This window comes from Pelodiscus sinensis, chromosome 1 (assembly GCF_049634645.1).
Source record: "Pelodiscus sinensis isolate JC-2024 chromosome 1, ASM4963464v1, whole genome shotgun sequence".
In the NCBI taxonomy this organism is placed as follows: Eukaryota; Metazoa; Chordata; order Testudines; family Trionychidae; genus Pelodiscus; species Pelodiscus sinensis.
Window position 1 is genome coordinate 11,430,809 of NC_134711.1, and position 879,708 is coordinate 12,310,516.

General features: G+C 42.1%; 2 protein-coding genes and 1 long non-coding RNA gene across 20 annotated transcripts; all 3 read left to right on the plus strand.

The window, feature by feature from the left end:
• Positions 1 to 9,230: 9,230 nt before the first annotated feature.
• On the plus strand, positions 9,231 to 155,681 carry LOC142826496 (uncharacterized). Its single transcript, XR_012900668.1, has 3 exons — positions 9,231 to 9,296; positions 47,702 to 47,766; positions 154,984 to 155,681. It is a non-coding gene; the product is annotated as an uncharacterized LOC142826496 (long non-coding RNA).
• A 144,496-nt stretch (positions 155,682 to 300,177) lies between these two features.
• Positions 300,178 to 301,251, plus strand: PNMA1 (PNMA family member 1). Its single transcript, XM_006130661.2, has one exon. It carries the CDS (start codon positions 300,178 to 300,180, stop codon positions 301,249 to 301,251), a length of 1,074 nt encoding a protein of 357 aa, XP_006130723.2.
• A 17,261-nt stretch (positions 301,252 to 318,512) lies between these two features.
• On the plus strand, positions 318,513 to 810,439 carry CELF2 (CUGBP Elav-like family member 2). 18 transcript variants are annotated; one of them, XM_025188438.2, is made up of 17 exons: positions 318,513 to 318,741; positions 418,763 to 418,798; positions 648,820 to 649,016; positions 692,538 to 692,620; positions 724,823 to 724,871; positions 732,125 to 732,259; positions 743,512 to 743,541; positions 745,378 to 745,457; positions 749,692 to 749,850; positions 751,434 to 751,497; positions 763,774 to 763,908; positions 765,822 to 765,953; positions 791,042 to 791,161; positions 796,712 to 796,909; positions 800,094 to 800,237; positions 804,745 to 804,916; positions 806,222 to 810,439. In XM_025188438.2, exons 3-16 carry the CDS (start codon positions 648,839 to 648,841, stop codon positions 804,870 to 804,872), a joined length of 1,635 nt encoding a protein of 544 aa, XP_025044223.1. In that variant the 5' UTR covers positions 318,513 to 318,741; positions 418,763 to 418,798; positions 648,820 to 648,838; the 3' UTR covers positions 804,873 to 804,916; positions 806,222 to 810,439. The 18 variants fall into 18 exon arrangements, with proteins under 18 accessions (XP_025044223.1, XP_075764662.1, XP_025044227.1 ...); XM_075908547.1 differs by lacking the exon at positions 318,513 to 318,741 and adding an exon at positions 318,777 to 319,000; XM_075908455.1 differs by lacking the exons at positions 318,513 to 318,741; positions 418,763 to 418,798 and adding an exon at positions 475,538 to 479,151.
• The last annotated feature ends 69,269 nt before the right edge of the window (positions 810,440 to 879,708 follow it).

The window sequence follows — 879,708 nt, forward strand, 5'->3', positions numbered from 1 at the left end:
CAGTCACAATATTTGTACAGCTGTATCATAGTTTGTAATTCCAAATGGTGGCAATTATTTAATAATGCCAGTTTACCAAATGTACTTCCAGGATACCCGGGCTGTCTCTGGCACTCGCCACTTTGCATCTTGTGTACTTCTCAGAGATGCAGGATCTTTACCTGTTTGACCCAAGTGTGCATGTCCAAAACCAGACACCTGGTCACCCCAGTCACTATTCACATGATCAATTCTATTAATCGTAAAAAGTGAGTCTCTGACCTCTGGTGATCTCACACAGTGGCCACTTGCTTTGGTGTTAGCTCTTTTCTCTTATGAGTTCTTCATTTGTATTCTATAAGGCTTCTTTGTTCTTGGAAGAGTTATTTAATTCCAGAAGTAGTCACAATGTAAATGCTTGCTACTACAGTATAACAGGATACATATAAGTGAAAACAGTGCAAGTAACATCTCATTAGCTTTCATAAAGTTTAAGCAATAACTATATTTTTATATATTTAACACTCACTTTGATTGGCCTAGTGCTTCAGCATGAGCTGGCACATGATTTGCCAGCGTCATAGTGTGCCTCAAATTTTACTCATTCTCTTAAGCACCTCACACACCTTGTATTTTATTTAAACTTTAAAAAATGTCTATCCTAAAAGGGTGGTTAACTGATCATGGTTTTCCTGTTCTAGATCTTTTCTTGACTATCACTGCAAGTTCTGACAGACTCCTTATTGTGTGTGTCTTCTGAACTATACATTTATAAAACAGGGCAAATTGAAAGGAGGGAATTGTCTTTCAAAATTACCAGGTTTCACATTCAGCAACCTTGTCTGTATATCATAGAAGCTGAAATAGAACAGATATGAAATCTCTTTGCAACTGCAGAATACCATTTGCATTGATATCAAATAAAAATACTCACGAGGGACTGTATAAAAATCGTTTGGCCATATAACACACATGTCATTACTATTAAATTTAAATTTATCTGATGAAATTTAGAAAGGAACTAATGGGAGTTAGGTACCCAAATAAATGGGTATCAGGTGTCCCATTTCTATTCATCCAGTTGAAAATTTCCCATATAAATCTTTATGGAATTCTTAACCCTCGTGATAAAAAATAAGAAAGAGAACTTACAGGTCTCCTCCTAAACCGTAAGAGCTAGGGCCACCAAATTTGGTATGTCGCTTCCTCTTATCATAACTTCAAGCAAGGTGAGGGTTGGGTTGTGCAAGGAAAATGGGATGTGCCTTGAATGGGATTGCTTCTCATAAAGCCATATAGAAAAAGTGTCATTGGGCAAGTGAAGGGGGCTGGCTGGGAGCATCTCCGCTCTGCAATCTGGGGCTGCTCCAGCCCCGAGCCTCCCACCCCCAGGTGCCTTTTCAGGAAGGTGGAGGGGGCTGCAGCTCACCCCCCCCCCCACACACACACACACACTCCCTGAATCCTATAGGAACATTGCTGGCTTTGTCAGGGAGCAAGAAGAAAGTGCACAGTTTGCTCCATTCCTCAATCTGACCTGGGAACACAAGGAGGCAGATCAACCTGGACCCGTCCCATCCTCCCCAGATGCATCTTCTGGAGCTGTAGCAACCATGGAGAAGAGCTTCTCATCTAGCCCTGAGCCGCTGCAGTGAGAGAAGGCTGGGGTAGTCCTCTCTCCCCAAAGTGTAATTGATCATTGATGAGGATATGCAGTGATTCGTGGGATTTACAACTTTAATTACGACAACTTTTTAAAATTACTTTCGTTGCTTTAGGGTTGTTGTTTTTTTTTCCTGTTTTGAACCTGTTTGGACAGCTACTACTGTCCTAACGAGACTGTGCAGAAAATCAATAATCTGAAAAGTTCAATGCAGTGTAATATGACTTATTACTTTATTACTAAAGATGTAATCTTACCAGGTTTTTTTCTTGTTACTGCAATCCCACTTAATGTTTTGTAGTCCTGAGATCATGTACCTTTTCTTACAAAGTCATTTATGTGAAGTATAGAATGATTCCAAGAGGTAACATGATCTCAAATCTTTATTTTTCCAAAGGTAACTTGAAAGTCAGAAAGATGTTTTGTGTTCCTAAAGGCAGAAAATTCTCTCTCCCCTCCCGCAATCCTATAAATAAAATTCTCAAGATCTCAAATCCAGAGTGAAATGAACAAGAATCCACACAATAGTTTTGAAGTGTAGAAAACTGATAATGGAAGCTGAAGACACCAGGAAAAATCCTTGGATGGCAGAGCTATGGAAAGAAAAGATTGTTTTAAAGTATAGTGGGCACAAAAGAAGTCCTATGGAGGGCATAAGCCCATTGCTAGGGGAAAATGGTACAATTGTTAACACAGAAAAAAGCTCATGTGCTCAGTAAATAGCTCTGTGTTCTGTATTTAGAAAGAAGCAGGATAACATACCCCTATAAGGATGACAAAACATATATAGCCCATTAGAAAGTCAGGAAGATTTTAAACATCTGCTAAGGATGAATATTTTTAGATCACCACATCCAGATAACTTGTGCCCAGATTTCTAAAAGAGTTGCCTGAGGAGATATCTGGCTTGCTGGTGATAGATTTTTATAAATCTTGGAATACTGGAAAAATTCCAAGACTGGAAGAATACAAATGTGCTCAGAAGGTAAACTAGATGGCCCAAATAACAATAGGGCAATTAGCCTTATACTAATCATGGGCGAAATAATGGAAAAGCTGATGAAAGATTTAATTGGTAATTGAAAAATAGAAACATAATTAATGCCATGGTTTTATAGAAAATAGGTCTTGTCAAACTCAAAGAACAAAGATCAGGTTGATGCAGAAATGTAGGTCTACAAGGAACTTCAAGAGGTCATCTAGTCTAACCCTCAACATGGAGGCAGGACTGATCATACTTCAACAATCCCTAACAGGTGTTTGTCTAACCTGTTTTTAAAGCATTCAGTGATGGAGATTCCACATATTCCCTTGAAAGTCTTTTCTAGAATGTATAGTTAGAAAGCTTTTCCCATTGTTTAACCCAGGGGTGAGCAAACATCAGCCCACAGGAGGATCCGGTCTGCCAGGGTTAACCCCTGGGGGGACTCTCATACCACCATATTGACCTGCACCTCCACAGGTAGGGGGGAATCACAGCTCCCATTGGCTGTGAATCACCATTCCTGGCTAAAGGGAACTGCAATGGCCTGTATCTGGGGCTATGTCTAGACTGCAAGCCTCTTTCGAAAGAGGCTCTTTCGAAAGAGCCTCTTTCGAAAGAGAGCGTCTAGACTGCATGCGGAACTTTCGAAAGAGCAAGCCGCTTTTTCAAAAGAAAGCACCCAGTGAGTCTGGATGCTCTCTTTCGAAGAAGCTCTATTTACATTCAAGAACGCCTTCTTTCGAAAGAAGCACTTTTGAAAGAAGGCATTCTTCCTCGTGAAATGAGGTTTACCGCCGTCGAAAGAAAAGCCGCGTTCTTTCGATTTAATTTCGAAAGAACGCGGCCGCAGTCTAGACGCAGGTGAAGTTTTTTCAGAAAAAGGCTACTTTTCCCAAAAAACCCCCTGAGTCTGGACACAGCCTGTAAGGGTGAAGGTAACTATAGCAGCAGCGGCCCACCAAGGGCTAACCCTGGTGAACCACCCACCATTTTATTACCCACTTCTGCTCTAACCTAACTCTTTCTTACTGAGGACTAGGCCAATTACTTGTCCTAATTTCAATGGACATGAAGAACAGTCATTCACCCTCCTTTTCATAGCAGGACATATTTGAAGAATATCAGGTCCCCCTCAGTCCCTTCCCCCTTCCCCATGCCTTGGACTAAACATGACCCTTTATCTTTTCCTCATAGGGATAATTTTTTTTTTAATTCTAATAATTTTTGTTGCTCTTCTTTGGACTCTCTTCAGTTTGTCCTCATCTTTCTTACAGTGTGGCACCTAGAATTGGATACACTACATCAGTCTTACCAGTGCTGGGTAGAGCAGGACAAATAACTCAGAATTATAGCACCTGCATCACATTGTTTGCTCATATGAAATTTATGATCCACCGTAGCCCCCAGGCCCTTTCCAGTAGTTGTATTGCCTAGACATTTATTGCCCATTTTCTAGTGGTGCAAATGATTTTTCTTTCTTAAGTGTGGTATTTTGCATTTGTGTTACAGCTCATCTTGTTCAGTTTAGACCAGCGTTTCTCAAAGGAAAAATGTGTCCATGGATCTCTCAGGGTCCCACAGGTTCTTTTGGGAGCCTACAGGGCCCATTGAGAAACTCCTCTCCTTCCCTCAACTCCTCTTCCTCCTCCCCAGTGCCTTCTTCACAGAATTCCCAGGTGTGCAGAAGGTGCTGGGTGGGAGGGAGAGGAGCAGGGACCTTGTCTCCCATGCCACTCCTAAGATGAAAAGTCCAGTTCTTTTTAATCTCTCTTCATATGGAACCTGTTCCAAACCCCTAATCATTTTTGTTGCCCTTTTCTGAACCTTTTCCAATGCCTATATATCCTTTTTGAGATGAGGCAACCCCAACTCTATGCAGTATTCAAGATGTGGGCATACCATGGTTTTATATAGGGGCAATAACATTTTCTGTCTTAGTCTCTATCCCTACTTCCTGGGCTGATCATTGCACCACCCCACACAGGACTACTTGTTTTTAAAGGTTGTTTTTAAAGTTACAGACTAACACATCTACCTCTCTGAGAGAATTATATTTAGCTATCAATCAGCAAACTCCTTTTTACTGGAACCTAGCAAAACAACTGTACTATTTAAAACACCTTTTACAGCTACTTCAATTAAATGGTAGATTTGATATTCAAAAACAAAGGCAGCTTATCATTGTCTGTACAGACATTTTCCAAAACTCATGGAGGTAGATTTTTTGTACTCTTCCTAAGTAATTTTAAGAACAATGATAACTTGATCCAGGAACTTTTTAATTATAACATGTAATTGAAACGCTTACACTTCAATTAAAAACAAAGCAGCCTAAAACCATCCGGTGTTAGGAGCTTGTAAAACGGGTATAAATTACTGCCATTTTGATGAGTTGAAAGATTTCAGCCTAGATCAATTATAAATAAGTCATCTGAAAATGAATACAAGTGAAATTAAACTGATATCAGTTTTCTTTTTGTGATCTCAAAATGCATGCATAAATGGCATGAAAATGTTAATTGACCTTAACCTTTCCTGTGATAAGTCTCTTCAGTAATAAAATACTTTGCACTTATATAGCATCACTCCTCATACCTGAGGAGCTCAACGAGCTTTAAAAATTAATTAAGTCTCAACACTTCCTTTGACCTAGGAACATCCCATATTAAATAGATAGTTAAACTGAGATGAAGAGGGTATGCCCAATGGTTTCATACATGGGTATCCAATATTAGTAATAAGAATGTGTATTTCAGCCACTTATTTGGATGTGTTTCTCTCCCGCAGCAGACACTGAGGCTACGTCTAGACTGCATGCCTTTTTCAACAAAGGCTTTGTCGACAGATACTGTTGACAAAGCCTCTGTTGAAAAAGAGCATCTAGACTATAACCAGTTCTGTCCAAAAAGCAAGCCACTTTTTTGAAAGAGAGTGTAGATGTTCTCGTTCGAAAAAGCACAGTTTGCATGCAATAGCTCCTTTTTTCGAAAAAGTGCTATCGAAAAAAGGCGTTATTCCTCGTAAAATGAGGTTTACTGCCATCAACAAAACTGTCGCATTCTGTCAACTTACTGTCGACAGAACGTGGCAATAGTGTAGACGCAGGTATAGTTTTGTCGACAAAAGGCAACTTTAGTCGACAAAATCCTGTAGTCTTGACACACCTGAGAAACTATGAATCTTGTTGATTTTAGGGATGAAAATAGAGTTTTAGGAATAGGACCCTTTGACTGTGACCTCTTCAGGGCAAGGATTGACACTTTGTCAGTGGAAGTGACATACATCTGTGGAACAAAAATCTTGTATTATGGAGGGACATTTAACAGCTAGAATTAACGTACACCTGTCATGTTTTGCAGCTAGATTCATAGGATTCCTTACTACTATTTTCTCTAGATGCAAGATACAGAACCTCTAACCATTATCTTGTAACCCTCTTGGGTGCCTATTGCTGTACAGCCAAACATGAGGGCTGTGTCTATATTGGCATGATTTTGCACAAAAGCACCCGCTTTTGCGCAAAAACATGCTGCCTGTCTACACTGGCGGGGAGTTCTTTCGCAAGAACACTGACATTCTAATGTGTGAAATCAGTGCTTTTTGCGCAAGAACTATGATGCTCCCGCTCAGGAATAAGCCCTCTTGCACAAGAGGCCAGTGTGGACAGGCCACATGAATTTCTTGCACAAGAAAGCCCGATGGCTAAAATGGCCATCGGAGCTTTCTTGTGCAAGAGAGGTCTACACTGGCACAGATGCTTTTGCACAAAAGCACATCTCTTGCACAAAAGCACGTCAGTGTAGACGCTTTCTTGTGCAAATACTTTAATGCAAAACTCTTGTGTTAAAAATATTTGCGCAAAATCTTGCCAATGTAGATGTAGCCGAGGCGTTCCTATCCTGAGGAGCATTAGGCTAGAAGCTTGGAGTTGGAAGGTACTCAGCACCGTCTGCCAGCCTTAAAATCTGCTGTGTGTGTAGCTAAGTACATTGAAGGGAAGTGGCACTATCCTTCTGAAGAGTCTATCCAGGGGAGGCAGTGCTGAGACAGTTGAAGAAGGCTGTTACAGACTGCGGAGAACAGGACTGGGCCAGAATACAATGACGAAGTAACACCAAACCCAAGAATTCAGAAGTCAAAAGTCAGACTGAAAAACAAACCTTTCCCCGACCCCCAAAAATCAGGAGATCAGACTGCAACAGAGTCGGGCACACCGTCATGGCATCTCCTGCTGGTCACTAAGGATACATCTACACAGCAAAATTAATTCTAAATAACTTGCATTTTTTTGAAGTAACTTAGTCCATGTCTACATAGCAGGCAGGTTTTTTTGAAATGCAGTAGTGTCAAAATACTGTCAAGCTGGAGGACTTCTTACTCCGCCTCCTGTAACCCTCAAGCTGCGTCTAGACTAGCAAGATTTTGCGCAAAAACTTGCCAGCTGTCTACACTGGCCGCTTGATTTTGTGCAAGAGCACTGACGTTTTACTGTCCGAAATCAGTGCTTCTTGTGCAAATGCGTTGACATTCCCGTTCGGGCAAAAGCCCTTTTCCGGAAATGCTTTTGAGCAAAAGGGCCAGTGTAGACAGGCAGCTAAGACGTTTTGCGCAAATGCAGGCTAAACAGAAAAAAGCCCTATGGATGCTTGCAGACTCCGTAGCCGCAGTCAGCTCCCTGGAGTTCCTGTAACCTGAGCCCCCTTAAAGCAGATGCAGGAGACTCTCTCAGATCTCTGGACAGAGGTCTGCCACGTGGCCCCTGCCGTCCAGCAGATACCCCTCAGCAGGATGGCAGCTCCAGGGGGGGAAGAGGGGGATCAGCCACCTGCACCCCCAGCACAGGAGGCCTCCAGGGGCCAAAAACGATGAGCCCCACCCTGGTCTTCGGGGGAGCTGGACACCCTGCTGGACTTGTGGCAGGAGGAGGAGGCCTCCCAAGACACCCAGTCCCGGCACCACAACGCTGAGATCTTTGCCCGCATGGCCCAGGCGCTTGCCCACCAGGGCCATCCAGCCCGGACCCTCGAGCAAGTCCGGGCGAAAGTAAAGGAGCTGCTCCTGGGCTACGTGTGGGCCAGCAGGCAGGAGCCGACACCTGCCCCCATTACCACCGGCTCCACGCCATCCTCGGCCAGCCAGCACTGCAAGCACCGGACAATCCCATTGACAGCAGCATGCGCCCCCCCCCCCCCCCCATCACCAGGACCACCGAGATGGGGGAAGGAGACAGCAGCAGTGCATCGGAGGACGAGGCCAGCACTGCCGCCCTGCAGGCCCCCTCCGGCAGCCCCGACGTCTCCCACGCATACTCGGAAGCCAGGGAAGGATCCACCGGTGAGTGTTGCACTTTGCACTCACAAGGGCGGGGAGCCAGGCGCCCGGAGGGGGGAAGAGGAGAGCACATCACTCAGGACACATGAGCTGCACAGGCTGTGTAGCATTAGGCGGTATGCAGTATGTGCAACCATGTGGCCGCAGCAGGCAGAGCCAGGGTACGCCTGTGACCGTGCTGCTCACAGGCATCTAACAGGACCGGGGGGAAGGATGGATGCCAGCTGGAACCAGCCAGGGTCCCAGGCACCTCCGCAAGGGTGCAGCACGCAGAACGGCACACTGTCCCATGCCTGGCTGTGAGGCACAGCCAGCTGCTCCTGGGAAAACCACAGCATCACAGCCCTATTACTTTTCAGGAAGAACAACGTTGCGCAAGAAGGTTTTTCTTGTGCAAGAAGGGGCAGTGTAGATGCTCCTTCTTGCACAAGAGCCTCTTCTAAAAAAAAAAAAAAAAGTGGTTCATTAGGTATGCAAATGAGGCTCAGTAATATTCCACACTTAGCCTCATTTGCATATTACTTGCACAAGCGGCCAGGAGTGTAGACATAGCCTAGGGTCCTACCCTGCCAGGGATCCCCAGATCCCCTATACCCACCTTCCATCAGGCATCATATAGACCCTACCTCAGGGGCAAACTTGGCTTATTGTCATTGGCAAAGGGGTGAACCCACTGCCTTCTGCTTCCCTGCCTGTCTCTCTGCAGCCCTAGTATCCTCAGGCCTTGTCTCAGGTCCTGCAGAGGGCTCACGCTGGAGCTCCTCAGCCCTGCCTGCCTTTCTCCATGACTACTCTATCTCAGGAATCCTCTGTCCCTTCCCTGGCAGCCAGGCCTCTCCTGCTCCACAGCTGAAGCAAGAATTTGCTTTTTTCCTCCTCTCCAGGAGCCCCTATTTATACAGCCCCAATGGGCCCTAATCATCTGCAGCCCCACCTGTGGCTGCTTACCACTCAGCCTCCCTAGACTAGTTTTAATCCTTGTACGGCCAGTGCAGGGCAGGCAGTCTCTCACACAGCCCAAAAAGACTGAAATATTTAAAAGGAAGATTATATTATGGGGTTTTATGGCTTTGTTGGTTTTTTTAAATTCCCCCTGCCCATCCTGTGTGTGATGTCACAATTAGTGTTGCCCGCTCATTCAGGGGTGAGTGATTTTTGAGTCCCCTGCAGGAGCTCTCATTCCCACAGCTGTCTCTGCCCTGCCCAGCAATTAGTTCTGCCCCTTTGGCCCAAACTCCAAACCAATCCAATTTCCCTCAGCCCCCGCCTTGTCAGTTCTGCACCACCAGCCTCATCTTTGCAGATTCTAGGATTCTTCACCTCCTCTCCCAAGCCTAGGTAAGATGCATTTATTTCCCTTTTCAGGTAGGGGAGGCAACTCCAGAGCCTTTTCAGCTGTCTCTGCCCCTTCTCAGGTTGGATACGACAGGGAGGGAAGCTGAAGGCAGAGAGGAGCTGTCCCAGTATTCACAGGAGGGGAAGACAGAGCAGAGCCACTGGGCTTTTTGCTCCCTTCTCGTTTCCCTCCTGTGAGAGTTGTGGATTGTTGAAATGAAGGAAAAAGAGAGCTTTGCGAGCTTCCTTCATTGGCTCTGAGGGGTTGCCTTCTGCCCTACCTCTTGCAAGAGAGCAGCCAGCCAATCAGAGGCAGGGCTGAAATTCATTAGAAGGCTGGAACTTCTGTTATCATCAAATGGGCTCACAGAAAAGTTATGAGTTAGTCACATTGAGGTTTTTTGGCGACAAATCTACAGAGACAAATAAATGTTTGTTCACAGATTTATGGTGGAAGGCATGAAAGGGCCATTAGATCACCTAGTCTGACCTCCTGTATCTTTCAGGCCACAAAATGTCACCCAGTCACCCTCATGTTTCTTGTGTTTTCTTTAGGCTGAGATACAAAAATCATCCAGGGTTGTTTGCATTCAAAAATTGTTACAAAAATTGGTTGGCATTCAAGATGCATGGCACTTTGCAAATCTGGGCTCTAAATTAGACTTATATAGTCAGGAGTGCCAATAAACAAAGGAAGATTAGGACGAATAAGAGCAAGATAAATGATAATGACAAGAGATCACGAGATGTGAGGGCCTGATCCAACCTCCACTGAAATCAGTGAAAAGATGTCTTGTGATTTCATTTGAGGTGAATCAGACCTGGCTGTTGGTGAGTGCCCCCTTTTCAATTTTATTTTAAACAAGTTAACATTTAAATGGGCCAAGGTCACTGATAGGAGTAGCTCTTCAAAGATGAAAATGAATGTCATTTGTTAAAATGACAAAAGAAAATTTCATAATGCACATCTTGTGTTCCTGTCACTGTCAAGTCCTTGAACTGGAGTATTCCTGGCTGAACATCACCAGCTGCAGTGATTGAACTCAATTCTGGCTCCAGCTTACATCTTTATAGCCGCAGGGTCCTACCGTACACAATGGAGATTTGGCACTACAAAAGATGATATGAAGTTTTAATGCCAACCTTTTGTTTAAAAAAATTTATTTCTATGGGGCACCTAAGCAGCAGATGCTTCTGCTAGGTGTCTCCAGGTACAAAGACATGATGAATACATTTTACATTTATTCAATCATACAGCTGACATATTTTATAAAATGGCACCCTGAGCATTTCTTTATGAGTTTGGCGGTCGTCCCTGAAATAGCTTAGAAGAACAAAAAAATCAGAGCCGAATCACATACTGTCTTCTCTCTCTAGATTAATTTACCTTTCCACATTTCAGAGCTAAGGCTGGAATTTAGCTAGGCTGGCAAATTGTGAAGCAAAACTAGTGCATATTCAGGTCTTCTAATAAAGACATCTCTAAGTTAGTCAACTCCTCATAGAGATCAAAGTCAAATGTACATACTGCACAAGTATGTCTTGGTATGACTAAAAGGTCATGCATTACTGCAGACATCCATGTACAGTATGTAATGCACAGGGTAGCTTTTGACATATTTTGACCTGTATCACAAAGTTCAGAATTAAAGACTATGTGGAGAGGCAAAAGTCACAACCTGTAACAAATCATCTCTGTTATTGGAGTGTCCTTAGATCAGTAAAACGTTTTAACTCTTTAAGCACTACAATTAATATGAAATATCTTGATTCACTTGCAGAGCAACAGAAGTTGAAGCAGAATATAAGTGGTTATAATTACAGAATGGAAGGGGGGAGATTTCTTGTAGTCTTAGTTTCTAGACAGCCAGAAATGCCATGAGAAAAGGTTCTGACCGAGTACCCAGCTCAAACATAGGCACAGAATTATAACCTGGCTTCCAGATTTTTAGTGTGGCCAAGTCCATATCGTGCTCGCATTGTCTCTCTGAAGCATGCCTTAGTGCTGCAGTCATGTAAAGCTTTCTACTGTTCCATCAAATGCTTGAGTTCATGCAGTACAAAGGGTTCCACTTAGCTGCAACTACCTGCTTCAGTTGATTTTGTTCAGTGTTATGCCCTCAGACCTTTGGTTTTCATTTTGTTTTAATTTCATAGTCCCCTTGACAAAAACCACAATGTTTTCTTTTTGCTGTAACCCTAATATATTTTTAGGAATCGTGATGATAGTAGTTAAATCACAGTCTGCATGTGCATCCGTCATTGCTTGAGAATTATGTTGGCCTGGTAATCAGACAAGAGAAACAATAAAAGGACTCTGGGGGATAAACTACAAACCAGTCCTGAGTTAGTTTATATACACACTTAATTTAAACCGTATGGGAAGGATCAAGTCCTATTTCAAAGTTGGGCAATAATTTTTAATGGGGGGGCCACTCCAAGATTTTGGAAAGTAGTCGAGGGCTGCACTCTTCCATGATTTTAACGGAGGAGGTGTGGGGTCTGAAATGGAGGTTGGGTGTAGAAGGGAGCTTGGGGTAAGGAATTGGGGTACAGGAGGGAAAATGGAGTCAGGAAGGGAGTTTGGGTGAAGGAGGTGGTTGTGACCTAGGTCAGGGGACTGGAGTGAAGGGGTTTCGGATGTGACCTAGGGTAGGATGGGATTTTGATCTGGGACAGGAGATTGGGGTGCCAGATCAGGGAGGGGGTATGGGTGTAGAGGGGCAAAGAAGGTTTGGGTAGGTTGAGTGGGGAGGCAGGGGGTTGGGGCAGGGAGGGACTGGTGTGCCAGGAGACTGTGGCCAGAAGACTAACCAGCCAGTATGCAAACCAGCCTACCTGCATGCAGAGCTTTAAATGTTTCCCAGCCAGCCTGCCTGCTTGCCTGCCCATGTGCTTCAGTAAATAACTGAGCAGAGGAAAGGGGGTGTGGCTCTTCTTGGCTGCCTCTTTTTCCAACAATCAGCTCCCGTTGGCTGGTTTCTGGCCAACAACCGGCCAATGGGATTGTCCTGGGGTTAGGGTAGCTCCTGAAACTCCTCTCCCTCACTCCAGTTTTGAAACAGAAAAGAAGCCTGGCAGCCACGTTTCTGCGCGGCGTACGGAGCTGCAGGGCAAGCAGGGTGCATGCCCAGGACTCCCTGCTGCCTTTGCAGGCCGGATCCGGTGGCTTGGTGGGCCGTATCTGGCCTGCGGGGCATATTTTGCCCAGGCCTGGTGTAGACAAAGCCTCACTACTCCCCCTCGGGTCAGTGGCAGTTTTACCATTCACTTGAGTGGGAACTGTCAGGTAAATCTGGGGGCATGATTATCACTCCCTCTGGGATACCTGGTTCTGGCCACTGTTGGCAGACAGGCTCCTGGGCTAGATGGACCTTTGGTCTGACCCAGTACGGCCGTTCTTATATTCTAAGGGTCTAAAGAAAAGGCCCTACTAATATAACTCAGGGGCTATGTTGAGATCACGCGTGGTAAACAAAGAAACGTAAGTGTGGAGATCAGTGAACTTAATTGCTGAAAAAAATAATAAGGAAATGGACTATTGCACGCCTCACTGCCTTTTTGCACCCTTACAGACATTTTTGGGGAAAAATAGGGAAGAATAGACTGGCTGTGTCTAGACTGGCCACTTTTTCTGGAAAAGCAGCTGCTTTTCCGGAAAAACTTACCAGCTGTCTACACTGGCTGCTTGAATTTCCGCAAAAGCACTGACGAGCTCATGTAAGATTGTCAGCGCTTTTGCGGAAATACTATGCTGCTCCTGTTCGGGCAAAAGTCTTTTTCCGAAAAACTTTTGTGCAAAAGGGCCAGTGTAGACAGGAGAGATTTGTTTTCCGCAAAAAAGCCCTGATCGCGAAAATGGTGATCGGGGCTTTTTTGCGGAAAAGTGCATCTAGACTGGCCACAGATGCTTTTCCACAAAAAGTGCTTTTGCGGAAAAGCGTCCTGCCAATCTAGACGCGCTTTTCCGAAAATCCTTTTAACGGAAAAGTTTTACGTTAAAAGCATTTCCAGATAATCATGCCAGTCTAGATGTAGCCACTGAGTCTATTACAGCAAGTGTTGTCATGGCTAACAACTCCCCCTCCCCCAACAATTTTTTATGAGATGCCAGACCTCCTTTTTCCTAATTCAAATGCTCTGACTACACTAGGCCAGAGCAAGGGATGGAGAGGCCATTTCCATCCCTGCCAGCTGTATCTGATACACAGCCAGTAATGAAATAGGCTACACCTGTTGTTACTGGTGTCCAAATTAGATACTATCTCCTCTCCCCACCCCCTAAAAGAATAGTTATTTCCAGTTTTAGTACCATGTAAGGGGGAGACTTGAATGAAAGGGTTTTCTCCTTCTGAACCTCTCTCTCTAACAAAAGGGAAGGGGTACAAGAAATGGTGTTATAATGAAAACCTTCACCTTGGGTTTGCCAGGCTATCAGGGCCATCCTTAAGGTTTATGTGGCCTTATGCAGTACAGGTTGGATCTCCCTGAGCCGTCCCAAACCAGGGAGTTTGCTGGACCACAGGACATCAGTGGCCCCTCTCCTGAGACTCAGTACCCTGCCACTGACCCCACTAATGCTGGCCTGGCACAGGCTCCACGCCCTTCTGCTTTCTAGCTGCTGCCCGTGTTTCCCATTGGGTTCCTGGCCAGGACTGTATGGCTGCTGCCAGGCCCGCTGCTGTAGAAGGTTCTCTGGAATTTCTCCAACAGGGCCACCTAGCCACCCTGGCTCTGCTACTGCAGGGTGTTTCCCTGTGTTCCCAGCTGGGGCCACCACCACTGCCAACTCGGCTGATGCCAGAGGTTCCCTGGCTAGGGCAACCCAGCTACCCCGGCCCCACTGCTGCTGAGTGCTGAGCGGTTCCTAGCCAGGGCCGCACAGCTGCTACTGGCACTCCTGCTGGGGTTGGAACCAGCCCAGCTGCTCCTGGGTATTTCCCGGGGTTCCCTGGATGATTCCTCACTGCAATCAGCTCCTCTGCAACTGGGGGTTCCCCAGTCGGGGCCAGGGCTCTTCAGTTGCCTGGCTCTGCTGATGCTAGGGTTGTCCCGGCTGGGGCTCCCTGGCCACCGCCTGGCCCAGCTGACCCTTGGAAATACACAGCTGGGGCAGGGGCTATCTGGCTACTGCCTGGCCCTGCTGATGCCTGGCTGGGACCGGGGCTCCCCAGTTGCTGCCTGGCCTGGCTATTGGCCCTCCCAGGACTCTCTAGCCCCTGTGTTCTCTTGGCTGAATTCCACTCCCACCTCCGGGGCTCTTTGGTCCAGCAACATCCATGGCCATGCTGGACCATGGATATTGCCTGACCAGAGTCCCGGATTTTGGAGGTTCTACCTGTCCTATTAAACCGGTGCCCCTATGTCCGATGGGAGCTGTGGGGGAGGAGGATGAAATTTTAGAGATGTGAATTTTATAATCTTCAGCAACACACTGATGCCATATTTTTAAAGCAAATTTTAAACTAAGGTCCTGTTGACTGAGACAGTAAATTCAGAAAATGACAGTCTACAGCCGGTCCCCGAGTTGCGAACGGTTGACTTACGGTTGACTTACAAAGCTGTCGTAAATGGCGGACCCCGAGTTATGAATGCAATCCGCGCTTATGAACAGCGCGGTCGCATGTGACTCAATGGGGTCCAACTTACGAACGAACCAAGTTACGACCAATTGCTTGGTCCCTAGCCGGTTTGTAAGTCGGAGAGAGGCTGTATACCTGGGATTGGCATATGCCTCTTAAATAACTTCATTACCACCTGAATGGTTCTTTCAGAGGCACAGTGGTCTTCTAATAGGTCTGGCAGGCTTTTTCACTTTGATGTTAACTAGAACCTCTCCAAAGGAAGCAGAGCCACAGAACAGGCAGTGAGTGAACATTAAGACCCAGTGGTGCCCACATTTTTGAGTTCCCTATGCATAAGAACAGGCATAATGGGTCAGACCAACAGTCCATCCAGCCCAGTATCCTGTCTTCCAACAGTGGCCAATACCAGATGCCCCAGGGGGAGGGAACACCACAGTTAATCCTCATGTGATCCCTCCCCTGTCACCCACCTCCAGAGAAACGGAGGTTAGGGACACCATTCCTACCCATCCTGGCTAATAACCATTGATGGACCTAATCTCTATGAATCTATCTAGCTCTTTTTTGAACTCTGTTAAAGTCCTAGTCTTCACCACATCCTCTGGCAAGGAGTTCCACAGGTTGACTGTGTGCTGAGTGCAGAAAAACTTCCTTGTGTTTTTTTAAACCTACTGCGTATTAATTTCATTTGGTGACCCCTAGTTCTAATATTGTGGGAATAAGTAAATAACTTTTCCTTATTCACTTTTTCCACACCAGTCTGCACCACAACTGCATATTCTGTATATTGGTAAGGTTGGTATGACAGAGGCTGAAGTGTCTCGCTCTCAAACCCCAAACCTTGATTCCAGGTCTCTCATGTTAGATAGTGCCTGGTTCTGTTAACACCTTTGGCCAATATATTTCATCCACATTAATACAAGAGCACTTTTGGAAATTGCCTGTAAATGTTCAGTACAGACTCAATTCCAGGGCACATCAGAGTTCTTCAAATTCTCTTAGTGTGATTTGTTGGTAGAGTGTTTGCTTTTATCGTTTTCTGTTCTGATATTGACTGTTCTCACTTCTTATTAATGGCTTCCTCTTAGCTTTAGTGCTAAACCTGGACTAAAAAACTGTGTGAAGAAGGAGAGGTCAGTAAGTGTTACTACATCTTTTGCCATCTTTACATTTTTGGAGCTCTGGGAGGGAGCACTAGCCATGTCTGAAATGCCAAGGCTGTAGATTAATGCTCTGTATGCCCTGGTCTACACTAGGGCTTTATTTTGAAATAATACCCTTAGGTTGAATTAATAAGCAGAGCGTCCACACTACCCAGCGCATTATTTCAAAATAACGGGTCACTCATTTTGAAAGCTGTACTCCTGCTTTTCTTGAGGAATAACGCTAATTTTGAAATGGTTATTTCAAAATAGCTGTAGTGTGGACTCTCCTGTGCTGCGATTTCAGAAAAAAACTACTTCCCAGAGTAATTTGAACTAATTACTCCCCAGTGCTTCCTGGGGCTCTAAGTTTGCACCTCCACATTAACAGAGCCTGCCTCAGACTGATTTTGAGGCTTCCCAGTAATGTGGACACACTATTTTGGTTTTGTTATTTCAGGAGTAATTAAATTGATTTTAGTTATTTCGAAATAGTTTTCTTGTGCAGACATGCCCCATATGCCATAAATTACCTAATATGGAACATTCTGAGCTCATAGTGAAATAGTGAGATTTGCCTAGAAAGTATTCATAGTAAGTCTTAGGATTTAGATCCAGTTTTAGCTCTTCCTTAGAAGTGCTTTAAATACAGTAGTATAAAGACCACTAAAATGACTATACCTTTGTGAGTAAAGAATTAAGGGGAACTGTAAAGTAGGTTGCTTGAGTGCAGCACAATGAGGTGACATGATAATATCCTACAGACTTTCCATTGATATTTATGGAATGAAAGCACATTTCCACTTATTTTGGCTTAAATTATCAGTTGATGTAAACTGGCAAGTGTTCAAAAAGTCTAAAAGTCAGGCGAATTTTAGGAGCCTAACCTAGCATCTTTAGGCTAAAATTAAACAATTGTGGCCTTCCTTGATTGCCCTTGCACCCATTTAGCATATTTTTTCCACCGAAAAAAGACGCAATAGTGATGGAGACAGATTCAAGCGCAGAGCAGATCACAACTTGCAGCAACTTTCTTTCTTCCCTCCTGGGCTGGATTTGAACAGGCGGACATAAGGTGAATGCCTCTATCACAAGAGCCATCCAGTCTGAAGTGTAGACACTGCTCATGTATCACTCTTAGCCTCATCAGACCTCTATGTCGATGAGTTCCTGGCACCTACTTTGCTTATTCCTTATGGAGTATTACCAACCTGAAAGATTATGTTTTCTGCAGGCTCTCAGAATCCCTCTCGAATCCAGATGTTCGGCATTGTTTTCAACACACTTGTACTTTGTTCCACTTTTAGTAGCAGCATGATGTCAGTCACATTTAAATCAGATGAAAACCTGAATTTTTCATATTAATTAAAGTTCAATGGATTCCTTATAAAGAATAGATGAAAGGAGCAGCAGTGACAAGGGACTCATGTAGGCTGGATTTTCTGCAGATTAGCTAAAGCTGGTATGAACTTTCTCCCTGGGTTTCTGGAATGTTTCCTGATTTTTTTGAATAGATTGACAAACAAGGTTTTGCATAATACTGTAGGAGCAATTAGCTTAGCATTTCCACAAGGTAAAGAGGAGACAAGATAGAAAAGATATCGAGCTTTCTCTTAGTTCTTTGTCCATACAGGGACCTAATCTATCCCCCAGGAAATGCCACTAACGACGCTGGAGTTCCACCAGGAATGAATTTGACCCCAACGTTATGTACGGTGTTGCACTAAAAATGCACCACCTGCTATAAGCTGCAATAGGATCCTTTTCAAAAGTATTGTATTATGTACAAATCCTAATAACTTAGGAAATACATTATTTCGAAATAACGCGTCTACACACAAAATGCATTTCGAAATAGCACTTTGCTGTTTTGAAATAACGCGTCCACACTGAGTGGATGCTGAATCGCATTTAAGGCAGGCTGGAACCAGGTCCGGCAGGGCATCAGGTCAGGAGTTACTTTGTGTGGCTGCTGCCTGAGGCTATCTGAGGCCTGTGCTTAAAGGGACCCTCCCTGGATAGCCGGTTCTCAGCTTTCCTTGCTTGCTTACCTACATCGATGAGGGACAGCAAATCATTTTGTCTCTGTGTGCTCTGGTTGCCCTCACTCGGGACATCACAGCACTTTGCAACATGGAGCCAGAGCTGCCCCTGGGCACTCTGGTGCTTCTCTTGGATGTGTTGCTGTGAGCCTGGCTGCACTTTCTGCAGACTGCCATCCGGGAGGTCCATCAGGGGGCGGTCAGGATCCAGGAGGCCCTGCACGAGAGCTTCCAACCTCAGGAGCACTAAGAGCCTCCCTGGTCTGCCCCATTGGGGCTTGTGCCTCATTCCTCCCTCACATCCTTCCACTTACCCCTCTCTAACCCCCCTTCCTGATGTCAAATAAAAGACACGTATTTTCATGAACACAAACTCTCTTTATTTAATAAAACTGGGGAGGGGAGGATGAAACTGGTGAGACTGGGGAATGGAGGCGGGAGAGGGGAAGAGAGAGTCTGGGAGAGGGGAGGGGGAAACCTGGGAGGAGAGAGCTGGAAGGGGGGAGCTTGGAGAAGAAGGGGGGGGAAGCTCAGGGCTCAGGGTTGGGAGTCTTGCCGAACCAACTTGATATTCATGCTAACCTGCTCCTGGGTTCGCATGTGGCCTTTGGTGGCCAGGCTGGCAGCTATCCTGCCATAGATGGCCACGTTCCTCCATCTAGTGCAGAGATCATGGACATTGGGGGCATCCCAACCTGAATAAGGTCCATGGTCTCCACCCTGGACCAGGAAGGCGCCCGCCTTCTCCTGGCCCTGGCAGGCTCCTGGGAGCTGGCAGACTGCTCCTGGGGAGTGGTGGCTTGCTGGCTCCTGTTTTGGGGCCACTGGGTCAGTGGCAGTGACTGCTGGCTCTGGGCTGGCAGGCTTGGAGCTGGCACAGGCACTGTGGCCAGAGTCTACCCCTTTAAGGGCTCCAGGGAGGAGGGGAGGGAGTGGAGTGTTCTTGTTGAGGCTGGAGTGGCCACCAGGGCACCCCGGGAAGGTTAAAGGCCCCCTGTTTTGGAATAAGTGTCCACACAGCACTTATTTCAAATTAGCTATTCCGAGTTTGGTGTTATTCCTCGTAGAATGAGATTTCAAATGAATTTCGAAATAGCGGTTTGTCTGAATAGATGCTAGGAAAGTTATTTCGAAATAACTTTGCCGTGTAGACATACCCTGATATATTAGCTACTAGAAGACTTACACAGCATTGCTTGGGTCCTTCAGGGCACAGAACTGGGGTCAGGGAACTGCAGAAGTCAGAGCAGGAGTATGGGGTGGGGGTCAGGGCAGGGTGTTGGAAGAGGTGGGAGGGGCTCAGAGCAGAGGACAGGGACATCCAGCAGCTGCATCCTTTGTCCAGACCAGGACACTAGGAGCTACACAGCCTTCCACTGACTGCTCCCCAGAGCTGTCCCGGGACAGTGGGGGCAATGTGGCCTGACTGGAATGGCCCAGGGCAGTGGAGGCCGCACAGCCCACCCAGCATGTGCTGCGGGCCAATGGCTGCTCCTCAAGGCTTGGAAGCTTGTTGCCCCCCTCCCACCCACCACGGTCTTTCTGGGGTATAACTCTTCTAGCCATCATACCCCCCCCTTTCACATTCCACGCACATCCTATTGTCCTGGCACAACCAAACCCTGAGCTTGCTGTAAGTTATGATAAGAGGAAACCGCATCCCAAATTCGGTGACCCTAGCTCTGAACAATGTAGTAGGAGTTCTTGAACAAACAGGCAGATGGACACACAGACACACAAACTCTCTCAAATATACAGTCAATGGATTCAAATTTGAAAAGCAAACAGAGGGAAATATAAGGTGACCATTAAGTCCTCCCCACCTTGGAGTGCTAAATGATATCATAGCCAGTGGGGCAAATCCTGCCACCCCTTCTTACCCTCTATGTCCAGGGAGAACTACCAATGAAGCAGAACTGCTATGGTTCTAAAGTGTATGACAGTGTTTCTCAACCTTTTTTTTTATAAAATGCCCCCTTTAAAAAAATTATAAGTACTCCCAATATCTACAGTTTTCAGACACACATTTTTTTTTTTCTTCCATTGCAACACATTTGTTTAAACAACTTAATTGTAGCTGGGTGGGTGATGAAATTTTTGGGTGTAAAACATACAAAAATAATAAAGTGCTGTAAAACTTAAAACAAAAATTCAGTTTTCTCCAAATTTCAGTTGTGTTGACAAACCCTCCAGACTTCTCTTGAGTACTCCTGAGGGTTCTCGTACCACTGGTTGAGAAACACTGGTGTAAGGGATTGGTAGGACAGGGGAAAACCTCTTCACATGGCACATATCTCCAGGATGTTTCAGCAACAATACAGGTGTCCCCCGTATATTTTGTACATGTAAGAGGACTGTTAGCCCCTTAGTTAACCTCAGTGGGAGTTTTTGGTTGGCCAGCTTCCAGTACCAAAAGGGAAAGGGTCCGTGAGAAATCAGGATCCTGAGACTGACAGACCCCAGGGACAATGGGAAGAGGCCAACACTCCAGGTCAGCCTGATTGATAGGTTGGGCAGGCCAATGAGGGAATTAGGAGACCAGATCCCATTGTCCGTGTTAGCTGGGATTTTCTGGGTCTGGGTCAAAGGGGGAGAAAGCTAAGAAGAGTAATAAGGGATCCAGGCTGTACTGAGGAGCAGACCTGCAGTGACAGAGCCGGAGGACCATACAGCCCACAGAGCGTAGACCCGGTGCTTAAAAGCAGACCTGCAGCAACAGAGCCAGACACACACAGCCCATGGAGTGCAAGCTGTGCTGAGGAGCAGACCTGCAGTGACCACAGCCAAAGGGGTCAGAGAAGCAATGCAAGCAGCTAGAGGCTGGTAAAGCAGCATAGTCTAGAGCTGGATGTGATGAGCAACTGGAACCAGGAAAGGGGGGAAAAGAGGCTCTGGACAGGGAGACACCACCAGCCAAGAGGCATTACAGGCCAGACTTGGAGAGGGATTGTAACTCCAACTGGGAGGGGGGTCCTGCCACTTAGAGCCTGAAGTCGTGTGGTCACTGCCAGAGCAAGTATGTCCAACCTGCAGCCCCATGCAGCACAACCAGGGCCTGAGAGCCTTGGGACCTATAAGGAACAGATTGTGAACTGTCCTTACACTCTGCAAACTGTTGTTTGTGATGTCCTCGTGCTACAGAGTGGGACTACGTGTTCTTTTCTAACCTTTTTCATGTTTTCCTTATTCTTTTCTTTCTAATCAGTTGCTGTTTAATGAATTGTATTTGATTTGAACTATATGTAATGATCAGTGGATCAAGAAAGCATCCAGTGTGATGAGAGCATCCTGGAGTGGGGACACCCTAGACCTTGCCCTAAGTAACTACAAGGTCAGGGATTAAGCCCCAGAAAACCTGGGCCCCGCCTTGTTGGGATTTTGAGGACTCTGCTACGCAGGAGAGTGGAAGGGGAGTCCTCAGGGTCAGGGAGGCCTTTGAGTAAAAGAAGTGGGAACAGGGACTCAGATCCTTTCACTGGTCCATTTCCATGGAGTAGTATAGAAGCCAGGGAAGTTCCCCACAATAGCGGGCCCTTTCCCCTGCCAGATTTGGCTAGCAGGGAGGAAGCAATAAGGCCATGGGCACAGACTGTACATTTTCCTTTGCTCCAAGTGTGGGGAGAAAGGAAAGGGGAAGTTTCCTTATTCACCATTTCAGCACCCCATACCCTGTGCCCTAAGCTCTGTTATTTTAAGTGGCGATGGGAAGTTAAGTTTTAGCTCTACTTTATGTTGGGTATGTTTTCTCTTCCAATCCTTTAACTCTTCAATAGGAAGTGTTATTCACAACTCTAGAAATAGGGCAAAAAAAGTGTTTGCAGAGCAGGCATCTAAAAATGGAAAATGTTGTAAGCGTTTTCACCTACTTAAAAGCATGATAAATAGGGAGGATCATGAGACCTCTTGAGAGCAACCCTCATTTTACTGTAGCGTATGTCAAGCAGACACATGCTGTTAACTCATCGTATAGTAAAAATCCTGTTCACCCAGCTAATCAGTCTCAGAAATTTGAGTTGTTTAAAAAGAAATAAATATTAGTAAGAACAAAGAAAAAAAGTAATGCTTTCCTAGCCTCTTTCACCCAAGGATCTCAAGATATTTTACAAATCCTAATTAAAATGACTGAGTTAGTAAGTATCCCGATCTCCATTTTGGATTGAGGAAACTGAGGCACAGAGAGGTTAAGTGACTTGCTCAAGGTTGCACTTTAAATTAGTATCAGGTTTTGGAATAGAAATGTTATCTCATGATTTGCAGTGCCATACCTTCGCCACAAGCCAATGTTGTCTCCTGGTCCCAAACCCATTGAAGTCAATAAGAATCTTTCCATTCTCTTTGGACTGGGCTGAGGGTCTTCACACTGCACCATTAAAAATGATAAAATGTCTCAGAGGGGTAGCCATGTTAGTCTGTAACTTCCAAAACAAGGAGCAGTGTGATGGCACCTTAGGGCATGTCTACAGTGGGGGGTTATTTCGAAAGAACAAGGCAAGCATCGACACAGCATGCCCGTTATTTCAAAATAACAGGCTAGTTCTTTCGAAATAATCACCCCTGCTTGTGATGAGGAACAACATTTATTTCGAAATCGTTATTTCAAAATAGTGTTCATGTGGAGGCTCAGCTGCTGATATTTCAAAACAACTAGCCTCCAGAGGCCTCTCACAGCTGCCCTTGTGGCTGCTTTGGCCATACCCCTGACAACTCTAATGTTCCCCTGCTCCTTCAGTCTTTGAAGCTGCAGGCAAAAGGGAAAGGCCTTGTGGCATCACCCGAGTCCTGCCAGTCCTGTGCCACACTGCAGCCTTCAGAGGAACCATGGGGGAGACCAATACTCCCTGTGAGCCCCCCGTGGTTGCCAGCATACCTGCAGCCACTTCAGAAGCCCCTGGCCAGGGACAAAAGAGGGCAACAGCCTAGACTGGTCCTGGAAGGGAGGGGTGATCCTGAAAGGGAGGAGTGGGAGAGGAAAGAAACACAGGGGCAATGCAGAAGCCCCTTGTGGGAAGGCCCAGGGGAGAGTCTCATAGGTAGCCTTGGCTGAAACTCTCCCTTCAGGCCTCCTGGATAAGCACAGCCTCCTTATGGGCTTGCTGAATGACAGAGGTGCCTGGCTGCTCAAATGCCCTGCTCAGCCTTTGCCCCCCCTCCCCCATCCTGGCAGGAAAGTCTCCCCCTTGTTCTTGCGTGTATTGTGGAGCACACAGTAAGCCACCACCACCTGGGGGTCGTTCTGGTTGCTGAGGTCCAGGCAGGTGAAGACACTCTGGAACCTCCCCTTGGCTACCAGGCATAGGAAAATGAAGCGGCGATTTAAATAATCACTGCTTCATTTAAATTTAAATGGCTGCCGTGCTGAGCCGATCAGCTGTTTGTCGGCTCAGCGCGGTAGTCTGGACGCGCGGGCATCGACATCAAAGGCATTTGTCAACCACACAGGTAAACCTCATCCCAGGAGGCATACCTGGGTGGTCGACAAATGCCTTTGATGTCGACACCCGCGCATCCAGACTACCATGCTGAGCCGACAAACAGCTGATCGGCTCAGTGCGGCAGCCAAGTAAATTTAAATGAAGCGGCGATTATTTAAATCACCGCTTCATTTTCCTATGCCTGGTAGCCTAATCTACATACCTCTGGCGACAGAGGCATGTAGTCTAGACGTACCCAGATGAGTGAAAATTATAGAATTCAGGGTATATATATATATATATATATATATATATATATATATAGCAATATAACAGCAAAAACAGTTACCTGTCAATTGTAGGACCAGTGTTAATGATGCAATTGAGTCAGGCTGGATGTGTCTCTATCATAGCTTTTGATGTGGGAATGCAAATGTCAAAGGCAGGGAAATTGCCTTTGTAGTGTATTAACCAGTTATTGTCTTTATTCAAGCCCAAGCTGATAGTGTTGCATTTGTAAAGGAATTCCAGTCCAGCTATCTCCCTCTGCAATTGGGGGGATAAAATTCATTTGTAGAAGAGTGGCTATTTTCAAATTCATTATTGATGTGAGCTTTTTCCATTGACTCAAAGAAGAGGAAGAGAGTAAATAAATTACTGAATGGGTGCAAAAAAACAAATGCTTCCATAGCTGAAGTTCTGCAACAGGACATTGTAAATAGCTATCAATTCTAAGGAAAGCATGAATTTACCAGATTGCTATAAAACAGCTACATTAATTGGCTGTATCAATAAATAAAAACTTGACACTTGTGCTAAATGGTGTCTTTTAAAGGGGATTGCTTTCAAAATTTGGTAAGAAGTTGGGTTCTGTTGATTTTCCAATCAGAAAAAAAAATGTTTGGCCCCTGATACACTAGGGCTATGTCTACACTGGCAGGTTCTTGCGCCAGAAATATGCAAATGAGGCTAAGTGTAGAATATTGCTGAGCCTCATTTGCATATCTAATGAGGCGCCATTTTTGCGGAAGAGGCTCTTGCGCCAGAAGGAGCATCTACACTGCCCCTTCTTGCGCAAGAAAAACCCTCTTGCACAATGCCGTTATTCCTGAATATAATCAGCATAGCAGCATTGCACAAGAGGGTTTTTCCTGCCTTCTGGCGCAAGAGCCTCTTCCGCAAAAATGGCGGCTCATTAGATATGCAAATGAGGCTCAGCGATATTCCACGCTTAGCCTCACTTGCACATTTCTGGCGCAAGAACCTGCCAGTGTAGACATAGCCTAGGTTTGCCAATGTGACATGCTAAGAAAACTGTCAGGCTTTTTTATTAAAAACAGAATTGTGGGATTTTATTCTTCATTGTATGTAACACCTACTATGGCGATTAGAAATAAATCTTTCCATTGTTACCTACATGGAAAAATCTTCTAAAAGACCTTAAACAAAGGGCAATGTAAAAATCGAAATAGAGGGTTACTGGGAGGTATGTAGCAAGTGTTAGGGTTGCCAGATGGTTTCAATAAAAATACCAGACACACTTGACATTACATCACAATCTACATTACACCTTATTTAGATAATACCGGACATTCATATTTTCTCATTTATATTTTCTCAATTTGTTTCCCGAACAGAAAGCTCAAATACTGGACTGTCTGGTTCAAAACTAGACACCTGGCAACCCTAGCAAGTGTCACATGGATTTGTATCAAATCAGGTTTTTTTACTATCTTAATTTTGGTCTAAATAAAAGGAGTAAATAGGACACCAATGAAATTCACAAATTATACTAAATTGGGAAGAGTTATGAACAATAGAGAAAAAATACAAGAAGACCTGGGCAGAAAAGGATCTTGGTCATAAAGTAATTATATTCAACTTGGAAAATTACAAGCTAACCAAGCTACAGAAAAATAATTAATACTTAGTGTGGGGGGGGGGGAATTAAAATGCATTGATACTAATGTGAAAGTAAACAGCAAACTAAACATGAGTGTTTAGTGTGAAGTATCTGCAAAATAGGCTTAACCAGGTTGGGGGTGCTTACAAAATGCAGATGCATCAGGACACAGGACAAGAGAGGTAGTAACTTCTCCCTGTGTAATCACACCTGGCATATTGTGTCTAAAGTTAGACATCTCATTACTTTAAAAAAAAAATGACAAGCCACAGGAGTGAAGAGAAAAGTAGCACAAATAGTCAAGGGCTGGAGGATTTGACTTAGGAGGACAAAGTTTAAAGAGCTACATTTATTCGGTGGGTGGGCAGTCAGTATGAATAGATCAGTCTATAAATATTTGCAGTTTGCTGCCAAGGCAGGAATTGTCTTGTGGTGGCACAAGAAGTAATGAAGAGTAATTAAAAGGAGCAAAATTATGATCTAAGGGTACGTCTAAACTACATGGCTCCGTCGACAGAGCCATGTAGATTTGTTGTTTTGGCAAAGTCAAATGAAACCGCGATTTAAATGATCGTGGCATCATTTAAATTTACATGGCTGCCGCGCTGAGCCGACAAACAGCTGATCAGCTGTTTGTCGGCTCAGCGCGGCAGCCATGTAAATTTAAATGAAGCCACAATCATTTAAATCGCGGTTTCATTTGACTTTGCCTATGTGTCTAATCTACATGCCTCTGCCGACAGAGGCATGTAGTCTAGACACAGCCTAAGAGTCCAAGAAATAGTCACCCAAGACGAGAGCTGAAAGCCTCATTTCTTAAGAAATTGAAAAATAGACAGGACAAAACTTTTGTAAGTGTACAGTGCTGAACCTTAGGTTGATAGGGAAATGAACTAGGTGACCTAATACTTCTTTCTTGCTTGCATTTTCTGCAATTCCATACTCACTTTATCCTTTTGAGTTAGCAAGATGTTGTTTGCTGGACTGAGTGTTTCAAACTGGGTCACGGTCACTTGAAGAGGTTGAATTTTCATTGCTCTTGTCATCATTAAGAGTCTCAGATTTTTAAGGTCAGAAAAGACCATTGTGATTATATCGTCTGACCCGGAGTATTAGCTTTTACCACAATAGCTAGAGTAGTAATTTCAAAGCCCTGATAAGAGTGTTTATATTGTGCATTTCTTCCTCGGGTTGACCCCCCACTAGCATCAGTCTAGTGCAATAAATAGGAGATTGACTAAGTATGTCCTGGAGACTAGGCCTGATGCTTTTTAGTTAAGTGTGATTATATTGGTGCCAGTTTGACCCAGGTTGTCTAGGTTCTATTCCTGGCCCGATCATTTGACCTGCTGTGTGATCCTGAGCAAGTTATAATGTTGTCTGTTCCTTGCTTTCATACTAATAAAATGGAAATAACAATGCATTCCTTCCTAAAGCTCCATAAAGAGATGGAAAATGCTACATATTTTGTAGTATCAGGGGGTATGTCTACACTAGCCACCCTAGTTCTAACTAGGGGGGCTAATGTAGTCATTTGAACTTGCAAATGAAGCCCGGGATTAAAATATCCTGGGCTTTATTTGCATGTTCCCGGGCGCCGCCATTTTTAAATGCCCGGTAGTTCGAACTCCGTGCCCGCGGCTACACGCGGCACGGGCTAGGTAGTTCGAACTAAAGCCCATAATTCGGACTACCGTTACTCCTCCTGCAATGAGAAGTAACGGTAGTTCCCAGAGGACAATCCTCCACTACTTCCTACCGCTCCCGGTACACTGCTCTGTTCTCAGGGTTTTTCTCTATGTGTCAGTCCCCACCCCTCCCGGACGGGATGTCGCTGTGGCTGCGGCTGAGGCTGCAGCTGCTCTGGAGCGCAGGCCTGAGCTCCTTCCCCTTTAGTGGTCCACCCAGACTGAGTGGCTCCCTGGGCTTTATATCTGGTCTCCCTTGCGAGCATGCCCACCAGAGCCGTGGGGGCGGGGCCCTTTCAGCCAGCTGGGCCATGGCAACTCCTTGCTGTTTAGTGCGGGGTAGGTATACCCGGTCACAGTGCTCATACCGCCTCAGCCTCCTCTTGTGCAGCTTCTCTCTGACGGCACAGGCACCAGCAGTCTGATAGGCACTCGGCTGAATGCTTTTTCTGAATTGAGGAAAGTCATCCATGCATAGTGTTCATGTCCAGGTGCTTCTCCACCAACTCCACTGGTGAACATGCTGTCTGTCATTCATTTTCCATTTCTAAACCCAAATCACCACTCCCAACTGGGCTCCACTATTGGACAAATGTGACTTGGCTTCTCTCACAGGTTTATGCTGGGGGACAGTAACGTAATTTCTCAGGAACTTTCAACAGTCATGCGTGCTAACTTAGTGCGTGTGTATATGACTTTTCCCCTGTCTCTTCAGGATTTTCTTCTCTTTTTGAACTGTGAACAGCACTTGCATAAGTCAGCATATACCATCTTCTCTCAAGGCTTTGATTGTTTCCACCATGTCTTCATCTGAACCTGCTGGCTTTCCAAGGGTCATCTTTAGCTGTGCAGCCTTAGGCTACATCTACACTACATGCTTCTTGTGCAAGAAGCCTTTTGCGCAAGAGTTTTTGCACAAAAACTTCTTGCGCAAGAGCATGTCCACACCTCAAAGCGCATCGCAAAAGTGATGTGCTTTTGTGCAAGAGAGCATCCATACTGCATGGATGCTCTTTTGCAAGAAAGCTCTGATGGCCATTCACAGAATGGCCATCAGAGCACCTGTACTTTTTTCCATAGGAAAATTGACATTGAGTGTCCACACTTGCCTTCTTGTGCAATAGCTGTAGTGCTAAAAGCAGTTATGCCTCGGAAAAGGAAGTTTACGTACGGCGGAAAAAGCCCTCTGTTCTGCCATTTAACTGCCCATTTAATTGCTCAAGAGCTCATTTGAGGTGTGGATGCTCCACAGATTTTTGCGCAAAAAAACCTTGTAATATAGACGTAGCCTGAATGTCTGCCTCTAACAGGTCATCAACAACCATGATTACCAGTTCACTTGAGGGTACAGTGGAATACACAGCATTTTCTTCACTAAGTAGCCCCTCAGAATATTCTCACCCTAGGCTTGTGTCCTGTTACAAGTAGTTGGTCCTCTACAAACTTTTGAATGTTCACTCCATCTTCCCTCCTTTTTGCTTCTTGTTCATGCAATTACATATTTTCTTTTGAGCAAGTCAAGAGCAATTGTTCAACTCATTACACAGCTCATCTAAAATTATATTTCTTACCTTTCTGACTGCTGGCTTTGCCTGTTCACTTGGTCTGTAGGCAGCAGCAACTTCTTCCAGAGTTATTTTCCATCTTCTTTTTGGCTCTTACTTTCTACTGCTTTCTTCGCCTCTTTGTTCCACTACCATTTTTCATGAGATTTTTGTCTACCCATCTTAGTGTATCCACAGAGTTTTTCAGCTTCTCGTATCAATGTGTCTGAAATCACACAAGTTGGAGCAACAGAAGAAAGAGTGGTATTTCTTTGCTCAAACTTTGCAGCTGTCTCCATGAACTAGTCTGCTTCTGTGCTATGCAGCCTTCATATCCTGATGCATTTTTCATTGCAGGAAAGCTCACACCAACTCCATTCATCAGTCACAACCATTGTCAGGCCCACCATCTTATTGATATATTTGTTTCCAAAAGCACTTCGTCACGGACTGAGAGATTTTATTTTTAATTACATATTTTCTGATCCAGAAGCTATTCAGTAGGTGGATCCAAGATTAGGTTTAAATTATATGTCTTTTTGCAGCTGGCATATTTAGCATCTATCATTTTATGGAGAGTGCTTTGCTTTTTTTTATGTACACTACTTAACAGTGATTAATGATTTTCATTGTTAGGACCAAAACTTTAATTAAATCTACCCTACGTGTTGTAATAACCAATAATGGTCTAAAGTGAATTATCTAAAATCAATTGAATTGAAGGAATATAGTGAAAAATCACTTCCTAGTTCATTAAATATGATATGAGCAATATACAATATCTAATTAATTTATACCAAAACCAAATGAGTTACTGTAGAGCTAAAGTTCCTCTGTAGCTGAAACTGTACACACTTAAGACTCTTGCCTTTTTTACTTCATGGCAAGTGGTTTTCTAACCTTTATAGCAAATCCAGGAGTCTTTTTTTCTAACAACATAGGAAAGGGTCACCATGGGTCATTTGAAAGTTGCAATAGTAAACCTGAGTGTTGACAGCATGCAGTTTGACACATCTGTCTTCAGGATGTCTTGCTGGCTAACAAAGTGGGAATACAATTTGTGTGGGAGTTCACATGAAACTTTAGAAGGATCAAGAAAAGCATAAGTAGCTAGATATAGAAGATAGACTCTGTCCCATGTTCTGGCCCCAGTGTGTGACTCGAGCTGGGGTTGAAATGGCACGGACCGCCCGCCCCCCCCTGCTCACAAACCCTGAGCTTGTAGTGCATATCAATGTAGGGAATCTGGACTGTACCACAGTCCATAATTTAGAGCATCTGGGAGCTGCTCTAATTTATACCAAGGGCTACTATGGTCCCTGGTGAATCTAGGGGTATGTCTCCACTGTATCAGCTATAGTGACAGAAGGGGCTTGTTCAATTGATGTAGGTAATCCACCTCTGAGAGGCAAGAGCTAGGTAAGCAGAAGATTCCCCCCCCCCCCCTCCTCCCCACACACACACCTGCCTCACTGTGTCTCCCATGGAGATTAGGTCATCTTAACTCTGTGGCACAGGGCACAGAACTTTTCTAAGCTCTGAGCTACACAGCAAGGTTGATCTAAGGTTTAGGTATGAAACAGGCCCCAGAATCTGGAATAACCCATGAACCTTTAGGCTACGTCTACACTGGCATGATTTTCCGGAAATGCTTAAAACGGAAAAGTTTTCCATTATAAGCATTTTCGGAAAAAGCGCGTCTACATTGGCAGGATGCTTTTCCGGAAAAGCACTTTTTGCAGAAAAGTATCCATGCCAATCTAGACACTCTTTTCCGCAAAAAAGCCCCGATCGACATTTTTGCAATCGGGGCTTTTTTGCAGAAAAGAAATCTCTGCTGTCTACACTGGCCCTTTTCCGGAACAGTTTTCCGGAAAAGGACTTTTGCCCGAACAGGAGCAGCATAGTTTTTGCGGAAAAGCACTGATGATTTTACAGTAGATCGTCAGTGCTTTTCCGGAAATTCAAGGGGCCAGTGTAGACAGCTGGCAAGTTATTCCGGAAAAGCGGCTGATTTTCCAGAATAAGTGGCCAGTGTAGACACAGCCTTAATGTTTCATAGAATCATAAGATTGGAAGAAGAGGTCAGCCCCCTGCTCAAAGCAAGACCAATCCCAACTAAATTATCCTAGCTAGGTCTTTGTCAAGCCAGGATTTAGGGATGGGGATTCCGCCACCTCCCTACGTAACCCCTTGCAATGCCCCACCACCCTCTTACTGAGATAGCTTTTTCTTAACATCCTCATACTGTCATTTGTCAGCACTGAGAACAGCCTCGCTCCATCTTCTTCCTTCAGGTATTTGAAGGCTGCTATCAAATCTGTCTCCCTCTTCTCTTCAGTAGACTAAATAAGCCCAAATCCCTGAACCTCTCCTCATAAGTCATGTGCTCCAGCCCCCTAATCATTTTTGTTGCCCTCCACTGGACTCTCTCCAGCACATCCACACTGATGTTTTTGTTCAACAGTATTGGAACGAATGGTCTTTGAGGTCTAGAGCAACATAGCAGCACATGCTTCAGTGAGTATCAGTGTTTGTGTTAAAAATGATGTGATCCTACACACTGAAGAAGATTGGATATTCTAATTGTCTGAGGATATTCTGCATCCTGGGAAGAGGGAGACACACCCAAACAGACCATATTATATACATGAGTTACTGATGGGCTCAGTGACTAATTGTACAGCTGAACTGGACTCACCCAGTTACTCTGATTCCTTTCATGATTATGAATAAATTTGCATTACAATAGTGCCCAGAAGCTCCCAGTCATACCCCTGAACCTCACTGTGCTAGATGCTGTACGAGCTCATAATAAAAAGACAGTCCTTCCCGCAGAGAGCTTGCAATGCTTTATATCAGTCATTTTCAAACTACCGGTAACAACCCACTACTGGGTCGTGGAATGTTAGGCACTGAGTCTCCTTGTTGTAGGGTGATCAGGTGACCAGTGGGGGGGTTCTAGGGCAGGCTTCCTGCCTGGTCTCACTCCATGGACTGCATTGTGTGCAAGAAGCAGTCGGCAGCAGGTCTGGCTCCTAAGCAGTGGGGCCATGGGGCCCTGCATGATGCTCCTGCCACATTAGCTGATTTCCCAATGAATGGAAACTGGGGGCGGTGCCTATGGGAGAGAGCAGCGTGGCCTTTGCCTAGGAGCCACACTTGCTGCTGGCTACTTCCAGGTCAAAGCGTGGTCCATGGTGCCAGGAGAGATAGGAAGACTGCCTTAGCACCCTCCACTGCACCATAGACCAGAACCCACTGGAGGTAAGACTGTGCTCCAATTCCCTGCCTCAGCCCTGAGCCCCCCCCCCCCCAACCTAGAGCCCCCTCCTTCACCCTAAACCCTTTATTCCTGGTCCCAGACATAATTATGCTGAGTCACAGGCATCAACAATTTTCTTCAACTGTGTCATGAAAAAAAAAGTCTGAAAATCACTGCTTTATATTTATATAAGTATTTCTATTGGTTTAGTATTATTCTTTGATCCTCCAATAAAGCTTCCAAAAGAAAATGCAGGTTTATCTGAGGGTTTGCTAAATACGGAATCATCAATTTGTCTCTACATCCAGGTTTTCCTTCTCTGATAACTTTAAGGTTTGGGAGCAACATTTATTTTTGTTCAGGTCCTGTCTACAATTGGTGCCTTTTGCATTTCTGTTCCCTCCAGGGTGTGTCGAGTGCTGTCACAATATCGAGCTATTACAGAAATCAAATTTCAGGACCTGTGCTGCACTGCCAGGGTACCATTTTGTCTGTCGTCCTATCATATGTGTCAGGTTGTATTGGGCACATTCAGGGAGGCTGCCAAAGTGTTTGAGAGTGCAGTTGGCAGAAGAAGAAACAGCTGGTCCCATCAAAGCGATCACATTCCTGGGCATTAAATTAGATTGAGAGTATGAAATGATGCTTGCCTGGGGATAAGCGTCACCATCCTACAGGGTTTGTGGCTCCGCTATCTCTGCTTAGGAAGGTATGTTAAAGTAGTTGCAGTTGTTCGCTAACGAGGCACTTGAACTTTGGAAGTACAGTCACCTCATGCAGGCAAGGTAGGCTTTAGCAAACGGGCTTTCTCCCTGTCAGAAGTTCCAGAGGCATCATATTGTAACACAAAGTAATTAGCCACTTAACTTTTGCCACTGGGTACCATTTTAGGGATTCTTGGTACATCGCTTGGCTAGCAGACAAAGTTGGTGCTAATGCAAGGATGAATTATTTATGAGTGTGTCATGTGAACATACATTTGAATGTATTTGTGAGCTACACGGTGAACTGGCAGCTGGCTGGATATACTTGGGAGGAGATAGATCACAGAGAATGAATACAGCAATTGTCTATGTCATTTCTTATTCTTAAAATGGGAAAAATACACAGTAAATATTGATTTGTACGTGGGGACCACTATAGCTGTTTCTTACTATTGTGGTAATAACTATGGGTATGTCTACACTACCACACTAGTTTGAACTAGGGTGGTTAATGTAGGCAACCGAAGTTGCAAATGAAGCCCAGGATTTGAATTTCTCGGGCTTCATTTGCATCTTGCAGGGCGCCATCATTTTTAAATCCCCACTAGTTCGGACTCCGTGCCCACGGCTACACGCGGCACGGACTAGGTAGTTCGGATTAGGCTTCCTATTCCGAACTACCGGTACACCTCGTTCAAATCCTGGGCTTCATTTGCAACTTCGGTTGCCTACATTAACCACCCTAGTTCGAACTAGGGTGGTAGTGTAGACATACCCTTGGTTGTGATGACAATAGAAGTTTTCTTTTTTTTCTTTCAATTTAAGACAATAAATAGATACACACAGGTTCTGTCTATCACTTCATCCAAGCACTTCATAAGCCTCAAATCATACACTTAGGTAAGAGAAAGAATGGCTCATATAACAGAGGTGGAAGCTGAGGCACACGATAATGCAGTGAGATGACAATTGCATTCTAGGCTCCTGAGTGCCGGACCAGTACTCCAACCAGTAGGTGAGAAATTCCCACTTGCCATCTATTGGAATGCACTTTAATAGTGAGATTCCTTTTCACCTCCTCCCATAGAAGCATAGAAACCTAGGGCTGGAAGAGACCGCAGGAGGTCATTGAGGTCCTGCCCAAAGCAGGACCAACCACAACCAAATCATTCCAGCCAAGGCTTTGTCAAGACGGGACTTAAAAACCTCTAGGGATGGAGATTCCACTATCTCCCTTCCAGTACTTCACCACTCTCCTAGTGAAATAGTTTTTCTTAATATCCAACCTAGACCTCCCCCACAGTAACTTGAGACCATTGTTCCTTGTTCTGCCATCTATCACAACTGAGAACAGCCTCTCTCCATCCTCTCTGGAACCTACCTTCAGGAATTTGAAGGCTGCTATCAAATGCCCCCTCACTCTTCTCTTCTGCAAACGGAATGAGCCCAAATCCCTGAGCCTCTCCTCATAGGTCATGTGCTTCAGCCCCCTAATCATTTAGCTTGCCCTCTGCTGGACCCTCTCCAACACATCCACATCCTTTCTATACTGAGGGGCCTAGAACTGGATGCAATACTCCAGAGGTGGCCTCACCATTGACGAATACAGGGGAATAATCACTTCTCTAGATCTGCTGGAAAAGCTCCTCCTATTGCACCCTAATATTCCATTCACCTTCTTGGCTACAAGGACACACTGTTGACTCATATCCAGCTTTTCATCCACTGTAATCCCCAGGTCCTTTTCTGCTGAACTACTGCTTAGCCATTCAGTCCCCAGACTGTAACAATGCTTGGGATTCTTCTGTCCCAAGAGCAGGACTCTACACTTGTCCTTGTTGAACCTTATCAGATTTCTTTGGCCCAATTCTCCAATTTGTCTAGGTCACTCTGGACCCTTTCCCTACCTTCCAACATATCTACCTCTCCCCCTAGCTTAGTGTCATCCACAAACTTGCTGAGGGTGCAATCCAGCCCTTCATCCAGGCCATTAATAAAGATGTTCAACAAAACTGACCCTAGAACCGATCCTTGGGGCACTTTGCTTGAAACCAACTGCCAGCCAGATATCGAGCCACTGATCACTCCCACTCCCATTTGTGTTGGAATGGACAACCCATCCTTTCTTCTGGGAGCACATACTCCTGCGGCCACATTAGGGAGCTGCTAAGTGCATTTTTAAGTTATCTTTGGATGTGATTTAGCATCTGGAAACAAAGGGAAAAGTCATTACCAAGTGACCAACCAGTTCTCTGCAGACCATTAGCAAGTATTTCATTGAACTTTAGCTGCACTATCCCAACTCTTGAAAAATATTGTGTGATAAATTGAAATTGCCTCCTTTACTTTCACTTTGTGTTCCCATTGCATAGACAAGGAGCCTGCATCATGGGCATTTCCTCTGTTTTAGGACTCCTTTTTGGAATTCAAGTAAACCTTTTTCAGTCAGGAGCATTTGAAAGGTTAATATGCAAAACTGGATTAATTTATCAAAGCACCAAATCCTGTAGAGACTTTTTTTAATGCCAGATCCTTTTGACTGTAAAAAGAGCAAGATGTATCAAGGGAACAGTCACATATGCATGGAAAATTAATTCAACCACAGGAAAGGCAATGGAGAAGTCTATATATTTTAGAAATGTGCGTCTGTCTGTCTGTTCATCTATGAGTCCATTTGTTCAAGAACATCTCCTAAACGATAAGAGCCACCATCACAAAATTTGGTAGGCAGTTTCCTCGTCTCCTAACTTAAAACAAGGTCAGGATTTGGTTGTGCCAGGTCAATGGGATGTGCCTGGAATGTGATTGTTTCTTATGACATGGAAATGGAGGGGTTTGGTATGAGGTATAATTACGCTATGGAATGACCACACAGTGGCCGCAAGCACCCACTTGAGAAGCTGCTGGCCAGATGTGCCCAACACCTTGGCATGCCCCAGGGAACAGCTGTTGGCAACTGCAGAGCCCCTGCCCTGCCCCTGGGATGGGCTAGGCAGCACCTGCATGCCCCCCTGACACCTGGGATAGTGCCTGGGAAGCACCAATGAGAGGCCTATGCAGTCCATCCCATCCCTGGGCCAAGAAGAAGTTGGGAGCCAGAGTGCACTACTTCCACCACCAGCAGACACTATGAAGAAGCCAGCAAGCCAGGGTACACAGCCCCACCCCGACCCCGGGCTAGACTTGGCCAATGCTGAGTAAATCTTCTAGTACTAAGATATGTAACTGTTAGTTATTAGACTATTCAGTCTACAGAGATATTTAAAAAAGCTGTACATTAGAAAAGCATAGCCCTTTAAATGAAATTGTAATTAGCTGTTTTTTTCTACTGAAAAATAAATGCAAATGGTCATTAAAAATAGAGGTATCATTAGAAATTTACCAGCTTTCCTTTCACACCATCAAACCATTTCCCTAAGATTGGTGGGTTCTCCCCTCCTCACCACCTTCCCCACAGAGAGATATACAGGGCAGCTCTTCAGATGGAGAATTTCTGTGACAATGTAACACTTGCAAAATAATGCACTGTTTTCAGCAACTCTATGGAGATGCATAAAAAGTATTAAGTTTACTGCAGGTGCCATGCAAAAACTCCCTTTAAAAGAGCTTTTAATTACTGTATTTCATTGTTTAGAAGCCATCCTCAATTGCCTTTTCCATGTGAGCTCCAGGGGGAAGCAATTAAATGTATGAGAAAGCCACCTTCAATTTAAAGCTGCAGGAGGAAGCAATTAAGAATAATAGAATCTGTGGCTTCTAAACAGAGATATACGGTATATGAAGTTTCTGGAGACTGTATACTACTCAGACCTAGTTAAAGTAGATTGTAAATTTCAAGCGGAAAGTCATAACCAGTTGCACAGCCTATGTTTATTCCTGAATGCCTTAAGAGCAAAGAGGCTGATCCTGAAGGGGCCTCCTTACATTTCTTTGTCTATGTAAGGAGACGTTAGATCAGGTTTAAATTACATGCCAGAGTGGTACCAAGTGTGCTTTGTAGAAACAAGGGTCTGGCCCAGATTTTTGGTGGTGTTGCAGCATATGCTAAGTTTACCAACATTGATTTTGCTTAACTGGATCTGAGTGAATATTTAAAATGACCCCGTTCTTCCCCCCCTCCCCGCCTCAGCCCCAAACAGTACTAAAGGGTTGCATTATATGTGGCACAGAAATAGATGTTGACATGCCTTTTAGCCATTTTAGAAATGCCTTGACTACTTCTTCCAGCAGCTCGTACATAGTAAGACTGTGGCATGTGCATCAGCAGAAAACAGCAATAAAGTGAAATACCCTTTCCTTACAATCAGGGCCTGATCCTAGAAGGTGCTTATACCTCCTAGCAAAATTCTCATCAACTTTAATGGGGCCAGTACATGCTAGATTCAACCAAGGATTATTAATTAACCTGGATGCACCTTTTTCTGGGACACTTTCCGTTGTATTTCATGACGGAGCAAAGTCCACTAATTAATGCCACCACAACGTATTACTGTTTCATTACAGCTGGTTGTATACCTGCAAAGAAGATAAAGCCTTTTCTTTAGTACCTGACTTAATTGATACCTACAGGTCAAATTCTATATCCCTTAATCAAGCTTAGATACCACAGATGCTCTGAGGTACTAATAATGATGTGCATCAATATTAGAACAACATTTGGCCTCACCTTCTGATATTGGATAACAGAGAGAAATAATCAATATTTCCTCTTCATAGACTATAACATTAGTAGCCTTTTTATATTTATACTCTGGACTTTACCTGTATTTAATACCATGACTAAAATGGTTCCTCTAGTGCTGGATTTTCATTTTAGGGCTTTTCATTTTAGTCAAATAATTTTGGGGATCTAATAGCTCTTCATGACTGTATCTCCTTGCTTTGTCAGGTTTCTTTAAGTGTTTTCTGTTTAGTAGGGTTAAAGGGACAGACCCGTATTAAAGCCCTCCTGCAATGTCCCATATTTTCTTTAAAATGGACAAATTGTCCCATATTTTCTGTCCCTGCCCCCCAATACTATCAGGTTCTGCTGCTGGCCAGATCGCTGCCCTCCCACTGGCGGAGCAGGGTTGGGATGCAGTAGCCAACAGTAGGGGTGGGTGCGCAAGGAGCGAAGTTGCAGCCCATGCAGCCAGCTGCATCTCCTGCTGGTTGCATTGTATGCCAGTTATCAGATGCAGAGCCCTGCACCCTGTCTTGTTTGCAGGTGGCACTGGCCATGCGCTGTGACCTGACTTGAGAGCATAAGCAAGTGCCAGGCAGCAGCCAGTTCTATGTCACCTCTGCTGCACACGCATTAGCCCTCTACATAGAATCATAGAATAATAGGACTGGAAGGGACCTCGAGAGGTCATCGAGTCCAGCCCCCCGCCCTCAAGGCAGGACCAAGCTCCGTCTACACCATCCCTGACAGATGTCTATCTAACCTGTTCTTAAATATCTCCAGAGAGGGAGATTCCACCACCTCCCTTGGCAATTTATTCCAATATTTGACCACCCTGACAGTTAGGAATTTTTTCCTAATGTCCAATCTAAACCTCCCTTGCTGCACTTAAAGCCCATTACTCCTTGTCCTGTCCTCAGAAACCAAGAGGAACAAATTTTCTCCTTCCTCCTTGTGACACCCTTTTAGATATTTGAAAACCGCTATCATGTCCCCCCTTAATCTTCTTTTTTCCAAACTAAACAAGCCCAGTTCATGAAGCCTGGCTTCATAGGTCATGTTCTCTAAACCTTTAATCATTCTTGTTGCTCTTCTCTGTACCCTTTCCAATTTCTCCACATCTTTCTTGAAATGTGGTGCCCAGAACTGGACACAGTACTCCAGCTGAGGCCTAACTAGTGCAGAGTAGAGCGGCAGAATGACTTCACGAGTTTTGCTTACAACACACCTGTTGATACAACCTAGAATCATATTTGCTTTTTTTGCAACAGCATCACACTGTTGACTCATATTCAACTTGTGGTCCACTATGACCCCTAGATCCCTTTCCGCCATGCTCCTTCCTAGACAGTCGCTTCCCATCTTGTATGTATGGAACTGATTGTTCCTTCCTAAGTGGAGCACTTTGCATTTCTCTTTATTAAACCTCATCCTGTTTACCTCTGACCATTTCTCTAACTTGCTAAGGTCATTTTGAATTATGTCCCTATCCTCCAAAGAAGTTGCAACCCCACCCAGTTTGGTATCATCTGCAAACTTAATAAGCGTACTCTCTATCCCAATATCTACATCATTGATGAAGATATTGAACAGTACGGGTCCCAAAACAGACCCTTGCGGAACTCCACTTGTTATCCCTTTCCAGCAGGATTTAGCACCGTTAACAACAACTCTCTGACTACAGTTATCCAGCCAATTATGCACCCACCTTATCGTGGCCCTATCTAAGTTATATTTGCCTAGTTTATCAATAAGAATATCATGCGAGACCGTATCAAATGCCTTACTAAAGTCTAGGTATATGACATCCACCGCTTCTCCCTTATCCACAAGGCTCGTTATCCTATCAAAGAAAGCTATCAGATTAGTTTGGCATGACTTGTTCTTCACAAACCCATGCTAGCTATTCCCTATCACTTTATTACCTTCCAAGTGTTTGCATATGATTTCCTTAATTACCTGCTCCATTATCTTCCCTGGGACAGACGTTAAACTGATCGGTCTGTAGTTTCCTGGGTTGTTCTTATTCCCCTTTTTATAGATGGGCACAATATTTGCCCTTTTCCAGTCTTCTGGAATCTCCCCTGTCTGCCATGATTTTTCAAAGATCATAGCTAAAGGCCCAGATACCTCCTCTATCAGCTCCTTGAGTATCCTGGGATACATTTCATCAGGACCTGGTGACTTGCTGACATCTAACTTTCCTAAGTGATTTTTAACTTGTTCTTTGTGTATCCTATCTTCTAAACTCACCCTCTCTCTGCTTGTATTCACTACGTTAGGCACACCTCCAGACTTCTCGGTGAAGACCGAAACAAAGAAGTCATTGAGCATCTCTGCCATTTCCAAGTTTCCTGTTACTGCTTCTCCCTCCTCACTAAGCAGTGGGCCTATCCTTTCCTTGGTCTTCCTCTTGCTTTTAATGTATTTACATGCTCCCTCTCACTGTTCTCTCCCTGCTGTGCCCTTTTACCTCTCCCCCTAAGTCATGCTGTCCTCCAGCTCCCCACCAGCAGGGTGCAAGTGACAACAACCAGCCCCTGGTTAGAGAGAGCTCAGTTTACCAGCAGCTGGGCTGGCACGTTTCTTCCTTCTTTCACTGCTTCTGGGTGGGCTGGCATCTCGGAAAAGCCCAATATCCTTTGGCCTTGGGCACTGGCCAGGAGGAACTGAGCCCCACGTGTGTCAAAACCCCACAGAGTGCTGGCATGGGGAAGCCTCTCTGCCCCTCAGCTAAGCTCTGGAGTGGCAGAGGTGGTGGGAAAGATTTCCAGCCCATTCATGCTGAAACCTGCAGATGCCACAGCAGTTCCCCCCCTCCGAGCAGGGTCTTACCCTCTTTACCCCTCCCCCAACCCATCGCACCCTGGTTCCTGCCCCCGAAGGGTCCTGTTGCTCCATCCTATAGCCACCCTCCCATATACAGCCACCTCTCTGGCTGGGTTCTCTGAAGCCCCTGCGGTAGGGTTCCCTGGGGACTGGTGCCCAATACATCCTCAGGACATATCCCCTTCCTGTCCATGCTGTAGCTGGGTTGGACAGAAGAAAGTTGGGTTTTGTCGGTGGCCAGCAGCAGCCTGGAGGTGTTAGCTTCTTTTCAACACTGCAAGGGAAGGAAAAGACAAGCCGCTTCTAGGTGCAGGGTAGGAGTAGCGGGGGTGGGAAGGGGGGATGAGCTCTGCAAAGACACAGGCCGTCCCTTCTGTTCCACACAATTCTGAAAGGTGGCTGCTGGACATGTTCTGGTGTGAACCCTGGCAAAAAATTGTGTGTGGGGGGTGGGGATGGGGTAGGGGACAATGTGTGATCCTTCATGCTCCCCTCACCTGTTGCCTTGGGGTGGCACCAGGTACTGAGAGAGGTGGCTCTGTTCTGAGGGCCCAGCCAGTCATGGAGGGCAGAGAGCAGTAGGCAAGGAGCAGAGGGCCTGTCACCCTTCATGTGACAGAGGCATACAGGAGCGTGTGAATGTCACCTCTCAGCATGTGCGTGTGTTGGCCCTCCATGTATGAACCCTAAAGCCTTACAAATAAGAAGGTAAATAAAAATAATTCAGCTACGCAGTATTTCTTTTTAACAGGGACTCCGTCAATTTGATGTTAGTTGTAATGTTTGTATTACAATTGATTACCATTGAACAAATACGAATGAGTAACTTTTCCAGATGTCCTGTATTCAGCACAGGGAAATGTGGTCACCCTATATTTACTGTTCTACATTTTTAATTGTAGAGAAGACATCATTCAATTATTTCTTTTTAAAAAGTTTGAATGCCTTTCCAAAGATCACCTGTTTTTAATAAACTTAATATTTTAAATATATTCAAGGATCATATCGAGCAATATGATTATATACTGATATGTAATTAATACTTTTTAAATTCTTTTAAATTCAACTATTATTTCACTGTATGATCCTTGAAACATGTACATTTCATCTCTGTGAGTGTGTGTATACACACATGCACATAGTACAGATATCAAGCAAACACATATCTCATGCTATCAAAACATCAAGAGTAACAGTATTTATCATTTATCATGCCTCTCCTAGAGAATGAGCAGTGTAAAAACAAGGTCTTGTGAATAAGAGAGGGTATGTCTACACTACCCTCCTAGTTCGAACTAGGAGGGTAATGTAGGCATACCGCACTTGCAAATGAAGCCCGGGATTTGAATTTCCCGGGCTTCATTTGCATAAGCGGGGAGCCGCCATTTTTAAAACCACGCTGGTTTGAACCCCGTGCAGCGCGGCTACATGGGGCACGAACTAGGTAGTTCGAACTAGGCTTCCTTGTTCGAACTACCGTTACTCCTCATTCCACGAGGATATTGAATGTAACCCTGCAACCTTTACTCATGTGACTAGTCTCATTGAACCAATTGAACTAGTCACCGAGTAAGTGTTGCAACATTGGTTACAAAGAAACAATATAATCCATATGGTTACTGTAGTGCTTCTGAAACTCTATTTAGAACTCAATGGCTTATGTCCTATTCAGTATGTCTGTGTCCCTTCTTGTTTAAATAGCAAACTTGGAATATAATGGAGATTACTTTAATTTTAATTAAGTTATATTTAACTTTTTATTATATGGTTACACACATAAGTAGGGTAATCACTGAACACAAATTTGACATATTTACTGTAGCATGATCCAAGCAATTAGTATTAAAGTATGAAGGAAAAGCATCATTTCACTCTTTTAATTTGACTTTATAATTAGATAGGAACTAGATTCCAGTGATATATAGTTGTATTTTATGGGAGGAGGTTGGAAGTATGATTTTAGCTGTGCAAAACTGTTATTAATAATGACAATATATAAGGTATAGTTGTTGCATTTTTTAACTTCATATCAAATATTTCACATTTCTGTGAAGTGTTATTCTTCTTGGAGTGATATCCCTGTGGATGCTCCACTCTGAGTGCTGGTGCAGCCTTGTGCCAGCGACCATAGATTTTTCTAGCAGCGCCCTGCCACACTGCTCATGCGCCACAGCGCCTCCTCATGCCGTTGGTGTCTGTTAGGCATGCGCGCGGTGCAACTCCTCAGTTCCTTCTCTACCATCCTTGGCAGCAGATGGTGCTCATCTTACTTGCCCTTTCCTCATTGGAAACAACAAGAAAATCCATTAAATCTCCTCAGTTTTTCTTCACTTCTGAGTTTTTGAGCTCTACCCATCCGTTTTCTCATTTTAAAAAAAACCCAAAGCACCCTTTTTCCCCATTTGAAAAAAAACCAACAGTTCTTCATTTTTTTGGTCAATGTGTCTGGTTCCCCAAGCTTTAAGCACTGTGACTTGTACAGAGAGGCCATGCCTACTTCAGGTGGCCATGCGTCCTGCATCAAGTGCCTCGGGGAGGTGCATATGTTGGAGAAATGCTTGTCCTGCTCCAACTTGACAGAGAGAGCTCACTGAGATTGCACTAATGGACTGAAGATTTACCTATATGAAAAGTCTCTTCAACCTTCACGGGACAACACACCATCCCACACCAAAGACGTGGACAAACCAAGAGGTATGGACAAAGGTCGTCCCTCTACTCGTCTGATAAGGCAAAGGTCAAAACCTGGATTTCTCCAGCAAAATCACTGCCTTCGGCACCGAGCACATCCAGGATGTACATAGGTGACAAGCCCAGCATCTCAGGCACGGCACTGCCTAACCACTCATCGCCACACAAGAAAGCTCATTCTGAGCCCAAACAGAAGTTGGTGACACCGACCCATGTCACCGGCTTCCATTACTCCGACAAAACATCATAAGTTGGTGCAGAAGATGGCACTGGAGACGGTGCTGGATACAGCACCCAAGAGACCCCCCCCCCCACTGAGATGCCTCCACCTCAGGCATCGACTCTGACTCCGCCCTTGGCACCATCCATGTCACACCTTGGATCGGCATCATTGCATAACTGTACTCAGAGGGTCTGTGCTTCCTTAGCACCACCCCCACCAGCATTAAGGTGTGCTCGATATGTTCACCCAGGTCGCCATCTCTTAGTGAGGCAGTCAGCAGTCAACATGTCAGCCCCACTCAGTGACTCCCACTATGGGATCGCTGCTCCATAAAACCATCTCATGATCCACTACCACCTCACTGGTACTCTCACCATTGACCTTATCCACCACCTCCTTACCCAGGTCAGTGGTACTCCTGGGATACTTGGTGCTTCCATAGGAGCCACCGCACATCCTTTTATACTGGCCAAGAGACCACCACATTTTCCTCAGCCTACATCTAGGAATATGGCACCAAATTCTCCAGCACAATCAGCAGAGGAGCACTCTCTCTCTCTGAAGGACAGGAGAGATCCCCGTCTCATCGCCTGATGAGGCCATCATCCCGACCACCCTACCCCCGACAAATGACACCAAACAATTTCAAGAATTGTTTAAGAGGGGGGCCCTTGCACAAGAACACGATCTGCAGGAGGTGCAGAAAAAGCAGTGAAGACTCTTGCGTTCCTTACAGCCTCCCACCTCTTCCTGGATTTCATGCCCGATGGGCAAGGCTATTATGGATTCTGCCAATAGCATCTGGCAGACCGCAGCATCAATCACATCTACAAACAAAAGGGCTGACCATAAATATTTTTTCCCAGCCAAAGATACAGATTCTCATATCCACCATCGAATTCCTTGGTGGTGAATGCTGTCCTACATAGAATCATAGAACTGGAAGGGATCTCAAGAGGTCATCGAGTCCAGTCTACTGGCCTCCTGGCATGACCAAGCACCATCTAGAGTCTAGACCATCCCTGATAGATGTCTATCTAACCTGCTCTTAAATATCTCCGGAGATGGAGATTCCACAACTTCGCTAAGCAATTTATTCCAGTGTTTAACCACCCTGACAGTTAGGAAGTTTTTCCTAATGTCTAACCTAAACCTCCTTTGCTGTAGTTTAAGCCCATTGCTTCTTGTCCTATCCTCAGATCTCCCTTTTGATAAAAAATCAATCTTTTTTCAGCCAAAATGAACAAAGTCCTACACTCCATGAAGGACTCCCAAACTACATTACGAATCTTAAGCATGTATATGCCGCCTAACAAGAGGCTCAGGTACAACTATAATCCCAGACATAGAGGGCTGCATCTAGACTGGCAAGTTTTTCTGCAAAAGCAGCCACTTTTGCGGAAAAACTTGACAGCTGTCTACACTGGCCGCTTGAATTTGCACAAGAACACTGACGATCTAATGTAAGATTGTCAGTGTTCTTGCGCAAATACTGTACTGCTCCCGTTCGGGAAAAGGCCCTCTTGTGCAAAACTGTTTTGCGCAAAAAAGCCCCCATGGTGAAAATGGCGATCAGGGCTTTCTTGCGCAAAACTGTGTCTAGATTGGCACGGACGCTTTTCCGCAAAAAGTGCTTTTGCGCAAAAGTGTCCGTGCCAATCTAGATGCTCTTTTCCGCAAATGCTTTTAATGGAAAAATGTTTCCGTTAAAAGCATTTGCAGAAAATCATGCCAGTCTAGACGCAGCCAGAGGTGTGTATAGACAACATCTCGATATGACTTCAGGCAGAAACATAGGCCACAGAAATGCAGAACTCGGTGTCACCAGCAATCCACAACTACCCAAACTTCATTATCCGTACAGCAAATTTGAAGGTTTAGTCGAGAGCCAGAGAGAAATCTCTAAAGTGGTGATACCATCATCTACCCACCTTCAGTTTACCCACTGTCTATGGTCCTTCATACATCAATGGATGCAGATCACATCAGACTGATGGGTACTAGAGGTCGTCAAAGTGGGCTACTCCATCCCTTTCATTTCCCTGCTTCCTACCCCTCTTCAGGGACCCCTCTTCAGGGACCCCTCTCATAAGGTTTTGCTCCAATAGGAGGTCCAACACCTCCTACAATTAGGAGTGATAGAGCCAATGTCAGCAGCTTTCCAGGGAAGAGTCTTCTACTTGAAGTATTTCCTAACACAGAAGAAAAATGGCAGATGGAGGCCCATTTTAGACCTAAGAAAACTCAACAAGTATGTAACAACCACAAAATTCAAGAAGGTGATGCTAGCAACAATTATATCTGCATTGGACCATGGGGATTGGCTCTTGGCTCTTGAACTCCAGAATGTGTATTTCCACAACATGATCCATCCAGCGCACAGACTATTTTTATGCTTTATAGTCAGCAAACAACACTATCAATACCATGTCCATGAAGGTTGCCTTTTTAGTGGCCATAACTTCTAGCAGGAGAGTTGGTGAGTTAGCAGCACTAATGGCTGACCTTTCATACACTATATTCACCAAGAACAGAGTAACCCTTTCACCCCAGTCTAAATATCTCCCAAAAGTCCCATCCCCTTTCCACATTAATGAACCCATACACTTATGTGCATTCTATACGAAGCTGCTCGCCAGTCCTTCACAGGCGATGCGACACTCCTTGGACATCCAAAGGGCACTGGCCTTCTACTTTGATCAGATAAAACCCTGGAGAAAAGTAACAAGACTTTCCCTGTCATTCACAGACCATTCTAAGGGCCACGCCATCTCATCTCAGAGGATATCCAAATGAATTTCCTCTTGCATCCAGATATGTTACACTATGCATAACAAGCAACCACCAGACACCACCACTGTTCATTCCACAAAAGCCATTGCCTCTACGACAGCCTTCCTCAAAAGCATGCTGTGAGAGGACATTTGCAAGGCAGCCACGTGGTCATCCAACCACACCTTCATCAAACAGTATGCTCTCGGTGATTGCTCCATCCATGGTGGTTGGACAAGCTGTACTATCCTAAGTATTAGGGCAGGGCTCTCAACCCTCCTCCACAATGTGGAAACTGCTCTGTTGTCATTCAGAGTGCAGCACCCACAGGGATATCACTTGATTTTTAAAAAAGTTACTCACCCTGTGAAGTAATAGGGGTTCTTCGAGATGTATGTCCCCCATGGGTGCTCCACTACCTTCTCTCCTTCCCCTACTTTGGAGCTTTTTTGGTGGCTTACAACCAGGGTAGAGATGGAACGGAGGGGTTGAACTATGCACGCACCTAAAGGACATCAATGGCACGAGGAGACACTGTGGTGCAAGTGCAACGCTGGAGGGCACAGCTAGAAAAATCTCTGGACACTGGCACAAGAATGCACCAGCACCCAGGCTATGTCTACACTAGGATTTTTTGCAGAAGAGGCAATGCAAATGAAGCGCTCATTAGTATTTCCTCTTACTTCATTTGCATAATCTCTTCCAATTCATTTTGCACAGGAGGTTTTTGCCTCTATTTTACAGGTATAAGGATCTCGTGCAAAAAAGGGGGTTTTGCGCAAAATGGACCTGTCCACATTGCTTGTTTTTGCACAAAAACCTCTTGCACAAAACGGATCAGAAGATATGATGCAAATGAAGCATGAGAAAATGCTAATGAGTGCTTAATTTGCATTGCCTCTCCTACAAAAAGTACGTAGTGTAGACAAAGCCCCAGAGTGGAGCATCCATGGGGAAACACATCTCGTAGAACCCCCGTTGTTTCACAGGTTGAATAACTCTCTTTTCTTGTTTTTGAACACTCATTAACATAGAGATCTTGATAGGTTAACTTTATGCAGCCAGTTCAATAAATATTAGGTTTTTATCCACATATATTTGTCCATTGTACATATGCATTATAACAATTTATTTCTAAACCCTCAATTTGTTATTTTCCTTTATTACACATGAGAATTTTAAGAACATCTAAAATTATTAGAAAACACAACATTGGGAACATTTCTTTGTGCCAAAGAGGAGTTCTTACTGTTGAAAATTTTATATACATTCATTATTCTTGTCTACTTTCCTTCCAAAAGGCTTGTTGTGAAAGATTATAGATAGAAAATGCTTACACACATGTGCATATACATACTCTCTTATACTATTTATTTGTATATACACGCCCACGTACTTATACTCTGTGTATGTGCATATGTGTATCGGCATACAATACTCTATTAAAATCAATCAGGTCATATACATTTTTAAATTGATAGGGAAAAATAAACTGATTGACCAACAGTTTCTGTAGCATGCTATGTTATATCAGTTAGAATGAAATTACCAGTAAATGTCATGCAAAGAACCATATTCAGCCCTCCCTCCACCAGCAAACAACAACAAACAACCTTTTCAACTCCTGATTTTTAGTCATCAGGAGTGGAGAGAGACTCAGACAGCAGACAGCATGGTCCCAGCATGCTTTTTGCCTTTTTTTTTGTTTGCACATTAGCTGTCAGTTGCAGCCCTGCAGGTAGTAGAACCCAGTGGGAAGAGGGGCGGGACAGAAACGATGCAGCCTGAACTGACAGCAAATTTAAATTACTGAGCCTTCTCTATTTTTTTCTCCTATTTTATTATTATTATTTTTTCTACTCTGCGACAAACTGAAAAGATTCTAGCACACGTTAATTTAACAACCCTGCTTCTTCTTCTATTATTTTCCTCCCTTCTGCTTCCAGGATAATTAAAAGAGAAACCTGTAAAAGCAACATTCCTTCAAGCGAGTTGGTGCTGCACCGTGCTGGTGAGACAAATTTATTTTTTCCCCCATTCCCTTGTCTTTTCTTTTCCTTTTTTGGAGCTGAAAGCTTTTGTATATCTAAGGCAGTCATAAGTGAGGTCCCCCTGCTGTGGAGGGTTAGAATGTAATGAAAAGGTGTAATTGCTTGATATCTGACCTTATCGTATTATTTAAAATGGATAATAACAGTATTCGTGCCTGTCCTCGTGAAGCTTTTTCTCTGCTGGGCAAATAGTCAATTCACAGAAGCAGGGCTGTGACTGTCGCACTATGACAATGGGGACTAGATTGTTTTTCAGTTACGATTCCACACTCCTGTCAGAAATAATACTTGAGTTATTTGGGGGGGGGAGGAGGGTTAATAGCCTGAAACATTGATATTAAGGGAGGGATTAATAAGTGTTGTGTGTCCGTCTGTCTGTTCAGCACTTTACAAGGCAGACAGGAAGTTCAACAGTGAAACTTTCAAAAAATATATATGTATATATTCACCAGTGTGCTCTTACGGGGGTCAGAATATATGGGGTAGGTGTTAAATGCTATAGAAAGTTCTTTCCTGGTATTAGCTTGGTCATCTGTTAGGTGAGGGGAGGAGAAAAGTCCAGCTGTCGTTTCTTAGCAGGAGTTGATTTCAGGGAAGCTAAAAACTTTTGCACAGAATGGCTAGGTTGCTTTTGTTAAAGAATGAGTTTGATTCTGTAGAAAGTTTCAGAATGTGTCAGTTATAGTTATTAGATCTGAATTGTGTACATTCACATTTTCCTGCTTTTGAATGTCTTTCTGACCTTATCAGTCATTGCATTTAAGTGTTCCAAAAAAAAAAAAAAAAAAAAAGTCAGCTCCATTGCTTGTCATATGAGATTTTTCTCTATTACATTAAGGGCCTGATCCTGCCCAGGGCTGAGTTCCTGCAACCCCTGCTAAAGTCAATAAGGAAGCTGAGTTTGTGGGCTATCTTGCAGAAGGCTGCTTAACACAGCCTCACAGAAGTTTGGGGGGACTTGGGACAAAAACTGAAACTGAGGCCCCCTTCCAAAAAATCTACCCTGAGGAGAAGGCCAAGGAGGGATTAGAGCAGACCTGGACAAAATACAGCCTGTGGGCCAGATCCAATCTGCCAAGCCATCGTACCCCACCTGTGGATGCAGCAGGGAGCCCCAGGCAATCTCCCTGCTTGCCTCGCCCCATCTGCATGCCACTCAGAAAAGCAGCTGCCGGGCCATTTCTCTTTCAAAACTGTGAGGCCAGTGGGGGATGGGGAGAGGAGGGAAGGAAGGCTACAGGCACTGCCCCTGGCCCCAGCACAATCCTATTGGTCAGTTTCTGGTCTGAAATTGGCCAATGAAACTGCCTGTTTACATAACAGGCAGCCACGAAACACCACTCCCTGTCCCCTCTGGCTTGAAGTTATTCACACACACACATGACCCTGCAGTCTGTGCTGGGGTATGATAGGCAGGCAGGTTGCCTGAGAATTGTGCTGGGCTGCTGGCTGGGAGTCACCCAGGTAAGTCTCCTGGCCAGAGCCTGCCTTTGGTGCCCCAGCTCCTCTGTTCCCCACCCCTCTGCTCCCCACTCCCACCTCCCTACTCCACATACCCAAACTCTCTACCTCCCTCCTATACCCATATTCTCTCCCAGATCTGGCACCCCAATCCCCTGCCCTAGGTCACAACCCAAACCCCTGTATCCCAGTCCAGCACCCTAGATCACAACCACCTCTTTCACCCCAGAGTCCCTCCCAGACCCCACACTCCCTCCTGTACCCCAAAGCTCCCTTCTGCACCCACTGTCTATCCCAAATCCTGCACTTCCTCCATTAATATCATGGAAGAGTTAGCAAATTCCTGGATTGAATTAGAGAATGTGCCTGTACTCTTGCCACATACTGCAGGCCAGGGGCTGGAGTTGGGATTATTTTCACACTCCACTAGGGTTGCCAACTTTCTAATTACACAAAACAAAACACTCTTGCCCTGCCCCCTCTCTGAGGCCCCGCCTCCCACTCACTCCATCCCCCTTCCTCTGCCGCTCATTCTCCCCTACCCTCAAATGCTTTCACTCAGCTTGAATAGTGCACTGGAGTGCAGGAGAGGGTGAAGGGTCCAACTCAGGGTGCAGGCTCTGGGCTGGGGCTGAGGGGTTCAGACTGCAGGGAGAACTCAGCACTGGGGCAAGAAGTCGGGATGCAGGAGGTGGTGTTGGATGTGAGCTCCAGACGATGTTTACCTCAGGCACTCCCGGAAGCTGTCAGCACATTTGTTTCCTAGACACAGAGACAGCCAGAGAGATATGTATGCTGTCCTTGCCTGCAGGCACCTCCCCTACAGCTCCCATTGGCCATGTTTCCTAGCCAATGGGAGCTTTGAAGTTGGTGCTCAGGCCAGGGGCATGTCAGCAGCTTCCTAGGAACCACATGGAGCCAGGGCAGACAGGGAGCCTGCCTTAACTCCACTAAGCTGCTGACCGGATTTTTTGCAGCCCAGTCAGCAATGCTGACCAGAACTTCCAGGATGCCTTTTCAACTGGCCATTTCAGTAAAAAACCTGACTTCTGGCAACCTTAAACTTCAGGTCTTGTGCCCTGGTGCATGGGGTCGCAACAACACTCAGATTTATGGCCGTGTTGCCATTCACTCAAATTTTGTCCTAACTGAGGGGAAGCTGGGCCAGGATTTAATGGCTGTGCAAACCAGTGCCCCGGTTGCAATGCCAATTGGTTTGAGTAACCTCTCACTGGGGACTCAAGGCAAACAGCTCCTCTCCCCCAAAGTGCCTTACTGCTTATCCCTGCTTTCCTTCCCAAAGTTGATCGATTTTTTAAAAAAATTCCAAGTAATATGATTAATAATGATGATATGTATTAGCTGTTTATGCCCTTGGGGCTTGATCCTGCAAACTCTTATTCACATGAGTAACTTCACTGAAGTCAGTGGGGCAAACTGCATGAATGAGGATTGATCACATGACTAAACATTTACCAAACTGAGCTTGGTGACCTTGAAGAATTTTTTCTTATGTGTATATGGGCTGAGAGATTCAAAGGAGTAAAAGGGGGTTAGCATCCCAGATCCCATTGAACTTCAATGAGATTTAAGCCCCTAACTTTGTTGGGCACCTTTGAAAACCGCAACCTTAATCAATAAAGTATTGGAGCCATCTATTTGCTTTGAAATGTATCAGCACCGTAGTAATACATCAGAGTTTCACAATGTATTTTGCCAAGTCTGCATTATAATCTAAGGAGCTGGAGACCATGTGATAAAAGAAGCTAGGTAGTGACCAGAGAAGTCAAGAACAAAGTATCTTTATCTGGAAAGAGAAGGAGAAGGAGGTGATAGTGGCTATGCCATGTACTAATTGATATTACAGTACTTTGTGTTCTCAGGAAGTTAACTGGTACAGGGGAGAGGTTAAAAGTGTGTTGGTTGGTGTTAGTGAATCTAAGACAGACACTGTGATACTGTGCTTATTTTAATCACAGTTCTCAACTTGCTTCTAGTAGAATATTTCATTGTAGGATGCTTACACTGCTCATGCACAGAGCTGAGGTATTTTTATGACATTAGGTTGCTGTAGCTCTCATGTCTCATTTCTGCATCTAATAGTCCTTCCCCCCAAGAGTGCTAAGGTCCGCAAAAGGCCCAGGTTGGATCCTAATCCTAAATTCCCATCCATTAGGGGAGAAAACTGTTTAATTCAATATTCCTTTTTGGTATCCATCAAATGTAAATTGCCAGTTAGAATTATGTCTGATATAACATGAGTAACTTGTTGTCTGTTGTCAGTTAACTACATAGCTATAGGCCTAGATTCTGTTTGGGAGGGGAGAGGGGTCAGTCTCACAGCCAATAATACCACTGTAAATTGCAGCATGGATTTGTAAATTGCACCAGCTTTAGTAAATTGTAAAAGGAAGTTCTACACCACTATTCCCCAGGCCCATTCAGCACAGGAACAGAACACTGCAGAGTTTGGGCCATCAGCTCCAAAAATTCAGAAATCAGAAGTTGCCACTTAGGAATTCGAACACGGTGATTCAGAACACTGTACTTTTAAAACAAGGTTCTTTATGAAACCATGAACTTTCTCTTTAAATATGGTCATATAAAAAAAACAAATTTTATAACACTGGAAATTATTGTAATATTTCCCTGTACAAACTCATACCATTTTAGGAAGTATCTAGTTAAATTAAAATTGATCTCTCTAAAAATATTTTTTGCAGATTTCTAGGTTTTAAAGCCAAAAAATACAAAAACAATGTGCTATTAAAAAGCAATTGGTGAGGCTACAATTGTTAACAAGATTCTTGAAGAAAAAGAGGACTGTTATATGTGAAGATAGAGGAATGCAATATATAATTATAGGTTTCACTGTACAGCTCGGTCATCCATACTGGTAATCAGTCCATAATCCTACTAATTTAGATGCCTTGAAGTATGCTACTTTCCCCTCATTAAGAAAATAGAAAGGCCTGCTCACAGTGATATTATCCAACAGGCTAATTGTCAATTTTCTTACCAGAAATTCAAGCTCCCAGTGAAATCAGTTGACGTTAGAGGTGCTCCCGAAATTTAGAATCAGGACTAATGTAGCCAAATCCAAAACTCACCCTGAACTAAACTGATGTGGGATTCTGTTTGCCCAGTTTTGCAGCTCTCTTTGGCTGCGTCTAGACTGGCATGATTTTGTGGAAATACTTTTAAGTTTTTCCATTAAAAGTATTTCCGCAAAAGAGTGTTTAGATTGGCAAGGATGCTTTAGCTATTGGGCTTTCTTGAGCAAAAAATTCAGGTGCCTGTCTACACTGGCCCTCTTGAGCAAGTATTCTTGTGCAAGAGGGTTTATCCCTGAGTGGGAGCTGGAAAGTATTTGTGCAAGAAGCACTGATTTTGTACATTACAAAGTCAGTGCTCTTGCTCAAATTCAAGCAGCCAGTGTAGACAACTGGCAAGTCTTTGCGCAGAAGCGGCTGCTTTTGCACAAAATCTTGCCAGTATAGACACACCCTTTGGCTACGTCTACACTGGCCCCTTCTCCGGAAGAGGCATGCTAATTTAGAACTTTGGAATAGGGAAATCCGCGGGGGATTTAAATATCCCCCGCGGGATTTAAATAAACATGGCCGCCGCTTTTTTTTCCGGCTTGGGGAAAAGCCGGAAAAAAGCGTCTAGACTGGCGCGATCCTCTGGAATAAAGCCCTTTTCCGGAGGATCTCTTATTCCTACTTGCAAGTAGGCCATGTTTATTTAAATCCCCCGCGGATTTCCCTATTCCAAAGTTCTAAATTAGCATGCCTCTTCCGGAGAAGGGGCCAGTGTAGACGTAGCCCCTAAGTATACCAGTCTCCCATGACTTCGCTTAGGCCCTGGTCTGTCAAAACACTTAAGACCATGTGTCAGGACTATGTACAGGCTTAAGCGCTTTGTTGGTTTGGAAACATAACTGTATCTCTAGTGTGCCTGGCCTGCTGATAGCAGAGAGTTTTGTTCCATTCTGATGACTTTGTGAAGACCTGTCTCAATCATTGTATGCTTATGTAACCCACACAGCTGCTGGATGTGGTGCACTGTCCCATCTAGTGGCACTGAGGCCCCTTACCAAGAGGATATTGAGTCTGCTCTGCAGCCCTAACTAATAGCCGGCTGGCTTGTAACTCATGGGGTCAAGGCTCGTGCAATATGTTCTGGAGGTTCCAGGTGTGGTTCTGCCTGTCAGCGTTTCACTTGGGCTTGGCACCATTGAGGATCTGCCTCCAACCTGGTGCATATTTGTGGGAGTACATTGCCTTTGGTCCCATTTTGCTATTCCTTTTTTTCCCTAATGGTAGTGGCAATCCAAAACCCAAGAGGAGTCTCTAAAGAAGATCCTAGTCCTCACAGTGCTAGAAAGAGGGGGATGTAACACATCCTGCATGCTCACTCTTCCCCATAGCCTTCCAAGTGTCTACTCTCTCCCCCTACACAGACCATGATCTGTGAAGCATTCTTTGGTAGGGGCCAGCACCAGAGTTCTGTGGGTAACCCTCACCAGCTTGGCTCTCAGTTCCTATCTAGGACTATGTTTACACTGCTTCCCTCTTGCGGAAGAGGAAATGCAATTGGGGCGCTCATTAGCATATGTTTCACTCGCATTTGCATATCCTCTTCCGATCCTTTTTGCGGAAGAGGGTTTTGCATAAAAAAATGCAGTGTAGACAGGGCCATTTTGCGGAAAAAAACTCTTTCGAGCAAGAATCTTTATCCCTCAAAAATGAGGTTTACAGGATCAGAAGAGGATATGCAAATGAGAGCATGACATATGCTAATGAGCGCTCCATTTTCATTTCCTCTTCCACAAAAGGGAAGCAGTGTATACGTAGCTTAAGTTCTCTATAGTAACTCCTATCATCCCTCCATTGGACTATTTGCTACTGATAATGAAAGGTCAATTAGTTACCAAGATTATGTTATCTCATCAAACCATCCCCTTCATAAACCCGTCTAGCTTAATTTTGAAGCCAGATAGGTCTTTTGCCCCCACTACTTCTCTTGGAAGGCTGTTCCAGAACTTCACTCCTCTAATGGTTAGAAACCTTTGTCTAATTTCAAGTCTAAACTTCCTACTAGCCATCTTATATCCATTTGTTATTGTGTCCACATTGCTATTAAGCTTAAATAATTCCTCTCCCTCCCTGGTATTTATCCCTTTAATATATTTAAAGAGAGCAATTGTGTCTCCCCTCAGCCTTCTTTTGGTTAAGGTAAACAAGCCAAGCTCCTTGAGTCTCCTTTCATAAGACAGGTTTTCCATTCCTCGGATCATCCTAGTGGCCCTTCTTTGTACCTGTTCCAGTTTGAATTCATCCTTCTTAAACATGGGAGACCAGAACTGCACACAGTATTCCAAATGGGGTCTCACCAATGCTTTGTATAACGGCACTTACACCTCCTTATCCCTACTGGGGATACCTCGCCTAATGCATCCCAAGACCGTATTAGCCTTTTTCACAGTTGCAAAGGGCACCCAAAAATTTGGGCACCACTGGATCTTAATGACCCCCCATTGGCTCTTCCTCTCCCTGTTCTGTGATTCTGCTTCCTTTGGAGGAGAAGAGCTGGTTCACTAAAAAGTAAAAAAGCCTGCCAGACCTATTAGCAGAACACTGTGCTCATGAAAGAGCCATTCAAGTGGCAATGAAGCCATTTACGAGGCATGTGCCAACCCCAGGTCTATAGTGTCGGTTTCTGAATTTACTGTCCTAGTCAACAGGGCTTTAGCTTAAATATTTTGTGCAGGGCTCCAAAAATTCTAACGTTGGCCCTGAGTAGAGGGTCAACCAGACGCCTCAGATTCAATTTTTGCTGGTGCTGATTCACCCAAGAGGGCATTAATAGACCTTGTTCATACTAGAAAGTTGACTAGGGTAGTTGTAGTGGTGTCACTTACTTGGCAAAACCTTTCTAGTACCGATGTAGGTGAATTGGTAAAATTGTACTTATGCCGGTTCAGGGAACTAGCCTAATCTATATTGGTGAAAGTGCAGTAATACACATTAATGTTTACATAGCTATGTTAGTAAAAGATTCACATCCCTTCCCAATGTAACTATAGCAGTATACCTTGAAGTGTAGACAAGATGTTTTGCATAGAGAAAAGAAGAGTTCATGTACAGAGATCCCCTCCGTTTGCAGGAGGTGCTGCCTTTTTAAGTAAGCTATGGTAGAGAAAAAAAAAGTGAACAAATAGAAGTTTTCCAGAGAACTCTACTCTGATATTTTACAAAGACATAGATGGCAAAGTAAGTGTGGTGGTGATGTTTTTGTGTCATCCAAACAATTTTTTTTTCAGTCACTACAGAAGAATCATAGCTTGTGTAAAACAAGCATTTATTTCCATCTCACAGTTGGGTTTTTTTTGTGGGGGGGGGGGGAGGGTTTTTTTTTTTTTTAAGTTCAGAACCCTTCACTATGCATCCTTGCTCTTGCAGAGAAAAACATTCCAGACTTTAAGATCCGGTGACGTTTCCAATAAGTGTATTTTAATTTTATCTCTTCCATCACACTACTGTACTAATTGGCAGCACTCATTCCCAGCAAAGTCCTGCGTGACATTTTTTAGGCAGAGAGATTACAAAAACACACTGCTTCACTGGCAGATTCACGTTGCCACAAAATTGTATTTGTTAATGTAGCTGTGAAAATACATTGCACCTGCCATCTCTTAGCTCAGGGATTTTACATATGGCTAAGAAGAATTGAAGAATGCCTGCAAAATGGGGTTTGTCTGTATCAGCTTAGCTTTCGCGGGAAGAATGCTCTATAAAATTCTTACCCGTAATTGGACACAGCTGACAGCCTGACTTAACTAGTGCTCACGAGTGAATGAACAATGAAAATACTCTGCCTCTTCTCACCCCAGAAGAATGGCCATTCCAGATCAGATGCCAGATGTTAATGCTATTGTGAAAAGCTTTATTGTAACCACAGGTAAGACAAATGTAAAGCATTTAGGGACATTTGCTAGTCTGCAGATTTTAAAAAAAAATAATGCATGGTATTGTAAAGAAACACATATTTTCTATATGCTGCATGCAACACACGACTGTCAAATGTGGGCTATTCTATATATGTATATTCATGCAATAAAAGTGCTTGCCTGTTGTACTTTTATTCCTGAAATTGCACTGGATTTTGCTGGGTGAGGCTTCTGTTGAAGTTCAATGGAAAAACTCAACTGGCTTCAGTGGTATTAGGACTGGGCCAACTGTCCAAAATTTAGGAACCTAATCAAGCTATCATAGCTTAGAGACAGTGACAAAGTAACTTTTCCTCCCTCTGATTTCAGTCCTGGCTCAGGGCTGATCCAGATCAATAGGAACAATTCATTTAATTTCAATGGGCTGTGGTGTCATTCCAGTAAAAAGCAGCAATAATTGCACAGGCTGTGATCCAGCAAAGGAGAACTAGATGGCAGAATAGTCATATGCTTAACAATATAGCATGTGAAAGGGAGTACACACATGCTTAAAGTTAAGCAAGCATGTAAGTATTTTGCTGGTTCACGGCCATAGCTTCTCATGCCATGTACTCTGTTTTGCAAAATAAGTGCTGGAATTCAGAGGTGGCCCACAATTAATCCCTGCGCAGTCATAAATTTTGCTGAATTTTGGACCTATGTCCCGGTTTTGTGGCTGCCTTGTCATTCCTTAAGCACCAGTTTCAGCAAAACACTCATATCCTTGCTTAAAACTTTAATTAAAACTTTAATTTTAACATTCAAGGAATAACTGACAGTATGAAAAATTAAGCATGTCCTTTTTCGTGGCTGGGAATGTGTGCTGCCAAAAAACAAGGAGGATTTGAAACACAAACTCACACACACCATTTGGGGAAGAGAGGACACACACATACTCCAGCTGTGTCTACATTGACAAGATTTTGCGCAAAAGCAGTCGCTTTTGTGCAAAATCTTGCCACTTGTCTACACTTGCCACGAGTACTTGCGCAAGAATTCTGACGTTGTAATGTATAAAATCAGTGCTTCTTGTGCAAATACTCTGATGCTCCTGCTCAGGGATAAGTCCTCTTGAGCAACTGTTCTTGCGCAACAGGCCAGTGTAGACAGGCAACGTTAATTTCTTGCACAAGAAGGCGTCTACACTGGCATGGATGCTTTTGTGCAAAAGCACATGCCAGTTTAGACGCTCTCTTGCGCAAATACTTTAACTCAAAAACTCTTGCCTTAAACGTATTTGCGCAAAATCTTGCCAATGTAGACGTAGCCACACATTTTGGGGAAGAAAGGACCTGGTCCCATACTTCTATGACCAGACCCACTTCTGGTTAGAATGTCATTTTAAAATATCAATGGAATGTTACCAATGCAAATAGGGAAATAGTTCCTTTTGTAATCAAAAGTACGTAATCGCATTCCTAGTCAGCAGAACAGACAGTGCAGCCTTAATTTTAAAAAAATCACTGAAACTTAAGCATGTGGTTATGTGCCTGGCTGAGCTGGGGCTGCGCTCTATCTTCTGAACTACCCTGCTATCATGAAACTTACCCTTGTGATGTGATGGTTGTGGCAGTTTTGCCAGTTCCATCACACTGCTCCTGGTATTTCCCCAACTTTCATGTTGTCAAAAGTTAACTGAAATGATGAATGAGGGAGCGAGAGAAAGCCCATGTGTGTGGTTCTGATCAGAGTAGGTGCCTGATTGTAATGATGCCTAGGCATGGAGCCAAATCCTAGAACTGCCCCACAAGCTCATGCTTTGCAACAGTAGCAATAATGTATGTAACTATTCTGGTCGGCAGAAGCTGAATGAACTGCACACCATGAGGTTTATTGCTGCCAGGAGTATGTATAAGCTGCATTAGAGCTGTGCACTGTGTCTATTGCTGGATCAGGGAACGTAGCTCACAAATAAGCAGCCCACACTGCCCCAAGCCCCATATCCAGTTCCAGATTGCCCTGCTGGAGCTCCTACAATGGAGGGGCTATGAAACGGCCTCTCCATGAATTTCTGAAGGGAGCCAAAATAGAGGTGGCCAAGTTCCACCTCAACAGGCCTCCAGCTGGCCACAATTTTTCTGACAGGAACTTTTGTGTGGTGCCTGGAAGAATTTGGCCTGTGGTGCCAGATGCATCATTCATGTGACACCATCAGAGCCCCTGCTAGGGCAGTGGGGTGCAAACAAAGGCTAGCCCCCTAAGAGATCAGTGGAGATCTCTATTCACAAATGAATAAAAACACAGGCACACAATGTATTAAACCAAGCAGTAAATGGGCTAGAAATAAATTCATACTCCATGTCCAACAGCAATTCATCAAAAAGTAGGTAGCTGGGAATGTCTTCTTAGTGTGCATTTCTGCTTGGTTACATGAGGACATGATCCAAATCTCATTCAAATCAATGGAAGCCTAGGCTAAAGTACCAACCCCACTTCACTGCAGGTTGGGCTGGGGCCGTAGGGCTGTCCAGATCTTCAGAATAATATTTCCAATTGCTATTATTTCAGTGATTCACCCAGATTTAATTAGTGTCCTAGAGCGATCCAGGCATTATCTGAAATTCCCAACTATATAGACCAGTGGCCCTAATAAATCTGTCAGAAATATTTTGAGATCACTCTCCCTCTTTCTTTGGATGGCATCATTTCTGCTGGCTTCTGGGGAATTAAATTATAAAACATCTTCCCCTGGGAAGTCATAGCAACCCCATTGCTTAAAATGTTTATTCAGGCAAATATTCAGTATTCTTCATCTCCTTCATTGGCAGTGTGATGGACGAGGTAAGGTAATAGGTCTCTCTCATACATAAAGATCAGCTAAACATCATCCAAAAGTTGAACCAAACTTTCCCAGAGATCTGATTTTAAAAAAATATTTTAAATGTTAGGATAAATAGCTTTCATTCTGTGTTTCCTGGGTTTGGCTGGGCACAACAGTGAAAATGAAGAGGCCGGTCTTGCTTTATATCCAACCGGGTTCAAACCCAAAGTACTAAAACCCTCATAAGTCTCCACTAAAAACCCTTGTAAGTCTCTTGCTAGAGTTCTGGGTTTATAGTCTCATAGGAAGTAAAGATATGGAAAAAATCTGCGAGGTTAGCTGCTGTAGTCCATCATTCACCTTACAATAACAATCTTGCTAATGGTACCTAATGACTTATTTGGACTACATTTGTGTTTCTAAATGTGTTTTTCATAATACAAGAATAGCATATTTAAAACTGATTAAAGCAAATAATTTTTACACAATGCATTCATGGGAGTTCAGGAGAATTAAAAAAAAGTTTAATTTTCTTCTCATTTTTAGTCAAACATGGTCTACATGCAGAAGACTGGGAGCTAGGAATGCGAATAGATCTCATACTAAATCTGTTATGTACTGGGACAAGACACTCTTTTTAACCGCAGTTTTTCTCTCTGTAAAATGGGAATGATGATGCCTACTTATGTAGGGAGTGTGAGACATAATTAATATTTGGAAAGGGTTTTGAAGATGAAAAGCAGTATTTAATCACCACATACTGTTAATATTATGTCCTTAGCAATTATGAATCAACCTCAATAATTACACTCTTCAGATAACTGTGGACAGTTACTGTGTCCATGATCCTTCAAGCTGTTCTGGGTTGGCAAACCCCAGTAGGTTTCACATGGGTGCCTAGCTGCTCTCACACAGAGCAGCTTGCAGGATCACTGCTATCACTTTTATTAAATTTCAAAGAGAATTTGGAATAAACATCCTGAAGTGCTTAGGTGAGCTCTTAACCATTACCTGCACCCCATACCAGTCCAAGCACACATGGAAGTGTAAAAAATGAGAGGGGGTATAATTAGACATTTATGAGAGCAAAGATAGTGGATTATATTTTCAAAAGCAAAATGTCCCAAGTTGTGTATGCCTGACCTATACACACAGAAACACCAATGTATGTGCATAAATCTGCCCTTTTTTCAAGAGTAAATCTTCAGATGCACGAGTACTTTGGGTTTGGAGAGCACTCATGAGTCTGTGCTTACACCAAAAAATGATGTTAACATGAGACTTTTGAAAACTCAGCCCAATGTGCTTTAAAAAAGTTAGTTCTACCCTTTTGACATGTGGATTCAGGCTTTTTTTTTTTTTTAAATGTGGGTCTTCGCATTTCATTACTTGCAGCATCCCTCAAAATGATTATTAACTAGCCAATAGATCTGCTTATCTGCAGTAATAGTGGCTCAGGTCTCATTGCATATGCAGAAGCTCCAATTTAGGGGAAAGTTATTTCTGGTAATGTAGTAGTTAGAATCATGAATGCACATTGACTGCTTTATTTTTGGTTTTCCTGTGTGAATATTGCAGTTCACAGTCCCATGTTATTTTAGCAAATGACCTACCAATAAATGACGCATTGATTAAAATAGGGGACTGACAGTGACTTCTTCCATACCCCTCTTCCCTTCTGTCTTTTGGCCCTTCCTCCTTCACTCCTCTGAAGTTAACGTTTCCTCTCAGCACTGTTTCCTAGACTAATTCTTTCATGAAAGTCTCTTCTGCCAGCTGAATTCTTTGTTTTTCCCTCCTCAGGGACAAATCTACTGCTAGTGTAAAAAAATAAAACTTCACTGAAGTCAGGGGACTGGATCCTATTTACACCTGTCGAGAATTTTTCTTTATAATTCCATATTTTATCACTGTAAAATACTCTTCCTTTCCTATGAAGGATAGGTTTGTCACGAGAACTGGGTGGGAAATTATTTCCCCTTTTTGTGACAGTTTTTGAGATGTCAAAACCTTTCTTGTTCTGCATTGTGATGAAACAAAGATTTGCCAAAATATTTTATGACAAAGAGATATGCCCTCCCACAAGAGATGGCAGCCTAGTAAATAGGGTATTCCTCTAGGTACATGGGACACCCATTTTAAAATCATTGCTCTACATGATTTAGAGAAAGACTTTAATCCAAGGTCTTCCACATCCCTATTAAGTGTCCTAATCACCAGATAGAAAGTCAGACTCTGACTCAATCAACATATAATTATTATACAAAATGGAACAGCTGCAACAGGCAAGACTGAGAGAGATGCATCTAAGAACATCCTGTAGTTTGGTTCTCAAGGCTCTTACCTAATCAGGTAAAACAGGGAATTGAAACTGGGTCTCCTTTCTCCCCCGGTGAATGCCCTAATCACCATATTATTGGCTTTTCTAGAGGGAATGGCTCTCCCTAAGAAAATATTCAGAACTGAGCCTTTCTTAATGAAAAGTTTCCGTTTCAACAAATTATTTCTGATGGAAAACAATTATTCCATCTAAAAATTCTCACAACTCGCCTTGGCACACAAGCCAACTAGAGTTGAAAAAGGAGTAGAAACACTCATTATTGGACAATCTTTCATTGGCAGGGTGGCACATTAAAGTACATAGCAGGAATCCATCTTCAGCTTCTGTGATCAAGTACATGCATAAATTAGAGCCATTTTGATTGTGACCTCTTCAACTTCTCTCAGTACAGACTTCTTCAGCATCCCATATGGCATGGATTACTTTTTCCAGGTTTCTCTTTGGAGAAGGAATCTGCTGATGCATCAGAGATTAAATGAGTTACTCATGATGAGCTGTGCTTCATAGCTCTGTCTAGCACTGAAAATTATGCATTTTACACTATCTTGTAAAATAACCATTTATCTAAGTAAGCATATTGATTCCTTTCAGCTTCATATGAACACTGTACTGGGCTGTGAATCTTAATTTAGCAAGCTGTTGACAGACAGGAAAGAAAAAGAGACGACTAATAACGATGGAGAAGAATAAGTTACTTAAATGTCAATCGGGGGAGTCTAAAAAATGAGTTCCAAGTAACAGACCGATTTGTTCTCCAGTGTCCAGTCTGAGATACAGACTTGGTAATTTTACAACCTTTTCTCCACTTGAAATGCAGTTTTCAGCCTGTAAGGCAAACAGCATGGTGATGTGCTATTCTAGTATCAACCCCACTGTTGCACAGGTTTAAAAATATATTTAGGGAAGGTGTGATGACCAGTCATTAGGACCAGGTGAGGAACTGGGGGTCAGCATTTATAGATCATATTCTTACTCTTCCCACTTGCTCTAGGAACGTGGGCAGGACATCTTGCCTTGATGTCGCTGACTTTGTCCATCTGTAATATGAGGATGATATGGACGGGCCATATTCTTTGCCGATGTAACTTTAATGTGGTCACCATAATTCTCAGCCCCTAGATTAGTGGTTCTCAAACTTTTTGGCCCATGGCCCCCTCTGCTCAACACAAACCTTTTCATGGACTACCAGCCAACCATCCATGATGACAAAATGGGTGAAGGATGTAGGTGCAGGATGTGGTGGAGGTGCGGGGTTTGGGAGGGAGGTTGGGTGCAGGAACAGGCTATAGATGAGGGTCTGGCCAGGATTCTGACCCATGGGAGCAGCAAGGAAAGCCTTCATGTGAGCAGTTTCCTGCACTGCCATTTCCCCAAATGGGGAAAAGGGGAGTGGCACCATGTGGAGCCGTTGCCTCCCCCTAAGAGCTGGATCTGGCCTCTGAGGTTCAGGGCTCCTCCCTCCCCACAACAGGAAGACAAACTCACAAGGGGGGGAGCATGCAGGGCTGGAGTCCCTGATGGGCTCCCCCACTGCAGAGGAGAGAGGGATGAGCCCTGAGCCTATGGCCCACCTGCAAGACAGTCTCAGTCTTCTAGTGGTCTGTGGCCCACACTTTGAGAATCACTGCCCTATATCCTTCCACAAAGTTGAACCAGGAAATAATCAGGCTCACTTATTTTACCCAGCTTACAGGAGTTGGAGAGTCATAAAGAAGAGTTTGATTGTCCCTGGCTGTGGACAACGTTCAGGGATGAAGGCAAAAGGAGCTTTCCCCATCCCATCCCTCCCTCAGCCCCTTTGATGCATCTCAGAGGGGAAAAAAAAGAACTGCTTCCGGTGAGAACTAGAGGTGGAAGTCGTCTCTCAAAAGGTGACAGGAGATGGGTAATTCCATGCCCCTACCCACCTCTCAACTGTTCAGTGCAAACTGCATGCATTAAAAAACAATAGAGCCATTCTATATGCCCTGAGCCAACATATAGCCCCTCTGCAATCTACTCTATCTAAGCACTGACCCCCCCCCCCAAGATTCATTTGTCCTAGTATCTATGACACAGGAGTCTTTTCAGACCTACAATGAAGGCCCTAATTCAAAGAAACCAATTGTTTCGCTCTTAGTATTTAAAATGACTAATCTCAAACAGGCAATTTAAAAGGACAGTGTCAGAGCAAAGGATTATTATCTTATATATTCCTGCCACCCCAAAGGTTTACTCTTCAAAAAAAGAAGGAAATGTCATTGTTCTACACTCAGGGTAACATAATTCACCATGGAGCAAAACATTGTAACTTGATACACATCTGGGCAGTGATTGAAATAATAACAGGCTCTTTAATTACTCAATGACAGTGGAGAAATAACATATTATATCCACATTTATAACAAATTAATCCATCATGATTAAAGATCTTGCAATGAATACCAAATGAATTAAAACATGATTGGCCTTTATAAGTATAAGCCTTTAAAATTATGCAGTATTCCATGAGCACTAAGAGTTCCCCAGAAGAAAGTTGCATTCAGAAAATCTGTCTGTTGTAGAAAAGAGATTCCAACTTTATTTAACAGTTTGTACAGAAGAGACTTCTTCTTTCTGACTTGATTTTAAAAAGTTAGCTTTCTAACGCAACAAGGGAAAAATATCCCTAATTACACAAAAATACAATATGTACGGGGGGAGATTACCATGATATAACTTTTTTTTATGAAAGACATCTGTCATTTTCAATTGTTGTAAGCGCATGTTGTTGAGTAAGTAAATGTAATTAAATGGATTTCTCATTTGCAATGAAAAAGGGCTTTTACAGCATGACAGGAATATATCCCTTGGGTGGAGTTTGTTTAGTATGTCTTCTTTGACTGAACTATCAAATTTTCTAGACTTAAAATATTCAAAATTAAATTGTGTCCACACTTTTGCTATATGCCATTTTCATACCCAATTGTATTCTGGAGTGGTGGTGGTTTATTGTTCATAGAATGGTTAAGCACGGAGTCTCCAGCTGACATCAGGACACAGAATACTGGGTGCTACACAGACTATAATCAGAAAGGACCGTTGACCCAGTGAGTTTACAATCTAAATAGACAAAGGGACAGAAGATGGAAGGGAAAACAGAGGCATAGAGAGATGAAATACATTTCCTAAGGACACACAAGTCAGTGGCCTCTCTCTTGACTCCTAGTCTAGTGCTGTATCCATTAGATCACACTATCCTCTGAATTTGAGCCTACATTTAGTCAACTCTGATTTAGTTCCCACTGATTTCTGTGGTTCAGGATCAATACTTCTATGCTCAGGACTCAATCCTGCAGCTATTGCGAGTGACTGTAAAACTTTCACTGTAGTTAGTGCACAGAAGGCATTATTAGTACTAGTTATGTATGCTTGGTGCTGTACAAAATGCAAAATATAGCCAGTGCCTACTTCAAAGAGTTTGCAATATCTTATGAGCTTGGTGGAACCTTATTGTGGGTTGAGCTAAAACCATCAGCTAAGACATAAAGGCTGTGTCTAGACTGGCAAGTTTTTCCGCAAAAGCAGCTGCTTTTGCAGTAAAACTTGCCAGCTGTTTACACTGGCCGCTTGAATTTCCGCAAGAACACTGACGATCTCATGTAAGATTGTCAGTGTTCTTGCGGAAATGCTATGCTGCTCCCATTCAGGCAAAAGCCCTCTTGCACAAAAGCATTTATGCAAGAGGGCCAGTGTAGACAACGCAGCATTGTTTTGCGCAAAGAAGCCCCGATCACGAAAATGGCGATCGGGGCTTTCTTGTGCAAAACAATACCGCGTCTAGATTGGCATGGATGCTTTTCCACAAAAAGTACTTTTGCGGAAAAGTGTCCGTACCAATCTAGACACTTTTCCACAAATGCTTTTAATGGAAAAACTTTTCCGTTAAAAGCATTTGTGGAAAATCATGCCAGTCTAGACGTAGCCAAAGAGTTTATGAAACACACCCAGGAGCTTTTGACTGAGTGTTGTTCAATGGGGTACATCTAAACTATGCTTTATTTTCAAAAGAGGATACGAAAATTCAGTGGGAATTTGCATATCTTCTTCCAAACTTACTTTTGAAAATGGGTCTTTTGAAAGTGAAAGTAGTAAGGATGTGGGTTTTTACGGACCACCCCCCCTTTTCAAAAAACCGCTCTTCCTTAAAAAATGAGGTTCACACAGTTTTTCGAAAAAGGGTTGTTGTTTTTAAAATAAAAAAATGTCGAGATTACTTTCACTTTCAAAAGACCTGCTTTCGAAAGTGAGATCAGAAGAAGATATGCAATTCCTATGGAATTTGCATATCCTCTTTTGAAAATAAAGCATAGTCTAGACAAAAGGGTATATGTTGGTGGGAAGGCAGAACATAAAAACAGAAACAAAGACAATGTAATGGAGCAGCTGCAAGCCTGGTGTCTGACTGTGGAAGGAACCTGGGGTGACGTTTTTGGGTTAGCTTTGCAGGCTGAAAAGACTGCTCTAAGTGCTGTGTCCAAAAAGATGTTATCTCCTGCTTTTGATTCCTTCCGTGGTCAGAGACCCAGGACTGTTCACAGTCTTTGTTAAAAAACAAAAACAAAAAACAAACAAAAAAAACCCCTACATCTAAGAAAATACCTTACTCCATCAATTTCTGCTTCCAGTTGGAACATCCCCAGGCCTCCAAAATTTGATTAGCTACTTAGTCCAAAAGGGGTAACAATATAAACAAGAAGAACAGAGTTCTAAGACCAAGCCTTTTATTTGTAAACGGCTACTTGCTAAAACATGGGTCCTAAAAACATGAAAGTATTTATATATTATATATAACTACCTTAATTCTAATGCTTGAAAGGTTGGATTCTGATCTTAGTTATATAGAATACTAGCAGGTGAGACCAGCCATTGACTGGGCAAAGTCATTTTGCCTAGATTACACTTACAGAAAAGTTCAAGAAATTAAACAGAATTTTTTATTAACATGCTTGCAAAAGGGAAGTAAAAGTACAGTTTTAAATTTGTAGCATTTCAACTTCAAACATTATTCCTTTTCTTGAATAATTACCATACATACTAAATTTGAATCAGAAACTCGTAAAGCTTCCATTATTCTTTCCATAACTAATTTGAATTATTTTGTGATTTGTAACAGTAAAAATTTTCTTTGCGCTAAAATGACAGTTGAATAGGTGACTCAATTTTTATTTTGTAAGCAAATATTTTTTATGAACTCATAATAGTCATGACTTTTCCCCCATTAAAATAAAAAAAAATTATTTAAAACTTTCACTCAACATATTCCAGTATAAAAAGTAGCGCATTCAGCTAATTTAAGTGGTAGGATTTTTTTATGCAAAATTTGGTATCTGTAGGTAATCGTGAAGTATGACTTTATTTCTGGTATCCCAGAAAAACTCTGCAGTCTAGATGTACCCTTAGAATAAGGCACCAAAGAAATCCCCACCCCGCCCAGCTTCCAGTACTGTATCTCTGGATTATGCCATCCAGTTTATTAATTGGTTCACCACGTCATCGATGGAAAGTTATCATACACCAGCTTTTGTAAAAACTGATCTCTTTAGACAAACCCAGTGGTGAAGGTGAACAGCAAAAGTGTATTGACGATGTGTGATGTTAAGTGTTAGGCAAAAAGTCAGAGTAGTTACCAAAAGAAAAGATAAACACTCAGTCTAAACTTTGATGCCTAGGGGCACATCTACACAGCAGGGCTAAAGCCGAAATAAGCTACACAACTCAAGCTACTTCAATTGTGTAGCTTAAGTCAAAATAGCTTTTTTGACTTTAGGCACTGTCTACACTGCAGGAAGTCTGAGAAAGATCACTCTTCTTCCGACTTCCCTTACTCTTCGTAAAATGAGGATTACAGGAGTTGAAGTAAGAAGTCCTCCTGCTCGACACTATGTTGACATTATGCTGAAATAACTGTTTCCTGTGTGGACGCGAACTATGTTATTTCAGAATAACATCTGCTATGTAGATGTACCCTAGTAGACTGGGCAACCTCTAGATCAAGCAGTTTTTCTTACCCCACTGGATATTGCAACCCAAAGTAAATGGATTTCTTTTTTGAAATCTGGGCCAGTCTCCTATGTTGGAGTCTTCAGAGCATCCTTGTTGCTGGCAGCATGGTGGGGAAGGAGAAAGCCAAAGCATGGACCCTGTGTTTGGTTTTTATACCCAGAGATCCATGGCTTAGGGAGGACAAGTCCAGGCATGTCTGGGGCATTGCTGTTTCTCCAGATCAAGTTGAGCAATCCCCCTGTCATGTCCTCCTGCAAGGGAAGTCATGGCATTGGAGCTCTCTTGCTGGACAATGGCTGTTGACAGCCCTTCCGGGTGGTTGTTACTCTCCTGGTGGTTGTTTCTAATAAGTTGATATCTGGATGATTCCCCAACTTACAAAATGCTTTAATGACAGCCTTCCAATACATTCACATAATTATGCACTGATTATATACATATAGGCTGCGTCTAGACTGGCATGATTTTGCGGAAATACTTTTAACTGAAAAGTTTTTCTGTTGAAAGTATTTCTGCAAAAGCGCATCTAGATTGGCACGGATGCTTTTGCGCAAAAAGTGCTTGTGCGCAAAAGCATCCATGATCAGTCTAGACGCGATTTTGCGCAAGAAAGCCCCGATCGCCATTTTAGCCATCGGGGCTTTTTTGCGCAAAACAGTTCTTCCCTGTCTACAGTGGCCCTCTTGCACAAGTATTCTTGCACAAGAAGGCTTTTTCCCGAGCGGGAGCGTGAAAGTATTTGCACAAAAGCACTGATTTTGTACCTTACAAAGTCAGTGCTCTTGCGCAAATTCAAGCTGCCAGTGTACACAGCTGACAAATTTTTGCGCAAAAGCAGCCACTTTTGCGCAAAATCTTGCCAGTCTAGATGCACCCCTCCAGATAGAAAAATGACTTTCATAGAATCATAGAGCTGGAAGAGACCTCAGGATGTCATCAAGTCCAGACCCCTGTCCAAGGCAGGACCCATCCCATCAGATCATACCTTTCACCGATATTTGAGAAGGAATGCTTTATATGTAAGATCATGAGGATGCAAAAATGAGGACTATGAGGATTACAGGACACTGCCCCAAGGTATAGAGTATCATAGTTAGATTATCTGCAATTGTTCTTCCTATCTAGCTTGCTAGATTAAGGTTTTCTTCCCTACTCTGCACCATAATAGGCATTTGGTGGTAAGTATATGCTTCCTATCTCCAGGATCATGTAGACTTCTAGTAAGGAGCAAGAGGTGAAGACTTGTTGGAGATACGAAGGAATGTTCACTGTTAGGGCCATCACCAACATTGTGAGACACGTGGGTTCAAGTCACTGTCCCCCCACAGATTTCCTGTGTGACCTTAGGCAAGATCTCTAAGACATTGAGATCACAACGTGTCATGGAATCATAGAACACTAGAACTGGAAGGGACCTCGAAAGATCATCGAGTCCAGTCCCCTGCCCTCACAGCAGGACCAAGCACAATCTAAACCATCCCTGATAGATGTCTGTCTAACCTGCTCCTAAATATCTCCATTGATGGAGATTCCACAACCTCCCGAGGCAACTTATTCCAGTGTTTAACCACCCTGACAGGTAGGAAGTTTTTCCTAATGTCCAACCTAAATCTTCCTTGCTGCAGTTTAAGCCCATTGCTTCTTGTCCTATCCTCAGAGGCCAAGGAGAGCAATTTGTCTCCCTCCTCCGTGTGACACCCTTTTAGATTCCTGAAAACCGCTATCATGTCCCCTCTCTGTCTTCTCCTTTCCAAACTAAACAAGCCCAATTCTTTCAGTCTTTCTTCATAGTTTATGTTCTCTAGACCTTTCCTCATTCTTGTTTCTCTTCTCTGGACCTTCTCAAATTTCTCCATATCTTTCTTGAAACGTGGTACACAGAATTGGATACAATACTCCAAATGAGGCCTAATCAGTGCACAATAGAGTGGAAGAATGACTTCTCGTGTCTTGTGTCCATACACCACAAAAGCGTTGTAAAGATAAATACATTATAATGTGGGGGGAGTCACAGAAGACCTTATAATATATTGATGGGGGAATTCATGAAAAACTGTGAGGAGGGAGCAAAACACATATCAAGAAGAATAAAACAGAGAAATCCAAGAAGAGATAGTAAAATCTATGGTAGGACATGGTGTAGTTGTCCCATCTGCCAATCCATAGGAACGAGGTCACTAGATTAAAAAAAAAGAGGCTGGCCTTTTATAAAAGGAATTTTATCTAAGGAAAGGCTGCAGGTTCAAGCTCTGAATCTGAAGAGCTATTGAGAGAATATAAAAAAATCTTGCAATTAATGGAGACATTTCTCCCACTAGCACAAGTAGGTTGCTGCCTTCTAAATTAAAAACAGTTCTGCCTTAGGAAGAACTGCCAAAGAATTTGTACATTAGAAGTCTCTGGAGATGTAGCTCTTGCACATTGCCTTCACTGGGGAGGAGTACATGCTTATCCTTCAGGAAGTGTCATCTGCCAATTATGACAGCTACATATTTGTATTCACTTATTAATTCACTGCTTACAACTGTGGCTAGTTAACACTACAATTGCCTGGAAAAATTCTTGGTCAATGGGTCTGTATTATAAGTAACATTTTCAATAACAGCTTTTTTCTCTTTGTCTCATTTTTATTTTGCACCCAGCTGATTTGTGCGTGAGAATTTTAATACTGCACCAAATGGCTATTATTCTAACTTCTGTGCACACACAGAAATACCTATTTAGCATAAATTAAGGTTCTGTACTCCTGCTTCAGGTGACAGCAGCACCGGCTGGGCCAAACATTGAGTCACGCGAATGTTCTCCAAAATTGTACCTGGCTTTTCTACAGGGATGCAAATGTCGTCCTATGTGGTATACAAAGTATCGTTGATGTTCCTAGAAAGGGCACTATACTTAGAATTCCCAACTATCTGAATGCACACACGCAAAACCCTTTACCCCACTCTCTGCTTTGCCCTTTCCCTCAAGGCATGCAATTGCCCCCACCTCTTCTCTTGCTCACTTCACACCCCCTCCTTCCATCCCTCGCTCTCTCCCACCCTCACTCACTTTCCCCGGGCAGGGGCAGAGAGTTGGAGTGTGAGAGGGGATATAGGCTCTGGGGGGCTACTTAGGTGTGGGATAGGGTGAGGGGTGCAGGCTCCGGGAGGTAATTTGGGTGTGGACGCTAGGAGGGTTGGTAATCCTAACTGTACTGGTACTCTAGAGACCTCAATTTAATGCCTGATTCTCCCTCAGATGTCCTGTGCAAACCAGGGCAAATCACTTAATCTGCATAATGTTTCAGTTCCATTTCTGTAAAATGGGGCCAATTCTTCCTTCTTTCCCAGGGCTATTGGAAATATAAACTTCTTTAATGGCTGTGAAAGGGGTATTAATCCTCATTAAGGGTGCATCTACAGAGCACCCTAAACTCAAAATAAGTTACGCAATTTGCGCTACGCAAATTGAGTAACTTATTTCAAATCTATTTTGAAATTTTTGAAACTTGGTGCATCTACACAGTGCCAAAATTCAAAATAATGCGCTATTTCGAGCCATTCCTTATCCCTCATTCAATGAGGTTTACCAGGATGGTGAAACAGTTCACCCTTTATTTCAAAAAATATTTTGAAAGAATGGGCAGTTTGTGTAGCCTTCTGGTATCCCAAAATAGCCGTGCAGCGTAGACGTACCTTAAATGTGCCCTGTAGTTACGCTACAGAAGAGATGATTCTGATCCCAAGTAAGGTTATTAGCTCCAGAGGATACAGGTCTTGGTTTCAATCTCTGGGAATGTCCAAAATAATGGGGGTAGTTCTGGTGTTATTTTATCAAATTTCTTGTAAAACAGCAATCTTGGTGAAGTGTGTTTTATATGAGCACAGTATAAAGGGTGTGTCTGTCTCTCTCAGTTGAGACAAAAATGAGACCAAATGCCAGCTTGCTAAAGATCCTCTGACCTGTTATAATCCAGTAAAGGATCTGCATTTTAAACAGACTGACAAATTAATTCCTTTTTTATTGTTAGCAGCTCAACTTTTGACTAGCCTTGCAGTGGGAAAGCTTTTTACATCAAATATGTACACAAAAGCAGAGGTATAGGAGGATAGGATAGGTATTTAGAAATTTAGAAAGAGGATACGTATTTAGAAATTTGGTTACCCTCGCTAGCATATTCAGAGGAGTAGGAAAATTCCCAGGCCAACAAACCAGATTTTTTAACCAAATTCTTTTAATATTAAATGGATCCTGAGCAAGTAATGTACGATGATTAACATTTTATTATACCTTTGAGTTAATAGAAAGTAGGAGAGAGAGAGAGCATGCCTACAGAAAGTTTTAAATGACATCTGAAATAAAGAAATAAGCAACCACATTTTTATTTCAGTTAGGTTATGTTAACTTTGGAGTAACACAAATGCGTTTACCAATGTGGTCGGTGAGATTGAAATTAAGGCTAAAGTATTAAAATTGGTGGTCTTTCAGAAAGGGGAAGGGCAAGAGCAGATAGCAGCAATCAAGAAGCAGAGTTAGTGATGGAGAAACACCTTAAGGGGAGTACAGTTCGGAAACCCCAGACAACACATTGCTTGTTGTGCAAATTCAGTAAGGAAAGGTTTACGAGGAGAAAAGAAGGCTACAAGAACAGATCATATTAATCTTTTGCCTCAAACTTTGGTCATTATTCTCCAAAGATTAAATTTCATTGGTCATGCTGATTTTGCCATCATTTTCCTGAGACCACTAGTTATTTCACATTAAAGGGACTCTTTCCCTTGCTTCCACTTGTCTCTGCTTCTGTACTAGAATGGATCAGACACACCATATCCCTAGTCAAATAGCTTAGTTTTTAGCAACCTAGCAAGTCAGTCAAACTTTATCTCGCCTTGGCCTCTTGGGGTATGTCTACACAGCAAAGTTATTTCGGGATACAAGAGGTATCCCAAAATAGCTACCTTGCATCTTTTGGATGCATCTGCTATTTCGAAATACAGCGGATGCACTATTTCTCCATCCCTGTAAACTTCATTCTACGAGGAATAAGGGATGGCTCGAAATAGCACTTTATTTCGAATTTTGGCATTGTGTAGACAGCACCAAATGACAAAATAGGCTATTTCAAAATAGACTTGAAATAAACTACGCAATTTGCATAGCACTAATTGTGTATTACTCGATTTTCGGGTACTGTGTAGATGCACCCTTAGTGGACGTGTCCATTCTCGACTAAAGAGAATTAACTGACATAGGATCATGAGCTTTCACAAAACTCATAGTTTTGTTCATCTTCAACGTGCCACATGACTGCTCATTGTTTAAAAAATACACTGAAAGGATAAGGGTTTGAATTGAGTTCTCTCGCTCTCGCACTCAAAAAAACGGGGGGGGGGAACTCATTATTAGAACTTAAACTACAAACTGAACAACATATCATAGAAGATTAGGGCTAGAAGAGACATCAGGAGGTCATCTAGTCCAACTGTCCCCCCCCCCCCCCCCACCACCACCACCAAACCATTCTAGCTTGGGCTTTGTCAAACCTGGTATTAAAAACTTCTAAGGGTGGAGATTCCACCACCTCTCCAGGCAACCCATGCCAGTGCAAGTAAAGAAGTGATGCAAATACTGCATAAGGCTTAAGCTCATGTTCTGTCCAAACATCGTGGCAACATATCAGACTAATATACTAAGCCATTAAATTTCAGTTCATTTCCTTGCTTTGGTTGATTGCACATATTCAGGATATTGTAGTTTTATGTTATTCAGTTATTTTTAAAGAGAACAGACTCTAAGCAGAGAGAGCTCAGACTCAAGCTATGTCTACACTGCAGGTTTTTTTGCAGAAGAGGATATGCAAATGGCATGCTAATTTGCATATCTTCCGATTCTTTTTGCATGTAGACAGGGCCATTTGTCGTAAAAAACCCTTTTTCTCAAGACCCTAATCCTTGATTTTTGAGGAATAAGGGATCTTACAAGAAAGGGTTTTTTTCCGACAAATGGCCCCCTCTACACAGGGCTTTTTAGTGGCAAAACCTCTTCTGCAAAAAGAATCGGAAGAAGATATGAGCACTTTGCATATACTCTCCCACAAAAAAACCGCAGTGTAGACATAGCCTCAGTGAAATCATTTTTCTTCACTGGGCAGAAGTAGTAGCACTGTCACAACAGCAAAATCATATTAGAGAGAATAAATATATTGATCACTTGCTTACTGGAACTAGCATGAGTGGAGTATATTTCACCTAGTCTCTGCAGACTGCACGAGCTCCCAATTTGCTTTTGAATGTAATTCAAAGTGCTAGTTTTGATTCATAAAGCCATATAATGGTTTGAGTACTTAAAGTGCTTCTCTTCCTATGTCCTGCCAAAGCAATCAACCTTCTTCTAAGGTGCTCTGCTGGATGATGAGGGGCGGCAGGCTACAGAATGTGGCCTGACACTTCATCATTTAGTGCACAAGGCAAGGCTTGTCTATTGATTCAGAGTTTCGCCTCAGGGGTGAGTGTGAGCTGGGTGGAAACCATAACTAGAAAAGTTCATGTCCTGACATTTACCAATTTGTTTGGAATCATGGCTGTGTGCCCTCTGCATGTGCTCAGGAGTTTGTACCATTGCTGTGGGTTTTTTTCCTACATAAAATAAATCTAACAGAACCTTTCACTTTTTCAGTTGCTAGACCAGGTTCAGCTCAGAGTAGCAGTGACCAGTTGTTACTTCAGGGGTCTAGTGGTCTTCAGGGGCCTAGGTGAAATGAGTGGATGCACTGAGTTAAGTTCTTGGCACAAACCACCTTTTCAGTTGGCACAAACTGGTAGTCCAAGTGGAAGGGCCATCGTTTGATGAAGCAAGATGACTCTTAAGCATCAGAGTACAGTAGACTTCCGATAATCCGGAACCCATGGGACCTAAGTGGTGCCAGATTATCAGATATAGAATCATAGAACCATAGAACTGGAAGAGACCTCAGAAGGTCATCAAGTCCAACCCCCTGCTCTAGGCAGGACCAATTCCAACTAAATCAACCCTGCCAGGGCTTTGTCAAGCCGAGACTTAAACACCTCTAGGGATGGAGACTCCACTATTTCCCTAGGACTATCAGGAGATACTATAAGATGGTTATATATATATATATATATATACTGTATACATTATATACTGTATATAAAGTGTTCTTAACCCTTTTTATTGTACATACTGTATACAGTAGACTGTAGTATTTTATTTTTTAAGCCTTTTTTACCCTTTTTGCTCAGTTCAGCTGCTGCTGCTGTTACCTTGTGACTCATTTTTTGCTGAAGTTCACTCACTAGGCTCTTGCCATTTTGATGCCGGACTATCAGGAGTGCCGGACTATTGGATGCCGGACTATTGGAGTTTTACTGTAGTAATATATTGGCAAGGCACTGTGGGGAATCTTTCAATGCGTCTGTCAATGTTGTTCCTGTTTGTGTGGGGGGGAGGAGGAGAAAGCATTCAGATGCTTTCTGTGCTTTCAGTGCTGCCTCAGATACACATACACTTCTAAATAAAGCTAGTGGGTCAGAGCTGAATGTTTGACTAAGTGACATACACTGGATGTTTCATTATCTTGCTTTGCCTTTGAGAGCTTGTTCATTATAGCTCTGGTTTCCCTGCAGAGCCCATGGGGCCATGAAATGTGAGCAGCTGTGGGCCGGTTAGGTGTGTGTTTAGACTTCTTCTAAAAGTACTAATTGCTCTGGCTTGCAAGGGACAGACAATACTGGTCTCCACAAGAGTCCCTACGCAAGTCTGCTCACGCTACTGAGTCCAGACCAGAGCATATTTAGATGTATTTGATAGAATGGTTTTTCATTGGAAAACGTGGATGGGTGGAAACAAACATTTGATGATAAAGGGTCAATTATGGCAACATTTTTATTGGGAGGGTTTCTCAGATCCGGGATGGAATTTCTGGTCAAAATCAGAGAGGAGAGAAAAAACACATTAAAATAGTCCAGTGGTTAAGAGGCACTCATCAGGGATGAGGGAAAGCAAGATAAGGTTCACTTAGGAATCAGGAAGATCTGGGACATAAACCTATATTACTCCTAGTGCTGGGGTGGATCTCTCTGGTTTTTTTGGGAAAAGTTTCAAAAGGTCTTGGGTTCATCCTACTGGGGAATGGAAAGTATTTTGAGTTCTCAAACATTTTCACAAGATGGAAAAAGCATTTCCCACCCTACTCTTGTCCTCACCTATAAAAGTCCCCCTGCTTCCTCACCCACAGGGTTCCAGTAATGAGCTTCTCTTACTTGAGGCTGCTCGCTGAGTTTATTTAGTTTTGTGTTTGGACCAGAGATGATTTTGTGCAAGGGTTAGAGATCAGGAATAAAAATATATTTGTGTTTGGAAAACAACCAGGAGTGGCATATAGAGTTAGTTTGCAGATTACTGTCACTTTGGCTATCCAGCTCTTATCTCTTACACTGTATTCTTTCAGTACTTGCTTGTCCCACACAGTCAGAACACAGAGCTGCTGTGTTATCAATTCCATAAAGCCCTCTCCTCCTCCTTGTTCTGCAAAAGCAGATAAATGGAAAATAGGTGGTGTATCCAGCATGTTAACTGAATGAACAAATGCTCGTAAAGTCCACATCTTTCGCTCTTGCTTCTATCTTGCCTTTAATGCCAAACAGCAACTGCTGATAACTAGGAGATTAAAAACACTATCAGATTACCATTTTCATGTAATAAATGGTCATGAACCCCACATTAAAAGAGTATCTCACTTGGCATTAAACATCCTTCACTCACCTAGGAAGCCTTTCAGCTTGAACCTGGTCTGCTCATTGCATATTAAATCTGTGAACCCTGATTTCATTGTGAAGAAATTGTTCATGAGGACAGCAGGGAAGTAAATAGATGACTGCATTTGAAAGGAAAATCAAGCAAAAAGATTAACATGATGGTCTATATTTTTTTCCATTTTTTGCAACTTTATTTGCAGAAATTTGTATAGACATTATTTGTAAGTGGTGTTAGAAATTTTTTATTTACCAAAACCTGGTGTTACTTAGTGAAACCTGGGTTTGTTTTTTATTTTGTTTTGTTTGCTAAATGAAATAAAAATAACATTATCTGAATAAAAAAAAAGTGGGTGGTAGACACCACAGAAAAATCTTATTTTGGATTCATTTTGAAGGCGAAAAAATGTAAAAATCTTTCACAAAACTGTTTTTAAACAGCTCTAGTAGTAACCAGAAAATGAATGTTGGATGCATAATGGATGATGCTTCCTCGTTGATTAATGTGAAATACTAAGAGAAATAGGTAAGAGAGTGAAGTCCAGGACCTCTTTGGTGGAATTCTCTGAACTGTTTTCAATTCCATGCATAGGGCAAGTTAGACAGGCAAAACTGGAAGGTCTCAATTTGTGGATCAGAAAATGGTACAGGGAGGAGAGAGTTAGATATATTAGGAACTGGGAAAACTTTTCTGAAAGGGGGAACCTATACAGAAAGAATGGGAAACCAAAATGGAACCAGGCTGCTGGCACTTAAAATTAAAAAATATATATCTAGAGCCAGTTTTTAAACTATGGACTGCGGGAAAGCAACTAGTTTTGGAGGAGCACATGGTGTAGACAGAGATGCTCTTTAGAGGAGGATCTATTAATGGAGATTCTCTATGTCCTAATAAGGAGGAAATGAAGGAAAATGTTAAAATTCAGGTAGGATCAGATAAGAACCCATCAAAAGAAAAAGAGTCTCATTCAATCACATCAGGTAATGGCAGACAGCTAAACAGTGATAAGTTCTTCAAGAGCTAATATACCATTGCTAGAAAACTAAATAATAAGTTGGGTAAATTTGAGTGCCTCGTATTAAATGATAATATGGATGTAGTAGGCATCATACAAACTTGCTTCAGTGGGACACTGATAGCAGGGTGAAAAATATATTGGAAAGACAGAAGAGCTTGTGCTGGTGGGGGAGAGGCACTATATGTGAAAGAAAGCATAGATTCAAATGAAGTAAAAATCTTAAATGAGCCAAACTGTGCCAAAGAATTTCTATAGTTAGTAATTCCATGTTCCAATAATAAAAATATAGCCGTGAGGATCTATTACTAAGCACCTGAACAGCATGGTGATAGTGATTGTGAAATGCCCAGGGAGATTTCAGAGCTATTACAATGAAAAAAAAAATAGGGGATTTCAACAGTCCCAATATTGACTGGGTACATGTTGCCTCAGGATGGGATGAAGAGATCAAGTTTCTTGACATCTTTAATGACTACTTTGTGGAGCTAGTTCTAGAAACACTGGCACTGGCTTCTGCTGCTAGCTGGGGATGCGTGACCCCCCACCGGGCTGCACCATATGACTGACCTCAACTCCACCTCATCCCCCAAGCTTCTATCCCCACCTCACCTCTTTCTGCCCCTCCCCCAAGTGTACCACACCTTCATTCTCTCCTCTCCATCCGGGAGCCTCTGAACACTGCAAAACAGCTGTTTCATGGCATGCTAGAGGAGCTGGGATGGAAGGGGAGGAGTAGATCAGCAGGGCTACTGGTGGGCAACAAATGCTGGGGGAGAAGAGGGGTAGATGGGGAGATTTGGCTATCAATGGGTGCTGAATACCCTCTCATTTTCCCCCATGGATTCTCCAGCCCTGAAGCACCCATGGAGTCAGTGCCTTTGCATGGAATCCACAAGTGAAGAGGCCATTCTTGATTTAGTCCTAAGTGAGGAACACAGGATCTGAACAAAGAGATCAATATAGCTGGACTGCTTGGTAATAATAATAATAAATAAACAATATAATTCTATTCAACATCCCTATGGTAGAGAAAATACCACAGCAGTCCAATAGTGTAGCATTTAATTTCGGGAAAAGGAACTACACAAAAATGAGGAAGGTCGTTAAACAGAAATTAACAGGGACAGTACCCAAAGAAAAATCTCTGCAAGCTGCATGGAAACTGTTCAAGACAGCATAATAGAGGCTCAGATTAAATACATATACCCCAAATTTAAAAAACATACCAGAAGAGCCCAAAAGGGCCAAAGTACCTAAACAACAATGTAAAAGAAGCAGTGAGAGGACTGGATTTAAATAATGATGAATGGATCTAATTACCATGTTGCCAGTCAAGAATGAGATCTTGGACTCATGGTGGATAATTCTCTGCAAACATATGCGCAGTGTGCAATGGCAGTCAAAAAAATTGAACAGAATGTTGGGAATCATTAAGAAAGGGATAGATAATAAGATAAGAAAGTATCATAATTTCCTTTCTATATCCATGGTACGCCCACATCTTGAATACTGCGTGTAGATGTGATTGTCCCATTTTAGATTTGGAAAAGGATCAAAAAAGGGCAAACAATATAAATATAAACAGTGGTATAGAACAACTTCCATATATGAGAGATTGACAGGATGGAGACTTTTCACCTAGGGGAAAAAAAAGATGACTCAGGGTGTGTCTAGACTACAGAGTTTTGTCGACAAAAGCGGACTTTTGTCGACAAAACTATACCTGCGTCTACACTACCGCTGAGTTCTGTCGACATAACGTCGACAGAACTCAGCAGTTTTGTCGACGCTGGTAAACCTCATTTTACGAGGCATAACGCCTTCTGTCGACAGAGTTCTGTCGACAGAAGGTGTTATTGCATGTAGGATTGTGTCTAGACTACAGGGTTTTGGCGACAAAGCAGCTTGCTTTGTCGACAGAACTGAATGTAGTCTAGACGCTCTTTGTCGACAGAAGCTTTGTCGACAGTATCTGTCGACAAAACTTCTGTCGACAAAACCCTGTAGTCTAGACGTACCCTAAGTGGGGAATGACTGAGATTTATGAAATCATGACTGGAGTGAAGAAAGTAAAATAGGAAGGGCTAATTGACCTTCTCATAGCAAAACAATTAGGGTCTTCAAATGAAATTAATAGGCAGCAGATTTAAAACAAAACCAAGTATTTCTTCACACAACAAACAGTCAACCTGCATCAGAAGGGTAATAATGTTAGTCTGAATCTGTAAAAACAACAAGGAGTCCCTTGGTTCCTTAACAACTAAAAGATTTATTTAGGCATAAACTTTTGTGGGCTAAAACCTACTTCATAAAATTTCAACCTGTGGAACTCATTGCCTGAGTATGATATGAAGGCCAAGACTATAAACAACTAAATAAATTCATGGAAGAACAAGTCCATCAAAGCTGATTGGCTGGGTAGGCAGGGATGGTGTCCCTAGTCTCTGTTTGCCAGAAACAGAATAAACAACAAGGGATCACTTGATAATTATCTGTTTTGTTCTTTCCCTCTGGGGAATCTGACACTGGACACTATACTTTATGTTCTTATGTTCTTACACTGTGGAGGTCTCAGTCCGGTTTCTAGAGCACAAGGGTTCACGTTGCAAAACCATCCCCAAAACAGGCACTAATTTGCACTATTCTGGACCCAAAGGGAAAAGGTTGAATAGTTATAGAGGAAGAACAGTCAGCTTCACTCTAAAGATGGTCTCTCTAGCCTCAGAGTCAAGACACAGTCATGAGGAAGCTTGTGATGTCACTGTTGTGCCTGTCCTAGCAGTAAGCAAAGGGTTTGAAGAGTTGATATTTTTGATAGGAACACTAAAATCATGCAACATAATAAAAAATATTTGCAAGTTGAATAAATGCAACTTTTATTTTGCAGATACACTGCTTTTTTTAATAGCATGTCCATGTTAAAATAGGACTTAATGAGTTTTTCAATAGCTTCTATCCCAGAAACAGTTTTATATTCATCCAGTGCTCTGTTGCTTTTATTCTTCAATAGCTTTCTGGGAGATAATATTTTAGTCTACTTTAAGTACACTTTACAAGAGGCTGGCTGGCACAGTCCCAACTAGCTACCTGACTGCTGGTGCCTGTTAGTTTTGATTTTCAATCCTGAGCTTCTTTTTTTTAAATGTTTGTGAGAATCTATACAAAGGAAACGGAATCTAACTCCTGCTACCCCTCTTTTCCCTCCCACCCCTCCACACGCATACACACACTACTGAAAAGACAGTCTACTTCATTACTCGAGTGTACTATATTCAAACTAGATCCTTGGTCTTTCCCTATAACTAGCCTTTCAAGAGAGTTTTCCTAAGAGCATAAGAACTGGGTGAGATCAAAGGTCCATCTAGCCCAGTATCCTGTCTTCTGATAATGGTCATTGCCAGGTGCCTCATAGGGAATGAACAGAACAAATAATCGTCAAGTGATCCAAACCCTGTCACCCATCCTCAGCTTCTGTCAAATAGAAGCTAGAGACATTATCCTTGTCCATCCTGGCTACTAACCATTGATGGACCTATCCTCCATGAAACTCTTATGTAAATTTCAAACCTTTGACATTTAATCAGCCATCTTTTCAAACCCAAAGGTTCATCCTGTGGCCTGTGCGAGTTTTGGGAGAAAAAGATATCTCCATTGGAGAAAATATTGCCTCTTCCTTGGGTGGGACTTTCATTTGGAATCCTTTGTCTCTTTATGTTCCTTCAGCCCTCTGTTTCCTTCATACATAAATGACAAATAGTTGAGTTTGTCCTCTAGGAAAGTGAAAGCTAATCAGGACTAGTAAAAAAAGATATCCATATACTTTGCTGATCAGCATTTGCAAGCAATACAATACAAGCAAATAGAAGCTAAATAATTGCAGATTAACTGTTGGTGACAAACCTGCATGTGGAACAAAGCATAATTTTGCTCTTCTGTTAGCATCAGCATACAGGTTGTAGATTTGTTCTTTTGTTTGGTTTTAAAATGTAATGCCTATAAGGGCATGTCCACACAGCAGGGCTAAAGCCGAAATAAGCTATACAACTTGAGCTACCTCAATTGCGTAGCTAAAGTCGAAATAGCATATTTCAGCTTTTGGCACTGTCTACACAGCAGGAAGTCCGAGAAAGGGCACTCTTCCCTCTACTTCCCTTACTCCTCGTACAATGAGGGTTACAGGAGTCAGAGTAAGAAGTCCTCCAGCTCGACATTATGTTGACATTATGTTGAAATAACTGATTGCTGTGTGGACTTCAGAATAACACCATTTATTCCAGAATAATGCTGCTGTGTAGACACAGAACTGAGGGTATGTCTACACTACCACCCTAGTTCGAACTAGGGTGGTTAATGTAGGCAACCGAAGTTGCAAATGAAGCCCAGGATTTGAATTTCCCGGGCTTCATTTGCATCTTGCCGGGCGCCGCCATTTTTAAATCCCAGCTAGTTCGGACTCGGTGCCCGCGGCTACACGCAGCACGGACTAGGTAGTTCGGATTAGGCTTCCCGTGCCACGAAGTGTACCGGTAGTTCGGAATAGGAAGCCTAATCCGAACTACCTAGTCCGTGCCGCGTGTAGCCGCGGGCATGGAGTCTGAACTAGCCGGGATTTAAAAATGGCGGCGCCCGGCAAGATGCAAATGAAGCCCGGGAAATTCAAATTCCGGGCTTCATTTGCAACTTTGGTTGCCTACATTAACCACCCTAGTTCGAACTAGGGTGATAGTGTAGACATACCCTGACTGTGCTTCTTGGGTTATACCTTGCAATCCTTACTCACACTGTTTGACATGTCTGAACATGGAATTTGATACTATACCATTTGAAATCAATGGGAATGTTTCCACTGACTTTAATCAGAGCAGGATTGTCACTGCAAATAGTCCCATGTGAGTCTGGATCGCATAATCTAGCAGCCCCTTAGAAATTACCCCTCTATATTTTTATTACATATACATATTTATAGTAATTAACCCCTAGTATGTTGTATTACATGAATTGATGTTAACTGTATAACAATGATCTCTCATTTGTACTGTACCTTTAGTGTAACTGATTCCAAGGTACTTAGTAAACCTAGCTGATAGTACAAACAATACAGAGATTCATTGGATTGAATTCTCCAGGGGTGTGTCTAGACTACATGGCTCTGTCGACAGAGTCATGTAAAGTAGTTTACTCGACATAGTAAATGAAGCAGGGATTTAAATAATCCCCGCTTCATTAAAATAAAAATGGCCACCATGCTGTGCCGACAATCAGCTGATCCGGCACAGCGCGGCAGTCTAGACATGGTGCAGTCAACAAGGGAAGCCTTTGTCGACTGCTCCTGTAAGCCTCGTGAAACAAAGTTTACAGTAGCAGTCGACAAAGGCTTCCCTTGTCAACTGATCCGCATCTAGACTGCCGCTCCGTGCCGGATCAGCTGATTGTCGGCACAGAGAGGCGGCCATTTTTATTTTAATGAAGCGGGGATTATTTAAATCACCGCTTCATTGACTATGTCGAGTAAACTACTTTACATGGCTCCGTCGATGGAGCCATGTAGTCCAGACATACCCAGATGAGCAACAACTGCAGCCAAACAAGATCACAGCATTTGCTGTTTCCTAGTTTAATAAAAAATATAAAGGCTTCGGGCATACAGTTAATTATGATCCCACCCAGTGGGGTTGCCTTCTTAGTTTTGGTGTGAAAGGATATTTGGAAAGGAATAGATATTATAGGACAAAATATTATTGTGACACAAGAACCGAGATGAACAGACAGAATGCTCATTGGGCAGGAAGACTAAACAATACAAAGAATTTTCAGCATCAGATATCAGTTTCTAATTCCTTCTCAAGTATTTCATAAGGTTTTAAAGCTACATGACTTCTATTAACTTTAATAGGAATAATGCAGTTAAATATCTTCATTTGCTCTGAAAGTTGCTTATTAAAAAGTGACCAAAAATTAACTTTAGATATTCTATGCTGGAAGATCTTGCACAGAGATATGGTGAGTTCTGTCCACAGAGATTGTAGCCTGATCCTCACAATATTCCCTTAAACCCTTTTTATATGTTACTAGAAGACTTATGAGTCTATGAGTCTTATCCGGCGATGCTCGGGTCCTTAAATCTTTTTTTTTTAATAATAAAAGTAAAATGTATGTGCTTAATTTAAATCATTTCTCTGGAGTAGTGCTGAGGATGAGGGGTTCAGCACTCAGGGTGCCTGGGAGAGAGGACTGCTCCAGCCCTCTGTCTCTGCAGCAGCTTGAGGCCAGGTGAGAAGCACCTCCCCATGATTTAAAGAAGAGATTTCTGTAGGACCATCAACAACACTTCCAGTTGGGGAGAAATTGTCCTGCCATGGAGATTGAGTTGGGATCCGATAGTCAAGATGGGGATTGTCATAGTGATGCATCATAGCTGAAGCTCACCAATGGGAAAGATGGTCTTTCTTGGCAGCTGTGAAGGTGCTGATAGGGTAAGGCAGTTGTTGTTTTTGTTGGGGTTGGAAGGCTCTCTGATGGTGGGGGGAAAAAAACCTCATTTTAGTCTCTGACACCATTCATCCCCCAGACAAACTCCTAAAGGTTTAACCAATGCAAACACATCTCTACTACCAATAAAAACCATGCCAAAACTGCACTACTTGGGAGCACAGTGTATTTCAACCCATAAGGAAGCTGCAATGCTGCATGATTTTTATTTGTGAATATTCAGGCACCGCACACAGTAATAGAATCTAAATTCCTCACATCAGTGGCCAATGTAGAATCTGGCTCCATATTTGTAAGTGGTGTACATGATGAGAGGTCCAAGTAAAGACCTAGGAAGGGAAGTCATTTGCAGTGCACAACAACTCATTTTATTGGTCCTACAAAATTCAGGAAATATGTGACAGGCCATCTACTGTGGCACATTATCTGTTAACCTTTTAGATATAGACAGACACTGAGCACTCCTATAATAGTGCACAAGTAGCTGTCCTCCACACCTATCTTCCTTTCTCTCTGTCTCTGTCTCTGTCTCCCCCAGGTCACTCTGTTTAAGAAAAATAGCACAGAAGGAAGTTTTAAACTGCCTTTCTACACCTACCATCCTTTTACAAGTTAAAAAAGGAGGCCAAGTAGTGTCAACATTTCCACCTCCTGCAGTCTGTGATAGCCCTAATTTGGTTAATGAAGAATCAAGGGAGTGGAGAGGGGGAAGGAGAAAGAAGCGGGAGAGAAAAAAGGTCTAGAAATTGCAGAGGGGAAACTTTTATGCATCTGTGTGGTGAGGTGAGGGTTTGTTTGTTTGTTTTTTACCTTTCCAAGCCAGATTGTCCATGACTAGTTGCAGTAGGTCCATGCAATAATGGCTGTCACTTACTGTACAAATACTTGTTACATCTTGTCATTAAACACAGTCTAAGGAAAGTCCCTTTTCAGCTAGGTGACTGAACATGGTGAGTGAGTGCTTATTTTTCAATTCACAGTTATGGTGAGAAGCATGAAATGTTTTGATTCTTCATTTAAAATGTTCTCCCCAAGAGGTTTCAAGGTCCTTGCCATGGAGATAAACATTTTTTAAAAGAAAATCTATCTTTGCTGCTTGCAAACCTTGGCAGTCAAATCCAGCAGAACATACTGCTATGCATAGTCATGTTCCTTTGTTGCAGGTAAAAATATAGCCTTAAAGAAACATATATGAAATGCTAACTCCAGGGAGACTAGAAACAAACATCAGTCTAAAGACTAGATACATATTAATTGGAAATCAGAGAAGGAAAAAAAGTTAAAACAATGCAACTGAGTAGTAATCCTTTGAAAGCTTTCCACCCTTGACTGCATTTAAAATACATTTTCCCATCATAAGAAACTGTTCAATGAAGTGAGTTGTATCTCATGTACTTTCTGGGTTTCTTTGTGCAGTCTGTGAATTGAAAGAGAATAAACAGCTGTATAAATTTCTTCCATCAATCACCCAATCCTGCTGTGACAACATTTTAGTTATCAGTTTGGTTGTTAAAAAACATGCTCCTGGATTTCCTGTTCATGCAAATTTTGTGACATGCAATAAAATATTCTGCTAATCAAGTGTCAAAAGGGAAACTAATCAGAGATAACAGAGAGGAGAAAAAGGGTTTTAAAAGTTGATGACCAACATTTTTTAAAATGTAAGCTTAAAGTGAGGCAACTAAATCCAAATGTAGGCACCTAAATATGGCACTTTTGCCTATTTTCACTGCTACATGGGGATCTGAGTTCAGGTCCAGTGTTTGGCTCTAGACATACATGATGCTAGTGTGCATTAAAAGCTAGAGGACCCGATCCAAAGCACACTGGGTATGTCTACACTAGCCCCCTCGTTCGAACTAATGAGGCTAATGTAGGCATTTGAAGTTGCAAATCAAGCCTGGGATTTAAATATCCCATGCTTGATTTGCACCTTCCCGGCCGGTCGCCATTTTTGAAATTTACAAGTCCAGACTAACTGCCCGTGTCTGCAAGGACGTTTAACAGGTAGTTCGATTTAGGGGCTTTAATTCGAAATACCGGGTCCCTGCCGCGTGTAGACGCGGGCAGTTAGTCCAGACTTGTAAATTTCAAAAATTGCAACCGGCCAGGAAGATGCAAATCAAGCGTGGGATATTTAAATCCCGGGCTTGATTTGCAACTTCAAATGCCTACATTAGCCTCCCTAGTTCAAACTAGGGGGCTAGTGTAGAAATACCCATTGATGTTAGTTGAAGTCTTACCATTCACTTCAGAAGACTTTGAGTCAAGCAAAGTAAGTCAAATTTCCAAAAAGACTTGGGCATTTAGGATCATGAGGACTCATCTACATGGTGTGTGGAAACTCAGGAAAGCCAGTTTATAGCATCCTAGCTTGCTGCACACTAACTCTCTGGGAAAACCCTGCTACCACACACTGATAGTTCTGTAATGCACTTCACTATACTGCTGTTTAAAACAGGAGTGTGTCAAAATTCACATGGCAACTGAGTGCGCAGCCAGGGCTGTGTAGACTCACACCTGGGTTTGCTGCTCACTCTCACTAAGGGTATGTCTACACAGCAAAGTTATTTTGAAATAACAGCCGTTATTTCAAAATAACTTTACTAGCGTCTACTCAGACAAACTGCTATTTCAAAATTAATTAATTAAAAGAGCACTTATTTCGAATTTGGTAACTTCATTCCACAAGGAATAATGCCAAATTTGAAATAGCTATTTTGAAATAAGTGCTGTGTAGACACACATATCAAAATAGAGGGTCTCCAGCCTTCCCAGGGTGCTCTGGTGGCCACTCCAGCCTCAACCAAGAACACTGCTCTCCCTCCCCTCTCCCCGGAACCCTTAAAGGGGTAGACTCTGGCCACAGTGCCTGTACCAGCTCCAATCCTGCCAGACCAGAGCCAGCAATCACTACACCTGACCTAGTGGCCCCAAAACATAAGCCAGAAAGCCACTGGCAGCCAGCCCTCCACCGCTCCCCAGGAGCAGTCTGCCAGCTCCCAGGAGCCTGCCACGGCCCATTGAAGGCAGGTTCCTTCCTGGTCCAGGGTGGAGATCATGGACCTTATTCAAGTTTGGGGGTGATGCCCCCAACATCCATGATCTCCGCACTAGATGGAGGAATGCAGCCGTCTATGGCAGGATAGCTGCCAGCCTGGCCACCAAAGACCACATGCGAATCCAGGAGCAGGTTTGCATGAAAATCAAGTTGGTCCGATGAGACCCCTGACCCTGAGCCCTGAGCTTCCCCTCCCCCTTCTTCTCCTTGCTTCCCCATTCCAGTTCCCTTCTCCCTGGTTTCCCCCTCCCCTCTTCCACCCTTTCTCTTGCCCTCTCCCACCTCCTTTCCCCAGTTTCACCAGAGTTTCATCCCCTCCCCCCCAGTTTTGTTAAATAAAGAGAGTTTGTGTTTATGAAAATATGTGTATTTTATTTGACATCAGGAAGGGGGGTTAGAAAGGGGTAAGTGGAAGGATGTGAGGGAGGAATGAGGCACAAACCTCCAATGGGGCAGACCAGGGAGGCTCTTAGTGCTCCTGAGGGTGGAAGCTCTTCTGCAGGGTCTCCTGGATACTGACAGCACCCCGATGGACTTCCCGGATGGCAGCTATTTTGAAATAACGCTGTAGTGTAGATATACTCTCACTGATTGTGTAGACAAGCCCTAAGAATCAATGAAAGTCAACTGAGAACACAGACTTCTAAATGTACATGTCACTTTTGATTTTGGGATGTAAGCCCCTCAATCACTTAGGTCTGTCTGAAAATTTCCCCATCAGTGTTTAGCCCTTTTCTTGTCAGAAGAGGTTAAAATATTTGTCATTAAAGTCTTGGGTCTCTGGTCTTAACTATGCAAGAGGAACTGACCCTGCTTAGTAACATTTGTTGCCCTTCACACAATTTTAGAACACTTTGAATCCAAACATAATAGTGCATGAAATGATTGACGGGAATCTAAATACCTTTTGGAGTCAATGAAACTGCAGGAGGACTAAATATCACTTGTGTCTCAGTTGTTTTAAAGCCACTGTGGACACAGACCTGTTGAAATGGTTCAATTAGCCCTTTCACTACTGTCCCACCGTATGTTTGTTGACCTTACAAAATCTCCTGGAATGATCTTCTTCTGAGAGCTGGACCAGTAATTGTAGGATTGGTGCCCATGATATGTTGCAGCTGAAATGGTTTAGGGCCACACTAGCACGGATGAAGGATGAGCTGTGTGGCAAGAATGACATTCAGTTAGTTCACATTCACCAGCACAGTTCTTTAGTGTTGGCAAGGCCTCAGCCTCCTTAGATTCCTTTGGACGAATTCAAAAAACACCACCGATAGGCTGGAGGGACAACATATCCATATGGATAGATGGCAGGTTTAAAACAAACAAAAGGAAGCATTTCTTCACACAGTCAACCTGTGGAACTCCTTCCCAGACGATGTCGTGAAGTCCAAGACTATTACAGAATTCACAAAAGAGCTAGATAAAGAGCTGTACAAAACTAGACAATGGCCAAAATTAAGACAGGGGTCTGATTTCTCACTTGTCCTGAGTCACACTGGTGTAAAACTGCAGAATCAGATCTCATGGTGTCAAATTCGGCCAGATTTGGCCATTATTCTTTGGTCCACTAGTCTGTTTGCAGCTAGTCAGGCCTTGACCACAGTCAAGTGTTTTTCCATTGATGTAACATGCTGTAGCTATACTTAAACTCACTTGAGAAAACATAGTAATAGCAGAAAATAAATGGGGCCTAAATGACACAGCCTAATTAGCAGTCCAGTAGGTAAGCTACAAGTCTCTAGCCATTGCAGATCTGGAAAATCACAGCAGCAACTTGCAGATACTACGTTTCCATTAAAGTAGCAACAACTGTATTGAAAGTGACAGACTTAATAGGCAGCTTCCAGAATCTGCATGAAACCCAATTGTAGAAAAACCTCCGTGCAGCTGCTTCTATTTGTGTCCCCAAACCAAACATCCCAGTTCAGATGATTTCAGCATGCATCTATGTTACTGGAGGCATCACTCCACTTTTATTCGCTTCTCCACCCCTATTACTTGTACTCCTACCCAAAGTAACTAAAAATAAATACACGTACATCACTGTTTGCTGTGTCATCAAGGAGGTAAGGAGATTTGCTGGGGATATAGTTCAAAGCAAGACTATTGTTCCTATTAAGGCATCTCTAAAAGAGATTGGGTTTTACAGAAGGGGAGGGAAGGGAAAATACCTGATCTAAGCAAAGGTGTGATGTTTTCAAGGAAAGGATGTTTTTGTCCTGCTGAACAAATGTCACAAGGCAAAATGCCAAAGCTAGATTAACACCTTGGAGTATTTTTAATGGGCTCATCCCTTTGGCATCTAGAGATGAGCTGTGGTTCTCTGCTGTGCAAATGTGGATCGTCTATAGAAGCCACTCCTCTAATACTGCAGTTTCAGCTCCAGTGTGTTCAGTCAATGCTGCAGTCTTAGCACCCGTATTCAGTCCACCATATTAACTGCCAGTTCCACACCCCACCTATTTTCCATCACACTTCCATCTCTGAGCATTGGTGTGACTTGCCTCTCTACTACTGTTCATGGTCAACCTTCACTGTTTCATACCATCCCTTCAACTATTGGTCTGAGCTACTTAAAAACCCCTGTACCTCCTAATGCCTTTTTCCTCCTACCCCAACAGATGTACAGAGGGCTCTTGCCCATATATGCGAGGGTGAGATCTTTCGTGCCTTTTGCCCTCATCTACATCCATGGAAACGCTGCATAGAGAGAAGTATGAGGCTTGTCTTTTCCACACCAGGTTCCTTTATCAGGCTACATCTACACTGCAGGGTTTTTGCACAAAAACTACCATTTTTACGCAAAAACCCACAGAGCATCCACACCTCAAGCACGTTTTTGTGAAAGTAAATTTACAGTGAATTGACAGAACAGAGGGCTTTTTGCAGTACAGGCAGTCCCTGGGTTACGTACAAGATAGGGACTGTAGGTTTGTTCTTAAGTTGAATCTGTATGTAAGTCGGAACTGGCGTCCAGATTCAGCCGCTGCTGAAACTGACCGCCAGTTCTGACTTACATACAGATTCAACTTAAGAACTCCAAGTCAGCTGCTGCTGAAACTGATCAGCCGCTGACTCCAGGAAGCCCGGGGCAGAGCAACTGTGCCTCAGGCTTCCTGTAGTCAGCGCTGGTCAGTTTCAGCAGCGGCTGACTTGGGGACGCCTGGGGCAGAGCAGCTGGGTTGCTCCAGTAGCGCGGCTCCTTGGCGCTACTGGAGCAACCCAGCAGCACCCCAGCTGCTCTGCCCCAGGTGTCCTGATTCAGCCGCTGCTGAAACTGACCAGCAGCGGCTGAATCAGGACGCCTGGGGCAGAGGGCTGGGGTTCTGCTGCGGGACCAACCGGCAGCGCCCCAGCTGCTCTGCCCCAGGGTCCACAACAAAAGCCTGGTCTGCTGGGGGGGGCACACTAGCTGCGCCTCCTCCCCCCAGCAGACCAGGGACACGGGGAGCAAAGCCGCAGCGGCGGGGTGCCTCGCCTCTGAGGCTTTGCTCTGGTGCGGGACCCGCTTTGCTCGCGGTGTCTCTGATCTGCTGGAGACGGTCCCCAGCAGACCAGGGGCACCGCGAGCAAACCCGCAGCCGTGGCGGGGTCCCGCGCTTCTGAGGCTTTGTTCTGGCACAGCCTCAGAAGCGGGGGAACACGCCGTTGCTGCGGGTTTGCTCGCGGTGTTCCTGGTCTGCTGGAGACGGTCTCCAGCAGACCAGGGACACCGCGAGCAAACCCGCTGGGGCTGCTGCTTTGCTCCCAATGCCCCTGGTCTGCTGGAGATGGTCCCCAGCAGACCAGGGGCACCGGGAGCAGCTTTTCTCACCCCGGAGGTCAAGGTGGCTGACCGCTGCCTGTGAGCTCCGGGGCGAGAAAGCCCCGTTCGTAAGTGCGGATCCGACATAAGTTGGATCCACGTAAGTCGGGGACTGCCTGTATAGGTATTCCTCTTTCTGCGAGGAATAACTCCTTTTCACGCAAGAGTTCTTGCGCAAAAAAGTGTGTGTGGACAGGAAACAGGGTATTTTTGTGCAAAAACAGCCTGTTGAAAGAAGTACAGGTGCCCTGGTGGCCAGTCTGTTAATGTCAATCAGAGCTTTCTTGCTAGAGAGTGTCCATGCAGTCTAGATGCGCTCTTGCACAAGAAGTTTTTGCAGGAGATCTCTTCCGCAAAAGGCTTCTTGCTCAAGAAGCCTGGAGTGTAGACATAGCCCCAAATGAACTCACTTTCCACTGGTGCTTGTTACTATAATGTCTGTGCACCTCACAACATCAAGGCATGTAGCCACACAGTGCCATGCTAAGGTGTGGGGCAAGGGCTGTCATTTTGCTGTGTAGTTGTACTTTGGCTTTGGGAGCTGAAAATCAGCCTGATTTCCAGAGATACTGGTCACTCCCGCTCTTTGGGAGCTACCCAGGACTATTGTCTCTGAAAATCAAGATGAAGGTGTTTCAAGCTAGTAAGACTGTGGATGGAGAGGGCAAAGAGGGCAGTTGCCTTGGGGCTCAGCAATTCAACGGGGTCCTAGATGTGGCCACTGCGACTGTGGCAGCATCAGCGACCAAAGCCCTGGGCCCTTAGAGCTCCATGCTGTAGCGCTTTGTGCAGCTCTCAGGGCTGGAAGGGAAGAGGGGGGGGCATGCCACACTCTGGGTAGCATGAAGAGCTGGCTAATTCCAGCCCCACCTCTTGTGCCTGAGACCCCACCCCTTCTGAGAGCACGGAGACACCATCCCTGCACATCTTGCCCAAGGGCCAGTGGAAACTGTTGGTGCCTCTGTAAGCTGGGCACCCAAAATGTTGGCCTGGACTGCAAGTCATGTGTATAATCTGTGGAAGAGCCATGTCTCCTGAATCCCAGCGCATGGTTTGACCACAGATCTTCCATCCTTTTTTCAGGGCTTGGAAACCATTTTGCCTATAGTCATTTGGAATAGTTTAGACCTAAGATGCATTGCACAGAGGATGGTATATTTTTCTCCCACTTGCAGGCCTGGCTTGTCTGAGCACTAATGAGAGTTACACACATGCATCACAAGGCAATACATATCTAAATTTACCAGTGTGAAGGGCCGGCTTCTATACATCTGTATGGTTCGCTTTTAATTCACAGGGGAAAATAATCTTATGAATCAGCTGCTAGGCATTTTATAAACTTAAACAGCCTCCTGACTGATTTATGCCACCTAGAGTACTTGCAATAAGATGTGGGGAAATGACTTCCAACAGACAATTTCTCCCAGTCTATCCTTCCTTATTAACACAATTAACTCCCACACAAACTGTGGGAACACTCTTATTAATCCTGGGCAAACGAGAAAAATAATGTGAACTAATCCTAACCAGCCTCTAATTCTAGCAAAACCCTAAGATACACTAGCACCCATTTAAAATCAACCCTAGAGCTATTCATTCCTAATGATTCAAAACCTGACAGGTTTATTCATATACTTCCCCATGCACACTCATCCCCTGAGGGCTTTGGAACATTTGCTTCCTAGATCCTCAGGGAATTTATGCAAATACCAAGAGTTTTGGGAGTGGAATGACAAGGACAAGGTAGCTCAAGAATGAGGGACTGTGATGTGAGGGGAAGGTTATGTAACACCTGCCTGCATTACGTAATGTGAGGGTAATTAAGGACCGGAACTGTTTACCTAGGTTTAGGGTGGATTGTCTATATCAGATGATTTTTAAATCATATTGGATGGGGTTTTTTTTTTTTTCAAAAGATCTGCCCGGGAATTATTTTGGGGAAGTTCTATGGTGTGTAATATATAGGAGGTCAAGTTAGATGATTACAGTGGTTCATTCCATCCTTGAAATATATTCATCTAAGAATGAAGTCTAACTGAATCTACCCAGTGTTATCAGTCCTTCCACTTTCATGAAAATAAATTCACTCAAGATCCATTTTGCAGTAAGGGTATGTATGCCAGTCCTACCAATTAGCAAAATAAAATGTCCTCTGATATGTTGATGTATACTGTACACTGCATGGCCAATCAAGAAATCTAAAGCAGATCCCATCATCCTAGATCTGCTTTAGTTTTACTTACAATAAATACATGCTACAATCAATAGAAACCTGTGTGCGAGCAGAGAATAAACACATGGAGACACAGGAAAGTTTGAGGCAGTCTGACAGAAAGGTAAATCTAGCTATGGCTTGTTTAGTGCTCACTTACTCAAAACTCCGCTCTACGGCTTCTCAGCGTTGATTTTTATCGTTTGACAACTGTTGGCATTTATCTCATGAATCCTTCTAATAGGGACTCATCAAATAATTTATCTCCATTATGTACAGAGAGCCATGTTATCTCTATAGAGAGACGTCTTGCACATGCTCTAGCTTGATCGCTTGTTTCAGAAGGAGGTAGTATGCTTTCGGACACTATCTAGCAATCTGAAATACTTGTATGGCCCCATTTACTCTAGCACCTAAGCATCTCACTTTTAAAAATATATTTATTCTTTTAACACTTCGGTGGGGTAGGAAAGTGCTATCACCCCATTATAGCAGAGAAAGCCAGAAAGATTGAGGGACAGATATGTGAAGATATTTAGGCACCTTACAATGCAGATGGGTGCTATTTGGGATTTTTTTAGAAGTCTTGAGATACCTATGTCCCAATTAGAGTTAAGCATCTAGGTGCTTTTGAAAAGCTCTCTAGGCAGCTATTTTCATCTTTAGGCATCTAAATACCTTTTAACATCTCGTCATAAATGTGCTGCCCATACAGGAAACCTGTAACAAAGTAGAGAATTGCACCTGGCTAAGACTAGGCCAAAGACACAGGCTAGTACCCATCCCTGCTAGCAACTAACATGTCTATTTTTGTACCTGTCTTTCTAATCCTTCTCTTTACTCAATCCTGAAATCTTTCCATTGACTTTAATCAAAGTTCAATCAAAGCCACAATTGCTTCTCTTTGATTAGGGGTACAGGAATAGAGGCACAACACTGGTACGATAATATAGTCCAGTCCCAGAGAGTCCACAACTCCTACAACAGTCTCTCATTAAGCAAGACATCTAATCAAACGAGATTGTTCTGGGAGATTTGACCTCTTGGTACCTGATTGTGCAGCCTTTGCTCACATTAGAAAGCAGTCAGTGTGAATGAGTGGTGGACAATATAATGCCTGCATCATAACAGTACATTATCTTGAGAAATATGAGTCAGCTTAAGATTTTCAAAACATTCAAAATATTGATAGGAAAAAGAATCCAGGGACTTTTTCCCTTCCCATGCCCTCTATATTTGCCTGGAAATTTTAGAATTTTTTTAAATGATCAGGGGATTGCAAAAAATGTGTATGTTTATTTTGATTAACACTATCTATAGCTCACCCTCTGTATTTCTGTATCCACTATTTAGAATATCCATTTCCTAATCTTTAACAGGCACACATTACCAGATTGAAGGCATCTTCTTCTGTTATACACTAATTCAGGTACTTAAGCGTATGCTTAGCTTTGGCTTGAATGGGACTTAATGCATGTTTAAGAATATAACAAAAGAATGTCCATACTGGGTCAGACCAAAGCTCCATCTATCCTAGTATCCTTTCTTCCAATAGTGGCCAATGCCAGGTGTCCCAGATGGAATGAACAGAACAGTTAATTGTCAAGTGATCCCTTCCCTGTCACCCATTCCCAGACTCTGACAAATAGAGGCTAGGAACACCATTTCTACCCATCTTGGCTACTAAGCACTGAAGGACCTATCCTCCATGGATGTATCTAGTTCTTTTTTGAACCCTGTTAAAGTCCTGGCCTTCAGAACATCCTCTGGCAAGGAGTTCCACAGGCTGACTGTGCTCTGCATGAAGAAATAATGTTTGAAGGTAAGCATATGCATAAGTGCTTTTCTTCACTGGGACCCTCATCCTACCACAATTTTCCTATGTGCTTAACTTTAACCATGTGTGTGGTCCCACTGAAACCAGCAAAACTGCTGCTGTGCTTAATGTTAAGCACCTGTGAGCCTAGGTAGGACTGGAGCCTCAGGGAAAGAGGATGATGGTGGCAGTAAAGTCTGACTATTATTTCTTATGTTAACTATATCACCAAAGGGGCAGAATGGGGGCACACAAAGATCAGTAATTATTCCTTTATCCTGTTGTTGACCTCAAATTTTTTTTTTTACAAAAATAAAGACCTTGTCTTTAGAATTTATCTTGGCTTTTTCCCTGTTGCATTCACCCAGGGCAGTTATCATATCATAGTCAGAAAAGATAATTGAATGAAGAATTGATTTTTATTGCCTGTAATAAAAAGCAGCTCTTATTACTTTTACAAATTACTCATAATTACAATTGTCTGGAGAATGTCTTATCAACCTGAGTAGGACAGAAATAAGCTGCATGCACAATAGCACTTCTGTGTCTGTGATTTAAAACTTGTATTCTCATTAATGGCAATGTAAATTAGCATTATGGCAAATTCAGTTCATATCACTTTACTGGACAGATTCTAATACTGTTGAGGAATAGTCTTAAGCAGACATGCAATTTATTTCTGAACAGCCACATTTCTGTTAGAGTGTGTGGATTGGGGCTGACTTAATAATTATTAAGAAAAAAAATGAGAAAGAAAAGACATTCTGGACACTGAATTGTACAAGCTACCGTTCATAAAACATAGAATACTAGGACTGGAAGGGACCTCGAGAGGTCCTCGAGTCCAATCCCCTGCCCTCATGGCAGGACCAAATACTGTCTAGAACCATCCCTGATAGACATTTATCTAACCTACTCTTAAATATCTCCACAGATGGGGATTCCACAACCTCCCTGGGCAATTTATTCCAGTATCTGACTACCCTGACAGTTAGGAACTTTTTCCTAATGTCCAACCTAAACCTCCCTTGCTGCAGTTTAAGCCCATTGCTTCTTGTTCTATCATCAGAGGCCAAGATGAACAAGTTTTCTCCCTCCTCCTTATGACACCCTTTTAGATACCTGAAAACGGCTATCATGTCCCCTCAACATTTCAATTGAATCACGATCTTTTAGAGCCTAAGTGGCACAAACTTCAATGTGTTCTAACCAAGTGGTACATACTGAGTATGGTAGATGTTAAAAGCTATTCTAAGCCATAAGATTGTACCTATTAGTTTGGCAAATATAGATTGAATGTCCTTTTCTAATCTCTTGTCTCATATTTCATGGAAGAAAAACAGAAGGTAAAACTGTACATGCAGGATATGAATGCTTCTCTTGTTTATGATTCAAACTGGACAATTCAGAAGATAACCAGTTTGGCGGTTGTTGGCTTTATTGTTTTGGAGTTTTTTAGTAAAATTCTTAAACTTGTCTTTTAAAAGACAGAGAAACAAACAAACAAAATCTTAATTGCAAGTCTTTACCCTTTCTCCTTAAAGTAAAAATAATTGTTAACAATATCCAAAACAGTCTGTCTTCCATCTTACAGAATCATACTTGGCAAAAAAAAAAAAAAAAAAAAAGACTCCATCTTCATAGGCAGCAGGTTTAAAACAAATACAAGGACGTTCTTCTTCACACAGCACATAGTCAATCTGTGGAACTCCTTGCCTGAGGAGACTGTGAAGGTCAAGACTATAACAGGGTTGAAAAGAGAGCTAGATAAATTCATGAAGGATAGGTCCATCAATGGCTACTAGCCCCAATGGTCAGTGATGATATTCCTAGTCTCTGTTTATCAAGAAGTTAGGAGGGATCACTTGTTGATTACCTGTTCTGTTCATTTTCTCTGGGGAACCTTAGATTGGCCATTGTCAGAAGACAGAATACTGGACTAGATGGACCTTTGGTTTGACCAGTATGGCCATTCTTATGTTCTCACGTTAAACCTCTTAATTTAGATACTCTTAATTTGGATACTTGCCAACGTGCTCTCAAATTTCTGTTTTCTCACGGTATGTCTACATACAGTCATAGGTGTGACAGCAGCAAGCAAACTGCAGTAACCACAGCTTTGATCTAGCTAGCTCTAAAACCAGTAGCCATGAAGTCATAGCACCATGGTGTAGACTCTTGAAAAAGAATCCCACCTGCTTCCCATGCTATCATGCTTCATTGCGCTTGTTATTCAAGCTCCCTGATTTCACTCTTGGCAAACCTTCAAAGGAATGAGAGACTGAAATAGACGTAAAGGGGATTACCTATGGCTTTGGTTGTCACCAAGAAGGGAACAGATGGAGAACTTTCCTGCTTTCAGGCCCAGAGGGAATTGTAGTTATTAACAATATATTCAAGGTATAATTAACAAGTGCACATCTCATAGCAGTATTTTACTCTGCCCTTGGTTCAGGAAAGCACCCAAGCAAATGCATAAATCCATTCCTATAACATGGTATCCTGAATAAAGAGGTTTTCTAGACTGAGGACATTGGCTAATAGTCTTGCTGACTTCAGTGGGACTAGCTGCAGAATACAAAGAAAGCAGAAATGGCATTCAAATTTTCTAGATCTTATACCTACAACTCTCTATCAGTGTAATGCAAAGTGGGCATGGCACTCTAACAAAGTTCACCATTCACAACAGTGCTAGCCCTTTACTAACAGTGCTAGCCCTTTGCACTAACAATGTGCAAAATTCAGGGCTTTTTGCCCCAGTTTCTCCATCTGAACGTAGATTTAACAGAACTGGTTGAGCTATCAAGGGCTGTGCAAATTATCCTTTAAATTTACTAATCACAAAATGTATTTTCCTCCCTTACCAGGAAGGTGAAAACACTTGCCATTCTTTTCTTCCTTTTAAAGAGAATTACTTGTCCCCAGGAGAACAGACAAATAGAAAGTTGCAACTGCACACTATTCTTGACAATATTGCTATATTACCTGGAAGCATAATTGGATCATAAATGTTACACACTCCAAATTGCTCATATTCTTGCTTTCCTCCTTCTGGGAGTCACATTTCAGGAAAGATGAGGACAAACTGGAGGAAGTACAGAGAAGAGCCATAAAAATGACTAAACGTCTAGAAAACATGGCCTGGAAATATTGAAAAACCTGGGTTCATATAGTCTGGAGAAGACAAGAGTAAGGGGGAACTGTTTTCAGGCACATAAAAGGGTTGTTACAAGGAAGAAGAAGATAAATTGTTCCCATTAAACTCTGAATATAAGACAAGAATCAATGGGCTTAAATTGTAGCATGTCCAGTTTAGGTTGGACATAGAAAAAACTTGCTAACTGTCAGGGTAGTTAAGAATTGGAATAAATTGCCTAGGGAGGTTGTAGAATCTCCATCATGGGGGATGTTTCAAAGCAGGGTAGACAAACACCTGTCAGGGATAGTGTATCAAAATAATACTTAGTCCTTCTATGAGTGTAGGGTATTGAACTGGTTTTGGGATTCTATTTATGATTCTTCCTTCCTCATAAAAGGGAAACCTCTTAATAAGAAGACCTTACCTATTATCTGCAGCAGTATTTCTAACAGAGCATCTTGGGAATATATTTGATGGTCATTTGAAGTAGTGTTTTAATTAAACTCTTCCCTATGCATCTGCTTAACACAATGTAAGTGAGACAGAGATCCTCATTCTATGGAGGCTGATTGACAGGAAGGAACAGATTGACTTGGCATGTTAGTGGTACTCATTAATCTTCTTCAAGTACATACTGAGAAAACATGGAGTTCTCTCAACAAGTTGTTACAGAAATAGTGCTTCTATTTGAAGAGTTGGAGGCCTAATGGTACAAGTGCAAGTCACAAACAAAGAGTGATATGCTTTCCCATGATAAAGGTGGGTTTTTTTAATGTAATTATGTGTAAAATGTAATACTAAGAACAATGTAGTATTACAGCTCAAATATAGAGGCTTAAACTATCAAAGTCATTCTTGGGTTTCCTTTGTTGGGTTTTGAGCCATAACTTAACATTGACTACAGGTTGAACCTCTCTAGTCTGGCACCCACAGGATCTGACCGGTGGTGAACCAGAGTTTGCTGAACCACGGGAGGTCAATACTGCAGTGAGTGGGTTTATTTCACTGCCTCAAATAAATGAAACAGTGCTTGCAATGCTACTTAATAATGTATGACTGTACTGATACACCCTATTCAAGCCTACACCTTGCTCAGGCTTATGAGGTCTCTTCATAATGCAGTGTTAGTGCTGTTACACAATTTTACTGTATTGGCACAAGGAAACAAGTAGATAAAACATAAAAAAACATGCTTACACTTAGCAGCATTACCAGTACTTCCACTGCTTACCAGGATCTTAGAAGACATGTAGACTTTGTCTACACTGCAGGGTTTTTGTGCAAGAAACTTTTTGCGGAAGAGATCTTCTGCAAAACCTTCTTGTGCAAAAGCGGGTCCACACCTCAAAAGCACATCACAAAAGCAATGTGCTTTTGTGCAAGAGAGCATTCACACTGCATGGACGCTCTTGCGCAAGAAAGCTCTGATGGCCATTCACAGAATGGCCATCAGAGCACCTGTGATTTTTCTGATAGGCTCTTTTGCACAAGAAACCACTGTGGAGAATCCAAACATGCCTTTTTACGCAAGAGCTGTAGTGCAAAAAGGAGTTATTCCTCATAGGGAGAGGAATAACTCTACTGGCAAAAGCCCTCTGTCCTGTTGATTTACTTGGTTTTTTTTTTTTTTTGGCAGGGGGGAGGAGTTGCGCAAAACCACACTTGTGGTGTGGACACTCTACCTGGTTTTTGCGCAAAAACCTTGTAGTGTAGACATAGCCTTAGGGGTGAATTCGAGCTAAACAGCAGTACAGAAAAGCTAAGACTGGTGGATGTAAACAAAATTCATGGGACCGCAGAAATTTGACCACACCCATGATAAGTGGACAGCTGGCTAACTAAAATCAAGGCGGACCACAGATGTTGCTGGACCAGAGAGTCTAGAAAGATTCAACCTGTATAACCATGTGCAGCTAATTAAAAAGAAAAAAATTCTTACTGTGGCTCCATAACCTTCTGATATAGATGAAAGCTGAATGATAAATATACCTTAGATACAGTGGGTAGTATAGTGGAAAGGGGAACACCTGGATTTCTCTCTGGAGAAGAAGATATGATAGAGATTGTCTCATTGAACTGAGGGCTTCTCTATAAACATCACTTTTATTGTGGAACTGTGTGTCCACACGAGAATGTTAAAGCAACAAAGCTATACATCTGACCTTTTTCTTTGTAGGATTTCATTGGATTTTTTTCAGACTGCTGAAAAGCTGAATTAGCAAGTACTAATATTTAACTACTGTCTACAGATGTTGACAACTTCTCACAGTCTGCTCTTACAATGATTGTTGTGCTTTATTAACAACCCTATTTGTACCATCTGAAGAATGACTTTAATGAATGGAGAATGGAGAAATTTACTCACGTCACCCTACTGTGTATATAAATATGGCTCCATTGTCATGCACCTCTAAACTGGAAGACAATAACCAGTGCCCAGCTAAAGCTTGAATATGCAAAATGCCCAATTCCTACTAGTTTCAAAAGGACAATTAACACCTTACAGGATTATCTCCATACTGAAAAATGGGTGAGGGGCCAAGACACTAGGGACAAACCCCCATCATTTACAGAATGATTCAAGAAATCATTAGTGTCCAGGCAGGACAGTTTTTAAAGGTCTCAGTCACATGCTGTAAATGGCTTCATACTTTGTATATACTTCATCAGGACAAGAGGTGAAGCTGATCTAGATGGAATTTGAAAATATAGCTGCAGAGAGCATGTGTCATTCATAGTCTTTGCTAATTCTTCTTAGGATACTGTGAGAGTATAAAGAGGTCTGAGTTTAAATGCAAATCAGACCCTAACCCTTTCAAACCTTGTGCTTATACCCCTTAGCCTTTTGATGCATTTCCCATTTATAAAATGAAAAACACCTCCCACTGATGCTGGAAATAGTACTAGTAAATTACACCTTTTCTTTTTAAAGAAAATCATTGAATTAGGTCAGTGTCTCCTCTAAACACAATGTTTTGTAAACAGAAGTTTCCATTCATTATGAAAGGCATTTCTATTCACATTTATTGGGTCCACAGATACTTCTACTGCAAAGCAGTGTCAATCAAACATTTACATACTATAAATCTTACTGTGCACGCATACTCACAGAGAAATTGATCCACAATGCAACATAGTCAAGCATCCATTATACATGCTGGAGCAAAATTGGACATTGTTAATGGAAATTTCATGGTGACAGAAGTACTCCAATATGAATTCTTAATAACATTTGGTTATCAGATATGCTGTGGGGTGTCAGATTGTATCCTGAGAAACACTATTTATAAACATTATTTATAGTAACAGCAACAAAAATGAAACTATAGATTGATCCTCTTCAGTCCAGCACCCTCTGGTCTAGCAACATCCATTGTCTGGATAGCCACTTTACTTATCATGGCTGTGTCCAAGTCTTCCACAGGCCCATAAAGGACATTTACAGCCACCAGTCCTGGATCTCAGTGTTCTGTGCTGTTATTTAGCTCTAATTTACGCCTAAATGTCTTCTAAGGGCCCCGTAAGCAGTGGAAGTGCTGGTAATGCTGCTAGACAATATTGACCTCCCGTGGTTCACCAAATTCTCTGGTTCGTCACCGGTCAGGTCCTGAGGGTACTGGACTAGAGAGGTTTAACCTGGACTGTATATAATTATAGAGAAGGTTAGGGTGATGTTAGGTCACACTTCCTTTCTTCTGCACCTTTAATTTCAGCAATTCTTCAGATCTTTTCAATTTCAAAGGACAATACACATTTAAACTAATACACACTCCTCCATGCTAGATACATATCATTCCCCCCATTTTACAACTAAGGAAAGGGATGTAGGGAGAAAGAATCCCTTATATTTTCAGATATGTCTCCTGATTTTTCAGTACTTCTACTTTGGGTACTCAGTTGAGATACCATGAGATGATGTTGCTTTCTACTCCAGCTGAAGTCAACAGGAGCTGCAGGTATTCAGCAGCTCAGGAACTCAAGTCCATGGCAATTCTAATGGGCATCCAGAAACTGTCTCACCCAAATTTGATGGCCACTTTTGAACTTAAGAACATAAGAACGGCCACTTTGGATCAGACCAAATGTCTATCTAGCCCAGAATGCTGACTCCGACAAAGGCCAAAGCCAGGTACCCCAGAGGGAATGAACAGAACAAATAATCATAAAGTGATTCATTCCCTGTTGCCCATTCCCAGCTTCTTAACAAACTGAGATTAGGGACATCATCCTTTACCCTTCCTTTCCAATAGGCCTTGATGGACCTGTCCTTTATGAATTTATCTAGCTCTTTTTTGAATGCTGTTATAGCCTTGGTCTTCACACCATCCTCTGGCGAGGAGTTCCACAGGTTAATTGTATGCTACATGAAGAAAAACTTTCATTTGTTTGCTTTAAACCTGCTACCTATTAATTTCATTTGGTGACTACAAATTCTTGTGCTGCTGGAAGGAATAAATAACTTTTCTTTATTGAGTTTCTCCACAAGATGTAGGACATGATGACTCACTCAAAGTCATTCAGTATCAGTGGCATGAACATTAGAGTTCAGGAGTTCCTGGAGCTCAGCAGTCTAAGATTGGGATGTTTCTCTGTTCCACAGCAGCTTCCAGGTCAACCCTGTTTTATGTTCTATGTTATATGCCCCCCGCCCCCCCCAAAAAAATTGTACGTCAGGTGCATCCTGCTCATTTATTATTCTACACATACTGGAGCATCTCGCCCTGGTGTTGTGCCATTAAGATACCAGAACTGGCGTACAGACTTCTCAATCACAAAAGGATGTCATTTAATTTGATTGTGGAATGGCAACCATAACGCACCCAGAATAAATAACAATGCTTCTATTTGGATATAAAATAATGTTCAGTCATGCAGGGAGGAAATGCATACAACAAGTGTTGGTCAACAGTCTTGACTTTACATTAAAACTAGGAATTTGAGAGCTGCCTGGCTTTTTAAAGTCTCCTGAAAGGCGCTTATCTCAAACTCACAGCATCATGCGGGAGCATCTCCTATGCTGAAATCTCTCAGAGTCCAATGTTAGGATAAATTAGTGTCTCAGGGTACGGCTACACTGCGGGGGGGGCGGGGATGTTTTGAAAGGAGGGATGCAAACCACACTCTCTTTTGAATATCTTCTTCTGATTCCTTTCCCAGAAAAGATTTTTCCGATATTTGGCCCATCTACATGGGGCCAACTGTTGGGAAAAAACCCTCTTTTGATAGCCCCTGTGAACCTCATTTTACGAGGAATAAGGGGGTTTTCAAAATAGGGGTTTTTTTCTGACATTTGGCGCCATGTAGATGGGCCAAAATATCAGAAAAACTCTTCCTAGAAAAGAATCGGAAGAAGATATGCAAATGAGAGCGTGATTTGTATACCTCCTTTCGGAAAAAAAAAAACCCCGTAGTGTAGCCGTACCATCAGCTTGTGACTCAGTTTAACAAATTTCATTACAGAGATATCAGGTACACCATTTCTTCACATGCCCATCCCTACCCTACAAACATACCAAGAACACACAATAGATCTCACATTCCAGGTTATTTTATAGATTTCTGTAACATTCTATGTCGTTTTTCTTCTTTAGCTTAAGCCATCTTCTGAAAGCTCCAGGTGAGCTAAATGGATGGTTACTCTTTTAGGTCAGCTTGGCCACATACTTAAGGAAAACATCCAGTTCCTGCTTTTAACAACCTCAGGCAGCAACCAGCTTCACGCTGGGAAGTTTGTTCTGTTGTGAGGAATGATCTGATCTTTTTATCAAAAGTTTTCTTTTCTTTTTTTTCTTTTCTTTTTTTTAAATGTGAAGTTTTACTCTACTTCTCTCTTTTTACCTGATCATCATACTCTCCACCACATTAACCGACAAATAGGATAACTTTTCCACTGGGGGATCAGGCTCCCACGGGTGGGTTAACAAGCTGCTGCAACAAATGGATGACCTTTCCAGAGCCATTTTCAGTGTCCCCATGCCCGTCTCGTCTTTGATTTCTGGGAGACTCTTTGCACAGGTCTCTTTTGCTCACCACTCTTTTCTGAAGACTAGAATATGGAAGAGAAAAGAATACTGCCCACAGAAAAGGGTCTGAAAGAAAAGATAAGATAGGTTCACTCCAGGAGAGACAAACTCTTACAGTACAAAGAATGAAATAAAGACTATGTGCAGTCACTCTTATCAGGAAGGTCTGCTATTGCAGATTATACCCTAGCACTATCAAAGCATTCAAGAGAGTGGTAGGTGCATGGGGCCCAATAGTACCATTAAAATTCTCCCTAAAATGACTAAACTCTCTGTCTTCCTTCTATACTATACAAAGGGTCAGATTTCAGGGGCACTAGAACTAGGGGTTTCTATTAAATAGAACAGATGTGGACAATAAACAGCCAGCAGGCCAGACACAGTTTGCCAACGTTACCCCTTTGTGGGCAACTGGACACTTTCTTTACCTGCTAATCCACAGGTACAGCCGCTCATAGCTCCTGTTGGCCATGGTTTGTTGTTCGTAGCTGTGACGTAGTGGGGGTACCTGGCTGGTTTCTATGCTGCTGGCTCTGGGGTAACCCCCCCCCCCGGCTGCCATGGGTACCACGACCCAGCAAAACAGGATAAGTCACTATGCAAACCAGTACGGCCAGACACCCCCCATGGAGAGGAACAAAGGAAGGTGGAATGCTGCCCTGGCTGGGGGGCAGGGCTGGAAGAGGGTTAGTTGGTTGCTGGCTGGAAGCATGGAGGAGACAGCCTAGGGAAAGGGGCTGGAGTTTAGGGGCCCAGTCTCCCCCATCTCAAGGGGGCCTGAGGCATCCTAGCCCAGCTCTGTGACCAGATTACATCTGTGCTGTGCTGTATCCTGGAGACGCAATAAACTTCCTCTATTCCACCGGCTGGTGCAGTCTGTTTGTGCCATTTCGGGGTGCAGGAGACGGGGGACCCCCAACGCGCCGTCACAGTAGCCAATGGGAGCTGCAGCTAATATAAAGTTTTGTCCAATGACTTTCAGCGCCCCTACCATAAAAATTGCTCCAGTGCTCCTGTAGGATTTTCAAAAGCACCAGAGGGTATGTCTACATGACATTTTGGAGTGAGCCTTCCCACCCAGTGTGACAGGCTTGGGCTAGAAAGGCTTGCACCAACACTCTAAAATAGTTGTATAGACAGTGCTTTGACATTGCAGCTGCTACCGGTGGGTTTAGAAATCTCCATACCACCCAGGTTTATACCCCTCAATTCAACTGTCCCTTCATGTGCACAGCTGCATAAATCTCGTTGCATCTGACTCTATCCTGGTGCCAAACTTTTACTTAGCTCTGTGGAGGTGATTGAACTGGAGTTCCCCAGCTATATAAAGCCTTGATCCTGAGAGTACTTCTACGATAGGATTAACCTGACACACTGAATTCATCGGGAGTACTCACAGTGGAAGCAGTGAACATGTTTGCAGGCTTGGAACCTATAAAAGTTAGCTCTGGCAAGGCATTGCCTGCCAAGGCACCACCTTCCTTTTGTTCAGAGTTAACTTCAGTGGAATTCCATGATGGACTAAAGGGTCTAGGACTAGGACTTTAGTTTGCAGCAGTTAAGTGACTCATTTAGTATCTTGGCTAAGTTTTCTTATGCTACTGTGAGTGTATAAAGGGTTCTGAGTTTAAATGAGAATTGGGCCCTGACCTTTTCAAAGCTGGGGTTTAGATCCCTTAGCTCTCTGAGGTGTTTCCCATTTATAAAATGAAAAACACCTCCCATTGGGGCTGGAAAATCACATTTTTGTAAAGAAAATCACTGAATTGGGTCAATGTCTCCTTTATACGTAGTGCTTTTCTATGCACTATGTCTAGTGTCTAGTTTCTATTTCCTATGGCGGTCTTTCATAAACCATGTGCATCTTCTAGGTACGAAGACCATAGTAGCTGAGGATCTCACAGTCATTAGTGGAATTTAAAACACCCCAGCAAGAATTGTTAACCTTATTTTGAGAAATGGAAACTGAGGCCCAGAGTAGAATAAGCATCTTGCCTGTGGTCACAATGGGAATTTGTAGCTCAGCCAAGAGTTGAATCCAAGTCATGCTAATGTAGGCATTTGAACTTGCAAATGAAGCCTGGGATTTAAATATCTCGGGCTTCATTTGCATGTTCCCAGATGGGCGCCATTTTTAAATCCCCTTAGTTCAAACTGACTGCCCACGGCTACACACGGCAGTAAGAAGTTAATCCGAACTAAGTGCTTAGTTTGGATTAACTGTTACACCTCATTGCAGGAGGAGTAACAGTTAATCTGAACCAAGGATTTAGTTCAGATTAACTTCTGACTGCCGCATGTAGCCGCGGGCAGTCAGGTCGAACTAAAGGGATTTAAAAATGGCGCCCATCCGGGAACATGCAAATATTTAAATCCCGGGCTTCACTTGCAAGTTCGAATGCCTACATTAGCCACCCTAGTTCAAACTAGGAGGCTAGTGTAGACATACCCTTAGAATCCTTGATCTGCACCTTAGACCTTTGTCCAGCCATCTTTCCTACCCTCTGTATGCACCTCAAGGCCTACATAGGCACATTCAAATAAATAAAAGGTTTGTGTTAATGCAATTGCACATGTGCACACAAGTTCTACAGCAGTGGTGGGCAACCCACAGCCCGCAGGGCACATACAGCCCATTGAGGTTCTGTGTGTGCATTTCATTTACCATTGTCCACATGCGAGGTTGCCAAATTCCACATCGTTTTTTCCCTACCACTAAAGTGACACGCACAATACACACGTGCACACAACTGCCTGCACACAACATTCACTGTAAGAGCGGTGGGCTCCCTCTGCATCGAGTCAAAGTGCTGCTATGGTTCAATCAGTGCACCCCACAAATTCTAGGTAGACAAGTGCAGTTAGCAAAACTGCTTTGTCCCAAGAAGCCATCTTGGTTACAACAATTTTGTGGCCCACTGAGATGACAAAGGGCCATCCAGGTGGCCCACTCACTAGCCTTGGTTTCCCAACACTGCTCTACCTTCATGTGTGGAAGAAAGCTGTAAGCCAATTTTCAGTATAGAAGCCAAATAAGTACCAGGTGTCTAGAACAGGAGCAACAAAAGGAGCCTTTAAATGATGAGCATATTGCTCTATGACCATCTCAATGGTTAAAGAGTTAAGAAAAATGGGAATAAGTCAGCAGAGGAGATGTATATTTTTGGCTGCAATCCAAGAAAGTAACAGCAAAGGAGAGCTTGGAGAACATGCTTTGTGCTTGAAAACCCTCAGGAAAAAGGATGACACTGATAACAATCAATGAAGGGAATATGACAGGCACTTTAAAAACTTATTCATATCTAAGACACCTAGTTCTGCTAATCCAGTCAAAATAGCTTCAAAAGTGCTGGGACTGCATATCCAATAGCAGTTATCTGAGAAGCTGCCACTGGATACCGATACCATTCTTAAAGCTTGCTGTCTACTGGGTGTTACACTACCTCACAAAGTGCAGGGTAATGCTCCAGTTATTGCCAAATAATTTCTGTATTGCTAATTATATGGAGCATCTCAAATAAATTATTCATAAACTGTTTACGCTTTTTTAAAACAAATGCTTGTAATCTAGCTCCTGTTCATTGTATTCGGCACTCTTTCCATTCATGCTTCTATTTTGGAGAATTGAATTGAATTGTTGTTGGTAGCACTGGTGTGTGTGTGTGTGTGTGTGCGTGCGTGCGTACGTGCGTGCACTTTTAAAGCCTGGGCATCCGGTTAGATGCTTCCGGTAATTGCTGATTCTGACTCTGCTGAAAGTAGACCAGGCAATAAAACTAGTCACGGTTAACTGAAGCAAATGTTGTCTGTGCCAAAGTCATGGATCATGTATGGTCAATAATCCAACACATACTGACAATTAATTTGCTCCCTAGTCAGGAACAAGGCAAATGAAACTAAAATTGATAGATCTGGTGTAAGCAAATGTTTGTCATTACTATGACTATTATTCTGTTTCTTTTGCCCCACTGGGAGATTTGAAGATTATTCAAAGATTGTAAAGAACTTTGAAGACGATGATGAAGCTTCTGAACCCTGGTGCTATTGAAGTTACTCTGATTTTACATCATTGTGAATGCATTTGGTAGATGATACTGAACTGTTCAGCACTATTCTAACTCCTAATGTCCATGTCAATCAATCTACCAAAGTAATGTAGATGTATATGAAGAGACAGCTTGTACCGGTGGGTAGGACACAGACTTTGAATCAGGACACAGGCCTGAATTCTATTCCTGTTTCTGTCACTGGCCAGCTTTGTGGCTGTGGGCAAGTCATCATGCCTCAGTTTCTCTTCCTACATTTGTCTGTCTTGTCTATTTAGATTGTAAATTCCTTGGAACAGAAGCAGTTTTTTGCTGTATGTTAGCTGGGAGGGATAGCTCAGTGGTTTGAGTATTGGCCTGCTTAAACCCAGGGTTATGAGTTCAATCCTTAAGAAAGCCATTTAGGGATTTGGGACAAAATCAGCAATGGTACTTAGTCCTGCTGTGAAGGCAGGGGACTGGACTTGATGACCTTTCAAAGTCCTTTCCAGGTCTAGGAGATAGGCATCTCTGTACATTTCTAATAATGGCTAGTACAGTAGAACACAAATCTCAGCTGGTACTCTAGTACATACTGACTATGAATTTTATAATGATGGAAGCTAATTCCATTTCATTAAAAAAAAAAAACATTTAGATGTTGGGCCCATTATGTCCTTGGTTTAACACCATTGATTTCATTGGATTTGCATCATGAATTATTTTGTCCCATAGGGAGAAATCCTGGCCAGTTGAATTCAATGGGAGTTTTGCCATTATTGTTTTGAGGACCGTGATTTCACTCATAATATAATACTAAATTAAGAAAAGGAAGGAGGGAACACTATCTCTGATAAGCTAATTGCAAATTAGAGATGGTAAATAACTGTAAGGTCATAGTATATTTCTTTGCATTATTCCTTTTGGCACATTTACTAGTACATTGTCCTTTCTTATTGTGCTTATCCAACCATGGTGCTTCTACCACTTTGTTGACCATGTTCAGAGTTTAGCAGCCTTAATTATTAGGAAATGTTTTCCTGAAAGCAACTTCCTATCTCTTTGGCACTTCAGTTTACAGACATATCTATTGTACAAAAATTAAGGCAGTTTTCATTGTATAGCATTTACTCTGAAAACACAGATTCTCATCTCTGCATTATTTTTGAATGGGGATGGTTGTTCTTTTCCTCTTTACCACATGGACGGGTATAGCTAATAACGTGTAAAAATATCTCTTTCCTTCACTTTGTGAAATTGTAAAGATACGCGTGGCACTTAACTTCAAAGATCTGTAATTTTCATTTATATTTTTAATACCATTCATTTAAAGTTTCACATCTGCAGATCTGAAGAGGAGGATGTGAAATATAAAGTACACAGCCTCTGTAGGAAAACAAAAGAAGAGTGGGTGGTTTTAGATAAAGAAATTGCCTTGTATCTCTGACACTGATTATTTTGTTTGGTTGTACAAGGCTTGAAAAGAAAGTCCATTTGGGAGAGTCAACTAGTCCCTGAAATTGCCAGCTACAATGGGAAACTAGTGAGACCTTGGTAGAAAAATTATTCAGCTACATTAACATAGAAACAAGTGTGCAGTGTTCGGCAGGAAATTCTATATTAGTGAATGGATGTGAAAGGACAAGACATTTGTCAGACAAATCTAATGGATACCTTTTGAATTGAAAAGACAACATTGCATCCCTTTCTCTGTCCCTTGTTTGCACTGAGGCATCAATGACAAAAATGAACTGTTTGGGGAGGGGGGGGGGGTATTATTGGAAGAATGCCTTGTTTATTACCAGATGCTCCTTCATTCAGCATTACTCCGGTTAAAACGACATCCTGGACACTATCACACATTACACATATATTCCACACTGGGCACCAATCCATAAGGAATCCACAATCAAAAACAACAGTCACCTTCTGAGCTGGACATCTGCAGAATTAGAGATGGAAATTGGGCTCTTCTCCAGAAACACAGGCACCTGTCGGATCAGGAGGTTTATTTGTACAGTCATATCTCCTCAACTGAGAGTGCTTTGCTTCCAGCTCTTACACACATTTTGAAATCTGCATTATTCTGGGTAATTTACAGGCATTTCACCAAAAGAAAGAAGTTTTTTTGGTGAAATTTTCCCTATTGCACACCTTGCAAGTACGCAAATTGTCTGGTGGGTCAATGAAATCCAGATGGGGAGCACCTTTTATTTTATACAATACGGCATTTGCACATATATATAAACATTTTTCTGATTTGCTATTTGCTTCAGTTCAGCTAATTGCAATGCTAACAAGGACTAGGGAGCCCTTTAAAGAACTAGCATTTCAGCTTACATTTCTGTTGCAATATTTGCTGTGCATTCCAGTTGAAATAACAAAGCTTTTCCACATCATCCTGTAATTTCTTTCTTCCTCCGTAAAGAAGAAAGGTTGAAATACCATACTTTTATATATCACATTAAAATAATATTTATTGCTGTCATCACTAAGTACTTTACTATTATTAATTCCCAGTATGGGCCTATGTGGTAAGTTAATATTAATATACCCAGTTTACAGATAATTAAATGGAAGCATAGAGAGGCTATGTGATTTAGTCGATCTTCAAGTGGTTCATTAGGCCGCCACAAGAAGAGAACATGATAGTGTTGTCTTCCAGTACCATCTTTCCTACAATGGGAACATACAACATTTCCTCACATTTAAGACTCACATAAACTCAATTATTATTGCCATTTTTCATATTGTTCTACATACAGTTATGAGGGCAAGAAGTGAGACCTGCTCCCCCCATACCTGCCATACACACACACACACACACACACACACACACACACCCTGCTCTGGTCTCTTTACTTCAAAAGTAAAAGGTTGCAGCAGCCCAAACAGATGTCAGAAGTCCCCTATCCAACCTTGTCAGGATTCTGCCAGTACAGGAACTATAGAGGACGGACATAAAACTGCCTCAGTAGGACCCCCTCAAAAGTCCTAGTGTAGAAGGCATGTAGGGTTTGGGTCTGGGAGTGAGAGAGGTGTGTCAAGAGTGGGGCCACAGAATGCAACACTGTAGACATTCTGGGGAGCACTGTGCATCATGGAGCCATCGGCCCCTCAGGAGTGTGTAAGTAATGCCAGGGGCTTCTCAAGTCCAGGAAGCAACCCTGGCTCAGAAGGGCACATAAGTGGTTTAAACCAGGCCCACTGACATGGGCAGGGATAAAACAGGCAACTGTCTCAAGGCTCAGTGATTCAAAAGGATTTGGTGCTTCAGGCTGCTGCGGCCGCTACTGCATCAATGGCTGGAGACCTGGGCCCTTTAAATCGCTGCATTCCAGAGTCCCAGTTGACACACTGCACAGCACTGAGGGGCAGACATAGTACAGGCAGTGCTGAGAGCTGGCTTCCTTCAGCTTCGTCCCGCCCACCCGTAGCCTCACCCCTCCCATCCAGGGCCCCACCCTTTCTGGGAGAATGGGAACCACCCCGCCCCATGCACACACCTTGTCCAGGGGCCTGGCAAGGCTATTGGCTCCACTGATTAAAGCTATTTCTGCCCCGTTGCTTGCCTGGATTACAATTTCTCTGTTGGGCCTCACCCAAAGTCCTTGCCCCACACAGAACTTCAGTTGTTAAAACCTTGGTTAAAATGAGCCAGAAAACATGAGTGTGATCACATGGATCCTTGCCTGTCCCTTTGGAACCATTTGTTACTGTAATACTTTAGAAATGCAATAGTTGCAGTCCAAAGGCAGTGGAGAATAAGCACCATGGGTACGTTTTTTGAAAAGGTTCTCAAAGCCTCCCCCTGGGAAATGTGTATGCTACTTGGAAATGTAAAATCTATTGACGGGCAAAGATTCTGTAAAGGAATCAAAATTTGTACCCCTTCCCACAGGCAGATGTTTACATGGTTGACACTGAACTGTATCCTTCAAATATGTTGTGCTTTGCATACTCCATTCTAAGCCCACTGTGCCAGAAACACCATGGGAATAGAATTCCTTCTTGTTGTCTTGAGCAAAGGAGATATCATAGGCATTGTGATATCCATTCTCTGTCACTGTTGCAGTATGGCAGAATGCTATGAGAGAAATGAAGATGGAAACAGAGTTTAGAGAGAGACACAAGAAGAAAAGTGAAAATGATATAGAGGACTAAATCCCCAAAAATAGAAGACTGCTAGCTAGGAGATTATAAGAAGCAAATAGACACAAATGAACAAATGTGAGAAAATCAGAAAGCAAAAAGCCGAAGGAAGTTAATATGCTGGAAATACACAAAAGGAAAGAGCAGAATGAAATTAAGCATAAATGCAAGAAGGATGGGACGCTTAAAATAGAGACATCTGGGACAAACCTAAGAAAGAATAACAGAGACAGAAACTTACAAAAGAAGAGACAATAAAATAGTAAAGAGAAAAAAAAAACAGAAATACAATAATAATTGCAGTCAATCACTCCCATGAAGTGCCCATCAATAGGAAGGAAGGAAGGGAAGGAGGGGAGAGGGAGAAGGAAAAAACTGGAATTGGGGGGGAGAAAAAGAGGCAGTGGGTAGATAAATTTCAAAAGGAAAGCCAGGCCAGCATGTAACAAGAAAAACTGAAAAACAAAAACAAATGGTCTGGTAGCACTTCATAGACTAACAAAACATGTAGATGGTATCAGGAGCTTTCATGGGCATGAAAGCTCCTGATACCATCTACATGCTTTGTTAGTCTATGAAGTGCTACCAGACCGTTTATTGTTTTTTTCTGTACAGACTAACTCAGCTATCCCCTGAAACTTCTGAAAATCAACAAATAGTTTATTAGCACCTAAAGACTAAATAGTTAAAAGAGGCAGATAAGAAGCATTAGTATGCAAAGTAAAGGAAGAGTATTAACAGTAGATTCTACACAGACATAAAGAACCATTGGCACCTTCATTGTTTGGTTTGTTGATAATGTCCCAGCCATCCAATAGCACAATTTAAACCATATGCATGAGAATTAAACTTGTGAATGAAGTGGAGTTCCAAACCTTCTCTGTGTATTTGGCTTGTGGAATTGGTCTGTACCAAAACAGCAACTTGGAGATCCCTTAATGAGTGTCCAGGGAGGTTAAAGTGTTCATCAACAGGTTTCTGTATGCTCCCTTTTAGGATATCTGATTTCTGTCCATTCATTCTTTCCAGTAGGGACTATCCAGTTTGTCCAATATACATTGCAGAGGGGCATTGCTGGCATTTGATGGCATAGATCACATTACTGGATGTGCAGTTAAATGAGCCTCTGATTTGGTGACAGGTGTGGCTGGGTCCTGTGATTAATTTACTTGTATAGATATGTGGGCATAGTTGGCATAGAGGCTGATTGCAGGGCTGGGTTCCTAGATGCTTATGATGTAGCCATGTAATGTGGTTACCGGAAAGAATTTGTTTCAGGTTGAAGGGTTGTCTGTAAGCAAGAACAGGCCTTTCCCCCAAGGCCTCTTAGTTTGGCAGTTGTTAGTATGTAACTCATGTGCTAAACTTTTTTCACATGATTACAGTGGGATTTTGAATATAATAAAGAATATGCTGAATCAGGACCTGTTGGCACTAGATTAATTTCAGTTAACGTTAATTTTGCAGGCAATGTCAATTTCCTCATATTCAAGGTCTTTGTGTGGGCATTTGGAGTGGTCTTGTGTATTGCAGAGCTCTGCTCAACTGCAATCCCTTTCTCTGTCAGTTGGTCTCTTTGCCACCCTGTTTGTCTACTCAGCAACATTATTTCAAAATAAGTAATGCTATTCCAAAATAACTTAGCCTGCGTCTACACAGCAAGCAGTTATTTTGAAATACTGTCATGCTGGAGGACTTCTTACTCCAACTCCTGTAACTCTCATTGTATGAGGAGTAAGGGAAGTCGGAGGAAGAGTGCTCTATTTCAAAATAAGTTCTGTGTAAACGCTCCCAATTTTGAAATAAGCTACACAATTGACATAGCTCAATTTGAGTAGCTTATTTCGAGTTAAGCGCTGCTGTGTAGATGCACCGTAAGAGAACAAGCATCTGAAACAAATTTGCAAGAGAAAAGTCACATAGGAAAAGCACCATAGATTCAAAATTTGCAAGGATGCCAGGTTGAGTTGAGAGTGGGATTGAAAACTTGCAGCAAAACCAGTTCATGCAAATACAGTATTATCTCTGTCCAGTTTATATGCTAATTAATTACAATAATAAAGATAATAGCAAGCACCCCTTTTTGTGTTCTGTGTTCTTGCTTACTAGCAGGTCAATATTTAAATCCCTTTTGTTTGATGGCTTCGTTGAGCACTCCATTTGGCATGTCATCTGCATCACTGCCTCGTTACATAATTACTAATGTGACCGGAGGCATGATTAGAATATGACTGGGTAAAATGCACATAAAAAAATGAACAGAGGAGGAATCTTAATATAGAGCTGAAGATACAGATCACAGCTCATCATTGTCCTGCACTTTTTGCAGTTACTTACATCTGTGCAAAATGAGTGTGAAAAACTACCAAATAAAAGTATGTAAATGACAACACACAGCGCTGGTTCAGAGCAAAGGCATTTATCAGTCCAAAGAAATGAGGCACAAGCTAACCAAGCATTCCCCAAAGCTACAAAGTTACATTTTGTGCATTCTCATATTTTAATTGATACATGAATGTAGATTTAAGGACCAAATATGATTTGATTTAAATGTCACAACTCACTGTCTCCAGTAGGGAAATGCAACACCAGAAAGTTCACAGTGCTGTGTGAGGCTCCAATCTTGGTAAAGCTAATAGTGCCTCAAGAAGGTGCATTATTACCGTAGCAAGTCACTTCATCAGAGTGTTGCTATGGTAACCACTGCTTGAGCCAGATCCATGCATGTGTCCAAGGAGCCACTGCTAAACCCCAGGTCCACCTCAGACTCTTCCCCTCTCTCCCCACCTCTCTCCCACACACACCCCGGTTTCCAGGGCCAGCTGCTGCTGCTTCACTATACATAAAATAAACTTTAAATAGCTGTTAAATTAAACATTGGACAGGGGTGGAAATAACTGTATTGGGATTTGTGCCTCACCTGCCAGAAAGTCTCATGCTACCATGGGTCCAAAGTGTGGCTGGATAAGTAGCAACAAATCATTCCAGGAAACAACCACTGAATTTTAACGGCTCTACTTTCCTTCCCTTGGTCCTCTCATCTCTGCCTTGAAACCTGGCTACTGTATCATTTGCACAATGATAGTGACAGAAAATTGCACCTCTAGTATGACTACTATTCCTCTTGCATGCCTGTACTGACCAAAGGCATGTCTACACTAGGGAGAAGATCGACACTCTGGAGGTTGATCTTCTAGCATTCGATTTAGCGGGTCTAAAATAGACCTGCTAAATTGAATTCTGAGGACAGCCCCCGCCAGTGTCCGGCACTCCTCCTTCTTTGAGGAATAAGGGAAGCCAACGGGAGTGTGTGTTCTTGTTGGCCTCCCGCTTTGTGGATGCTGCCACAGCTTGGTTTAAGGTAAGCCGACAAAATGTGTAGCTGGAGTTGCATATCTTACATCGACCTACCTAATCTAGTGTAGATCTAGGCCAAGTGAACTTGTACACCAATTGCTTTGCAGAATGAGGGTCAACTGAAACACGTGCTTTGCCAAATCAGGGCCTGAGAAATTAAGTGACCTTTCCAAAATCTTTGAGAAAGTCCATGGAGGAACTGGACTCAAAGCATAACTCTCCTAAGTCACAGGCCAAGCGTCTTAACTACAAAACTATCATTCATCTTTTCCTTCTTGCTGTGGAATGCTGATAGGCCCAAGTTTCTCCAGATGTACTTGCACCTGGCTGCATGGCAGACTGCTAAGCCTTGATCTTAGCAGCTTTTCCTAAATCTGGTGCTGTGCTATTATTCTGTTGACTGTCGTTGTATAATATTCCTCTTGTTCAGTATTTAATTTTAACTCGCTTTTTAGATCTGAATAAATCCTTCCCCCCAAATCTCTCTGCTGGTTTTTGCCACAAACTGTGTGGTAAAAGGTTTCTTAATAGATATGTTAGTTTTATAAGTCCAGGAAAACTATGCCATTGGCCGTGTCCAGACTCAGGGGTTTTTTCGGGAAAAGTAGCCTTTTCCCGAAAAAAATTCCCCTGCGTCCAGACTCAAGCCGCGTTCTTTCGAAATTATTTCGAAAGAACGCGGCTTTTCTTTCGATGGCGGTAAACCTCATTTCACGAGGAAGAACGCCTTCCTTCGAAAGTTCCTCTTTCGAAGGAAGGCGTTCTTCAATGTAAAGAGGCCGTCTTCGAAAGAGAGCATCCAGACTCGCTGGGTGCTCTCTTTCGAAAAAGCGGGTTTCTCTTTCGAAAGATCCGCCTGCAGTCTAGACGCGATCTTTCGAAAGATGCTCTTTCGAAAGATGCTTTCGAAAGAGCCTCTTTCAAAAGAAGCCTGCAGTCTAGACATAGCCATTCTGTTTCCACCAAGCACTGAACTTGCATTTTCTCTTTGTACTTCCATTATAGTAAAGGGGTTTTTGTTATTATTATTTTATGAAGAGGATTCTTAGAGTTCATTATAAGCTACTAACAGAATCATTTAAATATGGCACAGTAAAAACTGCAGAACAAATCATAGATGCTTTTCAGTGTATAGTAATGTACATGCAATTATTGCATTATGAATTAGAGGCAATTAAGATTAAAATCTTTCTTGCTGAGTTGTACTAGTTTATCTGTGATCAGCCAATAGATACAACTCCTAAAACTACAGAGTGAAAGCACTTCTGAGAAACATTTGGATAATCTGAGCACCAGTGACATCAGGAACCAGCACCAAGCCAGGTAGTATTTCTAGGTCTGGAGAACTGAGGCAAATATATATCCTTCGATCTTTGTGACCTGATTCTCTCATTTGGAACAGGAAAAAGACAGCAGGGGAAGAAGGTGTCTTTAAGCTACCTGTGAAATGTATTCTGGTCTAGAGCCATAAGGAGGCTTCCCTGGTCCCTGGTGTGTGTTACAGTGCCCCCAAGGCTGTTCTAACCTACTTTGCTCCTGGTGGGCCCTGAGATGCAGATAATAGCTGTAGTTTAGTATACGCTTCCAAACCACTTCCTGAAGCTAAGGTAGGGAGCCAGTGATGCAGCAGCTGAGGAAGATCCCTGAAAAGAGGTTGTTCTTGGGTGCTTTCTCTGTCCATTGCAAGGCCTCTTTATGTTGCTAAAGAGGCATCTAAAACCCTTAGGGTATGTCTAGAAAGCAGTCTGGACACTCTCTCTCGAAAAAGCAGATCACTTTTTTGATGCACTTTTGCATTGTGGACGCTCCCTTTCGGAAGAAGTTTTTTCAGAAGATCTCTTCTGAAAAAAGCTTTTTCTGAAAGAAGCCTGTAGTTTAGACGTAGCCACACAGTATATCTACACTGTGGGCTAAAGTTGACTTAGTGATGCAACTTCAGGCACATCAATTGCATAGCTGAAGTGGAAATAGCTTAACTCAGCTTTTGGCACTGTCTACACAGCAGGAAGTTGAAGGAAGAGCACTTTCCCTTGACTTTCCTTACTCCTTGTGAAAGGAGGGTTATCATGAGTCGGAGTAAGAAATCCTCCAGTTCACTATTATTTCAAAATAAAGGCTTATAGTCTAGATGCGCATTTTTTTATTTTGGAATAACGTCAGTTATGCTGAAATAATGCTGCAGTGTAGACATACCCTTAGTGGCCTGAGAATCAGAATAAATGCAGAGAAGAATGACTCCAAACACAGAAGCAGTGGCAATTTTGCTGATCTTGAAGCCCCTGCAATGTCACCAGACCAGGGGAGCTGACAGTCTCTGAGGGCCCCCCAGATGAGGTGGGAATGGGCAGCACCATGCTCCAGGAAGGGGTGGGACCAAGGGTGGAAGAGATGGGGCTCAAAGCACACAACACCAACCCCTAGGCATCTCTCAGCTCTGCCTGGAGCATGTCCTTAAAGTTCACAAGTCTCGGGGTATGTCTACACTACAAAGTTAGTTCAAACTAACGAACGTTAGTTCCAACTAAGTTTCATAGGTGTTACACTAGCGCTCCATTAGTTCGAATTTAATTCGAACTAACGGAGTGCTTAGTTCAAACTAGGAAAACCTCATTTTACGAGGATTAAGCCTAGTTCGAACTAGCTAGTTCAAATTAAGGGGTGTGTAGCCCCTTAATTCGAACTAGTGGGAGGCTAGCCCTCCCCAGGTTTCCCTGGTGGCCACTCTGGCCAACACCAGGGAAACTCTTCTGCCCCCCTCCCGAACCCGGATCCCTTAAAGGGGCACGGGGTGGCTACGGTGCCCGTGCCAGGTGCAAGCCTGCCAGCACCCGGTCAGCAGACCCTGCACCTGGCATGGATCGATCCACCCACCCGATGCCCTCCAGCCCTCCCCCTCTTTCCCAGACCAGGCTGGCGGCTCCTGGGAGCTTGCCCGGGACCGCAAGAGGCGGGCACCCACCTGGGCTAGTGCAGACATCGTGGACCTCGTCCACGATCTCCGCACTAGGCACAGGAAAGTGGCCGGCTAGGGCAGGAGAGCTGCCAGCCTGGCCACCCAGGAACAGGTGTGCAAGAGAATCAAGGGGGTCCAGTGAGACCCCCGACCCTGAGACCTGAGCTTACAATGGCCGTCCTGGGTCAGACCAAAGGTCCATCTAGCCCAGTAGCCTGTCTGCCGACAGCGGCCAACCCTAAGGACCCTGGAGAGGATGGACCGAAGACAGTGACCAAGCTATTTGTCTCGTGCCATCCCTCTCCAGCCTTCCACAAACCTTGGGCAGGGACACCACTCCTACCCCCTGGCTAATACCACTCCATGGACCCAGCCTCCATGACTTGATCTCACTTCCCTTTAAACTCTATTCTAGTTCTAGCCTTCACAGCCTCCTGCAGCAAGGAGTTCCACAGGTTGACTCTTTGGCTGTGTCCAGACTCAGGGGTTTTTTCGAAAAAACTTCCCTTGCGTCCAGACTCAAGCCGCGTTCTTTCGAAATTAATTCGAAAGAACGCGGCTTTTCTTTCGATGGCGGTAAACCTCATTTCACGTTGTTCAATGTAAATAGGGCTTCTTCAAAAGAGAGCATCCAGACTCACTGGATGCTTTCTTTCGAAAAAGCAAGCCGCTTTTTTGAAATTTCTCCGTGCAGTCTAGACGCTCTCTTTCGAAAGAAGCTTTCGAAAGAGCCTCTTTCGAAAGAAGCCTGCAGTCTAGACATAGCCTTTGCTTTGTGAAGAACAACTTTCTGTTACTATTTTGAAGCCTGCTACCCATTCCTTTCCTTTGGTGTCCTCTAGTCCTTCTTTATGGGAACCAATGAAGAACTTTTCTGTATGCACCCTCTCCACCACACTCATGCTTTTAGAGACCTCTATCCTGTCTGCCCTCCGTCTCCTCTTTTCTAAGCTGAAAAGTCCCAGTCTCTTTAGCCTCTCTTCATATGGGACCTGATCTCAACCCCTGATCATTTTAGTTGCCCTCCCCTCTCCCAGCCTCTCTCTTCCCCTCTCCAACCTCCTTTTCCCAGTCTCCCCAAATTTTGTTCAATAAAGACAGATTCCATTTTGGGAGATACGTTATCTTTATTTTGTACATCAAGAAGAGGAGCTAGGGAAGGGTAAGTGGAAGAAGGTGAGGGAGGAATGGGGCACGAGCCCCCGATGGGGAGGACTGGGCTGGCTCTGCGGGCTTCTGGGGGTGGTAGCTCTCCTGCAGCCCCCCAATTGCCCCCTCTCCCCAGATGGCAGCCTGCGGCAAGTGCAGCCGGGCTGATGGCCGAGTGGTGTGTTGTGACCAGTGTGGGTAGTCCGGGCAATCCAAGCCAGGACTCCTTTGCAAGCGGGGCACCCCTGAGAACTGTCTGTCCGGGGTGGGGGTCGGGACCCTTTAAGCACAGCCCTCGGCTAGCCTGAGACAGCATCTCCACGCTCTAAGTCCTCCTCTGATGCCCTGCCGGCACTGCTTCCGGCCATCCTTAAGCCCGGTTCAGGGTCCACTTAATGTGGACATGCTAATTCAAATTAGCAAAATGCTAATTCGAACTAGTTTTTTAGTCTGGATCCGTTAGTTCGAATTAACTTAGTTCGAATTAACTAATTCGAACTAAGTTAGTTCGAATTAACGTTGTAGTGTAGACGTACCCTCTGAGAACAGATCTCTTTTGATATATAATTAATGTGTGTTTGAATCTAAATTCACTTGTAAATACCACAATTCAAATACAGGCAGTCCCCGGGTTATGTACAAGATAGAGACTGTAGGTTTGTTCTTAAGTTGAATTTGGATGTAAGTCGTAACTGGTACATATTGTAGGGGAAACTCTAGCCAAACCTTTCTCCAGAGTTCAGTTTTATTCTCCCACACCTCACTTCCCTCAGTCCTTTATTCTCAAGCTGAGGTGTCTGCTGAGAAAAGCCGCTCCGCGTCTCCCTGGTCTGCTGGGGGGGGAGGGTGCTAGCTTTGCGTCTCCGTGGTGTGCTGGGGGGAAGCAGCTAGTGCGAAGTTGCCTCACCCCGTTTGTAAGTAGGGATCCGATGTAAGTCAGGTCCATGTAACCCGGGGACTGCCTGTACTACATTTGTGCAAAGTGGAGAAAAATTGGGTCTCTCTGGGAGTACATAATGAGATAGTATAGGCCTTCAGTCATTCAAGTCCATTCAAAGTCAAAAGTCCTTACTGTCTGTTGGAACATTTGGTAACATATGGGAAACAAGTTTTGGAGTCCAGTTCCCAATAAATAGGAACACTATATCATAACAACCAATGCTGCTGCTACAACTGCTCTTGGTGACAGTCTCAACTCTGAAGAATTGACATGACACATTGTCTCCCAGAAAGGCCATGTCTCTGGATCATGGTTGAATCATATGAATGGAGCAGTATGACAAATTCTGCACTTCCCCTTGCCTCGCTCCATATGTCGAATGGAGTGATGTTATTTCACACTACACAAGCTTAAAGTGCAGCCATTTTTTGATCAAGAAAGTGACATGAAAATTAAAAGAACCCCATATTTTCTGGCTACAGAGTGAATTTACATATAGCTTTTTCTTTCTTTCTTTCTTTCTTTCTTTCTTTCTTTCTTTCTTTCTTTCTTTCTTTCTAAGGGTACATCTACAGTGCACACTTATTATGAAATAAACTATTCTGGAATAGTTATTCCGAAATAGCTTATTTCAAAATAGCACGTCTACACTGCAGGGAAGCCTCAAAATTAGTCCAGTGCAGGCTTCCCTAATGTAGATATGCTATCTCGATTTAGAGCCCTGGAGGCACTGGGGAGGAATAACTTAGGGTGTGTCTAGACTACAAGGTTTATTTAGAAAAAATTAGCCTTTTTTCAAAAAAACTTCCCCTGCATCTAGATTGCTGCCATGTTCTTTTGAAAGTAAATCAAAAGAACACGGCAGTTTTTTCAACTGTGGAAAACCTCGTTTTACATGGAAGAACGCCTTTTTTCGAAAATGCTCTTTCGAAAAAAGGCTCTACGTAATGCAAACTATGCTTTTTCAAAAGAGAGCATTGCTTTTTCGAAAGTACTGGTTGTAGTCTAGATGCTCTTTTTCGAAAGAGGCTTTTTCAAAAGTATCATTCAAAAAGCCTCTTTCGAAAGAGGCTTTCAGTCTAGACATAGTCTTAGAGTGGCCCCTCATGAGGGCTATTTATAAAAAGCAGCAGTGGAGCATCTACATATGCCTTATTTCAAAATAACTATTTTGGAATAGTAATTATTCCTCATAGAGTGTGTCTAGACTACAGTGTTCTTTCAAAAAAATTGCCTTTTTTAAAAAAAAAACTTCCCCATACATCTAGACTGCTGCTGTGTTCTTTCGAAAGTAAATTGAAAGGACGCAGCAGTTTTTTCAACTGCAGAAAACCACGTTTTACAAGGAAGAATGCCTTTTTTTGAAAGTGTTCTTTCGAAAAAAGGCGCTATGTAATGCAAACTGTACTTTTTGAAAGAGAGCATCCAGACTGCCTTGCTGCTCTCTTTCAAAAAAGTGGCTTGCTTTTTTGAAAATACTGGTTGTAGTCTCGATGCTCTTTTTCGAAAGAGTCTTTTTCGAAAGTATCCTTTGAAAAAGCCTCTTTCAAAAGAGGCTGTCAGTCTAGATGCAGCCATAGAATGAGGTTTACAGATTTCAAAATAAGCCATCCATTATTTCAAAATTATTTCAAAATAACGGAATGGATGTGTAGACACATTGTTATTACGAAATAACACTAGTTATCTCGAAATAACAGTGCAGTGTAAATACACCCTATGTCTGCTCCATCTTTTTAAACATAATGACCATAGGTATAATATAAGCACAAAAGTAGAAAAGCTGAGATTGCATCTATTAGAACTGGAATGCAAAGTCAACATGAGTTGCGAGGGCTGTGTTGGGTTTTTTACACACATTTTTGGAACACATCTACACATCTACAGAAAAAAGCATTGTTCCCTTGTTAGCATATTACATGCAAAGGGTGCTGCTGTCTTGCTAAAAGACTAAAGTGTAAGTGGTATGAATTTCAGTAAACTGATGTATTAGTGCTGCACTATATATTTTGCTAGAGAATGCTGTTTTACATTAACTTTTCATAGCTCTCAAATGCTCAGTGTGTGTGTGTTATTGTATATTTAATAAGGATAACTTATACAACAAATAAGGGTAACTGCTAGTTATTTTTGCATCTTTCATGGTAAATGGCTGATAAAATTCAAAGAATAAATTGAATACGTAATGCTTATATATATTATAAACTATATGCCTATATTATACTGATGCCCAATATATATATATATATGTTAGAGATTTGTGCATCTATGAGTCCATCTGTCTGTGTGTTTGTCCAAGAGTCCATTTGTTCAAGAACGTCTCCTAAATGGTAAGAGCTGGGACCACCGAATTTGGTATACAAAAGTCAGGGTTTGGTTGTGCCAAAAAACAAGAAGTGCCAGGAATAGGACTGTTTTCCATAACATGGAAAGGGAGGGACACAGAGAGGAGGGACATGATACTGGGAGTAGCCACTGGGGACTACAGGAGAGCAAGCCCACAGGGGAGAATTATACTGTAGAGAGGCCACTGGGGGTAGTCACACCACCAAGAGAATGGCCAGCAGGGCTCAAGCGCCGCCATCTTGCCTACCTCCTAACTGGATAAGTAGCCCCACTACCCCATATCCTTTCCCTCCCAGCTCTTGGTTACAGTGCCACAGAGAGGGGAGAAAAAAGGCCCCTGCTGCCTGAGGTGGGGGGAGGTTGGGAAGAAACAGAAGGTCCCTGGTAGCTGCGGGGCCTGGGAGAAGACAAAAGGCCCCTGGAAGCCAGGGAGCCTAGACAGAGACAGAAGGCCCCTGGTGACTGTGCAGGGAATGGGAGAGAAAGCCCTGCCAGATGGGACCCCCTCCCTGAGGTCATATATATAACCTTTATGAAATATTGCATCATTCATAGATCTATATCTATATCTACATCTATCTCTCTGTCTATCTAGAATGCAGTATTTGCATCATCTCAGCAGAACTCATATTAACAAACTGCATATCCAAATATATACTTTGTATAAAGGACAATACTAAAGTTCCTATTTGGATTAATATATGCAGTTTGTTAATATGAGTTCTGCTGAAGTGATGCAAATATTGCATCATTCATATACATATAAATGTATGAATACTTCATATTGTCTGTTATCTTCATAAATATTAATTAGACAATATAATTATTTCCTTAAATTTTGCTATTAGCATTTAGTAGAAAAACAGCTCCTGAAAGCAATACATTTTTAAATCTTCTCCATTGTAAGTTTCATAGATTGCTGGTGTCTCAACCACTGCTGTGTTTTCAGTTAATCCTTTTCTGAAAAAACGGCATGTTTTGGTCTTATTTCATTTCTCTGGAGAAAGCTCATCACCTTATAACAGGGAAAGCAGCCTTCCATTCTTAAGCGTTTTCCGCCATACATCTCAGAAATCTTATTTTGAAATGTCTTGGGGTCATTTTAATTGTGGTAGCTCATTCTATAGCGTGATGGCCCCACAGAGTGCATGTTTTATCAGATCATTTCTTCGAGCTCTGACTAGAGTTCTTGAAGAGTGTTTGTAGTCTGAGAAGTGACTATAAAAGGACATTGTGGGTTCCCTTATATAGTCTCCCAATAGATTCCACATCACATTTTCTCAGTCTACAAGTGAAACAAAAAGGTTTGTTTTCTTTTCTCCCACTGTTGGCCATGTAAACTCATCCTGGGATCTGAAAATCAAGCTAGGTTCTTTCTGCCTTTTGTCCCTTCACCAGTAATAAATAGAGTGACCACACGGTCTGTTTTGGCTAGTACGGCCCCTGTTCTAAGCCCTGGCCACCCTGGCTTTTCTTTTTCAAAAGGAGGCATTTGTCTCTTTTACGTTTGCTGATTTGATCAGTTGGCAAGAGCAAATGGGACAAAGGCCTGCCTTTGTAAAAGAAGTGGGGTGCGCTTTTAAGGAATGTGTGTGGGGGGGAGGTGAGCAGAGAAGCCAGGCCCCCATGGGGGGGGGGAGGAAGAAGGGCAGAGTGAAGGGGGAGACCATTCCAGCGCAAGGAGGGGGCAGAAAGGTTCCAGTGACAACCAACAGTTTCCTGAGGGGGCTGCCACAGGGTTCTGGCCACATGCAGCGGGGGGGGGGGGGTGGGGGGGGGGAAGGAGAAGGCTTGGGTGAGCATTTGGGGGGATGTCCATTTTTCTTTGGGAAATACGGTAACCCTAGAAATAAAGATTCTAGAACTTTTACACATTGCTAATGATGCCAAGATGAGAATAGAATTGCAGCTTGTTCTCACCCATTGGCTTTGCAAGCTTAATCATCTGAGTCTTTTTTCCTCCTGTCAGCACTGAAGCAAAAAGGCCAAGAAGAGATCTATGCAATGAGAAGAGATCATATTACAAAGTGATACATTATAACATGTCAACACTGTAAATAGGTGGTTGTTTATGTATGAAGAGCAGATTGTTTTGGAACAGAGGGTTTAATTATTTTTTTTTAATCTCATGGCAGGAAGAATCAATCTGAAATTCTACTGAGGGCACTGATCCTGAAAGTGATTCTGTAAGAGGCCATTACACCAGAGTCCCATTGGCTTAGAAGATAGGGGCCTTCATTTATGAGTTATGATTGAAAGATAAATAAAAATAACATGTGTCATAAAGACCGTATATTGTTGGGCTTTCAAATCTTAACTGTGGTATTTTTTAAACCATTCTTAGTTTCTGGAGAGCCCATATATTTTTTGTGGACTAGGCTAATGTATGACTTGTTCCTCCAGGCTATCCCAAGTTGCAATCCAGAATGAGGCTAATTGTATTATAGGAGACATTTTGCCAGTCCTAGTTTCAGGTAGATGTTTCTGCATCAGCAGACTCATTTCCATCCTTCTTGCTTCTCAGTCAAGCAGTTGTTTTGAGGTATTACATTGACCATATTGAAGTGTACCTTACTGTCATTAGTTCATATTACCTCTGTCATCCTGTAGAAGAGAGTTCTTTTGTTAGATTTTAAACTGTCAGACAGAATGTAAAAATTAATACATCACATTATTCTTATGAAGTGAAATCACAGCTAAATAAAATTATCAAAAAATAATCAGGGACTAGAGATATGGCGGTGTGTGACAAACCCTTTAATCTTCTTGATTTTGATCGCACTAGTGTATTTTGTGGTAGATTATTCCAAAATGCTCTCTGCTCTTATAAAATGTCAGGATTGTGTGTGCGTGCTGTTGTTAGCTATACAGTCTGTGCAAAAGCTAATCAGAGGTGGTCTTTCAAAAAAGAGGTGGTCTTAATGATGCACTTCACCATTCAGATTATATACACATGAGTATAATATATGTGTGTATATGGTGTGCACAGATATGTTCAAGTTACTTTTTAAAAATATTAAATAGCCTCCTGTGGCAAAAAGTAGGTTAATCAAAATTACACTGTCAAGTGCAGAGTACAGACCTTCTTATAAAAGAAAATTAAGTAGAACTGGTAATTATAACTAGCGTACAACCTTTGCATGTAGTCAATAAGACAGTCAATTTGCTTAAAATAATGAGGCACTCTGGCATGAACAATCTGTTCATACTTTGTTCCCAAGAGCCTCTAGTGGGAATCACAGTCCTAGCTGACATTTGATACTTTCTGTCAATTTATCAACTCTGTGTCAGCCTCACTTATAAAATGGTGCTGGGAGGTTGTTTAGGGAGAGATATGAAACTGGAAATGTAGAGACTGTTTGCAGTGCAGCATGTGCTTATTAAATGTAGATAAATGACTCACTGTTCCATCTGCATTAGTCAAAAATTGTATTAGGATTGGATCATTTATGTGGATAACAAGAATTTTGGGTGGGATGTTAAATCTCATGATTCAGGGTTTAAGACAAACTAACTATTAATGATTAGGCTAAAACTTAATGTGTGGGTAAATGGTCACACATCTACCCATTGCAGAATTCTTTTACCTTCCTTTGAAACGTCTAATAGTGGTGATTTGATTGTCAGAGACAGGATACCAAATAGATGGACCTCAAGTCTGATGCAGCTTGGTGAACCCTATTGTCAACAAATTCCGAGAAATCAAAGCAAGCCCAAACATTGTGGATTCGCTCTGATTACCTTTGCTCCAACACGATATGTGGAAATATATACAGACAACTAAAATAATTGTGTGGGGGGGTCTCTCGTGGCCTGTGGTTCCCCTTTATTGGACCACTTTGCCCCATTCTGCACACAAACCAAGACCAAGTTCCACATGGACAGACCCTCACAACTTCAGATGACTGGTGATCTGGATGGGGACAACAGGTCTTCTGAAAGTGTTCTACAAAAGAGATATCTGTACACATATAGGTACGTCTACACTGCACCACTATTTTGGGATACCAGAGTTATCCTGAAATTGCTACCCAGTGTCTACACAAGTCACCGGTTATTTCAAAATATTTTTTGAAATAACGGGCATGCTATTTCAGCATCCTGGTAAAACTTGTTGCATAAGAGATAAGGGATGATGTGAAATAGCACATTATTTCAAAATTTGGCGCTGTGTACAGGAGCCAAATTTCAAAATAAGCTATTTCAAAATAGTTTTGAAATAAGATAAGCAATTTGTGTAGCGCAAATTGTGTATCTTATTTCAAGTTTAGGGTGCTGTATAGATGCACCCATACATAGTTAGCTAATGGTTAGTGGATCTAAGTTTGCCGGTTGAACACTTGAACAGGTTGCAGCACCAATGAGTTAATGGCTGAGCAGAGATAACATGAGGGTATTACTCTCATGGACAGTACAGGCTTATAGTCAGCTTATCATTTCAACAAAAGAAACTGATTATGCACCACTCTTGTGCTTCAAGTGAAGTCTTCCAAACACTTCAGCCTAGACACACACTGGATTAGATAAAATAATAAGCAAGTTTATTAATAACAGAAAGATAGATTTTTAAGTGATTACAAATGATAAGTCATAAAAGTCAGGTCTGGTTATAAAAGAAATAAAAAGATAAAAACACAAGCTAATTCTTAAACTTTAGGATTTATCGCAAGTATCTTTCTCTCACAAGTTTTAATAGTTCACAAGCTCAATTTCCTTTCTGTCAGAGACCCTTTCTGCAGTCCGGAGTCTTCAGGTGTTTGTTGATAACATAAGCAGAGAGACAGGAAGAGGAGAGGTGAAGTCAAGTGTTATTCCTTCTGCTTTATAACTCAATTTCCTGTGAGACATCCTTGCTGAGTTATGGTAATACACAGCCTATTGTGGACATGATGTTTGAAATACTCCTGTGATGCAATATAACATTTTTTGTTTGCACTTTCCTGCTGCTAAAGAATGGCTGCTTAAACCAGTGATCATACTTTAAAATATGGCTGGAATGCCAGTGAGTCTTTGCCTCTGAAAAACTGCTTTGAACCCCCATGTCTGAACCTGGGAACAACGATACATAGTAGAATCCTATAACTTCACACACAATACCGATACAATGAGAAGTCCTGTGGCACCTATAGACGAACAGATTTATTGGAGCATAAGCTTTCATGGGCAAAGACCCACTTCATCAGAGGCATGTAATACTGATACACACCTTTTACCATGAAAATAATGCTCCAAAAATTATTACTTTTCAAATTATAGCTCACAAAGCATATTTTGCACAAAATATATCATAACCTTATACACGTGGTGAACATGGCATCCAGGGTGTCATAACCAGTGTTCCCTCTAAGCTGCATGGCAGCACAGCTTCACAGGTGATTAATCAGCCCAGAGTTTTAGGGCTCCCTACATGGAGCTAACTGATGGAGCGGGAGACACTGGTCACAACCTAATGACAGAAAAAAGAGATGGAGGGTAGAGACATTTGCAGTATAGCATCAAGATCACATATGGTATTAATACAAGGACAATTCTACATCCTCAACTGTTGTTTCCCAAGAACAACAGCATTCAATCAAAGACCCAAACAAGTCACATCGCTTTACTTTAGATAAAAATCTTGACTAGGAAAGGAGTTTACCTCTTAGGTAACAGCCCTGATTTGGCAAAGAGAATGTTGTAAAATCTAGTAACACAGAAATCTCCTGGGAGTAAAGAACAATGGATGGAAGAGATATGAACTGGGAGAGCAGCAAGAGGTGCAAATATGGTATAGTTCACTGAAATTAGAGTTTTCTTTATAGGAAGAGAAATGGTACAAGAGTGCACCACATCTGTCTATGGGTGTATCTAGACTACAGGGTTTTGTCGACAAAAGTGGCCTTTTGTCGACAAAACTATACCTGCATCTACACTGCTGCTGAGTTCTGTTGACATAACGTCGACAAAACTCAGCAGTTTTGTCGACGGCTGTAAACCTCATTCTATAAGGAATAATGCCTTTTGTTGACAGAGTTCTGTCTACAGAAGGCGTTATTGCATCTATACTGTCCTTTGCATCTACACTATCATGTCGACAAAGTGGCTTGCTTTGTCGACAGAACTGGATGTAATTTAGATGCTCTTTGTCGACAGAAGCTTTGCTGACAGTATCTGTCAACAAAACTTCTGTTGACAAAAGCCTGTAGTCTAGACGTACCCTAAATGTTAACATTAGTTCATGGAAAACATGCTAGTAGATGGTGATCAAGAATAAGCAACATTGTTCATAGGTTTTATAGTCTTAATACCACCTGACTAGTAGTAGGAATAATACCATACTTGGTACCACGTGATATTTTTATTTAAAAAATGAATATAAAATTAACATGCATTCATTAAGAGGATTAAGAATTGGCTATCTGCTCAGTCTCAGAATGTAACTGCAAATTGGGAATCATTATTGAGTGGGTATGTTTCAAGTGGGCTCTTGCAGGAACTATTTCTTTGCCCTACACCATTGAACATTTTTATTCATGATTTAAAAAAAAACCCTACAAAATCATCACTCACAAAGTTTGCAGATGAAACAAAAATTAGTGGAGTGGTAAAGAAGAATGAGGTTGGAACATTGTTTCAGAATGAGCTGGAGGGTTTGGCAAACTTAGGGCAAGCAAACAATATTCATTTAAATATGGCTAAATGTTCATGTATAGAGCTAGGAAGAAAGAATGTAGGCCAGACTTACGGGATGGGGAACAGAGTTCTGTGAAGCATCGTTGGTGAAAAAGATTAGGGGATCATTCAGGATAATACTCTGAATGTCAGCTCCCAGTGCAATGCTGTGGCCAAAAGAGTTAATAAGATCCTAAAATGTATAAACAAGAATATTAAATATGAGTAGAGAAGTTATTTCACCCCTGTATTTGGCACTGGTGTGATCGCTACTGGCAAATTGTGTCCAGTTCTGGTGTCCACAGTTCCAGAAGGATCTTGACAAATTGGAGACGGCTCAGTGAAGAGCCATAAAAATAATTAAAGGATTAGAAACATGCCCTGTAGTGATACACTCGAGGAGGTCAATCTATTTATTTTCACAAAGAGAAGGCTAAGGGGTGACTTATTACAGTCTGTTAGTATCCACATGGGAAACAAACATTAAATCTAGCAGACAAAGGTATAACATGATCCAATGGCTGGATGTTGAAACCAGACAAATTCAGACTGCAAATAAGGTGTAAATTTTTAGCAGGAAGAGTAACTTACCATTAGAACAACTCAGGAAGGATCATAATGACATGGTAGATTCTCCATTACTGATCATTTTTAAATCAAGATAGGATTTCTCTCAAGAAAGGCTTTAGGAATTATTTTGGGGAAAATTCTATGGCCCGTGATATGCAGGAAGCCTAGATAATCTGTCCTAAATTGTTGCCCTATATGTGAATTCCATTGTGCAGCAGTTTACATAAAGCCCTACACAATTGTTTGCCTGCATAGAGCTCAATATAACTTCTGGACACCAGTAAGCTAACAAGCGCTTCACTCCCATTGCTTCAGTACATGGTGCACTGCTAATATTTTAACAAGGAGCTCTCTGATTTTATTTTATTTATTTATTTATTTATTTATTTATTTATTGTAACAGGATTGTTTGTCCTGTCAGAGGAAATGGATGAGAGAATTCTCTTGGCTTCTGTGACACAGGGCTCAGCACTTAGCAACATCCTTAGGCCCCAATTCTACTATGCAGGGGAGCTGGCAGCCACTCCAGGCCCCTGGACAAGGTGGGGAGGCCCAGATCTGCACTCCTGGAAGGAACAGGGCCCCAGGTGGAAGAGGTGGGGCTGGGCATCCAGCCCTTAGCTCTTCCCAGAGCACATCACACTGCCTTCCAGCCCTTACAGCTGCCCAGAGTATAGCACTCTAGTGGCAATTTAAAGGGCCTGGGGCTTTGGATGCTGCCTCTGCTGCAGAAGTGGTAACAGTGGCCAGGAGCCCTGGGCCTTTAAGTATCGCTGGGATCCAGGGCAGTTTTCCCATTTATCCCCTTTGCTCCCCCTTTCCCCAGCTGCGGGACTGTGTGTTCTATGTAGGGTTGCCAGGTGTCCAGTATTACACCAGACAGTCCAGTATTTGTGCTCTTTCTCCAGTAAAAAAATTCAGAGAATACTGGACATGTGCAATGTCCGGTATTCTCTGATTTTTCTGGCTGCGCACCGGACAGAAGCCTGGCGTGGGCGGGGGAGCGGCTGGAAGGCAGGGCCACAATTGGCACTAGGAGCCTGTGATTGCGCAGAAGCCTGGCGGGGGTGGGAGGAGTGGCTGGGAGTACCATTACCACCCTCGCCAGGCTTCTGTGCAATCACAGGCTCCCAGTGCTGATGGTGGCCCCGCCTCCCAGCCTGGGAGTCCCAGCTGGGAGACGGGGTTGCAATCGCCGCTCTGGGTGCCCCAGAATGGGGGGGCTTATTATCCCACGTTCCTTTTTTTTTTTTTTGCTCGACCGAAAAATACCATGTGTCCAGTATTTTTTGGGAGACCCTAGTTCTATGAAGACAGATATCTGCAACTACTGAAAACATCTTTGAGTTCAATGGCATTTTGTCTGTCTGCAGGGGTCCCCCAGCATGGAGCTCACTGCAGAACTGGCACCATAAGACTTGTCTCCCTTTCCACAGATGTCGGTCCTTTGTTCTTAAGAGATATCGCAAGCCCAGCACAGTGGGCACCTGGTGCAAATTCAAATGGGAAGGTGGTGGGAAATGAAGAACTTTTAAGGTGGATCCTCCCCCATGGAAAGCTTGAAGTGGCTGACTCTTGGGGAAATCTGGCCCATTCTGGAGGCACATGTTTGTTCTACAGAAGGATTTTTCTGAGCTCCTGTGGTAAAAGTCAGGACCAGCAGGACAGCAAAATCATCCTGTTGCACCCTTCAGTTTGGCTGAAAAAAATTAACAAGGTGTTCCTGAGAACTCCCTTCTGCTCAGCATTGCTGGTCTATTGAGTATCAATAGCTAAGGGACAAGTCTAGCTTCACAACAGTTTGTTTTAAAGGAAGAAAAAAAGAGCATGATTAAAGGATAGAGACTTTAATTATTCTCTAATGTAAATCAGCTCTGAATAAAACTTCATCTCTATTAATTTGTTTTGCAAGAACCCCTGACTCACTTTCCAAATAAGGAAAAGTTTAAGTAGGTTGCCTCCATTTTCAAAATACCCCCCAGTAAAAAGAAAGCCATACCCTTCAATAAATAAGTTCTAAGTTTTATTATTTTCAGCCAGGAAGTCGCCACCATTATATTGGCAAGAATGACCTAATTCTGAGGGGACTACTTAGCAGCCTGGTAAGAATTACTTCAAACTTGGGCAATGTTAGAAGTCATGATTTCACTCTGGCTGACCTTTAAAAATGGCAATTTTGAACAACCAAAGACATTTTTTTAATTCAAATTAAACTAGAATTGACATATGAATGGCCATACTAGGTCAGATTAAAGGCCCATTTAGCTACAGTAGCCAGTGCCAGAGGGAATGAATAGAACAGGTAATCATCAAGTGATTCACCCCTTCACCATTCGTGCCCATCCTGGCTAATAGTCATTGATGGACCTAACCTCCATGAATTTATCTAGTTCTTTTTTGAACCATCTTAAAGTCCTGGCCTTCACAACATCCTGGCAAATTGTGAATAAGGGAGCTTGATTTTTCAAACATGATGCACTTTGACTTTTGTGACGCACCAGACTGCATGCATCACATGGCAAGAGCAAATCTCTGGTGATTTCTGCTCTGATCACCTGCTTCGGTATAAACCACAAACCCCTTAAACTTAAAGAGCCCTTTTATGGCCTTTCAAGGAATAGGTTGGGATTAGGGAGTGACTCAAGCAGTCCTGAGAGACACTCTCTCTGTATTCCCATAAGGGAGGGTTTAAGCTAAACTCTTCCACTCTATTTGCTGGCATAACACTACAAACACAGCCTAAATTCTTTCCAAAATAGATTATGAATTACAGACTGTTTTTCCACTGAATATCCACACATATCTACTCATTTCTATCTTAAACTGAGACAGTCTCTAGGTAAGGAAGGAAAAAAAGATAGGAATGTTTATCCCATGAAACTGACATAATAAGGGAAATTTCCACAGTAATATATAACCACATCCTCATGCATGTTATTGAACCCAGCCCCAAGAACATTCCTCATCAGTGTTACAGAGCTCAGAGCATGGCTTTCAATTTGCATTATGGATTTGCTGGTATTTGTGTGTTTGTATATGTGTGGGTATGAGTGTAGCCTAAATTATACAAAGTGACTAGTGATTTTGGGTGTTTTGTTCTTGGAAGCTTTACATGAGACTTCTTTGAAATGGGCTATATTTTCAAAAAGTGCTAAGCATGCATCCACTGATAAACAGCCCCTATAAAACTTTTTAAGTTGAGAATCTGATATTTAAAAGACTCCAAATCACTGTACAATTCAGTCCACATTATATTTATATGTATTTCCCCTGCCATGATGCATACACTGTGACTTATCTAAAATTAAGGTTAAAATGCTAATTTTCCTCTTTTGCAGAAAATAACTAATTATGTAATCCCACCATGCCCAATTTTCCCCAGTAAAGGTTTTCTCATTGTCAACACGTGTTTCATTCAACCTGCTCAAATTAGGAGGGGCCTTTTTGCATCTTACCAGGGAACTTCCAGGTTTCTGCTACTGTGTAGTTGGTAGGGAAATGTTTCAGGTTCCTTCAGGGCTTAAAAACCCCAATGGCCTTTTAAAGCTATGTGCTTAGACATTTTTTTAATATATTTTCCTAGAAGATTTACCCGGCACTGCTCAGCTCCATAACTCAATTATTTTTTGTTTTTTGTTTGTTTTGTTTTTGTTTGTTTGTTTGTTTTTGTTGGGTTTTTCTTTTTTTTTTCTTTTTTTTTCTTTTTTTTAATAAAAAGAAAATGCATATGTTTCATTTAAATCACTGCTCCGTGGTGGGGCTGGGAATGAGCAATTAGTATGCAGGCTGCCCCGGGGAGAGAGGACCACTCCAGCCTTCTCTCACCGTAGCAGCTTGAGGCCAGGTCAGAAGCGGCTCTCCATGGCTGCTGCAGGTGCAGTGGGCACAGCCAGGGAAGGGGGGCATGTTCCCCAGCTGTAGCAGGTGCTGCCTAGTGCACACTTCATCTACAAGAGCTACAAACTGCACAGCACTTGGTATCCTATGGGTTGCCTCTGGTACACTGACTGCTACCACACCCTTTTGGCACTGGTTTACAAAATGTTCACTAAGGACACATGCATGCTGCAGTCAGAGATGTGATTGCAATACATGTAGACATATTCACACTCACCTTAATCAAGGAGGTGCACCTTATTCAAAGAGCAATAGCAGTGAAGCAACAGCAGCACAGGCTAGCCACCTGAATAAATGGATAGGGTCACAAATGGGCTTGTGTGGCCGGCACTGAAATCTGTCCTGTGACAACTTTACGACTCTTGGTAGTGGTGTTAGCTAGGTCAAAGCTGGCTCAGGTACATCTGCCTGTGCTGCAGTCCCCACTCCAATTGCAGTGTAGACATAGGGGCGGAAAAACTTGCCAGCTGTCTACACTGGCCTCTTGAATTTCCGCAAGAACACTGACGATCTCATGTAAGATCATCAGTGTTTATGTGGAAATACTATGCTGCTCCCGCACAGTACTGTTTTCCACAAAAAAGCCCCAATAGTGAAAATGGTGATCAGATCTTTTTTGCGGAAAACCACATCTAGATTGGCCAAGGACGCTTTTCCACAAAAAGTGCTTTTGAGGAAAAGCGTCCTGCCAATCTAGATGCGCTTTTCCGAAAATGCTTTTAACGGAAAACTTTTCCATTAAAAGTATTTCCGGAAAATCATGCCAGTGTAGACGTAGCCAGGGTGTGTCTAGACTATAGGGATTTTTTTTAAATGTGGCCTTTTTCCGAAAAATTGTTACCTGTGTCTAGACTGCCGCTGCATTCTGTCAACAGTAAATTGAAAGAACATAGCAGTTTTGTCGAATATGGAAAACCTCGTTTTACAAGGATGAACGCCTTTTTTCGAAAGTGCAATAGGGAAGGAGGCTGGACTGGAGGGGTGGGATATGGGAAGCAGCCATGCTGCCGGGGAAAGGGTGCAGCTGGGAGCTGAGAAGCCTAGCATGTGGCTCATCTGGCGGGGGAGGGCGTGCAGCTCAGCTAGGCTGCGTGGAGGGGAGTCGCGGGGGAGGGAAGGGGAAGAGAGTGGGAAGCTGGCATGTGATTGAGCTGGATTGCTTGGGGGAGCAGAGCAGGAGGTGGGGCTGACAGCGGGAGGCCAGAAATGACCATCCCCGGCCTAAAAAAATCCCTCACGCAAGACCAGTCAGGTCCCGAGGATGCTGGACAAGGGAGGTCCAATTTGTAGTTTATCATCTCAAAAAAAATTAAGTTTACAGGATCTTGCGCAAAAGGGGATTTTTTCCGAAAAATGGCCTCATCTACACTGTGGTTTTTTTCGCAAAAACCTCTTCCACAAAAAGGATCAGAAGAGAATATGCAAATGAGAGTGCGAGATTTGCAAATGAGTGCTTCATTTGCATTTCCTCTTCCGCAAAAATCGAACAGTCTAGACGTAGCCTTACATAGCTGCCATGCTGCTCAGCAACTCAAAATGGCAAAGAAGAAGGAACCCCCATCCTCCTATTGTACCACGCAGGCTTCTACCACTGATGCTAAAGGAGAATCTTTGTTTGCATTGTTGGGTTATAAAGCATACACTTTATTAGTCCGAATACATTTGTCACATATGCAATAATTAGTGCATGGCAGTATGATCGGAGATTCTATTTAACTAGATGCATGATAACAGCATATGGCCAGATGAATAGGGATTAATGTGTGGATAGTAGCTCTCGTCCTTTCCCTGTGCTGCAGTAGGTGCACATTGTGTGTGGTTTATTTTAATGATTCAGCCCCAAGGAGATTTTTTATTATTATTATTTTTGTAAAAATATCTTGCCTAACCGTTCCTATGACAGTCTCCTGATGGAGCACTATTAGTCCCAGGAATGAAAGGCATTTCAAATAAAAAATAATATTTCTCAAGTACCTATTTGAACTAATGTTCCAAGCCCAGATAGTCCTAATGATATGTAGCAGATCTAAAATATTTCCCTTTGAGTTTGATATGCTGCCTGAATATTTAGTGTATTTGAAATGCTAAAGTATCCAGTGATTGATTTCTTGAAACTGTAGTCAGCATACATAAAACATGAGCATGTTTATTGTATGTTGTCTTGATATCGCCTCTGGAAATATTTTATAGATTTATGTCAGTCATCACTAGTTCAGAGGTGTTTTCCCATTTACCATATTTCTTCAGGGACCCAGCAGTAAGCAGTATGGAAGGTCTTTGACTTGTATTGGACAGCTGTAATGATCAAGACTGAAACATGGAACAAAGCTGCAGTCGCAAAATGCTTATTAACATGGAGATGGGTGGGTAGTGAAAGTGACTCATTGTAATGCTGCTGGCAGTGCATTTGTTTTGGTGTCTTGTTTTTATTTTGTCATCTGATAAATGTCCATATCCGTTACTGAGAGTTAAAAGCTCATTAGTTAAAATTTAGTGTTATGTCTGGAGTCAGGTCAGGCTGCTGAAACTGATGTTTCGTGGATGCTATTTATATCCATAAAATGTTCTCCCAATAGGAAACATAGAAAGGAAATATTGTTTGTATAACTGTGGAAATAGTCTGAGAGTGGTTATCCTGTTTATCTGATTATAATGTATGCAGAGTATATTTTCTCACATTTTGGTAAGAAGTGAGGGAAGAGAGGTTATGGTGGCAAGTCATAAACTCCTAAACCTTTTGTATAGAAACTTCATGTTCTGTCTTTTTTTAAAAACATGCTGTTAAATCTCTAGCTATTTTTTCTTTGCTGAGTATGCTGGGTATGACAAAACCTATGTATAGCTAAATAATTAATCACTTATATTAACTTAGGGTACTTCTATACTACAGTGGAAGATTGAAGCTGCCACTGTCAATCTTCCAGGGTTCGAATTAGCAGTCTAGTTAATTCGAAGTGAGAAGGGCACTCCAGTCAATGCCAGTAACCCTGCTTTCACGAGGAGTAATGGAAGTCAAAGGAAGAGCGTTCTTCCTTCGACTTCCTGCAGTGTAGACAGTGCCAAAAGCCGAGTTAAGCCACTTCAAATTCAGCTACGCAATTAACATAGCAGAAATTGCGTATCTTAATTTGACTTTGTCCCATAGTGTAGACATGCCTTTACAGTGCTATCCCTGTGTCTGATGGAAGAAAACACTCATCTTCTGTGTCATATAGTTTTAAATCTTAGTAGTACGTGTTTGATTCCGCAGTGGACTTTAAATGTTAACAGCACTAGTTACATTGCAATTATGGAATTCCAAAAGAGCTGGTCAGATTTATTCTTTTTGTACACATGTAGCCATTCAAAGGAGGGGAAAAATTGCCATCTGCATCTTATCCTTGGAACATATCATGATCTTGACTTTAGAACACAACCAACAAAAATCTGGCAGTATATGGTTATACCCTGAGAGCCAGGGAAGACCTATTATCCCCATTTTAGAGATGGAGAAATAGAGCACAGAGAGACTTTGGGTGTGTCTACACAGCACCCTAAACTCGAAATAAGATACACAATTTGCACTACAGAATCTTATTTCGATTGTATTTCGAAATACAGGCAGTCCCTGGGTTACATGGATCCGACTTACATCGGATCCCTACTTACAAACGGGGTGAGGCAACCGCGCACTAGCTGCTTCCCCCCAGCAGACCAGGGAGACACGAAGCTAGCGTCCCCCCCCAGCAGACCAGGGAAACGCGAAGCGGCTTTTCTTAGCAGACACCTCAGCTTGAGAATGAAGGACTGAGGGAAGTGAGGTGTGGGAGAATAAAACTGAGCTCTGGAGAAATGTTTGGCTAGAGTTTCCCCTACAATATGTACCAGTTCCGACTTACATACAAATTCAGCTTAAGAACAAACCTACAGTCCCTATCTTGTATGTAACCCGGGGACTGCCTGTAGCTAATTTCAAAATTTGTCATGTCTACACAGCACCAAATTTTGAAATAATGTGCTATTTCAGACATCCCTTAACTCTCATGGAATGAAGGTTACAGGGATGCCGAAATAGCACACCGTTATTTTGAAAAATGTTTTGAAATAATGGGAATGTTTAAAAGATGCGTTGTCTAGACATACTCTAAGTGAGTTGGCTAAGGTCAGACAAGAAAGCTGGTGCTGGAACCCAGGTCTTCTGAATTGCAAGCTGTTGCCCAAACCATAAAATCATCCATTCTGTAATAATTATGTATGCATTCCTATACATAATAGCAAGTATAAGGGTCAGTCCATACAAGGCAACGTGGTCTGCAACTGCAGTTGTCTTCCAGGGACAAGGTGAGACGCTGTGTGATGTATGCTGGTTGCACTCATGCACTGCATGGTATAGAGTGAAAGCTAATTTGTGTTGATAGAGCTCTGTGTTGATAACTTGAATCTCATGGATGAAGGAAGAGTTCTTTTCCCCCTTTTTGTTATCAAGGATCTCCCTTACCTTTGCTATTAAATAGCCCACTGGCTATTTCCCAAAATCTCTGCAGAAACTCTACACAGCTAGCAAGGTATATGAGTCTGGGACTAGTGGGACATGAAAACATTAGAATAGATTCAAGTTGCATACTGAACCTTGGCTGTTGAAGACCAGGAATCCCTAAGTCTCTACACAAACTACCCAGCTATTATAGGCCTATTACTTTCTATCTGTAGGGCTTGCAAGGTATATGAGCCTGGGACTGGTGGGACATGAGAAGTGGTTCAAGGCCATTGCAACCCTGATCAAGGGGTCTCAGTCTTCTTTGAACCAGTGCTGCTGTGCATGACAGTTCTATGCTCACTTATTAAAGCCACTAGCCTTATCAGGATTCAGTAAATCTCTTTGCGGGCACCTCCCTGTAAACTTGGCTTCTACCGTGGTGTGACAATGTACTTTTTTGCCTTGTCCCTGAACTCTTGACTATTATAGCCGAATTTGAAACAGCTTTAGCTGCAAATCCTTTTAAACAGAGGGAGATGCGAGAGAGCTTAGTCTGTGATGCACAGCATTACTGACACCTTAAAGCAGCACATGTGATGTTTTAAAAGCAATCTGGAATCCAAATAGACACTGGCTTAAAATCCATTCTGCAGCCATGTTAGCTGTACTGAAAAAGCCAAAATGGCTTTGAGTAGCTTCAAAATGTGAAAAAAAATGGTTAAGAGGACAATGAATTGAAGGTAAAATTCTTTCCATATATTGTGAAAACCCAGTAAAAAGGATTTTCTTTCAAGCAACTCCTTCAATGAGTAAAGGAGATAGTCAATGATGGGTTATAAAAGTAATCTATATCTTTACCTCTCTGAGGCTGAGTATCACATATCCCCTTTCACACATGACCTTCAGAGGATGTGGCACTGTTGTTATAGCCCCCTGGAGGGCTGGCCTTACCATGAGGCAAACTGAGGCAGCTGCCTCGGGTGCCAGACTGGAGGGGAGGGAGAGCGCCACTATGACTCAGAGTATAGAAAATTGCATCTACTGCTGGTGCATATGTTTTCTCTCTGCTCTAGATGCACAGAGATAGTGGAGTGCCATGAGAGGAGTAGAACAGGAAAAGGAATAATTGAGACCTTTCAAAGTTTTGGCCCAAGTGAGAGGGCATGGGGGCGTCATTTGAGTTCCCTGCCTCAGGTGCCAAAATGTTGTGGGCCAGCCTTGGCCCCCAGTTTACTAGGCTGGCTGTTTAGCTACAGTTTAAAGCTCTGAAGGGTTTGTCCTGAAACCCTAAAGCTCTGAAAGTTCAGTCCTTGACATCAGCCAATCTGGAAGCCATCATCCCTTCACTCTAAAAACCAGTCAAGTTTTCTGCAGCTCCATATGTGATATTTCCTAGATGGAGCAATGCTATGGAATCCCCCATCAGTGCCAACCAGTAGAAGCAGATGTCCGTATTTGAACACCAGATACGCACAGTGTGAAGACTCCATCATGGGAGGGACATTGAGATAAGTGAAAGAAATTGGGTAATTGGTAGGCTGGAGAGAGAAGCGTGCTGGCAAACTGGTTTGAGGGAGGCTATCTGGGGAGTATCTGGGATAATCCAGTGAAGTGTTAGGATGTGATAGACTGCCTGAAACAGCAGGGACTTGTGGGGAGACTCCACTGGTGGTGGCAGGGGTCAGTTGATGAGCAAGAGTTAGAGGTTGGGGTTTATCTGAGGGACTAAGGAGTGCCTGGTATTGGTGAGTCAAACAAATAAGTGGCCCTTTAAACTCATACAATACAGTGAGAAATGATGTATCCACTTGAAAGAATGTGTAGGAAAGAATGAATTTACCCAAAATCCAATTTGCTCAGGACTGGTTTAGCATGTACTGCACATTTTTTTTTCTTTGAGGCCAATCAGAAGGGATCTCCTAAAAGCATAGTTTATGCAGAAAAGACTTAGTATTTGCATTTTCTTCTGCATAAATAATGCAATATTATGAAAAGGAATAGAAAAAGATTATCCTCTTTTGAGCTCCAGTACTGGGATGAAGGTTGAAAAATATATTATTGTAGTTTGCAACATTAACTTGGAAAAAGAATTTGAATATCAATAAGCTGAGAGATTTTTAAATGGATATTTACATATAATATCACTGTGTGTTTACAGTTAATATCATATTGGATTTAATTTTATTAAATTCAAGAAAGCAATTGGGTGAAGAATAAACACTGTGTGATAGTATCTCATTGATATGCTGCATCAATATGATAATCATATTGCTGATATGAACTCATAAGAAAAGCTTCTGACATTTCAACTAGGCTTCTTAATTTAGTATTTACAATGAATGTATGAAACTATATACTGTAATCTTATTGTTTAATTATAAAGAGTAAACTTTGATTTTTTTCTTATTACTTTTACTCTGCTTTCAGATGATTTTCAAACTACCAAAATGTCATGAAGACATTTCTTTAAGGTTTTTTTTATTAAGAAATATACAATGAACATATACAACAAAAGACTAAAGGAAATCCACACTAAAACCAACATATGACCTATGTGTGTGTGTGTGTGTCCCCAATGCCACAAACTCATTCCGTTCTTCAAGGGGACATCCCAGAATCTTTCAAATGTATTAAATGAAGTAGTTTGGGCATATTCTGAGCTAGAAACATTTAGGAAACATAGACATAGCATTGGATTAAGAGACAGGAGAACTGGCTTTTATTTGTTCCCTTCTGTACTATTCTAGGCAAGTCATTTCCCTTCTCTATCTGTTTCCCTTTGTTTCAGCTGTAAAGAAGAGAGAAAAAATTATGTTTATACAGCAGCTAGCATGATGGGGCTCTGATATGAGTTGGTATCTCTCAATGCTACTATAATGCAAATGATAAATGGCCCCCTGATTCTATATGACATAGTGCTCTGCCAGAGGAGATAAAAGAGAACTCACAAAGGCCTTGTCTATACTACCACAGACCATTGACCTAAGATATGCAACTTCAGCTACATGAATAAAGTAGCTGAAGATGATGTACGTAGGTTTGCTTATTGTGGTATCTTCACCGTGTTGTCGACAGTTGATATTCTCCTGTTGATGCTACTTACTCTTCTCATTTTGATGGAGTATCAGAATCAATGGGAAAATGCTCAGTGGTCGATTTATCGTGTCTCTACTAGACATGATAAATCAACCCCCTGCTGGATTGATCACTGTCCATATTGAAGACATGCCCTGAGATAACACTATACACCCTCTGGATCATTCTCTAGAGGGAAGAATCACAATCAAGTACATCGCAACTGCACTCTTATAAACAAAGACACAACGACAAAATGTCTTTCACAAGTGTATTTAATGATGCAAGGCCTCTTCATGAAATATGTTTCACTGCTGTGTTAAAATAACTTACTGCACTGAAAAGGACTCTGTAAAAAGTTATAATAGTCCAATACCTCTAAAGCAGATATATCATTAAAGTCACTACAACATTCCAGGCACTGCCACAAGTAATTTTGTGAGGTAGGATTGATTGAGTCTCTATTCAAGAATAAAAAACAAGCCATGTGCCAAGAATGTTGACAAGGAGCGATATGAATCCAGTCTTATCTCAGTGTTATTGCTCTTGCCAGTCACTATCTTACTATTAAGATAAAGCAAGTTACCCTGCTGTGTAAGCCACTGATTGAAGGCTGGATAATGATTTCTGGATTTTTCACTACAAGTGCAATATTGGACAGAGTCTGGGAGAAGATGGATTGGTAAATTGGAATTTACGTTTTAGGATATGCAGCTAAAAAGTAATTTTATACATTTATATATTGGTACATATATACATCTCTCTCTTTTTCGTCAGCTTAAGCAAATCATATCTACTCTTTGTAAGTACATACACCTAAACATACTATATATGTTTATTATAGACGTGCTTTGCATTCGAGAAATAAAAAGATGCTACTTCAGATCTGAGGAGTTCTATTGTATATAAGTCTCTCTCCGCACCCAGCAGAGGATTTTGTTGCATGTTTATCAGCAATGGGCAACCTTGGCTATTGAATGGACTGCATAAGTGGCCCTCCTTCATCTTAGTGGGCTGCAGGGATTGTCATAACTAAAATGGTCTCCTGGGATAGGGTAGTTTTGCTAATTGCACTTCTGTTCCTAGAGTTTGTGGGATGTGCCAATTGAACAATAGCAGAGCATTGAGATTGGATGCAGAGGGAGCGCATGGCTCTCACCTCACTTCATGTGCCCTTCCTTTTTTGGGGGGATAACTTTAGTAAATACTGTCAGGAAAAAAAGTAGGCAGATGGAGACCAGCAGAATCTGGCAACCCTGTGAGTGGGCAACAATAAATAAAATGTCTGGGCCATGTGCAACTCCCAGGACGCAGCTTGCCCACCATTGATCTACATTGTATATTCATACACGCAATTTGCATATGCAAAATACATACATAGTGGGCTTGAATCTGAACCCTTTACATCCAAGTAAAGACTTCTATTGATTTCAACAGCTTTTGGGTCAGATCTAGTATGCGTAACACATTCATATGGTATTATATATTTTTGTTCAGAGGGGCAACTTTTAATTCATTTGCTTTGCCTGTGACTCCTAAATGGGTGATATCTGCTTACAAGCATACAACCTTCATTATCTGCATACCTTGCAAGTTACTATGGAATTACCTTCCAATCCATCCCAGTAGGGAGGGAAATATCATTGTGTTTTATATGTCTGTGTAGTGCATAGCACTGGGAGCATGTTTGAGCTACTAGCTGGTAATACAAATAAATAACAATGCTGATTTTACAGATGAGGTTCTGAGGCACTGAGTGATTAAGTGACTTTCCCAAGGTCATGTAAGATGTTTCTGGCAGAGCCAGAACCTGCAATCAGATCGCTGGAGTCCCAGTGTGTAGTGCAGGTGTGGCTAACCTGTTACAGATGAAGAGCCAAAATAGTGGTGGATAGAGTGCAAAGAGCGAAGAGAAAAAAGTTGTTGAGCAAAAAAAATAAAAATAAAAGCCCTGGCTGACATTTGGTAGAGCAAAAAAAAGAAAAAAAAAAAGCCCTGGCCACAGCCCTTTTAAGAGTGGATCAGGCATTTCTCTTTGAAGGTGGCCATTTTGAAATCTGCACCGGCATCCCGTACAGAGAGAAACATGTTGCCCCTTTCAGAGCTGCGAATGCAGGTGCGGGAGCCACAATTTTTTCTTTGAAGAGCCGCATGCGGCTCGCAAGCCGTGGGTTGGCCACCCCTGATGTAGTGCCTTAATCACGACATTATTTTTCCTGAAAAATGATTAACAATCAAAGGAGCCCTCAAAAAAATGGGGAGGAAGAAGGAGATTATACAGGTACAACCCAGTGGTCAGTGTGTTTTTCATGTCTTCATCTGGTCCCATGCTTCAGAGGATGTGAATCTGTTACAGCTCCTAACTGCACCATCTGACTCTCTCCCTCCAGCGATAGAGACTCATAGCTTTGAGACTCACAGCTATAGAGACTTTAGCTGTGCAGAGCCCTGATTCAGGGCTTGCTGTGTCAGCCAAGATGGTTGCTGTCATTCATGCCTTTGACCAGGGGTGCAAACGTGGCATTTTCTCTAGATAAGCCCTAGGTGTGAAATTTTGCACACTGCTGTGTGCCCAAAGAGGTATTAAGAACCACATAAGCAATTGGTGATAAGTAACAGTAGTGCATATGGCTTTGGGTAGTCTTTCTGCACTGGGATGAATTCCAGTCTAAGTAAATATACTGGAGAGGCACTTCTAATGAGAAAAATTATACAACTCACAAGCCCCTAAAAAAGAAATGTTTATCATTTTTGTGTGTCCCCAAATGTGGGAGGTGTGGAGGGATGTTCAGGGGATGCAGTGGGGCCTGGGCCAGCCCTCACAGGTGCAGAAGAGCCTTGGCCAGCCCCCACAGGGAGCAGGGAGGGTGTGTAACCCAGCCCTGCTAGCATGGGAGCCCCAGCTCCCATCATGGCCCCCCATCCAAGACCCAGAGCCACTCCCAGCTGCAGCCTCAGCCTCCAAGCCCACCTACAAAGAGATGGGTGGGGGCAAGGGAGACATTTCCCTTGGGCCCAGCAATTCAAAAGAGCCCAGGGATCTCTGACACCGTTGCGGCTACTGTGACAGCAGCCAGAGCCACTGGACCTTTACATTGCTGCTAGAGCGCCGAATGGTGAGCTCTCGGCGGCACTGAGGGCTGCATGAGGAGGGGACTGGATATGAGCAGCCTGGAATCCACAGATCCGCTGTGCTCTGAAATCTGGTCCTACCCCCAGAGCCCTGCTGAGGGGACAGGGTAGGGAGGAGGGGATGAGCATACAAGTGTGCTCTTAGAGCCTGGTGCTTCTTAGCTAGGGGTGGGGACAGTAAACTAATGTAGAAATTTACTGCTCAGGGAGTTCTCTAGTTGCTACTTAAGGCATGACACTTGGGGTATGTTCAAAAGAAGCTATGCAAATGCGGTGGTAATTTGCATATCTCCTTCGGATCGCTTTTTCAAACAAGGTTTGTTTTTTCCCCGAAAAAAGCAAGCAGTTTAAACGTGGTTCTTTCTAAAAAAAAACCACGGGGTTAGTCTCCGGTGGGCCGCCACCACTATGTTTGCCTGTACCTCCACAGGTATCGGAGGATGGCAGCTCCAGTTGGCCGCAAATCACTGTTTGTGGCCCATGGGAGTGGCGGGAAGCATCACAGACTGGGATACTGCTTCCCACCACTCACATTAGCCATGAATGGCGATTCAGGGCCCATGAGAGCTGTGGTCCTCCAATACCTGTGGCAGGGTCTGACCTCAGCATTCGATTCGGATGCTAGAAGATTGACTTCGAGAGGGTCGATCTTCTTCATAGTGTAGACCTGCCGCCCTCAATGCCCTATAGCAGGATTTAAGAAACAGTGCCTGGAATGGGGGGAAGAGGGGTTTATTGGACTCAGACCCAGAAGTGAGCTCAATTCCCAATGGTAACAAAAGCTTGTCCAAGAGCAGGAATTCCAGAGGAGATGCAGGGTTATGGGATAAAGTGATGACATCTGAGCTTAGGTGAGAGTCAGCTGACTATTGACCTTCTCTACACTTTCAGATTCACTCTATCATCTTGTTCTCACCTCCATTTAAAAGCAGCTGTTAACTCGCTTTGAGTGTGTATTACAGTGGAATCATGAGATTTGGTTGGCTTTGCATTTGGTACAAATCTGAGCTGGGCAGATTAGAAGTGTTAAGTTTGTGCACCTCGGGCCAATTTCTGATTTTCCACTGAAATTCTGCAGGATTTGTCCTTTCACATGGTTTTTGACTCATATCCAAGTGAAATACAATGGTTTTCATTGTTTTGCATAAACATTTTGGTTACAGTTGATTGAATGCTTTTAACAAAAATTATTTCATTCAAAGATTCTCCCCCCCCCCCCCCAGTAGAAAAATTATCAGGAAAAATGGGGCTTTTTCCACAAAAAAATTCTGTTTCTTTCAGAAAATTGAAAAACAAATAAATTAGCTGGGGGGGGGGGTATTAAAATTACATTATTGGTAAATTCACCCCCTCTATTTTTCTTGTTTTCTACTTTTTCAGTGGTAAAATGGAAAGTAGAAATAAAAAATGAAGAAAGAGCAGGTGGAAAGAAAGAAGGGTAAAAAAAAACAATTAGGAAAATCTGAACAAAATCCATAATTGTACAAATGGGCATTTCCATTAAAACGTTCAGAAATTTTTGACTAAACAACAAAATGTTCTTTTTCTGAAGTTGTAGTTTTAAAATAACTTTGACATTCTTTTTAAACAATCTTTAATTTAAGGGGTTTTTTTGAACATGTAACTCAATCCAGAGTTTTGATTCTGCTACTAATTTTTTTTAAATTTCAGACTGCTCTTAATTCTTATTTTTTCCATAATTTGGGGATTTCAAACCTGAACAGATTAAAACAAAGGAAAAATCTACATAGAAAGCATTATCTAACTATAAATGTGTGAGGAACTGAAGAACCAAATCTGGGTCCAATATTTAGCTTATCATTAACTGTTTACATCATGCATATTTGTTACATATTATGCACTTTGTTAAGCAAATAATCCATCAATGGTCACAGCTAGGTTAAATATGGATATAATTATTCATTGTCTTGCTAAAGAGAGAGGCTTACATACTGTCTCCTATATAATTTCTTTAATGTGCACTGTATTACATGACTTAATAGGACTTTTCCACATCTAGTTTCTGACTGTGTGATTCATTTGAACTCTTGGCAAATATTTTCCAATAGTAATGTAGCTGACAGTTGAACAAAGAAGTGGAAAGGAATTGTTCATGGTGGTCAAAGCCTTTGATTCAAAGGTACTAAATGGAATCATGCAATGTAAATAATGACTGAAAAACTGGGTTGGGTATCAGGCAAATTCCTAAAACCGAGGTCTATTAAATTGTAGACTAGCTTTTCCTGAACACATTGCATGGACAATTATATTAGACCTGATAAAACACTAGAATATGTGCTATAGGGAACATTCCCAAATGGTCAGGGTCTAAAGTCACAAAAATGTAGAGCTCGAAGAAAGTTACAGATGTCACCAAAACCAGCCCTCTGTGCTAAAGCTAGACCAATGAAATACATCTAGGCTATGTCTACACTGGCGGGTTATTGCGCAAGTACAGCCATTCTTGCACAAGAATCCGCAGAGTGTCTACACTGCCCACCCGCTCTTGCGCAAGTAAATTTACAGTATGGCGTGATAAGAGAGGGCTCCTTGCGCAAGAGTTACGCTCTTTTTTATCAGGTGTAAGCCCTCTTGTGCAGGAGCTCTTGCGCAAGAGGGCAGTGTGGATGCTCGGCAGGGATTTCTTGCGCAAGAGAGCCCTATGGCTAAAATGGCCATCAGAGCTTTCTTGCACAAGAGAGCATCCATACTGCCATGGGAGCTCTTGCGCAAAAGCACAGCACGCACATGGCAGTGTGGACGTTTTCTTGCACAAGACTTCTTGCACAAGAACCCTTGCGCAAGATGTTCTTGCACAAGAAGCCGCCAGTGTAGATATAGCCCTAGAGTAGACAATCCCTGACAGGTATTTGCAAAATTATGAACTATATTAATGGATTAGCTAAACTAGAAGAAGTCCTTGTTCACCTCTAATTTCTAGGAATCTCTTCTCAATCCCTTTTTTTAACTCTCAGAAAATATTTTCCAATAATAATTTAGCTGACAATTGAATAAAGAAGGAGAGAGGTTTTGTTCAGGGCGGTCAAGGGTATTCAAAAGGAATCCTACAATGTAAATGATGCACATGTGCTCCTGGAATGTATGAAACTCTAGCATGATGCCTAGAAGTGATCCCTCAGGTTTAGACCTGAGTTGCATTGACATAGCATAATGAGGCAACTACTCCCTGTGCTCCCTGTTATGACTGGGAGCCAGAGTTTTGATTCTGACACTACATTTTTTGGTTTCAGACTGCTCTTGATTCTTGTTTAGTCTATCCCTAGGATTTTATTTTATCACCTCATGGAACTCATAGGGTCCCAAACACATAAAGAATTTCTAAGGGTTTTAATTTTTTCAACATGGGCATTGATAAATAAAAGCAGCATAAGTCAAATTATCAGTCCTGCATCTATCTAGACTAAGAGATTTGGTCACCAAGCCTTGAATTTCTGGCAACCAGCCTGAAATTAGCTTTAGGGTAGCAGTCCAGTGCTAAATCAGAGCCAAAAAGGGAATATATTGTAAGGTTTGAAATAAGAAATAGCTAACAGAGCTATTTTTGTTAGTCTTGTGCTACAATATTCGTTTTTTAACTGAGAACAGAAAGCCTCCTGTCTTGTTTGATCATTATAAGGCAACCTCTAGATTTATTTCATTAATTGATTGCACTAAAGGATGGGATATGTTTATACAATGTAAATCTTCTTCAGTTTCTAATGAGTCCTTATCTGATTTCAGTTGAATCAATGTGTTGTTTTAAATTGCACTGTGACAAATTAGATATTTTTGCGTGAAATTAAAAAAATTGAGATTAAGACAGTTTTCAGCTTCTGTTTATGGGTTTAAAATTTGCATAAGGCCTAGTGTACCATTTGCTCATATTGCATGCATTAATGCCTTTCTTCTGATGATCTCAGATCTCATAAATATGAGGTAAACCCCTTGTAAAGTGGAAGCAATTGTTATCTTAATTTTATACTTGAGTAAATTGAAGCCTGGAGATTAATTCGAAGTCAGACTTACTGGACAAGATTTCTAGCTGACTTTCTATATGACCCTCATTCCCATAGTATGCAACTGTCTCTCAAACATTAATACATTTAATATATGCACACACCCCTGTGAGATAGGGAAGTTGTTTCCATTTAATAGATAGAAAACCAAGGTGCCAAGAAATTAATTAATTTTCCTACGGTCAGACTCGAAGTCTGTGGTAGAACCAGGATGTAAAACAAGGTCTTCCAAGTTCTGGTTCAGTGACTTAAAAAGAGAAACGTCCTTCTCTAGAAAGAAACCCCCATTTTCTGACTTCTGTTCCCTGTTTTAGCCGCTAGGAATATTGTTATTTGGTATTTATCAGTTAGCTCTGAGGACACTCTCAATAACTGAGTACAAGAGACAGAATATATAGCCTGTAATGCTTTTTCAGAGAATCCAGAACTGTATGTCACCCTGTTACCTCCCCTGCCTTACCAAAAGTGGAATTTATTGATGCTAAAAGTGTTCCTTGCTTCTCCAGTCTGTTGAGCCAGGCAAACAACTCCTTAGGGGTCCGTCTACACAATGGCGCTAATTTGGATTACTTCCGGTATCCCAAAATCGCTATTCCACATCTTTGAAACAAGCTCGTTATTTTAAAATATAATGGATCCGCTATTCCAACATTCCTGTAAACCTCGTTCTACAAGGGTTAAGGGACGTTTCAGAATAGAAGTCTATATTGAAATTTGGAGCTGTGTAGACAAGTGGCAAATTATGAAATAAACTATTTTAAACTTAACTTGAAATAAGCTACACAATTTGTGTAGCTCTAATTACATAGCTTATTTCGAGCTAAGGGTGCAGTGTAGTCACACTCTAGGACTATATCTGTGCTAACTTTCATGCAGGCTAATCATTGACGTATTTCCATTCTCTGACTCTCTAGAAGTGTCTCCTTGCAGCATCCAGTCCTTGAGGATACGTCTACACAGCAGAGCTAAAGCTGAAATAAGCTACTCAACTTGAGCTACGTTAATTGCGTAGCTTATTTAGAAATAGCTTGTTTCAACTTTTGGCACTATCTACGCAGCAGGAAGTCCAAGAAAAAGCACTCTTCCTCCGACTTCCCTTACTCCTCATAAAATGAGGGTTACAGAGTCGGAGTAAGATGTCCTCCAGCTCAACATTATTTTGACATTAAGTCAAAATAACTGCTTGAAGTTTAGGTGTGGGCTATGTTATTTTAGAATAACATTAGTTATTCCTAAATAACACTAATGTGTAGACGTACCCTAACACTGATCATTCACAGAAATTATCAAGTCTGTTGTCTCCAAAAGGACAGTATCTATAACAACCTATTGGTTCAGCTAAATAGTCACATCTTACTTTATTAGTAAACTTATTCTTGGTTTATTATAAATTCATGTCATCTCAGTGCCATTATATTAAAGAACAGAAATTTGAAAAGCTTAAAAAACAACAAATAGTCTAGTAGCACCTTAAAGACTAACAAAACATGTAGATGGTATCATGAGCTGTCGTGGACACAACCCACTTCTTCAGATGACAAGAGTGTTGGAAGCCCAGATCCAAGAAGGTAATTCCATATGATAATAATAATAATAATAATAATAAATACATAAATAACAACAGTAAGCATATATTATCTACCACCTGACCAGCACAGTGACACTGACTGTGATATACTCAGGGAGATTAGAGAGGCTATTAAAATTTTAAAAATAATGAATTTCAACTATCCCCATATCGACAGGGTACATCTCACCTCAGAATGGGGTGTAGAGATAACATTTCTGACACCTTAAATGACTGCTTCCTGGAGCAGTTAATCCTGGAACCCACAAGAGGAGAGGTGGTTTTTTATTTAGTCCTAAAATCACCCCAACTTTGTAAGCCTAAGCACTGGGGAGGATGACTGTTGTATAAATAGTGAGGAAGAAAAGATGGTTTGGGAGGAGAGGTGATTTACAACATACAAATATTTTATGCTGATGCTGATTTTTTGCTCCTGTAGATATTTCCCAAACGTGCAATAATTTATAATGAAAATATTGTTCCTGAAATGATCCAAAATACAATGGTGATGCTTAGTTTTATCTGTCCAAGTTGATTTTCATTTATGTAGCACACTCATGTGCCTGTACCAAATTGTAAAAAAAGTGTTGGTTGTTTTATTGGTTAACAATATAATTTCAGGCACAAAATGATTTGACCTTGATGAACAATAAAACTTGGAGCACTGGGATTTCATCACTCAACATAGGCCATTCATAGAACAAGGTTATGTTACAGTTCCCACATACACATGGATGAATTTGTATTGAGTAATATATGGACTAAATGAGATAAAACCAGACCAAAGGCTGTAAATCTTAAAGCAGTTAGCTGCATTTAGATTCATGTGATTAACAATCTCATGCAAGTAAGGAAGCTTGCTAACTGTCACAGAGAAAAACCCAATTACACATAAACAGATCTTGAATTCTCCCTCTGGGCTTGTTTCTCTTAGCTATAGATTTTCATTCTTACCTCTGATTTTTTTTTTCAAATGTAATATTTAATACATCTAAAGGTTGCTGTTTTATTGAGTTCAGACAGTGTTATCCCTTGGGTAGCATTCTTTGATTGAACACGATACATTTTAAATTGAATATATTGACAGCCTATTATAACATGCTTGGTCTATAAATTAAGTTGCAGATTTTTATATGTATGTTGAACATGGATTGTAATTACCTGTTTATATTTTTATTTTAATATTTTAACCAGTTTTCAAATGTGAGCACCAAGACCTGGACTACAAACAGATTTTGGTTATTCCTAAAGGAAATTTGTGCAGGAAAGTAGATGACGTAGAAGATTAATAAGAGTATAAATGGGATTATTAACCTCCTATTTTACTGGCTAGAATTCATGTGGGCAGATTTTTAAAGAGCATTACCAACCACTTGTTTTCCTTTTTGGATTGTAGAAGGCAAGTTAGTTCCCTACCAGTTCATACTAGATAACTGTCCACATCTCAAAATCCACCTTTATCTGTGTAGCCTCAGCAGACAGATCTTGAATTAAATTAGTGTGAATCTGAACCATTTAGCTTGTAGAGACAGTCCTTCTGAACAAGCTTGAGGTATGCTAGGTGGGAGTTCGGGGGTGGGGGACAGGAAGAAAGACAGATTGTTCTGCTGCTGCCTATGGTTAAAAACAAGTAGTGGTTAAAAATCCCCCACTAATAGCCATTTAGAACATTTCCTGAGTGCTGAATTCACTTTGTTTTTAAGTATTTTATATTAATAAAAGTAAATTGTAGCTGAATTCTGTAGAAAGGTTAGAAATCCATTACTTACTTGGCATTAACTTTCTTTTCATGCATGCTTCATTATAATCTACTGGTTAGTAATTAAAAACATTATCTGTGGCCAAACTACGCCCATGTGCCCTGAGGTTCCTCTTTTTTTTCCCACAGGGAATTTTAAGCTACCGGTCACATGGGCCTCAATCTTCTAAAGTAGCTGGGAGAGACAAAGAGTGGATATGAGGTTGGGATTGGATCTAGAGTTGTGTGAGAAGGAAGGGCAGAGGGTTATCTTCCACAAAAAGAGATTTCTGAATGCTCTTATTGTTGACTTTCCCGCCTTCTTTCTTCACAGCTCACAGACTTGAGCTCTTCCCTGGTCTTGATTTCTTGTACATTCACCCTAAGAAGATGCTGCTCCTCTCTAACTACCTGTCAGTTGTAATGATTTTAACCCTTACCATTGCATGAACTTCAGATTCCCACCCCAAATGTATATCTGCCACCAGCTTTCCCACAGCACCTCCCGGATTCTCTCTCCTCCATGCTCCAACCTCAAAAGGTGAACACTTCTCACTGCACTCTTCCTGCGCAAATGTGGGTTGAGCCTTGACTAGAGCGGGTAGAAAAAATTCTGTCAAAGCTGTTTTTCAATGGAAAATTGGGTTTGAGTTAAATGAAATGCTTTGCAAACGTTTAAAGGTAATTGAAAAATCAAACATCCAAAAACTAAAAAAGTTTTGGGTTTCAGCCGAAAGCAAACAAAACAAAAATTGATTGGGAAATGCCACAGTGGTGTCTCTTAGGAAGTGTATTTCAGCTCCTTTATGCCCCCATTCTCTTCCCAGTCCAACTACATATTTTTGATCCCTCACAGGCATGGATACCTATAATTTATCTTGGAGTATGTCTACACTACAGAGTTTTTTTCTGAAAAACAGACATTTTTCTGAAAAACCTTCACTTACATCCACACCACAATCGTGTTCTTTCAAAAAAAATCAAAAGAACAGAGGGGTTTTTCCAACAATGGTAAACCTCTTTCTATGAGGAAGAAGCCTTTTTCTGAAAGAGCTCTTTTGGAAAAAGGCATGTGTGGACGGGAGAGAGGGAGTTCTTTCAGAAGAAAAGGAAAGAGGAAAAAGCACAGATGCCCTGGTGGTCACTCCATCCTTAGTAATCACAGCTTAAATGCAAGATAGCTGATCGCTTTTTCGATGCACTTTGGCAGTGTAGATGCGCTCTTTTGGAAGACGTTTTTTCAGAAGATCTCTTCCGGAAAAGCTTCTTCCAAAAGAAGCCTGCAGTCTAGACATAGCGTTGGTTGCTCAACAAGAGGGGAAGTTCATTGTTCATCATGGGAACAGTAGTCCAGCCAGTGCACCTGCCCATACTGCACATGTCTGGTTTTTCCTGTTTTTTTACCGGACGGAGCCTGCAAATACCGGATTGTCCAGGTGAATACCAGACACCTGGCAATCCTAACCCACTCTGAAACTCAGCCCCACCTTAGCATAGAGCTTCATCTCATACCCTGAACCTTTCTGCCTTGGAACCCCCTATTATTCTCCAAAATCCTCATTCTACCCCATTCCAGAGCCTGTACACCCAGATGGAGCCCTCTGCTCCCTCCCCCCCACACCATCCTGGCACCACCCCATAACCCTCATTCTAGTCAAAGGATATAATTATGTTGGGTCATGGGAATCAACAATTTTCTTCAAGTGGGTCATAAGGAAAAAAGTTTGAAAACCACTGATGTAGTGATGAAAATTGATAAAAAAATGTGACATGCTTAGATTAGAACAGCCAAAATATTGTAATTCTTACAAACTAATTGGAGTGCTTAAATTATTCCCATTACACAAATCTAAAGTGATGGCTGCATAGACTATAACTTAAATAATAGGTGGACGAGTTTTGGACAAGTATGTAATTTTATTTCAGATTAAATTAAAAGGGTTGAAAGCCCTTTCATTCTAAAAAAAGTGACTGATTACTGCTAACAAAAGAAACATGTACATTGTAACAGAGAGATTAAAATGAGACAGTAGAGGAACTCCATCTATTTAGCTTGTCAAAGAAAAAGTTAACTGATGGTCTATGCAGGGAGAAGATTTTCTCAGATTAAAGGGCTCTTTATTCTTGGAGACAAAGGCCTAAAAAGATTCAGTGATGTCAACAACATTCAAACTGAAAATATAATGCCATTTTTAAAAAGTTTTAATTGTATTTGTTTTAAGAATAAGAGTAATTCACTGTAGGACCAGATTACCAAAGGAAGAGTTGAATTCTTAGTCATTTTACATCAAAAGTGAGTGTGCTACAAGATATAACTTTGCTAAATCGCAAGTAGCTGGGTTGGATGCAGAAATCATTGAATGAAATATGGCTATGTCACAAAGGAGGTCAAACTAAATCATAATGATTGTTTCTGATCTTAAATTCAAGGACTATGAATTTGGTTGCATCATCAAGATGTGGATATAAAGTTAAGTAATTGTAGAATCTTTTGACCCACTTCCTGCTTTTGCCCTAATAACACCTGATAGTTTGTTGTACCATTCTTCCTGCAAGCTCTACAGGACTGGGACTGAGCCTTTATTCTTCTGGTGACGGGTCTGTTTAAAGTGCATAAACAAGCTACTGAGTTGTACCTAGTCCCACAATTAACTTAACAGTATATACATCTATATTAAATGCTTACAGGGCTGTGGCATGATGGAAAAGCATATGCTGCCAAATAAGGTACATTACATCTGGTGTGTGTCTGCATTAGTCCATAATTTGCCCAAATGGTTCATGGATCTAAATGGAGCTATTCTTTGAACAAAGCAGGTTTTATTTTGCCCTGTCTAATAAGAGCATGGTACTGTGCAGTGCAAGAGAAATGTTTTGGATTATCCAGGGGGCTTCTGAGGAGGATTTAGGAGGTCACATAAAGCGGATGTGGGAGAGCTCTGGATGGAAGAAGGAGGGAGAATTAGAGAATGTGTGAATTGCAGCTCTGCAGTCTTAAGGTATGTCTGCTCAGCAAAAAAAAAAAAAAAAAAAAAAAAATCCCCCCAAAACCTCAATGGCAGCACATCTCAGGGCTCTGGTTTACTGATTTGGCTCACATAACTTGTGCTAAGGGGCTAACAAGAGCCGTAGAGATGCTTGGCCTGAAGTCTTTCATGGGTTGGTTTTGGTTTTGATTTGCCTATATAGACATGCTTTTTCATAGGGAAGGATTGTCTTTCCTTCAGGCACTCAGGTGTTTTCTCCCTGCAGGAGAAATGAAACACGAGACTCAGATTTTCAAAGGAACCGATTCATAAGCACCCGATTCCCAAAGACCATCCATGAGAGTTGGAGCCCTGAACTCCCTTGAGCCCCTTCGAAAATCTCAGTCATAAGGCCCAAATAAATCCCTCTTCAGGATATCTTCAACCTTGGTAAGCAATGTGACAGCAGCTTTGCTTCCTCTTCAGCAGAGAGGACTGTCCATCATAGCCTTTCAACTGGAGCATACAAGAGGTAACCTATTGGAAGCTGTGGAAAATTATGGTGAAATGAGGTAGATCTCAGCAAAAGAACTGACAGACTTTGCTTGTCCTTGGCTCTCAAATGAGACATCTCCCAGCAAACTTTAACACAGGCTTATGAAAGGAGAAATGAAGCTTGTGATGCATAAACTAAGCAGAAACACATGAAAAGAGCATGAAAGCTAAAAGAAATGTGGCTATACCTGTTTTTGAAGAGATCTCTCTTGGGAAGTAGGAGATTATGCAGAAAATATAAATACACTTCCATTACCAGTGGAAGATAAGTTATGGTTCTCACAGCAATTGTATCTTGGTTTTTCTTTGTATATGTAGTATTCTTTATTAAGGTATTGGCTGTAAAGTGTATGCCTTAATGTACTGCAGAATGTGCAATGTGCGCAGAATTGGTTTTGGTCTACTTTGAATGTCCTGAATTTTGTGCATTAAAACTTTCAGACATAATCCCACATGTAAATAGTGGCTCGGGGGGGGCGGGGGAGGGGAAGATGAAGGGGGTTGTTGAACTGGAGTTTGTTGCTTCTAAAGAGGAAAAAAAGTGTATGTATAATTATAAATGTCAGATATTCATGACAGAACCTGGGTATGATTCTTTTGAAGTCACTGGAAGTTTAATCTAAATAAGAAAGGCAGGAGTGATTTCTTGAAGCAGGCTCGTGGAGAACAGTAATCAAAATGAATTTATTTTTAACATCTGACATCTGGGGATTTTCCCATACTTTGGTCAAAGGGTGTGATGGGCGCTTGTGCTAGTATATCTGAGCTAGTTTTGCTCTAGCTAGTTTCGGTACTGGAGGAAATGGCAGGACTGCGTTCCAGCTTCAGTAATTACCCCAGGGTTCTAAGAGGGCTTGTGTGGCCCTTGCAGAAGCCTATTCCACTGCAGTTCACTACTGCACAGCCTGAGCGAGTTAGATTAAAGCTAACCCTGTTATGGCTACATGAGCTTCAGTCACACCCAGTGTTATCTTGATAACCTGTCAGGTTACATATGAATAGTTTATAGTGCCAGCAAGTTGAGTCCTCAGTCCTAGACTTCTATTTCAACACTACAGCATGAGAACCTTCACTGCAGACATCATATGGGGTGTCCTGCTCCTTCAATGATGATAACCATCCGGTTGTGTGTGTATGCTCCTTTGTGTGTGGTATTGGCTTGCACAAATAGCCACCACAGCAGACTCCGAGAGAGCTTCCACAAACTCAGATAAGGCTTGAACACGCCCAGCCAAGTTTATTGTCAAAATACAATAATAGTTGCCAGTAGACTCTACCGAACCGTTGTACCCCCTGACAATGGATCAGCTCAGTCAATGCCTGCTACAGGTACTACACAATTTAAACTTGTATCATGGTGCATGTATATGTGCCTAAATTGTCATAATTCCAGTGACATCATATGCTCAACACTAGGTAGGTGTGATTCTCCCAACTCTAGTTATATTTCCAGAGAAGGAAAATCTTCAGATAGGGTTGGTCTTTGTTTATTACTACAAGGAGGTCTGTCATTTATAAGAGGCAAGAGTCCTGATTCCTAAACTCAACACATTGAGTTTGTGGTATTGTTACGCTTTGTGATGACCATATCATCCAATATGTTTATGTTAGGCATAGTATTAATATTGACAAGTAATGTTGACTGAATGTATTATACTCTCTCCACAATTCTGTCCACCCATGTTAAACATCCTAATACCTTGCATTAGCTGAAATAAGCTTTGTCTTAAGTGGCTAGGAAAACTGTCAGGATGAGGACATCTGAGTGTTTTACCATAGCAACAAGTAGAGAATTACTCTCGGGCTAATATTATAATGTTTTAAAGGAGAAGGAGAAGATATATCAATGCTTTACCCTGGTACAAACCTAGAAGGTGCTTCCCTGACCCTTAATACTTAGGATTAATGTTTAGAACAAAGAGATAAGAGGTACACCATGGTATCAGAAAAACAAGGTAGAAAGTCAGATAAACTACACAGTACCTTTTACTTGTAGACAAATAAGGCATAAAAATATGTTTTTTGCAGTGTAACTTAGGAAGCACACCTTCTGTATCAGGAAGGTATCTGTGTCAGTAGCCTTCCAAGTGGTTAAATTCACCGCTAGATGAGTTCCTTGCACTGTTACTTTATGTCTAATGCTTTTAATCACTTTTTGAATTATTCCTTGTCAATTATCAGTATCACTGATTACAATATGGGAGGGAGAACTATTATTTTTATGGACCTCCATCCATGATCAAAAAGACAGTTTCAAAATGTGACTGCATATGGTTTGCTGTGATACAGACCTAATAATTGGCTTTTCAACCTGCAATAAATATTCCCCTCCCTGGGCTCTTCTGATTTCTCTGTAATTATGACTAGGAAGACACAGGTTTAACTCTGTATTACAGATATTTATTTTAAATACCTTCTGCTGCATATATTAACATTTCTCAATGTACTCTTTTAAACAGCTTTGAGTTCTGCAATAAAACCAGATTCACAGTTTAGCTATGTTAATAGCCCTGTGTGGCAGCAGAATGGATCAGTTTGCAGGAAGGAGAGGTGAATCAGTCAACTGCAACATAATTGTGTGTGTTTACACTATAGAGAAATGTATATAGAGAAAACACAATGGAAACACATGACTCACATAAATAACACTTATGCTGAATAAATTGTGGAGGGAAGAGTTGTAGAATGGAAGATTTAATACGCTCACTACACATGTTCCTAAAGCATACATTGATGCATTAACTAGGTCTCTCCCTTAGCCTTTGCGGTTTTTGGAAACAATGGAATAGCAACATTTATTCTGAGAGATATCCTTCTGTAATTTGCTGGTGGGAAACTTCACCCTTGTGTACCACTCAAAATAGAGGCTTAAGTGAGTGAATCTTACCATTGATGAGTACTATAAAAATTGATTTTGAGTCTCTGCAATGCAAGGCAGACATCAGGTAGGGATCTTTACAAGAGCTTTTGCTGCGACACGTGAAATATTATTACACCACTTGCAAGGGTAACACCCACTGCCATTTGCTTTTAATTGATGGCAGTTTAAATACTAAATGGGAGGACATATCAACTGATATATGCACAGACATGAATAGCCAGCTCTTCTTCAGTATCAAAAGGCCCTCAAAAGTTCATACCTCAGTGCACCTGTGACATTTTGGCTATATGATTTACGCTTGCCCTTGTAATAGCAATGCTGTGGATTCCTGACAAAAGAGCTTTGTACAAATAGAACATAAACTTTATGGTTGAGATTTTCAAAGCCAACTAGGGGACTCTGCTATATAACTTATCAACTTCGTTCGGTGTTGTGTGGCTTAAACCTCCAGTCAGCTATGAACATCTCAACCCCATCGCTCTTTGTTCTTCCCGGTGAAATGTGAGAATTTTCATCTTTTGCTACTCTGTGAAGGACAGGGTCAGACATCTTTCCCTGGGAGCAGTCCAACACTTCATCTTGTATTTGCCATCTGTGAGAATTTGGTTATTTTTGCAATTATCTGTAGTTTTGTCATTACAAACCGGAATGGTGAATTTTTCAGTTTGCAGTAGCATCCTCTTGCAGCTTGACCTAAAACGGTATCACCTGCCTTGATTTGCTGCCAGCATCTCTTTCAGTTTGAATCAGCAACTTCCATTTTGGTGTCCTAAGCCAGAAGATGCTATTTAATTAGGTTGGCGTACTGCTCTCACCACCATAGTATCTGAGTGCCTTGCAGCAAGGCATAAAAGAACATGACTATCACATGTGGTTTGTTCTCTCTCTAATCCTCTCACCAAGGGAGGATTTATATGTGCTGTGTACTATTTGGTTTTTATATGGATTTGAGGAGTTTAAAGGTATATTCTGATGTATGAAAAGACTATTGTCAATAATAAAGCAGCCACAGATGGAGGAAAAGATTAGCTTATAGTTAGATGTATTACAAAAGAGTCACAAATCAGCCTGTTTTCCTCAAATATTAGTACTGTATTTGCAATCAGTTCTCTGGATGCTTATTAAATACTAAAGCAGCTGGATAACTTTCATTAACTACTTCTATCATGTTCAAGAGTCCAGATGAATCCTACACAAACCAGTTGTAATTTGCACTCACTAAATTGGATCTAGATCCACCTGTTTTCTGACAGAAGCATAGAAATAGCAAGGACTTTGGGAAAAAGACTCCTATTTGGTCAGGTGTTTCCTTGTTGGCTGACTACCATCGTGCACAGAGAGGGGATGTAATAACAATATTTTGGAGTTCCTTATACCTTGTCATCGGAGGACCTCAAAGTGCTGTCCAAGTATTAATTAAAGCCTCACGACATCTATGTACTCATGAATAGCAACTTTCAGGTTTTTCAGCTCTTCTTCTGATCATGATGGCTCACAAATCCTCCGTAGCACTGATTACAAAGGGAGACTGCAGATTCCTCCATCCTCAAGACCCAAGCTATTTCCTACTCCTCGCCCAGAAATCAGAGTTGTGGTTCCAGATAATAGTTTTGAGCCCCAATTCAAAGTGGGTAAAATTTGCTAATGCACCCAGGAGTATGTCTGGAATAAAGAATCTGCTGCCCAGCTACAGCTGACCCAAGTCAGTTGACTTGGGCTCACAGAGCTAAACATTGTGGTGTAGACATTCAAGTCCAGGCTGGAATCCAGGCTCTGGGATCCTCCTCTCTTGCAGGATACCAGTGTTCAAGCTCCAGCCTAAGCCCAAACAGGTGTTTAACTGTAGTGTAAACATACCCTTAAGTGACTTAGGTGCCTAAGTCACTTAGGTGGTCAAATCACTTAGACATTTCAGAAAATGTTTCTTGTCTCACACAACATAATCTATATTGATCAGTTTTAGAAAAACATGGCATAAAATGAACTCAGGGTAGTACTGCAGAAAGCAATGCAGTTGCTTAGCTTAGCCATAAAATGCTGAATATTTACCCAGAACTGCTGTCCTAAGCAATCTAAAATCATGAGTCGAGCTTCAGAACATTTTTTTTCTAATGGTGATTTTATTTGGCTCCTGAGTTCATGTGTTCAGGCTTTCTCCACAATTCTGAAGACAAAGAAAATTCCATTTGTAAATAAAAGCTGAGTTTATCACGTCTCCAGGAAGAGACACTAAATCACACTAAATATTGTGAGACTCACTAAATAGTTGAGACTGGGCAGCTCTGTTTTCCTTATATTGGCTTCTCTTTAGCTCTGAGCAGGACATCTTTTGATGCAAATAATATTCATGATGTGTCAGTTGAAGAAGATCTGCCAGTCCCTGTCCCAAGCGTATGTGTGTAAGCCACTGAGCATGAGTTACAGATTCCCCTGTGCCTCATCCCAGAAGTTGTGCATCTGTTACAGCCCTATGCAGCAAGCCTTAGCTTAAATGGAAGCAGTTCATGCTTTTAGCTTCAGCAATCCTGAGTTCAGTCTCTGGTATGACAGCCATCGCATGTGGATACTAGTAAATATACTCCCAGTCATTTCCTCCAAGTGTTTCCTTCCTCTCAGATATCCTCTGTGTGGTACTTTAGAGAAATTCTCTGTGCAGTTTGGAAGAGAATTGGTCTCTGAGGGACATGTTGTACTCTCAATCCATGTGTTTCACAGGAAGCGTGTATGAAACAAGAACCATCTACAACTCTTAGCTGGCAAACTTACGACTCAGGGCAGATCGAGTAACAAAATAGAGTTCAAACGTGGCTTTATCTGACACAGTTATAAAACAGGAAACACCATGTTTAATTTATAATTGTCACAAATACGCTAAAAAAAAATTGTCCATGAGAAAATATTGCTTTTTTTTGTGTATTTGTATGTGATTGGCAGGAAGTAATGAAACTCTCACTAGGAACCAGAACACAATACCTAAATGTCTGGATTTATTTTTAATGGCTAATATCATTGTCATACTATGGCATACAGTGTTTTTAATTATCATAGAGAGGATGGATTCCAAACTGAGTTAAATACAGGCTGCTAAGAACATTTTAAATGTAGAGTTTTCTTAGCCTGGTCTTGAGATTGAACGTGGTTTTCTGTTCCAGTTTATAAACGTACTGGCATTTGTTTGTTCTCTTGTCTCCCAGCAGGATTTTTTTTTAAAATGCGTATACACACGTTATATTAGACAAGACAAAGACAAAGAAAAGCACCTTGCACTTGGGGCAGAGAGTGGTGATGTTTATGATAGTCTTTAGTTCCCATGGGAGTTCATTGCACAGTCTTCAGGAGGCATCTAAGAAAGCTCGATATCCTTTGTATTATACATAGCCCTGATGTTTCAGGACATCCACTGCATCTATGGAAGCCCTGATCTTTCACATTGTACATTCTGTGCGAATTTTCACCTCCCAGTTGACATTTTACAGAAAAAACATCAGCACCCCCTGGTTCTCTTTATAAATCAGTCCCTAGATGAACTTGACCACCATCACTACCCTGTGGCAGGCCTGACGGTGGACCTGAGGCTTAGTAATGCCCTGGATATAGTCCTGCAGCTCTTTGTGGTCCGTGCCTTTTGGTGCCAACCTTCCAAACATCTGAGACACCTCTGCTGAGATCACTGGAAGTATCCTCCAAACGCTCCACAAACATTTCTGGTCAAAAGGGGTCCTGAACCATTTCTTCCAAGTATAATAGGAGAATCTCCTATCTATCTGGAAAGATCACATCATAATTCAGAGCTGGGAGCTAAATCTGTGTCTCTTGGGGGTGAGGGGGTGTACACTGCAGGGTGTAACTCGAAACAAGCTACACAAATTGAGCTACGTCAATTATGTATCTTATTTCAAAATAGCTTATTTTGAAATAGGGAGAGTCTGCACAACACTTGTTTTGAAATAGAGCACTCTTCCTCCCACTTCCCTTATTCCTCCTACTATGATGATTACGGGACTCGGAGTAAGAAGTCCTCCAGCTTGACAGTATTTTGACATTATTTTAAAATAACTGCCTGCTGTGTAGACACAGAGTAAGCTATTTCGAAATAGTGTTGCAGTGTAGATGTACCGTTGAGTTCCATTACAATGGGTTAGGTACAAAATCATCCTTTCTTCACATTCTTGTCTCAGTGTGTAAGAAGAACTAATACTTCTCTTACTGATTCACCACATGGGTTCCAGAATATATATAGTTAGAAACAATGTATACCACATGTTCAGTCTATAATCCAATGTATAGATTTCTTTCAACACGGCAGCATATTCAGTCTATGATCATAATTTAAAAGGCAGCACTTGTCTGTATCATGACTGTGTTCTCCTTTCAGTGCTTTGTTTCTGAGGAAAAATTAGATAGGGTGTCATTGAAGTTAATGGCCATCAGGATATTACATCAGTCTTACGTTGGTCCGGTCTTTTATCCTTCTGAGACAGATCATTTGAGTTCTGTGCCAGTCGCTGTGTGGATGAGACCTGAAAACAGTTAAGACCTCTATGTGCTGCTTTTCACTATTACTATATGACTTCAAGGCCCCATTATAGGTAAGCAGTGTGGCCTACTGGACAGAGCGCTGGATTGGGACTCAAGAGACCTGTGAACTATTTGTGCTGGCCGACTGTGTGTAAGTCTTATTCTCTCCCTGTGCCTCATTGTTCCCATCTATAAAATGGGAATAATATTACTGAACTCTTTTTAAAGCACTTTAAATTCTATAGATGAAAATCATTATATAATAGCTGTGTTTAATTATTATTAGTAGTAGTAGTAGTATAGTGCTGGGAACTGTACATACACATGTAAGAGACAGTGGCCATTCTGACAGTTTATAATCTAAATAGTCAAATCAGAGAGATTGTGGGAGAAAGGAAATGTTTCCCATGTTTTGGTAAGGACACGAGGCATAGATTAAGTGAGGGGCTCAAAGCCACACAGGGAGTCTAAGAAATCGAGCTGGCTCCCCTGGAAAATTCTGGTGCACGATGACACCCAGGCAGGTGGCATGTAGAAGGACTGGGGAAATTGTTGCCTGGAAAAGGAGGTTTCAGAAAGCTGCTGGGTAAGGGGAAGGGACAAGTTTGGATTGTGGAATTTGTGCCTCTAGTTGTATATAAAAACATGGTGCTGGTGCACTGACAAAGGGGCCTGATGCAGACTTTGGGTGTAACATCACTGCTTCCTGGACTGAGGGGAAAGGCCAGCAGCCTGCTAATTTGAAATACTTACTGGCATTTGAGATTTGAATGCTGTATAAATTGATGCTGCAGTAGGCATTCTGGGCAGCACATACAAAATACAATGTGTTTTCCTTTAGGTTCCTAGCAAATAAAAATGGAATAGTAACAATTAAATATTAAAAATTTTTTTTAAAAGGGAGGGAGGTTAAAGCCTGTTAACACATTGTTGCAATTTTGGCTTCCTTTTACAAAATCATGTCTAGCTTCTACTAGCTCCATGATAAATAGAAGTTGTACTGCATGACACTTGTGAACAATGGGTGAAATGGATATTAGAAAAATCTCATTTATCTTCAGCCTTATTTCTCAATAGAGGGCCTTGTCACCATGACTATTATGTGACTAGCCTTAGAAAGGCCATCTCATTAGTTTTCCTTATCAAGATAGCAAGGTCTCTTTTAACAGGATAGCACATACATTGTAGATTCAATTAGAAAATGGCATTTTTATTTATTTATTTTTTGGGCTGTTACTTCTTCCTTGAGAAAAGTCTCTGGCTGTTTGGCTGCTTAAATGCATAAATTGTTTCCATAGTTGGTATTTCTGTCATTGTGTTGAAATTAACACTCCCATCAGAAATAAGATATCTATGGGCTACAGATGCTGATAATGGTGTTTTATGTGCAGATTGCTAGTATTTACCATGTGCATTTCTTTATTAAACAAAAAACATCAAAGGCAGTATGGTGACTGAATTCTGAATGTATTTTTCCCTTTGTTTCCTCCACTCACAAACATATCCTCCAATCCTCTGACAACTGCTTTGAAAATTTTCCTCTGTTGCCACTAAGGCAACAATGTGAATGTCAACAAATCAGTAACAATTTAGATTATGTCAAATGGAATTCAACTTCCTAGACTCCTTTCAAAAATCTTAATGACAGCTCGATAAAGTTGGACAATGCCATCTCCAGTGAGTTTCTCTAAATTTAGCTGGGGGAGGGGGGCTTTACAAGAAAGAAAGGGTTTAGAAGATTTCTCCGATAGATAAGTCTGGGGAGGACTAATACTATTCATGTAGATCTAATAACACTGAATTGTCATATCAGCCTCATCTAGTTTTTTATACATAATTAAGAAACATTTCAGAGATTGTGAGAGAAAAGATCAATGATTACAAAATCTATATTGCTAGTTTCTCTGTATGGAATCAGAGTGTAGTAGTGATTAGCTGTCATAAAACACTGCTAGGTTTTGATAAAAATCAAATGAATGGATACTGCGAGACACCTTAGCAGAGAAGGGTCTCAGTGGTAATAGGTGGACAGTGAAGTGAATCTAATAACACTATTAACTTTTCCTGTAAATCATTGTGACTTAATTCATTGTGATTTAAATGAAGATAAAATATTAAATGCAAAAAATTACATTAAGGTTATGAATGTAAAGGCATATAAATCAGGAAATGTAAACACTTCTGCTCCCGCAGTAGCAAGCTCTTTAATTTCAATGACAAATTTGAGTGACAAATGTTATACCTAACCATGAAAAATGTATTTCAACTGTGTCTTTTTCAAGCTTGTTAATTTACGATTTGGAATGTAAGAAAATGCAGTTCACAGCATGGGATTTTCCTGAATGTTCCTGCATGCACTGCCACAACCCTACTGAGATCAGGACTGAGTCCCATTGTCTGCTTAAAATGTATGTCGACATAAGTGTGGCTCTCGGTGAAATGAAACATCCACACCCCTGAGCAACATGCCATGTTAACCTGCGGTGTAGGATGATGGCACAGTGCTTCCATTGACCTAGCAGTCATTGCTCAGGCAGGCTACGTCTACACTGGCCCCTTTTCCGGAAGGGGCATGTAAATTTCACCAGTCGTCGTAGGGAAATCCGCGGGGGATTTAAATATCCCCCGCGGCATTTAAATAAAAATGTCCGCCGCTTTTTTCCGGCTTTTAAAAAAGCCGGAAAAGAGCGTCTAGACTGGCCCCGATCCTCCGGAAAAAGCGCCCTTTTCCGGAGGCTCTTATTCCTAAGTAGGAATAAGAGCCTCCGGAAAAGGGCACTTTTTCCGGAGGATCGGGGCCAGTCTAGACGCTCTTTTCCGGCTTTTTTAAAAGCCGGAAAAAAGCGGCGGACATTTTTATTTAAATGCCGCGGGGGATATTTAAATCCCCCGCGGATTTCCCTAAGACGACTGGTGAAATTTACATGCCCCTTCCGGAAAAGGGGCCAGTGTAGACGTAGCCGCAGTGTTTGAAAAGCATCTTCTGTTGCTGTGGTCTGTGTCTCCAGTACAAGGTTATGCCAGCATCACAACAGCTTTGTCACTATAGTGTAGACACTTTCCTGCAGGCAAGACTAGCCCATGCGGGTTGTCGACAGCTGGGATTGAACCTGGGTGCTCTGCGTCCAAAAGCATGAGCTAAAAGGTTCATCCCAGTTAGCCCATGCTGTAACAGTCTAATATGCCTCTGTGGCCAATCCACCACTAGAGGAAGACAGTGCCTTACTGAATAGTTTTCATAGATACAGACTGATCCTTTGGTGTCAGGACTGAGGTAGAGAGAAGGACTCACTCCTCTACTCTCAGAGCTTATCCTGCTGGCGCCTAACCATTTTGGGGATGATGGAGGAAGGAACAGTCCGTGGTGTCACAGTGTCACCTAAAGGGAGCATGAGGCTTGCTTATATGCACTTCTTTTCTCTGAACCTACTATAAGAAGGGTAGGGGCTTAGCTTGATAGCTTTGATAAAGTACGGTTTGGTGGTTACAGCCACATCACAAGAAGCTAGAGAGACACCCGCATGCTCATTCAGTATAGGTCAATGAAAACTCACCAGGTGTATGGCCTTTAATATTGACCCAATCTCAGTCAAGATTGACTCAATCAAACCTAAAGGGGAAAGGTTATGATTTCCTTGGGATAGATACTATGCAGAGTGCCTGGTCCATTATTAATATTTATTATTTTTACTATAATAGCCCCTAGAAGGCTCCATCGATACTGGGTCCCTACTGTGCCAAGCATTCTACTGTTAAATTAGAAGATGTTCCTGCCTGTCATTAAGCATTTTTTTGATCTATAACTTCAGAGGGGTAGCCAAGTTAGTCTGTAACAGGAAAAACTTAAAAAACAACAAATAGTCTAGTAGCACCTTAAAGACTAACAAAACATGTAGATGGTATCATGAGCTTTCATGGGCGCAACTCACTTCTTCAGATGACTGAAATATTAGAAGTCCAGATCCAAGAATAAACAAGGGAAGTGGGGGGGCGGGGGGGAGGAAAACAGCAGGGGGAAAGGAGAAAAAAATTAAAAGGAGAGACAGTAAGTAGATGATTCAGATAGTTACAACAGGCTGATAAGAACAATTAGCACCTCCATTGTTTGGTTGATAGGTTAAGTCATAGGATGTGGAAGGTAGTGTGCGAGCTAGCCAATGTCCTTTTTCATACTATTTGCATAAGAATTAAACTTGTAAATGAAGTTAAGTTCCAACCCTTCTCTGTGTATTTGGCTTGTGGAATTGGCCTGGGAAAAAAATGGTGACTTGGAGATCCATTACTGAGGGTCCAGGCAGATTAAAGTGTTCTCCAACAGCTTTTGTGTTTTGCCTTTTCGAATATTTGATTTGTGACCATTAATTCTTTCCCATAGAGACTGTCCAGTTTGGCCAGTACACAAGGCAGTGGGGCATTGTTGGCATAGATCACATTAGTGGATGTGCAGTTAAATGAGTCTCTGATTTGGTGGCTGATGTGGTTGGGTCCAGTGATGAAATCGCTTGCGTAGAAGTGTGGGCAGAGTTGGCACTGGGGCTGATGGCCAGAGTCAATCCAACAGCCACTGCAGTCAGGGCTGTGTGACTCAATGGCCAGAATTAGGGGGCTGCGACCATGGTCAGGGGAGGTGGTAATGGACAGGGTAGGAGAACACAGGCCCTCCCTGCTCTACCAGGTTCCAGCCCAGGGCTCTGTCAGAGGTGAATGTCATCACCACTCAGCCAGTGAGGATCCTACCACAACACTCTAATTTTCCTCAGGTGGTAGGATTCCACTCAACTGTCTCCCTGGTCCGCTTCCTACTGCATGTCCTGAAGCTGGGGGTTCAATGCTCCTCGATGCAGATAGCTGACTGGGATTCTGGTTCCAGTCCAGTCTGGACCTCAGGGACTCTGTCTCCTACAGGCAAAGGCTAAAGTGACTCCTGGACTGGAGCCTCCACCAATCCTTCATTCTCCTCAGCGGTCAGCTTAGAATGACCTGGGATGCTCCCTTTTATACGGAAGCAGCAGTTGGAGCATACCCAGTATGTCTGATGGCTGGGACATCCACTGTCCATAATGTGAGATCAGCCCCATCTCATCCAACGTGGGATCACCCTGTCACACCTCTTTATGGCATAAGATCAGTGGCAGCCCATCAATACAGGCGAACTAGGAAGTTGCCTAGGGTGCCAAGATAAATGGCCATTGAGGGCTTTGGAGGCAGGCGTGCCGAACGTGTGCCGATTGCATGTTTCACCTAGGGTGCCAGTTGCCGGCAGCTTGTCTAGGGCTGCTTCAGCATAAGATAGCTAGAGGAATAGATGCCACTGCCCAAGGCACTCAGCCACATGGCAAAGCCAGAGTAGGGCTTAGCCATGGGGTCTGTACAAATTTAGGGTACTGTTTTAGGCAAGCTTTGTGTGTGCCTGTGTTAAAGCAGCCAGAAACCCGGCACACTGGAGAGAGGCAGTGTAGTCTGTTTGAGAAGGAGCAGAGAGAGAGAGAGAGCTCTTTGGGGCTGGAGGGGCAGGCTTAGAAATTGTGAGCAAAGAAACTGCCAACTGTTGTTATATGGTGTTCAGGGAAATGGGAAATAAACAAGACCAAAGAACATACCTGACTCAAAGTCAATTGATCCTTCAATGGAAACAACCCCACAAAGGACTCAAATACTGGCTAAAGCGTCAGCAGTACAAACTGCTGAGAGATAGCCCTTCAGAGCTGGAATTTATAACAACTCTACAGGACCAACAAAGAATGGGGAGAAAAGATACAGAGAAGTAAAGTAAATTGCCCACAGACAATGCAACAGGTCAAACAAGGTATCCTGACTTCCAGGCCAAAAGACCTCACTTCTCCTGTCCTCTGAGCACAACCATTTCCTTCTTTTTTTCTCCCAATCTAAAGGGAAAATACATCATTTTTAAAAAATTCCTTCTTTTAACTTCCTTCACCATGCACTATTACATATACTGGTCACCTCTGTGGCTCATTGTCATCCTCACACAGAAAAAAAATCCTTGGCCATATAAATACCATTGTTACATAACAAATCTTTATCTATTTACTTTTCCGAACATTAGATCGATCCGTTATGAACTCTGGTCTTCCTACAATCATAACTATTATTGTTTCCTATTCATTGCAACTGCTGAAATATCAGGGGTACTGCTGATGGAAAGACCATGACCTTACTTATTACACCCCCAGTGCACCCTTGAGAACCCTGTAATTGAAACATTACATGTTGACTCACCTTTTTTCTCATGATGCATTGCTACTTCTCAAGGCTAGAGTTTTCAGTCGTGGGTTTTCATAGCTGTAGCACTGAAAATGATTTCAAATCTATTCTTCTCTGAAATAGGCTGCTCTCCCTCAAGAAGCTCTCAACCTTTCCCGGATATGTTTTTACTCCCCTGAAATGGAGGCTCTTGAAACCAACTTTTTTTTTTTTAACTCTGGTTCATTCTTTTACAAACAAACACCGGTGTGTTAACTGGAAGGGTTTAAATCATTTCTGCCAAACAGTTCAGAGTCAGCTTAGGGGAATATGTGAAGTACGTAGCTAATAGGAATGAGTGCTTTTCTTAAAGGAGGTATCTTATATGTGAGACAATCCTGAATTTTATGCGGCACCACAATGCTCTCTGATTTCACAGACAGACCCTCAGCATGACCACAAAAGAGAAAGCTATTTGTCCTTCCCTGCTTGTATTTCCTATCAACTGGGAGAAAGAAGAGGGGAAACACATTTCTGGCACCAGAAACATACTGGGCCAGATTCTCTGTTTAGATCTGGCCACTTGCTCCTCTTAGGTAAATCACTGAGCTACAGAAGGCCATAAGAAATTCATTTGATGTAGGATAACTGCATGTTGGGCCAAGCATGCCTAAGCTACAGAATTCCCGTGTAACTAAGGGTGGAGGAGGAGCCATTTGTTAAAGCTCAGCTTTACTACACCTATCCTCCACTGGTGTACAGCTCTTTAAAGAACCTAAACCAATAAGTTAGAACTACCCAGCAACCATTTTCAGTGGGGCTGGAGGTAGATTTCTGAGTCCACGAAGCTAGAAGACATGCCCTGGTATTCCTCATTTCTTCTGGTACACAAGAGAACCCACCCAAGTGTATTTAATTATTTCAGTTTGAATACTCCTACTTTGCTCTCTGGCTGCCTCAGTACAATTAAACCCAACCCCTTTTCCATACAAAATGTAGACTCAAAACCCCAATGAATAAATAAATAAATAAATAAACAAAAAAATAAACAATCACCAGGCTCTCCATTCTAATATGGAGGTAGATGATGCAAGACCTGCTGGAATGCCCTCTGATTCCATACCTCAGTAAAACCAGACGTACCTATTCAGGATGGATGCTTCTCTAGTTTATAGGAAATCACGTTGTTCCCTCTATGCTGAGGTGTAATTTAATTTTAATTATAACTAAAAAACACCCACGCCATGTTCTGGTGATCATCTGAAGCCTTTTCAAGCCCCAACACCTTAAATTAGCAAATGACTCGGAAGCACGTTCCAGTGATGGACGTCACCTCCTGCAGTAGTTACAGCAGGGAGTATGTTACTGGATGTTACAGCTACAGAAGGAGCTGTCTATTACAGAGAAAACAGAGCTAAAATAGTCTCAAATTAAGTGTAAGGAATTGAGCATCTCACCTGAGAACTTACCATGGGGTTGCATAGGACAGTGATTTTCCATTTTTTTTTCTCATGATCCAGTTGAAGAAAATTGTTGATGCCTCTGACCCAGCATAATTTGACTGGAGTGTGGGCTCCGGGGTGGGGCTGAGGGTCAGAGATTTGGGATGTAGGAGGGGGCTCTGGCTTTGGGGGGGGTGTGTGTCAAGGCTGGGGCAGGAAGGGCTAACTTTGAGCTGCTCCCACTCAGTGGTGCAACGGGGGTGCTAAGGCAGCTTCCTGCCTCTCCTGGAACCACTGACCATTCTGCACCCCAGAAGCAACCAGCAGCAGGTTCCTAGCCAATGGGAGTGCGGAGTTAGTGCTCAGTGCAAGGATAGTGCACGGAGCCCTGTGCTTTCTCTTTCCCCCCTCCCACTACCTAGGAGACAGGCCTGTTGTGCAGTCTGAAGTGCCAAGACTGGTAGGTAGCCTGTCATATCACCTCCACTGTTCATCTGATTCCCCTGCAGCAACGAGACCCAGTGTTTGACATTCCATGACCCAGTTCTGGGTCACAACCCATAGTTTGAAAACCACTGAGGCATAGGAGAATTGAAGCATTGGTAATTGAGCTTGTGGTTCATTCAGTTTCTGGTGTGGATTTGCACTGGGTCCTGCAGCTGCAATGCTTTCTGGCTATTTATCCCAGAGTTCCAATTTTGTTAACTATTTCTGGAAGTCTACAAGTGTTGCCTAAAAGATATAAAGCACTGGATTGGTTCTCAGGGGACCTGAGTTCCAGTCTCGGCTTAGTTACTAGCCTGTTGAGTGACTTGGGATAAATCAAGAGACTTCTCTGTGCCGCAGTATTCTGATCTGTAAAATGGGAATAATGAAGTTATCTTCTTGGTAAAGCACTTTGAAGTGTATTGATGAAAATTTCTATATCCAAGCTAGATATTATGCAAGCTGCTTGGGAAAAAAAGGTTAAATTCCCATAGTGCTCTAGGAAAATTCCATAATTCTTGGGGAGAGAGATCACTTGTCAGTCCCTTGATCCCATACCATAACCTAGTTATCTCCTCAAAATGGCATGCAACTACAGACCATTGCATTCCTATTCTAAATGCTTTAAATGATGAATATTCTCTTTTACAACAACAAATTGTATGGATATTAGGTTTGGCTTTAGTTCCTAGAGAAATTTCACACAAAAATGTTATTAAAATGTGTTCATTTATATCAGTCTACCTTGAGAGCTTGACCATGAATGGCTTTTGTTTTCCACGTTCTTCTTAACCTGCATTATTCTGTGGTATAAATTCATATGGGAAAATAGAGATGTATTAAAGAAATCATGCTCAGTATACAAATAATTTTTCATGATTTGCATAATAAAAAGCAGTATTCCAATAATGCTCTTTTCAGTTAAATATTTCTTCTCTAAAAGAAATGCTGCCTCAAATCAGAAACTTCTAGCATATGAAAGACATTTTCATTGTATACTGCACCAGTTGCTTTCTGTACCAGTTCTGTAAAAAAAGTTTAAAGGATTTTTGTTAGTCTAGATGCAATTTCATATGTGAATTGTAGGCTTACAAAATATGTCATAGGAATAAAGAAACCCAAATATTCTATTCAGGAGACACAAAAGAAATATAGCAAATATGTAGCACTAGCTGTAAAGATTCGCTATGTTAATACAGTATAGTTCTTTGCCCCATCTCTTGGCTAGTACACATATAAAAATTTAGGCATCTGCCACTGTTTTCAAGTTAATGGTTCTGGAATCATTGCTCAAGCAGTACACATTCATGTTTCTAAATATCTCAAGTTCAAGTTTCATAGCTGACCTGCCTGGGATGGTATTACACAAACACTTTTCATACATTAGTAATTTTTCCATTACTAAAGTTGTGTTTACTTTGGTGTGTGATGATAAATTCCTTCCCGATCCTGGAATATGTTGGACCAAGTATTTTCCCCATCTCCTCCTTGCCTCTTGAGAAAAAGCTCTCTGAATTTTGTCATACTTCCTCTTAGCCAGAAGAAAAGAATGACGAAACTCTGAGGGTAATCAAGCAATGTGTTTTGAAAAAATGAAAACGCTGAATTTTCCTTTTCAAAAGTATTTCTGGTGGGGTTTTTTTGTTTTGGGTTGGTGGTTTTGTTTGTTTGTTTTTTTACTATTTCAAAATCACTTTGAAAGAGTAAAAAAGAATGGAACATTTGTATTAATGCTGAGAAAAAAACTTCGGTTGCGTTACGTGCATAGATATGAAACTGTGGGAATTTCTTGAACGCCTTCAAACTTTATAAGCTCCCAGAGAGGACTTGCACAAGTTCTTCTAACAAGAGTTCCTATAGAACTTTTATGTCCCATGAAACAAATACTTAAAATCAGAGATTGTGTCTCCATGATTACTCTGGTTTCTATTCTTCCTATCTGACTAAAAATCCATTGCACCGAACATTTGTCCCACATAATCCACTTATAATACAATATTTTAGGTTTATTTTTAAATTTTGGGATAGAAAATAGAGGAAACTTCTGCATGGGAAGGATTGGAAGAGGAGGAGCAGGAAAAAGAGAAGGAGCCCCTCTCTACTCAGCATCCAACTCTTTTGTTCAGCATACATTTACAGAAAGCATTTGGTTTACAGATATATATTAGGATCTAAATTTTCACCTGTAATTAGGTACCTCAATTTCTGGCTGTCCAGCTGGAGACATCTGCAATGGCTTTGATTTTCAGAGGGTGGGTGCTCAGCCTTTCTGAAATTCAGATCTCCAAGGTATCTCCGATAGAGTAGCCTAAAACTGACACACACACCCAATCACCTGTTCCTTGTGAAAACTGATAGAAATGTAGCTGTGTTAGTCTGGGGTAGCTGAAGCAAAATGCAGGACAATGTAGCACTTTAAAGACTAACAAGATGGTTTATTAGATGATGAGCTTGTGAAAACTGAGGCCTGTCTTTTCCATGAGAACAAGTGCATGACCATTGTTATGCTTTTGTGGAAGATCTAAGCTATTGACAATTTAATTTTCAACTTGTGGGAGTCACAGGAAGTTCTCGGGGAAGGAAGATAGGTATCAGCTCCAGCACTGACTTCTACACTCTATAGCTGTGGTGGTGGGAAATGTCACAAACAGACTCCAGATAGTTCAATATGCTTCACACATCATCTGAATAACATAGATCACTGAGAAGATAATGCCCTGGTGTCCTGCCACTAACTCCTTATTCACTCTTGGACATAATTCAGGAGTCTCAAACTCATGGCCTGTGGGCCATTTATGGCCTGGGCAGTTCCACAATCCGGCCCACTAGTGGCTGCTGTCACATGAGGCCCTGCAGCCCTGAGAGGGAGAAGTGTCTGTATCCCTCCCCCAAGCCCAGTCCCTGCCCCCTCCCTTTCTCTTCTTGCCCTTGCTCCACACTCTCCTTTTCTCAAGCCCCCACCCCTGAGAGGTGTGGCCTCAGTGATCACCAGGTGGCCTGGGGTGCGGTGGCAGCAGGGCTCAAGCCCTCCTGCACTCACCCTGGTGATGGGAGATCCAGTGAAGTAGAGCGACTGGGCTGGCCTGAGAGATAGCAGTGGAGTGGAGCCCATGGAATAACCTGAGTATGAAGGACTGTGTTGTCCATAGGATGGTTAGGGTGGTCACTCTTGGGGCTCACAAGGACAGAGCAGCCACCCCAAACTATCCCCATTGCACTGCCAATGGAGGTGGGGGGGGGCAGGAGGTTTTAAATCATCCAGGGATGGCAGGCAGGGCTGGGGGACATAGGGGGAGAGGGAGCATACAGACCCCTCCTCCCACCCCACACCCTGCCAAAATGGGGTGCACACTGGCTCACTAAGAGGATTTGAGGACCATCACTGGTCCTAATGTGAACTGAATTTGAGACCCCGATCTAATTTTAGAAGAACTATCTCGTCTCTGCAATCTGGGGACTGAACTTTGTCTCTCTCTGCAATGACTTCTTTCTAAAATGATGGCATTAATTGCACAAAGAATGATATGCAATTAGAAGATTGAGTTTTTTCTGATATGAGCACACAGCTGTGGTACTCACCTGGAGTTCACAGCATGGTGAGGCATCACACCATCACCTTCTCTTAGATGAGAAAGTCTTGTCTGTGCTGTCAGCTTCCTGAAACTACCAGACAAAGGCAACATAAGCTCTGCCTTCCTGTCCTCCACAGATCTTTCTCTATATATACCATGGGTTCCCAAACTGGGGGGCATGGAGAAATTCCAGGGGGGGCTTGAGGCAACCAATCCCTCCTCCCCCATCACCCATCTAAGTTTTGCTACTAAGTTTTTCGGCCCCGGTCAGTTTCCTCCTTTTTTTTTTCTTTTTGCTCAACAAGTTTTGCTGCTATTGAGGGGGAAGGGAGGCACATGAGTGTTTCTCAGAAATCAGAAAGGGGGCATGATGCCGAAAAGTTTGGGAACCGCTGCTTTATACAGACAAGAATAGGCCTACACCACTGAGAGTCCTCTGAACATTCCCTGCAGTGTCCTGTCCCTCCTGCATTGAATACTCAGGGTATGTCTACACTACCACCCTCCTTCGAACTAGGATGGTAATGTAGGCAACCGGAGTTGCAAATGAAGCCCGGGATTTGAATTTCCCGGGCTTCATTTGCATAAAGCCGGGTGCCGCCATTTTTAAATGTCCGCTAGTGCGGACTCCGTGCCGCGCGGCTACACGCGGCACGGACTAGGTAGTTCGGACTAGGCTTCCTAGTCCGAACTACCGTTACTCCTCATTTCACAAGGAGTAACGGTAGTTCGGACTAGGAAGCCTAGTCCGAACTACCTAGTCCGTGCCGCGTGTAGCCGCGTGGCACGGAGTCTACACTAGCGGACATTTAAAAATGGCGGCGCCCGGCTTTATGCAAATGAAGCCCGGGAAATTCAAATCCCGGGCTTCATTTGCAACTCCGGTTGCCTACATTACCACCCTAGTTCGAACTAGGGTGGTAGTGTAGACATACCCTCAGAGAATTATCAGGCCTAAGCATGCCCCTGATGAGTGGTACACCACAGCTTATCTGTTATTTCTTAGAAATCAGCTCTGGTAATCATGCAGTGCTTAGATATATTGGTAGTGAAAACTAGAATATGTTTATTATCAAAGGGCACAGATTCAAGTGATCATGAATAAGATCTTTGGAAAAAAATGACTGCATATAAAACAAAATCATAACACACATTCTAGAGACTAAACTCAACCAGCAAATTATCCTCCAGTCTAAAGAAGCTTATCTCACACAATGTTCCCTCCTTAACTTTCAGACAAGTCTGGTTGATACCCTATTTCACTGTCTGTTTATTTTCTGGGGGAAGGATGCCAGAGTGTCCTTTTTGTCCCCCAAACATACCAGAACAAACCTTTCATGTGCAAGTCAAATAGGTTCCCCCCAGCTTTTTACTTCTTCCTGTTAATTTTCTTTCTTTAACATTTTCACAGTCCTTCATTAGCTTTCTGTTCAGAATGGTGAATGGAGGTACACTGTGAACCATACAATATTCAACGCGCATGGAAACAGATATGCACACTGTCACTCCATTTCTGACCTGTCTGTGCTCATCCTCAAAGGAAACTTACACAATTCCAAAAGACGGTCCTGGGAATTTACATTCATAACTTTGCTGGACACTGACAGTCATAGTTTTTTGTTGACAATGACTTTAAAGTTTATCACAAAAATCTGTAACCCACTAATCTCTGCGGGTTTTGTCCTATGCCTGCATAGATGTTAATCGTTCAGCTTGAGCAGTCTTGTGGAATGTGATAAATACTTGCACTAAACGATATGCTCTACCTTGTATTTAGTTGTGACTCTCCGAGTCTCTTTTTCATACTCAGAGAAGAGCTCTGTAGCTTGAAAACAGGTGTCTTTCACCTACAGAAACTGGTCCAATAAAAGGTAATATTTCGTCTATGTCAGCGGTTCCCAACCGCCAGTCCGTGGACCAGCAGTGGGCCATGAACTGCTGTTTGCCAGGTCACACAGCATGTTGTCAGGCCCCGCCATGCTGTCTTGTCCCCTCCAGCTGGAGAAGTGCGTGGTGAGTGGTGCAATAGGCGGGTGCTCTGGGGGTCTGTACTAGGCCTGTGGGTGCGTGCAGGCACGAGCAGCACGGGGCACAGGGAATTGTGGGGTTGGGAGGGTGGGGTGTCTCATGCCTCGCAGCCTTGAGGAAGGTGCCACCTGACTGTGGCACAGGCCACTCCAGGAGATCCGGAGCAGCAACGCTATCCAGCCATAGAGCACATGCATGGAACAGAACGTCTGCCAGTCTTTGCTTCTTAGGGGCCCTTCTAGGCCCCTAAGCTGAGGTGTCTCCATGGCTCGTGGCTCCAGCTCATGGAGGGAGCCGTAAGGCAAGAGGGAGAGGTGATGGCGGCAGCGCTTCTGCCTGCACCAGCCCCATCAGCAATCCTAGTGAGCTCGGGCAGCTGTGGCAACGAGCTGATCTTCTGCTTCCCCTTCCAGTGAGGCTTGGAGCACCGGGCTACCCAGGCTGGGAAGTGACAGCGCAGGGCCATGTGCCAGGTGCCATGGTTTTCTCTAAGCTGCACACTTGTGCGCACAAAGGAAATTTCTACCCTGCCCATGACCTAAGCAGAGCTGTGCAGCAGCGTGGCAGGAGTCATACTTGGGCTGCTGGGGCTGGAGAAACTGCACGGCTGGCAGGTGGGCAGGTGGGCTGGTGGCTGCTCTGGCTGGCCAGGGCCGGAAGAAACGCATGGCTGGCTGCTTGGCGGGCGAGTGGGCGGCTGTTCCAGCTGGCTGGGGCCAGAGGAACTGTGTGCCTGGCAGGCAGGGGTAAGGCGGGGGTACTACTCTGGCAGTCCAGGACTGAAGGAACTGCATGGCTGGCAGCGGGTGGCTACGCTGGGCTGGAGGAACCGCATGGCGGGTGGTGTCAAAATAACACGTGACAGCTTAAAATAAATTGCCATAATGAATATGTGAATATGCAAATTCATCATTTACTGTAATGAATATGGAAATGTGTCTGCCGGTTCACCAAAAGTTTTTTAATGAGTTTGCCAGGCTGCAGTATAAAAAAGATTGGGAACCACTGATCTAGCTTGTCTCTCTAATATCTTGAAACCAACGCAGATGATTGCAACACTCCAAAAAATATGTAAAACAGACAGCTAGATAAATATTTCTTGCCTAAAAGAAAGAGAACCTGGTTTTCACTTTTCCCAATGACAAATCCCTATGCACAAACCTTAAGAACATACTATTGTGTGGTTACACATAACGCCTTACACAACATGGTCCTGATGACCAACGTGACAGCAACTTTCATTTGAGACCTCACGTGCCAGTCTTTGTTGATCTGGAATGTACATACCAGATCCAAGGGACCCCTGGAACTGCTGTTCATGACCTTTGTGCCACTGGCCAGTTGGTAGGAAGAGGTCTTTGGGTCACAGGTACAACAATGCGACACAGACATTGTAGTTATTCAGTGTACATGAATGGTAACTTGGTGACATGAAGATAATGTGTTCTGGCAATTCTAACAAACATCAGTGGTTGGAATCAGTGAACAAAAAAGGTGGTTTAAATCTGCATAAGCAGTTTTCCACAATGAACTATTCAAATAGCTCCAGTCTAGACCGTGTTTGTTTGAATCTCTTCCCTTGCTGTACGTGCTTGTGTTCTTATCTATGTGCAGCAATGACAGCGTGGAGGCAGCTACCATGCCTGCATGGGAGATGGGGGAAGAGGCAGGATGGTTTGGATGGAAGAGTGTATTTGTAGCTCAGGGGGAAAGCCGGGTTAGAGTTGAGGCTCAATGTTTTGCCATGTTCACTAATGATCTAGAATTTAAAATCAATGCAAATGATCACGGTGCCAGAGAGGCTTTGACAAAATTGCAGGGATTGAAATTCGGAAGCCAGCTATGCCAGAGGCTGACGCTTAAGCAGATTGCAAGATTGCAGTGGTCAAGCCATTGAATTGAAGAAAGTGGTGCGGGGAGTGTGGGAGTAAGAGATATAAATGTACTGAGTTAATCTAGCCTCGCTCCTGCCCACTGCCATCATTAGAGTCCTACTTTGCCACTGAATAGTCTCAGTTAGGGTTTTTAGAATTTGACAAATGAAGGCAATTTGAGGATTTTGTACATGGGGATACATTGCAGGACTGACTGTGTGACTTAAAAGCCTTTTTTCCCCCTGCAAATCAAATATTACCTGGGAAAATAACAATACTAGCAAATGAAACCAGTCAGGTGCCACTCAGGACTGCAGTCCGGCTCTAATCATGCTGCTTTTTGGGACTGTAAAGCTTTTTAATCATGCAGGGCTGCAAGCATTGGAGTTACAATTCATGGAAATCTACAGGTATTATTTTGACTCCTGGAACAGTCCCTATGAGTACAATGGGAATCCTACTGACAAGAGTGATGTCACAGTATTTTTTTCTTAAATGGAATATAATAACTGCTAATTCCAAATCCCAGGCCTACATTCCTATATGGTGCATTTAATGAGAAGTATGTTTCATTTATTGCGTGTTTGTATCGTCTGTACTTCTGCAGTCTGTCTCTATAGTCCCCCGGGGTTGAACATTAAAATGCTAATAGAGACTGACTCTGTGCAAAAACTCCAAGCATACTTTGAATGAATGGCACCATCAGAGCAATAGTTCAGGTTCCCTATCAAGACCCTGGGTGAACTCTTGCACCAAGGCTGGTTTCATTGAGGTATCCTGGTCACGTTTCATTCTGTAATGGACATAGGACAGCTATTAACTGCCGGGGGATAGGATGCAGTGTCTTTTCTTAGATGATGTCATAATTGTGTGAAATGGGACACTATTTATTTGTACTACAGTAGCACCTGGAGGCCTCAACCAAGATAGGGGTGGTGCTAGACCTAAATACAGCAAGAAAGATTTCTGTCCTTGAGCTGCTTACCATGTAAGTAGAGACCAGAAAGGAGCCTAGAGATAAAGTGACCCATTCAAGGTCCAATAGCAGATGGGTGTGAGCATCTGGAACAGACCTTTGCAGCTCAGTGTACCACACACGGTTGGTTAGTGGTACAGTGGTATGGCCATTTCTGGTGTTCCAGGGTAACATGAGCAAAATCCACGAACAGAATTGTGTGTGTTTCAACAAACATGTATAAGAAACCATCAAATGTAGTGCAATTTATTTTATTTTCCTAAGTTTGAAAACAGTTTGCCAGGGCTGCCTGGTATCAAGTTTCCAATGAGAGTGATCTGAAATGGCATGTTGTACACAATCTTAGAACTCCAAAATGTAGAAAGAGTAAGAAACCTCAGTCTACAACGGTACCTACTGGTCACTGCTGTAAGTCAAATTCACTACAGTATAATGACCATGTCAGCTTGATTTTATGGGTTACGTTTCCCATGTATCTAAGCCTTCTGAATATTCCTCCAGCAGCAATATTCTTCTTATTGACAAATCTTTTAAAAACCTTATGCAAGCATTGGTTTATGCAAATCAGATTTTCAAAGGTGCCATGTGAGAGCGTATTAGATCCAAATCCACCAGAATGCCAGGGATAAGTGCATGTTACAGAGTCATGGAGAGATCGGGGGGAGGCGAAAGAAGATGAGGGTGTGAAAGAAGATTGGGGAGAAGCAGCCGTTCTAGAGTCCTGATTCAATATCCTACAGCACCATTTTCCAGCTAAATTTATTTCTGAACACCATAAGTTTTCAGTGCAGCTTAGCTTGGCTTTCTAAATCCAAGGACTGTCAGCTAGATATTTGAAGAGCTATCTATTTTTTTTCAGACATTTAAATTAATCTATTCATGGATATGCATGGCTTGTAAACCTACTTCTACACACTGATCTTAATGAGATTTTGCTCTCCAGACCTCTGGTTATGGGCAAAACAATACAATCCTGTGACTCCGTGTATATGTCTTGAATATGAAATGTATGTATGCTTTTCTAAGCTGCCCCTCACCATGGTATCTAGTTGTTAATATATATTATAAATAAATAAATAAATAAATAAATAGGTTTTAAATGAATAATACAGCCATAGTAATCTAGCTAAAACCTTGCAGAACTCAAGCATTTGAAATTGCACATGAGCACAGAATAAGCTGCTGCAGCTTGTGTCTAACAAATGGAGCTTTTAACAAAATATCTGCATGATGTTAACATTGAGTATAGCATGTACATGCTATTTACAGTGCAATTAGAACCATTTACATCAGAATGCAGTACAGTGCAGTAGAATTCATTTTTCTTGAAAGGTAGATTACTATTGAAATTGTTAATTAACTGAATGTAATTAACTAAGCAAAGTATAAAGGAGTGTATCACCATAACCCAAGTTGCTTAACCTTTAAGTGCCCTGATTTATTAGAGTTATGGAATTGCTTTAAATACAGTCTGAAAATCCAATCTGATTCAACTCAGCTGTAGGCTGTGGAGTATGAGAATCATATTGTACTGAAGAAGATGGAAACCCACACCAACCTCGATTAGCTGACATAAAGGTCTTGTCTGCATGCTGAAATTGGCCAGCATAGTTATAGCAGAATAAGTTATAACTATTCAGATATAACTCCCTCCTGTAGGTATTCTATTCTAAAATAAAGTGATTTTAACTTAATGCAAAATAAAGTCACTTTTATTCATGAGCAATGTCCATACGATGGTGTTTATTTTTACTATTATTATTATTTATTTCCTTCCCACACCAATATTGGGGGACAAGGCAAAAGTTTTTCTCTTCTATTTCTCTTGGTCACTTGCTGCTGCTTCTAGCCGCTCTCTGGTGTTGAGATCAACTGTTCTGCCTTACCAACGAAGGGTTCTTTTTAAGATTTCTCTTGGGCTCTCTCGTTTCCTCACCCCAGTTGGTTTCCACTTGATGACTACATGTGGGAATTAGTGTGTTGGCATCTGAAGTACATGCCCCAGATACAACTAGTTCTTCCTTCTGTTTTCAGTGGAGACATTTTGTTGATTGGTGATTTCTCTGATCCTTTCATTAGTGATGACCAGGATCTTCTGTAGGCACTAATGAAACCTATGCTGAAGGCTCACACGCTGAGTTACAGATTGGACTTGTTTCCTCATGGGAGATTCGCCACCCAAGGAAAGAGAGGAATTTTTTCAGTAGTACTAGAAAGATTGGTAAGTTTGCAGGACAGTTGATAAAGAGGATTTTAGAGAGCTGTAATGTCTAAGGGTGCTTGTAGTGTTTAAAAAAAAGATTCCAGCCTAGGTCTCTAATATGAATCTATCAAAAATGGAGAGTCACCAAAAGACGGTGTTTTGTTTCTTGTGTGTGTATTATATGCTGATGCCTAAGAACTCCAGTTTGTGCAGATGAATAACAAAGGAGAAGGCTCTTGCCCCAGAAGTTCATAATCTAGCTGGTAGACAGGATGCAACAAATGTATGACACAGACAAATGGGAAGGTGGGATAACAAAATGATCAGCCACTTAAGAAAGAAAATCTTTGCTGATCACTTGTCTAACAAATATGAGAGGTCATGTAAACAGCATCCTCTCCTCTAGAATTCCTTCTTGTGCCTGGATGAAGTGCTGCAGGAGACTTCACTTGCTGCATGCACACACACACACTAATAGCTACTTGCCCTACAAAGGCCAGTCCCAGCCAGCATCTTCACCCAACTCCATCTCTGGGTCTTTTGTGGTTTGGTCCTCCAGCCATGTCACAGAGCAGTTCCCTCCCCATCCAGAGTAATGACAGGTCCAACTGAAAGTTCACAAGCAGTGTCCAGTTCTTCAGCCTCTTTCGGGCCCCTACAGAGATTCTTTTGAGCTATGTTTTCCCCAGCAGCAGCATCCCACTGCTTCCATTTGTGTGGGACTCCAGCAATTACATCCGAGCCTCTCCCTGCTCCTTTTAGGCCCTATCTCAGGGCTCCACCAGATTCAGTCTCCTCTGATTTCTGTGAGTGGCTCAGCCTAAGTTTCTCAAGCTCTTCTCAGAAAGAAACACCCCGTTCCTCTATCCAGGGTCTTCTTCCTGCTACTGAGTTCCCAGCTCTATTTAAATAGTGCTGCCCCTTCACTACCAGAGCTAGGGGCAGCTTTTCTAATTAAATCCCATTATACTCAATTGGGGTTTCAGTTTAGCCCCTATGTGGCCAGCCCATCAGTGAGACAAGAGGGGACTCTGGCAAGTCATAGGCAAGGCTGTGTCCAGCTTTCCGCGAAGGGCCACCCAACCTGTGACAGGTGATGATCTATAGCAGCGGTTTTCAAACGTTTTTTCTCATGACCCAGTTGACAAAATTGTTGATGCCTGTGACACAACATAATTTGACTAGAGTGTGGGCTCCGGGGTGGAGCCAAGGACTAGAGCTTTGTGGTGCAGGAGGGAGCTCCAGCTTTGAGGAGGTGGGGTCAGGGCTGGAGCAGAAGGGGCTTACCTTGTGCAGATCCTGGTCAGTGGTGCAGGGGAGTGCTAAGGCAGCTTCCTGTCTCTCCTGGTACTAGCAGCCCATGCTGTGCCCCAGAAGCAGCCAGCAGTAGGTTCACAGCCAATGAGAGTATAGAGTTAGTGCTCAAGGCAGGGCCTGTTGGTGGTGGCTTCTAGGATGCAGCACAGTCTTCAGTGCCAGGAAGGGGAGGTTGCTGCCTTAACACCCCCACTGGCCACCTGATCCCCCTGCAGCAGTGAACCCAGTGCCCGACATTCCATGACCCAGTACTACGTCGTGACCCATAGTTTGAAAAGCACTGATCTATAGGCAGCACAGCAGAAGTAGGTTCTATCTCACATCTTGATAGCCCATGTGAAATAAGTTGGGTGTTTTAATTCTTAACAGTCAGATGTCTGTCACCTGAAACATTTCATACATGGACAAATGGGTGGACTAGTTTGGCCTTTTGTCCCAACTTGAATGGCAGTGGTAAACGAGAAGCATAGGGACATAGCATGAACTTGAATTTGTTACAAATTGGCCCATAAACATCAAAAAGGAATGATATACTTAACCCTTATTATAGATTCAGCTGATTCCAAAAATATTTTATAAGCTTTTCAGAAATATTGCTCAATGCACTCTGCTAAAGAGAATTTGGAACCATTTTAAAAATAATCCTTCTAAATATGGAAGATAACTTGGCATATTCAGTGTTTTTGTAGAGGCTCAGAGAAAGTTTTCGAAGAAGCTTTAGAAAAGCAACTATTTTTTTCATTTTCAATCTCCTTTGTACTTCCTGATTTTGGTTACATATGGAAGTGTTGGAAATAATAACTATACACAATTCTCAAGCTATTATTGTCCTAACAAGAAACCAGGAGTACTAGAAATCCAACAAGAAAACTTGTTAGAGTTTCATCCCATTCTTTATAACTTGAAATTTGAATAGTTTGACCTTAGCTCAGATGAAAAACCAAACCTTTGGGAAGTTCTTCATATTTTACTTCTGCGTCTTTGGAAGTTCCCCCTTATTAACGCCTTGTAAGGCAGTCTGTAAGGCCACAGATTTGAATGGGAATTGAAGCAGAACTCTTCTCAAACCTTCTCTGGTGGTATATAAATGGGATAGTGTGGGAAAGCTTGTATTACCATTGATTCTGTAGCATGTGTTGCCACAGAGGCAGACCCAGCCCAAGTTACGGGCTGACCAGGCTACCGCCCAGGGCACCCCATTGTAGGGGGCACTGCATGGGGCTGCCGGACTGGGCGGAGGCGGGGCCACGCATGCGTCGCACTTCCGGGGGCAGTGCCGTGCTTCTGGGGCCTAGGGTGCACAAATGGCTCAGGCTGGTCATGTACAGAGGAGAATATCAAAGACACATCTCTATACTGCATGTAAGACAAGAAGAGAAAAGGAAATGTGTAATCCACTATAAATATATGTGTGGGTTGTAGTTGTTGTTATTTGAGAACAGTGACCATAGGAGCCCAAAGGTCTTTCCCTTTTCTCTTATTTGAATATTGTTGAAGTCCTACATCACAGAAGTTAGCCTACCAACTGTTGGCTCATTAGTAGCTGGACACCATTTTTGATTGGGGATCATGCCCTTTCCTATCTATGTGCTGACTAGCTAAGAAAGAAAATAGAATAAGTCCTATGTATCTTTTCATGCTAATGGTGGTCCTTTCAAATTTTGTTTCTATAACTTTAGGCTTGAAATGTTCATGCACCTAGGTAATCAAGTTGTATTCAGAAACACAGGCCTGAATAATGTCTTTCAATTCTCTTAAGTCTCAGTCAAGGAAAGACCTTAAACACATGTATAACTTTTACCATGTGTGTAGTCCTTTAGAAGTCAATGGTACCTCTGAGGATAGGACAAGAAGCAATGGGCTTAAGAACATAAGAACATAAGAATGGACATACTGGGTCAGACCAAAGATCCATCTAGCCCAGTATCCTGTCTGCCAACAGTGGCCAGTGCCAGGTGCCCCAGAAGGGGTGGACTGAAGACAATGATCAAGCGATTTGTCTCCTGCCATCCATCTCCAGCCTCTGACAAACAGAGGCAAGGGACACCATTCCTACCCCCTGGCTAATAGCCTTTTATGGACCTAACCTCCATGAATTTATCTAGCTCCTTTCTATACTCTGTTATAGTCCTAACCTTCACAGCCTCCTCTGGCAAGTAGCTCCACAGGTTGACCGTACACTGTGGGTGTGTCTAAACTACATGGCTCTGTCGATGGAGCCATGTAGATTAGGCTGATCAGCAAAGGGAAATGAAGCCACGATTTAAATAATCGCGGCTTCATTTAAATTTAAATGGGTGCCGCGCTGAGCCGACAAACAGCTGATCAGCTGTCGTCTCAGCGCACTAGTCTGGACGCTCCCGCGCCGACCTGAAAGCCCTTTATCGACCTCCCCGTTATGCCTCGTAGGATGGGGTTTACCTCCGTCGATGGAGCCATGTAGTCTAGACGTACCCTGTGTGAAAAATAACTTTCTTTTATTAGTTTTAAATCTACTACCCATTAATTTCATTTAGTGTCCTCTAGTTCTCATATTATGGAAACAAATAAATAACTTTTCTTTATTCACCCTCATAATTTTATAGACCTCTATCATATCCCCCCTCAGTCTCCTCTTCTCTAAACTGAAAAGTCCCGGTCTCTTTAGCCTCTCCTCATATGGGACCCGTTCCAAACCCCTGATCATTTGAGTTGCCCTTTTCTGAACCTTTTCATATGCCAAAATATCTTTAACTGCAGCAAGGGAGGTTTAGGTTGGACATTAGGGAAAACTTCCTAACTGTCAGGGTGGTTAAACACTGGAATAAGTTGCCTAGGGAGGCTGTGGAATCTCCATCACTGAAGATATTTAAGAGCAGGCTAGACAGATATCTATCAGGGATGATCTAGAAGGTGCTTGGTCTTGCCATGAGGGCAGGTGACTGGACTTGATGATCTCTCGAGGTCCCTTCCAGTTCTAGTGTTCTATGATTCTATCTATGTGCCTCCCTACAGGCCCAGCCCCCGACTGATTTTTCTGTGGGTCAGTGGCCCCTGACTCACAATAGGTTTCACACCTCTGATATAAATTAACAAAATGTCTCTCTTAGGGAAGGAACATTATTATCTTTAATTTCTGCTCACAATTTTGTTAGGCCTATAGATTTAAAGAGCTAACAGTTTTAGCCAATTGAACAGGTAAGAATTAAACTTTTTCTGGGATTTAAGATTCATTGTTTTCATAAGTCATCTATTTTTCTATTCATAATATAGATCTAAATTATCTTATTTTGCTTTCAATTTCTATATTTGTTATTCATCTTATGCACTCTCATTGTTTCTATGGTATTTTATTGTTTTCTTTTTGGCATTTGTTTATTTCTTTCATATTTTGTTATTGCTTTTTCTTGTGCTTTCATTTCTAGATATTTTCCATATTTTAGTTATTAAATTTTCACTAAAAAATAAGATTGTCAACAACATACCACTAAGTTATATTGGTCAATACAAAGAAACACAGCAGGCTCATGTATTTTTAACTACTAGGAAGCAGGAAAAGGTATGAGCTAGAGAAATTACATGATATACATTTAAAACAAAGTTTCCAATGATTGGACAAATTCTCTGTATTAAATATTTGTTTCTGCAAACATACATGAAATCTCAGTACACCCAGATATATCCTTAAAAGAAATTTTAAAAAATACAGAACATAGCTTTTCTGTGATCCTATGAACTTTATCAGTGTAATTGCTGGATAGCTGAAATGAAATCCCCATCCTCTAATGCATTGTAAAGCTGCAGTTAGATTATATTTATTGTTGCTATAACAAAGCTTCATTAAAATGTACAGGGGTTCAAAGCCCAGAAGATAAATTACAGCTAATATCAATAGTTTACTTGATCACAATTTGGTAAATACATAAATCTTTTTCTCCTTTCCTTAGATATTCAGCTGTTTGCAACTGAATAACAAGGACTAGGTAAGCTATGATGATAAATGATTCATTCCACTATCATATTCTATTTATAGTTATTTCATTCATTAGGGTTTTTAATTTGTTTTGGTTTTGTTGGTTTTCACGCTTGTTTGTATTTCTTTTTTTTTAATTCATTACAGTTCAGATTTCTTTCTTGTCAATATTTTAATTCAATTACTTTTCTCAATAAACAAGCATTCTTTCTATCTATGTGTAATGAACTACAAGCTGAAGTGATTTTTGATTAGACAAGCTAATTTTGAAAGGACAGAAGGAAACAAGCAGTGAGCTGGATAACAATAATTATGGAAGATACCTTGTTAGACGACACATGGAAGAGATTGAGAACATGTGGTAGAGGAGATACTTAATGCTAAGATATATAAATAGGATTTGTCTTATTTATTTATTATTTATATACCACAGTTTAAAAAAATAGCTTACTTGAAACAATCTAGCTACTATATAGCTGTCCTTTGTCAACATGTGTTCTTATTGCTGCTTGTCTCCTCTTCATCCTTTTTTAAATTAAACCCCAGACCTCTTTGCAGGATGGTGGCTTTAATTGTAAATGTGTTAGAGTTGCAACTGTCTTCTTATCTTCCATTTCTACAGAATCCTCACTCTGAGGCCCTTATCTTGTTTGTGACCGCTGGGTACAATCCCAACACAAATAATAACAATAAACAGTTTTGTTAGGAAATCTGCAAAAGAGAAACAATTATGCAGCATGTTGTTTAGACAAAACCTAAATAAGCCCCAACTTTGGCAAAGCAATTAAGTGCATGCTCAACTTCAAGAATGCAAAGTGGCCCCAACGAATTCAAAGAGATTGCTCTTCTGCATAGAGTTAAGACTGTGCTTATGCACCTTGCTGAATCGGGACATTAAGTATAATCAATCTGATAGAATCTTCATCATTTAGCACCCAGGAACCGCCCTTGTGTAAGTTCTATTTATACGTGCACATGTACTAATGTCCCATAGACCATCATGTGCCAACAGTGCCCCTCTGCCATGTACGTCAGACAAACTGGACAGTCTCTATGTAAAAGAATACATGGACACAAATCAGAGATTAAGAATGGCAACATACAACTAGTAGTAGGGGAGCACTTTAACCTCCCTAGATACTTGGTTTTGGACTTGCAAGTTGCCATTCTCAGGCAAAAAAAAAAAAAAATCAAAAGCAGACTGCAAGGAGAAACTGCTGAGCTGGAATTCATATGCAAATTTGACACCCTGAACCAAGGTTTAAATAGTCATGTGGAATGGTTCTCGCCTTACAATAGCCAATTTCCCAAATGGGTTTTATCCAGGAAAGCTCATGATCCTACATATTTGTTAGTCTCTTGGGCTACGTCTATACTGCAGTGCTTTTTCAGGATACCGGAGATATCTCAAAATACCTATTCCGTGTCTTTTGAGCGCGCCCCTTATTTTGAAAATAACACAGCAGCATTATATCGGAATAACGTTAGTTATTCCGAAATATCATAGTGCATGTCTACACTACGAGCCTTTATTTCGAAATAATGTCGAGCTGGAGGACTTCTTACTCTGACTCAGAGTAACCCTCATTTCAAGAGGAGTAAGGGAAGTTGAAGGAAAAATGTTCTTCCTTTGACTTCCTGCTGTGTAGACAGCACCAAAAGCCAAGTTATGCAATTGACATAGCTGAAGTTAGGTAGCTTAATTCAGCTTTAGCCCTTTAGCCCTGCTATGTAGACATACCCTATGGCTACGTCTAGACTGCAAGCCTCTTTCGAAAAAGAGCATCTAGACTGCAATCTCTTCTTTCGAAAAAGTGAGCAGTCTGGATGCTCTCTTTTGAAAAAGCCCTGTTTGCATTCAAGAACACCTTTTTTCAAAAGAGCACTTTCGAAAAAAGGTGTTCTTCCTCGTGAAATGAGGAGTACTGCCGTCGAAAGAAAAGCCACGTTCTTTCGATTTAATTTCGAAAGAAAGCGGCTGTCGTCTAGACGCAGGTGAAGTTTTTTCGAAAAAAGGTTACTTTTTTCGAAAAAACCCTGCAGTCTAGACACAGCCTATGATGCCACAGAACTACTCATTTTTTCAAAGTTACAGACTAACACAGCCACGCCTCTGAGACTTCTCACCACTGTTGGAGATGAGCCATGTCCACTCTGATTTAATTTGTTCTGATGTCACAGTCCCATTTCAATATCACCTTTTTGTCTTTTTTCTTTCTTTTCTCTCCAGCATCTGAGGAAGTGAATTGTAGCTCATGAAAGCTTATGCCCTATTACCCTAATACATTTGTTAGTCTTTAAAGTGTCACCAGATTCCTGGTTGATTCTAGGTATTATTGTTATTTGTTGTTTGTCTCCATGACATATATGACAAACTTGGACACATAGGAGCAAAAAGAGAAAGCCATCAATATACGGCTGAAAAATATCAAAATGACAATCTCCTTTATTTTGCAATAAAATTTTTGTTTGGGACATTAACAAATACTCCAAAATAACTGCAAAGTCTTTCCCAGGGTCTGCCACTTCTGGATCTTCTGACAGGAGACAACTGCTTTCCTCTTTTGCTTTGTTTCCTTGTCTGCTACAAGAGAAGTAGCAGACTGTAACCAGTTACACAAGCTACAGAACTCCCCCAACCAATCCCCAGAAATCATGGAGTCCAGGACTTCCGTGCCTAATAGCTTTATGAAAATAGCAAGCATCCTAATATTTTTGCCTACACAGTTGATCAGGTCCCTCAAAAGTTTCAAGTTTCCCATTTGGAAATGCCTTGACTTCTTTCATTGCAGTCTCCCCTCTTTGTTTTGCACACCACCTCCCACAGTGAGAAATTCCCTATTGACAAACGTTAGCATGGATATTTCTTTTAAAAAGCATCAGTGTTTATGGCCTATGGCTTTTTTTGACAGTCATGTTTAAATATATCTTAACACCCGGTCTTGCAGTCACATCTACAAGCAGAGAGTTCTGACCCTCTCTGGAACCTCATTGACTTCAAAGGCCGTATGCAAAGGCATAGTGTCTTTTCAGCAGACTTCATTTCAGGATCAGGACCTTAATTATGAATTGTGAATATTATCACAGGAAAGGGGAAACCAAGGACACTTCTTTCAAAACCCATTGCCTCTAAATGACTGACTGAATATTCAATAACTCTATAGTCATGGGATAAATCTATTTCCCTCCCTTTCTCCATTTTTCTTAGTTTGCTTTGTTTCCTAAATATATCAGATATATTTACCCATCTCTGTAGCGTCAAGATATTTGAGTGGCTCTTTCCCCCTGTACTGAGAAATTCACAAGAATATCACTGGAGTGATATAGCTGTGATATATGCTTAAGAAGAAATAAAGTGATTTAAGGGAGGGACATGATGAGTTACAATGAAGTCCATATCTTGACAAGGTTATAACTCCCTATTGGTTTGCACCTCAACTGGAGTCAGGTGAAAATGAAGGGAAAAGCCTTCTCAGAAGCTTCTTGCCACTGACATATAACAAATATAAAATAGAAAACATTGACTAGTAAGATTCTGTATCTAATTGCAGGAATAGGCTTGGTAATTTTTTTCACACGGATAGGGTTTTTTTTTTTTTAGTTAATCCTGCAGAACTGAACTGCAAGTGATAGGGTTTGATTCTCCTGTCTCAAATTGTATACTAGACTTATAGGCTGTGTATTCACTGGCAAGGTTTTTCCGGAAAATCATATGATTTTCCGGGAAAACTTGCCAGCTGTCTACACTGGCCGCTTGAATTTCCGGAAAAGCACAGACAATCTAATGTAAAATCAATTCTTTTCCGGAAAAACTATGCTGCTCCCGTTCGGGCAAAAGTATTTTTCCAAAAGACTTTTGCCCGAAAGGGCCAGTGTAGACAGCACGGTAGTGTTTTCTGCAAAAAAGCCCCGATTGCGAAAATGGAGATCGGGGCTTTTTTGCGGAAAACCGCGCCTAGATTGGCCATGGACGCTTTTCCGTAAAAAGTGCTTTTGCAGAAAAGCATCCTGCCAATCTAGACGTGCTTTTCCGAAAATGCTTTGAACGGAAAACTTTTCCGTTAAAAGCATTTTCGGAAATGTATGCCAGTGTTGACGTAGCCATATAGTTGATTTCTCATCCTAATGAAAACAATCTAGTAAAAACTTGAATTTCAGCTAACTGCTCGCACCAAAGTTACAACAATACCAATGTCTAGAGGAAAACAGAATGTAGGACAAAAGTTAAGCAAAATTAAATGAATCTGTTTAACCTTGGTTGTACAAGATTTACAATTGCATAACACTAACCACTGTTGCTTATGCTGAAAGCCAAAAAGTTAAGCAATTAGTGAATGAGTCAAACCAGTTCACATGTGGTTAAATTGCCTGGTGTTCAGGATCTCCATTATGTTGGGAGCAGGGAGGAATTTTACATGAGACCAGTACCATTGCCTGTTTTAATGTATTTCCTTTTGTTAAAGCTTTTGCAGATTTTCTTTATCCTTTCCGAGAAAATGATATATACCACTTCATAGGTAATCGTGAAGATATTCTGCATTCAGACAGTAGAGAAATGCTTTCTGAAACTATTAAGAGGTCGACATGTAATATCATCCTCTAATGATAGATTGTATCAACATATTGTATATCAAACAGCAGAATTTACTGCTGTGAAAGCCTCTGCTATAACACTATGTTAGCTACTGAAGTTAATCACTGAAGAAGGCAGGAGTAGTTGCAGTTGCAGCTTAATCAGGAACTGCTCCACTGTGGAGAGCTAACTAGGGTCACACTTCTCCCCAGCACCCCAGACACTCAGAATTATGCAGAGGCTGTCAGGGGCACTAGGTCCCCATCAGCATCTCCCCTCCCCTTCTTGCATTTGGCCTTGGGGAAAGAAATTACAAGGAGGAGACAGACAAAGATGATAGGGCAGCTGCAGAAATAGCTTAAGAAGGAACTGATAGACTCTGATGTTGGAGTATTTGCTACTGTTTTGACTGGGCATTTTGTCCTTGTGCTGATTGATCACTGGCTTCTGCATTCTCCCATATCAAGTTTCAGTCTCTTCACCTCAGCCTCATCTGATGCCTGCCCAACGTTCCCTTCTCTTTTCTCTCCTAGCTAGTTCTTTCTCTTAGGTGTACCCTCTCCTTTACTTTGTTGTTCTGTCTAGCATCTCCCCTCCCAACTTAACCCTGATCTCCCAAGAATAAATCATGAAACGAATGGGATGTTTTCTCTCATCCGATTGTTTGCTCTTGTCCATTTATATTGCAAGCTTTCTAAGGCTGAGAAGATCTAGTGCTCTGTTTTTTTGGTGCCTTGACCAGCAGGGCTCCAATGTTGGCTGGTGCCCAGGTAATAATGTCACAGACATGATGGATGGTAAAACTTAATGGATGAATTGCATGTGTAGATATGATACAAAGTATAATAAGGCCTCAGTATACTATACAGACAAGGACTTCTCAGCTAAAGAGATTGCTCAGTGATCCTCTCTGGTTCAGGATCACATGGACCACCTCTGTTTTTCTTGTTCATGTTCTCTTTCAATGACAATACACCATTTCCTTGTCACTCAGGCAATAACCAGGGTTAATTTCTGACCCTCGAGCCTCTCTTTCCCCATCTATCCAAGCCAGGTCAATAGCCATACTCCTTCAGCCGCCTTCTGTGTTTTTACAGCCAACACTGCCATCCAGGCCGTAATCATCTCAATTTCTGTAACCTACTTTTCTCTATATAGGGCTTATCTAGACTATGCAAAAGTGTCAAAAGAGATATGCAAATTCCTGTGGAATTTGCATATCTTCTTTCAGTTTCACTTTTGAAAGTGGACTTTTCGAAAGTGAAAGTAGTTTGGACATGGCTTTTTTGCAGAAGTCCCCCTTTTTTGAAAAGCCATGTAAACCTCATTTTTTAAAAAAAAGGGGGGAGGGTTCGCCAAAAAAGCCATATCCAAACTACTTTCACTTTTGAAAGCTCTGCTTTCAAAGCGACGAGGAGTCCTGTGGCACCTTATAGACTAACTGAAGTGTAGGAGCATAAGCTTTCATGGGCAAAGACCCACTTCGTTAGATGCATGTAGTGGAAATTTCCAGAGGCAGGAAATTTCCACTACATGCATCTGACGAAGTGGGTCTTTGCCCACGAAAGCTTATGCTCCTACACTTCAGTTAGTCTATAAAGTGCCACAGGACTCCTCGTCGCTTTTGCAGATTCAGACTAACACGGCTACCCCTCTGCTGCTTTCAAAGGTGAGATTGAAAGAAGAGATGCAAATTCCTGTGGAATTTGCACAGCCACTTTCGACACTTTAGCGTAGTCTAGATAAGCCCATGTTCCGTGACATCCACATCCCCTCCCTCCAATCCACACAAGATGCTGCCATGAAGAGCATTGGTTTAGCTGCATACTTATTTGTTTTCTCCTTCCCCTGTACCACTCTAGGAGTGGAGAATCTCACAAACCTAAGGAATTTATCCTCACAACGTCCTGTAAGACTGGAAAACGTAGCCCTATTTTACAGATGGAGTCCTGAAAGAGGCTGTGACTTATATACATCAAGTTAGTACAGGTTGAACCTCTCTAGTTCAGCACTCTCTGGTCCATCAGCATCCATGATCCAGAACCATTTTAATTAGCCAGGTGTCTACTTATCATGGGTGCGACCAAGTTTCCTGGAGTCCTATAAAGTTTGTTTACAGCCAACAGTCCTGGCTCGCAGTGTTCTGTGCTGTTATTTAGCTCTAATTTACCCCTAAATTTCTTCTAAGAGCCAGTAAGCAGTGGAAGTGTTGGTAATGCTGCTAGACAGTATTCCAAGACTTCAAGCTTCTTGATTGTGTTCAACCTACATCACTCTCCTTTTCCCTCTTTATCAGCCCATATTACTTCGTACATCACTTCTAATCTCATACCATTTCCCCCTGCAGCTTTTTTCAAATCCAAAGGCAGATCCTGAGTTGCTTCACAAGGTCTTCTAAGAGCCAGTAAGCAGTGGAAGGCATTTGGGTCTTTAGGCACTGCACTCTCTGAATATTAATCCCTCCCTAAAGCCCCATTCCTACCATGTGGTTGCAATGGAAAAGAATTGAGTGAGTGCCTTCCCATTGAGTGAATTCCCTTTAAGTAGCCAGGGAACCTTATACAGTTTGGACCTCCCTGCTTATGGATGAGGGTTTTTGCTGGACTAGGGGAGGTCATTTCTGGCCCCCCTGCTGCTGTCCCCACCCCCCCTGCCCTGCTGCCCCACTGGCTCCCCCAGGCAGCCCAGCTGGGTTGTGTGCCAGGCTTCCCACCTTCCTTCCCCCTCCTCCCAAGCAGCCCATCTGGGTCAGCTCTTCCTGGCTTCTCCCTCACTCAGCCCAACTGCATGCCAGACTTCCCAGCTCTCAGACTTCCACATAGGGCTTCTTGTCTCCCCTTTCTCTCCCCAGCAGCATGGCAGCTTCCTGGTTTCTGGCCCTCTGTGCCCCACTCTCCCCGCCCCCTCATGCCGGGCTCCCACACACACCCCTGCATCAGGGCACCTACCAATCCCCCTGCATCATGCTGGGCTCCTCTCTCTTCACCCCCCACAGCACTCCAGGACTCTCTGATCCTAGAACATCCATGGTCCTGCTGGACCACAGATGTTGCCAGACCAGAGAGTTCCCGTTTATAGAGGTGCATCTGTAGTAGCTCTGGCTATCTTCTATCTTCTGGAACTCACTAGCACCCATCTGCATAGATATGCTGCTCAGGTGTGTATGTTGGAACCATGCTTATGCAGCTCTTTTATATTACATAAGCAGTTAAAGAGCCGGAGGAGAGGGGGATGGAGGACAGAATAGCCAGGTTCCTGGGCAAAGGGGGCAGCTCCATGCTCATGGAGGGGTGGAGCCTTGGGTGGAAGGGGCAAGGCTGGAGAACCCAACCCTTAGCACAGCCTAGACCACACTGCGTGGGACTCTGGAAGCGATTTACAGAGCCCAGGGCACTGGCTGCTACTGCAGTAGTGTTGCCCACTGATCACTGTGTATCTTGGAATACTATCTTGGAACATTATCTGTTCTTTCAGCAAATTTAGTACGGGTGAAAGGTGCCACTTACCGGCAGTCTTCTTTCTTTATCTTAAGCATATTACTACATGAGCAAACACTATTGAAGATTCCACATATCCATCCCCAAGTATGTTTCAACATTACGGCTAAAAGGATGTTCTGCTACTTCTGTCTGTCCTATCAATTCATGTTGCAAAGGGGCTGATATTATTGTCAGACACTATGTTTTTCTGATATGTTTTTATGGTGCTTAATTCAATGGTTTCAATTTCTAGACCACATTGCAATTAATAATAATAATAAAAATCAAGGACAAATTCTCTAGGTGTGTGAGGGTACTTTAGTTTCCAAGCCTATTCATTTGAAGGCCTCACTGCTGATGCTAATGCAAAGAGATTTATTAATTGATAAAATTATGCTGTAGATTACCCAACCACCCAGAATGAGTAAGCAGTATAAGTGTTTGGATTGTCACTGGAGGATCTGGCATATGAAAAATGTGCACATTTGTAAAATTCAGGCTTTTACCAGTTCAGAGGCTTAATTGCAATATTTCAGCTAGTGCCCTGTATTATATGGCTAACCTGATTTATAATTTAGATGAAAATCAGGTTAATTTTTCTCATTTCTCATATATAGTTCTGAAGTTTAGTTAATGTTCTCAGTAGCATAATTTATTTTTCTCTCTAATTTCCTCTGTTCATGGAGGGAGAACTGTGATCTCATGAAACTGACATAAAATTATCAAACAACATTGAACAACCTAATGAAAACCTTAAGCAAAAGTCACTGTAAATTAGTTATTTACTATACTCACAACACAAGCCTTTGTAAACCTGATATTGTTCTTATGTAAACTCATGAATGGAGACTTTCTCAAATAAATTACTTAATAACATCAGAGAGTCATTGGCTGTGTAAATATATCCCAGGGGCACATGCTAAGATTCCTGAATTTAAATGTTCAATAGAACTTCATATTTGTCACCTTTACTAACGAGTTTTTCCTTATGAAATCATTATTAGCATGAAAAAGTTAAATTTTGTATCTAACTTCTTGAATTAATGCTGTTTAAAGACCCTGAGGGTTTGAAAGTTCTTTTACTGGAATGCATCATTTACATAATTTTCATAGCCTGAGCACTTTGATGCTCTCAACTATGACTGCGTATTGTCATTTTTTTATGCTTCAAGGCAGCAGCTTTTATTTTTCCCCACACAAAACAATTAACAGAAAATAACAGGTAATAAACCTACTTTATTTTTCAAAATTATATTAACAGTGAAGGGCCATATTTCATGGCTCTATGGCAAGACTGTGTGCTAAATAGTAAGACAGCCGATGAGGCTCTTGTAAATGTTACACTATGAAAATATTTGATTAGAAAGGGGAAACAGTTGAGTTAAATGAGATCAGTGAGCACGCCATCATTTTCAATATGAAACATTTGCAAGCGTGCAGCAGCATGGCCAGATTTTTAAACAGACTAGGTGGTATTTCCCCAGATAATATATGGCCCTAGGCCATCCCACTTAACAACTGGATTAGTTACCTGACAGGTTTTTGCCTACCTGTCCTTGGTGATATAGCTTCCCTGTATGACTGCTCAGTTCCCCAATACATTCTGGAATTTTCTAGCTCTCCCATGCCATGTGTGCACTACGTGGAAGATCGACGCTGCCACGTTCGATCTTCCTGGGTTCAATTTAGCAGGTCTAGGGAAGACCCGCTAACTCGAACTGAGTGGGCACCATTGTCAGCTGGAACTTCTGCTCCTCATAAGGAGTAAAAGAAGCCGATGGGATCGTTTGCTCCCTTTGACCTCCCACTATGCAGATAGTGATTTAAGATATGTTGACTCCAGCTACATAATTAACGTAGCTGGAATTGTGTATCTTAAGGCGACCTTCCCCTTTAGTGTAGATGTGTCCTCAGTCCACAAGTTTCCTGTTTTAACCAAAAACTTTCCCGACTTTGACCCATTGCTGGTTATTATGTATTATTTATATTATGGTAGGACGTAGAGGACCCAAATGAGATGTGGTAGGCACTGTAGAAACATATCGTGAGACACAAGTCTTTGTCTTGAAGGGCTTATAATATGTTAATGCTAGCGCTAGGATTAGAACCCTGGATTCCTGGTTTACAGGTCAGTTTCCTAAATATTAGACCTTACTGCCCACTAATTTAATTGAAATAAATGTTACAAACATTTAGGGACAGTTTAGGGGAGAGGGGGGTAAAAAAGACCTGTTTATGTAATCTATTGTGTGATAGATTGGTAAAACTCAAAATATATGCTACAATTAACACACTTTTAAAGGCCTGCATGGGAATAATTTATCCTCTCCTATCACACCTTTTTCCTGTCCGTTGCTTCCACCTTGAACCAAAGACAAGTTAAGAGAAATAATGCAGTGCTGTAAACATAGATTTTTAAAGCCAACTTACTGTATCTCAAATTTCCCTCAGTCTTTTCAAGCTCCCACAAATGTAGGGCATGCAGGACTTTTATGAATCTAAAGCCACAGAGTTTCTGGATACTGGGCAAGATGGACCCCTGATCAGACCCAGTATGGCCATTCTTATGTTCTTAGATGACTGGACTGAACAGCAGGTCTTCCCATTCTAATTTTTACATCTAACCTATCCTTGATATCGGTGATTTGGGGCCATCCCTTTCAGCACAGTGACAAATGCTAAAAAGACAAGAGAATTTAATCGAAACAGAATTTGCTGTTAAAAATTAAATCCTACTTCTGCAAGTTTTATAAAGCATGGATTATTAACTAACACAGATTGCTATAAATGCCTTACGTGGGTTATCATGGGATTGGTGGGTTACTCATGGTGTGCATGTCAAAAAAGAGGGTCAGACATTCAAGTCCCCTCCCTGTGCTTTATGATCTCGGCTTATGAATATAATACCTCGAGGATGCTTTGGACAAAATACCTCATGTAACCTATTAATTTTAATGTTACAATCTGCTGGATCTTCATATCTTGTTTTTGGTGCATGTATTGTTCTTGTATATAAAATTAGAAATATGCAGTATGAGATTGTTTATGGTTTTAAATGTGCTAATGAGAGCCATCAATGATGCTCCTGAAGCCTTAACGGCTGGATGATTAACTTAATGACTTGTAAACAGCCTTGCTTGTCCTTTAAATCTAAGCAATGGTAGGTCGTAGGAAGACATGTGACCATACCACCTTGTACTGGGAAACCAGTTTGACCAGGTAATTTTCCATGGAAGGGGGGATGTAGAACAAAAGATTCCTGCCCAAGAAAAAGTCTATTTAAGCAAAGGAAAGCTATCAGTCCATTTGTGTTTAGCTGGTGGGTGCACACTCAAAAGGAGGGCAAGGAACCCAGGTCAAGGAAAAAAGAGTCTTTGACCTGAAGATAATGGCTAAGACAAGAACAGCTCTTTAGGTAAGAAACAGTTTGCAACAAGTTTTAGGGTATTAGAACTAGCTATGCATTTTCTTTTCATTTTAACTTTGTAACTTACTTCGATCTGTTTTCACTTACAATCACTTAAATCCTACTGTTTGTACTTAATAAAAACACTTTTGATTACTATCAAGCCCAGTGTAAATAATTGTTGCCTTGGGGTGGACAACCAATGTGCATATCCTCCTTTCATTGATAAAAGGAGCCTACCTGAATGAACTTTCATTGGGTAAAATTTTTACCCAGAGAAAGACGGATTTATTTGGAGTTTTGATCACTTTTCAGAGTTGGTTTCCTGGCTGTTGTTCCCTAGAACTGCATTCTCCCAGAGGGTAAGTGGTTCAGTGTCTGCATTGCTCCTTGGGGGAGGGTGTTACCCCAGCTCTGTGCCTTGTCTAGGGGAGACCAAAGAATCTGCACAGCAGGACAGGACAGTGGGGGGGGGGGGGGGTGAATATGCAGGAAAATGCTAGGTGTCCAGTTTTAGTCTCTGAGAAATCTATACTTAATAATTCTGACTTCTGCAGTCCATATGCCATACAATGGTATGTCATACAAATTTTCCACTGCTACCTCTTGACACACTCTTACCATTGTAACTTTCATTCTGTGGGATGTATTTTTTCCACTGACTCTTGAGTGGTTGGAAGATCTTTGGGTTTATTATCCTCAAAATGTTTGTTGTGTTGTTTTATGTGTGATAAATGCAGGCTTTGTACAGTGTTGGTGTTTTATATGGTATATTTCAATTTAGATAATGGGTGCCCACTTTATAGGGTGTGATTATATTTACTTTATTGCAGTAAGGTGACGTTAAAGGTGACTTGATCATTGTCAAAAAGTATCTATAGAGGGAAGAATTTCTGATTGTAGGTAGCTCTTTAAACTAGCAGAAAAAAAGCACAATGATATCCAATAGTCAAAAGCGGATGCTAGATGAATTCAGATTGGAAAATATGGCATACTTTTTTATTAACAGTGAAAGTAATTAACCATTAGAATAATGTGCTTAGTGATGTCACGGATTCTTCATTCCTTGCCATCTCTAAGTAAGACTGGATATCTTTCTAAAAGGTACAATGTTGCTCAAGCAGAAGTTGTGGTCTTGGTGCAGAGCTTCTTGGATAAATTTCTTTGGCCAGTGTAATGCTAAATTATCTCAATGGTTTCTTCTGGTCTTGAAATCTTTGAATCTACAAATGCATTCTATTGTTCTCTGACTAGCCAGGTTGATGCTAGGTTGATAGCATCACTTGGACATAACTCAACATTTCTGCCAAATGGTACTTGAAAATAGGCTAATATCAGTCACTATAATAGAAGCAGCACTTATGTACCAAGTACCTACAGTCAAGTGAACATATCCTGCATCTTTTTAAAAAAAAAATATTTTTAGAAATTACAGAACATTTATCATAACTATATGTATTATATGAAAAGTATCAGAGGGTTAGTTGTGTTAGTTTGTATCTGCAAAAACAACAAGGATTCCTGTGACACCGTAAAGGCTAACATTTATTTGGGCATAAGCTTTCATTGGCAAAGACCCACTTTTTTGGAGGCACTAAAAAAGTGGGTCTTTGCCCAAAAAAATGTACCCCCTAACAAAACTGCTAGTCTTTAAGGTATCACAGGACTCCTTGTTGTTTTTACTTGTAATATGGTGACAACTGCATGTTGTTTGGAAGGCCCATAAATGTCTATAGTGCTTGCTGATATATAAGATACGGTGAGGAGATTTTTCAAGGCACTAATGACGGTTGGGCACCTAACTGCCAATCAAAATCTCTGAGAGTGAGGTGCCTACCAGTTATTTCTGATTTTGAAAGTGTTTCTCTGTATTCCCCATACTGCCTTATAAAGCTCATAACTATAAAGGTCAAGATATAAGTGATGACAGAAGAGTACAAAGTCAAAGGGAAAGGGGGATAGCTTCTTTGGTTACTAAAGCTTGTCTTTTGAAGGTCAAGTAGTGTGTTTAGGAGGGGATGCCAAGCCTTTCAAGAAAGAAATGTATTTTTAAAGAGGGAGTTGGAATAGGAGAAGGTGGAGATCTGGCAATCTGGGTCAGGAATGGGGTTCCAAGCATAGGAGACTGTATGGAAAAAGTCTTAGAGTCAAGAGAGAAAGAAAAACACAAAGGGATTAGAGGATGAAATCAATCAATCAGTAAAAAAAGACTAAATCCGTTATTATTCATTGGTTCTTGCCAGAAAGGATTTAGGCACAGCCAGAAAGGGATTAGGACAGACAATCTAGCCCTCATACAGACAGTCTCAATATCAAATTCCCATGACTTTTCATTATTGGAAGAATTCCAGATCAATTCTCAGTTTAAACTGATTCGTTCCTTTTCACAATGATGCCACACACCATGCTGCACATTTTGCCTTCTCCCTTGTTGCAGAATAGATGGATTTACATGTGTGGGCGAGAGGAGCCTTAGGCCCCGCTATACTGAGTGGCATCCAGACCACAGCATTAACACTGGAGAATTTTACCATTAGGAAGACACTGTGCATCTGGCTAGTGTCACTAGTGTCAATTCTAGTGTAATTACAAGGTTCCCAACTATTTATGCCTCTGAAGTGTATTAGTAGTGGGTGGATTTGTATAATAACCCAATTCAAAGAATCAGAATATGTTGGCTCCAAATCACTGGCTAGATATGCTAATGTAGAATCATAATTCACCACCTGCCTAGGATTTGATTTTATTAAGGCAATGTAACAATGTTTGGAACGGGTCCCATATGAGGAGAGGCTAAAGAGACTGGGACTTTTCAGTTTAGAAAAGAGGAGACTAAGGGGGGATATGATAGAGGTCTATAAAATCATAAGTGGTGTGGAGAGGGCTGATAAAGAAAAGTTATTTATTAGTTCCCATAATAGAAAAACTAGAGGACACCAAATGAAATTAATGGGTAGCAGGTTTAAAACTAATAAAAGGAAGTTCTTCTTCACGCAGCGTGTTGTCAACCTGTGGAACTCCTTGCCAGAGGAGGCAGTGAAGGCTAGGACTATAATAGAGTTTAAAGAGAAGCTGGATAAATTCATGGAGGTTAGGTCCATAAAAGGCTATTAGCCAGGGGATAAAATGGTGTCCTTGGCCTCTGTTTGTCAGAGGCTAGAGAGGGATGGCAGGAGACAAATCGCTTGATCATTGTCTTCGCTCAACCCTCTCTGGGGTACCTGGTGCTGGCCACTGTCGGTAGACAGGATACTGGGCTAGATGGACCTTTGGTCTGACCCAGTATGGCCGTTCTTATGTTCTTATGTTATGTTCTAACAAACTCCATCCTGTAGCTTTTTCCCATGTTTGTATGTTTCTAGAGTTCATCTCTTTGGAGTTCTGAGCTGCACAATCTAGAGAGGGCAATCCTACATCTTCTCATCCAGGCTGGTATTCCACTGTGATACCTGCCACAGTGAGTTGGCATTTCCCAGCAAAGTTCAAACACCTGCTAACGCATCCAGTCAGTTGAAGAAACCAGCCACCTACATCTGATGAAGTGGGTTTTACCCATGAAAGCTCATGATATAACATTTTGTTACGTCTCTAAGATGCCACAAAACTGCTCCTTCTTTTTAAAGATACAGACTAACAGGGCTACCCCTCTGAGACCTCCAGCCACTTTCAGTTAGTATTACATAGTTCTTAAATGGTTGAAATCTACAAAATTGGACTATTTGCATAAGAGAGCCACCATTTTGAGGAGAACTCTGATGGGAAAGACCATGCATGTGAGATTGTGGCCCTATCTAAACCATAACCTAAAAATGGGCCCTTTTTAGTTGTGGATCAGATGAATAACCCAAACCCTATGCTTCAGAGGGGTAGCTGAGTTAGCCTATAACTGGAAAAACTTAAAAAACAACAAATAGTCCAGCAGCACCTTAAAGACTAACTGTGACAGACCGGGCCAGACCTGGGCATCGCTGAGGGCATCAGCTTAGGGCGAGTTGCTAACAACCAGGGGTACTTACAGCCCTCGAATGGAGACCTTTCCAAATAGGCCACAAATCAGTCACACAGAGCACTTCAGCTGCCAATCTGGCCAGCAGGAAGCCTCATAGCAAAACCCCCTCAGACATCCCAGATTTCCCTGAGCCATAATCAGACCTGGACGTTACACATAGGTGAGAGGTTATAAGTCCCAATCTCACCAACTCCAGACAGATCTTCCTGGTCCCAAAGAACCAGCCACATTACCAGGTCAATTTATATTTTAGATCTTATCCACAAGAGCACGCTGAGCCAATCTTTTATAATCTAAAATCTAAAGATATATTAATAACAGAAAGGAAAGGTTGAGAGTGAGATCGTTAAAGAGAATACCTTGCATACATCAGTCACCAAGTTCTTGATGCAGGCTCTTAGCAGAGATGTTACTGGTAGCTTAAAAGTCTCTGAAACAAAAAACAGGACTGTGTAGCACTTTAAAGACTAACAAGATGGTTTAATATGTGATGAGCTTTCGTGGGCCAGACCCACTTCCTCAGATCAAATAGTGGAAGAAAATTGTCACAACCATATATACCAAAGGATACAATTAAAAAAAAGTGAACACTTATGAAAAGGACAAACCAAATTTCAGAACAGAAGGCGGATGAAGGGGGAGGGGAAGGGAGGGAGGTAAATGTCTGTGAGCTAATGATATTAGAGGTGATAATTGGGGAAGCTATCTTTGTAATGGGTAAGATAATTAGCGTCTTTATTCAAATTTGCATGTAGAGTGTCGAATTTAAGCATGAATGACAGTTCAGAGGATTCTCTTTGAAGTGCAGTCTTAAAAGGTCTTTGAAGCAGGATGCAGGTAATCAAGTCGTTGAGACAATGTCCTTTCTGGTTGAAGTGGCAAGAAACTGTTTTTTCTTTGGGTACGTCTACACTACAACGTTAATTCGAACTAACTTAGTTCGAATTAGTTAATTCGAACTAAGCTAATTCGAACTAACAGATCCAGACTAAAAAACTAGTTCGAATTAGCGTTTTGCTAATTCGAACTAGCATGTCCACATTAAGTGGACCCTGAACCACGCTTAAGGATGGCCGGAAGCAGTGCCGGCAGGGCATCAGAGGACTACTTAGAGCGTGGAGATGCTGTCTCAGGCTAGCCGAGGGCTGTGCTTAAAGGGTCCCGACCCCCACCCCGGACAGACAATTCTCAGGGGTGTCCTGCTTGCAAAGCAGTCCTGGCTTGGATTGCCCGGAGTACCCACACTGGGCACATCACAGCACTCGGCCATCAGACCAGCTGCACTTGCCGTAGGCTGCCATCTGGGGAGAGGGGGCAATTGGGGGGCTGCAGGAGAGCTTCCACCCCCAGAAGCCCACAGAGCCAGCCCAGTCCTCCCCATCGGGGGCGCATACCCCATTCCTCCCTCACCTCCTTCCACTTACCCTTCCCTAGCCCCTCTTCTTGATGTACAAAATAAAGGACAATTGTGTTCAAAAATGGAATCTGTCTTTATTGAACAAAACGGAGAGACTGGAGAAAGGAGGTGGGAGAGGGGAAGAGAGAGGATGGGAGAGGGGAGGGCAACTAAAATGATCAGGGGTTGGGAACAGGTCCCATATGAAGAGAGGCTAAAGAGACTGGGACTTTTCAGCTTAGAAAAGAGGAGACAGAGGGGGGACAGGATAGAGGTCTCTAAAAGCAGGAGTTGGGTGGAGAGGGTGCATACAGAAAAGTTCTTCATTAGTTCCCATAAAGAAGGACTAGAGGACACCAAAGGAAAGGAATGGGTAGCAGGCTTCAAACTAGTAACAGAAAGTTCTTCTTCACAAAGCAAAGAGTCAACCTGTGGAACTCCTTGCTGCAGGAGGCTGTGAAGGCTACAACTAGAACAGAGTTTAAAGGGAAGTGAGATCAAGTCATGGAGGTTGGGTCCATGGAGTGCTATTAGCCAGGGGGTAGGAGTGGTGTCCCTGCCCAAGGTTTGTGTAAGGCTGGAGAGGGATGGCACGAGACAAATGGCTTGGTCACTGTCTTCGGTCCATCCCCTCCAGGGTCCCTAGGGTTGGCCGCTGTCAGCAGACAGGCTACTGGGCTAGATGGACCTTTGGTCTGACCCAGGACAGCCATTGTAAGCTCAGGGCTCAGGGTCGGGGGTCTCAGTGGACCACCTTGATTTTCATGCACACCTGCTCCTGGGTGGCCAGGCTGGCAGCTCTCCTGCGCTAGACGGCCACTTTCCTGTGCCTAGTGCGGAGATGGTGGACGAGGTCCACGATGTCCGCACTAGCCCAGGCAGGTGCCCGCCTCTTGCGGTCCCAGGCAAGCTCCCGGGAGCCGCCAGCCTGGTCCCGAGAAGAGGGGGAGGGCTGGGGGACATCAGGTGGGTGGCTCGATCCATGCCAGGTGCAGGGTCTGCTGGCTGGGTGCTGGCAGGCTTGCACCTGGCACGGGCACCGTAGCCAGCCCGTGCCCCTTTAAGGGGTCCGGGGCCGGGAGGGGGGCAGACGAGTTTCCCTGGTGTTGGCCAGAGTGGCCACCAGGGAAACCTGGGGAGGGCTAGCCTCCCAATAGTTCGAATTAAGGGGCTACACACCCCTTAATTCGAACTAGCTAGTTAGAACTAGGCTTAATCCTCGTAAAATGAGGTTTTCCTAGTTCGAACTAAGCGCTCTGTTAGTTCGAATTAAATTCGAACTGGCGGAGCGCTAGTGTAGCGCCTATTAAAGTTCATTCGAACTAACGTCCGTTAATTCGAACTAACTTTGTAGTGTAGACATACCCTTTGTGATCCTGTCTGATATCTGTTTTGTGGGCATTGATCCTTTGGCGAAGTGTCTGAGATGGCCCACGAAAGCTCATCACCTATTAAACCATCTTGTTAGTCTTTAAAGTGCTACACAGTCCTGTTTTTTGTTTCAGCTGCACCAGACTAACACGGCTACATTTCTACCACTATTAAAAGTCTCTGATATTCGTACTGTATCAGCACCACTCAGCAAATCCTTCCCAGCTCTGCGTCCCTAGCAAGGATACATCTGGAATCAGGAGCAGGATTGCAGACCAGATGTAGATGCCCCCATGGCACTTTTATATTCCTGGTGCCTGGAGCTGGTCACATGATCAAACTGGAGGGGCTCGTCTACACTGGCCCCTTTTCCGGAAGGGGCATGTAAATTTCACCAGTCATCGTAGGGAAATCCGCGGGGGATTTAAATATCCCCCGCGGCATTTAAATAAAAATGTCCGCCGCTTTTTTCCGGCTTTTAAAAAAGCCGGAAAAGAGCGTCTACACTGGCCCCGATCCTCTGGAAAAAGTGCCCTTATTCCTTCAAAGTAGGAATAAGACCCTCCGGAAAAGGGCACTTTTTCCGGAGGATCGGGGCCAGTGTAGACGCTCTTTTCTGGCTTTTTTAAAAGCCGGAAAAAAGCGGCGGACATTTTTATTTAAATGCCGCGGGGGATATTTAAATCCCCCGCGGATTTCCCTACGACGACTGGTGAAATTTACATGCCCCTTCCGGAAAAGGGGCCAGTGTAGACGTAGCCGAGCTGGTGACATGATCAAGTGACCTGTCTGTGTTTCACATGCAAGTAGCCATTATACACTGACTGTTCTGCAGGCTTCCAGATGCTTTCCTCAGGTGTGTATTGGCCACCCTGAGAGCCATTGTCCATGAAGCAGTGCTAGTTAGCACAGCCATTCACTGAACAATCCTTCCTCACAATAGGCAGTCCATACCCATTGCTCCCTCTCAGACAGAGAATATTTACAATACAAGAACAGCACCCATATTCATAACTTCACCTACAAATATCATACAAGTACATGAGTACCCTATGTAGAATCAGCAGAGCATAGGCTTTCATTTGACACCTCACATGGTCCACTTTGTAAAGAATTTGGGGCAAGCACCACCAGTGGGTGCAACAGTGATCTGTCTGCTCACTTTAAAATCCAATAACGTTACACTAACAAAACATGTAGATGGACAGAGGCCAGTCCAAGGATTCTAAGACAACTCCCCCAGGAATTTTGGAAAGGTTTTGATTTGAATTTCTGATTTGGGCCCACTTCTGACTCTAGTTATCAAAAGAATGCATGTGAGCTACAAATCTGGATGATATAAAAATGTAATTGAGCTTGAAATATCAGCAGTGAGTGAGACAGTTAATTTTGCTGTTAAATGTTGTGCAGTGCTAATTGCTAAACATAAATTTAACAATTAGTTTGGAAAATGTAAAAGTTTAATTCGTAATGGGATCTGAGACACAGGATACATTTTGTGTTAATCGTTCTTTTTTTAAAAGCCTTACAGTGGGTTAGAAAAAGAAAGCTGAGATACAGTGGGAATACTCGTTTCCAATAGAGAAATCTGACCAAGAATTGAATGCATGCCTAATTATCTTCAGCCAAATTTGACACATGTACCTTCTGAATTAGATTGAGCTATGGCTGCAGAACACACTTTCTAACGAGTTACCTATGGATTGACTCTTTTGCTTTCCACAGTTTGCCAATATTAATGAACTAATATTGACATTTTTCACTTAATTGTTTATTTAATTGTGACAGTAATTGACATTGCCATTGCATGAGAGTTGGTTGGGCTTGGGTTCTATCTATTTCCAGTCTGTTTAAAGAGGAGTGTCTGCACCCTGGTATTGAGATTAAAAGGAGACTGCAATATCTTTAGCCAAGCTGCATAACTTCAGTAGTGGACATGAAGACATTTTGAGCTACACAGATCTTACAAGATGATAAAACATTGCCCAATAGTTTCACACCTGCCTGTTTAAAGTTAGACACCTAAATTAGAGCTCGACTTTTCCCCTAGACAATTTTTTAAAAATGAATATTTTGTTTCCGAAAAACCCTTTTCTCGAAATAACTGGAAAACTATATTTGAGGTTTTCTCTCAAAATAAAGCTGATACACTTGGCATTTTATTTTGCAATAACACAATTTCAAAATGGTGCCTGGACGCGATTATGGTAATGAAGCACGGGATATTTAAATCCTGTACTTCATTAGCAATTTTGGTAGACTACATTTGCATCCCTATCTTGAGATAGGGAGCAAGTGTAGATGTACCCTCAGTCCTTTCCCTAGCAAACCCTTGGATTTGGCTGTTTCCTCTATGGGAAGGAGCCCAGTCCCTCACTCCGGAGCAGTTATCCTGGAGAGGACTGATTACCCCAAGTCCACCCTTACCAGAGTGGGAAGTGCTAAGTCTGGCTAGATGAAGGATGTGCCTTGTCACAGAAAACAATTTCCACAAAAATATTTCAACCTGCCCTAACTGGAAACCATAATTAAGCCTCCATTTATCAAGAAATGTACTGAAAATGGGTGCCCAACCTGAGACCCCACCTGCCCTTTCAGACAATGTGTTTTCATGCTGGATACTCACCATGGAAGTTCCCCAAATCTCAAGTCACTAGTGAAAATATAAGGTGTCAATATCAACTCAGCTGCCTGGCTTTGGACAGCCAAGTGTGAAAAATTCTGACCTTTGACAGGTTTCAAGGTATGAAAGAGAATCCTGTGTCTCAGGAGAGTTGTACATTTGCAAGAAATACAAACAAACTGAAAATTGTGACTGCTCAGATCTACAGAAGGAAAAATGTTCTTGTTGGCATTTCAGTACAGCCTAAGTTTCTCATTTGTGTCATGTCTTCTGTTTTTTTCATCTCCCTTCATGATGTGAAAACCAGTGGTCAGTAATCCGGAGTATTTTGAGTTTTGCAGTTCTATATCAATGTATCTGACACTGCAGAATCCTTAAGCGAGTACAGGATAAATCTTGGTTTGTGTAGAATTATAATCATGGAAACATCAAGCCTTTTTGAAGGGCTAGATCTTCAGCTGGTGTAAACTGGCATAGTTCCCTTAAAGTCAATCAGGAAATACAAATTTGTGATGGTGGAGAATCTGGGTCCAATGTCTGAGTGTAGGCAAACTCCATGTTCTGATACCCCACTCATCTTTGTGGATTCTGACTCAATGAGTGGTCTGTGGCTGTAGAATAAAATAGCATATGAAAATCAAGATCTGCCAGACAAAGCTGAGAGGAAGATGTTGCCCATGAAGTCGCAGCACAAATCCAAAAGATCAAGAAAATACTTTAGGAGGAAAGAATGCTCAGCTATTTCAACTGCTCTTTAATCAGCGTAAGACAGTTGTATTGTGTTCAGTACACTGCACCAGTATGAGGGGAAACAGTTACTAGAAATAATTTTAATATATGAAATAGAACCACATCATTTTGAAATGCTTTGAACGGACATTGCCTTCTGATGCCTCATCCTTTGCATTCTCTTCGCTAGTAAAAATGCCTTGATTTTTCTGGCTGCTCAGAAAGCATTATAAAGAGTCTTCAGAGCGTCCCTCATCCATATTGGCCTAGGTATAAATGGGTGATTCATTACCATAGAGAGTCACTGCCGGATATCTTCTCATTACTTTTTCCTCTGTTTCCATGATGTATTTTATATGCAGTCCAGTGATCCTCCAAGGGATTGCAGCCACACTATTGTGGAACGCCCAAGCAACACTAATGACAACCACTTCGAGCCTTCTGGGCAGTAGTCTGTTTGGAAATGTGCATTGTATGTCCACAGTGACAGTGATCAGAAATGGTTTTGAAATTTAAGAATGCAATTAATGAATTGAACCTTTTGTTATAACGACAAAACCTAGTGTGCAGTGACTCATCTAGGTCAACAGATTTCCCCCTCTATGTTGCAGGTTTGCACTCTCTTTTCTTAACAAAAAGAAAGAGAGAGAGCTCGAATTATGTCTATTGCAGGCACAGAAGGGGTTGAATATATAATGTGTATTTTAATGGAAGACTGTGTATGATTGCTTTGATAACCACAGAGCCAAATTGAATACAGCAGACTTTTTTATGCTTTTGTTGTAACACTAGCAATATGTTCTAGTTCTTTTAACCCAAAATGAAACAAATGAAATGATCCTGAAAGCAATATGAGTTATATTTGACCTGGTAATCAGAAAAATGGAAAAGATTATATTTGTATTTATTTCCACAAATACTGTAAATATAATTAGATAGGGATTTTAATGCTCTCTTCATAAAGCACTAAAGGTGCAATAAATTAGTAAGTTACTGCTTCCCATAAAATCAAATTGCAAAAGTAATGCATTTCAGTCAATATATATTAACTTGCTTGGGGTTTACACAGTAAGACAAGCCTGTAAATTATGATAAGTGTTTGTCTCTTATTACATGAGTTTCAGAAAGTTTTTAAGTTGTGTCTGTGAAGAGGAGATTAAGACTGCTCTTTCCAAGGGGTCTACTCTTTGGAATGTAGGGATCCTTAACATCACAAAAACAAAACAGATGGATGAGCAAGCAAATGTTTAACAACTAGACTATGTCTACACTGCAGGCTTCTTGCACAAGAACTGTTTTGCGCAAGGGTTCTTACACAAAAGGTCTTGTACAAGAGTGCATCCACACTTCCATTTGCTTTTGCACAAGAGATGTGCTTTTGTGCAAGAGCGTCCATGGCAGTATGGACGCGCTCTTACACAAGAAAGCTGATGAGCATTTTAGCCCATAGGGGTTTCTTGCACGAGAAAGCCCTGTTACCCATCCACACTGCCTTCTTGCACAAGAGGGCTTATTTCTCATGGAGAGAGGAGTAACTCTTGTGCAAGAAAACCTCTGTTCCAACGCCTTACTGTAAATGTACTTGTGCAAGAATGCGCGTGCAGAGTAGACACTCCACAAGTTTTTGCACAAGAATGGCAATTCTTGAGCAAGAAGCCTGCAGTGTAGACGTAGCCCTAGAGTTAGATGGATTGTTGCAAGGCAATATGGGTATCAAGGAACCTAGAGTGCAAAATACTAAAGTCAAGAAGTGAGATGATTGAGGCCATAGGCCTACCTGTTGGGGTAGAGAGGAAGGGCTAAAAGAACATCCAAGATCTGGCTATGACCTGGACAAGTGGGAAGGCGAAGACAAAGGACTTGTCCACATGGAAACTCAGTTGTGTGGCATACCAGAGTGCAACTGTGCAGTGCTCTAACCTGCTCCACACCAAGTCATTGTGTGCAAATATGTCCTGCTGAAGTATGTCAAAGTGCACTTGAAGTGCACAACCGCTGGGTCAACACCACCACTTGGAATGCCTCACGCCACAGCACTGGACATTTAAACATCAGCGTGAGCACTAAGTGACAGTGTAGACAAGCTCGAACATGACGGCCAGCTTATAAGTCATTAACAATTCTTAAATGTAAAAAAATAGCCTGAAATAGTAGGAAAAAAATTCACTTTCCTGAGAGAGAAAGAGAGAGAGAGAGAGAGAGAGAGATCATTATGTATATAACTCACATACACTTTCTGCAAACCACTTATGTTTGGGTTGTCTACCAAAGAATCCAAAGCCCAGTCCAGATCTTTCAGTCAATCCTGGGGATGATGGTGTGATAAAACTAGAATGGAATCCTGGCCTGCCTACCTAGTGGGATGGGCAAAGGGAGCAACTGCTCCATGGTCCGGTGAGTCTAAAGGACCCAGCTGCCATTACTGTGGCAACAGTAGCAGCCAGAACCACAGGGAAGAGGTGGGGTGGTGTGCCACACTCCAGGCAGCACTGAGGGCTGGCTGCACTTGGTCCTGCCCCCTCTGCCCAAGGCTCCAATCCTTCCACGAATGAGGAGTAAGCCTCTACCACCTCCGGCCTGGAACTAGGAAAAGGTTAAAATTATATCCCTTTATATTAGTGTCCAATATAATGGTTATCTTGCTATATATTTTAGAAATGTGCATCTGCCTGTCTGTCCATCAGATTATGAATCCATTTATTCAAGAACTCCTCCTAAACAGTAAGAGCTAGGACCGCCAAATTTGGCAGGCAGCTTCCTCTTATTATAACTTCAAGGTAAGGAGTTAGTTGTGCCAGGACAATGGGATAGGCCTGGAATTCAATTGTTTCTCATAAAATGGAAAGGGGGGGGGGGGTCTGATACAAGGGAGTTATACTGCAGAATGGCCACAGGGGACAGCAAGAGGCCAGAGATGGGGACCAGTATGGCTATAACCGCATTGGCCAGGAGGGTCAGGGGTGGAGAAAGGGGCAGAGATCTACTATATATTTCAGAGAGTTTGTCTGTTTATGTGTTTGTCAGTGTGTCTGCCTATTCCCCAGCCAGGGGACATGCACCCCTTCCACGGCTATACCTGTTGCAGCTGCAACACCCATGGACAGGTGCTTCTCACTTGGCCCCAAACTATTGTGGTGAGAGAGGGCTGGGATTTTCCTCTCTCCCTGAGGCAACCTGCATCCTGAGCCCCTCATCCCTGCCCCCACACCAGAACAATGATTTAAATGAAAAAAAAACCACCCCAAAACTTATTTGAATTAAGGACCTGACCAACAGTGGGTAGATCTTCTAGTACTAAATAAAACCTTAGTTATATTAATAAAAGCATACTCATTTTTTAAAATCTAAGCTCCTTTTCACTGTTTATTTTATATTATCACTCAATGTTTCTTGGACAATAAAGTTTAACTAGACAGTATCATTCCCTTATTCTTATGCAGAAGCGTAAATCTTTCCCCTGTGTTTGTAGAACTTCCGGGGAATACTTAATTCTCTCAAGAGACTGTTTATGACCACTCTTATTTGCACAAAACATTTGTGTTCCTATTATGTTTTCTAAATCTCAAAACTGAAATTTGGAATATGTACATCCAAACGATGTCCCTTCAGAATACATCTGTGTTGCTAATCAATGCAAGTGAAATGCATTTTATAATGAAGTGGATAAATCCAGAATTTCTAACAGGTGAGGATAAATCATGTTTGCCTGTGAATAACAGTTTTTATCAGTGACTCAGTGGGATCATAATGTATTCTTTCAATCTGCTCCAAAGGTAGTAGCAGGAAAGCTATTTTATAGATTTCTTGGTAATCTGAGCTGATGTTATACCTGTTACAGGACATTTCCAATAAAATAGAAACACAGCAGGATAAAAAAGATACAAATGGTGTTTTTATACCAGTCAATAAAAGCATGACTCTGTAGTAATAGAAAATTTGTTCATGAATTGTGAAGTATCAGCAGCTCAGTTGGTAAGATATTAAAATAATTCATGTCCTACCTTTGTAACTGTTCTTACCATTGTGTTAGCGCGTGCCTTTAATTTTCTGTCTTATTTTCATTGTCAACTGGGAAAAAAACAAGTCAAGTACTTACAGACACAGTATAATCAAAGTAGCATATTAGACTGACTTCTTTATAAGCTACTTTATAAGTCAATAGTTATGACAAAGGAGGAAAAGTCCAGCACATTTATACATGCCAATTTACTTCTAATGATTGTGTTTCATATTATGGAAATGATATAGTAGTGACACAACTTGCCTTTTCCCAGAGCCTCAGGCTATTTGTAACAAAGCTAAAGCACATTTTTTTAACCCCCTAAGAAATCCTAGACTGCAATTATGCTATCTGAACTCAGTGGATAGACACTTGTCCGGATTCAGAAACAGTGCTGATTTCTGTGGAACTTCATGCAGGTGCATGGGTCTCCTGGTATAGATCACATGGCGGGATTGAGGCTGTAATTTGTACATCCTGGCTAAGCAACTTATGTCAATTCTGATTCTGATCTCAGTAACCCCAATGTAAATCTGAAGTAAGAAAAGACTGTATTGATGTTTTAATGGTTCATGATTTGGCCCTTGCATTGTAAATCTCTCTTGTGAAGCTCTTGAGGTTCATTTCAAATGATGTGCTGAAAAAATTAAGAACAGAATCCAAAGAGCTACAGAGAGAACAACACAGGAATTGTCATACTGCAGGTGTTATCCCCCTAGAAACTGGAAATGATTGGTAATTCCTCCCCCCTCGCCCCCCCAAAAAAATTTTTTTTACCAAGTTTGTTAGTTCTGATTCTTCCGGAGATGAGTCTTTTGCTCTTCCCCCCTCAATTTTGCATGTTTCTCACATATGCAGGTAGGTTGCCATATTTTCTGTTTCATCAAATGTAAGCAAGTAACCCTTTTTCCTGGAGAGGGGATTTTGTTTTATACAAACATGGTGTTATTAAAAAAAACATATTCTGCTAAGCACATTCAAACCATAAGAGATTTTTCTTTCAACCTTTCATGAAAAAAATATATTAGTAGTATAAATTTTACATTTTTGATCTCATTTCCTCTCTCCTACAGCTCTTGGACAAAGAAAATGGGAGCTGCATTATCTCTTAAAGATGAAACAGTTTCTAATGTTGATAGTCCAGATTCCCTCAGTAATATTCTTGGTGGATATGTTAATAAATAATTAACTAAATGCCCTATTTTGAGACTCTTAGTTCATGATGATGCATCTTTCTTACATGTTTTATTAGATTTCAGTCTTTATTAGAAAGGGTTATTGGAAAAATTTAGGCTCTCTTACATCGGTTTATTTAATACTGAGTTATGTAATAAACAGGAAGACGTATTACATTTCTGCCTGTTTATCATCTTATGGTGCAGCTGTTCATAATTTTACAATGGTTCACAAGTACAGGAAAAGCAGCTAAATTTCCATGAGGCTATCCAGGGTAGGCATGTTGGCTGCTGCTACACTAGCTGAAGCACTTGTCAAAATGATTTCAGGGCAGTTTACTGTTAAATGGGGGAAAAGTCAAGAAGATTTGAGAAGATTACACTTAATGTTTGAACAACAGTGTCCAGCTGAACCATTGTCATACAGCTGTTTTAAGACTGCTTATGCAGGCTTTTCTTAGTCTACATTATCCAGAGCTTTCAGCGCTAGGAAGCAATAGGGAAGACTGAAGATATATTGACTCTCATTAGCCACTTTAGTCATTTCTAATGTCTGCTGAATCACTGTAGCTTTTTTTTTTTTTTCATTTCTCTTCTGTGTCCCAAATGTCAGTGGGAAGGAAGAATGACTCATACTAAATGGACTCTCCTTCCTCTGACTGGATGTTTCTTCCTGGTTTGGTTCTTGTTTTTTTATTGCTCCATAGGTCATCTTATATAATGGAGTAGCCTTGGGTAAATTTTTCAAAAAGGCTCAAGTGATTTAGAAGCCCTGGTTTCCGTTTTCAAAAGTGTCTTGGAAACAGAGTCTAAACTGAAAAAAAGAAAGAGCTAGATGAGTCTCTGTGACCAAATCATTGTTGAAAATGGGAGTAAGGCTCCTAAATTGCATAAGCACTTCTGAATATTTTACCCTTTTTGCCTAGGTCTGAAAATTTACTTTTAGGCAGGGTTAGGATATTTTGAGATTTTGTTTAAAATATTATATGTTTAAAATAATATTTAGCATGAAATAAGTATGTTAGAACTCTTAACACTGGGCGGTGGGCTTCATACTTTCAGTCTAACCATTTTCTTTTTTTCAGATTATGTGTGGCAATTATTCTTAAACTCCTCGATAGTAAGTTACAGTCTCGTCACTACAGTGAATTACAAAAAGATGCAATAATTCCATTGGAGATGTAGCTTTATATTTAAAAAATACAATCATGACTTTTTAATACTTTTAGCAGAGCAATGGAAATGCAGAAAATGCAACCAAATGGGACTGCCATGTAAGGTCAGGGCTGTTGCACATCAACAGGGAGGGAGAATTTTCTTTGTCAGAATCAGTCTTTGTTGAAGACAGATCCATATAGTTAGAATTCTGTACGAATCAAATTTTTGAAATTCACCATAAAATGCTCTAGTCTAATGGTTAGGACACTGGCTTTAGATGTGTCAAATTTAGGTTCAGTTAGAACGAAATTTAAACCGAAGTTACCCACATCTCAGCAGAATGCCATGACCACTAGGTTATGGCTTATTTTATAGCTGTTTTCTTTCTCCATTCCCATTTCACAACAAAATTCAAAAAATTCAAAAGGTTTGAGGCTACTACAGTGGTATGGTAAGTGAAGGCTACTTGGGACACTAAAGTTCTTCTGTATCTGGCTAGAGTTAACATCAGTTCGTTGGTTGCTTAACTCTCAATTGCTTTGCTTTCTGCACCATTTGCTTTTCTAAGTGCTAACAGTAAAAAATATCCGTTACCATTATTCATGGACATTGTATTGCAGAACATTGGATTTATTTATCTGTATACATATAGATATTTGTCTATTATTATATATGTGTGTTTGAGTATAATTCTAAAACCTACATGACAATGATGCCTTAAACACTTTATTTACAATATGCAGGATGAGAATGGGGTATTTATTTATGGAATCACTTCATCAGCCTCAAGAATACCCCTGAGTAAATGTGGCAGCTCTTCAACAGTGCACAGCAAAGTTACATAACCATTTAGGACAGAAAGTAAAGACAAACTCTACCTCAGTAGTGGAAATCTAATTATCCTTTCGGAATCGGGCCAAGACACTAGGCTTTTGTGATCTGTGTGGTATTTTCACAATAAGTGAAATGAGTTCTTAAGAGCTACAATTGGTCACAAATTCTGCTCCACTTTCCATACTAAAGAAAGCTCCAGCAGCATCGTGTCCCACTATAACAGGGCCCTCTCAAATTTATGGCCAGGAATAATGTGACCCAGACCATGAAATCTGGTCTCCCCCCATGAAATCTAGTCTTTTGTGTACTTTTACCCTATACTAACAGATTTCATGGGAGATACCAGCACTTCTCAAAATGGGGGTCTTGACCCAAAACAGGGTTATGTGGGGGGACACAAAGGTTATTGTAGGGGGGTCATGGTATTGCCGCCCTTCTGTGCTGCCTTCAGAGCTGAGTTTCTAGAGAGTGGCTGCTGTTAACAGGCCACCTAGCTCAGAAGGCAGCAGCACAGAAGTAAGAGTAGCAATATCATATCATGCCACCCTTACCTCTTCATTTGCTGCCTTCAGAGTTAGGTCAGGACTCCTATAGTTACAACACCATGAAATTACAGAATTAAATATCTGAAGTCATGGAAATGATTATTTTTTAAATTCCCTGACCATAAAATTGACCAAAATGGAGCATGAATTTGGTAGGGTCCTAATTATAACAAAGACATGATATCAGTACTAACTGAGAAGGAAACATGAAGTCTACTGAATCTATCAATACTATTTCCTGCAGCTGTCTGTCTTTGCCTTAGAGGTCTTTCATGAAAGTATTCACCAGGCAAGATCCTGCTAAATCTGTGACATCTCATGTGGTGTGGCAGCAGATGGTAGGATAATGTTGAGTACAAAGGAAAAGGGAGATTAGAACTTAAAAATCTTAATTGTGAATTGCAAGTAGATCCTACCAGCACAGAATATTAATTCCTAGTATTGATTTTTTCCCCCAAAGGATATTTTGGCTACTGTACCAGCGTCATTCATTAGATAGTCACTGTGGCTGATTTGGAGTTATTGGCTTGTTTTTGATCTGTCTCCTCCTTACAGGGCATATTTAGCATGGGTACCAAATGCCTTTGTACTTTTTGCTGCAATGACAGTTTGAGGTTCATTTCACAAGGAGACAATAGCAATATTTTCTAAGTTTAATGCATTGTTCCACATCAGATTATCTTATTTAATTGAACATGTGGTGAAAATTATGCTCTGGATTTTGTTTGCTGCAGTTACTTTTCTCTTGCAATATACATCAGGATGTGAACTGTTCTAACTTCTCCCAAATTATCAAGTGATTGTTAAAATCAAAAGTTCCTATTACAAGAATATTTTATAGTTTGGATAACAGTTGTCCTATTGCGGTTCTAAATACTAAATCTGTTGCAAATACTTATATGGATTCTGTAACATGCTAATTAATATACTGTACATAGAGTCCCTAATATCAGCCATAGTATTTGTGCCTGATGCAAATGTGAGGGGAGAGCTTGTTTTCTAGATAAATCTATCTATATACCCATTTAGCCAGGTTCTTAAGTATATGCCTAACTTGAAGCATATGAATATTTCAATGGATATCAAATATCCAGCTTTTACACAATCCTCTTGTCCTGAATAATTTGGTTTACTTATATAAGATTCAGGATTATTTAAAGATAGTCCCTGTCTAATTTGTTTAGCCAGCAAAATTATGACAGATCTTAAAATCTTTGGTTATGATGCTGTCATATTCCTCCTTCATTGTTGGGAGTATACATTTTCAAGATAATGGATAGAGTATTGATAGAAATTCCATGTGTGAATAATAAAAGAAGAGCAGAAGAAATACATTATTGACCAACTAACCAGAATGGTGATGGTTATTATGAAATGCTTGGGGAGATTAGAGAGGCTGTAAATAGAGCCCTACACAGATACAAAATTGGTATCTGCATCTGCAGAAATGATCTGTGGATATCCATAAGTTTGCAGAATTCTAGTTACAAAATTTCTATCTGGATCTGTATCACCAAAACGAGCCATGGATATTTGCATCCATATGTACAGATGTGGATACCAATTAATATAAAGCAGATATACAGCAGGGCTCTCTATAAAAACAGAAAACTAAATTATAATAGGGGATTTCAACTATCATCATATTGAATGGCTGCATGCCATCTCAGAATGTGATGCAGAAATCATCTCTAAACACCATGGCTACGTCTACACTGGCCCCTTTTCCGAAAGGGGCATGTTAATTTCACAGGTCGTAATAGGGAAATCCGCGGGGGATTTAAATATCCCCGCGGCATTTAAATAAAAATGTCCGCCGCTTTTTTCCGGCTTTTAGAAAAGCCGGAAAAGAGCGTCTACACTGGCCCCGATCCTCCGGAAAAAAGCCCTTTTCCGGAGGATCTCTTATTCTTACTTCAAAGTTTTCTGTCTTCAAAGTAAGAATAAGAGATCCTATTGATAATGTGTTGGACAGGTTTAAGCTGGGAGCTGTAGGTGATGACAAGTGGTGTTCTATTGTTGGACAAACGTCGCAGACACTTCGCCAAAGAATCAATGCCCACAAAACAGACATTAGACAGGATCACAAAGAAAAAACAGTTGCTTGCCATTTCAACCAGAAAGGGCACTGTCTCAATGACCTACTCACCTGCATCCTAATTCAGAAGACATTCAAATCTGCACTTGAAAGAGAATCCTCTGAACTGGCATTCATGCTAAAATTCGACACTCTCCGTGGGGGGCTGAACAAAGACTCCAGCTATCTTACCCATTACAAAGATAGCTTCTCCAATTATCACCTCTAATACTATTAACTCACAGACATCTACCCTTCCCCACCTCTAATATCATTAACTCACGGGCATTCACCTTCCTTCTCTCCCCCCCCCCCCCGCATCCTCCTTCTGTTCTGAAATGTGATTTGTCCTTTTCATATGTGTTCATTTTTTTTAATTGTATCCTTTGGTATATATGGCTGTGACTATTTTCTTCCACTATTTGATCTGAGGAAGTGGGTCTGGCCCACGAAAGCTCATCATCTAATAAACTATCTTGTTAGTCTCTAAAGTGCTACATAGTCCTGTATTTTGTTTCAAAATAACAGTGTGAGTGTCTACACATTCCATTATTTCAAAATAATTTTGAAATAACGGATGGCTTATTCTGAAATCTGTAAACCTCATTCTTCGAGGAATAACACCTATTCCAAAATAGCCATTTTGAAATAAGGTGTGTGTAGTTGCTCCACTCCTGCTATTTTGAAATAGCCCCTCACCTGGGCCACCCTAAGTTATTCCTCCCCAGTGCCTCTGGGGCTCTACATCGAGGTAGCACATCTACATTAGGGAAGCCTGCCTCGGACTCATTTTGAGGCTTCCCTGGAGGGTAGATGTGCTATTTCAAAATAAATTATTTCTGGAATATCTTATTTCAAAATAAGCATGCAGGGTAGACATACCCTGGGTGATCAAGGTGCCAAAGAGGAAAGCAAGGAAGACAGGGCCACTGCTGATACATTAAATGAATTCTTTCCCTCAATTTTCATAGCAGAGGAAGAAAGTAAGAGAGATACCCACACCTGAGCTATTCTTCTTAGGTGACCAAGCCAGTTTGAGGTGTCAATAGAGGTGGATTTGGAACGAATTGATAAATTAAATAGTGATAAGGCACCAGGACTGGGTGGAATATTGCCAAGAGTTGTGAAGAAAACTCAAATATGAAATTACAAAATATTAACAGTTGTATGTAATCTATCACTTAGACCAGGCCTACACTAGAGCGGGAAGTTGAATCGACATATACAGGTCCGGCTACATTAATTTCTTAGCTGGAGTCAACGTACCTTGATTTGAGTTTCCCTGACTTCTCCACAGTGGGAAGCTGATGGGAGAAAATGCAGGTGCAGGAGTACTGGCTACCAATGGGGATACCCTCTGAGTTCAATTCAGTGGGTCTTTACTAGCCCTGCTAAATTGAACTCTGGAAGATTGATCTTGACAGCGTTGATCTTCCACAGAATGAAGACATGGTCTTAGAGCAGCTTATGTACCAGATGCCCAGAGGATAGCTAATGAAATGCAGATTTTTAAAAAAGCTCCAAGGGCAATTCTGGCAAACAGAGGCCAGTAACTTCAAGTACTAGCCTAATTGGTAGAAACTATAGTAAGGAACAGAATTATCAGACACATAGATGAATACAATGTATTGGGGAAGAGTCAACATGCTTTTTGTAGGACATCATTCCTCACCAAGCTAGTGAAATTGTGTGAAGTGGTCAATAAACATGAGCAAGGATGATTTAGTGGATATACTTTACTTGGACTTTCAGAAATCCTTTGGTCAGGTCTCTCACCAAAAGGTCTTATGCAAACGAAACAATCTTGGGATATGAAGAAAAGTCCTCACACAGCTGAGTAATTAAAAGACAGGAAACAAAGGGAAGCAATAAATAGTCAGTATTCACAATGGAGAGAGATAAATAGCAGTGTCACCCCAGGATCTGTACTGGGACCAGTGCTGTTTTATATATTTATAAGTGATATGGTATTCAATGAGCTGGCAAAATTTGCAGTCAACAGAAAATTAATCGAGATAATTAAATCCAAAGCAGACTACAAAAAGTGACAAAGGAACCTCACAAAACTGAGTGACTGGATAGCAAAATGGCAGATGAAATTAAAAATTGATAAATGCTAAATCATGTGCATTGGACAGCATAATCCCAGCTATAAACACAAAATGATGGGGTCTAAATTAGCTGTTACTACTCATGGAAGAGATATCAGAGTGATTGTGAACAGCTTCCTGTAAATTTCTGGTCAGTATGCAGCAGCAGTCAAAAAAAGCTAACAATGTTAGGAACTCTTAGGAAAGGGATAGATAAAAAGACAATAAATATCCTAATGCCCTATATAAATCTATTGTATGCCCACAACTTCAATACAGTGTACAGAATTGATCACCCAGTCTCAAATAACGTGTATACACATATATTAGAATTGGAAGAGGTACATAGAACGGCAAGAAAAATGATTAAGGAAATGGAACAGTGTCCATATAAAGAGAGATTAAAAAGACTGGAACCATTCATCTTAGAACATAAGAACATAACATAAGAACATAAAAACGGCCGTACTGGGTCAGACCAAAGGTCCATCTAGCCCAGTATCCTGTCTGCCGACTGGCTAGCACCAGGTGCCCCAGAGAGGGTGGACCGAAGACAATGATCAAGCGATTTGTCTCCTGACATCCCTCTCCATCCTCTGACAAATAGAGGCCAAGGACACCATTTTATCCCCTGGCTAACAGCCTTTTATCTTGAAAAAGAGATGACTAAGGGCAGGATATAACAGAAGTCTATACAGTCATGAATTGTGTGGAGAAGGTGAACAGAGAAGTGCTTTTTAGCCCTTCACATAGCACAAGGACAAAGGGTTACCTAACAAAATTATTAGTCCACAGATTTTGAATAAACAGATTTTAAATAAGCACAATTCATAGGCAACCTGTGGCACTCATTTCCAGGTCTTCATTATGAAGGTCAAAACTTTACCAGGGATCAAAAAGAATTAACTAAGGTCATGGAGGATAAGTCCATTGCTGGCTATTAGCTAAGATGGCCAGTGATATAACCCCGTGGTCTCGGTGTCCAAAGCTTCTGACACCCAGAAGCAGGAACTGGATGACAGGGACTGGATCACTTCATGATTACTTGTTCTTCATTCCCCTCTGAGGACTCTGGCATTGGCCACTGTTGTAGGACAGGATTAAAGACTGAATGAATTATTGGTCTGACCCGAATGGCCGATTTTATGTTCTTATGCTATCAACTTAAAAATCACATTGTTCTCAAAAGTTTTCCACACGCTGCTATTCCATGTAGCACCAAAGATTCTGTAACTGAAAGACTAAAATATTTTCTTTGAGCATTTGACAACATTTGTCCTTTGTCTTCTTCACTGCTTCCCCTTCTAGTCACTGGCTACGTCTAGACTGGCATGATTTTCCGGAAATGCTTTTAATGGAAAAGTTTTCCGTTAAAAGCATTTTCGGAAAAGCGCGTCTAGATTGGCCACGGACGCTTTTCCGCAAAAAAGCCCCGATCGCCATTTTCGCGATCGGGGCTTTTTTGCAGAAAACAAATCTCAACTGTCTACACTGGCCCTTTTGTGCAAAACTTTTGCGCAAAAGGACTTTTGCCCAAATGGGAGCAGCAAAATATTTCCGTAAAAAGCACTGATTTCTTACAGTAGGAAGTCAGTGTTTTTGCAGAAATTCAAGCGGCCAGTGTAGATAGCTGGCAAGTTTTTCCAGAAAAGCGGCTGATTTTCCAGAAAAACTGGCCAGTCTAGACACAGCCATTCTGTTTCATCTTTTGTTTATGTGGGTATTTCACAAGGTCATGAGTGAGACAAATATTTTTTAAACAGGACAGCGTGATACCATAGTGAAATTATTTATCTCATGATCTGAACCTGAAACTACTTTATCTTATGTTTTGAAAATTAGCTATATTTTAAACAAGCTCTTTATCATACTTATATTATTTAACGGTTTGGTTATGGTGATTGACATAATTTGTTTTGCTTGATATTAGACACAGTGGTGGTCATTTTAACTACATCAAAGTGGATTGATATCTGGATTATTGAATGACATCAGGCAGCATTATTCCCTATAAAACAAGCGTGTGTAGAAAAGAAATAGCATCTGGTCATTGACACTTTAGCAACCAAATTGTTATCATAGCAAATGTTTGTTAGCATTTCTCCACAAGATGTATTTAGAAATGTAGAATCTGAGCTTGCATGATCAGAGACAGAGACAGCCATCTTTTAATTCTTAAACCACGGATAGATATTTCTGCATTTATATCTTTTCATCCTAATGGACTCAGAAGTGCTTGTACTGAAATGCAGCCACCGAAGGGTGGAGTGCAACAACCATCTGATGTAAAATACACAGCATATTTGTTATGCTTTCTGGCCTGAAAATGACAGCTATATTTTAAACTTTGTGGACAAAGAAGCCAAAAGATTTTTTATAATTGCCCGAGGTGCTTAAATCATAATTGAACTGTGCTCAGAAAACTTTCAAAAAACATTTTGGTCTGAAAAATTATAATCTAACTTTCCAAGAGAAACTGTTTGTTTCTGTGTTTGTATCATCCTTTGAAGATAGTAAACAGCTAGTTCTATTAAAGTATTATCATTAGTTATCTAACTTGTTCTTATATTACTTTTTTATAGATTCTATTCTTTTTGCATCTATTTCTTTAGATTTATTAAGGACTGATACCAGACTTTAAGCATTTCAGAAATTTTAAATTATTGTGCATAAAATAGAAATGCCAAAATCAAGCTATCCTAGCCAAGCCATGACTCAGTAATGTCTATTCTCCATGAAAATCAAACCCATAAAAGTTCCATAAAATTCATACCAGCTTTTTGGAGCCTAATCCTTAAAGGCTGTTTCGACCCTCGTTCCAAATGCTCTGAGTTTAGTAACAGAGAAGGTTATGGGACTGATTTTTGTTGATGAGAGAGACAAGCTTTCAAGATCCAGAGATTTCTTCTTTAGATCTGGGAAAGATACTTAGGGCTTGTCTACAATGGCAAGTTACTACACTGAAAGTTTCTTGTTCAGGGCTGTACAATGCTGCAAGTGTAGATAATGGATCATGGATGAAAGTTGGAGGCATGTAGGTAAGCATAGCAGTCAGTAGGTTTCTGGGGAGTGTTTATGGAACCATCATTTGTTTGCACTGTAGCATCCAAGAAGTAGATCTTTTCTGTGGATTGGTCCAGGCTGAGATTGATGGTAGGGTGGAAATTGTTGAATTCTTCAAGGGTCTCCCTCTGTGGATCCAGATAACATGTCATCAATGCAGCAAAAGTAGAGGAGAGATGCTAGGGGATGGGAGCTAAGGAAGCATTGTTCTATGTCAGCCATAAAAATGTCAGCGTACTGTGGGGCCATGCTAATTCCCATAACTGTGCCACTGACTTGAAGGTATCCCCAAACTGAATCATCCCCGAAACTGAAATGGTCATATACCTCAATTCCAGAAAAATGTTGACAAGCAGGATACTTTTGAGAAGACCATCAAAGATGGTTAGACGACTCAGTTGGTGGGGGGTAAGGACTGATTTAGGTGGATGAGGAAAATGAAAACTGAAATATGAATAACTTGACTGAATGATATCTAAGATATGTGGCACAATTGGTTTTTTTTGTCCAGGATCTAAAGCCACTAAAGCAATTTTCCTTACTGGTTCAGAGGCAGGGCTACTCAACACACGGCCTGTGGGCCGCATGCGGCCCGTGGCCATTTGTTTGCAGCCTGCGGTGAGATTTGGGTTTATGGTGAGGTTTGGGTTGATATGTGTTTTAGTAGTTAAATCCCTGGATAGTCATTGCTCATTAAAAGTGCTGTCATATGGGTAGAAATTGGGTAAATATTGTGCTTTATTAATACCAGCAGAACTGACTTAACTGGGGCCTGTGTGTTGTGTAGTCTTGCCTTAATCTTTGTATTTATGTCTGTCAGTGTGAAAGAAGCTATTTGCATATATTTGTGTGTGTATTTGCATATATTTGCATGTATATTGCATGCATATGCAACTACACTTAAGTTGCAGCCCTCGGCATGTGCTATGAGTATCATTGTGGCCCTCGGGGCTTCCAAAGTTGAGTAGCCCTATTCAAAGGCATCCATTGCAAAGCTGAATGTTCACACAGGCTTTCTCACTGATCCTCTGCAGTTGAACATATTTTTTGTCATATGGTGACATCCCATTCATTTGTAAAAGATGTTAAATTATTGATGCACATTCCTATAGTATACCCAGAATGTTCTTTTCCATTAAGTAAATGTAACACAGGTGTAAAGTGATTATGTGATTGCCTCAAGGGACAGCCAAAACATTTGGATAACTGCAGATTCGTATCAGCTAATTTTAGTTGCTATATTAATTTTGCATTCAAGCAACAAATGAATTAAAGATAACTAAAATCTGGATTCCCTTGTTGCTTTCCATTTCTACAACACCTTCTATCAGATATTTTCAGTACACGTTGCAAACTTTACCTGAACCACACACCTCCCATGGGAGGAAGGCAGGTGTGGCCACAATTTTTAGAAGGGGTAACCGAGACAAAAAATAGAGGTTGCTTGTCCAACATGTTTCACTCATTACGAAAGAGAATGCAGGTCACCAGACTCCCAGGTCTGTGCCTGAAACATAATTTCACCCTACCTCCTTGACACCAACCTTAAAAAATAGGGTAAAATAGATAGTCACGTGTCTAAAGTCCTTGATCTAGTACTAGTAAAGTAGCTAAGTTTAATAAAGAAGCAAATATGAGACCAGATGCTCCCCTTCACTGTGTGTAGTAAAGGAGGAAAACAAAAAAAAATGAAAAAGGGACAGGGTGGTCCCACAACTAGTAGATACAGTGAGCTCTGGCAGGCCTGGGACATGTGCCTCATCTTCCCCAAAATCCTCCCCACGAATGCCACTTGGTAGGGGCTCTGTGGGTTTAAGGAAACATGCAGAGCTAGCGAGAAACCACTTTGTGCAGCACGATTCTCTCCAAAATTTGACAGCAATCCATGTGGGAGTTAAAAGGCTGCTCGTAATAGCATTAACTCCCACTCAGTGAGGGGGAGTACTTCACAGCCATATGGGAGGGAGTAAATGACAGCATAGCAGCTGTGAGTGAGACATGCTGATGGAGGGAAGGGGAAAGAGAATAAGCTGACAGGCCAACTGGATTTGCCTGCAGATCAGTACTTCATGATAGTGCATTCTGCCTCTCCACAACCCTCTCTCTCTCCACAGGGGAGAATGCAGCAGGAGCTAAAGAAGCCTCAGGAGGTACCTTTCCTCCAACCTTAGGGGTTTGTTCAGGTCTTGCATGTATATTGTCTTTCAGGCCTCTCTGATACTAACACGTTCATCTGAATACTAGCTTCGTAAAAACTGACACTGTGAGGAAATCTTCATGCAATGATACAGAAACATGATTTTTTCAATCTGAGGACTGTTCAAGTGACCTTTGTGAAGAGTTTAGCTTCAGTCCTGAGTAAAATATCGACGTCACAAAAACCTAACCACCTCAGTCTTTAGGCCCTGTATACTCTAGCACTTACGTCAGCAAAATTTGTCACCCGGGAGCAGTGTTCCCTGTAAGGTGTGCGCTTGTGCGGCCTACTCAAGAGAGATTCAGATGCTGTCCTGCTGATTAGCAGAGTGCCCACAGCTAAGTTTTTGTTTCTCCTGGTGGTGCACATTTGTACCTGCCTTAGTGCACATACAACATTTATTCTGCACCTTGGTGGAAAAAATCTGCACAAGGATGGAAAAATTTGGAGGGAATTTGGAGCATTTAGGCTGGCAAAACGTATGTTGTCCTGGGATTGGTTTTCATACCCTTGAGCAACGTTGCTTAAGGGTATGAAAACCACTCCCAAAACAACATAAGTTTTTCCAGCCTAAATGCTCAGGTGCATAACGCTGCGTGGGCAGGCTATGCTCTCCCATCGACATAGCTACTGCAGCTCACTGAGCTGGTTTTATTATGAAGACGGTAGAGCTCTCTCCTGTCATTGTACCCCAGCTACATGAATGCTTTGACAGTAACACAGTCGTGTTGTACCAATACATATATTACATTGTACAGCTGTGCTGCTGTAAACTGGCCTTAGCAACTTCTCCATTAGAGCCATGGATTCAATGGGCAAGGAGAGTGAGTTGGTTTTGGACCACACATGGGTTCTCACAAATATTCTGGTGGCCTTGGAGTGCAGCCACCAACTCTTGCCAGTAGCTCCTCTGACAGATTTTCCTAAAATACTTATTTAACTGTAGGAAAAACAAATAAATATGCACAGATAAATGTCCACAACATAATTTATTTATGTATTTTTTTTGCAGACTCAGTAATAAAAATAATGTACAGGTGTTGCTATTCTTTACTGGACATAGGCAGAATAGAGCCACAAATAAGTTGCTTTGTACTCTTGGCATAGACATGGGAACTAGGAATATTGGGCAGGTGGACATTCAGAATTCCCAGGCTCCCGACCTCGCACTGTGAATTCTGGTACCGGTTCTGCACCGAAGGTCCCAGGTGCCAGGCCTGTGTACCAGGGGCTCTGCTGTTGGTTCTAGGCCCAGGGTCGTGGCTGTCAGCCCTATGTGCCGGGGCGGGGTGGACTCTGCTATGATTCTGGGTGCTCGGCTGCCAGCCGTATAACCCAGGTCCTGGCTGCTGCCCCACATGCCAGGGTTTTGCTACTGGCCTCAGCTTGGGGGGACAGGACAGGGCAAGAGGAGGATGTCAGCACCTCTGCTCTTAAAAATGTTCCTGCACCACTGTTTTTTGGTTGATTTTTGTAGACTTGCTGGTGACTAAATCTGTGACTGTGAAAAGTGACATTTGTATATTTGTTGATATTGCTTTTCACTGCAGACTTACTTATCCCCGGCAAATTGGGGGAATAAATTAAATCCTGAATGGGAAGGTTGAAGAGAATGAAGGAGGGCTAGGGATGATGGGGGACTGGATGGGGGGTGGAAGGGCTGGAGCCTGGGGTCCTTATGAACGGCTTGGGGCTAGAGGAGGCACCAGGGGCCAGGGTGGTTGCAGGGCAGGGGAGAGCTTAGGGCCAGAGAAGGAAGCCCTGCAGCTGGGGGACAGAGCCTGACACTGCATGGACACTCACCACCTTAGGGCTGAAGCCTAAAACTCAAGCCCCACCACTCTTAGGTGGAGAACTCACATTTGTCACCTGCTTGTATGGGGTTTGTGGCTCCTGAAGGAAGCAGGGACTGCTTTGCTGGTGGCTCTTCACACACATATGGCTGTCACCATGCAGGAGCCTATGCCCTTCTCTTCCCCCCCCCCCCCCCCCCGCAAAAAAAAAAACCCTGGTCTTTGCATTTGAGAAACAATGCACTAGAAGCACTGAAGTGGGGCTGAGGTATATTGCTGTGGCATTGTGTGGAGATTTGCATTGCCCTTAGGACAAAATTTAGTCTTCTATGGAGATGAGGAAAGACATATTGCTCTGGAGATAGGTTATGCCATAACTGCCTATTGCAAGTTTTCCTTCTCCATCTCTGCACTGTCTAATGCTAGCTACTGTTGAAGGCAAAAAAGTGCACCGTATGGATCACTGGAGTGATCTGGGATAGTCTATTTCTATGGCCTTGTCTACCCTGACTGGCACTGTCAATCTACTTCAGCTGCACAAATAGCACAAGTTGACATATTCACGGCAGCATCTTGCATGTGGTAAGGTCAGATAGGGCTGCTCTCCCATCAAAGCCAGGCACTCTTATCATCTTGGTGGATTACCGGCATTGAGGGGAGAGCACTCAAAGTTTGATTTATCGTGTCTAAGCAGACATGATAAATCAACGGCCAATGGACCGATTACTGCAGCATTGATGCACCGTGCAGTATAGAGAAGGCCTGTATACCCGTACTAAGCTAGAGAATTTTAGGAGTATCAGAGTAGCACCCTGCCTAAGTATTACATTCACTCACAGTGCATCTCTGTAATGAGCATCTCTGCTTCTTTCCACGTAGAAATGCAGTAAGCTTGAGTTTTAGTTGGAAGATTTGAGGCAGGCTTAGGCCTGTCCCAAAAGCTGACAAATTTTAAAATATTAATGATAAGCTTGCTTGTCCTTAATATAATTTATCCATGTTATAACCAGCACCAAAATGTCACTTGAAAGTTAACAGCAATTTATACGCAGACATCAAATATTTAGTAGCTGTTTAGGAAAATAATAATTGGGAAAAAATCAAAGCTGCTATTTGCACTCTTTGATTAATGTTTGCTAGCTGAAGTATTGGGAATAAAAAGGACCTCAGCAATTTTCTTTATCCTTATAAACACATGGGGCCAGATCCTGGTTGCTGTTAAGGCTGCCTAATGAGCTGTAAGAGGATTCACCCAAAGTGGAGGGAGAAGAAGAAGGGGTATGTGTGGCTAAAATGTTGCTGCTTTCTGGCCATTTGCAGTAAGAAATAGCCCCTGGGCTATCTGTTGCTGCCAGCTGAAGTTAAGAGCAGCCTTGAGGCTGTTCTACTTTTCACCAGGGGATGAAAGCTGGCTCGGTGCCCTCACCAAGCACGGATCCAACACAGCTCAGGATCTGACCTATAGTCTTTTCTAAAATCTAGCCTTTCAACTTTAGTGTTTTATATAATGGTCTTTTGTTAAGGGCCTGCCATTTGGTGCCCATCATTTTCCCCACCACTGCCACACACATGGAGGGCCAGATACTCAGCTGTACATCAGAATGTAGTTCCATTGCAACACAGTTGATGCCAGAACACCAGGGTGATGTTGAAATTCTGTTTGTGCTCACTAACGACTAGTTGCAAAACTGCAGGTGCACACATCGGGCTCAATCTTGCAAGGTTTTGAATGCCTACAGGTCACTTGGAAGCCTGTTACTGCAGTATAATTGCCCTTCCTAATTTCATCCTGGGGCATTGATTCAACGTGGACCTCGAAAAAAGTGACATCTACTTAAAAACCTACATCAGTTCTTTGAATGCTTGAGTTTCCTGTGGAGATTTGCTCTATAAGGATGGTGCAGGCCCAAACTAACTGAGCTGATAAGATTTTTTACGATTTGAGGTCAAGGTGAGTGTGGCTATGGACTTCATCAATCCAGGCTGATTTTAATTGAATTGGGAAAAAAATGGAGTGAAAAAAATCCATTTGTTTCAAATTTTCACACATTTTGAATACAAATTTTTGTTTGACATCTTTTACTGGGAAAAATAGACTTCTTTTTGCTTCGTGGGGTTTTGTTTGGTTGTTTTTTTACAAGCTACAGTTATCGCCTATTTTTAGCTCCCTCAAACTGCTCTGGCAGTGTGAAGAGACAACTGGGTTGCTAAGAAATCTATGTATATAGTGCTGTGAGATGAAAAGTGCCATGTGGTTGTCCATCCTTAGTCCTCCTTCCCTCATGAGACCAGAAGCATTAGAAATGAACATGGAGCTGGACACGTCTTGGAACCCAAATTGCATCATACGGGTGAAGGCCTGATGACTGGTATAGAAAGTTCCCTCTAAGCTACGCAGCAATGTAACCCCGCAGCTGCTTAATGACCTCAACCAGCCAGGGGCTCAGGACTCGCCCATGGAGCTGCCTGGCTGGGGGAGGGGCACTACTCCTTCAGTGACAGCAGCAGCATCCTGCTGAGGACAGAGTGCCGGCTAGGAGAGACTTGCCGCTCTGTTCTCAGCAGAAAGCTGCTGTTATCACTGAGGGAGAAGAGCTCCTCCCCAGCCAGGCAGCTCTGTGCACGGAGCCCAGAATCCCGGCTGGGCAGGGCTCATTACACAGCTGTAGGGCTGCGCTGCCATGCAGATTAAAGGGAACCTTGCTGGTGAAGAGAACCTTAAAGACTTTATAGCCTTATCATTGATGTGATTCTGTTTCTATGGGCTCCCAAGCTGACCCACAACATTTTGGCAGCTGAGGCGGGGCGCTCAAATGACACCCCCTCTCTAGAGCAGAGAGAATACATATGCAGCAGCAGGAGACACAATTTTCTACACTCTGGGGCTATGTCTACACTCGCGGCTTCTTGCGCGAGTAATATGCAAATGAGGCTAAGTGTGGAGTATCGCCGAGCCTCCTTTGCATACCTAATGAGCCACCATTTTTTTCAGAAGAGGCTCTTGTGCAAGAAGGAGTGTCTACACTGCCCCTTATTGCACAAGAAAAACCCTCTTGCGCAATGCTGTTACACCTATTACTTTTCAGGAAGAACGGCATTGCGCAAGAGGGTTTTTCTTGCGTAAAAAGGGGCAGTGTAGACGCTCCTTCTTGCGCAAGAGCCTCTTCTGAAAAAAATGGTGGCTCATTAGGTATGCAAATGAAGCTCGGAGGTATTCCACGCTTAGCCTCATTTGCATTTTATTCGTGCAAGAAGCCGCGAGTGTAGACATATGCTGGGTCCTAGTGGCTCCACCCCCACCCCCATTCTGGCAGGCTGCCTCAGTTCGCCCTGTGGGCTCCCATACAATTTTCTCTTTAGCTGTGATAAACCCCATGTGGCAGGATCAGGGAGACCAACAGACTTGCAGGGCCCCTGGGCCAGGTGGGGGTGCTGGTCTGCACTCCCAGAAGGGGTGGGACCTCAGGCTGAAGGGGCAAGGATGAGGCAGCCAGCCCTTAGTGCCACCCAGAATTCATCACACCATGCCCTCCTCCCGAGCCCCTCAGGGCCACCCATAGAATCACACATGCTCTGCGCTCCAGCATCGATTTAAAGGACTCCAGTCACTGCCTGTCGGAGGACCTAAGCAGGACACAAATAAGCCAGTAGGTAAGCCATCATAGTACATTTCCATGAAAAAAAACCCCTCATATTTTTGCTCCTTTATAACGTATCTTGATTCTGTAACACTCTGTTCAACTTGTGATGCTTGAAAAGGGGGCAGGAAATGAAGTCCCTTTTTGTGGTGCGGAGGGATCATCTCCTGGGAAATCATCCGAGATTATTCGCCTTTTGGTGCAATCTAGTCCATTCCAAAGGAAAAAAAAAATTTGCTCTTCAGAAACATTTCTATGCACCCCAGGGATTAGTCATTTCAGGCATGAATGATTTACCCTGTATCCAAAGCGGGGGTGGACTCCATCAGAGGCAGAGAAATCACACCCACTGTTTTCAAACTGGCAGTGAAATTTTTAACAAGGGGTTCACAAGAGCCCCCTGGAGCACTGCCTCCTGTGATTCCTTTGAAGAATTATGCTGGAGACTTGGGGCCGTATTCTTCAAAGGGCAATGCATAGATACCCTGTTTGTACAATTTTAGCAAATAAACAGCAATCCCTTTAAGTAATTCTTTTACTTCCTCTAGAAATTATGTTCTCTGAAATAGTTTAAGCAAAAGGTTCCGTGAACTGTTTCTAAAGTTAGCAACTTAGCACACCAGTGCTTTCTAAATAGCCTATTATATTGTCTTCTGAACATTGATAGAACCAATAACCATACCTCAGCAATGGTTCATATTGCAGAGTCGCATGCATGTGCAGTATAAGATTAAAAGCTCTGACAGATGTGCACTCATATTTCTTCTTGTAAATAGAAAAAAATGGCAGAGCTACAGTAGTCGTGCCTTTGTCATTTTCTGTGATTGCAGCTGCCAATCTGCCTGATAAATTTGTACAAGATTAAGTCTGATTAAAATCTTATAGTTACTAATAACACTATCGATGATTAGAACTGATTGCATAATAACAGCTACTACTTTTTGGTTTCTGTACTTTTACAAGTAGTCACTGAAAATAGGCCTACTTTAGTAAGCTTCACTTTAGTTCCTATTTAGCTGAATTTAAAATTATCTTTGGCTTTTCTACTGAATTGGTGCTGTCTGTGGTTTACAGGATGGCTGACAGACTTTGCTGGGCACTGGGCAAGATGGGTCAGGGCCAGTTTTGGGTCCCCAGGAGTGGCAGGGCCTTAAGGGCTAGGGGTAGGGCTAGAGGCTAGCCTCCCCCATCCAGATCTTCTCTACCACTCAGTGTGCACCACCTGGGACTCCAGCAACAATTTAAAGGGCCCAGGGCTCCATCTCCTAGGGTATGGCTACACTACAGAGTTTTGTTGGAAAAACAGCTGTTTTTCTGACAAAACTTGAGGAACATCCCCACTGAAATTGCATTCTTCTGCAAGAAAATCAAAAGAACAGAAAGGTTTTTCCGGCATTGGTAATCCTCATTCTATGAGGAAAAAGTCTTTTTGCAAAAGAGCTCTTTCACAAAAAGGCATCTGTGGACAAGGAAGCAGGAGTTCTTTCAGAAGAAGAGGAAAGAGGAAAAAGCACAGGTACCCTGGTGGCCATTCCATCCATAGCAATCACAGTTTACATGTGAGAGAGCGTCCATTCAGTTGGAACGCTCTCTTTCAAAAAAGCAGATCGCTTTTTCGATGCACTTTTGCAGTGTGGACGCTCTCTTTCGGAAGACGTTTTTCAGAAGATCTCTTCCAAAAAAGCTTCTTCCGAAAGAAGCTTGCAGTCTAGATGTAGCCCTGGTGTTTCCACTGTAGAGGCTGTGACAGGGAACCCTGAGTCCTTTTAAATTATTGAGCCATGGGTATTTGACCTCTTTCTCCCCTTCCCTCCCATCAGCAAGCCTGGTGGGTTACACATTTTGGAAGGATTTTTGGTGGGGGAAGAAGAGGAAATTTTATTTTATTGGAGTTGGAGACTGGGGGAAACTGTGGAAATAAATTCTCGTAGCCATATACAAACCATTAGTAGGGACTGAACCTGGAACCTTTGACATCAAAAGGATAAGTTACTACTACATAAGCTAATTATGAAGTAAGTGTGCATACTTAAACCAGAAAATTGTGGAAGTCTTTTTTCTGATCTTCGGTTTAGTGAAAACTTGGCTGGGACCAAATGTGATTGATTCCCTGTAAGCAGTTATTGAAATATCATTGAAAATCAATGGGACTTGGGATTCTAAGTACCTACATCACGTTTGAAAATGGAACTTAGGCTTTTTTGTCATTATTGCCCTTGGTCACTATCAACACTTTCGATAATGGTGAAATGTAGAGAAAATGAAAGATTCTATACTCATGGCTATCCCTTTGAGCTTTTCAAACACCAGTCTATTATTTAAGTGGGGAAGGCAAAGAGGAATGGGAGCAAATTTATAAAAGTATAGCAATATCTTTTCAGGTCTTCACCGTAAAAATGTAGAGTTATACATCCAAACTTTGGGATCTTTGCACTGTAAATGGATATTTATACATTCTAAGGTCAGAAGAGAGCATTGTGATCATCTAGGCTATGGTGACACATTCCTGCTTTATCTCAAAAAGTCAGGCTCTTGTGCAAAACTCGTGTTAGCGTCATCACTGGAAATCCACAATTTGCTTTGAAACTGCAGAGCTTCAGTTCAAAAATAAAACCACTTTCCTGAGTCTTTTTGCTCTTTGTACTGATGCTTCTTCACTGATTTTCCAGTGAAGACACTTGATTGCTTTTACCAGTCTGATTGCTCTCCGGAGCTTTCCCACAATGCAGCACTAGAGTGGCCACTCTTTGAAACTCAGGAGTCCTGCCTGCAGGTATGCGCCGTTCCCCTTTTGTGCCATTCCAACAGCCAGTGCTGTCACTGCTCCAGGGCACAAAAGAAATCATTATTGTGCAATGCTCTTGCTGCCTCCTACAATGTGAGCAGAGGCAGGCAGACAGAATATGATGTGCAGAGTATGTCTACACAGCAAAGTTATTTCGAAATAAAAGTCCATTATTTCGAAATAACTTTACTAGCGTCTACACAGCCAAACCGCTATTTCAAAATTAATTCAAAATAGCAGAGCGCTTATTTTGAATTGGGTAACTTCATTCCATGAGTAATAATGCCAAATTTGAAATAGCTATTTCGAAATAAGTGCTGTGTAGACACTTATATCGAAATAGGGGGCCTCCAGCCTTCCCAGGGTGCCCTGTTGGCCACTCCAGCCTCAACCAAGAACACTTCTCTCCCTCCCACCTCCCTGGAGCCCTTAAAGGGATTGACTCTGGCCACAGTGCCAGTGCCAGCTCCAAGCCTGCCAGCCCAGAGCCAGCAGTCACTGCCCCGACCCAGTGGCCCCAAAACGTGAGCCAGTAGGCCACTGGCAGCCAGCCCTCTACCACTCCCCAGGAGCAGTCTGCCAGCTCCCAGGAGCCTGCCAGGGCCCAGAAAAGGCTGGTTCCTTCCTGGTCCAGGGTGGAGATCATGGACTTTATTCAGGTTTGGGGGGGATGCCCCCAAAGTCCATGATCTCTGCACTAGATGGAGGAACATGGACATCTATGGCAGGATAGCTGCCAGCCTGGCCACCAAAGGCTACATGCGAACCCAGGAGCAGGTTTGCATGAAAATCAAGTTGTTCTGGTGAGACCCCCCAAACCTGGGACCTGAGCTTCCCCTCCCCCTTCTTCCCCTTGCTTCCCCCTTCCAGCTCCCTCCTCCCAGATTTCCCCCTCCCTTCTCCCACCCTCTCTTCTCCCCTCTCTCGCATCCTTTCCCCAGTCTCACCTGAGTTTCATCCTCCCTCCCCCAGGTTTGTTAAATAAAAAGAGTTTGTGTTCATGAAAATACGTGTATTTTATTTGACATCAGGAAGGGGGGTTAGGGAGGGGTAAGTGGAAGGACGTGAGGGAGGAATGAGGCACATGCCCCTAGTGGGACAGACCAGGGAGACTCTTAGTGCTCCTCAGGGTTGAAGCTCTCCCGCAGGGCCTCCTAGATACTGGCAGCCCCCCCGATGGACCTCCCAGATGGCAGCCTGCAGAAAGTGCAGCCAGGCTCACAGCAACGCATCCACGAGAAGCACTAGAGTGCCCAGGGGCAGCTCTGGCTCCATGTTGCAGAGTGCTGTGGTGTCCCGAGTGAGGGCAACCAGAGCATGCGGAGACAAAATGCTTTGTTGTCCCTCATCGAGGCAGGCAAGCAAGCAGGGAAAGCTGAGAACTGGCTGTCTGGGGGGGTCCCTTTAAGCACAGGCCTCAGATAGCCACAGGCAGCAGCCACACAAAGTAACTCCTGACCTGATGCCCTGCCAGACCTAGTTCCAGCTGGCCTTAAAAGCAATTCAGTGTCCACTCAGAGTGGATGCGCTATTTCAAAATAGCAAAATGCTTTTTCAAAATGCATTTTGGGTGTAGACACTTTATTTCAAAATAACTTATTTCAAATGAACTATTTCAAAATAAGATATTTTGAAATAATGCTGTAGTGTAGACATATCTCAGGGAGAAAGTTGGGGACTGAAGTCAGGGTCCGCCCCCCCCCCCCCCCCCGCCTTGTCTCAGGATTAGTTGCTCCTGGTGGTCATTACATAGACATCTCTCCTCCCCTCCTCCCCCCACCACCACAATAATGATTTATTTGTGTCCCAGAGCAGTGCAGTAGGATAGCAACAATAGAATAATCCTCTCATTGGAGATGCAAATTCTGCTAATGGAAATGGGTGCCTGGGAAAAACAATATGAACACACACAATTGCTTTTCTTTTAGAACTTATCTATCACTGATAAAACAACCAAGGGAAAAACTCTGCATGTGTACAGAACCCTAGTCCAGGGGTCGGCAACCTTTCAGAAGTGGTGTGCCAAGATTTAACTAATTCACTTCTATTTATGGATTTGTGTGCCAGGGGGCAGGAAGGGGCGGAACGGGGCAGGCTGGGTATGGTGACCATATTTTCTGAACCAGATGAAGCTAGGGAGAATGGTTTAATTTAAATTATTAAACAGATTAAGCATTTTAACTTTCTCATGTTAGTTTATCAAACTTCGTTTTGAATAAAGTAAACTGTTAATTTCTGTCCAACACAAAAGGTTTCAATGTTTTCTTTATTTATGGCAGAGGTGGGAACCTTTTTTGGGCCAGGGGCCACTGACCCACAGAAAAATCAGGTGGGGAACCACACAAGAGACGCAAAAAAGGTTGTCCCTCCTCCAGAAAACCCAATCCCTCACTGATGTGGTCCCCAATTGAGACACCTCACTCCTTTGGTGCTCCTGTCCCACAGGGTGAGGGGAAGAGACAGAAAGGACTGAGGTTCAGGGTTTTCCATAGGCCAGATTTACTTTTCTGGAGTTCTGGAGTTAGTGGATTTTATGGACCCTCTAAGGCTCTGGGGTGGGGACAAAAATGAGGGGTTTGGTGTGCAGGAGAAGGGGGTAAGGATGGGGTGCAGTGTGGGGGGTAAGGATGGGGTGCAGGATTTGGGTGGGAGGAGTGATGCGGGGGGGGAAAGGGTGCGAGGTCTGGGTGGATGGTAGAGTGCAGAAGCCAGCTTGGAGTAGGGTGTCTGGCTAGGGGGAGGGAGCAGGAGCAAGGGAGGGTGCAGGAGCAGGTTAAGGGTAGGGTGTCTGGCCAGGAGAGAGGGTCCAGGAGGGGGCTTAGGACAGGGAGTCTGTCCAGGAGGGACTGTGCAGGAGCAAGAGAGAGTGTCAGAGCAAGCTGGGGGTGCAGGGTGTTGGCAGGGGTAAGGGAGTGAGAGAGATTAGGATGTGGGGTCTGGGCATGAGGCGGGATGCTTACCTGGCTTCATGCCCCGCTGTAGCGGGGAACGCTTCATGCATCACTGTGCTGCCATTCCCACGGGGTGAAAAGGCAAAGGGAGCTCAGACCCGCCTCCTCCACACAGTGGGGATTCCGGCGAAAGGGGGAAGGGTGAGGAAACCCCGACCTTCCCCACCAGACCCAGCTCACTGCTGCTCGCTCAGCAGGGTGGGGAGGGGTAGGGGAAGAGAGAACGGAAATGCACAGAGCACACCTGCCAAGCCCAAGCTCACCCCACCCTGCTGGGCTCTGGGCTGAAGCGGCAACTCCAAGGCATGGCGGTCCGGGAGCAGCTCTGCTGGGTTTTGCCTTGGACCTGCCCAGCCCCCCTTCCACTACCTGGCAGCAGCAGTGGTCGCTGAGGTACCAAAAAGCAGCCTGGAAGAGGAGGCGGTGTGGTAGGAACAGGGGCCCCACGCACCAGAGGCAGTCCCATGGAGGAAGGGGTCCACATGGCATGCAGTGGTGGGGAGTGGCTGGAAAATGCATGCCACAGGAAGTTGGCCCGGCTGCCTGCCGGCAAAAGTCCAATGGAGCTGCCTATGCACTCTGTGGGGGAGGGGAAGGAGGCTGCTGCACCGTGTGAGGAGCAAAGGCAATTAAAATTGGCACGGTCCCATATGGTCGGCGTACAGATCCGGTGGGGAGGCCTGCGTGCCAGTGAAAATCGGCTCAAATGCCACTTATGGCACGCACGCCATAGGTTGCCAACCCCTGCCTTAGTCTGATCTCCTGCATAGCACAAGCCATAAAACTTCCCCCAACTAATCTCTAGAGCAGAACTTTTAGAAGAACATCCCATCTGGCTTTAAAAATGGTCAGAGATGGAGAAATCACTACAACCCTTGGTTAATGGTTAATTATTCTTGTGATGCACTAGGGAATCCGGGGGACACGTTAGGATATTTTGACTACCAGTATTGTTAAATGGCAATGAGTTGTGCCAGATAGGCCATGTAAGATATTTGACAAAATGTTATAATTTTCCAAATATGGTAGTCTCATTTCTGTGTTTGTATCTTGGGTTATGAATATGTAAGTATGTCTAAGAATATAAGAACAGCTACAGTATTCTCTGTTCTAACAGTGGCCAATGCCAGGTGCCCTGGAGGGAATGGATAGAAACAGGGAATCATCAAGTGATCCATATTCCGTCACCCATTCCCAGCTTTTGCCATACAGAGGCTATGGGCACCATTCAGAGTCAACCTGGCTAATAGCCATTGGTGGACCTAACTTCCATGAATTCCTCTAGTTCTTTTTGAAACCTGTTAAAATCCTGGCAAGGAGTTCCACAGGTAGACAGTGTGTGGTATGGAAAAAATACTTCCTTTTGTTTGTTTTAAATCTGCTACCTATTCATTTCATTTGAGGACCAAATGATTTGCATAGCTTTAAATTCTCGCCATTTATATCTTTCTCTACTAGACAGACAAGCTCATTAACAAATATTTGTTTCCCATGTAGAGATTTATAGACTGTGACTGGGCCACCCCTGGACTTTCTTTTTGTTCAGCTAAGTAGATTGAGCTCTTTGAGGCTATCACTATAAGGCATGTTTTCTAATCCTTTCATCGTTTTCATGGCTCTTCTCTGAACCCTCTCCAATTTATGTGAAAAATCAAACATGAAAATTTATACCCTGCCGGCACAGAGATTACTTTAATCAACAGCTCCAGAAAAGGAGGAGAATCATATGAGGGGTTTTCTTCAGATGTCCTGCTTATGCTAGTGCAAATCATGCATGGATATTATTAAGCATCTTGAATTTTTTTATTGGTTCTGAGAATAAAGTTGGGATCTCAAAATAACACATTGCATACCATGGCCACAGCCAGGCAGCAGCAGCCCCAATCACACTACCAACGCTGCCTGGGCTGCCATGACCCTAGCCAGTCTTCCCCTTCCGGGGCCCTACCCAATGCTGGGCAGCAGACAGCCCCGATCGTACTCTGCTGCCACCTAGTCTGCCCTGGCCCTGATGCTGTCTGAGATGCTGACCTACCATGGATGTTGCCGGAATAGAGAGTCCCAGTTTAGGAAGGTGCAACCTGCATATCGTTTTTAGACTGGGCAATTAGAACTGCAAACAGTATTCAAGTGTGGGAATACCAGGGATTTATACAGTAGCAGTCTGATATTTGCTGCCTTATTATCTATTTCTTTTCTAATGGTTCTGAATTTAAAGGATAGGTTACAAAACACAATTAATAGTTCCACATTTTCCCATTTGAGTTCTTTCAGAACTCTTGGGTGAATGTCACCTGCTCCCGGTGACTTGTTACTTTTACATTTATCAGTTTGTTCCAAAACCTCCTCTAATGACACCTCAATGTAGGACAATTCCTCAGATTTGTCACCTAAAAAGAATGGCTCCAGTTTGGGAATCTCCCCAAAATCCTCAGCCGTTAAGACTGAAGCAAAGAATTCATTTAGCTTCTCTGCAATGACTTTATCATCTTTGAGTGCTCCTTTAGCATGTTAATGGAATGGATGCTAGCCTTTAAGTTGCTGACCTGTCCTCTCAGCCCAGGAACGGCTATTTCAATAGATGCAGAATAGCTATTTTGGGATACTTCTGCTATTCTGAAATAGCTACGCAGTGTAGACATACTCTGAGTGATCCATGAGAGGACCCTCCCTCTTATCCCATGACTCCTTACATTGCTTAAATACCATATATTAAATACAAATTACCATGTACAGTAAAACGTGTTATCCGGCACGCTCAGGGATTAGGGCGTTCCAGTTATCTAAAAATTCTTGTTATCTGAGGGTCCCATCAACCTAAGAAAAAACAATGGACAATAATAGTAAAACTCAAGTTTTTAATAGTGGTAGTTTTGTAGTATGAGGCAGTTGGTCTCACGTTTCTATTTTGAGTTAAAGAAGATTAGTACTTCTTAAATAAAAAATTGTTAAGCCAATCATGGTAAACCAAGCCAGGCCTGTGTGCCTGAAGATGTGGCAGTATTGTGGCTGGGGGCAATGCCGGTTAACAAAGTTTTCTGGTTAACAGAGTGCCGGATAACCAAGGTTTCACTGCATTTAGTTAAAGTATAGTAAAAACACACTTTTTTTCTCTAATATGGCCATACTGAAAGTGACTTTTCTCTCTGTCAGACAATTTATTTTGATGTTCATTCTGGTCTGAAAGCTTCTTTTTTTTCTTTTCTTTTCTTTTTTTTCAAAGGAGAAGTATCATGAACTAAGTGTTTATGCTTTGGTTATAGCATTTTTAAATGTGTTGGTTTTAGAAATGATAGGTACAGCTTGTATATTGCTGAATTTCAGGTCTCAAGGGAAAAAAATGTCTTTCTCCATTGTCAAGAGACCTTCTACTTAATTCTTTTCAAAAAGAAAACAAAAAGAGGAAAAACCTTTGTGTGGAAAAACTTAGTAGTTTTGAAAAGGCATTAGTAACAACTTGTACATTTTCAAGAAGTAGAGCTAGAGCAATATGCACATTCATACTAATATATGTGAATGCAAGATATAATCATTTGGGCTATATTTATAAAGTGTCCCAAAGACTAATTCAGTCAAGCTCATTTAACAGTAAATTCAAGTCCATTCAAAGGCAAATTCATTTACCCATGGTTTGCAATAAACGTCAAGTTTTTCACTTTGAAACCACTCACGTTCACAAAATCTTCATTCATCTCCACACAATCCCTGGAAGAAAGAGGATTTTTATTATCTCAATTTGGATGGAGAAAGAAAATCAGAAATCAGCTGACTTTACCTAAGACCATAGTTCTCGCTGTCACTTTGACACTTTGTCAGTTTGATAAGAATGGACGTCTTGGCTTGTTGTCCTGGGTCCAGGCCATTAGAACAGATGGAGAAAACCAAACAAAACAAAGTCTGTGCTCAAACCAGAGATATAGTAAATATCTGGTGAGTTTCCACCTGAGTCTTGGTCCTCTGCTCGGACCACTAGACCGGGGTTCTCGTTGGATATTGACAGCAAATGGTTCCTAATTCAATGTCAGTTGAAAATCAGTGACTTTCGTCTTCTTTCAACACTTACTCTTGCACGTAGCACAGTTGTGCATGGAGCCCTGAATGGATAAATAAATCTGTACCCGCATCTGCATGTATATCCACAAAAACGAGCCATGGATATCCAGTGGGGATATCCACGGCTCTAATTCCATACATTATGTGTTTAGCTGCACTATCTAGTTCAATGCTTTTGGCCACAGGATTTCTTTGTGCATTTATGACCTGGATAGGAACTGCACCCTTATCTCCTGAGACCTATTTCAAGCCTTAACCCTAAATCCATTAAACCCCCACTCACTGAGCTAAAATTAATATGAGTCAGTCAACACATCAGTGATAGGACCGTGTCATACATGGACTGTAAAGTACCCAGCTAATTTTGGGAACTGAAAAAAAATAGTTTTTATTCTTCAGCTGCTTCATGAGTCATATGAGAACAGATCTGCTTCCAGACGATTGCAAATAACAGGAACAAAGTAATAAGGCATCTTGTTATTACTGTCTGTGAATTGATGCTTCTCAACTATAGCCTTTTTATGTGTAACGGCTAGTAACTTCTCCATTTAGAGACATATCAAATGTGTCTCTTCTAAAGAGACTTAACATATAGTATGTAATAGAGACAATGTACTGTAATATGTAGAGTGTATAAGTATTTTGATAGCCACATAGATTTACTCAGAGCTTAAAGCTAAACAGCTAGCTGGTTTCCATATTTATGAGAACCGAAGCAGTTAAATGATTCAACCTCCTAATGTGGTTTATATTTGAGTTCTTGGGGGGTGGAGGAGAAGTTATTGCCATAACAAGGTCTACCGCTAAACTGAACATATGTTGCTCATAATGTCACTTTCTAAATCAATGAAATTATCATTATAGAACATGTCGACAAATTAGACATGTAAAGTGCAGGCTGTATGTGGGAGAGATGTAATTTGGCTCTATAAAAAGAAATTAAACAATAAAATATCAATGACAGATGTAGTCAGCTAAAGGTTTTGAGGTTTAAATACCAATTTGTGGAAAAAAAATTATGCAGATCCAATCAGGGTACTAGTTAAAAATACCAGCCTTCATGCAACAAGATGATAAAGTATTTGGACCAGATGTTCAGAGACCTTAGCTGAGCCCTTTATTTAACTGGCAAGCACACGGGCAAGTTCTTAAATTTGTAAAATCCAGGTAACAAAGGTTAGCTCAGATGGAAGTAATAAAACAATCAAATATCAAGAGTAATTCATGTCTGTGAACTATAGATGTTTTATAGTTTTGAAACATATTTTCCTGCACACCTGCATTAGTTTTCAAGAAAGTGGCTTTTTTAAAAAAGAAACTTACATTGGGAAAAAATATTAATCTTGTTTGCTGAAATGGGTCTAACAGTTGAATTCATTTAGAATATGGTAGACACTGTTCCCACAAGTTACCATATTGTACAGCTCCGAGGTGTCAGCTAATATTTGATTAGATCTGCATGTCAGGATTATGAATTATATTCTAGCCTTGCCATTGCTTTGTGACTGGTTGAATTCTTTAGGACAAAATTTTCAAATGGTCACTGGTCCAACGAGGATGGTGGTGTTGTTAAACCTTCGTTTGGTATTTATAAGGTATCAATTCAGTTTCTAGCTTTTCCACATACTCTGTGGGGGCACTCGTTTAACCTCTTGGTGCCTCAATTTCCCTTCTGTAAAATGAGGATAATAATACATTCTTTATGTCAGTTCAGAGCAGAAACTGAGTCTTCTTCTATACCCATGTACCAGTTAACACACAGAGCCCTAATCTGGGTTAGCTCCTCGTGGTATTCTCATAAAGAATCTATTTCAGGGTACAAATGGCAGATTCTCAAGCATGGACTTTTCAGAATGTTGGCTGAGAGCATGCAAAGGTGCTTACACTCCAAAGGACAGACACCTGAAAATGGGGGCTGGGTTATGGAGGTGGCCTCTCACAAGGACATGCACCCAGTTTATTGTCCAACTTAGTTGTTCACAAGTTACGTCTGGTTTGCTCAGGTGATATAGGTGGTCTCCTAGCACCCTCCATTCACCACTGGAAGTATACTGTTGCATACATTGCTTGTTTGCCAGCCTCCAAATCCACCTCACTATGGATCTCCTTTTCATTCAATAAATTTGGCTTCCTTGCAAGACCTACTCCCCTTCCCAAGCTATTTAGACCACTACTTCCACAACCATCGGCAACAATACAGTGCAGCCTGCCCCAGTTTTATAGAGGTAGTTTTGTACGCATGAAGTCAGTCTGTACAGGTTAATTTCTATTTTCTAATATTTTGGTGACTGCAGTGTTTTCCATGCAGTGCCAAGTAGCCAGGTTTATTGGCTTTCAAAACTGGCTGCATAGAGAAAGGCATGCTTCTCAATAACATGTGTCGAATCTGCCAGCTCCACTGAGTAAATGAGGGAGCTGCAGGCAATTTAAAGTCTTGGCTGTCCAGTATAAGTGCCTGGCTTTTAGGGGAAGAGCAGCCTGGTTTACTCAAGGGTGATAAGTGACTGTTTTCATTTTGTATCATACACTCATAGCAAATCTTACAATACTATCTATTCTAGCACAGACACATACATGCCTTATACCTGCTCCACACATTGTCCTGTTCCTCTTCTTCCTTCTCCCCAGGCCCCAGAACTGAATGGAGACGCAGTTTGATGTCATGGTTCTCCTCTGTAATATTTTTTATGTTGCCTGTTGTCACTGGGATATGGCCCAGACACAAGATACTAACAATCCGTTGCTGCCCTAAGGGAAGCAACAGTGGAAGGCGAGACCCTTTCTGCCCTTGCTGCCCTAGTTGGCTCCCTCATTAGCGTCAATGCACAGGTAAGGTTTTGAAATGAGAGAGACCATGTCGGCGTTAAAATGGATGCACAGAGCAGGCTCTGTTGCTTGGTACTATGAGTATGCCTCAGGCCCCGTTGTCCTGTCATGTACACTGCTCCTCAGAAGGAGGTCCTAATGGCACTGCGATGGAGGGCAGAGTCCCATGTCCATGCAAAACTTTTGTCCAGGATCCAATTTTCTTCCAGTCTGATGTTGCCAGGATGATAAAACATGTTGCGAGCTGCTCCTCTAATTTAGTCCCGCGTTTCCTGTCCTTGCATACCAGGGGCAGAATGCTGGCAAGTGGGAGCTGTTTGAAAAGTTTCAGCCCAGCCTGTCCCCAGGTATCCACAGCCCAGGCCAATGGGAACTGTGAGGGTGGTGATAGGAGGCACAGGCAGCTCATGGAGATACACTGTCCCCAGGGTGCACAAAGCTCTGGGAGCAGCATGGGGGCACAGCAGGGAGGCAGCCTGCCTGAGCCCCGTTGCCACGTAGGCCAGACCCTGCGCCTCTCACCCCCTCCTACACCCCACCCCTGCCCCAGCCCAGAGCCCCCATCTGCACCAAACCCCCTCCCATAGCCTGAAGCCCTCTCCTGTACCCCGGCACTGTACCAACCCAGCACTCCCTCCAGTACCCAAATGCCCTCCCCACAGCCTAGAGTCCATACCCCTCACCCACCACCCCTTGAACACCAATACCTTGTACCAGGCTGGCACCCCTTCCTGCACCAAGCCAATTTTAAACAGGCAATGGGTCTTATGCTGTGTCTTGGTGACAACAAAATGTAACGTCACAGTGTATTGTTAAATAATTATAGAAATGTAGCCGTGTTAGTCTGGTGTATCCTTTGGTATATATGGTTGTGACAATTTTTTTCCACTATTTGATCTGAGGAAGTGGGTCTGGCCCACGAAAACTCATAGATTCATAGATGAATCATAGAATACTAGGACTGGAAGGGACCTCGAGAGGCCAAGATGAACAAGTTTTCTCCCTCCTCCTTATGACACCCTTTTAGATACCTGAAAACTGCTATCATGTCTCCCCTCAATCTTCTCTTTTCCAAACTAAACAAACTCAATTCTTTCAGCCTTCCTTCATAGGTCATGTTCTCTAGACCTTTAATCATTCTTCTTGATCTTCTCTGGACCCTCTCCAATTTCTCCACATCCTTCTTGAAATGCAGTGCCAAGAACTGGACACAATACTCCAACTGAGGCCTAACCTAATAAACCATCTTGTTAGTCTTTAAAGTGCTACATAGTCCTGTTTTTTGTATTGTTAAAGAATACCTGGGGCAGGGCGAGGAAACTGAATTGGTGCAGTTTATTCCATCACCTATTTTGTTTATTTAAATCAGAATTTGTGTGTCCTCTGTTATATACCTGTTGTCTGTGTGGGTATGTCTACACTACCCCGCTAGTTCGAACTAGCGGGGTAATGTATGCATACCGCACTTGCTAATGAAGCCCGGGATTTGAATTTCCCGGGCTTCATTAGCATAAGCGGGGAGCCGCCATTTTTAAATCCCCGCTGCTTCGAACCCCGTGTAGCCCGGCTACACGGGGCTCGAACTAGGTAGTTCGGACTAGGTTCCTATTCCGAACTACCGTTACTACTCGTGAAACGAGGTGTACCGGTAGTTCGGAATAGGCACCCTAGTCCGAACTACCTAGTTCGAGCCCCGTGTAGCCGCGCTATACGGGGTTCGAAGCAGCGGGGATTTAAAAATGGCGGCTCCCCGCTTATGCTAATGAAGCCCGGGAAATTCAAATCCCGGGCTTCATTAGCAAGTGCGGTATGCATACATTACCCCGCTAGTTCGAACTAGCGGGGTAGTGTAGACATACCCTGTGTGTGTGTGTGTGTGTGTGTGTGTGTGTGTGTGTGTGTGTGTGTGTGTGTAAAAGTAGCTTTACATGTGCTGTGGCTCTCGAAATGTTTTGGTCAAATACAATAACAAAACAAAAAGGGTCTTCTTTTTTCAGAATTTGCCATCACTGGAGAGAGAAGGTAATCTGATATTTCTTTATGATAATTAATAACGTATCTTTAAAGAAAACTACCATATTGACATATCTCTGTAAATGTTGTCTTCTCCTTTGTCATGTAAATAAGAAGTTTTCCCCTTTCTCCACAGGGAAATAATAGGTCTTTTAAAACAAACTCATTTTCCATGCCTTTTTATATGTCTTGTGAATTCAACATCTTTTGCATCTTTTCTGTTTATATTTATAAATGTCACACTCCTTTTCAAGCAGAAAAAGTGAAAATCTGATCATGGCCTTTTTTTTTAATCTGTGCCTTTTCTTCGGTCTTTCATTCCCATGAAACCAGAATGTTGAGTCTATAATTTCCTGTTATGTGTTGACTATCTGAAGTCTTCATCTTTCTTGAGATATCTTAATATGTAAGTGCTTGAAATGGGAATGATTATGGACAGAAGATTCTGATTCTTAATAGAGCAAATCCAAGAACATGTAAACCCATAGGAAACAGAGCTCCAATTTCTGGACCCATGCTTGCAGAGGCTTATAGATTTGCTTAACTTTTTAGGCTCTCTGAGGGTATGTCTACACTACCACCCTTGTTCAAACTAGGGTGGTAATGTAGGCAACCGGCTTTATGCAAATGAAGCCCGGGATTTGAATTTCCCGGGCTTCATTTGCATAAAGCCGGGCGCCGTCATTTTTAAATGTCCGCTAGTGCGGACTCCGTGCCACACGGCTACACGCGGCACGGACTAGGTAGTTCGGACTAGGAAGCCTAGTCCGAACTACCGTTACTCCTCGTTTCACGTTTCACGAGGAGTAACGGTAGTTCGGACTAGGAAGCCTAGTCCGAACTACCTAGTCTGTGCCACGTGTAGCCGCGCAGCACGGAGTCCGCACTAGCGGACATTTAAAAATGGCGGCGCCCGGCTTTATGCAAATGACGCCCGGGAAATTCAAATCCCGGGCTTCATTTGCAACTCCGGTTGCCTACATTACCACCCTAGTTCGAACTAGGGTGGTAGTGTAGACATACCCTAAGTAGTTCTGTCAACTTCAATATTATTGAAGCCTGTGTAATGTACTTAATATGTCATGTGGCCTTCTTGATTAATAAAGGAGATATGTCACAGGTGGCTGACTCTTCTAGAGGCTCATTATCATTTATGATGAATCAGCTAGGTGAGACTGATCAGTTAGGGTTCAGGTGATGATAAAAGCCAGCAAGTGGCTCAATCATGGTGAAGAGGTAAAGGGAACAGGCACTGGAGCAGGTGGTGTCTCTGAGGCACATGACCTGGAGACAGATCTGCAGGAAGGGCGACAACTAATGCATTTGAGAAATGAAATCCGAGGGCCTGAGAAAAAGGGGCAGAATCATTTTCTGAGTACAGTCTCACTCCTTCCTGGGCAGAGAGGATAGAATCATAGAATCATAGATGAATCATAGAATACTAGGACTGGAAGGGACCTCGAGAGGGCAAGATGAACAAGTTTTCTCCCTCCTCCTTATGACACCCTTTTAGATACCTGAAAACTGCTATCATGTCTCCCCTCAATCTTCTCTTTTCCAAACTAAACAAACCCAATTTTTTCAGCCTTCCTTCATAGGTCATGTTCTCTAGACATTTAATCATTCTTCTTGATCTTCTCTGGACCCTCTCCAATTTCTCCACATCCTTCTTGAAATGCAGTGCCAAGAACTGGACACAATACTCCAACTGAGGCCTAACCAGCGCAGAGTAGAGTGGAAGAATAACTTCTTGTGACTTGCTCACAACACACCTGTTAAGATGTCAGCAACTTAAAGGCTAACATCCATTCCATTGAGATGCTAAAGGAGCACTCAACGATGATAAAGTCATTGCAGAGAAGATTAATGAATTCTTTGCTTCAGTTTTTACAACTGAGGATATTGGGGAGATTCCCAAATCTGAGCCATTCTTTTTAGGTGACAAATCTGAGGAATTGTCCCAGATTGAGGTGTCATTGGAGGAGGTTTTGGAATAAATTGATAAACTTAACAGTAACAAGTCACCAGGAGCAGATGGCATTCACCCAAGAGTTCTGAAAGAACTCAAATGAGAAACTGCGGAACTATTAACTGTGGTTTGTAACCTATCCTTTAAATCAGCTTCCGTACATAATGACTGGAAGTTAGCTAATGTGATGCCAATATTTAAAAAGAGCTGTAGAGGTGATCCTGGCAATTACAGACCGGTAAGTCTAACATCAATACCGGGCAAATTAGCTGAAACTTTAGAAAAGAATAAAATTGTCAAAAACATTGATGAACATAATTTGTTGGGGGAAAGTCAACATGGTTTCTGTAAAGGAAAATCATGCCTTATTAATCTGCTAGAGTTCTTTGAGAGGGTCAACAAACATGTGGACAAGGGGAAGCCAGTGGATATAGTATACTTAGATTTCCAGAAAGCCTTTGACAAGGTCTCTCACCAAAGGCTCTTAAGTAAAGTAAGTTATCATGGGATGAGATGAAAGTTCCTTTCATGGATTGATAACTGGTTAAAAGACAGGAAACAAAGGATAGGAATAAATGGTCAGCTTTCAGAATGCAGAGAGGTAAATAATGGGGTCCCCCAAGGATCCATAGTGGGACCAATTGTATTCAACTTATTTATAAATGATCTAAAGAAAGGAGTAAACAGTGAGGTAGCAAAATTTTCAGATGATACCAAACTGCACAAGATAGTTAAGACCAAAGCAGACTGTGAAGAACTTCAAAAATATCTCACCAAACTAAGTCATTGGACAACAAAATGGCAAATGAAATTTAATATTGATAAATGCAAAGTAATGCACAATATGATGGGGACTAACTTTGCTACAACTACTCAAGAGAGAAATCGTGGAGTCATCATATATATAGTAGTGTTACAGACTCGCCTCTGGGGGAGCGCTCTTGCCTCCCACCATGGCACTCGGCTGAGTGCTTCGCCGCTCAGCTGGGCCGTGGCAGGGGAGCAAGCGGCGGCAAGCAGCTGTTTGGGGTCCATGCTCCCCATGCAGCACTCAGCTGAGCACCACGGCGGGAGGGCAAAGAAGGGTGGGGCAGTAACGTACATGGCCAGGGGGTGAGGCGCAGCCGTGTACGTCACCGCCCTGCCCCCTTCTCCTCCCCTCCTGCCGTGGCACTTGGCTGAGTGCTGTGCGCTCAGCCGGGCCAACCCCGGGGGAGCCCAAATGGCCACTTGAGCTGCTTGCTCCCCCACCATGGCCCAGCTGAGCGACACAGCACTCAGACAAGTGCCACGGCAGGAGGGGATGGAGGGCGGGACGGTGACTTACATGGCCCCACCCCTTGGCCATGTACGTCACTGGGGTAGGGTGTAAAAAAACCCTATTATTCCTATTGCAGGAGGAATAACAGGTAGTTCAAAATAGGGCTTTATTTCAAATGCCTGTTTCACTGCCGCATGTAGACGCGGGCAGTTATTCCGGGCTTGTCAATTTTAAAAAATGGAGCCCGGTCGGGAAGGTGCAAATCAAGCATGGGATATTTAAATCCTGGGCTTGATTTGCAATTTCGCATGCCTACATTTGCAGCCCTTTTTCGAATTAGGCTGCAAGTGTAGACATACCCTGAGTGGACCCTGAACCGAAGTTAAGGCTAGCTGGAACCAGTGCCAGCAGGGCATCAGGATAGGACTTAGTGTGTGGGGCTGCTTCTTGAGGCTAACTGAGCTCCGTGCTTAAAGGGACCCTACCCCCACCCCGGACAGACAGTTCTCAGGGTTCCCCTCTTGCTTGTCTACCTCGATGAGGGACAGCAAAGCAGTCCTGTCTTGGAGTGCCCTGAGTGCCTGCACTTGGGACACCACAGCACTCAGCCACATGGAGCCAGAGCTGTCCCTGGGCATGCTGGTGCATCTCATGGGGTCATTGCCATCAGCCCAGCTGCAATTGCTGCAGGCTGCCATCCGGGGGGTCCATTGGGGGCTGTCAGGATTCAGGAGTCCCTGCGGGACGCGTCCACCCTGAGGAGCCCTCAGAGCCTCCCTGGTTCTCCCCACTGGGGTCTCGTGCCCCATTACTCCCTCATGTCCTTCCTCTTACCCCTCCCTAACCCCCATTCCTGATGTCAAATAAAAGATACATATGTTCAAAAATAGAAACTGGATTTATTGAACAAAATGGGGGGTGGGGAGGATGAACCTCTATGGAGACTGGGAAAAGGAGGTGGAAGAGGGAAAGAGAGAGTGGGAGAAAGGAGGGGGAAACCTGGGAGGAAGGATCTGGAAAGGGGAAGCAATGGGAAGAAGGGGGAGGGGAAGCTCAGGGCTCAGGGTTGGGGGTCTCGCCGGACCAACTTGATTTTCATGCAAACCTGCTCCTGGGTTCGCACATGGCCTTTGGTAGCCAGGCTGGCAACTATTCTGCCATAGATGGCCGCATTCCTCCATCTAGTGTGGAGATCATGGACATTGGGGGCCTCCCTCCCAAACCTGAATAAGGTCCATGATCTCCATCATGGACCAGGAAGGCACCCACCTTCTCCAGCCCTGGCAGGTTCCTGGGAGCTGGCAGACTGCTCCTGGAGAGCGGTGGAGGGCTGGCTACCAGTGGCTTGCTGGCTCATGTTTTGGGGGCACTGGGTCAGGGGCCCTTGTGGACACTGCTGGCTCTGGGGTAGCAGGTTTGGAGCTGGCACAGGAACTGTGCCAGGGTCTACCCCTTTAATGGCTCCAGGGCTGGGGGAGAGGAGAGTAAGTTTTCATGGTTGTTCCCAGAGTGGCCACCAGGGCTCCCTGGGAAGGGCTAGAGGCCCCCTATTTCGAATTAAGTGTCTACACAGCACTTAAGTCGAAATAGCTATTTCAAATTTGGCATTACTCCTCATAGAATGAGGTTTACCAAATTTGAATTAAGCTCGCCGCTATTTCGAATTAATTTCAAAATAGTGGTTTGCATGTATAGACGCTATTAAAGTTAGTTCGAAATAACAGAGAGCTTTACAGGGAAGCCTCAAAATTAATCTGAGGCAGTCTCCCTTAATGTGGATGTGCTACCTTGACTTAGAGCCCCAGGAAACACTGGGGAGTAATTACTTTGAATGACTCTGGGAAGTAGTTATTTTGAAATAGCAGTAATGAATAACTATTTCAATATATGCGTTATTCCTCGTGGAAAGCAGGAGTTATTATTTAGAAATAACCAGCCCCTTATTTCAAAATTATGGACTTAGAAGTGTGGACGCTCTGCTTGTTCTTTCAAAATAAGGGGAGTTATTTTGAAATAACTCCCTTGTGTAGACCAGAGCTTACAGACTAACAAATATGTATATAGTATTACAAGCTTTTGTGGACAAAACCCACTTTCTCAGAAGAGAGTGGAGAAAAAAGGGGAAACCTCCCAATTTATAACAGAAAAAGAAGGGAAAGGGGAAAATAACAGAACACCACAAGTCATCACCTATAGCTCTCAACTTAAACTCCTCCAGTGTATCATTAACAATATTAACAATCTACAACCTACTCAGGAAAACGATACCTTAATCTCACAGGTTTTGTGAGACAAGCCAAACCTTGCCAACAGACATGAACCTCCTAACATGAAGCAAATTCTTTATAGCATCCACACATCACACCTCAAACATAGTCACCCAGGAACCTACCCCTGCAATAAACCCTGTTGCCAACTCTACCCATACATCTATACAAGCAACTGCATCATGGGATCTAACCACATAAGCTACAACATCAGAGGTTCATACAGCTGCACATCCTCTAATGTGATATATGTCATCAAGTGCCAGCAATGCTTCTCTGCCATGTATACTGGCCAAACTGAACAGTCTCTGTGACAAAGGTAGAATGGACACAAATCACACATCAGAAATAGTAATACACAAAAACCTGTGGAAGCACATTTTAACCTATCCAGGACCTCATTAATGGATTTAAAAGTAGCCACCCACATACAAAGGAATTTAAAAAACCAACTACACAGAGAAACTGCAGAACTGGCCTTCATATGCAAATTTGCCACTATCTTTCATGGCTTGAACAAAGATCTGAACTGGATGGGCCACTATATTTAACACCCAAATGACACCAAAAGCTAAGTATGGAACACTTCCAACCCACTCATTTAGCCTTATTAGCAATGGCACTATAATTAACAATTATTTTTTCCCTCTTCCCATTTTTTTTAATGTAGCTTTCATCAGCCCTGTCTTTTAGAAGTGGGGAACTAAAGCACAGAGAGGCTAAGTGACTTGCCTGAGGTCATCAAAAAGCCTGTGGCAGAGAAGAGACTTGAACTCAGGGCTTTGGCTTCCTCCGGAAGCACTGAACCAGCCTTGCCTTTTACTCATTGTTTGCCAGATCCTCATAGTTAGATGTCTGGACCTAAATTGGGACCTAAAATACTTGCTGAATTGGGACCTAAAACACTTGCTTTCCACCACTTTTATCTTAGTTCCTTTTCTTTATGTTCTTGACATTCTAGATATCTCATAAACAGAAGAGGTCTTAAATATCATAGATTGTTCCCTGAGCAATATTCTGCTTTGAAATGTTCAGTCCAATTATAAATGGCTAAAGTTATTGATCTCCCACCATTTTCATGGTGCACCTGTTCTAGATTCCATCACTTCTAGTGTAACACTCAGAAAAACTTGCTTTTGTTTTATTTCATCCTATGACTCTCACAGCCACTTGTGATACCTAAAAATGTTATTTTCACTTCTACCATGCTGTGATGCTTTATATAGATCATTTAACTTGTTCTTATACATATTCTTGTCTGACCTTTTGCTCGGCTGAGAGATGAATGGAAACATATTGCAAAAGAGATTTTTGTACATGTTTTACAACCAAGCCTGTGAGTTAATTCCATAAACCTCCCGCCCTTACTCTCTTTTACTGTTTCCTGTTTTAATTGTCTTAACATGGATAGCCACAGCAAAGCATTAATCCTATCAGATGTACCTTTTAAATCTGTGAAATCTTTGTCCAGATCAAATCAGAAATCTTTTTGTATCCTGCCTATGCAATCCAGAAGGATTGTATCACGTAGTAAAAGCTTTTTATTGTTTAAAGATGGGTTGAAAAGAAAAAAAATAATCCTAAAACCTATTACTTTAAAATAATGTATTTGATGTTATGATTTTCAAAACCCTCTAGGAGATTTACCTATACAGCTTTGATAAATTCCTGTAATCTCAGTTTGCAAATATATATAATAAAAATCAGTTTCTCCTTTATTTATCTGCTAAGAGCTTCTCCTCCACCACCATCACCATTCTCCTTCTCACCTTCAAGATATCACAAATACTTAAAATTAAGATAGGGTTGCCTATCTTAATTCTGAACAGGCAGGGAAAAATTGGTTGAGCAAAAAAAAAAAAAAAGTCACTGCACCTTTAAATTACCATGCTCCTCGCTCCCCCCCGCCCTCGCAGACGCTGCTGGCCATCCATCCGAGGAAAACAGAAAATACCAGATATTTTACATATCCACTATTCTCTGGGTTTTTTTACCGGACGGAAGGCCAAGATACCGAACTGTCCAGGTGAAAATCGGACACCCTAAATTAAGATGGGGCCTGGATCTGTACTTCCCACTTTCTCCCTGAACTGCTGGGAAAATTTGGATCAAGATCTGAACTTTGTAAAACTAGATCCCCTCTCTATTTTAATGGCTGGGAAAGTTGGCTTGGATTAAAGAGATTGGATGCCTTATCTGAATTTAAAAAGGTTGTCACACTACCTTTCACATGGTATAATGTGCAAAGCAATAGCCATTTCCACAAACTGATTTTATAGTAGAGAAGTCAGATGGAGATTTTGTTTGGTCTGGATTTACTGAAGAGGAAACTAAAATGGGAAGCAGAAAGTAAAGAGGAAGTGTAAGGCAGACATGCGGAAACAAACCCGGGACCCCTGGAGCTTAGAACATGAGTCTCTACCACATGAGCTAAAAACCAGCTGACTCATAGCTAAGGCTGTTGAGCAGACTTATTATTCTGTCTGTAGGGGAAAGTCTACACGAGGAAATGATTTTGAAATAACTAAATTCAAAATAATAGCTCCTGAAATAGCAAAATCGAAATAGCATACCCTCACCACAGGGGAGCCTCAAAATTAGTCCAAGGCAGGCTCTGTTATTGTGGATGCACTACCTAAACCTAGAGCCCTAGAAAGCACTGGGGAGTAATTACTTTGAATTACTCTGGGGAGTAGTTATTTTGAAATAGCAGCAGTGGGGCATCCACATTAATGTGATTTCGAAATAACTATTTTGAAATAAGTATTATTCCTCTAGGAAACCATGAGTACAGATTTCAAAATAACCAACCCATTATTTCGAAATAACAGGCTAGGTAGCCTGGACACTCCACTTATTATTTCAAAACTAGCCAATTAGCCCATCATAAGATGGGATTTTCAGGTCTTCTCTCCTGAGCTCTCTCACTCCGTGTCTCTCTCTCTCTCTTTCTCTCTCCTCCTACTGCCTCCCCACTCCCTCTCAGCTCTCCTCTGCCTCCTGCCTCTCTCTCCGACTCTTTCTTTCTCTTCTCCCCCTCCTGCCTCTCACTCTCCCTTTCTCTTCTCCTCCTCCTCCTGCTTCTCTCTCCCCTCCATCTCTCCCTGCTCCCCTTCCCCTTGCCCTTCCCTCCCGCCATGGCGCTTGGCTGAGTGCTGCCTGCTCAGCCAGGCTGCCGCGAGGGAGGGGGGAGGGGCAGTGAGGTACACAGCCAGGGGGCAGGGCTATGTATGTCACCACCCTGCCCACCCTTCCCCTCCCGCCACAGGGGAGCCCAAACGGGCCCTGGCGGGGGAGAGGAAGTGGGGGCAGTGACGTACATGGCCCCGCCCCCCGGCCATGTACATCACCGCCCCACCTCTACTCCCCCGCGGCGGCCCGGCTGAGCGTGCAACACTCAGCCCAGCCACCATGGAGGGAGGGGAAGGAGGGCGGGGTGCTGATATACACGGTAAGGGGTGGGGCCATGTATGTCACCGCCCCCCTTCCCCTCCCACCGTGGCGCTGAGGGGAGCGCCCCTCAGCTGGGACCCAGCAGGGGAGCAAACGGCCACTTACCGCTGCTGCTGAGTGGTGCAGATCGCCACAGCGGAAGGGGAAGGGGGGCGGGGCACTGACGTACACAGCCAGGGGGTATGGCCGTGTATGTCAGCGTTACAGACACACAGACACTGGGCTGCTATATATATGATAAGGGTAGTTATTTTGAAATAACTCCCTAATGTAGATCAGGGCTAAATGGTCTCAGTGCCACTACACTACATCCAGCATGGGTATGGGTTACAGGAGGATTGTGATGTGGATAATATATTGGACTAGGTCGTGCAATCTCAGGCTATAGACATGCAGTTTCCCCACTTTTAAAAAGAGGTTCATAATATGTATTTTTCCCAAATTATATCTGATTTGTCTGGCTGATCATAAGCTCTTTGAGGCAAGTGTGAGATCTGACACAATGGAGCCCTAATCTTAACTGGGCTCCAGGGTTGCATTAACGAATACTAAAATGCAATCTCAAAGGTTATGTCTATACTGCATGTTTATTTAGAAATAACTCGTTATATTGAAATAACAGAATGTGTGTCTACACAACAAGCCTGTTATTTCAAAATAATGGGCTTCTTATTCCAACATCTGTAACCCTTATTTCACGAGGACTAAGGGAAGTCAAAGAAAGAGTGTTCTTTCTTTGACTTCCTGCTGTGTAGACAGCGCCAAAAGCCAAGTTAAGCTTCTTTGACTTCAACTACCTAATTAATGTAGCTGAAGTTGTGTATCTTAATTCAACTTTTGCACTGCAGTGTAGACGTGCCTAGAGTGTGGTTCAAGGCAGGACATACAATCTATTACTGTCAGTATTTGTAATGTAATGGATGCCCAAAACTATTTCTGTCCCAATTTAAGGGCACATCTAAACTACATTCCTCTGTTGAAAGAGGAATGTAAATGAGGCAAATCGAAAGTGCAAACAAAGCGAGGCTTTAAATATCCTGCACTTCATTTGCATATTTGCGTCCAAGCGCTTTTTCTAGCACAGTCTAGACGAGGTTCTTTTGAAAAAAAAAAAAAAAAACCTTTTTCGAAAGAACTCATACTCCTCATTTATTCAGGAGTACAGATTCTTTCGAAAAAGTTTTTTTTAAAGAACCGCGTCCAGACTGAGCTTTCACTTTCAAAAAACCCTTTTTTGAAAAACCGCTCAGACGCAAATATGCAAATGAAGTGCGGGATATTTAAATCCGTGCTTCACATGCACTTTCAATTTGCCTCATTTACATTCCTCTTTTGATGGAGGAATGTAGTCTAGACATAGACTAAATGGCTACATCTAGACTGGCATGATTTTCCACAAATGCTTTTAATTGAAAAGTTTTTCCGTTAAAAGCATTTGCGGAAAAGAGCGTCTAGATTGGCACGGATGCTTTTGCACAAAAGCAATTTTTGCGGAAAAGTGTCTGTGCCAATCTAGACACAGTTTTGCGCAAGAAAGCCCTGATCGCCATTTTCGCCATCGGGGCTTTTTTGCGCAAAACAGTCCTGAGCTGTCTACACTGGCCCTTTTGCTCAAATACATTTGCGCAAGAGGGCTTTTTCCTGAACGGGAGCATCATAGTATTTGCAGAAGAACACTGACAATCTTACATCAGATCTTTAGCGTTCTTGCTCAAATTCAAGCGGCCAGTGTAGATAGCTGGCAAGTTTTTCCGCAAAAGCAGCTGCTTTTGCAGAAAAACTTGCCAGTCTAGACGCAGCCAATATGTATAGATCCCAGTTGTAGCATGAGGAGAGGAAATGTCAGTAATAAGAAAACAAGGCTGTACAAATTCTAAACATGCAAACCTTTTTTCAGTACTGGCACCATTTTTCTTTCATTCTTGGTCTGTCCCCAATCGGCTGATTGTGCAAGAATGTGTGCACTTCCCAGAATTCCCTTCATTCCCACTGAAGACAAAGGCACTCAACACTTTCTAAGGTCAGACAAAACAACATTTGAATAACATGTAGACACTGCTAAAAATCGTAAATATGGCCACTGAATGGCAGAATTTGCTCATATAAATATTAATGTTGTTTTTAGGTATTTTTACTGTTGCATTTTGCTTTCACTCATTTACAGGGCGATTTTCAGTACCACCCTTTGTACCCTTTAATTATTGTTGCCCTATAATAATTGCTGTTCCCAAAACATATATTAGAGTAAGAGCTTGGTTTTGTGCAGTAAAACAAATTCAATTTTATGGAACTGAAAGGCAAAATGGTAACGGTAGTTTTAGTTCCACTGCTTGTCTGTTCATCACAGTCATGTTGCAGTTCCTGTGATAAAGTAAAAGAGCATGACATTGTCACCTGCCTGTCTCGTCATCCATCATTAGGCTGGAAAGTGTCACATCCCCTGATTGATGTAGTTGGATGCCATTCAAAGTAGGTTGCTATGAGTGTAGATAGTGAAGTCCTACAGTTGCAAAATTCATTTTTGTTTCAATTCAGACTCCAGGTCAAAAAACTACCACATCCTTTTGTTAAAGACTACAAGCTGACCTGGAAGCCCAGGGCACTGACACACATCACTTCTTAAAATAATTGTTGGAACTTCAGATGTATTTTTTGCCATGTCTAAGAAGCCTTCAAGATTCTCTCTGCTCAGTATAGAATGTTTAGGGGGTTCTGACAAATACAGCTGTTGTTGTTGCAGGCATCACCTGACAAAGAATATTTGAGAGGTGAGCATTTAGTTATGCTGGCATTTTGCTGTATATGCCCAAGGCTTGATACAAGGCTCCCTGAAGTCAGGAGGAGTCCTTCAGAATGTACCAGTTTTTGGCTATGTCTAGACTGCAGATTTTTTCCAGGATGCCAGAGGTATCCTGGAAAAACTCTGCCATGTCCAAGGAACACATCTGCTTTTCCAAAAAGTATTTTGGAAAAGCAGACACTTTTTTTTGGCATCCCTGTAACTCTCATTTTATGAGGAAGAAGGGATGTTCTGAAAAAGGGGGGGGGTTTCTAACATTTGGCCCAGTGTAGACAGGCCAAATGTCGGAAAAACCTCTTCCGAAAAAAAACTCGGAAAAAGATACGCAAATTGTGATTCACAATTTGCCTATATTTTTTTGACAGAACTGTGTAGTCTAGACACACCCTTTATTTTATTTTTAAATAGAGCCACACAGACGCCCCACTTCAATTTTGTGATAGAAGGTATTAAGTTGTATAATGCCTCAGGGTTGGGTAGGTTGAAAGGCAGTCCTACTCAGTGGTTGGAGTTTACATAAGCAGTACAGTTACCAGGAGACCCAATCCAAGGGGAAGGTGGGTCAGGTGAGACAGCAAGGCAGGGTCATGTAGGTCCAAGCAGCAACTAGCAGGTAATGATTTGTTGTTCAGACAAGCTGGAAGTTTATATACAGTCACCAGCTAATCAGAGCCAGGACTATGTGGCCAATCAAGAAGTGTGTCACAGAACCCTGGAAGTTGGCCCACACAAGTCTGAGTTTCCTAGTAATATGCAGTGTCTATGTGGTGTGCTAGCTTGAGATGCTGCCTAAAAGCCTCCCAGCTAAGGGTTTGAGATTAGCACCTTGATGGGCTGGTATTATGAAACCAATATAAGCCATTAGTCACTCTTCATTTCCCAGAAAACAATGCAATGCAGAGCTGATCTTACTTAACAGCAAAATCAATTTGTTAGTTGTGACTGTTTACATGTTCATTATAGCTGAAGTTCAGAGGGGTCTAAATTTGTGGACGTAGGGAGAGAATAATTTCAATTATTTTACATTATCATTGTTTTCATTTGTACTATTTCTGTTATGATCTTGATCAGTAACAAAATGTTTCAAAGTTCTCACAATCAATTGGAATCTCTAATATGAACTATAGTAGTTTGTTAAATAAAAAGGAAAACCATATAGCATTGTGGGTAATGCTATGCTAATTGCCATGAAGGCAAGCTCAACAGTGCTGATGTCTCAGCAATACCAATCAGTGTCCTTCCAGCGATTTGCACGACATTATTCACAACTTGTGATTTTACTTTTACATTTTAATTTGCTCTGTAGAGCAATCATATTCCACTACTTTTTTTAGAGCAAATTCTGTTAGCGATTCATTTGATTTCATAGCACAAGGTGAAATCAAAGTGACAAGTATTAACCAATATCCAGATAAAGGCTAGTTAGTATTTCTTTTTATATTGAAGCTGTCCCTTATTGATATTTTTACCAATTGTATTTGTATTGTATTTTCATTACACCTACAGATTTTGATGTGGTAACACAACTAAAACAACACATGGAAAAATTCATAAAATTATATATGAAGTATTGTTGTAGAGAGAAGTAATAAGTTAAGGGTCTTAGGATTTGATTCTGGATGTACTTACAGCAGTCATTTTAAGTTTATAGTCCTATGAAATCCAATTGTCGCTAACAGTGTGCATGATTGGGCACTGTTTAATGATGGAATAATTCTTTTCAAGCAGTTGCTTCTGTCTTTTTTTAAATCAATATAAATGTAGTAGCAAATGTTTGCCATTAGATTAAAATAAATTAGAATCCACTATGAGAAAAGAAATACCTTCAGTTGTAAATATTGCATTTTAAAACCAGTCTCAGTGCTGACTAAACCAATGTTAAGCAAATAAATATATTCAAAGATATATTTAATGTCATAATACTATTGCTCTGCCTAATTTGAAAATCATCACAGTGCAATAAACAGAACCCTCCTCCCCAAAGAAGCCCAGATAAAATGAAATAAGATAGGGTTGAACTGCATATATACGAGTAATAACCAAGATATACTCAACTATTAATCTCATATCAATGAAGGAGATCAAGTTCCATGTTAAATATAAAAAGCATAATAAATGTGTAACTAAATAACAGAAGGTCTTTCACCCTATAGCACTATGCAGTATTGACAACCCCAGATGTTCAAAATTCATGAATCAGGTACCCCAAAAATTGAGAGTTAAAAAAAAAAATAATTGTGGTTTCTTCTTATTTGCCTTCTAGTTTCTGAGCCTGTAGGATGTGCTCCAGTCACATTTTTAATCTCTGCACCACAACTCTAAGGACTTGTAACTTCTTTTTTGTAATTGAAAGAAGAGATTCTCATAAATTCACAGGACTTCAGCAGCCTGGAGCTTTAAGAAAACACCACCTAACCAGAGACTCTCAATAAAATCACAAGAGTTAGTAACACGGCTATCTATACAACCTGGGATGGCCAGACTTAATTTAAAAAAAGTCAGTTGGGTTAGGCAATGATTCATTAAAATATTTAAACATGTGCTTAACTTTAAGCACATGCTTAAGTCCCGTTTCCTTGAGTCATGCTTAAGTTCTTTGGTGAATCCAGCCCTTAACTTCTTCCTGGTTCTTACATTGTCTGACAATCCATAAACATTAGGTTCTGGCTCTTTGGAACAGTTGTATATACTTGAGAGAATACTCTCATAACTGAGGATTGCAATGCATGGTCAGTACTAAATATGCGAGACAACATTTGTATGCAGTGTAGCAGTCTGATCAGTAGAGGCAAGGAGAGATTACATTGCCCACTGCTTGGTTTAATTGGTGTTAAGTAGATCTATTATGTCTGTGTGCCCCATAGACAAGCTGTTTATTTTGATTAATGTATACAATGCTGTGAGTGAGAGTTTGTTTTGTTCTGTGTTTTATTTTTGTGGGGAATTTAATGAAATAAATTAACAAGAGGAAAGTGTTGTGTTAAACTAAATTTTCCACAGTGACTAGTTCATTTTGGGTGGCCCAAGATGGGGAACCCAATTTTAGCCTCCTAAAGGAGTCTGCTTTCAGAGTAGGTCCCAATCCACATGTTCTGGAAATCAGGCACTTTTCAAGCTGTCTCCAGTTGAGCCCCCACCTGCGACATCCCAAATGACCAGTTGCCAGTGTTCCTTCTAACTTTTTGCATCCATGTGTATAATACATTTTGTTAGGTGCACCGGGGCAGATATGCACCACCACTAGAAACACATGCTGCTGGAAGTGGATGGTTATGGATGCTCTGCTAATCAGCTGGATGGTATTTGACTCACTCTTGGGAAGCTGCCCAAACACCACTGCCAGTTGCTTTTGAAAACTGAGGTTATGATGTTATTGTTCCTAAATCTAGCCTATGACAATGCCCAGAATCTCAGTGATTGGGCTTTGAGGGGATGCAAGACTGAGAAGGGTCACAATGATTTTTTTAAAGAAGGCCTTTCAAAATAAGATACAAGAAAGTGAACTTCTGTCTCGTCATAAATAGACATTATTTAAACTGGGATGGAGAGTTATTGAACTGGGAAGAGCTAGGAAACCGATTTTTATGGTTCACTCTTTCTTTGTACTTCCCTGTCTGTCTGTTGCCATTTGTCTTATACTTAGATCGGAAGCTTTCTGGGAGCAGGGACTATCTCAGTTCTGTTTGGAAGCAGCTAGCATTGTGAGATCCCACTCCACAACTAGGACTCCTAGGAGTTAGAGTAATATAAACAATTCATAATAATAAATTTCAGTCTGAAACAAAAGGTCGGAGCATTAGCTGGAGATCAGAGGAGAAAGCAGATGTATAAAGAACTACAATCAAGTCAGTGGATTGTGATCTAGTCTGCTTCACAGAGCACTCATTTTACTGTAGTATGAGGTCTGAGTGAATTGCAGAGTTAAAGAAAGTACCTCCATCAAGAGCAACTGCCCTTTCTCTGTATCCAAAAAGATAACAGTCTGAGTCTACTGTATATTGAACCTGTAACTTGTGGTGGTCAGTGATCACTGATGGCTTCCAGCACTTTCAGGAGCTGTGTTTGCTTTGTTTTCTGTCCTGTTCCAAATGGCTATGAACAAGAAGAACTTTGCTGTGCTCTGCCCCGAGTATTGGTCTGAGAAATTCAGCCCTTAAAGACACAGTCCTTCAGACCACATGCCTAACTACGTATGCCTATAAGGATGTACAAAAAATCTCAGAGGTGTAGCTGTGTGTTAGTCTGTAACTTCAAAAACACCACAATCCTATGGCACCTTAGCCTATGTCTGGACAGCAGGGCTATTTTGGGATACTGGAAGCATCCTGAAATAGCATTTCTACATCTTTAAAAGTACCCATTATTTTGAAATATATTTTGAAACAATGGGTGCACTATTCCGGTGTCCTTGTAACCCGCGTTCCATGAGGGTTAATGGACTTTGTTGGAATAGCACTTTATTTCGAAATTTGATGCTGTATAGAGACAGCACCAAATTTTGAAATAAGCTATTTTGAAATGACCTCAAAATAAGTTATGCAATTTGCTTAGTGCAAATTGCGTAGCTTATGTTGAGGTAAGGGTTCTGTGTAAATGCACCCTTAGGGTATATCTACACTACAATGTTAGTTCGAACTAACGGACGTTAGTTCGAACTAACATTCATAGGCACTACACTAGCACTCCGCTAGTTCGAATTTGAATCGAACTAGCGGAGCGCTTAGTTCAAACTAGGAAAACCTCATTTTACGAGGATTAAGCCTAGTTCGAACTTACTAGTTCGAATTAAGGGGTGTGTAGCCCCTTAATTCGAACTAGTGGGAGGCTAGCCCTCCCCAGGTTTCCCTGGTGGCCACTCTGGCCAACACCAGGGAAACTTTACTGCCCCCCTCCCGGCCCCGGACCCCTTAAAGGGGCACGGGCTGGCTACGGTGCCCGTGCCAGATGCAAGCCTGCTAGCACCCAGCCAGCAGACCCTGCACCTGGCACGGCACAGAGCCACCCACCCGATGCCCCTCAGCCCTCCCCCTCTTCCCGGGACCAGGCTGGCGGCTCCCGGGAGCTTGCCCGGGACCGCAAGAGGCGGGCACCTTCCTGGGCTAGTGCGGACATCGTGGACCTCGTCCACGATCTCCGCACTAGGCTCAGGAAAGTGGCCGGCTAGGGCAGGAGAGCTGCCAGCCTGGCCACCCAGGAGCAGGTGTGCATGATAATCAAGGGGGTCCACTGAGACCCCCGACCCTGAGCTCTGAGCTTACAATGGCCGTCCTGGGTCAGACCAAAGGTCCATCTAGCCCAGTAGCCTGTCTGCCGACAGTAGCCGACCCTAGGGACCCTGGAGGGGATGGACCGAAGACAGTGACCAAGCCATTAGTCTCGTGCCATCCCTCTCCAGTCTTCCACAAACTTTGGGCAGGGACACCACTCCTACCCCCTGGCTAAGACTACTCCATGGACCCAACCTCCATGACTTGATCTCACTTCCCTTTAAACTCTGTTCTAGTTGTAGCCTTCACAGCCTCCTGCAGCAAGGAGTTCCACAGGTTAACTATTTGCTTTGGGAAGAACAACAACTTTCTCTTACTAGTTTGAAGCCTGCTACCCATTCCTTTCCTTTGGTGTCCTCTAGTCCTTCTTTATGGGAACTCATGAAGAACTTTTCTGAATGCACCCTCTCCACCCAACCCCTGCTTTTAGAGACCTCTATCCTGTCCCCGCTCCATCTCCTCTTTTCTAAGCTGAACAGTCCCAGTCTCTGTAGCCTTTCTTCATCTGGGACCTGTTCCCAACCCCTGATCATGTTAGTTGCCCTCCCCTCTCCCAGCCTCTCTCTTCCCCTCTCCCACCTCCTTTTCCCAGTCTCCCACAGTTTTGTTCAATAAAGACAGAGTCAATGTTGGAAGAAACGTTACCTTTATTTTGTACATCAGGAAGGGGGGCTAGGGAGGGGTAAGTGGAAGGAGGTGAGGGTGGAATGGGGTACGAGCCCCCGATGGGGAGGACTGGGCTGGCTCTGCAGGCTTCTGGGAGTGGAAGCTCTCCTGCAGCCCCCCAATTGCCCTCTCTCCCCAGATGGCAGCCTGCGGCAAGTGCAGCCAGTCTGATGGCCGAGTGGTGTGATGTGCCCAGTGTGGGCACTCCGGGCACTCCAAGCCAGGACTGGTTTTCAAGCAGGGCACCCCTGAGAACTGTCTGTCGGGTCTGTGGGGGTCGGGTCCCTTTAAGCGCAGCCCTCGGCTAGCCTGAGACAGCATCTCCACGCTCTAAGTCCTCCTCTGATGCCCTGCCGGCACTGCTTCCGGCCATCCTTAAGCCCTGTTCAGGGTCCACTCAATGTGGACATGCTAGTTCGAATTAGCAAAACGCTAATTCGAACTAGTTTTTAGTTCTAGACGCGTTAGTTCGAATTAGCTTAGTTCGAATTAACTTATTCGAACTAAGTTAGTTCGAACTAACTCTGTAGTGTAGACATACCCTTAGAGACTAACCAAAATATATACAATCATGAGCTTTCATGGGTAAAACCCACTTCATCAGATGAATTGGAGTGGAAATAACAGAAACCAAGATATACATATACATATACATATACATATACATATACATATACATATATAATAGCAGAGGAAGTATCTGTCAATTGTAGGATCCATGTTAATGAGACCAATTAAGTGGTTTGGATGTGTCCCATAGATAACTTTTGATGTGGAAATGTAGATGTTAATGGCAAGAGAAATTGACTTTGTAACATGTAATATAACCAGTTAATGTCTGTGTTTAGACCCAAGATAAGGGTGTCAATCTGTAGATAAATTCCAGTACGGCAGACTCTCTCTCTAATTGGTTAGTGAAACGAATGGCTACTTTTAAATCCATGACTGAGTGATCACACAGGTTAAAAAGTTCCCCTACAGGTTTATGTGAATTTATATCTTAGTTCCTGTGCTGATACATAGGGAGTGTCATCTAAGAAGGAGAGAACATATACAGGGCTTTATAGAACCAAACCAACTTTTTTAAATGTGCAGTGGGTCTGTCTGTTATAGGATGTGTAGCTGGGGGCTTTTATCAAAGGCCATGAGAACAGGAGCTGAGTGATCTTGGAAAATTGGGGAGAGGAAAGCGGGGACTAATTTAAAGTTGCAATAACCGCCTGTGCAAGCACTCCACTTTTCTCAGTGCTTCTCCCAACTAACACTGAACCTCTGAACCTTTCAAGGTTAACATGTCAGTGCTCATAACGTAATTAAGAGATAATGTCAATGAAATGGAACATTGTCCCAGGACAGCCGTTTCCCACTGCTAAGTAAACGCTGAGCCAAAGCCAAGATATTTATTTGCAAAGTGGGAGATATTTATCCTATAAACATGTTCTGTTCCAGTGATTTTATTTCTATTACACCAAATTACTAATGAGGTGGACACCGTCTGATGCATATGGATAAACTCATATCACTTTCTCTATGTCCTACTATTAATGATCTGGATTCGGATTGGATTAGAGAACAGATTAGTTCAGCCTTTTGGTCAATCTGAAAAACCACTGGATTCACACCATTGTGTTTTCTAAAATGTGCCCTACTTGAGTGGCTCACAAACTTTAACAGACGGAGAGCTACATTATCAGGAAATGGAGCTACAGAGCTATCGCATAATTGCCTTGTAAGTCTGACAGCCGCAACTTGGAACTGCATTGAGATGTGAAAACAACCCAGGCTGAGATTTTGAAAGCCACTGGGGAGACTGAACAGGTGTCCCCTTCAGCTCCTGGAACCCTTGGATGATAAAACCTCACTGTGAATTAAGCAGCAAGCAGAGTCTACCAGAGTTCTTCTACAAAGTGTTTATATTACTTATACTCAAGGCAAACCACAACATGCCAGCAGTCATAGAGAGCCCCCTTGCTGATCCTTAACTCAACCTTTTAGACTGCTTGCTTTCTTGTCAAGACTACCTGGTTGGTGACCCTTCCAAACCAAAAATACCTAAGTCCCTTTGGGTACGTCTAGACTGCAAGCTTCTTTTGAAAGAGAACATCCACACCTCAAACCCAGATCGAAAAAGCAATCTGCTTTTTCGAAAGAGAGCATCCAGACTACATGGACGCTTTCTCGAAAGATTGCTATTCACAGAATGGCCACCAGGGCACCTATGCTTTTTTCAATTGCCTCTTTTTTCGAAAAATGTCCCTGTTCTGCATCCACACACTCTTTTTTTCAAAAGAGCTCTTTCAAAAAAGGTGTTCCTCCTCGTAATTTGAGGTTTACTAATGTCAAAAAACCCTGCATTCTTTTGATTTAATTTCGAAAGAACATGATTGCAGTGTGGATGCAGGTGAAGTTTTTTTCAAAAAAACAATGTAGTCTAGACATATCCTTTTAGTCCAACTACCCTGACTTCCCAGGATGTTGAAAATGACCAGGGTGCTAGTTTCCAAAGGGATCAATGTATTGCTACTAACAGTGTGATGAGTAGAATCACAAAGATCCCCTTGAGACCGTCACTGATGTGCTGATCATAGTAGGGATGTAAGTGAATAGTCGACTAGTCGGCCACCTGATAAGCATAGGCATATCAGGTAGTTGAGTCAAGTACTCTCATTCCCCCCCCCCCCCCCCGCCTTTCTGCCTCTTCATCAGTTGAGTCAATTACTCTAATTTCCCCTCACACGTTGCTGCCGCTGTATCAAAGGCAGCAAGGGGAGGGGGAAGCAAGAGCCGGAGCTGGGAGAAGCCAGCTTTCCCCAGCACCATTTCCGTGGTTCCACCTGCTCCCCTTTGCTGCTGCCTCTGTCAAAAGCAGCAGCAGAGGGGCGGGGAGTCATGGGTGGCTGCCATTAAGCAGCCCTTATCCGTGACAGCCCAGCTCAGTCCTAGCTCCTACTACATTTAAACTGCAGACACGGATCTTTCTACATCTAAACAGAAGAGCCGCAGCAGGGGTAGCCAGACTGAGCACCTTCCTTTATCAACTAATAGGCTGTGTCTAGACTACATGGCTCCATCGACGGAGCCATGTAGATGAGGGTTATAGGCAAAGGGAAATGAAGCGGCGATTTAAATAATCACCGCTTCATTTAAATTTACATGGCTGCTGGGCTGAGCTGACAAACAGCTGATCAGCTGTTTGTCGGCTCAGCGCGCTAGTCTGGATGCTCCCCTGCCAACATCAAAGCCCTTTGTCAGCAGCCCCGTTATTCCTCGTGGGATGAGGTTTACCGGGGCTGCCGACAAAGGGCTTTGATGTCGGCAGGGGAGCATCCAGACTAGCGCGCTGAGACAACAAACAGCTGATCAGCTGTTTGTCGGCTCAGCGCGGCAGCCATGTAAATTTAAGTAAAGCGGTGATTATTTAAATTGCCGCTTTATTTCCCTTTGCCCAATAAACAAATCTAAATGGCTCTGTCGACAGAGCCATGTAGTGTAGACGTACCCATAGTGTAGTCGATAGAATTTTTATCGACTACATGATCAGCCAGTTACCCACCTCCTAACATCCTTAGATCATACCACTGAGCCTGCCTACCTGCCCTTTCGAGTGCCCACCACTCTCTTGCTGAGCCAGAAGCTCTGGACTCTTCCAGCAAAGGCACAGAGTTGGGATAAGAGTAGAGTGACACAGACACCAAGAACAGCTCAGCTCTGGGAGAACTCAGTTACAGGGACATGATAGGACCCAGCAACACCGCCCCTAAAAGGAACCAAACCTCCAGATACCTCTATCTTACTCTGTGTAAAACTTGTATGCAAAGTAAGCTCATAGACTTTATTCTCTTTATCAATGAAAAAAGAGACATGCACAGCTATTCTACACCACCCCCCGACACACACACAGACACCTCCAATAACAATTGTTTACACTAGGGCTACGTCTACACTGGCATGATTTTCCACAAATGCTTTTAACGGAAAAGTTTTCCAATAAAAGCATTTTTGGAAAAGCGCATCTAGATTGGCACGGATGCTTTTCCGCAAAAGCACTTTTTGCAGAAAAGCATCCATGCCAATCTAGATGCAGGTTTGCGCAAAAAAGCCCCGATTGCCATTTTAGCCATCGGGGCTTTTTTGCGCAAAACAGTACTGTGCTGTCTACACTGGCCCTCTTGCGCAAATAAGGGCTGTTTACACTGGCCGCTTGAATTTCCGCAAGAACACTGATGATCTCATGTAAGATCGTCAGTGTTCTTGCGGAAATACTGTGCTGCTCCTGTTCGGGCAAAAGCCCTCTTGCACAAATTATTGCACACCTCTTCCAGAGACTTAGATGCACAATTCTCTTTTAATTTCATTGAGAGTTATATATCTAACCCTCCCTCACAGGCAATTTTGAAAATTTTAGCCCCCAGTTCCTGACTAAAGTTTCAGTCTCAAATCTGTGCAAATGCGGTTTGATTTCATTGTACATCTACTTTAAAAATAATTTCAAACATGACAATAAAGAATCATAAAGTTAGAAGTCACAAATAGTCAAGAAAAAATAGTCTTTATCCTTGGGAAAACTCCTTAAATTATCCCAGATGAAGTGAATAAGTTCTTGGAAATAAATTGAACATCCAACAAAAGAACTGCATGTCTTACAGTTACCAAACAAATCACAGTTCATTCCATGGCAAAACAAGTGACTATTAACAGTTGTGCAGCCCATTGGAAGCTGACACAACCAATTTAAAACATATAGACTGAGAGGGAATGCTTATATATTGCAAGTTTCCTAGTTACAGATGTTTTTTTTACTAGCTGAACTGAGAGTCGATGCTGTCATTTGCAGCAATCTTCTTCCCTAATTTACTTCATCACTGGGGCTTTCTTGTGCCTTAGTCCTGGAAACTAGATGGGATTCCCTAATGACATTAATCATATTCCTACATTGGCCATAGAGAACTGTGCAGAACAGTGCTTTTTCTGTATATATACAGATCACTTTTTCCCTCCTAACTCCCCTGTTAGGCCAGGGAGCTCAATCCACCTTATTAGAATCAGATAGGCTCTTATCCCTTGTCTATTCTAACCCTCACTGCCAATCTACCTCAGCAACGCAAATACTGGAGCTGAAGTTGACATCTCACTGCGGCGTCTTACTTGTGGTAAGGGCAATGGGGGCTGCTCTCCCATCCACACCAGCTCATTGGAGTGTCATTAGAGGAGGTTTTGGAACAAGTAGATAAACTTAACAGTAACAAGTCACCAGGAGCAGATGGCATTCATCCAAAAGTTCTGAAAGAACTCAGATGAGAAATTGCGGAACTATTAACTGAGGTTTGTAACCTATCCTTTAAATCGGCTTCCATACCTAATGATTGGAAGACGGCTAATGTGATGCCAATATTTAAAAAGGGCTCTACAGGCTCATCTAGACTACATTCCTCTGTTGAAAGAGGAATGTAAATGAGCCTGATTGGAAGTGCAAATGAAGCACAAATTTAAATATCCCACACTTCATTTGCATATTCGAATCCGATGGCTGTTTCGAAAAAGGGTTTTTCAAAAGTGAAACCGCAATCTAGACACAGTTATTCTTTAAAAAAAACACCCTTTTTCGAAAGAACCCAATACTCTTCAGGAGTACGGGTTCTTTAAAAAAGTTTTTTTTTTTTTCAAAAGAACCCCATCTAGACTGCAGTTTCACTTTAGAAAAACCCTTTTTTGAAACAGCAATTGGACGTGAATATGCAAATGAAGCATGGGATATTTAAATCTGCTCTTTATTTGCCCTTTCGATCAGGCTCATTTACATTCCTCTTTCAACAGAGGAAAGTAGTCTATAGACTAGCTCTAGATGTGATCGTGTCAATTACAGACCAGTAAGTCTAATGTCAGCACGGGGCAAATTAGTTGAAACTATAGTAAACAATAAAACTGTCAGACACATAGATGAATATAATTTGTTGGGGGAAAGTCAACATGGTTTCCGTAAAGGGAAATCATGCCTTACTAATCTGCTAGAGTTCTTTGAGGGGGGTCAACTAACAAACAGACAAGGGGGATACAGTGGAAATAGTCTACTTAGATTTCCAGAAAGCCTTTGACAAGGTCCGTCACCAAAGGCTCTTAAGTAAAGTAAGTTATCACGGGATAAGAGGGAAGGTTCTTTCATGGTTTGATAACTGGTTAAAAGACAGGAAACAAAGGGTAGGAATAAATTGTAAGTTTTCCGAGTGGAGAGAGGTAAGTAGTGGGGGTCCCCAAGGGTCTGTCCTGGGACCAATCGTATTCAACTTATTTAAAATGATCTAGAGAAAGGGGTAAACAGCAAGGTGGCAACATTTTCAGATGATACCAAACTGCACAAGATAGTTAAGACCAAAGCAGAGTATGAAGAACTTCAAAAAGATCTCACCAAACTAGGTCATTGGGCAACAAAATGGCAAATTAAATTTAATGTTGATAAATGTAAAATAATGCACATTGGAAAAAATAATCCCAACTAAACATACAATATGATGGGGCTAATTTAGCTACAACTACTCAAGAAAGAGATCTTGGAGTCATTGTGCATAGTTCTCTGAAAACATCCACTCAGTGTGCAGCAGCAGTCAAAAAAGTAAATTTAACGTTAGGAATCATTAAAAAAGGGATATAGAATAAGACAGGAAATAGCTTAGGGTATGTCTACACTACAGCATTATTTTGAAATATCTTATTTCAAAATAGTTATTTCAAAATAGCTTATTTTGAAATAATGCGTCTAGACACCAAATGCATTTTGAAATAGCGTTTTGCTATTTTGAAATAGCGCATCCACACTTATAGGATGCTGAATCGCATTTAAGGCCGTCCAGAACCAGTTCTGGCAGTGCATCATGTCAGGCATTACCTTGTGTGGCTGCTGCTTGACGCTATCTGAGACCTGTGCTTAAATGGACCCCCCGAACAGCCGGTTCTATGGTTTCCCTGCTTGTTTGCCTACCTCACTGAGGTACAGCAAAGCATTGTTTTCTCTGCATGTACTGGTTGCCCTCATTCAGGACACCACAGCACTCTGCAGCATGGAGCCGGAGCCGCCCCTGGGCACTCTGTTGCTTCTCCTGGACATTTTGCTGCAAGCCTGGCAGCATGTTCTGCAGGCAGTAAGAGTCTCCCTGGTGTGCCCCACTGGAGGCTTGTTCTTCATTCCTCCCTCATGACCTTACACTTACCATCCCTAACCCCCCTTCCTAGGAGGGAGGAGGGAGCTGGCAGGGGGAGGAAAGAGGAGGACGGGGGAGGAGAAGCTTAGGGCCCAGGTTTGGGGGTCTTACCAGCCCAACTGTCTCCCAGCACTGCGGGTGAGGGGGCCTTGGCATACCTGGGTGTGGGGAGGGTGAGGAGAAAGAAGCGGGAGGGGGAAAAGGAGTGGGAGGAGGAGCGGAATCTGGGGAGGCAGCAGGGGCTGGAGCAGCAGGAGGCAGCAAGTTCTGCCCCAGAGTCAATGACCAACTGGGGGGCACAGACCATCCTGCCCCCCAGGATGCAGTCCACGGCATCAAAATAGGGGCAGGGGTCTGGGTCTGCCCCTGGTTGGGAGCTGCCCCCTGTGACCCTGGCATACACCTGCCGCAGCTCCTTTATTTTCATGCAAACCTGCTCCTGGGTTCACATGTGGCCTTTGGTGGCCAGGCTGGCAGCCATCTGTCTGTAGACAGTTGCATTCCTCCATTTAGTGTGGAGATCATGGATGTTGGAGGCATCCCCCCAAATTTGAATTAGGTCCCTGATCTCCACATTGGACCAGGAAGGTTCCTGCCTTTACTGGCCCCTGGCAGGCTCCTGAGAGCTGGCAAGCTGGTCCTGGGGAGAGGTGGAGGGCTGGCTGGCACTCGCTGCCTGCCTCATGCTAGGGCTACTGGGTCAGGTGCAGTGACTGCTGACTCTGGGCTGGCAGGCTTGAAGCTGACACAGGCACTGTGGCCAGAGTCTACCTCTTTAAGGGCTCCGGGGAGTGGGGGAGAGAGAGGAGATTTCTTGGTTGTGCCCAAAGTGGTCACCAGGGCACCCTGGGAAGTGCTGGAGGCCCCCTATTTCGAAATAAGCATCTACTCAGCAATTTCAAAATTGGCGCTATTCCTTGTGGAATGAGGTTTACTAATTTTGAAATAAGCCCTCCGCTATTTTGATTTAATTTTGAAATAGCGGTTTGGCTGTGTAGACGCTGGTAAAGTGATTTCGAAATAACGGTTGTTATTTTGAAATAACTTTCCTGTGTAGACATATCCTTTATGCTTCTATATAAAACCATGGTACGCTGACATTTTGAATACTGTGTACAGATGTGGTTGCCTCCTCTCAAAAAGATATATTGGCTTTGGAAAAAGTTCAGAAAAAGGCAACAAAAATTATTAGGGATTTGGAGCGTGTCCCATATGAAAAGAGAATAAAAAGACTTTTACTTTTCAGATTAGAAAAGAGGAGACTAAGGGTGGATATGATAGAGGTCTATAAAATCATGACTGGTGTGGAAAAAGTGAAAAAGGAAAAGTTATTTACTTATTCCCACAATATAAGAACTAGGGGTCACCAAATGAAATTAATAGGCGGCAGGTTTAAAACAAACAAAATAAAGTTTTTATTCACTCAGCACACAGTCCACATGTGGAACTCCTTGCCAGAGGATGTGGTGAAGGCTAGGACTTTAACAGAGTTAAAGAAAGAACTAGATAAATTCATGGAGGTTAGGTCTATCAATGGCTATTTGCCAGGATTGGTAGGAATGGTGTCCCTAACCTCTGTTTCTCTGGAGGTGGGTTACTATGGAAGAATCATGCAAGGATTATCTGTTGTGTTCCCTCCCTCTGGGGCATCTGGTATTGGCCACTGTTGGCAGACAGGATACTGGGCGGGATGGACTGTTGGTCCGATCCAGTATGGTTGTTCTTATATTCCTATGTTCTTATGTTCTAATCTTCTCGGCCTGATGGACAACCGATGTTGACAAGAGAGTGCTCTGAGATTAATTTATTGCATTAAGCAGATGCAAAACATCGACAGTTGGTGGGTCTATCACTGCATTGTCCTGGCGTAGTGGACACAAGTCCTTAGTTCAGAGCATGAAGCACAAAGCCACCTAGATGGCCCTTATAACGTATTTTGTTACATTTTCTTTCTTTTTGTTATAACTCCCTCAGTGTTGCACTCAGCTGTGTAAAGGCTAAAAAAAAGTAAAGGAAACTCCAGAAGCAACACTAAATATCAATAAACGGGGAAAGCCTCTAGCCATACATCATTTGGGGGCTTTGTTTTTCAACATTCATCTACAAAGGACAGGCATTCCCTCTTGGTATTCCGTAAGCCCCACCATTCACAAACCCCACGGCCTTCTCTGTTTCTTAGATTACATCCACACCTTCTGCTCTTTCAACTATAGCTGGGTTCATTTTAAGATATTTCTGGAGAAGATGCCATCGGGATCTAATAATCACAGCTTGTTGAGAGGATAGTGAAGGTCTTTTGGGCTCCTAGGCATTACTTTGCAAGGGGGCACTGCAAAACCTAAACCTAACTGAATTCCATCAATTTAGCTGTTAATGTGAAAATACGGATCATTTCTCCCTCTTCATTTTCAAATAAATTCAATATTACCATGTCTCCTGAGAAAAGGATCACTGGATACACAGGACCCTAATGTTAGAGTTTCTCTTCAGCATCTTCCAAAACCTTTATTAATGTAATGTTGGCTTCTTTGTTAATCCCCATATACCAGTAACAAGTATTGGGAAGTGTTGATTTTCTCACATTTGTTGTCATGCTTGGAGACTAGGAGATGTGAAATGTTACAATATTATCTCCTGATGTTGTTTTAAAAAAAGATTTCTTATGGAGGTTTTTCTGATATATAATATATAAAGGAGAAAGTTTGTAAGTTTTTGCTCTAATAACTTGGACACTATAAGAGCTACTGCAACCAAACTTCGCATGGGATAACCTTTCATCCAGGAGAAGGTTTCAAGGTACTTTTGGACCTGGTGGGGCCTGAGCTCAAGCTGTAAAAATAAAAAACGAACCCGCTGCACTGCACTGCAAGGGCCGTTCCGCCCACCCTAGGTCCCGTGCCCACCTCCTGCGGCCCCCAGCACCATCTGGGACTCGCCCCCTACTGCCCACAAGGTTACATAAGCGACCCTCTTCCCTACCCCCACCCCCACCCCCGGCGCCAGCACGCAGTGCCCCGACCCCCACGCACACAATGGATCGGGCACCCGTCCTGCCCCCCATGGCACCTGTAGCCCTGGGCACAAGTGGAGGTGTCCCTCTCGCGTGTAAGGGGTTGTACCCTCCCTCCGGGGATTACGTGGACCTCTACTTTAATCCCTATAGAAATCAGTGCAACTTTTCTATCATTCAAAAAAAGATAATGGACTACTGTTTTTCTACATTTTGTTCCTTCAGTTTCCCGAGCAACGCTGGGTAACTCCAGCTAGTTATGAAATATTTTCAGGAAGTTGCTATGATTTGGGAGGTCTTCTTACCAATATTTCCAATCAGTATAGTCTTATCATCTGTAAGACTGTTGAGAATACCAACTGATAAACACAAAAATCAATTACAGATTTATGTCGGGCATATTCTGAGTTTTTTAACTGATTTCATTCATCAGTTTTCTGCAACCAGTCTAGATGCACTAGGGAAATTCCATAGGATAAATTTCTGTAAACTGACATTTGCCCTGGAACAGCTATTTTTGATTTCAAAAGGGATTACGTACACCAATGCAAATCTCACATTGAAATTTTTCAAACTAAGAATATTTTTGTTGAAAATGGCCTTTTTTTCTAGACTGGCAGTTTTCATGAAAAAATGCTCATTTATGTAAATTGTTATGAATCTGGAAAAATGGAAATTTAAATTGTTTTTCTCTGTTTTTAAATGTGGTTATTTTCTTCTTTATTTGTGGCAATAAGAGAAAAAAGAAAAGAGAAGGGGAAAGGAAAGCACAAAATGAAAAATTTCAGAAATGAGTATTTTGACTAAAAATATTTGTGGCAAAACTTCTGTATAAACTAGCCAATTAGCTTGTCATAAAACGGGATTTTCAGGTCTCTCCTCCACGTCGGTCTTCTCTCCTGAGCCTCCGGTCTCTCGCTCCATCTCTCTCTCTCTCTCTCCTTCTCCTACTGCCTCCCTCCGTCTCTCTCTCAGCTCTCCACCGCCTCCTGCCTCTCTCTCTGTCTCTCTCTTTCTCTTCTCCTCTCCCTCCTGCCTCTCACTCGTGGGACTGCGGAGCCCAAATGGCCATTTGGGCACTGCACTCCCTGTTCTGCATGAGGGGTGTGGAGCCCAAACGGTCGCTTGTGCCACTTGCTCCCACGCGGCAGCCTGGCTGAGCAGCGCAGAAGTCAGCCAAGCACCATGGCGGGAGGTGAAGGGAGGCGGGACGGTGACGTTCATGGCCAGGGGTCAGGGTCTGGAGCTGCTGTCATGCTGCACATCACCGCCCCACCCTGCCCCCTTTTGCCTCCCGCCGTGGCGCTCGGCTGACTTCTGCGCCACTCAGCTGGGCCGCTGCAGGGGAGCAAGCGGCCGTTTGGGCCCCGCCCTCCCCATGCAGCACGGACCACCCAGAGGGAACAGCCAGCATTTCAGCAGCAGCGCCACCCAGAGGGAACAGCCAGCATTTCAGGCAACAGCGTCACCTAGAGGGAACAGCCAGCATTTCAGCGTTACAGACTCTCAGACTCTGGGCTACTAAATATATGATGAGAAGTTGTTTTTCTAAACAAAAAATTACTTGGAATTTTAACCATCTTTAGCCAGCTTTGCTTGACAACGCTAGTGGTTACATCTGTGCAGATATATCAATAGCTAGCCAGCAATGGCAGAAGTCAGGGCAAATTCCCAAGGTAGACATGGTCGGAAGAGAATGTTTATGAATATGCAAGCATGAATACCAACATTTTAATATACCCACTATTCCAGATAAAAATTCAATTCACAACAGCAGTGGAAGATTTGAGACATTAAGTCTGCTGCAGTCTATCGTGAAAGCTTAATTTGTATTTTCTATGTTTATTTATAGGTAAGATTTTATTATGAACAGGATGTTCATCTGATCAAATGCAATGATGTAATTAAATTGCTGCTTGTTGAGACAGGTTGTATACCGCTTATTAAAAGTAAATATAAATAAATGTTTGGAGATTTGTGTATTCTGAAGCAGTTCGTGCTATTGGGTGGAAACATTCTGGCAGATAAAATGTTTTAACCCTTAGCGTGCTGCAGAGAAATATATTAACCCTCCTCAATTGTGAATTAACATAGAGAAAGCTGACATAATTTCTTTGGATTTTCAAAGAAATTACAAGAAGTCCCTCACAAAAGGCTAGTAAAAAAGTCCCTCACAAATGGCTCGTAAAGAAACAAGGTAATCATGGGTGAGTGGTAAAAAACTGTTAGGCTATATCTACATAGCAGTCTTATTCTGGAATAACTGACGTTATTCCAAAATAACATAGTCTGCATCTACACTATAAGCAGTTATTTCGATATAATATCAAAATAATGTTGAGCTGGAGGACTTCTAACTTTGACTTCCGTAACCCTTATTTTAAGAGGAGTAAGGGAAGGCAGAGGAAGAGTGCTCTTTCTCGGACTTCCTGTAGCTAGCACCAAAAGCTGAAATAAACTATTTCGGCTTAAGCTACGCAATTGACATAGCTCAAGTTGTGCAGTTTATTTCGGCTTTAGCCCTGCTGTGTAGACATGGGTACGCAGCAGAAATCAAAGAGGGGGAGTAGACTTTTCAATAGCGCTAAATGGTTACAGTGAGGCTCCCAAAGGTTCTGTTTTAAGAGCTGTATAGTTTTATATATTTGTTAATGATATGGACAAATAGGTAAACATTTGCTGATGACATAGAATTATTTAGTTTACTTGAAACTAAAACGATTTCTATGAGGAACCTAGCAAAGTTGAATGGGCAGGATAATGGCAGATGATAGCTGAGGTTGGCACAGGGATGGTGTAGTACACATTCAGAAAAAAAATAGACTGAACTCCTCATTCACATCACTAGTTCTAAACCAACTACAACAACTCTGGAAAACAGCCAGTCGTCATTGTGCACAACTTGATGAAAATATCTGCTTAATAGGGTTAAAAATATATTATACCTGGTTAGGTATACATGTATATAGCATTGTTGTATGGCAGTGGCATGGCTATTCACAATCTGTGGATTTTCTTTCTGAACTCTGACACTTTGGAATAAACTGGAGCAGAACTAATATATCTGCACTGTGTATCTGAGTCTGTAGAGATCTAACATTCTGTTTATTGATAGGCAATGAACTCTGTGACTGACGAGTGGGTTTTTTTCCTATTTCAGAAAAAATAATGATTGAACTACCTCTATTTGAGGAAAAAAGCAAACAAACCAAATAACTCTGTATTAGGCTCAAATTCACCTTGGGCCCTTTATCTACTTTTTTCATCCAGTTTTCTCCTGCCTTTTTTCCCTTCTCTGGCCTGCAAGGATTTGTCAGCATCACCGCCCTTCAGCAACATTTGCTGTACATAGTAGGGCAGCAAAATATTAGCAAGTTTAATGACATGCTCCTTCTCCCTCCTAGAGCAGCATTCATCATCATTATTTAAGAAAATCCCTCATCTCCCGTAGACAGGCTCAAACAGATTATTACATCCACATCTTATCAGGAAAGTGGTAACATCTACCTAGAGGTTATCATGAGTCAACATACATTTTACTACTGTTTCATAGAGAATTAATGTATTGAACCGCCGTGTTAGTTAATTATCTGGATCATTGACCTTGACACCTTAATGGAAAATATTGTTCACCCGTTGCATTGCAGTTCATGCAGAATTAGTGTTGCATTCAGGATGCTATAATTAAGGTTTATATGCTACATAAACTGTTAGGAACATGGAAAGGCCATTCAAACCAATTTGCTAGGCCATTCTTAGTCTAGGTTACTCCCACCTTTCTGCTCTTTTCCCAAATGCATCTTTTCTTTCTTTTTTCAGGCATGACTCTATGCATCTTGAACTCATTTACTGGACACATTTTGTTTCAATTACTTTCCTTAGAACTATGCTTCATATATTTATTATCCTTTTCATAATGCAGTTCTGAAGTCTCTATGTACTTATAATTTCTAAATGAGCATCTATTTTGGAGCCTGTTTTGAATCTTGTTACGCTCCCCTTATAGTCTACTTTTCAATTCTTTTCTTAACTTTGAAAACTTCTGGTAGGTCTCCTGCCATCTCCAAGTTCTTTCTGCGAAAAACAGCCAGATTCCCAGAATGTTGCCTCATATCTTAGTCTTGGAATTAGCTCCATTGTCTTACCTCATATTGTGTCCAGGATATACAAGTTTTGTATAATTATTCAAGGCAAATAAAGAACTTCAAAAGATTTGGAGATTCGGTTAGAAAAAAAAGCACCCAAATTGTGTTTGTGTGTCAGAATCTTACGTTCCTTGCCAAAACCTGCTTAATGTACAATAATGGGCTAGAAATGCCATCAAGCAGTGCTTTTTTTGTGCCGGTATGCACCAGTACAGTGTACTGTCACCTTTTTTTTTTGGAGCACTCACCGTTTTCCCTCAGCATAGCTCCCAGCCGGCTCTGGGGTCAAGTGGCAATTACTCTCCAGAGCCTTTTTTTTTTTTTTTTTGCTAGACAAATTATTTTTGAAACCATAGTACTAGCAGCTTTTCTTTTATTAATAAAGCACTGACATCAAGTCAGCTCTTCCTTACCCACAGGTGGGAAATATAATTAGAAATGTCTTTGATCATTGTTTCAATTCCTCTGCTTCTGCTTTATGGTGGAACCAGGAACTGAGCATAATGGACATGTCTACACTACAGAATTAGGTCAATTTTATTTCATTCGGCTTTGAATATCCGATTTAACAAATGTGATTTTGCATGTCCCTACTAGGTGGCTGTGATCAATGGAACACATCTTTTCTTCCTGGGGTTCTGCCAACTCAAGGAGTGATGCACTGTGGATAGCTTTCCCACAGTCCGTGCAGCAGATTGGAAATCTGAGCTAAGGTCCCAATGCCTCATAGGATGAAAACATTGTTGCGGGTGGTTATGGTTACATGTCCTCAGCCTCCCATGTCTGTGGCTTAGAACCAGCCTTGTCCTGTGGTATACTTATCTAAACTCCTTTATTTTCATATGGAATTGCAGTGTGTTCCTGAGATAGCCTTTATCCACCTTATCCACCTGCCCTTTTGCCAGTTTGGAGACTTACATTCAAGCTTGATGATGAGGTGGGGGGCAAAGGAGGCAGTTGCCCCAAGGCCCAGTGATTCATATGGATCCATGGCTCCCCGCTGCCATCGCCGTTACTATGGCTAGTGGGGCCGACAGCCACTGCAGGCCCAGAGACAAGGTAGGAAGCAGAATCTTTTTCCTGTTTGGGCCCCTATCCCCCACCAGTAGCAACTTTAGTACAGCCTTTTTTAGACACTCAGGCTGTGTCTAGACTGGCAAGTTTTTCCGCAAAATCATCTGCTTTTGCGGAAAAACTTGCCAGCTGTCTACACTGGCCGCTTGAATTTCCAGAAAACCACTGACGATCTCATGTAAGATTGTCAGTGCTTTTCCGGAAATACTATGCTGCTCCTCTTCGGGCAAAAGTCTTTTTCCAAAAGACTTTTGAGCAAAAGGGCCAGTGTAGACAGCACAGTACTGTTTTCCGCAAAAAAGCCCTGATCGCGAAAATGGCGATTGGAGCTTTTTTGCGGAAAACTGCGTCTAGATTGGCCACGGATGCTTTTCCGCAAAAAGTGCTTTTGCGGAAAAGCATCCTGCCAATCTAGACGTGCTTTTCCGAAAATGCTTTTAACGGAAAACTTTTCCGTTAAAAGCATTTTAGGAAAATCATGACAGTGTAGACATAGCCTCAGAGTTAGGCACAGTCTGTGGAGGTGGTTTACAGTCAAATTAAGCCATGCATTTAGAAAACCCTTTTTTGTCTACATATTTTTAGCTCTTGGGGCTTTTTATCTGTAGCCATAGCAATGTTTCAAAAACAATGAGCAAAAAGAAAAAAGACAAAATACTATAAGATTAAATTACTAACAAGTCAAAGTCAATGTGTAATATCATGACTGGTAAACATAAAGCCCATAAAGCAAATACAGTAAATCTATTTACATATTTTAGTAGATTAGATATATAATACAGGTGGATGACTGTCCTATGCAATGTCTTATTTGCTACACTTAATTAATCACATCTTACAAACTACAATGAATTGTGCTCCTGTATTAATTACATTTTAAGTGATTTCTTAAGCTTTGGACTATTTAAATTTCTAAGTCTATCACAGAGACAGTGAATTAGAATTTCACACAGTGATTGCTATGTGAAAGAATTGAAATAGTAAGCAAAAGTGCTCCATTTTCAGTAGTCTTTCAGCCATTTATTTCTATTAGTATCAAAGTGGGAATTATGCAAAATGTAAACATTCTAAAAAAGGCAAAAGCAAGATGGCTAGTAGATTAACTTGAATAGAAAAGATTATAACATTTCTTAGGATACATACGTTAAACTTCCAAATTAGCTTTGAAACAAATCATCCTTCATATAAAATAAAATTACTGAAGTATCCTAAAGAAAGAGCATTCAATACTATAAGAATATGTATTAGATGGATACTGTAGGATATATTCTGGGTTGTTACTTTACATTACTGTACTTTTTAATAAAGGATGGTATTATAGACCTTGGCATGCTAAAAGAACATTAAGGAAACTCTCAGATACAAAAGTAATTCAGAATAAACCATGACATTTTGGTATAAAACATTGCCTTAATTTATCTCAAGAAGTTAGGCATAGCTATTGCCTCATGATGGTGGTTTATAGACACAATGTTAAATTTACTATGAATTATTGTGCTGTTTCTTGGACCCACAAGTGAACTTTACAACATTTTAAGATTTTCTTGTGCAAATAGCTAACGTAATAAGTTAAAATAGTTTTATTTACAAGGCTGTAGAAACTCAACAGTGCTCTCCAAGCTAGAAAGTGCTAAAAAGAGTTAATTATTAGTAATAGTGTTCTTGAAAATCCTATACTACATGTTGTAAACACCTTCAAGGTAACTATTTCCCTTACAGTTCTTCAGAAAAACAAAGTTGCTTTTCAAGTACATCTCATACACTCATGTGAATGTTTTGGGACTATTTACAATCAATTATATTGATCCAATAGATTAATTCAATTTTATTTAGCCCTTAAGGTTTCCTTTGCTGAGTCCCCTACCTCAAATATAGCACATTACATTAAATGCTAGGTTCTTAGCAGTGAGTGTTTATTAAGCATAAGAAAAGGTTCATTATAATAAAGCTAGTTAACATTTTTCTATCAAAGTTTATTATATAAAAATGGTTATTTTATTAAAATAGATTTTTTTGTCCGTTTTCTGTTAGATTTTTTTATTTTTCGTTAAAAACAGCCATGATAAAATGTTTGGTTTTATTGAAAATGTTTGTATGTCCTGCTTTATTTACATATAGCCTTTCTCCACTCAACCCTGAAGTGCACTACAAAGGAAATCGGTGTGGTTATTCCCATTTTACAGTGGGGAAACTGAGGCATGGAGGTGCAATTACGTGCCTATGGCCATTCCTCAAGCCAGTGGTGGAGCCAAAAAAAGAGGTTACATCCTCCAAGTTTCAGTCCATGTTCCATCAGTTACCCACTGTTACACAGACATCCGGTGATTCTTGGACTTCCTGTACAGGACTTCATATTTGCAGAGGACTCCAGCCCAAAACCCTGGATCCAAACATCCTGAAATCTGTTCTATGAATTTGACATTCTTTGCAGGCTAGGCTCAACAAACTCTTTCATGCATGAGACATATTACTCAAGTGTATAAATATCTGCTGGCCGAGTCCCTCATATCCTAGTTGCAAAATATCCCTCCTGCTTTCTTTCTCAAGATTTTGAGTTTTAGGATGCAGATATCCACATTTTATGGTTCTACTTTTCATTGTTTTTCTATTTTGGCTCAGCAGCAAGGCTGTGTCCAGACTCAGGGTTTTTTTCGAAAAAACCTCACCTGCATCCAGACTCAAGCCGCGTTCTTTCGAAATTAAATCGAAAGAACGCGGCTTTTCTTTCGATGGCGGTAAACCTCATTTCACGGGGAAGAACGTCTTCTTTCGAAAGTTCCTCTTTCGAAAGAAGGCGTTCTTCAATGTAAATAGGGCTTCTTCGAAAGAGAGCATCCAGACTCACTGGATGCTTTCTTTCGAAAAAGCAAGCCGCTTTTTCGAAAGTTCAACGTGCAGTCTAGACGCTCTCTTTCGAAAGAGGCTTGCAGTCTAGACATAGCCCATGGGAAGAGAAGGAAGCAGGTGCCAGAAGCAGGGTAGAAGAGTGGGACTCCTTCAAAACAGGAAAAATTATTCTCAAGCATTGGGAGAAAAAGATAGAGGCTGTTATATGGAACTGGTGCCCGTGGTAGGGATGTAAATCCATTTCAAACTGTACTTCAGCTGCTTTCTCTGAACACATTTTTTGTTTGTTTGTGTTTGTTTCTGTTTTTGTTTGTTTGTTTGCATAATTTGAGAAATTAACCGTTTGTGTTGCATTAAGGATATAGATCTCAAGTAGTCACTGTGGTTTGCATGGCCCTTTTCTCCCAGGGACTGTATTCAGTTACGTCACAATGCTGGACAGTTGTGTTCCAAGCACATCATCAAACTGCTCTATCATTCTTATAGTCCTGAAGCACAGATTCTTTGCCCATCCTGCACTGACACAGCTGCTGAACTCACTGCTATGGCTGGTCTGATTTGGGGAGCACATTCTGTTTGACACTTCCTTTGCAAACCTCAAGAGGCCCTCATGATCAAGACACAGAATCCTTAATAAATAAAGAGGCTGTAACCTAAACAGTGAAAAAGAAGGGAATGAGAGAGAGCTAGGATCCAGGAGACGTACTGTCTGACTTCAGGGGTTTTGAGAGCAGATAGTTGAATCCCACTGTGTCCAAATTCACTAATGACAACTGCTCTTCCTTGCTTATCAAGGGACCTGAACAAAATGGTCAGTCTTTAAAGAAGAGGACTGTCAGGAGATCTACTCTGCTTTTTCTCCAAGAGCTTGGAAGTTTTTAAACTAAGGGTTGAGGGAAAGCGGACGGGTGTGGATGAGCACATGGATCGGACAGAGACATCTCTTGGGGAGGGTCTATTAATAGAGATTATCTATGTTCTAGTAAGGAGGAGAGGATGGAAGATGATAAAATATGGGTAAGATCAGTTAAGAAACAGTCAAATGAAAAAGAATGTGATTCCATTCAAACACATCAGGAAATGGCAAACATCTAAATAGTGACAAATTTTTAAAGTGCTTATACACAAATGCTAGAAGTCTAAATAATAAGATGGGAGAACTACTTGTAATATGCGTGCATCATATTAACGGAGGACATTGATATAATAGGCATCACAGAGACTTGATGGAATGAGGACAAAGGGACACAGTCATACCAGGGTACAAAATATATTGGAAGGACAGAACAGGTCATGCTGGTGCGAGAGTGGCACTATATGTGAAAGAAAATGAAGTAAAAATTTTAAATCACCAAAATGTTCTATAGAATCTCTGTGGATAGTAATTCCATGCTCAAATACAGGGGTAACCAACCCATTCTGGGCAAAGAGTCAAGATATCAGTGGATCCAGTGCGAAGAGTTGGGGCAAAGTTGTCAAGCAAAAAGAAAAAAAAAGAACTGCCTCTTTTGCTCCTTTAAAAGGAACCCCCGGTCGCATTTGGTCGAGGAAAAAAAAAGCTCTGCCCCTTTAAGAAAATGCATTTAAACACGTTTAGAGGCTTTTTGGCCACATAAGGATCCCGCCAGCCGACGCCATCTTTAATTCTACACCTTTGATGGCTGCACTGGATAGCTCTCCTGCCCAGGTCAGCACAGAGAGATGGGAGGAGGGGGCCATTTTTGGGGGTGGGGAGGAGGCTTATGAGCCACAGAGGGAGGGGGCTTCATGACGGGGGGGGGGGGAGGGGGTTGGCCACAGCTGCTCTAATAATAAGAATATAGCAGTAGGGTTATTTTACCAACCATCTGACCGGGACAGTGATAGGCTATGTTTACACTGCATGGGTTTTCCAGGATACCAAGGAATGCATTTGCTCTTCTGCTTTTTTGGGGGGGAAGAGAAAACGCTCTTTTGGGCATCCCTGTATTCCTCATTTCACGAGGAATAAGGGCTCCTCCAAAAGAGGAGGCTTTTCCGCAATTTGGCCCTGTCTAGATGGAAAAGCTTCTTCCAGAAGTGCAATTTGCGTAGCTTTTTCTGATAAAAATCCGATAGTGTAGACCTAGCCATAGGGACGTTCGATGAGGCGTACAGATAGTTCGGAATGGCTTGCTAGTTCGAACTATCTAGCCCGTGCCACGTGTAGCCGCGCGGCACGGGGTTCGAACAAGCCAGCATTTAAAAATGGCGCCGGCCGGCTTATGCAAATGAAGCCCGGGAAATTCAAATCCCGGGCTTCATTTGCACGTTCGGTATGCATACATTACCCCGCTAGTGCGAACTAGCGGGGTAGTGTAGACATACCCTAAGGGGTTAAACTCAGGCAGCTAGCAAAGGTGTTGGCCAGGGGCCAGGAGAACCAATCTAGACAGAGTGTTGAAATTTGAATTGCCTCTTTTTTTTTATGTGAGAAAAGTTAAACCAGGAGTGGAGGGACACAGAATGACACAGAATGTTTTAAACCCAGGCAGGACTACCATGCCTCCAAGGAATTTGGGGCATGGAAGTGGACTGAGAAAAGAGAAGACTGGAAGTAAGTAAAAGGGCTAAGTGAATCTAATTGTGTTCAGGGTATTTTTTCTTTATTTTGTGGTTTGGTTTGAACTGCTCTTTGTGAATCTATGCCTCCTCTCCCAATTTACCATCTAGTATTGTGCCCAGAGATTTTTCTCTGTGTTTTAATTTGTTTTCCTTAGTTGATCTGTAACATCTTGCAATCAAGTATGCTTTATCAAGTTTATCTTTTGTAATAAAAATCACTTTTTAAAGGTGATGATTTGATTCTTGTGTACTGGAAGGTGTCCTGGAAGGACTGTCTATTGGTGTGTATCTGCATGCCTCAGACTGAGAGGTCAGCTCTAGAGATAGTACCTTGTTTTCCTCTTTTCTTTTTTCAAGCTCTTTTAGGGCAAAAGAGCTTGGGGTACCTCTAGGGGTAGGTTCAAATGTTCACCCCTGGTTTTTTAGGGATAAAAATCACTTGATGGTGGTTGTGATCCCCCCCAAATCTGTGTATGGTGATTCTGGGGGGAAGGTTTATGTAACCAGCAGACTGTAGAAGCAAGGTTTTTAAGCTCTCTTATGGACCCTCACCTTCTGCACTCAGAGTGCCGGATTGGGGAACAACCCTGACAGGGAGATTTCAACTATACCCATATTGACTGGGTACACATCACTGCAAAACAGGATGCAGAGATGATGTTTCTTTACACTTGAAATGACTGCTTCTTGAAGCAGCTGGTTCTGGAACCAACAAGAGAAGAGGTCATTCTTGATTTAGTCCGAAGTGGAGCACAGGATCTGGTCCAAGAGGTAAATATAACTGGACCACTTGGAAATAGTGACCATAATGTAATAAAATTTAACATTCTTGTGGTGGAAAAAAGTGGCACCGTGGCTTAACAACCAAGTAAAAGAAAGAGGGAGAGATTAAAAAACATCATTTAAAAAGTGGAAGTTAAATACTAGTGAGGAAAATAGAAAGGAGCATAAACTCTGCCAAATTTAAATGTAAAAATATAACAAAGAAAGCCCTAAAGGAGTTGGAAGAACAGCTAGCCAAAAACTCAAAAAGAATTTTTTTTAAGTACATCAGAAGCAGGAAGCCTGTTAAACAACCAGTGGGGCCACTGGACGATGGAGATGCTAAAGGAGCACTCAAAGACGATAAGGTCATTACAGAGAAACTAAAAACTTCAGTCTTTATGGCTGAGGATGTTAGGGGGATTCCCAAACCTGAGCCATTCTTTTTGGGTGACAAATCTGAGGAATTGTCCCAGACTGAGGTGTCATTAGAGGAGGTTTTGGAACAAACTGATAAAATTAACTGTAACAAGTCACCAGGACTATTAACTGTAGTTTGTAACCTATCCTTTAAATCAGCTTCTGTACTTAATGACTGGAAGATAGTTAATGTGGTGCCAATATTTAAAAAGAGCTGAAGAGGTGATCCTGGCAATTACAGTCTGGTAACTCTAACATCAGTACTGAGCATATTAGTGGAAACCACAGTAAAGAATAGAATTGCCAGACACACAGATTAACATAATTTGTTGGGGACAAGTCAACATTCCCTGTTAAGGGAAATCATGTTTTACTATTCTACTAGACTTCTCCAAGGGGGTCAAGAAGTATGAGGACAAGGAAGATCCAGTGAATATAGTGTACTTAGATTTCAAGAAAGCCTTTGACAAGGTCCCTCACCAAAGGCTCTTAAGTAAAGTTAGTTGTTATGGGATAAGAGGGAAGGTCCTCTCATGGATTGATAACTGGTTAAAAGACAGGAAACAAAGGGTAGGAATAAATGGTCAGCTTTCAGAATGCAGAGAGGTAACTAGTGGGGTCCCACAAGGATCCATAGTGGGACCAATCCTACTCAACATATTGATAAATGATCTAGATAAAGGGGTAAACAGTGAGGTGGCAAAATTTGCAGAAGATGTTAAACTGCTCAAGATAGTTAAGAGCAAAGCAGGCTGTGAAGAGCTTCAAAAGAATCTCATAAAACTAGCTGATTGGGTAACAAAAATGGCAAATGAATTTAAATGCAAAGTAAGGCACATTGGAAAACGTAATCCCAATTATCCATATAAAATAATGGGAACTAAATTAGCTATTACCACTCAAGAGAGAGATCTTTGAAACATTGCAGATAGTTCTCTGAAAACATCCACTCAATGTGCAGAAGTGGTCAAAAAGAAAACAGAATGTTAGGAATCATTAAAAAAGGATAGAGAACACGGTATGTCCACATCTTGAATTTTGCATACAGATGTAGTCACCTCATCTCAAAAAAGATATATTGGCATTGGAAAAGATTCAGAAAAGAGCAACATAAATGATTAGGGGGTTTGGAACTGGTGCCATGTGAAGAGAGATTATAAAGACTGGGACTTTTCAGCTTAACAAAGAGAAGACTAAGAAGGGGGATATGATAGAGGTCTATAAAATCATGACTGGTGTGGAAAAAGTGAATAAGGAAAAGTTATTTACTTGTTCCCATAGGCTATGTCTACACTGCTGGCTTTTGCCAACAGAGAGTATGCTAATAAAACGCTCATTAGCATTTGTTGCAAGATCTTTATTCCTCGAAAAAGGAGGTATACAGATCTTGTGCAAAAGGAAGTTTTTGCACAAAACGAATCCATCTACACTGTTTGTTTTTGCACAAAAACCTCTTGTGCAAAAAGCCTCAGGCAGAGAATATACTAATGACAGCACAACAAATGCTAATGAGCACTTCATTAGCATACTTTCTGTCAGCAAAAGCCAGCAGTGTAGACATAGCCATAAGGTAAGAACTAGGGGGCACCAAATGAAATTAATAGGTGGCAGGTTTTAAACAAACAAAAAGAAGTTTTTCTTCATGCAATGCATAGTCAACCTGAGGAACTCCTTGTAAGAGGATGTTGTGAAGACTAGGACTTTAAGAGGGTTCAAAAAAGAACTCGATAAATTCAAAGAGGTTAGGTCCATCAATGGCTATTAGCAGGGATGGGTAAGCATGATATCCCTAGCCTCTGTTTTCCACAGGCTGGAAATGGATGTTAGGAGAAGGATTGCTTGTTGATTACCTGTTCTGTTGACTACCTCTGGGGCACCTGGCATTGGCCACTGTCGAAAAACAGGATACTGGGCTAGATGAACCTTGGGTCTGACCCAATCTGGCCATTCTTGTGTAATATTTTCTCTGAAAGTCCAGGTTTTCTGTTTACTCTGTGAAAACAGCTTAGATGGGCTGGTTTCTGTCAGAATTCGGACCACTGGCTCCTAGGCATAGGTGGCATATGGTAGCACCTGGGGGAGTGCACTGCCCACCCCATCCTCTGTCAAAATTTTAGTTGCTAAATGGGGTGCCTTTTCATGCCCCTTTTCTGTTCCCCTGCATGGTCCTCTCTGCACTCCCTCCCCCATAGGCACTGCTCTTAGCACCCTGTTTTCGGTGGTTTTGCACTTCTTGGTTCTGTCCTAGAAGATGGAGGTGCTGGAGAAAGCAACCTGCAGCATGCCTAAATTATTATTTATTAATTGTGTTATGGTAGTATCAAAAAGCTCCAACTGAGGTTAGTATCCCCTTATGCCAGGTGTTATGCCAGCATAGGAAGAGTCAGGCAAATGAGGAAATGAGGCAGAAAATGTTTAGGTGACCCACCCAAGGTCACACATAGAGTCTGTGGCAGAGCTTCATATTTTCTAAGATGCCATCTTGTGTCTTAGCCACAAAGTCATCCTTCCTCTCTTAAGAGCTGTTTTCTACACTGTTTGACTGAAAGCCATGCATATTGCTTTCAGCCTTATCCTTTATTCTTTCTAATTACTATATCTTTATTAAGTTTCCTTTAAATGATGTTAAATGTCAGGGTAAAGAATGCCTGAAAGGGTGTCAAGAAAAATACCAGTGCTTTTCTGAAAGCTTACTGTAAAATAAATAAATAAAGCAGTATTAAGAAAAATTACCAGAGGTGTCATAAAAAGTTAGCTTTAGGCCAGAGAAATGTTGCTTTTCATTTTTGTACAGTACATAAGAATATTTTGTGGCCTAACAGTGCATGAATAATGTTTTATTAAAATGTATATCTTTATAGCTTTATTTTATCAGGTTCTTCAAGGCTCGGAATAAAAAAGGTTTAACAAGTTTGACACATGCTGATTTAGCATTTATACCACAAACTGAATCGGCTGCTTTGTGAGGGAAAAATAGGCCAGCTTTCAAAATACGAACACTGTGAAGTATTCAAAGTGAAACAAAACAAAAGGGAGAGTAAGAAGAACAAAAAAACAAGCCATTATCATTCCAAAATGTTGCGTGTGTTTCCAGAAAAGGGCTTTGGACTGACTTGGAGCATTGATTGCATTAACTTTTGCAACTGCTATTGTCTTAAGTGCTGTGATTGAAAATGTGCATGCAGGGCCTGATCCAAAGACCAGTGGAATAAAAAGAATTTCCCCCTTGTCTTTAGTGGTCACTCAATAAGCCCTCGCTGGGCAACTTTATTACCCACAGCAGTACATTTTTTTAAAAAGCAAACAAAATCCCTGAAAAGCAACAACAGATAAAGGAGCCTTATATTGTGGTCACACACAAGGTCAGGGCCAGAGTTAGAAGTAGATTCCTGATCCTCTACTCAGCACTCTATCCAGTGTTTCTCAAAAACCAGTTCATGGACCAGCGCCAGTCCCCGAGATCTTCCCAACACGGTTTAGGAAGGCAGCAAGTTTGCCTCTGATATCAAAAAGACTATGAAACTCTGCCTTAACCCACAGCTTTTGTTGCCTTTGGCCCACCAAACAGACTCTGACACACATACTAACAAAGGCCAGGAGTTCCATAAGGGGCTGCTTTTTTATGGATTCTTAGTTTTCTCCTTCATTGCAGCAGATGTGACATGTGAGTAAAGTCTCACAGGTAATTTGGAGCCTTTAATGATGAGTAGCAGTAGTTTTGACTTGATGAAAACCTATGTCACAAAGTCATTTGTGGTCTAATGGATAGAGTAATGGAAGAGGAGGCAGGAGGGACCACAAGCTGAATATGAGTCAGCAGTGTGATGCTGTTGCAAAAAAAGCAAACATGATTCTGGGATGCATTAACAGGTGTGTTGTGAGCAAGACACGAGAAGTCATTCTTCCGCTCTACTCCGTGCTGGTTAGGCCTCCATTGGAGTCTTGTGTTCAGTTCTGGGCATCGCATTTCAAGAAAGATGTGGAGAAATTGGAGAGGGTCCAGAGAAGAGCAACAAGAATGATTAAAGGTTTAGAGAACATGACCTATGAAGGAAGGCTGAAAGAATTGGGTTTGTTTAGTTTAGAAAAGAGATATGATAGCAGTATTCAGGTATCTAAAAGAGTGTCATAAGGAGAAGGGCGAAAACTTGTTCATCTTGGCTGCTGATAATAGAACAAGAAGCAATGGGCTTAAACTGCAGCAAAGGAGGTTTAGGTTGGACATTAGGAAAAAGTTCCTAACTGTCAGGGTAGTCAAACACTGGAATAAATTGCCTAGGGAGGTTGTGGAATCCCCATCTCTGGAGATATTTAAGAGTAGGTTAGATAAATGTCTATCAGGGATGGTCTAGACAGTATTTGGTCCTGCCATGAGGGCAGGGGACTGGACTCGATGACCTCTCGAGGTCCCTTCCAGTCCTAGTATTCTATGATTCTATTCCTTGACCAGCCACTGATCTACTCTTTCACCTTGGGCACGTCCTTAGCCTTTGTTTCTTCTCCTGCTTTCTTTGTCTTCACTGTGTTCATGAAGCATGCACAGGGTACCTGTGACCCTAGAACTCTGGGAGCCTTGGTCATGGACCAAGATCCCACTGTGCTAGAGACTGTACTAACAGTAAACTGTATTCACATGTATAATAAAACTGCAGTGATATACTCCGAATTCTGCCCTTTTCATGGGGAAACTCTGGGAGTTGATATGTCTAATCATGTCCTCCAGTGTATTAAACCAGTGTTTCTCAGACAGTACCCTCAGGAGTACTCAAGAAAAGTCTGGGGGGTACATTAACACAATTGAAAATTGGAGAAAACTGAATTTTTGTTTTAAGTTTTACAGTGTTTTATTATTTTTGTACTTTTTACACTGAAAAATTTCATCGCCTGCCCGGCTACGATTAAGTTGTTTAAAGAAATGTGTTGCAATGGTAGAAAAAAAATTTTGTGTGTCTGAAAACTGTAGGTACTGGGGGTACTTATAATTTTTTTTAAAGGGATACTTTATAAAAAAAAAGGTTGAGAAACACTGTATTAAACAACTTAGAAGAGTTTTTAACATAGAGGCTATGTCCACATTATGGTTTTCTGCTGGAAGAGGCAATGTAAATGAATCACTGATTAGTATTTTGTCATGCTACATTTGTGTAATCTCCTCCGATGCCTTTTGCACAAGAGGTTCTTGCTCAAAAACAGGCAGTGTGGACGTGTCCATTTTGTGCAAAAACCCCTTTTTGCACAAGATCCTTAACCCTCTCCCTGAGTATCTACCTCCACACTGCCTGTTTTTGTGCAAAAGCCTCTTGCGCAAAAGGCAGCGGAGAGAGTATGCAAATGAAGTGTGACGAAATGCTAATCAGCGCTTTATTTGCATTGCCTCTTCTGGCAGAAAACTGTAGTGTAGACAAAGCCATACAGTAAATCCTCAAAGTTGTGACCACCTCAGGAATGGAGGTTGTTTATATCTCTGTTATGTTTGCAAATATGAGCCAAACATTATGGTTGTTCTTTCAGAAGTTTACAACTGAATAGTGATTTAATAGAGTTTTGAAACTTTACTGTACATAAGAAAAGTCCTGCTTTTAACCATCTTAATTTAAATGAAGTGAGCACAGAAGCCATTTCCTTACCTTATCACATTTTTCTTAACTTTCCCTTTCTTGTTTTAGTAGTTTGTGTTTAACACTGTACTGTAATTTTATTTATTTATTTAATCTCTCTGCTGCTGTCTAAGTGTGTACTTCCCGTTTCATATGAGGCATGTGGTCGACCGGTCAGTTTATAACTTCTACTATAAGTGTCTTTTCTGCTCAGATTATGTGTGTGTAAATGGGCTACTTACTTAAACATCATTAGAGGTTAAGAGTCAGTTCATCTCTTTATAATGACACATTAGACCAGTGGTTCCCAAGCTCTTTTATATTGCGGACTGGCAAACTCATTCAAAAACTTTTGGTGGACTGGCATTGAAGCATTTCCATATTCATTATGGTAATTAATGTATTTGTATATTTGCATATTCATTATGGTGAGTCATTTTAATCGGTCACATGTTATTTTACATTGCATCTGTACGCACACAATACATGTCATTGTGTGGATGGGAAGATCAAAATCATACATTGTTAAACAGATGGCATGGTTTGCAGAATAGTCCTGGTTTTCACTAATTTTTGGAGAGAGGCAAAGGGGTACAGCAGGCAGGGCGGGAGAAGGGGGCCTGTGGCCAAGAGGAAAAAGGGAGGGAAAGAAAAGAAAAGGGGGACCAAGCCAAGGTGAGGCTGGGCTGAAAGTGGCAGGGTGCTGACTCCAGCTCAGAGGGCTTCTCCCGCTTTGTCCCCTCACCACCCCAGAGCACCTCCACCCCTGGAGCAGCCCCACTTGGCCATGTGGGCTGGTTGTCCCAGAAGCAACCGGGCTGCATGGCTGCTGCAGAGCTGGAACCGGAGCCATGGCAAGGCTGATCCTAGTAGGGACAGCCTCGCCACGGCACACAGCTGGGGGTATGTCCTGGCAGAGTGCCATGGCCTGCCAGGCAGGGGTTCACAGCCCGACACCAGTCGAAGGACCTGTAGTTGGAACTGCTGCATGACACTACTTCTGAGCCACATCTTTCTGGAATATTTACTTGAGTTTTCTCACTGACACCAGGAAGCAGTGTGTGTGTGTGTTTGTCTAAGCAGATACATGTTACCACCTGAAAAAATATCATTAGCCAAACACAAGGTGAAGCCAATAGTTATTAATGGGAGTATTTTTACATGAACCTGTACCCGTGCTCTAAGAATGAATATGTGTCCTCACCTGAACCAATCCTAAACAATCCTTGTCTGTATGTTAAAATCCTAAAGTACTTCGCCCTTGCCACCTCCATTTTGAGCTTTTAAGCTTCACCTACTGTAAAGCTTCGCTCTTCCTATATCTCTGCCAAGATGGAGACAGGAGGAACTTGCCTGTAATATGACCAATGTTGGGACCTCTATTTCTTGATGCTTTAAACAGAAGTGACCCCATTTGCATCATGATGTCTCAAGATGCAGGTGGAAGGTTTGGTCGCTGATACATGAAGTCTGTAATTTTATGTTGTGTCAAGAATGGAACATGAGAATGGCCATATTGGGTCAGACCAAAGGTCCATCTAGCCCAGTATCCTATCTTCTGACAGCGGGCAATGCCAGATGCCCCAGAGGGAGTGAGTAGAAACATAAAGATAATCATCAATAGAGATGTAGCCGTGTTAGTCTGGTCTAGCTGAAACAAAAGACAGGACTGATCTGACAATTTGAACCAGAGGGGCTGTGTCTAGACTGCATCCCTATTCTGTAAAAGGGATGCAAATTAGACACATCGCAATTGCAAATGAAGCGGGGATTTAAATCCCCCCCACTTCATTTGCATAAACATGGCTGCCGCTTTTTTCCGGCTCAGAGCTTTGCCGGAAAAAAGCGCCAGTGTAGACAGGGATCTTTCGGAAAATAAAGCCTTTTCCGAAAGATCCCTTAAAAAGGAAAGATCCCTTATTCCTTTTTTTAAGAGGAATAAGGGATCTTTCGGAAAAGGCTTTATTTTCCGAAAGATTCCCATCTACACTGGCGCTTTTTTCCGACAAACCTCCGAGCAGGAAAAAAGCGGCAGCCATGTTTATGCAAATGAAGCGGGGGGATTTAAATCCCCGCTTCATTTGCAATTGCGATGTGTCTAATTTGCATCCCTTTTACAGAAAAGGGATGCAGTCTAGACACAGCCAGGGAGTTTCTGAGATCTCTGTTCTCCTTACTTTAAGATGCCTGAACTCCATGATACTCTGATGCTGATAGCATTTCAATCATCCCATAAGTAAATAAAATATTTTGGATTTAGATTGACCTTTCTTTGCCAAAACTTTTTTTCAAACTTGAACAGATGCGCAAAGTACTTTTAGGAATCACGTCACCTTCCAGCTGTTTAAGTGGACGCAGTCACCCAACACCTCAATTCAGGAGCAGGAAGCAATGTCTAGAAGAAGGAATGTCACATCCAATTGAAGCTTCCATAGTATAATTTCTTTTAAAACCTAAAACTGCACAAGCAGCTCAATAGAGTGGGGTCACATGAAGCATACAGCATGTTTTTGATGAAACCAATGCTCCTTAAGTAAAAGATCTACCAGGAACAAAAGACTATGGGAAGTGCATGCCAGAAATTCTGTAATTTACTTTTCAGTTTTGTGAAAGCATTCTTTGTTCTGTAGAAAAGTGACTGCTTTGTAGTTTTTGCCAATAGTTTTTATCTTAACTCTTTCATCTACCGTCTTTCCTTAGCAGCCTACATTGGCAAAATAATAAAATACAAAGCAAGGTGAGAGAGTAGTGTTCTGGGGGTAGCTGGTGTGGCAATGTTTACTGAAACTGTAGCCATTTTGTCTATTTTCAAATTATCTCTATAGTGTGGAACAGATTCACAGGCTATTGAAGATACCACAACGCTATACAATACTGCCAAAATGTATCCACCTATTTCTTTTAATTGCCAGATGATTGAAAAGTGGATTTGAAAAAATGCTGAATATCGCCCAGAAATGATTTAGAGAAGAAGATAAGTTTGGGGGAAGAATCTGAAAGTTGGCCAAATTTTTACCTTTGCTCTAAGAGTCTAAATAAGGAGATAACATTCCTGAGGCCCTATTTTCCGGCTGGGTTTTGACAAGCAGGACTCATCTGATAAATAAGAAATATATCTGGAAAATAGCTAGTACAAATTCTACTAGCCCTGCAGATCTGAAGTTCTGAACATTAAGGCTACCAGATTTTTCAGTTCCTTCCACAAATGTCAATATTTTACTTTAATTTAGATCATCTCCATTATTTTACTCAGGTACCACATGCACTTTGTAACACCAGGGCTCCATGACCTCTGCAGCACAAAAGGCCAATTACCCAGTAACAATCCTTAAATTCCAGATCAAGGACTCCTAAATTATGCCTCGGTTTTAATTCATTTTGTTGAGAACCTTCTTTCCCATTTTCTACCACACACACAGTATGGCCCATTGTTGATAATGTTCTTGACATAAAGTTCCTTGATGTTTTTTTCAACAATTATATTTGAGAATGGATTTTTTTTTTCCCCTCATAGGCTTTGTGTGGCCTGGTTTCTTTCGCTATGGCTACGTTTACACTACGAGTTTTCTCGGTAAAAAAATATGCAAATTAGGGACCAATGTTGCAGGAAAAGGGGGATTTGCGCAAAAAAAAGTCCACACTGCTTGTTTTTGCGCGAAAACCCCATTGCAAAAATGGATTGGCAGAAAATATGCAAATGAGATTGTAACATGTAAATGAGTCCCTCATTTGCATATTTTTTGCTGAGAAAACTCTTAGTGTAGACGTAGCCTATGTGTGTGAGCAATAGAGGAACTTACATCCAGTGTCTGATTCACCACCTCAGCTCCCTAAGGGTCAATGGCTGCACTGTTTTCTGCCTCTGTCTCCCCCCAACCCTCAGGTGAGTTTAAACAGAGAGGCTACGTCTACACTGGCAGCTTCTTGCGGAAGAACAGCCGTTCTTCTGCAAAAACTTGCCGGCTGTCTACACTACACGAGCGTTCTTCCAGAAGTAAATTTACAGTATAGCATTGTAAAACAGGGCTTCTTCCAGAAGATCTATTCCTCTCCCCATGAGGTATAAGCCCTCTTGCACAAGAGCTCTTCCAGAAAAGGGCAGTGTAGACAGGCAACATGAATTTCTTGCGCAAGGAGCCCTTATGGTTAAAATGGCCATCAGAGCTTTCTTGCGCAAGAAAGAGTCTACACTGCCATGGATGCTCTTGTGCAAAAGCACATCTATTGTGCAAAAGCACATGGCAGTGTAGACGCTCTCTTGTGGAAGACTTTTTGCACAAGAACTCTTCCACAAAAGAGTTCTTGCGCAAGAAGCTGCCAGTGTAGACGTAGCCTCTAGAGAGTTGGGGATTGAACTCTTCATAGTACAGTTAGTCTGGGTGATCTACACCCCGCTCAGAGCATCTGGGTTAGTGTGGCCCAGGTGCTGACAGCCAATCTGTAAATTCATACCTACATTACTGTATCCTCACTACTGCTGTATTTCCTCATGGTTCTTTGTGCTACAGTAAGCCAAACAGATGGTGATTCTTTCCAGGGAACACCTCTCTACTTCTGGCACCTGGGAAGAATTCTGGGGCAGATGGGAGGACTATCAGCACTCTATACATCTACACTGGCAGCTTCTTGTGCAAGAACTCATTTGCGGAAGAGTCCCTGTGCAAAAACTCTTCCACAAGAGAGCGTCTACACTGGCATGTGCTTTTGTACAAGAGATGTGCTTTTGCGCAAGAGCATCCATGTCAATGTAGATGCTCTCGTGCAAGAAAGCTCTGATGGCCATTTTAACCATAGGGGTTTCTTGCTCAAGAAAGTCACGTTGCCTGTCTACACTGGCCTCTTGCGCACGAACAGTTGTGCAAAAGGGCTAATGCCAGAGTAGACTGGCAGCAAGTTTTTGTGAAAGAGCAGCTGCATTTGTGCAAGATTGCGCCAGTGTAGACACAGCCTATGGGTTTAGCCAGTGTCTTCACTACAAAGGGAAGAACAATGAGAAGTCCTGTGGCACCTTATAGACTAAAGGGTATGTCTACACTACAAAGTTAATTCGAACTAACAGCCGTTAATTCGAATTAACTTTCATAGGCACTACACAGGCAAACCATTAGTTTGAACTTAATTCAAACTAGCGGAGTGCTTAATTCGAACTAGGTAAACCTCATTCTACGAGGATTAACGCCTAGTTCGAATTAAGTAGTTCGAATTAAGGGCTGTGTAGCCACTTAATTCGAACTAGTGGGAGGCTAGCCCTTCCCAGCTTGCCCTGGTGGCCACTCTGGGCACAACCAGGAAAACTCGTCTACCCCCCTCCCAGCCCCGGCACCCTTAAAGGGGCACGGTCTGGCTACGGTGCCCGGGCCAGGTGCAAGCCTGCCAGCACCCAGCCAGCAGACACTGCACCTGGCACAACACGAGCCAGCCATCCGCTGCCACCCAGCCCTCCGCCTCTTCCCGGGACCAGGCTGGCGGCTCCCAGGAGCCTGCCCGGGGCCACAAGAGGCGGATGCCTGCCTGGACTAGTGCAGAGATCGTGGACCTCATCCAAGTTTGGGGGGAGGCCTCCAACGTCCACGACTTCCGCACTAGGCACAGGAAAGCAGCTGTCTAGGGCAGGATAGCTGCCAGCCTGGCCACCAAAGGCCACATGCAAACCCAGGAACAGGTTTGCATGAAAATCAAGGTAGTCCAGTGAGACCCCCGACCCTGAGCCCTGAGCTTAGAACATAAGAACATAAGAATGGCTGTACTGGGTCATACCAAAGGTCCATCTAGCCCAGTAGCCTGTCTGCCGACAGCGGCCAACACTAGGTACCCTGGAGGGGATGGACCGAAGACAATGACCAAGCCATTTGTCTTGTGCCATCCATCTCCAGCCTTCCACAAACTGAGGCCAGAGACACCATTTCTACCTCTCTGGCTTATACCACTCCATGGACCCCACCTCCACGACTTTATCAACTTCTCTTTAAACTATGTTATAGTTCTAGCCTTCACAGCCTCCTGCAGCAAGGAGTTCTACAGGCTGACTATTTGCTTTGTGAAGAAGAACTTTCTGGTATTAGTTTGAAGCCTGCTACCCATTCATTTCATTTGGTGTCCTCTAGTCCCTCTATTATGGGAACTAATGAACTTTTCTTTATGCACCCTCTCCACACCACTCATGCTTTTATAGACCTCTATCATATCCCCCCTCAGTCTCTTCTTTTCTAAGCTGAAAAGTTCCAGTCTCTTTAGCCTCTCTTCATATGGGACCTGTTCCAAACCCCTGATCATTTTAGTTGCCCTTTTCTGAACCCTTTCCAAGGCCAAAATACCTTTTCTGGGGTGAGGAGATCACATCTGTACACAGTTCTGAAGATATGGCGTACCATAGTTTGATACTTCCCCTCCTCCTTCTTCCCCTGGCTTCCCCCTTCCAGCTCCCTTCTCCCAGGTTTCCCTCTCCCCTCTTCCACCCTCTCTCTTCCTCTCTCCCACCTCCTTTTCCCAGTCTCCCCAGAGGTTAATCCCCCCTCCCAGTTTTGTTAAATAAAAAGAGTTTCTATTTTTGAACACACCTGTCCTTTATTTTTTACATCAGGAAGGGAGGCTAGGGAGGGGTAAGTGGAAGGAGGTGAGGGAGGAATGAGGCACGAGCCCCCGATGGGGAGGACTGGGGTGGCTCTGCGGGCTCCTCGGGGTTGAAACTCTCCTGCAGCCCCCCCAATTGACCCCCCCGGATGGCAGCCTGCGGCAAGTGCAGCCAGGCTGATGGCCAAGTGTTGTGATGTGCCGAGTGCAGGCATTCAGGGCACTCCAAGCCAAGACTGCTTTGCTGTCCCTCATCGAGGTAGACAAGCAAGCGGGGAACCCTGAGAACTGTCTGTCTGGGGTGGAGGTCGGGTCCCTTTAAGCATAGCCCTCGGCTAGCCTGGGACAGCAGCTCCACGCTCTAAGTCCTAACCTGATACCCTGCCGGCACTGCTTCCGGCCAACCTTAACTTTGGTTCAGGGTCCACTCAATGTGGACATGCTAGTTCGAATTAGCAAAATGCTAATCTGAATTAGTTTTTAGGTCTAGATGCACTAGTTCGAATTAGCTTAGTTCGAATTAACTAATTTGAATTAAGTTAGTTCGAATTAGTGCTGTAGTGTCGACATACCCTAAGGCTGTGTCTAGACTGCATCCCTTTTCCGTAAAAGGGATGCAAATTAGACACATCGCAATTGCAAATGAAGCGGGGATTTAAATCCCCCCCGCTTCATTTGCATAAACATGGCTGCCGCTTTTTTCCGGCTCGGGGCTTTGCCGGAAAAAAGCGCCAGTCTAGACAGGGATCTTTCGGAAAATAAAGCCTTTTCCGAAAGATCCCTTATTCCTTTTTTTAAGAGGAATAAGGGATCTTTCGGAAAAGGCTTTATTTTCCGAAAGATCCCCATCTAGACTGGCGCTTTCTTCCAGCAAAGCCCCGAGCCGGAAAAAAGCGGCAGCCATGTTTATGCAAATGAAGCGGGGGGGATTTAAATCCCCGCTTCATTTGCAATTGCGATGTGTCTAATTTGCATCCCTTTTACGGTAAAGGGATGCAGTCTAGACACAGCCTAACAGATTTATTGGAGCATAAGCTTTCGTGGGCAAAGATGCATCTAACGAAGTGGGTCTCATTGTTCTTGCAGATTCAGACTAATACAGATTCTGATACTACAAAGGGAGCAGATTACAAGCCTGGGTGAAAGTGGAATGTGGGTACCAGCTCACACCCAGCTGGGCCAATTAGCTTGGGTGGAAAGCACCACTAAAGAGTGAATTGTTTTCTGTGTAGATGGGAGTGGGGTTAGGTACACTATGTCTACACTGCCTCTTTTTTGCAGAAGAGGCAATGCAAATGAAGTGCTCATTAGCAACTTTTCATGCTTCATGTGCATATTCTCTTCCGATGCTTTTTGCAGAAGAGGATTTTGCGCAAGAACAATCGTGTAGATGGGTCCGTTTTGTGCAAAAAAAAACCCCTTTTGCACAATATCTTTATGCCTCAAAAAAGGAAGTATACAGATCTTCCTCACAAGGGGGAGTGTTGTGAAAAATGGACCCATCTACGCTGCTTGTTTTTGCGCAAAAACCTCTTGTGCAAAAAGCCTTGGGCAGAGAATATGCAAATGAAGCGTGTCTTTCCCTCTTTCCCCCAAAAGGATGACATTTTCTTTAAAAACTCTACATCTGAGGCAGCGGCAGGTAAGGGCTGGCTCCCAGTGGTTATCACTGTCCACTCGCTATCTTCCATTGCTATTGTCTGAGGGCCCAAAACACACCAATTGCACCTTCTCCTCTCTTGCTGACTTCACTGTAGGCCCATGGTGTACTTGTACTGAGGCTCTTCTGCTGAAAGCACTTGTGTATTGAGGGGAACCTGGTGCCATATTGCTGAAGAGCTGAAATCTACTGTGAGCTGAAATCACTGTTGCTGAGCTACTAGCAAAGCAGATTGTGGGATGGCTAGCAGAGCAGTTTATGGGGCCAACTGGTGGATGCAGGCTAGCAGCTGGTGGAGATGACCGACGGGTGGCTGGTGGAGCAGCTGCAGGACCTACCAGCTGGTGGCCGGGGAGCATGGATCTAGGCGGGCTGGCAGAGCAGACACTGCTCCGTGGAGCAGCTGGAGTGGCTCACAGGACAGCAGTTGGAGTGTGGGGCAGTGATTTGCACCAACGGCGGCAGCAGAAACCCACGGAGAGGTGGAGCCGCCGGTGGACCGCGTAAGGTGTATCAGCCCCTGCCCCGTTCATTGCACCCAGGTTGGGATGGTAAAACCCTGCCAGGTGAACTTTTGAACCCTGGGGCGGCACTGACCCGGGGCAGAGACTTTTGGGGTGTTGGACTTTGGGACTTTAGGTGATTTTGGGTTGCTGGACTCGAGAGACTTTTGGGGTGTTGAACTTTTGGGGACCTTGGGTGATTTGTGGCTGGGGGGTGGGTCTTTGCTCATGTCTGGTTTATGAATCTGAGTTGTGTTGTTTTCCCACTTCAATGCTGATGTCAGTTACCTTGTGTTATTAAAGATTTGCTGCTATACCAAGGCTCTGTGCTTGCGAGAGGGGAAGAATTGCCTCTTTGAGGCACCCAGGGGTGTGTGTAAGATTTCCCAGGTCACTGAGTGGGGGCTCGAGCTGGCGTTGTATTATGTTGTTGGGAGGAGACCCCTAGATATTGAACCCGGCCCTTGCTGCAATTATGTTGTCCTGACATAAGGGTTACATTTTTGGGGGCTCATCCGGGATTATCTGGGTCAGTACCCCTCGCAAGCAGGTTGTGGGCATTCCGTTAAATTGGGAAAACCCAAAATTATTGTTGTTGGTGTTTTAATCCGTTAGATTCGGGAAAATTTACAGTTTGCATAATGGCCTTACACTTGGTAGAGGATTTGTGCAAGGGGATGACTCTTAATCCTGAGAACTGTCTTCTGGTGCCGGGGGTGCCGGAGACGTTTGATGAGGGCTCGACAGAACCTATGTTAAGGACATTCACTGAGTACCTGAGTAAGTGCAAAATGTGTGGGCGCGTGTTTGTGAGGGAGCAGGGGACTTTTGCTGTATTATGTGAGCTGCAATTGGCTGTGGACCCTCTGCAGGTCACAGACACAATAGCAGGGGAAGATAGTGAGTGGACAGTGTTAACCACTGGGAGCCAGCCCTTACCTGCCCCTGCCTCAGATATAGAGTTTTTAAAGAAAATGTTGGCCTTTTGGGGGAAAGAGGGAAAGACTTTGGCTGATATGCCAGGTCTTCTAGGCCTTGACCCAGCAGTCCCAATCCGGGTGGCTACTCCATCACCTGATGACTGGGTGAAGGCTCTGGGGCAGGCATTAGAGAAGGTTGCGCCACCCCACCCTGAGTCTGGACCCTATCTCAAACTGAGGTTGTTTTCTGGGGGTCCCACCCCAATACCTGGGGAGGAGGCATTTGAACCTTGGCTGGAACACACCACTGAGATGCTGCAGGAGTGGGCGGTGCCTGATGCTGAAAAGAGAAGGCCACTAATAGAGTGCCTCGTGGGACCAGCCCTAGATGTGATTCGTACCCTGAAGCTCAGTAACCCTGGGGTCAAGGTGAAGGGCTGTCTAGAGGCCCTTGATCATGCCTTTAGGAGAACCGAGGGTTCAGAGGATGTTTATTGCAAGTTCCTCAGTGCCAAGCAACAAAAGGGGGAGAAAGTTTCTGCCTATATCCAGAGATTGGAGAAATTGTTACAAAGAGCCATCATGAGGGGAGCAGTAACAGTAGAGCAAATGGACCAGACTAGATTGACTCAGATTGTGAGAGGAATTCAATATCAGAACCTGATTCTTCTCCACCTTCGATTAAGGGAACGGCAAGACAATCCACCGAGTTACTCTCGGCTGATAAAAGAGGTCCGAGAGGAAGAGGAGAGGCAAGCAGCTGGAGAGGTTGGGATGTGCAGCCACACCGGGTGACAGGCACAACACCCATACAAATGCCCACAGTACTGATGGTGAATTCTCAAGAGGAACTTACCCAACGATTGCAGGCCCTGACGCAGAAAGTGGCCAAACTAGAGAATACCTTTGATTCAGCCAATACCTCAAGGTACAAGGCACCTTCTGCTACCACAGTCCAGAAGACTACATGTAGAGACTCTGCCCCACCCAGGCAACAAGGGAGAGGACAATCCTTCTTCTGCTACCGGTGTGGCCAGGGTGGGCACATCGCTGCAAGGTGTCACAATGCAGAGAATCCCACGCTAGTTTATCAAAAGCTGAAGACCATTTGGGGACAGTCAGGAAATGGCCCCAGGGCCTGGGAAGGGAGCCGCCCAGACCTGCAGGGTGTGGAGGCTCCCCTGGAAAGAGCCATGCAGCCCGAATCCCACCTGGATTGATAGGACCTTGGGTGGAGGTCACTGTAAAGATTGAAGGGACAGAATGTAGAGCCGTGCTTGACACGGGATCCCAAGTGACTATCATCATATTCCAGTCTTTTTACCGACAGGTGCTTAGGCATCTGCCTATACAGCCCCTTAAAGGGCTTGGCCTGTGTGGCCTCAGCATGGATGAATACCCCTATCAGGGATATATCATAGTACACCTGGAATTCCCAGAAGAGATCACTGGGGTAAGACAGGAGGTGGATACTGCTGCTTTAATATGCCCTGACCCTAAAGGGGCCTCTGAGGTGTCTGTGCTAATAGGGACCAACTGCAGCCTTTTCAAGGTCCTTGCAGATTACCGCCGACAGCGAGCAGGGAACCAGTATCTGAGCACCCCGGTGATACACACCCATTGTGCCGCAGCCTATAGAAAAATTGAGGACACACGAAAAGTGAGGCCTGACTTGCCAGTGGCCATTGAGGTACGCGAGCCCGGTCCCCTTAGTAGTACTTGCGCTGACAGAAAAAGAAGTGATTATCATGAGTACCTGCCTGAGAGGCAGTAAGGGAACATTGGCAGTGGTAGAGCAGCCGACCAAGGGAGGGCTCCCTGAAGGAGTACTGGTCCTCAGTGGTGTCATAAGCCTGCCTTCTGAAACCCAGGAAGAGGTAACTATACTGACTGCTGATGAAACGAGCCGTGATGTGTTTGTAAGACCAGGACAGAAGATTGCAGACATGTTTGAGCCTGAAACCATTTTGAGACCCCAGTGTGAAGCTCTGCCGTTGGATCCTGCAAAGTTTGACTTCAGGGACTCACCGTTGCCTGAGGAGTGGAAGGATTGCCTGAGGAAGAAGCTTGGCAAGAGATCCAAGGTATTCTCACTGCATGAGTAGGACGTGCCATGAGTGCCAAGGGTATGGAACACCACATCAAGCTTCAAGATCCCTGACCCTCAGGGAGAGGTCTAGGAGGATCACACTCTCAGAGATGGAAGATGTACACCATCATCTTTAAGAGCTGATCACAAATGGTATCATTACAGAGTCCCAAAGCCCCTATGCCTCACCTGTTGTGGTGGATTGTAAGAAGAGTGGGAAAATCCGGATGTGTATTGACTACCGCACCCTAAACGGGCACACTACAGTTGATCAATACACCATGCCTCGAGTACAAGATGCCTTGGACTATCTGTTGGGTAGCCAGTGGTTCTCTGTATTGGATCTTCGGAGTGGATACTACCAGATCCATCTGTGAGAAGAAGATAAGGAGAAGACAGCCTTTATCTGTCCATTAGGGTTCTACCAGTTCGAACGCATGCCCCAAAGGATTTCTGGGGCCCCTGTCACATTTTAATGTCTTATGGAGAAAGTAGTGGGAGACATGAACCTACTGCAAGTGTAAGTTTACTTGGATGACCTGATTGTGTTTGGAAGAACCTTGGAGGAGCATGAGGAAAGACTTCTTAAAGTACTTGATAGGTTGGAGGCATATGGTTTGAAGCTTTCAATTGACAAATGCCAATTCTGCCGAACCTCAGTGAAGTATGTGGGTCACATCATGTCCCAAGAGGGTGTGAGTACTGATCCCGATAAAATAGAAGCTCTCACTACCTGGCCGCATCCACGAAACTACAGAGAACTCAAGACCTTCCTTGGATTCAGTGGCTACTACCGCAGATTTGTGAAGGACTATGCTATGATTGTAAAACCTCTAAATGATCTTACCAGGGGACACCAGTCCAGCAAGAACAAATCTAAGACCAAGAATAAGAAGAGACCGCCAAAGCCTCCTGTGCAGAGACACTATGGCCCTTTCGAACTGCTTGGGCCACAGTGGGATGAGAGTTGTGAAAGGGCTTTTCGGGAAATCATTACTCACCTAACTCAGGCTCCAGTCCTAGTCTTTGCTGATCCAAGCTGACCATTTATCCTACATACTGATGGCAGTTTGGAGGGTCTGGGGGCTGTGCTGTACCAGGAAGTGGAAGGCCAATGTAAACCTGTAGCCTTTGCCAGCCGAGGACTGTCTGACAGTGAATCTCACTATCCCATCCACAAGCTGGAGTTCTTGGCCTTGAAGTGGGCCATCACTGAGAATTTTCGGAACTACTTGTATGGTGCTCAGTTCCAGGTATGGATGGACAACAACCCTCTGACTTATGTGTTAACAAGAGCTAAGCTGGATGCTACAGGGCAGCGATGGGTGGCCGCCTTGGCTAGCTACGAGTTCAGCATTCAGTACCGACCAGGGAGAAGCAATGTAGATGCGGATGCATTGTCCAGGCATCCGCAGGCACCCAAAGTTATTGTGATACCCCCGGATGGGGTGAGAGCTATCTGCAGTGTGAGTTGCCAAGAGCCAGAGGCCCCTGAGAGCCTTCACGGGTGTGTTGCAGAAGCTTTGGGCCTGCCCCCTGAATGCGTGTCCTCTGCTTTAGTGAACTACATTGCCCTGAACCAATCTCCCTTGCCCATGCTCAGTGCGGCTGATTGGCAAGAAGCCCAGCTGCGAGATGCCGACATTTGTGATACGCTACTTGCCAAAGGGGATGGGCAAAGCCCAGTGGCGGTTGTCACACCTAACCCAGAGGGTAAACTACTATTGAGAGAATGGACCAAACTAAAACTGATTCGGGAGGTGCTGCACCGAATAACCACTGACCCTTTACAAAAGCAACGGACACAACTTGTGCTACCGAAAGAGTACAGAGCCCTGGCCATGAGTGCCCTGCATGACGACTTTGGACATTTAGGGATGGAGAGGACCCTGGAACTTGTTCATAGTAGGTTCTATTGGCCCCGGATGGCTGCAGATGTTCGCAGAAAATGTGAGACTTGTGCTCAATGTGTTCAAAGGAAAACACTGCCCACGAGAGCTGCATATCTCAAGAACATCACCAGCAACAAACCTTTGGAACTGGTATGCATTGATTTCTTGTCTTTAGAAGTAGACAAGAGGAACATTGGGAACATCCTAGTAGTGACAGACCATTTTACGCAGTATGCACAGGCATACCCCACACGTGATCAGAGGGCCACCACCGTTGCTCGAATACTGTGGGAAAAATATTTCTCAGTTTATGGATTACACTCAGATCAGGGTATGGATTACACTCAGAGCCTGGATACACTCAGATCAGGGGCGGGACTTTGAGAGTCTCCTTTTAAAAGCGGTACTGAGCATAGCAGGAATTAAAAAGTCTAGGATGATGCCCTATCACCCACAAGGGGATCCCCAGCCAGAGAGGTTCAATCGAACCCTATTAGATACGTTGGGGACTTTGCGACCAGAGCAGAAGGCAAGTGGGAGCCAATATGTCGCATTTCTGGTGCATGCCTACAATGCGACGAGGAATGATGCTACGGAAGCCACACCATATTTTTTTATGTTTGGGCGAGAACCAAGATTAACCATAAATCTGTGCTTTGGTGTATCAGAGGATGGAGATAGTTATGAAACTCATCAGCAATATGTATCCCAACTAAGAGAGAAGCTGCAGGTTGCATATCGCTTAGCTACAGCTGCGGCTCAGAAGAACGCAGACCACAATAAACATCGCTATGATGGCAGGGTATGTTCGCCAGTCCGGGGACAGAGTCCTGCTGCAAAATTTGGGTATTGCTGGCAAACACAAGATAGCTGACAGATGGAAGGCAATGCCCTACTTGGTGATAGAACAGCTGGGAGATCTGCCGGTCTACAAGATCAAACCTGAGGAAGGGTCCAGGGCAGACAAAGACAGTACACAGGAACCTTTTGCTCCCTGTGGGGGAATTGGTAAGCACCCCTTATGAGATTAGCCATGACAGGGCAAACGGGCAGACCAAAGGTGCTAGACTGAAGCCACCCTCCGCCATGGACAGCCATCCCCCTGCAGTTAACCTACCCCTATGCAGCACACCCGAGAGTGAGTCTGAGGAGGAAGATGCAAGCATGGTGTATCCTGGAAGGGAGACAAGATCTCAGGCTCGATCAACTGAACCAAACAAGAGCTCCCCCTCTGCCACTCTAAACCCCATGGCGGAAGTATTTAGGCCCATTTCTCACATCCCTGTGCCGCTGGTGGGACCCCCGTGTGATGACACACACAGGTTATTGGACAGTGGAGACATACAGGGGGAGGATGTCCAGGGCACGCTTGACCCTCCACTGTTAGAACTAGAAATGCACGGGCCTATGCCAATAGCCGAGGGACACGCGGAGGAAACCTCACCATCCATCGCTCAAGAGGATGTTTCCCCCACCACGGGAACAGAGATTCTCAATAGACGAGACAGGGTAATAAGACCAGTAAAACGGTTAACTTATGATGCACCTGGGGTGACTAGTGAGGAGCCCATACATTTAGCACACAGGCTTGTACAAGCTAAAGTGGGCTTCCTGAGGCCCTTTGGGGGGAACCAGTGAGTGGGTATAGTAGGGAGTGTGATTTGTCGGGACGACAAATTCTTGGCAGGGGGGAGGATGTAAGCAGGGTCAGGATAAGCCCTACCCTGACATCTGGGGGTGAACAGTGGCAAGTGATGCAAAAAGACTTCAGGGGCTGATTCATTTGCATAGGCATGCCCGCCCTGCCTGGTATGTGCTCTCGGCGCCCAAATAGTCACTTTGGCCGCTGTGGGATCTCAAGTTTCTCTGGGTATGTCTACACTACCCCCCTAGTTCGAACTGGGGGGGGGGGGGTAATGTAGTCATACGGAGTTGCAAATGAAGCCCGGGATTTGAATTTCCCGGGCTTCATTTGCATAAAGCTGGGCGCCGCCATTTTTAAATGTCCGCTAGTGCGGACTAGCTAGTTCGGATTAGGCTTCCTAATCCGAACTAGCTGTACGCCTTGTGGAACTCACGCGGAGTAACGGTAGTTCAGATTAGGAAGCCTAGTCCGAACTACCTAGTCCGTGCCGCGTGTAGCCACGCGGCACGGAGTCCGCACTAGCGGACATTTAAAAATGGCAGCACCCGGCTTTATGCTAATGAAGCCCGGGAAATTCAAATCCCGGGCTTCATTTGCAACTCCGGTTGCCTACATTACCACCCTAGTTCGAACTAGGGTGGTAGTGTAGACATACCCTGACTGACGGGTGGCCAGTGGAGCAGTTGCGGAACCTACCAGCTGGTGGGCGGGGAGCATGGACAGAGACGGGCTGGCAGAGCAGACACTGCTCCATGGAGTGGAGCGGCTCACAGGACAGCAGTTGGAGTGTGGCGGAGTGATTTGCGCCAACGGCGGCAGCAGAAACCTACGGACAGGTGGAGCCGCCGGTGGACCGCGTAAGGTGTATCAACCCTTGCCCCGTCCATTGCACCCAGGTTGGGATGGTAAAACTCTGCCAGGTGAAAATTTGAACCCTGGGGCGGCACTGACCCGGTAAGAGACTTTTGGGGTGTTGGACTTTGGGACTTTGGGTGATTTTTAGGTTGCTGGACTCGGGAGACTTTTGGGGTGTTGGACTTTTGGGGACCTTGGGTGATTTGTGGCTGGGGGGTAGATCTTTGCTCATGTCTGGTTTATGAATCTGAGTTGTGTTGTTTTCCCACTTCAATGCTGATGTCAGTTACCTTGTGTTATTAAAGATTTGCTGCTATACCAAGGCTCTGTGCTTGCGAGAGGGGAAGAATTGCCTCTTTGAGGCACTCAGGGGTGTGTGTAAGATTTCCCAGGTCACTGAGTGGGGGCTCGAGCCGGCGTTGTATTATGTTGTTGGGAGGAGACCCCTAGATATTGAACCCGGCCCTTGCTGCAATTAAGTTGTCCTGGCAGAAGGGTTACAATAATAAAATGTACTTAATTAGAAAATACTGGATATTTATACGTCCGGTATTTTCGCAATTTTTTTTCCTGGACAGAAAGCTCAAATACTAGTCTGTCCTGTTCAAAACCGGACACCTGCCAACCCTATTGTCATTCAGCACCTGCAATGGATGTAGATGCATATTCTAAGTAGCTGACATTTAAAAACGCCACTAGGAGTTGGCTGTCTAAGTGTTTTTGGAAATCTCCCCTAAAATATTATGCTATTCATCCATCACATAATTTAATGTATCTATCTTGAGAGCTCAGATTTATATTTTAATAGCTCAAATGATGGGAGTTTTCTTAGTGTAACCCACACACCTTCTGGGGGTGGTGTATTGTCCCAGCTAGTGGCACCAAGACCACTTACAGAGAGAAAAATTAGTTTGCTCTACAACTTTAAGTAACAGCCTCGTGGCTTTTAGCTCATGTAATAGAGGCTCATACCCAGAGGCCCTAGGTTCAAATTCCACCCACAGATGACCATGGTCTATCAATGTTATAGTAGCACATGAATGCAGCAGGGTGGTTTGAAAAAATGACCTTCACACCAAGGGGATGGTTAAGGTCATTATCTAATTTTTTTATTTCCTGGGTAACATAATGGAGGATGCCTCAACAATGAGCTTTTCATAAAACCCTCTGGGCATATAGTCTGTGATCTGACACAAAACGGATGGAAATGAAAAGTCAGGACATTATGCAGCTCTGGCATCTCTTTCCAAAGTGGCAGTGGAGGGGTTAACTTCTGCTATGTTTTTGAGTGTTCTAAAATTGACCCCTGACTCCCTTGGATGAAATGAAAAGAAACAGATTGTAGGATGTGATCAACCCTTGGCTGAAAATGTCTGGCAAATACAAGGAGCCTTTATTTTCTTTCTTGCATTCTTTCTTTTGAATTGGGAAGAGGGAACCCTTTTATTGGAAACCTCTGAAGTGCCTTCTCTCTGCCAAAGCCAGAAAATGAAACCACTTTCCTCTTGGCAAATAACATGGAATTTAAATATTTGGTACATAGACTGTACCAGGTGAGCTGTGAATAGTTAAGGGTCATGTTGGTGACTGTCTTTTCAGAGACACTACAGAGGTTTCTCTGAGGATAAAGTATGCTGTAAAAGTCACTCTCTGCTAGGTGAATAGGCTTTAAACCACATCTTTGTTCATAAGCCTTTTATTGTGCCAGTTGTCATCATGAGCAAAACCCGAAAGTACTTGAAATTCCATTAAAATCATATTCACATATAAAAATGCTATCTCCATGAAAGTTTGTCTCTGTAGACTATGTTAAAGTGAAAAGTCAATATGTATGAGACACATTTATGTAATTTAAGATTAATGGTTAACTGTTAAAGTGCAGGTCTCACACAATTATGTCGGCTGCTGAGCTAAGAAATGAAACACTTAACTCCAGAGTTGTTGGTTGAAGTCAGCTTCCAAGTTGTTTTGTGTGATAAATGATATTCTGAAATTCAGTGCATCTGTAGGAATATGGGTGATAGCTAATTGTCTTAGTGGTGCTCAGCCACAGTAAATAATCGCACCCTGAAAGCAGAAACTCTTTAGAATTTACTGAATTCTTGTATTAAGACAATGCTGGTTTTTTTTCAAAATTCTTCTGCATTCGTACATGTCCCCTGTGCCTTTCTTAAGAAGCTTACAGCTTCCAGTTGTGAAAGAAAATTGTGTATTTATCTGAGAGAGCCTGGAATTGTTTTTAAGATTCTGAATGTTTTGGATTTGCTCAGACAGATATTAGCACTGGTGTGTTTTGATTGCAAGAGAATGATTAAACTGGTCAGCATTTTATCACTCAAGGGGGCCAAGAACAAGTGCCTGAGTTCCCAAGTTTAAGCAGAGTCTTGCAAACAATAAACTATGTGTCTAGTAAAAAGGGAGGGAAAATGCATTTTCAATTAGTCATGGCATTGCTTAAAGGAAGAGGCATTAGGCACTGTGGGGAGAAAGGGGTTGGTAAGGTGGGAGGGGAGGGAAAGCAGGAGATAGTCAAAAGAAGAGTCATTATCAGAGCACAACAGGCAGTAGCTGAGTTTAAGGCCATTTTTGAATAGAGATAAACTTTTGTTGGCTCTTTGGCAGAGAAGGGGTTTAATGGTAAAAGCACACCAGTGTTTTCCCCAAATAACTTAATGTTTCTATGTGCACATAGGGACTTGCTTATGGGGCCGAGGGGGGCACTAGAAGGCCATGCACTTTTCACTGTGATCTCCCAACTGCCGTTTTATAAGCTGATTATTGGTCAACTTGGCTTAAAAAAAATGAGGACTTTCCCATACTCCCTCAAATCTTTTGGATGAGATGCCACCCCTGCAAAAGATTTAAATAGCTGAACTACATTTGCTCTACTTTCCTCTCTCTGACACAGTTAAATCCTCAGTTCAGTAAGCTCCTGATGTACAAGCCTCAAAAAAAATCACATGGTGACATGAAAACAGCCTTATATATGCTCAGTGGCTATCATGATTTATTAAAAAAATGTTTAACACTGTGTCCTGTACATGACCTGCAAGTGCTTGTAGCTAGCTGATCTAGGGCTTTTTTTGACTACTCACAGCGTAGCCAGCTGTCTAAACCAAAGAGGGTTGTTTTGCTTAAAGGAGTTTTGTGTGTGTGTATGTGTTCTTTTGAGAGGTGTTTTTTTTAAAGATCTTCTAACATTGAGGAAAATCTTGGATGAAGTATATGGTATGAATGGAAAAGTGTGAATCTCTAATTGTTGGCACATTCAGTACACATTACAACAAGACAGACCTGAATTATATGATAAGTAGGCTGGAATTCTTTAATGGGTAGAGGAAACTTTCAGCTCCATTGCCTCCTGGCTAACTGTAGTAAATGTATGTAGTAATACTTTACAGATGTCTTCATCCCTTCCTTGGCAAACAAGCTAAAGTTCTTCCTATTAAAAAAAAGGCAGCTTTGAGGAGTAAAGTCAGAAACCGCAACAGCAAAACAATTTGGCTAAAAGGGGCAACGGTGAAAGCATGAAAAGCAAGTAATTTTACCAAGTGTTTTTTGGTTTGCTTTGGTTTGCATTCCCTCCAGGGCTAATTGTGTTACCTAAACTACATGAGTCTGTTTTGGAAAATCCCTTTTCTATTGCAAGTTTCTCTGTTGCTAAACTTAACCTTCTATATTTTATTTTTAGAAATCTTATACAGGCAGTCCCCGGGTTACATGGATCCGACTTACATCGGATCCCTACTTACAAACGGGGTGAGGCAACCCTGCACTAGCTGCTTCCCCCCAGCAGACCAGGAAGACGCGAAGCTAGCGTCCCCCCCCCAGGAGACCAGGGAGACGCGAAGCTAGCGCCCCCCCCCCCATAGACTAGGGAGACGCGGAGCGGCTTTTCTCAGCAGACACCTCAACTTGAGAATAAAGGACTGAGGGAAGTGAGGTGTGGGAGAATAAAACTGAACTCTGGAGAAATGTTTGGCTAGAGTTTCCCCTACAATATGTACCAGTTCCGACTTACATCCAAATTCAACTTAAGAACAAACCTACAGTCTCTATCTTGTACGTAACCCGGGGACTGCCTGTAGTTGCTTTATTCAGTGCTATGGAGAAAATGGAAAAATGTCAGCCAGATCAGGAGAAAGAAGCAATTGGTTTTATTTGACAAGGGAAGAGGGGGGGAAAGTTTAGGCAAAAAAATAATAAAAATGTAAATAATTCTAATGGGGGAGAACAATCTATCTTTGTAAGTGGATCCTTTTGATAGAGAACCGCTGGAGAAGAGTAGTGGTATGCTCTCAGAAGAAGAGCAAAAAAAGTGCCAAAATGAATACATGTAATTTAAGTGGGCCAAGAACAAGTGAAAAATCACTGACAAGGAGCAAGATTTTGAATTGCCATCACTGAAGCTCTGTAGACCCCTGGAATCAGCTGAGTCCAGGTTTGAGTGCTATGCTGGTTTTAACGCTGTCCTCCAGTGAAACTTTAGGCAATTCATTTAACAGTCCTGGGCCTCAGTTTTGTCATCTGTAAAAATGGGGACCAGAGATACTTACCCTACTCTCTGTATAGCTCTTTGAGGAAATATGCTTGTGGTTTGGATCAGGCCCATCTCTATTATGAATTTTTCAAGTAACAAAAAGTGTTACATCCTTAAAACAGAACATAAAAAGAAAAAGAAGAACAGTTCTCACCCCTCCCTGCCTATACTGTGGCCATGCTGGCTATTTTCAGCATGCAAAGACTGGTGATATTGCAAGAGGCTAAAATCAGAGGAAGCTTGACACCACGGCACACTTAATTTTCTTTTTCAGGTGTTAAAACATAGCATCAGTTTTGCACTTTTAATCTTGGCAATTAACATGAGTTCAGCAGTGAGAGACTTAATCATAGAACCATAGAATCATAGAACCATAGAGCTAGAAGAGACCTCAGAAGGCCATCAAGTTCAGCCCCCTACCCAAGGCAGGACCAATCCCAATTAAATCAACCCAGCCAGGGCTGTGTCAAGCCAAGACTTAAACACCTCTAGGGATGGAGACTCCATTACTTCCCTAGGTAACCCATTCCAGTGCTTCACCACCCTCCTAGTGAAATAGTATTTCCTAATGTCCAACTTGGACCTCTCCCACTGCAACTTGAGACCATTGCTCCTTGTTCTGCCATCCCTCACTACTGTGAACAGCCTTTCTCCATCCTCTTTGGAACCTCCCTTCAGGAAGTTGAAGGCTGCTATCAAATCCCCCCTCACTCTTCTCTGCTGCAGACTAAATAGACCCAACTCCCTCAGCTTTTCTCCGTAGGTCATATGCTCCAGCCCCCTAATCATTTTGGTCACCCTCCGCTGAACCCTCTCCAATGCATCCACATCCTTCCTGTAATTGGGGGCCCAAAACAGGACACAATACTCCAGATGTGGCCTCACCAGAGCCGAATAAAGAGGAATAATCACACCTCTGGATCTACTGGCAATGCTCCTCTTAATGCACCCTAATATGCCATTAGCCACCTTGGCTACAAGGGCACACTGTTGACTCATATCCAGCTTCTCATCCACTGTAATCCCCAGGTCCGTTTCTGCAGAACTGATATTTAGCCATTTGGTCCCCAGCCTGTAACAATGCTTGGGATTCTTCTGTCCCAAGTGCAGGACTCTACACTTGTCCTTGCTGAACCTCATCAGATTTCTTGTGGCCCAATCCTCCAATTTGTCTAAGTCACTCTGGACTCTATCCTTGCCCTCCAGTGTATCTCTCTCTCCCCCTAGCTTAGTATCATCTGCAAACTTGCTGAAGGTGCAATCCAACCCCTCACCCAGATCATTAATAAAGATGTTGAACGAAACCAGTCCCAGAACCGAACCTTGGGACACTCCACTAGAAACCGACCACCATCCTGATATGACATTGATCACTACCCGCTGGGCTCGACCTTCCAGCCAGCTTTCTATCCATCTTACCATCCATTTATCCAATCCACATTCCCTTAACTTGCGGGCAAGAATATTGTGGGAATATTGTGGTACATCACATCCACTGACTTTCCCATATCCACAGAGACAGTTATCTCATCATAGAAGCTAATCAGATTGGTCAGGCACGACTTGCCCTTCATGAATCCATGCTGACTATTTCTGATCACGTTCCCCTCTTCCAAGTGCTTCAAAATGATTCCTTGAGGATCCCCTCCATGATTTTTCGAGGAACTGAGGTAAGACTGACCGGCCTATAGTTCCCTGGATCGTCCTACTTCCCTTTCTTAAAGATGGGCACTACATTTGCCTTTTTCCAATCATCCGGGATCTCTCCTGACCTCCATGACTTTTCAAAGATAATGGCCAAAGGCTCCTCAATGACATTTGCCAACTCCTTCAGTACCCTAGGATGTATTAAGGCCGGACCCATGGATTTATGTACATTTAGCTTTTTTAAATAGTTCCTAACCTGTTCTTTTACCAGCAAGGGCTGTCCACCTTCGTCCCATATTGCGTCACTTAGCGCATTAGTCTGGGAGCTGACCTTGTCTGTGAAGACAGAGGCAAAGAAAGCATTAAGTACTTCAGCTTTCCCCACATCATCTGTCACTAGGTTACCACCCTCATCCAGTAGGGGCCCCACACCCTCTCTGATCACCTTCTTCCTAACATGCCTGTAGAAACCTTTCTTGTTATCCTTCACATCCCTTGCGAGTTGCAATTCCAATTGCGCTTTCACCTTCCTAATAAATCCCCTGCATTCTCGAGCTATATATTTATATCCCTCCCTCGTCATCTGTCCAAGTTTCCAATTTTGTGGGGGGTAAGATATAAACTTGGTTTTAAAATAAGTGACATGGCTGGAAGGTAGTGAAGAAGAGAGAGAAAGAAAGAAAGAGAGAGAGAGAGAGAGAGAGAGAGAGAGAGAGAGAGAGAGAAGGACAAATATTCTCTGCCTGTATTTTAAGACAGCACACCCACTGAACTTTTCTCTTCCGTCAGGGGTTCCTATTCCTGCAGCAAAAAGAAAAGCTGGTTTGTGGAAACTGTTCACTTGTTCCCCCCATTTAAACATAAAGGCTGTGTCTAGATTGGCAAGTTTTTCTACAAAATCATCTGCTTTTGCAGAAAAACTTGCCAGCTGTCTACACTGGCCGCTTGAATTTCCGCAAAAGCACTGACGATCTCATGTAAGATTGTCAGTGCTTTTGCGGAAATACTATGCTGCTCCCGTTCGGGCAAAAGTCTTTTTCTGAAAAACTTTTGCGCAAAAGGGCCAGTGTAGACAGGAGAGATTTGTTTTCTGCAAAAAAGCCCCGATCACAAAAATGGCGATCGCGGCTTTTTTGCGGAAAAGCGCGTCTAGATTGGCCACGGACGCTTTTCCTCAAAAAATGCTTGTGCGGAAAAGCGTCCTGCCAATCTAGACACGCTTTTCCACAAATGCTTTTAACGGAAAACTTTTTTCCATTAAAAGCATTTCCGGAAAATCATGCCAGTGTAGACGTAGCCAAACGTTTTCTCATTACCATAACCAGAAAGAAAGCAACACATGGCAGCTGATCTGAGATCAGCTGCCCTTCATTGGGAATGTATTTACATTGCTCCCAGCATTGTGATAGCCAAGCTCTTCACATTCTGTAATGTGGTTGTCATAATACCCCTGCTGTCATCAGAAGCGGGAGACAAAAGGGGCAATTGCCCCAGCACCCTTCGATTCAAAAGGGCCTGGGGCTGCTGCCTGCCTCCATTCTCACTGCAGCTAGTGGGCCTGGAGACCCAGGACATTTAGGCTATGTCTACACTGGTGGCTTCTTGCACAAGAACACGTCCACACTGTCATGTGAGAGCTGTGCTTTTGTGCAAGAGCGCCCATGGCAGTGTGGACGCTCTCTTGTGCTAGAAAGCTCTGATGGCCATTTTAGCCATAGGGCTTTCTTGCACAAGAAACCCCTGCTGAGCATCCACACGGCCCTCTTGAGCAAGAGCTCCTGCCCAAAAACGCAAATGTAGTGCCCATCTTTAAGAAAGGGAAGAAAGACGATCCAGGGAACTATAAGCATCAAGTGCTCCTGCGCAAGAGGGCTTACACCTGTTAAAAAAGAGAGTAGCTCTTGCGCAAGAAGCCCTCTCTTACCACACCGTACTGTAAATCTTCTTCTGCAAGAGAGGATGGGCAGTGTGGATGCTCTGCAGATTCTTGCGCAAGAATAGCGTTCTTGCGCAAGAACCCCCCAGTGTAGACATAGCCTTAGGGTATGTCTATACATCAAAGTTACTTCAGGATACCAGAGGTATCCTGAAATAGCTACCCCATGTCTTTTGAACATGTCCACTATTCCGAAATATAGTGGATGCGCTATTTCGCCATCCCTGTAAATCTCATTATACGAGGAGTAAGGGATGGCTTGAAATAGCACTTTATTTTGAAATGTGGTGCTGTGTAGACAATGTCAAATTTCAAAATAGCCTATTTTGAAATAAGCTATGCAATTTGCATAACGCAAATTGTGTATCTTATTTTGAGTTTATGGTGCTGTGTAGACACACCCTTAGGGTACATCTACACTGCCACACTATTTCGAAATAACTAGCGCTATTTCGAAATAACTTAGTCCATGTCTACACAGCAGGCAGTTATTTCGAAATAGTGTCAAAATTCTGCCAAGCGGGAAGACTTCTTACTCTGAATCCTGTAACCCTCATTGTATGAGGAATAAAGGAAGCTGGAGGAAGATGCTCGATTTTGAAATGAGTGCTGTGTAGATTCGCCCTATTTCGATATAAGATACGCAATTGACATAGCTTATTTCAAGTTAAGCCCTGCTGTGTAGACGTACCCTTAAACTGCCGCCAGAGCCCAGGCAGGTTGCTCCTAGCGATGGAAAGGGCTGGCTGAAGAGGAAAGGGGAAGGAAGTGTGGCCTGGTCTGGACAGCACTGAAGGCAGCTGCCCCCAACCTTGCCCCTTCCACCAAAGACCCCGCCCCTTTGTGGAACACAGAGTCTCCCATACACCCACCTTGCCGAGGGGCCCGGTAGTTCTGTTGGCTCCCCTGTATGGATGGAGAACTGAGGCAGAAAGAGACAAAGCGACACAAGGGCATGCAGCAGTGTTCTCCGTAAGCTGTGCCCTTGGGTGTTCACCCAAGATTCAAATGCTGCCCAGATTATTAGCAAAACGCCCACACCTTGCATCTTGTGTTTCTGTTGGTGGTGCACATCTTCCTATGTCTTGGTGCATGCCACAAAATTTATTCTGCACATGGATAGAAACAATTAGAGGGAACAATGGTATATAGGTGTTTTATAATAGAGCACGGTACTGAATCAGAGTCTTCTAAGTCCCAAGGTAGAGCACTAACTGCTGGACCATGATTCTCACTACTAGTTTCCCTTCAGATCACAGTGTGATGTCATAAGAACATAAGATTGGTTATACTGGGTCAAACCAATGCCCATCCTCTGACAGTGGCCAGTAGCAAATATTTCAAATTGAATGAATAGAACAGAACAAGCATTGAGATCTATCCCATATCATCTTGTCCCCACTTCTGGAAATCAGAAATTTGGGGACACCCAGAACATGGGTTTGCTTCCCTGACCATCTTGGGAAACAGTCATTGACAGACCTATCCTTTATGAACTTATCTAATTGTTCTTTACTCTGGTTATACTTTTGACCTTCAAAACATCCCAGAGATTAGTTGTACAGGTCAACTGTACATTTTGTGTAGTAGTGCTTCCTTTTATTTTAAATTTGCTACCCATTAATTTCGTTGGGTGACCCTTCGTTCTTGTGTTACGTGAAGGAATAAATAACATTTCCTTATTCCCCATGCATGAATTTAGAGACCTCTATCATATCTCCCGTTACTTGCCTCTTTTCAAAGCTGGACAGTCCAAGTCTTTTGAATATCTCCTCATATGGAAGCTGGGTTTTTTTCCCCCTCAATTCTAATACATAATGGGGAGACCAGAATTATGTGCACTATTCAATGTGTGGGCCTACTATGGCTGTATATTGTGGCATCATGATATTTTGAGTCGTATTGATCCCTTTCTTTTCTTAGTGATTTCTACTACTCTGCTTTTTTGACTGCACAGCACAAATGTTCTCAGAGAGCTGTCCTCGCTAACTACAAAATCTTTCTTGAGTGGTAACAACTAATTTAGACTCCATCTTTCTGTATGCATAGCTGATACTATGTTTTCCAATGTGAACTGCTTTGCTTTTATCAACACTGAATTCCACCTCCCATTTTGTTACTCAGTCTCTCTATTTTGTGAGACCTCTTTGTAACTCTTCATAGGCAGCTTTGGATTTAACTACCGTCAGGGGAATTTTGTACTGGCTGCAGACTTTGCCCCTTCGTCCACATCATTTATGAATGCTGAACAGCACTCATTCTGGTACAGATCACTGGGGGACCTTGCTATATAAAACTTTTGACTGTGAAAACTGACCGTTTATTCCTACCCTTCCAAAAAACTATTACTGGTCCATGAGAAGACCCTCCCTTTTCTCCCATGACTGCCAACTTTGCTTAAGAGCCTTTGGTGAGGGATCTTGTCCAAGTCTTGTGTATTCCAAGTATGTTATATCTTGTATCACTCTTTTCCACATGTTGGTTGACTCCCTCAAAGAATTCTAATAGACTGGTAAGGCATGATTTCCCTTTACAAAAGCTTCATTGACTCTTCTCCCACATATCACGTTCATGTGTGTCTCTGGTCATTCTGTTCTTTACTAGATAGTCAACAAGTTCTTAAGAAGAGCGAAGAATAATTCTAAGGAAGGATGATCCAGAGTTCAGAATACTAGCTTGGGACCTGGGAGACTCAGATGCAACTTCCTGCTCTGTTACAGACTTCCTGTGTGAAATTGGACAGTCTGTTCCCTTCCAAAGGTTTGCTCCGAAGATGCCTATTTGCAGCAGAATTTTAGTAAGGCGGTGATTTCCCAGTAAATTCTTCTGTCCAGTACATTAGTGGAGAGGGAGAGAAAAAGACACTCATTTTCATAAGGCCTTTTTTTAGGGGACATTAAAAGGAGAATTTTTTTAAAAGGCACATGTAAGTGCAATGGAATCAATGCGAACAATTTTAACCAAAAGTACAAAGGAAGCAACTCCTTAGGTTTTTAAAATTACTACACACTGGCCCAGAGCACTGTAGTTACATATTACAAACTCTAGCGATCTTAGAAGTTACTGTACTGGTGATGGTTTGGGGGGTGTTTGCTTTTGTTTTTTTAAGAACCAACCAAAAGAAGAAATGGATTTGAAGGAATTAAACAGACACCTTTTCCCCTTTCAAGCTTCTGAGGGGATACATCTGACTTTGCTTTCTGTTCTACAAAAACAGCAGCCTTGCCAAAAATCAGTCTGCTTTGAATTGTAGCTTAAGTTAACAAAGCTGTTGGAGGTTTTAAAAAAAAATGAAGCCAAATTTGTAAAGGTTCTCAACAGCTTGAAGGGGGGAGGGAAAGTTACTTTTGAAAAGTCCCTGCTTTATAGTGTCAGAAAATCTAAACCACAAAAAATAAGGGGGAAAGAGGAGACCCTAAACAACCTTCAGAAAAGAATATGAAAGCAAACCTCAGAGGCAGAGGAAATACCCAGAAGGAGAAGACTGCAGCTTGCAGTAATCTGTAAATGATTGCTGGCAAAGTCTAGAGGCTTCAAGCTTGATCTGTGTTTGTTCCAAAAGAAAGCCAAGGAGGACGGTGTTAATAAAGAGAGATTTAACTGAGAGCAGTGCTTGGAATAAAGTGGGCTACAAAAAGGTCAAATTTGATCAGTTGGAGCAGATTACAAGGGCTTTAAAAGGTAGTGGTGGAGAAATGAAACTGGGACCGTGAAGCAATATAGCACAAGATTGATTTTGGGGGTGGAGAGAAGCCGGGACAAGTGCTTATCAAGAAGTAGGAAGAGCTGTACTGGGGCTGTTTTCATTCCCACGCTGAGTAGAGTACTCTGCTGCTTTTTGTGGTTAGCCTTCTCTGCAGTGTTTTTATTAGTATTATTTAAATACTATGGTTTCTATAATATCTGAACTGGATCCATTGAAAGGTTGGAAAGTTTTAAGGTAGGCCTATGTTTTCTTCCTTTTGGTGAAGTGGTTCACCCCCAAATTAACTGGAACTTGAGTTATAATTGAAATGTGAGTCTTGGGCTTAAGTAACAGAGGAGTTTTTGGTAATTAGATCCCTTTAAGATACAGAAACCCTTTAAGCAGATGTTTAGAGAGACTCCAGGGAGCATTTAAAATATACTTCTTCTTGTTACAGTGCAGTAAGGAAGTACTGATCATTTTTTTAAAAATGGAGATTGCTCTGTAAATTAAATTTAATAGTAAGTGGAACACCAGTTGATACTGCAAGAGAATTAACTCTTTGCTTACACTGTGTTGCTTGCTAGGGGAACATTTAGGAAACTTCTAAATAGTAAGAGAGGGTAAGAGTGGATCAGTAAAATATGAATATTGTTTTAAGGAAAAGTAACAGAAATGTGCTGTTGTTCCATATTTTGGTTTGCTGCTTTTTTAGGTAGTCAGTTACTTCTCCGATGCATACATTTGAAATTTGCTAGAGAGTTTTGCTTTATCCCTGACATGTATTTTAAAATAATAGTGCAAGACAAAGGGAAAGTTAAGTGTTAAAAGTGACTAAAATTGTTTCTGATTCTTCTCTTTATTACCCAGTGCTAATGTTGCAATATTACCCAGTGCTAATGTTGCAAAAATGTATTTGAAAGATCTGAGGTACTAACAGATTTGGCTTGCTGGTATTTTAACTGCATGTCTTTTCTGTTAAGAGAATTAAATTCCAAAAGTTGGAAGGTGGTTTTACTTACCTATAAGAAAACAGTTGGAGAAATCACACTAAATTAAATTTGACTGACATGTTTTTTTCTTACTTTTATACACTATCCCAATGCACAGAGGTAGTACATAAGATGTTGGATGTGTGCCACTTGTAAAAAGAGTACAGCACAGATACGTTTGACAGTTTGTGTATATTTTACCTTCTTGGCATATACATTTTTAAAGTGCTTAGATATGTCTAGTGATCTTTTTCAAATTGCAGAAGATGACATTCAAAACATGAGAAACTGTGGTTGGTTTTGTTTTTTGTTTTTTCCCCCTGGATCTTTTCTCTCATATTTGCAAAGTGTTGTGCTTTATCAAAAATGAAATGTTTCTTTGATCATCTTTAGGTCTAGGGCTATATATGGGGCATAGCTGAATTTAGAGCAAGCTTTCTTTTCTTACAGCAGGGATTGCCAGCATTTGGAAAGCTTCACCTTATTTTTCAACTTAGTAAAATGCCACAGTTCCTTTAAAAAAAAAAAAATCAGTGTACCTATGTGCTTGCTTATGGCAGTAGTAATACTGGATATATGGTGTGACTAAAAAAAGAGTGTGTTAGGCTGTAGCATAAAGATGTTATTGGTATGGCATTTGGAAGGGGGCCATGTTACTTGCAATGGGATTCAACAATGATTAATTTATGTATGACATCCTAAATGAGTGCCAGTAAAAAATGTTTAGCCATAACACCATGGCATCTGTATGTGACACATATGTTATAGGAAATTTTCAGGGAGTAAATTTTACTGGGGTGACATTCATATTCCTGTGCCAGGAAAGCCTGAGTGTATTGAGTTTGTAGTGAACTGGGCCATGAGACAATAGACTTCTGCACAGACAGAATGGACTGAAGCTTGCCTGAGGAGAGTGGAAGAAACATTTCTGTGGCCAGCTGTAGGGGGTTTTTTTGTTTGTTTTTTTTAAAGTGGTGACTGTTTTGAAGCTGTCCAGTCTTTTGGGAAGAATGCTGCTGGCCCGGAGCCAATGGATTGGTGGACAGAGGTTAGGTGAGAGAGTGAAAGGTGCATGGTAATTTTTGTAATATGGATGTGCAATCCCTCACAAGGTGCAGCCGGTATTTTAGATTATAATACATGTGTAACTCACACACCTTGTGGGTGTACTGTTTTATCCTATGTAGTGGCACAAAGACTACCTCCAGGCTGTGTCTAGACTTCATCCCTCTTTCGACAGAGGGATGTAAATTAGACACTTTGAAATTGCAAATGAAGCGGGGATTTAAATATCCCATGCTTCATTTGCATAATTGCATAATGGTGCTCTTTTTGAAAAAGCGGTTTAGACGCGGTTCTTTCAAAAACGGCAGGCTTTTTCGAAAGATCCTGTATTCCCTTTTTTTGAGGTTTGCAGGATCTTTCGAAAAAAGCCTACCCTTTTCAAAAGAACTGCATCTAGACCGCGGTTTCACTTTCAAAATGGTGCTTTTTCGAAAGAGCGCTATTACGCAATCATGCAAATGAAGTGCAGGATATTTAAATCCCTGCTTCATTTGCAATTTCAAAGTGTCTAATTTACATCCCTCTGTCAAAAGAGGGATATAGTCTAGACACAGCCACAGAGAGAATAACGAGTCTACTCTACGGCCTGAGCTACCAGGCAGCTAATTGTTAGTTCAGGCAATAGATGCTCCAGGGGTCTCAGGTTCAATTCCAGACCAGGCACGGTCTATTGGTATGTTACACTTGTGTATGCTAAAATATTTTCCAAACACATCTAAAGATGACCTAAATAGATAACTTAATATGCTGCAACCTTTAATCAGAGGGATCAAACCATTACATGTTTTTTTTTCTTGGTCATAGTTAAGTAAATTAAACATATTATATCCCCCTCCCTCCCTTCCCTTCCCTGTTAAGCTTTCAGCCTCTTATCTTCCTCCTACAAATTTCCAACTTAAATGTTGTGGGGCGGGCACTGAAGTTTAAGTCTCTCCTTCCAAATAGCTGAGAAGCTTACTAGGTGGCACTTCTTGTCGTTGTGGTACCAAAGGACGTGAGTCTGATAAAAATTTGAATGTAGTGGCTTCTGAGGCCAGTTTATGAGCAAAAGTAGCATGCAGGAAAACTCAGGTATGGAAGAAGCAGACGTATGGGATAAAGAGGTCAGTGTGGTTGAGTAAAGAGGATGGTAAAGACAATATAGGACATAAGAAATGGAAAGAGTGGCGTATGGCCTTCAAGGATTTTCTACAAGCCTGTAACTTTACAAGGTGGATTCAAAAGAGCTAGTAGAGAGATGCAAAGAGGTATCTCTCTTTATACATATGTAGACACTGCAAGTCTTCCCTTCTGCAAGGACCAATGGAACTTGGATCCACCTTTGGTCATTCTCTTTGCTATGGAGAAGAGGTGTGTTAATGTATTAGATTATTTGAGGAGAAGACAAACCAGTTTGTGCTTTTCTCACAAGCCAGCAGTCTTAGTTAAACCCTGTGGAGAGCCAGCTGCCTTAAATTCTGCAGGATATTAGTTCAAATTAAGAATATACTTGTTTGGGGGAGTCAAGACAAGGTTTTAATGTGTTTTTGTAAATTTTTTCATTCTTTCCTGCAGAGCTGCACTTTTTTTTTTTTCTAAAGCAGCCAAATGCTACCCCTCCCAATTAAATCAGTTGGGAGGAACTACTTTTCCAAAGGGCCTTTCCCTTCTCACGTTGTCCAAATCTCATTGTAAACGAAAATGTACATTTTGCTAGTGAGAGACCAGCAGGAAGCATAATTCTAGTCTGGTTTTGGTTATTTCTGAGTGCAACACCAACCATACAATATTTCTACCCCCCCCCTCCGCCCCCCCAAGGTTGATTGCCCATGTATTAAGATAGGTCTCCATACTGCCTGGTGTTCTGCTTATAGTATGGGGGGAGGGGAAGGGTTGGATTGTGGCATGTTCAGTTGCCAATTTCAATTGCTGGTAAGAAAAATTAAATCCAGGAAAATTCCTTACCATTTACTGAAACAGCACAAATGTTTGCGTGATGCATCCTCTCCATAATAATCTGCCAGAATGTGACCTTCTACATGAATGTGCAATAAACAGAAATACCTTTGATTAATGGGGGAATGGATCTTAGTTATTCTTAGTGATTATTTTACTTCTGCCACTGTCTCTCAGTGGTACTAATGTATATGGAAGATAGTATCTAGTAGCCTTTGCCAATATGTAGAAAGACTTTCAATACTACATGTTCACTGAACATGTTACAGCTTCTGGAAAATAATTTTACAGGCTATATTTTATTTTGAGGCTTTTCGGAACCTCTTCCAACCCCCTTGAAAGGAAGCCTAATTGTGAAACACAACCCTGGATTCCATCATTGCTCTGTAATACAGATAATGCAACTTGGACATTAATAGAGAATCCAATTTCCCTTGTAACGGCCACAATATGTTTGTTTGGAGAAAAATAAATGTGAGAAGAAGGTGTGTACATTTCATGTTGACTAAAAACACATTCAGGAAATTGTTTTCCAGTTAACACATTCAAAAATACAGATCATGTAATACTCTCAAGTCAAGGGAGGCCTGTGCAGGCCCAAGTTTGTTATAAACATGTTAGCTGCTGAGAGGAAGTTAGAATTTATGCACTAGCATTTTCTTGGATTTCATTTTTTAAAAAGTAGGGTTAGCAAAATACAGTTAGGCCTCTTAGTTCATGCATGTGATTTCAATTAAAAATAGATAGTATATGCATCGAGGGTATACATTAAGTTCCTTCCTAAATGTGATTGTGTTTCCTTTGTATATTTCACATACCTGACCTGTTTCTCCAAATGTGCCCTAATTGTGCAGGGGAAAATACTGAGAGGGTAGTTTGAATTAGTCTGCAATTCTGGCTCACCCAATGGGGAATTGCTTTACTTATATTTCCTGTAATCCTCCTGTTTAGTACAACTGCATTTAACGTTTTGCAATCGCCGTTATAGTTTTGACACATGCTTTATCAGCTGCAGGGTAACCCAAGTTCCTTCTTTATTGCACAGACATGTTATCTGGCTAGCTATTATTCCCTGGTTCTATATGTGTGTATTTGAATTATTCCTTCCTATATTGATTTCTCAACACTTGCATTTATTGTTCCTGATTTCCTAAACACCAGCCCGCTTTTCCTCTTGATAGGATTAAAATGCAATATTGAATCCAATCCTTACTTTATCATCCAAGAACTCAATTAGCATACCTGAAATCTCTCCTAATCATTGATTCTGTAATTCCCTGGTCAGGGGTTTACATCTCCTTTGCTTCACCTGATCCATAGAAGATGTGAGACTTTTACCAACCCCAACTAGAGTACAGGACTCCTAAACTTCATCTCTCTAGATGCTGAAGAAGAAAGAGCATTGAATGGTGCAAGAGCAAGCCCTAAAGTTAATAGGTGTTTTGCCATTGATTTCAGTGGGAGTAGGATTAGACCCTTACTGGCTAGGTGCAGCTGATTTTATCTATTTAAATAGAGAATAATCCATTTAACCCATTTATATTTAATGGTCAGTTATCAAGACTGGATCTGTAATATGGGAAACTGAATATTCTGAGCATGAATATTCTGAGCATGAAGTCTATCTAAAGCTATTGCGGCCTCTGGGGCTCCTAAAAATATCCCAAGTATTGAGTATTTAAAAAAATATTTCTATGCACAGTATAAACCCACAGCACCCTACAAATTATTAATTCCTTCCAGCCTCTGTTTCAAACTACCCCAGTTGCACACGTCGAGGCAATCATTATGCACTGAATTTGCCAGGAACAAAATGTTTCCTATGAATTCTACTTACTATAACATTTATGTGCTGTTTCCTTGGCTGACACAATTCATCTTTTGAGTGGGAAAACCAAATGAATGGATTCCAGGGTTCTTATGCCTCTTCCGTACAGCATGATCACCCCAGTACATTGGGTCACAGAATGAGTGAGGGTGGGAGTGGACTGAGAAGTCCCCTTTTTTTTTTTTTTTATAGAACATTAGTAACACGTCACCACCTGGCCTGCTTTTGACAGCCAATGGAGGACCGCATGCTCATGACTTAATGTCATCAGCTTTGAGATCTGCAAGATTCCCCACTCCCACCCATCTATGTCACTGTTAAGTTGGTACATTGGTGTACATGGTTTTGTATGAAACTCTGAATTGGATCTTGAATTGTTGTGGTTTTGGTTATATATTTGAAGGAAGAAAAGGGTTTTAAAATATACTAAAACTTAAGGTAGAGGAAAAGTTGTGTTAGTTTCATTGAGTTCTCAGTCTTGCAAGCCCTAAAGGGAAACAATTTCTCTAAGTGAAGAACAGTCAGGTGGAAGTGTAACCCACACACCTAGGCTATGTCTACATGTGCGGCTTCTTGCACGAGAAATATGTAAATGAGGCTAAACATGGAATATCGCCTAGCCTCATTTGCATACCTAATGAGCTGCCATTTTTGCAGAAGAGGCTCTTGCGCCGGAAGGAGCTGTCTACACTGCACCTTCTTGCGCAAGAAAAACCCTCTTGCACAATCCTGCTACGCTGATTATTTTCAGGAATAACGGCATTGCCCAAGAGGACTTTTCTTGCACAAGAAGGGGCAGTATAGACAGCTCCTTCTGGCACAAGAGCCTCTTCTGCAAAAATGGTGGCTCATTAGGTATGCAAATGAGGCTCAGCCATATTCCATGCTTAGCCTCATTTGCATATTTCTCACGCAAGAAGCCGTGTGTGTAGACATAGCCCTAGTGTGGTTACTGAGCAATGCAAGTGGTACCTAGAGTACAGCAACAGTTAAGACCAAGAGGCCTCTACACCATGGGCTGGGAGCCAGCTGGCTTTTAGCTTAGAGGATAAAGGCTCCTAGGTTCAAATCCGCCTGGTTGTGGTTACAGAAGGTCCTTATCTAGTTTGCAGCTAATGCACAAGGATTCAGTGATCTATCTGCACATACATTTATAACTTGCACAAATGAGGAAATGTATATGGTATGCCAATATTCCACTTGGCTGGGATTTATATCGTAAAAGCAGGATGAATCCTGGATCAATTCAAATCTGGAGGTGTGTCTATACTGGGAAGTTATTTCAAAATAACTCTTCTCTCGAAATAACAAGGTGAGCATCCATGCTACCAAACCTGTTATTTTGAAATAACTCCTGCTTGTAAAGAAGAATAAGCTTATTTTGAAATAATTCCTGAAATAACTATTTCAAAATAAACTGGTAGTGTAGACATAGCCTGAGTGATTACATTCTACAGCCTATACCCCAATTCCCTAGTATATTTCAGTAGGATGACACCAACATCCTTTCCAATCTCAGACTCCTGTCCTTTACTGCTATAGGTAAGCAAATCATTACTGCATTTCACCCATTGGTGGTTGCTTGCCACTGTTGGATTAACAAAGTTTGTATTCCAGTTGGTAGTACTTTTAGGAAAAGTGCTACTTTTCCGTTAATTTTACTGCACACTTAGAGATTTGGTTTTTTTCTAGGGAACACTAAAATTGGAGATATTAGGCATATTTGCTAATCATACCTATTTACTGGCTAAAAAGCGGTCTTAGTTCTCGATCCCAGTCTGGCAAGCTTTGAATCCTGGCCAATATCCAAGGCAGCTAGTTGAGCATATATATTGAATGTGTGTATCTGTTATATTATACATATTCTTTCCAGCAGTAGGTGCTCTTCATTATTAGAGGCCTACCATCCCCTGGGCTTCTATATAGCACCACTGAACGATTCTGGCAACTATAGTCAGAACTCATCTGGACCCTCCAATTGATCTTAAAAGGGTTCATATGGACCTGAGTCATGTCAGAGGCCAAGGAGGAATTTGGGCAGGAAAGGAAAGACAGAAAAGGCCACGAGGCTTGCACTGTTGGAAGGGGTGTGCATTGAATATGGATCGCATAGCTTTCAGGCACATGTGACTCCCATTGAAGTCCAGGGGGATTTTTCATGTGAAAGCAATGGTCATCTTAGATACACAGCTGGTGTAAATGGGCAGATCTCCACGCTGACTTGGCACATCACCTGAGAATTATTATTATTATTTTTTGTAAGAACTGTTTATCTTGCTCTTGAATACAGGAAGTTTCTGTCTCTCAGGGTGGGGAAAATGATAGCCAAAGCATGTATATAAACTACTTCAAGCCTGTTGATATCTAGTCTTATGCTGCATCTCATCTGCAATCTGGACTCCAAACTCTCCTGGGGATAAGGCTACATGAAGCTTTAATTCATTAGTTTAATAGTGGCTTTATATTTAAAAACAAGGGTAAAAATAGATGAACCTGCCTTTTGCTTGTGCTCCCTGGTTCATCATTCTGGTAGACTCCATAAAATCAGCATAATCCACAGGCTATCCCAGGCTTTTTAGGTAAGGATGGTAACTACTATACACAGATTGTGTACAACTTCAGCTATTGAGAAGCAGAGTTTGAAGTCTTTAGCATGGTATTTTCAGTGTGTGAAATGCTTTTAAAGTGTTTTGCATGAGTTTGGGTGGTGATCTGTCATTAATTTGTAGCCACTATTTTCCCTCTTTCCTTCCCCCCCCCCCCAAAATAGCACATCAGTTTAACCTATATTAACTGCATTTCCCCCCCCCCCCCCACAGATTTGGGAGGGAAGTTACTTCTGATCCCACAGTTGAACAGCATGAGTTGAAACTACATATGTAGGCACAGAGCTGCTCTGTTAGTCATCTTAATCCATACAACCTCTTGTTAATGGGAGTTTAAACTAGGGGTGTCAAAACGTGGGTAATTGTGTAAAACGTGTAACCACTGAAACTCAGCAGTTACATGCACCCGCGGCCTGCTCCCTGGGAGTCAGTGCTTACTGCTCTCAGGGAGCTGGCTACTACCGTGCACTACAGAGACAGTGGCGTGGGGTAGCAGCCAGCTCCCCGGGACAGTGTAGAAGCCTGCATGTTGTAGATTTACATGGTTATCTCTAGTTTAGACTGTGTGAGTGGTTAAAACAAGCGAGAATTTAGAAGGTTGTTGCACTGCCTTAGAACAGTGGTTAACCTGATACTTAGATAAAGATCTATAGGAGTTTTCTTTAATACATTTTGATCTGAAGATTTATTGTACAGTATTCAAGATTGTAACCCCCCACTCCCAACCCCCCCCCCCCCCCAGGATGCTTACCTTTATTTCCAACCAGTTATACATACCCACCCCATCCCCCAGAGTATTCTGAGCAGCAGTCATCCTGCCTAGTGATAGCAATCAAAATGCTTCTAGGTAACAAATGTTTTGAAAGCAAGGGATTTAATTATTTCATTTCCAAGCCTTTTACAACAATAGGTGTGGGGGTTATTCTCCCACCCACCCTTGTCTGTGTATTGTATAGATGTAGAAGCGATTCTGGCAAATGCACAGCAACACAATAGTTATTATTTTATAGCACTGAAAAGTGTGGTAGGCATTTTACAATACAAGCAAAGAAATGAGCCCGGTGTGGTAGAGTTTACAATGTGATTTTTGATGTGATGTTTACTGCCCCCTCTCAATCACAGTGGGCAAGACCAGGATGAGGAAGGAAGCAAGTTACAGCCATAAAAACGTATAGTAACTTAGTGTAGATTCATGCACATCATAGTGGTAATATTACTTTGGAATTGTATTGTAATTACTGTTCGAATCTTTACTTGCAGGCATTATGGAAGAAATGAGTCTCTGAAGGAGAGACTTGAGTTCACTGACAGTTAACCAGTGAAGTGCACGAGTACGGTGATACTGAACAAACAAAATTTTCTACTGTACTGAGAAATCTAACAAGAATATACTGAGTATTCAGACTAATCCTATTTGCAGTAATTCACTGCCCTTGTTTTCCTGTTAAACTCTGCAGGTGACTACATACTACAAGATTGGGTCTAGTGTATTTGAGATTCAGGTGATGGCTTAAGTTAAGCAGATACTTTGAAAATGCAGAGCATCACAATAGGAAAGATTAAGCTTCGTTGATTAAAATGAACCATGTACATAATCAGTCTGTGACCTGGACGTGAGATAATATTGCAGTTTGGGTTTCAGCATCATAAAGCGCATGAAAAACTGGAGTAAAGAAAGGACTAGTTCTCCATATTTTGTTTTTATCTGTTCCTACATTCCGTAGCCAGTCAGACCACACAGGATGCTTGCACATATCTACCCGGTACACTGAAAGTAGGAAGAGGAAGTAAGCTAGTTCAGCAGCAAGGAGTTTGTGTGTGGTGTAGGGGGTGGGGTATTTTTTTTTCAAAGATTCTCGAGGGGCTGGGAGCTTAGTCTGTTAAATTTGACTGAAATGTGCCTTTAAGAGAGGAAGTTCTATGGTTAAAACTCACTGCCTAGTAAATCCAACAAATGTAAGAATTGTTGTACTGAAACAGACCAAGTTTCCATATATGGGGGTGTGGCATCCTCTCTCCGGGATAGGCCAATTCTGAATGCCTTCAGGAAGATAATAGAGAGATACTTCTAACAGAGAGTTTCCAAAGAGAGTTGGCTGATGATTAGATGCATGGAAAGACTTCCATATGAGGAGGCAGTGAAAGATTAGGACTGTTTAGTTTAAAGGGAAGCAGGCATGAAGTAATGGACATCATGCTGTTCACACTGGGTAATATGCAAGGGCAAGGAGATATGCAACAGATTAAAACTGTTCAAGAAAATACTGTTTATACTCACACAGGACAATTAGTCTCTGGAATACTGTGGCAGTAGATATTACTGATGCTAAGGATTTTAAAAATAGGGATAATGACAACATCCACAGTTGCGCTAGACCAGTGGTCTCCAGCCTTTTTCACCACAAGTTCACTTTTCAATTTAAGTGCAATGTAAGATCTACCTCAAATCCAAATACCCTTGCTCCATTTCCTTCCTGCCCCTTTTTTGAGGCCCTGTCCCTGCTCCCCCACCCCTTTCCTGAGGCCTCACTCTGCCCACTCCATGCCCCTTCCTCCCTGAACCTTGCTCACTTTCATCAGGCTGGGGCTCTGGTCTTGGGCCAAAGGGTTTGGAGTATGGAAGGGGCTCGGGGCTTAGCCCAGGGTGGGAGATTGGGGTTTAGGAGGGGGTTCAGCGTGCAAGCTCTGGGAAGGAATTTGGGTGCAGGGGGACTCATGTCTGGACAGGAGGTTGGGTGTAGGAAGAGGTTCAGGACTGGGAGAGGGGTTCAGGAGGCAGGCTCTGGCTGGGCACTGTTTGACTGAAAACTCCACTACCTAGAAGCTAAGGTAGGCTTACTCCTGCCCTGGCCATGCACTACACCTGAAAGCAGCTGGCATTTACAGGAATGGCTCCATGGCACCATGTGCTGCCCTTCATCTACAGGCACTGAGCCCATAGCTTCTACTGGCCACAGCTCCCCGTTATTGATGAATAGGAGCTGCAGGAGTGGTGTGTACAGTCAAGGAAAGCATGTGGAGACCCCCTGCTCTGCCTCTCTCTCAGGGGCTGCAGAGACATGCCAGCTGCTTCCAGGAGCAGCAATTACCACTGGGATAATGACGCCAACAATGACAAGCTGGGTATTCTAGAACTCACTATAGGCAGTCCCCGACTTACGCGGATCCGACATATGTCGGTTCCGCACTTACGAACGGGGCTTTCTCGCCCCGGAGCTCGCAGGCAGCGGTCCGTCACCTCGACCTCCGGGGCGAGAAAAGCTGCTCCCGGTGCCCCTGGTCTGCTGGAGACAGTCCCCAGGAAACCAGGGGCACCGGGAGCAAAGCCGCAGCCGCGGCGGGTTCCCGCGCTTCTGAGGCTTTGCTCTGCCAGAGCAAAGCCTCAGAAGCGCGGGAACCCGCTGCGGCTGCACCTTTGCTCGTGGTGCCCCTGGTCTGCTAGGGACCGTCTCCAGCAGACCAGGGGCACCGGGAGCAAAGCCTCAGAAGCGCGGGAACCCGCTGTGGCTGCGGCTTTGCCAGAGGCTGCAGCTTTGCTCCCTGTGTCCCTGGTCTGCTGGGGGGGGGGCGCAGCTAGTGTGCCCCCCCCCCCCCAGCAGACCAGGCTTTTGTTGTGGACCCTGGGGCAGAGCAGCTGGGGCGCTTCCGGTTGGTCCCGCAGCGCCGCTCTGGGCACTACTGGACCAACCCGGCAGCACCCCAGCTCTGCCCCAGGCATCCTGACTCAGCCGCTGATCAGTTTCAGCAGCAGCTGACTTGGGGACTTGGGGTTCTTAAGTTGAATCTGTATGTAAGTCAGAACTGGCGGTCAGTTTCAGCAGCGGCTGAATCTGGACGCCAGTTCCGACTTACATACAGATTCAACTTAAGAACAAACCTACAGTCCCTATCTTGTACGTAACCCGGGGACTGCCTGTACTCAAAGAATTACATTTAAGCATAAGAGAGAAATGAAAATTATGAAATGCACAGACCAGCGAAAAAGAACTCCCTTTGCAAGCAGTGATAGTAATGACCCCTCCCCCCATGTATGTGTTGGGTCGGGAGATGAGAATGAAGGATAGTGTGTGTTTGTGAGAATGACAGAGATTTGCAGTGCCAAGTCCCCTCCATCCCCTTCTCTTTGTGTGGAGATAGGGTACAGAAGTGAGGGCAGGGCAGACACCCTGACATCCGTGTGCCCCCCCCCCACACACACACACACTTCCTCCCACATACAGCACTGCACAGCAAGCAGGAGGCTCCCAAGAGGCAGCTCCAAGGCAGAGGGCAGGAGCAGCATGACAGTGAGGTGTAGGAGCAACTGAAGTGCCAGCGCTTGATAGGTTCCAGGCCAAACTAGTCAGGGTCACCTGTCAGAAGCTCCAAGATCTACCAGTAAATCCCAATCTACTGGTTGATGACCACTGTGCTAGACAGTGATATAAACTCTCATGGCTTTAACCAGCCACTAACATTTTAAGGTCAGGAAGAAATTTGCCCTCTTTGGTAGATTGCCCATAGCTTGTTCATTGGATAGCACTTTCCTTGCACTTGTTATATACTGGAATATCAGATTAACTCAAGTATTGATCTGGTTATATATGGCAATTCCTAAATTTCTATGACTGGGCTAAAACCATATAAACTTCACCTAACTGTACATAATACGAGGGGCGATTTCTGCTTGACACCAGCTGGTAATCAGTTTGTTTCGAAGAGAGAGAGAGCACTGGCAACATTTGCTTTACCTACTGTTACTGAAAAGGACATGCCTAGTAAATAATATCTCAAGAAATCCTGTGGCACTGAGTTCCGCAGATTAATTTTAAATTGCATTAAAACATCATTCTTTGTAGCCATTTTAACTTTAATTTTCTTCAAACTATGAGTGCTCTCAGGTAAATTGTTTTTAACATTTGGGAATTTGTTTCTTGTTGTGGGGGATAGTAAAAAATTTAATTAAATCTACATAGAAGAAAATATTACTGCTGCACTTTATGACAATACTGTATAAATCTCAGTCTTTCAAATTAGTTAGCTTGGCAAAGTCTGGTAGAATAATGTAGCATTAGTTATATTTCAGCTCCAAGGCTGTTCATTTTTAACCTTGATGTGTGGCAACTAGCCATAGCAACAGCTTGCACATGGCTGATATATTACAACAAACTTCTTCATAAACAGAATTCTTATTTTGTTTCTGGGAGTTTGATCTCTGATGCAATGCTGGCCATATTTAAATTCACAGCATAGCCCTGCAGTTGTTTATTGGAGCTTTCAAAATCTCACAACCATTTCTATGGTTGCAGCACAAACTTTCCCAAACCAAAAAACCCAACTTTTCCCCTTGGGTGTATGCTGAAAATATGTCACAGATTGCAAAGTGTGCACAGATTACCTTGAAATGTCTGCTGTTGCCTTGGCCCAGTTTTGGTTCCTGTTTAGTCTAGTATGAGGCAATCTTTGAAAGACCCCATACATCCTGGAAAGATTTGTAAGTTACTTTTTGACTTGATTCTTCTCTCCTTCCTACCCCCACATAAAGCAACCAAACTGATTTCGCTCAGATTTATAGATAGCCTAAACACATACCTCCATCCTTCAGTGAATTTGGATAGTTGGGATCAAAGCCTGGACCACAGCTTTGTAACTAGCTCCCATTTCTATGCTGAAGGGAATAAAACCCCTACCTCTGAATACCCTGAACTTTGAAGAAAGTCTACTAGGTCTAGATCTGGAATTTCCATCTCCTCTCTACAAAAATGAGTAGTCCTGTGGCATCTTGTAGACTAACAAATATATAGTATCATGAGCTTTCATGAGGCTCATGATTCTATATATACTTCATCTCTAAGGTGCCAGAGGAATTTTTTTTCGGTTGGTTGGTTGGTTGGTTTTGTGTGTATGTTTGTTTTTAATGTTGGGAGAACTTCAGTTGAATTTTTTTTCTACACTTCCTACTTCTAGCTGAAAAGGGAAGAACCAAGTATATTGCAGTGTTGGCAAATCTCATGATTTTAGTTTTATGAGATTTGATGTTATGGTTACAGCCCCAGATCGTGGAGACAAGTGAATATGTTGGAATCTTTCTTTCTTGTTTAGTAACTTTCTAGGCATTAGTAATAGAGATGTAGCTGTGTTAGTCTTCTCTTGCTGAAACAAAAGACAGGACTATGCAGCCATCCTGTTAGAATAGGACTATGCAGCACTTTAAGACTGTCTTTGGTTTCTAGTCATTGTAAGTGCAGAGACAAGCTCAGACATGTAACTCATGAAAACCATGGAGGCCTCAAATTAGCAGGCAAATACAATGAATCCACAATATATTTTTCAAATAAATCTCAGGATTTTTACTGACTCGTGATTTTTGTACATTAGAGTTTGTTCTGGATACTTAATGTAGCAGTTACGTTAAGCCAGAAATAAGAAATAACACAATTTTGCAAGAGGTCATTTGGATTGGACTACCTAAACTGAATCTCAGAAACTTCTGATTTACACTCCTTCAGTTGTGATATTTTTTTTCCACTCTACATGATCATCACTTGTGATCCAAACTAACTAACCTTTCTTAAATCTGAATGGAAGCATCTGACCTTAAGTTTCATGGTGAAGAATTTTGAAGTACATATGGCAGACATGAATCAGTTGCTGCCTAACTTTGGCAAAAGATGTCGGAGATACTTAGGCTGGGCTGACTGATGAACTGCAAATGTGCTTAGGAAAGAGTGAAGGTCATTTAAAAAATTGACTTGTGCTGGCCAAAAATATACAAACATAGTTAAAAGAAAATGCATTCAAAGATATGTTGGTTTGGAATAGCTCTTTGGTGAACAATTGACTATCCAGTATTCTTATACTCAATCCTCATGAGCATAGTGAGACATTCTGTGCTTTTGTTTGTCCAAAAAGAATCTAAACCCAGCCAAAGCTTGTGTAATCACAGAATTCTGGGTGGAATCCTTTCTGTTTAGTTTTGTTTGTCCTGGAAACTGTTATGAAAAAAAATGGGGAAGGGTGGATGTACCCAGCTTAGCAATGGGCGTCCCAGGCTAGTGAGCCAGCCGCATAAGTGGCCTTCAATCTCTGTGAAGCATTGTCTTGGTTATGACAATCCTGTCTTGCAGGATGGGGTAGCTTTGCTTAACTGCACTTGTGTACCTAACATTGTACTGATTGAATCATAGCAGTACTTTGGTTGGATGCAGAGGGAGCGCACAGCTCTGAGCCAGTGTTGAATTCAATCAGCACACACCTCATTTCGCATGCCCTTGTTTTACATGTGTGTTGCTTTAAGTAATATCTTTAGGAAAAAGGACTACATGCATGTACAACAGCAAACAAAATGTCTTGCAAGCGACACATAGAACCCTGGTCGGCCGCACGTTGCTTATCACTGTCCTAGCTTATAAGTTATGTAAACTGTTGGAATTCTTAAAATGTGGCAGGGGTTCAACAGGTTATCTGGTGGAGGGAAAGTTTTAATCCATAATGCGGACAAATATAAATAAATAGACTAGTGCCTATCCTTTTATACTTTGAAGAAATATAAAGAGTAACATAGCACTTTTTTTTTATTTTAACTGAGCATTCATGTATTTTACCAGAATCAACGTACATATTTATATGCAAAACAATACTTTTTTTTTCTGGACACTTCAAATCAGGCATCTCTGCAGCAAAGCGCTTTTGGGGAAGAGGAAATAAATGTATCTAAAATTTATGAAATCTTCAAACAATCTGAATCATAAACCTATTTAGGAAGCACTTTTTATTACTCTACTTTAATCAGTGCCGTCTGTGATACTTTAATAGCATTTCAGGCATTCCAAAATATCACTTTAGCTTTCAAAATGCCAAAATCTCATGTAACAATTATATTTCCTGAAAACCAGTGCCAAAATAAACCAGGAAGATGCACTGTGGGAGAAGTTCTATCTGTTTCTTTTCAACGATTCTGTTAATACTAGCCAATTAGCCCATCATAAGACAGGATTTTCAGATCTCTCCTCCACGTCGGTCTTCTCTCCTGAGCCTCCGAACTCCCGCTCCGTCTCTCTCTTCCTCCTACTGCCTCTCTCTCTCTCTCAGCTCTCCTCTGCCTCCTGCATCTCTCTCTGTCTCTCTCTTTCACTTCTCCCCCTCCTGCCTCTCACTCGGGGGACCACGGAGCCCAAATGGCCATTTGGCTCCGCACTCCCCGTGCTGCATGGGGGGTACGGAGCCCAAATGGCCGCTTGCGCCGCTTGCTCCCATGTAGTGGCCTGGCTGAGCGGTGCAGAAGTCAGCCGAGCACCACGGCGGGAGGCAAAGGGGGACAGAACGGTGACGTTCACTGCCAGGGGGCAGGGCCTGGAGCTGCTATCACGCTGCATGTCACCGCCCCGCCCCTCTTCGTCTACCACCGTGACACTCGGCTGACTTCTGCGCTGCTCCGCCAAGTCGCCGCGAAAGAGCAAGCAGCGCAAGCGGCTGTTTGGGCCCCGCACTCCCCATGCAGCACAGGCCACCCAGAGGGAACAGCCAGCATTTCAGGCAACAGTGCTGCCCGGAGGGAACAGCCAGCATTTCAGGCAACAGTGCCGCCCGGAGGGAACAGCCAGCATTTCGGCATTACAGACTCTCAGACACGGGGCTACTATCTATATGATTCCAGAAGGTATTTTATTTTTCTTGCTTTGAAAGTTATTGTATTACATGTAATCTACGCAGGACATACTAATGTCTGTTCAGAAGTGCACAACCTATATTTCATAAAAGTTCTGCTTCAATGTAGCAGATGTGCTTGTACCTATCCAGAGGTGGACTTGTTTAGGCAACATGATATAGCACCTTTCAAAGCACAATACAAGTATTGGCTATTATATACAATAGATGAAAGGAAAAAAACCTGCAGACTCTAATTCAGGGGTGAGCAATAATTTAAAAAAAAAAAAAAAAAATTCTGAGGTGGCCCCAAGCCACCCAAGAAGGGTGGAACCTTGGGCAGAAGGGGCAGAGCCAAGAGACTTCTTGTGCTTCCCCCCCACCCTCTGATTGGCCTGGGGTGGGAGCGCATAAGAAGTCTTCCTCCTCCCTCTGTCACCCCCTAGAGAGAAACATCATCTGTTTTAAAACAGCTGGTGGTTCCCTCTAGGTGCCTAGCGGAAGGAGACCTCGCGTGTTCTCCCTTCCCCCAGGCCAATCAGTGTGTCTCTCTAGCAGCCATGTGCTCTTGCGGGGGTGAGGAGACTTCGCAAGCTCTCCCACTCCCAGACTCTGATTGGCCTGGGTGTGGGGGAGCGGCAGTGCAGCCGCAAGCCAGGTCCACCCTGCAGAGAGCCCTTTGCCCACCCCTGCTCTAATTCCACCTGATCTTATAGAAGAAGCTAAACCGTATTTATAGTCGGTTGTATGGCTGTGAGCAGAAGTGTAATCAAAACTATTATACGGTAGTGGTTGTGGATGTCAGTTCAGTGCCAATCTCTTGTCCAAAAGAACAAAATAGAACATGTAACATTAAATTAATTGTTAATCTGTGAAGAGTGGCCAGGGTTCATCATTTCCCTTTGATATCTCTTTACTTAGGTCCTTGACGATATTAAATGTATACCATGCAAACAAATTCATTTAATCAATCTTAAACTTTCTCTCCTGCACCTTCTCCAAACTACCAAATCTTAAAATGGGTTCTTGGCAGCAGTGGAAAGATGGAAGAAGTGGGTGATCTCAATGAGTTTCTGCTCTATCCCTATTTTTAGCCAATAGGCTTCAGTCAGTATCTTCCACTGCTTGTGTGTGTGACTTCAGTCTTCCTTTTCAGTTCAATACTGCTGCTTATTTCTGTATTATTTGAAGCCCAAATCCACAAAGGGGCTAGGTGTCTTGGCTCTCTATACCAGTGTTTCTCAATCAGTGGTGTGAATACCCTCAGGGGTACTCAGTAGAAGTCCAGGGGGTACGTCAACACACCTGACATTTGGAGAAAACTGAATTTTTGTTTTAAGTTTTACAGCACTTTATTATTTTTGTACTTTTTATGCCCCAAAATTTTATCGCGCACCCAGCTGCAATTAAGTTGTTTAAACAAATGTGTTGCAATGGTAGAACATTTTTTTTATCTGTCTAAAAACTGTAGGTACTGGGGGTACTTATGTATTTTTTAAAAAGGGGTTACTTATAATTTTTTTTGAAAAAGGGGTACTTTATAAAAAAGGTTAAGAAACACTGCTCTATACGATGAATGGGGGATGAGAGGCACTTCAAAATACCAGCCACAAAAGCCACCAGTCATTAGGGCTGAGAGAGTGAATAGGACACCTAAATGGGAGGTGGACAACCCTAGGTCCATTCACCCTGTGCCCTTCCCCCCGCAACTCAAATCACTTTAATTAATATGGAGTATGATGGGTTAGGGTGTGTGTATGTGGGGGTGCAGGAGTATTATAATGCTGTGGTCAGATGGGGGCTGGGTCCCAATTAGGCACTTGTGGGTCAGGCTTCATTTTTAAATAAAGCGGGATGTGGCCATGGCAGCAGCGAGTCTTTCACGGTCAAGATGGTGGCTGTGTCTGCTTTTGTGCCCCTGTGCTGCTCTCAGGCTTTCTGTACCAGGCATGGCTGCCCGCTGCTCCGATGGCCGGATTCTAGTCAATGGAGCAGCAGGAAAAGCTTCCAGGAAGTGCTTTTGTCACTGCTTTGTCCTCCAGCAGGGGAAGGAGAGTTCACGTGCGGAGCTGTTTGTGGCTCCAGCTTCTTCCCCACTCATGCAGTGAGGCTCATGGTTTCTCCAACCCTCCCTTGCAGGAAGCTGGCACTGGCTCCAGTCTTGCGAGGGGCGCGAGGCTGGATCGCCAACACAGGTTCCCCTTAGCAAGTGGGTAGCTGAGCCTGAGCTTCAAGCCATATCTGGCTCCCAAGTGAGCCATAGGTTGCTGACCCCTGGACTAGATGATCAATTCACATGCTAATGGACTCAATCAAGATATGGACTGGTGGGGACTCTACCACTGAAGGTGCTAACAGCTTTCTGAGCGGTATCCTTCCTATCTGTTTAGGTATAAGTATTCTCCAGATACTTAATGATGCCTTGTTTTCCCCCTTCCCCCTTTCTTTTTCCTTTCTCTTCCTCTCTCCTATTTATTTCCGGTTTTCATATCCCCTACTCATAACTCCAGTCATCTGAAGAAGTGGGCTGTGCTCACGAAAGCTCATGATACCATCTACATGTTTTGTTAGTCTATAAAGTGCTACCAGACCAGTTGTTGTTGTTGTTGTTGTTGTTTTTAAACTTTAAAGTTTGAGAGTGGATGACCAACCATGGTCACTGAGAAGTTAATCTTGTTAGCCAGCGGTCCAGCTTGGCTAATGTTGCCTCTTATGGATATTGCTCGTCAGCATATTGCACAATAATGTGTGAATATCATCGTTTTTATTTTTGACTCTTTCTTTTCATCATCTTATGGATTATTTTTAGTGTTGCCTACACTATTGTGGTCCTTTTCTCAACATCTGTACTTTGACAGAAAAATTATTTCGCAGAGCCTCTCCCATCCCAACTCTGCGGTCCCCAACTGCCTGAGTCTTGAAATATTTCATTCCAGTGCAAAAATGCATCACTTCACATTGGTTGGTGTTAGCCCCAACTGATGATGATCAATTCATTGTGGACTTCTTAAAACCAGCTGTGATTGCATGCCCCCTAGGTGTTCCTTATGCCCTTAACAAAACTGCCCACTAGAAATTTCCATGCCATCTCATAGAGCTGTAAAAGGCCATACAAAACAATATGTCCTGCAACTGCATTTCTGCGTTTGTTAAAATGATGCAATGGATGTTCCTTGTGGGATGATTAAAATGCTCATTTTTGGTTCCTTTTTCTGTGCAATTTGATTCTGTTTAAGAGCTACCAAATTGGTGATAACTACAGGTCATGACAGGCATTGTGAGACTACTTGCCAGTGGCTATACTCATACCTTCCCACTTTTACCAGGGTTGATGCAGGTGTTCTAATCATGGGCCCAAAGCAGAAATTGTCAATTAGCTTGAGCCTTGTGGTTGTCTTTTGAGTAAATGTTCTTCAGCAGGTAAATTTTAGTGCCTCGCTTCTATTTTCCCTGGGTTTCTCTGTACACTAAAATGAAGTACCTTTCTGAGGAAAAAAAATCTATCCAAGTGTATACCAGATAAAGCAGCTACTCTTGTGAGCTCAAGAAAGAAATAAGAGTGCTTGATGAATGCCTTGAGGCCAAAACAATGATTCTCTTGCTGGTTTCTCTTGGAATAAAATTGTAAGAAGGAAAATCTAAGTTATTTCAATTTAAACAATACCGAGGATTGTGATAGAAGAGACAGACTAGCCTCTTTTATCGGGTCTGCATTTGATCAAATTCTTTTTGAACAATTTCATCACAAGTGGAACAGCGAGACGTGAGATCCTTTACGTCGTTAAAGTTGAAAGTTTATTGGTAAATGGAGCAGTGTAGAGGCGTAGTTCTGTTTCTATCCTTTCATGCAGTGTTAGTGTGAGTGCTGATTTACATTAACATGTTGGGTATGTGGCATTTAAAGGGAAATGGCATGGCTAAATTTCTGTCCATATTCTGGAAACCAGGACCAATGGCATACTACTGAGAGGACAGCTAGAAGAGCAGTTAATGACTCAAAAAGGCCATGGTGATCTAGACAGTACTGGCCCTGCCATGAGGTCAGTGGACTGGACTTGATGACCTCTCAAGGTCCCTTCCAGTTCTGGTGTTCTAATTAGATGAAATTAGAGACTGACCACCTTTTCCACTATCAATGATATAACATGAACAGCCCTTCTGTTCTCAAACCACTACCTCTCGCAGAGCTTGGAAACTGAAAAGGGAGAAGTGTTGGAGACTCCCCTGAAATCCACTAGGGCTTTTGCTATTATTGCTATTGGGTTGTGGGTTTTGTTTGTTTGAGGTTTTTTTTAAAACCACGAAAGGCCTTTGACTAGCTTGGTGATGGGAGGCTATACAAAACTCTACAGTAGAGGGAACATGCCCATCTCACCCACTGCATTGTGGGCACAGCTGCCACTTGTTTCTCAGTTCCAACCCTCTGCCCAACATGCTGGCACTTAATATTTTCAACTACGTTGTTATTGCTGTGAAAACAAAGAGGCTATGGAGGTCTGCTTTGTGTCACTGGCATTCCTAATGGGCTGCTAGGAAATGGTAAGCTAATGATGAGAGCTCCATGAAATACTTGGCTGTAGGCTTTATAAATAATAGCACGGACCCTAAATTCAATCAAGGATTTGATTGGGTCTGGATTTTAGCATTTTGAATTCTACCAAGAAGGGGGAGGCTGATTCTGATTCTTTGTCCTTCCACAGTTGTGAAATGCTACAGGAAGAAATGTGTAACAGAAGTTCAGTTCTTGTTCACGCTGGACTGAGGTCTACATAGAAGTTCAGTATCCACAAAACACATTCAGTTTGGGAGGAAGTTCGGTATTTATCTTGAATATTTGTATTCATGTTACGCATGTACAATAGAGCTATCATTGTGCTTGGCATAATGCATATGCCTATTAAGGTACTTCCCTTCCCCTAATGAGTTTACGGTCGAAATACATAAGATGTTGTTGTGGAAAGGGAAATATTCCTATTTTGCAGATGGGATAGTAAAGCACAAAGAGACACTTTCCCAAGCTTATGCAGGAAATCTGAGGCAGTGCTGGACAAGCCCCTTAAGGCTTTCCTTTCTCTTCAAATTCTAAATTTCTCCAAGCCCTGGGCCGTTTTCTTGCTGTCTACCCTAAGATTTTAAACTTGGGGTAAAGAAAAAAGGATCTTTTGGTTTACTCTCTGAAAGCTGTGTTTTAATATTTAATAGTCTGTTTCCTAGTCATGACTTTCTACCCTTCTATTTATTGTTATCTGGTAATATCGCTCTTTTGTATACCCCCGGTATCACAAAATGTCATTTCTTAACCAGCCAGAAACTCACATGCCCTGTGTTAGAGATGGACTTTCGCAGTGGTGGGAAGTTTGGGATTGACAAAAACACTACACAGACTCCCAAAGGCAATCCAGCCTAATCTCCTCCTCCTGTTCAACTCTGGGCCTAACTCATTGTCCATCTGCAAGGCTTGTCCAAGATATTCCATCTCGAAATTCCTTCGACTACTCGATTAGCTGATTAATCAAAATGTAACATCCCTATGCCTGATACTCACAGCAATTGTCTCCAATCATGAAGATTCTGGTCTGTTCAAATGAATTAACTAAATTCCTACGAGTAGCATTTTATAGTATTGTCATTTTTAGGCTACTCCAAACATCTTAATTCTCTCAGAATAATCTGATTTTTTCCCCTTTCATCTTTTCATTAGTTCTTTCATCAAAAGGGTATGAATTGAAAACAACAGCAAAATATGCACTGTCTTAAAATGGTTTGTAGTAAAGTGTTTTGTTTGAAAACATCCCAATTTTTTGAGTTGTGCTTTTAAAGGTGCTTGGGTTTCACAGTCATGAAATGGCACACTTATTTTTGTGTTGTTTTGCCTTGTCTCTGCTTTACTTTAAATGGAACCTCGGAGCACTTGTTAATAGGCAGTATTGAAAGCAATGCATATGGATCCTGATGTCAAGCCATATTTTACTGAAGTAAGATTCCTTTTTAATCTGATGACAGGCTCTTCTCTACTGAAATAAAATGAGAATTTGCTTCTAGCGCCAAGCTACATGTTGTTGAAACAAGATTAGAGCAATGTCGAGCCCAGATATTACTTTTGTAGGTTAAGGTGGTAGAATCATTGTGTGCCTTAAAGTATAATTTTATGGAAATTTTGAGTACTTTAAACTAAATATTCCCAACAGTTTATCTTAAAGATGTCGGAGCACTTTAAACACTTCAGTGCTGTACTGCTTTTGTTTTTTACATTGTGGTGTGTTTTTGTTTTGTCTTTTTTTAAGGAGAGGCTTGGGGTTTGGTCTGTTTTTGTACCCTAGAGGTATACAGGTCTATCAGATATCTGAGAATTTGAATTTTCTGCCATAGGCTGTGCATATCTGTTCAAATTTAAACCATTTTTGAGCAAATTTCCGTTCCTCATTCTGTATAAAATTGCTTTTTTAAACAAGTACATTTTAGATAAAAAGCTTTTCTTATTTGATCTTTTCAACTACCTGTTTATTGCTGTGAAAACAATGAGGCTATGAAGGTCTGCTTTTCGAGAAAAGTGTTCAAGGTAAATCTACTTGTGTGTCAAATGTCTGTACTTTATTTACTAGCTACCATACAGGTCAGAAAATTAGTACCAGAAAATGAGCAAAATTGAGGATTATTTTGGGGTATAATATTACTACATTGTGCCTGAGAGGGTATGTGCAAAGGGGGGGGAGGGGATTTGACTAAATGGAAGTTGGCTCTATTTTATTGGGCTTAAAAAGTCTTTGGTCTTTCTCCAGAGGAAGCAAGGTCTGAATTAAGATTACATTTGGGATTAGCAAAGGAATTTAAAACTGCTACAAACCACAAGTTTAACTGGGTTTTTTTTTTTTGGTGTGTATTTCATATTGGAGAGAAATCCGTTTTTAAATGATGGTTGGGGCAATATAGGATGACTGCTTACAGTGAAATACAGCACTGCGACATTTACTTTACACTCAAACTGTGATTTCAGCAATGGTAGCATGTCATTGTCTTTGTACTGCTGTCTCTTGAGGCACTCTGGAAAGTGGCACTTGGAAAATGGCACCATACTTCCGTTTCTTCTGTTACCGTGACTCTGCCACAAAATGTACTTTGATTTACAAGGAAAGTACCATTTTGTTGTTGCTACTTTCACAAAATTCCTTCTTTCTCATGCATCATTGGTACTGAATCCTTTTCTCTGCTGCCCAGTAGTGCAGACTGTGGGAGCATGTGCATACCAGTGTGCACCAAGCCCTGTGCTTTGTTTCCCCGGTGTGGATGCTGTGGGGGGAAACTTAAAGTTCCTCGTTCACATTCATGTCCCTTGTCACAGTGTGTTACATGAATGTGAATCAGGAACTTTTAGTTTGCTCCCGCAGTGTCCGCTTGAGTACACATAGTTCAGTACTCTGGTGTGGACTGCTGTTCACACTCCTGTAGTCTGACCTTCAAAGCAGTGTAGACATACCCAAAGCTTCTACATTGTGTTGCAGCCGTTCCCTTTGTTCATGGGAAACACTCTATCAGGGTCATAACATGGGGTGGGGTGTTTTTGTGTTTTATTTTTGAATTAAAAATATAATCCCGAGGCCAAAATTATTGCCTCAGGATTTTATGGACATAAGTGGTGGCTTTCTCTCCAAGTCACACCATGCTGCGTGTGATTTGGATGCTCTTATTGGCTACCCGTATACAGAACATGCCCATGCGCAGGTCACATTTATTTTATCCTTGGGAAGTATGTGGTGTGCATTAAAGGTTTCTTGGGCCCCTGCTGCCATTCAACATGTCAGTTTGGCAGCCTTGTTTATCTGGGAACTCAGTGGCTTCCTTTCCTGCCCTGTTCAGATGCTCTGTTTTGGCATGTGTCACCATGTGTGATCAGGTGTAAAGAGGCAGATGGCACCAAAGCGACATGGCTGTCACATAGGATGGACTTCCAGCAGTGGAGATGGTGTTTCCCGCAGCCTGATACAGGCTGCTCTTATAGAACCCACTGACATGTCCTAGTGACACAGTCTTATCAGATAGAAAGGGGTGTTACATCTTGTCATCAACTGAGCAACACCCTGTGGGTTGAGCTCAGGGTTCCAAGTGTGTTGAACACGAAACTGCTGTTTTTGTCCCATGCTGCTTTCTGTGGTCATGTATGGTCAAGCCAGGGGATGTGTCATTGCTAAACCAGCTTCTGGTTGTTGGATTAGTTCTTAAAAATTATATAAAGTCACTTGAGATTCATTTTGCTTGAGAATGGATCAGGTTTTGGAGTGGGGGTGGAGGGAAGTCTCTCTTTATGACATTTCAGCAGAAAATCACCTTGGTGGAGTAGACTCCTGCAGTAGTTCAGTGGAATGGCTGGATTTTAGCTGTATAGCCTGGTGTATAGACTTGTATTTTTAGGAATAATTTCTGTGCAAGAGAAGGCTTTTGATAGAACTATGCCCTGTCCCCTATAGTCAAGGGAGAGGCACACTGGTACAGTCAGAAATTTGCCATGTTGCCTTTGATGTACCAGACTGTAGAGCTGTTGTCCTGTAATCTTTATTTACCTTGAAAATCCAGAGGGAAGCACAGTCAAAAAGGGTTAGTTTAATGATAACTATTTTTGATCCCATACACCAAAATGAGTGGTCCAAGGTAAGCAGGTACTTTTGCTGTTTTTCAGTGGTCTTACAAAGATCATGGAGTGAGATTCTTTTATTTAAAAAAAAAAGGAACGCAACAGAGAAAAGGAACACAGTTTTTAGAGAAGAGTTTAATTTTTTGTTAGGTTTGTCTGTCCAATTTCAGATTGTCCCTGGCTACTGTTGCACATGAAATTCTCTTTGGGATTCTTTGAATCATTAAACGTAAGAGCTTAAGTATAGGGATCCAGAGAACTATTGTTCAAAAACCCCTGGTCAAACAGGGCACTGTGATTAAAAATTGAATCCAAGGACACAGTGCAAAATTCCGGCTATAATTGCAGTTTTGCTGGGTCAAAGTGTTTGTTGAGACAAAGGACAAATGAAAAATATTAACTTCGCTCCACATTTTTTTTTCATGATATTTTGGCATTTCTGGTCTCATGTGAAAGCATAAGATGAAAACTAACTTCTTTACCTGACCAAAAAGATATGGTTCACATGCTCAGGAATGAGTTTTGTACTCTTACCCAAGCTGATATTCTCCCTTCTCTAGTTATAGCTCCAAACTGAAGCTTTCTAATTCTAAGGTTTTTCCTATCACAATGGCTTACCAGAAGCTATTTATCTCTCTCTCTCTCTCTACATTTTTATATTACCTTAAATACAACAACAATACATGTATATGCTATAGAGATGATGCAGTATGTCTTCACAAAGCAGTAAAAGAGAAGCTAACTACAATTTTATGTGATCTTCATATTCTTCCTTTTAAAAATTGATTGATAGGATCAATTTGTTGCAATAAAGATAATATTAATTTTAATTGGTATCAAGTTTTTTTAATGTCATTCTACCAAGAATGACGTGACAAATAAAGGAAGCCATTTCTTATTACAACAATCTACAAAATAGTCTAGTCAAGAAGTTCCATGCTCCCAAGTTTCTTTATAGAGAGAGATGCTTTAAACATGGTGATGATTAATTTCATGTACCCATTGTGTTAGAATGTTGCCATTATGGTGTAGTAGAATGGAGGCAAAATTCCTAATTCTCCATGTTGATCTTTCTTTCAGACCCTACCATCAGAAATTGGAATTCATACTGTTCTCTGCACCCTGCATTGGGTAGAAGGAGGGGAACTTTGTCACCCATCTTCATTCATTTAATGAAGAGGTGAAGTTGCATGGATGCTGTAGTAAGATGAGGGCCTGAAACACAAGCCCTTGCAGCACAAGTCTGGTTTGAGGCCTAAAATGGACAACACTTAGCTAATATAAAGCAAAGCTAAACTGTGAGCAAGAGGTAGGCCCCTGCTCACAGAACTTGGCATGAACAGGGCTGAGAGTGCAGAATGCTAACTGCCAATAGGCCCAGGTGTAGAACAGTAATTGGTACTAAAAGCACATTCCAAAAGGATGGTACCACCAGCTCGTTAAAAAAAGACCTTGGTACCCAGATTCCCCACAGATACTGACCCAGGTTCAGGAAAGGGTCTAAAATGACAGCATGATAGAGAGGTTCTAATCGAGCCACGAGGTAAAGGTTAATGGGTGGTATCTCAGTAGCATCAAAGGGTGATAACCTGACACATCAGGACTGATGTGTAACTTGTTTATACCTGTATATAAAGTGGTGTCTTGGAGGGGCAGTCTTTGTCCAGCTGAGGGGGCCGTGTGGCCTCCCATTGACTGAGCTGTACCCATTGTTACAGGTACATCTGTGTAGTGATTTGGTAGAGTCTACTGACAACTATTACTGTATTTCACTTACCAATAAACCTGTCCGGGTGCTTTCAATCCCTATCTGATTCATGGTCTTTGGGGGGCTCTCTAAGAGTCTGCTGTGTTGACTAATTGCACAAGTCAACATGGCCCACATGATTTGAGTGCTCATGCATGCAGCCTTCTGGCTATCATAATTGATGGCACAAAAAACCTGTCAGGATACCAAGACAGTAAATGCTGACCTACTACAGATGCTTTAATAGAAAGCCAGCTGTCCTTTCTTGTGAAGGTTAAGGCACTAGACCGAGACTTGGGTATCCTGTTTCCCAGTCATCCCACAGGAAGTCTGTGGCAGAAGTCTTCTTTGGATAACTCTTTAGGCCTCTGTCTCATCTGTAAAATTGGGATAATTCTCTGCTTCATAGGAAATTTGAGGATGAAATTCATTTATTTCTGGGAGGCGCTCAGCTCTCTTCACCAGGTGCGATACTGCTGCCTAGATTAGTCAGCTTCCTGCCGGTGGGTGTAGCTTTCTGGTTTCACCATATTCAATCAAATTGCAATGTATTCTGCCAGAAGCACCTCTCTCTCCAGGCTCCTTTGTGCGTGACCTTGGGCATACCAGTAGTATTGAATTTTAACTAAATTTTCACTAAAATTACTTGAACGTCGAAGGGCATATAGGGGAAACCATTCCTGGATTGAAGTACTAGTATATTATTGCATTTAAATGGTATCATCTGAGTGACTAACATAATTATCTTTTACATATGAAAACAAAAGTTCATAGTCCCAAAAATGCATTCCTTGAAGACTGCTCAATACACAAGGGCTGCATTGGTAGGTTCTGTTTTCTACAAAAAAAAGTTAGCTTTCCCATATTTTTTTTAATGTATTTTCTGTGAGCCTCTCTTTTTGCTTCAGGATCACCAAAGGAGAATGCTGATGGAGGAAATATGAATGGAGAGTCCCATTTTTGTACTAGGTGGTGGTTGTTAAAGCCCCAATCAGAGCTAAATCTTGTTGTGCAAGGAACTGCCAACACAGAGTAAAATACAGTCAATGTTCCAAAGAGCTTTCAGTGTAGTTGACGAGATGCAATAAGTGAGGATTTGAGAATCAATAACAAGGATTGGTGTTCACACAGGATAGTTGTGAACATTGATGGGAATATTTGAGTCTTTTTAAAAATAAACTGTAAGACCTAGATGAAGAAATAAGGTGAATATCAGAGATGCATACTGACCGTTAACCTGGACCTTCTCAGTTGATAGTTTCCCATTGGCGTAACAGTAGAAATGAATGCTGAGGGATCTGTGGTAGAGCAGGTTAGTAACTTTGTTGACTAGTTTGGGGGATGATATTCCATTCATACTTGTGAAGGAGCCATTCAGCAAAGCACAGCTGTGCTTGCTCTATCCTTGTCTGAGAGAAGAGCCTGCAATGCAGTGATGTAAGAAGGGATGGGCTAAGTGACTGCAAAACGAATGAGGGGAGAGAGTTTTCCATAAGGCAAAATTTGGGGGAGGCTTTAAAATTCAACTACAAAACCCCTGCTATTTATAATGTAATATTAGTCTCCCTGCAGGAGAAACTTTTTGCTCTTGTTTTAAAAATTCATATGATCATTTTTAGAAGAAGATTGAAAATGATTGTACTTCTACAGAGTATTCATATTGATAGATGCTTAAAAAAACACCCTCTTTCACAAACATTATTTCATAATAGGGATTAGTGCCTGTGTGTCTTTGAGGGAGAGATTCCTAAATCAGGATAACAGGGGTAGACACCAAATGAATTGGAACACATGTGGAGTCTCATCCTTTTTTCTCTAAGCTTCCTGTCTCTGCTGGGTCCTAGACAGATGGTTAATGTTACTTTCATGTATTTATGGAGAGACATAGTAGTGACTCTACCAAGTTATAAAAAGAGTGCAATAATGATAGAGCACTATCATATACAGGAAGAAAGCTGATGTGGAATCTGAATTACCCTGACATTATCGAGCCTTGAAACTGAAATATTTGTGTGTGCTTCATAGATCTGATCACTCCAAGATCTCTATCCTACACACACACACTCTCACTTACTGAAATCCATTTTAATAGGACCCTGACACCATGGAGCAATGTACAGTGAAAATATAAAGGACATTTTGTTTTCTTAATCCATTTTCCATGTGTTCACTCAAGATGCAAAATATACAGTTAAATAAATCCAATTTGCATGAGATTTTTCATGCGTGCAGCTCTTGCTGTGAACTAGAGAAAGTTTCCTTTGCAATCAGAGAAAATATGAGCCCTGCCAGTGGCTAGTTTAACACCTGTAAGCCCATCTGGCTGTTAACCAAATGCCGTGTAGGCTAGTAGATAAGTAGTTCTTATTATTTCAAAGATACCAAGTTTGACTCTGCTGGCTATGCATTTTCTTTTATCTTCTGTGTCCAATCCATTACTATGTTTTCAACACTCAATTCTCTTCAAATCCCCAAATATTTTAAATTGAGAGTGAAATTCACCTCTATCCAAAGGTCCTTGCCTGCATAGTATGATTAAAATGAATGTTTTGGAAAATAAGATACTTATATGAAAAATGATGTATCCATTCTTTACATTGGAAATGCAAAGCATCTGATGCAGTTTAGTTTTCATGCAGTGTTTCACAAATGCATACCATATATACTCGTTCATAAGCCGAGTGTTTTGGGGGAAAAAAATACCTCTGTGAAGAGCGGGGGTCGACTTATGAACGGCTTCCAAAAAAGCAGAGTTGTAGCGGGGGATCTGGTATGAGCTGAGGCAGAGCAGTACTGGCCGCACAAGGTCCCAGACTGCTGTGGCTCTGCTTTTTAAGTGTAGTAAGAGCCTAGCAGCTCTTTTTATATTTAAAAAGCAGAGCTGCAGCTGTCTGGGACCTTATCTTCCAGCCTCTCCCCCACCCCCCAATCTTACAGAGAGAAATTGATAAAAAGTCACTGACCCGTTTAAAAGATGACTCCAGTGTACAGCAGTCTGGGACCTTATAAATGAGCCAGTGACTTTTTATCAGTTTTTTTTTTTCTCGTAAGTTTGGGTGGGAGGGGTCGGCTTATAAAGGAACAAGTTTATGTTCGAGTATATATGGGAGTTCTTTTGTATAAAGCACTTTGAATTTGTTAGGCTAACTTTTATTAGATTAGTCATGTTCCATAGTTCATTTGGTTTTAGTGCAATCTTTGACTGTCCCAAGCATTCCCTCAAAACGACTGTAAAGTTTCTGCTTCCTGCTTGAAAGATCAAATTAGAAGTGTTATTTATGGACGGTTCCAAAAATATTCTGCCAAGAAGCAGAGACCAATGGTAGAAAACTTCCAGTTGAGTGGTTTAAAGTTTGGCAAAATTATACAAACTATTAGGAACAAGACCAATAATGGGAAGAGTTGGGGAAACCTTAATAATAAGGAATGAACTTAAACAAAAAAATGGTCTGGTAGCACTTTATAAACTGACAAAACATGTAGATGGTATCATGAGCTTTCGTGGGCACAGCCCACTTCTTCAGAAGACTGGAGTTTTTCATCTGAAGTAGACTGTGTCCATGACAGCTCATGATACCAACATGTTTTGTTAGTCTATAAAGTGCAACCAGACCATTTTTTTTGTTTGTTTATCCTCTACAGGCTAACTCGGCTACCTCCTGAAGCAATAAGGAATGAGCTAGTTAGTTAGTTTTTGTTTTCTGGAAGTGCCTGTGGGCATCCATTAGGAACAGTGACTAGTAAATATAAGAGAACATGTTCTAACCCTAACCTGAATGCTTCCGCAGCCCCTATATTGGGGGGAGGGTGAGAATCAGAGATGAAGAATTTGTATGAGCCCATCTCCTTTCATTTAAAAAGAAAACAAATCTCTCGGGGGGGGGGCAGGATTCACTTTTAAGGGATGGAGGGCCTACGACAGTGACGAGCAACCAAGGGTAGTGAATGGGCTGCATGAATGGCTCACCTTCACCTCAGTGGGCCGCAAGATTGTTGTAACGAAGACAGTCTCCCGGGACAGGGTTGTTTTGGTAACTACACTTGTGTGCCTAGAATTTGTGTGGACTGAAATGGTAGCAGCACTTTCGATGCAGAGCGAGCACATGGCGCGCTCAGTTCATATGTGGTACAGTCAGCACATACCTTGATTTACATGCATGTCACTTAAGTAACACTGGTAGGGAAAATGCCTGCCTAGATGAACACCAGCGGAATCTGGCAACCCTGTGTTCAGGTGGTAACAAAACTGGCACTCCAATAGGGTTACCAGGTAGGTTTAGAAAAAATACCGGACACACTTGATGGGGGGTGGGGAGAGCGTGGCTGGCCGCAGGAGATGGGCAGGGCTGGTGGGCAGAGGGTCAGGGCAGCGCAGCTGGCCTGGAGAGATGGGGGAGGGGTGTGGGGCAGTGCGGCTGGCCAGGGGAGATCGGGAGGAGAACCGGCCGGCAGGAAGCAGGGGTGGTTGGGAAGGGGTCGGGGGCAGCAGAGCTGGTCGGGAAGTGTCGGGGGAAGTGGGGGGGCAGAACTGACCCAGGTATGTGCAGATCCTGGGGCGTTGTCAGTCCCGCACACGGTTCTGAGGAGCCCGAGTGAGTCCGGCTGCGGCTCCACCATGCGCTCAGGAGCAGGGGCAGGGCTTCTCCTCCTCCCCAACACGTCAGATGCAGCCAGGGCTCCCTGCGCTGATTGTGCCCTGCCTCCCAGCCACTCCCCCAGCCCTGCCAGGCTTCCGTCCAGCGCCCAGCCAGAAATCCAGGAAATACCAGACATTGCACGTGTCTGGTATTTTCTGGATTTTTTTTTTTACCGGAGACAGGGCCCAAAAACCAGACTGCCTGGTAGAATACCGGACACCTGGCAACCCTACACCCCAATGGGCTGCCTGTGGCCATCTGGCCACAGGCTGCCCACCCTGGCCTGGAGTCAACCAGCACTTTCAGTTATCGGCCCCAGCTAGGAAAGGGTCAGGTGATCCCTGTAAAGTGAGCACTCAGTGAAGGGAGCTAGGGGAGGGAAACTGACTCCTGCAGTAGACCCTGAAGCTAGGGTGAGTGAGAGAGGAAAAGGGGAAAAGCTTCTAGGAGCTACAGCTGGACTGGGCCAAGAAACTGTTTTATATTTGATGCTTTGCCTAAATTGTACATTCGTAGAATAAAACTCTGGCTAGAAAAACTCACTAGGTATGACCGTGATTGCTTCATGGGCTGGGGAGACAGGCCAGAAGCCGACATGTGGTGGAAAATATAGGCATGTGATCAGCCCCTGGAACTGAGGGGAAACTGAGGCAGTGGCTAGCCCGAAACCAGACTGAGTCAGGTAGCCATGCTACACTCCATGAATTTGTAATCCATGGGATTCTCAGTCGAGTCTCACTCCTTTTCTAAAGCTAGTAGGGTAAGAAAGCTGTAGTATTTGATCTTTAACTCAGCACATGATTTTTTTTAAAGCAAAATTCCACCAACATACGTGCAGTATCTATACAAGCACCAAAAGGTCTGCTCTGTCAGGGCTCGAGTACAGGTACCGATTACTCTTCTGAGCTTTTGCGACAAGCCAGCTCCCACTGAAATCTGTCCACTGGTGCCTCACAGCACCTCTCAGGATGAACCCCTATCGGCTCACGGTAAATGGGACGCAGTTGGCTCTCTGGTCATCCCAGTTCAAAGTTCTCCCTTTAATAGGCAACTAGATTGAGCCAGACTTTTTTTTTTCTTGCATCTGCCTCTATTCTACCTCAGTGTTTCTCAACCTTTTTTTATAAAGTGCCCCTTTTTAATAAAAAAAAAAATAATTATAAGTACCCCCAGTACTTACAGTTTTAAGACACACACAATTTTTTTCAACCATTGCAACACATTTGTTTAAACAACTTAATCGTAGCCACGCGGGCGATGAAATTTTTGAGTGTAAAAAGTACAGAAATAATAAAGTGCTGTAAAACTTAAAACAAAAGTTCAGTTTTCTCCAAATTTCAGTTGTGTTGACATACCCCCCCAAACTTCTCTCAAGTACCCCTAAGGGTACTCGTACCACTGGTTGAGAAACACTGTTCTAGCTAATATCTCCCTGGTCCCCGTTAAATGGCTTGCAAAAGCATCTGCTGAATCTTTAGCATTGCTGAGATCCGTGGGACTACGTGAGGTGCCTAAAATTAAGCAGGGGTTTAAGGGCTTTCTGCATTAGGACTTATCTAGCTGATAACTTTTTTTTTTTTCTAGGTTAGCCTTTTTAATACATGAAATGTGTTCCAGGGGTGGGGAGTTGTTTTATGCAACAGTTTCTTTTCTTTTCCATGCTGAAAAGGGGAGTGCAAGGTCTCTCTTTCTGAGCAATACATTATCCGTCCCTTGCCAATAATAATTTTCTGTGACTAGCAACAAGGAAACCTAATGCTCAAAAGTGTAAGCTCTCTGCATGCTCTCTCCTGGCAACAAGGAAACATTATTACCTTAAAGCTAAGAAAATGAACTGGGAGAACTTTGTCTAACAACCATTTCTCTTCTTGATTGAAATAAATGAGCCCAAAGATTTAGCCCCATGTTCATGCTTCAGAGAACAGACTTCTCCATTGATTTGCCTCAGTGAGCATAATTTTTTATTTTGATGTGCAATTAGGGCAAATTGAACTTATTTTTTGTCTGACTTTAACTTCTATACAATGTCCCTTAATTAAGAATGCTATGAAGGGGTGGCAGGTGACTTGATATGTAAAGCTGGGACTGCTGTGATCAGAACTTGAGCCACAGTTCGCACCAATTGCCTGCACTTGCTGGACTATATGGTAGGGAAATTAAAGGTGGGGAAGCCAAAAACATGCTGGTTCAGACCGGAGGTAGTCTATGCCAACCAAATTCAGGTCAGCCTTCATTACAGACAAGGCAGAGGGCTGTATTAATCACAATGCTGTGCTTGCCAGATGGTGGTCACATACTGTTGGGGGCACATGTAATTAGTGGAGTCTAAATCCAGCGGCTGGACTCATTGCATTCTTCCTGCATGTTAATGTTGCTCAGATTGTTAGCAGCAACCCCAGCCCTAAATGAATGGAAAGGAAGCTAACTGCTTGTCAAGTCAGCAAGTGCTGTGCTAATCATGTTCGTGGGGCAGTCTCCTCCTCTGATCACAGGGCTGGGAATCAGAAATAGACATTAACGCCCTCTGTGGCTTTGCTTAACTTCCATGGGACAGTTCTGCAAGGGTGTCAATATTTTCATCTTCAAAACACTTTGCAAATCCTCAGTGTTCCTTTGTGTCCTCTGGAAAGGCCACTATCCAGGGGCTGCTGTTACAATTTTTATAGTGGGGGTGGGAGAAGAAGCTGAGAGCCATTGAACCAAACTGTAAACCCTGTATTTAACAGAATCCACTTTAGGGCAAGCAGTATAACCTGCACACCTTCTGGGTGTGGTGTACTGCCCCATCTGATGGCACTGAGACCACTTACAGAGAGAGTAAGCATGACCTATGGCCTTAGCTACCAGCCAACATTTAGCTCATATGTCATTTAGCTCATATGGTAAAGGTCCAGGCATTAAGCTTCGACGGTCCCAGCAGCATCACTAATTCCAGCATTTACTCCACTGTCTTTGTCTTCCATGCAAAATCACCCATGGAGATGCATTAGTTTGTCCGGTGGAAGGGGGAAGAGAGAGGATAAAGATACATACAGTAAAACTATTGTGTGAAAAAAATGTCTTTTGCACAAACCATGTTCCAAAATATTCTTCATCATTATCATCAACAACCATGGGCTCAATGCCTGTTGGTGTCCGATGCCTCCCTCACTATTTCCTCCCATCTTTGCCTGTCCGGTACAGAATGGCTCAGTTTCTGTAGAGTAGCTCTGCACCGACCTACTATCATCTACCCATTCTCTGTGGGGTCTGCCTCTCCTATTCAGACCATCCATTATGCTGAATATCAGGGTCTTAAATTTTCGCTCGTCGTTCATTCTGCAGATATGCCCGAATAGCTGTAACTTCTGTTGTAGAACCTACTGCAGTAGGTTCTATTTTGGCTGTATCTTCCTATATAATTCCTTGTTGGTGACTTTCTCATCCATCCTATTCTCAGGATTTTTCTATAACAACTCCTCTCAAATGCCAATATCCTTCTCTTCGAATCTTTTGTTATCACCCATGTTTCACAACATGCTGCTAAATACACACGTTTTCAAGACGCTCAACTTTGCAAAGGGTTAAATAGTCAAAGCAGAGGGGAGTAAAAACAATCCTGAAATACGAAGTTAAAAGGTGTTTTCAGCTGCATTCTGAAGCCAGATGGAAATGTAACATGACGGCCCTTTCCCCTGGCAAAAGTATCTGCAGAGGGGAGATCTCTTGCATCAGTAGGTGGAAACTTGTGTGCAACAGCAAAGAGGAGACCTATGCTGTGTGAATGGGCATGGTGTAGTAATCTGGGCAATGACAGAGGGGTTTCAGAAGAAAGGAGGGCAATGCTTCAATCAATCCTAAAACTAGTTGGAGAACAAAATGTGTTTTCACTGAAGACAGTGATGCACTTCTCTGAGTGGCTGAGGAAGCAAGTCACCACATATACCCCATGTTGGGGCATGTGGGTGGGGAGAGGACGTAGAGGGGAGAATGTGAATGTGATATATCTTTTTTTTTTTTTTTTTTTTTTTTTTTTTTTTTTTAATATAACCTGGTTGCCTCAGCCCATAGTTTCTCAGTTAGATGTTATGCAGTAGCTGCTCCCAAATTGCGGTAAAGTGCAGCAACCTGTTATTGCCCTGTAAATAATTGAATAACCTCTTCCAGGCAACATGGTCAAGATGCAGATTTAATTTACTGACAGGCCAGAAGTAAAGATGGCTGCATCGATTCGGTTCACTGTCTTTGGTAGGAGATACAGTGTATTGGTAGGTAAATAGTTTACTGAATCTGCCAGATTTCCTGCAGAGAATAAGCGTACCCTCTGGTCTGTTACATGTGCTTATATGAAACAGTTCCCCTTCAGTTCTCAAGCAGCAGGGAGTAATATATTTTTCCAATACTTTTGTGGGAAGATATAATGAATCATGTTTATTGTAGCAGAAACTTATAAGGGTTTTTTGTTGGTGGTATTGAAGGCTGATTGTCTTTGGTTTCTGTTTCCTGTGAAATGGTAAGACCTAATATAAAAGTGATCCGGAAAGCTTTTTATATGTCAAGGTCTGAGATTAGGACCCCAAGTTGTTCCTGCCACAGATATTACTTCACTAGCACCAGCACTAACTTTTGTTTTCAGTGGTTGGTTATTAAATGTTTAAGATTGGGAAACTGAGCTTTGGGCATTCCAAATTGAAATGCACCACATTAATGCAGAGGACTCGCTCATTCTGTATCACGAGGCGTGATAAATATCACAACCAAAATGTGTGAAGTTGCTTGTGATTTTGAGTGCCCAGCTTGATACTACTTATCAGGTCCTGACTTGCAAAAGTACTGAGCCCTCGCCTACTGACAACCAGGCTCTGTTAAAGTGTCTAGTTTTTGGACAACTGAAAATCGAGGGACTCAAAAGCAGAACGGTTTGGAATTCCCTGGTCTGGCACTGTCAGGACCTGACCAGTCCTGAAAAATGGAGTTTGCTGGACCAGGGGAGGTCAATTCCTACCACCAGCCCCCCCACAGCCTGGCTCCGCCCTTCAGCCAATCCTCCCCAACCCTTCCCCCACCTCTGGCTCATCTCGGCTCCTGATCCTCGCAGAGCTGCCTCCCCCCGCTCCTGCTACTGGTCTGGCCATCCCTCTGACCTTGGAATGGCTCCCTGCCACTGGTCATCTACCAGCGCTCCCTGGTCCAGTAACGTCCATGGACCAGCGGTTGTTCTGGACCACAGCGTCCCAATTTAGAAAGGTTTCACCTACAGTGTTGTCCTGTAATTGAGTAGTGTATTAGGTTACACTTAAAGGAATGATAAGTAGAGAACATGTGGCCACTTCAACATTGTGCTTAGAAACCAGGGGTGAAACCTTTAGTCTAGTGAAGTCAGTGGCCAAACGCCCCTTGACCCCGAAAGGCCTAAGATTTTTTTCACCCATAATTTTTGGAATATTCTGACTCTTCCGTCTCTGAATTCTGATGTTACGTTACATTTATTTATTTATTTATTTATGCTTTTATGGTCTAGTTCAAGTGGTTGTGATGTTTTGCTTGAGTAAGGACTAATGGACTGAGGGGTTTTTCTATTCTCCTGAGGACTTTTTAAAGAAAAAAATGGGGGAGTGGGGAGAGAAAGAAAGAAAGGAAAAATTGGAGCTAATATAGGGCCCTTTACAGAGGGAGACCTTCAGAAAGGCATCTTTATTTGAAGTCTGCTAAACTGTTTTTCTGAAATAATTTGCAAAACCTGAGTTCATTTTTGTTGTGCCTGTTAACGTTAACCTACTGGAGCTCTAGCCCCTGAATCATGTTGACTACTCAAACTGTCAACTGCTGCCTTTTAATAAAAGGCAGTGATATAATAGAGCCATAGAAACTCTATTTAACTATCTGTCTTTTCAAACCAATAAAAGGCCCTAATCACCTATAATCATTAGATTCTTTTGCTCTTCTCATGGTCATAGGAAAATTTAAATCCCCAGATTCCTGGCCGTATTCCAGAACGGGAAATTATTTTCTTTAGCTAAATTCCCTTTGCACTTTTTGATTGAGTACAGTACTTTTCTACACTTCCTGCTGTAAATTATTTTATGTAGTGTCACTGTGGTCTGTTAAACAGCTATGAAGTTCCTCTCCAGAGAAAGACGCACTTCAGTGGTGCTATGTGCCTAAATAGCTATAAAGTTTAAAAAAAAAAAAAACCCTTTCAGATCAGGAGTCACTATATAAATTCATGGTTTTCTTTGTATTTTCCAGCCTTTGAAGGGTTTTAGATAAAATTTAATGTACAGTCCCATGGTTCAAGTTAGGCAGGGTTGATGACTTTTTTGCTGTGTTTTTGAGGTGATAAATGTATTCTACAGAATCTTAAATTGGGGGAGGGGGGGGAGACGGGTATTTTCCTTTAAAAAGTTTCTAGTCCACAGAGAAGAGAAAAGACACGGATGCAAAAATATCTGCAGACAGTCAGAATCAATAGTTCAGAGAGGTGTTATCTGCTTCTTTCTTCTTCCTGGGGTGTTAACTCTAATGCCCAGTAGTGATGTTAGATAGCAGGTAATAGAACAGTTGACTAACTGCATGAATTCTTAGTGGTTAGTCGATTTTTCTATAGTTCCCGGTGGTGGGGCTGGCAGCCAGTGCACTCTGGCCCCACTCCCGCGGAGTCCCCTGCCACCTCATGCTGCTGCCTCTGATACAGTATCAGAGGCAGCAGTGTGGGGTGCCAGGTGGGAGCCGGTTCATGAGGGGAACCAGTTTAAAAACCAGCTCCCATCATGGACCAGCTGCCTGCCATCCTGAGCTGATACAGAGGCAGCAGTATGGGGTGGTAGCAGTCACTGTCCACAAGGGGTCCAAGCTCCCCGTGGACAGAGGATGTTGGCCTGGAGAGAGGGAAGCGGTTGAAGGAAGCTGCTGCGAAGCAGCCTCTGTCCCCAGCAGCCTCTGCATCACAGCAGGCTCCCCTGCCCATCCTTCCATGCTGCTGCCTCTAATAGAGGTAGCCGCACGAAGAGGGGGTAGTCAGCTCCTGCTCCCCTCTCCTTGCTGCCTTTGTTACAGAGGCACCAAGGGGAGGAGAGAAATGCGAGTAGTCAACTAGATTAACCGATAAGTCCAGGCTTATCGGTTAATCATTTAGTCAACTACTCATTGACATCCCTAATGCCCAGTGATTGATTATTTAACTGACATTAACTATTTCACTGATGATCACATTTAGGAAAGGAGAGGGAGAATCACAGATCTGCTCATTCTTCTGTGAGTGGTTTCTCATGTTGCTGTAGTAAAAGGATGGAATGTGGGAGTCTATAATCTCTTCTTGTTCTCAGTTGGGCCCATCAGGGAGATTCTAGTCCAGAGGCCCCTTGGTGAGCCACTCCTACTTTTAGCTGTGCCTCTGCAGGTGCTGGTGATCGCAGCTCCCATTGGCTGCAGATTGCCATTCTCAGCCAATGGGAGCGGTGGGAAGCAGTGTGGCTGTGACACCACTTCCTGAAGCTCCCATTTGCCAGAAACTGCAATCTGTGGCCAACGGGAGCTGCGATGGCCCATACTTGCGAAGACACAAACACATTTAAAGGTGGGAGCCCACCAGGAGTTAACCCTGGTGGACTGGATGTAGCCCACAGGCCAGTATTTGCCTACCCTTGCCCTAATCTCAGAAACCAGTGAGAGGTTCCAGTTTTTCCTCCAACTCACCCCCTCCCTCCATGCCCTGTGTAGCAGGGGCCAAGTCTACTCTTGGGCTGGATGTGGGGCCAAAAGGATTATTTTTATAGTAGCTGCTGCTCTTCTATCTGCTAGAGACTGCAGACTCACAAAACTATTACTGCCTCAATTACACATGAAGAAGTTTTTCAAGTTTGTTTCCAAATATGAGGACTAGAAGCTTTATTGAAAGCTTAGATTCTGGTGTAATTACATGATTCCTGGAGCTGGGGACCGAGTCCTGTGCCTCTGTCTTGCCTGAATGTCCAAAAGCTGTATTCATATCCCACTAAAGGAGAGTCTAGCCTGCATGGTTCCCCTTCAGGCTTAATTTGAAGATCTCCATGCAAATGTGGTGGTTTTATTTTTGTCTCTGCAGAAGGTGGAGCTTATCTAGTGGGTGGAGCCTATGGGAGTACAGCTACTTCTGTTTTTTCAGATGATCCTTGGACAAGTCATGTGGGTTTTGTGGTTTTGTTATACAAATACAGTACAAGGGTTATTTTTGTGTTCTGAGGTTATGCTTTGCTCAACTTTCTGAGTGTTTTGTCACTTATGCAGCCAAGAAAAATCCCAAGATTTTACTGCTTTTCATATACATTTGTTTTCAAAGATATTTTCTCCCACAAATAGACATACCCAAGCAGATGCACATACATATTAGTAAGCACACATATTCATATTCAGTATTGATGGAAGAGTGCTGTGCTGCTTAATAGTTTGTCGCTTAAGTTTCAAGCTTACATAATCTATGGCTGCTGTAGGGCAAAGGTATAAAACTTTCATGAGAAATATAAAATATACAAAATGTTGTTGTTAATATTTAATACAATTTTTCAGCAGTCAATGAGCAAAATCAATGTTTATTAATTAAGTTGCTCTGTTGTAATAGCAGCCTTCACTTTTTCAGGGAAGAGGAGTGCATGTTTCGCAACAGAATTTAGCCAGCTCTTTTTAAAAACAATTATGGTACATATTGCAATTGTATTAGTCATGCTTATACTAATTGGTTGCCTTGTGCTTCAGCAAGTAAACAGGGCTATTTCACTGACATCTTTTATTTAAACATGTTTCTTGACAAGAAAGCTGGGTTTTGTCCAAGGTGTTTAAGTGAGATAAATTGCAGTTCATACTGGTTACGGTTGGAACATCAGTGCTCCCAAATAGCTGGTCTATTATATCCAGAGGCACTGAAGACAAGAATGTTCAACAATAACTAGCAATTCAAAGAAATAATGGGTAACTTGATGTATCTTTTTCCTTCCCGCCCCCATATCGGCCTAATACATCAAGGGACTTAAGCCGGTGCTGAAATTTAATGGGGCTACTTATATTCCTTGTTGAATTGGGGCTTATGAGACCAATCACAGACTCACAAGTAAGGAGTCCTATTGATATCAAGGGAAACACTCCTAATTAAAGTTATTCATGGGCATAACTCTTTGCATGGTCGGGCCGTTTACCAGTCATAATTTCAGTCAACTGTTACAACTCAAGTCAAGTCTGTTTACCAAGTTGGATCACTTTGATCAAGATAGCATGAAAACTGTTAGTCTAGATGTCTGTGTGAGAAGACTCTCTGACCAACAATGATTAAGAGCAGACAGCTGCAAATAGTAATATGGCCATAACAGGCCATCTTTTGATTAAATAGATGTCCAACATTATTTCTGTGACTAAATTAGCTTGTTAACTAATCTTGAGGTCGTTTAATCTTCCATTTTCCTATGGCATGTGTCGCTTAAATTAAACTAAATAGGTTCATGTTTGAAATGTGTGTATCAAGAAAAGATTATTTTGGTGTAATGTGAATTTACTGTAAGGCACTAAAACCTTGCTGATCAGTCTTATGAATTTAGCAAAATCTTTAATGAGAACACGGGCATGAGAACTAAGGGTGTAGAGGGGTTCTGATCTTGCAGCTGGGCTGCTGGCCTCAGCTCCCTTACTCCTGTCCATGTCCCACTCCCCTCCCAGAGACACAGCCCTGTTCCTGGCACCTCAGCTCTGGGATTCAAACCACTTGCAAAATTGAGTAGATTTCTCTGGAATTTTGTTTTGGAATAAAACTGGGTTAAAATTCTACCAATGCTGACATTTTCTGAATGAAAAATTTAGATTTTTTTTTATTTTGCAATGACTTTGTTTCAAAACTTTTTATTTTGTGCTGATTATGCATTATAACCCAAAATGAAGGAATTTTCCATCAAAACAAAATGTTTCACATCCCCCTCCAAAAACAAATTTTAGGATGTTTGTGGGGAGGGCGGGGGGAAGAGTAGTAAGTTTCCTTTGAAGAGAATTTGAAGTCTTCGGCTTTTCGTTTTAATTCAGAACAAAGCTACATTTTGAAATCTGTTCTGAAATAGAATGTCTATCGTCCTCAAAACTTTTCCAGTAATGTTCTTGGAAGGCACCAGGAATGTAACCAGCTTGCTAGACAGACACATGGGCTAGTCTCTATGTGCTGGGCTGCACCAGTACAGCAATAACTTGTGCTGTTGGCGCACTTCATGAAGATGCTATTTACACAACAGGAAGCTTCTCCCGTTGGCCCAGGGATTGCAGGTCCCAAAGAGGGGGTAGCTATGTTGATGAGATAAGCCCTGCCATCTACTTAGCACTGTCTACAACAGAAGTTCAGTGGGTATAGCTGCATCACTTAGGGTATGTCTAGACTACAGGGTTTTGTTGACAGAAGTTTTGTCGACAGATACTGTCGACAAAGCTTCTGTCGACAAAGAGCGTCTAGACTACATCCAGTTCTGTCGACAAAGCAAACCACTTTGTCGACATAACAGTGTGGACACAAAGGATAGTGTAGATGCAATAATGCCTTCTATCGACAGAACTCTGTCAACAAAAGGTGTTATTCCTCGTAGAATGAGGTTTACATACGTCGACAAAACTGCTGAGTTTTGTCTACATTATGTCGACATAACTCAAAGGCAGTGTGGACGCAGGTATAGTTTTGTCGACAAAAGTCCACTTTTGTCGACAAAACCCTGTAGTCTAGACACACCCTTAGGGGTGTGGACAATTCACAGGCCTGAGTGATTGTAGTTTTGCAGACATAAGTGGTAAAGCAAAATATAGGAGCACATTGAGTACTAAAGCAGCATGAAATGTTTGTCATTAATTATTTTTTGTCTTTATTTTTAAGATCTAAAAGGAAATTCCTGTTTAAAACATAGTTTGGGCCAAAAATGACTGAGATTACCAAGGATTTTAGTTGTATTAACTTTTTTCTATAACTGCACCATATTACTTTTCTACAGCACTTCTAGGGGTTTATTGAAATCTATCAACCTTATTGCTAATATTTCACAGACAGTTCTTCATTTCAGCAATATTGAATTCAATTTGAGAAATGTGATATTCCTTCTGAAATTTTAAATTCCCAGCAGATGTATAATTCAATTAAGTCCAGAAGATTAAAAAAAAGCTGAAATCATTCTCTCTACATACACTCTTTCTGCTCGGTTCCAAAATAATGAAAAAGTACAGCTGTTCGGTTTTGGTTCATCTATCACTTTGTACAATTTTATGGGTTTTATGTGTAATCACATTTGCAGAGAGAAATTTTATACAGTCTGCTCTATTTTTTCACAGTTATTATCTTTCCACATTAAAAACAGATTGTAAAAATTGATACACACATACAGTCTTTGGTTCCACCCTTTAAGAAAAGTAAAGTGCAGTCATTAATCATTAGCTTTTCTTTTATGCACTATAACTGTTACATTTGATTTCACTGGGACAGGCCTTTTTTTCTCATCACTCTTTCTCCTTATTGTTTTGTATAGATTGGAAAGAAACTTGCAATTGTTGTATATACTAAAGTGAGGTTTGTAGACATTAAAGACATACAGATTGTAAGTTTTTGAGCCAGCTGTCTCCAGTAAAAATATCTTAAACTCTCCAAGGTGAGGAGGTTCAATTCAGGCAAATATTCCCATGGCCAGACTCCTTCTCTAGCTCTTCCGGTCTAGAAATCAGACTGGAAATGTTTAGAAAGATGACATTCCCTGCAAGTCTTGATTCTGTCCATCATAAATATCAAGAATAGCCCTTCTGAAAGGGAAGGGCAATGTGTTTAGTGGTTAAAGAAGTAATCCCTTTTGGACATGCTACAGACTTGGTGTGGTCCTGGAGAAGTCACTTAATGCCTTGTGCTCCAATTTGCCCATCTGTGTACTAGGGATGTAAAAAAATGGGTTAAAAACTTAACCATTAAAAATTCCTAGCAGTTGCATGGTTATACGCACTGAGGACTGTGCTTTATACTGCACAGTGTACATAAAGCTTATATATAAGCATTATACTGCAGAGCCTGCAGCGCAGAATGACAACCAGCTCCCTGGGGGAGGGAGCCACAGTGTAACCGAAACAGAAATCGATACGCTGATGCGTATCAATTAACCATTTAAACAGTTGCACTTTTACATCCCTACTGTATAGTGGCTGTAACATATACCTGCTTTTGAGGATATTTGTGGTGGTTGTGTGAACATGTATTATGGATTTTTAAAAACACACACACAGATCACCGCTATTTTGATGAACATTCCTGGAATTCAATTTTTTAGTCCCTCCAGCACTAAAAAAGGCAATCTTCTGTAGCCAGGGACTTCAAATCATATCCCCTGTGGAACAGCATAGAGGAGGACCTGTAATGCACACTGGCCAGTAGATTACAGTTAATGGGGTACTACTGTGTTAATGGATTCTGAATACTTTCTCACAAAAGGAACTGGACATTTTCTCCTTCAGCTCTGAATTTCAAAAGTGTAATGATGTTGGGGGGGGGGGGGCGGAAGTTTGGGGGGAGGGGTGTTTGGTTGTTTGAAACATTAGATTCAGAATAAACAACAAAGGCTAGTTTTTTGGGTTTTTTTATGTTTTTCCTGGCTGGTTGGAAAGAGTTTTTTGCAAATGCTAACTTACCGGCTTATCAGAGGTATATTGCTAAACTAATCTCAGCTCCATCTAATTAACTGACTGCTTTTGCTGCTCTTGGGGAGAGGAGTCCTGCCCTGCCAGGAAATGAACAGTTGACTTGCTGACCTATATCTTGACCCCCCCCCCTTAGACAAGGTTGAGCTGGGAGTTCCCTGTATTGATCATACTTTTCAGAGTTACTGAGTGGCTTCATATTTAGGAAACAGGTGTAAAATATCATCAGCTGGGTTCTTCCATCTGCAGACAAAACGAGGAAATGCAGACACACCAAAATGGGCACAGGGAAGCTTAGTGCTCCCAGTTCCATTTTGATTTACCTGAAATTTTAATTTTCAATTGATTAAATCAGCAATGTGCATGGACAGAGGGAAGTTTGGGTAAGACAGACTATGCTGCAAAGCACCAGGTACCATTGCAACAATTCTGTGCAATAGATTGCTACTTGTCTGGCCAATTACCCATCTGCCCTATATCCTAGAATACTAGAACTGAAAGGGACCTCGAGAGGTCAAGGCCAGTCCCCTGCCCTTATGCCAGAACCAAGCACCATCTAGACGATCGCTGACAGTGTCTGTCCAACCTGCTCTGAAATATCTCCAGTGTTGGAGATTCCACAACCTCCCCAGGCAATTTATTCTAGTATTTAATCATCCTGACAGTTAGGAAGTTTTTCCTAATGTCCAACATAAACTTCCCTTGCTGAAAATTAAGCCCATTGCTTCTTGTCCTGTGGTTGATTCTGTAAGTTCAAATCTTTCCTGTACCTATGAATGGAATTTCAAGAAATAAAAGCCAATTCATCCACATTTAGGGTTGCCAGGTGTCTGGTATTCTACTGGACAGTCTGTTGTTTGCATTCTCTGTCCGGTTAAAAAAAAATCAGAAAATACTAGACATGTGCAATGTCCGGTATTTTCTGAATTTTTTTTCCTGCTATGCACCGGACGGAAGCCTGGCGTGCGGCTCCCAGCCGTTCCCCTCACCCCCGCCAGGCTTCTGCGCAATCACAGGCTCCCAGCCTGGGAGTCCCAGCTGGGAGGCGGGGCCACGATCGCCACTCTGGGTGCGTCAGAAGCCTAGCGGGGTCAGGGGGAGTGGCTGGGAAGTGGGCACAATTGGTGCTGGGAGTTCTCTACAATCATTTCAGCTGCAGGATAAAAAGGAGTTTTTCTAAATTCTTCTATAGCCTTAGCTTTAAAGGAATAGAAAACAATGAAAACAGCATGCACATTTGCACAATTACTTCTAAGCCTCTTTACATAGAGATGGTGTAGGATGAAGATTGTTTATAATAAAGTTAAGTATTAAACATAGCGTGTGTGTTCGAGGCAGTGGTTTTTTGTTGGGTTTTTTTGCTTGACAGTTTTAGCCCAAGTTTTCGGTATTTTTTGGGAGATCATTTGGCAGCCCTATCCACAATACTGACAGGGCAGTGGAAGAACAACAACCTTATCCTTATTAAATGGCGTTTCTTTCTCCTCCTCCAGTCTTGGTTCTGCCACAGCTTTGCAATGGCATTTCTGTGTGTCTTGCTTCCCTCCTTGGCTCAACAGGGCTGATACCTTTACAAATCACTTGGAGATCCTGCATCAATAAACACAGTTATTCTCTGCCTCTTTGCTCACCCCTTTGCTTTGCAATCCAAGGGGCAAGACGTTTCTCTTGTTAATGAAGTTGTCGGTGAATTATGAGTGACAGCCATCCCTTTGCAGACTGTCCACATTGTGGCTGCCTGCATGCCCCATGTCTGGCAGATTGCAGTGAAAAAGTGCTCTTGACTTCCAAAGCTGCCATTCCCACTTAGCAGAGCAGCCTTTCTCTGTACTTCCAGACTAGCCTGCATGCTTCATTTATATTCTGCAGAAACTTGAACACAGCAAGAGGAAAAACGTATAAAGAAGGGTCATAAATACCACCTTGCATGCAGCATTCTATGTACCTGGACAGTCCAGAGGGTTTCATTAAATGCGATTGCACTTTACAGCTGTCGGCTGGTGCCAGATGAAATCTCTCAATTACTTTTACCCCCAACTTCTTATGGTGTGTAAAAGCTCTTTGAACCTTTGTGAAATCCTGGCTGACAAGACACTTTATGATGCCGAACTGGGATATCTGTTGCCATGGGGGTGTGTAGAGAGCTGGCCTGCAGGGTTTTGACAGCTGGGGTGGAAGAATCTGCTGCTTTTCTGCTTTCCAAGAGATTCTTCCCATCCTTGCTTGCATGTCCCTCCTCCATGTCTCCTTCTCCCATCCTAAGCATAAGGGGGCTCAGCTGCCTTTGTTAAATTAGGCCAAAGCTGAACAAGGTACTGGAGCAGATAAATAGCATTGCTTTATCATTGGACTACAATGCAATAGAGCATTCTGGATCACACACGATGCTAGCAGACATATATGCCAACTCCATGGGTGCTCTGGAAATGGAGCACCCATGGAAAAAATATTGGATGTTCTGCACCCAATAGCCACTGCTGTTTGGCAGTGCTCCAACTATCAGCTATTTGGTGGCTCAAAGGAATGGGGGGGAAGGGACAGAGAGATGTGAGCCGGGGGGGGGGGAGGAGCCTTTGGAGATGGAGCGCAGAGTGAAGAGGATTGAGTATGGGTGGGGCTTTGGGGGCAAGAAGAGGTGGGGTGAGGGTAGGGCCTTAAGGGAAGGGGCAGAGTGAGTGTGGGGATGGAGAACCCCTGGGGAAAACTAGAATTCAGAGGTTGCAAACCCATTGCATAGAGGGGACAACCAGACGAGATTCATTCAGGCTATGATTGTCACCTGGCCAATATTAAAACAGCTTGGCCAGTGAACTAATTTATGGATTTACTAGTTGCCAGAAAAATAACTGAGTTTGCTGGGCGACTGGGTGGTGGTGGTTGTGTTCTAAAGATTTTCACTGTTATCGCAATACACTGGGATAGCTAATGTTAAAAGCTTGTGTGTCCACCTAAAGATACTACAATGCTGCCTTTTTCAAAATAAGAAATTGCTGGAAATATCAAAATCAAATGGTAGATATAAAGTCAAGAAACACTCAATGGATTTTCTTTCTGTATCAAGTTCCAAAACATTCACACTGAAGTGTGTGGTTCCAATAGAAAACCAGTGCAGTTTGGGAGAAAAAATCTCAGTGAAGATGGACCTAAACAAAGCAACGAGGAGAAATGTGACCAAAGTAAAGAAATGATGTAATCAATCTTACCTAGAGAAATAACACATATAGGTATTCTAAATCTCTGTAGAAGGGGAAAGGGGCGAAGAAGGGTTAGGAATGCACCGTTGGGTGGGAGGAGTGCTGGCTTTTTAAAAAAAATGTTTTATTTTTATTATTTTATTTTTTCAAAGGTGGTGACCCTAATTCAGACCCAGAACAGATAAGTTAGCCCTGGTTGGTTCTTGTGAAACCTGGATGCCTATATAGGGGACAATATAAGCATGGGTAAAAACATGCCAACAATCTATTTTCAAAGTTGTTGGTCTTTTATTTTTTTTCTTTCTTTTTTCTTTTTCTCTCTCTCTCCATTCAGATAGCATGTGTGAATTTTGCATGGCTAGCCCATTGCATAGAGTTTAAAAAATTCTGCCACTTCTTTTGTTGACCAATGAATGGGCCGTTGCTTAGTGGTGTGATCTGTATATGATCAGGAATGTCTGTCTTCTATTGGATCTTATTTCACTAAAGTTTACTTGGACTTAAATAAAAATCTCTATCCACCCCTGAAAGGCTTCCGTTCTTTGTAAAATCTTCAGAAGTGAAGTACTGAAAGGCTTTTCAAACCTGCTATTAAATTTGTCTGGATTACAAGTCAGGTGAGTGGAGCCAATAAATGAAGTTGAATTTCTTACTTACACTCCAATGTGTGTCTCTGTTTCATTTCTGTGACCATGTTCCATGGTCAACATATACCACCTTTTTTCAGCTATTGCTTCCACAGGAAGCTGTGTAAGGCCCTAAAGTAATTTTGCTGTAAAAGTTTTTGACAGGCTCACGAGTTTATCAGACTCTCCTCTGCCTCGTATAAAAGAGGCAATGACTGGCTCTTATATGGTTTCCAACAGCTGTTTTAAAGAAAGGTTGGAATGAGCTTGAAGGTTGCACCACTGAAATCTGGGACTCTCTGGTCCGGTAACATCCAGGGCCTGGCAAGGACCATGGATGTTGCTGATCATAAAGCCCTGGCAACTGGGAATGGGGCATGCTGGGAGTCCAGTGGTTGGTGGGCTGGTTGCAGCAGGGCCAATGATGATGGGGGGAGGTGGGAGGAGGCTGATGGTGGCCAAGAATCTGAGGCCAGGCCGGTGGCATGAGGGCTACTGGCAGCCGGGGAGTCCCCAGCTGATCTGGCAACAGAGGGTCTAGCATCAGCCCGGAAGCCCAAGACAGGCTGGCAGCTGGGGGGCCAGGAAGCTGCAACTGGGAGCCTCTACTGGGTGGGAAGGTACAACCCCAGCGGCAGGAGGGACCAGTGGCCGGGAATCCTGCTAGACAGAGGTGGAACCTGTTGAATGGCAGCCAAAACGGGCCACTGGCAGACGGGAGCTTTGACGTTATCGAGTCCATCAAAATTCCTAGTCTGGGACCACTCCATTCCTGAGGGTGCCAGAGCAGGGAGGTCCAACATGCATCAGCAGCTGGCTCATGACTAAACATGAGTGCTATTTCTCTGGGAATACGTAAGTTGCGACATAAGAACATAAGACGGACATCCCTCCTGCAGTTTCTCATGTTTCAATCATGCTTTGATGGTGCCAGATTTATGCACAAACTATGTATGTTTCAGTTTAGCACCTCCGATTATGAGGGCCTCTAAATACAAAATAATTACTAGTTTTCATTGCATCCTCACTTATGTAATGCTATATATTGTTAAATATAAACTATATTATTTCTATTTTCATTGTCCTTTTGTTAGAGTAATACAGAGTGTTGGTAAGGCTGTGGGGCCACTCAAACTTTAGGGCACCTTATCCACTGTGCCAGTGGAGGGACCCCCCCCTTCCTTCAGGGCCCCCCTTATCTGTCCTATGTCCCAATGGTGCTAGGGTGGCACTTGAACCCTTGACCTCTGGCTCCAAAGGTGGGTACCTTATCCACTGCACCAGTGCAGGAGCTCCCTCACCTTCCAGAGCAGGGGTGGGCAAAAGCCTGTCAGTTGGCTGGATCTAGCCAATGTAGCTCTTTGAGCCAGCCCTCACAAGCTGTTCCCGGCCCCGCCCCCTAACGTGTTGCCTTGGAGTCAGGAATGTGGTGATCCCTTTCAATTAAAGGGCTCACGTCTTCCCCACAGCTGCCAGGTAATGGCAGCCATGGGGAAGGTGCGAATCCTTTAAATAGCCATTGAAAGGGCTCATGCAACCCTTGCTCCCAAGCCACGCGCTAGAGGTGCAGGAACTGTGAGCCCTTTCAACAGCGTCTATTTCAAGGACTCACACCTTCCCTGCAGCTGTCAGGCAATGGTAGCCATGGGGAAGGCGCAAGCCCTTTAAATAGAGGCAGTTGAGAGGTCTCTCATGTCCCGGCTCCCAGGTAACATGCTAGCAGTGAGGCCAGGAGCAGCAGTCCTTTAAAGAACAGGAGCTGAAAGGGCTTGCACCTCTGGCTCCCCATTAACATGAAACCTGGGAGTGCAGGAGAGGCATGAGTCATTTCAACTCCTGCTATTTAAAGGCACCACCCCTTCCAGGCAGCCTGCAACCACTTCAAAAATTGCCCACCCCTAGTTTAGGGCCTCAGCATGTCTTTATCGGGCCCTGTGTTTTGGGTATAGAGAAACGGTAACCTAGAACGCTGCAGTTTGCAATGGCACTGCCCTTGTGTCTAAAAATGTAAATTCTCTATTGTATGTATCCAGAGACAATGGGCAGGGTGGGGTGGTGGTGTTTTACATGTTGTCCTTTTCCCTTTGTTGTGTATCTAGATGCACTTTAGGCCTTCCATTAATTTCTTGTTTACGTTGCCGGAGAGAAACAATACTGATGTGGTCAGCCTTTTGAGGTAACTAAATGAAAGCAATTAGTTCTTTGCGTGCACAGCTATGCACTTGCTCCTCATGGAAAATAAACATGCCGCTTTCCATAATGCTGCTGAACAGTAGAGGAAAGACCCAGTGAACCTGGCTCTCATCTGCCAGATTTCCTGTAGTACTGTTCTTTTATTTTATTTAGGGGCATACTCTGTTGCAGAACGACCTCAGAGAAAGGAAATTGCAGCCCGGTTGAGATTGGTGGTGTGCGAATTCTGAAGCATGTTGCGTCTTGTGCAAATTTCCTTTTTGAGGGCTAATTTTATTTTATTTTATTTTTATTTTTTTTAAGGAGCAGCTGATAGTTTACACCCTGCAACAGGGCTATTTAGCACGTGGCCCGTGGGCCGCATGTGGCCGATGGCCCATTTGTTTGTGGCCTGCAGGTAGCAAAACAAAAAAGTAGTCAACATAATGGTCTTCTGTTCATATATGTTTTAGTAATTAAATTCCTGGACTGTCATTGCTCATTGAAAGTGCTGTTGTAACCCACACACCTAGTGTGGTTCACTGACCAATGCAGTGGCACCTAGACCACAGCAACAGCTAAGATCAAGAGACCTCTACAACATGGACTGGGAGGCAGTTGGCTTTTAGCTCAGAGGGTAGAGACACCTATATTCTGCTTCAGAGGTACTCGGTTCAAATCCACCTGGTGGTGGTTATACTGTCATATGGGTGGAAAGTGGGTAAATATTGCATTTTAATAATATCAGCAGAACTGACTTAAATGGGGCCAGTGTGATGTGAAGTCTTGCCTTAATCTTTGTATTCATGCTTGTCCGTGTGAAAAGTTATTTGCATATATATTTGCATATATATGCAACCACACTTAAGTTGCAGCCATCGGCTTGTGCTGTGAGTATCATTGTGGCCCTGGGGGCTTCCAAAGTTGAGAATCCCTGCCCTAAAGTATCAACAACTAGCTGCTGGAAGTGGTTGGCCCCTTCTGCTGCATACCATCAATTTTAGCAGCCCTCTTCCAACCTTCCAAGAACTTGCTGTTTCCAGCATGGTGCTTGATGTGAGACGTATGTGATGTCAGAAGCAAATGTGGTCAAGTCCTAGGGAAACCCAGATTTCTGCTAAGCTGAAAGTCAGCTGCAGTAGCACAGCAGAGAAAATGCTATTTCCCACCCAGCTGCTGCCACGGAGGACATTGGAGGGTGGAGTGGAGGAAAATAGGGGGAATATCAGCACCTATTGGATGAATACAGCAGGCTGTCCATTAAGGATGTTAAATTGCGGTTAATTGACTAGTTGAGTAGTCAATGGAATTTTGATCGGCTGCTTTGAAGAACAGCCGTTCTTGTGGAAAAACTTGCAGGGCGTCTACACTGCACGCGCATTCTTGCGCAAGTAAATTTACAGTACAGCATCGGAAAATGCGTTCTTCTGGAAGAGTTATTCCTCTCCCCACGAGGAATAAGCCCTCTTGCGCAAGAGCTCTTCCAGAAGAAGGCAGTGTAGACGGGCAACATGAATTTCTTGTGCAAGAAACCCCTATGGCTAAAATAGTCATCAGAGCTTTCTTGCACAAGAGAGTGTCCACACTGCCACAGACGCCCTTGCGCAAAAGCATATCTCTTGCTCAAAAGCACATGGCAGTGTGGACGCGCTCTTGTGGAAGATCTTTTGCACAAGAACTTTTGCACAAGAACTGTTTTGTGAAAGAAGCCTGCAGTGTAGACGTAGCCCCTGGAATTAACACCGGAATTAACTGCCTACAGAGGTAGTGGAATCTCCATCACTGGAGATCTTTAAGGGTAGATATAGATAAGCACCTGTCAGGGATGCTCTAGATCGGGGTCGGCAACAGATTAAGCATTTTAACTTTCTCATGTTAGTTTATCAAACTTTATTTTAAATAAAGTAAAATATTAATTTCTGTGCTCCATAAAAGGTTTTTAATGTTTTCTTTCTTTCTTGTAGGGGTGGGGAACCTTTTTTGGGTCAGGGGCCACTGATCCACAGAAAGATGAGTTGGGTACCACGCAAGTGAGAAGCAAAAAAACTCCTCCCAAAACCCCCAACCCTCACTGATGTGGCCCCCCAACTGAGACACCTCACTCCTCTGGCGCTCCAGCCTCATGGGATGAGAGAAGGAACAGGGAGGACTGAGGTTCAGCATTTTCCATAGGCCAGATTTACTTCTCTGGGGTTCTGGAGTTAGTGGATTTTATGGCCCCCTTAAGCTCTGGGGTAGGGCCAAAAATGGGGGTTCAGTGTATGACAGAGGACTGCCAATGACTGGCATAGGGATGGGGTGCAGAAGGGGGAGAGGTTGCATGGTCTGTGTGGGAGTTAGGGTGCAGAAGCAGGCTGTGGGAGTAGGGTGTCTGGCCAGGTGGAGGGAGCAGGAGTGAGGGAGGGTGCAGTGTGTGGCCAGGAGGGAGGATGCAGGAGCAAGGAAGGGTGTCAGTAAGCTGGTGGTGTGGGACCTTGGTGGGGGGAGGGGAGTAAGTGAGGCGGATTGGTGTATGGGGGTCTGGGCACGAGGGGGACATTTACCTGGCTTCACACCCTTTTACAGCAACTGCCACGGCCACACAGTCCCAGGCCGGCCCTGGAGGCTAGAAGCACCGTGGCCACACAGTCCCGGGCTGGCCCCAGAGGTCAGAGGCACTGCTGCCACGGCTGCAGCCATGCGGTCCCAGGTAGGCCCCAGAGGCTGGATGCTCCGTGGCCGTGTGGTGCCGGGCCCGTCCCCGAGTCCGTTGGTGCTGCTGAGGAGCCTCACCACCAGCGCTGCCTCCTCCCACCGCAGCCTAACCTGCTGCTGGGGAAGAGGGAGGGCTCCAGTGGCAGCTTGGACTCCCTGCTGTGTGGGGGGAGTAGGGGCAGGACTGAGCTCCCACCAGGCATGCCACTGAAAAGTGGCTCGCATGCCACAGGTGACTGACCCCTGCTCTAGATGGTGCTTGGTCCTGCCATAAGTGCAGGAGAGTGGATTTGATGTCCCCTCAACGTTCCTTCTAGTTCTGTGATTCTCCTCTTTGGCTGCAACAATTTCTTAAAAGTTCTTCAAGCAGCATTCTGAGTAAACTCTGTACTTCTGATAAATAGAAATGAGTCAACAGATATAAGATAGGATAAGGGGGCACATTGTAAGAGGAAAATTACGCCCTGGTAATTTTTATCATGTTCTCCTGTAGCACATTCCTCCTTTCTCCTGGTCTGAGGATGCCTGTTGATAGATGGTTTTCTTATCTCACTCTTTCTTTATTGCTTTCTCAGTTGTACCTGATTGATAGAAAGTGGGTAGGCTGGTACTTACATACGATACCATCCCTGACTGATAACTCTTTTGCCTCCTCCTTTTCTAACCGGAGGTGGAATCGCTAGGCTGGCTGTCTGTTACTGATTTTTAATAACACAAAAGGGAAAGAGAAGACTATGACACCAAGAATTACCTGAAGGCATTTTTTACCTTACACAAATGTCTAACTTCCACTACATCTCTGATCCCACAAAGATTTTAAGTACAGACGCTCAGTATGTACCTGTACCTAGTTCCAGTCCCTTTCAAAGTTAGCACTTACATTAAAGGTTCTGGGGCCTGGGTTCAGTTCAGCTAAAGATCCAAAAAGGTTTAGTTTGAAGTTCTGATTAAAAATGCAAACTTTTTTTTTAACTTCTCTCCCCCCCCCTGAAAAAAATCTGCTTCCTAAAGCCTAGCATTAATTTGGGATTTAGATATAGAAATTTATTAAACTGAGCTCAGGGATCACAAGCTCCTTGGGACCGCATCTTTCTTCTATCTTTTTAAATCCCCATGCAAATCTATGTTTCTATAGAACAAGCCAGGACGAGAAAGGGGGTGAAGGAGAAATACTTCTCACACCAGGAAAAAAATGTCCCTTCTGGGCAGAGTTGAAGTACTTGCATTGCTTCTATCTTAGTACTTCATTTGGAACTAGAGAGAGGACTGTCTGACTTTTGAGTTTCATGCTGTTGAAAAAGTAGCTGGACTGGCAACTCTAATGTCCAAACACCCCAACATATTTGTATTTCTTCTTCTTCTGCCAACTTGGGATGCAAAATGTTACCTGATAAGCATGTGTCTTATTAGCATGCTTACTGAGAGAACTAGTTAACCGGAGGGGGTAGGGTAGCGTCCCCATCTGCAGCACAGTGCAGTGGGTTCGGCTCGGCTTGGCAAGCGTAGCCCTCTGCCACAGGATCATAGTTAACCAGTTAAACACTTTGGTTTTTAATTCATTAACTTTTTAACAGGGATTTTACATCCCTACTACCAATTTTTTGGTAAAAGTAAAGTAAAGTTTTGGTTGCTTCCAGAATTGTGAAGGCACCCAATATGCCAATCAGCCTCTAAACAGTTCTGATAGTTGTCCCTGTGCATCCTTTTCTTTTCATCCTCTTTACTACATACATATGCTTGATGGCACACAAAGTGCAGCTGTGTTTAATAGAACAATTTTGCCATTGATTTTTACTAGCACTTTTCATAGTTAAAAAAAATGCAACAGCTACATCTTACGTGATGATGTTGTGTAAGCAATTTAGAACCCATCAGTGCATATGATTATTACAGTGCAGTACTTTGCAAAGTCCATTTGAATTTCATAAAGGGCTCAAACTATTGATTTTTTTGCCAGCACTTTGTGCATTGAGAATAGTAAACAGTGATAGCATGTGGACAATTTGTATGTTGTTAGAATATTTTGATGGCTGGTATGTGTAATAGTACAATACTCATGTCAGTTGTACTGCCTGCAAGCCTAGAGAAGAAAGCCAAGAAATAAAAGAAGTGAAGAGTTAAGTCTAACTCAAAACTGTATTCAGAAGTACAAATAATTCAGCCCTGATAGTCTGAAAGCTTGCAAATAGCATCTCCCAGTGCATTGTATGATTATAACTTTCACATTTAGTTTAATATCTGTTTACAATTAAATACATTGATCAGACATGAGAATAGCATCTGTAACATTCATATCTAACATTCTCTAGATACAAATTAAATGGCCTGCATTAATCTTTTTTTGAATTTTACTTGGAAACAGATGTTTAAAGCATGGTGTCAGTTTTGCATTTTATTAATAATTACTAGAGGGCTGCAACCCCTGCTCATGACACTCGCCAACCCCCCATCTGTCCACCATAGCCAGATCATGGCCTTTCCTCCTACCTGTGCCACAACAGCAGGGGAGCTGCCCCCAGCCCTTCCTATGGCCAGATGAGAGCTGGACCATGGTGCCTGCCCCCAAGATCGGGACCAGGGACAGGACACTGTGGCCAGATAGGGGCTGAGCCCCAATTGGGCAGTGTGTCTGGTCAGGATGGGAGGGGTTGGGGTAGGGTGCCTGGACAGAGGGGAGAGGTCAGGAGCAAGCTGGGGGCAGGGTGTCTGCCCAGGAGGGAGGGGCAGGAGCAGTCTGAGAGCAAGGTGTCTGGCCGAGTAGAGGGGGCAGGAGTACGCTTGAGGGCAAGGTGTCTGGCCAGGACAGGAGGGGTCAGGGCAGGGTGCCTGGCCAGAGGGGAGAGGTCAGCAGCAGGCTCAAGGCAGGGTGCCTGGATGGGGGAGGGGTGTCTGCCCAGGAGGAAGGGGGCAGGAGCAGGCTGGGGAGAGAGGGTAGGAGTGGGCTTGAGGACAGGTCAGCCCAGGAGAGGAGGGAGCCAGTCCCCTGGGGAGCACGTGTGGATTGCTAGAACCAGGCAGCAACTGTACCTGGGCAGGCGAAGTGGGGGAAGGGTGGCAGCTGCTGTGGTGGTGGCGGCGTCCTTCTCCATGGGGATCTCCATCCCCAGACTGCAGCAGGTGGCTTTGTGAGACAGGGCTGGCCCCTTCTAGGGGCAACGAATACAGGGGCGCCTCAGGCCACAGAGACTCCTCGCTTGAGAGAGAACTTTCCCTTTCAGCCCCCACCAGCTGGCACTATGGTCTCTGCCCCACCTGTGGGGGCTGCTTGTTATGCTGGCTCTCCAACACAGCCAGGGCTAACAGAGAGCAGCGCTCCAAGCAGCACGCAAGGGCAAAAGACAAGAGTCTCAGTGCATATAGCCAGGTTGGCCAGGGAGCTCTCGCAGGGGCCCAATTTAACTTCAGAGGCAAACTTTGTAGCAACCTCCCCCTCCCCCCGCCCTCAGGATAGCAAATCCTCCCACCCCTGCCACAGAAAGCCAAAGCTCCTGATACTGCCCTGAGCATGGGGGACGGGAGAGACGTAGAAGCTGAAGGAGGAGGAAGGGGCGGTGGGACGCAGAGTGCTACATGACCTAACTGCCATCCCACAGGGGAAGGAGAGTGGGGTGGGGAGAGAGGGAAAGAGAGAGAGAGAGAGAATTGTCAGATTGTTTACTTTCTCTTTTTGAACTTGAAGGCATGCATAAAAAGGAAAGAGTTGTATGGTTAAGCCATTCATTAAAAAGGTGAAAGGACCAATTAAAATACATAGATTAAAAACAGTAAAGAGAATTTCTGTCCTCCTATACACTTTGTGAGGGGACAAAAAAAATTTCCACTCTTGGTACAGAATTGAATAATTAAGTGTGTTATGGGGGATTTACAACTTTAGAAGAAATCAGCATTAACTACTCTGAGAGATAATCTGTTTGGTGCTGAAGTTCTTATGGTCTTTTAACTGCTTATTAGTCATAGCAATGCAGCATTAACTGTGGTTCTCAGACCTGTAAGAACAAAGATTGGCACAAACAGTACAAATTGCTGAAACATGCTTAGTTCTGTAAGTGCATATTTTACTTTGTATCCACTCAACTCAACCACTGTTCTCCATTCATGACAAGAATAGAGGACAGTGCCCAAGAAGACACATGGAAAGGATACTAGTACAAAATCAGCAATGTATCTGGATTGGTTGCAGCTACTTCAGAGTAAGAGTTCCTAACCACAAAAAAATTATATATATATATATATATGTTCAACGTACAACTTTTTCCTTTGGTTTTCTTTATCCTTTTTACATCAAATGGTTAGCCGTGTCCATTAAAAATACAGGCTCTTTTTGTGGAAGACTATGGGCCATGTCTCTCTCTAAGCAGAACTGCCATTGATTTTAGAGAATCCAGTTTAAAAACAGATGGCACACTATGGCCTGGCTGAGTCTGCAGGGAATAAAACTGAACTTTTGCTCAGCAAATCCTTTTGAAAGTGGGGTAAATTCTTCTGGCTTTTGCTGATCTGGGTCAGATTGCCAAGAGTTGGGACTGTTTTGCACCTCTTTGTGGGATAATTTCTTACTCTGTAGTGTCAGCAATGCTTTTGCGCATGCCCGTCATGAAAATCATGATTCCTCCATCATCTTCCTAAGCATTCACCCTATTAAGAGGGGCCCTATAGCATTTAAACTTAGAGATTAAACCTTCCTTAGAGTTTAAATGCATGGTATACTGACTTGGTAGCACAGAGGTTCACAATAGTAAATTGCCAAGTGCCTTAGGGCTGCACCTATTTTGCATATGCATTTCCATACATTTACATTAACGTTGAGACTATTTCTATATCCATCCCAACCTTGTGGTGGCATTTACAACAACACATTTTGCATTTATGAATACATGCAGTTTAGCATATGATATTTTTTTTTCTTCTTTCCTTTCTCGGTTTCCTTACTACGGCCTGAATTCAGCTAAGCGATTAAGCCCTGGATACCTTTAAACACACGAGCAATTTCTTTGACTTCAGCTCGACTAGCCAAATGCTTAAGAGCTTTGCTGGATTGGAGCCTAAATCCAACAAGTCTGATCGTAATTTTCCAACAAAGGTGAATTCAAGAGATCTGTTCCAGGTGCTCTTCTTCCCCAATGACCCTGAATCTAGTATTGCTTCCATTTTCCTCTCATAGGCACGTGTTGTTTTTACAGTTGTTTCCATTAAGGTGTTATACCCTTTTGCCACCTTAATCTGCTTTTCTCTCACACACACTATTATTACAATAGAATACCTCGCAGTCTTTACAGTATTGATCTTTACAGTATCCCTGTGAGGCAAGAAAATCCTGTTATCCCTGTTTTTCATAGAATGAGGAAGTGGTGCATAGAGAGAAACTAAATGACTCTACCCAAAATCACACAGAAAGTCTGTGGCAGAGGAGGTACATGGGACTCCTGAGTCCCAGGTGAGTGCCCAAATCCACTAACCCCATCCTTTCTCATAAGGTTATCTACCTGCTACTCAAGAATTTTTACAGTAGCATCTGAGTTCTGGCTTTGGTTCTCTGCACCTTGAATCTTTTTGGCATTTTTTTAGTTTTTCCACTCTTTGTAAAGCTGAGTATTTGGCATGCTCTTTTGACTATTACAGAGAAGATTTTTGCATGAGCATGCCACTGAAATCTAATCTGCCTTTTTCATTGTACATCTAATAGCTGTATTGTTTAGGAGCATGTGGAAAAGTTCTGCTTATTTTTGCACCCATTGGCATATAGCGAGTTGAAATGTTGCAATTGCTTGGATTTATATTCGATAGAAAGAGTAGGGGAAGGGGCTACAGTTGTATGTCCCATGTATGATATATACACAACAGTTCTAGCCTAGCTGGGTTTTGGGGAAGGCAGGAGTTATCTTCTCCCCAATACATAGCCTAGGTTTGTCTTTACCTGGAACATGAGTTTTCAGCCTGGGGACTGAGACCAGAGAAAAATGTGGGAATGATGGTCTATGGATAGAGCACTAGGGCAAAGAGGATACATTCATGTGAGATGTTCAGCTACTGTTGTAAAGAGAATTGTATAGGAAGATAAAGAGATACAGCACACTCTCTTTATAGCTCATAGCTGTAGCTAAGGTGGTGTCTACATGACAAAGAAAAGTCGGAAAAAGATACGTAAATTGTGAACCGCCAACTTACATGGGGGCCAAAAGTCAGGAAAAAACCCTCTTTCAGAACGTCCCTTCTTCCTCCTAAAATGAGGCTTACAGGGATGCCAAAAAACCGCATCTGCGTTTCTGAATTTTTTTTTTCCAAAATTCTTTCCCCCCCCCCCACCCAGAAAAGCTCTGTAGTCTAGTCGTACCCTGAGGTCCTCAAACCATTTCCTGTTGTAATGCCATATCAAGGTTGAGACAGCATAGCACTGACCTAGAACATTTTAAATGGTTAATAAACCTTAACTTGAACCTTAGGTTTTCCCATGTCCTTTTTCTCAGGAAACTTTTTTGAGCATTGTAAGCTGAAAAAATAACTGGAGATAATTGCAGCACCAAAAACTCCATGGAGCTTTGCTCCAAGGGTGGAGTTTTGAGAGAGCAGGAGGTTGCAGCAGCTGTGCACACCAGGATACGACTTGCTTTTCTTCCCGTTCCCCAGACTGTCGGGGAGCGAGGGGAAAGTACTTGCATTCTGTGCGTGCCTCTCACTCCTGGCTGATGAAGGGAGGGGGCAGAGGTGTAAATCACGGAATGCAAGTACTTCCCCCTCGCTTCCTGAGAGTCCAGGGAAATGGGAAGAAAAGCAAGCCACGTCCCGGTATGCATGGCTGCTGTCCCCCACCCCCGAAACTCCGCCCTTGCATTGTTCATCTTTTTATTGCCAAACACACGTTCTAGCTGTTCACTTGTCCATAGGTGCTTAGGCCTCAGCAGTTCCAAATTAATGATCAACAGTACCCCAAAGAGTCACCATAGTGGGAATTCATTCTTTCATTTCTTGTAGTACTATACATTCAGATTTTAAAGAGCAAGACAGGAAATATTTAGTGATAGTCTCACAGCAAAATGACTAAGTATTAGTATTTCATCAGCTGCAATTGACTAATAACATTAACATCTTAGTATAACTTAGATTGATTTAATTATTAGCCATACTCAGAGCTTCAGACCCTAACAAATTCGGTCCATATTTGTCAATTTCATGATCATAGGAATTTAACAGTCATAAATGTCTTGCTTTCAGTTATTTAAATCTGACATTTTATGGTTTGTCATTGTAGGGGCCCTGCTGATTTAAAAAGGAGTTGTGGGTCACAAAATTATTGCAGTGGGGGTTGTGGTGCTGCATACTTCCTGGCTGCTGGCAGTGGCCCTGCCTTCAGACCTGGGCAGTGAGCGAAAGGTGGCTACTGTTGATTGGGAGCATGGTATGGTATTGCCTCCCTTACTTCTGCTCTGCTGCCTTCAGAGCTGGAGCCTTGGTCAGCAGCTGCCACTTTCCGGCCACCCACGTCTGAAGGCAGCACAGACATAAGAGTGGTCTTCCATAATTAACCTTGTGGCCCCCATGCAACTCCCTTTTTGGGTCAGAACTCCCCAATTTGAGAAACACTGGTCTCCCCCCATGAAATCTATATAATACACAGATTTTGGTGCATAGCTGTTTACATAATTAATTGATAAGCCTGGGCTCATCAGTTAATCGAAAAGGTTACACATTTTTCCCCTAACCTTGCTGCCTCTGTATCAGAGGCAGCAAGGGGGAGGGAGAAGCAGGAACTCAGGGAGGTACCGGTACACATAGGAAGAAACTTTCAAGGCAGCTCCCCACGAGCATGGGCTCCTGGCTGCCCCCACTCACATGTAAACATGTAACTGCTGAAGTGTTTTAGTGGTTACGTGTTTACACAAATACACATTAGATACCATCCCTTGTATAAACATAGTGTAAAAGCACACAAAAGACCAGTTATCTGGTCAAGAAATCTGACCACACATATGCTACGTGCCTGAGATAGCTATGCACTTGGGTAAATCGTTCCATGGAGTAGACTGGACCTGCCTTGATCCTATTCATCATGTGTTTCTCCTTACTTAGTATTTTTTTTTGTGACTTGGTGAGGGAAAGTAGTGGAAATCAAGTGGTACTCAGCACAATGCTTTGGGTGTACATGTAATTTCTAGTGCTTGTTGTGTTTGTTGATAGCGGCAGTTCAATAACATATTCAGTAGATGATGAAATTGGACAGTAGAGTAGACCATAACTAGAGATAGTTTTCCAGTTTATAAACCGAGAGATTGTAGTCCAGTTCATAAACAAAGTAAAAATACAGCAGATGGTAAGAGCGTGATTTATTGGTGTATATCTCTTTAGTTTCTAATCACAGTATAAAATTCTCCATGTACTTTCTGTAAGATAACTGGGGAAATGATGATGCAAGATGTAAAATTTAAAATCCAACCCTATAAAATGTTCATGTGTGTAGATTCAACAGAGCAGAAACTAATCCAAAGGGATTTTCAGTCAGAAATCCCTGGATTTGCTTTCTTGTTGTTCACTACACTTGGCAGTAATTCCATGAGATGGGACTGTTTGTAGGTGTTAATCTACACATAATGAAGTTTCGGAGAAATGTCATCCTGTTCTTGGAGTTCAGTGCGTATCTATATGATGTTACACAATAACCCAGGAAAGTAGGAAAAGATATTCAGTACACAATGGCTGTGTCTAGACTGGAAAGTTTTTCAGAAAAATCATTTGCTTGCGGAAAAACTTGCCAGCTGTCTATACTGGCCGCTTGAATTTCTGCAAGAACACTGACGATCTCCTGTAAAATTGTCAGTGTTCTTGCAGAAATACTGTGCTGCTCCCATTCGGGCAAAAGCCCTCTTGCGCAAATTATTTTGTGCTGTTTTGTGCAAAAAAGCCCCGATGGCTAAAATGACGATCGGGGCTTTTTTGCGCAAAACTGCGTCTAGATTGGCACGGACGCTTTTCCGCAAAAAGTGCTTTTGCGGAAAAGCGTCCGTGCCAATCTAGATAATCTTTTCTGAAAATGCTTTTATCGGAAAACTTTTCCATTAAAAGCATTTCCGGAAAATCATGCCAGTGTAGATGTAGCCAATGTATGTGTGTTTAAGTTTTTTTATATGGTGATAACAAATTACTAAAGATTATAATGTATATTAAGCAGATCTGGTGGGAAATTTTTAGATGAAACAGCATTTTGTTTGAAAGTGCCAATTAGTCAAAAATTTAACTTTTTGTGGAACTGTATAATTCCCAACAAAAAAGGTTTCTTGGGCCCAGCATGGAATTTCTGGTCATTGAGAGAGACACTCCAGAATAGCCAATAATAGTCAAGTGGCTTGGGCATTCATCAGGGAAGTGGGAGACCAAGCCTCTAGTTCTTGCACCGCTTGACTCAGAGGGACTATCCCATCTAGGGTTACCACCTTTGAAATGAAAAAACTCAGGGCCCCCCATGAATAGTTCTCTGTATGATTTGTGCTTGGGGGAGTTTCTGGTGCTGCCTCATTGATTAGCAGAGCACACCCAGCTGGCAGCACGTATTTCTACAAGTGGTGCACAGCTGCACTGGTATTGGTGCACATAACAAAATTTATTCTGCATGTGGATGGAAAATATTAGAGGGCACATTGCCCGTACGACAAGCCTGCCACAACCCCACCCCTTCAACAGCCATGTATAGTATCTATAGAGGAAAGATTGATAACATCATCAATAACCCACAGGCATTTGTTTTCTCAGCACATTTTGCCAGGCAATTCTTGGCATTTGTTTTGTTTAGCCAGTTATCTTTGAATGTGCAGTTTCTGCTGCAATCTTCTTTATTGGGGCAGGGGAGGGGAGTGGCATACAAAGATCACTTGCACTCTCTCTCTGATCTTCCTTTATAACTCTGTCACATGTGTATCCTCACTCTTGTGTGACTCAACCCTCCCCCCCCCACACACACACACAAGCACGGTGGGCTGGCAGCAGTTGTTGTCTACCATTTTCATGAGTTATTGTTTAAATGGTGTAAGTCAGAACACTGTGGCACCTTTATCTGGGCACAGAAACGTTTTTATTAGGTAGCCCAGTGTATTGTGCAAATCTTTAGCCTCATAGTCACCAGAGCTGGGGACAAGCCCAAGTGAGGTTCAGAAGTCAAAGGCTTGGCTCAGGGCCAGGACTGGGAACTGATGGCTGCAAGTGAGGTGTAAGGGTAGGAACTGGAGGAGAAGCAAGGACCAAGCATGAGGCAAGAAAAAGGAGGGAACCGAAACAAAAATCAGGTTGAGCCAGGAGTGGAGCAGGAATTGCGGAACAGGATCAGGGGCATGAGGCAGGCTCTGCTACAGGCCCAACAAGAACTAACCTTGTTGCTCAGACAAACTTCCCTTGCCGCCTTGTGTCTTTGCTTCAGCCAGACTGTTTAATTGGTGGAGCCAAGCAATCTTCCAATCAAGGTTTCAACGGGTGGTGTCCTGTCTGAAGCATTGGAGAAATATAGCTATCATTAAACAGAGTAGCGAAGGGGATCCAGAGAATTAAAAACCAGTCAGCCTACTACTGAAAGTGGATAGAAACTGGAACAAATTATTAAGCAGTCAGTTTGTATGCACCTTAAGGATAGTGCATTTGTAAGGTTAACTAAAGTAACTGCCAACATTACTTCGTCAAAACAAATCATGCCCGACCGACCTAATTTCCTTCTTTGTCAGGGTTACTGGCTGAAAGGGGCAAGATGTAGACATGCTATCTCGTGATTTTTAGTAAGGCTTTTTTATACAGTCCCACATGGCATTCATATAAATGTACTAGGTTAAATGTGATTGAAATTAAATTACTATAGCTGCAAAACTGTGTGGAAAACCATACTCAAAAAGTAGCTAGCAATGGTTTGCTGTCAGACTTGTGGTACATATTTAGAGGAGTCCCACAAGGCCAACTGCTAATCAGTATTTTTGTTAATGACTTGGATAATGAAGTGGAAAGTAAACTTGCTCATTTGTGGATGACACCAGACTGGGAGAGGGTTGCAAGCACTTTGGAGGACAAGACTAGATTGCGAAACAACTATGACAAATTGGAGAATTAGTCTGAATTCAGCAAGAGGAAATTCAGTAAAAACAAGTGCAAAGACCTACATGTAGGAAGAAAGCATTGAATGCACAGCTGCAAAATTGGGAATAACTGTCTAGATCAGTGGTTCCCAATCTTTTTGATACTGGGGACCAGTAAACCTATTCACAAGCTTTTGGAGGATGGGTAACCTTTATTTGCATATTCATTAAGCAAAGGATGAATATGCAAATACATTGTTTCTGATCCTCTCAAAGCCCCCAGTGCCAACCTTAGCAAAGCTTTTGATACAGTCTCCCACAGTATTCTTGCCAGCAAGTTAAGGAGGTTTGGATTGGATAAATGGACTGTAAAATGGATAGAAAGCTGGCTAGACTGTCAGGCCCAGGGTTTCCCAAACTTTATATAGCTGGAACCCGGTTTTTTTCAGTACCTTTTTTGCGGCCCAAAAATATAAACACATATAAACTGGGTTGAGACAGGAGGTGCGGGCTCTGGGGTGTGAATGAGGGATTTAGGTGTAGGAAAGAGTGAGAGGTGCAAGCTCTGGGAGGGAATTTGGATGCAGGAGGATGTGGAGAAGGAGATTCTGGTTCAGGGAGGGGGCTCCAGGCTCGGGAGTGCTGGGCTCAGGTGGAGGGTTGGGGTGCTGAGCAAGCCACAGGTTTGTGGATGTGAGGGTGCAGGAGTTTGGGTTGGGGGTGTGAGGGGCTCAGGGCAGAGAGGTTGGGGAGTATGATGGGCTCAGGACACAGATTTGCAGTGGGTGGATGGTGCAAAAGTGTTGTGGCAGAAGACTGAGGATGTGGGGGTGCAGGAGTTTGGGGATGTGAAAGGCTCAGGACAGGGGGTTCCAGTGTATGATAGGCTCAGATTTGGAGTCAGGTTGGGGAGTACAGGAGTGTTATGATGCTGTAGCCAGATAACGACTTGGCCCCAACTGGGGGCTTGTTGGTCAGGCTTCATTTTTAAATAAAATATTGTCAAACACAAAAGGTTTCAGCATTGTCTTTATTTATGAGAAGGGTGGGTAACCTGTTTTTGAGTCAGGGATCACTGGCCCACAGAAAAGTTAGTTGGGGCCACACAAATGAGATACAAAAATACAACCCCTCAAACCTCACTAATGTGGCCACAACTGTGCTTGTGGGTGCTGGGACAGGGTTCTGGGGCAGAGTGCCAGTGGGTGCTGGGGCAGGGGACAGGGTGCTTGTGGGTGCTGGGGCAGAGTACTGGGTGCGAGGGAGGGGACAGGGACCAACACCTGCGGATCCTGCAACTACACGCCAAGGCCCAGGAAGTGCGCAGGCTGCTCCCCCATCCCCCAAAGAGTGGTGCGGTACCTGAAATGCTGGTCCGTCGCATGCCTGATGCCTTCCTGCACGGGGTGTGGGGGAGCCCCAACCGCTGGGGCAGTGTGCGCCTTGCTCCTCCGCTCCCCACGGCAGTGCGTGCTGCCCGAGCAGCTGGAGCCGGCACAGTCCCGGATCCCCACCCCCTCATCAGCACATGATGGACAGGCGTTTTAGGTACCGCACCAGCTGTTGGAGCAGGAGGAAGAGCAGCCCATGCAATTCTGGGACCTGGCGCGCAGCTGCAGAACTGCCCCCTGACTCTGCAGGAAGCCCGCGCTACCTCCGTGGTCCCTGGAGGTAGCATCAGCGCAGCTGCCCCCCCCCCTCTCCCCGGTGCCCCAATCCCGTCTGCTTTATCGGCGGTGCTGGCTCCCATTCTGCGTCGGTGCACCCGGCCTTCTCCCTGTGTCCTAGCACCCGCCGGATCTAGCCCCGCTGCCTGGAAGCATGCCCGGCAGAGACGCTGTAGGCAGCGGGCTCTCTCCCAAGAATCGTGCATGCACATTTTTCTGAGGACCAGTTTTTTTTTTTCTTTTTTTTTCTAAGGACCGGTACTGAGCCACAGACCACACTTTGGGAAACGCTGGTCTAGATGGTAACACTGCTGGAAAGAATGTGGTGGTTACAGTAGATCAGAGGCTGAATGACACAACAATATGATGCAGATGTGAAAAGGGTCACTATTATTGTCGAGTGTATTATCAGGAGCGTCTTATGTAAAAGATGGGGAGGTCCTGCTCTACTCAGCGCTGGTGAGACCACATACGAAGTACTGTGTCCAGTTCTGGATGCCACATCTGAGAAAAGATGTGAACGAATTGGAGAGAGTAGAGAGCACAGCAACAAAAATAATTACGAGTTATAAAGTCTGACCTATGAGCAAACGTTTTTTAAAAACCAGGTGTGTTCAGTCTTGAGAAAAGAAGTCCTCAAGTATGTCATAAGAAGGACTGTGATCAATTGTTTTCCATATCCACTACAGGCAGGAAAAAGAAGTAATAGGATTTAGTCTCTGGCATTGGAGACTTTAGGTAAGATTTTAGAAAAACAACTTTCTAAATATAGGGATAGTGAAGCCCTAGAATAGAATTCTAAAGGGGATTGTGGAATCTCTGCCATCTGAGGTTTTTAAGATTACTCCATTATCCAAATCACTAACAAATACTTGTCAGGGATGATTTAGGGTAGGGCTACTCAACACATGGCCTGCAGGCCACACGTGGCCTACTGTGAGGTTTGGGTTTATGCGGGGCTCAACACGCGGCCCACGGATGGGATCCTTTGAACGTGGCCTCCACTGGGAACATGCTCCACAATGGTGAGGCATCTCCCAGGTGGGGTGAGCACTGAAAGACACAAGCGGACCGGGTGGCTGGAACAGATGGGTACAGAGTGTCGGCGTTTCTAGCCTCCAGGGAGGAGGTGCTGGGGCACTGTGGGAAGTGCTGGCTGCTTAGCCTTGTGCGCAAAGCCTGGCTCACACTGGACATGTTTGGGTCCGGCACCGCAATTTAAGGCTTAATCTTTGTAGTCATGCCCATCAGTGTGAAAGAAGCTATTTGCATATATATTTGCATATATATGCAACCACATTTAAGTTGCGGCCGTCGGCATGTGCTGTGTGTATCATTGTGGTCCCTGGGGCTTCCAAAGTTGAGTAGCTCTGATTTAGGGTATGCTTTGTCCTGCTTTGGTCTGTGGGGGGATGTGGACTAGATGATCTTCTTGCAGACATGTCCAGCCTATGATTCTATGAAGTGAACCCGGGACTATAATTGTAAACAGAACTTTAGGTGACAGTATGGAAGTGAGGGAAGATGGGAATAATCTGAGTTAAGGGTGGACTTTTTGGGGATAAGGGAGGCCAGAGCAGGATTGTATTTAGAGGAGGAGTAATAGAATCACTAATATTGGGGTGTGGGTGGAAAGGAAGTGTAGGTCAGTGGGGCTTGTAGAGGGAGAACAGGTGAGAAACTTTAGTAACCACCACAGAGGGGAGAGTTCAGAACATGCTAGACTGGGATAAGAGCTATCCTGGAAGGATGTCAGTCTTTTTTTTTTAAAGAAAGGGTGTTAAGATCTTGGGCAGGGACCACATGCAGGAAGATACGTCCACTCCTAAAAGAACTGAAGGAGGGAGTTCTATAGATCCGGTCAGAAGCTAGAATTTGGTTTTGAAGTGCCTGTGACCTTTAACACGTGGTTGGGATCTCTCTGATTTTATATCACATGTGAAATGTGGCACCTCCAGCAGCACCACATCCCCTTGCATCGTTCCAGGGCATTGGTTCAAAGGACTCAAAAGCAATAATGATGCTTCCTTGAATCCCCAACTAACACTTCCTGGGGCATCTTGGGTTTCCTTGGTGGTTTCTCTCCAAATACTGACCAACTCTGACCCTGTTTAGCTTATGAGATCTGACGAGATTATAGCCTGAGGTAGTATGGTTGTTGTATAGAACTCCGTAGATGCAAGGGAAAAGACAGAATGGGGTCAAACTGATGAGATTTCGGTTGACGTATATTTCCTGAGATTAAAAGGTCAGGTTTTAATGAACCACATGTGTTTTTATTTTCCTATATTCTTCTCCAGAACTTTACAGTTCCTAATCTGGTCCACAAAGTGTAAAGAACGTGGCTCCCTCTGAACATAAGGGCATCAAAATGATAGCAGGCAGAATGGACATTTGGTGCACCTTTTTCTCCAGATCCCCTTTGATTTTCCAGCCTTCATCCCCGCCCCAGTGTTTTCACCCACAGCCCTTCAAATTAGCAACACCTTAAAATGCCATTGCAGCAGGGTACAACTGCTCTGATCTCACTCCAGTGCCCGGGCATGAACTGTAGGACTGCTGAAAGCTGGTGCCTCCAACTAGTCACAAAGGCCCCTCGTCCTTGTATAAAGTCCTAGAGGTGAAGAGACTAATTTAACTTGGGGGTAACCCTCCCGTATAGATGTGCTGCACTGGTGTATTCTAGTGTGCTAGGTAAAATGTCCTGCTGAAGCAGCATGACGGTGCCGGCTCTACGTATCAGACTGACGGACCCAATATCCCTAGGGGTGAAGGAACCAAATCCCCAGCCCTGTTCTCACCAGGCAAATGTAATCTCCCGACCACTGCAAAGAGCTGAGACTGAAAAGAGTTGAGACCTAGCCTACCAATAATTTTTCTCTTACTTGCCACCACTTCCCTCCTCCCTCTGCTCCCCACTTCTTTCCTCCACACCCTTTTCTCCTCAGGCTGCCACTGCTCACGATCACTGCCCTCCTCCTGCACAGAATTTGAACAAGTAAAAAAAAAAAATTGCCCCAGCATTAGCCACTGCTTACCTGTGGGAAAGCTCTGAAGGGCTCCTCTGGCCCGGGGGAAGGAGATCCATTTCTCCTGCCCATTTATTGTTCTGCCCAGTGCCACTTAGCAAGCCAGCACAGGTTACCTGCTGCCACAAATGACCCAGCCCCCCCCTGCAGGACATACTGAAAAACCGCGTAAGGCTGGCTGGCCTACCTGCGTCTTTGACTAGACCTTTGAAAAGTGATGATGGGGGAGGCCAGGTGGAGCACTGCTCTCACTACCCCTGCCTCTTCTGGCAAATTGCTCCAGCATCACACAATGGGGAGGAGTTGTCATCCCATAAAGTCCCAGACTGAAGTTCTCCTGCAATCCAGGAGCAGGGATAATGCAGAAAGATTTTGGAATTGTAAAAAACACTTTGCAGAATTGTACTTCTCAGCACTTTCCATCTGATGACATCAAAACGCCTCCCTAAAACCAATGAATTTACCCAAACTCCTGAGAGGCAGCCAAGTATTATTATTATTATTATTCCTTTTTTGGATGGAGAAACTGAGGCACAGGATAATTAAACTCCTTATCCACTGTTGTTGGTTTTTTAAATCAGTGGAAAAACTCCCCTTGAGACCAGGTCTTAAATGATGGGTCCAATGTCACACTGGCAGTCTGAGACAGGAAGACCCCTCATCTTCACGTTTCTAGCAGAGGGGAGCACAGACCACTGGCTGCATTGAGGTGGGGAGATCACCTGAAACCCCAGCCTGCCTCAGTACAGGAACTCGGCAGTGAGGCTGCACCTGACCCTGACACACTGTGAGGGCTGGCCATGCCCCTCTGTGCCAGGCGTACCAGGTGTGGCTGGACAGGCTCAGCCCAACATGATCCAAGTGTGGAGGTGGTTACTGTGGGGGATCCAGGTGTGGGGCAGTCTGGGTGGGAGCAGCTCAGTGGGAGATCTAGATGCACAAGGGCTGGTTGTGGGGTTCTGGTGTAGGGGCAGTGGGACTCTGGTTGAGCTCAGTGGGGGAGTCAAGGGGACTGGGGGTTTGGGGTGGGGTCCAGGTGCTGAGGTAGTGAGATTTCATAGGATAGGGGGTCCAGGTGCAACTTACTGGGGCTCAGGAGGCTGGGGAGCTTGTTGGATGAGCCTGGTTTAGGGGAGCAGGGCTTGAAAGAATGAGAATTAGATGGACCTACTTAACCAGGGAGCCCCAGCTGCTGCTGAGGGGACACTGCATGCCCGACTCCTGCTCGCCACCCCCTCCCCATTTCCTCATTTCCCCTTTGCTTCTCCATCCCCCTCTCCTCATTCCCCATTTCTTCCCCACCGCCTCTTCCCTCCCCCCCATTTGTCCCCTTTCAACTCCACTACAGGGCACAGAAAACAAGGAAGCATGTGGGAAGAGGACAAGAAGGGGAGGGGATTGGGCACCTATCTCTGCAGGGCTCGTTGGGCTAGGCAACCCCCCCCCCCCCACACACACACACACCACTCCACACACTAGTGAGGGGGAAGGGAACTATGGGGAGTGCATGTGGGGAGAGGGCAAGAGGAGAAGAGTTCCCAGCAGCAGGCTCAGGAGCAACTAGGCTGGGAAAGTGAAACCAAACCCACCCCCACTCAACATACTAGCAAAGGGTGCCAACCAAGCATGGAGGGTACAAAGGAGGAGAAGGGGGGGCAGCAAGGAGGAAGCCCACTTTGCCCACCCTTAGCCAAGGAGCAGGGAGTGGGGGCTGGATGGGGAGAGGAGCCAAGCAGGGCCGGGGCAGAGCAGAAGAAACTGGCAGAGCAGTACTAGCAATGTCCTGGAGCTGGTGAGATGAATGGAATTGCAGACCAATTCAAGCCCTTTCGCCTGTCCCATGCAGGTTCAGGGGCAGGCTGCTGAGGAAGCTCCCTGCTTCTCCGTCTTCTCTGCCACCCTGGAACCTGCCTGAATCGCACTAACCATCCCACAGCAACCCTACGTGCAAGTTGGAGACTGGGAGGGGAGGAGTGGGTAGGGTTGCCAGATACTTTCACAAAAAATCCCGAATATGGCAGGAAAAAAAAGTGGTTGAGCAACCCCACAGGGACCCAAAGTTGTTGAGCAAAAAAGAAAAAAAGGTACTGTGACTTTAAATATCTCCTCACTCCCCTCGGAGCAGGGGCCAGAAATAAAGGACTGTCCGGGCAAAAACTGGACACCAGGCAACTTTAGGAGCGGGGCCAGGGCAGCACAGCTCCGGCTTTTGGTAGGCTGTGCCTTATATACCAGGTGCCCATGTGACTATTCAATAATTATTCTTCAGTGACTAAAATGATTATTCATTACCATTGTTTGAAAATGCAAAACATTAGTCTCTAACCCCCTATGTGGCTGGCTGCCTATGTAGTTTCACTCACAACCCCTACTTTTTCACATGTACAGTTGGGACATACATCATGAAAACACCGCACTCAAGATGTGAATCATCAGCTAACTTAAATGTACACACTGTAGAATCTTGTTGGAAGGCTTGATTTCAACATCAGTTATTTTGATTATGTATGGAACTGAAAAAGATTATCGACAATGCTATGGCATATTCATACTCTTATATGACAATGCAGTAGCTTTCCACAGTCTAGCTTGCTTTGATCTGAACAATCAGCACATCTGGAGCATTTAAACAATGACTTCCCCATTTGGACAAGGAAGCAGATCTTCATCAGAAAGAGAGAAAGAGAATTCTGCCAAGTATTTTTAATGACTAAGCAGGTCAGCCAGATCATAATTGTCTTTAATTTGCACTTCCAGAAGCTGTAACATTTACCTGAAGCTGAGCCGCACTCAGGAAGAGTTTGTGAAATACTTCCTTAACTTTGAAAACATTTAAGATACGGCCTCAGATCTGACATTTACAACAGAATGTCCTACTGATAGACCAAATACCTCAGCATGAATAGGATATGCCTTGTTTTTTCTACAGAGCTGAATGATCACTGTGAGTGCCGAACACTAAAACTGAATTCTATAGCACTGCAGTTTTTCTTTTATTTTTTTTAGCTTCCTTCAAGAACATTTTCAGAATGTTCTGTCTTTTTGAACACCAGTGCCATATTGAATTCTTACTGTTCTCTCTCTGAAGTCGTTAGAGACCATGGAGAATTTGGTAACTGAGCTTATCTACGTGTTTGTGTAGTTGGGTTATTGTTTAATATTTTTCCTCCCCTTGTCCAATATTTCCTCTCATATCTTCAACATTTCTTTTCCCCATAAGAGATGAGTGAACTATGTAGCCTTTGGTGAAAGTTTGTGCATCTGCTGCAGCATCATTGGTTTCCAGGTGTCCTGCAAGCAACTTATTTTTGTTCTGTAGTATCTTGTAAAATGCTCTTCCCTTTTTGGGTAAGGTGGTGGGCTTTTTTTTTTTTTTTTTTTTTTAAACAGGAAATACCCTGAGGCTTTAATTTCCTTCAGCTATTTCACTTGCTGTTTAGATTTTAGTTCTTTCTTTTATGTGCCTTTTCTTTACTTGTTCTTTTGTGGAGAACAGCTTCCCTTCAGTATTTTTATTCTGTGGGAGGCAACTGTGGGAGGTTACAGCTGACGTGTGCTTCAGAATTTTGTAGCTTTTGTTCAAAAAATGTACCATTCCATCTGTCTCTTCTTTTATATAACTAGCTTAGCGGTATGTCTCTGTAATGGAAGGGGGGGGAGGGAGGTCTTATAGTTCTGGAGCATAGTTATGACCTGCGTGCCTTAATTCCAGAGGGGCCCTGCAGAAGCAGCTGCTTCCACAGAAAAAATTCTTGGGTTCCAAAGGGTGACTGTCTGAGGGTATGTCTACACTACCCCGCTAGTTCGAACTAGGAGGGTAATGTAGGCATACCGCACTTGCAAATGTCTAGATTTGAATTTCCGGGCTTCATTTGCATAAGCGGGGAGCCGCCATTTTTAAATCCCTGCTGGTTCGAACCCCATGCAGCGCGGCTACACGGGGCTCGAACTAGGTAGTTCGGACTAGGGTGCCTATTCCGAACTACCGGTACACCTCATTTCACGAGGAGTAACGGTAGTTCGGAATAGGAACCTAGTCCGAACTACCTAGTTCGAGCCCCGTGTAGCCGCGCTGCACGGGGTTCGAACCAGCGGGGATTTAAAAATGGCGGCTCCCCGCTTATGCAAATGAAGCCCGGAAATTCAAATCTAGACATTTGCAAGTGCGGTATGCCTACATTACCCTCCTAGTTCGAACTAGGAGGGTAGTGTAGACATACCCTGAGTGCCTTGTCAGGGAGAAGCTGATGAAGGACACTCAAGTCTAATGTAGAGTAGTAAAGGCTGAAGATGTGAATCCCTGCTGGAAGCTCTGTGATGTTGAGAGCTGAGGAGATTGGCTGGCGATCCCTTTAAAGCCATGGAAGGGGAACCGAGTTGGTCTGTAACTGGAAAAACTAAACAAAAATGACTAGTCTTGCAGCACCTTAGAGACTAACCAAACATGTAGATGGTATCATGAGCTTTCGTGGGTGTGGGTTGTGCCCATGAAAGCTTATGATACCATCTACATGTTTGGTTAGTCTCTAAGGTGCTACAAGACTAGTCCTTGTTTTTTAAGTTTTTCCTTTAAAGCCAGTCCATCTACTGCTGTAGCACCTGAGAGAAGGCAGGTACTCCTGGAGAGCACAAGATGGCCTCTTTTGCCAGCCACCAGGATTAGCAGGTAGACTTGAGGGTTGGTGAAAGCAACAACACGGCTGAGGGGAAAACTAAGGAAAATAACCGGGCTTCCAAGGACAGAGTTGGGGGCATAAGTACAAGTTGAAACTCTCTAGTTGGGCAAACTCTGGACCGTCAATATCTATGGTCCAGCATGATGTTAGCCAGCCAGGTGTCCACTTATCATAGGTGTGGCCACGTTTCTAGGGTTGCCAGATGGTTCCAACAAAAATACCAGACATACTTAACATTACATTACAATCTGCATTACATCTTATTTAGAAAATACCGGACATTTATATTTTCTCAATTTGTTTCCCGAACAGAAAGCTCAAATATTGGACTGTCTGGTTCAAAACCAGACACCTGGCAACCCTACAGATTTCCCACAGTCCCATAAAGTTTGTTTACAACCACAAGTTCTAGCTCTCCGTGTTCTGTGTTATTTAATTCTAATTTACCCCTCAATGTCTTCCAAGAGCCCAGTAAGCAGCGGAAGTGTAGATAATGCTACTAGACAACATTGACCTCCCATGGTTCAGCAAATTCTCTGGTTCAGCACTGATAAGGTCCCAAGGGAGCTGGACTAGAGAGGTTTAACCTATAGCAGGTAGCCTGCGTTAGAATGGATATTTAAAGTAAGTGGTTGGGAAAGGGACACTTAGACCACTTACACTGAGAGATAAGAACAAAGGAAGAACCAGCTGGCTTTTAGCTTAAGTGGTAAAGGCTTCTACACTAAGGCTATGTCTAGACTACATGCCTCTGGCGACAGAGGCATGTAGATGAGGCTACCCGGCATAGGAAAATGAAGCGGCGATTTAAATAATCGCCGCTTCATTTAAATTTACATGGCTGCCGCGCTGAGCTGATCAGCTGTTTGTCGGCTCAGCGCGGTAGTCTGGACGCGCGGGTGTCGACATCAAAGGCATTTGTCGACCACCCAGGTATGCCTCCTGGAATGAGGTTTACCTGGGTGGTCGACAAATGCCTTTGATGTCGACACCCGCGCGTCCAGACTACCTCGCTGAGCCGACAAACAGCTGATCGGCTCAGCGCGGCAGCCATGTAAATTTAAATGAAGCGGCGATTATTTAAATTGCCGCTTCATTTTCCTATGCCTGGTTGCCTCATCTATATGCCTTTGTCACCAGAGGCATGTAGTCTAGACGTAGCCTGAGGTCCCAGGTTGAAGTCCGCAGGGTGGAGGTTACAAGTTCACTAGGTTTAAGTGCCATGACATGGGACTGTGAACCACACCTAGGTGTGTAGGTTACAAACTGTTTCTCCCACTACAAAGTTTTCGTTGGGGGCCCATCTGAACATTGATATTCTCCCCCCACACACACAATACCAGATCTCTCCAAAGTCTCTCTGAACGGGACAATACATAATGTGTTGCAATACTGTGACATTTGCAAAGCAAGTATTCTTAACATCATTGTTACCAAGACCTTTTCCTCCTTCCTTGTGACACATGTCAATGTCCACCATGTGCAACAGAATCTAGCTTATTCTTTTCCTGCCATTGGAAAGTATATTTCTCTTTTTTGTAAATGTTGAAATGTTACGCAGTGTGTCATGTGTTTAGTTTTAAATAGAACTAAAACATTTTGCTCAATATAGATGTTTTGATTGAGTTCCAGCATCTGGAGTGTATTTAATTTTAAAATGGTCACACAAAAAACTCTGACATTGAATTTACTAAAATTAGAATTTCAACTGCAATTCAGTCTCCATTTTGTTACTTTTCAAATGGAATGAGGGTGCTTGACATGAAACTATAAACAAATGCCCACGCTTTTAATGAACTAAGCAGGATCTGTTACCAAAACCGCTTTAATATCAGCCTTTGGCTCAGGGCTCAAGGTTTTCAATCTAGAGTTTAAACGCACCTTATCTTTGCTGATGTTTTGATCTGAGGTTTGGTTCCAGGCAGCATCCAAATGTCTGAGTCTAGTTACCTCTTGTTTACTGTAATGAACATTTCTGTTGATTTGCAGTGATTCTGGTACAAGCTAAAGTCCCATGACATTTATGACTCCACTTCACATCAGATGAGTGAATCTTATTTTTGTTTGTGTGAGGTTTTTTCCTCCCTTGCCTCTTCACTCTGGGTACGTCTAAACAGTGGAGCTATTACGGGATACCGGAAGTATCCCGAAATAGCTATTCCACATCTATTGAAGCAGCCCGTTATTTCAAAATAGATTTTGGAATAATGGGCAGCTTCTTCTGATGTCCCGGTAAACCTCGTTCCACGAGGCTTAAGGGACATTTCGGAATAGTGTGTTATTTCAAAATTTGGCGCTGTGTAGACAGTGCCAAGTTACAAAATTAGCTATTTCGAAATACACTCAAAATAATCTATGCAATTTGTGTAGCACAAATTGCGCAGCCTATTTCGAGCTAAGACTGCTGTGTAGATGCACCATCTTCCTGTTCCACTTACTATGATATGTCATGTGATGTACCTTGTGTAGCTGTGATTTTTCTGTGTAGCTATTACTCCTGAGGGCATTCTGTAGGACACATCAGATGGGGTGCTGAGTGTGGAGGGAGGGAGGCTGGGCACATAGGAGAGCAGCTCTCTCTATAGGAATTCCTCCCCCTGCAGCTGAGGTGTGATGGTTGCAGGTTGAGGAATTTGTAGAGCTTTTTGCAACTGGGGGAGAAATCTGGGGGTGGATCTGACCCAGCTTTGGATGCCACATGGGGGGAACTTTATCCTCCCCAGCCCAGCTGGGACCAGCAGCTGAGCACTGTGCAAGATAGGAGCCACCAGCCAGGTTTTCCCCACTCCTGCCACCTGCCCCACAGTGATTTACTTCTGTCAGCTACCCTGGGCACCTGGCACATGCTGTGGGGGAGGGTTGCATGACTACTCTTGTAACTTCCCTTTGCTTCCCCACCAGAAAAGTTCTTTTTCTGCTGGGAAACAAAGAAATCAGCAGAGGACATAAGTTTTGCACATGTGCATTGGTGCAGCATTCCCTTAGCAGTAAACTATGAGCTGACTTCTGTGTATTGCATCTGTAAAAAGTGACCAATATCGCAATATATCTGAGAGAGAGGAATTAAATATGGAGGATCTAAGAATGAAAGAAATCCCCTGCTTTTCTTTCTTATGAGTATAAAAGACTTTCTAAAATTTTTTTGGTAAACTTAGCCAAAGTTCTGGCTTTGTAGGCATTGTGTCAAATTTAGGTACAAAGCCCAAAAAATTGTTGGGGTCCTTATATTTGTAAAGAGAACCTCTGCAGATGTAGCAGTTTATTGCACATAAAAGAGGAGACTGAGGGGGGATATGATAGAGGTCTATAAAATCATGAGTGGTGTGGAGAGGGCCGATAAAGAAAAGTTATTTATTAGTTCCCTAAATAGAAGAACTAGAGGACACCAAATTAAATTAATGGGTAGCAGGTTTAAAACTAATAAAAGGAAGTTCTTCACACAGTGTGTAGTCAACCTGTGGAACTCCTTGCCAGAGGAGGCTGTGAAGGCTAGAACTATAATAGATTTTAAAGAGAAGCTAGATAATTTCATGGAGGTTAGGTCCATAAAAGGCTATTAGCCAGGGGATAAAATGGTGTCCTTGGCCTCTGTTTGTCAGAGGCTGGAGAGAGAAGGCAGGAGACAAATCGCTTGATCATTAGATAGACATCTGTCAGGGATGGTGTAGACGGAGCTTGGTCCTGCCTTGAGGGCGGGGGGCTGGACTCGATGACCTCTCGAGGTCCCTTCCAGTCCTATTATTCTATGATTCTATGATTGTCTTCGGTCCACCCTCTCTGGGACACCTGGTGCTGACCACTGTCGGCAGACAGGATACTGGGCTAGAAGGACCTTAAATTTATCTAACTCCATGGGAGAATGAGCTGTCTCCAGCAAGTCAAGTCTGCTTCATTTGCACCTAGCTAAAATAACCATTGTCTATATTTCTATCACATAACACTTTAAAAACTTAAAAATCAATGAATTGTCTTGCAGCACCTTAAAGATTAACAAAACATATAGATGGTATCATGAGCGTTTGTGGGCACAACCCACATGATTGCAAGATATTTTTTTCCACTGGCCTCTATCATAATTAATAATTCTGTGGAAAGGAGTTAAATTTAGTGCTTGGGAATGTTGTCAAGCATAGGACAAAGTGGATTTTTATTTGGTTGATCTTATGTAAGGGTTTGCCTGATGTGGGAGTTTAAAGACATTTGTTCCATTTCACAAAGCAGTAAGTGGATGATTTGCTTTCATAGTGTCTTCCAGTATTACAGCAACACTTATAGTGCCCCAACCAAGATTGGTCCCTTTTACTTGTTCTACAAACCCGTGAAAAAAGTTGGGTGTGAAAACAGAAGCACACACAGCTGAAGTGATTTTTCCAAGTTCTCACAGCAGGTTAGCAGCAAGGCTGGGTACAAAACCCAAATGTCCTGATTCCCAATCCATTAGCCCAGGCTTTCTAAGTATCCAACGTGTTCCATCTGTGGAAGATGTACGGAACTGGAAAGGCATATCAATATGACCCAATACTTGTAATTTGGTATCTGTATTTACGTAATGACACACATTCGCTTTTGTAGTATTAGGAAATGATACATTTCTCACCTGGAGAATTTCACGTGACATATCTTCATGTAGAAGTAACTGTGGTATACATTAAATTTAATTGCTGTTCCTCTGTGGCTTAAAATTGAGGTCAGCTTCAAAAACGTGGGTGACTTTTTATTAAATTTAATTACTTTCCCCTGCAGCTTTATATGGTTACTAATCGGAGCAGCTTCTAAACAAAGATTTATTTGCTATCCTTTAATGAATGGGAAGTGATGGGAAAGTAGTCTATAAAATACAGACACAACATACCTTTTAGGCCACCCTTAATTTATTGATGATGATAAAAAAGCAAGCTGACTGTATCATCCAAGTACAGTGTTTCAAATGTTACTTTTTTTTTAAAAAAAAAGTATTTTTTTCAAGATGAATTTGGCCTTGAAGCATTTAAGCAATGAAACCTTCAATTTGTTCAAGTTCCTTTACAGATTTATGGGGTGAAACCAGGTTAATGATAAATTTTTATAGTGTGTTCTATTGACTATAGATGGCAGATCTGACAGTTAAAATGAAAATTGTTCCAGAAGCAACTTGAGTCAAACTAATTACTGGAGATGTTACAGGGATGTATAATTATATTCACCTTTTAAAAAAGAAAGGGGGGAAATTATTACAAATGTGCTTTTTAAAGAACAAGTGGAGAAATAAAAGCTGTAATTGTTCTTAATTATAGCGAACAGTAATTGCACACAATTGCAATATGCAGCATGTCAGGCGTAGATTAAGAAATCCTGGCGTGCGTGCGTGTGTGTGTGTACACGTGTGTGTGTGTGTGTGCGCACATAAGCAACTTCAAGAGAAGAGAGGGAGTGTTATGAATGCTGTTACGTATAATTTAGCTCTTTTACTTTTGATTCCATCCTTATTGATTTAATTTTGGTTTTGTGGTTATTGTAGGGAGGTAATTATGAATGGGGAGGTTCTGATGCAGTGAGTTATCCTCTTCAGTTAAGTCAAGATTATCACATTCCAAAGGAAACTGTCACAGTTGTTAGATGAAGAACCATTTCTCGGTCTTCATGGGCCAGATGCAGAAAAGAGCCTAACCCCATGGATTTAAGCCTGCTGAGGTGCTTTCGGTTTGGCTTACTTGGTACCGATTTGCATCTTTTCAGTGCTTAAGTACCTAGAAAAGGATGACGCAAGTCACTAAGGGTACGTCTAAACTACAGGCATAACGGGGCGGTCGACAAAGGCTTCCGTTGTCGACTGCGGCCCATCCAGACTACTATGCTGTGCCGCTAAACAGCTGATTGGCACAGCGCAGCAGCCATTTTGATGTAAATGAAGTGGTCGTTATTTAAATCGCCGCTTCATTTCCCTTTTTCGAGTACACTAATCTACATGGCTCCGTTGACGGAGCCATGTAGTCTAGACATACTTTTTCTGAAACTCAGAGTATTCTGTGGCCAAAAATCCATTCACTTGGGTATCTCAAGTTACGCGGTGGTTTCTATATCATTCATGTAAATCTGAGTGCCCTGATTTTTTAAGAGTAGGTGCAGCTCCTGGTAATTTCAATGAGACTCAGAGTGTCTTAAAAATCACAATTCTGTTATTGGGAGCCTAAAAATAGTCAGCCACCTGGACTAAGAAACCAGATTTTGAAAGTACTGGCATTTTAATTTTATTTATAGACTTACTCATTCCTAATGTCAGGCTAGAGGGGCATGTACTTATGTCTACTATTATTCATCAATGTACACGTGTCTTTGTCCATTCTTGTACGTCTTTGAGTACTTCACATGGACTCTGCCAACTCATCTCCCTGTGCCAAGGCTGCTTCTAATATTTAAAAGCTTTCAGCTGCCTCATACTCTTTCTCTTTTGAAAAGACAACCTGACAAAAAAATGAGATCTGCCTTCCTTCTAAATTGTTTGTACAGAATTTGGCAATATTCAATCTTGAACTGCAGCAGGTTTAAGATTAGGGTTGCCAACTCTTCTGGTTTTTCTGGGAGACTCCTGGCATCAGGCTCTGTCTCCCAGAGGCAACTGAAGCTAAGCCAGGAGATTTTAGGTCACTAAATCTCCAGTAGGGTTAAGGCAGTTTTCCTGCCCGCCGTGGACCAGTGCTGCACCCAGAAGTGGCAAGAGCAGTTCCTGAAGGAGATGGAAGATCTCCACATTCTGCCTATGTCCAAAGAGCCAACTCTACCGCTCCCATTGGCTGCAAATTGTGGCCAATGGGAACTGTGGAGGCAGTGCATGTAGCGGAGGCAGTGCATGGTGGCAGGGAACATGCTGGCCAGTTTTGGGAGCAGCACAGGGCCAAGAAAGGCAAAGAGCCTGCCTTTACCCCCCTGCACTGCCAACCACGAACTACCCAAAGTATGTGCAGTGCACCCAGAGCCCTTGTTCCAGTCTCCTGACTCAGCCCTGAATTCCCTCCCAGAACCTACAACCTGTCTTGCACCTAGATCCTGGAGCCTCCTCCAGCATCCAAACTCTGCCAGAGCTTGCACACTGTACACCTCCTGCACCCCAACTCCCTGCCCCAGGCTCAGCCTGAGCTGTCTTCTATACTCCAAACCCCTTGGCCCCACCTCAGAGCCCAAACCTTCTCTCACACCCCAGTCCCATGACCCAGCCTGGTGAGAGTGAGGGAGAACAAGCAATGGAGGGAGGAGGGAATGGAGTGAGTAAGTCGCAGCTTCGGAGAAGGGGCAGAGCAAGGATAAGGCCTTGGGGAAGGAGCAGGGCAGAATAACAGTTGGCAACCCTAGATCTAATAGATCACTATTATAAGTTTAGTTTTGAAAGAATCACATTTCATTTAGTTTTGCACGTACAAAGGGAAATTATAGTCTCAGATCCAAGAAATTGTCAGTCTAAATCGCACTGCATTGTAGTTTGTGGACAACAAACGTGATCTGTGGCAAATGTCAGTTCTTGAAGAGCTAGAGATACATTTGGGAGATAATCATTCATTCACTTTGCAGAAATATTGCATGTTCTTAAGAAAATCAGTGAAGACAAGAGTAGCAGGATGATGCACAAGGAGTTGGAAAGGGGGTTCCACGTTTAAGACGTGATGCACAAGATAGCTGGAGCAGAAGTGGGTGAATGAGGGTGGTTCGGTGAACAAGCAGGTAAAGAAGGAACTTAGCAAAGCTGAAGGTGTGATTGGAGCTATTTTTGGAGACTTCTGCTCCAGCTATCTTGTATAAAATTTTTGAACTTATAGCAGAAGAATTCATTAAAGAAGAATTAGTAAAGGGAGAATTGAGGGAGAGCAGTCATGACAACTGGTGTACTCAGAACAAAGGAGCTTATTTCATATGGCTGCACTATAGCATTAACATATCTCTTACGGGGTTCCAAATGAGCCAATTTGAGTAATATTTCTTGTCAGCAGGAGTTTTTTTAATGCTTCTTTGTTAAACAAAAAATATATAAAGGCTAAAACCCCAATGGCGTCCAATTTGGATACAATTTTATCATTCTAACATTAAGTATAGCTGGATGGATTGACCCTGCTCTGTACATCTAGAAGGATAATACTAGTTAGTGGAAGCTACTTAATGTGGAATTAACTGTGTATACATTTGTGTGTGTGTGTGTGTGTCCGCAAAAAGCTGCTAATATGATTCTAAATGCAAAACATGTTCACCAGTCCTCTTTGTTAATACATAGCATTGCTTGTGTTCACCAATAAAATATTATTTCTTTGCTACTTCTGTAATTACATTTAATAATCAGCTCTCACAGTCCAATAGTATGAAACATAGGAGTCTTTTCAACAAAGTATGATAAATAGCTGTTTGCAGAACTGTTGTACTTGAGGAAGCTTTATAGCTCGCTTTGTGAGATTTGTCAATTTCCTACTGCAGCTTCAAAAAGCTCCTAAGCTTTGCTGTGTGGCTTCACTTTTTCCTCACTCCCCCTTCTGTGTATGAATGTAGCTGGGTAAATGAAGCTTAATGTGCCATTTCCAAGTACTATGACACTCCTCCAGGGCTGGTTACATTTACCATTGCTAAAGTCTAAATAAGTGAGTTTTAATGAGCAGAAATGCTTGCTAATAGCTGATTCAGGTACTTACTAGTCCATGTTATTTAACTGGGGTAGAATTACAGACCATAAATGGTCTGATGATTAATAGAGGTACCCACTATGTATTGCAGTCTAATAGTTCTTTAATGGCACAACTATCTTAAGAACATGCTATTGTTTGGAGGCCCATGTGGGAGAAAAGATCTAGCTCAGATGTATGTCTTGATGGCATTTACGAAAATCCATAATACCATTAATAAATGTGCAAGGGAAAGAGGTACTTTGGTGTCCCCAAGAGGCCTGGTCAGCAGACTTGCTCTTTATTTAGAGCTGAAGAAGAACTCCATGTAGCTCGAAAGCTTGTCTCACCAGAAGAAATTAGTCTAATAAAAGATATTACCTCACCCACCTTAGCTACAGCAACACTGCGGAAACACTACTTGTTTTCATTTTTTGCAAAGAGGCAGGCTGACCTAATAGGCCAGATCTTAGCCACTTTCTTTCCCATTCTTGCTTAACTTTTGTGCAGTGCCAGAGCTATTAGTGAGGGCAGAATTTGACCAGATTGCTTAAATGGCTCTGGTTAGGAGGGCAAAAAACTCAGAAGCAGTTGTAAGATAGAACAAAGAAATCACAATAGCTGACAAAGGTAACAAAGAATTAAGTGTGGTGTGTGTGAAGTATGGGAGAATCAGGTAATTCAATCCATCCAGAGGAATAGACTTCACAATACTTACACAAATCATGCAAGGGCTCTCATGAAATTGCAGCTGACAAAAGAGATTTCCATTGGCTAGTTTCTTTAAGGGTCCCCTCTCTTCTGCTTAGCTCCTGCTGTTGCCTCCCCCCTCCCAGTGCTCCCAGGCACTTTAGATGAAGGTGGGACTTCTGCAGTATCCAACAACTGCAGATGTTGGACCACCCACTCCCTTCCACAGCAGGACAGAAGTGCTCATCTCCCATTGCTGTCCTGGACCCAATGACATCAGCCACCAAATCAAAGGCTCTTTTAACTCCACATCCACTAATGTGATCTATGCCGGCAATGCCACACTGCAATGTATATTGGCCAAACTGGACAATCTCTACAAGAAAGAATTAATGGACACAAATCAGATATTTGAAAAGGCAACACACAGAAACCTGTTGGAGAACATTTGAATCTTCCTGGACACTCATTAATGGATCTTCAAGTCACCATTTTGTTTCAGACCAATTCCACAAGCCAAATACACAGAGAAGGATTGGAACTTAACTTCATACACAAGTTTAATTCTTATGCTAATGGTCTAAACAAGGATAATATATGACTCTCACACTATCTTCCACCTTCTAATAACTCAACCAACCAATGGAGGTGCTAATGGTTCTTAACAGACTCCTGTAACTACTTGAACTATCTACTCACCATCTACATGTTTTGTTGGTCCTTAGAGTGCTGCTAGACTGATTGTTACTGATTGTTGTTGTTTAAGTTTTATCTACTCACTGTCTTTTTCTTCCTCATCCTGCCCCTTCCCTTACTTTTCCTTATATCTGGACTCATTATACTCCGGTCATCTGAAGAAGTGGATTTTGCTCACAAAAGCTCATGATACCAACTACATGTTTTGTTAGTCTTGAAAGTGCTACTAGACTATTTGTTGTTTTTAAAGTTTTTCTTATTATTTGGTTGGATATTAGGAAAAACTTCCTAAACTGTCAGGATGGGTAAACACTGGAATAAATTGCCTAGGGAGGTTGTGGAATCTCCATCACTGGAGATACTTAAGAGCAGGTTAGACAGACCCCTCTCAGGGATGATCTAGACAGTGCTTGGTCCTATCATGAGAGCAGGGGACTGGACTCAATGACCTCTTGAGGTCCCATCCAGTTCTATGATTCTGTAATCTTCATGTCTCTCTCAAACTCTTTTGTCTTTGCTCCAGACACAACGCAGTGAGTCCATGAGAACTGCATTTCTCATGTGATTTCAGTTACTTCCTGGTTTTTGCTGTGCCCAAACTGAAGTGAGACTGGCTGCTTTCAGAATACAAAGCAGGAAGTAGCAAAAATCTTGAGCCTATTATTTTATGATTGGCAGCTCAGTTTTAAAGAATGGTGAAGATTGCATATTCAGTCGGAGCCCCCTCCCAAAGTGTACCCCAAAATCTAACTAATATAAGCACTCCTAGTGTATTTCTCATATTGGTACCCCATCTAGATCCAAACTTCCCTAATTTAAAGTGTGTTCCAAGAATCAAAATTTGTTCATGTGCCCACATATACTTTCCATAAAATTCCAAACAGCTTTTGAACTTTTAGGGTTTTAAACAAATCTCTAAATTGTTACAGTTTGTCTGTCGCTAATTTTAATGTAATCATTTCAGTCCATTGATATTTCTTCAGATCAGAGGAAAAATAAATCTTCTTCAAACTTGGCACTGAGGGAAGTCAAGGGTTACTATTCTAAAATTACAGCACTTTAATAAACACTCAAAGCCCCCTCAATGATGCCAAGTCAGCGTGGGTTAGTGAAAATGCCCAGTCACATGAAATCCCCAATGTTTTATTCAGTTACAGTCTGTACGACCTTGCAACACCCATTGATTTAACCCTAACCTAAATTAAAAGAAAAAGGGAAACAAATTCATGATTAAACTGAAATGTGCACCACATTCTGCAAATATTATCCAATAAAATGTAAAGCTTTTATAAAACCCGACTGCAGATTACACATTTGAGAACGAATATTTACAATCTGATAAAAGCCTGTCTTCAGTATCAGAAGATGTATTTGGTACACAGTGTGATGGGGTGTGGTCAGAGAAGTCTCCTTGGGGGTGCCTTCCGGAATACTGATACAGCCAGTGCCACTCACCTTCCTGCTCTCTGGGGCTTCTCACTGCCTGATCCTGCTGGGCCAACTCCACTGGTCTCCTGCAGCCAAAGCCCCAGGCTGAGATCCCTCACACCAAAAAGCAGTACAGACACCAAACCTCTTCAGGTCCAAGGCGAGTGCAGTTTTGAACCCAGCTTCCTGGGTAGAGTTGCCAGGTAGGTATTGACCCGGACAGTCTGGTATTTTTGCCTCCTGTCCGGTTAAAAAAAAAAAATCAGAAGATACCAGACACCTAAAATGTCCGGTATTTTCTGATTATTTTTTTTCCCAGCCAAGAGGCGAAAATACCGGACACCTGGCAACCCTAGTGCCAGAGCCCAGCCCCCAGCCTCCCCCCCGTCCCCGGACTCCATGCTAACCTGGTTCCTCAGGGAAGCTAAGTTCTGTCTTGAAGAAGAACACAAAATGGCCGTCGGCAAAAAGCCTAAAACCAAGGGGAAGCCATGCCTTCCCTGGGTCTTAGTGCTCAACCACGCCCCCTGTTCATGTCCCTATTCTAACTCTGCACTCATGCTGAAAGGGGCCATGCTGTTTTATTATTTAATATTTTTTTTAGTCTTTCCCCTCCCCTCCCCCAACAACTTTGGTCTCCCTGGTGAGGGTTTTTTTTTGGGGGGGGGGGGAGGCGGTGTTAGGTATTTTTGGTTCAACCATCTGGCAACACTATTCCTGGGATACCACTCCCCAAATGGGATCAATCTCCAACAAAGAAATTATTTAGGTAAGCTCCCTTTAGCAATGAAAGGAGGAATGTACACACGGTTGCCCCTCCAGGTCACAATTATTTGTGCTTGGTTTGATAGAAAATAAAAGTGATTTTTATTAAGTACAAGCAGTAAGATTTAAGTTGCAATAAGTGAGAACAGGCAGAGCAAAGTAGATTGCAAATCAAAAGAAACAAAAACACTTGGCTAATTCTACACTGCAAACTCAGTAAAAACTTTTTCAAACTCACCCTAAAATCTCTTTTCCAGCTGTTCCTCCAATCCAGGGCAGTCTCCTCACTCTGGGGTCTTCAGTTCCTTCCTTCAGGTACAGCCCAGCCAAAGGACTCCTACTTTCCTATTCTTTTTAAAGAATTCCCTTGTTGTATGCGAGTCACCTGGCCGCTCCCTACCAACCAGTGCTAAACCTTAAGGACAGAAGGCTATTTGCATATGACTGCCCAGGCACTTGATGGTTTTCTATTTACACATTTAAAAAACCTAAAGTATTCCCTACTCCATATGTCTAATGTTACACACAAGAGTGATACCGACACCCAAATAAGATAAACGGAACCAAAGGATTATGACATGAATATAAGAACGGCCGTACTGGGTCAGACCAAAGGTCCATCTGGCCCAGTAGCCTGTCTGCCTACAGTGGCCAGCACCAGGTGCCCCAGAGAGGGTGGACCAAAGACAATGATCAAGCGACTTGTCTCCTGCCATCCTTCTCTAGCCTCTGACAAACAGAGGCCAGGGACACCATTTCTATGCCCTGGCTAATAGCCTTTTATGGACCTAACCTCCATGAAATTGTCTAGCTTCTCTTTAAACTCTGTTATAGTCCTAGCCTTCACAGCTTCCTCTGGCAAGGAGTTCCACAGGTTGACTACACGCTGTGTGAAGAACTTTCTTTTAATAGTTTTAAACCTACTACCCATTAATTTCATTTGGTGTCCTCTAGTTCTTCTATTATGGGAACTAATAAATAACTTTTCTTTATCCACCCTCTCCACACCAGTCATGATTTTATATACCTCTATCATATCCCCCCTCAGTCTCCTCTTTCCTAAACTGAAAAGTCCCATTCACTTTAACCTCTCTTCATATGGGACCCGTTCCAAAGCCCTAATCATTTTATTTGCCCTTTTCTGAACCCTTTCCAAAGCCAAAATATCTTTTTTTGAGGTGAGGGGACCACATCTGTACACAGTATTCAAGATGTGGGCGTACCATAGTTTTATACAGGGGCAGTAAGATATTCTGTGTCTTATTTTCTATCCCTTTCTTAATCATTCCTAGCATCCTATTTGCCTTTTTGACTGTCGCTGCACGCTGTGTGGAAGTTCTCAGAGAACTGTCCACGATAACGCCAAGATCTCATTCCTGATTTGTTGCAGCCAAATTAGCCCCCATCATACTGTACGTATAGTTGGGGTTATTTTTCCCAATGTGCATTACTTTACACTTATCCACATTCAATTTCATTTGCCGTTTTGTTGCCCAATCACTCATTAGGTGAGATCTTTTTGGAGTCCCTCACAGTCTGCTTCTGTCTTGACTATCCTAAACAGTTTGGTATCATCCGCAAACTTTACCACCTCACTGCTTACCCCTTTCTCCAGATCATTTATGAATAAGTTGAAAAGGATTGGTCCCAGGACTGACCTTTGGGGGACACCACTAGTTACCCCTCTCCATTCTGAAAATTTACCACTTATTCCTACCCTTTGTTTCCTGTCTTTTGAAGACTGATGGATTACATGAAATATTGTCCTCAAAGTACCTTTGAGTTATGTACATTCATGTCCATAAGTCCATTTCAGAAAGCATGGTGTGTGTGTGGGGGGGGGAGGATCCATCACATAGTCCTTAACAATCAGAGATGGAAAAGACCATAATAGGCCATACTCCATCCAGCTGTGTAGATATGCTTACTGCTTGCAGTACTACTAGGGTTAGTGTTTGGTCTATTTAATATATAGCAGTGACTGGATGTCATGTTCAGTGTCAATATTGACATGTCAAGAGCCAAATTCTGCCTTCAGTTATACAGCTGCACATCTAAGGCACAATCTGATCCCAAACTATTATTAAGATCTAGGGCATAGTTCTCGACCCTCCTGTTGCCACATACACCTGTGCAACCTGATTTACTAGCATTTTACCTCCACTTTGCCCAAGTGTGAATGGCAGCACAGGGTGCAAGGGTATTGCAGATGGAAAGAAGAAATTATTTTATGCAGGGAGGGTCAGACCCTCAGTCTTTCTACAAAGGCATATGTCCTTAGCACGACCACTACAGGTTGAACCTCTCTCTGGCATCCTGAGTGGAGTCAAATAGGGATGTAAAATCCTGTTTCATTGGTTAACCAGTTAATCAATTAAAAGGAGAGTCTGGATGGCGGGTGGGGGCTGCTCCAGCCTAGCTGGAATGCCCCCTCCCCCATGCTGTCACAGCTGAGGCCAGGAACAGAGCCCATCCCTCATTCTGCTGCACCAGCTGGGTGCCCATGAAGTGCTGCAGCCTCCCTCCCCCAACCCGCATCCCTAGTTCCTACACCTATGGTGCAACCATTTAAAACTTAGTAACATAGATGAGTCAGAAATACTGGCATAGCAAAGTTATAATAATGGAAACAACTGCCTTTGAAAGTCACTGTGGGACAAACGAGAAGCATGTCTGTACGTGTCCTCTGTATTATCACAGTCAACTTGTTTTGGAAAGCGTCAGCCTGTACAGAAATAGAGTGTCCATGTGAACTTGCTACATCACTTCCTAAAATGTGTGTTTTAAATTGCGCTTGAACGGCAAGTTCAACAGCAGAAGGTGCAAATAATGCAGTTGTAAACATTAAAAGTGGCCTTAATGACATTCTATTTTTATTTTTTAATCATTTTGACAGATAATTGGTTTACTTTTCGTCAAATTTTTAGATTTTTATTCCTTTTTAAAATGTTGCAGTTGCATGAAATTATGGGGTTTATGCATTTTTTTTTTCAATTTATCTTGTGAAATTTTCACAGTTCCCCAATTTATGGGAGTGTCGACAATTATTTAAGGACAATACATGTTGAGATCCAAAAAGTTAAATTGCTATCACCCATTCAAATACAAATTGTCTACATCACATTTCAAAATGTGAAAAGTAAATGTTCTTAGAACAAGTCACAATTATTTTTACTTACCTTAATTCAAAAGCCTAAATCATAGGATTTTGGCTAATTCTCAAGCAATATTTTTAAATTCTTATTATCAATGAAAATATGTTTTTGTCTGTTGGTGTATGGTGAAATTAATGTGTACCGGCATTTACCAATTAAAAATCTAATCCTTCCATGCCTAATTATGATATGCATTAGATGGTTATATTTTGCTTGACTCTCTCATAACTAAGTGTATGTGCATGCACACATGCATGTATGTGCTCAATAATCAGGACAAATAGTGGTACTGTTTAATATTTACACTGTGGAAATCCTTGATTTTTGGAGGGTAGGTCCATCAGTGGCTATTAGTATACTCCAGTTAGGGGTGTAACATCTAGACCTCTGATTGCCAGAAGCCAGCAAGGGAAGATGGATAAATTCATCCAAAATTAACCTATTCTGTACACTACCCCTGGTGTCAGCTGCTGTCAGAGACTGAATACTGAGGTAGAGGGATCGAACCCAATATGGCCATTGTTATATTACTGATCAATATTAAAAAAAAGTTTTGAAGAATCTTTTGTTAACTTTTTCAATATAAAACAGCTTGCCACCATTTTTATTTTTGCCAATATCAGCATGCTTATTCTAGGGCTTCATCCGGAAGCACGGGCATTGTAAAAGTATATAAAAGTGGATGCATAAAAGACAAAATAGCCCTCGATAGAAATCTAAATCAGTGCGATCACAATACAAAAGTTTTTCTTTCAAAATTTAGAAGGACAAAACTCAAACTACATTCTTTATAATGATAGCTTGCTTATATTAATGATCCCCACCACCCGCCAAACCAAGGAAGTATTCATCTTAAGATCAGTAAGAGCTCCCATCTCAAAATGGAGTTTCAGTAAGTACTATTCACTCCTTTAAGTCAATAGTGAACCAATTGCCACTGCAGCACTGGATATGTGGAATCACAAGAGAGTGCCTCTGAGGGCGCCATTTTTCAGCTACGATGTAAAATGAATGGCCCGACCATTTGTGGTTGTGCAAGATCCTTTGGGAGATCTTCCACAAGAGTGGAAGCATGAACTCCAATGTCCTGGTTACATTCCAGTGTAGATAGTTCCATTCTTCTAGCCTTAAATACCTCCTGCAGTTTTAATTGGATGATTCTTCATTTCCTATTGTAAATTATTGTACAATTTTGCTTTCTGCTGTCAGTTACTGTCTTTCATCCTTTAGGTCATGCATTTTGGTAGCGGGTGAATGAGTTCATATAGATATGCGGAGTCTGGAAAGTTTGTTACACATCTGGTTCAAAACCAGCTGAAGACAGTAGGATCAGCCCCACAGTTATAAAATAATTTTGACATCCCAACGGGAAGTTGTAAATCTAAATTTATTATGAACATCATTATACACAATCTGAGAGGATGCTTTCTTCTGCGTGTTACATCATGCCTATGACAGATATTCCCAGAGAAATATATAAAGATTCAAATGGTCGAATTGGCTGATTTCTTTCTTTTAGATTGTACTTCCGTTTTATTTCTTTTATGTCTTTTCTTTCCATTTATTAAGTGGCTTCTTTATGATGGTATGAGTGCTTGTACAATCTATAGAAATCTATAGGACCTGACAATGAAAAAGCTGTGAATAGTCATGTCATGATCATGAGAGATGGCCAGCAGCCTGGGGAGTAAGGGGTTAACTATACCTAACTCAGGTAGAGTTAGCCAATACGAATGTAGGTAGGAATTTCAAACTGGGACAAAGGAATTTTTGTCTTTTCCCTCTCCCTTTTCCCTGGGCAGTTTCTCTCCAGCTATTGAAGGGGACAGGATGTCTCCCTCTAAGAAAATACTCTTCACAGTCTGTAAGTAGAATAAAGTTTAGATAAATTAGTTAAGTTTTATTGTTTTATGGTTTGGGAAATGGGATCTGATGTCTGTGCTTTTAAAAATGGGTTTTGCTCCCCTTTGTAACTGGCCTATGGTAAATTTCTCCTCCATGAGTATATTATTTTGTTACTGTTCCATCTAGTCATTATGCTTGCAACAGGAATATTGTGGTGATAATAAAAGTTCTTTCTCTTTCACTTTTATTAACCTGGTATTGGTTAATGGTTGTGTCCTGGTTTATACTTTAGGGATGAGATTTCCCAAGTGATCTTTCCCCTGATTTTTGTATCAATACTTGGGTGGCGGCAGCAGAGATTTTATTCCCAAAATCTAGGTTAAGATTTTGGGGGGAAGTTTTATACCAAAGCCTGGTAGATAAGGTTTTGGGGTACTTTTGCTGGCCCCCACTTCTGCATTTATCATGCCAGAGTGGGGAAGGAGCCATGACAAGTCATCAAAATGAAAACGCCTGCTCCTCTATAAATTGCTTCATCCCTGTAATATGACCTGATAATTAACAAATTTCAGCCTTGGTCAACCAGCAAGTCAAGTGAATACAGACAGTCCCCGAGTTGCGAATGGTCGACTTACAACCATTCACAGTTATGACCAAAGCGGTTGTAAATGGCGGACCCCAAGTTACGAAGGCGATCCACGCTTACGAACAGCGCGGTTGCGTGTAATTCAGTGGGGTCGGACTTACGAACGAGCCAAGTTACGATCAATTGCTTGGTCCATAACCAGTTCATAAGTCGAGAAGAGGCTGTACTGTAGTCAAGGAGTGAGAATGAAAAACACCCTCTCTGACCCTCCTGTTTAAGCCAGGGCCTGTTAGCTCAGGTACCCTCAGCTTATTTTATCTCCTGCACTATCACATGGTTGTCTTTGGCTATGCAATGACTGATCCATAGAAGATGGAAAAGCTCTTGTGTTTGAGCCTTTTAATGAGCCTCTTAATTATATGATTAATGAAAAAAGCAAAGAGCCAGATCCACAGCTGGAGTGAGTCGACAGTGCTCCATTGACTTCTAGTGCGACACTGATTTATGTGAATTGAGGAACTGGCACTAAAGAGTTTAATAGGGTGAGAGAGAATGTATCTAATTTTTTTAATATAGAAGAGAACACACGTGGGCAAATGAGAGGTGCAGGAGATCACTAGGAAATTTAAAGTGATAACCCAACAGTCTGTGTGTGTGTGTGTGTGTGTGTGTGTGTGTGTGTGTGTGTGTGTGTGTGTGTGTGTGTTGTCCCCCCGTTATAGCTATGTATCATTGTGTTCAAATCCAGTGTGATAACATATGTGTTTAAAATACACACAGGTCCTACTAGAGACAGGCTCTAATAGTTTTCTAAATCCCAGTCATACTGTGGCTCCAAATAGGGATGTTAAATTGTGTTTAATCAGCTAATCGAGTAGTCGATGGAATTTCCATCAACTACTCGATTAGTCAATAAGAGGGGAAACTGCAGAGCCACAGTGGGGTTAGCTCCCAATCCTGGGAGCTATCCCCACTGCAGCTCTGCCTTTTCAATGTTGTGGCTCTTAATACATTTAAAAGGCAGAGGCATAGCGGGTGATTGGAGGAGAGCCGGGAATCAGCTGACAGCTCTTAATACATTTAAAAAGCAGAGGCACGGCGTCTGGGACCGGATGTGAGTTGGAAATCAGCTGATTGCTGGCTAGCACCTGGTCTCCCCCCCCACACACACACACACAAATGGCTCTGCTTCTCTTACCTCTTCCCCCCTACCCCGTGGAGATGACAGGTTGAACCTCCCAAGTCTGGGACTCTCTGGTCTGGCAATATCTATGGTCCAGGAAGGCCACGGATGTTGCTGGACTAAAGAGCTGCAGGAGCCAACAAGGACAATGCTGGGTCTGTGGAGTCCTAGCTGGGCCAGCAGCAGCTAGGCAGTGGAACCCCAGTGTCAGCTGGGCCAGGAGGCATCGGGGAGCTCCACCCGGGCCAGGGAATCCTCGGTGTCAGTGGAGTCAGGTGGCGGAGAGCCCCTGGCAGCAGGACTGGTGCCAGCTGGGGGAACCCCATTCCCCGTGGCAGCACAGCTCTGACTGGGGAACCCCGGCGGTGGGGCCAGGCAGCAGCCAGTGAGTCCTGGCTGCAGCAGGGGAATCCCCAGTTGCTGCAGGGCTGGTGAACCCTAGGAAACTCCCGGTGGCAGTGGAGCCAGTACAGAGCAACGGGTCCAGAAACAGCTGGGCAGCTCCAGCCGGGATCCCCCAGAAGCAGCGGGGCTGGCAGCAGCTAGGTAACCCTGGCTGGGGAACCCCTGGGAACTGTGAGTGCAGCCAGATGGCAGCAGTGCAGGAAGCCTCATCAGGGCCAACTTTAGCAGGGCAGCAGCAGGGTGTGGAGCCCTAGGAAGAGGAACAGGGCAGCAGGGCAGCCAGCAGGAGAAACATTAACCTCCCCTGGTCCAACAAATTTCCTGGTTCAGGGTGGCTCAGGTCCTGAGGGTGCCAGACCAGAGATGTCCAACCCGTAGTGTCAACGCACCATTTTGGAAACACAAGGAGCATTTTTAAGCATGGTTCTAACTAGAATGGCTTGAAATCAACCCCTGAGAAATCTCCTAATGTGAATGTAAGGGGCTTCTAAGGTAATATGCAGAACTCAGTGTGTCTCTTTCCTGCACCACCGCTTACCTCTTGGCAAAAACAGAGGCCAGAATTCTGTCCTTTCAGGACTTTCATGATAAAAAATAGCAGCATGCAGAGTTAAAACCTCTGAGCTGTGAGATGCAACCCCCTGAATGTAGGTGGTAGTAGCAGCTGCCAGTCAGCCTCAGTCAACCATATAATTTCTTAGTGAACAAAACAAATAAAAATGCAACACTTTTCAAATAGTATTGGGAATAGATTTGAACAGCTTTCTTAGGCAACAAGCATTCTGGTGCTTTTTCCATGGATTTTCCCTGTGTGTACAGTTCAGAGTGACGTTTTGACAAAATGGTTACACTTGTGTTCTTGGTGTGTGAACAGGCAAACGCGGGTGAACATGAATGCGTACACACATCCACTGCTCTAATTTCACAGGAATGGTTTTTCCGTCCCTCTCTAGTAAAGTAAGTGTGTGTGTGTGTGTGTGTGTGTGTGTGTGTGTGTGTGTGTGTGTGTGTGTGTGTGTGAGCGAGAGAGCGTGTCCACCCTCTGGATTTTCCAGAGCCTCGAAGAATGGTAGCTTCTCATTTCCCTCCAAACACTCCCAGATTTCTTCAGTCTGAAGAGCCTCGCTGCTAGGAACAGTTTCAGTCCACTGTGCCAGTATCTGACTGGGTTGTTTTTTTTCTCGGTTTTCCAGTAAGATTTGGGATTCTGCTGTCTATTTCCAAAGCGATTCAGGTATTGGGATTCAGCCTTCTTGGCTGACCTATCTCTTTGATCTTGGGTTGGTAAAATCATGCTCTGGTTTACATCCTTTCCACACACCATGATTTCATGCTCTGGTTTACACCCTTTCCATCCACCATGATTTCTGTGAGGTGGTATGCGGTGTTAATCAGCCCTGTGTCTTTTACACTAGATTTTCAAGATCCTTCTGAACTTTTGCCAGGATCTTACAACTTACAGTTATGTCGTGTTTTTCCCTTGAGTGTATTTTCTTGCTCTTGTTGGTGTATCCAAGACTGACTTATTTTTTTAATAAACTTTTATTTTTGCTGCGGAAGTAATAAGCACAAATGATGATTTACTGTAGCTGTCACTTGGGGTTAGTAGGAATATGAAAATGAGTTGTATAAATCTATGTTCTGTTGCTTGAAACATTGCAGTGTGTGTTTCTATTTGTTTTAGAAATAAACCCTCTTCAGGTATTGCTAGATAAGTGACCTGTACCATAAAGAGTGGTTCTTTACTGCCCAAGGAATTTACTTGTAGACTAGTATTGGTGGTATTCCCAATACTCCATGATATTTACTGTGGTAAATTTTAAGAACTGCAGACAGTAAATATTCAGTTTTATTGGCACTTAGTGCAAGGATTTATTTTTAACAGAGAAAACCCAGATTTATTTTGTAGGAATGTCATGTGTTGCTTACTAATCTACAGGGTCATTCTTGCTAGGTTTAAATTTTTTTTTATAGAGCTAAATTATTTTCTTATCCAAATTTGCTCTGCATGGCGAAATCGTGAAGATTGCTAGGAAATCATGTCTGATTTTTTTTTTTAATAAAATGGTTTTTTTTGGAAAGATGTGCTTTGAAATCATGATCAAATCCAAAATTTCTCTTGTTAAAATAAAAGCTTTATATTCCAAAATGTGAAATTGACAAGACAGTGAAACCTATGAAAAGTTTATGCTTCAGAAGTATGTAAGTTGATTGTTTCAAATTCTGTTAACATCAAGATTTTTTTTTAACTGTAATTTTTCTGATTTCAAAGATGGCTTTTATAGGTGTAACTTCTTGTAATGTATGTAGTGGACTATGTAGGAAAAAAATGGAAATTTTTTTAAAAATATATTTTTATGGGTTACTTTCAAAACTCTGCGTTCCAGCATTACACTTCTTTTTAATGATCATTCCTTTGCCTTGTCTCATCTCAAAAAGAGCATAAACTTTGCTCTTTAAAGTACAAGTATGTGGTCGGAATATAGGGGCACGTGTTACGATGGGGATTGTAGAATTCTGGTTTTGATCATACCATCTCCTCTTGTGATTAAAAACTAGGCAGTCCCTTTGGGAAAAGGAATCGCTACCTCCTCTCTCACCCCAGGGGCTTTCTAAAAGGTTCTTCTTCAGAAGGGGAAAGGTTTGGGATTACATTGTATTAGAAAATGCTCTGGTTAGCATGGAAACCTTAAATGACCCTGTTAATATGGTACAGAAAGCTTAATGCATTCATGACTTTGAAGTGTGTAAACTGTGGGTTAAACTTGGGAAATTTAATCTCTTGAAACCAATGCTCAGTAGATCCTAATGGAAATAAAACGTCTAAGAACTATAGCTACACACATACTCTCTCTCCACAGAATCAAACCCAATTATGTGCTGCCCCAGTTTAATTCCCTTTATGTCTTCTCTTCTCTGTATTCTCCTTCCCATCCTTTTACATCCTACCAGGTCACTAGTGCTATTACACTTTTAATAATAGGTGTTTGAAAGAAAGATTAGCTAAATACTTAGCTGGTTGATACCGCTGGGGTTGAATTTAATGGCAATATACCCCTAACTAGGTTTTTTAGAATGGACATATTGCATCCATCTGGCTTGCAAGTGTGTGGTAGGCATGGATGCTGACTTCCCCTCTTAGCTGCTGCTCCCACTCCTCTTCTTCTTCCAAGATCCTAACCCTGTCCTTCCTTTTCCACCCCTGCCCCTCCCGACTCAAGTCCTATTGCAACACTTTTCAGCAAGCCCTCACCCCCATGCATACCCCATCTGTGCTCCTCTCCTCCCCTCCTGGAACATCCTAGATGCTGCAAATCAGCTGTTTGTGGCACTCTGGAAGTTCTGGGAGGGCAGGGGAGGAGCTGATCAGCTGAGCCACAAGCAGGTGAGAGATAGGGGGCAGGGAGGCAGAGCGGGAGCTGGGGTGCTGAGCATGCACTAATTTTCCCCTGTGGGTGCTCCAGCCCCAGTGCACTTACATATTGGCACCGTTGGAGACAGGGTGGAGAGTGTAAGATACCCATACGCCCCTGCATAGCAATTGAATGCAGCCCCTGTATTTCCTGGCGCAAAACACTCCAAAGAGGACAGTGAAGTCTGGGGAGGTGCCAAGATTCTACTCCTGTGTACCAGCTGACTGGATTGGTTAAGCTGTAACCGTGGCAGGCAGAATTAAACCCGAGACCTCCGGAGCTTCGTGCATGAGCCTGTATTGCAGTGTTGTACAACCTGCAGCCCGAGAGCTGCATGCAGCTTATTGGGGCTCCACCTGTGGTCCATGGACCCCCTGGTTTGCCCCATCCTCCCACACACTTCTAATGCACTGGGCATCAGACCCCCACATTTCTCCCAGCATTTTCGGAAGAGCCACCAATCAACTGATTTGTGCTCGATCCCTGCTCTTCCTCCTCCCTCCCAGAGCTGGAATGCCACATCAGCTGTTCTTCCCGGCGCTGAAATGCTGTGGAGGGGAAGGAGCAGGGACAGGGCACAAATCAGATGATTCATGCACCCCAAAAGTTCTGGGGGGGAGGGAATGAGCAGGTAAGTGTGGGGCTATAGTACCCCAATGCATAAGAGGTGTGGGGGGAAGGAGCAGACAGGGAGCCACGGGGCTGCAGGTGGAACCCCAGTGGGCCATGGACTGCTGCGGCCTATGGAAGTGAAGGAGGGCTACTCATACGGCCCACCCACTATTCATGGTTAGCCATCCCTGCTCTACCAGTGTACGGCAGACTCGTTATTCTCTCTGTAAGTGGTCTCAGTGCAGCTGGATAGAACAGTACACCACACCCAGAAGGAGTGTGGATTGCACACACAGTTGGGAGGGAAAGGTGTAGCAACACACATGGGGCATCTCTAAGCATAGGTGAGCTTCTCTGAGCCAGAACTCTACCTAAACCTCCCAGAAGTCTTTCTGGCTCCTCACGGTCCCCACCTTGCCAATTCAGAGCACAACTGGGCATAGAAAAGGAGATGAAATTCAGGGTACGTCTAGACAGCAGGGCTAAAGTTGAATTAAGGTACACAACTTCAGCTACGCTATTGAAGAGCTGAAGTCAAAATAGCTTAATTCAGCTTTTAGTGCTCTCTATACAACAGGAGGTCAAAAGAAGAGCACTCTTCCTTCGACTTTCCTAACTCTTTTGAAGTGAGGGTTACCATGAGTTGGAGTAAGAAGTCCTCCAGCTCGACATTATTTTGATATAAAGGTTTGGAGAGTATTCCAAAATAACATTGCTGTGTAGACATGCCCTCAGTGTCCACAAGAGCATGTTAAAAGGAACAATTTTAACTTTATTTTTCTTTAAAGAACCACTGTAATTTCTTAATTAGCAGTATAATATATTGGTATCTTTGTGGACTGCGCAAGGAAACCAACCACTCAATACGCAGGATTATCCAAAGACATTACATTGTATTATGAAAAGAATGAAAAAAAAATCTTTACCATATTGTAATGCCATTAGCTTGCTTTCGTTCTGAATATTCTGTACGCCACTGGTCACCCCATCTGAGAAAGTATATAGCAAAAAACAATAGTCCTCACAGGAGACAAATGAAAATGTATTAAAGGCAAGTAAAATCTTTTTATATGAAGAGATTGAACAGATTAGGGCTACCTAAACTGTGGCAGAAAAAATGAGGTGACTTGATAAAGAAATGTGTGTATTTGTTTATATAGATATATACAATATCAATAAGACATAAAATAGCATAGAGAAGGCAGACCAAATGTAACCATTGTCATCACACAAGAGCCAAGATGACAGCCAATGAATAAGCAACAAATTTAAAACTGATAAAGCTTTTTGTTCAAAGCATAATTAACGTGACCTTTGATACCACAAGGTGTTACTGAGGCAAAGATTTTAACAGGCTTCTAAAAGCCTGATAGATACACATTTACTGATATACATTTATGTTAAGAATACAACAGCTGAGGAAGACAGGGTAGAAATCTATGACCTCTTCCATCATACTTTATGATGGCAGAGGTTCCTACAATTTTTTTTCCCCCTGTGTGGCCTGCCTTTTAAGGCCGAGGAATGCTTGTGAGCCATCTGCCCTCTCATTTGTGATAGCACAACGTGCCTCTGACAGTTACATCAATGCCGCACATGGAAAACCACTGTTAGGAAAGCATGTAATGTCTTTCAGTGTAATGTGAGGAAAGCGTAGGCTGTCTTGCAATGCAATTTAGCAGCTGGAAATGAGGCGACAGCACGGTGTGACCAGTGGCTTTTTTGCAGATCCCAAGTGTTCACATAGTTTGAGAACCTCTGCTTTGGAATATCAGCTGAAGTGACCAAGAAAACTATTGTTGTTGTTCTCCAATGTGGAGGTTTACATGATGGTTTTAAACATCCAGCAGTTAATGTCTTAGAATGCAAGGTGCTAAACTAAGTGGACCTTAGGTGTGGTCTAGTATAACAATCCCTGAGTTCTTTGGTTTTAGGATTTTACACTGGGACTAGGAGGAAAAAACCCTAGTTAAAAATCCCAAATGTTGGTTAATTGTTTCAAGCTATTTTGTGGTGTTGGCTACTAGAACGAGCCCCAGCCAGATGGATTTAGTAGGTGGAGAGCCCATGGAATACTATAGTGATACATTTTATATATACACCATTTGTGTGGAGGCGATAGCCATTGGATGAATTGTGATAAAACATCCTCCTTAGCCCACCCTCCCTGCCTTCTTCTCACCCATCCATATCCCCTGAAATGTATTACCAACCCAAGAACAGCTTCAGGCAGATAGATGTAATTTTAAAGAGTTATCCATCAATAAAATGCGGCTTTGTTTCCCAAATATGGTACTTTCCACTTAAAAATTACCACTGCCCAAGGCCTAGGGGAGGAAGATTTGCTCCTGAATCAGTGGCACTTCTGTAAAATCCCAGTATCACAGATTTCACATCCAGTAAGTGGAGGCAGGGACAGAAAATGGGAGCTTTTTGCCATTGCAAAAGAGCTTGGTGCTAGTCCTGGAGGAAGCTGTAGGGTTGGAAATTTAAATAGCAATATAATCGTATGGGTAGGAAAAGTAAACCTGGATAATGTAACTGTCAGAAACTCATGCAAAAATCACGGTGATGCGTTTCCTGGTTTTAGTTGCTTGTGTTTATTATCGCTTGGACTGCCATTCCACATATGGGATATGTGTGAACAAAATATAAGGGTGTGTGTGTGTGGTGGGGGCGATATATACATTTAATGCATACATGTATGCATACTCATACACGCACTCATACACACTCACACACACACTTCCAACTAGTGTAAATGTTTTTTGCCTTTAAAATTTTTTAACCTGTAAACACTAACCACCCTTCTGTATATCTCTTACAGAGAGACTGCCACTGAGTTAGCTGGAACATTACCAAGGTAAGCAAGCTGTTCTAAACTCAATCTGTATATGAGTGTCTGGTAGCTGCTGAAAGAAGCACAGCCTCATGAGCCACATTATATCATTCTTTCATGTAGAAACCTGCCATGCGGTGGGGAGACAACACAGTTATATGGAGAAACCAGCATTTTTTGATTTGTTTGCCATTCCCAGTAAAATGGTTGTAAAGTGCCATGGTCCCCAAGAACTAATCATTGTAAATCCACATGTTTAAATTGCTTTGAGGCTCAGCTTAGTTGACTACCACCTGAAGAAAAGCATCCCAGATGTGGTTTCCTGGCACACTCAAACTACATATGCTGTAGGTCGTTTCGAGGTTGCCTTCTTTTTTAACAGCGAGGGAAAAGTCGGTTGTGAAAATCCAAATATGCTTTCATTGGGAAAGCGGGAGAACCACATAGCTCTGATCTGTTTCGTGTGAGCAAGCTCATAATGAAATAAGAAGCACATGTGAGCGCTAAGCTTTCAAAGAATGGCTAAAGAGAGACTTCCTCCTTGTACTCAGAGGAGACAAATATAAGACTGTAATTCTGGAGATGAAAATTATTCAGACAACTGAAAACATTGGGTGTGGCATCCTGAATTCCTATTAAGTGACAGATTTCATTTTTAATGTCAAGGAGCAATGCATATGTTCCCTTTTCCATCTCATTTCACCGCAGCTTCTTTATTATTGTGTGGGTTTAGTTATTTTTAAGTGAATATTATGTTATAGTTTGACACGTATTCACAATGAAAGTGTGCAAAATGCAAACCATGAAATCTTCATTGGAATTATAATTTTATAACAATAGCTATTTCTCACTCTGACAGGCAGACTTTTTAACTAACTTTTTTGGAGGGTCACGTGAGATGCAATTGTTCATTCATACAAAACCACATCTTTTTATGGTGAAGGCCATGGGTTGATTTAATTCCAACATACTTAATTCCAATAACACCAAATAATTTTCCTCCAATGCTGAATTGGTTTTTGTCAGGTTTTTTTTTAGTTGTTTTCCAGAAATGTTTGCAGGTACAACCTAATTGAATACTGCTAGGTCATTCAGCTATTATTCTCTTTTTAGGTTTCCTGTCCTTTTATTATCTTCAAATGTGCAGTGAAATATCTTGGTGCGATTTTAACAAAGCATCTGAAATTCTGTTTATTCTCTTGCTAATGATCTGTGGTACATGACACTTAGAGATTTTTATTCTTTGTAGTCATAAAAGGATGCTCACAGTTCTGCATCTGGGAGAAATGAAAATAGAGATTCAAATTGTAGCTTACTAGTTAATCCTTGCTTGAAGACATTGATATTTACTATTTTTCATAATCATTTAGTTGTGTCATTTTCACTAGCATAAGAGTGTTTCCAATCTGATTGCACTGTCGATCATTAATTTAACCTTGGCTTGGTATTAGTTGACAATATATACTAAAAATATTAAATCTTTGTACAGCAGAAGTGAATCTATCCTGGTAGTTTTAAATGCTTTGAAGTTAAAATGAGAAATCTGCACTAGGAGCTTGAGTAAGCATCCCGTTTCTTTCTCACTGCTAATGGAAACCTAACTGTGTTTGAATTCTTGCCATAGCTGAAATTAAAGTCTGGTGGTAATATGTCACAAGTAGAAATTAGATTATATGAGCAATGTGCATGAGGCATTGTAATTGTATTATAAATATTAAAGCCAATGATCTTGTCTGGATGAAAACAAATGTTTACAGCTGTGTGAACGTTAGCATTCTTCTACTAGTCTTCACGCTTTTCTTTGGTATGACTGATCATTGCTTTTCTTCCAGGAGTACACTTTTTCTGATTTACTCTGTATTCGAAATATTCTTTGTTCAAACTTTAAATGGATAGTAATGATATTAATGATTCATAAATTGAGAAACTCAATCCAAGAATATTTTGTCTTCTAACAATGCTGATTTTTGTTCCCAAATTGCTTCATTTCAATAGGCACAATTTTAAGTTTGGGGACTTTCATATTTTCAAAGTAAAACTGTTGTTTTGTAGCTACCATGCTATCCACACATTTGCCTAATGAGACAAAAACAAACAGAAAAGACTAATCCACTATGGTTCAGAATATTAAATCTAGTCTATGTAACCAAACATGACTTTTCTCTATTTACAAATGGTCATAGATATATATGTAGTATAAATTGCTCAGATCTTTTCCTTCACTAGTAATCTTGCCCAAAAGAATCTCTTCATTAATTCTTCAGAGGATATAGGTGTGTATGTGCCTGCACTTGCGCATATTCACTGTGTATATGCACTTGTCTGCTCATCTTGAAGGATGGAAGCATTTTCAGGGTTAATGGTGCCTCCAAGGGTTTTCTGGCTTTGTCAACATAATAAAAAAAAATATTTCTTTCCAAATTTGTACACAGATTAATTGGATTATAAAAGAAATGCCGGTGCTCCAATTTCCCAGACAGCAGTTTATACATTAGGAAGCATGTTTTCTTTCTCTCCTCCTAATTAAGAGACTCCAAAGTGTGTGTTTAAGAAGTAAGGGTAAGACAATAATCCTTTTAAAACAAGGTGTGTGGTTTTTTTTAATGTTGGTATGAGTTATCTCATGCTGTTAAACATTTTCTAAATAATCATTTTAAATAGGAAGATTTTTTTTTTCTGATTTGCTTAGCCAAAAGATTCACCACCAGATTTCATCAATGCTTAGGGTAAAAATGGGGTGGTGGAATGAAAAACAGCATTTTATAAACTTCCTTTAATGGATAATTTTGTATTTGTAGAAAGATATAAATTAGAAACAAATACATGACAGGTTGAACTGCTAGAACTTGATAGCTAGGTTTTAAACCCTGTGTCTTTTTCTCAACTGGCTTATTTCTGTTTATGTTTAGATTATACAAAATCAAGAGAGAATTGATTTTCAACTTAAAATGTAAAAGATACAACTTCATTATTATATATGTATGAGCCTACAGTTTTTTGTTTTTCAAATAAAGGCATTCTGTGTATAACAGCACATCAAAGAAAAGATCTTCATAAGGAAAACTCCATAATATTGTTAGGTTGTTCGTTGCATGACCTATTTAGAGTACTCAGATTCTTCTTGTTGTAGACTACATAATTAAATTTTAAATGGAACATGATAAAGAAATTATACTGGTGATCTCCAGGGATTCGAATACCCTATTTGGCTCTTTACAAGAGTGTAGCAAAGGCATATTTTAAAATTTAATAAAGGTCTGGCCTCATTTTTTTGTTTCAGGTTTTCTATAGCTGCTGTGCCAATCTTGTTTCAAAGCTATATTAGCTACATGTTTCCTGAAATAACAGATAAAAATATAGTTCTTAAAAGCATATTTAGTGTGACTTAGGAAATCCATTTATTTGAGCACGATAGTGTATAGCTGATCAATCAAACTAGGCTCATAAAACCTGCATTTCCTGAATTTATAACTGTAGAGAATTGGGATTCATCTTGTTTTGGTCACATTTTGTGTTGTCCTTGGAGCTTATCAAGCAAAAGGGACAGAATATTATTTTGGAGCAAGAGGCATTTTTGCAATGTAGACTGCCTATTCTCAGAGCATAAATTGCACTCCATGAGGGGGTCAAAGAGACAAGTCAGCACAACCACAGAACAAAGAAGAATATTTGGCTTCCTCATCCCAGGAGCCATTCCAATCTCTAGGGTAAATAAAATATATTTTTGAACCTTCAATTTTTTTTATCTTTAAAGGAGAATAACCAGTTAAAAAATTATTTTCGTATTAATAACATCATACATTATTACCTCTAAAAGAAAATTTAAGATCTAGTTTACTTAATATATTTTGTGCTTTTGGCTTAAGTTTACATTTCATTTTTTTTTGGTACTTGAGAGAATGACATGACCCCGTCACTTCCTGTACTAACCCAAGGCTGTTATTTGCATTTCCAAAACTCCAAGGAAATGTGTAAAATGCCTGTGTAAATAAAAGTAATAATGGCACTGAGAGTTTTCACCAATATGTGATCAAATTCAGGGAAAAATTTTAATTATACTCTGCTATTAATTGGCCTCTTCAAAAAAAAAGTAAAGGAAAAGGTGAAGAATAGGGCAAACAAAAATCTACATTAAAATATAGTAGATGTTCTAATACAAAGCACCAAAAGAAGACAGGGACACATTAAAATACAGATTGATGATCTGTATTTTGAGTTCTGTGACTATTTGTATGTTTAAACAATATATAAGGTATCCGTTAAGTTGGAGGTTTACAATACATTATTATTTGAATTTTTTGGCATGCACGTGAATAAAGAATAATTTACTCCTTCCCATAACACAAGGGGGTCACCAAGTGAAATTAATAGGCAGTAGGTTTAAAACAAACAAAAGGAAGCACTTGTTCATGCTATGCACAGTAAGCCTGTGGAACTCCTTGCCAGAAGATGTTATGAAGGCCAAGACTATACCAAGGTTCAAAAAAGAACTAGATGAATTCATGTAGGCAAGGTCCATCAATGGCTAAAAGCCAAGATTGGCAGAGATGATGTCCTTAGCCTCTGTTTGTCAGAAGCTGGGAATGAGTGACATGAGAGGGATCACTTGATGATTACTTGTTCTGCTTACTTTCAGTGGGGAACCTGGAATTGGCCACTGTTGGAAGACAGGATACTGAGCTAGAGGCACCTTTGGCCTGACCCAGTATGGCCAGTCTTATGTTCTTGTTTGGGATTTGTGTGCATACTTTCCAAAAGTAATCAAGTCCCATTTTCAAAAGAGACTTTTTGGCACCAAAGTCTCACTCAAAACCAATGGGGCATAGGCTACTTAGCGCCTAACTCTCTTTGACAGTAGCATGAAGGCTCTGAAGTATGTTCAGCTGAAGTAGGCTTTTGAAAAAAATTTCCCAACTTCACTATTATTGAAATATAATACAGTTAAGCTTTTATCTAAAGGGAAAAATAAAAATTGACATCCCACCATATGACAGGCAAAGTGAAATCTCTTGATTGCTAACTGACAGGCATTTTTATGATACCATTGTGTTATGGAATGATCTGTCTTCCAAAGAGCGAAGTATACAAGAATTTGAAACATTACTGCCTTGACAGATGAAGTCCAAGCAACGGCTTATAAATTCTGAGTGAATTATAAAATCTGTGTGGCTATTTCAAATTAGTTAATAAAACATCCATGAAGATTTTAATGAAAACATCATCATAAGAAAAGAACATTTGTAATATTAGCAGCAGAGATTTGATTAAAGGGCTACTTGAGATTCATATTGCTTCTCTTCCATTAATCCACACAAACCATACATCTTCACTGTGTGTCACTCCAACTGAATCACCATCCTCTCCCTTTAAATGTTTCCACTGATTGTTAAACAGCATCAAGTTCAAACTTCTCATTAAATTCAAGAACGTCCATAACTCTGAACTTCTTTGCCACTCGTGTCTGTTATCAAGGCACCCTGCGTTTTGTCAGTGGTGTCAGTATTGAACAGCCATTGTCCGCTTCTTCCGTATATGCATTCCTTCACTCTGTCTTTACCTAGGAAACCTTCTTCAGAAGTCCTCCCACAAGTTATTGGGCTCAACAAAATAATTACTGATAGAATTGTATAGCCTGTATAATGCAGGAGCTCGGACTAGAGAATCCTGTTGCCTTTAAAATCCATTAACTAGTCACAGTTTCCTTTTCCTCCTGCATATCCCTTCTCAAGATGCACTTCTATTCTGCTATCTTGAAGGAATAGGTCAACTAATGACCTCCAGGTTGAGTGGCATTGGGAACAGCAGATAGTGATGATGATTTTTTTTTTCAAATTATTTGGATCCTTTTATATGTGCCCATATTAGAATCATAGAATTCTAGGGCTGGAAGAGACCTCAGGAGTCATCGAGTCCAGCCCCCTGCCCAAAGCAGGACCAATCCCAACTAAATCAACCCAGCCAAGGCTTTGTCAAGCCAGGACTTAAAAACCTCTAGGGATGGGGATTCCACCACATACCTAGATAACCCATTCCAGTGCTTCACCACCCTCCTACTGAAATAGTTTTTCCTAATATCTAACCTAGCCCTCCCCCACTGTAACTTGAGACCGTTTGTCATAATCTGAGTGCTGACCAGCAGTTAATTCCTGTATCTAGTCAAGATGGCAGTCAGCCAATAACAACGCAGGTAGAAAATTCAAACTGGAAAAGAGGGGGTTTTTTTCCTCTCTCTTCTTTGTTTTAAGATCAGAGCAGTTTCTCCCAGGTATTGAGGGAGATGGGAGACGCTTCTCTCTCCAAGAACGGCCTTCTTAAAATGTGTAAATAGGGAAAAGTTTAGATAGTCGTTCAGGGCTTATTCTTTTCCTTGTTTGGGGGTTTGGAAATCATGTCTGAGCTTGCTAAGTGTTTTTTTTCTTTTGTAACTAAGTGCCCCACCTCCATCCCCCGCCTACCAGGATCCCACAGTACTCTCCCTGGCCTTCAAATTCTTTAATTGGCATACCCTGTTTCCCAGTTCAAGTGTAGTAATTCTTTCCTATGGCAGAACTGTTAAGTTGATTTATTTGAAGCGTACTGTTTTGAACAAATCATATCAAAGTTATCAGTTAATTTTCTGAAAATGTATTCACTAAAGCACAGGCAATCCTAACAAGTGAGTGGAATATTTGTTTCTTCTGGTACATATTGAAACAATTTTATGACCATTAAAAGCTCGCTTTTTTCAGATGACGTTAGTCATTAAACACATTGATTATGTGGTCTATCAAATTCACCATTTGCTTAATGAAAACAGGCAGTTTTCCATGGAAGAAAAAATAGTATTGTTCATAATTCCTAATTGTGTATTAACTGATTAATTTCTGAAGAGCTATTTCTAAAGAAAGGAAAGATTTGCAAATTTAAAAAAATAATTTTTAAAGGCAGGAAAGTGAGTTATTATCCAGGTAAACTTTCTAGAAATAATTCAAAAGTGCCCAAATCACTGAAAGCCAGATTTTTAAAAGTATTTAGGAGCCTAAACTTGCAAATAGGCTCTTTGGGTGATCTTGAAAATCCCACTAACACCTAACTCCCCTAAATACATTTTAGAATCTGGCATTTAGCTTCTCAAACCAGTTGAAAATTTTACCTTCCACTTTCAAAAGCGTTGACCAAAAACCTCTAATTTTAGTGAGAGAGAGAATTATTCTATCAAATTACCCATCATTTGAGTCAACAACTACTTTTACCACCTCCCAATGACAATCAGAACCCTTGAATGAATTGGGCTTCACATCATCTCCAAAAGTCTGGTAGGTTTTTACTTCCATTTTACATATAGGGAACCAGAGGCACATTCATGTATTTTATTCATCTATCCTAGTCTCCTGGAATCTTTTTTTTAAACTTGCGTTTAAAATTATAGCAATCCAAAAATGTCCAGTGCTTTCTGTGGCATAAAAGAAAAGAACCGAGCTGATTCACATCATTCACATGATTCATGTCCAGATGATGATGATTTTATTTGTATAGTGCCTAAAGAGTGCAAAGTGCTTTCTAGAACACATTAAGTACATGGGTTCCCCTCTCCCCCGAGAGTCTTTATAGCCTAATTTTAAGGAAGGGGCACAATGAATGCAAATGCTAAAAATAAGGGAGAGGCACAAGACAAGGTGGTGTTTGAGGGTTAAAATAATGGGTGATTACTTAGGTTCATTACAGCCCTGCCAATGCTCCAGGGCTCAGCAATTCTAAAGCTACTGCCACTGCTACTGCACTAAATGCTGGGGAGATGCTGTGGCATGTTCAGGACAGCACTGAGGCTGGCTGCCCCTGGCCCAACCCTTTCTGCCTGAGGCCCTACCCCTTCTGAGAGTGTAGAGCCAGCTCCATCTCCACCTTGCTAAGGGGCCCGACATGGCTGTCAGCTCCACTGGGTCCTTATCAACACTTCTTAATGATACCACTTTTGCTTTTCTTACTACTTAAATATGCATTGTCACACTGAATGAGTCACTTCCACCCTGATGTGTTCAGCTCATTTACACAGGTACCCTCTTTCTTTTGTTGTCCTTATATATACCCATATCTCTGGAAACTCTGCTCCAATTCATCTGATGAAGTGGGTTTTACCTATGAACCCTTATGCCCTAATAAATCTGTTTTGTCTTTTAAGGTGCCACAGACTCCTCAATATTGTTACCAACTGATGGCTTTTTGACAACTTATTTGAAATGAGTTGGTGTCATCAATCCATTTTTTTTACACTCACATCCCTTAACAGTGGTCAGTCTAGACCAGGTAAAGCATGTTGATGGGACAAGGTGAAGAAACTGGCTTCTTGTGTAGCAGATAACATGAGACTTCAATTTTGCCCCTTTTCTCAGCAGTGCTTTTGCTTGTTTTTAATGTACACAAATCAATTTTATTTATAAAGTCTAATAATTAGAGAAGCGATGTAACAATTATTTTAATTCCAAAAGATCTTGCTATGAATTATGTACAAGTCTTTAAGAATTCTATATAAAATATTTAAAAGATCAAAAATGTAATACTTCTCCCCAGCATTCAAGGTTAATAGTTTATATTTCATCTACATTATATTAAAAACATTTTTATTGGAAACTATAAATGTAAAACGTTTTTAGGAGACAATGATCATAATGGCTCTGAATGCAGTAGATAACACCATGCACAAAGTTTACAAGCAAAAGTTAGTGATTTTTTTCTATGTTTAAGTTTTTGGGTGCCAGTCTGAGATGCCTCCTTAGGGTCAATGGGAATGTGCCCATTAATAAAGGTTGCCAGGACTGGGTCCTTATGGACCACCACATGAGTAAGGTAAAAAAGAAAATAAATCCAGAATTGGTTAAAACACACACAGTTTATGCCAGATCCTCAGCTGGTGGTGTAGCACAGGTGACTGTAATGGAGCCATGTCACTTTACACCTTTGGAAGGTCTGGCCCATTTTCCTGACCATCTCCAGTGAGTCCCCATAAGTTTTGCAAGATGTGGCGTACATTGTGTTCCCACCATAGCAACATGAAAAAATTGTGATTAGGTTACTTGGCCTACCTTGGAATACATTTTTCATCCAGACATTGGAATCTTTACAAAATTCGTGTAGCTTCCTGTTGGGAATATTTATCTGTCAGCAAATGCGTTAAGTTGTTTTGATCAGGTCTGAGCTACATTTGTTTTAGTTTATTCTAAAGCTCATGGGAGTATGCTGAGGACGAGGCAAGAGACCTGAAAAGGAAGGGCTCCGCTCTCATGTGAGAACAAAGACTTTGCCATCCAACTTTACGCTGGCCTCCTCTCAACATTCACTTCTTGAGACTGAGAGAAAATATAGTCTGAACTTTTAGATCTCAAACCGTAAAACACTGACATGCTTAATTGACGTCTGTTACTGCTCTTGCCAGTAAAATTAAGCCTGTGCAAAAATGCTTGGAGCATAGTGACTTAATTAGTAGTCAGAACTTTCTTGCAATGAACATCTCTCTCTAGTTTGGTATAGAAAAGCAATATAAACGTATCAAAATGAAACGTTGGGCTACATTTGATTTGACAGTGTTTTTTCAAAGATTCTGTCTGGGATTTTTTTAAATGTCTTAACTCAAATTAGGTTCCGAAGTCTGTGATTTAAGAACCTCAAAAGAGGGTTTGATTTTTTTCAGACCTGTTGAGCACTTCTGAAAATCAGCTTCAGTGCAAGTCAGTGGTCATTACAGGTGCTCAGCTCTTTTGAAAACCAGGCCATTAAGATAAGTGACTGCTGGGGAGACTTTCAGACACACAAAATGTGAGTTTCGTATCCAACTGCCATTTGCACTTTTGAAAATCCGTCGGCAGGTTTGGATCCAGGAGACCATCTTCAGGCATTCATTTTTTAAATGTGCATAAAACGCTGAGTTGAGTTTAATTTCAGAGTCACATGATAGGACTGAACAAAAGTTTTTGCTGCTAGGAAATTTTATTTAACAGAAATGAAATATTATTCATGTCATAAATAATTGAGTCCCCAGATGTTTTCATCTGTATCAATGACTCTAGACAATGACTCTAGATAAAGTATGACAGCATGAATTGATTAGTGCTGGTTTTTTGTTTTGTTTTGGTTTGGAACCTCTAAAGTGGCTGTGGCTTTTTAACTGGCTACTAGGAACTGACATTACAGGCTGTGCATTTTCATTTTCATGCAAAATAAAGTAAAATATTACAGAAATAGCATTTCTTCTACCTGCTTCCACACAAGCTTAAACAAACAGAGATGTCCTCCATGTAGCAATTGAATCTGGAAAGGCACTCACAAGAAAAAGATATTGCTATTTAACACCGAATAACCAGAATGTAATAATAAAAATAATTGCTTTAGCAAAAGGCCATCTGTTGACTTCCTTGGGTTTTATGTCCAAAATATTGATTTACAAAAAAACAGCAGAGAAGGGAAGTTTCTGAACCTTTGAATTCTGTGATGAAATACAGGGGAATACATTTTTATTAGATTTAAGAAAAAGTAAAACAATACACGCTCACGTATGTCCGAAGCTGCTGCTAATCATGGTCCTTGCCACTAGGGAGTGAAGTAGTTAAAAAATTAGTTGTATGGCAACTAATGTACTGTGACTACGCCATATATGCTTGTGTTGCTAAATCACACAGAATAACTTCTCTAATAATAGAGTAGTGATCACACCTTCCATCACAAGGATCCCACAGCTTGGTACAAACTGTAGCCAGCCTCGGGGTGGATGGTACATCCTGCAAGTGGAGCACCGCATGCTGCCCTGAATTGCAGAAGTGGCAGGGAAATGTGGGTTTGTGCTTCCATCAAAGAAACTTCATGTGTGATTGTCATCTTCCTGGTTGTATAAAGACAAAACGAGCAATGAATGAGGCACTTTGATAATTAAGCTCTCCCGTTCAGATTGATTTTCTGAGGCACTTGGAATTCTCCCTTTTTGGTGCTCTCCTTTAGAGCTCTCTGTTATGAATCAAGTCAGCATTATACGTGAAATCAGTGTTGCTATGTCTACACTATGGCTTTTGCGGGAAGAGGCAATGCAAATGAAGCGCTGATTAGTATTTTGTGCTTCATTTGCATAATCTATTCTGAACCTTTTTTGGCACAAAAAAAGCAGTGTGGCCGTGGCTGTTTTGCTCAAAAACCCCTTGCAAAAAAACAGCTCGAATAGATCATGCAAATGAAACATGACAAAATGCTAGTCAGTGCTTCATTTGCGTTGCCTCTTTCGGCAAAAGCTGTAGTGTAGACAAAGCCTGTGAGTGAAAGGTCTCTAAGATTTCTAGTTGGCATTTTAAGAGTTAGCTCATCTTCATTAATCAAGTTAAGGCATAATGAAGTTCTTATTTAAATGTTTCCTTGTTGATATTTTTCCTCGGTTATAATATAGAAACCATATGAGGAAGCTCAACAGCTCTATGGTTAGAACAAAAAGCAAATGTGCCCCCTGAAAGGATAATATTCATGCAAAAGTAGGAGAGGAAATTCTGTCATAAAGAGACCTTTAGTCAAACAGTATCTGTTTTCTCAAAAATGGAGAAGCTGAGAAGATTGCTGTTTAAAGCTGGCTTTGGTTAGCTTGAAATTAACCATAAACTGTGCTCATGTTTTTATTATCTGAACCTTATAGAACCATCACAAGTGTGTGATGATTTGTCTGCAAAGGGAGTGAGGGTGACAGATGGCAGAGTTTCAGTGGGAGATGAGGGGAAACGTACTTTGGGGACTGCAGTAGGTTAAGTAGTATACACTGAAACCGCTTCCAGTGGTCCTAAACAGCTATCAGAAGCAGAGAAAAAGACTTGGCATCTCCTGTATGTCATTGCTAAGCCTTGCGAATGATTGACATGCTTTTGTGGCTCTATCAGTTAATTTAGCACAAATGGAAAGTAATTTCATATCACGAACCTGTTGCGTGATGCCAGGAACATTGCTGCCCTCCTTGACATCTGTCTAGTTGAAAAATCAGAACTTGGGCAGATGTTGAGAATATGGCAGTGAAATCTGGATGTCTACTTGGATACGTGTGTTATAATTTGGCTATTAAATACATTACATTTTATTAATTATGGTGTATTGACGAATTTTCAGGGGATTAGTAACAGCTGTTTCACTATACGAAGTATGTGGAAGGAGCTGTAGATGTACACAGGAACATACAGCATGAGAAGGGTTGACAAGAGTGGTCTATGTAATGTAGCCTTCTATTTTCTGTGATGTGCAGTACCAGATACCTCAGAAGATGGGGCATGAAACCCTGCACTTATGGAATATCCTGTGTACCTGTACAGGGAAAATGTGGAAAGACTGGGAGGTACTGTCAAAGCTAACTCTGACCAAGTGAGAAAACACCACTTAAGCAACCAACGGTCTTGTCCCCAGAATTTAATTTACTGACATAGATGAGAGAGAAAGAGTATACTATTTAATTCACTATGGACATCTCCATTCAGATTTACGGCATCTGGCAATCTGACGCTGCAGTGGTGAACTCTGTACAGTATGTTTCAGGCACGTAATACAGTACAGCGATTTTTTTTTTCATAGTAGGTTAACATGGGATGGATCTTTGTTTTCAGATATGCATGGTCGTACTAAAGGTGATTTCACTCTTTTCTAGAAAAACTGGACAAAGAGCCCACTCATATAGAATCATAGAACACTAGAACTGGAAAGGACTTCGAGAGGTCATCAAGTCCAGTCCCCTGCCCTCACAGTAGGACCACGCTCCATGTATATCATCCCCGAGAGATGTCTGTCCAACCTTCTTTTAAATATCTCCAGTGATTAAGATTCCACAACCTCCCAAGGCAATTTATTCCAGTGTTTAACCACCCTGACAGTTAGGAAGTTTTTCCTAATGTCCAACCTAAACCTCCCTTGCTGCAATTTAAGCCCATTGCTTCTTGTCCTATTATCAGAGGCCCAGAACAATTATTTTCCCTCCTCCTTGTATTGCCCTTTTAGATACTTGAAAACTGCTACCATGACCCCTTTCAGTCGTCTTTTTTTTTAAAACTAAACAAGCCCAATTCTTTCTGTCTTCCCTCACAAGTCATGCTTTATATACGTCTAATCATGTTTGTTGCTCTTCTCTGGACCTTCTCCGCTTTCTCCACATCTTTCTTGAAATATGGTGCCCAGAACTGGACACAGTACTCCAACTGAGGCCTGAGTAGAGCAGAAGAATTACTTCTTATGTCTTACATTAACTGGAGTGTTGTGAGCATACCAGAATCATGTTTCCATTTTTCGCAACAGTATCAGAAAGACAGCCTTGCTAATGAAGATTGGAGGGTCCGTATTGTTATAAGAGTACAGTTTTCCACTTAGCTATTTGTATTCCTAAATTCTCCCAAAAAAACCACAGCAACAACAAATCATTGAGAGACATTGTTCCCTTGTTTATCAGCTATTCAGTACACATTTTGGGATCCTGAAATTTGATAACTTAGATATGATTTTTATAATGAAAAACCCCTGAGGGAATCATGCAAAAGTACTGTAGAAAGCTATTTGATTTATTATGCTCTATTCCCAGGGAGTGTATTAACATTTTCTTTTTTTAACAGAAAACAATATTAAAAATAAAATAATGTGTGTGTGCAAATTCATGGGTTTGGAGGATGTTTGAAGTTTGATTGAAAACTACACACGCATTAACATGGTCTCCTATAATGTGTCACATTAAGGCCTGATCATATTCTATTCCACTAGTGCCTGATCTGAGAGAATGTCCAATACCTCCTCCTCCTCTTTTGAACTACCTACATGGGGAAAGGGGAATTCAACAGCTATAATTTGCAGGAGGTCCTGATAAAAAAAAGAGTTGTTATTAAAGGGGCCCATGCTTGAAGTTTATGCCATCACACATGTAGGAATTCAACTGTGATTGGGATATGTAAATTTATTGTAGAATCTATCCAGAGGATAAAGTGCAATTGAAAGTGTGAAATACTCACAAAGCGAATGCACCAATTCGAAGTATATAAGAAGAAAATAAGCACTCTGATCTATTCAAATAGAACCTCCCAAGGTAAAACTTGTAATTGCTTTAAACTTCTTCTAAAAACCTACAGCTCTGCTCTCATCTCATCCTACACACACTGATGTGCCTTATGTTCTTCACTCTCTTTTCACAGAATGTCTTTCAATATTCTTCTCCCACTCCAAACCTTGCTCCTTCTTTCACTGTCTCTTCTTGGAACAGCCTTTCACTACCCGCCCACAGCCCTCCTTGAGTCCCACTTCTTACTTCGAAATCTTTAATGCTGATATCGACCACCTAAGACCCTGGAGATGAGGATACCTGAAATTTGGCTCTAAATTCAGAAAAAACACTCAACTAGGTGAAACTCAAGAATGCTATGCATAAGCTGAGATGCATTTTATAATATAGATATCCGGTGCGAGAGTACTCCAAGGAGGCTTGAACACGTCTGCATCTCCAACCTCCTTTGTAGGCCCCCTTTATCTGGTTAAAATATTTTTTTAAACTTAAAAGCTTAATTAATACACATCTTTCAAATGCATATGCCAGCTCGGCTTTGCAGTTGTCAAAAAAGTTACATTTTTAGATCATAACAGATTATCACATTAATCTTTTGTAACTGATGAAAGGAAAGTACTGCAATAAGATGTTCAAATCAGGCCAACAACTACAAATGCTTGGTTATGGGAGGGTGACTTACTGTATAGTAGCCTCCGCATTTAAACTCCACTCCGTACTTATCCATTAAATAACCTGATTCTAGCCATACTATCTAACCTGGTTTCCTAGCTGCTGATGGCGTGTCACAGTGATAGCAGCTATTCCAAAAAAGAGGGTGAAGAAGGGTAAGAGAGATGCTTAACATATTTGTAATAAAGCTTCAGAAGGGCTGCCGAGTTAGTCTGTAACAAGAAAAACGTTAAAAAAATAGACTAGTAGCACCTTAAAGATTAACAAAACATGTAGATGGTATCATGAGCTTTCGTGGGCATAGCCCACTTCTTCAGATGCCCACGAAAGCTCATGATACCATCTACATATTTTGTTAGTCTTTAAGGTGCGACTAGTCTATTTGTTAAGTTTTTTTAATATATTTGTAATAAGTTTGTTAAACTGTGTATTTGATTTGCAGGTAATATGTCAAAATTGATATATTGCTGGTTTGTTAAAGGATGGATAAGCAGAGAACATGGCACACCAGTGTGTTTTTGTACTTAGTGATGGGAAATACAGAATTTCCTTAGAGGTTGTTTATTTTTTCACAGAATTTATCTTTAAAGACTGAACTGGATTGTTACCTTGCACAAATTGAAACGGCTTCCAATAAAGAAAAACTACTTAGATTAACAATATGATTCGGTAAAACTATAGCATTGTGACAGTCACTCAAGACATAAAGGCCACAGTAATGGATTTTAACTGATGGGCGTTTCAGATGTAATGATGAAGATTCATACAAATGTGGGAAAGATTTAATTTTTACATAAGAAGGAAGAACAACCATAAATGAAGCCCATATAGTTATTTCTTTCTCAGTGGTGGATGTGCCCTTGTTACTATTGATAGGCAATTATGAGAATGTATGTAGAGGCTGATATAGCTGCTTACAGCATTCTAATTCTTCAGTGTGAATGAGGTATGTTTTGCCACTTAATTTATTCCTACATATGTATCTTTAGCGCTCATCTGTGTACTATGTGTTAAGTTTATCCACTTGGATATGTACAGAAGTTGCTATTAAGTCTGCTCATGGAATATTTTTCTCCTAAGAGAAATTTAAATCACAATGAAAACAAAATTGTTTTCATCAAAGGTTTTATAAACAGGAATTTTCAACTTCCCTGGGAAAAAAAATGTTTACCAGAAAACTTGAGTTCAAATACATTTAGTTTCCTCATGTGTTGTAGTTTGCAGACCTTTAGTCCCCATTCTGTTATATAGCTCAAGCCCTCTGGCCAGAATGCATCTTCCATGATGCACTAATATCACCCTTCCTACTGAGCCACTGCGAAGCATTATGGGAGTTGCGGTCTGCCTGCAGTCCCCCAAAGAGGAATGAAGGCACGAGACGCTTCAATTACTACTTCTGTAAGGTGTTTCCAATTGGAAAATGTGCTGTATTTAACCAATACACAAAGCTGTTTTTTACTTTCAGGCAGTGGGGCTGACAGACCTGACGAGCACCTGGGTAAGGCAGGGGTGGGCCTGGATCCGCACCCCCAGGAAAGGGTGGTGCCTCAAATGGGAAGGCCTGAGATGGGGTAGCAAGCCCTCAGTGTTGCCCGGACTCATAGTGCAGCATACCCCCTCTCTGGCCAGCCTTCAGAGCCGCTCGGAACACACTTCAAGCATTCTGGTGGCAATTTAAGGAGCCTGGCTGTCACCATTTCTGTAGTGGTGGTGGTGGTGGCTAGGAGTCCTAGGCCCTTTTGAATTTCTGGGCCCCAGGCAAGTGCCCCATTGACTCCCTCTGGGGAAGCTGCAGGATCTCACAGTCACTATGTAGTGACTATTGTATGAGTTGAAAGAAGAGCTATTATGCTGGTTGTATGAACAGTCAGAATGAAGAAGGTGCTTTCTTAAGGATAAATGTGTCATATCCTCTTCAGCACTTAATAAAATACCTACCTCTTCTATAACTGTTTACATCACTAGAGCCCAAACAGTTTTGTTACCCCCATTTGACAGATGGAAAAATTGTGGCACGGATTTTTTTTTTTAAATGATTCAGCAGGCTAGTAGGTCTCCTGGTTCTGGAGTCCCTGTTCAGTGTTCTGTCCAGTAGGCAGAAATGCCACCTAGACACCAATGAATGGCTATATCTTTGCTTAACTTTGTAGAATTTAGGCAAATCCCGTTTAGTTGCTTTGGAAATGAACATTCTAAATATTCCAACTAATAATTAGTTTCTTGATACGTAATAGGAACCGCTTATGGTATGCGGAGGGACAGCCGGAAAGCACATTAAATATTGCACCTTGCAGAACGTGCTCAATTAAAGATCCATAAAATGTAAATAGGAATAAAATTAGGTTGGTGCATCTATTTGGCTCTTGGTTTTGTTTTGGGGTTAAAGTTAACATTACCATTTGCAGAAAGTCCCAAAATGTAATGTTTGGTTTTTACCATGTGTGTACACTTGAAGAAGCGAAATAGTTTTTGTTTGAGTGGAGCCTCTTTCCATCCAATCCACTCATGAAGAGGAATAGAAGGCATTGGAAGCCTACGTCTGTATCTGCTTCAGCTGGTTTCTGGTCTTTTCTCTGATGTAGGATGTGCCTAGACCAAACTTGAGAGTGGAGAGTTGATGGATGTGACTTTATATCCTTGAGCCGCTCACTGCCTCATTTAACAAGACTTTACAGGACTACAGAGTAATTATAAAACAATAATAGTAATCCATCTAAAAAATAGATGAACTGGACAGAAAGCCAGGATGGTCAGCTGAATTGAATTTATGAGCTACTGGACAGAGAACAACTACTCCTTTTGTTTAGTCTTTATTTTTTTAATCTCCTTCCACATGGCTCAACAGCTGCTCCCATGAGTGAATCCAATTTGCTACAATTCAGTGGGAAGAAAGTTTTATGCTTGCCGAAGCCCAGGGAACAGTGGCTTTTTTTTTTCTATCTGGCCCAAGAGTGACAACCCCCTCCACTGCACATCCACAGATTCACCCAGAGTGACATTCACGCCAGTGCATAGAGTTCATACCTAGCTCTAACCATTATTTAAGCCCCATTAAATTGGTGCATAGGACTTTGTGTAGGCCCCTCTGCATGGGTTGCCAGATGGTTTCAACAAAAATACCGAACACACTTGACATTACAATCTACATGACATCTTATTTAGAAAATCCTGGACATTTATATTTTCTCATTTTTATTTTCTCAATTTGTTTCCTGAACAGAAAGCTCAAATACTGGACTGTCTGGTTCAAAACTGGACACTTGGCAACCCTACTGCATTGCAGTGAACTTCACTGTCAGTGAGTTCCATTGTACATATTGCCACAACCCCATTTGGTCTATGCTACCGTGCGACAATCCAGCTTGGATTTGTGGAAGGTCTGTGATGGACTTGTGGAAAGTCAGCGTTGATCTCATTTGGGCACTGCCATAAAACTTTTGTTGGTGTAGATTAGGAATCTGTACAGTCGCACCTGTGTGAAACCGGTAGAAGTGAACTCTGCATCCAAGTGAGAATGAATCCAAAATTACTCTCTCAGGCTAGATGGATACTCAGTGCCTAACAGAAGAGAATAGAGCTATATGCTCTCCGAAATGGCTTTCCAAAATGCTTGTTCGAAAGGTTTTTTTCCTTCACTTAAAAGGGGAGGAAAAAATCTGCTAAATTTCCATTCATGTAAATCACTTGCAAAATATAAAAACAAAATGCTCTGAATAAGACAAGAAGCTCAGCAACTACTAACTGAGTGTATGCTCTAACAGGCTCAAACACCTTCAATTCGGTATCTTTTCATAGATTATGATTTCTGATTTATTGCTTATGGATGTAGCTTGGACAAACTGGAGAAGATTGTAAAAACTGCAGGAAGATTTCTGAATTTACATTTAAGGTGTAACATCTTTATTTTATTTTTTTTTCTAATGAGAGGGCCTTACACTCAGATCTTAGTGAAGGACCTTTTCACAGGGTATTTAAGTAAATAATTTGACTTACCAAGGTGACATTAACGAGTGCCTGGGGGCAGTGCACGTAAGAGCCAGCCAAGAAACCAGACAGTAGAGTCAGACTGACTCATGTGCAACAACTGGAAGTAATACAGTCCAGGGCTTGACATCGGGGTCTTGCAAGTGTCTCTCACACTGAGTCTGACCACAGATGTAGCCCCCAGTGCCTTAGCAGATTTTTTTTTAAGGGAAGGAGTTTGGCTTAATTCTACATGTTAAAAAATGCCAAAAACAGAAGTAGACTTTAAATGGCTCAGCTCGGTTTTCGGTTTGAAACTACAGCATCATTTAAGCACGTCAGCGTTGTGTCCACAGACGTGTGATGACACAACCCTGAACTCTCTGCAATGCCCCAGCATAATAAAGTGGAATTTCTCCCCCTCTTCAGCACATAGGAGTGTTTTCTGGCTTTGAGATTGAGACTAAAGAACCAAGCCTTCACATAGACACTTGATTCATATTTTGAAGCTCTACCACTACTCTGTTAGCATCCTCTCAGACCATTAGCATGTTACAGTAAAAATGAAAATTTAAAAAAAATCCAAATCTGGCTGTTTGTGACCTTCGGAAGACACTTCATCGCTGTGAGCGTCTCTTCTCCATTCCATCCTTTGTCTTGTCTGTTGAGATCGTAAGCTCTCCTCAGGGTAAGTGCTGTCTGATTATGTGTATTCATGGTGCCTAACACAATAGGGCACTTTTTCAGTTTGGGCCTGTAGGGGCTATTAGAAGACAAATAATAAATAAAACAGTTGTTTCTGGAACACAAACCCTTGTCTTTAAATTGGAGTCATGCTCTTAAAAAGTCTCTAAAACTGACCTAATTGGTTTCTGTGCTTATTGTGTCTCAATGGCTTCTAGAAAAATGCATTTAGTTTACAGGTCAAATGACATTGGTTAGGATTTTCAAAGCAGTCCAGGGAACTTGGATACAATCTTCCTTTGAAATGGAAGATGGCTAGATCTTCTACACTGCTTTGGTAAACTCAACCACTGTTTCACCCTTCCAGCCCTACTAACAGAATGTAATCTGAAAGGATTTGTTTTACTTTTGACCCCAGCATCAAAGGATATCCAACAGAAAATTGGTTGACAATTCTGTTGGGGATGAACCAGCCAGAATAGAATTCTGCGCTAACAGGAAGAAGCAGTTGCCAATAAATCTCTTTTGGTGGTTCAAGATATCTGAATACATGTAAGTAGGACCCTACCAAATTCACAGCCATGCAAAATGCATCACAGACTGTGAAATCTGGCATTTTGTGTGCTTTTATCCTATACCAGTGTTTCCCAATTGGTGCTCCGCGGAAGTAAGGGTTCCACGAGAACGCAACACACACACCCCTCCCCCAATAAAGAGACAGTCTATTTTGCGGCTTTTTTTTTTTTTCTCGACCAATTCTGGCGTGGCTTTTTTTTTTTTTTCCCCCTGCTTGACAAATTTTACCCTGGCAGCCCTAGCCATTCCTTGAAATTCTTTTAAGCTGAAAAGGGTTTTGTGGCCAAATAAAATTGAGAAACACTATCTTATTCTATATAGATTTCATGGGTAGAAACCAGCCATTCTCAAATTAGAGGTCCTGATCCAAAAGGGAGTTGTATGGGAATAACAAGGTTATTTTAAGAAGGTCACGATATTGCCACCCTTACTTCTGCTCTGCCTTCAGAGCTGGGCAGCTGGAGAGCAGTGGTGGTCATGTTGGCCGTGTATCCAGCTCTGAAGACAACACCCTGCCAGCAGCAGAGCAGAAGTAAAGATGGCACTACCATACCTATGTCGCCCTCATTTCTGTACTGCTGCTTTCAGATCTCGCTGGTCAGAGACTGGTGATTGCTGACTAAGGGCCCAGCTCTGCAAGCAGCACCATAGAAGAAAGGGTGGCCACACCACACCACCCTTATTTCTGTGGTACTGCTAGCCTTAAATCTGCACACCTGCTGGTGGTAGTGCTGTCTTCAGAGCTGAGTTCCTGACCAGCAGCTGCCACTCTCCAGCTGCTCAGCTCTGAAGGTGCTGCTGTTGCCAGCAGCTGCACAGAAGTAAGGGTAGCCGTACTGCAACCCCCTATAATAACCTTGCATCACCCACACAAGTCCCTTTTGGATCTGGACCCCTACAATTATAACACCATGAAATTTCAGATTTAAATATCTGAAATAATTAAATTTACCATTTAAAAACAATCCCATGGCTGTGAAATTGACCAGAATGGACCATGAATTTGTTAGGGCCCTGCACATAAGGAGTTAGAAGGTGCATATTTTATTATCATACTTATTTAATAGTCATATTGCTGTTGTGCCTGAAGATCCCACCTGGAATCAAGACTTCATTGTGCTGGCTAGCATGGTTGCTGCCCTGGTAGGCTGACAGTATATATATTTACTCATGTGACCATCTCTGCACCCTAGGGAAATCCCCAGGAGATTTCTAGTAGACCTTTCTTCTACTACTGCTACTCAGCAGTCCTTTCTTGATGGCCCTACTGGGGAAGACCATTCTAAATAGAAAAAAAACATATTCAAAACATTTGCGCACTGTACCAATATACAGTTTCCTCCATAATTGTCTGACATTTGATATCCAGTTCTGCATGCAAAACCACTAATCATTATAGCTAAACATCAATTTGTGTTAATTTGCTTGAAACAAGGAGAGCTTAAAATGAAGTCCATGTATAAGCCACCCATTTCAAAGTATTTGAAATTTGCCTAGTTTCATCATGTGTTGACATTTTCTTCATTACTTTCCTTATGTATGCCTTCCATCAATTATGTATTTCACAAGTCTTAACCTTTGGAGCCACCTTCATATTTTTCTCAGGTTTTTATGGGAATGTTTGTCACTTAGGCACTGAAAAGGATCTGTATTGATTCTGGCACCTGTTAAGGCTATAAAGTTTGTTGGTTTATGTTTCCCAGGGAGCACTAGTTGAGATGTTATTACACATTGTTTCTTTACTAGAATAAAGGGTATTTTATCGTTTCCCATTCTGTAACATCAGAAATCCATTTCTGGTAAGGTGCAGGTGTTAAAAGTGTTTTAATGATTAGTGGTTTTTTAATGAGATTTTTTTTTAAAAAATGGTAGAGAGAAAATTAAAAGCTTCAATTTTCAAAAGCGACTAATGATTCGGGAAAACAACGATGAGTTCTGTGGCATCTTAAAGACTAACAGATTTATTTGGGCATGAGTTTGTGTTGCTAAAAATGTTTACCCACAAAGAGCTCATGCCCAAATAAATCTGTTAGTCTTTAAGATGCCACAGGACTCATTGTTTTTGCAGATAAAGGCTAACCCATCTGAGACCTGTCAGCATGCAATGATTTGGGGTGTGTCAAATGCTGGAGGCCAAATCTGAGACCTTAAAGGGGACTGATTTTTCCAGAGAATGGGTGCTCAATATTTCTGAAACCCCAAGCCCTTTTATGATTAAAATTGGATGCACCCAAAATTACTAGTCCTTTTTAAACACGTTGGCTATTATGTCTCTGGAGAATGCTATCTAATCACCTGTAGTTGTAACCTCCTATCATAGTAAAGATCAGTTTGAAGTTGAAGGTGCAGATGTTAAAGTATTTGTGTTCTTGTTTGTCTTTTGATAGCAGAAAAAAGAAATTATCATAGCACCCTAGTATGGCTTCTGATTTCAGCAGAGATATTGTTGATATAAATGAGACTAGACCTGACTCTAAATGAACACAATCTGAACATACTTATAGGGTTGCCAAATACTTTAACAAAAAATATCGAACATGACAGAAAAAATGGGTTGGAAAAGAAAAGGGGGGGAGGGGCACGAGGGACAAAGTTGTTGAGCCAAAAAAAATCACTGCGCCTTTAAATCCCACCACCCCTACCAGACACAGCAAGGGAAGAATGTCCCATGCAGCCTTCCATCCAAGAAAAACAGAAAATACTGGTATTTTCTGGATTGTTTTTTATTATTTTAATCGGTCAGAGGCCTCTACCAGACACCTGGCAACACTACTTGCTTTCCAATTATATCATTTGTGAAGACTTTCATTCCTTCATTTTCAGGATAAATAATTTCCTACGATCAATGCTCTGTCCGCTGAATCAGTTGTAAAGGTGTTAAACACTGGGTACAAAGTGGCGTTTCAAAGCTGCCTCAATTTAAAAAAAATACATTTTTCCTAGTTTGCAATCTAACCCTAACCACATTTCCTAATCCAGACAAACCACAAGGGAACTGTTAGCTCATGAATGACTGAAGAATGAACATTAAATTCAATAAATCAGGAACACAACAAACACAAAACTCCTGAGAGGTAACAGAAATGCTTTTTTAAAAATTCACCATTCAATGATTTTGCTCACTCTTTGCTTCCCTTTGCACTCTGCTTTCCTTGTCACCAGGGGAGCCGACTGGAGAGCCAGACCTCTCGGTAATGTGGGGAGGGCCTGACTCCATGTGCCTGGAAGGGCCTTGGGGCTGAGACAGGTGCCTCCACTGCTGCCTGAACAATGTGTTGCCCACCATTTTTCCCACAGAGTCTGCCAGCGTGCATGGCAAAGGGCACTGGAGGAGCCGCCCAGGGCGCTCTGGCCACTGCCTCAGTAGCAGTGGCAGCTGGGAGTTCCTGACCCTTAGAATCTCTAGGTCCCAGGACAGCTGCCCTCTTCCCCCACCCCCTCCTGTTGGTGGACCTGTTTGCCACCTAGATAGACAATATACCATCTAGCCCTTTCCACATCTTACTTGTCTCTGTAGAACACTATTGGCGCTTTGCAAACGGAACGTAATAAAAACCAATCACAAGCAATGTAGGAGTCACAGGATGATTAGGGAAGTGCCTCAGGCTTTTCTGAACCTAAAACTAAGATATCTGCTAAAATGTTCAGGTTTCATCGAGGCAGATGTTTATGAATGAAGAGCAGGACAGTTTTGGTAACCTATTACAGGATCATTAGGGCTTCTGTGGAAAAGAGGGACCATATCGTTCTACAGGAAGTGTGATGAGAAACGTAGTTGCTGTCTTCTTTAGGAAAAACTGGGGAGGGAGTCAGGTCGTTATTGTTATCTGCTTAAAGTGCCCTTGAGAGCTACACCACTAGTTCTATTTGGGATACTCTGAACAGAGCTTTTTGTGTTCTTCCTTTTTGGTGTATTTCTGGGAAGCTGGTAGATTGGTAGTGACACAAGCACTGAGAGAGATGTGGCCTACAAACCACAGAAACTAGGGCTGGTAGTGTTTTTTTTTTTTTTTTTTTTTTCAGATGTCAAAAGTCCCTATTCTAATGGAGATATAAATGTACTTAGCCCAGGACAGATTTTGTTTTCTGCCTTGTCTCCAATGTCTTTAGCAGATCATTTCAACTCTCTGGTATATGGATGATAGGGATAAGTCAAAATCCCAGCTAATGTTCCTGTTATGAATCTATATGTCATTAATGCTCATTGGGAGAGCAAAATCCTCATTTAAGTTTCCAGACATCTGAAATTGACTGTTCCTTCTCAGAGGGCTTTGAGTGGGGTGTTATTACAAGCAGATGTTAGGAAATATGGAAAATGGATAGCTGGTACTGATTACTCCACCATATAAACATGTCATAAAAATGTCATTACCTTTGCCTTGTTACATAGCATGTAAAGGATGAAATGCTGCACTCATTATGGAAGGAATGGTTAGTGTGTCTCTGCATCCTCAAGCTATAATCAATTGCACTTCATTAACACAGAAAATCTTTACTAATTAGCTTTTATGATCAAACCGTTATCACGAGGCTGGTTTCAAAGAAACTAAAATGAAACTCCATACAGCTCTGCGAGAGAGAATTATTGAAATATAAATGCCTGGGTCATCTTTACAAGTTAGGGCAAAATGGCTTACAATGGTTCATTAGGTAATTCCAACTACTTGAAAGAAAAAATAGTTACCCAATGATGACACACATTGCAATATCTTTGAGTATTGGCGACTGATTAAAATTAAGTTGTTATTAATAAATGAAAGGCAACTTTAAAAGAGCGAAGGCAGTGATGTGTTCTATCCACTGGGGCATTGAATGAAAAGTAGTAGCTCAAAGAGCCATGCATATAGATTCTACTAATCACTCCAGATGTCGCAAAGCAGTTTACAAGCTCTTAAATAGTTTACATTAAAACGAGAGTTGAATTTTATATTTTAATTTACAGAAATTTAGCATACTAAAATGGTATCTGTCTTTGACACAATAATCATTTCCCAGCATTGCATTTGAGCTTAGTTTTGACTTTTAGGTTCAGATGACTTGCCAAAGAAACTCAAAGCAGGATTCTATTCCATCTGTTTTTTTGCCCTACACTTCCATATTCTTTACCGCACATGCGTATATATGCTAAATAATGTATATAGAACATACTTTATTTTATTCACAGTGATCAAAATTTTCACAGGACTTTACAATTTTCACTGATATCTAGCTGTACTGCCATTGAAATTAATGAAGCATCACTTGGCACTCTTCAAAATCAAGCCGTTGTGTTTAGCTGCTGGTCTTCCCTGAGTGGGCAATGGCATACTGAACTCCTTGTTTGAGACACTGGGGAAGACCTCCTCTACAGTGCAGTGGGAGTCTCCTTCTTTCAGGACTTTTGACCTAGACCAGGGGAATCCATTTACAAATGGGGGATGTAAACATTTGGGAGCCTGACTGATTGAGGCTTATGTTCCTATGTATCTAAAATATATTTTTTTAACATGGGTCTGAAAAGCTTTTTCGGAAGTTTATCTTAGAACATTTCAGCTCACCTGGGACATCACAATCACCCTCCATTTCTTTATGGCTTGTGGGAAAGGAAGGCAACCTTGTCCCAAAACTACTTTCCGACTGTACCATGGGGTCATGGTACGAAAAGGTTGAGACACACTACATTGCCATTGGGAGCCATCTTCAACTGCCCAAGAACAGACACACTAGATGATGACCAAGTAGGGTTCTTTTTTCAATTAATTAGTGATTAATTTGGCCTATTTATTTTACATTGACTTTGGCAGGAGATGATTTTCTAGTGAAATACAGAGGCCTTTGTAGCTTGTTAGGTGTAGGAGTATTCTTATTTTGCATGAACATCTAAAACACATTTGCTTTTTCAGTATTGTTTTATGGTAGCACTTAGAGCAAGTTTTAGTTGTATTACTAGAACTTCTCCTCAATTTAATAAAGATCTAACATGTTTTTTATGTGTGAGTCTCCCTACATTCCTTTTCTTTGGACTATTGATAATGTTTGTCTAACAAAATAAGTAATGCCTCCCCTCGTAGGTCAAGTACTCCAGCCCCCTAATCATTTTGGTTGCCCTCTGCTGGACCCTCTCCAGTGTGTCCACATCCTTAGATAGGGCCACGATAAGGTGGGTGCATAATTGGCTGGATAACCATAGTCAGAGAGTTGTTGTTAACGGTGCTAAATCCTACTGGAAAGGGATTACAAGTGGAGTTCCGCAAGGGTCTGTTTTGGGACCCGTACTGTTCAATATCTTCATCAATGATGTAGATATTGGGATAGAGAGTACGCTTATTAAGTTTGCAGATGATACCAAACTGGGTGGGGTTGCAACTTCTTTGGAGGATAGGGACATAATTCAAAATGACCTTAGCAAGTTAGAGAAATGGTCAGAGGTAAACAGGATGAAGTTTAATAAAGAGAAATGCAAAGTGCTCCACTTAGGAAGGAACAATCAGTTCCATACATACAAGATGGGAAGCGACTGTCTAGGAAGGACCATGGCGGAAAGGGATCTAGGGGTCATAGTGGACCACAAGTTGAATATGAGTCAACAGTGCGATGCTGTTGCAAAAAAAGCAAATACGATTCTAGGTTGTATCAACAGGTGTGTTGTAAGCAAAACTTGTGAAGTCATTCTGCCGCTCTACTCTGCACTAGTTAGGCCTCAGCTGGAGTACTGTGTCCAGTTCTGGGTGCCACATTTCAAGAAAGATGTGGAGAAATTGGAAAGGGTACAGAGAAGAGCGACAAGAATGATTAAAGGTCTAGAGAACATGATCTATGAAGCCAGGCTTCATGAACTGGGCTTGTTTAGTTTGGAAAAAAGAAGATTAAGGGGGGACATGATAGCGGTTTTCAAATATCTAAAAGGGTGTCACAAGGAGGAAGGAGAAAATGTGTTCCTCTTGGTTTCTGAGGATAGGACAAGGAGTAATGGGCTTAAAGTGCAGCAAGGGAGGTTTAGATTGGACATTCCTAACTGTCAGGGTGGTCAAATATTGGAATAAATTGTAAGGGAGCTGATGGAATCTCCCTCTCTGGAGATATTTAAGAACAGGTTAGATAGACATCTGTCAGGGATGGTGTAGACGGAGCGTGGTCCTGCCTTGAGGGCGGGTGGCTGGACTCGATGACCTCTCGAGGTCCCTTCCAGTCCTATGATTCTATGATTCTATGATCCTTTCTGTAGTGGGGGGGCCCGAACTGGATGCAGTACAGTAATTCCTCATTTAACACGTGACCGCTTAACACGTTTTTGCAATAGAAAAACCCTGCAAAGTGGTGGAGGGTTCACCACTCGCCGCACCATTCCCCAGCGACCCCCTCCCCCCCACCGGACGCAGTGCAGGTCCCGGCAGACCCGTCACAGGGGCATACGCCCAACCCAATCCCCCTCCCCTCTCCTCCCCTTCTCTTCCCCAGAGCCAAACACCTCCCCTCCCTGCTGTTACCCAGTCCCCTTTCTCCCCCAACCTTATGTCCCAGTCCTAACAGACACCACTGCTTGAAACGCAACCTGCACCTTTTCCATTATTTTCAGTGGGAAAATTGACCCCGCATAACATGTTTTCACTTAACACAATCATTTTCTGAAACGTATCTATAGTGTTAAACGAGGAATTACTGTATTCCAAATGTGGCCTCACTAGTGCCGAATAAAGGGAAAGTTATGCTCCATGTTAAAAAAAACAACCTAAATTTGATCAGTTCTGGAAAAAGTCTCTGTGAAATAGTTCCCATGTGCTCAAGAGACTTTACAATATAATGCCAGCAAATTGTATAAATGTGTCTAAGTTACAATTGGGCCCTGTTTTAGCAAACTTAAAAGGAATGCTGTAAACCCCTATTGTGTGGAGATGGGTGCCTGACTTTCTGATACCTGGAAAAATTAGAAAATTGTGTGATTTGCAAAATTGAGGCGAAGGAGGCAGGGAAAAGAGAAAGATGCCTGCACCTGTGCTTAGATTCCCCCTCTCCCCCTTTTAGGCTTCTCCTTTCATATTTTAGTCTGCTGCACTTCTCCTTTTGCTGATTTGGATGCTAGATGCCCATCTACATTTCCAGGGCATTTAGTGTTTTACAACACTGAGGGACTGGACAATTAAGAATGTACATGGCATAGAAAAATATTTTGTCTACGGTACTTTCTTAACTCACTATGATCACAGCAACAATAGAATCTAGTCAACTATAGTTGCACAACCTAACAGAATGTTTATTTTGTAAAGGTGCTTTCCCTCCTTCCCCCAGTGGAGACTAGCTGGCTGCACTCTCCCTGCTTACAATCTGTAGAAGAGTCTTTCACAGATCAACAAACTATAAGATTGCTTTTCTGGATCTGAGCCACAGATGGACCTATACAGGGCAGTGTGCGAGTTCTCATTTAAGAGTCTTTTATACTGTCTCAGCAGGGACATCTTGCCCATAGGTTTTGTGAAAGAGAATGTTTTCCTAGCAACTGATTTAATAGTAGAAGGAGGGGGATGGAAGGAAGATTAATGTTTCTGCCAGCCCCCCAGCAAGATCACAAAAACAATTGGCTAGAGCAGGAGTGGGCCGACTCCATTGCGTTGTGGACTTTTTGTTGTATGTATAATGGCACGTTTTTAGTCCAATGTAAAATACAGCCTTGGCAGATCAAATGGTTTAGCTCTCCTTGTATGTAATTCTGTCTCTTTTAGTCAACAGTGTAACCATTTTTTTTCTAACATGTGGTACGTAAGGTTGTATTCTTTAACTTCATCAGCTTAATGGGCTTTTGGAGTTTGGATCATCACAGGTGGAAGCTGTTTCATCCCCAGACTCTGTGGGAGGTATTTATGTTTTAAACCGTGCAAGATGCCAGGGTCTGGAGGTCCTCATGGATTGGGACTGAGTGAAACCAAAGCCTGACTGCAGATGTAACTCACTAAAGCATTGGGGTGTGATAAATTCATGTGGCTTCTGATTTATCTTCTGTAATGATGTTTCAAAGCTCAATAGCCTAGTTTTAAATGTTTAGTTTCCCTAGATCTGGACTTCCGAAGCTGGCTAGATTGAGAAGGTTTCTGTCTTGGCTGTGTTCAAAAGTAACTAGTTGCAAAACATGTTCTCAGAAGTATACAGAGGAGTTGTCCCTCCTCTAACATAGGTACTAGTTAGAAAAGTCTCCCGACTTCAACAGCTGGAAAGATTTCAAGTAGCTTGTTTCCCGTTCACATTAGCAAAGCTACAGATTAAGTTAGGCTACTGTAATACTATGTTTCCCTGATCGCCAGATGTACTTGCATTGCAGATGGTTGAAGCCAAATACAATAATCTGTGTGAAGTGTGCCAGATTCTGTAAATTTGTATTGTTCTGTTCTAATGAATGCAGTTGTGAGAATATACATTTGCTAAGCATCTGACACATACATTTAAAATATATTTATACCCTTTTGCATTCAGATAAGAGGTGCCTTGATATTTATTAGTCATTGTTAATAGTTCAGTGAAATAATGCCATATACTGTGTGAAATGTGTTGCTTCCTGTAACCCAACCTTTTTAAGTTCAAAAACGTGAAGATTGAGCCTGGCTAATTAAGAGCGGTGCTGAAAAAATAAATTAGGCTGTGCTATGGAGTGCTGTCTAGGCAATGTTAATTAACTCTCAGACTTTTCCAAAGACTCACTCATTTCACAGAGTAAGAATTTAATGGAGATTTATAGAAATATTTTAATTTAAAAAGGAGTGTATTTAGTGAAAGCCCTGGGATAGAGAAAGAAAGGAACACATGTGGGAGGGTAGGGGAAAGGGTGATGCTATCTGTTTTGTATTAATCTAGACTGAAATTTGAAAAAGGACTCAGAATTTGCCTAGTTGGTTCCATTGAAGGCAGTGGGAATTTTGCGACTTAGGCCAGCTTTTCTGAATACTTTTGAAACTCTCGCCATATATATTTCTCACTTGCACATCCCTACAGTTTGTGAAAAAACGATTCTTGGTTCAGCTGCAGTAATCAGCAGTTTAACTCTAACAAGCGCAGAGTCTAGCAAGCCAACCAAGCTATGAGATTTGAAACAACCTAGCACAAAGCAGTAATGAGGTTACTGGACTGAGTTTTAATTTGATTAAAAATGTGGCTTTATCCTGCTGATTCCCAAGAATCCTCTTCCCAGCAGGGTAAAGTGACAAAATAATTTGATATAAAAGTTATTTTGACAGAGTTATTTCATCTTCATTTGTACAGCAAAAATTGTGAGAGAGGCTGTTTAACCTGTTAGCTTGGGCAGATTGCTTGAGTCTGGACTCCTGGGTTCTCATTACTGACTCACAGATTCTGTAAACTTCCTTGCAGGAGACGTAAGGCATCTGTCGAAAAAGGCTTTCTTTCTCGACAGATCCCCCTCTAGACTGCTGCTTTTTGCTGACAAAGTGCTGAGTTGGCAAAACGTGGCAGCCATTTTTATGCAAATTAGGTGCAGGATATTTAAATCCTTGCCTCATTTGCAATGTCAACCTGCCTAATCTGCATCCCTCTGCTGACAGAAGGACGCGGTCTAGACATACCCAAAGTGGGCACAATAACACGAAGGGTGTTGACTCTTAATAATGGTTTTAAAACTAGAACGTTGGCTTCCAATAGTTACAGCCGTGGTTCAGGAAACCACTTATGTACATGCTTATGTCCCATTGACCATGAGAGTTGAGCAGCTTCTTTAAAGTCCTTGCCTAGACTAGGCCCTGAGTTTGTATGTGGAGTAAACAGCGATGTTACTTGGTTAATGATAATTCTGTTGCTTGTTATAGCAAGTTGCTGCTTGTTATTTGGGGGCAGGATCATTTTGTCTGCCTAGTCAATTGCACAAATGACAAGGTATTGCATTAACAGCCTATCATTCAAGCTGCAAAAATATTTGGCTTGTATGGTGAATACCCACTTTATATATCAGTATGTAGCCAAAGTGAGGATTTGGGTTTTATTAGGAAGACTATGCAAAACGTATGTTGAATGAAGAAAATATTGAAGCCATTAGACACTTAGATCATAAGGTGCATTTTAAAGGAGCGTATTTCTGTATGTAATACAATGTGATGCTTATTTGAACTGAGTGAACATTTTGCCTTCAACTTCTTTCTCTCTCATTCCTGCTGCTCTACGGATAATAATAGAGATGTATATGCACAAACACATCTGCAGCATAAGTGCTGAGACTTTTGGAAGGTGAGATGAGAAAAACAATTGCAATATTAAAACTAAGGAGTAATTTTATTACTTGTAGCAGTTTCCCAGATTGGCTTCAGGCCTGGATTAAAATACACACATAGGAAAAATAAGGTTAGGCCATTATACATTTTGACCCAAATGATGATCAATTTAGGAATTAAATGTTAAAATTTCATTGCATTGATAATCTTCTTTCTTTGCATTCTCCTAAATTAAAATTAACAATTATAGAACCAGACAAAGTCTGTTTTCAGAATTGCATGAAAGACTTTAATACTGAACATTTACATAGTATTTTAACCTTCAAAATGCTTGCGAGTCATTATTTATACAGTGCCGTACGTTTTCATGGTCCTTTATAGTGTTTTAAGTAAAGATGGTCCTTTCCCAGGGAGCTTACACTCTAAAGTCCAACTTGTCAGCACTTAAACATGTCTAACAACACTTTTTTAAGGGACACCTGGGTAAATGTTTACAAGCTGAGGATAGCCCTAGTCTTACAGTGTCAGACAGTCTTGGTACTGGCGGATTCCTCCAAGATTCAAGTCTAAGTACTGCGATAGCAATGGTAGCTGGAGCCCTGAGCCCTTTAAAGCGCCACCACAGCCCTGTGCAGCATCCTCTAGGTGGCTCTGAGGTCTGGCTGGGGGAGAGAAAGACCTGTCCAAGAATAAACAATAGAGCTGTGGATAGGGCAGTTGCCTGGGGTGTAGAAAACCTGGATTCTGGTCCCTGCTCTGCATGCTTCAGTACAGCAATTTTAAACCTTGATATTCTACATCCTACGCGTCTGCTCTACCCAGGGGGTTATCCCTTATAACCTCTGTCTGTCTTTCCAGATGTCTCTTTTGGAGCTGTTCAAATTTGTGACAGAAATTTAATATTCACAATGCTAAAGGGAGCATGAGACTGACTCTTTAGGCCAGAGGTTAGGTTACTCACCTGAGATGTGGAAGAACCAGCCTCCATTGGCTTGGTGTTCTAATTAATTATTTTATATACAATGGAAGAGTTCCTACAGGAGAGATTGAGAGTAATCTTCCCTAAAATAACTAGAGTCTGCTGTCGAGGGTGCTCATCTGGAATTAGCAGAAAAGGCAGAGCCAGGACTTGAATCTGGATCTTGTACAACTCAGATGAGTGCCCGTCCTATTCTGGAACAGGTTTCTCTCTCTTCCTTTCTCACCCCGCATCCCAGATTGCATTGTGGGCTTCAACAGCTTCTCCACAACAAAACTGTTGCTGAAACTGGGACTCTCCCATAACAAGTCTCAATTTTGACCAACTGACATTTTCTGCTGGAAGATCTGTTTCAGCAAAAATTTCCCAGCCTTCTTACCAGGCAGTGGAGGCTGCAAGAAAAAGAAAGAGGAAAGCAAAAATAAATAAAGCTCACATGGTTGTTGTTTTTTAACATCTTTTTAATCCATCGATGGAGGGAGGTGTGTTTTTGCATTAGTTGGTTTTTACAAAAAATAACTCGACAAAATACAACATTTAACTGGTACGTAATTCTAGAATGGTGTTGGATGGAAATAAAACTTCTGAAAAGCTCTATTGATTGTAGTGCAATTGCATTAGGTAAGCACCATTCATGTGCTGGTTTTGGTGCTAAGATAATTTGCAGTGATCTATTTTCTGTAATAAAGATGTCTTATTTTGTTATTGTTTAGGAAGTGCTCAGTTTCCAGGTACCTAAAGGATACCTGCATTGAATATCCCACCTTTTTATAAAGAAGGAATTCTGCTTAGACCAAAGGCCAGAATGGTTATTTCCAGTGGAGGACTGAATGTTAGTCATGAGTACTGATCCAGTCTCTTGATGTCCGGAACTTTGGATAAAAATGAGCTATTGATAATTTTTGGATTCAAAAACTTTTAACTCATCCACAATGCAATTATGTAAGATGGCAGTAAGTGATGTCTGAATGAGATTAGCAAGGCCGTCCTTGCTTTACAACACTAAAGGCTTGGTGGAAGAGGAGCAGGCCATTCACAGGGCGAGAGAAGAGTCTGTTCACTAACTAAAGGGAATTTCCAACAGGATTGTTTGGTATTTTATTTCATGAAAGTCAAAGATAATTGATTCATGAAATAAATGACCAGGCATGGCAATGTAATATTTGCATTTTGTTCAGCATTCCATCTTGTACTTGCTAGTTTTAAAATCTCCAAAATCTACTCTCCCCATGACTTTACAAGAAGTCAGTGAATATTTAAGAATAGAAATGGCTATCTACTGCCTAAATGCTTATATCCATCGAAATTAGTAAAAAATAAAAAAGTGTTCATGTTACAGGAAAACAATTTAATTTACAATTAATAGTATACAGCGTTTCATCTTTAATTGATTGGTAAATATTTCATACTGGCTGAACTTGGAAATATGGCACTATAAATTCCCAATAAATCTCATGCACCTGGTGGATTTATTCCAAATAACAGACATCTAAATTTGAGGTAAAGAGAAGTTCACTGTCAAATTGCAATAACAATAAAGTCAAATGCTTTCTGATTTCCTAAAGGTATTATAGTCAGTAAAGTCTTTTGAAACATGGGTGAATGTCAAAGAACATCCTAGGCACATGAGGTACATAAATATGTTTTCTGTTTGTTTTCTTTCGTTGATTGGTTGGTGTTTTTTAACAAAAATGAATGAAAAAACTACTTCTGTAATGTGGTGACCTATTTACTACATAATAAGACACATAAATAAGGATAAAAAGATTTGAAAGTATAGTATTAAAATCTGTGCAACTTAAACAGTATTGCAATTTGATAGCCTTGTTGGAAAGTTACCAGTACCTCTATTGACACAGGCTATGAGCGCTAAACAGCAGAGGTAGGACCAGATTTTGATTTGATTTACACCAATGTAAATAAGGAATATCTCCACTGATATCCGTGGTGGTGCAAACTACTGTGAGATGAATAACATCAATACAAAGTGGGATAGAAGCCCCTTTACATGTTTAAATTATTATCAGTCTGGAAATAGTGCATACAGTAACTGTGTGTGCATTCCAGTGTTCCCTCTACATTGCAAGGCAGCACAGGTTCACAAGTGATTAATCAGCCCTGCCCAGTAAGCTCCATGCACAGAGCCCTGAGCCTCTGATTGGGTGGGGCTGATTAATCACCTGGGAAGCTGTGCTGCCACCTAGCTTAGTGGGAACACTAGTGCGTACGTACATGCACATATGACCCAGACTCTTTTTTGCACGCAGGACTTTTTCATCATTTATGTAGGTAGCGCCATTTTAAGACTGCGTTATGTTATGCTTATACACACTTTTAAAGTTGCATTACAGGGACATTAGTATAAATGAGAATTAAATTCATGTACGTGATTGTCTGATTGCCCTGAAGCATCCACGTGCAAGTTATAGCGTGGAATGTGCCCACATAGTTCTAAAAGTGCCCTGTTTTATACCAAGAGAGTGACTGTGTATTCTAGGCAGACATACATACAAAAGCAGAAAATACAAGATCTGAGCACATAGTTGTTGCTGAAATATGCAAAATATTTGAATCATTAGAAGGATCAATGAGTGGTCAGTTTAATTTTTTCCCTGCAATGGCAAACAAATGGCTTAAAGAATATGCAGAGAACAATACATGCACTGGGCATTACTTGATGTTTCTTGCATAAACGATAATAGAGAGGTGCCCACTCCTGCCATCCTTACTTATGAGAGTAAATTTTCCTTGTGTTATAGTGCAAGTCAAGCCTTGTGAGCAAGGGTAGCAAGATTAGGCTCTCAAACACTATTGACACAGGCATAATCTACATTCCGGTTACTGGCAAGGAAGGTAGTTGTAACTGATGAGTAACGTAACACATTACCCTTCCGCCTCGCTCTCCCTAAAAAGGGAGGAGACTCTTCTTCTTTTGGTGAATTTGCTATACACCAATGATCCAATTACACTGTAAGTCCATTGGGGGCAGAGGCTACAAGACAGCAATACAAATAAATAATAACGTTTTGTGCTCAAATTTGAGAATTTGTGCCTCTAGGTACTTGGCTTCGAGTTAGCGAGGTAAAAGGATAACTGGTAAGCCTCACCTTTCGAGGCTTACCAGCTTCGTATAACTGGTAGGGGCTGGAGCAGCTCCCCACCCACTCCAGGCATGGTGGGCCCAGCCACTCCCCTTTCCCCCCAGCTGCCTCCCCAGCCCCCTCCCTCCCCAGCTGCATGTTCTACACTGGCTCCCTGGGGACAGGACTGGAGTTGCCGGTCCCACTCCCAGGGAGCCGACTGCAGAGTCCACAGTGAAGCCTTCTTCTCCTGCAGCTGCAGAGCCCACAGTGTGTGTAACCATATAATCATTGTGATTTTTAGTAGTTACGTGGTCACATTTTTAATTGCATTAAATTTGTGCCCAACATTTATCCATTTTGTAAGTAAATCCATTTGGATATTACGTTTATTAATATTTTCTAGTGGGATAGGTTTTGGATTTTTTAATGTGGCTGGTCTTTTCAATTTTGGTCTCATGGGGCTCCTTGGAAAATCTATAAACATTGTCATATGATTTAAAAAATTATCCGGTAATTGTCCTGTACATCCAGTAATGATATTTTGTTCATGTAGAATAGTCAATAGATCTCCAACAGGGGCAAGCAATATTTCCCCCTTTTTATAGGTAAGATAAATAATCCTCAGAGATGGAATTTAAGCACCCAAGACCAATAGTCTCCTTTGAATATCCCAGCCTCTCAGAAGTGTCCACTAATCATGGGTGTCTCGTTTGGGGGAGGGTTGAGTGGGTCCTGATTTTTAGACATCCCAAGGGCACATAGCTTCTATCAACATCAACTGGCATGCACACTCAGAAGTTCTGCAAATCTGTTAGGCCAGTGGGCTCATGGTGACATTGGGAAAAGGAAATCCTTAATCCCACATATATTTATGTTGCTGTGTTTTGAAGATGTAGGTTTTTGGTTTGTTTTTAAAGGGAATGACATTTTTGGTGAGAGGGAAGTGGAAAGGGATACATTTTGTTTTCCACAGAAACTCACTTCCAGCCTTACTGGGGTAAGAATTATTGGTCAGCTGGATTTATGGAAAGTCCCTTTTTGTACGATGTCATCCTGTTACGCACAGTATTCCTCTTAATCTAACCTCTTTAAAGACATAATTATTTCTGGGGATGATAATTAAAAATTATCAGTTTACACATTTTAGTTTTCCCAAATTGTTTTCCAGGAACATATGCTGAACGTGGCCTTTTGGTAATCTGTGAATAATAATGTGGGAGAGAGAAAAGGTCTGCTATAGGACTGTAGCTTTGCGTCATGGGAAACTGAATTGGTCTCACAAGAAGTGTTTGTTAATTTATCAGGAAATATTAATTTTTTTTTGTATGCCTTTTCAGTTTCAGTAATAACCATTATCTCTCTTCTCCCCCTTCCTCCCCCACTCCCCTGCCAAGTCACTGTTCTGAGTAGATGACAGATATAGTCCCAGTCAGGAAGTTATTGCATTTTTTTATTATTATTGTTTTGACTCTTTTGAAATTAGACAACACTTCATGCAGCACTGAGAGTGCTTCTTTCTAAATTCTGATTGGGCCTATCCCTGCTATATTATGACATCTATCAAGGTCACAAAATGAGGCATCTCCAATAGCGTAGGGCAAAATTTTCAAAGACATGTGAGTGCACGGCATTGCTGCAAAATCTATGACTGTTTGGCAAAGAGTCAAGTGTTTTAATGCTGGTGAGTGGAAGAAGGACTCCAGACTCAGTCCTGTGCTGATGGTACTATGGACTAGCATCGAATCTTTGGATATGTATACATCTATTTTGTGTCTTTATTTTTTTGTTTGATGCTTAAAGAGCCCCCAGAACTAGCAAATTCTGTCAAAACTGACAAGTACTGACTTGTTCTGAGTTTGTGCAGCACCTAGCACAGTTGGCCTTTGCCCCACAACCTGAGGCTAATGAGCCTCAAATAATAATAAAAAACTCATGTTCATAATTTAATATTTCTTCTAGACACAGAATTGCCTCCAGCATGTGCCATGATGCATGAGTCTAGTGAGGGGATCTGAGTGTGGGAAATCCTAACTGGATGTTTTGTGCCACTTTTACCACAAAATTCTAGTTTTGTTTAGCGGAAGCAGTAAAATGTTTATTTCGGATATGTACACACAAAGTCATTTGCTAATGAAGCACATCTGATGCTATATGAAGGTTACTTCCAAATACTGCAAAAGCAAGAAAGATTTTTAGCCTTTAAAATCCATAAACAAGATGACGTGGTTGACATTTGGCAGGTTCCTACTCCCCTATTGAGCTTTCAAAACAAAACAGTCACAAAGGATGTTTTAAAATTGCAGTGTCTCTGGTATTAAAAAACTCACTTTCCTGAGTGACTTTGCTAAAGTAAAATGTATAGTTTTAAGACTTAGGAGTAACTCAATTTGGGCATTATTGAAACCCGATGATTGAACAAAACAGTCTTTTCTTAACAAGCACATTGTTCCCCAGGTTCAGAAGAGGATTTGCAATTTTTTTTTTCTTAATGAAAATGGAATAGCAAGGAAGTACATTTTGTAGACCCATTTCAGAAGTGCTAATGCAAAAGGCACTGTGATAATGAAAGCATAGTTTCTCTTGCAGATAAAGGAGAGTTGTTAAACATGTAATGACTGACAATGGTCACTTTTTTCCCACATTGTTACAAACTTTCTAAAAACTTTATAATAAAATGATTTGATATTTAAACATGGAAATTTTATTAATGTGTTTAGAGGTCAGTGTGGGAGATGTTAAAGATGCCCAGGAAATTATTTGTCCAAAATTATGAAGTTTCTTTGGTAGAATGCCATCAAGAGTGTAGGATTTTACTCTCCCCTAGGTGGTGCTTCAGAAAGCCTTTGAACTCTTAAAAGTGCTACATTACTTGGGCCTGGTCTATACTAGACAAGGCAAGTCAGCTTAAGGAATGTTATCCAGCTATGCAAAATGCATAACTAGACTCTGCTTACCTTAAGCCAAGCCGCCACCATATCTACACTGTGAGAGGCTGACCGGAGCACATGCTCCCATCTCCTTCCCTTACTCCTCACAGAACAAAGAGTATAGGATACTGGCAGGGACTGCCCTCAGCATTCAATTTGGGAGGGTCTAAACTAGATCCACTAAATCAAACCCTAGAAGATCGACCTCCGGTTTGTCGATCTTCTTTGTAGTGTAGACAGACCCTTGGGATCTTGTAGACCTAGCAAAGACCACTCACCTCAGGTGGACAATGGACACAGAGAGTTGAGTTGCACAGAAGATCAATTATATGGGCACTTGGTTATATGGAAATGGATTCCAAAGGTGTCATACACCTTAATTGAAACTCTATATTACCCAAAGTTGAGGGACGTATCCCAAAGCTTGACAGCAGACATATGAAATGATAGATGACTGGCACCTTAGTTTTGGCTCTCCTAAAATCTGTGAAGACAATTCCTTTAGTTCCACAGTCCTTGAAGATCAGTTGTGAAATAATGAAGTAGTCTTTGACGTCTTCAGTGTTTGGTCTCTAAATGTGCCATTCTACTGGGCCTTCCTCTACAGTTTGCTCTTTAGGTTCCTTCGGAATTATTTCTTACCATGTCAAAAATTTTCTACAAAGACAAAGTTGAAAAGTAGAAACTAGTGTCTCCCTCAATCAGGTAACTATAAGCCATATAGCATTACAAAAGAGTTACCTGAAAGGTAGTATGAAGCTACAATGAAATATTAAAGTGTGGGTCCCATTATCTTCAAAACCTAAAGATTCTGTTATATTTAGAATTTTGTACATTTATTCATAATAGAACTTCACTTTAACTTAGGGAAAATTGGTTTCATTTTCTCTCCCTTGCATTAATAGCTATTAGAGTTGAAAATATGGCTTTATACATATCATTAAAGTACACCTAAGTAACTTGCAATTGACAATTAACTCAGCATGGGTAATACATTATCATAACATTTTCTCCTGATAGGTTTGTCTTTTAAAAGGCACAAGAAAAGACAAAGGACACGTTTGTAAGACCTGCACTAAAGCAATTCTTGTTTTAATTGTTCATATTTTATACATTATCTCAGTAAAAAAATGTGTATACATATTATAGAAAACCATTCCAAACATTTCTTTCTGAGATTTTGACAATGTATGAGTGTGATAAGAAATTGTATATGTGTTTTATAGATCATACATATATGTAGATGCTGTGGGGAACACACAGAGAGAGAGAGAGAGAGAGAGAGAAGAACTAAAAAGATCAAATCTGGATTTCAAGAACCCTTAAAGTTCAGTACTGTGTGGTGCTGAGACTTCTTTGCCGAATAGGGGGTAAATAATGCCATTTCTTAATAGGATTTCAGAGTAAGGCACTGTACACTTTCACCTACAGAGTCATAGTAAAATGTGGTAGCATTCTGAAATTTAAACCATTGTTATTGAAATTCAGAGTGCTTGCTCTCTCTGCATAGTGACCAATGAATGCCTGCTTGCAGCACTTAGTTTAAACGTTACTATGGCAATAGACACCCTGATGGAATTTGAATGCAGCCAATGGGCATTGACCTTATCCTGTCAAAGCATGTAAGAGGCAATGTGGGCAACACTGGCTTTGGAAAAATCGGTCACATTTTATCTAGGACACTTCATTTATTATCATATATTGAGTTGTAGAATTGTAGCTCAAACAGCTACAGTATTATATGTTTTAGCTGAGTAGCTAGAAATAGAACTGACCACTGTAGGGTGCATGAATATTACTCTGATACTTTAGAAGGAAGAATGCTAAACATCCACTCTATGCCCCATATTTTTTTAAAAAACTTGTTCTCAAAAGTGTGTGTGTGATGATCTAGAGATTAGAGGTCAGGAGATTTGACAATATGCTTCTGTTTAGAGCATGCTTAACTTAAAGAATGTACAGAAACACAGCAGAAATCAACAACAGTTTGATATTTGAGTGCAGTACTTCCTAACCCATTTCTTCCCCTCAGTCAAAAATCCCAGCTTGAAAATTCCTTAAAAATACCCTTATGCAAACCGTAAATATGAAAGTCAAGTAAGTCCAAAGGAGATTTATCATCCTCTAATTCTTCATTCGTCTTATTAATAATGATGTTGATTCCTCTAGAAACAAAACAAAAAATTCTATAAAGATTTGGTGAGCTTTTGTATTAGGAAAATGTAACACATTGAATGAGTATAAAACAATTATGGGTCTTACTATCAAAATTACCTATGTCAAATTTACCAGAATGAAACTCTTGCTATTTAGCTCCCTAATAGTGATGCATAATTCTTTGCAACCAAAAGATGTAATGAAAATAATTTGATCAACTTGTACTGCATAGAGAATTTTGTGGGAGCAGCAGAATATCATAACCCAAGTCAAAAATAGGTTTTCCTGACCTTGTGTTTCAGAATAGCAAAGATCCAGGGCTTCAAAGAACTTCTAAATGGAGTGAAGTTGAACTGTGCTAGGAAGAATATGAAATAATGTTCTGTTTTTTATAAATGGTCTATCTGTAGCCAAAAATTCTTTGGACAGGACTTTGCCAAATGGTTCAGACTACATAAATAAAACTGTCCGGCTCTGGGAAGGTCTATGCTGTGTTTTTGGTCTGTTTTACAATGAGGCAGATAACTTAGCTTTCATTAATAATGCTTATTGTTTAACCATTTCCCAGCACTCTGCCTCAAACCTGGTGACTTACAAGTCACCTGTGGCTGGAGGTCTGACTGCAGCTAGGGAACATGGAGGCTCCAGTAGGGGCTAACAACATCAGTATGTAACCAAAGGTGAGGGCAGACTTCTATATCCCATGCTGAAACCTGTGCCACTATGTCGTGCTGCTATTTTTAGCCATGCTAGCTAGATGACAGGTATAACCATATTTTCGGCTATAGTTTAGCCATATTTTAACACTGGTAAGCTCTTCTTTTTAGTTCTGACAGTAAATCCAATCCAGAGTTTCATTAAACAGTAAGCAGATATATGCTGACAGTGGTAGTCTATTGGTCACTCTGGAGTGGGAATCCAAAATTTTAGTATTTGAAAGTGCACAATTTCGATTCTTGGATGCCAGCGTTCATCTGTTGACTGAGTATTGTGCTATCATAAGTTAGTGGGGCACCAACCCCCAGGTAAAGACTTTTGGCAATGATCCATTTAGATAGAAATCATACATCACCTTGTGAATCTCCTCTTTTTCAAGAAACTTGTTTCTCTTCCTAGAAAGCACAAGCATCATCACTCAGGTCTTGACCCAAAACCCAGTGGTCAGTGTAAGTGTGACCATTGACTTCAATGGGCTTTGGATCAGCTGCTTTCTACTTCAAGAATAAACCCAACAGGTAGAAAAAGCAAAGTTGCAAATGTCATGACTTTCCAGCTGCCAATGAGGCAGCATGGTGTTTATATCGGGGGGCTCTAATTTTTTCATAGTGTAAACTGTATTTGGATACAAAAGTTGTCCCATTAACTGTCTCTTCTCAGGCAAGCCAAGACTCCTAAATCAGCAAGAAGTTCTCTCCAGACCACTCATGGTCCATAGACCAGCCTTCAAAAATGTGTTGCCTTAGCTGGATGTTCGTTGGTATAATCTAGGTATGATATACAGGAAACCCTCACCAGAAGGTTCCTGGTACTACCACAAATGGCAAAATTCTCATATCCTTGGAGCCGCAGATCCCAGCACCTGCAGTAACCCTGGAGCTCCTGAACTCACTGTGCAGTCAGGAGCTGGTGGGAACATGCCACAGGGGGTGGACACGGCAGCAAACCCACTACAGCTGCTAAGAGCCATGGGGAACTCACTCTGGCCCTCATCCCCCTCCCCAAGCCGGGAGACATCTGTGAATATGTGGAACCAGGAATAGTGGTTCCACAAATTGCATTGGGGTCTCCTGTAGTACAATATCAAATATGTGACAAATAGAAATCAAAGAGCCCCAGTGAAATGGAAGCACCACGGTAAACTGTGTCAGTTATGTGCTTGCTCACTCTTCCTAAAATGCTCCTGTAGAAGCAGATCTTTCATAGAATCGTATAACCATAGAGCTGGAAGAGACCTTAGAAGACCATCAAGTCCAGCCCCCTGCCCAAGGCAGGACCAATCCCAATTAAATCAACCCAGCCAGAGCTTTGTCAAGCTGAGACTTAAACACCTCTAGGGATGGAGACTCCACTACTTCTCTAGGTAACCCATTCCAGTGCTTCACCACCCTCCTAGTGAAATAGTTTTTCCTAATATCCAACCTGGACCTCTCCCACCACAATTTGAGACATTGTTCCTTGTTCTGCCATCCATCATTACTGTGAACAGCCTTTCTCTATCCTCTTTGGAACCTCCCTTCAGGAAGTTGAAGGCTGCTATCAAATCCCCCCTCACTCTTCACTTCTGCAGACTAAATAGACCCAACTCCCTCAGCCTCTCCTCGTAGGTCATATGCTCCAGCCCCCTAATCATTTTGGTCGCTCTCCACTGGACCCTCTCCAGTGCGTCCACATCCTTCCTGTAATTGGGGGCCCAGAACTGGACACAATACTCCAGATGTGGCCTCACCAGAGCCGAGTAAAGAGGAATCTTTCCCACTAGCCAGGGGATAAAATGGTGTCCTTGGCCTCTGTTTTTCTGAGGCTGGAGAGAGATGGCAGGAGACATATCGCTCGATCATTGTCTTCGGTCCACCCTCTCTGGGACACCTGGTGCTGGCCACTGTCGGTAGACAGGATACTGGGCTAGAAGAGCCTTTGGTCTGACCCAGTACGGCCGTTCTTATGTTCTATGTTCACTACTCTTCTTCCTTTCTGCTTCTGATTGCTTGTGTTCTCTGGGAAATGTTTTTACTGTTGTTTCATTATTTAATGCATCCTAATTTTAACTAAGTATTGTTGTGCATTAAACATGAGTAGTATTGTACCAAGCCACGGCAACACAGCACCTGGCGAGACTCACTTGGTAATTTATAACCTGAAAGCGCCTAGGAAAGTGTGTTCTTTTTTTGAACTGTAATAAGGCTGAAATCACAACTGCCTCAGTTTGCAACATTATGAGGCTGTTTCCTGATGGGGCTACAAACTGTGTGCTACAAGTAGTGCTTGGGAATGATTCTTGGATGAGTGGTCCTCTCTGTAGAGATGGAAGTTTAGGAAGTTTTTGTCAGATGATGACTTATTTTCTTCTTATTCTGGGAACACCCAAAAAGAGCAAAAAAAAGTTTCTGGTGCTTTATCTATTCAGGATCTTTCAGGATGTCCATGGCTGTGATATCTGAGCACCTAATTTGAAGCTTATTCAAATTACTTGGGATTACAAAATAGCAGAATCTCATGAGATGAGAGGTCCTGTAGGAGCGTTCTGAGTTCTAGCTGAGCCCAAAATAAAGTATTTCCCCACTTTTGTTTTGTATTAATCTAGACTGAATTTTGAAAAGGACTCAGAATTTGCCTAGGTGCTCCCATTGAAGTCAGTGGGAATTTTACTATTACCATAAGTTAAATGGAAACAGGCTTAGGCCAGCATTTTTGAATATTTTTTAAACTCTCACCATAGATATTTCTCACATGCTTGTTCCTACAGTTTGTGAAAAAATGACTCTTGGTTCAGCTGCAGTAATCAGCAACTTAACTCCAACTGGAACTGACAGGGACTTGCATGCCAAATAAATGTATATGTGTGTCTGTGTGTTTGTGTGTAAATTAACCTCCAGTTGGGTGAGATTGAAGTTGCTACTAAATTTCACAGACTTCTCGCTGGTGCCCTCTGATGTTTCTCTCTCCTAGGAGAGGTGTTACATGGTCAGCCATGTGGTATGGTAGTCTTCCAAATTAATGTGTTGTAGCAGATCTTTGCATGAAGGAACTTTGTTGTCCTTGAATACCCTGTGGAAATTCAACCAGTCATTTAGCATAATATTAAGTATGCAGCAATAATTATCAAGAGAAAACCTGTCCTTTACTAAAGTCTATTATGTTCAATGAGAAATGGAAAACTCTTGTCTTACCAAAAGATTACAATAGATTTTGGAATAAAAGACCAAATAACACAATTGTAATTCAAGCAGTCTGCCAGGAAAACACAACTCATTTTGTGACAATCAGATTCACAGCCCAGACGCTAACCTTTCCTTTCCAAACTGCTGCCCTAGTACCCTTCACTCAATCATCGTGTTCTCGGCTGTTGCTACAACTCCTTTCCTTTTCTCCTTCCTTCCTTATTCCTTTAGTACATTGATGATCCCCAGTCAACGCTTCAGGCAGCAGAGTAAGCCTGGCTTAGCTTATTATGTACTGGTTCATTAACAGTAATCTGCTGTTGTTTGAGCTGTTGTCTGCAGGGTCCATCTTCTCTGAAGTCATCTTACTACAGTTATGGACCCCCTACTGGAATTTGCAGCACACACTATGGCAGGGGTGGGCAATAATTTTTGACCAGGAACCACTTCAGAAATTTTTGAAGTGGCCCCAAGCCACCCTGGAAGGGGCGGAGCCTCAGGCAGAATGGGCAGGGCCAGGACACTTTTGTGCTTCCCCATCCACAGACCCTAATTGGTCTTGGGGGTGGGGTAGCGCACAAAGTCTTTGCCCCCGCCCCCCCCCGAGAGAACTGCCAGCTGTTTAGAACAGCTGGCAGTTCCCACTAGATGCCTGTGCCCCTGGCAGTGGGAGGAGACTTCACATGCTCCCCCCTGCTGCCCCAAGGTCAATCTGGGCCTGGGAAGAGGAAGTATGTGAAGTCTCTTGTTCCCTGCCCTTGCCATGCAAGAGGGCGCAGCTCTTAGAGTCAACCGCGAGCTGAGCAGCTGGAGGTTGACTTTAAGTGTTGAGCCCCTCGTAGGGCGGGAGGAGACTTCACACACTCCCCTGCCCCCAGGCCAATCAGGGCTTGGGGCCAGGGGGCGAATGCAAATTTCCTCTTGCACAGCCAGGAGCACACGGTGCTTCTAAGCACTGTGCACCACTTGCAAGGCGGGGGCAGGGCGGGAAGAGACTTGGGGGAAGAAATTGGCCTGGGGGAGCGGCAGGGCGTCTGCGAGCCGGATCAATTTGCTTAGTGGGCTGGATGTGGGCCGCAGAGGTCCTTTTATCCACCTTTGCACTATGGTAACTTAACCCTGCACCTCCTGGAGCTCCCCAGTAGGAGTAGGAAGGCTGTAGGGAATGCAGGATTGGATCTGCTTCAGTCTTAGTGTAGGTACCTCCACATGGAGCCTCAGCCTCAGAAAACGGACACACCGTTTGTGTAAGCTGCTGTGAATGCCACAGTCCACTGGGATGATGCTGAATTTGTTTCTTTTGATTCTGAATGGGCATAATGCCTCCAGTGCGCAAATCATGAACACACATTTTCTAGATGCATAGCCACTCCATGTAAACAGCACTTATGAGGCAAAATATTAACGAAGAAAATACCATCCCAGCATATGTTACCCCAGCGGTGGTAGTATGATAAAACACTCATGTGCCAAGAATTTCTTTCTTTTTCTGAAGCTGATTGTTATTAACATCGTTTTTCACTGTGGACCTTTTTGAAGTGTACTTCGAACACGGAGTGTCTGGCGTTGGGAACGTGTGTGTAACTTTGGCATATATGAAACAGCATCATTAATCTCCGCTTGTAATTGACATCAAACAAAAGGGCCAAAAAACTCCCTTTGTTCTTGAGCACAAAGGGTGTTTGTTTGCTCAGGGTACGTGAAAGGCCCCATGAAGTCCAACTGAAGATCTTTAATGAATTTGGCAGTCTCCAAGCTGTCTGTCCTACAGAGTAATCCTAATGACAGAATCATCACACAGCATTTAACAGAATGTGACAGAAGAATCTCTGTTTGAACGAGACTGCGGGGAGGAGAGGGAGGGGGACGGTATTCAGCTATTACACCACAGAGCAGGCCCTTAAGGTCATTTCTTTCTCACATGGTCAATGGGTGCTCTTATGTGTCTAAAAACCTGGAAAATCTGTGTTTTCAGGCACAGATTCTTAACCCTCCCACACACGGGAGTAGGATCCGAATTAAAGCAGGAGGGGATTTATGCCCTGGATTGGGGAGTTAGGAGTTTGGCTGCTTTCTTGTTTATGGTTTGTAACAATGCTATTAGTACACTTGATTCTGTAGCAGTCAAATTCCCTACCCTCTGGGTATTTAGAATCTGATTGAAACTGATATTACAGTGATATAAGGGGGATAGGTACCAACTCCTAATGGAGAATGGTAGAGAGAGGGATACAACTCAAGGAAAGAGCCTCTTTAGGCAGCAGCTCATTTAGCATTACAAATATTTGAGCTGTCATGTTACATTAACTTAGTGGGAGGTTATTTTAGTGGCTAACCTTTTTTTTTTTTTTTTTTTTTTTTTTTTAAGTTGAGCACAATTGCTGGTAGCACACAAGTGTTAAAAACAAATGTGTCCAAAATGCACGGCTAGGGAATACCACAGGGGTTGTTGCATTGGGTAGTGACGGCTGAAAGTGTAATGTTGACAGACCACAGTCACCTGTGGGCAGAATCGAACCTGGGTCTTATGGAGCTTAATGCATGAGCATCTACCACATGAGCTAAAAGCCAGCGGGCTGCTAGCTAAGGCTGTAGAGCAGACTTATTAGTCTTTCTGTTAGTGGGCTTAGTGCCAATAGACAGAACAGTGAATTACACCCAGGAGGTGTGTGGGTTACATTAGCATTAAGTAAACTGTTTACGTTAAATCAATGGTGTTTGTATCAGAATGTCCGTTATTTTGGAATGTTTTTGATGGATGTGACAATGGGGAGTGACCATGTACAGATTAGTTATCTGTATGAGATGAACATTTCAGAGAAATGATTCTCAGCTCTTCCACTGGCTCAGGGTGTGTGTGTCGGGGCGGAGACAGAACTTGAACAACTCCTATAATATAGTCTCCTTCTGTACAATGGAGAGAATCATATTTACCAGTTGCAATGCTTAATTACTTAATTTTTATAAAACCCTTCAAAATCTTCAGACGAAATGTGCTTCCTAAGTGCAGAAAGGAGGAGAAGGAGGAGGAGGAGGAAAGGTTCTTTGGGCATTGTAGTGACTTTAGTTTCTTCATGACATGAGTCAAATCTTCCCTGATGCTGAACACACATGCAAAAATACATTCAAATGTCAGATACTGCAGATGTTCCCACAGGACTGAACCATACTTGCTGGCCCAGTTGATACCAAGCCAGTTGCCAGACAAAACCATAATGAGCCATTATAGTGTCAGGGTGCATAGGTAGGATTTGAAGTAACTTACAATGACACAGTAAAATTTTTATCTGGAAATTGATACTTCTCTGCCTGGCATCACTAGATGAAATAATTGCTCATTTTATCTTCTGGTTGTAGAGAGTGTTGTATGATCTAAAACTGCCATCCCTATTTACCATTCCCCCTTATCAAGTCAGATGTCAGAAATCAGGTGTCTTAATGCTTCTGTGACAAGAACAAGGGCATTAAGGACTGAAGGCTGTTACAAAATTGGCTCAAGGTTTTACAAGATCCATCTGGGAACGTGGGCACTAAACGAGCCATAACATTCATCCCATGAGGTAGCAGTGGGAATTAGGGATGTAAGCGACTAGTCGACAAGCCAGGTTTATTGGGTAGTCGAGTCACTGCTTGACTAGTTGTTTCCCCTTCACCCCGCTGCCTCTGATGCAGAGGCAGCAAGTGGGAGGGGGAGCAGGTTACCCCCCTGCACCGTCTCTACAAAGAGGCGGGGAGGCAGAGGTGCAGCAGGGAAAGCGGCGCAAGCAGGTCCCAACTGCTGCGCCTCTGCCTTTTAAATGTAGTAAGAGCAGCCTGTGGGTGGCTCTTACCACATTTAAAAGGCAGAGGCACAGCCGAGAGAGAGAGCACCTCCCCCCCTTCTTTACTAATAGAGTAGTCGATGGAAATTCCATTGACTACTCGATTAGCTGATTAATCAAAATTTAACATCTCTAGTGGGGATTGTGCAACATTGGACCCAAAGTGGAAAATGCCATTTTGGAATGCTTATTTTCCCTTGTCATTTCTATAAGACGTGTTATGCAGATTTGCCTTTTTGAGGATATTATAAAACTAACAGTGATTTTCATAAAACTATTGAACAAAGAGCAGGAGTATATTTCATCACCACCAGCAAAAAATCAGTGATTTCTGGTCTTCACGCAAGCTACTCAAGCCAATTAGCATGAAATTTAATTTGCATTAATCAGCACAAGGTCAGCAAGAAATTAACTTGAGGGTGTGGGTTTCACATATAACAATTTACAGAGGAGGGGGACTGTCCCTGCAGGGTGCTGAGGTGGTATTCAAGATGCTCAGCAGTTTGTAGGTTTGGGCTCTTGAAAGAGAATAGAAAAGTGGTGGGGGCAGGACTATGGAATGTTTTGGGCCCAAATGATTATGGTGTAGTTAGAAATCACTCCAGGCAGTTTAATATATTAAGAGATTTTAACAGACCTCTTGCTATTTCCTTGCTAAGACCTTCCAGGTGGTGTTTTCCTCGCAACAGATGGTAACATTGTTAACACCTAAGGGCTCTGTCCAGCAGAACATACATGCTGTCTTCTTCCATGTGGAGATGGGGACTGTATAGTGGATCAAAAGATTCAAGACCTTCAGTGTGCAGCTGGGAAGTACATCTCCTCCTCCAGATCCACAGCAGTGTCTTCCACACCTCTGGGGTGGAAAGAGCTTATGCAATTGACTCATTTCCTCTTAAATACTCCCTGTTTGGATTGTGTGTTTAACTTATGCTGAGATCATGGGCTTTTATTCCAGAGCAATACCCCTTCCATAGATCTAGGTCCTTTTCTGGAGCTTCTTGCAATGGTATCTGCCCACCAGGAGTGTATGGGACATGGGAAGAGATTAAAGGAATATTCTACAGTCCTTGGGTGAGCTGGCAGGATTCCTGGGGTGAGTGGAGGACATTTATTCATATCCCTGACAGAACTGCATTTCAGAGTTGTTGGCCCTGGACATGTACAGCCTGAAGTACATGTTCTGTTTGCCAGAGAACAACCTGTTCCTCTCCTTAAGACATTTAGGGACATGCTAAGCATATTTCCATATGTCCTACTGATGAGTCCAGTAGCCTTGGAAAGGGGTGAACCTTGAGCAAAATTACATGGCCAGTTCCTAGAAGAAGTGGCCATACAGTCTTACAAGGCTCACCAAAGTCTTCACAGCTATAGCATCACAAGGAGATAAATCCTTGGGACAGGATAAAGCAGGGCTACAGCCGAAATAAGCTACCCAGCTTCAGCTATGTCAATTATGTAGCATAAGTCGAAATAACATATTTTGGCTTTTGGTGCTGTCTACACAGCAGGAAGTCTGAGTTAGAGCACTCTTCCTCCAACTTACCTTACTCCTTGTAAAATGAGGGTTATAGGAGTTGGAGTAAGAAATCCTCCGTCTCGCCATTATTTTGACATTATGACGAAATAACTGCTTGTAACGTAGACACTGATTATGTTATTTCTGAATAACATCAGTTATTCCAAAATAACGCTGCTGTTTAGACATAGCTTAAGTGTTGGACAGTACCGGTGACCCTGGGCATCAGATAACACCAGCTGGAGATTGTGTTTTGAAAACTGGTACTTTGATAGATCAAGGACCATTTAGCAGAACAAAACCTAAACATGGGCAAGAATTTCAAAGCTGATAAGTGATTTTTAATGTCTCCATTTTGGGGTGCTCAAGTTTAGACACCTTAAAAGGGACAAAACTTTCAAAATCTGCTGAGCATCTAGTAGCTGAAAATCCAGTTCCTTTATTAGAGCTCAACTTAAGCATGAAAAAATATGGACACGTTTAAAATCATTAGCCACTTTTAGGTTTGGGCATAAATATTAACTATATGAAGCAGGAGAGAGGAACCTGAAATCAAACTGAAGATTTATATACCAGACACTTCCTTTTTATGTAACCAATCCTAATACTTAAGAAAATATGTCTAGCATTTAAAGACTTATAAAAGTGAATGATCATTATTTGATAACATGCAGTAGAATTAATTAGAGAGAAGTTACTGAAACAAGTGTTTATAGTTGCTTGATTATGAAATTTTTACAGTTTTTCTTCTAGCTCTTAATCGGTTTTTGTTTTATGGTAACTATATAGAAATGGATCACTTCCTTTTGTTTTAGTCTCTTCAGTGCACGTATAGTATATAATATATGTCTGAAAATTTTCATCTTCCTCCTCCAAAGTTTTATGTCTAGAATTATAGCACTCATCTATTTAGGAATCCTCAACTACCCAGAAGATTTTTTTTTTTCCTGAGTCACTTGAAGTTTGGCTTCAATCTTTTTCCTTTGTATGTGGGTCTCTTGAACTAACATGTCATTTGCTGCCATCATATGGTTCACTCTGCTTGTACATTATATCCCTTTTCCCACCCTTGCCTATTTATATAGTAAGCTCTTTGGGGCAGGTTCTCTGCACAGTACCTAGCACGATGGGGTTACATCCTCAGTTGGTCCCTAGGCACTATCATAGTAAACTTTAAAGAAAGAGACAGAATGATCATTCTAGATTTACAGGGAAAATAGAAGGGGGACATGATAGCGGTTTTCAAATATCTAAAAGGGTGTCACAAGGAGGAAGGAGAAAATTTGTTCCTCTTGGTTTCTGAGGACAGAACAAGGAGTAATGGGCTTAAAGTGCAGCAAGGGAGGTTTAGATTGGACATTAGGAAAAAATTCCTAACTGTCAGGGTGGTCAAATATTGGAATAAATTGCCAAGGGAGGTGGTGGAAACTCCCTCTCGGGGGATATTTAAGAACAGGTTAGATAGACATCTGTCAGGGATGGTGTAGACGGAGCTTGGTCCTGCCTTGAGGGCGGGGGGGCTGGACTCTATGACCTCTCGAGGTCCCTTCCAGTCCTATGATTCTATGATTAAGACTAAAGTGACAAACAGAGGCTAGAGATACCATTCCTGCCCATCCTGGCTAATAGCCATTGATAGACTGATCCTCAATGGATTTATCTACAGGTTGAACCTCTCTGGTCTGGCAACATCCATCATCCAGCATGATTTTATTTAGCCAGATGTCTACTTATCATGGGTGTGCCTAAATTTCCTGTGGTCCCATGAAGTTTGTTTACAGTCTCTAGTCCTGAATCTTTTTGTTCTGTGCTGTTGTTTAGCTCTAATTTACCCCTAAATGTTTTCTTAGAGTGTAGTAAGCAGTGAAAGTGTTAATAATGTTATGAGACAATATTGACCTCCTCTGGTTTAGCAAATTCTCCAGTGTGGCATCAGCCAGGTCCCAAGGGTGCTGGACTAAAGATGTTCTTTAGTACTTTATTGAACCCAGTTAAAGTCCCGTTCTTCACAACATCTTCTGGCAAGAAGTTCCACGGGTTGACTGTGCATTGTGTGATTAAATACAATGATCATGTGATGTCATATGGTTTACGATATACATGGCAGAGCCAAAAGCAACAATATCAGGTCTTTGCCCATGAAAGCTTATGCTCCAATAAATCTGTTAGTCTGTGCCACAGGACTCCTTGTCACTTTTGCAGATTCAGACTAACACGGCTACCCCTCTGATACGTGACGCAATATAGGAATTGTAGCCAGTTAAAAATAAAGATATCCTAGTTTAGGATGTGCAAGTGTTCTATTTATATCAAAGATAGTTTGTTTTCTATTTCAAGTCACAGATTGTAAGTGGAAGTTGTCATCACTCAGTTGTAGCTCTCTGTTTGCCCCAGCTATTTCACTCTGTGCCTTTGATCTGCTTTCTTCTATTTTTTTTCTTTATCTGCTGGTTGGATGCTATTATGATATGTAGACCCTTCTAAATAAATTATTAACTTTGAAGGAGTGGAGGATGTATAAATTCACAACATGGCCAGTTATCTGTTTCTAGTCAGGAAATATCTTTAAAATGTGCAGATTTATCATGTTCAAAATGGTGATTTGCCATGACTGCATCCTTTTTTTTTTTTTAAAAAAAAAACTGTTTCAAAAGAACGACTGAAGCACATGATTTAAGAAACTTTTATTTAGTTCCTTCTGGTGCCTCTGTCCTCCAGCTGCAGAGATGATCTGCATCAGCTCTGTTGAACGGGAGAGCATGTCATCTCACAGAGAGGAAGGGCTATGGCAGGAAACTTAAAACAAATCTTCTCCTGCTGCCTTAATAATTATTCTTACCATTTACACAGAGTTTTACATCACCCAAGTGCTTTACGTACAATATTTAATCTTCATTACTCTCCATATGTGTTGCATAAAAAAGCCTCTGCCTCAGCTCACTAGATTTATATACATGGATTTTCTAAAGCTACACCAAACTGTAAGGTCTAAGGTTTTAAATTAACTTATTATGATGCTTGTCAACCTTTGCAATCAGTGTAACTCTCAAATTTACTGTAAACTGCAACTTTGTAACATGCAGCCACCTTGCTTGTAACTTTCCCTAAGCTGAATTCTCGCCTGAGTGAATGGAGACAGTGTGTGAGAGCGTGTTTGAAGAAGACTGGGAACAATGGGGCACATTTCAATGAGTCATCACAGTCTGGGCATGCTGCTTGCTGGATAAAGGGAAGTCTGGGCATGCTCCCTAATGACGAGGTGAATGAGTCACAGGAGCCATTCACACACTATATAAAGAGAAGGAGCATGTGAGACTCTCTCTTTTTCCTTCCCCTGCTCCTGAGAAGCTCCTCTTCAGTGTCCCTCCTGACCATCTTCCCCAGCCATGATGAGCAGACAGACCCTCCAGGATCCACATGCTTTGGCTCCTTTTGCAACCCATATGTCTGTGTAAGTGTGTGATTGCCTGAGGGCAGGAATGAATGGGAGTGAATGAATGGAGTGAGTGTGAGATCTATCTATCTATCTATCTATCTATCTATCTATCTATCTATCTATCTATCTATCTATCTATCTATCTATCTATCTATCTATCTTCTTTAGCTTAAACCTTTGGTGGCTGCTTTCTCCTCTTTACTTTTACCTAGTAGAAATAAACCCATACTAGTGTAACCCTGGGTGGTCTCCAGTGAGAATATTTTTTAAGGTAACAGTATGAGGCTCATACACATACAGTAAGACTAGAAAAATCTTACATCATCCAGTCTGACCTGCATTTTTCAGGTCATTATATATTATCACTTCAATTTTTTTAGATAGAAAAACCAGGCAGAGAAGCTAAAACTCTTGTCCAATGCCCTAAAAAGTTTAGGGATCAGTCTGAGACTGGAAAGTACCATTCCTCTGTCCTGTGTTTACACTACCGGCCCATGGTCCTCTCTCCCTTTGCTTCATCTTCACCACAGTAGTTTGATAATACATTTTTTCATTAGGGGTGTTTTGTCTTTGCACAAAGGTGACAACCCTAGCATGTTTATTTTGTACAATGCATCAGCCACATTTTCTGTCTGTTCTGCATTCTCTGTAATTTTCAGGACGGAAGTTATTTTCACTTATGAGATGAGCTTATTTCCCACAAGTGCTGTACAAGGACTACAGTTCACTGTAGAGGCTTTCCTCATGAAATAGTATCCAAAACTGCATTGATCGGGAGGTATGTCTGTGTATTGCAATGTTCTGACTGTGTCTGCTAAGACTGAAGAAAGATCTCCACGCATGTGCCTCTGTACAATACAAATCATGATTGCCTTGGAGTGCAAAATGAGAAAATATTGGCCTAGAATAAAAGTAACTTCTGGAGTGGTGATCTGTTGCCTGAAAGCAAAGGGTGTAATTGGAGAGCAATTTTTCTGTTATTACCCCCAAAATGTTTTGGGGGTATTAATAAAAATAATTGTTTGTTTATTTATTTGTATATCAGTGTATTTATTTGTAAAGCAGTATAAAGAAACCCCAGCTGAGATCAGGGCCCCATTCTTCTGGGGTCTGTACACACATACAGTAAGAGACAGACAGTCAATGTGCCATTAAGCTTACAACCTAACTGGACCGTTGAAAGAAAATGTGGGAGAGGAAACCGAGGCAAATTGATTTTCCCAAGGTCTCTTACAGATCGCTTCCAGAGCCAGAAAGAGAATGCAGGTCTCCTGACCTTATCGAGGGCTAAGAAACAAAATATCCCATGCAGTAAGAGAAGCAAATATGGTAGACGAACAGCTTGACTTACCAAGGAAATCCTTAGCGAGCGTAAACACAAAAAGGAAGCTTATAAGAAGTGGAAACTTGGACAGATGACTAGGGAGGAGTATACATATATTGCTCAAGAACGCAGGGGAGCAATCAGGAAGGAGAAAGTGCAATTGGATTTGCAGCTAGCAAGTGATGTGAAGGGTGACGAGGTTTCTACAGGTATGTTAGCAATAAGAGGGTGATCAGAAAGGGTGTAGGGTGCTTACTGCATGAGAGAGGTAACCTAGTGACAGATGATGTGGGAAAAGCTGAAGTACTCAATGCTTTTTTTTTTTTTGCCTCTGTCTTCATGAACAAAGTCAGTTCCCAGACTACTGCACTATGCAAAGCAGTATGGAAAGGAGTTGGACACCCCTCGGTGTAGAAAGAACAGGTTATTAACTATTTAGAAAAACTAAACATACACAAATCCATGGGTCCAGATTTAATGCATCCGAGGGTACTGAGGGAGTTGGCAAATGTAATTGCAGAGCCTTTAGCCATTATATTTGAAAACTTGTGGAGATCAGGAGAAGTTCTGGATGACTGGAAAAAGGCAAATGTAGTGCCCATCTTTTTTTTTTAAAAAAAAAGGGGGGGGAGGAGGGGACAATCCAGGGAACTACAGACCAGTCAGCCTTACCTTATTCCCTGGAAAAATCATGGAGGGGATCCTCAAAGAATCTATTTTGAAGCACTTGGAAGAGAGAAAAGTGATTGGAAATAGTCAACAAGGGCAAGTCATATGACTGACCAATCTGATTAGATTCTATGATGAGGTAACTGGCTCTGTGAATATGTGGAAGTCAGTGGATGTGATAAACCTTGATTTTAGCAAAGCTTTTGGTACAGTCTCCCACAATATTCTTGCCAACAAGTTAAGGGAGTATGGATTGGATAAATGGTCTGTAAGGTGGATAGAAAGCTGACTAGATTGTTGGGCCCAACGGGTAGTGATCAATGGCTCGATGTCTGACTGGTGGTCAGTTTCTAATGGAGTGCACCAAGGATCGGTTCTGGGTCTGGTTTTGTTCAACATCTTTATTAATTACCTGGATGAGGGGATGGATTGTACCCTCAGCAAGTTAACGGGTGATACTAAGCTAAGGGGAAAGCTAGACACGTTGGAGGGCAGAGATAGGGTCCAGAGTGACCTAGACAAATTGGAGGACTGCGCCAAAAGGAATCTGATGAGGTTCAACAAGGACAAGTGCAGAGTCCTGCACTTGGGACGGAAGAATCTAAAGTATTGTTACCAGCTGGGGACCAACTGGCTAAGTAGCAGTTCAGCAGAAAAGGACCTGGGGATTACAGTGGATGAGAAGCTGAATATGAGTCAACAATGTGCCCTTGTAGCCAAGAAGGCTAATGGCATACTAGGGTGCATTAGAAGGAGCACTGCCAGCAGATCTAGAGAAGTTATATTCCCCTTTATTCTGCACTGGTGAGGCCACATCTGGAGTATTGCATCCAGTTCTGAGCCCGCCGCTATAGAAAGGATGTGGACGTATAGGAGAGGGTCCAGCAGAGGGCAACCAAAATGATTTGGGGGGCTGAAACACATGACCTATGAGGAAAGACTGTGGTATTTGGCCTTATTTAGTCTGCAGAAGAGAAGAGTGCAGGGGCATTTGATAGTAGCCTTCAACTTCCTGAAGGGAGGTTCCAAAGAGGAAGAAGAGAGGCTGTTCTCAGTAGTGACAAAGGCCCGGCCTTAGGGGAAGGCGAGCAAGGCGGTTGCCTAGGGCCCCATGCTGCCTGGCTCCCGGCCCCACACACCCAACCACTCACTTGCTATCCTGACTGAGAGTTGCACAGCCATGCAGCTCAGCCACACTGCCTTGGGCCCCACAACCTCTTTGGCCGGGCCTGTAGTGACCAATGGCAGAACAAGGAGCAATGGTCTCAAGTTGCAGTGGGGGAGGTCTAGGTTGGATATTAAGAAAAACTATTTCCCTAGGAGGGTGGTGAAGCACTGGAATGGGTGACCTAGGGAGGTGGTGGAATCTCCATCCCTAGAGGTTTTAAGTCCCGGCTTGACAAAGCCCTGGCTGGGTTGCTTTAGTTGGGGTTGGTCCTGCTTTAGGTAGGGGACTGGACTCGATGACCTCCTGAGGAGTCTGCCAGCCCTGGGATGGTATGATTCCATGAGTTCAGTTCATTGTCCTGTCAGCTGGGCCATGCTGCCTCCCATGGTTTATGATTTGGAAATGTTTTAAAATATTGACTACCACAAAGAAAACATTGTGGTTACTCTGCCAGGGAAGACAACTGAAAAATCTCACTGAGTTCAGTGCTAGCAGAATCAGCCTTGCCTCAGAAGTACTGCAGTGCAAAAAGCATGTTTCTCCATTTTCTGGGAATCCCAAAAATGAGGGGGAAAAAATAGCTTCAGGTGAACTCAAAACATTTTTTTTTCTGAAGACATTTTGGCAAACTAAAAAGCTGGAGAATTATTTTTATTTATTTTTTGCATCAAATGAAATATTTCCCTCAAATTTTGATTTTAAAAAAATTAATAACGTTTGCAGAAAAACGTGATACAAAAAGCACCACTGAATTGAAAATAAGCATTTCTGTTTAAGAGGGAATTTTTTTTTCAATCAAAACAAGTTGGCATAATATGTGAAATGTTTTAGTGCCCTCAAGTCTTCATTGTTTGAATACCAAAAATGTTCCCTTGAGCCATGTTATTTTAAAGCCGCCCCCTCCCCATTTAGTACACCATGCAATTGAAAGGTAATAAGCATCACACATTGCTATGCATGCTCAGCAGCTCTGATTCTGCTGCAGATGTTGCAGTGTCAGTTGTTTCATTTTGTATGACAGAAGATGGGCTGTTTTAGTCTTTGAGTGTTACCACTTAATGGTTGGGTTTGCGGTGCTTTCTTTACCCTATTGAAGGGTCCTTCCAGAATCCTTAGACTTCATTTCACCTATCTGCTACTTTTCCATCTCTGTAGGAGAACTGATCAAGGTTTTCTCCACAGAAGCTGCACTGGTTCCATCACTAAGCCCAAAGCACTCCTCGGAAGCCATTTTACTCAGTCTGAAAAGCAGCCATTGTATTTTCAGCTAGTAGTGTCTTAAGATGGTGATTCTTCCCCTGGTTTTGGACAAGTATAGCAGTTTATCAGCCTGTGTCTGATTCTCCCCTTCCAGCTGTGCATTCTCTCACACCCTGAACCTTGTAACCCTCCAGACACCAGTCTGAGGAATCTGGACCAATGCAGTCGCCATTGCTGGTTGCAGCAGGCAAAAGGGATTTAGAGGAGGAAAGCACTGGTGTGCCCGTAGAGAACCTGAAACTGCATCTTACAAGAGGGATGGAGAAAATCTGGGGTGCTTGCAGACAGGAAGGGGAAGCAAAGAGGACAGTTGCCCTGGGGCCCAGCAATTCAAAAGAGCTCTAGGCTCCTAGTTACCAATGCCGTTACTGAAGGAGCAGCAGCAGTTGGAGCCCCCGGCCCTTTAAATCACCACTGGAGTGCCATGAGGTGTGATCAAGGAGGCTTTAAGGGCTGGCTGGGGAATGCAGCACGACACATTCTGGGCAGCGCTGAAGGCTGGCTGTTCCTAGCTCCGCCCCTTCCACCCGAGGCCCTGCCCCTACTGGGAGTGCAGAGTACCCTCTCCACCATGCCCAGGGGCTCAGCAAGTCTGTCAGCTCCCCACCAGTGAAGCCAGAGAGCCATCACCAAAGCCTGAAACGGCTGTACTGGAGCTAATGTCTTAGCATTTAGAATGTGGGATATGAGTTGCAAGACTTGTCGTGGGGTGTAGCATTGTCTCAGCCAACTCCCAAGGCTGTTGTATGGATGCTTTTGTAAAAGCTAACTGCAGTGCCTTTTGGTGCACTCTCCAGCATTGCACTTTCAAGCATGTACTTTTAATAATGCAAATAGACTGTTTATTTTGTTGTTGTGCCTAGAAGCTTGTCATAGACCCCATTGTGCTAAGCACTTTACATGCACACAACAAAGAGACATGCACTGCCATGAATTTGCAACCTGTAAGGGCTTTTCTACCCAGCAAGTCACTGCCTGACTAGCCATGGTATGAATCTATAGAGTACCAGCTTGCTGTGTAGTAACTTGCCATGAAGACTAGCTCTGTGTGCATATCTAAGGACAAAAATTTGCCCATTGTAGTAGTATGTTTTCTCTTCACTGAAGGTGAGAACCCACCACTCTCTTTGCTGGCTTGGTGATTGCGCCTCCAATCTCATGTCCCATGCACCAATAAGACTAAATCCAACCAGTAACACCAAACTGAGCAAGGAAATCCTCCACCTGTGCAATTATGTTCAGCAAATTGATCTATGCTAGTGAACAGTTGCTGTATAATACCGGTGCATGGTATAAAAAGAGGGACTCAGATGAAAACACTAAGATCCAAACACACTGGAACTTTGGGGAAGTTTGTATCCAAAGTTTGACATTCTAGTCTGACCTTAGCTTATTACAAGGTGTACCTGGGGCCCTGCAAAGAATTCTGTATTTAAGATCTGATTCACATTTACCCTGAGGGCTCTTCACTCCACACTGGCAGCATAAGTGTGTGCTGTTGTAGCCAAGAAGGCTAACGGCATTTTTGGGATACATTAATAGGAGCATTGCTAGTTGATCTTGGGAAATGATTATTCCCCTTTATTCAGCACTGGTGAGGACACATCTGGAGTACTGTGTCCAATTCTGGGCTCTCTGTTACAGAAAGGATGGGGAGAGAGTCCAACGGAGGGCAACAAAAGTGATTAGGGAGCTGGAGCAGAAAATTTATGAGGAGAGGCTGAGGGATTTGGGCTTATTTAGTCTGCAGAAGAGATGAGTGAGGGGAGATTTGATAGCAGCCTTCAGCTACCTGATGGGGGGTGAGAGGGTTCCAAAGAGGATGGTGAGAGGCTATTCTCAGTGGTGACAGATGTCAGAACGAGGAGCAATGGTCTCAAGTTACAGTGCAGGAGGTCTGGGTTGGATATTAGGAAAAACGATTTCACTGGGGGGGGGGGGTGAAGCACTGGAATGGGTTACCTAGGGAGGTGGTGAGATCTGCATCCCTAGAGTTTTTTAAGTCCTGGTTTTTAAGACCTCAAATACATGAGGTACAGAGGTTTCTTCAGCAATAGCATGAATGGACCCAGATGGAAAAATACGCTTCATTTTGAACCCTTGTGCAGACTGGTGATTAAGGGCCACAGTCTGTTCTATTGAATCTCAGTGGTGAGTGCCCTATTGACTTCAGTGGGAACAGCTTTTGGCCCTACTAACTTTATAGTGACTCTGGGATCTCTTTCAGGGATTAAAAGTGAAGAAATGGTTTGTAATGCAACCCCTAATGGCCGTGCAGAGATGACTGGGGAAGCTGCACGTCCTCATAGTCGCTGGTGAAGGTGAAGGGTGCCATTTCCTAAGGCTACAGAGAAGTTGTGTCCAACAGGAAATGGCAAACTGAAAACTCTCAAAAGGTCCCAAACTCTTCCGCTCCCCCCTCCCTCTCCCCAACTATCAAATCTCAGTTTCTCTGATCAGGGCTAGTGAAATCAGTGAGCTTTGAACAGGGCAGGGAATGAGACGCGGGAGAGAAATCCGACTGTGAATCAGAAGCCCCAGAGTGAGAGCTGAAGCAAAATCCCTTAAAGCACACAAGGTTATCCAGCCCCAGCCTCTGTGTGCTGCAATATTGATAATTCACAAGCAAAAGATGCATTTCCTATTTTCATTTCACCAAACAGAATAGAAAACTCATTAATTGATTTTTTGAAGGTGTGTGTAGGGGGGAGCGGGGTTTACTAATTTTTTTATGGTAATTAGGAGAGCTAACACCAGCCAGGCAAGAGGGAACGCAAACAAGACCCCTATAGGCTGCAGAGTGCATTAATGTAAAATATGCCCAGACAACATAACTTGTCAGAGAGGATTATTTCTGCTTAGTGAATCTGCAGGGGCCCCTTTGCTCCACCACTCAGAGTCTGACTAGAGAGAGAAAGAGTAGCCATTAGTGAGTAGCGACGGTGGCATTGATGTTTGAGCGCACTTCTGAACTGGCTTTTGTTGAGAATATCAGTGCAGAAAGCATGCGCTGTCCTAAATCCGCGGTTACTATGAGAAATGAGGAGCTGCTTTTAAGGTATGTTGTTGTCTCCTTTGTTTAATGTGTGCTTTCTAGTTGCCTGGGCCCGCTGCGACTATAATCATGCTCTGTATTAAGTAGTTTCCCTATTTAAATTTTTTTTAAAAGACAAAGGCATTGCTATGTGCAAGCAGCATTTCCACTAGTTACAATTGCACTTAATACATCTGTCATCATATAGGTTAAGAAAAGCAGGCAAAAAATACAAAAGAAGCTCAAAGCGGGTCCTTCTTTTGCCATCTCCTTTGCAATATTTCTGCCTGATTCATTATTATGCGTTGGGTATAGAATAAGCATAGAATGAGGCTCCATGTTAGAGTTAGTGCCCAAGATACCACTTTAATTTATACTTCTTCTCAATAAATAGTTATTAATGCTCTACTTCGTCCTGATCACTTGAAGCTGTTCAAAAATGTATGTATATATACATGTATGTGTTTGTGTATTCTTAACACTCAGTAGTGTAGTGGCGAGCAAGTGGCGGCTACCTTTTTCGGAGGGAGAGATTCAGAATTATGCTAGAATTGGCACCCTGCTTTGAAAAATGTAGTCTTTTGTTTATTTGCTAGCAGACATTGTAGCACTGAATGCATCTTTTGGTCTGACAATGGGACAGCTGAACAATGGAGCTGTCAAACTAGCTTAATGCATGTCTGGGGCTGGTGTGTGTGTGTGTGTGTGTGTGTGTGTGTGTGTGTGTGTGTGTGTGTGTGTGTGTGTGTGTGTGTGTGTGTGTGTGTTCTTAGCCCATTTTTTAAATTTTTCTTTATACAGACTATATAGTATTAAGTGTTATAGTATGACTTGTTTGTAGTTTTTAAAATTTTTATACTCACTGTTAATAGTAGGCTTTCTGCATCTTGTAATTATGTCTGTTGCATTAAGTTGGAGATTTATTACTCTCCTCTCCTTTAACTGTAGAGAGAAAACTTACTTATTCTGAATGCTTACAAAACTGATGTCCGCCTGGCAAATACATGGTTACTGGACATAGCCATTTACAATAGTTTATGTCTGATCATTTTAATGTTGATTATTATGTTGATGCCCACTATTTTTAAATGTTGTTGCGACCATGAAAACTAACTACAAAAATATAACAGGCTGTGAGATAGCATTTTCCATATTTGTAATCCAACTGTCAATGTTAAATTAGAATTTTTTAAGTCACGAAGCATAATTTACATGGATGATTCCTGTTCTAAAAATCTAACAAATTAACACACAAAACATTTATTGAATTATCCATCTATTTCGGAAGACCTTGTTTAGGATTAGAATGTTGATGACATTTTTGTTTATGGATTTAGATATGCTCTTTTAGTCCTAAAAAATAGTGTTGTAAAAAAAATTAATTTACCAACTTTTCTAAAACCTTTTAAATCATTTATCAGGACAATGAATGGCATATACCTTAAATGGGATACGGTTTCATCAGTAGCCTGGAATTTCCATAACTCTTAAAGTCTTTTAATAGTAGACATATTAATTAACTCTATCACTGGCCTTTCTAATATAATAAAAATGTAATCTTTGAGTTGAATTGCCAATAGAAAAGACTGATATGCTGTGGCATTTGGCTTTGGCTTGGAACAGTTTTTTAAAAGGACTTGTTTTTGTTTACTGTGTTCCATAGTGTTAGTTTTATGAAATCATACCAATGTTTAGATGGGAATAAGTTATTTCTTAACAAATAAGTTAAGGACATATTGCTGAGAGAAAGCTTGTAACATACTTGTAAACAAAATTATTTTACTTGAGCAGAGAGCCTTGTGCTTATGGTGTTTTTTTTTTTTTTCAATTTAGAGATAAAACAAGATGAACAGATCACTCTTTTGGTAAATAAAAGTGATGAGACGTAAAAAAATCATGTGTTTAAAATAGAGGCTATAAAATAGAAAACTTTTGCTTGCAGGACATATATTTCACTACACCACCATAAAAGTTCAGCATGGTGTTTACAGTCACTCTTTTTTTTTTTTCTTCTATATCTTACAAGAACTTTTTCCTTCCAGAGAAGTGTTAACTAATTCCCACTCAGCCAGATTTTTCCTGCCTTGGACTGTATAGCTGGGGTGAGGTATCTTTTGTTGAGTTATCCTCACTTATGCAGTGCATACTATCAGTTGCTCTTATCATTATCCCTTGTGATTATCATGCAAGAAAATATGTGATAGCTTACTTCAGATTTCATGTGCATACCCCTTTAAGAATTGCCAAAGCTGGGTGCTAATGACATAATGGCAATTCTCCAACTTTGAGTCACAAACATGTCACCCGTATAATATATATCCAGCTTCCTTTGTTGAGAGATTTTGATTACTAAACCTGTTTCTAAACCCACCCCTTGCAATGAATGTCACTAGTACGTTGCTTTGCGTGTTTTGAGATTAGAGTAATTGATAATTGCAGAGGAAACGATTATATATAATCAGTGTCCATCTTGTCCAGTATACTCCAATGGCATCATACAACATTTTATTAAAAATGTAAAAATGAAGCTTACAATAAAAACAAAACTCATAAAATATTATCCTTACTCTCCTCCGGATGTTTACTGGATCATTGCTCTTTTAGTCTTTAATTAATTTAACAGCTGCTAAGATTGTGAAACATGGTCCCAATTTGAGAAGAATGTACAGGTTAGAGGTCTCCAGCAATCATAAGGTGTGCTTAGCTTTAACCAGTTGTGAATGGGTGAGATTCAAAGAGCAATGTGGCACCCAGAAGTTGGTAAACTTGTCAACATCTTTTTCCATATTAGAGACAAGATAGCTAATTCAGGCACTGCAGTAAGCAGTTGTTTGTTCCTGCAATGACCGAGTGTAATGCCAGAAGGAATTATATTTCTTGCCTAGCAGAGCAAGACTACCTGGTGTGTGAATCTGGGAAATGCTGTAAGAAGACGGTAACTGTAACATTTTTAATTATTAGTCTGTAGTCTTTGTATTTTCCTCAGATTTATGAACATCGTGTTAATACTCCTTGTTAAACTGAAATAAAACTGAAGTGTTTCTTTTATCAAATTTAAGACTATAAGATTGCAAACTGTACCTTTGGGGCTGAAAACAAAGGACAACATCCAGTTAATATTCATATCTAGAACTTTTACTGCAAATGTAGTTTGTGCTTGAATACTTAAGTCATTCAGGAGTGAATCAATACTAATTATTGTAATCAGGAGGGTTAATTAGCTGAAGATGCTGCTGATGGAAAGTTCATTGCTTACAGCCCTGAAAACTCCTAAGTTGATGAAATCTGAAAGCAAGATGCCTAAAAGGACTTTATATCAAGAGCTGTTTGGCTTTCATTTGGCATTTGAGAAGCCGGTTCTTTCAAATAAGAAAGCATAGATGTTTTGCATTTTATATCTAGAAAGGAAATGAGAAGAGACAACTGAGTCTCTCTTGAAGAGCTTTCTGTAATGGTTTCTAATTGAATGCTTTTTGAATAACCAGAAAGTCTCAGTGTAACATTCATTTGTAGGTTACCTAAACATTAAGATTTCGGATATATATGGTTATCCATATTGCTTCAGAACTTTATTCGATATCACTTTACCAGTTCCTTATTTTGGACTTTTTACTATATGGTACGCAACTTTAAAAAAAAATCATTGCTTTTTGACTGCTGTGCCCTCTAAGATACCGGTCACATTTGTTCTGTAGAAAGGCCATTCAGCTTCCCCTTTATTAAAAGGTTATTAAATTACCAGTTTATGAATTTAAGTTATGTGGTGTGGAATAAAGACTGAAAGAGAAAATTTTCTTCATGAGTGTTTTGGAATTCCCATCCGCCCGTCTCAGAACAGTCATGCTTCTTAAAGTGAACATCTTTGAATTCAAGAAGAATTTAGCTTCAGAAAAGCTTTTGTCACAAGTGGATGGTGAGAAGTTTGTTTCCCCACCCCTCCCCCCCCAGCAATCATATCTGTTAAGATTGCAGTCCAAATGAATCCCTGTGTTTGTTTGAACACACTGTCAAAAAAAAAAAACCAAAGAAAAAAAAACCCAAACCACTCATAGTGGTGGTTTTGAAAGGGAGAAATTCTTTTTCAAAACCTATCATTCTCTGCTCTCTAATGTCATTAGAGGTTATCTAGTACAGGTGCTATTTATCTCTGCTTTCCTATAACTGTTTTACTTCTTCAAACACATTTACTTGTATGTCAGCCGTATAAAAGGTAACTGAAAATGGCAGCTGTTGAGAAAGCATGTCACCATGCGTGGAATGACATGCATTATCAGGGCAGCATGAGCTGCTGGCACTACAGCCCATTTCTATTTGACCTGCCAAATGATTGGCTGCCTGGGATAGTGATGAATCACTAGAGTTTATGAAACAGGACTGCTGGCATTCCCACAGAGGAAATCAAAACTGGAATTTTCCTCTAACACTATTGTTGTGGCAAGAAAAAAACAGCTTTTTGTTTTGCTTTTGCTTATGTTATCCTGCAACGAAAGCAAATGTCTCCGTTTAGTTCATTTTAATGCTGTCCTTGGCAAGTTAAACATTGTGCCAAAGTTACCCGTCTCCGTTAGATAGAGCTAGAATGTTTGAAACTCCACATCTGAGCACACCCAAGAGTGGAAAGGCTGAGCTCTAGATCTGAATTTGGGAGGATCAGACACTTTTTTTTTTTTTCCTATTTGCTGAGAGTGACTATCCGTGAACTGGCCCTGTATATGAATTGCATCTAGTAAATGCTTTGTTTTTCTGCTGTGAGAGTCAGCTGACCAATTAAAAGTCAAATATCAGATGTTGCACTAGTGCTGCGAACTCATGTTCTACACTTTGGAACAGCTGGGTCCATGATATGTGCCGTTTCTAGACGATTCATAAAATATGAAACTTTAAAACTGTATGATTTGGATTACACAGTTTATCTTCTGAGTCTTCTGCTTGTGGAAAAGCATTTTGGTCTTTGAATCTTCCACTATGCCGTATAGATTAAGAAACTGTAGGTTGCTCACTGCTCTGCAAAGACAGCCATATGAATGTGCTGCTTACATTTAATAAGAACATAAGAACGGCCATACTGGGTCAGACCAAAGGTCCATCTAGCCCAGTATCCTGTCTGCCGACAGTGGCCAGTGTCAGGTGCCCCAGAAGAAGTGAACAGAACAGGGAATCATCAGGCGATCCATTCCTTGTCACTCATTGCCAGCTTTTGGCAAACAGAGCCTAAGGACACCATCCCTGCCCATCCTGGCTAATAGCCATTAATCAACCTATCTTCCATGAATTTATCTAGCTATTTTTTGAACACTGTTATAGTCTTAGCCTTCACAATATCCTCTGGCAAGGAGTTCCACTGGTTGACTGTGCATTGTTTTATTTATTTTAAATCTGCTGTCTATTAATTTCATTTGGTGACCCTTATGAAAAGGAGAAAATAGAACTTCCTCATCGACTTTTCTGTACCTGTGATGATTCTATAGCCCTCAATCATATCCCCCCCCCCCCCCAGTTGTCTCGTTTCCAAGATGAAAAATCCCAGTCTTATTCATCTCTCCTCATACAGAAGCTGTTCCATAATCAGAAGATGATCAATTTTGCTGCTCTTCCCGGGTTGGGTGTAACCAAATTCTAGTTTTATTTATTTCTATATACAAAATAATTGGCGAGTCAGCTAACCATATCGCTATCTAGCTCTGGAACCATTTCTATTTAAATATGTATGTCTGTAGTCGCCATTACAGGTTGAGCCTCTCTAGTCCAGCACCCTCAGGACTTGACTGGGGCTGAACCAGACAATCTGCAGAACCATAGGAGGTCATTATTGTTTAGCAGCATTCCCGCCCCTACCGCTGCTTACTGGGCTGTGAGAAGACCTTTACGGGTAAATTAGAGCTAAATAACAGCACAGAAGACAGAAAGCCAAAGCTTGTGGCTGTAAACAAACTTGATGGGACCTTGAGAAACTTGGCCACACCTATAATAAGTGGACACCCGTTTAACCAAAATCATGCTCAACCACAAATGTTGCCAGACCAGAGAGTTTCTACCTGTGTATTTTTCTTCATCTTCTGAATCGTTCAAAGCAGTTGCCTCTGTTAGAGGCCAGATATCTGAGTGCATGCATAGCTCTTATTATTTAAGCCAGTGATGTGAGCAACTTAGGCTGTGACCCTCCTTCATCTCAGTGCAAGATTGTCATAACCAAGATGGTCTCCCAGGATCGGGCAGACCTGAGCAAACTCTGCTTTCATCCCTGGAATTTGCAGGATGTGACAACTGAACCATAGCAGCACTTTGATTGGATGGAGAGGGGATGCGCGGATCGCAGAGTTAGTGTCGTGTGCCATCAGCACGCACCTCACTTCATAGGTCCTTGCTTTATGTGTGTGTCACTTCAGCAATATAAGTAGGAAAAGGAACTACACGGAGAGAAACCAGCAAAACCTGGCAACTCCAAGCATGGGCAATGGTAAACAAAAGGACTGCTAATGGCTGCATGCATATTGCAGATTGCTACTGATTTAAGCTCTAAGCATTCTGCTCCTTCCTCCTCCCTCCAATCCCCCCCCCCCAAAAAAAAAACTTCAGAAGCATTCTGCTATTCAGCTGCAAGTTGTTGGATTCATCCCTGAGCTGGCTTGTCTGACCTCCAGGTGGGTGAGGAGTAAATATTGCTCTCATTCTGAACAGTCCCATGATAGCAAACCAGCGGGTCATCTTCAGGAGAAGTCTTTCAGGATATTGGTGGACAATAGCCTGCCACTGGAGAATAGCGATAGGGATAATTAGGAGCTGGGGGGGAAATAAAGCATGTGAAAACTTCTTATCCCACCTTACTCATTGAGAAGAGAGGATAAAGCTGCAACACTCTGAGAAGAGACTGTTAGGACAGTAATGCTGGTTGCACATATAAATAGCTGCACATGTTATAAAGAGACATGGATGTTATGGAACTGAATTTACAGCCTCAATGGGCATCTACAGAATCAGACCCCATAGAAAGGAAATTTTTGAGTGAGTAGAAAAGCTAAGATTTCATTTATTCATTCTCACAGACCTTGTTTCATCTACAAAGGATCTTTGGTTTTATTTTAGTCTTTTTCCTAACAAAATATGACCAAGGTAAATTCAGCTAAAATGTGAGGAAAAGATTACTCTAGAACTTGGGAACTTATCTGCAGCATTTCAGCCCACGTTTAATTTTAATGGGAGTTATATAACTCCTTTAAAAATCACACATAGGAACAGTCCCTGGACTGCACCAGCAATGTCAGGTTTTCCCCGGCAGTGCTGTTGAAGTGAATCACACAGAAAGACTTCTCTGTGCAAAATTGATACATGCACATTTTTATTATTTAGTGAGACCTCAGAATGTACCAGACCTGGCCAAAAATTTCCTGATGGAAAATGTTGATTTTTCAAAACTTGAAACATTTTGTGGGACTTTATCAAAATGTTTAATGGGAAATTATGTAAAGGTTTAATTTCTATCTCAGTTCCTCTCTATTTCCAATTTAATTTTATGAATTATGATATAAACCACATAATGATGAATTAAAACAAAATGTTTGGACCTCATCAAAGCTAAAGGTTTTGACCTGCAATAAAATGAAACATTTTTATAAAGTGGAAATGAAATATTCCATGAAAAATTCCAATATTTTTTACTTTTTTTCTGATTCAGAATGAAAGAAAAATTTAATTTCAAAATTTGCCATAAGATGGGAATCCCAAATTTTGACCAACCCTCAGTAGTAGGGGTATGTCTATACTGAATGGCTATTTTGGGATAGCGGAGGTATCTTAAAATAGCTACCCCGCATCTACACGAGCCTCCCATTATTTCAAAATATTTTTCAAAATAATGGGCATCTTTTGGCATCCCGGTAACCCTCAAGGGGTAAGGAATGTCTTGAAATAGCCTATTTTGAAATAGCTTTGAAAGAAGATACACAATTTGTGCGGCAAATTGCATATCTTATTTTGAGTTTAGGGTTCTGTGTAGATGCCCCCCAGGAGTCTTACCATCAACAGGTTTTTATTTAGAAATGGGAGTTCAGGAACAATTGAAGTGAGATCTTCTGTTAGAAAAATAATGAAGGTTTCATGTAGACTGTCCTGCAGTTTTTCAACTAGCTTTCCTTTTTACTGTGTGTATCTTGGGTCTAGCGGACTTTGTGTGTTGGAAATAATAGTGTCAAATGGAGACAGACTGTGTAAATCAGTAATAGTGCAACTTTATTTCTGAGCACCCAGGAGCGAGAGACATTTCACAAACCAAACACACCCATGGAATGCCTTCTCTTAAAGAGAGAAAAAATTAATCATAAGGTAAGAAACAGCCAGTTACAGCAACAAATGATAAAAAGAGAATGAGGTGAAGGGAGAGTGGAAGTTGTATTAGTCATGCCTGTCTAGCCAATCAAGTGTGCTAGACAGACATCTTGGTAGTTTAACAGTAGAGGTGAACACTTGAACTAAAATCCCCAATCCTATTTGCATTTTGTCCACAAAAAAAATCTGGTTGGGTCCATGTTTTTTTTTTTTTCCTAACCTCCCTTTCCCATCTACCCCTTCTTATTCCATCCCATATTTTCCTTCCTACCTTCGCTATTCTTTCATTGAATAGTTCAACTCCTCACCCTACACGCCTCATAGTTAAATTCAGTGCCTGCCTACGAGCTACTCTCTCACTCTTGCCTCCCCCATATCCACCCCCAAACAGTCAATCTCTCAATTGCACAAAACAGCCCACAGAATTCCAAACGGACGACTTCTCCGAGGCAATCCTGGACTTCCCACAGTTGCTGCTGCTTCTCTCCTCTGAAAGGAGACAGGGACTTCTGCCGTCTTGTGGGGGGTGGGGATAGGCCAGTTTACAAAGCCAGATATGCAACTCCTCCCACCAGTGCTTAATTTGTAATGAACAAGGTGCCAGAGCTCAAACAATTAGGTGCTGCGGTTCAAGCCTTTTTTTAAAAAAACATTCTAATTGATGTAGCAAGCTTGGAGGTGTGAGGGGTATGAACTCCAAGCCTAAAAGTGCCAAGGATCAGCCATGGCCAACCCTGGCACAAATTAAGCCCTGTCTACCTCAGCCACCGTAATATTATTCCATTTCACTCGGGAATCAACTAATACCCAAATCCAGCAGTAACAAAGCCCCATCCTATGTTTTGTCTCCCTCACTGTCTGGAAAAGGGGCTTTTTTTTTTTAAACTCAGTGAATAGAGCAGCTGTTACTTAGTAGGAAATTGGAACTGCCCAGTGCAAACAGAGTCCTAGATTTCTCTCCCGGATAATCAACGGCTGTTCCATTCACTCTGTTGCTAGGATCATTCAGTGCTACTTGTGCTGTGGGGAATATGCCGGTTATAAAAGGACTTTATGAATAACTGGGTTATGGGTGGACTGGGGGTAAAAAAGACTGAGGTCCTAAATTCTCTGTCTCTCACGTGTGTATGTAGGTAGGTCTGAAACAGTACATAAAAGTAGCACCTACCTTTTAGCAATAATGTTTTTCACTAGCACTATAAATTGACAATGGGATTTTAGAGCCTGATCCTACAAATACTTAGTACCAGGCATAATTCCAATGAAGCCACTGGACCTATTGTAGTCATGCTACTAAACTCTGCATTCAGTAGTAAATGTTTTCAAGATTGGGACTATAGTTTTCAAAGATAACTGCTGACAGTAATTGCAGAACATAAGCCTGAGTAGGAAACATTTTAGAGCCAAATGCCTTAAAACCCCTCTTTTAAAATACAAAATGGATGTTAATAATGTTCACCTTTTGTCATAAAATCTTGCCTAATTGCTTTAGGAAAGATAAAGTTCTTATTACTCAACAAATGGAACAAAGGCCTTATACCCACGGTCAGATGAAATCGCCTTTTCATCAGTATAAAACAGGAAAATAAGAGTGAGTGGGAAGTTTTACTATAGCAACCAAGTTTACATAATACAGTATCATTGTTTTTCAAGCGAAGCCTCTAGAAATGCTTAATTCAAGGTGCTGTGCTAATTTTAAAAGACATTTATTTCTGCAAATCGCTAATTAAGGGGGGGACAGACCCAGGAATCAGACAAAATCTCTCAAGTAACTAGTGTTTATTGGTATTTAATTTGCATTGACTAGACCAAACAAAAAATTCATTTTTTAAATCAAATCGTCTCTAAGCACATTTTTAAAAAACAAACCAAGAAGCATTGGTACAATTTTAATTTAAAAATGTGATGCAGGAAAGATGTGTTTGATACTGGTTTAAAATAAAGAGCAAGCCTTGGAGACTTGGGGGGGAGGGGGAAGACCCATAAATGAAGTTTAGAACCTGATGTTGCACAACCTCACTCCCAAGAGTCATCCTGAATCTCTTCAGGGGTTGGCTTAAAATGAATGAATTAAAATTCAGGAGTGACTGTTGACAGGCCTTTTGATTATGCCGCACAGAGAAATAAGTTTGTCACTTTTGTGAAGCTGCGTTTATGTTGATTTTCAGTAACGTTTTGGGAGAACAGAGTAGAAGCTATGCTAATTTTCCAAAAAGAAAAAGATTGCTTATCTTCATGCTTGTTTCCCTACTTTCCTGTCCCTCCAGAGAGTGGCTACAGATTTCAGACCTTCCTCACTGGGAACCATGAAATGAAAGAATTCACTACCTGCTATTATGCCAACTGTTACTTTCTAGCCTGGGATCTGTGTAGCATGGGTGCATGTTTGAGAAAAATAATGAGCATTTTATTTGCATAACGTAGAACTTCTTGGACATAAGGGTGTAAATCTCTGGAGTCACTCCACTAATGTCAAGGTGGTTCGCTCCAGATTATTAAACCACTAAAAGTGAGAGAGGATTCTGGCCCCTTGTTTCTGTTAGATGCTTGCTCTGATGCCCATGATAAGCTGAAGCTCGAGCAGTGCTTGTTGGCCTAGATGGGGAATAAAGTAGTGTATTTGAACTCTCTCCACTGCCTTCCGGGCTCATTATGTAATGAAGTCATTCAGAAACGTTCCCTTGAAGTGCTTCCAATATTAGCATTTCCTATGTTTAAAAATAGATGGGAAGTTGACTAAAAGGATGATAATTAAGCTAGAATGGGGGTGGGAAACATGAGCACCTTGCTAAGCTTGACTGTAGCGCCTCTGCTTTACTTTGCATAAACTCACTTAGAGTGAGAGGCAATGATGTCAGAGTGATGTCATATCCTTCATTGTGATCTAACACCAAGATATCCCTTTCTTTCAATTCACTCTCTTGTGTAGTCTTCTAAAGAGACAGATGTTTACGAAACTGGAGCGCTCGGGACTACTTGGCATGGACATTGAACAATATACTAAGAACTGTACAAAACTGTGACTGACCCACAGTATTGTGGGGTAAATTAGTATTCTTCTCCCCATTTTACATATAGGAAAATGTAGAAAGATTAAATTTTACTAAAGCAGCCAGGGCCAGACCCTGTTCCTCTATTCAATGGGCATTAAATGGGAGTCCATTTCAGTAGCATAGGTGGGATTAGAACTCACACATTTTTGATTCCCTATCCTAGCTGCCTTCCTGTAGATTAACACAAACTGTTCCAATTGAAAGCAACCAGGATGAAATCAGCCAATAACTGAAGTTCCAAAAGACCACACTATAGCTATTGTTTGATGTCGGCAGTAAAAATTAAAGAGACCCTTCTATTTTTTTCAATATTTTTTCACCATTTCATAGCAATAAGTTGTGCCAGAGCTTTCTTTTTTTTTTAAAACTCAACAACATTTCTTAATATTTTAAGACATTATAGCATCTGCTTTGATCACAGAAATGGAGCCAATATTAAAAATAATAGCGAACCATAATTGTAATATTGCTGCGTGAAACATTAGGATTTTTTTTTCACTTACCCTCTCGGTACTATATTAAGTGCATATGCAGCCACTACATTATTTATATTTGGAAACTAAACTCTTCAAATACAGCTTCCCTCCCCCTCCAATCTTTTCTTGATTAAAATCTCTGTGTCCTTTACAAAGTGGGTTTCCTTTTGTATTTGACCCTGGTCCTGCCTCTAACTTATAAATAGCAAAAGCAAATGTGCTTTGAAAAGTGTGCTACACTGTAGTTGTTAAATAAAGCAATAACCTATGCACTTGTAATGCTTTTGCTATGACCTACTTACATACTACTTCACCCTCCTTATAGTATGATTAAAAGCTGCTTTGAATCCACTATTCCCTCAAGGGATTTGGGGCTAGAATTTAACAAACTGCTGAGAAGGCTTAAGTCAGTAAGAGGGCTTCCCTACAGCTTCTTCTAGCTAATTCACATGTAATTAAAATGAAAATAAATATTTCAAAAGAACATATGTTTTAATGAAGCATTTTTAAGCATTCATACCTTTTAAGAAAGGAACAAATGTATATGGAGCTCCTCATTTCATATGCAGATTTTGAGCAAAATTATTTGTGCATTTTTCCCCTTTGATGCAAAAAGCTGTTTTCCTTAAGGAGAAATTCTTTTATTCATTAGGACTATCTTCTTCCTAAATGACCCATGTAAAACTCGAGGAGGGTCAGGAGTCTCTGTAGTCCTCTGAAATTAGAAGGCACCACAAAACTTTTAGTAATGGGGAGCATGTGGATGAGGCCCTAAAGGTCAATTGGCAATGGAGATTTCTTACTTTAAAGAATATTTTCATCTTCACTGAGCTCTGCCTGCTTCATCAGGGCTAAAACCTAACCCTTCTCCCATTGCAAGATTTTGAAATTGAAAGTTAATCCAGCTCTACTCTAGGCTGGATTAATCACCGGGAAGGCCTCAGATCAAAAGGCAGGTGGCTGCAGCCAGCTGGAGAAACTTGCACTGACTTTCTTTTATTTCTCTTTCATGCTGATTCTTCTGCCACTATATGGGTTCACTCCGAGGTAGGACACTGATGAGGGTGGCACAAGGACCTATATAGGATTTCTTAATAACAAGTCTGAAGTTATTTCTTCAGGTTTACGGCTCTCCTAGTCAGATCAGAGGAAGAGCTATGGGGAGCCCTTTTTTAGACCAGTAAAAAGGCAAAAATTCTACCAGCCTAAGGGTTTTTCTTTCTCTCTTCTATTTGGAATGATAAAATTAAACAGTCAAGTAAACTCTTTAAAATTGGTCCACGCTGATGGATATTAACAGTAAATGACAGTTGGCCCAAATTATAGCATGGTTAGTATCGATCAGCGGGTGTACATTTCGGCATAAAATTTGAAACACTAAAGATTAAATGTGCTCAAAGTAGTACTCTTTTATTAATTTTATTTGATTTTTTTTATTATTTTTTTTTTGGTATTCATTGTATTCAAAATTGTAAAATGTAAAAAAGAGACTCGGAAGGAGAAGAAAACACAGTAGAAATAATAAATTGTCTGTCTGGAGTCCTCAGATCACTCGGTGATCTTTGTAAACATTTTATCAATTCTTTTGCTTAGAGCTGTGTTGCACTGGAGCAAACAAGTATAAGGACATAAAGGAAAATGTAGACAGATTTTCACTTTGTTTGGGCTTAGTAATTGGGTGAGCATGTAGAAATTTCTGTATGTCTTGATTATTTGTTTTCTGTATCAGTTGTGTTGAACTTTAAGTTTATTGGTGGGGGGGATAAGGATTTTAGCAGATTTATAAAAAGTTAATGTCATTGTTATTAAAATGAATACTTTTTATCATGATTAGCAGAGAAAATATTTTCACGCTTCATATTCCTATGGGCCACTACCACAAAAACCTGAAATGGTTGTTTAAGCTTAATGGAAGCCAAATCTTGGATGTGGGAATTTTGGATATATAAAGTCATTACTAAGGAACTAATTGTCTCTCTTTTGTTTCAACGCTTCTAATGCTTTCAGGTTCCTAGAGTAATTGTTTTTTCACCAGTAAATGGAAATTTAATGTTCTTACTGCGAGAACTCTTTGTGTTTAAACTATCATGTTTTATACATTTCAAAAGTGGAATTACTTTTAACAAAAGGAGCTCATTAACAATACTAATATTCATGTTTACATGGAAGCCTGCATTATGCTGGTATAACAGAACTATGTGTGTACTTTAGGTATATATGTCCAAAACACTAAATTGTATATGATTGCTAGTTTATTTGCCAGCTTAAGGATAAGTATTGGTTGGAATAGTGTAATGGCTTTTCTGGAGTTAATGCATTTTACTCTTTAAAGTTTAATTAAATGAAATGTTATGCTGTGTTGAGAGGAAGTGGAGCTAACGTTTTAACAAGAAGTTCAGTCCCTGAAGTACATTGCATGTCATACTTGCTGTTACTGTTTGAACACGTAAAGGGTTAAAGGAAGTCAGTGCAGTCCATTCGAGTCTGTGATTAAAGCCACGGTGCATACGGAGTTTCTCAGTTTCTAGGCGTTCTGTAAGGTTTTTATCTTGCCTGCCGCCTTTTCCTCGCCATTGTGCACACCTACGGGGGTGCATGGGTTAAACTCTAGCTGCAGTGGGAAAGGAGCTCCACCTCCCATTTCAGCACCTGGTGTTCTATAGACAGTTGCCTCAGCAGTAGATTTCAGAGGGGATTGGAGGAAAACAAGAGGGGGAGAGAATGTGACAACTGCTGACTCTGGCGGCTGCCTTGGGGAGGCCTCTCGCACCTGTCCCTGCCTGTCTCTTGGCCAGCACAGTTGTTGAATCAGACAAGCATAGAAACATTCTTATTTGCCAGACCAGAACGGTGTGCACAGAAAAGAACATGACTTCTTCATTCAAGCTGGATTTTCTTCCGGAGATGATGGTTGATAGCCGTTTGCTAGTTTCTGACAGAATGTAAGTAGAGATTCAGTTGCCTGACAGCGTACAGCTATAAAATTGAGCTCCTCTGCCTCTAGTAACAGAGCTTTTTGACATTCATATTTCTTAGAGGGTTGGCCATATAAACAAAGCTCTGGGTTTGCCTGTGACTTGCTGCTGGAAGTCTCCGTGAGGAGTGTTTAAGGGAGAGTATGGATTTTTCCCCCTCAGTAACTTAAAATTGCTTCGTGATTTGTAGTTTGCTGGCCCCCCAAAAAGCAGCAGATGCATATGTTTGATATTTAGTATTCTGAGGAGGCAGACTGATAACGGTGGCTGAGGGAGGAGGAAGAGAAAGATAAGTATGATTTTATATTCTGCTGCTATAATAAGGAAAAATACACACAAACCTCTCATAAATAAATGCACTCTTATGCCCAGTGGGAATTCCAATACAGATATTTGTCTTCTGCATGTATCATTTAAATTTGGTGTTGGCTATGCAGGGTTGCTTATTCCCTTCAGTAGTATAAATAAAGATTCACTGATAAAAAATTAACCACTAATCCGCTTCAGATTTGCAACTGCAATTCCCTTTCCAATGCAAATGAAATCCTAATGATCAAGTATAAAAATAGCTAGGTGCAGAAATTAGAGGCAATTTTGACTTCATCCCAATGGCTGCATGGTAAATATAGTGTTAATTAATGTGAGGATGGTGATTTCGTATGTAAGAGGACCACTGATAAGATTTATTGGAATATGTCAAGTGCTGGAATTTCAGAGAGAAAAGTATCCCTCTAATTTATGTCTGTCCTATTAATCTTGAGCTGAAAGTTTCTATTATCATCCGGTTAGGCATTGTCAAGTGGTGAGTATTTTCATGTACTCCAGGCATGTAAAAGAAAAAGAGAAAAAGAAAGAGGTAGGCAGTTTGCTGAAATGTATGAAAACTGAATGCCATGTTACTGTATTAAGCATTCCTAAAATACCTTTTATTTGTATGCTTTTTTTCTTGTACTCAGAACAAGAAATGTGTTGAATTCTTTTAGAATCAAGAGATTCTTTGCTATTGGCTAGATACCGTACGTGTTCCGATGGAAGCAGCGTTTAAGTTTCAAGTGTAAATAAAGCTATGTATGTGAAGTAATGACTGCCATCTACAACTTGCTTTACCTAAATCATCTTGTATATTGTGCCCTATTTAAGACCATTCTGGGTTTTATTACTTATTTCGCTGGCAACAAACTTTCTTGTAAGGTGTTATGTTCTTTCCCTAGCACAAGAAGCATTTGAGTAAAAGTATTCCGTAGGAGCCAAATGCTCAAGACTCTGAGATTTAATAAAAGGGGGAAGAAGGAAACATATATCATTCCAGTCATTTCACTCACTGTGAAGAATGGCTAAGTGTTTGCATAAATGACCAAGTCCAGTGTCTTAATTCAGATAATTTTAAAGCAATGAATTTCTTTGCTTGAAATTTTTCTTGAAGAACTTGGCTTTAATAACACCATTCTCTTCATGTTTTCTTTGAAAGGTTCTCTATTTCTCTCCTTTTATGTAAGTTACCTTATAAGCATATGTTGGAACCTAAACATTCAGAGAGATGCTCTAACAGTCTTTTGAGAAGACCTGTCGAAGCCAAGAATTACCTTGTTTTCATCATCTCAGCTTGATTATACTCCTACCTGCTCTCCTGCCAGTCCGTCAGAACGGATATTGCTAATAAACATCTCTGAACTCCAAGGGTCTATTAACTGAATCTGATCATGCCCCAGTTGCTATTTAGGTTTATGTAAATCTATCTTCAACATTCCCCTTGCAGGGTGAGTTCCATGTCAAACGGCTCTTTCTACAGCTGCCTTTATACATTTCTCTAGGAAACCCCTCTACTATATAACCCCTCTCTTTATTCTAGCACACCTCAAAAAGAATACTCTTTCTGCAGGATCAGGTCCTCATGTGTGTTCAAAACCGTACAAATTATTTTAAACATACTTCAGCCTCTTCTAAGTATATCTCCAAAACTGCAGGTCTGAATGATCGAGCATTTTAGGAGGTTTTTTTTAATGCTGTTTGGTGTGTTCTTTTATTTGGAAACTTTAGTCCTCTAAACTGCAAGTAGCATTGAACATTGCCTTTGGGGGTGGGGGAGAGTTAATCACTACATTTTTTTATTCACCAAATTATGACAAATTCTAAAACTGTTGCTCTATCATAATAAGAAACGTTTGCTTTGCTGCTGATCTAATAGCTGTGAAGTTTTATGATTTTAAGGGATCATTTGCTATGCATAGAAATTAATATTCAGACTAAGTTGGTATCTACAAAGGGAGAAAAATCCCTAATATAATTTTAAAATAAATGAAATATAGAGACTTTGCTACACAACATTGCTAAAAGACTATACATTTCAATATTTGCATTATCATCATGATTAGGTTTTCCCATAAGCAGGCAATAGGATATATTTATGTTTTATTCTGTTTGCAAGTCCACAGTCCTCTGGACTTTTCAGTGCTGAAGAGCAAATAATTTTAGAGATTGATTGCACATGATGGGCCATTTGTCATGTAAGCATATTACCCTTAAAATGGCCTATTCCAGACATCAAGTGTGACACCAGCAGAGTATAAAACAGTTTCAACTGTTGGCACAAGATGCTGGAGAGCATACACAAAGTTATAATTTTAAACACAACTTTTAGCCTTACTGAATGACCTGTCTGTAGGGAATTGAGTCCTAGCAAAAAAGGAATTTCCTATTTTAAACAATAGTAGTTACCAATGAGCATCTAAAAATTGGCATTTTTATTTCCTGGGTGCCTCTAAAATATTTTTAAAATTTAGGTCTGAACATTTTAAAGTACCCTCTACATACTATTAGAACCTATATGTCCTTACAGGGTATCCATAAAACAAATTATTTCTTCCTTCTACCCCTCAATGTCTTCCTTCCTTTCAAAAAATAACCAAGAGCGCCACATTATTTTAATAGCTATCAATACATTTTAGTAGTTTATTTGACCTAGTTAGTTGATAATCATCGTTTATTTACTGTATATAGTAACTAACAAAATAAGAAAACTTGCCACTTTTAAATACTACCTTTTAGCATTTTACTATTTATTTCCTGACTTGAAGATATGACTTTTGGCATCTGAGCTTACCTGTAAACTAAAAGGTAGTACTACTTTTGACATATTTTAAATAAATAATTAAGAGAACCAAAACCACCTACTAAGAAAGTGAAAGCTGAAGTTAACTTTGTTAAGGAATTTTGAAAATTTTGTTCATGGCGGGGAGGGGAAGATTTTAAAGACATCATCAGTGATAAGGTACTGGAATATAATATCTATTGTATATTTCAGATTCAAAAATATCTTTGTTTTGGGCACAGTATGGGAATTTGGATACTACTGCTATCATGAACGGGTTAAGGAAAGAACTTCAACTAGTTACTGATCTACCTCAAAACAGCCAAACAACTTCTGATTTCTTGCAGGACAACCTATTCATGGTCCACATGCATTGCTTATTTATATTCAATGAGCAACTTTTGATCTTCAAAGAGAAGGCCGAAATATACATGGAAATTTAAAAAAATAAATTTGGCAATAAACCATAATCAAAGAAAATAAGTTGATGGAACTTGTTCAGTGAATTGTCTTGGAACAGATGCTTCTATATGTAATTTTGGATTCTATAATGACTTGCTGTGAAGATCAGATTTCGGAAAGTTTCTTATGAGAGATCAGGCTCCATTGGCTACTACAGCAGCACTTCTATAGAAGAATTTGGACTTAATGGGATAAGTTAACGTTAGTGTTATTTTTTTTATTACTAACTTGAGGGACAAACTTGGGTTCACTTTTGCTTTTGATGACAGTGAATAAAGTACATGATGCCGATGTCAGAGGGGCTAGAACATGTCCATATACAACTGATTGGGTTCCGTAGCAATCTGCCATGAATTATCCATAAAAAAACCATCTTTGAATTTGTCTCCCTCTTATCTTGAGGAGGATGAGTCAAATTTGCATAGATGTGCAATACTCTAATTAAGCAACCAGTGAGGATATATTTTTGCCTTGCAAGGCATTAGCTAGACAAAATTTCATACGAGATTTCATTATTCATGTAGAATATTTGACTGTATGCATGCATGCACACGCACACAGAGAAAACATGTTACAAATCTCCATTTTGCAAGAAACTCCATTCTGTATCAGGCCATGCTAAAGTGAATTATAAAAGAGATGCCTCCTTAGGAAATAACACTTATAGCCAAAAGTAATCTGATGGCTAGCTCCTTTTATGGTACCACATCAAAACATGAACTGCTAGCTGAAAAGGTGTACGTTGGTCTCAGCTGTTTTCTAAGACCATAACCTCACTCTGTGTTGGCATCTTGGAAACTAGCCCCCTCTTCCATCTGGTTAGTGGTATTATTTTAATTGTTAGGACTTGCTACTTAATTGAAGTTTGCTCAACTGAGATTACTTTGGTGTTCATTGATGAAAACTGGGAAGAAATCCTTGAATGAATAGATAAAAAGCTTCAGGAAAAAAAAAAGATCTTCAGATAAAAACTCAGTAATTAAGATTTCATTTGATCACTTAACATTTTTCTGGTACAATCTCTTTTCTAGCAGCCTTTCTGTACTGACAATGTTCAGTATTTGATAAGTCTTACATTTTTTCCAGTAAGATCTTTCATGTCATATTAATAACAATGCAAGTTGTTTTGTTTCTGTTTTTGTTATCCACATTAAAACCCAAATACAGATTGTTGTAAAAAGTTTCATAATTCTAGATATTTCAGTTTATTGTTGTATATTTTATAGTCATCTTGGCTAAGGTGATCAAGTCTAATAATTCCAAATGTTGTTTAAAAATACTGCACACAAATGATAGAGGAGAAAATTATGCAAAAATATCTCTGCTTTTTAAAAATTCATGGAATGCAAGGAATGCATTTCAACAAGAAATGACCCTCTGGAGAATGAGAGAAGTCACTGATGTGATACAGTGCATGCATATCATCTAAACTCTTTACCTCCAGTGTGGAGGGACTAGACTTTTTGTTTCCACAATTCCACATTTCCTACAGTGCATTATTATTTTTCAGTTTGTATAATCAGACTATGTTAAATCTTGTGACATAGTTTTCTTTGATTAAATATACTGATGGCGGGCGTTAGGTAACAAGAGAAGGTCACAGAATATAGAAAGCTTTAGTGCTTCTGATATACATGGCAAAGCTATTTCTTGCGAGATGGTGGGGAGGGGAGAGGTGAACTGGCAAAAAAAATCCCCTGAGAGAGATAAGAAAAATGCAAGAACTGGAAAGCCTATTTAGAAAATAAAAACTAATTAGAGCAATAAATGTGATGCTCTCAGGTAATTGTGAAATAATTATGCCCCTTTAGAATCATCATTGTGTAATTGCTTCACCCCACATTCCTGTGCTTCTGTGTTCAGATGTGAAGGGATGGAACCACTTGTTTCCCTCCAGGATTTCATTTTTCATTTGCAGTAAGCTACTGGCTTTCTTTGTAAAGGTTTTCCGAAATGATTTTGGAAAGCTTAAAACTGAGTTGTGTTTTTCCATGTGATGCTAAAAGTAAAAGGAGAATGGCAGACGCTGAAGTATACTGAAGCTATAAATTCATTCTTATGGTCCAGATAAATCTTCTTGAGATTTACTCATGCAGTTTTATCCATCCACGGAGTTGCGGGTTTGTAATCAATTTCTCCTCATCTGTGAGTCTATATTACATAAATATGACACACTTTAGTGATGTATTCTCCTTGCTCACAGCTTGATCCTTGAAAATCAGCTGACAATAGTTAAAATTATAACATTAATAAAGAGGTGATATCTTGCCTTCAAAATGACATCTGAAAGCAGCTTCTGTTTTGTGTTAAATCTTAATTACTGTAGTTAAATGAATGCCTAGATGAGGCAATTCACAAAGGAGTTACATACTGTACCAACAGAGCTGCTTTGCTTATTTTTCCTTTGGATTCAAACAATTGTCTACATTTAACCGGAAGCAAGGATGGTCTCTTGCCTTCAAAGCACAGGACCGAAAGGCAAAATAGCTTGGTTCTCTTCTTTGCTGTGCCAAAGGCTTAATTAACTTATCTTTGCCCTAGTGTCCTCATTTGTAAAATGGGGATAATAATATTTATCTCATACGAATGTTGAGAGACTTGGGGCTGGATTAAGAAGTCCATGGAAGTCAATGGAAAATGTTTCCGTCAACTTCCAAACCCTTTGCATCAGGCCCCTAATTGAGAGTGTCAAGTCATCGTGACCTAATAAGCCACTGCCTGGAGTAAGAGAGCACTGGTGCAGCTTGAGAAGGAGATTGCTATTCATTCCCCCAGCAGCTCAGGAAAGGGAGCAAGCTGTGCTGGGTCTATATGCAAGTCCATCAGCATTGCTTCATTGCCTGGAATGCTGTATGGAGGTGGAGCCTGCTGAACTATGCCGAGCCTGCTTCCTTCCTACACTGCTAGTGGCTAGGCATATGGCTGTCCCTGGGGAGGAAGCGGCACTCACAATCCTTTTCTTCCTTGGTCCGCTGCACAACTTTGACCCTTGTGGATGTTTGTGTAGGTGCTAGAGAGGTTATGTGTCCTGTTTTAGAAGGAACCCATATACTATAAGGATGCCTAACGCTGGCCATTATAAATAGGGCCCTACCAAATTCGTGGCCATAAAAAAATGCATCACGTATCGTGAAATTTGTTCTGCCCCCATCCCAATTCCCCTCCTATGAAATCTGGCCTTTTGTGGTTTTTACCCTAATCTATACAGATTTCTCAAGGGAGAGACCAAGGGATTTCAAGTTGGGGGTCACAACAAAAGGGAGTTGCAGGGGAACCACAAGGCTATTTTAGGGAGTTTTGGGTATTGTCTACTTTACTTCTCCTCTGTGGCAACAAAGCGGCAGCTGCTGGCTGGGTGCCCAGCTCTGAAAGCAGTGTCCTGCCAATGCAGTGCACAGTAAGGTTGGCAATAGGGGGGCCCAGCTCTACAGGCAGCAGCGCAAAGTAAAGGTGGCAATACACTACCATGCCATCCTTCTGACCTGCTGCTGCTAGCTGCTTTGCTTCTGGTCATCCGCTGCCATTCTCCAGCTGCTCAGATCTGAAGGCAGCACTGCCACCAGCAGCAGCACAGAGCGTAGGACAGCAATACCACCGCCCCCTACAAGAACCTTGCAGCCCTCTCACACAACTCTTTTTTGGGTCAGGACTCCTAGAATTACAACACTATGCAGTATCAGATTTGAGTCATGAAATTTATTATTTTTAAAATTCCTCAGAATGTGAAATTGACCACAACAGAGTGTGAATTTGAGAGAGCCCTAATTATTTTAAAAAATGTCCATTTGTTCTGTGGAAGAGTTGTTGCTACACACGACATAGATTTCTTGTGGTTGATCAGTTTGGAATTCCAGGTAAGACTTAGCTGTTTTTGTGAAGGTAATCAATTAGATGACTTGGGTACAATCCCATGTAAATGATCTAATGCTATGGATTTCTTCCTGTAGATTGGGAACAATAGTTCACCTGACAAAAAGGCCTCAGATTGTCACTCCCACGGGTGACTCACTGGCACAGCACTAAGTTGGCAGCTTTTCAATTCATTGATATTTAAAAAGACTGTGGCAAGTCACTTTTAGACAGTCTCAACTCTGCGTTAATGGCCGCTGTCTATCTTCAGCTGGCCTCCGTTAGCTCATTGCTTCCAGAGAAGGGGGGTGCTTCCTATTGAACCAGCTGATTCTCCCTCTATATCAAGAGCTGTACTGTTTTGAAGGCATTATGTGTCCTTTGAGCCAACTTCAGATTAAATGGGAGTCATGGCTGAACAGAGCTATCCTTTTTCTCCCAACTCTAACAAGTAATGAAGATCCTAACAGCATCCCTGCCAAAAGTCACGATGGTGCTTTCTTTTCTGCTAAACCCTGGCCCTTCCCTGGTAATTTTGATGCTGTTTTCTTGCTAACTTTGAGTTGCAGACACAAAACTGACCAGGAATTTACTTAAATCCCCACTCATCCGATCAGCTGCAGACCTCACTGGCACTTGGTTGAAAGGCACGGAAAACACACACAGCCTGGTGTCAAGTGAGTGTGCTTTGTGTGCCTAAAACAGTCCTAGGTAATTGAAAATTATTAACCTGTGGCTGAGGACAATGGTCTTTTGAAAATCTGCAAAATCAAGTGATTCTCCTAATGCTTCCTTTGGCTCATTCAGTTGTTTAGGTCTGGTCAGGTCTCCCTCCTTCAGACCATCCTTAGCAACTTAAAATATAACCACACCAATTATTGATCAGTCCTTGCACATGAAGATTTTGGAATTAACCTACCATGGCATTTTGGAGCACATCAACCACAACCTATACTCTATACCAGTATTTCTCAATCAGTGGTATGAGTACCCTTAGGGGTACTCGAGAAGTCTGGAGGTACACAACTGAAATTCCAGTCAACACAACTGAAATTTGGAGAAAACTGAATTTTTGTTTTAAGTTTTACAGCGTTTTATTTTTGTACTTTTTACACCCAAAAATTTCATCACCTGCCCAGCTACAAATAAGTTGTTTAAGCAAATGTGTTGCAACAGTAGAAAAAAAATTGTGTGTCTGAAAACTGTAGGTACTGGGGATACTTATAATTTTTTTTAAAGGAGTACTTTATATAAAAAAAAAAAGTTGAGAAATACTGCTCTATACTACTACTCCTTCAGGCTCTGCTCTTACTTCAGATTGTAGATGGACATTCCAGTTTTGCAGTTCCATTTTTCCCTCTGTTTCAAAATTTATTTTCAGCTGCTTATTTATGCTTTGTGGATTATATAAAAACTTTTTATAGGTTCATCTTCAGTAGACTTCCATAAGTGTGGTCACAACTTCCTTGTTCCATTAACTCAGAAATATACACATTTTTACAAATACCCGTATTTTACTTTTTTAAAAACAGTTTCTTTATTGTTCACATGCTATGCTTTCACGCTTTATGTAACCAGGCACACACACATCACTTCATCGCACTGCTGTTCAAAGCATGAACTGTAGAGTCCATTAACAGGAAGTGATATGAGCTGTCAATTACTTCATTACTAATATGATCAGAGCACAAAGGAATCTGCCTGTTTTCTGGGTTAGTTTTTATAGCTGATTCTTGAAAACTTTCAGCTTAAACTCAAAACCAGAATGCCTAATTATAAAATGGCCAAAGGTAGATGCTCTCAGCATGGAAAGAAGCAAACACAGTTCTCATGGTCTAAAACAGACATGTGTGATTCATCTTCTTCCTTTGAGCACTGAAATAGGTCAGTGCTAACCATGCCAAGTGAGCAGAAGCTTAGCTTTGGTTGTTTTACTCACAGCAGGATCTGAGTTCCCAGCTCTTCTCTGGAATTAAATGAGGGGCAAGGAGGGAAGAGAAAACAAAAGTGTAGTTAGTTTTAAGGATTAATTTGCAAAAGATAAAAATATCAAAAGGAAATAGGGAAGAGTTAATAGGGAGATTTGACTGGACTTCTGCAGCAGTGTGCTCTCTGCTATGGGCCAAATCTTTCTGGTCTTCAGGCAAAGCTTCTGCTGAACTTCCTGGGAGTACTGCGTGAGTAAAGAATGCAGAATTGGAATCTGTATTCACTATGCCTTGCTACAGAGAACAGATCCATGTATTGCTACTTTACACATGTTTTTGCTCTAGTTTCCTAGCCCTCTTTGGGCAATTAACTCAACTTTACCTTATAGAGGAGTGGCCCATATGTGCTGCTTTGGTTGAAAAGGAATGAATTGACCTCTGCGCAGATACATTATGAACAGTGCAATATGGCTTATCCCACTAGATTTTCATTTTAGTATGAAGGAAATGCATCTCTGGGTCCTTTTAAGAGAACCCCTTTTTCCCCCCTATGTTTGGTTTTGGTTACTTTTTTGTTGGGCTTTGGTCTTGGAAAGGGCAGGACTTGCCGATGGTCTGGCTGGAGGACCAGATCACTCCTATAGCCATAACTGCCCTGTAGACAGTGGGGGAAACCGAAGCAATGCCACAATCTAGCCAGGATGGAATGTGTTGCATTGGCCTCATGTGGTGTTAGGGCTTCTATTACTGCACATGGAGGGCCTTTTGAAACAGCTGCCTGTAGTCTCTGTTCTATCTCTGTCACGTGTTAACTTCTGACACTCTAGCGGTCTGAGCAAAAGATGTGTCTATGTAAAGAATGACTGGAATAGAAGTACTGAGCAGCTGTAGTAGTCTGCCACAGACTTTATTATGCTCTTGAATACTTCAGTGTGTAGAGTCTGCACCTAGCACAGTGGGTTTCTGGTCCTGGCAACTAGCACAGTGGTTTCTGGTGCTGGACTAGGGTTATACAAATAATTCATAATCATAATAAAACTCCTCAGCAGATCATGCAAACCCTTCCCTTTGGAACATCTGTGGCAATACATAAGAGTCCAAAATAGTGCAAAGGAGGTTTAATTGGACCTGTGATGTCATTATCCACACTGACTGCTGTACATGTTTGCAGGAATACATGCTATTCCACAATCCTTCGGTACCACTTCTTCTTGCTTTTTCTTTTAGTAAGCAGAGCGGGCATACCTGTGTACTTCGGGATTGGCTATGCACCCCTTGTGTGAGCATGCTAATTGCCTTGTGCCCCGGTAAATGCTACTTTTAAATGTTGTAATTTGCATTTAAATGCTGGACAAAATAGTTAAAAAAAAAAACCAGGAAAATCCCCAAATATGCAAAACTGTCATGATGCTGAATGATGATCCATTGACTCCCAAAGTCCTTTGTGAAAACTTAGCAGGAAATAAGCAAAAACGCATTTGAAAAAAGAAATAGGTCTGTAAATAACGGAAGATAAATAATAAAGTATCCAAGAGCTAGCAAACACTCCCTTTCCATCTGAAAACATCCTGTAAATAATGAAAAACTCTCACTGAACCAATGAAAACAGTAAATTTAGAATATAGTCCTTCAGCGTTCCATCTATACAGCTAAAACTGTCATCTAGACTCTCATGATCTTGTATCTTGATTACTAGAACATCCTACTCTCTGGCCTTGAGAAATATAATCTTGCCCCACTCTATCGGTTCAGACTGATGCTGCAAAGATAATTTCCCTACCTTTGACCTTTCTTCCCCTTTTATTGGGTGGTTACTCTTCTTTATCCCATCAAACATAGGCTGCTTATCTTGACTTGCAAGACCCTTTATCACTTATATCTACTTTGTTGTGTCTCAGTCACTATTGAGAGTTTGACACTTGCCTCTGATTGGCCAGTAAAGTTATTCACCATTGTTCATCTCTTAAATTTTCAAAGAAGCACCTTTGTACTTTCTGCCATGCGGCAATTCTGGATTGGGTAGTGCTGCCCAGAAACATCCCCAAGCTAACTCCTTGTGCTCCTTGAGATCCCTCCTTAAAATTGTCCTTTGCTACGATGTCTTCGAAAAAGGGGACAAGGGTTAGCCTCTGGTGTGTTAAGACCACTGTCTATGATACTGACCAATATTGCCTGGTTGTTTCCTTGTGGGCCTCTAACTCTGTTTTTTCTTATGTTGTGTGCTAAAGCTTTGTCTACTTTTAAAATGCTGTTGCTGTGCCGTTGCTGCTGCTGTTTAGTGTAGACACTTAATACAGCGATGGGAAAACCCTTCCCATCACTGTAGGTAATCTACCTCCCAGAGAGGCAGTAGCTAAGTCAATGGAAAAATTATTCAGTTGACCTAGTAGTGCTACCTACACTAGGGGTTAGACAGTCTTAACTACATCACTGAGGGGTGTAGATTTTTCACACCTTCAATGTCAATGTAACCTTTCAATGAGACTTTCCAGCCCTTCAGGGTGGGAATCGTCTTTTGTTCTGTGTTTGCATGGCACCCTAGCACCGTGGGATTCTGATTCACAACTGGGGCTCTTATGCACGAACAGAAATAATAAAACTGTTGCATTTATTAAAGAGCTGTGGTAATAGAAATTTGGTTGGCCAAAAATATAATGCATCTTAAAATGGTTAGGTTGTTTTTGCCATAATCTAGGATTTGATCCAGTTCTATCAGTTCTATCAGAGCAATAGTTTGGGTAATAAGTAGGGATGTTACATTTCGATTAACCAGCTAATTGAGTAGTTGATGGAATTTCCATCGGCTACTCGATTAGTCGATAAGGGGGCTCCCTATCCTGGCTGTGCCTCTGCCTTTTAAATATAGTAAGAGTCACCTGCAAGTAGTAAGAGCAGTGGGGAACATCGGGGACTCAAGCAGTCCCCGCTTGCCCCGTGTCCTGACTGCTGGGCTTATGCCTTTGAAATGTGAGAGAGTCCCGCTCTTGCTATATTTCAAAGGCAGACACACACAGTCATCAGGGCCCAGCGTAAGCGGGCTCTGCTTCAGTGCCTGCTCACGCCTTTTCCCTGCTGTGCCTCTGCCTCCACTGCCCCCCCATGGAGACGGTGCTGGGGGGAATCGGCTTTTAAGTTGGCTACCCTCAGCACCGGCTCCTGCTCTCCCCTCCCCCCACTCCTTGCTGCCTCCCTCTAATAGAGGTTGCAAGGGTGAGGGGAAGTGACACTTATCCGGTAGTCAACTAGTTGACTAGTCACTTGCATCCTAGTAGTAAGAGAAAACGGCAGCCCCTGTTGTAAAGTACTGCTAATCCTCTCACTTTCTCTGCAATCAGAAATTGTATCCTGGTACTACCTGTATCTGAGTGTGGGCCATTGTTTGTTTGTATAACACACCCCCTCCCACAGACCCCAGCTGCTAGGCCAAAGGATAAGTTGAGTGTGTGCAGGGCCATATCAAGTCCTCATAAAATGCATTACAGCTCCAACTACTCATGGAATTTCCAGAACTTTAACATACATGATTCACTTTCTGTATTAGTAATTGCTTAAATATTATTGTCTTTGTGCTAGGCATTTGTAATGTAGAGTATTTGTTTTTGCCAGTACAATTAACAAATGTGGTCATGTAATCAAAATGCATCAGGAACATCTATACAAGCCTAATAGAATCTTACTTTTTAAAAAAACAATGAGAGCTGAAATTATCGCCTAAGCACACAACTCCACATGAAACATCAGATACAACAAGAGTTGGCAATGCTGGATCCTCCTGGGTTTACTGGTCCTCCTCAATATTTTTCTCTGAGTTGATCCAAGCAATACTCCTTATGTAGGCTGTGCAGGTCAGGTTCTACATCAGTGATGGCCACACTGTATGGAGCTGCACCCCACACCTACCAAGGACAGGGTAGGCCCATTGCTCAGTGAAGAGGGAGAAACAGTAACCGGAAACTTGGAAATGGCAGAATTGCTTAATTACTTCTTTGTTTCAGTTTTCATCAAGATGGTGACAGGATGCCTAACATAGTGAATGCTAGTGAAAATGGGTTAAGTTTAGAAGTTAAAATAAAAGAACAAGTTAAAAATTACTTAGAAAAGTTAGATGTCTGCAAGTCACCAGGGCCTGATGAAATGCATCCTAGAATACTCGAGGAGGTATCTGAGCCTTTAGCTATCATCTTTGGAAAATCATGGAAGTCGGGAGAAATTCCAGAAGACTGGAAAAGGGCAAATATAGTGCCCATCTATAAAAAGGGAAATAAGAACAACCCAGGAAACGATAGACCATCAGTTGAATTTCTGTGCCAGAGAAGATAATGGAGCAAGTAATTAAGGAATTCTTCTGCAAATATCTCAAAGATAATAAGGTGATAGGTAACAGCCAGCATGGATTTGTAAAGAACAAATCAAGTCAAACCAATCTGATAGCTTTCTTTGATAGGATATCAAGCCTTGTGTGTAAGGGAGAAGTGGTGGACGTGGTATGTCTAGACTTTAGTAAGGCATTTGACACTGTCTCACATAATCTTCTTATCAATAAACTAGGGAAATGCAACTAGATGGGTGTACTATACGGTGGGTGCATAATTGGATGGATAACTGTTCTCAGTAGTTATTAATGGTTCACAGTCATGCTGGAAGGATATAACATATGGGGTTCCACAGGGGTCTGCTTTGGGACTAGTTCTGTTCAATATCTTCATCAATGATTTAGATATTGGCACAGAGTGTATGATTATGAAGTTTGCAGATTATACCAACCTGGGCGGGATTGCAACTGCTTTGGAGGGATAGAGTCAACATTCAAAATGACCTGGACAAACTAGAGAAATGGCCTGAGGTAAACAAGATGAAGTTTAATAAGGACAAATGCAAAGTACTCCACTTAGGAATGAACAATCAGTTTCACGCATACAGAATGGGAAGTGATTGTTTAGGATGGAGTACTGCAGAAAGGGGTCTAGGGTTACAGTGGACAAGAAGTTAAACATGAGTCAACAGTGTAACACTTGCAAAAAAAAAAAGCAAACATGATTCTGGGGTGCGTTAACAGGAGTGTTGTGAGCAAGACAAGAGAAGTCATTCTTCCACCTTACTCTACACTAATTAGGCCTAAGTTGAAGTATTGTGTCAAGTTCTGGGCACTACATTTCAAGAAAGATGTAGAAAAATTAGAGATCATCCAGAAAAGAGCAACAAAAATGATTAAAGGTCTAGAAAACATGACCTATGGGGGAATAATGAGAAATTTGGGTTGGTTTAGCTTGGAAAAGAGAAGACTGAGAGGGACATGATAGCAGTTTTCAAGTATCTAAAAGGGTGTTACAAGTAGGAGGGAGAAAAATTGTTCTCCTTAGCCTCCGATGATAGGACAAGAAACAATGGGCTTAAACTGCAACTAGGGAGGTTTTGGTTGGACATTATCTAAATGCTGGAATAAATTGCCTAGGGAGGTTGTGGAATCTCCATCACTGGAGATATTTAAGAGCAGGTTGGACAGACATCTGTCAGGGATGATCTAGATGATGCTTGGTCTTGCCATGAGGGCAGGGGACTGGACTAGATGACCTCTCGAGGTCCCTTCCAATTCTATGATTCAGTGAAATGTCTGGAGATAATGGTGGAGCTAGGCCCCATGGTGGATGGGAGGGAGTACCATCCATACCCACTTTGCCCTCAGCTCTGCTCCAGCCCAGCCTCAAGCCGCAATTCCACTCCTAGATTCACCCCAGGCCTCGCCCACAGCTGTGGCCTCGGCTCTGTATGGCCATGGCTCTGTACCAGACATGGCCTTGGCTCCCAGCCACAGCCCCCAGTTGTACCCCACTGCAACTCCACTCTCAGCTGCGGCCCAGTCTTGGCCTCAGCCTTGGCCTCCAACTTTGGTCCATCTGCGAGACTGCTCCTGGTCCAAGATCCATCCCGATCATGGCTCTGGCCATGATACCAACCATAGCCCTTCTCTTGGGCCTAGCTCTTAACTATAGCTCCCAAAAAGGACGGTGTCTTACCTGTGACAGGGGTGTGAGGTAAAAAGTTTGGGGACCACTACTCTACATAGATGTGTAGGCTTGTCCAGTCTCTTGTGTGAAGAAAGATTTAGAACCTGAATTGCTTTTGAGATTCAGGAGTCCGATGTTTCTTGTTTGCTTTGAATTGAAAATGGCCTCCTTTTCCCTTTGCTTTGTAGTAAATCCAGGTATGCTTTATTGTGCAAGGAGGTTAATTTCTGAATAGATCAAAACACTCAGAGGGATAAATCTGTTGAAAGGGACACACAAAGCAGTATCAAGATCATTTATGCCTCAGGCTAATTCTGGTTTGTTATTGAGGTGGCAGAGCGGTGAGTTTGAATGTACAAGTACCAGACATTTTTATTTAAGATATAATTAATTTATACGATGCCAGACTTCTCTGATATGGATTTCTTTTTTTGAGATCAAATATGTACAATTCATTTTTTTGCTAAAATCGTTCACTCTGAGGTTGGCTCTATAGGCCAAATTGAAGCTTTGATTTCTGCTTCTTATATTCATGCAAACAATTCGTTCCATTAGCTCTGACATCAACTTTTCTCTTAATGTTAAGCATTAATGTTTCTCTTAAGGTTACTCCATCTCTGAGTAAAGTGACCTCCCTTCTTTCAAAGTTTTATAAGCATCAAGTTTTCAAAGAACCTTGAGTTCATCTTTCTTCTGATTTGTGTGAGGATTCCCAACATAAAGAGTAGAATAATGAAGGGGATAGGAGAAAGTAAAAGTAGAATTTGTGAATGGGTTAGTATAATGCACAAGCCATTTCAGACTGAATATTAGCTTGTCAAAATACCTCCGTGCTTGGCAGGAGACAAGTTTCATAGCCTAAGAGTCTATGATTTGAGTGGAGTTTTCATGCCCCATGTACTCATTGTGTTCTTACTACTGATGCAAGCATTATCTATAATTACATTTTCTAGAGACTGAAAATTGCAGTCTTTGTTGAACAAAAATGCAGCTTGAAGAATGGAATGTATATCCTCTTCACCCTCATTGATAAAGTTTTCAAAAATCAAAATATAAGGCCCATTGCTCTTGCTCTCAACTATATCTCTTCACTGATGTTGGAACCCTTTCCATTTTGAATGCTGACCTTTCAAAGATCATATTGTAATAAGGATGAATTGCATTATTTTTGCATTGTCATCTTTGAGCCACCTAGATTCAAAGGCATGGTCACTTCTGTTAGAAGCAATCTTTCTGGTCCTCTTTCTAAGGCCACATCTTCACTTACCAAGCCAGAGATCGATCTTCTGGCATTTGATTTAGCAAATCTAGTTAAGACCCAAGTTCCATGTAAGCTGCTCATCTACGTGGTTGTGCAGCTGTTTTCTGACCTCTGCTCAGAAGTTCAAAGCTCCCCTGCAGGCTGGGAGCTCTGCTGGTCAGCAGAGCTCCCAGCCTGCAGGGGAGCTTTGAACTTCTGAGCAGAGGTCAGAAAACAGCTGCACAACCACGTAGATGAGCAGCTTACATGGAACTTGGGTCTTAACTAGATTTGCTTGACCAGTGGGGAGGCAGGGCATCGTCTCACTGAGCAAGCATCAAAATGGAGCTGCTCCTGCTTGAAACAGAGCAGCTCCCAGAGCAGGTAAAGAGAGTTACGAAGACAATAAATGGCTGGGGGCAAGGGGAGGAGGGGGAGAGTAAATAAGTAAGAAATTGGATGATGAGTCAAAGGGGAGGGGAGTTTGGAGAGTCCCATCTGTGTGAGGGGAGAGAGGCAGAAACTCAGCACTCTCAAGCCTCCTGGGAAGAGGGAGGTAAGGGGCTCACTGCATGGGGTAGGAGGAGGAAAGAAGGTGGGTGAGTGCTAGCATCTGTGCAGTGAGGTGGAGGCAGGGGGCAGTTTGTTTGGGGTGTCTGAGTCAGTTGCTGTCCCTTCTGTTTGGGTTGGGGAGGGGGGAAGCAGCCTGCAGGGGGGGGGAGGTGCGCCAGGAGGACATTTACATGATTACAGCCTCTCTCCAAGTTACAAATGAGTTACGGACCAAACACCTGGCCGTAGCTTGATCCATTCGTAACTCGGACCCCATTGAGTTACTCGCGACTGCGCTGTTTGTAAGCACGGGTCGCGTTCATAACTCAGGGACCGCCTTTATGACCACACCATGGGAGCTTTGGTCATAAATGTGAACGGTTGTAACTCGCCCGTTCGCAACTCAGGGAGCAGCTGTACATTTCAAACAAAGTTGACATAGGTGTTAATGGCTTAAGGTAAGAACAAAAAAGATTCTTTTAAAAGAATGCTTTGGAGTGTTATAGATATTTAAAACACTGATCTTGATGATTTTTTTAAATCCTGCATTAATACATGTTCTATTGTACTGCATTAAGGTCAGATCTTTACTATGTGGTACAGTTCTGGCTCTTATGAGTCAGAAGTAGCAAATACGAGCTTGAGCTGTTAGAAAGGTTGATACATGTACTCCAGAGGTAGTGTTAATGTTCTTTTTTATTTGATTTCATATTAAATATCATAAGCATTGCTCCATGTTTTAATATATTTTCTTCTACACATATAGAAAAAATAATTGTGTGTGTGTGTGTGTTTGTGCTGGTGGTGCACATCTACACATGCACTACCTCAGTGTTGGTGGTGCACAGAAGAAATATCAACCCTACCCAAGGATAGAAAATGGTAGAGTGAACACTGGTTAAGACCCGCTAAATCAAATGCTGAGGGTGGCTTCGGTTGGCGCATTTGCTTCCGTAGGCCTCCTTCTGTGAAGATGGCACCAAAGCTTGGCTTAAGGTAAACCAACTCCAGCTATGTACCTGGAGTTGTGTATCTTAACCCAACCTTCCAGGTCTAACATAGACCTAGTCTAAGTAGTGTTTCACATCTGAACTTTCCTCCAAAAAACTAGATCTTCTTTAGAATTCTTGAAAAAAATCAGTTTTAAGAGCATAAGAATGGCCATACTGGGCCAGACCAAAAGTCGGTCTAGATCAGCATTCTGCCTTCTGAGTGGCCAATGCCAGGTACCCAAGAGGGAATGAACAGAACAAGCAGTCATCAAGTATTCCATCCCCTGTTGTCCATTCTCAGCTTCTGACAGTTAGGTACTAGCGATACCATCCCTGTCCATCCTAGCTAATAGCCATTGATGGACCTGTCCTCCATGAATTTATCTAGCTCTTTTTTTGAACCCTGTTATAGTTTTGTCCTTCACAATATCCTCTTGCAAGGAGTACCACAGGATGACTATTGTGTGAGAGAGCATTCCTTTTATTTGTTTTAAACCTGCTACCTATTAATTTCATTTTATGACCCCTACTTCTTGTGTTACGGGAAGGTGTAAATAACATTTCCTTATTTACTTTCTCCACACAAGTCGTGATTTTATGAATTTTCTAGCTTTGTGTTGCAGTTGATAACATCTCTGAAGTTTACAACTTGCAGGTTATCTTCCATGTTCTCATTATCAATGGTATGCTTTCTGTGGATGAAACGCATGCATTGCGCACCCCAAAATTCACAAAAATGTACTCCAACTGCTGGCCTTTGGACCAGATGTGACCACAGGATGATTCTGTCTGGTCTCCAAATGTAGAGAGTATAACTGAATTGCATCCTCAGCAGGGTGTGATCTTGTATGAACCATAAGAACGTAAGAATGGCCATACTCAATCAGACCAAAGGTCCATCCAGCCTACTATTCTGTTTGCTGACAGTGGCCAATGCTAGATACCCCAGAGGGAGTGAACCGAACAGGTAATGATCAAGCGATCTCTCTCCTGCAATCCATCTCCACCCTCTGACAACAGAGCCTAGGGACACCATTCCTTACCCATACTAGCTAATAGCCATTAATGGACTTAACCTCCATGAATTCATCTAGTTCTCTTTTAAACCCTGTTGTAGTGCTAGCCTTCACAACCTCCTCAGGCAAGGAGTTCCACGGGTTGAATGTGCACTGTGTGAAGAAAAACTTCCTTTTATTTGTTTTAAACCTGCTGCCCATTAATTCGTGTGCTGGCTCCTAGTTCACAACTAGGCCATTGTGTGAAATGTCACTTAAAAAGTCAGACCAGTGAGGGCATGCAAGTGTAGAAGCAAGTTGTCCACGACAGAACACAGCTGTCGGCACAAATTCTTTGTCAGGATGGGAAGATTAGTGCAAAATGTGTTCCCTAAAATAATGTTTTGTGCCATATTACAAAATGTCACAGCACGCTATGCAGTCTATTACTCAAAATAGTTTCTAAATGAGAACTGGAATGTTCAAAGGGGTCGAGGGATTTGGGTAGCCTGTTCCTGCTGATAGTCATTGATACATACCTACTGATTTGGTTTCTCTTAGCAAATCCAAGCCCTGTGTATATATGTATGTGTGTGAATATATCTGTTGGAAGGATTTACCCCACCACCTTTAGATTAGCTTCAAACAAGCAGCTGGCATTTAGTTTTTAAACCCACTCACCTGAGAGATGTTTCCTTCTCAGTGTGAGTTAGGGTTGAGAGAGAAACCATGCATGAGTTATGTGGATCTCACAAAGAGACTGCCACTAAAACCTTTATACTATACTACACAATCAAATATTAATCACATGGATTACCCAAAATATTTTACAGTACTAAAAATGTATATTGGGACTACTGTTAATATGCATTCTGCTCTAAAGCAATGTGCCTTATTCCATCATCAGTAGCAAGTACTGGGATCGTTGGGAGCCCATAAACCTTTGTTACCTGGGACTATGACATTAACTCAGTCTTGCCATTATATCGTTAGAAAAACTTTACATTTGTATGTATAAAACCCCAACATCATATCTATTCTGTGCTTTGGGCTCGTAATTTGGGAACAGGAAAGGGGAGGACAACATTTTAAGTAAAAAGGCTAATTAATTTGATTTTTTTAAATAATGTGATGGCTGTTTGATATATCTCCAGTGTTTGGAATGGCAGAATAAGTTTCAGGTGAAGTAGACTAATGGGCTGAGAACAGGTGGGATGATCAAAGGTTCATGAAAACTGCTGAGCTTTGTGGTATCTCACATGGTATTATCTTCACATATGTGGAAGTATAAACACGTACACACACTTCACTATATTGCTATGGAGCACAGGAAGACAAGGTGAATGAGATAATAGCTTATATGGGACCATCTTCTGTTTGGGTGAGAGAGAAGCTTTCAAGCCACCGAGAGCTCTTCTTCAGGTCAGGGAAAGGTACTTCTAGTTTCATGGCAAACTGGAAGGTGGAACAGATGGTTTAGCATTAATAGTTAGCATGTATTATAAGAGACCACTCAAGACAGAGTGGCCCTTTAACACCTGTGCCTCTATAGGACAAAGGAAGAAGTAAGTAAGACTGTTGGAAGAAGCCATAAATCTAATCTATCCATTCAGTCCATGAATTTTAGTATATAGCTGAGTAATGGATTTAAGCTCCCAGGCTCCTCTTGAAAGTGTTTGTGCAGACTTCCTTCAAGGATGAGGACTGATTTTTGTTCTATGATTGTAGAGGTGCTAATGGGCCACTGTATCTTAATTGGTGCTAACTACTTACCCCAAATCTGTTCCACCTTGCATTTTGCCTTGATGCTGGATATGCCTCTTCCAGATGGAAAGAAGAATTCTTTGTGGTTCAGAAGCTTCTCCCATGGCACGCACACACTCTCTCTCTCACACACACTCACACTCACACACACACATATTGGTCCAATAAAAGATGTTACTTCACCCACCTTGATTCTCTAATGTCCTGGGACTGACTGAGCTACAAGTACACTGCATAAATAGAACCATGATATGTAAAGATTTTATTGCCATGAATTTGCATTGACAGCATTATTCATGATGGATGAGTGTACAAGTGAATCAGATGCATCACCCCAGTGGATCATGAAACCTTCATGCCACTGCATAGTGTGTTCAATAAAAATAAATATTTTGCAGGAAAAGATGTTGAAAATCCTGTTCTCCCTGTATGTCACATCCCTTCATCTGAGAACTAATACAATGAATCCAACTATATAGAACTAGGAGGAGAACAAATGACTATTGTAGACAAATGAATTTTCTTTACCCTAAAATACCATTTCAGTGTGTACAAGTGAATGCATTGTTAAGGTTCAGTAACTGAGATAAAAACAAAAGCCTTCTCTTGTGGAAATGGGTACTCCTTGGCCTTCTGTAAGGATACAAACAACCATTTTTAGCTTGGAAAGCTCATGAGATACAGAACCTCTAGTCTGGGACTAAATATTGCTCTCTTCTGTTGTAAGATTACACACGAAGGAATATTTGCAAGCTTGGGCCACTGGTGGTTATGCACTCACGGATTGTGACTGTAGCTCATTTATTCTGGATAGTTTTTGTGTTGCAGAAAATACGACAGCGCTCTATGTGAGTAAGCAGCTTTAAAATGTCAGCCACAAGGTGACACTGGCCCTGTAGGAGGGTGCCCAGCAGGCGCACTTTTGTCTCATCAGCTCACTCCGATTTGGGCTTAAAAGAGAGCACCTAGGCCTGAAAAGGGAGAGTGACCTGATAAGACAAGGCTCCAGGGAGGAGATTGGCTGGAGACAGGGGCTGCCAGGGCCAGAAGGTATTTCCTGGAGGAAGGCAAAGGCAAGGAGTAGCAGCAAGAGAGTCTGGGAAGCTGACCACCCCCAAGTCCTCGAGCCAGGAAAGACTGGAATGGTGGAAAGGGTTGAAGAGAGAAGCAGCACCAAGAGGGGCTTGCTATCTGACTGCCTTGAGACAGAGGGCTGGAGTGGGCTACAAGCAAGAGAGCAGTGGAAAGGTTCACCCACTGATGCCTCTGCACTAACGATCAAGACCCAGGAAAAGAATGAGAGAGTCAGGGGGATGGTGGGATGCTCCCCTGGTAGGAATGATCTCCCAGCAGAAAAATTATGGGGCAGAATAACAGAGGTGGACAGAGACAGAGCATAAATATGGAGTGTATGAGAATGTACTGCCAGCAGAGCGTTTGGGCTGGTTCCCGCTTGTAAGAACAGAGTTTTAGGTTCTACATGCACAGGGTGTGATATTGACTATGTTTAGGGACTTTTTTTGACAGATGGTTTGCACTATGTTTGTAACAAACTGACCCTCAGGAGGGCTATTTCTCATGCAAAAGTAATGGTGAGAGTCCTTGGATTGACTGAGAGGGTAAACTGAGGCAGGCATGTCTCTCATACCATGGGCTGTGGCAGGGAGACATTTTCTGACCAAGTGTAACAAAATACATTAACTGGAATTAATATTTTGCTTGTGGTTGTGTAGGACGTGGACTGTTGTCAAGATTTTAATGGAAAACTGGAAATGTTTCAGGGTGTAAAGAAGCCAGATTAATGTACTTTATTCCATTCTCTGCCTAAGCTGATAATTCTTTAACCAAGTTCCACAGTCTGGTTAAAACAGGTTATGCACATAAGTACCAATGTGACTAAATTCAAGAGTTCCCTGGATAGCATCTATTCTTAGTGGTCCAGCAAAACTTATTAAAAAAAGTAATTAGAACAAAGCCAAAGTACATTAGCCTCCTTAATGTTCCTGAATTCTCAGAGCTATCTGTGAGCACTGTGAAAGGCAGGTTATGTTTCCACTAAAGGAGTCAATGAAACATACTCTCTGAAAGTTAAACTCACTTTTTGCCTATCTTTTAATACAATAGCTGAAGTAGATATTTTCAACGTAAAGGCAATTGGAGCTGTCTGGAGGATTATTCTGTCTTGCAGCAGCTTTTAAAAATGCATTAGAATGCAAACAAAACTTTCCAGGTGTTTCTGCAACAATGGACAAGTGCCAAAATGTCCATTTTCTTACTGAAACCTGAACTTTTGGGGTTGGGAAGCTGAGACTCTATAGTCTTGTTTAGGATACCGGGACTAGGATGGGTTTACAGCATTGATTTTCATCCCAGATGCCTCTGAAGCTGAGGCCAGGTCTACTCTACAGCCAGAAGGTCAGCTTAACGAATGCAGCTCCAGCTACGTAATTAACATAGCTGGACTCAACATGCCTTAAGCTGAGTTTGGTGCCATCTCCACAGTGGGAGGTCGACAGAAGAAATGCTTCCATTGACTTCCCTTACTTCTCGTGACAGTGAGGAGTATCACCCCTGACAGAGGGTGCCCTCGATATTCAATTTAGCAGGTCTTTATTAGACCTCCTAAATTGAACCCTAGAAAATTGATCACCAGAGTGTCGATCTTCTGCTAGAAGGAGACATGTCCTGGTAGAGAAGGGACTTGAACCTAGGTCATCAAGCCAGTGTGTTAAACACTAGCCTGTATCAAAATTTGCTCTCTCAAATGACTGGAAAGCCTTGGACCAGAAACTTCCTAACAAAATAGCATATTTTGACAAAGTTTCATTTTGTTGAAAATGTAGCAAGTACCACACTGGCATATTGGAGCCTATTATATTTCGTCTGGTCAGTAAAATCCATATGTAACTGTTACCATATTTGCTAGTCAAAAATCTTCCTAGAACAACTGAGTTCTGTTTTAACTTTCTCTTTCTTTGTTTTGCTACTGCCTTCCCAAAGAGAGGTTTGTTTGTTTTACCATGTCAGCTCCCAAGCTGCAAGATATGTCATTTGGTTATATCCATTTCCTGTTCAAGGAAATCTTTTAAGAGTGAGAAGAACTAGCCTTTCCACCAAGACTACAATCGGGAGATGGGGGTTGAATTACAGGTCGTCTTCTTTTTGTAGAGTCACACTACACTTCTACTCTAAATCAGATATTTTTATGGAATATCATGTTGCTGAGATGATCTTCCTGCATTTGAGTGGTTTTCCCTTTGGACTCCAAAATGTGTTTTCAAGACTGTTCCGATTGTCTGTCTTCCTTGCTGAGCCCAATCTGTGTCTCAGCAGGCTTTTGGAGGATTTCCCATTCCTTTGGGGGATTTCTCCAGGTGGCCCCAAAAATCTCAGTACTCTTAGAGCCATGTTCCATCCGCTACACCCATGAAAACAGTTTTCCATAATGAGATGGACACCACCAAATGAGACCACAAAAAAGACATTTCTTGAGTTCTTACTGGTTGCCCACATTCACGGCAATTAGGTATCTGTTACCTTCATATTTAAAAAAAAATCTGCAAATAACAGGAAATAAGACGGGAGAGATAGGAATCAACAAAATCCCTGGATTTTCAATTATAGGCAGATATCAGAGGCCCCATAATATGAAGAATTAGGCTCTTCTAAGCTTTACAGTACAAACTACTCACAATTAATTTTTCTAACATCTTACTTTGATACAGCATCATTTTTTAATTTTTTTAATTTTTTTTGCTTTCATTGTGCCAATTCCCAAGGAGTTCATTTCCTGCTTTCTTTCAGTCTGGGTACGTCTACACTGAAAACTTCTTTTGGAATAAGCTTTTCCGGAAGATATCTTCCGGAAAAGCTTATTTCGAAATAGAGCATCTACAATACAGGGAAGCCTCAAAATTAGTCCGAGGCAGAGTTAGAGCCCCGGGAGGCACTTGGAAGGACTAACTTTAGAATGGCCCTGGTGAGGAGTTATTTTGACATAGCAGTAGTGGAATATCCACACACACCCTCTTCCGAAAAAGCTTTTATTATTTTTATTTTTGTTGCTTTTTCGGAAGAGGCCTTATTCCTTGTGGAATGAGGTTTACCAGTGTTGGAAAATGCCCTCTGTTATTTCGATTTTCTTTCAAAATAACGCAGTTAATGTGTGGATGCCAGTATTGATTTTCCGGAATAACAGCCATTATTCCGGAATAACAGTACAGCGTACACGCACCCTCTCAGTTTTTAGCCATGTCCTCCCAGTACTTCTGTGCAATCCTTGAATCTTTCTACATTGTTCACTCTGTAGGCTAGTTGGTTGAATTTAGTATCAGTAACAGCTACGTGTCTTCCTATAGGGTGAATCTCATTGCATAATGCTCACTTCTGCCTTTTTTTAAAAGGAGGGGGCGTTTTCATCCAGCAGAACAAGATGAATGTCAAGGATCCAGGATATTGTATTTCCCTTCATATCTAGAAGAGAATTTCGGAGAGGGAATGTTGAGTATCATTTCAATACCCTGGATTCAGGATTCATCATAGTGATCTTGAAGGCTTTGGGGGTAAATCTTGTTTCCCATTAGGATGGGTGTTTTTATTTTGTCTTCTGAAACACAGTCATGTTCCTCTTTTTCCTAGGCACTAAACTCTCTGGCATTCAGTGAAATATAGTAACAAATTTAAAATCAAATGATTAATTTAGAAAGATCTTCTTTGTCAGGCTATGAAAGGTATCCTCAAAGTGTGCCTAGCTGATTTTCACCTTATATCACAGACAGTGAAACTATAACCAGGCTATAAAATTGTGTGACTAAGAAACATTACAGCAGCCAGAAAATCATCTGCTGTTACCAGCATTAAAGGGACCGGTTCCCCATGTTAGGCATCTGAATGCCAGTCCGCAGGCTATTTTATTCTGTAATGCTAATAGCACTAATACGGTATTATTGTGTTTGAGACTTCAGAGATACTGTACAAGCATTTTCTTATGATTTCCTGATCTTTGCATTTATACCCAGCTGTTTGTTATTCAGTTCAGCCATCAGCATCTGAGTCTCAATGGACCATGTAATATGCAGCTGTAGCCAGATGTAATGCTTCCTATTCCTAAATGTTTCTGTTAGAAGCTCAGAGTGGCAGGCTAAAGACTACTGATAACAGTGTTGCTTGCATTAATTTAAACTCTAGAGCTACACTGATTCTGTTTGGCAAATTTATTCCATGGCCAACACGCAGAGCAGTATTTCCAATCTTCATCGTTGCTAGCCGTGTTGACATTAAATACATCAAGTATGTCTGTGCTGATATGGAATATACTTATATTGCTAATTCAAATAGTGTGAAGATGTCCAATCTACATAAACAAATACATTTTGAGGACAGTTCTATTTGAGAGAGACAGAAAGAAGCTAGGTCTAAACAATATCTTACAAAGATTAAAACAATCCAGCGAGTGCTCATCCTGCCTTAATTTTTCATTCTGCTTGGATAACAGAGAGATCTTCTAACATCTTAATTCAGGTTCCTGCCTGCCCTTGCTCTGTGTGACATTTGTGACTGGGGCGGTGGACTGGATGTCAGACCTTGAGCATGCCCTGCCATTGAGTAACTTGGGTCCGCCATAGCAGCCGTGATCCTGCAAGCTGTTGTGTGTGAACAGACTTAGTACCCCCATGGGAGGGGCCCATTAACCACTGGCATTCTGCACCAGCACAGGGGTCTGCCTGAGTAGAGCTATTTGCTGGATCAGTGCTGAAACGGCACGGGCAGCAGGTTTGTAGAAATTGTGGTGGTGCCAAGAACAGGTCCAAGTCTCCCCCTCCCCACCTGCCTAAGGCTCTGAGAGGGAGTTTGGGTGGGGAGAGGGGTGTGGACTCTGGGGGGAATTTGGGGGCAGGAAGCTGTCTGGGGTGCAAGCTCTGGGATGGTGTTGCGATGCAGGTTCTGGGATGGGACAGGAAATTGGGGTGCAGGAGGGGAAGCAGGGTGCAGGCTCTGGCAGTGGGTGGGATGCAGGAGGAGTGAGGGCTACAGCTTCTGGGAGGGAGTTTGAGTGTGCGGGGGGGGGAAGAATGGGAGTGTGGTGCTTAGTTGGGCACCCCTTTTGGCTGCAGCTCCTAGGCAGGGGGATCAGGGGACCTCCATGTGCTGCTCCTGGCAAGCACTTTCCTTGCAGCTTCCATTGGCCACAGAGGCTCTCAGGGTGAGAAACACACACAACCCTCACCCACGGGCCATGGGCACGTTCCGGCAGTAGTGCGCACAGTGAGCAGGCAGGAAGCTGCTCTAGGGAGCCCCTGGGCCCTTTTATATTGCCTGAGGGGTGGCAGACAGGGCCAGAGGACACACTGGGGGAGGCATATGGGGCAGCAGGCAGGGCCAAGAGAGAGACCTGGCCCCAAACTTTGCTAGAGCCAGGTCCCTAGGCCAGGAATATTGCTGGAGCCTGGGCACGATGGGCCCATATAACTCGCTGCCCCTGTAACCACACTCTGTTCTCATTTACCTCCCTTTCAAAGAAGTAGAGTAAGATCACCTGATTCGCACCCATGTTCTGAAGTTCTTAATGCTTGTTAAAACCCTTGGAGTCTTTCAGCTGGAGAGCACTTCCAAATTGCCAAGTGGTATGAGAGCATCAGGTGCTCTCAGCACATCTGAAAATCTTTATTGCGATAACTTTATTTAGGGGCTTCACTTGGCTTGAGAAGCTAATTTTAGGAACCTGGAAAACTTGGACCCAAGGCTTCATTATTTACAATTCTCCTGGAATATCATTTCAGAACAATGTTTTTCCCTGTATTGACTCATTTTTCAGCATTTATAACTTTTCACACAAAGAATCTTCATAATCTGCCCAGGATTTGGGGTGAACCGGAATGTTTTCCTCTTTCCTCTCCTCTGTGCATGCCTAGGGTATATAGTACCATAGAGCAGCAGGCAGTCTGTACTCACGTGCGAGGCAATCTGCATACATGTTTTGATTTCAGAGTGATCAGCATTACACAAAGGATTTGAAGCAATTGTAATGAATTACATAGGGGAAGTGCTTGTTTGAAATCAACTCCATTAACTTGGAGCACAAACCATGGCAAAATCAACAGTTTTCCAAGTGGCTAGCCCCAAGTATCGCTACTGAAAATGCTAGCCGACGATTTAATTAGGGGGTGAAAATTGTTGACAGTCAGTGATCCCAAGTTTTGTCATTTTAATAATGGTTAAATTCAGTCCTTTTCGATGCTTGGTGATGTTCTTTGTTTCAAAAACTGCTGATGTCTAGTTCAATTAAACATGAACGTGTGTATTAGAATTGAGCCTCCCTCCTGTGGTAGTGTTTACTTAACCTGCGCTATGACATGACAGGTGGAGAATGACTGATAGACAGCAGTGGATACTGAATGAGTATTAGGGATGTAATAAGTTAACCATTTACACAGTTAACCGATGAGCCAGGAATGGTTATGTGCAGGGTCCCTGGCAGCCGGGAGCCCGTGTGCACCATCACACTGGTTCCAAGGCAGGTGGTTGCTGCCCTATGCTGTTGTCTCTATATCAGAAGCAACAGCAGGGGGCAGCAGTTGGCTTCCTGGGAGCGTGTCCTGCAGGTGAGAGCCATAAAAACGGCCATACTGGGTCAGACAAAGGTCCATCTAGCCCAGTATCTTGTCTGCCGACAGTGGCCAATACCAGATGCCCCAGAGAGAGGGATCCCAACAGGTAATCCTCACATGATCCCTCCCCGTCTCCCACTTCCAGAGAAACAGAGGCTAGGGATCCCATTCCTGCCCCTCCTGGCTAATAGCCAGTGATGGACCTAACCTCCATTAATATATCTAGCTTTTTTTTGACCCTTGTTAAAATTCTAGCCTTCACCGCATCCTATGGCAAGGAGTTCCACAGGTTGACTGTGTGCTGAGTGAAGAAAAACTGCCTTTTGTTTGTTTTAACCTGCTGCCTATTAATTTTATTTGGTGACCCCTAGATCTTATATTGTGGGAATAAGTAAATAACTTTTCCTTATTCACTTTTTCCACATCAGACATGATTTTATAGACCTCTATCGTATCCCCCCTTAAAAGCCAACATCTAGCTTCCAACATGCACTAGCTCCTGGGGAGCTGGCAGCTGCCCCACGCTGAGGGTGTGCATAACCGTGTAACCATTGACATTTTCAGTGGTTACATAGTTTCCCAATAACCTGCTTTTTAACATCCCTAATGAGTATAGTGCTGCTAGAAAATATGCATAATCATGTGAGATGCATGGCCAGTGGGAGCTGCTGAGTGGGAGCCCTTTGGAATATGCTGGAAAGTGCTAGTTACGGTTTTAGATAAGTATCAGAGGGGTAGTAGTCTTAGTCTGTGTCTGCAAAAAGAACAAGGAGTCCTGAGGCACCGGAGGGTGCATCTACACTGCATCCGAAGGTCGAAATAAGATACGCAATTTGAGCTACACAAATTGTGTATCTTACTTTGATCTAATTTCAAAATAAATCACTATTCCAAAATGTCTCTTAACCCTCGTGGAATGAAGGAAACAGGGACATCGGAATAGTGAGCCTATCATTTTGAAATCTATTTAAAAAATAACAGTCTGGTTCAAAAGATGTGGAATAGCTATTTCGTGGAATAGCCTCCGGTATCCCAAAATAGTGCTGCAGTCTAGACATGCCCTTAGAAACCACTGAACAGGTGGTTATGGCTCCATGGCTAGTCTGGATGCTCCCCTGCCGACATCAAAGCCCTTTGTCAGCAGCCCCGGTAAACCTCATCCCACGAGGAATAATGAGGCTGCCGACAAAGGGCTTTGATGTCGGCAGGGGAGCGTCCAGACTAGCGCACTGAGTCGACAAACAGCTGATCAGCTGTTTGTCGGCTCAGTGCGGCAGCCATGTAAATTTAAATGAAGTGGCGATTATTTAAATCGCCGCTTTATTTCCCTTTGCCTACAACCCTAATCTACATGGCTCCGTCGATGGAGCCGTGTAGTCTAGACACAGCCTAACAGATTTATTTGGTCATAAGCTTTCGTGGGTAAAAACCACTTTATCAAATGCATCTGACGAAGTGTTTTTACCCGCAAAAGCTTATACCCAAATAAATCTATTAGTCATTAAAGTGCAACAGGATTCCTAGGTTTTATTTTTTTTAAGGTAAGTACGTGATGAAACAGTTTGTTTTTAGATTGCAACATTTTCTATTTAGCCCCAAACTTAACAGAACCTGTCACACTGGAATCAGAGAGGAGTGATACCTGTAAGTGTCACATTCCGCCCCCATGCTCGTGGCTTGGTGCAAGATTTTTTTTTTTTAACTGCTTTTAATTTGTGATCATAGTGGCCAGGGGACTGCATTATTGAAATGCAGTGATCTTGCCACGGATGCTTTGTATTGCAGAAGGACATAGCCCCAGTGGGGCCCACTGTGCTAGACTCTGGCCACAAACAACGAGGAGTCCTGTGGCATATACAAAGGCATAGTATCAGGAGTTTTCATGGATAAAACCCACTTCATTAGATGAGTTGGAGTGGAAACTACAGAGGCACAGTAAAAGAGCTTGCCATTTAAATAAACAAGAAAGAACAGAGGCACGAAGATTAAATGACTTGCCTGCGTACCCACATCAGCCTTCCAGACCTTCACAGTTAACTATCACTTGCCAGTGTCCTGTTTCATTGAAAGGCCTTTGTTACACTTTTGTTTTTGTTCCAAAAATGGGTTCATTGGTGGATAAGGTTCAGCTCAACCTGAATGAAGGTACCAAACATGACCTTGGACTGTAAGCTCTTCAGGAACAGAACAATGGAGAAAATCTTGGTCTCATTTAAAACCAGTGGAAATTTTGTCACAGATTTCAGTGCAACCTGGTCTTCTGCCATGAATTATCGTTTTGTTTATGGTAGCATCCCCTTTGTGCCAGCTGGTTTCCAGAAGCCTTTGCTTCAAGGACCTCACAATCTAAGCACAGGCACATGAGCAAGTAGAGGTTAGGAGGAACGGGACACATTTTTTTCTTTCTTTTTCATTTAATGTATATGTCCTCTATTCAACACAAGCAGATCTTGAAGAAGGATTTGAATTTGAAAAGGGCAGGGGACTCACTGAAGAGGTCAAGAAGGCTGTGCCATGCCTAGGAGGCAAAATAGAAGAAGGTACAGCAGTGTTTGTGAGACGCTGACAGCATCAACTAGTGTATTCAGGAGACATGGTTTTGGGGGATCTGTTTCAAGACTTGGAAAGAACTTCAGCAGGATCTGATGATCTCTATAAGCCTGATAAACTTCCATTCTAAGTAACTTCTCAGCCTTGACTTTGCTAACTCAAAAAATGTAGCACAATGTACATATGGTTATAGAGGTCAAACCTCCCTGGTCTGGCATCCTTGAGACCTGTCTGGTCCTAAACCAGGGAATTTGCCGGACCAAGAAGGTCAGTACCAGCCCCTCTACTTCTCCTGCCTCCAGGACTCCACTCTGGTGGTAGCAGTGGGGCTGGTATTGACAGAGTGGGGACAAGAGGGCTCTTGGGGGAAGACATTTTGCTCCCAGCCCCCAGCCACTGCACTGCACTCCTAGCCCGCCTCTTCCCCTACCTCCCTGATCTTGAATGCCTCAAATTAGCTATTTGTGGCACTTCAGAAGGTATTCGAGGGGCAGGGTCAGTGTTGCTGAGCATGGGGCCCTTGGCTTTTCCTTGTGAGTGCTCCAGCCCTGGAGCACCTATGGCTTCTGGATCACAGATGTTGACAGACAGGGGAAGTCCAGATTATAGATGTTCAACCTGTAAAAGATCTCCCATGATTTTCCCCATGGAAAATGATGGAAGGAAGACAAATTCACACCATACACTAGTTGTGGGTAACATCACTAAGTGGCTTAGAAGTCTTAAGTCATTTCTGAAAATGGGACTTAGGCACCTAACTCACTTAGGATAACATTTTCAAATGTACCTATGTCATGTTGTTTGTTACTAGGTGATTTACCCGGCATTGCTCAAGTCCCAAACTCAAATAAGTTTTGTTTTCGTTTTTTCATTTAAATCATTGTTCTGGGATGGGGCTGTGGATGAGGGGTTCAGTGTTCAGCTTGTCCCAAGGGAAGAGGATAACCCCAGACCTCTCTAACCACAGCAGCTTGGGGCCAGGTTAGAAGTAGCTGTCTATGGGTGCTGCAGTGGGTATGGCCAGGGCAGGGGTGCATGTCCTCTTGCTGGAAGACAGGCACACAGACAGACACATAGACAGACACACACACACACACAGCAACAAACTCTCTGAAATATATATTAGGTAGCTGTCCCTACCGCTGCTGGTGCAGTAGGTTTATATCTGCCCCAGTCCCCATCTCTGGCACCTTGCAACCCCCCTGTGGTCATTCTACAGCATAGCACCCTCCTACAAATCCCTCCCTTTTCCATTTTATGAGAAACAATTGAATTCCAGGCACATCCCATTATCCTGGCACAACTAAACTTTTATTTTGCTTTAAGTTGTGATAAGAGGAAGCTGCATACCAAACTTTGGTGGCCCTCTCTCTTGACGTTTAGGAATAGTTCTTGAACAAATGGACTCATGGATTGATGTATGGACAGACACATGCACATTTCTAAAATATATAGTAATAGGTATGTGTGTATGCACATTGTAATAGCTCCTAGGAATCCCAATCATGGCCAAGGATCCATTGTGTTATATGTTGTACAGAAAGGAAAATGTTTCTGGAATATAAGACTGGCCATACTAGATCAGATCAAAGGTCCATCTAGCCAGGTGCCCCAGAGAGAGAGAACAAAAACGGGTAATCCTCTAGTAATCCATCCCCTGTCACCCGTTCCCAGCCCTGACAAACAGAAGGCACCCAATTGCCACCATGATGAGTAAAGAATACCATGCAGAGCAGAAACTGAACAGAATAAAATACTTATGCGACATTACTATTGTTTTGCTAATAGCATCACTGAATATAAAAAACCCAGAAAAGTACAAAGAAAATGCAAATGCTCTCAATTTCAATCCATTGTATTCCTGGAAAGTACTGTAAACATACAGCACTACAGAAGTATAAGCAAAGTGTTTCTTGCTTTGTGTTGTGTCCTGTGCATGTTTTACCCTACCGAGTGTGAGTAAACAGGCCAACATAAACAGATATGCTTTAATTCTAAAGATTGAGCGATAAAGGTGTGTGATCTAAATATTAGTGAAAAGTTATGAATGCATGGTTTTGCAGTGCTTTGTCTCATGGCTTGATTATACAATCAATACAAAATGGCTTTGACTTTGTGAAAACTATATTGATAAATACTATTAAAATATTATAGTCCAACAAAAAAGTATATATAAGGCATGCCATTTGCAGAGCCAGTATTGTAAAAGGGTCTTTCAATATCCTCCTTGTAAACTTTTCTAGTGCAGTAGTTTATTACATAGTAGTAAAATTGTACTCTGGCTTGAAACTTGAGACCTCATTGAAGGATGGAAGCAGTTATTTTGTATTTTAATCAAAACTCCATTGGCTTTATGGCTTTAAAGAGGAAAAAAGCAGGGAGGAATGGGGGAGTGGGGAGTGGTGGTTGCTTGTTTTTTTGTTTGTTTTTGTATTCCTGTAACCTAAAATGAATTTTTTAATGAAAAATTAACCATTTTGTATACTGCCATGCAGGAATGGTATTTAAATACAGGATCTTCCACCATTGACATACCAGATATGATAGGTACTCTTTGATTTTTTTCACCTTTTCACAGATACTCCGTGTATAAAATAAGTCAGTGGGCCAAGTCTAGTTTATAGAAGGAAAGTCTCAATGTCACAAGAATCACAAGCTTAATTGGCTCTAAGTAGCATTCTTGTCTCATCAAGACCAGGAATTAAAGAGCGTGAAGAAATGACCTACTCTCAGAGCCCTTAGAAGTGATCTAGGTCAGAGTCAGAGTAATTTTGGGAAGCTTTGGATTCTTATTGTTCAGCTGTATTGATTAATGGGAATTCGGTGATCCAGAACCTTCTTAAAGCGGTGGCCATGTTTATTTAAATCCCGCGGGGATATTTAAATCTCCCGCGGATTTCCCTATTCCCAAGTTCAAAATTAGCATGCCCCTTCCGAAGAAGGGGCCAGTGTAAACGTAGCCCATATGATTTAAGATGGGAAGCAAAGAAAGAGGCAAAGGAGCTTTACGTATTTCAGCGTGGCCAAGATATTCAGCTTTAAATAGCACAGATGATCTACAAAGGCCAAAATTTTCAAGTTTGGGTACCTAAAAAAGTGACCTGATTTTCAGGCACACTATTCTCAAGGATAGACATCCATTCTATTGTCTTGTACTCATTTTCTCTAATAGAAATATTAACTACAATAATGTACTTTTTATGGCTGTAGCACATTTCAGTGCTCTTTGTAACCATCTGTGTGTCAGTACCCCAGCAAAGTAGGAAAATCTTATCCTCATTTTGCCAGTAGATAGAGTCAGAACCACTTAGCGGGGGGAGGACAAATGGGGCAGTATGTAGTAAAGAGTGTGTAAAGAAGATGGAATATTATATGATTACCTACAAAAAGGGGGTATCTGTGGACCAATACTAGCAATATTGAATATCTACCATGTAAAAATACACAACATTCTGGTGTTACAGCTAAGAAAAATCTAGCTCTTCACATGTTTTGGCTGGTGTCACGTTTGATTATTCTCCTCTTCTGCTCCCTAAGGAATGTAGATGAGGTTTAAGGTAGTTGTAATAGTAATAGGTTTAGAATCTAGCACACTTGCCCAAAATTAACTTTGCTCATGTTGATTTGGGAATTAAAATGCTTCATTAATTTAGAGAGTCCTGAACTGACAGCCAAATGGTTCATTTTGTGATTTCTTCTCTGACCTACTCTGAACATCTCTGTGGCCTCCCACAGAGATGGTCTGGAGGGGAGAAGCTATGTGTTGCTATTAGTGTGTGCCCGTGTGCACACATGTCTTTAAGCCTAGGATAAGTAGGAAGCTGCCTAGGGCTCCATAGCCAAGGCAGGTCCACAGTAGGCCAGCATAGTTACCAATAGCATGACCAGTAAGCAGGCCTGCTGACAGCAATCGGGGCAGTGGTCCTGGGTCCTGATGATTTAAAAGGGCCCAGACCTCTTGGCCGTTGCTGCTGCAGTAGTTGACATTGGTGTTGGCGGCCAAAGCCCCTGGGCCCCTTAAAATGCTGCTCACATGGCATGCTCCTGCATAAGGATGTTAAGGACTAGTCAATTTCCCCCGTCCCCCCTGCTGCCTCTATCAGATAGAGGCAGTAAAGGACGGGGGGAAGAAGGGGTACTTCAAAGTGGCAGCACTGAACAGCTGAGCCAGGGATCAGCTGTGCAGAGCTGCTGTTTGAAACTCTGCCTTGGGGTTTCAAAGGGGCAGCCACCGTACAGCTGATCTGTGGCTGCCTCTTTAAAACGCTGAAGCACCGTGGAGCCTGGGGTCAGCTGGGTCAGCTAATCCCGAGTTCCAAGCAGTATTTCCCCAAAACCTGGATCAGCTGGGGAGTCCCCTGCTGACCCTAGGCTCCATGGCTTTGAAATGCACAAGAGCCCCTGCTGAGGACCCTTGAAAGTAGGAATAAGAGATCCTCCGGAAAAGAGCTTATTTTCCGGAGGATCGCATCCAGACTGGCGCTTTTCTCCGGCTTATCTACAAGCCGGAAAAAAGCGGCAGCCATGTTAATGCAAATGCCACAGGGGATATTTAAATCCCCCGCGGATTTGCCTATTCCAAAGTGCTACATTAGCATCCCTATTACAGAATAGGGGCCAATGTTGACACAGCCATTTAGTTTAACAAAGAGAAGTTGAGGGGTAATTACAGTCTATAAGTATCTATGTGGGGAACAAATATTTAATAATGGTCTCATCTCTTTCAGAAAGTATAATCTGATCCAATGGCTGGAAGCTGAGGCTAGACAATGTGGCGTGAAAATAAGTCTATTTTTGACAGTGAGGGCTGCTAACTTTGGAATGTACCAAGGTTCATGGTGGATTCTCTATCAGAATTTTAAATAGCGATTGGATGTTTTTCTAAAATGTTATACACATACGCACGCATGTTCTGGGAATGATTGTGGGGAAGTTCTATGAGCCCATGTTCTACAGATGGTCAGATCTCAGTTGTCCCTTCTGCTGTGGTATCTCCGAAGTTATATTGTAATGAGATTGTGGACTTTGCTTTCTAGTGCTCTGCACTGTGTGGAGACTGCATGGTTTCTTCCAACCTTTCCACACCACAAAAAATATCTCATTCTTGATGTATGTTATGATGGATATAGGGCTATGAGGTGATCTCCTCTTTGCATCATAGTGTCAAGCACCATGAAATGTCCTGGCACCAGGCTCTAAGAGTGCAGAGTGAAACCAAATGGTTCTGTCCCAGGCAAACATTGAATGATACAAATATTACCAACAAAATGTGGACCCTCAAGGAACCATAAAAATGTATTATAATGCGCTGAATTATGAAGCAGCTAGAAATAAAAAAAATGTATTGCTATTTAAGAATAGTTTCCTTTCCATGTAACCTCCAAATGGAGCAGTCCAGCCATTGTAAAATGGAATAATATAAACACAGTTATTAGTTCCACAGCATGAGGCAGCCTCTCCATTCCAAGTTATAAGGTTGAGAATGTCCAACCAGTCCACGTTCAGCCAGCAGAAATCTCATTGGCTGAATACCTTTAATTGCTTTGTAATGTAGCATGGTAAAAATTGTCGCAGTAGAGTCAGATTAATTTGGATGTTGGTTTTCTTGTAAACCCTGAAGTCTGTTATACTCATACCAACTAAAATACCACGCAGTACACCAGCATTGTGAAATTCTGCTAGCTTATTCACCTGGGAGAATTGGGTTTTTCCTCCCAGTGGTTGAGTGAATTCTCTTTATTTTCTATTATAATCATCATTAGTAAAATTGTTGCTGTAAGGTTCATTAGTAAAGTTAGATTTTGTAGCTGAGCTAATTATATATTTTACAAGGCTTTTGTCTGTATATGTTTTAACAACGTAGTATCAAAACCTGTATGTTTTCCCTTGAATTTCTTTAAGAAGTTGTTGGGGTTTTTTAAGGCATTCATTGTCAACATTCAGTTTTCCCCCTATTCTTTTGGGGGAGTTAATTTTATTTCTTCGTTGCCCTAAAACCAGTGATAACAATTACTCAACATTAAAAAAGTGAGCAAAATTCTATAGCCAGAGAATAATGAATAAAGACAGAGGGTCATAGATTAGGAGTTGAAATTAGGTACTGGCTCAAGAACAGTTAACCTGCAATAGAATCAAGTTTGGCATAAATTAGAAGTACCATGACCCAAGATCAGTTTTAAGACTTGTGCTCAGTCTTCAAGATGCCTGTGAGCCATCCGCATCCCTGTCCATTACTAGCCTCCAAGCCATGTTTTGTCCTCCTTCCATGGCATTGTCCCCCATGAGCGCAGCTTTGGGGATCACCTGGCACCACACAGAAGCAGGAGTCACACCTCCCCTCCCCTCCCCTCCCACCCCCTGAAATTCTTGCAGTGGAAAGAGCCACAGGGAAGCAGAATGAGTGAATTCACTCGGTGTGCTCTGCTTCTTCCGTGGCTTCTGCCACCTTGGAAGGGGGACGACTGCTGCTGCCCTGTGGCACCAACTCCCCCCACCCCTAGTGATTCTCAGAGCTATGTCCTTGAGGATGGGGTGCCATGGGGGGAAAGGGCAGGGCTTGGGAGTGGGTGTCAGACAGCCCCCCCTTGGCCTTCTGGGAGCCCCTGACCAGATTTCACAATCATTCTGACCAGGGATCCCTCAACCCCTCCTTCCCCCACAGGCTCAGAGTTTGAGACCCCTGCCATAGACTCTGCCCTTGATCCAACAAAGCATTTAAACATGTGCTTTATCTTTAATGACATGAGTCCCATGGATTGCAGAGTTAAGCACATGAATCCCATTTAGTTCAGTGTTAAGCACATTAAGAATTCAGAGTTAAACTTAAATGTTTTGGTGCTCACCACTTGCAGGATGGAGTCCTTCGTGTGTAATATTAAAATAAATAAAAATAAAACAAACACTGCAGAACGGATGACTGTGCTGAAAACAAGCTCTCCATCTCCATTCGTACCGCAAATGATACTAAAATTGGAGGCAGAGTTAATGACAAGGAACAGTGCAACAGGAATAAAAAAAGGATTTGTATAGTTGAAGTGATTGTTGTCGTCTACTGGCTCAAACACATTGAAATGCAGACTAGTTTAACATGATTATTCTTGGAACAAAGAGCTAAAGTATAAAATGAGAGCTACATGCATTTCTGCACATTCACCAGGCAATGCAGGGTATGTACCACATGCTAATTTGTGTCTCCGTTTATGCAGAAATCTATGCTCAGTTAAGATTTTGGTAGGTAGAGTTTCCTAACAAAAAATTCTGGATATAACTTTTTTGCAATTGTGTATTAATAATTTTGTATTAATATTACTTAATATTAATAGTTGTGTATTCATATGAATTAGGATGTGTGAACAAAAAACATGCACACACTCCTATGTGAACACATGCCAGTTATGAACCTCCTCTCTTGTAAGTAGCAGAGCAGAAGTGTGTTTTTCTGGAGCGATTTGAATGAAGCCAAGTTTGGTTAGAATGTTCCATACATTGAGAGCAGTGTGAAAGATTGCACAGAATTGGAAATCATAGAATTCAAATGGGACCGCAAGGGTGAGCTAGTCTAATCCTCTGCCAAGATCCAGGATTTGTTATGTCTAACGAATGAAAGACTGAAACAAAAGGAAGGGGAGGAGAGGAAACAGCAGAAGAGACAAGGCTGAAGACGTAGGTTGGAGCTGAGGATTAGAACAAAGAACTTGATAGAGGGCACCAAGGTGAGTCGGGGCGGGGGAAGGGGGTTAAGTATGGGTAGGGAGGAGCCAGGGAGGTTATGGTATATGGGGGGAAATAACAGTAAATGAGAAAATGTCAATCTCCTTTCAAAATATAAATCTACTTTTCATTGGCTTTCCCCATTATTTCTGATTCCTTCTTGAAAGAGACTCCCATTAATATATAAATATGTAGGCCACACGTTTAGGTAACTAATTCTGAATCAAGTACAAGTCTGAGAGAGAATCAGAAAACTAAACACCAAAGATGGAAGAATAGTAGTGGGCAGGTTCAGGATTACTTCCTGGGTTGATAAGGGAAAGTCGCTATGAAATAGGGGAGTGAAACACAAAACACCCAGTCTGGAATGGCTTCCGGTTTAATTTAAAGTACCTTTTATCTATAGTATTTTAAATTAAACTATATTTATATATTCTATAATATAAAATATATTAAAAGTCAAACATTAACTATGCTTAGATGGCAAAATTATAATGTAGTGGATCCTTTAGGCAAATTGTAATCTGCTTTCCCACCTGATTACCAGGGTACATAGAAGTCATGCATACGACCCACCCTGATTGATCCAGTAGGGCCCTAACAATTTCACAGCCATTACATTCTGGTCGTGGACTGTGAAATAAGTCCTTCCCTGTGAAATTTGATGTCTCCTTGTTCCTAGGAGCACCTGATCAATGGGGGCTTCCTACCTCTGATTGGGCAGGGGAAAGACAGGACCTGTTCCTTCCCTGAAAACTGGTCAGGCACTGGGAGACAAGACCAGTCTCACCTCTACTTCCTGGAACCACCTGAAGCTGCAGGAAGTTCTGCAGCTGCTGCCTTCAGAGTCCCAGCTCTGAAGGCAGCCCAGAGGTGAGGGTGGCAATCACATGATCCCCCTCCCTTTACACCAGGTTTGTGACCACTCGTCTCCCTTTGGGTTGGGACCCCACCATTACACCACCATGAAATTTCAGGCTTAAACAGCTGAAAATGCACCATTTACCAACTTTCAAGTCCTGTGGCTGTGAAATTGGCCATAATGGACCGTGAATTTGGTAGGACCCTTTTTATCATGTGTCAGTACTGTCCAACTCCCCCCACAGCTACCGGTAACAGTTGCTTCTTGTGCAGCACTTTTATAGTGGGGAAAGGCATCTCCTGTGTCTTCTCTACCTCTCGTGCCTCATGCAGGACCAGCAGCAATGTGACTTCTGTGGTACAATAAGAAGCCTGATTTACAGACAGAAGTAGTCCATGCCTGTTGGCTACTTTCCCAGGACCACTCATGCCGCATGACAAGCTTTCTCTGCATTACTTCTCACCCTGTGACGCCAACCTCCCAAGCTGCTGCAACCTTATGTAACTGCCCCAACAGTCCCAGCATGCCCTAGTTTTAGGGGAGGAAAATGCTGATTCATCCTGGGCACAGGTGCTGCCTTACCTGCGGCACTCAGATCAGGGGGCACTGAACAGAGTATTCTGTGGAGACCCTAATAACCAGAGGCAATGAAAGGCAAAAGGGAAGAAACCTGAGCTTTGTTTCCTGAGGAAAGTCCACCTTCCAGCGCCTTTGTTTCTAGCACTCCCTCCCGGCTGCATTTTGTGGAGGCGGAAAGAGGGGAGAAGAAACTGATAACAGGCTGTGTTAGTCAAAAAGCAGAATACAAAGCAGATGATTCTGGTGCTTAACAGTGATAGAAATGTAGCCGTGTTAGTCTGGTGTAGCTGAAACAAAATGGAATGATGGAAATTTGATTTGTCCTTTTCATATGTGTTCATTTTTTTTAATTGTATCCTTTGGTATATATGGTTGTGACAATTTTCTTCCACTATTTGATCTGAAGAAGTGGGTCTGGCCCACGAAAGCTCATCATCTAATAAACCATTTTGTTAGTCTTTAAAGTGCTACATAGTCCTGTATTTTGGTGCTTAACAGACACTGAGCAATGCTTTGCCATGTTCAGCTCTCTTACACTGGGGCAAACCTGAAGTCGCTCCTCTGCATTCAAGTCAGTCGACTTCAGTGTTGTCATTTGATGCTTACGCCTGTACAGCCCAATACAAATAAATCATTTTAAAACCACAGTTTTAAAATAAATTTAGATGAATCATTTAAAAGTACAGTTTTAAATTACTTTTAAATGACTTATTTAAATTTACAGTTTTAAATTCAGTAGGTTGATATGATTGACAATTAATTCTGTGCCCCATAGTGAGAGAGGAGGAGGAAGAATGCTTAAGGATGAACAGAGAGTCCTGTTCTCAAGTGATTTAACTTGGTTGATTTCCTAGGAAACAGGTTACAGAGCAAGTTGTATCCAATCAGCTTACACAAAGTGGGTATTTAGTAACCTTACCAGAAAGAAATGTACAAGGCATGTCTACACTGCAGCTGAGAAGTGTGTTTCACAGCTTGGGTACATGTAACTGTGCTAGTTCTGCTCAAAGGGGCGTGCTGAAAATAGCAGTATATGGCCCCAACAGCTGTCTGAGTATGCATGGAGGATCTTAAACAGCTGCAGCTCACAGCCCCGCGCCACTGTGGCCGCTCTGCTATTTTTAGCATGCTAGTTTAAGCAGAGCTAGTGCATCTATGCTTACCCGAGCTGGGAATTACACATCCCAGCTGCAGTGTAGACCATAACCACAGTATGATTGACCTATATAATACCAATTCTAAGAAACCCCTCATTGCAAGCAGACATGTAACTCGTGTTGCTCTCGGGAATTTGGCACTTAAGACTATACTGCCAACCCAGGTGCTAAGAGCCTAGGGTAAATACCTAGGACAGAGATAAAGGTGATGCATGCACATAATTTAAAGGAGAATGGGCTCCTTCAGGCTCTGCATTTGCAGCTGAGAGGGTAATATGTCACAACTTGATTGCGTGATTCCTGTGTGAAAAAGGAACAGAGAGCTAAATTCTTTCATCTTGTCTGACATTTTTTTTTAAAGTTAATTTAATGCCGGTGAAAGGTGACAACCCCTGAGACTGAAAGTCTCAGTTTATCCACAGAAAAGTACAGCATGGATAATGGCAGAGCTAGAATTCCCACTCTGCCTCAGCAATATGCCTCTAAAACAGTTTATTTGTCCCTTACCAAAGATTTTCTAAAGGTAAAACAAAGGTTATCCATCCAGTCATTTATAGTGTGCCTATCGCTGTCAAATCTAATAGAGCTGGGTTCTCCTGTCTGCAAGAGTTTGCAAGATTTCAAATTTATTTCTCGTGTCAAGTCAGGACTGCACAAATCCCAGTGAGCATCCCCTACTGGCCACTAACTGGGATTTCTGCAAGGGAACCCAAGGCTTTCTGTTCTGAAAACCACTCCCCTAGGGGATCCAAACCTTTTTTCCTCATGACCCAGCTGAAGAAAATTGTTGATGCCCTCGACACAACATAATTTGACTAGTGTGTGGGCTCTGGAGGGGTGCTGAGGATGAGAGTTTTGGGGTGTAGAAGGAAACTCCTGCTTTGGGGTGGGGTCAGGGCTGGGGCAGGAGGGGCTTACCTTGCATGGCTCCCTGTCAGTGGTGCAGCGGGGGTGCTAAGGCAGCTTCCTGCCTTTCCTGGTACTGCAAAACATGCTGGGCCCCAGAAGCAGCCAGCAGCAGGTTCCCAGCCAATGGGAGTACGAAGCTAGTGCTTAGAGCAGGGACAGTGCGTGGAGCCCTGTGCACGCTCCCCGCCCCCCAGGAGCTGGGTCTATTGCTGGCCATTTCTGGGGCGCAGCGCAGTCTGCAGTGCCAGACAGGCAGGTAGCTGCCTTAGAACCCCCCCACTAGTCACCTCATCCCCCTGCAGTGACGAGACCAGTGCCCGACATTCCACAACCCAGTTCTGAGTTGTGACCCCTAGTCTGAAAACCACTGCCCTAGGGTCTCTTGAGTTTCTGGTCCCTCGGGGGGCTGCAGCACAGGTTCCTCCTCTGGCTTATTTGGCACGTTTCCTGGGCACTGACTCTGTTTATCCCTTCTTGGAAATGGAGTCCCTCAACCCACCTACCTTTAACCCCAAGACTAATGCTCATACCAAGATTCAGGTGGGACCTCCCTGGTTCGGCAACCTGAGTGGTCCCCCTCCCAGGTGTTGGCCCTGCTCCACGCTGCAGGTCCGCTGCCTGCAACCCTGCTGGGGCTGTGCTTCCTGTACGGAGCCGGGACTATGTTTCCTAGCACACTGACCCCAACTGGGTCTATGCTCTCGTTGCTAGCCTAGGCTATGCTTACGTGCTCCGGTCTGGGCTGTGCTCCTGGGCACCGGCCCTGCTGCCTCTGGCCTAGGCAGGGCTACACTCCCCGCAATGCTAGCCCCAACCAGGGCTGTGCTGCCAGCCCCCATTAGCTCCACTGCCTTCAGCCCAGGCAGGGCTACAGTCCCTGCTGTGCTGGCCCTGCTGCTGCTGGAGCTGTGCTCCCAAGGGGGGCTGTGCTCCCCACAACACCAGCCCCATGCTCCCCACAATCAGTCCAGCCCCTGAACCCTGACAACTGGGGATACAGAGGCAGCAGTGTGGAGTGGCAGAGGGCTCCCCGGGAATGGGGTCAGAGTGCACTGCCGGCTGGCCCCACCCCCAGGGACTATCGAGTAGTCATGTAACTGCTAAGATTTCGTGCGGTTACATGGCTATTCAGTTACCTGATATCTAACGTCCCTGGTTTCCAGGGCCTTTTATAGCTTCTGCCAAGTGAAGGGAGATCCATTGTTCTCACTATGGATAATCAGAGGGAACAAGATGGTGTTTGGGGTCACATGGACAAATCATATGTCCAAGCGTGATTTTGATAAGTCACAGCAGCCATTACCTAACATGCATAGGGACGTCCGTTAAGTGTAGATAGTGTCTTCCAGGTCCATTGTGGGTTAAGTGTCCCTTGGCAAACCATTTAACTTTGAATAGTCCCTTCCAGATGTGCAGGCTCAATACCTCGTGGGCGCTACCCAGAAGCAAACACATTAGAAAGACATCGGGCCTACATATATAACTTCAGATACAAAAATGATACATGCATTTGTTACAATTATATATAGCATCAGTAGCAACCATGATCTACAACGAGGGGCAACCCAAATTAGTGAATGGACCACAGAATTGACCCTCCTTTATTTCAGTGGGCCACAAGATCCAAATCCAGTGTAGGGCAATCAGTGACCTGTGGGCCACATGCAGCCCACACGCTCCCTCTCTGTCCCCTTTCCCCACACTTCTTCCACATTGGGGCCCTGGAGACTTCTATTTACCTACTCCTCTCTCTCACTCCCAGGACTTTCGGAGAACCATGAATTGGCTGATTCTCTCTCTCTCTCTCACACTCTCTCTCACACATACACCCCTCCCTGACCTACTAGTATCTAAGCACCTTTGCAAATTTTTAACACGAATATGCCCTGAGAGGTCCTACAAGATGGTCATTTTTTGAAGCTTCAAAATGGTTTTTTTTTTTAAAGAGAAAATTCCTATTTGTACAGACTTTCAAACACTTATGGAGAAATTCTACAAAGTGGCCTACAAAACCCCAGGTTTTGAAGATAAACTGACTAATATTCTTTTAAACAAATAATGGTTATCTAACCAACCACAGCATTTAATATAGCATGTGTACACTTAAACATGGCAAATAAAATAATTTAAATCAAAATATTGAAGTCTTTTTTCCTTTTATCTCCTGCCAAGGTCCATGCTACAGCTTCTATAATGTTTTTGCAACACTGATGTTGCGAACACTTGACACTCCAGGAGGAATGCAGTGTATGCTGCTCCCTACCCTGCTTCAGTTGTTAGTAATGTCACTGTTGCCAGAGAAACACAGAACCTTGGACTGGGATCTTGGCAGAACAGAAGCCTTTCAGATCATCTCTGATCATATTTAAAAAGGAGGGGAGAAGAGGGACCTTGTAAAAAATCCTGTTTGTCCACTAGAGAGCATATAGGCAGTGTTTCTTCCTCCTCAGAGGACATAAGTGTCAAACTAGTAACATACACAATAATATATTACAGTGTAAGTGTTTACAACAATGGTATCTTCTCTGTAACACACAAAGAATATAGTAATGGAAATAGGTAGCTTCTTAACATCCTCTTTCTATCAGTGTGGCATTATATTTAATTTGCCATGTCATTTTGGAAAAACAATAGGGGGGAAGTTTGAGCTGGTGCATAGTAGAGAACTACCCCAGTATTTGGGTAGCTCTATCAGTTTCTCTAGAATTTAAATTTTATTTTCTAGTTCTTATGGTTGTGAAGAATTTTCTGAATGTAAAGAGGCGGTGTTTTACTAAATCTACCGATGAAAAGTTAGATCTGAGAAGGGCATGCTTTGGAGTCTGACAACTATTTACATGTCGAAATTTAATTTGAGAGGTGGCATTCAATCAGAAACAGAGGTGGGGTAGAATACCTCTTCTTTTTGTTTCTATTTTGACCCCCTTTTAAATTGTCCTCATGGATTTGTGCAACTTCCCTGTGATATTAGGGATTTATGCTCAAAAGGAAGAAAGGTAATAGACCCCCCATTGCATTAACTTCACAGTATTTTTGGCAGTCTGCTTATGTGTTTAATAGCTCTCATAGATAAGCAAGGTATATTTTTTGTGTAGACTATAAATGTTTCTCTTCAAGCTGTCTAAAAAAGTTATTCTTCCTTTAGTAATAGCCTGTGTTGCATGTGGGAGGCTGCTTTTTCCAGTGGATATGCTACAGTCTTTCTCTGTTGCCTTAGCTGACCTTATTTTCTCTGCCTGTAAAATGGAGACTATTCTACTTATGTCTGCATTGTGCTTTGTGAATACTGGATGAAAAGTCCAGTATGGAAGCTAAGTGCATCTTGTGTTGTGCATCTTTTCCTCTGTATTGCCTATTTGAATTGGAAACTCCTCAGATTTCAGAACTCATCTTAATATATTCAGGTAATGCAACTAAAACTTTTGGAGTGTGATAGAAGTAAAAAATGTGAAGCATTATTTTTTATTATGATGTTACTTCTCCAGTAACCCGTAATATAGGGTGCATTATTATTTGCCGAGCTTCACAAGAGAGCTCAGAGCTTTGCAAAACATTTGTGTATTGCTCAGAGGCTGAGTGTATTCCTCTGTGAATGTCAAATGACAAGGGCGGAGGTATATAGATGCAGATTATCCTCATGGCTGGCAGTTGAACATTTGCATCGCCATTTGTCAATGAGCAGTTGATTTGCCTGTATTGTATAATGTAGCCTGTTGCAGAACAGTATCTTAAAATTCATTTTAATGCGAATAGATTCATTAAAGTCAATATTCTTCTGAAAAAAAAAAAAACGGGGTTGTCTTCCGCCGTAATTGTCTCAGTGGTGCATTGGTGTCAAAATAAATTGTGATGGTGAAATCAGACATTTAGGATCAGAAATAACGAACACAATGCAGCCTGTTATTTTGGATAGATGTGTGTTTGGGATAGCTTTGCTTGATTTTCGAGTGTTCGCAATATGTGTGTCTACCAGACAAATCTCCAGATCCCTGTATTTTATTTTAGTGTGGCAATATTAACTTCTGGGGATAATTAGGTCTCTTATTTGACAGCATCGTGTGATTAAGATTCACTCAGCTGTAAAACTGCACTATTAAAACATCTGAGGTAAAATTTAAGAATACTTAAACATGCTAGTCTTACCTCTGAGGTTCTTTAAAAATAAAACTTAATCCCTAACAGACAGTAGAGTTTGTTTACGCCTCAGCCAGTAGTCTGGGGTGGTTGTTGTTTTTTCCTTCATTCAGTGACAGGGAGCATTTTGTGTGCACATATGTGTGATGTAAATATTAAATGACTACATTTGAGTAACTGCACTATAGATTTTAAGCTAATGGCAGTGCATTTCAAACTCGTGGTAGCGACAGAACAATGAAGTGAGGTCTGTCTGGTATTTTACAAAATGTAAAATGTCTTCAATCAAACTGAATGATGTAATGTATTTAATATATTGCTTGGGTCAAACTTCCCCCTACACCCAGGGTAAATAAAGAGTTTGAAACTGCCCTTTCCTGAAACCATGTATGAGGGGGCAGCACTCACCTCTTATGATTCCCCCCCCCCCCCCCCCCCACACACACACACACTCTAGTTGGGTTTGTCTGTGTGTTTAGTTTATGATCACTCCGGTCAGTGGTATCTCTGGTGGTTTTTCAGTGACTCAGCCCTCTGGCTGAGTCTCTCACACTGTCTGCATGTGAAACAGAACAAATGCTTTCCACAGCATACAGTCCACAAAGGGCATATCTCAGTAACCCTTGTTCAGTGTCTCCCTACCTGCTCTTGGGCTCAATCTTTTAAATTGTCCTGCCCTTGCTCCGTACTAGCAGACAGCCAGGAATGCTTTTACTCTTCCAGTCCCTTCTACACTTTCAAGCAGTTAGGAACACAATGCTTTCTTGTCCAACTCCAGGCGGCAGCTCAAAACTGCTCCTTTTATATGGCCCTCGTGGGCCCTGATTGGCTGCTTCTTGCAGCATTTCTCATTGGCTGCTTTCCTACAATCACTCTAAGCCTTTGGAGAATTTCTCTTCTGCTCCTTCCTGGGACACGGTTTGGCACGACCCTGAGGCCTAGCCCACCCTGTGACACCGTGACGTTAGCTTTAATATATCAAACCAACATGACTGCACTGGAATTCTCGTATTTTAAAATTTGCAATTGTTAATAGGGTTGCCAGATGGTTTCAACAAAAATACCAGACACACTTGACATTACATCACAATCTACATTACATCTTATTTAGAAAATACCGGGCATTTATATTTTCTCATTTATATTTTCTCAATTTGTTTCCCGAACAGAAAGCTCAAATACTGGCCTGTCCAGTTCAAAACCGGACACCTGGCAACCCTAGTTGTTAACACTATAAAACCAGATTCTGAAATCACTGGCAGACAGACACCTTTTGAATTTCTGAGCCAGGGATGATGTTAGACAGTAAAAAGATCTCTCCTCAAAACTTCTTTAACATTGAAGAATATAACTACAATTCACTTCAGAGATGTGGGTAAATATGCCTTTAGGATAGTAAGTACTGTCTTTTCATGCTTGATCAGCTGGGAGGACATAGCAAGTGGTGTTTCACGGGGATCAGTTTTGGGACTGGTTCTGTTCAGTATTTTCATCAACGATTTAGATATTGGCATAGAGAGTATGCTTATAAAATTTGCAGATGATACCAAGCTGGGGAGGGTTGCAAGTGCTTTGGAGGATAGGGTCATAATTCAAAATGATCTTGACAAACAGGAGAAATGGTCTGATGTAAATAGGATGAAGTTTAATAAGGACAAATGCAAAGTACTCCACTTATGAAGGAACAATCAGTTTCACACATACCAAATGCGAAAGTAGAAAGGAGTACTGCAGAAAGGGATCTACCGATTATAGTGGACCACAAGATAACAATATGTCAACAGTGTGACACTGTTGCAAAAAACAAACATGATTCTGGGACGCATTAACATGAGTGTTGTAAACAAAACACTAGAAGTAATTCTTCCCCTCTGCTCTGATTAGGCCTTAACTGGAGTATTGTGTCCAGTCCTGGGCACAAGATTTCGGGAAAGATGTGAAGAAATGGAGAATGTCCAGAGAAGAGCCCCTCCCCCCCCAAAAAAATTAAAAGTCTAGAAAACATGACCTATGAGGGAAGACTGAAAGAATAGAGTTTTAGTTTGAAAAAGAGAAAACTGAGAGGGTAATGATAGCAGTTTTCAAATGCCTAAAAGGATGTTATAAGGAAGAGGAAGAAAAAATATTCTCCTTAATGTCTGATACAGGGCTGGCTTTAGGCCGATTCTCTCGTGCCCCCCCCCAAAAAAGGGCCCCATGCCCCAAACCTGGAAGTGTGCTGGGTGCGTTGCGGGAGGGGGCGTTGGCCCTGGAGGAGGAACGTGGCGGCTTCTGTGCGCCGCAGGAGGGGGAGTCAGCCCTTGGGTTTGGCTGGAAGGCAGGACTCTGCCCTGTAGTTGGGGACTTAAAGGGGCTATGAGTCTGAGTTGTTTTTTTTTTTTTTTGCTCAACCAAAATTTGGTTCGAATTGGGCCCTGCACTTCCTAAAGCCGGCCCTGGTCTGATAACACAAGAAGCAATGGGTTTAAATTGCAGCAAGGGAAGTTTAGGTTGGATGTTAGGAAAAACTTCCTAACTGGCAGGTGGTTAAGCACTGAAATAAATTGCCTAGGGAGGTTGTGGAATCTCCATCATTGGAGTTACTTTAGAGCAGGTGGGTTAGACATTTATCAAGATGTAGCTTGGACAAGTCCTGCTGTGAGGGAAGGAGCCTGGACTTGATGACCTCTTAAGGTCCCTTCCGGTTCTAGTATTCAATGATTCTGCTGGTCTTGAGAGGCTTCACTGACAGAATAAGTAATCCTCTAATAGCCTTATTCTGATAGTGACCTACTCCAGCTATATCACACTTATTTTTTTTTATACAGCACTAGCATTGTTTTTATAGATTTAAGGCCTACCGGTTTTTTTTTTTTTCAAAAGTGACTAAATTTTCAAAGTGTCTACATTTAAAAAAAAATGAAATTCTTTTGAATGGTCACGATATTTGAGAAAAAATTGTGCTCCTTCTCTCTAAAAATTAGGTGACAGTAAAGTTTTTTTAAACTACAGTCACACTCCTGGACCCCAAAGAAATAAATCAAAAGCTTTGAAGGCAAACCCCCACCCAACTCTTTATCCATCTCACTTTACTCTACAATCAGGCTGGCCCACTCAAAGCATTCAAAAATCATGAAACTTTTTAAAAACAAAATAATAGTTGGGTTCTTTTATTTCCCTTCTTCTTTCTGAACCTTTGGGTTACACCTGCTTCATGTTTTCAAGCTTATCTCTGCAAAAGTGGGTGATGCATTAATGCAATGGATGAGAGTGAGACAAGTATAAGGAGGAGACAGCACAGTGTTGTCCTCTAGTAGTCCTAGCTCCCTCTGGATGTGTGTTATATAATAATGGATTCTGTTTTCTTCAACACAGGAAATTATCACTGCTATACATAGTAAGAAACAATATAACCAGAGAAGAGCAGATCCTAGCTTCTGCGGCATAAGATAGGTGGGTGGAAGGGAATAGCTGCCAGAGATTTCAGTCAAGAAAAGAAGAGCTGCCTTGCAGTGACAAATGAAGTTAAGTTGCACTACTGGGGCTCCTGAGCTTTGTATGCAGAGTTCTGACCTTTATACAGGAAGTACCATTAGCAGAGGGGGAAGCTGAGTGCAACAGCTTGCCTGTGGTTTCTCTCTTTTTGCTCTTCCTGTCTTAGCTGCACAATCAGCTCTGCACAGCACTCTGTACAAATGACAAAAATGTTTTCAGTACAATTTTTGTGGGGGGGTTTTTGGGGGTGGGTGGGAGAAGACTCAGTTTTTCCAGCATATCTGCACAATGGTTATTTTTGCATCAAAACCTTGAAAATTAATAATTTCAAATAATTTTTTTTGTCCTGAATTCAAAATTTTAGATTTGTTATGCTTTAAAAGGACCTTTTGAGTAACTATGAACCCATTATCAAGCAGACATTATCCCCTTTTGTAAATACTCTCTCACTCTCACACACACACACACACACACACACACACACACACACACACACACACGTAGGTAACAGCTTTTTATGGAATTGGGTCAGTTTTTAAAAAGTCAAAAACTCAGCAACAACTTCTCAGTGTTTTCAGTGTTTGAATTTAATCTGATTTAATTTTTACCGTGGGTAATCAATCACTGTTTGCAGTAATGGCAGTAGTAGCCTTCAAAAATCTTGTCAATCCCCAAAAGTCATGAGATTAGCTTTAAAACCATGAGATTTTAAAAATAACACATTTGCTGTTCTTTGTATTTGGCTTCTCATTTCTTAGCCTCTATGATGGACTATATCTATTCTGCCTGCAGGCTCAGGAAATTCAGCACAGCCAGACAAGAGTACTGTTTCTGAAGAGTAGACATTAATATATTTTTCTTTTTTTCCCCCTCATACATGCTCAGCTGAAAACTGGAACCTACTGTACAAAGCAATAATCTGCACTCAAGCTCTGCTTTTAAAGACCTGAGCTAGGAGTAAAAAAAATTGCTAATTCATTCATTTTCAACAGGATTTCAATCTCAGATTTAGGTGTGTTGGGGTTTTGGTTGGTTTGGTTTGAATTTTCTTTTTCTAGAGGAGATTTTTGTAGCTCTTTTCCTGTTACTACAGTTGATCGTTGTGCTGAAATTAATTTGTCATTTGTTCTGATGAACCACCATTATCATACAATGTAAAAAGCATTAATATCTGTGCCCTTCACAAAATCATTCAAGGGAGCTTAAAAAATTAAATACCAAAGTCACATCAAAGACTTTTTCCAGATTCATATTTAAAAAGGGATACTACTTTTAAAACCTTAAGTGGAAACTGATGCCTTACTAGACAACCATAATTAACGAGAGTTTAGAAATCCATGAGACTTCAATCAGTTATGTGGGCCAGCCAGATAATCAGCAGTTTTTCATCTCAGGCCCCTTCTTAAGTAGAGTTAAATGTTCTTTGGGTGTCCTTGGTAGGACATTTGGTAAGTTCATCATTGTGGAGAAAAAGCTTCTCTGTTGCATTCCCATATCACCATCAGTTTTCTGATTGGATTATTGAATCCACAAATTTCTCACTTGTTCAAAGAGTTGGTCTGTGTCAGCCTTCAATATCCCCTTGAGTACCTGGAAGCATTTCACAATTTCTCCTTTAAAACAGTCTCTTCTGCAGGGAGATCAGTCCCAGTTTTCCACACAAGCTAATTTTTTAGCCCAGTTTATAATATCTAGTGTTTTCCTGTGGACAATCCCCCCCCTCCCCTCCTAGCTGTTATCTGCTGGATCAGGGTACTCTGCAGAGCTATGTTTAATTGCCTTTTGGAAATTCAAACAGATTGTTTCCCTTACTTTGCGTGTCTGCTTTCTGTGTTGTCACAAACAATTCCACCAGATTTGTTCAATGTGACTTTTTTTTACCTTTTGTGAAACCAAGTCACATAGTTATTACGAGCTCTCGTTTCTCTGCGTGTGCCAGGCCCTCTTTGTACTAAGATGGAGGTATAATATCCAGCTCAGGTAAATATGCTTATGCTAGCCAAAAAGCTCAGGAGAACTGCAGCTGTGTGCTTGGCGTGATGGACTAGCTGTCCCAAATACCTAAGGTTTCAGACACTGCTATTTTTTAGCACAGTCATATGAACAAAGCTGCTGCCTGTGCCTCTGCCCAAACTGGAAATTATACCTTCAGCTTCAGTGTAGACGAGCTGGATAGGTATGCCTTCGTGACGGGGGGGGGGGGGGGGGGGATAGAGTATGTTCTTAACTCAGTTTTGCTAACTCACATTAAAGTAACAGTGGAGACACAACAACTCAGCTTTTAACTCAAGTGAGTGGCTAGGGTTAAAACCTCTTAGGGGAGCCTTGCGTTGAATTCGAGCTGCGAATGTGAGTTAAAAGCCAAGTTCATTGGTATTTTATCCCAAGTTCACTAGTCTGAGTTAAGAACACACTGGATTCTGGCCCCACATCTGCAAATATCTTCCGTGTTTTGCAACTTGAAGCACACAAGTAGGCTCTTTGACTGAATTGGCCCATCTAGTATTTTCTTTCTCACTAAAAAGACTAACCAGACTGTAACTTCCTAGCTTCCTCCCCACAGACACCTGTTTTTGTGATTCTTCCAAGAAGACTTAGTTATCTCCCTTTCATCTCATCATTAGTCACATGTTCTGTACTCGCTGACTTAGGTGCTTTTTTCTGCACATGGTTCTGCTAAATGGCTTTAGTGCTGTCCAATATGACTCAGCTGGTCATATTTTATGATCTCCTGGTTATGCTGCAGAAATTGTACAGCTGTGCAACTTGCTCTGTCTTTAGAGATTTAAAGTAAAAAAGCATCATTAAGCTGGAACCTCGGCTTTTTCTAAAGGGAAAACAGGTAGGCTTTGAGCCCTTTCCCTTGTGAGGCTAGCCGCAAGACAAGAGCATGCCTCCATGTAAATGATGAGTAGTCCCGGGCATCTTAGAGACTAACAAAAATATATAGAATCATGAGCTTTTGTGGATAAAACCCACTTTATAAAGTTATACTCCATGTATACAACTCGTGATAATGAAGAGGAGCAAGCAGCAGGTTCCAGCTTTGGAGCAAGAAACCGGGAAGGGCCAAATTAAAAATATATAGAATCATGAGCTTTTGTGGATAAAACCCACTTTATAAAGTTACACTCCATGTATACAACTCATGAGAATGGAGAGGAGCAAGCAGCAGGTTCCAGCTTTGGAGCAAGAAACCGGGAAGGGCCAAATTACCTCCCCACTTCTGTGCAAGACACAGAGCTTCATCCACCTCCTATTGAAGTCAAGAAAGGGGCCTTTGCATTGATTTCAATATGATTTAGGGCAAACTAATATACTTGCTGTCATTCCTTTACACAGCAAGGGTATGTCTACACTAGCCCCCTAGTTCAAACTAGGAAGACTAATGTAGACATTCAAAGTTGCAAATCAAGCCCGGGATTTAAATATCCTGTGCTTGATTTGCATCTTCCCGTTCGGTCATCATTTTTTGAAATGTACAAGTCCGGACTAACTGCCTGCGTCTACACGCAGCAAGGACCTGGTATTTTGAATTAAAGCCCTAAAACTCCTGCAAGGAGGTTTAACAGGTAGTTCGATTTAGGGGCTTTAATAGAAAAGGGGTGAATTTAGGGGCAAATAAAGAAAAGTTATTTATTAGTTCCCATTATAGAAGAACTAGAGGACACCAAATGAAGTTAATGGGTAGCAGATTTAAAACTAATAAACGAAAGTTCTTCTTCACATCGCGTGTAGTCAACCTATGGAACTCCTTGCCAGAGGAGGCTGTGAAGGCTAGGACTATAAAAGAGTTTAAAGAAAAGCTAGATAATTTCATGGATGTTAGGTCCATAAAAGGATATTAGCCAGGGAATAGAAATGGTGTCCCTGGCCTCTGTTTGTCAGAGGCTGGAGAGAGATGGCAGGAGACAAATCACTTGATCATTGTCTTCGGTCCACCCTCTATGGGGCGCCTGGTGCTGGCCACTCTCAGCAGACAGGCTCCTGGGCTAGATGGACCTTTGGTCTGACCCAGTACGGCCGTTCTTATGTTCTTATGAGGTTTAACAGTTTTCAGGTACCCGAAAATTATTAAATTGGTTTAAAACCAAGAGATAGTTTTTAAATAGGTTATAGGGTCTCCTTCTGTGCCTTAGAGAAAGGGAATATACATGTTGAACATTTCTTTGGGCAATAGAACTTCCCCCTCTGATCTATTTTAAAAACAAATAGTAGTCCTGTGGCATCGTAGAGACTAACAAATACATATATACTATAGTATATAGTATCATTAGCTTTCATCCCACTTGATGGGATGATGAGCTGGAGTGGAAATAACAGAAATCAAGTTCATTGTTTAAAAAACAAAAAAAAGTACAGGTCATTGTAGGACTGGTGCTAATGAGGCTAATTGAAGGGCCTGGAAGTATCCCTGTACTTAGCTTTTGATGTAAATGAGGTGTTAAATACAGGGAAGGCTCGCTTTATAATACAACATTCTTAATGTCTTTGTTCAAGCCCACCTTCCCAAGCATTTAACATTTAAATCTTGGCTTTGGTATGATTTGCGGGTATTGCCTTGGGGAAGTCTTAATGGCCCTGCCTCAGTCTCCCCAGCTGTAAAGAGGAGATAGTGCTTATAGTTGCCTACCTCCCAGGATTAGAAAGCATTTCCCAGACTATATTTAAACTTAGTGTTGTAGCACGGGTTGGTATTATTATTAATAATTAACTAACAATCGATCCTGCCATCATACTATCCCAGGCCCGCTGCTGGGGCATGTGAAGGAGCAGTTGTTCCAGGGCCCAGTGATTGAAAGGGGTTTGTGGCAGCAGCTGGAGCCCCAGACCCCTTTGAATTCCTGCGGGAGTACCGCACGGGGCGCTCAGTGCAGCTCTGAGGGCTGGAGGAGGCATTCTGTGGTCCAGGCAGCACCGATGGATGGCTGCCTCGGCCCTGTCCCTCGACCCGAGGCCTGTCCCTTCTAGTGGTGCAGAGATGGACACACACGTGCACACACCCTTGCTCCCACACCTTGTCCCAGGGTCTGGGGTGGCCGTGGGCCCTGCTGTACTGTCCTTTCCATCATCCCTCTAACCCAATACATGAGTTTTTTAAAAAAATACAAGTTTTGTAGCAAGTACACAAGGTTATTCAATCTCGGCAGTGTCTTACTGGGATAGCATAGTTCATAGTCATGTGGCCCCATGAAGCTAACAATCACATCAAGTGTTGGCCTCTTGATTTGATGCTTGCACATCTCCTCCCGACAGAGAGATGTTTACAGTTTCCACTGTCTTATTGCCGGCCTTTACTAGCCATGACAGTCATGAGGCCAACACACAGAAGAGAAGTTTAGTATTTAGGACTGGAGCAAAAATAATAACGTTTTGAAAATCTTCCAATATCTGCCCTCAATTTACCCACTTAAGAGATTCAAATGAGTATTCAAATATCTGTGTGTTCCTCAGAACCAAACCTGTGAGCTCTCTGAGATCCTTCCAGAGTTAAAAATCAGACCTGATAAAAAGTAAAATGGAGTGTTTCTAAATATGAGAAGACCAAATGGGTGAATATCAGAAAATGTTAATAAGCTGTGAGCATTAACCTAAAGTTAAGGAATTATAAAGGTATGAAGAGGGGAAAGATGAAGGACTGCTAAACCAAGGCTAAAGTAAAGGTTAATAGGTGATGTCTCTTAAAGTTTTAGAACAGATCAAGCAGTGAGGAGAGTTGGGGAGACTATTACAAAAAGTAAAATACGGTTGTGCTATCAATGTGGTCTAGGCAAAGGTAGGTAAGTGAAGATGAAAAACACAAGAGGCCTGATTCATCATTGTGTTTCTCCAATTGTCAATGAAGTTGGTTTTATATTGGAATATCACTTAAATGTCTCCATTTTGATGAAGGTCACGTTGCCTGCCTATGACTACATCTAGACTACATTGCTTTTCCGGGATACCTTCAGTCCAAAACATTTTTGAGAAAGTGGATGCGCTCTTTCGCCATCCCTGTAAATCTCGTTCTTCGAGGCATAAGGGATGTGTTGAAAGAGCACTTTTTTCTGAAATTTGGCACCGTGTAGATGTGCCAAATTTCGGAAAAGGCTTTTTCAAAAGTAAATCGGAAAATGGCACAATTTGCATACCACAAATTGTGTTTCTTTTTCCAATTTAACTCTGCAGTCTAGACATAGGCTATGTGCTGGTGTAAGATATACCCCAGGCCCTAAGGACTTTACAATCTAAATACAAATGAAGTCGCACCAGAGTAAAAATAACATAATGCAGAAGTGAAGCAGAGCCAAGAATGAGAGGCTCTATGAAAATTGTGTGAGATGCATAGGCCCCACTCCAAAAGATGATAACGTCTGCCTTTTTAATTCGAATACAATGTAATGAAATTACAAGACTTTTACAACTGATCAGCCACAACTGAGTCTGCACTCTAGTGTTTAGGAATCAGCCAAGCCAAGCAAACCATGGTATCATCTGCATAGTTGTGAAAATACAAGCCACGGTGCTGAAAAAAATCACTCAATGGAAAAGCATGCAACCACTGAAGAATGTCAGATCTAGACCAGAACTGAGTGGCCCACCAGAGTGCAAATTATGTGGGTCAAATGCAAATGTGCTAGTAAAATGAAGATGAGTGTGCTGACCAGAAGAAAGTCAATTGCGCCTAAAGCTATGCCAGAGAACTCCAAACTGTGTTTGTAATTGGAGTGAAGTGAATTCCAAATCCACTACTCTATTATGTTACCCCCCAGTATAATCTCTTGCCAAAGAAAACTGTAATTTTAAAGACTTCCTTGAAATGCAGCCAGGTAATTACCTTCAAGAAATTTACATTTCGCTAAGTGTTAATCTAGAGAGAGGAAAAACACATTAAGTAGCATGATAAACATGGAACTCCTGTAAAGGAAACCTTAGGTGTGGTCTTGTGGGAGAGTTCACTGGAATAAGTCTCAGAGGGGGTAAACCTGTTAGTCTCTATCTGCATAACAGTGAGGAGTCCTGTGACCCCTTAAAAACTAACAGATTTATTTGGACACAAGCTTTTGTGGGTAAAACCCACTTCATCAAATGTATCTGCTGAAGTGGTTTTTACCCACAAACGCTTAGGCCCAAATAAATCAGTTAGTGTGTCTACACAGCCACCCTAGTTCGAACTAGGGTGGCAGTGTAGACATACCCTTAGTGTGTCTACACAGCAGGGCTTAACTAGAAATAAGCTATGCAAAATGAGCTATGCCGATTGCGTAGCTTATTTAGAAATAGGGAGCGTCTACACAGCACTTATTTTAAAATACAGCACTCTTCCTCCAACTTCCCTTACGCCTTGTCCTACGAGAGTTACAAGAGTCGGAGTAAGAAGTCCTCCAGCTTGACAGTCTTTTGATATTATTTTGAAATAACTGCCTGCTGTGTAGATGCAGACTGTTATTTTGAAATAAAGTTGCTGTGTAGATGTACCCTTAGTCTTTAAGGTGCTACAGAACTACTTCTAGTTATTGGAGTAAGTGTTAATCCAAGGAGAATGCTTCACCTTTGGTGGGTGCCCTCAGTGCATACATTTGAGACTATATACCTTGAAATACGGTTCTGAATGGCTAGAAATTGGCTGTGGACTGCACGGGCCAAACATAACAGTGTTGATTGTCAGACCATTACTTGTGGTTTTTCAGCCATGAAAAAATAACCAACCTCTTAAGCAGAAATATTATCTTCAGATGCATTGGTTTATTTTACTTTGGCTACAGCTATAAAGTTATTTTATATATAATACATTCCATAAAAATCCCACATTTTCTGGTTTAAGAACATGGAAAAAATTAATCTGTGAAAAAGACAGCTTTCTGCTTTCAATTCCAGCAGTATACATAAGCACGGATTCTTTTTTTCATATCTGTTGATTGGTTTCCCATTGCAACTTTGATCAGCCATGCAAAAAAGATGGGACATTGTAAAAATTCTCTGAATGGTTTCAGGGGGTTAAATCATTTGTCTCTTTTTTTTTCATGCTAATACAACCCTTATTATGATTCCACAACCACCGGAGAGTTTGACATTATCACATTTAGCTGCTAATGTATAAATGCAACGCTAATGTACTAGAATTAAAATACTGTATACAGACTTACCCTTAGCTCAGCCATTAAAAATACATTAATGTTCTTCTTCTTGCAAATTGGCCCTTATATGTATAATTTATTCGGCAATATCTGTGTGTGTGTGTATCCCTGGAAAGTTAATATTCCTCCTTTTGAAGGCGTTTAGTTTAAAAATACAAAACGTGGCCTTTGTTGTTTTTTTAAGAACAGTGCAATTTAATGGTTAGAAAAAGGAAACTAGGACTTCTGGGTGTTGTCCTGGTTCTGCTACTTACTAGGACAAATTCTTTAATCTGTGTGGCATAATATACCCATCTAAAAATCAGTATATTTCCTTCATGTTGAGATTGAGACTTAATTGACAGATGTTTGTAACTGTTTTCAGAGCCTCATAGGAATTGCACTATGTAAGTGCAAAGTATTTGTTACAAATAAGAAAGAATGACACAATGTAGGGGAGAAAGAAATTAATCTATTTTCTGGGGAAGAGGGGAGGTTTAAATGTGTTTGAAGTAGGTGGGGGCATTCAATGACCAAAAAACTCCCATGTAACTGCTGCTTTCTCCACGCCCCTTAACCCAACCCCCCAATGCAGCATGGTTTTAAAGCCTTGAAAAGCAAACTCAGAGCTGAGAAGAACATTTTTTGGAACAGCAATAGGCATGTAGCAGCACTCTTCATGATAACAGCTGTCAGGACACAGGAGATGAAAATGCAGTGAAGTAGAGAGGCTATAGAAAAACTTGGCCTCAGGCAGAGTGCTTTCACTTCAGTAGTTTTAACTCTTTAAATGCTACAAGGGACTTTCAAGGGAAAAACGAAATTCCTTTGTAGGTTGTCTTTTGAATATTAAAAACCTAAAAACACATTGTTTGTTTTTCATCCAGAGTGGATTAGGGCTCCGAAGTACAGATGTTGCATTTAGATAGATCAGCTTTTTATCTGATTAAGAACCATGTGTGTTTCTCCTGATGGGAATGACCACAGACATTTTAGTCAGTTGCAATTTCTCCTTTAGATATTCTAATTTATATTTAATCTCAGGCTACAATTTCATATGCTCTTTGCCCACTGATAGAAATGGATTTTGGCAAATTGGCAAAGATACATTTAATTGCCTCAAGAAATTGAAAATCTTAACCTTCGAAGTAGTAGGATCTAAACCAGACAAGTCTTGAAGTGCTCCCTGTTCATGGACTGCAGTTTATCTAATTCATTGTACTTGTGTCTTCACATGAGTGTGTGTCTCCGTGGCAACTATATGAACACAAAAATCAGACCAAGTGGACAGATTCTGATTCTAATTACAGGCAGTCCCCGGGTTACATGGATCCAACTTACATCGGATCCCTACTTACAAACGGGGTGAGGCAGCCCCGCACTAGCTGCTTCCCCCCAGCAGACCAGGCCTAGGCTTCTCGTGTCGTTGAGTCAATACTCAAACAGTTGCTTCCTCCTTCCCCATTGCTGCCTCTATCAGCAAGGTGGGGGAGGCAGGAGCCAGTGTAGAGAGGAACCAGCTTAAAAGCCAGTTCCCCCCAGCACTATCTCTGCAAGAGGTGGGGGAGGAGACAGAGGCGCAGCGGGGGACCAAGCGCGAGCTGGGAATCAGCTGTCCCAGCTCACACTCAGTCCCAGATGCTGCGCCTCTGCTTTTCAATTGTAGTAAGAGCCACCAGGCTCTATTTAAAAGGCAGAGCTGCAGCGGGGTTAGTTCCCAGGGTGGTGCAAGTGGGGACTGCTTAGTCCCGGCTTGCATCGCCCCACGGAGCCTACCCCGCTGCGGCTCTGAAGTTTATATATAGTAGGAGCTGCCTGGCTCTTACTACATTTAAAAGGGAGGCGCAGCGGGGGTAGCAAGCATCCCCCCCTTATTGATTAATTGAGTAGTCAATGGAAATTCCATTGGCTATTCGATTAGCTAGTTATCTGCATCTTAACATCCTTACTATGGTTCGGAACCAGTCAAGTCCCAAGGGTACCAGACTGGAGAGGTTCACCCTGCAGTAAGAATTCAGAGAATCAAACCCTATGTTGTTTCAAGAACAAAAGGAAAAAGAACAGGTCATTAGGAATACTGGTTGTGACGATGCATCGGGGAGCCCCCGACCCTGCAACCCCATCCGCAGCCAGATGTGACTCTGTCAGCCAGTAGAGTAGGAGGTTTTATTGGTTCTCAGGGACATAGGCTATGGTAGCAGAATACACTGAGAGTGGACAGCCTTATCCCTCCTGGGGGCTAGAGGTTCAAGGGCCCTGGAACCAGCCCCACCCCCTCCACGTTCTGGCTTTAGTTTGCCTTACTCATCTTCTTCCTGTAGACTGCCCCTTCTCCCAGCCACTGGTCACTCACTCCCCCTAGGCAGCCACACCCCTTCTTTTGTTCAAACTCCTTTCCCTGGCCAGGTGTGAAGCTGCTTGGCCATTGTCTGTGTGTCTTGGCTCAGGAGACCCCCATCCCCTGCTTGGCACTGCACAGACACAGACGCTCCCAAAGTCCCTGCATAGCAGAATAGGATCACAAAAGCAGACAGTACCCCCGCTACGTCAAAAGGTGTGATCAGCCTTTTGGATACAGGTCTCAAACTCTCAGTCTGAAGGCCATCCCCTGTCACAGTGATTGTACAACCTGGCCTGGGAGTCCCGGTGGGTCTGGGGAGGGCTGTTCATTACTATTTCCCAAGCCCTGTCCCTTCCTGCCACTACTCCGTGCTCTCCCCACCCATGGAGCCCCATCCCTGAGAATTCAGCTTTGGGGATCATTGTGGGGGAGCCTACCACCGGGCAGTAGCAGTCGTTGGGACCCCTGCATTCCCCAGGGCAGCAGAGCCATGGTGAAGTGGTGGGCACTCAGCAAGTGCATTCGCTCTGCTGCAATCTGCCAGACTACCCCCTCCAAGTGAACCCCAGAGCCTGCAGGGATGGGGTGCCATGGAGGGGAGGAGAGTAAGGGGGACTGGCAAGAAGGTGTGGGGCTCAGGGAATAGTAATGAACAGCCCTCTCTGGACCCACAAGATTTCCAGGCTGGATTGTGCAACTGCTCTGGCTGGGGATGGCTCACGGGCCTACAGGTTGAGACCCTGCTTTAGGAGCAAGTAGTCTGAGAGAGCAGATCATTTGTGTGGATTATTTCACATATTTGTTTCTGGTTATGTACACTGTTTGAACTTTAATTTACTTTTTTAATCTGATTTATTATTTGTAACTATTTTGCGAACACACCTACCGGTACCAAAGTCAAAGGGAGCTTTACCATTGCCTTCAGTGGTGCCAAGATTTCACTGTATATGTTAAGGCTGCCCTGGAAGTAATTAAATTGATATACAATTCTCTTGAAATAAATATCTGTTTTGTCTGGCCTTTTCTGAGGTTTGAAAGTCATCAGTGAACTTTGCTTTGTCCCTCCTTCCCATCTGTGCTTTGGATTTCTTTCCTTCATTTCTGAATTGTGAAAATTCAAGGTCCTATCCCAGATTCACATTGCTAAGAAGTATGGATAGTACAAAAAAGCCTGAAGTATCCCAACTTCTGACATTTGCCCCTAACTAGTCGTAACATGTCCAAGAATCTTCTTTAGGCATGTTAGAGAGAAATCATACTTTTTTATTTTGATTTTTTTACTTAATCCAAAGATAAAATTAATATTCTTATCCTTTCAAACTATTAACCATGCATTCTGTGTATTTACAGCCAACTCTTATTACCCAAGCTGTACTCCTCCCTAATATGGGTACAGCTAGACTACAAGAGTTTTTCCGGAATACTGAAAGTATCCCGGAAAAGCTCTACTGCGTCCAAGGATGCATTTGCTCTTCCAGAAAAACAAAACAGAAGAGCAAACACGCTCTTTCAGAAGCCCCTGTATTCCTCGTTCTACGAGGAGTAAGTGGGCTTCCGAAAGAAGGTTTTTTTTCCAACATTTGGTGCAGTCTAGACGGGCCAAATGTCCGAAATGCCTCTTCCAACAAAAGGATTGAAAAAAGCAGCAGTGTAGCTGTATATTAGGATCGGTTTCTCAGCTAATGCTGAGCAGTGTAGCTTCAATTAAAGATCTGGTCCCTGGAAGTTTTTTTTTAAAGGAGGTTCACAGAAAAAGAAAAAATGAGCTATATTTGCTAAGCATATTATTTACAATGAGTAATTCAACCAGCTGTATTTGTAATAAACTTCACGGTAAGAAAAATATTTGTCTGTCTTGGTTATTTGGTTTCATTTATTTAGAATTCAGCTTTACATAGCTTGCAATTGTCAGTTGTCTCCTGATGGCAACAATTGAACAGATTTTAAATATTCAGCTGTTCAGAACATTCATCTGGGCAACATTTGATAACTGTGGTGAATAAGTTCTATAGAAAACCCTAAGATGCATAGTATTAGAAAATGATTAACTTTCTTGGGGCATGTTCTTTCCTATGGAATGCTGTTGAATTCAGTTGTATCGCGTAGATTGTAAGTTAAGGGTAGATTTTTGACCAACGGTATATTTAAAAAAACTTTTGACAGCATTACCTTGGTTCATATATTCCTGATTTTTGCAGAGAAACCCAAATGTTGCTGGCATTACTGTTCTGGCATATTTTACATCTGTGTTGTGATTATAAAGTTAAATAAGCAAATGAGTAGATAAACAGTTCATGAACCATATGTGGAAGTTTCCCTAAAGGCTTGACTCTTTCAAACAAATCACTGAGAAGCGTGACTCAGGAGATTAAGAATGAAACGCAGGGGCTTTCAGTTATTTCTGTTGCCATTTCCAATATAGCTTGGGTTGGTAGTGATTTAAAGTGTTGCTGGTGGATGGCTGTTCAGTGGAGTGTGTGAAATAAGTTGGTGGCAGGCCCGCTGATGGGGGCTGAGGGTGGTATCTGCCCCGGTGCTAAGTGATTCAAAAGAGCTCACAGCTCTGGACGCTGCTGCTGCTTTACCACTGGAGTGCTGTGCTGTGCGCTTCATGTGGCTCTGAGGAAGGGGGGAGGGTGCACCATGCTTGGATCAAGGTTCCCTCTAAGCTGTGTGACAGCATGGCCCCACAGCTGCTTGCTTAACCCCACCCAGGGGCTCAGGCTGCTGCACAAGGAGTTGCCTGGCTGCGGGAGGGGCACTTCTAGGGTTGCCAGGTATCCGGTTTTGAACCGGACAGGTCAGTATTTGAGCTTTCTGTTTGGGAAACAAATTGAGAAAATATAAATGAGAAAATATAAATGTCCGGTATTTTCAAAATAAGATGTCATGTCGATTGTGATGCAATGTCAAGTGTGTCCAGTATTTTTGTTGAAACCATCTGGCAACCCTAGGCACTTCTCCTTCAGCTACAGCAGCCACTCCCTGCCGAAGACAGAGGAGTGAGTCTCTCCCAGCTGGTAGGCAGGGCAATGGCTGCCTTGACCCCACCTATTCTGATTGAGGCCCCGACTGCTTCCAGGAGCATGGAGCTGCCCTCACACATGGCCCAACAAGGCTGTCAGCTCCCCGTTTGTGATTGCTTTGGTCAGTGCACAACACAACCACAATCACATCTGGCACACATCTCAGCAGATAGGCCGAGAACTGGATAGCCTGTGGAAATAAATTGTTCTTTCACTCCGCCAGGTGAAGCTGTTATGTTGGTGGGGGGACATGAGGCACATTTATACTGTACAGCTGCTGGTGGCCTTTGAGTTGTGACTAACAGAGTCGTCACTCCCACTCTTTACACTTACATTAAATACAGTTAGAAAATAAAAATGTTTATATATGAACTTCTGCTAACATCTCTTTTGGCGCTGTTTGTCCAAAGCAAAGCCTAATGATCACAGCTTCCCATATATTTTCTTTTTCCTCAGCCAATTATATAAAATCTCGATATCTAGAACACGAATGCCAAGGCTAAAACTTGCGTTCCATTAGAAGACAGCATGTCACCGGCCTATACATCAGTTAATTCACGAGATAATGTGATCTGCAGTTATAGAGATAAATCAATTGATTGAGTTGGGTTGTCTGCATACTATAAACTCTCTGGTGAGTGTGAAATCATCTAAAATGAAATGACACTGCACATTATGGAGAGAGTTTTGAGATCCAGTATCCATTTCTGTAATATTTCTTTTATGAGATGTGTGTATATGTTGTTCATAGATTATCCTTGTAATCATTTAATGCTTAATTTTATTAGCTTGAAGTATTTGGATACCAAATGAAATAGCAATTACAAGATTATTTATTTAAGGTTTCCTCTCAGTTCAGAGCTTAGCTACCTAAGAGGAGATAGACCTTGCACGGTATTTACCACTTCCTTCCCGACAGATTTTGGAGCTTTTTCATTGTTGAATTTAGTTGTGCATATAAATGCATATAAATGTCTGTAACTCAGAAGCTAATTAATATTTTTAAATTACAGGTAATTGCATTTGTTTAGTGAACTAAGGGATAGTTGTCCCCTTCTTCCCTAATTTAATCTGATAGGTTTATAAAAACAATAAACTCAAAGCATTTTATGCACTGGGGGGAGAAAAGTTTACCAATGAGCAGGTGGTTTACTAAAATGATCAAATGACACTTTTCATATCACTAAGCCACAAAGCAAGCTCAGAGAAAGGTTGAAGGTCTGATGTGAACCTATACCAGGAAGCTCATAAGGAAAAAAGGTGCAGAGAAGCAGCGATCGGATAGGATTGTGAGGTATTTTAACAATTTTCTTATCTGACACATTGTCTTGAAATATATTTTCATAGAAATGATCTGAAGGTCTGATCCTTTGGGGAGCTAAGGGCCCTTTCAAACACTGTTAGGAATCACTGTGCCGTGCCAGATCAAGCCAGAGGTACAGTTCCTCTGAAATTCAGCCACGCTGAATAACACACATAATTGGAAGAGAGAAAGCGACATTTTGTACAGAGCTTATGGGTGAATGCCTATGTTCCAAAAAGTGTCATGTGACTTTTCACATCCTCAAAGAGGAGAACTGTACTTTATAAGGTCTTTTCTGTTACCAGATGAAAGTGCATTTAAAAGACAGATATGCATATTCATATGATCTTCCTTTTCCTTTTTTATTTCCCCCCTGCTTTTTGGTGGTAATTTGCTTGTCTTGTTTTTAATTGCATGTTGCCACAGTGACAATCTACTGGCGGGGGCAGAGGGAGAAGACTAATAAAAAAGCTAGGGAATAAGAGTTCAGACTATGGTTCTCAAACTAGCCCACCTAATTGTGATTGTTTTGTACAGTGTATGGCATTTGTAAGAATTTTTTGTTTAAGGAACCAGACATGCTTCGTATATTGGAGGAATTAAACACTGTCAGTTATAAAAAATTGCACATCTGTCTTAAAAAAAAAAAAAAAAAAGAAAGGAAAAAAAAAGATTGTGGTTACACATTGCACTTAAAATGACTAAAACTGAAAAAAGATTGGGGGGGGGAATGGTTTCACTTCTTTTTCACTTGGTTTACTTTTCATACATTCTATAGTCAGTTTTTATAATTTCTCATGTTGTTTTAGATGGGGCCTTTATGCAGGTTTTTCTCTCTCATCCTCTCCAATTGCTAACTGTAAACAAGAGATTATCAAGCCATAACAATTGCAGAAAGATTCATTTTTTTTAAATTACCAATATTCCAAGCAAACTGACAAGATGGAGCCAAGACTCACTTACTGCAAATAACCTTGGAAGGATTTGATTTGTATTGGTAAATGCTGATAAATGTTGATTTCATCATAGGCACACACAAAGGGCGAAAATATTTCCTTTGGTGATAACTGACATTTTCAGATAGCCAGTGCTGCCCGAGAACTCAGAATATGATTTAAGGCTAACATTTTGGCATCTGATATTGCTAGTTTTGTGCTTTGATGTTTACAAAGCTTAACTTTTTGAATCTCAAGTATCTTCTGTCATCAAATAATTGTCTGATGGTGCTACACTCATAATTTCTCACAAGTGTGAAAATTTAAATCGATAAAAATAAAAACACTTTAAATTTAAATTGGAAAAAAATGCTTCAGAATCAACATCAATATTATCCATTGAAATTATATAAAAAGTCAACTGCCAAAGCAAATTGTAAACTAATGTCTTTATCTTACCTATTTAACAGCATAAAATATGTAAAGGAAGAATATAAGGGAAGTGACATCATCTGCTTAGTGTTGGCTGCATATCAGTTTAAAATTAGGGAACATCTAATGGTATGTTCCTCCTCCTCCAAAAACAATTTTTTTTTAAAATCACTCAACCTAATCAAGTAGGAACGTAGAATTCTGCAAGGCTGAAATGGATGTTAATAAATGTTTGACCCTTTTTAAAAAAAACTGATTTATTTTCAGAACTTATTTCTGCGTCCTAGAAATATGTCCTGCATAATATTTTAATGAAATACTGTTCGTTTAATAGACCATCATGGTTAGTGCAAATGGAATGCAAACCTCTTATAGATAAGACCACGGTGGCTCTGAAGGAGCTTTTAAGCAGACTCTGTTGTGAAAATATACACACAATATTTATATCAAGCATTCCTGAATTTGCCTTTGGAGTCACTAATCTATTACAAAAATATGCAAATACACACTTATCAAAAGTTCACTATAAAAATGCTATGCAGCTAGTAGGAATGTACCTAGCACTAATTAGGTCTTAGCAAGAGCATATTGTCCAGTTTTGGGTACCACAATTCTAGAAAAATATGAACAAATTGGAGAGAGTCCAGAGTAGAACAATGAAAATTATATATGTTTTAGAAAATCTGACTCTTGAGGAAACATATTAAAAACCCAGGCATGTTTTAGTTTTGAGAAAAGAAGACTTATATTTAATAAGTCTTTAAATATGTGAAGGGCTGTTATGAAGAGTATTTGTTCTCCGCATTCATTGAAGAAGTAATGACTTAATTTGCAGCACAGGAGACAAATTTTGGTTTATTCGTGTGTTTGCATATTTTGTGTGGACCCGTCACCCTGTCATGTTTTGGAGCATACAGAACAGAAAATTGATAGCTGCATAATACAGGGAAGGAAAATGAGATTGGTATGCAATGTAAACCACTGAATACACTAAATCATATTAATCCACAGATACGGAGGGTGGAGGGAAGAAAGGAATCAATTTTGTACCTGTAGCCATTCTCCAGACTGAACAGTCACAAGGTTCTGGCTCACACTAAAAAACCTGAGCAGTGACACCAGCTGTGATTGGTTAGTTCTGCTGGTCAGTTAGAAGTGCTTTGAAATATATTCTGCTACATGAGGAAGGGATTGGTGCATTTGGCTGCATAGCAACATCACAGTGCATACGTTCCCTACAGATTAAATTTCTAATCAAGTGGCTGCTGAATGAACCTTCTAACAGGAGTGAGGTAAGATTTCTGCACAAGTTAAAACATTTCATTTAGACTGGTTTATCAGTCTTTAAAAAGCGATTGCAAATGCCGCTATTTACTGTCCACCTCTAAAGTTTCTCAGACATGCCGCTGAAAGCTAGAAAGTGTTCTGCAGTTTTAGCAGTAATCTGAATGCAACAGATACATATCTGCAAATTACAGATGTTGAAAAGGCTCAAACTCTGAAGGTGCTGTATGTTTCTTGTAATTGAAAGCAGGTGCCCCGGAGGAAGCCAGAAACTCTGTTTCACTTTATGGAGTATCCAGTGGCAATACAGGCAAAAAATACTTTCAAAGACTTCATTTGTTAGGACTGTATATGGCCGATTAAAACATTTTTTTCTCTCTGTATCACAGTAGCTCTAAGAGGTGCTGATCAAGTCCTTGTTTTGTCAAGCATCATAGAAAAAGAGCAGTAGAGGCAATCCCTCCCATTAACATCTTAAAATCCAGGTCAATGACAAAATCCGGTAAGGGTATGAAGAATGGGGCAGATGGTGAAAAAGACACCAGCAGTGTGTGTAGATTTGAATATTGATTCTAGTAGAGTCTTGCTCCTCCATCCATTTGGATTGTTCTTGCTAGATCAGTGGTGAGCAACCTGCGGCCCAAGGGTTCTATGTGTGACCCACACTGGCCCTGAAATTGTGGTCTTTATGCTTTGCTGCCAAAGCTGTTGCTTGGGTACAGCAAATTGAGGCAACCACTCTGGGCCCTATGCTGTGGGGCACCATACGCTTCGACATCACGGTGTCAGACGGGCTGAGGACTGCAGCTGTCTGCCTTGAGCCAATGAGCTGGAGGCAGCATGATATGTCTGGCCCCGCCTCTGCCCAGTGGTTTATACCATTTCATATAACTGGGGGTCATGGGGCTTGATAGCCTGAATCAAGGGTTTCTGGCTGCTTCACAGAGAACTGGGCTCACCTGTGGCACCTGTGCACAGATCACATGGTCCCCACCTCCTCCCTCAGATCTTGGGCCCTATCTGGCCCAGGGTGGCCCTGGCAGGAAGGTGCTGCCCTGTGTGTCCACCCCAGCCCTGCCGTTATTCAAATGTGGAGAACAGACAGTGTGGGAGTCCCAGCCCACGTTGGGCAGAAGGCAGCATCTAGCAGACAGGCAACCGTCAACCATCAATGGGTGTGCCTTGCTCTATCACCCCCATAAGCATGTCCTTTGCCACATCCCCCCACCAGCATCCCAGGGGGAGACCCTGCATGCTCCCTGCCCTATGGGGGGCATATAAGCTGTATTTTTCCCAGGCCCCACTCCACCTAGTGAAAACCCCGTTTTGCGGCAGTTGGATTTTTCAGAGGGTATGGGAAGGATTTGATTGGTTTTGAATAAACTGGTTTCACAAATATAGATTTTGTCAGGCCAGAGTGTCGACAAGTTAGAGAGGCATGAAAAATATGTTGGGACTCTAGTCAGGGACTCCTAATTTTGAATCTTGGCATTGTGTCTTCCCCAATGGCTTTGGGGATGTCATTTCACATCTCTGTGACTCTGCTTACTCCTCTGTGAAAGGAGGGTAACAGAGGGATGTTGTGATAATTGTTCAGCTGATGTTTGTGTAATGAAGTATGTGTAAATGATCCGGCCCAGCCAGTTCATTCACTCTTGTCTCTGGTCTATGGCAATAGCAAGTATTTGAGAAATCATAAAATAGTCAGGTTCCCCCCCCCCCCATCTTAAATTTTATTAATGTTTCTAGCCAGTGGTGCTGGAGATTGGAGGAGCTGGAATTCTATCTTAGTCTCTGTCACAGTCAGGTGACATCCTGAATCATAATAGCTAATTCTTACCAGACACAGCTGCTAGAAACATTCTTGGTTATAACATTTTCCATCTCTTTTATCCCGTGCAGTAGATAGTGTCTAATAGAATTTCACTATGTCACCAGTATAATTCTAGTCCTACTCCACCAAAAACACTTAAACCAAGTTCAGAAAGTGCTGACTCTTATAGTCACTTGACTCATAACTTTACAGCCTTTTATGTGCAGTCCTCCAAATGACTTTTTAAAAGGCAATCGTGCTTTTTTATAGGAGGGTGTATCTGCATTACTAGCCATTTTTTCTATTACATATGTAGTTGTGGTCAATATTTTCCAACAAAATATAACTCTGTTCCTACAGTTCAACAAGCATCTGTCAGAAAGATGAGAGCTTTCTTGTCTCTATTTCACATTTTGTACATGGAGCATAGATTTTCTTGGGAAAAATGAGATTTATTTGAATGCTTTTTAATCAATGGCCAAGATTTTCAAAATTAGAGGCATAAAGTTAGGTCCTTGCAGCCACATTTAAGCATCTTTAAAAAAGGGGGGTTGCTGAATTTTCAGTGGGAGACACTGATTGCTCATCAATTCTGAAATCCCAACCCACTTTTTTAAGTGTTTTGGGGGCCTACCTTTGGCTACAATTTTTAGAAATAGCTGTCCAAGAACTTATTTTTGTTTCTATCATCTCTCACTATTTTCAAAGCACAAAAGAAGGCGCTGTTCTCCATGGTGATGTGGGGGGATGGGTCAGAGGGCTGGGGCAGTGCTGGCAGTCTGTGCAACAGCAGCTGCCACTGCCACCCCGCCATTCACTGGCAGTGGGGAAGATGCAGGCTGGGCGGTTCTATCCTGCACAGTGCTGCTTCTCGACAATTTGAGGAATGCTGGGAAAAGGCGGGCAGGAAAGGGTGGAGCATGCTTTGTGACTCAGTCAACACACTCAATCTCCCAGTGGTCTAATGTGAATAATACCTTCCAAGGGTACTGAGAGCCTGAATTTCTTCATGTTTATAAATTGCTTGGGATTCACTGGTGGAAGGCACTGCAAAAATTCAAAGTAGAAGTTCAGTGCCCACGTTTGTTCTTAAAATTGCAATTTTTTGGTATGTACAGCATAAAAGTTTAGAACAAAAGCTGAAATTAGTAACAGTTGTCTGTGAACTATACTGTTTCATGTAAAACATTTGTAGGAGCACATCTCTAGAAGACATATTAACTAGAACTGTTTATCTTACAAATTTCCTCTTATTTTAATGTGAACGGCAAAGGGGGAAAAAGCTTTTAATTTTTATGGTTTGTAAATATATGTGTGATGATTGGCCTGCATATGTATTCCTGTTTCACATCTTGGCTGGCGAAACCCGCTGTACATAAAAAAAATTTTTTACGTGTTAATACAATTTACGTGTGTGAAGAACTAAATTATTATTTTATTAATCACTGTTGAACAATCAACAGCCTTCAAGAGTTATCATGTAGCGGTATAGTCACTCTATAGCAACCATGGGCACTGACAGCTTCGTGGCCCCCTGGACAAGGTGGGGAGGCTGGCTGTGTGCCCCCAGAAGGGGGGGCCAGCTCAACGCTCCCGGAAGGGGTGGGTCCGACGATAGAAGGGGTGGGGCCGAGGACAGGCAGTCCCAATTTAAAGGGCGTGGTGCTCTGGTTGCCACCGCAGCTACTGTAGCAGCAGTGCCAGAACCCCGGCCTCTTTAAATTGCCAGGGCCTGGGGTATCTTCTGCCTTTGCCCTTCCCTCCCCTCTCCCCAGCCTCATCAGGCAACTCTGGACCTCTGTTGCTTACTTAGCAGCAAGCATGATATGCAGAAAAATGCAACAGATCACAGACTCCCTTCTGCTAAGCTCAGGACCATGCAGTGAATCTATTGTCCTCTGAGTATTCCAGAATCACAAAGCAGTTTCTTTGCATTAAGGCCCTGATTCTGCAGTTGAAACCCTATAGGTGGCCTCTTGAGCCCCTGTTGTATGCTCTCTAACCAGGCATCCATGTAGGTCCAGTTGCACAATCGAGACTGGTGGTTTGTTTGTTTTTTCTCAAAGTGCACCTCAAACTTTGGTTATCAAACTCCCAGTGAAGTCTAGTGACAGCTGGGCTGCCAAAGCCCTATGGGAAAATGTATTGGAAAGACTAGTGAAATTAAGTACTTTGTCTAAAGCATTTTAAACAGTGGGTTTTCCTCCACTTCCCCTGGGAGGTTATTCAAGTCAGAGGGCTTGTCTTCACTGCAACAGCTAGCATCAGTTAGCACGCTGAAGTTACTGCAGTCAAGCTAGCTGAACTAGAGTGAGAACGGCCATGCTTCAGAACAACCCTGAGTGATTTCATTAGCAGCAGGGTGATTGGATTAGCAGAGTTATTGGATTCACGGTTGATGAGTCCTTGTAACGTGAGCTGTCTCATCTCCACTGCATTAGTAGCTGGAGCATCAGCTTCCATGGATCTTCAACCCACTCCCGCAAGGGTATGTCTGCATTGTAGCTGGGCCTGTGACTCTGCTTCCTAGCTCAAGGAGACAGGCACGTTAGCTGTGCTTGAGCTATTGCACTAAAATTAGCAGTGTGAGTAATGGCTTGTGCTAGCCCCTGAGCTTGGATCCAGGCAGGCAGGCAAATCACTGGCTAATCACTGCCTGTGCTGCTTTGTCCACATTGCTGTTTAAACCCTCTGCCAGCTTTGTCCACATATTCACTCTGCTGATACCATTATTGGACCTAACCAAGTGAGTTATAAGATCAAGAACACATATTCCTGCTCATCCAGAAATATAATGTATGCTATCATGTGCTGAGAGTGTCTGTCTGCTCTGTACATTGGACAAACGTCTCAGATACTTCACCAAAGAATCAATGCCCACAAAACAAATATTAGAAAGGATCACAAAGAAAAAAGAGTTTCTTGCCATTTCAACCAGAAAGGGCATTGTCTCAATGACTTGATTACCTGCATCCTGCTTGAAAGATATTTTAACACCAGACTTGGAAGAGAATCCTCTGAACTGTCATTCATGCTTAAATTTGACACTTTACGCCTAGGTCTTAACAAAGACACTAATTTCCTTACCCATTATAAAGATAGCTTCCCTAATTATCAAATCTAATGTCATTAGCTCACAGACATTTACCTCCCTCCTTTCTCCCCCCCCCCCCATCCCCCTTCTGTTCTGAAATCTGATTTGTCCTTTTCATATGTGTTCATTTTTTTATTGTATCCTTTGGTATATATGGTCATGCCAATTTTCTTCCACTATTTGATCTGAGGAAGTGGGTCTGGCCCATGTAAGCTCATCACCTAATAAACCATCTTTTTAGTCTTTAAAGTGCTACATAGTCCTGTTTTTTGTTTTAGCTCAAACAGGGTTAGTGCAAGTCCATGGCTTCCTTCTGCAGTGTAGACTAGGGATGTTACATATTGGTTAACTGAATAGTCGATTAACCTCATGAATTCTTATCAGTTAGTCAATTATTCTATAGTTCCCAAGGATGGGACCGGAAGCCAGTGTGATCCATCCCCACCCCCGAGGAGCCCCCTGCTACTCCACGCTACTGTATCAGAGGTAGCAGTGTGGGGTGCCAGGTGGGAGCTGGTCTGCAAGGGGAGATAGTTTAAAAACAAGCTCCCCTCGTGGAATGGATGCCTGTCTCCCTGCGCTGCTGCCTCTGATACAGAAGCAGCAGCGCAGGGTGGCAGCAGCTCCTGTCCAGAGGACGGGGGGTTGAGCTCCTGGACTCAACACAAGCCGGAACTGAACTGGGCTGCCTGCCTGGCTCCTAATGCAGAGCCACAGCAGAACAGGTCCCGATCCCAGCGTGATCCAGGACTGAGCTGGGCTGCTGGCCAGCTTTCTAAAAAATGTACTGGCAGGTGATGGGGAGGGGAGAAATGTGTGTAGTCTATAGCATTAACCTATAAGCTTTTGTTTATAGGTTAATTGACTACACTATTACATCCGTAGTGTATACACAACCTAATAGGCCCACGAACTCAAACTGAAAGCATCTCTTAAAGCAAGCTAGAGACTTGTGTGTGGACAGGACTGGAGTGAGCAGTGTAGCTGGAATTCTAAATCGAATTAACTGTGCTGTGAAAACATTTCCTTATAAATGTCAGTGTTGGGATTTTTTTTTCTGACGCCCAGTGTCAGGCATCAATCCTGCATCAATTTCTGCTGGTCTAATCCAATGAAATCAAAGAAACTCCATGAAGGTATATGATCTGTGCTAATGGATCCCAGTGCAGGATTAGTGCTTGTTTTCTTTTATTTAATTTTCTCCAAATATTCCTGATTATACCATTTTTTACCATACTGTACAAATCTGCTTAGGTTTATTGTTTTGGAGGGAGCAGCTATGTGTGTAGAAGAAACAACTGAGGACTTCTTGGGGAAGGGAGAATGGGACAATCTGTAATTACAATCAAGGTCTGAGGGTCACTTTGTAGTTATAGTCTAACTTCCTTTAATTATAAAACTTTATTTATTCTGATGCACCTTCTAAAAATTATTTCCACCTGTCATTTTGCTAGAGGATGGATATTTTTGCTCCAGTTTTGAAGCTAATCAGAAAAGGTATTCTAGAGAAAAAATGCGGAAATGAGGGTTCCTCCCTTTTCCCTTTAGAAAGATTGTCTGATGTCCTGTTAGAAAGTTTTTAACGGCCATGCCGTTAAAAAAATAAAAATGGAACTGGAAAAATTTCCCATCTATACATGATACAGAAGCATAAAAATTAGGTACAGCAATATTATATCATTTGTGTTCTGACAGAAGCACATTCTATAGTTCTTTAGTGAATGAATATGAGGGAGTGAGTGGAATAACAGATGAGAGGGAAGGTGGCCATCCATGAACATTGTGCAAGTTCTGTCGAGTTGAGGTGCTCTAGTCTGTCATCCATATAGCATGGAATGGAAATTGCAAGACTCATAAGTCCATCCCAAACCACTTTTTTCATATTTATTTCCTTATTTAAATGAATCTCACAAGACACATGAACAAATAACCATTAAGTGCAGGAGGAGATAACGGAAAAACAATAAAAGAATTTAGACTACATTGGAATGACATGAATTTCTCTGCTGACACAAATGGGCGCAGATGGTTCAATGAACCATATTTTATGCATTCCTATCAAACTTGCCAGACTCGTCCCATTCGGTAGGGGAACAAGTGTTTGGAGAGTCAAAAGAGGGAAAAGATTATCAGATACAAAATATTTGGGTATCAAGGCTGCGAAAATCCGAATCCAATTTCTTTCTCCTTGGCTTCATTTATTAATTGGTTGGTGTGTTCGTTTGAAGTTTGGGGAGTAGTTTTGGAGTATATCTGAACTTCTGAGAAGTGCATCTTCTTTTTAAAAATTGATAGAATCCAGGAGTTAGTAAACTTCTTCAGCTGAGTTTTGGAAGCCAAACCTATAGAGTTTGTGAGTTTTGGAGCTGACTTGGCTGGGGGAAAGGCCTTGCAGAGTGTGTAGCTTCCAGGAGTTAACCAACTCCACATCTGAAATTATAAACTCTGCAGGAACTGTCCCACAAACTGCTTGGATTTAAAACACTTCCCTACTAGAGGCCCAGACTGCATCAATCTGTGTGTGCGTGTCTGTCTGTCTGTCTCTCTCTCTCTCTCTCTTCCCTTGACTGAGATAAAACTTTGCAATTTCTGAATGACTCTTATGGAGGTTAGAAGTTCCCACCATGAACTCCTGAAAGCCCCATGCCTACTGTTACAGAGCCTTCAACTCCATAGAGACAGTTATACACTTTCTCAGCTGCTTCAGAGGTTTGAAGCTTCAGAGCTACAGCTGTGAATCCTAAAAGCTCTGGAATCATTGCTGCTATGTATTTAAATACTTAACCAAATGTCTTAATCTATTACTCTAAATGTATTACTTTACTTCTCTGAGCTTTCAGGGCTTTATATCCTTAATATGTTATTCAGTTATTAAAGGAAAGTTCTTCTTGCCTTTTCTCTATAGAAATGTCAATAATGTGCTCTTAAGAGTGAACTGCATCATGTTTGACCTACCAGGAGCCTTCTATTGTTTCAAGCACAGAATCTAAGGCCCATCTTGTCAGGGTGTTCAGGAAATTGAGCTTGTGATTTATATGTTGAGGACAGGCATGTTAAAATATTGATCACCGGTCTCTAGCTAGAGTATGCATGCCATAACCTGGAGAGAAGGAAACATTTTCAATCCCTAATTGAGTGAAGGCTACAAAATATGGCAGGGTGAAGTTTGAGATGCTGATTTTTGGCTAGTATAAAGCGTATGGAGATGAGGTCCCAATCCTTATTTTCTAAATATGGGTGGCTTAGAATTTAAAGTCAGTCTTTGGAATTTCACGATTGTGAACCCCAGAGCATAAAAATTAGATGGGATTGTGGTAGTGGACAAGCGGATAGGGATAATGTTAATAATGGAACAAAAAGTAGGTATTTCCAGACTTTCTGATGTTTGTTTTTTATAGCATTTCAGCATCCAACTTATCTATTTTTAAAAATGTTGGGATTTTTTAATTAGTTGAAGTTCTGATACTGCTGATGGTAAATAATTAATAGATATTTATTTATTGTTTTATATTGATGAAGCTGAGTATTTGTGCTTTGAAGACATTAAAGAGTAAAATGATGTATAAAATACTGTCAGATACAGATAAACATGGCCATGTTTGTGAACTTGAACAATTCTTGCCTTTTGGGTTGAGTGGCTTGTATCACATATCCTTTCAAATGTTAGTCATCGTGCTGTAGATCACAATTTTGAGTGGCAACATCTCATTTTAATCTATAGTGTTTATACAACTTGTGGGTAAATTCTCATGTCTGCCAATTCTTGGAGCGAAACCTGTCTTGTTTTCAAACTGCTCTGTTTTCTGGGCAGACATGGCCAGTTTCCAAATTGGTAACATTGAGATCTGAAAATAAGTGTAGTTGTCTTTATGTCAGGTTTTGCTCTCCATTGAATATCTCATGTTAACACAATGTATAATGTGATAAGAGTAATACTTGATAAGAAAACAGGAAAATTGTTTGCAGATCAGACAGGCCCTATCAATTTTTGTAACAGCCATCCAAACACAAACTTATGTTAAGGCAAAGCAGTGTAACACCTAAAGGCAAAAAAGAAATGCACCAGTGTTCACAAATGCTTTGAGCACATGGATTCTATTAAAATAAAATAAAAATCTACCAGTATTTTACATATTTAGCTGAATGACCTTTTAAAACCAACTGGATTGTATTGTTAAATTTTTCTAGTATTTCTTATTTTCTATATAATATGGAGAGAAAAATTCTAACCTTATTACTCATGAATTAATTCAATATTTAAAAAGTTCAGCTCATATTGGTACTCCTTATTTTCAGTACATATCCTAATTCTGCAAGGAACGTCATGACAAACTGCAGTTTGCATCTGTGACCATCTAGAAACCCAGAGAAAACCAAACATTTTTAGAATCCTCCCACATTTGATTGGCTACCTAACAAAAACTGGCTTCCTTAACAGGTGTTTTTTTCCCCAGTATTTCCTATTCTTTTGTTCAGCATGATTGCAAACCATCTTTCCTCGCTTTGGGGTTCTGCTTTAGGCTGGAGTGCCTGATTTATGAAAGAAAAAAAAATAACCAAAGAGTTAAGATCCTTTAAAACTGGTTTTGTTCCAGACAGGAGTGATGTTAAAGATGTGTTTATTGCCTCTTCTATAATCAGTTTGCGTAGATCTACAAATTAGTATGTTGTATGTTATCAGGCATCTTTCTAAGATTTCAGCTCCAGCAAATATGAATATGCTACCCTTTTGTTTTATTCTCTTAGAACAAGTGAGTCTATTTTTCCCAAGGCCATTTGATATCTTTAATTTAGTATAAGATACTATAACATATGATTCTAGAGTCTCTTCTGCTCTGTTGTTTGTGGACCAGTTTATGGGGCATCCACAAATTAAGTGTCTTGCTCTGATAGGACTTTGTAAGGCTCTAGAAGCAGCCTCTAGTTAACAGATGGGATCCTTTCACTCCTGCAGTCTTCAAAGAAGCTAGGAAGTGTGGAGGGGTGGGAGGGAGAAGGACGCATTCTCTCCTTCCCTACAAATAAAGTGAAGGGATAGAGGGAAGAATGGGACAAGCGTCCATTGTCTACCACAGAAGGGGAAGAGGAAAAATATCCTAGTACTCCTGGACATGTTCATTGAATGGAATCACAAAATGCACATGTCCTGATGTTGACACATGACATTTGCTTGGTAGTGCATGATGGTGAGCTCCAATGCTACCATCTCACCCAACAAGCTTAACAATGTGTTGTCATGTACAAAGTAGGCAACATAGGGGACAACTTTGTTCCTTGTCTGAACTCCTTTGGAGAAGGCTTATAACACAGCTTTGAGAAAGGGAGCACCATGCTATACTATCCTTGAATGCCACTCCAGTGTTGCACTCAAGGCAGTGCTGCATAATGTTGGTTTCTGAACTAGATTAATATTGCATTACACAGACCCAGTGCCTGTGCCAATACGTGGCATCAGAAAAATGTGCCTGGGACTGCGGAGTGATTTTCTCCATAGAAGCATGTAAATATGTCACTTGCGCCTCCACGCCTTCTAAGTGGATGTTATGATCATGAGGATTAGCCAGCAGCCTGGGAACTAGGGGATTAAGCTTAACTAAGTCAGATAGATTCAGCCAATAGGAGGGTAGGTAGGAATTTCAAAGTAGGACAAAGGAATGTTTGGTTTCTCCCTCCTTCGTCCTGGGCAGTTGCTCTCCATCTACTGATGGGGACAGATAGAATGTCTCCCTCCAAGAATAGAATGTCTCCCTCCAAGAATAGACTCTTCACTCTTCTGTAAGTAGGGTAAAGTTTAGATAAATTCGTTAGGTTTTATTGTTTTATGGGTTGGGAAATGGGATCTGATGTCTGTGCATTTAAAAATGCTTTTTGCTCTCTTTTGTAACTAAGGCTGTGTCCAGACTCAAGGGTTTTTTCAAAAAAAGTAGTCTTTTTTCGAAAAAACTTCACCTGCGTCTAGACTGCAGCTGCATTCTTTCGAAATTAAATCGAAAGAACGCGGCTTTTCTTTCGACGGAGGAAAACCTCATTTCACGAGGAAGAACGCCTTTTTTCGAAAGTGCTCTTTCGAAAAAAAAGGCGTTCTTGAATGCAAACAGGGCTTTTTCGAAAGAGAGCATCCAGACTGCCTGGGTGCTTTCTTTTGAAAAAGCGGCTTGCTTTTTCGAAAGTACTGCTTGCAGTCTAGACGCTCTTTTTCGAAAGAGGCTTTTTCGAAAGTATCTTTCGAAAAAGCCTCTTTCGAAAGAGGCTTGCAGTCTAGACGTAGCCTAAGTTCCTGGCCCAAGGTGGGTTTCTCCTCCACGAATATATTACATTGTAACTTTCCATCCTGTCATTATGCTTGCAACAGGAATATTGTGATGATAATAAAAGTTCTTTCTCTTTTCTTTTCTTAACCTGGCATTGGTTAATTTTTGTGTCTTGGTTTGTACTTTAGGGGTGAGATTTCCCAAGTGATCTCTCCACTAATTTTCTTATTAGTACTTGGGTGGTGGCAGTGGAGTTTTATCCCCAAAATCTAGGTTAAGATTTTGGGGGGAAGTTTTTTACCAAAGCCTGGAAAGATAAGGTTTTGGGGTACTTTTGCGGGCCCCCAAAAGCATTTATCATGCCAGAGTGGGGAAGGAGACTTGACAGTGGCCCTCATGCCAATGAGCATGAAAGAACTGCACATATGTATATGCATATGAATAGGGACTTCCAGACATTCCATGTGAGTGGGTTCACTAGTCCTGAAATATCCACAGCATGGCATGTGAAGGGGGAAACCAGTACAGTAGTTCCTAGTCCAAGAGTAAATCTACAGACTTTACCACTCACTAAAATGCATGGGCTGCATGTCCTGGCTGCATGCCTAAACTGATTTGTCATTAAGTTGGGTGTGCATTACTTACATAACTTGGACTTAATATCGCAGTGTTGAGGATATTTAAGAGGCAGCATTAATATTTTCCTTTTTCTAAAAAAATTATTTGCAGTCCTGGCACTGGAAATTTCCCTCTCCTTTTACAGGAATTTGTAATGATTCGGTGGAATTCATCCTGCAGGCTAGGATATGCTCAGCATAGTAGGTGGCATTTTAAAGCTTCCGTACTAGGTACAGCCTGAGAGCATTGCCAAATAGGTGCAATGCAGGAAAATGTATTTGATAAACCAAGAAGCTCTTCGTTGACCGTTTTTATTACAGAGAAGCACAACTACCCAAAACTCCCAGAGTACATCAATTCCTCAGTACATAACTTCATCCTAATCTGTCTAGCAATGGGGTCACAGGTCACAATGACCCTCCTGTTCATGGCATTGAATCTGTTGACAGCTGACATCTCAGTGGGAAAATAAGAATGTGAGCTGATGAAAGCACCATTATCATTTTGACAATTGCACGTTATAGTGTCCTCTCCGGCAGGTTTAGAAGCATAAACAAAACTCACGTGTGTCTTAAGACATATGTGCATTGCATCTTCTGAAAGCAAACACTTTCTTTTTGAAATTCGCTCAAGTAATTAGATTAATTAGTTAAAAATTAGATGTTCTCCAGTCAGATTTGGGTTTTAAATAACACACAGGTTATGGCGCAAGCCGCCAGAGATTGGGTAATTCGTAGTCAAGTCTGTCACTGTATGTACATGATTATGTCTTTGTGCCATATACAGGGCACAAAATCATCCCATTGTTATTTCAGGCATTTAGAACCTTGTAACATACACTAAAAAGGAGTTATCTAGGGGCAAATTATATTAGGAAGTTTCAGGTTTTGACATCTCCACCTTCTTGATAGCCTCTGAAAGCTGGGTAAGGATCTGACAGGTACAGAGGAGAAAACAAACACTAGATGGCTGTAGCTTTGCAGTCTGAATTTTTATCTCTTACGGGGGCCTCCAATGTCCTTCATAGGGTCTTCTCCTTGGTTTCTGTGCAACTGTTACACTGCTACGCATAGTCTCTACTTTTTTCCAAAACCATCAAATTTATCCTTGGGGAAACAGAGTCAGCCAATGAGTGTGATTAGGAAATCCCAAGTGTGATTTGACAGTGTGTGGATCTACATACAGCGAAATGTGAATTCGAAAGAGTCTGATCCCTGCAAGCCATCGAGAACTAATAGAAGAGGCTCCTCCCCTCATAGTATTTGATCCAAAATTGGGGACTTCCATTGACAGGCAAGTTCATCACAAACCTGCCAGCTGTGAAATCTCCCAGCTTATGAAGATGCCTTGCAGACAGCACAGTTTAAAATATTTAGTAACAATGCAGTTCTCCATTTGCAATTAATACACGTCTCTGTTTGCATTTGTTATAGGACTTTTGACAGCGCCAACACAACAAGAAAAACGAACAACCTGAGTAATAAATCTCTGGAGGCATTCAGCAAGTGCCACAGGGCTCATTAATCTTGATTATTCCCCATAATAGATAACTTCACAAATCATCTATTATTCCCAATCATGCACATAAAGATAATGTATATATAATAGCTTCCTGTGTTGGGGGGAAAACAAATAGAATTTCATTTTTTAAATATAAGTCTTGACAAATGCAAGCTAAATTTTTGCTGGGATAAGGTGAAGCTCTTTATGCCTTTTTGTCACAACTCAAAAAAAAAAAAAAAAAAAAATGTGGGGAAGGAAATAAACCCAGAGTTCAGAGACTGCTGTGGGAAAAACATGACAACTGTTTGATTGGGGGACAGGAGTGTTTCCATTTCAAAATCACTTAATTTTAATTAAGGAATTTATTTATTTATAGCCTAAAGTAGCTGGGATTTTCTTCCTAAGAGTGTTGGCCACGGAAACGAAGGAATCTGCAGCTGTAGCATCTGTGCCTGTTTAAGGAATGTAGACGGGGAAAATACATGCTACTGAGAAATAGCCTGAATTTCAGGCAATTTAATATTTATAACTGGCACTATGGCAGCTGGTTCACCCTCCCCATTGTACCAGTTCTACCTCTAAAAGGGGTCATGCTTTCAAAAAGAGGCAAGTCAACAAAGGGAGTAATAGCTGTGATTCAAAACAGACTGCATCCATCTATCAATGTGCCTCTTCCATCCCCCACCTAGCCGCATATTATAATAGATCTGCCATGTGAGAGATCAAATTTACAATAGGATTTGACTCTATATTATTCATTCAGGGTGAGTAATTGACATACCATGCCATGCCCATAGTTGGCATGCCATTACAAGCCATGCTGCAGCATATAGGTAGAAATATCTTTATTGTCTTTTAACTAAAACAGTAAAGGGTACCATGTCAGTGGGAAGAAATGATAGATAAGATAAGACCATTTGTACATCATGCCCAGTATCTTTCCACAGACAGTGAGATATGCCTCATGCTTAAAAATAGGGTACTGTATTGAATTCCTATAAAGCAACTACAGGTTGAAACTCTCTAGTCCGGCACTCTCTGGTCCATCAGCATCTGTGGTCCAGCATGATTTTAGGTAGCCAGATGTTCACCTATCATTGGTGGGGCCAAGTTCTCACAGTCCCATAAAGTTTGTTTACAGTCACCAGTCCTGGCTCTCAGTGTTCTGTGTTGTTATTTTTGCTCTAATTTACCCCTAAATGTCTTCCAAAAGGCCAATAAGTGGAAGTGTTGGTAATGTTGGACAATATTGACCTCCGATGGTTTGGCAAATTCTCTGGTTTGGCACTCTCAGGTACCAAGGCTGCTGGATTAGAGAGGTTCAACCTGTAGTCAATTCTTTCCTTATACTTTGTCTTTAATGTCCTTCTTTTAGATTGCAAAATTATAAATTAATGTTCTCCTTAAAATACACACATAAACACACACACACACACTTATTTCTACATGCTTTAGAAACTCAGGCCAGTATTTGACTCTGACATAGGGGCGCCCCAATAATATCTCAGGGTGCACAGGAATGATTTAATGCAGGGGCAAATTAGCCAACTGAATCATTGAAACAGAGTTTCCTTCCTCCCACTGCTTTTCTACTTTTCAAGTAGTCAGGATGGATTTTTTTTGGTCAAATCTAATAGAAGAGGAAACAAAGGGAAAAGTGTGTTAACTTTTGGGATTGAAAATGGGAACAACCTAAATTTTGGATCAGCCCCCTTTTTCCCATATCTCTTTAGTAATCAGTATTGTGGTGTACATTCCTTTGTGCATCCACACAATGAACACTTACGGAGCACAATGCCCCTTTAAGACTACAGTGCACACCTGCCTAGCCTCTTGACATGATAGCACATGTAAGAGAATGAACTTATTTGAGACAGCTTCATCATCCTTATTTGTGGACAATTGCATCTCAAGAGAGGATGTGCTGAATGGGACTCTCCTCTAAGGGAGAAAAGTTTAGGAACATGGTAATGCTAAATCTAATAGATTTTCATTAACTGGTAAGCATTTGTGTTTAGTGCTCATAAATTCCAATAGTCACCTGCAGTGGTGACCAGTGTTCCCTCTTATTTTTTTTCCATCCATGTGCAGAATAAATTTTGTTATGCACACAAGGCATGTGAGGATGTGCACTACCAATAGAAACACACACTGCTGGATGTGGGCAGTTGCGGGAACTCTGCTAATTTGCTGGGTGTCATTTGAATCTCTCCTGGGTGTCCACTTAAGTATTCATCTTACAGGGAACAGTGATGGTGACAATATCCACCACTTCACATGTACTTTATTGATTTTTGGCAACAACACTGTCTAGTTTGACTCGGGGCTAGGAGTCAGGAGATACAGCTTATTCCCTGCTTTCTTACAGCCTGCCTTACTGGGCAAGTCATTTAATCTCTCTCTGCCTCAATTTTCCTTTATAGCTCTCCTGGTACTACTTTCCTTTGTAAATTGTTCCATGGCACACTGATGAAAGAAGGGGGGTTAAGTTCAAAGTATCTTTATTAATGAAAGAAGGGACTAGGTCCTTATTGAAAACGTGCATACTTTACACATGAAAGAACTGTACAGGCCAAGTGTTGATCCTCCACTTGGCGCTTCCGTCTCTCAATTTACGTTATTTTCTCTTTCACCTCTCCATTAATGGGAATATGTTTGTCAGTGATTTGGATGCTGTGCGTTACACTCCCATCAACACCAATGTGTGCAGTTGAACTCAGTTTAGTGATTGACATCAGCCGTAATTTCCTATTCTGTCTGAGAATTAGCATGCCAATAGATGCAAAGTGATGTGCAGTCACTTGTAATTGTTCTCCTTCCATTGCTCTGCTTCAGTTGGTATGCTGATTCTCTGACAGAGTAAGGAGCTAATGCTGGAGATAAGCTTGAACTTTGCTGTTCAGATCAAGATGCAACAGAGGTTTGGGCTTGGACCTAGCTCTAGGTAATGCAACTGTCAATCATCTTGAGTGTAGGTGGTGGAGTAAAAGTTTCTTGTTCCCTCCCTTGGAAAAATGTAAGTGTTCTTTGTCTACAAATTAATATAAAAAAGTTCACCTATTGAGAAATTATTTGAAACTCTTGTTAGTCACCAAAGGAAAAAAAATAGCCAAATAGAAAATATGATACTCTACTAGAATAATGCGTAGGTTTTAATACTGACTCTATTCATTGAATTTTTCTACTCTGTGCTGGTCTCAAACCTGGCCCTCTTCCTCTTTGACCTCTTTCCAGATCTTTTCTCCTGGGTATATTAAACAGAACTAAAACTCCACTTATTTTCATGCCCCAAGAGGGATTTTTCTATCCTTAGCCAGCACAGTGTATAAGGTCTAGGGTTCATAGTACTTCCTAAAGAAGTGAATTTGAGAAGAGAAGGTGAAAACCTGTCAGACCATGTTAGAAACCTACCTCCAGGTCTATGGAACAACATGCAGGAAAGCCAGGACATTACAGTAGGAGAAAGTCCTCATGTCAGATTATGTCATATAGCTTGGGCAACAAAGAGAGTGAAAAGAGATATCATAGATGAAGATAAGGACTTCAGGTTGTAAAGAGCCTCGAAAGACAAAATAGTGCAGGTATCCAAAAATGAGAATTCTCTTTTATGTTTACTTGGATCTGGCCTGTGGTCAGTGAGATGTTTTTTGCTTCTCACTTTGTGGTCCCAGACTGAATTTTCTGTGGGTCAGTGGCCTGATTTTTCCACTTCCTTGTTGCAACTTGTGTAATCTATACAGGTCTTGTGTACACAAGAAATTTGCACCAGTTTAACTTGAATTGTTTTTAAAGGATGTAACGTGCTGCATGGACACTGATTTTGGTTTAGCACCAGTCAATTCTAACTCAGTTCAAGCCTATCTTTGAGGTTCTGGGCCAAAGTCAATAATGGATTTAAGATCAACCATCTTAAATTTTCTATCACTGTTTTTCATGTCTGCAGCATCTTTCATAGGTAAGCATCCAAGTAGACTTTTATGGAAAGATTTGCAATATATTGGTGGAAATTACTGTGCTCACCACTGGAATGCAGCTGCCTGGCCAAAGTACCAGGCCAAATGTCTGAAATTGTCATAAGTGCCATGGTATTTTAATGATTGCACATTGTAACTCAGGACATGTAAACACAAGAAACACTATAGTGGTACAATTGCACAGTCCTGTAGCATAGATGCTTATTGCAACAATTGCAGAGGTCTGTCTGTCCGTGTCAAACATCTACCTCTTCAAGAGGTGGTAGCTAGGTCAACGGAAGAATTCTTTTGTTGACATATTGATGTTTACACAGTGCTTAGATGAGCATAATTTTTCACAGCCCTAAGTGATATAATTTTAACTAATCTGTAGGGTAGACCAGCCTTTAGATCAATTGTGGGCAACCTGCAGCCCACAGGTTGCATGTGGTCAATCAGGTTTCTATGTGTGGCCCGTGAGACACATCCAGGGTTGCCAGATTCCCACATGCAGCGTTGCCAGATTCCTCTGAATTCTGTCCGTGTCAGTTTTTTCCCTACCGGTATTAATAAAGTGTCATGCATGTAAAGAAAGAGCATACAAAGGGTACATCTAAACTACATGACTCCATCAACGGAGCCATGTAGATTTGTTTGTTCGGCAAAGGGAAATGAAGCCGCAATTTAAATAATCACAGCTTCATTTAAATTTAAATGGCTGCCCCGCTCTGCCGATCAGCTGTTTGTCAGCAGATCGGGGCAGTCTGGACGCTCCCCTGTCGACATGAAAGCCCTTTATTGACCTCCCCGGTAAACCTCATCCTACGAGGCATAATGGGGAGGTCGATAAAGGGCTTTCAGGTCGGTGCGGGAGCGTCCGACAAACAGCTGATCAGCTGTTTGTCGGCTCAGCACAGCAGCCATTTAAATTTAAATGAAGCCGTGATTATTTAAATCGCGGCTTCATTTCCCTCTGCCGATCAGCCTAATCTACATGGCTCCATTGACGGAGCCATGTAGTTTAGACACAACCAAAGTGAGGTGCGTACTGATTGCACACAACACTGACTGTGAGAGCTGTATCCTCCCTCTGCAGCCAATCAAAGCATGGGTACGGTTCAATCTGCGCATCCCACAAAATTCTAAGTACACAAGCGCAGTTAGCAATATACCCTATCCCAGAAGGCTGTCTTGGTTAAAACAGTCTTGCAGCCCACTGAGATGAAAGGACCACTCATGTGGCCCACTTACTAACGTATGCTGCCCAGTGCTGCCTTAAATTGTAAGGTCTTTGAGACATGCACCCTGATTCTATTCTGTGTTTGTACAATGCCTAGCACAATGGGATCCTGCTCCATAACTTGGGATCCTAGATGCTACTGCAATATAAATAATAAATTATCAGGACTCGAATTTTACCTCTCTTTAGAAAGATTACAACTGTGGCACCACCTAATACCCTAATAAGAAGTTGCTTCAAATAAACGTGGATAAAAGCATGTCCATGTACTATTCATGCATATTACTTCCTACAGTATTTTTTTTTTTACTCTGGGGGATATGCTAACTAGGTATTGATGATACCCAACCCCGCTTCCTTTATGATACTGGACAACACCAAAACCTTGTTGTCAGTGTAAATGACAGTCTGGCAATTCATTTATTTTGGAAGTTATTTGGAAACTTGATAAATGGAATAAAGTTAATCCCGAATGATGGGTGACCCTCCCCCCCCAAAAAAAGTTCTTCAAAATGTCTGAAATGTAATTGATATGCACAGAGATCATTTAGAACACAGATTGTACTCAAAGGCCAAAAAAATCTACGTTTAAAGTAGGCTGCCCAATTTGGGAATAAATGTGTACAAATAAATATGTGCACTTGCTAGAATGGGATCTGTGCTATGGAAAAAGTTTACATAATGCTGTTTCCATTATAAATAGAGACTAATTTTGTCAGAAAGGCATTTAATACTAAGCAAACAAGTAAGTTAGTACTAAAAACATTCTCAGTGCTCCATTGCCTTGGGTTTACAATATCATTTGCACATCAAATTATATTTCATCTTATGATTTAGTAATGCCACAAGAATAGATCTAATTCCATGTCTCAGGATACCCTTAAAGATGGAAGATTGCTTTCCATGGAGTGTAAAACTCAATTTGTAGTCATGTGTATAAAACATGACTTTATGGCAGATTAGCTTGCTGTAGATTTAGCTCTCTGACAGTGAACTGAAAAATATTAGCATTGCACTGAGCACAATATTAATGACAAGAAGGGAATATTATAGTAATGTGAGAAATACAGAATGGGATTTTTGAAAGTAGGACCAGTAAGTGGCAGAAATATGTGTTTAGAGATTTGCCAGGAGTTTAGCTAGAGTTGGTTTGACTTTTTTTTGTGCAAGTCATTTTGAGGCATAACAGTGAATTTGCAAAGTTGAATTAAAGTCTCCCATTGCAAGGGAGTTAACAGAATTGCCCCTGGGCAATGAGGAGGGGCTCCATGCTGCCAGAAAGGGTGGGGCCTTGGGCGCAAGGAGCAGGGATGGAGGCTAACCTCCCCTCACAATCCTTCAGTGCAGGGGTGGGGAACCTAAGTCCTGGGGGCCAGATGCATCCTCTGGCTTGCTTGTATCCAGACCCCCCCCTCTCCAGCATCAGGGAGCTGGTGTTGGTGCTTCTGCCCTGCATCTACCCATCACACCCAGACCCCTCATCCCCACTTTGCTCTTGCACCTGAACTCTTGGGCAGATGCCTCACACCAAGCCTACTTCCAAGCAGCCCCCTTCTACACTCTCATTTTTGGCCCAATCCCAGAGCTTAGGGGGGCCACAAAATCTAATACCCCAGGCCTCACTAGTGTGAGAGGGGAATGTGGGGAGTGTCTTTCTGTTTCTCGGGGGGCCACAACAATGAGGTATCCTGCTCCCAGCTGATTGTTCTGTGGGTCAGCGGCTCCTAACCCTCAAAAAAGTTCCCCACTCCTGCTTTAGTGTGCTGCTCAGGGTTTTGGTGGTGATTTGGGAGGGCCTGAGGCTCTGGCTGCCACTGGTGTCACAGTAGTGGTGGCGGCAGCTCAGAACCCTGGTCCCTTTGAATCACCAGGCCCCTGGGCGATTGCCCCCTTTATCCTCCTTCCCTGCCCCTCCCCGCCCCACCAGTCCATTGGCCTGCCCCATTGTGCTTCCAATGAAAGTGCAGTAGCCCACCTAGTGGACAAGTAAGGAATTACATTCTGATAGCATTTTTTTTTCTAACTTTAAAGAAGAGATTGGCATATGCCCTTATGCATGGGGGTTTGTATGCCATACACGTTTTTATCTTATCTATGTAACGGCGGAATTTCTTATTAGTACTATAAATGGCTAATCCTTATTTTGATCCATGTAAGCTCTTAGCATCTGTGATATCTTTAATCTTCCTTTAGTCAGTTTTGTAAATGTGTTGCTTTTTAATTTTGTGACATATACTTATTCCCTTATTATGGTGTTGTGGCAAGAGGATAAGCAGGAGCTGAGAAATTGTCTTTTTTATACAGCTCATTTTTGTGTGTAACGGTGGCAATGATGACTCTGTGTTGAAGTTATCTCTGTGTCTAACACAACTCGGAAATGTTCATTCAACCAAGTCACTTGGTCTGCTCAATATCACTAGCAGACGTAGTCTGAGTCAGTTCCATAGAGCAAAAAACTATCAAACTGATGGTTTATAGAAAGATGCAGGATGAAGACAAGTGACAAATACAGGATTTTTATCTTTAAACACTGTTTTAAAGGAAGGTGCATTATTGATAGTACTTAATACTGTCTCTGTAAGGCTCCCTCTGAGGTATGTATCCAATAGCAGTCTGTCTGCCAGAATGATCCAAAACTCTCTGACAGCGTGGTAGATAAACATAATAGCCTTATAAATCTATTAGAAGCACCAAAAATTCAGGGTACAAACTCCTCCTGTGCATGCAGACAGTCTCACAAACATATCTGTTCAATGGCTGAAAAATAGACTCTGCTTTTATTTAAATATAATATTTTTATATAGTAACGTGTCCATTTGAATTCCAGAAAATGGCAAATAATGATGTGTGAAAATAGCATAATTGCCTTTTGATATTTCTTCAAGAGTAATAACTGACTTCGATCTGCTTTGATCCTTCAAGCAATTTATTTTATCCATCAATCATTTATTCTTTTGATTAGCTTTTTTTTTTTTGGTTCATTCTATTCTTTTCTGTTAGCTAATTGTCAGTGGGTGTACCTGCTTCTTTTTGTCACTTCATGCTCTGCATTCTTTTAACGTCCCATAAAATATTATTTCTGTCACTTTGCTGCCAATTATACAAGCATTTGAAATTGCAGCTGATGAGCTGAATTGCTACTTTTTCCTGTATAAAATCTTGTCACAGCCTACAGAATTAAAATTATTTTACTGACCGTTTTCTTAATAAAGTTTAGATTATTGTTTCTTTCGTATAATCGCTCTTTCTTTGTCTTAGTTGTAATTTACATGTTCGGGGCCAGATCCTGCAAAGATGCATGCGAGCAGGAGGTGTTTATTTTCTTCATTTTCCTTACAGAAACTAGCCATGATTGGGGCCTCCTTGTGACACGTCCCCTCCCTGCCAGCTGGGAGAGATTTGCTGCTCTGCCCTCAGCAGGAGCTGCTACTGTATCTGAGGGAGAAATGCTTCTACCCCCACCAGGCAGCTCAGTGTGCAAGTCCTGAGCCCTTGGCTGGGTGGGGCTCATTAAACAGCTGCGGGTTATGCTGCCACACAGCTTATAGGGAACACTGGTTAAGAACTCAGTCCCTGTCACAAAGAGCTTACAATTTACATAGAAAAGACAATGATGAGGAGGGTAAATAGAAGCACAATGCTGTGAAGTGACCGGCTTATGGTCACGGAGCAGATTGTTGGCAGAGCTGACCTGGGTACAGGAGGTCTTTAGTGGTCATACATCTGTAACCTTATTCCACACAGGGAGAAGGTGGTGAGATTCAGCAGCTAGGTTCACTCCTGAGTTTGGCTAGGGAGGGTTAGGCATTGTGTTGTAGTTGTATAGCTTAACACTAGTTAATCTATTATTGATGGCAAGGAGCGCTTCCTCTTTAGTTGTTAGAGTCATGATAAACTTGCAGCTGGCCACTCTGAATCCCATCTCGGTGTCTGTTTTCTCCTGGGTGAGCTGGTGAATGGTTGTTTACCTGCACAACAGGACTCTGTGCAAGAGAGGCTGTCGATATTGTATTCTTACACCTTTAAATGAAACAACTATATAAGATTCAAATGAGAAGACTTTTTTTGCAGTCTGATATCCAGCACTGTTAGGCCTTAAGAGTTAATTTTTTGCTATTTGAATGCAAGGAAAAAAGGGGAAGACATTGACCAGTGGCATAGATGACTTGTTGTCACACTCAGGAGACTCACTATCCCCCTATACCCTTGTCAAAATTTTAATTGCTAAATGGAGTGAGCACACATTCCCCCTCCCTGTCTCTCTGGGTAGCCTTTCCACCACAGGTCCTAGTCACCCCGGCATGGTGGTGATAGTATTGCCTGTCTCAAGTTTGTAAAAAAACAGAAGCCACACGTATCCCCCCCAAACAAGAAAGATTTTTTTTAATTAGGTCCATTTAATTTGCGTATTTGTATTTGAGCCTTTAAAGTTCCAGTTGTCATGCTTTTCTCAGCAGCCATGCGGGCACAAAACTTTTTGTTTGAAAATGGAAGCTGGCATTAAGTCACCTGTTGATATGACGTTAAGAAACACACTAAGCTTTGTGACACTTGTGTTAAAAATTACAATAGCTGACAATGCTGCTCCCCCCTTTTTATTTTAAGATGGCTAATTTGACAGTCACTGCTAAACTACCCATAAACAACTTCATACACTTCAAAAGCTTCCTTCTTTACGATGCATTCAAATGACATCTGCAGCCCCTTGAATCCTCCTATATATCCTCCGCTGCACTGAGTAGGGACATTAACACAGCAGCTACTAGAAGACTATGCTCATTTAGAGAGGCAGTCAGATCAGGCCGAGAAGCTGCTTTGGATTTATTTTAGCTAAATATGTTTCCATAGTATATTACATTATTATTAATCATGTTTATTATGGTAGCGTCTAAGGGACAAACTAGAATGGAGCTCCATTGTGCTAAGCTAGGCGAGAGTAATAGTAGTCCCTGCCTCAATATATTACATAAGCTACTAGCAGACTTACCCAGAAAGCTCCGGGCTGGCCCAGGGTCAGAGGGCTCGTGAGGCTGGGGTGGGGGCAGAGGGGTTTTAGGCAGAAAGGCAACTTACCTGTGTCAGGCAAGATGGCAGAGCCCCAGCCCTGCTGTCCTCTCCCTTGCTGTTATAAAATACAGGACTATGTAGCACTTTAAAGACTAACAAGATGGTTTATTAGAAGATGAGCTTTCGTGGGCCAGACCCACTTCCTCAGATCAAGTAGTGGAAGAAAATAGTCACTACATGCCTTGCTGTTATGGCTGTCTCCAGTGGTCACTCTCCACAATAGTGCTCCCTAGAGCTCACTCTAGGGGATTATGAGAATTGTGTCCCTCCGTTCTCCTCCTTCCCTTTCCATGTTATGGAAAAGTTTCAAATTCTAGGCACGCCCCATTTTCCTGGCACAGCCAGACCCTTACTTTGCTTTAAGTTGGGAGAAGAGGAAACTGTATGACAAATTTGGTGGTCCTAGCTCTTACAGTTTAGGAGTTCTTGAACAAATGGACTCACAGACAGACAAACACCTTAGATAGATAGATAAGAGGGGCAGCAGAACCTATAGCTGTCTCAAAATAAGATTACCATGGATCTACTAATAGAATAGCACTGCCTATCTCATGGGTTTGTGGGAAACTTATACCTGGTTTTGTGTTTTATACTGCCACCCATCACTACGGCATCTGACAGCCTTCCAGACAAAATGGATAGTGCTTCAAAGAGTCTGTGGCATGCCTCCTTTTTCACGGTAAAAACTTTGGTTGGAGTAAGGTTTTTGTCTTTGGCTTTTTAAATACTGTTAGTTTTCTAGTAAGTTTATGCAGGGGATTGGTTGAGTTGGGGTAGTTTGAGTGTCAGTGATGGGAGTTACTATTTGGAGGAAGGTATTTTGAAGAGACGATTTTCAGACTCTGGATTTTCCTACTCTCTTCTGGAGGTTTCTTCCACACCGTTGTAGCCGAGAACATTTTGCCCCCAGCTCTTCCAGACTTTCCTCTGGGTTTTGTCATCTAGTCATCTACTAATATGATTTCCACTATATTAGTAGAATAAATGCTTTAATTAAAATGGTTTTGTTTGCCACAGTATTAGGCAACCTGTAGCCCATCAGGATCCCATGTGCTGCCCCGATACATTTTGTATACTATTGCCCACATGCAGAATTACCAGATCCCACTGGTGTCTGTCCATATACTGGCATTACTAAAGTGACACTGCCCTAAAGCAAGGGCACATGAAATGAGGTGCATGCTGATAGCACACAATGCTGACTGTGAGAGCCGTGCACTTCCACCGCATCCAAAGCGCTGCTACGGTCCAGTCGGCACATCCTGCAAATTCTAGGTATGCAAGTAAAGTTAGCAAAACTACCCTATCCTGGGAGACCGTCTTAGTTCCGACAACCTTGCAGCCCGCTGAGATGAAGCAGGGCCACTCATTTGGCAAAAAGGTCTAAATCTCTGGCTGTGATCTATGGGTCACACCGCACAAAAGATCTGTGATACAGTGCATGCCCTGCAGTCCTAATCTGTAAGGTCTATCTGTAAATCCTTGTTCAGTGGGGAGATGGCTGCAGCAAGAACAGCACTGGCAGATCTAGTGAGCTGGCCATTGTGTAGATCCAAATCCTTTCCCCAGCCCTTCTGGAATTCTGCTGCAGCAGGCTGACTATTCAGGTTTAGAGACACAGTGGATAGGCAGGGAGAGATCTCTCAGTAAGCACAGTATGAATATTTGGTTTCCACTTTCTGACTAAGAAGCCCAAACAAGTTTCTTTTGCTATTCAGTAGAGACAACAGATTTCAGGGGCGGCTGTGTTGAAAGCACTCCTAATGCTAAAAGAGCTGTTCCCGCTTTGGTTATGAAATCTGTTGTTTTAAAACAATGACAAGTTGATTAAGAGTAATTTTCTAGAGAGGAAATCAAGCTACCTAGAGGAGATAGAGAAGAGGAGAATATTAGGCTGTGTCTGAACGTTTGTGTTTCAGTGGTTGTGCTCCAGTAATTAAATTCTGACAAACAGATGAACAAACAATCTCCAGGGGTAATGAGGCTCAGTCAACGAACCATAAGTGTTCACAAGTACTAACAATAAGAGAAAATACAATTGAAGCTACTGCCTGTGTGTTACTCCAAACACAAGTCAAGAACTAATGAGAGGGATTTTTGTTTACCTGTTTATAAAGTCATACAGTATTTTTGGATTTGGGGGACTGTTAGGAATGGATGGGGTGGGAAGGTTTATCAATTATTTATGTATAAACTCATATGGTTAACCAAGCCCCTCTCTTGAGATCCTTTCTCAGAGAAGCTTCTCAGGTATCTAAAAGGGTGTCACAAGGAGGAGGGAGAAAAATTGTTCTCCTTAGCCTCTGAGGATAGGACAAGAAGCAATGGGCTTAAACTGCAGCAAAGGAGGTTTAGCTTGGACATTAGGAAAAACTTCCTAACTGTCAGGGTGGTTAAACACGGGAATAAATTGCCTAGGGAGGCGGTCTCCATCTCTGGCGATATTTAAGAGCACGTTAGATAGACATCTATCAGGGATGGCCTAGACAGTACTGGGTCCGGCCATGAGGACAGGCGACTGGACTCGATGACCTCTCGAGGGTCCCTTCCAGTTCTAGTGTTCTATGATTCTAAATCCTATTGCTGTCTTGTCTGTGAAATGGGGGACATCATGTAACAAAACAGGAATGCAATTCTTTAAATGTAACGTGTCCACTCTGGAGCCAGACTGGAAAAAATAGAGACTCACAAAAGCATGGTCATAGGCAATGAATGTCCTATTAAAAGATTTTCAAACTTTTGTGTGAACTACATGTTTCACAGGTCTTATATGACTGTCTCTGCTTTTCATGAAAAATGGTGACAAGTCCCATTGCATTAGCCCTATAACACAGTAACTCAGAATCAGTGGAATTCACATAAGTGTCTTGTGTCACATGCTATAAACATTTTGGAATTTTAAAATTTCTTTTTTAAATAAAGAAAAAAATTCTTTTCCTATCATCTGTGGCCTAGTCTTGCCCCCCACCTCTAAGACTTGATTTCTCATTTTGAAGTTTCTTAAGGGTTGATTCTTTAGCCCTTTTAAAAACAAGCATATGTTTTCCAAAAAAGATAGGAGGGATGGCATCTGAGGAGTGCAGCCAGGAGAACTGTTAGTAAAAGGAATGTCAGTTTTACCGTTCAATGCTGTTGTTTGACTGTGAGTGTTAATCCCATTGGTAATGGCCATCACTCTAATTTTCATGTTATTTTGTAATCTATGTTTCCATCCTCTCCTGGGATTGGCCACAATCCATTCTTAGTGTCTAACTTGCCACATATTAACTAGAAACCTAAAAGCTCATATGCATTACAGTAGTTTTTCATTTGAATCCTGTTATAAGCAAGGATCACATGAAGCACTTTGACAAAAACTGTAGATGGTGTTTTGTTTTTTATGGCTTAGGCTTTTAAAATATATTCATAAGGTCTATTTGAGCTATTTGGATTATACTAATTACAAGTGATTATTTCCTGGAATAGCCCACAGTATATAATTCCCAAAAGACGGAGGAGACCTTAGAGATATGTGGTAACACATTGTTAGTGGTCATCACTGTGCACATCATATAAGATCATGGCCTTTCAGAACTTATTGGTGGCAGCAAATCCTCTTCATCCAAAAGCACAACTTTATGCCATTTAAGAAAAAAAAGGAATCTATGCATTATAGATCCCATGCTGCTAAAAATCCAGAAATGTGGTTCTAACTCCATCCAGTAGATGGCAATGGCACACATACAGTCCCTTCTAGGAAAGTCGATTACAATGGAACTAGAGTGAATTTGTAAACTTTCCCAAAGTCTAGCAGTGATTTGGATCTATTTGTTTTGATGACCTCTCCAATGAAAGACGAGGGTGATTCATTTGAAAGCAGAGAGCTTTAACTTCAGGTGGCCTTGGTTTTGTAAAGCCAAAACTGTGGGATGGCTGAGAGCTAATTCTCTATTTTAATTCTCTTTCCTAAGAAGGTGCAGAGAAGGCAGTTGTTAATTTAAAGTTTTGGTCCCTCTCTGCCCTGAAAATATATTTCTACGCTGTGTTGGGGAAAAGGAAATACAGATTGAACCCCTCTGGTCCAGTAACATCCATGATCTGGAATGATTTTAATTAGCTGAGTGTCCACTTATCATGGGTGTTTCCCGCAGTCCCATAAAGCTTGTTTACAGCCACCAGTCCTGGCTCTCAAGAGTTTTGTGGTGTTATTCAGCTCTAATTTACCCCTAAATGTCTGAGCCCAGAAAGCAGTGGAAGTGCTGGTAATGCTGCTGGACAATATTGACCTCCCATGGTCTGGAAAGTTCTCTGGTTCAGCGCTGGTCAGATCCCAAGAGTGCCAGACAAGAGAAGTTCAACCTGTAGGGAGAACAGCCAATTAATTACACGTTAATCAGTGCTTTTTTGTGCTCTTTTGATTAGAAGGATTCTATAGGCCAAAAAAGGATGTTTTACGTGTATGCACATGCACCTCCCATTTTATTTGTTTACAGATTTTCACAGCCTAATTATTACTAAGTCAGCAATAATGGGAAATGGGGTGATCTGTGGGACTGTTGTGACCATTGATGATGATGGATTTTATATGTGGAGCAGAATGTTCTCCATAATCCTTGCTTTAAATCCTCTGATTGTCATCTGGGATATGAGCTCAGCAAAAATAATGAGGAGGTGGAGAGTTAGGGAGAGAGATCAGTTGAGGCAGACGGATTTTCAAAAATCCATTGCCCATATAAGAAACTGGCATCCATCAATTTAATCATTTTACATTTCATTTTACCCAGAGGCTTCCTGCAGCAGGAGATATTGCAACAACAAAAAAGTGTAAAAAAATGTATGGAAATGGTTAACAGTGGCTCAAAATCCTAAAATCTGGCTAATGGAATGAATGAAGTTTAAATAAATCCCATATATTTAAAAGAGAGTATCTCAGTAATATATTAACACAGCAAAAAACATGCTAGAAAAACTCAAAGGATCCTGCAGGATATAGCTGCATGCCATCCATTCTCAAACTGCCTGGAAAAAATGTATTCCTAAACTAATTTTAATGATACCGCATTACATGGTGCCAGTCATTCATGGCTCTTAAAGTACTTGGCAAACATTAATTTAGCCTCCAAAATCTATTATTGTAGTCATGTTTTCAGATGGTTAAAGTAAGGCAGAGAGAAGTTAAGCAGGTCTCCTACTAGCAGAGCCAAAAATAGAACCCAAGGGTCTCTGACTCCCAGTTCCCTGCTGCCACCTCTCTCAATACTTACATCAGTTAAAATATGGTTACATGTGACCTTTTAATCTAAATGTAATAGGACCCTTCTAAACAGTTGCCTGTATAACTAGGTAATGATCCTGTTATCAAATGCATAGGTCAAAGTTTTGATGGATATTTATTACATGGGATGCTTTTGCCCCTCCCTTTCCTTCCCAGCTCTCAATTTAAGTACATCTTTTCACTATTCATCAGCCATGCAAAGGATGTTGTGGAATAAATTCCTATAAGACAGGTGGCATTAACAGCAAAACAGTAAGAGGAAAAAATATTCCTTGAAGACACAATTTTAATGGCTTCCATCATTTGAAAGGGAGTCTCCTAACCTGTGCCTTTAACCCCATAGTGAAGTGCCACTATGGGGGGGGGGGGGGTTATGCCATCTGCTCATGCTGAATTTATAAACTAAAGCTATAACATCAAGAGAAAAGGCTTACTGTCAACAAAAGGTTAATTACACACAAAACCAAGCCTCTATTTTTTTTCCTATTATATACTTCACTTCAAGAGCTCCCCGTCTTGGAGAAATGGAGGCTTGTTATTGTCATGTCTGGCTCCAATCAATCCTGTTACCATTAAACTGTTGTCATCTAACATAAATGAAATTGACTTCTGAGTACGCACTCCTGATTTGCCAACATCAAGCCATCTTCCCCATTTCTCTTGCTTGCTCCTGTCACCGAGTCACAGCAGAGAGAGAGAAATTTTCCTTCCACGGATATGTGAACAAACCCTCATTTCCCTTTTGCCTGGAATAATTTTGCTTGAGATAGTCCTGTAGGGATCTGAGCCAGTTTGCCATTACCAACTTTCTGTGGGGTTATAATGATCTTTGCTTTTGTTGACAATTTGGGTAATGACAGCGAAACACAATAACAGAGGAAACATTTGGGTTTACAACAATTTCCTGTGGGAGAAATCAATGCTGGTATTAAAATTATACTCCAAACGGAACACATTTAAATTTTTAAAGGTAGTATCTTTCAGAAGGAAACATCTACTAATTTATAATGATGTGTGATGTGTGCTATCCCACTATAATGATGGCATAGTTGTCTTTAAGAATATCCATGATGAACGCTTAGTTGCAAATTTAGGCCCTGTTACTGCATCTGGCTGCAGTGGAAGCCTAACAGATATCAACAGGATTCTTACAGTCACAGTCCACCCATAAAGATCCAGTTTAAGGCTCAGTGCCTTAGTCACTGGGATTCGCATTGGGCTATGTATTGTCATTCCATACACAGGCAAAATGTGTGTGGGGTCAGGTTTTCCTTATAATTTATTAATTTTTAAATAGAGTAGCATACATTGATTAGGCTGGTTTACATCAAATCACCAGGTAGATTTTTATTCTGTTCAGCATAATTTAAAAATTTTAAGCATTAATAACCACATTTTATCATGTACATCCCAGCTACGTCTAGACTGGCATGATTTTACGGAAATACTTTTAACGGAAAAGTTTTCCATTAAAAGCATTTTCGGAACAGAGCGTCTAGATTGGCATGGACACTTTTCGACAAAAGCACTTTTTGCAGAAAAGCATCCGTGCCAATCTAGACGCATTTTTCTGCAAAAAAAAAGCCTCGATCACCATTTTCGCGATCAGGACTTTTTTGCGCAAAACAAATCTCAGCTGTCTACACTGGCCCTTTTGCGCAAAAGGACTTTTGCCCGAACGGGAGCAGCATAGTATTTCCGCAAGAAGAACTGATTTCTTACATGAGATCATCCTTGTTCTTGCGGAAATTCAAGCGGCCAGTGTAGACAGCTGGCAAGTTTTTCCGGAAAAGTAGCTGATTTTTCCAGAAAAACTGGCCAGTCTAGACACAGCCACATAGTTTACTTTACAAAGCATGTGATGTAGACTAGCATTATACTGACTGTAATAATACTTGACACTGATAGTAGTCTAGAAGATTTACCTGATGTTACTCAACTCCTTAACTCAATTAATTTTTGTTTTTCTCCTTTTAAAACATTGCTCTGCTGTTGAGCTAGGAATGGGGGGTTCAGTATGCAGGCTGCCCCAGGGAGAGAGGACAGCCCTAGCCCTCTATCATCTCAGAAGTTTGGGGCCAGGTAAGTAGCACCTGCCCATAGCTGCTGCAGCGGGCACAGCTAGGAGAGGTCCCCTGTCTGGGGTAGGTCTAGGTTCATCTGCCCAGCCAGAGTGAGGAATGCAGCAAACTGTGCACTTTCCCCAAACTCTGTGATGAAGGGGAACAGCCAGCAATGTCCTTGTATGAATTTGGGAGGGCTTCAGCCACCCTGCCCTTCCTCCTGGGAATGGGAGGCTCAGGACTACGGTAGTCCCAGACAGATGGCAGTGCATCTCCAGCCAACTCCTTCCATCTGCCTGGTAATTCTTTCTCTTTTCTGTATGGATTTATGAGATACAATCCCATTCCAGGTACATCCTATTTTCCTGGCACAACCCAACCTTTATCTTCCTTTTAAGTTATGGTAAGAGGAAGCTGTATACAAATTTGGTGGCTCTAGCTTTTACTGTTTAGGAGTTCTTAAACAGACAGACATACAAACTCAAATATATAGTAGGTAGTGATTTTCATCTGTAGATCTCAAATCAATTACAAGAACAGGTTAGGTAAACACTTGTCTTGGTGCAGGACAGTGGACCAGATGACCTAAGGTGCCTTCCAACCTTCATTTCTCTGAGAGGTTTATCTTTAGTAATATCTTCTTATAAATGGAGAAACTGGTGAGTGAGTTGAATTGGTACACCCATGGTCAGGCAGCAGGTCATTGATACAGCCACGAACAGAATTCATGTCTCCTGATTGCCTGTCCCCTGATTTAACTACTAAATTGTTTGTCTCTTCTAACTGTCCTCTACTCAATTTACTGAACACTTTCTGAGCACAGGTTTTTCCCTTCCTTTGTTCTGTTAAATGGCCAAGCTACTTCCAGAAGACAAATGACAATATTTACACAGATTATTGTTATTCATTTTCCTTTCTCCCGTTTAAATTCTTCTGTAACTAAAAGTAGCCAGATGAATTTTCTAGTAAAATCTCTCTCCTACCTTGAGACCTCTTCTATTTATACAACCATTTTTTACAGCTGTGATATGAACTCCTGGAAAGGGAAAATTGAACAATGGAAATTTTGGGAAGCCACAGTTCTGGAATACTCTGTGAGAATATGATTGGTACATAAGTCAACCCAAAAGAGTAGAGTACGTTTGCATTGGTTGCTGAAAGAAGTCTGAACTTCACATAGCGCTTTGACACAGGTGTGAAACAGATGTTGAGTTAAAGAATTGTGACTGTACACCAAACAGATATGTTAAAAACTGTATTTAAAGGTTAATATGATAAAAATTGAGTTCATGTGAGAGTGATAGAAATATTGATCATAAAAAAATATAGTGGCCCAGAAATTCAGTTGAAAAGGAAAAAAAACTAGTTGATGTATGAAGAATTTGAGTTGTGACACTAAGATCAATGGCTGTATTTTCACCCAGTGAAGCATGAGAGCTTCAGATAAGGGCAGTTTAGTCAGTGAAATACTGACTGACATTGCCCTTTTACTGTTGGCATTTGGTCTCCAATATTGATCTTGACTGTCACAGCCAACAAAGTATACCAAGGCTATCTTTGTGTTCAGATAATGCCACATGTGATGCTTTCTGAGTTATAGTCAACAGCAGAGGGCTTTTAAGGGGTTAATTTTGGTAGTCTTCATAGTGTATTTGATTGCATCTTGTATATTGCTACAAGCCATTATAATCTTCTGCCAATCAATCAGAAAGCATAACCCACCATAATCTGCTGAGACTCTTCAAATCCCAAGATTCAGTATTCAGCCTCCAGTGAGAAATGCTGTGCTGTTACAAGCAATAGCTATACATCACATTCATGCTTTGTTGACTATCAACTGTTAGATATGAGGAATACCATATATCTGAGAATAAACAGTAGTATTAGCTAAACTGGCTAAAGGATAAATCAGAAAGAGGAAACCCAAGACTCGTTCTCTAAAAGTATGGTGGTGTTGATAGGAGTGAAGTTGTAGATGTTAGAAATTTGAATAATGTTAGAGCGAATACGTAGGAATGTTGTATCATGTCATAATAGGCAAATGTCAGAAATTTTTCGATAAAGCCCATTGCTTGGAGATTGGGGCTCTGAATCTCATGTATACAATATTTTTGGCAAATCTGGTTTAGTTTGGGTGAGAAGTGCTTAAAGAAAAGGTTATTCCTTCTGGTGTGTGATGTTATCCCAGCCAACAGCAAGGAAAGCACAGAAACAGGCAAATGACTTGTGCATGGTGACAGGGGTACAGTATGAAAAGTCCAACTGTAGAAACAGTGTCAGGTTTCAAGAGGGATTTAGCTTGTTGTGGCACCCGAGGTGTAGAAATTCAGGCTTGGCCCCAAGCAGTTGCCCATCCAAACTGAGCACATGAACATGTAATGCTGGATACTCAGCATACTTGATAATGATCTCTGTCCTACGATGCTGTCTGCCTCTGCATCCCTTATTGCTAATGAAAGAATAAGTCATGAATGTCAGCAATACCAGCCGCTCTGCATAGTTCACTTGTCTCCCCCTCTTTCTTATTTCTAGGAAGAAGCTCCGAATTTCAGAATCTAGTTATAATTCTTTAGTGTTGTAATTTAAAACATCCTGAGCTGCTCCTTACAGTGTCCACATTTGTTTTTAAAATGCAGCTATGTACAATGAGAGACTACGGCACCATTTTTCTTTAAAAAAATGTCTGTGCAAACTGAGCTTTGGTGACAGGTTTCAGACAGACGCCTCTGGAGACTCGAGCTCTGTGCATATCCATAGAACAGAGATTGTGGGGAAGCAGCAGCAGTGAGTACGCTCTCCCAGACCTGTTTATCAGTGTACGCTAGCCCTGACGTTGAGGAGGGTTAGTCTTCTTTTTCTACTGCACAGATAATTTTGTGGCTCTCTGGTCACTGATCAATGGTGGTAGTGTTACCCGCACACCTTCTGGGTGTGGTGTACTGTCCCAGCTACTGGCATCAAGACTAGTTACAGAGAGAATCATGAGTCTGCTCTACATCCTTAGCTACTATCCAGCTGACTTTAGGTCATATGGCAGAGGCTCAGGTTGTAAGCTCCAAAGGTCCCAAGTTTGATTCCACCTGTCAACATTACAGTAATCTCTGGGTGAAAATCTACACTGAGACTACCTATTTCATTTCACATAGGCCACTAAATAGTTGTCTGATGGTAACTATGCAGTTACATTCAGACTATCCCTTGAATTCTGCTTTCTTCACTCAATTATGAGAGGCTCTGGGTATGTCTGTATTGCAGTCACCATAAATCTTAAATCCAGAATCTCGTATTTATTAGCAAATGCCTATGAGATGCATCCAATTCCTTGATAATGGCTGATTGGAAGCCAGAAGAGCAAGAGTGGGCTCAGTAATCAGGATGGTTGTTAGTGCTTCTCTTCAGGAAGAAGGATGCATGCCAGTTAGATTAATAATGTTTAGACTGTGGCTAAACACTTCTTCTTCCCTGAGCCTATTAACCTAGCAGTCAGTTATAGTCCTAATCTGATTCTTCCTTTTCCTTTTTCTGGGGCAAATCAAGATGTTAGTGATAAAACCTATAAATGATCTAGAACCCAGAAATCCTCCATAGATATTTCTAATTCTCTAAGTAGCACCTGTTGTCAGTTCCTGGAACCAGAGAAAGAGCTTTCTTAGCTGGCTGAGAGCCTTCATCTTTGGGATATGCTCAGTTTGACTTCTCACTGTAATTTACAGGCAGGGGTGTAGCATTACCAGAGTCTTATATAAGATGTATCTCTGGCCTAGCTTGTTTAATTCCTAACCCCTATCATAGTAATTGTTCTAAATATAACTTTTACTGACGAATGAAACCACTCAAAGACTGGGTTACAACACACTTTGTTAACAGCTTATGAAGATGTATTTGATAGTACAGTACTAGTAGCTTTAATGTAATGACAATTTAAGCCCATTGGCAGACCACATCAGTGTTGTCTTTAGCTCACTGACGAAAAGCAAATGTGAATAGCCAGTTACAGGCTGGGGTCCTTTTTACATTCCATTGTGTAGTTTTGGCATTCTAGGTACTTGCTGGTGGTTCTGACTTATCTCCATGGTTTTCAAACTTTTTTTTTCTCATGATGCAATTGAAGAAAATTATTGATGCCCGCAACCCAACGTGATTTGACTAGAGTGTGGGCTCTGGGGTGGGGATAAGGATGAGAACTGGAGGGGGCTCCAACTTTGGCGAGGGGTCAGGGCTGAGGCAGGTGGGGCTTGCCTTGAGCGGCTCTTGGTCAGCAGTGCAGCAGGGATGCTAAGGCAGCTTCCTGCCTCTCCTGGCACCACAGATAGGGGTGGCCTTACCATGAGGCGAACTGAGGCGGCCGCCTCAGGTGACATACTGTGGGGAGGGGGGCGCCACTAGGACTCAGAGTGTAGAAAATTGTGTCTGGTGCTGGTGCATATGTAGTCTCTCTGCTCTAGATGCACAGAGATGGTGGAGTGCCATGAGAGGAGTAGAACAAGAAGGCAGAATTGAAACCTTTCAAAGTTCTGACCCGGGCACGGGGGCATCATTTGAGCTCTCTGTCTCAGGTGCCAAAATGTTGTGGGCCGGCCCTGACCACAGACCCTGCTGTACCCCAGAAGCAGCTAGTAGCAGGTTCCCAGCCAATGGGGATGCTGTGCTAGTGCTCAGGGCACAGGCAGTGTGCAGAGCTCTGTGAGCTCTCCCCTCCTCCCCAGGAGCCAGGCCTGTTACTGGCCGCTTCTGGGGAACAGCACCATCAGTGATACCAGGACAGGCAGGCAGTTGCCTTAGCACCCCCACCGATCCCCCGGCAGTGAGACCCAGTGTTTGACATTCTATGACTGAGTCCTGAGTCGTGACACGTAGTTTGAAAATCACTGCCCTATCTGCCTCATGATCACCATTTTACTGTTCTGTTTCAAATCTCAATTCCTTATTTATTGCTCCAGCAAGAAGACTAAGCCATTCATCCCTTTGGCAGGACTGAGAGCTGTTTCCAGGCCTATCAACATTTGATCTCTTTCTGAGATTTTGTTTCCTTTGATCATTTATAGGCCATTTGAGGAGTTAACACTGGTCATTTAGCTAATGATATCACAGCACTTTCACCAGGGCTACAACAATTAGGAGGTCTGTAAACAAGCGCCTCAGTCCTGATTTTATGAGGCGCTGAATACCGGTGTCAGAATCAGCGGGAGGCATGTAGCATGCCTAAAGATCAGATGTGTTCACTGGTACAGCCATAGGCGCTGTACCAATCATGAAGCTAAGTAAAATGCTAATGTATTTGCTATTGTTGAAGAGTCCATCGGCCCTTGTTTAAGATCAGCGTGTTCTGTGTTACTCATGGAGCAACATGGCCTTGTATTAGCAGGGTTGTGATTTCAAATGACTGAAATGACTTCAGTACATCTAGCTGCATTATGAATGTGTAGCAGAGTGTGGCAAAAAAGCCTTTGTTCTTTCTGACTGCAGTAGACCTAACTTAATGCCCTATTCTGGAGCCACTTCACACATGCCACTCCTGTTCTCGTCATTGGCGGTTCCCTGCATAGAGTTTATTTACCTGTCATGTGCATCTGATCAAGGGGGTTAGCGGCTCCATGTTGGGAAAGTTTGCTAGTGTGTGATGTGCCTGAAAAGAAAAAAACAGCATATCTGAGCGGATATTTCCAAGGGTGGTAACTTGGGGGAAATCTCTCCGATCTCTAGGCACTTGTCTACGAGAGAGACAGGAGTTTTATTCTTGTTTTTAGGTAGTTTAGCCTCGTTGTGAAAATCAACCCCAGCAGTGCCTTGTAATGCATGACTGTGCTGCATGCAAAGGAGAAAGTATATCTTATGTCTTGGAGTCTCCTTTTGTTAATAAGGGGGCATCAAACAGTTCCTTTCTACAAGGGTGAGGCAGCTGGATTAGCCAAGGGGCTTGGCACATACCCTAAGTGAGTGGTACTCTGCTGAAGTGCATTCAGCGCCCAGGCACTCCCATTGTTCTCACTGTAAGGATTTGGACACTGAGCACTTTTGAATATCTGGACCCTGTTGTGTGTGCTGTGCCCAAGGGGGCTAACAGCTTTGTGGGGCCCTGGGCAGGGGGAGGGGAAGGTTCGTGCTCCCAGAAGGGGAGGAGCCTTGAGTAGAAGATGCAGGACTGGAGAGACAGCACTCCAGACTGTCCAGAGCGTGCTGTGCTGTGCTGTGATTGCCTCCCTGCTCTTACCTTCCAGGCCATCCTCAGAGCCAGCTGGAGCATGCCATGTGGCACTTTGGTGGTGATTTAAAGGGCCCTGGTCAGTTGCCAGGCTCTGGGGCAGGCCCTTGTTGGCGGGCCTGGCTGAGCACGTTTGAAATTCCATTCCAAGAGCTCCGGTGATGCTTTTTACAGCTCTTTTCCAAATGCTGCTCTCCATTTGATACATATATCGTGTTGCCTAATGAGTCTCCAGCCTTCACTTCTTGTTCTGTTCACCAACTTCACCATCAGTTCTCTCCTCAGGTTGTTCAGTGGAAGAGGTCTAGGTTGGATATTAGGAAAAACTGTTTCTCTAGGAGGGAGGTGAAGCATTGGAATGGGTTACCTAGGAAGGCGGTAGAATCTCCATGCTTTGAGGCTTTTAAGTCACAGCTTGACAAAGCCCTGGCTGGGATGATTTAGTTGGGGTTGGTCCTGCTTTGGGCAGGGGGCTGGACTCAATGACTCCTGAGGTCTCTTCCAACCCTATGCTTCCCTGATTCAATGAAGAGATGAGAGCAGAGGCCAAAGAGAAATCTGCATTTAAAGCACTAGACCCTCTTCCTCTTTCTCTGCTAAACAATTCTCATTAGGTCCATCTTGCTAGCTCATCTACTTGTCTCTGGGCTTGTTCCCTACAATGGCCTGATCATTACTCTATTTCACTCATATAAAGCTTCCCTTTGGCTCAGAAGCTATTTGTGATATGAGCACTTTGCATGACTACCTTGGCTTGGCCAGAAGTATATTAAATTTGCCTGTGACTATGCCTCTGTCTCTTCTGGTAAACAAATTTCCCTCAGGCTATGTCTAGACTGCAGGCTTCTTTCAGAAGAAGCTTTTCCAGAAGAGATCTTCTGGAAAAACTTCTTGAGAAAGAGAGCATCCGCACAGCAAAAGCAATCTGCTTTTTTCTAAGATAGCGTACACATTGATTGGATGCTAACTCGCATTTAAGATGATTAGTATGGCTGGAGTGGGCACCAGGGCACCTTTGTTTTTTCCTGGAGGACTCTTCTTTCGAGGAAAAAAAAAACTCCTCTTCCCCATCCACACATGCCTTTTTTCTGAAAGAACTCTTTCGGAAAAAGGTTTCTTCCTCGTAGAAAGAGGTTTACCACTGTTGAAAAACCCCCTGCGTTCTTTTTACTTTGTTGAAAGAACGCAATTGCAGTGTGGATGTAAGTGTAGTTTTTCCGGAAAAATGGCTGTTTTTCCGGAAAAACTATGCAGTGTAAACATACCCTCATTTGTACCTTTGTGACTCTGGAGCAGTACCGCTTAAATATGTGGAGTCAGTCCAGATATATGCAGGTATACAAGAGAAAAGAATTTGGCATTGAGTAGGAAGCTCATGGAAGTGAACAAACTACATACAAAATTTTCGTAAAAATCTCCAAATTTTGAAAGTCTTTATTTTTAAAGACTCTGGGGTTTGTTCTGAGGAAATGGAGAGGCAGGTATATTGTAACTTCCAGCTTTCTGTCTTTGCCAATTCCCCTTGACTGTCTTGGGAATGGAGAGAAATATGTAATATTTGCTGCATTACTATTATTAAAATCGGAGATGAAAAATACGTACTCGGTACAGGCACCTAATCCATATTTATTCTGGGTCAGGATTGTGATTGTAACTTTTTCATCTGTGATCTGAAAGAAAACACCAAATCAGGACTGATAAAGTTTGCATAAAGATGGGGGGAGTGAGAAATAATGAAGCCAGCTCACAACAGAAGAGGTCTAGTAGCATGGACACAAGAAAACAACATGTGTTGTAATATAGCTGAATGTAAATGCTGCATTGAGATGAACTTCTAAATAAGGACCTTTTAGCAGAATCACAGCTGAGGGAGATTGGGACAGATGGTTCAGTCATTAGGGTATAAAGCAGGGCCACAGACATCTTGTGTAATTTTGGGCAAGTCACTTAATTTCCCTGAGCCTCAGTTCCCGCTCTGTAAATGTGGATAATAGAATTTACCTATCTCACCAGGCTGGCATCAGATAAGTACGTTCACAGTTGTTTGTCAAATACTGAATTAATGGGGGTCGTATAAATAGGAAAGCTAGATATACATATTTGAAGAATGTACACACCAAAAAGAGAGAGAAAAAGGAAGAAGAGAGAACCTGAAAAGGAAAGCTTCAGGGGGTAGCTGAGTTAGTCTGTTCAGGATAAACTAAAAAAACAACAAATGGTCTGGTAGCACTTTATAGACTTAACAAAACATATATAGATGGTCTCATTTTTTTAGTTTATCCTGAAAAGGAAAGTATCTCTGTAGGATCTTTCAATTTGTGGAATAGTGTCCCAAACAAAATATATTTTAAGCTATTTTTTAAAATTCCAAGGCCAGAAGGCTCCACTGTGATTATCTAGTCTGACTTCCTGCATAAACCAGAGAACTTCCCTAAAATAATTCATAGAGCAGAGAGAATCATTCAATCTGAGTTTACTAATTTCCAGCACCCCTTGTTAAACTGTTCCGATGGTTAATTCCCCTCACTATTAATAATGCACCCTTTATTTTCAATCTAAATTTGTCCAGCTTTAATTTCCAGCCATTGGATCGTGTTGTACTTTTCTCTTCTAGATTGAAGAGCCCCTTATCAAATATTTGTTCCCTATCTAGACACTTATAGACTATAATCAAGTCACCTTTTAACCTTTTCTTTGCTAAGATAAATAGATTGATCTATTTGGCATGTTGTTTAATTTTTCAGTCATTCTTTTTTGTGGTTCTTCTCTGAACCTTTGTCTGGTTTTCAACATCCTTCTTGAATTGTGAACATCATAGTTGGCGATACTATTCTAACAGTGGGCGTACCAATGCTAAGTAGAGAGGTTAAATAATTGAGATTCCCTTGCCTATGCAGCAGCAGATCTCATTAGCCTTTGGCCATAGCATTTCACTAAGTGCTTACGTTCAGTTGACTCTCCACCCAGAACTCTCATCCACCCTGTGAGTACAGCCTACACTCTTTGTTCCTAGATGTATGCATCTACATTTAGCTATATTAAAACACATGCTGATTCCTTACCAGATCTCTTCTGTAATGACCTGCCTTCATTATTTCTCACTCCTCCAATTTTTGGGTCATCTGTAAACTTTATCAGTGCTATTTTTATGTTTTCTTTCAGGTCACAGATAAAAAAGTTACATTCACAATCCTGACCCAGAATAGATATGGATTAGGTGCTTGTACTGGGTACATATTTTTTCGTCTCTAATTTTAATATTAATGCAGCAAATATTACATTTTGCAGATAGCAAATTGACTTGATCCTTAAGCATAGCCACTTTCATTTGTGAAAAGTGTCTCTTATTAAACTTAGAAGCAAATGTTACTCAAATCAATTATTACTGAAAAGTGCATCACTAATTGAGTTAGGAGAGTACTCTGCCTAAGCCATTGTTAGAGTGATTCATCGAATATGACAGCTTGGCTTGACGGGAATCGACTAGTATGTGTGTATACGCACGTGTGTGTATGTGAGTTTGAAGCATTGCTGATGCTTACTGAAAGCTGCATGCAGTGAACCAAGACGTATTAATAGTGAAATCAAGGTTCACTGGCTGACAGACATCAATTTGCTAGAGGCCGTTTTTCCACATACTCTTTTGCTCTTTTTTTTATGGCAAATCCAATAGATTTTTGGAATCTGTGCTCTCAAGAAATTTGCCAGCCAGACCTTCATTCATAATGTCTTCTGTAGTTTCCTCCAGGCTGAAAATATAAGTGAGAAGAATTATAGATGATTCAATTAAACTGAATTGTGCAAAACAAAACTCAAAGCAAATGCAATTTGGATAGTGTTTATGTGACTTAATTATCTCCTATCTCCCCACTCCCTTTTTTGAATTTGAAAACAATTATGACATAATTGCCAATACAGAGATTGGTTAGGTGTGCAATAAATACCCCTCATTTCAATAAAATTCTGCTGGTAAATAAAAATGGGACCTTTATTAAAAATACACAAATATATCGGCATAACGTCATCAAACGGCCATCAGGAAATAAAGTTCTGCAATACAGTATAGCAGGGACAGACAGTCACAAATTAATGAACCAGGTAAAATTAATGATGGCAATTCACTGTATATATATTTAGAAGACAAACATTTTCAACACTTTGCAAATGCTTTGAACTGAAACCTTTTCTTCTTTGACATCACTTAAGTATTTGGGGAGGTTATTTTTTGGAAAGGAACACATTTTAAGACTCAAACATGACTTTTTGCTTGAATCAGTAGCATGTTTCAGAATTTACTAACAGCTTTTTAATGTGGAATCTGCTTGGTTTAATGGGAAAGGAAAAAATCTAGATCATTAAGAATCCCATACTGTGTGCATATATTCATGAAGCAAGCAAGTGCCTTGGAATTTGTGGGATTCTTTACCCTTATCAGCTGAAGTGCTGTCAGATATGAAGTAAATTTAGAGACCTGCTTGTCCCGTTAGCTATTCATCACTGTTGACTGGCTCTAGTGGCAGCCAGCGGTATTTTTAGAGAAGAGAATGATATGGACTTTCTTCATGTACAGAACATTAGCTGATCCCATTACTCAAAGCTACTCACAAAGTCACAGCTGACACTTTACGTTGGTGCAAAAGAACAGTCGACTTAGAAGGCAAAACACAGGAAAGAAATGTGATGAAAATGCATTTGTGGGGTATGGCTGAATTGTTTCTATTGTCAACCTGATTGTTTTTGTTACTTGGAGTCACCATAATAATAATGTAGTTAGATTTTTTTATGCGTATTTTCTTGGTATTGAACAGAATATATTTCGGCATGCTTTTCATATATTGAACTTGAATGGTAAACTGTAACAAAGAATAATAAATGTTTGTTATGAGAGACAAAGGTGTAAACCATCTCATATTTAAAGATACTTTACCCTGAACCTTGAGACATTTTCAGAGAATTATGGACAGCTAACTACAAATGAGTTATTTTGCAAACAACCAAAGTCATCTGTGTTATTATTTATCATTATTTCATCAAAGAAAATCCATTTAGTTTTAATGTTAATTTGAATTGCATCTCTTGAAGACCTCCAAACCCTAATAGTTTGACGATTACACTCCAGAATGTCAAAATAGTAAATAGTATGTAATTTTCTTTGACAGTAAATGGCTCAGCCCTTGCAAAATTGTTCCCTTTTACACTCATTGTGAAACTATTGCTTTTTCCATTCAGTGATATTTGACTTTTAAAATCCAGAAACAAGAACACTGCAGACCTTTTTTCATAACAAGATGGAGAACAAATTAATTCTAACATTTGTGCTGTTTGAATAGAGGAAACCAGAAAATGGCCAGTTGTGTTTTGGATCCGAAGCTTCATGTGATAAAGAATCAAGAGTGGACATGTTTGTTGAACATTTTAAAAAATGTATGACCCTCTACAGAAAGTACCTTTTGAGTCACTCTGGTACTGACCTCAAGCAATGTGATACTGAACTTCCAAAGCTTTAGGCTCACAATGAATAGCATTTATTTTAGCTCCTGGTTCTGATCTTGTAAAAGCTAACTCATGCATGCACAACATGATAGACCATGTCACGCCTCAGAGCTTTTTTCAGCACTATCATCTTATACATTTTTTATAAGCCAGAGTGCATTCATAGAATTCTGCCTCAAAAGGCACTCCACTTTAATGACTGCACTGAAATGTGTACTCCCAGGCCTTGTGTTTTAGAAAACAAAACAGTAATCAAAAATATTTAATTTTTTTATGTTTCTCTTTAATAATAAAAAGCAATTAAAGCAGCAAGTTTAAATGTGTAAAAATGCTTGTAAATAAAACTGGCTCCAATTAGTCTTAAACTACAGTTGCTAAGAAACTATGCAATATAGGTTTATGTGTAAACATTTCTCTCGCTCTCGCTCTCGCTCTCTCTCTCTCTTCTCTATGGCAGAAAGAGGTTTTCTTCCAAGCTCCACCTCCTTTTAAAAAACACGTATTTGTCATTTCAGTAAGTCATGTTACTTCCAAACAATGGTAGTATATGTAGCAAATAGAGATAGTTCACAGATATATTTTGTAGCATGATCCAGTGTACCAAAATTAGACATTTAAAAAATTGAGAGAGAATGTTACAAATAATATATTTATTCCTCTTCTGTTAATGAGTAATGGGACATGGACATACTTGTCTCTTCTACTGAATTTGTTTTGAAAATTACAATGGAGAAAATTAATAAGCTATATCAGATCCAGTAAACATTGCCCTTGAAGGTAATACAGAAAGTAGAGATATATTTTTACATTATATGACACATTAAAAGTTGCCTCTCCAGGGCTCTATTGATATGAGAGAACAGTCACAAAGGAGGATAAAGCTAGCAGAGTCCCTAAAAAAACAGAAAATAGCCACCTAAAACCTCATCAGCTGCAGCTACCAGCCCTTCATGACCATTCCTTCATAAAAGCTAGGTAAATGGATGGACTTTGCAACTGACTTGACTATTCTGCATTAGGGATGTGATATCCCATGAAGTCAGTTACCCTGTTAAACTTTATGTTCAACCAGTTAATCGCTTAAATGGGATCCTGTGGGTGAGGGGGGGGGCGTTGGCTGGGCTGGAGCAGCCCCTCACTCGAGGCATGGGTTGGGGGCTGCTGCAGAGTGGCACAGCACAGCAGGCCCGGCTGAACTGGGGCAGCCCCCCACCACCACCACCACCAGTGGCACGGAACAAGCAGGGGGCTGCTCTAGCCCAGCAAGGCCTGCCATGCCATGGGCTGCTCCAGCTAGGCCAGGCCCACTATGTAGCCCAGCCAGGCCTGCCACATCAGAGTACCCCCAGCCCACGCCACAGGGGGCTGATCCAGCCCGGCCAGGCTGCCAGCTAACTGGTGACTGGAAAGCATTAGGGATATCAATGTGTAGTCGACTACACAATTAACTGATAAGCTCTGGCTTATGGGTTAATCTTGTTGACTACACACACTCCCCTCCTCCCCTCCCCTGCTGCCTCTATACCAGAGGCAGCAAGGGGGGAAGTGGGAGCTGGTGCCCGTGAGGAGCTGGCAGACTCCCCACAAACACTGAATCTGCCTGCTCCCCCACCTCCATACTGCTGCCTCTGATAGCAAGGAGGCAGTGCGGAGGGTGAGGGGAGCAGGCTGGAGCCAAAACATGCAGGTAGACCCAAACTGGTGGACCAGTGCCTGCCTTCCACCCCACACTGCTGACTCCAAAGCAGGACCAACCCCAACTAAATCATGCCAGCCAGGGCTTTGTCAAGCCAGTACTTAAAATCCTTTCCAGCTGGAGATTCTACCATCTGCCTAGGAAACTCATTCCAGTGCTTCACCACCCTCCTAATGAAACAGTTTTTCCTAATATCCAACCTAGACCACCCTCTCTGCAACTTGAGACCACTGTTCCTTGTTCTGCCATCCATCACTACTGAGAACAGCTTCTCTCCAACTTCTTTTGAACTTCCCTTCGGGTAGTTGAAGGCTGTTATGAAATCCCCCCTCACTCTTGTCTTCTGTAGACAAAAAAAGCCCAAATCCCGCAGCCCCTCCTTGTAAATCATGTGCTCCAGCCCCCTAATCATTTTGTTGCTCTCTGCTGGACTTTCTCCAATGCATCCATATCCTTTCTGTAGTGGGTGCCCCAGAACTGAATGCAATACTCTAGTTGTGGCCTCACTAGTGCCGAATAAAGGGGAATAATTACTTCAGAATAGAGAATGATAATTATAGATAAGTGTAAACACTGCCTGAGAGAAACAGCTATAGCCTTCTGACCAGAAGCAGATGGCAGGAAAGTGAATACAGTCCTGGTCTTATATATCACCTCAGCTTTCATGGTCCATACCCTAGTCTGTACCAAATACCACTCGAGCACTGGCTGGATCAGATGAGACTTATGTAGAAGAGGTGTCCCTAGGGTACAGAAAGCACCGCCCTCTCTCAGTAGTTGGATGTACTCATTGCCCAAGAATGAGGTAGAAGATGGAATCCTGGGGTACCACAAGTGCTGGAACTAGGAGTGCCGGGTGCTGAGGGGTCATACCGGGGAAGACAGATCTGGTTGGTAGGGATGGAATGCACTCCAGATTTTTTGGCCTATCTGCTGTTGTATGAAAAAATTAGAAAGTACATTACAGAGATTCCCCACGTTGGCAAATTGTTTTCATGTTCCACAATGTACATAAAAGGGTGTTTGAGTAAGTGATTAGAGTAGGAGACTGTGAGCCAGGAGTCTTTTGGTTCAACTATCACACCCTGAATACGTTTCTTACTGCCACACCTCTGTTTACCCTCCTGTTGGAATGATCCCAGGTCAACAGGATTGGCAGTAGAAAAAACTGAATCCTGGCACCAAAGCTGAAAGGAAAGCATGGTAATTCTAATATGTTAGGAGGGGGTGTGATGTTTGTAAAGCATTTTCAACACCTGAGATGAAAAATCCTGTGTAAGTAATAACTTCACATTTTAAAGAGGAACATTTGTTTTAAAAACCTATGGTGCCCTGATGGCAGCACACGTGCCTCTGGCTTGTGCTAACGTTTGTGTGGCTGTACAAACACTATTGATTATCCCTTGGGCACTGTACATTGATTGCAAAAATTGGATCAGTGTTTGTAATTTCAGCCATTCACCAAGGTCAAGAGGGGTTTAGAATCTGGGAGTTTGGACTGATTTCTTATGTGAGTGATGGGACCACATACTTTCTATTAGTTAAAAGAGAATTATTCATAGTGAGATCACCTTGTTTCCCAATGGGACAGAAAAGGAAAGAATCTTTGTGTATCTCTATCTCTATTCAAATGAAATTTGAGGGCAAACAGATGAGCGTTTCAGATTAATACTAGGTATATATATTGGAAACCTCCTGGAGTCCAGAACCTTTGTAAAGGTGTGAAGAGAGAGCCAACATTTTGGAATTGCCATGTGTTCCTCTTGATTGGTCTGCTCGGCTCTGGTTCCACGAGACAGGCTTTTCTATTGCCAGTCCTGCTTGTCTAGGGACATTCCAATAGCAATGGCACAAATCTTGTACTTGCACACTCTAGCCTATCTCAGGCTCACCTACATTTGTGTGGGGCTTCATCAGAGGCTTCAGTAACATTGGTTCAGCTGCTCGAACATCATGTTCCCCACATCAGGCTGTGTGAGCGTCTAAAAGAGAATGGGGACTTGGCAGCAATAGGCTTAAGCTTGACTGAACCGGTGATTAACAAGGGCTTTCAATGTGTGTGTCATTATCATTACATCATCCATGCAGCAGAAGAGGAAAAAGACTTTAAGAAGCTATTAGCATAAGCTACACGAATGACCCAAAGCACCGTAGTAAATTGCAGTGCGTTGCATGATTGACATGGAATACCATCATATATTGTAACAAATCCGTAGTTTTCTAGGGTCATCATGGTTGTCACACTGTTTCACACCATGCCCGTTTGGATCCATTCTGATAATAGGGGCTGCAAATCTACCCTAATTGCAAGTGCAGCTGTAAAAAGTATGTGGAAGGTCATCAGACGTCACAACAAACTTTGGAGGGGAAAAAGATGCAAAGACAGACTGAATTAGTCAAACCACAAAGGCCTCCTGATAGAACGCAAGCACTGTGTTAAGTTCATGCCCGGTAAACAAGAAAAGTGTGGAACCCAGAATCAGTGAAATGAAAGGGTCGGTCAGAAACGAAGCCCAATTGGTGGACAAAATGAGACCTTATACTCCCTTTTTGATGTTACACAGGCCGGACTGGAACATCCCCTGCCTGTGGCAAATGTTCCAGCCAGGCCGGACCTGTTATGGGCAGGGATTGTCCTGACCAGGCTGGAGTGCCACCTGGCCACAGCGTGGCAGGCTACTTGGGCCCAGCCATGCCTGCTTCACTGTGCAGTAGGCCTAGCTGGGCTGCAAGGGGCTACTGGGCCTTGCTGGGCTGCTGGTTAACCGCAACAGAAAAGCATCACCCAATAAGCAAGTTACTAGTTAATCATTCACATCCCTGAAATATACAGTATGAGACAGCTCCCAATCTAAACAGATAAATGTTGAGAGGGAAAATAGAAGATCTGAGGTTGCAGTGACATACCCAGGTCACACAGCTGGCCAGCTGCAGAGCTTGGAATTGAACTCAGGTCTCCTGACTCTCAATCCAGTGCTGTATCTGCCCTGTTAAGGTTATATACCCCTACGCTTATCATCATGGTATCCACTGATAGTTCCCATACAGTCTTTACTGAAAGGTAAAGTGCTTCTTAAAAATGGGAAGGACATAAATCTAAGCTGATTTCTACATCAAGGCCTCTACTGCACTCCTGTATCCCTTCTGAATCAGACAGCCTGTCATCCCAGGTGTTTTCAAAAACACCCTTGCTTTACAGCCTCACTCAACATTTCTGCAATAACACTGGCAACCACTGGAATAATATAAACCACTTACTAATCAGTTTGGTAAGCAAGGACATCTGCTTTACACAAAGCAGAGGCAAATTAAGGAGGCTGTCATACTGCTCAGAAATTGCCTGGTAATGAAGTTTAAAAAAAAAACTAATGGTAAATAAATTGGCCTTTCATGCTGGTTTTCATCCAGGTGTATGCTGCTGCAACACAACTACCTCAGAAAGCCACCTATTATTTATTAAATCAGGATGACTCCAGAAAGCAATTCCTTCATAAATTCCTTTCCAACAGCCTTTTGATTTCAGTAAGCCGCTGGCAGAAGTTGTGCTAGAAGAATACTCTATCATCAATCATACCTTTTCACCACTGTAACTCAGAGATAAATTTACCTGCAAACATTTGGAAGAAATTACACATTTCAGAGCGCAAACTTTTGTACCCAGATTTGTCAGCTGACTGGTGGTGTGGCTAAAATGCTCCAGCCTGCCATGCAGGAAGCTGAGGAGATACCACGTCTGAACATCTCAGAGGTGCTGGGTTTGGTTTGCTTCACCTGAAATCTTGAGAGTAAAAGCAATAGATTTTTCCTATATTTGGGAATATCCCCCATTCTCGTTCAAATGCTTCCCTGAGCAGAGTAGTCTTTGCTTGTATTTTACTGAGGCCTCGCCTACAGAAAAAGGGAAGGTCAAATCAAGATATGCAACTCCAGCTATGTTAAATATGTAGCTGGAGTCCACATACTTTGATTTGATTTTCCCCGCTGTACCCACAGTGAAAGCCTGGTGGAAGCAAACACTCCTGTTGGCTTCCTTACTCCTTGCAGGAGCAGGAGTACCAGCTGTCCACAATGGGGTGCCCTCTGAGTTTGATTTAGCAGGTCTTAACTAGACCCGCTAAATTAAACTCCGAAAGATGGATCATGGCAGCGTCAATCTTCTGCTGAGTGAAGACATAGCCTGATGCTAAGTTAAAGATGACACTTGTCCCATGTCCTCCCACTCAATTTTTCTTAACTGAAAAGAGTAGTAATGGAAGCCTGTTGTGGAGTTTATATCTATATATTCCCTTTTAACAATGACTTTCTGGATGTATGTGCCTTTTTCTCTCCTTGGAGCTGGAGACAAAAGGAATAAAGCTAAACAAAATGGTAAATGACACCGTGAAAGATGCTTAAAGCACTTCAATAATTATTTCTGATTACAGCCTGAGTAGTGATGTGAAAAGCAGCAAAGTTTATAAATTATCTTATTTTTTTCTTTCTAAAAACTGAGTGCATGGAAAAGAGTCAGTTTTCTGTCTCTGGAAGCCAAAGTCACCTATCTCCCTGGACTGGTAAATTACTGTAGCAGCAATGCATTCTGCTTTAGCCCTGATCTGAAAGGGGGAGGGGAGAGAATGCCAGTTTTTGTGAGCCATTCAGTTTTTGGCCCCCTTGCTTAATGTGGACCAGTGGTGACAAGCAATGTTCCTCCTAATTTTTTCCATCCATGTTTGGAATAAATGTTATGTGTACTGACATATGTGCGGATGTGCACCACCACTAGCAACACCTGCTACTGGCTGTAGGTGCTCTGCTAATCAGCTGGGTGGCATCTGAATCTCTTCTGGGTGGCTGCCCAAGCACTCAGAGAACATTTGTGACAGGTAAGCCCTTCAAAACTATTGCCCCACTCCTGCATGGGTGGGTGGACTCCTGCTCTCTTGAATGTGTGCTTGTAGAATCCATGCCTGAATAGAGAATTCCTTTCATATAGGATCTTCAACAGTCATCAGACTGGGTCAATGCTGTACTGACCCAAAAAATGAAAGGATTTATATCCCATTATCAGTTTAGCCATCCATTGCTCTGCTGCCTGATTTCTCATGATCCATTTAATGTCTACTAAAATTGTGGTGTCCATGAAGCTAGTGTCTGTGGTGAGTGCTGCATAAGTAGTAAGTAAAATCGGGCCCTAAATCTAACACAGATTAAACAACCAGCATCATTAAATGACAACAGCTAAATTCAAGCAAATATGTTTCTGTGGATTCCCATCTCCTAATATCCACTATGTGTCTTTTTTCTCCATAAAATGTTCTTTCTGTCTCTCTCATTTAATATTCTCTGCTTTTGATGGGCTTCTTGGGCAACTTATTCTGTATGTTTATTACTCTTTGGACCAAATAATTCCTCATGAGTTCCTTGCTTATTCCATCTCCTATTTCTTTTAACTGTTTTTTCCCCCCAAATCCTTATTCCATTTTCTCCAACCCATATAATTTATTTTTTAAATTCAGGTTGCTCAAAATCTTTCTCTCCATCAGTAGGAATAAGCTCAAAGACACAATTCTTTAAAGTGTAAGAAAAATGAAATTGCTGGGGGGCCCGATATGTCTATCCAGTTCTCAGCTTAGCCCAAGACACAAAATAGAACAGACTGAAGACTGGGGGGGTCAACAGAATTTCCGGCTCCCATGCTCCTGGAAGGGGTGGGACTGGAGCAGCCAGCCTTCAGCACTGCCCAGAGCATGGCCTCCCACCCTCCCCATTAGCCCTTACCATCACCTGGAGCATGCCACACTGTGATCCAGTGGTGATTTAAAGGGCCTGGGGTTCCAGTCATTGCCATGGTAGCATTGGCGACGGCCAGGAGCCCTGGGCCCCTTTGAATCGCTGGACTTGCCTCTTTTACCCCTGTTGGCAGACTTTCCTAGGACTGCCCCACCCTAGACCAGTCAGGGACTAGGAGCTAACTGGAGATCCGCTGGAGTACACTACTGTCCAGTGCTGCCCTTTCTTCATCCCTCCTTATGCCTTCCTATGCACAGTAGGGTAGGAAGGCATGGGATCTAGCTTCAACAGTTGGCCATCTATTGAGGATGCCTTCATGCTAGGAAATCCCCCAACAGGAGACTTGCAGGAAGCTTACCCACACCCACAATGCGAGTAGGAGAGAGCTGAGAATTTGCCCCCAATTTCTTCTGCCTTTCTGTTTTAGCAGATATTTTTGAACCCTAGCTTTACCTTATACCATCTCCAGAGAAACAACCTCCTTCCCCCATTAACCAAGGCCATGCATACAGCATATTCAAGGCCAAATGTAAACAGTGCCTTGGTAGACAAATAACATTACAACAATTTCTATCCCCTGTTGGTGCATATCAATATTCTGCTTGCTCCCTCCTACATGTCCTCTCCATATAGCTGGACACTGCTAAGGACTTCAGGGATTTGTCTACAACAGTTTCTGAATTTCTCCCCTCTTAAGGAATCTCTATGGGCTTCCACATCGAATAAACAGTTTTCTCCTCTGATCCTTGATACATAACTGTATTTATCTGCAATAAACAGATGACGAACCAGAGAAGATGCAGTTACTGAAAATGGCCTTAGATTAACAGAAGGCAGGATGCACTCTTTAGTGTCAGATGTGATGTCTGAGACATCTGACAGTTCCAAATATCTGCTCTAATTAATCATTAGCAACTCTTCATTAGTACTGTTAGTTATAAATTGGCATGCAGTGGTTACCTTTGAAAACAAACTGGTAGCCTTAAATGATTGGAATGTTTAATATTCCGTCACTATTTCCTAAGTAAGTATAGGAAATACTGATGCAATGTTTCTAATTGAGGGAATAACTAGCTTGTGTTTAAGGGCAACTGCTATACAAGGTCAAGGTACTTAACAAGTACGATTGATCAGAGACAAACTTAAGCCTCAAAAAATTCAAAAGAGAATACAAATTTCTTCAAAGTTTAAAGGAGCTCAGATGTGGAGATTCAATCGAGATGACATGAATGAGACAATAAGGTCTGTGCCCCAAGAAGTTTGCAGCTAAGAGGGCTCTATATAAGCTGTGAGTCTGGCCACCAGAAGGACTGGAGACAAATTTTCCTTTTGCAGTAAAATCCCATAAAGGTATCAGAGTTTACCTGCATGTAAAGCTAAAGAAACTGGCTTAAGCTCAATTAGAAACAACTGAGGATCATGAGAGTTGGCTCAGTTTGTGATTCTTGACGGAATGGCTTTACTTTCAGTTTAACTATTAGTGCAAAACATTTTTTTAAAAGCCCCTTTTCCCCTTTAATCTCAAATTAGACCTAAAGTAAAATAGTTACATTTTAATGGGAAAATGTTTCTGGATTTTAAATACCTATTTTTTAAAAAAAGTAATTATTAGCTACAAAAATTAAAAATAGCCTTTACCCCTCCAAATAAAATGTGTGCCACCTACTGATGATTGTGGCACTAATAAGCATAAGAAGATTGGTATAAGCAGGGCCTGCTCTCTCCACCCCGGAGCCAGCTTCCCAGACAGCTGGGGGCCTGCTTCCTCCCCCTCACCTCCCGGCTACTCCCAAGCCCACCCAGGGCCTGCTCTTTCCTCCCAGCCTGCCCTGGACCTGTTCTCTCCCCCTCCAAGGTCACCCTGGGTTTGGGGCAGCAAGATGGCAGAGCATTCTGCAGGATAGCTCTCCCCAGCAGGGTTGCTGCCCCCAGTGGCCTTTCTCATATCGCATCCCTCGGAAAAGCAGCCCCTCCCTTTGCATGTTAAGGAAAACAGTCCTTTTCCTGGGGCTTCTGTTCTCCTGGCACGACCAAACTCTGACCTTGCTTTAAGTTAGGAGGAGGGGAAGTTGCCTACCAATTTTGTGGCCCCACATCTTACCATTTAGGAGGAGTTCTTGAACAGACTCGCAGACAGACACACTGACAAACACACTCTAAAATAGATAATTATCCCATGGGGATCTAGGATTGAACTAGCAGCTTCAAAGACAGGCCGATGAATAATAACTAGATTAAAATTTTGAATTAAACGCCAATTGGTTTTAATATAGTAACAAATCCCGAAGACAACAGTATTTACCTCGTACAGAATCGTTCACATGCCTTAAAATCTCAGTTAGTCACACGCTGCTTTTAGGTCAATATTGGTCATGAACTGTAACAATGACTGCTGGCTTCAGTATTTCTTTAGTGAGTTAAGGTTTCAACTTGACTGGGACAGAGCAAGAAAAGGCTTGGTCCAGGTAATGGGGAACTGTTTTGTACCTGGCTGGCGACAGAAGCCAAACTCCCAGATTATGGCACCAAAAGAAAGAAGGGTAATTTAACAAATGCATAAAGATAGAATTTAATTGTGTGAGATTTGAAATCAATCCTTTGCATAATAGATTGCCTGTCACCCTGTGCTGATAAAGAGGCAGGAGTGCGGGGTGGCAGCAGCCCCTGTCTATGGAGGGTCTGAGCTCCCAGACCCGGCGTGAGCCAAAACTGAGCCGTGCTGCCTGCCTGCCTGACTCCTAATACGCTTTAAATGCAAAGCCGCAGCAGGGGTAGTTCCTGGCATGAGCCAGGACTGAAGCGGGCTGCCTCTCTCCTCTACCCCCCACCTTGGCTCCTAATACACTTTAAATGCAGAGCTACACCAGAGGTAGGTCCCTGACTTGTCTAAGCCAGAACCGAGACGGGCTGCCTGCTAAAAAATTTACGGGCAAGGTGTGGGGAGGGAAATGTGTGTAATCTTTAGAATTAGCCTATACGTTTTTGCTTATCGGTTCATCGACTGCACTATTACTTCCCTAACAGGGAAGTCAAGGTAGGATGTAAAACTAAAGATGTCTTGGCCATATCTGTAAAAGATTACAATCTAGCAGTGAAAATAGTCCCGTATAGTAAACTAAACAAATATGAATGACAGAGGCACTAAGGCTGAATTGCAGGGACTTGCAAATAAGCAAGATCTTGAGTAGTCAAGGGATTAGGTGTTAAGCAATGACAGGACCCAATGAAATTGTCTTTGTGTTATAAATGTTCAACTGCAGAAAGTTACAGCTCATTCACGATCTAATATCCATAATGCACCCTGACAGCAGTGAATTCACTCCACCGTCAAAAGGTTTAAATGAAAAGCACTGTTGAATGCCATCAGCATACATAGGAGAGAAAACTGACACAATTGCATCTAATGGCTTCCCCAAAGAGAAGCTGCAATTCAAAAAAGTAGGGCCACAAATAGAACCCCCATTTCTACCTATGCTAAGAGCATGTATGAGAGATTTCCTGTTTGCGGAAAAGAAAGTAGCCTTCTCCAGAGGGATATAAACAGAATCAATTAAATGCAGCACCGCTAAAATGGACAGTGACTCCAAATAATCTTAAAGTACCACCAACAATCAATGGAATCAAAGCAACCATGGTATCAGGCAGCATCAGGAAGAAAGACAGGCCGGTGTCACAGTTGATAAGAATTTCATTAATTACTCTGACAAGTACTGTTCAAAGACTAAAAGAGCAGCACTGCTAGATAGAGTTCAGAGATACACTTATCTCTTGATTGTACAGAAGGTAAGACAGCATGAGGATCTCTCCTGTATTGGCTAATGTGAACATTTAATATATAAACATCAATAATGGAATAATTAAATGGGGTCTTTTCTGGGGGAACTGAAAATAGTAGTTTTGGGCTAGACAAATGCTAATAAAAAATGAATACTTGGAGTCCGGTTATCTATCATTAAAGGAGCTAAGTTCTGTATCTGCTAGTTCAGACTGAGTAAGCTGGACATGACTGTATAAATGGGTAGCAAATCTAAAAGAATTAGTGTTTGGGTTAATAAGTGCTTTATCTCATGTTCGTGTTATTTACCTACTTCCCAGGGCATAGGGAGACTCAAAGAATAGAACTTCAATTTTCAATCATTGTAAAAATTTTAAAAAAAAGAATAACTCAGGCAACACCTGATGAATGTGTACACCAACCGATCTGTCTCTCAGGCTATGGCTACACTGCGTTTTTTTTTATGGAAGAGAATATACAAATCGTGCTTGCATTTGCATATCTTCTTCTAGTTCTTTTAATTTTTTTTTCCAATAAAAAGCCCTGTGTAGATGGAGCCATTTGTCGGAAAAAAGCCCTCTTTAGCAAGACCCTGTAAACCTTGATTTAAGAGGAATAAAGAGTCTTGCAAAAGAGGGGGGTTTCTGACTAATGGCCCCATCTACAGGGGGGTTTTCACTGGAAAAACCTCTTCGACAAAAAGAATCGGAAGAAGGTATGCAAATGCAAGCGCGATTTGCATATCTTCTTCCACAAAAAAATGGCAGTGTAGCCGTAGCCTCAGACATGTCTTTGGTCCCATTTGGTGAAGTGTTAATGGTGAATGAATTTCCTAGTGAATCAGGATTCTGATCAGAATGGTGTTGTATAATTTGCTTATATTTTACTAAAGATTTCTTCACACCCATTAGAGATTAATATTATGGTGGTTTTACCTAATGTCTAACTTGGTACTGCAGGGCATATTTTACCTAATGTCTAAGTACCGCAGGGCATGTGGCTCAACAAAGCCAAGTAAAAGAAGAAATGACAATTCAGTAGTAATATTCAAATAGAGGAGTAAGGAATGGTTTGAGAGAGGCCAAGAGCATTACTCTGATCAGCTCTACTCTGTGTGTAAAGCAGGCATGGTTGTTGCGGGTGAGGGAGGAAAGAGCGGAGGAGGGAAGAGGGTGAAGAGAAAACCCCAAAACCTGTCTTGTGATAGCTTCTAACTGAAATATCCAGTATTGTATTTATTGGGCCTTTGAAACTTTCACCTGTGCAAGCACAAGGGACTACAGGAAATCAGTGTTCCATGGAATTCACACTGCAGGTCAAGGAAAGCTTCATGTGGTGCAACATAATTCTGTGACTTCAAGGGTGTATATGCCATGTTATTTTGGCTGCATCCTTGTTCAAGCTGCAAGAACAAGCTTTGCTTCCAAATGGCTGGTATGGCATTTCACTATTACCTTCAGTGTCTCTCTTGCTCTCTCCCCCAGCTCTCTAATATTTAATTTTTATACCTGTCAAGAAATGGTGGCAGTTGAAAGTCAGCACTGAGTGCATCATTTGCGCGTTGTGTCTCTTTTCCTTGTCGGCTTCCTCTGCCAGAGGAACTGAACTCTCACCAATTAAGAATCCATTTATTTTGTCTTGACTCCGCTGAACTAAAATACAGTATCAAATTAATCAAACAGTACAGTTTAAAAGAATTAAACGGTGCTAAGTGTACTAGTGCCCAGCAAATGTGACAGGATAAAGAACTTAGTCATTTAAAAATCTATCTAAGATCCTCCAGAGATTGTTCAATATGTACTTTACAGAAATGATTTTCAAAAGCAACTACTGTAGAGATTTTGGGCACCTTGATTTTGGGAGCCCCATATTGGGCACCTTTAAAGGGGCCTATTATTCAAAGAAGGAGTGCTTCAGCATTTTATGAGAATCGGGTACCTTCAAGTTAGATACGCCAAAATTGAAGCCCTTGTCACTTTTGAAAATCTTGGTCTAAATGATTACCAGTCATTGCCCTTGTTATTCCTGTGAATAATGACTGGTATTTTCCATCCCTCCTTGTCCCCTAAATCTACAAATGCGTCGCTGCTGCACCCTATTATACCCACTTGAGTGATTTAGCTGTGTGCTAAAGCTGCCGTCCATAGTCACAAGATGAGGTGTTGGGTGACCAGCTAGAGTACAGGATGCCTTCACCATTTATGGGTTCGGTATCTGTGTTTTGCGTATTTGTAGTGCATGGTGCCACACCAGCCCAAGCACACGGTGCTGCGAGATGATGCTTTTTCAGTGCGCTCTAGTAACAGAGCCATCCAGTACCAGGAAATTTCACTGGGGACATGACACTGTGACACATAATCACAAATATTCTGGGAATCACACTTCATCAGTATTGTATGTGGTCACTATCAGAAACTAGAAGTGGATGGGAAAATGTGGTTGTTTTGCGCTGGGAACACACCCACACCCACACCCACCACCCTAGTATTTGTGGATTTCATCATGCACGGTTATCTCAAGAACGTATCCTTTGCAAATGGCAAGGGCTCCCTGTACATACAGTTAAACAGGAGATGGCAAGAGTAGACTGATTAGAACCCAAAGTTATTAGAGATATGCCTGCTTATATACTGGACTGAACACCATGCGCCAAAGAAAGTGAATAAATGCCCCCTCAAAACTGGCGATTACAGTTTTAAACAGTGAATTCAGCTGACAGCACTTGCCCTTTATTGCCTTAGACAGCCAGAGATTATAGTCTAAGGACTCGTTCTACATGTTTACTGCCTAGGTGTGGGTTTCTATGTTGATGCCATACTGGAGAGGACGGCAGTTCCCAGATGGATTATAGAATTGTTCTAACTTACATGGTTCTCATACAGATGGGCACATGAACAGGTTTTCTTCAAATCAAACCAAGGCTTGGGAAAACACCCATCTTTGCCAAACAGCCAAACTGATCACATGGGCAACAGTTGGCATTCCTGGGGCTCCTTGTTCAGTTAATTTTCAGAAGCTGCTGTGTAGCATTTTCCCATGAGCAAAGAAGAAGTGAAACAGGCTGCTAAATACAACTTCACTATTTTCCCTTCCAAAGAGGCAACCAGGGACCAGGAAAAGAATAGCAAAATGTCTGTCCAGAATCCAAGAAAAAAAAATATTTAAAGAGATTTCTACCAGCCTATTGATGATGCTGTGATATTTTATATTGTTTTCCATTCCTCATTTTAATGCATTATAAAACGTGCTGGGCCTCTCATTATAGTTTGCTTCTCTGCAAGACATGTCTTGTTATGTGAGGAGTAACTTCAGCAAGATGGGAAGGAGGGATTACTAGCGTAATAAGTATTCATTATTTATTGGATATCATACCAAATAAGGTTCTAAAGCTCACAACACGTAAAGCAAATGCAAATGTGTTACTGCTGTCCTTGATTTAAAGTTACTTATTCTCTTTCCTTTTTGGTATTTCTTGTTGCACTGAAAAATATACAGATTCTTAAATGGGTTGGTTTTTTGGGGGATCCACTTATCTTTCATGTATATAAATGAGATGTGTCTAATCTGTTTGCATATAGGACAAATAGAACCAGTTTTATGATTTTCTTGAGTCCCATGCTACTAGAATAGAGGATCAGGCCAGAAGGCGTACCGCTATCGGGTCTTACTTTTGGAGAGAAAATCACAGTTTGGCCCATGAATTGCAGAGATTATAATGTAGTGCAGTGGCCCTAAAAGACTGAGTCCTCTACTGTCTGTTTGATTTGTTTCCGCTTCAGGCCCGCCCTACAGAAAAGAGGTGAAAGATAGTTAATAAACTTGCTTGGGCTTACGTTGGCTGGCTTGGCAGAAGAGTCAGAGACGAAAGATCATCCATCATTTCAAGGAAATCTTGTTGAATGACTGAAAGTTTAAAGAGAGGTCAAAGTAGGTGTGTTTGGCTTTTGCAAAATCAAGACCGGAGATGTTTGCATCTGAGTTGTGTTTTTATCTGAATCACCGGTTCCAGGGCACAGGGGTTCAAATAAAAACTTTTGTTCCTTCTGTGGGTTGGGAATCCACATGCCTTTTGTTCATTTCCAGCAAAGTTTGAGCTGGTTCAGATACGCTCTTTTAGGCCGCTGGATTTGGAGCCTGAATTTTGAAACCTGGAAACACACCTATAATTTTTATTGCAGCTCCTGTACAGTTTCATCATCTAGCTTTGTTCTAAAGAATTCCTTAATTTAGATTGCATGCTTTTCCCGTTTCCTTGATGAAACTACTAGTATGCAGCTTGGCAACTGCTCTGTGAGCAATATGGCATCTGACCACCCACACCTGATGGTAACAGGACATACTTAAAATATTTTGCTGATGCATAAAACAACTATATATTAATAGTAACGATGGAATGCCACGGGGTGCTAAGTTTAGAGACGTTTTTCTGCACTCCTGCACTGTTCTCTTAGGGTATGTCTACACAAGGCCCCTAGTTCGAACTAGGGAGGCCAATGTAGGCATTTGAAGTTGCAAATCAAGCCCGGGATTTAAATATCCCACGCTTGATTTGCATCTTCCCGGCCGGTCGCCATTTTTGAAATTTACAAGTCCAGACTAACTGCCCGCGTCTACACACGGCAGGGATCCGGTATTTCAAATTAAAGCCCTAAATCAAACTACCTGTTATTCCTCCTGCAAGGAGGTTTAACAAGTAGTTCGATTTAGGGGCTTTAATTTGAAATACCAGGTCCCTGCCGTGTAAATTTCAAAAATGGCGACTGGCCGGGAAGATGCAAATCAAGCACAGGATATTTAAATCCTGGGCTTGATTTGCAACTTTGAATGCCTACATTAGCCTCCCTAGTTCAAACTAGGAGGCTAGCGTAGACATACCCTTACAATGAAAAGATAATATTACCAGAGTTTTATAATTAAAATACTGCTGTAGGATCTCTTATCTGAAAACTTCAAACTGCAGTACAAATGTAGGTTTTCCCAGCCACTGAGAGTTGTGTATTATATTCATGGTACAGATTGGTAAATTGAGGAACAGCGAGTTTGTAACTTATCCAAAGTAGATGGAGTGTATTGCAAAGCTCAGTAGTTCCGCTTTTTTACTTTGTAGTTCCCTCTCCTACCAATTGATAATAATACATAAAGTCTGAACATTCCTAGAGAGCACTGATTATGTGCTGTATCCACTTAACGCCAGTCACTATATTATCCAAATGCCAAATGTGGGAGATTGGAAGCTGTAATGTCATTGTTAAGAAACCATCCATCACTTCAGTGGATTCTGGATTCATATGATATGTGCATACCACTTCCTATAGTGAGGAAAAGCCAGTACAAATATATGATGAAACTTATATTGAGCTCTGTAGGGCTCATTGAGAAGAGATCATCCCAACTTTTTTGCTTTAGAGGCTTCACTAGCCACGTGTCCTGTACCAACAATGCAGTGTCTCCAGTTCCAATGAGCATCCTGGGTCTAACGTCTATCTGCTATGTACTTTGAAGAGTTTGTTTGTGGATTTGTTTGTGCAAACTAAAATCACACTTTGCAATTACCTACAGATATCACATTTTGCATAAACAATCCTGCCACTTAAATTAGCTGAATGCACTACTTTTTATACCAGAACGTGTTGGATGGAAGGTTTAAATAATTATTTTTGGGAAAAAAGTCATGATTATTATGATTGGAGTTCATAAAAAAGAGAGTTGCCAACAAAATTAAAATAGTCACCTATTCAACTGTTATGTTAGTGCAAAGAAAATTTTACTGTTACAAATCACAAAAATATTCAAATTAGTTATGGAAAGAGTAATGGAAGCTTTATGAGATTCTGGTTCAAATTTAGTATGTATGTTAATTATTCAATAAAATTAATAATGTTTGAAGTTGAAATCCTACAAATTTAAAATTGTTCTTTTACTTCCCTTTTGAAAGCACATTAATAAAAAATTCTATTACATATATTTAATTTCTTGAAGTTTCCTATAAAAATAATCTATGCAAAATGACTTTGCCCGGTGAAAGATGGGCCTCACCTACTAGTATCATATATTTGTTGATCACATTATTCTAGAGGTGCGACTCAGGGAGAAGTATTTTAGTGTAGTGCTTAACAAAGTGATTTCAACGTGGCATTTTTTAGAGGGTATTAAGGTGTTTGAGTGGGATTAAAAATAGTATCCATCTATGAATGGCTTGTATTTTGCGAAGTAGCTGTTCAGTCCAACTATATGGTTTCAGTCCTATGCAGTGTTCCCAATATTTGCAAGAAGCTGTAGTTAAGGCTTAGCTGCTGTTTAGCTCTAAAAATAAGACATGCATTAATGAAATGTTTAAGAGATGCTTTACTCAACATTTATTAAGCATTGACTTCAGCTGCTTAGAGAAAACATAAATGACTCTCTGAGAGCTAAGGACAGCTTGATAAAAGTCACATAACTAGCTAACTGCTTGGTAACAGCTTGAAAAATGTTAAATAAGCAGTTTAGCTTGGCATGGGATTGTAGTCAAGCCCTACACTACTGAGGACTTAGAATATGAGGACCAGGACTGTAAATTGGTTCTGGGTAACCAGTTTAGGGAGGCAAAGTATTACTGTGAGATGCTCTCATCTCCCTGTTCTGCATTCTGGACCAGCTACAATTTCTGTGCCTTTCCCCAGTCTTCCCTATTTGGGGAGCACTGCTGTAATACAGCCTCGAAGTAACAAAGGCATAGATGACTATGGCCAGGTTTTCATCTCAAGCGCATGGCGCTGTTTCCTTGCTAGCTGTGGGTGAAAGCAGGCTTAATATCAAATTAAGTTTTTCTCCTAGGAGCTCAAAACGGCAGGGAAACCCACTCAACCCTTTTTTGTGCTAATGAAAGATGACGTCTATAAACACAATTATGGACTAAATGATCCAGCGCTGACATGAATTTCTGAGGGTGAATAGCCTTTTGTTCCAATACATCATGAAAATACTCTTCCTCTTTGCCCACCCCGGTTTCATAATTAGCAGTGATATAAAGCAGCCATGAAGGTAGCCTATGAATGTTAATAAAATTCAGTGACAAGAAAGGAGACATTGAATGCAATTATACGTGATTGAGTTGATGGGGTTAATATTTTTAGGATATAGAGTTAGCCGTTTTTATTCTAAGTAATGGTGTAATGCAATAATAAGTAACTCAGTAAATGGACTCAATTGCTTAAATCATGAAAATTAATTACCAGGATCACACTGAAGTTGTGAGGGAGAGTTGTTTTTTTCTTGACTCTGTGTATGAAGAAATAGAATGTTTGTGTGTCACTCACACAGACGCGCGCACACACACACACAATGACCAAATCCTCTCCACCTTGTCCATGTGAATAGTGTCACTGATTGACCTTAAAGAGGGCTATTTGCAAATGGCAGGCAAGCCTATAAGATATCTACAAAAAGCCTAAACTAAAATATCATTTAAGGAATTTGGGAGATGAAACCGTGCAAAAAAGTGCTGCAATCAATAATAATAATACTTAGCTCTTATACAGTGCACCAAGTGCTTCAAAATTCATGATGTGTTTATTTTCACAACAGCCCTGTGAACTAAGGAAATATTACAATCCCCACTTTACAGATGACTTGAAGTGCAGAGAGACAAACTAATTTACCCAGATAGTATTTGTCAATGTGAATTGTGAACCTGTACTAACCACTGGACCATGCTTTAACAAAACAATACCAGCACTTCTCACCCACAGATTATAAGCACTTAACAAAGCCCGATGAGTATTCTTTAAAGTTTATAGATGGGGAAACTGAGGCACACAGTGTCTTGCCAAAAGAGGCTCAGGAGAGTGAATATTATGCTATTGAGTATTCCCTTCAAAGTTTTGATGAGTGCAAACCTGATTTTCAAAGCTAACGTCAGCGTTCTTCTATTAGCAAGGAATAAAATGGCCAAGAAGGCAAGGGGAAACATTGCCATGAGTGTAAAAAAAAAAAACCCCATACCATTAAGAATCTTAGGGTAAAGCTCTATAGAATGTAATGAGGACAGAGCCAATAGGACAATAGAATTCTACTGAAATTTATCTAAAAGCCTATAAATAAAAAAAAATCTGCAACTGGCCTGGGCCAGCCGATGCGAGCTCACGGGACTCAGACTGTGGGATTGTTTCACAGCTGTGGAGACTTCCTGTCTTAGGCTAGAACCCTGAGCTCCGGCTCCAGCTTGAAAATCACTGACCTGGTATGGGATTAGCAAAACCTAGGGTATGTCTACACTGCAGTCGGAGGTGTGATTCCAGCCCGTGTAAACATCCGTGAGCTCACTTTGGTCTAGTTAACATGAGTATTAATAGCAGTGAAGCTATGGCTACATGGGTTTCAGCGTGTGCTAGCTGCCCACATATGGACCCAAGGTCCCATATAGCTTTCTGCAGCCCATGCTGAAGCTTCTATTGCCACAGTTTCTCTGCTATTGGTAACTGAGCTAACTAGACTAAAGCTAGCTTGGGTTTGTCTACACATGTAACAATCACATCTCTCATTGCAGTGTACACATACCCTTCATTACAGGGGCTCCCATTTTCAGCAGCTGTAAATCCAGTGTATTCTGATTTATATAATCTGAGAGTCAGGCCTGGGGTCTGAGTTAGGGAAAATTACTAGTCTCAAAAAAGATATTAGCCAGTCTTTTGTCTCTCCTGTAAGGAGTTTGTCACAGCAGGGCGCTCCAATGCAGTGTATGCAGGATTAGGCTGTATGGGTAAAATCCTGTCTTCATTGAAGTCAATGGAAAAACTCCTGCTGATTTCAGTTGGGCAAGATTTCATTGTGCAATTTTGATCTAATTATTACTTTATTTTTACATTGTGCCTTGCAACCAACTCTTTTTAGCACTTTAAAAGAATTGAGTTATGTGTTTGATACAGTAAAATAGCAGCTGTGGTCTGTGTTTCCCTCCTTTCCTAGCATTTGTGTTTCCTTTCACCCAAAGCACAGATTATCAAGTATTAGTTGAAGGAAAAGAAAACCTAGAAATTCCCTGTCAGAGAATCCCTTAATTAGGGAATTCAGAAATAGTCCAGATTTACTTGCATGTCCACATAAGGCTGCACAGTAGCTCACTGCTCTGCTAAATTCTGTTTTCAGGACAGATGTGCAACTGAACATGACCAAATTCTCTCATTAATGAAACAGTCTTCATTCCTACAGTGCAAAAGCAAAAAGATGTTAAGCACTTTCCTTAGCAATCCCTGGAGAGTCAGAACTCTAAAAACAAGTGTTGTGTATAAAGTAATCTGTAAATGGAAAGAAACATGTACCATTTTCCAATTTATCCTTGTAAAACAGAGTTCCTTTTGCTTGTCTGTAATTATATTGTGTACACATGTGGCTATATTTTTATATTGTTTGCAAGTTGAGGTAATTGACATGATTATAGAGAGAACAATAATAGCTTTAAATAAAACATTCGGCCAACGTGTAAAAAAAAGACTTTACTTCGTGAGATGTGTTGACGAAACAGTTAACTGAACTAGAAATCATATCACTCTATTTTTTTTAATGAAGGATTTTAACTAATGCTAATGGAGCAGAGCATAAGTCAATAAATGCAACACATAATTAGAGCTGGGCAAACAGTTCATAATGAATAACTTACTCCATGAATTTTGCTTCTAATTGAACAGACCACAATTTCCTCAAATTTATTATTCAGAAATTGTTGCTGAATAATATCTGCAGCTAATTCTTGGACAGTAACTTGTTCATGCACAGTTCATTGTAGGTAGTCTGTATACAGCTGGTCGGGCTTCATGGCCTGGAGCATAACATTTAAAATCGGAATTCTGGTGCAAATACTCATGACTAATTAAAAAGCCACTTTGCATGAATTTCCTGCAATGTGTGTCAAAAATTCTCTGTGTGCATGAACACTTCTTCCAGTAAAGTGAGTTGCTAGAATAGTAATAGGGAAAAAAAACACAAAAGGGGCACAAACACAATATGTTTAAAATTTGGAATATAGATTAACAGATTTTTTTGGCCAAACTCTACTCAGACTAGATAACACTGAAGGGAACAGAGTGGAGATGGGAGAAACAAGTGGGTCTGAGTCTTCATTGTATTGAGCTTTGCAAAGTCACTGTAAAACACGACTGAGTGTAAGGGCATGATCCAAAGTCCATATAAATCAATGAAAGCCTTTGTATTCATTTAAATAGGCTTTGGATCTGGGACTATCATTACACCAAGTACTAGGCGGTGGAGAATCAGGCTCACACTGGGAGTTAGTCTGAATATAGAATCCAACCGGTTGTTACTGAGTGCCTTCTCTCTTCCAAAATACAAGAACATGGGGATGGGAACATGTAGCTATTGGTAGTTTTAGTCAGAAAAAAGCTCAAGTGGAAGCTAAATAACATTTGGGCATAGGATGAAGGAAGGCTGGTTTGTGTGTGTGTTTGATTCTCTTTAGACTACAGCAAGAGAATAACTAGTAAATGTACTGCAGGGAGCAATTCTACAATGGGCAAGGGAAGGATTGGATAATAATAGGTCTTTTCCATTCTAACTTCCTTTTCTCTCTGTGCTGTGGGGTTGTACCACAGGAGCTAGAGACAGATGGTAGCTGTATGAGATGAGGGATAAAGGATGCTGAAGGGAAATAACCAAAATTAGGAAAGTGAAATAGATTTGCTGCATAGAATGTGTGTTTGAATTTATGTGGAGAGTCAGGATTCACATTGGGCATGGATTGTTTGGAATCACACAGATGAAAACCATTTTGAGCAAAGCACAGACTGAGTAGTTTTAAGCTGTTAAGCAAATCACGTTTCCTCCAAGAAAGGTTCTACATTCTATTTAGCCCCTCCCCCGATATGTATTGGCCCTACTATTTTCTTTCCCTTATGTTAAAAAATAAACTAACATTGGGATGCTACCATTTCATTAGATGAAAGTCCCCAACATGCAATTGCTAGAACAGACTTTGTGTAACTGTGCGTGATGGAAAAATGAGACTTTTCCACTAACTGCATACTACTGTATTCGTAGAATGCTGCCACTCCTGAATTATTTTCCTAACACATGTAGTTCCATCAAACTCCGTAACATGACTTAAAAATATAAAATCACACATGTTGAGTGTAGGGTTGGGACTGATGTGACTTGGACGGTGTGGCAGTACAGTATGTACCTTAGGGACCCTGTGCAGTTGTGGCCAATATTGGTGCCAGGATATTAGGGTACGTCTACACTAGCTCGTTAGTTCTAGCTAGGTAGGGTAATGAGGGCAAGCGGAGTTGCAAATGAAGCCCGGGATTTAAATATCCCGGGCTTCATTTGCATGTTCCCGGGCACCGCCATTTTTAAATCCCCCTTAGTCCGAACTTTCGGATTAAGGGGGATTTAAAAATGGCGGCGCCTGGGAACATGCAAATGAAGCCCGGGATATTTAAATCCCGGGCTTCATTTGCAACTCCGCTTGCCCTCATTACCCCATCTAGCTCAAACTAACGAGCTAGTGTAGACGTACCCTGAGAGACACAAGGCGGGTGAATCATTAGCTTGTTTCTGTCACCCACAGAAGTTGTCCCCAAAAACATATTACCTAATACACCTTATATCTTTTCGTTTAAGGTATGTGATAATTTTGTCCTTTAGTGGCTAGCCAGGCATAGAAAGAATCTTCTGTGAAAATCAGTTGCAATTTTTTGTTTTTAAGGGTCTATTTTGAATCTCGTGAAAGGGGAAAAAAAGTCAAAAAGATTTTAATTTATATATTTTTTGCTAATTCTAGTAATATATTACAATCTCTTATGCCCAGGATCCCAAAATACTTAAACTACGTAATAGGAACTTCTTTACCTACCACTGAGAGGCAACCACCTCTGGCAATTATATAAATGTGCTACACCACACTACACAATAATGTTAAAAGAGCTAAAAAAAACAATGTAGGAATCTCAAACTTCCGCAGAAATGTAAGGAGGCAGAATATAATTACCCATATTTAGATTTAGTCAAGACCCTGGAAATAATATCCTTTCTTTTACAAGTGCCATGGAATTTTAATGGCAAGCATACCAGACCTCAGTTTTACATTTTAATCAAATGACATCACCTTTTACTTTACAGTGGATTCTTATATCTAGCAGGGACATTGGCACAGTATGAAGATGGAAAGTGCCATGTGTCAAATCAATGAGGTCTTCATGGAGTAATTAATATCCACCGAGCATCAGCAACTGCACTTCAACATTTTTTGAATTACATTTTCTACCTGGTTGGTGAGAGGGGCTGCATTCAGCCAGAACAGCTTCAACATCTGGAGTTCATTTATTCCAAAATGAGCACCATCTCACTTAAATCAAATCCCTATTTGTCTCTTTCTGCTCTTACAATATTTGCCTTGTACTGATTCCCCTTGCTAGTTGCGATCCATCCAGCAATGTATATGGAAAAGCCATTTCTTTTGAGCGCTTTAATACTTTTAAATCTTCTTGGCTTTTCTGACTCATTGGTCACCCTTGGAAATCATAAGGGTGCAAACACAGTGATGTCTAACATTATTGTGCTCTTCTAACATTATTGGGTAGTGTGGTGTAGCACCAAAGGACTAGTAGGTGGCATAGGAGTTCATAGTACTATTTGGTGCCATTTTTTTTAAGTTGAAAGAACTATTGTGTTTAAGACCATGAGATTTAAAATGAGGAGCCAAGTTTCCTTCCTTTATATTTTTCAAACCTGAAGAGCCCAGGAGCCTCTGTAGTCATTAGAAAATCTCGTTCTTATATGACACTTGTCCTTATAAGCAGTTCTGTTGTTAGCGTCTCTGAATGTAAAGCAGAATCTTGTTCAGAGCAGTTGCTGAGGGGGAGGGAAAGAATGTCATAAAGGAAAAAATGGAGAAGGGGGAGGGGAGCTACTCTGTGGTTTTTGTAACGTGTTCTTAGCAATTGGATTGCTACTCTGTCTCCTGGGAAAACAACAGTTGATGGGAAAGTAGGTCACATTTGATCCAGGGTCTAAAAAGACAAGTGTAAAAAACAAAATAAAAATCAACTCAGTCATTAATGAGGTGAGAACTTTTTTTTACTCTATGGATCATTCATGAAATTGGGCAAAAATGTTGTTCAGGTTACCTGGCTACGTGACAGAAAGTACAGTTGGAACTCTTACAGGCAACATGGTAGCTGCAATGTTAAAAAAAATACAGTTCTTTGTTTTAAATATGCTCCAGCAGCACACAAAATTAAAAGTGACAGTTTGTGCAGCTTTTCTTTCTGGTCAGAAAAATATAGAACATTGCTGAGTTGCCCTTTCCTCATAAATGAGGCCATTAGTAAGTCTGTGAATAAAATTCTTTAGCAACAGCGGAATAGCTTTAGAAAAACACTCTTCCATCATTGTCCTAAAGTTGAAATCTCACATATACCAATAGTTCTGTTAAGAACCGCAGGCTCACTTTTGGTATAAAATCAGAAATCACAAGCTATACTTTACAGTTAATGACCCCTCAAGGATGCGCTGTTTTGATTTACCCGTAAGTAGCACAAGCACTCATGTAGCTCTGTGCTCTCGTAAGAGGAATGCATGCACTACTCTCTAAGCTTCTTATTGTTCCATATGGCTAAGGGAAAGCGTGTTGTCATCTGTTTCCTTTTGTAGGCTACTTTCTGAAATATTAATGCGATTCAAAGGACACTATGTCAAGGTAGAAGTTGTTGTTCTTACTTCCTGTTGTTTGAGAAGCCTTTTGGAGCCTTGAAACATTTATATAATAATAATTTTTTTACGTATATACTGAAAATTGACTTTCAGAATCATAGAATCATAGAGCACTAGAACTGGAAGGGACCTCGAGGGGTCATCGAGTCCAGTCCCCCGCCTTCACGGCAGGACCAAGCACCTTTCTTACCCAAGTTATTTTTCCTTGCACATACTGGCTAACTGTTACTATGCTCCTGAGATTACAGTGCAGATTTATTTGATACAGTGTCATCTGAACCAATGCTACCCCAGAATATTAATTAAATATTACAGGACAGCAAATGGTCTAATGGACAAATGACCAAAACCAGTAGAGTAAAGCTTGATCTAAATGCCCTCACTCTTTGGAATTCTACACAGTAGGTTTGGATTTGAATCCCCACTACTAAGCCTGCCCAGGCAGCTTTAATTCTGGGTTAGATCCAAATTGGCCTGCTTTCTCAATTCAGTTTGGATACAGTTCCTAGATGTAAATGTAAGATCAGGTAGCTTTGGGTAAAATCCTGCCAGTGTGGGCACAAATGTTGCAAGATTCCATAGCTGTTCAGCCAAAAACTTCTAGCCCTGGTTCCGCTTCTAAACCACCTTTCAAACTCTAATCTCATCCTAATCAGGGATGGGAAGCCAGTTCCTCCAACCATATCTTGAAAAAATGCGTTGTTTAGTGAATTAACAAAGCTGTTTAGGATTTAAGGCCAATCACACATGCAAGGATGACTGGATGGTTTAAGAAGAGTATATGTATTTATATGAAGAGAATCTATAAATGGGCATGACATGGTCCTGGCAAGCAGATGATATATCTGAGCAAAAAAAGCGGGGCAAATTTACATCCTAATTTTTTACCTCTTTAACTTCAACATTTTCTCCGTATGAAACATATCCCGTAACATTTGATTGGGTCTGGGTTTACTAATAAAATTAGATCTTTTTTTTGTTTTGTTTTGTTTTTTGTTTTTGCCTAGCACAATAGGGTCACAGTCCATAACTGGCGCATCAAGGTGCTACTGCAATGAAAATGATGGTAGTGGTTCTTTAAAAGCATTTAGCTGAAGATGTGTTTTCTTCTGTTTCAAATATTTGTCTTAAAAGACAAGTTGGAAACTCTTAAAGTTGAGAGAAAATCACTTATGAAGGTATTTTTACCTTCAATACTATAAGAACAGTTTTGGAGTTTATGTGGTGCTTTTCGTCCAGGGATCTCAGAGTGCCAGGAAAAAAATCACTATACACATTTAACAGTGAGGGAGACTGAGTGACAGAACAGTAAAGTGATATGACCAAGGGCAAGCAATATGTCTGTGGCAGAGACAGACTGTGAACCCAAGTGTTGTAGTTTCCAATCCATTTATCTAACCACTAGGCATTTTTCCTCCTTGTGTTCATTCATCTTGTTTTCCTCTGTGACCGTATCCTTCACAGGTACAGCATTTTTTATCCATTCTGGTTTTGCTCCATTTAAAGTCACTAAAAAAACTACCACAGATATCAAGCACTGGGCCTTGAATCATTAAAAAAAATGTTTAGATACAATAATCACTCAACTGCTAGGTGAGTTCCTTTGTGCACGTTGTGGTCCAATGATTGGAATAGGGGCTTGGGAGCCAGTAATCCAAACTTCTCTCATTGGCTCTTCCACAGATTTCCTTTGTCCCCTTGGGCAAGGTATTATACCACTCAGTGGCAGATTAGCACCACAAATCTTTTCTGTTGCCCAATGCAGATTTAAACCAAAAGGCTTGCACTTTTATGTGCTGTTTACAAGAGCCAGTCATGTAGTCTCAGCTTTATTTTTTTCCTTTCCCCTCTTTTGTACCTCAGCTCTATCTCTCCTGGAAAACTGTCCACCAGGACTGGAATCCTTTTTCAACTGCTAATAAAACCACTAGATAAACAAGAAGCCATCAAGATCAGCTGTTCCCCAAAGTATATAATTAGGAGGTTATCTCATCCTTATAAATTCTCCCAGGTACAAGTATTTACTGTGAACTTAAAATACACAGTTGTGTCAAAGTGAGGCATACTTTCCTGTCAACTGGCAAAAAATGCAAAATAGCTGCATTCTAATATTTTCCTATGGATATGTTTGATCAGAATACCATGGGAACACAAAGCAAAAGATGGTGGTTTAACATTAAACTCAAAAGTGTTTGCCTAAGCCACAGCCATTCAATTTCTGAATGGTACTATGAAGTGGTGGTGGTGTTTGAGTTTTTAGTGGTAAAACATGAAGTATAATGTATTAAAAACCAATTCTTATGATGTTTTCATATTTAAAATATGTCTTCAAAGTGACAGTTACTGGTTTGTAAATATAGATATGTATGTATATTGTGTATGTGTTTGTTTTTTTCACAAACCTCCACGTAAAGTTGCAACCACATTGTCCTGTAGAGACAAATAATTTAATTCCAAGATTAGGATAAATAAAAAAATGCTCTCACATAAAGTCAAGCATAATTACTTCACCTTCCAGCTCACAGTAAGAGTGAGATCTTTTGATTGATAATTTTATGCCATCTTATTTCTTCTGTGACCAATATTTTCACAATTGTAAAAACAGTGAAACTTTGACAACCCAAAATACTAATGAAAAGTAGTCCTCAAAGGATTTAGAAAACACACAGCAGTAGAACATACACGTCGTGGAGACAGAGCAACTCACTTCAACATGGGCACTAATATTTTGCAGCAACAAATCTCTATGTTTGAGGTCTCTCATGGTTGCTTACCTCCCAATGAGTCTGAAGATGAGCTGAGTTGAGGTAAACCTTTACTGTTTGAACCCTAGGAGCCTGCCACCCTTGACTTTGAATGGTATTGTGCTCCATTGGCAAAAACTCCATTGAAATGAATGGGACTATTCCTGTCATAATGAACTGTTCGAAGTGAGTAAGGCTGGCAGAATCCATCCTTAAGGATGGAATATTCATAAGCACACAAAGGATTTAGGAATGCATTAAAAATCAATGGAACCTTTTCTTCCACATCCCTAAAGTGCCTTTGAAAAGCCTACCCTAAATGATTAAATTTAGTGACAATATAATGAGTTGTTATAATTTCTCAGCTGTTATCAAGACTCCCTCATGTACCATATTGTCCAATGGTTAGATCATGGTGTTGAACAACAAAATGATTCGAGTCTATTTGCTACTGACTCACTGTGAAAACTTAGGGCAGTTATTTATCTCTCTTTACATGCGGTTAGGGTTATCTATTAAGGCTGTCAAGCAGTTAAAAATAATCATGCAAATAATTATTTTAAGTAATAGAATACCATTTATTTAAATCTTTTTGAATGTTTTCTACATTTTGAATACATTGATTTCAATTACAACACAGAATACAAAGTGTACAGGGCTCCTTTTATATTTTCATTACAAATATTTGCACTGTAAAAAAATCAAAGAAATAGTATATTTCAATTCACCTAATACAAGTATTGTAGTGCAGACTCTTTATCATAGATGTTGAACATACAAATGCAGAATTATGTACGAAAAACAACTACATTCAAAACCAAAACGTAAAACTTTAGAGGATACAAGTCCATTCACTCCTACTTCTTGTTCAGCCAGTCATTCAAAATCAAGTTTGTTTACATTTGCAGGAGATAATGCTGCCTACTTCTTGTTTCCAATGTCATCTGAAAGTGAGAACTTGGAACTGTTGTGGTCCGGCATCACAAGATATTTGTATGCCATATTCCCTAAAGATTCTTATGTCCCTTCATGCTTCAGTCACCATTCCAGAGGACATGAATCCATGACCGGTTATGCTTGATAACCAGGGCTGGATTACCCAATAGCCAGACTACATATGTGCTAGGAGCACCAAAAAAAAAAAAAAAGAGAGATTTTATGGTATAGTATTGTTTTTATTTTGAATTACATATGTGCGGGAACCATAATCTTTCAGTGCTTAGGTCCTCTAAAGGTCTTAATCCGGCCCTGTTGATAACAATCCAGAGCAGCATAGATTTATGCATGTTCATTTTCATCATCTGACTAAATTGCCATCAGCAGACCAGCAGGAGATGTTCTTTTTTGGTGATTTGGGTTCTGTAGTTTCTGCATCATCGTGTTGCGTTTAAGACTTCTGAAAGCATGCTCCACACCTCATCCATCTCAGATTTTGGAAGATACTTCAGATTCTTAAACTTTGTATTGAGTGCTGTAGTTATCTTTAGAAATCTTGCATTGGTACCTTCTTTGCATCTGCCATGAATGTGGTCTTAAATGAACAACATGTGCTGGACCATCATCCGAGACTGCTATAAGATTAAATATATGGCAGAATATGGGTAAAACGGAGCAGGAGACAGACAGTTCTCCCCAAAAAAGTTCAGTCACAAATTTAACTACCACTTTTTAAAATCAGCATTGAAACATGTTCTCTTCAATGGTGGCCAAAGCATGAAGTGACATACATATGTTTAGCATATGTGGCACGCAAATATCCGGCAATGCCAGCCACATATGTTCCAGGTAAACTTCTGTTCTCACTTTCAGGTGACATTGTAAATATGAAGCAGGCAGCAGTATCTCCTGTAAATATTAACAAAATTGTTTGTCTTAGCAATTGGCTGAACAAGAAGTAGGACTCAGTGGATTTGTAGTTTCTAAAGTTTTACATTGTGATTTTTTTAGTGCAGTTATGTAACAAAAATCTATACAGATAAACAGATTATTCTACGGTAGTTGTATGAGGTGAATTGAAAATACTATTTTTATAATTTTACAATGCAAATATTTTGTAATAAAAATACAAAGTAAACACTATACACTTTGTATTGTATTGTAATTGAAATCAATGTATTGAAAATGTAGAAAAACATCCAAAATATTTAATGCATTCCAATTGGTATTCTGTTGTTTAACAGTGCAATTAAAACTGCAATTAATCGTGATTAATTTTTTTTGAGTTAATCACATGAGTTAACTGTGATTAATGAAGAGCCTTTGTTATCATCACTGTTGTCTTAGCTGGCCAGAGATTTCAAAACAGCATCAATCAAGTAAGTTTTTCATTAAATAGGGAAAAGGTAGAAAAGGAGAGAGTGGATTTAAGTCTCACCCTTCTTTTAAAAATTGTGAGATCTGCATTTCTTTCAATTTGTGTACAACTCTGACTAATTTAGCTGCCTTATATAACAGGATCCACCACTTTAATATCTGAGTACCTCCAAAAGACTAGACAACCAAAAGGAAAGGGGCCTTATTTTCCTATCTACTCTCTGTTAAGTAGTTGGGGGCTATGGAGTTTTGTTTAAATGGTATTTCCCCCTTCTCTGCCACTGGACTGAGCCAGTCTCTGCATTTGATTTTCATCATTTTTGTTTGTATTACAGTAGCATTGAGAAGCCCCCGTAGAGAACAGAGATTCTCCGAGCTAGGCAATATATACAGACTGAAAGTTTGTCCCAGCTCCAAAGAGTTTACAATCTAAACAGGCAGACAGAAGGTTGGAGGGAAGTAACTTGCCCAAGATCATGCATACAGCAGATCAGAGAAACCAAAGCTGGGATTGGATCCCAGGTCTACTGATTCAAAATCCAGGATCTTTCCATTAGGTCACACTGCCTGGAAGTAATGTTGTAACTCATTGATGGGCAACCTGCAGACCATCTGGGTTCTGTGTGTGGCCCACAAGAAATTTTGCTTACCTTTGCACACGCGTAGGGTTGCCAGATTTCACTGGCTTCCTTAGTCATAATTATTTTCATAATGGAACATGGTGAACCTCTCTAGTCCAGCACTCTCTGGTCATAAGAACATAAGACATCCATGGACTGGTCCAGCAACATCCATGGACTGCCATGATTTTAGTTTGCCAGATGTCCACTTATCATGGGTGTGGCCAAGTTTCCCGCAATCCCTTAAAGCCTGTTTACAGCCACCAGTCCCGGCTCTGTGTTCTGTGCTGTTATTTAGTTCTAATTTACTCCTAAATATCTTCTAAGAGTCTAGTAAGCAGTGAAAGTGTTGGTAATGCTGCTAGATCATACTGATTTCCCCTGGCTTGGCAAATTCTCTGGTTCAGCGCCATTCAGGTCCAAAGGGTGCTGGACTAGAGAGCTTCAATCTGTATTACTAAAGTGAAACATGTAAAGCAAATACCTGTAAAGTGAGGTGCATGCTGATCACACACAACATTAGCAGTGAGAGCCACGCGCTCCCTCTGCATTCAATGAAAGAGCGGTTCTGGTTCGATTGGCACAACCTGCAAATTCTAGACACGCAAGCGCAGCTAGCAAAACTGCCCTATTCCAGGAGATCATCTTGGTTACAACAATCTTGCAGCCCACTGAGATAAAGGAAGGACACTCATGTGGCCCACTCACTCACCCAGGTTGCCCATCGCTGTTGTAACTCTTTTCTGTGTCATCCTGAGTTCATCACACAGATTCCCATATAATTATCCTTTTCACCTAAAACTCTGATTTTTCTGGCACCATCCCCAAGTTCCAGATCATGCCATGAACTCAGCAGGGAAAGTGAGGTCTTAGTCAACATCACAGAATGCCCCTTTTCAGCTCATGTTGGCAGAGTCTATCACACCAAACAGTCCCATGTAAAATTCTCTGAGCCCTGCATCAAGGTGGACTAGCCGTACAAATCTGGGAGAGGTGCACTAATGGAGGATGAAGGGCGGGGTTCTCTTCCGAAGTGTACATCCTTCAGCTCTCCGTAGCTATACTGGTGCATTATAAAACACACTCCTAGTCCTAAGTGCCATGTGAAACAGATTATTCCAACCACATGTTGTAAGGAAACAAGTGTCATACTGTGCAAAAATATGTCTGTGTGTGTCAGCAAGGTGATCTTATGGAGTGACAGCAGAGTGGAAGAATTTCAAAAGGAATTAAGCAATTAAATTTAGAGCCAATATCATTCCTATTCGTTTATAATTTGGCGTAGAGTTTCATTTCAAATAAAGGTTTCAGAGGATAACCACGTTAGTCTGTTTCAGCAAAAATAATAAGGAATCCAGGGGAATCTTAAAGACTTAACAAATTTATTAGGGCATATGTTTCAGCCTAATACATTTGTTAGCCTTTAAGATTTTACTGGACTCCTTGTTATTTCAAATAAAGATAGTTACACATTCTTATTTTTTTAACTCTTACCCTGTTATATTTTTTTCTTGGACAGGTAATACATATGCTAATAGAATTATGCTTATTATTGCAGGCATAGTGCTGCTTGTCAATGAAGCTTCATTAACAGCGTTATCACTGCCTGACATTTATCTTATAATTTTCCAGAGTTGACTGTTACATCTCCATGGAAACCCAAATTGCGATTGAAACAAGTGAGATAATAAAGGCATCCATAGCAATTGACAGCATGCAAGCCCAATATATTTGCAGGCTACATTTGTTTATAGTTCCTTAGAAAAATCTGTTGCATTCGAGATTTTTTAATATTACCTGCCTGCTCTCTTATTGTGACAGGTGTTTATTGCAAAAGTTTACCACATCTTTGATTCTGGTTTTGAATTAGGTTGATACATTTTACTGAACTCTTCAAGAGATATTAGAGTGCTGAAGATGTAAATTTCACTTGTTTTTTGGATGAAATGTGAAATTCTTTGTGGATGATTAGGAAGAGGGCTTGTGTGGTGTTTTGTTTTGTTTTGTTTTTAAACAGCAGCAATGCTGTTTCTTTTCCTCTTAGTATGCAAGAAAGATCTCGTACTATTTTTTTCTTATACCTAAGGACTTGAGCTCTTTAAGTTCATGACTCTAAATCAATTTAGATGGTGCCTCAAAGCATAGAGTCATGAAACTGGAGTGGGTCCAGAGTGAATTAATCTGAAATTAATTTGATTTTGAAAGGCTCCATCTGGCTGTGTTTGGAAAAGGCCGTTAGACAGATATATAAACAAATGATCATCTGCATTCTACGTGCCAGATGTGGTGTCAAAAAAATGAAGAAATGACTTTTAAAAAAAATCAGCTAAGGGGGATTTGGATATAATGATGCACATCCACTTGAAATTACAATTACATTACAATTTCAGAAATAATTCTGTTTTTATTGATATCTCTAAAGAAGGTACAGGAGACAAAGAAAGGCCTGATAGTATATTATTTTTAAAAATAAGAAAAATTGAATATCTCTGCTTGCAAATTTCTCATAAATAAGCACAGCTAAATGCCACTGTCCATATCCTTAATATGAGCAGTACTCTGCTCTTCCTTTCCAAATTTTAGGAAAGCCATTGAGATAAAGCAGTAATAACAGATGTGAGTTGTTGGCCTCCCCCTTTTTGACATATGCTTTTGGACCTTATTAAATTAACATTCAGAACTTGTATAACTCAGTGGTAAGCTGGTGTGCATATATGTGTGTATGTGGGTCTTTGTGCCAGTGTAGGAATGTGTTAGTCTAAAATACTTCCTGCAGTAATCATTTGGCTATACTGTAGGGGATCTAGTATTGTTTTTCAAAAACAAATGTTTTTCCTCCCTCTTGTACACTGTGTCCCATAAACAACTAAGAAAATCCTTGTACAGCTCAGAATAACATGTAGATAAATGCCATTCTGGATGCAGTTCACTAAAACTGGCACTATATTTGTTATCCCCTTTTAAACATAAAAAACAAAACTCTTTCATATTTGCTGTCTGAAGTCTTTTGACCCAAGGAAGAAGGGAAGTGAGTAATAACTTAGCAAATGTTTAGCAATAAGTGTTTAGTATCTGTGGAGAGGCTGAGGTTGTTGACAAGAAAACAGATGCTCAAGCATGATCTGAATTTAAAGTGAATGGCACTATTCTAATTCAGTTGCTGACATGTCGTAAGTGTGTGTGATTGTTGGTGTAATCAGATTTTAAAAAAACAACAACCCTGTTAACGCCAATAAATGTCTCCTGTCACACAGGAAAAAAAAGTATATTTCATTGTAAAGGTGTCTAATTAGGAGAGCACAACATTAGTAATCATTTCCATTAATATTAAGTGGTCAGCTACCTCACAGTCATTTACATTTAACCCCCTTCCTCCATTCCCTGCCATGCAAATCATTGTACCGAGGGCATAATTATAACTGCAGAACAACCTGAGATCTTGCACTTATTTGAATTGCAGTAGTATCTAGCGGCCTTTGTTGGGCCCCATTGTTTATGCTACACACAATTCAGGCTCTTAGGCAACAAAGAGTCTTTGCTCCAAAGAATCTACAAGAAGCAACTGGAAAAGATGTCAAGCAATGAAACAAAAAAGTGTACAGTAAGCATCACCCATCCTACTGGGGTCACCTGGCGGTGTTTTTATCCTGACTGTGGCAAAGGTGTGTTTTGAGAGAGAATCTGAAGGAAAATATAGTTAGTGGGGTTTTTATAGACCTTGGCATCCTTACTAAAAGAATATCCAATTGGAGAGAGAGAAAAAACACAGACACAAAAATATGTGCACGTAACTCTGTCTTTTAATAGGTCAGCAGAAAGCAAAAAGCATTACAATGTAATACTCCCACATTGCATGTTATCATGTCATGGCTTTGTGTGTATGTGAATCATGTCTTTCTGCAAGGTACAATAAGACAGTCAGTAATTACACATGAGATGATAAGTCAGGGGCTGGCGACCTAGGCTAATGAGTGGGCCGCATAAGCAGCCGTCCTTCATCTCAGTGGACCACAAAATTGTCATAACCAAGATCAGGATAGGGTAATTTTGCTAACTGTGTTTGAATACCTAAAATTTGCGGGGTGTGCCAATTGAACTGTATCAGTATGTTGGGTGCAAGGAGTCAATATGTGCAATCAGCATGTACCTCATTGCACATATCCTTGTTTTATGCACGTATCACTTTAGTAATAAAAAAAAAACCCACGAGAATAGATACCAGCGGAATCTGGGTGCAATGGTAAACAAAATATCTTGAGGGCCACACATTGAACTCTGAAGGTAATTGGCTATCTATACAGACTACACATCAAGGAGCAGAACTCTCAGCCTTCAGCTCCTAAAGCACAGGTCTGTGCCAACTGAACGCTAAATGCTTTTCCATTAGCCTCAGCTGTCTGATAGATAGACTAGAATTTTAAAAGAGCCAAAAAGATGGGTGTTAAACACCCCAATGCCTAGACTGCTTTGAAAATCCATTTTAGAGGACTAGACCATTGAACACTTAAATCGGAGTAGTACCCCCGTCTAGGTTGATACATGCAATCAGTTGTATCTTTAGTTGTTTCAACTATTGGCTGATTGAGCAAAGCTATTTATAAGCTTACTAAGTAGAACCCTCTGACTGTTGGAGCTGAAAGAAGTGTATTTTATTCCTCCTGCTGCATGTATTTGGGTAACTATACAAATTAGGTGCCTGTGTATAGTGTGCATGCCACCATAAATCATTACAAATTGTTAAAAGAGAGAATGTGCAGGCACAGCTAACCAGAAGAGCTGAGATCTATAGGGTTCTCTGAATGTATTAATGGATTTGAATATTGGGTTTTTGGTGGGGAGGGGGATTGTGGTTTTGTTTGTTTGTTTGTTTGTTTTAAGATTTGATGCAGCAAATGCACTAAGGTTGCAGGTATATTTGTTCATTGACTGAACAATTCAGGAAACATTCACTCCTCAAAAATATGACATTAACATAAAGTTAATCCGTAGTTTGACTTGACAATAGTACAACGCATTCAGAGTTCAATCTGAAATCATGGCCTTAAATCAATCTGTTTTGACCGCTCATGAAAGTAGGGCTGGCTTGGCCATGCTGGCTAAGCAGCTGATGGCCTGGGGTAGTTAAACATTCAGTCATTGTTTGCATGAGTGACTGTAATCTGGTAGGGGCAGACATTTACTGGTTTGTCTTGGGCAGCACAACTCATAGATCCAGTGCATGAAACTGTAAATCCCCATAGTGAAAGATTATATTTGCTCCAGTATGTACAGCCAGTTAGATCATTAAAATCCAAATGACAGAGAGATTTGGCATCTTTCCTTTTTTCTTTAGCTCCTCCTGTAACAATAATAATAATAATAATAGCAAGGTATATCCAGACCTCATATTGCATATGTTAAATTTTGGATTCAGCAGTGAAACAAAAGATCATCTATTAGAGCAGCTGATTACAGTGATTTGCTTTATGTTACGTACCTAGAGATTTAACAAATAGACAAGTGCCAGAAGCTGGACTCTGCCAACACCTGAAGAAATGACTTATTGTGAATTATTTGGGAATAAATAATTAAATTAGTTGATTTTTAATTATTTCCTGGACAAGTGGAAGAGATTCCCTCATTTACTGCCATTTTTAAAAAAAAGTAACGTGGCAGCAAATATTTCCTGCACACTGTGAGGGCAATCCGTGAAAATCTTTGCATTTATTGTTCATTGCAACAGTGGCCAATGCCAGGTGCATCCGAAGGAATGAACCGAACAAATAATCATCGGGTGATCCATCCCCCATTGCCCATTCTGGCAACCTTGCAATTGTATGTGAATACCAGTTTGTTATACAAGCACCAGGGCAGCACGACTGGAGTTGCAAAGCGGGGTGTGTGTGTGTGGGGGGGGGGGTAAGTCTTATATTGCATGTGTACAATATGATTACATGCACTGTATTGAAAGCCCTGCAAAGTGCTGCTGTATTAACCAGGTATGGTATCAGATCTGTTCAGCATTCCTTGTATGAGCACCAAGGAAACTTAATGTATTTAAAATAATGAAACCTAGTGTTTTATAGGAATTCTGCAGGGGAAAGCACAGGGTATGCCATGCCACGAGATGATGATTTCCAAAGTGGCATTCTTCTCGCAAAGTCAATTTTTGAACTTCAGTGCTTATGGCACAATAAGCTTCAGGAAGTGGCCATCTTTCCATGCGACATAGGCCCGGTCAAGTGTGGATATTAAAAACCCAAAGGCTCTTTTGTGCAAGCCTTTGGTGTCCCGGCCAAAATCCAATTTGGGTTATTACATTCAGTATTTATAACCTCCCACCCCAACGCTCTCAGTTTTAATGGCATGTGAGATTGTTCTTTACTTTCTGGCTTGAACCATTGTGTGTTAAACAGCTGTTGCCTGTCACCCCAGGAGGAAGTCATTCCTCTATACGGCACGTCTGTAAAGCACCTTGTGATCCTTCCAAGTAAAAGGTGCTTATAAATCTATGACAGTAATTTATATGGTCACATCAGCTTTATCACTGTAAGGATTTTAGGGCCATGATAGATCCTTTTCACAAAACCCAACACAACGTTTCCCCAACCCCAGTTGGGGCCAACAGGTACAGTCACTAAATATTTACGGCTATGTAATTAAAGTGCCTTTGTATTAAAATGGATTTAATAGTTTGTTCATCTGCAGCCTATTTTTTTCCTTATACATTTTCCCACTCTTTCTACATCTATAGAGCATTAATCCTGCCAAATGGAGGCACAATCACTTGCGTACAATTATGCCCATGTTTTGTAGCATTGGACAAGAGAAGGAAAGGCAAATCTGAAGACACCGTTAAAACAATTGGAGTTGGGGGAGGCTTGGAACAGGGAGAGAAGCTAGCCACAGTAAAACTGACAGAAAGGTTCACTTGAGGCCAAGAAACAGGCCTGAACTGAAGCTATTTGTCATTCATAATAATAACGCCCACTGACTGTTGTGGCTTGTTGTTGATGGAAATGAGCTTGCGTGGGTTTCTTGAGACCCAGACCCAAACACTGTAGTTCCAGGGCCCATCTCTAATTAATAAGAAATTCACTTTGAGAAGATTTCCTGGGGGATTAAAGACAATAGCCTGTGGATGCTGCTAGTAAATGTAAGTCATATTAAAACAATCTCTAGCTTCTCAAAGAGTGGCCCTGCCAGCTTCCTGAAATGATGGAACAATAGGTAGGTTATTAGAAGGAAAATTGGCACAAATTGAGAGAAAGGATGCTCTGGCAGCAACCACAAGCAGTCAGCCACTCACTGGCTTAATCTCTGCCCTCAGGCTGCTCTCCACAATACAGATGACACCTTGTCAGTGATTAGGATAACGTGCTGGGTCACCCCTGAGTCCAGTGGACTAAATTGGCCATAGAGGGAGGCTTACTGCAGTGCAGAGGCAGCTGGCCACATAACCTAAATTTTCTTTTTCGATATATCATCATCGGGGTGCTGACAGTAATTGTCATGGGATTCTGCTCTCGTTAGTGTCCTCGAGACACCGCTCCCTTTGTGCTCATGCTTTCAAGAAATAGTGAAGGCTTTAAGCTTTCCAGCATATTGGTTTGTTACCTCTCGGAAATCAAGTTTTGTGTGTGCTTTCTCTTTTTTCCTTGTTATTTTCTGAGTCGGGCGGGAGTGGGGGGAGATGAGGAAGAGCCACTTCCCCTGAGTTCCAGTGTATCACCAAGAAAAAAGAAGGGGGGAGGGTCGTTCTCTCTGATACCTAAGAAATCTCACCCTAATATCAAATATTTTCGAGGAAAGATAACGTTAGGGACATAGGGTTTTTCCCCTGTCCCCCTTTCTTTGGGGTTTCTTTTTTTTTTTTTTTGAGAGGGATTGCTTGGAAATTATGCCATTCATCTCATCATCTTGACCATACCCTACTTCTGGTGACATGCTTATTTCTCCCAACAGACAGGCTGATAATTGAATCTTAATTAAGGTTGCCAACTTTTTAATTGCAGAAAACCAAAAAACAGTGCCATGCCCTGCCCCTTCACTGAGGCCCTGCTGCCCACTCGCTCCATCTCCCCTCCCTCTATCGCTTACTGTCCCCCACCCTCACTTGCTTGAACCCGGCTGAGGTATGGGAAGGAGTCTGGGGTGCGGGCTCCCAGCAGCACGCACTCAGGTGGCTCCTAGAAGTGGCTGGCCTGCCTGCTCCTAGGAGGAGCGGCTGAGGGCTCTGCATACTGCCTATACCCACAAGCACCATGCCTTCAGCTCCCATCGGTTGTGGCTCCAGACCACTGGAGAACCAGAGCTTAGGGTGGGATAGTGTAACCTTGAGTGGGCCAGACATCACTGCCCTTCTCCAGTGTCTAAAGAAACCCCCACTTCCACTGCAGTACTGGAGACCCAGAGTTTAGTCTGTTAGGAATTTCAGCCCCCATGCCTAGGAGCCAGACCATTTCTGGGAACCATGCAGAGCCAGAGAGCCTGCCTGAGCCCCACTGTGCCACCAACTCGTCTTTTAGCGACCCAGACAACAGTGGTGACCGGAGCCAGCAGGGTACCTTTTTGACCATGCATTCTGATTGAAAACCCGATGCTGGGCAATCTAATTTTAATGAAGATGTTTGTGGGATTATGTTTCTGTTGTGGGCTCAGAGTAGATTTCAGGGTGTGGATTAATTAAAACTGGTTCTTCCCTTTCCTGTTAAGAACATAAGAATGGTCACACTGGGTCAGACCAAAAGTCCATCTAGCTCAGTATCCTGTCTGCCAACAGTGGCCAATATTAGAGGGAGGGATCACAACAGGTAATCCTCATGTGATCCCTCTCCTGTCACCCGTTTTTTCCCATTGATTTTTCTTTATCAGTGGTCCAAATGTGGTAGCTCCCTTGTAGTCAGAACAGGGTCTCGATTCCGCTGTGGGCCAGAGGGGGGCCGAGATGCTTGTCTACAGTCCGTCACTAGCTTGTGCTCTGGTTTGGAGAGGGCCAGTCCCAGAGTCACTGAGTCCGGCCTAGCTGCAGGAAGAGCATGGAATTAGTTCAGCCCCGGCCCTCATTCAGGACAGGGCGAGCCCAAAGTCCAGGGGCTGCAGGCAGTGCAACAAACAGCTAGTAAATATCTCAGCACTAGCTAGTTGTTGGGAGAGGCTTCCACCCATGAAGGGCAAGTGGCAGGGCAGTGCAGACCCGCTCACTTCACTGCAAGCCAGCCCATGGCCCTAATGGCAGCAGCTTCATCTGCCACGGAGTCAGTGGGGAATCCACATTGCAACACACTGACTCACTCCAATTATCCCTGGGCCTTGCTATACTCCCCCTCCAGGCTCACCTGTAGTCTCAGGGATCGTTCACCTCAAGCAGCCTCTAAGGGTCCATCTCTCTGAGGGATCCTGGTGACCCTGGCCAGTCACTGTCTTGCCCCAAGTCAATGTGGTGGCCCGGGTGGTCCAGGCCCATTGTCCTCTGCCTGTTGGCTCACCTCAGTCTCCCAGTGCGAGGAACCAACATCTGTCTCCTCCTGCAACTGGGGCCTAACTGAGCTCCTGACTCCAGCCTTTATATTTCTGGCCCCACCCCTTTATTTCTAGGGGGTGGGGCAAGACTGGTCTGGCTACACTCACTAGGATACTTGCACTGGCATAGCAAAGAACAGAAAGTTTTGAGTGACTTGCCCAGTGAGTCAGTGGATGAACCAAGAATACAGGCAGTCCCCGGGTTACGTACAAGATAGGGACTGTAGGTTTGTTCTTAAGTTGAATTTGTATGTAAGTCGGAACTGGTACATATTGTAGGGGAAACTCTAGCCAAACCTTTCTCCAGAGCTCAGTTTTATTCCCCCACACCTCACTTCCCTCAGTCCTTTATTCTCAAGCTGAGGTGTCTGCTGAGAAAAGCCGCTCCGCGTCTCCCTGGTCTGCTGGGGGAAGGGGGGGTGCTAGCTTCACGTCTCCCTGGTGTGCTGGGGGGAAGCAGCTAGTGCGGGGTTGCCTCACCCCGTTTGTAAGGAGGGATCCGATGTAAGTCGGATCCATGTAACCCGGGGACTGCCTGTAGAAACCTAGGAATTTTAAATCCCATTATTCTGTTTTTTGTTTAGGTCCTGATTCAGCAAAGCACTTCAGCAAGCATTGAAATTTAAACACAAAAATCCATATTCAGTAAAATACTTAAGCACATGCTTAATTGAATCTCCTTTAAATTCCAATAAACTTAAGCATGTGCTTAAGTATTTTACTTTGTTGAATCGGGATGTATTTAATCATATACTTTGCTGAATCCAGGCCGAAATGATGACTGGGATTAATTGGAAGGAACACCTACCTTTGTTGTTTGTTCATATCGATGTGTTTTTGAAATGTCAATTTCATTAGTTTCAATAATTAAAAACAGAACGCAATGCCATCACAATGCCATTGTTTTTTTCCTCTTACCCTGAATAACTCCAGCAGTGTGTACCCTTGTTGTCCTGCACCAAATGCAATTTGTGTAGTAATTTTTATCTTGTGCCTTGGTGTGTACGTGTATGTTCAAGGAGTCACTAGAAGATAAAAGGAATGGAGAATATAACTTTTAATAATGAATTATATTTGTTAAGGTTTCTAAAATATTGCACATTAATGTAAATAAGAAATCAAAGCACAAGTCACCTTGGTTTCCTAAGCAAAATATATAAAGACTATCATAGTAGAGGGTACCTTGCAGAATTAGCTAGTTAATGTTTCTGAAGTGGTTTGAAATAAAGGAGGAGGTTTTCAAAGGCCCAAATGGCAATTAAGTGCCTGAATCTACATGATGGGCTGGGAAATACGCTAATAGCCATTTATGTCTTTGAAAGTGTCCTCTGAATAGACCAGTATTTTTTTTAACTTATGCAAGTGTGAAATATGGTCCCACATTTCTCAAGGCCAGAAAAGATCATTATGATCGTTAGGTCTGACCTGCTGCATAATATTGGCCATAGATTTTTGCCTAGCAATTCCTGAATGTAATGCTAATAAGTACAATAGTATCATAGGGCTGGAAGAGACCGCACGAGATCGAGTCCAGACACCTGCCCAAAGCAGGACCAATCCCAGCTAAATCATCCCAGCCAGGGCTTTGTCAAGCCAGGACTTAAAAACATTTAGGGATGGAGATTCCACCACTTCCTTAGGTCACCCATTCCAGTACTTCACCACCCTCCTAGGGAAATAGTTTTTCCTAATATCCATCATAGGCCTCCCCCACTGTAATTTGAGACCATTGTTCCTTGTTCTGCCATCCATCACTACTGAGAACAGCCTCTCTCCATCCTCTTTGGAACCTCCCTTCAGGAAGCTAAAGGCTGCTATCAAACCCCCCTCACTCTTCTCATCTGTAGACTAAATAAGCCCAAATCCCTCAACCACTTCTCGTAGTTCATGTGCTTCAGCCCTCTAATCATTTTGGTTGTCCTCCACTAGACCCTCTCCAATGCATCCACATCCTTTCTGTAATGGGGGGCCCAGAACTGGATGCAGTACTCCAGATGTGGCCACAGCAGTGCAGTGTAAAGGGGAATACCGTAGTTTAGTGAATATAACCCGCACCCGTGTATAACATACACCCATGTATAACCCGTGGTTTTTCTTTTTTGTGTTAAAAAAAAAAACCCTTAGATTACCCACGGACATGTATAGCCTGCAGGTCCTGCATTCATCCACTCACTGCATTCACCGCACTCATGCCCAGGCCTCACACAGCTGCAGCCAGGCACAACCCACCCTCCTCCGGGTGGGAGAGCAGAGAGCACAGCGTAGGCAAGCTGGCCGGCCTGCAGGAGGGGAGCCTGTGCCCCGCGCAGCCGCAGCCAGGCACAACCCACACTCCTCCGGGCGGGGGAGCTGCTTGTGAGTAAAAATAAACTTGTATACCCCGCAGAAGTGTATACCACATGGGGGGCGGGATTTGTAAAAACGTGTATAACCTGCGGGTTATATACGCTAATTTATGGTAATCACTTCTGTAGAACTGCTGGCAATGCCCCTTCTAATGCAACCTAATATGCCATTTAGCCGCCTTGGCTACAAGGGCACACTGTTGACTCATATCCAGCTTCTCATCCACTGTAATCCCCAGGTCCTTTTTTGCAGAACTGCTACTTAGTCATTCAGTCCCCAGCCTGTAACAATGTTTGGGATTCTTCCGTCCCAAGTGCAGGACTCTACACTTGTCCTTGTTGAACCTCATCAGATTTCTTTTGGTCCAATCCTTTATTCTGTCTAGGTCACACTGGACCTTACCCCTGCCCTCCAACATATCTACCTCTCCCCCTAGCTTAGTGTCATCTGCTAACTTGCTGAGGGTGCAATCCATCCCCTCATCCAGATTATTAATAAAGATGTTGAATAAAACTGGCCCCAGAACCGATCCTTGGGGCACTCCGCTAGAAACTGACTGCCAAGTATCAAGGCCCTAAAACTTGCCGACTGCTGTGTATGGGTGAGCCTCTGCCTTGTGTAGGGTTGTCAGCACCCTGGGATTGGCCTGGAGTTTCCAAGAATTAAAAATTAACTTTTATCTGAAGATTATGTCATGTGATGACAACCTCCAGAATTACTTGGTGTCACATGGAACCCAAGGACAGTTAGTGAGGCTTTGCTTGTGGGGGAGAAGGCTGCTTGCAGGATTAGAGCCTTTGTTTTTCTTCTGCATTATTTCTCTCTCATTCATGAAGCTAAATTAGGTAGCTGATAGCAAAGATCTCTCAGATATGCAAACTGCCATGCTAGTGTTGTTGTGATCTGTGGAAGAGCTTTTAAACTAACAAGGTGTGGAGGACGAGCAAGAATATTTGTACATTAAAGCAATTAGAAAGGGATGAGCAAAATTATGTTGCTTGAGAGCAGACCTGTACATTTTTCTCCTGTGGTAATTCAGGAAAGAGATGAGTCATAGAAGACTAATAATAGAATGAAGTTTATTCTATTGCCCATGGAGCTGTGTTAAACACACTTGACCAAACTGTTGATCAAACTTTTCATCATCAGTTTTGATATGGGCTTTTCATGTAACTTTTTCTCCTCCCTTCAATAACTAGGGAAAGTATGAAAGTTAATTTGGGCATATTAATGTGTTCAGGTGCACAACCAAAAACTGAATAATTTGCCTGAGGTATGGCCTTAAGAAAGAGAAAATATGCAGGGCTTTTATTTTAAAAATACGTAAAATGTACAGTCTGGTCTTTATTCAGACTCCAGCCCTTGAGTGATATGGGTGTTCTCTTCTGGACAGTGTCATCTAGAGATTCTGATCCACAATCAAGATTTTTAAAAGTGACAGATGATTCCAAGTGCTGCTATTTTTATGTGATCATCTTTGGACATGCCATAAAAGGTCTGTTTCAGAGAGTGGGTGCACAGCATTTTCTGAAAATCAGGTCTCTTTAAGTGTGCCAAATTGGCATGTCAACATCCCAAGTTATTTTTTAAAACCTTGGTCCAAGAAAGTCGTTTGGAAATTATCATAGTTAACTACTGATATGACTTAAGTTTTATGCATTTTACCTTTATTCAATATACACAATGATTTGTTTTCCTCACATTCAGAAATAGTGATATTCTGTGATCTACCATGTTCCTCCTACAAGTTGAAAATTATCTGCATTTTTTTCCCCAAAATGCATAGTTGTTTCAAACGTAAACGCACATCTGGAAATCAGAGGGGTAGGGAATTTATGGGGTCTCAACAATTTGAAACACATAATGTTGTTTACATGGTGCTAAACTTTTTAAAGCAGTGTTTTCATTTTCTGAACAAAGCAGGCAATTCTGCAACTAGCTTTCCCTTCTGAATGGGTGCTCTTTGTTGCAGGGTGCACTCGTTCCCTTTTTAAAAGTGTAGGCAACTAATCGGCAGCAACCAGCCACATAGCTGGAGTGTTTTCCATTCTAGGCAATATTATCCTAATTTGATGCACACATGGGTGCTTCACACAATCTGCAAATTCATCGCTGGCATCTTGCATTAGTCATCTGACAGATTGCCAAGCATTTCATATTCCTTTCATGTGACTTCTTACAAAACACACGCGCGCGCATAGACACACACACACGAATCAGGCAGTAGCCAGTTTGGTGCTGTTTACAACAGCTGTATATAGAAACCTCCACTTATTCATAATTATCCTTTGCTTTAAGATGCAAAAGTACTCGCTTGTGGCTTGTATCTTCCAGCTCTTTTCTGAAATAACAGTATTAAGCAACAGCCTGCAGTGAAAGCCAGAGTCAATGAAAAATGTAATGCTGTTTTTGCATTGTTTTAGGTTTTAATATTTATACTGTTAATTAAGCATAATTTTACCCCCATTGTGCCCCATTTACATCTTTTCCTGCATCTACTCTACATCAAAAATGCTCAGTCTCCTTACTATGCCTATTTTTTTTTATCTCTTTGTTCCACTTTCTAGTAACGGCACAGCTAACAAGATGAATGGAGCTTTGGATCACTCAGACCAACCAGACCCAGATGCCATTAAGATGTTTGTTGGACAGATCCCACGTTCATGGTCGGAAAAAGAACTAAAAGAACTTTTTGAGCCTTATGGAGCTGTCTACCAGATTAACGTTCTCCGAGACAGGAGTCAGAACCCACCCCAAAGCAAAGGTACGGTAGTAGGATTGGCTTTGTTTACTTTTTATTTTAAAATTCTTGTGACTTTGGGATTTTGGCAGGGATGTCTGGTTTTCAAGCATATGCTATTGAGCTAGTCAGAGACCTAAGAGATGAGCATTTCTGAATACCTATAGATTACTGGCTACCTTCTCTTCAAAAATTGCAGTTTAAATACCTGTTATCTTGAAGAGGCCATTCCAACTGTGCAAAAAATAACAAAAGAATGCAGCCCTCCTGTAAATTATTATTGCCAAAGGACAAGGAAACCTGAGCGGTTAGTTTCCTTGGATTAGCTCATGAAGAATATAATGTTCCACTTCCTTCCACTTACTCTCTCAGCACCGCAGGTGGGAATAATTTGAGGGTTTATGGACGAGAGAGCACAGCACTGGGTTCTTACTACATCACCTCCCTGGAGACAATAAAAGAAGTCCCGCCTGATTTCCAGATTTCTGATTTCTCTCCTGAGGTCAGATTAGGGACTGGCTCTTTGGCTGCTACTTACCCAAAAGATAGCTTCCCTTTGTCTTCATTTTTGATGTACATGTAATAATATTTATCCTTAACTATATTTCTCTGAGTAGATATATGAATGTAGGTAGTTATCGCTGGATACATGTGTGTGTATGTGTGTGTGTGGGGGGGTGTTAAAATATAGAATGTAAATATTTTGTGTATCTCTGTATCACAGAACATTTTTTTTCAAATAATATGCTCTTTGTTTAATATTTTTCTGATCTTCTCCAGAATGTGTGTGCTAAATATTTATTAGTGTTACAAATAATGAGCTTTCATGGGCAACACCCACTTCCTCAGATGCGCTCTGCTCATCTTAGGAAGTGGGTGTTGCCCACAAAAGCTTATGATACTATATATATATTTGTGTTTGTCTCTAAAGGTACGTCTAAACTACATGCCTCCATCGACGGAGGCATGTAGATTTGTTTATTCGAAAAAGGGAAATGAAGCCGCAATTAAAATAATCGCGGCTTCATTTAAATTTAAATGGCTGCCCCGCTCTGCCGACAAACAGCTGACCAACAAAGGCTTCCTTGTGACCGCGGCGCAGCCAGACTGCCCCGATCTGCCGACAAACAGCTGATCTGCTGTTTGTCGGCAGAGCGGGGCAGCCATTTAAATTTGAATGAAGCTGCGATTATTTTAATCGCAGCTTCATTTCCCTTTACCGATCTGTCTAATCTACATGCCTCCATCGACGGAGGCATGTAATCTAGACACACCCTAAGGGGCCACAGGACTACTTGTTTTTTTAAAGTTACAGACTAACACGACTACCCTTCTGAAAGACATAATGAGCCCTACTCTTCAGGTTTTGGATCCCTGCAGATGGGCACCCATGCCTGTTCCTGAGAGAACTTGATATTCTCTTCATCCTTAGCCTCTCCTGACCACGTCTTTAAAACGTACACACTGTGGAGAACGTCAGAAAGATGTTATGGGTCAGCAGCTGATTCACAATCCCGAGCAACAGTCTGTAAAGTTTCCCATTCAGCAGAGGTGATCACTGTCCTCTGAGTCAGGATCCAAAAATTTTGGATAGCCCCGTGTCTTCTGGCCTTGTAGCAAGTTGATCTGTCTGCACTGGGCCAGGATTGTCTCTCCTCTCCTGTGGCTGTGATATTGGTAGTTGTAACAGAGTCAGCTCTCTTTGGCCTTTTTCCTTGCTGCTCCCCACCCTGATAACCCAGCAGGATACCTTAATATTTTCCCTTGAATTTTTTCTGTAATGCCACTTGTGCTTTTGCAGATTCCCTACATAGATGACATTTGCTCACCAGGCATCGTGTAGGCATCTAGCAAGCATGCGTGGCATACAATTTAGGTAACTAATAACATTCAAGTTCTAGCATTGAAGCTGCATCTTTGGTGCCCCTAAAACAGAAGGCATTTTCTTGTTGTAGCATGGGTGCCCTTTTCCCACCATAGGCTCTGCATATGCCCTAAAGAAACAGAAGGGGATTTATCTTAGTGCACAGCAAAGTTTTCTCACTATGGATCTTTGTCTTTAATGCTGGATAGAAGACTGTATTAAAAGGCCAGCCAACTGGATTTACTACGGCCCATGTTGCTATGGATGAGCAAACTCCTGCTTAGTTTAAACCAACAGAATGCTGAATTTTGAGGCTCGCTTCTTTTAAAGCGCTGATTCCTGACCCACTGAAATGCTTTCCCACGAAGCAGTACATGAAGTGAGGATGGCATTCAGATGAAATAGGAGAAGCCCATTTCTTTGATGTTTCCTATTATTCAATACCAGTTTGTCAGACAAGTTGAAAGTATAAAGGTTAAGCTTCGTAGACCAATTCTCAAAACTTTATTAGTTCCCTCCACCCAATCTCTTATCTAGAATGCTGGCCTTTCTTTTGGCGTGTGTTCTCAGCCAAGGGAACAGGAGAATTAATTGAGTGAGTTTAGTCCCAGAAAAAGCCAGACAGGCTTGCAGACTTAGATTCTGGTGATAACTGCAGCAAGCTGTCCCCCCGGTGAGCCTTTCCACCTTCGGGGTGCAGAGATATGGCCCTGTGCCCATACACTTCTTGCTTTGCTGGGACTGCCTGTGAGGATGCTTGCTGTAGCACCTCTTCCATTTCTGGTGGGCACCTCTCCCCTATGACAAGACCTAGACTTTCATAACCCAGTCTTACAAGAGTTTAGAAAATACACATTATAACTGAGGGGGGAAAAAAACCCTTTTACTAAAAGCTGTTTCTAATGTTCTTAATGTCAAAAACACACAGGAAACACTAGGTTATTAAACACCATTTTAGCAGCAGGGACAGACTTTATAATTGATTGGTAATTCTGAGGGATGCACTAAATCGGTGTCTACAGACTACTCAGCCACTCATACCAATTCTTATTTGAGAATAAGTTGGAATAATGGTTGCTGGCTATCCTGAATCTCTTGAGTTTTATTGGCTCACATGTCTTCTAAGTGTCGCTTGCGATGGCAATAGAGCTATTCCTTGTTTTGCATTGCAAGGTCATGGCTTTAGGTCACGTACAACAGCATCATGACATGGCAAGATCAAGACATTGCTTCTTTACCTTCTTCAGGATGTGAATTGCAAAAGTGCAAATGCTAGTTGGCACGACTTCCTGATTTTAAACACTCTGAATCTAAATGTGGAATAGTGTTTGATTGTAGAAAGCCTTCCCTACTACTAAACTACAGCCCTGTATTTCTGCTAGTTTGGCCAAAGAGAATTCCCTGGTTTGGTCTAGAATCTCACTGATGAGCTCTTTGTCAGGCTGAAGTCTGAGTCTTTTACAACTGTCAAAAACAACCAAAGGATGATTCATTCTCCTCTGCTGTCATTAAGACGGCCTTCTGTACCCTTTGCTAGGAATGTCCTAGTTCTTGCATCTCCTAGCTTTATTTTCCACTTATATTCCAAATAACTGAAGTTGGAAGAGGAGACAGATAGAAAGCAACACTCTTCTCACTTTAGAGAAGTACCTGTTTAGAGAAGTACTTGTATCAAGCACAGTACCCCAAGGGTCGGTTCTGGGGCTGGTTTTGTTCCACATCTTTATTAATGACCTGGATAAGGGGATGGATTGCACCCTCAGCATGTTTGCAGATAACACTAAGCTAGGGGGAGAGGTAGACATATTGGAGGGCAGGGATACGGTCCAGAATGACCTAAACAAACTGGAGGTTTGGGCCAAAAGAAATCTGATGAGGTTCAACAAGAACAAGTACAGAGTCCTGCACTTGAGATGGAAGAATCCCAAGCATTGTTACAGGCTGGGGACCGACTGGCTAAGCAGCAGTTCAGCAGAACAGGATCTCGGAATTACAGTGGATGAGAAGATGGATATGAGTCAACAGCGCACCCTTGTAGCCAAGGGTACGGCTACACTACCTTGTTAGTTCGAGCTAGGTATGGTAATGAGGGCAAGAGGAGTTGCAAATGAAGCCCGGGATTTAAATATCCCGGGCTTCATTTGCATGTTCCCGGGCGCCGCCATTTTTAAATCCCCCTTAGTCCAAACTCCGTGCCCGTGGTTACATGTGGCACAGAGTAGGTAGTTCGAATTAAAGATCCTAATTCGAACTACTGTTACTCCTCGTGGAATGAATCCCAGGCTTCATTTGCAATTCCTCTTGCCCTCATTACCCTACCCAGCTCAAACTAACGAGCTAGTGTAGCTGTACTCCAAGAAGGCTAATGGCATATTGCGGTGCATTAGTAGAAACATAGCCAGCAGGTTTAGGGAAGTGATTATTCCCCTTTATTAGGTACTGGTGAGGCCACATCTGGAGTCTTGTGTCCAATTCTGCCCCCTGCCCTCCGTTACAGAAAGGATGTGGATGCATTGAAGAAAGTCCAGCAGAAGACAACAAAAATGATTAGGGGGCTGGAGCATATGATTTACGAGGAGAGGCTGAGGGATTTGGGCTTATGTAGTCTACAGAACAGAAGAGTGAGGGGGGATTTCATAGCAGCCTTCAACTACCTGAAGGAGGATTCCAGTGAGGATGGAGAGAGGCTATTCTCAGTGGTGACAGATGACAGAAGAAGTGATGATCTCAAGTTACAGTGGGGGAGGTCTAGACTGGATATTAGGAAAAACTATTTCACTAGGAGGGTGGTGAAGTATTGGAATGAGTTACGTAAGGAGGTGATGGAATCTCCATCCCTAGAGGTTTTTAAGTCTCAGCTTGACAAAGCCCTGGCTGGGATAATTTAGTTGGGGTTCATCCTGTTTGGGGCAGGGGGTTGGTCTCGATGACCTCCTGACATCTCCTCCAGCCACAAGATTCTATGACTTGGGCTCAGAATTTACTTAGAACTCTCCAGGCTGTATCCACCTTTGCTAAGGAGTGGGATTATCTGGAAAGCAGAGAGGTCGCCTTGTGGTAAGTAAATCTGTGTTACCCATGTAACTTTGTGGCCGGGACCCTGGTGGCTGTGTCACCTAGTGGCTGGGTCATAGGGCAAAAAGGCAGGTGCTAGCCCCCCTCCTCCTCTGCTCCTGGCCCAAGAACGCTGAACCACTTCCAAGTCAAGTTCTTGAGTTTGGGGCATAGTTCAAAGAATTCAGATTCTCCTTCATTGGGGCTTCTCAATAGGTTCTCCGCTTTTTCCAGAGGGGCAGACTGAGGGTTTTCTTGCTCCCATGGCTGCTGAACAGCCAAGCTGTGGTTCACATCCTTACACTGCTGAACCGGGCCCCTGCCTCCTTGCTAGTCAACCCCAAACTGAGCTAGGCTCCTTCCTTTTCTCCTCCCTCCAGGCCTGGCCTTGGCTGCACGTAAAGCAGGGCAGGGCTAGCTGGGCCCAGAGGCTTTTTTTAAAAGCTAGATCCTCCTTTCTCCAGTCCCTCACAAGCTTTTTACAGACTCCTTATAAGATTAAGTGACGGGCTGCTGATTGAAGGATGAGGTGTTGTCGTCGAAGGCTGGTGCTATGGGTTTATCATGCTATTTCACATGTTAGTTTAAGCTAACTGATGGGCAGTGAGTTCTGATAACACAAGGGGTGCATATGTTACTCGTGTGGGGAGCTGAATGAGTAAAGCAGGCCATGTACAAAATCTATTTGTCATTCTTCAGCCACAATTTCACTCATCGGTAATCATCTGATGCAGGTGCATGAGCGTGAGAGAGATAGAGGACAAGGAGGCCCTCTTCCATTCCAGTCTCCTCCCATCTTCTCCCATCACCCATTAGTTTTGAGTCAGCACTTTGACAGAGCAGAAGAGGAGTCCAGACAGCATTGGCCCAAAGTGGGCATTTACCGGGAGGTGCATCGCTCTGTCATTGTGTTCTTTCCATAAATACACCTCTGCTATGTGCTGCTCAGACATGGAGACGCTAAGCAAGCAGTCTACACCTATCTCGCAGATGTCCGCTGGCTGCCAGTGAGAATGTTCTGCTCCAGTGCCCACAAACATGTTATGACTACACCTGGCTCCAGCATGCCTGAGAACTCCAAAGGAGCCTGCAGAGCCTTGCACTTGGGGTACATCTAAACTATATCCCTTTTTTGATAAAGGGATGGAAATTAGACTTATCAAAATTGTAAATGAGGCTGAGATTTGAATTTCCCATGCTTCATTTGCATAGTGGCAGCCGCGGCTTTTTTCGAAAAGCCGCTTTTCGAAAAAAAACCACGGTCAAGATGGGGATCTTTTGACAGAAATTTTCAAAAAATGAGGGTCACAGGATCTTTTGAAATGGGGCATTTCTGTCGAAAGATCCCCATCTTGACTATGGTTTTTTTTTTTTTTTTTTTGTCAAAAAGCGGCTTTTTGGAAAAAAAGCCGCGGCTGCCATTATGAAAATGAAGCGCAGGAAATTCAAATCCCAGCTTTATTTACAATTTCGATACATCTAATTTACATCCCTTTATCGAAAAAGGGATGTAGTTTAGACGTACCCTTGATCTCCTCTCCAGCACTGTAGAGTCTTGATTGATTTGGCCATAAGCAGCCTGTTCCCTGTCCGTAACACCCCTGTGGCCTAAAGCCACATGCTATATCTATGGAATAGCTTTCAGCTGTTCATTCTAATGTGTTTTGCTGAGAATAAATAGTGCTTTCTCTAGTGCCCTTGAGCTAACAAGCACAGACTATAGGTTTAACAAACTTAAATAATGCCATGTGTGTACGCGTGCACATATGTGTGCTTTGTGGAGTTTATTGAAGCTTAAGAAAACTCCAGTCTTCAGATGTGTGTACATGTAAACTACACACCATGGGTGTGGTTCACTGTCCCATATAGTGGTGCTTAGAAAACTATTCTATGCAGCATGGTAATAGTTTTTAAAGGCAAACACTTATAGTTCATAATATATTAAATAACAATTGATAATGCTAGAAAAAAAAACCTTGTCTTGGGCACAATAGAAGGGACAGAGTTAAGGTTGAAATTTTCAACCTCAACCCTGACATTTCTGACTCTTGGATGCTCAGTTTCTAAACCGTAAAGAGCATTCTCTCCAGACTTATGCAGGGGACATTCATGGCAGAATACAATATAGGATAGTTGTGAGCTGATTTAAATAAAGGTATTTCTTCTTTGACAGATCTGCTGGAGTTTTCAAAGAGGTGTCTGAGAAATGGACAGGTGTGAAATGGTGTATATAATCTACTTAGAGTTCCCGGGGCAGTTCACAGTATGTCACACATGAGACTAATGCACAGAGTTGCTAGCAAAGCAGAGAAGGGCCCATTTTCAATGGAGAAAGCAGCTGGTTTTTATAGTTGAGGGCAGATTTGAACAGGGAACGGTTATGAGTTGGGGAGAAAGGGGATGAAGGTTTGAGAACCACAGGGATTGGTATTGGAGATCAATATTTTTTTCTCTGTATGTAAATGACTTTAAAGAAAGTACCACTAACGTTAGCCATGGTTTTTGATCATACAAAATGGATTGGATGGAAAAAGAACCAGCAAATAACGTGTTGAAAGGAATCAGATATGAAGGAGTCTGGCTGGATAAAATGACCCTTGAATTAAAAGAATAAATTTGAGGTTTGTGTCATAGTATATGTTAAACTAATACATTTTGCAGATTAAAAAACAGGAGAAGGATTTTGGGGAGTCATAAAAGCTAAAGCCATGAAAGGACTATCATGATACATTGTATCTCTGTGGTACAAAAGGCACTGAGAAAGCAAAGCAGTATAAATTCAAGCATAGAACACCATTTACAGGGAAATACAGTCACACTTAATATGGACTTTTTTTTAAATATCATATTTTAACTACTGTTCCTAAAATACCTAATATTTAAAACCATTCTATAGAAAAGCACCATTGGCAATAGTCCAAAGTAGAGTAGCATGAATCATAACAGGGTCAGCTATGGTGAAAGGTCTAAGAGGTCTAACTTGAAAAGAGCTTGGAAGAGAAAGTAACAAAAAGAGAGAAGAGAAAAGCTGTGGAAAAATACAAGACTGTACTTGGCTTTTGGGATCTAAAAAAAATTATAGGAATCTGATGGAAGTTTTATAATATGCTAAAGTGCATATTCAGGGTACAAATAGATAGGCTCTCTCAATTAATATCAAACCCTGAGATGACACAGCATAGACTTAAAATAGAAATCAGCAGGCAAAAACAAAACAAAAAAACCTCTGCCCCCTTTTCTCTCCATCCAACGGGTAGGATGTTCTTTACCAGTAGAATCAGTGACTATTCTTCAAGAAAGTTCCTCCATCCACCAGTTTCAAAGTGCTGCTTCTGATACAGAAAGCGGCACATAATGTGAGCTCTGCCTCCAGGTGCCAGGTAATGTTTCCTCACTCTGCAATTCACAGGACAGAATGGCAGCTCCTTTGGTCAGTTGGTAAGCTGCATTCAGCTTAATGAATGTCTTGGCCCTCTTGTGACACATGCTATTTTTGCTTGGCGATAGGGTTGAGGAAGAGCAGATGAGGCTAATTTCCCATCACATATGTGACTGTGAACTTGTCTACAAAAATCTGCCTCACCATAAAATCCATTCATGGTGTATTGCAGAAGAAGGAATCACATCAAAACCAACCCAAAGCCCACTGATCAGAATTAGTTTAATTGATGAGCACGTTTCACCAATGATGATGTAAATTGATTTATTCAAAATGACCTGTAAAGGAGAATGGTGAACAAAAGAGGACTTTGCCTGTTTTTGCTGCTGGTTGGTATTTGGAGGGGGGGCCTGGAAAAGATTTTTTTATTCTTGTTTTTAGAAATTTAGCACTTGTTCTCCTTGAATCTCTGGATGACTATTTAATTCTAACATCTAAGAAACGCTTGAGAAAAAAGAAAGTTATGTTAAGGGATCATCGTGCCTGTCGTTTCAATTCATAGATGAGATGGAGCCCAATCTATATTGGGACCCACCATAAATCCAGGAAAAATAGGGAAAGTCAGACACACCACTCCCAATATGTCTAAGGAGAACAAAAATCAGAAATTCGGTCCTTCATAATAAAGAAGAGAAAAGGGGCACAAAATTATTTGCCAGGTTACTTTTCTAATCAATTGCAGGATAATGGAGAGGGGGGAAGGTTGAAAATGTTAAAACTATCATTTTTGCCAGCTGAGATTGCTCTGGGGGGGAAAAAGCATATTGCATAGATATTGATCAAGAAAACAGTAGATAAATCTTATCTTCTTTGAAGTTGGAAAAGATCTTGTCAAGTAATTCAGACTCAACATTTCTTTGTGGGATATTTTGTAATATCTTTTCGAAAATCAAATAATTAGAAATTTGTTCATAAATATAAAAGGATAAATCTGTTAATATATGTATTTAATTCATACATTGCCCTGCACTGCTGAAAACACACAGACAAATTAAAAACCTCACGCTCGGGCATGAGAGTAGGAGTATGAAATTGAATATTCACAAAAATGAAAACAATCAGTAGAGGTTCATTTTCCAAGCTGAATAAAATACAAAAAAAAAATCCATGGAGACAAGTTGGCAGAGCCTGATATTTATCCTATGGTACATAAGGAACTGGATGAAGCGATCCTGGAGCTATTTTCAAGAACTCATGGAGGATGGGGTGAGGACTGGAGAAAAACAAACATAGTACCTACCTGGAAAGTGTGAACAAAGATGACCCTAGGAATTATAAACCAGTAAGCCTAGCTCTCTTACCTGGAAAGATATTGTTATTAAAAATCAATTCGTAAGCCCCTCAATAGTAACAGAGTTAAGGAATAGCCAACATGGATTTGTCAAGAATCAGTCATGCCAATCCAACCTAATTCCCTTCTTTGATAGCATTGCTGGCCTAGTAGACATGACATATCTTGATATTTAGTAGTGCTTTTGGCACAGTCCCACATTATACTCCCATAAGCAAACCAGAGAAATGGAGTCTAGCTGAAATTACTGTGAGGTGAGTAAAAACTGGATAAAAAAACCACTGTATCTAACAAGTAGTAATCAGTGATTTGCAGTCAAACTGGGAGAGTGTATCAAGTAGAGTCCTATGGGGATTAGTCCTGGCCCCAACATTATTCAATATTTTCATTCATCGCTTGGACAATGAAGTGAAGAGCATGCGTACAAAACTTGAACAGATGGCACAAAGCTGGGAGGGGCTGCAAGCATGTTGGAGAACGGGATTAGAATTCAAAATGACTTAATTGATTGGAACATTGGTCTGAATGTAACAAGATAAAGTTCAGTAAAGAGAAGTGCAAACTACTTCACTTATGAAGGGAAAAAATCAAATGCACCCCTACAAGAAGGCGAACAACAGGTTAGGCTGAGTAGGCTCTAGTACTACTGAAAAGGATCTAGGGATTAGAGTGGCTATTAGTCAACAATGTCATGAAGTTGCGAACAAGACTAATATTCTGGGATGTATTAACAGAAACCTTACATGTAAGAAACAAGAGATAAAGGTCCTGTTGTACTCGGCACCGGCATGGCCTCAACTGGCGTGTTGTCCAGTTCTGGGCATCACGCTCTACGAAAGATGTGGTTATAAGAAAAGAGCCCTGAAGAGAACAACAAAAATTATAAAAGAATTAGAAAAACCTGACCTATGAGAGAGGCTTAGCAAAAAATGGGCATGTTTAATTTTGAGAAAAGACTAGGGAGGGAGGAAGACCTGATAAATCTTCAAATATATTAAGGGCTGGTATAAAAAGGATGGTGATTGGTTGTTTTTTGTGTCCATTGAAGACAGAATAAAAAGTAATGGTCTTAGGACACGTCTTCACTTGCCGCTCCCAAGATCGCTCTTCTGGCGTTCAATTATTTTAGAGGGTCTATTTAATATCTGTAAATCAATCTCTTAGGGCAGCACTGGTCTGCGCCTGTACTCCTTGCAGTCACAAGGAGTAAGAGAAACCGTCAGGAGTGTTTGCTCCTGTCGGCCTCCCTCTCCGAAGGTGGCACCAAGCTCGACTTAAGGTAAGCTGACTCCAGCTATGAATTTTACATAGCAGGAGTTGTGTACCTTTACCCAACCTTCCAGGTCTAGCGTAGACCTGGTCTTAATGTGTTGTAAAGGAGATTTAGATTAGATATTAGGAAATTTCTGGAATGTCGAATCCGCATTATTGGAGGTTTTTAAGAACAAGTTGCACAAACACCTTTGAAGGGCAGCAGTCTAGATTTACCTGGTGCTGCTGCAGCGCAGGGAGCTGGATTTGATGACATCTTGAGATCCCTTCCAGCCCTACATTGCTATGATTCTGTAATCTGTGACAAGTGTAATAACTCCTTGATGCTCCAAGCACTTGCTTATTTGAGTTAATGGAAATAAGTGACATAAAACATAATATAATACTTGTGCATAAAATCACTTAGATGTTCAAGCATGGGACCTACATTTTTTATTTGCATTTCAGTGGCAATAATCTGAGGTATTGCTAGTAACACAGGTAAGGGTTTTAAAAAACCCTGTAATTTTCATCTCTAACACTGAGCGTCATTCATTCATAACATCATAATAGCAACATTTGTGAAGGATGAGGGAGCAAGTTTGCCATCTTTACACAGCCTGGTTGGGCACTGGGCTCAGGGGAAGAAAATATTGAGAAATGCGCAACAGTCAAAAACAAAGAGCACTATAGAATAATAGTGAGTCTGTACGTTAGACTATATGGAGCCTCTCTATAGCTAAAATAGGATGTTAAATATCGATTAATTGAATAGTCGATTAACCTCATGAAGTCTTTTTGGTAAGTTGACTATTCTATAGTCCCTGGGGCTGGCAGCCAGGGCCCACTCCCAGGGAACTCGCTGCTGCCTCTCTCACAGAGGCAGCAACACTGGGTGCTAGGTGGGAGCTGATCCACGAGGGGAGCCAGTTTAAAAACCAGCTCCCCTCGTGAACTGGCTGCCTGTCACCCCACACTGCTTCCTCTGATACAAAGGCAGCAGCAGCCCTTGTCTGGGGGAGGGGTGTCTGAGTTCCCAGACCTGTCACAAGCCAGAACTGAGCAGGGCTGCCTGTCTGTCTGGCTCCTAATACACTTAAATATACAACTTCAGCAGGGTAGGTCCCAGACCCAGTGCAAGCTGGAACTGAGCCGGACTGCTGGCCAGCCTGCTAAAAAATTTACTGGCAAGGGGGAGGAGAAATGCATGTAGTGTGTAACATTAACCTATAAGCTTTTGCTTATCGGTTAATTGACTATATTACTACATCCCTAATCTACAATGACTAAACCTATTTCCCATAGTAATGACATTCACAACTTTAGCCCTTCCCACTGCTTAAACTGCCTAAACCGCCTGCCTGTCAGCCAATCAAGAACAAGAAAAAGGAAATAAATCCTTCCCAATCAGAATTTAGAACCCAACAAGAGAGAAATACCAGAGTCATGAAAATATCCACAGGGCACTTCTCCATCACTCTTGATTTAATGTGGAAGGTGCCCAGATCCAAGAGTGATGAGTAGCATATAAACATGAGTAGCATATAAACCCTAAGGGTATGTCTACACTACAAAGTTAGTTCGAACTAACGGACGTTAGTTCGAACTAACTTTCATAGGCGCTACACTAGCGCTCCGTTAGTTCGAATTTAATTCGAACTAACGGAGCGCTTAGTTCGAACTAGGTAATCCTCATTCCACGAGGATTAAGCCTAGTTCGAACTAGCTAGTTCGAATTAAGGGGTGTGTAGCCCCTTAATTCGAACTAGTGGGAGGCTAGCCCTCCCCAGGTTTCCCTGGTGGCCACTCTGGCCAACACCAGGGAAACTCTACTGCCCCCCTCCCGGCCCCAGACCCCTTAAAGGGGCACGGGCTGGCTACAGTGCCCGTGCCAGGTGCAAGCCTGCCAGCACCCAGCCAGCAGACCCTGCACCCGGCACGGCTCGAGCCACCCACCCGATGCTCCCCAGTCCTCCCCCTCTTCCCGGGACCAGGCTGGCGGCTCCCGGGAGCTTGCCTGGGACCGCAAGAGGCGACACCTGCCTGGGCTAGTGCGGACATCGTGGACCTCGTCCACAATCTCCGCACTAGGCACAGGAAAGTGGCCGGCTTGGGCAGGAGAGCTGCCAGCCTGGCCACCCAGGAGCAGGTGTGCAAGAGAATCAAGGGGGTCCACTGAGACCCCCGACCCTGAGCCCTGAGCTTACAATGGCCGTACTGGGTCAGACCAAAGGTCCATCTAGCCCAGTAGCCTGTCTGCCGACAGCGGCCAACCCTAGGGACCCTGGAGGGGATGGACCGAAGACAGTGACCAAGCCATTTGTCTCGTGCCATCCCTCTCCAGCCTTCCACAAATCTTGGGCAGGGACACCACTCCTACCCCCTGGCTAATAGCACTCCATGGACCCAACCTCCCTGACTTGATCTCACTTCCCTTTAAACTCTGTTCCAGTTCTAGCCTTCACAGCCTCCTGCAGCAAGGAGTTCCACAGGTTGACTCTTTGCTTTGTGAAGAAGAACTTTCTGTTACTAGTTTGAAGCCTGCTACCCATTCCTTTCCTTTGGTGTCCTCTAGTCCTTCTTTATGGGAACTAATGAAGAACTTTTCTGTATGCACCCTCTCTACCCAACTCCTGCTTTTAGAGACCTCTATCCTGTCCCCCCTCTGTCTCCTCTTTTCTAAGCTGAAAAGTCCCAGTCTCTTTAGCCTCTCTTCATAGGGGACCTGTTCCCAACCCCTGATCATTTTAGTTGCCCTCCCCTCTCCCAGCCTCTCTCTTCTCCTCTCCCACCTCCTTTTCCCAGTCTCCCCCAGTTTTGTTCAATAAAGACAGATTCCATTTTGGAAGACACGTTATCTTTATTTTGTACATCAAGAAGAGGGGCTAGGGAAGGGTAAGTGGAAGGAGGTGAGGGAGGAATGGGGCACGAGCCCCCGATGGGGAGGACTGGGCTGGCTCTGCGGGCTTCTGGGGGTGGAAGCTCTCCTGCAGCCCCCCAATTGCCCCTCTCCCCAGATGGCAGCCTGCGGCAAGTGCAGCCGGGCTGATGGCCGAGTGGTGTGATGTGCCCAGTGTGGGCACTCAGGGCACTCCAAGACAGGACTGCTTTGCAAGCGGGGCACCCCTGAGAACTGTCTGTCTGGGGTGGGGGTTGGGACCCTTTAAGCACAGCCCACGGCTGGCCTGAGACAGCATCTCCACGCTCTAAGTCCTCCTCTGATGCCCTGCCGGCACTGCTTCCGGCCATCCTTAAGCCCAGTTCAGGGTCCACTTAATGTGGACATGCTAGTTCGAATTAGCAAAATGCTAATTCGAACTAGTTTTTTAGTCTGGATCCGTTAGTTCGAATTAGCTTAGTTCGAATTAACTAATTCGAACTAAGTTAGTTCAAATTAACTTTGTAGTGTAGACATACCCTAAGATAGGTTATAGCACAGCTATTCACTTCAGATTTCCCAGATCTGGAAGTGAAACAAAACCCAGGAAAAACTTTAGAGGAAGTATCTCATTCCTCATAGTACTGAAATATGTTATAAAATGTATGTGGGTGTAACATTTTTCATGTGCATTCATTGTTTAGGAGTTGCAATAGCTTTATTGTGCTGCACACTTTGTTTTCTCAATAGCTACAGGTGTTCAGTGCCAGTTATAGTATTGGGTTTGGGGTGGGGATGAGTGGAATGCTCCTCTCTCTAGCCCATACTGAATCGCTACCATCCACCTATTTCACAGAGGCCAGCAAATAATTTCCTAATGGTCCAGCCTTTCAGCAACAATCTGGTTTGGGCTGAACTCAAATCAGCAACCTGTAGGAATAGGGCTGCTTATCTCATACTAATCTGGGGCCACCCTGAACAGAGAATGAGGCATTGTAAAGAATCTAAGTCCTTTCCTTCTAATCTCTTATAAAAACACTTTGAGAAAATCTGGTGCATAAAATATAAGCTGAATTTTCCACTAGATCTTTTTGGGTTTTCACTGTGCCTAATTACAGTCTAATCTATGCCCATGAGTACACAGTTTTAAGTTGGACATGGCAGACTCTCACACTCAGCAGATTAAACTCTGTGGTGCATAAATTCATTATTATTTGGAAAGAGAGAGAAATTCTATTCTCTACTACACTGTGACTGTAATTTAAAATAACCCCTATTTCTGATGAGTGAATCACACATTCCTTTAGAAGAATAAAATGAACTACTGAGGGAGATGCTTATACATAATAAGCCATGTCTTTTATTTGCCTAACTGAATTTGTATTTCAAAGAATAATTAAACCATTTTAATATATCAAAAGGTTTGAGTTTCACATGTAGGGAGCTGCCAATGAGTGAAATGTATAGGAATGCACAGTCAGTTCATGTAATGTATAGCACTAGTAGGTTTGGGAGGATTCAGATTCTTGTCAGTCAATATTAGCAACGATCAGTTCCATTGTATACATACAAACACATGAAAAATGTTTTCCGGGTGTGAGAATTGAAATTTACCAGAGAGGTAGGTTACGTCTACACTGACAGCTTCTTGTGGAAGAACAGCAGTTCTTCCGCAAAAACTTGCCGGCTGTCTACACTGCACAAGCATTCTTCCGGAAGTAAATTTACAGTATAGAGTTGTAAAAGAGAGCTTCGTCCGGAAGAGTTATTCCTCTCCCCATGAGGAATAAGCCCTCTTGCGCAAGAGCTCTTCCAGAAGAGGGCAGTGTAGACAGACAACATGAATTTATTGCGCAAGAAGCCCCTATGATTAAAATGGCCATCAGAGCTTTCTTGCAGAAGAGAGCATCTACACTGGCATGGATGCTTTTGCGCAAAAGCACAGGGCAGTGTAGACGCGCTCTTGTGGAAGAGTTTTTGCACAAGAACTCTTCCACAAAAGAGCTCTTGAGCAAGAAGCTGCCAGTGTAGACGTAGCCGTTAAGTAAGAAATGTGTTACCTGACAACTTAGTGGAGTTTGAATCTCAACCCCCACAGTCACAAAACAATTGTCTGACCCTTCCATAATTTCCTGCAACTGTAAACATTTAAATTGATAAAAATAGAAAATACAGCAAAAGCTGACATTTGAGGGCCAGAGTTATGAATTGACCCATCAACCCTACACACCTCATTTGGTGAAGTATGCAATCAGGTGGCAGCAGAGACATTCACCAAAAAAAGCAAATTCAGTACTGTACTGTGTTAAACATAAACTACTAAAAAATGAAAGGAAAGCATCATTTTTCTTCTGTATAGTACAGTTTGAAGCTGTATTAAAAGTCAATATTCACTTGTAATTTTGAAAGAACAACCACCATAATGTTTTGTTCAGTTATGAGCATTTCAGAGTTGCAAACCATCTCCATTCCCAAGATGTTTGTAACTCAGGTTCTAATGCAGTGCATAAAAATAAACATTGAATTTATCCTCAAAATTTAAAAAATGCAATTCTGCAAAGCCAAGATATGAAGATTCTTTATGCTTTAATAATGACTTTTGCACTTTTAGCATAAATATTAGCAGTGTTACCAAAAAAAGCTCATTAAACACAATGAGGACTCCTATGGCGCCTTAAAGACTAACACATTTATTTGGGCATAAACTTTCATGGGTGTCAGTCCACAAAAGCTTAAGCCCAAATAAATGTGTTGGTCTTTAAGGTGCCACAGGACTCCTTGTTTTTGCTGAAACTGACTAATATGGAAAATAGATCGTATAATGTTTCACAAAGGTGTGTATCGTCCCCATTTCACAAACAGGCAAAATGAAGCAGGGGAAAGTAAATGGACATTCCCAATGTCTCTCCGTGATTAAGAACGTAAACCCTAATCTCTCTCCTGATCCATTGTCCTATTACCTGCATTACACTTTAATCCTTGGATCTCAAAGGACTTTACTTGGAAGAAAAACTAATTCTAACATTACTTATCAGAGGGGTAGCCGTGTTAGTCTGGATCGGCAAAAGCAACAAGGAGTCCTGTAGCACCTTGTAGACTAACAGATGTATTGGAGCATAAGCTTTCGTGGGCAAAGACCCACTTTGTCAGATGCATCTGTTACTCTATAAGGTGCTATAGGACTCCTTGTCAACATTACCTATGTTAGTTTCCCCATCTATTTAATGGAGGATAGAGTTTTATGTTCATAGCATATACTCAGAGAAGTTAAATAAAATCATAATACACTCATGGAGGAAAGTTGCAGTGTAACAGTATTTTATTTCTTAGAATTAAAAACCCAAAACCGAGGAGAAAAAAGCGGGCTGTTCCCTAAAATTGAGAGGTACAATTCAGTCCTCGGTACTTTATGCTGGCTTTCTCCAGAACTGACTTTAACCACATTCTTCCCTACAGAGTACCATAGCCTGCAAGCAAGACTGGAAACTCTTCAAAACTTAAAAAGTGATAGCTTGTAATTTTAACCTAATTTCAATCCAACACACAGAAAGGCTGTTTATAGGCGATGGATTAGGAAGCAAATATGTAGTAGACCTTGGGGCTCTGACTCCCATTTCCCTGGCCTTACTATTTTCATCTCCATTTAATGCCATGAGTTTTAAATTAGAGATTTCCTTGTGTGTTTTCAGATCATGGGATATAAAACTATTGTTGTTTCAAAATGCACTGTGTTAACCTGAGCAATTCCATTGGGGTTTTAGCTTCTGTTGAGAAAAGTGTTTTGTTTTGTCTCTGGTTCAATTAAATTTTTCTCTGTGTCAGTTTTAATTCACTTCATCCAAACATGTGAGGAACTCTCTGTGGGAAGGGAAGTTTTTTACTTCTGCTGTATTCTGTTTTTATTTTGGTTTGGTTTTTTTTTAACAGTTTAAAATACTTAATGGTGCCGCATTCTTCCTTGATGTCAGCTAGTGCATCCAGTGGGAATGGTAATAAATCACTTGGGAGTTCTTTAATAACGTGCAGGGTGATTTTGTTCATTTAGGAGGACTGTGGTGGGGAAAGAGTCATGTTCTCCATCTCTTACTTACAATCTTGCAGCGGCCTGGATTACCAAATACGTCTTCTCCACTGCTCACCTCTGATTACATAATACTTTCTCATCGTGCCTCTCAAAGGTCTCACCTCATTGCAAACATCCACCTGACCACAGAATGTAGGCAGCATTTCCTTCAATGCTCATCAGCACCACCGAGCACAGGACAGACAGGAAAGCTTGTTCTTCCTCCTCTTATATGTCTACACTGCGCACTACGCCTGGACTCCAACTCAGCTTTGAGCCGAAGCTTCCCCTTGCATCCACACACAAATCAGTCAAACTTGGATCAGCATACATACTGGACCTGTGTTCTACGACCCTGTTTGGGAGGGGGCCGGTGTCAGACCCCAGTTCTTGCTATGATTTAGGTTCAAGTTCTGTTTGCGTTGTGAATGCAGCTCATGACATGGATGTGAGTCAACTGGGTGATCTGACCACATTCTGTTTCTATGTTCTGCCTGCCTAAATATTCTTTGTAGCTTCAATTGGATACAACATTTGTCTTCACTTCCTGTCCCAAATTGTTATTTAGTATTGCTGTGTGATATTAAGACGGTTCCCTGTGCTTCTTTGCTTACTAGTTTGTACCTGAAGATCTTTTTAAGTTGAAAAGTGCTACATAACAGAAGGAAATTATTATTATTTTGATGCTGTAGCCTAAGAATAGTTTTAAAAAATTACAACTAAAGGTCAGCATAGCTTGCAGGTTGGCATGTGTGCAGTGCATGTAACCTTCAAAATGTTCATCATGACAAGATAAGTGCAGTAATTATGTTTAAATGAGCGCAGGAGAAAATTTCACTATAAAGTGCATTAACTGGAAAGACTTTGGTCCAAGAGGATTTAATTGAATTAATGTTACTTTTAAATGCTCCACGCAGTGTTTTTACCATTTCTCCTTACTACAAAGAATCATAACAATATTTAGCTCTTAAAAACTCAGGGTCTCACGCACTGAAGTACATGCATGGTCCCAATGACTTCAGCAAATGTTGAAAGCTAAGCCCATATTTAAGTGCTTTGCTCAACTGGGGCCACGTTTCACTTTTTTTTTTTTCACCTCTGCTCTCAAAACCTCTTCAGCCCAACAGTACTGCTGGGAATGTAGTACAGCAGAGAAACATGGGTGCTAACAAAGATGGAGCAACAACTCTCTGTCATGGAGAGGGTGATGCAAAGAAGAATTCTGGGGATTTCAGTCTGTGCTATTGTGCCCAATAAAGTGATCAGACAGCAGAGTGGAGTGCAGTGCATAGTTTTTGAAAAAAGATGCTGCAAAATGCCGGGCATATAGCTAGGCTCTCTGACAGTCCATGTACTACAGTTCTCGCCAAGTGGTACCCACAGAAACTAAAATGGCCACTCAGCCAATCCCCAAAGAGATGGGGAAATTTTATTGTGAAAAGGCATGGCAGTACACAGAGAAGGAAAGCCAGGATAAGAGAAGAATGGAAGATGTATTGTGATCTGTGCAATCTATATGGGAGCTGGACCAAGCAATCGATCAAGGGGTTTGAGGCTCTCAAAGCTCTTTACAAAGGAAAGTAAATCCTCTGTGGGCACTTATAGGGCAACATGGGACCTATCCTCCATGAATGTATGTAGGGTTTTTTTAACCCTGTTAAAGACCTGGTCTTCACAACATCCTCTGGCGAGGAGTTCCACAGGTTGACTGTGCACTGCGTGAAGAAAAATGTCCTTCCGTTTGTTTTAAATCTTCTACCTATTAATTTCATTTGGTGACCCCTAGTTCTTATGTTATGGGAACAAGTAAACAATTTTGACCATTTTGCTTGTTGATTGTAGTCTCTTCCTCCGCCTCCCTTTGTCTTTCATTGTAGACTGTATACTATTCCTATGTGATTCAATAGTACCTAGGACAATGAGGCTGGTCCTGTTTGTGGCCTCTGAATGCTGATGTAACCACTCCACCCGTACCTGCTCACCATTCCATTATGGAGTGAGTGTTGTCTGGTGGCTTTTACACAACTTTGGGCCTGGGCCTGAGGTTCCACAGTGCTCTCTGTTTTGCACCTGTGTGTATCCACCCCAGACTAGACCCACTCTGACTAATCCCCATTAACAAAGCTGTATTCTCTCTGGGCTTCCCTCATGCTCACTGCTTCAAGACTAAACTTTCCCGCTTGGCATTGGGGGAGGGAGAGGCATGTTGTATAACACAACCCCACAAACACGTTTTGTCTCCTACTATAACTAAATCCACAAAACAAAGATGCCAAATGTTCTCCTTTTGCACCATTTAAACTCCTCTCTAGGTGCTCTTTAAGTCCTTTTTTATCCTACCTGTAAGGAAACAGGTGTCCTGGTCTCTCGGCTTGCCTCGTGCAGCATTCCTACTTTAAAGTGCTATAACTTCCTGCTGGCAGGGTAGCAGGTACTTCCTGGCAGGAACCAGAAATGTTCCCAACATGCTGCAGTTTGTAGCCCACCATTTGTATTTCTCACCACTGCTACTGATGCACACTGGACCTTAGGCTACGTAAGCCAAGGGTGCCAGAACAGGCAGAGAAGAGTGAAGAGGTGATGGGCCTCCTTCCTTTTGAAAGAGATGGGTCTGGTCCATCCCCTTTTCACCCAAAAGCCCTGCCCCTCCTGCCAGGGTTGCCAGGTGTCCGGTACTCATGTGCAATGTCCAGTGTTCTCTGATTTTTCCAGCTGCGCACCGGACGGAAGGCTGGCGTGGGCGTGGGGGAGCAGCTAGAAGGCATAACTACAATCGGCTCTCGGAGCCTGTGATTGCACAGAAGCCTGGTGGGGGCGGGGGGAGTGGCTGGGAGTCCCCCACCCCTGCCAGGCTTCTGCGCAATCACAGGTTCCCGGCGCTGATCGTGGCCCTAAGGGAGTCCCAGCTGGGAGGCAGGGTTGTGATCGCCGCTTTGGGCACCCGAGAACGGGGGCTGGGGGGGGCTTATGATCCATTCCAGTATTTTTTGGAAGACCATCTGGCAACCCTACCTCTCACCCCCAAGGCCCTGTGTCCTGGACAGGCTGGAAGAAGAGACCAGCCTACGGAGACTCTCCATCTGCCTGGGGTGGGGGGCCCCAAACTAGTCCCCAATCCATTTGCTGCCCCCATGGATTTCCCACCCAAGGAAGGTAGAGGGACTGCAGCTCTGCACAGCAACTGGGTGGCTCTTTGGCCCCTCCAAAAGGCAGTGCCAGATCAGGATATGGGCTACGTGAGTCACTGGGGAACCGTGGACCCTCCATCTGCTCTGGGTGGCTCTCGCCACACTTTGTCAGCACTCATCTCCCCTGACATGAGCCTAATATGAACAACATCTAGTAGTATGAACGTAGAGATTCCCAGAATATCTTAAAGCTCTTAGCAGATGTCAGCAACTAGTACAGGTTGAACATTCCTGGTCTAGCATCCTCGGGACCTGACTGATCCCGAACCAGCGGATTTGCCAGATCAGAGGAGGTCAATGCACCAGGGTCTCCACTTTTCTTCCTGTACACTACACTTCCACTTGGGGCTCTGTTCTCCCCACTGGGTAGGGGGCTCTACTCCCCGTAGCCCCAGCGTAACTCTGCTGCAGCCCGGGGCAGGGAGTGTGTTCCATGCTCTGCCCAGTGGCTTTGCTGACACCATGGGCTCTGGCAATGTTCCTGGCCCCACAGGGGTCACCCCTATGATGCCGGACAAGGGGGGTTGCCAGACTTGGGAAGGCTGGATTATGAAGTGTGAAATTATCGCTGCATGATTCTCACTCTCGCAAAGTCCTCGGATGAGATAGGTATGCACCAAAGTGCCATCAGGCATGATATAGAAGCAAAAATACAGGTAGTAATGTTATCACATTCCCGTTATATGAACAGGTTGTTCTGAGATGCACAGTGGTGAAAATGATTTCCTTAAGAATATCAAGCAAGTCAATGGCAACACCATCTACAGTTCACTTTTTCCAGTATGCTTCTCTAACCATGATTTAATTCCCTTCAGAATCTTTTTTCCCAAAAAAATCAATATCCTGGGAAAACCCTCAAAGAGCAGATTTGTTTTGGAGGAGTAATTTGATACCATTTGATTTTTCCTTTGTATGTTTTATTGTGTCGTTTTTAAAAATATTTTTTTAAATTGCATGCTAAGTTTACTGGAACAAATACCAAAAGGAAGAGGAGGACAATGATTGTAATGAAGTTTTTTTCTTAAAATGCAAACTGATCTTTTATGAAAATTGAAAAACAGTGGAATAGTTTCTAAAGCTACTTTCTTCATTGCTGGCTGAATCAAATGCCAAAAGCTGCTATTATCCTACGCAGCTAACATTTCAACGAACCATGTTTTACTCCTGATTTCACCCACCCTTGCTTATGCATGCTGTTGGCATTCTGTTACAATCAGTAAGGCATGCTATTCAAAGAGCTACAATATGCTCTTTGTTAATATATATATATATATATATAGTTGAGTAATTCTAAAAGTCAAATACTGTTTACGGGGAAGAATTGTGTCTTTTGATGAAAAAGTGTATCTGTTTTTTAACATGATGAATATTAAAAATCTCTGTTTATGAAAGAGAGGCCAGTACATAATGCAGAAGTATAATGTTGCATATTGCAAAGAGCTATAATGCAATATACAGTCCACCAAAATAGGATCAGGTGTGTATGCTCCATATCAGAAATATCTTCATTAAAATGTACTATGGTAATAAGCAAAACTACTGAAATATTTGGGGTCATTGCTTTGTAAGAGTGTAGAGCTTTTTATAATGGTAAACATAACATACAAGGGTATGAACACTCATAATTTTGGATGGAGTAAATTAAAGTAGTGTGTGGTGTGAGCTATTCTTTTATTTTCCCTAATTTTCATCACTTTGCCATCTCTAAGGGGGAGATTTCAAAGGCACAAAGGGCAGAGACATCCAATTCTCATTGGCTCGAGGGCTTGGAAAATCACCCCTAAAATACATATTGCTCTGTTCAATCTTTTTTCTGCACAGATGGAATTATAATATACAGAGTGCACCCATTAGAAATTATATACAGATAGCATCACACAAATGCAGCCACCTCTGCTGGATTTGTTAAATATCCAGGTGCCACACAGAACAGAGGATAAAAGTAAGGTCTAGATCCAGAGGAGTTTACAGTCTCAAGACTCAATCCTGCAATCCCACAGTTGTTATTTTCATGTATTATTTGTAGGATACATGTGCACAGATGAAATGAGATTATAAAATATGCTGTAGAAACACACATAGTTAAAGAAGGTGATTGCACTAAAGAACATGCCAAGTTAGTTGACAAGTGACCCTGAATAACAGAAGAGGAATGGAGTCCCAAAGAGGTTAAGTAACTTGCTCAAGACCACACAGGAAGTATGTGGCAGGGGTAACATGGAACCACCCTAACCACAAAAGTATCCTGTGTTCCTTGTTCCTGTTCAGAGTCCAGTTGAAGCAGGGGTCTGCCCACACCAATTCAATTGCCGTTTCAGGCATCTAAATTTTAGACAAAATTAGAAAATAGAGCATGATTGCTGAAGAAGGAATAAGGGAAATGAAGACATCTCTTCTCCATGTACTTTAACTTTGCCATCCTGCAGTGTTTCTCTTAGAACTGCATTTGGTGAAAAGAGGTGACATCCCAAATTCTGATGGTCAATCTAAGTACTAGAGTAAGGTTCTGGAAAGAAAAAAAAAGGCCACACATCTCAGTGTTAAAGTTTTGATGATCCAAATATGGAATGGACATCCTGGCAACTTTGACATGCTGGAAATTGACAACAAGAGAGAGATTGTCTGAAAACTTGGCTCTCTATGTTTAGGCTACTCAAACAAGAAAAAAATGCATGTCATACAAAGAGATTATCCCCTTTGCCCTCTGCCCCATCTCTGTTAAGAAAAACAAAGCACTACCTAGCCTGTTACTTGAAGTAATCAGAGTGTTTTATCACTTTAAAAGGTTATTGAGGGTTTGTTGGTTGATTGGATTGTTTGTTTGTTTTGAGGGTTGAATATTAAGATTCATTGCAGCTGGGCAATTTTTGGAGGCGGGACTCATTTAGTGAATTCTACACATCCTTAGAATTTGTTACATGGTTTAATCCTGTTTATATATTTTATCGACTCAATAAATAAACTGCATAGTTCTAAAAACAACAACAGAAATGCTTTGATTCTAAAAACAGCCATTTTAAAGTTACTACAACTTAGAGAGAAAAGAACCTAACCATCTCAGAGAAGCCCAGCTGGTCTATTACATTTGTCAATAAAATTATTAGTGATAAAAAGTATTGCAGCTAAGAAATCATGCTGATAATCTGTCAAGTACTGTAACCAGCAATCAAAACAACTTGAATTATTGATTCTTCGTTTGCAGAAAATCTCGTGTTAATTTTGTGATGGAATAAAATCTACTATAGTCCATGATCAACCCCGCACATAAAATGTAGAGGAGATGTCTCTTTCTGTCTTATCTGTCCTGAATGAACTTAAGCCTTTACCAGCCATTTAAAAAGAAATATAGGTAAGGACCGGTTGTAGTTAGAGAACTGATGAGCAGTGAGTGGGTAACGTGTTTACTTGGTTTAGAGCAGTCATTCTACGTGGTGCCTGACCGTCTTGGGACCGGATCATGAGACCTGTGGATCATTCATGTAATCCACTCAGCATAGCACTCCATTCCCCTCTGCTGGTGGAGGCAATACAAAATAGAAGTCAATTAGCCTGCCCCAGCCTTGGCTAATAGAGTATGGATATTTTACTTGAAGCAGCAGAAGTTTTGAGAACCAGAGGTCCCTCCCCACTAGCACTGCCCCCAGGGTCATAGCATCACATCAGCAACTGCTGTGGGAATTCACATGAGTAAATGGATGCAGGCCCAGGGCGCCCTCGGTTTGGTAGAATCAACCAGGGAAGTCAGAAAGCAAAAAGACCCGTTAGCTCACCCATTCCCTCTCCCTGTCAAGTCGCCGGCTGTTCCTCACAATGCCTTTTCAAGTGTTTTGTCCAATTATTTTTTGGATAGAATGTGCACTTCCCCTGAGAGCATGAGTATGTTTCGCTGCACTATAAGCACGCGTGGTTTTGGCATCTCATTGGGTGTTGTTTTGCCTCCATCTATTTCCTCATAGTTTTGTAACCCAAACTCCATGCTAGCATTGATAAATGATAGAGCAACACTTTCCGTCACATAAAACAGTACAGGGGATAAGCGCTGCTTAAGTTTTTGGCTGACCCTTCAGCCGGCTTAGCTCAAAAATTAATTTGTCATTACCCAGGTGCTATGCAGTAAGCTTTATTGGCAGTGAGCAGCCAGGCACACTGTATGTTCTCTGGAAGGAAAAAAGTGGTCATGTAATCACTGAGACACTAAACAGTCATTTCCAATCTGGTAATATTTTATGTGAACTGGCACTGTATGTTGCATATCATTTATCTTCCTAATCCTTGTTCCACATTGCCTCCCACTTGAGGCCAAGAACATTGCAGCTATGCCAAAGAGTGGGTGGAAAAATAGCCTTGTTATTAACCTAAGTTGAAAACATAATGGTTTTTTGAATGTCTTCATTCACAGATGCAGTCACACTAAATATTAATACCCTTTGGTATGGCAAAACAGAACTTTCATTTAATACTCCATTGTTCATGCGTATTGCATAAAAGAAGGCCTGGTGAAAGGAATAAGAGTTTGTAAATGGCTTCATCTTGTTCCTTTTGCTAAATCCTGTTAACCCGTACAGTTCAATAGTCTGCCTTAGCGTTGTCATCAGTGAGCCAAATTCTGCACCAGTGTAAATCCAAAGGTAACTTCAAACAGCCTCCGTAGCGTGACACAGCTGTAACTGAAACTTGTCCAATCGCTTCAGAACAGAGAGTCAGTATGGAGAGGGTTACTGAAATACACAGAATGGCGTCAGAGAGGCCTTAGCAACAGAAGGCTGTACAGTGTTGCCATTTCAATCTTAACCCCATAGCAGTAAGGCAAATGATCTGTGTGTGGCAAATTATCTTGCCAAATAGAATTCTCCTGGAGCAGTAGTCATGAAATCAAGAAGGGGAAATGGTAAATCTCTCCAAATCATGGTATCCAAAAATCTCTATTTTTCACCTGCCCTCCCTCCCCTCAGAAAAATCAGCCAGGAAAAAAGTCCTCTAAAAAGAGTCTTTTTTGTGTTTTCTATCTCTTCTGCTTGCAGAGTGCACAGACTTTCTTCAAAAGCTCTATACATTTGTGGTAGTAAAACCAACTCACACAGCACATCTGTGACATCTCATTGGATTCATTCCTGCAGCTGCCCCTGTGACCCAGGCAGGATGCTGTAGAAAATCATGCCTATCCTGCAAGTGATTAGACATATTCAGGATCCTTGTGCTGTCGATGCCAAGGAACGCTGAATAGTTTCATTAGCTCTGCAGACGTGATTCAGTGTAAGCCCTCCTGCCTCTGCCTAGTCAAGGCCACCTTCGACAGCCAGCAGGAGCCAATACAGAACTGTTTAGGCACTCATTTTGTTCCCTTTCTCTGTTTGTCTTTCTCTCCCTGATTAAGTTGCCAATCATTCTCTTACTCTTTCTCTTCCTGTCTTGATAAGATGCCAGTCATTTCATACAGCCTTGTCATCTCTTGCCAAATACGTCTCTTGTCATAACTTGGAAACAGACTGCTATAGCTTTATGTTATATCTTGATCACACTGGGGCCACGTATCAGATACAAAGCCTTAGAGTGCAGCAGGGCCTATAGATCATTGTACTGTCTTGAGTTTGGATAGGCCGTGTATGGTATTAGTTAAGGACCTTGAAATGATAGATGATCCCTCCCTCCCTAGAATGTTTCTAGCCAATTTTCCAAATTCTGCCTGGCTGCCTGTTGCATGAAAGAGATCATCAATAATTTAAGAACCCTGACAGGCCATTTTGATAGAACTCTGGGATTAAATGCTCATTTAAATAGAAATTGTAAAATAGGAGCATTCTGGGTGGTTCAATACAATATAACTACGAATAATGAGTTGAAATTAAGCAGAGGACAATTTAACATGAATACCAGGAACAATTTCCTAGCATTGAAATCTAAGAGATTGTGGAATTGTCTCCCAAAGGACGTGGTGAAAACCTCAATACTGGTAAATTTTGAGCTGGACTAGATAAAACTTGGGGAAATTAACCTCAAATAATAAATGTCTTCTCAGGGACACATGAGCAAGATAATTTTGACATCTTTTTCCATTTCTAATTTTTATGACTCTCTGAAAACTATTGTCATCTATTTGTAAAATAATAAGAGTATTTCCCTCTGGTATGTATGCGGACATCTTTATTAGTTTCTTTTCCAGCCAAGAGCACAAGATTGTGAGTTGTGTTGGCTTTATCTTTTCAGCAGTATGTATTATGTACACGAGTATCTGACATTATTAATTTTACGTTAGTAGAATCATCAGATAAAAAATAAAAAGCAAACTTAGTTTAAGATCCTTTTTGCCACTAATGCCATCCTTCCTCCAGCTTCACCATTGGGGCAGTGTGAAATAGCAGCGGCTGCTTTTTTAACCAAAACCGTTTTTATACTACTAATCTGCCTGCTCCTCTTAAAACCGGTGGGCTTCAGCATCTAGGATGCTGTAAAAATACCTGAGATGTGTTGGACCAAAAGTCTATCGCCAAATGCCCATGCAACATTTCGGGCTTGATGCTGGTGCGTGCTGAGCCCTGCTTGTAAGAGTCTGTGCTTTTTGTTCCCACACGTAGTCCTTAAGAGGCAGTGCCATGTATATTGGTGTGCACATTCAAATACATGGTTTTATTGCTAAAGTGCTTTGTTTGTCTTTGCTGCTGCTGCATTTATTTTAGTACTCATCTAAACAATTAATTAGGAAAACACTTGACTGCTGAATGTGCTTCTTCACATACACCACTCAGTTGTTGGGTTTGTTTCAGCAGCATCAAGCAATAAAATAAAATGTACTGCAGAATTTTCCTAACAATGACTCTTCCTTCTCTACTGTTCAACTCACTTGCTCCTCCCTCTCCTGTTCGAACCTTCCAAAGACAGACCCTATTGCCTTGAAAGGTCTTGGGCACCATCAAGAGCTCAAAACAAAGAGTGGCCTTTAAATTTCAGAGGTTCTGTGGTGTTGCATCTTCATCTGTACAGAATTGTTCCAACCAAGTAGAAAGATACAACAGCCAACAGAAAAGTTTCTGGTATTTTTGTTCTTTCTCTTGTTTTTATGATTTAATAGGGGAATAAACGTGTCTCTGGTAACAAGTTAGGGGAGAATCAATCTTTTTAGATCAAATGTTGCTTGAAGATGTAGACACTGAGGGATAGATTTGAAATATGTGCGGACCCTCCTCGAGTGAAACTGCAGATGTCTTGCAATCAGCCAAAGACCTGGGAGAGTTTCTATCACTGAAGTCAGGAATAAATTTACCTTTCCAGCTTGTGCAAATGGAACAGGGACCATAGCATACGCTCTGAGAAAGGTGAAGTTCTTAGTATAAATTGGGAGACGGGAACCTCAACTCATTTTGAAGAGGAAGGAGGTCTCAAATAAATAAGAATCAGAGAATTTAAATGGGTATGTAACAAATCTTGGGTCATAGCCACGCTGGTGTAAATCTTTATAGCTCGATTAACCAGCTGAGGATATGACCCATGGACTAGCTCTGAGGGCAATAATGGTAAATTATGGCCTAACTCGGAGGAGAGGGATAGTACTTATAATTGTGGTACATCTGCCAAATCTCAGGCAGTGGAAAGAACTATTTTCCCCTTGCGCTTCCCTTCTCTTCCTCCCTCCCTCCCTCCCTCCGCCTCTCCCCCCCCCCCCCCCCCCGCCTTTCTGTTGCCCTTGAAGCTGGTCTCTATTTGTTTTATTAAATCCTTTCCCTTCCTACATGTAACCTTTTGTGGGAATTATGTAGGGCTTCTGTTTTCCCAGGCAGATGCACCGTTTTCAGACAGTGATTTCTTTAATCTAAATGCAGTGCTTATCTGACCCCCATTACTGTCCTACATGAGCCCCTCACAATCGTTAATGTATTTATCCTCACAGCATCTCTGTGACTCAGGAAAGCGTCGTTATCTGCTATGTTCAAAGGCATAGAGAGACTAATGGCCAGGTTTTTTTAAAATGTACTTAGATGCCTAAAGATATAGATAAGCACCAAGTAGGATTTTCAGAAGCAGCTGATATCTAACGCCAATCAAAATCCCATGGGCACCTCTAAGCATCTTCAGATGTCTAAATGCCTCTAAAAATATAGCCAGAAGTGAACTGTCCAAGGTCACATACAGAGGCTGTGGTAGTATTCCTGGTTTCCCAATTCCTCACCTAGTGCCTTAACCAGCAGGCTACCTTTCTTCTCACTGTATTGGTAAGGAACAGGCCCCAGAAAGGTAGTGTTTCTTTGATTCCGGCTCTGCTTTTCTTTTTAACTTTTTCATCACACTCTTTCCAATTCTCTCCTTAATTTTGTCTCCTTCCCCACTTCATGTTGCTAGCTCCGGCCTCCTTCTGAAGACCACTTTCTGTGGAAGGCAAGCCTGGATATCCAGAGCTGTCGGTGCAGTGGTGGGGGGTATGTTGCCTGCAATTGCATGGTCTTCATACTTAGTCCCTTCCAAGCCTGACTTTCCCACTTGCGATGTAAACTAAGTCCCTATCGAAGTGGATACGGCAGTGTTGTAAAAACCTGCAACTAAATGAAATGTGGGTTAATTCCAACCCTTTCATTCACAAACCTCTGAATCTAATTCTGGAAACAGAGTGTAACATTGGACTCCTGGATCCAAGTTTGTTTGACAAAATAGAACAGCTTAACGTTATAATGGATCTGTTTTTATTCAATAAGGAAAGGCAATTTCATATTCTATTTTCCCCCTTTCTGTAAAGTTAACTAATTATGGAGAGAATTCTTGAGAGAACCACTCTGGCAATACAATACAATGACAAAACCTACCAAATGTAGCAGTTAAATCCCTGATGTTGTCAATTAAAGTTAAATGAGTTAGCAAGATACCTCTAAAGAAGTCATATTTGTTTAGTGAGGCATCTTTGATTAGCATGCTAAATGTCCTGGTTCTTATTTTCCCAGAGAAATTAGATTCCAGGTTGCATGCACAGGTTTTTCATACTGACAGTGTATTTTCAAACTGCTACTTATTTTCTAGATAGTCAAGGTTTAGAAGGTTGAGCCCTGAAATGGAAGTTTTGGGGGAAGGAATCCAAGGATTGTTTTACAGCATGTGTGATATTCAGAGTAGAGATGTATGAATAACTGGGTTTTTTTTCTGGTCCATTGGCAGCTGTGAAAAATTGGGAAAAAATTAATTTTCATTTGATATGTAAGGATTTAAAAAAAATTCTAAACATTTCATTTAGATTTTGAATGTTTTAAATAAAATTGAAATAAAACCATTTGAATCAGAAAATCTAAATTTCATTTTGAAAATGTAGAAGCAAAATATTTTGACTGTTTTGGATATTTGTTTTGTGCTCTGTTGGTTGCAAACAATTGGGCAAAAGTGATGCAAATTCCCAGAATTTTGGTGACAATGAATCTGTATTTTTGCTGAAAAAAAGTTTAAGCTGAATAATTTCACCCTGCTCTAATTCAGAGTATTTTTCATGGCAGAATTGGCCCACTGCTGAGCAGATATGGGAAGTCTGAAGTTCTAAGATCTGTGTTCCATTCAGTACTGCTGTGTATATAGAGGGTTCTGATAAGTATCAGCATTTGGGAGCTTCAACCCAACATTTGGGTCATCCCGCAATGCCAGTTCTGCTAACAAAAATTGGCCCATGAGGCTGTCATATTGCACATGGAACTCTACATGCATGAATTAGGCTTCTTACGTATTTAACCTCTAATCATTTGCTATTTCAGATAATACTGTGGATACCGACCAGTGCCAGCTATGCTAAAGGAGATTTCAAAGGGAAATCTCCAAGCTTCTAGACCAGGGGTGGGCAAGATACCTCTTGTGGGCCAACTCCAGCCTGCCAAGCCACTAGATCCAGACCACAGATGCCCCTCCTGGGACCCTCAGACACGCACCAGCTACTATTTTAAATGCAGGGCTGCTCCATGTGACTCTCTGGAGGGAGGGGGAGGCTTCCGGTGATCTCCCCACCCCCAGCCCAATCCTCAGCTCCCATTGGTTGGAAACAACTGGCCAATAGGAGCTGAGAGATTGGCCTGGGAGATGGGGGCAGCACAAGACTCCCCCCCCCCTCCTCCCAGAGTCACGTGGAGGGTGCAGGCTGCATTTTCTATGCTCTGGGGATGCAGCAGGTCAGGAGCCCAGCCTGCCTTGGGGTGCTGCAGGGCTGCTGGCCAGGAGATGCTTAGGTAAGCACCTCCCAGCCGAAGCCTGCCTCTGGAACCCCAGCCCCTCCTGCTCCCCAACTCTCTCCCCCAGGTCACCTTCCAAACCCTCAGCGTCCTAATTGCTTCAGGTCACAACTCTCTCCCAGACCTGTACCCCCTCCCACACTCCTCCTCCAGGCCAGAATCCTCTCCTTCACTCCCCACTCCATCCCTGATCCTACATCCCAATTCCCTGACCCAGGTCACAACCCCCTCCTTCCAGTGTTGTCTTCAATTCATCACTGTCAAGTCCAAGTCAAGTCTCAAGTCACTACAGTTCAAGTCTCAAGTCGAGTCTCAAGTCCCTAAAGTCACTTTCGAATAAAGTTCCAAGTCGAGTCTCAAGTCTTAATTTAAAAAATGTCAAGTCACTTTTGTATAAGCCATCAATATCGGCATTTTCGGACAATTTTTTTACCAAGTCGATTTAACAAAATTAACAAGTCTCAAGTCAAGTCTCAAGTCACAAACAATGAACCCAAGTCAAGTCTCAAGTCGAGTCACCTAAGCGACTTACGTTGGAATCGAGTTCAAGTCATGGGACTCGAGTCAACAACTCTGCCTCCTTCACCCAAACTCCCTTTCAGACCTCACACCATCTCCTGCACCCTGTAATTTGCAGAGATTTATTTAGCAGGGGGCAGGTTCGCTGTGGAGTAGCTGAGAAGATTTTAACTCATTTTCAGAGGCAGAATCCCCAATCCCCTTATGCGGGAAGATTGGCAGGTAACCACCTACTAAGGAGAAAGGGGAATGGGAGTATGGTTGGAATACAGTGGGTAGCCTGGGAGTGATGATGTGACAAGAGAACCTTAGAGTGGCCATACTGAGTCAGATTGATGGTCCATCTAGGTCAGTATTCTGGCCACTGCCAGATACTCCAGAGGGAATGAACCAAACAGAGCAATTAATAAGTGATCCAGCCCCTGTCATCCACTCTCCACATCTAGCGGTCAGCGGGGACATAATGTCACAACCACAACATGGGTAGTCTGACAAAGTGGTCAAAGCGGGAGTCAATCCAGATCGGATGACAGGAAGTCAGAGTCCAAGACAGGACTGAGGGCAAATAGAAAATTGAGCCTGAGGATGTAGGAAGGGTCTGGACATCAGGAAGTCAAGCCAGGGGACCATAGCAGGCTGGGTACTAGATGCCTGTATGACTTTCTGTACCTCTGCTAGGTTTACATAAGAGCTGTCTGCCAATTAGGACCCCCAGTATGCTGTCAATCAAGTTCCAGGAGTGGAATCGTTTATCAGGTTTCAGCTTCTGTCCTAGCAGCTGTTAGTTCCAGCCTGCCACCCACTTACTGGCTTCTAAGAGCCCTATGGACCCATGTTCAAGAGCTATAGTCCCTGACATATCCCAAGTATGGGGTTATATCCAGTGTTCCTCTAAGCTGCGTGGCAGCACAGCCCCACAGCTGCTTAATGAGCCCCGTCCAGCCTGAGGCTCAGGACTCCGCGCACCAACCTGCCTGGCTCGGGGAGGAACGCTTCTCCCCCAGTGTCAGCAGCATGTTTGTATTATACTAGCATATGGATGCCAGAAGTGAGGGCAGGGGGTCATTGGGCTACGTACACATAATCAAAGTCCCAGTCTCCAAGGCTACGTCTACACTGGCACCCTTTTCCGGAAATGCTTAAAACGGAACAGTTTTCCATTATAAGTATTTCCGGAAAAAGCACGTCTACATTGGCCACGGACGCTTTTCCAGAAAAAAGCCCCGATCGTCATTTTCGCGATCAAGGCTTTTTTGTGGAAAAGACTACTGTGCTGTCTACACTGGCACTTTTCCAGGACAGTTTTTCCGGAAAAGGACTTTTGCCCGAACGGGTGCAGCATAGTTTTTCCGGAAAAACACTGACAATTTTACAGTAGATTGTTATTGCTTTTCCAGAAAAGCAAGCGGCCAGTGTAGACAGCTCGCAGCTTATTCCGGAAAAGCGGCTGCTTTCCCGGAATAAGTGGCCCAGTGTAGACACAGCCCAACAGTTTACAATCAAAATAGGCAAGACAGATAAAAGGGGGGGGGCGGGCGGGATATGATTGTCCCCATTTCACACATAATTTCACACAAGATCACATAGGAGATCTGGAAATCAAATCTAGATCTTTTCATTTTTCTGCCTAGTGGCTTAACTATTAGATCACTGTTGTTCTCTGCTTTAAGCACTGACCATATTTTTATGGCTAAGACCCTAATTGCCAATATTCTTTGCCTCAAAGAACTAGAATTCTAAACAGGACAGACACAAACTCGACAATGTTCACTGGAGGCAACCATTTGGATTTTTAACAATTAATATTATTGACTCGCCGTTTGTGGGTGGTGCAAAAGAAGCCTGTCACTAGGAGGAATTTGAGACCATAGTAGCTTGGGTGCACCAGAATTGGAGGAGTGGTATTGCCTATGCATGGACTGCTTCCAGCAGCATTATCTCCTAACAGTAGGCAAGGGCACTGGATCAGCAGTGGCTCGAGGATAGAGAGTTGCCTATTGAATTATCAACACTGCTGCAGCACTTTGTGGATGGGAGTGAGGGGGTGGGGAAGAGAAACATCATCTCTGCAAACAGGGCTGCTAAGATCACATCCCATGGTGGCATGGAGGCTGCCTTCAGTCTCGGAATAGTTATTAATTGCGTGAAACTGCTATTATCAATCTGATTTTTTCTCTTTTAATAGATAACTGTCCCCATCCAGCTGCATTTATCACTCTGCCTGGCAATATCCAAAATCTAATTCTGAACCTTTTGTTTACCTATTACCATCCACTGTGGATGTCAAATGATATTTTCAAGATGCAGAAATGGAATCAAATAAAACTTGTTCCCTTTCTTTACACAGCAAGCTCCAGTGCCTCATTCTCGGAGCAGGCTAGCCATAAACTTTCTATTCGATATGCAACCCACAAGCAAGTTCTAGAATCTGCTAAAAGCTATGATTGTCCTATATGAAAAATGTACATTAAAATTCCTCAGATACTTTTACAGCCATTAGACATTTAAAATTGTTTAATGTAAGACGCTTATTTCAGAGAGCAAGAAAAACACAGATTCTAGCAATTTTGTCCTTGATATCTTTTCTATCTGTGTCGCACTTTAGTCAGAATTTACATAATAATGGATGGGGAAGTGTTGTGGCCCACGAACCAGTGCACATTAGTTCTTAGTTGCTTTCCCAAAAGGCTTGAAAATGCAGCAGATTTAATCTAGGTCAAAAAAAGACCTCAATTTTCCAGGCAGAGGACATTTAGAGAGAGCATTTGTATTCACAAGGGTATGGGAATGACAGAGTATGACTCCTCCAACAGAACTCCCCAATGTAGCTGAAAGATGAGAGGAAGCTAGGTCTTGTGGCCAATTAACAGACAGGCAGTCATAATAGAGAGAAAAAATTGAGCTTCATGGGATTGTTTTTCACTGGCCATTTATAAAGCTGTTATGGGGCTGAGGCACTGGTACTGTAATGTGCTACGGGGTGAGCAAGGCATAGTATGTCTGGTATTACTACCCTGGATGTTATAACCTGAAGAAGAAAAGGAACAGAGAAAGCATAAGTATTGAATGTGGTGCACCCTGACTGGAATAGTAGCCCTCCCCATCTCCAAATAGCACGTTGACATTATAAATGGCACCGCTGTAAAATCTGCTGCCATTACAATTGGAAGTGAGTGGCTTTTCTGCTTCCTGGCTGGTGGCCGGATTCGTAATACGGTTTCCATCAGGGTGCCAATTATATCGAACTCTATAAAACTGAGCTAATTGGAATATGGTATCGTTAAAGGGTTGATTTCTGCAGGATGTGGCAATTCCATCTGTTTGATTGTCCCCCAAATGAAAGGTCTCCATCTTACACAAAAGTTACTCAGTGTATTACAGAGCAATAGCAAAGTACTAAGGGATAATGCAATAATGTCTCCACCACTTCTCCTTTTTCTTTTCTTTTTTTTAAATGAGGGCAAAGGCACTGTTTGATTTCCCCTTCCCAATATATTTTATTTTCCAATGCGGCTCTTTGCTTCTATCTCCACTCTTTCCCTTTCAGCCTTTGCTTATATGGCTCTATGTTTTGTCTGATGCGGTATTAAGTAACCAAAGCAAATCATTCCAAAGTCTCGTTTGAAGTTTGCACCTGTCAGAATGAAGGAATGGCATCATTAGAACCCTGCAAATCTGCAGATATCCAGCTCATTTTTGCAGATACACATGCGGATACAGATACAAATATCTTATCTAGAATCCTGAAAACTTGCAAATATCCACTTTATATCTGTGAGTATCCGCATCCACAGATGTGGATGCGGACATACGTGGCTCATTTTTGCAGATACAGATGCAGATACAAAATTTTGTACTCACAAAGGGCTCTAGAATTTAGTTAAGTGCACAATAATCCATAGTATAGTATAGTATAAATGCAGTCCAGAGTGCCTTATAATGCCCCCCTCCACAATCTAATGCAGTTGAAAGTGGCTGTTCTCCAAGCACCTGCCTAAATTAGTGTAGCAATAGGTCTTCTCTGCAGCTTTAATGGAAAAGACTTTTTGATACCTTAATTGCCTTTTGGAGAATGATAGTACAGGTCATGGCGTGTTTGGCTGAAAGTCATGCTGTTCAGACAGCTCTTCGAGGTTCACGAAGCACGTATTACACTCTTCAGAGGAACAGCTGGAGTTCATGAGACCCCGATAAATGCAGCCCCTTTAAATCATAATGTAATATTAAAATGTATGGTGGGAGGTGAAGTCAGAAATCAAGAGCAGAACTAGAGAAAACCTTCCTTTGACTTAAACTAGCTTGAACTGTGCCGGATTGACAAGAAGCCAGTGTCCCAATTGAGATTCCAAGCTTGCATGAAGCTGGCACCTGTTCTGCTTGCTAATTCGCTTACAAAAGTGAGCTTCATTCACAGAAAGAAAGAAACATAGCAGGACTTCACTCATTTAGCCTTCCAGGGCCTTCAGTCCCTTGATCTGTCAGCCCCTTAGAATTCAAAAGCAGCCTTTAAAGGAATTTTCAATTCACAACATGATGACTTTGTTGATGTCCTGAATGCGAATGTATCTTGAATTGAATTTGTCTGCTAGGATTCCATTACTTGCTAAAAGAATACAGAGTTCAATCATCAGATAATCATTATAGCTGTTTTGAAGTGTTTATTTTATTAGTCTAGAAGGTAAAGCAGATTTCATACTTTTAAGTTGTTGCAGGCTTTGAAGACACACTGATAAGCTCTTGTATTCCTGTATCTTACAGTTAGGGTTCAGATGCCGGCAGCAGGTGATAATATGCACAACGCAGTGGAGCTCCAAACTGACAATTTTTGACAGTTCAAAACTATAAAAGCTCAACAATCAGTCCAAGGAATATGTTGTTGTTTTTCTATTTTTTTTTCTTTTTAACCCAAAAAGTTGTTTGGGCATGGAAAATCAGCACTATGGCGTTCTCTGGATCAAATCATTATCAACTGAGCCCTTATAGGAAATCAGATTTTGCGATTCCAGGAGAAAAACTAAGGGTAATTGTCTTTTGCACACGTATAGTTCCCCATTAACCACAGACTGGATATGGGTCTTTCCAGCCACTCTTGAGCATATAATTCCTGTGATTCCCTCTAGTACATAGATTTCAGAGGTCAATGACTGGATTCTGTAACCAGAGGATGACCTCTGTATCAAGGGAGGTCTAGTTGTCAGGCTGGAAACTTCCACCACATGTTATTATTTGCAATACTGCCTACTAGTCACAGTAAGGGGAGCTAATGGGTGCATTGTTTTTGGTTACTCTGATCAAGTCAGAAAGGTCTAAGAGTAGTTTGCCGAGCAGTGGTCCAAGGTTTATGATCAAGTGGAGAAGGAGGCAAGAGGAGTGATGGACTCTTGAATTTACTTAGGTCTGGTCTACCCTTAAAAATGAGATTGACCTAGCTGTTTCACTTAAGTCCATGCAAAATTTTGTCCCTTAAGCTCAATAGTTAGGTTGACCCCTCACTGCCAGCGTAAGTGCAGCTAGGTTGACAAAATAACTCTTCCATTGACTCCGCTTACTTCTTTGTGAGGCAGTAATCAGATGCTCATACAGGAAGCATCTATATTTTAAGCAGCATAGCTCTAGCTGTGCCACCTGTTTGTAGTGAAGGCATAACCTTAGTGTATTAGACTCTTTCCCACTGATAATTCCACTCTGTAAGGGTGTAATTTTCAGCTCCCAGGCCGCACTTAATGTGCATGGTAAAGGGCCATTAACACTCTTGTCTGTCAGCTGTCATAGCAAAGATATGTCTCAAGGCCAGCTGTGGTGTTGCACTGGGTGTGTCTCTTACATAGATTCTAAGGAAGGGGTGGGCAATAAGTGGCCCGAGAGTCAGACACAGAATCCCAGGGTTAGCCCTTGGTGGGCTGCTGGCACTATATTTACCGGCACATCCATAGGTATGGCTATTCCTAGCTCCCGTTGGCTGCAGATTGCCATTCCCAGCCAATAGGAGCTGCTTATTGCCCACCCCTGTCCTAGTGCCATGAAAGGAAGGCATGGAAGATGTCAGTCACAACTCCAGACTTCCTTTGTGAAGGAGGTTGTGCTGGTAAGCTGTGTGAAATGAGGCCTCTAAACAGTCAATACTGAATAATTTGCCTTGGTTTCATTGGGGAGAAAGTGACAAACTAATGAAGTGATTGAAAAATTACCTCTACCTTCCATGGACGTCTGCTGAGATATTTGCAGTCCAATGATGCTCCCATCTCTTTGTATGCACCTTCTTCTTCACAAAGTGGAGCATAGGTGGGATTCTGAAAGGTATCTCAACGGGCATAGGTGCAAAGGTAGTGCGATAAGCCACTTAGCTTTTGAAAATCCCAGTCTGGGGCTCTGAATTGGCTACTATGACAATGTGCATGAGGAAAATGGCATTTGTTTCACAGTTTAAAAAATCAACAGAAAAATAGGAAAACTTTTCCAAGCTTTTCCCTAATTTGCCCCATGACTTCAGGGATCTCTTATTTATTTCTACATTTTCATATTCTGAATCTTTTAAACTGTCATTTAAAAATTTAGAAGATCCAGCCATTACAACATGCATCAGTATATTCTGCTGGTACCCTGTTTCTTAAGCCAGGTCTATACTAGGGATGAAGACAAACTAAGGTAAAAAACTTCAGCTACTTGAATAGCATAGCTGGAATTGATATACCTTTGTTCAGTAAAAGAAATTCTCCCATCAACTTCTCTTACTCCTCGCGACCCAGTGAAGTACTAAATCGATCAGCAGTCGATTTAACAGGTCCTTGCTAGACCCATTAAATCAAACACCACCACCCTCCCGGGGAGTCCATTGGCCTCTGGGTAAGTTAAGACAAGGCCCTAGATTGGCAGAAAATTGTTTCCCGCCAATCTCACAGAGCAGATCCATACTCATAAATAGAAAGACTCCACCATTGGCAGTAGTTGGTGCCTCTGGCAATCTCAGTGCAGACTAAAGATTGTGTGTCATAGAGAATGAACCACTGTATCACTCAGGAGTTCTTGGGGTCTTTTTCTAGCACTAAATTTGCTTTTAAAGAGACCCTGTTTTTGTGAGGCTGAGGTGTTGATTTTGCACACTCTGGAGCAAGTATCTGAGCATTTCACCCTCAGAAGTTGGAAAAATACATATGCTTCCTCTCTGTTTGGGTATGTCTACACTTGTACCCTAGTTCGAACTAGGGATACAAATGTAGGCATTCGAAATAGTCAATGAAGCAGGGATTTAAATATCCCGTGCTTCATTAGCATGATCTCGCCGGTGCGTTACTCCGATGAACAGCTGTTTCAAAAGTGAAAGTGCACGCCGGGACGCGTTAGTTCGAACCAAACCCCTTGGTTAACGTTACTCCTCAAAAAATTCTGTTCCACCTGGGTTTCTCTCAGTGTTAAACTAGGTTCAGTTTTGGTTTGTAGTAGGTAGTCACAGAACCTTTTGCATCAGATACTTTCAAGATTATCAAGCCCCAGAATGGACTTACCTTCTCAGTTATCCTGCTCTGAAGGATTTTCATTCAGACTGCTAGTTAGTTGAGATGCGGAGGGTTTCAGCTTGAGGTGCAATTTACTGTCAGATTCATCATAGAGTTGCAATGTTAGGGCTAAGAGTGCACGCCTCATTTGTTTTCATTAGTTAAATAGTGACTTCTCTCTAACTTCCAGTGACCGCATGGATTTCCTCTGGGGTAATGAAGGAAGGGCTAATATATCCCTAGGATCCTGTAGCATAATCCTTCAGTAGTTGTCAGATTTGAGGCATACAAAGTACCCCCTTACTTTTATAGAGGAATAATCCCTCCCCAGATATCCGCAGGTAACTCACAGACTGACTTCTCAGCCAGGTACTGAGGTAAAAAAAAAATCATGTACCATTAATATGCAGGGATTTTACACTGAAACCATGTTCAAATCCTGGCTTGCCTTGTGCAACTACAGCAGTTAAAGTTGGGCCATCTGTCAGTGAATTCTTCTTGAAGATTCTCTAGGACTGAGGTGTATGTGAGTGTATCAACTTTTACCATGTTGTTTTTCTCCAGAGAGAGGGAAAGATCTCACTGTCCAGAGATCCTGCATTCAGTTGAGCTATCTTCCTGTCCTTAGTGTTCCCTACTGACAGGATGATTGCTTTCATTGGCTCATCAGCATCCTGCCTAACTAGATCTTTGAGCATCCATCCCTCACAAGTCTCAGAGCCCAGGTCAAATGATTTGGACTCATGCTACTATCAACTACTCAATTAGTCGATAAGGGGAGAAAACTGTAGAGCCACAGCGGAGTTAGCTCCTGGCCAGGAGCTAATCCCATTGCAGCTCTGCCTTTTAAATGTATTAAGAGCCATCAGGTTCTCAATACTTAAAAGACAGAGGCATGGTGGGAGGACCAGGTGTGAGCCAGGAATCAACTGATTCCTGGCTCACTCCTGGTCCCTGCTGCTGTGCGTTTGCTTTTTATATGTATTAAGAGCTGCTGGACTCTTAATACATTTAAAAAGCAGAGGTGCAACGAAGGGGACAGGAAGCAAGATGGGAATCAGCTGATTCCCGGCTTGAGCCCAGTTCCCTGCTATACCTCTGCCTCCCCTGCTCCCTGGATATGGTACTGGGGAAAACTGACTTTTAAGCTGCTTCCCCTCAGCACCGGCTCCTGATCCCTTGCTCCCAGCTCATCCAGCCTTCTGCCTCACTCTGACAAAGGCAGCAAGGGGATGGGAAGCAACTAGTCGAGTGACTACTCGACTACCTGACAAGGATATGTTTATCAGGTAATCGACTAGTCGCTTACATCCCTAATCCCAAACTCCAGCCACAGTCTAAACCTGTCTGTTATTTTTGGCCTTGTAATACAATGCCAAGTCAGTTGACTGGGCCTCTTGAAATTCAAGGCCATGGGTTTGGGATTTTTTTTTCAGTGTAGATGTAGTCATAGTGACCAGAGTGCTTGGTGAACTCTGGGTTCCTAGCACTCTGTCACATGGATAATCCCAGGATGCACTTCTCATTCAGCTGGGATATAGGCAGGATTTAGGCTTGGCCCCACTCTCATTCCATGGCATCTGGTCACAACCCTCAGGTCAAAAGCGTGTATATATATATATATATATATATATATATATGATTGACAGTGGGGTATAAAATTGGCTGGTAATACAGGAAAAAATAATTGCTGCGTTTCTGTGTTGTATTACTGAATAATGGCACACACACTGGCTATTCTCACTCACATTTAATTCTGGGGCAAAATAATCTGAAATCAGAAGGCTTGCCCTCAGTGGAAGATTTTTAAACTCTGAACTCCTACAGAAAGCACAAGCTGCTAACAATCAACTGCTGCCTGATTGAATGATCCTTCCTGAATGACCCACAAATGACTCAAATCATTACCAAATGGGCTCTTTTGTAAACTATAAAATTTTAAGGGGATCTGCTGACATTCATTTGTGAGTGGTGTTTTTCCTGACTGTGGTAAGTCTGCATTACTTGCTTATGTGAGTGTATTGTATTGCCTGTGAGTGTTTTGTGTTAGGGGATAAGGTCCCCCATGTATTGTGGCTGGAAACACGATTACTTTTGCTTGTTATAAAAGTAACATTTGTACCTGGCCCAACTGCAAAGCCCCAGAAAGCACTCAAAGAACAATCTGTAGCTTGAACCAAGGGAAAGGTGGCAGGAGGGAGAATTCTGAAGATTCTTCATTCTAGACTGGGATGGTAGCCATCGTGGCTAATTAAGATTCTGTGCTAGCTGTGTTCTTCTTCTGTCTCTTATTACCTGCTTATCACTTATGTCTATGCTGAGTGATTAAATGGAAACTGGAATACCAGGTATCACATTATGTTGGTAAGTGCCAGGAAGTATGCCATAGTTAACATTCCAGTCCTTATTCACCACCCAAATGCATTCCTATTTCTACCTTCCTTGTGTTATCACCACCTTCCCAGGAAGCAGGAAGATAATATTGTGTGACCCAGGAAGTTTCTTCTGTACTCTCGGTATTTTTCTGGGCTCTGGGGTCCTGTGTCCTCTGGGCTAGCTAATGGTCTCCTGAAACTCTGAGAAAATATATAGCACCTTAGTCTGTACGAATAATGGTTTGCACCTTTCATCCTAGTATCTCAATGAATTTTAGATCTGCATGTACAGAGAGGTACAGAGGGGTAAAATGTACCTCAGAGGGGTACATTTTAGATCTGCTGGTACAGAGAAGAGCTAGAAGAATGATTAAAGGTCTAGAGAACATGACCTATGAAGCCAGGCTTCATGAACTGGGCTTGTTTAGTTTGGAAAAAAGAAGATTAAGGGGGGACATGATAGCGGTTTTCAAATATCTAAAAGGGTGTCACAAGGAGGAAGGAGAAAATTTGTTCCTCTTGGTTTCTGAGGACAGGACAAGGAGTAATGGGCTTAAAGTGCAGCAAGGGAGGTTTAGTCTGGACATTAGGAAAAAAATTCCTAACTGTCAGAGTGGTCAAATATTGGAATAAATTGCCAAGGGAGGTGGTGGAATCTCCCTCTCTGGAGATATTTAAGAACAGGTTAGATAGACATCTGTCAGGGATGGTGTAGACGGAGCTTGGTCCTGCCTTGAGGGCGGGGGGCTGGACTCGATGACCTCTCGAGGTCCCTTCCAGTCCTATGATTCTATGATTCTATGAGATATGTAAATATATTAATCCAAACTGAGGTGAGGAACTGAAGCACTGAACTTAACTCGTTTGTGGCTACACATGAAAATTTTGTGGCAGAGTTGGGAATTGAAACCAAGGATGAGATTTGTGTGTTGCCTTTTGGAGGCATCGCATAGGACTTGCAGCTCTGGGAAAGGGTAGGCAGCTATGGTAGTGTTAGGCCACTTTTGTCTACAAGTTCATTCCTCTATCTCAGACCAAGGAAAGATGCAATAACAGAGAGAGTCTGCAGATTTGGGCTTGAACAAAGACATTAACTGGTTGGTGCATTACAAAGCCAATTTCTCCCACCTTTAACACCTGCGTTTCTGCATCAAAAGCTATGTATGGGACACATCCAGCCTCATTAACATGGGTTCTACAACTGACAGATACTTCTGCTGTTATATGTATCTCATGGTTTCTGTTATTTCCACTCCAGTTCATCTGATGAAGCAGGTTTTACCCACAAAAGCTCATGATTCTGTATATTTTGGTTAGTGTCTAAAGTGCCATGGGACTACTCATTGTTTTAAAAGTTACAGACTTAACACTGCTATCCCTCTGAGATTTGCTAGCGGACTGCAAGTCAGCATCCAGAGCAGTCTCCAGTGTCCCCCAAAAGGCACGCTGAATTCCTTCTCTGAACTGGGGCGCTTCTAATCACAGGTTCACAGTGTCCCACCCCCAAACCTCCTTAGAACGCATGATTGTAGATTACCAGAAAAGCTTTGTTCCTATATATGCATCTCTTTAAGCACAGTTTTCTAGCTGAACTGCTTTGCTTTCTACTGCTCTGAGCTTGCAAGCTGCTTAAAATCATACATTAATGGAGAACCTATACAAAATATAACTTTGTTTGTGCTGTGGGGGTCAACTGAATTTTGGTTAACTTAATTTCCAAGTTGTTACAGCCTGCTAAGGATGTAGGCGTGCTATAGATATAATGTGTGGGGGTGGCTTTTTATTATTATTATTTTAAACAATACACGTTTCCTTTGATTCATGGCATTCATGCAGTCTCATTATAGTGCACATTTTCCGCCTTCATAATGCATCATTCAATTATTTTTCCCCTACTGGAATCTCGCAAACTATTCTCAGTAATTTCTTTTCATTTCTCTCTTTAGGTTGTTGTTTCGTAACATTTTATACACGAAAAGCTGCACTCGAGGCACAGAATGCACTGCACAATATTAAAACTTTACCTGGGGTGAGTACATTTTCTTTTTCAACCTAATCACTTGATCACTAGAAAATAGCCCCTTTGCTCAAGATGCTAGTTATAGGCTCTTAGTGCCAAAAATGACTTAGGTCTTTTTGAAGGAGGCTTGCTGACCTGATGGTTCACATACAGTAGCTACGCCAATTGGACAGCCCAGTAGCAATGACATTAGCTTTGAAGAAAAATGCTCCTATATAGAAGGTTCCCTGGATGGAAATAATAGTGATTCCTGCTGTGTAGTAGCAGCTGCTGACGTGTAAGGTGGGGTAAGGGTTTTTTTTTTTTTTCCAAATCAAATAGGAAAACAAAATATCACATCCCAGGATTCTTTCCCCCCCCCCCCCCCCCCCCCCCCGCCCCAGGTGTCTGGCTTGTGTTGTGTTGTTTTTGAGGGAGAAGGGTGAAAAAGAATGAACTGCAGCCAGCATAGGCATAATGGTTTCTAAATAATATGCAGCCATTACTTTGATGGCTGAGTACTGAACATATATTAGAAAATAATATGATGTAACTGTATTCAAAATATTCTCCCATTTTGTTTTGGTTTTCAGCAAACCACTGACCTTATAATAGACTAGAAGATTTACTGAGAATTGCTCGGGTCCTTCACTCAATTAAGTTTTGTTTTTGGGAAATAAAATGAAAATGTACATGCGTTGCATCATTACTCTGAAGTGGGGCTGGGAATGAGGGGTTCCATATGCAGGCTGCCCTGGGGAAAGAGGGCTACCCCAGCCTTCTCTCACCACTGCAACTTGGGACCAGATGAGAAGCACCTCCCCATGGCTGCTGTAGCTCCAGCAGGCAAAGCTGGGGGGAGAGGTGATGTTCCCGGACAGGGGCAGGTCCAGGTTCATCTGCTCTCTGTGCACCCCACTCAGAGTAAGGAATGTAGCAAACTGTGCACTTACCCTTGGTCTGTGAAGAAGGGGATCAGCCAGCAATGTCCCTGTACGAATTGAATGGGAAAGCTTCAGATTGGCCCCCCTCCATTGCGGGTGGGATGCTCAGGGCTGAGGTAATCCTAGATGTGGGGGGCAGGGCACCTCCAGCCAGCCCCTTTCACCTTTCTTGTGATTCCATCTTTTTTCTATATAGTTTAATGAGAAGCAATCCCATTTCATGTACATCCTATTTTCCTGGCACAACCAAACCCTTACCTTGCCCTACGTTGTGATAAGAGGAAGCTATACGCTGAATGTGGTTGTCCTAGCTCTTGCCATTTAGGAAGGGTTCTTGGGCAGACAGACAGACAAACTATCTCAAATATATAGTAGATACAGTTGTATTAATGATCAGTTCTTATGTAGGAAATATGTACTAAGTAATCTTTGCATTCTAAATTACAGTCATAATCCTCATTTTTCAAGGTAATAACCTGATAACCACAAGTCTTTAGAATGAAACAATCAATCGATTTAATATTTTGCATAATTGTGTTAGATACAGCTGAGTATTTGTCCTATGTAGAATACAAAACTCCAATTAGCGTGGGAGTATAAGATTCCAAATAGAAGTGGGGCCAAAAGCACAGTAAAAATAGAGCTCTTGTTGATAAGTATCGGTTCCACTTGGTCTAACGGATACATGGCCAAAAAAAATCTTATTTTGCTCCCATGTGCTGAACGTGAATTCAACTCCAGGTGTTTGAAAAATAAGGATCTGGCTGGCCTGCCTTGTACAGTTTATGGGTGGGAAAGCCACACACTGTATAGGGGAAATGGCCTACAGAACAACATAAAGTAATATCTTTAACTAGACCAACTTCTGCTGCTGAGACAGACAAGCTTTTAAGCTTACAGAGTTCTTCTCCAGATCTTGGAAACTTACTCAGCGTCTCACAGCTCAATGTGTAAGCCAATCTAATGATCTCCATGGGAAATATTTAGCTATGACACTCTGTTTACCCGACCCAAAGAAGAGCTCTGTGTAAGCTCACAGGATTGTCTCTCTATCAGCAGCAGGTCCAGTAAAAGATATTACTGCAGCTTGTCCCTATGGAGAACAACGTCAAATACTTGCCCAAAAGTCCCACAATCGCAGAACGGAGTGCCTCCTTTAGTTGTAAGTGGAAGCAGCTGAGAGACAAGGAGCTAGAAAGTCTTTTAAGTTCTAGCCCGGATGCAGAGAAATAAATGGAAAGCTTTGTCACTTGCAATAATGTGTCTCAGACTCCAAAGACTGGCCCATCGAGCCTCCGTTCTCTTTGTGGACTAAGGATGTAAGCGACTAGTCAACTAATGATGTGACTAGTTGCTTCCCCCTCCTCCTCCTATCAGAGAGAGGCAGCTAAGGGGGGAGCTGGCTTAAAAACGGGTTTCCCCCCAGCACCGTCTCCACAGAAGGTAGGGGAGGTAGAGGCACCTCGGGAAACAGCGCAAGTGGGGACTGAAGCAGTCTCCATTCTGCCGCTTCTGCTGCAATTCTGCTTTTGAAATGTACAAGACCCCCACCAGAGCTGTTGTACATTTCAAAGGCTCAGGTGCCACTGGGCTCTTGCAAGTCCAAAGGCAGAAGCCCCACAGGGAGTGCGGGGCTAGTTCCGTGCTAGCACCATGCTCTCTTCAGGTTCTGCTTTTGTAATGTAGCAAGAGCCCAGCAGCAGTCAACTAGTCACCAGGGCTCTTGCTACAGTTCAAAAGTGGAGGCGCCCTTATAGACTAATCGAATAGTCGATGGAAATCCCATTGACTATTCGATTAGTTAATTAATCAAAATTTAACATACCTATTGTGGACCCCACAGAAGGGCCTCTCCCAGTTGCACTCCCAGTTTTTGAGGAAGCCCCAGAATGTGCCCGAACTGGGCCAGGAAGAAGAAGAGGCCATGCGCCTCTCTCCATACTCCCTGCACACCAGGATGTAGTTTGGGCCAGCCTCTGGGGGGCTGTTGAAGCAGGCTGCTGCATCTTAAAAACAATGAATTCAACCTGCCTAGCAGGCTGCTCAGAGAGGCATAATCCTTCTATGAGCTACTCATGTGTGGTTCAGTTCTGCATGGCTCCTTACTTGGGCCAGTAGCTAAATGCTGCAGTTTGCAGCTCCCACTTCTTTATAACCAGTTGATGCAGGGCTAGCATGAGCACTGATTTTTCCAGTTTTACCAAGCATTCAAAGATCACTAGACTGACTCAAAAACCACAGCATTTTAAAAACGGTCGATTTTTGAAATTTTTGTTCTTGTTTCCCTTCTAGTTTTTCAACTTTTGTGGGTCATGCTTTCCACTTTTTCTCTGCAATTGTTAGGGTTAGAAACGTAACTGTTGTCAGAAAAATGAAAGGAGAGGTAATCACGTAATCATGACTACAGGGCTGTGTCCAGACTCAGGGTTTTTTTTGGGAAAAGTAGCCTTTTTCTGAAAAAACTTCCCCTGCGTCCAGACTCAAGCTGCGTTCTTTCGAAATTAAATCGAAAGAACGCGGCTTTTCTTTCGATGGCGGTAAACCTCATTTCACGAGGAAGAACGCCTTCTTTCGAAAGTTCCTCTTTCGAAAGAAGGCGTTCTTCAATGTAAATAGGGCTTCTTCGAAAGAGAGCATCCAGACTCACTGGATGCTTTCTTTCGAAAAAGCAAGCCGCTTTTTCGAAAGTTCAACGTGCAGTCTAGACGCTCTCTTTCGAAAGAGGCTCTTTCGAAAGTATCTTTTGAAAGAGCCTCTTTCGAAAGAGGCTTGCAGTCTAGACATAGCCCAGGTGCTGGGTCAGCATTGGCTTTTACTTTCACGGTGCAAGTTGCACTTGCTTCTTAAAGAATAGTAAAATAATGGAATAATCTGAGCACAAATCCATCACCAGTGTTGGACACTCACATGAGTCTACTATATTTCTATAGAGATTGTAGTGTAACACCAACAGACTCTGGTCATTGGCAGTAGTATGGGTTACAGTAGCACATCTTTACACTGGAAGCAATGTTTTTTGCAAAAAATGTCACTGTAAACTAGAGATATGAATGTGTAACGGTATACATACATGGTTAACCAATGAGCTTGGGCAGAGGCAGCAGTGTGGGGGGGAAAGGGAGAGCAGGAGGGAGCCCGTGCACATGGGAAGCCAGCTTCCCACACACACTGGCTCCCAGGGAGCGAACTGCCCCTTGCATGTAACTGCTGAAATTACACATTTACCTGAATAAATGCATTTTAACAACCCTCCTGTAAACCACAAAGTTTACACTATTTGGAGCTGCAGTTTGCATATGAAGAACATTGGGGTCTACTTCTCTTTAATTAGCAATGCAGCCCAGCTCCCACTGAAAACGGTGAAAAGAATCTAGTCTTTGGATTACGCTACATTAGCACTTGCTACTCAGTGTGAAGGAACCTGCACACAGATTTAATTGTCGAACATGCACAAAGAGGAGCCATCTCTCATTGCTGTTGGGCACCAAACTGGATTTGCACCAGCGAGGAATTGGGACCAATATGTGCTTGGCATCTAGCCGCATCCCACTTCAGTGTAACACTACATTTTGTTTGGGTGGTTCGCTAGTAAAAGACATCTCCTGCCACCAAAAGAATCACAAGGTTGTTGGATTGTTTGAATTGCATGTGTGCTTCCTGTGTCTCGTCCTCTAAATGAGGGCCTGATCCAAAAGCCACAGTGGAAAGACTTGGATCAGTTTCAGTGAGGTTTGTATTAGACCCTATATGAAAACCAGAAAAGCTTCTTAATGCTTGGGCTTTATTTTACAATCATTTGCTCTTTGTTCCTCTATCCATTACAACTTATCTTGGCAATGTGCTGTACTCTGCTGTTTGTATTATAGTTTTAACTGATAAACCTCATCCTTAGCAGAGAGATGAAAACACTGATGTTGTATCTTTTCCTTTGAGTTTCAGCTTTTTAGTGGACATGAAGAAAATGGGACCAGACATAAATGATTAATGCAGATTCTTGGAAGAAAATATTGCAGGGTGCCTTGCTGTTTGATTACAAGCCTTGGAATTAGTCAACATTTCCATAATTCTAAACCAATATACACCTGTTTTCCCACTGTGATGTGAAGGCACAACTTAATTTAACAGAAACCCCACTGTGCTAAATCTCTCATTAAATACCCAGCTAGTTCTGTAATTTAAAGTTGCAGCACCACTATTTTAACTAAATTTCTTTTGTATTATGAAATTAATAAGTTAATCGTGTGCTTTGCAATATTCTTTAAAGTCAACAGTAATAAAATAAGCTAAAGAAGAGTATGGCACCAGTTCACATTCCAAGGCTTATCTGGTTTTAATCATATTAAGGAGGACAATATCATATAAAAGCTTATATATATAAAATATAAATTGTGTCAAAAAATTTTCAGCATATTCCCCAATCAAACAGCTTCTTTCTCCTGCTTGTGATTAGGATACTTTTTCCTTTAGCCATGAAATTCCTTGTCATATAATAGAGTTTTAATAATGCAAACTTGTGTGTTTAGGTATTTAGGTACTATTTGCAGGAACAAAAAAACATTGTCAGAGGACCACAAGTTGGAGCTGATATATCATGCAGTTCAGCAAAGCAGATAAGCTCTTCTGGAGCTTGATGTCTTGTAAACAGTGACTGAACTTCTGAATTAATGTTATATTAGAAAATTATATCACCAACTATTCTAGTTTCTGGAGAAAGGACCTAGTGGATGCAGTTTATAAAATGCTATATTTACTTTCAAAATATTCATTTTTAAGTGAAAGTTTTGGTTTAAAAAAAAAAGGTAGAACATAAGAATGGCCATACTGGGTCAGACTAACGCTGCCGTGGCCAATACCAGACAGTGGCCAATACCAGATGCCCCAGAAGATGGGAACACAACAGGTAATCCTCATGTGATCCTTCTCCTGTCACCCATTTCCAGACAAACGGAGGCTAGTGACACCATTCCTACCCATCTTGGCTAATAGCCATTGATGGACCTAACCTCCATGAATCTATCTAGCTCTTTTTTGAACCCTATTAAAGTCCTCGCCTTCACCTCATCCTCTGGCAAGGAGTTCCACAGGTTGACTGTGCACTGAGTGAAGAAAAACTTCCTTTTATTTGCTTTAAACCTGCTGCCTATTAAACCTGCTGCCTAAGTAGAAAACCTAATTCTTCTTTGAGTAGTTCCCCAGTGGGTGCTTCACTGGAGATGTGAATGCGTCTCTGTGCTTCTGATCAGAGAACTTTGGTAGTAGTGTCTATCAGGCCCCACCACAAGGCTAACCAGCACACATGGTTTAACCCTTCTCGGTTCCTTCTCAACTGCCCCTGACTAAAGACAGAGTCTTAACACTTCATTTGCAATTGTTAACTTATTTAGCATTTGTTGTATTTAGTCTCCTTCAGTCTTTGGCCGTGTGCATACTACAGAGTTGAATTGATCTAAGTTATGTTGACAATCATAAGTAGCCTTCGTGAAGCACGTCCATACAATGCACCTTCTGTTGCCAAGCGCATCCACAGTTGTTCCTCTTGCATCGAAAGAGAGAAAGAGAGCATTGCATTTTGGGTAGCTTTTCCACAGTTCAATTTTGCTACAAGGAGTTCTGGAAATAGATCGCAGTGAATCCTGGGGATGTGTTCACCCTCCCATGATTCAGTTCTTTCCAGACCAGCATTCAATGTACTTCTTACTTCATTTTGCCCCTTTTTGTAACAGCCTTGTAAACTCTGGCTTGATGCCCTTATCTATCACAACTCACGACATGCCCACTGATCTCTCTCCAAACCACTCCATACCTCCTTTTATAGAATGAAGGTTACACTCTATATCTCAGCCTGGGATTTCTCTACTTTATGGCTTGGCTCCAACTATCTGCGCAGAGCTGGGACAGCACACAGAGAAAACACACACACAGCCAAACATCTAACCACAATTCCAATGCATAGAAAGCTCTTGCTCAGAGGCAGAAGAAGATCTATTTGTAGTATCCATAGGTGCCAACTCCATGGAGCACCCATAGAAAAAAATTAGTGGGTGCTTAACACCCACCAACAGCCAAGCACCCCTCTCTCTCTCATCTCCCCCCACCACCTCCCCCTGCTGACCAGCTTCTTCCCCTCCCTCCCAGCACCTCCCGCCCACTGCAGATCAGCTGTTCCATGGCATGCAGGAGGCACTGAGAGGGAGTGGAAGGAGCAGAGAAAGGGAGTGCTCAGAAGAGGGGGTGCTAAGAGGCAGGGCTGGGGCAGACTGAGAGTGGAAAGAGGTGGGGCGAGGGCAGGGCTTGGGGAAGGGGTGATGTCAGTTGAAGAGGGTTGAGCACATGTAGGTAGACAGGAAGTTGGTGCCTGTGGTCAGCTGATTCTTAAGGCCCACGTACATACATACAGGTTTGCACAGGCAGATCTGAGTTGCATGCAGAGTCCATTTGAAGTCAAGGGCCTCCATTTGCAAGAGCAGGACCAAAGTGTGTAAAGTTCTTTGTGATTCTTCTAGCTGCTGATGTCTGCCTCTGACTACACAGGTTATAAAAATTCTGAATTAAAATGTAAGGTTAATTTTAGATTTCAGTGTCCCCCTGTACCTCTGACAGAAAAATGCCCTATGTAATGCTTCCTGTAGCCATCTGTCCCTTGGAGTTAAAGCATGGAGCAGAATCATTAGAACCATTCATTAGGAATTAAGAGTGTAATAATAGAGAAACAGAGTTTTGAGAGAGCTCTTAAAATGTTAGCAGCAAAGGAGGAGCCTGCAGAATGTAAATGGTTGGCAAAATATGAATTGCCTCTTTCTGCCAGATGTTCTCTGTGAGCAGGTTTGTTTTTTTTTAAAGACTCACTACTGGTTTTATTAAATGCCCTTTACCGAATAGCGATACGCCAGAAGATTTACCTGACATTGCCCGAGTCCTTCAGGGCAGGGGCTGGTCGTGTGGGGGGTACAGGAGTCAGGGCAAGAGGTGAGGAGGGGCTCGGGGCAAGAGGTAGGGGTGGGTACTGGCTTTTCCCTGGGGGCAGCCTAGGACAGCAGGGACTGTGCACCCAGCCTGCTGGCTTGCGCCCAGGGGTCAGCGGGCACAAGCCAGCCCTCCCCTCCACGGCCCCTTCTGGGTCTGATGGGGGGGGCGTTCCCCCTCCCTCCTAGCCCAGGTTGGGATGGAGGGGGGACTCTCTCTCTCCCCTTTGGCCTCTCTCAGGATGGGGGGACTGGTGTGGGCTGTCTCCCAAGCGGGGTGGGGGAGCACCTTACCTGGTCTGGTGGCAGGCGAGATGGCAGAGCCCCAGCCCTGTTGGCTACTCTCTTGGTGGTACAAATGCCCCCAGAGGACACTCTGCAGGTTACCTCTCCCCAGCAGGGTGGCTGCCCCTAGTGGCCATTCTCATATCGCATCCCTCAGAACAGCAGCCCCTCCCTCTGCATGTTATAGAATCATAGAATTATAGGACTGGAAGGGACCTCGAGAGGTCATCGAGTCCAGCCCCCCGCCCTCAAGGCAGGACCAAGCTCCGTCTACACCATACCTGACAGATGTCTATCTAACCTGTTCTTAAATATCTCCAGAGAGGGAGATTCCACCACCTCCCTTGGCAATTTATTCCAATATTTGACCACCCTGACAGTTAGGAATTTTTTCCTAATGTCCAATCTAAACCTCCCCTGCTGCACTTTAAGCCCATTACTCCTTGTCCTGTCCTCAGAAACCAAGAGGAACAAATTTTCTCCTTCCTCCTTGTGACACCCTTTTAGATATTTGAAAACCGCTATCATGTCCCCCCTTAATCTTCTTTTTTCCAAACTAAACAAGCCCAGTTCATGAAGCCTGGCTTCATAGGTCATGTTCTCTAAACCTTTAATCATTCTTGTCGCTCTTCTCTGTACCCTTTCCAATCCTTTTCCCAGAGCTTCCAGTTCTCCTGGCACAACCAAATCCTGACCTGCCTTAAAGTTAGGAGAAAAACAAATACCAAATTTGGTGGCCCTAGCTCTTACTGTTTAGGAGGAGTTCTTGAACAGACAGACGTGCAGACAAACACACACACACAGACAGATACGCTCTTAAATATGTATGTAGAGAATAGATTTGCTGGGGCTTTTGTTTAGAATAATCTATTTCAGCCTTAATAGTGCACAAAGTTGTTTAACAGGCCATAGAATATCTGCAAGTAGATGTAAATGAGGCAACTAAGCCTTAAATCTGTGCACTGTAGCTCTCTTAGGGCACGTCTACCCAGCAGGGCAAAAGTCAGATTAAGCTACGCAACTTCAGCGATGTCAATTGCATAGCTGAAGTCGGCATAGCTTAATTCGGCTTTTGTTGCTGTCTACACAGCAGGAAGCTGCAGGAAGAACACTCTTCCTTTGACTTCCCTTACTCCTTGTGATGTGAAGATTACAGGAGTCAGAGTAAGAAGTCCTCCAGCTTGCCATTATTTTGAAATAAAGGCTTGCTGTGTAGACACACTCTTTGATATTTCAGAATAACATCTGTTATTCCGAAATAATACTGCTGTGTAGATGTACCCTTAGAGTGAAGTCTTTGCTACTCCAGGACAAGTTTGCCCAGTGGGATTCAAGTCCAATACCCCAAAATTACTAACCATTTAAAATAAATTGTTCAGGCCCCTGAAGGATGGTAGAAGTGTGTGTTGGAAATATCAATGTGAACTAACTAATGAGGCCATCAGTGGAATGGGTGGAGCATTGCAGAACATGCCCTTGCTTAAATATGCTATCTAGGCAAGGATAGCAGACTGCTTTTTTTCCTTAAACACTTACTTACCCGACCAATAATGTTAGCTGTTTTTTGTCATGCAAAACAGAAAGTACAGGACTTCACTCAGCTTCCTTAGCATTATGGCAAATGTGATTAAAGCTATCTTGATAACAAACAGTTTAGAGAGCCTTCCTCAGTGTCAGAATACTTCCACACATCAGTGAAATTAGAAAAGCAAGTCACAAACAATGTTATGGACATCAAAAAGGAACCATTGTTAGAGATGCCAGGAGATACCATTTGCCTTTCTAAATCAAAGATTTTTTTCTACAAATTAGAGTACGGAAGGGCCAGGGCTCCCATTAAGATACCTAATGCCAACAAATGTGAGTTATGTTATGAATAAAGATCTAAGGCTTCAGAACCTGTTTATAAGTATATTTATATTGTAAGTGCAAAACATATACATCATTGCGACCAGGGCTGTCAAGCAATGTGCTTTATTTTAAAGGGCTCTGCTACATGATCACTGGCTGTAACATTGCACTGTAATCTCATCAGATCTCATGAAATACAGTGTGATTGTTACTTGTGCGGGAGACCTCCATGGGCCATCCAGGGTGCGGTGTGTTACTATTGTTAGTGATCAGTAGCTGGCACCAATGTTCCCTCTAAGCTTTTCCATCCGTGTGTAGATTTTTTCCATCCACATGCAAATTAATATTTTTATGTGCATTGAAGCACCACCAATAGAAACACAAAACCTAGTTGTGGACTCGCAGCTAATTAGCCGGGCAGCATTTGAATCTCTCTTGAGCGGTCGCAAAAGTGCCCAGCTTGCAGGGAACACTGGCCGGAACTCTCACATCTGAACGAGGGATGTTAAATATCAGTTAATTGAATAGTCGAGTAACCTCAAGAATTCTTATTGGTTAGTCAACTATTCTATAATCCCGGGAGTGGGGCCAGCAGCCAGTGCACTTCAGCCTCACTCCTCAGAGTCACCCTGCCAGTCTGCACTGCTGCCTCTGTATCAGAGGCAGCCATGCAGGGTGTCAGGCAGGAGCTGGTCCGCAAGGGGAGCTAGTTTAAAAACTAGCTTCCCTTGCAGACCGTCTGCCTGTCACCCTATGCTGCTGCCTCTAATAAAGAGGCAGCAGTGCAGGGTGGCAGCAGCCTCTGTCTCAGGTGGGTCTGAGCTCCCAAACCCAGTGCTAGCCAGAACGAGAGCAGGGCTGCCTGCCCGCCCAGATCCTAATACACTTTAAATGCATAGCTGCAGCAGGGGTAGGTCCCAGACGCATTTCAAGCCAGGACTGAGCCAGACTTCTGGCCAGCCTGCTAAAAAATTTACTAGCAAGTGACCGGGGGTGTAGTCTGTAGCATTAACCTCTACACTTTTGCTTATTGGTTAATTGGTTAATCAACTACACTATTAAATCCCTAATTTGAACCAGTGGAGCCACATGTTGCTAGTATGCACTGTGCTCTCAGAGGTGCCTTACACTGGATAAGAAGAAAAACCTACATCATGTCCACTTGGGCCTTGTCTACACTAACCTTCCCTCCTCGTCGATCTAATCTACATAACTTCAGCCATGAATATAGCGTAGCTGAAGTCATTGTACTTACTGCGGTGTCTACTGCATGATAATGTCGGTGGGGGAGGCTCTCTTGTCAACCTCCAGCCACTCTTCTCATCCTGGTGGAATACCAGAGTCGGCAGGTGAGTGCTGGGAGATAGATTTATTGTGTCTAAGCAGACACAATAAATGAACCGCCTGTGGATCGATCATTGCAGCATCAATCCACCATGTAGTGAAGACAAGTCCTTAGTAGTCATCATAGGTTCCACTTTAAAAATAGCATTTTTGGAGGGAGGGAAGGAGGGTGAGTGGGTGGATACCAGCTCCTGCTTTAAATTATAATTTGAGTAATTATGGTATGCCTTCTTAAATATTCCCTCTCCAAATTCAGTAGGAGAATTTAATCTTCACTTCTGCAGCTAAAACCTTTGGATAATGTTCCTTAGTGTTGAATGACTGCTTCCTTCCACCCACAGTGCTATACTTCACTAGCTGTCAAGGGATCCTTATATGTTATATGCCATCCATAAAGCCCTTTTATGATTTTTCTGGATGAAAGGGTCGGTCTGCAGCATAACCTTGTTTATGGGATGCTCTCTGTAGACATCAGAAACCCTCATATACAGAAAAATGTGAAAAAAAATGTCAGAGTCAGCCTGCCAGATATAAGGTGGCCGTGTTGTGGCTGCCCATCCCATAACCATAGCTGAGGATATAGTTAGATGTGCTTCTGGAGATCCGACGTTTCTGAACCTCTAGTGTGTGTAACTGAATATGGCTTAGTTGAGTGTTTGGGTTATGGGTCTAGATGTTCAGCAGATGTAAATCAACACAGCTCTGTTGTAAACAACTCCATTTTGCACATGCTGAGAATCCAGCCGAATATGCTTTGGTGTCAATGTGCCCATCTTGCTAGCACTACGTACTCTCTGTAGATAAAAAGCATTAACATTAAAGGATTTAAATGCTTTTCATCTGGAAAAGAAATAGATTTGAATGCCAAGTCTGGTGTTTGTCTTATTTTGGAGCTGTACATCATTTTACTTGCAGTGCTGCTGAAATCTCTTAATGACTTTGCTCCCAAGATACAGTCTGTATTTTCTGCAGTGGAGAGGAGCAGTCATTGAAAAGCATGCCATTCCAACTCCATTTATTAATAAAAGCCTATTTCTCATACACAATGCCAGGACAATTAAAAAGGCAACCACTGGATACAGAAAACAATTGTCTAAACAGAGTCCTAAAGCAATGATAAACAAAATGAAGTTTCCTTTGTGATTGGTTTTGATCCAGCGGCAACCAAATATCAAAGTGATATCAAAGGGAAGCTACCCATTAATTAATTCAAACTGACTTCACAAAGCAATCCCTTGCCTTTGCTGATATCTGATTCTGACAACTTCCTAATCTTCACGAGTTGTCATTAAGAATGGCATTAAGCCAGACTGTAATCAATCCCAGTTTTCACCCCACTGTAACTCAAGAGATGCACCATCTCTTATCATGGTGGGCAGGGGAAGCAACTTTTCTTCTTAGAGAATGATTTGCAAGTAGAATTTACTATCTGCCAGAGAAACCTACAAGCAGAAACCTACAACCTGTCATACACAGCAGAGACACATACAACCCATCCCTATCAGGAGTTACATGAAAAATAGGTGCCTGTTTTCACTGGGTGGAAAATACTCTTCTTTTAGGACAAAAAGGAAAGGAAAGGAAAGGAAAGGAAAGGAAAGGAAAGGAAAGGAAAGGAAAGGAAAGGAAAGGAATAAAACTTGGGCATCTGAAGTATGTGTACATCCTTTTCATTGATTCAGAATTACAAAACCTGACATACAGGAGATCAGCTGGGGAGGAGATAAGACATTAACCAGGATAAGCGAGATGTTTTTAACCATGATTTTAAAAGAACATATCATCAAAATGCAGATAAATGAAGGTGGTAATTCCACTTGTAGACATATACAAAATGCTCTAGTGGTTCTCAATGTTACTAGAATCCCTCAATGGGATTACAGCTACATGTAAATTGTCAAGGTATGCAATGCTTTTCTATTTTCATTCAAGTATGAATCAACTTAATGACTGAAAGTAGCTTGTGCTTGTGTTCTAGACCATCACTCCAGTGGGTATCCACTAGACGGTGACTAATATTATTTTGTGACCAAATCATGACAATATCTCAGAGTAAAATGTGCTGGGATATTGTATGGTATGTTTATTTCCAAGACTCTATTAAAAACAAAGTGGTAAAATGCTGTTCTCAGGGACAAAATCTCCAGCATCCACAGATAGTGTCTTTATTTGTACAGGAGCAAAAGGAGGACAGGAATTGTTTGTGATAATATGTAGAGGGGAGGATAAAATTATAAAATATGGATAAAACTATATGAAAGAAAATTTAGAGTGATTATCAGGTAACATGGGATCTGTTCAGCCTTTCAAAGGAAATGAGATTAAATCTAAATTCTTGGAGGAAAAATTTTAGAAATCCTATTGTAGGGAATAATCTTGCACTGGCTTGAAGACAGTTTAGATGACCTAATAGATTTTTCTCACCTCCAATTCCTGTGATAATAAATTGTTATTGTTATTTCTATGCACAATCCTCACTTACTGCAGATGCAAAAATAAATATTGTTGGCAAAGAAAGAGAAATTAAGAACCACTGTAAAGTGACAATGTGTTTCAATGCTTTGTTTATATTAATAATTCCTCCGTGACATGATCAGAGTTTCTTTTGGCAGGGTTGGTATGCATGCTGCAGGTGTGAAGATATTAAGCCTGCTCATGTGGTACAACCCCTTTGCATGGTACTACTGGTGTATTGTTGGCCCTAAATGTAATTGGCCCAGAGAGGTTTGTTAGACTATAAAGTGCTACCAGACTATTTGTTGTTTTTTTCTGTAACAGACTAACTTAGCTATCCCCTGAAGACCAATGTAAAAGGGGAATACACGATAGCGTAGAGCTGACAAAGAAACTCTTATGCTACTCATCCTCCCTGACAGTCCATCAAACAAAAGAGGGGGTGGCTAGATAAAAGGGGGGTCATGGCTGTGGACCATACCAGTCTTTGGCAGTGTTTTCATTCAGCTGCTGGTGGATTGATAACAAGAATTCCTGTGGCACCTTATAGACTAACATTTATTAGAGCAGAAGCTTTCGTGGGCAAAGACCCACTCCATCAGATGGAGGACTGATGTAAGTCTCAGCATCCCTGAGGTGACTAACCCTGGACAGCAGGAATGTAGCCAGTAAGATGACACCTAGCTTCAGGGAGGGTGAAAAATGGCTGAATCCTTATGTTGGTTTTATGGATAAATCTTATACTGGGAATAGCCTCCCATGCCATTAAGCTTTACGTCCCTTTTGCAAAGCATCCCTTGACCTGTGTAGCAGGGCCAATAGCCGCCACGGGCCTCAGGGCAAGGTGGGGGAGCAGCTCTGTGCTCCCAGAAGGGGCAGGGCCTCATACTTCCCCATCCATAGACCATGATTGATCTGGGGGTGGGGGAAGCACATTAAGTCTTTGTCCCCCCCCTTGCCCCACCATCCCTGAGGTTCCTCCTAGCCCCCTATGTCCCTGGCAGTGTAAGGAGACTTTGTGTGCTCTCCCATCTCCACCAGGCCCATCAGCGCTTGGGGGTGGGGGAGCACGTGAAGTCTCCTCCTGCCCTGCCAGTAGCGCATGGCACTTCTAAGCACTGCACATTCCTGGCAGGGTGGAGGAAACTTGGTGCACTTCCCCCTAATTGGACTGGGGGTGGGGGAGAGACAGGGCCTCCACAGGCCAGATTAACCTGCTTGGCGGGCCGGATCCAGCCCACAGAGGCCCTTTTGCTCACCCCAATCTAACCCATAAAACACAATACAGAGAACCCTGCAAAGCTTCTAGTGACATGTAAAGGAGTTTTCTTGTATAAGGAATAAGTAAGGCTTTGTACATCGATTAAAGGCGGCGAGTAAGTTAATTTTGATGACACATTGTTAGTTCCCCCTTTACCAATAAAATATTATTAGACGGAATATGCAAAGATGTTTCTAGAATCACGTTTCCGTGTAATAACCAGTTAATCACAAGTTTCTTTAAATATCACTCACAGCTGGAACTTATTAAAAGAATAACCAAAAAAACCCCAAGACTGATTTCTATATTTCTTGCTATTATTGCCTATTGGATATTTTTGAAGGGTGCTATTTTCAGAGAGTGACTGGAGAGCACGCTTTAGTAGAGCAGAGAATGTTATGGATGTAAAATGCACATTCCCTGCTACCAAGAAATAACTGGTAAGATACATTAGATATAGAGAAGCATTAAGGAAGTAGGGGGATGGGTTTACTAAACAGAAGGTTATGTGGCTTTTTGACTACTGAATGTAGATGTTTTTGTTGTTGCTGTTTGTAACTTGATATACCTACAGAGTGAATTATATGCAGGATCATGGGTTATATTTGTAATTTAAGAATGTTTTACCTTTGTGGAGCATTGTACTAACATTGACAACTTTTATTTTGATACAGTATTAGATAGTTAAAGAGAATTAGTAACACTTACGCTCATAGGGTAGTTGGGATGAATCGAGGGATAAGATCCTGAGTTTGGTAGAAACTGGGATAATCCAACTGGCTTCAGTGGAGCTGGGCCCATCTATACCAAATGAGGATTTGTCCCCATTCTGTTTTAACCTCAGGCAAGAATGAGAGAAAATTGTAGGGAACCTTTGGTAACTCCTGTGCTGACAGATAAATCCATAAATAAGTTATCTACAGTTCCTTGCTAGGGAGTTGCTGTTGATTGTCTATTAGTCAGATTTTCAAATGCAATATGCACTGTTGGTTAATGAAAACAGTTTAATGATACAAATCTGCCTAATCAACCCTCGTCTATCTTTCTATTGATAAATTGATTGTCAGTTTTCTACTGTCACGCATCACACTCATATCTGAACCACTTCCAAGTAGAGTCAATAGTAGAGACCCTATTTTGTAATCCATGTTACAAGGAAAGGTGCTGTTGATAGCTCAGCCCTATTGCTCAGAAAGCCTCAGGTGACATCTTGGTAAACAGCTAGGCTACGTCTAGACTGGCATGATTTTCCGCAAATGCTTTTAATGGAAAAGTTTTTCCGTTAAAAGCATTTGCGGAAAAGAGCGTCTAGATTGGACGGATGCTTTTACGCAAAAGCACTTTTTTTGGAAAAGCCTCCGTGCCAATCTGGACGCGGTTTTGCGCAAAAAAGCCCTGATCGCCATTTTCGCGATCGGGGCTTTTTTCCGCAAAACAATACCATGTTGTCTACACTGGCCCTCTTGCGCAAAAGCATTTGCGCAAGAGGGCTTTTGCCCGAAAGGGAGCAGCCTAGTATTTCCGCAAGAACACTGATGATCTTACATGAGATCGTCAGTGTTCTTGCGGAAATTCAAGCGGCCAGTGTAGACAGCTGGCAAGTTTTCCCGCAAAAGCATTTGCTTTTGCGGAAAAACTTGCCAGTCTAGACGCAGCCCTATTGGCATGAATATAGGAACTATTAGCCATGACTTCTGGCTGTGTTTATCAGTATATGCCAGTCTGAAGACTTGGAACCCTGGCATGTTACTCATTCCAAACCTCTTTCAGCTAAAAACTGTGACTAGTCCTTGAAATTGTTTTATAATCTTGCATATTGCAAAGTAGTTAGGAGCACATGTAAGACTGTCTCTAAAACCTGGAGGAGACTCAGTATTCATTTGGCGATGGGGAGAAAGATTGACTGATTTGCACTGGAGATATCAGAACTGTGAATACAGAAATGCATTTCTGGCTCAAAGCTCTTCCTTGTCTTTTCTGAGAAGTGCAGAAGGTCCACATCAAAGCTGCTAAGACTTTCTGCAAACTTCCGTGCCCTCCTTTCTAATTTGAAAGGAAGCATTTCAATAGGCATTTTATTTTCCCCCTATTTTAGGTTTATCATGACCATGTACTTTAAATATGAGATGTTCTCACTGTTGTAGTGTAATGCAAATATTAAGTACTTCCAATAGACATGTTTTCAAATATATACACATAATTATAAAACAAGTTAGAATTTTAGTTTTGAGTCAAATAGATTTCACTTTCTGACAGAAGACTAAGTGAGGCAATGGTCCAAGGTGACCTTTCATTCTGCACAGCAAATCAGGCAGAAGGTTTGCTAGGAAGATGACTGAACATTTAAAAGAAACCCTGTAGTGCAAAACAGAAGGACTGATTGAAGATGGCTGTGCCCCAGAGACATAGAGAAGTCAACTGGATCTGGGCTGTTGTCACTGAAAAAGGCAAGCTCAGAGGTAGAGTTTCTTGTCCTACTAAAATGTTGCTGCGTTTCACATTTTTGCCACCTGTCGTTCCGTTTAAAGTGTTAGTTTGGTCTTTGCAGTGATGCACCTTGAAGTACAGGCCATGTCGCACTTCAGTAATCACCTCATGATTTCCCAAAGTGCTGGTTACAAAGGTGCTAATGCAGAGAAATGCAAAACAAAATGATATGGACAAATGAAGCTCCCACACAATAGGCCTCTGTGTGTCACAGTAGGAATGTTCTTAGTCCTCACTGAGCAGACACTTTCATTATAGAAGACACTATTTTCTGAGGGTGGGAGTGGGGTGTTAATAAAAAGCTTTCATTTGGGCTAAAATTTCTCACGGTTATTCCTAGCTTGACAATGAATTCTCTTTGGTAAAATGGTAAAATTAAATGTAGTTGTTTCGTAGACTCCAAGCATGAAAAAGAGAGGTTTTCTTTCCCCCGGGGCCAGATTAAAGCGTAGGCACTGGAAGACTGTACGTAGAGCCTCAACTCCCGCAGTCACCTGATAAGATTGGAATCTTCGCTGCCTTTTAAGAAGCAAGGGAAGAATAAGGTTTTAGCCAGCAAAAAAAAAGTTGAAAACATGACCCCCAGTGTCCTCAAGGTTGGGGTCATCACCCTGAATCGACAGAGAGCTGAGAAGGGTGAACTGTCCTGGGCATCTCCAGGAGGTGTTAACACCAAGAGCCACTGTTCAGTCCTCTTCCCCCTCCAGCAACACCTGCCTAGCAGAGGACTCTACAATGTGGGAGGAGAAAAGAGAAGTAGATCTGCCCCACTCACTCAAAAATATGCTGTGCTCCTGAAATAAGTAATGACACTTTAAAGAGGATATGGGGAATCCATTTGGAGGGCTACAGGAGTGGAATTATGATGGGTCCTTTGTCATGAGTTATGAGTGGGCCCTTTTTAGGCAACGAAAATGATTAGGGGTTTGGAGTGGGTCCCATAGGAAGAGAGATTAAAAAGACTTGGACTTTTCATCTTAGAAAAGGGGAGACTAAGGGGGGCTATGATAAAGGTCTATAAAATCATGGCTAATGTGGGAAAAGTGAATAAGGAAAAGTTATTTCCTTAGTCACACAATATAAGAGGCAGGGGCCACCAAATGAAATTAATAGGCAGCAGGTTTAAAACAAACAAAAGGAAGTTTTCCTTCATTCAGCGAACAGTCAACCCGTAGAACTCCTATGCCAAAGGACATGGTGAAGACTAGGACTTTAACAGGATTTCAAAAAGAGCTAGATAGATTCATGGAGGTTAGGTCCATCAATGGCTATTAGCCAGGATAGGTAGGAATGGTGTCCCTAGCCTCTGTTTGTCTGGAAATGGGTGATAGGAGAGGGATCACGTGAGAATCACCTGTTGTGTTCCTTCCCTCTGGGGTATCTGGTATTGGCCACTGTGGGCAGACAGGATACTGAGTTAGATGGACCATCGGTCTGACCCAGTATGGCCATTCTTATGTTCTTATGTCATATCATGTCTGGGGGTCCTGTTTTGCCTTGCTCCATCCCTGTTTTCCATACCAGAACAGGGTGCTCTTGAACGCCGATTATGAAAAAAAATACTTAATTGAAAACATCAGGCTTGCCATTGATTTGAATGCAAGACAAAGACTGAAAGGCTGCTCGTAGTTTGGGAATAAAAATGCAGGGCATGTTGTTAGGGCCTAAGTTTCCTAGCTGAACTTGTGAGTTGTGCTTTTCCTCATGCGGTTGTGTACACATTTGATAGTGGCACATATGGAGAATGCAGTGTGCATGTGTGACCCGCAAACCTACTGGGTGTGGTGTGCTGACCCAAGTAGTGGCACTTAGACCGCTTACAGAGAGAAAGAATGAGTTTCCTCTACAGCTCTAGATGAGAGCCAGCTGGCTTTTAGCTCAAGCTGTAGAGGAACACGCACTAAGCTCCTGAGCTCCCCGTTTCGATTCTGCCTATCAGTGTTACACATGCAGGCAACTGCAACCATGCAGTCATTTTAATTCTTCTTCTCCAGATTCCAGTGAAGTTCGGTATTTTTCTTTTCTTGCAGACATTTCTCCTCACGTTGTGCTAGTATCCTTATGGGAAAGGGATGCAAACTAGCTAGTGAAGAGAAAATGGAATGAATCCACAAACTGGTACAGAGAGTAGCCTGGAGTAGCGAGTTGCAGAGTACAGTTTCAAAGTGCCTGAGTGGCATACAGTAAGACTTAAGCCTTGTCTATTCTTATGGGAAGATTGACACTCTGGACAGTTAGCAGGTCTAGTAATGACTGTGGTGACGATTTAGTAGGTTTAGTAAGGACTGCAGTGATGTCTGGTCTGGGAGACTTGACATACTGGAGCATGACTGGAAGGGAGGTGTGGGCCAGAGGACTCCAGAGGAGGATGTTAAATATCAGTTAATTGAAGAGTCGATTAACCTCATGAATTCTTATCGGTTAGTCAACTATTCTATAGTCCCCAGGGGAGGGGCTGGAAGCCAGTGTGCTCTGGCCCCACCCCCAAGGAGCCCCCTGCTACTCCATGCTGCTAGTTCTGTATCAGAGGCCACAGTGTGGGGTGCCAGGCAGGAGCTGGTCCAAAATGGGAGACAGTTTAAAACCAGCTCCTCTCGCAGACTGGCTGCCTGTTGCCCTGTGCTGCTGCCTCTGTATCAGCAAACAGCTGTTCCTGTTCAGGGGAAAGGCTGAGCTCCTGGACCCAGCCCGAGCCAGAACGGAACCCAGCTGCCTGCCTGCTTGGCTCCTAATACATGTCTAGTGCAGAGCCACAGCAGGGTAGGTCCTGGACCCAGCGCAAGCCAAAACTGAGCTGGGCTGCTGGCCAGCCTGCTAAAAAATTTACTGGCAGGTGGGGGAGTGGGAATGCGTGTAGTCTATAGCATTAACCTTTACGCTTTTGCTTATCGGTTAATTGGTTAATTGGCTACACTATTACATCCCTACTCCAGAGTAGCAGACACAGCTGCACAGCCAGCCAGAGAGAAGTGGCAGTTTTAAGGGGAAAGCGCTGTGTTTCTCCAGCTGCCTGCTGCACGGCTGCTGCCTGCTCCGAGTCCTCCAGCCCGTGAGGGCCATTCGCTACCACCTGGTGAACAGAGGCTGGGTGCTGAGCCCTGGAAGCCCAGGGTGACCAGGAGATGGGGCAGACGGCAGCTGAGCCAGAACCGAGCTGGGGGCAGGCAGCCAGGGGATAGGGATGGGGGCGGCTGGAGCCCGTACGCAGCAGGTGGCTGCCTAGGGCACCATGAAATTTGGGTCAATTTGGTGCCCCACGTTTTGTGGTGCCCTATTCAGCTGTGTTTCGCATATGGTTAGGGACAGCCCTGGGCTGAGAGACCCATGTCCAGCAATTGTAAATTCAGATTACCTCCAACAGGGGTGTGTGTGTGTGTGTGTGTGTGTGTGTGTGTGTGTATTTCTATTTATTTTGAAGGTGGTGAGGGATTTATATACTCAAGTGATAGGGACCATGTATAAGTACCCCAGCTGAGCAGAGCAATGGTGCTCTGGGTTCTAATCCAGGCTTCGGCAGTGACTCATTGTATTACTTTAGGCATTGCCTCAGTATGCTTCATTTTCATTTTCTTCAGAAGTGTTGGATAATTATATACCATACCTTGAAGGAAATTGTGGTGCTCGGTCGATCATTAGCGAAGCGTTGTATGATCTTTGGATGGATGGTGCCACAGCAGTGTGACAAAGGAAGAAAATATTGGAGTGCAAACTTCAATTGGCAAAATGTCAACAAAAGTTATTGCTGCCACAGACAAAATGAATAAATATCACTGTTAAAACCATATCTGGTGTATGGCTCAGATGTTTTAATGGGTTTGTTTTTTAAGCACGGATAATACAAAGTAGCCCCAGGCATTATTCTGAACAAGACGTAGAATCCCACTTGATGTTATTTTTAGGATTGAATGGGTTTTGTAAAGGCTCATTTCTCTGACGAAAAGATAGTTAATCATTTTTGTTTGCATCTGATTATGAAGGGAAAATGTCAGAGCAAACTTAAGGAAGGGAGGAGGTACTATTCTCTCACTCTCATAAGTCCCAAAGTCACAGCAACATGGGTGGGTGCAAGGGAGTGAGGGAATGAAATGCATGGGAATGTAACTTTGTATCTTATAAAATGAAGATGTCATTTCTAACACCATCAGAGTTGGGGCAGGAGGGTGTGAAGTTATAATTTTTAAAGCTACAGCTTACTGCTAATTCATAACGATGACCATAAGAACGGCCAAATGTGGGCGGTAATACAAATTTCAAGCCAGGTCTGCAGATGATTTGACCAAACTACTCCTTACATCAGTGGTCAGCTGAGTATACTGATTGTTAATTTGTAAATTAAGTTGTTAATTTAGTTAGTTTAAATCCGTGCCTGTGCATGTAATATAACAGTGGTTCCCAACCTTTTTGAGCATACAGACCCCTTTTCAGTCTATTAAAATTTCACAGACCCTCCACTCCCTGGGGGAGAAAAAAAGAAAAGGAAATGTAAGGAAAGAAAAAGAAAAGAAAAGTAAGGATCATGCCCACCTCGGTGGGCCCAGTCCTTTTTTTTAAACTTTCCCTGGACCCTCTGCAGTACCATCACAGACCACCAGAGGTGCGCGGACCACAGGTTGGGAACTACTGTAATATAAGAACAGCCATACCTGGCCAGGCCAAAGGTTCATCTAGCCAAGAATTCTGTCTTCTAGCAGTGGCCAATGTCAGGTGTCCCAAAGGGAATGAGCAGAACAGGTCATCAACAAGGAATCCACCCCCTGTTGCCCCTTCCCAGTTTTTATCAAAGGTAGATTACAAGTCACTTAATAAGATGTCTCGAATATTTACCAAAAGATATGCAAGCTATCGTTTGGGGAGACATATGGTATTTACCATTCAATATATATTTCAATTTGGCATGCATTTATTTTAAAGCGTAGCATTATTGCATGTGGCTGAAGTTAATGTTCAATTTAACTTGCATTAGCAAAAAATGGAATACAGTGTGCTACAAACGAGTGACTTGGAAAGCCTCCAAAAGCCATTGAATTTCAACAATGTCAATGTTCTTGTATAAAAGAAACAACTTGTTGAAATGAGCTCTTTGCTTGTTCCTGTGTTCTTAATGGAACATAATGATGTTATGCATTATGATGTGGACAATATTTGTTGCGCACCAACCCTGTTCACATATATGGATTTATTAATGCTTTTATTGATTCATTTGGCAGTAACGTCTAGGAACCCTCTGTTGTAGACCTTGGAGACACTTATACAGACCCAGAACAGAGAGCCTGGTTTATGGACTTGTGACTGGAAGACTGAAACTGTCTTCAATCTCCCCTATCATTAAGAATATTTTTCTTTGCATTTCATATTGCTTATGAACACATTACAAATATTAATTGATTGAGCCTGCAACACAGGATGGTAGCCACATATTAGACTCCTTTTACAGATGTATGAAGTGCAGGAAAAGTGACTTACCTAAACAAACCAATGCTGGGAATCAAGACTCCTGCGACCAACCATTAAACCATTAGAGATTCCGTCCAATCTCTAATCCGGAAAATCCACTAATTCCAATATGAGTCTTTCCACTGACTTCAGTGAAGTTTGAAACTGCCCTTTTTTAGCTGGTTATCCAGTTAACATAGAGAATATGCTACTGCTTACAAATTCATTATATATTCAGAGTGCTAATAATCAATTTTACATGAATACCCACTGCATTAAAGGCAGTGTTTTACTGATAACATCTTGGTTGGGTGTCAACATTTGCTTCCTTCTCCTGCAGGAACATCTCGGTAGACCCTGTTGTGCTTGAGTCACAGCCATAATATTGGCATCATATTGCCAAATTAATTCAGTGCAAAACATATAATTGTATTAAATAGGAAAATGCCCCTAGTCAGAAAGTTGCTGCAGGCTCAGACAACTGGTGACTGGCAAAGGCAAGCAAAATATGGGTCACCACTGAATTGATATGAAAATCTGATGGTTAGCTCTTCTGATCAGGGACTATCCTTGTGTATTTGGAAAGCTCCTAGCAAGTAATGGCTGGTCCTACAAATATTATATAACTAACAATAATCTGGAAAATGGAAGCTCTCTTCACACTCTAGGTCCGATTAATTTCTCGGAGAGGAGAAGGGGAGAATTTTTCCATTACTCCACATGCTGGGAAGGGCTATCCTAAAAGGTAGCAAGGGCAGTTTTATTTCTGACTTTCTTTGGACTTCTAGTCTAATTAACAACACAAGTTAATTAAAGAAAAATTGAAATATGTTCCCTAGGCAATTCACTTGCACTTATAGGGTACGTCTAGACTACAGGCTTTTGTCAACAGAAGTTTTGTCGTCAGATACTGTCGACAAAGCTTCTGTCACAAAGAGTGTCTAGACAACATCCAGTTCTGTCAACAAAGCAAGCCAAAGGTGTAAGGGTCCCATAAAATATTGAACTGGTTGAAGGCAAAGGATGATCCATGTAGACACAGAGGGTTACTTGGTCCTTGGTTTTCTTCTGCATCAGAAACAACCAAGACAGGTTGAAAAGTGGCTGATCCCCACCATCAAGCATGGAAATTAAAGCAGTTGGCTGGGACTAAATAATCCCATCGGAGTTTTTTTTGTTTAATGAATTAGATAACATAATGACCATTGTTTAGGGCACTGTATGTACTAGGCCTGACTGCTCAGGAATGCTGAGCATTCACAGATTCCTCAGAGATGCGTGGGAGTTCCACACTTCTGAGGGTCAACTTGGCAGCCCTGTCTACATTATTCCTTGTAGAATGAGGTTTACAGCCGTTGACAAAACAGCTGAGTTCTGTTGTCTTTATGTTGACAGAATTCAGCGGCAGTGTAGACGCAGCTATAGTTTTGTTGACAAAAGTCCACTTTTGTCGACAAAACCATGTAGTCTAGACACACCCATATTTCCCCCTTCTCTTTCTGTTGCTTCCGTTTATCTGCCATGGCCTGGAATATTGTCCCTAGCCTCAATACTCCTTATTCCACTTCTCCCAAGAGAACTGTTTACCTGAGTCCTCCCATAAGAACATTATTTTGCTGTCCTTTTAGGGCTTGGCTCCCTCCCCCGGCCTCCTTTATAAATAGACATGGCTGGATCCTCACTAATGTAAATCACTGATGACTTCAGTAGAATTACACTGATTTATGCCAACTAAGGGCTTGACCCAGAAAGGAAAGAAATCACAAGATGTATGCAAACTGTCACTGTCAAATCCTGTCGCTTTTTGTTCCACTCCTTGCGTGGTTAGGAAATTGTTGATGTAGTTGAAGCTCTGCAGGGGAAGGAGTCTCTATAAATAACAAGAATCCTAGTATCTGATCATTCTCTGCTCCCCCTGCATCTTCCATGGTCCCTTTTTCCACCTCCTTCCCAGAAAGTCTCCCCAGTAGGCAGACTTGGTGAACACAGGGTGTGTGGAGGTATCTGAATTCCTCTTTAACCCTGGAACCACTTACACATTGTGATTCTGCTAACCTCTTAGGGGAGTTCTCTGAAGCTTCCCCAGAACGTTTGGCCTCATCATCCAAACAGCTGCAACATATTTTTTGGAGAGGTAATTTGCAGAAGACGGAGATGCAAGGGGTGAGCTGAAGAGAGGACATGGTAAAACACAAACCACAGCGGGGAAGGGGGCCAGATGAGCCCAGAGGAGAAGAGGTAATAATAGAGGCTGTGAAGCAAGAAGAACAGGATGAAGAGCACCAGAGAAATGAGGGATACTGATGATTTGGAGATTTGGAAAAGATTTGAGGGCTGGGGAGTAAGCAATAATAAGAGCCAAAGAGTTAGAACATGCTCTTCTAAGCCCCTTGCTTGGAGTCAGAGTATACTGAACTCTGATGGAAACTCCTCCCTTCACCCAAAGGTGTAGGGGTTCCATAAAATATTGAACTGGTTGAAGGCAAAGGATGGTCCATGTAGACACAGAGGGTTACTTGGTCCTTGGTTTTCTTCTGCATCAGAAACAACCAAGACAGGTTGAAAAGTGGCTGATCCCCATCATCAAGCATGGAAATTAAAGCAGTTGGCTGGGATAAATAATCCCATAGGAGTTTTTTTTAAATGAATTATATAACATAATGACCATTGTTTAGGGTACTGTATGTACTAGGCCTGACTGCTCAGGAATGCTAAGCATTCACAGATTCCTCGGAGATGCGGAGATGCGTGGGAGTTCCACACTTCTGAGGGTCAACTTGGCAGCCCTGTCTCCAGCCATGAGAGGGGATGATGTTGCCTTTTAGGGTGAATTCCACTGACTGATACTAGGCTCCTCTTTAAAACAATCATATGCACTCAAAAAGCCTCCTTTCTGCAGGACAGGTGGATTGATAAGGCACTGGGGAAGTAGTATATGTAGAAATTAAGTCTGAGATTAATGGATTAAAGCAGCTTTAAAAGTTTGGATACATGGTTCCCATCCAAGTTAATGAGAAATGGGCACCCAAATCCCTAATGATTTTAGAATATCCCACCCTAGCTGTGCTAATATTGAAGAAAGGGTTAAGCTTCCCATACCAGTAGCTGCTGAGAATTCTCTGATTACACCTGTTTTTTAATATTATTTGAATAAATAACACAAGCTGTAAGCTTATGTTGTTGTGCAATGTGAAAACACACAATAATAATCACCGCTAATGACTCTTCTAAATGCTAAACTGTGCACACCTCCTTGTTTGGTATTTGTTTTGTATACAGAAGGTAACATAGACTGAATAACTAGGGCACCAAGTTACAGATGGGGCTGTGGAATGGTATTTGACAGCTGATTAAAGTAGTCTGACAGGAATGATGACTTAATCACCACGACAAACTCCAAATTCCCAGATAGAATTCCACCCAGGTTAATCTAATTTCCTTGCAAAATTTTTGCCAGAAATAGACTGTTACCCTGCTTGTTTTCCCCCTTACAGATGTCACATGATTTTGACAAGAATGTAAATAGGTAGCGTTATTACCGTTGAAAAGATGACTTTGAGGCTTGAAAGCGAGAAAGGAGTTGTACCTCTGAGAGTGTTTTTCCAGCACAATTGTATTTACATATGGTTGTACCTGCTCAGAAGAAAAGGATGAAAAGCACCTAATTAGTCACCTGTAATGTGTAGGCCATGACTTGGGGCCTGCTCCTGCTCCCAGAAAAGCCAACGGTCACATTCCGATCGACTTAAGTAGGATTGCACATGTTGCGAGCAGTTGTTCCTGTTCCCATGTGGCTCCCCGTTAGTATCTGTTTGTCAGACTGGAGTCCTAGTTTTCATGCAACTTTGCCCTGTGACCTTGTGTGGCTTAGTGAGTAGTGCACGGGACAGGAAGCTCGGGATCTGTTTCTGGCTCCGCTGCTGGCTCTCTGAGCCTGAGTTTCCTCATCAGAAAAATAGAGATAATGGTGCTTGCTTCCTCTGTAAAGTACTACAGAGCAGCTCGGTATGGTTTGTACACAGGGGCAGATGAGAATTCTGCGGGGCTCAGGGCAGCACAATTTTGCTCATGCACCACAGCCACAGCCAACAGATAATAGCACGTACACGGGGCCTATTGAAGCCCAGGGCCGCCGCCCCGCTCACCCTGCCCTATATCCGCTGCTGTTTGTACAGCATCATGCACACCAGCAGAGCTATGGAGAACCTTGACAATGCAGTATGGTTCTATGTTACCGTATTTTCTCCAGCCTGGCTTCAAAGCCCTCAAGACTTCGGGCTTCTACTTAGTTTCTTGCAATGCCATTCTACAAGCAAAAAGACCTTGCTGATAGAAAATATCAACTGTTTCCCTTTGCTATGGGATCTGACCTGTAGCCAGTATGGTGTTGATGTGTAGATTGTTTTTTACCTGTGTAACTTTTATTCTTCTCTATTTATTAACTACAACATCATCCCATAAATACTGCACCTTTTACAAGCAATGCTTCCTTCAAGCCACAGAGAAATGGCTCCACTGTTTTTAGTTATGAAAGCATGACATACTGAGAAATCACTCACCTGGAGATACATAAGAGTGTGGCTTTCTGATGTATATCTACAATAACTGCTTTCTGATAAGACATGAAATCCTTCATTTCAGTAGATGACATGATTCTAGTGGGTGGCATCTAATTTGAAACAGGTTTATATCATCTGTAATCTTTTGGAGGACCTGGGAAAGCACAGCTATTTTATTACTTTATAGCCTACAGTTATACAAGCAAGATATAAAATGCTCTGATTATTTTCCCTTTGGCTCATTGTAGAGGGAAGGGAAAGTACCTATTTAGCCCTTGTCTCCATCTCCTTTAATTTTCTTATTCACTGCACACCTCTTCCAGATTCACTCCTCCCTATATCCCCTCCCCACACTTTTAAATATTTTATAGATAGAGAGCTTATAATATGTATTGTCACGGCAGCTGTCTCTAGAGGTCAGCAATGAGTTTCATAATGAGATGCGAACCAGTGACTCTGTAAAACCCATTTCAGGTTATAAATGGCATGTTTTATTGAATCTAGTGTTAAAGGTTGCTCACGTATCAATTGGTGATGGCCAGGGTTAAGCAAGCTTCAACATGAGCGCACTCAAGTAAGGAAACTGACAGGGTAACTCATTTAACCACATTTTTCTTTCCAAATGTCCTGGTTTCATATTTTGTACCCACCTTCCTCCAGATGCCCTCCAAGTTATTCTCACAAGGCTGATTCTCATTTCCTGCTGTCTGGCCCTAATGTAACTCTATTGAGTACAATGACATTACTCCTGATTTAAGGAGAGACTCCGGCCTACCATTTTGATTGAGAAATTTGGAAGTTAGGTGTGAACCACAGTCAGGGCTGAGCCATGAGTAGCACTGTTAATTTCTTTGTAAAAAGGACACACTAATGGCATAACAGCAACTCAGTGGGAATTACGGGCTATGATGAAAGTTAGAAAGTGGGTGTGGTGCTCTCTTTTATGGGACAAGCTTCTGTTGGTGAGAGAGACAAGCTTTCGAGCCAGACAGGGCTCTTCTTCAAACCGAGTATCAGCAAACTCTTCAGAATAGGTTTTAGGGAAAAGGCTCTGGGAGAAAAGATTAATTTGTTAGGGTTAACCTACTTCTACCAGACTAGAATTATCTGTTTTGTTTTATTTTTAACCGTATTGGTTTCTGTTCTCTTTGTCTAGCATCTCTGTTCTTTATCTCTGTGTTTTACCATAAAACCTCTTGGTGTGATTCCTTAGCTTCGTGAACAGGCTGGCGTATGTACTGCCAGAGCCCTGTGTGGATACAAATTTCTGTCCTCGGACAGATAGCTGGATAGCCGCAGATAGATATCGGTATCCGCAGAACTTCAGGGCTCTGTGCCTGAGAACTTCAGAGGCCAAAGGAGAAAAATATGATGCTACAGCTCCCAGTTGCCACCGCCTCATGCCTGCCGCTCCTCTCAGCCATGTGGCTGTTCCACCCTCTAGCCTCATCCTCAGTGAAGGTACAACCCCAGATAGGAGACGAGGCTAGGAGCACTACAGCTTCCTGGCCAGGAGGAGCTGCCTGGGAATGTCAGCACCATGTTCTTCTCATTTGGCTTCTGTGATTCTCAGGAATAGAGCCCTGCAGTTTTGCAGATACCACTTTCTATCTGCGGCAGTCCGCATGTGCAGATAGAAATTTGTGTCCTTGCCAGGCTCTACATGCTGTTGCTTTGGAGACAGCAGACTTGGTCATTTTTAAGGGTTCAGTAACAGGAGCTGGACATTGGTGAGAAATGTGTTTCCAGGATGTTCAAGAACTAGGGTGCAAGCAAGATATGGTAAAAGCCGGCAGAACTTTAGAGAAAATTGTAATAGGCCTGGGTGACAGGGAACCATCACATAGTGGAGCTGCAGCAAGTACTTCTTTTGCTAAGGCAGAGGGTAATAAGGCCACCCATAGTTCCAGGGTCCCTGGGAAAAAAAATGTTGGTGATAAAGTGGCAGATGATGATGACTTTTTGGTGGTAGCTACTACAAAGAATATTTTCCTTATGAGCTTAATCCAGAGTTGACCTCTAAGGTGAAAAAAGAGTCTTCATTTTAGAACCATAAATGTACAGAAATTACAGCTGGGACCAGTTCTCGTCTAGATCAATCTTAGCTAGTGTAGTATTAAACGAAGCGTATACACAGGAATGATAGTTTGATTCCCCATTTAGTATAACTGGGGGGGGGGTTGGGTTTCCATGACTGCGTGTTTTCAATCATAACCCAAGCAATGCTAATTCCACCACTTCCCTTAGGAGACTTTCAAACAGCCCAATTGACCTTAATGCCAGACAATATCTCTGGAACAGCCTATATTTTCCTTTGCTCGTTGTGCCGAGTGACACACTCTTGCACCACCCTAAAACAATTCCTTTAGCTCATTGATGACTTCAACTTTCAAATGGTCATTTTAGTGAGCTATGCCCCTTTTTTTTTTTTTTTTTTAGTTTTTCCATTGATGGGGGTGATGCACTTTCCTACATTCCCATGAACTTAAATTCCCCTGCAGTGCACACAGACATGCAAGATAGAAAAGGGCCTCCCAAAGTCATCTACTCCACCCCCTCCTTCATTAAGGCAGGATTAAGGATACTCTCTTGATACAGGGCTTCACCATCCTTGTAGTTAGAAAGCTTTTTCCTAATATCGAACCTAAATCTCCCTTAATATAGCTGATGTCAAGGTGACAATTAAACATCGGGTAAAAGAGAGAGACATTCTCCTTCTCTAAAAATTAGGTGAAAATCAGGGAGATGGCAGACAGACACTGGGCGGTTAGAGCCTGGTTGGAAAACAAATGAATCAAAGAAAACAGGATCGTTAAAATAAAAGTATTTTACACATCCCAGGGATTACGTGCACCATGTGGCTCTGCCTGTTCCTTAGTGCGTTGTAAGGAATGAAACAGAAGAGGTTTTGCAAGTATTGCAAGGAACGTATTGATTTGTGGGGCCAGGGGACATTCTGAACTTTAAGCAGATTCTATGGAAGATTCACAGTAATGGTCTCTCCTTGCCAAGGAATCCAGCTAGCGCAGGACTGAAAACTAAACACCACCACCAGAAACCAACACATGTGAGTCATTTTCTCTTTCTCTTGGGCTCCACACACATTTGGCGTGACTGTGTGGTTCCTCTCTTCGGCTTAACTGTTGCTTTTTCCAATTCCATATTTGGCATCTTTTTTTTTTTTAAATAAAGCTGGAGTAGCACTTGACAGTTTCAGACAGCACGTTGCATTCGTGGAGTCCTGTAATAGCACAGAGTGTTTAACATGCCTGTTTGGAAAGTGGAGGAATCATTGCAGAAAAGCCCATGGGTCCTGATCCTGCAATGAGCTCTGAGTGAGTCTTCAGTGGGGCACTATGTGACTTCAGGTGTCTTTCCCCACTGAAAAATTTGCAGGATCAGTGTCTAAGGCTTTAGAGCAGCAATACAAAATGACCCCTGGTGCAGAGTAGGATTTACACTGAAATTGCCCTGGAAGCTCATCAGAGATATCCTCTTAATAGATGTCAAGTGCAAAAAATGAGTATGTGGTGTAAACTTGGGGGAAAGTTTAAAAAAAAAAAGCCTCAAAAGAAAAGGCACCAGTTTGTAAAGCATTTTCAGGTCAAAAGTCTCGTAGCTGCCCAGGGAATGAAAGATGCAGCATCCCATTTTCCCAGTCTGCCCATTTCAAAAGTCCCTCGTGTGCAGCACAGCATGTTAATTGTAATATAAGGCTCCACACAGGAGTTTGCTTATTGCTTCACAGTTACCTTATGAAACTGGTGGAAAAAGAAAAGTGCATTAGGAGTTTTGATGGGGCCAGAATTGTAGCCAATCCTAAGGTGGCTTGCAGCTTGGTGAATGAGTGAGTACAATGTTTTGAAGTATCAGAGGGGTAGCCGTGTTAGTCTGAATCTGCAAAAGCAGCGAGGAGTCCTGTGGCACCTTATAGACTAACTGAAGTATAGGAGCATAAGCATGCATGCATCTGACAAAGTGGGTCTTTGCCCATGAAAGCTTATGCTCCTACACTTCAGTTAGTCTATAAGGTGCCACAGGACTCCTCTTCGCTTTTGCAATGTTTTGAAGAGCAGGCCAGTCGCTAAGCAAGCAGCAAAGATGGGGACACACGGATCTTTTCCCCTTTGGTACTGGAGGAGTTGTTGTGACACACTTCTTAAATGCAGACCAAAGTTCATTTGTTAAACCAAACAAATCAGGTAGGTTTCTGTTACTACCTGGGAGCTCTTCGATTATTGTAGAGTTTGCTCTCAGTTCTGCTGGTTGTTAACAAACTCAAGAAAAGAAAAGTTATAAGGTGGTAAAAAAGAAATGATGCATACCATAAACCAGCAAGGGATGTAACTTGAGGAGTCTTCTTAAACTAAATACAACAAATTAAACTTTATATGAGTCCTGTGGGACCAATACATTTGGGGGGTTTAAGCTTGCCTGTTATAAAATATTCCTTTAACAGTTTACTTTAGTTTAAAAGCCAATATTATGGTATTATTTGAAATTTATATCTTTCTGACTTGCCAGCCTGTTTAATATTGATTGTGTATCGTTTTAGCCCCCAGAGCAGCTAAACTCGGCAGTGCCAATAAAAATAAAATGCTTGACTTTGTGACGGTCTAACCTGCTTTACTGTCTTTTCATTTATATTTTAGATGCATCATCCCATTCAGATGAAACCCGCAGATAGCGAAAAGTCCAATGGTAAGTGGTTATTCTATTTCCTACTTAAAATATGAGCCTGTATATCTCTTTACATTTAAAAAACAAATGCAAAGTATGGCTTTTGCTTTGCTCTTAATATAGTGAAAATCCTTTAAGGAAGTGTCCCTATAGCTAACAGGTCTGAAAAAATGTTGACCTGCTCTGAACTCCCATTTATCTTCAGTTTAAAGAAAGGAGGAAATGTTCCTAGAGAAATGTTCTTTCCTCTCTGCCTTATGTATTTGTTTTGTTGATCTCCTGCTAAAGCACTGGTAGTTTCTTAGCAATCAGTAACATCTGATGCTGATAACAGTCTGAGATTAAAATAACATGGGAGTGAAAAGAGAAGTTTCCATATTCCAGAAAGCATTTAAGCATGTCTGAATTGGACGTAGATATATTCTTTAAGTTAAGCATGTCTTTAAATTCCTTTCCTGAATAAGGATACTTCTTTGAATCCTGACTTGATTTAGAATCAAACTGAATGTTTTCCTCTTAATTATGAGACCGATATTGACTTTTGTTTTACATAGACCTCTCTCAAATACATTTTATGACACTAATATCCATCCAAAATATAGCTTATTGGCTTAGGCATGTATAGGACACGCAAAATATACAGCATGCTAAATGTATAAAATATGTCAGATCCGGCATTAGACAATCTAGGCTTCCTTACTGTGTGTTTTGTTTTCAAAAAATCTATATGTCTTTTCCCCCTTGAGTCATTCCTATAATTTACTAAAATATAGGTTGAAGAAATCGCCTTCCTTCTTAAACTACAAGACTTCTTTTCCCCAAAAGGCTGACATAATCACAGCTGGTGCCTTCCAACAGACATCTCTGCACCTCATTAATTAGTAATCAGGGCAGAAGCCATGCACTTAGAGATCTACATATCTGCAAATGTAAATTATGATTGGGCTCTAAATCTCTCCGCAAGGTTTTGCTAATTGTCGTGCATCCCATTTTTAGCTTTCTCCACAGACTGTGAAGTTTAGAAGGAAATTAAAACTTTGCACTGTGTTTCTCTCCGTATCTACGGACAGCTTTAGAAGCTGCCCAGGTGCCCACTGGAATTGGGCTGACCCCTTTGTGAAATGGTATGAAGAACTCACTCTTCTGTTGGAGAGTTGCTCACCGAACATAAACCAAAAAAGCACTCATTACTAGGCACAAAGACATCACTCTTGTTTGGATGCTTAGCAGAAAGGCCAAATAGTCTGAGAGCATTGAGACTGGACAAAATCCTAGCCTCATTGAAATAACTGGGAGTTTTCTCACTGACTTCCACTCCCTGTATTTATCATGCTCTCAGTGGACGATTTTTCTATTCTGCATGGGTGTTGCGCAAGACCCTATGGACTAATTAAGTCCAGCATAAGTCCCACACGAGCCCTTCGACATAGGGTAAATTTCACTCTAAAATCTCATGATCAAAATACAAGTGTAATAAACAATTGACAAAAATGGACTGCCCCCCATCTCTAAGACATGTCCATCTAGAACAAGACTGAAGCATGTTGCCAACTCACTATAGGGAATTTTGCAGTTCCTGAATCTATACTGTGCATAAAAGCCTTGCTTTCCAAAGCATTCTCCTGCACCTTTCACCAGCACTGAATACATCAAAGTTCCTTTTTTCCCCTTCAAAAGTTTTCCAGATTTTGGGAGAAGGCACAGAAGTCCAGATTGAACAAAGGAAAGGAAGGAGGCGGAGTTGCCTCCTTCAGATTAATCTTCTGGAGAAAAGCAAATGATGTCTCATTTTCATATGCACATTTAGAATGTGGAGAAGACTCTGTCTTTGAAGCCGGAGAGGAAAGCTACTGCTATGGTGATCAATGTAGCATAACACCTCAGAGATACAGGAAATGGGATGAGAGCCAGAGAGTGGGAGGTGAGCTAGAGGTTTCACAGCTAGACTGGTGCAATGCAGATGAACAGCTGTTATCTGTTGGCCACTGAGCGAGCAACAGAAGAAGGGTTTGTGTTGGTGCCAACATCAGCAGGGCACATGAAAAAGGGTCCGAAGGAGGAGAGACAAGTCTGGGGAAGAGATCAAGAGCTAGCTGAGGCAGGTTGGTCTTTGTGATGAGTAGTGTTTTAGCATTTGTGGGGAATGCTTGAAACCAAGGTTCCCTCTAAGCTTCTCCATAGCACAGCCAGGCAGCTGCTTAATAAGCCCCGCCCACAGAGCTGCCTGGCTGGGGGAGGGGCACTTTTCCCTCAGTGACATCAGCAGCTTCCTGCTGAGGACGGAGCTGCGAGTCTCTCCCAGCCCATAGGGACAAGTCCACCTAAAACAAGACTGATGTGCCAATGCGCTTTAGCCTTGTTCTAGGACAAGACATGCTTAGAGGGAACCTTGATTGAAACCCTTTGAACTCTCACCATAGAAACGATGCATCAGAACTGAATGGTCCCGCTGGTTTTACTCATAACCAGAACTGCTAAACATTCAAAGAGCTTGGAGGCTTCTGTTGACCAAAAGTTCCACGTAGCTTGTAAATAGATACCAAAAAACAATAATAAGCGCAGAGAGGCAGTTCTCTTGAGTATACGGGTAGGGCTGATGAGACCCAATGATGTTTGATATGAGACCTGATGTTCCCCAGCAAATGTTACAGGCTTTCTAAGACTCAGCATTTGCTGAGTGACAGTGTTGGCAATCCTATTGAGCTGGATGAGCTGGTCTGACCAGTCTAGACTCAAAACTCAAAAAAAGTTCTTCCTTCCCGAAGATGAAGTATACAGTATACGGAGCTCATAAACATATAGAATTAGAGGCCAGAAGAGGCCATTGTATCTTCTAGTCTGCTCTTCTGTATATCACTCAATATTGAGCCCAAGAGCAAGAGGTGACCAGTCTAAAGGTGAAGATCTTAAGAGGCTATTAGCCAGGGGATAAAATGGTGTCCTTGGCCTCTGTTTGTCAGAGGCTGGAGAGGGATGGCAGGAGACAAATCACTTGATCATTGTCTTCTGTCCACCCTCTCTGGGGCACCTGGTGTTGGCCACTGTCGGCAGACAGGATACTGGGCTAGATGGACCTTTGGTCTGACCCAGTATGGCTGTTCTTATGTTCTTATAAGATGGAAAATCCGCCATTTCCCTTGATAGCTTGCACCAGTATCAGTCACCCTCTTTTAAATATTTGGGTGCTTTGCTCTAATCCATGAAAACATTCAGACACTTGCTTGAGCTTTAGTAGTCAATGGAACTTATTAACATGTTTGAAGTTAAGCACATACTTAAGTGCTTTGGTGGCTGATGAACGTGCCTTCCATTAACATTCATGATGGTCCTCAGGCAGATGTTCTGAGGACAGCATACCCCTGTATTTCTAAAATGCCAACACTTTGGAGAAACCAAGAAAAACAAAAGGGAACCATGAGGCATTATTCTGGACTTACTGGCTGATGCACTGAAAGGATGAAGAAATGGTTTTCAGAATCCTAAGTGGCGAAACTTGCAGATTTGGAAGCAGTAATTAAATGCCATATGTCAGCACTAACACATAGAAAAGTTGTTAATTAATTCAGGCAGTTCCAGATACAGGTGTGACTTTGACAGATTGTATGCTAAGGTTTTTCGCTGGCGTACAAATAAGGATAAAAAAAATATTTTTCCCTCCCTTCTGGGGAAAAATATTCTATTTAAATAATTAACCCTTACTTGATTGGCTTAAAACAGAGGGCAACTTATTCTGAGAAGGAAATTGTGTTCTGGATATATTTAGAGATTATAATGTCACTAATTTCAGAGGACATTGCCATATATATTTACAGCAGAATTGTAGCTTCAAGGAGGAATGAGAAAAGTTTATCAAACCATCAGCATTTTTCATTATATTTGTAATTGTTGTGTAAGCATTGTTCTGTAGTGCTGTGATCCCCAAAACAGCCCGTGATTTTAACATGTGAGCATCTATAATAGAAATGATGGCGTGGGACCAGAGAAGTGAAAAGGATCCATCAGATTTCACTGTCCAAGTAAATTGAGTGAAGTGTAAAAATCAGACATTAAAGCCTTTATTGGTCAATTCAGTGAGTTCACTGGGGCTGCTCATGGGCTCCACCCAGGTAGATACAACATCAGGATTGGTCCAATATACACTTTTATAGGGCTTGATTCACTGGTACACTCTAGCTGCTTTGTCCTGTTCCGGCCATGCAAAGCAGCCATATATCTGTTAACTGTCTGATTATATCGGCTTGCATCTGTTTTACACTGTCAAAATAGTGCAAAGCCAAAAAGCAGCATTTAAAACAAAATCCACGCATCAGAACCACCTCCCCACCCCCCAAAAAGTGATATAAATAAATATTTTTTTAAAAATTATGCTTTATGGTCTGACTTCTGATTATTGAACTGTTCCTGCCCACCCCAAATGTGGGTGGGTGGCAATGACAGGATGAAACTGAAACCTGAGAAATGGGAGGCAGTGTTGCCTACTGGTTTGGGCACTGATCTGGCCCTCGGAAAACCTGGTTCTACCTGGTGCTACCGCTGGTTTGCTGAGTGACCAAAGGCAAATCAGTTCCCCCTCTCCATGCTTCAGTTTCCCTGTCTATAAAATAGGGATAATGAAGCTGACCTCCTTTGTATAGAAGATTGAAAACCCCTCTTATGCTCTCCACTGGCTTCCAGAGCGGATTCTTGTCTCTTACCTGCATGGGTTGGGGCTTTCTCTGCGCTCTCATCTCCATTAACTCTCCATCTTCTAGCACAACGGTGTGAGGTAAGGCCACTGCTGCCAAGAGTGTAGGAAGGAGGCTTGGTCCCAGGGGGAGAAATCATATTTGCTCCCCCTCACTTGCTCCAGCCCCCAGTTATGGCCCTGCCCTCTGTGCTCACCAGTTATGGGGCTCAGCTGGGCACATACTGCAGCCAACACATGTGGCACAGCAGCCTCTGCTGGTCAAAGTGTGAAACTGCTGGCTACACAGACAAAATCTGTAAGGCTGCCTCCATTTCAGTATGAAAGGTCCCTCCCTCCTCCCCCATTCTCTTGCCAAATTGTTAGGGTGTATTTGACCCATAGTCCTCATGGCATTTTAACTAGTCGATTGTCACAACATACAGGCTATGTCTACACTGGCATGAATTTCCGAAAATGCTTTTAACGGAAAAGTTTTCTGTTAAAAGCATTTTCGGAAAAGCGTGTCTAGATTGGCAGGATGCTTTTCCACAAAAGCACTTTTTGCGGAAAAGCATCCGTGGCCAATCTAGACGCGGTTTTCCGCAAAAAAGCCCCAATCGGGGCTTTTTTGCGGAAAACAGTACTATGCTGTCTACACTGGCCCTTTTGAGCAAAAGTCTTTCAGAACAAGACTTTTGCACGAACGGGAGCAGCATAGTTTTTCCGGAAAAGCACTGATGATTTTACATGAGATTGTCAGTGCTTTTCCGGAAATTCAAGTGGCTAGTGTTGACAGCTGGCAAGTTTTTCCGGAAAAGCTGCTGATTTTCCGGAAAAACTTGCCAGTCTAGACACAGCCTTCCTGTTTATAATGGAAAGACTGAGGGAAGAGAGGCTAACTAACTTGCCCAAGGAGTCCGAGAAAATCAGTGTAAGAACCCAGGAATGTGTGGCGCCCATGATAGAAATAGATTATGCCTTTGTCTGCACTACCGCATATTAATATCAGAGATAAGGTGCCTCTGCAGTTTTCATCTCATTTTATATGGTTAAGCATTTAACGAAGATAAAATTACACGTTTCTTAAAGTGTACCACTGATTGACAGTACCAAACTGCATTGGATGTGAGGCACGTCATCCTACGATTGTGTCTTCTGTATACCAAGCATTTCCCTTGAAATGTGCGTTTTGAAGATGTACAATACGCAGGAGCTGGTGTTTAATTTACTATTAGCAGAATGCCTTTCTTAACCATTAAGTAAAAAAAGTATTTAACCAGTAAGAAAAAATTACTCCAAATGTTCCTTCTAGCATCAGTAAACATTAGCTCTCTTTTTATTGGTGAAATTATGTTAAGTGCACTCAAAGTATCAATTCATGATACCAGTAAAATCCCTTGAAAATATATAGGTTTCTTCCTTTTCTGCTGCAGTTTATTCTGTTCAACAAACACATGCTAATATACGGAGGGCAGGGCGGGGTGTGAAGGAAAATTCATTTTTCGTAAGTACAGAAGTGAAAATACTTCATTAGAAACATAATTTGCACAACAGAAATAAATAGGAGCGCCACAGACACTGTGGAGTAATGCTTTCTGTCTGCCTTTGCTTCCACAAACTCAGGCAGTCTGCTCATTAACAGTGAATTGGATTTGCATGCCATTTCAACCGCAGAAGAAAGGAACATCATCTGCACCACATCACAAACCCTTAGCTTAGATTTTTTTTAATATAGGGGAGATATTGAGTGAGCAATAAATCTTCCAGATCAACATTGGGTTATTGCAGTTTATTCCATATTTGACACAAGACAGTGGCTTACGCTTTTGTTAAACTTCAGAGCCACTATACACACCCAATGGGAGCAACCTACTTTGTGCTGGCCGTGTGGACAATATAGAAAGGAGATAATCTACGGACATCTTTGGTAAAGTGCCTGTTGTATTTCTTGCAAACTCAGTGTCATTACCAATCCAAGAATTTGGCTTTTGGAAAGTAATATGCACTTCTCTTGTTGAAGTGCCACCCTGGAACATGCATTGTGTCCATCTGAAGAGAGACTACTGTGTCATTATGGGAGAAGAGAGAGGAAAATTTAATGCATTATTCTTTCCATTGCCATCACTACAAACCTGCTTTTGAGTGCCAGGCATTACAGCTGGTTGAAATTGAAAGCTAGGATCCTTTTCATGTAAGAATGTTTCTGTAGAGTATTTTTCATTAACTCATTTTATTATGTGCACTTCCCTCACCACTCGCCACCACTTCCTTTCATACTTTTCGGAGATTGGGTGGAGGAGGAGAGGGAAAATACCTAAATTCAAATTTATGCAAAAATATCTTAGTGTCTGACACAAGATTCTTCTTTCTCTTAGATATCGTGATGGGCAGGGGGGATGAAAATCATCTGATTCATGCCACTGAGAGAGAAAGAGATTTAGCGAGGAAGAGGGGGAAGGGCTGTAGTATAAAGTGTTTGCCTTAGGACTTGTCTTCAGTTGCAGAGGCAGACTCACATGACTGGAGCTTGGTTTGATGTGGTAATGAAGCATTGATCACAGGAAAAAGATGAAATGGCCTTTGCTCATTCATTATTTTTATCTTCTAGCTGTGGAAGACAGAAAATTGTTCATAGGAATGGTTTCGAAGAAGTGTAATGAGAATGATATCAGGGTGATGTTCTCTCCATTCGGCCAGATAGAAGAATGCCGAATTCTTCGGGGACCTGACGGTCTGAGCCGAGGTGAGTGTGCAGTCTATAAAGTCTCTTTCCTTAAGTGCTAATTGGAGCTATATGTCACAGTCAGGGTAGAGGCAGCCACTGTCTGCAGCTAGAGGTTATGCTGTAATATGTCCCACGTGATGGAGTTACCCACATGAACTTTTCACAGTGACTGAAATTATCACCTTTTATTTCAAATGTCAGAAAGGTCTCGGTGCCGACATATTAACTTGTGTTATCATGCTGTTTGTCAGATTGAAAAGGTACAGTTGAACCCTGAGATAACATCTCCTATTTTCCCTACCACACAATCAGAGATGCACACACACACTTGTGTTTTGTATCAGGGAAAACAAATGACTGGTTAATAACATGTGGGGCCATGCAAACTGGTCCATGCTTTAGGATCAGTCCCTCTACTCATGCATGCTTTGTAACCATATGCAAAATGTGGCTTTGTATTGCCTCTGGAATAAAGGGGTTAACTCCTAGAGTTGTACCCAGACAGAACTCATGAAGAGAGCTTTCATAGCTCAAGTCCCTAGGTTCAATTAGAGCTAGTGCAAGTGTACCAAACTGCAGTGTATTGTGCAGTCATGTGAAAACCCCGAGTTCTGGACCACATGCCAGATTTTTGCTTTATTGTGTTGGAAATTAAGTGCAATGCAGAGTTTGATACTTTCTCACCCTCTCCCCTTCCCTTAGGTATGCAACAGATAGCATTTTGTACCTGGAAAAGGTTCCTGAAAATATATAATAAAGAGAAAAACAGATTTATATCAATGACCTCTGCTGCATATTAAGCCTTTGTTGCATTGACCTAGAATTACTTAGACAGAACAATCCTTCTCACCAACTAATGACATAAGGAGCAGAGTTGAGAACAACAATGGGCCAAACTTGTCAGCCTTAGGGGCAAAGTGCCATGAAATCATCTACCACAGTTTAAAGGCACAAAGAGTAAAAACTACTTTACAGTGTGGGGTTGCTAATTTTATTAGAGACATGAAATTCAATCATTCTGGTTTTGGACATTCTCTTCCCCCCCCCCCCCCTATAAAAATGGAAAAGTACATAGGAATCACAGTTTATGCATTTTATTACATTTTCAAAACACCAAAAAATGTGTTTGTATTTTTTTTAACTTCTGGAGCATAATGTTTCTGTTAGACTCTGGTTTCTATAATATGTGAAGCCACTTGTAGGGTTTTTTTAAATTATCCTCTGCAGCAGCTTGTCCACAATGGATAGAAAGTCCATCAGAATAAGTTGGGAAATGGGTGTGAGTAGGTCATCTTCAAAGGTGAAAAGCATGGGCCAGACCATCTCCATGTAAATCACTCACTGAAAAGATGCTCTGTCAATTAATGTTCTGTTTCTAAGCATGGGCCTGTAGTTCTATGGTCTTAGTCTGTGATCTCGTAGCTACGTGACCTTCAAGAAGTTTCATATTCCTGGTTTAGAAGTCTAACTCTAGATATGCTTTAAAAAAAAAAACTTGGCCACAGGAAAATAAACTTTTAGTGGGGAGTTGCTGGATAGCTATTTAAATATTTCGTCTTTGAGTCTTACAAGCGTTATTTGATTCCTCTGCACATTTCAGGGGAGGGGAAAGCCATATATGGGGTATCCAAGCATTCACCACGTCTTAATCAATAGAGGCTTCCCATCATAATGATATTGCAAATCATGAGAGCCTATAGAAAAGGGAAAGATGGGGATATTTTTAGTCCCCAGTAGTTAACAATGACACTCTCCAGCTTAAAAAAAGGGATTGGATTTTGCAGTGTAGCTCACTGTGGCAATTTAAGATTATTGAGGTAGGCTTTCACCCTGGGAGAGAGAAGAGCATGTTCCAGGTACGTCACATTCAAACAGTTATTATAACATATTGACTTGGCAGAGCTATGGTCTCTCTAATAGTAAGGTTTATTCTGATAGTCACACACAATAATGTGATACCAGGTCCTGGTGTTGTCTACCTGTTAAACTTGAATTGTTTTCCACACCCCATGTGACAGCCCAGTTTCCAGGAAGGTGTTTGTCAATGTCACAAAACCACCAGACTGTGAGAGAAAGACAAGCATTGGGAAAGTTCAGAGGGTGGAAGAGCTGGACTGAAATGCTGCAGGAGAACTTTGGGTCGGAGGAATCTTGCGTGGCACAGTCCCAAACTCAGGTTCTTTTAAAAAATAGAAGGAAAATTAATACAATTAAATCCTGCAACAAGATCCAACATTTAAATGGATTCTCATTCATTGTTAATATTTCCAAACATTCAAATTCCCCATTCCCACGCACTATCTTGCTTCTCCTGCATAAGTGCCCCCGGTTCAACCCACTCTTCCAGATGGGAGGTCCCTATAAAGAGAAGATGGATACATGAAGAAGAGCCCAGTGGAGTTGAAGGCTCTGCAGGTCCCTGGGCAAGGGAGTGGCCTGGGTCCGCACTCCCAGAAGGGCGGGGCCAAGGCACCCAGCCCTTAGCGCTGCCTGGAGCACCTGGCATGGTGCTCTGGCAGAGGCGTAAGGGGCCCAGGGCTCCAGCCATGGCTACTGAATCACCAGGCTCCAGAGCAGTTGCCCCTTTTGCCCCTGACCCTGCATCGGTGGACTTGCGAGAGCCACAATCTTGTCTGTCATCTCAGCATGTGCTCATTTTGGAGTGCACCGTTCAGCACATCGGAATGAAAATAAAATCCAAGAGGCTCAACTGGACGATTTCATCTACTTTTCAATTACCAGCTTGCCTTATCAATTAGCAAATTTACCTCAGAAATAAAAATGCATTTACTGGTATTTATGCAGAGTTTGGAGCTATGTAAAATGTGTTAGAGACGAAATCTTTAGCTGCTGACTAGGGTGCTAAACAGAACAAATTAGTTTTGTGCTGTTATTTTTCTCGTCATAAAAAAGGAAAGCTTTCAGTCAACTTTTGGAGCCTGCTCACAGTAGAGTGGCAACACTTTTGTTGCTAGTATAGCCACGTATGACTGTAAGGTTGTAGGGTAGACTTAGCATTATAGTCTACCTCGCAGTTTGAACAGGAAAAAGAATCCCTGTCTACAATGGCAAAGGAAAATATAACACTCTCTGATGAGTGCGATATAAGTGCTTAGATAAGGAGGCAAAGAGAGAGATTTAACTGGTTGTTGCTAGTGTAGTTTCAAGCCAAGAGTAGATACGGTTCTAATAAATTCACACCCATTCTGCCACTACCGTATAGATAAAAGTCCATCCACATTTCCTCAAAATATGTATTGTCAGCTGCTTGAAACTCATGTACAGGTAGTCTAAAGACATCATAAAAAGTCTCAGTGATGAATTAATATATTTTAAATGCCCTTTGTAGTGCCTCTGTGTAATCACTTTATTTCCACTGATGTTTGTTCCTGCAACTGCAAAATGGTTTGTGTTTTTTCATCTGTACCTGGTTTGGCTGCAACTTAAGTATAGTCAGTAGATAGTGACTGATGGCTGTTTCACAGCTCCTGTGAAGTTAATGAGTTGCTGTAGAGCAGTTCCTAGCTGGTTGATGCATGTTTAAGAATGAGAAAACCCAACTGGCTGTCTCAGCATAGAACCCCAGGACTGGAGTATGGAGACAGTCCAGTTCTCTCACTATTACAATTCAGGTTCATGGGGTTGCATAGGAAATTTTGCCAATGCCTTTCCTGTATTTGGAGTCAGCCTCCAGCTTAAACAACTTCTTTTAAAAATTTCTCTTGTTAATGTCCTGCACTACACCCCATTGTCATGTCAAAGCAAAAGTGAACTGACTGGGATGATCAAGATTTTAAGTCACTTATTGCAAAGGGTTTCTAGAAATCGCTGAACTTTTTAGAGAAACTCCAGTATCCTGGTTCCTAGGCCTGAGATCCGTCTACCAGCATACAGCTGCCAAAACAAACAGCAGGGAGCTGCTGGGTAGACTATGCAAATAGTAGCCATAGGATTTGAATTTGATTCCTAGCTCTGACTTGCTGTGTGACCCCAGGTGACTCTCTTTAATCTCTTTTGTGCCTCATTTTTCCCATCTACAGTAAAACCTCAATGCTATGAAGACCTTGGCAATGGAGGTTGTTCATAACTCTGAAATGTTTGTAAACTCTGAACAAAATGTGATGGTTGTTCTTTCGAAAGTTTACAACTGAATATTGACGTAATACAGCTTTGAAACTTCACTACACAGAAGAAAAAGGCTGCTTTTAACCTTCATTTAAGTTAAACAAGCACAGTTTCCTTACCAAATCTTTTTCTACACTTTCCTTTATTTTATAGTAGTTTGTTTAACAACGTATTGTACTTTATTTGCTTTGTTGTTGTTCTCTGCTGCTGCTGCCTGGTTGTGTACTTCTAGTTCTAAATAAGATGTGTGGTTGACCAGTCAGTTTGTAACTTTGATGCTCAAAAATCTAAGGTGTACCTTTGTAAAATGCTTTGAGATCAGTAGGTCAAAATTATTATAATCCTGCTAAGTAGTATTAGTCAATAGTAATAATAATAATTAATAATCAAATCCTGATATCTTTATCACAAGAGCTCCGTGTAGCAAATTACACAGGTATTGCTAAGTACAGATTTATATAACAAACACTGTAGTCGGTTGGGACAAGAGCATGCATTGAAGGAATCTGCTAAATATGTGTGCAGACAATTAGATGTAGCACATGCATTTGATACGGTCTCTAAATGCATGTTGCCACAGCACTATTTTAGATCTACTTTGTCTGATTTCTACATGGCCATATTAAGCAAGACTCACTTAAAATTCTGTTAAAAGTCTGGTAATAAGGAGATTATAATTTAAAGAGCAGATAGGAATGGTGTGGGAATCGTTCCACAATCAGGCAGAAATTCAGCTTTTCAAAATCCGACTCATCCACAGTAAGCAGGGATTGTTGGTTTGTTTGCTTGTAAAAATAAAATGTCTTCTTTTTGGCGGGGGGGGGGGGGGGGGAGGGCGCATTACCACTTATGGTAAAGAAGAGGTGACTAGTTTTTGTGCCTGAAGCATGAGATTTCCGTGCTGATATTCAGGGCAGCTCTGCAAGGCTGAAGTAACATAACGTGCCACCCCTGAAAGTTGGGTTTGTAGCAAGCCTGGCACTCCTAAGGGTATGCAGTGGGGCCGACAGACTTGCTGGGGCCCTGGGCAAAATAGGAGGGCTGGCTCCATGCTCGTGGAAGGGGCGGGGCTTCGGCTAGCCTTCCTCCCCTCCCCCAGCCCTTCAGCACTGTCTGAAGGGCATTTCCCAGGGCAATTTGATGGCACTTCCCAAGGTTTTGATGCTGCAGCAGCAGTGGCCAGGAGCCCTGGGCCCTTTTAAATCACCAGGCCCTGGAGCAGTTGCCCTCTTTTGTCGTCCCCCTCCCCCAGTCAGGAGGCCTCAGGGTACGTCTACACTGAGATAGACACCTGTGGCTGGCCCATGCTAGCTGACTTGAGCTCACTGGGCTCTGGCTAAGGGGGTTTTTGTTTATGGTGTAAACGCTCAGGCTTGAGCTACTGGGACCCTCCCTCTCACAGGAACCTATTTCACAGGCTCCAACCTGAGCCAAGATGTCGGAACTGCAATTGAATTGCCCTCTTGCCAGCACTCTGTGAATCTAAATCAGCTGGCATGGGCCAGATGCAGTTTTTAACTGAAATGTAGGCATACCCTAAGTCGGCATGGGTGGGAGACAGAGCTATTGAGGCTACAGGTTCTGCTTCTTGAAGGGCGGCTTTAGTGGGGCCTTTTAGAAGAGGATCTCCAAGCCCTTTATATTACAACTTTGCTACTCGGCAATTTTTCAGGTTGTTGAAAACTGTGGCAAGGTTATAGTATTTCATTTGTCCGTTTGCCATCACGTAACTTTTCAAAGGTTGGAGAAGTTTTCACAAGTTAAAAGAAAAAAGACTGAGAGAGCCAAGACAATTAAACATTATGCAAGCTGTTGCATTCATTGTCAAAACGGAAAATTAAGAGCGGGGCAAAAACAAAAATTTGAAATGTAGGAAAAAAAACTAAAAAGTGACTGAAAGAAAAATTGATTTGAATTGAATTTGCAAATTTTGTATTGTGACGATGACAAGTATCAGATTTTCTCTTGTTAAATCTTCTCAACATTCTTTCTCCAGAAAGCTGGTTTGAAGTAAATTAATAACTGATGCAAATTTCCATTTCAAGAAAGTCGGTCACCAATAGAAAGTGGTCTTTAGTGTGGGGCTAACTCTAGTCCTGTGTACATTCCAATTACTGGGGTCTACATTTTCCAAAGTCATTAGTGATTTGGGGAATACAACTTTGAGATATTTTCATGGACTCCAGAGGATTTTCCCCCCGTTTTTTTTTTTTTTTTTTTTGCTATCACAATGGAATGAGAAATTTAACCCATCTTCTGATCTCTAGGTGAAGAAAGCCAAAATTCCAGCATGTTGACAGGGAATTATGGTATGAGTGCACTGCAGTTACCTTGAAGTTTCTCTGATGTGTATAAACAGGTGACTTCAATCTCCAGGGCTCTCAGTCCAACATTTTTCACCAGAACTCTTTTTTCATTTGAACTGAGATAGTAGTAATAATAATAACTCAGTTTTCTATAGAACTTTACATCTGTGGATCTCAAAGCATTTCACAATCTTTAATGTATTTAGCCTCACAGTAGGCAGGGAAATATCAGCTGTTTTAACAGATGGGGAACTGAGGCACAGAGCAGCAAACTGACTTGCTTGAGGTCATGCAGAAAGTCAGTGGCTCAGTAAGGAGCGGCACACCCTATTTCTAGGCTAATTCTGTAATCATTGTACCATGCTTTCTGCACTCATGCTCACAGATACCAGACCTGTAGAAAACATCATAGAGTAACCCCTCCAGTAAGCAACCTGGGTTTGTCTACACTACCACCCTAGTGCGAACTAGCGTGGTAATGTAGGCAACCGGAGTTGCAAATGAAGCCCGGGATTTGAATTTTCCGGGCTTCATTTGCATAAAGCTGGGCGCTGCCATTTTTAAATGTCCACTAGTGCGGACTCCGTGCCGCGCGGCAACACGCGGCACTGAGTCCACACTAGCGGACATTTAAAAACAGCGGCGCCCGGCTTCATGCAAATGAAGCCCGGGAAATTCAAATCCCCGGCTTCATTTGCAACTCCGGTTGCCTACATTACCACCCTAGTTCGAACGAGGGTGGTAGTGTAGACATATCCCCTGTTAGGGGCCTACTAAAAATCTAAGAACATGAAAACAGCTACACTGGTTCAGACCAATGGTCCATCTAGCCCAGTATCCCATCTTCCCATAGTGGCCAATGCCAGGTGCCCCAGAGGGAATGAAAGGAACAGGTAATCACCAAGTGATCCATCCTCTGTCGGCCATTCCCAGCTTCTTCTTTGTGCCATTAAATTATATTCAGTCTTTTAATAAATATACAACAAAATTGTACTCAGTACCCTTGAGGATACTTTGGAGCGGTTTCTTAAGATGGAAGCTTGCCCAATTAGGATAGCCCTTGTACAGGTTACACTAAACTACTTGACAAAGTATTACTTTTAATGAAACACATTAACGTGTGAACCAGAGGAATTCTTAGGCATGGAAAACTGTGCAAACCCGACCAGAAATAATTGGACATGAATGGATCCTTTCCTTTTATAGACTTGTTCCAAATTGCCTGTAAGTTTTCATTTTAACAATGTCTTCTATTTCTATAGAGCCTTTCTTCCCAGAGACCCCAAAGCACTTTACAGATTTAAATAGGCTGTGCTCAAGGATCACGTCAACAGTCACTGATGTACCCTCACCTGTGGAATGAAACGTGGCTGTTAGTCAACTGGACACAACACCCCTATTGTTTAGGAGAAGAAGTGAAAATAATGGTGTATTCAGTAGAACTTGGAATTTGGAAAGGCAAAACACAGTCACCTACGCAAACTGTATAGCCAGAGGCCGACATTTTTAAAGCAACATTTAAATGTCACTGGTTTTTTTCATCTCAAATCTTTCTTCTGTGACACAAAATATTAGATGACTAAAAAGCCATGCAGATGTTTTTACATAAATTTGATTCTTTATTCAACATTTAGATCAGGGGTTCTCAAACTTCATTGTACCTCATCCCCCTTTGGACAAGAAAAATTAATACAAGACCCCAGGAGAGGGGACCCGAAGCCTGAGCCAACCCGAGCCATGCCACCCTGGGTGGGAGAGGCCAAAGCCCAAACCCCATGGCCCCAGGTTGAGGGGCTAAAGCCCAAATCCAAGGGCTTCAGCCTCAGGCAGGAGGTCTGTAATCTAAGCCCTGACGCCAAGGCCTCAAGCCCTTAGGCTTTGGTTCCAGGCCCGGAATTGTGAAACACTGTCATGTCCTGACTCCCCCCATCCTCCCCCTCCTCCTCCCCCCCCCCCCCACCCCCCCCCCCCCGTGTGAGAACTGCCAATATAGGTCCATTCGGGTCAATTTTTTCAAAGTTCCATCCTTAACTATAGTGGACTCAAGTCCACATTTAGCCAACAAAGTAAAAGTGGCCTGATAATTGTGGTCCTTACAGCTTGTATTGACTTCACTGGGAGTTGTGAGTTCTTCGCACCGCTGAAAAACTGGCAAGTTTCATTTCTGTGAAGACACTTTTGAAAATGTTCTGTTTCCTATATTATTCACAAGCATTGTCCAGGGCAGTGTTTCTCAACCTTTTTTTATAAAGTACCCCTTTTACAAAAAAAAAAAACTTATAAGTACCCCATTTAAAATATATATATATAAGTACCCCAGAACTTACAGTTTTCAGATGAACAATTTTTTTTTCTACCATTGCAACACATTTGTTTAAACAATTTAATTGTAGCCAGGCGGGCAATGAAATTTTTTGGTGTCAAAAGTACAAAAATACTAAAGCGCTGTAAAACTTAAAACAAAACTTTAGTTTTCTCCGAATTTCAGTTGTGTTGATGTACCCCTCAGACTTTTCTCGAGAACCCCTAAGGGTATTCGTACCACTGGTGGAGAAACACTGGTCCAGGGTATACACATGGTCTTGTGCAGGACTGTGCATGTCTTGCTGGCGTGGAAGTTCCAAAAGAGATCAATGACAGCCTTCTTGCATGGGGCAGCATTGTCTTCAATTGGAGCAATTAGGCCAAGACTTTTCAAAATCATTTTGAAGTTCCAATTCCTGATATTTGGGGGGACTCAAAGGGAGAGGCTTTAGAGATGTATTGGTGATAGGTTTGCCAGTTCTCTTAAAAACCAGTTGTAATTGTGAAAAAAGACAAAACATCGGAGTTGAGAGATCCTTCCGATTGAGATGACAAGTGTAATAGATGTGTTTCCCAAATCTGTGCTGTGGTAGGGCTCTGTGCTTCCCTCCAGTTCCCTCAGTAGGAGGAAATTAAATTGAGAAACCTTTCCCCAGTCGATCGTTTATCTGCTCTAGCCGGTAAGAAGGCAGCCTTAGAGAAATAAGTGAAAAAACACCCCCTTTCTTTTCTGTTAGTGATTCCTGACATTTTGAGGTGAATTACAGGTTGGTCCCATTTACAAAATGACTGTTGTTGTTACACACTGGGTGATTTAAGGGGAAGTAATTTTCATGTTGTCTTGGCTACAAAAGTTGTGTCTTCATGTTCCTGTTACTATTTTTCCTCTCCCTTCCACCCCCGCCCCAACTGTGTTCCATGGCCCCTATTTCTAGTAGTAGTTGAGGCACTAGGCTTGGCCAAAAGATGCATAGGACTTGCCATAGCAGATCAGACTCTTGGTTCATCAGGTCCAACCAAGCTGCCTTTGGCAGTGTCCAATCATTCATGCTTCAGAGGAAGCATGCTCCTTGCCTTAGGCAATTATACAGTGTTTTATATGATGAGGTGAGGGGATGCGGAATTCCCTCTTGATTCCCACAGCTTACACTCTGAAGCATGAGATTTGATTAGTCTTATCTTAACTTGCATAGCTACAAATGTTATTAATGGTTATAAAGCTGTCTGTATGTATCTCACATAGCCACCTGTGGCCATGAATTCTACAGGCTGATTGTGCCTTATGTAAAAGGAGTAATTCCCACCATTCATGCAACGTCTACTGCCTATTAATTTCAAGATAAGGGGGGTGTTATAACATCTGTTGGCCAGAACTGACCCCTCCTCTCCAACATGGCAGATATGGATTTTTCAGAAGGGAAGCTTATCTATCTATCTATATGTATGTGTACTGTGTGCATGTTCCTAATTCTTAGAGCTACAAAAATAACCCCCTAAATGTGAATAAATGGAGCATTGTTTTAGTCTGAAACAATGGTTAGAAAGAGTTGTGAACTCACCCATCTCAACGCTGCACTAATTCTAACACTTTAAAAGCTAGGTTTTCAAATAATTTAGGAGTGCAATTGCACACCTAATTTGTGCCCACAATTATGCATATCAAGTAGTTACATGCGCAAGTGGCCCCGGGTTATCCGTTGGAAATTTGAGGGTAGATTGGGACTTAACTTTGTAGCTTCGGACCCAAATACCATAATTAAAATGTAGTTTAGCCTCCCTCCCTCCATAGAATGAGTCTGAGCACCTTGGAATAGAGCAAAGGGTGCACACATATTCATCATGGGCTGCACTGTGAACAAATTGCCTTTAAATAAGTAGTTCAGGGTATGGTACTTGACTGTTACAAAAATTGTTTCACGCCAGAGCGTAACAGTTCAAGGCAATGCAAACGAATGTGGGTTGTTAGCAAAGAGGGAAGCTATACCATAATATTGGCAGTGCAAGCCCCCCAGTGACTGAGTTTTTTGGTTAAAAAGGGAATGAGCAAGGAGGGAGTGTGGGGCGGGGGGAGCTAGTCCATCTATGAGGGCACATAGCTTAATTGTCTGTTGCTTCACTTTTAATTTGAAACCTGCTAATTGCAACATCTCTCAGTAAGTTACTTAAAGCTGTGCTGCTGGGTAGAAATTGTGATAAATGCATAAACTGTGTCTTATTGATTCTTGTTGACATTTTACATGCTGCTTTTGCATTCCTAACCTCCACTTGGTAATAGTGACTATGGTGCAAGCACTTAGATAATAAAAACAAAGGAAATAAGTGAAACATTTCCTTTCCCATTAAAAGCAGTATTATGAAATGTTCTGTATGGTTTTCCCCCAATAGATCTCTATCAGTTTGTCCTCTTCCCTCACTGAAGTCACAAGATAAGAAATGAAAACGCTTAGTGTTGTTTCCTATATTAATAATTAGAGTAATGTTTTTAAGAGAGATTATTTTGAGACTGATGGTAAATTTGGGCCTCTTTAATTTTAGTGCACAGCATCAATATGGAGTCTAGCAGAGGTACTGTAGCTTATTTACCATTCTACTACACATTTTGTCTAGAATGCCTTATAGAAAGATGTTTGTGAAATTATTTTCTTTGACAAAAATTTGTTTCTAGATAACAGTAGTAGCAACATAATGTGTCTAAATAATAAAAACATCATCAGCTGTTCTGTTATCTGAGAAATATATACAGTAGCACAACACTACTGTAAAATCTGCATAAAGAATTCTAACTTTAAAATTTCTAATGCTAATCTATCAGTAAGATACATAGTAGATTAGTTTCCCTTTTATCAGGGAATTTTATATTTTAAAAAATTACCGCATGATGCAAAAATGCATTGACTTTATTTTCATGACTAGATGTAGTGCTTTCGGGTAATGATCAGGCATTGCTTTCTCTTACTGTTGTTTGATTAAAATGTTAATACAGTCCTGACTTGATAATCTTACCAGGTACACACAGAGCAAAAGAGAAAAGATGTTTTACGCCTCACAAATTGATTTACATAAACCAAGCAATCTGTTGCTTGCTAGATTGCAAAATGGTTTATTTTGCCCATTGGCCACAGGGGCAACAATATTGTATTTTTGGTGCCAGAACATAGCTTTCATGCATTAGCTCTAAAATGACAATATGCTTCAGCCTCTTTTAGTATTTAGATTTGCTTCATTTGGAAATCTTTTAAGTAGTAATAATAATAATGTTTTGAGGAAATTGAGTGGAACACTAAATTATTCTCTGAAACCTAAGTTCAAACTGTGCAAGGCAAAGGGAGCTGAAAATCAATGCACTGTTAAAGTCATTAGAGATCACAAGTGAAATAAGTCTGTGTTGCTTTAGCTAAGCTTTTAGTGTGCCGTGGTATTATTACAAAATCAGCCTGAATCTGCATTAATTTCACAGTCTTTTTCTTTAAGGTGCCCAAGGGTGCATGAAAAAGAATAAAATGTAAATTTCAGAAGGCAGTGTTTTTATTAGTTAAAAGGGCAGTGAGCCATGTAGTACTAAACTTGACCTACACCAGGCCCAGTATTGGTATGAGTAGCAATAAAGGGGAGGCCGGCTGGGGAAACAGCTCAGGCACTAACTATTGTTTAAAAGGGAAAAAGTAGTTTTCAATTATTCACATACACACAGCTCCAGTATATTTGAAGGTGGCCACAGTTTTTGTAGATCAAAGAATTATCCTTGTACTTGTAATCAGGACTTTTTAAAAAAAAATACGTAGGGATTTTTATTTGAAAAAAAATCCATTTAAAAATTATATTCCATGTGCATTAGTGAATTTAGTCTGGGATCAACACGGGGCTCCCCTGTTCTTAATTTCAAAGTTGTTTATACATTTTTTCCCTCGTTTTTATTTGTATTCACACCCTCTCGATGAAATTTACCAGTGGCATTGTGAGCTCTTTCAATTGTGACTTAATTGCCAGTGATGCCAGCAGTTTATTTTAAACCAACCATCAATAAAAAGCCATAGCAGGTAGCTGCTAATGCATGCTTTGGAAGGGATTAAAATGTACATTCCAAACTTTACATTTGAGAACATATAAATAAGCTTTACTTATTTCAAACCGTGTGGCTCACAAAGAACAACAACAAAACCCTTCTCCACCACCCTCTCTGCACTAGTCCCCGCATCTATATTTTTTCCCTGTCAAGTATGGTCAGATTAGCAAGTCAGCACTGTCAATAAATAAATTAGAGGAGTTGTTTACTTTTATGTACTACTGAGAACAGTGTCGTCTTGTGGCCGTTCTCGTAGACTGTGTTGGTTTAACAAGCGTCCAACCCTTTTGTCTTGTTGTTTTTTGTCTTTCCTGCTCCCTGTCCCCTTGTTCCCACAGGCTGTGCGTTTGTTACATTTTCTACAAGGGCAATGGCACAGAATGCAATCAAAGCCATGCACCAGTCTCAGACCATGGAGGTACAGTACTGTATCATCTGCCCTTTCTTTGTTTTCTTTGTGCAAATGATTGTGAATGGTAAAGCCATGGTCTCCTGGAGAAGATCAGACACATGACAATCACAGATTTTAACTTTCACAAAACTCACTCTCTTTTGGTGACATTTATTTTTTCTCGATGATCTTGAAACACAAGCCACAATTGCTCTGTACTAAACCCAGCTATTGCTTTTATAATGAGTGGCATTGAGTAGAAAATAAACATAAATCAAAGAATTAAATTAAACTTATTTGGAGACTAGTTTATGTCCCTGACAAAGTGCCTTAATTTACATGGATTTTAAAACATCACAGTTTGTGCTGCTCTGGGCAAAGGCTCTAGAGGGATTTTTAACCTGGCCATACCAAGCTACTAATGCACATGTTCGGGATTTTTTGTTTTTTTGCACATGGAACCTCTTTTTAAGTTAATATAACTTCTCCTACTTCATGTAGCCAATAAAAATGCTAATTATGTCAGAGCACACTGAAGAGCTGAACTTGTTGCAGAGCATTGCCACGGCAGGCTCTGTACTAACGGCAATCTTTTATTCCCTAAAAACTGCTTTCCTGGCATCGTACTTTATAATAATGAGCAACACGATGCTTTAACTTTACTTACCTGGTGCGACTACAATTTCAGGGTAAGAGCCACTTCTCAGTTTAGTTATTACATTGCCACAGCTCATCTTGTGGTCTCAATTTTTTTAGTCTGTGATTTATGTCATGGTCTCTCAGAACTTTGCACAAAAGTCTCCCAAGAGTACTAAGCCTTTACTCATTCTGGATCTTCTAGTTTAATCATTTGAGACTGCATGTTATATTGTATTATGTATACTGTATCTTTGTGTACTGATGATTTTCTCAGAGGTGGCATTTGGATGTTATGTGCACTTGTTTCTTCTTTTCTTTTCTTTTTTTGAATTATTATTCTTTTTAAACGAGGATCTTTCAGTTTTTCTCCAGTAATTTTTGTTTGCAATGCTCTAGTCTCCCAAAGCATGCTGGGTACTAAACAATCATTATTGCGTCATGTCGTTGAGCTGCTTTGTGTATTGAGCGAAGGGAAAGACAGAGGAGAAAAAAGACACATTGCATGGAAATGTCAATTGTTTTCTGTACTCTACAATAATGATTTTGGCATTGCGAAGCCATTGTCTTTCCAAACATCACATTTGACTTTGGTTAAGATTATTTTATAATCAATGTGTTTTCTTTTCAGTGCAATGCATTTTTATAAACCCTGAATATACAGTGTTAGATGAGAATCTGCCACAGAGAAAAATCAGAATTATTGAAATTATTTTCACTAGGAAGCTGTTATTAGCTAATATATAGTTTACTATGCACTATGACACTATATATGAAATAAAAAGTGACATTTTAGTTTATTGGAATAATGCTTCTTTTTATTTTTCTGCCATACACTGCCCCATTAATTTGGGTCGGTATATTTTTGCTCATTTGGGTTCCAAATAAAACAGAAGTGTTGTTAATAATGCTGGGGAATTTATGTGTATTTTCCGTGTATTCTCATGTATTTTTGGTCCAGGGTAATGAGTTTCACATGAATCAACCTCACGTCAGAGGATGTTGTAAAATGAAATAATCCTTAAAGGTCAGATTCTCCCTTTCATATGCTGAATATTGTACCGTATTTCAAACAACACCCCATTGTGATATACTTCCTTATGTTGAGTAGAACCTTATGCCACAGATAATCCAATAGTTTGAAGTGAAGAAATGTATCATGATTTAGTCCTATGTAAATAACTAGTCGCACAGGAAAATACTATTTACCAGCCTTAAAAATAGGCGAATCTTCACCTATAATTAGGGTACACAGGTAGGATCCCAAACTGACAGGGAAGTTCAGAATATCCTGGACCTTAGCATCATGATGTCATCTAGGCTTAGGTCTGTAGCAGAACTAATGTGCTTACTCTTTTGTGGGAGGTAGAGCAGCCTCACCGATTCATGGCACGGTACCGGTAGGAGTCTGCATGTTCTACTTGAACAGCAGAAGTAAAGGTAGAGAGGCAGTGCTTCCCATTGAGACGGAGAGATAGAAAGCACCCGTAAAGTGATGAGGTAGGAGATACCCCATACCTGCTCACATAATAAGGGGTACCTCTTACGTTGAGAAGGAAGGTATTTTTCAGGTCAGTGCTATGACATAAAAAGTTGACTTTTGAGAGCTATTAAATCTGTACATTCTCTGAAATAATAGTGCCCCTGGGCACTTTGATTTTACATTTAATGGGGAAAAAAGACTTGTAAAATAGAAGATTAAGTATTATTCAATGAAGTTTCAATTGAACCACTGCCGGGTTTTTTTTTCTTTTCTAATTTCATTATTTTCAGTTCTTTGGCACACATCATTGACTAAGATGTATTTTCAAAGTGACTCAAAATGATGAGGCTGTTCATGTTCAGAAGAGCAAGTGTCTCCTGGAAATAATGGATGTTTCAATTGCTCATTGCATTTTACTCTTTATCCTGGTTTAAGCAACTCGTTTTTAAAACCATAATCCCTGCCCTCATTTTCTGCTTTTCTGCCTCATTTTTGTATTTAAAAAACCATCACTCAATGGAGCGTTAGTAGGAGAAACTAATTTGTTAACATGGAACAAGTAGCAACATTTTTCTCATGTTACAGCCATTTTGTTACGTATAACTTCAATCTTCAGAATGTTTGCTCTCTTGAAAATGATGAAATAAGAGCAGAAATTGGGGGGAGGGAAGAATTAGAGCTTCCTAAATGACAAGGATACTGTTTTTACACAATTTACTGACATTTCAGCATTCATAAATATGATGTCAGCTGTTATGTCAAGTATTGAACTGCTGAGCTGAGAACTGCAACAGACATAAACTATTTCTTTCTTTTGAAATGAATTCCTATGTCCTTTGAAATAGACCTGAGAGTCTCATGTATGCAAATGTAGCAAGCAGTAAACTATCATTGCACTGAGCCTACCACCACCAAAGCCAGTCTGAAATGGCATACAAGCCTTGCTATTACCTTTCTTTATTAGCTAAACTGGAAAAATATTTCAATTTAAAAAAAAATAAGAGCTTGATTTTAATATTAGTATAAAATCACTGAGAAGAGGCAATTGTGTACGAAGCTAACTCCTCCATAATCTTTATTCAATTGCTGAAGTGTGTATCTCCGTTTTTACTCACTGAAAAATTGAAAGACATTTTTACAATGAAATATACAAGCAAGGTACTGGGGGTGGAATAATACATCTCCAGTGATCGTTTTCTAAGATGATAATTCTAAAGGAACGGTATTGATGGGAGGTCTTCACACAAAAGATATTATTACCGTGGCTTATTTCATCATTTTGTCTGTTGATTGTGAATGTTCCTATCGTAGTCCTATTGTGAAGTTCCTGGGAGAAAAAGAATATAGCTACTATTTTGTAGAAATAGAGAATGGGAACTTTTCTGAAGACACTCACAGTGTAGCCAGGGTAGGCCTGAAAGAAGTTTAGTTAGGTATAAACCCCCAGTGCACATTGTAAACTGTGTCTAAAATCCTGCTGTATCTCTGGATCTGAGGCACCTAATGTGGTTCTCAAATTGGGAGTGGGAGAGAAATTTGCATGAAAGTGGGTAGGGTGCTCAGACATAATAGTGATGGGCAGCAATATAAAATTCAAAGACAGCTGGTTTCTATGGAATCTTCTTATCCATTTGCCAAAAATAAATTGGAATCAATGCTGTGTTGTTCCAGAGCATTAAAACAAAAAATCTTGAGGTTAATATATGAAAGCAAAAAGTTTCAAAATTAGATAAGAAGAGGAGCTCTGTTTTCATTCATTTGGCACTGTTTATGTCCATCAGGGTCTTTGGCTATTACTTGAAAACAGACAGAAAACAAAGAGACAAGTCCATCTTTAAAACACATGAACCGTGAAGCTTAATTAAAGAGCATTGATAAACTCTGATGTGTCTCTCCAGGGGGCATTCAGATAGTTGAGCATACACAAAGATCTGGAAGGGAAGGAGCTCAGTGAAAAGAGAGAGGAAATTAATAATTTTTCATAAGCCAGATTTCAAACGTAGATGAATAATAATAAAATAATGTAAGAAATCATTTCAGGATATTTCAAATGGATTTAAAGGAAGTAAAAACACTTCATGGTAGAATCATGTAAATGTGTATGCGGTTGACGTCTTTGTTTCCCAATCTGTCCAATCGTAGGGCTGCTCTTCGCCCATAGTGGTGAAGTTTGCCGATACCCAAAAGGATAAGGAGCAGAGGCGTTTACAACAGCAGTTGGCACAACAGATGCAGCAGCTCAACACTGCCACTTGGGGGAACCTCACAGGCCTTGGAGGACTCACACCACAGTACCTAGCTGTAAGTTCTTGTGAAATGTAGTAACCACATTTTTAGACTTAAACTGATATATTTATTTTTGGACGCTGAAAGCTAGTGATAGCGAATCTGATAACATAGAGCTTCCTACATTTTGATTTGGGCTCTTTGGAGCAGATAATGTGACTCGTTCTTTAAAGTGCCACATAACTGTGTGGCACTATATAAAACATTTTATATTGATAACAGCAGTTTGGAATGGAAGCTTCCCGTTATTTCAGTGCCTTGCAGACTTGTGAAGATTTAAATTCCATTTTGATGGGAAAATGCAACTTCACTGATATTTCCGCTGACTTTTTTAACATTAAATTCTGCTTCTTTTTTTAAATAAAATCTGAATACATCTTAAATGCTTTCTCTTATCAAAGTAAAATCTTCACCTTTCAGAGATCAGATAGAAATCTGAAAACTCCCTTTGACTGTATGTGGTGAAAAGTCTTTTGAATCCACAATGCTTGGATTTAATTCTTCTTGCCTATCAGTTTCACATGGGAATATTCCCTGTACTCATTCAAGTTAATCTTTTAATGTATTTGAAAATGGCTATCACATTAACAAGTAAAAGTCTGCAAATTAAATACTGTTTTATTGGTACTAAAAATGCAAGGTTCATATTACTTTATAGAAGGTAGATTTGATGGGCATTTTGGTTATTTTCTCACATTTTTAAATGACATTTTCTTTGACTCTGAAAGCTATGAGAGGAGAATTAGTTAGCTACTTTGCTTTGTACACCTGCCCTCTACTGGGAGGAATCTGGAATAGCTTGAGTGTGTCATAAATCATAGACTGATAACAGAGATTCCCTTATTGCTCGAAGTGGTCAAGGATATCTGCCTTTTGCTGCAGTGGAGTTGTGAATGGTCACATTATATGATATATTGACAACTAGGAACTTCCTATGCGCTCAGAAATTAGGATTTTTGTGTGTACAGACTGTGTAAATCAAGTGTGTGTGTGAATGGGGGGGAGTGGTGGTTATAAACCTGTATAGGTATACCTTAGCTGGCTGTCTTTAAAAAAAATAATAATAATACCCTTTATACAAAGAGTTAATAGTGATTCTTGACTGTTGTACCAGCTAAGTGCTAGCCTCTCCATTAATGAATATCTGTGCAGTTGATGTACCCTGTTCTAAGGATGACAAAGAAAGAAACCTGAATTTAAGGGGTTGGGTGAGAATGGACGGTGATTGACAGAGATGAGTTATGGTAACTGCTAGACTGTAGAGGGCTATAATTAGTCACGCTATGTTGGTTTAAATAGATTTAACACCTGGTTGTTAAAAAGGGTAAATTGATTAATTGTTTTAAAGCAGCAATGTTATTGAGTTTCCCCAGTGTCTGTGTGTTTCTTAATAGAGATTAGACATTAATATGGATTTACAGCATCAACTCTGGGGATGTTCATTCCAACAATAGGCAGAAGCAAGAGACTATATAAATAAAGTAAAGGAAACTATAAGTATTCCAATTTGAACTTGCTGGATAATTTTGTTTTCATCTTGTTGCTTCTTTTTGTAACACCATTTAGATCACAATGGTTGTATTATTATTCATTTGCAGCTTCTGCAGCAAGCAACTTCCTCCAGTAACTTGGGTGCCTTCAGCGGCATTCAGCAAATGGCTGGTGAGTTAAAAATCATTTCATTTTGTACAATTATATTTCACTTTCTTAGGCTCCTAAATTCCATTTTCTGTAATGATCACATGATGTTAGTCTTTGTGTATAAAATGGGTTTTGTGTATGAGCAAGGAACAACTCGTGATTCAGACTCAGTCCCTGAAATTAAACTAACCGCTTCTTGGTAGTACAAACACTTTATCTTGCATTAGTCACCTGCCATTTGTCCAGAGTAACCAATTGTAAATTGCAGGAGAGCTCTTAGTTCCTGCAGCTATATCCTACCCTACTTAAAGTGGCAATAAAGCAACAGCAGGATTACATTTTAATTTCCAGCTAGGTTTCTGTGTCCTGAAAATCAAATTAATGGCAGCCCTCAAACATTTTAATAATGGGTGACAACTAAAAATGTTCTGACCTTCTTAATGAAACCCAAGATTACAGGCCTACCTTTGATACAAGCTTGCATTCTCCTTTTTTTTTTTCTTTTTTTTTTTTTCTTTTTTTTTGTAATCATGGAAAATTAACTGGGAGCCTTTTATGACTTTAGAACCCTAGTTGACAAAATTACACAACAGAAGCTTTTATGTAAAAGTATAATCTTTGGTCTGGCAGAAAAAAGAGAGTGGGGGGGGGGGGGGGAAGCAAATCAAAGTGTAAGCATATTTGAAAGCCAGATAGTTGGAGGAATTCTTGGTAATGAGCTGTGTGCCAGTAGTAACTGATGTGTAGTGATTAGTAAAAGGTCTCTCCCACTGAGTGACCTGCCATGCTGATACCCTAACTTAACATGATGCTAGAGAAGGCAGCATGTGCAGTAAATCAGAGCACAGATGCACATTATGCCTGCCGTGAAGAACTGTTAAAAAGCTTTTTTCCTAGCTTGATTTAAAAAAAATGGCATGCTAGTTTATTTTAATCATGAACTCAGTGAATCAATGAAATGTAGCATCGGTCTTTCTTTGCCATCACAAAATAACGGCTGAAATAGTCACGTGTCTTTAGGAACATTTTTAATACTTTTTAAATCCGGGTCTTTAGCTTCTTCTGGCTTCCCTTTGAATGGATCTTGAAATACTTTAAACAAGTATAGATATAAAGCATAGGATAGCTATACCCCATAGGTATTCTCGGCTCAATCATTACATTATGCCATTATTGCAGTGGCATCAGAGACTAACGTGAGCCTTCTGTCTGAGAATATAAATTGGCCTACAGATGACAATATCCCTGAATTATTTTCTCTTCCTCAGACCTGCTGGCAGCGCTTGCCGTTTCTATTATGTTACATTTACGATCTAGCATTTTTCTCATCAGAATATATATCTTAATATGATAAACAGAGCAGAGCCATTCAAGGAAGTTTTCACACTTGGCATTTTTGGAGCTTGGTTTGGAGCTCAAGGTTTGTGTTTGATGTTTTGTATTTTGGGTAGTTATATAGAAAGAAAAAACTGAGAGATCCAAGGGGAAAAAATACTTGGAGAGATTTTTCTGCTTTGCATATTCTGTCGTATTTGTATACAAGTAGATTTCCATTGTCTGTTGTCCACAATTACTGTAGGTTTAGTTTTACCTCCTAATAACTGAATCATACCTTGACTGAAATTAAGGATTTTCCTCAGATTAACCCTAGAGCGCCTCTCAATCCAATCTATGAATTATGCATCCTAGGCCATTCAGTTCAAGTAAATCATCTGCTGAGGTCATAGTAGCATGTCATTTTTACTAGAAAGATGCACTTCCTCAGCTAAAGGCTAGATTTCTAATGGCTCCATATTGGATAATAATTTAAGAACTACATTGCCTCCTGAAATGTTTTAACAAGGCAGTTTTCTTACTTACATTTTAACAGAACTTAATGTTTTTATGGGTTTAACTTTTCTTCTCTGGAAATGCCTGGGTCTTAAATCTTAATGTCCAAGGTCAAATTCATGATGTTAAATTTTTCTCCAAGTTTACAACCTCACATGAAAGGGCAAAAGTCCTAGCACAATTGAATCATTAAGTTTGAAAGTTCAAAAGTGATATATTTTTCCCAAATTTCAGGTTTCTCCTGAACCATTAACCATTATTGGACAGCCACTATGTTTGACAGTATATTTTAATAATAAAGGTATTTTATTAGAGTTTACCAGAGACAAAGGAATGAAAAATTCTATGTATGTACAATATGGATTGGGTTAATATTGCTGCAGCATTGGTCTCACAACCATAATGTAACATGAGAGCTAGATTGGTTCCCTTTTTCAAAGTGTATTTTAAATTACATCCAATCCATACATCTGATGCAAATATAATAATATTAATTTCCAACCAATATGGAACTTGTGTATTAATATTGTCTTAGCTTTGTAAATATGAAAAAAACTAGAAGCAATCCGCTAAGATTCCAAATAGGCTCCAGTGTTAGAGATTGCAAGTTCTTTGAGCCAAAACATGTTCATTCAAAGTCAGATCTTTTGCCTTCTTTCTTGCATTGATTTTAACGGGAGGAGTAAAGTAAGATCCTACTGAACAATTGTAGCCAAATCTGGTCTTAAATTTACCTGTGCATTTACATAATACACAAGAACACAAAGTATTATTTGCTCTGTCCTGCACCTTTTAAAGTCAGTGGCTGTGTTTCCTTTGGCTTCAGTGGTTCCAAAATCCACTGAAATCAGTGGCCATCTTTCCATTAATTTAAGTAGACTTTGGATCAGGCATCTAATTCTGCAAAGCATTTTAAATATGTGTCTAATTACATTAAACTAAATGAGTTATAATTAAGCAACTCAAGCTAGTTTTCTTTGCAAACAAAGCAGACACACTCATCTTCAATACCAAGTGTTGTATTTCCTTTTTAAAAAAAATATTCTTCCCCATAGTCATATCTGGGAAAGTATAATTAGAATATTTTTTACATGGGAAGAGTGGCTTAGTTTTATCCAAAGAACTGAAAATTGGTTTAAGGTATTTTCCTCAAAACCTCACCTGCAGGCATAGACTGAGCACAGAGACTTTCCACGTCCAAAGTGTGTGCTTTGTTAAATTACAAGCAGGGTGAGACAGGTTAGTCTGTTTAGCTGTAGCCCCTTGGTAGATTATAATAAACAAGCAGTTAGCTTTTTCATTATTGCCAATCCCCAGTGTTCAAAAAGCAAGAGTCAGGTGCAAACAAGTCATGAGGTTCACTTGCAATCATGAGATTTTAAAAATAAATACATTTTAGGTTCATTTTAATTTGCCTTTTGGGGTTTGGAGGCTTTAGGGTACACTTGATTTTAGCACTTTGTAGCCACCATGATTATGAAGCTTTTTTATTAATTATTATTATTATTGTTATTATTATTATTTATTGAAAGCTAAGAACCTCATGGCATCACTTTACTCCAAGAGCCAAGGCTTGAAGGAAAACAGTATCACAAGAGTCAGCAGTATCCCTTTTGCAATTTTAATAGCATTGTGGTCTTGACTACTGGTGCTATCAGTGTCTTGCCAAACTCTGCTTTATTGTTCTTACATAACATTTATGTCACTGTACTGTGCCATGCTATAATCTTTTTTCCATTGATTACAGTAATGTTTAACAATGTAAAGGCACTGCTTTTCCTTGCATGCATAATATTAGGTTGCCGTGTATGAACTGTACTTTCTCGTTGTCTGGGGAAGGCCAATAATATCGATGAAGGCGATCGTGTGATTTGATTGTATAATAAACAATACAAGCTACGCTGAATGGCTGTTCAAGCCAGAGAGTTCCCCCTTCAAGTATATGTAAGTTGCATTAATGCCCTGATGCAAATTTGAATGAAATCACTTGGAACTTTCCATTGACTTCAGTAGGCCTTTGGATCAGACCTTAAAAATAAAATTTACATTAGGTGAGCTGGGTTAACCGACTTGTTTTAAAAGTACATCAAAGGTATAATGTAAGATTTTTACATTATGTGACTGAATGCCAGGTGATTAGAAATCAGAAGAGGTGTCAAAAAGATATTGTTCATTTTCCTCGTGAAGGTTTTCCATTATCAGTACAATTAATTTCAAATTTTTCATTATAAATAGAAATGGATATATGCATATAGGTAGGTATATACATGTATGTGCATAGTTACGCACACACAAAAAGGGTTATACACTCAAACCTCTTTAATCCAGCATCCCTGGGAAACAGGGTTTGCCAGATTAATGATTTTGCCAGGACAGAGAGGAAGTGAGGTGGGGTAGAGGTGGGGCGCTTACCTGACGCGCCGCGTCCCCCACTGCTTCCAGGCACTGCCAGTGTTGCTGTGCTGCTGTTCCCCCAGCTGGCAGGAAGGGGCGAGTAGCAGCACATGAAACTGCTTCCAACTGGCAGCGTCCGAACCGTGGGTGTTCCTTAATTAGGGACCTCCGGAGTAGGGAGGGCATAGCGTATTGAATCAGTTGGATAGTGTGAAAGCAAAACATAGGTTGAAATAGGAAAACACTGATCCATACTTTTGTATTTATCCATCTGAAATCCAAATAAAATAAACACTGCACATTCATGTTCCTAATCTTTTTGAAATTCTCTTGCTGTTTGGTTTGTAGTTTGGGCCGAGCATCTGACTGTTCAGATATTGGTTCAGTCCAGTTCGCTATTTTCCCTTTCACCTGAGCCAGGTTTCCTCTGAATCTGTGGGAGCAAACGGAGGAGGGAAATTCCATAAAGTTCTATGGACTGAGTGTGTGCCTCAATAATGCCATTGGTTCAGAAGATATTGGTAGAATAGATAGAAGCCAGGAACTTCTGAATAGAAACACTGTGCTTTTTCATTGGCTCCAAGATCCTTTACTTCCACTCACTCCTCTGCAGCTCTTCTCCAGCAGAAGCCTACTGGCAGGGTCTTTCCTGCTGCACATGGCCCAGGGACCTCTTCAAAGGGGTATCCTGTTCAAAGTGAGGACCTCCATTGACTCCAGGAACAGTGCCATGCCATGGCTGCTTCTTATACACATACAACTGAACATGTTGGGTTAAAAAGCTTCAGGGGGTAACCAAGTTAGTCTGTAACTGGAAAAACTTAAAAAACAACTAATAGTCTAGTGGCACCTTAAAGACTGACAAAACAAGATGGTATCATGAGCTTTTGTGGGCTAGAAACGACTTCCACTGAAAGTGTCATTTAATCAGACCCAAGCAGTCCACTTTTTCTAGGGGATTGGCAATGATGCTTTAGTTGACTTCTTGGAGAGTGCACTATTGAAGGGAAAGGGCCTGTTCTAGGGTTGCCAGGTGTCCGGTTTTAAACTGGACAGTCCAGTATTTGAGCTTTCTGTTTGGGAAACAAATTGAGAAAATATAAATGTCCGGTATTTTCTAAATAAGATATCATGTAGATTGTGATGTAACGTCAAGTATGTCCGGTATTTTTGTTGAAACCATCTGGCAACCCTAGCCGGTTCTATAGTCCGTGTACACACATGCTCCGGCAAACAGGAGTGACACAAACATTGAAGAGAACCAAACCCTCTGTAGCCGGGGAGATTTGTTTGTTTTTCTCTTGCGAGCAAGACACTATGAAATGGACTCTGCGTTAGGTTGAGTCTGTAGGAAGGGACTGCACTCTGAGCTTTAGACCAACTGCAAAAGGAATGGAAGGGGCTCCTTATTCCCTTCTCCTACTGGGCACACATAAAAACAAAGCAGAATATAACAGGAAAGCTTTGATTCAGCAAAGCACGAAAGCATGTGCTTAATACTCTTCCTATTCAGGAAAACAGGTACATATGCTTAACTTTAAAGCACATGCTGAAATTCCATTGAAGTCACTGGGAAGTTACTGAATTCAATGGAACTTAAGAATGTGCTTCAGTGCTGTGCTAAATAGGAATGAATTCAATAAGTGCTCAAAGTTAAGCATGTGCCCGTTGCTGAATCAGGTTCTCAATGATTAGAAAAAAGTGAAGTACTAAGCATTAGATAAACAGCTGTACTAAAGATGGATTCAGAATATATGTGATTGGATAGAGCTGGAATTCTGAATTTTCTATTTTATCCGTCTTGACTGATGCTTGTAATTTCAAGAGCACTGTTCTGGACCTCTGCCTGTTCCAAGTAAAGTCCTTGAAAAGCTGACAACTTTTTAAAATAAAAAAGAGAATGTCTGATAACATCCATGTTTACCAGTAACTTACTTTGGGATCAGAGATTATCCTGTACCTGCTTTGATCATAGGTCCAGGTTTCTGAAACTACAGTCAGGGTTTAATGTAATGCCTGAAAATAAGCGGCAGAACGGCTCTTGCACAAGAGGGGGTTTTCGCGCAACAAGGAGCAGTGTAGTTTACACTGCTCCTTCTTGCGCAAAAGCCCCTTGTGCAAAACGGTGGCTCATTAAGTATGCAAATGAAGCACAGCAATATTCATTGCCGCACCTCATTTGCATATGTTCTTGCGCAAGAGAGCACAATGTAGACGTAGCCCCAATGTTTGGGGATGCTAACAAAGCAAAAGGAAAAAAGATAAATAAATAATTGGGCCAATATTATTGATTGTGGGATTCTTCTGTGTTGGGATAACCAAGAGGAAATGCTGTAAAAGGACCAGATTGGAAAATGCTCAGGTTCCATCCTCTGAAAATCGGACCTAGATAAGATGACCAAGGCTGGTCTCTGAACTGATGCATATTTTCCCATAAAAGAAGGATTTAAGCAGGAATTTCTTCAAGGTGAAGATGCAAGTGACCCTCCGTTATTTCAGCACTTACAAAAAATGTTTTGCATGTAAAGCTTAAATCAGCATAAAAAGCTTTTAAAAATGCCCCATGATTCTGCTGTGCCCTATACAAACAAATCCCTGATCCTTACACTTGCATTTATGACATGGTAAAAAAACTATGGTGCCTTAAGCAAGGCAAATTGCCTTATTGCATGAAAGTTTGCATTCGAGGTAGCACAAGAAGTTGTAAAATGTTAATTTTGTGCTCTCAGATTTTACCCGTGTTTTCACAGAACTGCATCTGTGACTGTGCACCACTACAAAAATTTCCTGCGAATGTGCTAATAGGCCTTATGAGAATGTTCTATAACCATCCATCTGTCACTTTTTAACAGGCCTGATTGGCAAGCACTTGTAACAACTGACATCTGTTCTTGCTTATTGATATGTAGATTTATGGTAATTGCCATGAACAATAAGACACGAAATTACCTAAGGTGAACATTAAATTAAATTTTCATGCCCCTATCCTTATAAATATTTTTTTTAAATCTTAAGTTTCAAGTAGGCATATTGTGCATCTGTTTTGTACATAATTTAATTTTTTTTTTTTAATTTGCCAAGTAACAAAATGAAAGTTGTATTCCTTGTAGTTCTGACTATTTGCCAGGCTGATGGCACACTGGTAAATACACATTATTAAAAATTATATCAAATTGTAATGTGGTTCTAGCTCTTTATAAATAATTTTGCTTCAGTTCCCAACATTTTCTCCATCACAAAGATCAAGAGTTCTTTCTTATCCAGGAATTCACCCCTTGCAGATGGAATTTCATGTTTTTATGTGCCTATGAGACTGTTCTTCACTAAGTGATTTGCATTTCTTCAGCAAGAGGTACATTTGCTGACTATGCAGCCGTTTCAAATGAATAGGATTGAATCACTATCTCCACGTTTGTTCCGGGGTTTGGGGCTGTTTTGAAAAACCTTTATGATGTGAAAAGCATAAACATCAGAAAAAAAGAGAGTTTGTGAAAGGAGAGTGTGTGCCAGGCAGAATAATCCCACAAAACTATACATTGGCCGGAGGTTAACTGAACCGGAATCTACTTCTGCTGTGGAACCAAATTGGCTGTCGGGTCTGCAGATCAACAGTTCCCTCTTCTGAGTTTGTCCTCACAAGCTGTGAGGTTGACACATTTGACATAAAGGGAAAAAGCCAATAAACAAGGAGCAGCAGCAATGAGAAAACATCTGATGGAGGTTAAATAGAGTGACACTGATGATGGATTATTTATGGATTTTAGCCAAGAGCCTTTGGGATGGGAATGAGGAGATACGCCTGTTGATGTAATCAGTTCTACAGCACCCGGGCACTGGGTGTGTTCTCTGAGCCTTTTACTAATATCCTCACTCTGGAGTTCCACTTGGTTCGAGTCTTTGGTCTTCTTCGCTGACACATTACAACAGTGACAAATGGCTCTTTTCTGGAGGCCCCAGAGTTGACACCCAATAACATCTGAAGAGCTGGTTTGTGTCCACTGTGTTGTGGTCACTTCTCCAGTGACATATGATGGGTGGGAAGAGGACTTCTTTGATGTGTCTTTCTTGCTTTTTTTCATTCATTTGGTTTGAAAAATACCTCTCTGAGGCTATGTCTACACTGCAGAGTTCTTGCGTCAAAACAGCCATTTTCACGCAAAAACTTGCGGAGCGTCCACACTACAAGCGCACTCTTGTGCAAGGAAGAGTACAGTTAATTGTAAGAACACAGGGCTTTTTGCAGAAGAGTTATTCCTCTTTCTATAAGGAATAAGCCTTTTTGCGCAAGAGCTCTTACGCAAAAAGGCAAGTGTGGACAGACAAGAGGGTTTCTTGCACAAGAAACCCCTCTGGCTAAAATGACCATCAGAGCTTTCTTGCGCAAGAGAGCATCCACACTGCCATGGACGCTCTTGTGCAAAAGTACATGGCAGTGTGCACATGCTCTTGTGCAAGAAGCCTGCAGTGTAGACGTAGCCTTAGTGGGGGAGATTTCCCTTTGCTTCTACAGAAAACTGTTCTCCTTGCTTCTTTGTTCTATAAAAGGGTTTTGTGAGATGGGGAGAGGTGGGCATTCATTTTTCCTCCTCCTGAGTGCTAAACTGGCTCTCCAGCATAAGGCATGTTCTTGCTTTTGGTGCTGCTGATTATCCTTATCTCTAATTCTTTGGTTTTCATTTTCCTTCAAGCATTGCGTATATGCTGTGTCTCAGCTCCCGGAGTCTTGCACCCACATAGCTCTTCAATGACCATGAAGTAGAAAGCAGTAGAGAATGGTTTCAAATTCTTTGTGCTTATAAAATGAGTTCCAGAGAAATCTGCTGAAATTGGTGCGATTCCACCACTCTGGAGCTATTTCTCAAAATTATTTTCAGCATTGCTGCATATATCTTTGTTCACCACTATTTACCTCTCTAAATTGTGAACTATTTAAAAGTACCTAAAGGAAGCATCACCACAGAGAAAATATAATTCAACCACAACCTCCTTCTGATCAGCAACTAGTCTAATTGAAACAAAATACAGGACTATGTAGCACTTTAAAGACTAACAAGATGGTTTATTAGATGATGAGCTTTCGTGGGCCAGACCCACTTCCTCAGATCAAATAGTGGAAGAAAATAGTCACAATTAATAAACCATCTTGTTAGTCTTTAAAGTGCTACATAGTCCTGTATTTTGTTTCAGCTACACCAGACTAACACGGCTACATTTCTATCACTAGTCTAATTGAGAGAGAGCAATCAAGACGTGTTGCTTTATTTCTTATTTCTACCAGCCAAACTGCAGAATGGCATTAAAGATGTCCTCCATGAAGATTTGCATTGTTTTCTGGAGTCTTAATGTTAAGTTGTGTATACTTCTAGAGCACATGAAATTTTATTAAAGGCACTTTGGAGCAAAAGAAACCTAAGCCCACTTCCTATTCTACAAAATGTTCCCCACACTTGCAAAGAGAGGTGGGGGAAGCAAATTAATAGGTCTCCTTTGTCTGTAAATTTGGTGATCCATTGGCTGAACTACTCGAGAGGTGCTCACCATGTAAATCAGAATTGTAGAAAGTACATTATGCACCCACCTCCATGTAGCAGCAGATTGTAGGTGGCCTAAATGAGTTCACAAGTATGTGAACAAGAGGATTCTAGGAGCTTCTCTATGTTTTTCCTCCCCTACTTTTGTGCCCCTGCATAAGGATCAGGCATAATCTTTACCATTGTGCTTCCTGAGGACCTCTAATACCAGCAATAGAAAGTGTAGACGATGGGGAGGGGCCGTAGCCAACTTCCTTCTTCATACCAGACAGCATAACGACTTGCTGCAGTCTGTAAAAACTTATAGGCTGTGGCCCTGCTGTTCAAGAGGACTTGTACCTGTCTCCAACTGCGACAGTGTACCTCCAAATTCACCCCTTTGCTATCATCACTGCAGTTAATGAACAAGCATTCGGCAATGGATTTTGTGTGTGTGTGTGTGTGTGTGAGTGAGTGAACAAGCGCCGAATGCTTGCTCATTAACTGCAGTGATGATCGCAAAGGGATGAATTTGGAGGTACATTTTCTCAGCTAGAGACAAGTGCAAGTCCCCTTGAATATCAGGGCCACTGCCTATAGGTAATAACTACTCTCTGAGTATCTTAGTTATTTGTACCTTGTAATTAGAGTAGTTGTATGTTTATTGTGCATTATAACTATTATAGGTTATAGGGATTAAGGAAAAACTTGATGTATATTTCTCAACCTCTCTTAGAATTTGAGAGGTTTCCTATATTAGTTCCTCAAAGCATATGATGATGGCCCCACACCTCTCTTCAGCCACATTACTGATCCAATCATCTATCACAATTTTTTTTTTGGTTGAGCCATTTATTCAAAAGTGCTTGACATTCCCAACTAGGGCTGGTTGTCAAGAGTTCTGTTCTCAGAAGACAGCTCAATAAAGTGGCCAGATTTTTAGAAGATCTCAGTATTTAAAAGCTCTGATATTAGAACAGTGGAAACTTCTGAGCGCTGAGCACAAAGTTTGGCTCGCCTGATTCTGTCCTGTGTTAGTTTAAAGTTATTGCTTCTCTTTATTATGCCATCTGCGCTCAGCCTCTGTAAAATATGCCTCCTGCTCTTTTATTTTATTACCACTCAAATATTTGTAGTGTTATGATATTTCCCTCTTCTAATTTTCTCCTTATTCATATTAAGTTCTCCTGCTCATGTGGTCATAGTTCATTGCTTTAACATTCTTCTCTGGACTTTCTCTAATTTATCAATGTCCTTTTCGTATGGCATACGCAGAACTCCTGCATGTGGCCAAATCAAGGTGGGGGAAAGAGGCATTACTATTTTCATTGTCCTATAAATGATGCTTATGTATATAGCTGTGATGCCAATTCACACATTCAGACTATCATCTCTGGGCAACTGCATCCCATTGAGACTTCAAGTTCTTTGCCCCATTGTTCTTTAATCATCCTTCTTCCAGTTTGCATGCGTGCTGTTTAGTATTTGTCTGTCAACAGATGTTCCATTTCATATTTATCTAAATTAAATTCCCTGCTGTTTACATTTACCCAGCTCTTGAAGGTCTTTACCTCATTCTGAAATGTAGATGTATCCTTCACTAACTACATCTTGTAAAGTAGTGAATAAGTTCATAAGCAATTTGGAGAATCTGGGTGGCTCACTTGATTATAGCACAGTCTACCAAGAGGTCTCCAGTTCAAATCTGGCCCTGAATGGTAGTGACTGAAAATCATTTCTGTCAGATAGCTGTGCTGTGCTGAATTTGAAATGAATTTGATAGACACGATTCAGTTCCAAATAGACAGAAGGAATTTCAGGAAAAAATTGTCATCACAATTGGCTGTTGTTGTGCAGGTAGTTGCAATAGAGAAGTGAAGAGGGGGTCTGGGGACTGAACTTGATAGGGTCTGAGTGCCTCTCAAGCAATAATTAATTGACCTTCTCTCCACCTGTGTGAGGTCAGGAAGTATTATTATCCCCATGTTTCACACAGAGAGATTAAGTGACTTGTCACAGCGCAACTCTTTGATGTAAGTGGGAACTGAACACAAATTTCCTGAGTTGTAAGTCCAGGCTGTAAAACCATCCGCCCTCTCACCTGCAAGAGAGATATGAGCCATGTTGGCTGGGGCCAGTCTGAGGGTTCCACAAGGAGTAACGGTAGTTCGAATTAGCCTAATTCGAACTACCTGCTCCGTGCCGCGTGTAGCCACGGGCACGGAGTCCGAATTACCGAGGATTTAAAAATGGTGGCACCCGGCAAGATGCAAATGAAGCCTGGGATATTTAAATCCCAGGCTTCATTTGCAACTTCGATTGACTACATTAACCACCCTAGTTCGAACTAGGGTGGTAGTGTAGACATACCTTGAGGTAGCTTATATCAGACCTGCCTGTGGTGTAGCTGTTCAGTGAATGATAGGAGGGTTTAACTCACCTGTACAACTGTCAGTCCAGAAATATTTACAAGACTTATAGCCCTTTAGATTAAATCCAGTTTTTAAATGAGGAATCTCTTAATTAACCCTGCTGCTGAAAATGCATTTTGTTCTTTGTGCAGGCATGAATGCTTTACAGTTACAGAATTTGGCAACCTTAGCCGCCGCCGCCGCCGCCGCCCAAACCTCAGCAACCACCACCAATGCAAATCCTCTCTCCACAACAACCGGTGCGCTGGGAGCCCTCACAAGTCCCGGTAAGAGCAGATTACTTTCAATTCCAATTCCACCAGAGGTGTAGACAGGAAGGAGAACTTCAGAAAGTTAATCCTGTATCTGCTTCTCTCCTCCAACAATCTTGCACCTGAAAGGTGTGCAGGGTTTGTGGTTTTTAACGTGTAGGGGTTTTTTAAGTGTGTTTAATCAGCTAACTGAAGCCCAGATTTTGCAAGTTATTCCATGTGGGCATAAGGATCTATGCTACCAAGCTCACTGTGGGGGTAGGACCAATGGAACAGTCTTGCAGTGTCCAACAACCAACAAGCACACACACAAAAAAAACCCCACTCTCTAGTTGCGTAAGGAACGCAATAAAATATAACTTTTCAAAAAGAATCTAGAATGTGAGTCTTCTCAGTTGGCCTGTGACAGAGAGTGGGAAAAGGGAGCAACTTCCCTGAGCCCTTTAAATTGTCACTTAAGCCCCAGGTGGCACTGAAGGGCTGGCGAGGGGAAGCTAGGCCCCACCCCTTCCATCCCAGATTCCACCCCTTCTGGGAACATGGACCCATGCCTCCACATACCTTGCCCAAGGGCTCAGAAGTTCTGCTTCTCATACTGGAAAAAAAATGACAAACTGAATTTGTTCCCTCTTTTATTTTTCTTACCTTTTCTTCCCCTCTCACCCCCACCTTTTGGCGCCTTCAGAGATTGCTCCTGCTGGTAACTGACCGTGAAAGTAAGCATAGCAAAAATCCTGCCGGATTCTGATCTCAGTTCCACTGGTGTAAATCCAGTATACAAGAACTCCTCGTCGTCTCCGATGACAGTGGAGGGTAGAGTGATTTACCACAGTGTAACTGAGCCGAGACTTTGCCCCCTTCTCTTTATATAAAGGCTTCAGGGGATAGTCCTTTGCATCATGAAGTGTGTTTATTGCAGTTCTGAAACCATTCATATCGCTTTAGATGCCACGAAAGAACATTTGCATTTAATCCTGTGTCTACGTATATTCATCCCTCCTGACAAAGTAATCTGTGGCAGAAGGTTTGAGCTCAACAGCAAGGGAGGCAATCTTTGACATATGTTGTAGGCAGAGCCTGTAGTAACACTTATTATTAACACATCCATTGTAAGACTCAATTTTCAGTGGTTTATACCTTTGCAAGACTAGAGGACTGAATTTTTCCATGTCTGGTGTCTGTCTCAGGCTGAAACTGTGACAGAGACTGAGAAGTAAGGAGGGGAAAATAAGATAAAGAGCCAATGAGGACAGGGGGGAAGAGAGTTAAAGAGCTGTGAGGAAGGCAGAGAGGGACAGATTGGACAAGGAGTTGAGGTGGAAGGAACTTAGAGTGAATGGGCAAGTAAAGATATTGGAAGGGTAGGGAGACTGGGACTTGAATGGAGACCTTGTGGGGGGGCGGTTGAGACAGGTTAGGCAAGGAGAATGGGACTGGAACTAGGACAAGGAGACTAGACGTGGGAAGAGACAGGACTGGGATGGAGACAGGTTAGAGTTGATGAGGAAGAAGGGGGTCAGGCTTAGAAGAACTGGCAGCAGGATCTATTCTGACTGCTGGAACACACTCTCCTCCTGGCATGGCTTCCAAGATTCCAGAATCTCACTATTCTTCTGCTGTCATCAGATCTGTGAAAGCCATTGGCAAAGTATGTGTCTCACACTGCTGTCAGATACTCTGTTAGCTCAATTGGCAGACAGCTGTGCAGTGGATCGAAAAGTTCCAACCCTGCTGATGGCCCATACGGGCATCGGTATGATGCCACATGATGCAATTTCTGGGTAGGGGTTTTTTTTTTCAGTTTGCTCTTTTAAAAAACTAGGAAATGACAAACAAGCCACTATGCTAGAAGAACAGTAAGGATGCAAAGTCAAGCACTCGAAAGCTAGGAAATTCCATACTGAGGATCCTTGCCTTATTTATTGCAGAACTTGGAAGTTGTGTAGTGCATGAGGCAGGGGACTGCATGAAAAGGAAGGACAGTCTCATCGTTAGGGCAGTTGAATGTTGCCCTGGAGAACTGGAGTCTATCTCTGCCCTGCCAAACTACGTGATGCTGGGCAAGTCACTTAACCAAACTTTTCACAGGAAGTCACTATTTGTATTTTCATTGTGTTTTGGGTGCTCAACTTGAGACCCTGGGGTCTGACTTGCACAAGTGCTGAGTGCTCACGATTGCCGCGGAAGTGAATAGGTTCTGTGCTTTGAAAAGATAAAGTGCTATATAATGCTCGAAGTGCTCTGAAAAGTCATGTCATGAGCATCTCAAAGAGGCACCCAGAGTTAGTGAAACATCCATAACTTCACAGGGGTTTTGGGAACCAAAATTATTTAATGTTTGTGGTACTATCCTGACGAGTGCCATAGAAAAGTTGATGAGGAAATTAATAACTCCAAATTTAAAGCAGGTTTTGAATAGTGTGCAGTCAATAAAGAATGAGGCCACACAGTAAACAATAAGGAGAAAACAATACACTTTGGACCTTCCTGGTTCGGTACCCATGGGAACTCACCGGTCCCAAGGGAATTTCCCATACTAGGGGAAGTCCCTTGCCACCAGCCTCTGAGCCCACCACCCCTCACTGCCACTGGCTCCGCTTCCAGCCCCCAATCCCCGCCTTGTTTCACCCCTCTTGCCAAACAGCTTCCAGCCGCACCACTGAGCCCCTGCTACCCTTAAGCTTTCTGATCCAGGAACATCCATGGTCCTGCCAGATCATGAATGTTGCCAAACCAGAGAGTCCCAGTTTAGGGAGGTACAATCTGTGTTGAATGGCTGCTCATTCAGTGAGCACCATTCATTCTGTGCACTGAATGAGACGGGGTCCACTAGAAGAAATAGCATGTGCTAATATAATAAAGACTGTATTCTAATGCAGACTTACAAAGGGACTGAATTAAAGTTGCAGATACAACTTTAATTCTATAATGACTTTTCCAGGAGGTCTAGTGTACAAACAGCAGTCCTGAGGATTATACATGCACTGCATTTTAGAGATGAAAAAGACTCCTTGGATCAACTAGTCCAACTGCTGCCAACATACAATTGTTTTAAAGGGTATTTCTAAGTGTTGCTTAAGATGAATAACTCCAGAGATGGAAGTATGTACGCTTCCTTTCCAATGCTATTTAATGGCCTAATTCATCGCGTTGTTTTCTGATGACCCACCTAATTTTTTGTTTGCATCCCACTTTTCCATTAGCTATTCTAAATAATTCTTTCCCCCACAATCTGAGCATTTTAAAAATTAGAGATGGCCTCTTTGGTCATTTAGCCCATGTTGTTCCCAAAAGAATTATTCACTACTGTATGGCTTTTGCATTAAGACTAGTTTTGAATGTCTGAATGTCTTTATCACCTTTTTTCTGGACCCCTCCGAAGTGACTGCACCTTCATTGAACTGAGGTATTCAGTTTAGTGTGCAGTGTTGCAAATGTATTTAATTCCTTGCTCCGTAAAGGTAAGCTAACTTTAAAAGTTGTGCGTGTTAATCTTATAACTCAGGATATATTGATCAGCACATTAAGTTATAAAATTATGTACGTACACAGCTACCCAGTTGTGTTTTATCATCCTTGCTGAGTATTCCCCTCTCATATGGCCAGCCTTTTGGGTTATATTTCCCAAAATTATGTTGATTTGCATTTTTGCGGATAAAAATTTATTTTTTATTCCTTTCCGTTTCTCTGATCAGGCAAGAAATATCAACTCTTTTCTACTTTCCCATAAAAGCATGGAAAACTAAAGCCAGGTCTACACTAAGGAACAAAGTCAAACTACGGTACCCAACTCCAGCTATGTGAATAGCTTAACTGGAGTCAACATATCTTAGTTGGAATTTCCACAGTGTTTGGGAGGTCGACAGGAGAAACTGTTGACTTCACCCCGGTGGAGTACCAGAGTCAATGGGGGCACAATCAGCAGTTGAATTAGTGGCTCCTTGTTGGTCTAGATGATCTCCTGATAAGTGGTGACAAGGCATAAGACTTTTAAAAGGAATGCAGGGCTCCTCTACTGAGTCAGATGCCAAAGCCCTGAATTAAGAGTCAGATTGATTACTGCTATCTCAGCCTGGATATGAAGCTGTAGCAGATGTTTCTGTATGAGCAGTAAATGAGTCTACAAGAGGTCCTAGAAAGAAGTGCTAGGAACAACCCATCTGATGAAGAAAGTTTGGGCTGAGTTTTTACATATATTTTTTTATTTACCCATAAAGCCAAAGCCCAGCAAGGAGGTGAAGTTTGGGACACCTTTGGAAGTGTAAATCACTGTAGCTCTACTGGCTTCAGAGCTGTGCCATTTCATGCTGGCTGAGCTGCTGGCCTAGAGACTCCCGTATGAAAACTGGGGAAGTTTTGGAAGAAGCCAGAGATGGCCTTTAGTTTCTCTGTAATTTTATTCATAAAGCTGAGGGTACTGTATGGACGCTCTGTGTATTAGGCAAACATCCCAAATACACAATACAAGTCAATTCTAAAGAGTGCCAGTGCTAAGAAAACAAATCTTGTGCCATCATGGAAAAGCAAAGGGACTAATTCTTAGACCTTGCAAATCCCGCTGGGAAACTAGGTATTTTCAGATAATGACGCCAAATGGGTTGTGCTGAGGCAGATATTCGGAAGGGATGAGTTAATACCTCCTTGGGGTATTGACCCTAGCAATGGAGACCATGATTTTCAGAAGTAACTGATGATTTTAGGTAGCACCTTTATGAAACTTTTTTTCAGCAAGGGCTGAGCACCCCAGTTATGCACCCCAAATTACAGACCACTTTTCAAAATCTTAGCTGAAGTGAATAGCCACAGAAAACCATTTTCAATATTCGAAAGCTTACTGTGGCAATGAAGAAGTATGTATTTAATAGTCTCCTTATGCCTGTACACACTCCATAACTAAACTAAAACCAACCATTGTTAAAATGTCCTTCAATTTAACCTTTCTTATCTGGTTCCACATTCTTCACCCTAGTAACATATTTTGTAAACCTGAACAACATCTTCCTATATTCTTCTCTTCTCTGGAAAATACATTTCATTCCATAAAGCCTTTCAGAGCAGCATAAAGCATTTCCATTAAAATTTGAAATAGATTGGCAGAAAACATTTGACACTGCCTTTCAGTATTGGAGGGTTTTTTCTGAGGGATGGGGGTACTTTGGGTCGAGTTTTCTTTTAATTGAATGCTCCAGTTTGCTGAGTATAGTGGGAGTAAATTATACTGTCTGATTTCAAAGCCCAGAATAAGCATGGGAAGAAAACGTTTCTCTTTCCTAATAATTCATTAAATTAACAGGTCCTATTTATTTATTTATTTATTTGCTTGCTTGCTTAAAATATTTTTACCCTGCCTCTCTATTTAAAATATTTGAGGCGGCTTACACAATTTTTAAAAACACAATACAAATATATATAAAAAATTAAAATACGAGACCCCAGAGGGACATAAAACCTGCTAAAAATGTCAAGAGAGAGGGGCACCCACACACAGACTCAAACACCAATAAAAGCACAAGTAAAAAGGGTGGATTTAGCCTGATGCCGAAACAATGCTAACATTGGTGCTATGTGAATATCCCAAGGAAGAGAATGCCACAGCCTGGGTGCAAAAGCTGAGAAGGCCCTGTTCCATGTAGATGTTAATCTTATCTAAATAAGTGGGGTAACACTGAGCGGAGCCTCCTCAGCTAACCTCAGTCCCCGGGCAGGTTCATATGGGAAAGACAGTTCTTCAGATACCCTAGACCCAACCCATTTAGGGCTTTATAGGTCATAACTAAGACCTTAAATTGTGCCCGGAAACATACTGGAGCACTGTTCTCCGGATAACAAGTACTAGTTAAAACTCAAGCAGCCGCATTCTGCACCAATTAAAGTTTCCAAAGGCTCTTTAGAGACAGCCCCACATAAAGTGTATTACAGTAATCCAATTGGGATGTATCAAGAGCATGGGTCACTGTGGCCAAGTCATGCTTGTTCAGGAAGGGTCACAGCTGGTGCATCAGACAAAGCTGCCCTAAAGCGCTCCTGACACCAAAGAAATCTGGTTCTCAAAGGTTAAAAAAGGGTCCAGGAGGACTCCCAAGCTGCATACCTGTTCTTTCAAGGGGAGAGTAACCCCATCTAGAACAGGTACTATGCCACATTCCTGAACAGATGGCCTCCTGATCCATAGGACCTCAGTCTTATCTGGATTCAACTTCAGCTTTTGACTTCATCCAGTCCATCACTGCCTCCAGACACCAGTTTAGATCAGTCACCGCCACACCTGGTTCTGATGTCACAGGTAAATAGAGTTGGGAGTCATCTGCATATTGATGGCACCATCCTCCGAAACTCCTTATGACCTCTCCCAGTGGCTTCATGTAGATGTTAAAGAGCATAGGGGACAAGATGGAATCTTGCAGGACCCTGTAGCACAATCTCAACGGGGTCGAATAGCATCCCCCTAGCGCCACCTTCTGAAAGCATCCCAACAGGTAAGACTTGAACCACTCTAGAACAGTACCTCCAATACCCAACTTCGCCAGGCATTCCAGAAGGATACCATGGTCAATGGTATCAAAAGCCGCTGAGAGGGCCAAGAGAATCAACAGGGACACACTCCCCTCATCTATCTCCTGGCGTAGGTTATCTACCAAGGCGACCAAGGCAGTTTCAGTTCCAAAACCCGGCCTAAAGCCAGACTGAAATGGATCTAAATAATCTGTTTCTTCCAAGAACGCTTGGAGTTGTAATGCCACCACCCACTCGAGTACCTTGCCCAAGAAGGGAATATTATCAACTGGGTGATAGTTATTCAAATCATGAATCATAATTAAGGAAAGCTCTCCTATTCAGGACAGCACTAAAGTGCATGCTTAACTTTAACTGTTTAAGTCCCATTGATGGCAAAGTGCTTTTTTTGAAATGGGCGATTAATAGTCCACCGCCACACAAACTCAAATCCATATTTATCCCCTCTTCCTTCAAAGTTCTGTTCATGCTCAGATCCAGGGTTTTGTTTCCATCCAGGGACTGGAGATAGCAGTGAAATCTGGTGCCCTCAAAAGATGGGTGTTTCGGTTAGGATTCCTCTTTAGACCTGATCACTGGACTTACACTGAATTCTGCAAGACAAACTTGGATGAACTCAGTGCTGCATGGGGACAGACCTAGAGATGACCCCAAACCAAAATTTTGCCTGATCAGAGCAGCTGAGAGAAAGGGATGAGAAAGGGGCAACTGCCCTAACACCCAGTGATTTAAAAGGGCCGGGGGCCACAGGACCTTTAAATTTCTGCGGGAGCCCCAGGTGGTCTGGACCAGGCAGCACTGAAGGACTGAGTGGAGAAGTCTAGCCCCTTTCCCTCCCCGATCCCGCCTCTTCTGCCTAAGTCCCTGCCCCTTCCAGGAGTCCAGAGCTGTGCCCCATACCGGGCACAGTAATTCTGTTGGCAGCCCTGTGTAGCAGCCCCTGTACCTGATATTTGAGGATGCTACAGTTTTGTGGCTGGCCCCTAAGAGGACTTGCAAGATGATTAGCAGCTTGAAAACTAGGCTCTCTGATACTCACTGTTGAATTTATGTGAAACTCCTCCTTTCAAAGTTCATCCAGTTATCTATTTCAAAGTAAATGCCTTGCATTTTACTATGAATGCAGCCCTGTACAACTTCTCACTGGCTTTGACTCTACAATCTGTGGGCAGTCATTCTCCGAGCTGAACATTTTAAAGCATTCTCTCTCTTTCTAAGTACTTTCTCTTATGCTTCAGACAATATTAATCCAGAAAGGACAGAGACAATGCAATCCCCAAAACTATTAATTTTTTTATAATTGTAAATTTATATTTTCAATTTTGCATACCCATAGAAGCCTTTCCCTACAGTATTGTTAGAAATTATTTTTAAAAGCCTTTGCTTAAAAAACATGAAAGATTAAGCTTTCATTTTAGTAAAAAAATTCCCTCAAGCAATAAATAGGTTCTTTTGTCTAGTGGCCTCAGAAAAAAATTTAAAGTAGTTTAAATTGCCTCTGGTTATAGAGTGTTTTTTGCAATTATTAGATGGTAGTGGATAAAAATGAAAGAATAAAAACCAGGTAAATACGTATTACTCTTCCATGAGTTTCTCACAGGTCTTTAGAAGCTTCATTTCATCATTTTTCTTGTCTTTTATTTTGATATGATAATTGTTTCTTTTATTTACTTTAATCACGACTATTTAGTTAATTAATTCTTCACTCTTTTTCCCCATGTTGCTCGGAACACTTTTCTTTTTTTTTAAAGTGGAACTCTGTATCATGTAGAGACGCAATATTTTATAATGGTTAGAACTTCAGATTAGGTATCAGGAATCTTGATTCTCTTTCAGATTCTCTTCCAGACTGTGACAAGATTTTATAAACAGAGGCATTAGCACAGATGCCAGAGCTTGCACAATGCAGGTTAAGTCAATAGGACTCCACATGCTAGCACATGGATGTGCAAGGTCAGGGCCTCTACCTTTAATTCACTGTGTGACACTTTGCTTGCCTTGATTTACCCACATGTAAACTTAGGGATAATATAGTTCACCCACCTCACATTGGTGGTGCTAAGTTTAATTAGTATTTACACAGCACTTTTAAAGTCTCTGGTGAAAGGTACAATATAAGCTCCCAGTATTATACAAACTGATATTCCGGCAAATATACTACAAGATAGGAACATTTTGGCTGCATAAAAAAGTGAGAAAACGCCGAAGTATGGTTCCGCATACACCTTTAATTTTGCCCTGTTGCACATATGCATCACAATATAGTTTGTAATCGTACTATTTCCTAAATATGATATAAATCTTTTTAACAACCAGTATCACATTCTTCCAAAGAGAAGGGAAGAGGCAGCAAAGGATACAGCATACATGTGCCCAATGCAATTTTCTGATACCGTGAGGCATAAAGAAGCTAACTCAGAAGCTAATATAGCTGCAAACTTAAGTAGCCTTTGTATTCCATCACATTTTCACAATTGTCCTATGCTGCTGAAGTATATCTGCCGTATGATATGCAAGAATAGTTTCCTATGCCTAATGCATATCAGTGATCTCCCTGCACGGTGATTATACAAAGTACTACAGGATTCTAGAGATGTGTACTGAAAGTTGTAGAAAAAAATCTGAGGTGATGGAATGTTTTTGAGAACGAGGATGTGATTTTGTGGTTACAGAATGAACTGTAAGCACATATGGGGTCGAGTTAGACAGACAAGCAAAGGTAATTACCCCTCCACAAGATATTTAACAGGGCTGAAATGCAGAACCATTTCAGCCCCACAGCACAAACCTGTACCATCTGAGCCAAGGGAGTAACTCTGCTCCCAGGCATAGTAGATTTATATGTGGACTAGCTACTAGAGGGGAACAGCACACATCCACTCACTTTACAAGCATTCTGTACATACTTACCTTTGCCATTTCCTGACCTTTGAGTGCTTAATCATGCTTGCTGTAGGCTATTTTCAGTGCTTATGGAAGTCAATGGGTCATCTATGATAGCTGTTAATGAAATTTTCTAAAGCGTGTTTTTATTTTGTTTTGCTTTTCTTCTTAAAGATGCATGTATTTTCTGAAAGGAAAATCTGAAGGATTGATCTACTTGGCTAAACAACACTGGAGTGTCTTGTACCAAATTCTGTCCCTTATACAATGCCTCTTTTTTATTGCAGGAGTTTGCAGCTTTTAAAATACAAGATGAGTAGTGAGTGAGGCATAGTTTCCTGAGTACCCTGTCTCATTCACTACTCACCTACACAACACAACTAAACTGGCTCTGCATGCTTTGCTAGCATGGCTTTGTCAGCCTGCATAGATGGATCCTAGAAGGAAGTGTCTATGCAAAATACATTGTGTGTGCAAAGAATACAATTTTCAACAGGTCATTACACTCAAATCAAAACCAGGTATGACTGTACTCTTTCCATGCCACAGTTCAACTGTCTGTTTCCATCTATTTTAAGTAGTAGAGCTGTTAGAAAAATAAAATTAAAATTAAAAAAGCTGCGAACAATTAGGATAGTAAATAAATTACACATATCCCCATGCTCAAAATAAGTTACTTTCAGGCAGATACTAACACTGGGAAATTTCATCCCCAAAAGAGGAAGTTTCTGAAAGTTATAAAGCAACTGAAAACAGGAGAATAGAATAGAAATCTTTACCCATTTAACAAGGGCAGTTGATGCCAATCCATCTACAATAAATCTGTTCTTTCCTTTATTAAAAATGGAGGGTGGTCACTTATAGTTAGCATCTGTGGTTCATTGGTCAAAAATCTTATTCTCACCAACATCATTGATCTCTGTTCATTTTTCTTAAAGATGAAGTAAAATGATTCTTAAGGACATTATTATGTTATCTACTCAGTAACATATCACAAAGATTGCCTTTGTTAGTTAAAAGTGTTCAAGTTGGGAACACAATTGTTGAAACGTTAAACATTTTACAGAAAATTTAAGATGCCTCAACACAGACACAGGTAAGAATGTTCAAATAGACATTTTTAAAAGCTCCTCTTTTTATTCACTTCAGCACAATACCTATTTCTCCAATCAGCAGTTCACGTCTGCCACCGTGACATTTTGTTATAGGCCAATGCACCCACTGTGCTGTCTATGATTTGCTTCCAGAATGATCCAAAAATAACCAGATCTGTAGGTGAATGTGAAGCTCTGACAGTTTTCTAAAGAATGAATGAAGGGAGATGGTTCATGCTGGAACAAATCAGTTTAAGGCGCAGCGGCTTTCTCTTCCACTTCAATACAAGTTAACACTTATGTATCTTCGTATAGAATTAACATGATCAAGTACAATACGCTGTACTATCATTTAAAAAGCGGTTCATTACGTTTGGAGGCGAGAACTCACCTCGTTTAACCTTCATTATTTTTAGGGCAAAAAAGTGATCTGTCAGGGTATGTCTACACTACAAAGTTAATTCGAACTAACAGACGTTAGTTCAAATTAACTTTGATAGGCGCTACACACGCGAACCGCTAGTTCGAACTTAATTCGAACTAGCGGAGCGCTTAGTTCGAACTAGGTAAACCTCATTCCACGAGGACTAAGCCTAGTTCAAACTAACTAGTTCGAATTAAGGGCTGTGTAGCCGCTTAATTCAAACTAGTGGGAGGCTAGCCTTCCCCAGCTTTCCCTGGTGGCCACTCTGGCCAACACCAGGGAAACTCTACTGCCCCCCTCCCGGCCCCGGAGCCCTTAACGGGACACGGGTTGGCTACGGTGCCCATGCCAGGTGCAAGCCTGCCAGCACCCAGCCAGCAGACCCTGCACCTGGCACGGCTTGAGCCAGCCACTTGCTGCCACCCAGCCCTCCCCCTCTTTCCGGGACCAGGCTGGCGGCGCCCGGGACCGCAAGAGGCGGGCACCCGCCTGGTCTAGTGCAGACATCATGGACCTCGTCCACGACCTCTGCACTAGGCATAGGAAAGTGGCCGTCTAGGGCAGGATAGCTGCCAGCCTGGCCACCCAGGAGCAGGTTTGCATGAAAATCAGGGTGGTCCAGTGAGACCCTCCGACCCTGAGCCCTGAGCTTAGAATGGCTGTACTGTGTCAGACCAAAGGTCCATTTAGACCAGTGGCCTGTCTGCCGACAGTGGCCAACACTAGGTACCCTGGAGGGGATGCACCGAAGACAATGACCAAGCCATTTGTCTCGTGCCATCCCTCTCCAGCCTTCCACAAACAGAGGCCAGGGACACCATTCCGACCCCCTGGCTAATAGCACTCAATGGACCCAACCTCCATGACTTTATCTCACTTCTCTGTAAACTCTGTTATAGTTCTAGCCTTCACAGCCTCCTGCAGCAAGGAGTTCCACAGGTTGACTATTTGCTTTGTGAAGAAGAACTTTCTGTTATTCGTTTGAAGCCTGCTACCCATTCCTTTCCTTTGGTGTCCTCTAGTCCTTCTATTATGGGAACTAATGACGAACTTTTCTGTATGCACCCTCTCCACACCACTCATGCTTTTATAGTCCTCTATCATATCCCCCCCCCCCGTCTCCTCTTTTCTAAGCTGAAAAGTCCCAGTCTCTTTATCCTCTCTTCATATGGGACCTGTTTCAAACCCCTCATCATTGTAGTTGCCCTCCCCTCTCCCATCCTCTCTCTTCCCCTCTCCCAGCTCTTTTTCCCAGTCTCACCCAGTTTTGTTCAATAAAGAGAGTTTCTATTTTTGACCACACGTGTTCTTTATTTTGTACATCAGGAAGGGGGGCTAGGGAGGGGTAAGTGGAAGGAGGTGAGGGAGGAATGGGGTACGAGCCCCCAATGGGGAGGACTGGGGTGGCTCTGCGGGCTCCTCGGGGTGGAAACTCTCCTGCAGACCCCCGATTGACCCCTCTCCCCAGATGGCAGCCTGTGGCAAGTGCATCCGGGCTGATGTCCGAGTGCTGTGATGTGCCGAGTGTGGGCAGTCAGGGCACTCCAAGCCAGGACCGCTTTGCAAGCGGGAAACCCCCTGAGAACTGTCTGTCCAGGGTGGGGGTCAGGACCCTTTAAGCACAGCCCTCGGCTAGCCTGAGACAGCAGCTCCACTCTCTAAGTCCTCATCTGATGCCCTGCCGGCACTGCTTCCGGCCATCCTTAACCCCAGTTCAGAGTCCACTCTGTGTGGACGCGCTAGTTCGAATTAGCAAAATGCTAATTCGAACTAGTTTTTAAGTCTAGCTGCACTAGTTCGAATTAGCTTTGTTCGAATTAACTAATTCAAACTAAGTTAGTTCGAATTAGCGCTGTAGTATAGACATACCCTCAGAGAGAGTACTTTTTAAAAGGCATTTGTGTGCACTTATGTAACGGAACTACATACATTCTTATGTTGTATTTTAATTTAGACTGATTTCTTCTGTAAGATGTTCTCTTAGGTTCTGGTTTGTATATTTGAGAGAAACAAGATAGGAAAATCAGGGTAGAGTGTATTATCTAGTGGTCTGAACATGGGACTGAGAGTAGGGAGTTCTAATCCCAGCTCTGACATGGGATCCCTTTATTTGGCCTTTGGCAAGTCATTTAATATCTCTGCCTAGTTTTACCCATATGTAAAACAAGAATAATATGTACTTGCTGACAGGGCATATTGGAGTCTTAGTTCATGTTGGTGACATGCTTTGAAGCTGAAAAGTGCCATGTAAGAGCTAAGTACGATTAGGATAGTTTGTGTTGCAGCTGTTAATGCACTTTGAAGCAAGTCATTATTTCATGGATAGGGAGCACTGATCCCTGGTGTAATTATTGTTATCATGGACATTGCAGAGGGTCAGTTAGCTTTTGATGTGTGATGCAATAATATTACTCATCATCATGTTACTTATTAATAGAACGATTTTATTACCAAGCAGTGGATGCTGTCTTGGTTCACGCACCAGGGCCTGAACTAGAGATCTCTACTGCTGAAAGCATGCGGTGCTACAGCTTGAGTTAAAGAGCAAAGACTCTGTTCTTAAATACTCTATGGATCAAGAACAGAGGTGAACATACAACACACACTGACCGGTGGGTTCCAGTGGCAAATGGCTCTTGATTTTCCTGATGTGTGATTGGCCAGGACTGAAATTAGAATTTTTATGAACAAAACATTCCCTTTAATTTTGAGACTTGTAGCCAATTTTTTTTTATCGTTGATGCCTAAAACACTAATTTAGACACCTAAGCAAGGGACCTGATTCTCAAAGGCTCCAACCCACAAACAGCTCCTGTGAACTTCAGTGAGATTATTGGTACTCAACATCTCTTATTATTAGCTTCAGGGAGCAGCCGAGTTAGTCTGTGCCGGGTAAACTTAAAAAACAGCAAAAGGTCTGGTAGCACTTTATAGACTAACAAAACATGTAGATGGTATCATGAGCTTTCGTGGGCACAGCTCATGATACCATCTACATGTTTTCTTATCATTAGGGGACTCTTCATTAGGCATCTAAACAAAGATTTAGGACCCTAACTTTAGACAGCCATGTTAGAGAATATTGGCCGATAGGTAAAGTTTTTAATAGCATCGGAAATGTAAGCCTCTCTTCTCCCAGATAAATATGGTCTGAGGAGCTTCCAAACTAAAACTCCTGTCTTTCTAAGAGCTATGTGGTGAGCTCTGCCAGAAACTCCATTGAAGTCAAGATGTCCCTTTTCTATCTCCCTCACCTGGGAGAATGACAGTGATGATGATGATGATGACCTGAAGGATGAAGTGGGGGACCCCACAAAAGCCGTCAAGCAATCCACAAAGCAGAATGATCTGTTTATAAAATCGAGTTGTCCCTTGAAATGTACTAAGTACTTTCCAGATATTCCTACTAAATGTGTTCATCTCACAGCAGGGCATATTGCTATAGTAGCGTTACAATAAAAAGATTAGTTCCTGAGATGCCACTGAGTTGTTAACGGTGAATGAAATCAACAGAACATGCGAGTAAATCAGTTTGTGTCAGTCCTGCAACCTTAGGAAAGGTCTTTCTGTAAAACTTCTTGTCTTCTTTTAGAGTGAATATTAACATTGCGTGAGGTTAGATCTAAACTGAACCCCGCATTAGAAGGATCTAATTCAACACAAGAAATGTTTAGGTTTTTTTATATATAGTACATTATCTTCTGCCTAAATTATTAAATCCGTTGTGTTAGCACATTTCAGGTTTTGCATTTCTGTATATAGGTAACACTTTTTACTACTGTATATATTGGCTGTGTGTGTCTACCACACAATCTGTAATAATTTTCAGCTGTGGTCAGCCACAAGAAATTCAATTTAAAAAAAATTAAAAAGCTTATCAGTATACGTTGCACATAAGACACAGGAAACAGCTAGACTGCTGGCTTGTTCAGGTTTATTTTCTGCCAAAGAATCATACCATTCTGCTGTCACCTCAGCTACATAAGGTGGACATTCAACCTCAGCTACCACGTGTTTTGCAAGGATCTCTGGCTAAGAACAGGCTGGAGCTGTTAATTGCCATTTAAATCTTGATAAAACCTGCACACAGGAAGAAGTTTAATAGTCATGGTTCACCACTACTAGCACGTACCCAATACTGTCCGGAATTCTACCTGGTGCCCAAAGATATGCTTATTGTGATCTTCTGATCTTCTGTGGAACATAGTGGAATTCAAATTTGTGGAATGTGTTTTAACCACTGTCTGCTGTAACCTAGTGGGTTGAATATGGCACTAGGAAACCTGGCTTCTGTACCTAACTTTGCCACATCTGTGAAATATTTATCTGCTTTCGGAGGTTTGTAAGCCACATTACTATCCACAGAAGAGATGTGCTAAGTTAAGTGCAAAGTGCTAGTGCCGTGTTGAGTTGGTATTGATAGAATATTTTGCAAAAATTATGTGCAAGGGGAACCAGTTGCATAATTTTACATCAAATCAAATAGTTTTCTGCGACTTTTTGTTTCGTAAAAAGATGTATGATACACACCCTGGCATGTCCCTGCCCATCTTGCATGCGCAAATCAAGAATCCACTCCTCAATCTGCCAACTTTTGCACCGTCTGGATTGTAATTATGTGAGTCAGGAGTTCTCGATTTTTTTTCTTTGTATGAGCGCCTCATTGTCTCCTGGATGCATCTCTTCTCCTTCACAATCCTGGGGACCACCTCCCCTGTCATTCATAAGCGAACAGCATTCTTGTGGCAAGTAGACCAATTGCTTACCTGTGAATCTTCTGTCTAGGCTCTCTTAGCTCTGAGAATATCCCTGCTCTGAAGAGTTTGAGATGTTGCGCGTGCCAAGAGTTTTATGTGGGTGGACCCTGAGTCTAAGCCACCAATGGGCAACCCTAAACTAGTGAGTGGGCTGCATGAGTGGCCCTCTTTCATCTCAGTGGGCCACATGACAATAGGATAGTTTTGCCAGCTGTGCTTGCATACCTAGAATTTGTTGGGGTGTGTTGATTGAACCCTACCAGTGCTATGGTTAGATGCAGAGGGAGCGCATGGCTATCACAATGAAAGCTGTGTGCAAACAACGTGAACCTCACTTCATGTGCCCTTGCTTTGTGCCTTGCACATTAGTAATACTGGTAGGAAAAAATGGCCTAGACAGAAACCAGCAGAATTGGCCCACATGCAGGGTTTCTAAAGGTAAGAAAAATGTCTCGGGCCACACATAGAACCCTGATGTACCACATGTTGCCTGCGGAGAGCTCCATTGACCAAAGACCATAAGTACTTTGGGTATTGACTTCAATGGGGCTCGGTATTGGGGTCTGCCTGTGTGGAGCTCATTGAAAGACTGGGGCCCATACGCTTGACTTGCAGCAAAGGAGTTTGAAATCATAAAACTTATGGAAGAAGTCAAATGCAAGGAGAAGGTAAAACTCCAGTACTGGGTATAGCTCCCCAGTACTTTAGCTAACGGCTTGTCTTAGCAGTTCTTTGATCTGCAATGGAGGGGTATACATTTTAATCTGGACTGGCATGTCGTGCATAAGCTAGTCTGTGTGGACCCCGCTGGCGCACACTAACAGTTCCCTAGCGTGTGTTAATGTAGTCCCTTCTCAAACAGCTCTTTTTTTAAATGGGCCCCAGCGCACCCTCTACACAGGCTGCTTCCTGCATGACACACTAGTGTGAACTAAAACGTACGCCTCTCCCTCCTGCGGACTAACTCACCAATTACTGTAGACAGGCCTTAAAGGCAGGGCCCATGGTAAGCAGGCTACAATCTTTGGCCCCACTGGGCAAGCTGAGCATGTCAAGTTTCAGTACTGGTTCAGCACGGTCGTCTCCTGGTAGGATGTTTTATTGTTCTGTTTTCATACCTGATTACAATTGGAACTGTTTTGTGCCTTGAAATGATATAGCTCCAACCAGGCTAGTACACTGTGCCCTGTTTTTGATTCCACTAGGTGTCTTAAATATATTTGTACATGCAAGACCAAAGGTGAGGCTTTTGTTGTACAGCATGTACAATGTATTTCTATGCAAGGAAAGGAATCTGAAACTGGCAGGTTACGGCACTGAATGCTGATCTTCGCTGATCAATACAGTTCAAACAGAGCAGAAGTAACAATTTCAAACCTGCTCAATATGTTACCTGTTCTGCCCTCTTTGTCCCTCTGCATAATCTCACAAACTCACATTCCCTAAATGTAATATATTTGCTAACATAGTGGGCTTCCTAGAGATAGAGAAGGTGGTAGAGCTAAGAGCTAAGGCCATGATTTAAAAAAAAAAAAAAAAAAAAAAAAGAGAGAAAGAGAGGAAAGAACTAGAAGTTTGGCTCCCAAATCTATATTTGAGCTTCTGTGTAAGTAGCTGAGGTTGTTGCCATTATTTATTTTGTTATTGTTGTAGTACCTAGTTACTGTACAAAATCAGAAGGAAAAGACAGTACCTCCCTAATCTCCATATGAGACTAGAGACTGATATAGACAGGTAGGGAAATACAAGGAAACAAGCATGCAATATTGTCTAAATAGATAAGACAAACACAGAGCACCCAGCAGATACTATTAGCATTTTTGAAAGTCAGGTCAGCTATTTAGCAGCCTAAATCTGGGTTGAGGAATCTAACTTTTGGGTCCATTTTTTGAAAATTTTGGCTCTGGACTTCTGGATGCTCTTTCCAGCTTTGTCATTGACTTGCTGAGTAGCAGGTCATTTCACCTCTCTGTGGGTATGTCTAGACTACATCTTTGTGCATAGCTTTTTCCAATTCTTTTGTCGGAAGAGGCTTTTCCAACATTTGGCCCATCTAGGCTGGGCCAAATGTTGGGAAAAACCCTCTTTCAGAAGACCCCTTATTCCTCATATAACAGGGAGTACAGGGTCTTCCAAAAGTGCATTTGCTCTTCTGCAACAAAAAGCGGACGAGCAAACACGTTCCCTGGATGCAGAACAGTTCTTCCGAGATACCTCCAGTATCCCGAAAAAACTGTGCAGTCTAGCCATATCCTGTGCTTTGTTTTCCCAGCTGTAAAATGGCTATAAGAACATGTACTCTCTGAACCTCAGAAAATGTTAATTAATCTTTGGTAAGCCCTTTGCAAGGCTTTCATTAAAGCTCCTTAGAAGAGCTACGCCAAATTGCCATAGATATTGAGGCATTCCTGCTAAAATGGAAAGACAGTTTTGGGTTGGGCTGGGAGGTTCAGCCGGAAAAAGCCCTCATTGGTCTCCTTTGCCACTTGGAAATTTGAAGCTGCCGTGGCAGCTGCTATTACTTTCCCTCCCTCCCATCTAGAAGATAGTTGTCTCACAAAACATCTTCAGCCTTCTTTCTTTTCCTGGATCAGCCATTATGGGAGTCACTCAGCCTGAATGCGATGATGAAAGGGAGAGCCTGGTATCTCTGAGTTGTTATTACATAACAACTACAGAACCTTCTGTTCTGTGTCGTCACTCCATTGCTTCCATATGGCTCTACTTCTCCCTGACTCTGAGTCATTGTTCTCTACTGGGCTTGTTCCATGTTCTAGAATCTTGATCTTTGACATGCTGCCAGTCATCACTTCAGAGATCAGCGTACCAGTCATACGTTTCTAGTTTTCCTTTCAGCCCATCAACAGCACGTGAGATGGCCAGACAGAGAGCCTGCCTCTCTAACCCAAGAATACCCCCCATGCCAAAAGTTGCCCCAGTACCCAGACTCGCCTACCTAGTCTCATGACACAGACTATTGCACTGCCAGTTTACTTGGGAGTGAGTAGTCTGCCTTGCTGGAGATCACCATAAAGGGCAGACACTTTAATGCCAATCGCGTGCGCTCGTTAGATTAGAATACTGATGAGCCCTTTGGAAAGGCCAACAGCATCTTCCTACAACACAAATATTGAGTATCCCCTCCCCCTACACACACTTTCCTTTCCCCATAAAAAAAAACCTATCTTCACAGGAATAAATTAAAACTTGGAGGTGTGGTTATTATCACAGAATAATTAGACCCCCTGGGATTAGAGACACTCGGTGTTTGTTAATGCCCCTGGGTTGTGATTATCTAATAAAGATGATGCCTCTGTCATTCCTTAATTATTCTTCCCTTTTTGAACGTTCCTTGTTCAGTCAGAATCCGTAGTGTGTGCTCATCTCAGACAGAAATACTACCACAAATCCCACCATGTAGTGTTATATGGGCTGTTTGATTGACTTGACAAGTCTCCCTTTCCCTCACACACACGTCCCCATGTTTCTACTTTTTATTTAATAAACCACAGCATTACTGCTCTTTAGTTGCTTATTGCATACATGGCAGACATTTAAGAGATTCATTAAAAGTGACATTGTTGGTCTTGAAAAACGGCCAGTTGCTGTCTGTGGCTATGTTGATAGGGCTGTGTAGAGAGAGTTGGTCTGGATGCTTAAGGTCAGAGCTAGCACTGATTCTAAGTAATGCTATTTTGACAGTGTAAGTCCCATGCTGCATTAGAAACTGCCCACAATTCTGTGTAATTAGTCTCTGTCTTCAGGAGAGGGTTGGGACTGAAACACGAGGCTACGTTGCTGTTGTCTGTCCAACAATGAAAATTCTGGCCAGTGTCCTTAGTCTCTTGGTTTTGCCAGGACTAAAATTCATTATTCACATAACATTTGAGAAATAAAGAGACTCAGTTACCATTGTTTTACAAGATATAGAATAAATGACAATGGAGAACCCTGTCTTTACTTGATTATCCTAAATTCCAGTCTCTCATTTAGCTTTGTTTGCCCTCTTGTACCAAGTGAGGGATTACAAGGTATTGTTTTCACTCGAGGAACTTTTGGGGGAGGGGAGGATTTGTAAATTCCATTCCTTGGAATTAGCTTTCATAGTTTTGTAAAGAACTTTTGGTCCTTTCTTCTACCCCGCTTCCTTCCTTTCCTTCCTTCCTTATCTCTGCATAAGCTTTCATGGATAAAACCCACTTCATAAGATGAATTGGTTAATGCATTACAAAGGCAATTTCCCCTCTCTGGATATTCACATTCCCACACCAAGTGCTATGAATGGCCCACTTCCACCCTGAATAGATTAGCTTCATTAACACAAGCAAGTTCTTCTTTATGAATATATATTTCTGCTTCTGTAACTTCCACTCCAGTTCATCTGATGAAGTGGGTTTTACTCATAAAAGCTTCTGCCCTAATAAATCTGTTGGTCTCTAAGGATACATCTACACTACAAAGGAAGAATGAAGCTGCCACTGTCAATCTTCCAGGGTTCAAATTAACAGTCTAGTTAAGACAGCTAATTCAAATGGAGAGGGGCAATCCAACCGCTGCCGGTAACTTGCCATCAGGAGGAAGGGAAGTCAAAGGAAGAGTGTTCTTCCTTCAACTTCCTGCAGTGTAGACAACATCAAAAGCTGAGTTAAGCTACTTTGACTTCAGTTATCCAATTAATATAGCTGAAGTTGCATATCTTAATTTGACTTTGTCCTGTAGTGTAGACCTATCCTGAGGTGCCACAAGACTCCTTGATATTTTTTTAGATACAGACTACCACGACGTTACCCATCTGAGACTTTCTTTATCACTGACTGGGAAGCTGTTAGGTACTTTGTGAGAAAAATGGACTTCTGCATCATTTTATATTATTCTTTTTTATTTTCACTACAGTAGCACCTAGCAGCCTCAGCCGAGCTTTGAACTCAAGCCCTTTCGTGAGGGTGGATTGACACTCGGGTGCTGCTGATTCTTGAGCGAATAATGATGGGGACTTAGACACTCTGCACTGCTAATCCAATCCTCTGTGCTGCTTAATTGTTGTTTTGGAATGTGGCATCTAGCTAGGTTGCCTTGAGACAGGTTAGTGTGAATGTAGATAATGAAAACTAATGCGGCAGTGAAGACAAGCCCAGCTGACCTTACCCTCTAGCAGAGCTGAGACCATAACTCAGATTTGCAGACTCCCAATCCAGTAGTCTCGCCATTCACTCCTGCTCATTCTGATCTTTTCCTTGGGTCTCCATATCTGACTTGCACTCAGAGATTACAGCATTGCTCTTGCACTTTTTTTTAAAGCCAGGAACAGATTAAAGTTCCATGCAATCTGCTCCCTGAAGTCAGAGAGGGTTGTGGATGCAGTGGGAAGTCAGAGCAAGTCTGCAGTTGAGGACTGCAGTTGAGGAAAGATCAAGGACTCAAGAAGGGTAGAAAAACAAGAGCTCATCTTGGTAGCTTTGAGAAGAGAAGGCTTTCCGAGATCAAGAGTGAGCGTAGGCTGTACATGAGCAGTGGGCAACTTGTGGCCCACAGACCTCCTCCACCCCCAGCTGCTCTCCTCCCTTGTGCCCCTCTTGCACACTGGGGCATTGGAGTCCTGCACTTCCTATGCCTCCGCCGTCCCTCCCAGCACTTTTGGAGTGTGCAAATCACCTGATTCGCACTCTGTCCCCACTCCTTCCCCTCTCTCCCCCACAGCTGGAGTGCCGCCAATCAGCTGTTCATGGTGTTCCAGCTCTGGGGAAAAGGGGGGTTCTTTTGAAAAAAACCCGTCTAAACTGCTCTCACTTTCAAAAAAGTGATTGGAAGAAGATATGTAAATTAGCACCAAATTTGCATATCTCCTTTCAAAAAAAGAACGTAGTCTAGATGTACCCTGAATGAAGAAAGCACCAAATCAGGCACCCACTCCACAGACCTTTTTTTTTTTTTTTTTTTTTTTAAATGTGATCAGGCTTATTTCATGGAGCATTAGTGGGCAACCTGCGGCCAGTCAGGGTTCTGTCTGTGGTCAGCAAGATGTTTAGGACACAGTTGCCCACACACAGGGTTGCCAGATTCCACTGGTTTCCGTCTGGGTAGTTTTTTTTTCCTCCTGGTATTGCTAAAGTGATATGCACATAAAGCAAGGGCACATGACGTGCATGCTGATTGCACACAATATTGACTGTGAGACTGTGTACTCCCCCTGCATCCAGCCAAAGCTCTGCTACGGTTCACTCGTCACAGCCCATACATTGGAGGTACACAAATACAGTTAGCAAAACTATCCCAGGAGACTGTCTTGGTTATGATAATTTTGTGGCCCCCTGAGATAAAGGTGGGCCACTCAAGCGGCCCACTCACTAGCCTAGGTTGCCCATCACTGATGTAGAGTCTTCTCTAATTTATGCAAGCTGGCCATCACTGCGTCATTTTTGCAACTCTCAGGGTGCATCTACACAGTGACACTAGCTCAAAATAAGCTACACAATGATGTACATTGCGTAGCTTATTTCCAGCTTATTTTGAGAGTCTATTTTGAAATTTGGCACTGTCTACACAGTGCCACATTTCAAAATAACCCGCTATTCTGAAACGTTCTTTTACTCCTCATGGAATGAGGTTTACAGGGACGTCAGACTAGCGCAGTGTAGACGTAGCCTCAGAGAACACCAGCACATAGAGATGGCCAATCCCTGCCCTAGATCATGCCCCCATCCTGGGGTGACGCAGGAGCTGATAGATCTCCTGACAGAAAGAATTCTTAAATTGCTGACTACACCAGAATTACAGCTGCTTTGAACTGGAGCATCACAAAGCAGGCTTGGAACAAAGCAGGATCTGGCCCAGTGGATTTAACTCCTATATGGCTCTAGTAGAGAATGCGCTATAGGGAGAGCCTCTATGCACTGAGGCTTGGAGAGGAAGAATTCTGCCCTCACTTTGCTTGCATATTCTGATGCTTACAACAAGAGCAACCAATGTTCCTTCCTTTTAAACAGTGTGTGTGTGTGTGTGTGTGTGTGTGTGTGTGTGTGTGTGTGTGTGACCTAAAACAAACACAATACTGTTAAAATAAATAAATGCCCTTTAAAAATAATAGAAAACACTATTTGGAATCTTAGTTTTGTAGTTCTATTTTCAGACATCTGTTCCAATCTCTTGGAGCCTCACACGCTGCCAAAGAAAAGGTGGGACATCGGTGGCAACCTTTAAGCATATGGTATAGAGCATCCTAGGGTGCCGCTGTTCCGTGGAATGTGCCTTCACTAAGAAGTCATCAGAGACAATTATAATATGACATTTATCACAGAGAGTGAAGATGGAAAGAGCCTATTAGATCATCTAGTCCATCTTCCTGCCAGTGCACAGTTGTTGGCTGCATGATCTCATAGCTCCTTTCATCCAGAACAATGATGGTGACAATTAGTATTTAAACAGCATTTTCATTCATTCCAAAGTGCTTTACAAGCATTAACTAATGCTCCCAGCAGCCCTGGGAAGTGGATAATGTGAACCACTTTGGAGATGGGAAACTTGGGGCACAAGCGATGGTGAGTCAAACACGATTGTGCAAATGAATCTGTGTCAGACTCAGGAAGATGGTTCTATTGTCATTTGAGTTACAATCACACCTAAGGTCCAGCTAACATTATGGCCTCATTGTTCTAGGCTCTAGTACACACAGGAAGAGAGAGTCCCTAACCTAAGGACAGTACAGGGAGATAGAATCTTGTCATGTTGCAAATGGTTATAAAATGGATCCAGTCCTTTAAAAAAATTGGAAGAAATCCAGTCATAGTCTAAAGGCAGCCCCTATTCCTCTACCATTAGTTCACCATCATCCTATATTCGCTGCTCCTTTGTCCCTTTTATCTGACTCTTCGAAGCCAGCTTGTTTCCTTGATGCTGCCTGTATAGCTTACTGAGATTCAAATATATATAGTTAAAGGAGGCAGGGATAAAATTCCCAGTACAAAATGAAGAATAATCAATTTACTGCTAAGGATACAAGCCTCCAGCTCTGGAAGACTAAGCCATTATGCACATTTTGTATATTTCAGTTTTTCTAACAATTAGATAGCAACATTGGTAGAAAGGCAGCCTGGAGAAAAACCTTGCTGTCAGTGCATCAAGCTTTCTAAGAATCTGGAGACAGCTTCCTACTGCTTATTAAGCACCACTGTAACGCAATTCAGATCAGAGCTGCAACATTCCAAAACTTTTTTTATTATTATTATTCAGTGGTATGCCTGCTCCGGAAGAAACCAGTTTATAAATTCAGAAGGTTTCCAATAGATTTTTGTCACCTGGATGACTAAAAGCAATAAATATCAAATAATGCTGTGATGACACTGAAGTATGCTCCCTTTGCCATTAGCACGAGCAACTGCTGAGCCCAAGAGCTTGGCTGATGTTAGACAGTTATTCTGGTTTCCCAAATGAAAGGCACAGACTTTTTTTCTGTGTTTTCACCATCCATACACAAGGTCATTTCAACTGAAGGAAAAGAGGGAAGAGACAGGATAAACTCCTGTAATCCTTCACCTGAGACCGATTTCAGTGTGCACCACAGGTAGGAGAAACAAGAGTGTAGACAGCAGGCATCTATACATAAAGCTTCCATGATATTTTACCTTTTTCTTTATTACACTTTTGTGTTGTGTAAGTTTCATTTGCTGGTGGTATTGAGCATGTTCTGGAAATATTTTCAGCTATTAACCTAACTATATGGCTGCTCTTACTATAGCATATCACAATGTTTGGTTTATTTATCCCCACAACACTCTTTGGCAGTCCAAGTACTCTAACTAACCTCTATTTTATAGCTGGGAAGCTGAGGTACAAAGACTGAATGAATTGCTCAGGCTCACACAGCAAGTCTGCGGCAGAGCAGTGGAATTAAATCTGGTTTCTCAGGTCCCATGCTAGTGCTTTGCTCAGTGGACTGTCCTTGTTCCCTCTCTTTACCGCATGTTAAATTGTATTGTGTAAATGTAAACTCTTTAATACTATACCCTGCAAAGTAACAGCAAGCAAAATAGGAAAGTCGGTCAAGTGTATCTGACGTGTGGCTAACTCCTCCTGTCAGGTGTTCACATCATTTCCAAGCAGTAAAAATAATTGCCAATTATTTGAGACCACTAATTTCTGGCCTGCTTCAGTGCTCTCACTAGTATTTTATCATACTTGTGAGTTACGTGAATAGTCGTTCAAACTAATAAACTCTAATTTCAAATTACAAGAAAATCTGAGGTGACTGCTCTGTGTTGACTGTTAGAATACAGAAACTTGAACCCAGGGACTTAAATCTAGACCCAGATTTTGGTCAGCCACTACTCATGAATTTCAGTTGTGTGGCTCTGATACCAGTCACCAGAATGAAGTCATGGGACCTTGTAAAAGAACAGGATTTGGAATGCCTTCCCCAAACGGCTGTGTTCACGATCCCTCTGCTCGTTATTTTCTCACACAGGAGGAGTTTTAATCTTAAATTTTATGATTTGTGGTTGGTATCTAGTTTGGCACTTCATAAAATTACTTGCTCATGTAACACAAATCATAGAACTGGAAAGAACCTCAAGAGGTCATCAAATCTAGTCCCCTGCACTCATGGCAGGACCAAGCACCATCTAGACCATCCCTGACAAGTGTTGGTCTAATCTACTCTTAAAAAATCTCCAATGATGAAGATTTTACAACCTTCCTAGGCAATTTATTCCAGTTCTTAACAACCCTGACAGAAAGTTTTTCTAGTGTCCAACCTAAACTTCCCTTGTTGCAATTTAAATTCATTGCTTCCTGTCCTGTCATCAGAGAACAATACTTCTCCTTCCTCCTTGTAACAACCTTTTAGATACTTTAAAGCTGTTATCATGTCTCCTCTCAGGATACGGCTACACTGTTGGCTTTTTTTAAGAAAGTATGCAAATTGCTCTTGTATTTGCGTATCTTCCTCCAATGTTTTTTCCAGAAGAGGATTTTCTGATATTTGGCCTGTCTATATGGGGCCAAATGTCGGAGAAAAACCCTCTTTCAGAAGCCCCCTTATTCCACATTTTCTGTTATTGTTTTTCTCTCTTTATTGAGTCATGGGCCTACCTCGTCCTTTGTCTTGCTGTTGGCAGCTGCTCACTTGACAGCATTAGTTACAGGAAGTTTATTACGCCGGGCATTTAGCAGCCGTACAGACGCTTTATTTGCTTATAGATACAATCTGTGGTGGTGACTTCAGCCTACAAGGCTTGGATCCTGACTGACTGAGAAATCAGTGATCTCCACTACATGTACACACTATTTCAGGATTTAAGATCAGTGAGTGCTCTCAAGCTAAGTGCGTCTACCTTGCAAACATAAGAAGGCTCATTGACTTTTTCCAACCCATCTTGCTGGAATTTGTTGACCATTAGAACAGTGTGCAAAGAGCCTTAAGGCTGTCTACAAGCTGAGGGTTAAGTAGGTAGACAGATATGTGTGTAACTTTGTTTAGAGTAGGGAGGAATTGCTTGCAATTGTTTGGATTCTGCTAAGGGCTACTCCCTGACATTGATAAAATTGGTTTCCACTCCTTTGTTGCATTCCATAAGTCTAGGGGCTTTAACTTTGTGGGTGTTCACTGTCCAACTGGGTACTTTTGCTAGAAGAGAGAACCCAAGAAACAGTAAAGAAGAATTGTGACAGAAAGCATTCTTGCATATTTTACCACAGCCCAGCTAGAACATTGATCTTAAAATGAAATGGTACCATTTCAGGTAACATTGCTATGGATCTTCTGACAGATGCACGGTACTTGGACTGAGGAGATTATAGCCATAAATCATACATCTGACACAGATTCTAGGTATAGCCTTGAACACATCCCTTAATCTTCCTTTGCCTCAGTTCCCCTTCTGGGAAATGGCAAGGATAATACTTCCCTCCCTCAAAAGGGATCATTACATTTTGCATGTGCTGTGTGCTTGATGGGGGCCACCGAAGTACCTACCTAGATACTACTGTGGAAACTGACAGAAAAATTGTATTTGGTATTTCGTTAGGGGTTTTTTAATAGATATTTCAGTGGTTTGTATTGCATATTTGATGCCCTAAAGATACAATGCCATGATGATGTCTCATTTAGGACAGAACAATTCAGGTTTTACTTGAGCCCAGAACAGAAACTGTTCGAGACCAAATTGCCTCAGATATCAATACCAATCCCTATGAGTAGTATTTTGTGATTCTGTAGTGTTTTGTGATTCTATAGTGTTTCTGTAAAGAAAACCAAATTACTGAAATTTCACTATTAAAGCCATGTCACTTAAATTTCCCCAGTGCTTTACATCAGCAACCAGTATAGGAACTTATTGAGCAAGGAATCAGACCAACACTGAAATCTTACATTTTTGTAAGGAGTCCAGTTACTAAGACTAGAATCAGTGCATGATGTTTGCTGACCGATAAATTGCAAGTTCTGTTTATTTTAATTAATATTGCACTAATTTCTCCCCTTTTAGTGGCTGCATCAACTGCTAATTCTACGGCTGGGGCAGCCATGAATTCGTTGACTTCTCTGGGTACTCTGCAAGGATTGGCTGGAGCCACTGTTGGATTGAATAATATTAATGCACTAGCAGGTACCGTAAACAGTGAGTATTTATTGCTGTGGTGGACAGCCTTTCCCATTAATCACCATAGGAAAACGATCAATTGCAAACAGATTGTTACTTTTTATAAATATGCAAAACAGTGGGTAAAGTTGATCAGCTTCCATTTGTGGCACATATAGAGTCCTGGAGTCTTAAATTTTCACTAATCTTGCCCTCGGAGGTGGATTCTGTTGAGTTCCTGAAAAAAAAAGACTCATTTTCTTGCAGGATATATGGAATTTTAATACCTGTGCTAGATAGTCAGAATGGATTCTGGTGATCGGTTTTGGTTATATGAAAGGCTCCATTTGATTTCAGAAACCACAAACATAAATTTGTTAAAACATTTACAGCACATCAGCACAAGATATAATTCAAGAATTTAGGTTATTAAGAAACACCCATTTGCTGCTTTTTCTGTTAGTTACAGAGACAGAATAGGATACCTTTTTTGACTTGGGAGCAGCATATTTGCTTAAAAATTAAAATCAATTTTTTGGTTTTTAATTTGCAAGTATGTGACAATGGCTCAGTCATCTGTAGTACGAAAGCATGTAGATTTCTCCCATGTGGTATAAAACTAGCACTGACATTTCCAGTTAAAAGGATGTCAGTCGTGAATCAGAAACTTCATCCTCATTATCCACCACAGTAGCCAATCACAATCAAGCTTCTCCTAAAGAACAATGATCTCTTCTGTTTCTGTTACAATTACTTCACTTTTGCTTTCATTGGAGGAGATTCATCTGGCTGCATCTTTCCCCTCCTGCCTAGCTTTTTACAGCTCTTGCTATTCCTTGCATCTGCCCTATAATGCAAGGAATCTATTTGGTCACCACCAGTCTCTAGTTCATTACCCATCCTAGCATACCCTTAGGAATGGATGTCCTCCTCAGTATCACTTGCTCACTTTGAAGCTATCTGCATGATGTTCTTTTTGTCACTGTTATCTAGCTGCTCATTCAGTCATTTTGTGATGTGGCCTCTGGTTGTTATTGATGGGAGTTTGGGGGTGGAGAGGGTTCATTGATGTCCATGAACTTGTGGTGAGAGTTTGCATGGGGCTCTGTGTAGAACAGGTCTTGCTTCTGGCAAGGACACAAATACTAGTGAACCAAACAAAACCCTTCAAAGTGTAAGTATGGTTTAAGGGCAGTGTAGCAAAAGTAAGCCAATCCAGAAATGCCCCTGGTTGAATTTTGAAGCAACATATGCTTTTGTTTCTCTCAAAACACGCCACTGAAAATAGTATTCATGAAAAATCTGGTTTCATGAATTATATCAACGATGTCTAAGGAGTCACTGTGTGCTAATGTTAATATTCTTTTTCCTAGTAAATACTCAATGTATGTTAGGTGGGGCATATAAGATTGAAGCATCAAGGGTAGAGTGTGACTTGCCACCCCTTTTCATAACTACTAAGCAGCCACAATGGCACCCTTGGAAACTTAACATCCCTTCACCAAGATTGGTCCATCTTCGTAAATCACCTGTGTGGTTTCAGCTCTTGTGGGAATCATACTATCACCCATTTAGCAATTCTTGCTAGATTGCGGATGATGGCTTCTGATTTTCTTAGCTGACATTTTCAAATGATATGAATGCAAATCCCATTTGCATGTGACAGCTGAAGAATTACTGACATATTCGCAACCAAGGACCAATTTGACTCCCATGGACTCAGACCAGGGTGGATTTGGTCCAAAATCTCCTTATTTGTGAATGTTTCTGCAGATAGCATGGAGACTGTGTGCACATGGAATATGTGTATGTGTGAGAGAAAAATGTTTTGCAGCAAGACACAGAAAGGGCACTGCTTTCTCATATACTATGATGTGAATAACACCTCTTTCTCTCTTGAGAAATACTATGACATGATTATCAGCCTCTGGTACTTGTAGCAAAGGTAGTTAATCCTTTGTGGACTGTAACTAGAGGCATCCCCTGTCTGTATTAACAATGTGCTTTTTCTAGGCCCGGGTATGCTACCACTAACCATTTCTCATTCAGTTGTTTCTACTCTAACCTGTCATGGAGCATGTAGTCATAAAAATTTGGTTTGGAACTAATATTCCCACCAGTCTTTTCCATCTGTGTGTGGAATAAATTTTATGTGCACTCAGGCATGTGTGAATGTGCACCACCTGTTAAAAAAAAAACCTAGCTGTGGGTGCTCCGCTAATCAGCTGGGTGGCTTCTAAGTGGCTGCACAAATGCATAGATTATAGGCACCACTCTTTGTCCCATGGAAGGGCTATAACAGGATTAATATAATGGGATACAGAATCACCAGCCAGTGAAACCAAGCTCTCAGTCATGTGATCTGGTAAAATTGCCCATAAAACCAATGATACATGCTTGGGCCAAAGCTACATACAGACCGTGGATGAATTAGAAAAAGGCACTCAAGACAAATGCAGATTTGATCATTTAGTTACACAAATGGTTGAGGTCATAGTCATTGAAAGGAGACAGGTTTGAGAAGTGGAATCTGATGAGGCCAGTGGTGAGAAGCAGTTTTACAGAAACTGCAACTGAAGTGCACCCAGCTACAACCAATCCCTAAGTGACTTTCCTTCAGTGAAGCTTCTCTTCTGGAAGATTCAGCAACTAGGAAGGGCCAAAATGGTCTTGGGATTAAGAAAGAAAATGGAGAAGATGGAAATCTGAATACTATTGCTTGCTCTGACTTTTCACGCAATCCTGGGAAAAGTCATTTTTCCTTTCTGTCTCTGTTTCCTTATCTGCAAAACAGAGATAATGGCATTGATCTACCTCACAGGTGCACAGAGAAACTTTAATGTACTAATGTTTGTACAGCTATTTAAGATTATTTGACAGAGGGCAGTGGAACTGCTAAGGATTATCATTTATTATTTTAGGACCCTACCAAATTCATGATCCATTTTAGCCAATTTCACAGTCATGGGATTTTAAAAACCATACGTTTTATGATTTTGGCTATTTAAATCTGAAATGTCATGGTACTGTAATTTTAGAGGTCTTTGACCCATACAGGAGTTGTGTGTGGAGAGGGGTTTACCACAAAGTTATTGTAGGGAGTGGTGGTAGTGCTACTCTTAACATCTGTGCTGCTGACAGCAACGCTTCCTTCAGAGCTGAGCAACTGGACAGCGGTAGCTGCTGGCTGTGAACCCAGCTCTGAAGGCAAAGTTGCTGCCAACAGCAGCACAGAAGCATAGATGACATGGCATGGTATTGCACCCTTATTTCTGTGCTGCTGTCTACAAAGCTTGGCCCACAGTCAGTAGCTGCCACTCTCTGGCCACCCAGCTGTGAAGGCAGCAGTACAGAAGTAAGGGTAGCATGGTATGGTTTTACCACCCTTACTTTTGCTCTAGTGCTAGTGAGGCTCTGTCTTCGGAGCGAGGTATGGGTGCCTGTTTAACAGCTGCCACTCTCCAGCTACCCAAATCTGAAGGCAGTGCAGAAGTAAGAGTGGCAATACTGTGACGTACACTCCCTAAAATAACCATGGGCAACTTCCTTTGGGGTCAGGGCTCTCAATCTGAGAAATGCTGGTCTTCTCTGTGAAATCTGTATAGTACCCAGGAAAAGCACACAAAAGACCAGATTTCACAGGGGCAAACCAGATTTTATAGTCTCTAAAGTATTTTTTATGGCTGTGAATTTGGTAGGGTCCTAATTATTTTTATTCGTCACTTTGGACAATTCAAGACAGCTGAAAGCAGCTTGTGTTTTGCAGAGTGCAAAACAAATGGAGGTACATTTGTAGAACTATGTGGAAAAGCTTACGTTGGGCCTGTCTATACATCGCTTAATACAAGCCAGTGCTATTATGCCCTAGTAAATTTCATAAAAACAATGAAAGAGCAAACTACATAATTTTAAGGATCAGAGACCTTTCTGCAGATCTTTGTTGCTCAAGGTGGAAAATATATTTAGTCATGTCTATTATAGTGAAGGTAGTAAAGTCCTTCCCAGTCGCAGTACCATCAGACAGGGCTTTCTGTATAATGATCTGAAGTAGTAGAGACTGGGGGTTTACACAAAGAGACTTGCCAAGAGCAGAGTTGGGTAACACAGAAAAGGTTTTGCTAACGGGTTGATGACTCACAGAGGATAAAAGGGGGGTTTTAATAGTTTTTTTTAATAGTTTCACTATCATGTTATTTCAATACTATGCAATAACATGCCAGTGACAAGAAGTGGTTTATCAGGGTCATTTAATTCAACCAATGTTGCAAACAGACACGCACACCCAAGCAATGGCGAAAAACAGTATCCAGCACTCTTGGTTGGGCTGCAGTAAAGTTTCAGTATCAACCCCATTATTTTGCCACTGCAGCTGCGCCGAGTCACCATTTTCAAAGTATTTTCAGTATTTTTACACTTATTCAGCTCCATTTAAAAAAAACAACAACATTTTTGTGATAGGGTAGGTTGGCATCAACCATGGCAGTCTCTTTTCCTCCCTGTGCCGCCCACCCAGTTCTAGAACTTCCAAGTGCATGGCATTTAATTAAGCAGGGACTTGCAGAATATCACATCTCTGTCAAGTGTTAACGTTGCACGAATGATACAAATATCAAAGGGTATAATTTGTACAGTAGTATCCTCTTAATTGGCACAGAGTATTTTGCTAGGATTATATACATTAGAGATGGAAAGGAACTTATTAAGGCATGCTCTTCATCCTTCTGTCAGTGCAAGATTGCTCCCTGCCGTATGCTTTCTAATGCCAGTCCATTTTTAAATTAATCATATAATAGGGTTTCCACCACTTCCCATGGAGAAGACTGTTGCACAGTCTAATAGATGTAATGGTTAATTTTTTCAGGACAGTTACCATAAATTGTGCACCGCTTACCTTCCTGACCTTTCTCCTACATATGTACACCCTTTCTAACACTTCCAGTAATCCATTTTTTCCTTCTTTTGGGTTTGCCATCTTTGGTAATTAACATATCCCCACCTTAGCTAGCATTTTGCCAAGCTATTATCTCTGCATCATAGCCTACATTTTGAACAGTAACTAGTGATTTTGGATGTTTCCATATTTAAGTGCTCACACTGGAAACACCCTGAAGAAGGGGTCAAATGTAAAATTAATTGACAAACTTCATTCATGTGGTAGTAATTTCCAGGCACTGATTTACCTAGTTTGGATGGGAACTATGTGTTGCAGTGAATACTCTGCCCCTTGGCCAATCCCACAAGTTATCCAACCTTGGTCAAGTAGATTCCTTCCTATAGCCTCAAGATCCTGTAGCTCAATGTGTGTGTTGTGGGGCACATGGAAGAATAGGATTTCCGAGGCACCGTGTTACAGTACTTGCCAGTAGCAGCTTGCATGTCGATAGATTTGGTCGTCAAACCCATTGTGCTGCAGTGATCTTCACTGACGTTGTGTTTGGTTGTTTGCAGTTCCATTTGGTGAAGTGCTGACTTGCATGCACGGCCGTCGTTGTCGGTGTCATGTAAATGCAACGACTTTTGGGAAGCACTAATGAACGAGTGCAATTTCTTTTCTCTATTGTTGGGTTTTTTGTAAAGTTGCTCAAATGCTCTCAGGTATGGCGGCCCTGAACGGAGGACTTGGCGCCACAGGCTTGACGAATGGTACAGCAGGCACAATGGACGCCCTCACCCAAGCCTACTCAGGAATCCAGCAGTATGCCGCAGCAGCACTGCCAACATTGTACAGTCAGAGTTTGTTACAGCAACAAAGTGCTGCTGGCAGCCAGAAAGAAGGTAAGCGGCACCTGCTAGGGCCTCCCAGAAAACCTCTTAAGCAGCTATATCAAATTTTACCATACGCTAAATTCGGCCTTTCGACATTGGTTGGGATTGGTTTATTTCTTCATATATGCTTTCTGAAGAAATGGGTTGAGCCTAACCATTGATTTTTAACCTTTTCTTCTTTCCTGTTCAGTGTTGTTTTTGTTTGGTCCTTTAATTTAATTTTTTTGCCATCTATCCTTCAAGATGTATTTTACCACCCATTGTTCGTTAATGTCAAAGTGCGCATTGGCTGCTTCTCACAAAAGACACTAATCATGAAAACCATCCTAAAAGCCCTTTTTTAAAAAAAAAGTATATATTTGTTGTTGGGAGGTCAAGTGGGGGGAAGAGGTGTGCAGGTAATTCTCCTCTTCCCTCTCCTCCTGTGGTTTCCATGTATGCTGTGATCATCTAGCTACTATTAGATTTTAGTTTTCAAGTTAATGGCAAGATCCACTGTTACATGGAGTGGTCCTTTGTTTAACTCTGGGACTTAAGGGGAAGCAAGTCAGTGAGTGATGCCCCTCTTTCTGTACCAACAGAGCAAAATAAACCTCAGGAAGTTAATGCTAAGAATAAATTAATACCAATTACAAACCATTTAACAAAATGAAGATAGACTTTCTCTCTTCTCTGCCCCTGCAGCCTTCTTGGGATTTTGTTTTTAATGCCTCCTCCTCCCTTAACTTTCAGCTAATTTTACAACAGAAAAGTTTTGTGTGCCTTCTAAAGAAAGAGTCTTCATTGTAGTTACTGTTCTTGCCAGAGATTCACTGGAACAAGGACTAGTGAATGGCATCAAAAGAATTTTTTATCCTTTTTTTAAAAGTCTCTTGAATCGTTATGGAACATGGCATCTCATAAGTAGACAATGTTGAAACCCTCAAAGCTAGAGATTTAATAGGGATGCTATCAAGTTAAAATAAGTATGTGTTTTATAATTTCTTTACCATTTTTACTATTAACCTTTAGATTACTGAAAATGAAATTGAATTCATTTACTTTTCTCACTGTTTCTGCTCTGTGGCTTTGTTTGATATTTTTTATCTGTGTTTCATTCAGTTTGAATAATGAAAATAGATTGGATAAAACCATAAACAGAACCTGTTTCTCTGTTGTGACTGGGTGGCAAATAAGTGTAGGGCTGGCTTATTTTTTTAAACTCTTCATTGCTTTAAATACACAAAAGCATTTCCATCAATAGTAAGTTTATCATTCCCCATGTGACAGTGTCCCTTATAAAGTACAGGCCTTTGTCATCTTGCTGTCTTTTCCAGTGGGGGACTGTTAAGGTGAGCGAGTTTCATTATTAAATTCTGCTTGCTTTGTTTGTGTTTCAACATATAACTTCTTATACAATAGCCAGACTGAAATATTTAAAGGGGGATAACCAGATACCAAAGGAAAACAGTGCATTGAATGTTAAACAAAATAGGGTGACTTTTTATGCATCGTGCTATCGATTTTTGTTAAGCCAGTTTTGCTCAGAGATTAAGAAATATCATTTTGTTGAGGTCATTTTTCTTTTTGTAAGAAGAAACTTCATTTTGACTTCTCTTCCATAGTTCCAGGTTACTTTTTTTTTCCCATTTCATTTTATAAAAATCTTTTTTTTTTTTTACCCTGTTGTTTTGTTGTTAGTTTTTGTTTTGTTTGCTTCCAATCCATGCACCCCTGTCTAGGGCAAATATTGCAGCCCCTTCCCTCAGGCTGTGAGAGGCCAGGCAGTGTGGTTCCTCTATTGTGAACATCAGTGCGGCTCCATGAATCTGTTACCGAAGGTATTCCATAAGTGTCTGGCCTGCGCTTTCCTCTCCTCCCCTAGACAGTAATCAAACACAGCGTATCTGAGACACATGTAGGCCTTGTCTATACTTGCCTGGAAGATTGAATTAAGATACGCAACTCCAGCTGCATTAATTACAAAGCTGGAGTCAAAGTACCTTAATTCGACCTTTGGTGCTGTCTCCACAGCGGGAGGTCAGTTAGAGCAGGAGTTTCAGCGTCGATAGGGGCGCCCTCAGAGTTCAGTTTATTGGTTCTAATAAAGACTAAATCAAACTCCAGAAGATCGACCGGTAGTGAAGATGTGACCATAGTCTCAACTCAAGCCAGAGACTATCCATTTAGTCTACTCCAGAACCTGCCTGCACCAGCATTGTGTGGCATTTTTGACTCCCAGTCATACTGTATGACTGGGAAGGCTACATGTCCAGTTTCATACTGGAAAGCCTTTCTCTACTCTCTTCTTTCCAAATGATTATGGTAATGGGGGAGCAGGGTTGACGGTGAGAAACCACTGACTCTAGTGCTCAGTGAAAAAAAATCCAGTTTTATTTCAGTGAACAGGCTTTCAAAAATCAAAGTAAAACGCAGTGTATGTGGGGGGGAGAATCCAGTTAAAAACAAAATGAATATTTTCGTTTGAAATGTCTCAAAATTCAGAACGTTTTTCTAAAACACTTCAGTTTCAAGGAAAATGCATTTGTGTAGTTGCGGGGGGGAAAACAGTTCTAAACCGTGACCAGCTCTTTTTCTGCCAGGTAGTGAGGGCTTTCCACCCAGCTTCTTTGTTACTGCAAATTAGTTATTTGCAAAGAAAATCAGCTAGCTCAGTTTGCAAGTCAGAAGGTTTGTTTTGTTACTTTCCTCTCCCCTACAATTGCCTGTCCTGGAGACTTAAACCTGGGATCTTTATAATTGAGCTGGTCTCTTTCTCCTGTGCTAATAATGTCTCTGCAACCAGAATTTAGCTGACAAACCCACTGAAGGTGTGTGAGGAAGCATAGAACTCAACTTGTTCTCCCATAGCTGCACAGCTTAAAGAGATGCAGAGAGCAGAATTGTCGTAAGAAGGTGCCACTTTCATGCACTCGCTCTTCTAACCATAGCCGTGCTTTTGGACACGTTTGGCAGCCTTACATGAGTTTAGGAAGGAGGATGTAGTTCAGCTGCTCTTATAATAGAGATATCAAGTAAAAATATATAAAAGAGGCACTGCTATTTTGTCCATCTGCTTTGTTTTCGTTACCTCAGAAAGTCTGAAACTGAACTGTTTTCCCGTCACCTTCTAAATGACCAACGAAGATAAATGAAATAACTCTTCTAATAGCTTTTTTCATACTTTTTTTAATTGGTTTTCCTCTCTCTAAAGGTCCAGAAGGGGCAAACCTCTTTATTTACCACCTCCCCCAGGAATTTGGAGACCAGGACATTCTGCAGATGTTCATGCCCTTTGGGAATGTTATTTCTGCTAAAGTCTTCATTGACAAACAGACCAATCTGAGCAAGTGCTTTGGTAAGCAACATTCACTCAATTGGTGAACACTGTGAACCTGATCCCAGCATTACGACTTGTATTCCTCAAAAGCACAGAAAGAGGCACAGACAAAGCCGCTCAAACCAAAAACTGGATTTGCAAAAATCCTTCCACTCTGACATGTACTGTGGATGTGTCAAGTACATGAAACTAATTATACCCTGTGTGGGGGAATGTCATTTACTATACTATTAAGCTGCCTTATTATGGATACCTAATTATCCTCTATTGTATAGCCGAACCTCTTTAAAACTCACTGCATTTAACCCATTACTTGTACATTACAGGAAAAGCTTTCTTCTGGGTTAAGTACAGTATTGTTCAATTAGTGTTTTTATAGTGTACACATATGTAGCACAGAATTTGTTCCAGCTAGCTGCCTAGATGAGCATCTACAAATAAAAATATATTCAACTGTACAGGTAGCATCTTCAGTTGTAATGGGGCAGGGGATGAAGAAGAGTATAATCAGTGTCAAGTTTCATGTAAAATGCTTGAGACACAGGGAAATTAGATAACTAAGGAGCATACAAAGTAATTTGTATGATGCTTAAACCCTTCTGAAATGAAATAAGATCTAGGTTTGATCAGATGCAGACCTATTGCTTTGATATATTGCATTACAAAATGTAAGTAAGCAGCAATCTCTGCTTGCAGCATCAATGTAATAAGTTCATATATCAAGTAAATGATATGATCAGGATCTACGGTGGAGACAAAGCCTGCAAAAGAAGCTGGTTTTACATAACATATCACAGCCTCTGTGCCTTATTTAGAAGCGTGTCCCTTTCATTTTTACATTTTTGGCAGCCAGTTTGTGGTTTCTTAATGTGAATTCTCTTTTTTCCCCTGAAAATGGAGATTGTCTGTCTCATTAATCTGTTTCTTTTGGGTCAGAATTGGGGATTGCACATGGAACAGAGCTATTTGGGATAACACCTTTTAATCTGAAGATCTTCAAGTATGAAAAAGGTGGGGGAAAGCCTGTTCTAGATGGAGACACTGAAGCTAAGGGACTCCTTTCAGGTCTCTTTCAGTGTATCACTGACAGAGTTGGGAACGTAACCCAGGTATACTGACTCTCAGTCCAGGGCTGTAACTTGATACATGCTACTTCCAAAAAAGAGTCCGCTTTTAGCAGATAGGTGGCCATAGGCACTAATTGCATTCTTGTTATCCATCTCAGCAGCGGCTCCAAGGTGTGAGGGGATGAGCCCTGCTCTTTCACCTCTAGAGCAGTCCCTCCAGGTCAGGGTTCTAATGGGGTAGTGTAAGGAAGTTTTCATAGCAGCAGCCTCGGCAGTGCCTGCTGTGTAGATGATCCAAAGGGTTTCAGTCTACAGGGCTGTTGATCCAGCAGCACAAAAGTGAGGTAGTCTGAAAGGAAGGAATTTTTATTATATAGGTTATTGTAGTACCCAAAGATAAAAATCAGGGTCAACTAGGCCAAACTAGGAAGAGGAAATCCTTGCCCCTGAGAGCCTACAGTCTAAATTTAAGACAAGGGAGAACAAGCAGATGCAACAAGAGGAGGACAAAAATGAGGAGGTGGCTAGATTTCCATAAGTAGCATAAAAGAAACGGTTCTTAATGAGGGACTGGAAGGAGGACAGAATAGACTCATAGAACAATAGAACTGGAAGAGACCTCAAGGTCATCAGGTCCAGTCCACTACCCTCATGGGAGCACCAAGCATCATCTAGATCAGGGAGGCCAATAGTTTTTGAAGGGGGCCACTTCACAAATTTCTGAAGTGGTTGCAGGCTGCCCTGGAAGGGGCGGGGCCTCGGGGAGAAGGGGAGGGGCCAAGGAGGCTTCTCGTGCTCCCCCACCCACAGATCTTGATTTGCCTTGGGGCAGGGGGAGCGCGCTGAGGCTGTCTTGCCCACCCCTAGGATAAGGGATTCGGGTGCAGGATGGCCTGTGAGGTCTGGGAAGGAGTTTGTGTGAAAGAGGCAGTTCTTCTGCCTGGGGCACGGGATTGGGGTGCAGGGCTTTGGGTTGTGACCTAGAGCAGGGAACTGGGGTGCAGGAGGAAGTGCAGAGGTTTAGGTTGTGACCTAGGGCAGGAGACTGAGGTGCAGGGATTTGGGCTGTGACCTAAGGCCGGAGATTACAGTGCAGAAGGGGATTGTAGTCTGGGACAAGGGATTGGGGTACAAGGTCTGGATGGGGTATGGGCTCAGGAGGGGCAGAGGGTTTGGCTTTTGTGGGGTAGGGGCTAGGAGTGGTAGGGGCAGAGGACTGAGGGGGGAGGCAAGGGCAGGGGTGCCAGAGGCAGGCTCTGAAAGGGAGACTTACCTGTGAGACTCCCCGCCAGCAGCCCAGCATGTTTCTCAGGCAGGAGCCTGCCCTGCCCCTGCACAGGCTGCAGGGCCATGTGCTCTGTGAATAAGAGCTTGAGGGGAGGGGTGATTGGTGCTTTGGGTGCTGCCTGTTTTCAAGCAGGCAGTTTCCATTGGCCAGAACTGGCCAATGGGATTGCGCTGGGGGTGGGAGCAGCCATGAAGCACCACTCCACCCTCCCCTCTGGACTCACAGTTTGTGAAATGCAAATGGCCTGGCAGCCACTTTTCTGACCGGCATGTGGGGGCGGAGCAAGCAGGAGAGTCTCTGTGGTCCAGATCCAGTGGCTTGGTGGGCCGGATCCGGCCCACAGAGGCTGTTTTGCCAGGCCTGATCTAGATCATCCCTAGTGACTTGACAGTCTAGTTTGGGTAAACTGTTCCACCATTGGAGCAGAAGGCAGGAATTGGAAAGAGCATGTGGGAGAGGTGAATAAATGATTGAGCAAGGCTAGCTTCACTGACCAAACAGAGTGAAGGGGGCTGGATCTATGTGACACAATGCAAGAATGGATAAGCAGGAGAGTCCAAGGTGGGGGAGAGCCCTCTAAATTTAAGGACAAGAAATTTGAATCTGATGTGGTGGAGAAAAGGAAGCCAGTGAAGGGACACACAATGAGAGAGGCAATTTGGTGACCAAGAAGGTGATCTAAGCAGCTGAATTTTTAATTAACTTGAGACGGAAAAGTGAGCGTCAGGAAGGCCAGAGAGAAGGAATTTCAATAATGAAAACACAAGAGGGGTGGCTCTAAATGAGCATTTTATCGATGTGAACAAAAGCTGGAGATGATGAAGGGGTTAGCCGAGGAGTGCAGGCGAAAAACCTCAGTGTCAATGCCAGGGAAGAAGGAAAAGAGGGTGATGAGTAAGCGAGGGATCCACGCTTTAATCTAATCTAAAATAATTCATTAAGACAATTTCAAGTGGAAATTAAAGAGAGCATGTCAAAGTAGATACATAATACCAGGCTGCAATGCAGTAATTAGCTAGAGCAGAGGTAGAGTGGGAGTCAGGAGTGCTGTGCAATTAAGAGTGGGAGGCCCAGATATGAAAATGAGTTGCAGTTTCTAAGCTCAAGGGGATTAGAGTGCATTATGAAAAGAGCGCCTTTGGTCTCTAGGGGACAAGAAATGTAGACCCAACTAGCCATACTGAGTACAGGCAGAGAACATTACCTAGGGCTCAGTGCAGAGAACTGGAAGGCAGAAAAAACTGGGGTTCTATTCCCCGCTTTGCTATTGACCTGTGATTTAACCTGTATATTTGCCTGCTCCAATTCCAAGGCTCTCACAATTAATTAATTAAGGTATGCATTGTACATTGGAGGCCTGAGAGGACAGGGGCTATAGAAGTGCAAAGTATCAAAATTATTATTAGAGACATGGGTAACGCATGTTTAATTCCTGCTCTGCGACAGATATCATTTGTGACTTAAAATAAATCATTTATTAAGCCATGTTTATACTAAACGGAGGCTCGACATTGCGGAGATTGATCTTCCGTCGTTCGATTTGGCAGATCTAGTAAGGACCCGCTAAATCAAAAACGGAGGGTGTCCCCATTGATTCTGGTTCTCCTTGCAGTCATGAGGCATTAGGGAAGTCTATGGGAGTGTTTTTTCCATCAACCTCCCTCTGTGGGGATCCCGAAGAAATTTGTCTTATGGTAAGTCAATTCCAGCTACGTTGTTTATGTAGCTGGAGTTGCATATCTTAAGCCAAACTTCTGGTTTAGTATAGACCTGCCCTTAGCTTCTCAGCACCTGGGGACATAGGACTTCCCTATCTACAGGTGTGTTATGAAGATGCATACATTAAAAATTGAGACACTGCAGTTGTGGGGGATCATCTAAGTACCAGAGAGTGAGAAACTGTCCTGCCCCTTGTCATACAGCTCACAGACACCACAGCTGTTTGGTTGCAGTCCCAGCTGCATGTGTAAGGCAGCAAAATGCTGAACCCCAACAAGATGAGGGGAGAGCTGGGATGGATTTGGAGGGACGGAATATGAAGGAAAGTAGTGAAATGAACGTGTCACTTAGAAGAAACAAAACTTTTTTTCTGTACACTGAACGAGTCCCCCCTTCTTTTGTTTCTAACCTCTAGTGCACTTTCTTTCTACCTCTGTTTCATGTTTTGTAGGTTTTGTTAGCTATGACAATCCAGTCTCTGCGCAAGCTGCTATCCAGGCTATGAACGGCTTTCAGATTGGCATGAAACGCTTGAAGGTTCAGCTGAAACGCTCCAAAAACGACAGCAAACCTTACTGATCTTAACCCCAGATGCTCACTGATCTTATTTTAGCTTTCTTAGGGTAAGTCCCATGAGCAAACCTGCCCTTCTGCGGGGGGAGGGGGGGTCTAAGGAAGAACACATTGCCAACCTTCACCAAGAGACAATTATTTTTACAGTTATTGCTTCCATTTCCCCACTCGTCATAATTTAACTTGGCTGCTGTTTCCAAGCCAAGTAATTACTGAGTTGTGTTACTGTATTTTATTTTGCAACATAATTTATCTCCATTTTCTTTTTCTTTTTTTTTTTAAAGAAATTACATCTTAAGAATAAAAGTTTCAAAAAAGGTGCAATTTAACTCTGTGAACCCTGATGCCATTAGCACACATGGGGGAAATAAAAGCTGTTTTGTATGTATGGACCCAATCTTATCAGGGTGGCACCAGCAGTTGATAGGTTAAACATAATGGTCTTATGCCAGCAGAAGCACTTATTGTGAAACAATGACAACAAAAAGTCTTTCCGCTACGTCATTTTGTTTTTGAAAAGGATTTTTATTTTTATTTTTAGGGTTCAAATCAACATGATTTTCTATTAGTCTGTTATTACACTGGTCTTTATATTTCACTTTTTTTTTAAGTTTTCTTTAGGTTTTTGGAAAGGAATAATGTAAAAAAGATTTAGAGATCTGTTTCTAAAGCTACAGGGTTTAAAATAAAAATAAAATAAAATGAGTGACAATACTTGATGTTTCTTGAGAGATAAATTTAATAATAATAAATAAAAAGAAAGCCACAGGCCTGTAAATTTTATTTGTAAAAAGCATTTCTATTTTTATACAAAAATTTTTACTGCCTCAGAAATAATGGAAGTTATTTATTGCCTATTGTTAACTTATTGGATACCTAAAGAGCAGCTCTCTATGCTAGCTAGATCCTTTGAAGTAGTCTCTAGAGTAATTGTGCCAAGAATGGGCGCTTTTTCACCGTTGAACCCTATACTCTTTACAGTTCATGCTTTTATCCTCTTGTTTGTACTTGTCTGGTTATTTTGTTTGTAGTTTCCATTTTCTAGTTTAAAGTTCAGTTGTCTGACTTTTTTCTTCCCCCCTTCCCCTTATGTTACATTTGTTGAAAATGGTTCTTTCCTCTCTCCTCCCCCAAAGATGAATCCATCTTCTCTAACTCTTTTCAGATGGATTCTTTTGGGGTTTCATTGTGCTGCCTTTGATGAGTATTGTAAGTTAATGCAAATTATGTGAATGGCACATAGACTCTAATGATGAAAGATTTGCATTAGTTTTCTCCTGCACCCATAAAAGTGATTTTGTTTCTGCTGCATAGATTCTATGTAACTTTTTTCCTCTTCCTTGTTTTTTCCCTAGACATCTCCATGCCCGTTAGTTCATCGTTTGCCTAGCATGTCCCTGTGGCGTCTAAAAAAAAAAGTTTCATCGTCCCGTCATTGTTTCTGATGTCTTTCTGACCTCACATCATATTTGGTTCTCCTACTGACCTTTGATCTAGTTTGACCTTTGAAATTTGCATGTGACCTCATCTAGCTATGAATTTTGGGAAGTCAATGTGAAAAAACATTGCTGCATTCACGCAAGACTGAAATTTATTATTAGACAAATTAATAATAGGGTTTAAAATGAAAAAACAAAAAAATATAAAAAAAAAAAACCTGTGGCAAAAATGTTTTCGCTTGCTTTCTTTTTTTTTCTTTCTTTCTTTTTCTCTTTTTTTCCTTTTCCAAAAAATAAATAAATAAAATAAAATAACAGACTTGAAAGTATTATACAGGGATTGGCATTCTGCCTGGTCACTGGTGACAATAGCAATATGTGTCCAGAGGCACAGAATGTTGGTTTCTAACAGACTACTTCCAAAACAGTTTGAGAAAAAAAACTGTCTGATTTTAAGTCTCTAGAAGTCTGTAATAGTTTTTACATTTTTCAGGCAGTGTAAAGTTTTTTGATAAGGCCATTTTAGGTGGCTCACTTTCTCATTAAAATATATATATAGAACCACTTTTTGTAGATTAGTATAAGAAAATATTTACCCTGTTTTAGGGCAAATGCTACCTATTTGTGTCACCTTTTGCTGAACTGACTCACAGTTAGACAATCCATGGTTTAATGCACATGAAATTACTATATTTTATACTGTTTCAATGTACAGGAGAAAGGTTACTGTAAACTGTGTTACGTTGGTGCTTCTGTGAATTAAGTTGTGGTTTCATCATGAGTCTTATGGTCTTAAGTGTTCTGTGTTTATAAAAGACAAGTTTAAAATTGGTTTACTTGAACAACAACAACAAAAATGAGTTTAAAAAAAGTTGTTTGCTTAAAAAATTTCATGTGAAAAATTAAAAAATATTCCAGAATAAGTTTGTGTTGGCTTGTGACGCATTGATGTCATTTTTTTATTGTGGACAATTTAGATGTGTTTGTGTTCAGCAAAATGTGATCGGTTTTTCTTTTAAAGGAAAAAAATCAGTGAAAATATAGTGCCAAATTCCAAAGGTACTTTCTTCCTAGAGCTTCAGTGTGTTTCTTGTGTGAAGTAATTTGATAACATGGGTATTTTATTATGTGTTTTGTATAAATCCCTAATATTTAAAGAAAAAAGAGGTTAAAAAGTTTGTTAACTTGCTATCCTGTGGTCTTGTTGCCTGAAATTGTTATTGTTTGTTATTTCTCTTTGATGTTTTTTGTAAAACATTGTATAAGTGCCCATGTTTCACTTTTTTAACCACTCTGCACATCAATGCTGTGAAAGCAAACCTCACAATGTATTTTCTTCATAATGTATGGAAACCTCTAAGGTGAGAAAGTTTTGAACTTTTAACCCTTTCCACCCAGAGCTGTCTTGAGTGTTAATACCTTTTATACATTCACCATTTTGCTGTTTATTTTTATATATATATCTATATATATAAATATATATATATATACTTAGTTTTTTGTGGTTTATTTAATACATGGTTGAAATCAGAAAAATGCACAGGGCAGATCTGAAGGACAAAAAATTATTTTACTGCTGTCTAAATTTCTTCTGTATCTATAACTAAAATTATTTAAAACAGTAATTAACTTGTGGTTTTCCTTTTTAGATTTTGGGTTTTTTGTCTTTTCTTAAAGAGCTTTTAATATGCTGCTGGAATATGCTATTCAGTATTAATAAAATAAAAGAAAATAAAAAACAATTCTTTAATTATCTATTGTGTGAGCCGCTCCCAGACAGGAGTGGTTATTCCACCATTTGAAAACATTGAGGAGAAAAAACAATATTTTTGTAACTAAATAAATGAACTTTTGCTTAAATCAGATGCACTAGATCTTCCTGGGTGAAAATTCAATGTGCACTGCAGTTAAACTACTTTTTATGGATAAAGTTTACATATGCTGTAATGCTTGGTGTTATTTGCCATTATTCGTAATGACAATATATGGGCCCAATCCTACAGACACTCACCCAAGTAACTTGACTTGCACCAGTAGCCAATGAGACTTGTATGTATATCTATGTGACTTAAGTGGTTGTTTGCTGGATTGAGCCCTGTGTAAGGAACCTGAAAAGAAATGCTGGTAGCCTTTTCACTGCCTTTTAAATTTGACTGGATTGCATGTCTACAGCACAAGTAGCCACCAGTGACCAAATTTGGTTCTTTACTACTGGAAAATAGAATCCATTGCCAATTCAATGCATGTGAGCAGCAGTACCTGCTTCTGATAACAAAGTGCCATATCTTCTTCCATTATCTATTCCTATTTTGTTACATTCAACACCTCCTAAAATTAAAAGTGAAGCCCTATATGAACAGCGACATAGATGGTGCACTCTGTCTCTTGTTCCCAACTTTGCTTCAATGCTTGTTTATGTAGAAGCCCTGGGATGGAAAGGAATAGCCTCTAGTGATGCAAAAAAGTTTCCTCCTTGTAGCACGTGCACTTATACCTAAATGGTCTATATTAGTCTCACATGTTTTTACTACTGCTGAGGCCTTCTTACACCCTTTGAGGGCTATTTTGTACGTCTTGCAGCAATTTTGCTTATTCAAAGTATCATCACACATATTTTATATATATATATATATATATATATATATATATATATATATATATATTATATGAAAATATAATTGATTTTTTTACTATTTCACTAATTCTTCTTATTTTATCCATCATGTAAATTTCCAGTGGTTTTCCAGATCCCTTCAATACAGCAGCCCCAGTGCAAACTGAAGGTTTAGAGTCTAGTTCGAATGTTAGCGTTCATATGCTAGAACCCCAGCTGATGTAAACTGGCATACCATCATAGATTTCAGATGACACCTCTCCCCAGCTGAGGATGTGGCCCAGGGAAAGTTTCTGCATTTCCAGGTGACAACTATATGGGGGAAAGTTTGCCTTTATAAATAATAATAAATATAAAGCTTATATCTCCTTAGAGACAAATTATCTACCAGTTCTCTTTCAAAATAAGGAAAAGGAAAAACGGCTGCAAGGGTGCAAAGGGCCTGAAAGCAAAGGAAGAAAAACAAGGGAAATTGCTTTCCAAAATTCTAATCAAAAGAATAGACTAGTCATTTTTCAAACAAATTAGCTAATTGCAATGAACCGGCAGTCTTCAAATGACTAACAAGTTCATCTTTCTTTCACCATAGGGGTTATAGTTCCTTGGCTTGTGCTTCTCTGAAATCGTTTTACTGTTTCTGTTTTTATTATCTTAAGTGCTAATTAACAAAAGGAAAAAACCTGTAGTTTCATTACCTTTTGGATAATGTCATACAAAACAAAAAACAAAAAAAAACTATGTACTTGTGTTTTGTTTCGGGTTTTGTTTTTTTGGCTTTTTTTTTCCGTGCTGTGAGAATTGTTGTTTGTAGATTAATAATACTATTTTGTTTAGAATTACAAACTAATTTTTAAGTATTGTCTGAGAAAAGCCAAAGTTAATGCAACTTAGTGGAAACTGTAAGAGCATTTGAGTATTGTTTCTGTTTTATTGATGCATTTGGATTTTGTTGTTTGATGGAATTTGAGCCAAAAAAAAAAAAAGCAGGCTTTCCTATTTCTACAACTTGATTGTACTTATGCATTTTGTACCAGTGGAACTTTTTATACTGGAGATTAAAAAACAAATGGAATTTTTTGTGGCTTACTCTTGTGGGCCCCCCTGACCATGACTGATTTTCGAGTTTGATTTCTGGTTGGTAGAAAGAAAGTTGGTTTTGTTTAGAGAATTAAAAACTTTGGCTTGATATCTTTTTTTCCCTTTGCTTATATCTAGTATTTAGAATTTTGTCTTTAAAACAAAAACAAGCGGTAAGTTTCACTTTTTATTCTGTATTGTGCAGTTACACAATAAGATAACTAGAATTAGGAGTACTTGGTCACTTTACGTGGATAAATGTATTAGTTACAACTTTAGGGGTTTGCTTTTTTGCTGTTTAAATCAAAGTTTTTTCTGATTCTTCTGTCCTCATTGTGAACATAACCGTGTAGTTGAAATAGTCAGACTTATTTTTGTAATGTATGTTATTGTGTGATGCAGTTTTTTGCTTCTGTCTCCAATATTAAACCATTTTCCTAATACTTGTCTCTCTCTTCGTGTGTTGTATTGTTGGTGGTCATTATGTGTTGGTAATACATCTGCGCACCTCACTGTTTCACGTCCCTGTTTTTTTTTTCCTATTTGTTGTGTACAAAGATACAGTCGATTCCACCTAAGTGAATATCTGATTCGGGGGGGTGAAAGAGGACTTGCACATTTTAGCTGCCTTTGGTTTATGTTATATTTTTCCTCTCCCCTAGTGATTTTATCACTTTGATCATCTGAGCAGGAGATCATTTTAAATGACTGCCTGCAAAGTCGTAGTAAAGGTTGCTTTTGTTAGTCTTCTGACCTCAAAAGTTGATACATGTAAACACATGAAAATAGAGAAATTTGAGACTACATGAAAGTTTTTGCTTTGCTATTTCAATCGGAGGTCAATTCAAGTGATATTTATTTTTTTAAATGGCTTTGCCACCTGCTTTGCAGAGGCATCTGAAACATACAAGAAAAGGAGGATATAGCCATGGGATTTCTTCCAAACTGTATAGTAATCTGGTGGCATATGTTGTTCATCAAAGACTCCTTAAAAACTAATCACAGTTTAACTAGAGCTATTACAGTCTGAGAAAAATCTACCAGGTGAACAAGCTTGTTTTTTATATATAACAACCTAGGCAGTGCTTGTAACTATTGAAGCCAATAGAAGTAAAACATTTTCCCCCAAGTGCGAAAATGGGCTTATTTTTTTTTCAGTTGGGTGCTTGCAACATGGATCTTTCTCAGCACTGCATATTAAAATGTCAAATCTCTGTGCAAAAAGAAATATGATAGCAGTTGGGTGCAGGGAATGTCTCCACTGTCCCTTGGACTGGTATCCAGTAAAATCTGCAAAGGAAAATAAATGTAGTTATGGGTCACAAAGTCTCTCTCCACTCTTTTTGTCTGATCACAGACATAACACGTTGAGATTTGGAAAGTAAAATAATCCCTCAGGATGGGGAAAAAGCACTCCCAAGTGTTCTCTGGAACTCAAGCCATATCCCCCATCCCCTTCCCTTTGTCCCACTCTCTCTTTCTCTGATGCTCAGGAATCAAAGACCACTTAAAAGTGCTCTTATGAGACCCAAACCACACTTCTCCCTGTGTATCCTGTTTTCTGGTCTCTCCGATGCTCTGACTTTGGCTCACACGTGCAACCACGCCCTAAACTAGCATCCTGTTCGGAAGGTCATGGCGCACTGTTTCCTTAAGGTTTTGACAGCTATGTTGGCTCCTGTGGTTGGAACAGTTTTGAAATTTTCTGGCTTAGGCATTGGCCTCATTTTGCTTTTAATTTATTTATCTCTCTCTTTTTCTCTCTCTCTCTGTGAGCATAAAAGGCAAGTGGGGCATGATTTCTAGAACCCCTCACATGCTTAAGTCATCATCTACAGGCTTCACTGTCAGAGTTCAGACTTCTAACAAACATGCAGCTCTGATTTTAATCTAAGATTACAGGAGCTTGTAGGGGACAATCCAGCACTGGGAGCAGAAGGATGGTCTATGAGTCTATGGTGCTGATTCTGATAATAATTGGGGCCTATGTTTTTAAGTCCTTATAGGTGCGGGAGGGTTTGGAGTTTTTTTGCTCTTGTTTTTGAAACTTCTCGGTTGGTAGGAAAGATCGAGCTGACTTCAAGTTCTTTCTTCTAAACACAATTATATTAAAAAGATCCAATATTACAGTTTTTTAGAAAAAAATCACGAGGACAAAAAGGCCCAATTCTTTTTTTTTTTTTTAAATCCACCAACAATGGGTAGAAATGAGTTCTGTAAAGCCATGCTGCTGTACAGTTTGTCCTGCTTAAATGCATGCCTTTAATTTAAATTAAGTCAGACACCTTGCAGTGTTAGCAAAATGTCTCTTTGTTAGCTGTATGTGTATCACCATGGGAAATTACCAAACTGTCACAAGACTTGCTGATGAAAGAATACCCTACCAGAGTATGTGTGCCTTTGCCCAGTTTGGTTCTTAGGTATTAATCGAGGGGAAACAATTTAACCAACAAAATGTACTGTGAATCATTCCTGATAAGTGAATAAAACATTGTGACCAAGCAATCAGATTATTCACTTATCAGGAATCGACTGTACTGCTAGCTCGCTTGACTGTTTTTGTTCCTCATCTCTGTTGTAGTTTCACTACTTTGCTGTGTTCTGTTTTTCTCTCTCATGCTCTAGCAAAATCACTGGGGGTATCCCTTCTTGTGACTATGAACCATGCTACTGAGTGAAAAAATTATATCGTAACAAAATCTATGCACTTGCTATCAGGAACACAATACTGGATGTGTCTTATATATATTGAACTATAATAGTACTCGATTTCTTAAATAAAGCTTAAGAAAGGATTCTGTTGTCTGTAACATTTTATGAGCATTAAAAGAAAAAAAGTTTTTCTAGGGTTTGTTATTTTTGTTTTGTTAAATCCCACTGGGTACACAAAGTTTAAAGCTACTGAGGAAAACTGATTGTATGGTATACTTAATTTTGAGAGTCTAGAAAAGTATTTTCCTGGAATTGAGGGGAAATCATATCCCCACAGAGACTGGCAGGAAAAAAAATCAAAAGTCCACACTTTTCAACACTATTATCAAGATACATTTGGTACAGTGTTAAGGCCAAAGAAAATGGAATGTTGTTCCCAGTAGTTACATGGATTTCAGAAAAAACTTAAAGTGTAAGATTCCTTCCTTGCACCTAATAAATCTATTCTGTTTCTGCATATTAATTTTTATTCTCTATATCTCTATTGCATATGCTTAGAATTAAAAAAAAACACAAGTAAATAGTAAACATGTATATAATGTTTCACAGGTTGATCTGTCCTTTGGGAAAGACATAAAGCTTGGCATATTTGCTGCATTCAAATCTTAAACAAGCAATAAAAGTAATATTTGATCATCCAGCATGACTGGGGTAAATTATCAAAGCATTCTGTGGAATTGTAGCTGCATGAATCCCACAGATTGTCATTGGAGTCTCACAACTAAAACCCTGCAAAAATGCTTTGGAACGTATACCCTCTGAGGTAGCAGATTTGGCATGAAGACATGTAGGGGTAGGGATCCTTTCAATTTTATATTTATTTTTTATGAAAATGTCTAGGCTAGTTCTAATCAGTAAACTTACAACAATCTCAACTTCATGCAAGACAATACCAGGAACACGTCTGTTTCAGTGGAATTACTTGGTTCATTTTGCATCCATCAGCATCTTTATAAAACCTCAAGGAAACATAATAGTTCCCACCTTGAACACAGTTGTAGGTGATTAGCAAACTTTCTTAAGAAATAGCATTCAGTGCCCTGGCCTTTGGGGAAGCGGGCATGAGTAAAAGCCAGGTCCCACTGACATCAATGGGAGTTGACCCCAACGGTGTAGGGAGTAAATCTGGTTACAAATTGCCACTTAGTGCCCTTGCCAGACGTGCAGTTTTGCCCCTCCTTCTAGCTCCCCAATCAGGGTCTATCACCTGTGAATTAATTAAGCAATGAAGATGATCACTTTTCTTCCCTCCTGTGAGGGTGCAATAAAGAAAGAGGAGGCGATGTTTAGGTGCAAACAAGGTAACATGTTATGTGGGACTGATTACAAGAGAGAGAGAAATGGGGGAGATAACCCGACACATGTATGACAAACATACATCAAAACCAAGGATAGTGACAACAACTATCAAGACAACAGAGGTCTTGAAGTCCTGACCCACTAAATCAAACCTTTGGCTCTGAGATTACAATGATAAGAAAGCCCCTAAGTTCAATGCCCTTTCTTTCCTGAGCACGTGGTAGTGGCGATGGTGGAGACACCCAGGACCTTCTACACTGATTTAGAGCCCCTGGGGAGGAGCGCTGGGGAGTCCCACAATGTCCTGCCTCAGACTGGTGGGTGAAGAGGAGTCACAGGCTGGTGATAGTGCTAGCAGATAGTGTATGGATAAGGATGGAAATCCCCTTCCTCTGCTGTAGGCGCTGCTGGAATTGTCCCTCGATGTCAGATGGTAGAACAGACGGACCTGCACGTTGCTGCCACTAAAGCAAACAGCCCTAAGGTGGAGGCAACCCAGTCCTTATAAAGCCACAAGGGCAGGAAAAATTTGAGGAGAATAGAACCCTGGTGACCACATGGTGGGAAATCCAGTTTAGGCTGGTCACTGAGCACTCAGTGCCCGAGAAGATCCAACGTGGATTCCTAGGTCGAGGGTCACAAACGCCATCTTGGTTGCCCCCAATTCCCAATGTAAACACTGTCATAACAGTATATTTTAATGAGGTGGAAAAATTAAATCTCACACAAACAAAACACCCTAACAGTCAGGACTATGCTCCCGGTCTGTGTGTTTGCACAGCCCTCAGCAAGGTGAGCTTGAGCCTGATGGGGCTTCTTGGGCACTGATGTAATATCAATTACACATGAATGTTACACAAAGAGAACATGAAAGATGCGTAGTCAAGCACTCAAAAGTTAGAAAATGCCATATTTAAAGTTGCTGTGCACCCTCCATTCTTCCCCGCTCATGCCTGGGCATTGTGATAACAGTCTTTGATTACGTGATCACATACTATTTTTTCCAGAGGACGTCCACCTCATTCAGTGCACAGACCAGGCTTATGCTGGGGGGCGAATCAGGGCTGTGTAATAAGGGAGATTGTTATAGGAACATTTGTTGCACAAGTTGTCAGGTGTGACCAGAATGAGGCAGAACACTCCAGAAAGAACAAGAGTGGTCTCCTGGTGAAGGCAGTTGAATGCTGCCCTGCAGAATTAGATTTTATCCCTTCCTCTGCCACAGAGCTCTTATGTGATGCTGGGCAAGTCACTTAAACCAAACATTTACCAACTGGTCACTAATTGTGCCTCATTTTCTGATTCTACCTGAGGCTGTAGGGTCTGATTTGCACAAGTACTGCGCATTCACACCTACAACTGAAGTCAATAGGATCTGTGCTTTGGACATATAAACTGCTATCTCCCCCTCCAATCATGCAGTTCAAATCTCAGTCTCCCTTCACCTTACATCAAATCATAGGCTCCTTGCCCAGTGTCTCCTTGTTCCCAAGTCCTGCTCTGTATCCCATCGGTCTCTCTCCTTCCCCCACTGCCTCTCTCCTAAACTTGGTCTCTGGCCCCTCATTCAAACTCCTTCTTCCCTCAGCTCCCTTCCCTGCCCCTTGCTCCAGCCTCGTTGCCCAAAACTGTCCCAGTTCCTTCTTTTCCATCATCCAGCACCTCATCTGATTTCAAGGTTCCCTCTTGGCCAGCTTCTAGGCTCCCCTTCAATCCCAGATCCCAATCCCTCCTCTTGTCCCAGATTCACCACACCTGTTCTCTCAATCTACTTCTTTCCACCCCTGGTCCGGATTTTGTCCCCAAACTGGTTTCTCCTCCATACTGTCTAGAGGCCAGCCAGGGAGGAGGGCACTAAAGGGGTGGGGAGTGAGCAGAGCCCACTGGTCCAGTGTTGTAAGTAGCCGTTTCAGGGAAATTCTGGCTTTTCCCCTGTAGCCCTGGGTTGACGGGCGTATGCCCAGTCTCTGTGAGGAGTTGGTGACTGAGCTGTCTGATTAGTTATAATGAGCTGTGAAAAGCTCAAGCATGCTCAGTAAGGACAGAATCTTCAGAGCTTTTAGGTGTGACGCTTCAGCAAGTCACTACTGCGGGTGAGAGACTGATAACTTGGTCCCATTTGGGCAGATTTTTATGAGGATGCCAAAAGGGCAGATGACCAGTTCAAAGACCATGTTTCAAATCCCTGCTCCAAAGCAAGTGAGCACTAAAATGGTTCAAAGAAAAAGTAACCAGAAGTTGATGTGGGTTTTTTTTCATGGGCAAAACAAAGGAGTTTTCCCTAGCTTCATTCTCAAAACCAGTAGAACTACTCTGGCTGATGTGTTCCCGAAAACTTCATTTTCAGACAGACACCTGCATCATGGGAAAAAATTCAGTCCAAACATTCAAGTCTGGGAAAGTTAAAAGCAGCTGAAGACAGGGTCTTGCAATGGGAATTGACAGGCAACCTTAATAGTAGGTGATGCTACCAGTGCTGCCTATAATAGTGATTACCTCACGTTTATATGCCCTCTGGTTTTTCTCATCAACATACTTTTCTTTTCCACTAAAGGGATCTGGAACGTTACAATCATTTTCTGAATCATTTGCCCACTGTTACCAACCTAATTGTTTTACATGAATGCTAATATTTCCTTCTCACACACATCTATATCCATCAGCTAAATCAGCAGTAAAGTTAATTCTGCTGGGATACATTTCTATATCAATTAGCAGGGATTTATGCACCAAAGCCCCATTAGCGTTAATGGAAGTATGCTCTTTAGCATAAACAAGTTGGTTATAGGTCTGGTGGACCTTGTCGTAGAAATAAACATGCATCCAACTCACATTGTTGTCATTTGGAAGAAATCTTCAGAGAGCGATGTCCTAGTCTGAGCTGGCTGCTGTTGGAATACCTTCAAGCACAGCATGTGAATACATTCCTGGGTTACTGGTGAAACGTGTGAGATCAACTTGGAGAGACTGGACCCTTGGAGTCACTGTCAGTGTAAAGTTTGTGGGTATTTTTGCTGAGAACAAAATAGATTTTCTCAGTATTCCTAATCAATACGCCACGGACAACCCTGGTAATTTCTGATTACCAGAACATCTCCCCATTAACACACCCTGGGTAAAATTTCAAGACGCACCTCCATCACTTTGTACTCTCTAGCACACATTGCCTATTGGAAAGCTGTAAGGGCCCTAAGCTTCAATGTGAAGGGTCTATGCTTTGGTGATGAAAGTCTAGAGCTCAAACCCTACTGATGACCTAGGATGAGGATTATTCCATATGCTTTGTTCAATTTCCCATGGGCGTCTGTCCACCAGAGAAACAGCTGCTAGTCATGTACCTTCCAGGGGAACCTAAGGCCTAGGAGTCAAATGTGGCCCGAGTTTGCCTGGATTCACCCCTCCCCCCTTCAGAGTCAGCCCCCCCCCTCCCCTGCAGCATTAGGGAGCCTGCACTGGCACTCTAGCTCCCACCCCCACCCCCCAATGAAGGGCTGAAGCACACACAATCTATTAGGCTGGACACCCTGAGGCTCTGGTGTGGAAGGGGAACGTGGGATGTGGCTTTCTCCTTCTTAGTTGGGGGCCACATCAGTGAGGGTTTGGGGGGGGTTGGGGTTTTTTTTGTTTGTTTCTCACTTGTGCGCAGCCCCTGACTAATTTTTCTACAGGTCACTGACCCCTGATCCAAAAAAGGTTCCTTTCCCCTGAAAGCACTGGAAGCATCTCAGAAACCATAACGTGTATTACAAGCACTTGAACGAACTTTGACATGCTTTTAAAGGAGCAGATGCGCTGAATTGAGTCACTGTTGTCGGGACAGATGGCTATAGCTGTTCTAATGCTACACTTCTGAACTTTCGTATGATTTCTGTGAGGGGAATGCACATTTATAAATCAGCAGGGGTAGGTAGAACACACATGTTTCATTTACCCTCATCTGGATCGCAAAACCCTACCTTAATGACAGCAGACACATGGCACTATATAAAGGATACATCTTTTAAAGCAGGCAGTGGGAGAACAGTGACCCTTCCTGGGTGGATGGAGAATGTGCAGGTATATAACAACATGCTGGACAGGAGGATCCTCTAGAAAACAGAAGAAACCTGAGTCATACAAACTGACCTGAAGCCAGTTTCACTGTCTTGAGGTAAACCCCCCAAATACTAACCTGGAAATTAAACTTGCAAACCAGCCTCAGAGCGGTTTGGTGGTTAATATAGCACAGAGAGTCTGTACACACAAACTGAGCTGAGAAGAACCTGACAGCTTGTCTAGTGAGGAATTTGCTGCAACACAGCTTCCTTGATGAGAGACTGACAAGCTAAGCAGCCTTGTAAAATGAGAGTCAGAGGATGTAGCGAATATGCTGGATTTGCCATAATCTTGTTAATCTGGTTCGCAATATGTCTGTGTCTAAAAAGACTAGGAGTGTTTCATCTTAACCAGTTCCTCATTAAATCCAGCTAAATTTGGAATAGATTATAGTTATTTTTCAGACAGCGAGAAAAAGAAACAGACCCATCTTCTGAGTGCAGGCGAAAGAAACAGTCAGAGCACTTGGACGTCCTGCTCCATCTCCTCCTCTATGTTGGACGCACGTTCAGAGCAGACTTCTATTGTACCTGTCTTACCAACGGGGACAAATAGCAGCAGTGAATATAGGAGCCTGGGAAGAAAAGATGGTTTTGTGGTAAAGGTGCGAGCCTGGAATGGACAAGATGTGCAGTCCTTTCCCAGTTCTGCCACACATGTCCTGTAAGACCTGGGGCAGACCAGAAAGGCCCAGGACCTCAAAGGTATTTGGTATCTACAGAGTTATGCAGAAACCGAGCAGTGGTGCCTAAGTCCCAAGATAAGCCACCTAAACCCTGACACTTCCCCGCAACTAATGCACTATGTTCATGCCAAAGCCCCAAACCTAGGATTCTCACAAGCATAGGTGAGCTCAGAGTACATCTGATACCTACAGCAGCAGCCACAGCAGCACCACACACAGGTCTCTCTTATGGGTGCTCTGCAGTCCCTGGACTAATCAAAGACTGCTATTAGTGCAGGAAATAGGCTATTAAACCTATTCAGCAGCTTAGGTAGCTCATATCCTTGCAGCTGAAATCATCTTTCTCTTGCTCGCATTTCATGCCTATCTCCTAACTCTGAAGGCTAAGATCAAGTGTGGTGTCTGTGCTTATCAATTTAATCTCTGAAAATGGTTCACAGCGAATAATCACAGGCACCCTGTCAGCCAGGTGGATCAGGTTTATCCTCTGCACATTTCCTTTCCTGGCCATTTTTCTCAGTGCTTCCGAGCCTCTCCTGGCTCGTTTAGCTGGCTCCTTAGCCAGCTGACTGGCTTCTGGAAATGCTTTCCTTAGCACTCAGACTCCCCTCACAATGTGTGGGCGAGACTGGTGCCTAAGTCAAAGCTGAGGCTTCCATGAGGCAGCAGGTCACTCAGGGATTACACGTTGCAAAGCTTAGGGGAGCAAATGGGATGTGATTTTGAGCAGTGGTTCTCAGCCAGGGGTGCATGTAGCCCTGAGGGTATTCAGAGGATGCAGCGACTCAGTGAGGTACCTGGCTGGGTTAAAACAGGCATGCCATCCCTAGGCCAGAGACGTAAGAGGAGAACTATTTCTCCACCCAGGCTCTGCCCTTCCCCCACCTCTGCTCCCTCCCACTCTGCTCCTTCCCACAATCCTCTGCCCCACCCTCCCTGCCCTCAAATCTCCTCTCCCAAACAATGCAGTCTGATGGAATCAGCTGGGGTCTGGCCCATCCCTTGCATTCACCTGCAGCCGTGGGAAGCCGCAAGACCTCCCCCGCAGCCCGCTCTGCTTCCTGCCACTGAGTGTGGAGGTGGACCCAGTTCCTGCTGCTGGCTCCAGGTTCCCCCAGGTCACTCCAGGCCCAGGATAGTTACCCCTAAACCATCCTACAGATAGGACGACTCTGACAACAGGCTTCATAAAAGGTACTAGCAAACTACAAATTTAATGCTGACAATGCCTTGTTTATACTGCTCTATATATTATACACCGAAATGTAAGTGCCATATTTATACTCCCATTGTTTTCGTTTATAATTACATGGTAACGATGCGAAAGTCAGCATTTTTTCACAATGTGCGGTGACACGTTTGTATTTTTATATCTGATTTTGCAAGCAAGTAGTTTTTAAGTGAGGCGAATCCTGGCGTATGCTAGACAAAGCAGAGTCCTGAAAGGAGTACAGTAATCTGGAGTGGTTGAGAGCCACTGCCTTTGAGGCTCTAGGCCGTATGCTCCTAGCCCTGGGCTACAATGAAATGTAGGTCAACGTTGCCGTGTCAGGCTGGCATTGCTATGGTGTTCAGGGATGTGGATTTTTCATACTCCTACGTCCCTACCCCAAGTCTAGCTGCTGCTACATCAACAAAAGCCTGTTGTTGGGGAAGGCGGTGTTCCTAAAATTCCATTGGGATAGGCAGCAGCCCTGCTAAGGAATTATGCTGTCATAGCTCAGGCAACATAACCATACCCATGTACTTCCTTAACGTTGACACAGTCTTAAGTGCCCAGCTGTAAAATGGGACTAGGACTACTTCTGTACCCCTCAGCTGTGCTGTGACGCTAAGTATATTCATATTTGTTGGGAAGTTAACACTAGACAGTCGGGGTGACAGTGGAGACAGCCCAACAATGGCTGTCCCACCACACACACACACACACACACACACCAGGCGTCAAGGGTTCTCCCTGGCAGTTCACAGAGATGCCATCACATACCAAAAATGGCCTCGCTCTCTCGCTCATCCTGTATCTATCCCCATGGGAGGGTGTAACGTGCAGACTCCTCAAGCGCAGCTAACACAGGTATGAATAGTTGTGGAGTTTGTGCGGCTGTGCTTAGGCAGGTAAAGACATGCCAAGCCTTTAGCACCTGTGCCCCATGTGGCTCTCTGCACATTCAAGTGGTGCCTGTTTTCAGCAGTGTCCTATCCTGCTGCCTCCTTACACGCTCTTCCCTGCTCCCTTCCATCTTTACCCAGGCTCCTTCCTAGAGGCAGAACCAACCTCACCGGACTTTGGTCCCTTTTCCAAGATCCTCCCTACCAGATCTAAGGATTCTTGCAGCTATTTCCACTTGCAACATGGTGACGTCAGGACTTAGGTAACTGTTCACTTGCCCACTGGCAGAAATTTAGGCACCTAGCGGAATTCACCAATGGATATTTATGCGCCTACAGTGCTAGCCAGCTGCTGAGCAGTAACCTTGCAGGTAAATCCATGTAGTTTTGGTATGAGAAACCTAATGCACACTCTTTTCTGCAGGGAGAGGGGTTTTAAACAGATGTCTAGAAATTGAATATGCAAATCTGGGAGGTCAAAATTTGGACCTAGCAGCCATCACTGAGTTGCTGTAACTGTGCATCTGCATTTTGGGCTTTATGAAGGCAGCATCCAAATATCCTAACAGGAGCAGCCGCTCCCTAAACCTCCATCTTATCTATTTTATTAAAATAAAAAAAAATGTAACCCTGCTAAAAGAAGAGCCACAACGCTGCACACACTTCAGCCCCAGGGAGAGGTTGAGGGAACAAACTGCATGTGACAGATGCCTGGTCATGTTATTTACTGATGTACTTGGCAGGTGCTCAAATACAGTGATGGGTGCTGTATACGAACCTATAAAGAATAGACATTCAATTATAGTTTATTCTTGGGCCCTATTCTGTAGTCTACAATATTGGAAACCAACCTGGGAGATTAGATTCCCTCTGTACCACCCTAAATAATTAAACTAGGTGCAGTGAGAAAGAATTAATAAAGTTGAGGCTGAAGAACAGGACAATATTTCCCAATAATGAAATGTGTTTGCTGATGATATTGCCTTTAAGAGGTAGGGTTAGAAGTCCCAAACCTTAGGACTTTTGACAAATGAACTGTAGAGAAGAAATCCTGCAGGGACAGGGAGAGAGAACCCAAGAGGGTTGTTCCATCTCTAATTTCTAAGCCCAATTCTGGGACACAATGTGTGACCAAGATCCAAAATGAGGAACACAGATTTATTCAAGCAGGAAACTCAAAATGCTGTGGGATTCATTCTTTCAGTATGAACAACTTTGTCTATAACCTCAGTTTCATGAGTCTTTGCTTCTGGTGTAATTAATTTTCAACAACAAAAGTTGAGAAGTCATCAAATTAGCACAGCAGGTACATAACTTTGGGACTGAAATGAGCGACAGCCCTTGAAATGAGGTTATTGGAGAAGAATGCATCTATGACTCCTAATATTACACTCAGAAATATCAGAGGGGTTCTTCTTTCCCTTGCTGCGCTGTCTCCTTTCATTACTGAATGTCCAATCACAGACCCATCTGCCATGCTAGTGAATCCTTTTATCTCAGTTTTCTTATCATCTGACCATTTCTGGCTCATGCTAAGAATGGTGCCATGGTTCCTAGGATACATCCAGACAGCAAAAAGAGACCCAAAGCAGCCAGTCTCAGAGCCAGAGACTTAAGAACATAAGAACATAAGAATAGCCATACTGGGTCAGACCAAAGGTCCATCTAGCCCAGTAGCCTGTTTGCCGACAGTGGCCAGCACCAAGTGCCCCAGAGGGGATGGACCAAAGACAATGATCAAGCAATTTGTCTCCTGCCATCCTTCTCCAGCCTCTGACAAACAGAGGCCAGGGAAACCATTTCTAACCCCTGGCTAATAGCCTTTTATGAACCTAACCTTCATGAAACTAGCTAGCTTCTCTTTAAACTCCGTTATAGTCCTAGCCTTCACAGCCCCTCTGGCAAGGAGTTCCATAGGTTGACTACACGCTGTGTGATGAAGAACTTTCGTTTATTAGTTTTAAACCTGCTACCCATTAACTTCATTTGGTGTCCTCTAGTTCTTCTATTATGGGAACTAATAAATAACTTTTCTTTATTCACCCTCTTCACACCACTCATGATTTTATATACCTCTATCATATCCCCCACACTTGGGCTTGTGCTATTGAGTAAAAATAGTAGTGTAGACATTTGGGCTTAGGCTGTACCCAGGGAACCCCCTCCCCCGTGATAGGTCTCCAGAGCCTGGGCTCCAGTCTGACCACAGACATCTACACTGCTGTTTTCCAGCCCCATAGCCACGTCCATGAGCCCAAGTCAGTTGAAATGGGCTCTGTGTGGGGCTGCTGAAGGTCTTGTTTTGCAGTGTAGACATAACCTTCAATTTGCATAGACCCATAAGCTTAGAAGGGACCACAAAGGTCATTTAGTCTAACTCCTTGCTGTGAGACAGGGTTTGTTGTATCTAATCACTGTCACAGGACCAATCCCTGTGACTATGTCACTCTGAGTGCTAACATTCAGCATCTACTAGTGCAGTGTTTCTTAAACTGTATTCCGCAGCACACCAGTGTGCCACGGAGAGCAACAGAATTCAAAATGGCCACCCATAAAGGAGCAGGTGACCTTTTTTTTCTCAATAATTTTTCCCCGACCCTTTTTTCCCCTCAATAACTTCCCCACCCCACCCCCAACCTTTTTTTTTTTTTTTGCGCTCAACAAAAAAGCGTTGGTGTTCCTCATAAAACAGTTTTTTGTTTAGTATTCCTCAGTCTTAAAAGGTTTAAGAAATACTGCGGTAGTGACACAGGGCAATGTTCCACAGTCAGTACTAAGGGTATAGGCTGCTTTGATAAATCTGGCTGGACACAAGGAGACTACAGGCAGTCCCCGGGTTACGTACAAGATAGGGACTGTAGGTTTGTTCTTAAGTTGCATTTGTATGTAAGTCGGAACTGGTACATATTGTAGGGGAAACTCTAGCCAAACATTTTTTTTAGTTTTGGATAGCATAGGGAAAGGTTAACTCCCCTCTAATGTTTGTTTTGCTGTCTGTTCCCCTGTTCAGAAGATTTCACATCTATTTCTGTCCCTGTGACAAACTCAGGACTAAAGGAGTAACTCATCAAATACCAACAGCTCTGCACCATGCTTTGAGCTAATAGCTTTATTTCCACACACCACCCAGGGTTCTAGGAGGAGGGTCCTTTTTTTGCTAACACAATGTGGCCAGCACTTTGTTTGTTTTGGTGGAGTCTTTGTTTGCCCAGGGAGCCCAGCATGTATAGGGGGAGGAGGGGCGGAGAGGCTGCTTTTGTCTGCTGTTCAGCAGCCTGTTGCTCAGGGGAGGGGGCAGCCTGTTGCTGGCAGGGGGGGAGGGGGGGCAGCGGGCGTGGGGAGGCACTTTTCCTCTGCCCGGCAGCTCTGCGGGACCCCAGTCGGAGCCGGCCCGAGGAGGAGGAGGATCCTAGGACCCAGGTGAGCGAGCCCTGGGAATGCTGCTGCGCATGTGCGGGAGTTGCCTCACCCTGTTCGTATCTAGGGATCCGACGTAAGTCGGATCCACGTAAGTCGGGGACTGCCTGTATTCCAATGAAAACAACATGGGAGGAACTCAGACAATATGGGAAGTGTGGCAAATCACCAATACTGAGGACAACTTGGTGGTCTAGCTACTGCAGAGACGAAGGAAGTTGTAAGTATCACCCTTTTAGAAGCAGAGTGCTTTGACTCCTTCCCTGTGTCCTGCTTCTGCAGTACAGAAGACAACCTTGATACCAACGCATGTTTGGTGTCATCAATCTTGGGCCTTGTCCATATTTACCTGGAATTCACATATCTTAATTTGACCTTCGGTGCCGTTGCCACAGCTTATGTGAATTGAGGAGTACTGGCATCCATGGCAGCACCCTGCTAAATCAATGGGAAATCCGCTAAATCAAACTCCAGATGATCAACCACCGCAGCATCAGTCTTCCCAGAAGTGAAGAAGTGGCCTTAGAAGAGCTCAGAGCCCCAGCCAGAAGATCACTAGTAACAGAGCCTGGAGTCTTATCAATAACTAGAGCAGACTATGCAGTCTCCAAGTCAGTCTTACTTTGTGGAGCCTGACGATTTCTCAAAGTGGATTTTAGAAAGTGAATAAGACTACATTCTCTAGGTCTTCCCTGAGTCTTCCACCATCCTCTTGGTTTGAATTCACTGGTCTACAATTATGGGAGTTATTTAAGGGTTTACCTCACAATTGAGCAGGTCACATTCATTGAACCGAAACATCTTCTTATCAAATGGAATTGTCCGTTTTTCCTTTTGTAAATTTTCTATGCTACGCAGAAATGATACATGCAGTTGCTGCTCATTGTTGGCGCTCAATGAGTAACACATTGCGGCTATAAACATACAAATACCACAAACAACAGCAAAGCTAAGATGAAGGCCTTAAGTTAAAAGAGAAATTCTTTTAATTATGTACAATTCATGCTACTGTAATGGACGATGCGGAGCTGTGCCAGTATTCTGTATCACAGTTACATTCCCCTTCTTCATGCACCTCAGTTCAACTTTTTACTGACACACAGGCCAGGGTGCTGCCTTTCAAAACTTTTCAGATTACATACTTGAATATCGGGGCTACTGTATGAAAAACCCTGTTAAACAGGTGTTAATTGATTCAAAACCATGTCAAAGATTCATAGACTTTAAGGTCAGAAGGGACTATTATGATCATCTAGTCTGACCCCCTGCACAGTGCAGGCCACAGAATCTCACCCACCCACTGCTAGAATAATCCTCTCACCTATATCTAAGATATTGAAGCCTTCAAATACGTTGAAGACCCCAAGATGCAGAGAATCCTCCAGCTGTGATCTGTACCCCATGCTACAGAGGAAGGCGAAAAACCTCCAGGGCCTCTGCCAATCTACCCTGGAGGAAAATTCCTTCCCGACCCCAAATATGGCGATCAGCTAAACCCTGAGCATGTGGGCAAGACTCACCAGCCAGACACCCAGAAAGTTCTCTATAGTAACTCCTATAAGAGAAAGAGTATCATTGACTTACTTAGAAAAAAACAAGCATGTAATGCACACTGATAGCACTGTAAATATTATGGAGCACAGTAAACAGTTTTTGGACTACTCTGACTAATTAAAACAAAGCTATTAGACAATACATATGCTGGCATTCCTTATTCAGACTTTCCCCCTCTGTTTCTCTTACATGTAGTGAAATATATGGTTTCAACATCATATTTTTTATACTTCAGCAATGCATAGCCCATTCTGATCTTCACTGAGAAGTGGTTTCTGCCTTTAGAGTGTGAGCGTAGTATGTTGTCTGTGTGTGACCTGGATTATTCAGCGCTTGCAAAGAATATTAGTATTTCATTCCTTTCTAACCCTTCAGAACCCTGTCACTTAATAAGTAGTCTGGGACTAGCCACCGCTCAGAGCAGTTCAGCCTTGGGGTTAATAGCTGACGGACTCTAGGCTACAGATTTCTCCAGCAACTGAAGACCAAATTGCTACAGGACTGGGGACCCAGCTCTCACAACTGGCATGCCTTTTGGTCCTGCATTGATCAGCCCTTGGCTTCAGTGCCTATATTTATAATCTTCTGTTCCCCCACTTGCACTCTGATTGCCCTATGTCTCAGAGAGAGACTGAGGTGAAAACTTTCTATTGGGCTTCAGAAATAGCTACTGAGCATGTACGGTAACTATCTGTAACTGTGCCTCTGTAGGTCACAACTGGGAATGCCCAATTCAGGACAAATTGGTGAGAAATAGGGCAGATGCACTCGAAGAGTCACACTCCTCCTAGGTGGGGAGCACAGGGCCCCACATGCTACCCCCACCACCCTGGGCACTGGCTCCACATGCCCAGTGGCCGGTGCCTTGTCAATACTCCTGTATTTATAATCTTTCCTCACCGCCGCTTGCTGGTGCTTGCTGCCTGACTCCTGCCCCCTGCCTAAGAGCCAGACCATAGGCTACTTCTAGGATGCAGTGTGGTGTCCCAGGATTGACAGGCACCAGGTAGCCTGCCTTAGTGCTGCTGCCCCAGTAAGCCCAAGGCTAAACCCTCCGCCCCAGATCCCAGCCCTGAACTCCCCCCACAATCCAGAGCCACCTCCTGCACCGGTACACTTCATCCCTGGTTCCATTCCAAAGCCCACACCTCCCAGTCTAGAGTCCCTACCTCCTCAAACCCCCAGGCCTGAGCACCTCCCCAAATCTGGAGCTCCACACCCTCTTGTATCCCAAACCCCTCATCCCTGCCACCCTAGAAACTGCACCTCCCACTCCAGAGTCCTCCCCACTGAATCCCAACTCCCTGCCTCAACCCTCAGCCCCCTCTGATATTCCAAATGCCTTGGCAACATACACACGGAGCCTAGAGTCCCCGCCTACCCCTTCATTCCCAGCCCCATTCCAGAGCTCACACCCCCAACTAGAGCTCTCACCCTCTCCCAAACCCTTGCCCCAGCCCAATGAAAATAAGGGTGGAGGAGGTTTAATGGTAGTTTGAATTAGCAGCTTTAATTCGAACTACCTAGCCCATGCCGCGTGTAGCCGCGGGCAGGTAGTTTGAACTGCGGGGCATTTAAAAATGGCGGCGCCCAGAAAAATGCAAATAAAGCCCAGGATATTTCAATCCCAGGCTTCATTTGCAAGTTTGAATGCCTACATTAGCCACCCTAGTTCAAATTAGGGTGGCAGTGTAGACAAACCCTAAGGTGTTTGTACACAAATGCAAGAAGCCTGGGAAACAAACAGGAAGAATTAGAAGCCCTGGCCCAGTCAAGAACTATGATTTGATTGGAATAACAGAGACTTGGTGGGATGACTCACATGACTGGAGCACTGTCATGGAAGGGTATAAACTGTTCAGGAAGAACAGATGGAGGAGAAAAGGAGGAGGAGTTGCATTGTATGCAAGAGAACATTATGATTGCTCGGAGCTTCAGTACTTAGAGGGAGAAAAGACTGTTGAGAGTCTATGGGTTAAATTTAGAGGCAGAAGCAAGATGGGTGATGTTGTGGTCGGTGTTTGCTATAGACCACTGGATCAGGTGGATGAGATAGACAAAGCTTTATTTGGACAACTGAGAGAAGCTTCCAGATCGCAGGCCCTGGTTCTCATGGGTCTTTAATCACCCTGACATCTGTTGGGAGACCAATATAGCAATACACAGACAATCTAGGAAGTTTTTGGAGACTATGAGCAGCAGGTCAAGCTGCGTATGTACCATGGTCAGTTCCTTCAGCACTTGCACCAAGAAGTTATCCACAACAAACAGGGAGGAACTAGTAGGGTAAGTAGAGGTGGGTGACAAACTGGGAAACAGTGATCATGACATGGTAGATTTCAGGATCTTGACCAAAGGAAGAAAGGAGAGTAGCAAAATACACACCCTGGACTTCAGAAGAGCAGACTTTGACTCCTTCAGGGTATGTCTACACTACAGAGTTAGTTCGAACTAACTTTCATAGGCGCTACACTAGCGCTACACTAGTTCGAACTTAATTCAAACTAGCGGAGCGCTTAGTTCGAACTACGTAATCCTCATTTTATGAGGATTAAGCCTAGTTCGAACTAGCTAGTTCTAATTAAGGGGTGTGTAGCCCCTTAATTCGAACTAGTGGGAGGCTAGCCCTCCCCAGCTTTCCCTGGTGGCCACTCTGGCCAACACCAGGGAAACTCTATTGCCCCCCTCCCAGCCCCAGACCCCTTAAAGGGGCACGGGCTGGCTACGGTGCCCGTGCCAGGTGCAAGCCTGCCAGCACCCAGCCAGCAGACCCTGCACCTGGCACGGATCGAGCCAGCCACCCGATGCCCCCCAGCCCTCCCTCTCTTCCCGGGACCAGGCTGGCGGCTCCCAGGAGCTTGCCTGGGACCGCAAGAGGCGGGCACCCACCTGGGCTAGTGCGGACATCGTGGACTTCATCCACGATCTCCGCACTAGGCACAGGAAACTGGCCATCTAGGGCAGGAGAGCTGCCAGCCTGGCCACCCAGGAGCAAGTGTGCATGAAAATCAAGGGGGTCCACTGAGACCCCTGACCCTGAGCCCTGAGCTTACAATGGCCGTCCTGGGTCAGACCAAAGGTCCATCTAGCCCAGTAGCCTGTCTGCCGACAGCGGCCAACCCTAGGAACCCTGGAGGGGATGCACTGAAGACAGTGACCAAGCCATTTGTCTCGTGCCATCCCTCTCCAGCCTTCCACAAACCTTGGCCAGGGACACCACTCCTACCCCCTGGCTAATAGCACTCCATGGACCCAACCTCCATGACTTGATCTCACGTCCCTTTAAACTCTGTTCTAGTTCTAGCCTTCACATCCTCCTGCAGCAAGGAGTTCCACAGGTTGACTCTTTGCTTTGTGAAGAAGAACTTTCTGTTATTAGTTTGAAGCCTGCTACCCATTCCTTTCCTTTGGTGTCCTCTAGTCCTTCTTTATGGGAACTAATGAAGAACTTTTCTGTATGCACCCTCTCCACCCAACTCATGCTTTTAGAGACCTCTATCCTGTCCCCCCTCCGTCTCCTCTTTTCTAAGCTGAAAAGTCCCAGTCTCTTTAGCCTCTCTTCATATGGGACCTGTTCCCAACCCCTGATCATTGTAGTTGCCCTCCCCTCTCCCAGCCTCTCTCTTCCCCTCTCCCACCTCCTTTTCCCTGTCTCCCCCAGTTTTGTTCAATAGAGACAGATTCCATTTTTGAACACAATTGTCCTTTATTTTGTACATCAAGAAAAGGGGCTAGGGAAGGGTAAGTGGAAGGAGGTGAGGTAGGAATGGGGTACGAGCCCCTGATGGAGAGGACTGGGCTGGCTCTGCAGGCTTCTGGGGGTGGAAGCTCTCCTGCAGCCCCCCAATTACCCCCTCTGCCCAGATGGCAGCCTGCGGCAAATGCAGCCGGGCTGATGGCCGAGTGGTGTGATGTGCCCAGTGTGGGTACTCCGGGCACTCCAAGCCAGGACTGGTTTGCAAGTGGGGCACCCCTGAGAACTGTCTGTCCGGGGTGAGGGTCGGGTCCCTTTAAGCGCAGCCCTCGTCTAGCCTGAGACAGCATCTCCACGCTCTAAGTCCTCCTCTGATGCCCTGCCGGCACTGCTTCCGGCCATCTTTAAGCCCGGTTCAGGGTCCACTTAATGTGGACTTGCTAGTTCGAATTAGCAAAACGCTAATTCGAACTAGTTTTTAGTTCTAGACGCGTTAGTTCGAATTAGCTTAGTTCGAATTAACTAATTCGAACTAAGTTAGTTCGAATTAGCGCTGTAGTGTAGACATACCCTCAGAGATCTGATGGACAGGATTCCTTGGGATGCTTATATGAAGGGGAAAGGAGTCCAGGAGAGCTGGCAGTATTTTAAAGAAGCCTTCTTAAAGGCACAGGAAGAAACCATCCTGATGCGCAGCAAGAAAATCAAATATAATAGGCGACCAGATTGGATTACTAAGGACATCCTTGGTGACCTTAAACACAGAAAAGAAACTTACAAGAAGTAGAAATTTTGACAGATGACTAGGGAGAAGTATAAATATATTGCTCGAGAATGCAGGGGAGTTATCAGGCAGGCGAAAGCGCAATTGGAATTGCAGCTGGCAAGGGGTGTGAAGGATAACAAGAAAAGCATGTTAGCAATTAGAGGGTGATCAGAGAGGGTGTGGGGCCCTTACTGGATGAGGCAGGTGAACTAGTGACAGATGATGTGGGAAAAGCTGAAGTACTCAGTGCTTTCTTTGCCTCTGTCTTCATGGACAAGGTGAGCTCCCAGAGAAATGCACTAGGCAACGCAGTACGGGAAGGGGATGGACAGCCCTTGGTGGGAAAGAACAAGTTAGGAGCTATTTAGAAAAGCTAAATACAGGCAGTCCCCGGGTTACGTACAAGATAGGGACTGTAGGTTTGTTCTTAAGTTGAATCTGTATGTAAGTCGGAACTGGCGTCCAGATTCAGCCGCTGCTGAAACTGACCGCCAGTTCTGACTTACATACAGATTCAACTTAAGAACCCCAAGCTTCCCCAAGTCAGCTGCTGCTGAAACTGATCAGCGCTGATTGCAGGAAGCCTGGGGCAGAGCAACTCTGCCTCGGGCTTCCTGTAGTCAGCGCTGGTCAGTTTCAGCAGCGGCTGACTTGGGGACGCCTGGGGCAGAGCAGCTGGGGTGCTGCTGGGTTGCTCCAGTAGCACCGCTCCTCGGCGCTACTGGACCAACCCAGCAGCACCCCAGCTGCTCTGCCCCAGGCGTCCTGATTCAGCCACTGCTGAAACTGACCAGCAGCGGCTGAATCAGGACGCCTGGGGCAGAGCAGCTGGGGTGCTGCAGGGTTGGTCCAGTAGTGCCCAGAGCGGGTGCTGCAAGACCAATCCGCAGCGCCCCAGCTGCTCTGCTCCAGGGTCCAAAACAAAAGCCTGGTCTGCTGGGGGGGGGCACACTATCCGCGCCCCCCCCCCAGCAGACCAGGGACACGGGGAGCAGAGCAGCAGCGGCAGCGGGGTGCCGCGCCTCTGAGGCTTTGCTCTGGCAAAGTCTCAAAGGCGCGGGACCCCCCCCCCCCTCCGCGGCTGCGGCTTCAGTCCCGGTGCCTGTGGTCTGCTGGGGACCGTCCCCAGACTCAAGCGGCAGCAGCGGGCGGGTTCCCGCGCTTCTGAGGCTTTGCCAGAGCAAAGCCTCAGAAGCGCGGGAACCCGCCCGGTGCCCCTGGTCTGCTGGAGACGGTCTCCAGCAGACCAGGGGCACCGGAGCAGCTTACGAACGGGGCTTTCTCGCCCCGGAGCTCGCAGGTAGCAATCCGCTACCTCGACCTCCGGGGCGAGAACCCCGTTCGTAAGTGCGGATCCGACATAAGTCGGATCCGCGTAAGTCGGGGACTGCCTGTATACACAAATCCATGGGCCCGGATTTAATGCATCCGAGGGTACTGAGGGAGTTGGTAAATGTCATTGTGGAGCCTTTGGCCATTATGTTAGAAAACTCGCGCAGATCAGGAGAGAGCCCGGATGATTGGAAAAAGGCAAATGTAGTGCCCATCTTTAAAAAAGGGAAGAAGGACAATATAGGAGACTACAGACCAGTCAACCTTACCTCAATCCCCAGAAAAATCATGGAGGGGATTCTCAAAGAAACCATTTTGAAGCACTTGGAAGTGGGGAAGTGATCAGGAATAGTGGAAATGCATTCACAAAGGGCAAATTGTACCTGACTAATCTGATTCGCTTCTGTGATGAGGTAACTAGCTCTGTGGATATGGGAAAGTCGGTGGATGTGATATCCCTTGACTTCAGCAAAGCTTTTGATATGGTCTCCCACAAAATTCTTGCCAGCAAGTTAAGGGAATATGGATTGGATAAATGGACTGTAAGATGGATAGAAAGCTGGCTAGACTATCCGGCCCAATGGGCAGTGATCAATGGCTCAATGTCAGGTTGGCGGTCAGTTTCTGGCGGAATGCCCCAAGGATTTGTTCTTGGACCGGTTTTGCTCAACTTCTTTATTAATGACCTGGATGAGGGGATGGATTGCACCCTCCGTGAGTTTGCAGATGACATTAAGCTAGGGTAAGAGGTAGATATGCTATAGGGCAGGGATAGGATCCAGAGTGACTGAACAGATTAGAGGATTGGGCCAAAAGAAATCTGATGAGGTTCAACAAGGACAGTTGTAGAGTCCTGCACTTGGAATGGAAGAATCCCAAGCATAGTTACAAGATGGGGTCCAAATAGCTAAGTAACAGTTCTGCAGAAAAGGACCTGGGGATTACAGTGGATGAGAAGCTGGATATGAGTCAACAGTGTGCCTTTATAGCCAAGAAGGCTAATGGCACAGTGGGATGCATTAGGAGGAGCATTGCCAGCAGATCCAGAGAAGTGATTATTCCCCTTTATTTGGCTCTGGTGAGTCCACATCTGGAGTATTGTGTCCAGTTCTGGGTCCCCAACTACAGAAAGAATGTGGATGCATTGGAGAGGGTCCAGCAGAGGGCGATCAAAATGATTAGGGGGATGGAGCGCATGACCTATGAGGCGAGACTGAAGGATTTGGGTTTGTTTAGTCTGCAGAAGAGAAGAGTGAGGGGGGATTTGCTAGCAGCCTTCAGCTTTCTGAAGGGAGGTTCCAAAGAGCATGGAGAAAGGCTGTTCACAGTAGTGACAGATGGCAGAACAAGGAACAATGGTCTCAAGTTACAGTGGGAGAGGTGTAGGTTGGATATTAGGAAAAACTATTTCACTAGGAGGGTGGTGAAGCACTGGAATGGGTTACCTAGGAAGGTGGTGGAATCTCCATCCCTAGAGGTTTTTAAGTCTCGTCTTGACAAAGCCCTGGCTGGGTTGATTTAGTTGGGACTGGTCCTGCCTCGGGCAGCGGACTGGACTTGATAACTTCCTGAGGGCTCTTCCAGCTCTATGATTCTATTATTCTAGCTGAGTTGTCCTGCCCTGCATTTTGTATGTGCGCAGAGACAGTATTCCCACTAAATTCCATAATCTGCTCCCTACTTCCTTTCTCCCTCACTTTGGGCATACGATGTCAAAGGCTGCATTTAAGTTAGTTATCTTTGGTGGTACCAGTCAATGGATGGAGATTTGATATCCTGCACCCGTGTAGAATGATTATGTGAATTTATCTGGAGGTAGATTAGTATTCCTGTCATTGCGTACTGCTCATAGTCAAAGAGAAGGCACCATTTACTTGAACTGCAACAGGGGATAACACACAGTGGCTAGACTAGGCCGCTTGGTTAATCATTAGTAATGGTCTAATAGCAACACGGAACAACAGCTCACACAGCCTGTGTATTTATTTCCTCAGCCTCTTGTGTATCCCTGAGCTTTTGGTAATGTTTGTTTTGCCCTCTTTTTTGCTGAGGTGGATTTTTTTTCCCCCAAATGTGCAGCACAACAAAATTGTTGCTACTGGTTGCAGATTCAGCCAAACGAACGAAGCTGAAGTAGCAGAAAAACAATTTTACTCCAGGCTTGCACTATGGCATGGATGCTTCAGAGCTACTCCCAGGCACAGCTCCTGGATAAAATGTAGCAGGAGGAGCAAGAGAGGAGGTTTCTCAATGCTCAATTTAGTAGTCAACCCTCCCTCTCCATCGCTATAATTAGCTGTACATTGATGCCACAAAATACAATGCAGGTGCTTTGGCTTGGCACAGTACCTCTCTTCTCTTCTCTTCATTGAGTCTGCTGGATAACGCTATCACTTCATCTTCTGGCTTCTCGGCATACCACAAAGAAAACAAAGCTTTAGGACGTCCTGATGGTTTACAATTCACTCACGCTCATTTAATTAGCTTCTGTAGTGCAGCTAATAGCCACTCAGTCTTCTCTATTTCTCCCCATTGGGTATCAGTGAGGGTATCATTTATAAATATTATGGGGAATTGCTGGGAAGGAGGGGGCGCTGTGCCAGCTCTCCATTTGCTTTCTGCTGATTTTTCAGTTTAAGGTTAAGCACTGCAGCAAGCAGAGCCTCTACCTACAGAGGGCGGCACCAGAGTAGGGGGAGGAGTGATTCTCTCGTCTCTGCTCTTACATTTTCTTGGAACTTTTTAGCCCTACAAATTGAGCTTTATCAGCTGCCAGAGCTGGAGTCTACCCTCTCCTTACCTTCCTTTCCTCCCGCCAACAAATCCCCTTTCTATTCACACCCATCTGCCGCCTCAGACAATGCTAATTGCTAGCCATAACTGGGCAACACTTTCGGCTGGAATCCGTGCCCCCAGTGCCCAGTCAGCTCTCCAACAAAGGACTCTAAATAGGCGAGGTAAACCCAGTTTAACCTTTTGGAAATTAGCTTATCTTTGAAGTGACTTTTGGGACCAGGTCATTCCTCACTAAGCTGGACCTCTTAGAGCAGCGTTTCCCAAACTGTGGTCACGGCCCAATACTGGTCCTTAGGAAAAAAAATACTGGGCCTCAGAAAAATTGTTGAGTGCCCGCCTTGCTGACCGCAACCCCCAAGATGAACACTGCGCTGAACTCCCAGTGTCAACAGAGGTAGCGCGGGCTTCCTGCAGGGTCGGGGGGCAGTTCTGCAGCTGCGCACCAGGTCCCGGAAGTGCACGGGCTGCTCTCTCCCTTCCCCAACAGCTGGCGCGGTACCTAAAATGCTGGTCCATCACGTGCTGGGGACTTTGTTCCCCTGCTGCCTTCCTGCGTGCGGGGAAGTGAGTGGGGATCTGGGACTGTGCTGGCTCCAGCTGCTCGGGCAGTGCATACTGCCATGGGAAGCAAGGCACATGCTGCCCAAGCGGTTGGGGCTGGCGCGGTCCAGGACTCCCCCTCTCCCTGCACAGGAAGGCGTCAGGCGTGCAACGGATGAACGTGTCAGGTACCGCACCGCTGTTTGGAACACGGGGGGGCACTTCTTGGGCCTTGGCAGCTACAGGATTCCCAGGTATCAGTCCCTGTCCCTCCCTCCCTGACCTCCACAAGCACCCTGTCCCCTGCCCCAGCACTAATTGGCACCCTTCCCCAGAACTCTGTCCCAGCACCCACAAGCACAGTTGGGGGCCACATTAGTGAAGTTTGAGGCATTTGTATCTCACTTGTGTGGCCCCGACTGACTTTTCTGTGGGCTAAAGTTGGCACTGGGGGCTTTGGGAGGACCAGAAACAATTTATTTGTATATTCATCATTTTCGTAATGAAAATTCAAATATGCAAATAAATGTTACCAGTCCTCGAAAAGCTTGTTGAATGGATTTACTGGTCCCCAGTATCAAAAAGTTTGGGAACCCCTGGTTTACAGCAAAGCTGTGAAACGTATTCTACTCAGTCGCGGACAATGACACCGAATCTTCGTTAGCCCTATGGCAACTGTTAATCATTCATTTGTAGTAACATGATAAATCCATGCCCTAAACTAGAAAGCGTGTTATAAATCACTGGTTCCCTTGGAGCAGCTCTGTGTATCACTGAATCACCTGGAGACACATGTAAGTAGAACAGGATACATTGATGTGTCAGCTGGCACCTATTACTCAGGGGACACATGAAGCAAGGCCTACCCTCCAAACGCTTCAGAGTCCAGCTTGTCTCATCTATTTTTTTCCCTTAGTAAGTACAAATGTGTGTAGTGAAATGCTGTAAATGGTGGCAGGTTCATAGCCCCAGGGGGATAGTCATTTATTTAAGTAAAGATCTGAAATGAAAGCAAAAGGCATCTTCTGACAGATGTCCCTAAATTGTCTCTGTGATGGCCTAGATCCAGACAGATCACCATCAAGAGCGGGGGGAGGAGGGAGCAATACAGTTTGATGGGGGGGGGGTGGCTCTTCAAGAATTCGGTAAATGGTCAAGGCCATTCTTTTCCATAATATTAATGGAGGTGGTGCGGGGGTCTGGGATGGTGGCTGGATGCAGAAAGGCGCTTGGGGTAGAGGACTGAGGTACAGGCAGGGATGCAGGGTGTGGGAGCGTGTTTGGGTGCAGGATTGGATTCTGACCTGGGTGAAGGTATAGGAAGGACTTGTGACCAGCGGCTGGGGTACACAGCATTTGGGTTGTGACCTGCATCAGGGAATTGGGGTGCAGGCATGGGGGGAGGTGTGCCAGGTGTAGGCTCTGGCTAGAAGGTGCTTACCCTAGGCAGCCCCAGGCCAGCAACCCAGTGGGACCCTGGGGCAGGCTCCCTGCCAGCCATAGCTCCACAAGCCACGCCAAGCAGCCAGTTGATGGGGCCAGCATGTGCATCTCTGGGCAGCACATGCCATGGGGGAAGGGTGAACTCCATGAGCTGCCTGGATCTGCAAACACAGCCCTGGAGCTCCCATTAGCTGGTTTCCTGCATTTTTTAACTTGTGAACCCTGTCATAGTCTTGGCCTTCACACCATCCTCTAGCAAAGCATTAAACAAGCTGGTTCTGCATTGTGTGAAGAACTACTTCCTACAACTCTCAGTGGGTTGTGATGTGGCCATTGTTCATAGGAATTGGCCTGCAGCCGATACTGGACACAGTCCACTGATCAGCTTTGGTCAATACCAAGCTGTAATGGTGTTAAACTGGTGAGTTATCCTTAAAAGGCTCCGTATCCCAGTGCCAACCAGTGACCGAACCCATCCACTCCACCAGCTCATAACTTTTTTACTACTAGTAGCACCACCTACCCAACTAACCTCTTATGACTCAGTCTAGAATTCTCCTAGTTCACTATCCTGTACAGGACAGAAAGGGGACCCAGGTGATGCACTAGATTTACCCATCCATTACGGACTGCTCCACCCTTGACATTCACAACAGATAGCCATGTAGCTATCAAAAGCTAGAGAAAAGATTTGGTTGGGGGGAACTGGTTTTGAAACACCGCCATACTCTGTTAAAGTCAATATGCGCTCTGCAGAATTGCACCTAGCATTATTTTTAACCTATATCGTTAGTTCTCTGCTTCCTTTGTATTGAAACCACAACAGGCAGTGGAAAGAGTGGGCTGTTTCCAATTAGGAATGGATTTAGGGTTGTAGTAAGTTGAGGGCTGGTAATATGGAGTCCGCAGGCCTGAATAAAGGCCAGTAACATAAAAACAGCAACAGGCCTGGAATCTAGTGAACAAGACTTTGGTTCAGTAACACGGCAGCCAGGAAAGAGGCCCTATTGATAATTGTATGATTGTGTAAGTTAGGGCAAGCATAAAAGAATTTAGGGAGGCACCAGGTACAAGGATTAAGTACAGGTTGTAAGACAGAGGGGAGTAACAGAACACCTCGATAAGAAACGTCTTGGTACCAACCGCCTCCTCATAAATAATGTACATACTGACCTAGGTTCAGGACCATGTTGAAGTTGGCGACATGAAGAATAGTAAGTAGACCATGCTTCTGCAAGGTGAGGATTGGTAACTAGGTAACAGAGGGTGGCAACCTGGTACTCCAGAAGTGATGTCATTGGTCTTCAGACAGTGATCAGTACGACATGCTTCAGAGGAAGTGAACAGAGGGAGTCTGTCAAGTGACCCATTTCCCATCATTCAGTCCCAGCTTCTAATAGTTAAAGGCTTAGAGAGCCTCTCCCCAAAAGCATGGGGTTGCATCCCGAGCTATCTTGGCTCATAGCCATACTTAGACCTATTCTCCATGAACTTATCCAATTCTTTTTTTAACCCAGTTATACCTTCACAATATCTCCAGGCAACAAGAGCCACAGGTTGACTGTGTATTGTGTAAGTATTTCCTCGTTTATTTAAACTATGACTTATTAATTTCACTCAGAGACCCCACTTCACATGTGAGGTGAGCGGCTAAATAACACTTCCTTATTTGCCATTATTTATTCATTTTGAATATGTTATTAGTATACCCATATTCAACTGAACAAAAAATACCAAAAATGTGTACAAAAGACATAGCTTCTGGTTCTTAGAGATGCTACGATTGCAAAGAAATCAATAAGAATAAGAGCACCAGGGTTGGGGATTAGGAAGGAAATCCTCTCATGATATGTTGACTCAGCTCCAGCCTCTTCCTAAAGTGAGTCTCTTACTATGTATTTTAGAAATGTGCATCTGCCTGTCTGAGCCTGTTTGTTCACTAGTACCACCAAAGGTGATAGGCAGCTTCCTCTTATCATAACTTACAGTAAGTTCAGGATTTGGTTGTGCCAGGACAATGGGATATGCCTGGAATTCAATTGTTTCTCATAAAATGGAAAGGGAGGGGTCTGACAGAAGGGACAGTTATGCTTCAAAATGAACACAGGGGGGCAGCAAGAGGCCAGAAATGGGGACTGGGACTGCTATAACCCCATTGGGCCAGCAGGGGGCAGAGGTGTAAAAAGGGACAGCTATCTACTATGTATTTCAGAGTGTTTGTCTGCTTGTGTATCTTCTTTGTCTATGTTAAGGATACTAGCTATTGGTTAATTGACTAGTCGAGTAGTCAATGGAATTTCCATTGACTACTCAACTAGTCGATAGGCACTTCCGCATTCCTCCTTTGAAATGTACAAGAGCCCCTGCTGAGGCTCTTGTACATTTCAAAGGAGGAATGCGGAACTCCGCATACAGCCTGGGGCAAGCAAGAAGTCCCGCTGACTCTGGGCTGCATGTGGGTGCCAGCTTTGAAATGTACAAGAGTCCCTAGCAGGAGCTCTTGTGCATTTCCACCCACAGCGCAGCATGAAGCCCAGGGTCAGTGGGGGACTGGCTCCAAGCTGCGCTGCAGCTTTGAAATGCCACATGGAGCCAGGGTCAGCTAGGGACTCCCCAGCTGATCCCAGGTTCCACACAGTATTTCCCCAGAACCAGGTGACCCTGGGCTCCACAGCGCTACTTTGAAATGATGCCTTGGTGTTTTCAAAGGGACTCAGCTGTGCGGGGCTGCCCTTTGAAATGAGGAGGCAGAGTTCAAAGGGCAGTACAGCACAGCTGAGCTGCCGGGATCAGTTGTATGGCACTGCCCTTTTGCTTTTGCTTATTGGATAGTCGACTAGTTCTTAACATCCTTAGTCTATGTGTCTGTCTGTCCCCCAGCCAGGAGATATGCACCCCTCCTGTGGCTGTGTCAGCTGCAACTGCAATGGCCATGGACAGGCATTCACCTGGCCCAAGTTTCTGCGGTGAGAAGGGGCTGGGGTTGTCCTCTGTCCCATGGGCAGCCTGCATGCTTCACCCCTCATCCTCAGCCCCAGAACAATTATTTAAATGAAGAAAAACAAAACTTATTTGAATTAAGGCTCCAAGCAATACTAGGTAAATCTTCTAGCGTTACATATTTACAAACTCCCATTTTCTTTCTTAAGGAGGTTAATCACAAACCAGGAGATAAAAATTTCCAAGGGAAAAGATTGTGTGGAAAGTGTGTACAAGAAGTAGTTGTGTGCTATGCTGGACATAAGAATGGCTAAGGAGTTCCAGGACACCAAGCATGGTTGAGACAGTAAGAACAGTCTATTCTATATCTTGATTCTTACATTGTGTTCATCACCATAATAGTGGAGTACTTGCATACATTAATGTGACTAACATCCAGCACGTGTTTGTTCTCTCAGCCTCCCCCTGGAAAGAGAGGTGTGTATCAAGTCCAGTGCTTTCTCCTATTTTGTGTTTTCTCTCTCACACACACACACACACACACACACACACACACACACACACACACACACTCTCTTACACTTTCCTGCTCTATAAGTTTATGATATAAAAGGAAAGGTAAAAGAAACGCACTTAAAATCTTTACATATGCAAAAATCTCATCTCCTTTCATTCTAAGAACTGGAAGGAAGGTAGTGACATTTTTAAAATTCAAAAGTATTCTCCCCTTCTGAAACCTGGAGTAGTTGATAAAAGCAGGATGAGCAATGGCTATGAAAAAAACAGAAAGCAGTGATCAGTCCTGAAGCAAAATATTAAATATGTTTATTATAGTGAAAAAATAATAATAAAAGACAGAGTGTACATGCTGTAAACACCTTTAATGCAATTCTAATGTTATTGTTGCTTCAAGAGTCAGATTGTTATGGCAACAAAACAGGGAGAGAAAGGATACCAGATCGCAGCATTAATTTAATATCGCAGCTTCATTTGTTCCACATTTGTGTTTCAATCCATGCATAATAAGCAATTCCAGTTAAAGGAAAAATAATACTGAAGCCCTAATAATGGTATAATGTAGTATCCACTCAATCCTTGAGTCTTGTTTTTTTAAAAACGTTACAGTGCCAGCAGAAACACAATTTACATCATAATCAATAACACTTGAAAAGCAGGAAGGCCGATTTTTCATAAACACGGTCCTTCTGCACACTGAAAAATGTTAACATAACTACAGCTGAGGTGGCCAAATGTCCTAGAGGAAAGTCCTTCACATTCCATTGAAGGAGACTGAGCTTCAACATTAGCTCCCAGTCTCTTGCCTGGGTTGGCAAACTGTGGATGCACCACACATGAGCTCTCTTCATGAGGAAAAAATTGCCCAACAGCAAGTGACACAATCCCCTTAAGGAAAAAATTGAATTGAAGAAATGAAAGATACGACCTCTACAAAGCTGAGGAATCGGATATCTGTGGCTTACTCAGGATATAATTCCAGAGGCTCTGATGTGTGGGGTTTTTTTTAGTCTGAAAAGTGACTTAGTAAAAATTGCATCTTGAGAGTTTATGAACATAGAATCTCAGTGGATTATTGGGGGGTAATTTGCTCATTTTACTAAACAACACGTGTTTCTTTACCCCAACATTAGCTCTCGGGGTTTGTGATGTCCTCTTATGTCCTCTGGTAGTTGGCACCCAAACTAGGTTCTGTCTGGCTCATCCCAAAGATTGTTGCTTGAGGTGGCACCAGCTTAACTGAGGGCAAAGTTTGAATCCACTGAGTTGCATCGTGGACCCTGAAATTAGTTATCAATTCTGTGGATGATGCACAAACAAGCAAAGAATCCAATTTACTTTCCTTCAAAATGTGTTGTTTCTACTACTTTTGGCCTTACTAAATCATATTCTTTAAAAATCAGAATACACACAAGGCACATGTCTCCTGAGTGACAGGGTGGAATTTATTTAGACCCTTTTCAGAGGAGAGCCATACTTCCACTTGCTCCATCAAGAAGCAAGACTACGGAGAAGCCTGTACCAGAGTAACTTGAGGATCAGGAAAAATTAATGCAGTGTTAATACTGTGCACTGAATTAAGACAGAGAAGACTGATTTGTGCAACTGGCTAATAAACCAGCAAACCAAAAATCTTGGTGATGATTGCATTGTGGTTTCTCACAGAGAGTGACCTTATGCAAATAAATGAACAGGTATATGTAATAATTAGGTTGTGTGTCTCAGACTGGGAGGTAGGCAAAACCACATTTTGGTCAAGTAGGTCCAACTGTACAAGGATTAGAATGTGACTGATCGATCTCTCGCGATTGTTAGTGACAAATGGTCTTGAAGCTAACAGCTTTGTACGGGGGTTATTAGCATCCAAGTACTGTAAAAGAAAAGAGTTTATTTATAAATTACTCAGGTTTACACTGGTACCTGTATTTCCAAACCACAAGCAAGAAAGTTCATCTGAACCAATTTCTAGAGAATAGTCACAGTGCCACTTACTCAGGTGTTTTCTAATCTCTTACTTCATTCAAAACTTTAAAAACAATGAGTAGTCCGGTGACACCTTAACGACTAACAAAAATAAAGGATCATGAGCGTTTGTGGGTAAAACCCACTTCATCAGATGAGTTGGAATGGAAGTAACAGAATCCAAGACATATATACCAGCAAAAGCAGTTACTTGTCAAATGTAGGGCTTAGGGATGTTACATTTAGATTAATTGGCTAATCAAATAGTCAATGCAATTTGCCCCAGGACTGTTGCTACACTTCAAAGGTAAAAGCACTGCAGGAAGCATGGGGCCAGTAGGGGACTCAAGCTGTCCCCCACTGGCCCCGGGCTGCACGTGGTGTTTCAAAGTGGCAGATCCTGGGCTCCATGCGGCACTGCCGCTTTGACGCACCCCTTCTTCCCCCCCCCCCCCCGCCTCTTTCTGATAGAGGCAGCACGTGCGGGGAGGGGAAGCAACTAGTTGACTAGTGTGTCAACTATCCAATAAGCATTTGCTTATTGGATAGTCAACTAGTCGTTCACATCGCTAGTAGGGCCTGTGTTAATGAAGCTAATTAAGTGGGCTAGATGTGTCCCATTCATAGCTTTTGATGTGAAAATGCAAATGTCAAAGGCAGGGGAAATTGGCTTTAAGTGTGTTAATCTTTATTCAAGCCCAGGTTGACAGTGTCAAATTTGTAAATGAATTCCAGCTCAGCAGTCTCTCTCTGTAATTGAGTAGTAAAATTCCTTTGTAGATGAATGGCTGCTTTTAAATCCATGATTGAATGTCCAAGTAGGTTAAAATGTTCCCTTACAATATTCATCCTAAACTGTTCACTAAAAAGAGAGCCAGTTGCTTTAACTAACCTTGTGATTCAAATTTAGAAAAGTTCACCACAGACCGACCCATGAAGCTGAGCTAACAAAGGTGTACCCCACCACTGCCTCCAGGAAGCTGTTTCTTGCAGCCTACATTTGCCTAATACAGAAGGTGAGTTCTGGCATGTAACCCCAAATGACTGTGCTCAAAGCACTCTGTATGGGATTCAAGCTGAACCCACCAGTACATTAATATGTTTTTCTGTACCTTTCCTTATCTCTTGTTTTCAATAACACATTCCAAGTGCTAGAGGCTGTGAAGGCATCTCCCAAGCTTGTACCAGGGCAAAGCATTCATATATCTTGTTTCTGACAAGTTTCATATCTGCTGATGCCAAATACTGAATTGTGCAAGGGACTGTTGGATGTATACCATGACGACTCTGAAAAGAAGTGAACTCCATTGTGGGAAAGACAAATAGAACCGTGTTAATTTGACTGCCCACAGCCTAGGTATTATCCCACATTCATGTGCTGGGTGCTATGCAAACATGCCAATTGCAGATATGTGTTTGCTAACAATAGTAGCATAAAATAGCTTTATTCTACATAAACGGTGAGTAGCATTGTTACACAGTACATGCCTGTGGAATCGTAATAGATCAAAGCTAGTGGCATTTCTTTTACCAATACTGAACTGAAAATCACACAAAGCAGAGGAAAAACTTTAATGAATGCCAGAAACCAGAGTTTAGTCAGTCAGTCTATAATACTTTGTCTTTGTCTACACTTAACACCTTTAGTGCTGCCATGGCACAAGCGCTGGGAGAGTAAACCACCTCTGCAAGGGGAGTATCTAACAGTAGCTAGCCTGCTTCACAAAGCTGCAATTTGCTGCACTCAGAGGGTGTTTATGAGCCAGAAAGTTAGTGCAGTAACGTGCCAGTATAAACGTGGCCTTAGACCAAGATTCCTCAGACATGCCCTGGAATTTTGAGTGTCTGTCCTGAGACAAATCAAAGGGGACCGATTTTCTGAGGGTGACTGGTTAGTTGTTTGAAAAACCAAGCCCTTTTAAAGGTATTGAGAGCTAAACAACCAAAATCTCCAATGACTTTTGAAAATCTTGGCCTTACACTCTAACAGGGATAAACCAAACATAGTCTTTCAAGTTTCACAGTGTAGTAAGAGATGGCTTCTGTGTTTAATAGCGCAAGTTGAATAGCATGCCCAGTGTTGGTAGAATTGGTTTACATGGGTCAGCAGTTCATGCCTGGAAGCTGAAGTTCGAGAAATAAAAACTCATAGGCTGTGTCTAGACTGGCCAGATTTTCCGGAAAATCAGCCGCTTTTCCGGAAAAACTTGCCAGCTGTCTACACTGGCCGCTTGAATTTCTGCAAAAGCACTGACTTCCTACTGTAAGAAATCAGTGCTTTTTGCAGAAATACTATGCTGCTGCCGTTCGGGCAAAAGTCCCTTTTGCACAAAAGGGCCAATGTAGATAGCTGAGATTTGTTTTCCGCAAAAAAGCCCCGATCGCGAAAAACAAAAGCGCATTGTTATAACGCGAACTCCGCGCCAATCAAGACACTCTTTTCCAAAAATGCTTTTAACGGAAAACTTTTCCGTTAAAAGCATTTCCGGAAAATCATGCCAGTCTAGATGTAGCCAAACTGAAAATAAGGCTCAAAGTATGGGCAGCGTAGGCAGAGGTGTGTGGGTACAATTGTACCCAAGAAATCAGTATTCCATCCACACATCATGGTGGCATCACCCCACCCTCGTGTCTATGGTTCTTGCAGACTAGGACACATGGTGGAATCATGCCAACAGAGCATGGGCAAGGTGGGTGTGGATCAGCTCCGCACTCCCAGAAGGGGAGGGGCCTAGCGTGGAAGGGGTACAGCCAGGGGCAGCCAGTGCTCAAACCCCGGTGCAGCTCACCAGCCCTGCCTGGATCATTTCAAGATGTCTGCATCCACATATTGATCCACAGACACTCTCCCTTCGACTTTCCTTACTCATCGTGGAAGCAGGACTACTGGTGTCGATCAGAGCACCCCTCTCAGTTCAAATTAGAGTGTCTTCATGAGAACCACTAGTTCAAACCCTAGAAGATCGACAGTGGCAGCTTTGATCTTCTCTGTAGTGTAGACATGCCCTGAGCTACTGCTGTGGGATAACTGCAGATGCATGTTGACTTTAATGGCTCTTGAGGCTCTCTCGTGCAGCCACTAAAATTTAGCACGCTCAAAAGTTGGGCTATAACTTCCATTCAGCAAACAGCAGTTTAGAACATGGAATGAAGATGATCACCCAGAGGACCTGTAGGGAGACAGAAAGTTACCACCATTGGATCAGGACAGTTAACAACTCTCTCTTTTTTTTTTTTTTTTTATAATCAAAATCACCACACCGTGAGATCTGTTTTGCAATGATCACAAGCAGTCAGGACCTTTGTTTTCCATTTCAACTGAGAACTGGCAGGACAGGGTCCCCTACAGGGCTGGCCTTACCATGAGGCAAACTGAGGCAGCCACCTCAGGTGCCAGAATGTGGGGGGGGTGCCACTAGTTCGTGCTTTTTGAAGAAGGCATTTTAACTTGTTAGTTCTCCTTTATTGGGGTAGGTAGCAGAGCAGTACCATGAGAGGAGTAGAACAGGAAGAAGGCAGAATTGAGACCTTTCGAAGTTTTGGCCCAAGTGAGGGGGCATGAGGGTGTCATTTGAGCTCCCCAGGTCAGGTGCCAAAATGTTGTGGGCTGGCCCTGGCTCCATAACAATATGGTGGCGCACTAATTCAAGCTTTATGCTCGTATTATAGTAGTGCCTAGATGCCCCCCACAGGGGCTGTTAACAGGGAGTTTGGAGAGGGAGTTCTCCACATAAAGGAGGAAACTAATATAGGACCCTTGAGTGAAGTGGTCTGTCTGTAGTGTGTGTTTGTGTTTAGGGTTTTCTTGCGGTGTGCTGAGCTTGTGTTTGGCTGGTTGTTTTTTTTCCCCTCCTCCATGGAGTGTGTGCTGTGACTAGCAGGTGGAAGCTGTGAGCTTCTAATCAGGGGTTCTAATCTAGAAGCCTCTGTTCATTGGTTGAGCCTTAATCGGGGATGGGGCTATCAGGCTGTCCAGGGCTTTATAAAGGAGTGAGTTCAGCGACCAGGGGCTGTTAACAGGGAGTTTGGAAGGGGTGGGGAGAGACACACTCGCAATTCTTTAACATCTTTTCACTACACTCCTTCCCTTCAAGGAGGCATTTAATAACAACTGAGGAATCTCTCAGAAGGAAGGCAGATATGGATGGTGATAGGTCTGCTGTTATTACCTGCACAGCATGTGCCATGTTTGTCTTCCTGCCAGAAGAAAGAAGGGATTTCATCTGCACTAAGTGCAAGCTGGCCACCATTTTGGAAGAAAAAATTAGAGGACTGGCGGCCCAAGTATCAACCCTACGTTCTATCAGAGAGTACGAAGACTTCCTCGATAGAAGGCAGCATTTAATCCTGCAGGCACAGCAGGCTGAAGAGCCAGTCAGGGCAGTACAGGAAAAGGAAGAAAACTGGCAGCATGTAACCTCTAGAAGGAGAAGGCAGCTAATTCAGGTATCACCCATTCCTATAGAGGTAAGTAACCACTTTCAGGCTCTATCCACAGGCACTGCGGTGGAGAATGCTTTGGCAGGGACCTCTCAGGGAAGAAATCAAAAGGGAACACCATCTACCCAAAGACATGGGATGAGTAGTCCTAGGGATGGGGGTTCCATGACTACCACCCCCAAAAGAAGATGGGTGGTGGTGGTCAGGGACTCCTTCCTAAGAGGGACTGAGTCATCCATCTGCCATCCAGACCTGCAATCTTGAGAAGTGTGCTGCTTGCCGGGAGCTCACATTCAGGATGTGACCAACAGTCTTCCGAACGTGATTAAATCTTCAGATCGCTACTCCTTTCTTCTTTCCATGTAGAAACTAATGATCCAGCCAAGAATGACCTTGAGTGAGTCACAGCAGATTATGTAGCGCTGGAAAAAAGATCAAGGAATTTGAAGCACAATTGGTGTTCTCGTCCATCCTTCCGGGTGAAGGAAAACGTGTGGATAGGGATCATCAAATTGAGGAAGTAAATGCAGGATTGTGCAGGTGGTGTCAGAGAGAGGGCTTTAGATTCTTTGACCGTGATACTCTGTTCCGGGCACAAAGATTGTTAGGAAGAGATGGGATCCACTTAACCAAAAGAAGCATCTTCGCGAGCAGGATTGCAAACCTAGCGAGGAGGGCTTTAAACTAGGTTCGTTGGGGAACAGTGACCAAAGCTCTGAGGTAAGTGAGGAACTCGGACACCGGGAAGAATCACAAAGAGTAACGAGCAACAAAGAAGGACCTCTTACTCAGATGGAGAAGGCAGGGTGATCAACTGGTTATCTAAGGTGTTTGTACACAAATGCGAGAAGCCTGGGGAACAAACAGGAAGAATTAGAAGCCCTGGCCCAGTTGAAGAACTATGATTCGATTGGAATAACGGAGACTTGGTGAGATGACTCGCATGACTGGAGCACTGTCATGGAAGGGTATAAACTGTTCAGGAAGAACAGGCGGGGGAGAAAAGGAGGAGGAGGAGTTGCATTGTATGTAAGAGAGCAGTATGATTGCTCGGAGCTCCAGTACTTAGAGGGAGAAAAGACTATAGAGAGTCTATGGGTTAAATTTAGAGGCAGAAGCAAGATAGGTGATGTTGTGGTTGGTGTCTGCTATAGACCACTGGATCAGGGAGGAACTAGTTGGGGAAGTAGAGGTGGGTGACAACCTGGGAAACAGTGATCATGACATGGTAGATTTCAGGATCCTGACCAAAGGAAGAAAGGAGAGTAGCAAAATACACACCCTGGACTTCAGAAAAGCAGACTTTGACTCCTTCAGAGAACTGATGGGCAGGATTCCTTGGGATGCTTACATGAAGGGTAAAGGAGTCCAGGAGAGCTGGCAGTATTTTAAAGAAGCCTTATTAAAGGCACAGGAAGAAACCATCCTGATGCACAGCAAGAAAATAAAATATGGTAGGCGATCAGATTGACTTACTGGGGACATCCTTGGTGACCTTAAACACAAAAAGGAAGCATACAAGTAGAAGAAATGTGGACAGATGACTAGAGAGGAGTATAAATATATTGCTCAAGAATGCAGGAGAGATATCAGGAAGGCAAAAGCGCAATTGGAATTGCAGCTAGCAAGGGGTGTGAAGGATAACAAGAAAGGCATGTTAGCAATAAGAGGGTGATCAGAGAGGGTGTGGGGCCCTTACTGGATGAGGGAGGTAACCTAGTGATAGATGATGTGAGAAAAGCTGAAGTACTCAATGCTTTCTTTGCCTCTGTCTTCATGGACAAGGTGAGCTCCCAGACAAATGCACTAGGCAACGCAGTACGGGAAGGGGGTGGACAGCCCTTGGTGGGAAAGAACAAGTTAGGAACTATTTAGAAAAGCTAAACATACACAGATCCATGGGCCTGGATTTAATGCATCCGAGGGTGTCATGATTATGAGGGTTAGCCAGCAGCCTGGGGATTAAGGGGTTAACTACACCTAGCCAGGTGGAGTGACCAATAGGAATGTAGGTGGGATTTTTCAAACTGGGACAAAGGAATTTGGGTTTTTTCTTTTCTCCCTTTTGTCTGAGAGAGCTCTCTGCAGCTACAGAGAGGGACAAGCATGTCTCTCTCTCTCCAAGACACCATTCTTCATTTTCTGTAAGTAGGGTAAAGTTTAGGTAGTCTCGTTAGGTTTTATTGTTTTAAGGATTGGGTATGGGATCTGAGATCTGGCACTGCTTACAAGATGTTTTGGCTTTTCTTTGTAACTAAGTTCTAGGCCCATGGAGTTTCTCCATGAGTATATTTTGTTACCTCCCTATCTAGTCATTATGTTGCAACAGGAATATTGTTGTAATAATAAAAAGTTCTTTCTTTTCTTTTATTAACCTGGGGAAAGATCATTTGGGAAATCTCACCCCTAAAATAAAAATCAGGACACACTATTAACCACTGCCAGGTTAATAAAAGAAAAGAAAGAACTTATTATTACAACAATATTCCTATACTTAGTTACAAAGAAAAGCCAAAACATCTTGTAAGCAGTGCCAGATCTCAGATCCCATACCCAATCCTTAAAACAATAAAACCTAACGAGACTACCTAAACTTTACCCTACTTACAGAAAATGAAGAATGGTGTCTTGGAGAGAGAGAGACATGCTTGTCCCTCTCTGTAGCTGCAGAGAGCTCTCTCAGACAAAAGGGAGAAAAGAAAAAAACCCAAATTCCTTTGTCCCAGTTTGAAAAATCCCACCTACATTCCTATTGGTCACTCCACCTGGCTAGGTGTAGTTAACCCCTTAATCCCCAGGCTGCTGGCTAACCCTCATAATCATGACAGAGGGTACTGAGGGAGTTGGCAATTGTCATTGCGGCGCCTTTGGCCATTATCTTTGAAAACTCGTGCAGATCGGGAGAGCTCCCGGATGATTGGAAAAAGGCAAATGTAGTGCCCATCTTTAAAAAAGGGAAGAAGGACAATCCAGGGAACTACAGACCAGTCAACGTTACCTCAATCCCCGGAAAAATCATGGAGCGGATTCTCAAGGAATCCATTTTGAAGCACTTGGAAGAGGGGAAGTGATCAGGAATAGTCAACATGGATTCACAAATGGCAAGTTGTGCCTGACAAATCTGATTCACTTCTGTGATGAGGTAACTGGCTCTGTGGATATGGGAAAGTCGGTGGATGTGATATCCTTTGACTTCAGCAAAGCTTTTGATACGGTCTCCCACAATATTCTTGCCAGCAAGTTAAGGGAATATAGATTGGATAAACGGACTGTAAGATGGATAGAAAGCTGACTAGACTGTCGGGCCCAACAGGTAGTGATCAACAGCTCCATGTCAGGTCGGAGGTCGGTTGCTAGCGGAGTCCCCAAAGGATCTATTCTTGGACCAGTTTTGTTCAACTTCTTTATTAATGACCTGGATAAGGGGATGGATTGCACCCTCAGCGAGTTTGCAGATGACATTAAGCTAGGGGGAGAGGTAGATACGCTACAGGGCAGGGATAGGATCATAGGGATAGAGTGACCTGGACATATTAGAGGATTGGGCCAAAAGAAATCTGAGGAGATTCAACAAGGACAACTGCAGAGTCCTGCACTTGGGACGGAAGAATCCCAAGCATTGTTACAGGCTGGGGACCAAATAGCTAAGTAGCAGTTCTGCAGAAAAGGACCTGGGGATTACAGTGGATGAGAAGCTGGATATGAGTCAACAGTGTGCCCTTCTAGCCAAGAAGGCTAATGGCATATTAGGGTGCATTAGGAGGAGCATTGCCAGCAGATCCAGAGAAGTGATTATTCCCCTTTATTCGGCTCTGGTGAGGCCACATCTGGAGTACTGTGTCCAGTTCTAGTAGGTCCCCAACTACAGAAAAAATGTGGACACATTGGAGAGGGTCCAGCAGAGGGTGACCAAAATGATTAGGGGGATGGAGCACATGACCTTTGAGGAGAGACTGAAGGATTTGGGTTTGTTTAGTCTTCACAGGAGAAGTGTGAGGGGGGATTTGCTAGCAGCCTTCAACTTCCTGAAGGGAGGTTCCAAAGAGGATGGAGAGAGGCTGTTCACAGTGGTGACAGATGGCAGAACAAGGAGCAATGGTCTCAAGTTACAGTGGGAGAGGTGTAGGTTGGATATTAGGGGAAACTATTTCACTAGGAGGATGCTGAAGCACTGGAATGGGTTACCTAGAGAGGTGGTGGAATCTCCATCCCTAGAGGTTTTTAAGTTTCATCTTGACAAAGCTCTGGCTGGGTTGATTTAGTTGGGATTGGTCCTGCCTTGGGCAGGGGGCTGGACTTGATGACCTCCTGAGGTCTCTTCCAGCTCTATGATCATGCTAGGCAGTATGAAGATACATAGTGAGAAGCCTGAAGGTGAACTTTCTTGCCCAAAGTAACACAGGATATGTCTACACTACCCCCCTAGTTCGAACTAGGGGGGTAATGTATGCATACCGAACTTGCTAATGAAGCCCGGGATTTGAATTTCCCGGGCTTCATTAGCATAAAGCCGGCGCCGCCATTTTTAAAAGCCGGCTAGTGTGAACCCCGTGCCGCGCGGCTACACACGGCACGGACTAGATAGTTCGGATTAGGCTTCTGTGGCACCTTATCGACTAACTGAAGTGTAGGAGCATAAGCTTTCATGGGCAAAGACCCACTTCGTCAGATGCATGTAGTGGAAATTTCCAGAGGCAGGTATAAATATGCAGGCCAGGATCAGGCTGGAGATGACTAGGTGGATCCAATCAAGGAGGATGAGGCCCACTTCTAGCAGCTGATCTGTAGGTGTGTATTCCAAGAGAGCAGAAGCTGCTTTTGTAGTTAGCTAGCCATTCACAGTCTTTGTTTAATCCAGAGTTGATTGTGTCAAACTTGAAGATGAACTGTAGCTCAGCAGTTTCTCTTTGAAGTCTGGTCCTGAAGTTTTTTTGCTGCAGGATGGCTACCTTTAGATCTGCAATTGTGTGTCCAGGAAGATTGAAGTATTCCCCTACAGGTTTTTGTATGTTGCCATTCCTAATATCAGATTTGTGTCCATTGATTCTTTTACGTAGGGACTGTCCAGTTTGGCCGATGTATATAGCAGTGGGGCATTGTTGGCACATGATGGCATATATTACGTTGGTAGATGTGCAGGAGAACGTACCAGTGACAGTATGGCTGATCTGGTTAGGTCCTGTGGTGGTGTTGCTGGTGTATATATATGGGCAGAGTTGGCACCGAGGTTTGTTGCAAGGATTGGTTCCTGAGTTCGAGTTATTATGGTGCGGTGTGTAGTTGCTGGTGAGAATATGCTTCAGGTTGGCGGGTTGTTTGTGGGCAAGGACAGGCCTACCTCCCAAGGCCTGTGAGAGCGAGGGATCATTGTCCAGGATGGGTTGTAGATCACTAATGATGCGTTGGAGAGGTTTTAGCTGGGGACTGTAGGTGATGGCCAGTGGTGTTCTGTTGGTTTCTTTCTTGGGCTTGTCCCGTAGCAGGAGGCTTCCGGGTACACGTCTGGCTCTGTCAATCTGTCTCCTCACTTCCTCGTGTGGGTATTGCAGTTTACAGAATGCTTGTTGAAGATCTTGTAGGTGTAGGTCTCTGTCTGAGGGTTTGGAGCATATGCGGTTGTACCTCAGTGCTTGGCTGTAAACAATGGATCTTGTGGTGTGTCCAGGATGGAAGCTGGAGGCATGCAGGTAAGTGTAGCGGTCGGTAGGTTTTCGGTATAGGGTGGTATTGATGTGACCGTCACTTATTTGTACTGTGGTGTCCAGGAAATGGACCTCCCATGTAGATTGATCCATGCTGAGGTTGATGGTGGGGTGGAAGCTGTTGAAATCATGGTGAAATTCTTCCAGAATCTCCTTCCCATGGGTCCAGATGATGAAGATGTCATCGATGTAGCGTAGGTAGAGAAGGGGTGTAAGTGGACGAGAGCTGAGGAAGCGTTGTTCCAGGTCAGCCATAAAAATGTTGGCGTATTGTGGGGCCATGCGGGTGCCCATAGCAGTGCCACTGGTCTGAAGGTATATGTTGTCACCAAGCAGATCCTTGCTGCTGATCCTCACTGCCAAACCTCATTGTAATTCCCCACAAGCACCTCCTTTCCAGGCCATCTATCCAGCTCAATATCAAGGTAGGGCTTGGCTTTCTGACATTTCAGTCTCTCATCTACCTTCCTACTGTAATTTCCTTGACTTTACTGACTACGTTAAGCACACAGAACACGCTCCCTAGTTCTCATTGGAGGCATCCTGTCACACAGAATGGCATTTCCGGGCCAATAGGACCAATTCCCTTTCATGAAATAAAAACAAGAGAGGCCATTGTGTAAGTCTTGGATCCAGAGAACTGTATTCCCCTCTCCTCCCCATAGGTACATAGTGATTCACTCATTGAGTTTGCCATCCTAGAGTCTTTGGCACTACAGGTTTAAATCCCACAGACACTGACAAACCAACTTTCTGAGATTAGTGCGAGTGCTTAACACAAGACTTAAAACCGGAGTCTTTGTCAGCTCTATGCTAGAACTGACCCCTCTGTGTAGAAAGACCAGAGTTTCCCTAGGTGGGACTTATATAAACTTTCTGTCACCTGTTATCCACAGCAAAAAGCACCATGCTCAAATAGAAAGGGGGTCCCTCTTAGAAATTTGGAGTTTGGGTGCTCAAGCCACTGGCATTAGTTTTGAGATCAAAACTACCTTCTCTGGACACATTTACTAGGAAATACTGCCCCTCTTGCAGGTCCTGAGTCTAGGTATAAAAAAGGAAAACTTTACTGGGAGGAAGGAAACACAACATCTTCTTGGGTGAATACAATAAACGTGAAATAAAACAGGCTAACTTGATCAGGAGATTGTTAACTCTGCTCACCACTAGCCAGCAGACTGACCAATAGGCAAATGTCCTTTTCGCAAGTCACCTTCCCCTTCTGCATTTGTGAAATGCCCCTCGTGGTTTGGAGTTAGTGGATTGTGTAGTCCTAGGGTCCTGAAGCAAACTCAGGCAGGCTTGTTGCCAGTACCTTGGTGCCTGTTACTGCCCTGAGACTGCATCACTTAACTGAGCCACATTGACTTCAGCTTTACTTTGTGGCTAGATAAGAGGGGGCCTCACCAGAGTTCACTCCGCTCTGCTGCTGTTCTCTGTGCCAAAGAGTCCTCTCCACAGTACAAGATGCTCAGTGGCGGGAAAACAGTTGCTTATAGGACCCTGCCACTATGGAAGATCCCTTACGATCATCCAGGAAAGGAAAGCAGCCATTATTATAATTTGTCTATTTTTTTCTAGCCCAAAGCTTGAAGCCCATTTTCTCTCTTCCATTTAAGCTCCAGTATGCAACCAATTCTGAGCATGTCTATAAAGTTGTAGTAGGACAGGTTGAACCTCTCTAGTCCGGCACTCTCTGTTCCAGCAACATCCGTAGTCCAGCACGATTTTTAGCTAGCCAGATGTCTAGGTGCAGCCACATTTCCTGTAGTCCTGCAAAGTTTGTTTACAGTTTACAGTCCTGGTGCTCAGTGTTCTGTGCTGTTATTTAGCTCTAAATTACCCTTAAATATTTACCCTCTAAATTACCCTTCTTAGAAGAGACCAGAGCCATAACAAGGGTGGGGCAAGCGAGGCACTCGCCCCAGGCACAGTACAGTTAGGGGTGCAAAACTAAAAATTAGAAAGTTAAAATATTTCATTTATATCTTTACTATCAATCTCAATATATGTGCAATTAACAACATGTGCAATGAATAAAATTACTACAAAAAATTAAGAATTTTATCTTTTTTGGGGTTGGGAGGGGGAGGGTGCGCAGTTCAGTAGCTTGCCCCAGGTGCAGAAAACCTTAGTTGTGGCTCTGGAAGAGACCAGCAAGCTGTGGAAGTGCTGGTAATGCTGCTAAGCATAAGCATTTTTTTTTATGCTTTATCTACTTGTTTCCTTGTGCCAATACAAGGAATTTGTGTAATAACAGTAACACTTTGTTATGAAGAGAACTGATACACCCTACATAAGCCTACACCTAGCCAGGTTTATCAGTACAGTCATATATTATTAAGCAGCATTACAAGGATTGTTCCATTGATTCACCCTGGTGAAATAAAAATAAAGACGGACACTCATTACAATATTGACCTCCCGCGGTTCAGCAAATTCTCTGGTTCGACACCAGCCAGATGCCAGAATAGAGAGATTCAACCTGTATGCAGGGAATAATGGGTAGAAAATTTATGCAAATGAGCTCTCTCTCTCTTCATATTTCCCATTGTTCACCAACAGATGGGGCAGAGAGCTCCTTACCCCCCAAAGCTTCAGGCCACAAGGATTATATTTGCACTAGCCTGCTGCACATATGTGAAAATCACCAACAATTAATATTGAAGGTTCCATGAAGAGTAGATCACTATGCCTTATACAATAATAGGGCTTTGTCATGCACCCCACAATTTCCATGGCTATGCCATCGTGGGTAGCCTCTGTCCCAAATGTGGTTATAGTTCAGCAGTGTTCAGCAGAGGAATGCTTAAGGCACACTACCAGAAGTCTGGGTCAGTTGAATTCAATGGGCGCAAGTCGTCATGTTAGAAAAGAAACAGGACACACATGTAAGGGTAAAAATGGCTATAGGATCAGATCCTCCAGGTGTTTAGGTGCTTCACCATAATGTCAGTGGAAGCTACGTGCCTAAACATTTCTGAGGATCCAAACTGTAGGTACCTAATTTAAGGCATCAAGGTTTTGTCCATCAACTGTGCAGTTGCTTTCTCAGCTGTAAAACTGTGCTGATGAAACTTCCCTAGTCCACAAGAGTGCTGTCAAACTATATCCATTCATGGCTGTACAGCACCCTTGGATAGAAGACACTATGCAAAGTGGTTTCATTATATAGGACATAGTATGGAGGAGATATGTAAATTATGACAGCTATTATTAAAAGCCAGTGGTTACTTTATAGGCTGAAGATACTAGAATATTGACCATATCATTAAAAAAAAAAAAAAAGAGTCCACTCTCTTCTTTCCAGACACAGGAAATAAGAGAAAAGATGAACTTTCGGTCATACAAGATAAAGTCACCCTACATCTTTCCATTTCCCTTTGGTCTGCGGAAAACTAGAACAAGGTTCAGTGGAGAAAATGGGGAGCCATTATGCAGAGAGAGCCAGAGGGAGAGATGAAAGGGGTGAAAGAATAAGGCTGAAAAGAGAGTGTGTTAAAAAAGAAGGAATGTAATAAAAAATGGGTCGGGTGCCCCTGCAGAGAAGCCTTCCGCAGAGATAGTGGAGAAAAAAAGATCCAAAGGACAGAAAGCCAATTAGTCCATCAAAGGGTAAGGAGGCCAGTTCTGAAATAATGGGGAATCGCTTCAGGCAGCTGGGGTGCAAGGCGGTTAGGAGCAGGTTAGCAGGGATACACATCCCAGGGAAACGCATCCTCATTGTTATTTGCCCCCCTCCCTCCTGTCTCTGCATCTTGTCGTTTTCTTCTGCTTTGGAGCCATTCACTATCACCACTTCGGTTTTTCTCATCTGCTTCCCAACTACTTGAAATTGGGGCCATTTGTGTCTGAACACTGCTCCTTTCCCCTTTGATCAGATAATTGCCTTTTTGATCCAGCAATCCCTTTTGTCTTCGCCACTGGCAGCCTGATCATTTCTCACCTAACCGTCTCCCTGTGATGTCATTCCTCCCTTCTTAGCTCCAGCTTCTTTATCCAAATAACCTTGCTCCCCTTCTCTCCGAGGCCAAATGTTTTGGCTCTGCGCTGAACGTGTCTGGGCTCGGGCTAATGCCACCAGATCCAGCATCCATTTCACTGACACCAAAGTGTAAAGCCAAAGCAGTGCCTGTGTCACTCATTGGGCCATTAATGAGCTGTAAATGTAACAAAAAACAGGACTGTGTAGCACTTTAAAGACTAACAAGATGGTTTATTAGGTGATGAGCTTTCGTGGGCCAGACCCACTTCCTCAGATCAAATAGTGGAAGAAAATTGTCACAACCATATATACCAAAGGATACAAATAAAAAAAATGAACATATATGAAAAGGACAAATCAAATTTCAGAACAGAAGGGGATGGATGGAGGCAGGGGAAAGGGCGGAGGTAATATCATTAGCTCACAGACATTTACCTCCCCCCCTTCCCCTGCCTCCATCCATCCCCTCCTGTTCTGAAATTTAATTTGTCCTTTTCATATGTGTTCTTTTTTTTATTTGTATCCTTTGGTATATATGGTTGTGACAATTTTCTTCCACTATTTGATCTGAGGAAGTGGGTCTGGCCCACGAAAGCTCATCACCTATTAAACCATCTTGTTAGTCTTTAAAGTGCTACACAGTCCTGTTTTTTGTTTCAGCTGCACCAGACTAACACGGCTACATTTCTACCACTGTAAATGTAAGGTTTTTGATGCCGCACCCAGAGCCATTGAAAGGCATAAGATGGGATCTGTTACTCTCCCTACTGCCAACTCAGAGGAGACTTTTTCCTTTGCTATAGTGCTCAGAGACTTTAATGGACTTAAATGTTTTCTGCCCAGGAGTGGCACCTCACTCCCTCTGATCAGATTGCAATGTATCAGCTCTGTCTTTTTTCCTGGGGTTGTCCAATAACAAATTCCATGACGCTTGTATCTTAATTGGAAAAAGAGCCTTTCCATAAATACTGCCTCCCCGTAGCATCTCCTGAAGCACTGGGAGCCTGCATACTGCCTTTTTTACTGGCCCGTTGAAAACCCTTTTTCCCCCTCATCACAGAAAAGTACATTATGCTAACCCCCTGCCTCTCTCATAGCTGTGTTTGAATGTGACAACAAGGTTCACATGGCGCGTTTGGGTATGTCAGCACCGCAGCTGGCAGCTTGCTTCCCAGCCCAGGAGCAAAAACATTTCCCACTGTTGAATGAAAAGTGTACGTTGGCTTTTATAGCTGTATTTTGAAAATGAGGTTTGGGTACTGACCACCCACTGTCTGTGAATGCCACCTCCGCAGGGTGATAAGGAGTCATGTACGCCAACCATAATTCCTGGTGTATTTTACCCTAGAGTAAATCAGACGCCTCCTCCACCATCTGTCCAAATTGTCTGTTGTGCTGCCTTCCCATGATATGAAGCATGAGCCCTTTCTATGAAGTCCTCATACTTGAGCAAGAAAATACATCTCTCATGATTTCTCACGCATATTATGTTCACATACATTCAACAGGCGGTGCACGAGTTCAGGAGTCTGAGGCATCTTAGATTTGTGGAAAGAGTGGTTAAATCCCAAGATATAGGGAATGCTGGCCACTCAGCATCCCTCTTCTCCAGCTGGCCAATGGATGCCAGGGAATCCCAAAGGAGGTGGAGCTATCTGAGCAAGTATTCTCTCCTCTCTTCTCTGCATTTCCTCTGCCCATTAAGGGAGACGGATGGCATTTGCAAACAATTTAGACAAGCAAGGAAGAGAAATATCTCAGTTTTACAGAGGTGGACAGTGTGTCAGCAGAGTTCAGCAGTCTGAGCAGGATCACCCCACGTGGAAGCGACAGGGCGGGATCAGAAGACGTAAGTGATCTCCGGGAAGTGACAGGGCACAGCATCAGATGCCAATTTACTGACTCTGTATGTAAACTTTGAGTGGGCTACAGTGCACTTCCTTGCCCTGCTCCAGGGTTTAACGAAACCCCAATTCCCATGACAAAGTAGCTGGAGACCCAAAATTCAGCCTGAGGATGTTTAACAGGGTCATCGTTCCCACATTCAAATCCCAAAAGGAACCAAATAAATGAATTTATAAAATCTTATGGAAAAGTAACAATTTAATTTTTACAGCATCACATAGATATTTTATAGTCCACATAGATTACCACCACAATTATACATGAAGAAAGAAAACAAATGGAAATCTTGATAGTTCAATCCCCACAGAAACACAGTGAAAAGAACCTGAGGGCTCCCAAAAGCTTAGATTGTGTTCAAGACATTGATCACCAAATCTACAGCCTGCTGTGTCAAAACCATCATCTTCCCTTCACTTGCTTGTGGGAATCTTCCGTTGGAATCCAGGCAGACTCTTCCTCTGCAGAAATCACTGCTCGCCAGTCAGCTAATTGGTTAACCAGCCACTCAGTTATGTATATAGATTTAAAAAAAAATACAAGAAAATACAAAACTGAGGCTAACAAAACAAATGACTCCCAATTACTACATTTAAAAAGAAAGTGAGTGACTCATGCTACTTGAGACAATTTAATTAAAACAGTCTGGCTCAAATCGAAACAACATTCAAAGAACTCTATCAAAATAGAAGAAATTATTTCCCCCTTGCTATAATTAACATTGCCCATGCTTCCCTGTTAGAGGGTTAACAGACAATCCCACTAAGCTACTGCAAAATGCTTCAGAGTGAGGGACAACAGCTTGCTCTCTGCTTCTGGACTCAGCTTCTCCCACCTCGCACAGGGCACATGGTCTCTTGTAAAGCATCTTCCCTGACTGCTTACCCTCATGGTATCGGACCCCTGAAACAGAGAACGTATTGGAGCAGATGCCATACTACCTCACCCAAACTCCAAGGCTACATCTAGACTGGCATGATTTTCCACAAATGCTTTTAACGGAAACCTTTTCCGTTAAAAGCATTTTCGGAAAAGAGCGACTAGATTGGCACGGATGCTTTTCCGCAAAAGCACTTTTTGCGGAAAAGCATCCATGGCCAATCTAGACACGCTTTTGCGCAAAAAAGCCCCGATCACCATTTTCGCGATCGGGGCTTTTTTGCGCAAAAGAAATCTCAGCTGTCTACACTGGCCCTTTTGCGCAAAAGTTTTGCAAAAAAGGGACTTTTGCCCAAACGGGAGCAGCATAGTATTTCTGCAAAAAGCACTGATTTCTTACAGTAGGAAGTCAGTGCTTTTGCAGAAATTCAAGAGGCCAGTGTAGACAGCTGGAAAGTTTTTCCAGAAAAGCAGCTGATTTTCCAGAAAAACTGGCCAGTCTAGACATAGCCCAGATGCTTCAGGATGTGGAAGGCTAAATCTGCCTACCAACAATGACCTAGTTCCAATTCACTACCATCAACTGCATAGGTCTGGTAAAGAGATATTTCCCTATTAAGCACATTGGTCATACGTGCTTCCTTTTATATGCATGCCCTTGGATGCGGAGAGGGAATGAGGTCTTCCTTCAACCATGGTTCTTCTGAGAAACATGCAATAGGGATTCCTATTGGAACCGGTCACTTTTTGAACAAAGGTTTTTTGAGAAAGCCCTTTTATAAAATGAAACAAAACATTTTTTTAAACAAAAATTCCTCATCAGTTTTTTATGAAAAATGTTATGCTTTTAACAAATTAATTATTGAAAATATCAGTGGTTCTAGAAATTGAAGTTTTTGGTAAATGGAAAATGTCTAGGACTATTTTCAATCTGTTTTTCAAAAACAGTTTATAAGATTCTGAAAATTAAAACAAAAACATAAATGCATTTGTTTCAGTTGCTTTGTAATGAAAACAACTTCAACATTTGTCCAACTGTAAGTTTTTATTTGTTGGCCTGTGTAATTGTTGGTGAATTAGTGGGAATACTAAATGAGGTAGATTCTTGTCCTTCACTAGTCCACTCTCATTTCTTAGCCCAGGGCTTCTCAACTCGCGGCCTGCAGGCCACATGCGGCCCATTTGTTTGCGGCCTGTGGTGCAATTTGGATTTACATGGGGCTGAACACATGGCCCACAGGTGGAAGCTAAAACAAAAAAGGAGCCAATATAATGGCCGCCTGTTGCTATGCATTTTAGCAGTTAAATTCCAGGACTGTTCATTAAAAGTGCTGTCATATGGGTGGAAAACAGGTAAATATTGCATTTTATTAATATCAGCAGAACAGACTTAAATGGGGCCCGTGTGTGGTGTAGTCTTGCCTTAATCTTTGTATTCATGCCCATCATTGTGAAAGAAGCTATTTGCATATATTTTTGCATGTATATGCAACCACATTCATTTAGAGGCCCACTAGGCAAAAGGAGCAGACTTAAGCAGTGAACTGTTTGCCAATTTGTCGGACACTGTCACAGTTCAAGTTACATTAAACTACACAGCTTCAGGATACATGCCAATAAACCATTGCCTTTTCAATGGACTCCTGTCAGTGTCTTTTTATAAATAGGGCCTTCAAAGGAGAAAAAATGTTGTGTTTTGATCTTCTTCATGAAATATAAAGGCCTGAAAGATTTCTGTGTATTTTTTTTATTGATATTTGTTTTTTCCTCTGGTAGTTTATCTTCAAATTATCAGAAATATAAGCTCTTGACTTCCTTGATTTTGATGGGTGACTGAAGAAGGAGCATTTTTCATCCCCCAATTAATGGAGAAGTCTGGTTCTATCACAAAGAAAGCTTTCCTCTCAAGTTCAGTCTACATAGCAAGGCTAAAGTCAAATTAAGCCTCGCAACTTGAGCTGTGTTAATTGCATAGCTTAAGTCGAAATAGCTTAACTCAGCTTTTGGCACTGTCTATACAGCAGGAAGTTGAAGGAAGAACACTCTCCTTTTGACTTCCCGTACTCCTGGTGAAATGAGGGTAACCATGAGTCGGAGTAAGAAGTTATCCAGCTCACCATTATTTCAAAACAATGGCTTGCAGTGTACACACTCTGTTATTTTGGAAAACGTTAGTTATTCCAAAATAATGCTGCTATGTAGACATAGCCTTAGAAAGGTGTTAAAATCAGCTCAACATTTTAACCAGACTCAGAAATTCCTTTCTCCTTCAACTGTACGTGAGTTTGTCTCTTGTGATATTGCAATCCCAACAGTCCTTTAGAAAACTCAGAAAAGCTAAGGATCATTCTCTCAAATGGTGAGAGAAAAAGCTTGAACAGTGAGAGGCAAAATAGTGTCATGGCTCCAAAACTGATAGAAAAAGAATCACAGACTACTAGAACTGGAAGAAACGTTAAGAGGTCATCAAGTCCAGTCCCCTGCACTTATGGTAGGACCAAGCATCATCTAGATCCCTTGCAGATGCTTATTTAACCTGCTCTTAAATATCTCCAATGATTCCACAACCTCCCCAGGCAATTTATTCTAGTGCTTAACCACACTGACAATTAGGAAGTTTTTCTTAATGTCCAACCAAATCTCTCTTGCTGTTTCTCATCCTATCACCATAGGCCAAGGAGAACAATTTTTCTCCGTCCCTGTAACACCTCTTTAGTCATTTGAAAGCTGTTATCAGGTCCCCTCTCAGTCTTCTCTTTTCCAAGCTAAACCAACCCTATTTTCTCATTCTTCCCTCATAGGTCGTGTTTTCTAGACCTTTAATAATTTTTGTTGCTCCTCTCTGGTCCTTCTCCAATTTCTCCACATCTTTCCTGAAATGTTGTGCCCAGTTAGGCCTAATCGGCACAGAGTAGAGTGTCTTACTCAGACTTTTTTTTTTCCAACAGTGTGTGTCTGACTCAAATTTAGCTTGTGGTCCCCTATGATCCCTAGACCCCTTTCTCTTTCCTAGATCTTTGGATCCCTTTCTCCTTCCTAGACAGTCACTTCCCCATTTTAGATATGTGAAACTGATCGTTCCTCCTTAAGTGGTGTACTTTGCATTTGTCCTTATTGAACTTTATTTTATTTACCTCAGACCATTTCTCCAATTTGTCCAGATTATTTTTAGTTAAAACTTTGTCCTCCAAAGTACTTGCAACTCTTCCCAGGTAGGTATCATCCACAAACTTTATAAGCATATTCTCTATGCCATTATCTAAATCGTTGATGAAGATATTGAACAAAACCAGTCCCAAAACTGATTCCTATGGAACCCCACTTGTTATACCCTTCCAGCATCACTGGAACTATTCTCTGAGAATGGTTATCCAACCAGTTATGTGCCTACCTTATAGTAGCTCCATCTACATTCTATTTCCCTAGTCTATTGATAAGAAGGTCATGTGAGACTAGATCAAAGTCTGTGAATACCACGTCCATGGCTTCCCCCTTATCCACAAGACTCGTTATCCTATCAAAGAAAGCTATCAGACTCGTTTGACATTATTTGTTTATTACAAATCCATGCTAACAGTTACTTATCTTATTATCTTCCAGATGTTTGCAGATTAATTCCTTAATTATTTTCTCCATTATCTTTCCTGGCACAGAAGTTAAACTGGCTGGTCTGTATGTTTCCTGAGTTGTCCTTATTTCCCTTTTTATAGATGGGCACTATATTTTCACTTTCACAGTCTTCTGAAATCTCTCCTGACTTCCATGACTCTTCTAAGATGATAGTTAATGGCACAGATACTGCCTCAAACAGAAGAGGATGAAATGGTCTATTTACATCATGGCTAAAGTAGAGATGTAAGCGACTAGTCAACTACCCATCTAGTCGCTTCCCCCCCCCTTTTTGCTGCCTCTATCAGAGAGAGACAGCAAAGCGTGGAGCAGGAGTCAGTGCTGGGGGAGCTGGCTTAAAAGCTGATTCCCCCCAACATCGTCTCTGCGGGAGGCAGGGAATGCAGAGGGGAAAACAGTGTAAGCAGGGATTGAAACAGTCCCACTTATGCTGGTCCTGACTCCTGATCCTCTCCCTTTTAAATTTACAAGAGCCACTTGTAGCTCTTGTACATTTCAAATGAAGAGGCACAGAGGAGAACTCTCACTAGCAGGTTCCCGCTGCCTCTCTTCCTTTGAAATGTACAGGAGCTGCTACAATTCTCTGTCACTTGAACTAATGAAGTGACTGATAAAAGTAGTAGGTTGTCATCCTCTGTATTGTTCAACACTTGGTGAGACATTCTAGGTTCTGGAGGGGAGGAGGTCCCAGTGGGCACAGACTATTCTGTTTGTTGTCATCCGTCTCCCCCCCCTTCCCCCCCCCTCCCCCGCCCCCGCCAACATGATTTCTGCTGCCCTGTGCTCTGAATCTGTGTTTATTCCAGTTCTGTCTCTTCCCCACTCCTGGCTATTTGTCCTAGATCCATTATCCAAATTTTCAAAAAAAATTAAGCCAGAGAAAGACACCTAGAATGGAAAATTTCAGCCTAAATGCATCTACCAAACTTATAAACAACTGAAAACAGTGTCTTATCACATGCAATGTCAAGGAAACGTAATAATAGACCGTGCTGCCAGCCTTTCCTATACTGCTTTGAAAAGAATGAGTGAGTAAGTGAGCTAACATTTGCAGATGACACACAATTATTTAGGTTATTGAACACTAGAAAGGACCGTGAAGAACTCAAGAGAGACTTCAAGAATTATGTGAATTGGCAACACAGTGAAAATCAATGTCAGTAAATGTGAGGTAATACACATTGGAGAGAAAAAATTAAACTACTTGTTTACCTTCTTACCAGGTTCTAAATTAACTCTGAATCCAGGAAAGAGACCAGGGTGTCAGTGTAGATTGTTCCAGGAAGTCCTCTTCTTCATGTGTCGGTATGGTCAAAAAGAAGCTAACCAGATATCAGGATTTGAGGTGGGTGAACATTTTGGGGTGAATACTTTGCAAAAGAAAGTCTTGGTGGACCCAGGACTATTCCCAAATTTTTTGAAACTTCGGGAAAGGGGGAAGGGTTAGTAGAGGTGGCCTCCTTTTAACTTTTTGCTGAGTGGTTAGGACTTTCACATGGGCGATCATAGAATCATAGAATACTAGGACTGGAAGGGACCTTGAGAGGTCATCGAGTCCACTCCCCTGCCCTCATGGCAGGACCAAATACTGTCTAGACCATCCCTGATAGACATTTATCTAACCTACACTTAAATATCTCCAGAGATGGAGATTCCACAACCTCCCTGGGCAATTTATTCCAGTATTTGACTACCCTGAACTTTTTCCTAATGTCCAACCTAAACCTCCCTTGCTGCAGTTTAAGCCCATTGCTCCTTGTTCTATCCTAGGAGGCCAGGATGAACAAGTTTTCTCCCTCCTCCTTATGACACCCTTTTAGATACCTGAAAACTGCTATCATGTCCCCCCACAATCTTCTCTAAACCCAATTCTTTCAGCCTTCCTTCATAAGTCATGTTCTCTAGACCTTTAATCATTCTTGTTGCTCTTCTCTGGAACCTCTCCAATTTCTCCATATCTTTCTTGAAATGCGGTGCACAGAACTGGACACAATACTCCAATTGAGGCCTAACCAGTGCAGAGTAGAGCGGAAGAATGACTTCTCGTGTCTTGCTCACAACACACCTGTTAAAGCATCCGAGAATCATGTTTGCTTTTTTTGCAACAGCATTACACTGCTGACTCATATTCAGCTTGTGACCCACTATAACCCCTACATCCCTTTCTGCTGTACTCCTTTCTAGAGAGTCACTTCCCATTCTGTATGTATCAAACTGATTGTTCCTTCCTATGTGGAGTGCTTTGCATTTGTCTTTATTAAACTTCATCCTGTTTACCTCAGACCATTTCTTCAATTTGTCTAGATCATTTTGAATTATGATAGACATGGGTCTGACCCAAATGGTAATTCCAATCAGAAAAGTCTATCAGGCCTTGGTCACGTATGCATGGTGCACAGCAAGACTTTAGAAAAACCCAAGTGAAAACCAATGTTATTAGTATTTCTTCACACAACATACAGTCAACCTGTGGAACTCTTTGCCCTGGGATGTTGTAAAGGCCAAAAAGGAGCTAGATAAATTAATGGAGGCTAGATAGGGATGGTGTACCTTGCCTACATTTGCCAAAAGCTGGGAATGGGTAACGATGGATTGATCACTTAGGCTACATCTAGACAGTAGGGCTATTTCGGTATACTGGAAGTAACCCGAAAAAGCAATTCCACATCTTTAAACATGCCCATTATTTCAAAATATATTTCAAAATAACAGGTACACTATTCCAGTGTCCCTGTAACCCTTGTTCCATGAGGGTTAGGGGATTTGTCGGAATAGTGCTTTATTTCGCAATTACCTCAAAATAAGCTACGCAATTTGCATCTTTTTTAAGTTCAATTAATTCTGATACTGTTCCCTGTTGCAGATGTGAGATGCTGCTGAAGATGGTTTTGTTAAATAGAAGTTTTAATGAAGCATTTCATTCACATCTACTTTTAAGTGATTTTTTTTGTCAAAAATAGAAGTCTGCACAGAAAACATCTATTTCAACTAGATGGTTCCAGAGTTTTTACTGGAAAAGATGTTTCCATTTTCAGAATGTAAAAGACTGAAAAAAGTAGAACCATGAATAAAGCTTTGTAGTTTTGGGAGTGTTTGGGGGGTTTTGGTCCATGAAGCTGACATTTCTTGATTTTCAGCTACTAATGGTTAAAAAATGAAAAAAATATATATTTTTAACCAAAACTCACACTCAAAAAATATGTTTGGAAAATATTTTGACTAATACTTTTCATGGGACAAAATAAAAGACATTTCCCAGCCAGACACTGTTAAACATCCATGTGACCATCTTCCTGAGTCAACAGTGCATGTGTGTTAGGAACAGTAATCCCGCAACTGCATCTGTCCTTAGAGTAGGCAGTATTTTACATAGGAACTAGCGTCATTATCAGGACATTTCAAAAATTATTAATGACTAGGGTAGCTACTGCCACATCCCCAGAATACTGAACCTTCAGGTACATGGGAGCAGCATGATCCCAACCCCATCTGTGCAATCTCACATGCTTAGTGCATATAAGGTCGCATCAGATGGAGGATGCCATTTTCAAGAGTCTACTGCTGGCATGTCTTTGCCCATGGCGTGCAAGGTCATACCAGTGGGGGCAAGCAAGACAGCATGCTCTTCAAAATGGCATCTCCCAGCTATGATATCGGATAAAATCACACCCGTTTTCTCTCAGATCCAAGCAAGGACAAACCTTAAAAAAGACTGTCAATCTTAAATCCAGATGAAATATGTTTGAAATAATGGGAGTGCTATTGTGGCATCCTAATAAACCTAGTTGCACAAGGGTTATGGGATGGCTCGAAATAGCACATTATTTCTAAATTTGGTGCTGTGTAGACATGCTAAATTTCAAAATAAGCTATTTTGAATTAGATTCTAAATAAGATTTGCAATTTGCGTATCTTATTTCGAGTTTAGAGTGCTGTGCAGATGCACCCATACTGGCAAACACAAAAAAGTGGAACCTCCCTCAAGGAATAATTAGTAAATTGTGAAATTATTCAGGAAAATCAGGTGACCTACACATCAATCTGCAATGTACTGAAGCCCAAGGCTCATAGATTGGATCCAGACATATTTTCGAGAGGATTGAATACTTGACAAAATAAACCCCTCAAGCCCTCTTTACCAAAAGTTCTTTGGCTTCTCTAGATTAAAGGTAGATAAACCTTGAACATCAAATATGTTTCATGTGACTCCATTGACTTCAGTGAAGGTCCACAAAGGATTCATTTGATGCTGGATCTAAAATAATACACAGACAAAATAGGTCTCTTGGTTTGTTCTGATGTCATTCAATATGACTGGGACCACAGACTGCACTCATAGTTCTAATCTCTAGCAATTTCAAGTCTGCTTTGTCTTGTAGTAATAGAATTCAAGGGTGAATCGTCTCTTATTCCCTCTCCCACGATCCCATCTGTATAAGCACAGTCAGCCACTGAGGCTTTATTCTGACATCCTTAAAAGGCCATACACTAAAATTGCAAGGTCTTATAATAAAATCAGAATACCAGAACAAGAAGGGACCTCGGGAAGTCATCAAGTCTAGTCCCCTGCTCTCACGGCAGGACCTAGATCATCCCTGATAGATGTCTATCCAACCTGCTCTTAAATATCTCCAGTGATGGAGATTCCACAACTTCCCTAGGCAATTTATTCCAGTGTTTAACCACCCTAACAGTTTGGAAGTGTTTCTTAATGTCCAACCTAAACCTCCCTACAATTTAAGCCCATTGCTTCTTGTCCTGCCATCAGAGGCCAAGGAGAACAATTTTTCCCCCTCCTCCTTCTGAACCCTTTTAGATACTTGAAAATTGTTATGTCCCTTCTCAGCTTCTCTTTTCCAAATTAAACAAGTTGAATTCTTACGCCATGGTCCACTTAACCCAAGGTGGCCAATAGGTTTTCCTTCATTAATTATTATATTTGCAAATACTCACTGAAGAAAAAATATTGATTAAACAGTAAGCTTTTGGGAATACAAAATATTTTTTAAAAACTTACCAGGCTTAGTCTTCAAATGTCAGAAGTGTTTCTTCTAGTTTCACTAGCACAGCAATGTCAGTGACGGTAAAATTTTGGCCATGGAGACCAAGATGAAATCCATCGGCTTATCAAAAGCGCACTGGGGTCTTTAGCATTAAATCAGTGCAGAAGGGACATGGGGGCTAAACTATCAAAAATGGCTAGGTTCATAGATTCCAAGGCCATAAGGAACACTGTGATCATCTCGTCCAATCTCCTGCATAACACCGACTAAAGGACTTCCCCAAGAGAATTCCTAAAGTTGATCTTTTAGAAAAATGTCTGAACTTGATTTAAAAAGTGTCAGAAATGGAGATTTCACCATGATCCTGAGTAAACAGTTCTAATGTAATTTCTCTTGTGGTCTAGGTTTTTGACCTCATTTCCATTCTGAATTTGTGTAGCTTTAACTTCCACTGATTTGACTGTGTGATACCTTTCTCTGCTGGAGTGAAGAGCCTATTAAAAATGGAAGTTAAATCATGAAAGGAATGTGAATTCCTACAGAACATGAAGTCTATCCAGTAAAGGCGGAGGTAAAAGAAATGTAAATAATTAAACCACAAAGCAGTGGAATGTAGGCCTGCCTTTACATGAGTAATTGAACATGGATGAGGCTTCATTTCTTGAGAGAGGATTAGGGAGATAAACAGGTCATCAGGCTGGAAACAATCTCGGTCCTAACAAAGTTAGGTGGGAACATCCATGGAATCATCTCAAAAAAGATACATTAGAAATTGAAAAGGTACAGAGGAGGGCCACAGAAATGATTAGGGGTGTATGGAGCAGCCTCCACATGAGGAGAGATTAAACAGGCTGAGTCTCTTTAGCTTTGAAAAGAGATGACTAAAGAGGCAATGATAGAAGTCTATAAAATCACAAATGGCATGAAGTAAATAAAGAAGTGCTATTTAACACAACACAAGAACCACAGGCCACTCAACAAAACAAACAGGCAGCAGGTTTAAAACAAAGTACTTCACGCAATGGATACTCAACCTGTGGAACTTGTTGCTATGGTACACTATGAGCATCAAAACAATAACTGGGTTAAAAAAAATAATTAGAGACGTTCATAGAGAGGTCAGGTCCATCAGATGGTATTAGCCAAGATGATCAGGGATACAACTCCATGCTCTGGAGTTGTGGGTACCACAACCCTAAGCCACTAACTGCCAGAACCTGGAAGTTGACAACAGGAGATAAATAACTCGATAGTTGTCCCATTCTGCTCATTCTCTCTGAAGCGTCTGACATTGGCCACTGTTGGAAGCCAGGATCTTGAAATAGATGGACCATTGGTCTGACCCAGTATGGCCGTTCTTATGCTACTTGATTAAAATCTTATAAGGGATCCAAAGATGAGCCACCCTAGGTTGTTTCTCTTTTCATGTAGCTGTGAAACAGAAATTAACCCAGCACAAAGGGGGAAAAAAAATCAATAAATACAAGGAGTGACGCCCAATTTCCTACCTCCTACTCAAAAGCACCATCCAAATGTTGTTTTCTTTTAACGGATTATTAATTATGGTTGATGGAGCTACTTTGAATGGTGCAGTAGCCATTTTAAAACATGACAAAACCTCCAACAACTGACAGCCTGGGCAACTGCTGTTTAACTGTGGTGTAAAATAAATGTTACTAAGGAAGTAAAAAATAATAAATGATATGGTGGAGTATTGTAAATAATTTTTAAAGGATTAAATGTTCCTGGACTAGAACGAAGTCCAAATGGTTGAGGATTAAGACCTATTAATGAAAGATAGTACAAAAGTGTTCTATTCATTTATGGGTCATTTTTGTACTGAATTTTACCAATCTGGTATTACCTAAAGAACTAAAATTTGGTGGACTATAGTTAAAAAACTGTTGAAAGGACTTCTGTACAAAAGATATACTTTAAAAACTGCCAAGACAGGGGCAACTACACCAAAAGACACTTAATAGGATTGGCAAAGGATCTGAATTGTTTAAAATTGGTTTGCTGCCGACAGACATGCTGTGGGAACATAATCAAGCACTTCATCAAAATATCAGAACCTTTGTTAATTGTGTGCGTGTGTGTGCGTGTGAACGCACACGCATGCACGCACAATGCTGTAATTTCTTTTAACTGTAACCCTGAGGCACTGAGACCACTGCTCTACAGCCTTCGCTAAGAGCGAGTTGGCTTTTAGCTCATGTGGTAGAGGCATACGGCTAAAAGCAGTACCGATCCCAATTAAATCATCCCAGCCAGGGCTTTGTCAAGCCGGGGCTTAAAGTCCTCTAGGGATGGAGATTCATCACCCTTTGGGTAAACCATTCCAGTGCTTCACCACCCTCCTAGTGAAATAATTTTTCCTAATATCCAACCTAGACCACCCTCACTGCAACTTCTTGTTCTGTCATGTGTGTCTCTCAGCCTCTCTCCATCCTCTTTGGAACCCTCCTTCAGGTAGTTGAAGGCTGCTATGAAATCCCTCCTCATTCTTCTGTTCTGTAGACTAAATAAACCCAAATCCTTCAGCCTCTCCTCGTATGTCATGTGCTCCAGCCCCCTAATAACTTTTGTTGCCCTCCTCTGGACTCTCTCCAAGGCGTCCACATTCTTTCTGTAATGGGGGCCCAGAATTGGATGCAGTACTCCATATATGGCCTCACCAGTGTCAAATAAGGGGGGGGGGGAAATCATTTCTCTAGATCTGTCCGAATGCTGATGATCAGGGTCCAGCAGCTTCACATAAGAAAATACTAAATTAAAATGATGTGTTCTAATAACATCATGTGTAGTATGTGGGGGATACATGCTATAAAGGAAAAAGCTGCTTTATGTTGTATGGTGCAAGTATTATCACCACACAGAACAGTTAAACGTTTGGTACAAGACAGGTGGTACTGTTGCCACAGGGTAAGAAAATGAACTAAGGTCCAATACCACAGAGTTAAAGATAAAACCCACTGCAACCCAATGTGAAATAAATTGGTCCCTCAACTTGAACTGCTATTTGCACCGTAAGGGATTTCTATGAGCAAGAGTAATTATCTTACCATGACTATTACTGGCATGTGAATTCACTCTGGGAGAACAGACTTCAAAAAACAAAGTTGAGACACTTTGGCTGTGTCTACATTGGCAAGATTTTGCGCAAAAGCGGGCACAAAATCTTGCCACCTGTCTACACTGGCTGCGAGTATTTGCGCAAGAACATTGATGTGGTAATGTACAAAATCAGTGCTGCTTGTGCAAATACTCTGATGCTCCCGCTCAGGGATAAGCCCTCTTGGTGCAAGTATTCTTGCGCAAAAGGCCAGTGTAGACAGGCTACGTTAATTTCTTGTGTAAGAAAGCCCGATGGCTAAAATGGCCATCGGAACTTTCTTGCACAAGAGAGCATCTACACTAGCATGGATGCTTTTGTGCAAAAGCACATCTCTTGCGCAAAAGCACGTGCCAGTGTAGATGCTTCCTTGCGCAAATACTTTTAATGGAAAAACTCTTCCGTTAAAAGTATTTGCGCAAAATCTTGCCAGTGTTGACATAGCCATTGGCTGGTAAAGTGAAAACTTCCAATGCTGGTGATAACACGTATTGTGCGGTGGCCAAAGTCCAGCTCTAGTATGAACCCAAGGAATGTTGTTTTAAGTGGCCCATAAGCTATTTCACACTTCAATTTCCTGTGGTGACAAATGGAACTTTCTTTTTTTTTTTTTTTTTTTTTTACATTTTGTACCAGGATTTTTACAATATATTAAAAGCACAGTTAGAATTACAGAGAGAAGCTGTATAGGCAAAGCAAATTTATAATGCAAAAGTAAACCTTAGTGGACTATAGCAGAGATCCTGAGTTTGCACCCCCGGTTCATACTTTGAGCCCACAATTAATTAGGTTTCAAATGATGACAACTCCTGTGGTCTTGAGAATGTGTTGCTGGGTAGAAAGACAGGAATATGATGCAAATGAAATAAATGCTAATCTGAAAAAGAAAAACAAAAGCATAGAATGTAGGCCTGGCTTGACATGAGTAATTGGACATGGGTGAGGCTTTTTTCCTTGGGAGAGAGGATTAGGTAGGTAAATGGGTCATCAGGCTGGAAACAGAATGTCTGTACTAGCTAAGATAAGGGGGAACAGCTAAGGAAACATGTACAAGATAGGCCTGGAATATGCAAGGAAGAGTAAAAAGCATCCAAAGAATCACAAGCCCATTGCAACGGCAGTGAAGGATCACAACACATAAGAACCTCAACTAATGTCAAAAGTTTTTGCTCTCTCAAATGTACACTCACATTCTATAATCCATTTCTTCTTTGCTTGTAACAGGTACCAATACTGCCTCCATTTAGTTAAGCAGTCCTAAGAACAAATGTAATTGTGGCACAATTTCTGGTAGTGACAGTTCAAGACTCACCTTTTCTTTCTCTGGTGATTTCCTTAAGTCCATAGCATCAATTACAAGTCCAAGATATTTATCAGACAGTCTGAAAAACTCACATCTCCCTCAATGAACTCTCAGTCCATCATCTTCCAAACACGGCAGGACAGCATCCAAATTTCTAAGATGATCTCCTGGATCCTTTCCTGCAACTACGACATTGTCCAAATAGCACTGAACTCTATTCAGTCCCTTCAGAATCTCATCTGGGGCTTTCTGGAACAGGGCAGGTGCCAAAGTGAGACAGAAAAGCAACCTGTTGTAACAAAACAAGCCTTTCTGTGTGTTGATTGTGAGATATTTGCAAGATGTCAGATCAATTTCCACTTGTAGATGTGCACTGAACAAATCTAATTAACTGAAACACCATTCACTGCTAAAAGTGGCAAGCAAGCCTTCAATATGAGGTGGTGGATACTAGTCTGCAAATATAATTGGATTCACTTGCAATCTCTACAAATTTGGACACAACCATCCTTCTTGATCACCAGTACAATAACTGCAGCCCACTCACAGTGTGAAACCGGCAAGACGACTCTGATGTTCACTAATCAGTCCAAATCAGCTTCCACCAGAGGCTTCAGAGCATAAGGCACAATTGTGGCTTGTGATATTTTGGCTAGCCTTCAAATTTAAGCAGCGTGTCAGCAAAGTTCTCTGCTCTTTGTCCAAGCTCTTTTTCAAATATCTTGGAGTGTCTGACCAGTACTTTTTGAAGATTTCAACATGTTTTTATGACCACCTTGATCTATAGCTTCTCAAGATACTTTCCTTACATCACATACCAAGGTAAAATGACTGGATTGTCCCATCTGCTGACTTTCCACCCTGAACATCTCCTTTGGGATCAACTTTCTTCAGTGTAAATCTTCAAAAACCATGGAGATTTTTTCCAGAGACTCTTCTGGTGAGAGGCAGCTGCAAAATTGTAAAAGCCACTATACTATCCCAGCTCCATTCTTGTAGGAACGCCTTCAATCAAAGGTGTTATCCAGATGCCAAACCTGACTCCAGCCTCTGAAAACATGTGCAACTGTAAGTCTTAGTGTCTCAAGAGGTCCTGTCTTTTTCCATGTTACGAATTCCCAGCTCCCATCTTGTCTTTTGTTTCAGCAAGACCAAACTAATACAACTACGTTTCTATTACTATTGTCCATCTGAATGATGTTGCAGGTTAAAACTTGCTCAAAACATTGGAAGCACATCACCCACAATTCTCAGTTGTCTTCAAATTCACCGACCTTGCCCACAAAAATTGCCATTTTCTCTGCTCTCCTGTGGGACTACAGGACTTCCCAGATACCCTTTCGACTTCAGCAAAACTGACTTTTGTTGTTACTGCACTATCTGTGCTCAGCCTGCCTCTTCCGGCTACATGCTACATGTTAAAAGGCTAACCAGTAAGCGCACTGGCAAGCCTGAGGGTAGAATCCTGAGTGGATACAAATGTCCACCTGCAGATAGACATCAGGACAAATTCCCAAGAGCCGCTGCAGCCAACAACGTGGTCTTGTTGCTCCCAAGAGCCAGCTACCTCTCTTGGCAGCTCCTCCCGGCAGTACATCTGTTCCACCCCCAACTGCAGCATCTTCTATCTAGGGTCGTACTGCTCTGTGGCTGCCAGTATGTGTCACTGGCTTCCAGGCACACCCAGACCACGCACCTCTCCACTGGCCACAGTGGCTCTCAGGAGCAGAGCCCTGCGGATCTCGGTGTCTATCCGTGGATCTCTGCATCTGCAGTTAGACATTTGTATCTGCACAGGGCACAACTTACTAGTAAGTTTACTGGTTAACCAGCCGTTGCTAGTTAGCTCTGGCAGTGGCCAGCCACGTGGAGCTGGAGAAGCCCTGGTCATGGAGGGACCAGAAGACAGCATGGGCAGGATCCTGAAAGCAGGACCTCAGGGCTGGGATGTGGGCCAGACAGCAGGACCCATGTTAAAATGATGGATCGGTTAAGGCAGCAGAGGGGGCAGCTAAAGGTAGCAGAGTTCTTCCTTTAGCTGCCTTTCCTCTGATGGCTATACACCTTGGCTACGTTTACATTGGCATGATCTTGCGCAAATACTCTTTAACACAAGAGTTCTTGCGTTAAAGTATTTGCGCAAGAGAGCATCTACACTGGCATGTGCCTTTGTGCAAGATATGTGCTTTTGCGCAAGAGCATTGCGCAAGAAAGCTCTGATGGCCATTTTAGCCATTGGGCTTTCTTGCACAAGAAATTCATGTTGCCTGTCTACACTGGCCTCTTGCGCAAGAACAGTTGGGCTTATTCCTGAGTGAGAGCATCATAGTTCTTGCACAAGAAGCACTGATTTCACACATTAGAACGTCAGTGTTCTTGCACAAGAACTCCCCTCCAGTGTAGACAGGCAACATGTTTTTGCACAAAAGCGGCCGCTTTGGCACAAGATCGCGCCAATGTAGACACAGCCCCTTTTGTTCAGGCTACGCTGCTTTTCCTCCTTTGCCTGCTTGCAGGTGGTCAACCAATATGACTACTTACTTCCTCCGCACTTTTTTTAGTGGTTCTGATTAGCAGCCTATTCCTCTGTTCTATTTTTGTTTACCTTCTCCCTCCTCTCTAGCTGGCTAGTGCATGTTGTCCCAGCATCAGTCTGTCACCTTGTGCCTCCAGGTGCCTGTAATATTATTTGCTTACATTTCCTCCTTCTTCAGGCAAAGGCAACACTGAACATGAAAAGGATAAAAATATTTCGTCATTAAAGGTTCTATCTGTACCCAGCAGAGGAGGAGGGAGACAAAGTTGTCTGCTCTGGTGGTGGGCTTGGTTGTTCTGGCTGCAAAAGTGGAATTAACCCAAAAGTGAGGCCTGGCACTAGGGAAAGGAGGGTGTTCAAACACTTAAAGGAACAGGGCATCATGTCCAATGCTCTTGGTTTTATCCTGAGTCTCATAAAACTGGGTGGGTTTTCTAACCACCACAGCTCCTGGTGTCATGTGTCTATGTGAAATTCTCAGTTGCCATTTTAAAAGGAAAGATTCCGGCTGATGCAGTTGCAGAGAAAAGCTTAAAAATATGAACCCTAAATGTCCTGACACAAGACATGAAAGAAAAGGACCCAATATTTGTATTTTAAAATAAGACAGTGAATACTTGAGATTAGGGTTGCCAACTTTCCAATCACACAAAATGTAACACAATGACCTCACCCCTTCTCTGAGGCCTGCCCCTGCTCATTCCTTTCTCCTCTCCTACTCCCCCTCCCCCATCACTTGCTCTCCCTCACCATTATTTACTCCCTCGTTTTTACTGGGCTGCGGCAGGAAGTAGGATGCAGGAGGGGGTGACGGCTCCAGCTGGGGATGCAGGCTGGGATGGGGGAAGAAACAAAGGGTTCAAGGATAAGGGTTGGAGCTGAAGAGTTTGATGCATGGGAGAGTTTGATGCAGACTGAAGCAGGAAATTTGGGTGTGGAAGGGCATACGGGCTTTCTGCGCAGGAATGAGCTCTGGGAAAGCAGTCTGAAAGCCAGAAGAGATTCAGGGTGGGGGCAGGTGTTTAGAGTATGGGAGGGAGTACAAGCTTTGGTTGTCATTTATCTCAGTGGATTTCCCAGACGCTGCGTATCCCTCAGTTCCTAGGCCAGAGGTGGGCAATAATTTTTTGCTGGGGGCCACTTCCGAAATTTTTGAAGTGACCCCGGGCCTCACCAGAAGTGGTGGGGCCTCAAGCAGAAGGGGCGGAGCCAGGATACTTCCGGGCTTGCTCTAATTGGCCTGCGCAGGAGAGTGGCAGGGCCACCGAGAGCTGGATCAATCTGCTTAGCATGCTGGATTTGGCCCGCGGAGGCCTTTTTGCCCACCCTTGTCCTAGGTGTAGGATCAGACAGGCAGCTCTGTGTGGTGCATGCTGCCTCCACAGAGCCCATTGACTGCAGTTCCCAGCCAAATGGAGCTGTGGAGCCGGTTCCTGGAGTGGGGACAAAACACAGAGTCCTCCCCTCCTGACCACTCCTGGGCCTTGCAGCCAGAGACACATATTGCTGCTTCCAGGAGCCAAGAACAGCCAGAGCTGCCAGGGTTCTTTTCTATTAGGTGTTCCAGTCAAAAACTGGACACCTGGCAACCCTTCTAAGATCAACAGGCCACCTAAAAACTGAAGCACCCACTTTGAAGAAGTAGGCCTCAGTTTTTACAGTTTTGATGAAAGAGCTCTTCTCAGTAGATAAACTACAAAAATCTCCATTTAACTACCACAGAAAGGTGAAAGGGTCAAATTAACCCTAGTGGGATGTGGTTCAAGAGAACATAAGTACTTGCAACCTGAGGCTTACCCCACAAAAGTTGGGAAATGTCACAACCCCCTGAAGAATAATGAGAATGTGGAAATATCTCCTCAGGAAATGCACGTCAGTTGCTGTGCCAGTCAAGAAAATTGTCAGCAAAATTTCAGCTGACAAACACACGTACCCCAGCCTCAACACTACCACAAAATGTCAAACCCAGCAAACCAATGAAGAGTGATTGTCAAATACCGTCAAACAATGCACTTACTGCTCCAGGGGCAAACAATTTATAGGAGAAAAAGTAACTGTCATGCTTACTGAGAAAATGGTGTGTCTTGGTCCCAGGACAAGGAAAACCCCTCAGCCATTGCCAGAGTGGGCAACAAAGTACCAAAAATGCAGTCCTATTCCCTTCATCCCCACTCTCATGCCTAACTGTGCTTCAAAAGAAATTGGCTGAGAAACACACAGGCTTTCCCACCAAGAGCATTGGCTGAAGCAAACACCACTTTAGCTCTCATAAAGAGTCTTTAAGCAGCACTTCTCAAAGCCCTTTACAAAGGGAGTTATCATTGTCACCATTTTACAGATAGGAAAGCGGAGGTACAGATGGCAGAGGTGACTTCTGCAAAGTCATCCAGCTGGGCACTTGCAGATCTAAATACAGGCCCACTGTTGAGGGCCAAAGGGGGCAACTGCCCCAGGGTCTGGTAAGTCAAAGGGGCCCAAGGCTTCTAGCTGCTTCTGCTGCTACTTTGGCAGCAGCTGTTAAAACATTGCTGGGGCCCAAGGTGGCAGCTTCCAGACAGCGCTGGGGGATGTGTGGTCCAAGTGGTATTGAGGGCCAACTGACCCAGCCACACCCCTTCTTCCTGGAGTTCCACCCCTTCTGGGAGCATGGATCCGCCCCCCTGCCACATTGTACAGGGGCCCAGAGAGTGTTGGTTTACCCACAGAATAGGAATGCAACCCAGCTCTCCTATGTCCCAATCTAGTGTGTTAGCCCATGGATTATTGCATAAGATGCTCGACTTCTGGGTGTTGTCTCAACACTCAGCTGCAGGAAGAGAGTTCTAAGGGTGGAATCTGCACTGCCAGACTCAGGACTGGACCCTGTAAACATCTCGGTTCCCTTCTTGAGTGTTTAAGACCCACACATGTGCCGCTTCATGAGGCTCATCAGCAAGCAGATGCATTAATAGTTACCCATCAGCCACAAGCTGGCCACCATGAGCGGGAGAGAAGTGGACTCATGAAAAGGTGTAGATTTCTGTCTCCCTGTACTGGCACAGACTGGCAGTGTCCACAAATGGCTGGGGAAAGTTAACTCCAAGTGAAACAAGTAGTCCTGTAGCACCTTACAGGCTAGCAAATGTATATATGAATGAATGAAATCAATCAATCAAGAGTTTTTCTGGACAAAACCCACTTCCTCAGGTGGAAGCAGGTGGTGCCCACAAAAGCTCATGATACTGTTTTTATATATCTATTTATATTTGTTAGTCTGTAACTTTGAAAAGTAGTCCTGTAGCTCCTCAGCCTATGTCTATACTGCATTTCTTTTTTTTATTTTTTTTGCGGAAGAGGATATGCAATTGGATGCTCATTTGCATTTCTTCCTCCGATTATTTTTGCAGGGGAGGTTTTGCCACAAAAGAGCCCTATGTAGACGGGGCCATGTGTCAGAAATTTTTTTTTTTCGCAAGATCCCTTAATTTCTCAAAAATTTAGGTTTACAGGACCTTATGAAAAAGGGTTTTTTCCTGACAAATTACCCCGTGTACATGGGGCTTTTTAGTGGCAAAACCTCTTCCGCAAAAATAATCGGAGGAAGAAATGCAAATGAGTGCACCATTTGCATATCCTCTTCTGCAAAAAAAACCACAGTGTAAACATAGCTTCAGAGACTAACACGGTTACACCTAGGAGATGTCCAAAAGAAGCGAGAATGAGACGAGCATGCCTACTGGATTGAGCCCCTACAGGTAAGACACATATCTTCACCTGGCTGGAGGGTTGTGCTGGGGCTTAGGTGTGGGACAGATGCCCATCTGCCTGCCTGATGCTAGAGTACATGCATGCTCAGAGACAGAAACCTAAGCTCCTACAGAACTTTTAGTGCAGAAATGTAGGCACCGATTCTTTTAGGCAGGAGAGAACGGGTTTGTGCATGACACTCAGGCTGTGTCTACACTGCATGAATTTCCGGAAATGCTTAAAACAGAATAGTTTTCATTATAAGTAATTCACTTTGTGAATCTGGATCTCATAAAAATGAGTGGGAATATATACAGTCTCCACATTACACCTGTGAAAGGCTGGCTGTTAATAAAGCCATCTTGGTATTGGGGAGTGTAGCATCCACTTTTGTAACCAACACCTTGGCTACATCTAGACTGTATTGCATTTTCAGGATACCAGAGGTATACTGGAAAAGCAATGCTGCATTCAAGGAAATTTTCAAACATTTTTTCGAAAAAGCGGACCTGCTCTCTCGCCATCCCTGTAAACCTCATTCTATGAGGAATAAGGGATGTGTCAAAAGAGCACTTTATTTCGACATTTGGCGCTGTGACGATACGCCAAATTTCAAAAGAGCCTCTTTCGACAGTAAATCGGAAAAAGATACGCAATTTGTGTACTGCAAATTGCGTTTCTTTTTCCGATTTAACATTGCAGTGTAGACCTAGCCAAGAGTTTTAGATCATAAGAGGCGTAAGAAGTTTTAGATCACAGCCATCATCCTTACTTAGGAGAAAGGAACTTTTCACCAACCTGTCCAGACCGAATTCTTAAACCTGACAAACCTTACTTCAGCCCTATCTATTTAAAGCTAGCACAGGTAACCGGAAAAGAAATGAACGACTGCTAAAAGGGCTTAAAAGATTGCATTTAAAAAAAATTAAAAACAGCAACCACGACAGCCTGAGAGCCTGTGCGCCAATTTTAATCCCCTTGTTAATTACAACAGCTGAATTATAACCCTCTTCAAAAATTGGGATTACAATGAAAATGCCAACTGAACAGAGCCTTCGCTGTAACAGCTCTGCTGGCTCCTCTAGAACACAATCACAAAATGGCAAAACATATTGGCGCCTCCTGTATATGCAATTGAAATATTCACTTGGTGCTGTCTCTGCCTGTTAATTGCTGTGTGGAAAGTGGTCCCCTTACAACCTCTTTATCTATCTGCTTCAGGAGCATTGCCTACCTCTGCGATCACTCATGGGGCACAATTGGCGAGGCTTCAAGACACAAATGCCAAGCTCCGAGAAGGAGCTGGTATTTTTTTTTCCCCCAGCAGTGGCATCTGGATCTTTGTTTGGCTTCTAGTCTGGTACCTTGGCTGGTTCTCTTCTTGGCTTTGCAGGGCTGTGGAACAGCTTGCGTGCATCTTCTTGGAACAAGCTCACTGCTGCCACTAGACTAGTTCAGAATCTCTATTTTTTCCTCTCTCATTTCACTAACCCTTGCTTGTCAGAAGTTTGCTCACTGAACACATTTTTCCAGCAGTCCCTGCTTACCAGTGGAGGCAGTGTGGAATAATGGATGAGGCGCTAGGCTAGGAATTAAGAAACCTGGTTTCTGGTCTCTGTCTGCAACTCACC

Coding starts and splice junctions, on each gene's coding strand:
- CELF2 (XM_025188442.2), top strand. CDS start 479,045: ATGTTTGAGCGCACTTCTGAACTGGCTTTTGTTGAGAATATCAGTGCA. Junction 649,017..692,537: donor GAACCCACCCCAAAGCAAAG/GTACGGTAGTAG, acceptor TTCTCTCTTTAG/GTTGTTGTTTCGTAACATTT. Junction 800,238..804,744: donor CAATCTGAGCAAGTGCTTTG/GTAAGCAACATT, acceptor CATGTTTTGTAG/GTTTTGTTAGCTATGACAAT.
- PNMA1 (XM_006130661.2), top strand. CDS start 300,178: ATGGCCTTACACTTGGTAGAGGATTTGTGCAAGGGGATGACTCTTAAT.